The sequence below is a fragment of the Ceratotherium simum genome, chromosome 34, assembly GCF_057802395.1.
Source record: "Ceratotherium simum simum isolate JZ-2026a chromosome 34, ASM5780239v1, whole genome shotgun sequence".
Taxonomy (NCBI): Eukaryota; Metazoa; Chordata; class Mammalia; order Perissodactyla; family Rhinocerotidae; genus Ceratotherium; species Ceratotherium simum.
Window position 1 is genome coordinate 2,942,896 of NC_141933.1, and position 1,107,910 is coordinate 4,050,805.

The window sequence follows — 1,107,910 nt, forward strand, 5'->3', positions numbered from 1 at the left end:
AGCGGACTCGGTGGTCACCCCTAATCAGGCGAGAGTGTGCACGGGGCTGGCTTGAGCATGTCCTGAGGGCAGAGCGAGTTACAGGACAGACACACCTGGCGCCTCCATGGACCCTCAGCCTGGTGCATGGGGCTCTGCAGACACTGCCTTAGTCAGGACAACCCAGGCTCCGTCCTGGTCACAAGTGTGCCCTGAGTCACAGGGCATCTCCTAGACAGGGCTTCCTCCAAACAGACTTGGAAACACGGCTTGAGGGTAAGCAGATCCGAGTGGGAAGGCTCCGGGGGGCTCACGGGGACGGAGGGAAGGAGACACAGAGACCTCCGAGAACTGTCCTGAGAGCTGTCTCCCTGAGCTGTGGCTCTGACTCCGTCCTCCATCAGCACAGGTGGCCCCTGGAAGGGCATCAGCTCCCCAGACCCCCCAGGCCCCCACCCCGGGGCTGCAGGGGCCTCCCGGGGGCCAAGGCTGTGCAGGTGGGAGTTAACGGCACGTGCTTCCCTCTGCTCGTTCACATCACAAACTGACGGCTTATAAAGCTCTCAGGAGGATGCCTCCGAGACAGGCTCAAGACTTGGCTCCTTCCTCCACGCATCTTGGCTGCGTGGGGTCTTTCTTCCAATCGTATGGCAGAGAGAGACAGAGAGAGGAGTGGGTTGGGGCAGGGCCTGGAGATGCCTGTATCCCTCCTGTTTCTTTGGCCTGAGACCATCACACAGGCCCCTCCTCGCTTCCCTGCTGGGAAGGGCAGTGTCCCTGAGAGCTGGTGGAGGAAATGGGATGGTGGGGATCCAGTGGGTCTCCCCCAGCTGTGTGGGGAGGATGAAAATGCACCCAAAGTGCGGGTGGCTCCGCTCAGCATGCTGGGACAGGAGACCTGGACTGCGGTCACACATGCACTCAGAGTCAGTGCCACCGTGGAGACCATCAGGGAGGCAAACCTCCCCAGGGAGACTTCAGGGAACACAACTTGTCGTCCAGTTTCCTGGGGGGAGGAAGGGGGGGGACAGAGACGGAGAGAGAAAAAGAGAAAGACAGAGACAGACAGCACCAGAGAGCAAGCAGGGAAGGGATTCCCACCAGGTAACAGCCTTGAGGGGAGGTTTCGCAGAGTATGTAAACCAGACAGGTTCTAAATGCCTAAAAATCTGCTTGTGTGGGCTATTTTTAAAATAATTGGATGTATAAAAATTCGAGTTTGGTGCCGGTGGGCTCTTGAGCAAAGGCTCTCAGCCTGAAGTGAGAAGTGACAACCCAGTGCCGTCACCAGGGACGGCTTCGGCTCATTTCCGTGCAGTCAGCACAGTCCCTCCCCGTGAGTATGGTCCACGCTGGGTGAGAGGTTCGGGCCGAGGGAGGGTCCGCCAGAACGGACGGGAGTGGCCTTGTGTGATCAGAAGCTACAATCCTCACGTGGCCATGTGGGGTCCCCAGGCTGTTGGACGCATGACAAAATGGGAGTTCTGGTGTCGGCCAGGGCGAGGGGCCCGGAGTCAGAGTCCTGTGTGCAATGGAGGCACAGAGAAGGGTTCCCTTTATTGGGTTTTCATGCATTAACTTCTCCAATGTCCTGGGAAAGGACAGAAGACCTGAACTTGTTTGGTTTTCTTGGCAGAACAGGAAGCCCAAATTCAAGCTGTGAGTTACACAGGGTCCCGATTCCCCCGTTTGTGGCTTCCAGGCCATCTGACCATCTGACTCAAGACAAAGCAAAGAGGGGCAGAGGAAGGGCCATCTCAGCCCCCGGGGATGGCTCGCCTGATGCCCCCACATCTGCCCTTCGGGGGGCAGGTTGGGGCATGCAGAACAGGGGACGCTCAGCATGTCTGATCCTGCTCAGAGTGTTCAGTCCAAGCCCGCTGACCGCTGTGTCCACAGTCAGGCATGTCCTGCCAAAGTGCCCAGTGCCTCCAATCCAGGGCTCCAAGGTCAAAGTTCGTGACGAGGGGGCCTTGCTGAACATCAGAGCCTGAGGGCGGGGAGAGCAGGTGAAGGGGATGGTCACTGAGACCCGCTGACACTACAGGCTGCACGGCTGCAATGTGGACAACGTGTGCATCTCAGGGGGCAGGGAGGTTCGGGGCGGCGGTTTCTGAGATGGCGCCGTCACCTCCTGCACGCAGAATGCCACGATGAACTGGAGGAAAAGACCTGGGTCTTCTCTGGTCTCCCTGGCCTTAGGCGGCAGCCCACACACAGCCAAACGCAGCGTTATCCCTCAAGGAAAAACCGAATTGCCGCTCCCTGAGAGCACGCTGCTCAGTGTCCGTGGCTCTCTCTCCCAGGACTGCCCTCCCAGGACGCGGACTGGGGTCCGCCCCCCGCGGGCACCCACCGCACGGTCCCTGCACCTGCTCCCCGTCTTCGCCTCTCGCCGCTTTCTTTTTGCTGTGCAACAGCGCCACCTGGTGGCCAGCCCTGCACCCTACAGCCGGCCCACCTCCCTGGTCTGAAAAGAACAGTTCAGAACACAAGACCCCAAACAAAGGGATCGTTTTTTAATCACTGAGCCAGATACAGGCGCCTACGCGGACTGCAACGCTGAAGAGGTGAAGTTCCTAGAAGCGCTCTTTGGGAAGCAGCTAGGGCGTGCCTACGCGCCCACAAAAGCGCGCGCACGCTCGGATGATTGAGCGGAAGAGGGCAAACGTCAGGCGCACACTGAGTGCAGTTTTGCAAGCGTGGGACCGTGAAGACGCGCGGGAACTGAAGCCCCTTTAGATCCAAGTTGGTCATCACGGCTTTTCTTTCGAGTGTCTTGCACGTACACAGTTTGTAAAACAGCCAGTAGGGTGTGCGCTCCGGGCGACGACTGTCCTGGCTTCTGCGGGCGCGCGGGGACGGGGAAGCCTCTGACTCGCGTCCCCTCCCTGTCCAGGTCAAGGGCATTCCGCCGGGCGCGCGGGGGTCCAGACGCCCCTGCTGCTTCTCGGTGGACGCCAGCTCCTCTTGGTGTCCGGCTTGGCGGGGGAGGGTGAAGGGGTCACGCAGACCTGGCTGCCCCGCGTCCCTTCTGCCCGGGGTGCTTGCAGAGTGCCCCCCTCTGGCTTCAGCCTGACGCGGCGCGGGTCGGGGAGTCCAGGCGCACTTTCCCACGGAGGCGGAGGAAAGCGGCATCCGACGCGCCGGGGCCCGTGGGCAGGCGCAGCCAGTCACTCTGGGCCCACCAGGAGGGCTGGGGACCAGGCTGTGCTGTCTCCTCAGTCTGGGGGAGCCCACACCCCAAGATGGCTCCAGGGAGGTGCTCAGAGGGGCGGCAATGACCTAGCGCTCGTGCGCAGCCCTGGAGAGGAGGCCAGCATGCAGAAGATCTGGAAAAAAGGCCGATTCAGGACAGCTTGTCCAGGAGCCAGAGCACGGGCAGAGGAGGGCTTGTGGGGGGCAGAAGACGTCTCAGTGACCAGGGTCCCAGCAGGAGCCTCTGCTGTGGGTGCTCTGTGTGATCTGGTGGCCCTGGGCCCCTCACAGCACGTCAGCCTTGTCCAGAACATCCGTCTGGGGTGGATGAACTTGACCTCGGCGCGCCAGTCCAGGACTGCTCTGGGGATGCCCACAGAAGTCTGCTCCTGCACCTTCTGACTGCTTCCCACTGTGGAAACAGTGGGCCCTTTACAGTGAGATTTGCAAACCAGTCCTAGCAGCCACCCGTCCCCTTCGTTAGAGAGGTCACATGATATCAAAGTTACTGGAAAGGTTAAGACAGCTCTCCAAGACTTAGGAGAAGCGAGCAGGCAATTTCAATAGTATCTTGTATGTATATTATGATGGTTAATTTTGTGTGTCAACTTGGCCAGGCCGTGGTGCCCAATTGTTTGGTCAAACACCAGTATAGATGTTGCTGTGAAGGTATTTTTTAATGAGATTAACATTGAAATCGGTGGACTTTTGAGTAAAGCAGATCACCCTCCATAATGTGGGTGGGCCTCATCCAATCAGTTGAAGGCCTCAAGAGCAAAGACTGGGTAACTGGTTGAATGAGTCCATGGACTAAGGAGTTTTTCCAAGGCCCACGTTCCTTCTAGCCACCACCAGACCAAGGCTGGGGACGGATGGAGCATGAGAGAGGACAGGTCGTCAGATAGGAAAAGGGGCAGGGTATCTATGCTATAGTCTTGGGGTTGAATTCCTTTTCTTGGAAATGCTCCTTAATCCATGGATTCATTCAACTGGCTACCCATCAATCTGTCAACACACATTTATTGCGTGCCGCTGAATGCCTCAGCCTGACCCCGTGCAGACAACCCAAGGGCCAATGGTGGCTCTATAATGTTTTAACTTTGTGACTTGGGTGACTTTTCTGACCTACGAGTTCTCTGCTGGGAAAACCAGAAAGATAGAGTGTTGTTTTCCATGATTCAGTGTCACTCAGGGGATCCTAAGTGACCTGGCTTGATAATTCCTCGACCGTCACCAGGAACCCGAAGGCAGGATGAGTCTGGGGCCCCAGGTCTTAGGCCGCTGACTGCACACCCGCCGTGAGCAGCAGAGGAGAGCTCCAGCCCCGGGAGAGGTGCGCCTTCAGTCCCCTTTCCTCGCCCAGATGTGCAGGTGCTGGGAGGCTGGCGAGGGGCACGGAGGATGAGAGGGAATGAGTGTGGGACGAGGTGCCTCCCTCGAGCGAGAGGAGCAGCTCAGGGCCTGCCCACAGCTGTGGCACCGTCCTGGGGACAGGAAACGTGGCACTGATGGGTTTGGTCACGACAGTGAACCACGGGCACCCGCCGGTGGGCAGGAAACTGCACCCTTTCTCCCATCGTGCAGACAGCCACCCACCATGGCCCAGGGCTCTGGCTGCAGCTGTGAGCTGAGGTGCTGCTGTTTCCCCTCAAAATGAAGTTTCTCCAGGCCAGGGCCTGGTCCACAATCAGACGCCAGAGGCTGTGACCACAATGGACTTCCCATCTGCCAGGGGGCACAGCGTCTGCGTGGGCAGCCTGGTCCCCGTTACAAACGCAGGCGGCTGTGTGTCCAGCCCCACCCTGTGATCCGGCCCGGGGGGCTACGGGTGGCAGACATCCGGAAGCAGCATGACTGCAGGAGGACGCAGGCTCCAGCCTGCTCCCCGGACTCTGCGAGGTTGAGCGAGGCGCTGGTTTCTCCCTCCTGCCTGGGTTTACGCTCATTTCCCACGTTTCTGCATTAAACGGGATGGGAAAAGTCAAATGACATATATTTTTTATATCACTTTAAAGGCAACCAAAGTCTCAAGCTAAAAGATGATAGTTTGTGACGCTTTTACTTTCAAATGTTACCTACTCCTACCAGAAACAGCGCCTCCCGCCATACCTGCTTCTCTGTGCACCGGGAGAACACCTGTCCACGCCCGCCTTAGCACGCGGCTGCCTCCGCGTCCTAGAAAGTGCACGAGAGCCTCCCTTCCACAGCCCACAGACGAGCTCCTCTCTGGATGGTGGGTCTCATCTACAAGTGGCAGCTGTGGGGGTGACTGGTTCTTAGGACGATCTGGGTTTTAAATATTTTCACTTAAGACAGCAATGCTTGAAGATATAAAGTTTCAAATATACTGTAATAGGAAGTTCCCGAAGTCACTTTATTCACAGGTATCTGGGCCTTCACAGCTCAGAGCAGATGGGGGTGAGATGAGTCAGCTCCCGAACGTCCCTCCAAGCTTCCTACAGCAGCTGTGCAGACCCTGGGCCACTGCAGGTCACGGAAGGGTTTTCAGGAGAACGAGTCTGTTGTCTTTCCAGTCGCTGCTCTGATCGCACGGTGGGAAAGGGGTGGGAGGGAAGCCAGAGCCACAGCGTATCGTGAAATCCATTCCCTGCCTTTAAGAAAATTATACGAAATGGTGATTCTTTTGTACGTGGGAGATGTCACCATTAACACACTCAAGGAATTTCCATTCCATACACACACACGTGCACACGCACACCGCTATTTCAGGCTGTCGTTTGCCACCACTGGAATATGGAATATTTCCTCGAAATCCATTTTGTGATTTAGGACAAATATCTACTGCCTTATACTGTGGCTTGTCTGATTGTCCATTTTCCTCCGTATCAAATCAACCACATTTTAATCTTTTAAGTTCTAAGAGTTCACAAACCGTCATTTTGATGTGATGAATAGGTGTGCAATGTTTAAAACTCCCCGTGGAATCTATGAAACGCAAACTCTTAAGGGGAGATGGACTGGGGAAAAAGCCGTTTAGAGAGAGAGTGAACACTCGCAGTTCACTCTCTCAAAAGATGCCACTGGACTTCCGCTTCCCGTCACGATGGAGGGACAGGGAGGGGACAAAACCTCCCACCCCAAACAGCTCAGCCACGGCACAGGCAGTGCAGGGGGGCTGGAGGGCAGCCCTGTGTCATCCCAGCCTTCTTCCTGGGGCCAGAGAAGTGGGGGTGCCAGAGGGAACCTCAAAAGAGCCCCCAGGCCCCCTGAGTTGTGGGGATAGAGCTCAGTTCAGGGGGTCAGTGGTGAGGCCGAGTCCTGGAGCAGAAGCAGCTGCAGGAAAAGGGAGCCTCCAGACACCCGCAGCGCGCGCCACCGAGTCCTCCCTCAGTGTAGACCACGCCTGCCACGAGGGAGACTCCACACACACGCAAACCTGGGCAGGATTGCGAGGCTGTGAGTTGAAGAAGCCCAGATTCAGCCAGGACGGAGAGCCATTCGAGACTGACCAGCACGAGCAGGGACCTGGTGACGGGTCTGGGCACCCAGTGGAGACCCGGGGGTCACACTCCATTAGTAGGGCTGAATTATCCCGAGGTGAAGGCACCTCCAGACTCCCCTATCGAGGACGAGAAAACAAGCTGTAAAAAGTCCCAATGATTGGCAAGAATTACCTGCCACAGAGACAAATTTCAAGGCTCTTTAAAGAAAGACAACAACATACCAAAACTGAATAACGTTGTCTAATTTCTAAGGGGCGCAGAGTTGTTCGTAATGTCTCCTTACTCTCCTTCTACTGTTTGTGGGATCAGCATCAATGTCCCCCATTTCATTCCCGGTCCTGGTCATCTGTGTCATCTCTCCGTTTCTCTCAGTCAGCCTGGCAACACGTCTGCCAGCTGCACTGTTCTTTCATAGAACCAGCTTTGGGTTTCATGGATAGTCTCTATTTTTCTGTTTTCAATGTTATCGGTTTCTGATCGCATCTTCATTATTTCCTTCCTCCTGCTTGCATTTGCTTTAATCAAGTGCTCTTCTTCCTCTGGTTTCCTGCGGCAGAAGTTCACTTGTTGATCAGAAGTCTTTCTTCTCTGACACATGTGTTCAGTGCTGTCAGTGTCCCATCGGCACTCCCTTCAGTGCATCCACAGAGGCTGATATGTTGCATTTTCATTTTCACTTAGTTCAAAATATTTTAGATTTTCCGTTGAGACTCCCTCTGACATATGGGCTATTTCGAGTTGTGTCATTTGATTTCCGAATAGGTCAGGATATCTTCATGTTATTGATTTCAAGTCTAATTCTGCTAAGGTTTGAGAACCCCCCCCCAACCACGTGAGGATGGGCCATGGGCCTGGAGCACTTCCTCCCTGAGGACGAGGGGCCTCACAGCTGTGCTGGACTTGTCACCCTGGGTGGGCATGTCTTTCCTGTTTCAGACTCCACGACTGCTCCTCTGTTCTGTTACAGCAGGGGCAGCACATGGCACCTGGCCCACCCCACTGCTGTCTGTCCCTGCGGGGCAGATGGGAGAACATACGGGTCCTCTTGCGGCACGAGAGGGGTGCATGCGGGCCAGTGCCCCCGCATTGGCTGCCGGGAGGGACCTGCTGGCCTGGAGGACTGACGCCACTGCGGAGGCTGGTCTTGCTCTGTCTCTTCTCTGAGTGAGGAAAGCTGTTCCATCCAGCACGTGGCTGCCTTGCGTTTTCCCAGGCGACTCCCATACTGAGAGGCAGTGGCAGAAGTGCTCGGCCGTCTACTGGTGACGGCCACAGATGCCTTTGCTGGACACAGACTTCATAGGGTTTCTATGCTTTTAAATTTGTTAAAGTTTGTTTCTGGCCCAGAATATGACCCATCCTTGTAAATGGTCCATGTGCACTTGGAAAGAAAGAGTTTTCTCTGTTGTTGGGTGGAATATTCTGTAAACGTCAATTAGGTCAAGTTGCTTGGTAGTGCCGTCCAGGTTTTCCACATTCCTGCTGATTTCTGCCTCCGTGTTCTATCCGGAATTGAGAGGGGAGTGTTGAAGCCTCCACTAGAATCGTGTATCTGCCTCTCACCCCTCTCAGGTCCAGTGTGTGTCTCTTGTATTTTGAAGCTCTGTTGTTATGTGCATAGATGTTCACGGTCGTCTTGTCTCATCACCATGGAACATCCCCCTTAGTGTCCTCACGGCGTATGTTTCTCCATCCCTTTACCTCTGACCCAGCAGCTAAGTTGTAATATTACGAGGGCTCCTTACAGACGGCATATCGTGGGTATCTCTTCTTCATCCAGTCTGACAATCTGTCTTCAACTGTTGTGTTTACAACATTCACATTGAAAGCGATGATCGAAATAGATTAAAACCTGTTACCTTTGTAGCTGCTTTATTTCTGTTACATTTGTTCTTTTTTTCTTTTTCCTTTTTCTGCCTTCTTTGGGTTAACTCAGCATTTTTTATTATTCCATTTTCTCTCTTCTATTGACTTATTATTTACATATTTTTTAAAAACCTTTTTTAGTGGTTGCCCTAGAGTTTCAATATACACATTAAAGTAATCTGAGTCCACCAAGAAACATGATTATACTGCTTCATGTGTGAGGTGTTAAAAAACACAGTCAGCTGAGTAAATTTGGAGACCCACTTGGCTCTGCTGAAGGATTCCTGACCCGGGCAGCATCAGAGCTGTTCCAGGGCTACGCCAGCCCGGAGGCTTTGACAGTGCGGAGGGCGGGAGGGGAGGAGTCGCCAGCAGGGAGAAACGGAAGCTCATTGGAGGAGAGGAAAAGCTCAGGGGATGGCGGCTCCTCATTGGCTGAGCTGTGGCGTTTCCCGTTGGCTGAGCTGTGGCGTTTCCCATTGGCTGAGCTGTGGCGTTTCCCATTGGCTGAGCTGTGGCGTTCCCCATTGGCTGAGCTGGTTGCTGGGCAAGAAGGAAGTCTTCCTTCTTCCTGCTGGAGTAGAAATGTAGATGCACTTCCTGTTTGGGAGGTGAGGCATGTCTCTTCCTGTTGGGGTCAGTAACCGGCCTCTCCCCGTTGGGGTCAGTAGCCGGCCTCTCCCCGTTGGGGTCAGTAGCCGGCCTCCCCCCGTTGGGGTCAGTAGCCGACCTCCCCCCGTTGGGGTCAGTAGCCGGCCTCCCCCCGTTGGGGTCAGTAGCCGGTCTCTCCCCGTTGGGATCTGTAGCCGACCTCCCCCCGTTGGGGTCAGTAGCCGGTCTCTCCCCGTTGGGATCTGTAACCGACCTCCCCCCGTTGGGGTCAGTAGCCGGCCTCCTCCCGTTGGGGTCAGTAGCCGGTCTCTCCCCATTGGGATCTGTAACCGACCTCCTCCCGTTGGGGTCAGTAGCCGGCCTCCTCCCGTTGGGGTCAGTAGCCGGCCTCCCCCCGTTGGGGTCAGTAGCCGGCCTCCTCCCGTTGGGGTCAGTAGCCGGCCTCCTCCCGTTGGGGTCAGTAGCCGACCTCTCCCCGTTGGGGTCAGTAGCCGGCCTCCTCCTGTTGGGGTCAGTAGCCGACCTCTCCCCGTTGGGGTCAGTAGCCGGCCTCTTCCCGTTGGGGTCAGTAACCGACCTCTTCCCGTTGGGATCTGTAACCGACCTCTTCCTGTTGGGGTCAGTAGCTGACAGCTTCTTCTTTGGGGTGACTGATGATGAGTGGCGGGTGTGAGAGCCCCTCCACAGGCCTTCCTGCCTCCAGTCTTAGTTGCGGTTTCCTGCATTAATATTCGTGGTTGCCCTGGGGTTCACAATACACACTGTAAAATCTGAGCTCACCGACAGATAATCCCACACTGCTTCATGTGTAAGGATCTCGTATTCCCCATCCCTCCCTCCTGTGCCTGCTGCATGGTTGCCACACATTCCACATTTGCATATGCTGTCATCACCCAGGTCAGCGTTGCTATCGTTGTTTTAAACAGTTATCTTTTAGAACAATTAAAAATAAGGAAAGTATATTTTACCTTCATTTTTTCAGTTCCAACACTCTTTCTTCTTTTCTAGATTCAAGTTTCTGGTCTCTATCACATTTCTTCTGCCTGAAGCACTTCCTTAAACATTTCTTAGAAGGTAGGTCTGCTGGAAATAAATTCCCTCTGTTTCCATTTACTTAGGAAAGTCTGTATTTCTCCTCTACATTTGGAAGATATGTTTAGTGGATACAGAATTCTGGACTGACTGTTGTTTTAACCCTTTAGAGATGTCGCTCTGTGATCTTACTTGCATGGTTTCTGATGAGAAATCTGCTGTAATTCTTATCTGTGTTGCTCTGTAGGCGACACGTGTTTTATACTCTGGCTGCCTTCAAGATTTTCAGCATTTTAAATATGATTTGCCCAGGGGTGTGTGTGCGTGTTTGGGTCTGTGTTTGTGTGTGTGTGTAGGGGGGGTGTTTGGGTGTTTATCCCGGTCAGTATTCTCTGAGTTTCTTGGATTGGTGGTTTGTGGTTTATCACTAACTTTGGAAAATGCTCCGCCGTCATTTCCTCAAGTATTTCTTCTGCCCTCTTCTCTTTTTCTTTTCTTTTTTTTCTGGGATTCTAATTACACTTATGTCATACCATTTGATACTGTCACACAGCGCTTGGATGCACTGTTTTTTTTGCTCTTTCTCTCTTTACATTTCAGTTTGTGTAATTTCCACTGCCCAATTTTTAAGTTCAGATTGTTTCCTCAGCTTGTCGAGTCTATGGATGAGCCCTTTTCTCCATTTTTATTTCTGTTACTGTGTTTTCAATTCCTAGTATTTCAATTTTATTCTTACAGTTGTCATCTCTCTGCTGAATTACCTTTGTGATTAAAGGGCTCCCACATGTCTCCTCCCGTATAAGCCTTCAGACCTAACCACTGTTTCCACTGAGTCGCCATAGACTAATGTTGCTTTTTTTTTCATCGTAAGAATGGACGTACTCTTTTGTGGCTGGCGAATCTGTTCAACATTTAGGTCTCCGAAATTTGTCCATGTTGTCATATGTAGCAGTTCGTTCTTTTCCGTGTCCTGTAGTCCTCCATCGCACAAACACCTCCATTTACTTATCTGCTCTGTAGTTTACGGACATCTGAAACGTTTCTAGTTCTGGGCTATTAGGAATCAAGTGGCTTTGAACCTTTTTGCGTATGATTTCTTGGTTGACATTACCATTCATTTCTGTTGGGTATATAAGCCGAGTGGATTTGCTGGATCATGAGAAAATAGTTTTCAAAAATGATTGTGCCAAGTTTTGCTTCTTGCAACAAGGTATGAGGATTCCAGCTGATCCACATCCTTACCTGGATTTAGTGTTTTGTCGTTTTCATTTTAGCTATTCTTACACGTGTAGTGGTACCACATTGTGACTATAATTTTGTGTTTTTCTGATGATGAATGAATCAGAGCAGCTTTCACTATGTTTATTAGCCATTTGGCTATCGTCTTTGTGAAATGTCTGTTCAAATCTTTTCCTATTTTTCTATCGAAATACCTTTCTTTTTAAAATTATTCATAGAAGCCATTATTATCATTATTATTACTATATTTAAATTATTCACAGTATCCTGACACTAGTTCTTTGTCAGACATATGCCTTTTCAATATCTTCTCCAGCTCTTCTGGTTGCCTTTTCATTTTCTTAAAAGTTTCCTTTTAATGACAGATTTTTTAAATTTTAAATAACCCAAATTGTCATATTTTACCTTTTAAGAAACATGGAACATCATAATGTTGTTCTCTTAGGTTTCCTATAAAAGTTTTATAATTTTTAACCTTTCACATTTAGGAATGCACTGCATGTGGAATTGACTTTTGCGTATAGTGTGAGGTGAGGGTCAAGCTACCTTTTCCCCACATGGCAAGTCTGTTTCTCTCACACCATTTATTGAAAAGACCGTCCTCTCCACACTGCACTGAAGCATCACCTTGGTCGCAAATAAGGTTGTCATATAACGTGGGGCTATTTCAGGACTCTCCGTCAGTGTGCCGTCCGGTACAGGAGCTGTTAGCCACATGTGGCTATTAAATTAATTCTAAATAAATAAAATTTAAAATTCATTTCTTCGGTCACATTAGTCACATTTCAAATGCCCAATAGCCATACGTGGGCCGTGTCTACCGTACTGGACAGCACAGGTATGGAAAATGCCCAACATCACAGAGGCTTCTACTGGACAGGACCGGGTACCACCCGACAACCGCTTTGTCTCCCTGCCATCACCACCACTTGCCCCCAGACGCTCCACCTGCGTCCTGGGCTTCGATTTCTGGGACAGCGAAGCCTCCAGCTTTTTCTTCACGATCACCTGGGCTCTTCCGGGTCTTTTGAATCTCCATATAAATTTTAGAATCAGCTTCTCAATTCAAACAAAGTTAACCTTCCAGGAGTTTGATATGGATGACATTGATTCTATGTGTAAGTTTTAGAAGAATTGATATCTTTCTAATATTGGCTTTTCAAATCCATAAACAATGTTTGGCTTTATTTTCCTGGATCTTCTTTAATTTCCCTCAAAAGTATGTTGCAATTTGCATTAGTTTTCTCTGGTTTTATATCTAGGGAAGTGATCTTTTTTCTTCCCTTATGAGGGGTATGTTTTAAATTTCATCTTTTATGTGATTGCTACTTGTTATCAAAACATGATCGATTTTTATGTTGATCTTGTATTCATCTACCTTATTAATGATAATACGTTTATTTGAACTTCATGTATTAAAAAAATCATGTTATTTGTGAATTATAGAAATTTTAGTTTCTCCTTTCCAGTATTATTTCTTTTTCTTGTCTTATTGAACTGACTGGGTTCTCCAAGTCAATGTTTAATTGACCTAGTGATCAAGTGTGTCCAGGTCTTGTTCATGATTTGGGGATATATTTTTTTGGAGGTATAATTAACACATAACACTATATGAGTTTCAAGTGTGCCATATAATGATTTGATATTTGTATATGTTGTGAAGTGATCACCACAATAAGTCTAGTTAACATCCATCACCTCACATACTTACAATTTTTTCCTTGTGATGAGAACTTTTAAGATCTACTCTCCTAGTAACTTGCAAATACACACACAGTATCACTAACGATAGTCACCATGCTGTACCTTACATCCCAGGACTTATTTGTTTTATATCTAGAATTTTGTACCTTTTGACTCCCTTCACCCACCCCCCACCCCCCACCTTTGGCAACCACCAATCTGTTCTCTGTATCTGTGACTTCAGTTTTGCTTTTTATTTATATTCCACATACAAGTGAGACTATATGGTATTGGACTTTCTCTGTCTGACTTATTTCACTTAACTTAATGCCCTCAAGGTCCACCCATGTTGTTGCAAATGGCAAGATTTCATTCTTTGTTATGGCTGAATAGTATTCCATTGCATATAATGTACCACATTCTCTTTATTCATTCATCTCTTGACAGACACTTAGCTTGTTTCCATGTCTTGCTATTGTAAATAATGACAATGAACATGGGAGAGCAGATATCTTTTTGAGTTAGTGTTTTCATTTCCTTCGGATAAATGCCTAGAAGTGGGATTCCTGGATCATCTGTTATTTTTATTTTTAACTTTTTGAGCAACCTCCGTGCTGTTTTCCATGGCGGCTGCACGCATTCACATCCCATCAACAGTGCACAAGGCTTCCCTTTTCTTCACGTCCTCGCCAGCACTTCTCTCTTCTCTTTTTAACAATTGACATCCTGACAGATGTGAGGTGATATCTCGTTGTGGTTTTGATTTGCATTTCTCTGGTTATTAGTGATGTTGGACACTTTTTCATGTACTCAATGGCCATCTGTACGTCTTCTTTGGAAAAATGTCTATGGAGATCCTCTGCCCAATTTTCAATTGGATTGTTTGTTAGTTTGCTGTTGAGTTGTAAGAGTTCTTTATATATTTTGGATATTAACCCCTTATCAGATATATAATTTGCAAATATTTTCTTCCATTTAGTAGGTTGTCTTTTCATTTTACTGATAGTTTCCTTTGCTGTGCAAAAGCTTTTTAGTTTGATGTAGTCCCACTGGTTTTCTTTCTTTATTTTTTTTTTTTTGCTGAGGAAGATTGGCCCTGGGCTAGCATTGATGCCCATCTTCCTCTACTGTATATGTGGGACACCTGCCACAGCATGGCTTGATAAGTGGTGCATAGGTCTGCGCCCGGGATCCAAACCTGCGAACCCCACCAAAGTGGAATGCGCGAACTGAACCACCACTCCACCGGGCTGCCACCCCACCCCCGCCACTGGTTTATTTTTGCTTTTGTTGCCTTTTCTTTTGGTGTCAAATCCAAAACTATCATTGCCAGGACTGACGTCAAAGAGTGTATACTGCCTATGTTTTCTTCTAGGAGTTTTATGGTTTCAGGTCTCACATTCAAATCTTTAATCTATTTTGAGTTAATTTTGGGGTATGGTGTAAGATAGTGGTCCAGTTTAATTCTTTGGCATGTGGCTGTCCAGTTTTCCCAGCACCATTTATTGAAGAGATTTTCCTTTCTCCATTGCAATATTTTTGGCTCCTTTGTTGTTAAGTTAATTGACCGTATACTCGTGGATTTATTTCTGTGCCCTCTATTCCGTTCCATTGATCTGTGTCTGTTTTTGTGCCAGTACCATAATGTTTTGGTTAAAATAGCTTTGTAAAATAGCTTGAAATCAGAAAGCCTGATGCCCTCAGCTTTGTTCTTATTTCTCAAGATTTCTTAGGCTATTTGGGGTCTTTTGTGGCTCATGTAAATTTCAGAATTGAAATAAAATTTTAAATCTTTTAAAATTTGGTTTAATGTCTGTTATAACTTTTTTAGATTTTTAAAAATCAGATAGGAATGTCTACTTGTAGTCACAGTTTAAATAAAATTTTTATTGTGCTGCGGTTCTCAGCTGGGCGCAATTTTGCCCCCAGGGGACATTTGACAATATCTAGAGACGTGTGGGATTGTCAAGACTTGGGGGGTGTGGTGTTCCTGGCATCTAGTGGGTGGAAGCCAAGGATGCTTCTAAACATCCCCGAATGCACAGGACAGCCTCCCACAGCAGAGGATTATCAACCCAGGATGCCTATAGTCTGAGGTTGAGAAACCTGTAATTGTGAATTAGTGTGGAATTGTGTCAGATAATTTTCTGCATCAAATGAGAAATCATATGAATCTTTCTCTTTTTTATGTTGTGTAATGAATTATACTGATTGCTTTTTGAACGTTAAACCACCTATACAAACCTGGAATCAATTCTACTTGATCATAATATATTATCTTTTACTGTTTGATTTAATTAGCTAATATTTTGTTAAGTATTTTTGCACCTATCTTCATGACAGAGATTGATTTTAAGTTTTTCTTCTTGGTAGTGTCCTTAAAGGTTTTGGGGTCAAAGTTATGCTAATGTCATAAAAAACTCAGAAATCTTTCCCTTTGTCTATTTTCCAGAAGACTGTATGTAAAATTAGCACTCAATTTTTATTGTGTTTTTAGAATTCACTGGTGAAGTCATCCGAGCCTGGGGTTTTCTCATGGGAAGGATTTAATAAAAGACTCAATTTACTTAATAGATACGGAATTATTCAGATTTTCTATTTCTTTTTTGTTGATTCATATAAATTGTAATTTTCAAAGAGTTTATCCACTTATTGAACTTGCCAAATCCTTTTATAGTCTTTCTGATGTCTGTAGGCTCTTTAGTGGTGGTGTTATTGGACCCAAACACAGGTTCGTTTACCTGCTGCACAGGAGGGCCAAAAACTGGCTTGTGGGAAGGAAAGAAGTTTATTACAGAAAGGCAGCCGAGTTAGGAGACGGGAGTTAGAACTCAGATCCAGCTCCTCGAGGGGAAAAAACCAGGAATTTTTATCTGGGGTTTTAGGTAGGGGAGGGGGAGCATGTGCTGGGTTTTAGGTAGGGGAGGGGGAGTGTGTGCTGGGGTTTAGTTAGGGGAGGGAGCGTGTGCTGGGTTTAGGTAGGGGAGGGGAGCGTGTGCTGGGGTTTAGGTAGGGGAGGGGAGTGTGTGCTGGGGTTTAGGTAGGGGAGGGGGAGTGTGTGCTGGGTTTAGGTAGGGGAGGGGGAGTGTGTGCTGGGTTTAGGTAGGGGAGGGGGAAAGTGTGCTGGCTTTTAGGTAGAGGCATGGGAGCGTGTCCTGGGGTGTGCTGGGGTGTTAGGTAGGGGACGGGGAGCCTGTACCCCCCCCCCCCCCCCCCCCCCCGGTCTGCCTGGTTTTCTCGCCATGTGGAGGCAGCTGGAACCGGCAGGCTGTGCTAAGGGGAGCTGGGAGCAGACACTCCCGGTGCAGAGGACAGCGCCCAGCGCGTCGCGGCTCAGTGTGACGCCGGCCGGGGGTGTGTGTGGACGCTGCTGTGCGGTGGAGCAGGCTCCCCTGCTGTGGTTCTGCTGAGACTTTGTCATGAGTGGGTGTGGAGGGGCTGGGTTTAAGGACGACCAGGAGTTTGCGAACTGCAGGGGCGGGTCAATCCGGGCGGCGTCTTTCAGTTCTGGCCTTTGTTGCCTCGTGAAAATCACCTTCTTCACTGACCTCGGGCCGGGTTTCTCTGGAAAATCGGGCAGGTGGCACTTCCTGTAATCTCTGAGCTCAGGAGGAGGGGCGGGAGATCGTGCTCATTTCTCTCTCCCTCTCCTCAGGGCGACCCCGGGAGGCGCCGCCTGACCTAATGGAGCCGTGGGGGGTTCCGGGAGCCAGAGCCGGCTTCACGGTGAGTGGGCGCCGTCCCAGGGGACACGGACGCCCCGTCACAGCCCCCTCGAGTGCCAGGCTGCCGTGCTGGACCTGGGGCCGCGTGTCCTCGGAGGCCAAGGTTCTCGGGAGCAAGTGGCCAGGATGACACGCAATTTTTCGCCCCCTCTCCCCAGGCCCTGCCTGGACCCTGACGTCCCCCGGCCGATCTCGCAGCCCTGAGGAGGAGCAGGAAGGTGGATGGACTGCTCCTCTTTTTTGTGTGTGTGTGTGAGGAGGCTCGGCCCTGAGCTAACATCTGCCAATCCTCCTCTTTTTGCTGAGGAAGACTGGCCCTGTGCTAACATCCATGCCCATCTTCCTCCACTTTATATGGGACGCTGCCACAGCATGGCTTGCCAAGCGGTGCGTCAGTGCGCACCCAGGATCCAAACCGGCGAACCCTGGTCCACCACAGCAGAGCACGCGCACTTAACCACTTGCGCCACCAGGCCGGCCCGGCCGGCTCCCCTTTGAAAGGAGAGCGAAGGTTCCAGAGTGAGCACCGCTCACCCGAGAGGCTGGGACCCCACTGCGCGGGCGGGGGTGGCAATGTCGTCTCCAAAGAGGGTTTGGGAAGAAAGTGAGGTCCACGAGCTGCCAGGTGGAGGCTCAGAGCACGGCACCGAGCGTGGGTCACGGTACAGTGTTAGTCGTGATGTGTCGTAACGATGTGGTGGGGCTCCACGGACTCGGAGTGGACGGTGAGGGTGGACATAAGCAACAGGATCAGGTGACACGGGCCTTGAAGGCCAGAGTGAGGGATTTGAACATAATCTAGTAGCTAGTGGAGTAAAGACAGAGAGAGAGAGAGACAGAGAGACAGACAGAAGGAGAGACAGAGAGGCAGAGTGAGAGAGACAGGTAGAGACGCAGAGAGAGAGAGAACGGGTGTGACCTGGGGAGGGAATCCTGCTGACCGGCTGCACTGACCCTCTGCACACGGGGAGCCAGTGCCCGCCGCCCGGGACGCCCGTCCAGCTGGGCCTCGAGCACGTCCTGAGAGCCAGGGCTCTCCCGGTGGTGGTCCCGGACCCTCTGTGTGTCTCTCCCCAGAGGCCACGTGAGGGCCACACGGCTCCATGGGCAGGGACGAGGACCCCCTCGTAGCTCTGAGGACAGGGCAGGGCGTTCTGTTGGTTTTATTGGCACTGTCGACTGTTCTAGTGTCAGAAAATCTGCAGTGGTGGGCGAGGTCGCGGCCTCTGCGCAGGGGCCTCTGGTGGCGTCCCGGCTTCTGCTGGGCTTGGTGTCCGGGTGGAGAAGCAGCAGGCGTCTCCTGAGGACCCGCGGTCCTGGGCTATAGTGTTGCCCCAAGCTGGGAGCAGCGTGGAGAAGGCGGCCGGCAGCCGGGGAAATCGCCACCCAGGAGTCAGGCCGGCCTCCCTGTGCTGGTCCTCAGGAGCGGACGCCCCTGAGGGTGTGCACATGCCGCCACGTGTGCAAACACATGCGTGGGTGTACATCCCCGTGCCTAGAACATCTCTGGAAACTTCTGGCCCCTCTGGGGAGGGGGCTGGGCCGAAAGGGGCTTCCAGTGAGTAGCCTCAGCACCTCTGGATTTTCCCCTGTTGGGAGGTGCCCCCCCCGCCGGCTTGCACCCCTCTCCTCACCACGCCCCCACCCTGAGTCCCGTCCTCCTCTCGGCCGCCTGGCCTGCGGCCCTTCGAGTCCTGGCTTGTAGTTTAAACATCACCCACATCGCAAAGCCTCCCAAAACCGTGTCTCCCACCTCGCTCTCCCCAGGATCCCGGTGTCCAGCTGCCTGGTGGGCGTCACACTCGAACAACCACATGGCCGGGAGCCAGCAACCATGGCTGACTTGTGCACGTGACGAGATGCCCTCACTCTCAACGGAAGGTCGGCGGAGACCAGCACCACGCAGGCTGTCGTCTTCCTGCCAGGTTCATGGAGTGGGGGATTCGAGGACTCGCTGTTGGGGCAGTGTTGAGGGGCGCTGTGGACGGGGTGTCGGCCAGAACGGCGCATGCACGGGTTCCATTGTCCCGTCACGCGGTTGTCCCACTGCCCGGGCGGGTCCTGCAGACACGTGTGCTCACGCGTGTGCAAAGGGACCCGTGTGCGAGGACAGCAGGAGCCCTAGTGGCGGAGCCTCTCAGCGTCTCAGGGTGCTAGCCTACCCAGAGGCCCGTGTCGTCTGCCTGTGTGCGGACGTGCTTGCGTGCTCTCTTGTGAGCCGAAGCGTCGTCTGCTCACAGCCTTTTGGAAGGACGGCCCGGCCCTGCCGCCCCTGTGTCTCCTGTGCTCTCCTCTCTGATGCAGCCTCCCCTCCACTCTGCGATCTGCCCCCCTTGTGACCTCCCGCATGACGCCCGCTCACGGAGGTTTCCTGTCTCTGTCACTCGGTTGCAGCGTGAGACTCCACGTCCTCCTGGAACGCACTCTAGCTGCACCCCGAGGACTGGTGAGTGTCGTCACTTCTGAGTATTTCTAGTTCCCATTGTGGTTCTTCTTGACCCCTGAACTATTTGGAGGTGGGTTTTTTCAATCATCAACAAGGATTTATTGAGGGCTTCTCATAGCCAGTCCCTGTTCTGGGTGCTGCTGACACCCACAAGAGCACTCCCCACTAAATATATATATTTTTGGCTACAAGTACATTTTTGAAAAGTTTTGCAAACATTTAAAGTTTTGATTCCACAATTTTCTTTACAAATATCAGAAAATACATTCTCATAGCCCTTTGCTAAGATCACAGGCCCATGCAGCAGGGTGCCTCATGGCTACAACAGCCCTGCCACCCAGCACCATGAGGCCCTCTCCTCCAAGAAGCCCTCTGGAGTTTCTTCAGACCATACGTGGTCCGGATGAGGATGCCAGCCACCCCCACCCCCTTACCAGGGAAGGGTCCACACAGGCGGGTGCCTTCCCCCACCCAGGCCAGCTGCTTCCTGGCTTGGGCTGGCCGTGGGCTGGGACACCCTGGGAGAACCGCCTCCCAGGCCTCCCCCACCTGTAAGCTGGGATAACAGCACTGAGACCCTGGCTCCCACCTCTCACAGGGCTCCATAGGGTTCCTGGAGGAGGAGCTGCTCCCTGTCCCTGGGCAGCCTGGCCACCTGGCCGCAAGGCCACACGCGTCTCTGGGCTTCAGAGGCCTCAAGCGGAGCCCAGCAGGAGGTCTTGGCTGCAGGGCTGAGTGGCCGGCCTTTGTGTCACGTGCAGCAGGACAAGGGGCGCAGCTGAGTGCATGTGCCTCCCTGGACAGGCCCTGCCCTCCTGGCCCTGGAGCACCGGTGTTGGCAGGATGGGACCGAGACGTAGGCTGGGCTCAGGCTAAGCCCTCTCCACCCCAGACGTCCAGCTGACCCCAGTGCAGATCCCCCCACCCATGCCCTGAGCCCGCAAAGCCTGTGCCCTCTCCTCACACCCTCCCAGGCTCCTGAGGCCCCTGCAGGGAGAGGCTGGGGTGGGCTTCTGGGTCAATCCCTGGACGAGGCCAGCACGGTAGGGTGGGAGAACTCTGGGGTTTTAGTTATCTTTTCACAAATGGCTCTTCTCTCAATGGCACTGTGCTCAAGGGGTGTCCAGATGGTCCTGATTCTCGAGTGTTTGCTGAGATGGCTTCTTCCCTGGTGTCTGATCAGTTTCCGTGACGGTCGCACGCATACGTGAAACGCACAGGCAGCCTCTAACGTGGGGGCGGCGTTCTGTGTGTGTCACCCGGCTGAGTGAGTCCCGTGATGTTCACGCCGTCCGTGGCTCCACCCAGTTCTGTGTGACTCACTGCCCACGACATGCAGGACGTCCCCCAGCCTCTCCTGTCGTCAGACACTCGCCCCTCGGTTGTCGGTGTGCGTGTGTGCTGAGGCTGTGGATGCACACGGTGTGGGGCCCTCGCCTCCCGGGAAGCGCATCTCCAGACAGCGCGTGTCCCCGACGCCGGCTTTGCCGCCAGGTCCGCTCGGGCTCTCCTTGCCAGCACGTCCTCCTCCACGGCCACCGTCCCCCGGGTCCCACGTTCAGGTGTGCTCGTCACAAACAGCTTCAGGTGGAACTTACTTCATCTCGCCCTGCGTAAAATCCCCGCTCTCAGCCAGGGCGTCGGTCCCCACACAGCTACTGTGATCGCTCGTGTGTCGGGGTCGTTTTCATCGTCCTGCTCTGTGCGTCCTGTCACCTTGCCTTTTCTCTCTCTTCCTTGTTTCATTGTGATGAGAACACCCGAGATCTCCCCTCTTAATGCGTTTTACGTGCACGATACAGAGTTGTGAACCTCAGGCAGGATGGTGGGCAGCACGTCTCCTGAGCGTGCTCGTCCTGCATGGCTGAGACCCTGTGCCTGCTGGACGACCCCCGCCCTCCCCAGCCCCCGGCTCCCACTGCCCACCCTCTGCTCCTGTGATGGTGACGACCCTTTGGGAGTGGAATGGGAGAGTCCTGTCCTTCTGTGACGGGCTCACTGCACTCAGCACCATGTCCTCGAGGGGCATCCACCTGTCACACGCGGCAGCACCTCCTTTCTGCTCAAGGCTGACGACGTTCCGCTGTGTGTAAGACCTCATTTTCTGTGTTCATTCCTCTGTCGACGGGCGTGTGAGTTGTTTCCACGTCTCGGCTTCTGTGAGCATCACTGCAGTGAACGTGGAGGGAGACGCCTGGTCGAGACCCTCCTCCACTCTTTTGGGTGAATTCCCAGAAGTGGGATTTCCAGGTCCCGTGGTCATTGCACTTTCAATTTTTTGAGGAACCTGCATACTGTTTCCCGGAGTGACTGCACTGACTCACCTTCCCACCAGTGGTGCACGCGGCCTCCCTTTCTCCACGTCCTCGCCAGCACTTGTTGTTTTCTGTTTTTGATAACATCCACTCTGACGGGTGTGAGGTGACATCTCAGTGTGGTTTTGATCTGCATGTCCCTGATGATTAGTGATGCTGAGCATCTTTTCAGGTACCTGCTGGCCATCTGTATGTCTTTTTGGAAGACTATTCCAAAGAATGCCCATTTTTAAATTGGGTTATTGGTGAGTTTTTTGCTATTGAGTTGTAGGTGTTCCCCATATATTTTGGATGTGACCCACTTATCAGTTCTACGGTTTGCAAATATTTGCTTTCTTTCTGTAGGTTGCCTTTTCACTCTGTTGATGGTTTCCTTTGTGTGCAGAACCTTTTTAGTTTGATGTAGACCCCCTTGTCTATTTTTGCTTTTGTTGCCTTTGCTCTTGGTGTCAAATCCAAAAGTCGTTGCCAAGACTGATGTCATGAAGGCAAGGATGCCCACTCTCTCCACTCCTATTCAGCTTGGTACTGAAAGCCCCAGCCAGAGCAATTAGGCAAGAAAAAGAAATAAAAGGCACCCAAATTGGAAAGAAAGAAGTGAAATTATCTCTGTTTGCAGAGGACATGATCCTCTAAGTAGAAAACCCTAAAGACTCCACAAAACCTGTTAGTAGGACTAAAGGAATAAACAAATTCAGTAAAGTAGCAGGATACAAAGTCAACGTAGAAAAATCTGGTGCCTTTCTGCACATCAGCAGCAAACTATCCAAAAAGGAAATTAAGACAATAATCCCATTTACAACAGCATCAAAAAGAATAAAATGCTTAGGAATAAACTTAATCAAGAAAATGATATACCTGTGGGCTGAAAACTTCAAGACACTGATGAAAGAAATTGAGGAAGACACAAATAAATGGAAAGATGTCCTGTGCTAATGGATTGGAAGACTTAATATTGTTAAAATGTCCATACTACCCAAGGCGATCTACAGATTCAAAGCAATCACTATCAAAATCACAATGGCGTTTTACAGAAATAGAAAAAACAATCCCTAAATTAGTATGGAGCCGCAAAGGACCGCGAACAGCCAAAGCCATCTTGAGAAGGAAGAACACAGCTGGAGGCATCCACTGCCTGGTTTCCAACTCTCCTACGAAGCTACAGCAATTAAAACAGTGTGGCGCTGGCATAGAGACAGACACAGGCCAGTGGAGCAGAATCGAGGGCCCAGCAGGAAACCCACACGTATGCGATCAACTGATCTTCGACGAGGGAGCTGAGCCCAGCCAGCGGGGAAAGGATGGTCTCTCAACAACGGTGCTGGAAACTGGACGTGTGCACGCGGGAGAGTGAATGCGGACCCTCGTCACACACCGTTCACACCACGAACCAGCGCGGACTCACTCAGGGCTTTGGCGTGAGACCCAGACGCGTGCACTCCTAGAAGAAAACACAGGGAGCTCCGCCCTGCCTCGTCCGTGCTCGAGTTCCTCCCCTCCCGGCCTCTTCCCATCAAGCAGCTTGGTCCCGAGCTTCCCGGCGTCCTGGTCTGAAGGTGGACGTCCGTCCACGTTGTTTGTGGTCGCCCTGAAACCTGCACCTGCACCATCGGCTTCTAAAGCATCTGCCTGCACACGGCTCCTGCCCTGTTCTGGACAGTCTCCTCAGCGGGGTCCTGGGCGTCAGATTGCTGGGTCAAAGCTGCCGCGCGGCCCCTCCTCCCCTCTGCTCAGCGCCACCCTCTGGAGCTCCCAGACTTCTCTTCGGGGTCGGCTGTCCCCGCAGGCCGCCCTGCGCGTGGAGCTGGGTGACGCCTCCCCTGGAACTCGAGGCCCTGAGGTCAGTCCTGAGAGGCGGCTTCTCAGCGGAGCCCGGGCAGTGGCCGGAGCCTGGAGGCCACAGGGCTGGGGCTCCTCTGGGCCCGAGTCGGGGGAGGCCCCCGCCGTGCAGCCTCCACCTTCATTTCTGGACTGAGGGTCAGATGCCCGACCACGGGGCCCAGGGAGGAGCCCCTCCATCAGCCAACAAGGGTCCCAGGGAGAGACTGGTCCAGTGACGGTTCTCCATTGTCCGGCAGAAGCAAAGTCACAGGCAGAGTCATGAGCCATGAGGTGGGGTCAGTGGGAGGGCCAGCTCCGTCTGCCCGTGAGGGTCCCGTCTGTGCCCAGTGGGTCACAGGGGCCGCTCCGGGTCCCTCTGCCCAGCTTTGTCGCAGCGTAGTCCCAGGCTGCGGCTTTGTGCCATCTGCTGGGTGCAGGACACTGTGCAGCCAGGTGGGCAGGGCAGAGTCGGGGGGGACAGGCGAGCCCCGCTCTGCTCTCGGGGCCACTGTCCCGTGGACCTCGGTGGCCGGCTCGACTCAGAGGGTCCTGGGGGTTGTCATGGACGCCACCTCCCCTGCTCCTGATGGGACGGGCTCCCCAGGTCTCCAGCATTGGAGGGGCTCGCAGATCCCGGGGTCCGAGCAGCGGCCTGCGTGGGTGAGGTGCCTCGGGCAGGGCAGCCCGTGCCTGAGACCGCAAGTCGTTATTCCCCCAAAGGCCGGCACCAGAATGCCCTGGAGTCAGACGTTTCTAAACTGACTTTTATTTGGGGGCTTCTGCTGTGTGTCCAGGAGCCCTCCAGGGTGTAGAGACCAGAAGAGTCACCACCCTGCCCACGGGAACTTCAGGAAACAGTGGACATCGGCACAATAAATGGGCGCTGCACGGTGTTAAGTGCTCAAGAGAAAACCAGAGCAGGGGACATGGGGGCTTGCAGCTTTAGGGGGCAGCCGGGAGGGCCTGGTCGAGACCACAGGTGGGCAGGGATCCCCATCGTCCCCTGGGGGGACAGAGCAGGGGCTTCTCTGCCACCTGAGGATCTTGTCTGGATGGGGAAGTTGATGGCCATCCTGAGCAGGGACGTGACATGATGGACACATGGCCGGGGGCTCTCCTGGTCACAGTGACGGCTGTGCTTGGGGCCAGGCTAAAGGTTAAAGGGCGAGAAGGAGGGAAGAGGGGGGCGGCCGGCCGAGGGGGATCTGGTGCTGGGGCAGCTCTGGGGGAGGCCTGAGCAGGGCCGCCCCTCATCCCTGAGGGACCGCTTGCCTGGGCCCAGGACGGTGAGGACCTGGGGCTGTCACTGCCTGACCAGTCCCTGCGGATCGGGGCTGTGCAGAGGGAGGGCCGTGGGCTGGCAGGACTGGCCGCAGCCACCAGTTCATCCCGCTGCTCCTCTGTTTCATTTCCAGTGGCCGCGTGACTGCAGAGGGGAGATGGCGGAACGGGAGGGCCCACCTGACACCCCAAGGGCGGGAGCTGAAGGCCCACTGGTGAGTTCTCACCCCGCCCCCTCACTGCCGCCTCCACCCCAGGCCCCTGGCCCCGACTGTCCCCCACACCACCTGGCTCACACCCAGCTCCTGCACTTCCCATCGTATGGCCTCGGGCAGGGTTCATCCTCTGAGTCTCAGAGCCCCCTGCCTGTGAGGAGGGTCAGGCAGGAAATGAGTGATGAGGAGGTGTCTTGTTTCCTGCCCTGCCAGGCGAACCTGACACCGCACACACTGCCTGCCTCACTCCTGGCCAGTGGGCGAGGTTCAGGACGGGGCCTGTGCCCGCCACACCCTCCGTCTGCACCCCCAGCACATCCCGAGAGGGGGACTGTGATGAGATGCTGTGTGCTCACGGGCGGGTCAGCCGGGTCAGCCGGGTCCAGAGGAGGAGCTGGACACACACAGGACATGCACACGCGTACACATTTGCACGGACAGCATCCACCTGCTCACACACACACGTGCACACATTCACAAGGCACATTTGCACCCACACAGCACATACCTCCTGACACATGCACACGTGCACATGCACACGCACACGTGCACATTCACGCACACAGAACACACCTGCTCACACACACGTGCACACATCACACCTGCACATTAGGACACTCGCAGCATGCACCTGCTCACACATACACACATTCACACGTGCACATTTGCACACACAGTGCACACCTCCTCGCATACACACATGTGCATACACATGCATACATGAGCACACACACTCAAGCAGCACTCACACATGGGCACACGTGGGCACATGCGCTGGGGAGCGGCTCAGCCTCTCTGTGAGGCGGGAGGGTGCTGGCTCTGGTTGCCTCCGTGGGAGCCGGAGCTGGAGGGCGACGCCGTGTGGGTGACGTCGGCATCAGGAGGCCACCAGCTCTCGGACCTCACCTGGTGCCTGTGCGGTTGTTGTTCCCGTTGCTGTCACTGTGAGGAGGTTCTTGGTGTCGTAGACGTCACAGAGACCCCTCTCCCCTCCCTGCAGGAGAGTGTCCTTGTGCCCAGGCGGCCGACCCCTCCTCTGTCCCAGCAGGGGTCGTCGAGCCCAGCACCGTCACGTCCAGTACCGGGAGCGGGTGACAGACGGCTGTCCCTGCCCTGGACTGGAGGCCCGGGGAAGATGTGCAGCTCCCTGAGTCAACACAGATGAGCCCAGGAAAATGTCACTCGGGGGCTTGGGGACCTAGATGAGCTGATTCTCAGTTCACGTGGAGAAGTCACTGAGCAGGAATATCCGGGAAAACCCGTGGAAGTGTCACAAGAGGGACGAGCCCGACCAGCTGTGACAACACAGAGACAGCTCACTGTGATGCTGCTGAGACGGAGAAAAGCCTTTCCAAGTGGGACACGCGTCCCAGGAGCCACCACAACAAGTGACATGTCCAACCCCACGGAAGCCACGTGTCTCCATGGGGACATCCGTAATCAGATTCGGAGATAATCAGGAAACGGGGAAATATCTGCCGTTCTGATTTCCTGAGTCAGGGGGGTGGGGGTCGTTTCCACAAACTCGTTCTTTAAAGGACCAGAGAGACACGGGAAGTGTGTGGACGGTTCACAGGCAGAGGGAGTGAAGCGGCTCCTGATGGCGAAACGCGCCGTCGCCTCGCTGCCGAGAGATGCGCAGATGACACTGAGAAGCCCTCAGGCTGCACCTGTCACCCCAGCAGAGACCCCCAGTCACACCGTGGGGAAGGGGGGCATCAGGCCATCTCAAGAGTTCTGGACGGGCCGTGACGGGGATGACGGACACTCTCCATTAAAGATAGAATGTGCACAGAATGGACCAGACGAGCATCCCGCACGTGTGGGGACGACCTGCATTCAAGTCACTCCTTTGGGCGTGCTGTGTAATTGCCAGTGAGAAACAGCCCCAGTGCCACCACAGAGGGTTCAGAGAGAAATCACGGGGATCCATAAGGGGCGTATTATACACCCAATAGAGAGACGAGACACCTCTGCAGATAATAGTGAAGATTTCTAAACCATGGTGATGTGAAAAACCACGCTGTGAACCTAGGAGGGGGAGGGGTGATGTGTGAGCACAGTCTCCTGCAGGGCGGGAGGCTGGGGGCCTGGGTGATGTGTGAGCACAGTCCCCTGCAGGACGGGAGGCTGGGGGCCTGGGTGATGTGTGAGCACAGTCCCCTGCAGGGCGGGAGTCAGGGCCTGGGTGATGTGTGTACACATCACAGTGTACACGCTGTGAACCTAGGAGGGAGAGGGGTGATGTGTGAGCACAGTCCCCTGCAGGGCGGGAGTCAGGGCCTGGGTGATGTGTGTACACATCACAGTGTACACACTGTGAACCTAGGAGGGAGAGGGGTGATGTGTGAGCACAGTCCCCTGCAGGGCAGGAGTCGGGGGCCTGGGTGATGTGTGAGCACAGTCCCCTGCAGGGCGGGAGTCGGGGGCCTGGGTGATGTGTGAGCACAGTCCCCTGCAGGGCGGGAGTCGGGGGCCTGGGTGATGTGTGAGCACAGTCCCCTGCAGGGCGGGAGGCTGGGGGCCTGGGTGATGTGTGAGCACAGTACACTGCAGGGCAGGAGGCTGGGGGCCTGGGGACTTGGGTGAAGAGGGTGGGATTGTGCCAAGCCTCTGCTTTGTCCCCTCCGTGGTGACGGGACCCTCCACTGGGGCCCCTGACCTTTAGGGGTTACGAGCTAAGTCAGGCCGGGTTCCGCTGACCCACACGCTGACCCGGGGGCCCCGTTGTCGGGTGGAATGGCAGCGCCCCCAGGTTCCGCCCGCTGCCCGGCACCCTGTCCACTCTTGTCCGTAGCAGGTGGAGGCACTCGTGCCCTCCGGACCGGCTCTGCCATTGCACACTGCCCACCTCGACCCGAGTGTCGTGTTCCCACAGGAGGTGCAGCTTGCACAGCGACTGTCAGTCAGGTGAGCATGACCTGGTCCCTCCCCCTTCGGGCCACTTTGGGTACAGGGGCCACTGGGTGGGCCATGCTGGTCACTCTGGGCTGCGGCCGAGGTGACACTGACCCTTAATCCCGATGGTGAGCCAGGCTCCGACAGGCCTCCCACGGCTCCATGGGGTGTGGGTGCTGCCCGTGGTGCCCGTGTCCACGGGCGGAGGCCGAGGTCAGATGGACACCTTGCCGAGGGCCTGGCCGCTCCCTCGGATGCCCCTCTGTGTGGTGCTGGACTGAGGGCTTCACCTCTCCTGCCTGTGGAGACTCCGGAACATGCAGCCGGGTGATGATCGTCCATCCTGAGGGCCGGGGCGGGGGCACAGGGCCTCCCCCAAAGTAGCCCTGTCCCTGCTTCTCGAGAGGCGGCGCCACGCCGGGCCCCAGTTCTGGACACTCTCCAGGACCTCAGGTCCCAGCAGCCAACGTGCGCTTTCCCTGTGAGGGGAAATGTGGCCCCCCTCCTGGTGCCCGGCTCAGATCTGTGAAACCTGGTTCCTCCCCCGAGACACGGTCTCACAGCACAGAGGCTGCTCGAGGTCACACATGTAGTCCTCTCCCCAAACCCACCCACCCTGGTGGTGGTGTCTATGCTGATTCACCAGCCAGAACCAGTGAGGTTTTGTAGGATGGGGTCCCTGTGGGAGTTGGGTCTCCTCTGAGGGACCGGGCATTACCTGGTCTGTGGAAGCTCCCGGAGGCTCGTGCCAGGGGTCTCTGGTCTCCAGACCCCTGCAGTAGGGACGTCCTGGGTTAGTGCAGCCCAGGGAGGAACTCAGAGGGCAGGAGCAAAGGGGTGTCTGTGGGGGAGCGCCCCGAACGTTCTCTTAATCTGTGGCGGTTTCCCAGCTCCCACCGTCAGGGTCCCGGGGCTGAGATGTGGGAAGCGGCTCTGAGAGCACATTTTCTTAACATCCCGAATCCTCAAACTCAGCTGTGAAAGTACACACTTCAGTGGGTTTTAGAGTGTTTACAAGTTGTGCAACCATCACCACTGTTTCCACGACATTTCACCGCCCTGAACAGAAATCTCTGGCCCATCAGCAGATTCCCGCATTCTCCCTCCCCTGGCCCCTGGTGACCACCAACCCACTTTCTGTGTCTGTAGATCAGACTATTCCGGACATTTCAGACACATGGAATCCTGCAATACGGGTCTTTTGCGACCGGCTTCTTTCCCTCAGCAGCATGTCCATCCTGGTTGTAGCATGGATCAGGATTTCACTCCTCTCTCTGGTTGGATAATAGTCCATTGCGTGTATGAACCACATTTTGTTTATCTGTTCCTCTGTCCATGGACACTTAGACTGTTTCCACCTTTTTGCTTCTGTGAGTGGTTCTTCTATGAAGACACATCTGCAAATATTTGCTTGAGACCCTGTTTTCACTTCCCTTGGGCGTATACCTGGGAGTGGAATTGCTGGGCACGTGGTACCTCGATGTTTAACTATGGAACTCGCAAACTGTTCTCCACAATGGCTGCACCTTTTGACATTCCTGCTGGCAGCCCAGGAGGCTCCCGTTCCCCCACATCCTCGCCCACCTCATTCTTTCCCCTTCCTGTAGTGGCCAGTCCAGGGGTGGGCAGTGGTGTCTCGCTGTGGTTTGGGTCTGCATTCCCTGGTGGCTGCTGCTGTTGAGCATCTTCTCTGGTGCTCGCTGGCCGTTTGTACATCACATTGGAGAAACATCTGAGTCCTGTGTCCACTTTCTAATGGGGTGATTTGTCTCTTTGTTGTGGAGTTTTGAGTTTTTGTATGTTGTGTACACTGGGTCCCTCATCAGATCGGTGACTCGCACATATTTTCATTCCTTGTGGGTGGTGTTTTCACTTTCTTAATGGTGTCATTGGAAGCACAGAAGTTTTTAATTTTGATAAAGTCTAGTTTAGTGGTTTCTTTTCTTTTGTTGCTCGTGCTTTGGTGTCTAAGAGCAGGACTGGGTTCCCAGTGTGCCAGCAGGAAGCCCCTCCTCAGCCGGCAGCCACACGCGCCTTTGCTCAGTACCACCCTGGGCCAGGAGTGCACACACTGCGCTGCCAGTCAGCAGCTCATCTGAGCCCCGGATCCGCCTTCTGGCTCCTCATAAAGCTTCTGAAGAGAACTGTAATCTCATGAGGACAGAAGTCCCAGGGGCTGGGAAGGTAGCCTGTAAGCAGGACTGTTAGAAAGTGTGAGTGGGAACCTATGATCCGCCAAGCCGGATGCCACCCGCCCTGGCTACGGGTCTTCACCACTCTCTCATCAGATGGACTGGGGAGCTGCCAGCAAGGAGCAGGCGGGTGTGTGTTCTGAAGCTTTGGTTGGTGGAGTATAATATTTGGATTTTTTTGTCTTGCATATTAGACATGCAGGAAGACCTGGAGACCCTGCTGGCCTTGGAAAGAGCAAAAATAATTGCCCAATACGATCAGGTAAGGCCCAGGAGGAGATCCTAGCTCTAGGAGCAGGTGAGGCCCAGGCGGGGACCACAGTCAGCAAGAGCAGGTGACGCTCTGGTGGGGTCATAGGCAGGATCAGGCGAGGCTCAGGTGGGGTCATAGGCAGGAGCAGGCGAGGCTGAGGTGGGATCATAGGCAGGAGCAGGGACGTCCCAGGGTGGGTCATAGCCAGGTGTGAGCAGGTACAGCCCAGCGGGAATCACAGGCAGCAGGAGCAGTTATGGCCCAGGTGGGGGTAGAGCTCCAGGAACAGGGGGTCCCGGGGGGATCTCACAGCAGGAGCAGGTGAGGCTGTCAGGCTGCTCCCGTTCGGGCAGGCGGGTCCTTCCCCTCAGGCTGTGCCCGTGGCCACAGGTTCCAGGGCTCCCTCAGGATGCAGGGGAGGGAGGACCACCCTGCTCCCTCCTTGTCCCCAGGTCCCCGGCTCTGGGTCCCTCACCCCTGTGCCCCCTCTGGGTTGCAGGGACGCCAAGCAGGGGCTCCAGCGGCTCCTCAGGAAGACCCTGACCTCACCCTGTACAAGGTCACAGACTGCCTCGGGTTTATGCGGTGAGTCATCTGGACACCCCTCCTGAGAAGGGGTGTCCATCTCTGGGATGGTTTCTGTTTGTGGAAACACTTCTCTGGAGGCAGGACCCGTCTCCCCAGCTCAGAACCTCGTCCCCTGGTGCCCACCGCAGTCCAAGGTTTGCAGTCGGCTTGAATTGAGACCCGGAAGGTGACTTGGGGAAGTGGTGACGACGAGAGAGGGGTGAAGTCAGGGACAGAAGGGTGGGCGGCCGGGGCAGAGGGAGGCGGTCTCGATGCTGGACAGTCAGACCCTGTGTGGGGCGTGGAGACCTCGGCAGGATGAGCACAGGGTGCACCCCGGGGCCGTGGACAGTTCTCAGGCCGGCTCAACCCCAGGACAGTGGCGGGTCACCTCCTGAGGGCTGCTGTTGAGGCACAGCCCACCACTGTGCCAGCACCGACCCTTCTCGGGCCCCCGTGGAGGACGCCTCCTCCAGCCACAGGCACCTGGCCGCCCTGCCCTCCCTCTGCCCCCTGTCCTTTCTCCCTCCAGAGAATCCTGGGCCCAGACTTGGGGGCTCTGGGCGGCGGGCCTGGTCCCTCCCTGGCCCCGGCCTGGTGCAGGTCCTCAGGGCTCTGCTTCTCTTGCCTTCCAGTGAGAAGGAGCTGCCTGGCCTCACCACCCAGGAGGCGAAGGTAAGAGCCCCTCCTTGCTGCACAGGCGGGAGGCGGCCGTGGGCGTGAGGCCGTGGTCCTGCCACCCCCGACCCCAGAGCTGTCCTGAGTCGGGGGAGATTACCAAACCCACACGCAGCTCAGAGGTCACTGCCTGCTGGCCACCAGGACCCCACCTCGAGGCTGGGACCCGGTGGAGGCCAGCGGGTCTGTGGGAGAGGGTCTCGCCTTTTCTGGCCCCTTTGAATTTGTTCACGTCAGGGCTCCCAATGGGACTGGACACTGCACTCAGGGCCCCTCTAGGAAAGCTGGCAGCTGGGCTCACACCATCACTTCTCATCTTCCAGCAAAAACGCCAAGACATCAGGCAAGCCGACAAGTGGCTGAAGATGCTGAGGGACTGGAATCGGTACCAGGACAACAAAAAGGTCGAGACCTGAGCGCTGGGCAGGTGGCACGCTGTCCTGCCCCCAAAGGATGACAGGCCTGGGTCCCCAGGGCAGCCCGCAGCCACCCGCCCACACCACGAGGGTCACCTCACCTGGAGAGGATCTGAGGCCAGAGCCAGGGCCACCTCAGGCCCAGGGCCCCGTAGGGAGGGATAAGCGGGGACCATTGTCCACAACGTCCCTTGCAGCCTCGTCCACTCCTAGTTGTGGGAGACGGGCGAGTTCTAGCTAGACCTGCCGTCTCCCGAGAAACTGTAACCGAACTCAGTCGGTCCGTCTCTTGGTGAGTGCGGAGGCGAAAAGCACAACCAAGGCGGAAGTAGGTGAAGAAAGGTTTATTGCTCGCACCAGCGATGGGGAACAGCGGGGATAACTCCCATAGCAGTGTCTCCCCGAGCTCAGTGCCGGTGGGGACTTTACACACAAGAGAGCAGAGGATAACAGCTTTATTTGTAACAACTGTGTAACAACTGTGCTCACTGAGGGCGCATGCCCAGCAGGTACACAGGCTCTTGCATGCATCGCCTGCTCTCAACACGGCTGCTTGGGCCCTCCCAGAGGAAGAGAATTTAAGATGTCAATGAGTTGAGGTGACTTTAGGATGCTTGGTGCTGGAACATTCCGCAGGGTCTTGCTGCAAATATGTGAGTTTCTCTGCACGACAGTAACGTCTGCAGAACAGGGACACCGACCTCTGCAGAACAGGACACACCGTTCCTTCTCGTCTGAAAAACGATTGACAGGCGTGTTAGTTGCTGACCAGACCCTCAGTCACCCTTCCTTTGCCCGGTTCCCCGGTCACAAAGCCATGGAGCCCCGGGCCAGAATCTTCCAGATGCCGCACACTCCCTCTCCTCCGCAGTCGCCCTGCGGCCTGTCTCACCAGAGCTTTCTTCTTTCCTGCAGATGCACAGGCGGGTCTTTAAGGGGGGGCCCCCCGCAGGTGCGGGGTCAGGTGTGGTCACACCTGTTGGACCTTGAGAAGGTGAAGGCGGAGAACGAAGGGAAACATGAGGTGCGGCCCTTCCACACTCGGCAGAGGCAGCGCCTACAGGCCAGGCCTTTCAGGGCTGGGGGGCCGGGGGTAGGTCGTGCGCCACGGGGACCCCTCGCCAGACCTCAGTGCTGTCCCAGCCCCTCCCAGAATCACGGGCCCTGGACACTCCTGCCCGTCCCCCCTACTGCCCGGGTCTTCAGCTTGGCCCAGTGCAGACGCTGGACCCAGAGATGGACAGACGCCCCCTGAATCCAACTAAACCCCCATCTGAGCAGGGGACAGTCACATAGCAAAGGCCAGAAACCTGGGGAAAGGGCAAGGAAGCACACCCACAGAAACCACAAAGTGGAAAAGCAACCACACACATGGGAACCACAGACAGGAGTGGAGTGGGTAGAAAGAGGAGACTTAATGGGACGAGCAACGGGTCTTCTCCCGTCCCCCCAGTGAAGACCCTGCACCCAGCTGGTTCCCAGGGCTCAGCCCCGTCTCCACCCGAGGGTCCCCCAGGTCACATGGCCCAGGGAGGGTGCTCTGTGCATTCTTGAAGATAAACGGCAGTGATGTGCCCAGACAGAGCGGGACCAGCCCAGCGAAGCCTGGACACAGGGAAATGCCACCCGAGGGGGTGTGATGGGGTCACGCTTCAACAAGCAGCCAGGAATCGTGTGGTAAAAACGTACACACGTGTCCGTCCATCCACTATGATTGTGGAACCACAGCCAGCATCGTGCTTAATCGTGAAACCCTCAAAGGGCCCCATAAAACCGGACGAGAGAGGCTCTAGTGACCAGCCGCGCAGCGTCCCCGTGGTCCTGCAGACGTGGCTCAGGGCGCTGAGACGGAGAAGGAAGGCATTTAGAGGAGAGGCGGGAGGAGCTGGCCTGTGGAGTGCTGTCCCGGCGGGAGGGTGAGCCAGACCCTCTGCGGCCCCGCTGCAGGGCCCGGCGAGGCCAGCTGCTTCCCAGGAAGGAAGGGGCAGCACTGGACGTCTGCACCCCGCCTGGTCCCCAGTCTGGGCCTCCAGGCTCCCGGCACAGCCACCCACAAACCCCCCCGAGCTTCTGAGCGCCCGAGTCTGTTCTGAACTTGTGACCAGGAACCCAGCCAGATGCACCCAGATTCGGGTGAAAACCTAGAGACACTGCCCAGAGCTGCCGCTGCCACATATGAAGGACTCAAGGGACTTGGCCAGAGCCCATCGGCCACAAGAGAGTGGACCGGGGAGCGGGGTCTCTCCTTACAGCACACGTGGGTATGACTGACATCACACGGGGGGGGGCTCACAAATCAGGAAAACCATCGTCTTATTGACCAGTCACCTGGTAAATATTATAAGAAAAGCGTTCTATTCACCACAGCAGCAAAACTTTAGAGCCATTGATACCAAAACTGAAATGACAAATTATGTAACAATTCACGAAAAGCCCCCCAAAACAGGTGTTTTATTTTCTAAAGACTGACATTAAAGAACTATGTCTTCAACTTTAAAATTAGAAAAAAATTAGAAAAAGAATAAGGAAGAGGAAGTTTAAAAATGCAAAATGAAGTAGAAACCCAAAAGACGTAGAGAAGATAAGGAAAACCAAGAACTGGTTATTTGAAGAACGAGTTTTACAGCTAAACTGCTCCCAGGCTTGACGAAAGGGAGAGAGAGGATAAAACGTGGGGCGTTCAGAGGAGCGGGGCCCCGGCCACGGGCAGCACGGGCTCAGAGAGTGACAAGGGAGGCTGTGTGCAGCTCGTGGGCGGACACTGGAAAACGGAGGAAACAGCTGATTTCCAAGCAGAATCGCCCGTGTGGACGAAAAGAGAAGCCCGCGGTGAAGGAGAACCAGAGACGAGATGAGGCGCCGTCCGTGGAGGCGGCTGCTCCTGGCTGTGGTGGATGCGGCTCCCCAGCCCGGGCTCAGGTCGGGGGAAGGGAAGCTCCATTTTCGTGAGGCTTCGGCCCCACTTCCAGAACCTCGTAAAGGGCGCCAGAGGAAACCTGCCAGTCCATTTCACAGTCGCTCTGGACGCACACGTCTAGATGTGATCCTAGCAGGTGTGATGAAGTGCGGCATTAGAGGAATGACCCTCACACCCGGACGGTGCCTTCCGGAACCAGACTGAGGGGACCAAATAGCACGCGGACACATGAAAAGGGAAACGTCATCTCGTGACATCAGCGCATTCAGAAAGCTGGTGAACACAGTTCATGAGCCATTTCTAAATCGTAAAAAATCATAAGTAATATAAGAGGAGAAATAAACTATTTCTAAATCTATTGAACAAAAACCAACAGCGAGTATCATGAGGGGCCGTGAAATGCTGAAGCCGTTTCCATCAACCTCAGAAGAACAGACAGAGACGGCTGCTGTCACCACTGTACTCAGAATTGTTCTGGCAGTTTTAACTCCTACAATCAGACAAGAAAATAGAAGAAACTGTCACTCAGATAAAAAGAAGACACAAAATTATCTGCACTTGCAGGTGAAATGATCACAGCCTTAGAAAAGTCAAGACGTTCTGCAAACACCTGCGAGTCAGGACAAGTAAAGTGACGGGAAGGGTGGCTGGGTCCGGAGAACACGCAGAGGTCGAGTGTTCCTCCATGTGAGCCAGAGCTTTAAAGTGGGGACATGCACATCAGTGCAGCCGTGTGGAACCCCAAGGAGGCTTCTCTGCCTCCATAACCAGGGGCCAAAGTGGGGTGTCAGGGCCGTGGGGCCCAGCTCCCCCCAGGTGGTTTAGCATCAGGGTGATGGGAGCCCGTGCCGCAGATGGGCCTGGAGCCCCCGCAGCCCTCCCATCCTCAGGGCCCTGGGTGGGGACGGCGGGTGGGCTGCTGCCAGATTCCCGTGCGGTGAACAGAATGAGCGGGTGGGTGAAGATGGAGGGCGCAGAGAGAGCGGCCTCGCCTTGTGTCTGGTTCTAGGACTTAGGCAAGCGTCGGGGAGCAGAGGCCGAGCTGCCCTCCTGCCTCCCCCAGGGCCCTGAGAGGTGCCAGGGCCCCAGGAGCAGGTTCCAGGGAGCAGCCTCGGGGGCAAGCTCAGAGCCCGGGCAGGTGCTGTTGCCCTGGACAGGCCCCGTGCAGGGTGGGGAGCAGTAGTCAGGTGGCCTGGACCTGCCTATTTAACTGGTGGGGGTCTGGGCCTTGGAGGAGCCCACGGGTTGACCATCGGCAGTCCCCTTCCCAGGGCTGCTGGGCAGGACGTGGGCCCCGCGGGCATGGTGGGCAGTTGGGACCCTCCCTGGCTTCAGACACAAGCAGCAGAATGAGGTTCCCGCAGGAAACTCACGTTCCAGCCAGAGCGCTCACTCTGTCCAGGATGACGTTGGTGGCAGGTCCTGTTCTGTGTTTCTGATGCTGGCTCCTCCTCCTGGTTCCGCCCACAGAGGCTGAAGGAGCAGGCCAGGCTCTTCTCTCAGGACCTCAAACAGATTGACCTGGATGTGAACCGCACCTTCAGAAGCCACATCATGTTCCAGGATCACTATGGCATCAAGTGAGGCCACTGGGCAAGTGGGCTCCCTGGGGGTCTCGGGGGACACGGGGGTCCCAGGGGAGATGCAGGGGTCCCGGGGGGACACAGAGGTCCTGTAGGACAGGGGAGGTGACAGCAGCAAACAGAATAACGTTGCATGGTGAAAGACTGAACTTTGATGTATGCAAACTAAAACACGAGGGTGAAGATGAAAACTCATCAAACCGTACGACTGAGATATCTGCATTTCCTCGTATGTAGACTGTACCCCAAAATATTGTTAAACCCTGAGGTGCTCTGAAGAGGTCACGGCTTCTTGGCTGACTTCTTAACCACAACTGTTCTGTCGTCAGCGTTTGTCAGACAAAACGAGACCCACAGCATCAGCACAGCCCCCTGTCGTCCTTTCCTAGGCAGCAAGCCCTGTTCCACGTCCTCGCGGCCTATTCCGTGTACAACCCCATGAGTATCCTGCCCCAGGCCTAGGGTCCCTCGCCGTCCTTGCCTTTAAATCGAGTACCCGTGACCAGACAGGACACAGGGGTCAGGCCCCAGCTCACAGGGTCACAGAGATGCAGCGAGGGGGCGGCTCATCTAAACTGAGTCGGAGAAGGCTGGACGCAGACTCCACTGTTCAGAACTGGAAAGGGGAGCTCACCCCTGGGGCTGCCCCAGCCCAGAAGCTTGGCGAGGATGCCAGCCGCTCGTCTCAGCGGGCATGTGTTACTAGTCAGTGTGGGGCCACGTGAGCGTCACTGTTGTCATCAGATTGGAGTTGGATCCTGAAGACACCATGTTATTCATCAGAAACTCAGCAGGGATGAAGGTTTCCCCGAGGAGCACCCACTGAGCGACCCCATGGGCTGCCCACAGCGGGGTCTGGCCCAGCCGTGCTCCTGCGCCCAGTCAGGCTCCTGGCCTGTGTCTTAGCGGGGTCTCCAGACCTCGGTAGCCCCCATTGCCCTGGCACCTCTCAGAGGCCCCTCTCCCTCATCTGAGAAGGGGACCCCAGAGCTCGGGCACGGGGCTGCCGTGGTGCTGGTGCCTGAGCTGGTCAGCGGCTCTCCCTGTGGCCTAGAATCTCAGTGGTCCCCGCCGTCCTCACCTCCACCCTCTGGGCCCAGAGAGCCTGGGCCGGGCAGGGGTCTGTCTGGAGCTCGTGGAGCTGAAATGGGAGTGCAGGGGAGGGCACAGAGGCGGGCTCCGGGTCGTCCTTCCACGCGTGTCTGACCCTTGTAGGAGGTGGGCTACTGCCAGGGCATGAGCCAGGTCGCGGCCATCCTGCTCATGTTGCTGGGTGAGGAGGACGCCTTCTGGGCGCTGGCCCAACTGATGACCGGCGAGAGGCACGCCATGCACGGTAGGTGGCCTCTGTGGGCCACTGGACGTGACAGAGCCCAGGACAGCCTCCCTGCAGAGCTCTCCCAGCGGTGGGGCTTCCCGGGGACCCCACCCAGTCCATCTCCCCATCAGAGAAGGGCCCCGCCTCCCCAGGCTGCCCTCAGGGTCCTGTAGCCACTGCCTGGGCCTGTCCTCATCCAGAGGATTCTTACATCTCTGCTGGTCCTGCCTCACATCCTGCCGTCTGCCCGGCCACCCTCCAGGCCCATGGCCAGACGAAGCCCAGATGGCAGCATTGCCCCTCCTGCGTGCCCCCAGCCTCACTCCGAGCCCAGGAGGTGGCCGCGCACACTCCCGTCACCCACCCCGTGGCCGCATGCCCTGCTCCTCAGTGCTGGGACCCCCATGCTCCCGCTGTGGCCACTGTGGGGAGCGGGAATGGGGGTGGTGCCAGGCTGTCTGCCTGACCCTCAGCACAGGGCACCAGCAGAGCTGAGCCTCTGTGAGGCGGTCCTCTGCCCCTGGCCACCCCGGGCCCTAAAGGCAGTCCTGCTCTCTGGGAAGAGGGTGTCCAGCAAGGGCGTGGAAGGCCGTGGACTCAGGGCAGGGTCCCTGGCGGGGAGGAGGGCTTCGGTCCAGCGGGGGGCACCTGCCAGTGCCCCACCCCCACCCCGCTGGGAGCAGGTTCTGATCCGCTGGGGCCTGGGGGCATCTCAGGTTTCTTCATTCCGGGGTTCCCAAAACTGGTACGGTTCCAGGCCCATCATGACCATGTTCTCAGCAAAGCTCTCCCAAAATTGAAGAAGCACATGGTGAGTAGCAGCATCCCCGCCTCATCCCCAGGCGCTGTCCCAGGGGTGGGGACAGGGGAGATGGGCCTGGCCCTCCTGCTGCTGAGAGAGTTCGGTTTCATTTTCCTGATCCTGTGGGGCCAGGGGCCAGTTGGGCCAGAGCTGGGCTTCGGGAAGTGTGTCTACCCGGCCCCTGGGAGCGGCTGCAGAGGGCCCTGTAGTAGGGGGGTTTGCGCCGGGGCGGCAGGCCCTGAGCACACTCTGGCCTTCCGTGAGGACGAGGGGCAGATGTCCACTGGCATTTATACCGCCAGGTGGTTCCTACAGTGCTTCCCTGACCGGGTGAGGCTGCCAGGGAGACCCCGACCCAAAACGCTCCCTGCCCCCAGTGTCTGGGGAGGGCCGAGCTCAGCCCCACCCCAGACAAGCCAGGCCCTGCTCGAGGGGCGGATGGGGCCAGGACCGCTCCTGGGGAAGCCCAGAGCCCTCCTCCAGGAGGATGGACCCCCAGGCCCCGGGGACGGGCTGTTTCCACCTCAGCTCCCGGAGGGAAGGCCGGGTCAGCCTGGGGTGTGGACGAGCCCTTGGCCCACTCTGCAGCCAGCATCTTGCTCCTTCGGGTTCTTCCTGCCAGGTGGGGGGCAGTCCCTGTTGCCCCCAGGTCAGCAGTCGTGTGGGCCAGCCCCTTAGGTCCCTGAGTGTCCTGGCGGGGAGCACCTTCGTCCAGTAGCCATGACCCCACTGGGATGAGTCCACCCAGATGAGGAGCTCCAGGACTTGTCAGCTGCAGGCACCAGGGGCAGATGGGGGTTCTCACCCTGTGCTGGGCCCTGCTCAGCTGCCCCTCCCCTGCCTGCTGTCCCCACAGACCCCCTTCTCACTCACCCTGAGGCTCTGGGACACCTGCATCCTGGAGGGTGAGCGCGTGCTCACTGCCACAGCCTCACCATCCTCAAGGTGCAGAGAAGTGAGCAAGTCCGTGGGAGCCCGAGTGTGGCCGGGGTGTGTGGCCCACTGCTCCTGCCCCACCTGGGCAGGGCATCCTCTGGAGAAGCGGCAGCAAGGGGGTGGGCACTGCCCGGGGCCCTCCTGGGCACAGCAGAACCCAGCAGCCATCCACACAAGGGAGCCCGGGTGATGGGGGCCCCCGGCCCGACGCGCACCCCTCTCCTAGAACGCCTCCTGCAGCTGCCCCTGGAAGGCCTGCGGGAGTTCCTGCAGGACAGGCTGTCCCAGCCCGGGGCCTGGAGGACGACGCCGTGCTCAGGCACCTGCAGGCCTCGATGCTGGAGCTTCGGAGGATGAAGTGGGACCTGCCCCCCTCAGGAGGCCTCAAGGGCACAGTCCTCTCCCGATTCACCCTCTTGGGGCAGTGCATAGTGGGGAGCCCCCAGGGCCTTCCCCTCTTCCATCCCCTCTTCTGCTCTAAGAAGCTTCGGCAAACCAGGCCAGGGCTGGGTGTCAGGGCCGACCCTGTGGACACAGGATCAGCAGCCTGGAGGGTTGTGCTCCGTGTCAGGCCAGGGCGGCCACGCAGGAGCCACGAGGACACCACGGGCCCCACCTTGTGCGGGCCCAAGGGCCTGGTGGAGAAGTTAACGCAGTCTGCTTACTTTCAGCACAACCGGAGGAGTTCCCCCACGGTGCCCCTGGGCCCGGAGCGAGTGTCCCCAGAGCCCAGGCCCCTCCTCACCTCGCCCAGGTGTGAGCAGATCCCCACAGGGGACAGGCAGGCCCTTCCCCTCCTACCCGCCCAGCGTGAGCAGCCAGGACCCTCGCCGGCTAGGCTGTCCCCAGGGCCGAGGAGCAGCAGTGTGAGGGGGCCTCCGCAGGGCCCATGGCTGCACAGGCCTCTCTGGGGGCCTCGGAGGCTCCGGGTCTGGCCTGCCTGCCCCCAGCCCAGGACAGCTCTCGGGACGGGCTGCAGCCGCGGAGGTTCTATTTCCTGCCAAACCTGCCAGGGAGTCAGGAAGCCCCGGGCAGGTGGCCCCCAGACGTGAGCTCTGAACTGGAACACTGGGTCTCTCTCGCTGCATCACCTGCCTGGGCCACCCCCAGGGCCACCAGACAGGCCCAGCCCTGCCACGCCCCTGGAGCCCCAGCGACAGGTCCCGTCCAGATGGAGGAAGACCAAGCTGTTGTGCCCCGGACACCCCTCCTGCCCTGTGGCGCCTGCAGCCCACACCCCTCTCAGGACAGTGACCAGCACGACGGAGATGAAGCCCCTTATATTCTGTCATCGCTCCTCAAGAGGCTGCAGCAGGAGGCACTGCAGTGATCTCCTGTCCGCCCTGCCGAGGAGTCCACATCAGCCATGCCCAGGGCCCACGGGCCAGGCCCACTGAGCTCCCTGGGCTGCCCGGCCCAGGCCTGGCCTGACCTCTGCGCCTGGACGTCTAGGTAACAGGGATGGCAGCCAGAATGGGGGCCCAGCCACTCAGCTGTGGCACCTCCAGCCCAGGGATGGGAGAGGGGCCCCGCCTCCAGCTGCACTTCATGACCGTGTGGGAGAGGCAGGGAGCTGACCCCCAAAAGCAGGGTGACAGCCGAGAGCATCTCCCAACCACGCACCCAAATTAGAAGCTGCTGGGTAGGCAGAAAGCCTGAGTGGAGGCGCCCGCGGTTGAGGTTACCGGTCCCCCTCCCTACAAGAACAGGTCTTGTCACCATGGAGCGCACAGCAGCATGCCCAGGCAGGCCAGTGCCAGCCGACACCCGGCTCCAGGCCCCACTGGGCATGCTGGTGCATTCGACAAGTATTCACTGGGCACCTACCGCATGCCAGGTGCTGTTCCAGGCACGAGGTGACAAGCAGGCAGAAGGAACCCCTGCCCTCCTGGGCTCAACCTCCACTCCAAGGAGGAGGAGACCCACACACGTTATAATGAGGGGGACCCCAGGGTATCCTGTGGCCATAGAACTTTGGAGAAAATAAGGCAGCAGAGGAGGCCGGGTGGGGCCAGCGTTCCTATAAGCAGAAGCTGACCAACAGGAAAGACCCACAGCAGGTGTGGGAGCCGGGGGACAGGTGAGGAGGAAGAAGGGCCTGGGGCCTTGGACTCAATAAGCCCCTTTCACTCCAGCGTCTCCTCCACCTGCTCCCCTCTGGCAGGCGCGCAGGGCGGCCGGGGCGTCTCCTGGCATCTCGCCGTGGAAGATCCAAGGTAGGAATCTGCCGTCCTAACGGCATTTGCACAGAGGTTCTGTGACATTCCAATGTAGAAAGAAATGATCCCTTCCAGAATTGGACAAATAGGAAGGGTACCATCTTTTGCCACCTTTAAATTTATTTGTTAAAGTTCTGAGAGACGTTTTAGATAATGAAACAGGAAATGAAATTACTAGAGATGAGCACTGAAATCAATAGACATTATTCAGACATCGAGACACAAAACGTAACAGCAAATTTTCCAGATCCCACTGTTCATGAAGAGGAAGAGACCACTGTCAACAGAAGTAACGAGCAGGCTCTTGAGTTGTTGGATAACTCACTTAAGGGAGAGAAGAGAGTGAAATGAGCATGTGGGGAAGAGACATGTTTCTCCCCGATGTGACACTTCACACTGACCACGAGCTCGAGTGACCTCATCACACACACTGCAGGACCTGGGCCACACGCTGGCTGAGTGGCATCGCATCAGAGATCTTTGAGGATCTTCAAGGCTTCATCACTTCACAGGAAAATGGAAGCTTGTGCATGGAAGGGACTCGATAGTGCATTTCCCAAGTTTACAGTGACTTAAAAATGTACATGACATAACCAGCGATACGTTGTGAATACCAGTGAGATCAGAAATTTTAAAAATTCAATCAATCTTGCTAGAAGACATACCGGAGTATCTTCCTGTTGTCTGTGGATGAAATATGATGGAATTGTCGCCTGAAGAAGTGCTCAAGGAGGACACAGCAGATCATTCAGGGGAAACGGTATCACAGGGGCATTTCAGGCAGTTAATACCAAGTGTTATGTTGATTTTCTGGATTTATACCACAAACATCTCAATGTCTAGAAAAATCACAACATTTGACGTTTGTGGTGTTAATCAGCCTTTTAGATGTGTTAACTGTGATTATTTCTAAATAAATGCTCATTTTTGAACTTAATTTGGTATGCATAATTTTTTGTACTCTTTTTTGTAGAGTGCTCCCCAGCGTAGACAGGCTTCAGACCACCGCCGTGTGGGGTCACGGAACCAGGAAGGAAGAGTGGGGAGATGGGAGTGGAGAGCCAGCTGTGCTGTGTGCTGTGTGGAGACTGAGGCAGAGGAGAGACTAGAAAGCATCTGAAGTCTGACCATCGCCTGGAATACGCTCCGGTTGCTGTGGAAACGGAAATGAGTGGGAAAGCCCTGGAGGTGTTCCTATTGCCGTCAGGAACGTAACGAGGGGCCTGATGCTGCTGTTCAACAGCGTTGAAGACCCTGCAATGCGAAAGCATGAGAATAAAGAAATGACATCTGTCTATTAAAAAAGAGAAGACCCAACTCTTATTATTTGCCCACGATAATGCAAATGAAATGAGCACCTATTTAGAACATCCAAGAGAACTGATTAGAACTAGAGAACAGAGGAATGAGGCTAGACACAAGACCGAGGTGTGTGCGAACGTCACAGACTGACTTACACAACCCTGCATGGTGTAGCCTGCGGCACAACTGGGCTGTGTGGGCTAGCCTGTCCCTCCCAGACTACAACCCTGTACAGCATGTTGCTGAACTGAATATTGTAGGAAACTGTAACACATGGTTCTCATGTATCTAAACCTATCTACACATAGAAAAGATACAGTAAAATAGAATAGAAAAGACAAAAGTGCCACCTGCGGAGGGCACTGCCGTGAACGGAGACTGCAGGACTGGCAGCTGCTCCGGGGCTCAGTGAGTGAGTGTGAGTGAGCGCGCAGGCCGAGGACACGACTGCGCACTGCTGTAGACTTGATAAACTCTGTACACTTGGGCTGCACGAAATTTATTAAAAAAATTTTCTTTCTTCAATAGTAAATTAACCTTAGCTTACTGTAACATTTTACTTTACAAACGTTTAATTTTTTTAACTTTTTGACTCTTTTATAATAATACTTTGCTTAAAACACAAACACATTGTACAGCTGTACAAAAATATTTTCTTTCTTTATATCTGTATTCCATAAGCTTTTTTCTATTTTCAAATGTTTTATTACATTTTCAGCTTTTTCGTTAAAAACTAAGGCACACACACACACATTGGCCTAGGCCTACGCGGGCGGGACCATCAGCATCACTGTCTCCACGTCCACGTCTCGTCCACCGGGAGGCCTTCGGGGCACTGACACACAGGGAGCTCTCCTCTCCTGGGGCAGCAGTGCTTCCTCCGGAGTAGCTCCTGAAGGACCCGCCCGATGCTCTTCCTGAGGAGTGGCACTCTTTTCAGAAATATGTCCATGGTGGTTTGCCTGGTTCGTTTGTTTTTTCCATCATGGATTTGCTCATGAGCCATGAACATTCCTCTCTACGGATGAAAACCTTTTGGTGCTGTGGTCCATGCTTTAAACATCTTAAGGAGCTCGTTGAGGTCTTCAGAAGCTTCTGCTAAGCCCTTCACTGTGAATCTTCTTGGGGTTCTTTTTCTTCCCCCATGGTTTCCTTTTCTCTTGCCTCTTCATCAGCTATGTGTATGTGTCCCAGGTCCGACAACTCCTCATTAGTCAATTCCTCAGGAACCACCTCTGGGAGCTCCTCATGTCACCCTCATCCACACCCAGGTTAAAGTTATTTGCCATTTTATCCACAGCCTTGTTGATTTTTGCAACTTCCTCGCCCGTGGCAAATCCTTTGACTTCGTGGGCAAACCTCTTCAGTGACTTCTTCCGGATGTCATTCACGCACTCCTTGGTGACATCACCAAGCAAGCTTCTTGATGCCATCATCGATGTTGTAATCCTTCCAGAACTGCATCAATGTCTTCCTAGCTCCTTCCTTAGTTTCAGATATAGCCTGGGCAGAGGTCCTTCTCAGGTAGCAGGTCTTAAAGGCTGCTATAACACCTTGATCCGCTGATTAGATGCAAGAGGTGGTGTTTTGGGGGTAGAAACACCACTTTGATATTGGGATGAAGATACCAACAAAAGGAGGATGTCCAGGTGCATCATCAACAATAAGCAAAATCTTGAAAGGTATTTTATTCTCTAAAGAGCCCTTCTCCATTTCACCGGCACAGCACATCAGGAGGGCATCTTGGAAGAGGAGCTGGGTCACCCACGGCTTCTCAGTGCTCCTGCGGTGCTCTGGCAGTGCATGCTTATTGATATGCTCGAAGGCCCTGGAATTCTCACTATGCCAGACCACAAAGGGTTTCAATTTGTAGCCTGCAACACTGCCCCCAAGCAAGATTTCCATCCTGTCCTTAAGAGTCTTGAAACCTGGCATTGACTTGGCCTCCTCATGGAGGAAAGTCCTTTCAGGCACCCGTTTCCAGAATAAGGAGGTTTCATCCATATTGAATATTTGCTCTGGCAAGTAATTTCCCTCCTCAATCAACTCATCTGGAGTTTCCAAAAATTCTTCAGCTGCCTTCACATCAGCACTCAGACTCACCACTCACTTTCACATTCTGTAATAAATAACGACTCTTAATCGTTTAAACTACCCAGGGCTGGCAGTACACTCAACAGCGGAGTTGGGTGCTCCCTTCCCTTTCAACATCACAGACTTCTTGCTTTGTCCGTGATCATCGTGGTGCTGAAACGGATATGCTTTTGTGTCTGGTCTTCAATCCAGGTCATTAGACATTCCTCCATGTCTGATACAGGCGCTTCCCAATTTTTGTTAGGCTTGTTGCCTTCAAGGAAGTGGATCCTTGAATAGCTTCCATTACTTTGCTCTTGTTCCTCAAAATCTACCTGTGGTGGAACGGGACAGGCCTGACTGGTGAACAACAACCATCACTGTTTTTCCCCTTCATAGTCCTTAATCACTTATCATTTCATTTCCAGGCCCATCACTCAACGTGGCTTCTTACTGGCAACATTAGCAGTGAATTTTGAATACTTAAGGGCTACGACGAACAAAACAACACCAAGTTAATTCAAGCACAAGAGAAAATCATGCAGTCAAGAGACGCAGTAAACACAAGATGCAGGAGGCCGCTGCCAGCGTAACAGCATATTGTTTTACTTTTTAATGTAAACTTTTTAATAAGCGGAAAGAGTACACTCTAACATGACCATAAAATGATAGTATAGTAAATACATAAGCTATAAAATAGTCGTTTATTATCATTACCAAGTAGTATGTACTGTGCGTGATTGTATGTGCTCCACTTTTATACGACTGGCAGCGCAGGAGGTTTCTCACACCAGCTTCACCACAAACACACGAGGAATGCACTGCGTACAACATCACAACGGCTACCGTGTCACCGGGTGATAGGAACTTTTCAGCTCCGTTATAATCCTATGAGACCCCTGTTGTGTGTGCAGTCCATCAGTGACCATACAACTTCACGCAGCACGTGACTGTGTCTGTGAACTGTCAGTGGTTGAGTTCTTCCAGGCTGAGGTACCTGGTTCAATGGCTGCCACCCACTGATGGCGTGACTTACTCCTCTAATACGACAGGAACTCAAAGGGGAGCAAAGTGTCACTTGAATGTCACTTTAGTGGCCATCCTTCCACATGGGAATACGAAAAAGAGGAAATGAGCATATCTAATTTTCTTCATGGAGCATTTGCATGGGTCTGGGGCTCTTCACTGAGCTGGAGAGTTAGAGGAAAAGCTTCTAACAGGAAGAGGACAGTGTCCTGCAGTCTCGTGGGGTGTGGAAAACAAAGACCAGCTGGGGAGGGAGCGGGCTCCAAGCAGACAGCTGGTTCTCCAAAGTGGTGGTGCCGATTTCTCTCTCCCTCACCGGCAGCCGTGTGGGGAGGTCCAGCCGCTCCACGTTCTCGGCATCACGTGCTCTGTCCGGATCCTCCACTGAACCAGCCCTGCCAGCGCACGGGCATCACGTTAAGGTTTCGATTTGCATCACGCTGATGACGCTGGGAGTTCAGTCCCTGTTGTCTGCTTACTGGCCTTTCGCATTTTCCTCTGGTGTCACGTCCAGTCAGGTTTCTCCTCTTTCGGGTTGGCCGTCTGCTGTTCTTATTGATGGTCAGGACTCTTTACATATGCTGCACTCGGCCCTTTAGTGGGTGTTGTGTGTGAACATCTTCTGCTCTGTGGCTCACTTTCCTTTCCCTTCATGAACCCGTGATGAAGACAAGTTTGCAATTTTCATTACAAGAGTCTACTTTATTCAACACAACTAGCCCGCGACTGCCTGCATAGGGGAATGCTCTTGGTGAAGGATTGTTGATTCAGCCTCAGGCCTCAGGGAAGGCGGCGGGCATTGCAATTCTCCCACCACAGGCCCTCTGCCCTCCCTGGGGATTGCACTGCATCCTCCGCCTTCCTTCTGTCTCCTTCCAGTCAGGAAGACGTTCTCAACCGGAGGATCTTGGGAACATAATCAGATCAGGGCCTGACTTGCTTTAAACCCCATCACCACGTTATGTCATTCCTAGAACAAACCCTCCAAACTGTAGAGTTCTGTCCTGGTCAGAACAGACCTGCCCTCTGCGCTGACCCCTTGTGGTCAACTCTCTCTCCTTTAGTCACAGCCTCGTCCTTAAGACACACTGGCCACCTCAGATAGGAATTCTTCTCACACCAGGTGATGTTCAATGGCTGATCCTGCGTCTGCAGCCCAGGCTGGCACTGCTGGTCCAGGAACCACACTTTGAGCACCGCTGCTCTGGACTCGTCCCCAGGGTCATGTCTCAGCCCGAGAGGGGAAGGAAAGTCCCCTTCACGGGAGCAAGTCCCTGATCCATCAAACACCCCGCAGGAGCTGGCTGTGTGGGCGAGACAGACGCACGTCTGAGAGGAGAGCATCCGAGGTGCTGGACCAGGGGGAGGCCTGTGTGGCTGGAGAAGGAGGGACCATCCATATGGCGAAGTGCCGAGGAAAGGGTCTGAAGGCTCGGAGGGTGGGCATGTTAGAAATGGCGTGTTAGGAAACCAGAGAGGCCACCAGCTGCCTCTGCTCCCCGGAAGAGGACAGAGGGGACTCCCTTCATTAACACAGCCAGGCATGCACTGGGGGCCCCACGGGCATTGAGCGAGTCCTCTTTGGGGCTCCCTCGGTGGGTCCCGGTGTCCAGGGGTAGATTCTGCCATGGAACCGGGATCCTGGTGTAAATGGGCATGACAGAATTCCAGAACAGCGTGTGAAGGAGTGTAGGAGACAAGGCGCATGCAATGGCTGACATTAACAAGGCCAGGGCAGCAGAGGCCCACTTCCTTGTGTCTGCAGCCCTGGGGGATTCCAAACCGTCCCACTAGCCCCGTCTGCCTTCAAAAGTTGTTAACATTTCAGGGCTGTCTCCTCCCCACTTCTGCCGCTGCCCGGCTTTGCCAGAGATCACAGAGCTTGTCTCAGGGGCGGGTCCACTGGTGTGCTGTTTTCTCCGCTGAGCTACAGAAGCTGGGATTTTATAGACGACCCAGCTCTGTTTTAGTGCTGGGGTGGGAGTGACACGTTCTGTGTCTTTCTGCATCCTCAGTGAAAACAGCACTGTGTATTTGTACATGGGTGCATGTATATAAATTAATACACGTATACATTTAAATCTCTCGGAAACCTTTGGCTATCTAAGATAAAAATAATAACCATGCACTGTGGGGGTTTTAGTGAATGTAGAAATAAAATACATGACAAGTAGATAACGGGTGGTGCTGGGCACCTGGCAGGGTCGGAAGGCTCCTGCACTGAACTTGCAGGGGCAGACTGTCCCCAACCTCAGACTGACCAGGGGAGACGCACACGGCGCTGCTCTGCGCAGGCGCGGAGGGCGGGGTCCAGTGCCCACCAGCATCCTGGGTCCCAGCGAGGCCTCTCCCGGGGGGGCCTCAGGTGTCACTGGGGGCGGTTTGCCAGTTAGATTTTTAGGAAGGGTTTCCTGAGAGTGAGGAATCTGGACTAATAAGTGAGGTAATGGAGAGGCCATCAAGAGTTTTTAAGTGACAAGAAACCCAACATTAGATGACTCGACGATAGAAAATGCTATTAGGGTGGAGACTGCTGTGCTGTTCCAGAACTCAGAAATTTGAAGGAAATATAGAGACACTTTGCCAATTTCTAGATTTCTTTGGCAGATTTAAGGAAACAAATGAGGAAAATGAGTAATAGTATAGCATAATTTAAGAAAATAAATTCAATGATTGGCTAAAAGTTGAAGAGAATTCAATCAGTTCTGTGAGGTACAGGTTTGAAGATTCCTTTAAGAATATAGGGGAAAAGAAAAATGCATAATAATATTGATATTAAACATCACAGATAATAAATATAAAGCATAAAAGATAGATATAACATGTAGACCATGGATGCTAAGAAAAAAGATAACAGAAAGGTAAAAACAATGTCTGTCCCTCTGTCTCTGTCTCTGTGTCTGTCTCTCTGTCTCTCTCTGTACGCACACACACACACCATTTTCCTTTGGAACAATGAAATATTTGCATTGTTATATTTAAAAATTAAAATAATAGAAACATCTAAAAATTAAAAGTAAATAAAACAATGAATCTGACACTACATCCATTTGGTGACATAACCATAAAAAGGGAAATTATTTCAAGCGATTCTAAATACAACAGCTTGAACTTCATTCCTTACTAGAGTATAAGTGTGGATAGAAAGAACCACAAAACTACTAAACTCCTTCATCAATCATTTTTGGTGTGACAGGCGTGTGTTGTGCTGACACGTTGTGAGTGTGAAGCAGAATAAAATCAGCATCTAGGGGATAGTCTCCTTCTGTCGTCCACAGTGTTGAGATCTGGTGTTCTTAGTGTCAGAGCTGGGAGATGGGAATGAAACACGCCCGTCATAACGTAGATGAAGACGGACTCTGTCATCAATTTTGGTTTCTAGCCAAGATGGGGCAGTGGGTGTCGGACTAACTATAAATAATTATAAATTGGACAATATTTATGAAACAACCATTTTCAGGCATTTTCACCAGACTTCAAAGGCCTGTGTTTCTCTACAGAAGAAAAACGCAGAGTGAGCTTTGCAGCCACAGTGGCTTCTGCCTATCAGGCTGGAAGACACAGGAATGTTGAGAAGCCAGAGCTGTGAGATCTCGGTGATTATAAACCATCAGACCTCCAGCTGTGACGTCACACAGACCTCGCGTCATCCAAACAGGCTGCCGTAGCAGAAGGTGCCCTAGACCTGTCCCCAGAGCCTGGGACACCTTCACAGAGTGAACCTGACCTCCTGCCAGAACAGGACACACACCCTCTACCTCTGGTCTTCCAACTGTGTGCACGTCGCACCTTTGGAGATTATCCCACAGTTCTGGAATATTCTGGCTTTTTCCTTTCTGAATATTTTTCTGACTATTCTGTTCATTCCCTTTTCTCTTTGCATTTCAGTGCGGGAAGTTTCTAGTGATCTGTCCTCCAGCTCACTGACTCTTTCCCTGCTCTCCCCCGTCCACTGACGAGCCGTGCAGGCATTCCTCATTTCTGTCACAGTGCTGTTAATCTCCAGCGTTTCCTTTTGATTCTTTCTTAGAGTTTCCATCTCTCTGCTTACATTTCACACCTGTTCTTCTCAGATGTTTCTTGGTATAATTTTCTTTTAGCGTCCTTAGCATATTAGTAATAGTTATTTTAATTCCAGTCTGATAATTCCAAAACCTGAGCATATGTGAGTCAGGTTCTGATGCTCACGTTGTCTCTAGAGACGGTTTCTCCTGCCTTTGAGTACGTCTTGTAATTTTGTGTTGAAAGCAGTCATCTGTGGGATAACTGGAACTGAGATGAATGGACCATCAGAGAGAGATTTGATGCTCTTCTGGCTGTGAGTCTGGCTGTGTCTAGTGTTTGCTGCAGCTGTAGGTGCCAGAGGCTTCACATTTCTCTGTGCCCTTGCTGTCGTCTCTCCTGTTGGCTCTGGGCTTCCCCGTGTACTGCTCCTCGGGAGAGTCTACACGTCATGGCTCTGCCGGCTACACTGCACTGTTTTCATACTGGAGCCCTTGTGTGTGGTGGCGCTGCCTGCAGGGGGACGCTGTCTGTGACTCTAAGTGAATTTCAGTCACTAGTGGGCCTGTGCCCCTGGGCTGTGACCTTCTCAGTGTTTCTTAGCTTCCCCCTCAGGTGAGACAGGAGGGCTGGAGGGGCTGCCGTGGGAGAAACGCCCTTCCCCCGGTGGATGAGGCTCTGGCAAAGTCTTCCCCCTGAGAGGGGGCCTGGGTTAAGGGGAAGGCTCTGGGGGTATTCCACAGGGATTACTCTTCCCTGTCCCCTTTCAGAGCCGCATGGGGGTCTTCCCTGATCTTCACGGTGAGAGCCTGGTGGGGATGCTGGAGGTGAAGCCCGTGGAAGTGTGGGGGCCCCAGCCTATGTTTCCCAGGACTTTCTTACGCTCAGCTGGTCCACACTCAGCCTGCAGAGAGCCGTCCGCATCAGCACTCGAGCGCTCCTGTCAGTTTACGGCTGCGGCAGCTTCTTGTCCAGGGAGAGATCAGGGTAAGTGACTCTGGAGTTCCCTGTCTCTCCAGATTTTGGCGTGACAGTTTGCTCTGTGACTTCAGTTTTCTGATGGGTCCAAGAAAAGTCCTTGATTTTCAGTTTGTCTGGCTTTTTCTTCTTGTAAAGACAAGAATGACAACCTCCAAACTCTTTACACTTAGGAACTTAAACTGGAAATCAATACAGCACCTTTTAAAGGAATAAAATAAAATGCAGATAATATCACATCAATTATATTCAGAAGAAAATTAAAAAGTTACTGGATATAGGAAGAGCAGACAACTCTGTGCAACAACCAAGAGGAAAAAAGTCCAATAGAAAGAGAACATGAGATGACACAGGTATTGAGGATCAGAAAAGGGCCACAAAACAGCTACTGAAAATGTGTTCAATGTCTTAAAGAGAAGGTTGCATAAAGAATGAACACAGAAAATCTCAGCAGAAAAGTGGTAATCATAAAAAAGGAGAACTAAAGAGTATGGATTTGGAAATATCATTTCTGAAATTAAAATTTCACGGATGGATTTAAAAGCAGATTGGATACCACAGGATAAAAGATCAGAAAACTTGAAAACAGGCTAATAAGACCTGCACAAACTAAAGAGAGAAATGAATGTAAAAAGTAAACAAAGACTTAGGGAATTGTGGAACATCATGAAACATTGAACATTATTTACATAATTGTAGTCCCAAGGAGAAGAGAAATAAAAGGAGGGAAGAAAGAAGAGACCAAGAGAGAGACACGAGGATAAGGAAGCAAAGGAAAGAACCTAGATTTGAGGACTTTTTCTCTTTCTAGGAAATAATTTTGATGTGGGTACTGGCATATTGAACAGACATGAAATAAATTGATCCAAAGTATCATAAAATTTTGTGAGAATTTCTGGGCAAACCATGAGCATGAATTTAAAAAAATCCTTTGGCTTTTTGAGGCTTAAAGTAAACTTTGGTCCTTAAAAGACAGTCAGAAAGAATGCTGTGAAGACTGTGACCCTGAGTAGAGCATCCATCCCGACACCCAGGACAGCTTTGGGGTGATTGTTAGTTATAACAATTGGGATCGTTATTAGGAGTGACTCTCAGTAAGTGGTCCAAGGATCATGGGGTGTGTGGTGGGGAGTAGACAAGGGAGTTGTTTCCAAATCACAAAATCAGAGTCAGTTTAAGATCTTCCTTCTCCGTGGGCAGGAGCCTGCCATGATGTCGTGATTGCTATGGATCTGTGATCGCAGCTGTCTCCATCAGTCTCTTTTCTGCAGGGGAGATTTCACTGCAGTTACAGTGTTGCTGCTTCAAAAGTTTGAGTGTGGAAGGGTTGGACAACTTAATTTTTTATTTTGGTTTGTGTCTCGCCAGGTGAGGATCTGTATCTGGACCTGATGAGAGAAGGTGCATCACCCAGAAATCCAGGACCTAGATCTGGATGAAATGACATCAGATGGAACTTGGGTTGTCTTTGTTCTTGGAGAGGAAAAGATGATGATATAGATAAGATGATGGTGATGTTGATGATGATGATGATATAGATATATGACAATACATACACATATGCAGACTCTCACAGAGGCTTCTTCTGTAGCCTGGAGTGCCCTGTCCTCCTGGGTCACAGAGACACTGCACAGGGGAGAGACATCCTGGGTGCCTGTTCACCTGCCTGGTGCTCCTGCGTGATCATAAAATAAACCTCTGCTGTTGGGGAGGCATTATGGCTTTGGGGGTTATTTGTTACAGCAGCTACTATTATACTAACTAGTTGTCGTAGCCTTTTCCCATTCTGTACATTCTGGTGATAGAATACTTATGTGCCACCAGTGTCTTAAAGTTATCACATTTAACTTTATCCCAGCTCCCTGCATGTTCTCTTAACACGCCTATTCTGCTGACTTCAGGGAATCCCACATTGGTGTATCAATGGGGTAGGAGAAGGAAATCCCACACTGGTACCTAAAACCATACACACACATTCAAAAAGAAATTGTTAAATCTCTGCCTAACAAATGAATCATGTCCAGTGTTCTACTCTCAGTAATGGCTCCACAATTCACCTTTGTTCTCAAGCCAGAGAGAAGGGATGCGACCTCATATGGAATCCATCTCTTTTTATGTTACTATCCCAACTGGCCCCAAATCCCACCACTTCTCCACGTCGCTACGTCATTGCTTCCACTTCTCAAGCACAACACTCTAAAGTTGTCTCTTAATTCTCTCCGAGAATGTACTCCACCCCTAGTCAATCCATTCTTGGTGTTATAGTTTGAAAGGGCTATTAATTAAACTCTTTTCCCTCTCTAGCTCAGAACCAATCTGTGTGCAGAAACCAGATCCAGGCAGGTAGGTGACGAGTGTTTTCTGCGTCATTGACAAATGGGGTGAAGGATGCGAAGTAGTGTGAGGGCGGGTGGTCTTAGGAGTACTTCCCACCCTCAGCGGCACCGAGAAACATGTGTGCGGAGCAGGGGTCACACTCAGGATGGCCGCCTCACTCTGGAATTCAATATTAGGAACTTTAATGTTCTTCTCTTCCCCAGTGAGATGCAGTGCAATGGTTATCACTGCCCAGTGACCCAACTCACTCCCCCACCCTGGGGAGTCAGGAGGGGGGCAGGACCCCAGGGGTTACTGTAGTGGGGTTGCTTCTACATGGGGGTAGGAGAAGGAAAAAATAAGCCTGTCCCCTGGTTTTCCAAGGACTTTGCTTCCATGACCAGTTTGGGCTAAACTTGAACCCGTGGTAATCAAGGATGAAGCTCTTCCTCTTGTGGGAGGGGGCGACAGGAAATGGGGTCTCCTGCTTCCAAATTCCGGGGGCCGCTCATCCAATACCAAATGCTGCTCTTCTGTGGTGCGTCCGAGGAAAATCTCTAGGCAGAGACCATCATAGCCCCGGATTTTCTGAAATCAGTCAGGACAGTCAATGATTCAATGAAAGTTTAAATGTGGTAACCAGATCTCCCCACAAATGACTTCCCATTACGCACTATGTGTATGTCTCTGCCTGACGGAGGTTAGCAGGGTTTTCAGGAGCTTAGAGAACATTCTAGGGCTTTTAGGCAGGAGGCTCTCAGCAGGCAAGCCTCCTGTTTCAACACTGGAAAAAGCCCAATAATCAGGTATGCCACTGACAAATCCCCAGAGGAAGAGGAAAGACAGAGAGCTCAGTGAACTAAATTCAAGACAGAGGAGAACTCTTCTGAGGGGACCTTCAGATGACAGCTTGATTCCTCTGGGGACATCTGTAGATTCTGGATGAGAAATAAAGACCAGGCTGGATTCAGGACGAGAACTCTGCTGAGAGGAGGAAACACCAGTGCAGCTTTGAGCAGCCACTGGGAGCTGAAGTGACAAGTCGGGCACATGGGGCGGTGAGCACAGAGCCAGATCCCCTCGAGGAGCAGCTGCTGAGTCCTGGGGCTGCTGAGTCCCCACAGAGGCAGGGAAAGGAGAACAAGGGCTCCTGACAGGGGGTGTGACAGACTCTGCCGTCTCACGGACCTTAGGACAGAAGAGCAGGCTGGGGAGGGATCAGGCACACCGCAGCCGGACCCCATCCAGATTTTGCCAGAATGCGGAGCTGTGTGGGGTGAGAGGACACAAATCTGTGCCGGGAACCCTGAGGGGAAACGCCAGGACCCCAGGACTGAGGACTGAGGGCATGCCTGCCAGCCTCTGGCACAAACCCGGGGAGGGCCGCTCCCGAAGAGTGGGGGCGGACCGAGGGAGAAGGGGTCTTCCTCAAACTGCCCCCAGCCCGACCCAGCTCAACCACTCGTCTCCGCACACGGCCTGCTGGTGCCAGTCTTGACCACAGGTTGACATTAGGTCAGTCACTGCGTGAAGCCAAGCTCTCCGTAGTGTCAGCCTGTACGGGGTCTCTTTCTGGAACACTCTGGGATAAGGGCTCTGAGCCACCAGGAAGAAGATCCAGGCTGTGATGCTGAGACACTGGCTCTAGAACATCCCTCATGCCTCAGGGATCTGATCTCTTCCAGGAATAAGCGAAGAGGCCTCCCTTCCAGCCCCACGCTCGCGGGGCCTCTCTGGTAACTGGAGCCCGGGGCGCGCATCCAGACGCCACCTCTCAGCTGCATCCTGACTCCGCTGTATCACTCAACTCCCTGCGCTCCAGGCTCAGGTCGCTGCCCCTCCTGCTTCTGTACTTAACACGCAGCCTCTATCCCCGCCAGCCAGGCTGGCCAGGTCGCCAACACCTGTGCTCCGGCCCAGGCCACACACCACCAGGACGCAGCTTTCACGGAGGTGATTAGAAAGAACAGGTGTCAAACTGGGCCAATTTAAAGAAAGTGACTTCATGCTGAGGGCCAGCAGAACAACAGGAAATAGCACCTTTCACCAAATATCACTACCATATGGACTAATGGGGTTCATGCAACATGAATGAACCCCGAGTGGACAGATAATAAAGAAGCAGCCTCTCTGAGTCTTAAGTACATCAGCAGTGCGCTCCCCTGCGTGCATTTTATGGCAGAAAATACTCTGAGTGTCTTCATGTCACCTCTCGCGAAGTGCCCTTCTTCAGCACTTCACCCCAATAGGAGTGTTCACTGAGGGCGAGCCGTGTGATAAAAGGGAGGGAATGCCTCTGCCCGGTGCTCCTGGGACCCTTCTGGAACTTTGCTCTCAGGACAGTCGTCAGGAGTTAGCCCAGCCAGCCCGGGTGGCAATATGGTTTGAAGCGTCACAGCATGAAGAGCCTGGACCATCTTTTCCAGGGATTTCTGGAGGCTCCAAGAGGCCGGCACAGTCTGTCCAGGAGGCGGGAAGGTGGGCAGGTAAGGACTCAGGTTTTGTTCTCTCTGTGCCTTGCTCTCCTCCTGTTCATGCTGGGCGTCTCCTTACTAACTGTAGAGAGGGGACTCACTTCCCAGGGGCTCCCTCGCCTGAACCAACACCTTCCCTTCTCAGGATCGCCAAGACTTAGTGGAAGATAAACCTCCCAGGTGGAGGGCTGTACACAGAACAAGGCAGGCCCTGAAAACCAAACCATGTCCGGTTCTCCAAGGTTATCTGCTAATAGATCATTCCATACAGGTGCTCCTGAAATAGAGCTTGAGTCCTCACTGATTTGCAGAATAAAGGACTCAAGGCTCAGACAGGTGTGCCACACCCAACTCTCAGATCTGGAGGATGCCTTTGGTTGTTCTTATGTGTCCCCCAGACCTACATTAATTTAAGTGTCTGATGCTTCCTTGCTTTTCACCCTCAAATGTGACTGGTTCCCTACACTCTCCCTCGGGAAAATGATCGCTGTGTAGACGAGGTTATTCATCACCATTGTTACTTGTCGTCCACAAATTCCACTGTTTGATTCTCATCATATATGCATTCATAATTTCTGTTTCAGTATTTTTATAATAGCAAAAATGAAACAATGTAAATATCCATTAATAAGAGAATGCCTCATATTTTCTGACAAGTCATTCCAACAGTGTATTTTACACCCATAAAATGAATATATTTGTATAAATCAGGTAGCAGTGTGGATAAAGGCTTGTAACTATATCGAGAATGATAATTAATAAATATGTGATTAGAACTGTATCATCAATGGTTTCTTAAAAATAAAATGATCACAATAACATGGATTGATTATGAGCCATTTAGTAACATGGAGACAAAAATTGATTAATGCAACATTATTTCTTCTTTCAAAAGTATCTGTGCATTTGGAAAAGACTACGAAAAAATCAGGAAAACTGGGAACAGAGAGTGAGAAATAGAAATAAATCTCAGTCTTTTCACTTTATCTCTGTCTCAGGCCCTGAACCACAGATTCAGTCAGTTCATATTTTTAATAAATGGATAACATTTTCTGATCTGACCGTTAGGAAACAGCAGGATTTTCACTCGCCAGCGCTGATGCGGGTGGAAGGAAATACAGCCTCAGACGTCGGGACGCAGGCGATGGGCATCGCCACTTCCCCCATAGCAGGCCCCCCAGCCCTCCCTCAAGACTGCGCCTGGATTTCCCTCCTTCATCCTGTCCTTCCAGTTTATTCACTTGGTTTACCGTCCGCATCGTCCTCTAGAACGTGTGGTATGTGACGGTGCCAGACGTGTGGCCTTGTCTCCTGTGCTCGTTTCACACAATTCCTGTCACGTACAATGTCCTCAGTACACATTCCTTGAAAGAACGAGTGAAGGAAGGACGTGTCTAGACACATACTCCCGTCTTCCCACAGGTCTTGTGTGGTCACGTTCTTTTCTTCGCAGGGAGTCCCTGCTCTGCAGACGTCCCCAGAGCTCAGCCTCGACCACGACCACAATGAGCGATTCTTCCACATCAGCTTCCGAGTTCGAACCCAGCCTCAACTTCAGTGGCGATCCTGAGACAACCCAGGCTCGGATGATCGTCTGTGTTCATCTCCTCTCTCAGTCTCATCTCCCTCTGGGGGCTGGTGGGGAGTGGTCTGGCTCTTGGCCTCCTCGTGTTCTCTGTCAAGTGGGACCACTTCTCTGTCTTCATTTTCCATTTGTCATTGGCGGACTTGAGCTCCCTTTCCCGTCAGACAGTGTCGCTCATGCATGTGGTATTATTTATTTTGCGCGACATTCGGTTTGATGTCCAGTACCCAGTAATGTTCACATACACGTCCTACACAGGGGGCCTCTGTCTCCGGGGTGCCGTCAGCATGGGACACTGCCTGGCTGTCCTCTTCCCCACCCGGTACAGATGTCACGAGCCCAAGCACACGGCCACCGTCGTGCGCATCCTGATCTGGGTTTTGCCCGTTGTAACAAGCGCAGTGGGGTTCCTCAACTGTCATGGTTCCTATGAGTTCATGTCTTGCAGTTTGTACAGAAAGATCTTTGGTGTGTTTATCTGTGTTCTCCTTTCCGTAACGATAATGTGCATGCTGATTATGCTGTTCAAGGTCAGGCACGGATCCCGGCTTCGTCCGCCCCTCAGGCTGCACGTCATCCTCCTGCTCACGGCCCCGTCCCTTTTAAGCCTGTGCCCTGCTCTTACCGAAATCTTCTTGGGTCCCTATTATACCCAAATCCGTCCCACTAACCCTGTGATCCTGGGCTCCTGTGTGAACAGTACCGCCAACCCTCTCATTATTACTTTGTAGGGACAATCGGGAGGCAAAGTCGTCGGGAACGGCTGAGGGAGATTTTCCAGAGGATTCTGGGGCAAGAGGTGGATCTAAGAGGAGACACATCGAGTGCAGCAGGTCATAGTTCAATTTGAGTAACTAGAAGGGACATAGTCAGGGCGCCTTTGAGATTACGGGACTCTACCCTACGTGAGTTTCTGATCGACTCGGCCCCAATCCCACATCACTTCCTCCTCCGATTTGTCCTTTTGGGCTCCTACTTCTGCCTTCGGCTCCTCCTCCCGCTTATGGGGGCACCTCCATCATGCTGTTATGGGGGCAGGACGGGGTGGGGGAGGGGAAAACCGGGGGGCACCCACCAGGCTGCACCCACCAGGCTGCACCACAGAAGAGGAAGGGGGTGGGGGACAACCCCCCACCATAGAATCAAGAGCTCAGTCCTCCGCGGCCCTAATTTTAGAATTCCCGCAGGCGGGTGGGTGCTCCTTAAGCACTTGCTCTGAGACAGGCAGGAATCTACACGCCTTATCGTGTATGAGCTCGCGGCTCTCACTCAGCGGATATTTATCCTCCCTACTATGTGTCCTGCTCTTTTCTAGCAGTTTGAGTAACTGGAAGGGACATAGTCAGGGCTCTACCCGACGTGAGTTTCTGATCCACTTGGCCCCAATCCCGTATCACTTCCTCCTCCTCTTCTCTCACAGCCAGCAAACCCCCGGCACTCGCCACCCGTCTGCCCTGGGATGTCAGCAGCTCGTGGGTAGGCGGGGAGCCCGTCTCATTCGGGGTGGTCCTGCTCTCTCTGCTTCATCCCTTGGGTGTTTTCTTCTTTACACCATGCGAGCTAAGTCTTACCAAACTCGTGGTTGGTCCGCGGGGTCCAGAGTCCTGGGGGTGGGAAGGGCGCGGGAGAAGCAGCAGCTGTTTGAATCCTGCTTTGGTGAAACTGTTCCTCTAAACTCGCACAAGCCACAGCGCCATTCTGAGGCTCAGCCTTCCAAATCAAGAACTTTTACAGAGGTTCCCGTCTCCCTTTTTTGGAATAAAATGTGGGACGATGTGTGGGAGGGAAGAGGATCATCGCTTTAAATGAAGAAGTACTGAACGCTGGGGTCAGAACGCCTTTCCCTCTCCCAGTTCATCTCCTACTGCTTTGAGCGACCTGCTGTCTGCCTCCTGTCTTCCCTTTGTGTTATTCACCACCAGTTCAAGTACCCACTTTGAGTTCACCGACATGTTTACTAATTGTCAATGTAAAAAGACACCCGACTGTACAGCGGGAAAATGACTTCTGAGATTCCAGGGTTTGACTGATGTTCGGGAACACCATGACCCTCACCTTCATTGAAACATCAAATAAAGTTGTTTTCATCTGGTCGGTTTGTCTCTATTCTCAAACGTTTGACATGGCTATGTCCTCAAGTTGGTCATTAGAGAAGTTGGTGGGAGAGAAGATTTTTGTACTATTTCAAATTCGTAAATATTTTGAATTTAAAGCCGCTCTATCTAACTTGATAGAGATTTACCTGATGTCTCTGGCTCTTTGGAACCCCTTAACGAATAAAATCTAGTAAGAATCATCCTTAAAAAAATATTTCTGGGGACCATCCCAGTGGTGTAGTGGTTGAGTTCATGTGCTCCGCTTTGGCGGCCCAGGGTTCAGATCCCAGGCACGGACCTACGCACCGCTAATCAAGCCATGCTGTGGAGGGCGTCCCACATAAAATAGAGGAAGATGGACACAGATGTTAGCTCAGGGCCAATCTTCCTCAGCAAAAAGAGAAGGATTGGCAACAGATGTTAGCTCAGAGCTAATCTTCCTCACAAAAAAATATATATATATTTCTGCCATCTCTATGTTATTTGCTTTGGCCAGGACCCCATCATATTGATGAACACGGAGGATGGGTGATGAAGGGGTTGGTCCTGGGAGGTGTAGAAGAATCGGTTCTATTTAAGGTGGTGGACATTAAGGGTCTATAGAAGGACCATTATCACATAGACCATGAAAGACTTGCACACACATGACACGTGCCCATCTCAGAAGTCAGGGTTCTTTCTGTGGAGCTCAGTGTAATGACCCTCTGTGTGAGTCTGCTGGGGCTGCCATGATAAAATCCCACAGACCACGTAGCTTAAACAACAGAAACTTATTTTTTAGTTTTGAAGGATGGAAGTCCTAGATCAGGGTGTCACCAGGATTCGTTCCTCCCAAGGCCTCTCTCCTGGTGTGTAGATGGTCATCTTCTCCCTGTGTCCTCACATAATCCTCCCTCTGCTCCTGTCTGAATCCAATTCCTCTCTTCTTATAAGGACACCAGTCATCTCAGATTAGGACCCCACCTTTCTGACCTCCCTTAACCTTAGTCACCTCTTTAAAATTCCTGTCTCCAAATACAAGCACATAAGGGGGTTAGGACTTCAACATATGAATTTGGGGTGGGGGACACGATTCATTCCATAACATCATCTCTTGGGAAATCTACTGCAATTGGGGTGGTTGGTATTTGACTTGGTGTCAACTTTCATGTCTGATCTCAGGTGGTTGTCTGAAACATGGCCCTGGCACCTCCCCTGTGTCTTCCATGCCCACCGTGAATCTCCTGTTCCAGGAAAAGCTCATTTCTTCCAAAGATGAACAAACACACAGCATGCCAGCCAAGTTCTATCCCAAAAAGCTACAAAAACAATGAAGAAGGAAACAGCGAAAAAGATGGTTGACAGAGATCTCTCAACAGTAATATTCCTTCCAAGGAGGAAATGGAACTTGTGACAAGTTATTTCCAATTTGAAATTGAAATAGGTAATGAGGAAACGACCACCAATCACCAAGAATGCGTATCAGAGATACAAGAGCTGCACGTGGAAAAGATTTTGAGACAGCAACACGGCCAAGATCCCGACTCGCTAAACAAACAAATAAACAAAAAAGAGGAAGGAACATCACACAAAAAAGGTGAAATTAGAACAAATCAAAATAAGGATTTATAGGAGATCGAGTGAGACAAAATAAACACAACAGACACAAAAGGTTTAAAAGAATTTTTGCTAGTATGTGGAAATATACCTAAATTTTGTACATTGACTTTTTCTGGGGACACAAAATTCACTTACTAACTCTAATGACTCGTCTATAGATTCTTTTGGATTTTCTGTTTCTACTTTCTTGATAATCCTAATTTATTGAATGTCCATATCACATCCCAGGAAATATTGACTCAGAATAGTAAAATATCTAGACAGCAACAAAGGGAAAACATCAAGTTATTTAGAAATAGGATGATCATGTGACAGGTGAAGAAACAGAGAAACTCTGGAAATGACATGGGACTATTAATAATTATGCGAGGACAACAGGCAATAAGTGGACTGTCCCGGGAATATGTGGTGAAATGAATACCCATTTCTTTTTCTGAACTGTTTGAGTAAAGCTGAAATCTCAGGTAGACATTGCCGTCTCTGATTTGAGCCCTTCTTCTTTTCTCACATCAGCATTTGGTGCTATAAACTTCTAAGTTTTCCTTTAGCGCCATCCCACCAGTATTGTTGTTTTGTTTCATTTTCATCAGTTTCATTTTCATTCGGTTCAAAATACTTTTTAAATTCTCTTTTGGCTTCTTCTTTGACACATATATTGTTTAGATGTGTGCTATTTAATTTTGAAATATTTGTGGATTTTCCCTGGCTTCTTCGATCTGTGGGTTTATACTTTTCATCCAGCTTGGAAAAATTTTGGCCATTATTTCCTCCAATACTTTTTCTCTCCCCTCCTTCATTCAGGGACTTCAATTATGTGTCCATGAGGCCACCAGTTTCCTTCAGCTCATTGATGACCTTTTCATTTTTCAAAAATCCTTCCTCTGGGTTTTGTGGCAATGGTTCCCTTTGCTGTTCCCTCCAGTTCACTAACGCCTCCTTCTGCAGCGTCTAATCGGCGGTTAATCCCGTCGTGGGAATTGTCACCTCATGAGTTGTAATTTCCAGATGTAGAATTCTTCTTTGCATCTTTAGTTTTTTCCTCAAGTTTTGACCATGTGGAATACTGTTCTGATAAATCTTAGTGTGCTTATGTGGTAATTCTAACATCTGCATCAATTCTGATTTGTTTGGATTGATTGAATTTTCTCCTCATTATGGATGTGTTTTCCTGCTTTTTAAATGCTTGTTGATGATAATGCCAGATATTGTGAATTTTATATTGTTGGGTACTGGATAATTTTAAGTTTCTCTACATGTTCTTGTTCTTGGTTTCTGTTCTCGGAGGCTGCTAAGCTACCTGTAAACAGTTTGAACCTTTTGGGTCTTGCTTTTCAGTTTCATTACATGGGACCAGAGCAGTGTTTAGGTTAGGGCAAATTATTCCCCTCGCTGAGGAAAGATCCGCTGAGTGCTCTTCCCAGGGCCCCTGGACTTAGGAGGGTTTCTACTCTGGCCGGTGGGAACAGGCACTATTTCTGACCCTACAGACTTGTAGGAAACCAGTTGGGCATTCGTGTGGGTCTTTCCCACATCTTTCTATCGGGCTCCTTTCTCTGACTCTGGCCAGAGTTCAGCCCTGTGCTGCCGAGGCCCACTACCCTAGAGACGGGGAACACAGCCTTGGAGCATGCGGACAACATGGAGGCTGGATGTGCCGACTCAGTTTCATGACGTTGCTCTTGATCTGCAAGGGACTGAGATTAAATCAGGAGAAGCCTTTGGAAAAATAGCTTTCATCGCATCTCACTCTTGCAGCAGGAAGCCCCCGAGGGGCGCCCCAGTATAATTCGTGCACAGAGAAGCCAGCGACGTGGTCCTCCCCTCCCCTCCTCAGACAGCACCTGGCCCTGTGAGGCCTCAGTCCTGGTCCGCTCACTATGCTGTAAGGAAATACCACAGACAGGCAGCTTGAACAGCAGACCTTGAATACTCGCCATCGGGAGGCTGGAGGTCTGAGATCAGGGGTCAGCACAGCCAGGGGCGTGGTAAGGGCTCTCGTTTTGGTTTACAGATGGCCACCTTCTCACTGTCTTCTCACTGTCTCACGCCTTCCCGTGTCATAACAGGGCAGAGAGACAGAGAGGGCAGCTCCCTTCCTCTTCCTGTAAGGACACTAATCCTGTCGTGGGGACTCCGCTCTGATGACCTCATCATCCCCAAAGCCCCCACCATCTAATGCCCTCACATTAGGGCTTCCACAGATGAATTTGGGGGGACACAAACATTGAGTCCGCAGCACTCTCCAAAAAGAGTGTCTCCCTGCTCCAGGCAAGGCACTGTAGTGGGTTTCTGTGTCCCACACTTTCAGCTGCACTGTCACCTCTCAGGAACACAGTCTGTGAGATCTGCCCATCCACCTGGAACGCACCATGCTCCTCCCTCCGATGTGGATGCCGGCTCTGTGTGTGCAATGATGTCTCAGGACTCAGATGTGGGGTTCCATCAGCTCTCGGAAGACTCCTTTCTGACCTGTGGATTATGTAGAAGTGGGTTGTTTAGTTTCCAGTGTTTGCAGCCTTTCTTTGCTCCAACGTTCATTAGAGAGATTGGTCTGCAGGTTTCCTGTCTGTGGGGTCATTGCCAGGTTTGAGCATCAAGCCTGGGCTTAGAAAATACATTTGGATGAATTCCTTCTTTTTTTGATCCCTGGAAGATTTTGTACCATTGGTATTATTTCTTCCCAAAAGGATTGGAAGACATCAACAGTGAAAGTATTTGGGCTTTTTAGTGAGACTTTAAATAACATATTCAATTTTAAAATTGATATAGGAATAGTTACATTTTCTATTTTTCATCTTGTCAGTTTTGATGAATTTTATATTTCTAAATGCCTGAACAATTATCTTACTTGTTATTGACTGACTTAAGTAACATAAATTTCTAGGTTTTTGAAATTTTATTATCTTAGCTTAATAGCCTTTTGTTGGTTACATGCATCGCCAAATATTCTCCCAATATTCTGAGGCTTGACTTTTTTCTGTTTTATTTTATAAGTATAGAATTTCTTAATTCTAATATAGCCTAATTTATCAATTTCTACCTCTATTCTCTGTGCTTTTTGTTTAAGAATAGCTCTGTGGCACAATCACAAAGATTTTCTTTCATAGCATATTCTGTTGTTTTATCTCGCACTTTTAAACCTACAATTCCTCTAGAAATGTCAACTGTTCGGCAAGTCCTCTTTGAGAGTATGGCCTTCCACATTTCTCTGCAGTGCTGCCTTTAGGATAAATGAAGTGTGCTCATGTGAGTGATTCACTAACTGTTTTGGGCAGAATGAATATATTATACTCAGTTCATTGTCTGTCTTTGGACCAATAAAATACTGTCAAAATCATGTAGCTCTATGAGAATCTTAGATCTAGTGGAGTGTCTTCCCAATTTTTCCTAAGTGTTCTATGGCTTTTCTGGTTTAGGATTCAGGAAGGGCAAACCAGGACATAATTATTTGACAGCAATGTCAGCATCGTATGTGGTCCTGGGAGCGATGATGAGCACATCAGTTGTGAGACGTGAGGACAAAATGCACAAACAAGGAGACTGTGGTGCGGGTTCAGACCTAAGAGCCGGCTCTTTGCTCGAAGGAGTTTATACATTTCTTTTCCCCCCATGTTTCTCCTCTTGTTGATTTATCAAGTATTTTCATCCCATAAATATAAACCAGTTATATTCCCTGTGTTCCTGGAAACATGCTCACCTCTCCCATCATAAGCATCTGGGCGCATGTACTCGGGGAGCAGAACTGACGGGTGAATCACGCGTTATTCCCTGCATCCTCCTCCTTGTCCATTCCCGGTCATCACAGGCCGTCTGCAGACGTTTTAATTGTCTCTCTGGTCTACTTGATAACACCCTGATTTTATGCACGATGGAAACATAAACCTTATTCCTTCCAGGAGTGCTGCACTCCCCTGAAATATCCAAGACAGGCCTAAGGTTTGGGGGGGGCACTGGAAGCACGGGAGAGCCTTGGCATGGGCGCCCAAAAGATGACCTCCTTCCCTGTGCTTATGTGCGTAAGTTGATGGTGGGCCCATTCTGGAACTTTCCACACATCTAGAGTAGTTTCTCTTTCTGTGATAGTGTTCCTTCTGACAAATGATGTTTTTTCTTAACTTTGGAAATGCCGTATGTCGTCAGTCTCATCCCCTCTTCGTTCTATTTGTCAGTACAAGTGATGGGGCCCACGTGTGCTGGCAGAGCGGAGGACCGCTCACCTGCAGGACCCACAACTGATTTCTGATCGCTGGTTCTCGCAGAACCCCACATTCACTCAGCGTCGGTGCCCGTGTGAGGGAGGGTCAGGCTGAGGTTCACGTGGCCTCCGAGGTTTGGGACCAGGGAGCAGCTGGGAAGAGTCTGTGCCGCCTTCCCTCCCCCATCATTTGCTCACTGTTCCCTCCAACAACTCCGCCCTCAGGGGCTCCCTGTCAGGCCCTCGGGGACACGCAGGGGAATCCATCCTCCCAGGGATCATGGGGCTAAAAATAGGGTCCAGTGAGAATTAATTAATTCTAGTCCACTCTTTTATTTATTGTATATTTAATACACTTCTGCTGTTGGACCCGGTCTCAGGGACACCAGCGATCACTCTGTAGCATTCATGCGTAGACTCACTTCTCATCAACTGTGACAAAGATGACAGAATTGTGATCACCACCAGCAAAAACATTTCATGCCATTTACAAAGTTTTATGTGTTTTAAGGCGGTTGATGCCTTTAATACTCAGAGCAACTCTGTGGGGCAGTGACTCTTATTTAGAGCACTTTATTGATGTGGAATTTTAAGGATTAGAGAGATTACGTACGTCCTCCAAGTCACCACCTAACACAGGTGTCTGGGGTTTGAAGGGAACACAGGCAGTCTGACTGCAGTCCTCATATCACCTTTACACTTAGTACCGTAAGTTAGAAACAAGCACACAGAGACAGAGATTGGATAGGTGGTTACCAGAGGGAAAGAGGGAGGAAGGAGGGTGAAAGGAGTGGTTAGGCACGCGTGTGGGGTGATGGATTGTAATTAGTATTTGGGTGGTGAACATGATGTAATCTATGCAGAGAGAGAAGTATAATGGTGCACACCTGAAATTTATACAATGTTATAAACCAATGTTATCGCAATCAAAAATTAAAAAAGAAACAACACCAAGAGTGATGATGTGTCAGTGTAAAATCATCAATTGTAGTGAATATACCACTCTGATGGGGGATGTTGATAGTGAGGGAGGCTGTGCCTGTGTGAGGACAGAGGGTATGTGGAAACTCTCTGTATTTTCTGCTCAATTTTTCTGTGAAGCTACAATTGCTCTAAAAAATACAGTCTATTCAGGGCTGGCCCCGTGGCTTAGCGGTTAACTGCTTGCACTCCGATACTGGCAGCCCGGGTTCGGATCCCGGGCACGCACCGACGCACCGCTTGTCCGGCCATGCTGAGGTGGCATCCCACATAGAGCAACTAGAAGGATGTGCAACTATGCCATGCAACTATCTACTGGGGCTTTGGGGGAAAAAAGGAGGAGGATTGGCAATAGATGTTAGCTCAGAGCCGGTCTTCCTCAGCAGAAAGAGGAGGATTGGCATGGGTGTTAGCTCAGGGCTGATATTCCTCACAAAAAAAAAAGTAAATAAAAGTCTATTCAAAAGAAAAAAAAAAAGAGAGGCCGGCCCAGTGGTGCAATCGGTTAAGTGTGTGCGCTCCGCTGCGGCGGCCCAAGGTTCGCCAGTTCGGATCCCGGGCGCATATGGATGCACTGCTTGTCAAGCCATGCTGTGGTGGGATCCCATATAAAGTAGAGGAAGATGGGCATGGATGTTAGCCCAGGGCCAGTCTTCCTCAGCAAAAAAAGAGGAGGATTGGCAGATGTTAGCACAGGGCCGATTCTCCTCATGAAAAACAAAAAAGGAAAAAAACAAGAAAATGATACCTTTCCTACGCTGTGTATGTACACATACACACACACACACACACACCCCACAGGGAGAGATTTTACTTTCTTCCTGGAGCAGGTAAATGAAATACTCCATTCTTATGATGAAATAAAAGTGGTTATTGAAGGATAAGTAGGAATTTTATCTTTTAAAAATACAGCCGTGAGGAGGAGGACGATGAAATCAGAAGAAAGTTAGAAATAAAGGCCGGACTGTAAGGAGACGCTCCGTGTAAAGGAAACAGCCCCGGGCGCCACTTCGTCAGTGTTTGCACACTTGGAACACACGTAGGAAATCAGGACAAAGGGGCAGGTTGGTGAGACGTGGGTCTCAGGACCTTGAGCACCAGGCCCCTCAAACAGGTGACGGTTACCGCAAAGGACACCGAGGCTGCACTGTCCAGGCGGGCGCTGGGGGAGGGGCTGGGCAGCGCGCGCCCTGTAGGCCACGCTCCAGGGGCAAGACTCACAGGAGGGCAGATCAGAGACGCGGGGATGGTCGGGATCAGCCAAAGGAACAGCCAGATGGATTCCTGCCGGGCAATGACATCCTTGCATATGGGCCTCGTGCCCAACCTCTCCTAGGGGCAGAGGGCCATAGAAAGTCTGGATAAACAAAACTAGGAGAGGAAGGCTTCCAGGAGGAACATACAAGGTGGAGAAAATAGACCCGAGAGGAGCCTGCGTATAAATCTCAGTGCCCAGTTTGGAGCCCTATCAACCCAAACACGTTTATTTCTCATAATGAATTCGTGCAAGAGATGGGGTGGCTATGCTGGCGTTTAAAAGCTGTAGATCCAGGGTGGTGGCCCTCTGTGCAGAGTCAGATCTTGATATCCCAGCAGAGCCGCCTACTCCCGGGGCTCAGGTGGACATCATGTTTGGTCCGGGGCAGCGACTCTCCTCTGCTCAGCTCCGTATCCTCCGTGAACGCGCTCTGGAGCGCCTGTCTGAGCAGTTTCCGGCCCTGCTGTTGCCTCTGGCTTCCAATGAAGAAGTAAATGAGGGGGTTGACCCCGCTGTTCAGGGCGGAGAGGAGGTGGAAGACAGGCAGCAGGAGGTGGGAAGGGAGGAAGGACGGTGAGAGCCTGTGGACCAGTAAGCCCACACGGAGAGGCAGACCGAGCACCAGGAAGGCCAGCACGGTGAGAAGGATGACCCTGGAGAGCTTGGCGGGCGGTCTCTGCCAGGAGCAGCACTGTACCCGGATGAGCAGAGTCAGGCTGGACACACAGAGCACCAGAAATGTGAGGACGACCATCCCGTAATAGACCAGGTGTATCACGTCACACGAGAAGTCCGCAGAGTGGTCACACAAAAGAGCCAAGATCCCTGGACACAATGACAGTCCCCAAATCAGAGCGCACACGATGGCCGAGAGCTGCGCCGGGCGGTGGCATTTGTACCAGATGGGGAAGAGCACGGACAGACAGCGCTCGGTGCTGACGGCCATCAGCAGACTCAGCCCCACCAGGTAAGAAGAGAAGGTGGCCGCTTTTAGGAGCACATAGAGCACACCCATGAAGCTCTTTAACAGAACCAAGAGGAACCTGACGCTTTTGCAGAGGAGGAAGGTGAAGTCTGCACCTGCCAAGTGGAGGATGTAGACAGAGAAGGGGTTCCTCCTGATGCGGAACCCAAGCAGCCAGATGACCACCCCGTTCCCCACCAGCCCACAGAGGCTCACTAACACAGTCACAAGGAAGACGGTGTTTTTGTAACTGAAAAAGACCTGGTCACTGTCCACGCTTGTGTCGTTCATTGTTGCGTTTGCTGCCGTCGGTAACTCAGACCCGTTATTCGGGTCTGATGGCCAGGGCTGCGGTCTGGGAGAGAAGCCCAGGGGGTCATTTCTGGGCTCATGAGCCATCTGCTGGGCCCTGCTGTAGGGGTCACCCCTGTGAGGATGGAGATGTGGGAAGGGCCTGGACCCTGAGGTTGGGGATGATCCCGTTCACTCCTCCAGACTCCGGCTCCAGACCCTCCCCAGAGACAGGGAGCAAGCACACAGCGTGTGAGCCGCGGAAGTGTCCCTCAGAGCTCTGCTCTCAGCAGCCGCGATGCTGGCACACGCACACGACCACCGTCCTTGAGGCCAGGTCCAGTCTCTCCCTGGAGGCTCCTGAAGAAACACTAGACTCGCACGTCCCCAGAGCCCAGGAGAGAGAGGGCCAGAGATCCGGCCTCTAACTGGCTGGAGGGACCTCGCTGGGGCAACTGGTCTCACCTTGAATTTTAAATCTTCAACTCATCTCTTTTCATCATCGACTTCTTTTCTTGAATAAATTCTGTAACTTTGTGAATCAATAGAAATCATCAGAAAAGAGAAGAATGTTCAAATAAAAATGAATATTAATAAAACTGTATGAACAGAACACATCAGTAATATACAACAATGTATTTGTCCCTTTGCTTTCAGTTGTTATCACGCACAAAATACACAACGGTACTGTTGGCTCATAGTCAATGGTGTTTTCCAACATACACACCCACCCACCCACCCACACACACACACACACACACACACACAGAATGATGACTATTGAATGCAGGAAAAAATGCTGTAAGCGTGTCATAGAAAAGTGTGCGGTGTCACTGTTTTACTTATACTTTAGAATTAGTATAAAGGCAGGAACCATTTCTTTATGACCCCGTTTATTACCATTTATTTGTTACATCCTCTTCATTCCATTGAACCGATGATACGTTGTTATTTAAGAATTCCACATGTAATTGACATGTAATTTGATTTCCCGTTTTACCAAATGAAAACCTCTTGCAGATGGCCTCGTGCTTAGAGACGGTTTTGTGTTGACTGGCGTCCCTACGGGGTGGCCGTGTGTGAGCATCTGGGCTTCTGCTCATCCTCTGTTGCTGACAATCGCAGCCCCACGTTTGAGGCCGTGTTCCCAGCACTCGGCTCAGACTGGGCTTGCGTGAGGCCAGCACTGGGTGCTCTGGCATCTGCACAGAAAACCGTCTGAGCACCGCTGTGGAGCCCAGCCTGCCCAGCTCCTGTCTGTGCACCTGGCGTCCCCTCTAGGGGGTGACAGCTTAGGGGATGTACTTGGCCCTGCGGTCTACACAGCACCTGGTGCCCTGACAGCAAACTGTAGTTATGGGGTTTTCTCTGCTCCATCCTAGTCTCTGCAGCGGCAGCACTGAATGAACCAGGACTCATTTATCAACAAATCTTTACCACGGAATTATTGTCTTAAGTCAATTCTGTCCATTTTCATTGGAATTTTGATTATGATCTCATTCTGTGAATGTTGATAATCCACATAACGAAGAATTACAATTTCTAGTAAATTTAAAATGATAAGCTTCAACTCTTAGGCTGCTATTCTGTACCATATCTGATAAGTAATCTAGTTGATTGTTTAATACACTTAATACTCATTAATCAAATTTACTAATTAATTTCCAAAGTTATCTCAAAAGGGAGACTGGTTAAAGATTGAAATTCACACCCACATTTTTTCTCTTATGATTTATCAATATCTAAAATTAGAAGAAGGCATGAACGCCATTCACGACCAGAGTAGAGAGAGCAGTGTTGGAAACGAGAAGAAACAGCTGCTTAGAGTGAACGGGAAGGGCCACCTCACCCCAAACCAGACTGAGCAAATATCAGGCTCAGGGAGCCTTCCAGGCATTCGCCCTGGAGAAAATGTCTGATCAGGCAAGGGGGACATACTTCACCTTCCTGACAGTTTCTCCACTGAGACCACTTTAAACTCTAAGGTAAAAAACTTATTTATCTTTTTTACAAGACAGTGATTGGCATTTCGATGATTCGTGAATATTTGTTGACCAGATGAAAAAATTAACATCACTTATTAGGTTCTAAGAGAGACATCCTTTTCTCCACACCTGGGCTGGGAAGTACACTGTCCCCCCTTCTGCCCACTTCTTTCTCCTGCTCTGTCTCATCACCTGATTAATTTTTTTTAACTGCACAGGTTATATAAATCCAAGGAAACAATTAGTCTCAGGATGACCCCAGTGGTTTGATTGTCACATCAGCCTTACAAGAGTTAGAGATCTTGCCCTGTGTCAAGTTCTCCTAATAACTCAAAGGTACAGGTGGCGGGGTGCACAGGTGCAGTGAGGAGAAGTCGGAGACCCCAGTGCAGCTCCTCAGGGTCTTCCTGACGACCTTAGGGCATGCACTGGCCCAGATTAACACGTAAGGTCTCTAAGGAATGGAAGGTGGGTGCGGCACGTCCCTCACTGAAACAGAGCGATTCAGTCATGCGCCATCTCCGTTTTCTGCTTCAGTAACCATGGAGCTGACAGCGAGATGTCCTATGCCCTTAAATCTGTAAACTCCAGGCTGGTTTGCCTTAACCGTCTAGACAAACCATGATACCCCACCGAGAACGTCGCATATACAGGGGCACTTCTTTATCGTTGCTCCAGGAGACACCATCAGGACACCATGACATTGCCACCCTGGCGTGCTGACAAAGACATTTGCCTGGATTCTTCCTCCCTCCCTCCCTCTCTTCCTCGTATTCTCTCTCTTCTTTTTCTGTTTCACCAGGTGTTCCCAGGTTGGGGATGGAGGGTTACAGACCTACTGTCAACCCTTGTCTCTCGTGGGCAACACACGTGTGTGTTTGGCGGGTATGGAGTAGAAGGGTGCCCAGGGTCTTCTGGGAGGTGAGCTGTTAAGGAATGAGTATCTGAGTTGTAACAGAAAACAACAAGGTGGAAGACACCAAATGCGTGCTGTAGAGTGACGTGCTCAACGGGAAGACTCGGGGCCAGACCTCCTGGGCTCTCCTCCTGGATCTGCCTCTTCCTGGCTGTGTGATGATGGAGAAGTCACTTAAGACACAATGCTTCAGCGCACTCGCCTTTCAAATAGGTGAAAACTGCTACACACCACCAGATTACGGCTTCTGTGAGAATTACATGAGCGTGTACATAGGAAGAACTTAGAACCCTGCCCATCCAATGTAGGGACTTAAAACATACAGTTCTTCCTTGCCTTTTAAGATTACTATTACTATCCTCACCATCATCATCATCATCATCATCATCATCATCATCATCATCATCTCTATGAAACTTTCCAAATTCCTCAACTCTGCCATTTCTCCACAACTCAGATGCTGCAAATTCCATGCATGAATGTTCTGGGTTGAATCGTGTCCCCCAAAATGCATATATTGAAGTCCTAACCTCCAGGACTTCAGAATGTGACCTTATTCGGGGATAAGGTCTTTACACAGTTAACCAAGTTTAAAGGAAGTCGTTAGGGCGGGTCCTAATCCAACGTGACCGGTGTCCTTATACAAAGGAGACATTTGGACACAGAGACAGACACGCACAGAGGGAAGGCCACGTGACTATGAAAGCAGACACGGAGCTGATGCATCTACAAGCCAAGGAACGCCAAAGGTCGCCAGCAAAACCCCCGACAGCTGGAGGGGAGGCCCGGACCAGATTCTCCCTCACGGCCTCGGAAGGAGCCAACCTGCTGACACTTGATCTCGGACTCCCGGCCTCCAGAACTGGGAGACAAGCAATTTCTGTGGTTTAAGCCACTCCCTCTGTGGTACTTTGTTACGGCAGAAGTTAGAAAACAAATACAATGAACTAGAAATCAAATAAGCCATACTGGACCACGGACCACTGCACTCAGGACGCATTCCTGTAAGCCTTTTAGGGGATAAGCTGTCTGATAAGAAGACATCTGGCACAAAACAAAAGCAAAAATGCATCCAGAGAGTGCAAATGTTTCACCGAACAAGAGAGAAAGAGACTGTGGGAGTGAAACCAGACTCAAATGACCCCAAAGCTATATTTCACTGACGTCTACTTGGAACTAGATATTAGACTGGAAGATGCGTCCATCAACCCGTTTTCCCTGCAAGATCTGTCGGCTGTGAGAGTTAAGACGTCTCCAGCTCTGTGGTGGAGCCAGCCCCGAAACATCTAGGCTAAAACATGGTGGAAGTCCACTTCACACTCAGCCCACAGAAAGTCCAAGCCTGGGGTTCCTCATCACAGGTCGTCCTTCCTCTAGTGTATTAGGGACTGAAAGTCTTTCTGTCTTTTGTCCGGGAACTCCCTCGTGGCTCCCGAGACAGCTCTAGACATCAGTGAACTCGCAGGTGGAGGGGGCGATGGGAGGGGGCACGCGGATGCCACAGCGACTCACCTCACTCTGCCTCGTTACCCCACACGGAGCCGGGTGGGATCCAGTCCTGGGGCTGCTTCTCGCTGCAAGGGAGGCTGTTCCTGCAGAGCCCAAGAGGATGAAATGCACTTTGTGACAGGCCGCCTTACCCTCTCGGTCCTTCTGTCTGGTTACTAAGCGCCTAGTCGTGCTTCCCGCAGGCACGCGGGCATCCTCAGAAGGTGGAAGACTAGCCTCCACTCACGGCGTCTAACTCGGAGCCCGAGATGCGGGTCGCCCTCGGTCCAGCCCCCTCTGTTGGGTTCCCCCGGGAGTCCTCATGTGGTGGCATCGTAAACTCTTACAAGACAACGACCAGCTGTGTGACCCCTGACAAAACAAACACGCGGTGGAGAAGCAGGAATGGAACAACCGTGACAACCCTCTCGCTTCCCGGCAGCGCAGGAGGACGGGGAGACCCGTCGCAGTCACGGGTCAGCGGCTATAGACGCCCGCGCGGGTGCAGGGGGCTCCGGCCTAGACCCTATCTCTGCTCTAGAGTGGACCCTGGTATCCATCGCCCTCTGCGGCTCCTGGGTCCACGCTGTCAGAGGGTCTTTCTTGTCCGTGTGTCATGACGGCCATTTCCAGAGGGGTGTCGGACATATACTGTCCTTGGAAGCTGTATATTATTCATAGGTCACTTCATTCTAGTGAAATACGGGGCCGGAGGGCAGTTTGCAATGTTGAGTTGTTGTTAGCCTGGGATCCTGATTTCTTTGGCAACGCGATTCCCTTAAACTCAACAGAATTCATTCTGTTCGCCTCCAGTCTGTTCCATAGGCCAGGAAACACACGCATTCCTAATTCCCACACATTGTTCTCAAACCTCCTTCTTCCTTTCTTTCTCTCTCCTTATACCCCTCCCTCCTCTCTCTCTCCTTCTCTCTCTCCTTCAATATGAGGGAAGACTCTCTCAAGCATCTTGTATGGACTTGGTTTGGAAAGCCACAGCCTTATTCTGTTCCTTGTGAGCAGACCAAGTCTTAATAGGTGTTTGTTCCACAAAATCATTCCCACCATATTGCTTGTTATTTGGGGTCTAGAAAAAAATTCCTTATCCAACGCTCTTTGGACTTAAATTTGTGGATACATGCTATTCAATTTCATTTCTGTGTGCAAACTAGACTGTTATTTTAACGAGCTCATCTCTTCTCTGTAACATCTTAGAAGGAGAGAAGAAAACCCAACACACCTAATACCATGCTTCCTTCCTTGTTCCCCCTATTTCCCCGACAGGCTCAGGCTCAGTCAGAACGGTGTCCGCCTTCTAAGTGTCAGGAGGCAACAGCTTTATCAAATATTTTACAACCGCACAGCGTGAGTCTCTGTATGCACCACCTCGCATGTGAGTCTCTTCACCACGTGGCGCTGGAGCCTTCAGTAAATGCTGATGATTACCATTTTTGTTATCACAGTACCCACCCCACAGCTATAAAAAATGTAAAAGGGTTCAAGAGTGATAGAAGGTTATTCACCACTCACCTGTGCTCCACACTACCGCTCCTGATGAGCAGGGGGCAGGCGTGGGCCCCTCTCCTCCACGCAGAGCTCAGGAACACGGGCTCTGTCCATTTTCTGGCTCCACCGTCTTCAACAGGAGTCCTCCAGGCTTCTCTCGACACACTCACTCACCAGGAAGACGGATACACAACACGTGTGAGCACGTGCACGTAAGAACCTCGCAGGCGAGGCGTAGAGGTGGCTCACGACTCTTCTCCTCCTGTTCAACCAGCCAGAATTCCGTCACATGGGTACTACTGACTAGAAGGGGGTCTGGTAAATGGCGTCCAAACTAGGAACAAAGGGATGGTATGAAAAACAGGCAGTCAACCCTAGAGGGTTCAGGAAAAAGCAGAAGAAAAAACATACAATATATATTTATATAGTGTTAAATTATTATATATTATATGTATTATACTATATATAACTTTCTTGAAAACAAATGACTGTTTACTTCACCAGATTAAAATAAAGCAAATTAGAAGAAATGGACAGAAATCAATGTAACTCATCATATTAACAGACTGACTAAGAAGAAGCACGTGATTATGTCACTAGATGCAGAAAAGCATTTCACAACATTCAACATCCATTCATAAGAAAATCTCCCAAAATATTAACAATAGGAGGGAACTCCCTTAGCCTAATAAAGGGTGTATAGGATAAACCTACGGCTAACGTTACACTTGACAGTGAGAGGCTAAAGCCTTCCCCTCCCTGAGCGGGAAAAGGCAAGGGCGTCCTCTCTCACACTCGTCTTCTGCCCTGAGTGGTGCCATTAGATCAGAAAAAGAAAGAAACTGCACGTGATTGGAAAGGAAGAAATAAAGCTGTCCTTACTCTCAGACGACCCCCAGGAGGGGTTGTGTGTGTACAGAGAGATTTACTTTAAGGATTGACTTGTGCGATTGTGGAGGCTTGTCCAGTCCAAATCCGCAGGGTGGGCGGGCGAACTGGAGACCCGGGGAAGAGGTGATGGTGCAGCCTGGAGTCCTGAGGCCGTCTGGAGGAGAAATCCTTCTTGCTTGGGCTGGTCAGTCTTTTTCCATTAAGGTCTTCACCTGACTGGATGAGGCCCACCCATTCAGTAACCTGACTATAGAGGGTGATCTGCTTTACTCAAAGTCCACTGACTTAAATGTTAATCTCACCTAAAAAATACCTTCACAGAAAAGGGAACCCTTGTGCATTGTTGATGGGAATCTAAATTGCTATAGCCATTACGGAAAATAGTTTAGAGATGACTCAAAAAATTAAAAATAGAACTACCATATGATCCAGCAACTCCACTTCTGGGTATATATCCAAAGGAAATGAAAACACTATCTCAAAGAGACACCCCATGTTCATGGCAGCATTAGTCACAGCAGCCAAGACATGGAAACAGCCTAAATGTCCATCACCAGATGAATGTGCGCACACACACACACACACACACATCACATTTTATTAATTTTTCAACTAAAAAAAGAAGGAAATCCTGCCATTGGCAGCAACATGGATGGACCTGGAGGACATTACGCTGAGTGAAACAAGTCAGACACAGAAAGACAGACACCCATCATCTCTCTTACGTGTGGACCTAAAAAGATAGAACCAGAGAGCAGACGGTGGTTGTCAGGGGCTGGGGGAGGGCATGGGGGGTGCTGGTCAAGGGTACAAACTCTCAGTGATGAGATGAGGAAGTTCGGGGGATCTAACGCCCAACAGTGTGACTAGAGTTAACAACAGTATACTCTATACTTGAAACTTGCTAAGAGGGTACATCTTAAATGTTCTCACCACACACACAAAAAAGAAAAGAAAAGAAAAAGCAGTGGTAACTCTGTGAGGTGATGGCTATGTTAATTAGCTTGATTGTGGCGATTACCTTACAGTGCATAACTACATAAAACATCATGTTGTATGCCTGAAAGATATACAATTTTTAATTGTCAGTAACACTTCGATAAAGCTGGAAGAAGAAAGAAATGTAACAAAAATACCTTCACAGAAACATCTAGAACAGTGTTTAACACTATCTGGGTACCACGGCCTAGCCAAGTTGACACACAGACTTGACCATCACGCGGACTTCTGGGATTATACAATCAGTGAATACCGATTGGGGCAGAGAAGTGGAATCCCCCTTTTTTACTTTCTCTATTCCTAGTTCTAAAGTCAGGACACCACGAAGGGACAGACAGGACGAGGGCAGCCACAGAGCAGCCTCGTGGCTTTGCTGAGTCCAGGGAACCACAGAGAAGACGGCTCAACAACTCACTGGCCCACGGTTGCTCACTGTTCCGGTGAGAATGGATGGACTCCTGAGGCCAGAATGAATTCGTGTGTGAACAGAAAATGCACGTGAGTTCACACGAGGCCTGCGGGGGAAGCAGTGTGGAGTCCACGAGAGATAAAGAACTAATGTGTCAACACAGCAGGTCTGGAACCAGACGTGGGCGCCTGGTGAATCTCCCTCCTTAGTGTCTAGTGATGGGAAGCAGAGTTACCTGTCTTGTGACGACGAGAGATTTCTCAGCGTTTTCAGCGTTTGTCCTGCCTTTGTATCTTCAGTAGTTTGAGCTGCAGTCAGAGCAAGTGGATTCAGCTGTGTGATGAAGCTACTTCCAACATCAGACTAACGCTCCTGAGCTGCACACGTGCACAGCCGGCCGCGTTCTGCCCCTGGGACGGACACTCTCGCCTTCTGCCCAGGGAGGGTCTCGTGGGAAGCCCAAAGCTAAAAGGCGCCAGAGCTGGCTCTGCATCGCCTCTCTCAGCGGGATGCCCTCGGGATGACAGGGTTTAATCCGGGCCAGTTACACACGGAGCCTGGTGGCTGCTGGTCCTGGCAGGTGTGGACCCCCCACCCTCTCCCGGCCTACCCTTCTCTCCCGTGATGACCTACGTGGGCTGGTTTCAGGGTGTGACTCTCAGAGATCAGGGTCATTTTCTCAAGCCCCAAGAACTGGGCTTTTATCTTCCCTTTGGGGAATCTGCCCCGAGGAGGCCCATACGTTTCAAGCCTTTCCACACTGACTGGACGTTTCAGCATCGTTTGCTCTCAGGAGGTGGAGAAGCAATGAATGAAGAAAGAGCTGGAGTGAAGTGCTCAGGGCTGGGTCCCGCAGAGGTTCTTGGGGCCCCTGCCTCTGTCTCCTGAACCCCCGCCCCCCTTCTCCAGGGGCACAAGAAGAACCCCCCCAGCCTGCCCCGGGCGCTGGAGGCAGCCAGAGCAAAGGGCGAGCCGAGGGAAAGTGCATCCCGGCCCCCAGACAGAGCCTGGCAGAGTAAGCACGGAGATGCCGGGGGTCCAGGAGGAGAGAGCGGGTCCAGGCCAGAGAGTGGAGAACAGACATCTCTTCTCACCTGCACCTTCCCGCAGAGGCTGGGGCGTCCTGACGCTTGGGGAGCCGCTGGAGCACCATCTCGGTGGCGAGCGGAAGCCTGAGCTCGTCTCCACAGCGCGGGCTCACAGCGACCTCCCTCAGGTGCCCTGTGGTCAGACGCTGGCGCAGGCTGAGGATCAGGGTCTGCGGGGGCTCCAGGGACGCCCTCCTGCCCCTTACCCTCCTGCCGTCACGTGGGTTCACTCGGACGACACGCTCAGAGCCTATGGGTGCTGGCAGGCGTCATCATTGCCGCTTCTCTAGAAGCAATCTGAGTAGAGAGTGCTCATTCCACTCACCGTAATGGCAAATACCACAGAACACAGCCCATGTACTCCGGGAAGATGAGTCTCCATTTATTTCTAAACACCCATTTCGATATATGATGAAGAAAAAGTATTGAGTCAGCCACAGACTTGCTGAAATACCTGGCCATCTCCACTCTTTTCTTTATCAGTGGAGGTTAACAGTTAATTCTGATTATCAAGGTGGAAGCCAGTGACCTCAGGATGACTAGGGTCCCACAGAAGCAGCCGCGACTGCCCACTGCTCTCCTGTTCCCCTGCTTGGGCCACAGTGGCCCCCAGAGCTCCCGCCTCTACCTGCCTCAGGGCCTTTGCACTTGCTGTTCCTTCTGCCTGGTATGTGCCTGTGGCCTTTCACGTCTCGGGCTTTCTCACCCCCTCCTAGTCTCAATCACAGATCAGCCTTTCAGGGAAGATTCTGAGATTTCTCCATATCTTTCTCCTTCTGCTGCTTTACTTCCCCATCAGAAGTTTTCTCCATCTACCTTCACGAACTTTGTTGGGAAATTATACAGCACAGTTCTAAATAATCCACGGATCAAAGAAGAAATCGAAAGAGAAATTAGAAAAATTTTGAACAGAACAGTAATAAAAATTTACTGCTAAGTGCTTTATGCATTTTGAGGCTATTGCAAATTGAATTTGTAAATTCATTTCATTTTCCAATGGATTGCTGCTCTCGTATAAAAATTCAACTCATTTTTGCATATTAACCTTGTACCCTGCACAATTGTTAAATTGACTTATTAGTTCTATTAGCTTTTTTGTAAATTACTCTAGATTTTCTGTATAAACAGTCATGTCATCTGCAAATAGAGTGTTTTTCTTCCTTTTTGACTGTTCTGGCTTCTATTTGTTTCCCGGCCTTATTGCAGTGGTGAGATCCAATCTGACTTCGCGCGGCGAGGTCGGGCATCCTTGCCTTGCTCCTCAGCTGGGACGTCCAGCTGACCCAGCGCCTTCGTCTAGAATCAATTGGCTGCCTTGGTTTGGGTCTATTTCTGGGCTCTCTGGACCCGTCCGTTGACTCTTGTGTCAGCGCCACGCTCCCCTCCTCACAGCAGCTTCGCGGGAAGGACTGGAGTCGGCTCGCACCACTCCTTCAGCTCCCCTTCTCTTTTGAAGGTGGCTTTGGACACTCAGGTCCTTTGTGTGTTCACATACACTGTAGAGTCACCTTGTCCATTTCTACAGAAACGTCTTCAGAGATTTTGACTGAGACTGCGAATCTACCGAGAAACTCAGGGAAAGTTGACCTCTTGACAACATTTAGTCTTTCCAACTGTGAACGTGATCTGTGTCTATTTATTTAGATCTTTATTCTCAGCAACCTTGTGTAGCTATTGTGTTGAGCTCTTACACCAGGATTTTATATTACATTTATTCTGGGGGGAGGGGATGTTCAATATTTCATCACTAATATGATGAAGCTTTTCTCATTGATACTCCTTAGCAGATTGAGAAAATTCTCTTCTACTCCTAGTTTGCTGAATGCTTTATTTAATGAATAAGTATTGAATTTTGTCAAATGCTTTTTCTGCATCCTAAGATGATCAAGTGGTTTTTCTCCTTTATTCTATTTAAATGGGAAAACAAAAACGTGTATAAGAATGACCATAGCAGTTTTACTCATAACAGCCCCAGACTGGAAAGGGCCCAGGTGTCCATCAACAGGAGAATGATCAATAAAGTGAGGTTTACCCATAAAATGAAACCCATGGAGATTCTCAAACCTTTATGTTAGCGAAGGTCACCAGATGCAAAGTAGTGATTGCTGTGTCAGTCTATGTATTTGAAATTCTAAATTATATGCTGGAAAAAAAATCAGAACCGTGGCGGCCTCTGGCAGAGGAGGGGTCGGGGATCAACTGTGAGAGACACAGGGAATTTTCGGGCCATGAGATGTTCCGTATCTTGGTAAAGGACTGGCACACAGCTGCACGTGCTTGTCAAAACTCTACAAATGTGCAGCTCATTGTTGATAAGTTTTACATTCAAAGGAAAAAAATTTTAAACAAATATTAAACTCTAGTTAATAATATTCATGCTGAAGTGTTCAGGGGGAAATATACTGATATCTGCAATTTACTTTAAGATGCATCAAAAATTTAAATGGTTTGATGCATGGAAAGAGGATTGTCTAGGTCTGTTGTAAAGTAAGTATAGCAAAATGTGGAGTCTGGGTGGTGGTTACACGCATGTTCACTGCAAAGTTTCTTCAACTTTGCTATATGTTTGATTTTGTGTGTGTGTGAGGAAGATCAGCCCTGAGCTAACATCCATGTCAATCCTCCTCTTTTTGCTGAGGAAGACTGGCCCTGGGCTAACATCCATGCTCATCTTCCTCCACTTTATGTGGGACACCGCCACAGCATGGCTTGACAAGCGGTGTGTCGGTGTGCGCCGGGGATCTGCGCCTGGGCGCCAGCAGCAGAGCGCGCACTTAACTGCTACACCACGGGGCCGGCCCCAATTTTTTTTAATAATAAGATGTTGAGGGAAGAAAAATAATAATCTCGGTACTGGTTATATGAATGCATGCACTGTGCAATAATTCATAGAACCTATAATTTGTGAACTTTCTGATTTATCATAATTTCAATTAAAAATTTAAGGAATACGTGTAGCAGAAAAATTTAAATCAAATGTTATGTGTGGGCACAAGAATCCTAGAGTAAAAATAACTCAAGATGAAAAACTTTTAAATGAATGATGAATAGTTTAATAAAATACTTAAGAAATAAATAGTTCACCAAAGATATGCGTCCTGAAAATAGAAATCTTAGAAGCACAGCTCCACATCCTCTGACAAAATAAAAGTATAAAAGGAGTTCGCGAGTGACGTCAGCATCATGGCGGAGTGAGCTTTCCCGTGAACTCTTCCCCCAACAAGATACAACAAAAGCAACAGCAACAGACCAACAACGGAATCCCAGACAGTGAAAAGCTAGAGCGGAGGGATCCACACTGCCGCACATCTGAGAGCGGAACGTGCTGGGCCCCCGGAGGAAGTGGGGAGAGGTAAGGAGAACTCCGCTCCCTCCCCATCAGATCAGCCATCCCGGTCCGTGCGGCTCCCAGAGAGGGGGGAGGGGCGGCCCTTGGCGGGGAAACCGTGGCTCTTCGGGCTCTCTCAGCCAGTGGGAAACTCCCGCACAGAGGACTCAGAGGAGCCACAGGGCTACCATCAACATCTGAGCACCCCAGAGAGCGGATAAAGAGGGGCAAATGAGAAGCCTCCCACGTCAGGGACCCAGAGGGCAAAAGAGAGAGCTCCCCCCTCCCCGCAACCCGGACTCTGCAGCTCAACCGACCAGACCAGACCTAGCGATCCGTGGCAGACCAGACCAAGTGATCCGTGACAGACCAGACCAAGCGATCCACGGCAGACCTGATCAAACGACTGGACCCGTAGATCGCAGCGGGAAAAAAAAAAAAAAAAACTGCAGCAGAAAAACCGGGGCAGAGCACAGGGGGCTTAGACTACACAGCCCTTTACCACCAGACAGTGGCGGTAGGTGGAAATTGCAACCAGAGACTTCCAGGATGAGGAAAAACAAAACCAACACAGGAACCACAATGCAAAAATATATGAAATCACCAGACCAGAAACAAAATGACAAGCACCCAGAAATCAACCCCGAAGACACAGAAATCCATAAACTAAATGACAGAGATTTCAAAATAGCTATCATAAAAACACTCAACGAAATACGAGACAACACAGACAAACAATTCAATGAGATTAGGAGTTTCTTCACAAAAGAGATTGAAATCATAAAGAAAAACCAATCAGTGCTGATGGAGATAAAGAACACAATGGAGGAGATAAAGGAGAGTCTGGAATCTTTAAAGAACAGAGCTGACAATATGGAGGAAAGAATTAGTACTTTAGAGGATAGGAATACAGATATACTCCAGATGGGAGAAGAGAGAGAACTAAGACTAAAAAGAAATGAAGAAAGACTCCGAGAAATATCTGACTCTATTAGAAAATGTAACATAAGAATTATAGGTATTCCTGAGGGAGAGGAGAGGGAAAGAGGAACAGAGACCCTATTCAAGGAAATAATAACTGAAAATTTCCCAAATCTGGGGAAGGAGCAGGAAATACCAGTAAGCGAAGCCAACAGGACACCTATATATATTAACAGACAAAGGCCTTCACCACGACACCTAGTGGTAAGGCTAGCCAGGGTCAACGACAAAGAAACAATATTAAGGGCAGCTAGACAAAAACAAAAAATAACGTACAAAGGAACTCCCATCAGGCTCTCAGCGGATTTCACAACAGAAACTTTTCAGGCTAGAAGAGACTGGAATGATATATTCAAAATACTGAAAGACAAAAACTTTCAGCCAAGAATACTCTATCCAGCAAAAATATCCTTCAAATATGATGGAGAAATAGTAACTCTCCCAGATAAACAAAAGCTAAGGGAGTTCATGGCCACGAGACCCCCACTACAAGAAATACTCAAGAAGGCCCTCAGGCCTGAAAAAGAAGAGAAAGGGAACACAAAGCTTGGAGGAAGGAGAAAAGTAGGTAGACAAAATCAGAGAAATAGTAGATCTTTACCGGAATAGGTTAGCAACCACTTAAATACTAAACTCAAAGATCAAAGGAAGAAATTCACCAAAAATAAATTTAACCTCATCACTGTAAACACACAGCCACAACACAAGATAGAATAAGGTATAACAAGAGCAACTTAGAAGGGGAAGAGGAAAGTGACTGAATTGACTTAGTATAAGGAAATAGGAGGCTATCAGATAATGGACTATCTCATACACAAGATTTTTTGCCCAAACCTCAAGGTAACCACTAAACAAATAATCAAAGCAAAACCACACATGATAAACAAAGAGAAAACTAGAAGAGTCATAAAACAGAACAATCAAACTGAATTGGCAGTCCAAAACAAATGGGACAAGAAACAAAGGAAATGCAAAAGAACCAGAAAATAAGTGACAAAACAACAACATTAAGCCCTCATATATCAATAATTACCCTAAATGTAAATGGATTGAACTCTCCAATCAAAAGATACAGAGTGGCAGGATGGATTAAAAAGCAAGACCCAACAATATGCTGCCTTCAGGAAACACATCTTAGCACTAAAGACAAGCACAGGCTCAGAGTGAAAGGATGGAAGACAATACTCCAAGCTAATAGCAAACAAAAGAAAGCAGGTGTTGCCATACTCATATCAGACAAAGTAGACTTCAAGATAAAACAGGTTAAGAAAGACAAAGAAGGGAAATATATAATGATAAAAGGGACACTCCACCAAGAAGACATATCACTTATAAATATATATGCACCCAACATAGGAGCACCAAGGTACATAAAGCAACTATTAACAAACCTAAAAGGAGACATCAACAACAACACAATAATAGTAGGGGATGTTAACACCCCACTTACAGCAATGGATAGATCATCCAGACAAAAAGTTAATAAAGAAATAGTAGACTTAAATGAAAAACTGGACGAGATGGACCTAGTAGACATATACAGAGCACTCCATCCAAAAACAGCTGACTACACATTCTTCTCAAGCACGCATGGAACATTCTCTAGGATAGACCATATGTTGGGAAAGAAAGCAAGCCTCAATAAATTTAAGAAGATTGAAATCATAACAAGCATCTTTTCAGACCATAAGGCTATGAAACTGGAAATGAACCATGAAGAAAAAACTGGGAAAGTGACAAAAATGTGGAGATTAAACAACATGCTACTGAACAACCAATGGATCATTGATGAAATTAAAGGAGAAATCAAAAACTATCTGGAAACAAACGAAAATGATAACATGCCATATCAAACCATATGGGATGCAGCAAAAGCGGTCCTGAGAAGGAAACTCATAGCGATACAAGCCCACCTTAACAAACAAGAAAAAGTCCAAATAAGCAACCTTAAGTTACACCTAACAGAACTAGAAAAAGAAGAACAAACAAAGCCCAAAGCCAGCAGAAGGAGAGAAATAATAAAAATCAGAGCAGAAATAAATGATATTGAGACCAAAAAAACAGTAGAAAGGATTAATGAAACAAAGAGTTGGTTCTTTGAGAAGATAAACAAAATAGACAAACCCTTAGCCAGGCTTACTAAGAAAAAAAGAGAAAAGGCTCAAGTAAATAAAATTAGAAATGAAAGAGGAGAAATTACAATGGATACCATGGAAATACAGAGGATTATAAGAGAATACTATGAGAAATTATATGCCAACAAATTGGACAATCCAGAAGAAATGGATAAATTCTTAGACTTATACAACCTCCCAAAATTGAACCAAGAAGAAATGGAGAATCTGAATAGACCAATAACAAGTAAAGAGATTGAAATAGTAATCAAAAACCTCCCAAAAAATAAAAGTCCAGGATCAGATGGCTTCTCCAGTGAATTTCACCAAACATTCAAAGAAGATTTAATACCCATCCTCCTCAAACTATTCCAAAAAATAGAGGAAGATGGAACACTTCCTAAATCATTCTATGAGGCCAACATCACCCTGATACCAAAATCAGACAAAGACAATACAAAGAAAGAAAATTACAGGCCAATATCGCTGATGAACATTGATGCAAAAATCCTCAACAAAATATTGGCAAACCGAATACAACAATACATTAAAAAGATCATACGCCATGATCAAGTGGGATTTATACCAGAGACGCAGGGATGGTTCAACATCCGCAAATCAATCAACGTGATACATCACATCAACAAAACAAAGAATAAAAACCACATGATCATCTCAATAGACGCAGAGAAGGCATTTGACAAGATACAACATCCATTTATGATAAAAACTCTCAATAAAATGGGAATAGAAGGAAAGTACCTCAACATAATACAGGCCATATATGACAAACCCACAGCTAACATCATACTCTACGGGGAAAGACTGAAAGCCATTCCTCTGAGAACAGGAACGAGGCAGGGCTGCCCACTCTCACCACTCCTGTTCAACATAGTACTGGAGGTTTTGGCCAGAGCAATTAGGCAAGAAAAAGGAATAAAAGGAATCCAAATAGGTAACGAAGAAGTGAAACTCTCACTATTTGCAGATGACATGATTGTATATATAGAAAACCCTAAAGAATATGTTGGAAAACTATTAGAAACAATCAACAACTACAGCAAAGTTGCAGGGTACAAAATCAATCTACAAAAATCAGTTGCATTTCTATATGCTAATAATGAACTAACAGAAAGAGAGCTCAAAAAGATAATACCATTTACAATTGCATCAAAAAGAATAAAATACCTAGGAATAAATCTTACCAAGGAGGTGAAGGACCTATACAATGAGAACTACAAGACATTATTGAGGGAAATCCATGATGACATAAAGAAATGGAAAGATATCCCATGCACGTGGATTGGAAGAATAAACAGAGTTAAAATGTCCATATTACCTAAAGCAATCTACAGATTCAATGCAATCCCAATCAGAATCCCAATGACATTCTTCACAGAAATAGAAAAAAGAATACTAAAATTTATATGGGGCAACAAAAGACCCCGAATAGCTAAAGAAATCCTAAAGAAAAAGAACAAAGCAGGAGGCATCACAATCCCTGACTTCAAAACATACTACAAAGCAATAGTAATCAAAACAGCATGGTACTGGTACAAAAACAGACACACAGATCAATGGAACAGAATTGAAAGCCCAGAAATAAAACCACACATATACGGACAGCTAATTTTCGACAAAGGTGCTAAGAACATGCAATGGAGAAAGGAAAGTCTCTTCAATAAATGGTGTTGGGAAAACTGGACGGCCACATGCAAAAGAATGAAAGTGGACCATGTGCTATCGCCATTCACAAAAATTAACTCAAAATGGATCAAAGACCTGAAGGTGAGACGTGAAACTATAAAACTCATAGAAGAAAATATAGGCAACACACTATTTGACATTGGTTTTAAGGGAATCTTTTTGGATGACATGCCTACCCAGACTAGGGAAACTAAAGAAAAAATAAACAAGTGGGACTTTATCAGATTAAAGAGCTTTTATAAGACAAATGAAACCAGAATCAAGATGAACAGACAACCTACCAGCTGGGAGAGAATATTTGCAAAACATACATCTGACAAGGGGTTGATCTCCATAATATATAAAGAACTCACACAATTGAACAACAAAAAAACAAACAACCCAATCAAAAAATGGGCAGAGGAAATGAACAGACACTTCTCCAAGGAAGATATACAGATGGCCAATAGGCACATGAAAAGATGCTCAACATCACTAATCATCAGGGAAATGCAAATCAAAACAACACTAAGATACCACCTCACGCCTGTTAGAATGGCTATAATCACCAAGACAAAAAACAACAAATGTTGGAGAGGATGTGGAGAAACAGGAACCCTCATACACAGCTGGTGGGAATGCAAATGGATGCAGCCTCTATGGAAAACGGTATGGAGATTCCTCAAAGAATTAAAAATAGAGATGCCCTATGATCCAGCCATCCCACTACTGGGAATCTATCCAACGCACCTGAAATCAACAATCCAAAGAGGCTTATGCACCCCTATGTTCATTGCAGCATTATTCACCATAGCCAAGAAGTGGAAGCAACCTAAGTGTCCCTCGACTGACGATTGGATTAAGAAAATGTGGTATATATATACAATGGAATACTACTCAGCCATAAAAAAAGACAAAATCATCCCATTTGCAACAACATGGATGGGCCTGGAGCGTATTATGTTAAGTGAAATAAGCCAGAAAGAGAAAGACAAACACTGTATGATCTCACTCATATGTGGAATATAAACCAACACATGGACAGAGAAAACTGGACTGTGGTTACCAGGGCAGTGGGGGTGGGGGGTGGGCACAAGGGGTGAAGGGAGTCATATATGTGGTGATGGACAAACAAAAATATACAACCCAAAATTTCACAATGTTAGAAACCATTAAAACATCAATAAAAAAAAATACACACAGAAAAAAAAAAAAAAAGGAGTTCGCATATCCAAATTTATAATTAGGTACCGTCTCTTGTCCCAGCTTTACTGAGATACTATCAACACACAACATACGTGAGATTAAGCTGGACAATGTGATGATCTGACTCGTATATAATGCAAATGATTACACCAGAGCCTTAACTAACACCTCCACTGTGTCACATAATTATAATTTCTTTTTTGTGGTGAGGACATTTAAGATTTACCCTCTTCACAATTTTCAAGTATACGATATGGTATTGTTAGTTATAGTCACCGTGCTGTACATTAGATCTCAAACTTACTCATCTTACAGCTGAGAGTTTGTACCCTTTGACCCACATCTCCCCATTTCCCCTCCCCCAGCCCCTGGCAACCACCGTTGTATTCTTTGTTTCTATGAAATTGGCTTTTTTAGATTCCATATGTTAGTTAGATCATACAGTATTTGTCTTTCTCTGTCTGACTTATTTCACTCAGCATAATGCCCTCAAGGTCCATCCGTGTTATCACAAACGGCAGGGTTTCCTTCTTTCTTGTGGCTGAATAATATGCCATTGCATATGTATATACCACATCTTCTTTATCCACTCATCCACTGATGGACACTTAGGTTGTCTCCGTGTCTTGGCTGCTGTGAATAATCTGCAATGAACATGGGGGTGCAGATATATCTTCAAGACGGTGTTGTCATTTGGTGAAGTTCTTTAAATTATCCCTCTGAGAAGTGAACACATCAATAGCCAAAAGTTAAATTAGGGTATAGGTACTTGAGCAATGCCATTACCAGCGCCCTTTTATTACACATTTGGAATTTTGTACTCAAATATGATATACAGTTTGCCAGTATAGATAGGCCAATTATAGACTTTAACCACATATTAGAACACAAAGGACATCTCGATAAATTTCTATATTAAAAATATTAGGCTTAGTAATTTATAGTATACAATAAAAATAGATGTTAACACTAAAAAGATCAAATACAACTGGAAATTATTTTTTTTACAAAATTAATTAGCTTTCAGTTTGACAAGAATAATTTTAAAAATGGAAATTATCATATTTTTTGGAGTAAGTGAAAATAAATGCACCACATACAGACACCCGTGAGATGTGGACACGAACGTCCCCCAAAAGGCCTACATTTAAAACGAATAGCTAGCAGGCGAAAAGTATTTCGTATAATCGAAGTAACCTTTTAAGCTTACCTAAAGAAACCAAATACTTAACTACCAAACAAAAGTTGAAACTGAAATTGCTACAGACAGGCCTTCACGAAAGACCACATACCAGGAGCAGCTGAAAGAGACTGAAAAACAATCTCAACCACAGGGAGTTCAAAGACACAGTTCGTGAATAATATTTCCAGTAAATTTCTCCCAACCTGGAAAGAGGAGTCAGTTCCACCCAGGACTGTGCCCGTTTACTGCCCACCCCAGGCCAAGGTGGAGCAGGGGAGGCGTCCTGAGGGGTTAGTGACGTGGCAGCCGAGAAGACGGGCCTGACTATTAGCTGGGAGGTGACGTGCTCGCTGTGCCCCAAGCGTGTCATCGTCACTCTCCTGGAGCAGATGTTATAGACGAGGGAGAGAAAGTGCCCCTTGCTGCTGTGCTCCACTGTTCAAATCGCCGCTTCACCACTTACGGGTGTTGCCGGCTCAGCTGAGGCCGCATCGTTGATGGGATGAAAGGATGTGAAGGGCGCAGAGGGGGTGATCCTGCTCCCACCCCTGAGCCCAAGGCCCCAGAACGTGTTCCCATCAGACCTTGGAAGAGTCGAGATTCAGGAAGACAATGGCCACACCCAACTACAACCTCACGTTTTTCCACAACAGAAGCTTCACTGACATGGTCCGTAAACATAAAACATGAACGGGGACGTTTGTCCTCCCCGTGCTTTATCCTGGGAGAGCTCAGGGAGCATTTCCTCTTGATCATCTACCTTTAACAGAGGGGAAAGTTCCCAAACTCCATCTTGACTAGAAAGGGAGAGTTCCAGAAAGCAAGGACAGCTGGTCTACCAGTCCCTGCGTGACAAAGCGGCCATGAATGTGGCCAAGGGAGTGAGAACAAGAAGCCAAGTGGGGCCTCCCTGCACCCTGATCCACCTGGGAAGTGCTCTCATCACCAAGGCAACGCGGGGCTGACGTCCAGTGCAGAGGATCTCCAAACCGCTCACAGCAGCGCTTGTATCGTGTGGATCTAACACTGCACAGGCAGAGATTTCAACATTCTCTTTCAGCATCCTCTGTCCAGATGGTTTTGTGAAGCCATCTCTACGTTAATTTCCCCTCAACCAAACTCCCCAATTCATCCAGATAGGTAGATATACATGAATAGGTATGGATTATTTTTTGAAAAATAGAACTTATACAAAGGGCTAACTTCAGGGGAAATGATGAGATCAAGACAAAATCACTTAATCATTCATTCATTTATTCATTCAGCAATGATTGGGCACCGAGTGTCTTCTCTGTGCCCAGCCACCTTCTTTGGGCATACAGTAGCAAACACAGCAGAGGAAAACCCCTACCTTCTTGTGGCTTACATTCTAGCTGGTGTGCTTTATAGAGAAAGATTTATCCGGGAAGGAGGAAAAGCAGTGTCAGGAAGGAGGGCTTCATTAGGGGAGGGCATCAGATCCAGACCAGGCAGTGCTGGGAGCTCCCACGGGGGTCACTAGGAACAGAACCAACCAGGCAAAAGCCCAGAGGGAGGAGGGTTTCTGGAGTATTTGGGGACCAAGGCTGGAGCCGACGGAGCAAAGACAGGAGAGGGAGGAGAGAGAAAGAGGGGATTCAGGGGAATGGGGGCAGATTCTTTGGACTATGAAGGGCAAGACGCAACTAGTATATATTATAATAGAGCAAATCAAAGAGATTGTCCAAAGTTTCATCTTTTTTTCCTTTGATACTGAATCCAGTCTGCACTAGAAAGGAATGAGGAATCTTCTTCACCCTAAGTACCTCATCACCTCTCTCCTGTACAGTCAATGACTCAGCAGAGGAGAAGAAGACTCTGAGATCGCCTCTTGGGGAAGGAAAAACAATTTCTCCATCAGCACTTACAGTAACTGAGAGTTTCCGTCCAGCGAAATCCTGGAAATGGAAGGAGAGGAAGTGAATTAGAACACTCATAAATGTTCACACTTTATCTGATCCCTGAGCTTGTTGTCAAACACTGTCCACACCAGAACTTGGGGCACCCCAGCAATGGAAGACCCCAGTCAGCTTCGCCTACTGAGGTTCTCCAGCTGCCGTCAAGCTGTGGAATGCCCTTCCATCATGGACTCAAGAGGAGTTGTGGGTGGGAGGATATGTCTATCCATTCTGTCCTTTCTCTCCCTGATGTCCCTCTTTGGGTAATCTTGCTTTTCTCTTTTTTAACTCTGCAACCCTTCATCTGAAGGCCAAGCTATCTTTTCCATCTCCCTGCCTCCCTGAGTGGCGTTCTCCTAAGCCAAGGGAAGCAAGTGAAGTGGGTCTTGTTGGTCCCTCTGGCGAATGCGATGGGAAATGTCCAGGAGAAGCAGGCAGTGTGACTCCTTTGCTTGAACACTCAAGTACTTTGCTCTATGGCTCTCTTTCTTAATTTGCCCCTGAAACCACCCTGGGAGTCAGCATTCAGGAAATACTATAGATTCTAGGAAAAAGGAATTGAGACACAAAACAGAGGGGAAGACAAGAAAAGATGTTATTATTTGGGCACTATCATGAGGCAGCACCCCCCAAAACAAGAATAAAATAAGAAAACTTTTCAATGAAGGAATTTGGAATTAACCTCCAAAGTCAACTTTTAAACTCAGCATATCACGGATCAGAGCACGGAACTAAGCAAAGCTGTACAGGATAAGAGTAAGGATTCTAGAACCTCGGGTGTCTCCAGACTTGGTGTGTCACTTCACCTAATAACATAGCGTCCAGAAGGGGAGGTCACAGAGAGAGTTGGAGTGTCCCCTAGGGAATTCCATAGCCTTCAGCTTTAGAGATTAAATGGTGCCCTGGCTAAAGTCAGGCAGGGTGGGTCTCAAAGGCAATCCTAACACTTCCAAGGCATGTACTCTTCAGGCTGTGGTCCCCTGCTGTATTTCCATGCTCGCACCACAAAACAGAATCTCCTTTTTCTGATTCCATGCTCCAATTAAGGCAGAAAATGGAGTAATTTTTGAAAGATATTGACATATCTCAAGAAACTATGGGAAGACACTTGAAATGTGTAGATACAGTAGGAAAATGAAAATGAAGTGCCTCTAGATTGTGGCATAGGTTCTGCATATCTCTGCATGTCAAATATAGTCTCTCACACTCTAAACTGGTCCACATTGGTCATGATTATCCCAAATTGATTCTTTGGTTTTATAGGAATCTCATCTAAGCCATAAATGATTGAGCCACTATTACTGAATACAAATGATTATGATTTAGCAACTTTATGAGCCACAGTTTTCTTGGTTGCCATCAGCGAAGTCCCAAGGGTGATATGACACCAAACTCCATATTTGAATTTGGGTATTTATTTTGAGTATATATTTTCCTGATTGAATTTCTACATTGGGTGTCCCTGACTTTAGAACTGGTAAAATAAAGAAAATTGAACAAGTATTTCCTTTTCCCCTTCTCTAATTAACTTATTAATTTAAAACCTCCAGAGACCCCAAAAATAATTTATATAAGCAATCTTTAAATGCTTAAGTGCAGATTGCAGATAGTATATAAATCTCTGTTTCATAACAGAGATGAAGCACTCTGTTGAAATACTTATTCTGTACCCACATCCCAGGAAGTCGTCTTGGAAGGTGTTAGAAGAAATATGCTATTATTCCTAGAAAATATGGTTAGGGTAGAGCAGGTAAACCATGGGTTTTTTAACCTTCATGTATACTTTTATTTAGAGAAATAGCTATCCAATGTTAAACAAAAAATTTGTAAATGTGTCTTTTCACTGAAGAGAGAAATATTTAGTCCATTGCTATCAAAGTGGTCAGCTAATATCACATGTAAAATATTATATAACAGAGACTTCTACTGCTCGCAAGAATGGAGTAGTATTTTTAAAGGTGTCTGGGATCTATTGACGAAAAGCAGAAGAGGACCTTTCACATGTGAGCTGGGTAAACACGGCAGCCTTTGTCTCCTGGGTATTGGCTTATTCTGGATATGGCTAGTGACCGGAACTCTGGACATGTCAAGACAGAGGGTAACCACTGCAGGAAAAAGAAGCCTGTAGGGGTGTTCAAGTGGGCATGGAATGACTATGTTGGAAACTTGCGTGACCTCAAACACGTGGCCAGTTTCCCTTTCAAGACAGTAGCCAAATTCTGAAGTTATACTTAGATAGGAGTCAAAAGATGTAAGCCAGAAAAACGAGCTTGCCAAAATCTTCAAGAAAGTACACTGCGATCATGGTTGTGATTGCATTCGATTCATAGATCAATTTGAGGAGAACTGAGGTCTTAACAATATAACAATATTCAACAGGTGTATGCTTCTCTCTCTATTTAGATCTTCTTCATTTTCTATTTAAAATATTCCATAGGTGTGGTATTCAGTGTCGAGAACTTGAATACAACTTATGCTAAATTTATTCTTATTTCATATTTTGATGCTACTGTAAACGGAGGTTTAAAGTTCATTTGTCAAGTGCTTGCTGATAACATATAGACATAGAATTGATTTTGGATATTAAACTTGTATCTTACAACCCTGATCAATTCATTTATTAGTGCCAGTAGATTGTTTACACTTTATTTTAGATTTTATTGTGAACAATCATGTAGTCTCTGAATATGGAAAACTTCAATTCTTCTTTTCCAATATTTATGCTATTTATTTATTATTCATGCCTCATTGCACAGGTTAATACGTCCAGTGAAATTTTAAATTGAAGTGGTGAGCACAGATAGCCTTGTCTGGTTTGTGACCTTAGGGGAAAGAGTTAAATATTGACACATTAAGTATGAATGAGCTGGACTCTCTTCATAGATGCCCCATATCAGACTGAGGATGCTCCCTTATATTGCCAGTTTACTGAGAGATTTTATGATAAATAGGATTACTTTGTCATATTTTTTTCTACATTCACTACATTCTACATTCAACAGTTATTTCCTCTTTATTTTGTTTAATATGGACAATTATATTGACTTCTTTAAAAATGTTAAACGAATCTTGCGTTCTTTGATAAAGCCCTTTTGGGCATTGTTACACTATAAAAATAAAAGAATAAATAAAATATCCTAGCAATGAGAGAGAAGCAGAGCCAGAGAAGTGATTAACTCTCAGGAGAAATAATACCAACAGGTGAATTCTCAACAGAAAGGAGAGAAGCCAAATGACTTTAAAGAAATGCCATCTTTAAAAGCGCTAAAAAATTCATGCTCATATATTGCTTTATACCCAGTACTCTCTCCTTCTGTAACAAAAGTAAAATAAAGATGTTCAAGGAAATTAGAATTGCATTAAAGGAAAGATTAGAGAGACTCCTTTAGGCAGAGAGAACATGACCTCAGAGACAAAGAAACGCACGTAGGAATGTAGAGACCAGATATGGAAAATATGAGGGTAATTAATAATTAATATTGACTATACAAAACACTTTAATGTGGAATATAAAAGACGCTCTGGCGGCATCCCATATAAAGTGGAGGAAGATGGGCACGGATGTTAGCCCAAGGCCAATCTTCCTCGGCAAAAAGAGGAGGATTGGCATCAGATGTTAGCTCAGGGCTAATCTTCCTCACGAAAAAAAAAAAGAGAGAGAGAGAGAAAAGAAAACCTGTTAATCTTTAGGGAAATCACTAAACGAATCAAAAATAATATATAAACAACACTTTAAAAAGGGAAAGTATAAGTCATAATAATACATTTTCTTAATGAAAAAGAAGGCAAGAAATAAGACCAAAAAAAAGGAGCATACTACTGGTGCATCAAATAGAATACAGAGAGTTATCATTGTGTGAGAAATCGCATTAAATATAAGTTTACTGAACATTTTACATAATACAGAAAGTGTCTCAGGTTCTAACTCTATTGCTTCTTAAAACAAATACTAAATAGACAGACATGGAAATGTTGAAAGTGAAAGGACTTTCCCCTGAAATATGTACTATTGAAATTTATGGAAAAAAAGTAAGCTTGCACAGCTAAACTAATTTGAGACAAATTGCATGTTAAGCAAAGAAATATTATTGTATATAAAAATATATATTTATTAATGATAAATCATTCATTCAATAAGTTATCAATATATTAAATCTATGATATGGTGTTGAAATGAATAGAGCCGGCATTTCCCAGAAGTAAAAGGAAGAATACTTACATCCATAACCAAAAAGGCAGTTTTGACGCATTTCTCTCAATAGCCGATAAACAATAAGAGAAAAAAAATTCGTTAAGATAAACTATCTGAAAATCATAATTAATGATAATGACCTAATTAACATATATGAAACACTACATACACCAAAATAACAGAATTTACTTCCTTTTCAAGTGCATATGGATCATGTACTGAAATTGATGAAATACTGGGATACAGAGAAAGCCTAAACAAATTCAAAGGGTTTAAAACTTTAAGAGCAAATTATCTGGAGCATATTGAAATTAAACTAGAAATCAACAGCAAAAGCATAAATAGGAAATCTATGATTGCCTACCTAGGAATTTAAAAAATACATTTCTACATGATGCATGAGTCAAAGAAAAATCACAATAGAAATTAAAAAGTAGAAAGTATTTTAAGCTAAATGTTAGTGAAGATATGACATATTAAGCTGGTACCTAAATGCATCAATTGAAAAGAAGAAATACACCAAATCAATTATTTATGATTCCATCAAAAGAAGATAGAAAAAGAAGGACAAATAAAACCTATAGAAAGTAGAAAAGAAGACATAATAAAAAGCAGAACTCCATGACATAAAAATCAGGAATGCACCTAGTGCTCAGCTCTTGGTTTCTAACTCAATTCTTCAACAAAAGGAACCAGGGCCCCTTGGAGAAATAGCTGATTCTAGGACTGGGGTAAGAAATATACAAGATGAGCCTGGAACACGTTCTAGAGCCAGAAAGTGAGCAATTGCGCAAAACAAACAACAACAACAACAAAACAACTCTACAGTGATGGGGTGTGTCGAAGAGATACAGGAGGCAGCTGGAGGAGCTCCCAGCGGACAAGCTGTAACAATCTGACCAAAAATAAGTAAAGTAATATCGGAATCGGCCCTAAAGTATAAACCAAATACCCAGGAGTCCATACCGATATAAATAAATGATTGACTAAATAAACGAATGGGGGAGAAAACCCAAATCTCCCATGTGGAAGAATTCCAAATAACGTACGTAGATACTCCAGGAGGGGAGCATCACTCCCCAGTCCTTAGGTATGGGTGGCACATAGGGGCGTCCTTCCTAAGGGCACAGTGTACAAAGTGGAAAAAAGAGTAACTTTACATGGGGAGTCTGACACAGACTATCTCAACCCAGGTGATCAAGGTCATCCACCACGATAAGTCATGCTGACAGCATGTACCCTTGATGTGATGTGATGAGAAGGGCGCTTTCCCTCTGGAAATGGTCCAAGAAGTCTTTCTCCCAAAAACCCATACCTCTACTCCAATCATGAGGAAAGTATCAAACAAATCCTAATTGAGGCACATTCTACAGAATGCCTGAGCAGAACTCTTAAAAACTGTCAAGGTCATCGAAAACAAAGGAAGTCTGATGTAAATTATAAAGCAACACATGATTTCACTCGTATGTGGAAGATAAACGAGTGGATAAGGAGAACAGATTGGTGGTTACCAGAGGGGAAGGGGATGGGCGGGAGGGAGAAAGGGGTAAAGGGGCACATATGTAAGGTGACAGATGAAAACTAGGCTATTGGTGATGAGCACGATGCAGTCTATACAGAAACTGGAATATAATAATATACACCTGAAATTTACACAATGCTGTAAGCCAATATGACCTCAGTAAAATAATTAAATAAAAAAAGCAACAAAAACGTACAACTGGAATATACAGCCATGCACTGGGGCTTTGGGGAGAGAAAAAAAAAGCAACAAAAATGAGAAAATATGGGTAAACCTAAATGAAGATCCACTCTCTAAAAGAGGAAGAAGAATGTCTGTGGGTAACGAAATATTTATAGTTTTATAGATTGAATACATATTTGGAAGGTGCTAAATTGGGTTAAAATCATCTAAAGCAGCTTCTGGAATGAGAGTAATAACGGAAAGAGTGACATCAGACTTTGATAAGTGAGGGACAAAGATTTTTTTCTTGTGACATCACCAAAAGACGTAAACCAAGAAGAGGAGAACTTTCCAAACGGCAAAAGAAAGAAAAAGGACAATGTATTCAAAATACTTTCTAAAAGGGCATTGAGTGAGAGTTGGAAGTCACATCCCTTGGTGTGCAAATTGAGCCCGGGAGGGTAGTCTAACCTCACCTACCTCCAGTGTCAGCCCACCTGTCGCCTCCTCCGGGAAGCCTTCTCTGATACCAAGTAGATGAAAGTCCCTCCTCTGGGCTCCCTTGGCTTGTTTCCAGCACCTCGTCATCACCCCCCTCCTACGTTGTCTGTTTACTTATCTGTACCTCCACGGAGCCCACAGCATCTTTGTGGCAGGGACAGGTTTTGCTGCCATTTGTTTTTTTGTCTCTACAACTTCAGAGTCTGGCTGGACCTGGTTCTTGACAGGTGTTCAGAAGCATGAATGTGTGTGGAGTGTAAGCGAAGTCCAGCCCAAACAGGCCAATGAAATCCAAGTAGAAGGATCCTTTGGAGTTGGAGTAAAGACCACGGCTGTTAAACCACGGAGTAAAAACAATGTGCTAATTACAGCGAGTCCCAGGAACACAGGCAGAGCAGGGGAGGACCACGGGGCTTCCCAGGGATGCTGGACCCTCCCCAGAGCACTTCCTGCTGCTGAGGGAGACGGGCGGGCTTGGGCGTTCCTATAACATGGAGGCACCTGCTGGACTTCTCTGGCTTCACAGAGTGTATCGACTGCAGCACGCCCACCCTGTCTTCCACAAGCCTCTCTCACGGTGAGCCTTCCCACATTCATTCCTCCTCACAGCCTGTTTGTACCAACTCCTGGGGTCCCTGCCAGGGAGTTGTTCCTGCATCCTGGAGAATGCTCCCAAGTTGAAGATAAACCCTCCCTTATCTAACCTTAGGATCCATCCCTGGATCTATAGCCCTCAACATCCAGCTCCATGATCTCTCCGGACTTCTGCCGGAGTACGTGGGCTCCATCCTGGGGCTGTTCCTTATTAGGTCAGAAGGTCCCGGGCTGGGTTATGTTGGGATGAACCTCGTCATCAGCCCAGTGCCCAGGAGAGGAGGCGTGGGCAGACCCTGGGGGATCAGGGTCACCTGCTGTCTTGTAGGTGTCCAAGCGAGGGGACAGTGCCCCCCATAGGGAGGACTGGGCACTCTGCATGCTCAGAGGGTGCAGGGAATCTGGGGTTCAAGATTTGGGGTGCATCACCCTGATATCCCCATCCACGTCAGGGTCCCACCTGGTCCCTGATCCCGGCGTGGCTGAGCGGCCCAGGTGGGTGTTTATTCTCTGGAGCTCAGCCGGCCTTTAGGCCCCGGACTGGACCCCAGCTTCTCCCTCCTGGGCTGCAGGAGGGGAGGCCCTCCATCCGCCAAGTAGCCCTCGGCTTCCACACCTCCTTCCAATTGTCCACTCATCCCGCGGCCTCTGGTCACATTTGACTGGATGCAAAGAGCCACCCAACCCCACTGTGTAGAGTCTACCCCCACATGTCTCTCAGACGCCTGTTACGCTGCCCCCACAGGACCCCACCCACCACCAGGGGAGGTTTGCCCGTTGCTCGGCAGCCTGGCCAGCGCCCTGTGTGCTCTGTGTCTCCTGCAGGCGGTGGGTGATCCTGGTCCAAATCCCATGTCAGCATTTGCTCTTTGCCACCACTCCTGGTGTCAGCGGAGGCAGATCGGGGTCTCTGGAAGGAGGCTCTGTGAGGAGGGGCTCAGAGAAGCCTGGGGAGGAGGGAAAGGGGAAATCCCACATTCCCACCACCAGTGCAGAGCACCGAGGTGCCATCAGGCTGCGCCACCGCTCTCTGTCGGCCACACTCTCCGTCGGCCCACCACACGCCAGAGCGCTGAGCAGGGCTGGGCTGGACTTCCCTCAACCTGGAGGAATAGGCCCCCAAGCCAGGAACCTTCTGCTGGTTTCCTTTCCGATCTGAATACAGAGATATACTGATCCTTGGCACCTAACTCATGGGATCCTCGTCCCCAATTCCCAGTGTCAGGAGTATAGAAAGAAGCAGTGATGGCAGGATAGAGGTGCCAGGAGAGGTACCAGCTCCCCAGAACCTGGAGACCAGACCCTGGCTTCGTAGAAGTGTCTTCTGCGGACCCAGAGAAGTTTGGGAGCTCCGAAGTGCCTGAAAACACTCTCCTGTGAGGGAGATGCCCCAAACAGCCAAAGGAGCCACCAGCAGTGGCCGACAGCAGGAGAGCCAAGTGGCCTAGACCTGGGCTGGGCCGGGTGTGTAGGAGTGGGCGAGTTTGGGGAAGGGCCGGCTGCTCATTGAGCCTTAAGCGTGAAGCAAACGTCACAGCTACAACAAGCTGGAAAACCGTCATCTAAGGCTCCATACACTTGAGTGAGCCCCTCCCATATCTGGGTTCTGTTACACAAGAAAGGAGTAATCGTACCCCTCAGAGGAAATAATGGTCTCTCGGGGGGCGAGTCAGCAGGATGAGCGGAGGAAGGAGGTCCACCCGGAGCACTCCCTCCCGCAGGGTGCACAGGCTGCGCTCACGCCCCGAGGCCGGCAGGGTCCCCGGGCCCTGGGAGTCGGGGCTCAGGGCAAGAAGCAGAGCCGGAATGCAGGGAGGCCGGAGCACGCAGCAGACATCCTTGGGGCCCCATTAAGAGTTCTGTACTTGACATGAAGGCCAGTGGAAGCCACAAAGGGTTTTTAAAGGGAGAGGGGGAGGTGACACCATCATCGTGCATTTGTAAAAGATGGCTCCAGTGTGAAGACCAGACTGGGTGACGGTGGCTGTGGGTGGATGCAGAGGGAACCTCGGCAGGGAAAAAGTGATTTCAGAGCCAAGTGATTTCAGAGCCGCTCCTGGCTCTTCTCACGGGTTGGTTCCACTTAGGGCCAGCTATTCAGAGCTAGAAGTGGGAAAAAGGAAGCACTCACCACTTTGCAAATCCTCCCCCGTGAGAGCAGCTGGTACCACTTCCTGTGTCACAGCAAATGCTGGTTTCAGAAGACGGAGTTTGGAGTTTCGGAGTTTCGGGGTCTGAAAGCAGAAGGGAATGTGCTCTGGCAGGACCAGCCAGGGAGGGGTTCCTGTGAGGCGCCGGCCTGGCCCGGGGGAGGAGGCCCCACCCACCTGCCGACTTGCAGCTCAGCAGAAGCCACGGCAGACCCAGGGGCAGGTAGGCATCCAGGGGGGTCTTCCCGGGCCCCGAGCCCCTCACATTCTGGAAAGGGCACTGGGGAGGGGGTGGAGGGACTCGGTTCCCTCGTCTCTGAGTCTGAGGAGCTTCAGGACACGGGGAGGCTCTCCTTGCCTGTCAAGGGGGCTCCTCACAGCACGGGGGGTCCGAGGTCTTGGTGCATGATCTCCGCCTCCAGAACACACCACAGTATTCAACCCACACTCCATTTGGTTGATTTCCCAGTAATTCAACTCAATCATGCCTCTGGCCTTGTTCTAGAAACAGAATTGCCACAGGTAGACCTGTGAAGTGCAGGTCATCTTGGTACCCAAGACAGAGATCTCCATGCTCCCTGCCAGTTAGGGCAGAGCGGGGTGGACACGAGCCTGTGAAGCCTAGACAACCCCTTGAAGAAAGACCGCCGGGCCCACGTGTAGATCTCCACCGGCAGGGAGGGGCCGCGGTGGTGCCAGCATCTCTCCTGCAATCCAGCACTGTCTTTGCCACTGTTACATGCACCCCGCAGCCCTGTTCCTGCGGCCCAGTGCTGTTTCCACTGGACTCCACCAGGCGCCTAATTTGGGGTGTGGTTCCTAGCTGTATATTACCCACTCCAGCCTGGAGGCCGGGGGCATCTGAAAGCTCTGAGACAGCCGGACAAAGGGCCAGGGAGCAGAATCATCGCCTCTTCAGACAGCCTCAGGCCCTATTCTAACTGGGCCGTCCTTGAGGGGCCGGGTGTGCAGTGAACAGGGCTCCGGGGCAGGCAGAAAGAGCACGTGCCCTTGAGGGGACGTACCCCAGCCTGCTTGCCTGTGGCATTCCCAAGATAGAAACCAGGCCAAACGGAAGTTTTCCCGAGTCCGAGTCCAATTCCACTGCATGCAGCCACATTTCAAAGCTGTAAGAAAGCTGCAGCCCTGGGACTCAGCATGAGAATTCGACCTGATAACACTGGCGACTGCTACCATGTATTACACGTAATTATTACAGGTAAATTACATTTATGACATAATTGCTAACATTTGTTACATATTTATTACTGCCATGTGCTGCTCCAAGCACTTATGTGCTAAGAGTGTATTATTAATTTAGAACCAACGATTTAAACTCTTGATTGTGGGTATTACCATGTATTAGCCTCAGCCTCAGCGCGGCATAGAGCCTTGCACATTGTAGGGGCTTGGAAAACTCCGACAGTAGTCAATAGCAAGTGTTACTAATAAGAATCACTATTATCACTGGGCCACAGAGGCAGGCAGAGCTGACTGGATGTCCTGAAGGGGACAGGCCTTGCCAGAGGAAGAGAAGGGACCAGAACGTGGAAGGCATTGGATCTCACTCCTGGGTGAGGCCAAGTTGAGGTGAGGATATTCTTGTCCTATTAGCGGAGGTGGGGGCTGGGGAGGACCAGGGGAAGTGGAGAGAGTGGGAGATGGAGGGAGCGGCTGGCAGGCAGGCTGCGTCTGGAACCTTTGCCTCTGAGGCTCCTCTGGGTCGGGCTCTGCCGTCCAGGGAACTCTGACTACCCAGAGGCGTCGATGATGCTGAGTCCCCCGCGAGAATCCTCACTATCCCCGGATGTGAGGTGCCCGCTGTTCCCAGTTCCCTTCCCAAAACCCAGATCACCACCAGATTAACGGGGGATTCAGGTTCACCATCAGGGAGATCTGAAATATCTGAGGTTTGCAATTTCAAGACCCAGTTGGAGGCAGATCGAGTCCCTGCGTCTTCCGGAGCTGCAGCATGCTATCCTACGCCGTGCCGGGTGAGGACTTTGTGGTCCTTCCACCAAGTGCCTTCCTCGTGCCCCACGTGGAGGAACGGGGGCCTCCCAACCAGGACCACAGGAAGAAAGGTCTTCAGAGTGAGACCAAAGTGCTTGGGGTGAGTGCAGCTGCACAGAGGGGACAGGCTGGGGGTGGGGTGGGGGAGGAAGACTTGTCCACTGTGGGGGCGGAGCCTTCTGTGTCACTCGAGGGGCTCCAGGCTGCTCTGGAGGCTGGGGAGGGGCCTCTGAGACCACTTGGGCCTTTTCCATGGGAAAGCAAGAGATTTCCCAATTTGTCTTCACAGGGAGTGTCCACCTGAGCTTCTATTACAAACTTTTGCTTTTGTAACTCATTTTAAATGAATGACGACGGACGATAGTATATTTGTATGCACTTTATTTTGGGGTGCTCGAAATCTGTTAAACTCTTCTAGATTTTACTTCCCAGGAAGTTTTATTTCTGTAAATTATAAAACTTCATCCCCCTCCCTACCCCATGTGGAAACATTAACCATTTTGAAAACAAAGAGGACATTTGCCCTTTGTCTGCCTTCTGACAACATCTCTCTTATAATCCATGATTCCTTAACAAAACGCCACTGCATTGAATGACAGAAGGGAGGCAACAAGGGAAGGGAGAAAGGAGACGGGCGGCCACAAGGACCAGAAGGAGGGGTCCTGATGCCTGGTACCCCCTCAGTGCCTCCCTGCCCATGCAGGCTGCTGCAGTTCCCTCAATCTCACCACATATCCGTCTCACCTTGAGTTGAAAAATGCTTGCTTACTGAGTTGATCTCGTGGGCCTTTGAGAGACTCATTTATCACAACAGATGAGAAATTGCTTGGTAAACTTACACGAGCTTGAAAACTTGCGGTGGAATTATTTTGGGTCTGATTCAGAAAGTCCGCTTGACACCACTGTTATAGCTTTTGGGGTCCCTCTCGCCTAGGGAGCCATGCCCTGAATAGAAGTCTATGTGTCCATTCGTCTGGCAGAAGGTGGGGACCAGCTCCCACACCACCAGCTGTCTTTGTGGTGCATTTGTGTGCACAGAAGGGAGGAGGGGAGAGCCCGGAAGCACAGAGCTTGGGGGAGCCCACAGGCTGGGACCACGGCCCTCACCAGGAACCCAGGAACCTCCGCCAGGGCCGCAAGGCAGAAACAGCACGCATTTCACTGCGCCCTCATCTGGGGCAGCGACGGGCAGGGCTGAGCAGCATCCCCTCCACCCCGGCTTTCCAAACCCCCAGAACGACTTTCTGGTGCTATGAGGTCCACTTGGGTTACACGGAGAGCTCTGACGAGGTCCTGCCCTTAATTGGGTCACCCAGTGTGTCAGTTTCCCTGGGCCACCATGACAAATTACCCTAAACTGGGTGGCTTAAAGACAATAGAAACCTAACATCTCCTGGTCCTGGAGGCTACACGTCCAGAGTCAGGGTGTGTCGGGGCCGTGCTCTCTCCTCGTCCTGGAGCTGCAGGGGGGCTCCTCGGCTTGCAGCCGCACAACCCCAGTCTCCACCTCCCTCTTTGCACGACGCCCTTCCCTCTGTGTCTGTCTGTCTCTGTGTCTCTCCTCTTCCTATAACCACGTCAGTCATGTTGGATTAAGGGCTCGTCCTATTCCACTGGGACCTCATCCTAAGTGACATCTCAGTTACGTCTGCAAAAACTCTGTTTCCAAACAAGGTCACATTCCCCAGTTCCAGGGGTGAGGGCTTGGACATAGATTTGGAGGGACACATTCAACCCGCATCACCAGGTAACCCTTCTGTCTCCCCTAACAGACCATCCAGATCGTCTCCGGCACCATGATTATGAGCCTGGGGATAATTTTGGTGTGGGCTTCCTTCCTCCATCACTTCAGCCCCATTGTTTTAACCTTGATTTCATCTGGATACCCGTTCGTTGGTGCCAAGTGTGTGAGTCCCACGGGCACTCGTGGGAGAGTGGGTCTCTGGGAGGGGGTATGGGCTCAGCCTGCTCACCTGTTACCTGGTGGTGTCCATCGTTTGTAAAGACGCAGGTGTGGAATTTGTTTTAGTAGGGACCAGCCAGAAGTGGGAGGAGGCCAGGGAGGGCAGAAATGGCTCTGCTAGTGGGAACAGTATTGACTTGCTGGCTCAGGGATCAGTTCTTCCGAAAATCCCCGTTTTGTCGTCCTCTAGGGCTCTGGGAGTTCAGCAGCTTCTCTCTGGGGTGACCACATATCTGTTGCCCCAAGAGGGACACTTGTAAACGTAAAAGGAGGTGCTATTGATAACAATGCCGCGACAACAGGAATACCTGGACGGTCCCTGGCATCCGGGCCATAGGGTCACGCTGCTTCTTTCCAAGTTCAGGAGAAGTTGGGGTGGGAGCGAGGTAGGAAGGCCCCCCTAGATGTGTAAGTGAGGAGCAGCGAGACCCAGTCACACTTGCCGAGTGACCCGGATGTGGGCAGCGCACACCGGCCGAGTGGCCAGGTGGGCGGTCTGCGTCCGTGGGGCCAGTGGACCCTTCTCTAAACGTGAAGAGATGGCGCTGAGGGCTCAGAAGCTCTGCCTGCTGCTGTCCATCTCCTGGTGCCTGGAATGCCTTCTGGAAAGTTCTGCTTCAGACCCACCTGGGAGTCCTGAGTCATCCTGATGCCCCTGGGGTCAAGGAGCTTCAGGGGAAGGTCTCCTGAGAAGTGAATGACGCTTTCCCAGTCTAGAACCTTCCCACTCCCTCGCCCCACCTCTCGAGCTCGGAGGTGACTTTGCGCCCTCCCTCTGCCCGCTGCCCCACGTGCCAGCCCAGCTCTCCGGTGGCTCGTTCTGCTAGGAGCTCAGGGACAACTTTTTGCTTTCGTCTTGCCGCATAATTATGCCACATAATTTTGTTGCGTTACAGCTCCTTAGAAATTTTCCCATTCCCTTAAATCTATTTTTTTCTCTAATAAGCCAAAATCAAACACTTTTAATGAGCTTTTCACTAGGCCCTGCAGCTCCCCTCCCCAGCGCCCATTTTCCTTCAGTTCTTGATTCTCATCTGCCAGAGCCCACAGAGCCACATGCCTGCCCCTCCTTCCCCACAGAGGCCCTGTAACGCTCCCTGGAAAACCATTGCTCCCAGAGAAAGCCCTGGACTGCAAGCCCCCTTTGCCCTAGAGGCACTCTCTCTCTGAGGAGTTTCAGGTTCTCATGAGGTTTTCCCTGTGTTCTTTTGTCCTCCTACGTCACCTGCCTTCCCCTCCGTGTTAGCTGTAAGCCCCTATGGACTGGGGTGTGACCCTGCACCCAATGTCCCCGATGCCTTCAGTCCTACAGGAATGCTCCCAGAGGGTGACCAAGGATGTGACAACTTGGTGGCAGGGACAGTGGGGTGCATCTTTGCATAGAAACTGATCTGTCCGTTTTCCTCTTTTCTGAGTAGTTTATCATCTCTGGATCGCTGTGTGTCATCTTGGAAAAAATATCAAATAAGCGTTTGGTGAGTATGGGGCCAGCGGCACCTCACTTCCTCATAGGGACTTCGGGGACACTCATCCCGGTGGTTCTCCCGCACTTTCACATGAAGGAGTGGACCTCCAGGTCGGCTACAGGCTCCTCGGTCAGCGCCTGGTCACCACCGCTGATTTCGGGGGCTCCTCTCGTGATCCTGTTCTGTAACCAGCACTGAGCCCTCCCCAGGCTCTATGGGCTTCATGCAGAAACCCTGCCCGGTCAGAATCCCCTTTGGTGCCAGCTGGCAGCCTGGATCCGGGTCCTTGGTGACCACAGGGGACAGGGCAGGGAGGGATGATGGGGTATTTGCTGTGTGCCACCCATTGGACAAGAGAGTCAGAGACCACAAGAAACACCCCTCCCTGGAGATGAACCCAGAGCAGGGTCAGTGTTTGGGCTGGAGGAGATGTTCAGGCCAAGACCAGCCCTTGGTCACTGGTGGTGGCCAGAGGCGCGGTTACCTGCATCCTGGTGTTGCCAGGTCAGACAAGAATGGAGTGGAGGGTGGCGAGGGGGGAGGCTTGGTGACAGGGGACACGTGATCTGCAGAGGTTTCTCTTTTCCTCAAGAGGCGGTGGGGGGCAGAGAGCTGGGCGCATCAGAGGGCTTCTTGGGAAACTGAATCTGAACGACTCGAGACTAGGATGCAGGCTTCCTGCACCTGCCCTGAGAGCAGCTGTGGTCTCTGCCCTCCTCTGGGCCTATGCCGGGGTCCTGGCTACAAACGCCCAGGTGGGGCCCCAGAGTCCCCCTCCCACGCTGCTCCTGGCTCCCAAGCCTGCCTGCAGAGGCCTGTCCCTCACGCACTCCTGGTGTGTGTGCGGGAAGGGATGGAAAGATCTGGGTAAGTCTCAGTTCCGCTGGATCCCCATGTGGCTGATGCTGCTTTGGGGTGTCTGTTGGGGGACCCTCTGCCTCTAGCCCTGAGTGGGGGGACCCTGCAGGCCAAGCTGCGGTGACGTTACAGAGTGTGTCGAGGTACGCACCTGACACCAGCCCAGCCCCAGAACAGGGTCAAAGGCCTCCCGCTGGGCTCAGGGGAGATGCGGGAGGAGGGGGCCTCTTCAGGGCGCCTGGGTGGGTCAGGGAAAAGCCAGAAGGGGGTCTGGGGGACTAGGGCAGCAGTGATACGGGCATTTCAGTATTTTAACTACTCTGTCGGTGTGGCCCACCTCGACGTCAGTCTTGTCTGTGTCTTTGTCCGGTCCTGTCCAGCCCTGTCGGTCCCATCCAGAAGCATATGCTTCATTCTTAAATTCACCCATCCTGCGAGCATTTCCCCACTGGGCTCGGGAGCTCTGCCAGAGGGTGGAAGGCGACCAGAAACAGATTCTATCACACAGACTCGTCCTGCAGGAGCCCCATGTGAACCCACCTTTGCCATCCCTCAGGAATGCGGTATACCAGGGGTGCGTGCCTTGCGGGGGCAGAGACCCTGACCCAGAATTCCCCCGCAGGCTTGGATCAGCCTGGTCAGCAGCCTCCTGAGTCTCTTCATCACTTTTACGGGCCTCATCCTCCTCCTCGTCAACCTGGCTGAGGTGCTCGCCGCCTGGGGACGGTGCGAACTGGCCGTGGCGTCCAGGCAGAGGTCCGAGGACAACTACTTCTCTTCGAGAGATGTGACCTCTGGCTGCTTCTTCCTCGCGTCCAGTCTGCTGGTAAGCATGTTTAGATGGAATGTTTCAGACTGGGGAAATCCGTGAGGTTCTCGGCTTCCTGTCAGCTGTGTTCTCTTCTGATGGGAACTCCGGGGGAAAGTCTGGGAAGAGGCAGAGGAAAGGAGCCCGTGCGCTGAGGAAGAGCAGGCATTCAGTGGACTGTGCTCTTTGAGGAGTTTAATACCAAACAGGCCAAAGTCGCGAATAGATCCTTGTCAGCTCGGTTCGGGCTTGAGCACCTCAGCTCATAAGCACACCCGTCTAGCTGTGTGAGTCTCGAGGGATGGCTAGATCTGAACAAGAACCGAGGGCCTGGGGCAGTGAATTGCTCAAGAAAGGCCCAGGGCTCAGGGAGACGTTAGGGACCCTCCTGGGAGAGGTGGCTGTGGGCCGGCTGTGACCAGGCTTAGCACAACAAGAGCCAGAGGCTGGGGCACAGAGGGAACAAACCCTAATTCCTCCACGTGCAGGGGGGTGCATGGCGACGGTCAAAAACAAAGTGTCGAAAATCCAGAAATAGCAAAATTAAAACCACCAAATCCATAAAGAGTATTTAGTAAGAGTTTATTCTGCAGATGAGAACAGTTCGAACACTGGGAGCTTCCAAAAATAGAAAGTGACACCAAGCTCAGGGTTGTGACATTACAGGATGGCTTATAAAGTGAAACTGAGGACGTTGTTAACCTTTACAAGGACTGGCTCTTACAATGGGACTTTCCAGTTGGCTGGGAATTGGTTAAAAGTGATTCGCATTTTTAGGAAGATGACAAGTTTCTTGTACGATTGGCAGAGGCATTTACAAGAAATAACCCAAGTTAAGTTCCACTTATGTTCATGAAATAAGCTAGACTTAGTTTTTCTTATGTGGCTTCAATGGTTTTGTCTGCTCAAGAAATTCTCAGGGACGGTGTCCATTTTGTATTTGATTGTAACAATCCCCCCCTTTTGGTCATCTCAACAAGCTGAGAGTGTGACCACCTACTAGTGTTAGTTTTGGTTACCACTGTTGATGTAGCCAGGCTGAAGAATCACAGATGTGCTGTTTCCAATAGTAGAGTCGTCAGGATAGAGGGTCGTGCAACCAGTAGTCACATGGTCATCATGGACTTGGGCGGTCAGATCCTTGAGTTCCTCAAGTTGTCTGGTCCAGTGGATATCATTTGATGTGTGAGTGGCTGCTGAAAGGCATTTAAAACCCTTGAGAGGATCCAAGGCACTAGAGAGTTTAATGCGATGACTATAGGGAGAATAATAGCCAAGGATTGAAAAGCTCCCCAGAGCAGAACTTACCAGGACCCAAGATTTAACCAACCAAACAACGCAAATTGGTTATCATCAGATTCAGGCTTTAGTATTTTAAGTCAGTCTACATTTTTTTTAGTTATTTACAGAGGCATAACATGATGTATGAGCAATCACATATCCCCGCGATTACTTAGGAGAGGATGAACATGAGGATGTTTTATCTCAGAAGGCGGTGTTGCAGGTGAGCTTCCGTCTAGATTAGGTCTCTATATGCTGTGAGCAATCAGGTAATTCAATAAGAGGCATTTCGATGGAAATAACAGAAAAACAAAAGTTAATAGTTTGAGCAAATTATAAATTCAGTTTCTGAGTTTGGAGAGCAACTAGTTGAGAAAATTTCTAAATTTGAGCTTGAAGCATCTTTAGATGGTGGAATGATGGTGGTTTCAGTCTGATGGATTTTTCTGGTTTGCAGTTTGACTGTCTCTGATGATGTCATCGAGTGTTCGGTGGAACTTTCTTGAGTGGCCCGTACAGCAACAGGCATGAAGTTTGTCCATACGTGATCTATTGTGGTGATTTCTCTTAAGTTTATGAGTAGATTTTATTAGTAGTAGGTTTTATAAGTAGATAATAAAACCTCAAAGACAATGAACGAGACTAGGAACTGAAAATAGGTACACTGTACCCTTCTATCGAAATATAATTTTTCATAGCCATCCCATTTTTATCAAAGATATTTTCAATCTTTGTAAAATACATCTGGTCTTATTAAACTTGGATTGATTATTTACATAAATGTACTAAGAACAGTAATTCAATGCATATTCTCAAATATGACATTTTAGTCAAAGCTTTGGTAATATCCAGGGGGCTTTAATGGTTCTGTAAAGTCAACCTCAGTTCTTTAAAATTGTCTGGTGATAAGGAATCTCAGGTTAGACCTTTAAAAGTCTCTTTAGGTTGAGAAGCCAAGCTAAGGATTTGTCCAGTTGTGTCCTGTTACAAGGAAAACAGAGTCTTATTGAACTTATGTAAATACATATATTTCCACAAAAAAATAAGAATATTTAATAACAGTTTCTGAATCTGGGAGAGATCAGATAGGGAGAAAAAGATAAAAATTTCAACTTCTGTTTGTAAAAGTATACTTTATCAAATTGCTATCAGATATAGACAGCTTAAAAGAGAGGAGAAAAAGAGGTTCCTTAAATCTGGAAAATAAGACATTAAAGAACAAGCAATGTTTTCAATGAAGTCATAGAAATTATAATGATCTTCTTCAGTCCATTCAGTCTCCTGTAATTAATTCTTGTTTTGCTTGATCTCGGGTTAGCAGCTTTATGAATCAATCAGTTTCCCATTAGAGTTTTAGAAATTCTCACCCAGTTCAGTGTTATGATCTTAAAGTTATCAGAAACCTGCGTTCTAGAGTACTTGTCAGGGTCTTTTCCATAAATCTCCTTAAAGATGAAGCATTTTTGCCTGTAGTTGATTGTAAATGCTTTCAGAGAAGAATTGAGAGTAAAACAAGAACTGTCTGTAAGTGACAAAAACTCAAAAATAGCCACATTTAGAGCCAGCCTGATGGCCTAGTGGTTAAAGTTCGGCGCTCTCACTGTTTCTGTGGCCCGGGGTTTGTTTCCTGGTCGCAGAACCACACTACATCTGTCAGCTGCCATGCTGTGGCAGTGCTCACCCAGAGGAACTAGAAGGACTTACAACTAGCATATACGACCATGCACTGGGGGTTTGGGGAGGAAAAAGAAAAAGACGAAGATTGGCAACAGATGTTAGCTCAGGGCAAATCTTTCCTGGGGAAAAAAAAAAAAGCATCTTTAAGACAAAAATAGCCACAGTTAAAGATCTGGGGAGAGTTCACCAAAGAAAACGATACAATTGAGGTGCAAACAGACACAAACAAAGATCTTATAGCTTTCATTTTAAAATTTTAGCCATGTTTCAGGTACAATAATGAAACTCAAAGGAATAGCTGGATGCAAACTGTGTTTCTGGCAGATGGACTAAGTTAAGATTACCTGCTGAGATGCCCAAAGTTTGTTCCTAAAGATTTTTTAATGTGTGCACTGTAAGGATTCTTTGGGAGAAGCTATTTTTGTAGTCATTCTGTCTTTTAGAAGCTTCTGCACCCCAATCGAGATAATGCATCCCATTGTCTCCAAGAGATTTTGGATCCTTTCTTTACAAGGGTGCCCCCTAAAGTGCACTCTCTTATGAAAGTTAAAGGTTCCCCAAAGTGGCCACTACAATTCCAAATTATCCTTTGTAAAGTCCACCATTTTCCAAAAAGTTGCAATGTCCTGGTCTGCGGTGAGTATGCACATCGGAAGCAAGAGTTTCTCAGGAAGGCGGATAGAGTTTTAAGACCAGGTGGAACCCATCTTTGCCTTTAGATTCCCTAAGACATCTTAACTATGAGGGGCCCTGTTTCTCAACAGCTGATCCAAAACACAGGCAATCATATGTTTTCTCTCCTTTTGAACAGAATAGGGTAACTTACCAAGAAGCTTCAACAAACAAAATAGAGGCATGCGCAATAGAATTGGAGAGCTCAAAACGCAAAGAAAGCAGAAATCAGTGGCGGGGGGTGGGGGGTGGGGAGAGGGGCGGGTAGAATATGGAGATGGACTTTTATAATTTTATTAGCAAGCGGAATTTTACAAAAATGATGGAATGCAGAGCGGCATTCCCGACTGTATCATATCAGAGAAAGGCTTCCAGTCAGTAAAGCCGGAGAACAGGTACAGGTCCACAGAACATTGAGAAAAAGACAGCAGATTAGGAGGAAGACGAAGGTTTCCATCCTGCAGCCATAGAGAGAGGGGAAGCCCCAGGAGGCAGCAAGCAGGGCCAGAGGAGCACAGAGACTTTTCCCCGCCTCATGCCCTGGCTCAGACCATCCTCCAGCAGATGAAGGCAGTGATAACAGGACCTGGTCGGGGTTGGATCTGCAGAGGGGTTTGGGTGAGGTTTATGTAGTGGACCAAAGATGAGCTTGTGAGGGATCGGGCTGAGCTCACTTGCTGAGAGTTTTCCCAGGAGCAGCAGACCAGCAACGTCCCCTTCCCACCTGGTCCTTGAATTCATTCCCTGGGGCCGCCATAACAAATGACCACACACTGGGCAGCTGAAACCACAGAAATGCATTCTTTCACGGTTCCGGAGACCTGAAGTCTGAAATCAAGGTGTCGGCAGGGCTGTGCTCCCTCTGAAGGCTCTAGAGGAGGATCCTTCCTGCCTCTTCCAGCTTCTGGGGGCCCCGGGCTTCCTGGGCTGATGGCCACATCCCTCCAACCTCTGCCTCCATCTTCACGTGGCTTCTCCTCTTCGTGTCCCTGTGTCCTCCTCTTCTTGTAAGAACACTTGTCATTGTATTTACAGCTCCCTAAATCCAGGATGATCTCATCTCGAGATCCTTAACTAATTAACTCTACAAAGACCCTATTTCCAAATAAGGTCACATTCTGAGCTTCCAAGTGGACATATATTTGGGGGACACTATGTAACCCACTACAGTCATGGTCAGCATAAATGAATTTGATGTTCCGCACACCTATGGCCTCACCTGTTCTACCTGGCGGCCCTTGCTCGGAGGAAGGTGACGCAAGGCAGTGGAGTTGTCTGGTTCATCCTCCTCGGGAGTATGCCCTGGCGGTCGGGGTGGGTGTTGGCAGCTATGCCAGCCGATCACTTTGAGTGGTCGCTGTGCCCCTTGCTGCCCGAGAGGTGAGGGCGGGTAGAGGGTGCTGGCACCGGTTTACGAAGGTCTCCGGTACTCCCCACCTCTGTGGACCTGAGGGACGAGCATCAGTGTCCCCATTTCACAGAACAGCAAACTGAAGCCTGGAGAGGTAAAGAGTCTCACCTGGGGAGGCTCTGCTCAACCTTGGGTGCCGTCTGCCACCCACACTGGAAACCAGGGCTTGACCCTGTCTCCCAGGGGTCGTGAACAGGTGGGGTCAAGTGTACAGAGAGCAGACGAGACGATGCCAACCCCCAGGCATGAGCAGGCAGCCGTCTTTGCTGGGAGGTGTTGCGAGGCTCTCCAAGGTTCCAGGCGGCCTGCAGCCCTCTGGCCACCGCAGGAAGAGAGGGTCGATTGGTCCGAGCACCCACCCTGTGTGTCCTGCCTTCCAGGGGGTGCTGTCCATCATGCTTCTCTTCACACTGTTGGAGCTCAGCATTGCTATCCCGTCTTCCATCCTCTGGTGGAAACAGGCCCGTTCAAGCACCCCCGGGGTGAGTCCGGTGGGGCTCGGGGACTCGGGGCTCAGGTGGCAGTGCAGGGAGTGGTCACGGGCCCACCGCAGCAGGTGGCACCGAGGTGGACCCGTGAGCGTGGTCCCGGCTGAGAGCGAGGCAGCTGCTGCAGGGCAGGACAGCAAGAGGGTGGGGGTCGGGGGGGGACTGCCGATGAGGACCTGGTGGGACCTAGAAAGCAGTTGTGCAACCCACTCACTTAGCAGAAGGGGAAACTGAGGCTCCTGAGGACAGACCACTTACCAGACACCCAAGACGCCTGAGCCAAGACGAGGGTCCAGGCCCCTCTCCTAGACGAGGCGCCATGTCCCCCACCCCAGCCAACCCCAGGGCCAAGGGCAGGTGGACCGGCTTCGTGAAGATTTCCTCCTCCTGGGATCGTCCCTCCTCCCACTTCACACTTGTTACACATACTTTAACACCCCTCCCTTACACATGAGAGCAAAACGTACTCAGACCGGATTCCACAACTCAAACACGGATTGATTTATGGGAGATTTTATTAAAGGACAACATGCCCAACAGCGGGGTGGGGGAAACACCTCGAGAGCCAACTGTGGCCTCGTGAGGGGCGATGACGCGGGCAGCCCGGCTGAGGGTCATGTGTGTGACGTCGGGAGGTTGAGAAAGGGACAGGGCGAAAGCTCAGAACTCAGTGCCTGTTCACATCCTCTGTCCTCTCCAGGTCGTGCTCTTTCTGGCTCAGAGTGACACGGTCGTCACCAGCGCGCCCCCAAAAGCATCTGCTGATCCTGATCCTCATCCTGGATTTGATGAACTGGCGGCCTCTTAGGAGAGAGAGCGTGAAAAAGATGGAATGAGACAACGAGAGACAGAGAGAGAGAGAGAAGGAGACAGAGAGAGTTATGGTGACCTGGGAGAACCGACGTTCCTTGAGAGGGAGAGTAGACCTCGCTGAAAACTTTGGCCCGGGATCCCCTAAGGAATTTATAAAGAGGCTTCTCTTCTTCTAAGGGAATGTTTGTTCAGCATGGGTGCCCTGGTTGCCTCACGATGATTCAAATAAGGCAGAGGTGTGACCAACCTCTCAGGGTGGCCCCCAGGGAGCCAGGGTGAGTGTCATCACATGGACCGTGAATCAGTCCTGAGGCTGGGGCTGGGGTCCCTGCCTGTGCGGTCAGTTGTCTGCAGGGCTTAGCTGAACGAGCACCAGACCCCGCCCGGTGGGCCCTCACCTTTTATCTCAATAATTTCTCCTGGTCGTGTGCATGGAGAAGAACTCTCGGATTACATTTAGGAACGTAGATTAGATGTTAGGATACTGAGGGACTCCTGCTAGGTGCCCCACAGCGGACAAAATGCCGGGTTTTCAAAGTCAAGCCCTGCCCGAAATGAGCCTAGTGGGGGACAACGCAATTTTAATACTATATGAGGGTGTTTTCCAAACAGCAGGTTATAGCCCATTAGGGGATCATGAAATCAATATACTGGATTAAGAAAAGCATTAAAAAGATAATCAGAAACAAGACAAGGGCCGGCCCTGTGGTGCAAGCGGTTAAGGGCGCGCGCTTCACTGCAGCAGCCCGGGGTTTGCGGGTTCGGATCCCGGGCACGCACCGACGCACCACTTGTCAAGCCATGCTGTGGCGGCGTCCCATACAAAGTGGAGGAAGATGGGCACAGATGTTAGCCCAGGGCCAGTCTTCCTCAGCAAAAAGAGGAGGATTGGCATCGGATGTTAGCTCAGGGCTAATCTTCCTCACACAAAAAAAAAAGAATAACAAGATAAAATGACTGACTGTGATACAGTGAGTACAAGTATCTGAGTGTAATGAGGCAATGTAGGAAGGACAGGACGGGCGCAAGTGAGACAGAATGTGTCTTTGAATTGGTGGGTTGAGATGCACACCATTTAAAGTGGTTGGTGGTCAGATTTGAGGATTCAGTTCATTAAGGCAAACCCCGTAGTGGACGCAACACGGCACCACCCAGCTCCCTCTCCAGGATGAAGGAATTTTTCTCTCACTTGCAGGGAGCACCGCCTGCTAAAAGGCCTCACTGTCAGCCCATTTTAGACAGCCACAGTCAGAGAGAGTGCCAACCCCAGGGTCACGTCCCCTCTCCAGGCAGCCTACATGCACATGCCCTGGGATGGAGGGTCCGGTCCTCTTGCTCTAACTCAAGACACCTTGGAAGGATCACCCCAGCTTCAGAGCTGTCCGGCTGTGGGCTTCATTGAGACTGCAGCACACTCCAGCTCTCCTGCTGCCCAAACCTGCTCCCTCCTCTCTCGCTTTCTCTCCTCCCCTTCCTTTCCCCAGGGGTCACCCCAGGAGCACCCCCTATGAGCTTCCTGCTTCCCCGGGGACAGCAGTCTGCCTCCACTGACACCAGGAGTGGTGGCAAAGAGCAAATGCTGACGTGGGATTTGGACCAGGATCACCCACCGCCTGCAGGAGACACAGAGCACACAGGGCGCTGGCCAGGCTGCCGAGCAACGGGCAAACCTCCCCTGGTAGTGGGTGGGGTCCTGTTGGGGCAGCGTAACAGGCTTCTGAGAGACATGTGGGAGTAGACTTTGTACACAGTGGAGTGGGGTGGCTCTTTGCATCCAGTCAAATGTGACCAGAGGCCGCGGGATGAGTGGACAATTGGAAGGAGGTGTGGAAGCCGAGGGCTACTTGGCGGATGGAGGACCTCCCCTCCTGCAGCCCAGGAGAGAGAAGCTAGGGTCCAGTCCGGGGCCTAAAGGCCGGCTGAGCTCCAGAGAATAAACACCCACCTGGGCCGCTCAGCCACGCCGGGATCAGGGACCAGGTGGGACCCTGACATGGATGGGGATATCAGGGTGATGCACCCCAAATCTTGAACCCCAGATTCCCTGCACCCTCTGAGCATGCAGAGTGCCCAATCCTCCCTATGGGGGGCACTGTCCCCTCACTTGGACACCTACAAGACAGCAGGTGACCCTGATCCCCCAGGGTCTGCCCACGCCTCCTCTCCTGGGCACTGGGCTGATGACGAGGTTCATCCCAACATAACCCAGCCCGGGACCTTCTGACCTAATAAGGAAGAGCCCCAGGATGGAGCCTGCATATTTCGGCAGAAGTCTGTGGCTGCCTTCTGCTACAATGGCAGAGTCGAGTAGTTCAACAGAGACTGTTGCAGCCTGTGGAGCCTAAAATATTTATTATCTGCCTCTTTACAGAAAAATTTTGCCAATCTCTGCTATAGATGAAGAAATTGAGACACCGAAAGACCAAGTGTGTTGCACAAAGGCCCTCGCTAGTTAGTGGGAAGGGACAGAGTCCAACAGTCTGGCCCAAGTCCCCCTGGTGCCCTCCAGTGATTCCCACAGTTCAGACCCAAGGGACTGGATTTCGTGTGCTCGTGTCATTTGCGGAAATAAGAAGCATGCCGTGAAGAGCACAAGTTTGGGGGATGGTGTCATACTTGGCGTTATCAGAAGGCAGTTCGATAAGCAAGTCTGGGGCTAAAGAGAGAAGGAGGCTGAAGATAGGTGTTCAGGAATTGAGTGATCCACAGGAAGCCATGGGAATGGAGGAGATCAGAATTCAAGGACACGGTTTAAATAGCAAAGAGCAGAATCCCAAGAAAAGTGGCCTGGAAAACATCAGCGTTTTGGGGAGGACAAGGGAGGGGAGCTGGAGAAGTCTGAGTAAAAAGTAAGGAAAAGCTGGAAATCAAGGAGGGAAAGTTAAGAGGTATGACGCCCAGAGGATGGAAAGGGCCTTCTCAGAACCTGGTCCTCCAGCAAGGGAAGGGGCTACTGTGAGAGCTTTCTACTGCTGTTGTAGCAAATTACCACAAACCCAGTTGCTCAAAACAGTACAAATCTATTCCCTTACAGTTCTGGAGGTCCAAAATCCAAAAACAGTGTCACTGGGCTACCATCAAGGGTCAACAGGGTTACATTCCTTCCAGAGGCTCCAGGCGAGAACCCGTTCCCGTGTCTCTTTTCAGCTTCTAGAGGCCACCTGCGTTCCTTGGCTCATGGCCCCTTCCCATATCTTCAAAGCCAACAATCACATTGCTCCTACCTCTGCTTCCAGCATTCTGTCTCCTCCTCGGACCCTTGTGATTACATATAGGGCCCACCTGGGTAATCCAGGATACTCTCCCTATTTTAAGATCAGCTGATTAGCAACCTTAATTCCATGTGCAACCTAATTCCCTCTTGCCAATTTAACAAATTCATGGGTTCTGGGGGTTAGGACATGGGCATCATTGGGAGGAGCCATTCTTCTGTCTACCACAGCTACTGGGATACAAGAACTCACAGCCCTCAGAGCCCCAGAGCACATTTGGGTGGCTGACTTTCTTTTCTGAGTCATGAGCGCGTGGATGGCATTGAAGCAGCTGGAGTGGCTGAGATCCTCTGGGACTCGGGCACGGCTCGCGCTGCAGACATAGTACATCTGGGTTGCCACTGAGCTCACTGAACTCTCCACCAGGACCTGGGTAAGGAGGTAGACCAGATGCCTCCACCCACATTTACCCTGTCCACTGTCCTCTCTCTGATCCCAAATTGCTCTTCACGTGCTAGCCATCCTAAGAGCTCCACCCTTGAGTGCACGTGCTCCCCAGGCCTCTGGCCCTTCCTCCAGGGTTTCTCTGCATTGTGCATCACCCCTCTTGATGACTTCTATTACGCCTTCAAGGGTCAGCTCAGGGAGTTGCTCCTTCTTTCTCCCCTGGATATTAGAGATTAGAGTTCTTATCACACTGTCCTGTAAATGGTTGTTATCTCGGGGTCCTCAAAGGCAGAGACTAGGTCTCCCCAACTCCCCCCACCTTCTGCATTCTGTTGGAGCCTGACCTGGAGGGGACATCCAGCAAATCAGTTTGTTGAATGCAGAAATGAATGAGTGAGGCAGACTGATGCTTAAGGGGCCCAGCCTGTGACGGTGAAGCCGAGAGCTCATCTCATCCTCCGGGGGAGCCAAGAACAGCAGGAAGGCCTTTTACTCAGGACACTTGTGCCAGGCCTGGGGGTAGGAAATAGAGGAAAGGGGAAGAGAGAGAGAGAGACAACAGGAGAGAAGAAGGGAGGGAGGGAAGGGAGGAGGGAGGAGGAGAAAGAGAGAGGAGAGAGACAGAGAGAGGAGGGAGAAGCAAGTGACCTCCTTACTCGCCCGAGGTTCTGCATGTCTGTCTTTGCCTTCTCAAGAGTGCCGAGTACCCACCTATCCGAAGAACCCAGCAGAATTTTCCTGAGCTCAGATCTCTTCACCACGGACCAGTTTTGCAAGCCAACCAATCATTCCAGCATTGACACCACAGGCCTATCTCTGAGAATGGGGACTAGTGGCCAGGCGATCTTCTGGTCCATCACCGTGGCTGCGGCCCTCTGTGGGTTGGTGGGAAGTGGAATCATAACTGGCTTGTCCACTTGTCCATCAAGAAAAACTCCTTTCTGTCCTTAGCCTCAATCTCACCATTGCAAATATCATGTACCTTTGCTTCCAGATTGTGTTCACTATCTAAATCCTAAAGTCTGTCCTTTCCTTTTCCATTATTACCTTCCTCTTCCTGGTATCTTCATGGTCCTAAAGTTCTCCTATTTCACTGGCCTGGGTATCACGACCGCCCTCAGCTTCCAGCGTTGTCTCTCCGCCCTCTTCTCTATTTGGTATCGGTGTCATTGCCCCCAGCACCTGTCAGCACCATGAGCGCCCTTCTCTGGATTCTGACCTCTTTGATGAATGTACTGAGAGGCCACGCCTGTGGTCAGTTACTCATCCCAAAACTAAGGTCCGCCCCGCACGTGTAACCGCCACCAGCGCCTGGATTTTCCTCCTGTTCTCCATCATGGGTACATCTGGCCTGCAGTTACCCACCCGAGTCCAGGAGAGCGCCCAGCACCAGCTGCCCAAAGAGCCTCCACATGGTCGTTCTGCTCACCGTTCTGGCCTTCTTTCTCTGTGGTCAGCCCCTCCGCATCGTCAGGTTCCTCATATTTGAAATGGAAGACCAGTCTCTGCATCCTCCTGTCTTCCAACAACAGAACTGCTAACTCTGCCATTTGTTTCTTCACCGGGGGCCCTAAGAGGCAGCAGCCAAGGGAGACCCTCCAGGTGGTTCCTCAAAGAGCCCTAGGCAAGGAGACAGAGGGTGGCGAGGACGGGAAGACGCCGCCCACGGGCAGAACAGAGAGGGCGGACCCCCGATGGATGGGGAGCTCCTTGATGGATCCGTGTCTCCGGGACATGGCCCAACCACCCCGTAGCAGTAATCTCTTCTCATCTTCAGCGTGAAAGAGCTCCTCCAAGTTGAGCACCCAAATAATTCCCTTCACGACCTCCCCTTTGTATAAAAACTGAGCACAGATTGCTAGAAGCAGATTTCTGTGTGCGAAATGAAATGCACATCCTTGAGCCCTTTGGAACCTATCGTCAAATTATCCTTTAGAAAGTTTGTCAAGGAGCTTTATAAAGTCACGCTTGCCAGCTATGGAGAGTGGATGGTTTTCACCTTAGCCTTACTATTCAAATTCTGCTTTTAGTTTTACGGAACTAGCTGCTAAATGCCTTTTAGGTGTAGATGGGTCCCTTGGAAATGGAGTGTCTTTGTCTTTTGATTATTTTTCCCGCATGTTCTGGGGTGTTACTACAGTTTTATTTTCTTGACTTTTAATGATTGACCTTGTGCGACCTGATGTCTCAAAACTCTCTCCTCTTTTTGTCTTTAGAATTCTAGTGAAATAAAGCTTTGTTGACCAAGTACTGTCTGAAGGACTACATAAGGCTGGTCGTGGGTTTGGCTGCTTCAGTAAACCCTGGTGCAATGAGACTTCCGTCCTCGTGTGGTCCCCATGTTCCCTCATCACTGAGTGAAGTGTTTTAGCCAAAGCTTGTGGGACCTTCCAGGGTGAGGAGAACAGATCTAGTGGATCTTAGCTCTCAGGAGTGGCCAGAGATTCTGACTCAGCTCTGCATTTGACATGCCCTCTCCAGGAAGCAGGCTGGGTGCTGTCTGTATCTGGGTCTCAGGAGAAAGCCAGGATCCCTCAGCCACGTGCTTCTGGCTGCAGACAGGAACTGACAGCTTCTCATTGGCTGAGCTCTGGTGACCATCCTGTAACTGGAAGGACACTACTCTATAGCTGGGGGGAACACTACCCTATAACTATAGGATCACCATTCTGTAACTGGGAGACACTACCCCATAACTGGGAGGACACTACCCTATGACTGGAGGAGCACTATCCTATAGCTGGGGGACACTGTCTAGAACAGGAGAGACATTGCCCTGTAACTGAGGTCACCACCCTATAACTGGCTGGCAGGGGGCCAGGGTCCCGGGGCCCCTGAGCTCAGGCAGCTCCTGCAGGTGGGTGTTTCAGGACGGCGATCCTGACTCCATCCAACGAGGCCGTCCTCAGGGTCCCACGCTCACACTATCTCCCTTCCCTGGGACAGAGGCTCCTCACCCCGTTACCAACACACGCGGGTGTGGGAGCAAGCAGGCCTCACTCTCAGGCCTGGAGTGCTCCTGCTGAGTGCTCCCTCAGACTCAGGAGCACCCAGCCCACGCCTCCAAAAAGTGGGTGGGGTTTTGGGTGGGTGGGGGCCTGCAGACAGAAGTTGTCACACCAGGTGCCCGCCTCCTCTCCAGGGAGTCCGCAAGCTGCCCGTCCTGCCCTGGGGACACCGTGGGGTGATAAGGCCTGTACTGAGGGGGCCTGGCCATCACCCTGGGTGAAGTCATCTCAGAAGGTGACGATGTAATGTGAGCTTCCCACCTCCTCAGCTGGTGAACCCCACGGTCACATCTCCTGGAACACCGTGTTATCACCCTCATCAGCCCAAAGCTTGGAAGAGATCAGCAGGGTTGGAGAGAGCTGCCTGCAGGATATGCACCCCTCCGCCCGCCAGCCAGGCTGAGAACCATCCTCGAATGAGGAACACACCCATCGGCGGGCGTGCCTGGCCACGTCAGCTCAAAGAGTAGCTTTGACCGCTGGTGTATTATTCCATTTCTGGACTCTCCCGAGGTGGAGGATTGAATTCTCCTCAAAGAGTGAACTTCTCCTTTGTTTTAGAAAAAACACCTTAACGAGTGTCTTAGTTCAAGGCTGCTGTAACAAAATAGCACAGACGGGGTGGCTTATAAGCAACAGAAACTTACATGCACAGCTCTCGAGCCGGGAAGACTGAGACCAGGCGCCAGCGTGGGCAGGCGAGGGCCCTCTTCCAGGCTGCAGACCTCGCCGTGCCCTCACACGGAGGGGGCGAGGGAGCTCTCCAGGGCCTCTTTTATGAGGGCACCACCCCATTCACAGGGACTACACCTTCATGAACTAATCACCTTCCAAAAGTCCCACCTCCTAACACCATGGCACGGTGGGTTAGGGTTTCCACATGTGAACTTGTGGCGGGGGGGCACAAATATTCAGACATAGCAATGAGCTTTTGGTTCTCCAAGGCCAGGACTCTTCTGGAATGGAGGTTGGAGATAATGAGCAGTAAATGGCTTTGCATCCTTGTACACACGTTGTCATTATGTGGCTGACTTTACCTCACACAAGAGTGGGCCTTCAGCGGGGTGGGGGAAAGTGGTTATTTCACTCCTGGGCCTGCAGCAGGGGTCCGGGATTCCAGGAATGGACAACACGCAAATGGACACCTGTCTTATGGTGGCAGCCTTGGGGGAAGGAGGAAAATGTGTCATTCCCCTCCCGTCAGCCCAAGCCTCCAGTGGAGCCTCATTCACATTTGCCCGGGTCTTGCTGTCACTGCGGGAGGCTGAGCGAAAGGTCTGGGCACAGTTCGTGGGCCCAGAGCCCACAGTGGCACCGCTGGGAAAGGCGGGCTCAGAGAGCTAGAGGTGAGGAGGGCGCCATCGTCCAGAGCAGGGCCGGGACCAGAGCCTGTCTGAGGGCATGTACAGCGGGCCTTCCTGTTTGCAGACGCGCCATCCCTTCTCCCTACTTCTCGCAACACCCCTGATCCTCTTTGGGGAACCCGTGGGCTGTAGCTAATTGGTTCCAGGATGGGCCTACGACTCAGGGGAGTAAACCCAGGGCTTTTGCTGCAGAAACGGGGAAGATAAATGGACTCATTTCCTGCTGGATTCGAACCTAGGAGTTCACGAGGCTGGAGCCACAGCGCCCTGATGCAGAGAGCACAAAGGAAGCCGGCAGAGAGATGAGCTGAGCAGGGTCAGGAAGAAGAGAAACCAAGTCCTATTGATGCTGGCCCCAACACCAGTTCTCCTAGGTTAAACCCAGCATATATGGGGTTAAAACCAAAAGCACCCGGCCCGGCCCCTTTCCCTGCTTCTCTAAGCTACATTCATATGTAAATGTTGGTTTTTCTAAAGCTTTGTATCTCTGAACTTTACAAGGCAAATAACATTACAAATTGTTGGAGCCCAGGCGGCCTCATGCTAACATTTTGGCTAGTTACAGGTCCTCTGAAGTTTTATAACATGGAAACTGGTGTCCAGAGAATATCAAGAGCTGAAGCTTCCCACACGCCAACTCCTAGGCTTCCCAGCACCAGAATCCACCACCCATTACAGAGGCAGACAACCAAGGACACCCACCTGCGGATTGCCTCATCTGGCCCTCCTCCTCCCTGCAAGCAGCCTCAGAAGGCCAAACGCAGGCGAGTGGGAAAGCACCAACCGGCAAGGCCACAGGCTCCCCCTCCCTACAAGCAGCTGCATTCCTGGCAACCTTTAAAACCCCCTGCCTCCCATCTTTCAAGGAGATGAATTTGAGGGCTGACTCTTGTCTCTTAGCTGACGTCATATAATAATAACCCTTTCCTTGCCATAAGCCTGGCCTTCCAGTTCTTTTTGGTCTCTCTCTTGTGTGGCAGGTAAAAGAACCTGTGTTTGTGTCTGGTAACACTAATGACATGGCACATACCCTGGATCCAGCCAGACCTGAAGTTGTCATTACCCCTGGACTGCTCAGCATGCCAACCAATAAATTCCTTTTCTTGCTTACAAGTTTCCTTCCTTGGGTAAGGCTTTTGGTAACCTGCACACAAAAAAAGTCCAGGCGGATGCAGTTTGCAAACATTTCTGGGAATTCCTGGGGGTCCAGCCAGCAGAATCAGGGCCAAGCTGTGTCGCTGGACCCAAGGCTGAGCCTTCAGCAAGGGCTGCAACCAGAGCCCAGCTCTCCTCCTGGAGCACACCGGCTGGCCACGGAACAGCAGACGCGGGCAATGCCCATCCTCAAGCCGTGCTAGTTCTAATTAACCGACCACCATCAGATCTCAACCCTCTGCGTGTTTCTCCCCAACATCTGCCTGTGTCCCCCAGTCCTGCCAAGACGCAGGCCAGCCCAGCCCAGGACATGCCCCAGCTAACACTATGCCTGCAGACCCCGCCAGGCAGCGGGGTCACGCCACCATGTGACATGGAGGACAGACTCCTCAAGGCAACGACATAAATGTTACAGAGATGACAGCTACACAACACAGACAACACCTTGCTACGTGCTCCCCTACTTTTCTGGCACCTCTCACTTAACACTGGTACCCACCCAACGATGATGAGACTGAGATGGACCAAAGAGGCTGGCAAGGAGGCCAGGCAGCCTGCCACCCGGGGGGATCTCTCCTTAAGGCAGGACATCAGCAGGGTCACGGACTGATGTAGGAGCACTGTGTGTTTGGAAGCCTTTCCTAGTGGCATGGGACGGAGGCAAATCTATATTCCTGTGGGTTCAGGTTCTCAGAATGACAATGACGATAACCATGAAATGGAAATCAGAGAAACGGGCTGGTTTAGAGAAAGACGGACAGCGAGAAGAATTGTAAGCGAGCACAGAGGAAGATTGCAAAGGCGAGTGCATGGGCAAGGGAGAGTCATTCTAGAACCCTCCCCCCCAGGTCCTCCTCCAACCCTTCCTGAAGAATTCTCCCTTGGCCGTGGTGTCGTGGGGGCTCTGGTGAGATCTGGGAGCAGCTGCACGATGGAGGGAGGCCAGGGAAAGCGAGCGCTCGCGTCAAGAGGAGAGTTAAAAATCACACCCTTTATTTCAGACTTTTTTAAAGGAACTAGACTGAAGAGATTGCTCTCCCTTGAAATGTAGAATAAGACTTGTTGACGCGCTGTCTGGGTAGGAAATGGCTCGTGCTCATGGTCACCAGCAGTGCCACGTAACACGTGGATCCTCACAGGGGAGGAGGCCACGCAGGACCTGCTGTCAGTCCACGCCGTCCAGGTCCTGCGGCTCCGTCCTCTCCAGCTGGAGAACCTAGAAAGAGAAGTTTCGTGAAAACACGGTGTCCACATGCAGATTTCAACAATCGCACTGTCGAAATACACGGATTCATACCCAAAGAGGGTCGTGGTCATGGACCTAAGACAGCAGATTATCAGACAACACCCACAATGCACTAAGATGTGGGCAGAATACAGAGCAAGTGCATGGAACAGTCTGGAAGGACGTGCCTCAGCACATTCACGGTGGTCGCTGCTGGACCCTGAGACTGCAGGGGACTTCCGCCCCTGCCTACGTGTCTCTTCCAAGGTTCCTACACTTGTCCGTCTTTTGGCTGCACAACCTCTGAACCCCGCTCCTGATGTGGGGGAATCCCTCACTCGGTGCCTCCTGGTGGGAGCCAAGCCCCCACCTCTCATTAACTCTTTGTTGGGAGGGTGGGCTGTCTCACCCTTTTGGTCTCCTTCTCCAGCACTGACTGGTCAACATGAAGGTGGCATTTGGAAAACATGATGAAGAACCACACACTTGGTTTTGAGAACTGGGATGGACTCAACTGTGGCCTCCACAAGAGGCACGGCAGGATGTTTAGCAGCACGCCTGGCCTCTACCCACTGGACGCCAGTAGCACAGACCCCACCCCAGTCGTGACAACCAAGAAAATGTCTCTAGACGTTGCCTAATGTCCCTAGGGGGCGAACCATCCCTGGATGAGAACCACGGCCACGGATGCTCAGCATTCCTTGGGTTCCATCCTGAGTTTAAACATCACCTCCTCAGAGACGCCTCCTGCGACCACCAGATCTAAAGTGGGCCCTTCCGGCTCCCAGGACTCTCTAGCTCAGCGTCTCACTTCTCACAACGTATCCTTCTCAGTGTTTCCCTGGGCACACTAAGTGGTCGTCCTTCCCCCACCATCAGATTCTCGCCTGCTCCAGGAGGGCCCCGTCTAACTTGCTCTCTATCGTGGTCCCAGCGCTCTGCTTGGAAAATAGAAGGAGGGAAGGACCTGTACTTGCTTTTTAAATTGATTTTATTAATCCTTACTTCATTCTATTAATTAATTAGAAAAAGAAGAGAAAAACAGGGTGGTTTACAAGATCTGAAGCCATCTGGCCACCCAGGTTGTCTAGAAATGACAGAAACGGGCACCACATTTATAAAGTGATGGATGGCTAGTGATTTTCATATGCGCAGCACCACTAAATACAGCCCAGCCAAAACAGCACACGCCAAACCCTGATGGACTTAAACACACTGGTCCCTTTGCAGAAATAAGGATGGGAAAAGATAACACTGTGTATATAAAAAAGCTTTTCAGTCTTTGACAGAATGAACAGAAGTTTCCACGACAGATATTTAACATAGAGAAAACTCATTTTTGCCTGATTTACCTGATTGTCTATGCACCGAAACTGCCAAGGCCAGCCGGTGTTGTACAGAAACGGCCGCAGATCAAACCTGTTGTCGTCCGGGCTGTAGTTCTCTGCGTGATACGCGGGGGTGAGCGTGGTCATCTTGTGCCTGTTCAAGGAATACTTGGAGAAGAATCGCTTCACTTTGTCGGCCACCTGGGAGGCGAGTCACACGCAGACAGGGCTTCGAGTTGGCAAGGCCGGAAGATCCGAGGCCGGAGTTCTGACTCGTACCACCCCGGGCTATGCAAGCTAGCGGGTTCTCCCTCCGCACTGGAACTTCCCTGAAGGCAGGAGCGGACAGAGGCCGTGCTCGGGCTGGGGCGGCCGGCTGAGCTATAAAAATGTGGGTTCCGCACTCTAACGCCCCAGGATACTGCCTCAGGAGACCTGAGCAGGGGTCCCAGGAAGATACATTTCATGAGGCTTCCAGGCGGTTCTGTGGGGACCACCACGTTTGTGGGCTTCAGCCTGACCATTAGCAGAAAAGCAGCGATATTCGGACCTCAAAATTTACCCTCTGTCCCCCTAAAAAGGGGAGCAGCTTGCGTGGTCTGGTGTGGTCAAGCCTGGATCAGAGGAACTTAGCCAGGGCCTGAGCTGGTGGGAACTGAGAGCTGGGCAGCAGCACCGCGAGACAGAGCATTACCACTTTAGGGTCACATGCTATTTACTCGCTCGTGTGAGTCACATCCACCACGGCAAGGTGACGCCACCTGCCAGCTCCCGCTGTGGGCCGTGATGCGTCTTACCTGTCGTGGGGTCCAGGTGTCTCCCCACATGTTGAGGAGTCTGCAGAACATGCTGTAGGGCCCGGTCTTGGCCATCTTCCTGAGTCTCCCGTAGACCGAGAGCTCCGCGTACGTCATCCCCATGTCCTCCTGTGCAGGAAAGACAGACACTTCGTGGAGGGACAGCGAGTCAGCGCTGGAAGAGAGCTTACAACTTCTTTTGGGGACGGGAACCGGAGACCCAGGGGAGGGGAGACGGCCGCAAAGGGCCAGGAGCAGAGCTGAGGTCTCTTTCCCCAACACTGATTGGTCAATATGAAGGTGGCATTCGGAAAAAATGACAAAGAACTATACACTTGGTTTTGAGAACTTGGATGGATTAAACTGTGGCCTCCACAAAAGATATGTCCATGTCCTAAGCCCCAGAACACAGAAATTGTGAAGTTATTTCGAAAAAGGATCTTTGCAGATGTGATTAAGTTAAGGATCTCGAGATGAGATGACCCTGGATTTGGGGTGGGCCCTAAATCCAGTGACAGGTGCCCTTATAAGAGACAGAAGGGAAGACACAGAGAGAAGGCCACGTGAAGACAGAGGCAGACTGGAGTGATGAGGACACAAGCCCAGGAAAGCCTAGAGCCCCCAGAAGCTGGAAGAGGCAGGAAGGACCCTCCCCTAGAACCTTCAGAGGCAGCATGGCCCTGCAGACCTTGATTCCAGACTCTGGTCTCCTGAACTGGGGGAGAATGCAGTTCGGATGTTTAAGCAGCCCGGCCTGTGGTCATTTGTTACAGCAGCCCCAGGAAACCAGTACAGGGACCATTCCATGTCAGGCACAGTGACCGAGCAGCCTGGCCCTGTGCCCTGCCCCTGTGAGCCCACTTTCCGCAAGAGTGGAGGACTCAGAGAAGATGAACGGGCTCACGGAAACCTGGGCCACGTCAGAGGCTGCGGGATGCCCCACAGCCGGCTCAAAAGTCAGCCTCACACTGAGGCTTACACGAGCTGGACCCCTTCTCCATTTCTCAATATTTGCTCCAGTTCCCTCTCGATTCTTGCCACGCCCCAGAATACACAGCCAGAGCCCTATCTAAGAGGCAGACGGTGACGCTGGCATTTGTGACAGAGCAGGGCAGCCCTCACCTTCGACCAGGGTCTGCAGGAGCCCCAGCGACTGGGTCCTGCCTCCTGCTCCCCATCGCCCACCCTGGCCTTCCCTCTGGCCTCAGCTCCAACATCACCTCCTTGGGGAGGCCTGTCCTGACCCCTATCTAAGGGACACTGCCACCATTGGGTCACCTAGGTTGATTTTGTGGGCAGCACTCATAGCCACCTAGGGCCACCATGGTGACTTCCTTCTTGTCCGTCCCCTCCAGCAGACTATGAGCATTTTAGGGAAAGTGACCGTGTCTAAACTGTTCGCCCCCGAGCCCCCAGCACCTGACTAGTCCTGGCACCTGACCTCCTGTATCTCCTTCTTTTTTATGAAGTGAGTATCTTCTAGTGTGACATTTTAATTCCTTACATTCGACAACAATAGTTGGAGACTTCAATTCTCCACTTTCGATAATAGATAGAACTAGACAAAAAACCAACGGGCAGCTGGAAGACTCAAATACCATAAACCAGGTAGATCCACTGATACCCTCAGACCTCTCCAGCCAACGCCTGCAGAGTACACGTGCTTCTCCAGTACACGTGGAACATTCTCCAGGACAGACCACACGCTAGACCACAACACAGCCTCAACAAATGTTAAACCCTGAAATCACACAGAGTGTCCTCTCCGACTATAACGTAATAGAATTACAAATTCAGTACCAGAAAGAAATTTCAGAAACTCACAATTACGTGGAAACTAAACAGCACACTCCTAAATAACCGTTGGGTCAAAGAAGAAATCACAAGAAACTCGGAAAACACTTTGAGATGAATGAAAAGGAAGACACAGCATATCAAAACTCATGGGCTGCAGTGAAAGCAGGGCAAGGAGAGAAATTTATATTTGTAAACACCTATACTGAAAAAGAACAAGAGGGGCCAGCCTGGTGACGTGCTCCACTTCAGCAGCCCAGGGTTCTCGGGTTCAGATCCCGGGCGCAGACCTACACACCACTCATCAAGCCATGCTGTGGAGGCATCCCACATACAAAATACAGGAAGACTGGCACAGATGTTAGCTCAGGGCTAATCTTCCTCAGCAAAAAGAGGAAGATTAGCAACAAATGTTAGCTTAGGGCCAATCTACCTCCCTAGAATAAAAAAGAAAGAAACAGATGTTAAAGCAAAAACTTAACCTACCTTACAACATGGGGGAAAAAGCAAACTAACCTCACACATGTAGACGGAAGGAAATAATAAGACTGGAAGGGAGAGGCTGGCCCCGCGGCTTAGAGGTTGAGTGCGTGCGCTCCACTACTGGCGGCCCGGGTTCGGATCCCGGGCGCGCACCGACGCACCGCTTCTCCGGCCATGCTGAGGCCGCGTCACACATACAGCAACTAGAAGGATGTGCAACTGACATACAAATATCTACTGGGGCTTTGGGGAGAAAAAGGGAAAAAAAGGAGAAAGATTGGCAATAGATGTTAGCTCAGGGCCGGTCTTCCTCAGCAAAAAGAGGAGGACTGACATGGATGTTAGCTCAGGGCTGATATTCCTCACAAAAAAAAAAAAAAAAAAAAAAACTTGAAGGGAAACGAATGAAATCGAGAGTGAAAAACTATAGAGAATATCAACTGCGTTTCTGCACACTGGCAATGAACCATCCAAAAATGAAATCAGGACAACAATTTCATTGACAATAGCACCAAAAAGAATAAAATACTTAGAAGTAAATTTAACCCAAGAAGTGCATACTTATACTCTGAAAACTACAAACATTGTTGAAAGACATTAAAGACGACCTAAATAAATGGGAAGACACCCATGTTCACGCATCAGAAGACTTAATACTTTTAAGATGGCATTACCCACCAAACTGATCTACAGATTCAATGCAATCACTATGAAAATCCAAGCAGTCTTTTTTTTGGGGGGCAGAAAATGACAAGCTAATCTCAAAATTCATATGGAAATTCAAGCAACGCAGAGGAGACAAAATTATCCTTGAAAAAGAAGAACAAAGTAGGACTCACACTTTCCAACTTCAAAACTTACCACAAAGCTACAGCAATCAAGACAGTGTGGTACATGCATACGGACAGACATACAGACCAATGGAATAGAATCCAGAAATAAACCCTCACATTTACAGTCAACTGGTTTTCAACAAAGGCGCCAGGACAATTCAACAGGAGAAAGAAGAGTCTTCTCAACAAATGGCGCTGGGACACTTGGATGTCCAGCTGCCAAAGGCTGAAGCTGGATCCCTTCCTCACACCATTCACACACAGTAACTCAACCAGATCAAAGACCTCAATGTAAGGGCTAAGACTAGAAAACTCTCAGAACAAAATACAGAGGTAAATCTTTGTGACCAAAGGAGCTGGTGGCAGGAAAGCCAGTTGTCACGGATCTTACGACAGTCCACAGCCACTTCCACGGTGTCCACTAATGCTGCAAACAGCCTATGACGCCAACCAGCCCCGAGTGTTAAAAGGCCAGCACAGGATGCAGGAGTCAAGAGCGATTCTTCTCTGAGGTCGCCCTATAGCACATGGAGACACTCCCCTCGTCCACACTCTCCCTCCCCACTCACCTCATCCCCCTCCTCCCAGGACCCAACCTCAAGAAGGCTGAATTAAAATGTCAAAGAGCCAGTAATGGACTGAGCTGAGGCTCCCAGGCCAGGAACCCGGAGACGGAGCATGGTTCCTCGGGACAGAAAGGAGGCCATGAAGGAACCCCCCACAGACACGCCGGGAGCAGGGAGACAGAGAAGAAGTATGGTGACAAGGCCACCACCATTACCTCGTCAGTCTGGGACACTTGTCCGTTGGCCAAGGGCTCCAGCTCTGCAGTGGCCGGCGCTGCCAGGATGCTGCAGCCAAGACACACAGAGGGCAGTCACGACGGCTGCCAAAGCGCTCATGAGTTTTGGGAGGAAATCCCCAAACCAACCACCCCCGGCACGCTGGCCAGTCTCCAGCCATGCCACCATCCACCCATTCGTGTTGGCAAGAGCTGGGGTTGGCGGTGCTGGGCTTTCCAAAGGAGGGTCCCTGGGAAGAGGAGCGTGGACGCCAGCGTGGCTTCATAACCTGGAGGACGGAAGGCTGACGGTGGGGAACTACAGCACGGGGCTGTTCCACCACAGCACCACCGACATTCGGGGCCCAGTCATGCCCTGTTGTGGGGCTGTCTTGGGCACTGTAGGATGTTTAGCAGCCTCTAACCACTAGATGCCAGGAGCACACCCCACAGTGATACCAAAAAAAGTCTCCAGACGTTGCCCAGTGCCCCCTGGGGGGCTGGGTGAGCACCGACAGGAAGGAAGGGGGCGGCCTGATCATGGGACCCCAAGCGCCCACTGAAGGGCAGGACTGTTTCCATCAGGTGATAGGGAGCTCGGAAGGTGGCTGGGTGGGGAGAGGGTGGCCCGGGGCTGTGCTGGGACGTGCACCTGGTGGCTCAGGGGCCGCAGCCACAGTCTCGTGGGCACACACTAACCTCTGCAGGGCGGAAAGCTGGAAGCGCTCGACACAGAACTGGACGAAGGTTCTCAGGTCCGACTTGCTGATCCCGCCTATGGGGTTGATGTCCGCGCTGGAACAGTCGTACTTGGTCAGGTAGCCAAGGAGACTGTAGCACAAGAGAGAACACGCGGTTTCCATGCGGCAGACCTGAGGGGCTGCAGACTCCACCAACTGGGGGGCCTGGCAGTCCAGTCCCCGGTCATCCGAGGACTCGCGTCCTCCAGGGGCCCAGGAGCCAGAAGCTTGGCAAACTGAAGGGTCGTGGAAAAGTCTGGCTAGGGCAGACTGAGAAGGCGCAAAGGCTGCAGGTGACTGAGGAGAGGTATTCGGCATCCCAGGGAAGACGTTGGGGCCGGGGAAGAGATCTGGGAATGATCAGCTAGGAGCAGCATGTCCCAGGAGGAAGGTCAGGACCTCAGCGCACAAGGATGCTGAGCTGACAGCAGCACAGTCACCTCTCCAGGCCTATCAGCTCCCAACTCCTAGATGCCTCCTGGGTGGGCAGAAGAGTGGCCCCCAAAGATGCCCACACCTATGCCTGGAACCTGTGAAGACGTGACCTTACAGAGCAAAACGGCCTTTGTAGATGTGATTAAGTTGAGGACCTCGAGATGGGGTGATTATCCTGGATTATAGGATGGGCCCTAAATGCAGTCACAAGGGGAAGGAGAACAGGGAAGCAGAGGGAGCTGTGACTACAGAGGAAAGGCACAGAGGTGCTACGCTGCTGGCTTTGCACTGAGGAAGGGGCCACGAGCCAAGGAACGTGGACGACCTCCAGAGGCTGGAAAAGGCCAGGAATGGAGCCCCCAGGAGGAAGCAGCCCTGTGATACCTTGATTTCAGCCTCCTGAGACCCATGTTAAACTTCTATCCCACGGAACTGTAAGAGAATACCTCATGTTGTTGAAGCCACTGACTCTGTGGTCACAGCAGCCACAGGACACTCGTCCACCTCTTCAGTGGCTCCATCCCCTCCACCCCACCAACCACCATGCAGGCCGCCATGTTCTCTCACTGGACCACTGGATTACCGCAGGTCCCCACCCCCACCCCAAGCCCACCCTCCTCCAAGGCAATTCCTGACCACACCCACTGGGCTGGGTGAGTCTCCACAGCGGTGTCCTTGCCTCAGGAGGCCTTCCAGGGTCTGGCCACTGTCTGTCTCCCCAGGTGCATTTCTGGTTTCTTTGTTTTTTTTGGTGAAGAAGATTGGCCCTGAGCTAACATCCATACCCGTCTTCCTCTATTTTGTATATGGGATGCCACTGCAGCATGGCTTGATGAGCGGTGCGCCCAGGATCTGAACGTGCAAACCCCAGGCCGCCAAAACAGAGCGTGTGAACTTATACCACTACGCCACCTGGCCGGCCCCCATTGCCAGGTGCATTTCTCAACACTCCAAAGCTCACACTTCAACGCTAGTCTTGCTAAAAGCACAGTTCATCAAAAACAGCTGCTTCTCTCCACCCGGTTTTCCTACACCTGATCAACAAGCATCTGAAAATGCACCTGTGCTGCCAGCACGTGGCTCTCGGCCCACCTCCACTCACATGAAAGACCCACCTCTCCCCGCTCCTGACTCCTACTAGGGTGCAATGCCTGGGGCGTGAGACCCCCAGAGTGGCAAACAGAGGGACAGTCAAAACCCTGGTGCCTTGAGTGGGGGCTCCCTCAACCAGTGCCGAGCTGGGCATTCCGTTGACCATTTTCATCTTACCACGGTGCCTCTTCCATCCCTCGACTACTCCCAAAGATGCACCAGGAGCAACGCAGACAGTGTGGGACAGACCCTGCAGGTGTGGCGCCTCGGGCCAACCAGGAGACCCAGTCAGGGTGAGGCTCCTGCCGTGTCTCTGTCTTAGAGTGAAAATCTAGAAGGAAGGTGGTTACCACGGGGAAGGGGGCTGGTACATTTATATGTTAAAAATTAAGACAGACTTTTTCTGCCTGAAATTGAGACTGATTCGGTGGATCGGTTGGACTCGAAGGACAGCTTTGCTGAAGAAGTCATTGTTCTGGACTAAAGGTTTGTGTCCCCCCAAAATTCATATGTTGATGACCCGACCCCCAGTGTGACTGTATTTGAAAATGGGGTCTTTAGGAGCTCATTAAGGTCAAATGAGGTGATAAGAGTGGGTCCTAATCCAACAGGACGGGTGTCCTTATAAGAAGAGGAACAGAACTCTCTCACTCCCTGCCATGTAAGGACAGAGTGAGAAGGCAGCCGTCTGCAAGTCAGGAAGACAGTCCTCACCAGGAACCCATCAGCCAGCACCTGGATCTCGGACTTCCAGCCTCCAGAACCGTGAGCTATAAACGTGTTGTTTCAGCCGCCCAGTGTGTGCTGTTTGTGTCGGGACCCGAGCTGACTGCGAGTCACATAACAGGGATTTTCATCAATTTCCACAAGTGGGCCGGGCTGCCCTCTTGCACACACATCATTGATTCTCCCTCTCCATTTCCGCTTTCACCAGCATAAGGAATGCTCTAAGGCCTCCCATCTTCAAATCCTCTCTTAGCCCCACACTCTTGTGCGGGAATCCGTCAGGGTTGTCTCCACTCCCCCTCCTGTTCTCTCAAGAGCCTTCTCCCACCAGGTTCCTGCCGTGTCCCGTCCATTAAAACTGTCCATGCAAGGTGCACCCCCAATCTTCAGTCTGCAAAACCCCGTGGCCAACCCCCCGTCCTCCCCACACCTGATCAATAACCACCATGAGCCCCCTCCTCCTGGAAGGAGCCTCTCTGCTCGACTCGGGCGTGCCACTTGCTCCTGGTGTCACCTCCACCTGGCTGGCTGCTTCTCCTCCTGTCTGGAAGCTCCCTACCTACCCCCCAGCTTCCTAGGACGGGGGTGTCTCAGGGCACAGCCCTTGGAGCCCCTCCCTTCCCTGTGGACAGTCCCACGGTGACCCCAGCCGGTCTCGCGGCTTTGAATGGCATTTCACTATGCTGAGGGCTCCCTGATGTGTTTCATCCCTGAACTCCAGAACCCTCGAGCAACTGCCTACCTCACATCTCCACTTCATCTTCTGGAAAGTGCCTCAAACTCAGCATTCCCCAAACCGAGCTCCTGATCTCCCCACCTCTTCCTGCCGTCCCCCACATCTGGTCACAGGCAAGTCCATCCTTTCAGTGGCTCTGGCCTCAAACTCAGGGTCGGCCTGGGCACCCTCACTCCACATCTGGTCCATCAGCAGCTCCTGCTGATTCTCTCTTTCATGCCCAAGAATGACAGAAGCCAAGCACTCCTTGCCACCCCCCATCCCCCCCCAGGTCGCCCTCTGCAGGCTATGTGAACAGGATGGACAGGAGGTGGGGCCTGGGGTGAACAGATAAAGTTTTTGAAATTTCTCAGCTAACAAGGAGCAACTTTTTTTTTTTGGTGAGGAAGATCAGCCCTGGGCTAACATCCAATGCCGGTCCTCCTCTTTTTGCTGAGGAAGATTGGCCTGGGGCTAACATCCATACCCATCTTCCTCTACTTCATATGGGATGCCACCACAGCATGGCTTGACAAGCGGTGCGTCGGTGCGCGTCCGAGACCCGAACCTGCGAACCCCAGGCCATCGAAGTGGAGTGCGCGCACTTAACCGCTGTGCCACCCGGCCGGCCCCGGAGCCATTTTTTTAACAAGGGAGCAATATGAGAAAAAGTATTTACAGCCCACATCAAAAATGAACTCTCTGGTTTGGAGATGAAAACTGGATAGAGATGAATGACCTCAGATACAGTGGAATCACCAGGAGATAGAGACGAGCCTGAACATGCGGGGCGGGGGTGGAAGGAGGATTTGTGGAGAGGCCCCATAAAGCAAGACCTAAGAGCGAGGAGCCGCTGGGCAGGGCTGGGGGCGGGGGAGCCGGTGGGAAACAGTCCTGACCATCTCCACACTCGGTCACGGTGAAATTCTGGAGAAACGACATTGCCATGGGAGCCAAATGTGCCCTAAGAGGCGGGATGACGTGACTCCCCACCACGTCTCTGACAGGCTGCAACAATCAGGGAGACGCTGTGGAATCACTGCCCCCGGGAGTGCTCGCCCACAGAGATTCGGGGTGTTCAGGAGCCCCCCGCTGGGCCAGACTCACCTCTCATCCACGTTGGCGGATCCGAGCACCAGCAGGCCACCTTGAGTGCCCCGGGACCAGAGACTCAGCTGAGCGAAAAGATAGGCGACGACCATCCTAATTCGAGCCTGGACGACAGGAGGGGACACGTTACCCTGTGCGGGGCACAAGCATGGGGGACACGCATACCAGCACCACGTTCCCGTCCATCACAGCTAAAAGAGAGGATTCTCCCCAAGCAAGCTCTGGAAAAGAGGAAGGTTACAGTAAATTTAGGAGCTTTCTAGTGTCCAGAGAGAGTCTAGGAGTCCTGTGCCCCTCTCGGGTTGGCCCCGTCTCCCTGGCACTCGTGTGTGCTCAGTGGCGGCCATGGCAGAGATGGAAGGATGGGAGCCAGGAGGCCCAGAGAGCCTGGACTGGGCTGCAAAGCCAGTCGGGGCGGAATCTTGGCCACCTCACTTCGTTCCCTGCACCACAGGCGCATCTGGAGGAGGGAAGGCCACCCACGCCCAGCAGAAAAGAGACAGAGATGCAGAGCCGAGCCGCTGGGGCCCAGGGCCCCACTGTCCGTGCACCAGCTGCCCAGCGTCCAGCTCCCCTACTGCAGCCCGGGAGCTGGGGCAGTGTCTGAGCCCTCCCCGAAGATGCGGAAACCCACACAGTCGCACACACGCACACTTGTGCACACTCATGCCTCACTCTCACAAACTCTCACACTAATGCACACACTCTCACCCATGCATACAAACTCATAGACACTCACTAATACACATGCATGCACACTCCTTTACACGCTCATCTCACACCTACACACGCACTCTTACACGCATACACTTGTGCACGAACACTCATTCACACTCCCATCTTACTCTCATAAACTTTCACACTCACACACATATAAACTGTCATGCTCACACATACTTTCACCTGCACTCATGCACACTCTCAGACACCCTCTTATTCTCGCACACTTACACATTCACGTGCACACACTATCACACTTTTACACACACACACTTGTACACTCTCTCACACACTCACTTAGACCCCTAGCCTTGTCCACAGGCTGCATGATAAGTGTCTCTAGTGAGGCACACAGGCTGCTGCCCCAGCACTGGCCATCCCCAGGGTCCCCTGCAGCCCCCCACATGGTGACAATGGCCAGGTTGGGAGGCACACCTGTACGTTCTGCAGTGCCAGGTTTTCCCTGCTGCTTCCTCCCTGGACGGCAAACAGAGGGCGCTTCCCCGTCACCAGGCTGAAGATGCCCATGACGGCCTTCACGGCTGGATCAATGTTGAGACCGATGTGGTGGCTGGAAGGAGAAGGGGTGTGCGTGGAGGGGCAGCGTGTGTGTGCGTGTGTGTTACATAAAACACATATAACACACAATTTACCATTTTTTTGCGTGCGAGGAAGATCAGCCCTGAGCTAACATCCATGCTAATCCTCCTCTTTTTGCTGAGGAAGACCAGCTCTGAGCTAACATCTATTGCCAATCCTCCTCCTTTTTGTTTCCCCCCACCCAAAGCCCCAGTAGATAGTTGTATAGTTGTATGTCATAGTTGCACATCCTTCTAGTTGCACATCCTTCTAGTTGCTGTATGTGGGACGCGGCCTCAGCATGGCCCGAGAAGCGGTGCATCAGTGTGCGCCCGGGATCCGAACCCCGGGCTGCCAGTAGTGGAGCGCGCGCACTTAACCACTAAGCCACGGGGCCGGCCCACAATTCACCATTTTAAAGTGCACAGTTCAGTGGCATTTAGTGCATTCATAGCGTTATGCAACCATCACCTCTATCTAGTTCCAGAACATTCTCATCCCCCAAAAGGAAATTCTGTACCCATTAGCAGCCACTCCCCATTCTCTCCTCCCCCAGCCCATAACAACCACTAATCCACTTTCTGTTTGGATTTGCCTATTCTGGACGTTTTATAGAACTGGAATTATATAATATGTGCTCCCTTTGCGTCCAGCTTCTTTCACGGAACGTCGTGCTCTCGAGCTTTATCCGTGTCGTAGCCTGTCTCAGTGCTTCACCTCTTATGGCTGCTACATGCACAGACCACATTCTGTGGATCCATTCATCTGCTGATGGACGTGTGGGTTGTCTCCACCTTCTGGCTATTGTGAATAATGCTGCTGTGAACCTGGGTGTGTACAAATCTCTGCTTGAGTCCCTGCTTTCAATGCCTTTGGACCTATACCTAGGAGCAGAATTGCTGGGGGTGGGCAGCTGACCTCAGCACACAAGATGGGCAGCTCCTCGTGTTTTCCTAAGCGGCAGAATAAACGGAACACTCTGAACGGACCTATGTCTCCCCTCTCTAGAGAGATCCCCTCTCTCCAGCTTCCTCAGGTACAGAGAACCGACTGGGTGGAAGACGGCAGTGGGGTAGGTCACACCACAAGCCCCCTCCCAAGACCTGCTGAGTGGCCTCCGTGTGATCCCACAGGGGAGCAGGAAGGAGAGGTGGAAACCTCAGACACAGCTGGATTTTGGGGTGGAATTGATAGTTTCCCTACAATCTGGCTCAAACCAAGAGAGAGCAGAAACCTGCTCGATTCCTGGATGCACATTTAACCACAAATGCCGTCCCAGGTGGAATTTCCAGTGGCTCTGATCCCTGTCACAGCTGCCCGCCCGGGCCCAACACCAGTGCCCAACTCTACCTCCCAACCTGCTGGGCCAGCTCTTTGGCCCTGTCGCATGTCTCCCGGGAGGAGTTCTCGCTGGCCATGTAGCAGGTGGTTAGGACGCGTCCACAGAGCTCTCGGGGGTCCTGGGGGGTGTAGCTTGTTTGGTTCACGATGGCCCGGACGTCAGCCAGCACTTCCTGATCTGAAAACCACCGGGACAGACAGGCATCGGCCGCTGGCTGTGCGCGAGGTACCTGGATAACTTAATCCCTCTCCATCGCCCGCTATCTTGTCAGAGAAGCATCATCATCCTCGTGTTCTGGTTGTATACGCTACAGGAATATTCACCGTCAGAGCACACGGTGGCAGGATTTGAACCTGAGTTTGCCTGACCCCAAAGCCCGTGTTCTTTCCTTTGGGCCACGCTGCCGACAGGGAGCAGCAGGCACCTGTGGCTCGAGGGACACGGCCACATTGGCCCCAAGTCCTGGGAAGGGACTTGAATGACCTTGCTGCCCCCAGGCCCCGGGACTTGGTCATGACGTTATGACATCCGAGCAGGTCCGCAACGCCCCCTTCACCCCTGGTGCCCATGATCTGGAATTTTCCTCCACCCCTCCCGCAGGCAGCCCAGTGGCTGACCCCCGGAGCCTCCCTCGGGCCGATGGCTGTCACCTACTTCCGTTCTTCACAGCCTCGCAGACCTGGCGGCACATGGAGTAGACAAGACAGGCAGTGGCTGCGCTATCCACCCCGCCACTGAGGGGCAGGAAAAACCCCGCCTGAAACGGGCCAACCAAACACGGGGTGAGCGGCGCCTCGGAGAAGCAACGTGCCCAACGATGAACCCAGGTCCACCCGCAGACCTTAATGACGCTCCACAAAAATGCTCGTGGGCGTCCAAGCTCTCACCGGGGGAGGGAAAGAATGGCCTGCACATTCCAAAATGGATTTTCTAGAGGGAAAGACGACCTTTCACTGCGGAGAGTATCTAAGGCACGTGAATTACAGACGTGCACGGTCACAAAACCAGCAGCAGGTGGTGGGTCTGGAACTGTGAAGGTCACCGGACAGGGGTCCCAGCAGGACTCCAAGGATGGAGCCAGCCTCGGTGCGCCCTTTGGCTTCTAAGCTCTCGTTCCATTCACACGTGTTTTTTGTTGGTTGCATTAAAAAAACAATCACTCGCCTGCCATAGAAGCAAATGCAAACCAACCGGCAGAACGAGCAGAGTGAGCTGGCGAGACCAGGGGAATCTTACCTGTCGGCTACGTCTTAAAAAATCCCAGAGCCAGCAGGCAGGTCCAAGGCTGGGGAACAACGGGAAGCGTGAGGTTAGGGACCAGCTCACCTGGGGCAGGTGCAAGGGGGAAGCAGCGGCAAGAGAACCGCCCGCCACGGCCGGGCGCTCACGATCAGGTGTTTTAAGCACCTCATGTGAATTAATGCATCTTAAGTCTGAAAGCAGCCCTGGCAGGTGGGTACTATCGTTGGCCCCGTTTTGAAATGGGAAAACTGAGACACAGAAAGGATGAGACAGCACCTTTGTGCCAGAGGTCCCTGCACAAGGAAGGGCAGAGCTGCGAGGGGATGCCAGGTGGTCTGGCTGCAGTGCTCACACCCTCAACCCTGACCAAGTGCAGGGTCCTGCTGCTCAGCGGCTACTGCAGCAGCTTCTGACAACCGGCCACCAGCGCTGGCTCCGGGCTGCCACCCAGCGCGGCCGCTGCAGACTGACATGGCAGCAGGGACGAGGGAGTGGCTCACAGAGCGACAGGACCCCTCCCTGCCTACGAGGGGCTGCCCACCTGATCTCCTCGGCAGGACTGTGGTATTTCCACTCGACGGGATCGGACAGCGGCAATAGCACGTCCTCGTGGCACGAGAGGGCGAAGTCCACCTTCACTCGGGGGTAGGGGCTCACCCTGCTGGCCTGTGATGGAGATTCAGGACGGGAGGACATCCCTCAGTACCAGAACCCTTGCAGGCTCCTGAGACCCACGGAGGAGCAGGACTGTGCCAGCCAGCGGGAGACGCACATTGAAACCACAGTGGGATCCCCCACACCCACCAGGACGGCTAGAATCAGAAGGACAGACGGAAACTAGTGCTGGTGGGATGTGGAGAAATCAGAACCCTCGGATGTACGTCACTGGTGGGATAAGATGTAAGACGGTGCAGCTGCTGTGGAAAAGTCTGGCAGTTCCTCCAAAGATTAAAACATAGCATAACCATATGACACAGCAATTCCATTCCCAGCTGTGCACCCAAGAGAAATGGAAACGTATGTCCACACGAACACCTGTGCATATGTTCACGGCAGCATTATCCGTCACAGGCAAAAAGTGGAAACATTCTAAACATCCATCAACAGACGAACGGATAAATAAAACGCAGTCTATCCATTCAGTGGAATATTATTTGACAATAAAAATGAAGGACTGACACAGGCTACAACGTGGATGACCCTGGAGAACACGATGCTCAGCGAAAGAGGCCAGACACAGAGGACCCCATACTGTATGATTCCATTTAAATGAAATGTCCCAGAACAGGCAAATCCATAGAGTCAGAAAGCAGATTAGTGCTTGCCAGGGCCTGGGGGAGGGGAATGGGGCGTGACGGCTAAAGGGCACACGTTTCTTTTTGGGGTGATGCAAATGTTCTAACCTGGATTGTGGTGAGGGCTGCATAACTCCATGAATGTGCTAAAAACCACCAAATCATGGGCTTAAATCAGCGAACTGTGTGGTATGAGAATGATGTCTCAATAGAGCCTGTTATTAAAAAAAAAAGTTTCCAGGTCTCTGATGAGCATCCTACAGGGTGTCAACTAGGGCACTTACCGCCAGGTTTCGAGACGAAATCTCCGCCCTGTAGCTTCTGACATCCTCCAAATCCAAGGTGGCGGTGAGGACTTCCTGCAGAAGGGGGTGTCAAAGAGACAGTGTGATTTTCTTTTTTCACTCACACGTGTAATCTGACCGCTTTAAAAGGTGTGCCAAATTGCACACGGATGAGTCCCGCCTTCTAAGGCAGGGACTGGGGACCCGTGGATTCCTAGGGGCCCAGGGAGAGGGGCAGCTGGTGTGGTTGCAGCTCAACACCCTTCCTCCTTGTTGCTGCCACCATAATCTCTGTTGAATTAAGACACTTGCCAGTGATCTGTTAATCACAGCACAGGACCCAATCTTGTCAACAAATGTCAGCTGGGGGCTTCTGAGAAAGCTGCTCTCTTCTTAGACACCTGGGGATCAAGGGCCCCTTTTCTGCCTTTGAATGTGGCTGTGTGGAGATGGGATTGCTGGAGCTGGTGCAGCCATCCTGTGACCAGGAGGAGAGACAACTTGAGAATGTAGCCAGTGCAAAGGAAGGCTGAGCTGGAGACTGGCAGAGAGGTGGAGCCAGAGCTCTGGCAATCCATGCCAGGGTACTGGCTGGACATGCTGCCTATGCTACAGGAGGTGACCTTCCCTGCCTTTGACCCCAGCGGAGGTGGGGGTTCTGACACTTGCAACATACAGAAAAGAAAAACATTTTAACTCATACATGCCATTCCTTTCTTTATGAAATAAAATTCCTAATCAAACTATGTTACTAGAATATTGTCTCACACATGCAATACATGGGATAGCAAGAACTGCTTCTGCACACCACGGGGGACACAGGACGGCCGGGCTCGTGGACAGCTGCCTTTGTCAACGCGGGGCCTAACTCACGCTGGAAACGTCTGAAGAGAGAGGGAACAGGGAGCTCATGCGTCCTCTGCCTCTCCTGTCATTTCCCGGAGTGAGGGGCCGCCCAAGCCGCCAAGCTTCTGGTGTGACAAAGCCCACAAAGTGAGAAGCCACGAGAAATGAAAGGCCCCTGGAGGGTGTGAGTCTTGTCATGAGAAGACGGCCCGTTCCACTTCTCCCCAAACCAGGTGAGCTTCAACACCCACGCCGACTGAGGCCCCCGACGCGCCAGGAAGCCCGTGAGATCAAGAAGACCCGAAGGAGCGTGTGCCCGAGGAAAGGGTGGCGGGTCTGTCCCCAGAGCAGAGGGGAACAGAAGGGGCGACTCAGTGAAATGAGTTCGTGCGCCATAAAATTCCTTCTGGTTGTTTTGGGCACATCACAGAGGAAGGGGCAGAACGGCACGGCCCTCGGCCTGGGGACAGTGATGCCCTCTGTACCCCTGACACTCAGACAAAATCAGGGAATTCTCGCTGGGAAGCCGCCTCTGGGGAAGGCGGGCAACGGTCCTCAGATTTCAATATGACAGAGATTCACCGGGTGTGGATCCCTGGGAGTCCGTTTCAGGGGGCCTGGGGGGCCGGGAACCTGCAGGGACCTGCACACCTGCCCTTCCTGGTGCAGGTGGCCCCCCACCCACCTGCCAGTCAACGCTACCCCCAAGGTGCCTGCAGCTCTGACGTCCAGCCAATGCCTCAGCCAGAGCAACCGGGACTGAAAGACAACTGAGCGCTCTCTCGGAACAGAGGAATACACCTGCATGAACCTGATCTTTCCCTGCAAGCGCCTTCCGTCTCTATGATGGTTAATACTGGACAACTGGGGGTCTCGGGGGACACTGTCACTCGGAAAGCAGAGCCTGGGAGACAACAGCAGGACTTTCACAGGCAGACAGAGTGTCCCTGCTGCTGGAGGCGAGACTGCAGACCCTCGCCTTCCCTCCAGGCAAGAAAACACGGTGGAATTCTTTGCGAGGTTCCTTGCACTCGGCCATGTTGAAACCGATGCTTGGTTTCGGAACTACTTCCTTGCCGACAACGTGGCTGCGGAAGGTATCAACCGAAACCTCACTGCTGTGGATGAGAGGAAACGAAGCAACAGAGATGACGACAGAGGGCCTGGGCGAGTTCACTGTTCTGTGACGCAGGCTGCCCCGCTCCAGCACGGCCTGCAAACTCGTCTCTTCTGCTACCACCTGCCTCTGCGAACCGGCATTCCCAACCCTCGTGCCCTGAAGAACAGAGCTGAGGCGGCTGCATCCAAGACAAGCTGGGCTGTTCCAGGTGAGGGAGCTCCGTGACCCTGGACTGACTACGTGAGCCACGGAACAGTGATTCGCGCTCATGCCGACTTCCAGGCACAACTAAAAGCTACTTTTTGTTATATTTGCACAACTGGAATTTATTCCCATTTTTGGCAAGAACAGCTATTTTCTTTCTTTTTGGCTTAAAAAGAAACAAAAGTGAGAGCGACGTAATTCTCTACCACGACTTTTCACCTGTTGTCTATTTTCTGTGAAGGAAACTACTGTCTAGCAGGATAAAATTCATTACAAGGAAACACTGTGCACCTAGGTTAACACAGATCTGCAGAGAACCTGTGCAGCTCTCACCAGCTTCTAAAGGAACATGTGGCCCCAGTGAGGTTGTGACCCCCTTCCCGGGGGACTCGGCCTACCAGCGAGGCTGCAGGTTTGACTCTCAGCCTGCCCTTGCTGTCCTCTCCCTCTGCCCCCTCTACATCCCTGCGTGCCCTCAGGACACAGTGACCCTTCTTCCGGAATGCACTTCACACCTCTCCTGGACAGAGGTGGCCCGGCCCCCACATGGCCAGCCATCAACGTGCTTGGTGAGACCAGAGAGACCCCCAGAATGGGGCCTTCCCACTGGAGAAGTATGGGGGTCTCCATCCTGCTTCCCGGCACTCAGGGGCAGGGTGGTGTAAGGCCTACAGTGAACGTGCGCTACCTTGACATCTGGGGAAGACCAGGAGGGTCCAAAGGGCCTCAGGGCATGCTCCCCCCCCCCTCTGCTCCCGTGGGTAAGGTCCCCTGGCCTAACCACCCTCCTCATCGCGGGGACCAGGCACGGTGCCTGCTTACTCCCGAGTGGTGGCTTCAGGTCCCTGCCAGCCGTGGAATTATTCAAACAAGCCCATCATCCTCCTGGTGGCAGGGGGTCACCCCATCTCCTCCTGCCACAGCCCCTGCTTGTTCACTCCGCTCCCAGTTGCAACCTCAGGCTGACCCCGCCGTGGCCTGGTGTCCTCCTCCCCAAGGCGGTGTGTGTGTGACTGATAAACTGCTGTGGGTCTCATCCCCCCAGGGTCGGGTGCCGCGTGTCGTGTGTGGGCCATCCCCGTAAACGCAGGGTGGGGATTCCTCCCTCATCAACGAGGCGAAGAGAAAATGCTCAAAATAGGCCGGACACCCACCCCACGGGCCCCGAGACAACCCGGTTATTGGGGAGACACGCATTACCACGTCGTCCAGAGAGAACTGGGACCCCTGAGCAAACACGCTGCCGTTCATGGCGATCATGGCACAGCCATCGTAGTACAGCCGGTCCCCGTCACAGCCCTTCTGATTGGCCAGCAGGTAAATCCCACCGTTCTGGAAAAGGCAGAGCCGCGCACAGCGCTGTCAGCTGTGGTCCGTCCCCTCCGCCTTCCACCCGCCCAAACACAGGCGGCTCGGCTGAGCCGGCTCACGTGGACTTCACACCCCCCATCCATGGGGTCATAATCAGCGCCCCCTACACTGACAGTGCCGGCAGACGGGGAATGCCATGCAGCAGGACTTCCTTGGCCTTCCGAGGCACGAGGCATCACCTAAAACGTCTGATTTTGCCTCGTGACAACTCTACGGGGCAGGCGCTGTTGTCTCCATCGGACAGGAGGAGAGATGGAGTTCAGAGAGGACGAAACCCCCAGTGACGAAGCCGAGATGCACACCCAGCTCAGCTGAATGCGCACCCATCCCATGAACGACTGAGCACCACGACCCTCGCCATGTCATGCGCCCAACGAGAGTGACAAACTCATGGCGATCCCTCCATTCCGCCATGATGCCAACGGGCAAACGGCACGTCCTGGTGCCCAGTCATCGTGTCCCTTGTCCCAAAACGCAGTGGAAAGCCCGGGAGCCGGACGGCTGGGGTGTGAGCCCAGCGGCCACTTGACTGCCACGTGCCCAGTGTCCTGCTCTAGAGGGCGGAGATGACACCAGCGCCTGCATCTTAGGGTGGTTTCCAGGGTTAATGAGGTTGGGCAAGTGCAGCCCCAGAAGAGGGGTCGTGCATGCTTGTCGAGCGCTGGCCGTTAACTACCAGCGGTGAATGTCCACAGTGCTCGGGCCACATCCCACACTCGGCACTGGGGACCCAGGAAAAGGTAAGACAGACAGAGAGCCCAGTCCGGGGCGCAGGCTCTAGCATCCCAGCCCGACGCCTACCTTGGTGGTGGCCATGGTCACCAGATCCACCCTGGCGTGGGCTTTGCGCAGCACGTGGTGGCTGCCCGAGGCATTGGTGAAGATCTCCACGCCGTCCAGGCCCATGTCCACGTGTGGGCTGCAGGCAGAGGCGGGTGGAGAGAAGTGACCGGCTGTGCTCCCCACCTGCCCTCCCGGCCCGCGAGATCCCCGGGCATCTCCACGGCCCGAGGCCACGACTCCAGGACGCCTACAATCCCCACCCTGCCGGCTGGCCATGCGAGGACGGGGTCTGACGGCACGGGGGGCGGGGCTGACCTGTGGGGCGTCCAGAGCTCCTCGCAGATCTCGCTCCCGATGCAGGTGTCCCAGGTCGCCAGCACTGCATCCCCAAAAGGCACGGTTTCCTGCAGTCGGAGGAAGAGAGCACATGACACTCTCTCCTGGCCATCCCCCGTCTGGGCTGCATTCTGACCCAGGACCCCCGACGTGACCAGGAAGACTTCCATGAAGGTTCCCGTTCTGTCTCAAGCCCTACATGAGTCCTTCCTCAGCGTGGAGCCTGCCCAGCCCAGGTGGCCCGGTGCCAGCTGGCATCTCCTCTGCCGACCCTGAAGGGCCTCCGGTAAACACTCATTAGCCCGGAGCCACACCTCTGAGCCACCAGGAAGCTGACTGGCTGCCCCAAACCGTCACTCAGCTCTCAAAGTTTCCACTGGCACAAATCACCGTCATCGTCCTAGGTATTAATGGTGACAGCTCTCACTTATCCAGGGTCACCCTGCCAGGCACAGCAGGTGCTAAGCACTTGTACACCGTCTACACTCCTGATGGTTTCACCACGGAGCATTCCCAGCCCTATGTCAGAAATGACCTAACTTAGCCTTACAATAAGTTCAAGAAACCTGACAAACACCACCCTGCTCCTGAGTGGCAGGGCCAGAAGCAGAATGCAAGTCCTCCTCTGAGAGCCACACTCATAAACCCCGGGTGCTGGCAGCTCTTGGCAGGGACAGAGCGTCCCCGGGGCTGCTGACAGGTCTAATGTGGCACCGAGAACAATGTGTGCTGACGGGGTAAGGCAGGCACAGACGGGCTGACATCCACCCAGACATCTCTGGTATGTGCTGGCTCGCCCAGCCTCGCCGCCTCTGCGCGCCAAAGTTACATTGTGGCATTGCTGTGCTCGGCCGAGAAATCATCCCGGGGGGCCAGGACGCGTCCCCGAGTTCCTGCTCGGGTTCCCTGATGTTCGTGTGTGTGAGTTCAACTCCCTGTATCACCAAGGGCAAGAACTAAGGTGCATGCCCACGCCTTTCTTCCTCGATGCCTCCTGCCACAGACAAAGTCATTGTTCACCTGTGGCATCATGCACAGCCCTGAGCACAGGCCCCTGCACTGGCCATGATGGGACCACCGCGCCCCCTGCTGCCTGGCGCCTCGCAAACCTGACCCCACAGGCAGGTCGGGAAGCCTGACCACATTGCGCTGTGAGAAGACCAGGGCTCAGCGCACAGGAGGGTAAAAAAAGGGTCTAGAACGGTGCTCCGGGACTGACCCTGGGCCTGGACTGTCCGGATGTAGTAGTTACCGGGCTGTCGACGCTCATTTCTTGAAAACGTCCCTGAACTTTCACCGACATTCACCCAGGGGGCCAATTTGTGCAACCTGCCCCCCACCCCGAACCCCGATCAACTAGACCAAGCAGAATCCTTCACACTGCAGACTGCACCCCGACATCGGGTCAGTGGACCACCACTGGCATGGTTTTTAGGCTATGACAGGATTGGTAAGGAGAGAGGAGAACGAAAATGGGGTGCACCTCCCGGTAGGAGGATTGCCTGACGTGTTTGTCTCTCACACACACACACACATACAGGCTGTGTTCTGGGTCATGACGATTTTAAAATGTGCTCACTGCTGCAGTTCATGGTCAGAAAGGTCTCCAGGTCACGTGGGAGGTGACCAGACCTGGCTGAGAGTCCCCTCCCAGATCTCAGCCCGCCAGTCCCTGACTGCCAACGCGGAAGGCAGAGAGCCCACGGAGGCCCCTCGGAGGGCTTCCCCCAGAATCAGAACCAGCAGCAGCGACTTCATCTGGTGCCTGGACGGAGACGACCTCAGCCCAAGGTCCCAGGGCAGCCACTGTCCGCCAGGGAAGTGAGGGGCAGAGAGAGCCCCACAATGGCAAAGAGGAAAATGATGGCAAAGAGCTGGGGCCTGGTGGGAATTAGGGGAGGGGCGGACCCCCCCCCCCCCTCCGCTCAGGGGGATCCCAGGTCCAGCTGCGTCCCCGCCGACCCACTCTATTGGAGAGATTCAGTATATCCTACGAGCTGCCCTGAGTCAATAACTAGGGGTGCAGAGAATTTGGTGTGACGGACTGAACTGCGTTCTACTCAAATTCACATGTTAAAGACCTGACCCCACACATCTCAGAATGTGACCTTATGTGGAGACGGGGCCTTCAAAGAGGTGATTAAGGTAAAATGAGGTCACTAGGGTGGGACCTGATCCAATCTGACTGGTAGCCTTATAAGAAGAGATCGGGACACAGACACGCACAGAGGGACAACCATGTGAGGACACAGGGAGAAGACGGCCGTCTACACGCCAAGGAGAGAGGCTGCAGGAGGAACCAGCCCTGCCCACACCTGGATCTCGGACGTCCAGCGTCAGGACTGGGAGACAATAAATCCCGTGGTTTAAGCGACCCCGCCTGTGGTGTTGGTTACAGCATTCTGAGCAAATTAATACACGTGGCAACCAAGACGAGAATTGAGGCAGGAGCCAGAGAAGTCAGAGGTCCCCCAAATACCCGCTTTGTGCCCCCAGCTCCCAACCACCCACAGGAAGTGGACTGAGTGGGATTCCAGCTACCCCACCCCAGCAGCTCCCAGGAGGAGGAGGATGGACGAGGGCCTGAGTGAAGGCTGCAAGATCAAAGGCTCACAGGCCTGTCCAGCCAGGTTCAGACGACATGACGAGGCAGATTTCTGACGCTGGGTTTTCACAGAACAAACAGGAGCCACATGAAGTCTCCCATGAGTTTTATAATTAGAAAAACCCCAAACTCGGCTTCCTGGGCAGTCCCTAGGCCCCAGTCCCTGCAGAAAACAGCCCGCTGCGGGGGCAGGAAGCCCCTCAACCATGCTCCCCACACACACTCCCCACCAGCGTGAGCTGGAGGGCAGGAGGCGGGAACACAAAGAACATCAGGGATGCACGAGGAAGGACGTGCTCACAGAGGTCCAGTGCCCCCGAGACGCCCCCACTTGTCACAGAAATCCCTGTTTTCCACGTACATCAGCTGAAGCGGTTTCTAGCACTGTGAACCGAAGGGCCCCCCCCCACACACGGTCCGCCATTAGCCTAGAATACTGACATTTGGCTGAAAAATGAATTTTATTCCGAGTCTCACCTGCTTTGTCAGGTCCTGGATCATCCGGGGGAGAAAATATTCCTCTGTTTGCCTGGAAAGGAAAACACGACAGATCTGAGAAGGACCATCTCAGAAAAAAATGAAGAACAGCACCCAAGTTTAAACAAAACTCAAACTGAGAGCTCTGAACTGTCTAGTACTGACACGTGCTATAAACTCTCAGTTTAATCTAAAAAGAAGAGCATAAGGTGAACTGATGAAGCGGCTGTGCATTCTACCACGGGACACCATGGCGCTCTGGGCTCTCCTGTCATCCGTCGGCTTCTGCTCGCAGCGAGGGACAGCGTTTCCGAGAGGCGCGTCACGGCGATTATCCGAAAAGAAGTCACGTTTCCCCATGGGGAAATCCAGGTGGAATTCCTGATCAAAATTTCTGAATCAGAAAGATCACCCTGCATTAACCCAACATACAATTACAAACCCATATCGTCACCAACATAAGAAAATCACGTTCCGACATAATAAAATCACGTTCCAAATCTTATAAGATGATGGAAGAATTTAATACACAACTTCAGTACAAAGCATCTCAAGGTGCCGCACTAAAAGGCAGAATTTAAAAAACAGATGGTTCACAAATTTGACCTCAAATAGGCTGTTAGAAGATGCACCATTAAGACATTTAATTAACTTATTTCTTTTTGCTTTCTTGGAATTCACAAGAGCCTTCCAGCATGATTTTAGTTGGTCTCTTACTGAAGTCAATTTTAAAAGCTGAGACGTTAAGAGGATGCCTTCTCTCCTCGCTAAGGTAGGGAACAGGAACACACAGACACCGGGCCGACGCCCGAGCTGCCTTGCCGTCCCACACTGAGCATTCAATTCACCATCTGTAGGTTTGCTGATGGCAACGTTGCTGCATCAAAATTCATTTCAAAAGTAAGAGCCGTCCAAAGTGTTTCTTCCTTCATTCTCTCCTTCCCCCTCAACTCACCCAAAGATCCATTTGGCCCCAGACCACCTGGACACAGTGTATGTTCAATGTCGCCCTTTCTCACTCTCTGCTTCAAAGCCAGTTTACACCTTGTGGGTGGCTAGTGCGGCTCGTCACAGGGCACTGGAGAGCCAGAATATCGTGAGTAGAAGTCACTACTCTAAAGCTTGTCATTCAAGCTTGCCTCGGGCTGGCCAGACCCATCTCTCCAGCTGTCTCTACACCTGTACCTTTCCTGCTCTGCACAGCTCGTGGTATTCTCTGATTGGGAGTCCCTCCTCCCCAGCAAACACCCTCTGGACAAATCCAAGCAGCGTATTCCTGCCAAGAAACCATTCTGGGGCCATGCCAACTACAAGTCTTCTCTGCCCCCCCTGGGAGCTACAAGAGCCCCTGTGACCTGCTTTGCTGTGCTTAGATTTGGGGGTCCATCCAAGAACATAATGAAAATGAGCAGGTTCTCAGATTCAGTCAAGAACTGGGTCTTATTTCTATTTTCCTAAGAGGACCTGCAACAGCGCCTTAAACCTGTGATGTTCTCCTTGCTCAAGTGGAGACACCCCTGCACTGTCACCACTTTGGCACAGCTCTCAGAGGGTGAAAATCTCTGTCTGTTTAACTGTTCCAAAATATAAGCGTCTGGTTCCTGAAGCTCAATGTGCCACCCCTCCCACAGGCACAACTACACAGGTAACAGTTGGAAAGGCTTCAACGTGAGACCTACACACACACATTACAAACGGGGAAAGAAGTGAACTAGGTATACAAATACTCTCAAAGACAGTAGAGACAACATAAACCAATCAAAAATCTCAAAGATGACTGAACAACAGAAGATAAAAAGTGAGCTTGCAAACTATGAAAAGAATTTGAAATATCTGCAGATACCAAAACACATCAGAAGCATCAAAGAGCAGAACAGATGCGACCACAGACCCCGCCTAGAGGACAAACATGAGGAATGAACCCACAAATGAGATATACACAGATGAAGAGACAGCAGTGGTCAGAGAGAGGATGGAAAATACGGAAGACAGACATGGAGATGTAAGACAGGGCGGGAGCTCAAGGCTGAAGACGGGCTTAGGGAAAGGTCACTGAGCTCAGCGTGGGCCACACAGCCTAGAAGATCAAAGATTTTTTTTCTGGATGAATTAAAAGGCCCCAGAGAAAAGACATCCAAAGAGAAACTCTGAAGGTGCCGTGGTGGAAAGCTCGGCTCCCCGACTGCTCAGCAGAGAGGCTAGGAGGGGCCATGCTCTCCAGTCAGCACACACTTCCAGCTGATTTTTCAGAGCTTTATTCCTGAATGTGCATGAAGAGCCAAGAGTCTTCCAGAGATCTGCAGAGCGCCCCATCATCACAGAGACCCAGATGAACAAAGAAACTAAAGGAATTCAGAAAAAAATGTAGACAATGCAGGAAAAAAACCCAAAAACCTGGTTAATATACTCAGAGGTAAAAGAGGGTACTAAAAAAGACACTTTATGAAAGAAAACATGAGAAAACAAGGTGCTCTTAGAAATTAAAAATAAGATAGCTAACTTTAAACGTCAGTAGAGAGAGAAAATAAGGTGATGGAATCTTCTAGAAAATGAGAATGAAAAGATAAGAAAATTAGAGAAGATAATTCAGGAAGTCCCATTTCCAATCAAGAGATGTTGTAGAAATAAAAACAGGAGAAAACCACCCAAGAAAGGACACAGAAACACTTCCCCAAACAAACGACCTGAGTCTCCAGGTTCAGGGCTTATGGAGGGCTAACCCGAGAATCAAGAGACCCAGACAAGGTCCGTCAGGATAAACACGTAATACAGCAAAGACAAGGAGAAGCTTCCCCAAGGGCCCAGAGAGAAGAGATCACAGAGAAAGACGAAGACTCCAAATAGCATCAGACTTCTCACCAACACGAGAAGCCAAAGGCAATCTTTCCAAAACTGCATTCAAAATGACGAAGAAAAATTATTTTAACCTAGAATTTTTTTTTTAATTCTGCGAAAGTATTCATCACATGCGAGAGTCAAACAGAGACATCCGCAGGCAGGCAAGATCTCAAAACTTCACCTTCCTCGAATCGTTGCTTGGAAAGTGTGATATTATTACTGCCCAACGTGGGGCCTTCTGCTCGCCGCAAGACATGCCAATAGTCAAGAGGCAAGGTGGCAGGAGAAAAAGGACTTTTTATTACATCTTGCTAGCAAGAGGGAAGATGGCCAACTCATGTCTAAAAGAACCATCTTAAGGGGGCATGAAATCTTACAGCAGTTATATAGGCCGTTGCATTATTGGGGAAGGGGATAGGAATGTTGACCTTCTGGTGTTACAGACTGGGAGTGCCACACCAGATCTTTCAGTTTTCGCTGATGATGGCTATCAGCATAGGTGCTCTGTTCAGGGGTCATCACACTCTTAAGGAACTCAAAAGAACAAAGTTATCATCTTATCGCAGCTGGGAGGTATATGTACAACCAGGGGTCCTAAAATCTACAGAGCAGTTAGATCTCCCACAGGGTGCAGATCCAGCTGGGTTAGTTTGTCAGAGGTCATTCAAAGTTACAATAGAGTTTTTCTTTTCTACAATATGGCTTCCCTTATGTCAACCTTGTCTTGAGCTGGTATCAATATTGTGATTTATAATAAGAAATACATATTTGGTTTTCCTCCCTTTCCTCCCGTTCCTGGCACTGAGCTCCGAAAACCTCTGGAATTTCCTGTGAAGAGAGCAATCAAGGTGTCTTTTGTTATGTTAATGAGGTGACTTTTGGAAAGGCCCCTGGGGTCACCTAAGGACCGGGGGCCGCATGTCTGAGGAACCAACCAGTGATGAGAGGGTTGGAACTTTCAGTCCACCCTACCCCCCCACTCCAGGGAGGAGAGAGGACTGGAGGTTGAATTAATCACTAACAGACAATGCTTTAATCAGTCACGGCTATGTAATGAAGCCTCCATAAAAACCCAAAAGGACGAGGTCCAGAGAGCCTCAAGGCTGGTGAACTCGTGGAGATTAGGGGAGGGTGCGCTCAGAGAGCACGGAAGCTCCACATCCCTTCCCCACACCTTGCCCTGGGTGCCTCTTGCATCTGGCTGCTCCTGAGTTACACTATTTTATAATAAACTAGTAATCCAGTGAGTAAAATGTTTCTCTGAGCTCCGTGAGCTGCTCTAGTAAATTAATGGAACTCAAGGTGGGGGTCGTGGTAACCTCCGATCTATAACCAGTCGGTCAGAATTACAAGTTGATAAATAAGTGACAAGCAATAGGATATACTGGAGTGTACAAGGGAGCCATTTGGGTTAAAACTAATTCGGCCTGACCTTGTTTTTCCAAAAGTTCCTGATGTGGCGTGTTGAGTATGCATTGTACGTCTGCTTTAAACATTCACTGTGTCCCAAAGACAAGAATGATGCCCTTAAAGATAGGGATGCAGCTTCCCCCCATATCAGTATTTCTTTAAGGATAAGCATCTCTTCCAGGGAACTAAGGATTAATTACCAACCTGCTGTGCTCACCTTGTGACCACTGACCTGCTGACCACTGATCTGCTGACAGCTAAGCATCTCATGACGACTGTAAAAGGGACATTCCTATCATATGTGAAGTACGCTCTTTGTTCCAAGACGGCGTATAACTGCTCTGTACACCCCACTTCTTCAGTGCCCTTCTTTCCAAAGGCCCCAGGCTAGTTCTCAGATCTGGCTCATCATACACTCACCTCAATTTTGATTTATAGATTGATTATGGATTATTTGTGTCAACAAGGTGACAGCCTGGATGCGACTGGCGTCTGAAGTGGGCAGAGGGGTTGTCTTGTAGGACTGAGCCTTAACCTGTGGGACCCTCTTAACCTGTGGAATCTGACACTCTCTCCAGGATAACAGTGTCAGAACTGAGTTAATTGCTTGGTGGTGGAGAACGGTAGAAAGGTACTGGAAGCTGTGTTCCAGCAAATGAGTGACTGACAAAGAAAGACAGTCGATCCCGGAGGCTGATCAAACCCAGGGGAGAGGGCAGAGGAGTCCTAGGAACTGGGACGGGAAGGGGATGACAGCTGCTCGGCAGGCCCGGGGACAGACTGGGGCAGGAGGGCGGGACTGACCGTCTGCCCTGTGGGATGGGAGGAGTGTCGATGAGTCAGTGTAGACACCAGAGACAGAGGGCAAGGAGAACGTGAAGTGTGGTTGACTCTGGCAGGAGGAAGGGCAAACTTCGCAGACTCAGAACACAGCCTGAGGTGTGATGTAACCAGAAAACCTAGCACGTCCATATTAGGAAGGGGCAGTGGACAGAGACTGGAGGTGGGGGCTGTGTGTGCTCAATCCTGTTCTTCCAGAGAAGGAAGCCACAATATGGCAACAGATGCATGTTATTTAGAAATATGGAAGCAAAACTCAGAGGTTAGGGGAGAAGGGCGAAAAATTGAGAAGGGCGGCTCCCGGGGAGCCGGGCTCGGAGACGGGTAGGGGGCACAGTGGGGGGGGGTTGTTTTGTTAGCAAGCTTATGGAATTATTTAGGACTTTTAAAACCGCATTATTATATAAAAGAGCAAACTATTTGTACCATACAAAGGACAAACTACTGGGTGAATTTCAAAAGCCTCACATTAAGCAAAAGAAACCAGTTAAGAAAGAATGTACACATATGACTCCATTTGTATAAAATCTAAGAAAAGACAAAACTAATCCTGGGGGAGGGGATCCACTGGCAAGGGGCAGAGAGGACTTTGGGGTGATGGAAATGTCTCTTCTTCAGGGTGGTGATCGCACAAAGGCACACGTTTGTCAAAAACAAAACACTAAAATCTGCATATTTTATTGCATGTTATTTATACCTCAATAAAAATTTAAAAGTAAATATCATTTGATACATCATTCCTAAGTTTTAAAGAGAATTGTAGCCATATTGTTATTTGATACATCATTCCTATAATAAAGTGTTCAGAGCACAGGAAAATTTTTTTAATTTTTTTTTTAAAAACTAGCATAATACTGGCACCTAAATCTGGAAAAGAGAGGAAAATTCTGAATAGATATTAGCAAATTGAAACAAAGTGTAAGGTACTGCATCCATCTGGAGTTTATTCTAGACACACAGAGATTTACTCTATATTCATCTCAACGTTGCTAAGATATTTGACAAATTCAACATCCATTCTCAATTAATTTTAAAACCCCAAAGTAAAAATACTTAGAGATGGATATAAATCTGAAACCAAACGCAAAAACAGGAAAAGGTTTCCAGGTAAAGTCAGGAAAAAGACAAAAACGCCGATTATCAGAGACGTTTGTTCTAGAAATTATCTAGAATGTTGCTCTAGAAATGCTGGCCAACAAAAGTTGTTAGGAAAATGAACTGAGAGATGTCAATATCGAAAAGGGGAAGTAAAATAGTGGTATCTTATATAATTTCTACTTGGAAAAAAAACGAAGAAAATCAATAGAATAACTCCCAGAGAGAGAATAACGGTAAGGGAATACAGTAAGGCGGTCCATTTCAAAAGCAACAAGCAAAAATGTAAAGCTTTCCAACACAAAACGATTAACCATTTAAAAACATAACGTGAAAGATTCCATTCACAATAGCAGCAACAATGAACAGGAACAATTGTCACAAGAATACAGGGCAGGGCTTCTCACCCAGGGATGATGTTGCCCCCAGGGGACATTTCGCGAAGCCTGGAGACATTTTTGGTTGTCACGGATCTCACTGGGGAGGCCAGGGGTGCTGCTCCACACCCTTCCATGCACAGGACAGCCCCCTACAAGGATGATCCAGCCCCAAAGCAGCTGGGCTGGAGCTAAGAAACCCTGATACACAGGATCACACAAGATGTAAGTGATACTGCACTTAAAATGACCGGTGATGGGTGACTGACGAGTGAGAGTTTTATGTGATCTGTGATACACTGGCTATAATTTAACTGGCAGCATCAAAATAGCCCTATCCAAATGACAGGTACCAGGAGGCAGGGACTATGCCTTGAATTCTTGTGTACCCCCCACCATCTGCACCAAGGTGACATACAGCAAAGATGCTTCATAAACACTCAAGGAGTGGTCACACCTCACGACCGTGACTCACCGAGTCCTGGACCACGGGGTGAACCAGCGCAGCTCTCGGTAGTTGCCTTCATTTGCCAAGGCCATTTTGGGTCTGATGAGCAGGATCCTCCTACAGGCAGGGGAACAAGACTGCTTCTGAGACGAACGGGCCCGGGAACAAGGAGCAGCCCGCGGGGCCGTCCAGCGCTGACGGTCGACAATGCTAGAGTGGCTCAGACCCAGCAGGTGTGCACTGTGTGGTCAGCTGATGTCCAGGGTCTGCCAGGGGACATTACAAGCCCACCCTCCCTCGAATGACCTCCTGGCAACAGGACCGTGTGTCCCCAACCCCCCAGCCCCTTTCTAAGACCTGAAGGTGTCACTGGTGGCAGAGACCGGGAGCAGTGCCACTTGAGTCGCATCGGCCCTCTCTAAGGACCTGGTATTTCTGGAAGAGACCTCCCAACACACAGCTCCCAGGGACCATGTCCCAGGGCACGAGCACAAGTGTCCACGGTCCCCCAGAGCCTGGCACACTGGTCACTGTGCTCCTGGAGGCCACCTACCTGTTGAGAAATATCACCCTGCAATTGTAGCGGACGTTCCGGTGCATCACGGGCCTGCAGAGAGAGGGACATACACACTTGTCTGCAAACAGCACAATCGTACCTCTATTTCAATGCCTCCTCGGGTCCTTTAAGAGGATCAGAGGGCTCCTCTGTAGCTTCCTCAAATCAAAGTTAAAAACAAGCCGAAACGTTCCATTTCTGCCACGGCATAGACTCTAAAACGGGAGAGAATCTCCTAAAATGAGCACAAAGTCATTCCCTGCTCAGGGTTCTTCCCTCTCCTCCCGGAATGTTCTCAGACCTTCCAGTGGCTGCCTTCCTCCTTTGCTCACGTCCTGCCACCATGTCATCTCTCCATCCCCTACTGGCCCTGCACTAGCCCCTGCACCTTCCCAGTCCTCCTTCAGAGCACCTCTCCTGACCTGAGCCCCTTCTAGAATGCAGGCTGCAGGGCAGCAGCAATTGGCCTGGGCACTGCTGGTTCCACAGGCCCAGGGCCAGGCGCTAACAGATCCGCTCACTGCTCTGTTAAAAGTGTGGACTTTCAAGTCAGGTGGCCGGGGGTCCAAACCCAGCTGTGCACTGGCCAAGTCACGCTGACCTTGGTTCTTCCTCCCAATGGGGATGAAAGGGCAGGACGCAACGGGGCCACCACCCCCCTCAGTCCTGGCCAGACACGGAAAGCCACATGAACCACGCACATCATTACAGTTTCTATTCCTCACCGGAGCCAAACCAAAACACGCTGTGTTCACATCGTACGAAACGTGTACAGAGCAGGAGGTAAACATATATCTTAAATAAAACAGAGACTCACAGTGAATATCTGATCTCTAACTGGAGTCAGCCTCTCTAACAAGTAAAAAGCACTACAAAAATTTAAAGCTTAAAACATAACCAAAATGAAATAGCAAACGACGTACAAGGAAAAGTATTTTTACCCTATGTGGGAACAGGCTGACATCTGTGGGAGGAGGTCACGGAGAGAACGTGACCACCGGCTGACCCTCCAGCTGGGTCCCAGGCAACCAGAGGCTCCTCACCCCCGCCCCTGTCCTTGGAATGTGCGTTCTGCTTGTCTTCCCCGTGCTAGAAGATGCCCAAAGGGCACAGCCTTGAGATAGTGATGTGTTGTTGAGACTATCTGGACAGTAGACGTGACTGAACCCAGGTAAGGCCTTTCTGTCAACTTTTAGGATGCTGGCACGCAGATGCAGAGACCTACTCATCTTGCATTCGCCCAAGACAAGCCTCCTATGTAAGTCCCCTGGCTTATTAAACCTGCCACCTGCCAATCTGGGGTGGCCTGCCTCTTTCTGTAACAGCTAGACCTTAAGTTAGCCTGAGGGAAGCCATCTTGGGGAAAGAAAGCAATATTGTAACTATGACCCTGACTCACTAGTTTCTAAGAAGGCACTCTGGCTGCATGCAGCCTCAATGCTTAAGCACCTCTTGCTTTTGCAAAATACATGCTCTGCTAGTTCTGTGACTCTTGCTTACGTATATCTCCCAGCTGTGATAAGACGATAACCTTGCTCTCTGAGTCCACAGGAACACGACGACCTCCAGAAAGAAAAACTCTGCATTGGTACCCGTCACAGATGACAGAAGAAAGAGAGAATGAGGTGCCTTGAAGTTCGTCACACTGGATGATCCATATCCCTAAACCCCCTCCTTCCCTATCCATTTCCCCTATATGAATGCCTCAAGATTCTGTATCGTTTTAAGACGGTTTTTTAGGACACTTGTCTGTCATCTTCCCATTATGCTAGCTGATCGTATAAACTTTCCTTTCTCAACCACTGGCTTGTTTGCAATTAATTGGGACTGGATTGCAGCAAGCAGAACGAGCCCCTTTTTGCTCGGTTACTATTTCTTCCATCTCTCTTTGCCTTCCATCTATGGGAGCCAGTTGGCAAACCAACAGTATCTTTCATAGTTAAAGAACTCTTAAATTAGACACAAACACTTCAATTATAGGCAAAAGAACAAGGCAACAGTGTCACAAATGACCAACAAATAGAAAAAGTGTTCAACTCCGTAAGTAATGAAAGCAAATAAATAAGATAGTTTTTTTTTTTTTTTTTAACTACCCATCACTCTAAGATTTTCTTTACTTTGTTTGTAAGAGCTAGCCCTCGTGATCAGAGCTAAGGGTAACGTGCCTCCAACCACAGAGGCCTGGAACGTGACTGGGTGCCTTTTTCCTGGAGGATAACTTGGAAAGACAATTCCAGATGGCAGATATCAATGACATCATGATATAACTGTTGTTTTGTTCAATGGAAATTACAGATCCAGATAAATGCTAGATTTCAGAAGAAAAATATCTTCAAATATGATTGCTAACACTTTAAGGGTAAAAACTAGAAAAATAAAAATGGGATTATAAATTCAAAGCCAGCAGAGAAAAGTGGAGCAAAGAAAACAAAACAAAACAAAAAAGACAATAAAAGAAAGAAAACCGGATGACTAGGAAACTTAATAAAGTGACCAGAATCAGTTCATCTGGTGGGCTGAATAACGGCCCCCCAGTGATGTCCACGTCCTAATTCCTGGAACTTTACATGGCAAAAGGGACTTTGTGGATGTGATAACTAAGTTACAGATCTCAAGATGGGAAGAGTATCCTGGACTATCCGGGGCTGCCCAATATAATCACAAGGGTCCTTATACGAGGAAAGAGGCGGAGTCAGAGAAGGAGATGTGCCGATGCAAGCAGGGGTGGAGTGATGCGTTGCTGGCTTTGAACGTGGAGGAAGGGGCCACAAGCCAAGGAATGCAGCAGCCTCCAGAAGCTGGAAAAGGCAGGAAACAGATTCTCCTCCAAGAGCCTCCAGAGGGAACCAGCCTTGCTGACTCATTTTAGACACTGACCTCTGGAAACAAAAGACAAACAACATGTGTTTTGTATTTGTGGTAATTTGTCACAGCAGCGATAGGAAATGAACACAGTCTGCATATCATGAATCATAATAAATGTGAACAAATTGGATTAAAAAGCCCATCTATGGGCTACTAAGCAGACGTCACAGCGAGGCTGAAAATGAAGTGGGAGAACACATGAAAGGCAGATGCTGAGAAAAAGACAGCAACGGTGGCGATATTCACATCAGACAAGACAGAACTGAAGCAGTAAACAGAAACAACATACAAGTCCATCAGTGGGCTTTGGTTTTGCCCAGTATGGATCAGACACACACTAGAATAGCACCGGGCTAGAGTCCTACCCATATGACCTACACCTATGCAACCTACACGACGTGGACCTTCACCACACGAACCTACACCATATGGAACCTATATCTATGGAACCTATACCATATATACCTACACCTATGTACCTATACCTATGGAACCTACACATGGACCTACACCATATATACCTACACTTATGTGCTTACACCTACAGAACCTGCACCATATGGACCTTTACCATATGGAACTTCACCACCTGAACCTACACCATATGGAACCCACACGTATGGAACCTACACCATATACACCTACACCTATGTGCGTATACCTATAGAACCTACACCATATGGACCTATACCATATATACCTACACCTATGTGCTTAGACCGATAGAACCTACACCATATGGACCCACACCACATGGACCTTCACCACATGAACCTACACCATATGGAACCTACACCTATGGAACCTATACCATATATACCTACATCTATGTACCTACACCACATGGACCTACACCATATGGAACCTACACCTATGGAACCTATACCATATATACCTACACCTATGTGCTTACACCTATGGAACCTACAACATATGGACCTTTACCATATGAACCTATACCTGTGGATCTACACCTATACATATGAACCTATACCATATATACCTACACCTATGTACCTACACCTACGGAACCTACACCATATGGACCTTTACCTATAGAACCTACACCATATGGACCTACGTCTATATACCTACACCTATGGAACCTACACTATATGGACCTACACCATATGGATCTACACCTATGGAACCTACATCACATGGACCTATACCTATATACCTACATCTATGAAATCTATACCATATGGACCTATACCTATGGATCGTACATCTATGGAACCTACACCATATAGTCCTGCACCTACAGAACCTAGACCTATGGATCTACACCTATAGAACCTACACCTAAGGAACCTATACCTATAGATCTATACCAAGGAGCCTACACCATATGGACCTATACCTACGGAACCTACACCTATGGATCTATACCTATGGAACCTACGCCATATGGACCTACACCTACGGAACCTACACCATATGGACCTACACGTATGGAACCTACACCTATGGACCTACACCTACGGAACCTACACCAAATGGACTTACACCTACGGAACCTACACCTATGGATCTATACCTACGGAACCTACACCATATGGACCTATACCTACGGAACCTACACCATATGGACCTATACCTACGGAACCTACACCATATGGACCTACACCTACGGAACCTACACCTATGGATCTATACCTATGGAACGTACACCATATGGACCTACACCTACGGAACCTACACCTATGGATCTATACCTACGGAACCTACACCATATGGTCCTACACGTACGGAACCTACACCTATGGACCTACACCTATAGAACATACACGATATGGAACCTGCACCATCTGGAACCATATGATCAGCATGTCAATATAGAGTGACATGGAACCAACCCAAGACTTAGCATTAAATGAAGAAAGTGCTATATGCATGACAGAGTGAACACTATGCTCCCACTTGTGCGAAGTGTGTTCACACGTGCATAGGAGCTTCTGGAAGAACAGAAAAAAACTGCTTCCAAGAGCTGCCTCCACTGGCGGGATTAGGTGTGTGTGGGGCTGGGGAAGGAACAAAACCCACTTCTCAACATGAGGCCTTTGGTAGCTTTTGAAACGTGCAGATTCCACATCCCTGAAGCAAGGAGCTTGCCTTGTCACACGCTCATGTGGCCACTTACATTCCCACGTCACAGATGATATCCTGAGTGACCGGAGATTCCAACAGGGCAGCCAGGACTTGGAGCGAATGCAAGAGGGTGTCCGACTCGTAATAATGATCCCAACATCCGTAGCCACTGCGGAGGGGAGAGAGCAGGCAGGTGAGGCCCAGAGACCTACCAGGTGACCCCAGGCCAGGGTGGGGGCGGGGGCCTACAGGTCAATCGAGTTAGAGCGTGCAGGGGTGCAACCCAGGCATTGCTATCTTTTTAAAGCCTCTAGCGTGATCCTACTGTGCAGCCAGAGTTAGAACCACAGCTACAAAAAGCCATGCATTTTATTGGAAATTAAGAAACACTGGGCCCCTGTCCATTTCTCTTAGTTTTAAGTTACTGGGAGAAATCCTCTCTCTTGTCAAGAAGTGTCTGCTCTTAGACTTTTTCTTTTTTATAACCTTTAACGTGGCCAAAACCACACTGATCTGTAAGAAAAGGATGTGAAAGAAACAAAGCTAGACCCACAGGAAAACATTCTTCAGGCAAGGAACGTCATTAACAACCATTCAAAACGCCACTCGCACAGCCGCCCCTGAGCTTCCCACTCTAGATGTTTGCAGGGGGCTGAATGGCATCCCCCAAAAAGGGATGTCTATGTCCTAACCTCCAGAACTGGTCAATGTGACCTCACGTGGAAAAAAGGTCTTCACAGATGTAATTAAATTAAGGATCTCGAGATGAGATGATCCTGGGTTATCTGGGTGGGCCCTAAGTCCAGTGACAAGCGTCCTTATAAGAGACAGAAGGAGGCAAAGACACGGAGAAGAGGGACAGCCTTGTGAAGAGGGAGGCAGGGACTGGAGGGAGGCGGCCACAAGCCCAGGGACTGGGAGCTGGAAGCAGGAAGAGGCAGGAAGCATCTCCCCCTAGAGCCTTCGGAGGAAGCAGGGCCCTGTCGACACCCTGATTTTGGACTTCTGGCCTCCTGAACTGTGAAAGAGTAAATTCCCGCTGTTTTAAACCACCCAGCTTGTGGGACTTTGTCACAGCAGCCCCAGAAAACTCACACAATGCTCAGGGATGTCATAAAATGTGAAGACTGGGTTGAGAGCAATCTCTTAGGATGGAGGTTCCCATAATAAAACACAGAGCACTTGTAAACCACTTTTAAATCTTTCACAAGTCTTCCTTTCTACGGCGCAGCAGCCGAGACGTGACGTTTCAAATGCTGAACAAACTTTGCCCACACAAACAGAAACCCCCAAACTGGCATTTGCCATTCTTCATGCCTGGAAAGCATCCCTCTCGGCCTGTGGCTCTGGTTCTCAGATGAAAACGGGGTCAAGGAGGTGCCCCGTGAGGGATGGAGACCTGGAGGTCCTCTCCTCTCCAGCAGATAGACTCCTGTTTCACGAGTTTTCACTCCCTGGCAGCGCCCAGGCCGCACGTGACACCAAATAGCATTGCAACGCCAGACCCCTTGCTGCCTGATGCCCAGCCATCCACCGAGCTCTCACCCCTGCAGCTGCCCAGCAAGCGCAAGGGCATCTTACAACAGGGGCTGATCAGGAAGTGCCGGGGCCCATTTTGGGTGGCAGCCCTCCATCTACAAAGCCTACAAAACTGGCTCAAATAAAACAGCTGGCCTCTCCGGGGGAGGACCTGCGGAACCATGAGGCAGGCGCCCTAGGGGCAGCGGCCCCTCATTCTCCTCCCAGGTGCCCCTTCTGGGGTGGGAGCTGGACTTGCACCGGCAGGGACAGGAAGAGGGTGTGCTCAGCGAAGGACGTGGCTCCTCTCCCACCTCAGTTTCCTCTCTGTAAACTGCTGCAGATGGCAAATGAGAGCCTGCTCAGCACACCCTAAACCGTCTGGAGCCCAGCTCAGCTGGGCCCTCACCCCTGCTTCACACGGATATACCATCCCGGGATCGGCGGGCTGGCGGGGTGAAGAAGAGGGCAAAGAAAGGAATGAGGCCCTACCCTGGAAGTGTCTGGACAGCGATTATGCCAGGAGGACTGGGCTGGTGACTGCAGCCCCTCCAGAGCGGGGGACAGAACAGAGAGACCAAGCAGGAAATCAGGAGCAAAGGTCACTAAAGCTGCCCGATCTTGGGCACCCAGGCTCCCAGGGTCCTGGCAGTCAGGCGGGGAACTTCTTAAGGAACAAACTAACGGAGGGGTGTCGATGCTCTTGGATATTATGGGAGACACAGCCCGAGATGAAGTCAGGATTCCAAGAAGAGAAATCAACCTACCGAGGAAAATGAACTGGAAAGGACAGAGAAAGCTGCTCCAAGGACTAATACAAAAACGCCCGAGAGAAGGTCCTGTCTGCAAACCCTAAGTGCAGAAACAAGAATGAACCGAGGCAGGGGGCACGGACGGAGGAGAGACTTCAGATTCCACGACTGGGCAGGAGCCACAAAGACAAACAGGAATAGAAGCCCACAGGGCAGCTGACCCGAAGTCAGAACAGAACCATAGCTCGTACGAGACTCACAGCGCGGCAACAAACTGATTGTTTTTGAATAAGAGACAAGAGGAGAATCAAGGAATCAGCTTTCCCGATTATTGCAAAAAGGCAGAGCGGAAGGGATCACCTACACTCACTTACGGAAAGATGCTGAGACAGACAGTTCACGGCCAGATGTGAACCTGATGACCTGGGAAGGGTGATGGTAAAACAGAAGCAGCCCAGCTTTGAAATCAGCCGTGGCCCGGTAGAACTCAGCTCCCCTGGTTACTCGGCACAGGGATCTAGGATCACCCAGCCTTGCTGGGCCTGCTCTTGTCTGATGGTGCGAAGCAGGCCCACACACAGATGGTCTCCTAAATGGACCCCCATATCCGCAGTGCTCAATATCAGCCCCCACCTTCCTTGCCCCTTCGGCCAAGGGGAGCTGACGGAGACACCTCTACCTGCCCACCCTGGGGCGTTTGTGCGTTCTGCTCTCACCATATCTCCAGTTCGGGTCCAAGCCTGTATCTCGCTCCTTTGTGTTTGGCAATTTCAATACCTACACGCACAGAGAAAGAAAAGGTCAATTTCAGCACCTACAACTTGGTCAAAGGCTGCGGTAGGTATGATAAAAAACCAAACAAGAAAAGAAAGCGCTCCGTGATCTCCAGACCCTGCTTACACCTGCAAGAAACGAGAAGCAGGCAAGGCCCTTAGCACCCCAGAGGAGGAGAAAGAAGTCACAGCCTGGCAGTTTATTAACAAGCAGACGTGGAAGACCCCGTGCAGGGAGAAGGCGGGACTTGCAGTGGCAGCAGCCCCAGGCACCATCCACCTCCAGGTTTGGGCAGCAGCTTCCAAGCGGACTCTGGGGAGGACAGGCCAGCGAAGGGGAGGCTCAGCTGGGGCCACCCAAGACCACCTCTCTTCACCCCAACTAGATTTGCTCTGAGCTCTGACGAAAGGAAAGCAGGTTGATATGAAAAAAATAAAAAGGATGAAAGTCCAAGGCACATGGCAGATAAGATGCCCTCACTTGAATCATCCTGTTTTTCCATTCCTGCTCTTGGAAAACCCTCTTGCAGGAAGCTGCTCATGACAAGACAACGTGGGGTGGCCACACTTGCCGGGCTGCCCAGGGGGGCCCCACTTGAGGGGTAAATAGGAATAGTGCAAATGAATAGTGCAAACTTTCACTCTCGAAAGTGAGCCAGTGCAAGCGATAACTATATGGGGAGCCCACACCACCACTCCCTAGTCTCTAAGCTCACGGGCTTACCCCTTATTCCACTTCCCTCTTTGGGTGGAATTCTCCAAATGTCCACCAACCACGAAGGTCTTCAGGCCCCAGAGACCACCACTGTAGGACACTTCTTCACAACCTCCTTCCCGGGGGCTGGCCATTCTCTCCCCTTAAACACTTCCGAGGATGGGCAGCTCAGCTCTAAATATGCCACTGGGGACCCCAGAAATATTCAGGGACAGGTAGGCCCCAGCCCTCCCCTCTCCACCTCCACCGGCCAGGCTTCTCTAAAATACTACGTGCACATACCACGTGTCCCCAGGCACTGTAAACCCCGCCCCCCTTTCGAGAGGAGGACCTGGGCACTCACGCAGGCGTGTCATTATCCTATTGTCTTACCTGTCCCCAGGCCCCCGCTGCGAGAGTTTCTGCACAGCAAGGCTGCGTGTGCGTCACGAGCAAGAGTGGACCTCCGCCCCTCCTCCTGTCCGTCCCCGGCCGCCCCCAGACTCACACTTTAAAATCCTTTGCAAATTGCCCTCGAAGTCCAGGGCCCACTGGTTCAGTGCGCAAGTGGCCACTGTCACCTTCCGGCCCATGCTGGCCGCAGTCGCCTGGGGAGGATGCCAGCCGGACAGCGGGTTCTCCTGTCCTGGGGAGACAGGCGGCCCTGCAGCGAGCCCTTCCGGGTCGCCCTGCCCCCTCCGGCCGCGCCTGGCGGACACTGGACCGCAGAGCCGCGGCGTCAGGCCCCGCCCCGCCCCGCCCCGCCCGCGGAGCTCTCGGCCGCGCCTGCGCAGCAGGGAGGGCCGCCGACGCGCGCGTCCCCGCCGAGCGCCCCGCCCCCGCCCACTGCGCCGGCGCCGCCTGGACGCTGACCCTGGCAGGTGGGAGAGTCGCCAGGTCCTGGAGCGCAGGTGGGCGGGCGGGCCCGCCAAACTGTCCCCACCCTTCTATTTTATTCCACATCTCCCCATAAACTGCACCTTAATGTGCTTCTGCAACTCGATTTTTCCCTGTAATATTAGATACATCCTTTTCCTTGTTTTTCTGCAGTTTCGTGCTCCGTTGTAGGAATAAAGCACACTTTACCCATTCAGTAACCGACGGCCATTTAAGTTATTAGCAGCATTGTGCCAACACGCACGCGCTTGCACACACACGCACTGCTGCTCTCGTTCCCATAGGTGTCTCCTTCGGGGCCACCTATGGTTTCTCCGCACCCGTAGCTGCCAGTTTCTGCAGGGTTTGCACCACCTGCAGCGTGCCTGAGTAGCAGGGTGTGCGCATGTTCCACTTTACTAAATATTGCCAAATTTCTTCTCCCAAGTGTTTGTACCTATTCACTACCAGCAGTTTAACAGCTTTTCTTTTTCACATTGCACCCCCTAGTCCACTTAGGGTAGGAATCCAATTTTTTTTCCATATGAATAACCAGCTCGCCATCATTGATGGCATAGTCCAACCTTTTCTCCTGGTTTGCAATGCTACCTCTGCCATACATATATAGGTTTTCACATTGTCAACTTAAAAAGCAAATTTGCCTGTTATTTTATTTCAAAACGAGTTTATTCGGGAATAGCCCAAAGAATTGCAATTCGAGATGTGCATGCTACGGCAAACCATAGGCAGATTCAGATAAGAAAGAACGGAAGCGGCTTTATAGAGAAAAAGGAGGAGTAGGGAGGGGCTGTTCTAAAGGAAAGTCCATTTGGGGAAAGGAGCGGTTCAGGGTGACAACAGCTTCTCATTGGCTGGGCTGTTGCTGGATGGGGAGAGAAATCTTCCTTCTTAGTGTAGTTGTACTTCCGTCCAGAAGGATAGCTGAGCCTCTTCCTGGTTTGTGTAATTGACCATGTGTGACAGGGTGTGAGGGCTCCCCCTACAGGCCTTCCCGACTCCAATTTGGTTAAGGTTTCTTTTATTAATTTCCACAGGGTACAGGATGGTAAGGTAACAGCTAGATCTTAAGTTAGCATGAGGGAAGCCATCTTAGGGAAAGGAAGCAATATTGTAACTATGATCCTTACTCACTAGTTTCTAAGAATGTAATCCTGCCTGCACGTAGCCTCGATGATTAAGCACCTCTCACTTTTGCAAAATACATGCTCTGCTAGTTCTGTGACTCTTGCTTACGTATAACTCCCAGCTGTGATAAGATGATAACCTTATTCTCTGAGTTCTCCAGGAACATGACGACCTCCAGAAAGAAAAACTCTGCATTGGTACCCATCACGAATGACAGAAGAAAGAGATAATGTGGCACCTTGAAGTTCGTCAAAACAGATGGTCAACATCCCTAAACCCCCTCCTTCCCTGCCCATTTCCCCTATACAACTGCCTTAAATTCTGTATCATTTTAAGATGGTTCTTTAGGACACTAGTCCGCCATCTTCCAATTATGCTAGCTAGTCGTATAAACTTTCCTTTTGCAACCACTGGCTTGTTTGCAATTAATTGGCACTGGATTACGGCAAGCAGAATGAGCCCCTTTTCCCTTGGTTACAATAACTCAATGAATAAAAAAAAAATTAGTCCATACTGACAAAAAATTAAATTAAATAAGAGAGGGAAGTTCTTCACAGAAAAATGCCAACTAATAAATGCTGAAAGGATAATGAAATTAGAAAATCACCCCATTTGCACCAAGAAGTAAGTGATTCAGGCAAGAGTCATTATTAAATTCTCAATGACTGGGTGAAAGGTTCTTTGGGAACAGCATATTTACACAGTCTCAGAGCATCCACAGGTTACTCATTCACAAGAGGAAAAAGGGAGACTTCTGGCAGAAATCACCTGAACCACACAATCAAACTTACCAGACAATGGGACAAGAGACACTGTGTTGACTCCCGATATAACGCAAGAAGGCATGTGTCGACACAAATAATCAACCCATCTACAGATAAGAGAGATATTTAATGGGCTAATGTTGAGGGCAAGCCCAGATGTGTTCTCTTCCCCAGGGAAGAAAGCACTCTGGGGAAGTGTGGTTTACAGCGCGATTATATACCATTTCAGACCAAAGAACATACATTAAGCATAATAGGAATACAATTTTTTTTCCCCCAAAGTCACAAGGAGATGTTTTGCTGCAGTTTAGCACATACACAGCAGGTCCACTTGACCTCGGTTCTCTGGGAAGAAAAGCTTATCATCAAAGAAGTACTGGTATTGGCATCAGAGAGAAAGAGAAAGAGAGACATCTGTCTCTATCTTTTTTTTTTGGTGAGGAAGAGTGTCCCTGAGCTAACATCTGTTGCCAATCCTTCTCTTTTTGCTTGAGGAAGATTGTCCCTGAGCTAACATCTGTGGCAATCTTCCTCTATTTTGTATGTGGGATGCCACCGCAGCATGACTTGATGACTGGTGTGTAGGTCGGAGCCCGGACTCCAGGCCCACGGACCCCAGGCCACTGAAGCAAAGCAAGTGAACTTAACCACTATGCCCCCTCGGCCGGCCCCCCATCCCTATCTTTAAAGGGTGCATTCTTTGCTTTGGGAAAATGTTTGAAGCAGATGTACAACGCATGTGTGGCGGGCCATAAATCAAGCTGCTCTGGGAAAAATAAGTTGTAGGCCGAATCAGGGTTAAACCAGAATGGCTTCCCCGTATACCTCAATATGTGAAAACACTATTTTCATCACATCACGTCATCTGTGTAGTATAATATCCTGCTTAAAAATGCAGAATTAAACGCAAAGAGGAAAACGGCCAAATCCAAATCAAGAGACATGCTGAAAAAGCTAGCCTTGACTCTTCAAAGTTGTCACAGCATGAAAGACCAAAAAGATACAATAAAACAAAATATAAAGACCGGGGCAGCACTCTAGATTAAGGAAGACTAAGGAGCCATGACCACCTAAATGCACAGTGTGGTTTCCCAATTAGATCCTGGGTTTTTAAAAAAAGCTATAAAGGACATTATTGGGACAACCGGGGAAACTGAATATGGACAATATATTAGATAATAGCATTGGTGTCAAATTTTCAGTGTGGTCATTTTATTTTGGTAACATAGGAGAATGTCCTTGTTTTTAGGAGACAGATATTGAAGTATTTAGGAGGAAGGTATCATCTGAGGCTAACAAATGGTTGAGGGAAAAAAGGAGGTGGATACACATACACACACACACATACACACAAAGTAAATGTGGCAAACTGTTGACAGCCGCTGAATCCCGGTATGCGGGTGTTCATTTTACTATATATTCAACTGGTTTGTATATTTGACATTTTTCAAAATAAAAAACTGCCAGAAAGATGTATAAATGTCTCTCCGAGAGACACAGAGACGTGTCGACCAGATCCCTCTGCCAGGAAGACCGGTGCCCCAGGTGTTGGGAGTGGGGTCAGCAGACACCTCTGGCTGCCCACCCCTCCAGGGGCTGCCTGGGGCGTACAGCTGCCCCGCCCAAGGTCATGCCCTGGCAAGTGTGGCTCGGGTCCAGTGACTGATGGAGGCAGGGGCATATGGTTTGGCCATTCCTGCCGGGGGACACCTCTGAGGGGCTCCCTGGTCACCAGAGCTTCCCCATGTGGCTGACCCCAGCGAGGGGCATGCATGGAGACTTCTCCCTCTGCCCCACCCTGCTGCCTCCTCCCCTTGCATCTCTGCACAGGCGTGATCCCTACCCTAAACGCCATCTCCAGGTCACTTCCTAGGAGGCAGCCCTCCCAGACACCCCACAATAACACTGCTACCCACACACCCAATCTCTTACTCTGCTTTAATCTTCTCCATCCCACTTTTCACCATCTGACACCCTATATACTCACTCGATCGTTTATTGACTACTGCCGCCCCTTCCCCAATGTGAGCGCTAAGAGCGGGGATCTTGTCTGTTTTGTGCGTTGCTGTGGACCCAGCACCTGGACACTAGACGCTTTGTGTTTGCCGCGCGCCTGTAAAGCTTCCTTGGCAGAAGAGGGAACTGAGGCACGGGGAGCTAAGCAGCCGGCACACGACCACGGGCGGACGAGCGGAGCACTGTAGGGACTGGGTGGGGCTCACGTGGCCGCCCCGGGCCAGACCCCGCCCCTGCCGGGCCTGATCCGGGGGGCGGGCCCTGGGCTGTCCATCTCCAGCGCCGCCGCCGCGGAGTGGCGCGCGCGGTGGCTCTGGGTCAGCTCAGGGGGTGGGGCGAGGCGCCACAGCCAATCGCGGGGCGCAGGACCCCCGGCCGGGCAGGGCCCGCCTCTGATTGGTCGTCTACAGCAACACCTCAGCCTGGGGGCGGGGCCGCGGGGCGGCAAGAGGCCTGGACTGCGGGAGGCGAGGTGGGTGCGGAGAGGGGCGCGCAGGTGAGCGGGCGCGGGGCGCAGGTGGGGGGCGCTCAGATGAAGCTGGCGGGGGCGCGCAGGGTGAGGCGGCGCGCGCAGGTCCGGGGAGATGTGCGGACGGGGGCGAGGGCGTGCTCAGGTCAGGGGGATGTGCTCGCAGGTGGGAGAGCGCACCCAGGTCTGGTGGGATGTGCGCGCAGGTGTGGGGGGCCATGCGCAGGCAGGGAGGAGATGCGTGCTCAGGTTGGCAGGGGGCGCGTGCGCGCAGGTGAGATTGGGGCGGGGGCGCGTGTGTTCAGGTGAGGAGAGGCCGGAGGTGTAGGGCCCGTTGGCCCACCCGAGACGACCCGACGGGGACGCTCTGTCCCCCAGGTGGTCCGGGGCGAGGCGGAGCCGGGGGCGCGCTTCCTGGGCCGGGGTGCCCCGCGCGGGCGGATGCATTTCTCGGGTTGAGGAAATGACGGAGCCGCGGTCTTGGCTGCTCGGGTGGCTGAGAAGGTGGGAGCAGGTGGAAGGAGATGCTGAGCTGCTATACTAGGGATGGATTAATGAGGGCAGGGGGTTGATGCGCAGGGAGCTCCCACAGAAGGTCGAGTCCTCTTTCCTTTTCCAACCATCTCTCCTTTCCAACTCTTAAAATAATGATATATTGCCTCTTTCCTGGACATTTTCTGATTTTATTAAAAAGGTTTCTAAGGGTAGGAATTGTTCTGGTAAGCTTTCTGACAAAAGGCAAAGAAAGGAAAGAGGAAAGCTGGAAATGAGGAAGTGTTTTTATGGAGAGGAGTGTGTGAGACCTTCTGTTGTTTTCTGCTGGGCGTTCTTGTGTGTCAGGCACTGTGCTTATCTGGCATCACCCCCGTTTTACAGACGAGGAGACGGAGGGTCCCGAGAGGTGAGGTGACCTGTAGAGAGTCATGTACTCAGAGAGGGGCCAGAGCCGGGGTTCAAACCCACAGACACCAGTGACGTTGCTTTGGTTTCGGGGGAACAGCTCCATCTGCAATGCCTGCATTTAGGGGGCTCGGAGTGGGGCCAGAACACCATCCTGGCCATTCTCACCCTCCCAAACCCCCGTGCTAATGGTCAGGGTTGACCAGAGAGCAAGGATTCCACGCTGACTGCCAGGTTTCTTTTGCCTTGAAGTTTGCACTTCTCAACCGTGACTCTCTGCCCAGAGCTGAGGAAGGGGCTGGGTGGTCTGCCCTCAGAAGCGCCTGGCACCCAGCGCCCGGGTCTTAGGATGGGATGTTCTCCCCGTGCCCCCCTGAGCTCTTCCTGCAGCTACTTAGGTAAAGAAACAGGACACAGGCTCCACAGGGCACCACGTTGGGTGCCCAGATTTAAGACACAACCTCCAGACACTGCACAGTGAAGTGAAAAAATGCTTTTGTACACTCTAGGTGGGAGCAGATGACACACTCTTTCTGAGTGCAGTTTGACAGATCTCTTTTTAGTAGAAGTTTGAATAGCCCTGCTGCAGTGGGTTGCACCAACTAAGGGACTTAAGCATCTGGGATTTTGGTATCGGAGGCGGGTCCTGGAACCAATCCCCACACCCGGATACTGAGGGATGACTGTAGTACTTCTACGTAGTAGGAAGCCACATACCAAGATAGGACAGAGTGAAGATGCAAAGTTGCAAAAGAATTTGGATACGAACCAATTTGGGGAATCAAAGACAGAAGGAAGGAGAGTGGGTGTGTGTAAGTAACTCATGGAACAGTCTGGACCAATACTTGCCAAAGTTTAATGACTCCTGGGGATGGGTTGGAGGGACTTGTACATTGGCTTTTAAACTTGTGTTGCAATGAGCATGTGTTTTGTAACTCTTGGGAGGCAGAGGCCCCATACCCAAAGGCAGAACTGCAATTTACCCTTCAGAATCAGGGGTCAGAGTCTCTGGGTATTTCCTTCCATCTAGGGCAAATATCCACGCATATTTCTGGAGGCCTCAGAAACTGCCCAGGAGTGGCTCAGCTGTGCCCCAGCGGGGACCTCAGCCCTCTCAAGGTCAGCCAGACCGGAGCTGTCCAGATGTAGGAGCTCGGAGGGGCCACTCATCTCGGGAGTAGCCCCGGCATTTGGCAAGTGAGGCTTGTGAATTGCAGGTACAAGTTGAGAGGGTGACCACACAACCTGCAGAGGGCCAAGGGGGATGTAGAAAAGCTGTGGGTAAACCCAAGAACCACCCCAAAAGTCAGCCTCACCATGCCTTGGGAACAGAGGGCCTCCTTGACCCCAGTTAGAGCCACACATGTTCCCAGAATTATGGATTTTGACCCCAAGAGCTGTTAAAAAAAACTCTTTTCCTTGTTGTTAAATTATCATATGAGTACATGTCTACTAGAAAAATTAGGAAAAAACCCCTATATTTCCAACACCATTTAAGGTTTTGGTGTACAGCGTTTTAAATAGCCTTTAGTAATAGACCATCTTGCAACCTGACCTTGTGCTGTAACAACCAGGGAACTTTTTTCCATGCTAAGCTCATTTTTTTCTTTTTTTGTGAGGAAGATCAGCCCTGAGCTAACATCCGTGCTAATCCTCCTCTTTTTGCTGAGGAAGACCAGCTCTGAGCTAACATCCATTGCCTAATCCTCCTCCTTTTTTTCTTCCCCAAAGCCCCAGTAGATAGTTGTATGTCATAGCTGCACATCCTTCTAGTTGCTGTATGTGGGACACGGCCTCAGCGTGGCCGGAGAAGAGGTGCGTTGGTGCGCGCCCAGGATCCGAACCCAGGCCGCCAGTAGCGGAGCTCACGCACTTAACCGCTAAGCCACGGGGCCGGCCCCAAGCTCATTTTTTTTAACAGTTGCAGAGTATTTGTCTGATCTTTTTATTGAGAGCCACTTAGGTGTTTGCGGTATTTTGCAACTGTATACAGCAAACTACAATGGAAATTCTTGCATCTGCATGTTTACGCAGCCATCTGTATACGTCCTGGGATAAATTCTTACAAGTAGATTCTGGGTCAACATGTAGGTCTACCTGGCCTCTAGAACCATCCTCACACCAAGAGAGCAGCTGCCCCTGCCCCCCCGCCACTGATTCTGAGTTTTATCATTCTTTTTCATCCGAAGTCCAACTGGGGGCATGTCCGTGTATTTCAGTGTCTACCACTCCTTAGAAGAACGAATTTCCACAACAGACCCCCGCTCTTCCGATAAAGTTCCAACTCCATGTTTCTACGTGTATATTAGAATGGTACCTGGCACAGCCCTCGGGAAGATTAGCTGTCACCATCATCATCTTCTGAATTTTACTCCAGAGCCCGCCTCGTGTGGAGTTACCGCAGACACCTCTCTGTCCGTCCCCGTAGGTCTGTGTTAGCAGAGAACAGCTTGATCCACCTTCCTTATCTTGTCATCCTCCTCATCTGTGACTTGGGCATGATAATGCCAACTCTCCAGGGTCGGAGTGAGAATTCAGTAAGATAATGGGCGCTTGGAAATTGGCAGGATGCTCGGTACATAGTCTCTGTCTGTGACACATTGCATCATCCAATGATGGCCTCAACAATATCTCACGTTCTTCTAACGTCTTGCCTCTTCTCCCCCATCGAGAGGTGGAGCCTGACTCCCCTCCCCTCGAAAGGCAGTGGGCTTGTGACCCACTGTAACCAGTAGAATGCACTGGGAGTGAAGTCGCGTGCCTTCCCAGGCAGGGTTGGAAAAGGCAGTACCACCTCTGCTTTGTTTGCTGGACCCCTGGCTGGTGCCCTGTACCTCCTCTGGCTGCCCCGAGGCCACCGTACTGTGAGGAAGCCCAGGCTGGCCCGTGCCGCTCCAGCACACCCACAAGCCATAGCTACCTCGCCCAGCTCTCCCCAAATTCCTGACCTACAGCAACAGAGATGGTGGAAAGACTGTTGTTATTTTCAGCCACTAAGTTGAGGGGTGATCAGTTACACAGCGAACAGCCAGAGCACTCTAGTTGGATGCTGTCGGTGCATCGGTGCATCTCCATAGACCTCTGCTGGTCTGAACCTTACCATGATGCCCTGCGTGAGCCCAGCGGGGCCCTCCTGAGGCCTGGATGGTGCTGCTGGTAGTATTGGCAATAGCTGACTCTCTTAGGTGAACCATGATGGGGGGCAGGTGGGCCTCTGAGCACTCGGCCCCGTGACCTCATTTACTCGACAAAGTGAGTGACGCGGTTATTTTGCAGATGAAGACACGGAGGCCTAGCAAGTGTCAATAGCTGCTCAAGGTCACACAGTCTTTTTGGTTTTTGGTTTTTTTGTGTGTGAGGAAGATCAGCCCTGAGCTAACATCTATTGCCAATGCTCCTCCTTTTTTTTTTACCTTTTTCTCCCCAAGGCCCCAGTAGATAGTTGTATGTCATAGTTGCACATCCTGCTAGTTGCTGTATGTGGGACGCCGCCTCAGTGTGGCCAGACAAGTGGTGGGTCGGTGCGCGCCCGGGATCCGAACCTGGGCTGCCAATAGCGGAGCGTATGCACTTAACCGCTAAGCCACGGGGCCGGCCCCAAGGTCACACAGTTTGAATTCCAAATGGGGACATGTTGGCCACTTGTCCTGCTCAGAACTTGCAGCCTTGATGGTGACCATTGGGCCTCCTGGGCATTCACCGTGCCAGCCCCCCACCCTCCCTGCCATGGTCCTGGGTCTCTAGTGCATCCCCACCTTACTGAACCCTCAAGATACCAGAAAGCTGCCACGGGGCTGAAGTCATCTGTTGTGTCGGTCCCAGCCTGTCGATAGTGAGTGTCTCAGCTAGGAATGCCCGAGGCACTCATCCTGGCCTGTATTACTGTAGGGAGTCCCCACAGACTTCCCCCACAGGGGCCAGTGTGGTGGCTGGACCAATCCCTGTGGTTCTTATGATCTCAGGATGCACTTCAGTGAAAACCATCAGGGAACTTTGAGGAACAAAGCTTATTACTCACAGATCCTCAAGGGTGTGGGGCAGGCCTGGGGCCACACCGCGAGGTCATGGGTGGAGAAGGAAGGAGGGGAGGAAGCAGTGCAGACCTGGGGCTCTGCCTTCCTTAGGATATGAGAGTGGGGTGTCTGGGGTTTCATGGTTCCACTCTTTATTGGTGAATTTAAAGCATAAGAACGGGAATTAGGAAACAGCAAGGGCGAAGTAGGGTCACTCAGAGGTCGGTTATCTAGGTCAGAGCTTTCTGAATGAGAGCCCTTCCTGGACAGGGGCCACCTAATTCCTTCCCTGGTTGTTTGGCTGGTAGCTGTGTCACGCGGCTGGCTGCCAGTATGTTTATTCAAAATGAACGTCTCCTGAAATGTATGCTTAATGTCAGGTCCTTACACTACATCAAACCCTCAGGAGCAACGTCTCTTTAGCTTTGGCTGCGAAACTCAAAAACCAGTCCAGGGAGCTGCCCAGGGTGCCAGAAAGCCCCACCCATCTCCCTGGCTCTTCTTCCCCGGGTGTGGGACACTAAACCTCCTTTTTCCGGCTTTAACAACAACTGCAAAACCTCACGTGCATAAGCTTTCATGGCCCAGGACACTCAGGAAGGTCCCTGAGTCCAGCGAGTCTGCAGAGAGCCAGGCTCTGAGCCCAGATGACTCTCAATGCTGCTCTGTGTTCCTAGGGTCTCACTGGCTCTTAGAATGTGCCCACGGGAAGGTACAAATCCCACAGGGGCCTGATTCGGGCAGATGGCACAAAGAAGCTTCTGGAAATGTTTGGGGTGCATATGCAGCTGCTGGGTGTGAGTCTACAAGGAAAACACGTTTTGGTTCATTGCTGCGTACGAGGTCTGCACCTGTCTGTGTTTTGGCTCATGTCCAAGTCGACACCTCCATGAACTCCATCCCAGTCCACCTGTTGTCATTAAGTACTTACTGTTTGCCAGACGTTGTATGTGCCAGGCAAAGAGGCTGGGGGATGAGGTTGCCTCACCCACCCCCAACAGGGCCACTTTCGATTTTGAATCCCTGAGCACCGACCTTGCACCCCTCACTTGGTTCTGACACTGGGCCTTGAATAAATACCATTTGAGTCCTTTTCTCCCTTTGATCCTGAAATATCAGCCCCCTGAGTGTCTTCGTCATCTTGGTGTCCCCTGCAGAACTTTGTTCAGTGGGTTGAGAAGGATCAAGCAGGACTTTTGGATCATAAGCGTCTAGAGATTTTAAAGGGGTCAGTTCAAGACGGAAAACTTCTACTCCACTGTGAAACCCCTTGACAAGAGATTGGAGGTAAGCGTGTCTCCGCACCATTGTTCATGGGCGTGGGCAGCGACCTTTCAGCTTTGAAAAAGTAAAGACAACGAGTACATCAGCTCTCAGTGTCAGCTCCTGTCTGTAAGTCTTAGGAAAAAAAATAAAATACACCCAGAACACCTCCTTCTCCCCCATTTCCAGTCATCTATTGCCAAGGATATTACTTACTTACACGTTTATGACAAAATTCAGTGCTTATGACAGAGAGGTGACTCCTGGATGAACAAACTCTGTAATAAGCTCAAGATATTTGTTTGGGTTTGTTGTAATCCCTAGAAAATATGCATTTTCCTTTCAGCAGCATTCTTTGTTTGGCTTTTCCATGCTTAGTTCTGAGCCTATGCATTTCTAGCCCTTTTGTAATTTTCCAGCATGTTAGATCAGAGTGCCTGCCGTGCAAGAGGCTCTGTATTCTGCATTTGGGGCTATAGAGATGGATGGTCCCTCCCCATAAAGAACTCTTCATCCTGCCTTGTAAATCATAGGTACTCCATAAACTAACCTCTGTAAATTAAATTAAGTGATGTGGCTATAGTTCCCACACTGCACATGAAAATGTTCTTCGTCATTGATATTTTTAAATGAATGTGCATTGCTTTTAAAGCAATTCATGTTCACATATTTTTTTAAATCAGTATTAAAACGCTTATGTGTAAAATAGACTTTTCCCTGCCTCATGCCATAGTCTCACTTCCCAGAAGCAAATACTTTTCATTCTCTTACCTACTTTTGTGTTGTTGTTTTTACTAGCTTATTTCTAAATAATTTGCTTTTACCACTTCCAACTTTACACATTTCCTTCTATACATCTAGTAGTCAGTCAATAACCAGAGTTTACATTGTTCTGGCAAAGTTACTCTTATTTACTGTTAAGCCAAGTAATGTATTGTAATTATGGTTTGGTTTTTTTCCCCCTTGTATGACTTTTTATTTTTCCTGGAGTTGATGGTTGCCTCACTTTTTCCATTTGCTAAGGTTTCTATGCATCTCTCACTAATTTTTTTTTTTTGCGTGTTCTACCAGAGCTGTCATGCATATCAATAATTTTTCTAACGCAACAAAATTTATCATTTCCAATCCTCCCTCCCCCCATAGCCATTCATCCCGTACCAATGTGGATGGGTTACTGTCTAGACCACTGCACAGCTGTCATCCTGGGACTTCCCCGGTCCTTTCACTGGACATTCCTTTAGCAGCGCTCTTGGATCCCGTGTCTTCTCCTCTGAATGGTAGATAACCTGGAAATAGAATTCTCGGTTGGAAAAAAGTTTCCCTCCAAATTTTTAAATTTAATTTTTCCCATCGTCGTCATCTAGAATCCAACTTGCTGCTAGCATGCTTCTTAATCCTAGATTTTCTCCAAAAGCTTTTAAGATCATCTTTTTTTATCCCTGATGTTTTGAGACTTCACAATTCGGAAAGTGGGGGTGTCACTACTTCCCCCATATCATGACCATTTAGAGCAGCTGCAGGTACTTAGACAAGTATAGTTTCTCCTCCTTTTTCTTTTTGTCGAGTGATGATTTATTGAACGGCCTGTATGTACCAGACACTGTTCTAGGCCCTAGTTGTAGAGCAATGAATAGGACACGCCCTTACTGCCCCTGGGAGCTTACATTCTAATGGCGAGAGACAGACAATAAACATGCATTCAGATAAATAAACAAAAGAATTCTACAGAGTGAGAAGAGTTATTAAGAAAAGAAAGTAGGGGCCGGCCCGGTGGCACAAGCGGTTAAGTGTGTGCGCTCCGCTGTGGCGGCCTGGGTTCGCCGGTTTGGATCCCGGGCACGCACCGACGCACTGCTTGGCAAGCCATGCTGTGGCGGCATCCCATGTAAAGTAGAGGAAGATGGGCACAGATGTTAGCCCAGGGCCAGTCTTCCTCAGCGAAAAAGGAGGAGGATTGGCAGATGTTAACACAGGGCTGATCTCCTCACAAAAAAATTAAAATAAAAAAAAAGAAAAGAAAGTATGGGGCCGGCCTCATGGCTTAGTGGTTAAGAACGCGCGCTCCACTGCTGGCGGCCCGGGTTCGGATCCCAGGCGCGCACCAACGCACCACTTCTCCAGCCATGCTGAGGCCGCGTCCCACATACAGCAACTAGAAGGACGTGCAACTATGACATACAACTATCTACTGGGGCTTTGGGGGAAAAATAAATAAATATAATTATAAAAATAAAAAATAAAAAAATAAAGTAACAGGTAGAGAGCCTGGGCAGGGAACCTGGGGTGCAGGCGGTGTAGATTGGCTGGTCGCCCGGTACACTGGTACAAGATGAATGACTCTGGAGGAAGGGAGAATGCCAATGATAAATTTTGTTATGTTAGAGCGTGTGGAAAAATTATTGACACGTACGACAGCTCTGTTAGAGCATTCAGAAAAAAAAAATAGCAATAGATGCATAGAAACCTTAGCAAATGGATACAGTGAGGCAAGCACTAGCTCCAGGAAAAACAAAAAGTCATACTGAGGAGGGGACATTCTACATGAGACCTGAACGAGGAGACCTGCAAGACGTGTTCTAGGCAGAGAAGTGGCAGGTGCTATGAACGAGATAAACTATTTTCGAGGATCAGTAAAGACCTTCGTGTGCCTGGAACAGAGGGTACAGGTGGGAGAGTGGAGAGGAAGGGAGGCAGGGAGGCAGGAGCAGATCGTGAGAGGGTTCCGAGCCGTGGATGGCCAGGTTCACGTGGTAAGAGGGACATTCTGCAGCCATTTAGAGAGCGCATGGAGATGAGCAAGAAGAAAAGCAGGAAGGCCGGGTGGGAGGTTGTTGCAGTTTCCAGGAGAGACCCTAAGGTGCAGTGACCTCTTCCTGCCTGGTGTCTGCTGTCCAGGACAAGATAAAGGGAAGTGAGTGAGAGGCCGCCCAGCGGGGCCCCTGAGCAGTGGTGGATGTGGCCGGGAGATGCAGTGTTTTTCACGGGACAATCTGAGCAGGGTGTCTCTGCTTCCCTCAGGGCCCGATGGCTGCCAAATCCCAGCCCAACGCTCTCAAGAGTCCAGATGGCGTCGCCAAGGGCAGGGCTGCCCCTCACGGGCAGTGGGGTCGTGCCTGGTAAGGATCTCCCCCATCCTCCCAGCTAGAAAATAGAGTGGACTCTCAGCCAGAGGTGCCAGCCTTTGGGGTTTTATGGACCTATTAAAAAAATTTTCTTTTATCGTGAAGATTGTGAAAGGTAAGCAATATCCCATTTTATAAAGTAAGGAATTAAGAAAATAAGAAGCTAAACACTAAAGGGCAGTTGGTGCCCTAGCTGTAGAGCACATTGCTGTCACGGTTCTCCTTGGGCTGTAGAGTGACGGGGACGTGGTGTGGATGAACGTCCCCCATGGCCCGGAACAGGGAAGCCTCTGGCCTTGTTGGTCACAAATGGGCTTGCTGAATTCATGTTGGGCCCTGGGCTCTCTATGGGCGCCCACACATCAATCAACCTCCTGCTTGATCGTGGTCAAGCAAGCCTGTTGAGTGGCTTCTCGAGCCACGGGGAACGGGGAGGCCTTTGCACTGAGAGCTGGCAGCCTTCTCTCATGAGGTGCTGTCTGCTTTGAACAAGGGCACCTGTACACACAAGCGAAGCATTCTGTTTGGGAGGTCAGAGGGCGGGCAGGCCCCCCGTGACCATCTGCCGTCTTGCACAGGGAGGTGGACTGGTTCTCCTTGGTGAGTGTCGTCTTCCTGCTGCTGTTCGCGCCCTTCATCGTGTACTACTTCGTCATGGTGTGTGACCAGTACAGCTGCTCTCTGACCGCCCCCGTGCTGGACCTGGCCACCGGGCGTGCTAGTCTCTCAGACATCTGGGCCAAGACGCCACCAGTGACGAAGAAAGCGGCCCAGCTCTACGCCCTGTGGGTCACGTTCCAGGTCAGCCCTCCCGGCCACCGTGGTCGGGGCACAGCGTGGGCAGAGCATCCCCTGTTTCCCCAGGGAAATAGAATCCTGGCTCAGATTGGCATTCTTACTTCCAGGACCCAGCAGGGCATGACCCCGAGCCTGATGTACTTAGCTTCACCTTCAGATAGAGGGCACCCGATGGCGTCGTGGTATCCAACACGCCTTCAGTGTGACCCTCCGCACAGTTCAGGAGCGTGCCCCACCCTGCCGGGACAGGCCGAGTAGGAGGGACCAAGACCCCATAGGAGGGCGTGAGGGCATGGCTGGCCCAGGGAAGCCCCGTACACAGCAGGGGTCTTGCCTTATGGTATCCCCCGAGAAAGAGCATTCCACCCCCAGAGGGACGCTCGGTTACACGAGACACCACTCAGCAAAGGCAAGGCCTGTGTTCCCAGCAGCTGGTCGCACAGTCCTGGTCAAGAACGTCCTGAACTCTGTTGTGACCCCACTGGCCTCCCAGACCAGAGGGAGTTCACCAGGCAGGGGCTGTTTGCACAGTGAACCTGGAGAACAGGTGTTTATCATCTGAACCCAGGATTTTTCCAGGGAAACAGGGGTTTCCTGTCCTGGAGGAAGGCTTCGACCATTTTTAGCTTTTTCTCCCCAGGGTCCCAGCTTTTGGGCTTCAGATTCCTTCTCGTTTCAGATCTCTTGGTCCCTTTGGGTAAAAAGTAGAGAGTAGGAGTAGCACGAGTCACAATAGCCTGAAAGTGGAAACAACCCATATGTCCATCGACAGACAGATGGATACACAAAATGTGGTCCATCCGTGCAGGGGAATATTATTTGGCCGTAAAAAGGGATAAAGTTCTGACATAAGCTGCCACGTGGATGAACCTTGAGAACATGCTGCTAAATGAAAGAAATCAGTTGCACAAGGACAAATCCTGTAGGATTCCATTCATGTCGAGTCCAGAATAGGCAAATCCGTGCAGACAGAAAGTGGGTTAGTGGTTGTCGGGCTAGTGGGGAGGGGGTTGGGGAGTTGATGTTTAATGGGGGCAGAGTTTCAGTTTGGGAGGTGGAAAGTTCTGGAGATGGGTGGCGGTGATGGTTGCACAACATTGTGAATGTGCTTAATGCCACAGAACTGTACACTTCCTCCTGGAGGAATAACCGACCACAGCCAGGATTTCTCAAATACGTACAGTGCCTTCCCATCTGTCGTCTCGGTTAATAAAAGCCAGGCTGTGTCAACACAGCCAGGCCCTCCAGGATACGGGGAATTTACTGGCAGTCTCTGTGTTTCAGGTGCTTTTGTACATGGCGCTTCCTGACTTCTGCCATAAGTTTCTGCCGGGCTACGTGGGCGGCGTTCAGGAGGGCGCCGTGACTCCCGCAGGTGACCTGGAGCCCGGCCGCGGCCTCCCCTTTGCTTCAGGGGGCCTGCGCTCCCCCGCGCTGCTTCCGTCCCGAAGACCTCTCCCTGACAAAGTTAAAAGTTTGCTTGGAAATTTCTACAATACCTGGCCTTGAGACGATCCGGGGCAGCCCAGGACTGTCCCGGATGCGAGGCTGGAGATCAGGTTCTTCAGTAAAGAAGGAACTGAATGGCCCCCGGCCCCTTGGCTGGTTGTCGTAACTGGGCTAATGGAGCATCTCCCCACCAAGAGTGCTTTGCATCCACCGGTGACATCCTGGGCTGGCAGGGGGGCCTTCTGTTTAGGGGGCCTCCATGCTGCCTGGTCCATTCGTTCCCCACAGTCACCGAGACCCCATGAGGAGCCCTCCCACTCCGTCCCTGCCCACACTGAGCTCCCGGTCCAGTGGGGAGGCTGCGGTCTCCCCGACAGGAGCCACGGGGGCATCCTCCCTCTGCTTCTGCTGGAGCTCGGCCCAGACTCTAACAAACTGCAGGCCGGTTACTGAGCCTCTGGTCGGTTGAGGAGAATCAGAGCCAAAGGGATAATCTGTACCCTTTCCCTCTTCCAAGGGCTCAGCCAGCAGGAGCATAGTCCGCGGACTAACAGCGTGAGGTGTGCTACTGGCCATTTGACCCGGGGCCCCGAATCGCAGCAGAAGCTGACCGGCTTTCAGGGCTGCGGTCTGGGTGCCCCGGACAGGGGCCTGAGCAGCTGAGGCTCAGAAAGCATGCAGGGCCTGAGCCACGTGCTGCTACGTGGCGCGGGTCGGGAAAACGCTTCGAGTTCTCCATCTTGCTTCCGCAGGAGTTGTCAACAAGTACCAAGTCAACGGCCTGCAGGCGTGGCTCATCACGCATCTGCTCTGGTTTGCGAACTCGCACCTCCTCTCCTGGTTCTCTCCCACCATCATCTTCGACAACTGGATCCCGCTGCTCTGGTGTGCCAACATCCTCGGCTATGCCGTGTCCACGTTCGTCATGGTCAAGGCCTACCTCTTCCCCACCAGTGCTGAAGACTGGTACGTGCTGCGACAGCCGGTCAAGCCTCAGGGGGAAGGAGGACGCTCTCACTCCTTGCCTTTTTCTATGACCTTGGGATGGGAGGTTGTGAAGCCCTCAGGATTGAGAATCCTTGAAGGAGGAGCTTAATGGAACTTGTTTGACTCTGGGGAACACCCTGCCTTAGGAAGAATACAGCTGAAGATGGCCACGTCCATCTTTGGTGGCCGAGTTATACCTGTAGGGCTGTCAGAGGAGCAGGGAGGCGGGACAGGCAACTTCTGGCCAGGGGCAAAGGCAGCCCATTGCCTCTTTTTCTGGAGCATCGGTGTGGCCTGACACAGTCTTAGTGAGGAATTTTGTATCTCAGTGGCTTTAATGTAACAGCGTCCCAGGGAGAGCCCTACTGGTTGGTGCCCATTCTCATGGAAGCCTTAAGTTGAACAGTTGTGAGCCATCCATCCATACATCAACTCACCCATGCACTCATCTATCCATCCACCCAGCCATCCACCTATACCCATCTACCCACCCATCCATCCACCCCCCAACCCATCCATCCATCTGCCCATCCATCCATCTATCCACCCACCCATGTACCCACCCATCCAATCCGTCCATCCATCTATCCATCCACCCATCCATCCATCCATCCATGCGTTCACCCACCAATCCATCCATCCATCCATCCACCCACCCACCCACCCACCTACCCATTCATCCATCCACCAATCCATGTATCCATCCACCCATCTATCTATTCATCCATTTACCATCCCCCATCCTTCATCCCTCCCTCCATCCATCCATTCATCAACAGACATTTGTTGGTTTCCTCCTGTAGACAGGTGTAGGCAGTGGGGCTTTAGGTAAGAACAAGTTTCTTGTTCTTGGGGTGCTTACATTTTAGTGTGAACACCCAAATAAAAACAAAGTGTGTTTCCTTTCTCTGTCACACCGAGGCTCTTAGGAAGTGTCTTTGGATGATGGTGCTCTGGGCTTATGTGATTATCACATCACGAGGCTGGTCTTCTATGGCTCGTGGGAATCATTCTCACTGTTTTATAATCACTTCACCTATTGTAGACTTCGGATATTTTGCTTCTATGTATCCTAACCGAGGGAAATGGACCAAAAGATATGTTTTTCTAATCACACAGAAATCCCTATGCGTATACAACAGCAAGTTACACCTAACAAGGGTCTCCAGTGGGTTATCCTGGCTGATTCTCCGGTCACCCCTGGAGGGGGCTGTGGGGTCAGGTGACCAACTGGGCAGCGAATGGTTCAGGAACTTGTCCAGCAAGCGGTGGACGTGGGCCCTGGAGCCAGGCACCTGGTGCTTTTTTTCACTCTCTACCTTGGCACCATTTATAACTTCACACGCCCACGGGAGGCTCAAACGCCCTGGGACTCCACCTCAGGGTAAAAATCTTTGTGCAGTCGAGCCAGTTTCGCGGTCACCTGTACCTGTCTCAAGGGAACCTGGACGAGGCTGGGGAGAAACCTGGGTGTCGGCCAAGGAACTCTGAAGCACGGCTACAGTCTCCCCACCTTCCCAGGAGCAGAGCGAGCAGCCCACATACTTCCTTCTAAGGGTGTCTCTGTTGAGCCGCAGCTGAACACAGAGCGAAAGTCCATGAGGCTGCGGAGAAGCGGGGAGGACGGACGCGTCCTGCTTGCTCGGTTCTCTGCAGCTCGGTCACCTCATTTGAGCCTGCAGCACCCTGGGCTGGGCTGAGCGCCTGGATCCATGCCAGCAAAACAGGCCACGTGTTGTGAGCTGCACTCACTCACTAAACGCATCTTTTATTTCTATTTTTAAGCAAATTCACAGGCAATTTCTTCTACAACTACATGATGGGCGTGGAGTTTAACCCCCGAATTGGAAAGTGGTTTGACTTCAAGCTGTTCTTCAATGGACGCCCTGGGATCGTCGCCTGGACCCTCATCAACCTGTCCTTTGCAGCCAAGCAGCAGGAGCTCTACGGCCAAGTGACCAACTCCATGGTCTTGGTCAACGTCCTGCAGGTAGCCTGTCGATGGCCAAAGCGGGTGGAAGCTCTGACACCTGCTGGGCGCTGGGAAAACCCGAAAGCCAGATAGTTTTCGAAAGACCGTAATCCACCTCTTTTGGAAGGCAGTGGGCCCCCTCCCTCGGATTTCTGGGGATGGGCCAGCGAGCACACAGTGAGAGTTCTGTCCGTGAGTGCAGGCGCTGCGCTGGCCCTGGGGACTCGTGCGGCCCACGGCCTCTTTCCCAGGGAATGCCTGTTAATGGCTCAAGCATGTCTCTGGTCCTGGCAACGGTGTTCTGACGGCTCTGGAAGGACCTTGGCTCACGGTCCTGGCCATGTTCCCAGTTTATGGCCTCCGAAGCGTTTTCCCTACATGGTCCCTGTGGGTGTCAGGCAACCCCCTTGGGGCGGGGAAGGAGGAGCAGTGATTCATTTTCACCTTTGGCCCATTTCTGTAAATGGACGTCAGTCTCCTCCACCCCCACAAGGCCCAGCAGTCGCTCAGCCATGCAGGGCACACACGCGCTGGGACACTCACCCCCTGGGCAAAGGGCTTCCGTGCTGGCTTGGACCCTGGCCCACGATGCCTCGTCCCCCATGGGCCGTCCCGAGCCCTTCCACCCTGGGCGATCTCTCTCTGCTCCGAGCTCCGCAGCCTGGGGTGTGACCTCCCAGCAGTGCCCCTTTCGGTCATCATTTGGGGGCTGCCCTTGTTGTCTCAGAGCAGACTCTCTGAGGACAAGGATTCTTTGTCCCCACTCCGTCCCCCATGTCCCAGGCATGGCAGGAAGCGCAGGACCAGCCCAATGGTGCATGTCACCAAAGGAGGTCTGTGGCACGCAGGTGCCACCTCCTCGTCGAACGTGTGGCTTTCCCAAGGGCCCCACCAGTGCCCCGTGGTTGGTACACGCTGCTCCTGCCTTGCAGGCCATCTACGTGCTGGACTTCTTCTGGAACGAGACCTGGTACCTGAAAACCATTGACATCTGCCACGACCACTTCGGGTGGTACTTGGGCTGGGGGGACTGCGTCTGGCTGCCATACCTGTACACACTGCAGGTAAGGTTAGCAGGGACGGTGAGCCCCTCCGGGACACGGGGCCTGGCTCAGCAGGGCGTTTGGCTCTTGGGTCCCCAGGCACGCCCCGGGCTGCCCACCGAGCAGACACAGCTGAGCACGTGCTAAGCTTCGCTCCTTGCACAACTGTCTGTCCTTGGGGGACACCAGACGCTGGAGAAGGGAGGCTGCCCCTGTGTCCAGGAAGAAGGGAAGGCTCAGTGTATCTATCATCTTGTGCTGCCATAACAAAGTCCTATAGACTGGCGGCTCAAGTAACAGGACTTAATTGTCCCCCAGTCCTGGAGGCTGGACGTCCGAGATCCAGGTGTGGGCAGGGCTGGTTCCTCCTGAGGCCTCTCTCCCTGGTGTGTAGACGGCCGTCTCCTCCCTGTGTCCTCACGTGGTCGTCCTTCTGTGTGTGTCTGTGTCCTGATCCCCTCTTCTCATAAGGACACCGGTCATGTTGGATTAGGGCCCACCCTAGTGACCCCATTTTACCTTAATTACCTCTTTAAAGGCCTTATTTCCAAATGCAGTCAAATTATAAGGTGCTGGGGGTTAGGATTTCAGCATATAGATTTTGGGGGACACAATTCAGCCCGTAACACTTAAAGAAGAAGATGATACAGAGTAGACTTTGGGTAAAAAGGAATGATTTGGTGGAGGGGGTATTTATATTCATGTTTATCCAAATCTTAATGCTTAAAGGATAAGAGGCCTTCTTTCTTATGTTTATTTCTTCCTTCAGTATTTTGTGGGGGTCTGTGCGGCACGAGGCACGTGCTGAGAGGCAAGAGAAGGAGACGCGGGTGGGCCCTGCCCTCAGAGCTCCTGGTCGGCGGGAAAGGCTGTGAAACAGGCAGCCCAGTGCGGGGAGGGGGTGCTTGACAGGAAGTGGGGGTGCTGACCCCTGAGAGAGGGCTGAAGAGGGGCCACCAACCTGTAGCTGGGGGTCAGCAAAAGCATCCAGAGGCAACCACAGCCACGCCTAGGGCAGAATGATGAGGCTGGGGGTAAGAACATTCCAGCAAGGTAGAATGGCATGTGCAAAGTCTTCTTGGTGAGAGAACATTTCAGGGCAGGGGGGCTTTTAAGGCACAAAACAGTCCCGTATGGCTGGGACACAAGACGTGAGGGACGGCAGGAAGAATTGTCAGACTGGAGAATCCAGCAGAGCTTAGCACCAGTTGAGCAGGATTTGATGGACAAGGTGTCCGGGGGGATGGGAGGCCTGGAGAGCAGAGCGTTCTGGGTGAGGGGAGGACAGGGGCAGGGCTCCGAGGGAGAAGTCGTCGAGCCGTGAGTAACGAAACAGGCTGACCCAGGCTGGAGTCCTCCAGAGAGCCTTGGCACACGGAGTCGAGGCGTGGAAACGCTGGCCTGGGGAGCCTGAGGGACCTGGGTTTGCACCTCTGTAGGGCCACCAGCCAGGGGAGGGGGCCTTGAGCAGGTCCCCGAGCATCTCTGACAAATGAGGGCAGACACTGCTGCAGTTGGGCTGGGCAAAGCCATGGAGGTGCGCATGCCCAGTGATTGGCAGCTGGCACCCTGCCACGGGCTACGCGGCACACACAGCTGCCTCGGGGTTTCTGAGGCAGTTGGGGGAAGGGAGAGGCCTCATCCTCAGGCCTCCCAGGCCCTCCCAGCTCTCACGAGAGCGGCCCTGCTTTCACCTGTGTGTGGGGGCTGCCCGAAAGGCCTGGCCACATGCCGCCTGCTCGTTGCATAGGTGAGTGACGAGTTCTGGGGACAGAGGGAGAACATGTTCTCCGGCACCCTGTGTAGTTAGCAGCGAGCTGGGGTGCCTGCCTTATCAGGTCATGCAAGAATGGAGAGGACAAGAGTGGAGGGACTTCGTAGGCTGTACAGGACACGCCCTGGCGAGGCGGGAACGAGCTACAGCTGGTCCTGCGGGTGATAAGGACGAGGCTGATGTTAGCCGGCTGGTCCGTGCGGCGTCCCGAAGCAAGGGCCCTGGGAAAGCAGGAAAGTCACAGCAGAGCGAGCGTGGTTGAAGGAAAGAGCTCTGCACCGGAGACCAGAAGTTCTGAACTCCAGTCCACACATGGGAGGATCCTCTGGACCCATTTCTCCACCTAGCTGGTTGCAGGCTCACTGATTCTGTGAAATCCATTTTCCAGGCATGCAAACAGCAGCAACAGATTAGATAGGTAGATAGATAGATAGATAGATAGATAGATAGATAGATAGATAGATAGATAGATAATCTCTTACTATGTACCAGGCCTTGCCTTGTTTTGGCCTCTGAGTATATGTTAAGTGTAAATATATATATATTTCATATTATATTTTTATTAGGGTTCTCCAGAGACAGAATCAGTAGGATGTATGAATTTTATATATACTCACACACACACGCATACATATACATGCGTATACAGTCGTGCACCACGTAGCAATGCTTCAGTCAACGACAGACTGCATATACAGCAGCGGTCCCCTAAGATTAGTACCATACAGCCTAGGTGTGTAGTAGGCCATACCATCTAGGTTTGTGTAAGTGCACTCTAGGATGTTCCCACAGCGACAAAATCACCTAATGTTGCACGTCTCAGAATGTATCCCCGTCATTAAGCGACGCATGACTATGTATGTATGTATGTATGTGTGTGTATATGTGTGATTGTGGTCCTGGCAAGTCCAAAATCTTCAAGGCAAGCCAGCAGGCTGGAGGTCCAGGGAAGAGTTGATGTTGCAGCTGGGTCTGAAGGCCGTCTGCTGGTGGAATCCACTCTTGTTCCAGAGAGATGTGCCTATTTTCAACTGATTAGATGAGGCCCACCTACGTTATGGAGGGTGATCTGCTTTGCTCAGTCTACTGATTGGAAATGTGAATCACATCTAAAAAATACCTTCGTAACAACTAGACTCGTGTTTGACCGAATATCTGGGTACCGTGGCCTAGCCAAGGTGACATAAAATTACCATCACAATATTATATTCAAATGATACCTTTTATATTGTTATATGTTTTATATTTATAGTATATATGATATATATGTATGTAGCTAGATAGGAAGGTGGGTAGGTAGGTAGGTAGATACACAATTTTGTATATTTACTCATTTGATCCCCACAACAAGCCTCTGAAGCAAGTGCTTTTATTTACAGAAGAGGAAACCGAGGCACGACGGGGGTAGGCAGCTAGTCAGGGGCAGAGCCAGGGTTTGAACCCAGGCCGCGTTCCCAAGCCCACATTCGCGCCCGCTCCCTGGACGAGGCCGCGCTTGACCTCCTCCCTCTCGCCCTCAGGGTCTGTACCTGGTCTACCACCCCGTGCAGCTGTCCACCCCCCACGCCATGGGCGTCCTGCTGCTGGGCCTGCTCGGTTACTACATCTTCCGGATGGCCAACCATCAGAAGGACCTGTTCCGCCGCACGGACGGGCGCTGCCTCATCTGGGGCAGGAAGCCCAGGGTCATCGAGTGTTCGTACACGTCGGCGGACGGGCAGAAACACCACAGCAAGCTGCTAGTGTCTGGCTTCTGGGGCGTGGCCCGCCACTTCAACTACACGGGGGACCTGATGGGCAGCCTGGCCTACTGCCTGGCCTGCGGCGGGGGCCACCTCCTGCCCTACTTCTACGTCATCTACATGACCATCCTGCTGACCCACCGCTGCCTCCGTGACGAGCACCGCTGCGCCAGCAAGTACGGCAGCGACTGGGAGCGCTACACCGCCGCCGTGCCTTACCGCCTGCTGCCGGGAATCTTCTAGGGGACCTGCCCGGGAGAAACCCCCTGAGGGGCTGTGAAGAGCACTTGGAGCTGGGTCTATAGGGGCTGACGTCCCAGCCCCACCTTCTAGGAGCCTCAGTTTCCTCATCTGTAAAATGGAGAGAGCCTGGCACTTGGCGGGCATCTCGTAAATGGGAGCGTACTCTCCTTTCCCCTCCTTTTGAGGGGAATTCTGAGGGTTTACACCAACTGCCTTCTCACCAGCAGAAATGACCAGTTTCTCTATTCAGTGATCCAAGAGTAGGAGGGTGACCTGGTCACCTGTGATAACCCCCCGACGGCGGTTCTCTGTGTTGGGAGACCGAGCGGCTTCGCTGCCTAGAGAGACCGGCATCTCACGCTGAGCGTCTGCCAGCTCCTCTGATCAGGACGGTGCTTCTTCTTGCTGGATAAAATGGAAGGGGATATGTAAGGTGTGCCAGGTATCAATTTATTGCCTTTCAGCCCCAGATCCACCCTTCATGACCGCGATAGTGAGCCGGGCTCCTCGAACAGTTCTCCTTTGCAGCATGCGCAGTGTTCAATTTGTCGGTAGAGGGCGCTGAGGGACGCTGTACGAGGAAGGGGCTTTAGTTCTGGTACATCCACAAACTCTGGCTCAGGTGACCCAGAGGACTTGTCCACCGTTCCAGGAGCCTCACCGTCTTCTCCAATGAGATCTGAATCCCAGCCTTGGGGAGGGTACCCCCTTACCTTAGGCACTCTCCCCCAACCCTAGGATATTCCTGAAAGCTCTCTTTAGACATTTCTGCCCTAGTAGGGTCAATAATTCTTGATAATAAACTTTGCCTGTTCAAACTTCTGTGTGGTTTCTATCTCCGGATTGGGCCTGGCCATACATATAAGGGCTCGATTTCTGGATATAGAAGGGCTGCCCGGGAAACATTGGGCCGGATGTTCGGGGGCTGCCTCAGAGCCTTGGGTACCCGCCAGAGGGATTCGGGGGGTGGCGCCGCCTCCCCCAGTGTCGGCCCTTTGTTGGGGCTCTTCTTGTGCTGGGTGTGGGAGTCTATTCCATTTGCCAAAGGAAGAATCCCAGCTTGGCCGCCTGCCCCCCAGCAGGCGGACAGAGATGCCAGAAAGCTGGTGCCAGGGTTGCCTGATGCCTGGAGAAACCGAAGCTGTGAACAAGCTGTGAGCCTGGTGGGCAGGGAGGGGAGGTGCAGGGCGGCGCCTCCTCTGCTCCAAGTTAGAACCGGTTGAACAAAGACAGGCGGCCTCCTACAAACAGCCTGGAGGGGTCAGAGCTGGGGCCCCACACGGGCCCACAAGGGCCAACTTTACAGCATAGCTTTCCAGTGTCGGTGCCCCACCCTGCCCATTCCAGCTCATTTGCCTGAAGGAGTCCCAGGCATCTGAATGTCTCACAAGCCACAGGAACAATTAGAATGCCAGCCAGACTAGTGAACCGCCACCCTGGATGGCCTGGAGTGAAGTGTACCCCTTCCTTTCCTCCCAGACAGAATTCATTTGGAGGCTGACGTGCGGTGGCTGTGAGCTCGGATCCTGGGTCCACCGCGTAACAGCTGTGTGACCTGGAGCAGGTGCGTTACCCTCTCTGCACCTCAGCTTCCGGGTTTGAAAAATAAGAGTAATTATTATTTTCCTGCCTTGCTGTGAGAAGGGCTTCTCACGCTGATTTTTCAGGAGAGCTCTAGGTTCAAATCTTGGACCTGCCTCTGGCAGCTAGCCGAGTTTTGTTTGTGTTAGTTTCTCTGAGCTGGGCTGTAGTTTGATCTCTCGTGCAGTGTGCTCAGCAAACACAAGCCCAGTCTCTGCTCCCCCTGGCTCACTCCCCTTTGCATGTGGATGAAGCCCAGCCCCTCCTCTGCAGACAAGGATAGGGCCAGCCCAGGAGCCTCACCTTCGTGCACCAGACAGGCCTCTGTCAGTCACTGGTTACAAAGTACATTGAGTTCTCAGTGAAGCCACAGCCCCTGGACCTCTGGGAAGACGGCCAGGCCTTCTGCCTCCTCCCCAAGGAAAGGGCTGCTTGGACCCTCACAGCCAGGGCAGGCTGGACCGTGCTCCGGAGGCCTGGTACCGAGAGACAGCAGAGACTCTGTGGGGGCAGAGAGGTGGGGATGGCGTCTGCTCTGGAAACGGCTCTGTAGTGTAAACCCTGTTTCCAACACTGCTGTAAAGCCTTTCATGTGGCCCGCCCTGGCTCCATGGCACAGCCTCTCTAGTTATTAAACAAGTGTTTACACAGCACCCTTGAGACCGAGCTCCAGAGAGAGGGCGTTCAGGGCACCAACTCTGGCACCGGATAGAATTGAATCCCGGCTCTGCAGTTCATTAGCCTGTGTCAACTTAAAAGCACATTCACCTGTTATTTTATCCTCAAAACAACTTTATTCGGGACTAGCCAAAAGAATTGCAATTCAGGATGTGCATGCTATGGCAAACCATAGGCAAATCCACAGAACGAAGGAGGGAGCTGCTCTTATAGAGAAAAAGGGGGAGAGGGAGGGGCTGTTCTAAATGAAAGTCCATTGGAGGAAAGTGACAGTTCAGGGCAGCAATGGCTTCTCATTGGCTGAGCTGCAGCATTTCTCATTGGCTGAGCTGTGGGGCTTCTCATCGGCTGAGCTGCAGCATTTCTCATTGGCTGAGCTGTGGGGCTTCTCATTGGCTGAGCTGTGGCATTTCTCATTGGCTGAGCTGCAGGGCTTCTCATTGGTCGAGCTGTGGCATTTCTCATTGGCTGAGCTGTTGCCGGGTGGAAGGAGAAATCTTCCTTCAGCCGTAAAGTAGTCGTACTCCCATCCAGGATGCAAACCTCTGTCTCTTCCTGTTTGGTGTAATTAATGATGTGTGGTGTAGGTGAGAGCTCCCCCTGCAGGCCTTCCGGATCCCAGTTTAATTAAGGTTTCTTTTATTAATTTCCACAGCTGTAACCTTGGGCAAGTCCCACTATCAATCTCCACCTATAAAATGGGGGTGATAATAAAAGTACTTACGACTCGGGGTTATGGTGAGGATATACAGTATATGGAAAGTTCTTACAACAGCACCCGGCACACAGCAGGAGCTGTACAAGTCAGCAGCTGACATGCAACAGTGTTCTGGGGGTTGGGGATACATCAGGGGACAAAATAATTAGAAATTTACCCTTGCTGAGCTGGTATTCTAGTGGGAGAGACATAAACAAAATAAGGTGGTAATTTATATTCTGTGTCTGGAGTGTAAGTACTACGAAGAAAAAGAAGGCAGGGAGTCCTGGGATGAGTGTGTCGGGAAGCCCTCACTGCAAAGGTGATATTTCAGCAAAGTCTTGAAGGTCTCTGAGGGAGCCACACAGATGTCAGGGAGAAGAGGGCTCCAGGCAGAGGATACATCCCATGCAAAGGCCCTGAGGTGGGAGAGTGCCTGGGGCCTTGGAGGACCAGCGAGACAGCCAGCATGACTATTGCTGAGTAAAAATGGGAGAAAGTGGCGAGAGAGGGCAGGGCAAATCTTAAGCCCTTGAAACGACCTTGGCTTTTATTCTGAGGGCGCTGAGAAGCCCTGGGAAAGTACTGAGCAGAGCAGTGACGTGATCTGACTTATGTGTTAACAAGACAAGTCTGGTGGTTGTGCTAAGACCAGGCTGGGCGGGTGAGGCAAGAGGCAGGAGACCAGTGCTGGGACTACGTTTGCAATAATCCTGCAGTTGAGAGGGTGATGGCTGGGACTGGAAGTGGTGGGAAGGGGTAGGTCCTGGATGCATTCTGCAGGGAGAGCCTGCAGTACTTCCCTCCCATCGGATGTCGGGTGAGAGAGAAGGGAGTCAGGGATGGTTCCATGTTTGGGTCTGAGCAACTGCAAGTACGAACGTGCCATCACCTGAGAGCAGATTCTGAGGGGGACATCAGGAGCTGCTGACATGTGAAGTTTAAGACATCTTTCAGACACCCGAGTGAGATGCAGAGGAGACCTCCTCCCGCGGAGGAGGACGTATGGACGGCTTTCAGGCCAGACAGGTGTCAGAGGTGGGCTTGTGGAATTACCAGTGTTTGTGGAGGATTTAAGGCCCTGAGACAGGTGAGGTTACCTTCAGAACCGTGAAGAATACATTTCTGTTGTGTAAGCCACGCAGTCTATGGTATTTTTGTTATAGCAGCCCAAACTGACTAAGACAAATGGAATGCCACTCAGCAATAAAAAGGACTAACCATGGATCCATGTGACAACTTGGATGAATCTTGAGGGAATTCTGTTGAGTGAGAGAACAAATTCCAAAAGGTTACATACTGTGTCATAACCTAGGAAAAAGGGGCTCGTTCTGCTTGCCACAATCTAGTGCCAATCAATTTGAAATAAGCTGGTGGTTGAAAAAGGAAAGTTTATATGATTAGCTAGCATAATCGGAAGATGGCAGACTAGTATCATAGAGAGCCATCTTAAAATCGTACAGAATCTTGAGACATTCAAGGGATGTTGACCATCCAGTGTAAGGAACTTCAAGGCACCACATTATCTCTTTCTTCTGACGTTTGTGATGGGTACCAACACAGAGTTTTTCTTTCTGCAGGTCATCAGGTTCCTGGGTAATTCAGAGAACAAAGTTATCATCTTATCACAGCTGAGAGATATACGTAAGCAAGAGTCACAGAACTAGCAGAGCATGTATTTTGCAAAAGTGAGAGGTGCTTAATCATCTAGGCTACATGCAGGCAGGATTCCATTCTTAGAAACTGGTGAGTCAGGATCATAGTTACAATATTGCTTCCTTTTCCCAAATGGCTTCCCTCAGGCTAACCTAAGATCTAGCTATTACAGTATGATTCCATCTCTATAGAATTCTTGAAATAAAATTATGGAACTGCAGAACCGATTAGTGGTTACCAGGAGTTGGGACGGGGCAGGGGTGATTCTAAAATAGCAAGATGAGGGATCCTCGCGGTGATGGAATGTTCTGTAGCTCCACGGTGGTGGCGGATACACAAACCTGCACGTGACAAAATCACATAGAATTACATGCATGCACTCACACACGTGTACAAGTAAAATTGGAGAAATCTGAACCAGATTGTCTCCGTGTCAACATCCTGGTTGTGAGATTGTCCTACAGTCTGCAAGCTGTTACCATCGGGGAAACCATGTAAAGGTGGGTGGGACCCCTCTTTATGTATTCTTTGTTACAACCATATGTGGTCATTAAATTATCTCAAAATAAAAAGCTAGTTGAAAAAATAGGTAACATGTCCCATGGCCTCCCCCTGGCCCCAGCCACCCAGTGCCCCTCCCCAGTGGCAAGCTCTGTCACCAGTGTCCTGTGTCCCGTTCCAGAAATATTCTGGGTGTGTTCAAGCTTACGAGTGGATCAACTTTTTGGAAACACGAATGGTAGCTTACCAGACACACTGCCCCTTCCTTTGCTCTCTTAAACAAATGCCTTTATCACTCCCCATCAGTTAACTGCCTTATTCTTTTTGAGAGCTTCATAATATTCCATTATATGGATGTGCTTAACTAACCAGTGCCCTATGGATTGATGTTAAGTTGTTCCCAATCTTTTGCACAGTCTTTCGCACCCAATGCTGCAATGCACAGCCTTGAACTTGCAACCATTTGCACACGGCAGGGTATAGCTGTGAGGCTGTTCCAATCACTGGTCCTGGGCTCTGCCACATGCTGGGCGTCTCGGTGTATTCTGAGTCACAGAGGGTCGTGGCCACCAGTGCAGCTCACTGCCCCTGGGCAGGGAGGAAACAGCACAGGGGTCCTGCGACCACCTTGTAGCCCTCCCTCCAAGTGTCACCAGCCCCCTGCCCAGAGTTGATTCAAGACTGACTTAGCCTTAGAGACTTGCTTATTGCTTACTAGCTTAAAGAGCTGCTTCACAAGGGCTGTCAGCAGTCAATAGTTCCTCAAAGTTGTTTTTCAGGGGGATGAGCAGCCGTCCACTGGCTTGAACCGGCTCAGACCAGTACAAACCACACTGCAGCAATAATGCCTGCGCAGAAGCATGGGAAAGTGTACAAAAGTAACCTTTACATCATTATAACACTAGAAACGCCGCCCCGGGAGGGGCTGAAGTCCTGTGAACATAACACACGGTGCATGTGGAGGCGTGTGTCTGAACTGCGCATGTGCCAGCTGTGCCCACCTCTGCACGGAATGACAAAACTTCCCTCGTGCCTATTCGTTCTCTACCCCAAGTCAAAGGCACCCGCTCTCCTCGTTCGGGGAGCCGTAGCTTTGTGACATCCTTCCCTATGCTCTCCATTTTATTTGCTGCGTGCCGAACATAAAATTCTGCTGTGTGACAACTATTTCTGGTAGTTGGATTAACTCGCCAAGGAGTGGGCTCACTTTGGTCTAGTGAAAATTTGGCAACCCAGATGGAACTCCTGACCCTCTGAGGTTCTATTCTTTCAACCATCTGGTTTCCATGGACGGAGCAGTGGGCAGGCAGCTCGTCCTGGGCTCACACGTTCATGCTACCAGAGGATGAGGCGTGGGCCTCATGGGAGGGACTTCCTTCTTGGTGTCAGTGCTGCCTTCTGGACATCGCTTCCCCATTGGGAGACCCAGGCGCCCCACTGAGCATTGTACTCAGAGGATCTCTTGGCGGAAGTAAGTAACGCCGACCCCCATGGCACTGCTATAAAAGTCATTTCTCTCACCTGTCTCACAAAGTCAGGCTGCCTGAAGCCTGGGTTGAAGGCTGCCCCAGCCTCGGGTCTGAGTCCCAGGGTTCGCTTGCTGGAGCCTGGCTTCGGTGTTCGAGTTCCCCATCTGGAGACAGCCTGGCTCAGGGGACAATCCCCTTTGGCCATGATTGCACAGCCTGGCCATTCGGGAAGAACCGATGCCCAGCTCTGGCAGGCGGGAGCAATCTCTGTTGACTAGTCATTGGGCAGTGAGGGCTTGAGACACATTTGAGTTGTCACTGCAGGGGCTTGAAGCCCTTCTGAGGGCCCTTCTGTGTTTTGTGTTGTGTCTGTAACAGAAGGAGAAATTTTCTCTGGAATTAAAGAGTCTGAGTCTTGCCTTGGAACAGTGACCAGGGACACCTGGCAGCTACTTTTCTAGCGTCTTCCTCTTTCTCTCATCCTGGTATTTTCCTTGTTCTTCCTAAACTAATGATCTGGCTCATGGACCTCATAAAACTCTCTCTGCTCCTCAGGTCCTTTCCCAGCAGTCTCTGGGAAGCCCCACTGACCACTTACTCTGCTCTCTCAGGAGTTTACTGCAAAAGAGATTCCCGCACCAGAATTGCTGAGAAATTTGGTGGTCTCCCCACAGACTCTCTTCCTGAGGATCATCTTCTTAGATCCCATTGGGGGGATCTCGTACTTCTAGTTCTTCTTTTGGAGGCCTTTTACAGGTATGAGGATCGACGATACCAAACCACTAAGGAGCCCCTTGTTTACCAGAGTTCTCCTTATCAAAGAGCTCATTTCAATATGGTGATCAGAGACTCAGCAAGAGCTTGTATTCTTACAAGGGAAAAATCCAGAACCTCTGCTGAATAGCACGTTGTGGCAATGCCTGGTGGTTACAGGTCTAATGGAAGATGCTATAAGATTCATTACTCCCAACCTGGGCATCAGGGCTGGTGCCCCAGAGATCAGTTGAGAGTAGACCCTTCTAGAATAGACCCATTGACTGCTTGGACTTTGCAGCAGACCACTAAGGTTCCCAGTCTCAACTGGGCAAAGTCTTGTCACTACCAACCATCATAGGCTGCCCTTGGGAGGGTGGAAACAGACCTTGAATAAGGACTCTAGAATGGGGAGTGCAAGCTCCATCCCAGAGGAGAGCCGCTGGGCTGCCTTTGGGTACTCCCCATTGACACGAAAACAGATGCTTTTTTTGTGTGACACAGCCTGGCCACAGTATTGCTTAGAGGATGGGGAAAAGTGGCCAGAAAATGGGCCTCTAAATGTCAACACTATATTCCAATTGGCTCTGCTTTGCAAAAGAACCAAGAAGAGGGAAGAGGTCCCTGACGTCCAGTGCTTCATGGCACGGTACCAAAATGAAGGGTTACCAAAGAAATGGAAAATCTACAAATTAAAAGTAGAACCCAAATCTTCAAGATGCTCCCACATCACAGGACCCTTTGAGTGAGGAGGATTTACTCCTCCAGGTCAGGAAGCCTGGGGCTAAGGAAACATCGTCTCCCCTAACCAGACTCTTGGACTCCAGCGTCAGCCTCACCGTCAAACCAGTCAGGGAGTCTAGAGAGACCCTCACCTGGTTCTCCTGACACGCAGACCTCAGCACCCCCCAAACCTCAGGCTGTGACTCCAATGTCCCTTGCCCTTGCGGATTTGAGACCCAATCCATGGCTGTCCCTACCGAGTAGTCCTCCCACAAGGAATATGACTCTCCAGCAGCCAAAGACCCTTTACTCTCCTCTTCCAGACAGTACCGCCAGGTTGGGAGCTAGCTACCAGCCTGGGGTGCCTGACGGTGAAGGAGACATTAATGTGCATGTTCCCTTCTCCACCTCAGGCTTGTATGCTTGGACAGCAAACATTAAAGCATCGATAGCTGACCCAGAGGAGTTTATAAACCTGAAGAAGGGAATTTTCTCTACTTGCAACCCAAGCTGGGCAGATATTCCAAGCCTGTTGACGACTCTTCTCACAGCTGATGAGAAGTCCACTGTTCTATTAAAACCCAGGGAACAGGCTGGTCCAGAGTGTGACCAGGTTCAGAGATCCACAGGCCTGGGGAACAGGGAGAGCCAGGACCTGGTCCTGGCTGGGATCCCGATGACTCTGATGATAGGGAAAAGCTAGGGCACTTTCGGGGCATGCTTTTAAGGGCAGCGGGGAGGGTGAGTCAGCCACCAGTTAACCGTCAAAGCTGAGAGAAATCCAGCAGGGCCCTGGGGAGAACCAGTCTGCCTTTCTACAAGGGCTATGGGTCGGCCTCTGGTTGATATACAAATTGGGATCTGGAGGCACAAGGCGGTGTGGTGGTTCTTAATACCTATTTCACAGCTCAAAGTGCTCCACTTATCCATAGGAAGCTCCAAAAGTGGGCCATAGGTCCTGATACCGGTTCTGCAGAGTTAGTAGAGGCTGCCTTCAGGGTGTTCAACAACCGGGACGAGGCAGAAGAGAAGGAGGATGATAAAAAGATGCAGAGACAAGCAGCTCTGCTCACACTGGCCCTCCAGTCTGCTCAAGATAACCCGGGGCAGAGGAAGAAGATGCCGCGGGTGAGTGACCCCGGCCCCCACCGTGGAACCAGAAGGCCACCGGTGGAACAGGGGCCTGATCAGTGTGCATACTGCAGATGGGAAGGACATTGGATGTGGAATTGTCCAGACCAACCCCAGAGAGGGAAGGGATCGGACAAGACCGAGCCACAGCAGCTTCCCGTGACTGCAGATGACATGTGATGGGGCCCTGGGACTCCCCGGTTGGCCCAGGCAACCAGATCCTCGTCTCGCCAGAGCAGCCCCAGGTAACCTTAGCAGTGGGAGGAGAGCATGTTGAAATTTTGCTCACTACTGGAGCCACATTCTCAGTGTTAAATACCCAAAAAGGAAACCTTTCAAAAAGAAAATGTGATATAAAAGAGATCAGCTAGAGGAGAGACCAAAAGATTTCTGCGTCCTTTGACCTGTGACGTAGGATCAAAAATGTGAAGACATTCTTTCTATACGTGCCAGAGTGCCCTGTTCCTCTCCTCGGGGGGTGCCCTATTACCAAAACTGGGGGCCTCAGATAAGATAGAAGTCCAAGTTCCCTGAGATCAGGGAGTCGAGCTCACGGCCTTATTAAAAGACATACCATTCCCTGAAAAGGAAGACATTTCCCAAAATGTTCTAAGCCAAGTTAACTCGGAGGTATGGGCACGGTGACAGGTAGGATGAGCAGCCAGGGCCATACCCGTAAAGGTGGAATTAAAACAGATCGACCACTTGCCTCAAGTAGAACAATACCTGCTATAGCCAGAAGCCATAAAAGGAATCCTTCCTGTAATTAAGAAACTTTTAGAACCAGGATTGATCAGACCATGTAGATCCCCATGGAACACTCCCAGTTTACTCATTAAAAAGCCGGCAACAGGGGAGTACAGATTTGTCCAAGACCTTAGGTCTGTCAACGAAGCCGTCCAAAACACATATCCTGTAGCACCTAATCCTTACACTCTGCTGACTGATCTTCATGGGGACAGCAAGTTTTATGCAATACTAGATTTAAAAAATACTTTCTTTTGTATCCCACTGGACCCCGAGTCTCAGGAGATTTTTGCCTTTGAATGGAAGGACCCAGACTCCCACTGGAAACAACAATACTGCTGGACTCTCCTACCCCAAGGATTTAAGAACTCTCCTACAATTTTCAGGGAAATCCTGGCCTGAGATTTAAGGGAATTAAAATTAAAACAGAGCACTGTGTGACAGTATAAGGATGACATCCTAACAACCAGTCCTTCTGAGGAAATCTCTGATGAGAACACTGTCACTGTGTCATAATTCTACCCATTAAAGAAAAGAAACCTTATACTTGTGGCTAACAAAAGTCATGAGCACCCCAGGGATGAAAGAACACATTGACTAAATTACTGAACAATGTGTTCATTGCCAGAGAAACAATGTACAAACCAGACCTCCTGTACCCGCCTTGGCTAGGGCAACTCAAATTTGTGGAAGCCCAGCAGGGGAATACTAGCAAGTTGATTTTACCCTAATGCCCACAGCCCCTGGGGGATACAATACCTCTTGGCATTCATAGACACATTTACTGGATGGGCTGAAGCCTTTCCTTGCAGATCAGAAGAAGCACATGAGGTAGCAAAAATGTTGTTAAAAGAAAGAATCCCCCACTTCGGGTTGCCCAGATCGATTCAGAGTGACAAGGGTCAGCCTTTATATCAAAAATGACCTCTGAAGTCGCCAGAGGCTTCAGGATTAGCTGGAGGCCACGTGGTGCCCGGAGACCACAGTCGTCTGGAGAAACTGAGCCAGCCAGTCAAACTTGAGCTCAGCTGTGTCGGGAGACGCAGGAAAATCGGCTCCAATTGCTCTCGTGAGGATAAGGGCAGAGCCAAAGGGCCAAGTGAAGCTCAGGCCCTTTGAAATGACCTGTGGAAGGCCACCCCCTGAAGACTCAGTCACTCACAAACCCAGACCCAGGGGTTTCCACAGCAATCGAACACAGAATCAACCTAAGTCAGGTAATAAATACACTCAATAGATCTGGAAACTTCTGTCTCCTCTGGTGACAGGGACTATCTGAAAACCTGGAAAAGCAGTTCACCTCAAGGTCAACTAAATCCTATTTGCATGGGGTCTCGTCTGGTATTACTAACTACACACTCTTCCCTGAAAATGGAAGGAGTCACCCCTTAGATCCTCCAACCATGGGTCAAAAGGGCACCTGCACCTGAACCCCACGAATGATCGTCCCAGACAGTGGATGACGCCAAGTATTCCTGTCAACCACTCTCTGATTGCAGACTCTAGTTTCAGCGACATCAAAAGGGTCAGTAAATCCCAATATCCTGCCTTCGTAACCTGGCCAAAGTATTGGGAATTGCATTGGCTGTATTTTTAATGATAGCCTTAACCCTCACACTCCCTGGCACTCCCCCTGGACACCCATCATCAAGGGTGTCACTCATGTCACTCGGTCCTACCCCAGTAGGAGCCTTGACATCAAAATGGTGAGTTTCTTGTGGAATGGTGTAGGTAGCTCTGTATCCACAGAGCTTTGTGTTCTGCTGTCAGATCATGGCAAACCAACTTCCTTTGTCATCTGACCCAAAACATTCAAAAGGGGTGGGACTTCGCTGACTGTTGGCTATGTCACCAGCAACCCAAATTATTAGACAAGAGAACTATCACATGTCTGTTGGGGACCCCCCTAAATGCAGAAAAAGTAATTAAGAATTGCACTGCCCACTGAGGGAACCCTAACACCAATAACCTACTCTGAGCCATACAAGTGGAACCCACCACAAATAAAAGAAGGAAATCTTCCCCTTGGTGCTTCCATGCCCTAGACCTGTCCTGGTGTACAAATGTGGACCCTGCCTTCAATGACCTTACTAGAAATTTCCCATGTTCTTCCTCCCCTATGTAACAGACCGCAAGAAGCCTACAAACAGTATGGGAAATTGCCGACCATTAGGGCAAGGTTATTATTGCAAGGCAACCACTGGAACAGACTGGACTCAATTCAATAAGGATTTTAAAGATTGGGAAAGCCGGGTCAAACAAGATGCTAGAAAAGATCACATCAAAAGTCAGTACCCAGGGTGGAAATTCTCTCAACTACAGGACGACTGACTATGCACCCCAGGCTCTACCCTAGACCCTGACCAACCCTATAAGCAACTCAGTTGTGGTATGCTTACAGGGAGGATGTATGTTACTGGGCAGCAAAGCTGGGTCCAGCAGAGAAGGATGGGCAACCCAGTGTTTGGATTATAAAAGAGCTGATGGAGTCTGGACTGTAGGACGAGTGTTTCCAGACCCTAAATGCATACAGATTTATAACCGTAGCTCCTCAGCACCTCAACACATCAGGAAAGAAAGACAAAGGAGGGCAGCAGGGCTCCTGATTGCTGGGAGAATTGCCCTGATTGGGTCATTAGTGGCACTAGCAGGAGGGACCATTTAGAAAACCGTTGCTATCAAAGAAATCACTGTCACAGTGGCCATGGTAGCTGATGAGTCAGGCTTGAACTTGAAGGTGGTGCAGAAATCTATCGACTCCCTAGCCCAAATGGTACCCGATAATAGAGTTGCTTTAGATGATGTTTTGGCAGATCAGGGCGGGGTCTGTCCCTTGGCAAATACATCTTGCTGTTTCCCTGGTAAAGCTAGTGGCGCTATAGAAGAAAGTGCAACCAGATTACTGGACAGAGCCTTGGCTAACAGAAAAGAGTCAACCAGACCTTACAGAACAAACCTGTAATACGTCAACTTGCTCCACCAAGAACACGTAGGCAGCTATGAGGATTCTTGGGGATGGCTGGCTTCTGCCGCATGTGGTTCCCTAGTTTGGGGCTGATTACTGAGCTCCTCTATGACAAGTTACAGGGGCCAAAAACAGATCCCTTTGTATAGGACAAGCTGTGTGACCAAGCTTTTAATAAGCTTAAAAACTTGTTAATGGAGGCGTCTGCACTGGTCTTACCAGATCTGAAGCAACCATTTGACTACACATTCATGAGAGGAAAGGAATAGCTCTAGGAGTGTTAACCCAAATGTTGGGACCTTTAGAGAGAATGGGAGCCTATTTCTCAAAGCAGCTAGACACCATGGCAAAAGGATGGCCCCCATGCTTGAGAGCTGTAGCTGCCACCTGCCTATTAACCAAAGAGGCAGAAAAATTGACTATGGGCCAACCTATGACGGTGTGGACACCTCATCAAGACCCTAGCCTACTAGACACTAAGGGAGATCTCCGGCTATCCCAGGCTAGAGTCCTACAGTATCAAGCTGTGCTGCTGGGTTCCCCTCAGGTCTCTCTAAATCCCCGCCCTACCTTGACCCCAGCCACCCTGCACTCTGAGTCTGCCGGGCCTATTACCCACACCTCTCCGGAAATGATCGACCAGGTTTACTCCAGCCAGAAGGATCTCCAGAGTGAACCGCTGTCTACTGCTGAGGAAGGATGGTTTGTGGACGGGAGCAGCTCCTGAATAATGGACGAAGAAGAGCAGGTTATGCGTTGGCGTCCCTGCACGCAACCATAGAAGCCAAGGGGCTGACGCCAGGCACCTCAGCTCAAAAAGCAGAAATAATTGCATTAACAAGAGCTTTGGAATTGGGAAAGAGAAAATACCAACAACATATACTGACTCTGAGGACGCTTTCTCTGTAATTCACGCTCCTGGGGCCGTTGGAGAGAGAGGGGACTTCTTAGGAGCAGCAATAAAGAAATTCAATATGGCCAGAGATCCCTAGAAGCTGGAGGCAGTACAGGGCCCCAGGGAGGTAGCTGGGCCCATCGTGGAGGCCATCAGAGGCCACAAAAGAAATCACTGGGCAGATGCAGAGGCAGAAAGGGCTGCTATGTCAGGAGAGCTCCTTCAACTCCCATTGATTCCCTCACCGCCTTCTAGGAGTTTACTCCAGAATATTCCCCCAGTGAAGGAAAAGAGGTCACATGAAAGGTTACCAATGGTCCCCAAAGGTCAGGGGCTGGGTGATAAACCAACGAGGGAGGATATGGGTTCCCAAGCAAACAGCCCGGGACTTCTCAATAGTGCTCATAATTCTGCCCATTGCCGAAAAGAAACCTTATACTGTGGCTAACAAGTCATGAGCACCCCAGGCATGAAAGAGCTTCTTGACAAAATAACTGAACAACGTGTTCATCTCCAGAGAAACAACATACAAACCGGACCTCCCGTAGCCCCCTTTGGCTAGGGCAACTCAAACTCGGGGAAGCCCAGCAGGGGAAGACTGGCCAGTGGATTTTACCCTAACGCCCACAGCCCCTGGGGATACGAATAGCTCTTGGTGTTCATGGATGCATTTACTGGCTACAAGACTTGCGGGAAAACAGCTGCTCCCGCCTCGGCTCACGCTGCGCGGCAGCACCGCCACACCCCGAAGTCGTGTCTGGGACCTAAGGATTCTTTCTCAGGGCAGCGTGGAGGAGTTCGCGCAGGGTTAAAGAACAAAAAGGGAAAATACAACTCAAACGCCTCCCCCGCCCCCCCCCCCTCCAAATCGATGTCTAAGGGGAAGGCCCCGTGAGCGTGAAGGGCAGCGAGGCACACAGCTCGGACCATTTCCAGATCCGAGCTTCTGCCGTGGCTGCAGGTCATGCACGACCGTGATGGAAACCCTGGCCGGCAAAGCTTGGGGGTCAAGGTCCTGACGATCCTGGCTTTGGAGGTGCTCCATGTCAGGAACTCTGACTGGGCTTCAGCTGACACGGCTGCGCCTGGGTGTGGGAGGTCGGCGGCATTCCGGGCCATTTGCACGTGGTGGAGGGTGCCGAGAGCAGGAAGTTTGGGGTGAGGGCCCCAGGGAGAGGGAGGAGAGATGCAGGGCACTTCTGCTTGTCTGGCCCCAGCCGCCACACGGCAGAGGTGTCAGACCCCGGGGAGAGGAGGCAACGGTGCTACCGGATACATACCCAGGTTCTTCACCCGCCACACGAGAGGAGCCAAATAAAACTGGAACGCCAGGCTTATAGCAAGGAAAGAGTTTTTGTTTCGGGTGACGTCAGCCGGGAGACAGAGAGTCCCAGAGCAGACGGACAAAAGAGGAGGCACAAAGCCTGTGCTCTGAATGGTGACCAACATTTATCATGCACAGACTGCGGGACAGGCCCTCTTCTAGTCCTTTCCGTGCGGTCACTCACTCACTCCTCACCCCCACCCTAGGAGACAGGTCTGACGCCTGATGCTCCTCCCACTTGCATGGGAGGAAACAGAAGCTCCGAGTCCGGGTCATTTTCTCCAGATCACGAAGCTGTGACTTCTCTCTCCTCCCAGGCTCTTGGTTATAGCCTCCTGTCTCTTTTTACACGTGGAATTCCAGCAGTTTCCCAGCCCTCAGCACTTAGAGCAGCAAATTTGGAGGAAAAGGAGGATTTCTCCAGTCGGGTCCCAGTCCCCAGTGATGAGAGTCAGCGTCCAGGTGGCCATACCGAGGAGTCCATGGAGATGGCAGTAAGAACTGGGTCCTGACATATGGAAGCAAGGCTGTTAAAGTCAACTACCCCACTGTGGCCCCATGGCCACCTCCCGACAGGCAGAAGCAATGCCACGGTGCCTCTGAGTAAGCCCAGGGTCCAGAAATCCAATGGCCTTCTATTACTGCAACCCCCCTTCCGGGATGGGATGAATGCACATCCTCGCTGAGCCGCCCTGCTCCCTTCCACACCTGATATGTGCCCTCCTTCCAGGAGAACTGCAGCCTCTTCCATCCTTGCCTTGTCCAGGCCAGGACACCAGGGCCCTCTCCCGGCGTATCCCCCTCCCCTGCCCGGGGCTGAGGGCAACTCTGCCCAGCAGTCAAGCTCCCTCTCCAGCGCCCAGGATTCTCCATCCAGGCGAAGGCCTCAGGGAGGTCCGGCCGGGGGCTGGGGTCCCTGTTCTCTTGCAGCAGAACAGATGCTCAGAAGGCCCAAAATAACCGTAAGGGAGGACATAGAAAAAGTAGAAAGGCAAACATACAAACTAAAGATGACACGCCAGGGCCACTTCAGGCTGGGACTGGTGTCCCAGTGCAAGGCTCCTGAGGTCACTGCTGTATTACAGCACAGTGCGATTGTTGTGCATAGTGGTGGCCCCAAGCCACTGAGGAAAGCTTACCTAACACCCAGCATCCTTGTTTAAGAAGGAAGAGAGGTCTGTAATTTCCTTTAGGATGCTTCTGTGTTTAAAAACATGGTGTTCTATGAAGTTTCCGTTAACCGGACCACTCAGTTGTACAGAGAGTCCGTTCCCTGATGGGGAGGGAGGGAGAGGTGGCTAGTGGCTCGCATGGTAGATGGTTTTCACACAGTTCTTTGTTTCAGCAGCTCTGGTCTGGCCCAGATGCTTTCACTGCTTAATTAGAGTCCTTTGGAACCTTCTTCCTTTTTTTAAATAGGAAGAGGAAATGTCTCTGAGCAAGACCGACAATTGCTGAATAGACACAAACCCCCTTGAGAACCAGGCCCTTCGATGCCACATCTCTTCCAAGGACGCAAAGGTGAGAGAGAGGACGGTTGGAGAATCGTGAGCAAGGTGTGCTTTGAGAGTTTTAAGTTTGTTATGTAGGAAAATTAATGGTTTCACCCAAAGCTGAAATTCTACTTAAACCATTCCTTGAAAACTCTCACCTGAACAGTGAAACACAGTTATCATGTGCTGTGTTTTCTCTTGATGCTTCTTTTTCCCTTCTTCCTCCAGCTATTAAAAAAGACTTCTTTCTAGGTGGGGATGGAACCAAATTACTCCTGTGGTCCCACAGAATTCAATTCTAAAAGCATCTGGAATTCTGTACGTTCTGTGTGTGTGTGTGCACATCTGCAGGTTCCTAGGTCCCAGCACCGGGGGGCTCCTGGCAGAAACAGGAACGTGGTGTGGGTCTCTGTTAGCATGTCTAAACACAGACCAGTAAGTCCACGTCGAAACTAAGGCTTCGTCGAAACTAAGGCTCTGAGGAGAAGGCTACACCTTGTGCTGCTGATAGCTGCTGGTAAATGAAAATGTGTGGGAATTTTCTTCCAAGTATGCATTTGAAATTCACAAGCATTTGCATTTCTCACCAGCGACACAGCCAGGGTGACACTTCTGAAAATGGGGAAGTCCCTAATGGAGGTCTAAGCCTCAGTGGAGCAGAGTCTGGACTACACAACAACTGGAGTGTAACTGGACCCAGATCTTGTCAATGTGCTGGTTCCTCCTCCTCCTACGGGGACTGTCCAGGCCGGAATTGACACCTCACCGTTGACACGCTCTGTCGAAGATGAACTTGGCTCCAACATTATCAGGAGATACAGGTGAAGGTGGAGATGGGGCCCAGGACAGATTTCAGTCTAGCAGAGAAGGGGCGTCTGTGCCGAAATGGTGAACCCTTGGTCTGGATGGTGGACTCGGTGGGAAAAGCCAACGAGAGTGCATGAAAAGCTGTTTTGGGTGGAAAATGCTAGGAACTGGAACAACATTGCCCAAATTGAATATACTAGAGCTCTTCAAGTTTGAAAATATCAGGAATCTTTTCTGCCCAGACACAATGTCTGCCACATAATAGGTCTGCAACAGTTTTTTGAATGAACGAATTGATGGAAAATGAGATCCACGTGGGAAGCTTCTTTCCAAGCTGACAACAGCTCATTGTCATAGGTCTCTCTGTGGACCCACTTAACCAGGGGTGGGCACGCTTTTTCTGAAAAGGGTCAGCTAGCAAATACTTTAGCCCTTGTGGGCCGTAGGGTCTCAGTCGCAGCCACTCGACTCCGCCTTTGTAATGAGAAAGCAGCCACAGGCCATATGCAAACAAATGGGCGTGGCTGTGTTCCGATAAAACTTTATTTACCAAAACAGATGGCAGGCCAGATTTGGCCCCTGGGGCCATAGTCTGTGGACCCCTGCACTCGATGGACTCATTGCTTCTACAGGACAGAAATTGCATATTCCTATTCTCTCAGGACCCAGAGTGGACATTTAAGTACGAATGTTTTGAAACTGCCTCTCTCTTTTACCATTGCACTTGAAAAACCTTCTCTTCTAATGTTGTTAAATTGCTGTGTATTGTGTTAGGGTAAGTTTGCTGCAGAAGGGATAGTAAGTGAAACTATGTGCTTTCTGGAACCTGGATTTGAGAGCGAGATCCATAAGAATTGTGTTCAAGTGAAGGGCCACCAGGGGACACCCAGGGCACACAGGAACTTAAGCTACCCGTATGAAAAATCAAAGAGTACAATATAGTGTCTGGAAGGCGGGCACCGTCCCGCGCTGCGCTGTTGGCTGCACTCTTGGGTGCGGGACCTGGGGTCCTGGCAGGAAGAGACTGAGCCAGAAGCTCTCTTCTGATGCTATACTCTTTGGAAGGTCTTGCATTATTGACATATATTACTCGTGCAAATAAATACTTAATTTTAAATACGTAAGTCTGGTGTCTTCTGGACTAGACCAAGAAGGGTGGCTTCCTAGGAGAACAAGGTGACGTCCCTTTGGGCCACATTGTTTAAATAATTGACCAGAGTTTGTTTAGGGAGAGGCCGAGTGCTGTGAGGGAGAAGAGGGGAGTACAGCTCATGGCAGGGCTGAGCCTCACCTGGATCACCCCCAAATTCAGCTCTGGCCCCAACCTGCACACCTCATCAAGTCCTCAAGATAAAGGGGGGCATCCTCCTCATGGGACAGTTTGTCAGCCATCTGTTGTTATTCAAACACATCCGTTGGCTCAAATTAACATACATCTATACAGTGGAATATGGAATACTATACAGTGGCGAAGAATGAACCACAGTCATGTGCATCAACATGGGAAGTCTCCTAAGGTCGAATGAAATAAACAAGCCATAGAAGAAACGTCTGGGTGATTATTCCATTCACATAATGTTCAAGAGCAGGCAAACCAAACAATATCTTCTTAGGGCTAAATCCAGGTGTGAGAAAACTGTAAAGGAAAGCAAGAGAATTAACACAAACTTCAGGGTGATGTTAGCTCTGGGAGGGAGGGAGGGAGATACAACGGGGAGGGGTGCACAGAGGTGTGGATGGCACTCTCTTCACATCAGGTGGTGGGTATTAACTTATTTATTAAAACAAGTAGTCATCTCTAAAATGTACATGTCTCTTGTTGCACAATACATCTTCATAAAATAGCACAAAAAAGAAAAACAATGATAATCCCTTTCCCTGTTTGGATCTCAGGGTGCAGCACTCCGGGAAAGGGAAAACAGCGTAGATCTGAGGAATCTCTATTTCTGACCATTGGGGTTGGTAGTGGGGTTTGCTGGAAGCTGTGGGGGGATGAACTGCAAACGCTCGTCGCAGCCTGAAGAACTGCACCTCGTGTGGAAATCGGGCTTCGTGGTTGAGTGGGAGACATGACAGCTGATCACCTCAGTGCTGGAGACCCTGGTCCAGGAACACAGTGGCCTACAGCAGAAGACTCTCTTGGGATTCTTGATTCGATGTGATGCCCATGCCCTGGCTGGCTCAGACGGCCCTGTGGGTCCCTGAGGCTCCCGGGGCCCCCAGCCTACTGGGAACCCCACTGTAGACTCCCCACCCTGGGTGGTGACTGCCTTTGTACTAATCTGACCGATAACCTTGGGCCCACCTTTCGGCTCTGCACCTCAGCGTCCGCAAATGCTCATTGACGAGACTGGCCACTGTATCCCCTGCGCGTGCTGGCCTTGCCTCAGGGAAGCCTGGCCTTTTATTTTATTTTATTTTTTCTTTTTTCGTGAGGAAGATCAGCCCTGAGCTAACATCTGTTGCCAATCCTCCTCTTTCTGCTGAGGAAGACCGGCCCTGAGCTAACATCCGTGCCCATCTTCCTCCACTTTATGTGGGACGATGCCACAGCATGGCTTGACAAGCGGTGCGTTGGTGCGCGCCAGGATCCGAACCTCTGAACCCCAGGCCGCCAAAGCGGAGTGCGTGCACTTAACCCGCTGCACCACCGGGCCGGCCCCAAGCCTGGCCTTTTAAATCCCAGACACAGAGGGACAACTGTCCCAGCTTGCCCAGGACCAAGGGGTTTCCAGGGAACATGATTCTTTCCACATTAAAACGAGGAAAATCGAGACAAATCAAGACGAGCTGGTTATTCACTCAGACTTTGTTACTTAAACGTAAGGGCTTGGTGTTGTTCTGACTGGTTTTGCACCATAAAAACACTCCAAACACCTGTACGCCTTTGCAAATGCTTAATTTATTTTGGAGGGGCACGGGAGGAAGGTTTGACTCCATTCTCCGAAGCCACAGAACAGCCCCTCACACACCTTCTCAGCCACGGCTCTCGGGAGACCGCAGATGTTTTGTTGAGTGACTCTGAGCTGGTCTCGAATCTTGTTGAAGGCCGATTAAACTAGTAAAATAAGGCTTCCAGGCAATTTTTGCTCCCCAAAAGGCTGGGAGTGAGGATAAAAGAAGATGCTTTTCAAATATGGAGATCAACTGTCACCTGTAATCAAAGATTCCTGTAATCAAAGGTGGTTGTGTTTTGTTGTCTTATCACCTGGGGGGCTTCCTAAAACAAGATTGCTGGACCCCACCTCCAGCATTTCTGACCCCATAGATCTGGAGTGAGGACCGAGGATGGCATTTCTAACAAGTGAAGTTAATTCTGCTCGTCCGGGGACCACACTTGGAGAACTATTGTCATAGCGTTGAGGGTATTAAGTCTAGACTAGGGGTTGTAAACTTTTTCTGTGAGGGACAACACAGTAAATATTTTAGGCTCTGGGGCCACATCGCCTCAGCTCCTCAGCTCTGCCACGGTAGCCCCAAAGCAGCCATAGGTAATATGTGAATGAGTGAGTGTGGCTGTGTTCCGATAAAACTTTATTTACAAAAACAGTCAGTGGGCCAGATTTAGCTCATGGGCTGTAGTTTGCCAACCCCTGGTTTAGACTATTACTGTGTGACTTTCAATAATATCCTTAGCTTCTCTGTGTTCTCCATGTCCTATGTATTGGTGAGCAGGTGACAGATGACTTGGAGCCAGTTGACAGCAGGTGGTGGAGGTCATGGGAAGAGCCATTTATTTAGAATACAGAGGCAGTGTAGCAGAGTGCATCAGTCAGCTTTTGCTGCATAACAACCACACCAAGACTTAGTGGCTTACAACAACCATCTTGCAATTATTCACCAGTCTATGGGTTGGCTGGGTGTTTATTCTGGTCTGAGCTGGTTTGGTCTCTGCTGGGCTCTCTCATGTATCTGGGGTCACCTGACAGATCACCCAGTGCTGGATGATTGAAGATGGCCTCCATCACAGGTCTAGTGGGTGCTTGGTTGGTGGCTGGGGCCTCAGTTGTCTTCCACACGGCCTCTCCTTCTCCAAGAGGAGAAGAGCTCCAAGAGCTCAGCCTCTTTCACGCAGTGGTCTTAGCGTAGCAAGAGGGGGGTCATAGTTCCTCTCGATGACTTCGTGTGGAGCTCGCACAGTGTCACCTCCATCGCAAGTTATCAGTCACAGGGCTCACCAGTCCCAGCAGATTTGAGAGTGGGAAAACAGGCTGCCCATTGTAGTAGGAGAAGCTGCAAATAATTTATGGCTGTTTGCAGTTTGCCGCTCAGACTGGGAGATGGATGAGGAGTCAAGCTGCCCAGGACTGAGTTTTGGCTCCAGCTCTCACCAGCTGGAGGTCTTCCTTTACCCCCTCTGCCCATCTCCTCATCAGAAAGTTGAGACTGATGATGCCCAGCCCTACAGGGCTGCTGGGAGGCTTCGATGAGTTAACCTAGAACAGTGTCTGGTCTGAGAAAGTCCTCTCCACCTGGTGGCTGTTATGAATGTCTCAAGGAACCCCCACAGATATAGCAGCAGCAGGGTGAAAACACTCAAGGCGGTTTGGAATGCGCCTTTCATGTACTTCTCCAAGGACTGCCCCACCCACCCCTGACTCCTGGCCGTTGCTCGTCTGCTTCCCTCTCTGGAATCTGTCCAAGTCTTCCAAGGCCAACTCCCATTGTCACCTCCTTTTCGTAGCCCTTATCACACTGAATTAAAATGATTTTTTTTTTTAAATCACAAATGTCTTTCTTCTGTGAGCTGGGGACTCCTGGAGGGCAGAACCAGCGTCTCGCTTAGAACCTGCTGTAGTGTCTTGGCGAACACCCGATCACAACCCCTTTACAACGTTTCAGGCACGTTTCTGCCCATTTTCTGTTAGAAGCATTGAAAACCAGCCAGTATAATTTTCCACTAAAGGAAAGACTTTTAGTAGGAAGTACGGCCGGTTCTGTCCCTTACAGCTGTGTGTGGTCTCTCTTCCGGGACGTTGCCTCATGGAGCTTAGTATAATTTTCTTAAGAAAAACAAACAGTAGCCACCTTCTATCAATCCTATCTGTTTACCATGACAACAAATCTCGTCCTGAGGGTATCAGGGGTGATCTGGCTCGACAGGGGGTGAGGAGGAGGGAGGGCTCCCCAGGAGTTTCTCCTTGCACTTAGAGAGATCCAGGAGCTGGCTAAAGCAATATAATGAGTCAGTATTCCTTACGCATTTGTGGGATTGAATTATGTTTTATTACAAAAAGGAGCCAAGATTGTAGAATTTTGCAGAGGCAGCAGACAGATACATCATTTCTATTCCTGTAAGAACCACTTTGAGATGGATTCCTTTCTAACAAATGGACTAGGTGAACTTTGAGAGGTGTAAGGGATGCAAGGATAGAAATGATTGTGTGTGTGTGTCTATCTATTTATCTTTCTGTCTGTCCACCTATCTATCCACCCATCCATCCTGGACCTCACACAATTCTTTTTTTATTTTTTTCTGTGAGGAAGGTCAGCCCTGAGCTAACAACTATGCCAATCCTTCTCTTTTTGCTGAGGAAGACCGGCCCTGAGCTAACATCCATGACCATCTTCCTCCACTATATGTGGGATGCTGCCACAGCATGGCCTGACAAGCAGTACTTCGGGATCTGAACCCGGGCCGCCAGCAGCGGAGCACGTGCACTTAATCGCCACGCCACAGGGCCGGCCCATCACACAACTCTTTATAAATACTTCAGCCTACTGACTTATCTTCCAATTCTATGTCCTTCCAGTATCCCCTTCACGCACACACACACGCGTGTGCAGGTATGCACATGTACACTCATCCAACCCAACATCTCCCATTTGGGAAATTCAAATTACTCAAAATATCATAGGGATAAATCCTTGATGATATAATCATGATCACTCCTTAGGTATGTATGGCGCTTACAGTTTACAAAACCCGAGCCTTTACATTAACGCTCTTCTCTGTAGCCGCACCACTCAAGCAGACACAGGACTCACCATGCACACCAAGGTCGCAGGTGGGAAGAACCTCTCCTCTTATAGCCACGGGGGTGGGGGCGGTCGGGGGGTGTGCCCGATGGTGCAATAGAACAGACGGTGTCTGAGGATGGCCTGCACACGTAAGCCCTTCTGACTTTTGCCTTCCTCCTTGTGGTGCAGTTGGTTTGGAAGAAATCATTTTGCACAAAAAGAGAGTGAAACAATAATAGTATCAGATCTGTTGTGATGGTTTCCCTGGTGAGGAAATTATTTCAGAGACCTGGGAAATCTGGTTCTAACTGCTTCGATCCTTGGAATCGTCTTCCCACCAGCTTTGACAGGTCCAGGTCATGAAGGCCCTTCCCTCCTCACCAGTGGTTCTCAGCCGGAACTATTTTGTACACCTCCCTCCCCTCAGGAACATCTGGCATCGTCTGGAGAAATTTTTGGTTGTCACAATTGGGAGGATGCTACCGGCATCTAGAGGGTTGAAGCCAGGATGCCACTAAACATCCTACAATGCACAGGACAGTCCTCTACAGCAAAGAATCACCCAGACCAAAATGTCAGTCATGCTAAGGTTGAGAGAACCTCCTCTACAAGTTCACCAAGCAGAGCTGGCGGGCCCAACTGACTCACTTTGGCCCAGAAGAGTTTCCAGCACACCCCCTCTGTCTGCGTGACAATGTTGTTCTGTGATATGCTTTCACACTACAGTCATAGCTCAATGCCCCAGGCAGGGCAAATGACTGTCCCCAGATGGTCACAGGCAGCCCAGCTCAGTTCTGCTGCAGACCTACTATGTGAGAGGTGCTGAAGAAAATGCAATGTTGAGTCCAACAAGGGCCCTGGCCACGACGAACTCACACTCGGGAGCGGGTGCAGGTAAAGCATTTAAAGAGAGAAGATGTAAGGACCAAAGGTAGGGATGAGGGACAATGGGCGGCATCGAGGAGGAGGGCGCGCTCCGAAGAAGCTATTTTGCACTAATTCTGGACAGACTCCACAACAAAGGTGCAGGCTGGGCTTGGGCTCCGACCACTAACGTGAGGTGCTGACTCTTCCTTGTCAGTGTCAGGCTCCAGTTGGGAAATCCACAGCATTATTTCTGAAGTGGTGCTGTTATTTGATCTTCCAGTGGGCGCTGTTGGCTGGGGGTATTCACAGCTGCGCATTGTACTTGGAAATGCAGGCTATGGAAGCAACGGTCTTTTCGTGAGAGAATATACATAAATAAATGTATGTAAATAAATGATCCAGGGCTGCCTCGTCAACCAGCCTTGCACATTTTTATGTACAGTGTTTTCATTCCACGTGGCACAGTAAAGAAAAACGTTCTGTCAGGTTGAGAGGTGGGGGGTAGTAGGCGTGTGGGTACAACTTACCCAGAGTCAACAACTCCACTCTTGACTCAAATAATCAGGTTGGATCCACCCAGTGGAGACCTCTCTACACTCACACCAGGGAGATGGAGAGGACGATTCAACTCAGCATCTTATAAAGAGGACAGACGATGAGAGAGGTGGTGGCTGAGTTCCATATTTCATTTACTCTCCAGCCTAATATGCAGCAAACTGTAAGACTGCCCATCCGTCCCCATTTTCTCATTATTGAATAACTGGTGATGGTTCCTAAGATCAGAGGATCTCAAACTCAAAGCTCTGCAGGGGCCATGCAGGCAACATACACGAACAAAATGGCGGGCAGCCAACTGGAGAACTCATGGGCTGAGTAGTGGGGGCAGCTTCTACACAGCTCCAGCCAATGGCTGCCAAGGGGCAATGAAGTCCTTTGTTGCCACTCCTAAATTAAGCCAGAGATCTGTTTCTTTCCTCTTTTATTTTCTTTGTTAAAAAGTATTTGCAAATTAAAACTGAAATTGTACAGATGACTGAAGATTAACATATATCTCCTTGGCATGACTATTGCTGAGTATACAGATGACCAGGTAACAAATGATATTCAAACGAGGTGCAGAGTTAACTGTATATAGATGCAGACTTATTTAATTAGGATAAATATGTTAAACTGAGAGACAGCACGGGCTAGTCACAACAGCACAGGGCTTCCAGTCAGACAGGTTTGGGTTAAATTCCCAGGCAGGTTATGCAACCTCGGTAAGTCTCAGTTTTCTCTTGCGTAACGTATAAAGAACTCTTACAACTCAAAAATAAAAAGACAAACAACCCAATCAAAAATGGGCAAAGTATTTGCAGAGACATTTCTCCAAAGAAGATAAACGAACGGAAGATTTACAAATAAGCACACGAAAAGATGCTCAACATGTTTAGCCATCAGGGAAACACAAATTAACACCGCAGGGAGATGCCTCTTCCTACCCACTAGGATGGCTACAATCAAAAAGACAGCCAGTAACAGGTGTTGGCAAGGATGGGGAGAAACTGGAGCCATCGTATGATGCTGGTGGGGATGAAAAGGGTGCAGCTGCTGTGGAAGCCACTCTGGCAGAGCCTCAAAAATCGTGAACATCGAGCTACGAGATGACTCAGCAATTCTACTCCTACGTCTAGACCCAAGAGAAAGGAAAACATGTCCACACAAAAACTTATACATGAATGTTCACAGCAGTACTATTCACAATAGCCAAAAAAGTGGAAACAGCTTAAATGTCCATCCATTGATTAATGGATAAACAAAGTGCGGTCCATCCATGCATGGAATGTTATTCATCTATAAAAAGAAATGAACCACTGACATACACTACAATGTGGATGAACTTTGAAAACATGATGCTAAATGAAAGAAGCCACACACAAAAGACCACACGTTATATGATTCCATGTATACGAGATGATCAGAATAGGCAAATCCATAGAGACAGAAAGCAGATTAATGGTTGTCTGGGCTTGGTGAGGGGATGGGGACCGGCTGCTGATGGGCATGGAATTCTTGTGGGATGATGAATGTTCTGTAACTGAGTAGTGGTGATGGTCACACAGCTTTGTGAATGTACTAAAAACCCTAGAACTGTGTACTTTAAAAGGATGAATTTTATGGTATGTGAATTATATCTCAATGTTTTAAATGGTGGATCAATCTCACCAGGCAGGATGCGCAGAGACCCTGAAATGGGGGTCAGTTTGGTGGGGTCAAGGAGGGCAGTGTGCCTGGACAGCGGTGAGTGGGGGAGGGGTGGCAGCAAATGAGGGGCTTCAAAGGGACTGGTAATGTTGTGTTTCCAGGGCTGTCGTGGTTGATGAGTGTTCAATTTATCATTATATTCTGTAAACTGGAAGTATGCATCAGTCACGGAAAAGTAATGTGGTTGACATATTTGTTTGCTCAGCGTCCCTCCATTTGGAGAACTGTCCCTCTCCACTGCATGTGACACCACCCCTCTAACCACAGGGATAAACACATTACCCAAACTAGAATAAGCAGAATCTCCAAAATGTGAAGGCTGAAGGGAGGCACGAACGGACAGGAAAAGATCAAAATGGAGCCGTTTGATTGTAAAGACCAGAGAGATGATCCCTGAAATCCTCAGAAGAACCCTGGATCCTGTCCTCGCCGGTGTCTGCTGTTTACTTCTTCCTTCAATCCTGCGGGTTCTCTTATATCCCTCCTTTGCATATGTTACCTACAAGTGGTTTGTACTGCCTGCAACCAAGGAACCCCAAATGATATCCTGCTTGTACCAGAAGTAGAGTGCTCTTGTGGGGATCCATACAGGGTTCTGAACTTATTTTCAGACTGTGATGGGGTAAAAGGAAGAGAGACTTCCATTTACACTCAAGAATGCTACACTCTGACCAACAGCTAATCGTGTGCTCACCTGTGATTCCCCTAAGGTCATGAACTCACTGAAGGATTCTGGGGGACTGCTGTCTGCTGCCGTAGACCAAGGGGACACGGAATGCTGATGTAATGGGTAGGATGGTTGCTTCTGACAGCTTTGAACAGCTTAGAAGAAGGGAACATTAAGCTTAAATTTTAAAATGTTGACTCAATACATGGAACGAAACTGAGGGCCTTTCTACGACCGTCCTACGGACTGTATCTATACAGTGTCCTGATGTGGGCAAGTCCCACATCAGGGAGTGGCAGTTAGCCACCGATGCAAACTGCAGACATGGTTATCATGATAGGCAAGAGGGCAGACATGACCATCACAGCTTCACAGTCGGTCTGACCCACTGAGATTTCTGGCTGTGGTTATCAAGGGTCCCAGGAATGATATCAAGAATCGCTCCTCTGATGTCTTACCTTATTTATACAACAAAGAATAATTCACATCCGGTGAAGAGAGACTAGCTCATGCACTTTTGAGACCAGAGTCCTTGAATGAAGGGAAGCCAGGTCTACGTGAAGATGACAACACGCTTGTGTCCTGTGAGTCTTCCTCTAGCTTTCCCCAGAAGGACTGGCAGCCATTCATCTGAGTAACTGGTCTAGGGAAAGAAAAATTCTAACACCTTTTCAGGAGGTGCTGATTGGACTATTAATTCTTCGGGACCCAGCAAACCCCTGGAGTCCATTTGTCAGGGTCGGGGGCGAATGAGAGAAAAGTGACAATGAAATTTTGACCAGAATCAAAATGTTGAATGGGATATATTTCCCCAGTTCCTACCTGTATTTCATGTAAGCTAAAGTCTTCCGGGGCACAAGGTAGACACTTCCCTCTCCTGCCTTGACCGGGTGAGGCCCTCCAATAACTATCCATAACACACATTTCCTTGATAGCACTTATCACAACCGAAAAATCGTTAACTACTTTTAATTAAAAAATAATAATCTGCTATAATATCTGGCTCCCCAGGTATACCAGAAGGCCCATGAGGGAAGAAACTTGTCTGATGGTCCCTTACTGTTCCCAGATCTAGAACAGTGCCCGACTCCCAGGAGGCTCTTGATCAATATTTGCTGAATGAATAGTGATTACCCCATGTCAGCATTAAATGTCCCTGATCTAGTCCACCTTCAGCTGACTCTATGAGAGCATTTTCAGAGACTAATCATATTTCTGTAATTTTCAATGATTTTCTTGGCACCGAGCCAACCAAATTCTAATGGCCAAGAACCAATTGCCGTACATCAGTCAGGACTCTCTTGGTTGCAAGTGACAGAAGCCCCAACTCAGACCTGTTCAGGCGGGAAGGGATTTTGTTGGTTCACTGGACTGAATAGTGCAGAGTGGGTTGACATACACACTCACCCACGTTGTAAAGCTTCCATTCTCCGTGGCTTGTCTCTGCTTCCTCTGGGCTGGCTTCCTCCTTAGGTAAACTCTGGCCGTATGCTGACTCACAGAGTTCTCCCAGCTCGTGACTCAAGCGGAACAGAGTATCCTCCCTGATAGCTCTGGCCAGCGTCCCAGGAAGGGACCTTGGCTTGCATCACATGCCCACTTCTTGACCGAGGGTCAAGGGTAGCCGTAACAAATTACCACAAACTCAGTGACTTCCAACAATGCAATTTTATTATCTTTCAGTTCTGGAGGTCAAAAGCCTGAAACGGATTTCACTGGGCCAAAATCAAAGTGCCGGCACGGCCACACTCCCTCTGGAGGCTCTAGGGGAGAATCCATTTCCTTTCATTTTTCCAGGTTCTAGAGGCCGCCCGCATTCCTTGGCTTGTGGCCCTTCCTATCCAGGCCAGCGGGGTAGCATCTGCCAATCTCTCTCTGACTCTGACCCTCCGCTTCGGTCATCACCTCTCTTTTCCCTGACTGTCACCCTCCTGCCTCTCTCTTCCCCATATAAGGACGCTTGTGATTCATTGGGCCCACCAGATAATCCAGGCTAATCTCCTCATCTCATAATTCTTAACTTAATCACACCTGCAAAGTCCCTCCTGCCACATAAGGTCATATGTTCCCAGGTTCTGGGCATCAAGACATGGCGTTCGGATGGGGCCATTATTCACCTGACCACAGTAGCCAGGTGGGGAATACTGTCATTGGTTGGCATGAGTCTTGCGGCATCTCTGGGGCTCAGAGCTTAGAGTCCAGCTCGTCCAAATCCCGGGAACAGAGGGCGATGGCGGGAAGACAGAATCAAAGGCTCTAAGAGGCTGACAGGCTAACTTGGAGAAGCCCCAGCTGGGTCAAGAAGACACCGCCTCTGCTAATCACATCACAGCGGCTTCGTGCAAAGTGATGACATGGAAGGACGCCACCTGGGTTACAGGCAGCCTCCACCTTTTACTTCTCTAGATTTTTTTCGTCACCCGTCTCACTGGCGCTAGTTTTTTTGTGCTTAGCACAGTTCCTGAAATTTGGGAGCAGCTCAATCCTTCTCTTCCTTTTGTGTGTCAGTCACGTGGGTAACAACGTCTTAACCAGCTGAACATCTCCCTTCCCATTTCCTTCACGCCTTTCCCTAGATTTTTATTTCTGTGTGTTGATACTGGATGTTTAGGTTCACAGGTGAGTTCCAGATCAACAAGGATTCGGAGGAGAGGAGGAAAGCAGCCCTTCGTCGAGTGGGCCATCCTGGGTGCGGCAGCCCTGCCCTTCCCCCTGGTGCCCAACAGGCCCAGTGAGTCAGCCCATCGAGGCGATGCCCTCCCTGCCCTGAACCAGTTTTTATGCCACTCCAGACGTCCCAGACCAACATGTTCTGGCTCAGGATTTAAAACAAAACACAGGAAAAATCATGTTTTTGTCACTCTGAGCTCAGATGCTCTTGTACCAAAGGAAGCATGAGGATGCTTGCCCAGCCCCAGAGTTAGTTCACTTCTGCTCCAGACGCGCTGAGCAGTGGTAGAAAGAGCGGGGTGTTCGGATCCTCCTCCCAGGTCTGCTGTTGGCTGTTTGGGAGACTTGGGGCAAATCCCTTGCATATCAAGAGGATCTATAATAATGACGACATTAAGAAGAATAGTGATAATACTTGCCACCCCATCTCACCTCAGCAAGAACCAGGTAAGCAAGTTCATACATGTGCTTCCTGCACCGTAAAGGACCCCGTCAAGCTCAGACTTGATGGCAGCACGCCCAGCGCCCTCCAGCCAAGGCCCTGTCTTTAAGAAGCTACATGCAGCTGCAGGTTTGCGACTGGCACACAGGAAGATGGGACGCCCACGGAAATTCCAAAGCGGGAGATTATGAAGTCCCCCCAAAGGACAGACCAGAATTCCAGAGCAATTCGGCCAACGTTAGCTGAGCATCTGGTGGTGGCAACAGGGCGCTTGGAGGGATGTGGGCTGTGTCTGGAGAAGCTCATGGCCTCTTGGGGAGACCGGGGCTTATGGAGCACAGTGTGCGAAGTGCCTTGTCACAGCAGTGGTGAATTGACCGACATTTCTGGACAGCAATTTGGCAAAATGTTTACGGAGGCTTTACAAATTCTAGTCTTCCAACTAGTCATCCTAAGGATGTATAAACTAAAGAGCTGATCCAGAGTCAGGAGAAAGAATGATGAGTAGGGAGGGTCATTGCAAGGTTATTTACAAAAACCAAAAGATTGGATCTAAATGTCCGACAGTAGGGGATGGCTGACAGAATCCTAGTGGATGGATGTGGTGAGACCCTGCAATAACAGAAAATGTTTCCGTGATGCTTGATGACTTGGGGGTGTTTATAGCACTCAGAAAAATGTCTAATACAAACCTATATATGTGTGTATAATGTTTTATATGTAATGTTATACACAATAAACACATAGCCAGGCTACACTCCACTGCCCCCTAGAAATGTACACACACAGCTGCTCACAGGTGCCAGATAGATAATGACCCCTATGTCATACGTAAAGACTGGAAGGGTAACTCCCCAATATTAACAAAGTCCGTCTACGATTAGTAGGGTTTGGGGAGGGTTTTATTTTTCCTCATAGTTTCCTTTCTTTGCTATAATAAACATGTAGTCTTTATCTGAAAAAGAATTAAAATAGCTTTTAAAGTGAAGAAAACATTTGTCGTGGTGAAGATTCAGTCAAAGTGCAATATTCTAAATGGATTCATTGTTTTGAGGGTAAAATTTGTAAAAATCATACATGGAAATAGATTTGAAACAAATATCAAAATAGCACAGGTTGAGTGGTAGGGTGATGGGTGTTTATGATTTTCTTCTTTGTGTTTGCTCTTGTTTTCCAAACTTGCGAAAACATGGGAGGAGTTGTCTAGCAATCAAGTGGAAGGAGGGATTGGTTTTGACCTGGGGCCAGGAGGCCAGTGAAGTCTCCCAGGAGAGGCAGTTTCTGTGCTGGGGATAAGGGGGCCTGGCTGTGACCATCATGCAGACCACCAGGGCCACCGGCTCCTCCTTGGGTCTCCTACAGGCCCCCACCCAAAGCCTTCCTCAGTGAATGGGAAAGGGGCTGCTTCAGATGACACCTTGCACCAGTGAAGCAAGTCACGGACATGGCAGAAACCAATAGAGGCCGTGTCACAGCAAAGTGTTAGCCTGGCAGCTGGCCCCATGGCCTCCCTTCTCCAGGCAGCCACGTGTAAACGGTCATCTGGGAGCCCACTGTTCCAGCAAACGGCCCACAGCGTCCAGACAGTGGCTCGCACGCCAGGCAGGGCCTAGCTCTGGTGTGAGGAGGACACACCGTGAGCTTTGTGAGTGCGGAGCCCGAGTCCACGGCTGGCACAGAGCCTGCCCCGCGATGAGCATCTTGCAAGCAACACAAATAACCGTGATGTCTCCCCCGCAGCCCCATCCAGGTCACGAACAGCACGATGAATGTGCCCCTTGTCTGCGACTATGGCTCCGGCTTCAGCAAGGTGGGCTTTTCGGGAACAGCAGCGCCCCTGGCCGTATTCCCAACCATCCTCGGGAAACTTCGGCACGACGTGAGTGATGGGGTATCCTTCCTGGGGTGCTGGTCAGCCCAAAGGTGGCTGCCCGGCCTGACAGCCACCCCACACCCAACACAGGGCTGGCCAAGTCACATCCTTAGGGCAGGGGTCGGCCAAGGGGAGCTTGTGTAAGACTCATCACGGGCCCTGGCTTGAAAAAATCGGGCGGCCGAGCCCACCCCTGAGCGTCTGCTTCTGCAGGTCTGGGACGGGGCTGGGGGTTTGTCTTTTGAAACCACTTCTCAAGGGATGATCGTGCTGCTGCCCCGGGGCCACACTTTGAGAACCACTGACCTAGATGGAGGAGGCCAGTTATATGAGTTAAAAAAGCAGACAGTTGTACAAAATAAATCAGGGTGCCCATCTATTTACTTGGTGAATTTCCCACTGTTAAGAGTGGTGTGGAGACTGGGAAGTAGTTCTCTACCTTTAAGGTAAACAGTAGTCCACTAGCGCTAAGTGGCAACTGACTCTCACCTCTGTGACAGGAAGACAATAGGGAGGGGTGGAGACTGAGGCAAGTTCCGTGCCTAAGAGGGCGTCCTCTGCTGCCTGTCGACGTGTAAGAAAGGGGGCCCAGTGTTGCCAGATCTTCCTGCTTTTCAAGAGAATTTAGAAATTCAGATTTTTTTTAATTGTGGTAAAATATACACAGCATAAAACTTACCATTTTAACCATTTTTAGGTGTACAGTTCAATGGCATTGCACATTCATCTTGCTGTGCAACCATCACCACCATCCATCTTCAGAAATTATTCACCTTCCCAAACTGAAACTCTGTCCCCCTGAAATACTAACCCCCCTCCCTCTCCCTCAGCCCCTGGCACCCACCATCCTACTTTCTGTCTCTGTAAATTTGATGACTCTGGGGACCTCCCATAAGCATAATCGTATAGTATTTGTCCTTTCTGACTGGCTTATTTCACTCAGCATAATGTCCTCAAGGTCCATCCACGTTGCAGCAGATACCAGAATTTTCTTCCTTTTTAAGGCTGTGTAATATTCCATTGTATGGATAGACTACATTTTGTTTATTCATTCAGCCTTTGAGTTGCTTCCTCCTTGTCTCTATTGTCAAGAATGCTGCTGTGAACATGGGAGTACAAATAGTATCTGTTTGAGGCTCTGCTTTTAGTTCTTTGGGGCATATACCCAGAGGTGGGATTGCTAGATCAGATGGAATTCTACGTTTAAGAAGTTCAGATTTTTGTGTCAAGTTTCTAAGTATTAACTCACTTTTCCACAAACCCCATGCAGACTAAACAAAACGTATCTGCAGGCTAGATGTCACGACTCTCCCTCTGGGCCTTACCCAGGGTGCTGTGCGGGGGGCTTGACCCAGCTCTACAGTCAGACCCCATGTCCTTTGCAAGATGCTCGCCCACCTCCCCTGTGAGGCCCCCGGGACATCCAGGGGCTCTTCCAAATGAAGCAGGCGTGAGGCCCTTAGCCCCACGTTCCCATCATAACCGTTACTGATTACATTGATCTGAGCCCGGCAGCCCTGCCAGGTAGGCGCCAGGGTGGCCCTTCTCCCTGAAAAGAGACGGGCAGCTCGGAGAGGTGACTCACCCATATCCACATGGTGAGTAAAGTGGGCCTAGTTCAAGCCCCTGCTCTGAGTCACCGTGCTCCTCGGAGGGAAGTTGAATCATCCAAGACAGGGAGCAGCTGGGTGACAAATCCCAAATGTCACGGGTCCCATGGTGATGACTCCTGGGCTCTGTAGCTCTTGAAGCAAATTGTTGGCAGTGTTTCTCATTATCCAGCTCAGGCTGAAGCTGACGTGCATATCTGTGGCCGAGTGTGAAAACGCTGGCCCCTCACTAAGCAGGAAACTGCCCCGGGACCTGGAGACAGCTGATTGCCGCTCGCTGTCCGATGCCGGGGATGCAGCTGCGACGGCCTAGTAATCAGCAGGTTCCTGCACCCCCACCTACCCCCAGATGATCAGCTTGTTACTTCCAGATTGTAGAGCTTAGTGGAGAAGAGTGGGGGCCACTGCGTCAGGGAGACCCAGGCTCAACCACAGCGCTGCCCCCCAGCACTTGTGTGACTTTGGGCAAGTGTCCCTTTGCTGCCCAGATTTCTCTTTTGCATAACGGGGTTAAGAAAAATACATGTTTATATCTATGTCGTTTGGCCCGGAGGTTAAATGAGGTGGTGAATGTGTCCTTAGCACAGTGTCCGGCCTATAGGAAGTGTTTAATAACGATGAAGATGATGGTGGCGATGATGCCAATGACGAATGTGTGAGTGTCCTGGGCCGGCCATAACAAATGGCCACAACCCGGGGGGCATAAAACAACAGAAATTCCTTCTCTCCCAGTTCTGGAGGCCAGAGTCTGAAATCAAGGTGTGGCAGGTCCACGCTCCCTCCGAAGGCTCTAGGGGAGGGTCCTCCCCGCCTCTTCCAGCTTCTGGGGGCTCCAGGCGCCCCTGGGCTCTCGGGTGCCTCACTCCAGCCTCTGCCTCCGTCGTCGCGTGGCCTGTTCCCCTTTCTCTTCTCTGTCTCCAGTCTCGCTCTGCTTTCTCTTATAAATGTCCTTATGAGGCACTTTGGATTTCAGCCCCACCTGGGTAATTGCGATGATCTCATCTCGAGATCCTTAACTTAATTACATCTGCAAAAGCTCTTTCTAAATCAGATCACACACAGGTGGACACATCTTTAGGGGGCCCCATCCAGGCCACTAGAGCGACAACGAGACATCTCAGCTCGGCTCGCAGCCCCTCCTCCAGGGCTTGTCTCTGCCCGGAGTATAGGGTAACTTAGAGGGCGAGTGGGGGGAGCGTTTGAGCTGGGGGTGAGGGTCTCCCCTCACGGGAGTCCACCCTGGCCGGGCCGGAGGCAGCCTCGGCTCGGGCTCAGCCAGCCCAGAGGGCTGTACTGTGGCCAAGGTCATTCTCTAGAAGGACGGCCAGTGTTTCCTTGAGGAGCAGAGCCTCGGGCACCGATTAAGCCGAGTCTAGAGTTGGAGACAAAGGACTCCAAGACATGCAGAGCGTCAGGATCACTGGGAGCTTCACACAGCCAGGCGGCCTGGCCCCACCTCCGTCTCCTAAGTCGGAATCTCAGGGGCAGGGCGGCGGGTGGCCAAGGATAGTTGCATAAGCTTTCCAGGGAACCCTGATGTGATCAGTGCAGGCGGTCTGCGGACCAGCCTTTGTGACCCATGGCTTTAAGGCCCACACATAAGGCCCCTTCGCAGGTGAGGAAGGGAAACTGAGGCACAGAGAAGGCAGGACCCTTGCAGAGGGCTCAGCTAGTGAGGCCAGTGATCAAACGTGGGCCTGATGTCTCTCCAAGCCCCATCCAGCTGCCTCCCCGTTTTCTCTCACACAGGCATATCCTATAAGAAAATCTTCGCACCTTTAGTCCCGTCTTGTTGTCTGCTCCTTGGGGGACCCAGACTAACATGTGAACCAACTGTCACATCCCCTTCTGAACGACAGAACGAGTGGTTTAATCTGCCAGGAAAGTAGCTGGGTTCATCTTCCTAAAAGATGATAGAAAGTAAATTAAACTGCAGACCCTTTCCCGCCAGCTCTCCAAAGCAGATTGGAAGCTGGCGCCTCTCCCCACCCCGTTCCTGCCTCCACCGCCTCTCTCTTCCCCGTGCTCAGGGTCCTCGTCTGCAAAGCGGTCAAGATGAGGGTCCAGGCAGTGGGTCCTCGGGAGCGCTATACCTCGAGGGTCACTTGCTAAAACCTCTTGGTGGCATTTTGAACCAGTGTGCGGGTTTGGGGAGGCCACAGGTCCAGCGCTGTGACCTGGAGCCGACCCTCCCAGGTCATCACCCAGGTCATCACGGCGCCCACTCGTTGCTCGTGGTGCACCAGTGTGAAAGTTGAGTGGAGGCGAGTCAGTCTGGAGAGGGGACCTGTCCTGGCCCGTGTTTTTCAGAATCCGTTGGTGGGAATGGAAGAGAAAGACTGGTTCATCGGAGCTGAGGTTCAGAATAAAAGGGGGCAACTCAACCTGCAGTACCCCGTCTCCCGGGCGACCATCGCCGACTGGGACAACATGGAAAAGGTGGGCCGCAGCTTCAGTCGGGGTGGGACCTATTCACAGGACCCCCACCGATGCCAAGGGGTGACCCTTCTCTGCTGCCTGGGCATCTGGGAAGGGATCTAAGCCGGCATCCAGGGCTCCCTCTGCATCTCTTAGGTCCCTGTAAACTCCGCATCATGGTGCAAACCACATAGGTTCTGGAGTCAGAGACCTGGGTCTGAATCCCGTCTCCACTCCTTATGATCTACATCAGTTTGGAAAAGTAATTTGGCTTCTCTGGCCCTCAGTTTCCTTATCTGTAAGAAAGGGTATAATTTTTCCTACCATACAGTGCTGTTGTGAGGATTAAAGGGGATGATGGATAAAAAGTCCTTAATCCACTTCACGCCCATTAGGATGGCTATTATAAAAAAAAAAAAAACAAAAAAACAGAAAATGACAAATGTTTGCAAGGATGTGGAGCAATTGGAACCCTTGTGCACTGTTGGTGGGAATGTACAATGGTGCAGCCACTGTGGAAAACAGTATGGTGGCTCCTCAAAAAATTAAGCTAGAATTACCATGTGATCCAGGAAGCCCCCTTCTGGGTATGGACCCAAAGAATTGAAAGCAAGGACAGGAAGAGATATTTGCATACACGTGTTCATGGTAGCACCATTCACAACAGCTAACAGCTGTTGTGTTATCTATTCACCCAAGTGTCCATCAATGGGTGAATAGATAAGCAAAATGTAGTATGTACACACAATGGAATATTATTCAGCCTTGAAAAGGAAGGAAATTCTGACACGTGCTTCATCATTGAGGACACTGTGCTGAGTGAAATAAGCCAGACACAAAAAGACAGATATTGTATGATTCCACTTGTATTAGGTCCCCAGAGGAGTCAAATTCACAGAGACAGAAAGTAGGATGGTAGGTGCCAGGGGCTGGGGGAGGCAGATGGGGGGTTAGTGTTTAATGGGGACAGAGTTTTAGTTTGAGAAGATGGAAAATTTCTGAAGATAGATGGTGGTGATGGTTGGATAACAATGTGAATGTGCTTAATGCCACTGACTGCACACTTACAAAAGGTCAAAATGCGGGGCTGGCCCAGTGGCACAGCGGTTAAGCGCATGCGCTCTGCTTGGGTGGCCCGGGGTTCGCAGGTTCAGATCCTGCGAACCGATGCACCGATGCACCACTTGTCAAACCATGCTGTGGGGGCGTCCCATATAAAGTAGAGGAAGATGGGCACGGATGTTAGCCTAGGGCCAATCTTCCTCAGCAAAAAGAGGAGGATTGACATAGGATGTTAGCTCAGGGCTGATCTTCCTCACACACACACAAAAAAGTTCAAAATGGTAAATTTTATGCTGCGTATGTTTTACCACAATAAAAAAAAAAATTCCTTAGTCCAGCATAGTAAGGATGTAATAAATATGGCTGATTTGAACCACTCCCTTTTAGTAACTGAGGTTCTGATTAGGACCTCCATATGTGGTTGAACAGGTTGCACACTGCCTTGAAAGACACATTAATTATCCAAGCTGCATAATGAATCACCCCAAAACTTAGAGGCTTAAAACAATGATGGCCACCTATCACCTCTCTCAGTTTCTGTGGGTCAGGGATTTGGGAGCAGTTAGCTGAGTGGTTCTGGCCTGGGGTCTCTCATGAGGAGGCAGTCAGATATCCATTGGGGCTGCATCATCTGAAGGCTTGACTGACGCTGGAGGACCCACTTCCAAAGTGGCCTCTCATGTGCCTGGGGGGATGGACCCTCCTCACATGGGCCCCTCTGCAGGACATTCAATGTCCTCACAGCCTGGTGGTTGGCTTCCCTCAGAGCGAAAGATCGTAGAAGCCAAGGCAGAGGCTGCAATGCCTTTATGATGTAGCCTCAGGAGTCACACACTGTCATGTTGGCCCTATTCTGTAGGTCGCACAAGCCAGTCCTGTTTCAATGTGGGAAAGTCTGCACAGGCCTGAGTGCCAGGAGGTGTGGGTCATTGGGGGCCCTCTCAGAGGGGGGCTGTGGGGGCATCATTCACAGATATTTTTCTATCTCCACAGCTGAGGTGTCAGCCCTGGTTCTGGCTGTAGCTCCAAGTTAGTGTGTGGGAGGGAATGCAGAGACTGAAGCAGTGTAGACAGGTGTCTGGAGGGCGCTGCTCACCAGTTTGTGGGACCCGTGTTACCTGGTCACAGCTCCCACCTTCCTCTCCAATTTCTTTGTGGGGGGCTGGCAAATGCTGCCTGACTGAGAGCTAATGGAGCTGGTTTCTGTGTGTCTTTAGGTGATTCCAGCTCTTGGTTTCAAGTTTTTACCCGAATACCAGGGTCATTGCAATGATCCTCCTCTATGGCCCCCCACTCTGCATCTCATCCCCCTAATTCACCCCACACTGCCTGCTGAGTCTCTTCTACTGCTCACGTCGTGTTCCTGCTACAGGCCCTCAGTGGCTGGCCATCTAGGTGTGAGCCCACCCACCTGGCTTTTGCTGTTTCACAGGCACCGTGTTGCTTTGTGCTTCCGTGCCCTTGCACACGCTGTTCCCCCTTCCCGAGGCCCTTCCTGCACTGACTTTCCCCAGGGAGCACGTCCTTCATTCCTGTTTTCTGTTCTCCATGGAGCCTCCCTCCCAGAGGCAGGCAGGTGCTTCATCCGTAGTGATTAGCTATTCCTATTGAGGACCTACTGTGCGCCAAGCACTGTACCAGGTGCTATGACCCGAACTGTGTCCCCCAAGTTCACATGTTGGAGTCCTGACCCCCTGTATCTCAGAACATGACCTTGTTTGGAGATGGGGCCTTTGAAGAGGTGGTCAAGGTCAGATGAGGTCACTAGGCTTCGCCCTAATCCAACATAACTGGTGTCGTTATAAGAGGAGGAGATCAGGACACAGACACACACCGAGGGACGACCATGTGTAGACACAGGGAGGAGACGGCCGTCCACACGCCAAGGAGAGAGGCCTCAGGAGGAACCAGCCCTGTGACACCTTGGTCTCAGACGTCCAGCCTCCAGGACTGGAGACAGTAAATGTCTGTTGTTTAAGCCGCCCCATCTGTGGTGTTTGTTACGTCAGGAAACTCACAGGAAACTCATACACTAGCCTTCTACCAACGTCACATCACTGAATCCTCAGAGTCCTCCATGAGTGGGGCACATTTTCCGTCTTATGGATGAGGAAACAAGCTCACAATGGTCGGGTGGCTCGTCCGTGCACACACCTGGTGCACGTGGGACTGGGACTAATGGTGTGTCTGCACCCCGCACCCTCTCCCCATGCCACACTCCCTCCCACTGTGTCATGGGGCTCCCCCCTACGGTGTGGGACTTGCATCTGTCCCCCCATCAGACTATGAGGTCCTCTAGACGGGGACCGTGCCTCATGCATCTTTGCTCCCTTCCCACCTCAAGGCCTGGCACATGAATGGAGGTCCTGTGTCTCGTCCAAGGCCACACTCCGTCTTTCCCGCTGTGAATCACGATCGCATGTGCTACCGAAGAAGCCACTGTGTGGTGTAGACGGGTTCCCCCCGCCTCACTGTGTAGCCCCTCTCTCCCCAGATCTGGCATCACTCCTTCTACCAGGTCCTCCGCATCGCCCCGGAGCAGCATCCCCTGATGGTGACAGAACCGCCTTTAAACACGACATCCAACAAAGAGAAAGTGTCACAGGTAAGAGGCCAGGTGGGCGGGGGGTCAGGGAGCAGGCCGCGGTGGGGCAGCTCCGGCCTCCTCCCGAGCCTCGAGCCTCGGGGACCCCCTCAGGACGTCACCTTCTCTTCGCTCAGTGAGATAGGGATGCCGGTGAGCTGTCCCCTTTGACGTTAGCAGCAGGAATGACAGCTGCCCCTGGAGAGCTGGCCTAGGGGTCCGGCGTGGGCTGGGTGTTTAACCTAAACGATCACGGCCACTCTGGGGGGCGGGGCGATCATCAGCCCATTGCACGGATGAAGAAATTAGAACATCCGGGAGCAGAAGTCATTGGCACAGGTTGCAGGGCGAGTGGCTGTGGACCCACCTGGACCCACGTGCTCTGACGCCGCAGCCTGCTCCCAGCACTGCTGTGTGGTGCAGGCCACCTGGAGGTCTCACCCTGACTTAACAGCTCCCGGACCTCCGCCTTCTCTGAGCCTCAGAAGGCGTGGGGGGTGTGCGCCAATTGGATTGACCACATTGAACTGGGTTGAACAGGATCTTGGAGCACGTCAAGGATGCAGGCTGGTGAAGAAAGAAGGGTGCCCTCCCACCCAGTACAGACTGCAGAGTCCTCCTGAGGGCCGGAGTGGGGTCCAGGTCGGGTGGGGGCTGCAGGGGCTGCCGCTGGCCGCCCGGGTTCCAGTTACATCATTAGGCTTCCCCTAATGAGGACATCGGTGAGCTAATTAAGCAAGCAGCATGGTTCCACCACCTGGCCCATTGTCCCTGGAGCCCAGTGGTGTCTCCCGCAGTGAGCAGTGACCTGAACGGCAAGCCCAGCGGCCCACAGTGCCACTTGCACATGGAGGAGGCTTGCACTGTGGCCCAGAAACAGCGCATCATCCATCACAGGGCAGGTGTGAGCTGCCGCCTCATTTAACACGAGCCCTGAGGGGGCCGAGGAATCCTCTGCACGTGGATAGGCAGATCACGGAAATGGGCCACTGTGGGCTCCACGTGGACCGGGCACAGAGCCTACGGCCTTGAAACAGCAGGTACCCGCTTTGAGAATGCTAAGCGCCCATCGGGGCCCCAGGGAGCTGCACAGAGAAGAGAGAGGTGGACTGTCCCTCACCCCGAGGGAATGTGCCGCTCCCAAACCATCTTAGCCTGAGTTCTCCAGAGAAACAGAACCGGGGCAGATACGTAGAGAGAAAGAGATCCATTATAAGGAATTGGCTCATGTGAGTATGGAGGCTGGTAAGTCCCGGGATCTGCATGGTGGGTCGGCAGGCTGGAGCCCCAGTAAAGCTGATGGTGGAAGTTCTGGTCCAAAGGCAGGAAAAACTGATGTCCTGGTTCAAAGGCCATCAGGCAAGAAGATTTCCCTCTTATTCGGGGAAGCTCAGGCCTTTTGGTCTATTCAGACCTTCAATTGATTGGCTGAGGCCCACCCACTTCTGGCAGGGCAATCTGCTTTACGCAGTCTATCAACTTAAAATGTTAATCTCTTCCAGAAACACCCTCACAGACACGCCCAGAATAATGATTGACCACATGTCTGTGCCCCTTGTGGCCTGGTCAAATTGACACATAAAATTCACCTCATGCAACCACAGTGCTGGCCACACAGCCTGTCTCCAGCCCTTCCCCACCTCCCCGGGTTTGCTGCCTGCCTTTCTGCCCTGGCTGTCTCCAAATTCACCCCCTAGTGTATCAGGGTCCCAGGAGGAAACCACAGGTACACTCGCATGGGGTAATTTGGGGAGTTTAGTGGAGAGATTACATAGGAAGGTGAACAAAAGTTTTAGAAAAGCAACATGAAATGGTGCAGAGGTCCGGGTAGTAACGAGGAGCCATTCCTCCCTAAATCTGAAACAGCAACGGGTGGTGTCCAGCACTGAGAGAGGGCCGTGGCCGGGAGCTGTGGCCTTCAAGGAGGGACCAGCAGGGAGGGAACGGGGACATCAGTCTGCCACCTCCCTCTCACCTCCCTTGGATCTCCTTCTGGGCCCCTGTGGGCAGAACCCACTGGGTTGCCCAGGGAAAGGGAGCCTGTGACTACAGCCGGGGCAGAGTGGTGAGGAAGATGGAAGTTTCTGCAGGCAACGGAAGGCAGCCAGCCATGGTGGCCCGCACTGGGGCACCAGGAATGCCACCTCGCCATGGAAAAATGGACTTTTCCACATCTGTATGTTGTGCCGGGGGCTCTCCTTCACACTCTGCCCTCCCTGCAGGGGCCCCTCCCTGCCCAAGGCTCCTCCCTGAGGCTGGAACAGACAGAAGTTCAGGGACGATTTTCCTCCTGGAATAAACCTGTATCTTAAGAGGATTTCTGGCGGCCATGGCCCAGAAGAGAAGCTGATGGGGGAGCAGCCTGGTGTACGGGGAAGGGCCCGGCCTGGCAGCAAGACCCCTGGGTTCTGGCACTGGCTCTCCCAGCACATGTGACCTCGGGTGGATTCCTGGTCCTCACAGGGTCTCGGTTTCCTCATCAGAAGGATGGTGACGGTATCGCCCTGGGGGTTGTCATGGAAACGAAATGAGTGAATGCCAGAAAGCACTTGTCACAGAGCTTAGCACCTGTCGAGCCTTCAGTCAGTGCTGCGTCTTGTTGCTCCCGGGCCTCAGTTTCCTCATCTGTGAGAAGAGAGTTTCTCGCAAGAACCCTAAAGATCCTTGTAAGCTCTATGGCCTCTGGCCTCACGCAGGCCAGGGGAGCTGAGGCTGGTTTTGGTCTTTGTGGTTTTTAGGGGGAGGGGTCTCTAGGTGGATCACAGAAGCTGCCCTCCTTCCTCCACCAGGATCCAAATTCCAGGGGCGCCTGAGGGTGGCACAAAATCACAGGATGCAGGACACACCTGCTTCCAGATGCCAGCCCTCCACACATCACCTTGCCTGTCCCTTCCCCTGGGAATGCACGTCAGGTAGAGTCCAGTCTGGGACTATGGTGCGTGACGCTGCTGTGCGCAGTCGTGAACCCATCTTTGTATGGACACGAGTTCTCATTTCTCTTGGGTAAATCCTGAACCCCCGCAGACAGCTGCCCCATAATAACACTTAGTGAGGAACTCGCCCAGTGGTGTATCCCGGCTGTGTGCGATATCGTTTTTTAAAAATGCTGCCTTGACCCGGTTTTGAGGTCTTTCTAGAGGCCGGTCAGTCCCCTTCCTGGGCAGCTGATGAAATCCACACCCCAACCACTTCCCTGTTGTCCCGTCACACTCCACGGCCACTATACACCTGTCCTAGTCACTCCAGAGCCAGGGACCAGACAACCTGGGCCAGCCTCTATGCCCAGGAGCCCACGAAGTTATTCAGATGAGCCAATCCACAGGGATCCCTCTAAAGCTAGCTGACCCCACCCCACTGGCCCTCCGGAAGCTGCCCCCGACAGCTCCAGCTGGCTGTCACCCTGTCCCCAGGTGCAAGCCCCCATGGCCCTGCCTGGCAGCCTGCTCTGGTTTGGGGCTGCACCTAACACAGGCTGCCTTTCATCTACCCAAGTGACACAATGTTGGGGCCCACCATCCAAAGAACCTTTAAATCTTAGAGACCCCAGTGTCACCATCTTGCAGGAGAATCATTCGCTTTCCCAGCCAACCTCATGGAGCCAGCGCCCTGCTGGGTCCAGCTCCCGCGCTCATGTCCCACCTCTGCCACCTGCTCCCTCCCATTCTCTCCACTGGTCTCTAACGTGGACCAGGAGGTCCAATGTCACTTGCCTTGGGGGGGTCACCATGGGCGGTAGAAGCAAAGCTGTGTCTCTCCACCCTGTATCAGTCAGCACCCAGGTCTCCTGCTTACGCCTCTACCCTGTATGCAGTCAGCACCAGGAGGTACTTCTTGAACAAGCATGTCTGCACTAAGTGTCAGGCATGCAGTTAACACACAATGACTGTTAGCCTCCATTATTTTCATTATTATAAAACAACTAGATCACCTCAAGTCGAAGTGTTGGAATTTCTGTAAAGTCTGCTCCCCTCCGAGAGTAGAAAGAAGGGCCGGTCTTCAGTGGAGGGAGCAGCAGTGGCTTCTCAGAGGCATTTGGGAATTCAGCGGCTCCCCCATCGTGATAAAACGGTGGTTCACAAGATGATGAGAAGCTCCCTAATCAGTCTCGCGACAGTCTGGTAAGGGACCTGGGAAGGATGCGAGCCCGTTTCACAGACTGGGAAACTGAGTCACAGAGCTGGTCAGGGCAGAGCTGGGAGAAAGAGTGGCTGCTTCTTGACCCCGTTGTCGGGATCTCTCTGGGGGAGCCAAGGGCCTCCTGCCAGCCGGACTCCCGTTGTGCCCTCGGAATTAAGGGAAGACCCACCCCTCCTCTGTCTGCTTCCCAATGCTTCTCCTCAGATCCTGTTTGAGACCTTCAACGTGCCTGCCCTGTACTTAGCCAACCAAGGAGTCCTTTCTCTGTACGCCTCCGGCCAAACCTCTGGTGAGTGGCCTTTAGAAGCCTGGCCCCCATGAGCCCACCCTCACCCGTCCCTCAGGCTGCCCCCCCCGCCCCCACAAATAACAAAAGAGAGGAAAAATCCACAAAATGCACACTTGCCAGCCCTTTTCTGAACTCCTTCCCTTGCCATCCCTCCTGGTTAAACAGTTTGCCCCTACTCGATTCACTTTTTTTTCTTAACGGCTTTTTTGAGGTGTAATTGATGTACAATAAATTGCACGTGGTTAAGGCATACAATTTGATCAGTTTTGACACGTGGATACACTCATGGAACCATCAGCACAGTCAGGATAAGGAACACAGCCATCACCTGTAAACGTTTCCCTCCCGTACTGCCCCCTCCAGTCTGTCCTCAGATGAGTTTGCCTTTTCTGGAATTTTGTCTAAATGTCATCATGTGGTAAGTGCTCTTTTTGAATGGCTTTTTTCACTCAGCATAATTATTTGGAGGATCATTAGCGTTGCTGTTTGTGTCAACAGTTCATTCCTTGTTATTGCTGCGTAGTATTCCATTGTACGAATGCACAATACTGTATCTACTCATCTATGAATGGACGCTTGGGTTGTTTCCAGTTTGGGGCTATCATAAATAAAGCTGCTATGAACATTTGTGGACAAGGCTTTGCATGGACATATGCTTCCATTTCATTTGAGTAAATATCTAGAAGTGATATGGCTGGGTCATATAGCAAGCGTATGCTTAACTTGAAAAAAAATCTGCCAAACTAGAGCCAAAGTGGTTGCATGCACCATTTTGCATTCCACCAGCCATGTGTGAGAGCTTCAGTTCCTCCAGATCCTCACCAACATGGTGCATCTTCTTAATTTAACCGTTCTAATGGGTGGGCAGTGGTATCTCATTGTGATTTTGATTCTTATTTCCCTAACAACCGTTGATGTGGAGCATCCTTTCACGTGTTTTTTACCATCCGTACATCTACTTCAGAGAAGTGTCTGTTCAAATGTTTTGCCCAATTTTTCATTGAGGCGTTCGTCTTCGAGTTTTGAGAATTCTTTTTGTATCCTGGGTGCAAGTCTTTTATCAACTATATGTTTTGCAAATATTTGCTTCCAGTCTATGGCTTGACTTTTCATTCTCTTCATTGTGTCTTTGAAGAGCAGAAGTTTTTAGTTTCAGTGAACTCCAGTTGATCAATTTGGTTTTTTTGTGGCTCTTGCTTTTGGTGTCATATCTAAGAAATATAGGCTGAACTCAAAGGTTTTCTGCTGTGTTTTCTTCTAGAAGTTTTATAATTTTTAGTTTTACATTAAGTTCTATGATCCATTTTGAATATATATATGTTTATATATGGTATAAGGTATGAGCGAAGTTTTGTGTGTGTGTATGAAGATGTCCCATTGTTCCCACACTCTTTGTTGAAAAAACTATGCTTTCTTCATTGAATTGCCTTTGCACATTTTTTTTGCAAATCAGTCATCCGTATATGTCTGGGTCTATTTCTGTACTCTCTATTCTGTTCCTTGAACTTATTTGTCTAACTGTAGGTTAACGCCACATTGCCCTGGTATCTGCAGCTTTATAATAGGTCTTGAAATAAGATAATGTTAGTGCTACAACTTTGGTCTCTTGTTTTTAAAAATATTTGGCCACTCTACATTCTTTGCATTTCCATATGAATTTTAGAATAAGTTAGTCAATTTCTACCAAAAAAGGCTCTCTGGGTTTTGATTGGAATTGTATTGAATCTACAGATGAATTTGGGAAGAACATCTTAACAATACTGAGTCTTCCAACTAATGAATATGGTATATCTCCTAAGTTTTCTTTAATTTCTCTTGGCAATGTTTTGTGGTTTACAGTGTATAAATCATGCATAACTTTGTCAGACTTATCTCTGTTTCATATATTTTGATGCTATTGTGCATGATATCTTTATTTAAATTTCTGATTGTTCAGTTGCTGGTATGTGGAAATACAATTGATATTTTTGTATCAATATTGTATCATGGTACCCTAACTGAACTCATTTATCAGTGCTGGTAGCGTTTTTGTAGATTTCGTAAGATTTTTCTACATAGGCAATGTTGTCTATAGATAGGCAGTTTTACTTCTTTATTTCCAAACTGTATGCTTTTCATCGTTTTTCTTGCCTGATTGCTCCAGCTAGAACCTCCCACACAAAACTGGTCTTGCTGCTGATCTTAGAGAGAAATCATTCAGTCTTACACCGTAAGTACAACATTTGCTGTAGGTTTCTCATAAGCATACTTTATCTCTTGTATTCTTAGTCTGCTGAGAGTTTTCTTTTAAATTATGAATGGATGTTGGATTTTGTCAAATGCATTTTCTGCATCTATTGATATGATCATGTGGATTTTCTCTTTTAGTTCTTTAATACGGTGAATAACATTGATTGGTTTTTGAATGTTAAAACAACCTTGCATTCTTGAGATCCCATTTGGTCATGACATATTATCCTTTTATATATTATTGTATTCGACTTGCTAAAATTTTGTGTCTGTGCTCATGAGGGATGGCGGTCTGCCGTTCTCTGTCTTGTGATGTCCTATCTCTCTGGGACATCTCTCCTTTGTTGCCTGATGCCCAATATCTTGAAAACCGTTGTTTCCTGTATGTCACCCTCTTTTTTAAGTGTTTCAGGTTGGGCGGGAGAATCCACTTTTTGTTCCCCATCTTAGTTGGATGTGGAGGTCTTCCTGACTCACTTTGCTTCATTTAAACTTGAAGTTCTTGGTTACCAGATTCAACAGGTGAAAGAAGCCAACCACCCAGACCCCTAATCAGCTCTGGATGGTTCCAGAATCCACCATTTCACACAAATGTGGGCCATGTGTTCCCATTACCACATCACATCCTTTCGGACTATTGCAGAGGGAGCAGTTTGCCTTGCCAACCAAAATGTACGCCTCTTCCGCTGCATTCTGACTCTTCTGACATTCCAGCATCTCCCAGGGATCCCCACTGCCCGCATCAAGGCACAGACAGTTCTTTCGAGACAAAGGTGTTAAGAGCACAGTATTCATCTTCTTCTTTTACCTCTTTGGCAACTGCTGCTAATACCTGCATGTCTAGTTTAATGAGAAAATCTGAAGGATTCCTGTCCAAAATAGTCAGCCCTTGGTCTGACTCAGATAGGCTCCATCCTGGCACACTCCCCTAGGGGCAAGAAAGTCTGCTTCTCAGACCCTTTGCCTTCCCCTCCAGTTACATCCCCCTCTACCATCTCTTCTGCAGTCTTGACATTCAATAAGGGATACCGTGTACCCCACACTCTGATGCCCGTGTTCTCTTGTCTAGGAACAACCATTGAATCTGGAGAAGGAATGACATACTTCGTGCCCATCGTTGAGGGCTGTCCTTTGCATCAGTCGACCATCCAGATGGACGTGGCAGGCCAAGACCTAACCTTGTACCTCCTGCAACTATTGACAGACAGTGGGCACTCATTGGTGGGCACAGGTAGGAAACTGCTATTCTTGGCCAGGTAAACCAATCCATGGGGTGTAGTTTCCTTCTTGGCTTGCTCAACCTGCAGCCCTCAATTTGTAAAGCTAACGTGACCATCATCCAAGTTCTAAAAACAACTCTATCTACATTTACGGACATTTAGTGGATTGATGATGACAACGAGGATGTTGGTGATGATGATGATGATGATTATGATGGTGATGATGGTGGTAATGGTGAGGATGATTATGATGGTGATGATGGGGGTGATGGTCATGATGATGATGATTATGATGGTAATGATGGTGGTGATGGTGAGGATGATTATGATGGTGATGATGGGGGTGATGGTCATGATGATGATGGTGGTGGTAATGGTCATGATGATGCTGATGGTGGTGGTGATGGTGAAGGTGATGATGGTAGTAATGATGGTGATGATGGTGTGATGATGATGGTGGTGATGATGACGATGGTGGCAATGGTGATGGTGATGATAATGATGGGTGTGATGATGATGATAAGATGATGCCAATGATGATGAGCTAAGCTTTACAGAGTACTTGCCCTGTGCGAGCTACTGGGCTAAGTAAACATTTAACATACATTCTTTCATTGCTGCATGCTACAACACCATGAGGGGGAACAATTATCTCCATTGCAAGAGGAAGAGGCTTAGGAGGCTCAGGTAACTTCAACATCCCTTGACTAGCAGGTGCAGCAGCTGGGATGTGAACCTAAGGACTCCAGATGAGGATGTGCCTGTCCCACTTTTCACCCAGTTCCTGGACTAGATTCCCAGCCTGTATAACCTGCATGACACCCATTCCCAACAAGCCTACAACGTGCATTTTTCCGGTCTCCCCAGGCAGGAGGTCTGTGTGCAAAGCCAGCAAAGTATGGACCCTAAAGAATAGCAGCAATTAAAGGCAAGGATTGGTCAGGACGAAGTGAGACATTTTATTGACATCTCACACTTAGCACGATCTTTATGTGCATTATTTCATCTCATCCTTACAACAATTCTCTGAGTGGTACTTCATCTCATTCTTGAAGATGAGAGAAAGGAAAGTTTAAGAGGAGAATGAACTTGCCTAACGCCGTGCGTTTGGTGAACGGCAGAGGTGGAACTTGAACCTAGAATTGTCTCACTAATGCCCAAACTGGGCAAGGAAGGGAAAAAACCAGGAATGTGTAGTGTCCCAGAAGCCAAGGACAGAGACCATGTTGGCCACACATCAGTGGCTAGAGGGAATGAAGTCAAGAATGAAGTGAAGAGCGTGGCAGGGTTTTGAAACCAGTTGGACATGATAGACATAGCAAGACCAGCTCAGGCGGAGCGGGCGAAGGTGGGAGTCAGAGGTCAGGGGCTGAAGAATCAGCGGGATTCCCAGGCGAGCTGGTGCGGGGAGTTCCCTCCGATCCAAACTCAAAATCAGTGATAAACAAAATATAAAACCATAACACCAAAAGACACAGCTGGATCTAGAACCTGTTGTCAGCCACCCAGAAATGGGAGGGATGTGACCTTCCAGATATTTCCAGGCGAGGGGGCTTCCATCAGCTCAGGCAGTTCTCCAGAGGAGGGGGCAGCTGTGAGCTGTTCGTAGCCAACACTCACGGCCGGTGGGGATGGGGCACCAACGGCACCTCCTACTTTAATAGGTAATGAAATTGAATTTGATCTTCCAGCTGCCCCCAAACACACGCCGTATACAGTAGGGTATCAACCTGTAAAACGTGGACATTTTCCAACGCTTGCGTCTCAGCTCAGGACATCCCTATCCTACCTTCTCCCCCACAAGCCCGGGCCCCCTACACACGTTGCAGATCAAGAGGTACCAGAATAGGAGACGAAAACAGAAATAGCAGCTACGATTGAGCTGTCTCGTCCCCACCACAAGGAGCTGAATCTTCAGAAAGATGCTCCCCCGGGGAAAAAATGCTTTTGTGGACTCGTCTCACGTTCATACCCTTTTCTATTTCCCACAGCCGACAGGGAGTACATCCGGGACGTGAAAGAGAAATGTTGCCATGTAGCTTTGGACTTCAACAAGGAAAAAATGAAAGCCAGCTCGCCTTCCAATGCACAGAAATATCAGCTGCCTGACGGCCGAGAGATCAACATTGGGCGGGAGAGGTTTTCCTGCCCCGAAGCGCTCTTCCAGACAAACCTCATAGGTGAGCTGGTGGGAAGGGGACGGGATGAGCCCAGACATGGACAGCGGGCACGCTGTAAGGACAAAGGGGCTGAGGTGGCCAGGAGAGGACTCTATTTTGGATAGCAAATAGTCACAAGTCGGCATTCCATTTCAAAAGCTCCTCTGATATCAGCTCTCATGTATTGAGCACCTGCTGTCTGCATGTCACTTTGCTGACCATCGTACGTGGGTTATATCCTTTAATCCCCCCAATATCACGTGATCCCATTTACAGATGAGGAACCCCACTGGAGCATCTTCAGTATTTGCCAAACATGATGAAATCCTACGCCGGGTGGCACGTCTTCTCTTGTATTATTTATACTCCACCTACTTACAAAATAATTTGAAATATGAGAATTAAGACAGTTAAAGCAGAAAAACCAAAACCATAGATTTAAGGGGAACTTTAAAAATTTGGCTGGTCTAGAGATTTTAGAGGAGCCTTGAGCTGACTAGGCTCCCTGGCAGCTATGGCAGAACAGGAAAAAATGATGGATTATAAAATCCCGTTGATTGGGAAGATGAAATCTGCAGTCACAGAAAACCAACTATTTCCTGGAATCAAATTTTAAAAATACGGGGTGACACTCATAAAGGACAGAGGGAACTCAAAGGGACCCCCCACTTCCCCAGGATCGGTACCAGGGAAGGACGTGGCGTTTCTAATCCAGCTTAAATTAGCTGTGTTCGTCTCCATTTTCCCTGTTAGCTATGCGGGGGATGACGGCTTCAAACACAGCACATGCCCCCTAAATATTCACTGCATAAGTGAAGAAGCCATCGGATGAAACTCTTCACCCACAATGTGACATTTCTCTCCGGGTCCGGGCGGGTCACAGCGAGTGTGAACACACCGCAATCACGATGAGCACAGACAGTCACAGCACTTGCCCGCTGGGCCGGGCGCCCCACACGATTCCCAGGAATCAGCCTTTTCTGTCCTCTTCCAAGGTTCTGCTCTAGGTACCCTCACAGATGAGGAAAACGAGGAGCCAACAGCACCACCCCCTCTTCCCAGAAGCTCACAATATTGAACAGAAGGGAGTGCACTGCACACACTTTTTAAGGGCTGCTCTCATCGTGTTTGAGTCTATTTATATGGACACACAATGAGTCAAGAAAGGAATAATCAGTATAATTTTTCAAAGGCTACCTGAGCAAGGACACTGGCTCCACAGAAATCCTTTCATAAAGTAGTGGATACCGTAATAATTGTCAATAACACTTGAATACAAATTCTCTCGGATGAGAGAGGAGAATTAATATTTATTTATTCAGTCACTAGCAGTCGAGTCCCATGATTGTACTGGGCAATTCACATGCATTCACCTGTTGAAACCCACAAGGGCCTTGTGGTCGGTGGCACTAATGCCCGCCCATGGCACGTGGAGCTGTCTGAGATGAGGGGTCCCCACCTCCCAGTGCCTGCAGCTGGAAGGGAGGAGCCCACGTGTGCAGCCAGCCGAGCCTCTGCGGAGCCAACCCCCAAGATTCTTTCTTCCCCGCCCATCCTGACAGGGAGGAACAACCTAGGTATCCACATGATGGCCTTCCAGAGCATCAGCTCCTGCAATCCCACCCTCTGGAGGGTTCTCTTTGGCCACATCGTATTGTCCGGAGGTACTGGCTCCTGTTCTGGCTTGCAGCTCCGGATGCAGAAAGAAATATCCGCCCTGGTTACCCCCACAATCAACGTAAAGGTACGGTCCTCCCCATCCACCCTTTGGGGGCTTCCGCCTTTCATCCCACAGGTGTTTCCAGAATGCCTCTGATGTGCCAGGCATGGTGCCAGGTGCTTAGGGATGCACCAGTAAACAAAAGTGACCCAAGTCCTTGGAGCTTACCTTCTAGTTGGGGGAGGAAGCTATAAACAATACAAATCAACATAATACGGAGGCAAATATGCAATAAAATGTAAGCCACGGGGGAAAGTGGCAAGGGACGGAGGGAGGGTGAGTGACCGGGAGGGGTCTGCTCAGGAAGGTGGCAATTGAGTAAATACTTGAAGGAGGTGAGGGGGAGCCATGTGGATATCTGGGGAAGAGCTTTCAAGCAGAGGGAACAGCCCATGCAGCAGCCCAGAGGCTTGCTTCCTGGAGGAAGGGCTGGAAGGGTTGGCTGGGGTTGAAAGAGCGAGAAGGGTAAACGAGGTCAGAGAAGCTGTGTAAGGCTCTTACCCCCAGAGAAACTGGAAACTGCCAGCAGCTTTGAGCAGAGGAATGACACGATCCAGCCAGGCTCTGGGGGACGGCTCTGGCTGCCGTGTGGAGGGCGGACTGTCGGGAGGGGGAGGGCAGACCGTCGGGACGCAGGCGGAAGCTGATGCTGTGATTCAAGTGAGAGACGCTGGTGGCTCAGAGCAGGCCGTGCAGGGGTGGGAGGTGGCCAAACCCCAAATGCACACAGACGGCAAAGGTGACAGGATTTGCAGAGATTTGACGAAGCTGTGAGGGAGGGGCAGGCGGAGGAGGGCAGCCGTGCTGGAGGGTGTAGACCCACCTTTAATCATCCACAGAGCTCATTAAATTGTTCCCCTAAAGAAGAGAAGAATTCTCTCCCTAAAACGAACTCACCCCCCTTCAGAAAACACTGGTTCCCATGGGGCCACCTGTTAAAATAACGGTTTCTCCCAACAACCCCAAATCCCGCTATTATAATGTTTTTGGGTTAAAATTTTGGCCATGATTTCCCCTTATTTCTTCAGAATAGTTTTCCCCCCTTAGAATCCATTTCCAGTTGTGGATTTCCTGATCCAGAAATGTGTGCACAGGTTAAGGGTTTTTGAACACATGGCCAAATTGCCCGTGGAAGCATCCACCTCTGCTCCTGTCGGTGCAGAGACGGCTTCTTACTCCCGTCTGTTCATTCCAGCACGGGGACCATCGTCCTAAAAACTCTCTTCCCGACAGAATAGACGGAAAACAAATGATTGTTCTAATTTGTATTCCTTTAACTACTGATGACGGTGAAGAGTCTGCATGTGTTTCCTAGCTGCCTGTGATTTTGCTCTTCTTCTTTTTTGTTTTTTTTAAACATATTTTTGTAATTGCTTATTCCAACCCTTTGGTCATTTTTTCTGATGGCAGTTTTGCTCTCTTCTGAATGCATGAATCCTTCCAGTTTGGTGCATGCTTTTGTTTGATTTTGTGTGTTTGTTTAGATCAGACACAGGTGGGGTAGATGATTCGTCCGGTGTGACACCCTACTGATGGAAGAAAGGACAGAATGGAGGATCCCGGGCGCCTGGTACCAGCTCTTTTCTCTGCCTGATGCCCGACCCTGAACGTGCTTTTTCCCTACCTTATTTCTGACTCTTTTCCTTTTTTTTCCCTTAAAATTTCAGCAGTATTTCTTGTCTTAACCCATACCAGCAAATGGTTTCCAAGCCAAGCACAGGTGTGACCAAGCCAGCGAGCATCAGTAACTGGACCTGACAACGCAACATCCCTTATTCCCCCCTCCGCCTGGGCCTTGCTTTTCCAAATCCTTGTCCCAAATCCCTTTTCCCTGCTGATCCCTGCAGCGATGCGTTACCTTCCTGTCCTAGAATAATAAACATGTCCTCTCACGATCTGCCCAAGCGCCTTAAGGAAAATCAGTGAGTACGTGGGGGGACGGCTGTCTGACCTGGAGCAGGTGGATTTAACCTTCCAGGGCCTCAGTGGCCCCGCCTGGCAAATGGATATGATGTTCCCCTCCTCCAGGCCAGAGGAGACTGAGTTGAATAAGAAGCTACTGGAACTGAAAGGGAAGGAAATACACACGTGACAGGTGTCAGTGTGAGGGTGAGAAAGTCTAGACAGCGAGGCATGAAACGGAGAAGGGATCTCTCCAGGTTGATTACCTGTGGGGTTTTTTGCTTATTTGTGTTTTCTAATTTTTCTATAAAATATGTAAGCCTTACACATAGAGAATGCATAGTATAAAATGTGTCATGTGTTTTAGAGTGAATCATTAAATATCTTTAAAGGTTAGAAGAAATCGTGTTTGCCGGGGGAAGAAATGCCTGCCCGTGAAGTCCGTTCAGGGATTGGTATTTTGTGTCCCCAATGTAGAGCAGTATTTTAATTCTGGTTTCTCCCTCTCTCCCCTCTGACCCCTCCCTCCCTTCCCTGCCCTCCCGCCTCTACTCCCCTCTATCTGCCTCCTCGCCTCCATCCAGGTGTCCACCTCTCCGTATTCCAGATACGGCGCCTGGGTGGGTGGCTCCATCCTGTGCTCACTCTCTACCTTCAAGGACATGTGGGTCACCAGCGATGAGTACAAGGACATCGGTTCCTCTATGGTCAGTAGGAGAAGCTTCTGATTGTGGCTCTCTGGACCCCATCCCGTCTCCCATCAGTGCCATCGCCAGGCTGAGCCACAGCTTGGCTGAACTGACCAGAGCTCAGAACCAGCTCAAACTAGAGGGTGGCCTTCCTCCCCCAGACTTAATAAAAAGGGCCAACAAAGGACAGACAGCCTCTTTGTCTGGGTAAGGCTTGCACCCCTTGGGAAATGCTCACAGGGCACTCACTGTATTAACACAGAGCACTGAAGGGAAGGGAATTTCTGCTGACCCCGTGTATCAGTCAGCATGGCTAAGCTGTGCTGCAGTAACAAACATCCCCAAAATCTCAGTGCCATGGAACAAAGGTCTATTTCTCACTCATGCTGCGTGTCCACTGAAGGTCAGCAGGGCTCTCTCCTGTATCGCCTTCACTCCAGAATCCGGCTTACAGAGCAGACACCATCTGGAACATTGTCCTTCATTGTGGGTAAGCATAAGAGTGCCCTGATGGGTCTTTCACTGGCAATGAAATACTCCAGCCCAGAAGGGACACGCTGAACATCTGCTCACAGTTAATTGGCCAGAACAAGTCACGTGGCCCTAAACCACCGCAGGGACCAGGAAGTGCCATCCTGCCATGGACCCGATATCCCATATGGGAAGTTCCATGAGAGCACAGTCAGGGCGGGATCCACAGCACACACAATGCAAGGGGTCTTATGTCCTTAAGCAAATTTAATCCTCATGATGTTGCTGCGAGACTGGCTTTATTAAAACCGATTTCACGATGCAGGAACTGAAGCTAAGAGAGGTTAATTAACTTGATCTTGCCATTCACACAGCGACAGGGAGTTTAAATCCGTGGATAACACCTAGTAGGAGAGCCAGAGGGTGAGAGCAGAGAGAACAAAGGAGAGAAAGTAAACACAAACAATAGAGGAACATCTCCCCAAACTGAAGACATCAGTTTTGCAGGTGGAAGGACCACCGAGGACGGACAGAGTGAAGGGCGATTCCACCAGCAGGCGCTGCCCAAGGGAATCTCAGAATATCGAGGTAAAGAATAAATTCTAGGGCGGTGAGAGAAAACAACTACCACAAAACCCAGGTTAACTATAAAGTAGTGTTACCAGAATAAATCCAGATGCCCATTTAATTTGAATTTCAGAAATACAATCAATAACTTTTTAGAATAAGCATGTCCCAAATATTGCATGTGTTTTTATTTGCTAAATCTGGCAACCCTCTGTGAAAGAAAGAGGCTCCCATTTGCATCCGAATTCTTACCTACAAAAGTAGTGCTGGAGGATACGGGAACGAAACCACTGAGACGAGAGGGAGGATTATTTTGAACCTAAAATTCCATACCTCTTCCAAGTGGGGTTGAAATGGTGGAAAAAATAATTTGGTGACAGGCAAAAACTCAGAAAATTTACTGCCCATAACCCTCTGTAAAAAAATGAATCAAAGATTATCTGAGATGAATAAATAGACAGGCCAAGAAAAAGAAACAGTGGGGAGTAAAGAAGCTAGACTAAACTTACAGTTAAAGCTAAATCATTGTTAATACAGAATTTTTAAAAGTTAATATCTATATGGAACAAAAAATCTCAGATGATTTCAAAATGGGGAGGAGGTTAGAGGCGGGAATGAAGAAGAAAGTGAAATTGTGGAAAATATGGACATCAATTAACTCTAGATGTTGACAGGAAAGAATGAGTTTAGATGTGTGTGCTTCTAATTTAAGGGAACAGGCCACTGCACCCTACAGCCCCAGCCTGAACCTTTGAGGGTCTGCTTATTTTCCTCAGCATGAAATACTGGCTGTGTGATCTGGCGGAAACTCTCCAGCTGTCCCAGATAATTCAGGTGGGGAAAGGCACCATCCCAGTAGCTGCTGATATATTTCCAAGTCATATTCTCATCGGCAGAATGCCATGGCAGATGTTAAACATTGGTTTGTTTTTCAATCATCAAATGTTTCTGTTTTATCTCTGACCTCAAAACAAGTATCATTATTTCTATAAATTTGGAAATGGTACCGAAAGTTGCTGCCATTGTCTTTCTATTAGCTACTTACCCGATACAATGTAGCTGAGAGAGCCGATCTGTAGGCTGAAAACCACACCAGCATCCCTCCTGGCATCCCTCCTCTTGATGATAAGTTTCACTTTGGGCAGTGGTGACTGAATGTATAAATCAGGATACTTTTTTTTTTATATATAATTTTATTTATTTATTTTTTCCCCCAAAGCCCCAGTAGACAGTTGTATGTCATAGCTGCACATCCTTCTAGTTGCTGTATGTGGGACGCGGCCTCAGCATGGCCGGAGAAGCGGTGCGTTGGTGCGCGCCCGGGATCCGAACCGGGGCCGCCAGCAGCGGAGCGCACACACTTAACCGCCAAGCCACGGGGCCGGCCCGTAAATCAGGATACTTTTAAGGTAGTAAACCTTTATGTGATGCTTTTGTTACGTTGTGAGTGGACAATGGACTCTAAAGGAAGCTAAGGAGGAAGAGCTGTGCCCTTTTTAATGTTGTGAATTGTGTTCTATATGCATCCAACTCTAAGAAATTGTTTTACATAACTTAAGGGTAACCACTGGGAAAATAGCAATAAATGAGACACATGTAGCATGCAATTACAAAGGAAAGTTGAAAATAAGGCGATGGAAAAGGATATGCCAGAAAAACGAGAACAAAAGGAGCAGATGACAAATCAAATTCAAGCAAAATCATCAGAAGCATCGAGGAGATGCTTCATTTATAAAGGGTGAGGGGCAGCCTCTTAGGAGACATGAGTCTTTTCACCTTTTTAGGTGCACACAGCTTTGAAGTGCATCAAGCAAAGGGAGTAAGACCTAGAACATGCTGAGAACTCCTTCCAATCAGGATTCACACACCCCAGATCAAACTCTTCAGCTCTGTCCCAGTGAGTGTCAATGCTATGAAAGTAATTCTTGACTTTTCTCTTTCTTAGCCTACATAAAGTATTGGCAAATCTTATCGATTCTACCTTCAAATAATATCTAGAATCCAAGCCATCTCCCCAGGCTACTGCTCTCCCCGAGGCAGCCCCACCATCCCTCTCTCCTGGGTTTGCAGCAGCCCCCTACCTCGTGCTCCTGTTTCCACCGAGCGGCCAGAGTGACCTTTGAAACACAAGTGCCATCACTACACTCCTCGGCTTAAAACCCTCAGTGGAACAGCAATGAGACACCACCTCACACCCATCAGGATGATTATTATCAAAAAAACAGAAAACAGTAAGTGTTGGTGAGAATGTGGAAAAATTAGAACCCATGTGCATTGTTGGTGGGAATGTAAAATGGTACAGCCACCATGGAAAACAGTTTGGAGGTTCCTCAAAAAGCTTAACGTGGAATTACCATGTGATCCAGCAATTCTACTTCTGCATCTAGACCCCAAAGAATTGAACGCAGGGCCTTGAAGAGATCTTTGCACACCCGTGTTCACAGCAGCACTATTCACAGCAACCAAAGGTGGAAACAACACAGTGTCCATTGATGGATGGATGGATAAACAAAATGTGGTCTGTCCATGCAACGGAATATTATACAGCCTTAAAAAGGAAGGAAATTCTGACACATCCTACAACGTGGATGAACCTTGAAAGTATGCTAAGTGCAAAAAGCCAGTCCCAAAATGACAAATACTGTACGATTCCACATATATGGGGTCCCTAGAGGAGTGAGATTCACAGAGACAGAATGGATGGTGGGCACCAGGGGCTGGGGGAGGGGGAGGGGGAGTTAGTGTTTAATGGGGACAGAGTTTCAGTTTGGGAAGATGGAAAATTTCTGAAGATGGATGGTGGTGATGGTTGCACAGCAAGGTTAATGTACTTAATGCCGTTGAACTGTACACCTAAAAATGGTTAAAATGGTAAGTTTTATGCTGTGTGTATTTTACCACAATAAAAAAAGTAACCCTCAGTGGCCTCTCATCCCAGAAGGAAACGTAGAGGCTTTACTGAGTCTTTGCTGCATGACCTGCTCTGCTGCCATCTCTGTAATGTCATCCCACCCCTATCAGCCCCCTCATCACCCCACTCTGGTCACACTGGTCTACATGCTGTTTTGAGAGCACACAGACTCCCCCCCCACCACAGGACCTTTGCACATGCCAATCCTGCTGCCCAGGACACAGCTCCTTGCGTGACTTGCTCCCTCACTGCATTCAGGTCTTTGCTGCAACTCTCCTTAGTAGAGAGACCTTCCCTGACCGTGTAATCCTACCCCACATCACTCTGTCCCCGTCCCACTCTAGCTGTTTCTCATAGCTCTCATCACCCCCAACATAGTTTCTATATGTATCTGTGGGTCGTCTGCCCCCAGCTGGAATGCAGCTCCACGAAAGCAGGCGCACTCTGTGTGGTTTACTGCTGAATCCCAGCACGCTGGTCCACCGTGATGCTCGATATGCACTTGTTGAACAAGTGAATGAGTGAATGAAGGAAAGAAATGAACTGGAAAATATGAGAAGCTTAATGGAAAGTTGGCAAAGGGTGGGAATCGGCAATCCACAGAAGAGAAAAATCCAGGTAGATGACAAAATATGGATCAATGCTCACACCAGCTGATGGATTTCCCTGGACTTGGTAGAACTGTGGATGCTACAAGCTAAGACATACGCACTAACAGGAGCGTGAGTCTGCTTGACACCTCCTAAGTGGGCAGGCACCTGAACGGTAGACAACCCCAGGTGTATAGGGCAGCTTGTGGGGAGACGGGAGCCGGCAGTCCCGTTGGAGGAGTGTTCCCAGGCACTCTGGGGAGCTCAGGGGGAGCCCTCACCCTGGCTTCAGTGGCCCTCTCACCCCATCCGTGAGAGGACAGTCCTGCTATCCTCGCTGCAATATCGCACACGGCGACGGAGCCTTTGAGCGTTCTAGATGGATGCACAAACAGACCAGGGAAATAGATAAATAAAAGTGGTCGATACAATCCTTCTAATTCCATGCAAAGGTTAAAAGCAGTGAAGTAGCTATACAGTAATGTGTCACTTAACAATGGGGACACTTTCTGACAAGTGTGTCGTTAGGCAATTTCATCGTTGTGTGAACATCGTAGAGTGACTTACACAACCCAGATGGTAGAGCCTGCTACACACCTAGGCGGTGCGGTACTGATCTCAGGGCACCACCGTCGTATACGCGGTCCGTCGCTGACGGAAATGCACGCAGAGCACGACTGTACACAGACAAGTTGATAGACCTTAAAAGTCTATGTTGTTTTTAAAAGTAAAAACAGAAGGGAATCTACAGCACACTACCATTCTTTACTTTCTATTTGTATCAAAGTTATACACACACATGGTTTAAAGAGTCATATTGTTCTAGAACAGAGGTCAGCAAACTTTCTGGAAAGGGCCAGATGGTAAACATTTTCAGCTTTGTGGGCCACCCGGTCTCGTCGCAAACACTCAATTCTGCCTTTGTGGGGAGACAGGTGCCACAGACAAAACTCAAATCCATCTGTCTACGTGAATTAGGACGATGGATCTATTTGGACTTACTTCTAATTTAATCTCGTGTGTTCTATTGACACTGCTTTTCTGATGCTTTGCTTTCTTTTTTTACCTGCCTTCTATTGGATTGACTGAATTTTCTTTATTCCTCCACTGATTTCAAAGTAGATATGTTATTTCTTGTCTTTTGCGGTTACCATAAAATCTCGATAGGCTTGCTAAGCGTAACGCAGTCTGAGATTAATTAACACCCCTACCTCTGCAGAGCTGCAGAACACTTTCATTCCAGCCTCTCCTCCCATATTACATTTTGGTCCAGTGTTTTAGTTTGACTTGGTTTTGTTCCTTTAGAAGCCCGTTTAGCAAAGGTGTGCTGGTGATAAACTCATGTCTATCTGAGAATGTCCATATTTTACCCACACTTAAAGATATTGAGATATAATTGAGATATAATTCACATACCATAAAATTCACCCACTTAAAGTATGTAATTCAGTGTTTCTTAGTATATTCACAGAGTTGTGCAACTATCACCACAATCTGAGTTTAGGACATTTTCATCTCTCCAAAAAGAAACCCCATACCCGTTGGTGGTCACACCCCAATTTCATCTCCTCCTTCTCTCTGGAAACCCCTAATCTGCTTTCTTTCTCTATGGATTGCCCTATTCTGGACATTTCATATAAACAGAATCACACAAAATGTGGTCTTTTGTATCTGGCTTCCTCCACGCATTATAATGTTTTCAGGGTGCATCCATGTTGGAGCGTGTATCAGTAAGTCATTCCTTTGTATTGCTTAATAATATTCCACTGTATATGGATATACCACAGGTGTTTTTCATTCACCCTTCGATGCTCACCACTTCCAGTGTAGACCCACAAGCACCACCCACCCGTGATCCTCCGTTAGTGCTTCTCTCTCCCTGCCAGCTAGATTGGAGTCGACCTTCAGCTGACCTTGAGTGCTGTGGGCTGAAGATGGAGGCTGGGTCCTAGGATCCTCGCTCAGAGAAGAGACACTGGGACCGTTAGATGCTCAATAATCAGACTCATGTCGGGTTAAGCAGCTGAGATTGGGGGCCGTCTGATCAAGCAGCTGGTGTCTCCTGAACTACTACATGTGGAGGGAGCAAGTGGAGGGAAAAGGGTAAACTGAGGCTGGTTTCATCCTTCGATCCCTGAAGCCAGCCAGACCTCGATTTTTCGGGTTAACAAGATAGTAAATCACACATCCCTTTTTTTGTTGTTATAGATAAGTTTTAATTACATTTCTCTTTATCACTTGGAACTCAGAGTAACCATATGTGATACAATCTGCAATAACCAATTAGAAAATAAAATTGGGAAAAGATTGCAAGTTCTGTAAAATACCTAGAGAGGAAGAGTAAACTAACAAGAAATGCACGAGACTCACGCTAAGGAAACCGTGACCTACTGACGTGCTGTAGAAGACTCCAGTGCAGGGAGGAATAATGCGCTCAAGGATGCGAAGACAGTGTGTAAAGATGTCGGTTCTCCCAGGGGTCACCTGCAAACCCAGGGCAAACTCGTCAAATCCCAGTGAGATTTTCTGGATGGAAGTTGACAAGATGATTCAAGGTTCGTCTAGAAGAGAAAGTACACAAAATACCAAGGAACCACCCCAACAAGCTCTCCCATGAGGTGTCCTTTCTTGACAGCCAGCAGCGCACCCAGGACACCACCCAGCCACACCCCTTGTCGGGTGCCCCTCAGGGTGATGGTTCTGGGAGGTCAAAGGCCATAGGATCCGGGTTCAGGATGTCTAGATGGAGCAATGCTTCACCGCCCAGCACTCTCTCTCCCTTCTGGATCTTCCTTTGGGTATGGTTGGATGAGGTTTATACCCACCCACTCCTTCAGGTGTGGACAAATGACCAAAGCCTGACTGAGAAGTCCGAATGGAAGGTCAAGCAAGTGAGGCCAGTGAGACTAAATTCTAGGACGTCAGCTTTTAGGTAGCAGCTCCTTCCTTGAGGGAGCCAACCTCTTAGACAAAAGTCTGGAGCTGCTGGCAATAATCAAGCCATCATGAAGAGGGGGACTGCTAGAGAATGAAGCCAGCACAGAAGAACCCAGGGGTGGGGAGAGGAGAAAGAGAGAGATTGAGACTCCTCACAGCACAGCTTGAACCAACCAAGCCTGAACCCCATCCATGGACTCATTAGTTGGGGAGCCAATAAATCCCACTGTTTTTTAATCTAGTTTGTAATTAAAGATGAGTCTTTAAGGCAGACAAGGTCTGGGACAAAATCTGAAGGCTTGTTGGGGATATTTAACCTCTTCCTTGTATTTGAACCCTAATTTTCCATTTAGACTGAGCCTCGGATTCTTCCAGATACCTGGCTTTGGATCATGCATCCTCCTGAGGATTGAATTCATTCATTCATTCACTCCCTCATTCTCTCCTTCGTCCAAAAGCCCCATTCTATGAGGGGTTCATAGGGTGGGGAGGGTTGAAGTCAGGAGGACGTACATTTGAGTCCTGACTCGGGCACACTCTAGTCGTGAGGACTTGAACAACTCACGTCCCTTCTTGAAGTCTCTGTTCTACCATCTGTGATAGAGTGTCCTGCAGCTAGCAGGTTTTGCAAGTTTTTTTTTTAAGGACAGGCCCCGCGTGAGGCCCCGGCCTGTGCCTGGAGTGTGGTAGCACCTGTTATCCTCCCGTCTTCACCATCAGCACCCTGAGTCCCTGCTGGCTCTCCAGAGTTGAAACCACCCTGGCAGCAGAGCGTCCAGCTGGCTTTTCCTAGCAGTGGCACGGCTTTCTTCCCAGTCCCCACAGCTCAGGCGCCAGAACAAGCTACAGGCTGTGGACGAAAGGAGCACTGTCCATTCCCTGGTCTCTTTCCTCCTCCTGTTCTCCTGATCTTCCAGCAAGCGTTGGCAGACATCCGCTTGTAGCAGGCGCCATGCTGGGTGCTCAGGATAAAGAAACGAAAAAGCGTTGACCCTGCCTCCCAAGAACTCGCCAGTCTAAGGAAGCCTTCGTGGAGGGGGTGCTGGCGTGAGGCTCGGCGAGGTGAGTAGATTTCCATCTTGTTTCCCACGTGGCAGAAACGAAATGAATCAGTGCAAATGCATCAGACCACAGGGGGCATGTCCTACGAGAGGGGTGGAAAGCCCACCCAGGGGAGGGTGATCCAAGGGGAATTTAAAACAGGAACAGAGTCCTTCCAGAATTCAAGGAGAATCAGAATCACCGGGCTTCCAGAAGGGCGAGCGAGGGCCATGCACATTCAGGAGTCAGGACAGCAAGAGGGGCTCCTGAACCTCCTCTGTGGTCTTCCTCCATTTACGCTTGTTCCTCGGAAAGGCGGGATCTGTCGGGTGCCTCGTCAGCCAGCGGCAGCCTTCTCCAGGCAGATGGATGTCCCCCTCGACCCCAACAAGGCAGCCGGGCCCGGCAGGTGGCCGGAGGCGGCTGCAGACACGGGTTCTCCGAGGAGGGTGAGCGTCTGTCCAGTGCGGGCAGCACCACCCTTCTTCGTCTGTCTCTGATTCTGCTCTGCTCCAGTCAGGAGCCTCGTCCTTGCTGGCGCCCCCCAGCCACTCTTAGTGTCCCATGACAGCCCCCAGGCTCCTCCCCAAAGCCTGCGCAGAGGCTGCGTTCCGGGTGGCCGCCCCCAGGGCAGAACGTGCCAACAGGCTACAAAGGGAGGTGTGGACAGAGCGTGAAATGGCCCGTGGCAGCCCCAGAAGCCCTGCTCCACGAGCTCCCATCTGGGCCTGCCCGGAGAGACTGTCCCAATCCACCCTGGTGCTCTAAAGAGCTCTCCCTGCAGAATTCAAGGTGGCGGCGCTACTGGAGTCTCCTAGGGGGTCCAGCAGGGCGGTGGAAGGTTTCGTTCCAGAAGCAGTGTCCAAACAATGGCTCCTATGCATGTAGCAGCCTGGAGTTAAGGGCCTCGGGCCTGAACTGGGGTGGCCGAGAAGGGAAGCAGCCAAGTTCTCTGGGTGCAGAGGACTCCAGGCTGCTGGGCCACCACGGGGACAGGGCTCGGGGAAAGAGTAAGACTACCCCCACCCCATCCCACCCTCCCCACCCCAGCCAAGCATGGAGGCCGGGAAGCAGGTGGGGTCACCCGTCAGGAGCGCCGTGTGGGTGAGGAGAAGCCATGTCCCCTTCTCGGCAACCGTGGGCAGGGGCGCTTCCCCTCCCTGAGGCCAGGGACCTTGGCACCCAAAACCCATCCAGTTGGGTGTTGCTCAGCCCCCCGCCTGCTGCTGTGCCCAGGGCTGTCAGGCATGGCCCACCCTGGGTGCCCTGAATGGTACGGAGGACGGGGTGTGCCTCAGCCTGGGGGCCCAGGCTTCCCGAGGACCCCGCAGCGGGAGGGGGCAGGCAGGCACTCGCGGCACGGGCATGAGGGTTGATGAGATGTGCAGGCTCACTAGGGGCCTCCTTTCCCAGAGGAGCTGCCTGGCAGGGAGCCCTGGGGGGTGGGCATGGGGGTGGGAGCTCATGGAAGTCACACTGCCCACAGCCAGGCCCAGACACAGCAGCAACACTGACCAAGGATAGGATGGCATCCTCACCCTGGACAGTCAGGTAAGGGCCGTCTCTTCTCCCTCCCTCCTCCCCACCCACACTGGAGCACCCTATGCAGCAAAGAGGGTGGGGCATGAGATAAACAGATCTTTCAAACCTTCTCACTCAGCCGCTCCTGGAAGAAGTCAGGGTGGAGGCAGTGGGAGGGGTACATAGAGGGAGAAAGATCTTGAATCAAATATGACATTCATCTATTCATTCACCTACCCATCCATCCATCCACCCATCCATCCATCCACCCATCCATCCATCCATCCATCCACCCACTCACCCATCCATTCATCTACCCATCCACCATCCATCCACTCATCCCTTTCTCCTTCCAACCTTCTATCCATCCATCTCTCCTTCCAGCCATCCATCCGTCCATCCACCCATCCACCCACCCACCCATCCATTCATCTACCCATCCACCATCCATCCATTCATCCACCCATCCACCATCCATCCACTCATCCCTTTCTCCTTCCAAACTTCTATCCATCCGTCTCTCCTTCCAGCCATCCATCCGTCCATCCACCCATCCACCCATCCACCCATCCATCCATTCCTCACTTGGCCAGAGCAGAAGTCAGGGCTAGGGCTTTGGGAGGGGGATATTGAAGGAGAAAGCCCTTGAATCAAATATGACATTAACATTTTAAAACAAACAGGACCAAGCTGTAGAAAAAATAATGAGGCTGCCTCAGCCCTAATAAAAGCATAACTTGCTTTACGCCAGCCTTGTCCTAACACCTCCGTGTCTTACCTCCCTCATCTGCACTGCAGTCGTGGAGAAGGAGGTGCTATGATTATCCCCATTTTAGAGAACATAGATGGGAGCACCAGAGGTCACACAGCTAAGGCTCAACCCCAGGCAGCTGACCGCCTGGTCTGCCTCTCCGTAGCAACCAGAAGTATCTAAACAGCAATAGAATCAGGGTGAGCTATCACTCATGTGACCTGCTGCTCAGTGGGAAAGAGCAGGGGTGAGGTAGGGTCTGACAGAACAGTCGAAAGCAATTACTGGAAAAAAGATCCATATTTATATCCCAATGAGTCAAGAGCCCTCAATAATTGGTTCAAACACACGTACCCAGAAATGTCCCCTGCCTGGGTTCTCCAAAGCAGTGTAATTATCAGCATTCAGCAAGTGATTTACATTAACTACTCAAGAATGAGTTTCTTCTATTAAATACACAACAATTAGCAATCTTAATAGTCCATTACAACTTAATTGGATGCTGAAAATTGCTTTGTTAAAAGCCAATTGAGAGATTGGGGTAAATAACTGTAAACTCAGCCCCCAGATGACTTTCCTGTTCCTGGAGAGTTGGTCCTCATCCCTGGCTGGGTTCCCACTCCCAGCCCGAGGTGTAACACGCCATGGGAAGCTCAGACCCCATGGACAATCATTCCCCAGGAGGTCAGCTTGACTTCAGGTCCCAGATTATGGGACTCGTTATGCTCCAGCCTGAGTAACAGCAGTGAGGGAGGGTGGTAGGAATGCTCAACCAGGGCCGTTCTGTCGCTCCCAGGGCTTCCTGATCCTATGGTAGTTTTAACTGCACCACCCCTCCCCAACTTAGACAGGATGCCACTGCAGCTCTGGGTGCGGTCCCCGGTCCCAGCCCAGCCTGTATGTGGGCACTTCAGTGCTGGCTGCTCAAGAATATAGAGGCCAGGCTAGAGATCATCCAAGGGTACGGCTCCCTATTCCTTATTTTCATTCATCCATTCATCCATCCACCCATCCTTCCCTCTAACTATCCATCCATCCCTCCAACCATCCATCCATCCACCCAACCATCCACCCATCCATCCATCCACCATTCATCCATCCATTCGTCCATCCCTCTATCCATCCCTCATTCATTCATTACATACTAAGGTCATAGTGCACAAGTGTACAGGTTTGCAGTCAAACCACCTGTATTTGAATTCAAATGAGCTATGTGACCTTAAGCAAGTTACTTAACTTTCTACATAGCACAGTTTCCTCATCTATAACATGGGGAAAATAATATAACTGCACTGGATTCAAAGAGACAATCCATATAAGAGGCTTAAAAAGTGCCTTGTGGATAATAAGCACTCAGTAAATATTAGCTATTGTTATTATTATCGTTATTATTAAATATTCACCAAGACTTAGGTAAGCCAGATGCTGTGGTCTTAAAGAGAGGTCCAGAGAAAGTTCTAGAGTTCAGAGAAGTTGTTGGGGCAGGCCTCATGGAGCTGGTAGCACACTCAAGGATCATATAAGACTCATTTGTTCAGACTTCAAGGGAAAAGGGGCTTAACTGGGGAACCTGGTAATTAAACATTTCCAAAGGAACCTTTTATGCTACTTTGAAATAAGAACAATACTGTGTCTTATTCATATGTTTCATTTCTTTTAAAGTCACTGCTAAGACAGTAACTTTTTTAAACAAAGCATGACACCTTGTTAAGCTAAAGAGATCCTAGCTAGATAAGAAGACTGGTTAACGTACTGAAAGTGATTTTTAAATACCAAAACCAATTAATTTCCTGAATTTTAGTGAACAAAGCGACTCTCACTTTCTGTGTCTCCGAAAAGAGCCAGACCCAGCTGATCTTCAGGATGAATTCAACTCCTGCCAAAGTCAGTGTGTATGCACGTCTTTCCAACACCAAAGCTTGCTTATCTATAGAAGATGCTGGAATCTGTGACTGTGGGTGCCCTTGAGGAAAGGGGCATAACTTAAGAGGAAAATGGATAATTTAAAAGTAAAAACTGGGGCTGGCCCAGTGGCGTAGCGGTTATGTTTGCGTGCTCCACTTCAGTGGCCCTGGGTTTGCCAGTTCGGATCCTGGGCGCAGACCTACTCACCGCTCATCAAGCCATGCAGAGGCAGCATCCCACATAGAAGAGATACAACACTACAACTATGATACACAACTGTGTACTGGGGCTTTGGGGAGAAAAAAAGAGGAAGATTGGCAACAGATGTTAGCTCAGGGCCAATCTTCCTCGAAAAAAAAATACTGTAAAACTTTTTAAAAAATAGTAATAAAATAAAAATAAAAATAAAAACTATGCAATGTAGTGGCCAAACTGACTTTGCAAGCATTACTGAAGCCTTCAAGTTTGCTGTCTGACTGCTCCAGTGGTGGACAGGCGAGCAGGCTCAGCAATCAGGAGATGGGAGGAAGCAAAGTGCTGGTCTACCCCAAGAAAAAGGCAGGCACAGGGGGGAAGCGGGTTGTCGCAGTCAGGGACGATGTTGCGATTGCAGGCTCATGGCAGCCAGTTTGCCACCCTCTAGGTGGGATGGAAGCCTGAACTTGAAGGAAAAAATCTGCACAGAGAAGGTCATCGGCTTCTCCTCCTTTCAAACAACCTCCTCCTTTCTGAAGGAGGATAGAATGATGGAGAAAAGGACCTTGGCAGTCCCGGCTCAGCTGTGTGACCTGTGACCTCAGTAGGTCACATGACCTCTCTGAGCCTCCTTCTGCTCATCAGTCATCCATTCTCTCTGCTCTGTCTCTATCCTTTTCTCTTTCTCTGTCTCTGTCCTTACGTCTGTCACTATCTCTCTATCCTTGTCTCAATCTCTATCTCTATCCTTATCTCTGTCTCTACCGGCAGGGCTGCTATGAGTATGAAGCAGCATGTGGAAGACATTCTGTAAAGGGTCAAGCTCTGTGCAAGCACACGGGACTGGCATAAACAAGCAGTTCTCAGACTTAACGTGCATGGGAATCCCCTGCAGGGCTTCTTAAAACAGATCGCTGCCCCCTCCCCCGCCCAGCCTTTCTGAATCAGCAAGAATTCCATTCCTAGCTAAAGGTCCCGAGGAGATGCTGATGGGGGTGGTCCAGGGACCACACCCTGGGGATCACTGGCATAGACATAGCTTGTCCATTTCTCTCTTGGTCTTCACAGATTATACTCAGCGAGGCAAACACTTCCTGTTCATCTCCGCCACAAAGTAGGACATATTTCGCACAGATTGAGAGATTTTTTAAGTGTGTTTATGAATCATGATTATGCGATGAAAAAAAAGTATTGTATTTATTTAACAGAGAGACTTCATAAGTACAATAAAAGTACTTTGAAGGTGCTCAGAGACAGAGTACAAAGTTCTTGAACTGCAACCCAGGGGTTGCAGTTCTTCCCAAGAACTGGCCCAGATCAGGGTCCCATCCCTGTTTGGACCCCAGCAAGAATCCTTGTCCCCAGCCAGCTGTGAGCCTTAGCAAGTTCCCCTATGCAAAAGCCCTGTGTCTGTGCCCTCGTTATTATCACTGACTCATTGTCTGAAAACGGGTCGTAGTCTTCTCTTCCTCCCTTTTCCCCCCTCCCTCCTCCCGGGTAAATTCAGACAAAATCTCCCATCCACTCCAGTCGACCTCGTATGCAGCATTCTCCCAAGGCTGCGAGCAGGAGGCTGGGCGTTGATGGGAAGATGGGTAAACATAACTCGTTGCTCTAAAAACAAAAAATTATAACCCTGCCTCCACTCTCTCTGATGGACTACCAAATTCAGAAATTCAGACCCAATTACCGTATCCTCGCTATACTGCCTGCTTTGCCCTAAGGAAAGATTTCACTCCGATTTTTACCTCCTAAGAACTATTGCATCTTAGAGTTATCGACTTGGGGTTCACCTGCTGTGGTAGATCCACGAGGAGCTGACACTGTTTGGAAATGAAGAGAGAGAGAGAAGCGGGTGGGGAGTGAGAGAGGACGGCAGGGCCCATCCTCCATTCTAACCTGCTCTGGTGTCTTCTAGTCTGCATTTCCCAGAATCCCTTGCAGCGAGCAGTCCAGTTGTGATTCGGGTGCTACTAACAGATACACTTGCATCTAACTGAAAGTTTGTATAAGGCAGAGGCTCTACCACTCCTGCTTGATGTTCCCGCAGGCAAGCACCCGAGCAGAGGTGTCTGCTTTTCCTACTGCAGCTTCCTGATCTGGGTGGCTTCTGGAAATGACTGTCGCCCAATTCTCTGACGGTGGCAGCAGTGGCCTGGCTCTGGAGCTGGAGGCGGTAACAGCAGCTTCCCAGTTGCAGGAGGCTCCTGGTTAGCAAAGAGCAAAGGGCTCCTCTGTTGGCTCAGTTTTGCTTTCAAAGTCCGTCCTGAATCTGCAGCTCAGCGTCTGTTTCTTCAGCCTGCCCAACGATTCCATTTGCCCCGTCACATCCCAGGATGAATTCCCTTCTACTGAAACTCCCTGGAGTGGGTCCTGTTCTCTGCAACTGAGCCCTGACATCTACCATGCAGGTGTGCATCTTCCGGGGAGAAGGTCCATCATTTTCATCAGCTTCTCAAGGGGGCTGTGACCCAAGCGAGGCTAGGGACCTCACCCTTTTGTGACCCACAGGGAGTTCCGCTGGGTCCGAGAATGTTTGAAGGGAATCAAATCACTTTGAACTTGTGGTTTAAGGGACTGCCTCTAAAAAGCTCTACTAGTTTGTACTCTGCCCACCTGGAGCTTCAGATCCTGAGTCTGATTAATGCATTGTTCACCTGTGGCCATTTTCCCTGTCAAGTCCATTCAACGAATTCAATGACTTGTTCAGTAAACACTCGCTGACTAAGCATTCACCAGACCCTAGGCTAGGGGCTGGGGAAACTGATACACTCACCCTAATTCCCGCCTCGGGGAGCCCAGCCACTGCACAAGGAGGAGAAACCCAGAAAACAAACCATTGCAATATGGGGTCATTGTAGCCAAAGAGACGTATGCACCAGCTGGGGAGAGGACGAGGGGATGTGGCACAAATACCCTGGAATTGCAGCGGCCACCTCCGTGCAGACTGGTGGACGCACCTGGGATGATGGGGGACACACGGTCCAGTAGCCCCGTTAACGCCAGCTGACACCAGCTCGTCAGCAGCCACCTGTCAAGCATGTGAATGAACCTGCCTACCACAGGCAGTGAGGGACCCCGGCCACGCCTACAGAAGGACGCCCGGCGGGTCCAAGCCCAAGTGGCCACTTAATCATGAGCTAATGCCTGGTGGTTATTTTAGGCCACCAGATTGTGGGGCAGCCATACCTACCCTGTGCCCGGATTCCTGCTCCAATAAGAGTTTCACAAGAAACAGAAGGAATATTCCCTGCTTTCGGGTAACTAAGACCCAGATTTGCCTTAGGAGGAGGTGCCTGACTACTTGCGAGATATTAGTCTTCCGGAACCTTCTTCTCAGTCTAAAAGAAGCCAATATTGTTGATGGCCCACAAGCCGTGCAGATTTGGTCCCTTGGTGTGAAAAGCCACACTCCAAGGCAGGTTGAGAGGCAGCTTGTCTGACAGACGTGTCCATCTAGGCCAAGGACTGGGGGCTGGTGAGGAGGCAGGGTGTTTGTGGCAAGGACCCCCCACCATCCCTCCGGCCGGTGTAGCCCCGAGGCTGGTGGAGCTGAAAGGATGCTGACTCTTCATTGGGCAGACCCGGGTTTGAATTCCAGCCCTGGAACTCAGTGTGGACGTGACCCTGGGCGAGCCACGTCATGTTGCAGGGCCTCCGTGTCCTCGCTGGCTACACGGGCTGATAACACCAGCCCCCAGGTTATCGGGAGGTGTGGGCAAAGGGCTCGGTACACACGTGCCAGCATCCTCCGCTCACAGGCTGGCTCTGTCTGAGAGAGGTCACTGGAAAGCGAGCCGAGGAGAGACCCCGATCCTTGGTAATGACGACGGTCATCCATGCCTCAGACAGCCTGGGGGACACCATGGGTGGACCTGGAGGACACCGTGCTCAGTGAACCGAGCCAGACACAGAAAGACAAATACTGCACGATCTCCCTCACATGCGGAATCTGAAAAAGTCGAACTCATGGAAGCAGAGAGTTGATGGTGGTTACCAGGGTCCGGGGGAGGGGAAATGGGGAGATGCTAATCAATGGCACAGCGTTTCAGATCTGCAGGATCTGATGGACAGCATGGTGACTATAGCTAACAACAACGTACTGCATGCCTGGGATTCGCTAAGAGAGTAAATTTGGAGTGTTCTGACCACATGCACACAAGTGGTACCTATGTGAGGGAATGGATGTGTTAATTAACTTGACTGTGGTAACCATTTCACAGTGGATGGACATATTAAATCATCACGTTGTATACCTTAACAAATCCGACCTGGACGACTGGAAGGTTCTGATAGGGTGGACCGTTTGGCACCTGGAGGCCTCGCTCAACCCCATCGGGCTCAGCTCCACCTCACTCTCGCTTGACTCCTGGGGACCTGCCCGTGGACCACTTTCCTCTCCTCCATTATGTCCACAGTGCCTCTGGGCAGAACGTCCCGCTGGCCTGGGACCTGGGTCTCCTCGCCCATGTCACACCCTCAGCCCAGCCCCCATCGACTCTAGCAGGAACCCTCTGGCCAGGTTGGGACAGAAGTGCCCAGATGAGGGCAGAGAAGCCTGAGCCCTTGGGACCAGTGGCTTGGCTCTCATACAGGGTGATGGATGCAGGACGGGCTCATCCCACGGAAGCAGCCGTCTCTCACCCCTGGGTGGAGGGGTCCCTGCAAGCCCACCCCAAGTGAGGCCAGCAGGGCGGAGCTGAGAAAAGAACAGGGGACCGAGAGCCAGGAGGCCTGAGTTCTGTACCCAGCCACACCACTCAGCCGTTCTGAGACCCACATGTGCTCTGGGGCCACAGCTCCCTCTGTTCAATGAGCCCCCCAATGGGGTCGAGACACACAAAAGGCAGAGGAACAAACCTGTCCCCCAGGGGTCTGAGAGCAGAGCGCAAGACAGCTGCTACAACATAGAAGCATCTTTAAAACCCGTGTCTTCTCTTTGAAATGTTTGCAGATCAGCACGTCTCTCCATAATACAGCTGTTTGTTTTAAGGTAAAATGTTTGAAATTGCTTACTAATTCAATGACCTAGCTCTTCCTCAAAAGAAGAGTTGGAAGAAAATGGACATTCCAGGAAGCTGTGCCCCGTCGTCCTGTGAGTTCAGGCCCCCTGGCTGCTGCCTGGTCTCCCCAGGGCCAAAGTGCCACCATCTGAGCACAACAATGACACGGCATCTCTGAATGGCCAACCCTGGCATGCTATTACTGCTGTGTAATTGATGCTTATAGAATGCTTTTCAAACCCCAAATCAGGCAGAGATGTTGAATTGGTGCAGGTGCCAGAGGGAGATTGGGCAATGCCGTCTGGAATTACAGGGACTCTTTGTTTGAGAGTTTAGGGGGACAATGGGATGGCCTGGAATGCCAAGGTCACTGTATTTCTTCTCACGTCTCTTCTGGTCTCAGAACTTGACTGGCTTCAGAGGCCGGCCTGTTCCCTGCCCACGTTGTTGGAGAAAGTGTGGACGGTGGTGCCTCCTCGAAGTCACGTTTCCACAGACCTGTGATTGCTCTGATTGGACGGCAGCTCCCGGCGGAAAGACAGAGGCCCGTGTGCGGCACTACTGTGAGCACCAGCTGGTGCCCATGCGGGGCTGAGCGCCGGGGGCGGGCCCAGCGGAAGCCAGTTCCTCTGGCCGGGGGCTGATGAGGCCCAGAACGAGGGTGCAGCAGGAGAGGCTGATTCACAGTTGAATTAATTGCAGGCCACCAGCTCTTTGCCCTCCCCGGCACATTCCACAGCTTTCTGCAAGATGGGAACTTCTTCCTCCCCGTGGTGGTGTGGAGGGGCCAAGGACGCGGCGCAGCACTGCCCTTGCAGAACCTTGAGTGGACTTGGAGCGCAGTGAGGAGGACGGCAAGGCAGGGAGCACCGAGCAGGGAGCACTGAGCTGGGGGTCCCCAGGCCAGGAAGCGTCAGTCTGGAGGCCATCAACACAGGGAGCACAAGGTGGGGAGCACTGCACGCTGAGCCCTGCACAAGGAGCATCAGGCTGGAGAGCATCAGGCCAGGGAGCATCACACAGGAAGCAGTGTTTCAGGGAGCACCAGACAGCAAGTATTGAGCTCGGGAGCACTACCTTGGGGAGCAGCGAGCGGTGAGCATTGAGCTGGGAACCCTGAGCTGGGGAGCACCTAGGCCGGGAGCACAAGGCTGGGAACACCAAGCTGGGAACATTGAGCTGGCAGCCCTGAGCTGGGAGCACCCAGGCTGGGAGCCCTGAGCTGGGAGCACTGAGCTGAGGGGCACTTGGGCTGGGATCCCTGAGCTGGGAGCTCTGAGCTGGGAGCACTGAGCTGGGAGTCCTGAGCTGAGAGCATTGAGCTGGGAGCATTGAGCTAGGGAGCACTGGGCTCAGGAGCGCTAGGCTGGAGAGCTGCGAGCTGGGAGCCAGGAGGGCTCATCTGCAGGGCCAGGGCCCTTCCCCCTCATGGCAGTTGTGGTCATCATGAGGCCAGGCCTGCCGCCCCACCTGGGGGCCCTGTTCTGGGTTTCACTGGATGTGCTTGGGCCTGAGCCCCTCCTCAGAGTGGGGAGGGAGCTGGCCCAGTGGGAGGCCCTGGTCCTGCCAAAGCAGCAGACTCCAGCTGAGACAGGTGGGCCCCACTCCAAGCTGGTCCATGATGGGGGGGATGAAACTAGTGTTTCCAGCCCTTGCTTTGCTCGGCCTTGGCTGACAAGCACAGGGGGTGACGGGGCTCCTGTGGGTTGTGCTGCCACTGCTCTTCTCCGTTTTTGCAGCTTTAGGGCACAGAGAGCAGAGCCAGAGTGCTGGGTCCTGATCCCACCAACCCCTGGTCACAGGAGCTAGTGCTGTGTAACAAATGACCCCAAAACTCAGAAGCTTCAAACAACAAGTATTTATCGGCCCACTGTGATGGACGGAATGCTTGCGTCCTCCCGAATTTCGTATGTTGAAGCCCGAATCCCCAGTGCGATGACATGTGGAGACGGGCCTTTACTGACGTGATTAGGGGTAGATGAGGTCATGAGGGTGGACCCTCGTGATGGGATTAGTGTCCTTACTAGAAGTGACACTGGTGCTCGCGGTCTCTCTCTCTCTCCTCCACGTGAGGACACAGGGAGAAGGCGGCCGTCTACAAGCCAGGAAGAAGGCTCCCACCAGAAACACACCGGGCGCCTTGGTCTTGGACTTCCAGTCTCCAGAACCGTGAGAAATGAGTGTCCACTTTTAAGCCGCCCGCTCTGTGGCATTGGTTACGGCACCCAAGCTGAGACCTGCGTGGTTCCCATGGATCAGGTATCGGGGAACAGTTTAGCTGGCGGTTCTGGCCCGGGGTCTCTCGTGAGGAGGATCCCGTGACCCTAGAGTTTGGAGAGAACAGGAGATGGGAAGAGCCCTGAGTTACCACATTGTCACCCGACTGGAGAGGAGAGAAACGCGTCTGAGATGTGAGATGTGGGGCTGCTTGTTCCAGCGTCAACCTGCCTGCCTGGTACACCTTCCTGCAGGGGGCCTCGAGGCTTCCTTGCTTGGTGGGCAGGGGCGGAGCCTCCCTGTCTTTTGTCTTCTGTGAGCACGGGAGGCACCGGCTGGTCACTGCCCAGCTGTGGCCTCTGGTGGCTCTGACATCATCCAGGTGTGTTTCCCGGCACCTGCGCCCTGCAGGGGATCACGGCAATGAGCCTCCTACTGGGGTCCGCTTTTAAAGTGGGCCCCTCCTCCTTGAGCAAAGATGCATGAGGGGCCTGGCTGTCAATTCTTTCACCTCGGCAAAGCCCAGACCCCTTCCCCTGCTCAATCGTCTGGGGACACTGGCTGATCCATCAGAGCATCCACACTGCTTGGTTGGGGGACCCCCCTGCCTCCAGGACCTCAAGTATTTCAACTCCCCTTCTGAAAATGCCTGCTTACCCGAAGCCCTCCCTGAACCTTGACAGTGAGCCACAGAGGAGCAGCTGCCCTGGGGGTCCCCGAGGAGCCGTGCAGGCACCAAGGATCCGGCTGCCCTGCCATGCCTCATTCACAACAATCTGTTGAGTGACCGTCATGAGCCACAGGGGTCTGCAGGGCCTCACACTCCACACAGTCTCCCAGCCCTTGGCCCCGGGAGGCCGTTAGGGCAGGTCTATGCAGCACAAGCTTTGGCACCAGCGGTTCTGAATTCCTCCCAGTGGGATCAAGACGAGGATGTGCTCCGCTTCTCCCAAGCTACATCCAAATAGCAAAACAACACTATGATGCTCTGAGTTGCTGTGAAGAGTGAATGAGGTGATGCCGCCTCCAGTGTGTAGTGAGGCTTCAACCGCTGTGGCCCCCGCAGCGCTCACACCCACCCTCATTCCCAGCGGCCTGTCCATCAGCTGCACGGACTCTGCTTCATTCACCGCTGTGCCCCTGGCTCCCGGGGCTCTCTCTCGGTGGATTCTTGTTGCTGGTTGGATTTCCGTCTAGCTCAGCGCCCCTCCAGTGTGGTCCCCAGAGCAGCAGCACTGCAGGCTTCTTAGAAATGCAGATTCTCGAATTCTCAGGATAGGTGGGTAGGGGCCAGGATCTGTGAGTTAGCAGCCTCCAGGGTCTCTGCCCAGGTGAGGCCCCGACCGGTATCCCCAGGACACCAGTTAGGGCGGCGTCCCTGCAGTCCGGAGACCACCAGCAGGTGTCGCCCTGACACCAGATTGGCAGGAGGGCCCTCCAGCCTGACTTGGCAAAGTCGGGTGAAGGTCGATGGTGCTGTTTTCTACCAGCAGGAGCGGCAAGGGACAAGGAGAAAGGAGAGGGAGAAGGGACGACCGAGTGCTGAGTGTGGCCTGCCCCTCGGAGTTAGCCTGACCCCAGGAGGAGGAGGGGTGCATGTGTGAGTGTGTGTCTGTGTGTCTGTGCATTTAAGGAGGGAGGGACTATGCACACACAGCCCCACAAGCCTCCCAAGGTCAGAGCACCGAGTCGGGGTTAGAGCTCGGCCAGCACACTCATGGCGCCCACCCCAGCCTGAGAGCCCTTTGCCCTGGAGAGGCAGCCTTGCCGGGACTCAGTTTCCCCAGCTATCACAGAGGGCGGTGGCAGCCCCATCACAACGCAAGACGAGGACTGGCCGAGAAGGGTGTGGGAGAGCCTGTGGCCTCGCCCCTCGGTGAACGCCAGTCACGGTACTCAGTGGTGATGGTGTGGTCATCTTTCATCGCGCAAACTTTTCAAGCAGCCATCAAGTGCCAGGCACCGTGCTCAGCCCAGAGCTGGAGAGACGCTGCCGTCTTGGGCAGCTGGAGTCCCCCAGGAGGACGGTTGGGTGTGGTGGGGCAGGCGGGCGCTGGCTGGCCCTGGGAGGGAGCTCTTCTGCGCTTCTGAGGCCCAGATTCCACCAGACGCTCCCCAGCATGGTGACAGCATCCCCGTTGGCAGGCTGGTCTCTCTCAGCCCCTGTTCCCTTCGCCCTGCCCAGACTTCTATACCCCACACTTTCATTAAAGTCTCGGCACTCAAACCATTTCAGGGTAAAATCCTGTGTGGACCCTGATGGACAGGGCAAGTGAAACTGGTCAAATTTGCATTTCAGAACCACTTCCCAGGCAGCGGCCACAGGAAGATGGATTGGGGGCAAGGCAGAGGCAGGAGGCAGCATCCGGAGAGGACCTGCAAGAGCAGTGGGCGGCCAGGGCGTGCACCATCAGGTGTGTTGTTCTGCGTGGTGGGCCCGGTAGGCATTTTAAGAATACGGGAAGGATACGAAGCAGCAATGCTGCCCAGAATATTCCTGTGGCTTGGGATCCTCCTCTAAGACAAACGCTCAGAGTAGCAATGCTTATTTCACTGAACGCTTGACCTGATTCATTTTCTGGCAGGAAATTCCAGAGGATGGGATGTGAGCCCACATCAAGGCATCTTCGTGTTTTGCCCAGGCCCTGCTGGTAGCCGGGCCCTGTGGCCAGCCCGTCACCTGCCGCATGGAAGCCATCCCAGCCTTGGTGGGCTAGTTGATGAGCATGGTCGGCAAGAAGCCAGGGCACCGTGGGTGAGAGAGCTCACCCCTGCCCAGAAAGGCGACATGTGAGCCATTTGTGGCAGTCCAAGTGCCAATGTTTGGTGGGTAGACAGGCAGGTAGGTAGATGATGGATAGATTAAATAACAGCCAGACCAGAGGAGGATGCAGACAGGTGGATGGATGCTGCGAAGGAGACCATTCCAGCCCCCTCGATGCAGGCGCCACCAGCCACTCCCGGCCCCAAGGCCCTCCTCACTGCCTTTTCTGCAGACTCAGGGTGTTCTCGCCCTGTTTCCCCAGTGAGAGGCTCCTCCTCATGAATGTGATGACGAGGCCCGTGGGGACACTAATAACAGGGCAATTGTGCTCTCTAATGACACCCTTCCTCACGCTCCGGCTGGGAGCTCACGATAAGCAGAGCGAAGCAGGCGGGTGCCACTGCTGTGCAGTCTCTGCAGCCACTGCCCCGCCCAGAGTCCAGGCTGACCAGGGCCGGGGTCAGAGACAAGCTGCAACTGGACAGCACCAACCCCTCTGGTCCTGGCTCTGCTGCTGACAGGTCTGTGCCCTCAGGCCAGTGGCCCAACCTCTCCGAGCCTTAGTCTTCTCATCCGAATGTTGGGCAACACCCGCTGTGCTCCCCCAGCGTGTTGTCAGGAACAAAAGGAACTAAATGTTCTGTAAATTGTAGTGTTTAGCAAATTAAGAGATATTGGTTGTTATTACTCTGCTCTCATATTCAGTGATGGTCCCAAGACCATTATAAGAACAGTGACAACAATGATGGTGGTGATGATGATGGTGGTAGTGGTGATGGTGATGACGGTGGTGGTGGTGGTGGTGACGGTGTTGGTGATGATGGTGGTGATGGTGATGATGATGGTGGTGATGATGATGGTGGTGATGATGATGGTGGTTGTGGTGATGGTGGTGGTGATAACGGTGATGGTGATGATGGTGATGATGATGGTGGTGGTGATGATGGTGGTGATGATGATGATGGTGGTGGTGGTGGTGATGATGATGATGGTGATGATGATGATGATGGCGATGGTGGTGATGATGGTGATGGTGGTGATGGTGATGGTGATGATGATAATGATGACAATGATTATGATGGTGGTGTTGGTGACAATGGTAATATCCACAACAATTGTATTATCTCCCATTTATTGATGGCACCATACTAGGGAGGTGCTCAGCTGAGTACTTGCTGTGCATGATTTCATTTTGTTCCCACATATCCTCATGGGGAGTTACTAATATTATCCCATAATGCAGGTGGAGAAAGCAGGCCTACCAGAGGTGAATTTGTGGATGACTGGTGGTCTCCAGACCCTGGTGCCTGATCACTGCACCTGTCTATCTCCCTGTCCCAATGATCCTAAGTCCCCAAAGCATCCTGAGGTCGGCCACAGGATTTCCAGCCCTGGAGAAGATCCCTCCCCTTCCAGCCAAGCCTGGAGGGCCCTGCCATCCCATCCCACCCCTGGGACCCACTGCTTTTCCCTGGAGAAGCAGGGCACAGGCCGCAGGTGGGGAACCCACTACATCCTGGGTGGACTATGGAGCTTTTCCCTCCAGCGTCTCAGGGGCTGTGGGTTATGGTGCTGTCTTTGCCCTGTCTCCCAACCCAACTCATTAAGAAGGGGTTGGCCCATCTCTCGGGGCTGACTCCCCCTCCCAGACGTGGGAGGGCCTAAAGCTCTGCCTAGACAGGGTGGCCAAGCCTGAGATGGGAATGGCCCCACCTGGATGGGACAGATGTAGGGCCACAGAGAGCAGACATGGGGCCAGCTCAGGAACCAGACAGACCAGTGGGGCTGGTGGGCTGGGAGGCAAAGGAGAGTCCCCTAGGGATGCTGGGGAAGGGGACTATTCATAGCCAGCCTGGCCTTGCCAGAGGGTGAGCAGGGACACACCGGCCAGCCAGCACACTGGCCTCTGGCAAACCCTGGCCCCTGAGCTGCTACAGTGGATGCCCACTTAGAGTCAGTAGCTCGGGAACTAAGACCAGCCAAGGGCCATTTTGAGAAGGAGAGGTGAGTGCAGATGCCCAAAGCAGTAGGCCACGGTGCAGGTGGTCATCCTGGCACTGACCCTGGTAGCCCTCCAATTAGCTTCCCACTCTGTGCAGCCTCAGCATTGTGACCCAGGCTATGCCTCCCCCAGGGTAGGCACCTCTGATCATCTCTTGACCAAGTCAACCTCAGCCGTGAACCCCAGCCCTCTTGCTTTGGCTGTCTCTCTGTGTCCTTCCACGGTCCAGCTCCAGAAGATGCAGCCCCTGGACAGTCTAGGGACAGTCTGGGGACAGCCTGGGGACAGTCTGGCTCTCCTGGGTCAGTCCCTCATTTTGATCCCCAAAGACCAGTGGGTACTAGGAGAGAATCCTTGTCCATCCCATTCCCAGTCTTAGGACCTGCCTTGAGAGGGAAGCAGAAACAACTGGCCTGAAGTGTCCGAGGCCCAGTTCTGGCCCAGTTCAGCCTGGAGTCGCCCCCAGAGGATGAATCCCCCACTAGGTGAAGCCGTCAATCACAAGCCCAGAAGACTCGCAGCCTCGCAGGTCCATTGTGACCTGGCGCCTCCTCTATTCCAAGGCAGAGGAAGGTGAGGTGCTGAGCAAGGCCACCACGATTAATTGGTGAGCCCAGCTTGTCCTAGAATTGGAGAGGAAATGGGTCACTCTCAGAGGACCTGGATGAGAGTGTGCACATGTCCATTCTGAGTCTGCACATGGGGAAACACTTCAGGAAGACTTGTTACTTTGAGCAAGAGTCGGCCTAAAACCACAGGATGGGGGTGGATGGCAGGCTAAACCGCCAGGTGTGATTACAGCTGGCATGAGAGACAAAGCTAGAATATTCTCTTTTGTCTACTCTGTCCACAGGCACCCACACCTTGAACAAGATTTAGGTTAGCCTAAATCTGTTTGTAGATTCAATATATAAAGAGAGCGATTCACATAGACATGTAAATTCAAAAAACATTTTCGATAAACACTTGCAGACACTTGAGTTGATGCCACAATGACATAAAAGAGAGCCCAGACTTCGGGTTTTCTGCTTGAAAGGGATATAAACCCAAGCAAACCAGGCCAAAGCAAAAAAACAGATTTCTTTGTCTTGTGTAACTGAGAAGTCCAGACATTGATCTTGTGTATAAGTTAGATTTTGCTGTGTAACAAACCATCCCAAAACTTAGTGGATTAAAACAACCACCATTGTATTGTTGCTCGTGAGGCTGTGAGTCAACCAGGCAGTTTGCCAGTAGCCGGGGCCATTAGACCAGTGGTCCAGGACGTCCTGAGTCACAGGATGGTCAGTTGGCTCTGGCTGTCAGTTGGTACTGGAAGTCAGCGGGGTGATGGGGGCAATGGGCCATGTGTATCCCACCCTCCAGCAGGCTGGCCCAAGAGCGGCAAGAGGGGGCAGCCCTACACACATGCACTTTTCCAGCCTCTGCTTGTGTCACATTTGCTACTATTGGATGGACCAAAGCAAGCAATGTGGCCAAGCCCGGATTCAGGCAAGTAGAGAAATAGACTCAATCCTTTGATTGGGAGGACTCTGAAGTCACAATACAAAGAGGTGTGCTTACAGAGATGAGAAGAATGTGTGGCCATTTTTGCAATCTTTCACATTGGGCTTCAGGCTAGGCTGGATCCAGGGATTCAACCAACATCCTTGGGATTTGGTTTTGCTCCCTGTCTTGGCTCTGCTTCTTTTTTTGTCAGATCTCTCTCAGGCTGGCTCTCCCCGTGGCATAACAAGATGGATGCCAGTAGCTCTGGGACTATAGCTTCCCCGCTCAGGTCCAGTGGGATGAAAGACTTTCTCTCCCAAGGTTCTGAAGAATCCTGGAATTGCCTCTCCCTAGCTCTTACTGGGCCATGTTCCCATCTCTGAGCAGACTTTGTGTTAGAGGAACGTCATGTTCTGAGGGCCTCCTTCAGGGACCATAAGGGAGACTGAGCTCCACTCAACTACATAGACAGAGGAGGAGAGCAGAGTGGCTGGCCAGGAAAACCAGGTCCAACACCAGAAGCCAGAGGATGCTCTGTAGGCAAGGGAAACACCCCCGGAGTGCCAGATGGCCCATGTGAAGTTCTGTTCATACATTTTGCCCATTTTTATTTGGGTTGTTTGTCTTCTTATTATTGAGTTATAGGAGTTCTTTATATAGGCTGGATACCAGTCCATTGTCAGATATATTTTTTGTGAATATTTTTTCGAGTCTGTGGTTTTCCTTTCGTTTTCTTAATGGCATCTTTTGATTTGATGAACAGCGTTTTCAATTTTGATAAATTCTAATAATTTCACGGTTTTTTTTTATTATCGCTTTATATGTCCTGCCCAAGAAATGTTTTGCCTATCTCAAAGTCATAAAGATATTCTCCTGATGCTTCTTCTAGATGATTTATGATTTTTGTTTGTACACTTAGATCTATGATTCATCTTGAATTAATTTTTGGTTATGATGTGAGGTAAAGGTTGAGTTTCATTTCTTCCAAATAGATACCTAGTGGTTCCAGCACACCCAATCTACCTTCTGTGGCCACAGCGGGATTAAATTAGAGCTCAAGAGACATCTAGAAAAACCCAAGTATTTGAAAGTTGAGCAACACATTTCTAAAGAACCCATGACTCAAAGAAGAAATGACAAGGGGAGAGATTGGTCTCCGTCCCTCCATCCACACCCTCCATGAACTCCCGGAGTCACCTTGACAAAGAGGTAAGCTACATGCCTTCCAGAAAGCACGGCAAGATTCGAATAAACGGCACTGTAATGGATTGGCTGATATTTTAGAGAAGCATCTGCAGTTAAATTTCATTTTCTCTTAAAGTTCTTTATTTTTGTTTTAATTCCAATCACTCATCCACCTATCTGTTCAATAAATACATGTTGAGAACTTGCCTCAGTCACTGAGATAACAAAGCCACCACAGTCCTTATTCACATGGAGCTTCTAAGTGAGGGACACAGACAAAAATAAATCACCAGACAAATAAAATAATTACAAATGTGCTGCGTTCTGTAAAGGAAACGAGGACCCCCTAAGACGGTGAGGGAACAAGGGAGGAGGGGCTGGCAAATATCCCTTCAGCATTTGGTTGATCTTGTAAAAATACTTGCTCCTCTCTCTACCTAATACTTAAGAGAACTTTCTGTCTCTCTGCGAACACTGACAACTCCTGGAAGATATGGATTGTTTTGAAACCTCCACAAGAGCGACCCCCCGACCCCTTCCCAAGCCTGGGGTTGGTTCAGGGCCCCCTCAGGGCCTCCTGTCCATCCTATTTCTGCTTTAGATTATAAATATGTCCCTTGCAGAAGGCCTGGTTCTGGGTAGATGCTCAGGACACCCTACTATCATTAAATCGCATCCCCCATCCTTGGGTCCCTGTCACTAGAAGAAGAGGTGTAGGGGCAGAGTGGGAGGCAGCACGAAGTACCCACCCTTATTGCCCCGCTGTGGGGATCAGGGAGTCGGGGCACGGAGTGGGGGTGACTGAGGTTGAATAAACTTTGCTCTTGATCCCTTCAGCCTTCAGCAGAGCAAGGGCCTCCAGGACTGGAAGGGAATTGAGGGGCCACTCAATCTGAGCGCTCAGCCAAAGCTTGGGACCCCTTTCTCACACCCCCAGGTGGCTACCCACGCTCCACTGGATTACCTCTGTCAATAGGCCACTCTCTGATTCCCAAGGCAGCCACGTCATCTTGGGACAGACGGCCGGAAGCCTCAAGTGAAGGAAACAAAATGATCTGGGGGGGGGGGTAGAGGTTCCTCCTTATACATGCAACCCCAGGAAGAACACACTTTCTATTTCTCTGAGCGTGCCTAAAAATTTATCAAAAATTCTGCATTTTCTGTGTCATTCAATGGACTACTCAAAAAAGCCAAGTATCTTTCTTCTAAGGTCCTGAGATGAGTCTTTACCTTGAGTCTGGCCCCCTGGGGTCTGGTAGATGCGGGGGGCATCCTGGGGCCTGTGCATGGACTTGGCCAAAGCATTGAATTGAGTTGAAAGTCATGGCAGGTACTGTCTCTGACCCAAGGGCCCAGGTGGGCAATCTGGGCCAGCAAGTCTGCTCCCACACCACCTATTTTGAGAAATGGGGACATCAAAAATAGAAAGGCCCTAATTCCATAGCCTGAAACTCTCATCTAGAGAGCTGGTAATAAACTAAGACAATAACTCCCGATCTTGTGACATTGTCACAATGGAATCTTTTTTTAAGTACTTCAAAATCTTTGAGAAAAAAAATTGGCTAAATTGTCTTTAAAGACAGAGAAGAAGTTACCAGCAGCTTTGGGGCAGAATACTCTGGCAAAGTCATGAAGGATGGCCCTGTTGACACTTCCACTGCAGGGCCGGCATTTATCGGTCCAAGGGAGCCTGGCGCCCTGACATGACACGGCAGCCTATAAAATTGTTAGCAGGCAAGGGAGGCTGTTTGGGGAAATTCTGGTAGAAACAACTGAAATTAAATAGGTTTCTACTACTGCTTGGTCAATAATGCCCCAAACCCAGACAGAGTCTCTTGCTTAAGACAAGTAATAAATACCCCAAAAAAATATAGAAGTTTACCAGTTCTAGAATTCAGGATGTTTTAGTCATTGTTTTTCCTCATCCCAGACATTTCCTGGGAGATTTGGTTTTGGCCAGGCACAGAGTTAACATCAAATGAAAGATGTTTGCCAAACTCTATGAGACTAGGAGCCTCCTTTTTCTTTTTTCCCTTGATTTCTAAGAGCGCTGTCTGGGTGGAGATTGGTTCTGAAGATCCCTCACCGTGACACACTAGAAGATATCAATCATTATTCATGAAATATTTATCAAATAGGGGCTTTGGGCAAAGAGCTGTGGTGGATGCTGCCTGGGTTTTTCATAGCTCACATTCCAGGGGAGGGAAGCTTGTATGCAAGTACAACTCTAGCAAGCAGTGTGCAGTGGTGGGACAAACAGCAAGGGAGGGGGTAGCTCAAAGAAAGAGCCAGTCTTGAAACAGAAAAGAGGCAGAGGCTGACCTCCGCAGTGAGGGGACTTAAGATTTCAGTGGCAGGGGCGGGATGGAAGGGCCGTCCACACAGGGGTGCAGCATGAGCAGAGGAGAGACGGGAAGGTGACAAGTGTGTGTGGCAAGAGGTGAGAAGTGGTCAGGAGCAGTGGTCATAGGAAGCGTGCCATTCCCTGGAGTTACTCAGAGAGACTCTCAATTGTGCCAGAGTTGAGCTTGGCCTGTGGATTAAAAAAACTGCAAAAGTGAAAAAACATGGCAGGGGTAAGGTAATGCCACAAAAGTAGTGCCTGTAGGGTCTGCAACCAAAAGGGGACCTCCTCCCCACCAGACCTCCAGCCCTGCCCAGTCCACAGGCCTAGTTCTCAGGCCTGAAGAGCATAGATCCAGATCAAAGCACATGGGTGGAGGGCTCCTGGAAGAAAGGCTGCAGGGAAAATGGAACTAGGGGTAACCTGACAGGCTGGACCCTGGGGGAAAATCGTATGGAGAGGCTGCTAGAGGTGTGGGAAGACTTAGCCACAGGTAGATATGATAAAAAAAAACTAAGCAACTTAGAAAAAAAAAGGCAAGTATTAATTCCAGGAAAAACAAAAAGATGTATAAGAAAAAAGAAAAAAAACTTAATCACAGGTGACTCAAAAGCAAACAATATTTACCTGGTTGCAATAACGCAAATCCTGAATGATAATTTGTCCAAAATTTGGGATAAGACTACTTTGAGATGATGGGAGAGGAATTGCTGACTTAGAGGTGAATACTTAACCATTCTCTAGATATTGCCTAAAATTGGTGAATCAAGAGACTGCAATAAAAGCAATATTTGTTTAAAAGTATAGATGACATAAATACTTAAGGACTTAACTAAAAGAGTTGAAAGTAAATGCCTTTGAGGAGTTGGTGTGGGGGAGGAGTGAGAATTGTTGTTTATCTTTGTAAGTCCTTTAGCACTATTTGACATATATATGTTCTTATATGTATATATATAAACACATATATTCTTACACGTATGTATGTATACGCACACACACACATATATGCATGTCCTACTTTGATTGATAAAAAGACTGAAAGGAAGAAAGAAAAAGAACAAGTCCTTGCCTTCTACAAGGGGCCTGTGATAACAGATGACCGAGTGTGACAAGGAGATAAGATCTGGGCACGCAGGGCTTCAGACCCAGGAGCCGCTGGAGGCTTGGGCTTCCATTTTTGTCTCTGTGTTGCCATCTTAGCTGGAAAGCCAGGGTGCAGCCCCTTTGTCCATGGACACCCCCCTGCCACCGATGGCCACCAGGGGCTGGTCAGCAGGGTCACGGCAGGTGAAGGGGCTGTATTTGACCATTTGGGCTGTGCAGGCATAAGGGCCCTCCAACCCCACCCTAAAGCTCACCCCTGGGGGGAACAAGCCTCACTCGGCCTCCCTGGCTTCTGACTCTCACCTCCGTTTCCTCCAGCATCAGCAACTCTTCATCGGCTACTATGAGCTGCAGTGACTTGCAGCCACCCTCTCATGTCACACAGGGGTGACTCTGTGGGTCCCTGTTCAGGAGAAAGAGGGAGGTCATGGCGATGCATTCCCTTTTTGCAACCACCTCTTCTGTACTCTGGGCATCTGGCTCCTTCCCAACCCGAGGCGGGGCTCCCCACTCCCCCTCATCGCCTCTCGGGCCCCGTCATCCTGAGAGTACAGGGTCTCGCTTGGATGGAGTCTGCTGGCAGGGACACTTCTGAGCGCGGGCCTTGTTTCCACTCAGCCCCACAGTCCCCTCCTCCCTGTTCATGGCTGGGAGAAAGCAAGGGTGTCTCTGGCAGGCTGAGCGCTGCTGGGACTGCTGTGGCAGGAACCAGGGACTACGAGCCCCAGGTGGATTTGAGGCTGGATAGGGGGACCACAACCTCCTCTGTGGGTGGCTGCACCCCGTGCATTGTCCCTGCTCAAACACAGGCTACGACCTGGAGCCCCCACCGCAGGATATTTACCGGGGTCACAGCCCCTGGTAGACGTTGTTCATTCTTTTCAAATAAAAATAACACTTTTACTTGCCACCTGCCTCTAGTTTCACTTTTCCTAAAAATCCAACCCTGCTGCAGGTTCAAAGGCAACACGGCCAGATTCACAAGATTCATGACTCTCTCGGGAGGTGGGAGAGGACAAGAGCGTCGGGGCAGTGCTGTCACCCAGGCACGGTCCGATTCCCGGCTCTGGATCTTACCAAACTCCCAGGGCCAGCGGTGTCTCTGCGAAGTGGGAAGAACATCCAGCTCCCCAGGATTTTGTGGTGAGAAGGCCTAGAAGCGAGAGGGTCTGCAAAGCACGCGTGCTGGGATGACGGGGCTCCAGAGGAAGCCCCCTCGCTGCACCCCCACCCAGCCACCCGGCTGGGCTCTCGGCGGCTGCCTTGTCACTTTCTCCTCCTCTCGCACTTTCTCTTGGCCTCTTTTCTCCCCCCTAAGGTAACCCTCGTTGTGACAGCCAGTTCTCGGAGGTAAATGTGCAAACAGAATCACACGTTTACACAGCACCGAGTTTCACCGGGCGGGAAGCATGACGGCGTTTTCTAACACGTTCTTCTCTTGGCAGAAGGATGGTGGCAGGAGGCAGCAAAAAGAGCCAAGGCTTTGCAGAGTGCGAGGTATGCTTCCTGCGGTGCCACTTAATAGCTGTGAGCCCTGGGGCCCCTTGTTCTGAGCCAGCGCTGGGCTGTGACTCAACAGCTCTGGGGAGGGGTAGAAGTGGGGGGCAGGGCGGGAAGGAGACGTGGAATCCGGAAGGTGGGGTGGGGGATGAGAGAGGAGATACGCTAGCTTGGGGCCTAGAAAGCTGACGCAGCCTTTTGGAGTGGGAACCACTAGCCCAGGTCCAGGAGATGCAGGGTTGGGAGGCATGACGGTATGACGCTATTTGCACAGTCTGAAGTTAGCTCTCCCCTGATGACTAGGGCTTTTGTTTTAATGCTAGTCTCTCTCTCAGGGGACAGGTGGCTTATGCCTGCTTGGATCAGAGTTTTCCGAGGGAAGGAGCAAGTCCCTGGAGGTGGCCTCTGGGGCTGTGATAAGAACCACCAAGAGGAGCTACAGCCCTGAGAGCTGTTCCTTCTGAGCCCGCCTCTGCTCCAGCCTCAGAGGATTCTGTGAATCCGGGGAGAACAGCTCCCCAAAGGTGTCTGTTCTCGCTGACTCCACTATTGCACCTCCCATCGTCTCTCGAACCCCCTCCGAGCTGACTTTCTTCCCAACCGATGCACCGAAACCACCCTGGTTAATGTCACCAACCACTGCCGTCTTGGCAAATCCAGTGGCCAATTCTCATCTGATCTTCTCTACTGCACTTGACACGGCCGATCACTCCTCCTTCTGGAAAAGCTTGATTCACGCAGCTTCTAAGACACCACTGTCTTTTGTGTCAGGAAAAAACAGGAAAGACTTTAAAATGGGCAAAACAAAGCAACAAAAACCCACAATATTCCTGCATGTCCTGCCTGGTGCACCTGCCCAGGTTCTCTCTACCCTCCCATTGAGCTGCTTTGTAAGTTGCTGGAAACTGTTGCAGAAAACTGTTTTGGAAAACTGAGAATAACACGGATGATCCTTGTCCATGGAAATGAAAACTAATTGTGTCTGCTGGAGTGCAATTGGTTATTGTCCTGTGAACAGAACTGTCACAAATGTATGTAAATTCGTTTCTGGATTCCTTCCTGCCTTTGCAATGTTCTCTGATTTCTCCTTTGAACTGGCTGTAACACCTGATTGGTTCCCTCATTAATGAATGAGTTAAACAGAATCTTAGGTGCTGATTTTACATTCACATGAGAGTCGTGATTCTGTGTGTTTAGAAGGTTATTCTTCAGCACCCCTCTTTGCTCCGCCTTTTCTGGCCGTTCCTTCACGTTCTCTGCTGAGTTTTCCTCTTCTGCCCAGTTTTCAGTGTGGCCCTAGTCTTGCCCTCAGATCTCTGCTAATCTACTCCCAGCCTCCACAGGCGATCCAGTCCAGCTCACTGGCTTAACCACCACCAGGATGTTCAAGACTCTCAAACGCACACCTCCAGCCCGCCCTCTACACGGACCCCAGATAGTAAATCCAGTCTCCTGACACGGCCATTGGCTGTCTATCAGGCATCTCAAACGGGACATGTCCGAAACAGAGCGTGTGGTTCACACTCTGTGCTCTCAGACCAGTTCTTCCTCCACACTCCCGAGCTTGGTTCAGGGCTAAACCATAAATCGTAGAGTCATCCTTAATCCCTCTTTTTCTCTCACACCCCACATTTTAGCCATATGTCAAGTCATCCTGTTGGATCTACCTTTAAATATACTCCAAGGACGACCTCTTAGCAGCACCATCACTGCCCCACCCTGGTCCCAGCCACCACCAACTCTCACTGGGATACCAGACGGCTTCCTGATCAGTCTCCCGATATCCACCGTCACCCGACCCCCTAACCTACTCTATTCCTCAGCCATCGCCCAGAGGGAGCTTTCTGAAGCATGAGTTGGATCTCATCGCTGTCCTGCTTAAAACCATCCTGGCTTCCCATTGATCTCACAACAAGTCTCAAACTGCTTAGCCCTGTTTGAAGACCCTGAGAGATTAGGCCCCCCACCTCACCCCCCTCATTCTCCCTCACTCCCCACTCTCCAGGCACACCGGCCTGCTGGTTCCTTCCCACCTGAGGACTTCGCACCTGCCCTTCCTTCTGCTGGACACCTTCCTCCTGCTGATATCTGCGTGGCGAAATTCTCCCTTTCTTCGAGTGTTAGCTCAAATGTCACCTACTCAAAGAGGCTTTTCTTCCCCTTCTTTTAAACACAGCAGCCCCCTCACCCTCTAGTCCTTTCCCTGCTCAACTGTTCTCCATAGCATTTGGCACCATCTCACAGCATATGACATCTTAATGTGCTTTTTATTGCCATCTTGTCCCTGGAATGCAAATGCTTTTGTCTATTTTGTTCATCACTGTGTATCCAGAATCTAGAAAAGTCCTTGGCACACAGTAGGTTCTCCATAAATATTTTTGGATGATTGACTACTTTCCCCACAAGAGACAGCTCTCTTACGGGGGATATAAGCACGATAGGCAGAGATATGGACTCAAAAGATGAGACAGAACACTGCAAGCAGAGGAAGAGGCACAAGCAAAGTCACGGGGGCGAGAAAAGTCCATAGTCAGAGGCACTTGTCTGTCTGGTGTGTCCCCACTGGAGATCAACTCCACAAATCTTTCCTGAAGGCCTACTCTGTGCCGGGCACTGTTCTGGAGCTAAGATGGAGAGATGAATGAGACCTAGTCCCAGCCCTTGAGAAACTAAGTGTAGCGAGAGGAGCTTGGTAAGCAGACAATTGACACCAAGGAGCCGTTGCTCTGACCAAGGCACCATGCTCGGAAGAGTGGAGACATAAGATCAGCCCAACCTGGGAAGGTCAGGATAGGTTCCCAGGGGAGGAGCAACTTGAGTTTTGAAGGATGGACAAGAGTCTGATAGGCAGATTATGAACAGGAAATAGTTTGTAAAAACAACAACAAAAAGTTGTTTTATGGGACTGTAATATTTGTTGAGAAGAATTGTATCAGTCAGGATAATGGAGGTTATGCTGACGTAACAAACATCCCCCAGATCCCAGTGGTTTTAAACAAGGCCAGGTTATTTCCAGCTTAGGTTGCATATCTGCCACATGTCAGTGAGGATCAGGACAATGAGAGGGGAGGCTCTGCTCAGTGTAATCACTCAGGCCGCAGGCTCAGGGAGCAGCTGTGCTCTCAAGCACTCTGATTGCCATGTGAAGGGAAAGAGAGCTCTGGAGAGTAGCCCGCCAGCTCTCCAAATGCTTGACCTACTTCTCCACACGAGTCATTGGTCAGACTTGTACCAGGCTCCCCCCTCCCCACAAGGAGCAATCCCGTCACGTTCAAGGAGTGGAAAGAGCGCTGAGGGATATGATCCTCATGGGTCTACCCGGGGGCATGGCAGACTCCAAAGGTGGCCTGCCCCGTACCCATTCTCTCCTCCTCCCTTCTACAACAGAAACCCAGTGGGGCTGGGGTTGGCCTTCAGCCCAGCTAAAAAGCTACTTTCCCCGCTTCCGGCCCTGCTAGATACAACCATGTGACAGAACAATGAGCTGTAAGTGGATGTGCCACACGGAGCTTCTGGGAAAGTGGTTAGGAGGGACGGCCCAGCTGGCGTCTCTTCCCCTCCCTCCAGCCTGAAACGCGTGTCAGGGCTGGGAGGGGCACAGTCACCCTGCAAACATACGGGGGCCAGCGTGATAGCAAAATCTGCACACTCCAACGGCTGAGTAGGTTGCTAGAAAGCGTCACGGACTGCCACACCTCCCCGAACTGTCTGCCTTGCACTTCTTGTTATGTGAGGAGAATAGATCCCTCCCTCACCTAAGCCAGCGCTTCGTGAACTTCAGCATCCTTAAGAACCACCAGGAAAGCTTGTTAAAATCCAGATTCCTGGACGTGACACTCAGAGATCCTCATTCGTGGGTCTGGGGGTGGGTTTGTGAATTTTCCTTCCTGATAATCTCCCAGGTGACACTGCTGACCACGGGCCGCACTCTGAATAGCAAACTAACCGATGGGGGAAGGGAGCTGGAGACAAAACTGAGGGCAGGAGAGGGAGGCTCAGGCTGGTCCCAGAAAATCGTGTAAGTGGTGGATATAAACCAATTAACTCGTGAGCCCTCCGGGGGTGGGGGCCGTGTTTTATTCAGTAACATGCTCACCATATTAATCTTTTCTCTCTTGACCCCCCATATCCACCCCATGTTCTAGTCGATCTGAATACTTGCTGTTCGCTGAACAGAATGGCATCATTCAGTCGGCTGGTCATTTCCCAATGCCACGTTGGCCGGGCACTGTGTGCTGTGCCCAGGTGGAGCCTGGCATTCGGTCTTTCCAACCAGCTCCCAGGTAAGGCTGAGCTGCTGGTCCACAGACCACACCTGGGGGAGCAGGGGAAGGGGTCCCCTCCCCACCTTTCAATATGCAAGTCGGGGCTGAGACCAGCGTGCACCCATCTCGGGTGCTGACAGGAGGGAGCACAGTGCCTCTCACGCACCTCTGCAGGCCACAAGTGTCCCTACCACAGCCTCCGTCCAAGCAGGACAGCACGTTCAGGATGCCGGGGCCCAGGCCCGAGAGGGCCTCCCAGGCCACATCTGAATGACCGACCACATATCCTAGCCCCGTCCATACGGGTCATCTTTCCATTTTTGGAATGTCCCAAGTTATTTCCCTCACCAGCGATTTGGCAAACGCAGTCACTTCCTCCCAGACTGAACCCGCAGCTCCTCTCTTGGCCAACTCCTCCCCACCTGCAGGTGTCGGCCTAGAGGCCACTTCCCCCAGATGCTTCCCTGTTCCCTCATCCAGTCACCGTGCAAACCTAGCTAAGGAGCTCCTGCTGTGTGCCCGGCAGTGTCCAGGGGCCGGATTACAGCTTGCACTAGCAGGGCAGGGTGAATAACAAACAGGTACATAAACTAAACACACCAAAGTCAGGTCGTGCTATGTAGAGCGAGGCCCACTGCTGGAGGAAGTGGTCTTTAAGCTGAGACCTACATGACAAGGAGCCAGGCCGGGAAAGAGCACCCCAGGTGGAGGTGACAGTCGTGCAAAGGTCCTGAGGTAGGCATGAGCGTGGTTTGTTTGCAGAACAGAAGAAAGTTGCAATTGGCCGGAGCTGATGGAGTAGGGGCAAGGCCAGTGCATCTGGGGGTGGGAGGGGAGGCGGGCTGAAGCCTGTAGGGTTTGCGAGCCCAGGCAAGGAGTCAGCATTTTATCCTGCATGTTATGGGACGTCCCTGGAGAGTTTTAAGTAGAGACAGGCCATGACCCAGTTTATATCATTAAAAGACCCTCCAGCCATCCTAAGGAGAAAGAATCCTCTGAGAGGGGCAGACGGGGGACCGGGGAGGAGGTTGTGCGGATGCCCCACAGAGAGCTGACAGTGACCAGGATGAAGCTGAGTAAAGAAGCAGAAACATGGACAGACTAAGTGCACGTTTTAAAAAGAGATTTAAGAGAACTTGCTGAGGTTGAATAAAGGTGGCGAGAGGAGAGGACCCAGGAGAACTCTGGGGTTTGGACCTGAGCCCCTGGCTGGACTCTTTCCTGCGAGGAGGATGGAGACTGGGGGCGGGTCAGGGCCCAGGACTGGGGCACGGGGTGGGAAGATGAGCGCTCTTCCGTGGAAGACAAGGTGGGGTGGCCTCTCAGGGCCCCGTCGCATACGTCTCTGTGCTTCTCGTTCACGGCACATGGTGATCATTTCTATCACGTGTAGCTTAGAATCTCCTGTCTGACATCACCCCTGCCCCAGGCTGTCACCTGCACGACGTGGGCCCCTCTCTGCCCCATTTTCAACTGCCGCAGCAGCCCTGCCACTCTGCACAGAAGGCTCCGTGCGTGGTGGGGCCGTAACACATGTTCCCTGAGTGGGTTAGCAGAAGAATGGAAAAACAGAAGCATAAAGGACCTCTGCGGCCGGCTTCACATTGGAAAGTCAGCAGCCCTTTTGGCAACTTTAAAATCGGCTATAGCAGGGACTCATTTTTGGAATGACCATCTGCATATTTTATGACTTAGTCTTAGAAACCAGCATCACGGAGCCGAATGCACAATTACAGTAATTAACCTGAATCACGCCCCAGACAACCGAGGTCGCTGCCAGGCCTTCCCTTTCAACATTGCTACATTCCCTACGAAGCAGACGAGATGCTTCCCCAGAGATCCCGAGGAAGAGGACATGGATCCCTTTAAGCTCCCGATATATGCTCCACGAGCGTCTGAAGTCACAGGTTGGAATCCTCATTTGAGTCTCCGGCTCTGTGGCCTCAGGAGAGAGCACACAGGCGGGGGTCGTGTCTGACGCACAGACATCTCGGCCCTGGTTCTCCGCTTGGCTACAGGTTACCCGCGTGGCAGCCACCAGGTGACACATTTCGGAGGTAGAGTCTGCTCCAAGTGGCACAATTTGGGGAATGGTCTCCCTTGGCCCTCTCTGGGTGATGCATTAGATCCAAGAAGCAGCTTCCCTGTCTGTCTGAGGGGGACACCAGGACGTCGAGACTTGTCAGGCAAATGCGTTGCGTCTTTGGAAAATGACTGCTCCCAGCTTGGACAGAGTAGAGCGTAATGGGCTGGGCCGAGCGGGGGTGTAACAAAGCTGGGGGATCAGAGGCACCGAGGAACACAGTCTTTGGAAGGTGAAAATGAACCATAATCACCTAGAATGATGTTTATGCTTCATATGGACTCCTAATGGTGGAGTACGTGAGAGCGCTTGCAATTTTGTTATCGAGACACCGTTGATTCTGGAAGATGGCTGTGTGCGGGCGTGCTCTTCACCGCTGTAAAATGCCTTGTCTTAATAAACCCTGGAGCAAATGCAACAGGCTTTCAGGGATGCACCGCATAAAAGCCATTTGGCTGTCAGCAGAGCTCCCCAAAGGGAAGCTAGTGCAGGATACAGGGATCCGGGAGACGGATTCCCAGAGGAGGCCCCGGCGCCAGGCGGCAAACAAGAGTACAGGACACCCAGGTACATTGGAACCTCAGATAAACAACCAATTATTTTTTAGCATTAAGTACGTCCCAAATATTACATGAGATATACTTGTATTTTAAACAATGGCTGTTTAGCTGGGATTCTAACATAATTGGGTGTCCTGTATTTTACCTGGCCACCCTACCTGGGGAGCAAAGCTCTTCATAGGGGATCTTAAATGGCTTTGACATACTGCTTCTGAAGATTGATTCTTTGTTTCTGAAAATGATGACCTCTTCACAGAAAGGTGGAGGCTAGTTGAATAAGCCATCCAACAAGCTACCGTTTAGCGCGGTAGCATCCGCTCTCCGCGCTGCTGTCCTGCTGCACTCACAGCTTCTCCAGGACCGCGTGGACGGGACGGTGCTACTCGTAAACCGTACGTCCTAACCAAACCCTGCAGGGTCGGGATTCTGGTCCCATTTTAAAGATGACGGAGCAAGGCTCAGAGAACGACAAGAATTACCCAAGCTCACACAGCATGTCAGTCAGTGTCTTTAGCTGTAAGACAGAAAAAAAGGGGATTCGGACTATGTACGCAGAATGGAAATTTATTAGAAAAATGAAGGGCAGCGCACAACATTGCCAGAAGGAAGGGGAAACGCTGCTCCAAAGCTGTGCAGCCCGAGCTGCAGAACTGGTCAGGTGAGGGGGTTGACCAGGACCCCTGAGCGCCGGATGTCCCAGCCAGGACACCTGCAGGCTGGCTCAGATCTGGACGGTCACATCTGATTGACCAAGTAATTCAGGGCAGTCACAACTGATCGGCTGGGAAGTTCGGGCGGGGTGGGGGGAGGCGCATTAGATTGGCTAAAAATGTTCAGGACAGTCGGTCACCCCTCAAGTGCCGAGTAATTCAGGGCAAGAACACCTGATTGGCTGGGTCAGGCCACATTCTCATGCCAGGCTCCCAGGAAGGCTGGGAAGCCCAGGGTCCCGTGCGTTTTTGTGTTTGTTTTTGTTGTTGTTTTTTCCTGTAGTGGAAGGGGCAGTTCTCCTCACCAAGACCCCGGAGGGCAGGAGGGGAGAAAAATACCGCCACCCACGAATGTCCTCTCTGCTCAGCTCGCGAGCCATGGGGTGGGGAACTGCAGTAAGCCCGGGCTGGCCCAAGTCTGAAGCCTCTTTCTCTCTGTTTACCTGCTGCTCCTCTGCACACTGGGCTCCTGGGTGGGCGCTCGAGCGCAGGTTCTCCTCCCCCCATAACTACCCCCAGGGGCACACCGCCAGAGCTCAAATTGCACAGCGTGTCTCCAGGGGGCGCTGCCTGAGGGAGGAACAAAACAGCCACAAAGGTGGCATCACCCCCCCCCCCCCGTGACGTCGTAAGTCTTGCCTGGTGGTGCTTCTCCAAGAAACAGCACCTTCTCGTCTAGTATCTGATCATCCCTGCACGTCGGTCGATTGCCCAGATAACCCCGGCAGCCACATGCTCCAGTCTGCCGGCACGGTCCCCACTCCACACCTGCTGCCCTGCGTAAGCGTTGACAGCAACACCCTCGTTCTCAAAACCGGCCAGCGTGGATGACAAATGGTCGCCCCACAGATGAGGAAAGTCCTCAGAGGAACACTAAGGAAGGGGGTGTCACACCGAGATGCTAGTTCACCCCTGAGTCCCTGGATGCGTATCTTGATCATAATCATTTTTCCCATTTGTATAGCCAGTATTTCTTTTGTCATTTTTCCCGGAAACATAAATCCAGAGTAATGACAAAGACGTTTTGGCCTCTGGCTCAAGTTGTCCCTTCTCCTTGGCTGCTTCTCGTAACTCAGCACACTTTCAGGATCTCTCGGCAAGATTCCGCGGGCAGCAACGCCTTTCTGTCCCCTGCGTTTGGTGAATGCACAGGATGCAGCTAGACCTTTAGAAGGGCTGATGGCGGTGTTTTCCCCAGAGCCGTCCTCTGGCCGCCTGTGGTGGCCCCAGAGCAGGAGGTTCCGGGCCTGTCCTCCAATTTCCGGATCTGTTTAGAGTCTGGCACAGCGGGCTTTGTAGTGTCTACTCCGTTAAAATCACAGAGTCCCTGCCTCCCAGAGCTGGACTTGCAGCTTAGCAGAGGAACAGCCGCCCTGCTCACCGTGCCCGCTCCCAGAGGGCAGCCACCATGCCACAGGCATCCACACCCTACCTCATCTCCCCCTCATTCCCACCCAGGCCAGAAGCCCCTGCTCAGCCTGAGCTCTGCCCAAGCCAAGCAGGAGAGCCAGCTGACCAGAGACCCTCAGCTCGGAAGGACCAAAGTGGGGGCATTGTAGGTGCACACCCCAGAGGACAGCTAGCAGAAGCCAGCACCGGCAGAGTGACCCTGCACCCATCCCGCTGTGGAGGCCCAGTCCTTACCTCCCTGTGTGTGGTTGACTGCAAGCACTGAGCCGCCAACCACAGCACGAGGCTGCCCCAAACCAGGGCTGCATTAACAGGAGTATTATGTCCAGGACAAGGGAGGTGAGAGCCCAGCTGGGCTCAGGGCTTAGAGTCCCAAACTCTGTGGAGTACAGAGTTCGCTTCCCAGCACCAAACTCTGGAAGGGAGGCAGAGTGTTAGGAATGGATCTAGGAAAAGTGGCCCAGGGTCAAGGAAAGGCAGGGACCCCCGAGCGTGGAGAAGAGTCTCTTCAGGGAAGCGTGAGAGCTGCATTCTCTGATGGAAAGCGGTCCTGTCACGGGGGAGTGAATGGGCCTGCCCCACGCACCCCAGAAGGGCCAAGCTATAGGCTGGACGTTCGTTTTAGGATACCAACAACTTGCCCAGACTGAGCACTTTCTAGAATCCCGGCTCCAGGGGGACCACTGTGTGCACGTCATCCTTTGGAGGCAGGAAACCTCCCTGCACTGGTGGTCCTGTCTTTCCCGGGAGCAGAGAGCTTCTGTAGCTGGCCTGCATCGCGCAGCCGGCACCTGTAGCGGGATCCGGCTCAGGCTCCGCCCCCGCTCTGAACCCCAGTGCCTCTCCGTGTGAAGAACCTTCTAGTACTGAAGCGGCCTTGACTCCGCTCACCCGCCATGCGTCCACAGTTCTGGTCCCTGGGGTGACCAAGGAGATGGCCGAGGAGAACAAGACCAGCCCTGTCCCTGCTCCATGGAGCTTCCAGGTTGGCCACAGAATGGGGGTTCTGGAGAAGCAGCGAGTCCCCTGGGGGTTCCTGCCCCCACAGGTGATGGGGGCTGGGCTCGGGGATTGGTGCGCCCTCCTGGGCCTTGGCGCAGGTGGCTTCTTGGAGCCACTTCCACGCGGAGACCCTCTGCGAAGCTCCTGGAGAGCCGCAGAGCCCCTGACCCCCCACTAGGGACAGGCCCCCAGGTGCACGCGCAGCAGCGCTGGCCCTCTGAGACCCGCCCCCCGAAGCTTTCCTCCTGGGCAGTGACGGCGAGGTGGAGAGGGAGACAGGACCGCGAGGGAGGGCTGGCTCATGGGCACGGCTCAGAGACCAGCGGCCAGCAGGGCCAGGAGGGGACTCCTGGGGCCCACGGCCCAGCCTGGCCGGCAGGAGGTAATGAGTTTCTGGGCCCAGGTCAGCGTGCAAGGCCCACCTGGGGCTGGAAGTGGCATCCTCCCCACTCAGATCAGCCTGGCAGGGGTGGATGAGGCGAGCCTGGTGCCCAGCCTGAGCTCTCCACCCCTCAGCCGGGGGGGTGGAGGGGGTGCCAGGGGGTCCTGCTGGGAGAGCTTTTAGCCATTGGATCCAATGGCTGTTTCACAGACGGGGAAGAAACTTCTATCAGGACAACTCCGAAAAGGCCAAACCCCAGGCCTCCTGGTTCTCCTCCGTCCAGCCGCACGCTGACCCTCCGTCCACCATGGCTAGCATTTACCAAGCTTTCACGGCGTGCCAGGCACTGCGCGAGGGGCCCTGAGCAGCGTCTTCTCTAGTTCTCCCAATAGCCCTCTGCAGAGACATTCTTAACCCCAGCCCATCAGAGCGGAGGGTCTGAGATCTGGAGAATTCCTTAACCTACAGCAGGCAGCAGAGCCAGGGAAGGTGAGGTCAAACGTGAGCCCAGGTGTGACTGCAGAGCCCGGCTGCCCGCTCCCCCTGCACTGGGTTCCTCCCATATCTGAGAGCAGTCGTGCTGCAAGGACGCGCCATCTGTTCGAAGCACAAAGATCTAGAGCGTGTGGAATTGCATCGGCCCTTCATGGGTCTGGTGGTGCCCCACTCACCAGGTGTGGTTGGCCTGGTGAACAGGCACTCGGCCATTCCAGCTGTCTTCTGGGGAGGCTTCCTGCATGTTTGTATTGAGGCCGGAAAACTGTAAAAGCTACATTTCCCGGGCAGCCTTGCAGCTGGGGTTCTGAATGCCAAGTGGCACTGTATGCAAATTTGGCGCTGTATGCAAATGAGTGTTCTCCAATTATACACTTGTGTGAGCTGTGGGCTGCCGGTGTTTCTGCTGATGGGCACAGCCATGGGGTTGTGGGGTTCTGCAGTCTGGCCACTGGCTTCATTGGTGTTGAAGGGTGGCTGTGCAGGTGGTAGCAGCTGACCCCTGCATCCCAGCCCTGAGGAACATTCTAAATGTCAGCACTTCCAAGGGCAGCCTCCTGATTGGCCATCTTTCTGGCTGTGGGCTCCTCCAGACAGGCTTTCCCGGAGGCAACCCTAACTGGTCTAGAATCCCTTGTTTTAAAACCTAAATCTACAGTGACATTTGTTTCCTTCAACTAAAACTTGACTGATGACCCTGGTAATTTTCATAGCAACCCGAGAGGCAGAAAGGAGGCAAATGTTGAAATTGTGTCCATTTCACAGATTAGAGTGTGGAGGCACCAAGCCCGGCTCTTAACTCTGGGTATGCAAGAGGTGTGGTGCAGACCAGAGTAAAATGTACTGTGTTAGCATTTGGACCCCTGCCTGCGTTGAATCCCACAGTATTTCCTTCCCAAAGGAGCTTTGCTGCCTAGTTGTGGGTGTAATCCCATTGTAGAGTTACCAGATAATGGGATTCACGTCATTTGCAGGAAACAAATAAAAAATACAGTAAGACAAAAATCGATTGTTTTGAGTTGATTATGCAACTTATGATCCATTGTAATAGATGCATATGAGATGCAGATTTATGCACAGGCTTCCGAATGTGAAATTGCATTATCTCTGGCCTTGCCCTTCTAAATCTCTTTGGCAAATCACAGTGTTTGCATCGGGGTGTGTTTGGACACCAAGTTGAGCTTGAATGAGATTAGGGAAAATAGAAGTGCTGGCCCATCTCTTTCCATCTCATTTCAGCTGCAATTTTGTGGCTCTATCTTCAGGATCGAGCCGCAATGCTTTTATAAGGTCCTCTCAGGCTGAGAGTCTGGAGAAGAGCTGGAGGGTCCCATCTGCGGCTGTGGCCACAGCTGTGACTGCAACGACCAACAATCAGGGTGCCCATCAGCCCTGACTCCTGCAGGGCACCACAGGGCAGCAAGCCCCTGGAAAGGGGGAAGCCCCTTTTGCCCCATTACTGCAGCGGATTTTCAGTTTGGGGAGCAAGAAGCTAGACAGAGGATGTCTGGCATTGTGGCTGCAGGGGAGCCCCAGGATTTACACTGAATCCAGTGCCTGCCCAGTCCTCCCAGGTCCTCAGGCAGAGCCTAAACCAGTGGCAGGAGAGAACTGGGATCTGTCCTTCTGTGATCTGCCCTGCTGCCCACAGGGCAGGGCACCCTGGAGAGAATAGCCCTGGAGCTCTTTTCATGAAAGGACTTCCCAGAGAGGCCCAAGGACTCCTTTCAAGACTCAGAATGGGTGAGCGAGCCCGGCTCCTCTTCTATAGGCAGGAACCAAGGTGTGCAGAGCCGGCCTGATGCTGGTCCCTGACTCCGGGGCCCGTGCCCTGTTGCCTCTGCCACCCCGCCTGCTCCTTCGCAGAGACTGGTTCTCCCCTCACCCCGTCCCCCTCCTCCACCTCTGGTGCTGCAGCATCGAGCGCCCACCCACCTTCCCTGCAGTCCTGGTGGTGGTCCTGCCCACTTGCTCTTTCTGAGGGAGAACGTCTGCAGGGAGCCCCTGGGACTGGGGAACCCATCTGAGCCCCGGGGCTGAGACCTCTCTTTAGCCATCCCAGCCTGCTGGTCCCAGGTCCCCTGAGCGACTACAGGCCTCAGTCTCCTCATTTTAACACTGAGAGATTAATCCCTAGGCAAGAGATGACATTCGAGGGCAAATGAGAAGGAATTAGTCCAAAGACACAAAGTTTCAGTTACCCAAGATGACCAAGTCCTGGAGATCTGCTGCCCCTCACAGTGCCTGGAATTAATACTGTACGTATACTTCAAAGAGTGCCCAGAGGGTAGCTCTCATGTTGAGGGTTCTTATCACAAAATAATAATAATAATAATTAAGAGGGCAGGAGGAACCTTTTGGAGGCGATGGATAGGTTTATGCCATCGATTGTGGTCATGGTTTCACAGGTGTGTATTTATCTCCAAACTCATCAAGTTGTAGACATTCAATAGGTACAGTTTTTTGTAGGTCAAAAAACTTTTTTAATTAAAAATTTTAAAAAAGAGACGCTATTAGAGAAATCTCGTAGTTCCCACCTGACATAGAGCAGATGCACATGAAATGTTGGGAGCAGCTTGTCTCTCCAATTATATCAGTGGTTTGAATCTTTTAGGGGTTATGAAACCCTTGAGGCGCTGATGAAGGAAACTGACCCTCTTCCCAGTAAAAAAAAAGTGTGCATTAGTACAAAAATTAGATCGCATGTCAGGGGGTCCATCAGTCTTTGCTCAGGGAGTGAGAGCCCAGATGGCCCCCCAGCGGAGCCTCCAGGCCATCCTGTGTGCAGCCCAGAGGCTGTGACCCCACGTGGGAGGAAGCAGGAGCTGGCTCAGGAGTGAGCAGCACAGGAGGAAGCAACTCCGGAGAGCAGAGGGCTCGGCAAGAGTCCATCAATCCGACTCACCTGCCCTGGCTCCCTCCCAGGTGAGAATCCACTTGTCTTGCAGCGGGACGTCACCAGGTGCTTCTGGGTAACTGCGGGGAGGGCGGTCCGTGGAGGAGGGCGCTGCGCGGTGGGTGAGATAACCAGCAGCGGCTCTGCAGAAGTTCTGTCCACGCTCCGCATCCCTCTGCGCGCGCCCCGCCACTCCCAGCGCCACCGTTGACATGTCCAGACCTGGATGTGGTCTGACTTTCCGGGAAGCAACTACTGGAAGGAAAACCACCCCACCCTTGCATACTCAATTATTTTCAGTGCTGTGGTACTCAGCCTCACAATCAAAAATTCCATTTTGTTCACAAATCGAATATTCCTTTGGCCATTTGTGGCTGTTTTGGAAATTAGATTTCTCATTAGCGTTGTCACGATTTAGAAAACATTTCATTATGTAGTAAAGTCTGCGTGGAGTCTGAACGTGTCTGCGTCACGATGAGGCATCGGTGTCACTGATTCGTCCTTTTGGGGTCCTACTTCTGCCTTCGCCCCCTCCTCCCGCTTATGGGGGCACCTCCATCATGCTGCTTATGGGGACAGGACAGGGGTGGAGGAGGGAAAAGCCGGGGGGCACCCACCAGGCTGCGCCACAGAAGAGGAAAGGGGTGGGGGACATCCCCCCACCATAGAATCAAGCGCTCAGTCCTCCGCGGCCCTCATTTTAGAATTCCCGCAGGCGGGTGGGTGCTCCTTAAGCACTTGCTCTGAGACAGGCAGGAATCTACACGCCTTATCGTGTATGAGCTCGCGGCTCTCACTCAGCGGATATTTATCCTCCCTACTATGTGTCCGGCTCTTTTCTAGCAGTTGGGGTACATCAGTGTTCAAAGGGACTAAGACCACTTTCCTAACAGTAAACCTGATGGATAGGTTAATTATCTAATCAATAGGGGAAGTGTCAAAGAGGGATAATCATGGAAAAGAAAGGTGCTGTGGACTGAATGTTGGTGTCCCCTCCAAATTCATAGGTTGGAGCCTTATCCCCCACGTGACGGTGTGTGGAGGTGGGGCCCTCGGGAGGTGATTAGGGTTAGATGAGGCCTTGATGGGATTAGTGCCCTTGTAAGAGTCACAGGAGAGCCTGCTTTCCCCTCTCTGCTCTCTGCGTGTGGGGACTCAGCCAGAAGTCTGCCACCCAGAAGAGAGCTCTCCCCAGAACCGCCCACGCTGGCACCCTGATCTCGGACTTCCAGCCTCCGGAATTGTGAGCAATAAATTTCTCTTGTTTGTAAGCCTCCTGTCCGTGGTACTTTGTCACAGCATCTCGAACAGATTAAGATAAAAGGAGAGCAGAATCAGGGGGACCTGGGGCGTGTGGTGAGGTGCAGGTGGCTTGTGTAAATGGAGTAGTCAGGGAAGGCTTCATGGAGAAGGGGACGTGTGAGCACAGGCTGTGAGGCAGGGTGGGGTAGAGCATTCCAGGCAGAAGGAACAGCCCATGCAAATACTATAAGGCTGATGCACACTTGGGAAGCTTGGGGAAGGGTGAGGAAGTGGGGCTGGGGCTGAGGGAGCCAGGGGGCAGAAGGAGACGAGGCCAGGGAGAGAATACGTGGGGTGGGGGCTCTGTAGATCGAGTCAGACCCAGTGGGCCTTTGTAAGCACGTTGGCTTTTACTCGGAGAGAAATGGGGCACCCTACCAGGTTTTCAGCTGAGTCACATGATGTGACCTATACATTAAAGGATCATACTAGGAGCTGTGTCACCAAGAGCCTCTAAGGGTGCAGGAGTGGAGGCAGCAAGATGGTGAGGAGACTACTGCAACGATCAAGCAAGACATAACAGCAGCTCAGGCCAGGGAGGAGACTACTGCAATGATCCTAGCAAGAGATAACGAATGGCAGCACAGCCCAAGGAGGTGGCAGTGGGGGCCTGAGAAGTGCTCCGATTGGGGATTTATCTTAAAGGTAGAATTAACACAACTCATGGACAAATTTGATGTGGGGTATGAGAATGAGAGAGGCTAGTTTCAACCTGAGCAACTGAAAGTTTGGAGGTGCCACGGCCTAGAACAGAGAGGGCTTGGAGGGGACCGCCAGGAGCTGAGCGGGGGTCCTGCCGAGCTGGTGGACATCCACACGGAGGTGGGCAGGTGGGGCTACAAGTCTAGAGGTTGGGAGGGAAGTCTGGGCTGGAGACAACGTCGGGCAATGTTGACACACGGATGGTGTTGAAAGCCGAGGCCTGCATGGAGGTACATGAAGTGATGTGGACACAGGAAAGGACACGGCCAGGCTGGATGGTTCCAGGTTTAAGAGGAAGGAAAGGAGAGGAGGCCTTGGAAACGGAGGCCGAAGGCTGGTGCGGTAGGACAGAAACAGGTGGCATCCTGGCAGCCCAGTGAAGGAGGGAGGCGGGATCAGCTGACCACAGGCTACGGGGGCCAGTGCGATGGGGGCTGAGAGCTGACTTGGCAATGCGGGGGTCGCTCCATGACCTTAAAATCTCTTTCAATGGGCTCCTTACAACTGAGAAACAGAGAGAGGCTCAGAAACGTGGTCAGGGTCCCACCAGGGATCCAGGCAGGTGGGGTCTGTGGGGTCTGCCCCTAGACAAGGCCAGGGCCTGTGGTCCAGGTCACAAGGTCCCAGGGCCTGGACAGCCAGTGGGGCAGAGAAGGGTCCCAGGCTGAACCCTGGAGAGCAGGGGCGGGGCTGGGTCCTTGGCAGTTCCTGGGTGGTCGGGATGGACAGCCGGGTCCCAGCAGGGCCCCGACCTCATGGTGAGGAGACAGAGTTCACCGGGCAGGTCCAAAGTCAGGAGAGGGCTGAAGACAGGGGCACTGCCAAGTGCTAGGAGCCAGGAGGGGCTGGACCAGACCAGAAGTCAGAACCAGCTGGATGGGTAAAAATTGCAGCAAAAGGAAGGCGGTGGAAGGACCCTCAGCTGATGCCTCCTAGGCGTGTGCTTCTCGGTGCACGGCTGGGAGAGTTGGGCTAAAACTACAGAGTGAGGGCATGCGGAGCCCGTTCTGTTAAGTGGGGTGCAGAAACGGCCTGGCGGTGGGGACTTGGGGGCATCCGTGCAGTCCTGTGAGGCACCACCTGCACCAGGTGGAAAGGAGGGGGTCTCAGAGGCGCTGTGGGCTTCCCGCCTGCACCTGCTTCTGTCTGGGAGCTGGGGCCCGCCGAGCCGCCCAGAGGCAGGGGACCAGGGGCCTGAGGTGCTAAGCTTGGGAGTCAGAGGCCGGAAAAGCAGACCAAACCGGTTTTGCAGATGGATCCTCAGCTGTTTTCTGTGTTTCTCTGCGTCACACAGACCAGCAGCAGAAATAAGGGGTTTGGAGGCAGAAGATCCATTCCTGCCCTCGGGCCCCCACCCTGAAAGTAGACCTCCCACCCCACCCTGAAGTGCCCGAGCTTGAGTGAGGAAAACAGCTTGCCATCCTCCTGTGTGTCCAGGTCCACCGGTGGACTCCTGGAGTTTCACGGAACCAAGAGGTCACCACACCTGCAACCCAGTTTTCCAAGCCTCCAGGCTTGCATACCTCCCCTGTCAGGAGGCTCACTACTTAAAGGGCATCATTGATGTCACTGGGCTGTAAGCAGCAGAGGCTCGGAGCAGGTCTCCACTGGGGATGGAGATGGAGAGAAAGGCTGGACAAAAGAGCAGCAGTGTCTGCCTGGCATCCCAGGAGGAGGACACGCGTGGCCTTTAATACCCCAAACAAGCAAGTCACCAGTAAGTCACAGCCCATCTTTCTCTGCAGTCCTCTGAGCCACAGCTCATCCAGGAGCCAGTCGTGCTGTTGACATGTCCACAGGCTCCCCTCAGGCCGTCGCCGCAGATTTGTAATTTGATGGTGCTGACACTCAGAACATCCTCGCACTCAGCAGGGAAATGGGCTCCTTCCTGGCCCTTCCCAGCGCTGTGAACAGCATTCGCGCAGCCACCTGTGCTTTTCCCTGGAGCAGCTGGAGTGGCTTCCTGGGGGAGCTGGACTCCGGGGTAAACCCAAGGGATATGGGACGGCTCTGAAAGACGAGGTCTCTGGGCTTGTTTTGGGGAAGGATGGGGAGGTGCCTGACCCTGAAGGACTGGAAACTCCCCAACAGTCTGGCGCTCCATGTGCCTGAGCCCAGGGTGTCTGTCCCCGTCCCACGGGGTCCTGGCTCAGGTGCCTGGGGAAACGGGTGCAGAACTGCAGCACCATCCGTGTGCGTGTCCAGGGGCAGCCGTGACAAAGCACCACAGACGGGGCGGCTCACACACAGGAGCTGATTCTCGCACACTCTGGAGACCGGAAGTCTGAAATCAGGGTGTCTTAGGGCCCTGCTCCCTCCAGAAGCTCTGCGGGAGGATCCTACCTGCCTCTTCCAGCTTCTGGGGGCTCCAGGCGTTCCTGGGCTCGTGGCCACATCACTCCAACCTCTGCCCTGTCTTCACGTGGTCTCCTCCTCTGTGTCTGTGTCTCAAATCTCCATCTCCTGTCTCTTATAAGGACACTAGTCATTGGGTAACCCGGGATGATCTCCTCTCAATATCCTCAATTTAATCACACCTGCAAAGACCCTTTTTCCAAATGAGGTCACATCCCCAGGTTCTGGAGATCAGCACATGGACGCATCTCAGGGCCCCCAGTCAGTCCACCATGGTGCCCTCTGGGCCTCCGCCCCAACGCCCCTCCTTCATCGTCCTCTAAATGCTGCCTGCTGCCCCCAGTGGGTCCTGGCTCCTCGCCCTTTTCTCTCTGGTTGGTGAGGCCACCAGGTCTCGCGCTTATAAAGGAGCCGAATGCTGGCGCCTCTCACAGTTCTCTCTTCGCCCTAAAACCTGCCACGCTGTTTCCGCATCTTTCTACTTGACGTCTCCATGTGGCGGTCTTCCAGGGGTCTTCCAGGGGTCTCTAACCCGCTATTCCACAAGTGGAGCCCTGGACTTGCCCTTCCTCCTGCCCCACGCTTTTCTCTCCCAAACGGGCTCAGCCCGTGGCCTCACCGCCCGCGTTGGCCGCACTCTTCCGTTCTTCCTTCTTCCCTCTTCCTTACTCTCCACCAAATAAATCCCAAACCAATCCATTGAGGGACCTTCCTCTCCCTCTCCTCAGCCACCACCGTCTGCCCCCTGGACTTCCACCGCAGCCCCCAGCAGACCTCCCTGCCTCACTCTGCCCCTGCAGTCCATCCTCCACAGAACAGCTGCTGTAATCTGTGTAACATACAAATTAGATGAACGTCATTCCCATCTTAAAATCTTCAAGAAGCTTCTTGCTGCTCTTGGAATGTAGTCTAAATTCCTTGCTATGCCTGTTGGGCCCTGTGGGACAGCCCCTCCCTGCCTATTTAATCTTCTGGTCCCCCCAACACTGATGCTTCTGCCTCTGTGCCTTCCTGGCAGTGCCTCACACTGGCCAACCTCAGGGCCTTTGCACAGATGTTCTGCCTGAAATACTGTTCTCCTCACTCTCTCCATGCAGACTCCTTGCTATTCAGGCCCCCACTTAAAGGCACCTCACCAAAGAGTACTCCCCACACTAGGGGCTAGATGGGAGGTGTGGCTGACCCTCAGGGGGGATAGTTGGAGGAATCCGTGTCCTCAAGGGACATGTGACTCCTAGGGAGCATTATTCAAGCCAAAATCCTGGACCATGACATCATCAGCCAAAGACTTTGGCATTCAAAGCCAGAGGTGTGCCTGGAGGCCATGGACCGGGGGCCAGAGGACCCAGCCAGTGTCCACCCAAGGGCCACAAGGGGCCGGGAGGCTCTGTCCTCCCCTTTCTCCCAACTCTACCCAGACACAACAGCCACGGCACGCCCTGTCCTTTGCACAGGGGACCCCATCTTGGGGAAAGAGGTGGGGTGAGATCACCCCGCACGCACAAGATGCTGCTGTTCTTACCCAGGAGAGCCTGAGGGCACCTCAGTCAGGCTTGAGGGAGACGGGGTTAGTGTTTCCTGCCACCACAGACGGAGCGTGGACAAAGGGCAGACTGGTGGTAGACGAGCAAATTACCCCTTGCCTGCTCATCTGCAGGGGGGTGGGGACTGTGTGTAGCGTACGGTTAAAAGTGGGCCGAGAAGTAAGGGCGGTGGGAGAAGGCCCCTAGCCAGAATGCAGGCTCTGGTCCTCACACATCTGCCTGCAGCCCTGCACCCAAGTCTTTGTCTCCCCTCTCACCGCCCCCCGCTCTTTCCCCAAATACCCAAAGGGGCCACACGTCACAGCCCCCAGAAGCCACCCCACAACCCCATCTGATTTCATCTCCCCTCGTCTCCATGCCTGCAGCCCTTCCCTCATCCCTGAGTCTGGTCTGGTACGGATGCTCTGAATGGATGGCATCCACTTGGCCAATGTCACTTTCGCCCACAACATGGCAGTCTCTCGTCACCTTCACTTCGTTTTTTCTCCATTCTCCAAGTCCCCATCAAGCTCTTCCTCTGCAGGAGGCACGCCCTCACCCTTGGTCTCCTTGGTCCAAACTCTATGTGTTATGGGTTGAATGGTGTCCCCAAAATATGTGTCCACATCCTCCCCTCTGGAACCTGTGAACATGACCTTATTTGGGAAAGGGTCTTTGCAGACGGGACAAAGTGTATCAGTCCACTCAGGCTGCCATAATGAAGTACAACGGATGAGGGGCTTAAACAACAGACTTGATTTTCTTACAGTTCTGGAGGCTGGATGTCCAAGAGCAAGGTGCTCACAGGCTGGTTTCTGGTGAGGCCTCTCTTCCTGACTTGTGGACGGCCACCTTCTCACTGTGTCTGCGCATGGCCTTTCCTCTGCGTGTGCACAGAGAGATCTCTGGCGTCTCTCCTTATAAGGACACCAGTCCCATCAAATCAGGGCCCCACCCTCATGACCTCACTTAACTTTAATTACCTCCTAAAGGCCCATCTCCAAATACAGTCACAATGGGGGGTAGGGTCTCAACATGAGAATTTTGGAGGGACACAATTCAGTCTATAACATTAAGTTAAGATGAGGTCGTTAGGATGGGTCCTATTCTAACTGGTGTCCTCATAAGAAGAGAAAACAGAGACACTGAGAGGAACTGTAGGAGAGGAAGACTATCCTCTACCCTCTGGGTCCTTTCTGGCTGGGGTACAAATTAAATTGACATGAGACAGAATAGCAGGAGAAAATCAGACAAAGCTGTATAACATGTATACATGGGAGAGACTCAGAAAAACTAGGTAACTCACCAAGATGGCAGAGGTTCTCATCTTAAATACTATCTTCAGGTAAAGACAAAGGAGGATGTTGGGGGTAGGGAGAGTCAGTTATGAGAGATTACCAGAAAAGCACAGTAAACAACAGTAAGGTTATTATGCAGATTTAAGGCCTCGTCTTCTGCATTGATAAGAGTTTCTAGAGATAAGGTCATCCCCCCTTCTTCCCAGAACAGAGAGGGAGATACCTTTACAAATGGAGGTTTCCCTTACAAATGTAAACGTCTCATACAAAGGGCAACTTCTACTTTTCAGAGCTTCTCCCAGGTCTGCAGTCTTTAAAAATAACCAGCCCAAAATATTCCTCATGCCAAAGAGATACACTTTGGGGTGGCCAATGCTGATCCCCACAGAACACCGTGTGAAGACCCAGAGGCACACACAGAGGCCACGTTACAATAGAGGCAGAGGCTGGACTGATGCTCCCACAAGCCCAGGAACACCTGGAGCCCCCTGAAGCTGGAAGAGGCAGGAAGGACCCTTAGAGTCTCTGGAGGGAGCGCAGCCCTGCTGAGACCTTGATTTCAGACTCTCTCCTCCAGAACCATGAGAGGATAATTCCTGTTGCTGTTTGTGGTCATTTGCTACAGCCGCCCCAGGACACTCACACAGTCCATTGTCCCCACCTGTGCCGCTCTTGGTCAGCACACAGCAGACCCCCAGCAAAGGTGGGCTAGGTGGACACGGGCGCCCTGCACCCCTGCACTCAGGCTGGGAGTTGGATGGTGGCAGCTCCGAGCACCATCTCATGCTCCCGTCTCTGATGCACAGGAAGGAGCCTGGCTCTGCCCAGCGTCTATAGACCGTGTGGGGAGGAACACAGCACAAGGGGTACCTTCTGGAAGGTGAGCTGTGTGTCGTCCAGCTGACTCCCCGGCGATGGCTGGCCCCGGAGCCCAGGGCAGGGCGCACATCAATTCACAGGCCGTGTGGAGCAGCAGCGGCCGGTGTGGGTATGCAGAGGGGCAGCCTCAGACCTGAGGGCCGTACATCAGTCATGACGGGGCTACTTCCCATCCGTGGTCGGCACACCCGTGCGCGGCGTGTTCGCACTTGGCTTCTGCAAATCCCTCCCTGCGGGGTCACTCGGGGCTCACAGAGTTCGACCCCACGTTCCAGCTGAGCAGCCTTCCTCCCGGCTTCTTGGGCCGCCACCCCCGCCCGCAGCCCCCTGCTCCCTCGGGCTGCATCTGCCCGAAGTCGGTGGATGGGGCAGTGGACAGGGCCCCGGGCCTCCTGTCGCAGCCGGCAGCCCTGACCTTGGCCCGTCAGATGCAGCCTCCTCACTGGAGGTCACTGCTCGGCAGGCACAGCCCCCGTGTCCTCCCCAGACTGGCCTCTCACTGGCTCCCTGGCCTTGACCTCAGCGCTGGCATCCCCAGTGTCCACTTCCCTCAGCCTGGACTCGGGCCACACACATTGGTCGAGCGAGAGCAGCCACCTCCTATTGACGGCTTTCGTGGACGCCTAAGGCACAGGGTCTGAGAATGGGCGGGCTGACCGTCCTCCGGAACATCACGGGCTGCTCTCAGTGGAAGGACGGGCAGGTGCTGGACAGCGGAGAAGCAGCAATGTGCACACGGTATCCTGTGCAACGTGTGCTCTGATTCTCTCCATTTATTCGTGTCTAGCTGCCCTCTACTCCCCTCCCCTCTGCCCAGACCTGCCCAGACCCTTCTCATCTCCAAGGCCAGGGCAGGAATCAGAAACCACTGGGTGTCAATGGGAAGCTGTCTCTGAGATAATGCGATAAGCCAAGCTGCCCATGCAGGGCATGGGGGGAGGGGGGCACAGCTCCCCAGGTTGGGAAGATGCGGGGGTCGGGGGGGTTGGATGTTCATTCTGGGGCTCCCCAAAGCCCTGTCATGAGCACCTCAAGAGCAGCGAAGGGGACCACAGCACCCCCAGACCTCAGGTGGTGGGGGCAGAGGAGGCGGAGGGCAAGGAGGTGTCTCACCAGTGACAGAGACTGCTCTGCCCACCAGCACCCCAGACAGGAGGTCAGGCTTGAGTTGGGGTCAATTTAGAGTAAATGAAGATGTGTGATTTCCATCACGCTCTGGGCACAATTCAGATCTGCTGTAAATGGAGGAGTGACAGATCAAAACAAGGGATATATTTCTGCTCCTCAACCGCCCAGACAGCGTCTGAAGGAAGCAGATCCAGCCCCTGACGTAGGAAGTCCTTTAAAACACCCGACAGAAGAATCCACGGTTATGCTCTGTTCAAGGACCTCTGGCCTGGGGTCCTTTCCCAGGAGACAGTGGCTTTGGATGGTTCTGCCGCCTGGAGATACTGTGTTGAGGAACCAGGAACAGGCTCCTTCCTCTTGGGTGGGGACCCAGGCCTCTGGGCATTGAGACCTCTGTGTGGGGCCCACTGGGAATGGGCCAAGGAGGTGGGGCAGAGACAGAGCTCCAAGCACGGGCCCAGCCGTCAGCCTTCCCAGCCCGGGCAAGCTGAGCACCAAGCAAGTTGAGCAAAGCAGCTAACACGTCCAGAAGCAAACACATCGTCCCAAATCGATCGCTCCAGAGCCTAATTCGACAGCAGCCACCAATGTCACACGTGTCCACTCTGTGTGGCCTGGCTCACATGACAGCCAATTAAAAGCTTAGTGACCTTGAGGTCACTGCATTGCCTCCAGCCCTGTCACCGTGATGGATTTGTGCATTAGATTCGTAATTTCTTGCAGGGTGACTACAGTTTGCTACAGCCATTGGTACACAGATGAGAAGGGGGGAAATTACCTTCCAAAGGGCCAAAGGCCGGAAGATGGCCCAGGTCACCCCACCAGTGTTCCCACTGGACGACCAAAGTCAGAGCCACTAGGTCCTGTGCACCCCTGTGCACCCCATCGCCCCGCGTCCAACATTATCCCTGTCCTCAGGGTGACCCATGATGTGGGTGCTGGTGAAGCATGCTCAGCACACAGCCTGGCCCCTGGAGGGCCCGGAACCAGAAGACGGTATGACTCTGCTTTGAAGGTAGAGAGACTGAGGCGGAGAGGTTAAATCAGGTGCAGTGTGGAGGATTCTGACTTCAAAACCCATTGTCTTCGTGTCACCCCGCACTGCAGCCTCTGTAGGGACAAGACCCCCCCCTGCCCACCGACCTGCCTGTGATCAATGCAGGAGAGCCACTGTGGCACACTGCCTATTAGGTGTTACAGAGAGAATGCCTGTGTGCCCCAGAATTCAGATGTTGAAGCCCTAACCCCCAGTGTGGCTATTTTTGTGGTGAGGAAGTAAATAAGGTTAAATAAGATTGTAAGGGTGGGGCCCTGATCTGGTAAAATGAGTGTCCTTATACGGAGAGACACCAGAGATCCCACTCTCTCTGTCTCTGTCTCTGTGTCTGCCTGTCTCTGTCTCACTGTCTCTCTCTCTTTCTGTATGCTCAGAGAAAAGGCCACGTAAGGACATAGTAAGAAGGTGACCATCTGCAAGTCAGGAAGAGATCCCTTACCAGAAACCAAATCACCTGACACTTTGATCTGAGACTTCACCCTCCAGGACTGTGGGAATAAATGCTGTATAAGGCCCCAGACTGTGTATTTTGTTATGGCAGCCCGAGCTGACCAAGACATTAGGCTTTTGCATAATGATCTCATTTAAGCCACCTTATATGCAAAGGGTCACTGAGGCTAAGCAAGGCTACGAAGTTTGCTGCCTTTGGGGTGCCTTGGGTTGGGAGGAGGAAGGTGCAGGCACCAAAAACCCCACACTCCTCAAATCCTGGCTTCTGTTATTATTTTCCCAGCATGATTTTTCACAAAAGCAGGTCTAAGGATACCTGATGACTTCGTGGCTCTCCGCCTGTATTTTGCTTTGTGATCACTTGTCATAGGATCATTCCTCTCCAGTGGTGCTGGAGAGACAGCAGTGAACAGAAGCATGGACCACCCCGCCCTCGTGGGACTCAGGGCCCAGGTGGAGAGAGGGCTCAGATACCAATGCAGGGTGCGCCAAGGTTAATGCTGCGGCTGGCTTGTCCTGACCACCTGTCTTCTTATCATCAACAGGAGTATCATTAGCACTTATTGCGTACTTCTTAACACATGTCAAGGCACAGATTTTAATATTAATATTTATCAAACACTTACACACACAGGCATAGGGAGTTTGGTGGAAAGATCATTTCTTCCTGCAGCCCCTGTCGGGCTGAGAGAGCAGCTGCAGGTGGGGAGTGATTTGAGGTTGTTAGAGACCCACTGGGTTCCTCACTCAACAGCCAGAGCTGTGATAAAGCATGAGACACGATCTCTGGTGTCCATCTAAGAGATGGAAACTCTAAGAACTAATCGAAAGGAAATGCTGGAAATAAAAAACACAGTAAGGAAAATGAGGAATGCCTTCAATGGGCTCACCAGTAGACGCAACACAGCTGAGGAAAGAATCTGAACGTGAAGATAGGGCAAAAGAAACTCCCCAAAATGAAATTCAAAGAGAAAGAAGAATTGCAAAAAGAACAAAACATATAAGAACTGTGTAACTGGAATACTAGAAGAAGAAGAGAGAACAGAGCAGAGAAATATTTGAAATAATAATGGCAAAGAACTTTACAAAATGGATGAAAGACATTACGCACATATGCACAAAGCTCAGGGAACACCAAACAGGATACATACCAAACACACACACACACACACACACACACTCACACACCCTTAGGCATGTCATATTCAAACTGCAGGAAACCAAACGCATAGAAAAATTCTTGAAAGAAGCCAGAGGAATAAAACATCTTATCTGTAGAGGAACGAGGATAAAAATTGAAGTGAACTTCTCACCAGAAACCACGCAAGCAAGAAGAGAGTGTAGTGAAATACTTAACTTGTTGAAATTTTTTTTTAAAAAAAAGAATTCTAGCAATAAATTATCCAACAAAATTATGCTTTAAAAGTGAGGAGAGAGGCCGGCCCCGTGGCTTGGTGGTTGGGTGGGCGCGCTCCGCTGCTGGCGACCCGGGTTCGGATCCCGGACGCATACCGACGCACCGCTTCTCCGGCCATGCTGGGGCCGCGTCCCACATGCAGCAGCTAGAAGGATGTGCAGCTATGACACACAACTATCTACTGGGGCTTTGGGGGGAAAAATAAATAAATAAAATCTTTATAAAAAAAAAAAAAAAAGTGAGGAGAGAAAATCCAAAAGAATGGACCAAAAAAAAAAAAAAAAAACCCTTGAAACGAATAAGTGATTCTAACAAGGATGCAGGATACAAGGTTAATATACAAAAGTCAATTGCTTTCCTATATACCAGCAATGAACAAGTGGAATTTGAAATTAAAAACACAATACCATTTACGTTAGCATCCAGAAAAAAGGGAATACTTAGGTATAAGTCTAACAAAATATATACAAGAGCTATACAAGGGAAACCACAAAACTCTGACTAATAAAATCAAAGAACTAAATAAATGGAGAGATACTCCATGTTCATGGATAGGAAGACTCAATATTTTCAAGATGTCAGTCCTTCTCAACTTGATCTACAGATCCAATTCAATCCCAATCAAATCCCAGCAAGTTATTTTGTGGATATCGACAAACTGATTCTAAAGTTTATGGAGAGGCAAAAGACCCAGAATAGCCAACACAATAGTGAAGAAGAACAAAGTCAGAGGACTGATGCTACCTGACTTCGAGACTTACTATAAAGCTACAGTAATCAAGACAGTATGGCACTGGCAAAAGAAAGGACAAATAGATCCAAGGAACAGAATGCAGAGCCCAGAAACAGACCCACATAAATACAGCCCACCGATCTTGAGAAAGGAGCAAAGGCAAGACAACTGAGAAAAGATGGTCTTTTCAACAAATGGTGCTGAAACAAGTGGACATCCACGTGCAAAAAAATGAACCTAGACATAGACCTTACACTCTTCACAAAAAGTGACTCAACATGGATCAGAGACCTACATGTAAAATGCAAAACTCCTAGAAGGTAACGTAGGAGAAAATCTAAATGACCTTGGGTGGTGAGGCCATTTTAGATACAACACCAAAGGTATGATCCAAGAAAGAAATAATTGATAAAATGACTTATTAAAATTAAAAACTTCTGCTCTGTGAAAGGCAATATCAAGAGAATGAGAAGAAATATTTGCAAAAGACATCTGAGAAAAGACTGTTATCCAAAATATACAAGGATCTCTTAAAAGTCAACGATAAGAAAACAAACAACCTGATTTAAAAATGGACCAAATATCTTAACAGACACCTCACCAAAGAAGATATATGGATGGCAAATAAGTATATGAAAAGATGCTCCACATCGTATGTCATCAGGGAAACGCAACTTAAAACAATGAGATACCACTACACACCTATTAGAACAGCCAAAATCCGGACCACTGACAACACCAAATGTTGGCAAGGATGTGGAGCCATAGGAATTCTCTTTCATTGCTGGTGGGAATGCGAAAATAGCCACTTTGGCAGACAGTTTGGCAGTTTCTTGCAAGACTAAACATCTTTTTACCATATGACCCAGCAATCAGGTTCCTTGGTATCTACCCCAAGGAGTTAAAAACTATGTCCACACAAAAACCTGCACATGGATGTTTACAGTAGCCTTATCCATAATTGCCAAATCTAGAAGCAATCAAGGTGTCCTTCAGTAGGTGAGGAGATAAATAATGTGTGGTCCATCCAGAAAATGGAGTGCTATTCAGTACTAAGGAGAAGTGACCTATCAGCCATGAAAAGACCTGAAGGAACCTTAAATGCATATTATTAAGTGAAAGAAGTGACTCTGAAAAGGCCACGTACTGTATGTTTCTGGCAAAAATATCAGTGGTTGCCAGGGGTGGGCGTGGGGAGGAGAGATGAATACGAGGAGCACAGAGGACATTTAGGGTAGTGAAAATACTCTGTATAATATTATAATGATGGACATATGTCATTATACTTTTGTCCAAACTCACAGAACGTACACCAGCAAGAGTGAACCCCAAAGTAAACTGTGGACTTTTTTAATGACATGTCTGTGTAGCTTCATCCTGGGTAAGAAATGTACCATTCTGGTGAGTGATGTTGGTGATAGAGGAGGTTATGCATGTATGGGGGCAGGGGATATATGGGAAATCTCTGTACTTTCCTCTAAATTTTCTTATATACTAAAACTGCTCTAAAAAATAAAAATAGAAAAAAGAATAATAAAAATTGCTTACTAGGAAAAAAGTGAAGGAGAAATAAAGATTTTCTCAGGAAAAAAAAAAGCTGAGGGAATTCAGGAATTCATCGTCAGCAGATCCATCCTGTAAGAAATGTTTCAAGAAGTTCTTTAGGCAGAAAGAAAATAGTATAGGTCAGAAAGGTAGATTTACATAAAGAAAGGGAGAGCATTGAAGAAGGAATGTGTGAAGGTAAAGAAAATCTTTTCCTGATTCTTACTTGCCGGGAAAGTTAACTGTTTGTTTAAAACAATAATAGTAACACTTATGGGGTGATTGTGGCACACGGATAAGTGAATGAATACTAGCAGTGTCACAGGAGACGGAGACAGGAATCGAGAACACTCTTTCGTAAGGCACCTCCACAGCGCAGGAAGCATAGAAGGTACGGAAGGTGAACTTAGATTAGTTTAAAATGAATATTATAGACTCTAGGGCAACCACTGAAAAGTTATAAAAGAAGTATAGTTGAAAACCCAGAAAATGCAGAAAGGGGAGGGGAGAAACAAAAAACACGTGGGACAAATTGAAAACAAGTACACACGTGATAGGTATTAATCCGAATATATCAGCAATCACTTAAATGTGAATGGGCTAAATGCACCAATTAAAAGACAGAGATTGTCAGAGTAGATTAAAAAACAAGACAAAACCAAATGTTGCACACAAGAAATCCGCTTTAAATGTAAAGAATCACATAGGAAAAAAGTAAAGGGATAGCAGGAGAGATACCTCGCTGACACCAATCGCAAGAAAGCTGGGATAGCTGTATTAATTTCAGACACAGCAGACTTCAGAACAGGGACATTGATCAGGGATGAAGAGGGGCGCTACGTAGTGATAAGGGGAGCAACTTTCCAAGAACACGTGACAGTCCTAGTTGTGTATCTACCTAACAAAAGAGCTTAAAAAATAAGGCAAAGGGGCTGGCCCGGTGTCGTGGTGGTGAAGTTGGCGCACTCTGCTGTGGCAGCCTGGGGTTCACAGGTTCAGATCCTGAGCGTGGACCTATGCACCCCTTATCAAGCCATGCTGTGGCAGGCATGCCACATATAAAGTAGTGGAAGATGGGCACGGATGTTCGCCCAGGGCCAATCTTCCTCAGCAAAAAGAGGAGCATTGGCAATGGATGTTAGCTCAGGGCTGATCTTCCTCACAAAAAAAAAAAAATAAGGCGAAAACTGATAGTACTGAAAGAGAAAACAGACAAATCTACTCTTACAGCTGGAGACTTCAACACGCCTCTGTTGGTAATTGGTAGATCAAGTAGGCGGGAAATCAGTAAGGATATTGCTGATCTGAACAGCACTATCAATCAACTTGATTTAATTGAAACTTATGGAACAGTCTATCCAGCAACAGCAGAATACACATTCTTCTCAAGCTCACATGGAACATTCACCAAGATAGACCACATTCTGGTCTATAAAACACACCTTAACACATGTAAAATAATAGAAATCATAGAAAGTATGCTTTCAGACTACAGTGGAATTAATCTAGCTACCAATAACAAAAGCATTGGCGAGGATGTGGAGAAACGGAAACCCTTGTGCACTATTGGTGGGAATGTATAGTGCAACTTCTGTGGCAAACAGGATGGAGTTTCCTCAAAAAATTAAAAACAAAATTACTATATGATCCAGCAATCCCACCTCTGGGTATTTATCCCAAAGATTTAAAATCAGGATCTTGAAGAGATATCTGCACCCCCATGTTCATAGCAGCATTATTCACAACAGCCAAGAAACAACCTAAAGGTCCATCAACAAATGAATGGATAAGGAAAATGTGGTTTAGACACACAATGGAATATTACTCGGCCATGAAAAAGAAGGAAATTCTGCCATAGGTGACAACATGGATGAACCTTGAGAACATTACACTAAGTGAAATAAGTTAGTCACAGCATAAAGACTGCATGATTCCACTTATATGAGGTGTCTAAAACAGTCAAACTCACAGACACAGAGAGCAGACTAGTGTTACCAGGGGCTGGAGGGAGGGACAACTGGGGAGTTGTTGTCCAACTGGTATAAAATTTCAGTTCAACAAGGTGAATAAGTTCTGGAGATCGGCTGTACAACATCATGCCGATAGTTAGCAATACTATATAGTGCACTTAACATTCTGCTAAGAGAGTAGATCTCACGCTATCTGTTCAAGCAAAAAAAGGAAGGAGATACCAGTCACATCTCAATGCAGTGGATTTTTTGAAGGAACCCTTAAATCTTCTACAATTTTATCTCCTTTTTGACTCAGCAACAGAGTGAGTAACTGAAGACGCAGATCCACAGTTCCTGGAGCGGCGCGAGGACATTTAAGATGCGTGTGGCTCCAGTCCAGCGTCATCCTGAATGGCCTGGTCAGAGGGCTTCCGCCTGTCTGGAGTGCCGGTCGGGTAGAGGCCGGTTCCCAGGACGACTCTGGTTATTTATGCTGAGGAGAGTGGCTTCCAGCCAGCCTGCAACATTCCAGAAACATCTTCTCAAAATGCAAATTGAAAGCAAGTTTGGGGAGGGGCCCTCAGGCAGCCTAAGGATTGGAGGTTAACCCCAGCCCCCTCAGGGGGTTCTCAGCTTCCTCTCCAGCCCCTCTCACGGCCCACAGCAGCGTGGAGAAAGGGACACCATAAATCTCAATGCCGGGGTCAAGGGGGCCAGGCCTCCAGAGGGCTGGGACCGGCGAGTTCAGCTGCCTCTCGACAAGATGATCATGAACACATGGTGATAGTCCCAGTGAGCACTGGCACTGTGTGCCTGGCACTGTGCGATGTGTAGGGTGCCCTGGGGATGGGGCACAGGGCCTGGCGCTGTGTCAGGGGTAGGTACATGAAGCCAGCAGACACACAGCCTACTTTAGAAAATACACAACATCAAAACTTGGAATGCATTTGTTGACTACCTACTTTCTTTGTGACAGCCTATTCACACTCAGTGCCTGTTATTATCACAATAAACCCATTGACTATTCATATCCCTGTTAGAGAAACCCAAGGCTCAGAACATTCTGGAACATGCACATGGTCCCATGGCTGGGCAGTGCAGGTCCCTCCTTCAGACTCCGGGATGTCAGGCTGTTTCCACCATTCCTTGTACAGCCAGTAGTTCTCAACGGGCGTGGGGGGGTGGATCCTGCCCCCCAGGAGACCTTCAGCAATATCTGGAGACATTTTTGATTGTCACGATTAGGGGGTGCCCTGGCATCTCGTGGGTCAAGGCCAGGGAGGCTGCTGAACATGCTGCAAGGCACAGGACAGTCCCCACCACAGAGAAGGATCGGCCCCACATGCCAGTAGTGCCGAGTGGAGAAACCACTTTGCAGCGTCGCCTCTGCTTAGCAGCCGTCCCTAAAAGCTGAGGGCTGCTGAGCAGCATTTAAAAAGGAAAAGGGCAAAAAAGCCTTTCTGAGAGCCGGCAGCAATTCTCGGGAAGCCCTGCAGCGGCGGCGTTACCCAGCAACATCCAGCACAGCTGTTTCTGCACTGCCTGAGAGGCCTCGCGTTGTGGCTGTAAGTGCCCAGCACGGCTTGGCCAAGACCAGCTGCTGGGCCGGAGTGGATCCGGGGAGTGGAGTTGAGTCCTCCTCATAGGGCTTCTGTGAGCATCCACCAGCGAGTGCCTGTTGTGGTGGTTGAATGGTGACCACAAAAAAGATGTCCCAACCCTTGGAACCTGTGAACGTGACCTCATTTGGGGAAGGGTCTTTGGAGATGGGTTTAAGCTAAGGATCTTGAGATGAGATCACCCTGGATCACCTGGGTGGGCTCTACATCCAGTGACCAGTGTCCTTATAAGAGACAGAGAGGAAAACACAGACACAGAGGGCAGACCTGGTGAGGATGGAGGCAGAGGCTGGAGGGACGCAGCCACAGCCCGGGGACGTCTGGGGCCCCCAGGAGCCATAAGAGTCAGGAAGGACCCTTCCCTGGAGCCTTCGGAGAAAGCGTGGCCCTATGACACCTCAATTTCAGACTTCCAGCCTCCAGAACCAGGAGAGAATAAATTCCTGTCGTTTTAAGCACCCAGTTTGTGGTAAGTTGTTACTACTGCCCCAGAAAACTGATAAATGGTCTTTGCCTTTTGGTGTCAGGTCCTTAAAAAGAAACTGCCCAGGGTAGCGTGAATTCAGAAACACGAATGAGAACTTGAATTTAGGATCTCAGGTCCCGAACCCCTGGGCATTCTCAAGCACCTTGCTGGTGGTCTGAGCATTTCCCCCGAATGATCCCTGGACAGTGGCTGGAAGAAACCGGGCTCTTACTCATACACACGAGAAGGGCGATCAATGTTCAGTAAAGGAACACCTACCTGTGGAGTTGAAACAGACTGTCACAATATAAAAAAAGGGTTGTTTTGTGAAGTGTCCTTCCCTGCTCATTTAGATAATGGTCGTGGGGATGACCTGATCAAGTATATACGTCCTGCACTTTATATTTGTGCACAATGATTCCTGCCATCTTTGCCACATTCTGGCTTTCCCAATGTGTCAGGCAGGGCAGGGACCCGGCATCCCCACTCCACAGATGGGGAGATTGAGGCCTGGGCACCAGGTCAGCCCTTTGGGACTCTTCATGCTGCGAGAAGCAGGAGGCCCAACTCCAACTACTTCAGGGAAAGTGGCTCTGGTGGCCGGAAGCACAGAGCAGAGCGCTGGAGGGTGCTCACTCTGTGCTCCATCTCTGTTTCCTCGTGGTTCCCCCGGCTCTGCCCTGCCCCGCTTCTCAGCCTTGCCCGGAAGCTGAGACTTCCCTCCCTGGGCACAAGAGGGCATTCAGGTCCCTGTGCTTCTGTTCTTCCGCAAGCCTTCAGGGCGTGCAACACACATGGTCACACAGGGCCCCTGCCTAGAAAGCCCCAGCCTGGGTTTAATGCTCTGTTCTCACCGTCTTGAAATACTTAGTGATTGGTCTTTGAACTTGTGTCTGTAACTAAAGTCCAACGTGACAGTGAAACTCATGTGTGACAAAGGAGATGCGAGCAATATGCACGTCCAGCATCCCGTGTTGTCCCATTCTCCTATAGTGATTGTGATGTCCCACGAGCACAGAATTCTGGCAGACCCATGATGATGCGTGGGTGCGAAGCAAGACTCAGCGAGAGTGCAGGCTAAGTGCGTTACGTCTGCAGACAGGTAAGTGAGGCACAGCCCCAGAGGCCATGCTCTCCATCTAAGCCAGAACTTGCTTCAAATGCAGAAAGCAGACAATGGCGTTCTAAGAATATGGAAAAAGGGAACCTATAAGAGCCTACCCAGGGCTTCCATAACAAAACACCACAGCCCAGGGGGCTTAAACCACAGAAATGTATTCTCTCCCAGTCCTGGGGCCTGGACATCCGAGATCCAGGTGTGAGCAGGGCTGGTTCCTCCTGAGGCCTCTCACCTTGGTGTGTAGACGGCCGTCTTCGCCCTCTGTCCTCACGTGGTTGTCCCTCTGTGCATGTCTGTGTCCTGATCTCCTCTTATAAGGACCCCAGTCCTATATATTAGGGTCCACCTTAGTGACCTCATCTTACCTTGATCACTTCTTTAAAGACCCCATCTCCAAATATAGTCACATTGGGGGTTAGGCTTCAACATATGAATTTTGGGGGACACAATTCAGTGCATGACAGAATCCTATCACATCTTTCTTACTCATGTGACTTCCCGGTCTTAGCTAACCATTTATGCTGAAAATTATGATACAGAAGGAAAAGGAGACAGCGGTGAACCCATAGTTTTTTCTCCCAATCCTTCTTTACCCACCAGGAAGCTGAAGATACGTGTTGGTAGAATGTACACAGATCAACAAGTAAAATAAAAACGTTGAGTTAGTTTTGTTTTGTAAGAAGAAAATACACATGCAGGTGTGAACTACAAATTGTGTGATTTCTGTGATTCCACACACAAGTTAAATGGTCCTATATTTACATTTAAAACTGGCATCATGCAGTACAAGGGTAAACAGCAAAATTAATGCTAATAATTTAAATTCAAATTTTTTCTTTGCTTAGAATGACATTAAATTGCAAATAAAAAACTACCATAAGTCAAGAGAGAGACCATGGAAATAAGGGAAAAGCTTTATATTTTAGTACCTTTAATGACAATTTGTTCTTGCTTTTTTTTTGTTGAGGTAACATTGGTTTATAACAGTGCATAAATTCTTCTTGCTTTTGAACAAGGGACCCTGCGTTTTCGTTTTTTACTGGGCAAAATTATGTAGCTGATATTTCGGTGTACAAAGGATGTCTCTTCCCATACGTTGAACAAAATTCCTGTCTCCACCCTGATTGGATCATCTCCAGACCAATTGCTACAGCAGAAGGGATGCCTCAGTGCTGATTATCACACGCCCATCACTGGCCAATCACAATGGTGGCTGATTATCACACACCCATCACTGACCAATCACAGTGGTGGCTGATTATCACATGCCCATCACTGGTCAATCACAGTGGTGGCTGAATAGCACTCGCCCATCATTGACTAATCACAGTGACAGTCCCCATCAGATGCCATCTCGAGCTGGGGCAGAGTCTCTTCAACCCAACTCCAGTCTGCCCCATAGAGGGGTGCTCCCCAAAGAAAGTCTGGTTGCAGTTAGGAAGAGGGAATAGATGCTGGGTGGGCAGCCAATGAATGTCCACTGTGTAAGCTTTCCTAAGACCTTTGGGTTGCCTTGGAGAAACTACCACAACTTTAATTAGCTACACATCCAATCATTTGGTTAATATCCATCTCCCCAGAGAGACTGTGAGTTCAGTGAGGGCAGGGACTTGCTCGTCTGGGTCACTGCTGCGTCCACAGGGCGGGGAGTGGTACCTGGTGAACAGGAAGCGTTCCATCACGGCTTCCAGAACGTGGAACGAATGACAAAGGTTAAGACACTCATTCAAGGTCACACCAAGGGCTAAAACCCAGGTCTCCTGACCAGCAGTCTAGCATGTTTTCTTTCTGACCACCCTCCCCGCATGGGTCAAAGTTCAGGAGAGGAGCTGTAAGGAGCCCCAACACCGACTGCCCGTTGACCTCGCTCTGTTGACTCACCATAAGGGACTAGTGGCACCTCTCTGTAAGACTTGACTCAATGATGCTTTTCCTTCTAGATGATTCTACCAGTCAGTCTTATTCTCATTCCAAATAAGCGTGTCATTCCTCCATAGTGGTGGCATCAACTTCTCTGACTTGGTGGGGAGGGGGGGCATATACACAGAGGCTGGGTTATGACTCCCCTGGCAGGTGCTTTGAAGGCCTACTAATGTTGACTTTGTAGCGGAAGTTCCTCCAGAGCTGCTGTGGAATAACCGGCTGATATATTGGATAAGCACGGAATAATTAAGCCCTCGATTAATGCTGCCTCTGAAATTAGTCAATAATGATCAAAAATTACTCATTTGCCAGCTAATGGGCCAACGCAAAGGGGAAAGGAGCTGATTTCCAGCAAATTGCTCATTAACCAGCATGAAAGGTGGGGGTGTGTGGTCCCCCTTGATTCCCGGCCAGGATTACCATCTGCAGGTGCACGGAGGTGCAAGGAGGGTCTGCTCCCTACGCTGCCCCCGCTCTGGTTCCCAGCATCCTCTGGTCACCTCGAGGGGCTGTCAGTGAGCAGCTGCTGCTGGCCAGGGTGGGCACCTGGCGCTCCATGTATGGGCCGCTTGGGGATGTTCCTGCTGGGGTGTGTAACCCAGACCCTGGAGAGGAAAGGCTGGCCCTCACTCTGCTCCTCAGCGCCCAACACAGAGCCCTGCAAAGAGGCTGGAAACAGGGTAAAGATGTCTTCTTTACCATTCTGCGGGCAGAGCAGATAACCAAGAGCTTGGTTTGGTTAAATAAAAATCTAAGTATGAGTGAAACTCTCAGGTATGTATGTCTAAACCTCTAGGAACATGGGGCCATCATGAAGGTCCGGAAGATTCTGGTGGTGTTGTGGCATGGGTACCACTGTGCACTTGGGGCGGAGAGAACCAGGGTTGAATCCAGGACTACTGCTTGTCAGATGGGGAAACTGAGGCTTGGGCACCAGGTCACAGGATAACATCTCACTGACTTGTGGGCTCTCCACTTGCATGAGGCTGCTTTCGGAATACTGCCTGCGAACTCCAAGGATTGCAAAGCCAGAGCCCACCCACCCCACTTCCTTCCGCCACTTCCAGAAGAAAAGGACGGTGGCTTCAAAACACTGCAAAGTCTTCAACACTCCACCATCAAGAGTTGGAGCCTAGTTCCCATTCCCTTGAATGATGGTCGTCTTAGTGACTTGCTTTTAATGAACAGAATGTGGCAAATGTGATGCCATCTGACTTCCAAGCCCAGAGGCCTTGATGATAAGCGGCAACTAGGCTTCTGCCGGCTTGCTCTCTCCCTCCCTCTTGGAATCCAATCGCCATGCTGTGGGGAAGCCCAGGCCACATGGAGAAGATGTAGGTTGGAGTTCTAGCCAATAGCCAGCGTCAGACGCCAGCCATGTGAGGGAGGAAGCCCCCAAAACACCCAGCAGAACCACCAGCTGCCTGCAGCCACATGAGGGACCCCCTGGCTGAGCCCAGGCACCCCCAGTCACACATGAAAGAAAATAAATGGTGGTGTTCTAAGACACTACGTCATGGGGTCGTTGCTTACCCAGTAACAGATTACTAGAACACAGAACAAGGTTCTATCGTGAGGTTCAAGATCCTGCAGCCCTTGGAGATGGAGGCAGACACGTAAAAAGGTGGCCCCCATTTGCTCGTCTTCTCCGTGGCTCTCATGGTGTGACCCCTGATTGAATCAAGTATCGAATGGCTGCCCTTTGCTTTCCCTTTTACTCCTATAACAGCTTTCCATGGCGCCATGTCAACACGCAACCCAAAAGTTTTGGTGAAAAAGTTGTCACGTTAAAAACATGTGTTTGGGGCCGGCCTCGTGGCTTAGCGGTTAAGTGCGTGCACTCCGCTACTGGTGGCCCGGGTTCGGATCCCGGGTGCGCACCAATGCACTGCTGCTCCGGCCATGCTGAGGCCACGTCCCACATACAGCAACTAGAAGGATGTGCAGCTATGACATACAACTATCTACTGGGGCTTTGGGGGGAAAAAAGGAGGAGGATTGGCAATAGATGTTAGCTCAGAGCCGGTCTTCCTCAGCAAAAAGAGGAGGATTAGCATGGATGTTAGCTCAGGGCTGATCTTCCTCACACACACACACAAAAAAATGTGTTTGCCCCCCACCCTGCGTGTGGGCAGGGGCTGCCCAGGGGTGGTTCCAGGCAGAACAGACCACCTTTCCAGCACATTATCCACTACTTTTCATATTCACATCAGGAAGCCAAGGCAAAGTGTTTTTTTCAAGCTTCAGTTCATAATGTCGCCCAGATGCCTCACAGAAGTTCAAATTCTGTAATTGCCGCCCCGCTCCCCGCTTCCAGGAGAATCGTGCATCTGCAGACAGAGGCTATTAAGTTGTCTCCTTAGAATTCATCCTCCACGAACACAGCCTGACTTCCATTCTCCGCGGGGTGGCCCCAGATTGCTCACGGAAGCACTGGCCATTGTTTCAAGTCAATGGGAACCTGAGACGGGAACGTTTCCACAAGAACCCTTCTATCCCGCACCCGCCATTGGTGTCACTTTCTTTGTCTTGTGGTTTCCTGATCCCTCCTCGTTCCTTCATCAAAGAAAACATTCTGGATGATTCCTGGCGCTGCTCTCCTGCATTTGAAGCTGTGGGTGTGTTCATTCTGGCGTCCACCCTGGTGGGAGAACAACTGAGTTTTCTCCACTGTCCGGCAAGCCCTAAGCAACTGGATCATATAGACTGTGAACATGAGTGTTCCCCACCCGTATCCCCGCCCTTGCCTGCTGAATTAGCCTGAAAATCCTTCCTCAAACGGGCATCCGTTTGACCAGGGGTTCCTCCATGCACCCCACTTACAGGTACAGAGTTTCTCAGCCCAAACTGGGGCCAACGCAGACCCGGGCTTTCTGGAGCTGGGTCTACCTTGGCTCTTGTGACTGGCCCAGTGAGCCCCACCCAGGAGAACTACCTGCACGCAATCGTGAAGGGTGGGTATATCCCAGGGGCACCCACACCACCTTTTTACTGTGTCTTCCTGAGCCCCTCTCTCCCCACACCTCCCTCTGCTATCTGATGGCCCCCAGAAGGGTCCTTCATTGTGCCATTTCATCTGAAGGCCCACTAGTCATGTGTACTCGTTTTCTGTGGCTGCTGTAACAAAGAACCACAAACTGGGTGGCTTAACAACATCAGAAATTTGTACTCTCACAATTCTGGCCAGAAGTCCAAAATTCTCCCCAGAGCCGCCAGAACTCTGGCGGCTCTGGGGAGAATCCCTCCTCGCCTCCTCCAGCTCTGGCAGTCACCAGCCATCCTTGGTGTTCCCTGGCTTGTGGAGAGATCTCTCCTGTCTCTGCCTCTGTCTTCACATCGCCTTCCCCTCTGTGTCTCTGTGTCTTACCCCATCTTATAAGGATACCCATCATTGGATTTAGGGCCCACCCTAAATCCAGGATGATCCCATCTTGAGATCCTGAACGTAATGTCATCCACAAAAATCCTATTTCCAAATAAGGTCACATTCACAGGTATGGGGGTGAGGACTTAGACGTATTTGGGGCAGGGGCCACCATTTAATCCACTACAACATGCTTTGTGCTTTTACACCCTCCTTCCTTCTTTTCTCATTCCACTTTTTGATAGAGAATTTAGGAACTAATTTATACGAGGGTATGAATTCTTGATCATTGCTTAGCAGAAGGAATGTTAACATGCTGACTGCTTTATCAAAGAAATTTAATCCAATTGAAAAACACGTATTAATCTTCGATATGCTGGTTTCGGGCACGTAGATCCAATCACGCCTGGATTTGATCAAGGCAGCCCTGTAGGTGATGTAGACACAGGCTGGTCCTCTGGTGCTTATAATCATCTGGAAGAGAGGGCCCCGCACACAGCTGCATTTATAAGAATCCATTGCCTTGTATTTACTGAGCCTCCTGCTGTGTCAGACTTTGGAAAGACATTGGGATTCAGAAAAGAAGAGTGGAGAGAAAGATGCCACATTTCTGGCTTTAAAGATGGAGGAAGAGCCCATGAGCCAACAAATGGGGCAGCCTCTAGAAGCTGGAAAAGGCCAGAAATACATTTTCTCCTACATCCTGCAGGGAGCACAGTCCTGCCAATTTAAGGCCAGCGAGACCCTGGTCAGACTTCTGAGCTGCTCCAGAACTGCTGGATATAAATCTGTGTTGTCTGAAACCAATAAGACTGGGGCAATTTGTGACGGCAGCCGTAGGGAACCAGTGCAGACTGTGGCTGGGTTTCAGAAGTATTTGGTGTAGCCCAGAGGTGTGGTGTGATACCTCCCAAAGAAGGACGGAAGGCTGGTAGGCTTTGTAGCTGCTCACTTGGGGGAGAGGGTGAGAAAATCTTCATTTGTAAGAAGGATATTAGCTGTATGAAGCTTGTTAGGCAGACACAAAGTCGTTGCTGTTTTTGCAGGGAAGTTCAGATCCGAGTCAAAGGTGCGTATGGAGGCCGAGACGCCAAAGGAGTGGACTGTGCCTGTTACAAAACTGTGGGCTCCCAGCTCCAACCCCTCTTCCACACCCCTTGTGAGGCAGGGGCTGGGACTCTGCAGACCAGCCAGCTACTGGGGCTCTGCCTGTGGTGGATGCCGCAGGAGGCTGCAGGGCTGGAGGCGGGAGGGGCACGTCCTTCCTGTCTGCTTCCTGCTTCTGGGAGCATCTCCCAGCGACACCTCTTCGATCTGGCAGTGGCAATCCCTTTCCATAGTGCAGTTGGTACAGTCTGCACGTTTCCCATCACTCGCAGAGCCAGTGACACTGTCACCCCTCAGGGACACCCATCCCACCGGCCTGCCAGTGCTTCCTCCTCGGAGGTCGGACGTGGAGCACTGTGGGGCCGTCCCTTCCTGGGTTCCACGTTGTCATCACTCCAATCTCTTCTCTTTAGTAGCTGCTCCCTGCAGCTGCTGCCTCCATGACACCTTGGGGTTCTCACAGGGCCTTCGTAAGCAAGGTACAAATAACTTTATATCCAGGTAGCAATCCTTCTACATTCTCCTATATTAAATTCTCTCTGCAAAAACAGCCGCTTGGTTTCTGTCTCCTGACCAGATCCCTAGCTGTGCACTAAGTGTTGTAACAGGGTCACAATTGCGTGTTCAGGGAAGAACCATGGAGGAAGCAACTCATTCTCCTGGGATCCCTAGGGGAGGAGGTTTCAGGACACATGGCAGAAGGGAGGGCAGTGTGAGGTGGGCAGGTCTTCTGGCATCCCTTGATGCCTAACATGTAGGTCATCCATTAGACCAGCGTTGCCCTCCTCTATCAAGGTGGCCCTGGACGTGTCCCAGTCGGGTTCGCTGTAGAGATAATTCTGTCCTATAGCTGATGGAGCAGTGCAGGAGGGCCAATGGATGAAGGAGACAACAGCCCAGACCCAAGTGTCCAGGGCATGGAGTTGCCGTCAGTCATTCCCAGTGTCCCCAGACACCGCTGTGGCCCTATGATCTCAGACTCCCTCCCTCCCCTGCCCTGGGGACACCATCGGACACTGACTGGCAAGGTGGGCGAGGTGCAAACCTTGGCAAATGGAGTCATTCTGAAAGGCTTCGGAGGCCTAACACGCCCTTAGAAGTATTCTTTATGTTCCTTATGAACATGCACAGTTTCCAAGATGGCTTTTCTCCAGGAAAGACCACTGATGCTGATAAATTCTAAGTCTTGGCTCAAGCCTGCTGCCTGCATTTTCTCTAGACTAGTCGTTGAACTGGCACCATCAGAAGCTGTGCTGGCTGCTCCAGGCCCCCACCTCCCTCCTGGGCTGGGTGGAGATCAGATCGTCTCTAGCGCTTCGCTGATGCCGTTTGGGGAGCTGGGGCCAATCGCTTAGCTGACTGGGGAGAGCTTGAGATGGTGTTTTCTGCCTTCCTCTGGTCCCTAGAAACCTGAGCTTATGCAACACGTTCTTTTGGGGTGGAAAAAAGAAAGATCATTGATCACTGAGTCTGGGTGGCAGAACTGATAAAATTGTGAAATACAGCATTTTTCATATTTTTATCTGTGCCATGTGGCCTCTTGTCCCTTCTTCTTCTTTAGTTTTCCTGTTGTGAGAAACAGCACACACATTTTCTTCCCTGGTCCACCCCTAGAAATGGTTTCGGGTTTGTCACAAGTGGGCCAGCTTACACGGAGAGCCTCGGCTGTACCTTGACCTCCATGTCTGTCTCCTTTTCCTCACGGCCTGTTTTAGCTCCCTGGGGCGGCCGTAACAAATGACCACAAACTGAGTGGCTTAAACTACAGAAATTGATCCAGAATTCTGAAATCAATGTGTCAGAAGAGTTGGTTCCCTCTAGAGGCTGAGGGAGAACCCGTTCCAGGGTTCCCTAGGTTCTGGTGACAGCCAGTGATCCTTGGCGTTCTTTGGCTTGTAGACGCATCCCTCCGATCCCTGCCTCCATCTTCTCTGCCTTCTCCTCTGTGTTGTCTCCTCCTCTCTCCTCTCATAACGACACTCATCATTGGATTTAGGGCCGACGCTCACCCAGATGGATACAGGCCATTATACATCTGCCCGTACCCACAGAATGGACAACACCAGGATTGAGCCCTGACGTCAGCTGTGGACTCTGGGTGATGATGACGTGTCACCGCAGGTTCATGGACCTGTAGCACTCCAGTGGGGATGTGGATAGTGGGAGAGGCTGGGGGTCGGGGGGACAGAGGGTATATGGGATGTGACAATTCTCTGTACTTTCTGCTCATTTTTGCTGTGAACCTACAACTGCTTTTAGAAAAGGATGACAGATAAAATTTTTTAAAATACAGGACGGACAGTCAAATTCAAATTTCAGAAAAACAATAAATAATGTTTTGGTACAAGTATATCACATGCCATATAGGGGACACGCTTAGACTAAACATTTATTTGCCTGCAAGCTCACTTTGGAGAGAGATGTGAGAGAGGCAGCCGACTCAGAGGAGGGGCATTGTTTGCTGTTGGACTAGAGGCTGGAGGGGTGGGACCAATGGCTTCCCCTCCCCAGGGAGGGATGTTACCTCCCGCCTTGCCACTGCTTCTCCTCCCAGACCAACTCACAAGTCTCTGTCCCTCAAAGGATGATGCCAGAGCCCTGGGCCTTGGTTTCCCACAGTCTCAGGGACGTGTGGGCGGGTCTGCTGTTTCCCACTCAGGGGACCCCGTCACGTCCCCAGTGGATGTGGACAGGGTCCTCTGGCCTTGTGCAGGCATCACCCGCCTTGCTGCAGGGGACGGCCTCGAGGGACAGGTTTCCCGGAACGACTGCCCTAGACTGCAGCATTTCCTCAGCCCTGCTGGCACCTGCCCACGGTCTCGGGGGCTCCTGTCCTGGCACGGGGGTGCTGGCCTTGAGCTTTGTGCTCACAATTTAAAACAGATGTTTTTAGAATCCCATGATCTAGTTGCTTTCAGAGCCAGCCTTTAAAAATCCTGTGTCGTATGCCCAGGGTTGCGTGCCGGCTCTGAGTACCACACGGGCCTGGCTACTGTGACGGTGGCTGGCTGGCCCGCTGAGTGACTGCACCCTCTTGCTTGGCATTGCTTGAAGGAGCAACTGGACTGACCACCGAGTGAGTGGAAAGAGCACGTCAAGTCTCCGGCTTGCTGCTCTACCGGAGCAATAAAGACGGCTGCATCACCCACCCCCTGCACCCCCAGCCTCCGAGCCCCTTCCTCTGCTGCATGCTGAAGGCCACATGCCGAGTTTGCCGCGCTGCACGGCAGTGACAGGAAAGAGAGTGCCTGGGAAGACTGTGTTCGGCTGGACCTGACCTTTGCACGCACACGGCATGCTCCTGCTGTCAAAAGCCGGCTTTTAGTTAAAAGTAACCGGTTTTCCTCCTGTTTCAAAGACAGATGGCAGGAATGGTGCTTTAAGGCAAAAAAGTAACCCAAATAAGTAATTCACAGAAGGGCAGATGCACACGATGCACACACCGACGAAGAGCTCCTCAGATCCACCAGTGATCAGAGAAATGCAAATTAAAACACAAGAATTCCCCTTACAGGACACAGTTGTAGAAGTCAGAGGGTTTGGCAAATGCCAAGGGCTGGTGAGACAGTGAGGAGACAGGAGCCCCCCAGACCACTGTGGGGGGCGGATCCGGAATGCACCAGTCTGGAAAGGGCAGACCCGAGTGGGTCTGCGATCCAGCAATCAGGCTCATGCAGGCTGCCCAAGAGAGACTCCCCCTGTGTCCTCCCCAGCAGGACACATGCCCAGGATCCATCTGGCACCATTTGTGGAAGCGAGGGCGTGGGGCAGCCCGGCGTCCAGCCGTTGGCCACTGGGTTAGTGACACAGCAGATGGGACTGCGCAAGACTCTCACTCCATGGATTACGTGTGCACACAGCAATGTGGGGACTTCTCAGAACAACAGTGGGTGCCACCTCATGCCGATTAGGATGGCCACTATCAAAAAAGACCAAAAATCCAAGGGTTGATCAGTGAAGAAATTGGAACCTTGTGCGCTGTTGGTGGAAATGTAAAATGGTCCAGCCACTAAGGAAAACAGTATGGAGGTTCCTCAAAAAATTAAAAATAGAACTACCATATGATCCAGCGATTCCACCTCTGGGTATATACACAAAAGAACTGAAAGCAGGGTCTCAAACAGATGTTTGTACACTCATGTTTATAGCAACATTATTCATAATAGCTAAAACATGGAAACAACTCAAGTATCCATCAACTGATGAATGGATAAACAAAATGTGGTCTATGCACACAATGCAATATTACTCAGCCTTAAAAAGGGAAGGAAATTCTGACATGTGCTACAACATGGATGGACCTTCAGGACACTATGCTGAGTGAAATTAGCCAGACACAAAAGGACAAATACTGTGTCATTCCACTTATACGAGGTCCCTAGAGTCATCAAATTCGTAGACGACTTCCCGTCATCTTCCGCCCGATTTCCTGGGCAGAAGCACTCCATTCCACACTGTGGCTGACTCTGTCCTTGACACTGGGGACAGAGCGAGGGTAAGACGTGGTCATGCACTTAGACCTCACGGTGCAGTGGGGACCAGACGAGAAGCCAGCACGGATGGAGCAGAGAGGAAAACGAGAGTGGACGCAGGTGAGGGACACACCTTTGCTCAGAGGAAGCGATATCTCCCCACCTGTGCAGCGTGGCTCCAGATGACGGCTGAGGTCCATTTCAGCTCAGTCGTTGGTGGAGCCTAGAGAGGAGAACGTCGCCTTGGCTGTCCTGAGAAAGTATTCTGGTGGCAGAGATGCTCCTTGGGCTGTGACGGGATGCTGGTAAATGGGGCTGGGGTTGGGGAGGAGTTGGGGGACTGAATCATAGCACTTGCTGCTGCTCATGGCATAAAGGCCCTACCACGGGCACCTTCAGGTACCACTGTGTATGAGTCAGGGCTCTCCAGAGAAACAAAACCAAGAGGGTGTATATATTTACAAAGGGATTAATTATAGGGAACTGGCTCACACAATTAAGGACACTGAGAAGTCCAGATCCCGGAGAAGCAATGGTGCAAGTTCTAGTCCTAGTCCAAATTCAAAGGCAGAAGACCAATGTCCCAACTCAAAGACGATCAGGAGGACAGAGCGAATTCCCCTTACTCAGCCTTTTGTTCTAGTCTAGGTTGGACTAGAACAACTGATTGGACGAAGCCCACCCACTTTGGGGAGAACCATCTGCTTGACCAGTCTACTGATTCAAACGTAATCTCATCCAGCAACACCCTCACAGACACGTCCAGGATCACATTCGATCAAATATCTGGGCCCCCCATGGCGCCATCAAGTTGACACAAGAAGTTGACTACACACATAGTGACCACAGAGCTGGGAAGAAATGCACACAATCGACGCTCTGGAGCCAGCGCTGCAGCCCGGGCCCCATCCCTGTGTTCTCACACCAGCTTCCAGCCCTCTCCGTGTTTCCCAGGCTCCATGCATTCCTGAACAGACCTCTCGCTCCACTGGGGGCTCTCCCAAGGACGCCTTCCAGCGTCTCCGAACAATCCTGCCCTGTTTTATTGTTTGTTGGATAAACAAGCTGGATTATGAAGAAGAACCTCCTTCTTCCTGATTCTTGCCCCACACAACCCACTCAACCAGCCCGGCCTGTTCTGAGCCAGGCACCTGGCACCCAGTCAGCTTCAGCGGTCCCTCTTGTCCAAAATGAGCCTCGAAACCCTAAGGGCTGAGTGGGGCCATGAGAAGCCGGAGTCTCCCCTCTCCACAAGTGGCTGACCGTCTGGCAGCTGCCCCCTCTTTCTGCTTGATATCTGAGATCATAAAATCCCTTAAGAAAGTCAGTTTCATCCAACCCTTGCCGAGCACGGTGATTCAACACACAGTAATTGAGGAGCTCTCTGTGCCGGGCACTGGACCTGGTACGGAGGGTTCAGAAGTGATCAAGATATGGCTCCTGTCTCAGTCCAGTGGGAGAGGGACCCCTGCCAGATAGGGCCAGCCCCCGCAGTCACTGCTATGGTGGGAGGAATGGGGGGTGCGTGGTCCCAGGGATGTCACCCAGCCTCAGAACATCGAGGCAGGCTGCCCATTGCAGAGAAAACGCCATCGCAGACACAGGATGCTCCAGGGCGTGTTCGGTTCCCCTGGAGCATGGAGGGCAAGCCTGAAGGTTCGTGAGCACCAAGTGAACCCCAGAGGTAGTGCCAGGCTGACAGTCTTCTCCACCATTCTGGGGGTGCCTCATTCTGCAGACAGCAAAGGCTCCATGATAGGGACAGGGCAGGGTCAGAAGTGAGAGCTGCTCTCACCATCCCAATGGACCGGAAATGGTCCATGTTCCCAGAGGAGCACAGTTCAGGGGGAAAATCCTGGAGTTCTCTGGGATCCACTCCCATCCCTGCTGCCTTCTTTGAGATGCGCTCAGACGTGGCTGCATTGTGCAGAGAAAAGCTAGTGCGTCAGGGAGACCAGCTTGTCTTCACCCACTGTCTCCAGAGGGCAGACAGCTCTTCACTCACTCTGGGACTGAAGGGTGTTGAACGTGTGATGGGTTGTTATAGTGGCCTCCCCAACCACTGGATTCTGAAAGGTCCCGGAACGGTGCATAGGACAAAGGAGTTATGTTCGGGAGCCAGCGTCATTCTCCCTGTCTGCGCAGACTTCCAGGAGAACAAAGAGCTGATTGAGGCTCTCCGTTCCTGTTTGCTAAGCCGCCCTCCTCCATACCTTCCTCAAGGTGCCATTGAGTGGAAGTGGGAGGTGGGGGGAGGGCCCAGCAGGGGTAATGCCATGATTACTGGGTCTCCAGCTAAACTGCAAAAATGTGCACCATTAGCAATCCTCAGACGGCTTCGCCGGCACAGAGCCCAGTGTCGAGGGTGGCCTGGGAGAGGTGGGCTTTGCTTTAAGACCTTCAAGCCTCTTCAATTTTCTTGAGTGTTTTTGTGGCTGAAGCCCAGTGAATGTTAATTTTGGCCAAACAAAAAAAAAATTATGTATTTTTACATAGATCATATCAGAGTCATATTTCCTGTTGGGGTCAGACTGACAGCCAGATCTCAAGGTCATCCCAAGGTCCTTGGTACCTACAGGTGAGCTGACTGCCAGTCTCTGTCCAGTGTTCCATCTCCCCTGGCCCACAGGCCTGGGACCAGTACCTAAAAATTCCGAGGTCGTTTTCCACTTTGTCCATTGGTTTCTAAAAAGATTTGAGCCCAGTTTTAATGTCTTTTCCATGGATGATTTATCAAGTTCCTCACCTGAGAGCTGAACTCAGCTCCCTGTGCTGAAGGCATGGAACAGCTCCCATTTCAGGGTCTCATTTCACGCCACACAGCACGGGGAAATAAATGTTATCATCCCCCATATTTTCAGAGTGGAAACTGAGGTGAAGTGAAATAGCCAACGTCACATAGTTAGCAAGTGGCAGGGCTGGGATTTTATTATTTTTCAATTTTATTGAGGTGTAATTGATGTGCAATAAACTACCCACATTTAAAGAGTACGATCTGGTAAGTTTTGACATATCTACACACCAAGGTTTCAGCCTCAGTACTATCCACCTCTTGGGCTGGAGAATTCTTTGTTATAGGGGGGCTGTCTTGTGCATTATAAGATGTTTAGCGGCATCCTTGGTGGCCTCTGCCCGCTAGATACCAGTAGCAACCCCCCAGCTATGACAACAAAAAGGTCTCCACACATTGTCACATGAGGGGCAAAATTACCCCCACCTGAGAACCACACATGTCATCCATGAAACCATCAGCACAATCAAGAGGGTGAATACCTCCACCACCCCTCAGATTCTCTCATGCCCCCTGGTGGTCCCTCCTTCCCACACAACCCTGACCCCAGGCAACTCCCTATTTTCTGCGCTATAGATTTTACTGGTATTTTCTAGACATTTATATAAGTGGAATCATACAATTTTGACTTTTTTTTTGACCCGGCTTTCACTAAGCATCGTTTATTTGAAATTGACTCAGATTGCCATGTGTATCAACAACAGCTCACTGCTCTATATTCCTGAATCGTCTCTGTGGTGTGGATACACCACACTTTGCTTATCCATTCACCTGATAATGGATATTTGGGTTGTTTCCAGGTTTGGGCTGTTACAAATCAAGCTGTTATAAACATCCATTCACAAGTCTTTGCGTGGACGTGTGTTTTCATTTCTCCTGGGTGAGGACTAGCAGTGGAATGGCTGGGTCAGACTGTAGGGGTGTGTTTCGATTTTCAAGAACCTGCCACGTTGTTTCCCAAAGTGGCCACAGCTCTGACTCCAAATTCCCCATCATTGTTGTCTTTGTTCCCCACCCATTGTTTTCCCAGATCCAGGAGAAGGCAGAGCCGGGTGGGTGGGATTCCTCAGCACGGGGAGGCCGGCAGGAGATTATGGGTCATCTAGAAAAGTGCGAAGGACAGGAGACTGAAAAGCATAACGTAAGGGACCAAGGACTTTCCCTACTCGACAGGGGCCAGTGCAGACCCTAACCAGGACGTGGCTGCCCCAGCTGGACACCCACACCTTATTCCTCGGGTCTCACCTTCTACATCCTGGATGGTAACATTGCCTTCCTGGGAGCCTGGGCCTCCCCTGACCCCAGGACCAGTCAGATTCCATGGACAAATTGCCAATTTCAATGACTTAACTCTTCAAACCAGGAGAGACGTCCCACTAGAAAAAGAACTCGTATCTTCTTGGGAACCCACCTCTCCCGTGTCAATTTTCACATGGCTGTTTCATATATTGATTTAGTGTCACATCCTATTTAACATTTTTTCCCTTGGTTGCATCTATGATTTGGATCATAGAAATGGACACACAGTAAACTTCCAGGGAACCTATGTTGATTTATTTTCTTTCCGTTCACATGGCTTCAGACCTTAACTGCAAATTCTACTAAAATGGAAAAATTTTTTAATCTACAGGGTAGGTCTAGACCTGCTGAGGGGCTGACGAGATCTTTATGAAATTTTTTCCTTTCTTTAAAATCCTTTAATAAAGATTTAAAAATTGGCCTAATGACATAATAGATAATCCTGAATTCTTATATTCAATGAGCTCTCTTTTTTCAAAGCTTTAGACTAAGTAAACAAATAAGGGTACAAAGACTTTATTTTTCTTATTTCTAGAAATATGGGGATTAAAATTTAATCCATAATTTTAATGAGAAACAGATTAGTTCGGCATAGTACATTAAGAATTAGTCCTGAATATAATATTATTTTAGATTCTTATGTCTGTTCACTCAGAGACTGGTTAAACTTTAGTTTTTTGGCTAGTTGGTGAATTGGAGTCATTGAGGAACATTTCTAGAATGACATCAAGAAACTATTACTTCCAATAAGTGAGACAGGGGGTCAGAAGAGGAGAAAGACTTACTTTTTTTCATTGGATATCCCTCTTATAATGTTTGGATTTTTTTTTTTTTAACCATCTGTGTAATAATTTTATAATTTAAAAACAATGCAAAACATGATTTGTGAACAATCACCTATAAGTCCAAGTATTAAGAAGCAAATATCGTTAACCTTTTAGTATGTATTTTCACAGGTGAGTTTTTATGTATTTACACACGTATGTATGCACGTGAAGCTATGAATAAATATATAATAGCAACCATATTTTCAAACTAGCCATTTTTAAACCTACAACATCTTGGAGACATCATTCTGCGTTAACAAATATACCTTATTTGATGCTAAAGTTGAATGTAAGTCTGACATCAGACCAAGGGCTCAAGGCCTTTTCACATTCTAAGCGTGTTAGTCAGCTCTTGCTGTGGTTACAAACAACCCCAAAATCTTAGTGGCTTTCCAACCCAGAGCGTGTATTTCCTACTCCCTGGACTGCGGGTTGGCTGTGGCTCTGCGGGGCCCCCCTGGGCTCCACTGGGCTGGATTCCGGGCTGTGGGTCAGAAGATCTTCAGGTCAGTTCCACTCTGCGTCTCGCGTTCTGGGGCTGAGGCTCAAGGAGCGGCTGTGTCTGGGGTCTGTTCTTCTTGTCGTGGACGTCAGGGGCACGTGAGGGCGGCAGCACTACAGCCAGCTCAGGACGATCAGTCCCATCCATCCATTGAACGAAGCATCTGGTGCACTCTATGGAATGAAATAGGAAAGGAAGCTGGGTTCCGCTGAGTAGTGACTAACTGGAACACCAGAAACCAAGTGCTTGAACTGATATTTTGTTGTTGGTACAAGTTCTTCAAATCTTGTTCTGTATCATTTTTCAGACTTGAATTGTGTGTGTTAGTGAGCAGAATGCAATTTATGCTGCTAATAACAGCAACAGCTATTTATTAGCTATTAATAGCTAGTAAAAACTCTTTGGAGCACTCATTATGAGGATTTTACTTAAAGTATCTTATTTAATTCTCACCACAACCAGATAAGATTGTTGTCGTCATTGTCCCCATTGGGTAGATGAGAGAACCGAGGTTTAGAAGGTAAATTTCCTGTCCAAAGTCACACAACTGGCAGGTAACAGGCAAGACTCAAATTCAGGTCTGTTTGACTCCAAGACCAAGCTCTTCAACATTGTAGACTCTCATGCCACTATTTTCGGAGTGTGTGCACGTGTGTGTGTGTGTGTGTGCATGCATGTGACTTTAATATTCTCCTTCTTATTGATACAGGAGGAGAATAGATTGTGTGCTCCTGGGGAGAGGAAATTATCAGAATAATCCATCTGATGGGGGGAACCACAAATGAAGGCTCGTCCCTAGGAAAGTTGCCCCTGCATTTCTACATAAGACATGGCCTCACCACAAACATTACTGAGGCCTGTCAATCCTATTTCTGGTTCTCCTGCCCTTCCTGAACACAGGAGGAATATTACCTTCCCCGCCCCCTTGAGGTGAGGCGTGGCCACGTCACGTCCCTTGGACAATGAGGCGTGAGTGGAAGCAGAATTGGAGGCATTTAAGAGCTGGGTGGGGGGGTTCTCCTTGCTCTCTCTGCCTTTGCTGTGATAATTCTGGAGGCACGTGGAGGTCAGCTGATCTGGAGAGTCCCCCAGACCCACAGTGGTGAGTGAGAAACAGACCATTATTGGGTTATGTCAACCAGAATTGGGGGATGTTTGTTACCACAGTGTAACTCGGCCCACACTAGCTGATACAGGTTCTGTCCAGCTGCCTCCAGCACCACACCTCTCTCCCTTTGAGGGTTTGCTCTCCACCCAGGTCTTTTAAAGGAAAAACATTTCTTCGTTTATTATGTTAAGAAAGAAAATATGAGCCTCACCTGCAATGTTCTTCACTCTCTGATCTAAGACCAGTGCAGCTCCCTGTTGACCGCCCAGGTATCCTTCTCGGGGGCAGGATGGGGTCTGAGAAGGACAGTGGGACCCCTTGATAACACTGCTGTCTCCAGACTGGGCTAGCAGCCAGGCAGGGCCCTTCGTGCCCCTAACATGTTACGGCTCACGGTTCTATCACATACAGACGTGGTGTAACGATGGCCTGGCTTTAACGGACCTCCATCAGATGCTTCTGTCAAGCCACCACAATCCAATTAGCTCCCAGCCCACCCCGGGGAATTATCATCAGCACTTCTATCACAATTTGCTGGTCAGGCTGTTTTACAGCAGTTTTAGTAGTTGTTAATCCCAAGGCTCTGCGAGACAGGTCACGTTAAAAATAAAGCCACCGAAGCGCTGAAATTAAGTCTTTGGAGCAAGTTGGAGTTCCCAGTGGGACAATATTTCAGTCTTGACCTCATGTTGTCACCAGCAGGCACACACACACCTCTCTTTTGCACACACACAACACGATCCAACTCAAACCACGATGCACCCACCTCCCTTCTTCCCTGAGGCTGGGCGTGAAGATCCTTAAGCCAGACAACAAGCCAACCCCATCGAGCTGCGTTTATTTTCTTAACCATGCCTTCCGTTTAACTTGCTATTTTTAACAACACGTGTGACGACAGAGACTCATGCTCGCACACGCCCATGAAGCTATCCAAGCTCTCTCACTGCAGAGTCGAAAATAAACTAATTCAGGTATGGAAGCAATCTATATTTAGCTGTTTTAAAATAATCGATTGCACATTCCACAATTGTCTTTGCATCTTTATTCCACCTTTATGAAGGCTCACTTCTCCTTTTTCCTTTGCATCTTTTACATCAGCAAAATACGGTCATCTCTTGGCTGCACCGTTCTTCATGCAAACTCTCTGCGGCTTTTGAGTTAAAAGGCACTTAGGGAATCCATGGAGAGAAGCTGAGAGGGAATCACTACTGGTGATAACTCTTTGTAATGTGCATTCCTTGATTAAGTTATTACGGGGCCAATTAACCTTTAATGCCAGAGCCTATAACACAGAGCCTTGTTTAGTGAGAGTGTTAATCATTACTAATGAAGGAGAGTTGGGAGGACCTCCAGGTGGGCCAAGGGTGGAGCGGAAACCCCTCTTTTGTTCTCAGGTGTCCCCCTCGGAGGGTTAGGAAGACCATTCGCTCCTCTCACTCACCCCTCCAGCCAACACTGGGGTCCCCACTTCGGTCTCCACCTCACCTGTCCCATTTCACCTCTACCTGAACATGTCCTGCGGCACAGCGCCCTCCCCGTGAGACGGCCCAGTGCGTTCCTGCGTGAGTCTGACTTGGGCCCCCAAGGGGTGTGCCCAGGTGGCCACAGGCAGGCCACACACGTCCACAGAGGCACCACCGGTGACTTTTTCTTTTGTCCAGCAAAGAGCGAAATGAACGTTTGCTACAACGGTGGGCACTGCGATGGCACTGTCTTTCAGACCGAATCTTAGTTCAAATGGGTCATACCTGTGGACGACCGGTACAACTTGCCGCGGATGAGAAGGGAGCGGACGCCATATCCCCAAGCAGCATCGAGCAAGAGCACAGTCCTGGAACATGAGAACGGTGGTTTCCCGAGTGTATCAGGACATCTGGTCAAGGCAGAAACAGTCCACCTGGCAGAGACACCAGCAAGAATTGTAGGGAGAGATTTTGCCATTGTAAAAAAAATCAATTTTAATTGAAAACTCAATTTAGACATCAATTAATTTTACTACTATAAAAACAATCTGTACTCTCAGAATTCTGAAACTTGCTTTAAAATCAGTCCTCAACACTTTCATACGTGCCACCCCAAACTCTGGAATTTGAAAGTGTGCTCTGAATTCAAGGCACTTGGGGGCCGTTGACCTAATGCCATCGAAAGTTCTTAGTATTGACCCCGAATCACAGGAGCTGGGCAAAGTCTAACTCAGCTTCTATGTAGCATTTCTTCAGAGGTTTGATGGCAGCCCGAGGCCAACTCAAGCCTTCTATTTCTAGATGAAACATCTCCGACTCTCTCAACCAGTCCCCATGATGACAACAGCCGACATTTACCGAGCATTTTCCACGCGGCAGGCTCTGTGCTAAAGCTGCTTTCTATGCGTGATTTCATTTACCCTCACAAAACACGACGGAATACAGGCTGTTATCGCCCCAATTTGACAAACAAGGAATCTGGGGCTCAGCGTGCCTAAGCCAGCCCCCCATCACAGAGGTGGTACAGACGGAGCCAGGATTCATGGGCCAGATCACAAGGCAGGTGCAGCTCCAATCTCCACCCACCCACCAGGCTGGCCAGCCTCTCTTAAGGGCAGTTTCCATCCTCCATGTTCCAGACTTTTGACATGCCTCTTTCCACTGGCCTGTCTTGCCAAATATACAGCAACACAATTCCATGTTTGTTTGGTTGAGGGGGTGTGGGTGGGGTGGTTTTGAGGTCCAAAAAGTCACAGGGGCTCAATTAGAGTCAGCTGACATTGCCCATAACACAAATCGGAGAAATTCTGGAATCAAGAAAACTTGGCTCAGTCCCCTCTCTCCCTCCTTCCTCCACCTCCTCCTCCTCCCACACTCAGGCCTCTGCCACCTCAGAGATGTGCCTGGAATAAAGGTGGACCTGGAGGGTGGGGAGCGCATACTGACAAGGGACAGGTGGATGCTTGTACTTCTTATCTTTAGTGTCTGCCTTGGCAAAAATTTGTTATCCTGTTACTCTATTATTTTAATAATAATGATAATGATAATAATAATGTAACAATGTTAACAACAACATAATAATGTAACTGTTAATCATAAATAATCATGTAATTATAATCATATTTACATGATTATTTAATTATAATTATATAAATATAGAGACATTGGCAAGAAGTGTAGGGATTATTGATGAAAACATGATTATTAATGAAAACAAAAGTCTGACTGTATAGCATCATATTCACAGTCCATAACGTTTCCACTTTCCCCGTGGAACACGGGGTCGATGTTGGAACAGTGTAGTGGGATAACGCGGGGGCACATGGTAATGGGGGTGCCTGTCCTTTCATGGTCCTTCCGGTCCGCAAGCTCCTGCCGCCATGGAAACGACTCATGGCCCGTTCTCATCTCAGAGGTCAATTTGTTGGAGGGATTTGACAAATGAAGAAAGGGGGTCTCAGAGTCGTGGAGCAGCATTTCCCAGAGAGTGGCTCCCCTGGAGCGCACAAGCTGGTTCTCAGGGGAGCCCAGACCACCTAGACAGGGTGGTAGACGGACCACCACATGATGGCAAGGGTCAGGCGGAGAGGGAAGAATTGGACGGCGATGTGACACTGCCTGGCCGTCTGCAGCTGCCTGTCTAGCTGGCCCCCAACTCCCAAACTGTGAGCACTGCGGTGGCCCTGGTTTACCCATTACAGCGGGCCTCTAGGGCAGGGGCCTGCCCTGGGTGGAGGGCGGGTCTACAGTCCCCTGGGGCAGGCAAACCAGACCCCTTGGCTGGGATTCTGGGGCTTCCCCTGACTCCAGCCTGCGCAGCCCCTGACCTGGCCTCCTGTCTTAGACCCCCGACACCCCGCCCCAGCCCGAGGAGGTGAGATGGGGGCTCAGTAGCAGCAGCATCCTGTTTTCTTAGAATACGGTGGATCCTGATCCACACCCTGTAGTTACGTGCATGCTGCTGTCAAAAGAAGTGACAGTTGAATCGCCTTTGACAAAATGTTCTACTGTTAGGTTTCACATGTGTCCTATGGGGAGGTTCTCGTTTGGAACAGAACCCTAGGAACCCTCTACTCCAGGCTCAGTGGAAAAGGCATTGAGGCTCTTGCCATAGAAAGTCAAATAATTCACCATTTGACATTTTCTTTTGACTTTTATATCATCTATTTCATCTAGAATTAATTTCCTTAACTCTGATCCAGACAAGGGCAAAGGAAGAAGACTTTTTTAAAAGTGGGAAACCTACCAAATGGCTCCATCCACTTCCCAGACAGTGGCAATCGACCAGATGCATGGCTGGATCGATCATTTACATCTTTAAAATTAAAACATTTTACTCATTTAAAAAATATTGCCTTCAGAGCAGTGGATGCCTAGAAGCTGATTGTTCTAACAAAAATCGACTCTATATATTTGGATAACTTAAATTGCTAGAAGATTTTTTCCTGGTGCATCATAGCCCCGGATATGCATTGTCAGCGAGAATCTCTCCCTCTTGGGCCCCCCACTTGTGTCTCATGTGCATAGTTAGCCTTGTCTTCCTTGTATGGGAATTCACAGATGCACCTCCTTTCTGTGCTTGATTCTGAGCTAGTCACGCCACAACGTGTGTCCTCCACAGTGCCCAGCACACTGCAACCCCTCGGAGCAGCTCAACCACGTTTCCTACATTAAATTAATTCAGAGACCTGGTGTTGGAGGAGGTCATGGAGAGGACACGACTGCGGTTGACCAGAGAGCTGGACCCGGGCAATCGGAGGCTCCCACCACTTCCCCTGTCCTTGGAATGTACGTCCCATCCACCATTCCCAGTGGCAGCCGTTTTCCCGAGGACGCAGCCTTGAGAGAGCAATGTGCACTTGAGACCATCTGGACGGTAGACGTGACTGAGCCCTGTTGAGGCCTCTATATAAACTTTTAAGATTCTAATAGGCAGGTGTGGAGATCTACTCATCTTGCAGAGCCCAAGACAAGCCTCACAATTAAGTCCCCTTGCTTATTAAACCTGCCACCTACCCATCTGGAGGGGCCCGCCTCTTTCTTCGGTCTCCCCCTGCCCTCTGTGTATGGGGCCAGTTTGGGAACCAACAATGGACCCCGGGCTCCAACGTTCATTGACCACACTGCAAACATGAAATTGTGTGCTGGGGACAGGAAACACCCAGTCCCCTCTCCCAGGGATTTCCAGCCCAGGGGAGGGAGAGCAAGGATATGAGTACGGATTGGAGCGGCCGCCCTGCCTGGTGGGGTAAGTGCGGAGGCAGGAGCAGGCGCAGAACTGGAAGGTTCTCTGAAGGGGGGGATGTATGAGCCACTCAAGAGAGAGGAAGAGGACGGAGGGGGTGCTGAGAAGGCAGGGACCTCTGAGGACCTCAGAAGGAGTTTGGATCTGCTCCAGGAGGGATGGGAGCCAGCAAGGGTACAAGCAGAGGGGGAATTCTATTTGGGATTCGCCAGGTCCTCTGAAGGTGTGAACGAGGCAGTTGAGGGACAGAGCTGGAGGACATTCAAAACCAGCGGCAGATGGATGAAGGACAGGATTCCTGCACCAGCTAGGGATAGAGAGACATGTCGGGTGCAAGACAGGCGAGGGGGTGTGTGAGGGACTTCGAGATATGAGGGGCTGGTGCGGGGCACGGACAGGGGTCCTGGACGCCTCCAGAGCACTGAAGCTGCTACGAACATTTATACAGGTTTTAGCGTGAACATAAGTTTTTCATTTCTTTTGGATAAACACCTGGATTGAACATATTAAGTACAGGCTTTAATTTCATGAGAAATTGTCAAAGTATTTTCCAAAGTGTCTATGCCCTTTTCCATTGCCATCAACCATGTGTGGGAGTTCTAGTTGCTCCAAATCTTCGCCACCACTAGTTTCTTTTTCAGTCATTCTAACAGGTGTGTAGCTTTAATTTGCATTTCTCTAATGACCAATGATGTGGAGCATCTTTTCAGTGCTTATTTGCCGTCTGCACATCTTTTCTGGTGAAGAGGCTGTCCACATCTCTTGCCCACGTACCCACTGGGCTGCTTGTTTCATTGCCGTGGAGTTTTGAGAACCCACATTTTGAGTACTCTGGATCCAAGTCCTTTGCCAGCTCTGTGATTTGCGAGAATTTTCTCCCAGTCCGTGTTGTCTTCCATTCCCTTTGTAGTGAGTCTTGCAAAGAACAAGAGTTTTAAACTTTGATGAGGTCCAATTTATCCATTTTCTTTTCTTTTATGAATCATGCTTTTGTTGTCATAACGAAGAACTCTTTGTCTAACCCAAGACCAAAAGGATTTTCTCCTATGTTTCCCTCTAAAAGTTGTACAGTTTTATCTTTTACATTGATCTACGATCCACTTTGAGGTAATTTTTTATAAGGTGTGAGGTTCATTTTATTTTCCATATGGATGTTCAAATATTCCAGCACCATTTGTTGAAAAGACTTGCCACTTTTTAATATTTAAAAACAACTTTCCCTTTTTTGTCATTTATCCATTTTTTGGTTAGGGTTTTTGGTGATTTCTAGAACTTTCTAAATAGATATTTACTTTGTAAAAATCCTTTCTATATTTAGAATGTGTATTAACTTTTTAATACATAGATTTAAATATGTTCTCTGGCCTCTCACCCCTTCATTTTGCTTGATTTCATTTTTTTGGTTGTTGTCACTTAAGAGGTCCTAATTCCCATGTGGTCAAACTTCAACTTGTCCTTTAGAACATCTGAGATGTTTAGAAAGGCCTTCCAGCCTTTCCCACCCCGAGAGTGTAAGGATAATCATCTGTAGCTTTTCTCTAATGTTTTATCATTTTGCATTTAATGGTTAAATCTTTAATCCATACGTAATTATTTTGCAATGAGGAGCAGGTTAGAGATTTAGCTATATTTTTCAAAAATTGCTAAGCCGGTGTTATGATACCGTTTATTGAATAGTCCTTCTCTTTTTTATACATTTTAAAAAGCATATTTATGATGGACTAAATTCCCTCCCAGGATCCCTCCCTCCCTTCCTTCATTCACTAAAAGCACATCCAGTACATACCACAGGTTCCCCGTAACAGCTGCAGATCCAGGTGAGCAGGGAGAACGCTGCAATTTAGTCACCGGGGGGAGGCCCAAGACCCTCTGGAAGCACACAGCTCTGGCGCACAGATCCTAGTTTAGCTTTGATGTAAACGATGAATAACAGCTACTCAAAGAGGCGTGGCTGGAATGCAAAATATGGAGGAAAGAAAGCTTTCAAGTTAAAGACTCGAAAGAAGGTCATTGTGGTTAGAGTCCATATGCAGGCCATTGTTAGGTTCGTTTTATTTCTGTATTGGTCGATTGCTCTATTTGTCTGTTTCCATGCCCATTACACACCTGTAATTATCGGGTATATTTAATTTCAAGTCTCCCTCACTTGTCTTCTTTCTGAAGGTTTTCCTCACTATTCTAAAGTCTATATTTATTGAAGATCATGTATAAGACTATATCTATATGGGGCCGGCCCCGTGGCTTGGGGGTTGGGTGCGCGCACTCCGCTATTGGTGGCCGGGTTTTGGATCCCGGGCGCACACTGAGGCACTGCTTCTCCGGCCATGCTGAGGCCGCGTCCCACATACGGCAACTAGAAGGATGTGCAACTATGACATACAACTATCTACTGGGGCTTTGGGGAAAAAAAAAAGGGAGGAGGATTGGCAACAGATGTTATCTCAGAGCTGGTCTTTCTCAGCAAAAAGAGGTGGATTAGCATGGATGTTAGCTCAGGGCTGATCTTCCTCACACACACACAAAAAAAGACTATATCTATAGAAAATGCATAAATGACAAGTGTACTGCTCAATGAATTTTCCCAAAGTAAACACACCTATGTAAGCAGTACTCAGGTCAAGAAACAGGATGTTCCCAGCACCCAGAAGTTTCCCTCGTGCTCCCTCCAGGTCCGAACTTCCAACCACAGATAATTTTTGCCTGTGTTTCAACCTTATATAAGTGGAACTATACAGTATGTGCTTCTTTTACCTAACATGGTAATTGTGAGGTTAGTTCATGCCTTTGTCTGCAGCAAGAGTTCATTCATTTTTATTGCTGATGGTTTTTCCATTGCATGAACCCGGCACGATTTATTCATTCCTATCACTGTTGAGTGCTGTGAGCATTCTTGCACACATCTTTTGGGGCACATGTACACTCATTCCTCTTGAGTGTGCACCTCAGAATAGAGTGGTGGGTCATAGCAGATACTGCCGAGCACTTTTCCAAAGTGGTTCTCTCAATTTACACTCCCGGTGTATGAGTGTGCTGATGGCCCCACGTCGTCTCTGGCACTTGGTATCATCTGATTTTTTCATTTTAGCCAATCAGGTGTGATCTCATTGTGGGTTTATTTTGCATGTCTCAGTTGACTAATAAAATTGGGCACCTTTTCATATGCTTCTAGGCCATTTTTGTTCATCCTTTTATTGGTTTGTTTATTTTTGGTCTTTTATATATTCTAGATATATCTTTACTACTTTTTTGCATGTTTATTCCTTTTGATAAACTGTATGCCAAGTTTGAAAAAAACCCTGTCCTGATTTTATTTGGGATTGCATTGAATTTTATCTTTTGTGGGAGAATTGCATCTCAAGAGTACTGCAAGTCTCTGTCTGAGAACAACAAAGGCAACAGTACTCGTGAAAGTAAGCTGTGCTTATGGGTTGCAAGGTGTGCTTCTGGGAGATTATATAGGTTCACCCATTTAACCCTCTCAGCAACACTGCTCGGCTTCTATTCCCATTTTACAGGCATGGAAATTGAGGAAGAGAGAGGATGGGAAGTTCACCAAGTTAGTAAGTGGTGGAGCTGGGATTTGAAAGCAGGCAATCCCCATTCTTAACCACACCCCTAAAACTGTGCTGTCTTTATTCTGCATTTTTCTTTCTCTCAATAGAATAGAGTTGTTTTTTTCCCCCTCTAAGTTTAGCAAAGTTTTCATTATATTTGTCTTGGCACTTTTTTCCTTTTGTTCTGTTGATACCAGGAAAGTCACTGTTTTCTTTTATATTTCCAACTGGTTATTGTTCATAAATAGAAAAGCTATTGGTTTTGTATAATTCCCTTACTAAACTCTTTCATGAGGTCTTAGTGTATTTCTTTTGATTTTTCATCTAGAAAATCACAGAACCTCCCCAAATGGTAATTTTGCCTCCTCTTTTCGAAAACTTACATTTCTTATTGAATTTTCTTATTTGATTGCATTGGCCAGCACATCCAGAGAGATATTAAGTATTACAATGTTAGCAGGCTCCCACACCCTGTTCCTGAACTGAATGACGGTGATTTAGTGTTTCACAGTAAACCTAATGCTGGCTTTGATTTGATATTTAAAGCTGAATACTATTAAAATATTTTCAAACAATCCCTTTTTTTTACTAAGGAAGTTTCATTTGGTCAAACATATCTCCTAACAGATTTGCTAACATTGAAACATTCTAGCATTCTTGGAATAAACCTCACTGAGTCACGGTGGGTTGTTTTTTCAAAGCCCTGAAGAATTCTGTCTGTTGATAATTTTAAAGGTTTTGCTTATTTGTTTGCTTGCCAAATAAGCCCCAAGAGTCTCTGAGTTGGTTATAATGGGATCTTCTGATATGGTTCATTTTCCAATAATAGCATCAAGTTGCTGGTGATGTTTCACATCAGCTAACCTTCTTCCTTCGTATCACGACTTCACTCCGGCCTCAGTTCACGTCATCTCCAGGACAATCTGTCCCCATTCAGGGCTTCATCTTCATTGACATTGTGCAGAATCACAAGACAACGTTTACTTGATTTTGCATTTCCCCGGAAAGCTTTGCCTGAAACAAGTGCTAGGATGCAGGGTACTGTACTTGAGAGTGGACCCCTGGAGGCAAGAGTGAGGGAGCAGGAAAAGAGAGACACAGAGGTGAAAACCCCAAAATAAAGGTGTTTTGTCAACATCTCTGCTGTAAGCAAGGGAGGCGCCAAGGGCACTTCTTAGAAGCCAGGGAACTCTTCTCATCAGGACTAATTGCCTGCTGAGTGGAGGCTGAGCGTCTCCCCCACAACCTCCCAGCTCTGTTTCCACGAGCACTGAGTGTTGCCCCTGGGGCATTAACTCCTCCATTCTTCAGGCTGCTCTTGCATAGAGCAGAAGGCCTGGGAGAAGTCTCTGAAGAGCAAGCAGAAGACACGCTTGTCTGGAGACCGGCATCAAGGGAAGAGCCTGCAGCCCCTCTGTCCTGCTCGCTGCCCCTCCATCCTTCTGTCCAGCGGGAAACACTTCTGACCAGCTCCTCTTATCATCTCAGAGTCCAGCAGGAGCAAACGCTCCCTCCACTCTCCCGCCTCTCATGTTCAGACATAAGTCCCAGGAGGCTTTCCAAAACGAATCCACGGAAAAGAAATTCACGGAATATTAATGGAGAGTAATAAAACTCCTTGTTAAGATACAGAGGGGCGACAGGGAAGGCACATCTGCAGAGGAGCTGAGGGATTTGTAAGATCTGGGAATATCTATAGTATCAGGTTATGTGACTGAGCTAGAACTTGTTATGAAATTATGGAGAAATGAGTGAATTGTCCAATATTTGACATGTGGGGGAATATAAGAGAACTCTTGCTATAGTGGAAAACACGTGGAAAAAAATTGCAAAAGAATAGGGGATCTAGCAGGGACGAGAGAATTGGGCAAACTTGCTGGCTGGAGCACCTGCCTTAATCTGGCTTGACCCGTGCACACTTGCCTTTACCTGGTTGGACCAGTGCACACCTGCCTTTACCTGGCTTCACCTATACACACCTACCTTTATCTGGCTTGACCTGTGCACACTTACCTTTACCTGGCTTGACCTGTGTGCATCTGCCTTTACCTGGCTTCATCTCTGTCAACCTGCCTTTATCTGGCTTGACCTGTGCACACCTGCCTTTACCTGGCTCTGACCTCATGTCCTTGGGCACGTTCCATCCCTTCCTGCACCTCAGTTTCCCCCCTGTAAGCTGAAGGACTGGGTTAGGTCACTCCCGCTTGGGCAGCCTGAGAACCCTTCTCTGAAGAAGGACTGGCCTCCAAGGTCCCAAACCTGGAGCTTCTGAAGGCAAGGACTGCTGCTGAATGCAACGAGCATCTGGCTTAATCGAAGCCACAAAATATTTATAAGGTTTTTCCCAGGACAGAGAAGTTGGTTATGTTTCTCATCTCTTAATGGTACCATGTCCCAGTTTCTGGTTCTCTGTGGAATAGTTACTCTTTCTGGGAAGTCCTGGGATGCTCTGTGCTCAGGGGGCAACCCACAAATATTGTAACTGGTGGCTGGATGTTTCAGGTTTCACAGGAAAAAAAGAAAAGCTCATCAGATGGAAAACGTTACATCTTTCTGCAAGCTCATTCAAACATCACCCGACATGTTAGGGGGATGAAGGAAAAGGCAGCTGACAGAAACAAAAACAGGGGTTTCTGAAATCAAGAAGCAAAAAGGATTATTTCCCTTTTCCTAAACTGAAACTAAACTAACAAGGTGCTGGGTGACAGGTACGGCTCTGGGTCCACCAGAAATAAGACAACTGAAAGAAGTCCTGCTTCAAATGAGCATGCCTCGGTGACACTGGAAGGCCCAAACCACCAGCAGGGACCCGATGTCGGGGGTGAAGGTGTGCCCCCACCCTGAAATCCCTCCTCAGGGCATTAGGGGGTGAGGGAAGACGCCGCTGCTGTGGTTTCAGATACCGAGCCTTTTCACGGAAGGTTTTTGAGACTTGAAGGATGTTGCCTGATCCCTACAAGGCTGAACTGGATATCTCTAACCCAACACGGAGAAACTGGGACGCGAGCAGGACACCGTCCTTAAAATGCCAAAAGCTGGGGCTCTCACAGAGCGCTGTTGTCGGCGACAAACAGATGAGAGGGACTGGAGGGGGTGGCCGAGGGGCGTCCACTTGGGTGGACAGGCTGTTGGAGGCCTGGGTCCCTAGGGAAGTATTTCTTGAAGGCAGCAGAATGGCTTTGGCGCTCGAGCCCTCTGTGGGGACAGCAGAAACAGGTCCACGGCTGAATTCTGGCCAGCTGCCTCCTTTGCTATCCACAGGGTGGATCTAGAAATCTGGGAAGGGGCATTTGGGGGGTGGGAATCTGGTTGGAGGAGGGTGGTATCCTGCACTTATCTTCGAGTTAGGCTTGTAGGGCAAACACACCACTTTAGTCGAGATGACATTCTTTATTTGGGGTGGTGGGGGGGCTGATGTCAGTTACAGGAAGGTAAAGCCCTCCCTCCACCCCCCAACTCCCTGTAAGCCACATCTTGGATTTGACACTGACAAACCCAAAGAATGTCAGAACATTCTGCTGGAACCCCCACCCCCACCCCAGGATTCCCTGGTTCCATGTCAAAGAAATTATGCCTGCAAGATCCTGCCAGGACTTCATTCTTCCTATTTATTCCTATCTGATGGATTGCCTCCTTTATTCATTCAGCAAATATTTTATTAGGTCTCATGGTTAAGGAAGCAGAAGAGAGAAAGAAGTTTGCATGCGGCAGCTGCCCTCAAGGAGTTACAGTATTTATGCCACGTGTGTCCTGAAATATTCAGGCCCCCAATACAACGTTTTTTTTTTTTTTTCTTTTTAACCTAAGTGCTTTTCAAGACTTCTTTGATATGTGGGACAATTATGCAAGCAGGAAGAAAAGTATCTAGAGCAAATATTTAACTTTGCCTTTGGTATGTTGAAGTCACCGCCCCTTGCAAATCTCTCAGGCATGACCTGCAAGATTAATTTAAGAAATATGTTTATAAAATATGCATTAAAATTACGTATAAAATATTATATAAAATATATATGTATATTTTCTCTTCCTGGGGTGACACAGATGGGGGTTTTGTATAATGGAAGGCTGCTATACTGGAAGCCTGTTGTTCTATGTCACAGCCTGGACGCTGCTGTTTGTCCACGCGCCCCCCCCACCCCTACCCCCACCCCCACCCCCACCCCCAGACTGCAGATCTTGGTGGCAAGAAATGCTCTCCCCTTCCAGAATGTTGGAAAACCCAGGACACAGAAACCTCCCTAGCTTACTCAGAGACACACAGCTTGTCCTGGGAGGAATTACCAGTGAATTATTAGGGTCTCGAGAAAAGTTATTAGCCGATTGCTCATGCATCAGGTTGGGGGGAGTAAATCAATCGTGTCACAGCTCAGAGCTGGGGGCCAGGGGCTCAGGACAAGCCCCTTTAGGTGTTGGCAAACCTAGTGACCCCGGAGCCCTGGATAATAAATAGTAGGATCCCGGGCGTCTCCGGAGGGTGCCTTTGCGCCTCTTCGATTCATCTGAGCGGTTGACTTTCATCTCCCTCCCCCCACTTTTCCTGGCTGGGAGGGCAGTTGGCCGAGACGCTGTTCTTCGAGCCCTGGACGGAAGGCACCCAGGTGAAAGGTGGCCTGGGAGGCAGATGGCGGCCTGTCACCCAGGCGCTAAGTTTTATTCGCTCTGCAAACGTTCTGATGTTCAGTCTGCCTGTGTATTTCCGAACCCTATTAACATGAAACACTCCGGGGTTGGAGCCACTGCATTGGGATAACCGCGCAGAGTGAACGGGCTTTACAAAACTAAGGGACTTTCTGGTCCGCTGGGTTTCGCCGGGAAGGGGGCGGGGGGCCACGCAGCCCGGGGCGGGGCGGCGGCGGAGGCGGCCCTGGGCGCCCGCCGTCCTCGGGGTTGCCACAACAGACCCCGCACGCGCGCGCGAGTCGCCGCCGCGGGCCGGAGCGGGCCCGGGGCAGGTGGGGCGGGGTCGAGCGACCTCCGCGGGGGCAGGGATCCGGGGCCGGTCGCGCACGCGGGGCCTGGGCTGCGCGCGCCCTTTGGCGGCGAGAGGACCCCTCCCCCACCCTCACCAGTCCCAACCGCCCGCGCCCGGTCGAGGGGAGGGACAGTCGCGCCGCCCCTAGAGGAGCCCCTGGCCCCGGGCAGCAGCGCTGGGCGGGGCCGCGGCGCCCCCTCCCCCGACCCCCCCGGACACCTGAGCGGCGGCGGCGGCGGCGGCGGCTCCCGCGCTCCGGCCGGGCTGGGCGCGGCGCCGCTCGGGTCCCCGTGGCCGAGCCAGGTGCGCGCGGACGCCGGCCCTCCCCGGGGAGCACCGACCCGCCCCGACTCGCCGAGGGGCTGCCCGAGCCAGGTAAGGCGGCGGCCGGGGGAGCGGGGCGGGGGTGGCTAGGGCACCCCGCGCGGGCTGGGAAGGACAGTAGGGGGCCCCAGGGCGCCCGACCCTGCTCACCAGCTGCATTTTGGGTGCGTCTGGATCGCACCAACTACTGGATCCTGGACACATAGAGGCTGTGACTGGGGGGTTGGGGAGAGGATTTCGCGCGTCCCGGGGGGTCGCTTCTCTGTAGAGACAACCCCCCCCCCGCCCCCCCGGCTTCCTTCGGAGTAGCGGCCGGTTTAAAAGGCTTTGGAAGCGGCCTGGGCGCAGAGCGCAGGAGCACCCCCTTTGTCCTCCTCGCGCACAAACCCCTTCATTCTTAACGCGCCCTGCGCCTCGCTCTGGAGCAACGCAGACGGACCTACCTCCACCCCCGCCCGGGGTCTCTTTGCCCTAGGTCGCTGCCCGCGGGCTCCGGCACTTGGGCCCGCATGCCCGGCCGAGGAGTCGGTGCAGGGCCGCCAGGGGGCGCGCAGGGGGCAAGGACCCGAGCCGTGGTCGCAGGGTCCCCAGAGACCCTGCTGCGGTCACCCGGCCCCACACTAGCGCCCAGAGCGCCCATCCCTGTGCGCGCGGCTGGAGCAGCGGGCTCCGGGAGGCTGCGGCGCGCGCACCGGCTGCAGGCCCGGGGGTCGCGGGTCGGGCCCCCGGGTCGCGCAGAGCCCCCGCCAGGTGCTCGGCCTCTGCCCGCCGCGCGCCCCAGCCGGGGTATGGGATTCGGCTGGTGCCGGTGAGCGGCCCCCGTGCCCCGGCGCCGCTGCCGGTGAATTATGCAGAAGGCTGGCACCGGCGCGCTCGAGTTGCTCAAGTTTCCCTGGCAACTTTCGCCCGGGCATCCCTCCTTCCGGAGGCTGGGCAGCTCCGCCCGCGCAGCCCGCGGCCCATGCGCCTCCGCAGGGCGCCCCGGGCGCCGGGCGCGGGGAGCGCCTGGAGACAGCGACCGCGGACTCGCCACCTGAGCTGGGGCTGCTGGATTGCGCGAACAGGTGCGACCGCCGCGGAGGGCCTCGCCGCCCGGGTTCGGAGGGTGCGGGGGTCGGGGTGGACCTCGCCTCCCGGGTTCGGAGGGTGCAAGGGGGCGGGGGAGCTCGCCACCCGGATTCGGAGAGTGAGGGGGCCGAGGTGGACCTCGCCGCCCAGGTGCGGAGGGTGCAGGGGGCGTAGGGAAGCTTGCCACCCGGATTCCGAGGGTGAAGGGGCTGGGGTGGACCTCGCCGCCCGGGTTCGGAAGGTGCGGGCCCGCGGCGTGCCGACCTCCCGGCCGGTCTGGGCGCGGACACTCAGCGCGGGATGGGAGGGCGGGCGCGCCGTCGTGGTTAATGTTTCCGTGGGGCTGGGGGCGTCCAGAGGGGGCGAGGCCGGTGCTCGTGACAGTGGGCTTTCGTGGCGGAGCTTTTAAAGCGACCCTGGGCAGCCGGATCTGAGAAGGCACTTGGGCCGCTCAGGTGGGAGCTCAGGCCGCGGTACTTGGGGACCTCGGGGCCGGCAGCTGTGGGCACAGTCCTGGGAGTCCTCAGAGGCCATCCGAAAATAAAGTGGTTTCCACGTGGAAATTCGAGGTAGTAAATGGGTTAGTTCATTGACCTCTTTTTGTTTGAAACTCGTTCGAATTAATGAGGTCAATCCACTAATTAAATTAAGCTCCAAGAAGCAGAGAGGTAATTTGGGAAGTCCTCTCTTGGGGGATGGCAGTTTGGTCTCTCCCTGGGACATGCCCCTCGACTTGGCTGACCCGGCCACAGGGAGGGGCCGCGCGACCCTGGATCAGCCTTGATCCGAGTGCTGGGCTGTTAATTAAGTAATGATTAGCGGCGACCTCCTCCGCGCCAGCGCGACCCTGGCGCCCTGGGGGTCTGGGGATGTCCAGAACAGCCCCCGGAGGCGGCTGCGCTTGGATAGCGAGTTTTCAACCCACTGGCGGCCGATAGCAAGGCTGCGTCTGTCTGGAGCTTTGTGCCCAGTCGGGGTTGAGCGGTGGTTAAGGGGGAAGTCGATGTGGCCGCCCTCGGGGTCGGGGCTGGGGGATAATCATTGGTAGCTGTGGATTCTTGCCCAGGAAGTCACAGTATCTTTAAGGAGGCCTGAGGGGGACCCTTGTCTTAATAGGAATTAGGCTGTCTTAGCAGTGGCTGGATGTGAAACTCTTGGGGAGCATGTGCTAAAGGAAGCCAGTTCCATTATGATGCTGAGGAATTCGTGGTTTTCCAAGAAGGAAGAATTGGGTGGAAAGTGGGGTGCTTCTTGGAGCCCCTGGGGAAGAAGCTGTAATTCTTCAAGCACCAACAGGAGCCCTTTTTGAGTAAGGTGATTTTGCCTCTAAAGCCGGGTCCCAGTGGGCCCTGTTGACAGCACTTGGTGCTTTGAACCAATTAGATCCCATTTTGGGGGAGGGGAGGGAATCTTTTTGCCTACAGTCCCCGAGGACAATTGCTTTAGAAAGCCCTATTCACATTCAGGTGCGTTTCCAAGAGGCTTTCATTCATTCATTTATTTGGCAAGTACTTGGGGTTGTGTGCAAGCCACCCAGGTGACGTCTAGGCATCACCATGTAGAGGTGACCTGGTCCAGGCCTCTGGGGGGCCTATCTAGGAGGAGCCCGGACATGAAGGGTCGCGGTCAGATGTGAAGAATGCCAGTGGGAGGAAGATAAAGGAGTTTCGAGGAGCCTTGCATTTATTATTCATCAGTGACGGGGAAAAAGATGGAAGAAAAAGCTTGAAACTAAGAAAAACATGCCAAGAGTTGACCAATATACAGGAGAACGCTAGTAAAAACTGATTTTCCTAGAAAAATAGTTTTTTGCCTTATCTTATTTCCAAATATGTAATAGAGTCTTAAACGATCGAGTCCTGGTGTTCTTGTCATCCCAGAGGAGTCATGGGGGCTTTTCCAAAGTGGGGCTCAGTGTGGGAGCAGCTCAGGGGGCTGAGAGTGCCTCCTGCTCTGGAGGAATCCTGGGGGTGAGATCCCGGGTTGGATCCAACCCCTGACTCCTAAACTCCTGCTTCCCTGGAATTCCAGCTCCAGTTTTGTAAACTTAGGGCCCATCCTTGCCGGAGGCTGTAGGATCTGGAATCTGCCAGTGGCTCCCTAGGGGTGCAGCAGGGGTGGCGTGGCTGGAAAAGCTGGCAGAAAAGTACATTTATAGGCTCCTCGAGAGCCTCACGTTGTTCTGAGCCTGAGGAAGGAAACTTTTAGGATCTTCCATTGTCCAGGTGACCTCCGGCCAATTGACTGAATCCTCTGCTTTGACTGAGAGGGGAGTTTGTGGAGCGGTGGGGAGGAAAGCCCTCCAAACAGAGGCTGGTCTTTTTCATCTTTGGAGCCCCCAGCCCTTCACCTGGACACTTGTTGAAAGACCCTGGACCGACTGGGTGAAGGGCTCAGATCCTGGAGCCCCCGGGGCTGGTGACCCTGGTGACCTGGCTGCTGAACCTGGCCTACCCAAGTGAGGGCTTGCCGTTCTCTGACGGTCGGTCAGAAGTGTTCTAGGGCACATCGGATTTTCTCTGCTTGTTGCGTAAAATGGGCTCAATAAATAATCATCTGAGGTCATTCTGCTCCGTGCCACGCTAGGAGCTGGCCACTGGGGCTGCCCCAGGAGCTTCTGGGCGAGCGGGGAGAAGAGAAGGGATTGGACAGTTAGTGCACCGTGGGGCAGGGGCTGTGATAGAGGTGACCACCGGGAGCTGTAGGGCACAGAGAGGGTCCCTAACCCAGTCTGGGGGAGGTGGGGTGGGGGATATCAGAACACCTGGGAGAGATCTGGTTGTCTGATCTTTTCGTTGCCTGCGTTGCCCGGACCTCTGCAGAAGTGGTCTAGTTCTCGTTCTGGGAGTGGGGAAAGAGCCACCCGGTCATCGGTCATCACAATCCTGCTGGTGCCTGCAGCACTAACAGCTGATATTCTCCCTTCTGAGTGTTTTCCTCCTGCCAGGCGTGCATCGCACTGTCGCTATAGATGACTTCATTCGAGTCCCACAGAACTCCTGAGAGAGCTGTGATTGGTGATGATTCCCACTTTACAGATCAGAGGAGTGAAGCCACTTGCCTTAGGCCACAGCTAGTGAGTGGGCCGCTGGGATTGCAGGCCAGGCAGCCTGGGAGAGAGCCCAGCCCTTAATTGCCCGCAACACACACGGCTAGGATGCACGTCACCCAGCGGGAAAGTTCATCCAGTTAGAAAATTATTCTCCTTGTTACTGTGGCGTGAAAAAGAGCTACAGTCCGCCAACGAAGACCAAACTTTCTGATCAGACTTCTGGATGTGATAGGCCTTTTTTTTTCCTTTGGAAGCAGATTCAAGCGTTGTTTTGAAGGGGCTAATGAATGTTAACGTTGTTGGCTCTGGTGGTAATATTGAGGTCGGTCTTTGGGAGACAAGGTGCATCTGTCATGAGCCTTCCCACCACTTAAGGGGTTTCTAGTCTTAACGGGGTGGATGAAGGTGAGCCCACGCCCAATACTGGGCAGAGCCAAGAGCCTGCCCAGGGCTCAGGGTTGGCGACCTGGTCACTCTTGATGGGTGTGCCCAGAGATGGGCCAGCTGTGGCACGTGTCACTTCCTGGGAGATCAAGCCCCTAAAAGCCTGCTGGGCTGCTAGGAGTTTGGGGAGCTGTGTAAGGAACAGGGCTCCCCAGGATTGGCTGCCAGATGTCAGTGCGGAGAGGGGGTGGGACTGGTCCCCATGACCTGGATGGTGTTTGAAAATTCCTTGTGAGGTTTGCCAAGGCCCTCTGCCCTGTCCACTGGGGGCGGCTCGGTGAGGGGCATGTGAGTTGAATTAGGCCATGAGCTTCTAATGTCACAGCTGCAGATTTCAAATGATGGGCCTCGGGGGTGAGTGGCTCCTAGCCCACCCCCCCAAAATTCTAACTGAGGCTGGAGATGCAGGACTGGAGCTCCCTGGAGGAATTCCACCCTCAGGAGTTCTAGGAACACGCTTTGAGAAATTCTCAGGGTTTTAGCGGGAAGGATGGTTGGCCGGAGTCCTGCACTGCCTCACTTAAAAGGCCTGATTCGGAAGATGCACTGGGAGGCATCCAGTAGGTGGCTAATCGTTGCGTGCCTACAGTGGCCGTGCCTGGCTGGGGCAAGTTTCTTCAAAAACATTTTTTTGGCCTCTCAACTCCCTGAAGGCTTTGTTTTTAAAAACTGTATGTGTTCTCATTTCCTGCACCATTTTCGTGTGAAAAATTCAAATATCCGGCAAACCTGAGAGGATTGCACACTGAACTCCCTGGTACCCACCCCAGATTCTGACAGTACCCGATTGATGAGACTTCTCATGCATTTTTAGGTCAACGTCTAAAATTGTTCTTCCTCTGTTTAATTATTTGCCAAGGACGTAGAGCCTTGACTGTGAGTAAATATTGACATTTGAAAAGTAACTGTTTCCTAACTTTAACTGTATCCACTGCAGTATAAACCTCAGTGACTTGACACCATCTTTCCTGGACAGACATGGGAGGGAGCTTTAGGGAATGTCCACTGTTCCTTCTATCCACTTCCCCAGAGAATTTTATCCTAATTCATAGACTTTCATGCTCGTAGGTCTTTTATTAATCGATTGAGCATATTTCTCTGCAAGGAACATATACATAAATGGACTCAAAAAAATTTCCTGTGACCTCAAGTCGCTAAGTGTTTAAAAAAATCACTTCTGGGTTGAGAAAGCCGGATGATCAAACACTATAAATCCATTATGGATTTTCAGAAATGGAAAAAGGAAGAAGTGACTGGAAGTGCGTCTCTTAGCGAGCAGGCAGTGGGGGTGTTTGGTGCTTTAATTAAAGGCGTAGTTTAATGACTCCTTTTAGTATCCGGGAGTCCCCTCACTGGATGTACACTCCCCCCACGGTTCAGGGGGGACAATAAGGTCTTTCGTATGTAAAGGATGGAGGTGTTTCTGGGGAAAGGGTGACCCCAAGACCTTTCTGCACTGAACCGTTTCGGGAAAGACTGTGCCCCTTGGAAGGGGTCTGCACACCCCAGTTTGAAGCCCTCTGCGGAGGAGGGGAGAGAAATGGGCAAGATTCAGACCCACCCTCGAGGTTCCTGCAGATGATTCCCACCTGGGGATGGTGGTGACACCTAGGTGACTGTGGTGACAGATGATGCCACCTATGTGCTCTGCACGTACTAGGCCCTGTGGACGGGGGTGTCCTGCCCCAGACTGTCCTCACTCGGGGTTCTGGCCCGTGGGTCCCTACTTCCTCCCTCGGCTGCACAGGAGCGATCAGAAACAGTTCCCTGAATCCTCAGCAGGGTGGGGGGGTGGCTGGGAGCCTGGACCGCAGGGACCCTTTCCTGGGGCTCGGATGAACCTGTGTTGCAGCTTGAGCCCGAGGAGGGGGACTGCAGCCCACCTGGTTGGTCCCGGGAGGCCTGGGGTCACGCATCCTGAGCAGAGCTGCAGGCCGGCCTGGGAGCAGGGAAATGAGCCTTCGAACCTCAAGGTTCCTGAAAATTCAGCATGGGGTCCCCGCCCTGGGGAGAAGGAACACTGCGTGAGGGGCCGAGGGGGCACTTGCGCTGTCACAGGTGCACCCCAGGAGCATGGTCACAGCTGCTCCAGTCCGGGGTTTATTCCCTCCACCTGCCCCAATCTTCCTCCTTCCTGATATTGATGAATTGTTCTGTGCTCCCACCGTCCTGTGCCGGGGGCCTGGCAGACCCTAGGTACTTGCCCCTGCTTCCTTCGGGGCCCCCTTCACGAGGCGGACGGGTCCGCAGGAAAGGACCAGGTCTAGCTGCTCTCTGTGCGTGTCTCAGGGTCCTGAGGGCACTGGGTGTGGAGTCCCCCAGGAGGTGTTTGTGGAATAGAACCTGGTGGCTGGAAAAAGCATCGCTGGTTCCAGACTCGCCCTCACGCGTGTGCATTCAGCTGCAGGAGGTCACAAAACCAGTCGGGCCACTGGCCTCACTGGGGGGTTTTTGGGCCCAGGCCAGCCCCACGACCGCCTTCAGGCCTCTGGGGGGGGGTGGGCCGGTGGCAGGGGAACTTCCATCCACCAAGGTTACACCGGGGTGTTACTGAAGCTGGGCGCGTGGGGACTGGGTGGGGGCTGACAGCCGTGGTTATGGAGTGACTTTCCTGTGGAGCACAGAGTCCAAATGAGCTGGGAGTGGAATTTCTGAGCACGGTTACAGGAGGTCTGGCATGTGCTGTTAATGATCCCCAAACACCGGGAGGATGGATGCCACGTTCCAGAGAGTTCCAAGCCTCATCTGCTTCCCTAGAGCAACTACAGTGTCCAGAAGTGTGTGGGGCTAGGGGACATTGCCAGTGGCTAAAGGAATTGAAAGACGGCCCTGTCTGACCCGGGGCTGCCTGGTGTTGTCTGTTTCGATTCTTTGGGCCCCACTCTGGGGGCGTCCCAGGCGGGCCAGTGACTGGCCGGGGTTTCTGGGCTGAGTGTGGCAGGATTCCTCCCGGACACTGTTCTGTCTCTTCTGATCTGCCTGTATCTTGGGGCTGTCGGGATGGACGCCCACTCAGACCAGGTTAAGGAGGACCCTGCTGTTATCTGCCCTCATCTCTGATCCCCCCTCCCCCGCAAGCTTGGAAAATGTTTGTTGAATGAATAAGTCCCTGAAGTGGGCGTTCGTCGCCGAGTGCCTAACTGAGCACTTGCCTCCGTATGTATTTGTCCTCCAGGCGCCCCCAGCCCTGCTGTTGGAAGCAGGGCTCCGACGGTCTGCGAGCCCTGCCCGTGCGGACAACACTGAGGGGCAGAGCAGGCGGTGGGCTCTGGTGATTTGCGTGTCGGGGTTAAGTGTGGGCTAAGTTCCAGTTTGGGTTTGCTTTGTGCCAGTTTAGACCCACGATGTTAGTTACTGAGTGGTCCTTGGCCAAGCCGGGACTTCAGGGGCCTTCATCACTTCTTTCCTGAGGTTTGTCTCTTCTCATCTGGGCTCTGGGTGGATGGGGTGGGTGGTTCCTGCCCAACTTGTAATGGCCTCGGGGAATATCGTGAACATTCAGGGAAGAGCTAAACTTTCTTCTGGCCGGCAACGTGTTTTCTCCCCCCTTTCCCAGGAGTGGAGGTTGTGGGAGGGCATGGGGAGGAGCCTGTCCCTTGGTACCATTGATTATTAGTATTTCTAGGCGTTGAGAGTTGATTCAGAAAGATGAATGTGCAGGGCCCCAAACGGAGGTTGACGCACCCACAGACCGCCCTGCCCAGCCCTGGGGAGGATCGGGGTCCCCCAGGCCTCAGCTGAGGGGGACGGCCTTCTGCGAGGGAGAGGGTGTGTTGGTAACCCTCCAGTGGCCTCTCTCCTGCTGCCCCGTGGGAAGGGGACACGGGGCTGGTAGGAGTCGATGGAGAGGAGGGGACCCCAGGCATGTGTCCCCTCCTTGGTTCTCTCTCATGCACTTGTACTTGAACTTCACACGTTCTTGTGTGGTTTATCCTGGAAGAAAGTCCAGGAGGGCAGACCCCTTCTCTGTCCCATTCATCGGTGAGTCCCAGGGCCTGGAACAGCGTCCGACATGCGCCACTGGTGAGGGCCACTGTGGCGGGCACTGCCCTCGACTCGTTAAAAAAACGTAAAAACACTTTTATCAAGATATAATTTATATACTATACAAATCACCCACGTAAAGTATACAATTCAATGGTTTTTAGTGTATTCAAGGAGTTGTACAACCGTCATCACCACACTACTTTTAGAACATTTTCATCACCCCCCGAAAAACTTCACACCCATTAGCAGTCACTCCTTGTTCCCCCCACACCCACCCCAGCCCTGGCAACCACTAATCTACTTTCTGTATCTGTAGATTTGCTTGTTCTGGACATTTTGTAGACGTGGAGTCATACAATATCTGGACTTTTGTGACTGGCTTCATTTGGTTAGAATAACATTGTCAAGGTTCATCCACGTTCTCCAACATATCAGTACTTCATTCCTTTTTCGTGGCTGAATAATATTCCACTGTATGTATATAACACATTTTATTCATCCGCGTATCAGTTGACGGACATTTGGGCTGTTTCTGCTTTTTGGCCATTATGAGTCCTTCTGCTGTGAACATTCACTTGCCAGTTCTTGTGTGGATGTGTGTTTTCATTTCTCCTGGATATTTACCTAGGAGTGGAGTTGCTGGGTCCATGGTTACTCGACGTTTAACCTTTTGAGGAACGGCCAGATTGTTTTCCAAAGTGGGTGGACCACTCTACACTCCCACTAGCAGTGTTTGAGGTTCTGACTTCTACACCTCCTCTCCAGCATTTGTTATTATCTGTCCTTTTGATCACATCCTGGTGGGTGTGAAGTGATATCTTACTGTTTTTTAATTTGCATTTCTCTCGTGGCTAATGTGTGAGCACCTTTTCCTGCACTTGTTGGCTGTCTGTATATCTTGCTTGAAGAAGGTCTCTTCAGATCTTTGCTCAGTTTTTAATTGGGTGTTTGTCCTTTTATGATTAAGTTGTAAGAGTTCTTTACGTATTCTAGATACAAATCTCATATCAGATATACAATTTGATATTTTCTTCCATTCTGTGGGTTGTCTTTTTCACTTTGTAGATGGTGTTCTTCAAGTATGAAAGTTTTAAATTTTGGTGAAGTCTGTTTATCTGCTTTTTTCTTTTGTTGCTTGTGTTTGTGGTGTCACATCTAAGAAGGATTTGCATAACCTTAGGTCCTGATGATTTATGCCTGTGTTTTTCTCTAAGGGTTTTATACCATTAGCTCTTACAGTTAGGTCTGTGATCCATTTTGAATTAATTTTTGTGTATGGTGTGAGGAAGGGGTCCAACTTCATTTTTTTGCAGGAGGATGTCCATTTGTCCCAGAAGCATTCATTGAAAAGATAGTACTTTCCCATTGATTTGTCTTGGCATCCTTGTTGAAAATCGGCTGACCGTGGGTATTATTTCTGGACTTTCAAGTCTATGTCTTTGACCTATATGTCCATTCTTATGCCAGTACCATATTGTGTTGCTTGCTGTTGCTTTGTAGTAAGTTATGAAATCAGGAAAGGTGAGTTCTCCATCTTAGCTCTTCTTTATTCAACATTGTTTTGGCTATTCTGGGTCCCTTGAATTTCCATATGAATTTTAGGATCAGTTTATCAACTTCTACAAAGAAGCCAGCTGGGATTGGATAGGGATTGTTTTGAATCTGTAGCTCATTTCGGAAAGAATTACCATCTTAACAATACTAAGTCTTCTGATCTACGAACACAAGCTATTTTTCCATTTAGTTAGGACTTTGTATTTCTGTCAAAAGATGTTTTCTAGTTTTCAGACATAAATTTTCCACTTCTTTTGTTAGATTTATGCCTAAAAATGTAATTCCTTTTAATATTGTACATGAAATTGTTTTCTTAATTTCACTTTCAAATTGTTCATTGCTAGCGTGCAGAGATACAATTCATTTTTGTGTCTTGACCTTATATTCTACAATCTTGCTGAACCTGTGTATTAGTTCTAATAATTTTTTAGTGGATTCCTTAGGATTTTCTACATATTGGACTAGACTAGCCTATGTCATCTACTGATAGAGATGATCTTATTTCTTCCTTTCCAATCTGGATGCCTTGCTTCATTGTCTTACCTAATTGCCACGACCCCTGGGGCAATGTCGAATGGAAGTGACCAGAACAAGTGTCTCTTGTTCCTGATCTTAGGGGGAAGCATCCAGTCTCTCACCATTAAGTGTGACAGCTGTGGGTCCTTGTAGATGCCCTTGATCAGATTGAGGAAGCTCACTTGCGTTCTTAGTTTGTGGAGCGTTTTTATCATCAAGGGGTGCTGGATTTTGTCAAGTGCTTTTTCTGCATCTTTTGAGACGATCAGCTGCTTTTCTCTACTAATGTGGTGTATTACATTAATTGATTTTTGGATATTAAACCAACTTTGCATTCTTGGGATAAATCCCACTTAGTGTTGGTTTATAATCCTTTTTACTTGCTGCTGGACTCAGTTTGCTAGTGTTTTGTTGAGCTTTCTGCACGTATGTGCATAAGAGATATTGGTCTGTAGTTTTCTTGTGGTGGATTCTTGGTAATATCGGCCTCATAAAATGAGTTGGGAAGCACTTGCTTCTATTTCTTGGAAAAGTTTGTGATGAAATGGTATTAATACTTCTTTCAGTGTTTGGTAGAATTCATCTGTGAAGCCATCTGGTCCTGGGCTTTTCTTTGTATGAGTTTTAAATTTATTAGTTCAGTCTCTACTTGTTAGAGGTATATTCAGATTTTCTGTTTCTTCTTGAGTCAATGATTGTTAGTTTGTGTGTCACGGAAATCTGTCCATTTCATCTGAGCTATCTAATTTATTGGTGTGCAGTTGTTCATAGCGTTGCCTTATGATCCTCTCTATTTCTGTGAGGTTGATAGAAATGTCCTCCTGTTCTTTTCTGAGTTGGGTAATTAGAGTGTTTTCCCTTTTTTTTCTTGATCAGTTCAGCTAAAAGTTTATCAATTTTATTGACCTTTTCCAAGAACAGCTTTCGTTTTCATTGATTTTCTCAATTGTTTTTCTGTTCTCTTTTTCATTAATTTCCACCCTAACCTTCATTATTTCTTTCCTCTGCTTGCTTAGTTTTAGTTTGTTCCTTTTCTAGTTTCTTAAGGTGGAAGGATAGGTTAGTGATTTGAGATCTTTCTTCTTTTTTTTTTTTTTTAATAATTTTATTTATTTATTTATTTTCCCCCAAAGCCCCAGTAGACAGCTGCATGTCATAGCTGCAGATCCCTCCAGCTGCTGCATGCGGGACGCGGCCCCAGCACAGCCGGAGAGGCGGTGCGTCGGTGCGCGCCCGTGACCGAACCTGGGCCGCCAGCAGCGGAGCGCGCGCTCCCAACCGCTAAGCCACGGGGCCGGCCCTGGAGATCTTTCTTCTTTTTAATGCTGTCTTGTACAACCAAAAGTTTCTTTCTAAACAGTGCTTTAGCTGTATCTCATACGTTTTGATGTATTTTGTCTTCTTTTTCACACACTTCAGAGTATTTTCTACTTTCCCTGTGCTTTATCCTCTGACCCATTGGCTGTTTAGATGTGTGTTAGTTTCCGCATATTTGTGAATTCCTAAAATTTCTTTCTCCTCTTGATTTCTAATTTCATTCCATTGTGGTTGGAGAACACTTTTTGTATGATTTCAATCCTTTTACATTAATTGAGGCTTTTTTGTGGCTTAGCACGTGGTCTGTCCTGGAGAATGTTCCATGTGCACTTCTGCTGTCCTATAGGAGTGTCCTATAGGTGTCTCTCTAGTGGCTCTGGACTCTTGAGATGCAACAAACCAGACAGACAAACATTCCGGTCCTCTAGGCCTGGCATTCTAGCCGATGGAGACAAACAATAAATGAGAGATCATTAAGAAGCATCTATGCAATACAGGAGAAAAGGAGAGCTTGGTTAGGGGGCCTGGGAGTCAGGGGTGGTCAGGGTGGGCCTCTTTGAGAAGGTGGCCCTTGAGCAAAGACTTGAAGGAGGTGAGGGAAGCCGTAAATTGTAAGTGAAGAATTTAATGGAAATTGACGTGAAAACACTCTTTGACACTAAACATTTTTTAAGTTGTGCTGGAATATACATAACATGAAATTTACCATCGTAACCATTATTTGGTGTACCGTTCAGTGGCATTAGGTACATTCATAATGTTGTGCGACCATCACCATCATCCATCTCCAGAACTTCTTCATCTCCCCAAACTGAAACTCTGTCCTCATTAAACACTAACCCTCCCTCCCTCTCCCCCAGCCCCTGGCACCAACCGGCCTACTGTCTGTCTCTATGAGTTTGACTCCTCTAGGGACCTCCTGTAAGTGGAATCACATAATATTTGTCCTTTTGTGTCTGGCTTATTTCACTCAGCACAGTGTCCTCAAGGTTCATCCATGTGGTAGCAGGTGCCAGAATTTCTTTCCTTTTTATGGCTAATATTCCATTGTACGGATAGACCTATGTTGAATATCTGTTCATCATTGATGGACACTTGGGCTGCCTCCACCTGTTGGCATTGTGAATAGTGCTGCCCTGAACGTGGGTGTGCAAATCTCTCTTCAAGCCCCTGCTTTCAGAAAGCACGTTTGAACGCAGTGACCAGCCCGAGGCCCGTCTGGTCTCGGGATTCCAAAGCTGAGAGTCTGCTCCCCACTGGCCTCACCCAGCTGCTTTCCCACAGAAAGAGCCCACCTTTCCTCGCAGGTCTCTGGACGAAGCAGGGGTGACCCCGTATGCTGGAGAAATAGTGGACTGTGACTCCTCCGATGTCCAGTGTTCCCGTCCCCCGGGAGGAAAGGTGCTTCTTCCTGGGAACGTGGTGTCTCACCTGGGTGGGTTCAGTCCAGGTCTGGGGCCGGGCCGAGGGAGGCACTGGGCCAGGGAGAGCAGCGGGGAGAGAAAGGCTCCTGCAGAAGGTAGATGGGTGCTTTCTGATTGCCTCGTGACCTGAAACGTGTGCTCTTTACCCGTCTCACGAGCCATCGAGGTTGGAGCATATTTGCTGGTCCGGTGCGACCCTGGGTGGCCTGTGTGGGGTGGGGGAGGGGGCCAGGGCACCACTGGATCCCTGGAAGCTTTGTCTTGGTGGCACCTTGATTAATAGCTACTTAAAAAAGTCCTTTTTGATAGTGTAGCTCTAGTTGGCACATTTTAACTGCTGTACAGTATTTCGTGGAATGAGCAGCCCTGGTTCATCCGTTCTGTTGCTATGGGGCAGCGCTGGTCTGTAGCATTCCCTACCGGGGGCTGGAATCGGAATCCTTATTTCTTGCCCTCTGGCCCCTGACCCCCCAGGTTCTACCTGTCGCCCCCCACTGTCTTGTTCTCAGGTGGGGCCCCTTCCTGCAGACGTGTTTCCTTGGTTTAGCAGCAAAGACTCTTGGTTGGAGGAACAGGAGGGGTTAGAACCTCGGTCATCGCAGCCTTCTGCCCCAGGGTCAGGCTTGGTCGCACCTCTCAGAGAGACCTGAGCTTGGAGGGGACCCCAGAGCTCACTTAGGATTAACCGGAGTTCTAGAATGTTGGCGCTGGGGGGCCCAGGTCCAGCCCTGTCAGAGAACGTGGGGCCTCAGGAAGGCGAAATGCCCTGGCCAGGGTCCTGGTAGGTTTCCTGCTGGCCCCCAGGCCCTCAGGGCTGAGGAGCTTCCCCCATACCCTGTGGCCGACGGGGGTGTAGATGGTCAACCTAGAGCAAGCCCGGTGAAATACCTTCTGGGGTTTACTCTCCTGCAGAAGGAGAGTCTTACCTGAAGAGTCCGGGAATACTGGTATTATTATTTACCATTCACGGTTGGCCCTAGACAGGCAGAGTTTTCTGGCCCCGCTGGGGTGGCCTCACCGTCCTAAGGCCGTCGGGGCGTGCGGGCGCCTGAAACACCTGGCGGATTCCCCAGCAAACTGTAGTCCGTGCTTGGCTGTGGGGTCAGTGGCCTCGGGGCGGGGCGGTGGGCGGGGTTGGTGCTTTTCCAGGAGAAAGGAGATATCTCTGAGGAACAGACCATCTGGCCAGAGACAAGTTGCTCCACATTTCGAGGCAAAAATGATTTCTTTACCAGGCTTACTTAGTTAATTACATCATAATACATAAACTCTTGTTAAAAAATATTTTCTATTAACAACGCCATCACATAATAAATAAAATAAATAATAAAATAAAATATAGTTACCTGTATCTTTGTAGGTAGCTTGATTAATTACTTTATTTTTTGCTGTACATCACATCCCCAGGACTTATTTATCTTATAACTGAAAATTTGTGCCTTTCGACCCCCTTCACCCGTTTTGCCCTCCCCCACCCCACCTCTGACAACCACCAGTCTGTTCTCTGTGTGTATGAGTTTTGTTTCTTTTTTTTTAGATTCCACATATACGTGAAATCATACAGTATTTGTCTCTCTCTGCCCGACTAATTTTATGTAGCGTCACGTCCTCCAGGTTCATCCATGTTGTCACAAATGACAGGATTTCATTCTTTTTTATGGCTGAATAATATTCCATTGTGGATATATATCAGATTTTCTTTATCCACTCATCCGTCATTGGACACTTACATTGTTTCCATGTCCTGGCTGTTGTGAATAATGGCGCGGTGAACATGGAGTGCAGATATCTCTTCGAGATGCTGATTTCATTTTCTTCACATAAATACCCAGAAGTGGGTTTGCTAGATCCTGTGGTATTCCTATTTTTAATTTTTTGAGGAACCTCCATACTGTTTTCCATAGTGGCTGTACCACATTTTGAGGCAAAAATGATTTCTTTACCAGGCTTGCTTACTTAATTACATCATAATAAGTAAACTCTTGTTAAAAAATATTTTCTATTAACAGTGCCATCACATAAAATAGTTACCTATATCTTTGTATATAGCTTGATTAATTATTATTCTTATTATTATTGTGTATTATCTCCAAACTTTGTCAAAATACATTTTAGCTCCTACCTATGCTGGGCAGTTTCATGCTTATGACCTCATAGGATCTGCACAGCCCCTCTCTGGGAGGAAGTATTTTTATGTCTGTTTTACAGAAAGGGAAACTGAGGTCCGGAGAGGGGCGTTGACTGAGTTTTGAGCTCAGCTGGAGCGTCGTGTGTTTTAACCGGGCCAGTCTTAGAGCCGGGAGGGACATTAGCATTTTATCCAGCTTCCCTCCCAGAATGTCCGTCCCACCCAGCATGCCCAGTGGCCTCTACTGACCATCTGCGGACAGTCCTTCCCAAAGGCCCCGGGACCTTTGTGAATAAGATGGTGGTGTGACCTTTGGCTGGATCGTCCCCTATTGACGAAATCTGTCCCCTGTGACTCTGTGTTTGGGTAGCCCCTCTCCCTAGACCTCTGGGGGTGCGGGGAGGACGCAGGTGAAGTCAGCTTTTCAAATGTGCTTCTCGCTGCCTCGAGCACGCCCAGATCCTGAAGCCTGCGCTTATGCTGGCAAGGGCGAGTGTGTGCGGTGTTTCAGCGCACGGTTCTCCAGGGCGATGGCGGAGGGTGCTCTGCCTGGAGGATTTTGGCCACGTGGGCAGAACAGCACCGGCCGGGATGGGGTGGGGTTCTCTGACCTCTCTACTCTTGTCCCAGATCTTTGGGGCTTTGGGGGAGTCTTTGGACTGCGCCCGGGTACGTGCTTGCCTGTCCTCTAAGTAGGTGGTGCTTTGTGGTGCTAGCAAGTACTGCACTTGACCAGCTCTGCCACGTAACCGCTGTGTGACCTTGGGCAAGCCAATTGACCTCTCTGGGCCTCAGTTTCCTCATCCTTAAAATGGAGTAATAACGTACCTCAGGTGGCTGCGAGCGTTAAATAAAGTAATTTACGTGAAGTCGAGACTATAATAAGCATCGTGTACTGTGATGCTGCTCTCGTTACTGTTATTGACAGACAGTATCTGTTTAGATACGACTCGTCCACATGTGGGTGTTGGAGTCTGTAAACTCCCTTCCCCTGTCCTGTTGGGACCTCCTGTTCAGGCGGAGGCCCTGTTGTGAATTCCCACCCCACCCTGTTCTCTGCAGAGCCTCTGGCCTGGGCTGTGTGAGTGCACTAGGTTCATGTAGGGGCTGAGGATGATGGGAGGACCTGGCAGCCCCCTGCCCAGAGCACCTATGGCCCTTGCAGGGGACATCGCAGCCTTGGGGGCCATCACAGCTCCTCGCTTACCCCATCAGTGCAGGGAGTGGGGACGGTGGTGGCAGACTGTGCATCACTCATGGGAGGGTTTCCAGGGGGGCTGACACCCTCTCCCCACTTCCATCCCCCAGGAGCTCCAGATGGCTGGGTGGGGGTCGGGGAGTGTGCTGTTCCATGGCGGCCTTCTTGGCTCTCAGATGGATTTCCCTGCCGTGGGTGTGCTTTTGTTCATTTGAAATTTTATCCTGCCATCTTTTATTGAAGAGGGAGTAGGGGGCCTGGGAGGTGGAGATGGAATGTTCATTAACTTAGTAATCATTTAGGAGCCCTTTCTAAAGCTTGCGTTATGGTGGGGTAGGGCCTTTGGTGTTGGACAAACCGGGGTAAAATTTGCCTTGCAGGTTGCTTCCTGTGTGTACCACCTGTGTGACCTTGGGCGTTGCTTGATTCCTAACTGCTGTGACCCCCAGTTTCCTGATCTGGAGAAGGGACATGATGACACCCAACTAATAAGTAACTATTAAGTTGAGGGTTGCATCAGTTAACTTTTGTTGCATAACAAACCACCCCAAAAGTTAGGGTAAAAAGTCAAACAACAACTGTTTCTTTCAGGGCCAGAGAGCAAATATTTTTCGCTCACCTGCCATACAGTCTCTCTCCAACTTTGCCGTTATAGTGCAAAAGCAGTCAAAGGCAATATGTAAATGGATGGGCATGGCTGCGTTTTAATAAAACTTTATTGACAAAAACAAGCTGGGGGCCGGATAGTTTGCCAATCGCTGATTTATGTATCTCACAATTCTACAAGTCAGCCGTTTGAGCAGGGCTCAGCTGGACGGCTCTCGTGGTCCACTGAGTTCACTTGTGGTCAGCTGGTGGGCAGGCCTCTCTCACGTGTCTGGGGTTGGCTGCTGGTTGGCTGGGGTGATGGGGTAATGGCGCCATCGTCTCCCATCACCCGGCAGGCTAGCCCGGCTTGGTCACTTGGTGGTGGCAGGGTTCCCAGGAGCAGCAAGAGAGAGTGAGCTCCCCTGTGCCAGCGGCTTTTAAGTCTCCTGTTGCATCACCTTTGCTGTTGTCCCTTTGCTCTTGTCAGTTTGGCTGAAGCAAACAGAATGACCAAGTCCAGGGTCATGTGGAGAGGGCTTCCCCAGGGGGGTAGATCCAGGGAGGTGTAAACTGCTGGAAGCCCATCCTGTGCCAGCCGACCACGGGCGTTACAGAGAGACGACACCCTGGCTGGGTTTGGTGCAGCTTCATCTGTGTCAGGTCCCTCCCGGCTGCTCCGTTATTGCCCTTGCACCACAGAACGGATCACGCACACACCAGGTGGAGAAGCCAGGTTGGGTTTCATGCTTCTCCTGGTCACGGTGCGCTGTAGTTCAGCCGCAGGCATAATTAATATTTTAACTTTACACGGTAACTGTTACTAGGCTGGTTTCATCCTGCACTGTTGCCTTGTCTGGTAATGGAGCTGGGGGCAGAGGAGAATTAGGAACTGTAATATCTTGCAAAACTGTGCTACATTATGACAACCAGGACATTGACAATGATACTGTCAAGATAGAAATATTTCCATCAACACAAGGATCCCTCCTGCGGCTCTTTTACATCTGCACACACTTCTTCCTACCCCACTAGCTCCTCAACCCTGGTAACCACTAATCTGTTCTCCATCTCTGTAATTTTGTCATTTCAATGATTACACAGAAATGGAATCATACAGTAAGTAACCTTTTGGGGTTGGCTTTTTTCTCTCTCTCAGCGTAACTCTGTAGAGATTGTTGTGTGTAGCCATGGTTCCTTCTTTGCTTTTGCTGAGTAGTAGTCCACGTATCTACTTAACCCTGCACCCTATGAGGGACATATGGGTTGTTTGCGGTTTTTGGCTGTTAAGAGGTAAGCTGCTATAAACATTAGTGTATAGGTTTTTGTGTGAACATAAGTCGTCCTTTCTCTGGGATAAATGCCCATGAGTGCAGTTTCTAGGTTGTATGGTAGTTGTGTGTTTAGATTTTTAAGAACCTGCTATGCTGTTTTCCTGAGTGGCTGTACCATTTTATATTCCCACCAGCAATGTGTGACTGGTCCCGTTCCTTCACTTTCTCACCGGCGTTTGCTGCTACGGTTTTTTATTTTAGCCACTCTGATAGGTGTGCAGTGGTATCTCATTGTGGTTTTAATTTGCATTACTTTAATGGCTAATGATGTTAAACATCTTTTCAAGTGTCTGTTTGTCATCTAGCTATCTTCCTTGTAAAATGTCTCTTCATGTCTTTTGCTCATGTTTAAATTGGATTTTTTTTTTAACGTTGAGTATTAAGAGTTCTTTATACTCTGAACACTAATCCTTTGTTAGATATGTGGTTTGCAAACATTTGCTCCCAGTCTGTCGTTTGTATTTTCATCCTCTGAACAGGGTCTTTCTCAGAACAGCAGTTTTTCATTGTGATGAGGTCCAATTTCTCAAGTGTTCTGTTTGTGGACTGCGCTGTTGGCGTCAAGTCTAAGAACTTGTTGCCTACCTCTCAATCCTGAAGATTTTCTCCTACGAGAAAATGGCTTTTTCCTAAAAGTTGTATAGCTTTACGTTTTACATTTAAGTCCATGATCCATTTTGAGTTCATTTTTGTGTAAGACATAAGATTTAGGTTGATGGTCATTCTTTTGCCCCAGCGCTATTTGTTGAAAAGGCTGTCCTTCCTCCATTGAATTGCTTCCATACCATTGTCAAAAATCAGTTGGGCATATTTGTGTGGGTCTATTTTTGGGCTTTGTATTGAGTTCTGTTGATCTCTCTGCCTGTCCCTCTGCTGGAACCACACAGCCTTGATTACCGTTGCCATATAATGTCTTGAAACTGGGTAGACTGATTCCTCTCACTTTTTTCTTTTTCAAATTTGTTTTATTCCATATAAATTTTATTTTATTTTTTTGCAGGGGAAGATTCACCCTAAGCTAACATCTGTTGCCAGTCTTCCTCCTTTTTCCTTCCTTTTTTCCCCCTGCAAAGCCCCAGTGCATAGTTGAATATAGTTGTAAGTTCTGGTTCTTCTATGTGAGCTGCCGCCACAGCATGGCAACTGACAGATGAGTGGTTGGTTCCACGCCCAGGAACTGAACCTGGACCGCTGAAGCGTGATGAACTCTAACCACTAGGCCATCAGGGCTGGCTCTATATTTTATATTTATTTCCATATAAATTTTAAATGCCTTTCCATATAAATTTTAGAATAATCTTGTCTATATCTACAAAAATATCTTGCTGGGATTTTGGTTGAAATTGCATTCAACCCATATATCAATTTGGAAAGAGTTGACGTCTTGACTGCATCGAGTCTTCCCCTCCATGAACGGGGTCTGTCTCTCCACTTATTCAGATCTTCTTTGATTCCTTTCATCAGTGCTGCATAGATTTCAGCATACAAGTTTTGTATGTGTTTTGTTAGATTTACACCTAAGTATTTCACTTTTTTTTGAGCAATTATAAACGGTATTGTATTTTTAGTTTTGATGTCCACATGTTCGTCGCTGGTGTATGTGGATACAATTGACTTTTATTTCTTGATCTTGTATCTTGTGGCCTTCCCCAACTTATTTGTTATTTCTAGGAGGTTATTTTTTTTTTTCCTGGTAGATTCCTTGGGATTTTCTACAATCATGTCATCTGTAAATAGAGGCAGTTTTATTTCTTCCTCTCTGATCTGTATGCTTTTTATTTCCTTTCCTGGCCTTATCACACTGACTAGAATGTCTAGCACTGCTGAGTAGGAGTGATGAGAGTAGACATCCTTGCCTTGTTCCCGCTCACAGAGGGAAAGCATTTGATTGTTCCCTATTGAGAATAAAACCAGCAGACGGTTTTCTGTAGATGCTCTTCATTAAGTTGAGGAAGTTCCCCCTGTTCCTGTTTTTGGGAGAGTTTTTGTCATAGATGGATATTGAATTTTGTCAAGTGCTTTTCCTGCATTGATTGTTATGATCGTGTGATTTTTCTTCTTTAGCCTGTTGATATAGTGTATTAGGTGGATTGATGTTTTAAAAAAAACATCAAACCAGTCTTGCATGTCTGGAATAAGCCCAACTTGGTCATGGTGTACATTTCTTTTCATGTATTGCTGAATTCTATTTGATAATATTTTGTGAAGGATTTTTATGTATATAATCATCAGGGATATTGATCTGTGGGGTTATTTTTTGTATTCTCTTTATCTGGTTTTAGTATCAGGGTCACACTTGTTCCATAAAATGGATTGAGAAGAGATTCTGTTTTCTGGAAGAGACGGTGTAGAATTGGTATTAATTCTTCTTTTAAACATTTCATGGAATTCTCTAGTGAAACCATTTGGAGATTTCCTTTTTCTTACCAAACTTGGAGTTTTAAAATTATGAATTCAATTTCCTTAATAGTTATGGAGCTTTTGAATGACCCTTTTCTTATTGAATGAGTTGTGATAGTTTCTATTTCTTGAAGAATTGGTTCATTTCATCTATATTGTCAAATTTATGTCTCTAGAGCTGTTCATAGTATTCCTTTATCACCCTTTTTGTGTCTGTAGGTCTGTAAAGAGATCCTCTCTTTCATTCCTGGTGTTGGTAATTTGGGTCTTCTCTCTTTTTTCTTTGTCAGTCTTGCTAGAGTTTTGTCAATTTTATTGACTTTTACAAAGAACTAGCTCATCCTTTCATTGATTTTCTCTGTCTTTTTTCTGTTTTGGTTTCATTTATTTCCACTCCTGTGATTATTGTTTCCTTCCTTCTGCTTGCTTCTGGCTTATTTTTCCCCTCTTCTTGCTTGCTTCTCGAGATGGGGACTTCAAATTTGATTTGAGATTATTCTTCTTTTCTAATTTATACCTTTAGTGCTATAAATATCTGTCTCAGCACTTCTTTAGCTGTGTTCCACAAAGTTTGATGTTTTTTCATTTTCACGTACTTTTAAAAAATTCCTCTGAAACTTCTCCTTTGACCCATGGATTGTTTAGAAGTGTGCTGTTGAGTTTAAAGTATTTGGAGTTTTCTGTTACCCTTTGGTTATGAATTTCTAATTTGATTCTGTTGTGGTCAGAAAACACACTCTGGATGATTTCACTTCTTTTAAAGTTGTTGAATTTGTTCCATGGCCCTGGAGATGGTCTATCTTGCTATACGTTCCATGAGCACTTGAAAAGAAAGTGGATTCTGCTGGTGTTGGGTGGAATGATCTATAAATATCACTTAGATCCTGTTGGTTGATGGTGTGGCTGAGAGCTTCCATCTCCTTGCTGATTTTTCTGTCTAGTTGTTCTATCAGTTGTTGAGATAGTGGGTTGAGGTCGCCAATTATAATTGTGCATTTGTCTCTTTTTTCTTTTAGTTCTATCAGTTTTTGCTTCACATATTTTACTCGTCGGTTGTTGGATGCATATATATTTAGAATTGCTATGTCTTCTTGGTGGATTGCCCTTTTGTCATTATATAATGTTCCTCTCCGTGGTAGTTTTCTTTGCCCTGATGTCTACTTTATCTAATGTTAATATAGCCGTGCCTGCTTTCCTTTGGTTAAAGTTGGCATACTATGTCTTTTTTCTTCCTTTTATTTTCTTCCTGCCTATGTTATTATATTAAGTGAATTTTTTTTAGACCTCACATATAATTGGGTCTTCTTTAATCTTTTTTGATCCAATCTGCCAATCTCTGTCTTTTAACTGATGTATTTTGACCATTTACATTTAATGATATGTTAGGGCTTAAGTCAGGCATTTTATTTTTTGTTTTATGTTTGTTCTCTCTGTTTTTCATTTCTCTGGTTTTTTTCCTGCCTTCTTGTAGGTTATTTGAATATTTCTTAGAATCTCATTTTGATTTGTCTGTAATTTTTTTTGAACTTTGTATGGCTTTCTAAGTGATTTCTCTAAGGCATTATATTGTATTCACATAACTTTATCACCATCTATTGTGATACCAGTTTGAGTGAAATATACAAACCTTACCTCCTTTCATGCCTCTTCACCCTCCCCCATTTATAATAAAAATGTCTGAAATATTTTCTCTACATACATTTAGAACCAAATCAGATTGTGTTAATAATTTTTGGTTCAACTGTCAACATAATTTCTAAAATTTGAAAGGAGTAAAAGCCTATTGTACTTATCCATATTTTTGCTTACTATGTCCTTTTTTCCTTCCTGGTGTTCCAAAATTTCTTCTTTTAAGGATTCCTTTATGTTTGGAGAGCTTTCTTTAGCCATTCTTTTAGATAGGCCTGCTGATGATGAATTCTCTTAGTTTCTCTTCATCTGAGAATGTCTTAATTTTTCCCTTTATTCTTATAGGATTTTTTTTTTCTTTTTTTGCTGCTTATAGGATTCTAGATTGATAGTTCTTTATTTTCATTTAAAATTATTCTGCCACTTCCTTCTGGCCTCCATGATTTCTGATGAGAAATACACTATTACTCCAGTTGTTTTCCCCCCTATACATAAGGTATCATTTTTCTCTGCCTGGTTTCAACATTTTTCTTTGTTGTTAGTTTTCAAGAGTTTAATTATGATGCATCTTGGTGTTAATTTCCTTGAGTTTATCCTGTTGAAGATTGTTCCGCTTCTTGAATCCATGCGTTTATGTCTCTTGTCAAATTTGGGAAGTTTTCAACCATTATTTTTTTGAGTACTTTTTTAGATTCTCCTTTCTTCTCTCCTTTTGGGATTCTGATGAGTTGAATGTTGGATCTTTGGTTATAGTCCCACGGGGCCCTGAGGCTCTGTTCATTTATTTTTAGTCTATTTTCTGTCTGTTGTTCAGTTTGGGTAATTTCTGTTTTTCCTTCTTCCAGTTCAGGGCTATTTCCTTTATCCTCTGCTTTCTGCTGTTGAGTCCATCTGCTGAGCTTCTCTTTTCAGTCACTGTATTTTTCAGTTCTAACGTTTCCACTTGGATCTTCTGTATATCTTCTATTTCTCTGCTGAGAGTTTCTGTTTCTTTGGTGAGGCGTTCTGTTTTTCCCTCTGTTTCCAGCGTGATCATAATTGCTTATTGAAGCGTTTTCATTGTGATTGCTCTAAACTCTTCATCAGATTGTTCTAACATCTCTGCCACCTCAGTGTTGGCATCCCGTGGATTATCCTTTTTCCATTTGAGGTCTTCCTGGTTCTTGAGATGACGAATGATTTTCAATGAAATGTGTACGTTTTCATATTATGTTATGAGACTGTGGGTCTTACTTTGACCTTCTGTTTTAGCTGGTTTGTTCTGACACCACTATCACAAGGGAAGGGGGGCGCTGCCTCATTGCTGCCAGGTAGAGGTCCCTTGATACCCAAGTGGGGAGGCTCCTTGTTATTGCTGGTGGGGTTGGGGGTTCCCGCTCCTCATGTGGTCCCCATTGACAGCATAATGGGGGTGGCCTCATTATTGTTGAATTTTGGAGAAGGTCTTGGCTCTCCATCAGCGCTCTTCTGACACCAGTCCAGCGGGGTGAGCAAGCGGCCCCTTGTGACTGCCAAGTGGTTGTGGAAATCCAGCTCCCCATGTTGCCTGCACTAATACAATGGGACGAGAGAAGGATTCGTTATCGCCTGGTGAGGAAGACAGTCCCAGCTCCCTACTTTGGCTTATTTGACACCCCCGGGGGGGGGTCTGGGTGCCTCATTACAGCCACAGGAGGGTGGAAGTCTAGGCTCCCCACTCGTCCTTTGCTGCTGTGGATCAGGGTGGGCACCACAGTCTTTTCTGTGGTGTCTGGATGGAGTAGAGCGGTTACTGTGTAAATGTATTGTCTTGTTTGGCTGCCACTTTCCTGGTCCTTAGGCTAGAGAGAACAGTCATTTGTTGCAGCTGTTTTTTTTGGCTTCTATTGGGGTTTCTGGGTTTCCGACTTCTTCAGCTCCAGGTCTGGGATATGAGGCAAAAACCCAATTCAGAGAAGTGACCACCTCACCGTTCCCCGGGTCCCACAGTCCCTAGCCACTCTGCCTTCTCGCCACATTTCAGAGTCTTAGGTTTGTTTTCTGTGCAGCATCCTGGGATTTTAGTTGCTTTCCATGAGAAGAATAGGGCAAAGTACGCCTACTCCGTCTTTCCGGAAGCAAAAGTGCAGTGCCTGATTTTTAGCTCAGGGAAATCAAGATCCACTTGAAGTTTTTTAACGTTCTGCCTCTCGACAGCCTCTGTCTGACCACGCCCTGGTCTTCTTGTCTCTGCAGCTCAGGAAATCTCTCCAGTCTCCGTGCCTTGGCCCGCCGGAGCACAGACAGGTCCTGTTCTAAGAAGCCTTTCTGCCTGGCCCAGTTTGCCAGCACCTCTGGTGAGTTAGAACATTTTCTCCTTGTCTTTGCTGCCTGCAAGGCAGTCCCCGTTGTCCTGGTGTGGTCTGCCTCACCCCTTTTGCGCTGTGGCCAGAGGACAGCCGGTTCCTCGTGGTCAGGCCTCAAGTGCTGGCGTTAGGGTGGGGAGAGGTGGTTAGAGCTGTCCTCGGTGCTGGAGAAACAGCTGCCTCTTGGTGCCCAGCTAACGCGACCTTGAGGGGACTTAACAGGACCGAGGCTCGAGGCCCCAGTTCTGCCTCTCGTCTCTGCTCTGAGATGTCCTAGCTGTGGTGCTCGTGCTGGACTCCGCCATGTGGCTAAGGGTGGATGGTGGAGGAGGCGCTGCCAGTGGCCCTCCTCCATTTTTGCATGGACCAGGGGGACACCTGTTTGTTCCCCAGGCACAGGGAACGAGGGAGGGAAGCCCATGACCTCTGGTTCTGCATAGTCAAGACACGCCCTGAGCTCCCTGCCCAGTGCCTGGACCTGTTTTTTTGAGCACCTACTCTGCACCACTGGTATCATTTCATCTGTAATGTGTGCTTAAAGTTGGCATTTGCCGAATGTCGCCTGAATGTTGATCCTTACCGTAACTGACTTCCCCAAGAAAGTGAAATTACTGCCGTTCTCGGGGGAGGGAACAGGCTCCCAGCAGGTAGATTCCTTGCTCACAGCTACGTTTGTCTCGAGTGGCTCGCTGCAGCCCTGGCTGAGCACACACTGGGCTCTTTGTGGGGCAATGCCTCCCAGCCTGGCCCTGCCTGCACGGTAGGGACCATGAAGGGCAGATGTGTATGGTCCAGACCCTCTTGGACAATGTTTCTCAGCCTTTTTTTTTATTATTATGTGTCCAAGAAGCCGTTGTAGACATTTTTTCCTAACTGTCCATCCCAATGAAATATGAATATTGGCGAAATGCCATATATCTGTTTATGTTCTGCTTGTGTATCTGTGCTGTACACTTAAAAACACTAAGATCCATTTAACCCTCCAAGACCCCGGTGAGAATGCATGTCCTGGGGCTATAACGACGGCAGGCAGGAGCAGAGTGTCGGAGCCACAGCCCCCACCCTGGTCCTGGTCACCATCGGCTTTGGGGGTCACATCCTAACTGGTTTTCCTACCCAGCACCATGGCTTCTAGTCCTTCCTGAAGTCCAGTTCCGATCCTTTCATTCCCTTCTTCACACCCTTCCCTGCGGTCCCCCCACATGCTCGGAGCTGCTCCTCTGGCCTCCGCTCTCACCCCTCCCCGGGCATGGACGGGCGTTCTCCTGGTGGGGGGATGGTGGTAGGGCTCCGTGGAGGCCCGTGCCAGCCCCAGCTGTCCTGGCCAAGCAGTCAGAGCCTGCATTCCACTCGCCCTCTCTCTAGCCGAAGCCAGATGCTGTTCCTTTATCAGGAACCACCTGGCTTTGAACCCCAGCATGCACGTGGTACCTGCTCCTTCACTGGGTCCTCGGTCGAGCAGTTTCAAATGGATGCACAAAAGAACACGTGGCTGCAGTGGAGAACGTGGTCTGCTCCTTTGCCGCAGAGCGGGAGCAAGCTCAGAGAGAGGAGATTGTCCCGGTTCACGCGGGAAGGTCCAGGCACCAGTTTGAACTGGATGACGTGGTCAGCAGTGACTGCCTTTGCTTTCCTGGGGACTTGGGACTTGGGACGTACTATTCATTGCGAGCAGAAGCTGGAGGGAGGGCTCAGAGCCCGCCGTGCGGCATGTTCCTGCGTTTAGGGGCATCTGCCTCAGGCCGGCAGGGGCCTCACTGGCTCAGCAGCGGGTCGAACCTCTCTGAGCCGCGGTTTGCATCAAGGCCTTCTTACTTCCTGTGGGTTTCCTCATGAGAAAAGGACGCTGACCAGGCGACTTGAGCTTTTGCGTGTCACCACTCCGGGGTCTGTGATGCTGTGCTGCCCTGTTTCTCTGCAAGTCTTTTGTCGGGGCTGGGCCTCAAGTCTCTTCTTAGGGAACAACTTGCTGTTGGCTCCCAGATGGTGGGGATCACCCAATTTCAGAGCATCCCTCCCTGCGATGGTGGTCATCGATATACAAGGGGAAGGAAAGATGGAGGAAGCTGTCTGGGCAGCTCACGAAGGCCAGGACAGTTTACTGTAATCTCTGTTTGCTGGCCAGGGCTCTCTCCGCCCTCATGACTGACCGTCTCTAGGACGGAGGAGCCACTGTCCACTGGGAGATTGGACCAAAGAGAGCCTCCCAGGCTGCTCAGCTGGAGGAAGGATGGTGGCCCTGGTGTTGTGGAAGGGGAGGGTTTCCGTCTCTTCGATGTTGACCTTCTGTGGGCCCAGGCAGTGCTGCGTCCTGGGGTGGGGGGAGAGGCGAGGCAGAATTACCGATCAGGCCGAGGTGCCTGGGCTCTTTTTCTCCCTCTCAGCTGCCTGTCCTGCATCCTCAGGTGCCCAGTTCTGCCCCCACGGACGCCACAAAGGGACCCTGCTCCTCAGTGGCCCCCGATGTCCTAAGGGCCTCCATCCACCATGTGCGTCCCCTCTGTGGGTGCCTCATGTCCCCCGCCCTGGCTGCAACATCATCGTGCAGTGAAACATTGATCACGTAGTAAACTGCGTGGATTCTGGGTTTTAAACCTTTTGTAGTGATCGCCTCCCGCTGCCACTCAGAGAAAGTGGAATATTACCCTTGAGCGGTAATTCAGTGAGTAGCCAGGATGTCGCATAATTACTGGCAGAAGAGTTCCTCTTTGGAGTAGCGGAATTAATTTACATGCTTTGGATCCTCGCGGATGATTCAAGATGCTGGGTTAATGAATGTGAGGGTTTGGTTTTCTGAAGTGTTCTTTGTTACAGCCTCAGATTATTTTTTCCATTTGTGGGTGTAATCGGACACTCCCTGGTGACTAATCAGGTGACGCGAGAGGATGTCTGATGGTCCAGGTGATCTTCCTGGGTGGCGGAGGGAGATGGCGGGCGGAATTTGCAAGGGAGGGGCCTGGATGGAGCTCTGTCTGCCGTGAGGATACCCAAGTAATTCCCCGCACGATTGGGGGCCTCCTGTATGCTTCTACGTCAGGGATGGGCAAACTGTATCTGTGTGTATGTGCATACATCTGTGTGTGCGCATCTGTGTATGCATCTGTGTGTCTGTGTGTATATCTGTGTGTGTCTGTGTGTGTTTGTGTGTGCGCACATTGTGTGTCTGTATTTGTATCTGTGTCTGTGTGTATATCTGTGTGTGTGCATTTGTGTGTGTGTGAGCACATTGTGTGTATGTGTATCTGTGTGTCTGTGTGTGCATCTGTGTGTGTATCTGGGTGTGCATCTGTGTATATATCTGTATATCTCTGTGTGTGTGCATCTGTGTGTTTTCTGTGTGTGTATCTGTGTCTATGTGTGTGTGTATATCTGTGTGTCTGTGTATGTATATCTGTGTATGTATCTCTGTGTGCGTGTCTGTGTGTGCAATCTGTATGTGTGAGAGGCAACACACACCAGTTGGGAAACTTCATTGGAGGAGAGTCTAAGTCAGTTCCTGGAGTGATGAGTTAGAGTTGGAAGAATTTTTCTGTCAAAGGGCCCAGCATGCCTGGGATGGTCAGAATTTGGACGTTTTCCTGGGGACAAGGGTGCCCAGGACAACTTTTAATGGAGAGAAGGCCAAGATGAGATCTGGGCTTGGGTAACACCCCGCCCCCTGATGCAGGTGGAAAGGGGTGAAGTCGCACAGAACGGCCCTGGCAGGCAGTGGAGGGGAATGGGGGAGCCCTGGTGCTGGCAAGGCTGCGGGGCAGAGGTGGTGCATGGCCGGGAGGTGATGGGCAGAGACCCCAGAGCCCGGTCAACCCCGGCCCCTTCCCGCTGTGCACCCTCGGGGCCGTGGCGGGACAGCCCCTCCGTCTCAGAATTCTAGGGCCAGCTTTGAGCCTTTTCATTTTACTGCTGTTGTTCTCAGGAATTCCAGAAAGTTCGGGACGGGGGGATCCTTGGGCTTGGAGCCGGGCCGTGGTGGGGGGCGTGCAGGCAGCTGAGAGGGAAGCCTAGCCTAGAGCAGGTGACTGTCCCCTCCCTGGGGCAGTGCTGGCCCTGACGAGGGGATGGCGCCTCTCTGGCCCTGTGTTCAGGAGGCGACCCTCAGTTACCGTAACCCCCCTAGAGGGAGCCCAGGAACCACCAGGAGGAGCCAATGGCAACTATGGGGTGCAAGTTGAGAGATGCCCCGAAACACGTCAAGTCCTGATCCCAGGACCTGTGAGTGTCGCCTTATATGGTGAAGTTTGTGCAGATGTGGTTACGTTAAGGATCTGGCGATGGGAGATGACTCTGGGTTATCCAGACGGGCCCTTAATACCATCACAGGGTCCCTACCAGAGGGAATACAGGGGAGAAGGAGGCCACGTGGGGACAGAGGCAGAGACTGGAGGGATGAGGCCACAATCCCGGGGACGCCTGGGGCCCCAGGGGCTGGAAGAGGCAAGAAGGACCCCCTGGAGGGAGCGCAGCCCCGCGACACCTTGATTGCAGTCACGTGAAACTCACTCCAGCCTCCGGAACGGTGAGAAGATGAGTCTGTGTTGCTTTAAGCCGCCCGGCGTGTGGCCATTTGTTGCCACCCCAGGTCGCTCTTACACGGCATTAACCCAGGCGCGCCCTCCGTCAGGGAGCCGATCCCTGTCAAGCCTTTGCCAAGGGGAAAGAAGGGAAGTGGGGGTGTCGGGTGTCCGGGGCTCGGGTTTCTGACGGGCTTACCTTGGTGGCAGGGCTGGTCGCCGCAGGAATACATAAGGGCGTTTGGCCAGGTGGACGGCCCCTGAGGCCCTGCTGAAACCTTTGGGAAGTGGGCTCGGCCCCCCGTGGGCAGGACTACCGTGCCTTGTCACCCCTCTGCAGAGCACGCCCCCAGATCAACCTCTGGGAAAGGGTTAGCCTTCTCTGAACAGAGAGCGCAGCACGTGCAAGCCGGTTCCTGCGAGGCCCCCGCCGGGCACCGCCGGGTGGGCACTGAGCGCCTCCATCCTCTCGGCACGACTGGGGAGGCCCTCCTCTTGTCTCCGTTCCGGGGCCGGACACCCCCAGTCTCCCACGGAATTGCCCCACGGTACTTCTTGCATTTAATGTTTTCCCCTGCAAACGTACGCGTGAGATGCCTTAAACGGCTTCGTCCCTGCTTCCTGGGGAGCAACACGGGTACCCAGACCCCTGCCCTTTCGCCTCCTGCCTTCGGTGTTTCTGGTCTGGTGAGTTCTCTCCCATCGTCGGCTGCAGCTGCCCGGGATCTCTATGTGCGAAGCTTGAAGGAGCATCGCAGCCCCACAGTTTTAGCCCTGTAAGTGGGTGGCTCTCGTCTATGGTGGAAGAGGCCGAGGCGCGAGGAGGTGGGTCCGTTGCCAGGCCACTCGCTCGTGAGCGTCAGCGCTCAGGTTCCAAAACTGCCTTTGGCACCTTCCACATCCCTGATGGTTCCCGCCCAGACTCCGGGCTCTCGCCTCTGCTCTGTGCGCCTCCCCTCCCGCTCCTGTCCCCTTGGCTGCCGGGGGTCGCTTTCTGCCCAGGAGGACTCTGTCTCCGCACGTTCTCTGTGAGGCTCTGCGGCCGCCGAGCTCCCTGGGCCTGTGTGGGCCGCAGCTGCAGCCTTGGCATCGCTGTGCTGTTGTGGGAACAAGCTCAGGGCCCCTGGTGTCCCTCCCATTCCTCTCCCTCTGCCTCCTCCCGCCAGTGTAGACCTGGTTACCCAGCGAGGCAAGTGGAGGAAGAAACACCTCCCGCCCTTTGGGTGGGGGAGCAGGGGGACCAGGAGGGCTGATGCGGGAACGTCCGAGGGCTTTGCAGGGCCCCGGCTGGGTGTTTGGTGTTGAGAGACGGCACGGGTCCATGGTGGACTGGATTATGCGTGGAAACTGCTGAAACCCTCTGAGGCCTCAGATTGAGCTGATGAGGTCTGGAAAGGGATAGGTTCCTTGTGCTCCTTGTGTAAGTCCTTCTGACTGTCTCAGCCGAGCACTGCTGCATCACCTCATAGTGGTCCCGGCCCCTCGGTGCTGCATCTGCGTGTCAGCCGTGTTTACTGCGGCCGCTGCAAACAGCGCCCGGGCTGCTCACGGATGCTCCTCCTTGAGGAGGAAGACAACGGGAGGAAGAGGAAAAACTGGATTTGTTTTTCCAAACAGGTCTTCTCAGTCCCAGGAAAATGGCTTTGACTTTGGAGCCTGATCTGAGTGACAAAAATTCTTGGGCATCTTGCATATTCTAAGACCTAATCCTCAAGAAATCCATGTCAATAGGAATCTGTCTTTTTAGCCTCCTTCCCAAATGTTTCTGCTGCAGGCCATACTGGTAAATCTCCAGTTTAACCCTTAGGGGTCTCTAAGACCAACATGTGGGAGAAGAGAGCATTTTTAGTTATATGTGGTATTTATCTCACAGCTTCCTGGCAGCCAGGGTGAAAAGGGAAAAATGGGATAACAGAGTTCTCTTGTCTGATATTAGTTCATCCAGAGAGCAGATTTTTCTTGGCACTCTAGTCTAAGAGGAATGTTTTTCATGTGACATGGTGCTTTCAGTTGGGGTTTTGCAAAAGAAAAAAAATACAGTTTACAAATACTGTTTGACCTCACTGAAAGCTGAGGACATAACAAAAGTAGCTTTGAGGTGGACACTAGGCTAGGGTGGTTCAGGTGTGTTGCCTTCTCGTATTTTGAAGTGATTCAGATGTGCAACTTAAAGAACCATGGGCAGAGTTAACTTTGGGCCGGGGCAAAGCTTTCCTCAAAAGATAACTGAAGAAAAAAAAAAAGAGAGAGAGAGAATTGACTGACCACATGTTGTGCGATTGCATTTCCTGGAATGTCCCAAACAGGCAGATCTCTAGAGACAGAAAGCAGATAAGTGGTTGCCAGAGGATGGGGAGGGTGTTGGGGAGAATGGAGGTGATGGCTAAGAGGTGCGGGTTTCTTTTCGAGGTAATGGACGTGTGTTAAAATTGATAAAGGTGATGGTAGACCCAACTTTATGAAGATATTAAAATCCACTGAATTGTACGCTTTAAATGAGTGAGTTGCATGGGGTGCAGAATACATCCCAACAAAACTGTTATAAAAAGAAAGAATTGACTGACGTGCTGTGTGCTGGACTGAGCCCAAAATTAGGTGCCAGGCAGCCTGCAGAAGTCTGGGGGAGCTGACCCCCCTAAAACATGGCCCTGGGGAGTGGACTGGCAGGGTCCGGTTGGCAGTGCTCCCGCCCTGGCTCCGAGGGTCTTCGTCGGACGCGGCTGTGTGTCCGAGGATCACGGAGGTGAGGGAGAGAGGGCGCTGAACCACACGTTCCGTCTGTTCCCTGGGGTATTTTTACCTCCAGCCCTGAGGCTGCCGAGCGAGTTCTTTGGAGCAGGGAGAGCCGGTGTCCAGGGTGGAATGTGGTTTCTCCGGATGGAGCAGACTGCGTCCTGGGTCGGTTCTTCCAGCAGAAGCCTGGATCTCTGGTCCGCTGAGCTCGCGCCCAGTGGGTGGAAACAGCTGGGTGGAGTGAGTTACCGTCTGGTCTCTGTGCGGCCGGGTTTACTGAGGCTTGTAGATACAGCCTTCTGGTAAGAAGGGAGTCAGATGAGAGCGAATGTAAATAAAGTGATATTAATGTGAACACAAGTATATATGTATCTGTTTCAAACAAAAAGAACCGTGTGGCCAAACCAGGGGATTTCCTAGAGTGGCAAGACTGTTAACCGCAAATGACCAACGGTTGGTTTCATAGACCGAGCCCCTGGTGACACCCTCGGACTGAGGTTTGCAGTGGAAAGGTCCCTTGAAAGTTTTCTAAGCCAGCTGTCTTTCATGTTTGGGGGCCACAGACTCCTTTGAGAATCTGATGAGGGTCTTTTGTGAGTGTTTGTCTAAATGTGCACCCATAGTCCTGCAGACAGTTTTTGGCAGTTTATTGCATTTCCCCCCTCCCCCAGGGAGCCCACCCCGTGAGTAAGGCACCCTTGGGATCTAACACAGGAGTGGGTGACCCCATATGTCTCCCCAGGCAGCTGGAGGCAGGGGCTCTGTTAGGGAAGCCAAAATTTAGGAAACTCCTGTCTAAACCGTAAGGGGTGTGTGTGTACCTGTGTGTGTGTGTGTGTGTGTGTGTGTGTGCACATGCGTGTGCCCACACTTTGGGCTCTGGTGGTTTCACATTGTTGTACTTACTGATACAGATGCTGTCTATTGAGACCTTACATCGGGGGTACGTGCTGAGTGTCGGACTAGATGACCTCTTTAACCCTCCCACCAGCCTTTCCAGGTAGGGGACGTTAAGCCCACTTGACGGATAAGGAAACTGAGGCTGGAGATTAAGTATCTCCCTGAAGGTCACACGTAGGGAGAAGCAGAGTTAGTCTTTCTCATCCCAAAGACCACCCGTTGGCCCCTTTCCTATGGCAACTGCTCTCTCCCGTGAGCTCCTTCGAGGTGGGTGGTTTTCTGCCTGTCTGGGGTGTCCGTGCACCTGCCCAGGACTCACAAGGGATGTGGGGGGGACCCTCACGTGTAAGCCCTGCCGTGGCAGCTTCACCTCCCCTGGAGCTGCTGGCATTGGAAAGCAGCTTTGAGTAGGGTTCACGGGGCTGGGATTCCATCCCGCCCTTGGACGTCAGCCTCGCCCCGTCCGTCTGGACGCCCTCTCTCCTCACAGCTCTGCTGGGCTCCGTCCTTCCAGGGGTGGCTGCTCCCCGCCCTGGCTCCTCCCACCTGCCCGGGACACCCACCTAACCCCGGTGCCCCAGCCTTGCCGCACGCCTGCACCTTGCCGAGCACTGTTGCGTCTGCTTTCTGGGCCCCTCCTGGGTTTAAATACAGCGATATTGGAACGGTTGGATCTACAGGGCAGCTTTCTTCACACTGGGATTTTAGACTTTTTAAGGCATTTAAAAGTTTTTCTGAGCAGCCTTCAGCCAGCCATGCCCAGCATTTCCCCAGGACTCTGATCTCTCTCTCTTTCTTTAAATGGAATTCATTGAAATCCGGATAAGGGGACTCAAAAGCAGACAGGAAGGGGTACAGAGGGATTCCTCACTCATCTTTCAGCTCTGGGGCCCTGAGGTGAATGATACCGCCCTCCCGGGGCTCACCTTCCAGAAGGGCCTGGCTCGGGGCCAGCCTCGAGGGAAATGCCACGTGGAGGGTCAGTTAGAGCTGTTCAGATTTAGGAACCAAGACGGAAGAGCCGGTTGAGGGAGAGGAGTCGGGCTCATGTGGAGCGGTCGGTTCTGGCCTCTGTACTGTCCTTTCCTGTAATTCAATTTTGCTTCTGGATAAAAACTTCAGCCGCCTTTCAGCAAAGCACTGAAATGAGCTAGTTTCACCTTTTTCTTGGAAAGAACAAGGGAGGAATCAGAGAGCATGTAATTCATCAGAACAAACCAATAAACCTCCTGACATGAGGTTTTGCCTGTCTCAGACGCTGGAAATAAAATTCAGGGTGTTTGGTTGAATCCAAATTGTCCTGTTTTTCTTTCCTCCATTTTTTTTCCTGTTGATATTTTTATTATATTACAAATTATCACCTGTTTGCCTGGGTAGCAAGCTGGTCTTTGGGAAGCACAGGGAGAAAAGCTATGTCATTTTGCTGTGGTTCCGTAGCTGTGGATGTGAAAATAATGTAATTTACCTGTCTGTCAAAAACGTAGGCTGCTGGTTCCCGTTCTCTCCAAATATTTATGCTTCTATTTCTCCTTTATATCTATTCCTTCCCCCCGCAGGGCAATCGCGCATTCGCCTTCTAGGACTGATTCTCCCTGGATGTTTTCAGAGGGAGCAGTTCAGCTAACAAGGGCCCTTTAACGGTCATGAAATAGATTCTAAGTAATATTTAATTAAATGCACAGAGGAAGTGCCAGTCACGGTGGAAATGTAGTTCAGGCCCCATCAGGGTGTTTTCTCGTGAGCAAGACTGTCTGCAGTGATGCTTTCCAAAGATGCGATCAGAAATGAGGAGAAGCGTCTGTGAAGGTACCCCCCAGGGTGTTTAGGAAAATGCTGCAAACTGCCCTGACACTGCCTCCAAACTTCAGTATGAGCAGAGCAAGCACCTAACAGTGCAGCTGGTTTGGAGAATTGATTTGTTCATTTTTCCCTCTTGTGTCCACGGAGTGATCCCTTCAGGAAACACTGAGGGTCCTGCACAGGCTGGCTCGGGGCACAGGGACTGAAATCAGACATGGGTCCCCTGGGAGGGGGCACGGGGCCGGCGAGACCCTTGTGCTGATCAGAGCCCCTTCCTCCCCTGCTGCAGCCAGGGGGCGGCTCTCCCTGGGCCTCTCTTGTCTCCCTTTGCCCAAGTCTCAGCAGCCACTGAAAAAGACTCTGGACCTGGCTCCGTGGACAGTCCCCCTAAGGGACCCTGCAGACTCTGCCGCTCTCTGCCACCAACGAGCTAATGAACAGCACACACCCCTAATCTGGAATGCTGGATAAGCTTTGGGGGTGGCTCCGTGGGTTGGGGGAGGGAGCATTGGCAGACCTGCCTCTTTCCGGAACTTTCTTCCTGGTGGAATTTAGAGATATTCCAAAGGCGTCCCACCCCCATTTTGGGACTTTGGGCAGCTGACTTGGGCTTCCTTAAATTTAATCATAATAAAAGGGTGCGAGAGGACCCAGCGGGAGAATTCCTCTCCTAGGGATGCAGGCCGGGCCCTCAGCAGCGGGATCGTCACCCAGTAGGACGGGAGGCGGTGGCCAAGCTCTCCCTCCTGCCGAGCTGGTCTCCACGCGCCGTCTCCCGCAGGCCTGTGCCGCCTTTGCTGGGGCCCAGCACCAGGGAGTTGACAGTGGCCGGCAGATGGAGATCCTCGAGGGAGCATGGGCTGTGGCCGGAGGTGGAGTCAGGACGTTGCTGTGGGTCACTGGTTGGGGGTTGAGGAGGCTGGCCTGGAAGTGACCCGGTCAGCATCCTCAGACAAGGAGAGGCCATGACCGTCGGATTTTCAGATGGCCCAAAGCTGGGGAGAATGGTGGCTGCAGTACAGGCTGGAGACTGAAGACAAGGTGAGAGCCGGCAGGACGGCCACACCAGCGAGAGGCCAGGACCTGCAGTGCTTCTGTGATCAGGACTCTGGCCACACCCGCCACACACCGGGTTCTGACCAGGGGGAGAGTGGGCTCCTGGAAAGCGATTGCCGGGAGCCCTGGCACATGGCCCCCTGGGGACTCAGGGTTTTCCCTCCCCTGGTCTCCTCCTTTTGCACCTCACTGGGATTCCCTTCGTGGGAAAGGAGAGGAAGAGTGGGGTGCAGACATCAGGCCAACATCACTCGGGGTCGCTGTCCCCTGCCCGCCCTCGGCTCTGTCCTCAGAGGGACTGGGTCATGTTCCCCCAGCACCCTGGGTCCAGGCATCCCCATCAGCATCCTGTGGACAGGCCAGCGGGGAGATGGCTTTTCTAGGGTGTCTGCACCCTGCTCCCTTCCCCAGGACTCCGGCTCTGCCTGGCTCCGTGGCGGCCACCGTAGGTGCGGAAAGAACTAGTTTTATTGTAACAGGAAATACACCCTTGGCCTCTCTCCTGTGTCTGATCAGACCTAGACCGGAGATGTCTCTAAAGGAGAGAGTGGCCCAGGTGAGACCTCGATGGGGCCCTGCTTTCCCCTAAAAGGGCAGGGGTGGCTGGTGGGGAACAGAGTCCGGTGTGTCTGTGTGAAGGACGCCCACCTCGGGTCCCAGTGCCGCGGCCTCCACCGTGGGGAGAAGGAGATGCAGCAGCCCCTCGGGGTGCGTCCTCCGTGGAGAGCCCGTCACCCCGGCCCTCGTCCACGGGGACCACGGGTCCCTCCTCGGCACAGGCTCGCCTTCCAGAGGCCGGTGGGCAGCTGTTCCAGGCAGCGCAGACGGGAAATGTGTCGGATCCTGTTACCCGCCTGTGGGGTTCTCCCTGTAGGAGCAGCCCCCATTAGCCAAGAAGAGTCGCTGTGCTGACGAGCCAGGGAACCTGGCCCTGGTCTTGTTACCGTGTTGGCAAACCTTCTCCAGATCCCCTCTGTGCAGTCTGTGATTGTGTGTTTGGATTTACATTTTTTTACTTTTATAAAAGCAAATTGCATTCTTGTAAACTAATCCAGACATCAGTTTCCCCACCCCTACCATGCAGCTCTGCTCCTTAGAATTACAGCCACTTTCAGGACAGTGAGTTCCCGGGTCCCTGAGACCACCCTTAGGTTCACTGATTCTCTAGGACACACAGGACTCAGCAAAGCTGTTACACTCCCAGTTACGGTTCATTACAGGGAAAGGATGCAGATTAAAAGCAGCCAGTGTAAGGGCTCAGGGGGCGTCCAGGAGAGACCAGGGGCCAGCGTCCAGCTGTCCTCTCCCAGCAGAGTCTTGCCTTGGTGGCCAGGGATTTTATTGGGCGTTGGTCACATAGGCATGGCTGACCTTAGTCTCTACCCCTCCAGGGGTCAAGCTGATGCCACATGGCCCGAGGCCCCCCACCACAAATCAGGTTGTTAGCATAGACTGTCTGATGTGGCCCCAGGCCTCAGGTACACAAAGACACTCTTATCAGTTCGGACATGCCAGGGGTTCAGAGATGACCTCCAGGAGCCAGGCAAGGGCCAGACCTTTCTTTGGAATGTGCAGGGTCTGGACACCCCAGGCCTGCTGAGTTGACCCTTCACTGCCCAACAGTATTTAAGAGTGTGGGCTCTGGGTCTAAGAGGTGCAGGATCAAATCTCGGTTCTGCCATGAATTTGCTGTCTGGTTTAGTTTTTGTATCTCTTTGTGCCTCTCCTTCCTTATCAATAAAATAGGGCTGGTCATGGTACCCACCTGGCGGGGGTGTTGGGAGAGTGAGCTGTTAACCAGCATGGCACCCCAAGGTCTTAGTGGAGGTTTGCTGTCTCATCACCATCACTAGCACACAGTTGGGGTATGCCTTCCCAGACTCCCACACGCACGCCGACTGTCCCGTTTCCCTTATGTGGTGTCACTGGTGTGGGCGAAGGATCCTTTGTGTGCACACACGGTACTGACAGAAATGAGAGAATCCTGTTTCTTCTGTCCTTGCCCAAATGGTTCTCAGGTTTTTGCATGAAGAGCGGGCAGTCCTGCCTTGGGCTGCCTCCTCCCCACCCCCAGCACGGAGCCCAGGGCAGGAGTTTGGTGGATGGACAGACCCCAGCATTTAGTGTAGAGTCACCAAGGGCAAGCCCAGTGGCTGGTCTTCCCCAGATTGAGTTTCTGATTTTGGGACTTGTACACTGTCTCCTCCTTGAGGGTCTCCAACCAGCTCGGCAGAGTTGGGCTCGGTGCCTTGTGACCGCCGGGGGCCCAGGCCAGCCAACCCTCCGTTGCCCATCTGGCCGTGTCCAGGCCCGCGCGGACCCACCTACATAGAAGCACTCAGTGAGATAGAGAGGAACCCCCATCGGAACCCCGTGGGGTGATGAGTACCTGCTTTGAGAATTCTGTGGAGTAGGTATTGGGAAGTGGAACAATTCCACTTGCAGACAGTGGAGGTGGACCGAATGCATCTTGAGGAAGAGGTTCAGAGACGTGAGTGCCGTGTGGGGTCTAGGAGTCTGGAGTAGAGGCATGGCCAATCCACCCTGTCTATTTGTTACTAATCAGAGGGCTGGGCTTCTTGTTGGCAAGGTTCCCACTGTCCCTCGTCTTCTTACTGACCTGTTTTCTGCAGTGACATGCTGCCATCACCCCGCTGCAGCCCCATCATCCTCCTGGATGGAGATTCCTGAGGCCGCGAGGGACCAGTGCTGTACTGGGTCTATCACTTCTCATTCTATAGCCGTGAGGGCCAGGAGGCAGTTGGCAAGAACCAGGGTGGTTTGGATGGGGACAAAGCGTTTGGTCAGGGGCCATGGAGACCAGTCAGTAGAGAGTGTCGGACGTGGCTGATGCATTGACTCATTAAATAGCAAAGTGATTAATGATGACGCCCCCCAGCATCTGTTGAGTGCCCACTGCATGCCACACTGAACTCACCCCTCAGCAAGCAAGACGCTCCCTGTGCACTGTAGGTTGGGGCCAGCGATGTCACGTATCACGCCCAGGGCCCCCAAGGGGACTCCACCCCAGGCCTGACTAGATTCCAAAGGCCACCCCTCACCCCGTGCACGTGTCTCGGGTCCCTCAGATCTGGGAGACGACTGCTCTGTGAGCATCCCATGCGGGCCTGTGGCCACACGGTGTTTCCCGTATGTAAGTTTACTTCTTGTTTGGCTACCCCATAGAAAACTTGGAAAACAGGAAAAGGGATAAAGTCGCCCAACCCCTGTGGAGGCCGTCGGGCTCCGGCGTCTCCCGGGCTGTCTCCCAAGGTGGCTCTGACACCCAGGTCAGCAGTGTGTTCGTTTTTTGCCGTTTGCACCTTCTGTCTTCACCCGCGAAGGTGAATGTGAAGACGGTGGGCAGTGTAGCCGTCCAGGTGGAGACAGCCTGCCCGCGGTCAGGAATCCAGATGGAGGGTAGAGCCCTGGAGACGGTTTGAGGTGTGCTCCTGTCCACCTGTGACTCCGGCGCTTGCTGAAGATCGTCCTGTGCCGGTTTCCCTCCAGGTGGTGACCCTGGCCCACGTGGGCCCCCTTGAACCCCCTTGGACACCTGTGTGGGGCCGCCTGGCGGTCGTGGCCTGAGGGGGGGAACAGGCTGAGCATGGAGTGGGAAGGGTCAGGTTCTAGCTCTGCCCTCCCTGGCTGTGGGCCTGGAATGCCCTCACCTCTCCAGCCTCAGTCTACCGGCCTCTGAAATGGGGTCAGTAAGGCCTACCCGTCCCCCATGGGGGCTGCTGTTAAGGTACCAGGACCTGAGCTGCTGAGAGGGGCGCTTGAGTACGCACTCTGCAGTTCCATCCACATTTTGAGCTGTGTTGCTGTTACCTGCCTGGAGCCTCTTGGAGAGGAGAGAGGAGAGAGGTGGGGCTGGGAACCAGCAGGCTTCCGGGGTGAGGGGGCTCAGAGAAGCTCCCCTGAAATGGACCATTGGCAGAAGCCACTTGGCAGGTCCAGAAGGTTCCTCAGTTCAGGGTAGGGGCCCCCTTTTCCCATGGAGTCTGTATCTGTTTTGTCCCTGTGTTGTGGCCATGACTCCCCATTACCTAGATATCCCGAGTCTTATTTTTCCAGTCTGTGAAATGGGAACGGTCCCTGGGCTTATAATAAAGCTGTGATCGCTAGCTGTGGGTGCTTGTAACGCAGCGAAGACACACTCTTTCTTGGGATCGTAACTTCGTATCCGTGAGAGCAGAGACGCTCCTCAGAGCCAAAGCTTTCCTGGTGGTGCCTCAGAAGCCTGTGGTTTTGTGGTCAGAATACCAGATAGAGCTCAAATGGCCGGGGTGGAAAAGGAAGGTGCAGGAAAGGGTAATGGGTGGGAGTCTGCAGGCTCTCCACAGGGGGTGATCTGGTAATTAATTAACTTTTAATCTTGGAAGAAATTTTTGAGCACCATTAATTTTCTCAGGCTGCCAAATTCGCTTCTTTCTCTTGGGTGGCTCTGGGCAGGGTCTTTATTTTGTCCGCTGATGTGTCCTCAGTGCCTGTAACAGGCTCTGCCATGTCGTGGGGGCTCAGTAAATACTTGCTGAATGAAGGACTGAATAAAGTTTTGAGCACACAAATTCGTTTATAAATAGGGTTCTCCCACCTCTACCACAGTCAGTAAAACAAAGATCTCAAAAAAAATATGGTAGTTGAGCCATGATACCTTTCTGTGGTCTGGTGGCTGAGGGTGAATGCATCTGACTGCAGAGTAGAAGCGCCTGGATAAACACACAGGTGGTAAAGAGCTTGAAAACAAAATGACAACTGATGAAGAACAGCTGTACTAGCCACACTGATGGTAGTGGTTACAACGTGGCTGCCCACCGTGGAGAGAAGTCTGGAGGTCCTCAAAGAGTCAAATGTAGAGCTGCCACATGACCCAGTGATTCCACTCCCAGGCGTGTGCCCAAGAGAAGTGAAAACATGTGCGTGAATGTTCATGGCAGCACTATTCACAATAGCCAAAAAGTGGAAACAACCCACGTGTCCACCAACAGATGAATGGATAAGTAGGTGTGGTCTGTCCACACAGTGGAATATTATTCACTCATTGAAAGGAATGAAGCACCGACACGTGCTCAACACGGATGAACCTCAAAGACATCGTGCTCAGTGGCAGAAGCCAGACACAAAAGGACACACCTTGTATGACTCCAGGTATATGAAATATATATGAAATGCACAGGATAGGCAAATCCATGCAGACAGAAAGGAGATTAGTGGTTGCCAGGGGTGGGAGTGGCTGGGGAGGGGATTTGGGGGGAGAGAGGTGTGGGGAGTGACTGCTAATGAGCATGGGGTTTCCATTTGGGGTGATGGAAGTGGTCTGGAATTAGACAGTGGTGATGATCGCACAGTATAGCTAAGAGCCACTGAGTTGTACACTTTACAATGGTGAATTTTATGCTATGTGAATTTTATCCCAGTGTAAAAAGTTGCCAAAAAACTAAACTTTATACTACCACACACCCTATTAGAATGGCCCAAATCCAAAACACTGACACCACCAAATGCTGGTGAGAATGCATAGCAACGGGAACTCCTGTTCATTGCTGGTGGGAACACAAAATGATACGACCACTTTGGAAGACAGTTTGGTAGTTTCTTACAAAACTAGAGATATTACCTAAAGCAATCTACAGATTCAGTGCAATCCCAATCTGAATCCCAATGACATTCTTCATAGAAATAGAACAAAAAATCCTGAGGCTGGCCTGGTGGCACAGCGGTTAAGTGCGCGCGCTCCGTTGTGGCGGCCCGGGGTTCAGGCCCCGAGTGCGCACCGATGCACTGCTTGTCAAGCCATGTTGTGGCAGCGTCCCATATAAAGTGGAGGAAGATGGGCACAGATGTTAGCCCAGGGCCAGTCTTCTTCAGCAAAAAGAGGAGGATTGGCAAATGTTAGCACAGGGCTGATGTTCCTCACAAAAATAAAAAAAATAAAAAAACAAAAATGATTAAAAAAAATAAAAAAAGAAATAGAACAAAAAATCCTAAAATTTATATGGAACAACAAAAGACCCCGAATAGCCAAAGCAATCCTGAAAAAAAAAGAACTAAGCTGGAGGCATCACAATCTCTGGCTTCAAAATATACTACAAAGCTATAGTAATCAAAACAGCATGGTGCTGATACTAAAACAGACACACAGATCAGTGGAACAGAATTGAAAGCCCAGAAATAAAACCACACTTCTGTGGACAGCTGATCTTTGACAAAGGAGCCAAGAACATACAATGGAGAAAGGAAAGTCTCTTCAGAAAATGGTGTTGGGAAAACTGGACAGCCACATGCAAAAGAATGAAAGTAGACCATTATCTTTCATCATATACAAAAATTAACTCAAAACAGATTGAAGACTTGAATGTAAGACCTTAAACCATAAAACAGAAGAAAATATAGGCAGTACACTCTTTGACATCGGTCTTAGCAGTGTCTTTTTGAATACCATGTCTACTCAGGCAAGGGAAACAAAAGAAAAAATAACAAATAGGACTACATCAGACTAAAAGGCTTCCGCACAGCAAAGGAAACCATCAACAAAACGAAGAGACAGCCCACCAACTGGGAGTTGATTTCCAAAATATATAAAGAACTCACACAACTCAACAGAGAAAAAAACAAATAACACAATCAAAAAATGGGCAGAGGATATGAACAGACATTTTTCCAAAGAAGATATACAGATGGCCAACAGGCACATGAAACGATAGTCAACCTCACTAATTATTAGGGAAATGCAAATCAAAACTACAATGAGATATCATCTTACACCCATCAGAATGACTATAATTAACAAGACAAGAAGTAACAAATGTTGGAGAGGATGTGGAGAAAAGGGAACTCTCATACACTGCTGGTGGGAATGCAAACCAGTGTAGCCACTATGGAAAACAGTATGGAGATTCCTCAAAAAACTAAAAATAGAAATACCATATGATCCAGCTATCCCACTACTGGATATTTATCCAAAGAACATGAAATCAACAATTCAAAAAGATTTATGCACCCATGTGTTCACTGCAGCATTATTCACAATAGCAAAACGTAGAAGCCACCCAAGTGCCCATCAACTGATGAATGGATAAAGAAGATGTGGTATATACACACACACACACACACACACACACACACACACACACAATGGAATACTACTTAGCCATGAAAAAAGACAAAATCGTCCCATTTGTGACAACATAGATGGACCTTGAGGGTATAATACTAAGTGAAATAAGTCAGACGGAGAAAGACAAACACCGGATGATTTCACTCATATGTGGAAGATAAACAAACACATGGATAAGGAGAACAGATTAGTGGTTACCAGAGGGGAAAGGGGTGGAGGGAGGGTGAAAGGAGCAAAGGGGCACATATGTATGGAGATGGGTATAAACTGGACTGTTGGTGGTAAACACGATGCAGTCTATATAGAAACTGAAATATAATAATGTACACCTGAAATTTGTAGAATGTTATGAGCCAATATGACCTCAATAAAATAATTAAAAAAAAAAACCTAAACATACTCTTACCATACAGTCCAGCAATCAATCACGTCCCTTGGTGTTTGCTCAAAGGGGCTGAAAGCAGGTCCACACAAAAGCCTGCGCATGGATGTTTATAGCAGCTTTGTTCATAATTGCCACAAGTTTGAAGCAACCAAGATGTCCTTCAGTAGGTGAGTGCATAAATAAACTGTGGGACGTTCAGAAAACAACATTATTCACTGCTGAAACAAAATATTCTGTCAAGCTATGAAAAGATATGGAGGAAACTTAAATCCATATTGCTAAGCGAAAGAAGCCAATCTGAAAAGGCCACGTACTGTGTGATTCCAACTCTGTGACCTTCTGGAAAAGCAAAACTATGGAGACAGTAAGAAGATCAGTGGGCGCCAGGGTTTAGGAGGAAGGGAAGGATGAACAGGTGGAGCACAGAGGACTTTGAGGGCAGTGAAGCTTCCCCGTACGAGACTACAATGGTGGCTACAGGTCCTTACACGTGTCCAAACCAGAGAACGTACAACACCAGGGGTGAACCCTGACGACAACTGTGGACTCCGGTGGTGATGATGTGTCAATGTAGGTTCATCCTTGGTAAAAAAATGTACCACTCTAGGGGCCAGCCCGGAGGTGTATAGGTTAAGTGCACGCGCTCTGCTTCAGCGGCCCGGGGTTCGCAGGTTCGGATCCTGGGGGCGCACTGTCGCACCGCTTGTCAAGCCAAGCTGTGGCAGCATCCCACATAAGGTGGAGGAAGATGGCACGGATGTTAGCCCAGGGCCAGTCTTCCTCAGCAAAAAAGAGGAGGATTGGCATTAGATGTTAGCTCAGGGCCAATCTTCCTCACACACACACACACACAAAAAGTACCACTCTGGTGAGTGATGTTGAAATAGAGGGAAGTGACGAATGTGGGGGCAAGGGGTATGTGGGGACTCTATACTTTACCCTGAATTTTGTTGTGAACCTAAAACTGCTCTAAAAAAAATAAAGTCTTAAAAAACAAACAAATCAGAAAACAAAATCGCATCTGCCTTTAGGAAGAATAATCTGTTTTGAAGTGAAACACCGTTCTCTTGGGCAGAAGGCTTTCCTGCCTGGCGTTTTGCTGTTTCTCACATCCTTAATGCCTCTGACACTGTCCCCAACATCACAGACACATGCAGCCCACGGCCACGGGGTCTGCTCATCCTGGATGGTGTCACTGTCTCTTCCAGTCTCAGGTGATTGGAATTCCACACGACAAGGCGTGACGTCCACAGCATGGGCCGTCTTTCCATCATGGTCTTGGTGACCTGACTTGCTTCAGAGGCATCCATCAGGGGGCTGGTACTAGGGAGGGTCTCTTGGAAGCCCCGGGAGAGACTTCTCCTAGTGTCACATGCAGGTGACATTATGTCTCCTAATGTCACACCTACCTTCCTCAGCCAGTGTCTGGCTGGGAGAACGGGAGATTTTACCCAGGAGCTCCAGGCTCCCTCCACGAGGTGAGATCCTAGCTGGGATTACCTTCCTGTTGGGAAGGGTGCCGTGCAGGTGGCCCCAGTATCTACTCTACTCAGATTACTCACATCATCCACAAATTCATAACCTAGAAAGGCAAAAATGTAAACTCAGATCTCATCCTGGAAGGCTTGGTGTGAGGCTGATGTGAGATGGTGCCTGGACCGGTGCTTTGTCAACTGTAACTCACTCAGCATCGTAAGCAATTATCATCCCTGTGTTTGAACGTGGACTTCTCTGACACGAGAGCTCACAGCGGGGGCCAGACTCCCACCTTTCACAGCTGGGATTGGTGATTAAGTCCCTTTTTTTAAATGCCCTTTCCTTAGGCTGAGCACGGATAGGAGATGTGCTCTGAAATTTCCTTCCAATTAATCAACAATTATTTATAAAATGCCTACCAGGGTGCCCTTTGAGGGTGGAGACCAAGTCTAAAATGGACAGGGTCCCTGGCCTTGGAGTATGCTGTCCGGTCGAGCATGCAGGCTTTGCGCAGATGGAGAGGCGGAGAGCAGGATGGCCTGTGAATGCCGTGCATCCTGGACCCGGCTCGTGCACCTGACGGAGGGCTGGGTTGTGTGCAGAAGTTGGCTCAGCCTGCAGATCGGTGCTCGGAATTTTGGAATCTTGGAACCGGCTCTCAACAACCCCGCTCCCTGCCCCCGGAAGGTCCAGCAGTTTGCTCAGGTGAATGAAATCCTTCTGTGTGTTCCAGCACACAGTATTAGATAACACTGGCTCCTGTAACTAAGAAAGTTGTTCTCCCTTCAATTCTGGTATAATTCCCAAGGGAATGAAAGCTCTCCGGGGCAAGGATTTTTATTGGTTTTGTTGCTCGATGTGTCCCAAGCAGCCAGGGAGAGAGCTAGGCACGCCGTCTGTGCTCAGCAAATACTTGTAAGAGCGAGAGGATGGAGCCTTGGAGGAGAGCAATTGATGAGAGAGTCCTGGTTGGCTATGCCAGGGAGCCTTAAGGCTTCTCGGGTAATTGCTGATCTTCCTTTTCAGCAGGAAGGGCCAGAGGCAGGCTGAGCATCTTGGCTAGAAAGAATACTGAGCTAGAATTTAATCACCTGCACGTGTCTTTTTATGGCTGGTTTATGGTAAACAGTATGCCGATGCACATCTCCTACTGTTCCACCGTCGAAGCACCCCCTGCTCCCCTCCGCCCCGGAAAAGGTATTTTTGGTTACATGTGATTTTAGAATTAATATTTACTTTATCGGAGGTCCAAATCCCCAAACCTAACTTTCTTAAATCTTGTAAATTTGGTTTACAGCTATTATTCTATTTACGAATCTAGTTGATTTCATGATCTCTGAAGAGTGGGCCTTTGGTAACAGTGGGATCTCGTTTACAGACTCAAGTTCCCTTAAATTGTAACAAAAAGTTCTGTTTTTCAAGAATTTAAACAATTCTTATACTGAACATAGGGGGGAACCTTAAGTTCTCTGAAACATTCTAGAAATGTTCTCAGTTTTCTTAAAATTATCTTTCACTTTCAGTATAAGATCTTATGTCTAAGTCTGTCATTCAGTTGCGTATTTGGCTGGGATAACAAGGTTAATTTGTTAGGCAGTCTTCAATACCAAGTATCAACAGGCGCAGTGCGTAAAAATGAAATCTTATTTCTGGATTTAACGTACAGGATTAGTTAGGTGCTTCTGGTTTCTTTCTTCATGTCTATCCTTAGGTTTAAGACTTCTTGGGCTTACAGAACATAGGCCCACGAAGGAAGCAGACCAGCCCAGCAGTGTGGACCTTCCATCTCAGTCTCTGGGGTTGACGACCCTCAACCAGGGTGTGTTGCTAGAACCAGTATTTGCGTTTTCTCGGGGTACCCACCTGCATGTGACGCTCTCTGTAGCCTTAGCCAGTCCTCTGGTTTACAAGGCCTGGGTCCTGCAGCCCACCAGCCCAGAGCCCTGCTCAATGTACCTAGATTATTCTGCATGCTTTGAATCCACAATCCTAGTTTGTAAGGAAGTTGTAGCTAACTTCCTCAATTTCGTGGTTCTATTTTGCACTTCTTTGGCTCTGCTAAGACATTTAAAGTACTTCCTGGTTGGCTCTGAAGACACTTTATGGCCAGTTCATCAGATCCTTCATACCTGGGTGTGTAACTTCTTGTAAGTTTATTGGTCCTGGAATTCTGCATTCTCCTGTGTCTCTGGGGCTGGGCCTCACCTTGAAATCTGCCTCTCTCCCATCTCCATCTGCCCTTTGGATCCAGCACTTAAGTCGTGCTTACTGGCTTGATTCTGGTGTTTCTTTTTAAATAAAATCCGAGTTTATGGAAGTGAGGTGATGTAAAGGAGACTGGCACGTGAGTAACCTGGGGTATGAGTTCACGTGAGTGAGTAGTTGAAGGTAGAGGGTGGGGGCTGAAGCAGACGTGCGTGCCCTGCCTCCCTGCACTCCCCTGCAGGGTCCTCGAATCTCAGCCCTGACTCCCGGCGCTGATGCTGGGGCCCAGGGACCACGTGGACGCCAACAGGTGCCTGCCATTTGGTTATACCCGAGGACCAGGCCTCTGTAGACAGACATCCTCAGATGTGACCTCCACGGCCACCTGGGGGAAGCTTAGCCCTGGAGCTTGCTGGACACCTACTATTCCCTCTCACCCCACCCTGCAGCTGGTGGCGATATGTTCGGCGTTGGTGAGGCTTTGGGCTTCTCTCTGTGCTGTGACTCCCCTGTAACACAGGAACAGTGGTGCTCTTGGCTCAGCCCAGAGCCGTCATGGGCTGAACTGTGTCTCCCCAAAATTCATATGTTGGCCTGCTAACCCCCAGTGCCTCCGAATGTGACCTTATTTGGAGATAGTTAAAGTGAGGTCATTAGGGTGGGCCCTAATTCAATAGGACTTGTGTCCTTATATAAAGGGGAAATTTGGAGACAGACGTGCACACAAGGAGAACGCCGTGTGAACATGAAGATGGCCTTCATAGGCCAAGGAGAGAGGCCTGGGGCAGACCCTTCCCTCGATGCCCTCACAAGGAACCCGCCCTCCCGACACCTCGATCTTGGACTTTCAGCCTCCAGACTGAGAGACAGTAAATATCTGCTGTCACCCATCTGTGGTGATTTGCAGCCCTAGCAAACTAATACGGGTGCCAAGGGGCCAAAACCGGGACAGAGACCTCCAGGTAGAGAGCTCACTGCAGGAGGCAGTGGCATTCAGAGGAACACTGACAGCTGGCTGGACGGGGACTCCGGTCCTGACTGCCACACTGGTGCCCTTCGACCTTGGAGAAACGGTGCGTATTTCCAAGGCGCGGTTTCCTCCTGTTGTGATGGCGATCCCAGCGCCTCCTCTGTGCAGGGTTGGGAGGAGTTGGAACGTCTTGCTATAGGCCCAGCCCTGGGACATGGGATGGCTCTGCTGACAGTGGGGGAACCCAGGAAATGGCTGTCTCTTTCCAGCAACAAAATAAAGTCAGCTTTGACTTGGAATTGCTGCATAGCCGTGTGGGGCGGCCGTGGAGACATGGGCTAGAATTCCGGGCAGGCCAGCCGAAGCGCTCCCAGCCCGTTCCTGCGAGAGTCACGTTCATTTTGTGCGTTGAGTGTGATCTGACGGAGGAGCGTGGCTTTGGCACAGCCACAGCGCGGATGTTACATCCGGGCATTACCTGGAGGGGTCTGTCTCTCTGTCCATCTGGCAAGGCAATGGCGAGAAGGATTTTATTCACCCTTTGTTTTCCTAGTTCTTTCCAGATTACCAGATTTGGTTCTCCAGACTTATTTTTTCCCTTGTGACAAGATCTTTTTTTTTTATTGAGGTCATAATAATGTATAACACTGAAATTTCAATTGTACGTTATTATTTGTCAGTCACCATACATATGTGACCCTTTACCCCTTTCACCCACCCCCCCAACCCCGTTCCCCTCTAGTGACCACTAATCTGTTCTCCTTGTCCATGTGTTAGTTTATCGTCCACTTATAAGTGAAATCATTCGGTGTTTGTCTTTCTCTGTCTGGCGTATTTTGCTTAACGTAATACCCTCAAGGTCCACCCATGTTGTGACAAATGGGAGGATTTTGTCTTTGTTTGTGACTGAGTAGCATTCCTTGTATGTGTGTACCACATCTTCTTTATCCATTCATCAGTTGACGGGCACTTGGGTTGCTTCCACGTCTTGGCTGTCGTGAATAATGCTGCAATGAACACAGGGGTGCATAAGTCTCTTTGAATTGTTGATTTCAAGTTTTTTGGATAAGTACCCAGTAGTGGGATAGCTGGATTGTATCGTATTTCTATTTTTAATTTTTTGAGAAATCTCCATACTGTTTTCCATAGTGGCTGCACCAGTTTGCATTCCCACCAGCGGTGTATGAGGGTTCCCTTTTCTCCACATGCTCTCCAACTTTTGTAATTTTTTGTCTTCGTGATGATAGCCGTTCTAATAGGTGTAAGGTGGTGTCTCATTGTAGTTTTGATTTTTATTTCCCTGATGATTAGTGATGTTCAGCGTCTTTTCATGTGCCTGTTGGCCATCTGTATGTCTTCTTTGGAAAAATGTCTGTTCATATCCTCTGCCCATCTCCAGACTTTTTTAAGGGAGTAAGGAAGAGCTTTTGTTTGAATTGGGTGTTTACCTTTGGCAAGGAATGCTCCTCCGTTAAAGCTGTAATATTTTATAAACAGCACTTGGTTATTTCCTCGGGCGCCTGCGTGTGACTTAATTAAGCAGGCTTGATTGCATCTCTGGGTCCTGCTTTTTCCTGTCACCTTTATGAGCTGATGGCCTCCGGACGGCTTGATAAAAACTCTAGGAAAAAGAAAGCCTTAATGAATATAGATTTCCGTGCAATTTGCATTTGTGAGCGAACAGTCTAGTAATGACTGAAAGCAGAAAGTATAAAATTGGATTGATTAAGTAATTTTCCTGATAAAGGCAAGACCTTTCCATTCAGGGGGGTGCACGCTGTTCCATTAACCCCTGCCTTGCGTTTCTTTTCATTAAAGACAACCCACGTGAAGGCTCAGGTTCCAGCCTGTCTGTTTACAGTGGGGACAGGTTGGAAGGTCACAACATCGTCTCGTTCCATTGAGGGAGACTGGACTCCAGCCAGTGATTGGGGTACAGGCGTCTCGTGTGTGAGTTGTGACATAAAAATAGCAGTTGTGTTTGACATGCTGGTAAGTGGGCTTATAGGTGCAGACCGGTAGTTTACAAGGGGCGCTGGCATCATAGGTCCGGTATGAGAAGATGAGGAGAGGATTGTTACGGGCTGAATTGGGTCCCCCAAAATTCATATGTTGGAGTCCTAACCCCAGCACCTCAGAAAATGACTGCATTTCTAGGTAGGGTTTTTTTTTTTTTTTCGTGCTAAAGAAGATTCGCCTTGAGCTAGCATCTGCTGCCAATCTTCCTCTTTTTGTATGTGGACCACCACCACAACATGGCCACTGACAGATGAGTGGTGTAGGTCCACGCCCAGGAACTGAACCTGGGCCTCTGAAGCAGAATGTGCTGAACTGAACCATTAGGCCACTGGGCGTGGCCCTTGAGATAGGGTTTTTAAAGAAATACTTAAGTTAAAATGGAGTCACTAGGGTGGCCCTAATCCAATGTGACTGGGGTCCTTATAAGAGGAGGAGATCAGGACACAGACACACAGAGGGACGACCATGTGAGGACACAGGGAGAAGACGGCCGTCTACACGCCAAGGAGAGAGGCCTCAGGAGGAACCAGCCCTTCCCACACCTGGATCTCGGATGTCCAGCCTTCAGGACGGGGAGACCATCAATGTCTGTGGTTTAATCCCCCAGTCTGTGGGACTTTGTTACAGCAGCCCTAGGGAGACTCATTCAAGAATGGAGCTGTCAGAGGTGAGGTACACAGCTTCCCTTCACCGTAATAGTTAATAATCACATGGATATCAATTGCTAATGAGTACTTAGTGTTTATCGAATGTGCTGAGTGTGATGCGTATGTTTCTTTTTAAATTATCCCCTTCTCCAGTGCAGTAGGGGCTGGTCCCCCTCCTTACAGATGAGGACAGCGAGGCTGACAAGGAGATGACGTGATTGGTGCAGGCCACAGGGCCAAGGGTGGTGGCTGTGCATGTGGGCTCAGCTCTGTCTGACTAGAATGTCTGTACTATCACTGTATCCCTGGGCATCTCCCATCCTGGTTTTCTGTCACATCCTGTTGGAATGTCTGGCACTTCTGGACATCCATTGTCAGAAAGGGGTGAGGCCTTGAGAGGCCTGGGGCCTGGGGCGCAGTCTGGGCCCTCACCCTCATTGTGGAGGGTGGTGACCATATGCTGGTTCCAATGTTTCAGCTTCCAGACAGCAGCGACCTGTTGTCCCTTCCTCTGAGAAGTGGCACAGACATCCCCTGTCCCCACCGACATTCTGGGGTTTAGTCTGGGGATGAGGAGACAGACTGCATAGGTGCCTTGCAGGCTTCCCGGCCCCTGGACCTCGGGAGCGCCTTCCCTCGCTCCCTCGCTGAGTCCTGACCCCACCGTCTGCAGGGCCTGGTTGTTGATTAAATGCAAGGAGCACACAGAGCCTCTGAGGCCGCCGTCAACAACGCCTTGCGTTCAGAAGGTGTTCTCCGATGCTCAGGAGGAACTGTTGGCCGGCCAGGACAACAGTGCGGCCTAGAGAAACAGCAGCTGCAGCCCCCCGGCACGGTGCTTCCAGGCAGCTCGGGTGGTGGTAACTGCTTTGCTGGTTACATCCTTTTTCATCCCTGGGCAGGTGGCCCTCCAGATGGGCCTCACCCGGACACATCTGATGTTAGTAGCTTACATGTCAACGACTTGCCGCATCTTCACAGATGAGGTCTCCGCTGGGCTGGGGAGAGAAGGTCACCCTCCCGGGCAGGCCTCGCTCTTCCTCGTCCTGCTGGAGGCTCGGTCTGCGTCCTGAGTTGTTCTGATTGCTCAGCTCCTTGCTCTGTCCCCTCTCTCTTATCGTTGTAACCAGGCAGCCAGCCCTTCCCCCAGGTTCTGGGCTTTGAAATCTGGGTGATGGAGGAGCCCAGGCCTTCTCTTCAAGTCTTCCTGCTTCATGTGTCTCCCCAGAGAAGCAGCGGGTCCAGCAGTCAAGGCTTGGGAAGGGGAGATCTAGATTCAGAGTCTGCCTCTAAGACCCACCAGCTGTGCTGCGTTGGACATGTAAAACTCGCCCTCTCGGGGTGTCATTGGGCTCATGTGTAAAGACAGGCAATACTGTCCGGGGTATATGGGGTTCATCAATTACATACGCACTGGTTGATCAGCCATGATGCATCAGGCACTGGGGTAACGCCACCAGATCTGGAACGGGATACCGTCATGGAGCCGAGGGAATGGGTAGTGCTGGGGAGACCCTTGGGTCAATCAGGGCGTCTGCTGGTAGACTGGGGGCAGCTAAGGCGCATTCAAGAGGAGGCTTGGGAACAAGAACCTACAACAAAGGTGTTAGAGAAAATGAATGGTTGATGATTTCAGGCCCAGAACGTAGGATGCACCCATCTGGCCATCAGGAGAGTCTTGTCAATGGGATTGGAGAATTCTTTTCTTCTCTTTGCATCTGTGATCACTGACTCCTGGCTGTTGACAGGTGTGGTTTGTGGTGTGGCAGCTTCCAGAGGCTCAGGCTTCATCCAGGTGGGAGCTGTGCTCCGAGACCCCCAGGGATTACTCCTGCCTGCCTTCACCCCTCACTTGATTGAGTGAGGAGGTGACTCCCCAACCCCGGACTAGAGAAAAGGTCAGGGTCCTAGGAGACCACATAGACCTGAGCTCCATCTGTAGGTTGGTCTTATTCACCTCAATGAACCCAGTGCTCGGCACAGCACAAGAGCATAGCAAGCCCTCAGCCAACGAGACTGGGTATGGATCCATGATCGATGAATGACGGGTCACCAGGACCCAGCATGTTGCATTTGGGTCCCGTGCCTCAGTTTCATCTTTTGAGTACAGTTAATTTCATTGTCTCCACTGCTGTACCTGGTTGCCAAGGCAATTCGTGTGGCCTTAGTTATTTCTGTCTTTCAATTATTCACATACCTGTGCCTTTTCATACATCAGCTATAAATATTACCTGTGTTTTCCTGTTACCTTACACAGAAGTCCCCCTCCCTGGAGGGAGAGAATTCTGTTTCTGGAAGGACCCATGCAGCTCCTGGTTGGAAATCCTCAGTCTTCAGGGGCATAGTGTGTTCTGAGGGGTGTGTGGGGCTTCACAGGCTGTTCTGGGCATTCCTTCCTGGTGATTTGGGACCCAGGAGGGAGTGCAAGGGCCCAGGTCTGGGGAGAGGGGGGTGCTTTCCTCTTCTTCTTGAGATGCATTGAGGTGCACCTCAGCCGAGTGCTGGGGGTCCCAGCAGCAGCTTGCTGGAGGTGTCAGGACTTCCGTCAAAGCCTTGCTTTGGGTCTGAGGGCACACGGGGTGAAGGCCACGCTCAGTGCCCAGCACTGCTCAGCAATTAGCAGAGACAGACCTATTCCTCTCTTGGAGCAAACTCCAGTCTAGCTGAGAAGCAGACCTAGAATGTTCTCCAATCATCTGCTGCTGCATAAGACACCGAAACTTAGGGACTTAAAACAATGGCCATTTTACTTGCTCATGACTCTACAGGTCAGACTTTCAGGCAAGGGTGAGCTGGTGTTATTCACTCCAGAAGTGTGGGCTGGTGCTTCTCCATGTGGCTCTCTGGGGCTTCCTCAGAACACGGTGGGCTCAGGGTCGCTGGACTTCTTACATGGGAGCTGGCTTCCAAGAAGTGAGGACGCGGCTCTCTGAAGGCTCAGCTGCAGAAGTGTCGTGGTTTTGTTTCTGCTGCATTCTGTTGGTCAGAACAAGCCACAGGACCAGCCCAGATTCAAGGAAATGAGACTCCACCTCTTGGTGGAAGGAGTTTGCAGAGTTCGTGGCCACCTTGGATCCATCACAAAATGCCTACCCTTATGTCTGTTTAATACAAACTGGTGAGTCGGGGGGCAGCTGTAGGGTTGTGGTTTAGCTGCATGATCTTGGACATCAGCCAGTGGGTTGGAATCCTGCCACCACCAGCCAACAGCTGTGTGACCTTGGGAAGCAGTTAAATCTTGCTTGGCCTTTATTTCCATGTGTGGGCTGTAAGATGGGACAGTACGTGCCTCCACTGGATTGTTGTCTAAATTAAACAACACGTGTCAAGCATATGGCCCTCAGTTAGTGTTAGTGATCCACTACTCAGATGGGGAGAAATCATCTATGATGATATGGAGCAAAGGAGCCTGACCTGACTTAGCTGGTGCACTCCTGGAGTGTGATTTCACTGTGACCTGGAGCACGCTGCTGAAGGAATTTCGGCTGATGCTGTCAGACATATGTTGGGAAGAGGACTGGGCGGGTGTGGGCAGAGTGACGAGCAGATGCTCCAGCCGTCCTAGAGCAGAGTGCTGGCAACAGAGAAGGTGAGAGGGAGTGGGCGGGATTTCAGAGTGATTGAGGAGGTTAAGTCGCCAGGTCCCGGGGATGGCTAGGATGTGGGGGTTTGAAATGTCAAGGACAATGCCTTGATGTTGAACTGGGGCAAAAGGATGATGTCAAGAACTGTAGAGGGTTTGAGATTTTCCCCTACGAGTCAGCCTGCCACAGCTTCATGATGCTGATAGAAGACACGAAACCCCCAGGTCAGAGACGAAGATCAGTTTATTGCTCACAGCCACAGCGGTGGGCAGAACATTGGCACTCTGTCAGGGTTCCCTGAGCCCAGATTCCCACACGGCAATGCAAGGAGGGCCGCAGGTACTGCATACGCAGTGGGTTGCCTTATGGGAGGGAAACTCTGAGCTTAGGGAAACCGAGTCTTTATCCTGAACAGTAGGCACGCCTGCCCTGGGCTCTAGAGGGAAACACTGTATCTTCTGTAATGGGTTGAATTGGGTCCCCCCAAGACATGTTGAAGTCCTAACCCCCCAGTCCCCATGAATGTGACCTTACTTGGAAGTAGGGTCTTTGCTGATGGTCAAGTTAAGATGAGGTCATAAGGGGGGGGTCCTAATCCAATGTGAATGTGTCCTTATGGAAAGGGGTAATTTGGGCACAGAGACAGAGGGAAGATGATGTGAAACACAGGGAGAAGACTGCCATCTACAAGCCAAGGAACACCTGAGGCTACCTTCTGGAAGCCAGGAGAAAGGCGTGGAACAGATGCTCTCTCGGAGCTCTCAGACACCTTGATTTTGGACTTGATTTTCGACTTCTGGCCTCCAGAACTGTGAGACAGTAAACTTCTGCTGTTTTAAGCCACCTGGTTTATGGTACTTGGTTATGGCTGCCCCAGGAAACGAATACATCTCTAGGCTGTTCACTACACACACATAGTTGGGAGCAAAGAGGGTCAGTGCCTCTCCTCGCCAGATGTGCAGAAACGCGGGAGACCCAAGGAGAACCGTCTCCTGGCAGACGGATGATGGTGCTCCTCATGGACGTGGGGAGAGATTGGGAGAGAACGTTTCCTTTTGCCTGAAGGAGGTTGTCTCGTGGGAGGAAGGGCCTCAGCCCTCTAGCAAGGCTGCAGAACCAGCGTCAATATCTGGAAATGGCAGGGGAGCAGGTTTTTTTTTTTACTCCATGAAAGAGGAAAATCTTCTTACCACCGCAGGCATCCCCTGTTGGGGGAGGGAGTGGCAGCTAGGGGACACCTGGCGGGGTTGCTGAGTGGTCCCTGCCCCTGGTGGGAGGTTGGACCACACCCATGATGCTTAAGCTAGGCGGTACATCGGAACCCTGGGGCATAGGTTTCTTTCTGAAATACCAGTTCTTCTTCACCCTCGCGCCACCTGAGATTCTGATCCAGCAGAGCAGATTGGGCCTCAGGATCTCAGCCTGTCAAAGCTCCCAGGTGGGTCTGACGGGGTCCAGGTTTGGACCAGTGGTACGCATCCACGCCACTGTGGCTTCTTTTCTGCACCAATTCCGTTTGCTCATAACGAAGTGGAAGTCGCCCTGGACATCGAGCATCCCAGCATGTCACCTCGAGTGGACATCTCGTCTGCGTACCTTTGCTTTATTTCCTACAGCAGCTTCTAGCACTTTCCTCCTGCCTTTGGCCGCTCAGGGACTTTTCTCCGACGCGACGCCTCTTCTTGCCTGTCGCAGATGGGCAGGCTGATCTGTGGTGCTGCCACAGGGGTCTCGCTGTCATTGTCATGCTGGGAGGTCCTGTGTGTGGTTGTCATTCTGAAGACCACATGTGGCTTGCGAGCAGGTGGCTCCTCTGCACGTGAGGGTGATGTACGCCCAAGTGAGTGCCCTGCCCCCCCCCCCGGAGCTCACCTTCTAAGAAGAAAACTCAGGATGAGGCAAACACAGGCCATTTCTCCAAATGCAGAGCGGGTAGAGATTTATTCCTCTGTGGAAGAATAAGATTTCCCCAAGACGGCCGCCCTACCTGATCCCTCTCAGGGAGCAAGAGGGGGTGAAAAGTAGGCACAGCTCGGTCTCCCTCCCTCAGTAGAGGGTCAGCGGTTCTCTATCGTTAGCGCATGAGAGCGTCACCTGAGGAGTTGAGTTTTGGGGGTGCAGCCTGGGAGCCTTCCCTTTTAGGAAGCATCGCCCTCCCTCCACCCACCATCCACCCCCTCCCCAACCAGGTCATCCTGGTGCTGGTGCTCCGCGGACCACACTTTGAAAAATACGAACACCATGTTCAAAATAAAAGTCTGGGGCCGGCCCTGTGGCTTGGTGGTTAAGTGCGCGCGCTGCGATGCTGGTGGCCCGGGTTCGGATCCTGGGTGCGCATCGAGGCACCACTTCTCCGTTCATCCTGAGGCCGAGTCCCGCATGCAGCAACTGGAAGGATGTGCAGCTACGACATACGGCTATCCACTGGGGCTTTGGGGGGAAAAAAATAAAATAAATAAAATCTTTAAAAAAAATAAAAATAAAAAAAATAAAAGTCTGAATCTCTGCTAACTTTCAGGCAAAAGTCATTTCATGGTTAACGTGCCTTTTCTCAGTTGTATCCGAGAATGCTTATCGATAAATCCCTCCATTTTCTGTGGTCCCTTCTAGAACATATTTTAGTTATGCTTTAAAGTTCTTGGACTGGTCCTGTTATATTGTTATCTCTTCTCTTCTATTTTGCACCTCTTGGCCTTTTTGTTCTGATTTCTGGAAGAGTCCTTCAATTTTATCTTCCTGGCCTTCTGCGATCATACTTTTAATTTGCTCGGTGTTGGGCAATCTTCCAATGTTTCTATTTAAGACGGGCCATTGGCAACATGATTGGAAGATGTGCAGGGTTAGGACTTACAGACTGCTGGGCTTCCCGTAGGGGATGAAAGGGGGTTTTGGCCGTTTCACAGGGGGACCCCGAAACCTGGTATGTGTGCATCTTTTCTCTTGGATTCATCAAGTTTTCCAGAAACGTCTTGAGTCCTGGGATCCAAGTGAGGGAAAGGAGCCTGGGATGGGGCCGAAATATTCCTGTTCAGTGTGTAGATTCTCTTACTCACTCTCTGGTTATCGGAGTGATCCCACATCCCCATGTTCAGGTCTCACTCCAGAGTGTCAGCTTTCCCTCTTTTATCCAACGGGGACAGTCACGTGGGTGCCAGGTGGGAAGACTGGACCTGGGAAGCCAGCTGCTACCAGGACAAACTTTGAACCAGTCTTCCTGCCTTCGGTCCATCGAGAGGAACTCGCAGTTCCCTTCTGGGGTCTTTCTGGAATTCTCTGCTGCTGGCTGGCTGGCTCTACTGGTTCCCGGAGGCAGTTCTCCTCAATAATGCACCATCTCTTGTCTGCCTTCCTAGCTTCTCCTCCTCTCTTTGTCCTTGTGTTCATGTGTGTTAGAAATAAAATCCTGGGGCTGGCCTGGTGGCATAGTGGTTAAGTTCGAGCACTCTGTTTGGCGGCCCGGGGTTCTCGGGTTCAGCGCCTGGGCGTGGACCTACACACCACTCATTAAGCCACACTGTGGCGGCGTCCCACATACAAAGTAGAGGAAGATTGTCACAGATGTTAGCTCAGTGACAATCTTCCTCAAGCAAAAAGAGGAAGATTGGCAACAGATGTTAGCTCAGTGACAATCTTCCTCAAGCAAAAAGAGGAAGGTTGGCAACAGATGTTAGCTCAGGGCCAATCTTCCTCATCAAAAAAAAAATTTTTTTTTAAATCCACATTCTGCCTTTTCTTGTGGGATTTCCAGTGGGAGCAGGGATGTGGCCAGTTTGCCATCTGGAAGTGGAAGGTTGCTTTGTAGGACGCCAGGATGGGACGGTACCCAGGGATTCTGCAGTGGTCTACTTAAGTGTTACAAGTGACGGCTGAAGATGGTACCAACCCTGTCGGGTTGTGGTTCCAGCACTTTCTACAAGCTTGAGTTCCTGGGCTGAAATTAATTCGATCCACGTTGGCATGTGGGCTAGTGCGGTGTGGTTTATTTATGCTGATTGACAAGCTTTTTCAAACATGCCATCTGTGGATGTTTTCTAGAAGTGTGTGTCTATTTTAATTAGGAACCGAACATTGTGTCTTTTTTGTTTGTTGTTGCAACATGGACTTGAGCCGTGGACTTCTTGTTCAAAGCTTTGTTCCATGGGTGTAGGTAAGGAACCTTGTGTTTTCTCTCTTTTCTTCTGCTCCCACCCTGGTAGGAAATGCTATTTTAACTGCCCAGCCCATAAATTAGCAAAGCTTGTCACCTCCTCCACATTTTGGCGTGGAAACCGCTTCCTCTGTTCTTTTTCCTTCCATCCTGTACCTATTGGCAAATAACAGCAGCAGGCAAAGTCCGTGTCAATAAAGCAAAGCACGTATTCTGTGCCCTGTGGCTTGTTCTTATAAATAACAAGGTGTTGGGGGCGAATGGAGACCTGGCCATGGGTACATCAGAAAAAGGGATACCCAGAGCTGTTTGCTTCTGCGTAACTTTTTTCTGTAAGTGCAAAGCGGAAATAATAACATTGCCCCCAGGAAAGTCATCGAAATGCCTCATGGTTTCCACGTAGCAGGCGGATCAGAGCGTGGATGTTGGTTGTCAGCTCTGGGGAAGTTCCGTTGCCTCTGGGTGCCTAATTGTCCAGCAGAGGTTTGCAACAACTTGAACTTTGGGGGCTCTCATTCAGAGGTGGTCTCTCATTTATTGAGGTCGTCTTTGATTTCTCTCGTTGGTGTTTTGTCATTTTCCGTGTGTAGGTCTTTCACATCTTTTGTCAGATTTCCCCCTAAGCATACCATATTTTTGTTGATATTGTAAACGGTATTGTTTTTAAATTTCACTTTCCAGTTGTTCGTTGCAACTATATAGAAACACAATGGATTTGTTTTATATTCATCTTGCATCCTCCAATCTTGCTAAAGTCACTTATTAGTTCTCGTAGCTTTTTCAAGAATTCCAATGAATTTTCTACATGGACAGGCAAGCCATCTGCAAGTAAAAACAGTTTTATTTCTTCCTTTCCAATAGGGATGTGTTTTATTTGTTTTTCTTGTCTTCTTGAGCAGAAGCTGTGAGAGTGGACGTCTCTGATCTCAGGGGGAATGTTCTCACGCTTCCACCATTAAGTGTGATGCTAGCTGTGGGCTTTTCAGAGATGCCCTTTATCAGAATGAGGAAGTTTCTTCTAGTCCTAGTTTGCTGAGAGTTTTTGTCACGAATTGATGTTGGATTTTGTCAAAAGCTTTTTTGCCGCTGTCGAGACGATCATATGGTTTTTATTTTCAGTTTGTTAGTATGGTGAACCACAGTGATTGATTTTCAAATGTTAAATCAACCTTGCATTTCTGATATAAATCACCCTGGGTCACGAAATATTATATGTTGTTGGATTTGCTTTGCTCAAGTTTTGTTTAGAGTTTTTGCCTCTGCGTCCATGGAGGATCCTGTTCTGGTTTCTTTTTAGTGTCAGGGCCTAATAGATCATTTGGAAAGTTTCCTTCTCTTCAATTTTCTGGAAAAAGTAAACACGACTACTCGAGCTTTCTTTGGATTAACGTTAAGCTGGTACGCCTTTTCCCATCGTTTTATTTTTCACCTATTTTTGACTTTATTTTTAATGTGCATTCCTTATAGACAGCTTAGAGTTGCGTCCTATTTAATGTGAAATGGTGATGGTTTGGTTTAAATCAGTCATCCTGCTCTTGGTTTTCTGCTTGTGTCATCTGATCTTTGTTCTCTTTTTTCTGCCTTCCTTTAGATTAACAGAAGAATTTTATGATTCCATTTTCTCTCCTTTGTTGGCTTATTAGCTGTAACTCTTTGTTTTGTTATTTTGGTGGTTGCTTTGTGGTTTCTGGTGTACATCTGTACCTTATTACAGTCCATCTTCAAGTGATCTCACACCAGCTCATGTATAGAATAAGAACCTTACATTAATATAATGTTCTTCTATTTTCTTCTATTTTCCCTCTCAAATCTTGTGCTATTTTTGTCATATCTTTTTCTATGTATTTTATAAGCCCTTCCTACATTTTTTTTTTGTTTAAACAGTCAATTGTCTTTTAAAAAGTTTTAAATAAGAAAAGAAAACCCTCATATTTACCCATGTGATCACAATTTCCAGTTGTCCTCATTCTTTTGTGTAATTGCATATTTTTATCTGGTATGATTTCCTTCTGCCTGAAGGCTCTCCTGTAACATTTCTTATAGGGAAGCCTTGCTGGTCATGAGTTGTTTCAGCTTTTGTATGTCTGAAGAGTCTTCATTTTTGGAAGATGTTTTCACTGCTTATATAATTCTAGTTTCCTTTTTTTATGTATTTGAAATATATCACCCCACTGTCCACTCCCTTGCATTGTTTCCAACCAGAAATCTGCTGTCACTCTTGAGTTTGTTTTCTGGATGTAACATGCCTTTATGTTTTTTCCCCCCTTTGTCTGCTTTTAAGCTTTTTGTCTTTATCTTTGGTTTTGATTTGTTAAACGATGTGCCTTGGTGTAGTTTTCTTTATGATTCTTGTGCTTGGATTTCATTGAGTCTCTGGGTTTATAGTTTTCATCAAATTTGGATAATTTTTGGCCAAAACTTTCAGAGACTCCAATTACGTATATATTAGGCTGCTTAAAGTTGATTCATAGCTTACTGATACTCTGATCTTTTATTATAATTTGTTGTTATTTTTTCTGTGTGTTTCATTTTGCTATACCTTCAGTTTCACAAATATTTTTCTCTGATGTCTAATTTGCTATTAATTCTATCTAGTGTATTTTTCATTTCAGATATTGTTGTTTTCATCTTTGGAAGTTTGATTTAGCTTTTTTTTTTTTATCATTCCTTTCTTATCTTTTTGAACACAGAATACAGTTAATATTTTACAGCAGATTTTCCTGTTTCTTTACATGCCTGGTCATTTTTTATTGTTTTATTAATTTATTACTTTTTTTTTGGTGAGGAAGAGTAGCCCTGAGCTAAGATCTGTTGCCAATCTCCCTCTTCTTTTGCTTGAGGAAGATTAGCCCTGAGCTAACATCTGTGCCAGTCCTCCTCTACTTTATATGTGGGTCGCTGCCACAGCATGGCTGACAAGTGGTTTAGGTCCATGCCAGGGATCTGAACTCGTGAACCCAGGCCGCCAAAGCAGAACACACCAAACTTAACCACTACGCCATCGGGCCGGCCCCCCAATTTGTTACTTTTTTTATTGCCAAACGTTACAAATTGTAGATTTTTATCTTGTAGAGTCTGTATATTTTTGAACTTGTGTAAATATTCTTCAACTTTGTTCTGGGATTCAGTTAAGTTACTTAAAACCTGTTTGACCCTTTCAGGTCTTGGTTTCAGTATTTATTCTGTGGGATCATGCAGCAGTTAGCCTAGGCCTGATATTTCCCACTATTGAGGCACAGCCCTCTGTGTGTTCAGTGCCCCAGGAGTCAGGAGGTTTTCCAGTTTGGCTCGTGGCAACAGGCTCTGTTCCTGGACCTGTGTGACTGATGTGTACGGTTTCCTCTAAAATGGGTGCACCTTTTGGGTGCATCTTTCCCCAGCCCCTGGTAGGTTTGTCACATCATGCGTTGATCGTGCTCTGCAGAATACTCAAAGGGACCCTCTGAGATGTCCAGTGGACTCTGTGTTCCAGTCTCTCTGTCCTGCACACTGTGGTTGCCTTGGCCTCCCTGTGTTCTCAGCCCCATCGCCTCCGCTCTGGGGATTCACCCAGCGTCACCTGGGTGGCCCTTTCTTGCACCGCGGCCTGGAAACTGTGAAGGCAGTGAGCTGGGAGCCACCATAGGCCCACCTCGTTTGTTTCCTGTCTCTCGTGCATCACTGTCCTGCATTTTGCAAACCATTTTTTAAACATATTTTGAACACATTTTCGTGGTTCCAGGCAGGAGGCTAAATCCAGTACCTGTTACTCTATCCTGCATGGAAATGGAGCTCTCTCTTTCTCTTCTGTCTCTATTTCTGCCCCCGTATTTCTCTGTCTCCACTTCTTTCCACCCAGCCTTCATTCAGTCTCCCCTCTCCTCTTCCTCTCTGTTTCCTCACCTGGCTCCTTGCTCTCTTTTCAGATTCCCTTTCACTGCTTCATTGTCTACGTGACCACCAATTGGCAGCCGTGGCCTCCTGTTCACACCACCTCCGTGGTTCAAGCATCATCACTTTTGCATTTTCTGGAGAGAACTGTCTTGTCCTAGTTGTGTTGACACATGTCTCCCCATGGTCCAGGAACCTGTAATCGTTCATTTATTATTCTTCAAACTTGTATTTAGTGGGACTGGGTGCCAAGGAAGCAGCAGCGAATGGAATAGGTTTTCTCCTGACTCTCCTGGTAGCGACATAAAAAATAAAAAACACACAGATTTAACAAAAACCAAGATGTTCCCTGCAGATAAGGCAGCACGCATTCTGTGTGTGTCTCATAGCTTAAGTAGTTGGGGAGGGCGTTTCTGAGGGCGTGGCTGTGGGACAGGAGGAGGGAAGAGAAGGAGAATTCCAGGCAGAGGGAATGATGAGCTCCAAGGTGGGTGTGTTCACTGTGTCCACTCCCCCAGGCGGCTCCAGCATCGAAACCCATTTGTCTGTGACCCACCCCCAAGCCTGCATCCTTCTGCCCATTTCCACTCTCCGCCACCTTGTTAGCCAGTGGCTTCTGAGAGCCTTTGTATAACTGTCAATGGGGATTATCTATTACTGTACCTATTACATAGTCTATTACTGTGGTGATTCCCTGATTCTGAAAGGCTATCAGGATGAGACTTCAGGTGTGCATATTGCCTAACGAGAAATAAGTTACGAACAGTTTTGAATGGTGCTGCTCCCTTGAGTGTGAATCACTGGTGTGTGAGTTTCCTGTGGCTGCTGTGGTAAATGACCAGAAGCTAGTGGCTTAAAGCAACAAAAATTCATTCTCTCACAGGTCTGAAGGCTAAAAGTCCAAAATCGAGGGGTCAGCAGGGCTGTGCTCCCTCTGAAGCCTCCGAGGGAAGATCCCTCCTCACCTCCGTCAGCTTCTGGTGGCAACGGGCAACGCTTGACATGCGTTGACTTGTAGACACTTCACTGCATCCCCTGCCTCCATCGTCGTGCAGCCTTCTCCCCGTGTGCCGTCCGCATCTTTCCGTGGCTTTCCTGTAGGGACACCAGCCATTGGATTTAGGGCCCACCCTACTCCAGTGTAACTTCATCTTAACTAAACTAATTATATCTGCAAAGACGTTATTTCCAAATAAGGTTGCAATCTGAGGTTCTGGGTAGACGTGAATTTTGCGGGGCATTCTGTTCAACCTACTACATTTGAGTTTGTTGTTCCGTGAATAGTACTCCAGCATTTGTGTTGTTTACTCTTTTGGAAGAGCAAACCTCTGGGACACAAGTTAAATTGTTTTAGTGGAAGCCCTCGCTTAGCTTGTGGATGTGAGGAGCATTTCTTTGGGGGATATTTGCCTGGCTGGTCAAGGAAGAGGATTCAACACGGGTAATAAAAAATTACCTCTTTGTGCCGGCAGCCCGAGTGTCCTGGGAGGGTGAACTCACTCCTAGGGTGCACGAAGTGGTGCAGATCCTGAGGCCGGGAGTCACGTGGGAGCTTCATCCTCCCCAGGCAGGACCCCACAGGCCCGCCAGCCAGTGGTCCAGTATGAGGAGAGCTTGTTCTGGAATGAATTTCTCCCTTCGTTTTCCATTTATCCTCCATGAGGAGTGAGAAAGACTTTCCTTTTATTGTTATTGATGTCTACAAAAGTCCAGTTGCTTGAAAAATAAATGTAATCGATTTACAAAACGTTGTCAAACAAGTCGTTACACCTCTGCCTGCTCAGAGTGACAGGGTGTGGGTTGGGTGTTGGACAGGCCGCTCACTTCTGAGCTCCGTCAGCCCAAAGGCTACTGGCTTTGAAATGCAGCCGCGAGGAGCATCTTTGAAGGAGTCTGAATTTGTTATGCTCATGCATTTTTCATTGTGTTCTCCCTTTGTGCATGGCTTGCAGGGCCCTGGGGGACATGTGCAGGGGGAGTGGCTGCTGTGCCCGAGTGCCCACCCTCCCCTGCCCGGCATGTGGGGTTAGACCCTGCACGTGCAGAGCTGTGCATGGCCCTGGTGTAAATTGCACAGCCTTTCTGGGAGGTGGTCTGGCAGCGTTCTCTCGTGGAGGAATGCATACATTCTAACTTGGGAGTTACTCCACTCCCAGGAGCCTTTCCTCAGGAAGCCATTTGAAATGTGGGGCACAAGATGCTTAAAAGGCTGTTCCTTTTAAGTAAAGTTCCGTGAGAAAGCGTGCCCTCACACCCATGCCTCCTCCGCCACCTTTTTGGCATTGAAGCCTTTCCTGAGTGCCTTTCCTCTTGTGTGAGGTCAGGGAGGGAGCTGGCGGGATGGCGATGATGTTGGTGATATTGGCCACTAAAGTATTTTGAGAACTTCCTTGGTGCTGGAGTGTACGGGCCGTGTTGGAAGTCCTGACAACTGTTTGCCCTTTTGGGTGACATACTCAACACATCACAGGGTGGGGCTGAGCACATGATGCACCTCGTCTTGTTGGAACCTCCGGCACGTTGGGGGGACATTCCCCACATCCCCACTGCTGCAGTCCCGGACTAGGCCTCCCAGCCTGGGGCTCCAGCCTGGCCTGGGGATTCTCAAGAGCAGAGGTGGGCCTCCTGGGTGTTATGGGCTGAACATTTGTGTCCCCCTCAAATTCATCTGTTGAAACCCCAACCTCCAGGGTGGCTGTATTTGGAGATGGGCCTCTAAGGAGGTAATTAAGGTTAAATGAGGTCATGAGGGTGGGGACCTGATCTGATAGGGTTAGTGACCTTATAAGAAAAGATACCAGAGGGTTCCCTGTCTCCATGGGAGGACGTGGCGAGAAGGCGGCCGTCCACAAGATAGAAGGAGGGCTCTGACCAGGAACGGGCCATGCTGGTGCCCTGGTCTTGGACTTCTAGCCTCCAGAACTGTGGGAGATAAATGTCTGTGGTTGAAGCTGCCCCGTCTGTGATATTTTGCTCTGGCAGCCTGTACCGACTATGACACGGGGCCTCACCTCTACACAGGTTCCAGCAGAATCCCTGGGTGCGTATGGGGCACCTGTTTTTCTGAAGCTCTCTGAGGATTTCATGCATGTGAAGGTCCAGACCATGGTCCTGGAGGAAACAGCTGCTCCCTCCTGGCATTCCTGGGGGTCTCGGGCTCTTGCGCCTCTTTCGAAGGCTTTGAATGGCGGCCGTGCCCAGAGCTCTCAGTGTGGCATTGGTCAGTGCACCTCCCTCCTAATATTCGGGGGCTGGCGCAGGAGCACAAGTGGAGGCCCACAAGCTGTGTGCTTCCTATTTACAAATTACAAATCAGTCTAGCGAGCTGTTACATAAAATATGTTTTCTCCTTCCGCTTCCCAGATATACCTTCATAATGACAAAATTTTAAAAGTGTAGAGATTTACCGTTTTATATGACTGAAAGCTGGCACGATATCAAATATGACTGAATTTAATTATTATATTGCACATTCCCGGAATTCTGTCGATACCCAACGATATTTGGATAAGTAATAAAGATAACCGTCATTCGTTAATTATTATATATTCCATAAAATTTATTAGTCTTGCCTTCTGTTAGGCAAAATTACTATGCATGTTATTATAATCCTGGTTTTTACGTAATTTGTATTCCTATTGAGAGTAATAATCTAAATAATTAAAAATTTAATATATTCACAGTATACAGAATCTGGATAGATTTTCATAAAAATTGTAAATTAAAATAAATTTAAACATTAAGCATTTTTTGTAAGATTCTAAAAATGATAGCTACTAAAATATTTCAAATTATCTGTTAAAAGGCAAAATACAAATTAGAATGAATGAACATTGTAATTTCAAATCACAATAATTTAAATAAAACAGAAACGTTTAAATTTAATTTTTCTGAAAATAAGATTTCATTGAAAATTTTTATGAATGTAAAATGAATCACAGTTCTGCCACTCAGGTGTCCATGCAAAAAATTGGTATCTTGCTCCACATGTGTTATATCTAGACTTATGTAGATACACGTTTTGGAGTCACATGGGTTCTTTAAGGTTGTCAAATGTTCCTTAGATGCCACGTGCCACTGGTGTGAATGTTGAGTCCGTCTAGAACCAGAGATTGGAAAGTAAAGGAAGAAAAGTCGTGCCTCGTTGTACCAGGGACTCATTGTGGTCGTGCTGTCTGGAAAGTAGTATCTCGGTTGGCCTGTCTCTTACCTAAGCTCTTCCCTGCCCACATTCCCTCCATGCTCACATATCCTGTCTGTCTGTCCATCCGTGCAGCATTGGAGGAGGTGGAAGCATCGTCATCCAGTTGAGGTCAGCAGAGGACAAAAGGAAGGTGGCTTCCTGCCTGTGGTCACGGGAGATGCTCCATGCACATGGCCTGGGCTGGGTCTTGGAACTGGGGGTTTGGATTGTTAGGTCAGCCAGGGCAAGGCTGCTCAAGGATAAGAGAGCTAGATGACAGTGTAAGAGCTGTCACTGTTTCTGAACCCTGGCCGAGCATCTGTACCACCAGGGGGGCCTTTGAAGTGAGTGATACCTGGATCCCAGGGCAGCCTTCTGCACCTGAGGCTCAGGTGGGGCTGGGAGCCCCAGGGACAGACTGAGTGTCGGGGTTCCAAGGAGGGAGATCTCTAGGCAGGATGACCTCCCTCTGGGGTTTGACCAGGCTGCGCAGAAGTAAGTCAGAACAGACTTCCAGACTTGATGTTTCAACTCCCCAGAGGGGAAGGTGTTTCTTCGAGATCCTTTCTTAGGAAGAGGAGAGACGAAAACTGAAGACGTGGTGGCGGAGGAGAGCCAGAGTCCCACAACCGTTGGAATAATAGGAATTAAAGAAAACCCACGCTCAGCTTAAACACTGTTATTACGGATGATGGCAAGAGGAGGGTAGACACAGCCTCGCCCAAGGTGCAGTCAGGTGTGTCCTCGAGCTGGTGACTGCAAAGCTCCCTTCAGACTTGGGGACTTGGCACCTCGACAGAGCTTCCGCCCCTACCCCCACAGTGCCTGGCCCTTGGGAGCGGCACAGAAAGCTGTTGACAGCCCCAACACTTGATTTGAAATTTTAAAAACGTTTTTGTAAGGGACACATCTTAGTTTTAAGATCTCAGTGACATTTCGTCTCCCCCCAGACGTCTCGGAGCTCTGTAATTTTGTTTGGTGGGCCCGGTTCTCAGACTCAATAATTTGACTTAGCAACTGGAAACCCGTAGTTTAGAAAGTGCGTCAGCCTTTCGAAAACCCCAAGGACCACGGCTGTCGCAGCGGAAGCTGCCTTAGGTAGATGACTTCCCCCCAGCCCTCAGTTAGTGTGGGGACTTGGCCAGTGGTTCTTCGGTGGCTTGTCCAGTGCTGGGTGTGTGGCTGGGAGAAGGACGCAGGCCAGGCCTCCTTCTCCTCGCGGGGGGCAAGGGTGCTGAGTCTGTTTAATGCCAACACTGTTAGCCAAGCTGGATGCTGCTCACATCCAAAATACAGCGATGTTTAATATTGAAAGGACACTTAATCCCCTCGCTCCGCACCACCATGTACTGAGTTCTCAAGGCTTGCACGCCATTGAGGGTATTAGCTCCGGGTGGGTGTCACCTCCCGGTGGCGCCCGGGGACGCCTCTCTCCACCATGCTGCTGTGCTCCCATGATTGTCCAGCAGGAGGAGTGAGAGGTGGCATGGTGCAGGCCCTGACCCCACACTCCTCCCCTGCATTCACAGCCCTGGGGCCAGACCTCACCAGAGGGACCCAAACCAACTGCGGGGGGGGAGACTGGGAAATGCACCCCAATATCTGGAGAGCGCTAACCGTCCGGGCCACAGAGCCGTATTGTGGTCTTACCTTTCATTTTAGATCCTGAATGTGACAGGTTCCTCAGAGCAGACAAAGACCTGGATGAACTAGACCGGACCGGAGACCTTTCCCCGTGGGCCACGGTCCAGGAGAGAAAATGCCCTCGAGGCTTGCGGAAGGAAGAAATGCTCTAGGAGTTCAACAGCATCTTTCTTAACTGAGCAGGGGACAGAGGGAGTGTACGGGGACTTCCTGTACTGTCAGCTCCGTTTTCTGTAATCCTAAAACTGCTCTAAAAAATACAGTCTGTTAATGTAAAAATATATAAAAACATGTATAGATAAATACTTTGCATTCTGCCCTTTGGCCTCCTCGGCCTCCCTCTTGAAGAGGTGTGCTTGGCACCCCAGGACGGCGTGAACTGATCCGAATTTCCCTTCCCAGGACCCCGATCTGCGTTCTCTTCCTGGGCGGTTTCTCTCGGAGTTCCTCTTTGCACCGGGTGGGCTGTCTTTCGGAAGTTTTCTGGGAGAGGCTCCAAGGACATGTTCCGAATCAGTTCTGCCGGTTTAGGACCCTCCCCGGTCCCCTCAGACCTTCCTGGGAGTCATGGGGGCGAGTGGTTGGGGGCCGGGCTCCCTCGCTGGCTGCAGTGAGCTGGGGGCTTGTCCTCTGGGCTCCAGGCCCTTGTCTGTAAGTCCAGGGTAATGATAACATCCTTCTGCCACCTTCTGGTGAGGACTGAAGGAGATAATCCAACAAAAGTATGGTCCTTGGGTTGGCGCACAGTGAGCCTTTGAGAAGCATCTGCTGTGCCCACCTGCAGCATCAGCAGCCCCCAGGACACTCCCCTGGGAGCCCCTCGGCCACAGCTGTCCATCTCCTCTGAGAATTATGAGTAGATTTGATTTATCAAGGGCTCACATTGGAAAGACCATTACAAGCAGATCCTATGACCATTACAAGGTCATAGTCATTTGTTTTTTTAAGTTTTTATTTTTATTTATTTATTTTTTTGGTGAGGAAGATTAGCCCTGAACTAACATCTGTTGCCAATCCTCCTCTTTTTACTGAGGAAAATTGGCCCTGGGCTAACATCCGTGCCGTCTCCCTCTACTTTATATGTGGGACACCTGCCACAGCGTGGCTTGATGAGCGGTGTGTAGGTCCACGCCTGGGACTCGAACCTGCGAACCTTGGGCCGCTGAAGCGGAGCTCGTGAACTTAACCACTACAGCACTGGCCTGGCCAATTAAGTTTTTATTTTTAATTAAAAGTATTATAAACGTACAGAAAGGTAGAAAAACATAATAATAACCATATACCCACCATCCAAATGCAACATTTTAAGATTTTGCCATATTTTTGCATTTGCTTCCACTTTTTAAACATTTCAAAAAAAAATTTTTGAAGTAGCTTCCACTGGGTTCCCATCAGATTTCCCTCCCTGTCCACTAGCATGAGCCTCTGTTCTGAAGCAGAGTTGAGTGTATCAATATAGCCATAGCCATCTATATTATTATTTCGTGTATGAAAATTTTATATAGATATGTGTATTCTTTGGCGAGTTGATTTTCTCCCACGTCATTGTTCCATGTCGATATATGTAACTTGGAATGGTTTATCTGTACGGCTCTGTGATTTTTCCTGATGAGGATATACCATCCTTTACTTAGTTTCCTCTTGGTGGCATTGATGCTGTTTCCTGTTCACTGGTGAATTCACCGAGTATCCATCGAGGGCCTGTGACACTCCTGTGTCGGCCCTGGGGCTACAGCAGTGAGCAGAACAGACAGACGCAGAAGTCAAGAAGTCATCCCTCAGGAAGGATTTGTTCCTCTAAAGAAGTGGGGACACAGACTTAACAAAAAAGTAAGGATGGTGTATGTCACATATCAGCGAGGGCAACAGAGAAAAGTAAGAGCTGAGAATGGGTGCTGTTTTAAATGAAGTTGTTAGCCTTGAGGACGTCAAGGCAGCCAGCCACGTGGAGGACCAGCTTAGCAGCCAGAGGAGCAGCCACTGCTGAAGCCCTGAGGCCAGAGGGTGGGTGGCCACCCGTGTCTCTATTACCAACTATGAGGAGGTGTGCCTGTGCTGGGTCCTCTACGATCTGTGACTAGAGGTGGAAGTCCTGGTTGACTGGCGGTGACGCACCTTTTCCTTTACCAGATATTCCAGCATGTTCTCCAAGATGGAGGTTTTCGATTGAGACTCCTGCTGGCAGTGTGGGAGAGTATCTACACTGTTCGGCTGGAGTGTGCACACACGGGGAGGGCTGTGCAACACCAGCATGGTCTAGACGAAGACACGGTATTCCCAGCGAGGAGGGCAGAGAAAGACCCCCAAGGATGTGCACAGCAGAGCCAGATCTTCATCTTATTTGGGAAAAAAGGTCTTGAGATGAGGATCATCCTGGATTATCTGGGTGGGCCCTGAATGCCGTCACAGGTGTCCTTATAAGAGAAAAGAGGGGAGACACAGAAACACAGAGAAGGTGACGGGAAGACGGAGTGGAGAGAGAGACGAGCACGAGCCATGGAAGGCCAGCGGTCTCCAGAAGCTGGAGGAGCCAAGGAACCAGTTCTCCCTAGAGGCATTCCAGTTCTCCAGAAGGCACCAGCCCTGCCCACACTTTAGTTTCAGACTTCTGGCCTCCAGAACTGTGAGAGAAAGAATTTCTGTTGTTCTCAGCCATCCAGTTTGTGGTCGTCTGTCAGAGCGGCCGCAGGACACTCCTACACCCTGCACGTTGATGTGTTAGTACGATCACAGAAACCGCTCATCGGGAGAGAGCCTGAGAAATGTGGCAACTTCAAAAGAGAACGAAGCTGGAAACCCTGCAGGAGTGTCTCTCGTGCTGTAAGGAGAGGCCGTGTCGGTGGCTGGGGAGCCTCGACGCTGCCCTCCATGTGACAATGCTGCCTGCGGGTGCAGAGGCTGTGAAGACACTTCCTCCTGTGCAGCGCTCCCCCCTTATCTGTGGGGGATATGTTCCAAGATCCCCAGTGGATGCCTGAAACCCCAGATGGTACCGAACCTGCTATGTACTGTGTTCATTTCACTTAGAGGAAGCACTTCACGGCTTCTCTTTGTCATGTCGGAATTGCCAGCATCACTACTCTTGCACTTTGAGGCCATTATTAAGTAAAATAGGGGTTCCTTGAACACAAGCACAACAGTCTGATAACCGAGATGGCTACTAACTGACCAACGGGTGGGTAGCATACACAGCGTGGATCTGCTGGATGAAGCGATGATTCACGTCCCAGGCAGGATGCAGCAGGATGGTATGAGATTTCATCACATTACTCAGAATGGCGCACAGTTTAAAACTTGTGAATTGTTTATTTCTGGAATTTTCCATTTAATATTTTCAGACCATGGTTGACCATGGGTAACTGAAACTGTGGAAAGTGAAACAGGGGATAAGGGGGCACTACTGTTCTTAAAATAGACTCCTTAAAGAAGGCCGTCTGTGATTCCTTTCTCATTTTCGAAGAAACTGGTCTCTATTGGAAGCAAACATTTTAGGGGACAAATGAAAGCCGGGAGGCCCTGGGTTTAAAGCCCCCGAGGTAGGCTGTGACTGGGGGCGGGTGTCTTCCTCAGGGATCTGGGGGTGCAGCTGCATACGACTGAGTGCTCTGCCCATCCCTGTTTTGCCCATGAGCTCTGTTATATTTTGCACGTGATTTTGTAGAAAACGAGTGTCTTAGCTCGGGCTTTGTCGTAACAAAGTCCCACAGACGGGGCAGCTTAGACAACAGACACTTGTTGCTCACAGTGCTGGGGGCTGGGAGCCCGAGATCAAGATGCCGGCTGACCGGATTCCCGGTGAGGGCCCACTTCCTGCTGGCAGACAGCCACCTTCTCACTGTGTCCTCACGTGGCAGAGAGAGAGCGAGCTCTGGGGTCTCTTCCTTTTCTGGCGAGGCACAACTCTAACAGATTAGGACTCCAGCATAATGGCCTCGTTTAACTTTACTTACCTCCCTAAAGGCCCATCTCCAAGTACAGTCACATTGGGGGTTAGAGCTTCAACAATTTGGGGGGACACAGTCCATAGCAGGGAAGCCCTGAGGACTGCACTCATGGCCTGATGGTGCAAGCAGGGTCAGCCTCCCAGGAGAGGAAACCTTGACCTGTTGGCCCTCGTTTTATCTTTTTTTTTTTTTTTTTTGAGGAAGATCAGCCCTGAGCTAACATCCATACTAATCCTCCTCTTTTTGCTGAAAAAGACTGGCTCTGAGCTAACATCTATTGCCAATCCTCCTCCTTTTTTTCCCCAAAGCCCCAGTAGATAGTTGTACGTCATAGTTGCACGTCCTCCTAGTTGCTGTATGTGGGACGGGGCCTCAGCATGGCCGGAGAAGCGGTGCATTGGTGCACGGCCGGGATCCGAACCCGGGCCGCCAGTAGCGGAGTGCGTGCGCTTAACTGCTAAGCCACGGGGCCGGCCCAGCCCTCATTTTTTTTTTAATTTTATTTATTTATTTTTCCCCCAAAGCCCCAGTAGATAGCTGTATGTCATAGCTGCACATCCTTCTAGTTGCTGTGTGTGGGATGCGGCCTCAGCGTGGCCGGAGAAGCGGTGCGTCAGTGCACGCCCGGGATCCGAACCCCAGGCCGCCAGCAGCGGAGCGTGCGCACTTAACCGCTAAGCCACGGGGCCGGCCCCGGCCCTCGTTTTATTTGCATCTCTCAAGGTTGTTCCCCAAGGAGCCTTTTTCCTCGGGTGAATTGTTTTCTAGTTTCTGCAAAGACATTAGAGGAACAGGTCAAGAGTATTGTGAAGAGGTTAAGGGTTGGGTTCACACTGGTTGTTCAGAACCTCTTAAATTATGCTCTCAGCAAACTAAAATGTAAGCCCATGATAAAACCAGGACTTCTGTAGAAATCGGGGGGCCCCGTTTACAGTAGAAGCCTGGACGGAAGCTCACTGTGGCCCGACTGGAAACCCAGCTCGCTCTCTGCAGCAGCTGGGGGAGGCGGAGATGGGGGCTGTCTTGAGTCTGGACAGAGAACGTGGTAGAGACCACACTCCCGAGTGAATCTGCAGCAGGGAAGGGAGATGTGTTCACCTCCTGAACGTTCCATCTGACCAGTCCTTCTTTTAATTGACTTGGCACCCTTCTCAAGATGTGACTCTCCAGTAGACAAGTAGGACATACTAAGAAGGCACTGTAATTCTTCTTCCTATAGGCAGTGATCTTAAATGGACACATCATTTTAATGCAGATGTCTGGTTTATCTGCAGCTCGTTTTCTGATCTGCAGGATATTGATTTTGGCTTAAGGAGGAGATATTGAGTGCCTGTCATATCCCTGGAGGCCTTGTCTTCTGGATAGAGAAACGTTTCAGATTTCCTGCCATGCCTGTCTTTACCCAGCAAGCATCTAGGGTGGTCGTGCTTGGCAGGCTGCTGGCCTCGGTGGGACGTGCTCCTGTCTTTTAGGGTCTTGATTCCAGCTGGGAACCAGGAAGGGCCCACGGGAAATGTTTAAGACCACTGCTTCCCTTCCTGTGGTGGGAGATAATATCCGCCATCTCCAGGGGAAAGTGTTTCTGGGGCAGGCGCGTTTGGGAAATGCTGCATTTGTCCCTGTCTTTGAGAGATGACCCTAGAAAGGCTCTGATCAGTTCTGCAGTAGAGTGACCTATGCGTTTTTGTTTAATCTAGTTATGTTTCCCAAACTTATTTGACCCAGAGAGGATTGGAATGTGTGTGTATGTGTGTACGGGCATGTGTGTGTGGTGGAATTAGTTCTCCGAACACTAGATGGGAAGTGGCAGCTTAGGAAATCCTTAGATGTTAACAGGTAGATATGGAACCAGGTGTTACAAGGTGAGCTGAAGGAGAGTTTGTGTAGCTTGAGGAGTGGGATCTGAGCTGGGCTGGAGTGAGCCAGGCTTGAAGGAAGGACTTAGGGGGCCAAGAGCGAGGGCCTCAGCGGGGAAGAGGATGGTACCGACAGGTGGTGGGAGATAGAAGACAGATCTCGCTCTGTGTGTTCTTCCAAAGATGTGAGTAGGGAGATGGAAATGGAGATCATATCTGAGACAGTGGTTAAGCAAACGCCAAGAAAACCTGGATAGAGGGCGAATCTTTTCATGAATATGGTTCATGCGCCCCTTTAACAAGCACATCAGGAGGGTCTCCCTCCCCGTGTGTTTCCTGTGGCCGCCATAGCAAAGACCCCCAGGCTGGTTGGCTTAGACAACGGGAATGTGTTGTCTCCCAGTCCTGGAGGCTGGAAGTCTAAGATCCAGGTGTGGGCAGGGCTGGTTCCTCCTGAGGCCTCTCTCCTTGGTGTGTAGACGGCTGTCTTCTCCATGTGTCCTCACGTGGTCGTCCCTCTGTGTGTGTCTGTGTCCTGATCTCCTCTTCTTATAAGGACACTAGTCATATGGGATTAGGGCCCACCCTCATGACCTCCTTTTACCTTAATACCCCTTTAAAGATCCCGTCTGCAAATACAGTCTCATTCTGGTGTGCTGGGGGTCAGGACTTCATATGAATTTGGTGGGCAGGGGACACAATTTAGCCCATAAAGGGGCTAATGCCACACTGGTGGCTGGGGTCCGCATTACACGACCCACTGGTCCTGTGGCGTGGTGGAGGACGCAGCACTAACAAAGGGGGCTGCTGTGCTGTGCCCTGCGGGCTGCAGCCTCGGCCTCTCTGCTGGGGGAGCATGAGGAAGGGGTCAGCTTCCAGGCAAGAGTCCCTGGAAGAGGTGGTCCTTGACCCGAATCCTGGCATCTCCCCACACTCTAACCTCCCCTACCAGATCCTGATTCAGTTGCTGGGGGGCTGGTGCCTTTTTCCAGGGGAGCCTGGGATCAGTACGTCCACCCGTCAGGTATTTGGGGTGCTGGGTCAGAAGGTCTGCTATTACAGAAACTTCTAGAGCAGCCCACCTCCGGACCAATGTCCCCAAGCCTTCTGCTCCCTTCTCATGATGTGTTGTGTGGGTGTGGGGAGGAGAAACACGGATTAAATAAACACCAAGAAACAAGGCAAGCTTTTCTCTCACCTTTCCACGTGGCCCACTCTTCCCCAAAACCCACCTCCCCCCACACCCCCCGCCTGCTCTCGGCCCTGCGTTTACCGTCACCTCCCAGACAGCAGTTATCAGACGGTGAGACAGTCTAGCTTCCTCCAATATTCAAATCCAGCTCTAGCAGTTCCCGTGGAGGCTGCTCTCGATCCCACAGCTGTGACCTTGACCTTGAGTCTCAATGTCTGTGCAAAGCCCAGTGCCGCCCCCTTGGGTGTCTCACTGCTTTGAAGATGAGTGAATTTTGTACATTTGGAGCCAGAAAATAAATGAGTAGTCACAAAATCTTGCTTCCAATGTGTTACGTATATAAGGTGTCTGTCTGAGATTCCACTTAAATAAAAACCTTTTTTTTGCTATATCTATATGCAATATATATATGCTATATATGCTATATATAATAAACCAAAGCCCATGGAACCTCTGCATTTTTGTAGATCTTCTTCGTAGATCTTGAAACTGTAACCTTGATAAAGTTGGCTTTGGCTATGAGGTTTCTTGTTTGTTTTTGTTACATGTCTTCTGTCCCAGGTCAGGTTTCACAGTTTCACTGTGGCTGCAGAAGCAGTGAGTAGGGAAATCCACCTGTCTGTCCCTCACAGGTGGTAGGGGACGAAGGAGCAAGGTTAAAATTTTATGTTCTCTTGGAACAATTGTATTTTTCTTGGAACACTTGGGCAGCAAAATTTGGAGTCTTTGTTAAAATTGCTTTTACTACCATTATTTTGTTTTTTTCTTAATTAGTAGGTACCCAGCAGGGCCAATGAGAGAAACATGTTCTAAGAGTCATTGTACTTTATTGACCCATGTTCTTACAGCTTGATATTTGTCCCGAGAGGTTAGTTACACTGAAACAATTGCCTCCGGGCGGTGAGTAACTATCCCTCCCCTGTCCTGGTCCTGAGTTTTCCTAGGAAACTGGTTTTCAGATGGCATTCTAGTCTTTCCTTCCCTTCACTCTCTGCGGAGCCTCCCCCGCCCCTTGTGAGGATGGGTTAGAGATCTGATATAGCCCCTCCGGCCTCCACGGCCCCCCTGGGTGAAAGGCAGGACGCCCACCCCTGTTTGAATTTCAGATGAACAACGAATAACTTTGTAGTGTAAGTACGTCCCGTGCAGTATTTGGGAAATACTTAGAGTCAGACATATTGGTTGTTGGTCCGAAATGCCCAGGTAACCGGGCGCCCTGTGTTACCTGGCCGTCCTACCCGGAGTTAATAATTACACGTTTCCCCAGGTGTTTGCTTTTCCCACGGATCTGCTGATCACGTTATTCAAGCCCCTTGTTAAGGTCCAGACCCTCCTGCTCTGGCCCAGGGCGGTCCTGGAAAGAACTGCCGGGGTGCAGGCGGCCGCCTTTTCTGCTTCTGGACGCGGTCCCGGCCCCTCTCCAGACCCATCCAACGTGGGCTTCTGCACCACAGCTTTGGGAACAGATGTGTCCGTTTGTGACCGTCACCCCCAAGCCAATGCGAGTGGCAAGGGTGGGTGTCATTGTGGCCGGGGGACAGGAGGAGCTGGGGTCACAGGGCCCCCCCCCGACCTTCCTCTTTGGGTGGTCAGTTTTGTTTCTAGAGTTCGATTTGCTTTTAGCCTGGCACAAACATCCTCAACAGCGCCCACACACCTTTTTTTCGGAAAGAAGACCCTGGGGGTTGTACACACTTTAAAATTCAGATCTGTGTGTTCACGACGGGTCACCAGCCTGGTGGGTCCAGCTGTAGACGTGCTGTGTGTGGCCTGCAAAGTGATGATTGAAAACAATGAATTCCCAACACTGATTCATTCCAAGTTGCTGCCTGAACTCTGACCTGCCTGGAGACTACCTGCAGATCTGGGAACACGGGGCCGAGCTCCCGCAGACCAGCAGTAGCGGGAGTTTAAACGCGGCCGCCTGGCGGACTTGGGGCGTGTGGTCCGGCCCCTTTGGCCTCAGCCCACACTCTGCCCACTCCCCTGCGTCGGGCTGGCTCCTCTGGGTTTTTGCGTTCGGGAGCCCTGGTCTCCTCCGGGGACGTGTTCACTGAGTGTCCGCTGTGTTCCAGACGCTGGGAATGAACAGACACAGCCCCTGTGCGCCTGGAGGCTGAATGCTGCATAAACCAGATGAACGTGTGAGGTAGGACACACAGCAGGGGCTAAGGAGGGCTTTGGAGGAAAGAAACCAGGCCAGAAGTAGATGGTGGGGTGCAATTGTTTGGTTTTTTAAAATTTTAAGCCGTGGGTGCTCTTTTGGGAAGCTGGGGGTGGAATGCATTGGAGGGAGGCTTCCTCTGTGTGCCCCCAAGGGCGTAAGCTGAGGGCTCCAGAGCATCTCGCCTGCTCTCACAAGCGGGCGGGATTCTTGCAATCTTGACTGAATTCGATGTGGGGCCAGGACCTGGCAAGGACAGGCATGCGCAGTGTCTGCTCTGTGCCAGGCTTGGCTGGGGCTCTCCACACGCCCATTTTTCAGATGCTGACACTGAGGCCCTCGCAGCCCCAAAGCTCCCGAGCTATCTGGGGCGAAGGTTCACCTTGCGTAGGAATGCTGGCGGGGCGGCGGGCGTGCCTGGAACCGCCTCATCATCAGACATTCCTGCCTCCGCCTGTGCCCGGCTTCCCATAAACCCAACGGCCGCTACTCCGCATAGATAGGGATTCCCCCCGCCGCCCCCATGAATGTGATGGTGCATTTCGTCCTCTCCCTCCATCTGCTTTCTCTTTGTCCCTGTGGGGTTTGGAAGCAGCACAGGCGGGGCGTGAGGAGGCAAAGAAGCAGAAGCTACTCTGAGCTGACTTACCTGTCAGGGCAGAAAGAAGCCTCCGGACCCCACAGTGGCAAGACCCCACACCTGTGTCCATCCTGGCACTGAGGCGATGAAGCCACACCCCGCCCGCTGGCCCCGCAGCACCAGGACACTGCCCTCACCTCCAGGAGAAGGCTGGGGGCAACCTCTGCATGTTTGTGCTGCTGCCGAGTTCTGCAATTACAGCCACGGACTCCGCTCAAGGCGAACCTGGAGCTGCGATTCTCATTACAGTCGCCGTGGGGGCTTTCAAAGACTGTATCGACACTGGGGCCTCACCCAGACCTGTTAAAGATCCCCAAGTAACTTCCTGGTACAGCCAGAATGAAGAACCAGTGTCCTACTGGATACGCTTCAGTGGAACCTGGGACACAGTTAGAAATAATTATTCCCATATATTATATGGTTATATATATTTATATAATCTATATTTATGTTATTTATTATAAAATAATGTTATCATAAATTACTCAGACATAATTGTATATAATATATTATAATAGTTATAATAATATACTATTACTTCTATGTTATAATTATAACTGTATCATATAGTACATAGTGTATAAATACTATACACTGTATAATTACGCCATGCGCTCATTTCTTCCCGCGTAGATGGTAAATGAGCACATGCATGAATGAATGCGTTGCTAGAAGTTGCAGGAGACTGGCTCCTCGCTCAGGGGGAACCGGGAATACCCAGATCCCGTCCGTGGCCACAGCTCTCTCTTCCCTCGCCAGATTTTGCACTTCTGTGGTTGGGAAAACATTGACCTGAAGTTACAAAGGCATTTGGTCGGTGAATACAGGAATACCCATTTGCCCTGAAATTTTAATTCAGAGTTACACTGAGGTGAACTTTGGAATTTTTAATTAAAAAAATGAAATCTTCCTGGGTGATTTGGATGATCTTCCCCTTGAGGCTTTTAACCGGCCCAGTGACTCGCCCACGGGGTGGCCTGAAGGAGGGGAGGCAGAGGCGTAGAAGGAGGCCAGCGTGAATGAATGGATGGGTCGGTCGTCAGGCTCTCAAACTCACAGCCTGGGGGCCAGGAAGGTATTGCCAGTGAGCGAGCCTGGCAGGCGGAAGATCAGAGGATACTGAGTCTCGGTGGTTCCAGGAAGACCTGGAGAGGGCCTGCCAGGAGGTAGCCGCAGCTCGCTTCTGCCCCTAGGTGCCATGTGGCAGTCCCCAGCCTCGCCAGATTCTCCCAATGGGCAAAATAAGCCAGGAATCTGGGTTTTCGTGTGAAGTCTCCAGGTTAGCAAAGGTATAAAACTCTGTGCAGGTCAAACAAAACAGCGTGCCTGGGCCAAAGGACCCTGGCCCCTTCTCGGACGACCCGGATCCTCTTGGCGGTAAGGGAGCCCCTGACCCCAGTCCTGGTCTTGCCATTTTCTGTGGAGGGGGTGCATTTCTGGAACGGCTCCTTTGCTCCGTTGGGCTTTGCGCATGCCCGTGTGTCCGGTGGGTCCCCGTGGAAGTCTGGATGGAGGATAGGAGCGCACCGGGTGGCTGTGTCCCAGAACTGACTCTGCAGGCTGAGCCGTGAAATGCTTCCTGGGGGTGTTTGCTGTCGTTACGTGAACTCCGGAAATAAACGGTGGGCGTCGGCTTTCCCAAATCCAACGCAGAGTTGTCATGGGTGAACTGCGTCCTACCTGGGACCTTTCTGAGCCCCCCTCCAACCCCCATCATGAAACACGAGAGCAGGGGCCATGCACCCAGGTACCTGCTGGGCTGGGGTCCTGGGGGAGATGGGCGGGTGAGCTTCTTCCTTCCTCCCTCCTTCCCTCCCTCCTTCTTTTCTCTCTTCTTCTACTGCAAAGTAATTTCCAACGCAGAGAAGGAAAAGCATAGAGAACAATATAGCACACATCTGTGTCCCCAGCTTTGTCAAAGGCTGACTTTCTGTCATATTTGCTGGAACTGTTGTGAGGAAATCACACGTTACAAGCCCTGTCAACCCCTTTCTCCCTCCCCAGAGACCGCCACTCCTCAGAGTTTAGAGTTTATCTTTCCATCGTGTGCTTCTCCGCCGTTCCTCCGTACGTGCCCACGTGCCGTCTATAAAATAGCACTGCATCTTTCCAGCCTTCGCTGGATGATCCATGCTGTTTGAATCATCCTGCAAATCGCTCTCCTTTCGCTTGGTTTTATGTTTGGGGATCCTCCGTGTAGCCGGGTTCATTCATTCTCACAGCTGTGCCGTCGTGGGAAGAAGATGCCACACCTTCACCAGGCAGTCCCTGCACGACGAGGGTGCCTGCGTCCCCGGTCGCCCAGGACAGCCCCGTTTCTGCGGGAACAACCTGTGCGTCTTTCCTTGTGCGCGTGGCCTTGACCCCCCCTACAGAGTTCACTTGGATGTGGAATCGCTGGTTTGGCACGTCCCCCACCAGCTCCCCAGCACCCCCGGCTCACGCCAGCTTTTATCCTAACCTTGCTGGACTCCTGCCCACAGACCTGGGTGTCACAGTGGGTGGCATGCTCCGTGTCGTTCCCCGTGCTTGCTCACAGCCGTGGCCCAAGGTGGCAGTCAGCACCCTGACCTGGGTCTTTGCTGGGGAACGTTTATTGCACTCGATCGTGAGGAAGCTGCACCCCCAGCTGCCCCGGACTCTCAGGGAGCCCTGTCTCCAGCTTCAGCCTGCTCACGACTGTGGGTTCCGCTCACTCCTGGGCCTGGACATTATCTCATCTCTGAGCCCGGCCTGCCCCAAGGGATTCTATTTTTACATGTCTCCTCTCGTTGCTGTGTTTGAAGCCGAGGGGGTTATAAGCTCTGGTCACGGCTGCAGCTGCTTAGGGCTCCTTGTAAACGCCGGGTTTCCAGCACCTGGCAGAGCTCCCAGGGCCCCCACCCCCGGGGCCTGGCTCTGGCTCCGGGGAGGAGGTGGGGCTCTCGCCGCCTTCAGAGATCTGCGCGTCACACACACAGGTGGCTCTGCCGGCGGCCACGCCGACACACGACTGTGGCACTGTGCCTGCACTCAGGCGAGCGCCAGTGTCCACCACGCCCCTGGGTCTTCTTTCTTCGATTTTCACGCCTCCTCGTTGTTTTCCCTCTCCCCCTCCTTACAGACGTAAGGCAGCCATGCCACGCAGCCCGACGTCCAGCGAGGACGAGATGGCCCAGAGCTGCTCCGACTCCTCCATGGGGTCGGAGTCGGACAGCTCCAAAGAAGAGACCATCTACGACACCATCCGGGCCACAGCGGAGAAGCCGGGCGGCGCCAGGACGGAGGAGAGCCAGGGCAACACGCTGGTGATCCGCATCCTCATCCAGGACCTGCAGCAGACGGTGAGCCCCGCGCGCTCGTTTCTGGGCCGTACCAAGTGTGACTTGAAGTCGGGGGTGCCTGCGAGTCCTGGTGGCCCTCCACACGTTCTGCCCCCGACCCCTACCCCACCGAGCTCCCTGCCCAGCCCCCTCCCGCTGGTCCCAACCCTCCCCGGCCCCCACCTCCCTGCCAGCTGCCGGCTGTACCTCTGCCTGCTTCACAGCATACTGCTGGTGCCTCCGTCCACATCATCCGTTGCGCACCTGCTACGTGCGGGGATGGAGGCCACGCCTCCAGGGCACCCAGACCAGCCTCGCAGAGGAAACACACACAGTGAGCGCATTAGCCAGCGGGGCTCCCAGCACCCAAGCCGGCCCTGACTCACCCCCGACTGCTCTGGGCTCAGTCACGGCCGGCCCCCGATGCACCATGCTCATTCCCGCTTCCTGGGTATGCAATCTCTGCTGGACGCACGGCCCACTGGCTGACTCCTGGTGGTCCCTCAGGGTCTGGGCCAGATCCTGTATCCTCTGTTGCACCGTCTGCAGCTCTGGGGGCTTCTTGCCTGTGGCCCCTGGCGTCCGCCCCTGCCGCACACTTGCCTAGTGCCTGTGGGTCTTTGCTGGCAGGTGTCCCTGGAGGGTTGGCTCATGGAGACACAGCAGGGCAGGGGTCATGGGCCTGGCTGCGTGCATGGCACTGGTGCAGTGGACGCTCTGAATCGATCACCAAAGATGTGTGAGTGAACATCCCCAGGTCACACCACCTCACGCCTCTCTCCCCGCGCACTTTTAGACTCGACTCCCTGAGAAAGCATTTCGTGTAAGCTTTCCTTCCTTGGTCCCTGATTGTTTTTTCTTCTATAAGTCCATCGGGGCTTCTGATGAAATTGGAAACTGCTCAGAGCAGAGATAAGCGCTTACAAATCTTACTTCTCCCGGTTCCCATGAAAGGGCTGAATTCACACGAGGTGCTCCTTAAATGATTGGTTGGTGGGGTTGCTGGTCTGGGGGTTTCGGGCGATTCTCAGGGGCATCGATGTGATGTTGTGTGTGGTCCTTTTAACATTCACTTGCTCAGCTACTTGGGTGTCTGTGATGAGCGAGGCCCTGGTGTGGAATGCCACACATGGTGACTAGGAAGGTTTTGTATGGGGGGGAGTGTGTGAAGAAAGTAATCCAGCAGTGATGGGGTGACGGGTGTGGGTGACGGAGTGATGGGGTGATGATGATGGGATGAGAGGGTGATGGGAATGGGTGTGGGTGATAGAGTGATGGGGTGATGTGTGATGGGTGATGGGGTGATGGATGATAGGGTGATAGGATGATGGGTGTGGGTGATGGAACGATGGGTGTGAGAGATGGATGATGGATGTGGATGATGAGATGAGGGGTGATGAGTGTGGGTGATGGGGTGATGGATGAGGTCATGGGTGATGGAATGATAGGGTTATGGGTGATGGTGTGTTGGGTGATGGTTGTGGGTGATGGGGAAATGTGTGATGGGGTGATGGGTGTGGGTGATAGAGTGATGGAGTAATGGGGTGATGGGTGTGGGTGATGGGTGATGGAGTGATAGGGTTATGGGTGATGGTGTGATGGGTGATAGTATGGAGGGATGAAGAGTGATGGATGATGGGTGATGCAGTGGTGGGTGATGGGGTGATGGGTGATGGGGTGGTGATCTTTGCAGGGCTGCCAGATTACCCAGCTCTTTAAGGCACAGCGCCTCCAAGGCCCCCAGTGATACAGCTGGAGCGTGGTGAATGGGAGCTTGAGGGGATGGTTAGGAGATGAGATCTGAGCTAGAGAGACAGTGGCCTGTATAGGCCATGGTGGGAAGTTTGACTTCTACTCTAACTGCATAAGGAAATCATCAGAGGGGTTCAGCCCAGGCATTTAGGGTCTTTATTATACAAGAGGATAGTGTGTTCCATCTCCTCGTGTTTCCTACATGGTATTTGCTTCTTCTCAATTAAATTGTGTTAAACTGAATAGAAAGGTATTTAGGATCTCTCTTATGCCAAGCACTAAACCAGGTGCTGGGGATGTGGAGGTGAACCTCCTCCGAGCATTGCACATGAGGAAGATGGTTGTTCTGGGGTGAAGGTGCATGAGCAGGTCCTTGTGGGAGGAGGGGGAGCAGGACCTGAGGGTCTCCCCTGCAGAGGCTCCATTTCAGCTGGGCCTTGAAGGACCGAGAAGGGTTTCACGCTGGGGAGGGCACAGCAGGTGAAAGAGGAGCGCTGAAGCTTGGGGTGGGCACAGTGGGGAAATGGGTGGGTTGGCCCAGGTGTGGGGTGTGGTGGGGGGACCTGACCAGCTGGGCTGGGCTGGGTTTGAGCTCCCTGTGGAGTCCCATTGAGTGGATGGTAGAGTCCAGGGCGTGCGTGGGAGGCTAAGACAGGTCCAGTGACCCTGAGAGAGGCTCTCTAGAGGCCAAGCAGGCGCCTCCGGTGGTGGGAATTGTCTTGTCTCTCCAGATCAGGTGACCTGGAGTCTCAGAGGGCAGCCCTTTCTGCCATAGGTGCATGGGTGGGGTGGGGTGGAGTGGGGCAAGCGTGACCATCCTTTGGGGCTCCCCGTTTATGGAAGAGGAAGGAATGGGCCTCCACCTTCAGTTGACTCTGCCGGGGCGTGCTGGGTGGTAAGTCGCTCTGCCATGTGCCTCTCTGACTCGTGGCAGGGTTTGTGCCTTGTGCGGTTTTGAGTCCCACTGTCCTGCTGCATACCCAGCACGTGGAGGTGAGGACAGAGCTCGGGGCACAGGGCAGACGTTGTGGGTGTGGTCATGACCCTCATCAGGTCCGGCTGGGAGCATGTCACATGCCGTCCACTGGGAATTGGTGACGGGGGGACAGTTGGTGAGAAGGCCCCTCTACTGCAGAGAGAACAGGTGGCCATCCCAGAAGTAGGACTCAGGGGCACCTGGGTGAGACTCTGGGTCATCTCCTTCTGTGCTTTCTCGTAATTGCTGTTTCCCATGTCTTGTCGGTCTTGGTGAGGACGCTACTCGTTTGAGAGTTGGGTTAAAGGAAGTGGGAGAGGTGGGACTGGATCTATGAAGTAGCTGAGGTGGGGTGGTGTAGACAGCCTCCAACGGGCTTTAGATGGCGGGCTCTTTATACTTGAAGAGCAGAGTGTGGTGGCAGAGACCATGCTGGGGAAGGGGCACACACTGGGATCAGGGGAAATGGCAGCCAGTCCCGCTGCGCCACCTACTGGCCATTTGGTGCTGGTGATGTTACTTGGCTGGTGTCACCCCGCTTTGCGCACATCCAGGGCCCATCTTCCAGCGTTGTGGGGTCTGATGAGTTGGTTCAGTGCCTCCAAGGGCTGGGCTCTCCTCTCCCCTCATGTAAGCAGCTCCAGTGGGGAACCTCTGCTGGTGGCCTGGCCCCAGGCCCTGCTCTCCCTGAGGATAGGCGCTGCCCGGGCTGAGTTCTGTACTGCTGACACCTGTCGTCTGAGAGCGGGGTCAGCCAGGTGGCTCCACCTTCTAGGGATAGCTCAGGGTGACCCGGTGCCCCAGAAATAATCTGGCAGTGCTGCAGGCCGCAGGGCCACCCTGGCAGCACAGACGTGGCTTTTCAAGGGGTGGGCGTGGAGTCGAGGTGTTCTTTCTTCTGTGTTGTTCAACATCTCCTATAAAAGTTATGTGATTCTTATAAAGCACAGATGCCAGCCCCAGAAGTGGTTGTCATTAGCATTTGGTGAACATTCCAGACCTGTTTCTCCAAAGGGTTACAGGTAATGGGTGGATGTATGTACGGATAGAAATACAGGTTTGTAACCACAGACACTGCTAATTAATCACCATCATGAAAGTGGTTTGATTTAAATATAAAAGGAGAAAAAGACAGCGAAGGAAATGCTGAACTTTAGTCATTTTTTTGTCACAAGAGAGACTGTTTCCAAATGAATCTATAAGTTAAAAGAAACGATTGTGAAACTCTAGAAGGCTGGAGTCTTTCTTTGTTTTCATTTTTGATTACAGTCTTTTCCCTCCTTTCTTAATGCTCTAAGACGCTGAGCATTCTCTTCTTATGTATTTTGGGGTAAATTAAGCGAATTGCTGTAATAAACAGACCTCCAAAGCTCAGGCGCTTAACACATAGATATTTTATTTCCTTCTCTCCTCTGGGTCCGCTGGGGATGGACAGGGATGAAGAGGTGGAGGTTCTGCTCCACGCGGTCATTCAGGGATCCAGGCTCCTTCCGTCTAGTAGCCGGGCCATTCCCTGGAGCTCTGGAATCCTCCACGGAGTCCTCTGTATCTGCCCAGAGGATGAAGGAGGGAAGAGAGAGAACTCGTGGACCGCATCGCTCCCCCACCTTCCCTCGCTTCCTCCAGAGGCTGCACCCGACTGCAGAGGCTAAAAATCCTAGTGTGGCTGTGAGCCCAGGAGGGCAAAGGTCACAGTGTGTTGAACAAGTAGCTGGTTGCACACGCACACACGCACGTGCACACACATGTACCCTCCTCTCCTCCCCCACTTCCTGATTCTTATTGGCGTAGAACCATTCACACATGGTCACCATCCATCCCACTGAATGTCCATGCTGCTTCAGAGCACTGGAGTGTCTCCGTCTCTCTTCCAAGGTGAATGCCCACCGCCAGGTTTACGGTAGCCTCTTTGTTTCCTGTCACCTCTGATTTGGATGGAATTAATTGTCCAGTGTTTTTTTTAGGAAGACTTCCTGAGGGCGGTGCTTCCTCGGTGAACGCACGGTTGATTCTCATATTTGCAGTGGTTATGGTCTAAAAGTCGCCTTGAACAAGAGACTACTGAACCATCGCCCATAGGGGACATACAGGGTTAGGCTCCTGCAAGGCTCTGGTCGCAGCATCTTCGTTGACGGATCAGTGTGTAACCTTGTTTTATATGTGTTTCTGTGTAAAGACACCTGATTTAATACACAGAGTTGATTCATTAACATGGAACTCACGGCCCGCGGTGCTATGGCGCATGTCTGCACGAAGCTCATCTAACACACGTATTTTCTCCGGGAGGCACCTCACAGCCTGCTTGCGCTTAGGATCACTAGACAGCTCTTCAGCATGCATTTGAGTGCAGCGAAATCACCAACAAAAAGGCAAAAATGGAGCACGAAATAGACCACGATAAGGACACGTTTACAAGATTGTGGCTGAAACAGAAGGCAGAGCATCGCCTTGTCCATCCTCAGCCGGGAACGTGCACGTCGGGCGACTCAGTTTTATTGGCTCAATTCCGTTTTACTGTAAATGGTCACAAAGGTGTCACAAGTATTGACTTGGGGTTACAAATAAATTTTAGCAAGTGGGCAAATCCCAAAGACGGAATCCACGAACAACGAGAATTGAGTGTGTGCTTGAAAATGTTTTCGAGCTCCCTTGGGTTGCGTGTCGTTTTCCTGGTGTGATATTTTTGAGTCACAATTCCTACCCCATACCCCCCACAGTCTATGTTGTTTGGTGGTCGTCTTGCCCTGACTTGATTTTTCTTTTACTGGGTTCCTAAAGAATTGGCTTCAGTTATGACATCAGGAAGTGTGTGGTGCTGGCCGTTCTGTTCTTCCTGGAAAAACTTCCGACCTGCAGATTTTGTTTTGTCTCTTGTTTCAAGGATGTTTTCTTCTTTCTGCTCATTTTCCTGTGTTCCACTCGGGGTCTCTATTTCGGGGACAGCACTTATTGATGGTGGCTCTTCCTCCTCCGTATCTGCTTTCTTTTCTCTAATTGCTTCAATTACTTGGTGTTTTTCGTGTTTCTTCTCTGCAGTTTTCTTGAGACTTTCTTTAGGGTATTTTCAGTGAGATCCATTCTGTTCTGTTCCTTGTAATTTCCAATTTATTGTGGTCGTGTTATTTCGGCTTTCCGTTTGTTTTCTTAGCCCTGCGATTGCTCTTTTTGAAAATCATTCTTTGGAGTTGTTTAGTAGGTTTTATGGCTTATTATTTTTCTCCCTAGCATGAAGCACTCTTGGAAATCTGTCTTCTTTTAACTGGGGTGTATTTTCAACTGAAGTAGGTGAATCAGATGTTTGATTTTGCATGCCATCTCTCTTCCTCTCTTCCTTTCTTTGCCTGTAATGTCTTCATGATTTCCACGCTGTTTCTTGCCGAAGTACTCCAGTGGTTTGTCAGTGACTTGATGTCTTTCTGTTTGTCCCGAGGGCACCTACAGACTTGGTGGTCTGTAGACCCTTTAGATGCAAAGGCCCAGGGGCAGGGAGTGTCCAGTCTCTTTAGAAGGCCTGGCCTCCCTTTTTTTTTTCTGAGATTTTCTTGAATGCTCTGCACCGGAGTGTAGTGCAGGGAGCATGTCTCGTTCTCGTGGGGGGACACCCCCAGCCCTGGAGCTCCCCCCATTCAGCGAGGAGCCCTGCCAGGAAGGGTCTCTGCTGGACGTCAGGGATGGTCGTCTCCTTTTGCTTCCCCAACCCCTGCCCAATCAGAGGAGGGAAGAGAGAAGGACCCCTGTGTTACATCTGTCCAGATTAGAGCGTGTTGATGCAGAATGTCTGGATTTTTGTCCCCACCAGTACCGTTTCTGGGAATGAAGGTGAGGTTGGGAGTCCCCCCACCCCCAAGAGTTCAGTTTCTCGGGGATGTCTGAGGTGGATGCATCGGGCATTAGGTTGTGCCTGTTTTATACTTTGGGTACTTTTTGGGGTGGCTTTCATTATTTGGGGTCACTTGGTCAGACCTGGCTTCATACCTTCTCAGCCCTGGGATGCTGCATTGCTCATCGAAAGCCCCTCACCCCTGGGGACCTGGATGACCTCATGGTGGACCCTTGCCCTGCAGCGTTTTGCCTATTCGGCCCCCGTATTTCCTGTTCACATTTATTGACATGGAGGGATGCAGAGGACTGGAGAGGCACCCCTCTTGGATTTCAGACCCAGACCTACAGATCCAAACTGGGAAGGCAGAGGAGGTGGGGGAGGATGCAGTTGCCGGGGGTCGAGGTGCCCTGTCCTCTGCTCACCGCCCCAGGGGTCCACCCACTCAGCCCACAGCCCTCCGTCCTGATGTCACACATCCCTGCAGACCTGTTCCCACTGCGGGGAAGCCCCGTGTCTCATTAACTGCACCAGCGTGTCTTTTTATAACTTCCTGAACGTCCACCTTGGGCCAGATGCTGTGTCTAGGTCTTCCTGTGTGATGTTTCATGTAGTTCTCGTGACAGCCCCGAGCTGAGCAGCACTTCTGAGCATTTTATTTAAGTACAACACACCTTTAGAAAGTGGCCAGATCTTAAGTGCACAAATGGAGTGTGACGTGTAACCGGCATCCAGACAAAGAGGTGGAACATCACCTACCCCCAAAGGCCCCAAGACGCCTTCCCAGTCCCGAGGTAGGTCTGTGATTATCCCAGTGCACAGCTGGGAGCATTGAAGATCAGAGCCCAGACAGAGCTAGCGAGAAATAGGGCAGGTGGCCTGGGACACGCAGCCTTGAGCCTCCACCTGCCGGAAGCCAGCATTTGATGTGCTTGCTTGCTGCCTGGTACCTGGGCCTAGTTTGCTTCTGTAGCTTGTGTTCACCACGGAAGGTGGCCAGAGGACAGCCGTGCAGAGGAAGCAGCACGGGGTCCGGCTCCTCCAGGATGGCTCGGAGTCACAGCCCCCCCACCATCTACCATGTGCTTTGGGGCAAAATACTGAGAGTCTCCCGGCCTGGGTACCGGGTGAAGTGAGCCAGCACAGGCTGGGCATGTGGCCGCTTCCAGGCGACAGGGAGTGCCCGTTAAACGTCTGTGACCTTGATGGGTCTCTGAGGTCAAAGCCCGTCTGTTGGCACTGTCCACCCGGGAGGCACTCACGAGTCACAACAGAGAGAGAGGCCATTTGCCATCTTGACTGTTGAGATGCTCCGTGGGCAGTGGGGTCATGGACACACGGTGGACACACGCTGGGTCTGGTGGGCACAGGAGCAGGAGCTGGTCTGGAAGTCCATGTCCCGCCCCCTGCCTGTTTGACCTCTTCCTAGCGGGGTGGCGTGAGCCGGCTCATGCTCCCAGTAAGTATTCTGTCCACCTGCACCAGAGGCTTTGGGACATGTCGGGATTCCTGATGCAGAGGCACCTGCTTTCCAGGCCCAGAATTATGATGATTCTTCCTGAAAGGAAGCCCCTCCTAGAGGTTTGGTCTCTATTCCCAGGAGTACAGTTGTTTCCAGAACGTTCTGAAGACTCCCTCTCTTCACTTTGTTCAAGACAAACAAAGGCCCTGAGGCTGAGAACAGAAATCCCACGGGTGTGAGCTCTCAGCAACAAAGCGGCCGTTGTTCCTGCGTGAAGGCCCTTGAGAGGCTGAATCTCCTGTAGCCGGGGGCGCAAGACGGGCCCTGGAATCCTGCCCAGGGGAGCCAAGGGCGCTGCTGAGCGAGTTCATCACCCCAGTGCCCGCCCGCCCGCGGGGAGACAGTGTCTGCAGAAGCTCGTGAGGCTGTCTCTCTGCTGCCCTAGATGCGATCCCTCACCCCAGATGCGATCCCTCACCCCAGATGCGATCCCTCACCCCAGGTGCAGTCTGGACCTGGCTCTTCTCTCTGAGTGACTGCTGTTTCCGAGTCTCACACCTCCAGTGGGACTGAAGTTTAAACCTCTGAGCAAGAGCCTCTGGCAGTGCTAATAATCCTTCCAGGCACACTTCCCAGGGCCCCCCGCATGCCTGAAGCCCTGATGAACAGAGTCCTGGGCGGTGGGTTCACAGGGCCGTGCAGAAATGGCTCGGCAGGGTGGGCTCTGGGAGGGTGGCGGGTGTGCGTCCTTCTGCTCTCTGGATCATCGCAGATGCACACAGGGCCTGCTGTGGGCTTGAGCGCTCACCGGGCAGTGAGCTGGGCCTTTTGAACAAGCAGCTATATGCCAAAATTGATAGAAACTATAGTTCTTCTGTTGTGTATATTTTTGGGGAGCACTGAAGGAGGACGTGGGAACAAAGGTGCCACTGGGGCACACAGCAGTCCAGTTTTCAGTCCTCACTGTCACGTCACAGGTAGGGAAGAAAACATAATGGGGCTGTGACGAGTTTCGGGGGTGTCCTTGGGTGTCTACACCGTCACCCACCTCTGCCGCAGGGTTGGCCCCGAGGGCTCCACTGGAGCTGCCAGCCCGTGTGTCCATCCGTACGGCCCGTCTGGACGAGTTAACGGGGGTGCGAGGGCCTGGCCCACCTCCCGGCAGACGCGTCGGGAAAATGAGTCTCTCCTTTTTGCTTTAATCAGTGCTTCCATTTATTAAATGAGCGCATCTTCAAATTTGATATTTCATTAAGGAAAATGAATCTCGGCTGCTGTCCTGATCCCCTCAGAGATAATTTATTGCCATTTATCCATTCTCTCTCTCTCACACACACGCTCAAATTTCTCCCCCAAAGCCGCAGCCCGCCGCGTCCCCGCTGCACCTGCCTCCCCCGCCCCACAGGTCAGCTGACGGAGATGCTCCCGCATCCATCACTTGCTTCCACATGGACTGTCAGATATGCCTGATTGCCGAGCGACCTTGGCCTCCTGCTTATGATTGAGATCAAGATAGAACTCCGGGGGCAGAGAGGTCGCACCTCCTCCGTCTCCAGGTGTCGATCCCTGCTTTATCTTTTTGTCGCAGACACATCATCGTATTTGCTTTTTGTATCTGAGGTTTCCTGTGTTTGTGACTATTCGGAGGACTTCGCCTGTCTTGGCAGTTTTGAGCCCATCTCCTCCTACGGTAGCTCAGAATCAAGCCCCTATGGGTGGCCTCGCATCCTGCAGAGACCGTGAGGTGGCCGTCCATCGTGAGGCGGGTGCTGGAAGGCCTGGGCAGGAGCGATTTGTGACTTTGAAACCTCCACTTGAGCACATTGCTGGCACATATCTAATTCATGACTCTTGGACCTTTGGAAGGCGAGAGCTGTGTGTCTTCTTCCAGGAGCTCATGGAGTCCAGACGTGTGGAAATTAGTGGCTTGAGGGGCAGCCTCTTAATTCCACTCCAGGAAGGTTTGCCCATGATTCTCTAGGATGTGTCTTTCTAGAAAGGAAGCTGTGGGTCAGGTACCTTCTGCCGTGTTCTCTGCAACATCCCAGCACTGGGTGAATGAAGAGAGTGCAGGCTCGGGGTGAGGAGGAAGCGCAGGGTTGGCTGTGCCCGGCTCCCTGCGGCCCAGCATTGGCAGACTCTGCTCCTGCCCAGAGCTTGTCTCACATTCAAACAGGATTCCTTTTCCCTGAATCCACACACACACACACACACACACACACATACACACACACACACACCTGCTGATCTCTTTACCTTCTACTCATCTCTCACTATGAAGCTCGGGAGGCCTGCCTGACCGGCCGGCCGGCAGGAGGCTCTAGGCTCACTCTATGCTCTTTCTGCACCCGGGACCTGTTCCCACATTTGTGTGAGGGACATCCGCGTCCACGGTCACATCTCCAGCTCCGACCTCCCATCTGGGGGCCAGACCCCACTTCTCCCTTGACACCCTCTCAGTTGAAAGCTCCGAAGCCCCTCGACTCACATTGTCCAGAACGGACGCTGTGACCCTTCCCTCCTCTCTCTGACCCTCCAAACCTGGCCCCACTGATGTTCCCTCCCTTGGCAAGTGGTTACCTTTAAAAAAAAAAAGCAACCTCATCGATGTATGATTTATAAGCCATAAAATTCACTTGTTTTAAGTATACCACTTAATGATTTTCAGTAAGTTGGCTGAGTTGTGCCACCATCAGCTCCATCTGGGTTTGGAGTCTTTCCATCTCCCCTTTCTGCCTGCTTGTGTTTCATCCTCATCCCCGGACAACCGCTAACCTGCGCTCTGTCTCTGGATTTCCCTGTTGTGGACGTTCCCTCTGAGTGGGGTCATACCATACGAGGCCTTTTGTGTCTGGCTCTTTCACTCAGTGTCCTGGTTTTGAAGCTCATCCATGTTGTGACATCCATCAGTGCTTCATTCCTTTTTACGGCCAAGTCCTATTTCATGGCGTGGATGGACCACATGTTGTCGGTCCATTCCCCAGTTGATGGCCAGTTGGGTTGCTCTACTTTTTGGCTGTGAACTTTCTCTGATTCCACTGTCTAAGCCAGGGCACAGGAGTTATCCCGAGCATTCCGTCTCCCCAGCTACCAGAACCAGTCCACTCCCAAGTCCTGCCCTTTGACCTTCTGAATCCCAGTGACCCTGTGTCACTCTCTCCACCCTTATCACCACCCCCACCCCACCCCTGTTACTGCCATCTTTCTCCTGGACCAGGAGAGCTTCAAACCACTCTTTCTTCTTGGAAGTTCCCCACACAACACCTATGGTGATTGGTTTTGATGTAGATACAATTGCCACCATGTGTACCCTGCCCCCTGTGAGTTCTTACTGTTCTCAGGATAAGGATCAGACGCACATGGCGCCCCCCCCATCGCCCTGGGCAGACCCTCCGTGAGATGTCTGCGTGCCTTTCTCCTGCACTTCCCTCCCAGGTGTGACTTCACTGTTACGGATTCAGGTGACTGCTTGGTCAATGTCCCTCTCCAAGAGGGGGTCCTGTGTCTGTTCTGCTCATCCTTGTATCCCAGCGGCTGGGACAACGGAAGGAACAATGAGTGTCTGGTGAGAGAGTGAATGATTTCATCCAAACTCTTGCCTCTGTTGGGCGAGGAGGTGCCGTCTGAGCTGAGCCCCAGTTGAGGGTCTGCAGGGACAGGGAGCCTGAGGTGGAATGAACTCAATGTGTCGAAGCAGCAGAGAAGGCCGAGGGCCACTGGCTGGAGTGAGGTAGGAGGCCTTGCAAGACATCAGGGAGACGTTGCTGGAGGCTGGGACTGGGGGTAGCAGGAGAACGTGAGGACCCAAGGACAGGTTCCCGATGACAGAGTCAACATGGTGGGAGCAGATGTGGCTGTGCACACTCCTGCACACTCTTGAGGGTGTGCTCTGGCCAGGCGAAGGGTCCTTAATGATAACTTGTATCAACATGTTTTAAAATGTGATGCCTGCATCTTTGCGGTTTCTCAAAAAAGATGTGTTTTCTTTTCTTTTAAAAATTGAGATATAATTCACACATCATACAATTTACCCATCGAAAGTGTACACTTTGATGGGTTTTAGGAATTTCGCAGATGAGGGTACCCATCACCACAATTAATCTTAGAACATTTTCATCATCCCGAAAGGAAACCCCATACCCATTAGTAGTCAGTCCCCTTTTCCTCTCCCTTAGTCCCTGGCAACCACTAATCTGCTGTCTGTTCTATGGATTTGCCTGTTCTGTGCATTCCATGTCAATGGAATCAGGCAATATGTCGACTGGGAGGTGGAGCCGTGTTTTCTCTTGTTGTCTGTTTCTTCTGTTGGAGACAAACCCATCCCCTTAAGTCTACCCCCAAGACCATCGCTTACCCCATTGCTGCCTCAAATGTTGCCGTTAGATGACTTCGCATGTCATCCGGTAGCCCCGGCAAAGTAAAGGTGAAAAACTCTGCTACCAAAAAATGTATTTGTTTTTTGGGCTGCCATTTTGCTTTCAGATCTTCCTGTCCCAGAATGTACTCTCTTTCCTGCTTGCTAGTTTGCAAGGAAGTTCATTTAGGATTTTACACTTAATTAGAAAATCGGTTGTACATGACCCTGACATGAGCACATTTTCTGCCCTAAAAAAGTCATTGAAGAGGACTCAATGAGCAGAAGGAGATGAGGTTCAAGAGCTTTGCTTGAGGCTGTGGAGTGTGGTCCAGGGTTGACCCCAGTCCAGCCGGGGAGGCCCCACAAGAGGCTGAGGGACACCTTCGGTCTTGGTTTGATGCCATTTTTTTTTTTTTTTTTTTTTAGAGAAAATTATAAATCAGGAAAAATACGAAGAATAATATCATAAAGACCAGTGTGTCTATTACACAAAATTGACAATGGTTAATGTTTTCTCATTTTTTAATCATAGAATTAAAACATTACTGATAAAGTCCTCCTTGTCCTCAGGCCCAGTCCTGTCTCTTTTGAGGCAAACTGTCATGAATTCAGTGTGGATCCCGCTTGTCTCTTGCTCTCTTTTTGTATGTATCACTGATCACTATGTAGTGTTTTATTTGTTGTGTAAAAAAGAATATATACCTGGTATCATACGGGGTATGTCATTTATAACTTACTTTTTCCATTTGCATTATATTTTTGAGATTTATCTTTATTGATATTACCCATCCATCAGTCATGCATCCATCCATCCCTCCATTTCTCCACCGTCCTTCCCTCCATCCATCCACCATTCCATTCTCTCTCTCCATCTCTCCATCCATCCACCCATCCACCCATGCATCCTTCCATCCATCCACCCACCCATCCTTCCATCCATCCACCCACCCATCCATCCATCCACCCACCCACCCATCCATCCATCCACCCACCCATCCATCCATCCATCCACCCACCCATCCATCCATCCACCCATCCATCCATCCATCCACTCACCCCTCCACCCATGCACCCATCCATACATCCATCCATCCTTTTGCGTTACAGAAATACGTGTTTTTGATCTTTGATTTCTACTTTGAGTGACCCTGCTATATCCTTTGTAGTAGATATTTGGATCACGTTTTGCGGGGATAGAAGGCATGGAATCTGGTTTTCTTTGTGGTTTTGTTAATTGGTTGCTAAGGCCAAAGAGAGCTCCCTCCCCCGGCCCCTGACTTCCCTCTGCCTCCATTTTCCCTGTGATGTCGTGATGAGAATCAGCCTCACTGTCTTTAAATGGAGTGGTTTACACTTGACAATTTTAATCAAGAAATTGGTGAGTCATAAATTGTTTAAAACATAAGGGAACGCCCTGGGGCCGTCCAGTGAATCAGGTCTTAATCATGTTGGTTATTATTCATCTCACATAGCCGCTTGCTAAAGGCCGAGAGGGGCTTTATTTTCATATGTATCGTTAAAAAACAAAAAACCTATTTAGCCAGCATCCGTTTTGTGTGTTGTAAGGATTCGGTGCTGCACCTTCCTGTGAGACGTTAGGTTAACGATTTAGATGTGAGAGAGACTGGCCGGCCCCCGGGTCTCCGGGTCTCCGTGGCCCACACAACAGCGTCTGGCTCGGTGTGGTCTTCTGCTTAAGCTTAGCTCTGATACCCCCTTAAATCTCTTTGAGAAAATAATGTTTGGGGAAAGTGGCTTTGGTCTGGAATATTCCACATTCTGTAGGAAAGCTTTGTAAATCCGACATTGTGGTGAGAATGTTTTGGTTCAAAGGCCATGCTGGTGAAGAGCAGATATCTCCTCCTCTCCCCGGTGTCCCCAGCTGATAAGAATTATCAGGAAGGTGGCAATGCCAGGGCCCCAAACCATCAATATTTAATTTTCTGCGGTAAATCCGGGGGTGAGGCTCTTTTCCAGCACCTTCGCTCTGTGGTTGGATTTCTGTGACTCCTCACGCCTGGGTCTAACTCTCGCTTCCTCCTGGTTCTGACAGGTCCCCTACCACCCTCCTCTCTGGGTGGGCGGAGGCTCTTATTCCACAGTGTCAGTGCAGGGTCTTTCACCTCTGATATAGCCGCGGCCTCACGGTCTCCCTCTCTCCCCCTCCAATCCACTTCACACCCCTGCCCGCTTAATCCTCCCGATTCATGGCCCCGCATGTGCTGCTGGGATGGAGCTGAAACTCATTAGCTTGGCCTTCGGGGATCCCTGATTCCAGTTCCCCCCATGCAGCTATAACCCAGAGAGCTGGTCGGAGATTTCTGAGTGTTCCTTCTTGCGCGTGGGGGTGCTGACACCTCCCTCCAGGAGAACATAAGAAGATGATGCGTTTCACACACTGTCTTAGCCGGCCGGCAAGCACACGGCGAGGGCTTTGTGTCTGCTGTCGGGAGCATGTAATTACTTCCCTGACTGCCCGTTCCTCCATTTCCATCTACTGCTTCTAAGCGGGCTCCTCTCGCCAGCATCAGAGCCTCTGCTTTGCTGTGGGCCTGCCTGAAATCACAGGTCTCGAAAGAGGAAAATGAACTCATCTCCAAGGAGTGCGTGAATCACAGGCAGAGCCCGAGTCCATGCCTTGCAGTTTATATCACCTTGACAATAGCAGAGGACACTGGCTAGCCCCTGGAAACTCGCCAGGACGCTCGGTCTGCCCGTCGCTTCACCACAGCATCAGGTGGCTGCTGTTAAGCTTTTACTGTTTGAAAAATGCTATTCTGATTGGAAAAATGAATCCACGGCCACTTTATCCTTTATTAGTGTTTAAACCTTCAGAAGCGCTAGCTTAACTCCCGGTCTTCAGCATCCTCGGATCAGGCTGTCCTTCCCCGTCAGGGTCACCCAGCATTGCCCCATTCCGTGTAAATGCCTTGTTTTCAGCTTCAAGTGTTACCCGTGACAGTGTTTCAGGGTTTGCTGCCCCATGTACCAGCCCGACGGGTCTTTGTCCATGGCGAAAAGCATTAATATTTCATTTGGACAATTGCATTTGGAAATTACTCAATTATGGTTTGGGTTGCCCTTGGTGTCGGCTGTTTTTCAGAAGTGTGCAAATGTGCAGATTGCACATGAACAGCTGTTCAAGGCCAGAACACTCCTGAATGCACCTTTCCGTGGCTTCTGGTAGCTTCTGTTTATTATGGGTCTTTTAAAAGGCATCATAAAGGAACTGATGGTGACATAAATCATGACCGCAGAGGAAGTGTTAAGTGTGAAATGTGCTTTGCGATGAGTGACATGCTCAGACACTTGGGTTTCTTTCAGCATGTGCTGAGTTCTTGCTAAATGCTGCTTAGAAGCATCCTTAGAGCAGGGATATTTATGCTTACTAGGGTCTGTGTTTCCAGCTCTGGATCCCGAACGGGGTGATGCAGGGAGTGTCCACTCAGCACCAATACCCCCAAATGCTTTGGCACTTCTCCCCTCATTCTTTTCGCTTTTTCTGAGTGGCAGTCGACAGTGAGTTAGGTGGATTTAGGTCTCACCTGAGGAACGTGCCTGAACGGATGCAGCGCAGGTAGTGGCACCTGAATGCGTCTGTAATTCAACCTTGTGTTGTTGATGGTTCTTCACTCAGCCTTCAGACAGCCCGCTGTCACGATACGTATTTTATGGAGCATAATGTTTACCATTCTTTCAAGCTCTGTCTAGACACTCCCTTACCCTTGGAAAATCTTACAGAACAGCCCTTGTCATCCTCTCCCATTTCACAGGGCCCGAAACAGATTTGGAAGGCAATTTACTCTCTTACGTGAAATTCTCTTTCTGTGTTGTTGCAAATCAAAACAGCCTTGTCCGACTTCTGCCTCCTTCTGCCCCGGCAGGCCAGCTACCCCAGTATGGGTGGGCACGTGACCCAAAAACACAAGGTTCTGGGATACTCCATGGATCCTGTGAGTTAGTTGACCACACGGACGTGGCTCACCATGGGCACGTGGCCCTCAGTGTGTTGTAGAGACTTGCTCGTGGTCACACAGTGTTATGGGCTGAGTTGTGTCCCCCAAATTCCTATGTTGGAGTCTCAACCCCCAGCACCTCAGAATGTGACTGTATTTGGAGATGGGGCCTTTAAAGAGGTGATTAAAGGAAATGAGGCCATTAGAGTGGACCCTAATTCAGTGTGACTGGGGTCCTCATAAGAAGAGGAGATCAGGACACAGAGGGACGACCATGTGAGGACACAGGGAGGAGACGGCCGTCTGCACGCCCAGGAGAGAGGCCTCAGGAGGAACCAGCCCTGCCCACACTGTGATCTCGGACGTCAGCCTCTAGGACCGGGAGACAATAAATCCCATTGTCTAAGCTGCCCAGGCTGTGGGACTTTGTAATGACAGCCCTAGAAAACTCATACACAGCTTACGTGACAGACCCAGGCTGGGCGTCTGCCTCTGCCTGTCTCCAGTGCCGTGTTCTTCCTACCACGTGCAGGTGTTTTCAGGTTTTAGCCTCACAGCTTGCAGAGTGGCTGTAGCTCATGTTGGCCATGCAGGACACTGGGTTTCTCTCGCTCTTCCTCTTAGGTCTGAGTTTGGCCATGAGCTCTCCCACTGGAAGGGCCGGGGTTTCATACAGGCTGCCCAGAGCTCTGCAGACTCGGGTGGGGCCGTCTCCCCTCTCAGCATCTTTGCTGTCATTAAACAGATGATCTATTCACAGTGCACTTGGTACAGAGCAAGTCCTCGCTCAGCATCCTCATCATGATCAAAACCGGAGCTTCCCTCACTGGTGGATTCTATCAGCCAAGAGTGTTCCATCTCTGGAACTTTGTATTCAGCGCAATTCAGTTCCATCGACATTTACCCAACTGCAGGTACAGTTATGCAAAGAAAAAGATATAAACCCATGTCCTCACACAGCAGCTCCTAGTCTGGAGCAGGGAGGGGCTCTCTCATCAGCTGAATATTGGAGTGATGCCGAGAGAGAGCGAGCGAGAGGAGGTACATGAGATACGTCTTGGAAGAAGATGTAGATGGTTCCCCTGTGCTAGGATGTGCCTTCTTCTGTGGATCAGGGCGTCTAGGGTGCTGAGAAACTTAAAGAGAGCTGAGACTGGCCTGAAGGAATCCTGGGAGCCTTCATGGGTGTTGGACTGCTGTATACATCATTAAATCAAGGCTGATGTCAGTCACAAACCACTTCTCTCCCTGTTTCGCGGTTCTATACCATGTCAGCCCCCTCCCATTCCCAAACTGCCCAGATCCCATGAGGAATGCACTGCTTGTCAGGAGAGGAGGGAGAAGCCACACTGAGTTGGGTCTTGGAGATCTCATTACATCCACTTGCAAGTTTTCTGTGTCTTAAGCCACCAGCTCAGCCCAGACACACCAGGAGGTTTTCAGATGGATCTGGACGTCTTGGCACTTGGGATGTCGCACTGGGAGATCAATGAGTGGCAGACACCGACTCCTACCTGTCAGCTGGGAGAAAGGGAGGAGAAGCTTTATAAGGCAAAGTACACGCCAGTCCCACTCTCCTAGTGGACAAGAAATGCAGGATGGAGAGGCTGCGACCTGCAGGCTGGGCAGGAGGGAGCAGGGTCAGCCAGATTAGCTTGGACTGCGGGTCTTGGGCAGTCAGCCCAGCTCCCTGGGTTCAACTCAGGGTGCTTAGTGGTCAGCTCAGCCTGGGGGTAGGCCAGAGAGGTGCCATTGAGAGGCCGAGTCCTGGACCCCGTGGGAAGTGTGAGTGTGATTTCAGCTGGCAGACGAGGAGGGGAGGGGACGGTCAGCTGGAGGCACCAGTGCACAGAGGCATAGACGGCCTGGCATTCCAGAGAATTGCCAGCGAGTGGGTTTGGCATTGTTGCAATGTGTGTGTGTTTTTGTGTATGTGTTTGTACGTGTGTTTGTGTTTTTATGTGTTTATGTGTGTGTGTGTGCATGTGAGTGTGTGTGTCTGTGTGACTGCATATGTGTATGGGGTTGGGGCAATGGCAGAGGGGAACATTGACAGGCAGGACGAGTCATGAGAAGGAGGCAGGGTCCAGACCGTGGTCAGTCTTTCCCTGTGTCCCTTGGGTAAGGGCACAGGCCCTGAGCCCCAGGCAGTGGAGTCACTGGTTTGAGAAGGGACACTGGTGGCCAGTCCCAAGGAAGACGTGTGTGTCTGGGAGGCGTGCAGGTGAGCTCAGTGCAGGGGCCGCTGGAGTGTGACCCACGTGAGAAAGGATGGGCCCGTTGGGCTGTGGGGGTGGGACAGATGAGGACTTAAGTGCTCGAGGCCCTAGACTAATCCAGACTGAACTAGAAGGTGCAAGACAGGGAAAAGTCAAGAACATCTCCCGGACTTCTGGAATGGGAGGCGGTGCTGCCGTTGAGGTTGGGAAGGATGAGGTAGGACGGAAGAAAGCAGAGGTGGAGGGGGTGTGGGGATCAGTGTGGGACGAGTTGAGTTAGATTGGGTGTCACCAGCAAACAGTCGACATCTGACTTACTCATTTGTTAGCTGGCATCCAATTCTCCATGTGTTTCCCTGGTCTGTGTACTTAGGTTCATGGTCAGCGTGTTCTTTTGTAGTTGACGCCCTGGTTAGAGTGACCTTGCACCATTGTCGGGCAGAGGAGCTACTTCCAAGTTTTGTTATTTTTTGTCTTGTGGGTTCTTACTGGGGTGAAAATCTTTGTTTGAAATGCTTTGTTGTTCTTCCAAAGCCCAGTCGTTAGGTGGCAGGACACCGTGTCCGTAGCTCACCTCTGCTTCGTCCCAGAGAGGCAGCCGTGGTTCATCTTGGTAGTGCTATTCATGACACATCTTCCCCTAAAGCTGTTGGTTGGTACCTTGAAGGCTAGACTTTACTTCTTTGAAAAAATTACTTAGAATCTCCCAAATTTTGTCCCTTGTTATGGAGGTGAAGCTGTTTCTCTCTTGTAATTGTCAGTGTTCAATATTGGGGCAAATTGACAGGTAATTGGAAAATCTGAAAAAGGCAGTATGTCCCTGATCCATGAAGCACCTGACCGTAAATATTTTCTTCAGTTTTCTTGTTGATTATCAAATGTTTTATCATTTTCTCGCATGAAGGGTGCCCGTGTACGTGCGTGGAGAGGAAAAACATGTCAGAGTGAAGACTCCGTGCTGGGCAGACTTGACTTGCGTTCAGTTGAACCTCCAGCACTTTCTAGACATGTGACCTTGGGGTAATTGAGTCTCTGAGGCTCAGCTTCCTCATCAGGAAAATGGGAATAATAATAATGATTGTTACTATGTTATTATTAATAATATACATAATATTATATTATAATATAAATAAATATTACATAATTATAACCTATAAATATAATATAATAATATTATATTAATAACAATCATTATTATATCAATAATGGTTACTGTAACACTAATAACAATAATGTACACTCCTGGTTGTGGTGAAGGTAAATACAATTAGCACAGTTTCTGGCATATTAGGATTCAATAAATGTTAACCATGACTGTGTCATCATCACCATCACCACCACCAGCATCATCATCATCATGACCATCATCATCATCACCACCACCATCATCATCACCACCATCACCACCATCACCATCACCATTATCATCGTCATCACCACCACCATCACCATCACCATCATCATCACCATCATCATCACCACCATCATTATCACCACCATCATCATCACCATCATCACCATCATCATCATCATCGTCACTATCATCATCAGCATCACCACCATCATCACGACTAACATCATCATCAACATCACCATCACCATCATCATCATCATGATGCTTAATGATGCTCCTTAAGGGGCACCATCACCATCATCATCATTGTGATGCTAGGCTCTGAGCTCCTTAAGGGACAAGGTCCTTGTCTCAGTCATCTCATGTCCCCCCACCCACAGCCACCTGGGTGCTGATGTAGAACCCTTCATGAAGAAGATAGAGATGCTAAAGGAGAGATGTTTCCTCAAGCAACTCTTTAATGGAAGTGGCTGGAGGCTGGAATACCTGATACCTGGCCCATCTTTGCAGTCCTCCCTGTATTGTCTGTGAATCTTCCAGCAAATCACTCACCTCTTGAGAACACCTGTAACAAATTGCAGTCATGCACCGCATCACAACATTTTGGTCAATGATGGACCGCATATATGGTGGTGGTCCCATAAGATTAGTACCGTACAGCCTAGGTGTGTAGTAGGCTCTACCATCTAGGTTTGTGTAAGTGCACTCTGTGATGCTCGTACAATGATGAAATCGCCTAATGGTGCATTTCTCAGAACGTCCCCGTTGTTAAGCAATGCATGACCATATGAAGGAATACCCATTTTGCAGGGCTGTAGGGACACAGGACTCTGACACCAACACTCCCCAAGAAGAACATTACTCTACCGTGCATCACAATGGTAACAAGGGAACGAGGAAGCGTCACTTCAGGTAGAAACTGTCCTCGGCGTTCCACCTGCCAACCTCGTCACTGCTCCCGGATTCCCCCCTGCTTTTTCTTAAGCTGGGCCTCGACGTGAAATTCCCACCCCAGACTCTGACATCCTTTTCGTTCCTGGGCATTGTCTGTGGTGTCGATGGTCTGTGATGCCCTCCCAGGCAGGGTTAGCCACTGCTCCCTCTGGGCCTCCAAGGGGGCTGGCTTGGGCATTGATTGTCACCTTTTCCATGTCGAGTGATAGTTGAGTCTTTCACCACTGCAAATATTGGTGTAGGGCTGGTTGGCCCATTATCGTTCTTGTGGCTCCCAACTTTCATTCCTTCAACAAATACGGATCGCCTATCCAGTGTCAGGACTGTCTTTGGAACTGGGCTTTGCCTGATGGGGGGCTCGGTAAGCAAGGGGGCGAGTCGATGAGGGTAAGTGAAGGAGTGAAGCAGGATTCATCCACATGTCTTCTGAGCTGGCCGCACCGTGGGCTCCTTGAGCCAGTGTCAACACGTAGGCATCACCCATCACATTGAAAGGGCAGGGAGTTACCAGGGAGCTCTTGTCTCAGAGAAGGTGACCACGGCGATGCTGTTCTTTGCTGCCACCGTCAGAGGCGGGCACTTCACTTGAGTGTTAGTTACTGTGGCTGCCGTAACCAACTACCAGAGACAGATAGGACAGGCGGGGATGGCTGCTTAAACAACAGACATTTATTGTCTCACAGTCTCAAGGCTGGATGTCCAAGAGCAGGGTTTCAGCAGGGTTGGTTCCTCCGAGGGCTCTGGGGGAGAGTCCATTCCAGGCCCCTCCCGTAGCTTCTGGTGGTTTGCTCAGACTCTTTGGTGTTCCTTGGCTTGTGGAAGCATCACCTCCATCTCTGCCTCTGTCTTCACATGGCGTTCTCCGTGTGTGTGTCTGTGTCCAAATTTCCTCTTTTTATAAGGACACAGTCGTATTGGAGTAGAGCCCATCCTACTCCTCTATGACCCCAACTTAACTTGATTATGTCTACAAAGACTCTATTTCCAAATAAGTCACATTCACAGATAAAGGGAGTTCAGACTTCAGTGTCTCTTTGGGGACACAATTCAACCCATAATGACATGTATTATTTATGTTCCGTCTGATACTTACAACAACCCTACAAGTTAAGCACTGGCCCAGTTTCTCATCATGGAAACGGGGGGACTGCTGGGTTGGTAGGTTTACCCAGGATCACAGGGTTAGTGTATGCAGTGGGGTTGCAAACCCAAGCCTTTCGACCTCCAAGCTCCGGCTCCTTCTAGAAGTTTCTCAATGGGGCCATCTTGGCAGTTTTTGGAGCAAGACAGTCCTTCATTGTGCAGGACTGGTCCCTGCACTGCTCAGACTCCTCATCCCTGGCCCATCCACTAAGTGGCGGTGACACCAGTCTCTGCAACCACCTACAGTGCCACGTGGGTCCCCTGGGAGGCGATTCCCAGCCTCTCCTCCACTCAGCACCCACCCGCCAGCAGGATCTTTTCTGCTGGCCACAGAGAGCGAGGCTCGGCCTTCCTTGGATGCTGGCATTAAGGGAACTTGAGTTAGGTGTCCGTGTAGTTGGAACCAGAGGCCAACGGTGATTGCTGAGACAGGAATTGGCGAGTTGTCAATGACCCCACATGGCCACATCTATAGGGCTTGTTGGCTGTGCCTGGAGTTTCCAAATGTTCCTCTCGCTCAACCAAGGATGGGCGGGGTGTGTCTGGCGGTCACCGAAGTGAACAACCAGCCCCCACTCAGCCCCATACCCCGTGAGGAGTAGTTCTGAGAGTTACCTTTGAGTTCAGCCTTTGACATCGGAGAGAGACAGACGGAGCATTCATGCGCACGGGGTCAGGTCTCCTGGGCGACGGGATTCTGTGCTGGCTGCTGATCCCACCTCATTGTTGAGAACAGTGGAATCATCTTACTCAGCGAGGAGGAACGTACCTTGAGGCTCGGGGAGACAGTGGTGGGGCCTTTTACTTCCTCAGGCACACAGAATCCCCTGGTAGAGAATTGGTTCCAGCCTCATATTCAGTCAAACCTCATTTATTTCTGAATGCTTTTACGGTGATAAAGCAAATTTTGAGCCCCTGCTGATGGCTATACAACAGAATATAATTTTAATTCAATAAAAATTAGAAGTCGCGGTGAGAAGCGGATTTGGCCTGGCGTTTGTTTTTGCTGGCTTATTGCTGAGTCTCACAGAAGGGACCTGAGCGCACGACCAAGCAGTGTCATTCTGCTTCTTAGCAGCACTATTACAATTTTCAAAAGTGTTCGTGATTGGTTGGTATCATCGACAATACTTAACTTTTTTGAAAATTAGCTCTTGTGGCAACTGATGTGATTTTTCTGTAATTGCCTTCCTTTATGGTTTGGGAGGGGTGGTGCCTGTTTTCCAAGCTGTTATGTTGAGAGTCAGCGTGGGGCGTATGGACTCGCCCGTCAGTGAGGCGAGCAGACGAGACGTCCACCCATATCTGAAATGTCAAAGGGCGGTCCACGCAAAAATTAAGTCACGGTGGGGTGCGCTCAAATCGTGGTTCTCAACGTGCGTTCCTAGGACCAGCAGCAACAGCATCACCTTGAAACTTGAGAGAAATGAGGTTCTGGGGCCCAGAACTGCTGAATCAGACACTCTGTCGGGAGAGGAGGGGGTCGACAGTCTGTGTTTTAACAAGTGCTGAAGTTTGAGAAGCACAGACAAGTAAGAGAACTGGCCGAGGCACTAGGTGGTTACTGACTACCGGAAATCAATGGTAATTGATTTCTGCAGGTACCGGTGATTCGAGTGAATGGTGAGAGTTGAGGCCACAGAAACCAATGGCTTGATCTTGGCTTTTCTCTTTTTATATTTACCCGTGTCTCCATCCAAGCGACAAGAAGGTCTTATTTTTCATCCTGAAAGGCCAGGGGGTCCATTGCTCAGAGAAATTCTGAGGACGGGATGGAAACACCTTTGCCATCTCTGGCCGTGTGCCCAGGTGGGCTGCTCAGGTGGCATTCTGCATCACTACTCGAATGTCTTTGTCCTTCCCTGCAGAAGTGCATTCGATTTAACCCGGACGCCACGGTGTGGGTTGCAAAGCAGCGGATTCTGTGTTCGCTGAACCAGAGCCTGAAGGACGTCCTGAACTATGGGCTGTTCCAGCCGGCGAGCAATGGGCGCGACGGGAAGTTCCTGGACGAGGAGCGGCTCCTGCGAGAGTACCCGCAGCCTGTGGGCAAGGGTGTCCCCTCCCTGGAGGTACCGGTCATTGCTCACAGCCTGGGCACGGTGGGGGAGGGGGACCCTCACTAAACTCCAGATTTGATTTGGATTGAGAAATGACCCCCAAATTAAAAAATCGGTTTCGGTCTTGAGGTCGCCCCTAATTTTGTTGTGATTCGCAGACCATTTGTTTTCTTACCACAGATTTGACGAATTTGTTGGAGAGAAATCTTGGTGTGAGCAAAGCATGGATGTGGCTCAGGCTCCTGTCACCAGGACGTATGAGTCCTGGGATGCAGAATGGGGCTTGCTCCTGCTCCCTGAGTCAGTCTTGTGCCCTTGGGCATAGGGTGGCCAGTGGCCCTCCAGCTGTTATCAAAAGCACAATTTCCTTTCTGCCTCTTGCTCAGGAAATGACCTGTGGGCTCTCTGAGCTGCTACAGCTGGTCACATGCTCTTGGGCCCACCTCATAAGGCGGTTGATACATGAGCTGGGCGGCCTTACACACCTCCACATAAAGTGTGAGCCAGTCCCTGCCTTTCTGACCCTGGCTTGCTGCACCCCGGGTTTACATACAGTATTTCCCCTGATCTGTTAAGAGGGTTATACGAGAGGCCAGAAATGTGGTCATTTCTATGACTGCACGACATGTCGCTACTGTTATTACGTGGTCGTATTCATTTCAGCTTATCAAACAGTGAGAGACTGTAAGTGTGGACAGTAGCTGGCATTTGAGGAGTCTGAGTGGGTTCTACAATATTCTCAGTGACTGGAGATTACTCTGAAGTCAGAGATGTCGTGGACACGAATTCAGAACCCCAGCACTCCCTCGTCTGCTCGTTTCTAGGTCTGATGGTGACTTTGAGGCTGAGGTTTTGGGGATCTCCATTTAGGTGGAACATGTCAGACCTGGGGAAGGGTTTCAGTGGAGGAAGAGACAGGATGCCACTTGGAAGATGTTCTGACCTCAGTTTGCTCATCTGTCAAATGAGTGTCCATTGAAAAATCCCTTGTTGGGGTTTGTTATGTGCCTGACACTTTCTAGGCGTGTCCAGCGTGCACAAGACAGTCGAGGTCGGGTCTGGTGGAGCCTCCACTCCAGTGGGAGATGACAGGCCAGGAACAGTAAATAAACAGTTCATTTAGGGGGCTGATAGTTTCTGTCACAACAGTAAACCAGGCGAGGAGACCAGGAAGTCCAGAGCCTACTCTGATCAGAAAGCCTCTTGGAGGAGGCGACATTGCTCTGATCTGAAGGCCCCCTTACGGCCTGTCCCCTCACTGCCTGAAAAATGGACAAGAGAAAGCATGTGAAAGCACAGCGTAACCTGGGCAGGGCTGTGTCGTGCCTTTGAGAACAGCGGGCATGGGTGTCCTCTTTCTGATGTCCTTGTGGGAGGTGAGGTAAGAGGTTTGCACGAGAGCATCCGACTCTTGAGTTCATTGCCCCATGTGGGCACGTGGGCTGTGGTGTCAGATGGACTGGGTCCAGTCCTGGTCGCTGTGCAACCTTGAGTGCCCCACCCAGCCTCTCTGAGCCTCAGATTGCCAGCTCTGAAATTGAGGCAACGTTAGCACGGCCTTCTTGGGTGGCTGTGAGGCTCAGATGAGGGCTTCCACTCAGCATAAGGCCTGGCCTTGGCGAGTGCCCAGAGCTGGTGTTGCAGCTGCTGCTGTCATTAGCTCTCATTGCCATAAAAGAGCTGTTTACCCTTACATTCATTTGTCTCCCAGGGCCACCGTCCTGCCAGGTGACACGCTGTGCAGAGCTGAGCCGGGCCTGGGGATGGATGCGTTAGGAGCAGGCGTGGAGCTGAGGTCTTTGCCTTGGACAATTTTGGTAAAATATGGTTAGCTAACGGTACTTAGGAAACGTGGAGAAAACAGCAGGAGAAGGGTTTCTGTTTCTGAGTCTGCATCCCTCTGTAGCCGTGAGCTGTGAAGGTTTATGACTCTGCAAGTAGACTCTCCTCCTCAGTACTTACCCTCCTGCCGAGAGGTGTTATCAGCTCTAGCATATTCCTTTATAACTAGAAAAAGTACCCATCGATTTGAATTCCTTCAGACTTTTCAGGTCGCTGTGCAACCTTGAGCGAGGGTGTTTTTGCTCCCCCCGTCTTGTTGGAACTCCTCGGAGTGGATGGAACTGGGGGGAAGTGGGGGAGGAGGAATAAAACATCATCGGTCCAGTGCCAGTTCTGTGCCAGGAAGCTTATATTCAATCCTCGGGACACCTGGGAGCTTTGTGTTGTTATCTCCATGTGACAGATAAGGAAACTGAGGCTGAGATGGGGCAAGTGTCCAGCACAAAGTTACTCCGACGATAGGACGGTGGTGGGGCTGGAATTGGAACAGATGTCTCAACTCGAGATCTCAGTGACTCCCAGACTATTGGCGTCCTTCCCAAACCTCTGTAGTGTCTCCAGCACTTTCTACTTGACAAGGGGTCAGGGTACCTGGGAGAGGCGGGGAGGCATTAGGCAAAAGGTGCCAGGGAATCAGGAAGCCGACTCTGACACCAGGGCCACTTCTTGGGTGCTATTACAACATCTGAGCAACATGTGCTTCTCGGTTCTGACAATGTGATTTCCAGATCAAGGGAGGTGCCGAGGTTTAAGGGAATGAACCCCAGCCCCAAAGTCCCGGGCAAAGGCTGCAGGTGCCAGAGGAGGTGGCTTCCCCAGACCAGGGCTTCTAATGCATATTTTAATAAAGGTTGAAGACACAGAAGAAAAATCTGGCAGATGAAGCGGCATCCTCATTGCTAACAGTGCCACGCTGAGGACAGGCAGATTCCCACGCACAGAGCCGTGGTCTCCTAGTAATGCAGAGGGTGCTGAACGTGGCAGGCGACTGTGCTTCTCTACCAGTGGATCTCAACTCCTTCCTCCTTTGGGTTGCTCTTGTTGTTTTATGGCTTTTTACCCAAGTGGCTGCAGAATCTCGGCAAAAGTTATTCTTACGATGGCGTAGGCTCTGCGGTACGAGTACAGTAGTTGATCTCACACTTGAAGAGTTGCTGTGGAGCCCCGGTCTTTGGTGAAAGAGCCCAGGAGAAGGCCGTTTGTCCTCTGAACAGCCGTGTGTAATGCTTACTTGGTTGTCTTTTTTTCTGTTTCTGCGCCAGTTTCGATATAAGAAGCGGGTGTATAAACAAGCCAATCTGGACGAGAAACAGCTGGCAAAGCTACACACAAAGGTAAGTAGGGACGGTTGTCACTTACGATCCTGGTGTTCTGTCGTTTGTCTTCGCCATCATCTTCAGAGACCAGGGGAGCTCTTTGGGAGGGTTCTTCTTCCTGCGAGAGCTGATGGGGCACCTGGTGCAAACCTGTCGTGGTGAGAGGCGGGGTAGGGATATACAGGTGGACCAGGCCCACTTCACGCTGCCCGGGACCTTCCCCATGGCCCCCAGAAGGGTGTCCACCACAGCCCCCCACCTTAAATGCCACTGTCATCTCCTCCTGTATAATGAAAATACATCAGATGACAACTTGAAAGTGAAATAATGTCACTTAGTAGAGTGGAACCCCACTTTATGCTTGTCTCCTGGCTGTTTCTGGGAGGAGGGTGGCCGTTCTCTCTGAGCCATCGATGCTGAAATGGAAGACAACACTGAAGTAGTTTTCCACTGCTGTCGCTTGAGTGCAAAGCTGATTAATGTGCTCTTTGCATAAACTGCACAGATGTGGGCAATGGGAGTGAAGCAGGGTGTTAAGGCAAAGAGCCATGGGCTGTGTTCTATGGAACGCTCAGTTCCTGGCTGGACATACTGTGCGCACCTGTGCCCAGGGAGCCCGTGCAGCCGGGCTGGTATGCCATGGGCACGTCTGCACTTCGTCAGGGATGCTGTGTGTGTCCAAGGGGATGCTGGAACAGGAGCACGTGCTGGGCACCTCCCTTAACACTGAGGAGGACGTGTGATACTCCAGATGCTCGTGGGTGCCCAGAGCCTGTGGCATAGTCGGGACGCTCCCTGAGCAGCCTCCCTTAGCTGCTCCTGATGCTGCCCAGGTGAGCTCACCTGTAGCTGTGAGCTCACAGAGGGAGTTCTCAACCAGCAGGGCCCTCCGATTTGATTCAGGATGGACGTGTGGGTTTTTATTATGTTCAGTAGGTTCTAATTGCCATTATCACGATTTGCTTTTGTGCCGAAATTGTCTGGATGTGGCCAGTGGCAGCCCGTCTGCCTGGCTCTGTGCCCCCTGGCATGTCCCTACCATCCTTTCAGTGCTGATGACTTTATGACACAACAAGATGCTCGGGCCATTCTGCACTTTCCCTGTCCAGCCCTGGAATTCACCTGGACAGTGCTGTTTAGACCCCAAGGTCTGGGCATTTCTGGGTTGGTTTGTTCTTCTTTTTTTTTTCCTTTTTGGTGAGGAAGATTAGCCCTGAGCTGACATCCGATGCCAGTCCTTCTCTTTTTGCTGAAGAAGACTGGCCCTGGGCTAACATCCGTGCCCATCTTCCTCTACTTTATATGGGACGCCGCCACAGCATGGCCTGACAAGTGATGTGTAGATCTGCACCTGGGATCCGAACCTGCAAACCCTGGGCCCCCAAAGTGGAATACGAGAACTTAACCACTATGCCAACGGGCCAGCCCCCACTTCTGGTTTTTTTGATTACCCTCTGATGTGTAGATAAAAATGTGTGAACTTTTTAAGACTGTCACTTGGTAAGTAGCAATGCAGGTGAAAAGTGAGACCAAGCGTATCTTACGTCTTTGTGCATTTGTTAATTTCTAGTCTTGGAAGGTATGGAAAACATTCAGGTGGAGATTGGCCCATGTCAGCAGTCTGAAAGGTCCAGGGGCTGCAAGGGTCGAAACCACCGTTGCTTCCCTCCAGTGTGTTTTAGGAGGGATGTGGAGTGCAGGCCGAGAACTAGGCCACTGAGAAGAGTTTGATTTCTCAGATGGAGGCGTATGGGATACTGCGATTATGATCATATAGCCTGAGCTGCCTGCCTGATGGACGGGAAATCATTATTTTTCCTATAGACGAGGCTGGGAAAGGCTGAGGAAACATCTCTCCCCGTCAAGGTTGACCTGCTGATCCCTTTGATCTCATGAGAAGTGAATATCTCCTTCACCCTGAGTCGCTCGGTGACTAGGCGTCCCTGTTTCTGCCCGTGTGGCCACGTGGTTAACCAAAAAGTGGATTAAACTGAGTGAGCGGCTGCCCTGTTTGCTCTCCATCACGGCTGCTGCTTTAGAGATTAGAACACAAATGCCAGTCCTTGGGCCTCGCTCGCCAGAGCTGGGGTCAGAAGGTCTGGGGCGGACCCTGGAAACTGTAGTTTTTCAAAGTGGTCCAGGTGGCTCATCCTTTTGAGAGCAAAGGAACATCCCCATGGCTCTCGGCAAGGACAGCGAGCGGTGAGGACTTCTAAAACATTCATCCAGGACAGGCTGAGTGCGTTGGGCAAGCGCTGGACTCCGTGCTGGCCCTGGGGTTCCAGAAGCAGAAAGTGGCTGCCTGGTGAGCCCAAGGGTGGGCACTGGGCCCCCATCAAGGGGCGGCTCTCCCTCCATAGGGGAGGCCAGAGTGCACCCTGTCAGGAGCCTTCCGATGGCCTGTAAAGACGTTTCTCGTTTTTTATTTTTCTCTTTAGACCAATCTGAAAAAGTGCATGGATCATATTCAGCACCGTGCGGTGGAGAAGATCGTCAAACTGCTGGAACGAGGCCTGGATCCGAATTTCCACGACCTGGAGACTGGAGGTAGGTGCTTATGGAGAGGACTCCATGAACTTCGCCGAAGCATGGGTTCAGTTAGGAAAGGTGGTCCCGCTACTCAGATTACATGTGCATATGCAGCGTGTACGCGTTACGTGGTTTTTAAGGGTGCTTGCTCACTCCTCCGTGAGTTCTAGATGCACCTGTGAGTGCTCCCACCATCTCTCTCGAGCCAGCACGGCACCTGGCACATAGTAGGTCGTCACTACATATCTGTTGAACAAGTGGCGAATGAATGACAGCACGTATTGAGTGCTGTGTGTCAGCCTTGGGAGACATGCATGCGCATGCAAATGTCTCACTCCCCCTGCTGGAGACCAGGTTCGGTATGCGTGTGGGCCTCCACTCACGTGTGGACTAAAATGCAGGGGTTCCCAGCTTCAGGCCCGTTGACATTTTGGGCTGGACAATTGTTTTTTTTTAACAATTCCAAATGAGCACTAACTTTTATTTAATCTTATCTTTTCTCTTTTTTTCCCCCAGTTTTATTGAGATATAATTGACATGTAACAATGTATCAGTTTTAGGTGTACAGCGTTAATGATTCGATAAAGTGTGTATTGTGAAATGGTCACCACAATGAGTCTGGTTAACATCCATCACCACACTTAGTTACAAATTATTTTTTCTTATGGTGAGAACTTTTAAGATCTACTCTCCTAGCAACTTTCAAATATACTATACGGTATTGTTAACTATAGTCACCTTGCTGTACATCACATTCCCAGGACTTATTTGTCTTATAACTGTAAGTTTGTACCTTTTGACGACCTTCACCCAGGTCCCCCACCTCCCACCCCCACCTCTGGCAACCACTAGTCTGTTCTATCTTTGTAGGAGTTTGGTTTTTTTAGATTCCACATATAAGTGAAATCTTGAAGTATTTGTCTTTCTCTGTCTGACTTATTCCACTTAGCATAATACCCTGAAGGTCTACCCATGTTGTTGCAAGTGGCAGGATTTCGTTCTTTTTTATGGCCGAATAGTATTCCATTGTGGAGCCAGACAGTTCTCTACGGTGGGGGCTATCCTGTGCGTTGTGGGACATTTACGGCATCCCTGGTCTCCACCCACAAATGCCAGTGGCACCCCCCAGTTGTGACAACCAAACGTGTCTCCAGACATGGCCCCATGGCTCCTGGGGGTGGAAGCAGCATCGTCCTGGGTGAGAGCCTGTGCCAGTGGGAGGTGCTGACCTTGGCCGGCTGAGGTTAGGCTGCGGTGGGGAGCCGAGAGCGGCTCAGTGCAGGGTCTCCATGGCAACGTGGAGCGTTCGCCTGGGCAGGTGGGTTATCCTGGGCTAGAGAGCATTTCTCTTGGACTCTGTGAGTGGGGCCTCCCCCCCCTCCTCTTGGGATGGGCAAGCCCTCCCCCTGTGCCCTGGTGACGTATACTTGTCCCACCTCACAGTTATTAAGCCCACAACAGATGTATTTGTCAGCTGAAGAAGGGAGCTTTCTCATGATTTTGGGGGGCTCCTCTAACCCCTAAAGCTGGAGTGGCACCCCCAGCTGATGCTCATCCAGCCGTGCACTTCCCTGTCTGAGCTCAGGATGTAATCTCCATTGACTCCTGTGTCTCCTAAACTTAACTTCGAGCAACGTGGGAGCAGGGGTGCTGGCCGGTCTCCGACCGCAGCTTCGAGGCCTGAGATGCAGGGAGACAGGACAGCGCGAGTACACGTGGGGGGGACGTGGAGAGCACGTGCGTGGAGGGGGGACGAGCTCAGAGGCCTGATTGAAGATGAGCAGGGCGCCCACCCAGTTTGACACTTTGTGAGCCAGGGAAGCAGGGGTCTGTGTGTGGGAGTGACGTGAACAAGCTGGGCTCTCTGGAGGCTCAGGCAGTCCCGGTCGGTTGGCCTGGAGCACAAGGCCCAGGTGGGCTCCTGTCAGTGAGGACGCTTGGGGCACCGGCAGGCGCCTCGACCTTGCGAGGTCAGGGAGTGATGGTGAGGCCCTGGGGCTGGGGAGAAGGGCGTGTCATGGGCAGCGGGTGGTGGGGCCCCAGGCCTCTGCTGCGAGTCTGGACAGAGAGCAGGGACGGCCCTGGCATTTGACCTTCTGGAAGCAGGTGGATGCAAGTGTGAGTGGAAGCGGCTCTGATCCTGCGGGGGGAGGATGTCGAGTTGAGCCGAGGTGGGAAGCCGAGGGTCTGAGCACCGGGGCAGGGTGGCCTCGCAGTGAGCACGTGTGGCCGTGCCCCTGGCACTGCGTTGAGCTGGCTGCTCGTCTTCTGCCTTGTCACCTGGACTGGCTCCCGGCTTGTGAGGCTTGTGACGGACAGGGGTCCCTTCTGTCCGTCAGTGTGCTGTAGCCCCCGGCACATGGATCTGTGGATTCCCGACCATGAACTTGAGCCTTCTGGAACATTCACAGACCTTAGCCAGGCCTGGTGTCTGTGCTTCCCTGACCTGGATTCTCTCCTTCGGGCTGGCCTTTGCCCTGGTCTCCCACCAGCCTGACCTCATCCATGGCCGCTTCTGGATGATTCCATGGGGCCGGGCCGCCTCTCTCTCCTGCTCTGACCGGCAGTAGGGGGAGGTGAGGGGGGTCCGCTCTGGGCTGGCCTTCTTCCCTCGGGACCCCCTTTAATCGGCTCCTTCCCGTGGTGTGCCAGGCCTTCACCAGAGCTGGTGTCTTCCAGATTCCAAGGGTTTGTAATGACTGTCATTCCCGAGCAGACCCCACCTTAGCTTCTAAAAACACATCAGCACAGACCCAGAATTATTTCGAAGTGGAGGTCTGTGGCTCTTTGTCCTGGCCCCGCCTGGAATTAAAGATTGCTGTCTTGTGTGATTATGGACGGAGTCAGCGCCAGAACCGTCACAGAGAGCAGTGGTGCGTGAAGCATGATAAGGACAGAGGAAGGACCCTAACCACTCCCCAGAGCTGGAATAGAAACGACTTGGGAGCAGTGATCCTTAGAGAGGGTGGCGTGGGGTTCACCTCGGTATTTTTTGAAACATTCCTGTGACAACAGCCGCGGCACTAATTGACTGATCAGAAAGAGCAAACTCTGAAAGAAACAGAGACCCGTCTTCTCCTCAAGCCCCTGTGAAGTGGCTCCTGACAAAGCATTAGGGGCAGGCGTTCCAGTGCCAGAGAGGGGACCACACGTGCTCAGCTGAGAGGCCGGGCAGCCGGACGCCGTAGGGAAAACGCACGTCTTCGTGTCCGCGTCTAAGACAGAGCATCGGGAGCCGATTTGTCCTCCCACCTGAAACAGACGCGGAGAACCCGGCAACACCTATGAAACAACAGTCAGTGTGGGACGGTGACCCCTCAACTGGGACCATGCGAGGTGAGCCCCACCGGCTTGCGGCCCAGGGAAGGGACCTGGCCTCAGAGAGTCCCAGGGAGACCGTGTTTTAACTCCGGCTTCTCCGCGGCTGGCCGTGTGAAGCGCAGCCGAGTGAACCTCTCTGAACCCCCGTCTCCTCATCTCCTCGATCGGATGACAGTCCCTCCAGGGTGGGGACATCTGAGCATCAGATGAGCAACAGGAGTTAAGTGGAGTATATCATCCATAGTAGGTCTCCAGAAAGTTCTGTCATAGCAGGTCAGAACGGAACCTCAATAGATGCTGTTTTCTCCCTGTTTTGGACCCAGAGGGAGGAAAACGGGTTGGCTTTGGTGGGCGGCCTCCAGACAACAGGTCGTGTGGCCTACTTGTCTTGGTTTTCCCGGATCGGCCTTGATTTTCGCACTGAAAGTCCAGGAAGCCCCTTGGTCCCAGACAAATTGGCGCGATCGGTCACCCGAGAAGTGACAAGGGCACTTACTAATTACGCTGCAGTTACCCGGGAACTGCTGGGGCCCAGCAATGTGCCGAGGGTACAAGAGGCCTCGTCTCCCTCAGTCCTCGTGCATCCCGCGAAGCAGGCCCTCTTTGTGGGGCCAGTGTCCTTGGAGGAGCCGGAAGCTCTGAGAGCAGAGGTCGGTTGCCAGGTCACCGGCCAGGGAGGACGCAGAGCCTGGGCCTGCTTGCCCTCGCACTCCAGGGTCCAGGCCCTTACCCCTGGGTGGAAAGGAGGCGGGGTCATGGGTGGCATCTCTTCTCAGGCGCTGCACCTGGCTGGACATGGCCGTGGTGGCCCTGGCAGATGCAGAGGGTCCGGGACTGGAGGGTCTGTGGTCACTGAGCAAGTCCTGCTCCCAGTCCCCAGATGGGGTTGCGCGCTCCCGCACCAGGCAGTCCTGGTGGGAGGGAAGAGCCGGCTCACATCCCCTTTGATTCCAGACGCTGCGCTGCCGTCCTCAGTGGCTCTGACAGCCGGAGCAGGTTCTTGTGTTTTAGCAGCTCCACACTGAGTTTGGCGACTTTTTCAAAGCAGACTCTGGCTGAAAACTAGACTTCTTCACTCCCTGTGCAGAGGATTGAAAGCAGCCTCCTTCCTAAGCGCAGAAAATGCCGTGATGTTCAGACCGGGCCCACGTCCCTGCACTGGAGCTGTGCGGTTCTCGGGCGCTTCTGGGCCGCACACGGGGGCCCGAGTAGGGGGAAGCGGCCCTTCTGTTGGAGGAACACACAGGAGATAATTAAATCCCAGAGGAACGACCTGTCAATTAAAACAAAGCAGCCTGTCTTGTTACAGCCAACGGTCTGTACCTGTTCTAATGGGAATTTTATTAGGTAATGATGAAAGTAGCATAACAATATAAAGACTCGCCCACCAGGGTCTTGGGCTCATCTTCTGCTTTGGTTGGAACCTCTGAGACAAGATGAATGGTGTTTCGAGCCCCGAAAAGGAAGTCAAGCTAACCTTTAGAGCAAAACTTAGCTTTTATTTCGCACTGTGTTCCCAAACTTGAAAGAAGCCCAGGCATGACAAGGTGGGGTGGGGAGGATGCTAATAAAGCTAGAAACGTCTTTTGTCTCTTGCAGTGTATTAATGAGAAGTAAAACATAGAATACGCATTGATTGAGCCGATTTTGCCCAGCACCGGTGACGTGTCTGGACTTCGTTTGTGAGATCCAGTTAGTAGATGAGTTTCCGGCGATGACGGCTCATCAGCTTGTCAGGCTGCTGTTGTCCGTCGTCCGTGCCTAGATGTGCTTCGTTCCACCACGTGTTGCTGTAGCCGGGCTCCAGGGAGGCCCTCTCCAGCTCCCACGTGGCCCAATTAGAGGGTTTTGCGGACACTCCGGATCCCTGTACGCTGAGCAGTGCCTCTGAGAACGGAAGGGCTTGTTTGCTGCATACAGTGACAAATGGTCTATCCGGCTCTCACTGTAGCCCCTGAATGAGTCCCGGTATAAAATTCCCCAGGAATAATAGCACGGGAACAGGGGGCTACTCCAGGGACACGGTTCTGGGACCTCATGAACATCGGTCTGCAGAGGGTCAGAGATGCACAAATTAGCCAGTGCAGGTGAGGTCAGCCTGAAGACCACCGGGTCGGTAACTCCCTGTGCTGCCACCGAATATGCCTGGGTGCATTTGGCTTGTTGGGCGCAGTTCCTGGTACAAAGAGACCTGTTTTTAAGTAAAAGGTCCAATAGCATACCCAATTATTCCAGAATGTTTTTTATCAACGTCCCACCATGCTTTAGAAAGGATTATAGGTGACTCATAAAGGTGCCATATGTTAAGTAAAGAAATGAGGTAGAAGGAAAAACAGTGGGAGTGACTTGGAGGCAGGGACGAGGGCCCCCAGAAGCCAGGGTTGGCATTGGGGACATCCGCCTGAGCTGACCAGAGGGACAGGAGGTCAGTCCAAGACCCCCCCCCCACAATGATGCAGGACGTGCACGCATGGCCTTGGGTGAGCAGTCGCCACAGAAGTGTTTTCACATTAAACCATTACCTGCAGCATGAGCCTCGAGGTGGTTCTTCTAATACTTAAAAAAAATTATGTTAGAGCAGCCTTAGATTTACAGAATTATCGTGAAGAAAGTACAGAATGTTCCCCTATGCCCCACACCCACTTTCCCCTATTATTACCATCTTACATGAACAGGGTACATTTGTTACAATTAATGAACCAATAATGATACATTATTACTAACTAAAGTCTGCACTGTTTTTGTATTTCATTAGTAGTTACTTAATATCCTTTTTCTGTTCCAAGATCCCACATGACAGTTAGTCGTCTCGTCTCTGTAGGCCCCTCTTGGTCGTGACAGTTTCTCAGACTTTCCTTGTTTTTGATGACCTTGTCAGTTTTAAGGAGCACTGGGCAGGTATTTTGTAGGATGTCCCCATATTGGGATTTGTCTGAGGTCTTTCCTATGATTAGACTGGGGTTGTGGGCTGGGGGGAGGAGGACCACAGAGATGCAGTGCCCTTCTATCCTATCCTGTCCTAACCCCATCCTGTCAGAGCACATGCCATCAACATGGCCTGTCATGGTGAGGCTGACCTGCTCAGCTGGCTGAGGTGTGTGGGTCAGCTTTCCTTTCTCCCCCTTTTTGTACTGTGTTCTTTGGAAGGAAGTCACTAAACACAGCCCACACCTAGGGCGTGAGGAGTCATGTTCTGCCTCCTTGAGGGCAGAGTAGTCACGTAAATTATTTGGAATTCTTCTGCAAAGGAGATTTGTCTCTTCTCACCCATTTATTTATTTACTCGATCAGTTAGTTTTATCAGTAGGGACTCACGGGTGTTTAATCTATAATTTGGGTTATAATCTGATGCTGCTCTATATATTTTGTCGCTTAGATTGCTCCAGCTTTGGGTCCTGGGAGCTCTTTCCATTGGCTCCTTTGTCCCTCTGACACACCCCAACAGGGTAGGTTATTATTATTATCGTTTGATCACTTTCTTACTTCCTGGCACTAGAAGATGCTCCAGGCTCATCTTGTATATTTCTGCCCTAGTCCTAGGACCAGCCATTCCTCCAGGGAGCCCTGGTTCCTTTTATTGAGAGTAGTCTTAGAAACCAAGATCTGGGTGCTGGGTGTGCTCATTGCTGCTGGGGTGTAGTTGCTTCTGGGCACTCTCAGACAAAAGAACAAGGAGATGTTTGTGTGTGTACTAACCCGTGAATAGATGCATTTGTTGTTATTAGTGCTGTTGAGTCAATTCCAGCTCCTGGCGCCCCTGTGTACAGCAGAGCGGAACCCTGCCCCATCATTTTGCACCATCCTCTCACCGTCCAGTGCTATATCAGACTGCTCTGCTGCTATTCATAGGATTTTCACGGCCAATTTTTTGCAAGTGGGTGGCCATGTCCTTCCTCCTGTCTGTCTTAGTCTGAGCTCCACCAAAACCTGTCCACCCTGAGTAACCCTGCTGGTATTTGAAATACTGGCAGCATAGCTTTCAGCATCACAGTGACACGCAGCCACCAGAGCATGACAGCCACCATACGAGTGGTGTGGTTCCCTGATCGGGACATGAGCCCAGGCCACAGAGGTGGGAGCGCCCCATCTTAACCACTAGACCCTCAGAATAGATACGTATCTGTAAATATTTGTATATATAACCATCCGAATCTGTCTTAAGCTAAACCTGAGTTCATACTGGTGCACTCTAATTCTAATCCATTGCCACATGGATCGTTCTGGTCTCTTCTTGCTTTCCTGAAACCTCCCACGCCAATAGTGAGAAACCTGGCCGCCACTGTCTGCCGTCCGTTTATTCATTTGTTCTGTTCCAGTGCACGTGTGTGTAGTGGTTTCGCAGTTGTTGACGCCATGGTGGAAACAGCTTCACCAGCTAGAGCACGGTGTTCCTGTGCAGTTCATTTTTGCCTTTTCTCCTCAAGGCTCCACTAGTTTCCAGAGTTACGTAGGTCAGCGCTTTATCCCCCCACCCCCTCCAGCGAGGTGGTTTCCTACATTTGTAATACAGCTGGACTCTTACCACGTCCTACGTTCCATCCTGGGATCCCCCAAGTCTCCCAAATGAATTTTTAAACTTCATTTTTAAAAATTTGCATACCTTACGTTTCACTCTTTGTGCTGTCAAGTTTGTGGTTTTGACAAATGTTTGATTCTCGTCTTCGCCATCGCAATATCATACACCATAGTTTCACCACTGTGAAAAATCCCCTGTGCTTCTCACCTATTCGGCCCTGCCCCTCCCTACGGCCCTTGGCAAGCACAGTTCTGTTTACAGTCTCCGTAGTTTTGTCTTTTCCAGGGTGCCGTAGAGTTGGCAGCACACAGTGCGTAGCTTTTTCAGACTGGCTTCTTTTGCTTAGCCATCTGCTTTTAAGACTGAACCACATCCTTTCATGCCTTGAGAGCACTTTTCTTTTTATCGCTAAATAATAACCCACTGTATGGATGTCCCAGTTTTGTTTATCTGTTCAGCTATTGAAGAGCATCTTGGGTGCTTCAGTTTTGGGTTATTGAATGAAGAAAGCTGCTATAAACATGGGTGTGCAGGTTGTGGTGGGGACGTAAGTTTTCAGATCAGTTGGGTGAATACCAAGGAGTCTGATTGTTGAATCATATGGTAAAACATTTTTTAGGTTTGTAAGAAACTGCCGAACTGTCATCCAAAGTGGCTGTACCATTTTGCATTCCTGCCAGCCATGAATGTGAGTTCCCGTTGCTCCCCATCCTTGCTAGAAATTGGTGTCAGTGTTTTGGATTTTATTCATTTTAATAGGTGTGTAATGGGATCTTATTGTTGTTCAGAGGCTTGAGTTTGTGCTTGCTCAGAATGTCCTATACTTTCCAAATTCCTGGTCTGGTAGGCCCCGTTTCTTTACTTTAGACCACATTAGTACGGTTGTATGTATGTCTGTGTGTGTATGTTTTATTGCCCAAGCCTTTAGTTTTGAGAGAATCAAGGGCCACAGACCCCTTCTCAGAGCCTGTCCTCCTCGATTTTGCTATTGGGAAGACAAAAATCACAACCTGTCACCCATGCCTTCCCTCCAGCTTGGTTGACAGTGGGGCCCCACAGACCATTCCCCTCATGGTCCTTGTCAGCGGAAGCAACAGCCCCAGGACACCTGTCTGGGAGCAAGAACCATTCACTTTTAAATTGTTTGACGTCGAAGCAGTCGAAGCAATTCCCACGTGCTTATTGCCTTCACAAGCCTATGTGAACGGCATAATTCTATCAGGGGAACCTGGATACACGGCTTTACCTGGTACCTCTGGAAATTCGGCCCGTGTGGTTTGAACAAGGCCACTCATCACCTTGCCTCGATCTTATTTGTTCCCTGTTGTAAAAGACTTCCTTACAGAAAACTGATTTGTGCCTGTTTCTCTGTGTCATTTTCTGGTCACAAATCTATATTCCCAGAACGCATTGGGACGTCTCCTCTCCAGCACATCTGGTCACCAAAGCCAGAGTCAGAGAGAAGGTGAGGAGGATGGTCGTGATTGTTCCGTTTGTGGCAAATGGTGGGAGATACCAGGATGTCTCCCTCGGCTGTGGACTAACGTGGGGAGCAGTTGCCAGAATGCTCAGTGGTGCTGACAGTTTGGGGGACCCCATCACCCTCCATACTTGCCTAGTGGCGTCGGAGGCCCGTGGGTCATGTGGACGAGTCTCATATGGTTGTCTGGAGCTCTTCACGGGAAGGTGTCCTCTCATGGAGGGCCGTGACTGTACCCAGGGAGACACTGTAAATCTCCTCTTTCATGATCGAGAGTGGGGTATTAAGCAGATATTCTAGTGGGTAGGGAGTCCCTGTTTTAATATACTGGAAGATTTTGCGATTTCACGTGACTCACTCAATGAAATACAGTCATGCACCCTACAGTGAAGTTCCGTCAACGACGGACTGCATATATGATAGCGGTCCCATAAGATTGGTATCATACAGCCTAGGTGTGGAGTAGACTATACCATCTAGGTTTGTGTAACTACATTCTATGATGTTCCCACAGTGATGAAACCGCCTAACAACACATTTCTCAGAACCTGTCCCTGTTGTTAAGTGGCACATGACTGTATTGAACACTGAGTGATTAAATGCAGATTAATGCCAGAGGCTCCGCTGTGTCCACATGGAATCTGTCCTCTCTGAAAAGTGATTCCCATGCCTACAGTCGCCTGCCTGCCCCATTGTCTGTGACACCTGGGCAGTGTGTGGCTCCTTCCCTGTGTGCTCTGCAATCCCAGGTGCTGGGAGCGGGGTAGGGGGCTGAGCTGGTGCACGGGGTTCCCATAGTCACACGAGCACACACGTGGACTCGTCAACAGATGCGGCAGGCAGTGTGCTTGTTGTGGACACGTGTGAAGCGGTGGTCTCCAGAGTATGAACTTCTGACTTAGAGATCCTTGACCTAAGACGTGTTGGACTCACCTTCTCTGCCTTTCACTTTACAAAGGAGGAGCAGATGATCCATCAGGGTAGGGTAGAAAACACCCCACTATCCATCTCCCCATTTAAAAACATTTATCTATGTGTACTTCATAACATTTAATATATTAATATCATTGGGTGTATATAATTTTTTTATTAAAAATTTTATTAAGATATAATTTACGTACAATTAAATTCAGTTTTTGTTTTCTGTAAAGCTTTATTGAGACATTTCACATACTGTTAAATTTAGCCAAAGTGTACAATTCAGTGGTTTTTTAATATGTTCACAGAGTTGTGCGCCATCACCACTATCTGATTTTAGAACACTTTCATCGCACCAAAGAGAAACCCAGTACCCATTAGGAGTCCCCCCACTTTTCCTCCCACTCCCCACCCCCAGCCCCTGGCAACCACTAATCTACTTTCTGTCTCTCTGGATTTGCCTGTTCTGGACGTTTCATATAAGTGGAATCACACAACATGTGCCCTTTTGTGTCTGGTTTCTTTCACTCAGCATAATGTTTTCAAGGTCTGTTCATGTTGTAGCATGTGTCAGTGCTTCATTCCTTTTTATGGGCAAATAATATTCCACTGTTATGTACCACTTTTGTGTATCCACTCATCAGTTAATGGACATTTGGAGTTGTTTCCACTTTTTGGCTATTGTGACTAATGCTGCTATGTGCATTCTTGTACAAATTGTGTGGACATTTGTTTTCATTTGTCTTGTGTGTATACCTAGGGGTGGAATTGCTGGGTCATATGGTAGCTCTAGGTTGAACTTTTTGAGGAGCTGCCAGAAAGTTTTCCAAAGCAGGTGCACTATTTTACATTCCACCAGCAGCGCATGAGGGTTTCAATTTCTCCACATCCTCACCAACAGTTACTATTATCTGTCTTTTTTATTATAGCCATCTTAGTGAGTGTGAAGTCGTATCTCATTGTGGTTTTGTTTGCATTTCCCTAATGGCCAATGATATCGAGCATCTTTTCATGTCTTTATCGATCATTTCTGTATCTTTGGGGAAATGTCTATTTGGATCCTTTGCCCATATTTTGATTGAGTTATTTATCTATTATTGTAGGGTTCTAAGAGTTCTTTATATATTCTGGGCACAAGTTTATTATCAGATATATGATTTACAAATATTGTCTTCCATTCTGTAGGTTGTCTTTGCACTTTCTTGATGGCATATTTTGAGGCAGAAGAGTTTTTAATTTTGATAAAGTCCAAGTTATCTATTTTTTCTTTTGTTGCTTATGCTTTTGGTGTCATATCTAAAAAAAATTGCCTCACCCGGGGTCACAAAGATTTATTCCTATGTTCTCTTCTACACGTTTTACACTTTTAGCTCTTACCTTTAGGTGTGTGCTCCACTTCGAGTTAAGTTTTATTTATGATGTGAGGTAGGGCTCTGACTTCATTCTTTTGCATGTGAAAATCCAGTTGTCCCAGGACCATTTGTCAAAAAGAATATGGTCTTTCCCCTGGTCATGTATAATTTATAGATAAAGGGAGCCACCCATATGGCGTATACACCACCATTTCTCTTGGTTTGCCTGTTCACTGATCACATACATGATACAGTGAGAGAACTGTGCCCCGGGCCATGTAGCTCAGACTTGACGTCTATGAGTGACCTGGGAATCTTGTTAAAATGTCAATTCTGGTTCTGTAGATCTGGGGTGGGACCAGAGATTTTGCATTTCCAACCAATTCCCAGGTCGTGCCCATGCTGCTAGTCCAAGGAGCACATTTGAATTAGCAAGTGTTTACAGCGCTGGTCCTCAAACTCAGCTGTGTATTAAAAACCATGGAGGGAAGTTTTGCCAATCCTGATACTTGGGTCATACTCCACACCAATAAAATTAGTATCTGGGGATGGGACCAGGTGACTTCACTGTACAGTCAAGTTTGTGAACTGGGGTTCTCCGGCAAGGTGTGCCCCTTGAACCACCAGGATCACCTGGAAGCCTGCTGGAGATGCAGATTCTCAGCCATTCCAGTCTTGTTGGATTGTTTCTGGGAATGGAGCCAGTCTTCTCTGTTTTACCAGCTCTTTGGGTGATTCTCCTGGCGCTAGAGGCTGAGAGCCACTGCTCTAGGCAGTGACAAAGGAATGCCTGAATCCTGCAATTCCTGTCGCTGGCCCTTAGGAATTTTGAGGTGTGGTCGAGGCCACTGGATTCGTCACAGAGATGTGGACAGGCACGCTTTGGCACTGCAGGGAGGCTTCTTTTTTTTTTTTTTTTTTAAGATTTTATTTATTTATTCTCCCCCCAAAGCCCCAGTAGATAGTTGTATGTCATAGCTGCACATCCTTCTAGTTGCTGTATGTGGGATGCGGCCTCAGCGTGGCTGGAGAAGCGGTGCGTCGGTGCGCGCCCGGGATCCGAACCCGGGCCGCCAGCAGCGGAGCGCGCGCACTTAACCGCTAAGCCACGGGGCCAGCCCCGCAGGGAGGCTTCTTGTCATCAAGGCTGTGACACGTGGGGACATGTCAGATTTCCGCTGACATGAAGGAGATAAGGCAGGAGGACAGGGCAGGGAGTGGAGCCCAACTCTCTGGTTTTGCTTGTGGGAGCTTCTCGGGTCTCCTCTTCAAGGGTGTTTCCCTGAAGTTTTCCGTGACGTTTTAGAATGTTCTGGCTGGAGGCTACTTCTCCCCTAGAGGTTTAGAAACCACAGTCACAAGTGGCTTTTTCTGAAGTTCCTGATCAGGAAGGTTTCCTGGGTCATTGCCCACAGGTTTGTGGGTGGGATGGCAAATCTTCAGTCTGACTTAGAAGGGATGTGTCGTGCTTTAGAGAGGCACGTTTTTATAAAGCGGATTGTTCTAGGAAAGTGAGACTGTGTTAGTGTGAGTGGAGGCAGAAGCCCTGACTCCTGTCCCTCCTGCGTGTCTCGTGGGGACTGTGTTTCCGTGTTGAGCTGGTGCAGTGGTTCTTACCTGGATCCTGTTGCTCCCTCAGGCTGGCTGGAGCTTGGTCATTACAAAGCACTTTCAAAGCCGTGACCTGTCGTGACCCTTCACCATGGGCTGGGCAGGGTGCTCTTTGCAGTACAAGTGGGGAGCCCACAGCCTGTGGGGTTCAAGGCTTCTGTCCAAGTAACAGCGGAGCCCAGACTGGAACCTGCGGGCTCTGGACTGAAAGCCTGGCCTGGCTTTTCCCACTGTGTCATTTTGCACCAGCAAACAGGCAGAGGGAATGGGGCGTGTGATCTCTCAATTAGGAATAATTCAGTAGTGGATTTTATACTGGAAAGCAATTCTTTACAAAGATAAATTGAGTACACGGTTTGTGCTCGCTCTGTCAACCTTGAACCTAAATAGCAATCTTCTGTTCTTTTGCTCAATTCATTGTTAACTGTCTATGCATATGTATGTATCTCTGTCTGTCCTCCTGTCTACCCTTTCACTTACTCATCCCTCTCTTCCTCTCTTTCTTCCTCCCTCTCTCCCTCCCTGTATCTACCTATCCACTCATCCATCCATCCACTCACCTATCCATCCATCCATCCCTCCATCCATCCACCCACTCACCTATCCATCCACCCATCCATCCATCCACTCACCTATCCATCCATCCACCCACCCATCCATCCATCCACTCACCTATCCATCCATCCTTCCGTCCATCCATCCATCCATCCACCCATCCATCCATCCATCCACTCACCTATCCATCCATCCTTCTGTCCATCCATCCATCCATCCACCCATCCATCCATCCATCCATCCATCCACTCACCTATCTATCCATCCTTCCGTCCATCCATCCGTCCGTCCATCCATCCATCCACTCACCTATCCATCCATCCACTCACCTATCCATCCATCCACTCGCCTATCCATCCATCCACTCACCTATTCATCCATCCACTCGCCTATCCATCCATCCACTCGCCTATCCATCCATCCACTCGCCTATCCATCCACCCATCCATCCATCCATCCATCCACTCACCCACCCGTTTATCTATCTGCCGGTGTACCTCATCCCTCATCTGCACAGACTGGAAGCCCTGTAGCTGGTGCTCTCCTGCTGTGCTTCTAGGTGCCTCCCACTTCTCACACCTGAAAACGTCCTGTCGGTGCCTTTCAGAGCACGTCCTGGTCGTTCCCAGGAGCCAAAAGGCTGCTGAGCGGCTTCTCGGGTAGAGGGTGTGATGTCCTCAAGGTCATCTCAGGCAGTTAGAGCAGTTTGTCCTCTCATTAAAGTCGACAGAGACTGGGGCAACTTTGGAGGTTATACTTCTTGAGGTTCCAGTATATTTTTTAAAACTGAAGAAACTTCAAACTGCAAAAACAGAGGAATATTTTCAAAGAGTTGTAGTGCCAGGTTGCTGTGCAGTTCCTAAGCTCGTTAGAGAAGTGATCACACGTTAACTGATTGTACAGACAGTGCGACCCTGTAAGGATGACAGGTTTTCAGTTGATTGATAAGCATCCTCTTGGGATGGTCCAATCAGCCCCCATCTATGGCCTCATCAAACGTCCCCTTCCTGAACCTGTGGTCTACCCGGGGGGTTTCTCCTGACCTCACCGGGGTGGGTCCTGGCCAGGTCTGGATGTGGCAAGTCTGCAGCGTTGTTTGAGGAGGGCTTCTGGATCCCTCGAGAAAGCTGCCATGTGTCATTGGATGGCCTTCGATGTTGTCCAAGGTCTGGAGGTCCCCTCTCTTATGTAAGACTCACAGCCATTAACGGGTGTCCAGCTCTCTCCACCACGTGTTTACTCAGCATTGCTCACGTGCCCCGCTCTGTCTGGCAGGGCGTGCCTCTGCCGAAGGGGTCTGTAATTTGGGATCAGAGGTCATAATCCAAGCCTTGCTTCTGGTTTCACCGTTTGCCACCACCTCTCTCTGAGACGGTATTCTCATTATAAAATGATGTCGAGATTGTCCGCTGGGAAAATAGCATGGTATAAACTTAAAAAGAAAATCTCCTTTGGACCACCTAGCTCTTGCATGGCCACGTGTGGACAGCCAAATAAGAAAGGAAAATCTTAACTGTTTTGACAGTTGACCTTGCCCTAGGCGCGCACCTGTCCTAAGCGTGCGGTGACCTGGACCTCGAGGAGGTCGGCTTCCTTACGTTGCTGTAAGAGGCTTGACTTTGCAGCGTAGAGGTTGGCGGCTCCTGGAGACCCAGTCCTCTTACGCCCTTCGTGGGTCACCCCTCTCACCACCCTTCTGTGGCGGTCCCTTCACTTCAAGGGACCGAGACCCCTCGGATACTTGTGGCCGGGACTCTGCTGGGGGTGAGGCCGTGAGGGCCTGACCGCTCCCCTCCTCTCTCCGGGGGGTAGGGATCTTCTAACCATTTGCTTCTCTCTGCACGTCTCTGTCCACACGTGGAGCTCTGGCCCTGTTCCAAGCCCCCCTTGATCCCCAAGCACCCCTAACCACGTCACACCTTCCTGGCTTTGTTGATGTTTTCTCTGCAGGAAATGTCCCCACTGTCACTGTCGTTGTCCCAAGAAACACCTATTTTTAAAGAAACCCCTGCATGAGAAGGTCCCTCTCATAGGTATACAACAGAGATGTGTGCAGCGGCGTTCGTGAGCGTCGTTTGTAATTGGGGAAAACGGGAGGTGTAGCGTTTCCATCAGGAGGGAACGTATAAACTACGTATTACACACGTACGCTGGGATGTGCCCACACCTGCCTACTAGTTATAAGGAGTTGGTTAAGCCTGTGCGTCTCACCACGAAAAATCAAGGGGCAAAGCAATTCCTACGGTAAATCTAAATAGCACTCAGAACAAAGCCCATTTATGGGTAAATAAAAGTGGGAATTAAAAATAGATGAAAGTAGTTGATCTAGGTTTGTGAAGAAGTTGCCTTTCCTGGGACAGAGGGTGATGTGACTGAGATGGGCGGTCAGAAGGAAGTTCAGCCCCATCTAAGGTGCCCCACTTCTTTTTTTCTCAAAATATGCTTGAAGATGGAATGACTCATTATTAACCATCAGTGTTTCTGGGTCACGGGAACCTGCGCGTTGTTGTCTTACTCCCTGCACTTTTCTGTAATGTAAAAGCCTCTCAAATAAACCACATTAAAATACTGTGCCTGGCTCGACAGTGGCGATGGCGGGCATGCGAGACAGATTGAGTGAAAGGAAAGATGTGTTCTAACAAATATTGGCATCCTCAGTCACGGCCAACTGCAGACTGGTCCAGGGTCATCTGCACAGCACATGGGGGCCCTTCTTGACACTTTGTCCCCACAGAGGTGGCTTCATCGTGCCCCCCCCTGAGCTTTTGCCCACTTTGTATGTTGGTCCTTCATTGCATTGATCCATCCCATCATGATGACTGTTCAGGCCGCTCTGCTCACCCACATGGAGACCTCCACAGGGTGCGGACTCCATGTCTTAATTATATTTGCAACCCCACAGCCCAATTCCTGGTGTCCACCGGAATGCCCATGGACGTCACAAAATTGAAATGGAGAAAGGCAGGCAGCTACCTTTCCAGTCTCCCCTTGCTGCCCTAGGTGATTGCCTCTCCCATAAGGGAAGCATCTGGATGGCACTCCGTATACTGAGGGCGGAGCCAGCAGGGGCTTCTCAGACTTGTAGCCCACAAAGTGATCATGTTGAAACTCTGCCTCTGCCCCGTTTTGATCTGCACCGACCCCAGGCATGACCACCATCGTCGCGGGGGTTGCCCGAGCCACGCCGACTATGTGGACCATTGGGGTTAACAGGTGGTGGCAGCCGTGGTACCCGGGTCAGTTCTTCAGGCTCGCCTGGAGATGTGTGAACTTAGCTAAGTGAGCGGTGTGGCTTGGCTGCTTTCCCCCGGTGCTGGCTCTAAAGTGCATGTGTTTGGCTCCTGCAGAGACCCCCCTGACCTTAGCCGCTCAGCTGGACGACCCCGTAGAGGTGCTCAAAGCTCTCAGGAACGGTGGGGCTCACCTGGACTTCCGCGCCAAAGACGGGATGACGGCCCTGCACAAAGCCGCACGAGCCAGGAACCAAGTGGCCCTGAAGGTACATTCCGGAGCCCGTCTCACATGGGTGATGCACCCTCCCCATCTGATCCCCTGTGTCTACCCAGTCCCCCTTCCCCATCCCACAACGGCCACCAACGCAACCCTGAATCGTGTTCTGACTGGACCTTGGAAGTGCCGTCTGGCTCTCCTGCCCTCTCTCCTTGGTTTTGTTGCTTTTAGAACTTACTGTTCACAAAAAGTCATCTGTCCCCCTCTGTTTCAGTCAAAGGGCTGGTATTTTCAGCCAGGAAGGCCAGTGCTCAAACCACCCCTCTCCCTGGGAGGAGGCTGCAGACCCAGCCCCCGGGCATCGAGCCAGCCTCCCTGCTGCCGCTGCTGCAGCCCCGGGTCCTTGGAAGCCCCGTGCCAGGGTGTGGATTTCACCACTCCTCTTCTCCCAACAGCGTCCCTTGCACATGGCTTACCTGCCCCGGCGCTGTCTGCGGAGCACCGGGAGAGGAGAGCGGGTGCCCCACACCCGCTCTGTCAGGGCCGTGGCGAGGAGGGAGAGGGGACCCACTGCTGTGGGGTGATCCCCAAGACGGTGCTCCTCTCTAAAGTTGTGGATTTCTCGACTTCCTCTCGGCTGCCCCAAGTCGGGCGGCTTCCCCGGAGATCAAGTGTTGGTGACGATGCTTGCTGGTTTCGCCACCTTCAGGATGCACACTGCTAGTTTTATGTTGTATTTCTAGGTTGACTAGTTCACCTTTTCTCTTCTCTGCAAATATCGCCTTCTTTTTACTGCTCTCCACTATTAGCAGGGCACAGACAGGCCTCTCTGAGTGCCCACGTCCACGTCTGCAGAATGCCTCCTCGTCTCCGGGGTGCATAAACGCATCCTGCCTGCCTGGGCACCATGTGCTATTTCGGGGCCAGAAACTTTCTTGTCTAAAGTTGGGAGCTCCTTAGTTCTGGGAGGCCCAGGAAAAGCGCGGTGACCCGAGGGCTTGGTCAGCCTAGGCCGGGGGAGGGTGACCCTCATGCCTCTTTCTTGATTGATTCACTTGCTGCTACAGGGGTTGTGAGACCAATGACTACAGCGTTTGATTTCTTTTCTAGACCCTTTTAGAGCTCGGAGCCTCCCCGGATTATAAAGACAGTTACGGCCTCACGCCGCTGTATCACACTGCGATCGTGGGGGGCGACCCCTACTGCTGCGAGCTGCTCCTGCACGAGCACGCCGCCGTGTGCTGCAAGGACGAGAACGGCTGGCACGAGATCCACCAGGTGCGCTGACGTTCCCCCCGTGTCCCTGTGGACGGACCTCCCTCTGTCGTGTTATCTCCCGGGCAGGGCAGGGCAGGGCAGCCTGCAGGGCAGATCCGGCCTGCCGGTGTTGCGTTTGACCTGCACAGAGTTCTGAAATATTTGAATTAGTCACCAGCATTTAAAAACAGGGATATTTACCTAGAAACATACATTTCTGACTTCTCGGGAGAAATAGAGAGATAGAGCAAGCCTGTCACGTTTCTGCACGGCAGCAGTCGACTGGAGTTGTGGGGTGAACGGCCCCTTTGTAGGAACCCTGAGCTCTCCAGGGCCCACCATTCTGGGTGCCCCGATAGAGCCTGGGACCAGGTGCTTTCCGAGCACAGGTGGCCCTGTGTGATGCTCGATTTCTGAGCACAGGTAACCCAGTGCGACGCTCAGTTTCCATGCACAGGTGACGTGTTTCCCAGATCCCACCTGGCAACAGTGGGGTTGGTGGTGTGTCAGCTGCAGTCTTGGCAAGAAACAGAATCCACCTGATGTCTCAGATGAAGCGTCTTTAATGGACTGAAGGCGAGGAGAGGAAATTGTGTTTCCAGAAGCAGGGAGAGCTGGGGCCAAGGAGGAGAGAGCCCAGCGGGAGCTGTGTCGTGGAGGGATGCAGGGAAGAAATACCCCAGCCTTTCTCTTCTCCTGCTCTCCTATTGGCTGAGCCTTGGCAGAGCCAGCCAACCAGGGAGCCCGGTGGTGTAGGCGTTGAGGTCAGGGTCTCTGGGTGGAGGAGGGTGGACAGTGGGGCAGGGATATTGGCCCAGGAGGTCAGGGGGCGAGAGCCGGGACAGGAAGAGGCTCTGACCGTTCTCTCACTTGGCCTTTACGTCACAGTGACTCAGGCTACCTGTCCGTTTCCCTCCAGCACCGTTACCTGACACACCTGCCCCATCTGAGTGGGGTCACGCACCCCACCCACCGTGGTCAGAGGGCCGAGCGTTGTGCTGACGTGCAGCAGGTGGGCCGTGGGGGTTCAGGCAGGCCCACCCCCACCTGGCCTTCCTTGTGCTTGGTCAGTTCTGATCATCAGCATCCCCACAGCCTGGAGAAGCGTCAGTTCCCCCCTGTGGTGTGAGCGGGGGCCTCTGCGAAGCTGCTCGTGGCACCTACTTCCCTGGTGGGGGCCCTGGGAGGAGTGAGTAGTGATGACTGCCCTCTGGGTCTCAGTTGGCTCATCTGTGAAGTGGGCGTCAGCAGGGCCTCCCATGCCCTTGGGCTGTAGGAAGGATCAAATGTAAGTCGTGCGCTCAGCCTTCTCTCTGCTCAGCCTCAGAGCCTGTAGTTTCTGTGCCCCTCAGTCCTGCCCCTTGCACATTCCGGCCCCCATGGCTGCATGTCTGAGCTACTTCAGGTCTTATTTCAAGAGGTCTCTTGGCCTGTCCACCCCTCACCTCTTCAGTGCATCTGACCAACTTCTTGACAGGTCTCTTCAGTCCTGTCCTTCCCTGGCTCTGGAACCCTCCGTGGCTCACCCGAGTCTGGCCCTCAGCCTCTCGCTTGGTTGACCAGGCCAAACTGGACGGCCTCCTGTTTTCCAGATGAGTCTGGCCTTCCTGCTTTGGTCTCTTTGCTGAAGCAATTGGACGTCACATCCTTGGCCCCTGGCTCTCCCGCAGGCCTTGAACAATCTGAAAGCCCTACGTAATGTTGGCGCATTTGCAAAGTCCATCCAAGATGAGGGGATTGACTGCTGGGCCATGGGTGTCGTTATCGTCAGCATCTTCCGGGCCGGGGATGAGCTGCTCAGGGAATGAAGGGGTCGTAGGACCGAGCGCAGACCTTGTCAGTGACTGTGGCTCCAGGTCTCCAGGGCATCAGTGAAGAAAATGCTGGAAGGAGTCACCCCTCCCCCAGTGGGGTTGTCACTTGGCACCTGGCCGTCAGGCTGGAGGCTGTGGTCTTGCTGTGGAGCTCCCCGCAGGCATGGCCAGTCTGGACACCGGCCTGGCCAAACGGGCTGGAGCTGCCCTCACACACTGAGGGCTGAAGGCATCCTGGGCCTGGAAGAGGCAAAGGGGTAGGGGCTCAAATCTCCCACCAAGCGTCTCAGGGAGAGACGGGTCTCTTCTTCATCCTGGGTGAGGACCCTCCTGCGCCACACGCCTTCCCTCTGGCTGCCTTTTAGGATTGGGGCAAAGTCACTTGGTTCTGAATTCCTACATCACAATGAGACAGAGCCAAAGAGCTCTGTCAGATGACTGAGTGAGCTCAGGGAAGATTCTAGAACACCTAAGACTCCATCCACCTCTAAGCGAATGCAAACTTAAGGTCCTCTGGGGTGGCAGAGATTTACATTTTCATTTAACTTTACATTTTTGAGACAGTAATGCATTTACATGGTTCCAAAACCCAAAGAAGATAAACTGAGCGGCCCCGTGCCCAGCCCTCTTGTGGAGCCATTTTTACTAGCTCTCCGTTCTTGTCTGCAGGGTTTCTAAAGCAAAGACAAACATGTCTAAGTACGTATTTTCATTTACCCGCACCATTTTCGTGTGCAAGGTAGCTTAGCACATCCTCTGCCCTTCCTCAGTCTTCTTACCTGACTCAGCCTGGAGATGGTTGGATCCACACATGGAGACGTCCTCGTCCTCGTCCTCCTGGTGTGGCTGACAGTTCCCTGGTGTGAAGTGTCCACCATTCCATCTGGGCGAGGACTCCCCACCCCGCACCGGCCCTTATTCAGCCACAGATGTCGCCTGCCGTGCGCGAGGACCTGCCAGGCGCGCCCGGTGTCCTGGACACTGAGGACACAGCAGTGAACAGAAGCGCCCCTCCCCCCTTGGGCCTTATGTCCAGTGGGGGAGCCTGAAGTGAGACAAATAAATCTAAAAAAATATTACAGACGCACACACACACATATATACGCACACATGCACACGCACTTGCACACATACAGCTCTGTGTATGTGCCCACGCACATGGAACAGGCATGGCGTTGTTTCTCGTCTGCGTGCGAGGGTGCTTTCTGGGCTCAGGCAGTGACCAGGTGGGCATCCGTGCCCTGGGGCGGGAAAGGGGTGACCCTGACCCCAGGCGGTGCCCAGTTCCTCTGCTCATCTGCCCTCTTAGCTGCTCTTGGCCGTCAGCTCCGTCGTGACCTTGTGAAAGCCAAGCCTGTCCTCATAGTATAAACCTGTCGAGGGTGTCGCAAGGGAAGAGTGTCAGACTGCTGGCGGTCCCCAAGGGGAATCCAGCCCTGTTGTGTGACCAGGCTGCAGGGCCGTTCCAAGCTCCCAGGTGACCTGCTTGGAAGGAGCCAGTGCCCACGGCTTCAGTAAAAGTACAGGATGACGGAGGACCCGGGGTGAGGAGGCATGGTGACCTGAGGGCAGCACTGGGCGAATTCTGGGAGCCGTGAGCCCATGTGCTTCTCGTGTCTTTCGGGGTCTCTATGTAACACCTGTGGGCCCCAGGGTACAAGGCTGAGCTGTGTGCCCCCAACAAGACAGGGACACTGGGGTGTCCTCCCTGCACCTGTCCAAGGAGGAGTTGGTCGAACATATCTCGTTCTCAGTCAGCTCCACGTCTGAGGTTCCACACGTCCAAAACCACCATTTAGTGACATGTCGGAGAGCAGTCTCTCACGTCATCGGGAAAGGAGTGTTCAGGGAAGAGAAACATTAGTTCCAGGTTCCCTATGACGCGTGAGCCCTTCCAGGGCATGACAGAGGCTTTTCTTCGTCAGGAACAGCCACACGTGTGTTGGACCTGGAGAGCACCTGACTTCCTACATGTGAATGCCTGCATTATGTTTTTTGTAGATTTGCCTGCCCTTTAGACATCACTACTTTTGTTGTTTTGCAGAGTTTTCCCTTGATGAACTCCAAAAATGTGAATTCAGGTTGAAATGTCCTTCAGTGTGGAATTTGAGGGGGGTGCAGGGAGAGGTGTTGGCGCCTGAGGCGTGTTGGAACGTGAACGTGGGTGGTCACAGCATTTAGGCAGAGCCACATCCTCAGGGTGGCGGGGCCTGGACCTCGGTGACGATGCCAGGATGATGGTGACAGACCTCAGGCCTGCACTGTGCAGGTAGGAGTTTTATGGGCACATTTTGGCAGAATCCTGAGGGATGCTCCTTTTCTATATGCTGGAGCATCCACTCCTAAGCCCTTGTGTTACAATGTAGGTTTATCATTATTCAGGCATGGTGAGGCCAACCGGTCAGGAGATGGCTGCCATCGACAAGATGGTTTGTTACTCACAGATACCTAGAGGAGGGGACATGCCACGCAGGGCCACAGGGGGAAGCACCAGGGTCAGTCAGGGGGCAGAGGGAGATGGGGAAATGTGGGCAGGAGTCTTTACTGTGGTTTCCTCAGGAAGGAACAGGTGAGGCAGGGTAAACAGGCTGGGTTGGCCAGTTTGAGTAACTTCAGGGGACTTGGGGACACTGGGGCTGTCCCTGGCTGTCTGGGACCTGCTCTGGGTGGTTAGGGCAGGGGGTGGTGGCCCCGAATGGAGAGCACCATAGAGGAGGGGGCTGGGGGTGTGGGCTCTGGATGGGCTGGTTCATATTTGAAAGTTGTGCTCTTGGGTGAGTCCTTTACTCTCTAGGAATGAGCTTACCTAGGAGGGGCAGTCCCTCCAGCGTCGTCAAGGCTCCAGACGCCAGAGCATTAGAAATACAGAAAATAGAGTTGATACAGCCCGAATGCAGCCGCAAGCCCCTCAGCTCGAGTAGCTCCCGTGTCCCAACTTGGGAGACTTCTCAGAGCTCAGCTGTCTCCTGCTGCTGTCCCATCTCTCCTCCTTCTCCTCTCCCTCCCCCAGCCAGCACACATCCCTTCACTGCCCAGTGGCCTGGCACAGGAATCCTACTTTCCTCGTCTAATGCACATGACAGTAGTGGCTGCCTCGCCTGCCTCTCGGGACGGCCATCCTGAGATAAGGGTGACTGTGTGTGTTGGGGTGTGTGTTGGGGGGTGGGGGGGTTCTGGCAGCCACTTACTGCAGTGCTGGCTCTCCACCGTGATTTCTGGTCCCCGCATGTGCTGGGTTCCATCCCTGAGGCCCTGCATTTGGATTCAGAGTGTCACAGCACCAAAGCCACCCAGCCTCTTGGTCTCACGGCCCCCAGCCCCTGGCACCACCTTGGGATCCTGGAGGCGTTAACCCCCAGGCTTGCCTCCTGCTCCCCGCGGCACCCATCGAGATCCATCTGCTGCCCTCTAGTGGTCGGTTTCTTTTTCACACGCGTCTGGGAAAGCCGTGTTCCTACTAAAGAACCCGGGCCATCCCAGTGAAGCGACGGAGGGCGGGTCCCGGCCTCCTGAGCCTTGCTGTCTTCCTCTGCCGGTGCTGCGTCTGTCTATGAGGCGAAGGATGCAAGGTGCTTAGCAGAGCACGGTGGACCGTGCTGTCCTCCCCCTAAGTCATCAGCCTGCCTGTCGGAGCTGTAACACGGTCCTGATCCACTTGATTGGCACCATCTTTTTCCACCCTAGAGCCGCCCTGGCAGACACCTGCTTGTCTCCATTTCTCAGACAAGCTAAGAGGGCCCAGAGAGGGTGAGTAACTTGCCCAAGGCCACAGGGCAAGCAGCTGCCAGAGCTGGACTCACTCCCAGCTCATCTCACACCGAAGCCTGGCCTTTATCCCGCCTCCAGGGCTTTCAAGCAGAAGCCGCCCCTAACGTGAAACGCATCAGTGGCAGGAGGACATAGAGGGGCAGGCGGGTTTTGCATGCAGCCAGTTGGGCCGTTTCTGGCTCTGCCCTCTCAGGAGAAGCACCTTGGAGTTCTGGGGTCTCCGGTCCTGCATTTACAGTGGGTCCCTCTGTTTAGGACCCAGGAGCGTGGACAGCACCTTCCCAGCTGTCTGGCTCCTCACCCTGCTAGGGACCCCGAGCGCCCACAGCCAGGCCTGCCCACCAGTGTGGCAGGTGGCTTGGTCTGCTTTCCGTGGTTCCCTGAGCCTCTGCCTTCCTGGGCCTTACCCAAAGCCAGGTGTTCCGTTGCAAAGGGAGGCCTTCAGATCCAGCCCCTCCAGGCCGTGTGATTGGGGGTGCCCGCCCCCTGCAGGCCGACTTTGGAAGAGTGCTCTTTTGAACTCCTGCTCTCTGCAAACTGTCTTTAAAGTTATCGTTCAAATTCCTAATCTGCTCAACATGGAAATAGTTGAAAATACAAAGAAGCGTAAAGAAGAATGCACGCAAATGTATTCCCACGACCCAAGAACATCGTGGGTCAGATTGGGGGGATTCACTTGGCAGTTTTAATTGCAAAGTACTGTCACTTGCACCTGTGCATCTTCCTGGCACCCCAGCTCCCACCTGGGCATGGTGGTTTGGCTGTCTCAGGACTCGAGCGTATGTTACTGGTGAGGTCGAGGGCTCTGGAGAGGACGGCCGTCCACCTTGGCGAAGGACCTGGACCCCCTGTTTCCTTGCACCTTCGAGGGCAGCTATGCCTGTGTGACTGGCCCACAGGGGAGTCTCACTCCTTTCCTCCCCATCTCAGTTTGTCTGACTCTGTTTTGGGGTGAGCGAGATTCCCTCCTCACGCTGTCATGAGTGTGTTCTGCTCCAGGTGTCACGCAGCCCAGGGTTGAAAACATGCCTCAATGTTGCCTGGGTCACCTGAGCAGGTGACTTACCCTCTCTGAGCTTGTCTGCCAATCTCTGAAATTGGCTGAGCAATAATTCATAGGGCCCTGGAGACAGTTAAATGAAGAAACTCACGTGAAGCACTTACCATAGTGCCCAGTATCTAGTAAGTGCTCCATAAACGCTGGCCACACTCCCGTCATCATCACTGTCACTGTTATCTGGCCACTTTGTCACTAAGAAATAATACCTGACAGAGATCGCCTAACCAAATTGCTCACAGGCCTTAATATAGATCTCATTTGATTTCCACAGCAATTCCGTGAAGGATGTTTTATCGTGTTATCTTAATTTTGTTGTTGGTTGCTATTTATTGTTTATCAGTTTTAAATTAGGAGTTTTAACCTTAGAGAAATTACACAGTTTTTGGCTATGGCTCCCTCCCCCTCTTCATCCGCACCAGGCTCCCCCGGCTCACTCTCAGCTCTTGGCTCCGAGTCCTTGGAGCTTTCGCTAAACCCTCACAGTGAGGGGACTATGAGGCTCCCCGATGGCGCTCACGGTATGCAGTAGTTCCAGGTCTGTCTGTGTGGGTGCCCACGCACGTGACTGTCTTCACGGGACTCCCAGCCCCACGAGCGCACGGCCGTGGGTGCCCCTGGCTCTGTCCCTGAGTATCATATGTGCTCCTGTAGGAGGGTTGGCTGAATGACAGCGTGGCTGACACAGTGTGGACTCTGGTCTTCTTCTTTTAAGTCAGGATTTTCCTAGTGCACCAGGGTGACCACTGGGCACGTGGTGTCCACCGTGTCCAAGGCTGAGCTGCACACCCTGTCCAGGTAAGCAGGGACCAACGTGAACATAAACTTGGATGGAGAGCGCCCACAAGGAGTGGCTAACTCTAATCAGAGCGGGTGGGAGGGCTTCCTGCAGAACGGGACGTCCAAGCCAGGCTACGATGATGGGCAGACGCCATCTCAGCAACGGCATCGCTGGCTTCCTGGTATGGGAGCGTCATGAATGGACCTGGAGATGGCATTTCCTCAGCACCTGCCTGGGCACAGTCCATGGCTGTCAGCATGGGGACCTCAGAACCTTGGCAAGCCTTGCCGTGGATGCAAGAGGGAATGGTTATCTGCACCTTTACAGATGACGACCCCCAGGTCTGAGAGTCTGGGGTCCCCAGCTGCTCGGTGGAAGGACCAGAGCTTGGGAGCGCCCCCTCCCTGGCTGTCGTTGTTGCTCCAGGCCCAGTGCTCCGGCTCCCACCCCACACTGCGAGCAGCCAAGCCCCTGGGGCCCCAGGGGTTGGAACTGCGGGATGGAGACACACCCTGCTTTAGGGGTCTGCTCCGTACTGACCCGGGAGGTCAGATCTGTATCCTGTGCCCCCATCCCTCCCAGATGAGGAAGGTTCCCTTTGGAGAAATAAGCGAGGCATCCTTTCACTGTGGGCCTCCAGAGGGGTTGAGGACCACAAAGCCGCTGTCTTTCCAATCAGCCCTGACTCTTGGGGCCTAGGGGAGTGGAGGTGCCAGGAGGAGAGGGGATGGGTGAAGATCCCGAGACCAAGATGGCAGAGAGGCCACCTCTCCCCTTCGTCAGAGCCTGTGTTCTGCTGTAATGATGAAGTGACACCTCCAAGAAACCTCTCATGTCCAGAAGAATCATGCTGTAAAATCACCCGGCTCCATGGGGAAAGTGGGCAGAAGCCATAGCCTTAGAAGACAAAACATGGTTATCTTTCTTTTGGAAGTCTTTGCCTGATGTCTTTTGTATGTCACATTTCAGTCTGAAACTTACAAATTAGTTGACGCGAACTGATCATAATGGTTTGTTAGGGCTGCCATAACAACGTCCCACAGACCAGGGGGCTTAAACCACAGACGCTTATTTTCTCACCGTCCTGGATGCTGGACGTCTGAGATCCAGGTGTGGGCAGGGCTGGTTCCTCCTGAGGCCTCTCTCCTTGTTGTGTAGACGGCCATCTTCTCCCTGTGTCCTCACATTGTCATCCCTCTGTGTGTGTCTGTATCCTGATCTCCTCTTCTTATAAGGACCCCAGTCATATGAAATTAAGGCCCACCCTAGTGACCTCATTTCGCCTTATTCACCCCTTTAAAGGCACTTTCTCCAAATACAGCCACATTCTGGCGGTTAGGATTTCAACATAGGAGTTTAGGGGACACAACTGAGGCCATCACACTGATCCAAACAGAACTAGCCACTTTCTGGTTGGCGCCGCAGTCCACACACTCATTCACGTGGCTCCCCATCTCCCCATTGGGCGGCAGCAAGACCACGACTGGCCTTTGAAAACCACAGAACGCAGGGCCACCGGGCAGCTGTTGGCTCAGGTCGAGCAAGGCGTGTTTGCACGTGTTTGGGCAAGAGATTATCTCTGTATTGACGGGCAGCTCACTTCCTGACCAAGTTAGAGCTGAAATGATGTGCATATCGTTTTTAAACTGTTGGGCTGTGAGATCTCCAGCTCACGTCATGAGCACATGCTGTAGGAGAAGCGCCCACGTGTGGCGTGGACTGAAATAATTTTGTCCATGGCACGGAACCAAGCAGAAGCATTTGCTGCTCGTCTGCGATGAACTCATCATTGTTCCAATTGCATTTCACAGCCCTCGGGGGCGCTGTGCCGCTTGCTGTGCATTTAGGCTTGTAGATTTATCACAGCAGGTGTCCAGCAGGTGGCAGTAAAGTACTTGAAGGAGAGAGCACTCTTTTCCCTAATTCACACCCAATTTCTGTGGTTGGCCAGTGGTGGGGCGGATGCTCAGCATAGCTGGGGTGAACCCCAGATCTTGTGAGGAGCCTTCTCCAAATGCACGTGCCCGGGAGATTCGCAGGCGTAGATGTGGGGTGGAGCCCCGCACACGTGCATTTTCCAAAAAGCGTCTTAGAAAAATGGTTAAGATCCATGAGTTTAAGGGGCGCTGTTCTGTCTTACATTCCAGTTACTCTCTGACCTCTGTCAACCCTTTTAAGCTGTCTCCCAATGGCCAGAAACCACGACGCTCAAAAAAAAAGGAGAAAGGGTCAGCCTGGCTTATCTTGGGGGAGGACAAATTTCTTCCTTTGGTAAGCTTTGAGCGTTGCGTCAAGCAAGTACTAATTTCTCTTTTTAAATTGTAAACGACTGTTTCAGTTTCGAACCTACGGAAGAGTTACAAGACCAGTTCAAAGAGCTCCACGTCCGCTTCACTCGGAGACCGTGTTTGAGCTTTGCCAAGTGTCCCAGTAAGGTCCCTTATAGTAAAAGGATCCGGCCTGGGACCCCGGATTGGACCCTCGGATCTGGGAGAGTTCATCAATCTTCCTTTGATTCTCATGGGACCTTTGAAGCTTACGGGGCAGTCATCTTGGGGGCTGTCTCTCAGTTTGGGTTTCTTCATTGTTTCCTCATGATGAGAGCCAGGCTGTGTTCCCGCCACTGCGTCCTCAGGTGGCCCCGGTGACCGTTGGCCAGTTACCGGTGATGTTCACCCACTCTGACCCCCTGATCAGGGGGGGTCTGCCAGATTTCCCCACCGTCATTTCTCTTTTCCCCTTTGTAATTAGTAAGTATTTTGTGGGATCTTTGAGATGATGTAAAACCCCGCTCGTCCTCCCCATTCGCCTGCCAGCTTCAGCACCCATGGTGTTTCTTGCCTGAATTCATTGTTTCTATCACGGTTGCTAAATGGGGATTTTCCACTCCCATCCTTGCTTCTACACTTATTAGTCGGCTTTCTGGTGTCCGGAAGAGCACTCTCTTCTTGTTTATTCATTCATTCATTCATGTATCACACTGTGGCTGCGTGGATTTCTATTTATTCAACAGGTAATGATCTGTTACTGATGTCCCCCTTTTGGCCGATGGGAGCCCCTTGGGGATGGCTCCTTTGTCCTTTGGACGCGTCCCCATCATCTTTTGAGCACTTCTTTCCTTGTGGCTCAACAAGGTGTTCCCAGCTCATCTTGTTCTTTTCCTGCCTCAGCCCTGGAATCAGCCGTTTCTGCAGGGAGCCCTGGTTCTTTTGAGTACAGAATGGTATTTAGAACCCCTGATCCGGGTGTCAGGTGTGCTCACTGCTACCGGGCCCTCAGGAGGGAGAGATAGGGTCGTATGTGCACGTATACACACGCGCATACACATTTCCACTTTCACTTCTGTCTGTACTGAAAACCGTATGTTCACAGGAATTCCTCCCATTCCAATGCAACCCCGCCCAGTTTATTCTAGTTTTCTCCCGCACCACTTTAGTAACTCCCTTGTTCGCCAGTGAGAAGCTGGCTCCCATTTTCTTTCGTTTATTTGCTTGTTGCTCAGCCGTCTGAATGCAGCCAGTCGGCTGACCCATCCAGCCACCATCTCCCTCGGATTCTACGCACCCTCCCCTCTTCTTCAGCAGGCGCAACCTCTGTCATGTAACAACCAGGGGGTTAGAAGAAGAGCCGAGAGCAAAGGTGATCTTTTGAAGAAGCGAATGGTAGCATTTAAGATTGTGGGATTCTGGGAAATTTTGTTCTTGTTTTAGAGCTTTGATGGATTGTCTGGCTTTGTTTGTTTTAAACAATCGGCGTGGAGAAGGAAGAATAGAGTGGGAAGGAAGCCGTGTGTCTGCTCAGCATTAATGGCTCTGTTTTGTCTCTTGGCACTGGTCACATTGTGACCCTTGGTGAGGAGGAGGTGTCACCATCCCACTGAGGTCATGGAAAGTCTCGTCAATTCACACTAGCTGGGGGAAGGGAATGAGGAGTCTGGGCGGGCTGTGCGGTGTTTTTATGGTCATGCCGTTCGCTTCTCGACTGACAAGAGAGCAGTTAAACTAAGCTGTAACCCAGTCTTGCCTCCCAGCAGTCCTGCGGGGAGAGCTGGTGAGCCAGGGCTCCATCAATTTAAGGAACAAAAATCCCAACTCCAACTGGTTTAAGGGGAAAATAAAAATTATGCCTCATCTTTATGTCCTGAAAAATCCATGCATAGTTGTAGCTTCGAGGGGCTCACACAGCATCATCTTGGCTGTGAGTGTGTGTGTGTGTGTGTGTCTGTGTCTATGTGTGTGTGTGTCTTTACCTCCGTGTCCCTCTCTCTGCTCTCCTCTTACTTCGCTCCCATGCGCCCCTTCTTCTGCATTGGTGGGCCCCAGCAGCTCTGGGGGACAGTAATTTTTCTGCTGGCCGTCCTGGAAGAAAGTTACAACTTCGCTTTCCCAGTCCTTCTGACAGACGTTCCAGCCTCGGGTCCTCCCTGGCCTCTCGGGTTACACGGGCAGCCCCAGCCCATGCCTGTGGCCAGGAGATGGAATATGCTGACTGCTCAGGCCCATGTCCTGTGTCCCCTGCAGGAGTGGGGTGGGGTGGGCCCCCCTAGACCTCTGAGAGTGGGGTTGGGGTGGTCCCCAAAAGAAAATGCAGGCACTGTTGCTCCAAGATGGGAAAGTGGGGCTGGGCGGGTAAACGCAACAATATCTACCGAAGGATGTGCTCCATAAATTAATGAGATTATTCTATGGTAAGCACAGTGATTGTAAGTGGACATTTCTCAGGTTTTTTTTTAAGCTCATCCAATTAATAGTTTCAGTATCTCTGCTGTCATCTCTCCTCACTGTTAATTGGCGAGATGTGGTGCTTTCTCGTACACTCTGCAGAGGTGAAGTCCCCTCAATCTGTCTCAATGATCAGAGACGCGTGATTAACGAGAGCCCCTTCCGCTGGCTACTGTGTGGCCCGGCCTGACACCCGGCAGCTGCCAGCCCTGTCGTGACTGTTTTGTCCCCACCCTCGGGGTGAGGAGTGTTAGGACCCCCATTTCCCAGCCTTTTGTGTCTCCCCATCCAGGTTACCGCCCCGTCATGGGGAGAACAGTGGTTCTCAGGTCTTCCTTGCTGCCCATCGCTGGCCACACGCTGGCCTTTCCCAAGGAGCCAGGACATGCTGGTGGATGGGGTGGGGGGTTAGTCGGATCTGACCTGCTGCCGAGGGTCAAGGGCTGCCCTGGCATGGAGCGTTGTGCACTAGCCTCTCTGCCTGAGCTGGACAGCAGCACCCAGGTCCCAGCGTGGGCTCCTTGCTCCCTGTGGGTGGGGCGGGGAGGGGCTGGCCTGGCGCTGAGCATCGCTCAAGGCCCTTTGGGTCCTTATCGCACGTGATTCTCATAAGAACCCTGCAAGGAGTATGGTTTCTGTTTACACGTGAAGACATAGGCTCAAGGTGAAAGTTCTGACAAATAGGTCTGTGACTTGAGTCCAGATCAGTTTGACCCCAGAGCCCTGTTGGTTCATATATTGCACACATCACCCCCTAGAAGGGCTCGGAAAGGGGTGAATCACTGTGGGCTGCCTCCTGCCCCCTCCTCAGGGGATGGGTTATATCTTAACACAGTAGCAGGGCTGCCTCTTGCCTGGAGGAGGACAGGTGTGGGCTCCCTTCCCCAGACACATGGGGGTGTCTGCGCCCTCCTGGCCATTCTCACGCCTCCTCTTGGGGGTCGGGGGAGCTTGGATAAACAAAGCCAGGGGTGGAGCGTCCTGGTTTCATTTCCTGGGACTGTTCACCGAGGCCAGGGGGAAAGACAACCGTGTCTCTCTGGGCCTCTAGGTCCCAGGTCCGAATGGAAGGAGCTGTAGGGCCCCTTCGCAGACCCCCGTCAAGTCCCTCAAGCCCATCACGAGCTCCTTCTCCCCGCTCCCCACAGGGGTCTAGCAGCCCCCGGAGGCTGGGGGCACGGCGGGTGCAGATGCGTTTTGGGCCCCGGTCCGGGACGCGGGTGGGCGTGGTCTGCCGCACCATCGGGCCTGGGAGGTGGCTGAGCGACGGGAGCTCGGTGCGTCGCGTGTGGTGCCTGGTTCACGCGCGGACTCTCTTTCAGGCCTGCAGGTACGGACACGTGCAGCACCTAGAACACCTGCTCTTCTACGGGGCGGACATGGGAGCCCAGAACGCCTCGGGGAACACCGCCCTGCACATCTGCGCCCTCTACAACCAGGTCAGTGCTGAGTGCCCACCACAGCCACGTGGGGCTGGGGGCTGAGCTGAGTGCTCTGCAGAGTGGGTGTCCTAGCTCGGGTGCCCCAAAGTCCCACAGATGGGCGGCTTGAACAGCAGACACTTATCTCTCGAGGTCGTGGAGGCTGGACCAAGACAAAGGTACTGGCCCATCTGGTTCCTGCCAAAGGCTCTCGTCCTGGCTTACAGACGACCGCCTTCTCGCTGTCTCCTCTCCTGGTGTCTCTCCTATAGGGACGCTAACCCTGTCAGATCAGGGCCCCACCCTCATGACCTTGTTTGACCTTAATTACCTCCTAAAGACCCCACCTCTGAATACCATCATTTTGGGGGTTGGGACTTCAGTGTATGAATCCGGGGAACGTTCAGTCCACAGCAGGGCGTGATCCTCATTTGCTTCTTTGGTGTGAACGTCATCCCTATTGTAGAAGAGAGGGAACCAAGTCACAGGGAAGAAACTCCAAGGGCCCTCCAACACGCTGACCACTTTGCAGAAAATAAATAAGGAGCTGGGGATCCTCTCCATAGCTGGGGGTGCAGACTCTGCTCAGGTATGGTGTCTCAGGCCTCCCCACAGTGGGTCTCTGCCGGGGTGTGGAGGGGCAGATTGGAGCCATGAGATGGTGAAGAGTGTGGCCGATCGAGCCCCCAAGATAGTCATGGTACTCGCCAGACTTGGATGGGACCACCACATAGCAACGGCAAGCCTTCACCACCACTGCATGTGCAAACCTGCCTCCGCTGGGCTTTTTCTTTTAATTGTGGTAAAGTATATACATAAAAAAATTTACCGTCTTAACCATTTTTAAGGACACAGTTCAGTGGCATTAGGTACATTCACACTTTTGTGCAACCATCACCACTATCCGTCCCCAGAACTTCTTCATCTTCCCAAACTGAAGTTCTGTCCACATTAAACACTAACTCCCATCCCCCTCCCCCAGCCCCTGGCACCCACCATCCTACTGTCTGTCTCTGAATTTGACTCCTCCGGGACCACACATGAGTGGAATCGCACAGTATTTGTCCTTTTGTGACTGGCTTATTTCACTCGGCATAATGTCCTCAAGGGTCATCCACGTTGTAGCAGGTGTCAGGATTTCCTTCCTTTTTAAGGCTAAATAATATTCTGTGGTATGGATGGCCCACATTTTGTGTATCCATTCATCCATCCATGGACAGGTTGCCTCCACCTTTTGGCTGCTGTGAATATGCTGCTGTGAACGTGGTGTGCAAATAGCTCTTTGAGACCTGCTTTCACGTGTTCCAGAGACACACCCACAGGTGGACCCTCGGTGTGAACAATCAAATAAAGCACACGCTCTTCTGTGTAAGACAGATCATGAAAAGTATGTAAAGACGTGTTTGGGAAGCACTGGGGGACGTGGGGTGTGACCCCTACGTGGCAGGGGGCAGCACCCCTGCACAGTGTGTGCCCCGTGCTGTGTATGGGGGTGTCAAACGGGACGGCTGCTGGTCCCACCGAGAGGGGGCAGTGGTGAGGGCTGAAGGTGGCGGGGAGGCCTGTGGAGAAGGGGAGAGAGCGGGGCTGGCAGGGATGGGGGTTGCAGGCGCTGCTGCAAGGGCGGGGTGGTGTCCCTTCCTGGTGCTGGAGGTCCAGGTAACTCCTGGCGTCACTGTTGAAGGTCTTCCCCGCCCCTTCTTTCCTTTATTCCTCTCCTGCTCTGATTTCAGGGACTCTCAGGTCTGGAGGGTGGTGGGGTGTGTGTGCCATACTGAGCAGATGAGCAATATGGGGGTGCCGGGGCTCTACTACCTGGAGGAACAGAGGGGAGCTCATGGATTAGGGTATCTGCTGGCCCACAAGCTGTGTGCACTCTGCTAGTCCTCTCTCTGCCATGAGCATTATCTTCCCCATCTGAAGCAATGATTCCGTCTTTTTGGGTGAAATCTCCAGCCTTTGCCTACATGCAAAGTCTCTTCCCTGCCCACTCCATTGCCACTCCCCAGCCCAGGCCACTCCAGCCACTCTGAAGTGCCACTTTGCTTCTAGCTATTAAATTCTTCTGGATTCTTTGATCTGGAAAATTCTTCTGCATCCTTCAAGACCCAACTCAGATATCCCACCCTCAGTCAAGCCTTCCGTTGATGAGCCCCTGATACAGTTAGTTGTAGTTTTTGCTCTGCAGCCCTTTGCAAGACAGCTAGGCTGCACTGCCCAGGACAAGGCCATTATTATGCTTTACCTGTTTTCCCTGCTGCCTTCCCCTCCCCCTTGGACCCGCCTCTCAAGGGCGTAAACCACCATCTTTCAGGGTTTCCCCTGTGCCTGGCAGGGGAGCAGCTCAGCCTGATGGACTTGGATTAGCATTTCAGCTGGGCTTCGAGGAGTATTTGACAGAGCTGCTGGCTTCCTCCTTAATGAAAGCACATCGATGGGATTGGCCTGCATCTGGGGCCCTACGTGCTCCCAGGCACTGGGATGTGGGAACCACTCTGAGCATCGAGACTCCTTGCTCGGCTGCATTAGGAAAATACACGTCGTGAAGCTTGGCTTCAGCTGGTAAAACATCTGTGCCAACATGTGCTTCTTAATTGCTGCCTTAGAGGACAAAAACGTTCCTTAATTTTCCCCAGTAGATTTCAAGCATATTTTATCATGGAAAAAAACCCAGGAAAAACATGTTTTCTGTCACTAGAAATAATTGTGGACAAGACAGTCTTTGAAAGTGTTGGTGGCTTTTTTATAAGAAAAGGTGAAAACATTTTGGTAGTCTGTATTCTGAGTTATCCATGGGGCTGGGGTGACTGGTGTCGCTCTGCATGCTCTACATTTGTCCCCACCTCTCAGCTGATGGGTCTGGGAGGACCCAGGTCTGGCCAGGGCTCCTGGGAAAGCCCCTCCCCCATGTGCCTTAGGCTAGAAGAGAAGTCAGCACACTTTCCTGTAAGGGGCCAGTTAGTAAATATTTTCGGCTCTGCAGGCCATTTGGACTTGGTCACAGCCACTCAGCTCTGCCATTGCAGGATGAACTCAGCCACAGACAATACGTATGAATGAGTGTGGCTGGGTGCCAATAAAACTTTATTTACAAAACAAGCGGAGGGCCATAGTTTGCCAAGCCTGGGCACAGAAGGCTGTGTCTACGCCCTCTCCAGACCTAAGTTATGGGCACACTCCCAGCTCCAGGCCCCAGCCTGGAGCTTCCTCTCAGCGTGCCAGGGAGCCTCTGTAGGTGGTGAGAGCTGTCCCCTCTCTGGGGTCTGGGCTCATCACCAGCAGCTGCTGCTCCGGCTCCAGCCATATGTCCCTCCCCTGTGGCATGGGTAGAAACCCCTTAGGTGGCACCACCTGTTTTGGACTCCCTGCCTTGCGTTACCTCCCAGAGGCCATTGTGGAGGGTCACAGGCTCTGGGCTTGGTGGCCCTGCAGCCCCTAGACACCATGTCCAGTTGGGAAGTCAGCGAGGGTTCTAGGATCCAGCCTCGTGAATCGCTCGCACCCCTCCCTGGGATGCTAGTGTGGTCTTTAATCTCCTCTCTCAGCCCTCCCCTAACCGTTGGGGTGTCTCACTGATGTCGTAAGAAAAGCCAATCCAGACCGCAGCGCAGAGAGGCGCGCTCCGTACGCACATCCTCCGGGCCTGTGATGAACCGTCCGGGAGGAAGGAAGCTCCCCACCTTTAGTCTAGCTCGCCCCACACATCGGACTTAACCCAACGCCCTGTCCCCCCTGCCCGTGTTACCAATGCACTGAGCTCTTCCCTGTCCCCGGCTCCTCCTTCTACACACATGCGATGCTCGCGGCTGCATCAGGCCAGGCTCGGTGCAGACAAGAGAAACCACTCAGCAGCTTTAAGCAGAAAGGGGTCTCATACAGGGCACGCATTCAGGGCACTCTGGGGAATAGTGTGGAAAAATAGACTGTCCCAGGGGTGGGGACACAGTGCCTTCGAGTCAGGACAGGATTCAGGGAAAGGAGCTAGGAAGCAGCCTCAGTGAAGTGGGGTTGCAGTGTGAAGAGACATGGAGTCTGGGTTCCAGGTGATCTAAAGCATTACCTTGCTGTGTTGTCTTGGGCAACCCACTGTCTCTCTTGGCCTCTGAAATCCCTCATCTGTAAGGTGGGGGTAATTATAACTCTCAGGGTTGCTAAGAGGCCTACAAGAGAAAACAGACATATGGAATGCACGGCACACGGTAGATGCTCGGTAAATAGTGGCTATAATGGTGGTAATGATGGTGGTGATGATGATGGTGATGGTGATGCTGATGGTGGTGATGGTGGTGATGATGGTGGTGTGGTGGTGATGATGGTGGTGATGGTGATGGTGGTGGTGATGGTGATGTGGTGGTGATGGTCATGGTGGTGATGGTGGTGATGATGATGGTGGTGTTGGTGATGATGATGGTGGTGATGGTGGTGGTGATGGTGGTGATGGTGGTGATGATGGTGATGTGGTGGTGATGGTCATGGTGATGATGGTGGTGATGATGATGGTGGTGTTGGTGATGATGATGGTGGTGATGGTGGTGATGATGGTGGTGATGGTGGTGATGATGGTGATGTGGTGGTGATGGTCTTGGTGATGATGATGGTGATGATGATGGTGGTGTTGGTGATGGTGGTGATGATGATGGTGATGGTGGTGATGGTGATGTGGTGATGACTGTGATGGTGATGATGGTGATGATAAAGATGGTGACAGTCATGATGCTGATGCTGCTGATGCTGGTGGTACTGCTACTACTGCTAACTTGCCTTACCAAGACTCTCCTTAATAAATCTAAAAGCATCTAGGTTACGGGTAGATGTGTGTGTTTTATCAATTTTAGGCAGGCCTCATCTGCACCCTTCTAATAAAACACACTGTGATCGAAATATTCTCTCTTCTTCTCTTATGAAATCAACTCATTAGGGCTTTGATTGTAAGCAGCAAATCTTGTCTAATCTGCCGACTCCCTCAGCCTCTTGCTGACTTTCCAGGAGCCCCAGGGGGAGGGACGCAGCCTGGTGTTTGTTCTTCTGCCTTGGATAATGAAGGGAGGGAGGGAGTTTTAAATATCCGAGTTTGCTAGGCCAGGCCAATTTGTCTGGAAGATAAAAAATAAACCTGCTTCTCTGGAGCAAGCCTCTGGAGTCTAGTGAGAGGCAAGGTATGGAGAGACAGGCTGTGTGCTGTTTGTGTCTCTGTGCCCTTTCCGGCATCCCACGGAGCACTTGTCTGCACGGTGGCTGCCTCCACGGGGGCTGCCACAGGGCTAATAACCCTCCTGAGCATGAGGATGTGCATCTCACTGGATGGAAGGTGTCCACACGGTCTTTCCCTTTATATCCCTCCAATGAGCGTTTGGGGGCCTCTGTTGGTGTCATTCCCTTATACGGGTCAGGAGAGCGAGGCTTGGTCCAGATCAGCCCAGCTAGTAAATGGCAAAGCCGGGCTTCCAACCCCATCCTATATTTCTTCTTCCCCAGGCTGCGGAGACACGTGCCAGTCACGCCTTGGTGGGGGCGGGGACGGGGCTCACCAGGCACAAGTCGTGTGTGGGGTGTGGTCTTTGGGGTGCAGCCCTTCAAGGGAGGCTGGTCTGGGGGCCAGGTTCCCACCCACTGTGGTGACATCACATCCCAGCTCCATTCTTTCCCTTTTATTGACTGCCTGCGTCTTAGCTCTTCCTGGGTTTATGTCTACCTAGACAGGCTCATTTCGGAGGATAATTTAAACTGGAAACGAATTCCTGACTTCTGATTTGGAGTATTCAGTAATTCATGTCTGTGCCATTTAAGCAAAGATGGCCTCTCTGCAGGGAAATGAAAACACGGGGTGGCACTTGGCAATCGGACTCAAATCCTGGCTGCAACACCCACCGGGGAATTTCGGGCAAACCAGCGCCCAGCGTCTGTGTTGACCTCTCCTCCTCTCATCGTGCCCACTTGCTGATGCAGAGACCCCTCTGTCATCTTTCTCTGAGGGCTCCCTGAGTGCACATGCGCCTCCTTCGGCCCATCTTCACTGCTAAGCTCAGGAGATTGCTGCTCCCTCAGCCTCCACGGTCCCTCTCGTTTACTCACCAACACAGCCCGGCCAGACTTCCATCCCGCCTCCCTCCGGGCAGCTGGCCACCCCCACGGGACATTGCCGTGGTCACGCCTCTGTCCCCATCCAGCTTAACCGCTCAGTGGTATCTTCTCTTGGCGTCCATGCTGCACACTCCTGTTGCTCCAATTCTCCCCCACGGTGACCTCAGGCCGGCCTGTCTGTGTCCTTCTAAAGACACCGAGGGCCCCCGTCAGCATGTGCCCACTCACCTCTCCCCGAGCGGTGGCAGCGACATCCACCGCCAGGCTGACGTCCCCCATGGAGACCGTGGAGGTGGCTCCAAGTCAACCGCCCTGCCCCCTTGTGTAAATGGCCCTCTTCTCTCTGTGGCTCCAGCCTGAAATCCGGGCTGCCCCCCTGTTCCTCACGATCCCTCCTGTCCCAGGTCTGGTATCTCCCGAGGCCACCCCCTACTGTCCCCTCCACCGCTCCCATCCTTGCCCAGGCCTCTGGCGTCTTTCTCTGGATGGCTGCATTCACCGCCCACCGGTCTCCTGCCTTCCAGGCTTTCTTCCCTCGGCTCCACTTTCCACAGAACACCGGAGTGGCTTTGTGTTCCCCCGTGATGAAAACCCCCTTCCCGTGAACCCGAAGGCCCTTGTCGCCCGTCCAGCTCGTCTCCTGCCCCCCTCGCCCAGCTTCCTGCAGCCCAGCCCCAGCCTTCACACCTGTTACTCCCTCTGCTGAGAATGCTTCCCCCCCGTTGTCACACGGCTCTTTTCTCATCGCGGAGGCTCAACTCAGAGGCCACCTCCTCCGAGAGGCCTTCCCTGACCACCTGCCCTCACTCTCTTTCCATCGCATGACCCTCTTTTGTCTTTTGTACGGCGCACTGTGTCTCCAGGGGCCAGGACAGTACCTGGCGGGGTCGACGCTCCGTATCGACTCATTGCATACACGAATGAAGACGCTTTCTGGGTCTGCGTCTTCATGTATGAAATGGAAATGATGGGGCCTGGGCTCCCGCGGGGAGTGGTGACCCAGAAGGATGGCGTGCCTCACCGGGCACAGGGCCAGCCTCAGAGATGCTCGGGGACGGAGGAGGGAAGTGTTAAGCAAGTTAAGAAGAGAAGCGTTGTTAAGGGAAGTGTCTCCGAAAAGTCATGCCGAGAAGATAATTGGCAGTGAAACTGAGCTTGCTGATGCTGTGGCCCTCAAAAAATGCAGATTGCTTCTATATCTATGCTCGGTTGACTTATTTCAAAGGATGAAGACACACCTCAGAGTATCGCATAAGATTCTCTTCAGAAGGGAACTCAGGCTGCTGGCAGCCGTGCCGAGGAGCAGTCAGGCTCCTCCTTAGCAGCTCCTCCGGGTCACAGCCTTTCATTTTTCACCATTGTTGAAGCCGCAGTTTTTCACTTAACCCTTCCTGGCCTCTGCTGCCTCATCTGTGAAATGGGCCTCCTGTTAGCTCCTAACAGGGATGCTGTGAGGGTGAATCAGAAGGAACAGGTGGATCTGTTGTCTGAACTGCAGAGCACATACACGTGCATGCACACGTGCACAAACGCAGATACACACCTGCACACACACGTGTGCACACACACGTGTGCACACACACGGGATGTAATTATTGTGGAGCTGGGTGACCCGTATGCCCTTTAATTTTGAAATAGCTAACTGGAACGTGATCTCATTTGGAAATCTGGTAAATGTTAGAGTGAGGGGCTATGTGTTGGGGGATTGGCTAATAGAGACTCAGAGTCATCCCTTGGTAGCGAGTGGGGGATTTTTCTGGGATCCTGGCTGGATTCTGCCTGCAGGGTGTGAATGGCAATGTCTGGCGCAGGTTGTCTGGCGCAGGTTGATTCTTAGCGGTTTATAGGAAACAAACTTCCTTTATGATGAGAATTTCCAGTGAAAGTCTTGTTGAGCAATATGGAGCATTTACAGGGAATTGCAGAGTGGGGAGGGGGGTCCCCGGGTCCCGCCCCAGAGGGGCTCTTGAATTCTGGGTCTGATTGGCCATTTGCTCCCAGCTGGCTGGGAGTTGTCAGCTGGGTGGTGCCCCCAGGCTGCTCGCTCACCCCCTGGAGCTAGGCCAGGGTGCTCTTAGGACCCTGTGCAAATTCAGTTCGGGGTGAGACCCCTGGGGCAGCCCTCACGTCCCCTGAGCCCCTGGTGGGGTCCCCGTGCTTGCTGCCCTGGGGGATGTGTGCTTCCTTCTCTCTGACCTGCCCCTGCCCCACACCCCAAGTGCTAATCTGCCGAAATTCCTCCGTCCTCCCCGCTCTGTCTTCCCTTCTCTGCCTCAGTTCTCTCAAATACTTTCTCCTTTTCTCTTCCCTTCTCCACAAACTTTTTGCTCACTGTGGCATGATGATGCTGTTGTTTTAAGTAATTTAACTGGTTTACTTTAGGTTGTAAGTAACAGGACTCAACTAGGGGTAATTCAAGGGCAGAGGGAGGATGCTGGGGAGGGTTCTGGAAGCCCAGGCAGGGGTGGGGAGGGCTGGAGCAGGATGGGAAAGCACAGGGGCCTGCGTGCTAATAAAACTTTATTTACAAAGCCCGTCTGGGCCGGATTTGGCCCCTGGGCTGTAGTTTGAGACTCTAGAATAAAAGGACAGGACACCAGCGCGGTCATGACCTGTCTGTGTCCCAGGTGTGTGACTCAGGCTGGGTTTCCAGGGCTTGTCTCTCCTTGAACTAATGCCGGGTTTTTGTTTTTTTTTTTTAGCCTGGGTTTAATTGTGCCCCAAATAAGAAAGATGTGTTTCCTGAGCATAGTTAGATCTTTTTGAATTTTCTTAAATACTTTTAGCTCCTCAAAGCATTTCATGAACGCGTGCTCGTGGAAAGATGGTGAACGGTATAGAGAGAGGGCTCAGACTCGCCCACCGTTTCCACCCCTGGACCATCCCGAGGTCCTCTCCCACCGTTTACATCATTGCACGTCCTCGCACACGCACAGCTTTGTTTCTAGACACAGCGGGCTCTGGGCGTGTGTCTCTTCTCTGCTGCATGTCTCACCCAGCCTTTATCTCCGGATTCTTCCCGCCGTCACACGGAGGCCTGCCCACTCTCCTGCTCGCCGCTGCACCGCGTGCCCGAGTCTGATGGCTCCGTGTTCCTCTGTCCCTCCCCGATGGACAGACCCCGCGCCCTGGTCCCCAGGCCCCCTCTTCGCCCCAGAGTAGTTCCCGGAGGGCACCCTTGTCCAGGCCTCAGAGGGGACCTAAAGCAGCGTGTGTTCCTAAGCACGCAGGTGACTTTCACACACGCAGTGACCGAAGGCAGCCACGGGGTGCAGCTGAGGCCCCAGGACCCCAGCAGCCTGAGAACACAGAGGCCGGTTAATCTTTTCCTGCAGAACTCAGATCCGCCCCCACCCGGGTCTCCTGTTTTATAAGCAGCCCACCCACCCTCTCAGATGCCTCCCCAGACTGCGCTCATAGAACAAGGGTCCCTCTGCCTCGGCTTCTGTTTGGTCCCTTCACAAGTGGTTTCCTCCCCTGGAATATCATCCTCCAGAGGTGGAGGCCCCAGCGGGCCCCTTGCCAGGGTCACGGGGTCGAGGCAGCCCCAGCTCGCTCTGCTCCGCCAGACCCAGCCGTGCTCTTGGCTCTGGCTTCGTGGTCACGGAATGGAAAGCGTCTGCCAGTGTGGCGTGCTGTGTCTCTGTCCCTCTCTGTCTCTGTCTCTATCTGTCTGTCTCTCTCCTTCTCTCTCTGTCTCTCTCTCACTCTCTGTCTCTGTCTCTTTCTGTCCCTCTCTCTTTGTGGGTGTCTCTCTCTGTCTCTCTCTCTGTCTCTGTCTCTTTCTCTCTCTCTCTGTGTCTGTCTCTCACTCTGGCTCTCTGTTTCTACCTCTGTCTCTCTCTGTCTTTCTGTCTCTTTCTCTGTCTCTGTGTCTGTCTCTATCTGTCTCTCTCTGTCTCTCCCTGTCTCTGTGTCTCTGTATGTCTCGCGCTCTCTCTCACTTGCTTCCTTTTTTTGCTATGTAACACATTTATTGAGATATAATTCACAAACCTTACAATTTACCATCTAAAATCTACAATTCAGTGGTTTTTAGTCTGTTCACAGTTGTGCTCCCATCACCACCATCAGTACTAGGACATTTCATCGCCCCAAACAGAGACCCATTAGATCACTCCCCGTTGCCCTCCAGCCCCCCAGGCCTGGGCAACCACTCGTCTACTTTCTGTCTCCTTGGATTTCCAGCTTTCCTCTTCAACCTGCTCTTGCACCAGGTCCTGTAACCTGTGTCGTGTGCCCTCGCCAAGTCCCCTGCCTTTCCCCAGCACAGCGGGTCCTCTCTGGTCCAGGGTGGGGCCGCTAGTCTGTCGTTTTAAGCAGCTCCCTGGGTGGAAGCCCCTGGTTGGCCCCTGCCTTTACTCCTTCATTCAGCAGTTACGTAGTGACTGTCGAGCCTGGGGCACCCTGCCTGCTGTCTTTACAGTGGACTCCGTGGGTAAAGATGGGACAGCCCGGATGGGCCCAGTGTCGGGGGTTTGGCTGCCGTGCTGGGGGCCATCGGCACGGGGTCCCGGGAGAAGGTGTCCGGCCCTGTGTCAGCTGCCCAGCTGCAGGATGCACGAACACCAGCGTGCACTTGATCGTCTAGATGCTCTTGGAAAAACATCATTTACTCGTTCTAAACAGTCCAGCTGCGTTTATTAGGCAAAGTATTCTTAGAACCAGTGCCTCCACATCAATATGTCACCACCTGTCGTTTTATTTGTAGGAATTTATCCCACCCTCAAGGGTTGGCAGGAAGTTCTCTGTCGGCCCCCATGAGCAAATAGCAGATGCTAAATCAATGGGCAGGAATAGATTTATTTTCATTGTAAAAATGCACAAAAATGAATGTTGCCTGCCTTTTAAAAACATTAAAAAATGTAAGTATAGAAAAGAAGAAGAAGGAAAGATTCCTGCTGTTCACTCCCTAATCCTTTTTTCTTCCTGGGAAGGTAAATTCTGTGAAGTGGTACATGTCCTTCCAGACTTATTTTTTGCTTTTCTATGATATAGACTCTAAGGTGTTAAAACACAAATGAAATGAAGCTAGATTATTGTTCTGTGACTTGAGTTTTCTACTTAGAAGTTCTTGGATATATAGCTCATCACTTTTTATCGATCCACCTTGTTTTTTTCTACAACTGCCTAGGTGAAGAATGTTCTAGAACGATTCCCACTTTCTCTTGTTTTAGAATATTTATTCCATCTCTAGGTTTTCTCTTCTTTTTGTATTTTACTTATGATATTTCACTTATTATATATTTTATACACATGTGCAAGACTTTCTGTAGAATACACTCTTAAAAAGTGGAATCATTTGGCTGTGGAGTGTGTGTATTTTAAATTTTTATAGATTCTGCCAAGTTGCTGTCCAAAGCGTTTGCAGCAGTTAAGCTTCAACTGATAGCATACAGGGGCCCGTCTACCCTCATCCTTGCCCCGCTGATGAAGGAGAAACGCCCTCCCTTTTAACTTTGCGTTTACATTTCTCTGAATTCCTGTGAGCCTCAGCCTCTGAGCGTGTTTCTTTGGAGACCGTCTATGCCACCGTTTTACAAAGAGATTTCTTGTTTTCAATTTGTAGGACAGCTGTGCACGAGTGCTGCTCTTTCGAGGCGGAAACAAGGAATTGAAAAACTACAACAGCCAGACTCCGTTTCAGGTAAAAAGAATTCTCAAAAACAGGGAACGCCTGAGTGTGTGTTATTGTGAGAGGGGACGTTGGGTTTCTGAACGTCCTTTCTGTGTGTGTGACATGAGGTCGACCCATTTCATTGGGGATGGTGTCTGTGTTTGGAGGCTCCCTTAGGGAGGCATCCCTAAGTGTTGGAGCTGTGGATGGATTTCAGTTCATCTGTTCACCACTGGCTTCCTTCCTATTAGACCAAACAGCATGAATAATGCTCGATTCATCTCTGTGGGTTATTCATTCAAGAAGGCAGCTTTGCAAAGGCTATGAAGACATGGGTGCTGTTAATTGTGCTGCTGTTGGAAAATGCTGGCTTCGCTGCCCGTCCTTTGAATGGGAGGAGCTCTCTGAGAATCTCATGGAGAAGTGACTTGTCATCCATCTGCCACCCCTCCTGGGTCTGCTCTCCCAGAGTGCAGGACAAAGAACCTCGACCGGGTGTTGGCCAGAGCGTTCCACAGTGACACGCACGAGCCAGGGTCCTAATTGTTTTTTTAGTTTAATTAGTTTTAGTTAGTTTGTGTTAAAATACTTATAGCACAAAATGTACTTATTTTAACCATTTCAGAGTATACGATTCAGGGGCGTGAAGTACATTCATGATGTTGTGCAACCATCACCACTGTGTGGTTAAGAACTTTTTCATCACCCCAGAGAAAACCCCACACCCATTAAGCAATCACTCCCCCTTTCTCCCTCCAGCCCCTAGACAACCACTAATCTGCTTCCTGTGTCAATGGATTTGCCGATTCTGGACATTTCATGGAAATGGCCTCACATAACAGGTGGTCTTTTGTGTCTGGCTTCTTTCATTTAGCATCACGATGTCAAGGGTCGTCTGTGTTGTAGTGTGTGTCAGCACTTCCTTCCTTTTCCTGGCTGAGTAATAGCCCATTGTATAAATATGGGGCTCCTCTAACTTTGATGCAGCTGTCCAAATGGTGTAGGGTGAAAAAAAATTTTTTTAGCTAAGTGCTCTAAGTTATAGAAATACTTTTTGATCCTAAACACATTCAGATATCTGCACTTGGACTGAAAATTGAAATGTGATTCTTATTTGGAAGTAATTTTTACATTTTATTGAGGTGAGAGAGGTCTTTAGTGTAAAACTGGCTTCCATGGATGATTTGACTAATATGCTTCGTAGGTATACTATATATCCGGGCTTGACATCTTGAAAATGACCCAGTTCAATCCAAAAACTGGGCTGGATGTTAACTAACCACCATTAAAAAGTTTACTTGGTTCTCTAATAGTGGCCGGCCTGGATGTCAGTCTTGAATCTTGCAGTGTGCAGATGTGTAACGGAAAATGGGTCATAGAAGCGAGTCCCTGGCTTGCTAATGGGTCTATAAAGATTACAGTTACTGTCCAAGAACATGTCCTCTTTCCAGTGGCTTGTAACTGCCACCTGGTACTCGAGGGAAGTGAGTCCTGCATGGCGTCCAGGACAAAAGGTCACTGTAGCGGCCTCCCCGTCAGTCCCCGCCCCTGTCCCCTCACCACTGGCAGTGATCACCTGGATTGGGACCTGGGACGGGGCCACCCCTCTTACAGGGAGTCCTGGCAGGAGGCTCAGGACACCCTCCCGGCAGTGGACGCACACCAGCACCAGCCCAAGGCCATCTGTCTCTATTTTACTAACGATAATCAATCAAGTGCCACAAATGGTTCTGGGAGACATTATGCAAAACACACTTGAATAATAGGACTCCGTGCCCTGCAAACATTGCTTGCATAACCAATGGAAATCACAGCCTGGGTTGCTTGCTCTGCACGCCTGGAACGGGCTCTGACTGTGCGCCGGGAGCAGTGTCCCCCCTCGTACCTCCCCACCTCATCGTGTTGTAATGATACAAGGAGACTTCATTCAGGCTGTGGATCCTTGCCTGTAAGATGTCCCCAGCTTTCATTTTTCCCTTCACAGTTCCTCGCTCCCAGTTGTGAAAAATGAATCCCTTCCCGTGGAGTTTGTGGGGGAATGATGTCCTACTGCATCATTTCACAGGGATCGGATGTGTTCACCTGGAAAATGTTAATGATCTCAGCTGCCTTTGTGAGTGCCGGCTTTTCTAAGAAATCTTGGAATGTTTGGTGGAGTTCATCTGGCCAAGTTTTTGCTTGATGATTTACTCCAAATGCTGGGCTAGCTGCATTAGCAAAACTTAGGAACTTGAGAGAAATGCAGACTCGCAGGCTCCCACCATCCCACTGAATCAGAGCTCTGGGGGCAGGGCCTGGTGCTCCATGTAGTTGACGCGAATAATCCATAACCAATCTATAAATCAAAATTGGGGTGAGTTTATTATGAGCCAACCCTGAGGACCATGTAGCCCAAGAGAGTCCTTTCACAAAGGAAAGGAGCACTCCAAAGAAGTGGGGTGTACAGAGTGGTTATATACCATCAAGAGCATGTACCACATGTGATTGAAATGTCCGTTTTACAGTAGTCACGAGATTGCTTTGCCGGCACAGCAATTCGGTGAACACAACAGGTCAGTGGTCACAAGGTGGGTGGTCACAAGGTGAGCACAGCAGGTCAGCAATCAAGCCCTAGTTTAGGGAGAGATGCTTATCCTTAAAGAAATGCCGATGTGGGGGAAGCTGCATCCCTATCTTTAAGGGCGTCATTCTCATCTTCGGGACATAGTAAATATTTAAAACAGACGTATAATGCATGCTCAACAGGCCACATCAGGCCCTTTTGGAGAAACAAGGTCAGGCCGAGTTAGTTTTAACCCAAATGGCTTCCTCATGTGCTCCAGTATATCCTATTGCTTGTCGTTTATTTATCAATAAGCCCTTGAAAGTTTCTGATGCCTGCTGAGGGGTGAGAATCGAAAGGGAGACAGAGGTGATTTTTTTAGGAGGAGGAGGAGAAGCACTTAAAACATTACTCTGAGGGGCCGGCCCCGTGGCGTAGCGGTTAAGTGTGCGTGCTCCACTGCTGGCAGCCCGGGTTCGGATCCCGGGCGTGCACCAAACCACCGCTTGTCAGGCCATGCTGTGGCAGCGTCCCATATAAAATAGAGGAAGATGGGCACGGATGTTAGCCCAGGGTCAGTCTTCCTCAGCAAAAAGAGGAGGATTGGCATGGATGTGAGCTCAGGGCTGATCTTCCTCAGAAAAAAAAAAAATTACTCGAGTGCATCTTAAATAGTGACGATGGTGGTGGTGATTGTATTAGTCTGCTCGGGTGCCATAGCAGAATACTGCAGACGGGGTGCCTTAAACAGCATTTATTTCTCACAGTTCTGGAGGCTCCGAGTCCAAGATCAAGGTGCTGGCAAATTCAGTTTCTGGTGAAGGCTGTCTTCCTGGCTTCCCATCCAGAGATGGCCACCTACTCTCGGCCCTTCCTCTGTGCGTATGTGCAGAGAGAGAGAGCGCGCTTTCGATGTTTCTTCCTTTTCTTGTAGGAACAATTCTGATTAAGTCTCCACCCTATGACCTCATTTAACCTTAATTACCTCCCTGAAGACTCCATCTCCAAATAGCATCACATTGGGGGTTAGAGCTTCAACATGTGAATTCTGGGGGGGAGACACAATTCAGTCTGTAACAGTGATGATGGTGGTGGTGATGACGGTGATAATGATGTTGGTGGTGACAGTGATGATGATAATGATGGTGATGATGGTGGTGGTGATGATGGTGATGATGATGATGATGATGGAGAAGGTGATGATGATGAGGGAGGTGATGATGATGGAGGTGATGATGATGATGGAGGTGATGATGATGGAGGAGGTGATGATGATGATGGAGCTGGTGGTGGTGGTGCTGATGGAGGTGATGATGGTGATGGTGCTGGTGAGGATGATGGTGATGAAGGTGGTGGTGGTGGTGCTGATGGTGGCCATGATGGTCATGGTGGTGGTGATGATGATGGCGATGATGATGATTAGAGTATTGATGATGATGGTGGCCATGATGGTCATGGTGGTGGTGATGATCATGGCGATAATGATGATTAGGGTATTGATGATGATAGTGATCATGATGAATCTTTCCAGTTCCACAGAATTCTAAAGCTCACAAATGCTTTTCTATACATTCTCCTTTAATGTAGAAAACCCAATGAGGTAGGCATTTGTACCCCCAATTTATAGGAGAAATGGAATTATGGAGAGATGGATGCCTAGGAGTCCGAAATCAGTGGCTGAGTCTGTGGTCTCCAGCCCTTCTGACTTCCAGTCCAAGGCTCTGGGGTCTGGAGTGAGGAAGACACTTCCTCTGGCTTGTGACTTATCTTGCCTCCTGGCATGGAGTGAACAACATCAAAAATCCTTTGCTCTTTGGAGTGCTCGGTCCACGGGAGCAAACACATCCTGATTCTGAAGATAAAGAGAAGCAGAATGGAGAGAAGTCCAAAGAACTGGAAGGTCAAAGCAAGGCAGGGAGGTGGAAATGGCAGCTGATGGCTAGTTTGCTGTGTCAGCCTGACTGGGAGCTGGTGCCCAGCTCTCTAATCACATACTAATGCAGGTGTGGTGTGAAGGTGTTTCACAGAGTGACTAACTCTACAGTCAGTGGATTTTCAGTAAAAAGATGAACGCTCCATAGTGTGGGTGGGTCTTGTCTAATCAGTTGGAGGCCTTAGGAGCACAAACTGAGGTTTCCTGGAGAAGAAGGAATTTGGCTTCAAGACTAACATAGAAGCCCTGCCTGTGTCTCCAGCCTGCCAGCCCACCCCACAGATTTCAGACTTAGAACCCCCACAATAGCATGAGCCAGTTCCTTAAAATAATCAGTTAATATGTGTGTATGCGTACACGCACACACACACGTCCCATTGGTCTGTCTCCCTGGAGAGCTCTGGCTGATACGGGAGAATTGATTTGAGTCCGTCCTGCCTCCCAGCAGCTCCACTCTGAAAGGGGTGTCCCTGGTTCTCGGAGGTAGTGAGGCGGCTTTCTCCCCACACGTGTCACCGTGCTATCCATCTCCACATTGTACTCCGCAGCTGCTAAGCCGACGTCCAAGAGCAGAGAGAGGAAGGAGGAAATATGGAGAAAAGGAAGAGGCAATGAGAGACATTCTGAGTTGTCTGACTGCCAAATTTAACGCAGGCAGGCAGTGTGGGGCCGAGATCGGTGGGAGGGGACAGAGAAGTCTCCTTTGGGAAAAGCTGTGCTCAGCAGTGTTGGCCGCCCTTGAGTGGGTGGGAGCTCTTTGCCCGCCCTGGACAGAGCCTCGTCCGTGACACAGGCTCTCCTGTTGTCTCCACTGATGAAGAGGTAGGTGAACGGCCTGGGTCCCACAGCTCGTAGGGGGACAGTGCGGGTCGCACACGGCTGCCAGACCCCGTGCTGTTCCTCGACCATCACACTGGACATAAAAGGAGGAGGAGAAAGGCCCAAGCCAGAAACAAGGAAGTTTAAATTCCTCGGGTCTCAGGCTGTAAATCCAGGATGGCAGCCGCCTGCCTCGCAGGGCGGAGCTGGACGTTCGCGGATGTCCATAGATTCCGTGAGTGACCTGTTTCCTCATGCTCCTCACTGATCGCTCTCCGATTCCCAGGATGTGGCCTCGCCGTCACACGTTCTCTGGGGGAGCACTCAACTCGTGAAAGTGACCTCGTGTCTCATGAAATGTCAGATCCTGGCTCTCGTCCTTCAAACCCTCCGAGCATCTCATTTACTTTGGCCTGGAGCTCCCAGTCGAGGTCACACGTTTAGTGATGGAGCCAGAGAGGAAGGAGCAGATTCTCTCAAGTCACACGCGATGCTAGATGGTGCGGCGAGCGCCTTGCAAATGACCGATTGCTCTAGCATCCAGCTAACTGTGCTCTCGTAGAAGCAGCTGCTTCCGAGCTGGTGCACGGGCCAGTGACAAGGGCAGTCTGACATTCTCGGGGACGTCTGGGTTCTGGATGTTGCGTTTTTTTCTGGGAAACTGATGAAATCCACTCAACAGGCACTGTCTATTTCCTATGGCCTCCAGGCACCTTCCTGAGTTTCCTTCCCTGTTTAGCGATTCGAAAACAAGACTGTTCAGTAGTGCCTCGCTTCGTTGAAATCCACATGGATCTTAGAGCAAGGTCAAGGTGATTTTGTTTTCTTCCGCGACCTGACGCTTTCGTGTTGAATGTTCTGAGCGGGATCTCAGGATCTGTCCTGCTGCGCTGCAAGTGGTGTGAGCTGACGTTGGGAAATTGCAAAGTTCATGAAGGTGCTTTAAACACACAGACACACACACACGTGCATGTGTGCACATAGACATGCACACACACAGGTACTTGTGCATACATGTACATGCACACAGACACACACATGCATGCACTCACAGAGGCATGCATGCGTGCACACACACAGACACACGCATGCATGCACACACACACACTGACCCTCTAGAGGAGCTCATCTAATTCAGGGATCCGGAGACTGTGGCCGTGACTGTAAATCCAGCCCAGACAGGCGTTGCGCAGTGTCGTCCTCACCAGGCGCACCGTGGCCCCTTTCCCTTGTCCCCTCGGGGTCCTCCTTCTCCAGCTCTCCTGCTCAGGGAGACCACCACCCATGTGACCCCTGCACCCCACCCACGATGGACCCTCAACCCAAAGACGGATCCCAGCTTGCCCTTCAGCTCACCTGGCCCTGTGCTCCTCGACTTCACACCCGAGCCTGGTGGACATTCTGTCTTGGCGGGCGGTCAGCGAGAGAGGCAGAGCAGGAACCGTGGTGAGGCGGGAAGGATCAGACCCGCATGGGAGCGGCGTCCTGTTAGCGGGAGGAGCAGAGCCGGGTCCAGCCGTTCAGGAAGCTGGCCGGTTCCCAGCATCTCCGGGCCTGGCCGGCCTTAGACCCAGGCAGATCCAGTCGTGAACAAGAAGGCAGGAGCCTGCTGTCGGGAGAGCAGACGATACACATGGCTGCCACCAAGGAAAAGGGCGCAGCATGCAGGTGACCAGAAAAGAAAGCAGGCTTGAGGGAGAAGACAGAAGGCTGAGGACGCAGGTGTGAGGAGGTGACCCATCCTCTGGGCCCCAGCAGAGACGGGGCCGCCGGGTGGGGACCTGGCACAGCACTCCAGGGAGAGGGGCCACAACAGAGGCCTGGAGTCTGGAAAGGACGAGGCGTGTGGGGGAAGGCGGCGGCCCCCATGGCGGGCACGCGGCGCTGCAGTGGGCCCCACCAGGCAGGGCAGGGGAGGAGTGAAGGTGGGGTGCTGGGCTGAACAGCAGCCCCCAAAGAACATGGGTCATAATCCCCAGAGCCTGTGAAGGTGACCTGAGATGGCACGGACTTCACAGATGCAGTTAAGGATCTCGAGTTGGGGAGATTACCCTGGATCATCTGGGAGGGCTCGGTGTTGTCACACGGGTCCTTATAAGAGGACACACACAGAGGAGGAGCCCACGTGAAGATAAAGCAGAGGTTGGAGGGACACAGCCACAAGCCCGGGAACGCCTGGAGCCCCAGAAGCTGGAAGAGGCGGGAAGGACCCTCTGGAGGGAGTGTGGCCCTGCCGACACCTTGATTTCAGAGACCTGGCCTCCAGACTGAGAGAGAATCCATTTCTGTGGTTGTCAGCCCCCAGTGTGTGGCTGTTTGTTACAGCCGCCCCAGGACGCTCATGCAGCCCCTTCCCGCACCTTTGAAATGGGGATAATTACAGTAGTTCGGGGGTGCTGGGGGATGAGTGGGGCTCCGCAGAGAGGAGGTCTGACGGCACCTTATCACTGTGAGTGCTGTCATCGGCGTCACCCCGCACAGGAGGGCACCGGCTTCATGAGCCCAGGGACACAGGGCCAGGGCTGCAGCCAAGGGCCCTGGGAGAGATGCCAAAATGATGACACCCCGGGGGCTTCTGGGGGACAGCGAGCCACGCTTGGGGACATCGCGGCACACAAGGACTTGTCTCTCCACTGTCAAACCCTCACTGTGTGTATTCCGTGGAGAAGCAACATTTGAACCCTCGAAGAATGAGTTAGGAAATGCCAGATTCCAGCTTAGCTCTTGGCACGGGTGATGATGAAAAACTTCATTATTTTCTGTCCACCCGGATCATATTTTCATTTCTCTTTTCTTCTGGTAATGTGTTTAGAGGCAGCTCGCTGGGGCGGGAGCTGGGGTACCGTTCATGCCTGCCTCTCGTCTTGTGACCCGAGGACCTTCTGGAGGGCAGGCAGCGTGCCGCGGGGCAGGGCACCCAGCGCCCATTCAGCGGGTTGATGAAATAAGCTGCACTTGATGGTTCACCACCCGCCACCTGGAGGGTGGATCTCACCCCAGAGAGTTTGATCGTGGCCTGCCCAGAACTTTTTAAAAATTAAATTCTTTGCCGTCATTTAAATATCTAGAAGTTTCATATAAAAATTCAGACTTCCAGCATCCCTCGAGAGATGAGGACGGGTGGCCACACCCAGACAGCCCTTGTGTGTGTTGGCGTTTGGCGGGAGCTGAGGAGCAATGCACTTTCCAGCTGCCGCAGTCCCCACCACTCCTTACTGCTCACCCCGGCCTACCTCTTCCATTTGGTAGCCTGGGGTCCCTCTAAGCGCCTCAGCCTGGGAGCCCTGCTGGGAGCATGCAGTCAGGGAAGCCGTTCGTTTTTAAGTAGCTTCTTTTAAAAGTTCTTCTGTCTTATTTGGGATTCAGACTGTGTGTTCCCATAGAAAGGAGAAAGTGGTAGTTGTATGTCTAGATGAGGGCATAGAAACCTGGGTAACCCAGATGTTTGGGCTGATACACCGTGCATATCTGTGACGAGGAGGACTCGGGTTTCAAAGTCATCATTTCCCCCAGTACACGCTGAGTTCCTGGTAAGGGCCACGCTCTCTTCTGGGTGCTGGGGAGTACATCAGTGAGCAAACGACAGCCCTGCTCTCCTGGAGAGATAGTCATTAGGCAGACGGATAATTAACAAGTAAACAGATAAACACATACCAGTCAGGGCTGGTAAATTACATGAAGAAAAATAGAGCAGGGTGAGAGAGGCAGAGGAAGGAGGTGGTTCTGCGGAAGGGGGCTCTTTGGTGACGGGAGCCTGGCGTGACCTCGGACATTTAAGCAGAGACCAGGAGAAAGGGAGGGCGGGGGAGCCATGCAGATATCTGGGAAGAAGCATTCCAGGGACGAGAACTAGCACCTGCAAAGGCCCTGGGGTCAGAGCATGCCTAGTGGGTTTGAGGAGCAGCAAGGAGGCCAGCCGGGGGAGCAGGGTGGGTGGAGGCCAACGCCAGTGGTGGGGACTGAGGGCAAAGAGGGGCCATGTGACATGACGAGGACTTTCGGTTTTACTCTGAGTGGACATGCAGTACCCTCTAAAGAAGGAAGAAAACTCTAAAATGGAAATCAGCCCATCTGTCCGACAGCGAGTCATGATCCCATGTGAAAAGCAGACGTTGCCACGGGAGGGTGAGCAACATAGATGGGATCTCATAGAGGTGATAAATAAGGCCTCTGTCCCAGAGCCACGCTGTCAAAATAGTGTGGCCACAGGACCCATGTGGCTTCTTAAATTTCACTACAATGAAATGAAATGTGAAACTCAGTTGCTCGGTCACATCACGTGTATTCCGAGCGCTCAGCACCCCCCGTATTGGACCTCGCTGTTCTGGAAGCTGCGGGTTCTCAGCCCAGAGTGTCAGCCTTGTGTCTTTATGCCCGGGCGCCACGGGGCGGATTTTTACCCTTTGAACGGCGTGAGCGTGCGTGTGAGTCTGGGGGAGGAAGCGAGCCAGATCAGCGTCAGGGCAGGGAGGTTTTCCCCATCATTGCTAATGAAGCCAGACTGCGGAAGCGAGTGTGAGAGGCGGAGAGCGAGGCCACAGAGGAGCTGGCTCGCGGTCAGGCTCCTGGAACCTGAGGACTGAAGGCCCGAGGGAGACCGTGGGGCGCCTGGTGGGAGGGAGGAGGGCGGGCGCTCGGAGCTCTTCCCTGCACCCCACTCGGGCGCTCCAACCCCGCCCCGCAGTTTGGGTGGTGGACCCAAGTCTAAATGATTCCAGCTGTGCCCCTGAGCAAAACATGAGCAGCCCCCTTGAAACTGTGCCCACCCCGCCCCCCACCCAGGGCACGTGGACAAGCCTGCGCCCGGAGCGCTCTCTGCAGGAGCTGGTCTCCGTGAGCTGGGGGAAGCCTGCTCGCACCAGCACGCGCTCAGTCCCCGGGCTCACACGGGAGAAGATGAGGCAGGTGCAGGAGCGCCCTGCCCCGTCGTGCAAAACCGAAGAAGTGGGCGTCAGTCCACGGCGCCAGGAGGCGGGGAGAGAGAGGCCGAGAGCTTTAGGGAGGCTGGAAAGCAGGTGGGCACATGATACCCGCCCCCACCGCCCCGAGAAAACGCCCTGCCTGTGTCCGTGGGAGCCAGCCAGATCCGCTTCAGGACCCTGGAAAGCCTGGGTGCTGGAGGCGCAGGCTCCTCTGAGCTGAGGATGCACGGGAGGCTGGATGCAGGAGCGTGGGCTGAATGTACCATGACCTACTAGGCCCATGTGGCCGGGATCATGGGGACCTCGCTGACCTCACACCTCCCAGCTGGCTCCCCTCACTCTCTTGCTCTGCTGCAGCCACCCCGGCCTCCTGCTTTTTCTAAAGTACCCAAACACGTTCTGGCCCCAGGGCCTTTGCACTGCTGTGAATAGAACCCTTCCCTCAAGTGTTCTATGCTTCATCCCCCAGTGAAAGCACCCCGAGGGACGCCCTCCTGTTGGCAAGAGCAGCCCACACCCAGGGCTTCCATTCCTCATGTAAACGCTTCAAGTCGAAAATGGGAACAGACAGCTGAGAATCACCGATCGTTAAGGGAAAACCGCCAACATGAAGGGCAGGCACCAAACAAGCAGAAATAAAGACGCCAGACAGAAACTCAGAAATGTAGAGAACAGAAGGAACTTCAGAAACATGTACCTAACGTCCTTGGTGCGATAAGAGAAGACAGAGCTTGTGTGAAATGGAGCATTCAAGGGGCTCTGGGATATTAACAATGATAGCAAAAGTGTGATGGCAGCAACACGAAGAGGAGCATACGGGGACGGGCGGGAGAATTGAACCACTAAGAGAATGAAAGGAGTCACCAGGCAGGTTCAACATCTGAGTAACGGAATTTCCAGAGGGAGCAGGAAAAAGATGGAGAAGAAATTAGCCAGGAGATCATTCAAGACGATGCCACTGAGGGGCCAGCCCGGTGGCATGTTGGTTAGGTTCATGCTCTCTGCTTCAGCGGCCTCGGGTCCAAGGGTTTGGATCCCAGGCATGGACCTACACACCACTCATCAAGCCATGCTGTGGTGGCATCCCACATACAAAATAGAGAAAGATGGGCATGGGTGTTAGCTCAGGACCAATCTTCCTCACCAAAAAGAGGAAGATTGGCAACACCTATTAGCTCAGGGCCAATCTTCACCAAAAAACAAAAAAGATAATGCCACTGACCAGGATGCCAAATCCCCAATTGAAAAGGCCCCCGAATTTCCAGGGCGACATGCGAGCAAATGCCCACAGCAAGGACGGGAGGTCGTGAGAGCTCAGAACTTTGAGAATAAAAATAAAAATACAGTTCTTCAGTTTCAAGAGAGAAAAACCAGTTTGCACACAGAGGATCGGAGGTCAAACATTTCAGCAGCAGCAGCGCTGGAAGCTCATTGACCGTCAATTCAATCCTTGCTTTGAAACTCTGCGGGAAAGCCTTCCAAACCAGTACTGCAGTAAACCAGCGTGAGGGTCTGCCAAAGGCATTCTCAGACGTGCACGTGCTCAAAACGTGTCCCTCACGTGCACCATTTCCCAGGAAGCTGCTGGAGGAGGAGCTCCCCAGACACGGGGGTCAGCCAGGAGACAGGAGGACCCTGGCTGGGGGGGTGGGTCCTGGCACTGGGAGAGGCCAGAGGTCTCGGGACGAACTCGGACCACCGGCAGCAGTGGGCGTGGGAGCAGACGGCGCCAGGACCGATGTTGCCTGGAAGCAAAGGAAACAGGGAGATGGCCCAGTGTGTTTGCACCTGGAGAGGACACCCAACGTGCTACAGTTCACACCATGTCAGAACCTGGCAAGAAAGTAATTATAGGTCAATAGAAAAGTAGATTTTAGAACGTGGCTATTATTCACTCCAGGGGAAGATGACCGCAGTTGACCAGCTCTTTTGGCCTCGGATAAGATGCAGGTAGCCATCCAGTGTAAACACAGCTGTACTGGGCTGCATGGTAAATGAGCTGAACCCTCATCTTCCCCGGCAGGACGTCGGTAACCAATATTTAAACAGAAAGAAATCAGGACGTCACCAGAAGCGTGCTGTTTAGAAACAGGAGGTGAAGACCTGAAACGCAGCTGAGTGTTGGACGAGGTTGGGGTGGGGTGGGGGGTTGGATAGAGTGCGGCAGCTTACGACCTGTGTGGAAGGCTTTGACTTTTCAAACCACCCCTCAGATGTATGGCATTGATAAAAATTAAAATTTGATTTTATTTTTTTTGAAGAAAATCTTTAATATGACCCCTCCCCCTTTCCCATGATCTCACCTTTGCCCTGTGAACTCCTATTCATCCTTCAGAACCGAAGCTCTTCCTCTGCAGGGGGCTTTCTTGACCAGCCTTGGGCAGAACCAGTGGAGCATTCCTTGTGGTTCCCGACTTCCTTGATATGCACCGTTTATGTATTGTATTGGAATGGATGGCTTCTGCATCAGTCCCCCAGCTAAACTGTAAAGTTCCTTGAGGAGAGGATGCACCGTCCCTTCCATCTTTGTAGTCTGAGTGCCCAGCCCCAGACCTGGAACAGTGGAAACGAGTTGAAATGAGCCGTGGCCGGGCAGAGCCTGCTGGTCATAGTTCCTTGTAATTTCTCACACCGGCCACTATGTGGCAGTGTTAACCCAGGGCAGCTTGGTTGGTGCAGGTGTGCAACCCTAACAGGTTAGGGAGCCAAGGTGCTGATAATTGGTGTAAGATAGTTACAGACCGGCTGTTTGTATCGTGAAGAAGTGTCTGTCCCTGACTGGAAGTCCTGCAATTGCTCGTCAATTAGAAGTGAAGTAAAGATGACCCTGTATCCATCTGCTCGGGCTGCCGTAACAGAATATCACGGACTGGGTGGCTTGACAACAGACATTTATTTCTCGGAGTTCTGGAGGCTGGAAGTCCATGATCAAGGTGCTGGCACAGGTGGTTTCTGGTGAGGGCTCTCTTCCTGGCTTGCAGACAGCTGCCGTCCCACTGCGTCCTCACGTGGCCTTTCCCCGGAACGTGCCTGTAGAGAGAGCTCGCTGGTGTCTCTTCTTCCAAGGGTGCTAATCCCATGATGGGGGCCCCACCCTCAGGACCTCATCTAACTGTGATCACCTCCCAAAGGCCTCGCCTCCTAATACCATACATTGGAGCCAGGGCTTCAGCACGGGAATTTGGGGGACAAGAAGGTTCAGTCCATAATAGACACAGACAGCAAGTTTAGGAGGTGGATCTGTTTGGGGCCAAGGACGTTAAGAGGTTTTCTCTGTTTGCTGTAATGCTTCTGTGATCTGTAGTTTCACATTTTGCTTTTAATGTGTAACCTGTTGTTCGTCTTCACACGTAATTCTGGGAGCAGTTGTGTGTACACGTGGGTATCAGGCTCTGTGTCTGTGCATGCAGTTACGTATCTGTCTAGTTCATCAGGAGATACCCTTAGGGCTTTCTAGAATACAGGAGGAGTAGGGAGAGATCTAACATTTATGGAGTATCCACCATAGACCGTGCAGGGAGCTAAAGACATGAGTAAAATGCAGTCTTGGATCCTCTGCACATTTCAATATCGTGAGACTCTGTTACAGATCAGCTAGTAAGGCAGAGTTGAAATTTGGGGCTGTCAGACTCCAAATTTGTGGCCGATCTCTGATCGGCCCCATTTGCCTCCGGGAATTCAAGCAATAACACCCTATTCATGTTGGGCAGAGACTGAGTCTCGCTGTCATTATGTCCCCACATGTGGCACTCGTAGGTCCTCAGGAAATACTTGATGGGTGAATGAATGAAGCGCCCGTGGCCCCTGCTTGGTGCCAGTTCAAGATGGTGTTTCTCATCTTTCCTTCCTAATCGCCTCCCCGTGAAGTTTTAATACCACAGATATGCTGCAAATCTTTTTATGTGCTGTCTCTCCTCTGCTTTATGCATAAAAAGAGTAGAATATTTTTGCCCCCTGAGAATTGATTTCAATTTTCACCCCCGGGGGGATTGATATCACCTTTTTAAGGAGGGCTTAAGACATTTGAGCTTTCTGGTTTGGGGAAAATGCCAGTTTTTGCATAATTGGGTCACTTCTCTTGGGGATCATCAGACAGGAAAGGGGGAAATAGAAGAATGGAAGAGACGTAGGGGCTTCCTGGGGCGGCTGCAACAAGTAGCCGCTGACTGGGGGGCTTAACACAGCACAAGTGTGTTCTCGGCCAGTTCTGGGGACCAGAAGTCTGAAATCAGGGTGGCACAAGGCTGTGCTCCCTCTGGAGGCTCTAGGGGAGGGTCCTTCCTCCCTCTTCCAGCTTCTGGGGCCCCAGGCGTTCCTGGGCTCGTGGCCACATCCCTCCAGCCTCTGCCTCTGTATCCATGTGGCCTCCTCCTCATCTGTATTCAAATCTCCCTCTGCCTCCCTCTCACAAGGACACTTGTGATTACATTTAGGGCCCACCTGGATAAAGTCTCCATCTCAAGATCCTTAACCTCTTCACATCTGCAAAGCCCTGTTTTCGCCACATGAGGTCATATATTCTCAGGTCCCAGGGGTTTGGACCTGATCTCTTTGGGGGGCCATTATTCTGCCCCCACAAAAGGTAAAGAGAGCAGCCAAGCAGAGTAGAGGGTTCCGGAAAGGGACGAGGGCAGAGGGACCCCACCTTACAAATGCCTCCCCAGACCTGTGATGGGAAGGGAACAGGGGCGTGAGAAGTCCTGTAGGGTCAAGGGTGGACCAGGGCAGCCAGAGTCACCAAAACCCAGAGGCAATGATTTAGCCGTTGGATGGAGACCCGAGCACAGGGCAGGGCCTTTCCTGTGCAGGTGGCCTGCGATAGAAGTGAACACAGCAGCACAGCAGGCCCTGAGAAGTTTCCAGAAAAAGCCAAGGCCAGGGAGGAGAAATGCAAAGGAACAGACTGGTCCCGTCATTTTATTTAGGATAAAGGAGATCGCCCCTGGTCCCATCAGTGTCTGTCTTCTTCCTTCTGGAGGTCTCTCCTGCCTGTCGACCTCCCTCTGTCCCGGCTGTCACACCGCAGCCCCCGCCCTGAGCGTCTCTCCCGGATTAGCCGCCAGCTTCCCTCCGGCTCCCGGGCCCCATCCTTCTCCTCACTGTGGCCAGCCGGGCGCCTCTGCAGATGCACGGGGGATGCTGGCACTGCCCACACCTCCCCGGCCAGAAGGGCCCTCAGAGCGCGGCTGTCCTCACCTCTCCTCCCATCTCTCCCGTTCCGCTCCTGCATTCTGTGCTGCAGCCATGCGAAACGGCTGTCTGCTGGCCTGACTCTGAGCTCTGGGATTTTGCAGGTGTGGTTTCCTCTGCCTGGAACCTCTCCTCACCCACTGCTCAGCTGACTCATTCATTTATTTCCCTCAGTGAAGCTCACAGCCCTTCCCTGAAGTGGGGTGCAGAGCCCCTCGTCTGTGTGCTGACGAGCACCCCTCACCCTGTGTCGTCAGTGCCTCCTGGGGTCTCCATCTATCTCCCCTAGGTGGTGCATTTTCACGGGGCAGAGTCCTCGTCTGGCTCACCGTGTGTCCTCAGGATGGATTCTTCATGGGCGGTCAGTACATGTCTGTGTACGGGTTGAATTTTAGTGAGCCAAACACTGCTTACACGGATTTTTGCGAGTGTTCCCATGGCCTCGGTCCTCCTGAGCCTTCTGTCCCAGTCACTCCTGGAGTTAACTTGAGTGTTCATTTTAGGAACACGCCCTTCCTCGTGGGGGAGGGAATCTTGTGTTCTAGCAGAATCCCAGAGCATTAACTAAATTGACAACATTCATGAAAGCTGCCTACCTTCACTGCCTTCTCAGCGTCGTTCAGTCCTCCGAACATCCCTTCCCGGCTCACAAGGGTTAAAGACGTGCCTGGGACCCCCCCGCCAGGGATGCTGGTCCCCCTGAAACCTTCTGAGATTCTGTTCTAACTCTCCCCTCTCCCCAAAGCTGTTGCCTCGCCCAATTTTCAGTGGTTGGCTAATTCTGGGCCAATCACATTGTGCCCCCGAGGAAATTGGAATTGGGGGGAGACACTGAGTCAGCCAGGACATTGAGTCGACTGGGTCAGACCCTGGGGGTGGGACCCACTGAATGGAAAAAAATAGAGCGAGGAGGTGATGTGGATCGGGAGAGAGTAAGACGGACAGACAGACACACATGCACGCATGCACAGACAAGCACGTGCACGCACACGCATGCACACCCAGGTGAAGAGAGTAGCTCCAAGGCCCGCTGGCTTCTGAGCGGTCTGTCCTTACATCCTCCACTAGGTTTTCATGAGATTCCCCCTGAAAAATCTGCCTTATGGTTGAGCCAATGAATGGGTATGTGTTCCTCAGATACGGGCAGTTCCTGAGTTGAGCAGGGAAAACACTGCCACTTGACCCAGGCTTTCTCTCTCTAAGTCCTGCCTTTGTCCCCTTATGTCTGCCGGCCTCCCCGGTCACATCTCTTTAAACCTGACCTGGCAGCTACGACTATCTGAGCACCTACCAAGTGCCAGGCTCACTGAGAGCCCAGTGCATGATGAGAGGTAAATGTCCCCATCACAGAGAAGGAGATAGGACTCAGGTTAAGTGACAGGGTCGTCATCGCACTTGGTTCCAGCACCAGGTCTGCGTGGCCACAGGGAGCTCTTTCAAGAATGTGCCTGGCACCTGTGTCATCTGTGACACTCAGGGCTGACCCGCTCCCTGGGTGCTGAGAAGGTTGTAGGGTCTGGGAGACATCAGGGGACTGATGAAGACACAGCCACCTGTCCCCCACCCGAAGCTCGTCTGGGAGGAAGGGTCTCATTCACACGCTGGGGCGCCAGGCAGGGCCCCGGGTGGGTCCTCCGTAGAGCCAGTCGACAGATCTCGGTAGAAGGCTCTGGCTTTCCGTCTGCTTTTGGATTTTGCACATTTTCCTGATTGCCACGTGACTCTGGGACTTTTATAAGATTTTTGTGCTCTCCATCACTAGTTCTCCTCAAGGGACGTCTTCTTCCATCTCCTCTCAGTTTTGAAAGCATTTGGGCATCTGCTGTTCGGTGATCCTTAAACGTTCCTTCCAGACCTAAGCAATATTGATCCTATGACTCTACGAAAAATGCAGAGTCCCTCTGCACGGTGTCCTGGCTTGTCCAGGCATGGCAAGTGTCATGTCCTAACACCAAGCAGAGGACAGGGTTTGGGCGGGACAGACATGCCTCTCTATTGCTACAAATCCCAGGCTTCCCATTTAAAAGATGAGACATTTCTAAAAAAAGTCACGTCAATCAAAAAATCCCGGGGAAGGCAAGGGATGCCAGAGTTGGTTCCAAGGAGGAATGATGTTTCTACCAGGATATTCAGTGTCGACTAAGTCATGTCAAGGACCGAGGGTGGGTACCAGTGTAACTTGCCCACTATTTGGAGGACTCAGTATGCTTTCACTTGCTCGCAATCTCTGGCCTCTCTTCCTTAGCGAGGGCTGTCAGGGCATGTGCGGGGGGCGCTTGGGCCCAGGGACGTGAGGATGGGTAAGACACAGGTCCCGGCCCTGCCATAGCTCACCCGGCCAGCACCATCTCCCAGTGAGCCGGTTCCCTTGGTGCAGAACTGTTTGCATGTGGCTTCTAGTCGTTAATGTGGTCTTTAGAGACCACAAGCCTTGCCAACAAAATAGAGAAATAAATAACAAAAAGAGACACGTGGTCTTACTTCATTTGCCTGTGGCTTTAAAGGTATTTGTAAGCTCTCAAGTTGACTTGAGTACTGGCATTCTTCTCCATCCTTTCTGTTAACGTTTTGAGAAAAAGCTCCAGAGAGCTGGCATTTAAGAAATGATATTTATTCGAGAGAGAGAAATCTCAGCCAGCCGTGACTTTCCCAAGGCCAGACTATCTCAATCAGTGTGAGACCTTAGCCACCGGGATCCCGGAGTGGTACCACTTGTGTTCAGCCAGCACTGCTGGGGTCGGGGTGCGGGCTTGAGTTGGTCCCTATTGGAAGCGAACCCCAAGCTGTCTATGAGGGCTGCCTCCAAATCTGTGCTTTGTTAGGAGCAATTCACAATCCAGCGTCCAGCTTCAGATGCCTGTTAGCATTGCAAAGGACGAACTTGGTATAATGATTTCTTCTGCTTTTCAGAACTTGGAGTTTTTTTGTTTTTTTGTTTTTTTTGTGAGGGAGATCAGCCCTGAGCTAACATCCGTGCTAATCCTCCTCTTTTTGCTGAGAAAGACCGGCTCTGAGCTAACATCTATTGCCAATCCTCCTCCTTTTTTTCTTCCCCAAAGCCCCAGTAGACAGTTGGATGTCATAGTTGCACATCCTTCTAGTTGCTGTATGTGGGACGCGGCCTCAGCACGGCTGGAGAAGCGGTGCGTCGGTGCGCGCCCGGGATCCGAACCCGGGCCGCCAGTAGCGGAGCGTGCGCACTTAACCGCTAAGCCACCGGGCCGGCCCTGAACTTGGAGTTTTAAATGCATTCTCAAGCATCCTTCTCTAGCTGGCTCTCTCAGAAGCCTTTCGGTTCTTGGAAAAGGCAGGGTCTTTTATGGCAGAGTCTGTGTTTTATTCATCTCTTAAAGAAAGATGGCCCGGCACATAGTAGGTATGCTTGTCGGTTAAATAAATGAATAAAAAATAATTTAGCATCTGGAGTTCGCAGAAGACCTCGGGCCCAGACAGAACAGAGTCGGCTGTGGCTTTAGATTTTAGGGTGTTGGAAAGATCGCGCTACCCACAGTGACCTCCAGAGGCGGGTTCTGGACAGCTCAGTGGTGTCTTCGAGCCCATAGACCTGGTGTGATTCTTGCTTTCACCCCCAGCTAAACATAATCGGGGCTAGTTCTTAATTTAAGACTTGGTTCTTCTATCCACGAAATGGGACTAATAAGCATAACCATTTGACCGGAGAATACGTGGGATAAATGTAATAGGGTGGTTAGCACAGTACCTGCTCTGTCCCTCCTCACGTGTCCACACTGTAGCTCCGTCCCTTTGTCTTGTATCTCAGTCCCAGCTCAAGGAAGGAAAGTTCTGGAAGTTAAGCCCACTTGTTAAAATGGCTGACCCTGGTGAGTCAGACCAGCTCGTCTCCTTAGCAGCCTCTGCTCTGCGAGCCTCTGATCGCTCCTCTGTTCAGCGGTGACAGTTCTGCCCGTCTCTGGAGCTCTTGTGACCCCTGCAGATAGTTCACCCATCGGCCTTCAGGGTGAGTTTCTGTGAGAATCAGCTCGGCCCGTGGCTGATGGAAGGCATTTTGGCTGCCATATGCTCCCAGTTCTCTAGAGCCAGGGGCTCTCTCAAGAGCACCACTGGTGCTCTGGAAAGCCCACCTCTCGGCACCCACCTCTGCCGAGCAGACTTCCTGCCAGTGTGCTGTGTCCCCGGCAGGAGGCCCTGCTCTGAGATTCTTCCTCCTGGGACGACCCCTTCACCTGGGCGGGTGCCCCTGCGAGGGCTCCGCCTTCTGGCCACTGGTCCCCTGACTGTGATCTGGTTTTCCAGGTCATTCATCATTCAACGAAGACTTACTGAAAACCCGTGTGTCTGTGGGTCCTGAGGGCGGGACATCCTGCAGTGGCGGGCTCCACGCGCTCGCCGAGCGCCACATGGGCCTCCCCCTGATGGAGGGCCACACCGCTCGCTACTTCATTACATGCTGTGTCTCATCCATTCCAAGGGGCTCCCTTCTCAAGTGTCAGACACCATCATCAGTGATATTGGAAAGATTTACCGACAGCCCCTGTTCTCTCCTTGGCATGTAAAACAATGAGCACGGTGCCATCGGTGGTGTCTTGTATTTGATGAAACGCGGTTGTCATAGTGCCGATAAGCCAAGGGGGGATGTTAGGCGGTAGCTTAGTCTGGGACCCAGCAGGCTTCCCTGGGGAGCAGCGTTCCATCTGAAAGCTCACCGGCTTAGCTCGGGAGCAGGAAGGTGGGTGGCGAAGGGCTGCACGTCATCTGAAAGTCCCACATCGTGAAGGTGCTGGGCTGTGTGGGAAGGGGAGGAGGAGGCTGGCCTGATGCCCGGGGCCCATGTTACACGCAGCCTCGAAGGCCGTGGACGGATTCTGGATTTGCAATAAGAGGCGAACGCCTGGTTTCATTGTGCTCTGTGCGTGGTGGTGTCTCGTGTTTGCTTTTTTTAAAATTGTGGTAACATACACATATCCAGTGTCACCACATCTTCCTGCTTTTCAAGAGCATTTAGAAAATCAGATTTTTTTCAATTGTGGTAAAGTATATGTAATGCGGAAATTACCCTCTTAACCATTTTGGGTGCATGGTTCTGTGCCATTAAGCACATTCACATTGCTATGTGACTATCACCATCATCCGTCTCCAGAACTTCCTTATCTTGCCAAACTGAAACTGTCCCCATTAAACACCGACTCCCCATCCCCCTCTCCCAGCCCCTGGTGCCCACCATCCTACTTTCTGTCTCTATGGACTTGACTCCTCTGGGACCTCATATGAGTGGAATCACACAGGATTTGTCCTTTTGTCTCTGCCTTATTTCACTCAGCACAATGTCCTCAAGGTTCATCTATGTCGTGGCATGTGTCAGAATTTCCATCCTTTTTAAGGCTGAATAATATTCCATTGTATGGAGAGACCACATGTTGTGTATTCATTCATCCATCTGTGGACACTTGAGTTGCTTCCGCCCCCTGGCGGCTGTGAATAGTGCTGCTGTGAACATGGGTGAACAAGTGGTTCTTCAAGCCCTTGCTTTCAGTTCTTTTGGGACTGATGTGGAATCGCTGGATCAAATGGCAGTTCTATGTTTAATTTTTTTGTGTGTGTGAGGAAGATCGGCCCTGAGCTAACCTCTGCCAATCCTCCCCTTTTTGCTGAGGAAGACTGGTCCTGGGCTCACATCCATGCCCATCTTCCTCCACTTTATATGGGACGCTGCCACAGCATGGCTTGCCAAGTGGTGCGTTGGTGCACGCCCGGGATCCGAACCTGCAAACCCTGGGCCGCTGCAGCAGAGTGCACGCACTTAACCGCTTGCGCCACTGGGGTGGCCCCCTATGTTTAGTTTTTTGAGGAACCTCCACCCTGTTTTCCAAGGCGGCTGCACCATTTTACATTCCCACCAGAAGTTCATAAGGTTCCAGTTTCTCTGCATCCTCACCGACACTCGTTGTTTTCTGTTTTGTTCATATAGTAGCCATCCTAATGGGTGTGAGGTGGTGCGCTCTATGTTTTTAAATCATTTTTGTGTCTCTGGAACCACCAGGACAATAGTGTAAGGAGGGCGGGAGACTGAGCAGGGGATTAGTTAGAAGACCCCCAGCCCTGCTGGTGGTGGGCCCCACACGGGGTCTTTGAGGGCCTGGCTGACCTTGGTTTTGCTCTGTGCTAACAGAAGAGTGAATGTTCACGAGAAATGCCTACTCACACCCTGGGAAGGCGTGGACCGCAGCCCGACTTGAGAAAGTGGCTCTAATGTCTTTCTTAATTGGCTGGAAGTTAGTGACCTGGGTCCCGCCGGCTCTCTGGCAGATTTCTTTGCATCCACTGCCCCCTGGCCAGAACAGCACAGGCATCGGACCCAGCAGAGCTTTGTTGCTTCTGTTGCTAACTGGGTTCAAAGATCCCTTAATCATTCCATTCCTGGGGTGTCTAAGATGAGGCCTTGCTTTATAAGGCCAGGGTTTAAGATCAAAACTGGTGCGTCTGGAAATTAATATTTCCTGTGGCTCTTGTTAAAGATCATGACTTGATTTCCTCAAAGGAAAATAAATATTGTTTTCAGCATTACAATACCCGTCGCCAAGGCAGGACCAACGCTTTTGTCCAGAATCCGACGTCCCCAAAATGTTTCCTTCCGAGAGCATCACTGTTTCAGCTTGAAAAAGACATTTCCAATGGAAGACACGGTGTCATAGAGATTATGGTAATTCTAAGAAGTTTAGAGTGGGTTTATGGAAATGGGTAATAAATATTGCATATAGAAACTCAGAGTTTTTTTAAAAAAGCAATATTTGTTATGCTAATTTTGAATTGCCAGGATTTCTGCGGGCTTGAAAATGGATGATGTTTTTCATTCTTTTTTTAAAATGTTAGGAGGAGGATTTTCACTTTGGAAAAATAATCAGGGTAGTTGAGAGCCTGTGTCTGTGCCAAAGAGGCGGGCCCCTGAGACAGGCAGTGGCTTTCAAAATACAGGGACTCGCTGGAATGGTAGAAGGTTCGCGCCCAGCTCCCTGCTATCACCCCGCAGGCCAGCAAAGGGCCTGCAACTTAGAGGTGTGTCTTTGGCATCAAGACACCTTCTCTCCATCCCTTGAAAGGGATAGATGAGGTCTTAAAGATGACCTGAAAAGCCTGACCCCGGTGACCCGTTGACAGTGTCTGTACCCCGAAAAGTCACGCGAAGCCATGTGGTTTTTTAGCATCTTTAGTCCCCTTGTCCTGACTTGCCGTGGCCAAGCCAGCAGCTCTGACCAGGATCTGAGGAGCCCCTATGCTGCCCCCTCCAGGGGGTGGGAGGGGGATGACAGAGTTCCTGTCTGTGGTTTTCCAGTGCTCTGTGCTTAATTATTTTTTTTAAAACAGATAAATTTTTATTTATCCAGATGTAATTCACATACCTTGCGATTCACCCATTTACTGTGTATAATTCAGTGGTTTTTAGGGTATTCACAGACGTGTGCAACCACCGCCGCTGTCGGTTCTAGAACACTTTCATCACCTCCAAAAGAAACCCTTTCACTGTCAATCTCCTAAACCACCACCCCCACCCCCTGGCAAACACTAGCCCACCTTCTGTCTCTATGGAGTCCCCTATTCTGGACATTTCATGTAAGTGGAATCATACAGTATGTGGCCTTCTGTGACTGGCTTCCTTCATTGAGCATCGTGTTCTCAAGGTTCATCTATGTTGTAGCCTGTGTCAGTGCTTCATTCCTTTTCATGGCTGAATAATATTCCGTGTGTGGACAGACCACAGTCTGTACACCCGTTCATCCGTCGGTGCCTTCTCTGCTTTCTTGCTGTTGCAGAATGCATTTAGGTTTGCAAGATCAGCCTCTCCCCTGACCTGGTGGTAACTTTGGAGTGGCTCAGGGTCAGCATGCCACACTGGCCAAATGGGGTAACTGAGAAAGATCCAGAATAGCATACAAACGATACACAGAATAATAATGACTACGCCTTGTTGTTTGTGTTGGTCAGCTTAAACTAGTTTATGTGTGGTAACAAACATCCCCACATGTTGCATGACCGCCAGCCGTCTGGTGACAGTGCTTAAAGGCTTGGCCCCAGTTTTATCTCTGTTCCAGGATCCAGACTGAGGGGGACTTGGCTGTTCTCTGGGAAGAGGGAGCAGAGCACAGGGAGAGACTGAAATCAGTGCAGTGGGAAGGACATGCTTCCCTTCTGCACGAGGCCCTGCAAGTCACAGGGTGATGGGCGGGGCTGTCTAAGGGGGAGGTAGGATGACCAGACTAAGAACACGCTCTGCATCGGGGCTTGGCAAACTAGGGCCTGTGTTTGGCCCGTTGCCTTATCTTTGTAAATAAAGTTTTATTGGAACACACCCACGCCCGTTCCTTTGCTATGATCCACAGTTACTTTCTTGCTACAACAGCAGACTTGATAGTTGTGATAGAGACCATATGACCTGCAAAGCTGGAGATATTTACTCTCTGGCACTCCCCTCTGCTCTCCATCCCCATCAGCATCCTCGTCACCGTCATCATTACAGCGCCTGTTACGTGGCACGGGTGTCTCACATTTCTGTAGCCAGCCAGGGTCTGGCTGCTTTATATGTTGTGGTGAGTTGAATAACAGCCCCCCAATGATGGCTACCTCCTAATCCCGAAAAGTCGTGGAGATGCTACCTACGTGGCCAGAGGAACTTTGCAGGTGTGATTGAATTAAGGTTCTTGAGAAGGGAGGTGATCCTGGACTCTCTGGATGGACCCCATGTAATCACAGTGTCCTTAAAAGAGGAAGGCAAGAGGGTCAGAATGAGAGAAGGTGACGTGATGACGGAAACACAGGTTGGAGAGAAAAGTGATCTGAAGATGCTGCTGGCCTTGTAGATGGAGGAAGGGGCCGTGAGTCAAGGACTGCGGGCGCCTCTAGAAGCTGGAAAAGGCAGGAAACAGATTCTCCCCTGGAGTTTCCAGAAGGAACCAGCCCTGATGACACCTTGACTTTAGGACTCTGCCCTCTAGACTGTCAGATGATAAATGTGTGTTTTTGTAAGCCACTGCGTTTGTGGTTGTCTGTTAGGGCAGCCACAGGAAACTAATACTTATGCCCTCGTCACTGTGCAGCAGCCTTTGGCGGCAGGTCCTGTCACTCTCCCCGTGTTGCAGACGAGGCAACTGCACACACAGACGTCCAGTGCCCTCCGTGGGGGCAGAGCCAAGTTCAAACCCAGGCGTCCTGCTCACTCCATTGTACCCTCATATTTTTCTACGAAACCATTCTTCCCCATTATGATACTGGCTAACAAATGGTGACCGTGGGTACAAATGCTGGAAGTCACACCAGAGAAGATTAAGTAAACGACCAGCCCTTGGACACATCACTCCCGCTGTGGGTATCATTTCTTCTTTGGCTGGGCAAGAAGCTCCCTCTGCGCTCTCTCTTTCTCTTTACGTCTGTGGGCTTCTACGGGGTCTGGGTTCCCCTCGGGGGCCCTGTTAGAACTGGTCTGTTTCCTGATTCCACCAGCCCCACCCACCCACCGGGAGGTCCCAGGAGTCGCTTTGGGGTCATCCGTCAGTGTGTGTGTTTCTCTGAGTCCCCTCTCCAGCACAGGCTTGGTGTGGGGCTTGATGGCGGACCCACTGCCCATCTAGGTTCAGGTCAGAGGCTGACGCTTACCTACCAGCACTGTCCATCTTTGTCGACAGTCCCATCTTACCAATCCTGTGACTTTATCCTCCCTCGGTCCTGATTCTGCCCCATGGTGCTTTTGGAGGAGCTGTTTCCTCCCCCCTGAAAGAGCACCCCCTGGTGCCCCCACCACGTCTCTTCTCCTCACAGGGATCAGCTTTGAAACAAACTCCCTCACCTTACACCATGTGCTCTCTCCATCCCAGCGCCCTGCAATCCCATCTCACATTCCAGATGAAAGCCGGCAGGAGACCCCTGCAGCATCATTCCCCAGGGGGCCCTTTCTGGGGGTGAGGTTGCCCTGGCAACCACACTCTGCTCCCCATCTCAGCCAACACAGCTTAGGCCTGCCCCAGCAAGAGCCCTTGATCAATGCCTGGTCTGACCTGAGAGCCGGTTCTTCACTGAGTTAGGCTTCCTGGCTGATCAGCCAGCTGTCTCAGACCTCTGGCCTCATCCGTTCTCCCTTCAAGACAAGCCTCTCCTTCTAGACATCTTTGGAACAAACGGTGGAAGGGGGCGGTGCCGTGATTTCGGGAGTCTCTAGAATGACTAAGTGACTAAGGAATTGTGGAATCTGGGCCATCTCCGTAGATGGGAACAGGTGTTGATAACAACGTCCCCATTCATCTGAGTCTTGGGGCATGTACTTCGTGGTGTTGAAAGGTCTCAGAGACTACCTGGACCCTGCCTGTGTCTTAATGGCAGTTATCACATCCTGAAGATCTTGCCTTCCCTTGCTCGAACGCTGCAGAGATGGGAAACCCAGTACCCCCGATGTGGCCTGCTGTCTTGGGTCTTCTTGCATTGACTTGCATGCTCCCTCCCCTGTTGGCCCCCATCACTCCCACCTCGACCCAAATTTGTTGGTCCCACCAGACAAGCCCACTCCCTCTCAACGCTGGCACCTCTTGAGCCAGTCACACCAGGCGGTGAAGTAGCCCAGGGCACACAGCAAGAGGGACTGCGTAAGTGGAATATTTCACTGTGAAAGCTTTTCTGGAGATAGAGCTAAGAATCTTCATGAATATTTAAATAGCATTCAGAGTCGGTGTTCAGAGATTCTTCTTCATTTTAACACTATGGGAAGTATTATTGTTTATAAAATAGATACAAAGAATCTTTTGTCTCCATGTGTTTCTTCTGAGTCTATTTCTTATTGTGGACCCTCATTTTTTTAAACAAAGATGTTAACATATTGCAATGCCTTAACAAGCATATGATGTGTGCCTGCCTGGGGTTCTCCTGCCCTGCCGTACAATGCGGCAGAACATTCCAATCGCTGGTTTTTACCTTTCTGCTTTAAGCAGGTGGGGAGGAACCAGCCAGGAGGCAGAAGAGAGACTAGTGGTGGATGGTGGAGAGTAAGGCTTGGGTGCCTCCTTTCACTAGAATGGGTCGTACCCGGGGACTCAGAAAAGCTCTGTGCAGTCCATCTCATCATTTGTAGATACCATGTTTGCAAAATACAAATTTGCAAAATTCACTGCTTAGAATAGCCCCCAGGAGCAGTGCTGAAGTGCTGTCTAGTATTCTAAGCACAAGAAGGCTGCCGTGCACCGTATGGAGAAAATATGTGTGTTAGATGAGCTTCCTCCAGTGCTGTTGGCCGTGAGGTCAATGTTAATAAATCAACTATGTGTATTAACTAAGGTGTCTTTAAATAAACACACATAAAGCAAGGCTACGTAATGATCGGTTGACGAAACTGTGACCAGAGGTTTGCAAGAACCTAACCTTGTATCTCCCCTATGAGCACTGGCTCAGTGTTCTCCAAATCCGTGTCCGCAGTGACCTTATAGACGCAACTCCCGTGATCTGAGAATCGTCTGTATCCGCACGCCAGGCTGGTGAGACGCTGGTGCCGTGTGCACATTGCAAAGGCAAGCCGGGGGCCCCCAAGTTCATGTTTGCGTCACACCCAGCAGCTGTGTTGAGTATCCAGCTTCTCTTCTGTCTCGGCTAGAGCTGCTGGTCGCGTGTGGTAGGTTTGCTTCTATATCTGAACCCTACAAGGCATGAAGCCCTGAGGTAGGCGTGATCCACCACAGATGCTTTTTCTACCAGGTTTTAAGTATCTGGCTTCTGCACAGGCGCGTTTCAAGACTTCTGCTGGGTGTTGATTGCAGGTGCGTGGGGGCGGGACACAGATACCGGAAGAGACTACAGGGCACGTTCCATGAACTTGCTCTTTCCTTAGTAAGCAGCTTGGAGGTTCCCAGGTGGTACCTCCAGCTCTCAGGCGCCTCATTTGCAAGCATGAAAAGGGTTTCTTCACTTTGATGGGAAATCTTGAATAAATTGCATGTGTTTCTTAGCTCAGAATAAGCGTAGCAGGATACCTTTGAAATATTTATTCCATAAAGTCACTGATGAAATGGGGTGCATATTTAACTGTGGCTTTCTTAAACATGCAGAAACAGCTGAAGGCTGCTGATTCATGCCGATGTAAATAGTGGCCCACTGTGAACCCCAGCATCTTCCTCTGTGCTGCAGACAGGCATATCATAGCTGGCTTTGTATATGTTCTTACAAATTGTTGGAAGGAAGCTTGGAATAACAGTCTGGGGTGGGCAACAGTGTTGAATTCCTTTTGCCAAGAGTCTGCCCTCCTGTGAGCCAAAAGGTGGTGGGGAGGGAGAGTTCAGTTGAACTTGTTGGACTGGGGGTGGGCGATGGCCAGAGAACAGAAACCGTGGAGGACACTGTCTCCATCCGGACAGTGTTGATTTTTGGGGGAGATGTAAGCCAGACTCCAGAGTTGCTTGTAGGGGTGCTATTTTTGCAAAGGAGACTGCAGCCTGCCTGCGTGGCAGTCGTGCACGAAGGCTGAAACTCGGAAGGAAAGAAGGAACGTGGAAGAGAGAGGTGGTACCGGTGTACTCAGGCCAGAGTCTCAAGTGAGGCAGGGTGGTCTTTTAGAACCACCAGCCATCTGTATTGACATCCGCTTGGGTGTAACTTTCTGGCTTGGCTGCCACTGAAGCCACCTGATGAGTAGAAAATGCTTCGGACGTGGAGTAAGAGGTCTCAGCCATTTCCTGTTCCAGGAGTGAGGGTGGGAGAGATGCATTTGAAATCAAGCATTTCACAGCGGCACCCGAGCCCTGGCATTCTTTCCCTGTGAAGACGCTGATGTCTGGGTAATCAGCCAGCATCGTGTCTCCTGCCCCACTGAGGACAGATGCAGAGCTCCACCACTGGTTCTCCCGGCACTTGGTGAATGGTCACTGGGCAGTGACAGATGCGTCTGCCTTCTCATAGACTGAATGCCAAAGCTGGAAGGGAAGAGGAGCTGCCTCATAAAGCCACTCAGGGTTCAAACAGAGTGATGCCGGAGCTCGAGGATGCAGGCGAAAGCTGAGGATCCAGATCTCATTCCTGTGGGGAAACCTCTTCCCCCACCTGTTATATCCTCCACTGTCACACACACAACCGCTGTCCAGGAACACGGGGACCCAGCTCTTATCAGCCCCTCCTGCCGCACAACATAGAGCTTTTCCTTCCTCCCGACCTGTGATGGTTCTTACCACCCATCTGGCACCTGTTGACTCCCTGGTATGAAGGTTGCCCATTGGGTGTTGTCTCTTTGGGGTTTGGGTTTGGGCCCCTCTGTCGTGGGTTTATGATAATATCATAGGTACTGTGACTCCTACCAACCATAGGTTACAGATTCTTTTTTTCAATGTCATCCTTTCTTTTAGTTTTGCTTGTTGTTTTTTAAAGCTTAGAGAATTTTATTGTATTTTGTTTATTTTTATGTCACCAAGTCAGCTGTCTCCTCTTTGTCTCCCAGCTTTGCTGACATATCTAGAAATTTGCCACCCATACATTTCAGTTCCCTTTATCGCTTGTTTGTTTATTTTTCATTTGCTTTTCATTTCTTCTTGAATGTTTGTGTTTTTAGGGGGATCATTTTTCTTTTGCTAGAAGAAGTCCCTTTTAGAATTCATGCTGGTGAAAAACTCTCTATTTTGATTTTCCTGAAAACGATTGATTTAGCTGTATTGTCAAGAGGATATTTTTGTTAGGTATAGATTCTAGATTGGCTGTTATCGGCTTTCAGCGTTTCCTTGTTCGACTCCTCTAGTTTCTTTTGAAATGAATTCTGTAGATGTAATTGTAGATAATGGTAAACTGTCTCTTTGTCCTTGGTTTTTGCCATTTGTGGGCCTAGATGTAGTTTTTCCTGTATTTACATCACTTGAGATTCAAACAACTTTTTGAATCTTTGGATTCACATGTTTCGTCAGTTTAGGCTTAATGTAAAATAGTCCTTCTGTTCCTTTATCCCTCTTCTCGCCTAGGTGTCTAATCACACGTATGTCAGAGCCTTTCAACGTGTTATATATCTCCTTTCTGTATTTCCCATTCTTTCTTCTCTCTGTGCTTTAATTTGTGCATTTCCTGTTGAACTATTTTCCAACTTCCTTAGCCACCTTCTCTGTGTAATCTGATCCTAAAACCACCTTTTAGGTCCTTAGTTATAGATACTGTATTTTCAGGAAAGAGTTTACAATTCATTCTTTTTTGTGCATTCTAATTCTCTGGTGAAATTCTCCATCTTTTCAGCCATTTTCTCTAGTTTTTCCTTTCTTTTCTAAAATGTACTAATTAGTTTAAAGTTCTCAGCTGCTCACATGAATGTCTGGATCATCCGTGGGTCTGTTTCTATTGACTGGTTTTTCTCTTTGTCTTGCAACACATGATACTGTCTCTGGGAGCGAGGAGCAATTGTTTATAGAATGCAATGTTTATAGAATTGCATATATTTTAAAAAATTAGGGACTCCAGGGGCCAGCCCGGTGGCATAGTGGTTAAGTTCGTGCGCTCCACTTTGGCAGCCCAGGGTTTGCAGGATCAGATCCCAGGCGTGGACCTACACACAGCTTATCAAGCCATGCTGTGGTGGCATCCCACGTATAAAATAGAGGAAGATGGGCACAGATGTTAGCTCAGGGCCAGTCTTTCTCACACACACACACACACACAAATTATAGGGACTCCAGATAATGTTCTTTTCTTTCAAAGAGGATTACACTTTCTTGTGCTAGGCAGATAGAGTGGGGGCTTTTCACCTTAATCTAGTTGGAGACTGAGCTGAGTCAAGGCTGGGCTGCAATTTTGTGAGGAGTCGTGTAAAGCGTAGCCCTAAGATTCCCTCAACTGAGAGCCTGCTCTGCTCACCGTGTCTCTCCCCCTGGTGGATCCTGCTCTCCAGTTCTCATGCCCAGCTTGTTAGCCTTCTGTTTCCCCCAGTTTCAGAGTTCACCAAACATCTTGAAGAGAAAAGTAGCTGAGTCTCTCACTCAGTTTTCCTCTCCTCCCTTCAGGTCTACAGTTTGACTGCTCCCTAGCCCTGCTTGATTGCTAAAGACTCTGCTGATTTCTCTGCACCCAGCAGGGACCGATCCCTGGATTCTGTCTGGAATCCCTCTGAGTGTGGAATGTGCAAATGATCCCAGGGGAAAAGCAGCTCCTCTCTTCACTGATGTCCCCTCTCAGAACCTTGGCACCTCTGGTCCTTGTCACTTCAAAGCTCTCTGATGCTTTAAAGAGATGTCAGCTGTGTTGTTTGTTCTATTCTATTCTTCGTGGTGGGAGCATTCACCTGCCTCGAGCTACTTCGTCACTGCTCAATATGGGATTATTCAGATTATTTCCTGCGTCTTTAGACCTGACCTCATGGTCATTGATAGCTTCCTCATTTTCTGGTGTGGGAAGATGTTTCAGCTCTTTTGGTAAATTCTTTGTCTTGGACATGGAATCGGCCATTTTTCCAGGGAAACCTCCTTCCTTTTAGTGTAAATTGGTGTGTAGGGGCCACATTCTGAGTGCGAGGGGGGCTTATTTTAAAGATGACGTGCATCAGGAGTCATCTTGATGTTGTCTGTCATAACTCAGGATGAGGTTTTTACATAACCTCCTTGATCCTACATCCATGTCTCCTTTCAGCCGTGCTAAAAAACCTCATTTTAATCAGCACCATCAATCTGCTCCTGGTTTATCTCACCTTGCACACACATAATTCTCCCAGTAATAATGCCAACACTTCTACAACAGTATGATGCTCAAACAGTTTAAGATTTTCGTTTGTAGTTACGTTTTAGAGTTGGAGTAGATCTCGTTGGGGATGTGCGATTAAATTACTGTGCTTGAAAGTCATTTGGAATAATCTTTCTCTATTTGTTTATGCCACCAGCTATGGGCGCATTTAGGTTCATTTGTTTAATTTTATTTTTGATTTTTAATAATCGCTTTTTAAATTTTTAGTTTATTATAATTATATAAAACATTTGCATCATTCTAAAATCAAATTTGTAAAATAAGGTAAATACAAAGAAATCCATCATCACTCCCTCTCCTTTCTTTTCTATTCTCTTTATTCCCCTTAGGTAATAATTTTTTTAGACATATCCTTCCGTCATTTATAAAGAGTGCTTTTAAGAAATAATAACTTTTATAGTAGTACCTACCATTAGGGAGTCCTTGTATATTGCCTGGTGCTACTAATTACTCTGTGTGCACTATCGCACTTTAATTGACAAGATACGCGTGAGGTAGGGTCTGTTACTACCCCTGTTCACAGACAGGAAAGCTGAGGTTCAGTAACATGGCCAAGGCCACACGGCGAGTAAAGTGTACACTGGGACCAGAAGCCAGGCCTTCTCCCAGCGTGACCACTCTGCTGTGTTCTCTGTAGCTTTGGAAACTGTCAGTTACCAAGTGTTGGTTGGTCGCTTTTGATGAGTAATTATTAAAATATTCACATAGACTTTTGCACTTTTTTCCCCAATTACTCTTGAGCAGACAGAGCCAGCCGGGTTGACCTGACATGGATGATGAAACCAGGAGTGGGCGGTGGCTTTGTGATTCTAGGACAAGATTGCATCGATGAAATTTGTCCTGTTGGCTTCTCTCCATAGAGAAAGGAAAGCTCTGACTTTTTTTTTTTTTTTTTTGGTGAGGAAGATTAGCCCTGAGCTGACATCTGTTGCCAATCCTCCTCTTTTTGCTGAGGAAGATTGGCCCTGGGCTAACATCCGTGCCCATCTTCCTCTACTTTATATGTGGGACGCCTGGCACAGCATGGCTTGATAAGCAGTGCGTAGGTCCACGCTCGGGATCTGAACCTGCGAACCCCTGGCCACCAAATCAGAGAACGTGAACTTAACCACTGTGCCACCAGGCCGGCCCCTAGCTCTGACTCTTTATTAGGAACATCATATGACTTAGGTCCTCATAGCAGATGCAGGAGCCCCTGTTTGGAGATTCCAGTGGCCTTTCTGCCCCAGGCTCCCTCCTCCTGGAGCAGCTGTGCAGGCCGTGTGGTTGGGGATGAATTTCTCCTCGTTGACTTGGCTCTTTCCATGGTAGATGAGTGGGCGCCTGTATTTTGGCAACTGCCTTTCTTTTCTGGTTCTCACAGTGAAACAATCTAAAATGTGGGTTGGCTTGAGGCGCTCACCTGGCGGTTCTTTGACACCCAGGTATAGTCTTACCAACTGTCTCATTGGCAGCAGCCTGGGATGTTGAACTGTCTGCAGGCCGGAGAGGTGGCCTGCTCCCACCCCCGCCGAGCAGCTTGCCGCTCCATGGCAGTGGCTTTACTGGGTCGCTTTCCCATTTTCTGTTTCCTAATAAAAATCAAGCAAAGCAACCCAAAGTAACGGCCTGGCATCCTGACCATCCACACCACACGCACACGCACACGTATGCATGCACACGCACACACACCCCTTACATCAGGACCTCAGGTACCGCGGAGATTTAGAAATGAAGTGTTTGCTTATTGAGGGAGGAGATTTCTGCATCACAGCACTGGAGCCTGCTGTGCCTCAGTTTCTCGTTGGGCTCCATTTGCTCCCGACTCACCTTTCTTCAGACTGCTGGTCCTGGCCGTGCACATACGCGGATGCGAGGAGAGACACCCTGCAATCACATTCGAGTTTTTAAATCCCTCTTCAGACGGCAGGGAGGTGCCGAATGGTGTGCCAGCTGTAGGGAGGGCAGGGGGGACTTCTTGCCATTTAAATGACACAGGTGGATAATTATATCACCGTCCTCTATCCCATGAATCACGCTTCATTAGAATTCTGGAAATAATTTCTTCAGCTCGCTGTGCCGCCTCATGGAAGCTGGCGCGGGGAGGGCCAGGGCGGCAGTGTGTGTGTGTGAGCGGCTGCTGCGGGATTTAGCATCCCTGGTCTCTGCCAGCCTCGCATTCAGGGAGCAGAAGGGTTTTTGTGCCTCTGTCCACTCTGTGACCACGTGACAGGTCAGCGGGGCAGACGTGGAGGGGTTCTTCTCTTGTGGCTCCCACCCCGTCCTTTCTAGGTTGTTCCTATGTCCTGGGACCTTTCCCAGAGCAGCATCCATGAACATGAGACATAGCAGGAAGGGTTCCAGGGGCCAGGGTTAGCTCAGCTCTGGTCTGCCCCGCGCCCAAGGATCAGGGGGGCGGCCGGGAGAGTCGTTTGTCCCGCAGGATTCGCGGGAAGGCGCCTGACCCGACTTACAGTGGCTTTGGGAAAACCACTGAAAGGAAATGTCATCGACATTCCTTCTCCTCTAACCCTTTTCTGCAGAAAATAAATAGACCTCCGCAGACGTGCCTGGCCCAGAAAGGCAGGGCCATACTGCCCTGCAGATAGCATGGCAGCCAGCTGAGAACAAACACACAGAAACACACTTAGGTGCCTGCCGGTCTGGGTGTGTGTTCTGAAATAAAAGGAGGTACAAGAAAACGTAATAGAGTTTTTTTTTTTTTTTTTTTTTGAAAAAGGAATGATTTGCTTAAGTGTAATGAGTCAAATAGTCCAGAAGGCTTTAACTTTTAACCTTGATTTACGACTGAAAGAGGCACCTTTCTTTCTCGGGGCCCGTCCTTCCTTCACCCCGGGGCAGAAAGGGGTGGCAGCGCCTCCTGTATGTGCTCTCTTCTTCCCCGGGCTCCGAGGCCACGCTGTGGGTGTTCTCAGGGATCTGAGGATGGCTGGGGCAGTGAGGCCGCGGGCGTGGCCCCAGCAGCCAGGACCCTCTGATCCAATCCAAGGGGTCCCGTTGGAGCGGCGGGATGAGGGAGGCATTCCTGGGATGGCACCCGGGCCTTCCCGTAGCTGGGTGCGCTGGTGCTGCAGCTCTGCTGAACAAATGCCCAGTGGCTATTTTCGGATTATTGTCCCTCATCATCTGTCCACAGACGGCACCGTGAATCATAACCGAAAGAATTAAAATGTTACGTGCCAGGATGTCGTTGCTAAGGGATTCTGGGGGGATGTGTACAGTCTGCTCACGCGTGCTGGCAGGTCTTGGAACAGCAGCCGTGCACATCTGAGATGAGATTCCCAGTGGCCGTGTCTTGAAGGGACCAAGTTCTGTGTTTGAAAGAAGACACCAGGATCCTGATCTGTAATGTCAAGACTGAGGAGGAACTTGCCATGCCAGCAAGCAGTACCCAGACATCACCGGAAAGGTGATCATAATCACGAGCAATAGCAGAGAGCGGCCGGCTTCGCCCACGCGCTGCATGACTGAGATGAAGGAACAGAAGCCAAGTGCAGCTTGCCGTGAAGAAAGGGCATCTCAGAAGTGAAGGGCGCCGGTGCCCGGAAGGTTCCTAATGTTTACAGTTATGTGCTTTCAACAACTGGATTTTCTTCATTTTCATATATAGTCCGTCTCTCATATTTGCTAACAAGATGGTTGATTTTTTGAAAGGCCTTTCTGTGCTGGCTTAGAGTTCTCAGTCTTCCCTTGGGTTCTCGAGGGCTCCACGGTAGGCAAGGGGCTGTGGGGTGGTTTTCCTTTCGCCCCCAGGCTTGGGGAACGCCAGGCTCTCAGGAGCCTGGAGTTGCTCCTTCTCCTGGTGACAGGAGGATTATGCCTAAGAGACAGAGAGTCGCAGAGGAACAGCTTCTAAGTGGAAGGCGTCGAGTCCTTGTTCGTGTGGCTCTGTCGAGCGCCCGGGGTTGATGTCAGTAATAGCTGTTGAATGCGGCTGAGCATTTGTGCCTCTCGAGGTCTTGAGAAAAGAGGCTGCAGGAGTAAGTGTAGTCGAGTGGGTTCTGTCACCTGCTCTGAAGACCTGACAGCCCCCAACGTAAATCCTCTGCTGCCAGTTTGCTCTGTTGGCTGCATCAGTGTCGTAAATATGCTAAATCAAAAAGTGGAATAATTTAAAAGCACTAAACATTCACATCGCTGCTCTAATCGTAACGTCCTGGTGCCAGCTGTTTGCCGTAATGAAGTGTGGTAAGCATTACCTGAACAATTAAATGATTGTGTCCCTAAACAGAGCGGGGTTTCCAGAATGGAGGTGGAAAGAACACTCTGGTTGATCCACAGACACGGCAGAGCGGGGCCAGCCAGCAATTACACCAGGGTCTTAAGTGCGTAAAATTCCTTTTTCCAGAAAAAAATCCTTTCTCGGGTGTGTTTCAGCCTGAGGTCTGGGGCAGGTTTTAGAACTAACATCTAAATGCAGAATCATCTCTTTTAGCCCCCAGATCCCAAAGTGGGAACTTGAGCCCTTGGCTTACATTTTTAGTTACAGTGATCTTAAAGACTCATTTAGGAAACTTTCCCCTCTGCTTTGCTATCTTTTCCTCTTTTCTCCCTTCCTTCTCCTTCCTCCATTTTCTTCTTTCTCCCAAACTTTACCCGCTGCTTACAGAGAACTGAAATCACTACCCCCAGGTTTTTCCTAATAAAGTAAATGTCTTTTGATTTTTCTTTTATTCCTCAAGGTATTAAAATGCAATTTTAGGTTATTTAATCGTGTTGGATTTAGTTCACGTACGTCCCATACATTTTAGCAGCTGGAATCCGCTGGGTATTCAGGATGTTCCCTGAGTGGTCAGAGTTATAATAATAGGATCTGTAATTTAGGATGTTCGAAGAAAAAGAAGGAAGAAAACTCTTTATGTAATAAGTTTCTTCAGTGGCACTGGGATTAATTATAAGTTGGATGCCTTTTTTTTCTAAAGGACATGACCTAGCCTGAATTTATTTATAAACACACTGGGAGGAGGTTGGGGAGAGGATGGGGGAAGGGAGGACAAGGAGAGAGAGCTTTTGCTTCCTTCTCCTTCTCTTTGCTGGAGAAGTGGGGGAAATGAACTGGGTCTAGACTTACCTTAGACGTCTGTGTCAGCTCACTAAGACTGTAAAGTGACGAGACCACAGTGGATGGGGAGCAGGACAGAGAGAAACGGGACAGTTTCCGCAGATAATCTTAGTTTTTTGACGAGACAACTTTGGTTCGTATCTCAGAAATCTTTCCGCAATGTGACATGTGACGCTGACTTTCATGAAATTGTTTATTTGGTGTCTTATAGAAGCTGATCAAATAAAATTCCTCATAAACACCAAACTAGCTCACTTTTTTTACACAGCTTTGTGACACCACACAAGCACGGTTTTAGCTCATATAATTTAATTTATTAAACTATCTTCCCATCACCGGATAAAGTAAAGTATTTATGCATCCATAAGGTAAACTTGTAAGTATTACTGCCACCTTCAGAAACTGATCACGACTACCTCCATTCTCACTCTTGTTATTTTGGGGTAGGAAATGATGTTTCTGTGTGAACGGCAGTGGCCGTGCTTGTTCTCACCCTGCTTGGCCCTGTAGAAACGGCAGATATAGGCTTTGGTTTATTAGCAACGGCTTCAATGAGGTTGATGTTTTCAGTTCTTGGTCTGAGTCTTGGAATCATTTCTTTTTCAAACTTCTGGGAAGACGACAAGTTAATTTAACTTAAAGATGGCTATGATGAGGTTAATAAAAAAGGAGGGAGGCCTAATGGAACTTAAAACCACCCATTTCACACACACCAAAATAGTCAAAATTAAAAAGACAGACACCACCAAATGTTGGTGAGGACGTACAGTAACCTCAACTCTCAGACGTTGCTGGTGGGAGCATAAATCGGGACCCCTCCTTTGGAAGAAGGGCAGTTTCTTATCAAGGTAAATATGCACTGCTCTGTTACCCAGCCATTGCCTGCCTAGCAAGTTAGCAAGAGAAAACAGAAACATGTGGCCATCAAAGTACGGGTTCCGGGAGGCTCAAAGCAGGTTTATTCATCATAGCCAAATATGGGAAACAACCCAAATGTCCCGGGGAATCTGTGTGGTACATCCCTACAGTGGAATATTACTCAGCAGTAAAGAGAAAGAAACCAGTGACACTTGCACAGTGAGAGTGAATCTCCAAACCGTGATGTTGAGCAAAAGAAGACACACAAAGGAGTTTGTAACTTACATTTTAGGTGTATGACATCAACAAACACGTAAGTAATTTACGGTGAGAGCAATCAGGTGATCTGTTGTCTAGCTTGGCAGGGGAGGGAGGAGGAAATTGACTAGACTTTTTGGGGTGATGGACATGTTCTATTTCTTGATTAGAGCAGTGATTACATGGGTGTATATGTTCATCACATTGTGCTCTTACAGTCTGTGCATTTCACTGTATACACTTTTCCTAAATAAAATTTAAAAATTGGGTGGAAAGAGGCATTTGGAGAACTGAAAGTGTGGAGTGGGTGTGAGAGGATGTTTGAGAAGGAATGCTGATCCGATTGTGACATCATGTGTAGGAGAATGTCCTTCTTCAGAGGCTGAGATATTTAGAGGGCGAAGCATTGCAGTGTTTAGCAAAACACAAATCATGTGCACGCAAGTGCCTGCATCCAGGCCACAGCAAGCCTCACGCAAACAAGCGTGTACTCTGGTTGGGCGGTGTACTGATTTTCATTGCTCCCTTCTTCCAACTTGTTGGGTGTTTTGAAATTTTTCATAACGAAATGTGAGGGTGGAAAAAAATAAAGGCTCTGTGTGAAGATAAGACGGAGGGAGCAATTTCTGCTCTTGTGTTTCCATCCACGATGATTATGTTTACAGTAGCCCCCTGCTCCTGCCTCATGAGCTCTGGAAACAGTCCATGTTGAGGGGAGAGAGTCTCAAGCCATGACGTATGTCCGGGTGTTTGCTGGGAGAACATCCATGTCCATGAGGAAGGTAAAGAGATTCTCCCACTCTTGTGCCAAAGCAAGGTCTTATGGGCTGAGTGGTGTCCCCACAAGCTCATATGTTGAAACTGTAACCCCCAGTGTGACTGTATTTGGAGATGGTGTGTTTACAGAGGTGATTAAGGTAAAATGAGGTCACTAGGGTGGCCCTAATCCAGTGTGACCGGTGTCCTTATAAGAAGAGGAAATCAGGGGGCCAACCTCGTGGCTTAGCAGTTGAGTGCTCGCACGCCGCTGCTGGCAGCCCAGGTTCGGATCCTGGGCGCGCACTGATGCACCGCTTGTCCAGCCATGCTGAGGCCGCGTCCCACATACAGCAACGAGAAGGATGTGCAACTATGACATACAACTGTCTTCTGGGGCTTTGGGAAGAAAATGGGGTAAAAAAAAAAAAAAAGGAGGAGGATTGGCAATAGATGCTAGCTCAGGGCCAGTCTTCCCCAGCAAAAAGAGGAGGATTGGCATGGATGTTAGCTCAGGGCTGATCTTCCTCACAAAAATAAAAGAAGAAGAGGAGATCGGGACACAGACACACACAGAGGGACGACCATGTGAGGACACAGGGAGAAGACGGCCGTCTGCACACCAAGGAGAGAGGCCTCAGGAGGAACCAGCCCTGCCCACACCTGGGTCTCGGACGTCCAGCCTCCCGGACTGGGAGATAATAAATGTCTCTTGTTTAAGCCACCTGGTCTGGGGGGCTTTGTTACGCTGGCCCCAGCAAACTCATGCACAAGTGTATGGTGGTCTCAGCTGTCATTTCTTTCTTTGGTTACTGTCCTGCAGAAAAATGGTGCCGAATTTCTGCTTCTGAATCAAACTCATCATCACGCCTTCTCACACATCTCTTTTCAAGCAAGGAGGCTGTGCCTAAACCAAGTTGCTAGAGAATTTTCTGTCGCTAGAGCCCTGTGAGGCTGTGTATGTAGCACCTGCCGACAAGCCCCAGACTTTGGGATCAAATGGACACCGTCTGCCTTTATGTAAGGTAGAAACCTACTTTCCTGGAGCTCTTCAAGCCCGTTCCCTCATCTGTGAAGCAAGAACCACAACAGTCCTGCTTCGTAGGTGTGCCGTGAGAATGAAATCACATACTGCATTTAGATGCCTGGGTGAGCGTGCATGTTGAGTAAAAAGGCATTGGTGCTGTTGTTATGAGCTTCATCAGTATAGTCATCATTATTACCGCATGGTAGAAACCAATCTAGGAACATCTGTAATCCCCGAAATCTCAGATTCTCACCACACAATGGTCTCATTCGCTCTGCCCTGTGACTCGGGGACTGAGAGGCCAAATGGAAAAATCTTCTTGCCCCCGTGTGTTCACGCCTCTCCAACCTGCTGGTTCCAACATGAGCTGCTCTCTTGAAGACTGTTTCTCTGCAGATGCTGAAGAACTGCTCGCTTTCTATTGAGATTTCTGGGAGCAAATGCTGTTTCAACGCCATTGCTGTTTCAAAGGAGAAATTTGCATTTTATTGGCTAGTCCGTCTGGGAGGGGAAGATGCATTTGGTCGATGTGAAATAATTGCTTCCCAGTCTTTCGTGCATGTGTTAAACTTTTATGCCTCTCTCAGATGTTTTTTACGACTTGTTTTCCCCTTGACTACCATGAATATTTTACACAACCGAGGAATGGGTAATACTGTGCAGAGGGCTCTTCTACATAAGAGGGGTTGGGAGTCGTGGCCCTCTCCATGGAGCTGGGAGGTTTTTCACCTGGCTGGTGTTTCTCTGCCACGGCTGGAAGCTGAAAAATGAAGGTAGGCCTTCATCCGATGAGGGCTGGATCATAGTCTGACTTTGCCTGTTGATTAGGTTGAAAACTTCTAAACCTTGAGCACCAAGCTCAGCACAAGGTTCAGTGTCTCCCTGGTAATCAGGGAGTAATTCTGGTGCTAATCTCAGCATCCCGGGGAGGTAACTTACAGGTATCAGTGCCCTGTCTTGAAACAGTCTTAACCTGACAGCACTGTCTCTAGCACTTAAGAGTGTAGGCTCTGGAGTCCGGAATCAAATCCCATGTGGGTATGCGACCTTTGGGTCTTCCACTTGATCTCAGGTCCGAAAGGAAAGTGTCAACCAGAACACACCATGGATACCCGTGAACGTGTCCGTGCTGTAGTCATCAGGCAGCCGCAGGTTGGAACTAAAGGAGGCTGAAATGCTCGGCCAGTGTTTTGCAGCCCCTCCCATAAAGAGGTGGAGTACATTTCCCCTTGTGCCTAGAATCTGGTCTTATTAAGCTTTGACCAGTAGAATATTCCGGAAGTGGTGTCACATGAGTTCTGGAGCCTACCATCAGGAGGTTTTGCAACTTTCCATTTTGGTCGAATGGGACAGTGTCCTGAGGCCACCATGCAAGGAAGCCACTGGTCTACTGGAGGATAGGAGGCCTGGTGCAAGAAAACAGATGAGCCACAGTCAGTGCCGGGATGGGCGGATGAGGCTCCGCAGTCCTCAAAATCATGCCCCACTTAGCTTTGGGGGCATGCTGCCTCTTCTAGCTGCTTCTTATGCAGCTAGAAATTTCACTGATGCAACAGCAGATTAAGTTCCCTTTCAGTCCTAGTCTATTAAGTTTTATCATGAATCCGTACTAAGTTTTGTCAACTGCTTTTTGATAAAGTATTTATCAAAATTGATAACAGATGCTGCAACCGTCAAGATGATCCTGTAGATTTCCCCCTCTTTTCTGTTAAGGTGACGAGTTATATCGACTGATTTTGTTTTTATTCCTGTAGTAAGCCCACTTAGTGATTATCTTCTTCTTTGTACATAAGTCTCTGCATTTGATGTGCTAATGTTGGTCTGGGATTTCTTCGTCTAGGGGAGAGATGTCTCATGCTCTTATAGAGTCCTGATGTTGAGGTTGTGTTGGCCTCATATGCTGGGTTGGGGAAGTTCTCTCTTTATTCTCTGGAGGAATTGGGTAAGATTGGTGTTAGCTCTTCCTTCTGTGTTTGGGAGAATTCATCCGAGAGCCATCTGGGCCTGGAGTTTTCTTTGTGGGACTTCAGTCTCTGTGTTAAGCCATTTGCCAGGATTAACTATTTTAAGCCTCACGACAGTCAGAGAAGGGTCATACTTATATTATTATCCCCAGTTACAGAGGAGGAGACGTAGCTTGTCTGTGGTCTCAGTGCTGGAAGGATCCACACCAGGCCAACGACAGCCCGGGGCGTCCCCTTCACTCCTTGGCCAGGGGAGGGACATGGGGGCTGGGCCTTCTTGGCATTCTCGGGGAACAGGGGCCATTTCATCCCTGGACTTGGGGTTCCAGCAAAGGAGAGGCCTCACCTGGACAGGCCTTCCGCGGAGTGCTCAGGGTCCCCCTTTAACCTAGGGAGGCCCACTGGGTCACCGGCAATGCACTATTCTCAGGGCAGCCTCCTAGTTCTAGCTGCTTCCTCGGGCTCAGTGCCTAGCTGCAGACAGGACTTCCTGGTACAGAGGCTGTTTGCCTCCACTGCCGAGTGGGGGCTCTCTCCAGGTTCCCTCATCCGGGTTGGTGTGGGATCCCTGAGCAAACCATGAGCCTCCGGGTACCACATCAGTTTGCAAAGGATTGTGGCAAAGCCTCGGGGGGCTGTCGTCTTTGGAATCTACAGAACTGCCCCCTGCCTCTCCGGGCTCCGGCTGTCAGCCTAGAGACGGGCAGAAATGCCATTGCAGTTTGTCTGGTGGAGTTTGGTGACCTCTGACCTTACTGAGCCTGGTGCCCCGTCCCCCTCCCAGCTGTGCTTGCAGGATGCTCATAATTAAAACGTCCTTGCCAGGCTCCCAGGTCTTTGGGTATCAGTCGCTTCCTGAATTGCCCTAGGAGCCTGAAGTAGGTGACATGGTATCGTCTGGAAGGAAAACCAAGGAAGGGGACGCGCCACGCTCTTGGTTTCCCTCCCTGTCTTTGCGAGGAGCTGGTTCTCCCATTATGGGGAGGACATGGCAGGATCACAGAGCCGCCTATAAATAGCGCTCTGTGTTGGGAGGCACATTTCGCTTTGGCAAGAGAAGGATGCTGCCTTCGGGGCGGGGGAGTGGGTTTCCTCCGCGTTCTGGCTGCACGTCCCAGGAGATGACTATTTAGGCAGTAATGAGAAGAGAGGCGGCTTCTCCCTCACTCTGCTTCTAACTCCAGTGCCAGCCGAGCAGGTTGCACTGTGGGCACCACGGGAAGGCAGTGGCATCTCCAGGTACCAACCACCCACCGCCAGAGCCAGGGAGACAGAGGAGCAGCCAAAGGGGCAGCCCGGCTCCTTGACATCTTTACTGCTATAAAGAGCAGCCACGCGCACTGCCCGTCCCCCAGCCCTGAGCGGGAAGGCGGGGTTTGTTGGCACCTTGTTGGAGCCCAGCACTGGGCCAAGTGGCAGGTGGGAAAGGATGGAAGTGCCCTTGATACCTGGGCAGGTAGAGCCATTTCCTCATCTGGAATGCAAGCTTATACGCAGAAACTGGGGACAGCCTCAAGACAGCTCAAATTCAGTGCCAGCTGGCATAGGGCATGGCACATGGTGGTGTCCAGTTAATGGTGGCTGGGGGGGTAGGTAGGTGGGTGGGTGGGTAGATGCGTGGGTGATTGAGTAGGTGGATGGATGGGTGTTTGGGTGGGTAGGTGGGTGGGTGGTTTAGTGGATGGGTGCATGGGTGGGGGGGGTTGAGTGGGTGGGTGGATTGGTGGCTGGGTGGGTGATTGAGTGGGTGGGTGGATGGGTGGTTGGGTGGGTGCGTGGGTGGTTGGGTGGGTGGGTGGATGGATGGCTTGAGCCCAGCAAGCCTATTTTGCACACAGTGCTGGAGTCGTCTGGGTAGCCCTATGGAAGGGGCTGCCTGGTCTGGGAGGGGTGGAACTGGATCAGCAGAGAGTTTCAGCGAGAGCCAACCTGCTGGCCTCGCACCCTCCTCCCCTGCCTGTCTGTTGGGTTAACTTTCCTCTGTCAGATCTTCCCGGGCCCTGAGTTCCTCCAGGGGTCTCCTTGCTCCTGCTCCTGGACGATGCCCCCTGCGCCAGCCCGTGGCCATGGAGAGCCTGACAGCACATGCACTGTGCCTTCCATTTCCCTGCATTGGTCTCTAAACCCCTCAGAAGCTGAGGGCACGGCACCTAAGGAGACAGTGTGGAATTGCAGCCATCTGGTTATGGGACGCCTTTGAGAGTAGGGCTGGGGTTTCGCCCAGGCCACCAGTGTCTGGCACAAAGTCTGGCATGTGGTAGGTGTACAGTGGGGTCAGCTTCATTTGTTGACTCGAGAAGGACAACAGGCAGGTGCACGGTGTGGATTGGGGTGGCTCCTCACACCACCTGTGGGACCCTGAGCAGAGGGCTCCCCCTCTTGCCCCACACACAGCCCCCCGACCTGCCCCAGCACCTCCTGAACGCACTGGCCCCCGTCTGCATCCAGCGTGGCCCTTTGGCACAAGACTTGCATAATTTTCAGGCACTCACAGTGGTGGCACGCTGACCCTTTCCTCCGCTTGTTCATTGAGTAGTGAGTGCCTGGGTCTGTGGGGTACGCTCCGCCGTGGTCCAGTGTCTGCCCACAGGAACCCTACGAGCATCACCACTGAGGTGGGTGCAGGTCCTGGGTGGATGAGAGAATCTACCTAATTCAACTGTAGATTAGGGGGTTGGAATACGCACCAGAAGTGAGGGGCAGCGCTGGGAATTTGGGGTGTTTCTTCTGTAATGGGCCTTCCCCTCCTCACTCAGAGTGTTGGAAGTGGCTGCATTTGGAGGGGGAATGAGGATTGGGGTTCAAAAGAGTACAAGGTCCTAGAAGGACGTGCCTGTGGCATTTCCACTGGGCTCTGAAGGAGCACTGGGATGTGGGCACCCGGCCATGCTGGGACACACATAGGGAGGAGAAAAGTCCAGCCGCCGAGGCATTGAGATGTGGGTCATGCATGGTGGGTGAGGCAGGAGGCTGGACAACCCCCAGACCCCGGGGCCCACCCCCTCATGGACAAGGTGGTCCCGATTGCTGCCTTCCCTGGCGACACCGAGTCCTGCTCTGCTGGGGCACTTCCCACGATGAGCATGATGGAGACCCCAACCCTGTCTTTCTATGATCGTAACTCCCTGTAGGCTGTGATGGTCATATCACGGATTTTGAAAACATCCTCCCAGGAGCGTAAGACTAAATCAATGTTAGGTGTAAGCATTTGAGGCGACAAAGAGAACGAGGTAGTCAACTTCTGTGTTATAAAAACAGCTGAAAAGCCCCGCCGTGGCCCCGGCCATTTGATTCTGTGAAGAGGAAGCTTGCTGCCCAGATGCACTGCCCTGCGGCTGGAGAGGCGTCCAGAGCATCTTTCCCTGCCCGCCGGTGCTGCTGTTGGGGCAGAAGATGCAAGTTCCCCTCGCCAACGTTCCTGCATCCTCTGGGCCCCATGGCCTGGTCACCAAGGCAGAGCCCCTTGGGGGCACTTTCTCCACGTGGTAGTCTTAGTGTTAGCCTCTCAGGAGGGGCCTTGTCAGCATCTGCAAAGGGTCCATGTGTTGGACGTGTCACGGGGAGTAATTTCCGCAGGAACTCATGTTGCCATACCCTCATCCATCAAAACTTGGAACTGTTGATCTGCCCCGGATTGTAGATAACATCTAAAATCCTTCATGTCAGGAATAACAAATATCAAAGGATTTATAAAATGCACGATGTTAAGATGTCTCTGTCTTGGGGTGAGAATTCAGGGGGACCCACAAGCGGCAGCCCCCAAGGGCACGAGCATGAAAGCCCGAGGCGGGCGAGCGGGGCTGGAAAGTGCAGCCCCGCTTCTGCGAGAGATGCTGATGCTGCGGGGACAGGAGGTGCTCCCTGCATCTTCCCTGGAGGCCCCGGCTGCCCCTCCTTCTCCTCTGAAATACAGAGAAGAGAAATGAAGACCTGCAGTGCTTTGTGTTATGTAACTCTCGGATAAAAAGTCCAGAAAAGGCCTTCTCTCCTCCCCAGATATTGATCTGAGAGGCAGGGTGATTTAGAATGAGAGCGACAGGCCTGATACAAATGACCGGTGTTTGCAGGCGTGGTCTGCTGCCCTGCTGTCGTGTGTCGTAGCCCAGGACTGGCCACCCGTCGCTGGGATTCTTTCCCGTCCACCCCCCAGCCCCCCCGGAGACGTCGTGCGGGTGGCTGTTTCTCTGGCTGCCTTCGTGTTGTCTTTCCCCACAGGCCCCCCAATTCCATGAGGCCCCCTTTCCCTCTTCTTTGAAGAAGCCCCGGCGCCCTTAGAGTTTCACGTCTGGATTCTTTCCATGACCTGCCCATGGTCCCCCCGTGCTAACCTCCAACCTTCCCCCACTCCGCTGCATCCATCCTGCCTGTTGTGCGGACAGTCCAGCACATTCGCCGTCCGTCCACCAAACCTTTGCTCCAGCTGTCACCCCTGCCAGGAGCGCCTTCTCCCGGTACTCCCGCCAGCCCCCTCCATGTGTTCACCTTAAGTGCTGACAGGGAGCTGGAGGATGGCTTAAGAAGGGAGGAGGCAGGAAGAGCCACTTTGAGTCCCAAAGGGGCTCCTTGCTGCTCTGTGCTTGTCTGAATCCAAACGTCCGCCCTCAAGGGGGATACCTGCACTTCATCATGGTGGTACCCAAAGGGCTGGCTTTGCTACATATTATTGAAATGTTATTTGGAGCAAGGAGGAAGGAGAGAAGTTGAATTAATGGAAAAAACCAAAATAAAACAAAACACCCCAAAACAGGTGGGCTGTGAATCCAGTCTCATTTCTTCATTGTCTCCCCTCTGAGTTTTTAGGGCCCTGAGGAACCAGTATAGGGGAGCGTCCATCTTTTCAGAAAGTGCATTTGCGCACCCAGAACAGTTTTCATTACAGAAAGTTCTCTGGTCACCCAGCCAGCGCAGGTGCCCAGTGTGGCTTGTCACGAGCCCTGGAGGGCAGTCTGTCGTTAATTGTTCCTTGTGCCGCTGTTTTCCACTAAGGTGCCTGACCTGTCATTCTATTACAAGTCAACTTTTTAAAAAAATGCCATAGTCAATGAAAGTTATTTGCAGACATATTCTGCACCATGATAATTAGATGAAGATTCTGGACCTGAACGGCTTGAGTTAAGGCTTGGCTTCAGCACTGACGAGCTGTGTGATGCTGGGCAAGTTATTTAACTTACTGTGCCTCAGTTTCCCCACATGTCAAGGAAAGATAATGGTGCCCACTTCATAGTGTCAGTGCCCACTTCATGGAGTTGTTAGGATCAGAGGGGACCTAGCCACCTGAAGCCCTTAGAACACTGTGCCCACATTGGTGCCTGATTCATCTTCTCTATTATTACTGATGTGTCTGCCTGAAACCTAGGGAAACAGATCCCAACACTCTGTCTTCCTCATACATCCAAACCACCAGCCGGGCGCTTGCTGGACGCCACTGAGATGCCGCCGTCAGGCCTGCTCCCCTCTCCGTCCTCCCCTCAGGCATTTACCGAGAAGCCGTGCTATGCCCGGCGTGGAGTGGGCAGCCAGGACCTAAGCCTGGAGCAGGACAGGCAGGAGGCTGCCTCCTGTGGGGGGGACTTTCCTGGTTTGAAATCTTCCAGGGAGAAACAGGCAATTATCACACGTAAATGTCTGTATTGTTCCCCCTCGCACTGTGGGCTCAGTTATTCTGGCTGGAACGGCGCACGTGGCTTCCCTGCTGCCCGGTCCCTCGGTTCACGGCTCTCGCAGCTTCTCTTTGGAAGCATGAGCTTGGAATTGCTGCTTGTTGGTCCAGTTTTGTTATTTTCCACGGCTGTCCTGGGTGTGTGTTGGAGTGCAGACGTGCAGGTGTGCACTTGTGTGTCTTTGATGGTGTGTTTATTTCAAGGGGGCTTAGGGAACCTTTACAACGAGCCGTCCGCTGCTTACATCTAAGCAGTCAATAATAATCATTTGAACGACCATAGTAACAGCAAACTTTCTTAGGGCTTTCCATGTGCCAGGCACTTCTCCAAACCTTTACAGACACGTCTCATCGACTCCTCACACCAAACCCATTTCACAGGTGGGAAAACAGGTCCGTGGATTAACTGTCATGCCCAAGTCACACAGGACCGGTCTGGCAGCCCGAGGCCAGAGCCCCTTACCTCTGTGGCACCTGTCTGCCAATTTCACGTTGCATTGACACATCTGGCTCGGGCCGTCCTGCAGAATAGGTGAGCAGTGGGGACAGGGGAGTCTCCTTTAGGGAAGCGGTCACCTCGGGCGTCTGTCCCGTTGATTGAAAGTGCCTGGAGAGGTACCTCCCCTCCCACCGTCACCCCCAGCAGAAGTAACAGCTCGGGAGCCTGGAGAAGGATGTTACCAAGAGGCGAGTAGCAGGAAAGGGGTCACTACCCCGGGGGCCTATCCTGCTCACTAGCCAAGTCCTCCCCACTCATGGGGCATTGTCTGCGGCCTCCTTCCTCCCTCATCCTCCTTAGTCCATCCTGGCACCCCCGGGCCTCACGGAGGGAGGGCTACCCCGAGGCTCAGGCATCTCTCCTAACACCCACCGGACTGTTCCGGGTGGATCCGAGTTCCTGTATTTGACCTTCTCTCCTGCTGGTCCACATGGGTGGACGTCTGCCTTTTTTTTTTTTTTTTTGTGAGGAGATCAGCCCTGTGCTAACATCTGCCAATCCTCCTCTTTTTCTGCTGAGGAAGACTAGCCCTGGGCTAACATCCGCACCCATCTTCCTCCACTTTATATGGGACGCCGCCACAGCATGGCTTGCCAAGCAGTGCGTCGGTGCACACCCGGGATCCGAACCGGCGAACCCTGGACCGCCGCAGCGGAGCGCACGCACTTAACCGCTTGCGCCACCGGGCCAGCCCCCTGCCTTTTTTTTTTTTTAATTGTGGTAAAATACGCATAACATAAATTTTACTGTCATAATCATTTTTAACTGTACAGTTCAGTGGCCTTAAGTATGCTGTTTTGAAACCATCGTAACCATCCATCTTCAGAATTCTTTACATCTTGCAAAACTGAAACTCTGTTCCTATTAAATAACTACCCATTCCCCCTACCCCAGTCCCCAGCAACCACCTTATTCTCTATGAATTTGATGACCCTAGGTACCTCTTCTGAGTAGAATCATACAATATTTGTCCTTCCGTGTCTGGCTTATTTCACTTAGCATCATGTCCTCAAGGTTCATCCATGTTGTAGCATGTGTCAGGATTTCCTTCTTTTTTTATGGCTGAATACTATTCCACTGTATGGATAGACCACATCCATTCATCTGTTGATGGAGACTTAGGTTGCCGCCACCTTTGGCTGTTGTGAATGATGCTGCTATGAACGTGAAAATGCAAATATCTCTTTGAATTCCTGCTGTCTTAGTCTACTCAGGCTGCCATAATGAAATACCATAGACTGAGTGGCTTAAAGAACAGAAATTCATTTTTCACAGTTCTAGAGGCTGGAATTCTGAAGTCAGGGTGCCGGCATGGTTGGGTTCTGGTGAGAGCTCTCTTCCTGGCTTGCAGATAGCCTTGTCGGTATGTCCTCACATAGTGAAGAGGGAGGAAGACCATCTCTCTGGTCTCTTCTCCTTTTTATAAGAGCACAAATCCCATCATGCGGGCCCCACCCTCATGACCTCTTCCAAACCTAATTACCTCCCAAAGGCTCCATCTCCAAATACCTTCCCACTGGGGGTTAGGGCTTCAACATACGAATTTGGGTGGGGGAGACATATTCAGTCTGTAACACTCCACCCCTTGGCTCCCCAACATTCTTGTCCTTCTCACATGTAAAATACATTCATTCCATCTCAATAGCCTGAAAAGTCTTAACTCATTCTAGCACCATCTCCAAAGTCTACAGTCCCACGTCTCATCTAAATATCATCCACATCAGGTGTGCATGAGACTGGAGATAGGATTCATTCCCAGGCAGGATTCCTTTCCAGCTGAGAAGCTGTAGGGTCTCAAAAAGGAAACCCCAACTCCAGTCTCGGGAAGGCGCGGACCCACAGACACAGAAGACCGAGCTTGATGCAAACGCAAGAGGTTTATTAAGCGGAGCTCCGGGTCGACACGTATCTCTCGCAGGAGACAGAGGAGTCGACCCCGGACCTTAAAGGGCAAACTCTTATATAGGGTTTGGAAGCACAAAGCGGGAAAAGGTTGGCGCCGTCTTACATGATTGGCTAATTTAAAACATTTAAACAGTTACATTTTATGGCGCGAATTGCTATGGCGCGAAGCGATTATCAGGTTACACACACGCGTCCCCATCTGGACCCCCTCCACCCCGACCCTCCCAAACTTATCCCTCTGGAGCACTCTCTTGTTCTCAATTTTCCCCGAACAGTTTAGGGCGAGTCTTCCATGAATAGAGTCAGTCAGGATCGATAAACGTTCCCCCTTATACCAGGAATCCTTAGGGTGTGGAGGTGCCCGTCTCTAAGGTATTAACTTTTTAATTTTTAATATAATTTTACTTCCTTCAAAGCCATGAAACCAGACAAGTGACGTGCTTCCAAAATACAGCAGTGGGACAGGCCTAGGAGAGACGTTCCCATTCCAAAAGAGAAAAATCAGAAAGAAGGAAGGAGGGAGAGGTCCCAGGCAAGTCCAAAACCAGGCAAGGCAAACTCCATGAAATCTTAATTCAAGAATAATCCTCTTTGGTTCGATGTTCTGCCCTGCAGGCCCACTGGGGCAGTGGCGTCACCCCCATGGCTCTGCAGTGTGGTCCCATCCCCCGGACAGTGAAGGCTGTGTGGCCTGTGAAACCGAGACAGTGGCCCTGATATTCTTGGAATCGCCTTTGGGGTCATTTTTCCCTCTTCTTGAAGAATAGTGTCTGTTTGCAACCAAATAGCTCTAGTGTCCCATCCTGTCAAACCCAAGGAGTCCCACAGCCTTCCTTCATTTCGTCCCGACTCCGCCCCCTTCGGTCGGTATAAGCCTGCAGTGTCTCTGCTCCTGTAATCCCATGTGCTCTTTATCTGGTGATGGAGTTTGATTTAGCTCTTTATCAGCCACACCCTTGGCGTTCCCGTTAGAACCCACTTTCTCATTTTTGCAGCGTGGATAGGCTGAGGATATCCCAAATCTTCAAGTTCTGGTTCCTTTTTGCTTAACAATTCCTCCTTCAATTTCTCTCTCTCTTGCATTTCACTGTAAGCAGTCAGGAGAAGCCAAGCCACTCCTGCAACACTTGGCTTGGAAATCTCCTCAGCTAAATATCCACTTTCATCGCTCACAAGTTCTGCCTTCCACAGAGCACTAGACCATGGACACCGTCGGCCAGGTTCTTTGTCACTATATAACAAGGGTCACCTTTCCTCTAGTTTCCCATAACTTGTTCCTCATTGCCACCTGAGAGCTCATCAGAATGGCCTTTAATATCCGTATCTCTTGCGTGCACCTCAAAACCCTTCCAGCCTGTACCCATTCCCACTTCCAATGCTGCTCCCGCATTTTTAGGGATTTGTTAGAGGAGCACCCCACTCCCAGCATCAAAATCTGCATTAGTCAAGGTTCTCCAGAGAAACAGAACCAATAGGATGTGTGTGTGTGCCTGTATGTGTATATACACATGCGCGCACACACACGTAAAGAGATTTGTTATTATGGAGGCTGAGAAGTCCAAGATCCAAAGTTGTCGCAAGCTGGAGACCCAGGAGAGCCAATGGTGTAAGTTTCAGTCTGAAAGCCGGTGGGCTGGAGACCCAAGAGGAGCTAATGTTTCAATCCGAGTCTGAAGGTCAGAAAAGACCAATGTCCAGCTCATGCAGTTGGGCAGAAGGTGTTACCTCTTACACAGCTTTTTGGTTCTATCCAAGTCTTCAACTGATGGGATGAGGCCTGGCCACATTGGGACGGGCAATCTGCTTGACTCATTCTATCGATTCAAATGTTAATCTCATCCGGAAACACCCTCACAGACACACCCAGAATCATGTTTAACGGAATATCTGGGCCTCCTGTGGTCCAGTCAAGTTGACACATAAAAGTAACCATCCTACCGGCTTTCAGTCCCTGTGGGTATGTACCCGGCAGTGTAATTGCAGGATCATCAGGTAGTTCTATGTTTAATTTTTTTGAGGAAACTCAAAACTGTTTTCCCGGGTGACTACACCGTTTTACAGTCCCACCAGAAATACAGAAGTGTGTTCATTTTTCCACATCCTCACCAACACTTGTTATTTTCTGTTTTTTGATAGTGACCATCGTGATGGGTGTGAGGGAGTTGTGCCTTTGAGGGTTTGGCTGATAGACACGGAATGATCCTCACCAGTTGTCACCTCATCGACGCTAGGTTATGTGTTACGTGTAACCCTGCAGACCAGACCCTTCCTTCTACGTTCAGTCATAAAAGCCGGCAGACTAGGGTGCCAGCTTCTCGGGTGGCTGTCTGGACCCCCCTCCGGGCTCTTCATCTCTGTCCCTGTTCTGTATCTGGGGTCCACAATCTGAAGCCTGGGTCCCAGGCAGGTGATCACCCTGCAGGAGGCCCTTGAAGCTCATTCCACCCGATGGTTCCACCCCTCCCACTGGAGCTGCAGAACCTGGGACTGCCCCCTGAAGTGGCCTTTGCCTTCCCCTTTGCCCCCCGCTGGTGTAGACAGGGGCTCCCATAGCTCCTCTTGTCACTGGCAAGCCGGGGAGGCACTGGACGGGCTCCTGGCTTCTCCTGTGGGGCGGCATGCTTGGAGGACGTGGAGCATTAGGCGGTGCCCGAGAGTTGAAATCAACGTCACTTCCAAGGACAGGGGTCTGGGGTCCCCGTGTCTCTGCAGCAATGCCCCCACAGCCTCCATGCAGAGCTGTATCAGGCAGAGCTCTCCAGGGAAACAGCTGACAGGTTGGAGATAGATGTATATATATATATATAAGAAATTTCTTGTGAGGAATTGGCTCATGACTGTGGGGGCTGCCAAGTCTGAAATCTGTAGGGCAGGTTGGAAGCTCAGGCAGGAGTTGATGCTGCCGTCTTGAGGCAGAATATCTTCTTCACCAGGAAATCTCAGTTTTTGCTCTTAAAGCCTCCAAATGATTGTATGGGGCCCACCGCATTATCACGGAAAGTCAACTGATTGGAGATGTGTGTGCGGCTCCAGGTTGGCATCTGAACGCCTCGCTCGTTTGTGGGTGTAGACTGTTGCCTCCGACCCCAGGGTCTCCCCGGCTGGGGCGTTCCCCATGACTGCTGTGGGCCCTGCCTGTGTGGGTTCTGGTTCGGGTCTCCCTGGGCTATCCCAGGGGCATTTGGCTTCACCTGCCTGGCTGCCTCAGCATGTCAAGGACCACACACCTTTCCTGCTTTAGTCACCAGACCTGTTGGGCTCGGGTTGGGATCATTTCCTGAAGGCGTTGCTCTGCGTGTCACCCACCCGTGCACACATGTATAGCACATGTATGGCACAGGTATGGCTGGAATTTTTTCCCGCTGATCTGAAATCTGATGAGGAGCTTTGAATGCTGTTTTGAGATGTCCCTCTCTCTCTGGTTAAGGGGACTGGCCCGTGTCTAATCAGAAAGATGGGACTCCCGGGCAAGCGTGTTGCAAGCAGGTGGGCCTGGTGGGAATACAGGACACAGTTGGCGGGGTCTCCGGGCTCGGGCCTCGTTGTGCTCTCCGCTGCCCTACAGATCACTCCCTCCATGGGCCTTCCGGGCAGAGGCTTATTCTCGTGGAATGATGGCCTCGTCGTAAAATGTCCGGGGGCTTTGAGACGGGCAAGTGTGGCGTTTGACAGAGTGGGAAGACGTGACCCTGGGTGGGTTTGAGGGCCGGTGGGTGTCGTGGCTGTGGTCGTAAGAGTTACGGTGAATCCTGCCATTTGTGACAACGTGATGGACCTAGAGGGCATCGTGCTGAGTGACATAAGTCAGACGCAGAAAGACAAATACTGTACACTCTCACTTATATGTGGAATCTAAAAAAATCAAACTCGTAGAAAAAGTGATCAGATTCATGGTTCCCAGAGGCCTGGGGTGGGGGGGGCGGGGGGGCAAAATGACTGAAGGTGGTCGAAAGGTACAAACTTCCAGTTATGAAATCAGTACTGGGGTGTAATGTACAGCATGGTGACTGTAGTTGACACTGCAGTACGGTGTGTTCGAAAGTCGCTAAAAGTTCTCATCACAAGGAAAAAAAATTTTTAGAACTATATGAGGTGATAGGTGTTAACTAGACTTATGGTTATCACTTTGCAATATATGTACATCGAGTCCTTCTGCTGTGCAACTTAAACAGTGTTGTATGTCAATTATAGCTCAATAAAACTGAAAAAAAAAAGATGTATCTCTTGTAAAAAAAAAAAAAAATGGAGCTACGATTGGACTCATTTTGCTGCTAGGCCTCCGGTGACATGAAAGTATGTAAAAGGTCGCCGCCCTGCAGTTGTCACCTTAACGCGATTTCCACTCTTGCAGGTAGCCATCATAGCGGGCAACTTTGAGCTGGCAGAATACATCAAGAACCACAAGGAGACGGACATCGGTAAGTAGGCTCGTGGATGGACCCTGGGGGGGCGCCGTCTGGCTGAGGAGACACTCCCTCTCTTTAATCCTCATTAGAAGGTTCAGAGCCCGCTTTTAGCAAAACTTAACAGAAGGCATAGTGGTAGCATGTTTTCCATCTCTGTTCTTAGTTTTCTGAACTTGTGGCAGGGCTGGAACTAAGGACATCCTTAGAAATTAGGCAAGGAAACTGGTGAAGGGGCATGCAGTGGGCGCAGGGCATTGCTGTTCGACTGGTGAATCAGCTAATTTGCACCTAAGTTAGATGGATGTACTGAAAGATTCTGTAACATACTTCCATTGAAACCCAGAGATGTCGACGGAATGAGGCGAGAGAGAGAGCCAGTGGTACCCCCTCCCCGCCCTTCTCTTGGCATCCGTTCCACTGTCCCCAGCAATGGTGCTGATGGCCATTCCCCTTTCTAGTCCCCCTTGTACCAACCAGGAGGACCGTCTCTCGGGCTCCTCCTCTCTCCCATCGCCCTGCCGGCGGCTGGGCCCAGTCTTGCATCTTGGAAGAGCCCGCTGGCCTGTTTCCTCCAGCCCCGGGCTTACACAGGACCTGCAGCGGGGAGCAGCCCCATTGGACCAGCAGCGGTGAGCTTTCGAAGATGGCGCCATCGCATCAAGGGGGTGGGCGGCGGGGCTCCAAGGTGCCGGAAGAGGTAGCAGGGTGGCATCTGTGTCTTACTGCCTGTGCCCCTCACCCCGTGTTTGGTGTTGGGCTGAGCAAAACCATGCGTTTGGCTGTCGAGTCTTCACGTGTTGAGTGTGTGGCTGGTACCCGCCCTGCCTCTGAGACTTGCACAAGGATGCAGAGCCAGATGCTTTGCCTGCATCAGCCAGCGCCCTGTGCTGAGCATCGGGCCCCCCGAAGGCTGTGCCCGATGCTGACGCACGTCCCTCCTGCGAGCCAGGGCAAATCACTCAATTGCTCTGAGATCCACGCCTCCACCACGGCCGCATCAGCACCTCCGTGAGCGCATTATAGAGATTGATGAGTTAATGTCTGCAAAGTGATTTAGAAAATGCACTGAGCTCTCAGAGTGCCAGCAACTCTCTTCCCACCACCTCCCCAATATGAGAGAGCTCTACTATAGGATAAGGTTGGCTTGTGGTCTAGAAATATCGGTTGCCATGAAGGGAATTGGGACTCTATTGAGCAGGGCATGCAGCACAGAAGAGAGGTGAGCGAGCGTGTGCGCAGGTCCCACACAGTCGTGGGGATTGTTCCCGGCCCCGTGAGCTCCGTGGATCTCTGAGTTGTCTGCAATGGTTAACAAGCTTGGGGCCACCCTCACCATCTTTATTAAGCACCGAACTTGACTGGGGCCCGAAAAGCGAAGAGGGAGGTGGGAGTATCTTCCTTCTCTCGCTCTCGGACTGGGGCTGAGAGACACCTGGGACTCTAACCTCTGCCCCCATCCCTGCCCTTCCCGCCCCACCTCGAATATTAGGATCAGCCGCCAGCTCTCCTACTCAAAAACTGCGCTGAGCTGATTTCAAAACCCGGGTTGGGGAGCTTCCTGTCTTGTCTCTTCCATTTTGAGATACAATTAGCTTTTCTATCTGTGGTGGAAACACCTCTTTACAAACAGAGATTTTTTTTTCTTATCATAAAAGTAATACTCATTTGTTGAGTGAATACATTTTCATTACTCCTCACCCATTCTGATTGGCAATTTTATTTAAACTATAAAGGACATACCTTGTTGAGATATGGGGGTGCGCACCACGGGCTCCTGCGACTTCCGTATGTCACGGTGCTGGGATCGAGGTTTGGGGCCTTGGCTTCTGTACCCGGGGCTCCGTGATGATGAGGGGCTGGCTTTGACAATGACCCGACGCAGGGTGTCCCCCTCTGTCACCAGCGCTGTGGCCTTTCCCAGGGCGTGGCCCAGAGGCGACAGCCCAGAAATCCTGCGCTTCTCCAGAGGGCCCCTTCAGCATCTCCAAAGAAGGAAGAAAGGACCTCTTCTTTCCTCTGAGTCATATAAGGGTTTGTGACTGTGAACTGGCAACAGGCCTAGGTGCAAGCTATGCCATTTGAGTTGCCTGTTGAAAATGTCTCAGAGAGGAGATGAAGGGCAGGGAGGCTGTGGGTCCTTCGTGCATCCAGACCTCACTCAGTGCACTGACTCACTGAAGCACAGTGATCCCTTACACAATCCCAATTCGGCGCTGTGTTAACCAAACCCCCGGGTCCGAACCCAGGTGTTTGCTCTCTGCCCACCGGCCACCCCAACTTTGCATCACCCCTCGTTACTTTCAGGGGCCTGATGGTGAGATGGGAGAGTCTGATGCTCCCCTCCCCCTAGCCTGGGCCCTGACTTGCCTGCCTGGGTCTTGGTAACTCCTGCGTGCGGGTCCACACCCGTTGTCTAAGAAAGCCGCCTCGCATCTGGGTGAGTGAATGACCACAAGGAACAGCTAACGCTTCCTGAGGGCTGCGTGCCTGGCAGTTCACGTGTGGCATCACACCCTTTCAGTCCCCAAGCCCTGGTGCAGTTCTCGTCTGTGACTTCCTGAGGAAGAACCTGACATAGGGTGTGGCTTTGGGGGTTGAGTTCCCCCAAGAGCAGACCTGTGGCAAGGATTTGAGGGCATGTGGTTACTGTGGAGGTGGTGCCAGGAAGCCCCGTGGGGGCACGGGGAAGTGAGCCAGGAAGGACAGGACGCCAGCTCAGGTGTGTTAACGAGCAGGTGACACTGCAGGCACCTGAGGCTGGGTCCCCTTGGGGACCTCTGGGGGATTGCAAGAACATGCCTTGGCATTGTTCCACCCCAAGGGTGAGGCAATTTATGCATTAATCCACCAATTAAAGTTCCCGTTAGTTCAGGCCAGCTCTGTGCAGGCTTCTTCCTAGCACCAAGGAAAACCCTCATCAGGGAGGGACAGGTGCCTGCTGGGGTAAGCAGTACACGTACACGGGAGCGCTGAGCACCCAGGGGGTATGTCAGGGCCCCAGTGGCATCTCCTGTGCAGGATTTCCCAAAACCAAGTGCTGGAGTAATTGGCCCAGCAAGCCTTTGAACTCAGGTCCATCTGACTCTGGAGGACTCTGTCCTCTTAACCACCATGCTCCGCTGCCTCCCTTGTGAAGCTGAGAAGAGCATGTCACTACACGTGAGAGCTGCAGGCGTCAGTGTAGGCAGGGACAGGAAGGCTGGGGGTCCTCACACAGGCTGGTCCTAGAACCAGCATTGGATGGGGTGGGTGGAGGGAAGAGGAGGCCTTTTCAGTCACTGACCACTGAGAGGATGGACCACCTCCCCACTAAGAGGGATTATCTTTTCTCGCTCTCTCATGCGGGCTCCATTGCTCTGTGGCTGCCAGAGTTAAGCCAGCCCCCAAGACGGGCTTAGAGGTAAGGGGCTGCGGTGGAGGAGGCTGCGTCAGCGCAGGTGTGAGGCTACCCTGGAGGCTGTAAAGAGGTCATCTGAGAATCGAGAGGATCAAGGACTACAGTACTGGCCCCGCAGACCAGCTGCCCCGGGCTGTGCAGTAAGGCAACCCCTGGGCAGGCTGTGCAGCTCACGGTGGCCTCTCAACAACAGGTGTGCGCGTGGCTCGTTATCCATTCAGGAGAGAAGTCATGTTATAGACAGAGAGGTTCCTCCAGGCCCCTGTCCTCACCCGAGGCCCAGAATAAGCTCTCACCTGCGGAATCAATTATTTTCTCTCCAAGTCCTGATTCCTCCTTGCCTTCCGCATTTGCTTTTAACATTTCAAAGAGAAATGTCTTCCTTGAGACTTCTCGCCCTCTATGAAATATTCAGCAGCACTGGCCATGCTCCTGCCCGACAGGACCTGTCGAGGTCGTCAGGAGACCTTACAGAGGAAGGACGCAGCCTGGTAGCTGCTCTCTGGAGGGGGGACAGAGAGAGGAGGGAGGTAGACAGACTTCAGGGGGGTCGAGTCCCCTCCACGGGGTCACCAAAGGGAAGGATTCTGACTGTGAGACCTGAGAGGTTACAGGCCCAGAGTTCCAGCAAAACTGCCACCCAGTTCCTTCCAGTCTCGAGAAGAATTCTTTCTGCTAAGGAAAGCAGTCTGCTTCTTGATACCAGAGGGGACATCCTTTCTCCCTCTGGTGTTTAAAACACTGTACTTTGCCTGAACATCCTTAGAAAGCCCTTGGGGGTATCTGCAGAGCAGGTGCCTGAGATGCCTGCACCATCACCCCCATGGTCACCGTCTCTCCGTGATGACTCTTCATGGAGCAGTGTCTCCCGTGCGGGCCCTGTGCCTATTAGGGGATTTGGAACCTTCGTCCATCCCAGGCCTGGCTCTTTAGGAGGTGATGACCACAGAGGAGAATGTCCTCCTTGCCTCGCTGCCCCCTGGGTTTAGCAGTGGTGTTGAAAGGACTGTCCCTTGTACCCTTCCAGATCGGGATGGATGCTGATCCATCGCTGTTTCCTGGGAGAGTGGTACATGACTCTGCAGAAGAGTGAACTCTTTCATGCACTTGGCCTCTTTGATTAGTGAACATCCCCCGTGTCCTGGTCCCCGTCACCCCAGCTGCTTCTTCTTCCCCCACCCTCATCCCCCAGTGAGTCTTGTGTTGCTGACAATTGATCCCCAAGACAGAGCCTGAGAGCTGCCCCGTTCCTGTTCCTGACTATTCTCGACCCGTCGATGGAAAACTTCCGAGGCTCCCCAGAGCCCAGCAGCGCATGCCAGGTTTGGGGTGCACCTGAGGAGCTTGAGTAGAATGCAGATGCCCAGAGCAGCCCCTCAGAGAGCCTGGCTCGCTAGGTCTGGGCTGGCCTCTGCTCGCCGTTTTATGTCCCTCCAGCAGTTCTGATGCTGGGTGTCCAGCACAGCCCCACCTCTGCTTCCCAGGACACTCCAGGCCTGCCTGGCCCACCCTCGTCTCCAGTGGGCTTGCTCAGAACACGAGGATGGGCCAAGTATTAGTGTCCTGGGGCTGCCATAACAAAATGCCACCAACTGAGTGGCTTCAAACAACTGAAATTTATTCTCTCACAGTTCTGGAGGCCGGAAGTCGGAAGTCAACGTGTTGGCAGGGTTGGTTCCTTCCGGAGGCTCTAGGGGAGGCTCCTTCCTTGCCTCTCTCCCAGCTTCTGATGGGAGCTGGCGATCCTTGGCGTTCCTTGGGTCGTAGATGCGTCACTCCTGTCTCTGCCTCTGCTTCACATGGCCGTTCCTTCTGCGTCTGTCTCAAATCTCCTTTTCCTTTCTTGATAAGGACCCCAGTCTTTGTATTTAGGGTTCGCCCGAAATTCAGGATGGTCTCGTCTTGAGATCCTTAAGTTAATTACATCTGCAAAGACCCTACTTCCAAATAAGGTCACAGTTGTAGGATCCAGGGATAGGATCTGGATATGCCTTTTGGGGGCCACCATCAACCCACTATAGGACAGTCACCTTGCTGTATGACCGTTCATCTCTCTGGGCTGTTGCCTCCGTAAAGACGGGTTGTGTCTGTCTTCTCTGCAGTGTCCAGCGCATAGCAGGGCCTCCATAAATGTCTGTTGAATAAATGACTCTTCCGCCTGCCAGAGTTCCCCCTCCCCCACCCCACTCTTCTTGACATAAAAACCAGCTTTCCAGGCCACCAGCCGGTCTTGGTGTCGAGGAGCAGAGCACCTGTTATGGGCAAACCAGTTCCTGGATTGGATGTGTCTGCCAGAGTGTGATGTTTTATCCCTCCTAAACATGGTCAGAGTCCGGAGTGCAGAGCTCACGTGGGCACAGGGGAGAGGAGCATGGGGCAGTGGGCTGTGTGGGGGGCAGTGTTCTCTGCCCTTAAGCACCAGGTAGTTCCCGGGCCACATTAGATTGTTGGTCTCCAGTCTGTGGTATGTGAGGCTCCGTGGCCACGTGCCTTTCCAATTCCAGCTTCTGTGGCTTGCCACCCTCAGCCCTGCATCCTCCATGACCTGCGAGGATGCTACCATAATCAGTCTTGGTCAAGGCTGATCTTTTGTCTGCCCCCAGCCTCTTGGGTGGTAGGTGTTTAGAGCGATGGCTGGAGAACTTCAACTTGTGCTCCAATACCATCTGTCTATTCTCATCAGCCTCAAGGGCTGTGGTGGGGGCTGCTGGAGGGGGATGGGATGGGGGCTGTGTTTCTACTTCATGACCTTCCTCAAGGCTTGACTTATCAGCTACACCACAGGGTAGGAGAAATATGGAAGAATGGGGACTTGTGTCCTAAACCTGAGGCTGTCGGTCCTTGCCTCTGTGTTGGGATGAACCTGTGATGCTCACTAGTGGAGTTCTACTTATCAGACATTTAGCGGGGCTGGGACACCATTTTGGAGCAACCAGCCTCACATGTCAGGATTGTGAACTCAGAGGAAATGAAGGTAAGACTCACCTTTGCCAAATCGTGTTGGGTTGCTTGTCTGAATATAGATCCAGTGGAAGGAGCCCCAGATTCGAGGTTGGGGGTAAGGATGACGTAGGGTCGATTTTGATGCTTCAAAGTGAGTCAGTTAAAATACTACACATTTTCCCGACTTTCCACGTACAGCCTAATCCATAGGATGCCTTTCTATAAAAGTCCCTTTAAAAGATCAAACAGCCTCTGCCTCAGAGTGACGGATCCTTTGTTTTCCAGACATGGAAGTGCACCACCAAGAAATCATTGCCCTTAGGATGCTCAGATGTGGCTTTAGGGGGACTCCGGTAAATACACTGAAACACAGCAAGGTGATTAATGGGCTCTCCGAGGTCTGTAGAATCCGGAAATGGATCCGGAACGCTGTGTGGATACAACTCTATCCCTTTAACAGAGAGATTGCATCTGTGAAACGCTCTGTTCACAATCCAGCCAGCATGTATGTCGCTACTAACGGATGCTGTGGTTCTCTTTTTTTCCTACCTCCCTTCCTCCTTAAAAAAATTAAATGTGACCTCCATTTGGTGATTTTATTTGCCAACTCGGAGAAAGTGATGGTTTGAGAGCGGCCGTGAATACCAAAGTTAATCCCCGCTTGTTGTCATCCGGTGTTTAGCTGTGGCTGAGTCCATGAGCCCAGCAGGTCTTAAAAGCTTTTGCGATAGAGCGTTTACGATGGATTCTATAGGATGGAGGTCCCCCAAAGCAATGCTGTCGGGGAGCTGGGGAGCTCGTGTCCGAAATAGTCATGCAAATATTAAGCATGTTGCAAGCTGATAAGCTTTGGACTGAGATAACCTATTTTTTACAGTCTTTGTTATTTTTGGTTTTGCCCGGCTTTATGGGGAGATGCACTGTCAGATGGATTAAATGACATGGGTTGCTCTGCTTCCACCGAACAAGGTTTGTGTTCATACGTCTTGTCCTTCCGCAGCTATGGAGAGAGAAGCGAGAGGGTTTTGTTTTTTTAAAATGAAGCACATTGCGCTGATGTGTGAGTTTCGTGTCTGATTGCTGAGGAATACTTGGATACTGTTGCTAGGTTTCAGGACTGAGTGCCTGTATAATTATGCTGTAGATATGTATAGATGATGGACAGAGCGTGGTGTTTTCAAACAGATTTCTTAACGCAATATTTTGGGTATATGTTTGTGTGTGTGTGTATTTATGTGTGAGAATGTAAAATCCGTGCTGATAGTGAGCAATGATTCTTTTTTTTAAAAAAAATACCTGTTTGGTAGATTTCACCTGCTGTGAAATAAAATAGACCTGATTTGAGAGAAGTATTCAGTTTTCCTGGCATCTTGACTGTGAAATGTGCTACCTACCATGAAACAGACGATGATATTAAATAAACACGGTATCCTTTTGTGTTTGCAAGTAGAGCCAGCAGGTCCTGGGGAAAACCGCAAATTCTAACCTATCTCATTTCATCAAACGGGATCGATTGGGGTCAGTGTGGTCGAGTCTCCCCTTTGCGAGCTTTAAGAATGAACCTTCCCAAGGAAAGCTGAGCTGGTATGTTACCTAGAATGATGTAGCAAGCACACAGCTGTTGTCTGGATTCCCAGAGAATATTTTCCAAGCAAGAGGGAGGGAGGACATCATAAAGCCGTAGCAGCCACAGCAGCCTAAGCGGATGTGAGCAACCTGCCACCGTACCCGTCACGGCTGGTTCTGTGCCTGTCTCGCCTCCCTCTGCGGAGCCGAGGGAGCTGTGCAGGGTGCGCGGGCCGCGTGGGCGAGGTTCCCCGTGTGTGTGTGCGCCTGGCTCCCTCCGCACGTAGGGGCCGCTTGCTGTGTTCGGGCACCGCCAGCCCTGCTGCTCCCTGTGAGCCTCCGGGTCTCGGTCATCCTCCTTTTCGTGTCTGCTGAAGGGCTGGTCATGCGCCTGATGCTGCGGTTCTCCCATCCCCCGCTCTGTCCATGTCAGTCTAGAAGTTTTATTCCCAAATCCTAAAACACAGCTGACGTGCCGGGACGTGAGCTCGGGCGATGGCCTCTTGTGACAGCCGCGAGTTGCACGTGTGTCCTGCGGGGATGGTGTTTCACATGTGGCCGACTTCCGGCTCTGATGTCCGGGTGAGTGTCGACGTGGGCATCCACCGTGGTCTTTGGTCTGTCCGAATGCTGTCCCCCCAGGGACTCTTGTCGTCTTCGTCCTGACGGGGTGCAGCAGTGACCAGGAGGCCTTGACCTCTTGTTGCGTGTGTGTTTCTGTGTGCTTTGTCTTCACTGCCCGCGTTCTGTCCCTGGGGCTCACCCACGCCTGCTCGTGCATGCCACGTGGCCTTGGAACGCTGCTCGAGGGAGGCCTGGGATAGTGACGTGTCCTTCTGTGGTTGCTCCCCTCGGAGTCCCTGGCCACGCTGCCCCACATGCAGTGGACACGCATGGCTGCTGGAGAGCGTGTCCCACAAGAGATGCTCAGCGCATCCTCCCACCTGCCCACACACATCAGCTCCTTCCTGTCCTCTGGGTTGATCTGTCCCCCAAACCCAAGCCTTTCCAGCTGTTTGCTTTCTGGTCCTGGGCAGTTTGAGCCCCTGGGGAAGAGGCCCACACCACTCTGTCCCCTGCAGAAGAGTGGAAGCCCCGAGACCCACCGCCTCTCCCAGACCCTCAGCCACATGTTCTCTACAAAATTCCTTTCAGTGTAGGCACATCCTTGTCCCGTGTCTCCCGAGCGCATCAGGCCCCGACCCCTTTTATAACAAATGTTGTGTAGCATCACCTCCATTATCTTCAGGTGAAATTCACGGATAACCTAACCTCCACATGTAATTTTAAAAATCGGCATAACGCCCTGACTGTCATATAAAGGAATGGGAAGCAGAGAGGAATTGACAGGGCAGCGATCCGTGCTTCAGTGAGGGGTTGTCCTCCTCTGGAGGAGCCAGTGCAGGGGTGGACGCTCGTTCACACTCACCATCAAATTCGAGAGCTCCCTGGACGGCTGTGACACCAAGAGTGCTCCGCTGTCGGTGGTGGGGTTTCAGAAATGGTGCACACCTCTTAGTAAAGTTCTGGACCAAACACAACATACTCTCTCTTTCATTTACCTGGTGGTTGCATTCCCGGAAGATTCAGTGAATGTCAAAACTGTGCAAACATATGCATGTTTGTAAGTCAGACGGAGGAGGCTGTGCACTCAGATAAACGGGTTTCGAATCCATGTGAATGTCCGTCTGGCAGGTCATTCACAATTCATTCCGACTTTTCCATGCATTGCTAGACATATAGCGTGTCTGGCCCCTGGCCACCACAGGTGAGAAGTACACCCCCCACCCACCAATTATTGGAGCAACCCCTAAAGCCCCCTCTGGTGGGAGAACCTCTACTTCCAGTATGAGCTGGGGCTCGTGCCTGGGGCTCGGGGCAGAGGCGGGCCCAGACTCTGCATGCTGCTCTCATTGGAGAGAATGTGTCCATTCTCCAAGATGGCTGCTCTCCTGACCCTGAGTGCCCACTGTACCCGCTGCTCGGTCCTTGCCCTTCTCTGACCAAGGGGTTCTTGGCCCTGAGGGTTTTCTTCCAGTTCCTTGCCTCTGATCCCAGGTCCTGGAGCCCCCATCCAGGGCCCTCTGCACACGATGCAGAGCGCCAAGGTCCAGGCGGTGGGCTCAGACGAGCGAAGATGCCCTTCCGGAGGGTGAGGTGCGTGGTTGGTTGCCCTCCTCTGCTCCGGGCTGGGATGCTGCTCCCGTCCTTGCCATCCATCGGCACCTCCATCTGCCCTGCTCCTCCCACCTGGGGGCTCCCAGTCCTCCCTGCAGCCTCACCCACGTTTACAGGCACGTCCCAGCCCGGAGTCCAGGCTGATTCCTGCTGCCCATCCTTTGCTCCGTCTGCGGCTGTGCCTCCAGATGTGGGTCCAGGCGGGAGGGAAGGTGCACCCTGGGATCCCTGGCTTTGCCGCCCCATCCTGCTTGGCCTCCTCCCCACTCTCCCGGCCCCCTTGTCCCCTTGGCCCGGGTTCTAGCTTTTCTCCACCCCTTGCCGTTCTTCTCCCGCCGTGACTGTCCTCCTGGTGGAGGCCCTGGGCCGGGCTCCGGGGGTCAGCGGGGCCAAGACTTTGTGTCCTGGCTGAAAAGCTGGACTTGCGGCCGTCGGTTTCCTGCATCTGGAGAACCTCTGTGCCTGTGGGAGGGAGCTGGGGGCTGAGGTCAGCGTTAGGAGGCACTGAAATCTGCCCTGCCTAGCCCAAACCCGCCTCTGCACCGCCTAGCCCAGTTGCCCGCCACGTTCTGTCTCCCATCGACGCCTGGTCATGGGCTCCCATCTCAGAGCCTGCAGCTGTGACAGCGGGACCTTCCAAGGAGAGTAGCCCTTGGCTGCTTCCATCTTCGTTTTTGCCTCTGGGCCATTTTACCCGGGAAGACCAGTTTCCCTGCTGCTCGGAGATGCGCATTAATCCGTCACTTATAGGATAGGGACCAGGAGTCATTACCCTCGGCTCACCCAGCTCCTCTTCCCACGGAAGCAGCCCCTTCTCCCTCGCCCCCGCCAGAGCTCACCCTCCTCTCCTCCTCCTTCTCCTCCTCCATGCCAGCTGACCTGTCCCTTAACTCTGGTCCTCGGTATGTCCCTCTGGGGGATGAGGGGTGTCCATTAGAGGTTTTCAAACTTCTCTTTAGCGATGGTGAATTAAGTGCATTTTTACCTCGGACAAAAGATCCTGTACCTGAAGGAGGCCTGGAGTTGTGGTGCTCACCCCCACTTCCCACCTCTGGAGATAGAGTCCAGTGGGATCTCCTGAAAAGGGAACGATCTGGTCTCCTTGGTGATTAGCCCCTGTTTTAGGATTTGCACCGCCCCGCCCCTGGTCTTCATGGTGAAAGCTGTAGAATCTTAAGGAGTTTTCAGGAGTAATTGTCTTTTGGGGGTGACCCCAGGGATACACGGACTCAGAACGTGAAGGAGTCCAGTGGAAACTTACAGACCCGCCAGAAACCCAGGCTTCCCCCTGGGAGATGCTGTGCCTGCCTGAGCGCAGGCCGTGCCCTGGAAGCTTCCATCTCAGCAGGATGCCCATCCTCAGACACAGGCTGCTTGGGTCTAGTGGGACCAGACGCTGCATCTGCCCACCCCAGCCCAGAGCACACCCCATGGAGGCCAAGAACCAAAGCCGGACCAGAATGGCCCTCGAGCTCACCCAGGCACGCTCCCCCAGCTGCACTAGGAAGACCGTGTCCACCCGCAGGTGACACGTGTGGAGCTCCCGGAAGTTCCTTGATTCCCTCCTGCCTGTTCCCCCTTCTGTCTTCCGGCTCCTTCCACGCAGGTCAGACAGCTACTGTCCTGTCGCACTTTCTGCTCCTTTGTTCAACTGTCGCCTTTTCCCAGAGCACTTTCGCCCGTCCCCCTACAGCCACCCACACCCCTCTTCTAAGATCCTTGCAATCTTCCAGCGGCTCTTCTCGCCCTCCCTGCTCTCCCAGCCAGCCCGGCCAACCCCCTGGGCCTGACACCCGTTTGTGGGACCTCTGGGCTTATTTCACAGAAATCGTGGTGCACAGTTTATCCCCCAGGCTGGATGGGCAGCTCCCGAGACAAGGCTCTGGGTGTCCCCCTGTCCCCAGCTCCGGGACCTTGCTTTTGGCTGCACAGCAAGTCATTACTGAATGGACCATAGAGCAGATGGATGCTGGGCAATGAAACTTGGTGGGCGGCAGCTTCACAAACATCTGGCTACCCCCAAATGCCAGAAGCTTCCTTTACCCTTCCAGGGAGAGTGTTGGGACCCATCTGGGCTCTGCTCTGACCCCTCACCTGTGACCTTCCTTTGTGGTGCCCCTGTGTCACCAGGCCTGGGAGCGACTGCAGGACCCCAGACAAGGCCTGTCCTGATCCTAGGAGGGAGGTCCCTCCCCCAGTGTCCTGCTGCGAGGACCAGTCAGCTCTCAGCGAGCCTGGCAAAGCCCACATAGCCTTTCGGGAAAGGTACTCACCCCAGAATTTCTGGACTGACCTGTTTAGAACCACTTGTACCATGCACACTGGAGTCGGGAAATAATCGCAGAAATCTTCACTTTTGTTGAGATCAAAGGCAGCTGGGTAGTGGAACCTAGAAAAAAGCATTAGACCAAGTGCCAGAGGATGTGAGTTCTGATCTAGAATCTTCTGTGTGAGCTGGGGCAGCCCCAGCATCTCTCCGGGTCTCCACTGCTTGCCACGGCTGCATTTAGGATTCTTTCTTGATTAGGGCTCAGCCCGAAATCAACAGAGTGAACTAAGTGTCCTTTCTTGAAGTTCTTCGTGGGATCGGAGGCATTTGAGCCTCAGAAAAGGGGCTGAGGGCTGGGAAGACTGTGCGGGGTAGAATTCCATTGAATGCAGAAAAGGTTTCTATTCTGGTTTTAATGAGCATAAGTGGAGAGACTTTAAGAAGATTTTAGTCAGAGAGAGAAGAACTCATACACGTGCCCACGTGAGTGGTTCTGGTTTTAGCTGAGCCAGCAGGGGCAAATCGCGGAGCCAATGGAGGGGCAGTGGTTGTCAGAAATGAGGCAGAGGAAGAGCCTCATCCCCTGGCTCTTGGGGGATGAGTCTCAAGTCCTCTCGGTCAGCTGGGTCCAGGCACAAACAGAGACATGAGTAGACACTCTTGTCCCTGAGGCCATCGGTCACATGGGTTGCCTTGACCAACGAGGCCACCAAGATGGGAGTGTCTCCAGGAAAAGGACAGTAAATATCCCCAGAAAACGTTGACCAGACCCGTGAGAGGTCCATCAGGGTCTTCCGAGGGAGAGCTGGAACATTAAGAAGGGCAGGTAACATGACCTGGACAGGTGGGATTCTACCAGAGCTGGGGCTGAGGACAGGGAACCCAGACCCTTCTCTTCAATCAAGGTGCCTTCCTTCAGTTGTCAGCCAATGGCCAGTTCTAGGCCATCTGGTCCTCCTGCAGCCAGCAAACACCGTAGACGTTACTATACAAAGTTGGCTCAGAAAGCCTGGCGACCTATCTGAGTTCACACTCTGCTCATTGGCGTGAGGTTGGGGTTCAAGCCCAGGCCTCCTGGCTCTGCCTCTTGTCCATCATGCCCTCTGCTTTCTTGCGGAGTTATCTAGCTATCGAAAGATAAATTCAACGTGCATGTGCTCCAGAAGTGGAAAAAGTTTTAAGAACACCGTGTTTCACTCCTTTTGTTATGAATTACTGATATTCTTTTGGTGCCCAGAACAGAAATAAAAATAGTGATGAGGAAGCGATAAGACAAAATTGTGAGGGCCGGCCCCGTGGCATCGCGGTTAAGTGTGCGCACTCCGATGCTGGCGGCCCGGGTTCGGATTCTGGGAGCGCACCCATGCACCGCTTGTCAAGCCATGCTGTGGCGGTGTCCCATGTAAAGTGGAGGAAGATGGGCACAGATGTTAGCCCAGGGCCAGTCTTCCTTAGCAAAAAGAGGAGGATTGGCATGGATGTTAGCTCAGGGCTGATCTTAAAAAAAAAAAAAAAAAAAAATTGTGTGGCCAGAGTCAGGTGGTAATATTTGCTCATTTCTCACTGGGGCCATCCTTGTGTTCCAGTTGTAAGAATCTCATCGAGTTCTGTGCTGCTCAGCCAGCTGGACGGCTCCCAGACAGACGACCTCCCTACTTGCACCAGGAGCTGGTGGGAAAGGGTCTGAGTCCTTCTGGAATTCTCCAAGGCATGGATGGTGATGGACCAAGCTAACAGACAGTCAGGCATTGGGGTGGCCATGCCTCTGGCCGCCAGGAGAGGAGTTTCTGCCTCTAGATGCTTGCTCAGCTGGATTTTCTCAGCTAGAATGCCAGCACCATTTCTCAGAGCTGGGGATGCCTGTGGTTGAAAGTGAGGTCATGGATGTAAAATGCCTAGTAGTGTCTGGTACAAAGTGGCATCCAATAAATCCTGGGTGACATATGGAGACGTATATGTTCTTCATTCCATCAAAAGCATGCTTTATGTGGAAGCCCCGCCTCCCAAGCCCTCTTCAGACCATGCCATCTTTCTGGAGATGCACATTTCTGTCCCTGACTGCCCAGTGTCACTGAGGGTGGTTTGCCCAGCGTGCTGATGCTGGGAACAAACCCGATTTTGTCTTCTCATTGACATCACCATTTAGTATCCTAATCCCTTGAGATATTCATAACCAACAGCAAAGCTTTTCATGAATGGCAAAGAGTCCGGGAAAATGGCGAGAGCGATGGGTGATGGTGGGCACGTCACTGCACTTGGTCTCCTTCACAGAGAGCGAGGAGGTTAGTTCAGGGGGCTACTGTGGGCGCCCCCTTCCAACAGCCTCTTTGCAGTGACCCTGAAAAAGGGAAATAGCTCAAGTAGTTCTGCCCAGCGTCTCTTGTGAAATAGCCACCTGCCCTGAGCCATTGACTGAGGGGTTAGGGACCCTGTCCTTTTCCGGCCTGCACTCTGCCATTTCTGTTTCCTTACTTTGCTCATTAAAAGTGTCTTCGCCGTTGCATCCTCTTGTCTCATGAGCAGGTATTGTTCCTGCGAGCTTTGTAAGTGTCAGCCGTTGGCACACTTCCCTCCTTCTGGTGCTCACCGGCTTTGTCAGAGAATGTTAACATTTTCAAAGCAAATCGTGTCAAATTCATTTAGAAGTAAAGCTCATGGCTTAGTGTCTCAGAATAGTCACTGAGTTCTGGGATGCCACAGTTGTCATGGCAATGGTTCTTTGTTTTGGGGAACACAGGCATTATCCTGTAAACTGCATGGGTCTGAGCTGCAGGTGTCACCTCCCTTGGGGCTGCCATCCAGCAAGGCTGAGGTACCAGTACCGATGGACTTGGGGACTGTCTCCATCCTTCTGTTTTCTGTAGGCGCCTGTGACAGGCTTCAACCTTTTTAATGTCTTGGGCTGAGTGGGGGATATGGCATAAGTAAGTAAGTAGAGGGATAAACAGGGGAAGTGTGCTCATCCTGCCCCGAGGAACTGGGTCCTTTGGGGTGTCATGGGCTCCCGTCCTTTTGGCAAACCAAGAGATCCCAAACTCTTTGTCAGGCTCAAGCGTGACCCCGGATTTTAGCACCAAGCAAAGGAGCCCATGACTATTAGGACAGCGAGAGATGAGAATTGCTGCAAATCAGTTTTTAACTAGCCACACTGGGAAGGAAAAGGGATCATCAGGAGGTCTCAGGGCATGGAGGAGACACACCAGGGTTGGCATGATCGTGGTCCAGGGACAGATCACCCATTGCACATGGCTCGTGGCCCCTGTGCACCATGACCGTGGTCTGTGGAGGGCACCCATGTGGGCAGGCATCTCTCTTCTCTCCATCCAGCCATTTCATCACTTCCACTCACCATGCCTGCAGCCCGCCCTGCCCTTCCAGGAAGGATGTTTGTCCTTATCCACTTCCTCCCCACCGAACCCCCACCCCACAGCCTCTCCTGCTTATCTTTCCTCATTGTGCACGTGTGTTCTCTTCCCTCTCCGCTGTGCACCGTCTCCTCTGCAAATTTTAGGGCCGGGAGCGCTGTCTTCACTCCCATGCCCCCCCCCACCACATGCTGAGCACGACAGCAGCAACAGGACAGCCATCGGACGATGGAGGAACCACACCCTTTATTCGAAAAAGATCTCAAAAGTGAAAGCTTTTTCGTAACTTTTGGCAGTCAGACTCGACCCGAACTGCTTTGAGGCTATTTTTAGCCTTTATTTATCCTACTTAGTGTGATTACTCATCCACCCCCTGCAGGAATCCTTGTGTGATTGATTATGGGACTCTGCCCGGACCCACCAGCAGTGTGATGTAATATGCAGCATATGCACCATGACTGTCACAAAGCCGGGCAACTCGAAAATACCAGAACACCTCTGGCCCCATGGCTTTCCGAGACGGTGCCGTGGATCTGTATTTGTTGAATGAACGAAAAAGTTCCTAATCCAACGATAACCCCGGGTCTACCTTTTAAGCATTTCAAAGGATGCTTTCAAGATGGTGTTGCCACAGAGGGTGAGATATGCCCTTGCTTTAAATATTAATGGGAATATCATATGGAAATCACAAATGCCTTCAGAGAATCTCTCAGTCAAGTTCAAACAAGGACTTTGCCTTTTCTACTGTGCACCCAGCCCCCTCCTGCCGCCGTGTGTTCACAGTTTCCCATAAAACCGTCCTGGGCCCTGGGAGGGCCAGGTGTGTCTCCCTTTTGCTGTCTTTTGGGTTTCTTCTCTTCTGATCGGGACACTGTGGTTTTTACTCCTCTAGATCTGTTTCCTTTCTTTTCCTGCCTGGTTTGCTCAGCAGATGTGTTGGGGGATCTGCAGGGTCCGGGCACAGGGGCTCGCAGCCTCCATGAGAGGCAGGTGTGGACTCAACGTGAGGAGGTGCCCTCGGCCGGGCTGTGTGGGACATCTCAGCGAGGGGCAGAGTGACCCTGAGGTCCTGCTGCACTCTGACTCTGCTCTCTCTCCCACCCCTTCTCCACCCCCCGACACCCGTGACCCCCCTGTGCTGGTGGCTTGCAGAGCTCTCCTCTGATCTCTGCTCGGAGCCTCATACCCATCTTCTGCAGGATCTGCCCACCCGGTAACCCAGACCCCTCGATCCCAGGGTGCCGTCTGTTGTGGGCTGGATTGTGTCCCCAGAAATTCATATGTTGGAGCCCTAATCTCTGATACATTCAGGTCAACATGTGACCTGAATCACCTCTTTAAAGACCCTGTCTCATCTCCAAATACAGTCACGTTCGTAGGTACCGGTGATTAAGGCTTCAATAGAGGAATTTCAGGGGGACACAGTTCAGCGAATAATATGCGGTGCCCACCTGGACGCAGCCTTTGGGAGCCCCTTCCCCCCGGCTCACGGACACTGGCCCTCGGGGCGAGAATCAGGGCAGCTTTGCGGAAGAGAACTGCTGAGGGCGAGAAGGAGGCAGGACGTTTCCAAGGCTTTCTGCTCTGGGGCCCCATCATGAAGGGATGACCTAGGCCTGGCACGGGCAGTTCCTGTGAGGTGATCCTTGTCCTCTATTAACTGATTGTGTCCTCACAGCCAGGTGTGGACACGGCACAGCTCCACACACGGGCCACGAGCATGGGCTCTGGAGCCCATTTTCTCAGTTTGCGTCTGGACTCTGCCACTTACGGGCTGTGTGACTTTGGACAAGTTACTTAACCTCTCTGTACCGTAGTTGCCTCCTCTCTATCACAGGGATAAGTAACAGTCCATCACCTCACGTGGTTCTAGTGAGGATTACTTGTCTGAGCCGTGCCTGGCTTGAAGCAATGGTGATGGAGGGACTCGTTATTATTACTATCGTCATTATTATTATAGTATTATCCCCACTTTACAGATGGAGAAACTGAGTCCTAGGAGTTTATATAACTTGGCCTAGAGACTTATCATATAGGGCACAGGGTAGGGACACAGGTTTGTCCAAGAAGAGATGACACAACCCCAGGTCCAAGTCTGTGTGTCACCCTGACCCCAAGCAGATGGATTTCTTTTCCAGGTTCACCACCTTACTCTCCTACAGGCTCTCTCTTGGCTGCACTGCTGAAAGGGAGAAACAGGGAGCCTTCCCTGAGAGGAGAAAACCCTTCCTACCCCACTTCCTACTCGTGTTTTCAGTTATGCCATCAAATGCTCAGGAGCGGAGACACCACGTGCCGGCTCTGGGTCCTGGGTGGCGAGCGCGGTAATTTGCATCATCTGCGTGGGCGGCCGGCTGATGATTCCACCAAACTGATGGCCCAGAATGGACACTGAGCAGTCTCAAGGGAGGCAGCAGTGGGTGATGGAACTCAGTGCTGACAGATAGGCCATCGGTGCCTGAAGCCCAGACGGATGGGTGGGAAGTGGGGACCAGCGTTGCGGGAGCAGTGGGGGGCCGCGTACCTGGCACATCTGTGCTTGGCACTCGAACCCTTCCTGGGGAATGCTAGAGAGACGTCGGCTATAAAGGTCAGAGCAGTAGATTATTGTCACAGGATAATGACTGTGCCACTGGGTAAATGTTAAAGGACCTCTTTTACTGGGGTGAGATGTGGGTGTCTGGCCGGCTCTGAATTCAGTGCGTAATGAATACAGATCTGTAGGCTCCGTCCTCCCAAAGCGCCATGGCCGCGGTCACCCCTCAGTCACGGGCCAGCGGCCTGGGGAGGCACTCGTGACCCACAGACCAGGAACGAGCAGCCTGCTGGCCACATGTCCTGTTCCGGCTTAGCCCACCGGCCCACCCGCCCACGCCACACTCCTCGAGGGCGCACGTGGCTGTTGGCTGTCACATGTGCCACTGTCTTTCTTGTCCCTCTGCTGGTGGCCCTGGGCCTCCAGACCTGCTGTAGGCCCTGCCACTCATGTGGAGTTGGGCCACTTACAGCGCTCCCCGTTGGCACTGTCCACCTGTTCCGGATTCTTCCACAGACTCAGGTGAGAGTTCTCTCTCGGGCACCCCACTCTCCCCCTCTCCCTCCCGGGATCAGGTCCTGTCTAGGCAGCATCTGAACACTTACTGGCCTCCAACTTAGGACCAAAACATTTCTTCTGGGGTTTGGGAGAATCCAGGTGGGGGTCCCTTCCCTGAGGACCTCCTGCTAAGGGCACCTGGTCTGGTCCGCATCCCTCTGGGCTCCAAGCTCCTAGTTCCCCTCCGTGGTCCCCATAAGATGTTATTCATTTGACGTCTGGCATCCCCGGATGCCGGCCCCTGGCTCCGGCATCTTTTGGAGTGAGCCCCGGGGAGGAGATGAAAGGACACTCCAGTGGGGTCGCTGATGGGCCCTCTTCTCTTACCTAGAGATGTCCCTGGGACTCTGCTCCCACGGGACACGTCCTCAGGTCAGTGGGCGCCTGTGCTGTGTCCAGCCATGCAACGGGAGGGTGGCTGCCTCCCAGAACACTGTGAAAATGTCTCCCTGGGAAAACACCACTGGATCCCCGAGGGTGGACAGACCCTCTTTTGGAGCATGAGTCCCCAGGTTGTGTGGGCGTGGGCATCTTTGCTGCACCCCGTAAGCGATTGCCCGGGCAAGGGGAGAAGGCGTGAAGGCTGCCTGGCAGGGGCTGGCCCTCCCGTGGAGGAAGAAATCCAGAGTCACTTCCCAGGGAATGAGTACAGCAGGTGGAGGTTAATGGCAAGGGAAGGTCAGGGGCCTCACGCTTCCTCGGCCCCCCGTTGGCCCCGAGCGGCCCGCCCCAGGTGGGAGTTCCGTGGGGGTTTCATTCCCAATTTGCACTGGGACACTGCACTTTCTGCCGAAGCACCATGCTCTTGAGTTGCACCTGGCGACAGGGATGAAAATTTGCCTGGTACACACAGGAAATCTCCAGCAAAAACAGACCTTTAGTAGCAACGAAAATCTCCCATTTGCTTGTTGCCTGTCGCTCCTTTCACGAACTGATAAGAAAAGTCACTCTGGCTGAGATAGGACTTCTGATGTTAAACGGCCTCCTGTTGCCCGCTGTCCTCAGACCCGACATGCACGCTCGCGGCTGACCTCGGGTGCCAGAATCACCAGGGTCTCTTGGCAAACTGTAATTTTGACTTTCTGGGAAATCAACACAGAGGAACGCTTGGAAACTTTCTTTGTAGCCAAATGTCGCGTCCTGAGTGTTTCTCGGTCTTATCTGCTCCTGGTTTGCATTTTCTGTCCTGTTCCAGCTCTCCTTGTCGCGGCCTCGGAATGCTAATTACCCGATTCTCACTCAAGTGTAGCTAGGCTCCTGCCTTCTCTTCTCTTGTGTCGGGGTCCCTCCAAAAACCATTTTCCCCCATTGGGTGCGGAAAGGAGACAACAGGACTGTGTCCCCCACGTTTTCTTCTGCTCCAGCTCTCCGGTTGGCAGGGGAGCAACCCTGTGTGCCGTCTGGGGTTGGTGCCTGCGTTTTGCCGAGAGGACGTAGACCCGAGCCTTTCTTGCCCGGGCCACTGATCGGGAAGAGGAGGCCACCTCAGGCCTTCAGACCGAGCAGGGAATTGGGCACAAACGTGCTGACGGCTGCAGGAGCCTGAGGGACAGTGGAGGAGCCCCCGTGACTGAGTAACTGCAGGGAGAGGGGGGAGGAGGGTGGGTGATGCCGGCGTCCAGGGGTGAAGCGACTGTGAGTGGGAGCCACACCGGGGCTGGGACCACCAAAGGGGCCCCGTGACGGATGCACACCAAATATGTTATCTGGTGATTGAAGTCGCCTGAGGGCGGGAACTTGAGTATCCTCTTGGCTGCTGCATCCTGGGGTAGGGCCAGGTGGTGTTCAATTTCTATGAATGAACGAGCGAATGAATATAGGACTCGCTCAGAGAGACAGGGATCTGGTTCGGTGCTGGAAGAAAACTTCCTATCCGGCTGCATTGGAAGGCGTGTCAGGAGTCTCTAAGGGGTTCGAGGGTGATTTTGAAGATGCATGGTTCACCTCACCTTCTGCCTTTTGAGCCTGCCCCCCCGGGTGTCCCATCCTGTGGCTGCGGTAGGCGAAGCCGTGGGAGAAGGAAGTCACCCCTGAGAGCAGGCGTCCAGCAAGGCCCGGCCTGGGCGTGCATGCTGGATCTTTTAAGAGGAAGGCCCTGTACTTGAGTAACAATGCATCTAGAATATGTAACTTCCCACAGGACAAAATCTAGCGGAGCCGAAAAGCCAAGGGAAGGAAGGAATGTGGTCTCAGTTCAACAACTTTCAGGCAATTCTCTCTGCTTCAAAATTACTAAGCGTGGAATTTCCTTTTCTTGCCAAGTTGCTTCTTAATTATTTTATTGGTTACTTTTTTGTGGCATAATAAAATAGAAAATTAAGTTAATCAGCTTATTCACGTGTATTTATTGTATTTATAGAAGTGCAATCATTTATTAATTTTTTATTAAATTTATTTAAATTACTTAAACAAATAAAGATATTTTCATCAAAGTAAACATAAAAAGGTCACAGTTTACAGATGAGCAAACTGAGGCGGTTTCTATATTGTTATGAAGAACGTGCGCACTGGAAGAGCAGCTTTGGGGAGAGAAATAGCAGACTTTGGGAGAGATGTGGATTCCACTCCAGACCCCATCCTTGGCAGCGCCGGGGGCTAACTCTACAGGGTTGTTGCGGAATGAGGCGGCCGCATCTCATCAACGCTGGGCCTCGGAAGCTCCTTTACCGCAGGTGTCTCACAGAAGACTTCTGGGCTTTCTAGGGGAGGACCGCCTGACTCACCACCTGAGTTTGCTTACCCGCATCCTGAGTTCACTTACCCGCCGCCTGAGTTCACTTACTCACCACCTGAGTTCGCTTACTCACTGCCTGAGTTCACTTACCCGCCGCCTGAGTTCACTTACTCACCACCTGAGTTCGCTTACTCACTGCCTGAGTTCACTTACCCGCAGCCTGAGTTCACTTACCCGCCGCCTGAGTTCCCTTACCCACAGGCTGAGTTTACTTACTCACCAGCTGTGTGTTTACCCGCTGCCTGAGTTCACTTATCCACCACTTGAGTTCACTTACCCGCAGCCTGAGTTCACTTAACTCACAGATGGATTGGTTGCCCAGTCTGCTGTATTCTTTCTGTGTCCCTTCAGAACAGGGACATTCTAGACTCTTTGTCAAGCTAAATTTAGACATTGTCCAGTTCTGCAATATCTTTTCTTTTCTGTACAGTTGCTTTTCCAAGTGCCCATGAGCCAGTCCCGGGATTAGAAGTTGCATTTCTCTGGGTGCCCATGGTGGAGCTGCAGGTCTGACTCCTCTGACCTTCCCCGGCATCTGAAGGACCCCTCAGCCCCACTCCTGGGGTCTCAAAGGAGGGTTGTCTTACAGCTCGGGCTGCTATGACAAAGTACCGTAGACGGGGTGACTCATGAACACCAGAAATTCACTTCTCACAGCTCTGGAGGCAGGAGGTCCGAGATCAGGGTGCCAGCACCGTTGGTTCTGTGAGAGCACTCTTCCCAGTTGTGGACGGCTGACTCTGGTTGCACCCTCATGTGGTAGAAAGAGAGTGAGCTAGGTATCCAGCTTCTTCTCATAAGGGCACTAATCTCGTCATGCGGGCCCCATCTCAGGACCTAATCCCCTCCCGAGGCCCCTCCTCCAGATCCCATCAGGTTGGGATTAGGGTTTCAGTGTAAGATTTTGGGGGACACATTCAGTCCATTGCAGGATAGAGAGCCTCCCACAAGCCCGCTGGTTTTCCCTTGAGAAATCCCCAGGTCACTGGGTGACCTTGCCCAGGACACTTCTCACTGGTCCTCAGTTTCCTCATCTGACATGAGGGACCTGGGGTGACATGTGGCCTGAGCCACCATCATGGCACGGTGGACATTGCTGAGCACACGACAGACTTCCTCTGAGCTCTGCAGATGCAGAGGGTCTCAAGACAGCCTGAAGCTGGGTTTTATTCTCACCTTCTTTTGTTTTTTTTTTTTTCTTTTGCCCCGACACTCCCATCTTCCTCACCACCCCTCCTTCTTCCTTCTCAACCCTCCCTCCAATTTGGAAATGTGCAAATGGGAAGAGTCCCGGCAGGGTTGCCACGGCAACAGAGCTGGTTTTCACTTTCAGAACGGGTGCCCACGTGGTCAGTAGCAAGGGGCCGGGACAGGGCGTGTGGCGCCTCCCACTCGTGGCTCCTTGTATTAGTTGTCAGATACTAAGACAGGGGGCCTTAAACAGCAGAAATGGACGGTCTCTCCCTCTGGATGCTGGAAGTCCAAGATCAAGGTGTCAGCAGGGCTGGTTCCTTCTGAGTGCGTACGGGAAGGATCTGCTCCAGGCCTCTCTCCTTGGCCTGTAGAGGCCGTCTTCGTGTTCACGTGGCCTTCCTTCTCTATATATGTCTGTGTCCTAATCTCCTCTTCTTATAAGGACACCAATCATACTGGATTAAGGCCCACGCTAGTGACCTCATTAAGTGGATTACCTCTATGAAGACCCTATTTCCAAATAAGGTCGCATCCTGAGGTCCTGGGGGTTAGGACTTGAGCATGTGAATTTGGGGGAGGACACAAGTCAATTCATAACACTCCTGATGGTTGGTACCAAGGGGCCAAAATGGGGTGCTTGTGTCTCTTCCCCATGGCTCCAGCCCAAGAAGCCAGAGAGAGAGTATCCAGATGTCTGAAGGGAGCTCCAGGGCAGGCCACAGGTGCATTTCCACCAGTCCGAGGTACTGTAGACTAAATGCCACCTTTACTGGGGTCCTGAGACCCCAGAGAATGAAGCTTTGGTTTCGGAGCAGGTGGAGGAGCTCCAGAGAAAAGGAAAACCCCCAAGAACTCGTGTTTTCACAGCAGGTGCCCGGGAGGTTTACTGGTGTCTAAGGGGACCAAGTAAAGGACACTCGGGGCTCATCCAGGGCCTCCTGGCATTCATTCGGCTGGAGTGAGGCCAAGCGGTGTGCTTGGGCTCCTGGGCATGAGACATTAGCCTGGGGTCATGGGGTCAGATCAGCTGAGACAGCAACAAGGATGTAAACATAGCAGTGTGGGCAGAGTTCTTGGGGACAGATGTCACCCGCAGAGGATGTCCTGGTGGGCGGTTGACCACAGGCCAGGCCCTCCTGACCTGAGGCCTCTCTCACCTGCTGTCTGGTCCTGCAAGGTCATTTTTGGTTTTGCACTGGAAAATTAGCTGTCACCTCTACTTCATGTGTTCCTGTCGGATTTGTCCTGGAGTGTGATGCCATTCAGGGTTCTTCTGGGATTTTCTTAGGTTGAAAAAGCCTCCCTCAAGCCCCTCCATCTAAGGTAGGTGCCGCCGCCCCTTCTGTGAATCCTGGGGAATGGCTCTGCCTTGCTCAGCAGGCCTGGTGGCCCTATGTCCACCTGAGTTACAGTCACGTGCTGGTGGCCTGTCTCCTGCTGAGACCAGAGCCCCGAGGGATGGGTCTGTGCAGAGTCCCCCATGTCCCTGTTTCCTGGCTGAGCATCTCGCCTAGAACTGGTGCCTGGCCCTGTTGTTCTTGGGCTGTGAGGCTATGTGTGTGTTCACGCCCTGACTCTTACCTGCAGCTCACTGGACTGTAGACTCTGTGTCCAGCTGCCCAGTCAACCACCCCTGTGGGGTCCCAGGGGCCTCCTCGATGCAGTGTGTCCAACACCAAACTCCCCCAGCCTCCAAGCACATGGATTTCTCTCTTTCTCTGTGATCTACCCACTGTCCCAAGGTGGAAACCTGAGCGTCATCTGCAATTGCTCCCCTTCTGTTACCCCATGTCTGATCCATCAGCCAGTCCTGTTTCATCTCCAGACTCCAAACTCCAACTAACGTATCCCACTTCTCTCCATTTCTGCTATCTCCACTCAGGCCCACATTCCACCATCCTGTACACGGACCAGTGTAGTAGCCTTCTTGCTGGGTTCTTTGCTTCCACTCCTTCCACCTGCAACCCAGTCTCTACCTCAGCAGCAGGAAGAGGGATCTTCCAAAAAAAACCTGAATCAGATCATGTCACCCCACCCTCTACCCCAACCCTGACTGAGCCTCTTCATTACCCTCTCAGAGGATTTATCATCGACTCCAATCTCCTTCTGGCCAGAGAGGCCCCGTGTGACCAGCTCCTTCCCAGCTCTCCACTTCATCTCCTGCCACTCCCCTGCTGCACGCTGAATTTCTGCTGCCCCTCTGTCTCTTCTGCTCCTAGACCACCTCATCCAAACTGGGCTCTGTTCTTCATAATCACAGCTGTCTCCAGATGAGGTTGTTCATTTATTCATGTGCTTGTTTATCATCTGAGTCTAAGGACAGAGACCATGCCTGGCTTGTTCCCTGTCCTGACCCCCGTGCCGAGCGCATAGTAGGCTCTCAGCTGAGTTTCAGGGTGGATGAAGGAATGTGTAGCTGGCCTTGGGTCTGCACCTACCAGATCACCACGGGGCACGACCCCTGCAGGCTGCAGTGGTGACCAGGGGGTGCAATGTTTGCTTCCTGCTGGAAGTTCAACCCCTTGCTCTGAGTGACAGAGTTAACCAGCATTGTACAAGAGGCTAACTCAGTGCAGTTACACCTGAGATGGGTATTTGCACAAGTTTTTTTTAACACCAATTTTAACCTAAAAAACCTGCTTTTCACCGAATGACTCCTGATGAGAATTTTGATGGAAATCATACATTTTGATGCGAGTTCAGGTGCCGGTCAGGCTGGGTATTTTTTGTCAGGCAGAAGGCACAGTTAGCCCACCTCTCGTATCAGAGCTTGTTTCAATGCTGTGCAATGTAGGAAAACACATGAATTCCCATTTTAATACACTTTGGAGGTGTCAGAGCCCTTCCAGACCCTTTTTACGGTGTTTTAAAAGCTTTGGTCCTTTATGACCCATTTAAAAGGACATTTAGAGGAGAAAAACCATTAGTAGATTAAGGACCTATTTATTTCCAAGTGGAAACAAAGGTGTAACAGCAGGGCTCGCTATTAAGCATGGCCTTCCGACTGCAGTGTTAAAATGCTCAGGTGAGCGGCAGGATTTATTAACCCGGGGCCCGATTAGGCTGCCTGGCGGTATTGGCCACCGTAGAGCTGCAGCGCCTGTAGACTTCGCACGTCAGCGCTATCCCCTGTGCACATGGAACTGAGAGGGCCAGCACCATCCACTGTGTGGCCAGCAGGCAGAGGGATGGCTGGTTTGCCATCTCTCCGGGTCCTGGGGAGAGAGCATCGTCTGAGCCACGCTTTGGGCTCCTGGAGAAGTGGGAGTTTGAACAAAGGCAATTGATGGTATGATTCACATACGCATTTTTTTTTTTACTAGCTTTCATCTCCCACCACTAGAATATAAGCTCCTCGAGGCTATTGTCTTCATGACTTTGTCCCAAGTGCCTAACACAGTGCTGGCGCATAGTAGGTGCACATTCACTGTTTGTTGGATGAATGAAGGAAAGGATGGGTGGGTGGATAGATGGCTGGATGATGGATGGGTGGGTGGATGGGTGGATGGATGGTTGGATGGATAGAATGATAAGTAGATGGATAGATATTATCACCCCCAACAAAAGTCAAGCTAAAAATAGAAAATGGGTGTGAAATCATGTGTTATAGCTTTAGAAAGATATACAAGGTATTGGCATTGAAACAAGTTTGTGGCTGCTTAATTCTATTGTATGAAAATGAATAAGTGCCTGTGTTATGTGGTCTGTGTGTGTGTTTATGTGCATGGGGGTATTGCTTTGCCAGGTTCTTTAACTGCTATATCTTTTCTTATCTTACTCCTCTCCTTTCCCACGTCAGAACTTTGGGAAGAATCTGTGTTCTAGCCAAACTGTACCAGATTAAATCATCAATAACATCTCCTTCCTTCCTTCCCTCCCATCCACCATCCTTCCGTCCATCCAACCGTCCATCCCTTCTTCCATCCATCCACCTTTCCTTCCATCTACCCGTCTATCCATCCATCTACACATCCATCTATCCATCCATCCATCCATCCATCCATCCATCCACCCACCCATCCATCCATCCATCTATCCATCCATCCATCCATCCATCCATCCATCCATCCATCCATCCATCTACACATCCATCTACACATCCATCCATCCACCCATCCATCCATCCATCCATCCATCCATCCATCTATCCATCCATCCATCCATCCATCTATCCGTCCATCCATCTGTCCATCCATCCATCCATCCATCCATCCATCCATCCATCCGTCCATTCATGCACCCACCCAGAGCAGTACGTACTAAGCTCTTTTTGACCCTGTACTTGGCACTCGTGCTACAGTGAGGGAAAGGACAGCTGAAGCCACATGGGGAGATGGACTGCCTCCCAATAAAAAAGAATTCTCAAGGAAGACTTTACTGAGGGTGGCATTTGGGCTGAAAGCTCTATGGTGGGAGGAGTCAGCCATGCGGAGATGTGTGGGTAGCACATTCCTGAAAACAGTGTTTAGCAACACCCTATGGTGGAAAAAATTTAGCTTTGGGATATCCTGGGCACCTGGGGTAGCCAGGTGTGGGTGTGTGAGCAGGGCAAGGGGTGCATAGTCCTGGAAAAGAGGTGGGAATGTTAGGCTGGAGCAGGAGCTGGGTCCCCAGAGCCTCATGGTCCAAGACCAGGAGTCTGGATTTTGTTCTAAACATGACGAAAAACCTTTGAGAGGGTTTAGCAAAGGAGTCACCATGATGTATATTTTTAAGAGGAATCTGTGGACTGCTGTGTGGACAGTTGCCCTTGGGAGGCAAGGGCAATGCATTGGGAGGCTGCTGCTGTGTCCAGGGAGATCCAGCAGTAGGCTCGGAACTGGAGAGCTGTGGACAGGCTGGGTAGCTGCCTCGCTGCTGGGGATGGATGTGCTGGGTGATGCCTGGGTGTCTGGGTTGGCCAACTGGGTGGATGGCGAAGACTGAAGGAAGCAACAGGCTTGGTGGTGTGCACAGCCACACGTGTGGTCTTAGACACAAGTATCGGTTGTCTCTGCCTCCCTGACACGGTGTGTTAGCGATTAAATGAAGCAGAGGCCCAACTGCACAGAGCTGTGCAAATTTATTGGCTGCTGCTGCTGCTGTTTTTTATATGAACATGGCAGTGAATTTTGATGGCTCCATTTAAAACGCGTTATAGGCAGGGGACGGGAAGCAGATGCTCCAGGGTGGCTTCTGAGCAGCACTCGACTCTTTCTCGACAGAGCACAGGCTGGGTAGAAGCCTTACCTTAATTTTAGCTCCAGCACATTTGGGCTGGGAGGAAAGCTGACAAGCACAGGTCACAGGCGTGCTATGATTTGAATAATGCCCTCTCCATGTGGCGTCTTGCAACTTGCCGCGGGCCCTGAGAATCCGGGCTGAGGAGCAGGGATTCCACGATGGGGCCCGTAGGGCTGCAGCACCCCATCACATCATGCTCAGGTCAGACAGGACTCCTGGGTCGCATGTCACACAGCTCCTGACCAGCGGAAGCGCTGACTCGCCGCTACCTGCTGTTGCCGCCACCGTTCGACCTTCAGCAGAAGTCACAGCCTCTGAGCACTCTGTGAAATCATGTCCTGGTGTCTTTTCGGGAAGGCACGATGATGCGAATCTTCTCTCCTGCCGTATGCTGAGGCTGCTGTGCACGGGGGCTCTCCGATTCCTCCTGGGGAGTCCCCCACCTCATGGATCCAATCTCCCTCTCTTGCGCCATGCCACCCTGAGCAGCAAGCACTGGGCCCCAGGGTGGACTGGAGCGCTGGGGGTGACAGCGTGGGCCCCAGGACCCATTAGTCAACCGCTAGTGAAGCAGGGGGTGTATAGAGGTCCCAGTGTTGCTGGAGGGGCGGTGGCTGGGGGGAACAGGCAGAGCGATGCTTGGCAAAGGACTCCAGGCACAGACAGACAGACAGACGTGGCTGTTGGAATCCCAGCTCTGCCACCGGCTTACTGGGTGGGATTTTGCAAGCCCCTTGAAACTCTGTGATTCAACAAAGCAGGAGTCGGACGCCTCCTTATAGGGTTGTTTTAAATGAAATAATGCATCAAGCAAGGTCGCAGGCTCACACCCTGCAGAGGCAGAGAAGTGGGCGAAGCCGGAAGCAGAGCACGGTGTTGACTTCACACACACAGTTGGTCTGCGTTTCTTTTTCCTTCTTTTGGGGGAGACATAGAAATAAAGAATCTTTCTCTCTCTTCTAACCCTACACATTGCGGGGGCGGGGGCTTTGAGGACCCAGAGAGCTCACCCCTTCGGGGAACGGGCGCTCAGCTCTGCTGGTGGGTGCCATGCGGGAATGTGGGCAGGCTGCCACCAAATCCTCTAGGTGTGCAACTGTGGCCAAACTATAGGCTTTGTATATGAAATATCTCAACTTGTATATGTTAGTGACTTACTAAAATAAAAATTTGAGTTGGCCTCAGACCACCTCTTGGCAGCCTCTCTTAAAGATATTAGCATAGAGCCTGACAAGTAATACTGTAATTTTCAAAGTACTGATCCACGCACCATCTATCCACCCATTATTCTGTCCTCTCACCCACCCTTTCATCCATCTGCCCATTCACCCACCCGTCCACCACCCATCCACACACCCATCCTCCACGCATCCACACACCCATCCATCCATCCATCCATCCATCCTTCCATCCATCTTTCCATCCATCCATCCAACTTCCCCAGCGACCCATTCACCAAGCCATTCACTCTTCCAACCATCCATTCACTCAAGCTCCCACTCATTTATCCATCCATCATTCCAAGCACCCATCTACCCACCCACCTATTCATCCATCTATCCATCCATTCATCTGTCCTCCCACCCACCTATCCACCCATCCATCCATCTGTCATCCATCATCTATCCTTCTTTTATTTCTTCCTTCCTTCTTTCCTTTCTTCCTTTTTTCTGTCATCCACCCATCCGTTCATCCATCTACTCTTTCTTTCTTCTTTCCTTCCTTGCTTCCGCCCTGTCTTCCTCTCATAATACACCCATCCATCCTTCCTTCCATCTATCCATCCATCCCTCTATCTATCCATTCATCCATCCATTCATTCCACATCTGTTGTGAGCTTGTGGCCCCATCTGCCAGGCCGTGTGCTCAATGCTGAGGATGTGCCATGCACACAGAAGGCAGCTTTCCTGCCTTCAAGTTTTCCTGCCAGTTTATCTTCACCCACTGTCTGCTGTGAGGTTGAGGGCCAAGATTTGAACCAGGAATTCCTTCACTCCTGTTTTCCTGTGTCCACTGTGTCCACACCCAGGGGAGTGACATAATGAGCCGTGGTCAGAGGCTGGGCTGGGCTGGGCACCAGAGCTCCTCACCCAGCCCCCTTCTCTCTGCACGAGACTGCGCTCTCTCATCTCCTTTCCAGACAGCCTTTGTTATGGTCCACAGACGCGGCGCTGAATTCATGATTTCCAAGACCTCTCCAGCTATTGAAACATTCATGGTGATCAGAACCTCCTCTTCATCCTGCCAGTAAGTCAGTGTGACGCATGTGTGGCACTTCTTGGGCCCTTCAGGGAGACAGAAAGGGAGCCAGCAGGATAAAGGAGCTCAGGGTTTTATTGGTCATTTCCACTGGACTGCGTGTTCTGAGGGCCGTCCAAGGGCCAGGCACCGTGTCCACTGCCATGTCCCATCCTGGTCTCCCTAGGGGTGCCAGGCAAAGGGCCTGCTGAGCCTCTGTACATAGACGGGGACAGTGGGGACACAGGTGGTGGGGGAATTCTGCTCCTATAGGTACCGAGTACCTGGGACGGCCTCACGGGAAGTTGAGGTGCAGGGGTGGAATTCACAACCTCGTAAGTTCTCCTGAGGGTCAGTATATGCACAGTTGTTAGAGACAGGCCTGAGCCACCACGGTGCTGAGCACACGTGACCATTCTCATCAACATCGTCATCAATGTGGGTCTGGGATTTGTCCCCTGCTGGAGGAGGGGGAGGACTCGCACGGAGGTGATGGTGATGGTGGGCGATGATCTCACCTTGTCCAGGGACCCATGTAGGATGGACGGCACGGGGGTGGGGTGATACCAGGTGGACAGGACCAGGCTTTGCAGGGTCCCTCTAGGCAGTGGCAGCTGTAAAGACTTCCAAAGCAGATGCCCTGACCAGAGCTGCATTCTGGGAGGCTCTGTCTGGCCTCCGTTGGGCAAGAGAAGGAAAGGCTTGTCCGGAGGTGGTTGGAATTGTTGAGAAGACAAGATCTGAGCGAGGGGGCACAGGGGACCCAGAGGGGAGGGTCCCGCAACCCCCTGTGACAGGTGGGCCGGAGCCATGGGGGACGTTCTCAGGACGCCTCAGTTCTCCAGGCTCCTACGCCCGGCAGCATCCAGAAACCAGGCTTACTCCTGAGCTGCTAAAACATGAGTCCCGTGGGCTCAGAATACCTTGTTTGTTTCCTCCAAGCTCTTTCATCCTGTGACCAAATTGGATTAGGAGGAGGAAGGACCAGGGCCGGCCGTTTTTAATTATCCCTCATAATGAAGTCTGTGACAGGCGTCGAGCCTGCTGTGCAAACAGCCAGGGCCACTGGGGCACCTGTTGGCGTCTGGCCAAGAGGCTGTCCTTTCTCTTTAACGGGTCACCAAGCGTGTCCAGATTTCTGGGACAGCAGGACCGGGCCCCAGACCGCCGCGCTCGATGGACGATAAATAGGCCACTTAGGGCTTCTGATAGCCGTGAATGAACCGTGCTTCTGAACTTGTGCAGAGACAAAACCGAGCATGGCCTGAGCACCTGGTCCCTCCTGTAGTGGGCCTCCAGGGCCGCAGGGAAACCACGCGCAGGAAGACGAGCATCCCGTCCCTTCTCAGGACAGACTGTCCAGGGGCCGAGGGCTCTCGCATCCCCCGCCTCGGCTTTGCTGCCCGGGGTCCTCCTCCCAGCCACGGGCATTCCTTTCTCGGCTCTCCCTGCACTCGAGAACGGAGAGGGCTCCTTCTGCTTGACCTTCCTGCGGATACCAGCATGTGGCTGGGCCTGTTGGCGTGTGAGTCGATCTGTTCTCCATTCCGTGTTCTTCTGCAGCTCCCTTTGCACAAGGGCCTCTCCTTGCCCGTGTCTGAACAATGTGCTGTGGGTTTTTTTGCCCCTGGGGTCTGCACCTCCCTCTCACCCTCCCTCCCTCCAGCCAGCCGTGAGCGTGCCCACCTGGGGCCCAAGCACAAAGGCTGGACTGGGTCCCTGAGAGCCAGCTCTCCTCCTGCTCCCTCGTCCTGTCTGTCCCTCGGCCTCTCCCGCGAGCCCCATCCTTTACGTTCACCGCGGGCTCTTTGGGTAGCAATGGTGGCCACCACTGTCAGGCACCAAGCTTTCATGAGCCGTCAGCTGCTCACCTTCTCTTGGGAGGACTCTCCAGGATGTCTATCAACATTCTTGGGATGATAACTTCTCTTCTCGTGAGAGTCAGCAAGGACTTTTGGGACTTTAAATAATTTTGCTCTTTATCAATAATATATAATTTTTTGTTTTTTCTTAATAGAGAGGTAATGTTTGGTCTTCATAGAAACTACACAAAAGCGATTGGTAAATATACATACATATGAAAATTGCCCAAACCCCCATCCCTCTGAGATGTCACTGTTCACACTGAGCTGCCTCCTTCTGGGGAGACGTCGGTGGGTACAGCAGTGTCCCCCCCAAATTCTTGTCCACCCAGAACCTCCAGCTGTGACCTTATTTGGAAATAAGGTCTCTGCAGATTTAATTAGTTCAGTTAAAATGAGGTCATGCCGGATTAGATGGCCCTAAATCCACGGGCTGGTGTCTTTATAAGAGAAAGGAGAGGGAGCGTCAGACACAGAGGCCTGCAGATATGCGCAGAGGGAAGACGGGGCGGAGGCTGCAGGGATGCGGCCACAAGCTGAGGGACACGGGGCCCCCAGAAGCTGGAGGAGGCAGGAAGGATCCTCCCTCAGAGCCCCCAGAGGGAGCACGGCCCTGCCGACACCTCGATTTCAGACTTCTGGCCTCCAGAACGGGAGAGAAGACATGTCTGCTGTTTGAAGGCGCCCAGTCTGGGGTGATCTGTCGGGGCGGCTCTAGGAAGCCTGCTCAGGGGTCGCGCCCGTGTCTTAATCTGCCTCCCTCCCTAAACTGGGAGTCGACGCGGATGCCTGGAAACTGTCCCACGCGGCAAACTCCAGGATGACAGGGGCACTTGGATGACGTCTGCCTTTGTCACACCCCCAAAAGGCAGCCCTGTGGACCCCTGTGGCCCATAAAGAAACTGGGAAAGACGCTGAAGGCTGCTCTCCGGGCCTGAAGCCCCCTTTACTTCACTTTCTTGCCTCTTCCATCTTACATCCAGTGTGACGGCAGCTGAGATGCTCACCCCGGCTCCAGCCTCAGGGTCTCGTCGGCACCCATGGCGGGAAATGTTCCCTCGGGGTGACAGCAGCTTCCGGGGCTGGCCTGTGACAGACACGCTCTCCAGCACAGGGTCTCCCCCGGGAAGTGGTTCTCTCAACACCAGGCCTGTGGGAGGCGCTGGGACCCTCGGTGGTCCACTACCCAGAAACGGTCTGGCTCCGTTCATTCGCCACCCCCTGGACTCCGGGGGCCCTGGCAGCCCTGCCGAGGCTCCCCCCTCCCACACTCCACGCCAGGCCCTGGAGGTGCCTCAGCTGTGGGCCCCCGGGACATGGCCCCTCAATGTGCCCGAGGTCACGGCTTCCCTGCAACCTCCCGCGTCTGCCAGCGCAGAGAACATCAGCTTCCTCTTGTTGACAATGACATGGCAACTCCAGGTGGCTCTCAAGGCCTTGCCAAGGAGATCGGGTCCCACATTGGGCCCCTTCCTAACAATGCCGTTGTCCTGGTTGTGAGTCTCCAGGGAAATGTGGCTCCCAGAGACCTGGACTTCACGGAGTCACACTCCCATCCTTGAAGGGGACAACATCTCAGTCCCCCCTGCGCTTCTTCTGTGGGCCCACCCCGGCCCTTGCATCACACGGAGCAATGCCCTTGACCTCAGCAACTCTGCAGGGCCCGTGGTTTCCTGCAGTGTCCTGGGGAGGCACCTTCTAAATGCTTTGGAAACGGCCGGACAGTCGGCCACCCGCGCAAACACAGCGCAGCATTTCGTGCCTGAATTGGAGCCCTGTCACCTCTGCAAACCTCGCACCTGCTGGGTCTCCCACACGGTCAGCGGACCCCTGCGGATTCCTGCTTCCCTGCGGGCAGAGTGGCCTACAGGGTCCTGCTTTTAAAAAGAGCTGTGTTTTGTTTCATTACCTTCAGGAGTGGATAGGAACCGGAGCATATTGCCTGGAGGAGTCCCATGTGTCGGCGGTTTTTATTAATTGATCACATTTTATTGTAATTATTTATGAGTCTTGTCTCTCCACCAGGCTCTGGGGGCCGTGGGGGCTCCGCCCCTTGCTGTATTATCAGGGAGAGCTGAGCCTCACCCTCTGGTCCGACTGGCCCCCAAGCTCTGTGCCCTTCATGACTCTGCTTCTCCTCTCTCAGGTATTGGAAAATCAGCATTGCCAGCCTCTAGTAGTCATGGCGAGGTTTGGCTGTGAGTAACCAGTTAATCCCAAACTTAGAAAAAGTTTGTCCTTCCAGTAAAAGTCCAGCTGAGGCAATGTTCTGTGGTGTCTGAGACTCAGCTCCTTCCATCTTACTGCTCCACCATGCGTGGACTTCATTCTCAATTCCCCTCATGGTGCAAAGTGGCTGCTTCAGCTCCACCCATCACATCATCATTGTAATCAGCAGGAAGGAAAAAGAAGTATGTGACAGGCATGCCCTCATCCTGTAAGGACTCTTCTCATAAGGGGAAACATTACTTTTATTTGCATCCCATTGGCTAGGGCCTTATCACATAGCTCCCTTCTGGAAGGGAAATGCCATCTTCTTTCTGGGCGGCCAGGTGACCAGCTGAAGGGCCAGGTTCTATTACCTGGAGTACAGAAAGTGGGGGACAGGCAGGAGTCCGGGCCACACCAGCCCTTTCTTTTGCCTTTATTGGGGAGATGATCTTTTCCAGAGGAAATTCTGTCCTTTTCGTGGGAGGCTCTGGGGTTTGGATCTGTAGAGAGGAAGGGTTTGGTGTAGCTGAAAATCCAGAGCCTGGGAGTGATCCGGAGAGAGTCCGGTATTTCTCTTTAGGCGTGGACAGGCCCAAGAGGGCTGGGCCCTGCCTTCCTCCCAGGGCCCCTCGGAGACCACAGCCACATGTGCGGGTCACCTTCAGGCCACGTGCTCCGTTCATATGACCTCGTTCTGTCCCCGTGGCCAGCCTGGAGTGTGGCCGTGGGCCCATTTTACAGGTGGAGAGTGCACTTGTGCTCGGGGACCCCTGCCCAGAGCTGAGTCGAGGGGCTGGCCTCGTGGGTCCTTCTGCAAACTCTCCCCAGTCAGGGGTGGCCTGCCAGGGTCCAGAAGGTGCAGCACCTGGAGTCTAAGTTACCATCCCTGTGAGCCGAGGGGCTGCAGGCCTGGTCATCTCAGGGCCGGCGGGGACTCGGAGCCTGGACCCTGCAGAGCTCCCGGCTTCCCCGGGAATGGTGGGACGCACACTCCCCAGCAGAGAGGAAGGCTAAGGAACGAGCCCCACAGCGTGGTGAGCAGGAGAGAGAGGTGAACAGCCCGCGCTGACCCCCCAGTACGGGCTTCTGCTTTGGGGAAAATACGTCTAAAACCGCTGTTCCCCGTGGCCGTGGGGGCTTTGGAGGCATACCTCTCCAGGGTCAAGTCTCAGGTGGAGCTGTGTGACGCTGGGCGCATTGCTTGACTTCTCTGAGCCCGTCTGGCCATCTGAGTATCGATCTCCTCAGGCTGTTGTGAAGATTGAAGGAGATAAGGGAGGAAACTCTGACACCAGCTACAGCATGAACAAACCTTGAGGACATGCTGAGTGAATAAGCCAGTCACAAAAGGACAAATACCGTAGATTCCACTTACAGGAGGGACCTGGAGTCGTCAAATTCACAGAGACAGGAAGTAGGATGAGAGGTGCCAGGGGCTGGGGGAGGGGGGGTTAGTGTTTAACAGGGACAGGGTTTCAGTTTGGGAAGATGGAAAGTTCTGGAGATGGATGGAGGTGATGGTTGCACGATATTACAAATGTGGTTTAATGCCACTGAGCTGTGCACTTACAAATGGCTAAAATGGCACATTTTAGGTTATGCGTTTTTAACCACAATTAAAATTAATTATTTTTTAGAAGGAAATAATGTGGGGAAACATTTCCCCGATCATCAGCCAGAAGACTCGATGAATGGCAGCTGTAGGTGGATTTGACGTGACGCTTCTGTTTGCATATTGTTTGATTTGGTTTCATTTTCCTGCGTAAATGCCGTAATGAGAACATTCAAAGACAGAAAAGAGCCACGAATGGCTGACGTCTGTATTAGCGCCTCTAATCCTCACACGCCGAGCACTTGGGTCTCGCATTTGACAGAGGAGGAAACCGACGCCCAGCAGTGAGGCCGCTTGTGCGGGGTCACTCTCCAGTGGACGTCGGGGTCCCCCTGAGCCCAGGCCCCTCATTCCTTGGCGGGCCTGCCTCGCCCTCTGGCCCCTGTGGAGAGAATGACCTGACCGTCCTTGTCCACTCTGTGCCAACAGCTCAAGTGGTGTGACCGTGCGAGAGGGAACTGTGATTTGGGTTTTTCCACTCATGGTGGAAGCCCGCCCGTCGCCGTGTTTATCCACGCCTGCAGTGGACGCACCCGGCCTGCTCGCCAGCCCAGAGCTGGGCCCAGGCCATGGCAGCATTAATCGTGACCGTGAGGCCCCGCTGCCCGGTGCACGCAGCTCAGGCCTCCAGGAATCCTCTACTCATCATAAACCCTCCGCCTGAGTGTCTGCGTGGCACTGAGCCACTGTGCCAAACTGCTCTCCAAGAATTGTGTACCGGTTCTCATTCCTGGAACCCTCAAAAGTGGCTGGGGTCGGGCTCACTCTGGCGGGACAAGACTGGGGCTCTGATTCTGGACGTGAGATCGCCCCCCGAGGTGTGCAGGCGGGCTGCGTCGCGAGGGCATGCAGCGTCTCCGTGCCGTGTCCTTTGATTGCACGCGCAGAGGTGCTGGGTCCTAGTGAATCCCACGGCTGCTCTGCAAAACACAGGTCTGGGGTCGAATCCCGTCGGGAGCGCTGCTTGCTTTATCCCCTTCTTGGACCCTCAGGATGCACTTCAGAATGTTAAAGCCCCTGATAAGTCCTGCAGTAAAGAAGCCCCCAAACTTTGTTTGACCTGGCAGTTCCCAAACTCGGCTGTGGAAGCTGTTTTGCACAATCGGCCTCCAGAGTTGCATGGAACTCACTTTGGGAAAGCAGCACGGGGTCAGCCCTAGGCCACTGCACGACTGCTAGGCCTGGCAGGGTGCCCCGGGTGGGCCAGTGGCGCCTGCTCTCCCTGCAGGGAGTGTCATTCAAACCCCCAGCCCCCAAATTCCTAGAGGCTGGCAGGCAGATTCTTTTCGCCGTACTGTAACACACGTTTTGATAAAACAGCAGCTAGTCACCAGCATTTAAAATCAGATTTTGTGTAGAAATCCAGGGTTCTGGCTTCTTTTTTAGGAGGTAGTAATAATACTGCTGTAGCTAGGAGGCTCGGAGAAGCGGCCGTCCCGGGAGGGTCTCCCTTCTCCTGCTTTGTGGGCTGTGCCACGAGGAGCACTGGACCGCGAGCTCTTTTCAGGGCTGAAAATGGATGTGTGGTCCCCCCACCCCAGGCCCTGCCCGGCCTTCTAGCACCATAAGGAAGCCGTACCCCACACTGGCTGGTCCCCCCAGCCCACCACCCTCCCCGCAGCCTGTGATGCCCCCACCAGTGTCCATTGGGCACAGTCTCCAAGTCTGGCCCCCCACCTTTGGTCCACACCTTCCTGGTGGGCGCTGGGCTGGCTCTCGGCCCACCCTTGAGGCCAGATTACGAGGGTTCAGGGAGTTCGATGGGTAGGGGTGCCCCCCAGACAGAGCCAAGTCGGTTCATCTGTCTGCAGACGACGGGCTCATTTGCGTGGTATAGACGCTCTGTTTATGAGCCCGGAGCTGTGAGCTGAATTAATTGGGAGTGTAGCGTGGGGACGGGGAAGTTGTGGGGAGCGAGACCAGGCGCCTGGTGGGGCTGCTGCTAAGTGCAGAGAGACCCTCGGGCAGTATTTGGGTGCTGGTTGCCTTTGAGAGCAATTTCAAATTAATTTAAAATGCCTCAGTTGGTGCGGAGTGGGGTCGGTCCCCTCCTCAGCGGGTGATCTGGAAGTCCGGCACGTCCTCCCCCCGTTTTTAGCCCCAACAGCAGATTCTGGGGTGGACAGCTGTGCTTCCCAGTGTTGCTTTCTTGCTTAAAAATACAGAGGAGGCCCCTGCCGCTGCCGAGGCCCCCGCCACCCCATGCGATGGGGGACCCCATCATCAGAGTGGTGTTGGCGGACGTGCAGACATCTCCACGCCAAGAGGGCAGGAGGGACGGCCCCCCGGAGGGTCCCCTGACGCGGCAGCATCTCGCAGCTGTGCCCGAAAGGAAAGGTCTGTGCCTCAGCCTCCCCAGGTCCACACAGGACCCTGCACTGGGGCAGGGGCCCTCCTCCTGTGTGGGCCTGCACCCCGCATCCGTAAGATGAAGGGCTCAGATGTCTTGTTCGGGGGACCACCCCCCAGCCTAGCTGAGGTCTCACCCTCCTCAGAGCAGAGAGGGGAGAGTCGGCCCCTGGCAGCGTGTTCTTTGGTGAAAAACAGGTAAATTCCCAAATGACATCGTGCACCTTGAGCTCATCATCCATGCCAGGGACTGCACAAGGGCTCTGTGGCACCCACCGAGGGCTGGTCCTCCAGGGACGGGAGAGGGTGCTGGTTTAAATCAGAACCCAGACTCCGGGGTCTCGGCTTGCATCCCTGCTGTGTGGCCTTGGGTGGGTTACTCAACCTCTCTGAGCCAGAGTCACCTTCTTCATGTCATGGGATGATAACACTACTCCTTGTTGGGTTGTGCACGATTTGACACACCAGCACTCTTGTAGCACCGCAGCCGGGCTGGGACCAGGGCAGCCCCTACTCAGCGTTAGCCAGCCTCACCGTCATCGCTGTTATTATTACGGTTAATTCACAGGTGAGCAACCTGAGGCATCGGGGGCTCAGATCCCACCCCGGGAAGCCCCCAGAAGGGCGGTGCATTAGTTTTCTGCCCTGACTTCACGCACGGCTGCGTCCTCCTGGAAGGCACATTCCAGACCCTCCAATTCGCCCTTCTGCTTCTGCACTTCCTAAAAGACACAGAACCCGATTCTGGTCTCGGGGCCGCTCTGCACCCAGATGGCATCGAGAGCCCCCGTCAGCCGCCCTCCGCTACGTTTTTTCCTGGGGGCACAGGGAGGCCCGCGGTGCTCGGGCTCCCCTTTCCTGCCCCCTGCATGGCGCCTGTTGTCTGATTGCAGGAAGCACAGAGGCCAGCGCGGCGAGGTGCACCAGCACCACCTCGCACGTGCCTGTTTGCAGCCGGCGCTGCAGACAAGTTGGAAGCGCACTGTCTTGTCCCCCTTTGTTCTGCTCCCTCTTTTCCCATCTCTCTGTAATTCCGGGATGTTTAGTCATTCACGAAGGGCCACCCGTTTGATTCTTAATTTCACGGGGCTTCTATCTCTTTTTCATCACATAAATCCTGTCTCTTTTTGGAGATCTCAGCTTCATCAGGTCCCCCCCACAGTCTGGCCTCGGATCTCTGGGAACAGTCTTTGTGGATGATTTGGGGGCGTTATAAACCACATCCTCCAGGATCCCACCTGTGTCCTCAGTATCTAATGTAGCCTCCTGCGCAGGGTACCCACTCCAGTGCTGGCCTTGTGGCCGAGAAGCACACGCCATTGGAAGTTCGTGAAAACGAGTAGGAGAGACTTCATGGACTGACTTGCAGATCTGGAAGGAGCTGATGTGATCACGGTCGTTTCTCTGCCTTCTGCTGGAAGGAGCAACCATTCCGTTTTTGATGAGTCCTTCGGAATGGAATTAACGTCCTCTCTAATAACCATCCAGCACAGAAGAAGTCTTATTAGCACACTGATAAGTCTTGCTTTTCTAAATTTATTGTTCCCTGGTTGCAACATGTTTTCTTGATTTCTCACTCCAGGAAAGAATTTTTTTCTTTTAAGAGAAACTTTGTTTCCAATTGCCCGGTCATGTAAATTGACATAACTCTTTGGAGAAAGCAATTTGCCAGAAGTATGTCCAGAGGCCGTGGAAATATTCAGACCTTTTGGCCTGGAAGTTCCACGCGTGGGAATGTAATCTGAGGAAGTAGTTCACCAGAAGAAAGGCGCTGCGTGCACGAAGATGTTCAAGGCAGCATTGTTTATAAAAGTGAAAAGCCAAAACCAACTCAGCCTGACTCTACAGAATTTGTCACATGCAATAACGGCATGCTAACTCTACAGATATTATGTAACATGGAACGGAATAACCCCGAATGCTGTGGCGAGAAGGATAAATGCCTTAAAAGGGCAAAATACAAAACCAAATTCACTTTCACAGCTTTTCCGAGTGTGTCTCTGAATCCTATGATATGGGTGAGTTTGAGCCATGTTGGAAAATGTGTGTGGCATTTTAAACAATCTCTTCATTGAAAATGTTGGTGACGGAGGGCTTGGCTAAGAGTTTAGGAAATTTTCATCCCTGTAAAATGGGAAAATGCATGACAGTTTCAGGTAGAAACCAAGCAGTGAAGTGGTAACTCTGAACAGCTTGAGTTTTATTCGAGGGAGTGCTCTGCTGACCCCATTAGCAAAATGGGGCATTTGTCGGATTTTTTTCAGCAGAGTATTAATGAGTTGAACTGATGCCGTGGAGGCAGCTTGAGTCAGGAGGACGATGGTCCTGGAAGATTCTTTCCGTCCAGAGACGTGGACGAAGGCCACATTGTGCTGGGTGTGCAGTGCACTGAAAGGCTCAGAGCTCCTCCCCCACGGTCTCAGGGGGTGACTGGGTGAATGACAGTGCACCGCGGTCCCGCCCAATGAATGCCAAGGGGTCTTTGGGGAAGGTTCACTGAGGCTGAATCTCCGAGCCGAGGAGAAAGAAGAAAGTGGTATAGCCATTGATCCAGGGAGATGGAATTTATAGACTTGAAGGTGAAGACAGCAGAGAAGACTTGTAAGCTCCCCGGCATGAGCACCAAATTGGGAGGGCCGGAGAAGTTCACCTAAGGAGCATTGAGTCAGGGGCCCTGTGAGAATTTGTTGAGCGCTGTTAGTCTGCTCGGGCCGCCATAACAAAATCCCACAGACGGGGTGGCTTAAACAACGGGATTTATTGTCTCCCAGTCCTAAGGCTGGACGTCCGAGATCCAGGTGTCACGGGGCTGGTTCCTCCTGAGGCCTCTCTCCTTGGCGTGTGGACGGCTGTCTTCTCCAACTGTGTCCTTATGTGGTCATCCCTCTGTGTGTGTCTGTGTCCCGATCTCCTCTTCTCATAAGGACTGCAGTCACACTGGATTAGGGCCCACCCTAGTGACCTTCCTGTAACTTAATTACTTCCTGAAAGACCTTCATCTTCAAATACAGTCACATTGAGGGTTAGGACTTCAACGTATGAATTTTGAGGCACACCATTCAGGCCATAACACCACCCCTCCGTAAACTCTCTCCAGGGGCCACCTGACACCACCTCTGTTCCTCCCCCCCCACCCACCTGGCTGTCTCACCCAATGCCCATCCCCCTTGGATGTCCATCTTCATTGACTCCTGATCAGAGTCCCCACATGAGCCCCTCACACACCCCAACTTCTACGGAGCCCCCCCATCCTCTGATCCTGTGCACAGCCACTCAACCTTGTGACCTACACCTCACTCGTTCCAGCCTCACTCAGGTTCACTCCCCAGCCTCCTCGTGCCCCTGTGAGTGCAGGGTGAGCAGAGGGTCCCACTGGCTGGACGGAAGCAAGTGACAGCACCAGGGACTGCAGTGACTGCTGCCCCCTCTGCCCACCTTGGTGGCTCTTTGTTGGCTTTTGCGTAAATGCTCAGTCAGAGGGAGACAGAGTGACTGTCTGACTCATGGGGGTGACTGTCCCCCTTTGACACCGGGGCTCTCCCACCTGTCCCCACGCTGTACGCAGATGACTGAGATCCCACACCGGGTCTGGTCTTGCTGCTTCTGGGCAGGTTTGAGTCACTGGCGTCGGAGTACTCAGATCCTCCCTGACGTGACCTCTGATGTCACAGGAGAAATGTGCCAACGCGGCCAGGCCAGGGCAGCTTCTGATGTCCCTCGGGAGGAGAAATGCTCTTCTGCTGTGGGATTAGAAAGCGTCCCCTGGTGGCACCCACCTTTCTTGCAAACATGGACTCCAGGACTGGCTGCTGTTCAGCCGCGTGGCCTTCCTCCCATCTTTGCATCCAGAGCCCACACTCCCAGCCAGGGGGCTGGTCCCCGGGCCAGGGCCTGAGGAAAGAGACTCAGGAGAATGTCCCATGGAGGCCCGTTGGCCATCTCTTGGGCAATGGGTAATGGGAGCCCTCCTTGCTGTCCCCGTGAGCCTCACGGGGCACTTCCTTCAGCTTTGGGACAAGGCTCAGCTTTTTTCTGAGCAGAAAATGAGCCCTAGGCTGCACGGAGGAGCTGGATTCTATAAAACAGAGGCCCGAGTGCCGTGGAATCCTGGAGTTCCGCTGGGCAGGGCGTGCAGAGATGCCCAGACCCAGCCGGGGGGCCTAGGGCCCAGGGCTACAAACCCCGCCCCTCCTGCCCGATTCTCTCCAGACGAAGGGGCCCCCGGAAGGACCAAGTGCAAAGGGGGTCACTTACAGGCTCAGAGAGGTCATTCAGCCTGCCCGAGGTTGCACAGCTAAACCTCGGCACAGGTTAAACCAGGACTGGCAGATGGCAAGGCCCCTGCAGTAACCACCGTGGCCTTGGGGCTCCGTGGCTCACGTTTTGACCGCGGTGGCATCCCCACCGTGTCTCTGTAGGCCTGGGAGCTGGCCCGGGCTGCCCCCAAGAGGGAATGTGCCTTCTTCCCCAGAATGGCCTTCTCTTTCCAGCTTGAATGTTGGCCCCAAGTCAGACTAAGGCAAAACTGTCTTCTGAGTGTATTAAGAAGGAATGAGTGAACTCTTAAAGTATTTTCGGACATAAAGAGACGGTGTACGTGTGCCAGTGCTTTGCGAGTCGAGTGCTGCATGCGTGTCCCCTGATAACTGTGGTTGTCCCATCGTGATTGGAATAGGCGTGGACTGAGCAGCAGTGACCGCCCTGGCCGGCTGCAGGGCACAAAGGACAGAGAGAGACAAGCAAGGTCCCACCCGTCCTGCAGGCGCCCAGCGTTAGTGGGGAGACACACAGATGGCGGTTAAGTCCCACAGGACGGTGCCCTGCCGGGAAAGGGCTGTGATTGCCAGAGGACCACTGTGAGGGCAGGGGGTGGTCACCTCCGGGGGTCAAGGACGGTGTGGGGGTGGGGCAGGCTCCGGGGACGGCTGCTGGGCCTGTGACAGCAGCTGAGACAACCAGACAGGCCCAGGGTCAGGTGGAGGCATGAAAAGGTGTGTAAGGAAGAAACTGCACCTCGCGTGGGCCGGCCGCCATGGCGGAGGGAAAGGGCGCAGGGGAAACGGGCAGATCCTTCCGGGCCATTCAGGCCCCTGATCCTGCCAGAGCTGGCTCGGCCACTGCATGAGGGGAGAGGAGGGGGAGAGGGCGGCGACCTGTCGGGGGCTGGAATTACCCCTTCTGGGACATCATTGTAGGGCTTGGGGTTAGTATCAGCCGCTGGGTCAGTGATGGGGCCGAGGGCAGACCCCGTGGGTTCAAACCCAGCCCACCATGGCCAGGCTGTGTGACCGCAGGCTAGTTACTGAACTGCCCTGGGCCTCTGGGTCCTCCAGTGCTTAACGGGGAAAAGAGTTGCTACCGGGACATAGCAGACATTACCTGCTGCTGCTGCTGCTGTGGTTTTAGTCATTTTATCCCCAGATCCCACGTCTTTTCTGCCCCACTGAGAGAGAGCAGAACAAGCCAAGCTGTCTCTGGGCCCCCAGTGAAATACAGTCAAGTCGCTTTGGCCTGCAGTGGCCTGACCCGAGGCTCAGAAGTGCCCCAGTGCCCAGGTGGCCAAGTGAGACCCCGCCCAACAGTCCCGAAGGTTCCATGGCTCTATCCTCAGTTTGTCTGGGAGGGAGGCCCTGGGGCTGCAGGCTCCAGCCTCCCCATGTGGCTGCCCAGCCTTCACCGGCTCCCTCCACCTGGAACAACCCCGCCCTAATGGCTGAGGTCCCAGGAGCTCTTGTTGGCCACCCAGCCGCAGAAGGGGTACCCGCGTGTGCCCTTGTATCTGCAGGACAGCGTGGAGGGAGAGACCTGACCTCCTCGGTCTCCAGCTTCCGTACCGATAACATCGCCCCTGAAATCCTGCTGGTCAGACCCGCAGACTCCCTGCTCCTCCCAGAAAGAGCTGGCAGGGGCCTCGGATTTTCCAGCTGGAAGGGCTTGTAGAGGGCATCCCACCCAGTTCCCTATTTGGTATAGGGGGAAACTGAGGCCCAGGGGAGGCGGGACTCACAGCCAAGCAGAGGTGGGATCAGGACACACACGGGTGAGTCCATTGACTGGCCCGTTCAGCACCCCCTACCTCGTGCTGTGCGACGTGCTGGGGCTGCCGAGTGAGCCCCCCGCCCTCCCCCGGCAGGGTCCACCCAACTCCCTGCTGTCCAGCGTTGGGCCGCCTCTGGCTGGCTTTGACATTGAGGTGGAGGCGAAAGCGATGCCAGCGTTGCCCTGAATGAAGGACACGGCATTGAGTGAGGTCTGGGGCCTCTCTGAGCCTCGGTCTCCACATCTGTAATATGGGCATGCATGTCCCCACCTCGCCCGGCTGTAGAGAGAATGAGATGATGTGTAAGAGGCCAGGCACTGGCCTGCACCGGGTGGGCGTTCAGCAGTGGGAAGGTACGGCGATGACACGGGGGTTGGTGTTAAAGTAACGACCACGCTGCCTCGGTCATCGGAGCCCTCGCTCTGTTCATCCTGGATCGCTCACGCAGTTGCCCGTGTCGGGAGGCGGCCGGAGGTGCCGCACCCTCTTCTTACATTCCGCCACTATCCGCCTGCTGGCCGGCCCGCCCCGTGTCTGCTGCCCCTCCTCCCTGCTCCCCTGCCCTTCAGGGTTGGGCTCTTCCTGGAGTTGGGGTTTTCCTGACACGCTGCCTAATATTAACTATGCTGCCAGTTCAGCCCTAGAAGGAACTCATTTGAAGGTGAAATCAGTCCCCGAGGCTTAATTAGTTCCCAAAATACGAATCTGCATTAGGATCTGCTAACGAGGTGGTGAGCAGGGGTGGGGACCGACCCGGCGCTCACTCGGCGTTGTCACCAGCACTTCATTTTCCAGGGCGTCCTGGCACCGTCAGCTGACACCTTGATCTGAAACGGGGAGCTTCCCCTTGTGCCTGCCCGCACCTCCAGCCTCCTGGGGGTGTGTGAAATTTGCAGAGGTTGGATTATGATGTTGAAATGACCCTCCCCAGTGTCTGCGATGCTTCCTAGCCGGATGGCAAGGATGCCCCCCGGTGCCGGGAGCAGTTGTTTGCCCCCGGCCTCTCTGCTTACGTGGTCAGCGGTCAAGCACACTCAGGCCTCCTCACTCCGGCCTGTCTCTGCTTTAACACAGTCACCGTCTCCCCGCCGGGCGCACCTACTGCCTCTAGATGTGGAGATGGGGCACTCACTGCTAGATACTGTGTGTGTGCAGGTGTGCGATCGGGGGGAGCGCTTCTTTGCTTAAGATATGTTTACGAGCCCATGACTTCCACCCTCCGGTGATGACGGAGCGGCTCATGGCAGGTGACCCCTCCTGCTGATGACAATGACAAACTCTGGACGAAACATATAAAAGCAGCAACAACTGCTTGTAGGCGTTGGTAGGCAACTGCAGGCAAGCAGAACTGGAGGGGCTGGGACCCTTGATGAACGGGAGCCCACCAGTGAGACCCACATTATTGAGGGGTCCGCCAGAAAGTTAGCTCCACTGGGCTGAGGATTTGGCAGTTGGAGGTCGGAGTCAGGGCTGCCAGAGTGACTGGAAATAGATGGGGGTAAATCCTTGAAAGGGGAGAGCTCTAAAATCTGCACATAAACTCCCCTCAGATCCTTGACTGACTTCTGAACTGTCATGTGCAGGATAAGAGTCCAAGGGTCCCAGTGGAACACAGCAGCTTAAAGCTCAGAGTTGAGGGGAGATTTCTGTAGTTTCCCCACAGGAGAGACAGTGTGTTGAGTTGAGTCCCACCACATTAGAGGAGTTTGGTAAATGCTTGGGGTTTTCTGCCCCAGCCCCAGAAGGGTCCTTGAAGTCAGGACCTCATTCCAGGACCAAACCAACAAAGAGTCCCTCAAAAAAGCCTCAAATCATGCCTTCACAGGACTGGGTGTTCTGCCGATAATTTTACTCCCTGCTAGAAAAACTCAGCACTCTTCAGAGGAAGATAAGAGAATCTAGAGTCTCTACAACAGATCAAACACAATGGCTGATATAGAATTAAAAATTACTAGACATGCAAAGAAGCAGGAAAATGTGCCATGTAAGACAAGGAAAACCACAATGAACAGGAGCAGACCCACAGACAACCCAGATGTTGAAATGGGCAGACGAGGACCTAAACTAACTGGAACATGTATTTATAAGCTCCCACTTTGTGCCAGAACTAGTGTTGTATCCTGAAGATGGAAAGGTATATGAACCCCCTCTCCTGCCCCATGCCTTCCGGAAGGTTCCATTTGTGGGGAGGGGGTGTTCATGGTGGAAAGAGCTCTAGAAACAGACATTTCATGTAGTGAGGTGCACACAGTGAAAGACTCAATGGCTAAGTCCAGAGTGGGAGGTAGGAAAGTACCGTCCTTTTATTGATCCATTTGTTGAAGGAAGATTTGAAACAAAGATGTCTCGTAAGGGGCTGAGCTCGGTTCTGGAGACGAAGTGGTGAATAAGACAGACTCAGTCCCTGAAAATACTTTATGGGAGGGAGAAAGACAATATAAGCAAACTGAAATAATGTGATTTCCATTTTTGATAAATACAATGAAGGAAAAATAACGAGGGGCTAAGATGGAGAATGAGAAGTTTACCTGTTGAGAAAGGATGGCCAAGGATCGCATCTTTGGTGAGGCGGCCTTGAGAATGAGTGCTGAAGGGCTGCAGCTAGAAGGAGCCAGCGTGGGAAGGAGATTGAGGAGTCCAGGTGGAGGGCACAGCAGGGGCAAAGGCCCGGAGGTGTGTTCAGGGCATTGAGAGGGGGCTGGCAGGGGCCTGTAGGGGTGAGGGGCAACGGGGAGGAACAGGGGCAGTGGAGGGGATGGGGTGAGGTCCCCTGGAGTCCTGTAAGGGGAGAGTGACAGGGTCTGCCATGTGTGGCGTCTTTATCAGTTCAGGCTGCCATAACAGAACACCACCGACTGGGGGTCTTAAATAACAGAAATGTATTCCTCGTGGTTCTGGAGGCTGGAAGTCTTGGATCAAGGAGCCGGCAGATTCAGTTCCTGGTAAGGACTCTATTCCAGGCTTGCAGACGGCTGCCTTCTCGCCGTGTCCTCGCACAGCTGTGAGAGAGATCGCCTCCCCATACCTCTCCTTCTAAGGGCACTAATCGTATTATGAGGTCTCCACTCTCATGACCTAATCACCCCCCAAAGGCCCACCCGCTAATACCATCCTTTTGGAGGTTAGGCCTTCAACTTGTGAATTTGGGGGGTACACGGACATTCAGTCCACAGCACGTGGTCCCTCTGGTTACTGCTGACCGTCTCAGGAGCTGCCTTTAAACAAACCACTCGTGGGGGGAACCACTGTGTGTGGTTAGCTTCTCAGCGTGTCCGGGGACATGTGGGCATTCTGTGGCTGCAGAGCTTCTCTCTGGGGGGTCCTGGCATCTGCTGTCTGGTCCCGAATGTCCAGGCAGTGTCTGGGCAAGGAGCCCATGAGGACAGAGCGACAGAGTGTGATGGAGGCAGGCGGTCCCTGCAGACGGCGTCCACTCCAGGGACTCATGGGGAAGCCAACAGGGATGGGAGAAGTGTGGTCCCTGCGTGCCCACCGCGGCTCGAACCCACTGGGTCCTCCGTGGAAAGTACTTCTCTCTGCACCCGGAACTGCACGGACGTTCGCTTCCGTGAACACAACTCTGCAGCATCTGACGCCCTTCCGGGTGGGCGCTCTTGCTGGCCTCTTTCGGCTGTGCAAACCCAGGCTCAGAGAGGCGGCGTCCCAAGTCTGAGGTCCCAAGCAGGAAGGGGCAGACGCGGGGCACGACCCCGACCCCCCAGATCCAAGCTTTGTTTCTCTGTGCAGCTGCGGCTGTGTTGAGCCGAGCTAAGAATCTGGGCCTCGTAGCTCCTGGTGGGGCTGGAGGAGGCAGGCGCATCCCCCGCTCTCCCCGTTAAGGACTGAGCGCCAGGCCTTCCCGCGGCCCCACGTGGGCGAGCAGGCCACGCTGTGAAAGGGCCAGCTCGCCACCCTCCAGGGCTCACCCAGAGCTGCTGCAACATGGGGCGCCCCGCTCAATGGTGGGAAACCAACCAAGGGGGGCTCCTCCCCGAGTCTCAGGGAGTCCCCGCTCCACCTTGCTGGGCCCTCCCATGGGGGGTAAGCTGGCAGGCAGCCCAGGGGTGTGGGCTCAAGGCAGCCCCGGAAACAAGCAGATGAGGAAGAGGCACCGTGTGGGTGGGGTGTGCATGGGGGTGCCCACTCCTGCAGCCTCTGTTAATGTCCGAGAGCAAGCCCAATGCATCTTGGATCGTAAAGCTGCCCCCAGCCTTCTCTAGCCTGTGGGACCCTCCCAGAGAACTCACAAGACCAGCGCGGCGGGGGCCAGCCTCCTCCCCTTACAGATGAGGAGACCGAGTCCCCGCCCCGAGTCAGAGGCTGACCCAGGACTCACACCAGCCTCCTCCACTGCTGGAGTTGTGGGCAGGATGGGGACGGGCGACGTGTCTGGTGCTCTGAGCCTCAGTTTCCCCTGTGGGAGGTCCAGGTTCCTCAGTCACTGGGCTCTCAGAAGGGCCGCCCCAGGAGTAACTCGTGCTGTCCTGAAGCCGCAGCGCTGCCCCTTGCCCCGCGCCTCGTGGTCGGAGCACCTTGCCGGGCGCCGGGCCTCTGCGGGACCCCATGGCAGAGGCTGAAGCTGCCTGGAGGGAGAGGGAAGAAGGGCGGCCCTAGGCCTGTGATGGCTCCCGATCACGCCTTGGGACCCTCACCCTCTTGGTGGGCAGCCCCAGTTTGACCCTCCGAAGCCCCTTTCCCTCCCCAGCTCTGGCCTTGGTCCTCAACCTGAAGCCCCGGTCGCTGTGCCGGGAACTGGCGAGGAGCTCCTGCTGGAGATCCTGATCCCGGCTGCCCTCGCACTCGCCAGGCCTGTCCCGGGGGGGACCCTGACCCTGCGGGGTTCTGAAGCTCCCGCCTCGGGGCCCCCTGCCCAGTTTATCCACGGGCCTCAATGGCACCTCCAGGAGCAGAGCTTCCCTCCATGGCCCCGGCTGACGGGGCGTTACACACGCCGCAGACACCTACATCTTTGTTCACAGATAACCCCGCATTATTCCTGCGACGCCTTTTTATATCTCGCGTTATTTATAAAAGTATGATTCATTTAACAATTATTGTGAGATGGAGAAACGTTGCCTACTAATATTTAAATTGCAGTTATCTAAAGCGAGGTGGAGAGGAAGCAGGGTCTGCTATTTTGGATCAGGTGGGGGGTGGGCAGGGAGAACCGGGTCTTGCCCACACCTGCCCTGGACCCCCTGCCTCCCTGCTCCCGGCCCGGCCCGCCCTGGCCGAGGCTGTCGCACGTGTCCTTCCCTTCCGGGAATCCGATTTTCGCTTCTGTGAGGTAAAGTCGAGGGTGTCGCTTGTGGGCCACTGAGACCCTCTGGAATTTTGTTTCCTCCTTTCAGCTCCCCGTAGGCCTCCCGTCTGACCAGAGGCTAGAGCCGCCTCTGTGAGTTTGTGTTAAGGCAGAAATAGGCTCAGGCCCTCCCCCACTTCTCCAGCCCCGTCTCCATCCCAGCCTGCTCTCCCTTCTCCCCACCGCAAATAGGAGGTGGGGCCTGAGTAATCCCCCAGACCACTTGAAAAGAGAAGGGAGACAGGAGAGGCAGCCCAATCTGGGGTTGTGGGGTCTGGGAGACCTTCATGCCCCAGCCCCAGCCTCGTGAGCTCTGTCAGCGGGGTCTCGGGGGCAAGTAAGAGTCCACTCTGGCTTGTTGATACGGGAGAGGAAGGCCCTGAAGGATTTAGGTCGTTCGCGGTGCACCAAGGCGGCCAGAGAGCCAGGCCTGGGAGCCGGGGCGGCCAGCCTGGTGTCCAGCCACATGTGGCTGTCCATGGAGCCGGGGCCACCCTGACAAGAACTTGCTGCTTTCTAGAGCGGGTTCCATGCCCACAGCTCTGCCCCGTTGCTCCTCTTGAGTCAGAGCATCACACCATGCGTCTGGTTGCCTCGAGCCCCCGGCAGCAGGGGAAGCAGAAAGGGCGAACCCGGCGCCGGCCTGGTGGTGTAGTGGTTAAGTTCGCTTGCTCCGCATCGGCGGCCCAGGGTTCACAGGTACGGATCCCAGGCGCCGACCTATGCACTGCTCATCAAGCCATGCTGTGGCGGCATATAAAGTAGAGGAAGACTGGCACAGATGTTAGCTCGGGGCCAATCTTCCTCACAAAAAAAAAAAAAAAACATTTTTAAAAAGAAAGAGTGAGCCCCGACTCCCCCCAACCCACCCAGGCAGGCAGGACTCAGGGTGGGGGCTCTGCAGACACAGCAGGGACATTGAGGACGCTGGTGGGGCATGGGCCCTGGAGCCCTGCAGTGCAGGCCTTCTCTGGTGCCCAGGGGCAGCAGGGCAGGCTCTGCTCTGGGCAGACGTGGGGGGTGGTGGCAGGATGGGGGAGAGAAGTGAGGTGGCTTCAGGTCCCAGGCAACTTCAGTAGAACCCGGGAGACCAGCCTGGTGTACCTGGAGAAGTGCCTGGTGACGCTCAGAACAAAGTAGAATCTAGGACTTGCCACCTCTCTTTTCACTGGTTCATTGATTCATTCATTCACTCACATCCAGAGCTTTAGGGAGCATCTCCAGTTTGCAGGGTGGTGGGGGGAGCGGGGCACTGAACCTGCCTTAAGGGAGTTTGAAGTCTCCTGGAACCAAGAAATGCCTGGAGGGCTGACTGCCGCCATGGAGCCCTGAGAAGGAGACTCTCCAATGACTGGGTCACTCAGGGAGACTTCCTGGAGGAGGTGACACCTGAAAAGATAATGTAAATGCATCCGGAGGGACCTAGGAGAGCTTATTACAGTCATGGGGGCGGAGTGGGGGTGGGGAGATCGCCTTGCTCTCTGCTTACAGATTTTTAAGTTAAATGTATGTATTTAGCGATCGCTGACAGCCCTGTTGCAAATATTAAATGACTTGGTCCCTGTGACTCTTCTACGGGGCAGCACCATTCCTATCCCCATTCGATGGATGAGGAAACAAGCACAGAGAGATGTCCTGACTTTCCTGGGTCACAGAGCTGGGAAGTGGGGGGGCTGGGACTCGATCCCCCCGCTTTGTGCTTCAGCATGAGCTCAGTGATCCCACAACCAACCCTGGGAATGAGTTGGGTTCTTCCCACCTTACAGATGGGGAAACTGAGGGCTGGGGTGCCTGACCAGCCCGCGGCTACGGAGGGAGCAAGACATGGCGCCAGCCCCTAAATCCGACGTCTGGTTCTGTCTCTGGGCCCACGTGGCGACCACGGCAAGGGCAGGCGGGCTCACGGCTGACACCAGTCGGGCAATATTCCTGAGACCCGCCGGCACGCCAGACTCTCACCGACCAGACTCTCACCAGGCGTGTGGGGGACACCTGGCGCCTCCTCCCTGCCAGGACGCCAGAGCGTCTTGAAATGTTCTGATGTGCGAAGAGCCTTTTTTTATACGAGAAATGAAATTATTTTCAGCCTGTTGTCGGGCAGTTGTCAAAAGACGTGGCAAATAAGGGGCTTTGAGAGTGAGGGTTGTGGGGAGTGGATCCGACTGCGAGGGGGGTCTGTGGGTCACGGAGGCTGAAGCCATGCAGGCCCTGAGGGGCGGGGGGGTGGGGACAGGACTGGCTTACGAATTTTTTATTTATTATTCTTTACTTAAGTGTTTATTATTTCTTATTTCTTACTAAGGGGCTGGCCCTGGAGTCGGGCTGGGTGGGGCCGGGGTGGTGGCTAAAGGGCCAGGTTAGGAGGCTGGCAGTTTGGGGTTCATTTTGGGATGACCCTCTTCCTTCCTGGAAACTGTCTGACTGGAGGGCCTCCATTTAATCACTCCTTCTGCTTTTTCATCTGTCCGTGGACATTGAGCATTCCCAACTCAGAAGACGCTCACCTGTCCTTCGGGGTTGGCGGGTGGGGGAGACGGGTAAGCAAGTGGACAGACTCAGCACGGAGCAGCCCAGTCCCCACTCCCCGCCACCCGCCTCACCCCAGCTCCGACCAGAAGTCTGTCCTCTCCCATCTCCCCCTAGTCTGCAACGAAATCCATTTGAAATCAAACCTCATCTAGACGCAGCAGGAATGTGGCCTGCACAGTCTCTAGGGGTCACCTTCCGTCCTCCGTGAAGGACCCATTTAGGAACAAAGGCTGTGTGAGTTGATGGAACAAAAGCTGAGCCATCTTTGGACATCAAGGGCTCTGACGTCTCCAACCAACGGCGGTGGGGCAGGGGGAGATCCGACCCCCGTGGGAGCCCGGTGGCCCACCCGGCCTGTCGGAACCTCACCGTCTCATGCACAGAGCCTTGCAGCTGGTCTCGGGGCACCCAATGGGGACTCCACAGGGATGTTCCAGCCCTCTGAGACCCATCACGGGATGAACTGCTTGGAGAAGATCTCTGGAAGCCTTGGGGAGAAATGGGTTTTGCAATTTCGTCTCCATCCTTGCTTAATTTTCATTTTGGACTCTAGCTTTCAGTTGTCCTCGATCTCCCGTCCTGGAGATGGAGACAGTGTGAGCTAATTCCTGGGACTCTGCAGGAGGAGGGGGTGGTTGACCAAGAGCGGGGCCGCCTCCTTCCACCTCTGCTGCCCCAACTTTCCAAAGTAACTCGGGTCGGCGCCGGGCTCCAGGCCTCCGTGTTCTGAGCGGGAAGAGTGAGGTGTCTGTCACTCCCGGAAGAACAGGTTGACACGGACAAGTGTGTGGCCGGCGGCAGGAGTGCTCCGTGGCCGTGATGTGCAGGGCTGTGCTCTGTCTTTTCACAAGGCCCTGGGTGTGGGGGGCCGAGGCAGTGTGAGGGTCCAGACCCAGGATGCTCCCACCGTGTGTTTATTCGTGCAGAGCTTCTCCCCCAGCCACAAGGAAGGGTGGGCTTCAGGCGGGTGCATTCATAAACACGGGGGAAGCACAGCTGAAGAAGGTTCCCACAGACAAGCACGGGCCAGAGCATGGGGGGAAAGATGCCCCTAAGGATACAGACAGCTTTGCGTTCATCAGGGTGGAGTCTGTGCTTTCAATGCCACGGCTTTCCCTTCCAATTAATACGTGGTGGGGGCAGGCCTATTGTCTGTGTGAAGGGAGAGGAGACTCACACCCGTGTGCCCAGAGCTGGCGCTTGCCTCCATGGGGAGGAGGAAGCAGCCTGTGTCTAACAGTGAGAACCACTGCACAGAGGCAGTGAGCTCCCTGTCTCTGGAAGTATTCAAGGAGAGCATACCTGCCAGTGGCGAGGAGGCCTTAGATGGGCGAGGTGGTAGGGTCAGGAATGGCCCACATTCCCCGGCAGGATTTCTGTAGGGCAGAGCCTGGCCCAGGACCAGGCACGCAGTAGGCCTGGACATGAGTCTGATGGAGCGACCGCTCCTAATTTCTGTGAATTTGTTGCTCAGATTTCTGGAAGTGTGGATTGGAAAAGTTGTCTGCTTATTAAAAGACTTGAAAGTGTCTGGAAAAGGAATCCTTTGGATAAGGGGTTTCCTGGGGATCCTCAAATCTCTTCTGCCCTGTCACTGCTGTGTCCCCTGGACCCACACAGCCCGCAGTCCACGAATTCGAAAGGACATGGAATGTAAGGGTGGGGTGGGATGGAGGGCCGGGCCTGCCCCTCAGGTCTGCCCCAGGCCGGCCAGCTGTTCCCTGGTTACGGGGCCTCGTCTCGGAAAGACTCCCTTCTTGGTGGGGGGCAGCCCCAGCGCCCCGTTATCTCCAGACTCTGCTCCCACCCTGAGGAACAGTCGCCCCATATGCAGGCTACAGGGGCAGCCCGGCTGGGGGCCACACGCGGATGCTGTCTGGGGCTCTCCGGTTCTGCTCCCCAGCACGGGGAGAGGGCTGCGTCTTGTTCCCTCCCTCCTCGCGTCAGGAAAGATGTGAGATTTTCACGGCGGCGCCCAGGGAATCTGCTGCTTCCCCATGTCCTTCATCCAAGGTCAACAGCCGGGGTGTGGATGATGAAGGGGACACCACTGGCCAGGGGTGAGGTCCCGGCCCCTGTCAACCCGGGAACAGACACACACTCTCCAGTCTGCTGCTGACGGTAAAGGCGGCTACGCCAGAGCGAAGATTGGCGCGGGAACATGGTGCAGGATGAGGCTCCTGCTTTGGGGAGGTTGTTGATCATAGATGGAGGGAGGGCTGAGCATCGCCGAGCCTCCCACTCTCTCAGAGGGTTCCTGAGCTGTGGTGGGTTCTCGGGGCCCACGTGGCAGGGTCCCAGCCTCTGGAGAAGAGCTCTCTTGGTTCACCCACTGTGGCATCCCGGTCCCAGCCAGGGCAGGGGCTGGGCCTGTGGCCAATGCACCCCTGATGAACCAGACACCACCATCTTGAAGCCCTCCGGCCTGTCTACCCGAGGGACACAGCTTCAGTCTCCCCCAGTGGGAGCAGCTGTGTCCTTGTTGGCGACACTCTGCATCTGAGGGAGATGCTTCTGGAAGCTATTCAGCCTTGCCCCAAATGTCCAAGGACATGGAGCTCTGCCAACACCACCTCTGTCCCCCCACGGACGTGAACTACATGATAACAAGTCAATAGGATCCTTGATGACAAAACACACCAGTGGCAGACTCGTTTCTTAGGGCATATCTTGGAAATGGCTGGGGTTCCATTGTGTGAACTGAGGACCTAGCGTGGCCAGTGAGGGGGTCACCCAGGGCAGAGACTGAACACAGCTGCTGAGCTGTGCCATCTGGGGCATTGTGGGAGTTCAGTGAGAGGTGACGTTTAAATGCCCAGCTAATACAGGGCACGCCCTGGGTGAGTCCATCGCAGTCTTCATTCTCACCACACTGGGGGACCATTCGGGCGTTCCCGCAGAGAAAGACTCTCATTGCTTCTTACACCGCCATTTCTGTTGACACAAAGTATGTCGACCATATGGAATTCAACTTACATGTTCCCCTCGCGTTTTCCTCATCTCGTCTCATCTCTCTTTCTCTCTCTCTTTTTTTAAATTTCGGAAGCAGTTCTCTTGGCAACCGAGAAAACGCACACTTAATTACAGCCCAGCAGCAGATGCGTTGGGCGACAGAACCCGCTCCCTGGGATGCTCCATTTAGTTCTCAGGAAGACCTTCCTGCTCATGTAGGAATAACCCCCCGTTCCACCTGCCGCAGAGCACACCACCATTCCACCTCCTTCTGTGTGTGTGCTTTACAGATAGAACTTTCTCCGTGTCGTCTTCCCTTGTCTCTCCTCGACTTCTGTCGGGGTGGAAATGCTCAGGAAATGTGTAAAGAGACTCTGAAGTCGCTCATTTTTATCAGCTGCCTGGAATCAGGGCGAGCCATAGCTGGGTAGCAGTTGAATTGTTTTACCTCTTTTAAAAAAAAAAAGGGAGGGGGAGGAAATCCTGTTATCTCCAGGGTAATTACCACAATGGGAGTGAGCCAGAGAAGTAATAGATACTTGTGTCTGATTCTTTCGAACGGAAATCTGGGTCACGTTCAGAAATTCCAGAATGCTGGGGAGGGCTGCCTGGTTAACGCAGGTCTGGCGTGAGGCTTAGCTGGAGCTAGGATGTTGTATCCCCTTGGTCTGCTCATCACATCTGCTCGCGGACAAACGGCATTAAAGAAAACTTGGCTTTTTCTTTAAAAATAAAATGACAAAAGCACAGTGCGTTATATTTAGCCCCGGGCGTGTTCCAGCAGAAGTGGCAGGAGCCGCAGCCCGACTTTCCCCGGATAATCGGGGCTCCAGCTCGTCGATGCCTCCCGATGGCTCCCAGCCGCCGGCTGGAGGATGCTGATTCCTGTTAACCCTCCTCCCAGATGCACCGATCACAAAAGCAGAGAGGCACTGTTCACATGACAGGCGCCGGGAGAGGCAGCCGGGCTTGAGAGCGGCCCCAGTCTACGCACAGTTGGTTCCCAGCTGACAGACAGAACATGGGGTGGGCTCTGTCACCGGCGCGCTGGCTGTGGCATGCCCAGCTATGCTCGGAAGCACGCAGTGCCCAGACGCCCGCCGCCGCTCCCCGGGTCCGAGCCGCTCCAGCGCCGAGGGGCCGGGCAGCGCTCCTTTCCTTCCTCCCATCCGAGAAGGTTATATAATGAGCGGACCGCTGCCAAAGTCAGAGGGAAAATGAAGTCTTTGTTAAATGCCTTCACCAAGAAGGAAGGTAAGGAGAAAGCCGTACGGAGCAAGGTGCACGGGAAGGAGCAGTTTCTCGCGGATTCTCTGGGGGAGAGGGGGACTCCAGTTCCTCCTAAAATTGCTGTGGTTCATTCTTGTGTAAGGGAATAATTACTTCTGGGCACAGGAGGACTTGGTTGTTGGTGGTCTGGAATTTTAACCCACTTGAAGGTGCCGTTTGATTTCTTTTTTTTTTTTTTAAGTCTCCAGCCCCTTGCAGGATTGCATTCCAGCGTGTGCTTCTATGGTGACTGTGCCAAAGGGCATGTTAGGAAGCAAGTTCTAGGCAGAATGAAGGAAGTTTTGGCTCTTAGACTGTCCGCTGCCTGGAGGCGGCCAAGCATCGCTCAGGAATCAGGAAGGTTAGGACTCATTGCTGGCCGCACCGGCCGGGTGGACGCTCTCAGAACCACTTCTGGGCTTTCCCAAGCTGTCCCTGGGTCTCAATTTCACAGAGCGGATGGGAAATGCAGCGTGGCCGACTTTAAAAGTGCATATGCTTTTTGTCATACCTTGTGTGATTTTTATTGTGGAAAAAAATGTATAAATAAATGCATGTAAGACAGCTAAGAAAATATCCACCCACTTAGAGTTTGCAGATCGCCTGAAAGAAGGAAACAGTTGGGTGGAATATTAATCATTTTCAGACAGGAAAAGAGTTATTTTTAACCCTTTGCACACACACCAAAAAAATCAGCGTTGCCACGGATGGCTCCAGTTCGTTTGTCAGACGGAGAGCTCTCGTTGCATGAAATGGGGTTTATGAAGACGTTACTTTAGAGGAATTAGGAAGGTACTTGCCAACCCGAGCCGTAAAATAAACATGGAAAAGATTTCCAATTAAATTGCATGGGAAACTAATCTAATGTAATCTTGGTAATTATGCAAGATAATTTTCATGAGAATGTTTGCCCTAATGTCACCTGTGCAATTCCATTTAAGTAACTCGCGTGATCCTTATGAGGGGCAGAATGTATTTGAAAGTGTCCCAGCTCTGATATACCTTCCTCTTCCGAGGGCAGCTGCCCCATGTGAATTCTTACCGCTCTCCAAGCCCGCACTCTCAGAAAGCCCCCTTCAGCCTGTTTCTTAGGAATTTATATAAAAAACAGCCTTTGTCTGTGCTCGTTTTCTTATATGATTAACCCAGATTCGCCTTCTGGGACTTCAGTTTCTGTAATCCATGCACAGCATGGACATTTTAGTTGGGGGTATGGTGTTAGGTTCGTTCTGTGTCTGTTCTGTTCTCTCATAGACTTTTCTTCCCTTATGAGTCTGTCTTAGCCATTGGCAGGACTGCCCCCACATTCCATCACTTTCCATTGAGAGCACCAATGCCTTCCTCAGTTATGTTGGTCAGAAAAATAGAACCGACTGTCGTCAGGGAAGCTGGGAGGCTGGGCATGAGTTCATGCCGTAGAATGCAGACGTTTCCGCGTCTGGGAGCATCCCCTTGGAGCTGGGGTGTCCCCTGCCCATGGTTAGCGTGAGCCCTGGCCTCTCCTTCAGGATGGGGGAGGTGGAGATGCTCCAGGAAGCCGAGGGGCTCTATCCGCCTGGTAGAACTTGCTGTCTTTCTGCTTGATGTGTCTGCTGGAGATGTTGGCTTTCTCCCTGTGATGTGCTCCCCCAGCCACCAGTCTGTGTGAATGAAAGACAATCGCTCTGTAAGATTGCGGAACCATCCGCCCTGTGAGGTCTTCCAATCCCTCCACCCCTTCATCAGGCAGGTCTCAGGATCCCAGAGCACCCACCAGGGGCATTTTTCAAACCCTAAATGATGAGCTCTTCATCGTTCCAGAAATCTGTTTGACCTCTGTCTGCTCAGAGTGACACTGATATGGTTCTCCCTCATGACCAGCGAAGCACAAACTCGGGGACTTTTCACCAAACTGAGATTTTTCTAGGAGGTGGGTAAGGCCTTGGCTGATTCCCCAAATGGAGAGGGCAGCCCCCTGGGCAGTAGAGACGGGTCCTCAAAGGACGCCGTCAGCCTTTCCGGTTCCCCATCCCTCCCGGCCAGGCTGGCATCTGTGAGTTCTTCCGCTCTGAGGAATTCAGACTAGGAGCAAGTCCCAGCCAAGGGCCCTAGCTGAGTAATGTGCGTCTTGCTCCGACGAAGAGCCTTCACAGAGGAAGCAGGTTGGAATGAGAGCACGCTGCTGCCTAATTGAAAAGAACGTGACCTCCCCGATGTGTCGTTTTCCATTCTCCCCAACTGTGCTGAAGCAGAACGTGAGTTCTGAGTGTGCAGCTTCAGGAAGCCTCGTGCCGTTTCCTGCAGCTTTCCCTGGTTGGCTCCGTCTCTGCTTTCCCAGGACTGCCCTGCTTCCCGGCGAGGCGGCGAAGGGGTCACTGGGTCACAGCTGTCTCAGTGGAGCTCTGCCAACGCCACCTCTTCTCCAGTGCGCTCTGCCAGCACCACCTCTTCCTCAGTGGAGCTCTGCCAATGCCACCTCTCTACCAGTGCGCTCTGCCAGCACCATCTCTCCCCCAGCACACTCTGCCAGCACCACCTCTGTCCCCAGTGTGCTCTGCCAGCACCGTCTCCCCCAGTGTGCTCTGCCAGCACCGTCTATCCCCCAGGGCGCTCTGCCAGCACCACCTCTGTCCCCAGTGTGCTCTCCCAGCACCATCTCTCCCCCAGTACACTCTGCCAGCACCACCTCTGTCCACAGTGTGCTCTGCCAGCACCATCTCTCCTCCAGTGTGCTCTGCCAGCACCACCTCTGTCCCCAGTGCACTCTGCCAGCACCGTCTCTCCCCCAGGGCGCTCTGCCAGCACCACCTCTGTCCCCAGTGTGCTCTCCCAGCACCATCTCTTCCCCAGTGTGCTCTGCCAGCACTGTCTATCCCCCAGGGCTCTCTGCCAGCACCACCTCTTCCTCAGTGGAGCTCTGCCAGCACCACCTCTCCCCCGGTATGCTCTGCCAGCACCATCTCTCTCCCAGTGCACTCTGCCAGCACCACCTCTGTCCCTTAGTGTGCTCTGCCAGCACCACCTCTCCCCCAGTGCCACCTCTGTCCTCAGTGAGCTCTGCCAGCACACCTCTGCCCCACCTCCAGGAGCTCTGCCAGCACCACCTCTGTCCCCCATGAGCTCTGCCAGCACACTTCTGTCTCCCATGGGCTGGTAGCAGAGTTGATGTCACACTCCAGCTCTGTGAAGGGGGCAGCAGTTCTCAGTTTCCATGAAGTCCTTCAGTGTGGCCTCTGACCTTGGCCAGCCAGGGGCGATAGATTGTCCAGGACCGTGTCCTAAACTACTTGTGACGTTGTTCTCCTCTGGGACGCCGTGATTCCGTCTCCAGATCAGCCCCCCGGGGTTATCTCTGTTTGCTGTGGCTCTGCAGCTGCAGCTGGCGCTGTGGCAGCCCTGGCCTCAGGCTGCAGACTGGACAGCTCGGTGGCTTCGGCCCAAAGCGGCACGCCCTGTGGCCAGCAGGGAAGCCGCCTGCGGTGTGGACGCTCCGGGGAAGCCCGTGTCCTCTGCTGCCGGGGGTCCTTGGCATCTCACGGCCCCTGCAGCCTCTCCAGGTGCCTCTTCTTGGAAAGGACACATTCTCTTTCTGGCTCCAGCCCTCAGAGCCACCCGGGGTGGCTGCAGTGTGGAGGCCAGCCCTCACAGTCCCCGTGGGTGCTGTCCTCATTCTGAGTCCCCGGGCATGCTGAACTCGGCAGAGTCAGGGTCCTGCCTCTAGTCTAGAACTTAGTAAGAAGCCGGATGAGGCGTGCCCACCACCTCCTGTCTCCCGCTGCCCATCCTGGGTAGATGGGTGGAGAAAAGAGTGTGTCTAGGATTAGGGCCGACTAATTCTGACCAGCAGATTTGGAGGGCTGTATGAGTTTTCTGGGGCTGCTGTGACAAAATCCCACAGCCAGGGTGGCTTAAACCACAGACATTGGTTGTCTCCCAGTCCTGAGGCTGGACGTCCGAGATCCAGGTGTGGGCAGGGCTGGTTCCTCCTGATGCCTCTCTCCCTGGTGTGTAGACAATTGTCTTCTCCCTGTGTCCTCACGTGATCGTCCCTCTGTGCGTGTCTGTGTCCTGATCTCCTCTTCTTATGAGGACACCAGTCAGATTGGCCCACCCTGATGACCCCATTTTAACTTCATCACCTCTTTAAAGACCCATCTCCAAATACAGTCACATTTGGAGGATACAGAGATGAGGACTCCAACACATGAATTTCAGGGAGGCACCATCAGCTCATCACAGGGACCAGGCTCAGGTCGTGGCGAGGAGGAACTCTGTGGCTGCCTCAGTGTCCTGAATGCATTGTGAGACGGGGCGGCCCCCCTCGCACGTGTCTCCCGGGCTGCTGACTGAGTGGGCGCTGGCCCGGATGGAAGGCAGACCCCGAGTCGCTTCCATCTCAAGCGCTAGCTTGAATCTCTGTGAAATGGAGACGTTCTCGGTCTCCACCCGTCTCTGCTTCTGTCTTGGGGTGAGCTCTGCACACTGTGGGGTCCCGCAGGGGGCTCGATGCAGAACTCTCGGCGCCCTGCTGCTCAGCTCACACAGGGACCTGTGCCCCCCCGGCCCTGATGGTGACGTGCCTGCCCTCACCCGCCTCTCCCCGTTCTCTCCTACCCAGTGCCCTTCCGAGAGGCCCCGGCATACTCCAACCGCAGGCGGCGGCCCCCCGCCACGCTGGCCGCCCCCCGGCTCCTGCTGCGCTCCAACAGTGACAACAACCTCAACGCCAGCACACCCGAGTGGGCCGTCTGCTCCGCCGCCTCCCACCGCAGCCTCTCGCCCCAGCTGCTGCAGCAGGTGCCCAGCAAGCCCGATGGGGCCTTGAAGACCATCGGCAGCTACACCCCTGGGCCCCGCAGCCGGTCCCCGTCGCTCAACAGGCTGGGCGGCACCGGCGAGGATGGCAAGAGGCCCCAGCAGCCTTGGCACATTGGGTAAGGAGCAGCCGGGCGGGGCGGGGGCTGGAGCGGAGCCAGGAGGCTCCTGTGGGGGCCAGGGGAAGCAAAACCTCCGTGCACCACGACTCCTGGTTTCTCGAACTCAGGGCTTGCCTGCAGGGTGAGCAGAACATCAGTTTTATTCCAACCTGGGTGCAGAGAATGCTTTAAAAACAGAGTTCTGCCGACTGCCCCGGCTCAGACTGTCTCCTGAGAGCAGCGGGGCCCAGGGTCATCTCCATGAGCACTGCGCCCCTGGTGACCACGCAGGGCAGGTGTGGGAGGCCGGGCTGAGCTTCCTGGGGTGGCTTGGGCTGCTGCTGGCGTTTGGGGACTTGTTTCCTTTCCTTGTGCGTTGGCTCCTGGGTCCTAAAAGTGAAATGTGTGCAGAGACGGAGCCGAGGCCACCAGCCAGCTCTGCGCCGCGTTTAATGCAGACGTGCCTTATCCAGGATTAATGCTCACACTCGTAGCAAGGAGGAACCCCGGCACAGATGAGGAAACTGAGGCTCAGAGGGCCCAGGTCAGGGCACCAGAGGCTGACAAACCCCCAGCAGCCACAGTGGTGGTCCCAGCTGGTTGGGTGTTACATGCCCGCGTGGCTGGTGCACACAGAGCATCTCAGCGGTCTCTGAGGCGGCCCCAGGTGGGGGAAACCCCATTCTTGTTCCTTTTCTAGATGAGGAGACAAGGCCAGCATAAGTCAGACTGAGCAGGGACCCCCCTCAGCATCTGACTCCGGGTCTGGGTGCTCCCCCCGTCTCCCATCTCCCCAGCAGCTGGGAGTGCTGCATTCACACTCAGAGCTCCAGCCCCGGAGCATACTCCCCACCCTGTCATGCTGCCTTAAGAAGTTTCTAGGCGAGGATGGGACTTCCCGGGGATGGGCTCGTTGCTGGAGCCTCAGCAGGCCGGGTGCGGTGCTGGTCGGACAATCAGAGCAGCAGCCGTCTCTGCTAATCTCGCCGCAGTCTCGCGGCAGGGCCCAGGGCCTGGTCCAGGCGTCAGCTTGCCCCCCTCCTTCCCTCCCAACCCCTCTGTGAGGGGCACTGTCTCCTGCCATTTCACAGATGAGAGGACTGAGGCCAGGGGTCACACAGCCATGCATAGCTGGGGCAGGACTGTGACCCAGGTTCCTGGTTCCCGAGTCTGCAACGCAGGGTTCACGAGGGCCTCCTTGAATTCTGTCCTCGCCATGGTGGCCAGGGCGGGCCTGCGGACCTGTGTTTTCTCGGCTTGCACAGGGTTTCCAGTGTGGTTTGAATGCCCCCTTTGGTCCGGTGTGTCACCCGATCCCCCCATCTCGCCTCCCAGGCCTCCGAAAGCACTTGGGCTCGCCTAGCCTGCCCGCAGTGAGTCTTGCTGGCCACGGTCATGCCCAACACCATGTCCCCAGCTGAGATCGGGGACGTCGGGAGGAGCGTCGGGCTCCATCCTGCAACCTCGATGTGTGTTTGGGACTGGGGGCTCAGGCAGGGAGCCCAGGTGGAGGGGTCAGTATGTCACGAGGGCCCAGAAGCGGGCTGATTGCTGTGGCTGTGAGCAGCAGGCCAGGTCTCTGGGCTGTAGCCACCGCAGAGGTTGTGGGGAGAACATGCCCGTGGGAACCCAAGTTTCCTGGCGCCTTGGCGGGGCCACAGGCCTGACCCTCTCGATACCAGCACACCCCAGCCCGTTGACACGGTTCCCACCTGAGTCTCTCCAAACTGCAAGCTCCAGTTCCCGGCTCTGGTCTAGATTCTCGCTCTGGGTCATCCCGAGGGAGAAGTCCCAGGTGCTGAGAACATTTAAAGCTAAATTAAAGGATTCCCTCGGGGCAGCAAGTTCCACTGCACACCGTTAGCTAGAATTATGGTTATAATTTTAAAAAGAGTGTGTCCCCTTCCTCCAGTACGAAATCTAATAAGATAGCAAAGGCAGTGTGGCCAGGGACTTGGAAAAGCTGCAAAATATTGCTTGTGGAGAGAGAAATGCAACTGGGGCATGTGGCAGGGTCCCTGATTTCCTGTGCGGGTGTGTATGCGTGTGTGTGTGTGTGCCAGTGTGCGTGCACTGGTATGTGCATGTTTGTGTGTGCGTGTGTGTTCGTATGCATGCATGCACATTTGTGTTTGTGTGTGTGCATTTGTGTTAGTGTGTACACGCGTTTGTGGGTGTCCATGTATGCATGCGGGTGCATGCACTTGTGTGCACGTTTGTGTGTGCATGTGTGAGTGTGTGTTTGTGTATGCATCTGTTCGTGGCATGTGTGTATGCGTTTGTGTGTGTTCGTGTGTGTGCATACACTTGTGTGTGTTTGTGTGCACATTTGTATGCACGTGTGCATACACTTTTGCGTGTGTGTCTGTATGTGTGCATGTACACACGTGTGTGTGAGATAATCACAGCAGCCAGGCCGTCCTGGGTGCTTGCTGCCAGGACTTCCCGAGCGTGTGTTCTGGACTCCACCTCGTGCCTCATCCTTGGCGACTATAAAATGAGGATCACAGAGAGACCGGCTCCCTTGGGCTGTTCTCAAACCGAATAAGTGAATTCGTGGCCATGCCTTGTACACAGTAGGTGCTCAAGCCACGCTGGTCCTTAGATGAAGCTCAAATCCACGTCCAACCCAAGGCCGGGCGCTTGGCCAGGCCTGTCCCCTTTGTCACCCAGAGCCGTGGGACTGAGGGATCACCGGAGGCAGGACTCTCAGCGCTAACACGGGGATGGTCAGTCTCCTGGCTGTGGGACGCTGTCTGTCCCGGTCGGGGACCTGTCCTGGCCCGCCCAGCACCCAGCTTGCCGAGTGGCGCCCTGACGGTGAGTCCTGCCTTGTCCGCCGTTTCCCGGCCTTCTTCCCTCCTCCACCCCCGCAAAGCCTGTCCATGTCCTTCTGCTCAGGACCAGCTCCCTCGTCGGTGACAGGAGTCCCCTGCGGCGGTCCTGGTGAACTGCTGGCATCCTTCCCCCAAGACTCCCCTGTCTTACGGGGACCTGCCAGGCCCCCTGGCTTCCCCCTGGGACGCAAGGACAGCGGTGGGCATTTGAGCCGCACGGCAGGCTGTCTGCTTCCTGGCTGGGAGACCACAGCTGGCCTTTCTCACCTGTGCCCAGATGGAAAGGGCCGTACAAGCCAGCCCAGATGATGGGGTGTGCCGGCACGCAGGGCCCCACAGCACAGCCCCTGGGCCTTTTGGGGCTCAAGGAGCTGGCCAAGCCCCTCCACTCCGTCTCTGTCTTCACAGCACAGAGCCTGGCCCCTTCCTGGGCAGACGGGCCCTGCCAGGCACTAGGCGTGGGGCACTCGTGAGGAAGACACTGGCTCCCAGCCTCGGGCGGCACAGGGTGCCCCCAGACCCCTGTCTGGTTATCACAGAACTGAGAGGTGGGGTTAGGATGCTCGTCATGTCATGGAGGGGAAAGCCCTGTGCCAGCATCACCCGCTCTGTCTACAGATCCTGTCTCAACGAGTAGCCCAGCGGCCCATCACCTGTGCCAAACCGCCGGGTTGTGTCCAGCTCAGCTTCCTCCCCACTGTGTGACTTTGGGCAAGTCACTTGACCATTCTGTGCCTCAATTTTCTCATATGTAAAATGGGACTGATGGGTGTGTGATGAGGATTAAGATGAATTTAATACCCGTCCCGTGCTGAGGCCCGTGTCTGGCTCATAGTAAGTTCCACAGAGTGTTTGCTGCCCTTAGTTGTCATCATCATCACGGACATTTTACAAGGTCCCTCTGGCTGCTGTGGGGCAGGCACTGGAGGGTGTCAGGTGCCACCGTCCCGGTGACGGCTCTGGCTTGGGCTAAGAGGTAGGAGAAGAGGAGAAAATCACATCAGCGGGTGGAGGGAACTTCGCACCCTGAGCACAAAGGGATTTGCCCTCTTGTCTCCTCTTTTCTCTCTGGCTGCCGTGGGGAAGGCTGGCCACTCAGCACCCCTGTCTCAGGCAGAGCCCATTTGCCTAAACTCCAACCTGAGGCCCCAGAAACCTCAGCCAGGTGTGTGATGGGCACATCAGGTGGCCAGAGCCACCCTCAGGCCAAACGCTCAAGTGCGGACTTGACAGGAGGGGTGCCGAGGCCTCCCCAGCTGCCCAAGTCCCCACCTGGGCCCTGCTGGCACCGGCTGACTGGCTCCCTCCCTGACCTGGGATCTGCGCTGCAGGCAGGGTCAGCCTCCCCCGTGGAACCAGCCTGCGATAGCTAGCTGCCCTGAGTGCAAGGCAGGAAAGGTAAGACGGTCCGGAGAGGCTGGGAGCCAATGTACCTACCTGCAGCATCTTTGCATCCTCCTCCAGGTGCCAGGCTCTGCACACACCTGCCTGAGTCGGTGCCCTCTGGTGGCGCCCACTGGCATGGCTGCTCCATGTTTCTAAGAACCGGCCTGAGAAGGGGTTTTGCTGCGTCTACCTGCCCCATCGCCCACCTCCTGAGTGTAGAGAGGAGGAGTGGGGTCCTGGGACCCCTCCCAGCTGCCCAGGGCGCCGACGTTCTCACGAGGTTCTGACAGCTCTTGATGTGTTTTTGCAAAGTTTGGGCAGCCGGTCCGGAGGGCTGCCCCGGCCTCACCAGCAAGAGGGAGCATTCTGGTCCCCCTCTCATCAAATGAGCGTTTCTTGGGTGGGTTCAGCTCGGCAGAGGGGAGAGACTCCTGCTTTTGAGATCAGGCGGAGACGAAATGCCGCCCGCAGCTCGCCGGCTGTGTCTCCCTGAGCCTCGTCCTTCTCCTGCGCACGGGGAGAGAGCAGCTCCCACCTTTCCCCACAGGGAGGGGCTGAGCTGGAAGGTCTCCCCGCCGTCGGGCAGACCCTGGCAGGGGCGCCGAAAAAGCTGCCTTTTACCCAAGCTGCTTTCGTCTCCCTGAACTTGGCCATGGGAAGCTGAGGCCAAACAGGCCTTTGGGGTGTCAGGTGGATGAAACGGGCGGATGGGGCAGCCCCCAAGGTGGGGGGCTCAGCCAGCCCAGGAGGGTCCTGGTGTTGGGGCAGCAGAATGGCTTCGAGCCTGTACCCCTCTGGAGGACGGTGATGTTGTCATCGCCATTTCCCCCCGAGGCGGGGCTGCGCCTCCGTGATGCCCCAGGAAGGAACAAGTGCCTCAAATCCAAGAGCAGGTTTGCTCAGAGAACAGAACCTTTTAGATGCACTTCAGAAACCACAGGCCCCCTCCTCTGCCTATCGAGGTGGAAACAGGGGCTCTGGAAGGTTCTGGGGTGGTGGGACTCTGTCTTGCCCGGCACACTCCTTTCAGGGAGTAAAGCCCCCATCTGGTCAGGCTCATGGGTGTGAAGGGGCACTGGGTGCCCCTCTGGCTCGGGCCTTTGTCCACCTCTGCAAGCCTTCTCCCTGCCTCCTGGGGACACGGGGACCAGGACACCGAAGCTTTGCTCCCCCAGAGGAGCAGGGACCTGGTTTCCTCAGTGAGAACTACAGTTGCCGCTCCCTCCACTGTGGCTGTCCTGACCCAAAAAGGGGAGGATGGGCCTGGCTGCAGGGCAGAGGTGGGGCGGGGGCCAGGTGGACACTGCCAGGCCAGGCATGGAGTCAGGCAGTGCCATCCTGGATGCTAGCAGCATGTCACCGGGAGGTCAGAAGTAGGGAATTGATGAGGAGCCGGGCTGCCCAGGTTTATGTCTGCCACCTGGTGGGGAGGTGCGGCCAGGTGAAGGGGGCCCACCTGGGGGAGCAGGTGCATCTCAGCTGCTGAGGGCCACCCCTCACCTGTCACTTCCTCTCCTTCCACATTTGGGGACGTTCAGTCTTTGCTCTGCTTTCTCAGTTGGTCACGTGAACCCGTAAATTACCAGCCTCCTCTGTGCTGGGCGCTCACCATGCAGAGGTGAATGCCATGTCCTCACCCAGAAATGAGGGCAGGAGACGTGTCAGCCCCTGTGTTGCTGTAGGTGAGGACAGGGAGCCACAGACGGCTCTAATAGAGCCCCCAGGAGTCAGAGCTCACACAAGTCAGAGTTCAGTAGAGGAGGGAGGTGAGGGTGCTCCATGGAAGAGGGGAGATCCCGAGGTGGAGAAAGGGGCCAGACAGGCGTCAGGAAGGGGCAGGGGGTCCAAGTCTGTCTCATGTTCATGGGCGTCTGGAGACCCGCTAAATACTGGCCCAATGAATGAATGGATGTGTAAGTGGCTGACGAATGAACGAATGGAGAGAGTTCAGTGTGCAGGCAGGTCCCTGTTCCCCCACGATAATGGGAAATGGCTCAGTTCACTCACCCGAGTCCCCCCACAGCCACCATCAATTTTCTGATGTTGAGAATTCTGATTTAGCCCTCCTACCAAATGACGTGGTTGGAATTCCATCTGGCTGTTCTTGAACGAACACAAGGAAAATGCTGACAGTCTGGGATGGGGGGAGCTTCAGACTCATGCTCGCTGTGCAGGGAGGGCGGAGGGGCCCCAGCCTGGTCCCCCAGTGCCTCCTTTCCTGAGAGGGGAAGGCATTCCCAACCCGGAGCCATGGAGGGGCTGTGGCCCCTGCTGCCGTCTGGGGCTACCGTGAGAGAGCGGAGCACAGCGGAGGACACAGTTCATAAAACAGGGTATCGCGGGGATAAGACGCCTTCCCTCGCAGGAGAGGTCGTGGTCACCTGAGTTCATGACCGCATGGAACAGGGAGCCTTCAGGGGAGCCCTGGGCTGGAGTCAGGGAGCCGCAACGTGAGGTCGGCTGTATATTTCTATCTAGATCACTATTTATGGAGCCTCTGTTTTCTTACCTGTGAAATGGGCTTTGTGAGGCTCAAATTAACCTGAAGTGAGAAGATGCATGAGCATTCTCAGAACCATCACTGCTGATGCCTAGAACCATGGGCACACTGTGTGCTAATTCCTCCCTGTTCTTAGACAAAGGCTTCCTGGACTTGGATTGATGGGTTAGGGAGCTGACCGTCTGCAAAGTGGCTCGAGGAACAGAGCTCCCCAGATTGAAGCTGGTTTCATTCTCACATTTCTGCCCAGTGGCACACACTCTGGCTCTGGCTGGAACCGGCTGGCTGACATGTGCATCCCATTACCCACTTTCCAGCTGGTGCAGGGAGTGGTAATGGTGCTCATGTTCGCGTAACACCTGTGCAGAGTGGCTCCTGTTTGCTCATTCTCAGGTCACCCCGGATCATCCCCTTTTATCAGAGGGGGAGACTGAAGCTTCAAAAGATTAACTGACGTGTTTAACATCTGATAGTAAGTGATCAGCTGGGCTTCTGGCAGAGTCCTTTTGAAATTTGAGTGGATGAGTGAACAGATGACGTTTGGATAAGTGGTAAGATGGATGGGTGGGTAGATGGATGGTTGGATGGATAAATAAGTAGATGGATAGGTAGATGAGTGGGTAGATATATGGGTGGATGGGTATACGGATGGAGGATGGATGGATGGGTGGATGGGTGGACGGATGGGTGGATAGATGGATGGATAGGTAAGTGGATGGATGGATGGATGGGTGGGTGGATGGATGGGTGCATGGGTGGGTGGGTGGGTGGATGGATAGACGATGGATGGATGGATAGATGGGTGGATGGGGATGGATGATGGATGGATGATGGATGGGTGGTTGGATAGGTGATGCATGGATGGATGGATGGATGGACAGATGATGGATAGATGATGGATGGATGGACAGATGATGGATAGATGATGGATGGATGGCTAAGTAAGTGGATGGATGTGTAGATGGGTGGATGGATGGGTAGATGGGTGGATGGATGGGTGGACGGATTTATCCTGATGATCAGCTTTTCAGGTTGGGCTCAGTCTGCTTGCTGATTGTTGCTGAATGTGCACAGTGGGGTCCTGGGGCTCTCTGCATTGTTCCATTGGGGGGTCCTCTGAGAAGATGGGCTCCTCCTTTGGTTCCCAAGCTCTAGGCATAGCAGCTTCTTCTGCAGCCAAATAGCAGCTGGACGTCAGGTCCGGCAGCCCCAGCTTTGTGGCTCGCCCTCTGCCCTACTCCAGCCACCATGGGCACGGTCCATCCTTATCTTTCCTCTGGACTTTGACCTGCCCCTTCCCTGTGGGAGAAGCCCACCTGCCTCACCTCACTCCCCTCCTGCTCCTCTACTCTCCTGGCCCTTGGAGACTGGCTCACGGGGCTTGGTCGACCTGCCCATCTGCTCACCACCCCCTGGTGTCTGCTGCAGCCACACCTGTCCAGGAGCATCCATGCAGCCTGGGAGGCACTGGAGCTCACATATGACCTCCTTGCTGGAACCAAGCTGCCGTCTCTTATTGGGGTTTAATGCAGTGGACACTTCCAAGCACCCACTACTGCACCCTCAGCCAGGAGCGGGGAGTTGAGATGGTGTCGACATCGCCCTGTGTTCCTGCTGCTGCCAGTCCAGCCTGGGTGATGGTCACATGCAGAGGCCATAACTGCCATCAAAGCTGCAGTGACAGAAGTGGCTGGGGGTGGGGCTTTTCATCCACATTCCCTCATGTACCCTCCCAGCAGCCCCAGGGGGTGGGTCTTGCCCCCCATCTCTCAATGCTGATGTGGAAGGTGCATCAAGGGGGTTTCCAGCCGTGTTTATGGAGGTCTAGGGAGAGGAGGAATCTGACTGTGGGGTGCGATACTCTGGAGCCCACGCCCTCTACTGACCCCAGGCCTCTTCTGAACCACTTGGGTCCAGGTGGAGTGGCCCCAGGGGACACTTTCCCTGTTGGAGAGGAATTGAGTCCCCTTGGTTACCGAGACTCACCTTCCCCGCTCCTGGGAACCGGAGAGAAGAACCCCATGATGCTCAGGCCCCTTGCGGTGAAGGCTCTTCTCTCCCCCTGCTCTCCTCTCAGCTCTCGGTCCAGGGCCAAACCGGTCCTGAGTGAGGCTGAGTCGAGGCGGATTGAATAAATGAATCCACATCCTAACGCAGACGCCACGGCAGGAAATCCTCTCAGGTGGGAACTTTGAGGAGCTGCCCCTACTTTCCTACTTTCCCGAATTCTTTTACCTCACAGGCAGCTGCCCGAATTGTCCTTCCTCTGTGAGTCAGCTGGCCTGCTGACCTATTGCCTTTGGACCAGAGGTGGTCACACAACTGGCTCTTGCAGGAGTCGCTGCTCGGGGAGCTCCCGGGGTGTTTGGGGATAAATGACATTCATTGAGAAGGACCATCCAGCTCTTCAGGACGAGTCCCAAGGGGGATTGTCCTGTCTGTGCATGTCGATCTGTAGCTGGCTGGGCGAGGAGGGGTTAGGTGAGGGGATGGCCACTGGGCAAGGCTGCCTGGTGGGGACCTCCACCAGGTGTTCTGTGACCTCCACCTGTGGCTTTAACTTGGTTAGAGAAGCCTCTGGGGGAGGAATGGCATCTCTGGGGACAGGAGAGTGTGAGGACAGAGGACTACGGCTTTCCACCTCTGTCAGAGTCCTCTGAGCCCAGGTGAGCACCTGGGATAGCTCGCGGCCAGTGTCCTGCCCGCCCTCTGCCTCACGTGGGTTAGGGAGAGTGCTGGGCTTTGTGGCCCTGCAGACAGACCTGATGGTCAGCCCTCCTCCACACCTTACTAGCGGACGTTAGGGTATAAATGGAGCATGTCCCAGCCTGCAGTCTCACACGTGTAGACGTGAGTTCCTGTGGCTGGCTCTCACGGCCGTGGCAGTGAGTAAAGGCAGGCAGAAGACGGCACAGTCTCACTTCTGTGAATTTTCACGAGCTCATAGCAAACCACGCGTCATTGATCAGAGTGCACATATGGGTAAAGCACAGGACAGAAGGCACGTAGGGGGTTCACAGTAAAGTGAGTGGTCACATCAGCTTCTAGAATTTTCCCTGCAAGCCTATTTCACAGTGTTCCCTGCCTAAAAGTAAAAACTTCTTCCTTGAGGAAATCTCAAGGCTCCCTCTGTGGGCTCACAGGCCACGGCATCTGTAGTTTGAGAGGAGAGCCACGGTTGGGAACCCCAGGCTTCGTGGCCATGAATTTGTGACATGAGTTGGCCTCCTCCCGAGACTCAGACGTGGTTCCCCAATTCTGGAACCTTCCCCAGGTATTATTGATACTCCTCTCACTTTCCCGTGGCTGGGTGCCCTCTTGGAAGACACCAGCCGCAGGTGAATGCTTTTCTTGTCTTTCTGACCAGGGTGCTCTAGAGCGTCGTCCCAAAATCCCTGCCCAGATTCATCCGTGTGGATGTCTTTTCTAAAGATCCCATCACGGGAAGAGAACTCGCCATGACACCTCATGATTGTCGTTGATAGGGCAAGGGTGGACGTGCTGTCTTTCCCCTTCCCAGAAATAGTCGGCCCCGGTCACACAACACAACGATGCACCCAACACAACAACATCGTCGTGGAAACCACTTGCCCATGTCTCGCTAAACCCTCCTCTCTCCCCCATGTGCCACACCGTTGGGCCCGGTTAAGGTGTCACTCACGTCAGGGGTGGAAGTCGGCCTGGGCATGTACGCTCTTTGTGAAATAACAACATGAAGCAGGAAAGGATTGAAGTGCCTCTTGTGAAATGTCATCGGGGGCCGCGGGAGTGGGCCGTGTGCACTGTGATAATTAGAGCTTTCGATGGAAGGTTCTGGGTGTTTCCTCACCTGGGCAGCTGGTGCTCACAGTGAAACAGAATGTCAGAGACCCAGGGCCTACCCTGATTGCTGCCTCCACTGGAGTGTTTTTCCTTTATTATTTGTTTTTAAAATTGTGGTAAAATGCACATAACATAAAATTCACCATCTTAACCATATTTAACTGTACAATTCAGTGGCATTAAGCACATTCACGTTGTTGTGCATCCATCACCACCATCCATCTCCAGAACTTTCCATCTTCCCAAACTGAAACTCTGTCCCCATCAAACACTAACTCCCCATCCCCTCCCCCAGCCCCTGGCGCCCACCATCCTACTTTCTGTCTCATGAATTTGACTCCTCCAGGAACATGCTATAAGGGAAATCATACAATGTCTGTCCTTTTGTGACTGGCTTCTTTCACTCAGCGTAACATCTTCAAGGTTCATCCATGCTGTAGCCTGTGTTAGGATTTCCTTCCTTTTTAAAATTGTTTTCCATAATATTCCATTGTATGGATGGACCACGTGTTGTTTATCCATTCATCCATCCATGGACACTGGGTTCTTTCCACCTTTTGACTAGTGTGAATAATGCTGCTGTGAGCATGGTTGTGCAAATATCTTTTTGAGTCCCTGCTTTCCCTTCTTGGGGGTCTCTTCCCAGAAGGGGGATTGCTGGATCTGCCTGAGTCTTTTAACCACAAAGGCTGCCCTGGGGCCTGTTCGTGTCTTCAGCCCCATCTAGAATCAGGAGCTCCATCTGATGTGACTGCCCGGCGATTGCTGTGAACGGGTTGGCAGCGGGTCAGCAGGGTGACCTGCTGTGTCTCAGGCAGTGACCCTCTCTCTCTCTCTCTGCCCCCTCTCTCTCAGGCCGACTTTCCCTCCCAGCGCCAACAAGGACGTGCTCTCCGCCTTCGAGTACCCGGGGCCCAAGCGGAAGCTCTACAGCGCGGTGCCCGGGAGGCTCTTCATCGTCGTCAAGCCATACCAACCCCAGGTCGATGGCGAGATCCCCCTCCACCGCGGCGACAGGGTCAAAGGTCAGTGTCCATGATGTCCTTGCTTCTGGGGCCCCTCAGCCGCCGTTGACCCCCTCAGCTGGTCTGTTGGGGTGTCAACATCTAAGGCGTCGCTTCTGCAGCACCCCCTGTGGAAAATAGGTGGCCCTGGGAGGGCAGAGCAGGGAACAGAGTGACGCTCGCCAGTCCTTCTCGCGGGACGCAGCCGCAGTGTCTCTGATGTCTGTTAGAGAAGACAACGCATGCATATCAGGAATGAGATTCCCCTGCAGAACGTGCAGGGGAGGGGGCAGATGGGGGCGTCCACGGGCAGAACCCAAGGGCCTCACGAAGTAGTGGCATTGGGACTCGTCCTAGCATAGGTCAGAATTGGACATGTCTTGTTGGGAGTCAGGGAGGGGTGTCTAGGTGGACAGTCCAGCATGAGCCACAGCCTGGAGGCCTACATCGTTCCAAGGAAGGAATCCCACCGGGTTGGAGGGAAGGATTCCCGAAGCAGAATCCTCGGAATTGTGGTTGAAAAGCATTGAGGGCCGCCACGAATGCCAGGCCAAGGAGTTAGACTTTGTTCCCAGGGTACTGGGGAGCCAGCGATGGTTTCTGAGCAGGGAGATGAGTTATGTGAGACCCTTAAGGAAGATGGATGTAGTGACGCAGGTGGAGGACCAAGGGAGGCTGGCAGTGGCTGCAGTCGAGGCCTATGGTGCTAAAAGCCATGAAGGGAAATGGAGAAGTGACAGATGGGGGCAGCTGAACTCACCAGAAAGGACAAGAAGAGGCACACCACCCATGCCCAGCCATGCCCAGGCCCTGCCCTTGGAGGGCAGCCATTCAGAAGAGGCATGGGATAGAAAGCATGCCTCGTGGAGGTGGGTAGGCCAGGTGCAAATCCTGCCTGCCCCACCTCGTCACCACTTGGCCCTGAGCTGGTAATTAACGCGGTCCCCTCCTCTATACCGTGCACTAATCCGGCCGTCACCTGGGTTTCCAGGGACAGGAGGAGCCCCGTTCTCTCTCTTGACTCCTTCCAGTGGTCCAGCCGCACACATACTTAACCATCTGGTGGCATCAGCAAGTCCCAGGGACTCTGTTCATTTTCTTTCCGTCTCTTCTTCTTCACCCTTGATCGTTTCTATTGATCTATTTCAGGTCACTTACTCCTTCCTCTGAAACATCCCCTTTGCTGTCAAGTCCATCTTGTGAATTTTTTAATTTCAGAAATTACGTGTTTAAACTCTAGAGTTTCCACGTGCGTTTTCTTTTATTGTTTCTTTTTATTTGCCGAGACTTCCTGTGACTCTGTTGAGATTTTTCAGTCATCGAAGGCACGTGCTGTTTCACGACATTGTGTTGGTGTAATCGTCGCCCTAAAATCCCCATCTGTGAGTCCTGCCATCAGAGTTATCTCAGGGTCAGGCTCACCTAGTTTTCTTTTCTCTTGAGAATGGGCTCCATCCTCGTAGGTCTTCGTGTGTCCGGTTATCTTCTATTGCGTTCTGGACATTAGGAGCATTAACTTGTGGAGATTCTGGCTCTGTTAGTTTTCTTTCTTAAGTTTTGGTGAGTTGCTGGGGTGACAGCACCGGGCGAGCTCAGGTCTCAGATTTTAGCTGAGCTGCTCTGTGTCTGTTCTGTACCCGGGGTCAGAGATGTGGGGGGGTGAGCTTGCTGGCCTGTCTCTGGCTCTTGTGGGGCTGCCCCCAGCCTCTTCCTGGCTTCATCTGTCTGGCTCTTCAGCTACTCAGACCGCGGGTGTTTGCTGTGAGCCCCTCCGCTGCCAGCCCTGCTGTGTGGACTGTGCTTCAGTCAGGCTACAAGCCGTGGAGGAGGGCCTCTCCTGTCCAGCTCCTCTCCCCTCTCCCCACGGCAAGCGTGCATCCCACCAGCCCGTCTACCTCTCCCCCCGGTTCCAGGACCTTTTCCATCACAGTCAGGGTCTGTAGCTGCCTTCTGTGGTGTGGTCCAGCGGGGTCTTTGACCATCATACTCATAAGCAGAAGTCCCTGAATTGTCCCTAGGTAGTTTAATGCAGCATTTTTGTTAACTTTTACATTATAAACATTCAAATAATAAATGTAAAAATTCACATGACCTGCAGTTTTGAATTGTAATACCAGAACGCATCATGGGGTAGACCTTTTCCCTGCGTGTTGAGAAATTCTCAGTTGACCCTGCAGCAGTCACAGTGTGGCCCACTCGCCATCCGTGCACAGGACGTAGCCTTTGCAGACGGGTTGGCTGGCATCCGGGGAGGTGCCTCCCCTGTGGCTCCGTTGCGGTCCTCACCCAGGCTCTGGACAGAAGGTGACTGAACATCTGCTGAGCATGTGGCCTTTCCTGGACAAAAGTCCCTTTTTACAGTCGCATTAGGCTGGTGGACCGCTGCCGGCGTGTGCACCGCTGCTCCGGCTGTGCCTCTTCCTCTCACTTCCCCTGACCTGCAGGCCGCGGGAGGGTGTCCTGGGAGTGCCGCGGGGAAGCCCCACTCCTGGCAGAGCCGGCGGGCCCGGCGGGAACCGGGGAAGCCCAGGCCTCGAGGACCTTCCCGCAGCTCTCCCAGGAGGCCCGGCTGTTCCAGCCCAGTGGCCCTCACTGCCTTCCTCCCAGGCAGAAAGCGGGTGCAGCATTGCTGGGTCAGCAGAGCCGCGCCTGGGAGCTGCCGCTGTTCTGAGGAAACTGGGAAGGGCAGGCTCCCAGGCCTTGCCGCCTTTAGGAGCTATTGTCTGATTACTGTGGGGTGGCGATGCTAAAAATACCCACATCTCTTCCTGGTCGGTCAGCCCCTGAATCCGTGCAGTTGGCTACTCAGGAGGTGGGGGAGGCCGGCAGCTCGTGTGAAGATGACGTGTGCCCAAATGCAGCCTGCTCTTATGTCCATGCACCCCACCCCACCCCACCCTGTGGTCCCCAAATATCAGCTGGGTCTCCTTACCCAGCCCAGCTCTGAAATCGGCTCAGCCCACAGTCCCGAGCTTTCATTTCACATGGGACCACCTCGCTATGCACCCCCAGGGTCATGCAGGCTTCAGGCCGGGCTGGGAAGAGCCTGGGAAACCTTCCTGGTGACCCACTGGCCAGTCACTTCATATCTAGGGTCTTTGTATCCTTCTCTATACTTCAGAGATACTAGAGGATACTTTCTAAAGGTGGAGACTCTCGTCAGTGGGCGCCTGCTGTTTACCAGGCATACAAACGTCACATACGTGTTTGCGTGTAAACCTCATAGCAATTGTGGGCCGTACGTATCAGATCCTGTGGCATCAGTCTGCTCGGGCTGCTGTAACGAAGTCCCCAGAAGGGGCAGTTTGAACAACAGACGTTGACTGTCCCCCAGTCCTGGAGGCTGGACGTCTGAGATCCAGGTGTCACGGGGCTGGTTCCTCCTGAGGCCTCTCTCCCTGGTGTGTAGACGGCCGTCTTCTCCCTGTGTCCTCATGTGGTCGTCCTTCTGTGCGTGTCTGTGTCCTGATCTCTTCTTATAAGGACACCAGTGATATTGGATCAGGACCCACCCTTGTGACCTCATTTTTACTTAATTACCTCTTTAAAGACCCAGCTCCAAATACTGTCACATTCTGAGGTTCTGAGGTTAGGGGTCCAACATAGAGTTTGGGGGGCACAATTCAGCCCATAGCACCTGTCTTTTACTGACCTGGTAACTCGGGTTAACAAGTCTCCCATCTCCCACAGCTGATTACCGGGGGGATGCGGATTCAGATCTACTTTGTCGGGACTCCCAGCCCACACTGGTCCCACCCCCCACCCCATCGTCTCTCCTGATTGCTCACTCCTTGGTCTGCTTGGTGCCAGCTTTACTTGGCTCTGCCTCAGTTTGTGGTCTTAACGTCGCTTGGAGAGATAAGAGGCAGATTCACTGTCTCCGCCACGCATTTGTATGTGGACGCTTGGCGGTCAGCCAGGCTGCTCCATTCTGCAAGTGGAGTCATTCCTTCCCTCAGCTCCCCGTCACTGAGTATCGGGTGCCCCAAAAGCGGTGCTGGGGACCAGGCGAGGGAGAAGGAGCATGGACCCGGGTGTGAAGTGGGGGGCACCATGTGTCCTGGCTTGGGTTCGTGGGGAGTGGGGCATAACCTCCTGGGCTGGATGGCTCCCAGTTCTGGGAGCTCAGAGGACAAGGGTCAGCTCTGAGCCATTAGCAACCTGCTTCACAGCAGCTGGGGGATGGTGCTTCTGATAAAGGGGTCCTGGGTGCAGCACTGACAGTGTCCACTACACTGGGCGCCATGGGAAAGGGACAGGTGAGTGCCAAGTCATGCAGCCCTCACTGCCAGCACGCAAGACTCCAAGTGTGGGGCCGTTCAGGGCTGCCCTTGAGGCTCCTGCTTCTGCCGACTTGCCCTGTGGGGGCCAGTGGTGGAGGAGCATTGGGTGGCCTGCAGGTCAGGCTTGCACAAGGAAGAAGCCAGAGGAAGGGAAGGGCTGTTTCAGCTTGATACTCGGGGAGGCCGTCAAATTGCTGGGATATGCCTGTGTGAGTGTGTGTGTGCATGTGTGAGTGTGTGTGTGTGCGTGCGTGTGTGTGTCCCTGTGCTGCATCCCAGTTGACAGGTTGGGGTCTCTGCTTGTGTTTCCATCGAGGGGCTGGCATTCCTGCCTTCCACTTGGGTGCTTCACAATCACTGTGGCCCGTCCTTGACTTGGGAGAGAGCTTCTCCCAGCTCTGGGCTGCCGATTGCACACGCCCCTGCTTCGTTCCAGCCATGCCCGGCTCAGCGAAGAGAAGCCCCAACGTGGGCCCCCATGGGCCTAGCCACGGACTCCCCACAAGGCTGACCTGAGCTGTCAAGTGACAGGATGCTGAGACCACGTGGGCGGGTGGCCAGGGAGCAGGGGAGGCCTGTGCTAGGACCAAGGCAGCTCTCGTCCAGGCCTGTCCCCATTGTAGAGATGAGAAACCTGAGGCTCAGAGGGCCAGAGGTCAACGAATTGCACCTGCACTGAGTCCCCTCAGAGCTCACTGGAGGGCCACAGAGGGTGTTCTGGGGAGGGGTTTGAAGGCTCCCAGGGTCAGCACATTTGCCGGGGTCAAGGAGGCGACAATGAAGACACAGAGAGCAGGGGCAGGGTTTCTTGTGGGAATCGCTGCAGGCAGACAGACCGACGGCTCGCGGAGGGAGGGACAGCTGTCAGCCAAGCCCCTGTGTTGTGTTGTCCTTCCCAGCCTGTGTCCCGCAGCCCCCAGACGTGGACGGGAAACGGGCGTGCAGGAAGAGGAGAGGGGCTGCGCGTCAGTGGAGTAGGGGGTCAGAGGGTGGGAAGTGAAAGGTGACATCAGACCCTGAGTCTGCAGCCTGGGTGAGGATGGCCGGGGAGAGAAGGGTGAGCCCCCGCCACAGCCGTCACACTCGGGGTGACGTAGGCTCTTGGCTGCACAGACCAGGACAGTGGGAAGGTGGCCCAAGGCTGAGATGTGGACCCAGAACCCTTCAGAGGGGTCCAGGCTTGGGCAGGATCCCCGTGGACACGGCATAGGAGGACGTGCTTGTCACCCCATTTTCCCAGCATCACCCATCCCCCTCCTGGGGCATCACCCCCAGACTGGGACCTGCCCCTCGCTGTAGAGTATGGGGCATGCGGGGAGCCAGCCTGTCTCCCATCGAGAACGGAAGTGACGGAGCTCAGTTCCAAAACTCGCAGAGCAGAGGACAGATTCAAAGGCTGTGAAGAGAGCTGGGAGGGCCACGCAGGCCGCGCGCACGCTGTCGGCTTGGTGCCCATTACGCTGTCGACCGGGACCTCTTCCCTCCCTGCCAAGGCCCCTGGCATCCTGGCTGCCTGGCTAGCAGCTCTTGGAGGCAGGCCAGCTAAGGTGAGCCAAGGTGCTTTTGTAGGAATTCTGCCCCCAGACCTCAAAGGAGCCGCCGCAGGGGCAGGAGGTCTAGGAGGATTCTGGGAGAAACGGGGCTCACTCCTTCCAGGGATGTGGGGTCCTGGAGGCAGGCAGCCAGGGCCTGGGGGTCCTGCTCTAACCCTGCAGCTCCCTGGCTGGGCCTCAGCTCTCACTGTATACAGTCTTTTCTGCTTGGCCCTACGAGGCTAGGTAGACTAGCAGACAGTTGATCCCCGTGCACCTGGGAAAACATCCCAACATGTCTCTCTTAGAATGAGGGGTGCCCAGGAACAGGGGTGCACCTGTTCTGATCCCTGTGGTGATGCACATATGGAGCAAAGCCCCGGACAGATCGAAATTCAGCATGGCCTGGAGGGACATTCCATCCGGGCAGATTCGGTGCAGAATAGGGGAAAAACCTGGGCCTCACTCCCATGCAGCCAGATAAGTGCTTCCTCAGCGACCCGGGCAGGGTGAGGAGTGAGGGCTGGAGCATCGCAGAGGGGTGGGGGTCACACAGTGACAGTCCCTGCCCACACCCGTTAACTTTGCCGAGCTAATCCAGAGTAGGTCGTTACTGTTTTCCAGTTCACAAAGGAGGGCTTGTGTGTCTCTGGAAGGGAGATGCCCAGCATAGTGACCAGTAGAGTGGACAGCTAGACTGGGTACCTTCTCCGACCAGTTTTTTTTCAACTGTGGCCTCAGGGCGCGTGCTGGGCTTCTGGGGGGGCGAGTCAATGTGCCATTTGTTCTCATAGTGTGAACTGTTTACTTTTCAATGGCTTAAATCATGGATTCATGGGCGAGCCCAAGCCGACTCCCTCGTGGCTGTACAAGGAACACCCAGTCCCTCCTGGACACGGGTGTGCCTGTCACGGGGGCAGTCAGCACCTGCCCTTGAGAAGGCAGGTCGACAAAAAGCCAAGAGGGCAAGCCAGGAGTATGGCTGGATGGCCCAGGTACCCGGTCGCAGGACTCACATGCAGCCACTTAAGAACCGAAGGGCCTATAATGCAGACCGCCTGAACATGGGATGTTCCGATGGGACCCAGAATCCCGCCTCCACCTGCTCCACACACACACCCCTCTCTTCCTCCCACCTCCATAAAGAGGAGCCCCAGCTGCCATTTGCTCCACCAGAAACCCGGGCTCATCCTGCGCCCCTTCTCCCTCCTCATCCCGCACCCGCTCCCTCGGCACGGGTGCTGTTGTTCCCCTTCCCCCCATGTAGCTGAACCAGTCCTGCACGATGGGTCCCCGAGCTGAGAGATTCTTTTCAGCACTTCTCATCTTTTTCATTGTATTCACCTCCCCGCTCTCTCGAGCTAGCTGTAAACAGCCTTTCATCTTTTCCTTTGGTCTCATAATGACAATAACACACCCAGAACTGTATCCTTGGTGTTGATAAATCGAGGAAGTGGAATGTGTTATCGCTGACGGGGGAGCTTGGAAGGAAGCCAGTGAGCCGGGATGGGGCTCCATCTGGGTTAGCGTGCCTCTCTTTCACACACAGCAACACTCTGAGCTAAACAGTGTTATCTGACAGATGAGGAAACTGAGGCACGGAGGCGAAGAAGCTTTCCCATGTGTCACATAGGTCAGATGTGGCAGAGTTCTTTTAAGCATTCCTGCCTCCCCAGACCCCCTAAAACAACAGAATGGCTGCTCACAGGCACTAGGAAAGGAGAAAAATGGTGGCTCCCTTGCTGGGCATCGGCCCACACAGCACACGGGCGGGGCCCTGGCCTCCCTTCGCTGTCCAGGGCACTGCCTCTCGATGACTTTCTCAGAGCCAGGATTCCATTGGGAACCATGGTGTGCGTCCAGTCAGCTGGGGTGCGTGGCGTATAAGGGGCTGGCATCCGCTTTTGGAGGAAATGCTCCAAGCAGTTACACTCGGACTGGTCAGCTGGGAGGCTGCTTGTCTGTTCCATTTAGGTCATTTCTTCACATTATTAGGCAAAGACTTATAAAGCCGATGTTTTCTGTTCTGTTGACCTTCAAAGACTGTGGGTCCAGCCGTTGTTTATCGGGCCTTTGAGATTAACATGAGAGCTGGAAGAAATCACTTCTGTCGCCTTGATCCCTTTTTCTGCACTTCTGGTGCCTTCGGGTCCTGAGTAATTTAAAGATTAAGATGTGCAGAGATGATATTGACTTCCTTGTTGCACAGCTATGTTCTGAGGGAGCCAGGGCGTGGGGGCAGCCCCAGCCCAGCACCAAAGGCCTAGGATATCAACACTCCCTCCCCCCACCCCACCTGCGAGCTTGGCCCTTACAACCAAAATATCTGTCCAGATGGTGCCTTGGGGAGCATTTGGGTCCTTGTGACGTCCTCCCCCCATGTCTTTAGGTTTGCATTGCCCACCCACGCTCAGAAACAAATTTGCTTCACTCTCCCGGTGGATGTTTACAAGGCCCTCTGAGCACCCAGCACAGAGCCCAGGGAGGGAAACCCCAAACCCGGCCTTTCGTCCCCCAGCCCTGCAGGCGGGGCAGCTGTGATGTCCGACCTCGCTTGTCTTCGTGTTTTCACGGTGCAGAGTGGCCCCCTGGGGACAAGCCCACCTCCGCCTCTCTCTAAGGGGAGTGGCAAACCCCTGCTCCTTGCGAGCACCCACATAAGCATTAGGTTCTTCATTAATAAGCCAGCACGCCACAGGGCCAGGGCCCAGCGTGCCGGCGTTGGCCAGACAAGCTTTCGGTGCAGCCTTTTCACTGAGTCCAGATGGCACCGTGGAGTCACCAGACAGCTCTTCACTGGTCTTCCGTCTCCTGCCGTCAATTCTCTTTTTCCAAACTGGTTTAAAAGGTCCGGCAGACCCGAACTCTCGGACCCTTCCCCTCCAGACACGAGCTCATGGTTCTTCTCCCCACTGAGGTGGCCTGCCCCCAAGTTTTACACCTGACGTAATTGATGGTGGGTGCTTACAGCTACTGGAACACCGGGGAATGGGACAGAGTGTCCACAAGACCTGTGGTCTAAGACAGAAAGTTGCCAGGATGCACTTACATTCTCTCCCCGAGGCCTAACGGGTGGAGGGGACCTGGGGACTGCAGAGGCTACGGCCTCAGCTCTGTCCTCTCCGAGGGCCACTTTGCCAGTCCCCTCATCCACAGCAGAAGGAAGCGTGGTCAGCTGGCAAAGGGACCAGAGCCACTGGCTCTGCAGGCTTGGCCAACGCATGCGGGCTCCACTCCGTCTGTTGCCCCCCACCTCCCTTCCTCACCCCCCGCCCTCCGAGCCCTGCCCTTAACGTCTTCCCCTTTCCTTGTCTAGTTCTGAGCATCGGCGAAGGCGGCTTCTGGGAAGGCAGCGCCCGCGGCCACGTCGGGTGGTTCCCGGCCGAGTGCGTGGAGGAAGTCCAGTGCAAGCCCAGGGACGGCCAGGCAGGTAAGCGGGCGCCGTCTGCGACCCCGCGGTGGGTTTCTCGACCTCCCTCGGGCCGAGGTCCGCGTTGTCGGTTACGTGGAGCGTGCGGCAGGCGTCGGCTGGTGCGCTGGTACAGAGAAGGGCCGAGTTCCAAAACGAGGCCTTCTCTGGTTTGTTGAAGCAGGTCGATTCAGTTCCCCTGGGGTTTGTCCAAACCAGGAATCCCTTACTAGACGGTGTGGAAGCTTTTAGATAAAAGGCAGCTCGATGAACATCCCAGAAAACTTGGATCTTACATTCTAGCCATCAGAAAAAGTCTTTTTTGGGTTAATTAAATGCTTAAAGCCCCTTTATGGATCTCTTATACCGATGTCATAAACAGGCAGCTTCACATTTACCAGAAGGGCCCTCCCATGCCCTCGCTAAGAACTACACAGTGTGATGCCTGGATGAAAACTGCTCAAAAGAGGTGGGTGTTTGCAAAGGAAGATCATTTCAGCATCTCTCAGAACTCCCAAATAGAGCTCTTGCTGAAAACCGTTTTAAAATTGATTTCCAAAGGATGGAATTGATTAAAATGTTAAGAGGAGACCACTTATATAAAACGGTATTGGGAGAAAAATACGGGAGTTGGGAAAAGCAAAGCCCCAGCTGACTTATAAGAGGAGCCTGGTCCACAGGTGCGCTCTTCTGGCTGTTGGTGGAACCCCAGACTCTCAGTGCGCACGTCAGAAGCGGCCACGTTCACTTTGCAGCGATGGCTTTGCTGCGTCTCCCCGTGCAGACCGGTGGCCCCTGAGCTCTGCTCAGATGACCCTCTGTCCCCTGGAGGTTCCCGTCCAAGATGCTCACCAGGGAGCCCCCTGCCCCGTGACGGGTCTGTCTGGGCTCTCACGGCCAGGAAATGAGGTGTCCTGAAGACACGTGCTCTGGAAAGCACGAGGGTGTCTCCTGGTCTGCTGGGTACCCCCAGACCTGACTGGCTGCACAGTCTTCATCAGGGGCACTCAGCTGGTTCCCTTTCTGAGAACTGGACGTCAGGGGAGTGTCAACTTGCGCTAAGCTTCCCGCGTCCGGTGTCTGCTCAGGTTCAAACAGAGGGGAACCGTAATGTTTGCAACTTTGTGGGGGTGTCGAGGTGGGCAATGTCCCAAACTTACCCTTGAAAGGGAAGACTGGAATGTGCTCCACGGGGGAAGGCGGCTGGTGGGCCAGTGGTCAGCGGGTGGGTGGGAGCCTGTTTTCCTGGGTGTGATGATGGGTGTACTGAGCCCCTGGTACAGGCCAACCTCCTGGCCCCTCCTGTGCCCACAGACCCCTGGCCCACATTCGTCCTCGCCAGCAAGCAGCCTGCCCAGCCCCTCTGGTCTGTGAAGGGCAAGGCCACGGCCTGGGAGCTTGACTCGCCTTCCCAGGCTGCTGGATGCCCCCTGCCCCTTCCCTCCTGACAGGGATGAAAATCCCAGCCCTCCTTGCCTCTCTCAGTACATAGATTCAGCACTGGTCCCCCCTCCCTCCACTCTTCTGGCAGAAAGACTCAGGCGTGTCAGTGCCCAGCACTGCTGACGATGCCACACCTGGAGGGGCAGCCCAGGATGCCCGCATGTAAGGGTCATTTGGGCCTTCCTGCTCCCTGCATCCTCCAGAAACCACTGGCTTCCTGGAGAGGGAGAGGAAAAGGCAGGGCCAGCTTGGAGCCACCTCCTCCCCTCCACTGCTGTGGGCTTTCTCCACCCACCTGCCAGCATTGCCCACTTCCCCTGGATAAGAATGTGTGGCTTCCCCACCCACTGGCAGTGTCCCCACGGGGGCGGGTGGACACGGTGCAGCTTGTCCAGACTAATGTGTCTCCTCCGGAAGGGGCTTCCCGGGGACAGTGGCTGGTTTGTATTTATTGTGGGGAAGCTGGCAGGGGTGACGGAGATCCCTAGAAGGGCTGGCTCCTCTGCACGCTCTGCGGGCCCATATCCTTGATAAAGTGCCTTCTCTACCGGGGCTGATGCCCGGTACGGGGATCATCACTCCCGGGGCTCCAGCCAGTTCTGGGGGCTGCCCGGGTGTCCTGGGCGACTCGAGACATGGAAGCAGGTCTGACTCCAAGCACCTTGCTGTGCCGTGGAGCAGAGGCACGCCCGTGCATTGCTGCTGCGCACAGCTCCCGGGCGCCTCCCGGCCCCAGGCCTGAGGAGCCTGAGCCAGAGACAGAGAAACCACAGGTCCTGTTGTCCCTGAGGGTCGTAGGAGCTGGAACAAACTGTGGCTGGAACGAATTGCCACAAACTTGGTGGCAGATGTCTTATCTTGTGGTTCTGGAGGTCAGAAGTCTGGTGGGGCCTCACGAGGCCACAGTCCCAGTGTTGGCAGGGCTGCGTTCCTTTCCAGAAGCTCTAGGGGAGGAAGCATTTCCTTGCCTTTTCCAGGTTCTAGAGGCTGCAACGTTCCCTCCTCCATCTTCAAAGGTAGCAGTTCTGGGCCAGGTCCCTCGCACGTTACACGTCTCTGACCTTCTCTTCTGCCTCCTCTTCTTCCGCTTTTTAGGGCTTGTGTGATCACACCAGGCCCACCTGGCTACTCCAGGTCAGGGTGAACTGACTCGCAGCCTTCGTTCCCTTTCCCCATGTAAGGTCACGTATTCACAGGTCCCGAGGATTGGGACGTGGGCGTCTTTGGGGCCCATCCTCTGTCTACGAAGGGTGGTAAAGTATGAACATGATAACTCTACTGTAATGCAGCTCTGGGTCAGAGGAGGACGGCGTGCCTGTAACCCGGGGTGGAGCAGGACAGCAGCACAAAGGAGATGGAATTGGAGCTGGATTTTCGGGTGGGGGACATTCTGGAATGGTTCCTACTGGGTTCTGTCTGCCTTGGGCTTTCTAAGATTGGGACTTAGCACCACCTTTTTGTTTTATTAATTTCTCTTGTAGAGGTATGATTTACGTGCAGTAAAATGCACAGATCACGAGAGTAGTTCAATGCACTTTGATAAATGAATACACCTATGTCTCCATCTGCAAATAAGATAGAAAACATTCTCGTCACCCCTGAGAGGTCTCTCAGGCTGCTTTCCAGCCAATCCTGCCCCCCACCCCCTACAAACAGAAGCAACCACGGTTCTGATTTCTGTCACCGAGATCATTTAGCACGTTGTTGAATTTCACGAGACGGAAACTACAGCCCACACTTGAGCCTGGCTGCTTTCACACAGCTGGACGCCGGTAATGTCCAGCCACGCAGTTGCAGTATCAGCAGTCTGTAAATTTTTGTTGCTGAGCAGTATTCCGTTATATATTTGTACCACTGTATGTGTGTTCATTCTCCTGGTGACGGACATTTGGGTTGCTTCTCAATTTGGGCTCACGTGATCGGAGCTGCTATGAACATTTTTGTACAAGTCCTTTCTCCAGATGTGTGTTTTCATTTTTCTTGGGGAAATACTGAGATGTAGAACTGCTGGGTCACAAGGCAGGAGTGTGTTTAATTTTGTAAGAAACTGCCAAACCGTTCTCCAGATTGCTGTGCCATTTGTGTTCCTACCCGCCGTGGAGGAGTGTTCTGGTGGCTCCAATTTCTCACCAGCGTTGGTGGTATCAGTCTCTCTAATTTCAGCCATTCTACTGGATGTAGAGACAATCTTATTGTGGGTATAATTTGCATTTTTCTGATGACTGTTGTCATTAAACACTTTTTGTATGCTTACTTACTATATGTATACTTCTTTTGTGAAATATCTGTTCAAGTCTTCTGTCTTTTTTTTTTTTTTTTGGTGAGGAAGATCAGCCCTGAGCTAACATCTGTTGCCAATCCTCCTCTTTTTGCTGAGGAAGATTGGCCCTGGGCTAACATCCATGCCCATCCTCCTCTACTTTATATGTGGGATGCCTGCCACAGCATGGCTTGACAAGCGGTGCGTTCGGATCCTGTACCCAGGATCCGAACTTGCGAACCCCGGGCTGCCGAAGCGGAGCAAACGAACTTAACCACTACGCCACCGGGCCAGCCCCATCTTCTGTCCATTTTTAATTGGGCTGTTTATCTTGTCGTTATTGGTTTGTAGGAGTTCCTTATATATTCTGTTTATCAGTCCTTTGTCAAGTATATGTTGCAAATATTTTTCGCAGTTTGTGACTTGCCTTTTTGTTGTCTGTGTCTTTTAAGACCAGAAGGTTTTTTAAAATTTTAAATGAAGCCCAATTTATCTATTTTTTCTTTCACAATTAGCACTTTATTTACTGCCCCTTTTTCTAATGTTGAAAATTAGCAGACTTGCAATATACATAGAATCCAGAAGATCATACAAAATATTTTTTAAATGTCTCCATCCAGCAAACTCATTCTACACAAAGTCAGCCTGGTTTGAGCCCTCAGAATGAGAGGTTCTTTCTCTTTTGCATAGCACCACATTCATATATTGTAAAGGGAATATTTACCTGGCAAATCACATTTGTGTGCATTAAATGAGGTAGGTGAATGATTCGAGGAACGAACGACACGATGAAGAGGGCTGCTCAGGCATTGCATGCCTGTGAGCAGGACCAAGGGATTTCCTGCCCCCTAATGACAAACATGAGAGGCCGGGAGTGGCCCACAGCAGAGTGAAACAGTGGCCTGGGTCGTCGGCTGGTCCATTAGACAAGCGTGGCTTGGTTCCGTGGAGACTGGTCGTTATGTCTCCAACACGTGGAGCCCCTGCTCGTCTTAACCTCGGCTCTAACTTCTTACGGTGTGTGTGTTCCGGGCACTGCACGGTCTCCAACAGCTTTCTTACGTGGTTTCTCATCCGACTCCTGCAGTAAGCAGGGCAGGAACTTCCCCCCCCCCCCCATTCACACACGAACACCCACTCTCAGCACCCAGGAGCACACAGGGAGTCACCAGGCTGGGCCGTGACCTGTTCTTTGAAACTCCTGACACTGCCCTTTGGCCTATGCCTGAGTCTAGACAGCCTTCCTCCACAGTGACCACCGTGGTGATCCTGGAATCTGACCACCGGTGATTAATCCTCATGCATATCAGCCTGGAGTGATGGGGAGGCCGAGGCAGGTCCATTTCCTTCTCAGTTCAGCTGCCTCCTGGCTGGCTTCCCACAAGCAGGTTATTTAACAGCTCTGAGTAGATTTCTTCACCTGGAATCACGTGGTGCAACGTGAAGACTCAAGACGATGCCTGTACAGGGTCAGGGGAGGAGGGCGATTGTGGTTTTATTTTCTGTGCACGAGAGACAGAGGCATGCCCCGATTCACAAAAACTCACCTGTGTGCTTGCCTCAGCCCAGAGAATTGACAGCAAGGTGCCCCGTGTGACAGTGTTGTGTGCACGGAGGATGGCGTTTTGGAAGGTGGCCTTCTGGGAAATTGCCCGTTGATCATGTGTGTGTCCCTCCCCTCGTTCTCCCAGCACCCCGGCCCCGTGAGGACGGGGGCAGCCTCTTGCTCTTACATGTCCTTCTGCACGGTTCCTAACACAGGAGGGAGTGCACGTCCGCCGGCCTACCGTGTTTGTGGGCAGGAGGCCATGCGGTGCTCCCCTGGACCAGGAGACTATGGGCGGGCTTTTGTCTGCGCTGTGAGACTTTCTAGCTGTGTGCATTAGGTGGGAAGATGTCAGCTCCTGTAACAAATAAGCCCACGGCCTCAGTGGCTTCACACAGTCCACGTTTCTTTCCTGCCCGGCGATTGTGGAGTGTGGGTTCTCCTCCTCAGCAGACAAGCTGCTGTCCTCTGAGGCGTGACTGACAGGTCCAGGCCCCTCCATTCTGCGGCCGTGTCGTTCTCAAGGGCCGTAGGAGCCTCTGCCTCCAGCCGGCAGATACGGGAAGAGAATGTGAAGAGATTCCGCCCACCTGTGAGGGGGTCTGGCCCAGAAGGGGCACACACCACTGCCTCTCGGTTCCCGTTGTCGAGGACTGGTCATGTGACCCAGATGCCACAGGCGCTAGGCCATATGGTCCCCGGCCAGGGGCCATCTCTTGGTGACTGACTGGTCAGGGTTCTCCAGAGGAACAGAACCAGTAGGATATAGATATAGAGATGTGGATATGGACACAGATACATATATATGTGTGTACTAAGAGATTTATTTTAAGGACCTGGCTCACGCGATCGTGGGGCCAGCTAATCTGAAATCCATAGGGCAGGCAGGAGCTGAGGCTGCGCTCTGGAGGTAGAACTTCTTCTTCCTCAAGGAAACCTCAGTTTTTGCTCTTAAGGCCTTCAACTGATTGGAGGAGGCCCACCCACCCTATCCAGGAAAATCCCCTTTACTTAAAGTCAATTGATTGGAGATGCTGTTAACCTCGTCCACAGAATACCTTCACGGCAACACCCAGACTCATGGCTGACTGAGTTGAGTGCTACGGCCTGGTCAGGTTGTCACACAAACTGAGCGTCACTGTGACAGACCCACACTGTGGATGGAGGAGAGACAGCTCCTGCCCCTGCCCCGTGGTGACCTTGGGTGGCCCCCTCCATTTTCCAAGGCATTGGATTCCTCATCTGTAAATCTGGCTGCTGGATTGGACAATGGCTGGGTCCTTTCTCCTTAGAATTCTACAAATTGAACTGAAATCAGGGATGCCCTGGTGATGAATCTCGAATAAGAAACCAAGATGAAATATCTCCAGAATCATCCTTGGAGCCCACCGATGAGTCAGTTTATGGAAAGCTAATGCACGTGCATGCAATTTGCAGTGACACAGCTTACGTGGCAGCAGAAACTGAAACCAGGGCTTCCCCGTTCATCCTGGAGGAAATGACGAGGCCAGGTCACTCCCAAGCAGACTGTATTGTAGTTGCTGAAACAGAGAACCCGATGGTGTGATGAGCTCTGCTCACGTAGAACGAGGTGAGAAGGTGGCATGAGGAATAACCACCTCCCATCCCTGTCCCAACTCCCAGAGACAGCCAGAGTCTGGTCACCTGAGCGCTGCTGAGGTGGCCTGATGGCCATTCAGATATCAGTTGCAGAACGCCCCATCTGTGACTCCCGCCTCCCTCCCGGGAGCGTACCCACAGGAGCCGCCCCAGCGTGACTTTGGGCTATCACGTGCCAGGTGCACTGCCAGAGCCTGTGGGAGTCAGGTTCCTCCAGAAGCTGCAGTGACCCCTAGGGAAGCGACTTTGTGGGGTTCCTGTGGAATGGACTTCCGGAATCCTGTGGCTGAATCTCCCTGGTGCAGGTTCATGACCGGGTAAAGGACGTGAGCTCAGGCCAGGGCTAGCTGGCCCTCCCTTGGTTGGCTGTTCTTCTAGGAAGTGGGATAAATCTGTATTTAGGAATTGGCCCCTGTGGCTCTCTAGAAGCTTCCAGAAGGTATCCATAAGAACAAAGTCTAGATGAGAAAATCAGAACATTGATGAGGAAACAGATGTGGTGGGTAATACGTCCTGTCTGCTTCCCACGGAGCTCAAGGAGAGAGAAGGGATTCTCTTATCTGATCCTCGGAATCACCTGTCAGGGAGGAGCCACTAGAGCCCTGTGTATCAATAAGGAAACACATATGTTGCATAGCGGGCCTGCTCCTCTCAGGGGACAGCTGTGGGGGCCTTTGCCCTCCTGCTCCCTCGCAGTCTGAAGCCACATCTGTATGGGCCCCAGGAACCTAGGAACGCTCCCCTCCTTCTCCTGGAGGACACCCCCACGTGGCCTTGTCCAGGCTTCAGTAAGGACTCGGAGTTCAAATCCAGCCCTCTGGTCAGGGCTGAGCAAGAGCGTGAACGTAACCTCGTGATTTTGCTGAATGTGTGTGACTATTCACAAGGGACCAGTGGCCGCCCTCCTTTGAGATTTTTTTGTCTGCGCGTGTTGATGAGAAGGGCAGATAATGAGATGGGAGCACCTCACCCATCATGGCCCTGGGCTGGGGGCCTGTCTGCTTGGTGCATCCTTGTTGTCCAACACTAGTCCATCTCTAGGGTCCGTCTGCATTCTCTGGGCTGGCTGTACTCAACTCGCCCAACGTTGATTGAGCATCTGCTGGTGCCAGTCACTCTCCCCATGCTGCAGGGCCATGTGACATTGTCCTCGCCTTCCCAGGGCACACAGTCTGAACCCTGTCCCTGTAGAAACATCCCCTCACATGTCAGTTTAGTTTTTAGGATAATGCATGTGATCTTCACAGTAGACTCGGGAGGTGGGGACACGGTGATGTCCCGCATTTTACAGACAGGGGTCTGAGATGTTAAGTGACTTGCTCAGAGAAGCACATTTAGTAGGCGGCCAAGCCAGGACCCAGAAATAGACACATCTGAGCTGACAGTCTGTTCCCTTCACCTGCTGGGCTGGAGCATCTCCAGGGATCAGCCATCCTCTGGGATGTTAAGATTTGGTGGTCGTGGATTCAGGGAGTGGGGGTGGTGGTGAAGCTAGTGGTTGTGGTGGTCATGGTGGTATAACGGTGATGCTGGTGCTGGTGGTGGTAATGCCGGTGATAGTAATGGTCACGGCGGTGATGGTCACTGTGGTGATAGTGGTGGTCATAGTGGTCATGGTGGTGATGGAGGTGGTCATGAGGGTGGGGGTAGTATTGGTGATGGTGATGATGATGCTGACAGTGATGATGATGCTGATGATGCTGTTGATGGTGGTGTTGGTGTTGATGGTGGTATTGGTGACGGTGATGATGGTGATGCTGTTGATGGTGGTAGCCATGATGATAATGATGATCCAGTTGATAGTGGCAGTGAGAGGGGCTTTAAGGCGGTGACAAAGGAATAATGATGATCTAACCTGACACTCTAGCTTGGTGAACTCTACTGCTCTGGCTGCGGGTGGATTATTCTCACTTATCCCAAGCATGCCCAGCCTCACCTTCCTTTCTGGGATCCTCTTGGATTGACCCTTCCAGCTCCTGAAATTTCACTTCTTTCTTCAAATCCTCCTCTTGGTGTAGAGACTTCAACACTGGGTGCCCTTGAAAAAAAACCATTTTACCTTTGTGTGTCTCAATTTTCTCATCTGTAAAGGGGGTTTACAACAATTCCCGATTTACCTATCCCACAGGGTTGTTAGAAGCGTTCATCGAGATGAAGCAAAAGCACGAAACCCCATACACATCCAGCATTTGTTGTCATCAGTATCAGTAGGATTGGTGCCCTTATGATGCTGGGAGTACCCGCACCATCAGTGCTCTTCAGAGCCTGTGGTCCTCTGGACAGTAGTGAGTCCTCATTGTGCCTGCTTGTCCCCACCTCCACCCCACCCCCGTGGTCTTGGGCTGACAGACTGCCGCTCCCTCCTGATTCCAGAGACAGCCAAGGTGGCTGCAGAGAAGACCCGCCAGCTCTGGGGTCCGTGAGCCCAGCTCCTCGGCTGGAACTCAGTGGGGAGCGAAGAGCAGATCCAAAAGTAGCAATTCCGTCTTCTTGCTGTTGGCGTTGCGGAGGTCCCATGGCCTGGTCCCACACCCACGGCCTCAGTCTTGCAAACACCTGCATGGTCCTGTTTACCCTTGAGAGGGAGTTTAGGCCGTGGCGGGGGGACCCTGCGCCCCTGGACGTCTGGTCCGGGTCCTTCTCCACATGGCGGCAGGACACCGGCCTGTCTGGGGCCCCTCTGCTGGTAGTGAGACCCTCCTTTTTGAGCCCCTGCTCAGAATCCAAAGGGTCTGTGAAGCGGACGGGGTGTTTGTGTGTTCGTCCCCTCGCCCCGGTGAATGGAAATGCAGCTCACCTTTGGTTTACGTTGCCCCTGCCCAGATGGGAATGATGCCCAAGGCCACTGTCGTGTCTTCAGCTTTGGCACAGCACGCCCCGTGTGACCAGGACCCAAGTGTGAAATGGGATCCAGAGTCACCTGGAACCCCAAACCCAAAGGGCCCCCTTGTGGAGCTGGGCTGGGGACCCGAGCCTCCCCCTTTGGACCCCCGAACGCCCTCTGGAAAATGTCCCTTTACCCCACTGGCAGGCCCTGAGCCTGCCCCCAGGTTCACCTCAAAACTTTCAGTAGCCATCTTCAGGCCTCCTCAAGGTTGAAGGTGGGGTGGTGTGCGGATGCGGGGCAGGAGCAGGCCCAGGGGCCCCCAGGATCTGTCCCGGCACAGAAGCCTCCTTCTGTGGCAGCAGCCAACCTGGGCCCAGCACACGGGTCTCCTGTGCCCTCCTTGCCACCTTATCAGGTCCAAAGCCTAGGTCCACCCTGGGGGCTCTGGGGCTACCCAGAGGGCTGGGCTGGGCAGAGGCGTATGCAGGCCTGGCAGCAGTGGTCCCAGCTGGCGCTCAGACCCCAAGATGCCCCGTGAAAACCTGTGAGCCAGCTGAGTGCCGTCTCCCGGCAAACCACCGCCTGGCTCCTGGCGCCTCCCCTGAAGAAGCGTTCTCTCAGGCTCTGCGGGGTCGACCACCAGAGGACCCCCTGTGGCTTCCTCTGTCTGCTGACGGCAGGCAGGACAGCTGCCCCTAACGGGTGAAGGCTCTTGGGAGTGGGGGGGCCCGTGGGCCCTCACTCTGGCGCTGAAGGACGGCCCGGGAAGGGTCCTGACCGCCAGCCTTGCTCTCCACCTCCACACCTTTCGTCACCGGGCACACACCCTGATGCTCACCAGGAGGGGGAGCCCACAGAGCCCTGGCTGTCCCGGGCGGGAGACACACCGCGGACAGGGGCTCGCTGCACCTGATCCGAGGCTCCCCAGGGAGCAGCTCTCCAGCGCGTTTCACAGAGAAGGACTCTGGTGTGTGGGGATGTCACACAGCTGGTCAGCAAAGGCAGAACAGAACCCGGGCTCCTGGGGCTTCTTGAGGGGCCCTGTCCTCTGTGCCAAGTGAGGGCCTGGGTGAACGGGCACCGGCCTCCTCCTGCAGCCAGGATCCCCACCACAGCATCTCCCCCAACAGCCCTGATCCGTGGCCCTCACAGCCCCGGGCAGCACGGGCTGTTAGATTAATCTCAGACTCACGCCATGGGTCCCAAGAGGTGGGCGTCCCCGCAAGACTTCGCGTGGTCAGGCTCAGAACTCCGGAACCCGTGCCCAGCATTCCCTCTTCGCTCCTTCCTCCTCGGGCCTTTGGAAGAGGCGGGACCATCAGCTTGGTGTTTGTCTGATTTTTGTATTTTTAATGTTTTGCGTGAAATATAACAAACTTACAGAGAAGTTCACAAACCATAACATGTCGCTTAGTGAAGACTGTAGAACAACCCCCCCACGTAACCAGCCCCCACAAAGTCCCCTCATGCCTCCTGAATGAGAGCCCCTCTGTCCCCGCTGCTGACCCCGCCCTGACCTCTGTACCCTTCACTTCCTTATTTTGTCAGTAGCTGTGCTTTCTTGTGAGGCGTCCCTAACCCGTGTAGTTGGGTTTTGCCCGTTTTTGAACCACACGTAAGTGGAATCGAACAGGGCGTGTCGTGCTGGGTCCAGTTTCTCGCCTCACATCTGGCCGGGGTGTCTGGGTGTGGGAGTGGCTCTGGGTCATCTGTTTCACCGTGAGGTCGGTCCTTCTGGTTTTGTTGGCGTGTCCTGCAGTGGGTGGTCACCGGGGTCGCCTCCAGCCCGGGGCTGTCACGGGCAGTGAGCACTGCTGTGGCCCCGTTCGTCTCCTGGCGTAAATGTGTGCGGGCTTCTCTTGTTCCTGCCCCTGGGGCCATCTGTGGTCAGGGCAGGCATGTCCTCTGCTTTTCTAGATACTCCAGCCCTGTCCTAGTGGGTATCTTCGTCAGCTCAGGCTGCTATAACAAACACCACAGACGGGGCAGCTTAAACAGCGTTTATTTCTGACAGTTCTGGAGGCTGGAAGTCTGAGATCAAGGTGCCGGCAGGAAGAGGGCCCCCCTCCTGGCTTGTGGATGGCCGTCTTCTCCCCGTGTGCTCGCAAGGCAGAGAGAGCGCTGGTGTCTCCTCCTCCCTCCTCTTATGAGGGCACTGATCCCATCATGAGAGCCCCACCCTCATGACCTCATCTAGCCCCAATCATCTCCCAAAGGCCCCACTTCCAAATATCGCCCCATTGGGAGCTAGGGCTTCACCAGATGCCTTTGAGGGGGACACAGACATTCATTCCCTAACAGTGGTATATCCACGTCTCACCGACACTCGCTGCCAGCAGACTCTTCCCGCTGTTGGTCTGGTGGTTCACTTATTACTTCTGAGTCTGAGCACGTTTTTTGCATGTTGATTGACCATTTATTTGCATTTCTTCTTTTGTCAAGCACCAGTTCAGCTCTTTTGCCCATTTTTCTTTAAGGTAGTTTGTCTGTTTCTTATTGATTTGTGGTCACTCTTTATATATTCTACACTGACCATCTGGCGGTGATACACATCGGCAAACATTTATTCCCAGACTGTGGCTGGTCTTTTTCCTGGGAGGCTGGGGACCCTTCCAAGCAGCTCTTGCAGTCACCAATCATCTCCTTAACATGGAAAAGACAGGCGTGCTTGGGGCCTCCTGCAGACAGCAGTGCCAGCTCAACTGTAATCCCATTACCCCCTTTCCTCTTTATTTAATGTGAGCTCTCCTTCTGTTGATGGCAGATGCTGTCTTCCCATTTAAAATGATGATTTGAAGAGCTTCTTGTAGAAATAAATGTACAGGGATGACTACATGTGGAAAACTCTGCCCTGTGCTTCGGGGTGGCTGAGGAGTGACCTCTTTTCTGGACAATCTTTTTAACTCCATTAACCTAGTTAAGCTGTAGTTACCTAGTTAACCTAAGTGAACCTAGTTAGAGAACCCTGAATTAGGGTTTAAGCCTCTGTTTTTCGGAGAGGATGTCTGGGCTCGTGGTTGCTGAGCATCAAACACACCTGGCTCATAGCAGAGCTGGGTTGGGAACCTGATCTTGGACTCCTGATTCAGGGCTTCTCCCTACCCCATCCCAGCTCAGAGGCTGCTCAGATCATTATGACTCTCTTAATTGGAGGTGACAAAACTCCAGGGCCCCCTCCAATATCCCCCCCACCAAAAAAGGGAATTTATTAGCTTATGTAATTGAAAAGCCTGGAGTTCTGGCTTCAGGCATAGGTGGATCCAGGTGCTGAAACAATGTCCCCAGGGAGCTTTCCCTCCATCCCTAGGCCCTGATTCCTCCATGGTGGCTTATTCTCTGGCCTGCTCACCTCTCAGAGTGGTCCCTGGCTGCCCTGGGGCTTATGTCTTCCTAGGTCTGAGTCTTGCAGAAATAAAGAATAGCTCTTTCCCGCCTGCTTAACAAACATCGCAGGACTGGCCCTGACTGGGTTGATTTGAGTCAAGTATAGGCCACCCCAGAACCAGTCACTGCAGCTGGGGGGTGGGTGTGCTTAAGAACTGTGACTGGCCGGGCCTGGGTCAGGGGTGCGAGAGGATGGTCTGCCCAGGACAGTCGGGGTGCTATGACCAGCAGAAGGAGGGGGGCAGCAGGGCCTCTGTGGGCTGCGACCGCAGCCATCCATTCACCGGGGAGGCCCGAGCGTCCAGACTTTTTGAACAGGAGAGGGAGGCACCGCTGTGACCTGCCTTCACCCGCCTGGGAGCACTTCCTTGGAGACAAAGCAGGGGTGAGGCCTGTGGCGGGGCGGCTCTGGCTGGAGCCCTCGGGACGGGGGCTCGCGGAGTGCCACTATTAAGCTGGAGTTCCATTAGTCGCAGTGCATGCGGGCCCCCTGCATGACATCACAATAGGCACGACTTGTTCCAAAATAGAATGTTTTTGTTATCTTTAGAACATTTAAAAATACAGGCAAATGACTCTATTAGCACAATTGCTAAAATATTCATAAGCAACAAAAGAGCCGGCTTCCAAAGGAGTTCGTAGCTGTTCCCTGATGGAACATAAAATAAATATGAGGACTCATTGTCCTGGCCGCTAGTGATTATGTTTTTGTTAAACAACCATGGCAGAATTGCACAGCCTCCCCCCTCCTTCCCTTCTTTTACGCCATTTTATTGAAATACACTCAGGGCCTGGCTGCCTTGGTGTGTGTGTGCCGTCGTCTCTAAGCAGTTGCTCTGTGTTTTAAATACCAGTTTCCACGCTCGGGCTCACCCCCAAAATAGAGTTCTGCCGGGCCTGTCTGTCGTTTCTGGTTCCGTCGGGAGTATTCAGTCCTTGGCGTTGCTCTGGGACCTGGGCCTTTATTTCCCACCCCTCCGCCCAGGAGCGGTGCCCTGCCCTGGGTTACCATGGCAACCTGGTGATGCTGGTACCAACCCTGCCCTCCTTCCCCTCGGCCCCTCCTGCCCCGACAGGATGTAGTGTCTGCAGCTTTGTGTGGAGAGTCACGGTGGCTGTGGTCTTTGTGGGCCAGCAGTTCCGGAGGGAGGGGAGCAGGCACGGGTCAGAGTTTCATGGGGGTTGGGGACATTCTGACCCCTATGCTGGGCCCCCTGTTTGGATGGCGGTGGGCAGGAAGGAGTGTTATATTAGTCTGCCAGGCTGCCATGACAAAATAGGACAGCCTGGGGGGCTTAAGCAACAGACACTTTTTTTCTCCCAGTTCCAGAGGCTGGAAGTCACAGATCCAGGCATTGGCAGGGTTGGTTCCCGGTGAGGCCTCTCTTCCTGGCTGTCAGACGGCCGCCTTCTCATTGTGTCCTCACGTGGCCTCCCTCTGTGCACATCACTGGTGTCCCTTTCTCTTCTTATAAGGACACCAGTCCTCTAGGATTAGGGCCCCACCCATATAACCTCACTTAACACTAATTACCTCCCTAAAGACCCCATCTCCAAATACAGTTATGTTGGGGGTTAGGGCTTCAACATGTGAATTCAGGGCGGGGAGGGGCACAGTTTGTCTACAGCAGTGGTGAAGAGCGATAGCCGTGAACCGAGCTCTGTTCCACGTGGTACTTTCTGCAGACGCCTTCCCCTTCATCACCTTCCCGCCACACAGTTCCGTCCCCAGTAGGGCCTTTTGGTCGGAGTTGAAGGCAGTGACTGTCCTCTCTGTCCTGCGACAGTTAATCTGACCAGGCTGCACACTGACCCATCAGTGTTCGGAAGCCTCTTTGGGTCAGCCCATCGTCTGTCCTGGAGATAAGGCCCGGAGCCCCAGTCTGTAGGAGAGACAGACATTGGACACCATATCTCTGATTTAAGGCCATAGGCCTGGAACCAGAGCCACACCGATTCCTTGCTCTGTGACCTTGGGCAAGTTACTCGGCCTCTCTGAGCTGCCGGTTCCTGCTCTGTGAAATGGCAATGGCCGGGCTGCTGTGAGGGTGGGATGGATTCGTCCTGGAAAGCTCCTGAAGCTGTCTGGATTGGCTCTTGGATCATTGTCATCCTACACAGCACATCTGCGGATGCCCCCGGAATGCCTGGAGAGCAAGCAGGTCCTCAGGGTGTGGCCCTAAACACAGCCCATCAGAAAGTACAAGGGCTCCACCTCCGCCCCACAAAGCCAGAATGTCTGGGTGGGACCTGAAAATCTGTGTGTTTAAGCAGCTTCCTGGGTGGTGTGTTGGATGAGCTGGGGTCCGGAATTTTGAGCTGGAGCAGATTTAATCAGTGCAAATTGTTGAGCCAAGGGGATCGAAGGCAAGGGCCTCTAAGTTAGTTTGAGGTGAATTGATCAACATGTATTGTCCTAGCATGGTGCCTGGAATGGAATAGGTACTGAGAAGGTACTTCCTGGATGGGTGGGTGGGTGGGTGGAGACATGAGTGAATGGATGAGTCAGTGAAGGCTTGGGTGGGTGAGTGAGTAGATGAGTGGGTGAATGAATGGATGAGTGGGGTGGGTGGATGGATGGATGGGTGGGTGGATAGATGAGTGAATGGATGAGTCAGTGAAGGTGTGGGTGGGTGAGTGAGTAGATGAGTGGGTGAATGAATGGACACATGGGTTGGGTGGGTGGGTGGGTGGATGGATGGATGGATGGAAGGATGGATGGATGGATGGATGGATGAGTGAATGGATGAGTCAGTGAAAGCGTGGGTGGGTGAGTGAATAGGGGAGTGGGTGAATGAATGGATGAGTAGGGGGGGTGGGGGGATGGATGGGTGGGTGGGTGGGTGGGTAGATGAGTGAATGCATGAGTCAATGAAGGCATGGGTGGGTGAGTGAGTAGGTGAGTGGGTGAATGAATGGATGAGTGGGGTGGGTGGATGGATGGGTGGGTGGGTGGATAGATGAGTGAATGGATGAGTCAATGAGGGCATGGATGGGTGAGTGAGTAGGTGAGTAAGTGAATGAATGGATGCATTGGGGGGGTGGACCGATGGATGGATGGATGGATCTCACATGGGATGATTGTAGATACCCACTGTCCCTCTCATACACAGCTCACCACAATTCCAGTTGTAGCCCTTCCCACTTTAAACCTCTCCAATACTGCTCTATGAGATTTCTTTAAAACCACAGAGTCTGTCAACAACAGGGAAGGCGGTAGGGTATTATGAGACCTGAGAAAATACCAGCATCGTTGGCGTCCCAGGCCAGGGTCTTGGGCCTCTGGAGGTTTTTCAGGGAGCAGTTCCCTTCAGCCAACCCAGATGCACAGTGGCCTCAGACTCTGCCTGCCTACCCCGTGCCCCGAGTCCAGTAAGCAGGCCTTACTCCTGCCCCTGCAGAGTGAGAAGAATGTGCTGGGCTTGATTCTGCTTGGGAAAGGTGACTGACCCGTACTCCTCCTCCGTGCCAGGAGTGACTTGAGCTCTTGGGGGTCTTCTAGAGTCACGCTCTATAAGAGGTGGAACGGATGAGCTGCTCCCAGTACGTGCAGGTGGCTGCCGACCTGCCATCTATCAGATTAGTGACGACAGACCTGAGGCCGCTCCTCGGCCCCTGGGCACCCAGTTTGGGGATGGTTAACCAGAGCCAGGAGCCCGCCTCTAGCTGGGGCACAGACGGGAACCAGGGGCCGCCCCTCAGCCTGCACCATGGCTCACTTTGGAAAATGAAGGCCATCATATGGTGCTCTGTTGTTGAGTTAAGATGTTGTTTTTGGCTTCTCTGAAATAGACGATAGGAAACAGATCCGGGGATAATGAATAAACATTGGCTTCTGGGGGCCGCCTGCTGGAAACCATGAAATCTCACATTGGCAGATAAATTTAAGACATGCATATGTAAAGTAGATATGTAAGGGCCAGGCTCCTGCTCAAACACATCCTGTAGCCAAGGAGAGCATCTGGGAAGACACTCTGTATGTCCCCTGTCCCCAGCCAGTCGGGATCTGTGGGCTTGGTGGCACAGGGGTGAGGAGAAGCCCAGGTTCCTGGGAGACCCAGCACCGGGAGCCAAGGAGACAGTTAAATTGAGATAGACTTCCCATACCATAAGATTACCCCTTTACAGTGTACAACTCAGTGATTTTTAGTACATTCACCAGGTTGTGCAAACATCACCCCTATCTAATTCCAGAACATTTTCCTCACCGCGAAAACAAACCCAGTCCCCATTAGCAGTCACTCCCCACCCCCCTCCGCTCAGCCCTAGGCAATTACTAATCTACTTCCTGTCTCTACGGATTTGCCTTTTCTGGACATTTCGTATAAATGGAATCGTAGACTATGTGGTCTTTTGTGACTGGCTCATTTTATTACAATGTTTTCAGGGTTCATCTGTGTTGTCACATGAATCGGAATTTTCATTTCGTTTTAAGGCTTATGCCATTGTATGGATGGACCGCATCTGTTTATCCGTTCACCCATCGATGAAGGCTTGGCTGTCTACGTCTCGGCTTTCGTGAACAGTACTGCTGTGGACATTTGTGTACAAGCTTTTGTTTGGACACCTATTTTCAGTTCTCTTGGGCATATCCCCAGGAGTGGCTTTTCTGGGTCATGGGTTAACTCCATGTTTAACCTTTTGAGGAAATACCGGACTGCTTTCCTTTTATGTTCCCACTAGCATTGTATGAGAATTCCAATTTTTCTGTATCCTTGCCAGCACTTACTTTCTGTTTTTTGACGATAGCCATCCTCGTTGGCGTGGGGTGGTATGTCGTTGTGGTTTCTATTTGCATTTCCCTGATAACTAGTGAGCATCTTTTCATGTGCTATTGGCCATTGGCATATCTTCTTCGGAGAGGCATTCACTTTTTAAATTAATGTGTTATTATACACGTTGTATCTGGCCCTGTAGTGAATTTGGAAAAGGCAGAAAGGTATAAAGAAGAAAATAAAAATCACTTGTATTCCTACCCCCTGTTAATAATCATCAGTGAGATTTTGGCCCTTCTTGGGGCATAAATTACACAAAATTGAATGCATCCTTTTTAATTATGGATCCTGCTTTTTTTCCCCAAGTGACAAAAGATATCATGTCATGGACTGAAAACATTCTTCCAAAACACCATTTTCCGCGGCTCTCCAAGTCGTCATTGATGTGACATTGACGTGACATTGTCCATCACTGGTGACACTGACACGACACCGAGGTGACACTGACCGTCTGTTTACCCCCTTCCGTTTTGTGACATTGCGGTTGGTCCCATGTCTTGCTATCGCCAGCAGCGCCTCAGTGAACAACCTCATAATCTGAAAGCTCCGCATCGATGTCCTTAGGATGTTTGTTGTGGGGTCCACTCACCCGGCTACTTGGCCCAGCCCGATGCCTCTGTCCTCCGCCCTAGAGATGCGCTGACATCCTGGGTGAGTCTGGCTGCCTTCCTTCTGCCTCCTTCTGGGAGTCCTAGAGGCTCCCTCTCAGAGCTCAGCTCTGCAGCTCCCTAAAGACAGGACCTGCCCACAGCGCCCCCTTGGGGCAGGGGACTTGGGGGCGAGGAATATACTTTCGTCAATTCAGCAGGGATTGGCTTCACGGATGAGCTGGCGCAAGGGGCCCTGAGTCTTTGTAACGCCCTGCAGTCACCGTCCTCAAATTGTTAATCATTTTTGAACAAAGGGCCCCCACTTTCATTTTGCAGTGGGCCCCACAACTAGCATAACAGAACTCTGCCAACTTGGAGAGGCGCCGTGGGCCTCCACCTTGTGCTCGAGACCATGAGTTTTGTGCTCATTCTTGGCATCCTTCACCCTCTGGAGCGTTGCCATCTTTAAACAGAGGTGCTTTGTTTTGAAAACTCCCGGGGTTCCTATTACTGATGGCGCAGAACAGGGTGGATTCGGGGGTCCTTCGACAGCTCAGCCGGGAGCTGGCATTTGCCTCCGGGGAGTATGCATTATCTATGCAACCTCCAAACCCCGAGGACAGGACTCTGAACTTGGTCAGTGGCCGTGCTGACCACAGCAGGCCAGGCTGACCAGCACCGCAGGCCGCCTGCCGGGACGGGCATCGCACTGCCCCCACCAGTGGCGCCCTCTCCTAGTCGATGCTGCAGAGGTGCGTGGGGGCCTCAGCACCAGCTCCAGTGCTCCCCATGGCAGGACCCGCTTCCCCCGGGTTGTTTAGATTAGAGATGTGTTTGGAGAAATAATTGCAGAATGCAGCCAGATCCCCCAGGAGTGTGGTCCAACTCGGCACGGCTAACGGTTAACCGCTGAGAACGTGCCCCCAGCCACCTCTGCTTACTTAGCCAAGATGCTTACTTAGCCAAAATTCGGCCCTTCTCCCGAATCTAGAAGGTTCTAGCATTGCACTCCACATGTGTGCAAACGAGCTGCCTCTGGGCTTCTCTGTGGAGACCCGTGTTCCCGGGCCGGACACCCCCTTTCATCAGCTGCCCAGGGAGTGAGCTGCCCTCACCTCTCTAGCGCCGACCATTCGAGAACGTGGCCACAGAGCGCCACCAGCCCTCCCTGTCTCGATGGGCGCCCTCTGTGGTGCTGGCCGCATCCCTCCCTCCTTTCCTTTCGGGGACCTATGGGGGGTCCTGCGATGGGGCAGAGCAGGCCTGTTAACCCTCGCAGCGCCGTGTGGGAGAAGGAACTGAACTGAGGCGGGGGACCCTGCGGGAGTCGTTTCCTAAAGAGAGAGAAGGCCCACGTTCCGGTTGGTTCTGAGAAAACTGAGACTGTGGTCACTTTCCCCATCACTGCAGGGCTTCTCCTTTGCAAGTGGTGACAGCTTCTCAGAGAGCCGGGTCACTTTCCCAGTGCCTTCCGCAGAGTACATGGGGCCAGCATCCCATCCAAGGGCCCGCTTTACAGACGAGGACCCTGGAGGGTAGGTGACGCCCCGACCATCACACTGGGCCCCCGGCTCAAGGGCTTTCTCAGGCACGGTGACGTCTGTCCAGATGGGGTTTTTAGGGCCAGCTGGGGGACCTCAGATAATTTAGCTGGACAGCTAACCTTGACAGTGCCCGGCCGTGACCCTGATGGGCTCCAAAGGTTCCCACTCAAGCAGATCAGCAGACTCGTGAGGCTGCATGATGTGAGCAGTCACCCGATGGCCTTCCTGAGCCTGTGGTGTGCATTACCAGATTCCTGTTCTCAGAGGCAGGCCTGGGCTGGTGACTCCATTTCCCAGAAGGACACCCGAGGAAGAGAGAAGAGTTGGCCAGGCTGAGTCCCAGAGCTGGTATCCTGGAGCAGAGACCAGAGCTTTCTCTCTCCCCAAGACCAGAGCTTTGTCTGACCTGGATACCTGGCCGGGAAGGGTTTTCATCTGGCCCTGCTGCCTGCTGGCCCACCAGAGAATGCCCGTGTGCCTCCTCTGGTGAGCCGGGGCCAGACGGGACCAGGGGGCCCGGGTGATGCTGTCCAGCTGCCGTGACACGGCCGTGTGGGAGTTGTGGGCCTTCCAGAAGCCACACCCTCACAGCTGGTCCCCCCATGGCCTGTGTCAGGGAGGAGGAGATAGAGGAAGAGGAGGAGGAGGAAGAGGATATCCACTCTAGCTTCGCGCGTCGAGCCCCCTGCATCTGCAGGACCCCGCCTGTGTCAGCACCTCTCCCACTGGCACCGAGTCGGGACATTTGGGGGGTCACAGACCTCAATGAGGATCAGATGAAAGCTACACACACACACACATGCGTGCACACTTGCACAGCGCACACATACACACATGCCTATGTGTTGTGCACACATGCACAGAGGCATACACAGTGCATACATGCCCGCACACACCCACACATGCACACTTGCACAGCACACATGCACATACACGTGTGTGCACACACACAGTTCCATGTAGCCTTTCAGAGGGCTTGGGGAGCCCCGCCGCCTGCCCCAGCTGTGTATTGTGTCCCGTGGACGCCAGCTCAGGTAAATGGGCCACCCCAGCGCTGCTTTGGAGCTGTGCTGCCCTTGAGCCCTGGCACAGATACAAAACCCCGGTGACGATCTGACCTATTTCTTGTTCCTGAAGCTCCCGGCTTTTCTCGTGGACGATCCTAGAAGGAGTCTCATTGCCAGGGTGACCGTATCATTGATCATCCAAATGGGGACACTTCAGAGAGCAAAGGAGGGCGGTCGGCGTCCCTTGCTGGGCTGCCGAGTGATCGGGGCTGCCCTACTTACTGCTCTGGCTGCCTCGTGTTAGAACGTGCTCCCTCCATGAAAGGAAGCCAGAGCTGGGGCCTCACGGCTAGTTGGTCACTCTCTTGCTCATTCCTTCATTCACTGGATCACTCATTCATTCATTCACTCTGCCAGCCTTTTACCAAGCGGACACCCAGGGTTCGGGGCCCTGGATTCCACGGAGGAGGGTCCATCACTGAATCACAAGTGGGGAAAGAGAGATGAGTGTCTCAGCGTGAACAGAGCCTGGGCGAGGCGAGCCCCAGATGCCTTCTGGCCGCCACGTCAAAGCGGTTTGGGGGAAAGGTGGAGACAGCTGCTTTGCTTCTGGGGGAGATCTCCCGGCAGCACCTGGGCACATTTTGGGGGAGGCCTGAGCCCAGCCAGGCTCCTGCCCTGTGGTGTCCTGACGAGTCCAGGACTCTGGGGCTTGGCTCGGCTGAGCGGGACCAGGTCTGTGGCGTTGGGACTCTTGCCCAATGACCCTTTGTGCCTGCGGCTCTGCATCAAAGCCAGGGACACCCCAGCCCCAATGTCGGCTTGTGGGGGGCTCCTCACAGGGCCAGAGCTGCTTAGAGGCTCGAGGCTCTGGACTTGGGAGGACCCTGGCCTGGCCGAGTGACCTGGAAGAAGTCACGTGCCTTCTCCGTGCTCAGTCCCCTCCCCCGCAGACGGTCATGTGTCCGTCTCACTGGGCTCTGGCGAGGACTCGGATGATGCCCGTGAAGGCACCTGGCATCTCATGGAGCAGGTGACCCAGTCCCTCTTGCTGCACGGACAGTCTGAGTCCAACTGCACAGGGTGGCCCTGGGCCCTGAGTGACCCTGAGAGAGAGGGATGCCCACTGCGTCCCCCACAGTGTGGCCAGGACTCCACTGCACTCACAGGGAAAGCCACCTGGAGCCACAAGGTTGGGGAGACTCAGAGCCCAGCCCAGCCCGGTGGCAGCGGCCCTGCGGCCAGGTTTGCACTGGGTGCAATAAGGGAACATGACAGTTCTTCTCAAGACCTAGGCAGCCAACGTCAGGGGCCCAGAGTCCAGGGCTCTGCTCCTCCTTCAACCGTCGGCCGACGGGCCGCCTCCTCCAGGAAGCTCTCCCTGCCTCTCCCCAGCGCCCACTGGAGGCGCCTACCTCATAGCAATGAGTGTGGTGCGTTTGCTGTCTGCTCTCTGCAGTCGGCTAGCTCCGCACGCAGGGCCAGGCACAGCCTTCTGTGAATCCATGACGGCAAGTCAGAGAACCCCAGCGGGCAGAAGGGAAGGCCCTCCCAGGTGGAGCAAATGCCCAGGGGCAGCTCGAGAATGGGCCCAGGGCCACACGGTTGGCCCCTCTTCCCACGTACATGATGAGAACCTTGGAGACCGGGAGACGGAGCTGCGGTCTCAGCAGCCAGACCCACGACATCATCCTTACACCCCTGCAGCCGCCCCTGCGCGCCTCCCTCCCTTCGCCTCTGAGCTCCCCGCCGCCTGAGGTTCCCCCCAGCCTTGTTTCTCCTGACACGTGAGGCCTGCCTGCCCGGGAGACCTCCCCACCAACGGCCACTCCCTCTCTTTGCTTGTTGAATAAATCAGGGATGAGTGTGGCGTCAGCCAGCCAACTTCTGAGATACAGGGGGCCTCACTCCTGCCGTTACCCGGTCCCTCTGCTGGAAGAGGCTTCAGAGCACGGCCTGCTGTGAGCCCCAGGAGGCTCTCTACCCCTCCTGGGCCCCGCACCCCCTTTGTAGCATTCCAACCGCAAAGCTTTGCCCACACATGCTGTTCCCCCTGCTCCAATGCCCTTCCGCTCGGCTGCACTTGGCTGGCTCCTTCCCAGCCTCCCATCTCAGCTCAGATGTCACTTTGAGGTCCACGTGTCCTTCTCTTTGTGGCATGAAAAGTCCTTGGCTTGTTGGAGTCAGTCTGTTCCTCATCTGTCCCCTGCATGGAGCAGGGACCTTACCCGCCTCGTTCATTGTTTCGTCACCGGTTTGGGGTCTGGCACACACTGGGCGCTCGGTCAGTGTCAGCTCCCCGAATGACTCCGTCTGTTAGACGTGGCCCCCGCCCTACAGAGAGGCCGGGAGGGAACTCACGTCCCGCCGACCCTCCGTCGTCTCTTTTGATGCCACAACAGGCCAGGGGATGTGTGACTATTTCCATTTTACAAAGAAGGAAAGTGAGGCTCCGAGAAGCTCGGGGACTCTCTCAAGATCCCCCAGCTCGCAGTGGCTGACCCTGGGTCTGAACGAGGCCTCTGTGTTTCCATCACCCCATGCTGCTTCACCCAGGGCCCTGCGGAGTCGGGCAGGAGAGACCCAAATGACCCAGGACAACGACCCAGGGAGCAGAGGTGCAGAGGGAAGGCAGTGGTGGCTGATCAGAGCCCCAGGCAGAATGTTCTAGAATCTTTTTTTTTTTTTTAGATTTTTTTTTTTTTGAGTTGAGGTGAGAGTCACATAACATGAAAGTAACCATTTTGAAGTGAACAATTCAATGGCATTTAGAACACACACCGAATTGTGCAACCATGACCACTGTCTAATAGTAGTAGACACTTCCTCACCCTGCTAATTACTTTCCATCTCTATAGATTTCCCTTTTCTGTACTTTTCGTATAAATGGGATCATATAATATGTGGTCCTTTGTGTCTGGCATCCTTCACTTAGCATGATATTTTTAAGGTTCATCCGAGTTGTAGCGTGTGTCAGTGCTTCGTTCCTTTTTAGGAACAAGTACCATCCCATTGTGTGTGTATGCCACGTTCTGTTTATCCGGGCATCCATCAGTGGACATTGGGTGGTTTGCTCTCTTTGGGCTGTTGTGAACAGTGCTGCTCTGAACACGCGTGCGTGAGTATCTGCTTGAGTCCCCGATTTCAGTTCTTTTGGGTATACTCCCGAGAGCGGAATTGCTGGGTCACATGGTAATTCTATGATTCGCTTTTTGAGGAACTGCCAGACTGTTCCATGTTCTGGAATCTGGACCCTGCACAGTGAGGTCACTGCGGCCGGTTGCCTCCTGGAGCTGTGGCAGGAACCGGGGCTGGAAGGCTGCAGTAACGCTCTCCCACCGCCAGGCTAGCGTCTTCTCTGCAGCCGGCATTCGATGCACACATCCCGGCTCCCGGGTGGGCGGCTACCGAGGCCCTTCCCTGCACTGTGTCCCCGTCCCCCAATTCTGCGCTCCCCGGGGGCCGGAACCCTGCCTGCCGCCTCCCCGCGACCCAGGGTGACGCACAGTAGTCCCGCCACAAGCGCTGGTCGCATGGGAATGAGCGGAATGGACGTGGCTTTGAGACAGCTTGTTATTTCCTAATGAGTGTTAACCAGCCTGCAACAGATTTAGAATTCAGTGTGGTTCAAAATCATCAGTCTTCTGCCGTTTAAAAATTGCTTGTCATTTTGTATGCCAAGAACTCTTCCAGCAGCCTACTTTTCCAAAATGATCGCTGATTGGAACAAAAACATTGCCACTAAAATTAGAGTGACAAAATGGAGTTGTTATGAAACAAAAAGAAAATCGACAGGTACATTTCAACAAGTGAGGAACGATTCCCCCTGCCTGGGAGAGCAGTCACGAGCACCGCTGCCCAGATGTTTCCAGGGGCCTGTATTTCCACATACGGGCCCTGTTGTTTGATGTAACCCTTGGTGACAATCCATCTGAGAACAAGTGGTTGCTTAGGAGTGGAAACTATTTTAGTGATTAAAAGCGGGACCTGGAGATGTGTAAGGGAAGCCTTGCTGTAAACTCTAATAAATAAGATGCTTTCAAATTATTGTAAAAATCCAGATATTCCTGTCTTGAAAGGAGAGACCCCTCCTCCCCTTTGCCATCTCCATCCCACTCTGGAGCATCCCAGACGTATTGCTCGTTTCTCCACAATGCATCAGCTCAGGTTCAATTCAGCCACATGTGACGGGAAAAACACAAAAGAACCATGGCTTATAGGAGACAACAGTTTGTTTCTCTGTCGTGTTAGAGGAGACAGAGGAAGGTGGTCCAGAGCTGGGATGCGGGCTTCAGGCTCATGGGGACCTAGAGTCTTTCTTTCTTGCTGCACCACCATCCTTAACAGGCTGCCTCATGGCTCAAGGCAGCTGCTTAGATTCCACCCATCATACCCATGTTCCAGTTGAGGAAGGGGAAAGAAAATAAACCACATTTCCTCATTTTAAGGACATGCAAAGTGTCCACTATGCTTCCAACTATGGATTATTGACCATAACATAATCTCAGGGGAGGCTCAGAGCTATTGCCTTGGTTCCAGACAACCTGCTATTTAAAAGCAGAAAATAGATTGGGGTAGGCAGCTGGCTGCTTCACCACAGCACGTCCTAAGCAACAGCCTTCTTCCTGTTTCGACAGTGCCCACCCCATCCAGACAACCTTCCCCCATCCAGAGCAGCTCGGGACGCAAGGTGTAAGAGGTTGGTGAGTAAAGGTTTGGGATGCTTTAAGCAAGAAAACAAAATGTATTTCGTGCGTGGGGAAACTGAGGCCTGTAGAGGGGAAGGGACTTGCCCAAAGTGAGTTAGTGCCTGTGCACTGTTGTACCAGCCACCCTGGGCTCACTGGCTGGGGTTCCAGAGCCCCATCAGAGTTCTCACCTTCTTCTGAGCTCCCGGACCTCCTACCAGGTCAGAGCCTGTGTCCTGAAGGCACAATATTACCTCTCATATCTGTCAGGCCTCTTGGTTACAAATGATAAAAATTAAGCCCAACGTGGCTGAAGCCAGAGGCGGGATTCAGTGGCTTTAAAGTTCAGGAGCAACAGCTTCAGGCATGGCTGGACCCAGGTGCTCAGAAAGCATCAGGAAGCTCTCTTTCCATCTCTTCTCAGAGGTTTTCTCTGTATGAACTCTGTTCTCAGGCAGGCTCTCCACGTGCCATGTGGAGATGGCTACGAGAGGCACAGGTTAAGGTTTGACTGTTTTAGCAGTCGTTGAAGGAAGAGAGGGCCTCTTTTTCAATCACTATAAGAGAAGGTTCAGGATTGAGTCTCACTGGACTGATTTGAATCATGTGCCCATTCTTGACCCAATCACAATGACCAAGGGAGTAGGATGATCCCATTGACCAGACCAGGATCCCACGCCCATGCTCAGAGGTTGCTGGTCACAGCACATATACTAAACTTGGGCTAAGGTTGTTTGCCCAGGAGCAGGGAATGGAAATTGGGAAGGCCGAACACACATTTACCTTCCACCCTTGCTCCTATACCCCATGATTCCCGCCCCAGCTCTTCTCCTCCCAGTCAAAACAGAGCTGTCCTGATCTCGTTCCCCAGGAACCTTGTTCACCAGCTCATCTTATTGTTTATAAGTCTCTTCCTCCCAGTGCTGAGAATCTCTCAGGAGAAGGGCTATAATACCCTCTCTGAATCCTCAGTGCCTGCGCAGCACAAAACCTGGTGTAGAACAGGTGCTAATAAATGCATGGTGGCCAGCTGGGTGGAAGGAAGGAGGGACAGACAGGTGGCTGATGGACAGATGGACAGACAGGGAGATGGATAGCCAGACTGCTGGGTGGAAGGAAGGATGGATGGCCAGAGTGACCAATGGATGGGTGGGTGGACGAATGAATGGATGGATAGTTGGGTGGGTGGTAGACGGATAGAAGGATGGTGGATGGATGATGGATGGATGGTAGATGATGGATGGATGACGGATGAATGACAGATGGATGCATGGATGGTGGATGGACGGATGGTGAATGATGGATGGATGACGGATGGTGGATGGATGGATAGATGGATAGTGGATGCATGGATGGATGGTGGATGGATGGATGGTGGATGGATGGATAGATGGACGGTGGATGCATGGATGGATGACGGATGGATGGATGGATGGTAGATGATGGATGGTTGGGTGCATGGATGAATGACGGATGGTGGATGGACGGATGGTGAATGCTGGATGGATGGGTGGATGGTAGATGACGGAAGGATGGATGTATGGATGGATGACGGATGGAGGGATGGATTTGTGAATGACTTAATAACCAGGTGGCTAGCTGAGGGAAGGAAAAATTTGCCGTGGGTCGCACAGCCCTGATTCACTGCACGCCGTCTAATGTGGTGATGTCATTTCATGCCAGCATTCAACTTTTGTATTTTCCGCCTCTTTTAAAAGCAGTTCAGCAGTGTGAGTGACGCTAAGCCACCCCACCCGGGGAGCGTGGCAGGGGCCCCAGGCCAGCTGAGTGTCCCTCCTGAGGAAGCATGAACCGGGGCTGTGCTTTCGCTGGTCCCTCAGGCTGACTCTGGTCACCCGCCTTGCCCAGGCCTCTCCCGCCTCGCGGGGTGTGATTCTGGTGGGAGACTCAGTCCCGTCCACGTGCTCCTCGTTGCCGGCGGCCCATGTCCATTAAGCATGATGCGTGCATGTGACCGGCAGGCGGACCGCTGGGAGCCAGGGTCCTGTGCCGTCCGGGTCACAGGGCGCTCTCTGTGCGTGTTGTTGATGTGGACCGCGCTGACCTGAAGACGCACTCTCCCCCCATGGGGCTGACCCCAGGGCACGGCAAGGGAGCAGTGGATGGGACAGGCGCCCTTTCACCTGGCTCGGTCCTGCGTGGCCCCAGGGCACCAGGAAGCATGTGGAGTCCTGAGAACGTCCAACTTCTGCACGTGCCAGGGCCAGGCGAGCGCCTTACCCACGTCCTCTCACTCCGTCCTCAGGGCCTCCATGCCAGCTCCACCCCCCTGACCTTCTGTGCCTCAGTTTCCCCTTCTGTGCTGTGTGGACAACACACAGCCTTGTTGCGAGGATGACGAAATGACCCGATAATCATACAGCTCGTGGGGCCCCTGCGCATCGTTGGTGCTCCGTAAACGGTGTCTGTTAGGATTTACTGTTCTGGTCGCAGTTGTTGTAACTGAGACCCGCCCTCGAGGTCACTGGTTTTCTCTCTATTCTCTGTGTGAAGAAACTGCGGCTCAGAGAGGTTAAGTGACTTGCTCCACGTCGCACAGCCAGTGAGAGGCAGAGGTGGGCTTGAGTCCAGAGCCCACGGGGAGTCCCCCTTCACCACGCCTGCTCCTTCAGGGTCTGCTCCCTGGAGAGCAGAGGGGAAGTTGGTGGCTGGGAGGGGAGTGTTTTGCCGTTTTCTACAGCTGCATTGGAGCTGGGACGGGGTGTGCCCCGGGGCCTCGTGCCTGACCCCGTGGGGTCTCCCATCACCTGCAAGAACGCGGCCTCACGGTTGCAGGCGGCAGTCACGTGGCCTGGCCACAGCCAGGACTTTGGAAAGATGGTCCGTTTCTCCTCCCTCCTTCTGAGCTTCTCAAACAAGGCCACACCTGTCCGTCCTCCTTCCTTCCTCCTTCCGGGCAAAGTGAGGGCGCGTGTTTCAGGAGGCCGCTGTGGAGGGTCAGCGTGACCTCCACTGCCCTCACCTCTCGCCTCTCCGGGTGAGTGTGGCTTACCTGGAGGACCCAGGGCACTGCTCCCAAGGTGGACGAGTCCCAGGTCATCCAGAATGGGATGCACCCTGGAGAAGCCGTGCCCGCCGCTGCCTGTGGGGTCCGTGGATCCGGCCAGGGGTCAGGGGCCTGTGCACCTCTGGGGCGGACTCCAGCCTTATCATCCAGTGACTGTGGCTCAACCGAAACGGGGGCACCTGGGGTGGTCTCCCTGCACAGTGCCCCTCCCTCTGGTGCTCGCAGAGCGGCTGCCCGTGAGCTCCATCAGGCAGACTCAAAGAGGCCTTCATCTGACGGTACTTCTCTAATTTCAGGGCACTCCGCTCGCCCGCGGTGCGGGGGGGCTGACGGCAACGTTGCCGCCTCCGCCCCAGGCACCCAGGAGGACCCCGATTAACGCGGGCCAGCTCTTCCCTCGGCTTAAAAATAACCCGATGTCAGGCCGTGTGTGTAAGACGGCAGCATTCTGATAACTAACACGATGGCTCGGGTTTCACTTTGCTGGAGTTTTGCTCTGTTCTCTCTGCTTGGAAGATGAAAAATTCATGAGACCAGGATTGGCAGATGGAGGAGAAGAAAGCCGGGGTGAAATCAGGGGTTCTCAGAATCCCCCGGGGGTGGAGGGCTCTAAACAACCCACCCTGGATTCTGATTGAGGCGCCTGGGCTGGGCCAGCGGTTCTCCAGACGTGCTCCCAGAACCTGCGGCAGCAGCGTCACCTGGGAAGGTGTCGGAAATGCAGATGCCCAGGCTCTGCCTCCGAATCGGGGACTCCGTGTTGTCACAAGCCCTCGGGGGTTCGGGTGCAGCTAGTCTGAGCACCTGGCTTGAGGAAGTCAAGGACCGTCTGTGAAGGTCTTGCTACTCAGAGTGTGGGCCACGGACCAGCAGCACGGGCACTGCAGCCTGGGCGCCTGTTAGGAATGCAGAGTCCCAGGCCCCCCGGGACCCCCTGAAGGAGGACCTGCATGTTGACAGGGTCCTGGTGACTCATGGGTGCTGAGGAGACACTGCATTCTGGAGGTTTAGCATCTTCTCTGGAATGGGAGGGGGACACGAGTGGACCCAGGACGGCCCAGGGAGACCAGCCTTGTCAGCTTCCCCCTCCTGGCTGACTCTGCTCGCCCTTCAGTCTGCGGTTCACAGCCGCCTCTTCCCAGAGCCTTCCCTAACCCCGCTCCCACCCCGTACGCGTGAAGTCCCTTTTGGGCTCCCTGCACACCTCACACCCCGTCTCACTGCCTTGAGGGAAGGAAGATGTGCAGCCTCAGGTCCAGAAGATTCTCAGCCCCCCTCCCTGAACTGGCTTCCGGAAGAACCGAGCTCAGAGAGGTTAGGGCACTTCCCCAAGATCGCACAGACCCGTGGCCCCGCTGAGTCAGCCGGGGACAGAAGGACACCCCCCAGCTGGCTACGTCAGAGCTTTGTCTTCGTGCACCGGCGCGGGATGGGGGTCTGCTTATCCAAAACGTGGATAACCAAAAGCCGTCAGGTAATGTGGAAATAACCTCCTCCGGTTACCAAGAATCAGAGCACCGTGCAAAAGCTGTGCCTCGTCAGCGCCACCTGCACGCCCCCCAGAGCCGTCAGGAAGCCCTTGCAGGAAGCGGCTCTAGCCCTGTGTTCCCCGTCTCGGCCACTAGATGGCAGCCGCTGGGCACAGAAGCCAAGGAGAGGGGCACATGGGCCAGGATCTTGAATCCCGTCTCCAACGAGGGGCCTTGGGGGAGAACCTCCCCCAGAGTATCGGACGTCCCTCCCCTAGGAAACCCAGCAGGGAACACATTCTCAATGTTAATATTCTGCGCAGAGCCCGCTTGGCCCCTAAGCAAAGGCCTGAAGTCAGGTCGTGGCCTCTGCAGGGCCAGGCCAGGCCTGGGGACACACCAGAACAGCCACCAGCCCGGCCTCGGGGCTCTCGGTGTGTCCAGGAGGCCAACAGGGATGGACAGTCACGGCGCAGTGACGGGACATGGGGCTCGGGGGGAGAGGGACAGAGGGGTGGCCCTTCTGCACAGGCTTATCCTCCAGGAAGCCTGTGGGAGGCAGGACATCCCGTTCAGAAGGCTGCACGTGGACTCCCCGTTTATTCTGGACCCTCCGTGGTCTCCGGGCAGCGGGCACAGTCACGGCTGCGCCACACACAGCATCTTGGTTGTCAGGTTTTCATCTTAGACGGGCATCGTGGGGCGAGGTGGGCAAGCCCCAGAGCTGGCATTCAGACCCCAGCCTCACCCCTCCTGGCCGCACAATGTTACGGGGGCCAGTGCCGCAGCCGCTCTGTGCCTCCGTTTCCTCTTATGTATTATCGGGAGGACGATAGATCTGGCCCCATTCGGTTAGTAGGATCAGCTGATTCAGAAAATGTAAAAGCAGGATCCCTGGCACGGTGTAGGCAGGAACAGCGTTATTACTGCTATTAGATACTATTTAATGAACTAACTACCCTTTGTGATTATTTATTGTCTGTTACATGTAACATGGAATTCCATTCTGAGCTCAAATAATTATACACAGGGTTTTCACACACACGGGAATTGTGGGGGACATTTCAGAGTACTTCAGGTATTTTGCTTATTATTGTCTCTTTATTATTGCATAATAGTAATTGTTGTTGTTATTATTATTGCTGTTATGAGTATCTTCTTGGGGACCCAGAACCCCTGTAATCAATGTCTCTCTGTGTCCCGGACCATCTTAAATCTAACTGTTTGAAGAAGCTTGGGGGTCCCTGAATTCATCAGTGTTTCCTGGGAATGGGCTGTGTCTCTGAGGTGCTCACTGCCACCTCGGGCCCCTGGACTTTTCTTGTCTTTGTCTCCCCGTCTCCCGCCAGCGAGGCGCCTCCCCTAACCTTCCTTGGACCGTGCCACTCAAGTAACAGCAGAGGCTGTGGGGAGCCAGAAAGCCTCCTTTCCACCTCGTCCTGCCTCCGCCTTCCCCAAGCCACTTGGGGCCATACTGTGGGAACAGGGACCTGGGTCCCAGGCCCGGCTTTGCTGGTACTCACCCTGGGGCCTGCAGCATGGCACACCCTGCTCCTTGTGGATGCATCAAATTTGCCTTTTCTCCATCAGTTGATATGATGATGTGTGTTTCTTTGGTTTGTTTATACGGTGGTTTATGTCGATTGACTTTTCAAGTATTGAACCAGCCTTGCATTCCTGGTGTAACATTCACCTGGTCATGCTGTGTTATTCTTGTTATATGTTGCTGGGTTCGATTTCCTGATATTTTGTTGGGGACGTCATGGGGGATATTGGTCCAGTTTTTTCATGCTGTCTTTGTCTGGTTTGGATGTCAGGGTAATGCTGTCCTCATAAATTCATTTTAGAAGTGTTCCCTCCAGTTTTCTTTTCTGGGAAGAATTATATAGAATTGGTGTTGTTTCTTCTTGAAATGATTGGCAAAATTCACCAGTGAAACCATTTGAGTCTGAAGATGGCTTTTTCAGATGTTTTTTAAACTACTAATTCAATGTCTTTAATAGACATAAGACAATTTAGGTTATCTATTTCTTCTGGGGTGAGTTTGGGCAGTTGGTGGCTTTCAAAGAATTAGCCCATTTTAAATGGTCAAATTTATCTGAGTAGAGTTGTTCATGGAGTCCCTCATTATCTTTCTACTGTCTGTTCTGTAGTGATATCACCACTTCCATTACTGGTATTGGTAATTTGTATCTTCTCTCTTTCTTTCTTTGCCTATTTGGTTAAAATTTTATCAATTTTGTTGATTTTTTCATAGAACTAGTTTTTAGTTTCATTGATTCTTCTCTATTCTTTTTCAGTTTTTCTAGTTCATTGACTTCTCTTCTTGTTTTTATTATTTTCTTCCTTCTATATGCTTTGAATTTATTTTGCTCTTTTTCTAGTTTTATGACTCAGTATATGGTCCATCTTGGTGAATATTCTGTATGCATTGAAAGGAGTGTGTATTCTCTTGTTGGGTGGAATGTTCTATAAATGTCATGGCTCCTTTGGATGGTCTGTTTTGGAAGTGTTTATAGCTTTGTTGACTTGCGCTCTACCGGTTCTATCGACTGTTGAGGAGAGGAATGCTGACGTTTTCCAGTATAGTTGTGTACTTGCCCATTTCTTCCTTTCAGTTCTATCAGATTTTGCTTCATGTATTTTGGAGTTCTAGTGTTAGGTGCCTACACATTTAGGACTGTTATGTCTTCCGAGTGAGTTGATCTTTTTATCATTATTTGACGTTCTTGTTTATCTCTGGCAATTAGTGTTTGCATGATAAATCTTTTCCTTCCTTCTACTTTTAACCTGCCTGAGTCGTTATCTAGAACACTGATTCTTGGAGACTGCGTATCATTGGGTGTTTTCACAAAATCCATTCTGATGATCTCTTTTATTGGATGTGTTTGGACTATTTCAATTTAATATAATTATTAATGTGTTTGTATTTACACCTACCATTTTATTTCTTGTTTTTGTTCTCTCTGTGCTTTATTCTTCTCTTTTTTCTTTCCTGATTTTTTTGATTATTTGAATATTTTATTTTTCCATTTTAATTTACTTATTGAAGTTTTACTTTATTTGTATAGCTTTTTGTGCATGTGTGGTGGCTCTCAGATTGCAATATATATACTTTACTTTTCAAAGTTTATGTAAAGTTAATATTTTACCACTACAAGTGGAATGTAAAAACCTTACTACTATATAGGTCCCTTTATTCTCCTCCATTTATATTTGTCCTTTGTATTAAATCTGCATTATGTTGAAGACCCCCATCATACAATGTAATAATTTTTACTTTTAACCATCATAAAAGTCTGAAAGAGTGTAAGAGGTGAAGAATATTCTAGTACATAGATATTTATCATTTTTGTTGCACTTCCTTTATTCGTGATTTTCAGTTTCTCTCTGGTATCATTTCCATTCCATTGGAAGAATTCCTTTAGCATTTCTTTTAGAGTTGGTTTGCTGGTGACAAATTCTCTTGGTTTTTCTTCATCTGAGAATGTCTTGATTTAACCTTTACTCCTAAAGGGTATTTTCATTGGATATAGAATTCTGGGTTAAAACTCTTTTAAAACATTATTCCACTTCCTTCTGACCTCCATGGTTCCTGATGAGGAATCTGCAGTCATTCAAGTGGTTGTTCTTCTATATGAAATGAGTCATTTTTCTCTAGCTGTTTCTCAGATATTTTCTTCGTTTTTTGTTTTCAGCCGTTTGAGTACAGTGTATCTTGGCATGGATTTCTTTTGTGTGTGTGTGTGTGGTTTTCATATGTTACTCTAGAAACAATTAAGTCCAATTTTCCCATCTTAACTTTTCTCGTTGGTCTTTGCATTTTTTTGTGTGTGTGAAGTTTTTGTTGTACATTATTGTTTATCAGTCACCATATAAGTGCATCCCTCCACCCCTTGTGCCCACCCCCCACCCCCTGGCCCCTGGTAACCACCAAACAGTTCTATCTGTCCGTGTGTTGGTTTATCTTCCACATATGAGTGAAATCATATGGTGTTTTTGTCTTTCTCTTTCTGGCTTATTTCACTTAGCATAGTACCCTCCAGGTCCATCCATGTTGTTGCAAATGGGACGATTTTGTCTTTTTTTATGGCTGAGTAGTATTCCATGGTATATATATATACCACATCTTCTTTATCCAGTCATCAGTCGAGGGACACTTGGGTTGCTTCCATGTCTTGGCTATAGTGAATAATGCTGTGATGAACCTAGGGGTGTGTAAGCCTCTTTGGATTGTTGATTTCAGGTTCGTTGGGTAGATACCCAGTAGTGGGATAGCTGGATCATAAGGTATTTCTATTTTTAATTTTTTGAGGAATCTCCATACTGTTTTCCATAGAGGCTGCACCAGTTTGCATTCCCACCAGCTGTAGATTAGGGTTCCCATTTCTCCACAGCCTCTCCAGCATTCGTTGCTTTTTGTCTTGGTGATTATAGCCATTCTAACGGGTGTAAGATGATATCTTAGTGTGGTTTTGATTTGCATTTCCCTGATGATTAGTGATGTTGAGCATCTTTTCATGTGCCTATTGGCCATATGTGTATCTTCTTTTAGAAGTGTCTATTCATTTCCTCTGCCCATTTTTTGATGGGGTTGTTTGTTTTTTTGTTATTCAATTGTGTGAGTTCTTTATATGTTATTTGGATTAATCCTTTGTCATATATATGGTTTGCAAATATTTTTTCCCAGCTGATGGGTTCCCTATTCATTTTGTTCCTGGTTTCATTTGCCTTGTAGATGCTCTTTAATCTGATGAAGTCTCACTTGTGTTTATTTTTTCTTTTGTTTCCCTTGTCTGAGTAGACGTGGAATTCAAAAAGATCCCTTTATCACTGATGACGAGAAGTGTACTGCCTATATTTTCCTCCAGGAGTTTTATAGTTTCAGGTTTCACCTTCAGGTCTTTGATCCATTTTGAGTTAATTTTTGTGTATGGCGAAAGAAGATGGTCTACTTTCATTCTTTTGCAAGTGGCTGTCCAGTTTTCCCAGCACCGTTTATTGAAGAGGCTTTCCTTTCTCCACTGTATGTCCTTAGCTCCTTTGTCAAAGATTAGCTGCCCGTAGATATGAGGTTTTATTTCTGGGCTTTCAATTCTGTTCCATTGATCTGTGTGTCTGTTTTTGTACCAGTACCATGCTGTTTTAATTACTATTGCTTTGTAGTATGTTTTGAAGTCAGGGATTGTGATGCCTCCATTGGCATGGATTTCTCGAGTTAATCCAGTTGGGGTGCACTCAGCTTCTTGCATCTGTAAGTTGATGTGATTCTCTCTGTCAGTCAGATGGGTAATTTCTATTGACCTATCTTCAGGTTCAAGCTCACTGATTCTTTCCTCTGTCTTATTCTGGTTTTGAGCCCATCCAGTAAATCCTTTTATTTCTATTGTTTCCCTTGACAGCTGGCATATTTTTAGTTCTCTGTATGCCAAGGAAGTTCAGCTAAACTGGACATTTTGAATATTTTGTTACGATACTCTGGGTCTTCTTTAAATCCTATGGAAAAGGTTGGTCAAGGTGATTACTTGTTTGGAATCAGGCCCCAAGATCCAAATTACCTTTCATGGGTTGTAGTGCCAAGGTCACTTTAGTTTTCAAAGCCTTTGCTTGCTGTTCAGATCTGCCCCACATACGCAGCAGCAGTGCCCAGTCCTGGAGATGGGTGGTAGTTTATCTCAGTCCCATTCTCAGTATCATTGGCATGTGTCTAAGGTCATATCCACACACATACAACTTGGAGTTGAGCCCAGAAGTGCATTTGCCACCTTATGTGGTCACTCCCCTGCTCCCTCCTCGCCACAGTCTCCTGACACTTTCCGGTTCTCTGGGCCCCCCTGTTGCAATCCTCCAGAAAAAAAACACTGGGACCTTAATTTCCCTGCCTTGCCAGGAACTTACTGCAAAAGTGTCTTCATCTGTGGCCAAGTGGCAGGAGAACAAGAGAGAAAGAAAGCAATGGGGATTCACCCCACATTCTTGGAACCACAGCTCCTTTGGCCAACGAGAACCTTCCTCTCCTTCCAAGTTTCAGGTGCCCACCCAGTGTCCACTGCCACTGTGACACTGTGGGATTTCCTGCAGCCATAGGTGGGAGAAATGCAATAAAGAACAGAAGAGAGGATTCCCGCATACTCTCTGAACATTAGGATTCCCTTTTCCTTCTCCTGGGGTCAAAAGACAAAGGCTCTTCTTGAAGCTCTTTTTATCTGCACTTGGTGCACTTGTGGTCTTCAGGCTACCTTGAGTCCCAGCCAGGTTATACCCGAAGAGAAATAAACGGGAGGCTCACAGCTTGTCTAGTGGTGTGCTGAAATCTGGTTTTCTTCCCCAATCTGCTTGCTGCTGTTTAGTGTTTAGCCCTCAGATAATTGCTCCTGCATCTTCCCAGGTTCTATGACTGCATTCGTTGGGGGAGACACAGTGTAGGGTTCTTGCACCATCTTTCCAGGAACTAGAACCCGTTGCTGACGTTCCTGAATCTGTACATCTTTTTTTTTTTCCCCATCAAATTTGGGAAGTTTACAAGCATTATTTCTTAAAATATTTTTTCTGCTCATTCTCTGGGACTCTGATTACTCAATTCTTATACCTTTTTATACTGTCCTTTGCGACCCTGATACTCTCATAATTTTTTTTAATCTTTTTTTTCCTCTATTCTTCAGATGGAGTAAATTCTGTTGATCTGACTTCAAGTTCACTGAGTCTTTTCTCTGTCATCTCCATTCTAATATTAAGGCTATCCACTGAATTTCTTCTTTTAGATACCATATTTTTCAGTTCTAAAATTTCCTTTTAGTTCTTTTTTATGAAAATGCCAACCACATCTCCCTTGCCTCATTGAAATGGTTATAACAACAGCATTAAAGCCATTGTCTGCTAATTCCAGCCTCTGCGTCATCTCAAGCTTGGTATCTGTTGACTGTTGTTTCTCTTGAGAGTGCGTCCTAGTTTCCTGGCAATTTTGGATTATTTGATCGACATCGTGAGTGTGTAGACTCTGGGTTCTGTTATATTCCTCTGAGGAATGTTTGTGTTTGGTTTCAGCTGACAGTTACTCTGGTTAGATTCAAACTGGAAGCTGCACCTCACCTTCAGTGGTTCATGTCTTCGTTCAATCATTTAATCTTCTGCTGCACTTATTTGAGTCTGTCACACACACACAGGAGCCAAGGTCAGCCTGAAACTTTTCCAGATGTAGACCCAGCATTAGTGACTTCCTTCCTCTGGCTTTCTTCCTCCGGCCAGAAAGACGGGTGGCTTTCTACTGGGACTTTGCCCACTGTGCTGCACTGAGTTGTGTCTGCGGCATGCCCTCAGGGCAAGGCCCCACAAAATAGCAGCTCACCCCTTTGCCAATCTCTCTTCTTCATTCTTCAGAATCCTCGGGTCATTGTTGTGGGAGGATTTTGGTGGTGTTGTTACTGTGCAGAGTATTATGATTGCTATCAGTGGGAGGGTCGTTCTGTAGCAGCTTTATACCACCGTGCTAAGAGCAGAACTCTCCTATGCCAGGTTTTAATTTGGAACTTCACGGAGAGTTTTTCTCCACTTTAGTGCTGACAGCAGCAGGGCTGGTGGGACAGGAGTCCCCTGCTTATTCTGCATGTATGGCTTTCACATTCACGGTGACTCTATATATAGGTATAAGCACTGCATATTGGAATGCCGATAATTTTATTGTGAACTACTTCCTTCTTCTAGTTTGCCTGCGTCTTGCAGTTAGAAGGTATTATATTGGGATTAAGTACACAGGAAAGCTATCTTATCTATGAATTTCATTTCAGGAGACTATAGGGGTGACATTACAAAATATATATATTTTGTGTGTGTGTGTGAGGAAGATCAGCCCTGAGCTAACATCTGCCAATCCTCCTCCTTTTGCTGAGGAAGACTGGCTCTGGGCTAACATCCGTGCCCATCCTCCTCTACTTTATATGGGATGCCGCCACAGCATAGCTTGACAAGAGGTGCCTTGGTCCGCGCTGGGATCCGAACCTGTGAACCCTGGGCCGCCGCAGTATAGCGTGTGAACTTAACCCCTACACCACGGGGCCAGCACCTACAAAATTTTTTTTTAAAGATGGTCTGTCAGGTCTGAGAAGATTAGGGACTCAGGGGTCAGATTCCCATGAGGCCCCCTTTGAGCACTAGCACTCCCTGATTCTAGGCTGTCTCTTCCCACCCCCCTACCAGCGGTCCCTCCAGGCAGCACCAAAGACTAGCTGGTGTCCGCCCATGGCTGTGGGGCCAGGAAGGGAGCAACCACCTCTTCTGGTGAACGGATGTTTGTTCTTGGTGAGTTCGTGCTCACCAAAAGGACCTCATGCTCCAAGATTCCATCGCGGGGACTTGCTTCCCCAGCAGCTTGAGGAAGCACAGTGGACACGTGTGTCTGGGGAGAGCCACCACGGTTGGGCTGTTCCATCGCAGCTCTGAGCATGGCTGTGTGGCTGCCGGGCATCCTGGGAGCAGCTGGGAATTCCTGGTATCGGGAAGAGCCTCCCGGGCAGTGTGGTGCAGTGGGCTGGGCCCCAAGCTGGGTCTCAAGGCCTGGGACCCTTCTCTCTGCCATGCCCCTGCTTACAGCCCCAGTGTCTCCCCCTTGCTCTCAGGGTCACCCCAGGAGAGGCAAATCCTCTGGATCTGGCCCCTGCTCGCTTCTCCCCAGCTTGTCACCCACCTCGGGCATTAGCACCCCTCAGTTGGCCTTTTGTGATTCTTCTGTGTCCCCAGACGTGTATGTTCACCCCACGCCTCTGTGCCTTTGCCCTTGGTCCCATCCCACCGCCCTGATGTCCGGCCGCCCCTTTCTCACCCCTCCAGTCTCAGCCTGGAGCTCTCCCAAACCTCTGCCAACGCCCCTGGTGGGCCAGGTGTGCCTGCCTGCTCCCTCTGAACCCCTCCCTTCCACCCTCTGCACTCCGTGCTCTGTCCCTCTCCCCCGTGGCCCACCAACTGTGTATCCCCGTGCCTGGCCCAGGCTGGAAGGGGAGCTCGTGCTCCCCACAGGTCACTAGGGACAGTGCTCATCAGGACACCCTGCGGCGTCCTGCTTGGGTTCATGGAGGTGGGTCACTTAGAGCCAGGTGGGCACGTGCCATCCTGAAGTAGAAGCCAGCAGCAGAGCCTGTGCCGAGGGAAGGAGGCAGGCAGCCTGTGAGGATGAGTGGCCATGGCTCCAAGGTTAGTGCCACTCTTGAGACCTGGCCTCTGAGCCCTGCCACTGCCAGGGAGGCCGGGGACGGGGCCGTGGAGGATTGTCAGCTATGTGGTCTTTTTTTCTTTGGATAGAAAAGTCCTTTCCCAGCCGGGCTTCCCCATTGTCTCAGGGTCTTCATCCTCCAGGGCCGGGAGCTGCAGGAGCCGGGGCTTCCTCGTCACAGCCCTGGCGGGCCAGCTGGGTCACCGGGGATCAGCTCACAGACCCACCTGGGGATTTGGGAGCCGGCTTCCAGGGCAGCGTTTAGACCTGTCGCTGTCGGTCGGCTGTCAGGCTTGTGTGGGAAATGGCTGTGTGGGGGCTGCCCTGGCCCTCTCTCCAGCTCCCCAGACCCCCACTCGAAGCTGAGCCGCAGGGATGACAGTGTATGTGTGCATGTGTGCATGTGCGAATGTGCATGTGTGTGCACGTGTATGTACAAGTGTGCGTGTGTGCGCATATGTGTGCACATGCTTGAGTGCATGTGGGTGTGTGGGTGGATGTGCAGTGTGCATGAGTGTATGTGGGTGCTTGAGTGTGCATGTGTGTGCACATGTGAGTGTGAATGTGTGGGTATTTATGTGTGCTGGTGCGTGTGTGTACACACATTGTGTGCGTGCTTGAGTGCACGCACGTGTGTGTGTGTACACGCACACGCACTCCCGACTGCCCCACCTGCCGGGTGATCTCGCAGCCTCTTGGCTGTGTCTCAGAATGCCCTCGTGAGCCCTTGGAGCTGGGGGCGGCTCACCAGGAGCAGGGGGTCCCGGGTGACTGGGCAGGGGGGCAAGTTTGGCTCTCGGTTTGTCCAGGGTTGGAAACAAGGCATAAACTAGGGAAGTTAATGACCAGTTAAGTCCCGGACACGTGGGACTGAGTGTACAGAGGTTTCTGTTTGGCCTCCTGGGCTGGTTGCTGCAGATCGGGGGTCAGAGTTCTGGTGTCAGGGTCTAGCTGTCATCCCTTCATACGCCTGCTTTCTCACCGAGGACCCTGCGGTACCCCAAGATTCGGGACAGCAGAAAGTAGCTACCACTGCTTGGGTTGGGGGCAAAGGGAAGCAGGTTACCCGGAACCAAGCCTTGTCTGGGGGCACGGGCAGTTCTTGGAGCCCTGGAGGGCGCCGCAGGGGGTGCAGCCAGGAGGAACTCTGAGGATGGTGTGGCCCAGCTGGTGCTCCAACAGCCCTGGACATTTGGCCCTCTGAGGGACATTTGGCCAGCCTGGGGGCATGTCCCAGTGCATGAAGGAACACTGGGGGCTGGCATTTCAGCCCCCCAGCCATGGCAACTCCACCGTGGCTACCACTGCAGGGGCACAACCAGGTGGGCGCAGGGCTTGCTGAAAGATGCAAGGGGCTGGAGCCCTGTCTGCTGCGGCCGGAGGGACACGGAGAGGAGCAGGAAGATGGGAGGAAGCTTCATCTCCCCTCCTCCCGCCTTCCCGTCCCCTCTCTGTGTGGCTCTCATTGGCAGAGCGTAGCAGGGACCTCATGAGAGGTCTGGGGAGTGTAGTGTGACCTGTGCCAGCCCCAGGCTCACAGAGCAGAGCACAGAAGCGGGGCTCAGAGGCGGAGGAGTGATCCGACCCAGCAGGTTTCCCAGGCGTGGGGCCCCGGTGTTACTGAAAGCTCCCTGCACAAACATATGTAGCGGGCCTCTGCTTGCAGTCCTAGAAAGGATGCCCTCGGCTCTGATTTCCAGGCTCCACATGGGTGCCCACAGGGGCAGGGCCTTCCCAGGGGATGGCAGAGACCCCCACTGGGCCCCAGGCCCCAAGTGGCTTGGGAGGGTGGGTCCTTGCCAGCTGCATGACCAAGGCTGGCCCTGGGTCCTGCCTCTCGGTTCCTCCGGGCTCTTCTCCCTCCCGGGGGAGCAGGAGCCCTGCGGCAGCGCGTTGGCAGATGCTCAGCGGGGCTGGTGCAGGCGCTGGGGGCTGGGGGCTCAGCAAAGACCCTCCCAGCAGATGGGGGGGTGGAGTGCAGTCAGATGGGCATTTTAGGAAGATGACTAGTGGCAAGATGGAGCAAAGCTCATGGGCCTCAGGAGCCACGGAGAGTGTCTGGGAACGTTGCTGTAGTCCTGTTGGAAAGGAGGGAAGAGATTTGGTGGAGAAAGATGTTCTCGGGAGCCAAAATTCGCAGGATTTGGTGGCTGGAGGAATGTGGGAGCTGGGCGGAGTTGACCAGGATCTGAGTTTCCGCCTGGCGGAGGGCGGAGAAGGTGAGGAGACTGAGCGTCTTCTCCAGGGCTCTCCCTGCCCTCTCCTGCGGGACAGGCTGCCGAATGCCTTGTGGGGACCCTCCTGCCCTCTGCCTATGTCATAGCTGCCTGCTTATCCCAGGGTAAACGTTTGATGAGTGAAGTGCTATCTATTAGTCGCATCTCCTCGGTATTAGTCAGCTCGGGCTGCTATAACAAAGCACCATAGACCAGGCAGCTTAAACAGTAGCCATTTATTCTCATGGTTCTGGAGACTGGATGCCCGAGATCAAGGTGCCAGCTAATGTGCTTCCTGGTGAGACCCCGCTTCCTGGTTTGCAGATGGCCCCCTTCTCTCTGTGCCCTTCACATGGCAAAGAGAGAGAGGAAGCTCTTTCATGTCTAATTTCATGACCTAATTACCTCCCAAAGGCCCCACCTCCAATTACCGTTGCACTGGGGACTGGGGTTCCAACCTATGAACGAGGAGGGCGTGCGGTCCACAGCAGCGCCACCAGCACCCTGCAGTTCCGTCTCCCCATGCTCATTTCCCTGGCCTGGTGCTGTGCCCGTTTGCTCCGAGAGTCTGCACGCTGCAGCCCCCGGCTGGTGCACGGTAGTTCTCAGGGGCTCCTCCCTTTCTTGGTTCTGATTCCTTTTCAGATCCGATCAGCTCTCCAGCCACGTGTGCACGTTCAGGCAAAATGTGCCTGAAGCTTCGGGAGAATCACAGGTGCCGGAAGTCCAAGGACTCCAGGCTGAGACCCGGGCTTATAAGACACATGCAGGTCATCAGAGGTGCTCATTTCCCCCTTTCAGTTCATGGCAGACCTTCTCTTCATTTCTCTTATCAGTGCTGGTCACACCTGAGCAGGGGACTTCAGAATGCACGGGCCGTCCTCCCGCCGGGCACAGGGAGCGGCCGGGAGCCCGGCGTTCTCCCCTTCGCTCCTCATCTCTGGCGGCCAGTGAGCAGTGCTGCCCAGCGGGGTGGCCGTGGCTGGACTGCTCCAAGTTTGCATCCTTTGGAGCCGAAGCAGATTAGTGCTGACATTCGCTCCCCGGCCCAGGCCGCCTCTCTGTCACGCTGGGAGTGCTGGAATATGGGATGACAGGGCCAGCTGGTGGCCTGGAATGGAGTCTGAGTTCTGAAACTGGGATCCCAGGCCCCCTTAGTATTTGGTCTCAGGTGGGTCCTAGTAAAAGAAATCTGCCAGGAATGGGCCTGGACCTGGGCAGAGAAACAATGTTCCTCTCTTAGAAAAAGCATCCAAGCTTCCATCCAGTTTGTGCAGTGGCTTGAGGGGTGGGGACCCCTTGGCCTTCTCCCTCGGCCCTGTGGGCTCAAGGCCAGACTGTGGAAACCAGGAGAGAATAGGCCTTGGACAGCCATGACCTCCCAGAGGGGTGACGCTCGACCTGGGTTTTGAAGGATGTGTAGGAGATCGCCAGAAGAAGAGAGGAAGGGCTCTGCTACAGAGAGGACTGCATGCTGTCTGCTTCCCTAGCCCACGAGGCCACAGAGGGTGTGGCCCAGGGACAGGGCAGTGGCAGCTGCCCAGATAGACAGCTGAGGGAACAGCAGGTAACGTTGGATCCTATAAGATGGGTGTCACTATCGCCTCTTACAGAGGAGGAAATGGAGACTTAGAGGGGTCCAGTCCCTCAGCTGGGACAGAGTGGGAACCAGGTGGGAATCTGGAACTTTGGACACTGAGTGTGTCCTTGAGGCTTTTCAGAGTCGTCCACCATGAGGGCCGCTTCCTGTGGGGCCGCCAGGGGGAACAGGGTGAATCCTGGATCCAGAGTCCAACGTGGGTTCGGTCTTTGTTCTACGCCTTGCTGGTTGTCTCCTGGGAAATGCAAGGGGGTTCCTAGGGACTTTGATAACCACTTAATGAGAAAACAGCAGCAGCCGTGCCCAGCACACAGTAGGTGTCCTGTTAGCTTCTTTCCTTCTCTGAGAGGGTGAGCACAAGCCACTTAACTTATGATGAAAGGTGGGATGGAGAGGAGGTCAGAAACCTGGCAGGAGACCAGACAAGGGGGTGAAGAGGGCACCGAGAGTACCCTGGCAGCTGGGAGCAATGAGTAGGCACCATCTCTTAGAAAGTGAATGGGTTTAAAGGTAGGAGAAAGCGCCTGGTAGGTGCTCAGTGAACAACAGATGAATTTATGAGATGGATAGATGGGTGGGTGGGTGGGCGGGTGGATGGATGGATGGGATAGATGGGATGATGGGATGGATGGATGGTTGACAACACCTCTAGGAAGTTGAGTGAGTCTGAAGGTGGAAGAAGGTACCTGGTAGGTGCACAATGAACAATGGATGAATGTAGGGGATGAATGAATGCATGTTTGGTTAGATGGATGCGTGGATGGGTGGATATTTGAATGGATGGGTGGATATTTGGATGGATGGATGGGTGGATGGATGGATGGATGGATGGATAGGTGGATGGATGGAGGGATGGAGGGATGGGGGATGGAGGGATGGAGGGATGGATGGATAGATGGATGCTTGGATGGTTGGATGGATGGATGGATGGATGAATGGGTTAATAGGTGGATGGATGGAGGGATGGCAGGATAGAGGGATGGAAGGATGGGAGATGGATGGATGGATGGATGGATGGATGGATGGATGGATGGGTGGGTGGATGGATGTATGGGTGGGTGAATAGGTGGATGGATGGGTGGGTGTAGGTGGATGGATGGAGGCATGGAGGGATGGGAGATGGAGGGATGGAAGGATGGGAGATGGAGGGATGGAGGGATGGATGGATGGATGAATGGACGGATGGATGGATAGGTGGGTGGATGGATGGATGGAGGGATGGATGGATGGATGGAGGGATGGAGGGATGGATGGACGAATAGATAAGCAAGGGATAACACATATAAACTTCATCTTCTCCACCTTACTACCCATTAAAACAGTCTTCGGCTGTTGTCTCCATGGCTGACACATGTGAGCGCCTCCGGCCCTGGGGTCCTCAAGGGCCTCACGGGCCTCCCCTCAGTGGAGGAGCTTGGCTCTCCCCTTTCTGCCTGATGGGGCCAGCCTGGCTCTGACTGCCTGGAGCACCCCCGGGGAAGGGGCAGGCTCTGGGGACAAGCTCCCTCCATCTGCTACTGCCGGGATGTGCCAGCTGACGTCCCCTCCAGCAGCTCTGCTGTGGGAGTGCTGCAGCTCCCAATTAAACTGTTGCAGTGACAAAAGACCCCGGGTAATCACGTGGCTAAAAATAACTTGGGCCGGCTGATGCTGTTGCCCAAGCCTATCAAACCGGGCAGGGGGTGAGGGGGAGGAGAAGGAGGACCTCAATCCCAGGGTCTGTGACGCCATCGCCCCAGGGGACGGGGGTGCTCCTGGTACTCCCCGTTTACGACTGCGGGACGTGAGACCCGGAAAAGCCTGCCAAGCTTCGGGAACTGGAGGCAGAGTGTGTGTGGTCCCAGCGTGGGGGAACCTCAGGCCGCAGCAACACAGAGCAGAGCGCAGGACACATGAACATGCTCAGCATTTATTGAGCACCTACTATGGTCCCGTCCCCAGGTGGGGCTCTTTCTGATGGGTCATCACAACACCCCAGTGCAGTTGGATTTTGGAGTTTTCATTCATACAAATGTGAGGTGGAGGTTCAGAGAAGCCCGCTCAGTCATTCTTTCATTCGACAGGTATTCCCTGAGCACCTACTGTGTGCCAGACACTCTTCTCAGTGCTGGGGATGCAAAAATCCCACCCTCAGGGAGCCCCCAGTCTGGCTGGTCATGTGATTGTGCAGGGTCTCCATCTAGCAATGGGGCCAAGCTGGGGTTCTCTCTGCCCCTGTTTGCCACCAAATCCCGGGATTCTGGCTCATTCCCTGAGACACAGCAGCAATGCCCTGATAAGAGAAGCTGTGACGTGACAGCCGGCTGTTTTGGGGAGATTTGGGGAGCCCTTCCTCTCGGTATCCTTAACCAATTGAGAACAGACGCAAGGAACCAAATGGGCTTCAACCCAGGGTATGGAATAACAGTCGAGGAGATCTCAGAAGTGACCTGGTCTAGCCTGACCCCGGACTGTGACTTGACGCTGGCTGCCCACCTCACACGTCAGCCAATTCCGTTTATATTGAGCCCAAATGTGCCTCCTGATCATTTTCACACACTGGGCCCAAACTCCCTTCTGAGGTCAGAAGCAAAATATTTAACCCATATTTCACAGAACAGGCTACCAAGTTTTTCTCTTAGCTTTGATTTATTAAGGTATTTTTTCTTATTACAAAAATAATGCGTTTGTCATAGAAAACTTAGAAAATATAAAAAAGAAAATAAAAATCACCTGTTATCCTATTAAGAAACACATTAACATGTTGGTATAATTCTTTCTCACCTTTTTATTTTCTGACCTAAATATCCCTCTCTCCTCCAGTAGCACCTCACCTGGAAGGGTTTCCAGACCTTTATCACAAGATTGAAAGAGATCTTCGTCTCTTTCACACATTCTAGCTGGTCCTTCATAAAATATGGCGACTCAAAGTGAAAAAGACATTCCGGGTACAGTTTGTCTAGGGCTGAACGAAAGGGTTTTTTTTTTTTCATTGACAAATAAAATTGTAGGATATTTAAAGTGTACAAGGTGACGATTTGATACACGTGTACGCTGTGAAAGGACTCCCCCCCATTGAGTTCATTCACACATCCATCACCTCCCATATTTACTTTTGTGTGTGTGCTGAGAACATTTAAGTTCTGCTCCCTCAGGAAATTTCAGTTATACAGTACAGTGTTATCGACTACAGTCACCATGTTACACCTCAGACGCTCAGACCTTGTTCCTCTCACAAGTGACAGTTTGTATCTTTTTACCAACTTCTCCCTACCTCCCCCACCCCAGCCCCTGGCGGCTACTTTTCTACTCGCTGTTCCTATGAGAATGACTTTTTTTTTTTTTTTTTAGATTTCATATATAAGTGATACCAGGCGGTATTTGTCTTTCTCTGTCTGGTTTATTTCACACAGCATATTGCCCTCGAGGTCCATCCATGTTGTCGCAAATGGTAGGATTTCCTTCTTTCTCATGGCTGAGTAATATTTCATTGTGTGTATATATACCATGTTTTCTCTATCCATTCTTTCATTGACGGGCACTTAGGTTGTTTCTATATCTTGACTATTATGAGTAATGCTGCAGTGAACATGGGGGTGCAGATATCTCTTCAAGACGATTTCGTTTCCTTTAGATAAATACCCAGAGGTGGGATTGCTGGATTGTTTGGTAGTTCCATTTTAATTTCTTGAGGAACCTCCAGACTGTTTTCCATGGTGGCTGCACCAGTTTACATTCCCCCCAGCAGTGCACAGGGTCTGTAGGGGACTTTTCTCAGGCAATGGGGATCACTGGTAAAGCTGGAGGATCAGAGCCTTTGTAATCCCACAGATCTGGGTCCCAGTCCCGATTCTATTGAGTTATGGTCTCTGAGTTCCCGGGTCTCCATCTGTAAGATAAGGATAATCGTGCTCCTTTAAAAGATTATCGGAAAGCATAAAGGAATGTATGTCAAGTGCTTGCTACATGATATATGCAAATAAACAGTTGTAATAATAGCTTAAAAATAAAAATAAATAAATGAGCTTCGAGGCACGGTGTGGCTTTACCAGGAAAGCCGGTGGGGGGGTGGGTGAGTGGGCCTGTGTATTAGTCTGCTCAGGCTGCCATAACAAAATACCACAGACTGGGGGACTTAAACGACAGACATTTACGTCTCCCAGTCCTGGAGGCTGGACGTCCGAGATCACGGTATCGGCAGGGCTGGTTCCTCCTGAGGCTTCTCTCCTTGGCTTGTGATGGCCACCTTCTCGCCGTGTCCTCACATGGTCTTTCCTCTGTGCCCCTACATCCCTGGTGTCTGTGTGTCCAAATTTCCTGTGTCACCAGTCAGATTGGATTGGGGCCCATCCCTATGAGCCCATTTAACCTTGATCACCACTTTAAAGGCCCTCTCCCCAAATACAGTCACATTCTGAGGTGCTGGGGGTTAGGGCTTTGATATATGGATTTGAGGGGACACAGTTCAGCTCATTGCAGCCTCTTTAGGACCCCTCTGACCCGGGCTGACGTCACTCTTACAAGCTTAGAATCTGTAAACAAAACCAAATGGAACACACATCCTCTCCACGTGGGCACAGACGGACCTCAGAGGCTGAGAGAGCGCGTGAGAAAGGGGGCCTGGGGTAAAGGCCGGTGTGTGTGCCCCACCCCTAACGGCAGCGGTTTCTCCCGCGGTGATGAGCAAGGGAAGAGAAAAGGGCCCTGGCTGTCCTTCCGCTTTCTTCTGGGAAGGGGGGACGGGAGGAGGGGGAGGAACATTCCGGGTGCCCTGAGGCTCGGTCTCTGGTTGGTCAAGTCCTCTGATGGAGGTGGCCACACTGCCGCATTAAGTCGTTGACTAACAAGGGAAGTTGGGCGCGTCCCATCACCAGGTGTCAGAACCAAGATGGCAGAGACGCCAACGCCTCAGCTGGAGAAACTCAACAGCCTTGCTCATCGGAATCCCGAGGGCTGTCTGAACACTGTTTTGCCTCAGTCCTTGCTCCAAAAGCACTTCCACGAGGCCACAGACCCATTCCTTGCCTTGGAAAGTAGAGTCAAGTGACCTCGGTCTATTTCTCCTTGGTCCTGGATCACCATTTGGGGCAGCAGCAGAGCCTCGGGGGGGCCTGGGCAGGCTGATGGGCAGTGCATGGACTTTGGAGCCCCCCAACAGCTGTGTGACCTTGGATATCGCTGCAGGGGGTGTGGTGGTGACTTGACTGCTTTTGCTGTGATTTACCACTTCCGCCAAGGAGCAGCGTGTTTTCTGGCAAGTTGGGCCTCTGGTTCCTCGGCTCCGTCATCCCTGGACGCAGTCTGGAGCTGGTCTGTACGATCAGGACCAGCGGGGTCGCGAGCAGCCCATTGCAGGAAGATGGGGAGGTGTGCCTGGTGGCCGTCTTTCCATCTGCCCCTTGATTTGTCGAAATAGGAGGATGAGTTTGGGCTGAACCTGACCAGAATGAAACAGGGCAGGTTTGTAGACTCCAGGGACTTCAGGCTTGAGCCTCAGGCGGCCTTCCCCACGGAGGGCCCTGGGCAGGCCTGCTGCTGCCTCCCACCTGGGTCCCCACGCAGGCCGCCTCTTTCCGTCAGCCTCGGCCATGGTGCCTGACCTCCAGAGGCTCCGGCCTCTGGCCTGTAGCCTGCAGATAAGAACAGCGCTCTGCAGGCTGCTGTAAGACCACACGGGCCGTGTGTGTATATTCAGGGTTGGCGCGTCGAAGGTCACTGTGCACTCAGGATTTCCGCCAGACTACACCTGCTTCCCTCGGAGGCTGTGGTGGTTCTGTGATTTAAAGATCTGCCAGGTCTCTTAGCATTTTTGAAACTTGTGGCGTTTCTGTGAACTGCTTCTGGAATGCGTGCTGGTCTGGTTGTGCTGTCCCCCGTGGCTGCTTCGGTGTCTGGACAGACTTGCAGCCCTTTTGCTCGACCACATGATGTGTGACCCAGCTCTTGCCACTGAGCATAAACGTCCTCCGTGGCCACCGAGACTTCCCGTGGCCTGGCGTGGCGCCCTCAACCATGGGCTGCAGGCCACTGTGCTTCTAGAACTTTCCCTGCATTTATCTTCCTCCAAACCCAAGTGGGCGACATGTCCGGAAGGTCCCCTTCATGGGCTCTCAGTCTCCATGAGCTAGGGCAGGGGACCCGGGTACCCCAGTGCTTCCTTCTGGGGTTGAGTTCTGACACCCATTGTTATTGACCAAATTCCTTCCTTCATTATTCCAAGGAATCTTTAACGAGCTGCAGAAACTCACTCTACCCTTAAGAAAGCATGGCTTCATTTTGCACAAAGATATGGCTGTCTCTGTGGCTGGGGGGAATGAGACCCCGGGGGGAGTCCAGGACACAAGCTTTCTGCTCAGACTCGGCCACTCCCCCAGACCCAAGACCCAGGTTCTGGTTGGCTCACAATGGTCCTTCATCCTCCGTCTGGCCATAAGATGCAGAAGGGAGCCAGGCCAACAGCTCTGAGCGTCAGCCCAGTGGAGGATTCTAGAGCAGCAGCTCGCTCCTCGGTTGGCAGCTGTGTGACCTTGGGCAGGTCAGTCCCCCTCTCTGGGCCCCTGTCCGATGGGACCGTGCCGTCCTCGCAGGACTTTGTAAAGGGAAGTGAGCAGGGGCTGGTATCGTGTGGGGCCTTGCACCTCGCTCCTAGCTCCCGTGCCACACTTGTGGCACGTGGCGTGGAGAGGCTGAGCCCACCTCCTCCTGGGGGCTTCCTTGTCTCCTCCAGGAGAGCCAGCTCTCAGCTCGCCTTGGCCACTGTGCACGCTCATTGTCTCTGTCGTGCACAAGCACTGTGGAGCCTTATTAACAAATGCATTTTTTGTTTTTTCGTTGATGTGCCAACTTTAGTTACTGACAAGAAGCAAGTGACAGGCCTTCTCGCCATCTGTGTGCGGGAAAACCAGCCCCATGGAGCCTGTATTCTGGAATCATCCATCCTCTGAACGTTTGAGATGTAAGAGTCTGTGGGTGGAGCACGGCCACGCCTTCCTGGACGCAGGCTGAGGCCGCAGCCCCACCCCGGGCTGGCTGCCCCACACAGACTCACCAGAGGGGACCAGGCCGCCCTCTCTGGCCAGTTAGCACCAAGAATCGTTTACAGATGGTCTCCTTTGTGTGGGGCAGCTCAACTCTTCCCCACCCAGGCTGGCTGGAACAACACCTTTGTCAGGGAGAGGAGGACTCTGGGAAGGGGTGGATGACCACCTCGGGGAGGGCTCCTGGGAAGGCTGGATGTCCACCTCATGAGGATGGATGTCCGCCCCAGGAGCCCTCCTCCTCTCCTTGCCCTGGGGCCCTGGAACATCCTCTGATGCCCAGGTATCGGGAGCTGTAGGTGCTGCTGAAGGAGCTCCCTGGCCACTGCACCGCCCTGTCCTCCGGTACCTGGCCCCACACTGTGAATAGCCATGCTCTGCAGGTGTGGTCTGGGAGGAAAGGTCCCATTGCAAGTTTGCTCTGTCCGCAAGACACCATGGAGGTGGAGTGTCTACACCGCAATTTCAGGGACCCTGGTACTTCCAGGTCACTTTCTAGGGAACCCTTAGGCTCATCCGTCCCTGGGTGTACTGTGTTGTCATCAAGAGGACATCAGCATTGAGTCAGTGACGTGCAGGTTACGACACATGTGCCAGACTCACCTGGCCTGAGTCTGACTCTCCATTTCCATCTTTGACCCTTGTGAGCCTGCATGAGCCAGTTCCCCATCTGTGAAATCGGGGTGCAGTCGGACCTTCCTTGTGGGGCTGCTGGGAGGCACAGATAGGTTAATAGTGGAGCACGTGGTGATGCCCCAGCATGAGACGGAGCTGCAGACTCCCCCATTTATGCTGGGGTGTCTGGGAGGCTGGGTCCCACTGTGTCCTCACAAGACAGAGAAAAAGCTCTGGTCTCTTCCTCTTCTGATAAGGGCACTAATCCCATCATGAGGGCCCCACCCTCATGACCTCCTCTAACCTTCATCACCTCCCAAAGGCCCATCTCCAAATACCATCCCACTGAGGGTATTCAACACAAGATTTGGGGAGACACAGACATTGAGTCCTTAGCAATCAGTGACAAGATGTCAGGGTCAGGCTGGGGCAGGGTCAGTGTCGGGGATGGGTAGAGGAGCTTGGTAATGGCGTGAACTCGGAAGGATGGCGGGCGTCACAGGTCTGTGCCCAGGACCATTGTCGCCGAGGACCCAGCCTTCAAGCTGAGTGCCAAAGCACAGATGGGAACAGCATGAACAAGAGAGGAACAGCCAGAGCATGTCAGGACGTGGGTGGGAGGTAGGCGAGGGCCAGAGCCGGGCATCAGGCTGAGTGGCCAGTTCTGTAGCTGGAATCACTGAGGTCTGAGTAAGGGTGTTATGGAATAAAACCAGTGGAGGTTTCCAGTCCCTTCCAGAAAGCAGGGGAGTACAGCAGCCCAGACTGTTCCTCTGTGAGTCTCACCTGGGATGCCCGGGCCATCCCTGCCCCCGCCGCACCTGCCCAGGTCCCACTTTGCATCAGTTGGCACCATCGTCTGATAATGCCCCTCCCCACCCCGGGAGCTCTCTGTGCACAAGGGTGTTACGTGTGTCCCGGCACCACGCACACGCTCGCCCTGGGGTGACACTCCAGGGCACCCTCTTCGTAGGGGCATGTGCTCAGCACTGGACCCCCAAGGCCTCGGGGTCTTCGTCTGTAGAATGGGCTCAGTGGCGGGAATGCCTGCTGAGCTCAGAAGGGCTTTGTGGCCGTCCAGCGAGTCTTTCCTGTGAAGGGCTTAGAGTGTGCCTGGCGCCGAGAAAGTTCTTAATAAACAGTACTTACCGTATCAGTGTCCTGGGGTGGCCATGACAAATGACCACACACTGGGCAACTTCAGACAACCGAAATGTCTTCTCTCCCAGTTCTGGAGGGCAGAGTCAGAAATCGTGGTGTCAGCTGGTCCACACTCCCTCCAGAGGCTCTGGGGGAGGGTCCTTCCTGCCTCGTCCACCTTCTGGGGGCCCCAGGCGTCCCTGGACTGTGGCCGCATCCCTCCGGTCTGTGTGGTCACCCTGCTCCTCCCTGTGTGTGTCTGTGTCTTATCTTCTGTCTGCTACAAGGACACTTGTCACTGGATTCAGGGCCCACCCGGGTAACCCAGGGTGATCTCGTCTCAAGATGCTTAATTTAGTCACATCTGCAAAGACTCCTTTTCCAAATAAGGTCACATCCCCAGCTCCGGGGGTCACATGTGAGCATACCTTTGGGGGGCCGCCGTTCAGCCCACTGCAGTTCCCTTCCCTGTTACCGGAGGAGGCACTCAATCAGAACTGTTTGCTGGACGAGTGAACGAGCTTTCAGACCAGCCGACGGTCACCAGCTGGTCGTGCAGGGCCTGAACGTGAGTGCAGGTGTGTGTGGTTTCAGAGCCCCCCTGTCCTGGCCAGGGGCCATGGCCACTCCTCCACCACTAGGTTTCGCTGGATCCTTACCCATGAGCGTCAGACCTGGGCCAGGCTGGGTCCAGCTTGGTTGTGCCTCAGGTGGCCTCCAATGAGGAGGCTACTGTTTAATAAAGGTGAAGGCTGGTCTGGTGACTGTAGAGAAAGGTGAGTGGCCTGGGCCAAGAGAACCTGGCAAGCAGCAGAGTCTGAGGAGCACATATCATAAGGAGCACGTGTCCATGGCAAGGGAGGTGAGAAGACAACATCCCACCATCACTCCCATTGTGCTGGGCAGGGGCTGGCCCAGGGACCCCCAGGTTCCCTGGAGTGGTGGGTTCCTTTGCAGGGGCCCATAAAGCTGCCCCCCCCAGGGGCAGCCACGGTGACTTTCAGCTTCCCACGCTAACTCCCATGATGGGCAGCCCCCTTGGCTCTGTACAGGCCTCTCACTGAGCGCAGATGCCTGCGGCCATCGAAGCTGCATCCGCCCCGTCTCCAGGGTAACACAGAATTCCCCCATGTGCTGCTTAAAATATCCTGCCGCGCCCAGCCACACAGCATGTGCTCTGTTCTTGGCAGGGCTGCCTCCCCCTCGAGCCCGGGGGAGAGAAGGGGCAGGAGGACCCTCCCCAAGGGTCTCGCTCTGCCAGGCGTTCACTGGGAAGGCCCGGGGGCTGGCAGCCCCCTTCCCGGCTGTCTGACACAGGCCGGTCCCCAGGCTGCCCTCTGGCCTCTAGCGGGCAGGGCTGGCAGCTGCCCCCTTTGGCTCTAGGACACTGGCCACTGTCCCCCAGCCTCGGGGTGATGCCAGCCCTCCCCTCCATGCCCAGGAGCCCCTGCTCTGCCCGCTCCCTCCACAGCCCACCCCTTGGCCCTGGCCCGCGGGATCCTCAGCAAGGACACAGCTGAAGGGCTCCCTGTCCCTGGAGCGCTGGACTCGGCTCCAGGCCGGGGACCCCAACTGCATCTTGCTGACCCAACCACAGACGTGGTCGCATGGGGCGAGGAGAACCAGCCTGTCCTTTCTGGCGCCGTCACTCGTCGCGAGATGGGCTTCAGGCACGTCGTTGAAGCGTGACCTTCTCACACATTCCTTTAAGGTCTCTTGGATTTTAATTATTCTGATGTTTCAACACCAGCTTAGAAGCTCAGGCAAACCAGCTGGATGGCTTTTTGCTTGGAGAAGACTCCGTCCACGGTGTCCCTGTCGGGGCAGCCTCCGCGACTTTGCCCAGCTCTGCCTCCTGCCCTGCTCATGCCCGTCGGCTCCCTCAGGGCCCCTTCCTCCCCCGACGGCTCCCGTGGCGCCTCCCTTCCTCCCCCCCCAGTCCCCGGGGGCTGACGGTGACCCCCCAGCTCTGGTGGCTCTTCCTCTCTCCTCTCACTGCTCTCCCTCTGCCATGGGGTGGCTGTGTCCCAACAAAATCCTATTGACAAAGGGGTGGCCGCCCCTGCCCAGGGCCCACACACACTCACCCACTCCCCAGGAGCCTGTGGTGGCCAGGAGCTCAAGCCCCGGCTTCCAATCTGGCCCCTCTTCACATAGTTATGAAGCTTCCGGAAAGGCATGGCATGGATCCTCTCAAAGTTTCAGTTTCCCCGTCTTTAAAATGGAGATGGTCTTTATCGCCACCACATAGGGCTGGAGTGAGCATTGACAAGATAATCCATGTTAAGCATTATTAATAAGAATTGTTATTGTCAATAATAATACCAGCCCCTTAGCTCCTCGTCTCTGTGAAAATATGTCAAGTTTTTTCACACCTCTGGGTCTCTGCTTGTGCTGTTCTTCCTGCCCGGGATGCCCTTCCCTCACTTGTCCATCTGCCAAACTCCTATTCATCCTGCAAGACCCGGCTGAGATAGCCCCTCCTCTCTGCACTGCCAGCAAAGCCCTCCTCGTTCCCGGCGCTCTCAGTTGCCCCGCAGTGCATGACATGTCTCCCGCCGCAGACGATCCCACTCTGTTGTGACGACCTGTTCTGTGTCTGTCTCCCCCCCCAGCCTGTGCCCCCGTCTCGGCTTAGTCACCGCTCCATCCGCAGCGTCTGACGTGCAGAAGACGCTCAGGTTCATTCATTCGGCAGAGATGTGCTCACGCAGGCTGTGTGTGCCAGACACTGTTCCAGGAGCCGGGGTGACAGCAGGGAGCAAAAGGGCGCGTCCTTGCCCTTGTGGAGCTGGCACACCTGTAGCTGCCGGGCGGGATGAAGCCGTGTGGCAGGGGCCAGAGTGCTGGGGAGGGGAGGGTGGGCTGTATATGGCATGGCCAGAGAGAGCCACTCGAGGTGAGATATTTAACCCAAAGGAAATGAGGGGATGAGCCGTGTGGACGTGGGGTAAAGGCATTCCAGGCAGGGGCAGCGGGTGCAAAGGCCCTGAGGCAGGAATGGGCTTGTGTTTGGAGCCAACAAGGAGGGTGTCACGACTGTAGCATGGTGGGGAGGGGGAGCGTGAGGGTGGTTATGATCAGCGAGGCCTGGCTAGACTCAGTAAGGCCTGTGGGCCACAGTAAGGCCCCTGGGTTTTGTTCTGACTCGTCAGGCCAGTCAAGGGTTTGAGCAGAGAAGTGGCGTGATGGGTCAAGCTTTCCAGGAATGGCTGTGGGGCTTCCTCTGCAGTGAGGGCAGGGGGCACCCCGGCCGAGCCCTGATGAGCGTGCCCAGGAGGAAGAAGGGTGAGCGTCGGCTAAGACCACACCTTGACCATTCCCCTCCGCAGCACGGATGCTGCTGGGCGCCTTGACCAGAGCTGGCGTGAAATCTGGTTTTGAGGGTTCACGAAAGAAGAGATCCCAGAAGAATATAAAACAGGTGTTCAAACAGGTACCTGTGCACATGTTCATAGCAGCACTACTCACAGTAACCACGAGGCAGAAACAACCCAAATGTCCACCAACCAATGGTGGATGCACAAAATATGGTCTATGTAGACAGTGGAATATTACTCAGCCATAAAAAGGAATGAAGCAGTGGCACACACTACAACGTGGATGAACCTCAAAAACATTACGCTGAGTGAAAGAAGCCAGACACGAAAGGCCACGTGTTACGTGATTCCATTTCTATGAAATGTTCAGAATAGGCAGGTCCATAGAAACAGAAAGCAGGTGAAAGGTTGCTGGGGGCTGGGGAGGAGGAGCAAAGGGGAGTGGGCTGGTCGGCTCAGACTGCGTGACAAAATACTGCAGACTGGGGCCTTAAACCACGGGCATTTATTTCTCACAGCTCTGGAGGGTGGAAGTCCGTGATGAAGGTGCCAGCCGATTCAGTTCCTGGTGAGGCCTCTGCCTGGCTTGTAGACAGCGCCTTCCCCTCTTCCCGTGGCCTTTCCTCACGCGTACATGGAGAGAGAGAGCTCCTGTGTGCCCTCCTCTTCGTATAAGGACACCAATCCTAACTGATCAGCGCCCCACCCTATGACCTCAGTTAACCTCAATCACCTCCATAACGGTCCATCTCCAGGTTCAGTCGCACTGGGGGTTTGGGCTGCAACAGATGAAGCTAGGGGACACAACTCAGTCCACAGCCGGGAGTGACTGCTAATGGGTCTGGGGTTTCTTTTTGGGGTGATGGAAATGTTCTGGAACAAGATAGAGGTGGTGGTTGCACAGCTCTGTGAATGCACTAAATGCCACTGAACTGTACTCTGTGAAGTGTCTAGTTTTATATTATGCAGACTTCACCTCAATAAAGAAAACAAACATAACCAGAAGAAAGAAGGGTTGAGAGGAGAGGCCCCGGGCACGTGCGTAGAGGTTGTTCGTGGAAGGAGAGTTGCTGAAATGCAGGGTGTGAGCGAGCAGAGATGTGGGGGCAAAGGAGGTGAGCCACTGGGGAGCCCGTTGCCCCACTGCTGCAGCCTCGCCCTTGAGGGGAGTGACAGGTAGAGCCGCCTGCCGAGGAGGTCGCGGGGATGGGGGGCGTGCGGGGGCCGCTCCTGATCTGAGGCCCATCGCACTACGGAGGCTCCGGGTTGGTCAGGGAAGGAGTGACAGCGAGCCGAGGAACAACGTGAGTCTTAGGGGTTTGTTGAATGAATGCGTGCAGAGTGCATGCTGTTCCAAAGTATTTAGGGGCCTCCAGGGGGAGGGAATTCATTCTGCCCCAGGTCCAGGGGCCTCGGGCTGCCAACAGCATTAGTGATAAGAGTAATAAAAGTAATGGCAGCTGGCATGCTCCTCTGCAGGCCCCACACACCTGCACGTGGTGGGGGCCATTACAGATGAGGGAATTAAGGCGTGGATAAGCTAACTGGCTTGCCTGAAGTCTCGAAGCCATCCGTGGTGGAGCAGACTGGAACCTAGGCCATCTGGCTTGGGCACCCATGTGCCTTTTTGGTTTTTTTGACGCTTTATTGAGATGCAATCAAATACCATAAGAGTCACCCTTTGAAAGGGCACAATCAGTGGCAACTAGTGCATTCACAATGTTGTGCAACATCACCACTAGCTAGCTCCAGAACGTTCTCATCCTCCCTTAAAGGAAACCCTGTCCCCGTGAGCAGTCTCTCCCATTCTCCCTCCCCCAGCCCCTGGCAACCACTAACCTACTTTCTGCCTCCGGAGATTTGCCTGCTCTGGACATTTCGTAGACGTGGAATCACACACCCTGAGGTCATGTGTGCATAGCCTTTTTCCCTGGGCGTCACGTTTTGGAGGCTCATCCATGTCACAGCCTGTGTCGGGGCTTCCTTCCTCCTTCCGTACCAGCACCCTTAAGCCCGTGCTGTTCCATCCCACACTTTGAGGATCCCCTTCCCCAGCCCCTGGGGGGTATTTTTAGCTGCAGCCCTCCTTACTTGATCAGAGGATATGCATAGTTTAATTAAAAGCATTTGGAACTTGTTTTTGTTTTTCGTTAAAGAAAGCCTGAATTCGGTAGCCTAGTAACTCTGACACAGCAGCGTGGACAGAAGACAGACCACACGTCCCCTGTGTTGTGTCCACGAGCGTTTGCTTTGGCCTTGTTTCTGGACAGGTGTATTGATTGGGTACAAGTAAACATTCTCTGCCCGTCGGGCTGGTGCACCCAGCCCCGTTCCACCCAGACGGCCTGGAGCTCTGGTTTTCACTTGGGGTCCCTGGGAGCCCAACGCCTCCCAAGTCTGCATGGCAAATAGGCAAGGGGCCGGCTGCCAGGCTCTCATGAGTTAATTGGCAGTCAGGAGGGGCCGCCTGCCACCAAATGGATTTAATTCGACCGTTCCCGAACCAAGGTTCCTGGCACCAGCCCACTGGCTGAGGACAAATTGCTGCCCCTTCTCACTAATCGCAGAAGAAGGCTGTGTGACTCCCCTGTGGATCCTGCAAAGTCCCACGTGCATCATGGAGGCGTGTGACACTCCCATGTCCTCAGCGAGCAGATGGAGTGGCCTGGGCATCCATTGGGCGCTGAGCGGAGCATCTTTCCCCGTGTTGGTAACACAGCGCTGCCCTCTCTGCCAGTCGGTCTGATCCACGCTCGGTATCCATGGCGATAGTAAACAGGGAGACTTGAGGGAGGCGCAGCGTACACCTGCGTCCCTACCACGGAATGCTTGTGTATTCATTTATTCTCCGTATTTAAAGCATTTACAGCACGGAACAGTAAGCATACTAAATGCCTTCGCCGAGCCCTGTAAATAACTCTGAAAAATGTCAGCCAACAAAACGATCAGAAAACCTCCCTGCCTTCTTTTCCCACATGCGGAGCATCGCCCCACTGCTTCGTAGGTTTCCTTTTGTTCATATAAATGTTCGTGCACAGAAATGCACAACAGCCCACGGCCCCCATAGGATGTCATGGTGGAAAAGAAGTTTGTTTCTGCCGAGCCACCAGCTAAATGTTTATGGGCGCGTTATGAGCTTCCTGGGACCTCAAGAGGCCATTTATCCGGTCATCACTCGGGGAGGTCCCGAATGTTGACCTGGGTTGCCTCATTTTCGCGTTATGCCTGCCCCACGTGGGGTGCAGAGTTGGGATGGTGGCATCCATTCTACAAAGGAGGAAACAGCTTATCAAGAGGATGGGTCTTGCTCAAGGGCGTCATCCAGGAAGTGGCTGCAAATCCGGCTATAAAGCCAGAATCCCGACACCTCCACGACTCCAGCTCCCGGGGCGCTCGCTGCTCTACCATGTGTCTCTTACATCAAAAAGCACACGGCCCGCCACCTTAGCAACCAGAACGCCTCGGAAACAACACGGGAGTCCGTGGGGACTCAGCATCCTTGCAGCGAACCCGGCAGGGAGCTCTGCCGTTCTCTGGGGAAAGACGCTGAACGTAGCGGTTTATACACGAAGCCAACCTCCCACCCCCCGTTTTCCAGACTGTGCTTCCAATGCTAATATTTGTACCCCCAGGTGCCCAGTGCATTTTTGCATAGTTACCGGTGTGACTCTTAAAACCGCTCCATGGAAAGGGCAAAGCTTGTCATCTTCGTTTTACAGATGGTGAAACTGTTGCTACGTGATCAACTGACTCGTCCAAAGTCAAGTAACTCATGTAACAGTTAGCGGTGGCTGCGTAACAATCGGCCCCAAAACTTAGTGGCTTGAAACAGTAACCATTGATCTCATGATTATGTAAATCAGCAAACCCGGCCCAGCTCTGCTGGGAGGAGCTGCTCTTCTCAGCCGGACTCCCTCTTGTGTCTATAGTGGCAGTTGGTAAACAACCAACAAGCTGCCAAGGATGATGGGGGCGCACGCGTCTCACCGTCCAGCAGGCTGGCCTGGGCTCATTGACATGGCAGCTGGGCAGCGTTCAAGAGCGAGCAGAAACACGCAAGGCCTCTTGAAGTCGAGACTCGCAACTGGCCCGGTGTTGTTGACACTATGTTCTGTTGGTCATCGGGGGCCCGCCCGGAGTCGAGGGCTGGGCAAATAGGCTTTGTCTCTGGATGGGAGGAGTTCAGAGTCACACTGCACGTGGACGTAGATCCAGGGAGGGGAATAATTGCAGCTATTTTTGCAAACAGTCTACCACAGCCGACCGCTGCCTGCCTTCCTGGGTAAGCTTTGTTTCTCCTTCCCTGAAAACCTCCTGTGATCTCAGGGACAGAGACACTTGCCCCTGCCTATTGGTTCCCACCAGCTGTGTTCACACCTCTGTTCAAGGCTTGATCCCGGGAAGTCTAATTTTATCTGCCTCCGCAGCCAGATGGGAGCTGCTTGGGGGCAAAGATCCTGTATTTCCAGCCCTCTGCCTGGAGCCCAGCACATGGGCTCCATGAAGCTCTGGTGGGTTCCCAAGCTGCCTTAACCACAGGGGTCTGGGCCTGTCCAGTAGCTGGACTTCCGCTCTCCCTGCCTTTGAGACAGCCAGGGGTCCTTCACCTCTAGCTTCCACACCCAGACCCCCTGCAAGATGCTGGGGGGAGGTGAGTGGGCGTGGCCTCTGCTCCACCTGCTTTCCGTGTTAGAATTTGGGTGAGATTCCACTGAAGAAGAGGCCCCATCACTGCTTTGGGGAAAGAGATTTAAAAGCCCTCCATCTACTAGAAAGAAGTGCAGCTCTGAAGCGCTTGGCAGAGCATGGCGAAAACCGCGTGGAGCCGAGACCAGCGCCCCTGAGCTGGGCTCCAGCCCTGCCGCTGCCGTGTGACTTCACACCCACCCACGCGGGCCTGCGGCCCTCAGAGGCGGCCTCATTGACTGTCAGGCGGGGCCGCTGATCAGAACAAGCCGCCTGGTGCTTGTGAAGACGGGCACAGACGAGGCAGCTTAGGAGGGCCCTACAGTCCTCCACCGGGGTTCCTTCAGAATTTTTTCCTTCATTGTGCATCCCATTTCAGTTGTCTGCAAAAGACAACTGAGGAGTCCATGAAGATGGGGGATAAAATATACAGAGTGCCTACAACGTGGTGGAGAAAGAAGGCCCTCGAGAAATGACGGCTCTCCAGGTTGATACTGATATTTCTATGCCGATATTGACGCGTGTGCTCTCCCCGCCCTCGTGGGGCAGTGGCCTGTGTCCGGGTGAGCCTGTGTGAGCGACGCCCACAGGTCCGAGTGATTCAGTCCTTAATGAGCCTTTTCGGGCATCAGGCCCTCGCTCTGACCCCATGAGCCCAGTGCTGCAGCCCGCTGGTGGCAGCTGAGAAGAGGCAGCCAGTGAAGGCCGTGAAGGGACTCACTCGGGCCCACTGCATGCTGGCAAGCCCTCAGCCCTCTGTGTTCCTATCCTGATATCCAAGGAAATTCCTGCCGCCACATGCAGCTTTTAATAGTCCCCAAATGTTGCAAAAATGATTCATTTTAAATATGACACAGAACCAGCTGCAAATACATGTTGGTGGTTTGGGGTGTTAGCGGCATTTATGAATATTGTAGGAAAACATTTACTCACTAAAATTCCACACAGTAAAAAAAAAAAAAATCCCTCCCTTTAGTGCACTCCACAGTGTTTATTTTTGCCTGTGTTATTTAGGCTAATGACAGTCTCGTAATCGTGTTCGCTTAAGGATTTCTTCCCCCAAAGAATCAAGCTTTGAAGCATCATTTTCCAAAAACATGATATATTTTTTTTACTTTCCGGTCTGTGAAAGCTCATGATGCATCGTAGGTATTTAGCAAATGTTGGTTTTCTTCCCTTTGGACTGAAATTTGGGTGGGGTTGGTTTTTACTATCTTGGAGACTTTTCTTTCTCTCTCTTAACTCAGCCTCAAAGGTCCCCTCCCCTGTAGGTGTCTGTGAGCATAAACGCACAAGCCACCTCCATCTGACTGATGTTCACTGCCTGATCAGCTCATTAGATCTGCAGAGAATTCCATTCCCAAACTCTGAGTGTGTGGCATTCTCTGAGCGCAGAGTTGGCGTGGATTCCTGCCACCTCTGGGCTGGTGGTGGACACAGAGCTGCCCAGACCTGACCTGCGCACAGGTTCGCCTGCACAGCAATGGACAAGGTGTGGCTGGCGGCGCCATCTGGCCGCCACGACCTTTCAGAGAAATTCTGGGTTTCCTGCATCCTCTGAATCGCATGCTGTATGATATTTCTAAAAGGACACGTTACGAGATCACAGAAGACAGCCAAGCAAAGATCCAAAAGAGTCCTGAGAAGGATGCTCAGTCACGAGGATTCTTCTGGCAATAGTAGTTCTTGAGAAAATGTGTACACACTCGTGAAGACACACACACACGCACAAAACCTGCTCCGCGATTGGTTCTGTCTTCACTGATCAAGTGTGAGCATGAACTTTGGGGCCTACGGGACACACCTCTTGATGAGGAGTCTAGGTTTGATGTGGGTTTGGGGTTTTTTTTCATTTGTCCATTGATCAGGCTAAGGGTTAAGCCGTGAGAAGGGACCATCTCCTATTTCTGTCTCTGATGTTCAGAACAGCACACAGGAGGATGCTGGTGCATCGTAGCTGCTCAGTAATTTGCAGTGTGGAGACCCTGCCCTGCGTTTCTCTTAGCTTTGCTTCTCGCACGTTGTCTCTCTACCTTCTCTTTGTCTCTGCGCTTACTGGAGTTTAGAAGACAGCATCTCACCCACAGAATATTTGTTATCCTGTTAACACCACGTAAGGGTACTTGGTGTGGCTCTTAAGTCTAAACAGTATGGGACCTCATTAATTACCTACGGCGGCATGAAAGTATCGCCATAAACTCAGTGGCTCAAACGTGTGCTTATGATCTCACAGTTTCTGTGGGCTGGGAGCGGGACGTGGGTTAGCTGGGTCCTCTGCGAGGCTTCACTCAGCATGGCGGCTGGGCTGCGTCCTCATCTGGAAGCTTCACTGGGGAAGGGTCCCTTTCAAGCTGTCTCTGATTGTCAGCAGAATTCAGTTCTCTGCCTTTGTGGGACTAAGTGCTCCACTTTCTTGCTGGCTGGAGGCTGCAGGCCTCCCTCAGCAAGCAGAGGTGGTCCACAGGTGCTCACAGGTGGGATTCACAAGATGGTCATCTGCTTCGTCAAGCCAGCAAGAGAGAGGCTCCAGCAAGGGAAATGCTGCAACCCTGTATATGACGTAATCATGGACTCAAGTACATCCTGTCCCCTTTGCCACACTCTGCCGGTTAGAAGCGAGTCAGGGGTCCCACCCACACTCAGGTGGAGGGAGTCTCTGCAGGGAGGTGGGATCCAAGGGGCCACCTTAGCAGTCTGTCCACCACAGGGACCATTAACTCAAAATGGGGTCTGATGGTACTTTTTTCCTCCAGAGAGAAGGAAACTAGGGCACAGGAAGAAAAGTGAAAGCTGGAGCCTCCTCAGCATCCACAGTGGGATTTTGTCTAACTACTAAGCTTCCTTTGGAAAGCCTTTGGTTATTCCAAATCCTCTTTGTCAGGAGGCTTAGAATCTTCCAGAGCCCACTGTATCTTACTGCCTCTTCTCAGAAGTCATCAGTCCTGCTTCTGAGCTAAGAGATTCTCTCACTAACTGTCCAGGTTAAACCACCGTGAGCCTTGGAGGTACCACGTGGCAGGAGGTGGACGTTTTGACTTGTATTTCCAGCCCAGTCCTACGCAACGCTTTAAGAAAACATCTCTCACTGTAGCTTTGTGGTTCTCGGCTCTAAGAGACACAATGCACCCATTTCTTTAAACAATTATGTGCGAGGATCCCTTTAGTATCTTTAAGTGAAATTCTTACATAAAAAATCCACAATACATACAAATCTGAAAAATGAGTATCATACCCTTTATCAATCAATGCCCAGTCAGATAAAAGCAAACACCTCTGTAGGTGTTTCAGACAGAAGGGCTGGGATACAGGACATTGGTTTCAAAAGTACTGGAAGGGCTGGAGGAACAGAAAGGGGTGGGTGACGTCATGCAAAGATTGGTCACTGCAGGAAGCCACCCCTGCCTCTACTCCTGCAGCAGCAAAAAGAACAAAGAGGTGTTCTTGGGGTGTGCGCGAGCTTCCTGCCAACACTGCTGGGTGCGCCACCCCACCAGAGATGCAGAACAATGGCGCCTCCCGTCCCCCGCCATCCGGGCTTGCACAAGTGCCTCCCGTCACCAGAACCTGACTGTCGCCCCTGGGAAGGAAGTCTGGGAAACGCAGTGTCCGTACTTACCCCCTGAGAGCACAGAAGGGCAGGAATGGGCAGAGGACCTACAGACGGCACACGCTTCGGCTGTGGTGGCCGGGGGAGATGAAAGGACACTGACAGCACAAGATTGTTCCCGTGTGTGTGTGCTTGGGTGCCTCAGACTAGAAGACAAAGTAGTTAGATGGGTGTTCCTGCACAGAGAGTCACCGTGATTGCCCGAATGGCGACTGAGACGCGCACACTCGAGGGGCCCTGCCGGTGGGGCGTGGTTTGGGGATGGGTGAGCAGTTGTCTGTAAGCTCTGAATGGACCGAGGGTATTCTCCCTTGATGCTGAGGGCGTTGGCATTCCTGAAGAGTTCAGTGTGTATTTAATCCGTGCAGAAACACTTTGTGCCTGTGTGACAAGAATTCAGGATCTGTGCTCAAGTGGTTAGAAGGAGGCCTTTTGCCCACCGAGAGCTGGGGACCTTTGGAAGCGCGGGGTGCAGAGTAGCTCACTGCAGACTGTCCCACATCCCAGCTCTGCCCGCGCATGCTGATAGTACCTTCCCAGCACTGGGACAACCACACTCAGCCCCGTGAACCTCCAGGCCATCCCCGAGAGACAGGACTGCCCCCGTGAGAACACCGCTGAAGGCCTTGCTACTTGCAATTCTACCTGCATTTGGAAAGAACCAAGCTTTCCTGGAAAATTGGGCTTGCATGACGTTAAGATCCAGTTGGCCCCAGGCTCCACTACTCCCTGTTGTTCTACACTTGCTCCTTTACGCACGGCCTGCCTGGAGATGTCTGAGTCTACGACTCTTGCGTGTAACTCTGGTTCATTTATTAAATCCAACGGACAGATATTCATTGAGAACCGACCTCAAGGCCTGCCCCGTGCTAGATACCGGGGAGGAAGCGTCAGAGACAGGAAAGGGAGTGTGTGCCTGTGAGCAGCTCACAGTCTTGGGGAGAAACCCCCAGGCACACTCTGGAACACTCACACCTGTTGGCTGTGATACGTGTGAAAAGGAACTGAGAGAGGTGCCAGGCCCTTCCAGGAAGGAACAGCAGTGAGCCTGGGAGACCTGTGTCAGCAGAGGTTGTCTCAGTACCGCCCGGCAAGGGGAGGAGTCCAGACATCCCCGAGCGCTGACGGGCGCAGAGGGAGGGGACATGGAGAGAAGACACCCAGGTGAGACTCAGCAGGGAGTCCAGCCTCCGTCCTGCCTGTGCCGAGCGTCAAGGGAGTGAGGACTGGGCTCCCTTGGGTTCTGGAAGGAGAGAAAGCTTTGCGTTGTAGATCTTTTCTCCCAAAGAGAAGAATTCCAGATCCCCAACCTGTCTCTGCCCCTCCCCGCCATGTGCGTGCGTGCGTGCGCCTCGAGAACACACGCCCGTCAGGCTGCCTGTTTCTAAGTAATTAGAGGCAGGTATTCAGCCGAGAGAAGTAAACCAGTCTCACCTTCTTTAGTTCTCCCTCCCGGGAAGCTCTCAGCGTCTCGACTGCCACGTGGGCGTGATGGATGCTCAGAGTCTCGCTGTTCTGTTCACGGCGTGCAGGAGCCTTTCCCTGCAGAGAGCCCTTGGTGCTGCACGTACACCCCCCTGGGTTGCCCTCAAGACCCCCAGGCGGTTGGCACTGTCTTCATTCCCACCCCACCGACGGTGTGTCTCAGTCTGCTCAGGCCACCAGAACAAGCACCACAGCCCAGGGCTTACACAACAGACACGTGTTTCTCACGGTTCCGGAGGCTGGCAGTCCCAGATCAGGGTGCCAGGTTTGTTTCTGGTGAGGGCCCGCTTCCTGCTTTGCAGACGGCCACCTTCTGACTGTGTCCTCACGTGGTGGAGAGAGAGGTCTTGTCTCTTCCTCTTCTTATCAGGACGCTAATCCCATCACAGGAGCTCTACCCTCGTGACCTCATCTAACCCTAGTCACCTCCCAAAGGCCCATCCCAAATGCCATCACATGGGGCTTAGGTTTTCAACATATGAATTTGGGGGGCTGTAGGGGAACATAATTCAGTCTATAACATGGCACAGAGTTTCAGGAGCATTCTTAGAGTCCCGTAACCAGCGGGCGTCAGGGAGGGGATGCAAACCCAGGTCCCTATGACCACAAGACACAGGGCTGATGCTGTGCTGTCTCTGGAGGTGTCAGCAGGAAGGAAAATGTCCGTGTGACACCCCTGGGTGTGACACCTCTGTGATAATCCTGTTGGACGGGTGATAACCCCCACATGATGGTATTCGCACCGTAATTGACGGTTTACACGGCGTGTTACTGCATATCCGGTGGGTGTATCAGGGCGTCTGCGGGGTGCAGCCCTGGAGATGCAGCGGTGTCCGGGTCAGATTTGCCTCTGCCCGAGTGGAGCTGCCTTCTGGCCTTCTCGTGGTTTTCAGGCCGTCCTTCCAAGAGGACATGTTCTTGCCCGTTCCTCCTGATGGCAAAGCTGAGTCTCAGAGAGGGAACGAGAAACCTGCCCAAGGTCGCAGATCAGGAAGGGCAAGCCCTCCGCTCAGAGCTCGGCCTTCGCCCGCTGCCAGCTTCCCCCATCAGCCTGACCTGGTGGGTTAACAGCACAGAAGAAGATGGAGACACCCCTTTCACGTGCAGCCACGAGCTCCTCACCCTCCTGGTGACACAGGTGCCTCCAAGGATGCGAGCCTCTGAGATGCCAAGCACAGAGGGACACGGGGCTGAGGGCTGCGCAGGGCTCGTGTACGCACTGCGTGGAGGCCTGGAGAAAGGGGGCCGGCGATGTTCTGGAAAACCCGCGCTACTTTTACCCTCCTGTCTCTCTGCTTCTGCTTCCCGCTGGAATCCCTCCCGGGGAGCGGTGGCAGCAGCCCCTGGACCTCTCGCATGCCAGGCCCGGGCTATTTTTGTGACCCACTTGATTTGCCCAGAGATCAGTCAGACCGTGGGTGGAAGGAAGGGGCTTCCGAGAAGCAGGAATCCACTTAATTCTGAGGGTCTCTGGCCACCCACTGAGCTGCGAGTGGACAGGGAACGGTTCAGGATTTGCCAGGACACCCAATTGGAGACCCACGTTTTATTTCCTAGGAGCAAAGCCCATGTTGTCCTACACACACGGCCCACCTCGGTCTTCATCCCCAACAGAGAGCCGTGCATATGGCACCACACAGCCCCGGGTCCCCAGGAGTGCCGGAGCGGGAGATGTGGGATAGGGGACGGGTACAGAGCTGGGTTGAGAGACCTCGGGTTCTAGTCCCAGGTCCACCTTTACCTGCTGTGTGACCTTGGGTCAGTCACTTAACTTCTCTGGGCTCAATTTCCTCCTCTTTGAATCTTCAGGGGGCATTTGTTCCAACGTGGGTGGGTGAACTAGAAGCATAGGGTGAGTTATACCACAAACGATGCATAATTCCTGGGCAGAGGGGTCGGAGCCACACCGGGGCGGGTGTACAGGTAGCCGAGGTTTTTGTGCCCTTCACATTAGCAGCGAAAATAAGAATAATAATAACCTCATAACAACCCTAACATCCCACTTTGCAGAAGATTCGTTATTGTCCCCTCTGACAAATGAAGAGGATTGGAATACGCCCGGGCCATGCAGCCGGTGACGTAGCAAAGCTGGGATCTGGCTCCTGGCAGTCACCTCGCCACAGGGTCCCCCACTGCGGGGTACGAGGAACATTCATTGAGAATGCCCAAGCCTTCTGATCCCTTTTCTAAGTGACAGGAAGCCTGCAGCTCAGAAAGGTGAGGGTCTTGTCTGAGGCCACACAGCGAGTTCACGGCAGCCATTTAAGAAAAGAAGGCGATGACGAGTGACAAAAAGGCATGAGAGCCCCCCGTCTACCTCCTGATACCTCCCTTCTCAGACGAGGTCCCGGCCGGGGAAGCACTCTGAAAGCCAAGAAGCGAGGAGGACCTCATCTGGAAGGAGGCGGGCTCAGCCCCAGCCCTGGCTCCCATCCTGCTGCAGACTGCTCACCACCAGCCCTCAGACTGAATTTACGGCGTGTCCCTGAATTTTTCCCCCACATCTCTCCAAGCCGCCTGACGTCCCAAGCCCCCCAAGGATGCACGGACCGCCGGAAAGCATAATGGGTGCCTTGGGCCTAGACCGACTTCATTGAGATGCAGTGCCTTCTTTTGGCGTGGGCTCAGTGGGGTCATGCGGCCAAAATGGACTTCGCCACCCCGCTGTCCACTCCACAGAACGCAGGGCTCTGAAACCCGAGACCGAGAGTAACTCGAGTGTTAGAAAATGAGAGCGCCCCTGAGTGTCACCCAGGCCGTGCTAATAGCCGGGTTGAATCACTTCCCTCTCCCCGCTAATGGCATGCGTAATTGCGCTGGTTTTTCAAGCGTCCTTCACCCGTACTTATTTAGACTAGTGACTGATGCATTGCCATGGAAACCGGCACTAGGAAAAAAAACGTCCCCGGTACAGTGGGAAGTGGAAGGATGCGGGCTCCAATCTGGAGCTTACAACTTGTGTCAAAGAACCGAATTTCCAGCCTCTCCCGACGTGCGGGCTCCAAAAGTCAAATGGGTGAACCTCCCCGTGGATTAAACGCCCCGGAGCCTCTGATTTTTCTTTCCCCTTCTTCTTCTGCGATCCCGACCCTGGAGGGGCTGCAACTTTTTTCCTCTCAGATTCACAGACAATAGTGGATGAGGCCAGCCTCGTGGACTCGGTCTCCGCATGGACCCGGAGGCGCCGCGGGACCAGCCTGAGTGACATGGTCACGCCCAGGTTAGAGATGATGGCTGAGACGCGGTTCAAGAAGAAAGTTCATTTCGGAGGTACGGTGCCAACTCCCCAACCGGCTGCGGGTTGGCGGGCCGAGTCTTTGTTCCTTACAGAGCGCCGGGACCGGAGAGTCGCGGGCTGCTGGCAGTCCTGCCGACACTTGGTGAGACGGGCGGCTGGCTGTGTAGGCGATCGCTTTGCGCTTAGTGTGTTTGAGAATTCCTGTCTTTCAGGTTGTTGTGTTTCACCATAGAAGGCTATTGTTTCCATAACAGCTTTCTCCTGCTTCCGATGGAGAGGGGACATCAGATTAGCTGGCAGATCATCCCAGGGGACCCAGGCGTCTTGGGTGCCATTAGAGTCCCAGGGGCCTTTCTGTGTTCTAGAATCCCTTTGAGCGGCCAGTGGGTTTTTAAGACCCACTCGAGCATCCATTCCTCGTAAACACTGTTGCTACACTCGAAGGGAGGGCGATGGCATTATGAGTCGCTGCCACTTAAATGCATAGATTGTCCAGCCTTCCTAAGTGTTCTCCTTTACCTGACAAGCTGTATGAAAAATCTCCCAAACTGGGACAGGGCAGTGTGCCTCCTAACTGGCCCAGCCTGCCCTCCTTCCTCCAGAGAAAGCAGGGTGAGTTTGGTTATTAGTTTTGTTTTTTAGATCAGATGGACTGTGTGCTCCTTCGGCGTTGTAACGGTTGAGACGGGCAAACACCATATGTATTTTCAGATGGCATTGCTTTCTCCAACTTCCACAGTAGGTTGATACCAACTGCTCCTTCTCGCTTGCAGAAGCAGAGGAGAGAGGAGACGGCCAGCTTGGGAAGGTTCCCGCTGGGGAGCTCGGTGACCTGGTCAGTTAAGACGCCTCTCCTTGGTGGAGCCCCCCTCCCAGATGTCAGTTTGAGGTGTGCAGAGAGAAATTGAACAGTGAACTGTCGAGACTCTGGGGACCCCACCCTCCCAGTCCCACCCACTGGTCCTCACCTGCCTGCCAACCCTGGTGTATGTCCGTGACACGTAGCATCTTTTAGGGGCACCTGAGCTCTGTGCAGGCTGGCGGGTTGCATGGAATGAGCACCCGAGGGGCCGGCCACCTCTGTAAGGTCATTGTGAGAATGGGTCTTTGTGTGATCTGTTAGCGCCAATGGGATCCACCTGACCCTCCCCCAACCCACACTGATCCTTCTAGAGATGAATCCAGTTTATCCCTTGATCCTGAACTCTGGTGAGCCCAAGATCTGATGGCCTCGATGCCAAGCTGTGGAGACTCAGCCGTCTTCCCACGCCATCAGGGCGGTTTCCTTGAGCTCAACAGGTCTTTTCTCTCCGTGTCCTATTTCCTAAGCCTCAGCTGTCGGCGTCCCTAAAAAAGATTTTAAAAGACTAAAAAGAATCTTCCCACCCCCAGTCCGTTCCTGGGTTTCAGTCCAGCTCTGCTGCTCACACTCGCATGCCCTTGGGCCTCACACTCACTCGCCTTCCTGGGCCACATCTCTGGGGGAGGATAACCTGTCGGGAGGGGCATCGAGAGGACAGAAGGGAGATGCTCCATGTAGCCGCTCCACAATGGTGGCTCTAATTCTCGTCGGTTTTGTGCAAGGCGCTGTGATTGGCCAGGGAAGGAGGCTGGCTGTGAATTAGGACCTTAGACCAAGTGTTCTTCGGGGTTAGGTCCTGGGTGTTGGAGGGGAGATGCTGGGTAGAGAGAGCGTGCTGGGGGAGCACAATGAGGATCCATCCTGATATCCTGGGACGACAGAGACAGGAGGGCTTCTGCTCCCTCCTGGGCCTGGAGGGTGGATTCAGTGCCGGAAAAGTCTTTTCGAGATTCTTGCGTGTGTTCAAGCACCCTGCCCTTCTGCTGTGGTCACTCTGGTCCTGGGGCGCTGGGTCCAGAGGCACATCGGTTTCCCCCAGCCAGCCCCGGCCACCGAGTGCTCCCTCTGGGTAGAGAGGGAGGAGAGAACTGTTATGGGAAACGGGGGCCTCCTTGGCACGGACACTCCGACCGAGCTGAGCAACCACATGCAGACCAGGCACCGAATCCACCATTTACTGTAATTTCCACTTAAACTGCCAGTCTGGCTCCATGTGCTGGTATCAACGCTTCCACCTAGCCGCCTGGGCTGATTTTTTTAAAAACATGCTAATTGCCGTAGAGTAGAAACCAGCTCATTGACAGCCAGCAGCTTTATTCATCTGTCTAACCAATTTGGGAGGGTGGGGATGAGGAGACGGCGCCAGGAACCAAGCTCGGCTTCCCAGCCAGTGGGGTCCCAGCCGTGCTCGGCCCAGGAGAGGCAAGACACAGAGAGGGGGGCAAAACAGGGCTGCAGACCACCTGCCGTGTGCACTGGGTGCCCAAGGTGGGAGGCATCCACTGAGGGACTCAAGAGCAGGAGTGGGGAGCCGAGTGTCAGGAGGTGGGTCCACTGATGCGACCTTGAGCAAGTCCCGGCTCGTTCTCAGGTAGAGGACCCTAAGGCCTGTGGTTCCAGGCTCTTCCTGCATCCCCTAGTAATTCTATGTCGTAAAGCGTTATTTACAGGGAGCTACTCATCTCTAAGATTTGTCCTTTAAACGTTTTTTTTTTTTAATTTTTTTTTTCTTTTTGTGAGGAAGATCAGCCCTGAGCGAACATTCATGCTAATCCTCCTCTTTTTGCTGAGGAAGACGGGCTCTGAGCTAACATCTATTGCCAAACCTCCTCCTTTCTTTTCCCCAAAGCCCCAGTAGATAGTTGTATGTCATAGCTGCACATGCTTCTAGTTGCTGTATGTGGGACGCGGCCTCAGCATGGTCGGAGAAGCGGTGCGTCAGTGCGCACCCGGGATTCGAACCCGGGCTGCCAGTAGCGGAGCGCGAGCACTTAACCGCTAAGCCACCAGGCTGGCCCCTAAGATTTGTCGTTTAAAAATGCGATATGGAGGCTGCAGTCAAGTGCATGGCGTGACCTCGAGTACCGGAGCCGGGGTTTGGATCCCAGCTCTGTGCTCGTGAGCTGGGCGACCTTGGAAATTATCCAGCGGCGCCTGGTTTTCTCCTGGGGAGGACAGACTTGCCTCGTGGAGCCGATGTGTGGTTACAGCAGAGGAGCTAAGAGAGCAACCCGAAAGCCAGCTCCATCACTCGGGAGCTGGGGGGCCTGGGAACGTCACTTAACCTTTCCGTGCCTCAGTTCCTCCTCTGTCAGCGGCAGTGCCTGCCTCCTGGGGCTCTTGGTGGCTTTGCAGTTGGGATGGTCCTGGGTTGGCTTCCAGAAACAGAAACCATAGTAACCGTCGCCTAAACACACAGAGCTCTGCTTGTCTCCCCCAACAGAAGGCAGGAGCCACACCCCAGCTCCGTCCTCCTGCCGCCCGTCCGCCTGAGCCACTTCCACATTCCAGAAGGGAAAGGGGACCCTGCTCTGGTTTGGGAAGGGAAGCCCCGCCCAGCAGACGCCCGCTCCCATCTCATTGGCTGAGACCCCGTCACTCGCTGCTCCTGGGCGGAGGCTGGGAAAACGGTGTTCTTGGTACCAAGTCCCTGTGGGGGGAAAGGAGAGGTGCATGGAAGTGTCTGTCGCGTGAGCCAACATGGAGTGTTTGTCAGAGGAAGGCAGTGCCCGGCACAGGGCAGAGCGAGGGCTCTCCTCCCGGGCATGCGAGGCAGTGCAGGGCAGTGGTTGGGACCACCAACTCAGGAGCCCGAGCAGCTGAGTGGGAATCCCAGTTGCTGCTAAACCTCAATGGCTCTCGCTTCCTCGCCTGTGCGGTGGGGTGTCATACTCCTCACCGAGCAGGGTTGCTGGGAGCATTAAAAGGAGTTCACGTGTTTTGCACTTACAACAGTGTGTGGCGCATGGTAAGAGCCAACAAACGTTGCCCACGATGGTGATGATGGGCGATGGGTGTTGACGGGTCAGGACAATGATGGCGGTGGTGATGCAGCTGGCAGCTGGGCTTGTCTCCTTCCTGCCCTCTTCCTGGAGCCCTGCTTGGGGAGGCTGGCCTCTGTCTCCCTTTGGGTCCTGCAGCGTTGCGACCATTTGCCAGGCACCCCAGCTGAGCCTCGGCCCTCAGGCCTGGGCGCCCTCGGCTACCTGGTGCGTGAGCTCATCGCTCCTGTGGCTGAGTAGGTGAAGCTGGTGGCAGTGGGCCTCGGCTGGTCGGGGGCCCAAATCCGCTGCCACGAGGGGCTCCAGAAGGGGGCACGCAGCCGCGCCTGGCTTCGCGAAGTTACAATTACAAAAGCTTTCCGTTCACTCACGCAATACAACCGGCAACGGACTGAGGTGACTCAGAAAAAAACAGCCGTGTTCGGAGTGTCCAGCTCTGCAGTAATTCCTGTTTATCTAGGAAGGAGCGTCAGCCCACATGCCAGCACCTTCTGTCTTTGCTTTTGGTTTTTGGAGCCCGTAGATTTGGCTGTTGCATGGTGCCAGCATGTTTGGGACCCGTTGACATGTGCCCTGGAGGGCTGGCCACCGCCGGCACCCCCCATGCCCACACACACCCCTGCCAACTTTAAGAGAATTCAAAGCACGTGGTGATTTTAGAAAACTTGATACAGCTGCTTGCCCCTGGGTGCTTACCCGGAGGTGTGGGCACTGGGCTGGTTTTCCCAGCGCTGGGCAAGAGGGAGAATGGGGCAGATGGGCCACACCACACACACATGCACGCACTGGGGAAGGACAGAGCGATACAGGGAGTAAATAGAAACCAGTGACTCAGTTGCCCGTTGGTGCTGTAGCCACTATATAGGCAGCTTCAACTACTGGAAGCCACATGCTTGGGGGAAAGAGAGCGTGGCCTCGGGGCACACGGGCCTGCAGACCCACAAGGAAAGAAAGGGCTGTTGATTGTGCGGAGCCCGGTCTGCAAGCTGAAGGAGGGATTGTCGTGCAGGGGCTGCCAAGCACAGAGCACACCAGCTCACTTCTGAGATAAGGACTCTGTCCCCCACGGCACAGAGGACAAGACGGAGTGTCAGGGACTGAGTGCCCACCTTGGGTCTCACGGTAATTCTGGCAGTCAGAATCTGATCTACACTTGTCCTGTACCGGCGAACAGGGAAATGCCTTTCACGGAAAATCACTTCTCCTTCACTTGGGTAGTTTCTGACCTGAAAGCAAGATTCTGAGTTCCTTAACTAAGACGGATTTAGTAGTTTTCTGAGCAAGTCTTGCCTGACTGTGCCGTCCTACAGGTGTGGTCTCTCTGTGGTTGTGATGGGAAGAATAATGGCCCCCAAAGATGTCCACGTCCTAATCCCCGTGAATATGTTCAGATACGCGGCAAGGGGGAAGTAGGTCACAGATGGGATGAAGGTTGCTGATCAGCTGACCTTAAAATAGGGAGATGATCCTGGATTATCTAGGAGGGCCCAGTGTAAACCCAGGGGCCCTTGAAAGTGGAAGAGGGGCACAGAGTTCCGAATCAGAGTGATGGGGTGTGAGGACTCGACCCACCTTTGCTGGTTCTGCAGACGGAGGAAGGGGCCACGAGCCACAGAATGCAGGCGCCTCTAGGAGCTGGAAAAGGCAAAGGAACAGATTCTCCCCTGGAGCCTCCAGAAGGAACACAGCCCTGCGGACACCTTGATTTTAGCCCAGTGAGACCTGTGTTGGATTTCTAACCCACAGAACTGTAAGATGATAAATTCCTATTGCTTTAGGCCACGTAGTTCGTGGTGATTTGTTACAGCAGCCACAGGAAACTGATACACCTCCATCCTTAGGTGGGCGTGCTGTGAAGTCAGTCTGTGCGTTTTAAGAACAGAGTTATTTTCCCTTCCCCTCCCCTGCGAGGTCTGTACTGGGCGCCCAGAAGGTGCTCGGTAAAGGATCTACCGCTCATTTAGTGAATAAACGAGGGAACCAAGGTTGCCGGTGATGTGAGTGTGAGAAGTGTCTCTTTTCAAATCGAAGTCTGTACCCCACAGTGAATTTCTTAGAAGTTCTTAGAGGCCCCTGACCTCCAGGCCCCCAGCGCTGGGCTCGGTGCACCTGTCGGCAGAGAACTGTGACCTGCAGGTGGAGCTGGGCCTGGGACCTGGCTGTGCTGGCCCCAAGCTCAGTGCTCCTTGCCCTCTGCCCCCTTCCGTGCCCTGCTCTGGCACCAGTGAGCCTGTCACCATCTAGCTTGCCCCCTTTTATGCCGGCTGGGGTCTGGCCTGGGTGGGAGGTGACGGTGAACTCGGAGACCTCTGCCAGCCCCCCGTGGCCCTGCTGACCCAGCCCTGCTAACCAGTGTCCAGCCGTCCTGTCTTTGCGCCCACCTCCGGCTTCTGCCCGCATTCCTGGCTGTGTGCCTCTCCACTTTTTAAGGAGCCCATCGGCATCTCTGGTTTTAAAAAAGAAAAGTTATTCCTGTCTTCGTCCCCGTCGGTAGTATCTTTCCTCCTTGTGGTTCCGATCCTGCATTTGGCTCACCAGCCCGGGGTGTCGTCTGAGCGGTGTCTGATTTAAAACATGCCGGAGATGGCAGGAGCCCGTGTGGGAGGGAGGCATGTGGCTGCAGAGCGCCGGGGCGTTTGGCATTGGGCGGCCCAGCCACGCTGCACAGCTGGTGGCCTAAAGCCTGTGACATGGTGGGAGGGACACCACCAGGCAGGGCTGGCGTGGTCACATCTGACTCCGGGCCAGGCACAGAGGGGGCACTCGGGAACTGCAGCTGCCCCGATGAGGAAGCAGGGGCACTCGCCGCCTGCTCAGGGGGCCACTCCTGCGATTTTGCCTCTTTGGGGTGAGGAGCCAAGAACGAGTCAAGAGAGGACATGGATCACAGCAGGGCAGGGGGCGGTTAGTGGGGAGACAGAGGTGGGCTGTGTTCAGGGACTTCACTTTCCCCTCTGTCTCTCTGTCTCTCTACCGTCTCTCTGTTTCTCTCTCTGTCTCTCTGTTTCTGTCTCTCTACCCTCTGTTTCTCCCTCTGTCTCTTTGTCTCTGCATCTCTCTCTCTCCATCTCTCTGTGTCTCTCTATCTCTCTGTCTCTTATCTCTGTCTCTATGTGTCCGTCTATGTCTGTCTCTGTCCCTGTGTCTCTCTCTGTCTCTCTGTTTCTGTCTGTCTCTCTCTCTGTCTATCTGTGTCTGGGTGTGCGTGTCTCTGTCTCTGTCTATCTCTGTCTCTCTGCGTGTGTCTCTGTCTTGGTGTCTCTCTCTCTCCTTTTGGTGGCATTGAAGCTAAATCTTCAGAGAAGTGCACACAACTCTGAAGAATCCTATAACCCCAGTTCCATCCGATTTCTATGCTGCATAGCAAGTGACCACAAGCTTAGCAGCCTTCAAACCCCCCGTTGATTAGCTCACAGTTTTGGGGGTCAGCAGTGCAGGTGGGCTCGCCTGGATTCCGTGCTCAGGGTCTCATGGGGCCCAAGTCGGGGTGTCACCGGGCTGGGCTTTGGCTGGAGCCTCTGGGGGAGAATCCTCCTTGAGCATGCTGGGTTGCTGGCAGGATTCGACTCCCCGGGGCTGCAGAACTGGGGCCTGTTTCCTGGGAGGCGCTATCAGCTCCTGTGGGTCACCCACATTCCTTCTCCTGCGGCCCCTCCATCCTCACACCAGCAGGGGCACCTCAAGTCCTTCTCAGGCTTCGAATCTCTCCTGCTTCCCCTTCTCACGGGTGGGAAACCGTTGTCCTGTAAAGGGCTCGTGGGGCTACAGTAGTCCCTCCTGGATTGCGTCCCTCTTGCATTACGACCTGACGTTATCCCTGGAGTAACCCCAGGGGTAAAGGTGGTGGAGCCGTCTGAAATTCTGTCTGTGCGCCAGCCTCGCGTGTCTCCTCTCGGCCAGCTCTCCCTCCGGCCCTTCTTGGTTTTTAAACTCCTCTCCTGTCCCATTCCTCGGCCGAGAGGGGACAGTGGACGCAGTCCTCCAAAAGAACCCTTCCTAGTTCACACGTCGCACGCAGCCGTCACTCACTCTTGGTCTAGAGAGTCTGTTGTTTCATAACCTGCCCAGGGTCCTGGGGCCGTTTGCGTGTATTTTCCGCACTTGAGCTGCGTCTGCTGACATAGTTGAGCTCTCCATGTTCACCTGTGGACTAATCCGTCAGAATTCACGGGAATTTGAATTCTCCATTCATGTTTTAAAACCTTCCTGGCGGTCGGCAGAGGAGCCTAAATCCATATTCCTTTCATCTCCTCCTCAGGACACACGCCGTGGTCTTACCACTTGTCCATAGTTTCTGGGCTTTTGGTCAATAAAGAAAGTAGATTTGGGATATTGCGCTTGAGGAAATTAACAGAAAAGAACACAATGGAACAGCATGGAAAGAACGGAAAAGAACAGAGAGCTCAGAGTGTTGTCATATGCAATCCCTCCATCATGGCGGACGAGCCGAGACCTCGTGACCCAGAAGTGTTTCGTCATCTTTGCAGTTGGTCTCATGTCTGTAGCCAATCCCAGGGTCTTTGTCATGGAGAGGAGACATCTGGACCCTGCTGCATGTCCAGTGCCCTCCGTCTGGTCGCTGTTAACTGCTCTTTGATGAAAGATAATCCAGGGATGTCGGCTAGTAGCTAGGACTACTAGGACCGTGCTTCTCATTGAGGGGTACGCTGCCCCCTAGGGGTGTTTGGAACTGTGTGGGTGCATTTGCTGATTGTCACAGTAAATGCCAGTTTTAGGAACTGGAGGCAAGGGTGCCCAAAGCCGTGTGATGTCCAGAACGCCCTGGCAGCCCACTATTGTGGTGGACGGGCCACCAAACCAGGCCCTGGGATGAAATGCAGAGACACCATCGCTGTCCACTTGGGTAACCACTGTTTCCACCCAGAGCGACAGAATAACCAAAAGGCAACCCTCTTTGGTTGCAAGAAACCTAAAACCCGCGTGAGCTGGGTTACTTGAAGAAGCATACTCCATTCTAAGGATGCAGGGGCCTTTCCTGGACCCCAAGGGCAGAATGCGTGGCCCTGCCTCCCCCTGGTTCTAGAAGCAGGTTCTGGAAGCAGGACGGGGCCTTGTCGGGAGCCAGGACAACTCAGCCGTCTCTCTCCAGAGCCACACGTGCATCGTCACTGCCCTGGGCCTCTTACCTCGGTCTCCCTCCCTGCTCGCCCCCCCACCAAGTTTCCCCACAGTGATACCCTCAGCGCCTGAGTCGAGAAGTCCTCAGTTCAGACAGGAAGCTGAGACTGTCCCACTTCTATTCCAAATTCCCAGGAGACGGTCTCATGGGCCGGACCTCTAACCAGGGTTAGAGGTTCCACGTGCAGATATGATCAGGGTCTTCCTCTGTCCCGGGGCAGAGGATTGCTTTCAGAGAGGGTGTAGACAGGAAAGACCAAGACAAATTCCCAAAGAGCAACAGTAGCCGACAGTCCTTGACAGCCTATCTGGGCCTGGCACTGGGAAAGGGACTTCCTTAGAAGTGTGATTGTGTTTCCTCCTCACCACAACACTGTAAGGCCGATTCTGCTCTGGCCCCATATTACAGATGGGAAGACTGAGGCTCAGAGAGGCTGTTTCCTGCCCCGGGCCATGCAGCCAGAAGGGGCTTAAGCTCACATTTGTGTTGTCTAAATGCAGGCTGTCGTGTCCTTCCTTCCCTGCCTCTCCCATCCATGGGCATCTCGTGAGCAAGGGGACCGTCCCACATAGAATCTGGCTCAGGATAAGGGGCCAGCGTGTTCACGGCGGCCTTGGCCCCACTCAGGCCTCGCGCCCTCTCACCGGGACCGTCTCCTGACCCTATAGTCCTCCTCCTCCACACCTGTCCTTGTCAATTATTTTTTGGCCTTTCAGAGTCTTAATAAGTTTATTTGAGAAAATTCTTCTTCTTATTTCCTTTTCCAGAAACAGTCACACTCGAGGGTCTGAGGCCATTAGATTCTCCCCAGATGCCCCCTCCTGGCTTGCTCGCCAAGCTGTACGGGACCCTCTTTCCAGCGGCTCTGCACAAAGGGCTAATTTTAAATGCTGACGATCTGAAGCTTGTCGTGCAGTCTGTCACTCCCTTTCACGAGTCACAAGAGGTATATGGGATGGAATTTCTAGGTTTCCTTCTTTTTCTTTCCATGTAGATTTTTCTAGGCCGTAAATAAAAGCTTCCATGGCTCATCAGCTTAAACCCAGCCTGTGGGGGGCGCCTGGCCGCACCGCCCTCTCCTGGGATGGGGGCAGCCCCCAGTTACATCGTCGACCAAGGGGATGTGTCGTGTTGAGAAGTCAGAGCCTCTGGAGCCCTTCCGTCCAAGCGTCTGGTTTTATAGTCGAGAAGGTGAGGGCCCAGGAGGCAGAGTGAGAAGGTCACATCGTCACCACCGGGGCCAGGACTAGAACTGGGTTCCTCAGGTTGTGGGGCAGGCTGCTTCCACTCCTTCGGCAGAGCCCAGGAGGAACTAAATTCAGCGTTCTGTGCTCTGTCTTCCACCTGTCACAGTCACACCCAAGGAGATGAAACTGCCAATGGTGCATAGGAGCAGAGGGTCCAAGGGTGTGTGGTTCCTATCCCTTCATTCGGTTATCCCGTAGTTACTCAGCGTCTGCTACCTGCCAGGCTGTGTGGCAGGAGCTGGGATCTAGCAGTGCAGTGAAATGGAGCTGGAGAAAGGCGTTCCAGACAGTTTGGCAAGTGCAAAGGCTCTGAGGTGCAGATGAGTTCGCCGTGTTCAAGGAACAAAAAAGAGGCTAATACGGCAAGAGTGGAGTGATGAGAAGGGGTGGGCAGTGGCGGGTGAGGGTGGAAAAGCAGGCAGGGCCACATAGGCCTGTGTTGTCGGAGGGCACTTGGATGTGACTCTCATTCCATTGGGAAAATGTTAAGCAGCCAAGTGGCATCACCTGACTTACATTTTTTTGTGAAGTGTAGATTGCTGAAGGGGAGGGACAAGCATGGAAGCAAGGAGACTGGAGGCTACTGCAAGAGTCCAGGCGAGAGGTGACAGTCATTCAGACTAGGGTGGTAGTGACTGCTGGCCTCCAAGCTGTGTGGGACTACAGACATTTCTGAACACCTGCTCTATGAAGCACTGAGCCTGGCATGGGCCAAGGAGGTCGGCCTACTTGCAAACAACTTGGTTCTTGCCTTCAAGAAGCTTCTGCACGGTTAAGGAAACAGACAAGTAAATAGTTCCCTCTTGGTTGGTTAGTTTATCTGCCTCCTTTATCGTAAGCAGAGAGCCTTTCTCCTCTGAGACATGTGAAGGCATGTGCTCCTGTGCCATGCTCTGTCCACATTTAGTGGGACACGTTCCTTTTGTCTGTCAGATGGTTTTCCACTTTCTCCCAGAAGGTATGGGTATTCTCTCAACAAGGAGCCAACTCTGCCTTTGCCTTAATTTTGTCTGGTCTTCCTCTCTCTATTTTCCAGGACTCTTGGCTACTAGGGACAGAAAGCCAGCTCCGCCAGGCTTGAGAAAACATGGAACGTACTGGCTCCCATGACCACGAAAGCCATGCATGGTCTGCCTCAGTCAGCTTAGGTTAGATAAAGCTGCCATAACAAACAGGCCCTAATCTCAATGGCCTAAAGACACAAAGGTTTATTTCTCTTTCATGCCACATGTCTGTCCTGTGTCCCAGGGGACTCACTTGGGGACCCATACTGATGGGACAACCACTATCTCAAATGTTTTGGTCACCATGCCCCAGGGAAAAAAAACAATGTTGGGGGCAGGCGTGGTCTTGCATTGGGAATTAAGTGCTCCATCCATCAAAACTCATCAGCCAAAACTAATTTCAAGGATCCATCCAACCACATGCCCAGAGGGAGGAAAGCCAGAAATGTTTGATGAGTAGCCCTCCTGACCACCACAGCCAAGACCCTGGGATTCTCGGCCTCAAGGCCTTTTGTGTCTCTGTCCCCCACCCCAGCTCTCAGCCCTGCCTCCTGCTGGCTGAGTGCTGGCTGTGTTCTTAGACTGGTTCGCCCTGCATTGTTGTGTGGCGGCCACTAGTTGCCCACAGCCTGCATCCACGGACATCATGCCCCATAAGGAAGCCGAGATCACCGTCCTCAGCATCCAGACCTCAGAACATCTCAGAAAAAGGCCAGCTGCCCTGCGAGGGCCATGGGTCCCTCAGTACTAAGGACGGGGTCCAGAGTGTCCAGCATGACAATGATGGGAGCTCCTCCAGGACCCCCACGTGGTGAAGGGAGTAGGCATTTCCCCCGGGAAGGGATGAGGGCACACAAAATCCGTGGATGTGCCACGCCTCGGGTGGCTATTTCCTGGCTGTCAGGTGCGGTCTCAATCGATGAAATGCATTGCTGTATCGCTCCAAGCTCTTTAGCTCTAAACAACAGAAAGCTAGATTGTCTTACGCCAAAAAGGCGATGTCTGTGGTTTGTCTAACTGAAAAGTCAGGCACGGCTGTGTGCAGGGGTTTCAGCCACGTTATCAGGGCAGTGGGTCAGTCCCCCTCCCTCCCTCTACCCAGCTGCTCTGATGTGCTCGGTGTGGGTCATTCGCAGGCAACCTGTCCCCTACGGTGGCCTCAAAAGCAGAAATCCCAGCAGCAGGACTAGGGCCTCGTCGTCCCAGCTGGTCACATGATCATCCCCTGAGGGACGGCCCACCAGGAGGAGGGGAATGTCTGTTCCGCTTGGATGGTGAAGGGTGTGGCCGGCCCGTCGTTTTAATGCAAATGGAGGACAGAGGGTGCTAGTGTGTGGTGGGAGGTGGAGGTAGATGCGGGGGCCTGGAGGTTCTTGTTGGGATTCTGGGGGACCCCTGGGACCTCTGACTGCACCCAGGGAACTGACGTGGGCTGCATTGGGTGTGCAAGTGACCAGGCCAGCTGCCCTACAGCCTTCGAGTATGCATGTCCATGTCCACATCGGAATGACAGACAGCTGCCCCAGGACCTGGCAATGGACCCTTACCTCCTCAGGTTCCCTCGAGGCTGCAGTTCCTCCAGCTCTGTGCCATGGGGGACCTCAAAGAACAGGACGCTGGTCCCTTTGCCCGATATTGAGGCCGCAGGAGCCCCCCAGTGTCTGCCCTTGACGTGGCCAGGGACTGCGGGGTCTTAAGACCAACCTCACTTAACCAGAGTCTGCAGGACTGAGGCCTTCTGGGAGGTTTGCGACAGCAGCATGGTAACCTTCTTAGTCCCTGGCCTGGCACGTGGTGTCTCCTTTGTCCCTCCTGATCCCAGTGCGGGGCAAGGGCAGGGCAGGGCAGGGCAGACCCAGAGACGCCCTTTGGGGGCCATTCCCACCACAGCCATGGGGGCTGGGTGCAGACTCCCCTGGACGCACCACTGCACCTGAGACCTGCTGGGCTGGGCACAGTGGCATGTATCATGGGCTCTGCTGCTGCGGAGAGACCAGGGCCCCACTTTTTGCCTAGTTGTAGTGGGGGGGAGGGGCAGGGGCTGCAGCCGATGTTAGACTCTCAAAGGCCAGTGATCTTGGAAGCTAACACAGCAGCAGGGGTTCCAGCTCTGGCCCAGACGCCGCCCTGAAGAGCCGGGCGTCTTGCTGTCATCGACCCACAGGGATGCTGGCCTGGCCTCTGACGTCCTCCTGCTCATCCCTCTGCCCAGGCCACGGTGTTTCATTTCTGACTCACATTTGCATCAGTGAGCTCCAGTGAGTCTTGGAAGGGGTCAGCCCAGGCAGCCAGCAGCCCCACCTCCCCATGCAGCAACAGCAGGTCTCAGGGGCCAGCAGAGGCCAAGCCTGGACATGATGTGGGGCATACACCATAATAGGGGGGAAAGGATCCTGAGAGCCATCTAGCCCACCCCCTCTCTTCCCAGGTTGGAAACCAAGGCTGGGCTAGGGCAGGTCCACAGGACATGGCAGGGGCGAGGAGGCCACCTGAACTTAGGCAGGCTGCTCACGAAGATGCCTCCTCCCAGGAACCCCAAGTGGACAGTGACCCAGGAGGCTGTACTGTGCAGTGGCTCTGCCACTTGCCAGCTCAGTGACTTTAGACAACTCACTCAACCTCTCTGAGCCTCACCTTTCTTACCACCATTGATGATGGTGGTAATGATGATGGTGATGGTATCATGGTAATGATGGTGGTGGTGGTGATCATGTTGATGGTGATGATGGTGGTGGTGATGATGTTGATGATGGTGATGGTTATGATAACGGTGATGATGATGATGGTGGTGGTGATGGCAATGATGATGATGGTGATGATGGTTTTGATGATGATGATGGTGGTGATGATGAGAGTGGTGATGATGAGGGTGATGGTGATGTTGGTGTGATGATGGTGATGATGATGGTGTGAAGAGAGTGATGGTGATAGTGTTGATGGTGGTGATGACGTTGATGATGGTAGTGGTGATAGTGCCCCTCAGGACCCCCTCCCTGCCCCTTGAGGCCATACCCCGGGGCAGAAGCATGACTGTGTCCGGAAGCCAGAGGACAGATAGGGCCTGTGCAGTGGGAGTTTTTCACAAAGCAGTCATAGATAATATCCCTCCTAAAGGTCTCCTTTCTCTTATAAAATAATCGTGGTAATGAAGAGGAATTTATTGTTATTAATGTCCTTACTGAACCAAATTAAAAATTTAATAAAACTTGTGTTGGTCTACACCCTTCCCTCCTTTGTTTAAAATTTTGTTGGTCCATAATACCCCAAAGTCTAGGAACCACTGGCTAAGTGACCTAGAAACAGTCCCTTTCTAAAACATTTTTTACCTCTGATAAACATATGCACGTGTACACACACGTACACACACACACTCACTCCACAGTCTCTCTGCTCCTGGAACCTCTGACCTCAGCCAAGGGCCTGCACCAATCAGCTCTCAGCACCAGCGGTTCCCTAGACAACCAACACAGAGCTGGCACGTGGGGCTTAAGCAGCAGAGGCTATTAAGAGTAATAATAACAATTAACAACCAGTCCCCATGGTCCTTCAGAAGCTTCATGAACTACTCTGCTTAACCCCACAAAGAGGTTCAAATCCCATTTATTCCTCCGGGCCTGGCACATATGTGGCCCCATACGGATGTGGCAGGGCTGGCCTGTCCAGAGGTGTTGCCTGGCCCATGTGCTCCCTCCACACAATTATCTGACTGCTGGGGCCTTCAGCCCAGCCCACAGAAGGGCAGCATGCATGGGCTCCGTCCTCCCCAACCCTCAGGATTCTGAGCCCCAGGGAACAGCGCTGAGGCCCCGCCCCCTCTGAGTGTCCTTCTAATCCCTGCATTTTCAGCTCAGGGCCTGGCTCCCAGGTGGGCTTGATGAATGATGACTAGAATTGAACATGTGCGCAATGCAGGAGGCCAGGGAGGAGGGGGAGGGAGACAAGAAACATCTAGGCACATTTGGTCCAGGTGCCAAGGACAGGGGACGTGCGTGCAGCTTGGCTGGCCCAGTGCCCGGCCCAGCGAGGGCCCTGTGCACTGAGCCACTCTGATGGTGTGCAGTGTGTTTTTATTTGCTAATTTACAATGGGATGTTTAGATTAGGTCAGCAAGCATTTACATTGGTATCTACCAGGAGTCAGATGTTGGCGGTGCAACAGAGAGGAATAAGGCCAAATCCCCACCCTCGAGCACCATAGAGTGCCAGGGACTTGGACCCTCTCCAGGGGCTGGATAGTGTGGTCTGGTGGTTCTGAGCCTGGGCTCTGGAGCCCATCTGCCAGCCCGGGGGCTCATCCTGACCCTGCCTTTTAGTGGGTTTGTGACTTTGCCTGGGCAGCCTTTACCATCACCATCCATGAAATGGGTCCGGTGTTCCTACCTCCCTCGCTGGGCTGCTGTGACCAGCGAGTGGATGAGCCCAGATAGCCACAGATCATGGGAAGGACTCAATAAATATTAGTGAGGACAAGGATCGTGATGATGCAGCAGAGACACGCCAAGCAGAGGGTGTCTCTAACTCCACGGAGAGGACCCCTGAGGTCCCGAGCAGGGATTTGAAGGGATTTTAAGGCATGAATTGGAGCAGAAAGCAGAGGGGCCGCCCCTGGCTGGCCTGCAAAATGGCGTGCACACTCTCTCACTAGAGGGTCGTGATGGTTAAATGAGTGAATACAGGAGCGGGGCTCAGAACAGGGCCTGGTATGCAGTAAGTGCTCAATTAGTGTCTGTGATGACGATGGGGGTGAAAATGTCGCTGTTCAGGGAATTGTAAGTTTTGTACTGTCAGAGCCTCAGGGGGAGTGATGGGAAAGGGCTGGAGGGGGAGGTGGGAGCCAAGTCACAGAGGACCCCAGCCCCCATGTCAGTTAAGGCACTATTAGCAGCTGTAACAGAAATCCCTGGAGTGTAGCATGATGCAATAGAAGTTTAATTGTTGGTCACTTTCACAGTTCAGTGCACAGAGACCCAGGCATCTTCCAGGAATCCTAGAGGATTCTACCATCCTGTAGGGCCAGGGGGTCCCAGCTTTGTGCTGGGAGAAGCAGGAAGAGAGAGTAAGGAGAGCGCACTGGCTTCCATAGAAGCCAAGCTTGGTAGGGACCCCCCAACCCTTGCAATGGAATATGCTCACATACCATTGGTGGGAACTGGTCACATGGCCACACCTGGCTGCAAGGAGAGCTGGGAAATGTAGTCCTGGGCTGGACATCTACTCCTCTCTCACCCTCAAAGGCAACTCCACGCTACACAGAAAGGGAGCATGCATTTTTGCCGAACAGACCGCCTCTGGGCACAAAAGGAGCCGAGGGGTATTGTTCTGACCTTCTCAGGACCCTGACGTGTGTTCACATTTGAACTGAAAATTTGCATTTGAGGGTTTGAATAAAATCATATTCACTTTGAAATGTGGGATCAAGGAGACTGACAACAGAGAGTTGCAGGAGTCTAAATGTGATTTAGAGCTATTTTCCTGAAGCCCATTTGCATAATTTCTCTGTATTTTTTCCAAGGTTTAGGAAGGAGATTGTCCCGGAGATTTTACTTAGGAGGAAAATATCGAAAACGTGAATTGTGTGCCTCCATATTTCCTGTGTTTGCGTTGTGGATTTTTTTCCCTCCAGCCCTGAGCTGTCTGTTAAATCTAATTACATCGTTCATATCATTTCCCATGAAATTTACGTCTAAATCTGCTGAGTAAGGGAAGCAAGCAGAGGACTTAATTAGGAACATTAATCATGTTTATTCGTTTTTTTTTTTTTTAGGAGAAAGCAACTGTAATCAGAAAAATAACAATAAACGTTCCTTTTTCCCAAAGGCAGTCATTCACAGGTTCTCAGATTTGCTAGAAGGCTCAGCAGCATCACTTGAGAATACCGTTCTAGCAGATTCCATGTGCCCATGGGCTGCTGCTGTTCCGCCCTGAACTTGCATGGCCCTGTCTTCTTTGCAGAGTGCTTCCTTCTGCATCCTCCACGAGCCGGGGACCCCGGGACTCTGCCTCCCTCCTGGAACGGAGCTCCTGGAACGTAGTCAGCCTGGGGTTCCTATGCATTCCCCAGATTTTGCGAAGTTAGGCCCCAGAACAAGACCTCATCTTCCTCCCAGATCTTTCCCCAGGAGAGCGGGTCTCACTCTTCATAAGTCAGATAAATAAGAGTCCCGGCCAGCCCCGTGTGGTTTCAGCATTCAGGGACCATGCCTTTTCTAAATGGTGTTTCTCTTCCCTCTCTGTACAGAGACTCGTGCAGACCGCAGCAAGAAACTCTTCAGACACTATACGGTTGGCTCATATGACAGCTTCGATGCTTCCAGGTAAGACGTGTTCTTTTTCTGCCAGGCCCCCTCTGGTCAGAGATGCTCGCGTGTGCCACGAAAGCACTGGACCATCTTGCATGGAGCTCTTGGACCCCTTGGCTTGCTTTTCCCTGCGTGCCCACCCTGACCCCCTGAACGTGGACTAGGATTATGGAAGCCACCGTCTTCCAGGGAACCTGCGAGAGGCGTCTCCCTGCTGCCCGCAGTTTGCTGTTTCGTACCTGTGGGGTGGCCCAAGGGAGAGGGCTGTCTTTCCAGGAGGAGGAAAACCCAGCATTGTTTGGAGGAAAGCATTACAAATGTTAAAGATGAGAACACCTGGCCACGGGAGCCTCGAGGCAGCATCAAGGCAGCAGCATCCCCCCAGGGGAGTGTTTGGGATGCTCTGGGTTTCCACCTCATCTGCATTTTCCATGTTCGATCCTGCCGCTGAGTGAGGTTTTTATACAAGAAAGGCTCATTCCTCTTGCCACGCGTGACACCAAGCAGGCAGAGCTTCTAAGAATGGCGGGTTTGCTTTCTGGCTTCTTTCAAAAGGGGCATTGTTTGGTTCCTGCAGAAAACCTTGTACCTTCACGATGTGGCGCGGGGCGTTTGGATTTTCCCTCGGGCTCGTGCAGCGCACGCCGGGGAGGCATCCTTGGGTCTCCTGGACCCCTTCCTTTTAACTCGGGGAGAAGTGGAGGCAGGCCAGGGCTTCTGCTGCGTGAGGCGTCATACCCTATTTCAGAACAACGGCTCCACAAACAGCTGGGAAATGAGCAGCATTTCTGGCCAGTGTCCCCTTTGCCACTTGAGCCTCTCCAGCTCTTGTTGTCCCTGTCCCCTTGCTTCTGTCGCCAGCACAAGTCTCCCTACATTGCGAGCTGGAAGGGTGTGGAGAAAGGCCCCTCTGCGCAGAGAACCTGTCGCCCCCCGCCCAGATAGAGGTTCTAAGTGGACAGAGAGCTCAGCGAAAGACAGTCTGTGGTGCAGAAAAGGGAAGGACACGCGGGCTACGTGACCCAGTGGACACGAGGGTCCCGTTCCCCACCCTGCTGGACGGCCGTCCAGGGGGCGCCTTCTGAGAACCCCACCAGCTCCATCTCCTCCAGAGAAGGTCCAGACTGGGGAAGGATCTGGATGCCCTGCCCTGGGTTCCCTCCTCCTCCCCGCCCGGGGTCCCCAGTGGGGTCTGTGATGAGCAACTCAGACCTGTTCTCCTAATGCTCGTCTGCCTGCTGTGAGATCGAACCTGGTTTCGTTTGTTTGTTTTCAGTGAGTTAAAATGCACATAACCTAAAATTGCCATCTTAAAATGCGCAATTCAGTAGCATTTGGTACATTCACAATGTTGTGCAACCACCACCTTTATCTAGTTCTCAAAATTTCCATCACCCCAAAAGGAAACCCCCTGACCATTAGCAGTCACTCCCCGTTCTCCCTGCCCCCAGCTCCTGGCAGCCATCAGTCTGCTTTCTGTCTCTGTGGAGTTCCCTATTTTGGACGTTCCATGTGAATGGAATTATACTTATATGTGACCTTTTGTGTCTGACTTCTTTACTTAGAATAATATTTTCAAGGTTCATCTATGCTGTAGCACGTATCAATGCTTCATTCTTTTTTTCTCTCTAATTTTTTTATTTTGGTAAAATACATGTAACATAAAATTTACCACCTTAACCATTTTTAAGTGTTCAGTTCAATGGCATTAAGTGCATTCCTGTTCTTGTGCAACTGTCACCACCATCCATCTCCAGAACTCTTTTCATCTCCCCAAACTGAAATTCTGTGCCAATTAAATGCTAATTCCCCATTACCCCCTCCTCCAGCCCCTGGAACCACATTCTGATTTCTGTGTCTATGAATTTGATGACTCTGGGAACCTCATGTGAGTGGAATCATACAATATTTGTCCTTTTGTGGCTGGCTTCTTTCACTCAGCATAATGTGCTCCAGGTTCATCCACGTTGTAGCCTGTGTCAGAATTTCCTTCCTTTTCAAAGGCTGAATAGTATTCCGTTGTATGGCAATACCACAATTTGTGTATCCGTTTATCCATCGATGGACACTTGGGTTGCTTCCACCTTTTGGCTGCTGTGAATAGTGCTGCTGTGGACATTCGTGTAGAAGTATTTTTTGAACACGTGTTTCCAGTTTCTGGGTCTATACCTGGGAGTGGACTTGCTGGTTGAACCTGATTTTAGTGCTCGCCTGTCCCAAACTTCTTTCTCTCACAAACAAGATGCGCTATAACGGGAATACCACTCCCAGCAGAGGAGTGGGTCACCTCCTCAGGGGGGCTTTGCAGACTTTCCAGGTCTTGCTAAGACTGCCCACTTTTTGACCTCGAAAGGCCAGATTGTGATCTGTGGCCTGGCCATCAGTGCAGCCCAGAGAGGGCGCTCCGAGGCTGGTGGCTTCCAGGGAGCCACACCTGACCCTGGCTTCTCCTGACGAGTTTTTATTTGGGTCAGATGAATCGTTTCTGCAGCAGCAGGAGGCTGTCTGTCAAAGTGGACCCTGGGCACATGGTCACGGTCGGTGCGCCTGGCACACTTTGCTTCCATCCTAGGAAGGAGGGCGCCTGAGAGCTGTTGCCATGGTTACTGCCAGGGCTGTCCAGGCTGGGGGTGGGGCTTCGGGTGAAAAGGGGCCTCTGAGAGCTGGAAGGGTCCAGCAGCAGTTCGCCCGCGGGCTGTGGCTTTGGCAAAGCTGTCTCCCTACAAGGCCCGCTGTGGCAGAGAGCAGCCGACAGGCCGCCCTTCGTGTGCACGTGTGCGCGAGAGTGGGTGTGCACACACACTCAGCATTTGAAACAGGCGGCTCCGCCTCCGGGGCTGCTTCCCCACAGAGGAGCCGTGGAAGGACCTGACTTGATTGAGCTGGGAACAGAGAAGACTGTAGGGACGGGCTGGCTGGACCTAGAACAGCAGGACCAGAACACACCAGGGACTCACACTGCCGACAGCTCTGCCAACAGAAGACATGTGGGACCGTCGTAGCTGTTCAGTGATAGAACAGAGCTGTCTCAGGAGGGGATGACCTCCCCACTGTTGGAGGGAGTCAAGCAGCCTGCACCCCTGTGTCTTGGCCCCCAGAGGAAGGCTTTTGTTTTACATGTGCACTGATAACCCACTGGGTTCCAGGACCTGGGTAAGCAGAGGAGAGGGGCATCTGGCCACACCCGGGTCTACCGGTTGCTTCTAAGCAAATGGGAAAAGCTCTGCCTAGACTGAAGTTTAGGAGTGAGCCCTGACTTTCCCGTAGTGAAGGAGGCAGGCCAGCTGTGGCCTCACGTGCCGAGACGCTGCAGTGAGAGAAATAAGAGTGATGGTTGCACTATTTATTCATCTCCTGCCACGTGCCAGCCGCCTTGCGCTGATCTCAGCACCGCTGATCGCGACCCTTCCGGTGACCTTGTAAATCAGCGTGATTTTCCACTTGGTGGGAGCACTGGAGCAGAGAAAGGAAGGCCAAGTTAAGGATCTGGCCCTCGGCCACACGAGTGAGTGTCTGAGCCTGAGTGAGGGGTCCGGCTGGCCGGAATACAGAACCCTGTCCTCAGCCCCCTCTCTCCCAAGGTGACGACGTGCCTGCCCAGGGCTGGCCAAGGGATTGGCCTGGGCTTGAGAGAAATTGGCGAGGACAAGAGCCCAGATTTCCTGTCGAGACAGAATCATTAGCTCGTAAAGCAGGTTGGGAGGAGAGAACAATGATATTGCCTTGGCGATCATGGGACCCCTGAGCTTTTCCATAAAGGGGGCGCGGATTAGCCTGTGGGAGCCTGCTGTGTCCCGGAACTGACCTCATCCAGACCGTGAACTTGGCAGAGGCGATGGAGGACGGGCAGCAGGGGAGCCTGTGGCTCCCACGTGCCATCGTAACCCAGGCGACTGGCGTGCGTAGCTCCTGAGCCGGTACTGGAGATAGAGGCGCACCCCTGGCTGCCCTGATTGAGGAGGCGGAACGCGTCCGAGGGGCTGTGTGCTGCGGTGCCCGTGCGAACAGCCAGCAGTTCGTTAGCGCACTTCAGAATTCATGTCAGAAATGGCCTAATGAGACGCTGAGCTCTGGGGGCCGTGCCAGCTCCCCCCCAGGCCAATTATCTGCTGTCGGCCGTGGGGTTACGGTCCGGGCAGGCAGCTCGTGGCTGAGGCCGCCCCACTGCCAATGCAAATGGAATTGAAGAAAATGCGATAGGAAGCGAGACTCGATGGAGACGGTTTTTGAATCAGTAGGAAGGTTTCTCCCCTTCCCACCCCCTCTTACGTCAAAACCTTTGCTCAGGGACTTGGCTGAAGAGCAGAATGGTGAAAGGACACCCGTTCATTGTCGAATGTCTCCAGACGCTCCAGCCGATTCCCTCCTCGGAATTCCCCCCACCTGCCCAGCATGCACCTGATGGAAGGGTCTAGAAATGCGGGCACGTGATCAAGGTCAGAAAGCAGAGAACTTGGGGCCTTTTCTACACAGGACCTAACAGATATTTCAATGTCCTTTTTAAAAACACTTCTCAACACAGGGGACAGGATCTCAAGTTTCCACTCCCCTTAAATCAGACCCCCAGCTGCAACAGCGTGCGGCATCCAGGAGGAGTCCACCCGGGGGAGGCGGGGGGACCTCAGGGTCTCACCCTGGGTTGAACAGACTGCATCTAGCCATCCACCCACCCACCCACCCACCTCTCCATCCATCCATCCGTCCACCACGCATCCATCCATTCACCCAACACCCCACCTATCCCTCCAACTACCTATCCACTCAGCCAGCCAGCCAGCTAGGCTTATACTTAGCCGTCTACCCACTCATCCATCCATCTATCCACTCATTCATCTATCCATCCATTCACCCAGCCGTTCACCTACTCGTCCATCCGTGTACCCCCCCACCTGTCCACCCATCCATCCACATCCATCCATCCGTATCCATCGGTCCACCCACTCATTCTTCCAGCCATACGTCTACCCATCCATCCACCTACCAACTAATCTATCCATCTACCCATCCTCCTACCCACCCACCCATCCATCCATCCACCCATCTACTCTACTCATCTGTCTATCCATCTATTTAACCAATATTCACCAACACCTGACTCTTCAGGGAGCTGAGGATATGGAGACAAATAAGACAAGCACAGTCTCTGACCTCATGTGGATTAAAGTCTAATTAGTGAAGACAACAACAAGGTTAACAAATAAATAAACCAGAGATTCCCTTTTTGTGGTTAATGCGATGAAGCACATCAGCAGTACTGTCATGCCGTCTCTCGGGCAGGCCAAGGCAGGCCAGCTTCATAGAGGGAGCCAGGAAACTGAAGGTTGAGGAGGAATCAGCCCTCTACAGCAAGCCCAGCAAGTGCAAAGGCACTGAGGTGAAAAGAGAGCCTGACATGCTGGAAGAACAGTGATCTAGAAGACAGCAGAGAGGGCGATGTCAGAGAAAGACCTTGTGGTTTGTGGAAGGGTTTGTATTTTTTTCACACTTGCTGGTGGTGGCTTTTAAAGAGCGACATGATCTGATTAACTTTGCTAAAGGAAAACAGACAGAAGGACGAATGGAGACCGGTTATGAGACCGTTGCCATCATCCTGGCCGGGGGGTGATGGCTTGAGCTGGTGGAGGAGGGGGGGATGGATTCAAGGTGTAGGGTGACATTAGAACGGACAGGAACCTCCAGGGCACTGGACGTGGGGATGAGGGAGAGCGAGGAGGACTCTCCCCCTTCTTTTGGGTTTCCCAGGGAGGAGCACCCAGAAGGGAGTGGGGTCAGACCCAGTCCCCCTTGGCAGCGAGTTTCTCATAGTCCATACCTCTGCTACACGCCCAGAGCTGCACAGGCAGCTCTAATCTTCTCGGAAGGAATGCATTCACAAACACCACGTGGGGAAGGAGGCTAAGAAGGTGCCAAGCTGCCGTTATTCCTCTCCCTTGGTGAGACCAATTTTCTCTTAGAGATTGAATTAGAAGGATGGCAAATTATGCCTGTTCACCAGTTGAATACCCACTATCCATAGCTACTTATTTTCATGGCTTTCAAACATCATAGTCAAATTTTTATATATTTTGAAATTGGTATTTGGAAACGTATACACACGGATAAAAAATTCAAAATGTGCAGCAAATGAAGAGTAGCGTGAAGAGTAGGTCTCCATCATCCTTACCTCCTTCCAGCCCCACCAAGTTCCTCTGTGGCTGGTGTCCTAAGGACCTTTCCAGAGATGGACTCTGAATACAGAAGTGTGTGTGCCTATTATCTGAAGCCTTTCAAAGCCCTTGAAAATAGACTGTCCAAAGTTGTCCATCTAACTTTCCAACTAAGTCTCTGTGTGACCTTGGGCCACTCGCTGCCCCGCTCTGTGCTCGGTCCCTGACTCCCAGTCCTGTTTGCAAAGTGAAGATCATCCTTCCAACTCACGCCATATTCCCAGTGGTGTTCCTGTAAGAATGAATGAGAAAATGTATGTTTAGTGCTTGCGGCTCCTTAGAGGCATGCGCTGTGTAAATCCAGAGGATGCTGAACTGTGAACACGTGTGTGGGTAGCTGGCTTTCCTTTGAAACCCTAACTTTGTGTTCTAGAAGGCTGCCTCGATGTGTAGGTAGTAAGAACTGAATGGCAAGAAACACTGATTTCCCCCATTCTTCCTCCACCATTATTTTATATTTTTATATTTTTTATTATCCCTTAGAATTGAAAAAGAGAGATCAATCTCTGAGTATGTTCACTGGCTGGATTCGTAGGGAAACACACTCTGTTTTTCCTCTCTCTTAATTGGTGGCTGGGCCTAGTGGTTAATCGTGAAGCCCTCAGGGCGGCTCCTTGGGGTAGGGGAAGAGGTGAGGTCGCCTTTTATTCCATCCATATCTGCATTTTAATTTTTACAAGTATACATTGCTTTGGTGATTTCTTCTGAAACCAAGAAAGAGAGATGGGTCTCTGGGCACAGGCAAAGTAAGAAGTCACCGCAACTGCGTGTCCAGCTCTTGCTTCTTGCTCCTGCAGTGTGACCATATGCGTGCATGTGGCAGCTGGGAGCCAGGTCGCCATTTGGATGAGCCATAGCCCCAGGGAATGTGTCCCAATCTGAACCTGTTATGGTTTCCCCCCAAAAAATGCTCTTCTCTGCAATCTCTATCATGAGGAGCAGCACACCCAGTGCCAAGTGGGAGGCCTGGCATCCTCCTCCCCTCCTCCTCCCTTTCCTCCCCCACACCCCCCGTCATTCATTCAGTCAATCACGAGGGTCTAGGGAGTCCTGCCCTTCTCCCCATCCCCCTGCCGCTTCCCCAGGTTGGCCCCTTCAGCTCTTGTCCACAATATCTGTCCCCGCACTGTCTGACTGCCCCAGGGGACCCACCCCTCATCCGTTCTCAGGTTAACATTTTTCCTCCCTTCACAGATTTTGATCCAAGTACTACATGCATGTAATAAAATGTCATTCATTCGTTTAAGCAAACCACAGGACAACCTAGGAATGGAAAGAAATCGTTGTCCTTCTGCCTCTCCCCAGCCTCGTCCACACAACGCTACTTGGCAGAGGAGCCACTTTTAACTGTTTTTGCTTCATTCTTCTGATGGTTACCTCCCTAACTCTATGATTATCCCCTTATTTCTTAATTTAACAATGTAAAGCATTATTGATTCTTTGCTGTAAAACATGAGGCTTTCGTAGTTCTAGAACTCCTCTGTTCCACCCCTAATTTTGAATAGTTATTGCCGATCTGCTAACTGATTACCTTTAAATAACATCCTCAAACTCCTCCCTTGTTTAATAAATTTTAGACAGTGTGATTTGACCCTTTGTTATATTCACGTCCACATTTAAGTCTTCTAGGTTCTATCTACAAGTTGGATTCAAAAGTTAAAAACCAACAGAAAGCCTTACGTTATTGTGATTATATAAATGTTTACATCAGCACCAAGAATGGGGCTAGCTCTCATAGGTCTCTTTACAGACCTATGAGAAGAAGGGTCTTTCTAATATCACAACCCAGTGGATTCTTTTTAGTTCCACTCCATCAATAAAAGTAATGCCACATTTCAGCTTAATATGAGGGTCATGGTATGAGGGTCATGATTTTCTCATGAAGCTTTTGTTTTTCCTGGAGTTTCTGATTGCCTTTCTTTTTTTCCTATGGGAGAAGAATTATGTCTTCTTTAGCATGCCACAAAAGTGTCATCCTGTTTCTTGTGTATCACTGGAATCCATTTCACTCTTATTGGAGTCCTCTGGCTGTCTGCTCCAATTTCGAGTTCCCAGAGTACAACTGTCATTCTGAGATTTCCCTTCATTGAGCTCCTGGATAAGTGAGTTGTTTCTTTACCCTTGTTCTGCTGGGACACATACTCAACTAACAACCTCAATAGATAGGTGGAGTGTAAACTTCCATGTCTGCAAAGTCTTTAGTTTTCAAATGTGCTCAATGTTGTAGAATTCTAGATGCAAAATAGTGTTCCTTCTGAACAATAAAGGCATTGCCTCCTTGTCATGTTGCCCCTAATTATTGCCAGTGAGAAGTTACGGTGCTGATTCTCATGGCAGTGTAGGTGACCCTTTGTTTTCCTCTCTGGAACTTTGTAAGAACTTCGTAGTATCTACCTTTCCTTGATGTTCTGAAATGTCATGATGGTGGGTCTGGGTGGAAGTCTCTTCTTTTTTCATTGTGTTCACTATCCTGGAGGCTCCTTCAGACTGAAGCACCTTCAGCTTTAAGAAGATGCTTCTATTATTCCCTTGAAAATCCTCTCACTTTCTCTTTCTCAGTTGAGTCTTTCTGGATTTCCTATTGGACCATTTGAGTTCATCCTACACGTCCCTTACTCTTTCTCGTGTTTTCTGTCTCTTTGCCTTTCTGCTCTGCATTCTGGGAGATTCCCTTATCTTCCAGCCTGCCTATGTAAGTTATTATTTTGACAATCACATTGTTATGTTCCAAGAGCTTTTCATTTCAATGATGGAAAAGTTTGAGAGAGGTGGTTTCTGGATTTCTTTGGGAACAAGCCAGGCGGCCTTGAATGGGCAGGTCTGTGCACAGGCTGCTCTCAAGTCAGAGCCCAAGTCAGCTGCATGTTCCTTCACGTCAAACACCAAAAAACAGAGAAGCCCAGAGGCATGCCCTTCCCCCACTCCCTCCTAAGAAGTCAAAAGTAAACAGACACAGGTTTTGGGCACACCTGCAGCACATGTAGTAGGATCCAAATTGAAAATTGAGGGATTGGTGTGTTTTTGTTTGGGAGTGAGCGTGCACAGATCACCAGGTGATGGAGCAGTGATGAGAAGAGCAGGTGCCAGGAACACGGGGTCCGAGCTGAGTTGTGAAAGTGGAGGACGCTGTCTGGTCAGGGAGGGGGTGCTTGGTGCAAAGGGCCCAGACTCTTGAGCCAGTCGGGGACCTGTGTTCCCTCCTGGCCTCACCACTCACCAGCTCAATAAGATCATTCACTCTCTGCTGCACCTGATGTTGTCCGAAAATCAGCAAACCGGCAGCTGTGGTTCTGCCCCCATCACGGAGCTCTGAGATTCAGATTTAGTAGATACTCTGCAGGGAGCCGAGCACAGGGCTGGCACCTACGATATGTCCTGGGTACGCTCTAGTTCTGAGCCCTGAGGACGGCCAGGGGCTGCTGGGTTGGCAGGTCTCAGGGATTTGACTTTGGGTGTACTGTGACCTGGCCGCAGCCAGTGTCCCAGCAAGCGCCTGACTCGGGCACTTCGGACCATTGTGGTCTCCCCAGACCAGAGCAAGAGTAGGTTTTTGAGGCTGGGGACGTGCTCAGACCCTCTAAAATGGCAGGGGGTTTCTGATGGGAGGAGTCTCCTCACCTGGCCTGAGGACCCAGCTCAGAAACGGCTCTGCATGGGGGTGGGAGCCCTTGGCCTTCCGGGTTGGGGGAGGGGCTCTTTACTGGAGCTGCTGAGCCTGGCCTGGGGGCACCCCAGGACCACTCAGCTCTAGGAAAGAGAAGCCAGAGCTCTCAGAGGCCCAGGACACTCCCTCTTGTTTCAGCCTTTCTGGTGGGGTCAGGCAGGAGGCCCGGGCACCTTTTTTCTGGACCTGGAGCCCCTGCTTGGGGGCTGGGAGCCGAGTCCCTCCCTGCAAGGGAGGCTCCTGGCTCAGAGCACCCTCAGACCTCTTTTAGTACATTCCCAGGTGGCGAGTGGGTGTGTGGGTGGGGGGAGCGCAGGCGGATGGGGGAGGATGGAGAAACGGCAGAGGAGGAGCTGGGGGAGGCTAGGATTCCGGGCACACCTCCAGGCTGAGACCCTCAGGCCTGCCTTGTTCCCCGCTGGGGTGGAGCAGGTGCCAACTGAAACTGCACGTGTCTCCCGCCTCCCAAAATGCCCCGGCCGCTCTGGCAGCCGACGGAGAGGGTTCACACTGGCCTTCCTGGTGTTTTCCACCATCACTGCCGCCGAAAGCAACCTCTGCCTCTGTGCTCCCCCTACACTGTGTCTGGCCGCCCTCCGCCCCTGTGCTATCTCCGCCCTGGTCTGTGGCCTTTGTCAGTGTCCGTGGTGTGACTATTCCCCGGTGGCCGATTTCTAGCTGCCAACATGAGGCCACTGAAGGCAGAGCCGGGAAGAGATGCCTCCCGCCGGCCCCTGCGAGCTGGTGGGAGCTGGCATCAGCACCACCACGCCCCCCAAGCCAATATCTACATCTCCCTCCTCCTGCCTTCTCCAGCCCTCATGGCCCTGGCTCGGTGTCTGACACAGGGCTGGCCCTCAAATATGTAATTTGGTGCACTAACCTGAAGTCCAAGGGGCCAGCTTCAAGCTTGACAAGGCCCAGGCCTGCCAGTGTCAGTGCCAGGTCCTAGTCCCAGTTCTGACACTAGCTGCCTGCAGGGGCCTCAGTTCTCCCATCTGTAAAATGGCCACATCATCCACAAGGTCTTCTGATTATAGAATTCTGTGTGTTCTGCCTGAAACCACCGTAACCACCAGCCGATGGTTGCCTGTGAATGGACGTGCTTTGTAAACTGAGCCTTTGGAGCCCGGAGGTTCAGAGTTAGGCACAGGCTGCCAGTGGGGGCACTGTGCTGAGGTTGAGGGGCACCACTCCAACGAGAAGATGAGGAGGGCAGTTCTGGAAGTGTCCCCAAGGCTGTGCCTGGCATCCAGTAGGCTCTCAGGAGATGCTCATCCTGATTCCCCACCTCTGGCCAAAGGCCTGGTCCTCTGAGCCTCCTCCAGAAAGCAGGAGAGTCTCTGCTATCCAAGAAGACACCTTGGTCTTTGGTGTCCCCTTTGGTGGGAGGAGCCAGAGGGAGAGGCAAGCAGATCCCCTGACTCAATGTTACGGAGGCAACTGGGAGGTTGCTTTGCCTTTGCCTCTTCCTCCCCTGCACCTCCTACACCTGTCTCCTCCAGGACAGGACCGGGGCTGACTCTGACTTGTCTCCTTTTCCCCCGCATCTGGCATAGAGCCTGGCAAGTGCTCAACACTCAGAATGTGGCAATGGGGAGGGGGGCCGTGAGGACAGGAAGTGAATGGATGGATGGATGGTGGATGATGGATGGGTGGGTGGATGGATACGAATAGATGAGTGGATGGGCGGATGGATGAATGAGTGGATGGGTAGATGGATAAATGGATGGGTAGATGGGTGGTGGATGATGGATGGATGAGTGGATGGGCAGATGGATGAACAGATGGATGGATGGGTAGATGGATAGATGAATAGAAGGGTGGATGGATGGATGAGTGGATCGACGGACAATGGATGATGAATAGATGAGTGGATGGGTGGATGGACGGATGGAGGGGTGGGTGGATGGTTGCCTGAGTGATTGAGTGGGTGAGTGGGTGAGTAGACAGACAGAAGGAAGGCACGCAGGCCAGAGCTCTGGCCTCCTTATGTGGAACGTAGGCGTTTCCAAAGCAGACACGGCCATGTAGCAGACGCCGGCTACTGGCCTCTCCCTGGTAGCTGGTCAACACCAAGTTGGTCAGTTCTCCTTGCCCTTTCTCCTGGTTGCACCTCCTCCCCCATCACTGCAGCCAGGCTCCCCATCTCTCACCTGGACTGGCTTCAGCCCTCTGACTCATCTCCCAGCTACCAGGAGCTTTAGCCCCTCCCAGTCCACCTGTGCAAGTCCACCTACATTTTATTTCTGAAATGTGCGTTTTCCTTGCGTTTACAACCTGCATGGGATGCAGTGCAATCTGGTACCTTTGGGTGTCAGATTGGACATATAGGAGCCTCCGCCCCACCCCCCCGGTTCCAGGTCCCTCTGCTCGCCCGTCACTATGATCACACCCTTGTGCCTTTGCCCATGCTGGGTCTGCTTCCTGGGACACCCCCTCCTGTCTGCGTGCACCCTGCCCCAGCCCCTGTCCTAGGCCGTCCTCCATGGGTCCCCTCCCCAACCCCCAGTGAGCTTACCACAGTGCCAAGCACGCATGGCTCGGGAAGACAGCAGTCCACGAAAATCGTGTGTCCTGAGAGGAGCTCCTGACATGGAGCCCAGCGCACCCGGCTGAACCCCACAGCGCAAGCCAGGCCTGGCTGGGGCGCCTCATCCAGCCTCACTCATGCTGTGCCTTGGGCCCGTCCCAGGCCTGCTTCCAGAGTGGAGCAGGTCTTCCTTGGAGACCGGGCCAAGGAGCCTGAGAGCACTTCCAGGTCTGGGTTCTGGGGCCACTGCCTCTCCCAGCTGAGACATGGGCCAGCCGCTTCACTGCCTGGACCTCAGGCTCCTCCCCATGCAAGGGGTGCAGTGGCCGTGCCCCTGCCTCAGGTTCGTGGTGGGGGCCCAGGGAGATACACACTGTTCGCTGCACAAAGTGGGCCCCCAGGGGGTGGCTGGTTCCTTCCCTCCGCCCCGCTCTCGCTTTCGGGTTCCACATCTGCACCTCATGAGGGTTGACGTGAGCTGTCTCTCAAGTCCTCCCGCCTCTGACTTGTCCCTGTAAGGCATGGGCAGCCTCTGCCTGAGCCCCTCCCCCACCACTGGGGCCAACACACCTACTAAGTGCCAAGCACTTTCCACGTGTCTTTGCTTCTGGTCCTCGCACTGCCGCGAGATGACTGCCATCCCATTTCACAGATGGGGAAGTTGAGGCTTGGTGATTCACGGTGCTCACTTACTCCAATTCCACCCCTCTTCTTAGCACCTATTCCTCATCCCAGCCCAACAAGGAGGGTGACGTTCACATCCTGCACTTTACTGATGAGGAAACCACACAGAGGGAAATCTGAACTCAGGCCAGGGGATATCAGCCTCCGTCTCACTAGGATCCGAGGGATTTCTGTCATTCAGAACCATATCATGACCGTTTTTGATAGATTATGTTCAGTGATGGCCCCGTTCTTCCTTTGTGTCTTCCAGAATAATTCCACTGAGGCGTGCCCGCTTAACAGGTGCAGGGTTTCCTTTTGGGGTGATGAGAATGTTTTAGAACTAGTTAGAGTGGTGCTGTACAGTATTGTGAATGCACTAAATGCCACTGAAGTGTTCACTTGAAAATGGTTAAGTTTATGGGATGTCAGTTGCACCTTAATTTTTTTAAAAAGAAAATAGCCCCACCTTTTTCTAAAGGTCAGCTTAGTCTGAGGAGCCAGCAGGCAGGACCGGCCACAGGCAGATGGAGAGAGAAGGCAAGAGCTGGGTTTGGTGGCATAGGGCAAGGAAAGGGGCCAACGCCGGGCAACATGCTGTGCCCTCCAGGGCAGAAGAAAATGCCAGGCACCTGTCTTGGCCTCCGGGAGGACCGAGAGAGAGAACTCTGGAACAATGCAACACATCCGGGTCTTCAGCTTAGAGAACCCTGTCGCCTTCTCCTCCCTGCTTGGGAGAGTGGTCATGTGGCCAGCAGCCCAGGACTCGTGTCCACACTCCCCGGTGGCTGCCAGCCATCAAGCAGGCCTTTGCTCCTTGGGGCACGTGCTGATTCCAGCCTGACTCCTCTAATCAAGGTCACGGGGGAGGCTGGCATGGTGGCCGGAAGCCTGGTGTGGCAGATGGTGTCATCTTGTCCCCGGGTCCCTGGCCTGGAGTTGGCCCTGTGGAGCCCAGGCTGTTTGTGGAGGACCAGGGGCTCGGGGAGGAGTGACGGGGGGAGGTGGGGTGGGCAGAGTTCTGTTCTGGGACGGGGACCGGGACGGGGGTGAAGTGAGTTCCAGGGAGCTTCTGCAGCAGGAGATCCGGGGGAGGCCGGGACCTCTTTCTGTCCGGTGTTTTAGACGTGTGGCCTCTTTCTGCTCACAAATCACCTTTTTTTGCCAAGCCTCTAGGGCTCTTGGATGGGAAGGCGGGGTTCCTCTGGCAGCCCCACCTAGGGATACACCCCAGATGTTTTAACCTAAGCACGCCCAGATTCTGTTTCTATAAAATCAACTGGTGTTCAGCCGTGAGCATCCTCGTCCTGCGGCCAGCACAGAATCCTGTGTGTTCAAGACATCGAGAGGGGGTTTCTGTTACTAAAACCAAGATCCCACCTCTCTGAGGAGCAGGTGTCCCCCTGTCTCCTGCCCCAGCCCGGTCACTGTGTTAGGGGTTTGGGCTGAGACCACTCATGGAACCAAAAGGACTGAGTTGGTAGGAAACTGAATGATCTGGGAAACCTAGCATGCTCCAAACGCCCCTTCGCTGCACCCCCACATAAATGAGGTGCGTCTACCCCCGGGGTGGGAGCCTGAGACATCATAGCCCGGGGTCGCCGAGGCACGGCCACCAGCGGATCCAATTTCCCAGTGTGTCAGAGTGGATGTGGAGGGATGTGCACCTCTCGGCCTTCGTGGAGATGATGGCCCAGGGGGCCTAAATTCCATCTTTATCTAATTGGTTTCTGCACTGGGAATCTGGTGTACTCTTTAACCTTGCAAGATGAGATTACCGCCGCCCTGGCTGAAATTTGTCAGCATCACATGTCAGCTTTGGGTTGGGCCTTACAAAGAAGTTTCCTTCTGAATTCTCCTTCGTTGTGAACCCTGAAACGTGGAGAAACACCTCCGTGCAGAAGCTATTTACTCGGCGCTTTCCACAGTCAAACTTCGCGGAGAAGAAAGGGACCCCAGGATGAGGAGCAGGGAGCACCCGGGGGTTTGGTGGAGCCAGTGCCAGCTGGTGCTTCAAGGTGGATCCCAGTGGTTCCTGGAGAGGGAAACCAAAATGTCCCAGAGCATCCGATGTCATCTCTCAGCTCTCTTCCCAATCAGGGCACATGACAGCAGAGCCGCCGGCACGTCAGAGCAGTGCCATTTCCGTGGGTGATTACATGTGGTCTCATTACTGACCGCGCTTTGTTCCTCCAAGCCCGGGGAGAAGGTGACTGACAAGGAAGGAATGTGTGAACATTTCCGCAGCACCTGTCTGCTTCTTCCCTGGTGCCCGTGCCAACGTGCTGCTCCCCCCTCCCCAGCGTCTCCACCAGGGCAGAGCCTGGCGGGTGATGAGTCAGCCCCACCCTCGGCGAGGTTTGATGAAAACACCCCCAGCCTGCATCACAAGCCTGGTCTGTCTCGCCATGTCACCAGGGGAGGGGAGGGGCGGCTTGGGTGGTATGCTGGACCTTGTGATGGCCCCATGGAGATGGCACATCCTAATCCCTGGGACCTGTGAATATGTCACGTGGCCAAGGGGAATTAAGGTTGTAGATGGGACCTTGCCATCGAGTCAGCTGACCTTAAGATGGGAAGATGATCCTGGAGTATCCAGGCGGGCCCAGTGTGATCACAAGCGTCCTTATTAGAGCAATGAAGGAGGGTCAGAAGCAGAGGGAGGGACGACAGAGCAGAGGTTGCAGTGACAGAGGAAGGGGGCGACGAGCCCAGGAATGCAGGTGGCCTCTAGAAACTGGAAGAGAGAAGGAACAGATTGTCCCCTGAAGCCCCCCATAGGAGCCAGCCCTGCGACACCTCGTTCTCAGCCCGGTGAGATGTCTGCGCTCCAGAACTGTAAGAAAATCAATTTGTGTTGTTTGAGTCACCAAGTTTGTGTTACATTGTTACAGCAGCAACAGGAAACTAACACAGAGAGTTTGTGAGCATTCCACCTGCCAAGACTCAGCACAGTGAGAAGAGACCCTGGCACAGGCAACTCTGATCAGTGTTAATCTTGAGGGGATACTCCCCGAGACAGGCTTTACAGCCCCACTTTACAGATGGACAAACCGAGGCTGCAAGAGTGCCCATCATTTGCCCAAGGCCAGAAACTGCAGCAGGAAGGACTGGGGACTCCGGCTCCTCTGCCCGGTCGTGCCAACTGTATCCCCCCGACTCACACACATACACTGACCTCTCTGGGACCCCAAGTCACTTCCAGAGGCTTGTGGGATAAAGTGAGGTCTGGGCTCAAGTGTCCACTGGGAAAACCAGTGGCACGCCGCGGCTGTGTCGCTGTGGTGGGGCCGCCCAGGAGGAGGGTAAGCATTTGCTGCCACAGAGACCCCCGGCCCCAAGCCCACCCTGCCTCCAGGAACGGAGGTGCAGCACACAGGACAGGGCTGGGCCCACCGGGGCTAGACTGACACAGCACCTGGAGCAGGGCCCCCTTGACCAACGTGACGTCGGGACGGCGCCCGCCCCACTCCTCACTCAGGAAGGAGCCCCTGCTCATGACTGCCCTGAGCGGGGAGCCACCCACACCAGTCCAGGGTGCTGGTTGTCCCGGGAATCTCTGAAGACCTGTGCACGGGTCCCGTGGGACTCCGTGTGGCTGTGGTTTGCGGTTCCCGTGAGCTCCCTGTGCCCGGCACCCGCACAGAGAGGCACTCGGTGGCTGGTGCAGACGGAGCTCAGGGGCCCGGCGTCCACCTCCCTCGCGCGGCGTCCTCCATGCGGCCTGTGCAGGTGCGACACTTACTCCTGTGTCCGTGTCCGGGGCTGTCCTACAAATGACCACACATGGGGCGGTTTAGAACAACACAAACTCACTCTCTCACACTCAGGAGGGCAGAGTCTGAAATCAACGTGGCAGCGGGGCCACACTCCCTCTGGAGGCTCCAGGGGAGGATCTTTCCAGAATCTTTCAGTTTCTGGGGGCTCCAGGCGTTCCTGGGCTGCGGCCGCGTCCCTCCAGTCTCTGCCTCCAACTTGACATCACTTTCTCCCCTTCTCTCTGCATCCCTTCTCTTCTGTCTTTTATAAGAAGGACACCTGTCGTTGGATTTAGGGCCCCCCAAGTCCAGGATGGTCTCTCTCAATCCTTACCCTACTTGCACCTGCAGAGACCCTATTTCCAAATCAGTTCCATTCTGAGTTCTGGGTGGGCAGGAATTCGGGGGAATGCTCTCCAACCGTATACCCCACACACGTGTCTTCACTCAGACAGACGAGCGCCCCCGACAGGTACCCAGGACTGAGGCCCACCTGACGCCACCCTCGCAGCCTTCCAGCCCTTTCTCCTGCCGGCCTCCTGCGGAGCCCTGGGTCACCGTCATCACAGGGCTCCGGGCGGAGGCTGTGCACACCCCGGGGGCAGAGCTCACCCTCCAGGTCCTGCGGATTTGGAAATGGATCGCTGTGCATGTTGGCAGATGGAAGTCCAGGGCCTGAGGGAGGGGCACCTGTTCTGATTTGCACAAGGCGCTGGTTGGGGGGGGGGGGTGGACAGCAGGCAGACTCTGTCCACAGCAGAAGACAGGTGTGGGGCCAGTCCTGGGCTCTGACAGGAGACTCACTGAAGCCACACATAGAAGGTACCTGTGTGCCCATCATTCCAGGCATTGGGGAGTGCGTGGCCAGCAAGACAGACTGCACCTCTGGGAACTCACGGGGAAAACAAGGAGGTCGTTTCTGATGGTCATCGATGCTGTGGAGTGAACAGAACAGGCTGATGGCCTGGGGCAGGCGGCTGGAACAGGCAGGGACGCATTTCAGGGGAGGGGACCTTGAGGCTGGACCTGCAGGGTGATTTCTGCCGTGAACCCACTTCTCCTTGGGCACAGTGCTAGTTGTGGGGAGACAGGAGATGGGCTCCAGGCCTCCAAGTACTGCAGGGCATGGAGGGGCTTCCCCAGACAGTGTACGTCTCAAAAGAGGGTGTGAGGGCCCAGGGAAGAGCTCTGTGACCTCTCTCTGCCAGCCAAGGACAGACTTGCCCCGATGCTTGGGGAGACGCTGGCTCTGCAGTGGAGCACCTAGGTTAGGTGCCCAACTCTGCCCCGTGCCAGCTGTGTGGCCTTGAGCTAGTCACCACGCCTCTCTGAGCCGCAGTTCCTCATTGTAAAGTGGGGAAGAAAACAGTGCCTCCCTCCTCAGTTTGTCGTGTGAGAGAGAGAACGGGCGTAGGGGCTTCACACGGCACCTGGTGTGTCGCGAACACGGGACCGCTGTGGCCGTCGATGCTGTTGTTTGTAGTGTCTACATTCACGTTGATAAATCCGTGCAGTTACCTGTTGTTGGGCTGTCATCCTGTTCTTCTCAGTGATGTGGGAGGGAGGGAGAGAGGCAGGAAGGCGGGAAGGTGGGAGGGAGGGAAGGAAGTTAGTTCTAGTGAGTGTATTTCAGCTAAAATCTGTTTTGATAAACTCAGACATCCTAAGATCCTCTAACTAATGAGAGTGAGTGTTTTGGAGTTTTGGGGGTAGAAAGGGAAATAAATGGAGAATGAAAGTCAGGCTGGTTATCTTTCTGAAGACAGGAAGGAAGGCCGGAAGGGAGGGAGGAAGGAAGAAAGGAAGAAAAACAAATAAAGAGCAGCCTGGCCTTGTCGACAGGCGCCTGGGACCAGACAGATTGCAGTTAGAAGAATGTCTGTTCAGGGCAAACTAGAAACAAGCAAACCATCGTTAGAGCCGCAAGGAGCGTGTCGGCTGCGCCAGCACGAGGGAAAGGCAAGACGGATGGCCTGGGCTGGCCGGCCACGTGGTGGGTCTCCAGCCTTGATCAAGAGTAATGAGCAAACTCCAGGGACAATTAGGAGATCTCGAAGAACAGGGAAAGTTAAGGAAAGCAACCGGCTGGGGCTGAAGCCCTGGGACGTTCGGACCACCTGCAGCCCAGCGACCAGGCTGACGGCCATCCCCAGAGGATTAGCCACCAAGCCGCACTGACAGCTCTATCCAGATATGGTGGGAGATGGCGGCGATAACTCAAGTGGCGCCGTGGAAGGTTGCAGATGGGGTGGGGCGTCCTGCACAGAGAAGGGACACACAGCTGGGGACCAGCCCCTCAATCGTAAGACATTGTCTTCCTTCGAGAGAAACTTGCAGACAGTCCGAGCTAGAGGGGAATGAGTGCAAACAGCCCGGCTCAGAGGGGACAGGTCAGGGCGCTTCCCCCGACAGGAGCAGCACAAGGGTGTGAGCAACTCTCCAGCTCGGGAGGGACGTGACTCTTGGAGCCCTGCCCATGCCAACCCTGGAGGTCGGAGGGCGTGCAGGGCTTAATTTAAGTAAGGCACAGTTGCACCATTGTGGGTGGCGGTCGAGCGGGAGGCCCCAGCCCCGGTGTCCAGGATGCTCGGAGCAGAGAGAGGGCTCAGCGCCATGCTGGTTTCAGGAGGAGACAGTACACGGCTCAGCTAGACAAGTCGAACCACGAAGACCTTACATCGTGTCGCTTTTCCAGAACGCAAACCCCGTCTGTTGATGAGCTTGGTCCTGAGGCAGCAGAATGCATCAGAAGATGCAGATTCCTCAGGTCCCTGGCCCTCAGCTCTCCGTCTGTAAGACCGAGGGGCTGGCCCACTCGGGCCACCAGCGCCAAGTCCCCATCTGTGTCTAAAATCCATCGTTCTTTACTTCCCAGCTGGCTTTTTAGACCTTTCACAGCTCTGCTGTGTCTTTTTGTCCCCAACCGCATGACATACTAGTTATTGCCACTCTACTTGACATCAGCCAGTGTGCTTGGGAAGTCCATGTTGTGGTTAGTGGGAAACTAGTCTTGGCTGAGACCAAGAAAACCACCTTTATTTAGCTCAGCTTTCTGAACTGAGTCGATTTGAGACGAGGGGCTGTAATCAAATCATCCCTGGAAAATGGAAGGTGGTGTAGGACCTCGGGTCTGTGTCACCAGGGCTCCTGAGTCCTGGCTGCCAATGAGCAGTCATCAGAAGGATAGGGGTCTGGATGAATCTTCCCAGCCCAGAACATAACTTGGAGGCTGCTTGATTTATCCGAAAGTCTCAGCATCCCGATTTCTGGTCATTTGCCCATATTTCCTAATTTATAATCAACCTCCCACCCCCGCCACCACCCCAGCCTCTGGATGTCCATTCGGACGCTTTGGGCTGCAGATAGTAAAAACCCCACTGATGGTGGCTGAGATCACAATGGCGAGCCTGGAGGAGGGCACGTGCAGGGTTTGTTCCACAGGTCAGTGGCACCTCTGGAAGCCTCTTGGCGTTTCCCTCATGGTCGCAAGATGGCGGCCACAGCTCCAAGCATCATGTCCTCAGAGCAAATCCTATGCAAGAATATAGAGAATAAAGAGCGCCAGGAAGCACTCCTCTAAGTCTCTCTCTCCCCAAGTGAAATCTGTACCAGGAGCCCCAGGAGACTTGCCTTCGGGTCTCATTGGTCAAAACCATGTCCTGTGACCGTCCATAACTTCAAGGGAGGCTGGGAAAGCAAGTATCTGACTTTTCCAGCCTCTATAGTGGGAAGCAGGCCCAGGGAAGGACCAGGAGCTGGGTATGTGAGACAGACAAGGCTCAGTGCCCTGCCTGTAGGCACACATAGTCACGTGAGGGCCAGCAACAAGGGCCTCCTGGAAGTGGTGGCTGTTCAAGTGAGGGGCTTTGAAGAATGAATAGGAGTTCAGCATATAGAGATAGCAAACATACAGAGAGTGTTCCATATAGAGGTAAAAGTATGGACACAAGAATAGCCACGCCTCTGCTGTGCCCAGGAAGACCTTCTCATTTGGCAGACGACCTGTTGATTGAAATGAGACATAGTAAAGGCATGGCACGTGCGTAACTAAACATGCTATTTCAACAGTGAACATTTACACAGGTGTTCCCGCAGCAAGTTTTAGGTGTTGGGCCTCTCTTTGCTTTTGGCCCTGCTCATCCCACTGTGTTCTTCCTTCCTGGCATTGACCAGCCCACAGTGTGCAGTTCACCATTTCCAGTTCTGGACGTTTGGACGTGGGGCGAGATGTATTAGCAGAATCTTCTGGGTGCCTCCCCGGTGCTCTCTGGGCACCTCAGATACCGACAGGAAGTCGGTGATTCCTTCTCCAGAATGTGCTGCTGGAACCAGCACCCACCACCCGTGGGTCCTTCCTCTCTCGGTCATTGTCCGGCGGGGGGAAGACTGTGGGCCCTTAGTGAACTGCTCCCCACCCGGCTAGTGACCAACAGCTGTTCAGTGTCCTGCGGTCCTGGGATGCAGCTTCTAGCCCCAGACAGCCTGGCTTTGCCTCCAGCTGTGTGCCCCTGTGCAAATCACTCACCCTCCCTGTGCCTCAGTTTCCTCATCCCTAAAGTGGGAGCAGTAACAGTACCCTCTTTATATTGTCATTGTGAGGATTCAGTTACTTTAACGCATGAAGCACTTAGGACTTGCCTGGCACAGCCAAAGTGCTCAAAGACTGTGGGCATAATGAGTATAATATTTATTATTACTTATTCATTATTACTAATTAAGCCAGAATTCAGATCCACTGCCACTTTGAGCCACCTCAGCATAAAAACCTAGACACAACGGGGGGGCGTGTTTCTTTGTGTTTCAGAAAGGATGCTCCATATGATCCTTCTGAACCTTTCTAGGGCAGCTCACGGATGACCCCATTTCTAAAACGTGTTTTCCTTGTGTCTTTTCTGGAGCTCAGACATTGTATCAAACCAGGCACCTGTGTACGGTCGTGTAAGTGTTGCTTGTGTAGGAGGATTAAGACTTTTCTTAGCTTTTATTATATGAAGGTACATGTGGGTTGTTCTGAGGCACTCACATACGTGTGTTATTTGTGTCGATTCAAGTGTCTTTAGAACCTACGGCCCACAGGCCACACCCGGCCCACGGCTTGTGTTTGTAAATAAAGTTTTATTGGAACACAACCCACCCATTCTTTTACATAGTGTCATGGCTGCTTTGAGCCACAGCTAGCAGAGTGAGTAGTCGCAACAGGGACCGTATGGGCTGCCAAGCCTGAAATATTTACTCTCTGGCCCTTTCCAGAGTTTGACAACCTCTGATCCAGAACATTTACAGAGCCTCTTTCAAAGGACTTACCAAAGTGCCCCACATGAAAATGTGTCTCCTTCATACTTTGCGCCACTTTTAGATCTGTTCCTTCAGTGAGGGTGGCCTCTCACCTAAGCATCAGCACTTGGGACAGAAACAAGATATTCTGTGGAGGGAGGTTGGAGGTCTAAGGTGGGGACGGGGGCAGGGGCCGGGCCCTCCCTCTACCTGGGGCCTGGCCTGGGTTTCTCGTGACCTCTCACCTTCGGGGTCACTGCTGCCCCGGTTGGGCAGGTGGGCCTGGTGGGGGGACCGCAGGTCTAGGAGCCAGGAGCCCTCCAGCCCCTCACCTCACCCGGCACAGCCTCGTCTCCAGAACCGAGCGCCAGGTGGCATCTACACTCAGTGTGATCCCTCTGAAAGGAGACGACTGCTGGATTTAGAGCTGTAGGCAGTGTCCACTTACCCCCGGAGGGCCCCGGGAACTGCTTTGTGAGAAGAGCCCAGCGGTCTGTCCCCCAGCCCACTCAGTGTGGCCTTTTTGGGCAAGCTTTGTGACCAACAGATGGGGCAGGCTTGGCCTGTCATTTTAATTAACGGAAGAAGAAAAGTCACAAACAGCCCCTTCCTGCATTCCCAGAGAAATGCCAAGCAGTTGTACTGCTCCTCTGACTTTTTTTTGTTTTGTTTTTTTAAGGAACATTCAGTTCCAGGTCAAAGGCCAAGGGTTACGCGTGGGCCCTGTTACTGGCTGAGCCGTGTGGTCCTGGGCAAGCCCTTTCTCTGCCAGCTTGGTTCACTGACAAGAATGATCCCACCAGCCTGGAGGGCAGCGAGGGTCACAGAGGGAAGCGGTGTCGAGAATGGTTGAAATGGAGCTGTGGGCTCTGTGCTCCCCTCCTGTGGGCGGTGGGATGGGAGGACCACCAACTTGTCCTGGTTTGCCCAGGAAACCCTTCCGTCCTGGGCAGCCCAGGACAGTGGGTCGCCCCATCTGTATCACAGACCGTACACGAGAGTCCCTGGTTTAGGTTTCGTTCGTTGAGTCAGTAAGCATCAATTAAGCATCTGCTTTCACCAGGCAATGGGAAAGTCCCCCCTGCAGAGGTGACCTCGAGGACCTGAGTGATGACAGCTGTCTGGCTTATGAAGACCTGGAACGCACGGGCAGTACAAAGGCCCTGTGGTACAGATGAGGTTGGCCCGCTGGAGGAAGAGAAGACAGCAGTGTGGCTGGAGCAGGAGGAGTTAGGAGGAGATGGGGCATGGGTCAGATCACAAAGGGTCTTAGCCATGGTGGGGAATTTGGATTTTTATCCCCAATTCTGATGGGAAGCTGTTGGAGTATTTTAAGCAGGAGAGACATGATCTAAGATTTTAATAATAAAGAGTGAATTGAGGGAGGACCGGTCAGCCAGCTTTTGTGGTCTTCAGGTGAAAGTTGATTTGGCCTTGGAATAGGGGGAGGTTGTGGGCAGATGTGTAAGTGCCGGCTCTGTCTTGGCGCTCTGGCTGGTGGCACTTGTGGACAGGTTGACTGTTGGGGGAGGGAAAAGAGCGCTTCAGTAAGACTCCTCGGGGTGGGCTCACACCTGCGTGTTCTGCATCCCGTTTGCATGAGCACCAAGGCCTTTTTCCTCTGTTCCTGGAGCCCGGAGCACTTTCTCCCAGGGCGCTGTGGGAGCTCCTCCAGTGACCTACCTTCAGCTGTTGCTCATGAAGACACAATGTCTACACAGGCAGAGCCCGGGGGGCTCCCGCTAGCTTTGGAAACGGAGTGTCCCAGCATCCCTCCCTCGTGGACCCCGGCCCACATCCCCTCTGCTATGGCTGCAGTGCTGAGATTCGGCCTGTGAGACAGAGCAAGGACTTCCTCCTGGTTTTCTGACACACGGGAGTGTCCTGCTCCAATAAACGCATGTGGGACGTACCTTTATAAGGAAGGCAGCCTGGAGGCGCCCTGCTGATTTCCCCGGAAGATTCTTTTACGCAGGGAGCAGGGAAAAATATTTCAGTTTACTCATATGTTTTGAGAATGAACGCATAGGCACGTTCTCACCAGCTGATAAAGCCTTCCGCCCGCTGCTCTGTGCCACGCCCCGTCCTGGGGAACTTGAAGCCTTTTTTCACACCACCGTGACATTTCAAGGCTGCGGTTGACACCCGTATTTAGCAGGTGAGGATTTTGACGCCCGAGGTCACGAGCTGGTTTGGCAAAGCTGGGATCCCCACTCGGCCATTCAGGTTCCAAGGAGACCTTTTTCCCCGTCGGACTGCATTTCCGTTCATCTCGCAGGGGGCGACGATCGCCTCCCGTCATTACTGTGAACACAGTTAAGCCATATCTTTGTCTTCCTGGCAGGTAACACGCCTGGTAATGCTTAGGAAATGCTTTGGGGTGATTTATTGCAAAGTAATGAGACAACTTAATTTGCAAGTTCTTTGCACATTATTGCTTCTATTAGGAAAAACTTGTATTGCTTATCATGTTAGCGATGAGGAGGAAAGCGGCCGTGATGAACACCGGGCAGGCGTTGCCGTCATCGCCCGGCTGGGAAGCGGCTCCCGTAAGAGCGCGTCTCCGCAGAGTGGGCGTGTGGGCTCCATGGGGACGGGGCCCGTCGCCCTCGGCGATGCAGCGTGGGATGATGCTGCTCTGCCCGTGGAGCAGGACGGGCCCTCGGGAGCAAGGAACAGTGTCATCTGTGAATGAACTGCCCACGTTCATCATCTCTTGCGTGTGACGCAAGAGCAGCCTCACAGACTCTCGCAGAACGCCAAGATGGCACTGGGCGGGGGCTTCATCGCCCCTGGGAATTATGGCAGGCTTCTGCTGGTGCAAGGCAGAGAGGGCAGGGAGGGCCAGCAACGCCAAGGACCACCCTGACTGGGAAGCAGGATGCGGGGAGTGGCGGCGTGTGTGGCCAAGGGCTGGGAGGTGCCTACTCGGAGGCGAGTGACAGGTGACTCTGGGAACGCCTCCTGCACGCTCACGGCCAGCCAGGCCTTCCAAGGACGAGGCCTGGCCCTGCCCCTGCCGCCCGTGGCTCGGCCCTCTGTGCTGCTCTGCAGCCAGCCCTGCCGCGGTGAGCTGGGCCTCTGCTACACCTGGCATCTCTGCCCACCTCGGACACCTGTTGAGGCCCCCCGCAGCCCCCTCGGAAGAGCTGCCGGGCTCTGTCTAGCCTCATTCTTCCTGATTGGCAGAACCTGGAAATTTCTAGGACAGCCACTGCCATTCCAGTCCCTGGAGGTCCCTCTTTCTAATAGTGTCCTAGTTCCTGCCTGCATCAGGCTCTGTCACCGAGATGCGTTTACACAAAGAGTGATGGAGACCAGGTTTCTCTCCGGCTCCCCTTTCCATGCCCTGGAGAAGGTGGGGTCCCCCCACCGCTGCCCCAGGAAGGAGCTTTCAGGAGCGATAAACGCACTGATCTCTCTTACGGGCGTCCTTCTGGGGTCTCCCCAGGCATCGCCACCCCTGCATCCACCACTGCGGCCCCAGCCCAGACCCCCTCAACCATAGTCAACACACCCACCGCGCACAGTCGTTGTGTCACCGTAGAAGAATTCTGATGTGATTTTGATGATTCTGCCTTTGAGCCCATTTGCCTGTGACTCGTGCACTTACTCCCCCAGCGGCTCCTGCCATGCCTTCACTGTCAGCCACACACCCAAGAATTCTTTCAAAGTGAGACAATCTGACCTGGAAGTGGTTTTCACCTGCAGTGATATGTTCATGGATACGAAACTTAGCAAGTCACGCAGTTGACCGCACGCTAGATTTTAGACACACTTGATTAAACACAGACTAATTTCCGTGTCGTCGTTTGCTCTTCGGATGTCGGAGCCAGTGAGTTCTATTTTCCAGGGTGTGGACATGTTGGTGGATCTCCACAGAGCTTTGAGGCCGCGGGGGCTGGGTTCTAGGGCCTAATGGCCGAATAGCCCTGCTGCCTCCAGCCCGGCGGCTCTGTGCCGCCCCTTCCCTTCTGCAGACCTGTAGAGGGTCAGCCCGCCTCCCTGAGGCACCACATCCAGGGTTCGTGCATGTCCCTCCTGTGGATGCTCTCGGGCACAGCATCTTCCCCATGACATCGACTCCTGCCGTGGGACCAGGCCTTCTGGACGACCTGCAGTATCACTTTTGCTTTGTGCTGATGTTGGTACCATCAGCAACAGCAGACTCTCGGGTGTGAGTTGTTTAGGTGGAAACATGGTTGTTGCACAGAGTTCCTGCCACGTGTGTGCACCAACCCTGGGTCATTCCAGCGGGATTCAGGCCTGGCCGTAAAAAGGCTGGGGGAGGAAAGAAGTGGAGCTTTTTCTATCATTTTAGCCACCTTGGGGAAAAGCACGGGTTGTCACGGGCCTGGCCGAAGCTGCGTTCCAGCCTCTCACCGCCCAGCTGTGTCCTCTGGACCTCGCTGTGGGTATGCCGGCGCTGACACCCACGGCCCTGTGTGATCGGCCCTCCTGCCTCTGTGGTGTGCCTCAGAGCCTTTATCCACGTGGTTCCACCTCTGTCTGGAATGTTCTCCTCTCCCCCTTCCCCTCTCCAGCCTCCCAACCTGTTCTCTCCTAGTCATGCGTTGGTCCTCCTCCTCCAGGAAGTCCTCCAGCCCCTTCCAGCTCTCACAGCACCATATCCTGCACGTTGTGTCACTGTTGGATTCATATTTGTTTTCCCGCTTGCCCGGTGTATGAGTTTCCCAAGGCGGCTGTAACAAAGTACCACAGACATCCAGATGGCTTCCAACAACAGAAATGTATTCTCTCCCCGTTCTGGGGGCTGGAACCCTGAGATCGAGGTGTCAGCAGGACTGGCTCCCTCCGAAAGCTCCAAGGGAGGATCTCTCCTCCCCCTTGCAGCTCCTGGTGGTTGCCGGCAGTCCCTGGTGTTCCTGGGCTTGTGGCCGCGTCATTCCCGTCTCTGCCTCTGTGGCTTTCTCTCCTCTGTGTCTCTATGTCTCGGATCTCTTCTCTTTTCTGTTATAGGGACTAGTCATTGGTTTTAGGGCCCTCACTAAATCCAGGATGATCTCATCTCTAGATCTGTAACTAACCATGTCTGCAAAGACCCTATTTCCAAATAAGGTCACATTCACAGGTACGGGGGGCTAGGAGTGAACACATCTTTTGGGGCCCACCATTTAACCCACCACACCTGATATCTCCTTAAGGGCCAGACTGGGCCTGGTTTGTTCCCTCCAAAATGCTAAGTACCCAGTCCACCACCGGATACTTAGTAGGTCTTCGGTAAGCAACGGCTGCGTTAATTTGCTACATAACGTGGTAGCTTCACCGTTGTCCCCAGTTGCTTCTGAACTTCAGCCCTAGACGGAAACCCAGTCTCCATGGAGCAGGGAAGACCTGTAGCTGTCTGACTTGACAGGGTCGCATCCAGCAGGGATCCTGAGAGCCCCAGGTGAAGCCATCTGGTCTACCCCCAAAGGTCCTCGTTCAAAATCAAAATGCCCGCAGTGGTCCTTCCACGTGGGGCAGGGCAGACAGAGCCCCCTGGGGCCCCGCGGGCTCACACACGCCGGCCGCCCTCGCCCGGGCCTGGCTTCCTGTAGCTCCACATTGACACCTCCTCCAGGATCAGGAGCTGCTGCCAAGAGAGCTTGTTCAGTGACGGACACATCCCGGCCGCCGGCTGTCATCGCTGGCACCTGCTGCCTCCTGGACCCAAGTAGAGGCAGCCTGTCCCCTGGGCCCGCTGTGGGGCCCCGCTGCGGGAACGGGAACCGTGGGCCACAGGGAAAAGCCACCTGATGCCTGGCCACCTGTGGTCTCGCGAGACAGACACCGGAGCATCCTCAGGTGTCCGTGGGCCCACTGTGCGGCCGGCCCTACTTTCCCACGACCCTCCTGTCTTGCTCAGTAAACTCGTTGCTGTGGCATGCAGTGGGACTACTGGGTGAGTGAGAATGTGGAAACCTTTAATGGTCTCTACCGTGTGGCTCCCAGGAGAGTTTTGACGTGGAGTTGTGTCTCCCAGGGTGGATGTGGCTCTATATGGCTACCTCCTGCATTCCACAGCGGCCTGTGGCCCCTACCCCTGGGTAGATGTACATGTGTGGACACCTCTTGCATGCTCCAAGGCGGCCGATGGCCTGTACTTTATTTCTGTATGAACTAGAAAAAGGTGCCTGTCCCTTCCTCGAGGCACTTTACTTCCTTCTGTGCTGAAAGCACTGTAATAATTCTATGGTTCTATGACGGCCATGGTGCAAATGGTATCCTCCGTACTTGTACTGTGCACAACCTGTACAGCTGTACTTGGCAGGGCTGGGTGCCCACCCCCTTTCCTTCCACAGCTCCTGCTACTGGAAGCAGGCAAAGGAGAGTACATTTTGGGTACAGTAAAGTGCCCTTCTGCCCCATTCAGAAAACACATTTGAATAGAGCATAGCTAGACTACATTTTTTTTGTTTAATCAACAAACACAGAATCTCACCAAGAGTAGATGTGCCGCATAAGGAGATTCAGAGAGGACGGGGCATATGTTTGTTCCCGGGGGGCCCACAGTTAATGGGTTAGTGGGTGAGAAGGGCCCCATCAGAGGCTTAAGCAAGACTCGAAGGGACCCTCATGGAGAGAAGGTGTGATGTCGCGCCTCGTAGGGAGGATCTGGGATGGCTTCTGCCCAATTCAGAGTGCCTGCGAGTTAACCCGTGTTGGGGGAGGGCGGGCAAAGGGAATTTAGTGCACCGGGCAGGGAGGCGTTACAAAGGCCCAGTGTGCGGGAATTAGTGAGTTACAAGGCCAAGTCTAGGGCATTTCAGGGGAGTGGAAATGAGCTGGAGGAGACTTAGCAGGAAGGTTGGGCTGGGATCGGGGTCCCAGGCGAGGGAAAGGTGCAAAGCAGGGGTGTGGCCTGGTCCCTTGGGGTCAGGGACTGTTTCACTAAGCCCTGTCCCCAGGGACAGGTGGCCCTGACTTCTGAGCGCACGCCGAGGTCAGCAGCATGGGGACCGTGTAGGTGACGAGGTCGTGCCCCAGTGAAGTCAGATCTCGATGTGTCTGGGCTGCATCTAGAGAGCAGATCTGCTGCTACGGGGCGGGGCTGAGGTCCTGGTGGCCTCTGGTTCTCAGGCTTCAGCGCAGCTCCCGTGGCAGCCACGTCTCAATGCCCCGGCTTCCGGACGCGGCCACAGCTGTTGTCCTGGGATAGTCTTTAGATTCATAAACCAGCAGATAGAGCCCTCTGGGGGTTTCTCCTCTCCAGGAAGCTGCCTCCCTAAGGCCCAGAGTGTGGACTTCCTGGTCTGATTCCTTGGTGGCGGGGGGGGGGGTGGAGGAAATGCTACGTGGTTGTGCCGTTGGACAAAACGAGGCGTGAGCTCCTGTTTGAATGGAATGACCCTTCCGTTCCAGTTTCCCGTAGCTCTTCATGGATTGCAATAAAGATTGTAAGTTTCTAACGGCCAGGAACTGCCTTTGCCCTTTCGTCTTGGGCTCCCGGGGCCGAGCCAGCTGCATGCGGTAGGCGCTCCACGTTGCTGAGCTGCCCCTGCCCTCCGGGTATGCCTGGGAACTCGGGCATCACCCTGGAGGCTTCTTCACTCGAAACCCTGTGTCTTCCTTCGGCCACCTCCACTGACACTGCTGTTCTCCCTGCTCGATTCCTAACTCGTGTTCATGCCCCTCTTGCTCCATTCCACAAACGTTATGGGCTGCATGGTCCTGTGCTGGGTGCTGTGAGCATCTGGAGTGATCCAGGAGATGAGGTCACTGCCTTTCACGGCCCACGTTTCCTGGGGGATTCGGCACTAGAGGGCACGTGGGGATGCTAATGAGGGCAGTGTCCCTCGTTATGGGGGCCTCATCTCACTTGCTCCTCAAGGTCCCTAAAAGGCTGGTATTATTGCCCGCTCTTTGCAGGTGGGGAAACTGAGGCTCTGAGTAGCTAAGCTGGTAGGTCCCTGACCTGGGATTCAAACCTGGGTCTGTCTGTGAATGAAGAAAAGAGGAGGTCATGATGGGCAGGGCCCGGGGCTGTTTGGATCCTGAAATAACGCAGAAGAGAGAAGTTAGGGGCAGTCCATCTTCATATCAGAGACCAAGGAGACAGGCATCTACTCAGCGAGCAGGACGGAGCCATGCAGTTTAGGGGCAAGACGGTGGTACTCGTACGTGTGAGTCAGAAAGTTCTTGGGTGGGTGAGGAGTGGCTGAGAGGGTTAAGGGAGGGCTCAGGAGACGGGGTCCATCATGAGCCTGGGAGGGGTCCTTACGGGAGGAGGGGGCTTGGCCGTGCAAACAAGACCCTCCTCAGGGTGGCTTCTGATACTGACACCTGCTGCGCACCCAGGCTTGGAGGGGTTATTTCATTAACTTCCATTGTGCAGAGCAGGACCCAGAGGCTCTGAAGGTCAGAGCGACCTTGGGTCAGAGCAGAGCTGGGATTTAGGCTGAGCACCATGTGATGCCATAGCTGTCCCTCACCCACCACAGCAGAACGTCCCTGCCCCGTGTGGTCACTAGGGAGGTAGCCAACAAGTGTCCAGCCAGCTGCACCACCCCTAACATGTTCCCGGCACAGGGGCAGGGGACAGCTGGTGGGAGATGAGCTGGTGGGAGATGAGCGGGTCATCTGCCAGGCGCCCGAGGGCCGAGGCAGGCGTGGGCGGCATTTCGTCCCTCGGGCGGAGTTGGCCCACGGTGGGGCTGTGCACCTGGAGCACAGGACAGGTCCACGTCGGAGATGGGCAGGGGCGGGCCGTGGGGGCCACCTGTGTCCCCAGGGGAGAGCAGGGCTCAGGACCCTCGGAGCGGGCGTTATCTGTCTGGGGTTTCAGGGAGCTGCCTGCCGGAGGCTGTTCACGCAGAGAGAGGTGCAGAGCAAGAGGCCGTGGCTTCGGCGGCCAGGGCCCTCGGAGAGCCTCTCCCTGGAGAAGCGGGAGCCGGTTGTACGGTTTCCACCTGCCCGGCACTAAATGACCCGCGGGTCCAGGGCACCCTCCCCTTTGAGAAGTTCAGAGAGGACTGAAGGGGTGGTGGGAAGACAGTTGTGTCTGTATTCTGGTTGGGGGAGGCTGTGGAGACAGAAGGGTGGAGAGGCTTGGTAGAGGCTTGCTCACACAGAGCCCCCGCCCGCCTTGGCCCCTCCCCCCTCCACTCCTGTGGTTCCCCAGGTCCTGGCTAACAGCCAGGCCGGCCACCGTTCCTGACGGCGGTTAAAGGAACAGCTCCCCGAGGCTCTCTCCTTCCACCGCACCGTCGTGGGTATCTCCCCATCCGACCACACGGTGGTCCTGGGAGGCCCGTGGCTTGTTCTCACTGCCTTGTAATGTGAGGGGAAACTGAGATTTAGAGAGCCCCGTCACTTACTGAAGGCCAGGCCAGCCACGGACCGTGCCCGTGGGCTCCCAAGGGCCTGGACTCCTGACCATGCTTCAGCCAATGTCTGGTGGGCTGGGGGGTGCTGAGCCAAGGGGCTCAGGGTCATGACCGAGCTCCCAGAGCTGGGGCTCCTGCACTTGGCAGCCTGTCCCTGGGGCAGAAGGCAGAGCCAGAGCCCAAGGACCACCAGAGTCCTTAGACCACCGTGGCGGATCATCCTGGATGGCGTGTCTGCAGGCTGTCAGGGCGTGTGTCCCCACTGTGCTTTCCTGGAAGACGGGGTCACCCTGGCGAGTTCCTTTGCTCGGGCGTCTGATACAGGGGCGGGCGGCTCAGGAGGGGGTCAGAGTGCATGTGCCTTCTCCAGCTGTGTCCCCACCTCCCTGAGGCTCCCCTGCCCCATCTTTGCAGTGGGAAGTGCCCGGCTGCTGTCCATCACCTTGTCCGAGCACCCCCGTCCCTCCTCCTCCTGAGGCCACCCCATCTGGGTTCGCTGTGCTGCTCCCAGTTGGCTGCGTGCTGGGGCGCGAGCTTCCTGCAGGCGGCGGGCGAATCCAGCGCTGGGCAGCACTGACCTTCAGCTGTCTGGGCTTCGAGCCCGACAGCACATTGCTCCCACCGTCTGCTGTCTGCATCCCAAGGCCTCCCCTCTTTGAGACAGGGGCCTGATGAATTCTTCAGGCCCCTTGCATCCTTTCCTTCCTGGCCTCTCTCTGCAGGGCCCTTTCTCCTCCACCCAGTCCTCCTCCACCAGCTCCCTCGGACCCTGGAGAAAGCCTGTCCACGTCGCCTCCCACCCCTCCTCCTTCCCTCTGCAGCCGCCTTCCCAGCTCTGGACTTACTTCCGGGGCAGCGGCGGAATCCTAGAGGGATGCAGCCCCCGGAAGATGGGGAAGGGCCCCAGTTTAGCCCAGGTCCTGTGGCCCACCGGGAAGTCCACGTCTGTCCTGAGGCCCCCAGTGCCTCCGGGGTGGACGACCGTGTGGTGAAGCGCCTATACTGTAAATGATGGGAGACTTTGGCAGCCGAAGCAAAGTTGGAGCTTTTGGGTTTCTTTAAAGAAAAAAAAAATGCAGTTGCAGGAGGCAGCCGGTGGCTTTAGATTGTCTCTAAAAGGGGGAAACCTGTAAGCCCCCCACCTCGTCACCCCCCAAAGGAGGCCGTGTTGTCAGTGGCTTTGCTGTTAGCGGAGTGACCTGCCCCCTCCCGTTAGCAGCCCCCACCCGCCGGCACGCGGGAGCAGAGCCCCGGCCGCCCCCTCCGCCAGCCTGCGGTTCCTCTGCGCGGGATGACGCGGAGCAGCTGTCGCCGGTGGCACTGTGGGCTCCTCGGATGATTGTGGGGGCACCACCTGCACTCGGCCGGAGAGGGAGGGGTCGCTGCGTCTCCCGCTGCCGGCTCTTACAGGGAGCCAAATAGAATTTGATTCTTTTAAAACCCCTCCAAGAAGAAGGAAACAAAACTGCTGCCTCATTTCTCCTCCGGCTGATTTCATTTGGCCCCCCTGGAAGATGCATGGGGCCTGGGCTCCTTAACGCTGCCGCCCCTGGGTCCTCCGGGCCACTTACTTTCTTTGCTTTCTGGTGCCTGGAGCCAGCCGCTCAGCCACCGCGCGGGGCCTCCCCACCGTGTATGACTCCTTCCTGCTGCTCGCTCCCGCTCTGCCTCTGCCTCTGCCTCGCCCCCCCCTCCGAGCCCCATTGTGCCGAGCCCGCCTATCCCCTTAGCCTGCCCCCCCAGCCGCCTCGCTCCTCCTGCGCCCTGTGCTGCCTAGTTTCCTCCATGCTGCCTGGATCCGGCGAGCTGGGGTGATTAATTGGCTACGATGATGAACGTCCCCGGCGGAGGATCGGCCACCGTGATGATGACAGGTTACAATAATGGTCGCTACCCTCGGAACTCTCTCTACAGTGACTGCGTTATCGAGGAGAAGACGGTGGTCCTGCAGAAGAAAGACAATGAGGGCTTCGGATTCGTGCTCCGAGGGGCGAAAGGTAAGAGCAGCCGCTCCCAGCCGGGATACATTCACATGTTGTGTGTGCGTGTGTGTGCGTGTGTGTGCGTGTGTGTGTGTGTGCGTGTGTGTGTGTGTGTGCACGCCTGTATCAAAAATGTTCCCCAGCTCCTCGGCAAGAAGCCTTTTTCCTGGGGGCACTTGGTTGCTAGACAACCAGGTTCTTTAACATTCTGCCTTACTCAGACAACATCGGGGCTTCCTTGAGGAATATTTTTAATTTTCTGTACACAATATTGCTCTGAACCGGCTCTCTCTTTATCTCTCTCCCCCCACCCTTTTTTTTTTTTTAATCATGGGTTTAATCTATATTTTGCGGTTTAGTTTGGCCCAACTGTGGTTGGATTCAGAGCTCCTGGTCTCAGATACCCAGAATTACCCAGTCCTGAGTTCTGGGTATCTAGAAACTGCCCCATTCTGGGAGTGGGCTTCGGTTCCAAGTGCGGCAGCCGTCCATGTGCCAGCCTCTAAGGTGACTTTGCAAAGGAAATGTGGCAAGATGGTCCCCTCTGCCGTGGCCCGAGCCGGCTACACACACGTCACGCAGCCTGTGGTGGGGGGCTCCAGGGATGAATTCCACGGCAGTACCTCCACTGCCAACCCTTAACTTGGGGGGCTTCCCTTCCCAAAGAAAACAAAATGGCATCACCTCCCCATGAGAGAAGACATCTGTCCACCGCGTGTGTGGGTAAGCCATGTGGAAGTTTTATCTCGGAGCCTCTGTGCTATACCGGGGGTCCTGCACCTGAGCTGGGAGAGGCCTCCTTCCCTGGGCGGCAGCCCCACCTGCCCTAGGCTCAGGCTGCCCTGACAGCCATCTGTCCAGAGAGAGATAGAAAAGATGCATCTGTCCCCATGTGTGTGTCCACAACTGTCTGTGGTGTTCGCTCCCCTCCCCCTGCCGAAGCCATCTTCGTCTTCCCACCCACCCACCCACCCACCCCCAGCCACTCATGACTACCCAGGAAAGTCCACCTCTTGTCCTAGAGTTTCGCTGGGCAGCTATTTGGGGCTCAGAAGCCGTGGCTGTCTCTGCCGAGGCAGGGGCCCAGCCCTCCCGTGGACGCTGGCCACAGAGCGGTCGCAGAGAGCCGGGCTCCCAGCAGAGAGAATTCACAAGCAGATCCCAAATCTGCAGCCACCCACTGGGTCAGCGTTCTATTCCGTCCGTGCTCCAAGTTGAATTCCCTTGTGAGTCTATGTAGATGCAAATTTGGCAAGTGGTTCAGTGTGGTGTTTCTGTAGCTCCGTGTGGTTATGGGGGGATCTTTTCCATTTTTAGAACTGAAAATGTTTAGTCACTGATGCTTTTAAAGAAAATGACAGGCGTGTACATATAGACATGTACAGCGGAACACAGTATTCAGGGTTTTCAGCAGAGAGGCCGAGACATAGGATGGTGGCACCAAAATGCATCTGGCTTCATTGCTTGATTTGGTGTTGACCTGTGACTATGAGTATCAAGCCCTTCCCAGGGGAGAGCTGGCCTGGACCACCCACTTCCAACTGGAGGCACACGGGCCTTCTTCCTCTCAGGGGCGTGTGGGGGGCTGGGGCTGCCAACATGGAAACATCTCCCAGGCTTGTAATGAGGTGTTCCTTGTCTTCCCAGCGGATACGCCCATTGAAGAATTCACGCCGACGCCAGCATTCCCGGCCCTGCAGTACCTGGAGTCTGTGGATGAAGGCGGGGTGGCATGGCAAGCCGGACTGAGGACTGGGGACTTCTTGATTGAGGTAGGGACACAGGTGTTTGTATCTTTCTGCTTGGGGAGAGCGCTGACTCTCTTAGAGTTGAGGTCCGTCGTCTTGGCAGCATGGCCATTGGGCCAGACTTGGGGATGCTCATGGAGACTGCTGTGGACTGGTGTCATTTGGTTATTTCCACCCAGTGGATGCCATTTCCTGTGGACTTGTGTGGGTTGTCTTTGAGGCCTTGGCTATAATTCTTTGAAGGGTGGAAATGTATGTGGAACTTGGCCATTGGTCTCGAAGGAGAAGGTAGAAGGAAGAGAAGTGTGGTTGCCATGATGTCGGGGACAGGCCTGGATCTATGGGTGCTTTCGTCGGGACTGTATGAATAGACACCAAGAGGAGCTGTCACCCACTCTTGTGCCACAAGGGCAGGTTGGAAAGCTCTGTACTGTGGCTCTTGCTTGCGTGAGGTCTGTAACGTTGGTGGCTAAGAGTTCATTGATTTGTAAGTTGCAGTAACTGGCCTGTCGGATGGATAACGGCCTTCAAAGACCAAGGAGCATGGGCAAGAGGGGAGGCTGGCATTGATGGGACAAAAAGGAAATTTTTAAGTTCAAATGCTTTGAAAACCTGCTTTTCAAAAGGAGGGAGTGTTCTCTTCTTTTAAAGAATCCCACAAGTGCCCATGTTTTTCAAGCTTTAACTGCAGTTGCCACATTGGTGTGTGTGAGGTGTCCGAGTTGCCAGCCCATCCGAGCTCCCTGCCTTTTTCGGGTTTAGGTGTTACTTTCAATCTTGTTGTGCAAAGGAATGTGTTACTCTTTGGAAATATTAAGAATAGAAGAACATATTGTACTTTGGAAAAATTATTTTTAAGAGGTTCAGTAAGCTCAAATGGCCCTCGCTGGGAGTTCAGGTTTCTTAGAAAAGCATTCCTCGACGTTAACCCTGACTCATCTGCACTGGAAACCCACATGCAGGTGGAAGGAATGGATACATGGTATCCAGCTGGCCACGAGGTGGTCCCCGCTATTGAGTCAGCCGGACACATTTCGTTCTGTAAAGGAAGAGACCAGGCCATGGGGAGATGGCCACTTGAAGCCATTTCTCTCCATTATGCCTAAGCTTCCAAATGTGCTTTTTGAGCTACAATTTTGATCTCCTTAGTGTTTCTCAAGACGATAAGAGTGATGGAAATCCAGAAGGAAAGACACCATGGGAGGAGAGAGCGCCAGGTAAAATGGAGAAGATGCTTTAACCTGTTCCAGGTATCTTGTGTGGGTCTCATTTTATTTGACGAAAGATGTCTTTAAATTATTATTGACCTATCAGAGCCTGGCTCAGATGCAGAATGAGCTCATTTGGATTCGTGTCCATTTAAACTATGGGTTGTGTGAGCAGAGTGATGGAGACGGGAACCCACCGTGGTTTCATGGGTTAACTTGGTTTGTAACCTCATGAAAATGCAGAGACTGGGTTGAATCATCCTCTGTAGGAAGCAGTTGTGATGTAAGTCCCCTTCCCGTGTGTGTGTGTGTGTGTGTGTGTGTGTGTGTGTGAGTGTGTGTGTGTGTCTGGAGAGCGAGAGAGAGAGAGAGAGAGGCTCCAATAGATTGACATAGCTGTTCCTGGTTCTTGGTTTTAAATAATAAATGAGAGCTGCAGATGCAAGAGCATCCCCCGTTGTTTGGCGCATCGGATTGTTTCCTTGATAAACTAGTCAGTAAAAGAAACGTGGGACTGCCGAGGAGCATGTGCTGGGCCCAGCCCTTTCCAGGGAAGCAGAGCCGCGCTGGGTTGGCGGACGTGTCCACAGCACGCACCTGGGCCGGGTGGAGGAGGCACGCCAGCTGGGGGGTTTGAAGCCTCCGTGGAAGCAAGGAGCATTAAGTGCTTCTGTTTTCAAAGCACCTCCTTTGACATTGCTTTTAACCTCTGATATGCAAATATATTTGCCATTTTGGAACAGGTTTCATATTCTGGGTAACCTCTGAATTCCAGGATTCTAGGAATGGCTGGCTCTGGGATGCGTTAAGGCTCTGTTGGTATTATAATGTCACACATGACCAGAAGGAGGAATGGGCCCTCCACAGCCTCAGGCCCCACAAGGCTGCTTACCGTGGGTCCCACAGCAATGAGGGGGGACAAGGGGTTGGCCCCTTGGAACCCTGTTCCTCCCAGTTCATTTCCAAGGCTACCTCATGGGTCTCAGAGTTCTCCTATAGATGCTTGGATTAAAAAGACTAAGCGTTTCCATTGAGTCATTTTCCTAGCGACCGGATTCCACCACTGGAATGTGAAAATCATTTACAGCCTATTAGGTGCATGTTTTTACAAACAGACAATTTTTCTATGTTCTCAGTGAAAAGCTTCAACCTTGGAGGGATTGCTTTAAACCGACTCACGTGTCTCAGGCAAATCTTCGTTTTGGCCAGAAACCGTCCCTGGAGTCGGTGGGCTTTCTGAGTTCTTGGTGAAGTGCAGGGTCCCCATGTGGAAAGCTGTCCCAAGTGAGGGCAGATCGTCCCCATCCCCCCATTCTCCCTAGCAAGGCTTCTTCTCTCTCCGCTCTTTGAAAGGAACTCAAAGCATGTCAGATTTTTATTCTCTCTTTAAAAACGCACGCTGCAGTTTGAACCTTGTGACCAAAGGGCAACTTTTGAAGTGAATGTTCGCTCTTCAAAGTCTTCAGCATCCACAGAACTGCATTTTTCCTTCTTGGACGTTGTCAGAGCACCCTGACGTTGTCACTTTGCTGATGTCAGCTCCTGTCCTGAAGGGTTTTCTGCTTGGGGTGCTTACCCTCTAGAATTCATGTCTCTCCTGCCTGAGAATTTGGAAGGAGTCTGCTCTTTTGTCATCCGTATTGTTTCTCTGTTGACCACACCCCCTCATGCCAAAAAGCAGAAGCTTTGAGTAAAGTGCATGTAAAAGGCTGTCTTCCAATTGAGAGCTAGGAGATGGGTGGGTCCTAGAGTGCCAGTTAGGTTGTCATAAAAATTCATCTCAGAGGTGGGGAAGGAGAAGTGGGTGCTCCATGGAGGGGGGCATTTCAACATGGTGGCTCCGTAGACCGTATGTGTCTACCATTTTCAGATCCCCGCCATGTGCAGGAATCCCCTGGATGGCTGATGACACTGGAGCTGTCCCAGAGAGCTTTAGGAGGCAGTGGGAGTGGGCAGGGTGGTGGGAGCTGAGCGCCGCTGTGGGGACCTGCAAGTGAGAGCGATGCTGGCAGAGAGGTGCGTCGCTGATAACCCAGTGACAGCCCAGGGAGCTGCCGGAGAGTCAAGTTCTTCTCTCTTGCAGGTCAAGTGTAAGGGTGGGGACCCCACCAGCCAAGAATGATAAAGGCCCACGTCCCTTTTGGTTACAACAGAAAACCCAATTCAAACTGGTCTTAATAACGCTAAGAGCTTGTCAGGGAATTCAAACAAAGGCGTTTAGAGGTAGAACCAGCCTTCCAGCATTGTTTGTTAAAGACCCCATCTGCTATTTCTTTGAGATCGTCTTGGTTAAGCCTCCTCACCCCCACGAGAGGGGGCAGGAGAAGTCGCTTATGAGGAGTGGTAAGGAGGCAGTAGATGGCTTGTGGATGACAGTTTTGCATCGAGTAATTAAGGAGACATGGGGGTTGGGATGTCACTTTGCTATTCTGCAGGGGCTCACCAAACTGGCCCGCCAGCCTCGTCCAGTGAAACCTGGCTAGGTGTCAGTCACCTACAGACCTTTCAGAAGCACAGAGACCAGGTTGCCAGCCCGCACCTACTGAATCACGAGGCAGGAGCTTGGGCCTCGGTGTTTAGAACACTTCAGTGATACTCCCAGGGGTTCCAGTGGACAGGCGAGATGATGACTGGCTGACCTAATCCGTGTTGGCTTCTTGAACCTCATAATTCGGCATCCTAACTAAAGAATAGTGGCAGGTACTGTGCCAGTCTCCTCATCTTAAGACCAGAACTGTCTTTCTTCCACAACTTCCCCATTTGGAAGCCTAAGTTTTGTTTCTTGCATTACTTTCACAAACTAAAACATCCTATAGCTCAAGAATTGCTCATAATACAACCAAACGGTAAACATCCGAAGGGCAAACAACATTTGCAACAAATACGACAAAAGGCCCACGTCCTTATTTACAGCAATCGAGGGTGTGTCTGCCAGTCCCTTGATTGTTGTCCAGTCCCCTCTGACCCTCACATGAATGCTATAAAACAGCATATGTTGTTACCCCCATTTTACAGATGAGGAAACTGAGTCACAGAGAGGTTAAATCACGTGCTCACAGTCACACAGCAGGTGAGTGGAGAACCTGGGATTCCAGCCCAGGCTGTCATTCAGTACCCTGTAGGTCAGAGATTCCTGAGAGACACTTTGATGTGCTGGATGTGTAAATGGGCAAAGGGTAAGAGGAGAAACAAACAATGAGATGTCAATTTTTATTTTCAAATTAGCGAACGCTTTTTTTCTCATGACTATGCCCGTCGCTGGTGACAGCACTCCTGTGTTGCTATGCAAAAGAATAAATTGCCATAAACTTTTTAGAAATCAATGTGACAGTGTATAACAAGAACCGTAAAGCTGAACCAGGAATAGTACATCTAGGAATCCATCCTAAGGGAATGATCTCAGAAAAACAGGCAGAGATCACAGCGTAGCAAAAAAATAAGGGGGTGTGAGCCTAGAAGGGAATGGCTAAGGGGACAGCGTGCATCTGCTATGGATTTGTAAGAAAGCATTTAAAATTATGCTTGCAAGTTTTTCATACCAATAGGAAATGGGTTACCTTATATTAGGTGAAAAGGGCAGAATCAAAATTATCTGTACAATATCATCTAAATTATACCACCTCCCCCCAAAATAGGCATAGAACAAAAGGAAAGGAAATATTAACCCCTGGGTGATGGGATCTTGCGTGATTATTTTCGCTTTTTTCAGACTTTTCTCAGATTTTCCAGAATGACAATATTAATTTCATAAATAGAAAATTATTCCTTAGAAGAAAGCCATCTCACGCAGGTGAGTGGCGTCTCAGCCTCCGTGACCAAGGTGTTGCTGTTTGCTTTCAGGATGAGAACACCTTCCTGGGCGTTAATTGTTTTCCTGGGGCCATCCCTCACCAACCCAATGCAGTGCTGGGGGATCCTATGGTTTTGTGATTGTTTTCCTAGCCCTGAAGTGGCCCATCTCGTTTCTGTGTTAATTTCCCTAAATAGGTTTTCCCTTGCAATTAAAGCAGGCAGCAATATCCTTCATCCTTGGAAAGTGATGCTTGAGTTTGCTAATTACTTTTTTCTCGTATTAAATGCTCGCACTGGATATGGCCTGGAACTGTTTTATAATCTCGGTTTGCATTGAAGTGAGGACGCTAAGAGGATGCCCTGGTGTTTTCCTCAGAGACTATTTGAGTATCTTATAAAATGTTTCTTAGGCTGGTACTTGGGAACGGGACTTGAAAAATGTAACATGAAGAATGTAACATTGGCTCTAGCGCACGTTGACCTAAACCATTACGTTCATCCCAGCTGGAGGTATGAACAATTGTTGCAACCTGGTAGTAATCGGGTTGGCATCTCCCAGCTTCAGAATTAAATATTACACGGAGGAGAGGAAATGAAGTCAGGGTTATTCCTGATCAGGCGTTATGCACGTTATTAATCAGCACATGCTTCCTGAGTTTCAGTGTCCCCATCAGCAAAATGGGTGGTTGTGAGAATTAAGTCACCCAAGATGAACTGTGTGCTGCCTGAGCTCTGGGCATGTGGGCTGCTGTTAGCATTGGTCTTTTTAGTTGGGAGAAGGTGGAGGGCCAGCGGTGCTGGGCATAGAGTTGGCGTTCCATCAGTGTTTGCTGTTGATCATTATCTTGTCCTTCATAATCATTAATGATGCCTGACTCAGAAGAGGAAACCAATGACTGTTAGTTGAACAAATAGTAATAATGTCATAGTGAATTATAATAGTGACAGGTGATTGTTACCATGATCATTTCAAGCACAGAGAAGTGACAGAGGACACCCGCCACATGTCAAGCACATACAGTTGGGCACTTCCAGCCAAGAGTGTACTAGCCATAGCTTCTCGGTGCCTCTCTGTGGAGGGGATATCAGCTGATGCAGGCACCTCCCCGCCCCACCCCCAAGCCCTAGATATCTCTGGCAGGCATGCTTCCAGATTTGGCTTGAACCTCTGCTCCCAGGGCACTCACTGCCCTGCTCAATTCTGTTTTGGCACGGGTCTGGCTTTTAGGTAATCTTGGAATTTCTATTCATGATTCCCATTTTGCCCTCTAGCCGCAAATCCCAGCACTGAGGCCAGAGCCCTGTTGTGGTTTCCCTGACGCCCGCATCCTTTCAGTCCCGCTGTTCAGCCACAGCACACAGCTCACATTTCTCTATCTTGCCTTTCAGGATATTGTGAGAGGCTTCATCACATGCCCTGCTGGTGGCCCACATGGCCAATCTACGAACTCTGCCCACTCCCTTCCCCTCTAAAATTCTCAGTATCTTATTTAAATCATTTTAAATGGGTATTTAATTCAGTAACTAAGTTAAAGACCAAATGCCAGCTGATATAAGCAGGAAGCTAGAGCGACTGGCAAATTCTTGACCTTCAGTCACGTGGATACTTCGGTTGTCAAGTTTTGTTGGCTTCACGTTAAAGACAGTCGGGGCCTAGTGGCTTTCCTGGTTCCCTCTGAGCATGGGGTGTTTCTGTTCTGAAGCTTTGTGGCTTCTCGCTATGCTGGTTTTGGAAAAGGCCTGCACTCCCCGGCCAGCTTCCCACTCCAGCTTCACTGCTCCTGGGCTGCCTGAACCTGGGTCAGTGCAAGAGGGAAGGCCGTGGCCATCTTGACCCGCCTCTCCATCCCCCTTGCCCAGCCTTTGCTGAGGTCTAAGCTTCTAGCCAACTCCTCAGTGATGGTTGAAAAAATTCCTTTAGTAGCAAATAAAAGTCAGCACAGAGGAGCTCAACTGCTTGTGTTGTTTGCCTTCCAACGATGCCAATGCCCAGGGTAAACTGCTGTCTTTACAGTCTTGGCCCTCCAAGTCTCCATTGGGGTCTTTGCTCCCCGAGGCTCATAGCACTGGGGTCTTTGTTCTCTAAGGCTCATAACACTGGGGTCTTTGCTCTCTGAGTCTCATAGTATTGGAGTCTTTGATTTCTAAGGCTCACAGCTTTGGGATCTTTGCTCTCTGGGTCTCATAGCACTGAGGTTTTTGCTCTCCAAGGCTCTAAAGAAGCCACTGATCTGGGGGAAGCCCCTGGAAGGCTGGGAGGCTGGACCCCTTTCCTGCACATAGCCATAGCCCCTCCTATACCTAGGGAATCGTTTACTTTGTCCTCCATATTGGCTGGGAACAGGTGGTCCAGGCTGAGGAGAAGCCCAGAATCCTACTGAGAAGGTGGATGCGGGCGGTTTAGCTATTGCAGATCTGAAGTCTTGGCTCGTTCATTTTGGGGTTCTAATTTGAAGCATCAGTGATTTCAATTTCAGGCTAAAAAAAGATTCAGAATCACTTCAGGGGACCACGGCTGCTGTGCTCAAGGCTCTGTGGGACTGGCAGATGGCAGTGCACTGGGTTGGATAGAGACGGAAAGGAGCCACAGTCAAGGGCACAGGCTGTGCCGTGTGATCTGGGTTTGAATCCAGGCTCTGTCACTTCTTAACTATGTGAGCTTGGGCAAATCCCTCATCTCTTGGCCTCAGTTTCTTAAACTGTAAATAAAAATGTATGTGAAGCACGTAGCATAGTTCCTGGCAGAGTGAGCTCTCAACAATTGGTAGCAATTGTACAAGTCATTTTTTCAACTTCATTCATTCATTTCTGCAGCACCCATTGGGTGCCCACCAGGTGCTGGGCTGGCCTGTGCTGTGGGGAGAAAAGACGTGAATCAGACACAGTTCCTAGGGGAACTCAGTCTGGAAGGAGGGCAAAAAGCAGAGTATGGTGAAGGCCTCGAGAGAAATCAGAAAAAGAGCTTCATGAAAGATATGGTGTTGGCACTGCGCTTTGATGGGTAAGTGGGGTTTCTGTAGGCAGAAGTGAGGAGGGAGGGCTCCAGAGAAAGCTTAGGAGGTCAGGAACGTTCAGGGTAGATTTGGAGAGTGGCTGGATGTTGTGGAGCTGGGGGTGACTTGGGCTGGTCCAGGGAAGGCCTGGAATGTCACTTTCAGTAGGTGCAACTATATATGGCTGGTCAGTGGCAGGGAGCAGTAGAGGGAAGGATGTGCACCGCTGGACCTCTCCATGGTGCTGAATCTCTCCAGGGCTTTGGATCTCTCCGTGGTGCTGAATCCCTCCAGGGTGCTAGATCTCTCCCTGGTGCTGAATCCCTCCAGGGTTCTGGACCTCTCCCAGGTGCTGAACCTTAGAGCCAGGAGGATGGAGCCTCCCTGGAGAGAAGGAGCCTGGTGGGAGGCCTCAGCACTTCCTCTCCTTAGTTCTTTTCACTTCCCATCCCTGTGTTCTGCATCTTTGGCCTTCCTGGGCACAGGAGCTTATTATTCAGTGAGTGTGCTTGTCTGCTTGGTGGAGAAATCTCTTCTGTGTGGAGGAATGAAGGGACCAATGTGGATGAGCATCTTGCGGTGTCTTGTGTTCTAAACTAGCCTTCACTTCATCACTGAGATCTCAGCTCACATTTCACATTCTCAAAGAGGCTCTCCTGAGCACCCTTTGGTGGCCCCTGACTCTGACACTCCTGCTGTGTGCTTCCTTCACCATCAGAATCACCTCCTGTGTTGGATGGTTGACTTACTGTCTCCCTCTCTCCCTCACGAGAATGCCTACTCCCTACAGGCTGGAGAGTTTGCTGGCCTGGTTCCTATTGTGTGTCCAGTGCCCAGAACAGTGTCTGATGCATAAAAGATGCCTCAAAACATGTGTGCAATGATGGACACTCCTAGGAAATAGATGCAAATTTTACAGTTGATGAAACTGAGAGATTAGGTAGCCTGCCAGGGCCCCACAGGGAGTGCTGAGTCTAAGCTGACTCCAAAGCTTGGGTCTGGCTGATGCCCTGGGTATATCCTGAGTCACTGAGACATAATCTTATAACTGTCTTCCTCAACCCAAGAGGGATGCTGTCTACCTGTCCCCAGTCTACACTGGGTGAGGTCTGCAGGAGGGATGGTGAGCTGAGATCTCCACATTGGAAGCTTCTGGTTCAGGGTTCTCTGATGTGCCTCTTGATTCCCCTGAAAGGAGTCCTCCTGGGTCCTCTCCACCTGCCCTCCCTCCCTCCCTCCCTCCTAATCAGCCACCTCCCAGTGTGCTCAGCAGGCTCTCCTTAGCATTGATTTGTCTCTGTCTGTGATGCCCTTTTGTGGAAAGTTTCATTATACAAGTGGTTAGGTTGGCAAATGAACTGAAGGAAGGCCTTGTGCTAAATGCCCTGTAGGATCTTTTAATTGATGGAGTTTGTCAATCCTGAGAATTAGGGTGTGTGCATGCCAACAATAAATAGAGTTGAAATGAGCAGGGGCGGGGAAGGGGATGCAGAAGGCCACAGTTATTATCTGATGCTGTAGAGTCCTGAAAATAGTCTCCTTGCTTTGGTGCCATAAGACCAACAACCCACCGGCAAATTTTCCACATCCCTCTATTCTGGACCTTTGGTTTCCCATAACAAACTTGTCAGTGCACCTCCTCTGTGCTCGGCCCTCTGTGAGCAGGGCTAGGGGGTCATGGAGATGAATGGAGGCCGCCTCTGCCCTCGAGGGGCAAAGTTAGGAGGGGGAGAGAGGCCCATAAACCTCCATCGGGACTCTGGGCTGGGGCACAGAGGGAGGAATGGGTTATTTGGACGGGTGGAGGAGGTGGCCCTCTCTCCCTGGTCTGCCGAATGTTCCACACCTCCTCCCTAGAACTTGCCCACACTGCTCGCTTGCGTGCTCTCTCTCTCTCTCTGACTATTACCCCTCTCCTGCCTCCACCTTGGTAACTCCAGCTCACCCACAGATCTCTGTTTAGTGGCCCCTCCTCAGGGAAGCCTCCCCAACAGTTCCCCAAGACACCTGCTCACAGCACCTGTCACTGTCCCTGCCTGTCCTGAAAGCTCCATGAGATAAGGGGCCAGCCAGAGCTGAGCACATGGCAGGCACTCAGTCAGTATCTGTTAAATGATGGAAGGCACCACAGGGAGGGGGCACATCCTGGATAAAGGCTCGGAGGCAGAAGCATGTACGAATGTGTGGGAAACATCAGGAGGCGCAGGGAGGATGAAGAGGATGGGCGGCCAGGTCAGGGAGGGCCTTAAATGCTGAGCCGAGTCATGGGGTCCTCACTCTGTCCCTGGAGCAACCTACCTCGGACGTTTTAACAGGGACTTCCATGGCCTGCTGATCACCAGGCTTGGGCCTTGCTGGAGAAGAAAGGTAGACGTAGAGAGACCAGATTGGAGGCCATTGCCCTTGAGAAGCAGGATAGAGCAGGGCTTTAAAGCACACTCCCAATAGACAGCCTGCCAGAGTCCGAACCCAACTCCTCTACCTACACGCTATGTGGCCTTGGGCAAGTTACACAACCTCTCTGTGCCTGAATTTCCTCATCTGCAAAGTGAGAATAAGAAGAGCCCCTATCTCATAGAGTGTCATGAGGGTTAAGTGAGTTTGTATGTGTAAAACACATAGAAAAAGCCGATGTGAGCTAAGTAGTATATTCAAGAGGATCCATTACTATTATTATTGCTGTTGTCGTTGGCCAGTGGGAAGGATGCAGAGCCTTCTCAACCAGACAAGGTCCCCCTCTCCCCTGAGGCGTGGTCTCACGCCCCGGGAATCTCACCCTGATGCGACTGCCATGATGAGATCACGTGTGAGCCCTGCGAGGGCAAGGCCGGCTTGGCTCCACTGGCAGGAGGGTGCCCAGTGTCAAGCATGGGACTTGGAGAGATGGCGTTGGGGATGAGAGAAGGAAGGTGGGAGAGCAATGATCTGCCCATGAGCCAACCAGAAACCATCCGCCATTCGTGGCCACCCCGCGCTGCAGGCTGCCAGGAACCAGGAGGTGCTCGCTGGGCCTGAGTGGGACGATGCTGGGACAGGCCGGCGCCTGATGGCCTGGCTCCTGACACAATGACTTAAGTTTCTGAATTTCCCCCAAACAAGGACATTAGACTGGACATCCCACCCTCTACATCATTCCTGCTGTGTTTTTGGCGTCATCCTCCCCACAGCTAACCCACGCATCACTAAGCGCTCTATGTCTACTAACTCACTGAAGCCCTATCAGAACTCTGTGACGTGGGTTCTAACCTTGTCCCCTTTCTCCGATGACGAAACTGAGGCACAAAGGGGTCAGACCAGCAGGCTCAGAGTCACAAAGCTCCTGTGTGGCCCCGGCGCTGTGCTCTAAGTGTGTCACACTCCTGCCCCTCTGCTCATGCTCACATTAGGATGGGAAGTCGGTCCCGAGTCTGGTTGCCGCCTGGGGGCTTCCCTGGTTCCTCTCCTGCTCCCGCAGTCTGTGCTCCCTTCACAGCTCCAGGGAGACTTTCCCGTTGGCACTCTTCAGGAAAATCTGGTCTTTGCCATTGCCTGCAGGACTGTAAGTCTCCTGGCCTCCATGCTGATCCAGGCTGACCCCTGCCTCCAGCCCTCTGCACGTTCCCTCCCTCTGCCAGGGACACTCTCCCCCTTGTGCTCACAATGGCTCCCTTACATCAGGTCTCTGCTCACGTACCCTTTTCCAGACCTTCTCTAAATGATGTAAACCTCCTCGAACCACGTGCTTCTATTAAGGGGCATTTCTCTTCCCATCATGGCCACTTGTTGAGTGCAGATAACACAAGGATTTGTTGAATGAGCCCTTCTGGAACCTGAGTCCCATCGGAGGGCAGGGCCCTCATCTCGTGCCCTGGGTCACCCCAGCACCCCAGAAGAACAGAGTCTAGCACAGAGCAGGAGACTAGGGTATGTCTGTCGATTGAATGAATGAGCCATATTCCTGGGCCTGGCCCGGAGGCCAACTCCCATGAGGACATCAAGAGGTCTTGAGAGCACATGCTGGAACCTTCCATGTTGGAGATGGGGTTCCTCTCTCCAAGACCCCCTCCCTCGGACCCATCAGGGCCAGAAACTTGAAAAGGTTGACTGACTTGCATCAGAGACGACCAAAACAAGCCAGCCCTGCCATGTGAGGTTCCAGAATTCTCTCTCAATGCCCACTCAAATCTCAAGGAGTTTATAGAGGAATGTGTGCCCCTTCTCTAGAGAAATTTTAGGGATTTAGAGTAAATTCTGCCCCCATATATGCCTGGTGATCTGTTTTTACGTTAGTTTTATTTCTTTGTGGTTGGGGTAAATTGTGTCCACACAGATAAAATTGGGAATACAGAGAAGCCAAAGGAAGAATCAGGGGATGCCGCCAGGAGACAGGGTTACTGTAACGAGGTTTATCTTCTCAGATTTTTATTTCTTTATATGTGTCTGTTAGAGAAACATTTTGTCACATGTGTATCCACATGTACTTTTTTCATTGCATGTGTCTCTTTTTACTGTGGTAAAATATGCACACCCATAAAATTTACCATTTTAACCAAGTACACCATCCTTGATGTTTAGTACATTCACAATGTGGTGCAACCACCACCTCTATCTAGTTCCGGAACATTCTCATCATCCCTAAAGGAAACTCCATCCCCATTAGCCGTCACTCCCACATTCCCCCCACCAGCCGCAGGCAACCACTAACCCATTTTCTGTCTCTATTGATTTGCCTGTTCTGGGCATTTCATAGACATGGAATCCTACAATATGTGGCCTTTTGTGCCTGGCTCCTTTCTTGTAGCCTGATGTTTTGGGTTCATCCATGTTGTAGCCTGTGTCAGCGCTTCATTCCTTCTATGGCCAAATGAGATTCCCTCGTTTTGTTTACCCGTTCATCAGTTGATGGACACGTGGGTTGTGTCTCCGTTTCGGCTATCATGAATGATGCTGCTATGACCGTTGGTGTACGTGTGTCTGTTTGAATCCTGTTTTCAGTTTTCTGGGTATATACGTAGGCGTGGACTCACTGGGTCATATGGTAATTCTATGTTTATCTAAACTGCTGACCCAGCCTTGGTTGAATCTGCAGGCGTTCAGTGAGCACTTGGTAAATGACCATTTTGTGCTCAGCCTGGCGGAAGAAGCAGGAGAGAGAGGACCCAGCCACGGCCTGTGGAGACAGAACTCAAATGCACCAGCAGTGCTGCTGGACAGCGTATGCTGACTGCAAAGAACAGAAACAGCGGCCATGACAGTAACAGTGGGAAGTGCTCGCGTTTCTTGAGCTCTTCCTGTGTGCCAGGCTCCATTGTCGGGATTTCACGTGCATGAACTCGCTTAGGGCTCAGTTTAGTTTAAATATTCCTATCAGCTTCTTTTTCTGCACAAGGAGGCTGGGGCACAGAGAGGGGGACTCACTTGCCTGCAGACACACAGCGAGTGAGTGGCAGAGCCAGGCTGTGGCCCAGGCAGGCAGCTGCTTCAGAGCCCACACTGTGAATTTCTCCACCACACAGCCTGGAATGAGGGGTGGAGTAAGGGGACCAGCCAGGGAGGCGCCATGGTGGGCCGGAGGGTTGGGGAAGGCTTTGTGGGGTTGGGGAGAGCAAGAGAACTGGCCTCCCAGCGCTGGTGTGAGCACGAAAGGAGACTTCCACGTAAAGCGTCTTGCCCAGCACACAGCTAACCAAGGGGCAAGGCCTTGAGAGGTGGGAGATGGAGGATGGTGAGGTGGGGGCTTCTCCCAGGGCTGTGACATCACACGAGCTGACCCAAGGGAGGCGGGACCACACCTTGAAAGGCTGTGCCTTCCCAAGGGGGTGGAGGGAGCCTGTGTGGCCTTGCTCCTGCGTGACTCTGGGCACGACCTTCACCTGGCTGGGCCTCGGTGCTCCTGTCTGTGCACTGGGGATAAAAGTAGTCCCTTTATCGAGGCCATTATTGGATTGAGACAATGGACCTATTGAAGCCAGTGGCCACAGTGAGCTCTGAGGCTGAAGCTGAATTTCGTGACAGATTGGAAGTAGACACAGGCAGAGGAGGCAGAAACAGTGTGTCCGAGGGGGTCGGCAGCCTTATCCTCCAAAGGCAGGAGAGTCGGAAGGTTTTCATTAAGGGGACACTTGGGCCTGTTGACCCTGGAGTTGAAGGGCTCTGGGAGAGGCTGAGACGAGATGGGAGAGCCAAGGAGGACCAGGGGCTGGAGGATCCAGGTGACCACTGGCGGGCGTGGCAAGAAGGACCATGAGGACGGGATGTGAGGACAGGCCAGCACAGTTCTCACGGGGAGGATGGGGCTTGAACCCAGAGCTCAGATTCGAGGGCTGCGGTGTCCCCTGCCGTGTCTCTCCAAGGTGGATCCTAGCACCTGGCCCAGAGGTCCGCCATGAGAGGGTGAAACAGTTCAGCACTTGAGGGGAGGCACTGACTAAGCGGATTGAATGTCCATGAAAGGCCAAGGTTGTAACTGGTTGGATGATCCTTGTGGGGCTTCCTGGAGGAGGTGAGGGGAACAGGGTCTTTCAGCATCAAGGGGAGTTGGTTAAGGATGGAAGCAAAGCAAGGGTGACCCATCTCCTCAGTGCTCCCCAACTGTGTTATTCCAGAACTTTCTGTACAACTGACAGAACTCAATACAAGCTGGCTCAGCATGCTGAGGGAATTTATTGATTCGAGTAACTGAAAATCCCAAACATATTTGGCTTCAGGCTCAGCTGGATCCAGGTGCTCAACGATGTTCCCAGGATCTTGCTCCCTCTCTCAGTTCTGGTTTCCTCTGTGTCAGCTTCTTTCTCGAGCGGGTTCTCCCCACACAAGTGGTGGCTACAGTCTCTAGCAGCTCCAGTTTCGCATCCTGTCAATCAAGAAAACCCAGCAGAGAGAGAGCATCTCGTTGGCCTGCCTTGGGTCACAGATCCATCCCTGAGCCAATGACTGACTAGGCCAGGGGAAGGTGCTGAGGGGCCAGGCTGGGTCACATGCTGTCCCTGGAGGCGGTGGGCTGGGTCAGCCTGCTTGGCCACGAGGACTGAGAGTGGAGCTCAGTCCTTGGAGTCCTCCCTTAGAGTTCAACAGAAAATAGTCAAGCATCTGGGAATCCAAATGGTGGCCCCGAACCTCCACGTTGCGGTTGTCGAGAGCACTGAGAAAAGCGCTTACTTTTAACGACATGTAGAAAGTAATGCTGTCATCTGTCCAGCATCCTTTCATTCATCCATTCGTCCTGTTAGTCAGTCAATCAGTTGAGGATGCAACTTGTTGCTTCCCACTCGCCCTCCTGCCAAAGTGGAGGGGGAGTCTTCCCCAATTTGGTCTCCTTTGTGATGCAGATTCTAGAAGAAGGGGAGAGTCAGGACCAAAGAAACTGAGGAAAGAAGGAGCTTTGGGCAGAGCTGGCAGGAAAAAAAGGGATGGAGGGGCGGAGGCAAGGCTTGAAGAGACGCCGAGGGCTCGTGTTTATACACAGGTTGTAGGAGGTGGGGCTACTGAAGGATGTTGCTTGGTGCTTTAGGTTAGATCCCTTTCAACAGTTGGAGAAGTTCCATTAAGGACTGGAAATTCTATTACTATCCATTTGGTAGCTGGACTGTAATTTTTTGAAAATCGTTTTAGGCACAGACTGGACCACATGGGATCCTGTTGTATATCTGGGTTATATATCTACAGACTTATTTTGAGCAACTATTGTGTAGGGCCAGGCCTTGAGCTAGTGGCTGGGGAAAACAGAGATGAATCAGAGCTGGTCTTTCTCCCCAAAGAGCGTGGAGTTACAATCCATCTCCTCACCACACACAGCCCTGTGCTCAAGCGTGCCTAAGCAGAGAGCAAGAATACTGTTTGCTCCATCCGTATTTTCAAAGGGAGGGCAGGAGTGAACACATGAATTTGGGAACAGGAGGGACCGAGGGAGGACTGAAGCTCCTGGCTGAACCAGGCAGAGCTGGGAGGGGGGATGATGTGTGTCAGGAAAGATGAGCTGTGGCCACACTGTACCATTAATTTTGAGAGTAAGGGGCTTGGTTGGACCTTGGTTTGAGGGGGGCCCCAAACATGTCATAATGAGCGTGTGTCTCAGTCAACTCAGGCTGCTATAGTAAATTACCATAGACTAGGGGCTTAAACAACAGGCATTGATTTCTCACAGTTCTGGAGGCTGAGGAGGCCAAGATCAAGGTGCCAGCTGGTTCGGTTCCTGGTGAGGCCTCTCTTCCTGGTGTGCAGACAGCCACCTTCTCACTGTGTCCTCACAAGGCAGAGAGAGAGCTCTGGCATCCCCTTTTCTTATCAGGACACTAATCCCATCCCAGAGGTTCCACCCTTGACCCCATCTAACCCTAATCACCTCCCAAAGGCCCTACTGCCAAATACTGTCACCTTGGGAGTCAGAGCTTCCACAGAGTAACTTGGGGATAATGCACACATTCCGTCCAGAACAATGTGCTTGGGAAATGAGGTCCTGGGGCCTTTGACCCGCCATGCAGGGCAAGGTCATGTCTGAAACAGCCTGATGGACTCATCTTTCTGGCCAGAGGGAAAACAGTCTCTCCAGCCTGAAACTCATTGGCCTGGTTCAGGGAGGCCCAGCAGCCCGGGAGACCAGAAACGCCAGCATCTCAGCGAGTGGCTGGGGTCCTCACAGTGCTGGGAATAATAACACCAGCACCCTCTGTCTGCTGAGTGCCAGGACCTCCTTTCTCCCTCCCTCCCCCGTCTCAGGGGAAGGGTAACAGAACATCCTTTTGCACACCACGCAATTGAGGCTTGGCGAGTGTGACTTTAAGAGGGAGTGTTGGGGCAGGACTTGGACCCGAGTCCAGCTCCAGGTCTGTGGCTCTTGATCACTGTGTGTCCTCCTGGGGCAGGGAAGGTGGCCTGAGGTCCGGCGGGGAGCCTGGCCGCCTGGTGCTAGGCCCCCGCCCCCCCAGGGCTCTGCTGCCTCTTCCTGGCGTGAGGCGAGACTGGGACGTGTCGGTCACTGAGCACGAGGTGACTCAGCCCGGGGGCCTGGTGGCGGGCGCGCTCATCATGACCTTGCCGTTAAGGCAGCCATCCAGCCCCTGCAGCACCCGAGTGGGGTCATCAGCGGTCGGTTTCCATCCCATGGCCGGCCTGGCCTCATCTGTTCCAGGAAGAAATTTTGTTTGTTGTCAGTTAATTTCCCGGGATTGTTTTTTAATGAGCCTTCCAAATGGAGTGGCCTGATTTGGTGTACTGGTTTGGTTTTTTTTTTTTGAGAACAGGCTGTGTGCCCAGCAGCCCCCGTGGCCAGCCCTGTGGCCCCTCTCCATACGCCCTGCCTCAGCCCACCCACGCCAGAATTCCGTGTCCAGCAGGACAGACCTTGTCCACTCGGTCCGCGCCTGTAGGGTGCTCTCGTGCTGACCTTTTGATGAACTGCCTGCTTCTCCGTCGTCGGGCTGGGCTGGGGTCACCTCAAAGGGAGAGTCACCTCCTTCCTCATTTGTTTATCAAGACACAGGTGCTGGTCTTGGGACAAGGCACGGGCTATTGTTTGCTGGGTCAGTGCCTGACGGGGGAATTAGTTGAATGATCACAGGAAACGGGGCATCAGGGACTGGGAGGTTTGGCCGGCAGGTCTGGGCATGGGTTCTGATCGTCCTCTCTCCAGCTTTGCTTAGATGAAGCCTGTCTCTGGGAATCTCCCTAGAAAGGTGCACCTTCGGAGGTCAACCTTCCTCTCTCACTTACAGCAGGAAGGGGAACATCACCACCTTGCCCACCTTGCCCAGGGCAGGAGCTGACCTGGAGGAGGGGCTGCAGACCCTGCCCTGGGATGGGGGTCCCTCTCAGTTCTCGCCATTGCCCCCGCGTCTAAGCTGGGAAGCGTCAGGAAACGGAGGGACAGGTACCAGGAGTTGTGAAGTTGAGGCAAAAGGAAAGGAGCACTGTGTGACTCCACTCATATGAGGCCCCTAGAGGAGTCAAATCCACAGACAGACGGTAGGAAGGTGGGGGTCAGGGGCTGGGGGAGGCGGATGGGGAGTCAGTGTTTAATGGGGACAGAGTTTCAGTTTGGGGAGATGGATGGAGGTGATGGTTGCACAACAGTGTGAATGTGCTTAATGCCACTGAACTAACTGTACACTTAGAAATGGTTAAAATGGCAAATTTTGTGTTACGTGACATTACCACAATTTTTTTTTAATTTATTTTTTTAAAAAAAGGAAAACAATGTTCTTGACTCTTTTTAAAAACTTTTTGAACAATAAGGCTTTGCCGATAGACCTCGGGCGAGCCACAGCCTGTTTCTCGAGCTCTGAGGCAGATCACAGTGCGCCCTGCCCACTGCACGTGGTCCTTGGTTCAGCCAAGGCAGGGGGCCTGGAAGTGCTGTGTGCGGAGACCTGTCCCCACGGGCGGACGTGCCCCTCACAGAAACAGGCAGGTTCTCGGCAGCACTCTTTGAAATGGAGAAAAGATGGGAAAGACCCCAGCAGCCTGGCGGTAGGGGTGAGGCAGAGGGGTGCCCACATCCCGCTGCCTCCTCCTACGCCCCCAAACCCCAGCTCAGAGGCCCCCAGAGGCCCCCATGCCCTCTAATCTGCTTTGTATTTATTCCCAGCCCTCCCTAGCACATGGCGTAGTTTCTATTCACATCTTATTGTTGGTCAGTCTTCCCCCCACGGCCTGTGAGCTCCAAGAGAGCGAAGACTGTCGTTCCTGCTCACCTGCGACAGAAGGCACCTGGCCCGTGGCAGGTGCTCCAGGAATCCTTGTCAGAGGAACAAAAACTACGCAGAAGTTAAAAAGAAAGAGGAGAGTATGTATGTCCAGACGCAAAGCGGTCCCCAAGACGTGGGTATCCCCAAATGACAAACACAGGTTTTAGAACAATCGCTACAGGAGGATAATATTTATCCTGTTTTTTTAAAGTATGCAAAAATACTATCTTATTCTCCAATACTCTGAATTTCCCCAGGGAACATAAATGTGTGTGTAAGAGGTCTGGACGGCTCCACACCACAAGGGGCCGCCTGGGAGGAGGAGACGGGTGTCAGGTGAGTCAGGGGATTCAGCTCTTCTGGAATGTAACCTTTTCTAAACCTGTATCCCTTGCCTAATTAAAAGGAACTAAACCGGCAAGATTACAACTCTCAAGCTGAGGGATGCCGCGGCTTTATTCCTGGGCTCTCTAAGGACCTTTGTCATTCTTAGCCACCTTCAGCGGGTGAGACTCAGGAGTAGATAAATCTCCAGGAAATGCGTGCCCTGTTTGTGTCACTTACTGTTTCCCAGAAGACGAGGGGAGGTGTCAGGGAAGGTGACGGAAACGGCAGCCGCTTCCGTTCTCAGCTGGTGTGGGTACAAGGGGACACGTCTTGGCTTCACCTCAGTTGCAGTTAGAAGGTCTGAGTTACCGTCCCCACAAATCCCCCAGAACTATAACTCCATTCACAAAAGCGGTTCCCAAGTGGCAATCCAGTGTGTCACCGTTCGCTTGGAGTTACCGCTGGGTGCCCCTTTGTCACTAACTCGCTGCTTTATTCACTCACTGTCTCCATCCTGGTCATTTCCCCCCAGTGCCACAATAGTGGATTGAAATTCAAATTGAATGGAAAAATCAAAGTGATAAGGCTCACGGTATTTTCAGCCAAGAAAATCTACCTGGAAGCCAGCCTGATTGCCAGTTGCTGCTCAGAATGGCTTTCCATCGAGCAAGATACAGGACGTATTGGGATGGTTTTGTCTGCTTTCCTTTTAAAGAGACCCTGATGGCAAAACCTTGTAAATCCACCCAGCTGGAAAAGCCTGTGAAATGCGGCTTCCCTAAGGAATACTGGCGACATACAGCGGCCCCCAGCCCCTGTCCTGATCTTCCCCATCCTGGCGTCTGGTCCCCTGCGACCTTCTCCCCAGCCCCAGGAACTCCCAGGGAAGAGTCTGAACTTAGTCACCCGGGAGTGAGACCCGATGACAATCCCTAGTGCAGACGCTCACCCAGGGGTCGTGGTGCCCTTCCCAGAGCTTAGCCGCGTTAGACCTGTGTCAGCTGTGGAAATGCTAGATGCAGTAACAAACAGGCCCCAGAATGAATAATGGAACAATGGAAGTTTATTTCTTGCTCCTCTGAAGTCCCAACTGGATGCTCCCAATGGGCAGCCAGCTCTCCTGGGCACACATCGCTTCCACTCATGTTCCGTTGACAAGAATCAAGTCTCGTGGCCATTCCTCACCGCAGGGGAGGCCGGGACCTGCGGTCTCTGTGCTCTGTAAGGAGAGCAAGTGGTGAGTCTCCGCCGTTGACCTAGAAGGGCCTTGTACTGGATCCTAGTGGACAAATTTAAGCACTTTTAGGAGAAATGCATCACAGGAAAACTCATTGTTAAAAAAAAATTCTGTATGTTATCTGTTGTTACTTTTCATTCGGGAATGGCCAGGACACGACCTTAGCTGTCTGAAATTTCATAACTGGAGCAAAGAGGTTCTTCCGTCTCCAAGTCCTGGGTGGGATGCTGGTCACTTGTGCTATCGGACTGTCATTCTTGTGCCCATTCTACAGATGAAGACACTGAGGCTTTCAGAGGTTAGGCGGCTCGCACAGGCCTCCAGAGTCCAGACTCGAGAGTGCTCTGTGGGAGGAGGACGGGGCAGCATCCTCCCCTGGGCCCGCTCGACCTCCTCCCTGACCTCCAGCAGGAGGGGCAGCTCTGTGTGCGCAGGGGGGCAGGTCTGCTGAGGCTGGAGGAGCGAGGCGGGGCCAGGAGGGTGGGTCTCCAAGAAGAAGACTGCAGTGTGGGCCTGACCTGGTGTGCACCCCGCCTCCCACCCCTGCCCGCAGCAGGCCCCCTTCTCCAGCACACGTCTGTGCTCCCGAGTCAGGGCTCGGGCCTCAGCTTTGTGCAATTCCAACATGGCAGAGGGGTGAGGGAGCCCTCTGGGGCCTCTGCTGTAAGGGCACTAATCCCATTTGTGAGGGCTCCACCCTCACACACCGTCGCTCGGGGGTTAGGACTTCAACATACGAATTTGGGTCAGTCTGTAGCAGCCAGAAATAGAGATTTTTCTAGGAAACCTTCCCGTTGCCTATGCTGCTAATTATTCAGATTTATTATTGTTATTGTACAGGAAACTCTAGGCAGACTGAACAAAACAAGGCCTCCTTGGATTCAGTGGAGCATCTCCCAGCAGATCGAGTCGTTTTCCCTTTGTTCTGAGCCGCCCGGGTTCATTCTTTGCTTCACAGAGAGGAGGCCGGGTCGGGGGAGGGGAGGGTCAGGCTGACTCTCTAGGATCCCCGCTCACCAGTGACCGTCAGCAGGGTGACCCTGGGCTGAGCCCCTCCTGCAGCCCGAGTGTCCTCATCTGTAAGTGGGGCCGGGCCGGTGTGTGGGGGTAGGATTCAGTGACTGCACGGGCGGCGCGTCCAGCACGGAGCCCGGGCCCCAGCAACCCGGAGCTGTCTCTCCTCTGGCCGGCTCTGGGGGTTTCCCTTCCTGGCAGCACGTTCTCCGTGCCGGCAGCCAGCAGTCCCGTCCTATGCCAGCACGTTCCCCCCGGACCCAGAGCACAGACGCTCCCGCTCAGAGCAGTGTGGTGATGATTAGTGTGTTTACCAGATTATGGGATCAACTTCTTTGCAGGAGAAAATTGGCCCCAAATTGCCTTGTGCCTCACAGCCCACCGTGGGCTGCCAGCTGGCCCGAGGGTGCCTTCCAGCTTCCTCCTGCTGGGCAGGGAGAGGTTACCTGCAAGTCACTTGGGCAAGCCCCTGAGGGCCCTGGGCTCCGCAGGCCCGGGTCGGGGGGAAGCAGACTGGTGGCTCACGGACCCCAGACAGGACTCAGCCTGGCCCACAGTAGACTCACTGGCCCACTCGAGGCTGGCCTGGGGGCCAAGGTGGCCTCTCCTTGGTATTTCCTGGGCTGCCCAGAGTTTAGGGGTGCAGGGGTAAGGGGTGTAGGGTTGCAGGGTGCCAGGCGCAATCACAGGGCCCTGTCTTCCTCTCTGTCCTGGCCCTACGAGCACAGGGCAGCATCCATGCAAGCGCAGACCCCACCGGCTCCCATCTGTGAATCATAAACAAAGGACCAGGGGCCCGCTCCCCTGCGGGCACACCGGGGTCTAGTCAAGCTAACTGTGACCTTCTGGTTTACCTGAAAGGGCTGGGTGCTTGCTACCTGGTTCCAGTGCAGAGTGTTCATTTGGAAAACCTGTATTAAGCGTAAATTGTGTGCCAGTGGAAGGACTCGGCAAAGAATGGGGGAGCCGAGGCCCTGCCCTCCCGGAGCCGGTGTGCTGGGGGGACGGTAAACAAGTCGACAAACACCGTGATGGGAACGTGTGTGACGGTGTGGAGGGAAACTGGTACACACACACGCACGCACATATACATACATGCACACACTCTCTCTTTCACACACACTGTGGTTGGCCAAATAACGGCCACCCAAAGATCCTAATGCCATCTTATAAGGAAAAAAGGTCTTTGCAGATGTGATTAAGGATCTCGACGTGGGAAGACGGTCCTGGATTAGCCAGGTGGACCCTAAATGCCATCACGAGTGTCCTTATAAGAGAAGAGAGACACACAGACGGGAGGCTGTGTGAAGACAGAGGCAGAGGCTGGAGGGACGCAGCCACAGCCCAGGGACGCCTGGAGCCCCCGAAGCTGGAAGTGGCAGGAAGGACCCTCCCCTAGAGCCTCTGCAGACACCTTGCAACACCCTGATCTCAGACGTCTGGTCTCCTGAACTGAGAGAGAATAGACGTGTTTTAAGTCACCCGGTTTGTGGTCATTTGTTACCGCAGCCCCAGGACACTGACGTGCACACACTCACACACGTGAGGGTGCACACACTCACACACGTGCACAAGCTCGGATGCTGTGACAGAGGAACAGCGAGGATGGGGCCTTTGTCCATGGGATGGTCAGGAAAGGGCCCCAGAGGTGGTGAGATTTAGGCTGAAACCTGGAGATGAGGGGAGGGCTCAGGCCAAGCAGAGCGGGTGGTGAGGACAGAGGCCCTGCCTGGACCAGGAAAGGGCTCTGTGTGTTCTAGAACATTCTGGGAGATGGCAGATGTTCTAGACAAATGGGAAGGAGGAGCAGGTCTTCTAGGGCCTTTTAAGTTGCATTAAGGCCCTGGGCAGTGGGGAGCCACTAGGGTTTTTGAGAAAAGTAGGGACAACATCAAGGATTTAGGAAGACCCACGTGGAGAGCTGGCCTTCAAGAAATTACAACCTGCATTCAGTCCGTCTATCCTCTCCTTTTTTTTTTACAATTACATTTTTTATTATATTTTTAATTGTGGTGTAAAATACACAGTAACAAAATTTACCGTCTTAACCATTTCTAAGTGTACAGTTCTATGGTGTTAAGTACATTCATAATGTGCAACCATCACCACCATCCATCTCCAGAATTCTTTTCATCTTGCAAAACTGAAACTCTGTCCCCATTAAACGTTAACTCCCCATTCCCCACCACCACCAGCCCCTGGCAACCTCCATTCTACTTTCTGTCTCTAGGGACCTATTATAAATGGAATCATACAGTATTTATCCTTTTGTGTCTGGCTTATTTCACTCAGCATAACATTCTCAAGGCTCATCTATATTGTAGCATGTGTCAGAATCTCCTTCCTTTTTAAGGCTGCATAATATTCCACTGTATGGATAGACCACTTTTGGCTTGTCCATTCATCTGTCAATGGACACTTGGGTTGCTTCCACATTTTAACTGTTCTGAATAATGCTGATATGAACATGGGTGTACAAATATTTGTTCGAGCCCCTGCTTTCAGTTCTTTTGAGTATATACCCAGGAATGGAATTGTTGGATCAAAGGGAAATTATATGTTTAATTTTTTGGGGGCACCACCATACTGTTTTCCATAGCAGCTGCACCTTTTTACTTTCCCACCAGCAGTGCACAAAGTTCTGATTTCTCCTCATCCTTGCCAACGCTTGTTATTTTATTTTTTGATAGCAGCCGTCCTAATGGATGTGAGGTGGTATCTCATTATGGTGTTGATTTGCAAAATGACTAGTGATGTTGGGCATCTTTTCACGTGCTTCTGCATTTCTCAAAAGCATGGTGTCTTTCTGATGAGACCCAGTGCCTCTGTCCCACCTGAGCATTCAGCGTGGTCCCTCAGTGGAGTCTGGAACCCATCCGTCGTCACATTTCCTGGATTGTCTCAGAAAAGCCCTTTCACAGCAGAAACTTTGACTCAGGACTGAACGTGGCACTTGGTAGATCTGTCCCTGAGGTTTTCCAGTCTAATCCATCTCCCCTCTTTTTCCTGCCGTCGGCGTGTTAGGGGCCTGGGTTGGTTGGTGTAGGCTGCCCCACACGCTGCATGTATCTCTCCGCCTCCTGTGGTGTCATTGACCTGTTCTCCGGTCCCTCCCACTTCTCGTAAGTGGAGGTGAGCCCCGTCACACTGGGCCCAGCAGCACTGTGTGCGTCATGCCTCATCTCATCAGGAGGTGTTGAGATCTGGTTCCCCCTCCTTGGGTGACGGAAGCCGGTCCCATGAGATCGGGTGGTGATGGCTGACTCCTCCCAGGAGTAAAGCTTCCCACCGGCCTTTCGCCCGCGGGTCCCCGTCTCCAGGGTGGGCTCTGGCCGCATTCAGGAGTTCGTCAGGGCTGGCGAATGGTGGCTTCCTAATCCCAACATTCCTTCCACAGTCATTACCTGGGATTCTTTAATCAGGAAGAACATTCCCTTATCAAATAAAACTGTTTGCCTAAGCCGAAACACCATTTGTACAAGAAGGCAAAATAAATGCTTAATTCTTTCCTTTTCATTATCCAGTTTCTCTGTAAGGAGTTGGTGCTCCTGTGATTTCCACTGGTTTGTGCAGCTATGGTGAAGGGATTCTCTTTCTCTGTCTCTCTCTCTCTCACATATCACTATGGACCCACGATTTTGTACAGTCGATGTGACTAAATCAGTTGCAGGCACTGCTCTCTTTGACGCCCAGATTGTCTCATCTTCGCCCAGTGGCAGCCCTCTCCTGCCGGTGCGCAGGTCTGGGGAGCCCAGGGCCTCTCAGCACGCACCCGGGACTCTCCCCGGCCCTCCTGCCCACTCAGGGCGAGGGCCTCACTGGGGTTAAAGGGGCCCAGATAACGCTCTGTCTCTCAGAGACCCAGCTTCCCGGGCCCCGTTTGGCTGAACAATGTCCTCTTTCTGGTCCTATCTGCCCCTCCCAGTTGCCTTCTAAATCAACATGACCTTATTTCAAAAATAAAACAGTAATTTTTTTCTGAAGCCCTGCTGTATACTCTTACTCTGTTTTTCTTTTTGTAGAATATTCGTCATAGTTAGCATACTTATTGAGTGCTCCACATGGGCTGGGATGATACCAGGCGCTTGGCATGAGTTCGCCACCATCCTGGGAGACAAGGGTCTCCAGGCAACGTCGGATGTAAATGGGGGGGAGCAGTATTTTGTTGTAAAAGGAGGTTCTATGAAATAATCAAAATTTGGATTTTCGTCAAGTAGAGAAAGGAGCCTCTTGGTTGAACCAAGAACGTGGGTCTGACTCAAAGGGTCTCTCCAACCTCCCCTCCCTCCCCTGTGGCTGTTCAGAGTTTGGGGTAGAACCAGGCACACACAGCGTGGATGTCGCTGCTGGGACCCTCTCCGGGCCACTCGGCCCGGCCTGAAGAACAGATCACATTAGAACGTTTAGCATCTAAAAGTAGCATTTCTCAGAACAGAGTGAGCATTATCACTATACTTTGAAAACATTACGTCTTCAAAGTCATAAATTTTTTTTTTCAAAAATAAGGGGAAATCTAATTAGTGAGCTTCCACATGGGATTCTGAGAAACGTAACATAGTAAATTACCTTTGGAAACCGCTCTCCTTTTCTGAGACTGTGTTTTCCATGACGGGCCGCAGAGGGCCATCAGAACGAGCCAGAGCGTGATCCAATTACGGCAAAGATTTCAGCCTCGAGGCTCCAGCCTGGGAGGCCTGGCGGCGAGGCTGGCTGTCCCCGAGAGGGGCTGATTAGATCAGAGGACACTGCTCCATCCTGCGAGGGATCTGTCTGTTTACGACCCCATCTGCTCATCCAGGAAGCGTCCCCCCACCCCTGCCCCCAGGTTAGGACAGATGCCCGGCCCATGCCCCACTGCAAGGGGCACGTATGCTCTCATGTTCCGGCACCTTTATAATCACCCACTGTGTCATCCGCCCTTGCACAAAGGTCGGCCTTCGTGCCTGGCTCCCAGTGCTCAATGAGTCAGTGTCCATCCATCGACTTTGCTGAGTCAATTAGGAGCGAGGCCTCCAATTGCCATCCCCGTGATGGAGAAGTCGGATGCTGAGAACAACGGAGCAGGACCACGGTTTTGGCGGGGGGGAGGGGGGCATGCACACATGCGTGGCCCCAGAACATTCTGATAGCACAGCCCCAGCAGGCTCCTCTCAGATTTCACTTAAATATGTACTTGCACAAATCCAAGAGCCCGGGAAAGCACCAGACTGCCTTCCTTCATTCCTAAGCAACCTGGGCGTTATTTATTCTAGAAAAATCAACTCCGCTCTTTCTAAAGGCCCAGCAGAAGGGGACCTGCCTACTTCTTTGGGCGATTCATCAGGGTGTCTGATTTGCTTCTTCGTGGCCGGTCTGCAGCCGTCTTGCTGCCACTTAATCCATTCCCGCGCGTCCTCGGCTGCCTCTTCTGCCTGCGCCAGGGCCCTCGCGGGTCACACTCTGGAATGGAGGCTCCCCGTCTCGCCACCACACCCCCTGCATGCAGCCCCTAGACACCGGCCAGTCTTGAGGAAGTGTCAGGGATGCCCGATGGAGGGACGGAAGAACGTACAAGCACAAGTCACTGTGTTCGCCTCCTGGAGCGGTTGTAACAAAAGGCCACAAACTGGGGGGCTTCAAACGACAGAAACATCCAATCACAGTTTTCGAGGCCAAAAGGCTCAAGTCAAGGTGTCAGCAGGACTGCGCTCCCTCCGGAGGCTCCGGGGAGGGTCCTTCCTGCCTCTTCCAGCTTCTGGGGGCCCTGGGCGTCTCTGGGCTGTGGCCGCATCCCTCCAGCCTCTGCCTCTGTCATCACGTGGCCTCCTCCTCTGCGTCTCCTCTTCTTATATGGACCCCAGTCATTGGATTAGGGCCCACCCTACTCCACTATGACCTCGTTTTAACTAATTACCTCTGCAAAGACCCTATTTCCAAATAAGGTCCCATTCCAAGGTTTGGGGTGGACATGAATTTTAAGGGGACGCTATTCAACTCATTACATCCTCCTTTCTTGCAATAGCACACAATTTCCAATTTGTTTTTTCCTGAGGAATTGGTCAAGTGTTTATTAAATCCGCTGAAGTAAAAACCGTATCATGAGGGTCTGGGGGAGGGGGCCACCAAGGCATGGGGGCCAGGTCACGGGGGGCAGAGGGGCAGCAGCAGGACAGAGAACAGGGCCAGGCCAGGCTGGCTGCAGGGCCTTGAGACATTGGCTTTGCACACAGATCCGTTGCTGTTCCCTCCACGATCCAGGCAGCACTGGACGTGGCCCCCCTCCCTTTGCTGCCCTTGCTGTCCTCGGCCTTGGCCCGCTGGGTCCTGTCCCAGGCCGGCCAGCCCTCTGGGGCTTGGAGCCGCCCTGCCGCCCGCCATCTGACCTGAGGGCCTTGCATCCCAGGCCAGCCCTCGGGGTGCTTTCTCTTTCTCTTGGTCCGAGCACAGGCCCCCACCCACCCCACGAGCCTCGGGGAGCTGCCCAGCGTGGCGGTGACCGGGGTGGGGCAAAAGTGCACTGTGTCACATCCCCGGGCTCAGGGCATTCCCCGGTGCGGTCCTGTTTGTCTCTTTGGGGCTCATCGTCGCCTTTGGCGCAGTCACGGCCCAGGGTGGGCCTGTTGGGTCTGTGGTCCCTGCAGGAAGGACACCGCAACACCCAGGCCTCAGCAGGTCAGCCGCAGGCACCAGGCCCCCCAAGAATCCCTCGTGTGGCCTTGGAGCTGCTCGTCCCCACCCACCCCCAATCACCCCACTCCCTGGAGAAGCAGCCGCAATCCCCCACCATCCGTAGGACCAGGCTGGGGAATCTTCATTTCTCCTGCGACACGGCTTTCTGGGAGCCCCTCAGACCACCTTCTCTATCTCATTGGCCAGCACTGCTTGTCTCATGGCCACTCTAGGCAGTGTGGGCAGGCTTAAAGCCGGGGTCATTGCCCCTTCCCCCCACAAGGCACAATCAGGGACCCCATAGTGAGGAAGAAGAGGAAGGTAGAACGGGTGTCAGGGGACTGGATCTGCCACGGAGCTGACTGCCAGGCTCCTCGTGGTACAGCTGGGGAAACTGAGGCCCAGAGACGGGGTGGGGCTTACCAGTCAGGAGGGGTCAGTGGGAAGGCCTGTTCACTGCAGGTCTCCCTGGACTCTGTGTCCTGTCCCCAAGCTCAGGGGGGACTGACAGGAGTGGACGAAGTGTCCAGGGCATTTGCAAGAGGTGATTTCTGTTAGGCCTGCTGCCCCCTCCCTGCCACTTCATGTCTGGTCGGTGGCAGCCTGGGGTGGGTACGTTTTAGTGGGAGGGGAGAGGGAGGGAAAATGGCTCAGTGGAAAGCACGTCCAGGACCTTTTGGGCGGGATGCGGGTCCAGGTCTCTTCCAGTGTTGGGATGTGGGGTGGCTTGGAGTGCCAATCGGGAGAGAGCCCCCAGGGGCTCAGATAGAGGCCAGGGAGGCTGTGCGCCCCCAGGCCAGCCCGTGTCCCCACCGAATTCAGGCTGCAGTGGGCATGTGAGCCACCGTGCGTGCCTGAAACCAGCCCTCTCCGAGTGCTGGCACTTCCCTCCCGGGCTGGAATTGACTCCAGGATTAAAATTAATTTCTCTTCCGCTTCACAACAACAATTGTGCAGCCTCTCCCAAGTACATCCTGTCTTTGATTGCACAGAACACACTCTGCCGTGTCGCGCTGGGGCCCAGAGCCCCAGAGCTGGGATTATTTACCCAGCCGGAGCCTCGAGTATTCTGACAATGCTTCTGCACCTGTCCCCTCTGCCAGTCAAGTGGCTCTCCCAGAACCCGTCCTGGGGGTGCAGGGGCGGAGAAGGCTGCTGCAGCCTCTCAGGGGCTTGCAGCTCGAAATCTGAGGACTGACGGCAACTGGGTGTAGACGGCTCTGCCTGCAATGGGCTGGGCGACCTCTGGCAAGTCACCTGACCTCTGTTTCCTCGTCCGCAGAATAATGAGCCGGATACCTACCTCTGGGGGCTGCTACAAGGTTCGAACAGACCCCGGTGAAAAGCTAGCTTGGCATTGTATACACAGCGCCTGGCGGTACACAGAACCCTCCCACCAGTCTTCACCGGACTGTGTGCCGAGCAGGAATGACTAGGCCCACTTTGCAAAGAGAGAAACTGAGGCCCAGAAACATACAACAGGGTGGGGTAGGAGAGAAGGAAGGGGCCTGTGTTTGCTACCCCACCTCCTTCCTCCTTCCATCACGTAATAAACATCGCTTCTGTCTCTACCCCTGACGTCAGCCCTCCCCAGAGCCTGCGTTACACACTCACTTCCCCCAGGGTCCTCCTGCAGGGTCCTCCCCCACTACCCCCATCAGAGCTGAGCTCCCCAAGTTCCATTCCTCCAGGACCTCCCAGCTTAACCTGTGGACCCCACCATGCAAAGGTGGGCTTACCTGATAAGAGACTGAGTTTTAAGAAATCTCCCCTTGCTAGGGATGTTGGCGTTTTCAGGGGTGCCCTCGAGGTGTGACACCGCCCAGCCTGTAGCGGTCAGGACGGCCGAGGTCAGGCTGCAGTAACAAACACGCCCGAGATGGCAGTGGTTTATTCCTGCTCGCTCTCTCGGCCTGCTGGCTCTGCTGCGCTCTGTCCCGTGTGGTCCTCACCCGGGTGGGTTGGTGACCATCACTGGTCATGACGCTAGTGGCCGTGGCGGGTTGAAGGAGAATGTGATGAACGGCGTGTTGGCTCTCTAAGCTTTGCCTGGAGGACACACATCACTCCCCTCTCACTGGCCAGGTCTAGCCTCAGGGACAGGAGGAAAATTGGGATTCTAGTCAACAGCCCTAGTACCTATGGCAAAGCCCCAAAGCAGGAGCCTTCAGTGGCAGAATTCCTGACCAGATGGAGGGCTGGTGAGAGGAGATGCTTCGGAGCACAGGACCTCCCCACGGCCATGGCACCATGCTAACTTCTAAGCATCTGCCTGACCCATGTGGCTGTGCCAAGGCCGACCAAAGGGCCTCCCGGGGTCCCGGGGTCAGGACCCAAAAGCAAATATGTGTGGACTGAAGAGCAGGTGATGGACATCTCAGTGCTCGCTGGCAGGGCTCCGCCCTCTGCCTGCTGGCCGCTCTGGGCGTGTGGGTGTCGTGCCGTGGCTCAGGTGCAATACTTCTTCACCACCGCAGCAGAGCCCCCCGCCTTGCTCCAGGGTGGGGGCTGTCGGCCTTTCCTGCTTCTCTGTGAGTCTGCTGGGCGTGGGGCTCTGGTGGCATCAAGCCGGCCACCTGGGGGTTGTGGGGTTTGGCTAGATGAGGCCAGGCCCTAAATAGGCCGAGAGCACCAGAGCAGGAGCTTTCCCACGGGGTCTCCCTGCCTCTCAGTCCCCTGCTCCGTGCCACATTCAATGCAGATAGAGTGGCTGATATGTGTGTTTCATAACCGCTCCTAAATATAGAGTGCATGCGAAGTGACCTCCAGAAGCCCTGGGAAAGAAAACGCTTGAAATGTTTGCAAAGAGGCCAAGGCATCAAGTGGACAAGAAAACATGTCTCTGTAAATGGGCCCGGCACAGTGTTGCGGGGGGTGTTTTCCGTTGCCAGCTGAGTTGTGACTCTCGGCAACCGTCTCCTAGCAACCGTGGGTGCGGGGTACCAAGCGGCCCGGATGGGAGGCTGGGACACAGGCTGCCGGGGAGGAGAGCGAGGCGGAGCTGGAGGGAGGGGAGGCCCCGGAGGCCTGAAGCCCTCAGCCGTGCGAGCGGGCAGGGGTCCACTAAGACTCCGGACCCCCCATGTCCCGGTGGTCTCCATGGGGGTGAGTGGGTGGGGACTTCTCTTCCTCCCTTACTCATCCCTCTATGTGGGCACTTTATACAAGCATGTCCTACATTTCCATTTTTACACAAAGGTCTTTTATTCCATTTCCTGATTTTGTCGGCAAGCAGCTGGGCTGGGGTTACTCCCAGCACGGCTGTGATCGACCTCTGGTAGATGCAGGGCTCAGGGAGTTGAGGGTCCTGGGTGAGAGAGCAGAGGGACAGAGCCCAACGGAGTGTCCTCCCCCACTGCCTGGGCCCCGGGCAGGTTCCCTGATGTCCGGGCCTCTGTTTCCTGATCTGTAAAGTGGAGGCAGGCCCACGCAGTGAAGAGCTGGCCTGACTCAAAGGGAGGTCTGGCCCTCACCTTCTGCTTCTGGGAGGGGATCCCTGGGCCCCTGGCTGATGACAGCGTCTTTGTTTGCCTGGGGCTTCGGCCACTGGACAGTCTAACAGTGTGGTTTGTGATGGGGGTTTGGGCCACAGCACATCAGTTTTGACCTCTGGAAGAGACTGGAGACTATGCGCATTAGCCCAAACCTTTGGGAGGGGCTGGAGACTAAAGGGCAGCCACGTGGCTGTGTGTAATTGAGCCCCAATAAAAACTCTGGACACCAGAGGCTTGGAGGCATTCATGTGCATCGTCACACACCGATGCCGGGGGCTGGTAACACGTCCCCACACCACAGAGACAAGGGACGCTCCATGTGTGGGCCCTCCTGGAATCTGGCCCACGCATCTCTGCCCCTGGCTGATCTTAAGCGTATCCTTTCCTTGGAATAAACTGTAACCAGGAGTATAAAAGCTTTCAGTGAGTTTCGTGAGCCCTTCTCGAGGTTCATCGAAACTGAAGGTGCTTTGCAGACACCCCAAACTTGCAGCCGGTGTCAGAAGTGAGGGCGTTCTCGTGGGGGCCCTTCTAACTGTAAGCTGGCTAAACTCCTTGCAAGGACCAATGCCCACGTAAGCCAGCGGGTGCGGCACCTGCAGGCCTGTGGTCAGCATCACCGTCAGCCAGGCCTTCCTCTGCCCCCCTGTGCGGGCACTTGTCCAGGCTCCGGACACAGCGAGGCCAGGACAGAAGCCCCCCCTTGTGTGGCGGGGCCCCGCAGGCCGCCGGGCAACAAGCAGAGAGACGATGCTCCGGGTGGTGGTGTTTGCCGGAACTGACCACGGGGGGTGAGCGCAAGGACCAGGAGCAGGAGGGGTCCCTCCAGAAAGGAGTCGCCGAAGCCTGTGAGGGAGCAGCCCTTCCAGACCAAGGAGGGGTATTCCAGGCGGAGGGAACAGCCAGTGCACAGGGCCTCGAGGCACAGAAGGAAGATCCTGGGCGTGTTCTGGGAGCCAGAGACCTCCGGGAAGCAGATGTGCTGTGACGGGGGTGGGTGGGGGTGACACAGGTGAACTGTGTGGCTTCGTTTGAGGGGCAGGGGAAACCTGGGGCCCCATTTACGTTTTGGAAAGTTACACTGCCCGTGGGTGGAGAGCAGATGCAGAGAGGCCGGCCCACACCAGCTGAATTGGGAGGCGAATGCAGGGCTGCTGGTGGACAGGGGAGAGGACTGGTCAGGAAGATGGCTTGCAAGGAGGGCAGACAGGACTTGCCAGTGACTCTTGCGGGAGGTGAAAAGAAGAATCAGGTTGACCCCTCGGGTTTGGCCTTGGGCAGCTGGGCGGATGGTGCGGCTTGCCGAGGTGTGAAGGCGGGGCCAGGACGGGGCGCGGCAGGGGGGTGGGGGCGCAGTTGGGAACCGGGGCTCATCTCTCAGGCCGTGTGGTTTGCAGTGCCTCCTGGGTGTGCAGGTACGGGGCAGCCAAGGAGGCAAAAGGACAGAGTCGGGAGTGTTTGAGGCCAGGCGGCAGCAGGGTGAGCTGACCACGGGGTGAGTGCAGAGACGGGGCCGGGATCGAGAGGTGGCATCCACTCAGAGGGAAGGGAGTGGCAGGTGAGAGGCCCACAGGATGACCTAAGTAAGATGTCACTGGATGGGGCAAAGGGACGGTGGCTGGAACCAAGAGAGGTTCATGGGGGAAGTGGGGACGACGACCTTCGAGAGCAAGAGGGAGAGGAGGACAAGGAGGCCTGTGAGGGGACCTTGAGGGGCAGAAGGTCCAAGTGTGGGGATCAAGGTGGGGACGGGGTGGCGGGGTAGGCACAGACCCTGAAGGACATGCTGAGGAATTCACGTTTTACTTCCAGGGCAACAAGGGCTTGTGGTGGGCAGTAATACACGGGTGTGTGTGTGTGTTTCAGCTTCTCTGGCTTCTAAGGGAAGAATGGATTGTAGGGCTTAGTGGATTAGATAGTGTCCCCCCAAAACTCATGTCCACCGGGAACCTTATTTGGAAATAGGGTCTTTGCAGATGTAACTGGTTAAGGACTCTGAGATGAATCATCCTGGATTGGGGTAAATCCAGTGACTAGTGTCCGTATAAGAAGAGGAGAAGAGACACATGAAGGGGGGAGAAGGCCATGTGCAGAGCCTGGAGGGCTGTGTCCACAAGCCGTGGAACGCCAAGGGTTGCCAGCGGCCACCAGGAGCTGGGAGAGGCAGGCAACAGATGCTCCCTCAGAGCCCCCAGAAGGTGTGCTTTCGGACTTCTGGCCTCCTGGGCTGGGAAAGAATAAATTTCTGTGGTTTGGAGCCATCTAGCTTGTGGTTCTTTGTTATGGCAGCCCCAGCAAACTCAGACGGAGGAGCAGGAAGACCCATCGGAGGCCGTGTCCACCTCCAGGTGTTGAGGTGGAAAGAGTCAGACGGCGGGTCCGTCCTGAGGGTAGAACTCAGAGATGGGGAACTCCTGGTCTTTTTCACACCGCTGAGCAGCCATGGAGCCCTTTGCGGAGACCTGGGATGAGCGGTTGGAGTTGGGGTGGGAGATGGAGAGTCCCGCTGTGCCTTGTCGGGTTGAGATGCTCGCTGGACATCCAGCTGGGTCCAGATGGTGCCAAGGAGCAGTGGCCAGCTCTTCTCGTGGGGCTCACCTACTGACCCAGTGACACACCTTCACCCAACATGCCTTGGGGACAGCTCAGCAGGGTGGGTGGGGGCCCGTCCTTGGAGGCACCAGGCGCAGTTCTGGAAGCTCCCAGCACAGTGTGGACAGAGCTGGGAAGTTTGTTTCAGCTCAGAGAAACCAGAGCTCAGAAGTCCATCTTCTCCCGTGTTGCCGGAAGGGGCAGCAGGCGGCCTTGGGCATAGAGTCCCACCCCTCAAATTCCCTCCCCCTCCCCAGCAGGGACCTGCCGCCTCCCGCCCACAGAAGGGATCTCAGCACACTCCTCAGGCCTGGGGACAAACAAGCCTCCTGCTGGCCATGCCTGTCAGTCACACTTTATTGCACTCTGTCACTGAGCCATAAATCACGTGTTTCTCGGAGATTTTTCGGGTGTCACCGCAAAAGATTCATAGCAATGGTCCTCATCCATCTCCATCCTGCCTCTTAAATCCTCCTCGACCACGTGCTCCCGCAAAGTCTCCTCCGACTGTGGTGTTCGCCAGCAAGGGTTGTTTCGGGGACGTCAGACTCCAAACTGCCCCTGATTGGAGCCGAGTCCCTGGAGCTGGAGGGCCCGGGTTCAGATCCCTCTCCTCCACGTATTCCCACCGTGACCCTGGGCAAGTTCTGTGACGGCTCCTGCCTCATTTCCTCCTCTGTAAAGTGGGCATCGGGATAGACCTCTCCACGTAAGTAAAGCATCTAGAACTCCTGCTGGACACACGTAGCCCCAGAAATGGGGCCGTCCTGGGAGATCACAGGTGGACTGGAGGGGGAGCTCCCCCCGACCGCTGTCATTCATGTGAACACGTGGAGGTGAAATCAGGAGGTGCCGGGGATGGGTGCTGCTGCCATCCCTGTTTACATATGGGGAAACTGAGGCCTGCTGGATGTCTCACCTGCACCCACAAGTATCTCAGTAAGTGCAGGTGCCATAACAAAGTGCCATGGGCTGGGTGGCTTAAACCACAGACATTTATTCCTCAAAGTTCTGGAAGCTGGTGGTCGGAGATCAAGGTGCTGGCTGACGTGGTTCCTGGTGAGAGCCATCCTCCTGGTTTGCAGACGGCCGCCTCCTCTGACGGTTCTTCTTGTAAGACACTTAGAGGACACTAATCCTATCAGAGTAGGGCCCCACCCTCATGACCTCCTTTAACCTTAACCACCTCCATAAAGATTCCATCTCCAAGTACAGTCACGTGGGAGGTTGGGACTTCAGCATATGAATTTGGGGGGGACACGAGCATTCAGTTCCTAACAACACACTTTGCACTTGGCCTGGCTGAGGCGAGACACGCGAGAATGAAGCAGCCCAGACAGTTATTTTGGGGCAGATGGAAAGAAGGCCCCCACGACGGAGTCTCAGTGCAAGGAGGCGGGGAGGGGGTGCCGGGAAGGGGCGTCCCCCCTCCACGCCCACAGGCAGCAGCAGTGCCGTAGGAAACACAGCTCTCCAGGTAATACTAATGGGGTTGCCTGCTCCGCTCAATTAAGTACTTCATCGACAGCCACCAAAACCTGCTTTTCTGCCAACCCGGCAGAGGCTTCTTAAAGGCAGAGAAATTACATTTTTGTTCGTTGAGGCCAAAGAAGGGTAATGATGCTTCTGCCTGGGGAAAGATAGGAACCAACCAGTTTGTGGAGAGATCGGGCCCATGTCTCAATTAGGCTGGCTAATATGTATTAAGCTGGCTGATATTTATTCAGGCTTCTGAGATGCCAGGCACCGTGGGAAAAGCTTAACTTGAAATTCTCTTCCTGAAACCCCACAACCACCCCATTTCATGTGTAGGGACACTGAGGCAGAGAGGCGAGCTGGGGTGGGTGGACCTGTCACCCTGCAGCTGGTAAGTGCCTGAGATGTGGCTTGTTCCCACCCAAGTGTGGAGACCAAATGAAGTGAAGCGAGATACACTCTGGACCCCCCGGGGGCAGGTATTCATGGTAGGGGGTGTTGGCACCCACGGACCTCGGCCACACCAAGCCGAGATGTCGGCACAAAAGCCCCTCGTGGTCCAGTGTGGGTTTTCAGCGTCCTTCCCCTGCCACATGGGGGAAGGAGTGAGGATGGGGTGGGGGACACGGGTTTTTAGAGCCCACATCCTGCTATCACCGTGCCGACGGGGCCCTTGGTCCCTGGAGAGGTGGGTCCTAAAGATGCATGTGCGTCAGCCATCCATCCTGCCCCAGCCCCAATTCCCGCGTCCATCTCCACCCTGACCCCGGTATCACTCTCATTTCTGACACTTGAGGGTGCCCTGAGATCTAGCAGTGCCCAGGGTGGCTTTACAAGAGGACAGACCCAGTGACCGCCCTGATACTGAGAGCCTGGTGGTGTCTGAAGTCCCTGGAGCAGAGGTGTGGATTGCCCATCATGGTCGCTAAAGACCCTGACCCCTGGACCTGGGCTAGCCCAGCAGGCAGACCAGCTGCTGCTGTGCCACCTGTCACTCAGTCATTCACACTTGAGTATAAATGAGTCCCGCATCTTCAGGGAGAGCAGCCTTCCTGCGGGAGTGACAAGGCTGTGCCCTGTGCCAACAGCTAGGGCAGAAAGGCAGGCCAACCCTCGCAGGCATCCTCATCCGGGGCTGGTCCTGGCTGCCTCCATGTTGGGACAAGCCCTTATTTGGTGCTGTAGCCAGCTTTTAGCTCTGTTAACTGAGTCCTAGGGGGATTAAAGGGGAGACTTTTAAAAGAGCCACAAAATGACCAGAAGCTTACAACAAGAATGTTTGAGGACTGCATTAAAGACTGGAACAGAGTGTCTGTAAAAGATGGCAAGAGACAATGTGGAAGGAAGGACCCTGAGGCCTGACTGTGCCAGCCCTGCGGGGTCCCTGGGCTGTGGCCTCCCCTCCAAGCCCAGTCTCCTCTTAGTAGGACAGCAGTGTCTCCCCATGGTTGGCTAAATAATGGTCCCCAAGACCTCCACATCCTGATCCCTCCAACCTGTGATGCGTTGCCATCCATGGCGGAAGGCATTTTGTAGATGTATGAAGTTAAGGATCTTGAGATGGGGACATTATTTGGGATTATCCGAGTGGGCCCAATATAATCACAAGGGTCCTTATGAGAGGGAGGCAGAAGGAGATTGGACTACAGAAGAGGAGCAGGCAGAGATTGGGGTGATGCTGCCGGAAGCCGAGGGACACTGGCAGCCCCCAGAAGCTGAAAGAGGCGGGAAGGACCCTCCCCCAGAGCCTCCAGAGGGAGCCACCCCTGCGACACCTTATAAGATGATAAGTTTGCGTTGTATTAAGCCACTGAATTTGTGACAATCTGTTACAGCCGCAATAAGAATCTGATCCACTCCCATTCGGGTTGTAAGGGTTAAATGATTAATACACCGGAAGTGCTTAGAACAGTCCCTGGGGTGGGGCTGGGGGCTGCCTCCCCTGAGGCATGGCCGTGTCTGGAAAGCAGAAGATCCTTGAAGGAATCCCGGACCTGCAGGCAGGCAGAAGGCAGGGCAATGGATAACGGGGGGCAGTGAACAGCACCCACAATGATTCACCCCTCATCCATCTCCTGGCCGCCTACTGGGGTCAGCCCGTGCTGGGGTGTCCCGGTCCCCACGAAGCTCACCACCCCTGACACAACTGTTAGGATTGGTGGATTGTTCCATTTTAACTTGCAAGTCCTAGAGAGCCAGCCTCGGGGACATTTCCAGGCCTTTCCAAGGGTGGCCCTGCCTAGTTTCCCAGGCCCGGGTTTATTTCACCACGTGCGATGAGAAACGTTCCGCGTGGTGTCAGCATTTCGATGTGGGCTAATTTAACCCAGAAGTTTGGTATCGCTCTCCAAGTCGCTGTTAATTCAGCTAGATTACTGTATTCGTCAGCCGCATGCCTGTAAGTCTCCAAGCAGCCAGTCTTGTGTTCTGTGACTTAATTCCTGGGCCACAGCCCCTCACATTGCTTGCAGGTGAGGCCGAGCCTTGCAGCTCACTGGACTCTAGGGGAAGAATTGCCCCGGAATCTGTGTCCTTGGAGAGTTAGGCGGGATGTGAATGCCATGAAGACTGGGGACTGGAGTCCTAAGTGGTCTTTCCCTCTGAGTGGGTTAGTTGTTACCTTCTGAAATGGCCTCCTCTGTGTATCATGCTGTTAACACCCCCGTCATCTATCAAATCAAACTTCAGCATGCCTGACATGTAGACGTTTTTCAGAGACCTGTTTTGGAAGCTTTGGTCACATACACCAGCGGGAGGCCCCTCCTCGATAACGAAAACCTGCTGTTCATCCCGTTCTTTCTCAGCGTTCACTCTGAGCTCAAACTCGCTCCAGGGCACATGGATCCTGGAAACCCGTGAGGGGCTCCTGTGTTTCCTCCGGTCTAAGCTGCGACAACGCTTCCCTTTTCCCACGCTCAGGGCAGCCCAGAACTACATTTGCATCTTAACCAGGGGAGGTGTGTGGTTTGTTCTGCAGCCCCTGGTTTCGGCACACCACTCTGGCTTGGAGTGGCCTTGTGCCTAGCGTTGTAACATTTCTGTCTTTCATGGCAGGGTTTGGCAAACACACAGAAACACACGTGCACACACACACACACACACACAGGAGAATATGAGACCCCAACCCTAAAATATCTCAACTCTGGCCTTTGAAGGTGACATCTGCTGTCCCTCTTTCCCGGTGGCACCTGTGGCATCAACTTGCCCCGCAGATGGACACTCAGGAGGCCGGCTGCTCACCTGTTGGCTGCGTTAGGTGGCTGGCTTGGCAGAAGGCCTACCTGGGACACAGCCAGGCTCTGGGCCTCCCCAGGCCTAGAAAGGCACCCCAGACTCCAGAGCTGGGCGCTGGGGACCAGTCCTGGGCCTGCGGGAAACAGCACCCCGCACCGCCCTCGTGGGCTGGTCCTGTCTCCGTCTCCCTCTCCCTCCACCCCTCCCTCAGCACTGGCTTCAGAAGCACCCCTGCCCCCCGGGCACCGCCCAGCCTCTCACCTTGGACGCACTGGTGCAAGAATATTGACCCTCTGCTTGCTCACCCCTCCTGGCTGTGGAGGGCCTCGTCTCGGGTTCCCCCAAGCTCGTCTCTGATCCTCTAGCAGTGCTTGTCCCCATGTGTGGTCACCAAGGGCAGGGCCCTCAGTAAATATTTATGGTAGCAGGAACAATCGATCGAGAGGTCTGTTAGGTGGAACTTGATCAAACTGCCGATGTTTAACCACTTTGACCTACAACAGTGATGCTTTCCACGGCTGCGCCCAGCGAGAGGCTGAAGGGCTTGAACGGAGAAGGGGGCCCCCAGGGGGAAGACGGCGGGGGAGGGGAGCAGACGCCCAGGCCCAGTTCCTCTGGTCTGGCGCTCTCCCACGCTGTCCTGTGCTCTTCTGTGGCCCTCTGAGGAGCGTGTTGGGGCTGAGGGGGCACCAGGAAATGTTTTGCTCGCTCTCATGTTGCCACCGAACCACTGAGGAGACAGACCAAGAAGCAAGAGAGGCAGAGGGCGGTCACCCACCTCCGTCACTGCCGACAGCCAGTGCCAGTCCAGGCAGCTTACGTCTGTGGGTGGGCGGGCTGCCTTCTGGTACCAAGGCCCAGAATGAGACCAACTGGCTGGACAGCTGCAACCCAAGGCCCCCACCCCGGAGCCTACGGGGGTGCTGCCCTAGGCAGAGATGCTGGGGCTCAGTTTCCCCTCCAAGCCCACCCAGTGGCGAGCCATTCCTCCTACGCCTGTTCTGGGCTGGGAGAGAGGCAGAGAGGCTTAAGCTCAAGGATGCCCTCCGCCATCGAAGGCCTCGTCCGTGAAGCATTGCAGTTGGCACATCTGGGCTCAGGTTCCAAGCACGCGGGGAATCAAAGCAGGTTGCTTTTCTTTCTTCCTTCTGCCGTACCAAGCCTCTAGGAGCCCAGTCCCCCTGCCAGGAGCAGAACGGCTGCCCATTTCCTCTCCCCTCTCAGAAGCCTCTAACACAGAGATGAGAAATAGAATCCCTCTGCTCGTTAGGTTAAATCAGTAGGGTAGGGCGGCCTGCAGTGCTGCGTTGAGAAGGACTCCGATGCTCACCCTGCGCTCGGCAGTGGGGGGCACATGCAGATCCTTGCAGATCTGTGGAGGGGTTTGGTGGTCCTCGCTCTCACAGTGATGAACTGAAAACCTGTCTGGTCACCAAGACAAAGGCCGGGCTTGAGGATGGACCAGGGAAGGATCTAGAACACTGCTTGTATTGGTTTCATAGGGCTGTGTAACAAAAGACCACAAACTGGGGGGGCTTAAAACAACAGAAATTAATTGTCTCATTGTTCTGGAGGCTAGAAATTCGAGATCAGGGTAGCTGGTAGGGCCACACTCCCTCTGAGGCTCCAGGGGAGGATCCCTCCTGCCTCTTCCAGCTTCTGGGGGTTGCCAGCAATCCTTGGCTTGTGGCTGCGTCACTCCAATCTCTGCCTCTGTTGTCACATGGCATTCTCCCTCTGTCTGTGTCTGTGTCCAGATTTCCTTCTTCTTATAAAGAGGCAGTCATTTTGGGTTAAGGGCCCACGCTGAGCCAGTATGCCCTCATCTTAACTTACATCTAAAGTATATCTGCAATGACCCTATTTCCAAATAAGGTCACATTCACAGGTCTGGGGTGAGGACACATCTTTTGGGGAAATACATTTCATCCCAGAACACTGCTGCACAGAGCCTTTTCAGGTTTCTACACTTTGTTTTAAAAAAGCAAAAAGTACATGCAAAAGACCCCAGATTGCAATCTTTTTGGAAAACAGTTGTCATTGTCGACTAAAATTGAAGATGCACCAGCTGGCAGAGCCAGCAGGTCACTCAGGGGCACACACCCCGCTGTCTCACACCTGTGCCAGGAGACACGCGCAAGAAGGTCCAAGTGGCTCTGCTCATAGGAGCGCAAAATTGGACACGGTGCAAGTGTCTATTAACAAGAGAAATGATCAGGAAATTGTGGTGTGTTCATACGAGGAGTACTATCTAGCAGTGGAAAAATGAATGAATGGCAGCCGCATACGTCAACGCAGACAAATCTCAGAAGCAGTGTGGAGGGAAAAAGTGACGCCACAGAGGAATACAGGCTTACCTCACTTTATTGTGCTTCACTTGACTGCACTTCACAGGTAACACTTTTTTTTTTTAAGTTTATTTTATTGTATTTTATTGTGAGGAAGATCAGCCCTGAGCTAACATCCATGCTAATCCTCCTCTTTTTGTTGAGGAAGACCGGCTCTGAGCTAACATCTATTGCCAATCCTCCTCCTTTTTTTCCCCAAAGCCCAGGCAGATAGTTGTATGTCATAGCTGCACATCCTTCTAGTTGCTGTATGTGGGACGTGGCCTCAGCATGGCCGGAGAAGCGGTGCGTCGGTGTGCGCCCGGGATCCAAACCCGGGCCGCCAGTAGCGGAGCGCGCACTTAACCGCTAAGCCACGGGGCTGGCCCCAGATAACACATTGTATACAAACCCTCCACCAGCAGAAAAGATTATGACTGAAGGCTCAAACGTTGGTTAGCATTTTTTAGCAATAAAGTATCTTTTAATTCAGGTATGTACGTTGTTTTTTTAGACATAATGCTATTGCACACTTAATAGACTACAGTATAGTGTAAATGTAACCTGTATATGCACTGGAAAACCAAGATATTCGTGTGATTCCCTTTATTGCAATACTCGCTGTATTGTGGTGGTCTGGAACCGAGCCCACGATATCTGCAAGGTGTGCCTGTGCATAAAGCATGATACATTGTATGTAAAGTTTCCAAAAAAAGAGACAGAAGGAATCAATGTATTGTTTTGGGATACAAACAGGTGATAACGCTAGAAGGAAAAGCCTGAGGGTGAAAAGCACAAATGCAGGATCCCAGGTAGCTCGGGGTGGAGGGTGGATGGGGGCGGAGGGGCTGGCAGAGGCAGCAGGGGACTTCAGCAACTTCTGTAGTGCTGTTTCTCCAGCGGGCTTCCTTTTAACCTCGTGTGTACGTTATATACACTCCTGGAATGACGCTTCATTAAGAAGTATGCATTTGTCTAAATATATTCATAACTATAGAGGGAAAAAGATCTCCAAGAGGACATAAGTGTGTATGTGTGCATGTGTACATAAAGGAAAACATGTCAGCAGCCAGAGGTGGCCCCTGCAGGGCTCAGGATGAAGACCAGGCTGGCCTTTCCCTAGGTGCCCAGGAACTGAATGGATGGCTCTGTCCCTGGTGGTGGGGAGGCGAGCAGGGTCCCAGGAGACAGGGTCCTGAGCTCACTCAGGTGTTTAGTTTGCTCCCACTCTCTTGGACTTTGCACGGGGTTTGCATCCAAGCAGGGGCCACTTCCTGGGAGTTCAGAAGTTGCAGCTGAGCTGTTTGGTCACCTTAACACCCGCTGAGGGCCTCGTCCTCAGGGGGGCCCCCCCGGCCAGGGGCTGCTGCCTGGGCTCCCTGCGGCGAGGGGCTTCAGGCCCAGGAGACAGGGACGTGGGATTCTGCAGAGGTGGCCTGGAAAGCAAGCCTGGGAGCGACCTGAGCCAGGGGCCCAAGTCAGGACGTCCCGCGTGTGAGGCGTGAAGGGAGGGTGCCCAGGCGCTCTGTATAGGGACAGCCTCAGGACCAGTTTCCTCTGCTCTGTTTCCCTAATCAGCACAGCCTTGCGTGTTCTTGCACTCAGAGCCCGTGAGTGCCTGCAGCAGCAGCGGGGCCGTCTGTGAAAATGCACGCTCCACAGGTGACCCTCAGAGCTCCCCACATCCCAGCACAGAGCCCAGGTTCCCAGGGGGAGATTACAAACGCCTTCCCCGTCACCCGCATCCATCCCCAGGCGCCCGTGTCACACCCAGCTGCCTCCCTCTCCAGTCCTGAGCAGGACGCTCTCCTTCTGCGATGCAGTCTCGGTGTCCACGCCCGCCTGTGGGCTGCCGTCGTTAGCAGCAGGCAGGTAAATTTGGAACAAGGCATGTGGTTCCCTTTGAGCAGCAGCCTAGTTTCACTCTCCTAAGTGCTTGTGAGAAGAACTGAAAGTTACCTTCTTTCTCCATTTTCAGTAGAAATGAAGACGATTTTCTAAACTCCCCCGTTCGTCCTGGAAGGCCCATCCTGAGTGCCTGACTACCTAGAAATTCTCCCTAAACAGCTAAAGGAATGAAGGATGCCCAGATGACACCTTCCCCAGGGCTCCCTCCCGGATTGCCCCTGGCCAATGGGTCCCCTCCCTCTGTGTGTTTTTAGCCTTTCCGAAACCAGGGTTGAATGTAGGGCAGGAGGAAAGCATGGGGAGATAGACAAATGCAGAAATGGCCCTCAGGCCTGAAGCCCTCTGTCCCTGTGCCCTGAGATACAGTTGAGGGGTAAGGGGGTCCATGAGGGACAAGATACGGGTGGTGGGCTGGTGACCAAGTGCCCAAGGCTGCTGTGGAAGACAGAGGAGGAGCCGGCGGGGAGCACTCAAGGGCTCCAGTTGGACCTGTTGAGTTGGGGGTGACGGTGCTGGCCTGGGGCTGCCCTGGACCAAAGCAGGACCAAAGCCAAGCACCACCTGTGAACGCGGCCTTTGCATCATTAGGAAACTTCCCATCAGGGGCTTCTGCCATCCAGCCCTTTTCTGCACTGTTTTAGCTCCAGCCCCGGGAAGTGGCATTTCTTCTTTAATTTGAGAACCTCAGAGCTCTTTTTTAAAGGATGCTGCTTCGATCAAATTCTGAACCCTTGGCATTTGTGGGAAAGCAGATCTTGGGTTGTAGAAACCTGGAAACCCTAAGTGTGCCTATTAATCACCATGACGACAGGTTCAACATCCCTATCAGGGTGCCCAAAGGTTCCATTTGGAAGTGGCATTCATCTTGAAAGAACCATTTGTTTTTCAAAATCAAGGAGCTTTAAGTGGAGATAGATTTCAGTAATTCTTGGCACGAGCCCTGTGGATCCCCACGGGTCCTTGCTCATTGTCCCTGGGATCTGAGAGCTGCTTTAAATGTTCAGGAAGCCTAGAGGAGCTGGAAGGGTTGCCTTGGTACCCCGTGCATGCCAGCACAACGTCGCATTTTATGCTCTGAGCTAGCATCACATCAGCTAACTGGAAATTCTCGGGAGCTGTTCTATCCACCGGTGCTGATCAGCCGCTCTGGCTGGCGGTTACGTTTGTCTTTAATTAAAATGAAAAATTAGTTATTACTTCATCAGTGCAGGCTGCTTGGGAAACCACCATCCTTGGACTGGGAGACAGGAGAGCAAAGGGAGCCTGCGAGCCCTGGGAACCCGTTTCAAGCTTCTGCGTTTGCGTTTTGAGAAGCCTGGGGCTGCCGGTGGGGCGGGAACTGGCCTGATGGCCATGTGCGGGGGGCGTCATAAAATCGGACTCGGGCATGAATTAATTCTTTGGTAGTTGGGCAGGAGGAGGGGCCTTGAAGCTGAGTGTACAAGGCCATCTATAAAAGAGGCAAGCATGTCCACTGTCCAAATCTAAGAGCAGGTCTGCTGACGGGCTTGTGGGGGCACTGAAGCTCCCCTCTAAGGCCTCTGTTGGTCCCAAAACTGTTTTTTTTAATTGTGGTAAAATATATATAACCTAAAATTTACCATTTTAACCATTTAAAAGTGAACAATTCAGTGGTACTAAGCACATTCACACAGTTGTGCAACTGTTACCAGTTTTTAGCTCCAGAACATTTTCATCACCCCGAAAGGAAACTGCGTACTCATTAGCAGTCACTCTCCATCCCCCTCCGCCCAGACCCTGGCAGCCACCAATCTGCTCTCTGTCCCTATGGATTTACCTGTTCTGGACATTTCCTATCTATGGTCATACAATGTGTGACCTTTTGTGTCTGGCTTCTTTCACTGAACAGAGTGGGCTCAAGGCTCATCCATGTGGTAGCGTGTGTTAGTGCTTCATCCCTTTTTATGGCTGAGTAATATTCCACTGTATCGAGAGACCACATTGTGTGTGTCCATTCCTCTGTTGATGGACACTTGGGTTATTTCCACCTTTTGGCTGTTGCGAATAATGCTGCTGTGAACATTGGACACCTGTTTTCAGTTCTTTGGGGCTTGTAGCCTAGGAGTGGAATCACTGGGTCCCGTGGTAACGCTGTGATGAACTTATTGAGAACTGCCAGATTGTTTCTGTGGCCCAGAGCTGGGTTTCCACACCCTCAGCTGCATCTCCCTTGGGGACTAACTTAATAGGTGAAGCCGCCTTCCGGGCACCCTCGTCCCTTCTGCAGCAGAGTTCCCCGATTCCCTTCTTTTCTTTCACTCTGAAAATGTCTGCCTTCAGAGGTAGTCCAGGTGACCCTTCATTTTTTTTTCTCTTGTTTGGTGACCTCTCTGAGCCTGCCTCTGCCCGGGCTCCTCCAAGCAGGAGGGTCGAGAGGCAAGCAGACCGCCGGGCCCCTCTCGGGCCGGTTCCGTGAACAGACACAAGCTCACTGACTCGGGTTTCATCAGCGTGGTCAGGCCCCCCAAAGACCGGACCCCAGTTGCCCGGACGAGCCTCCCGCGTCCTCTCAGGGTTTTCCCGATCGAGTCTCCATTGAAATCCCTCTGAGGGTTTTCTGGTTGACCGCAGCTAATGAGGAAAGTGCTCTCCCCGAGCAGTGAAGTTAATTAGCATCCGTTTGTGTTTCCGTTATCTCGTTATTCAAAACCGTGCAGCATCCTTCCAGAGCATTCCTGGGGCCTGCGTTGTGAGCATTATTTATAGGCGTCGGAGTGAGGTTGTGCGTAACAGACCACGTTTAGTTGAGAGGTTTGTAATTTGAGATCAGGTTCTGTCATCCGCTGTAAACAGACAAGGCTAAATAGGATCGACTTTCCGTTGTGAACGGGTCTCTGTGGCCTGTGGCCAGGTGGGTGGTCTGGGGAGCTGAGTCCTGCAGAGAGAGGCCAGGCAGAGCGATGCCCCTCATCGCTGACCGCCTCCCTCCCTAACCAGGTGGAGATGTGTCCAGCAGAAGAGAGAAAGCAGCTCTCATTGGCTCCCTGCCGCTGAGCGGGGGTTGGGCACTGCTCCTGGTCCATCCCACAGGGCCCATGTCCCCATTTCACAGATGAAGAAACTGAGGCTCGGAGAAAGGGCGGGGGGAGCTCGTCCGAGCTCCTGGTGCTCAGAGGTACAGAGCTGCGATTAAACTCGGCCTGCCTCTCAGACCCGTGAGCCCCCTCCCCAGGAGCTGAGGTTTTCTGAGAGAACCGGTCACCATCTCCAGATGGCCCGGAGAGGCCCCCTACCTGTCCAACTAAATGAGTCCTCATGCAGGCCAATCAGTGGTTGAAACACCAGCTCTTTTCACAAAGAGAGGCAAGAAAAAGACCCGTGCACGTTAGGACAAGATTTCACCAAAAGCCTCTGGGGAAATTTACCTTTGTTCCTATGAAATACATGGTGGGAAGTGGTCAAGAGACCTGGCGCTCCCTTTCCTGTGTTACCCTGGGCGAGTCACTCAGCCTCTCTGGTCAGAGTCTAGCGGAGAACAAGTGGCTGCTCCCCCTGCCCCACCAGCACAGAACTAGAATTCGAGTCTTCTTTCTCAGAGGGGCGGGGGTTACGACGCTGTTGACAGAAGGAACGCCAATGCCCTCCTCCTGGCCGCCTGTCGAGGCTGGAATCCCTACCCTCGCTCTCCGGGACGGCACAGTGGCCTTCATAACGGACCTGCCAGCCTGGAACCAGGCGGTGCTGCCGCTTCAGAACAAGGCAGACTGGCCCGCACCTGGTCACGAGGTGGGGCTGGCACCCAGAGTGGGCCCCTTGGTGCAGGGAGTCAGTGGTGGCCGTTCTCCCCTTGGACAGGCCGGCAGGAGTGTGCGGGGACACCGGCGCCTCCTCGGGCTGATCCACTCGGTCCCCTGGTGGCTGCAGGCTTTTTCTGAACAGTCCTTGGACCAGTGGGCCCAGCGAGCGATGCTGGACAACACGTCCTGGCGCAAGTGTGTGCGGGCCTGGGCACCACATGGGAGCACCGAGAGGGGGTGTGCAACCGTGGCCGGGTCCTCGGGTCCTTGGCTTCTGCCAGTTGGTCACCTCTGACCTTCCGGGGAGGCCTGGCCCAGAGTTTAGCCCAGAAACCAGCTCACCCAGTAAAATCTCCCCAGGGCCTGTGGTGTGTGACCTGGGCAAGTCGCTGATACCCAGAGCCTAGGGTCACTTCTTTTCATGTGTCCCCATGGGTGCCAAGGAATGAGGCTGGGTATTTCCCAGCAAATGGTCTCCCTCTGAGGGGCCTCCGTCCTGGTGTGGATTTGGGATGCCCACTGAGTCCGGCTCTGGAGAGGTTGGAGCCGCAGCACGGGCTCGTGGCATGGGCCTGGAAGTTGTGAGCCAGAGGCTGACCCTCGCCCTTCTCCAGGGCCAAGTCCAGGGATGAGAACATCCCAAGAACAAAGCTGCTCCGAGATGCTGCCCACCCCCTGCCTTCCAGCATCTTCCTGCGGCTGCCTGACCTAGTAATGGGGATCAAGGCTGGGGCGGTGCTCAAGGCACTGGGACGGATGAGATCTGCTCCACCTGACAGCACCTGGGCACCTCCTGGCCCTGGGCTGGGTCCTGGGGGGCTTAGAGATGGCCAGGACTCGGGCCTGGCCCTCGAGGACATGGGTGTCCCGGAGGGGGGTCTGACGTGTCATGGATGATCGTGGTGCAGTGTGGTCTGTGATGCATGGGGGTGTTTGCTGGCAGCTCAGTGGAAGAGTGGAATAGCCAGGGCTAGAACCTCAGATTCCACACATGGGCCCGGACCAGCAGCCTCAGCATGGCCTGGGGGCCTGTTAGAAATGGGAGACTTGGCCCCACCCGGCATCTGCTGAGTCAGACTCTGAATTCTAACAAGATCTCAGGTGATTTGCTTGCACATTACGGTTGTAAATGCAAGCTAGGATTTTTAGAGAGTGGGTAGGAGACTCTTAGATGGCAAATGTGGGGCAGGATGTTCAGAGGAGCCAGAACAGCACGTGCAAAGGCACTGAGGCAGGAAGAAGCTAGACTCCCTACGGCTGTTTCTATGAGACCCTAAGTCCCAGTGGAAAGTGAGGAGAAGAGCAGAAGACAGTTTCCAAAGATGGGATTGGGTGATCTTCACATGGGTCTTTGACAGCATTGCGGTAGCTCAGAACCATCTTCCAGCCGCCCCAGGCCAGGGATGCTCCCTGCCAGTGAGCTCTGAGACACCCCAGCCCCAGCTCACTGTGGCCCGTTTGGGGACCCAGAGCCCTCTGCTGGTGTTTTCCCAGAGTTCCTGAATGATGATACTTCACGGCATCTTTTTATCCCAGGGAGGGAGAGAACGATGGATTATTTCAGAGGGATGGTCTAAATCTTGCGTTTCCCCTGCTGGGTTCATGCTTCCTGCAGAGGAGGTGGGGAGGGGGGACGTCACTGAAGCGTCAGCTACATTTCTCTTAAGTCCGGTTCCACATAGGAATGTGGCTTCGGTGCCAGGCTTACAGCTCTGCTGCCACGCGGGCCAGAGCCAGCCTGCCTGCCATCTTGGGGCCGATTGCCCTCAAATTTCCCCGGGTTCCTTTTGCTCCCGTTCCAGGAGGACAAACACCAAGAAATGGGTTGGAAATTTGCATCTGTAACTCAGTTTTGCGCGATGAATGCAGGGGACCCTTGCGTCCAGTTTTGTATTGCTCGCCTCCCTCCGCCTCTTTGGAAGAAACTATGATGTGGAAAAGTCCCCCATACGTCTGCGCTTTCACTGAGCAGTAATTGGGGTGGAAATTGCCAAAAATACGGTCGTTGGAGGCCGCGGGCCATTAAGAACGCAGCAGGAGCTCGCGCCGGGCATGGCTCTCTGGTCCCAACGTGCTAATCGCTGAAAGGTGAGAGACCAGCTGCATTAGGAAGACTCAAGTGTCGAGCGTTTGACCTAGAAATGGATGGTAATGAGGGGGCACCCCGAGGAGGGACCCTTCCCGGGCTCGGGCGAGTGTGGCAGGCACACAGGTTTGCACTCTGGGGCGTGCCGAGCTCTGACTCTTGGGGTGTGCCCACCCCCAGGCACGCGACAGTGTCACCGGGCCACTCACAGCAAGAACGTCTTCTCAAAGAATTGCTCTTACTTTAAGGCTTGGAGTGGCCGGGAGGGCGTTGTTATGTACAAAGAAAGGTGGCTCGTTGGAAAGTGCCGTCCACAGCTGCAGTGCCGTTCTTAATTAAACGACTTTTCGAGTGTCCCTCCTTGGAGAGCCGCTGCAGGCGTCTCGCCCGGGTCCTGCCCGAGGCCACGTCCCTGTCCCCGGCCACCTCGCCCCACCCCACCCGCAGCCCATCTAGACTCCAGCTCAGTGAAGGGGCTGGTGCTGCCGGCAGCAGTGCGTGCAGATTGCCTTCAAAACCGTAGCCCTCATGCCTCCCACACGCGTGTGCATGTGTACCCACAGGCACTTCCCTCGGACCACCACCCGGTTTGGATCCCACCTCCGCCTGTCCCAGCGCGTCCCTTCGCCTCCCTGTGCCTCAGTTTGTCTTCTGTAAAATGGGCGTGCTGATGTGATGACCCCCCGGGGGCTGTTGTGAGATCAGGGGTAAGGTTATGGAAGGCACAGGACGGCTTTGAGCATACGTTACTATGTTATGTTTTGTATCGTGTATGTGCGTGTGTATAATAGTTACTATGTCACTCACAGTGGAGGGCAAGCTCTGCTTTGCCGCTGCCTCCAGTGTTAGCATCCACATCCTTACACAGTGACCACTGCCCGGGGCCCTCCAGCCCATCACCTCCCTTTCCCGAGCTAAGTGTCCACGTCCACCAAGTGGCTGCAATCATGGTGCCCACCCCAGCCCCGAGTGCTAGCTCCATCTCTCCCAGGCCCCCCTCCCCGGGCCCTCCTGGACTCACTGTCCAAACCATTCAGAGAGCAGAGGGTCCTGGGGGTTCCCAAGAAGGTGTGCACGTCGGGGGTTCCCAGTCGCTGCGTGCAGACCAGACAGAGGTGTCAGGAGGACGCAGGGGCCGAGGAGTAGGTGGGCGGCGGCTCGGGGGTCGACAGCAGCCAGTGGACGATCCCCGCTAGGCCGTGCCTGGGCCGCCCGCTCTCTCTCCCGGGAGTGCCGCCCCTCTCCGAGCCTCGCGAAGTCCTGGGCATCTTCCAGCGCCACTGCTCTTTCCTCTGGAGGTGACCGCTGCCCTCGGGCCAGGCCGGACAGCCCCCCTGTGAACGCTCAGAGCACCACACCTACCTCCCGGAGTGTGGGGTCAGCCAGGTCACAGTTACAGGCTTGCTCCATTCACTCCTGTCTAGCTGTGGTTTTGCTCGCCGCTGAAGCCCCCCCGGGGGTGGGAGTCTATTAACGGAGGGGAAGAAGGGAGGGCAGGGGCAGAAGCCAGTGTCTACGTGACGCTGGGGATGGAGCGCACGGCCATCGGGTACTGAGAGTTTGAGAGCAGGGGGACGGTGGAGGGGTTCCCGCTGTGGCAGGGGGCTGCTCTCCGTCATGCTGGCTCGGCGTCTTCTCCTCCTCTGTCCCTCCCACCCCCTGGCTGGCGGGCAGCCGCTTCCATGCCACCCCTGCCCCTCTATTTTATTTGTGCATGACCACAGCGCCCGTGGGCAAATATTTGCATAAGTAATTTTACTGGGTCATTCTGACTCCCTGACCCTCTCTGCTGGGCGCTGACCACCATCTGCTCAGCATTACTGCGGCCACCAGCATCCGAGTGGGTCACTGCGTGTCCCCTGGACATTTCCTCACTTGCCAGTCAGGCTGCGAAGAGGGCACGATGGGGGAGGCGGTCCAGGACCAGCCCTCAGCTGCCCTGGTTTCTCCCAGTGCCTGTTCGGTTTTTGTGAAAGCACCAAAGCTTGGGCGTGGGGTGGGGAGCAGGGCTGGCCCAGGAGAGGGCTGCACAGCATGGAGGAGGCACCATCCCCAGATCCCAGTTCTACACTATACTAGCTGTGTGACCTCAAGCAACTTACTCAACCTCTCTGTTCCTTGGTGTCATTATCATTATTAGCAGTTCATTGGCTCAAGAGTGATTTGTGTTCCTACTGAGTAAAGGCCCAGCTGGACTCTGGGTTTACGACAGTGACAAAAACACAAATATTTCCCAATAAGTTAGCTTATCGTTTAAAGAGGCAGAAAATAAATAAGGAAGGAAAACTGTTTACAAATTATGAGAATGCCAGGAAGGCAGCAGACAGAGCACAGTGACAGTAATGTGGGGGACCTGGGCAATTTGGGTGGAAGATCCTAGAGGGCTTCCTGGAGGAGGTAACACTTCAGCCATAGCTGGGTTATGAGCCAGGAGGCACCAGGAGACAAGCATCACAGGCATGAAGGAGGGAGGCCTGGGCCCATCTTCAGTCTGACCCACAGTCCTGAGAGACCTTGTGGTTGCCCTGGGGAGAGCCGAGTGGAAGGAGGGTGGTGGGTCAGGCGGCCACCGCAGCTGTGGATGGGCCAGACCAGCCGCTGGATTGGATCTGGGGGTCAGGGTTCGAGGGACGCACAGGACGTGCGTTTCTCCTTCCGGCGGCCGGGGGTGGTGTGCCCGTCTGGAGGAGGGAAGGCTGGTGAAGCAGCCCGGGGAGCGAGCAGCGAAGGGTGTGGCTCGGCGAGATCTCAGAGCCACGTCCACAGCCCCTGCCTGCTCTTGCCCAGGTGGCACGTGTGGCCGGAGCTTGGGGCTCGCTCGCTGTCCAGTCCAGGACTCATCTGGTGGACATCGCCTGTCAGCGACTGGTTCTGTCCCACGTTCCCACGTCCTGGAGGCATCGGGGAGGTGCTGGCCTGAGCCAAGGGACCCTTTGGGGGACAGCAGGGCCCTCGGCTGTGAGCAGTCTGCCTGCCACTGCTCCTCCTGGGTTCTCCTGTGGCTTTACCACCTGTGTTTATGTCACTAGACAGAGCTTACTTTCACCTGCCCCCCAACTCCATGTAAATGGGACTCTGCCATCAAGATTCTGTGACGACCTGCTCCTCTGGCTCATCATCCTGCTCTCGAGGTTTATCCTCATAGACATCTGTGGCTCGTTTATTCATTTTCCCAGCTCTAGAGGATTCCATCGTGGGGCCATACAGGTCTTTAGTCCCTTATCCGGAGCCCAAGGGGCCAGGTGCATTTCAGACAAAGTTGATACTTCATGCATATATTTATTTTATACAGTAAAGTTTCAGACAAAGGTGACACATCATGCGTATGTTTATTTTATGCTATAAACTAAATTTTATAAAGTATAAAGTTCTATTTATCTTGTACAATCCCAGCCGAGTTGAGCCATGTCATCAAGACCCTAACTTTTCTGCATCAGAATAGCTGGACATTCACACTAAGTGGGATAAATACAGACGATTAATGCCCTCACGTCTTTGGGGACCAGGTTTCTCCACCAATCAAATTACTGGGGAAAAAAAGAGAAATGCTTTTTGTTTTCAGAGCCTTTGTGATTTGAGGGCTGGGGGCGTGGCTCGGTCCACTCTCCCGTTGGCGGGCGTTTGGCGGCCTCCTGGGTTTTGTGGCTGTAAACAGGGCAGCCTGAGTGCCCCTGGACGTGTCTGCTGACGCCCACGTGCGGACATAAGTAGAGGAGTTGCTGGAGCCCGTGGTCAGCTTCCCCGGGTGGCGGCAGAGAGCTCTCCATAGCGGTCATTCCACTTGCCCTCTTGCCTCGCTGGGCAGCAGGTCTCATCGCTCTGCTGTAGCTCAGAACTTGTAGTTTTTGTGAATCTTAAATGGTTTTCCACTGGCATTTCAATTTGCATTGCCTGATTACTAACGGCCCCTCTCGAGCATCTTCCGTATGTTTATGGACCGTTTGGGGTTCCTTTTCTGTGAAATGCTGTTTTTTGTCTCTTGCCTAGTTTCCTATGGGGTTGTTCATCTTTTACTTACTGATTTGTGTTCCTTATACATTCTGTTTACTACTCCTTAGCTTGCCTTCTTAATTTAATGTAGATGAATTTATCAAACTTCTCCTTTAGGGTTTATGCTTTTTGTGTGTCTTAAGAAAATCTTCTCTACCAAGAGGTCATAAAGATATTTTCTAATCTTACTTTCTAAGAGTTAATAAATTCGCCTTTCACGTGTAAGTCTTTAATCCAGGAATTCGGTTTTTTGTACGTGTAGGGTGTGAGGTAGGGATCCAGTTTCATTTTTTTCACACCCATGTGGATAACCCCTTCTTCCAGCATCATTTGTGGAATAAGACTTTTCTCCAGGATCCGCAGTGCTGGCTCAGTCTGAAGCCAAGCATCCACGTGGATGCAGGTCTGTCTCTGGACCGCCATCAGTGCCCCCATCTTTCTCAGCACTGTCTTGCTTACATCTAAGCAAGTCTCCCCTCCTCCGCCCTGCCCACCTTGTTCCTGTCCAGGATTATTTCAACTATTCTTGGCTCTTTACTCTTCCATATACAGGCATACCTCAGAGATATTGGGTTTCAGACCACCACAATAAAGCGAATATTGCAATAAAGCAAGTTAACGAATTTTTTGGTTTCCCAGTGCAGGTAAAAGTTGTATTTACCCTATACTGTAGTCTATTAAGTATGCAATAGAATTATGTCTAAAAAAACAATGTACATACCTCAATTAAAAAATACTTTATGGCTGGGGCCGGCCTGGTGGCACAAGCGGTTAAGTGCGCGTGCTTTGCTGCGGCAGCCCCGGGTTTGCCTTTTTGGATCCCGGGCACGCACCAATGCACCGCTTGGCAAACCATGCTGTGGCAGCATCCCATATAAAGTGGAGGAAGATGGGCACGGATGTTAGCCCAGGGCCAGTCTTCCTCAGCAAAAAAAGAGGAGGATTGGCAGATGTTAGCACAGGGCTGATCTTCCTCACAAAAAAATAAAATAAAATACTTTATTGCTAAAAAATGCTAACCATCATCTGAGCTTTCATTGAGTCATAAACTAATATCTGCAGAGCTCAATAGAATGAGGTGCGCCTGTATATTTTTAAGTCAGCTTATCAAGTTACGCGCGCGCGCGCACACACACACACACACACACACACACACACATTTGGGTTAGAATTTCATTGACCCAGAATGGACTAATTTGGGGAGAACTGACACATTGCACATTCTCGTCCCAAAAACATGATGTACTTCTCCATTTATTTAGGTCTTCTTTATTGTCTTTCAAACAGATTTTATAATTGTCTCCATAAAGAGCTTCTGCAGCGTTTTTAGATTTGTTCCTAGGTAGTTTAACTTTTGTCGTTTCATGGTGTATTTTTCAAAATCACATTTGCTGATTGTTGGCAGAATATAGAAATGCAGCTGACTTTGGCATATTGATTTTTTTATCCAGCCACCTTGCAAAATTCTCTTAATTCTCATCTTTTATGTGTTGATTATATCTTTTTTTCTTTTTCTGTCTGCTGGCTAGGACTTGCCCATGATAAAATGTTGAATAGAAGTGGTGATAGTGGGCATCCTTGTCGCTGATCTTAAAAGAAATGCTTTCAAAATTTCTGTTGTCTCTAGGTGTTTTTGGCCCTGAAGTTTGTCAGATTAAAGCATTTCATTCTCTTCCTAGTGTGCTGAGAGGTTTGGGTTTAATTGCAAATGGATATTGAATTTTATCAAGGGCTTTCAGGTATCACTTGAGAAAAATCGTGTGGCTTTTCTCTTTTGCTAATTAGTTACATTCATCGATTTTCTAGTAGACCAGTCTTAGGTCAATCCAACTTGTCACGATGTCATAATCTTTTTAATACATTGCTAGATTCCATTTGCCAACATTTCGTTTAGGATTTTTGCATCTAAGTTCGTGAACAAGATCTACCTGTAATTTTCCTTTCTGATACCGTCCTTTTCTGATTTGAGAGTCGACCTAATGCCAGTCTCACAAAACAAACTGGGGAGAATTCTCTCTTTTTTCCTTTGGAAGATGTTATCCGGGTGAGAATTATTTGTTCCTTCTGTGATGGGTCGACCCTGCTCAGAAAGCCGTCTGGTGCTCGTGTTTTCCTGGCGAAAAGATTCAAAACTGCTGATGCGATTTCCTTCGTGGTTGCTGGACTGTTGAGGTTTTTATTTCTTCTTGAGTCGTTTGTGGCAACTTTGGATCCATTCTCATCTCCTTCCCCAGATATCCACCCACCCCCCCGCCACCAGCCTACCTTTCCAGCCTTGTCCTCTGCTTCCTCCACCTTCAGACACCCCCACTCCAGCGGAGCAAGGTTGCAGAGGTTCTACGCATGTGCCCTTCATTCATCCGACACACACACACTGAGTGTCTGACACACCCTTCCCGCCCTTCCCCCACAGCTGGAGGTGGGCTTTGCTGGCTCCTCCTGGGACCGTACCCACCGTGCATCTTCTGCTGGCTCTGGACTCCACGGAGGGGGTAGGAGCTCCTCGTTCATGGCCGGGTCCCGCCCAGGCCCTGCAGGGGGCAGGAGTGCTGAAGGTCCACCGGCAGGGCATCTGGAGGGGCAGCTAATGGAGCTCTGTGCCTGCAGAGGGAGAGTGCCAGCTTCCGGGAGAGCCGCTGGCAGGCCTTCCTGGATGGGGTGCTGGGAAGGCCTCTGGGGAGGGGACGTCTCAGATGGGACCTGCAGGGGGAGGGGGACTTTGCCAGGTCAAGGAGAATCTCTAGTCCCAACTGCTGCCAGCTGCACAGGCTGTCCCTTGTGTGGCTTTTCCAGCAAGCCCCAAACCCCCAGTGCGTTCAAAAGAAAACTCCCACTCGGGCTCCGTCCACATCCTGTGTCACCAAGGATGCACACAGCTCCCACTCGCCGGTCCCAAGTCTTTGGCATTGTGGGTACTCTGGGGTGCCTGCCCCGTGGAAGGGATCAGGCTCAAAGAAGGTGGAGGGGCAAAGACGGAGAGAGAACAGGAGACGGGACTGGAGCCGGCGACCTGGTGCCCAGTATGTGCCCAAACCCGTCCCCCAACCCCAACGCTGCCACTGTTCACTGGAGCCTGGAGGGAACTGTCACGCCTGGACATCAGGAGCATCTGGTGCTCAGCTTTCTTCAGAGGCCTGGGGATGCCTGTTCAGGGCTTTCAAAATTGGTATAAGATACAGATACAGACAGATCTCCGTCATGGGGGAGAAAGCTTGTATCTATACACGGCCACAGGAAGACTGAAATGAAATGAACCAAAACATGACAGGTAGTGGCTGGTTGGTGGCCCCTAAAATTCACGTCCACCCAGAACCTGTGAATGTGACCTTATTTGGGAAAAAAGTCTGTACAGATGTAATTAAGTTAAGGATCTCAGGATGAGGCCATCCTGGATGACCCGGTGGACCCTAAATCCAATAATTGGTGTCCTTACAAGAGACAGAAGGGAGAAACACAGACACAGAGAGCCCATGTGACGATGGAGGCAGAGACTGGAGTGATGTGGCCACAAGCCAGGGAACCCCATGGTGACTTTGGAGGGAGTGTGGTCCTGCGACACCTTGATTTTAGACTTCTGCCCTCTGAACTGTGAGGGAATACATTTCTCTGTTTTAAGCCACCAGTTTGAGGTAATTAGTTACGTCCACCCCGGGACACTGGTACACAGGGGCCATCTTTGGCCATAGGATCATGTGACTTGCGTTCGTGTCAGTGACCTCGTGTCCTGACACAAACTGGGCCCCACCACTTCCCAGGAGCCTCATTCTCATTAGGCTCACAAGCAGCCTTGGGGTTTCCCATTTTACGAGTGGGGGAGCTGAGGCTCAGAGTGCTTTTATGTGACCAGAGTGGCAGCAAGGTTGTGCCAGAGCAAAAATTTGAACCCAAGACTGTCTGATTGTGGAGGCTCCTGGGACGGCCAGGATGGTGGACTCCAGGATCACAGTGACCCCTGAGCCCCCCCTCGTTCTGGTCAGCCCTCCTGCCATTTCCTTTGTAAATCTGGTCTCCCCAGCAAGGCCCTTAACAGAAGGGCCAGGCCCTCCCCCCGGCACGCCCTCCGGCCGTGGCAGCCTCAACAGACTTGGCAGGTCAGTGGTCGGGTGTTGGCTGTGGGCTGGGCACGGCAGGGCACAAGCATTGGCTGGTCAGCCTGCCCACCTGGGAGGGAGGAGAGTCACGCACTGTCTGCTGCCCCCAGGATGACCCTGTGCCTGTGCCCACGGTGGCCCCTCGTCTCCTCTCTAGTCTATCTCAGCTGCCCCCTGCCCAGGCCTTCACTTCTAGGCCTTTGTCCGTGCTGTGCCCTCGGCCCAGCACCCTCCCCCGGTTCCCTCCCTGCAGGCCTCCTGCGGCCCTCACAGCACAGCGTGGACGCCACTTCCTCCTCTGAGAAGCCTCCTTGATTCCCCGGGGTTGGATGAAGGCCTAGTTCTGGACACCCCCAGTGCCCTAGACATACCCCACCAGAGTACCCGGGACCCTGTCTGTGGGGTCCAGGAGGGCCGCCCGCATTTCTCCTGTTCACCACTGTTCCGCGACAGGTGGTCCTCGATCCCTGCTCCCTGAGGGAGTGGAGGGATGGGATGGGGAAGCAGCAGCTGGCCGGCGCCGGGCCCTCTGACACCCACCCCAGCTGTCCCCCTGTGGCCACACTCGATTCTGCTCTTGGCAGTTGTTGTTTCCGTTAAGTCCTACGGTCCTTTGGGCATAACGAGGCCTGGGGGGTCCCACATCAAGACCCAGGCCACGTCTCTGGATCACGGTGCCCCTTCCCCTCGCCTCGCCCCACCCCAGTCCATCTCTCAGAAGCACCTGACAGCTCCTCCTCCATGACCTGTGGTTTCTTCTGGGACCACCTGACAGACACTCCCTGCCCCTTGGTTCCCAGATCCCGGGTCAGCCAGAGGGAAATGCAGTGAGCAGGGGGCCTGCGTGTCAGCAAAGTGTCCGGGGTCTGGCCACGCGCCCCTCAGGCCCTCTGCAGGTCTGTGGTGGGCACCTCTGTGGGCCAGGGGGTCCTCAGATCTCATGGGGAGGAAGCTCACCAGGGGGCAGTTTGTGTTCTGGGGTGGCCATAATAAATGACCACACACCGGGCAGCTTAAAACAACACAAATGTGTCCTCTTGAAGTTCTGGGGGCCAGAACTCCGAAATCAAGGTGTCAGGAGGGTCCGTTTCTCCGGAAGCTCTGGGGGAGGGTCCTTCCTGCCTCCTCCAGCTGCTGGGGGGCCCAGGCATTCCTGGGCTTGTGGCCGCATCCCTCCAGCCTCTTCCTCTGTTGTCACATGGCCTCTCCTCCTCTGTGTCTGTGTGTTTTCTCTTCTCATAAGGACCCCATCGTTGGGTTAGGGCCCACCCTACGCCACTATGACCTCATCTCACTAATTACATCTGCAGGGACCCTATTTCCAAACAAGGTCACATTCTGAGGTTCTTGGTGGACATGAATTAGGAGGAAACATACTTTACCTGGTACAGGGAGGCCCCTGGGCCCGGGACAGGCCTGAGGTTCCCATCTTTCCCCACCTCTCCTGTGACTGGGGGTGTAGGCTGGGCCTGGGGCTGTGGATTTTCTCCTCCCCCTTCGCAGAGGTGTCTGGGTCTTCTGGGGCTGTTCAGAGCAAGTGGCCCTGGGTAGAGAGAGCGTTCCGTGCCAGGCTAGGTGCTTCCTAGGTGAGTGCAGCTTTCTCTGGGCCCCCGAAGTCCCATCTTAGAGATAAAATCTTGTCTTTAAAACAAGCCTCAGTCGCATTATAAATAAATTTATTAAATTACATGTTGCTGCAGATGGTGCTGTGTATTTTTAACAAACGCGAGCAGACTCAGCTGGCTTCGAGGGAGCGCAGGGAGGGTGGGGCTGGCACCAGGGGCTTCGGGGGCGGCCAGGGCTGCAGCCCTCCACCCACTGGTCCCGGAGACCTGCTCGAGGACCGGCCTGTGGTCTTGCTGTGCGGCGGCAAAGAGCGGGTGTCTGGCGCCATGGCAGTTGGAGGAGTGGGAGGGCGGGGGAGGGGCCGCGGCTACAGAAACGGGGGCTGTGGCAGCGGGGGATTCTGCCTCGGCTCCGCCTCTCCTGCTCCTGAGCACACAGCCCATCCTGGGGGGCTGCTGGGGCTGCCGGCCCCTTCCCCAGCTGCGCAGGGAGCAGGAAGCGTCAAATAAGTGTCACCAGGTGTGGCGTCCGTAGGAAACGGGCTCCGAGAAAAGAACCCACCTCCCAGGCTCGAAGCCCTTCCCTCATCGTTTGTTCCAGTTCACTTTTTTAAATCTTATTGAGTGAAAATTAACCATTTTAACATGTACAGTGTGGTGGCACTTAGTGCATCCGTAATGTTGTGCAACCACCACCTCTATCTAGTTCCAGAACGTTTTCATGACACCCAAATGAAACCCTGTGCCTGTTAGCAGTCACTCCCAATTCCCCCCTCCCCCCAGCCTGGCAACCACAAATTGACTTTCTCTCTCCATAGATTTGCCCATTCTGGACATTTCATGCACGTGGAATCCTACGGTATGTGACTGTCTGAGTCTGGTACTTCCGCTGAGCAGAACGTTGTGGAGGGTCATCCACAATGTAGTAGGTGTCAGTGCTTCATTCCTCTTTATGACTGTATAATATTCCACCGTGCGGATGGACGTAGGTGTTTTGTTCATGCATTCGTCCACTGATGGTCATTTGATGGTCAGCAAGCTCACTGTTTAAAGGGACCTATTTTCTACTGATACAAACCATTCATGGCCCTGAAGAATATTCTTCCTGTCTTGATGGAAAGGGAGGTAGGGCCAGGCCTCTGAGGACAAGGGAATTCAGGTGGGACAGTGTCATGGGGCCTTCCCTGGTCTTGACCCACTGACCACAGGGTGTCAGAGGTGGCTGAGTGTGACCATGGGCAGGGCAGCCTGGGAAGGCTGCTACTCACTGGGAGCTCTGGGAAGTGTCTCCCATGTCCTGGTCTCTCCTTGCCCAACAGCCTTGGGCTTCCTCAGTCCCCCCAAGTGGGTCCACGCCAGGCCTGATGTGACAGGCCTCGTGCAAGTGTCACTCATCATTGTGTCAGAGGGGCCCGGGCCCAGAATGGTGTCTGGCATGTACTTGTTGAATGAATGAATGAATGAGTGAATGAGTGAATGAGTGAATGAACAATAATAGCGGCACAGACCCCTCCAGCCTCGGTCTGCCCCACCCTTACACCCACAGCACATGAGCTCCTGCATCGGCAGTGGCCTCGGGCTTCGAGGCTCTGGGCGGCCAGTCCCCGCCCTGGAGACGCCCGTCACAGGGCCGGATGGGGCCCATTGGTGCTTTGCTTTTCTCATCCTTTCCTTCATGCAACGCGAGCCGGGAGAACGCTCACCCCTGTCTCTCCTGCAGACGCAGGCTCTCCACCTGCCCGGTGTCTTGGGAAAGAAGCTCATGTTGAAACGGCCTTTCTGTCTACGGAGGACTGGAGAGGGACCAGTGACCCCTGCCACCTCCGCCCGCCTCCCCTGGGTCATTCCCAGCTAACCGCCTGGACACCTCCCAGCAGCCGCTGGGCTGTCAGCCAGCACACTCGAGGGCTGGTGGAAGGAACGAGATCACCCCTGTGTTACTCGAGAAGGTGGACATGCTTCACTTCACCACAAAGTAACCCCCTGCCCCCACCCCAGGCTTCCTGGCGCTTAACATCCATTCACTCACTTATTCATTCAGTCAGTTATTCAGCTAATTAGTCGTGGACAGCCATGGCCTGGTGGCATCGCGGGAGGTGCCTGCTAAGCACTTTGGTGGCTTTCTCCTTGGAAGTCCCATGGAGCAGGTGAGGGGACAGCCACCACTGCCCAGCAAGGAGACGGGAGCTCAGGTTGGTGACACAGCACCACTGACCTCCAGGACCCCTGCGGGGTGAGCTAAGAGCTCGTGAGCTTCCCAAGAGCCAAAGAGATCTAGGAAAGACGTTTTAAGCCTCCAAAATTTTGAAAAAGGTAATGAGACCATTTAAATGAGTAAATATTCGTCACTATATCCAAACTTCATTCTGTTAAATTGAGGGTTCATTTTAAAAATAATTTTGGGTTAGATTTTCCCACCTGGCAGGAAATCTCAGGGCTACACGGTGATGCTGAGCGGGTATAGACAGTCCTCAGTGAGAGCCACACCTGGCCAAACTGTCACGGGAGCAAGCATATACACACATCCTACAGATATTTTACAGCCAAAAAATTACACCTGCTGGGCTGTGTGTGCGCTCATGTTGAAATGCCGTGGGGAGGCCTTCAGGAGCCAGCAGAGGCGGCCTTGGGCCTCCCCTGAGCTGTGGGCCAAAGTAGATGGACATCACACATAATCCTGGGTGCGAGCGGTCTGCAGCGTGGGGTGGGAGCCCCCAGCTCCACTGTCGTCCACCGTGCCTCCCCTGGCTCCCAGCACGAGTCATTCTTCCTCCCGTCGAGTGTTTGTCGAGCATCTGCTATGCGGCAGGCTTGGGGGAGAGAGGAATGGCGGGAAACCCTGACCGTTACCACATGTGAGGTGGAGGTGTCTGGACTTCACTGGGGGGAGACGGGAGCCCAGGCAGGTCTTCATTTCAGACAGATGTGGGCTGCAGGACCGGACTATTGTGTGTGTGACTCCCATGTTGTGTCTGCATGCGTGTCGTGAGCGCTCGGCAGACACGAGCCACTGGCAGTTAGATGATGCATGGAAATGTGGGCCAGGGGTGGAGGAGAGAGCTGTGGGGCAGAGAGAAATGGCGTAAGGAGCTCGTCCAGCAGCCTCGGCCGGGATGCAGATAGCTTTCTGCTGGAGAGGACCGATTCCCGTCACTGCGGCTGTCCACCACTTGGTGGAGGGTTCGGGCTGTCCCCACAAGCATCCTCGCACACGCAAGCTCATGCAGGGTGTGTGCACCCTCCAGCGAGCATGGGCCCTTCTGCTCCGTCATCCAGCCAAGGCCTTGTCCCCTTCTCGAGGCAGGCGGAGACCAAGGTCCCCACGGCCTAGCTTTTCCCGAAGCATCTGCACAGCCGGGTGGTCTGTGGACGACAGGGAAGACCGCTGATCAACATCGCAATGGGCATTCACTGGTGTCCCCGTGACCAAGCCTGGGCCCAGGGCTGGGGTGTGGGATGAAGCCCACTCCCAGCAGGGGTGACCAAGGGACGAGCTGTGAGCACAGGACAGCATCTTTAGGAGGAAAGTGTGATGTGACAGAAGGAAGATGAGCTTTGAGGTCTGCTATGGACAGAATTGTGCCCCGCCAAATTCATATGTGGACGCCCCAACCCCCAAAGTGATGGTGTTAGGAGGTGGGGCCTTTGGGAGGTGATTAGGGTTGGAGGAGGTCATGAGGGTGGGGCCCCCATGATAGGATCCGTGCCCTTATACAAAGAGAAGGAGAATAGAGCTCCTCCGTGTGCCAGGTGAGGACACAGAGAGGAGGCAGCCGTCTGCAGGCAGGAAGAGGGTCCCCACCAGAACCCGACCTGCTGACACCCTGATCTCAGACTTCCAGCCTCCAGATGTGAGACAGTGCATTCCCATTGTTAAGTCCCTGGTCTGCGGCATTTTGTCAGCCCCAAGCTGACTAATACAAGGTCTGACAGGAGCAGGTTCAAATCCCAACTCTGCCAGGTGCTCACTGCATGACTGGGGCTGCTCCTGGCCCCCCCTTAGGCAGGTGGGGGTCCGGAGAGAGAGGAGGGTGTCGTAGGCAACCTTCAGAGACCCTCCACACCGTGGCCGGCTGTGACGTGGCCCAGGGTTGCAGAGCCTCCGTGTTGGCTGCACCAGATTGCCGTCCCCTGCTGACCCCACATCCCATGTGGAAGCTTCGAGTCAGCAGAAACCCTGCCTCTCACTCTGGGCGGGAGCTGGTGCTGGGATTTCATCTCCATTGACCCGGAGCACCAGCCTTCCAGGGCAGGACCCTTGCTCCTCTCTCCCGCCTCTCCCCTGGGGACAGCGGCAGCCCTGTTGTCTGCGAAGTCGCTTTCTCTCCCTCCCTTCCATGCAGAGGGAGGATGGAGCCCAGGACGATGCCGTCAGCATCCCCACAAGGGAAACCGAGGCAGCATGCTGTCACTTAACAGATAACATTTGAGACCTCGCTGGGAAAGGCGCCTTCCTACTCGCCCTCTTTAAACTTCGTCTTGATGTCTCTGCTTTTCTTAAAATTTCTCGGGAGAATGCCACTGCCCAGGTCTGCCCCTGAGAGCTATCTCCATTTCAGGGAGTTTTAACGTGATCTTCCCGTCCTTCTGTACGTTGTTGAAGCGTGACACTTCCTTTGAGAAGAAAATGGAGCTCTGAAGTGTTGTTTGTTTTCTTAAGAAAAGAAAAGCGGATGTTGCATCTCCAGAAGTGTGAAGGGTGGCGCCGAGTCCAGGGCCGTGAGCTCACTGCTCGAACTGACCGCGATTTCCCTGCGCCGCCCGCTCTGTGGGACTGAACATCTTTGCTTCTCTCTCCTCTGCCTCCTTTTCCATCCAACTTCTAGCCCTTCTCTTTCCCTCCGTCTCTGTCTTTTCCTTTGTAAAAACTAACACCTGTCGGGGCAGGGATACCACTCACAAGAGTAATTAATCCTCGAAGGACCAGGGGAGCCCCATCAGCCCCCGGGTCCCCCGCCCAGCTCTTGTTTTTGGTAGATCTTTTCTACAAATGCCTTTTCTCTCTGAAAAATGGACTTGTTGTCACGTGCTCTTTAGTAACCCGTTTTTTTTTTTAAACAACACATGGAGAGCATTTTCCCACATCAGTGAGCACTGTTATCCGTGATCCTGATGGCTGCACTCTGTTCCCCAAACCAGTTTCGTCTCTCCCTGGCCTTCGCTGATATGAATGTTCCTACGACGATGATGCTGTTGACAGCCTTCCCCGGGGTCTCCTTCCCTCCCTGTACCCCATCCCTGGGTCTCTGGCTTGGCAAGACCTACCTAATTGGGGTTCTCATTGGCGAGTCCGCCTTTACAGAAAGAATTCAGAGGAGAGACAGGGAAGTATATTGTTTTATTCTCTTGGTGATTTGTATGGCTTGGTGTCCCTGGACATCTGAGAGAATTGCCTTCAGAAACCCCAGCACAGCTCTCCATGGAATACTGTGCGGCCATTAAAAACGATGCCAGAAATCTGTGTCCTGACCACAACAGCCAAGACGCATCCTAAGTCACAAGAGCAAGTTGCAGAAGGAGTCACAGACTGGAGTGACACCATTTTATTAAAAAGAACACCTGCATGTTTCTGTATTCATACAAATGGTTAAAGGTGCATAGAGAAGAGTCTGAATAATACCCCTCAGACTGATGTTGGCAGTCGCCCCTGTCCCAGGTGTGGGACCCCTGCAGGACACCCTCCCACTCTCAGCGCTACTGCGAGCTGTGCTTCCCTCGCAGTCCTCCTGGGAGAAGGGATCCAGAGAAGTAAATAATGGGAAGGAAATCCTTTCTTCAAATGTTTAGTTGTCTATGACCAGTCTTGCCCATTGGTTTCCATGGCGACAGTGCTCAAGCCCAGTGATCAATGCTAAGGGTCCACATACGTCCCTCATGTGCTCAGAGAAGCCTTTCCTGACCCCTCTCAATTAGATTAGCCCCCACTGCGTTACACACCCCCAGGACAGGAACCTGTGAGACCCTCCAAGAACCTTCACACTGTGGTTACTTGATCAGTCATTGTTCCCACAGGCTGGGAGCTCCATGGGGCCAGGGTCAAATCTGTCTTGTTCTCTGCTGTCTCCCCAGGGGAGCTGCTCATTCAGTAGTTTAAATTGCTGTTGCATGGATGGATGGAGAGATGAATGGATGGTTGGATGATTGGATGGATGGGTGGATGGATGGATGGATGGATGGATGGATGGATGGATGGATAGATGATGGATGGATGGATGGTTGGATGGTTGGATAGATGATGGATGGATGAATGGATAGATGGATGACTGGATGGATGGATGGATGGATGTATAAATGGTTGAATGGATATGATTGGATGGATGGATGGACGGATGGATGGATGGATGGTTGGATGGAGGGATGAATGGATGGATGGATGAATGGAGAGATGTATAAATGGTTGGATGGATGGATGTATAAATGGTTGAATGGATATGATTGGATGGATGGATGGATGGATGGATGGATGGATGGATGGAGAGATGGATGGATGGATGGAGAAATTGAGGGATGGATGCATGCATGAATAGATGGATGGACGTTTGGATGGATGGATGGAGAGATGGATGGATGGATGGAGAAGAAATGGAGAGATTGATGGATGGATGAAAGCAAGCCTGTCTTTATTAGAAACAAAGAACAGGGACAGATTCTGGCCAATTTTTAAAAAATAACAGTTGGGGTTGGAGAGTATTGTAGGCAATGTAGCCTGGGAATCAGAGCCGTGGGGACCCAGGGCATCTTTACAGACTGCTTTCCCTGGCCCTTCCTCATGCTCTCAGCTCCTCTCTGCTAGTCAGTTCTATTATCACTGCCTTCAAATTCTCTGATTCTAAAAGCAGCCAGTTTGTCTGGCTCCACCAATCCTCTCTGCCCCATTGGGCAATGCCCTTTGCATCAGATCCTGGCATCGGTCCTTGGCCAGCCAATGGATGAGCCACCCCTGGGTCAGGCACCCACTTTTGGGTCCACTGGGCTACCAGTGCACAAAGTATGCTGTGTTTCCCCAAGCTGGAGTGGGGTAGCTGTGGCCTGGTCAGTTCTAGCATGGAGGGGCCATGAAGTGGCATTCCCCCACACCTCCCATTCAAAATCCAGTACAACCTCTACAGCCCTCAAATCCAGCCCTGGGCTCTGATGCTGCCCCAGGGGTCATGGCAGTGGAGCTCGAGCGCTTGTCCTCCAGCCCTTCAACCTCCACATCTCTGCTCACCCTCTGGCCAGCTGGAGTCCACTTGGGGATCCTCTCCTCCATGGAGCCCCCTCCCCAGCCTCCACGGCTCCTGCATACCCCTCCATGGTAACGTGGTATCTCTCCCCCAAGACTGAGCAGAATGCAGACTCCCCACCCAAATCTCCCCACTGCTGGTTTGCACCCAGCACCCACCCTGACTGCCCATGAGGTCATTTTGAGGCGCTGACCTTTCCCCAATCTATGCGGCACCACCTTCAGCCTCACAGGGCTGTCATGAGGGTTGGGAAGAGTGAGCTCCCGCGTGAGCCAGCTTTGTAAATGGTTCCTGGGGCATCTTCTGCTTATTCAACACACAGACCCCACTCACCGAGCTCAGCCCAGACCTACCAACTCAACTCGTCAGGGGATAGGGCCCAGGGTTTCACATTTTTCCCCACCCCCCCCAGCTGGCTCTGCAGATCCACCAGATTCCCGCACACACAGTGGTGCCTCTGAGCTTCCATCCTTCAGCTGTGATGGCTGGTCCAAGCCCCTTCAGGGATGCACGCTGCCTTTGACGTCAGGCTGGGTGTCCGTCGGGACCAGTGTCACTCAGGGAACACCCTTGATTAACCGGCAACTTGGGGAGACGTTTGCCCAGCCTCCAACTGCCCCACACACGCCTGGTGAGACCAGAGTGGGCTCCTATATATATTTTCTCTGTGTCATCTGCTGCTTATACACAGAGCACGTGGAATCCAGGGAGAGAAGAAGGAGAAGTTCAGCGGGTCCCCTCTGCTGAGCATCCCGAGCAGATAGAATTTCACCCTGGCCCTCCTCGTCGTGTTCAGACATATGTTCATAAGCTAATTGGATCCGGGCCCGGGCCTTGGCGGGCTCAGTCGGCACTAATGGAGTTAAGGGACGGAGGGACAGGATGTTGAAGATGCCGTTTGGGGGGACATTTCGTGGGTCCTTTCAACTGACTCCTACTCCAGGCCCCTTCCCCTGATACAGACGACGGCATTCAGCCCCTCGGCTGGTGTTTGCATCTCTTCCGCTCGAGCTCTCTGGACGTCTCACAAAGTAGGCATGAGCCATCCCTGATGGCCACCCCGTCTCCACCTGCTGTCTTCTTGGGCTGAGTCCTCCCCTGGTCCCAGGTCTTATGGTGGGAGGAGAGTCGGGGCCTGGCCGAGGGTCTGTCACCACTCTCTTAACAGCAGCTCCCAGAGAGAGGCAGGGCCGACCTTTGTGGGCATCGGGGGCAGGCCAGGCCTGGGGCAGACACTCCAGCCCACCCGCCTCATCCTGAGAGATGGCATCGGGAGCTTCTCTGTACTGGGGATTAAATGGAAGCCCAGAGAGGTCGAATGGCTTCCCAGGGGTCACACAGCTCGGAGTCGGCAGATCAAGAATTGAAGCAGGTTCCTTCCGTGAAAATGTCAGGCTCTCCCTGTGACACCCCTGGGCCCCAGTCCCCAAATTTGTTGTTTGCCCTCAATTAGCTTAAAAAAATACAGTGAAGTTATGGTGTCAATTAGAAGTAAAAATAAAGATAAAGCCCCCCAAACAACCCTAATGTAATGCAGAATATGTTCTTCAGGTAGAAAGGTGACCTCTTTGGGGAAGACAAGGAGCCTTTCATAATTTAGTGGAGTAACTGATCACGTTTGCAGTTTTATTTCAGTGACTACAAAAGTTTATCTTCCTTTGCCATCCTGAAAAACAAGGGTTGACCTCCCCACTGTGCCCTCCCTCCAGAGGTCCTGGTGGATGACTCTTCTGTGGGAAAGGGAGCACCGTGAGCCTGTGTTTATCCTTAATCCATCACCTCTAGTCTCTAGTCCAGCATCTTCCTTCCCCAGGTACATCATTGAAGTGACGTAACCCAGCACAGTGACATGTTGGTGATGGCAGAGAAGGGCTTGAAGCTTTGAGGGTCCCCTGGATGTGGTGGGCTCTGTGACAAGGCAGGGTGATGGAGGAGGAGGGCCCACAGTTCACAGAGGGGACCCAGGAAGCCAGCAGACAAGCCCCCCAGGCCTGCCCCCACCAGCCCTGCCTGTCGTGGCCGCCACGGGCAGCACAGGCCCCGCAGCCTCACGTTGGCACGAAGACTGGGCGGGTGAGCTGGGCCTGCCAGCCTTGCTCCTCCTTCCTGTCCCAGCCCTGGGCCTGGCAGAGACCCAGGTTCTCTATGGCTGTCTCCATCAGGGAGGCCAGGCCAAGGCCAGGCGGCCACTGGTGGCAGGCGAGTCGGGCCTGAAGAGTAGGGAAGTGGCTTTTGTGCGGGTCCGGTTGAGCCACCTCCAAGGCACTGTCCTTGGTCCTGGCAGAAGACCCGTTCCTTCCCCTTTCATCACCAGCCCCCCTGTTGGCATCTCCAGCTGCGCCACGTGTTCCTGCTGGCGATGCATGCAGACCCCACACTGCCCAGAGCGACACTGTGTCACCAGCTGCCCAGGCTGCTGGTCTATGCCACACATCAGTGGCTCGATTTGATTTGGCAGCTGGACGATGAGTGTGGTCCAATCTTCCGGAGGAGGGGTCTGTGATAATGCAGCCCGCTTGTGGGCGCCTGAGCGCATGGGCCGTTTCGGGGTGCAGGGCTGAGTGCTGCCTCGTGCCTGTTGAGAGATATTTAAGCACAAAAGGAAGGCTTGTCCCCATCAGCCCCCTTATTTATTAACAACTGAAAGGGAAGGTGCTGGTCTGCAAAGACCCTCTCTATCAGCCCTCAGCCGTGCCCTCTACAGCTTGTTCTTCTCGGCTTTTGTAGAAGTCAGCTGTGCCCGTGTAGGAGATTCCTGTGGCTGCTGTAACAGGTGACCACGTAAGTAGTGGCTTAAAACAACACACCTTTATCATCTTGGCATTCTAGACGTCAGAAATCCAAAATGGGCCTCACAGAGCAAAAGTCAAGGTGTCAACAGGGCTGCGCTCCTTCTGGAGGCTCCAGGGGAGAATCAACTTCTTGCCTTCTCCACCTTCCAGAGGCCCCCTGACTCCTTGGCTCGTGGCCCCGTGTCATCCCAACCTCTGCTTCCATCGTCACATCTCCTTCTCTGACTCCGACCCTCCTCCCTCCCTCTTATAAGAGAGTTATTAAGGGAGTTACACTGGGCCTGGCTGGATAATCCAGGATCATCTCCCGTCTCAAGATCCTTCACTTAATCACATCTGCCAAGTCCCTTTTGACATGTAAGGTCACGTAGTCACAGGTCCCAGAGATTAGGACGTGGACATCTTTGGGGGCCGTTACTGTGCTGACTTGCAGAGGATCTCGGGGTACCGGTGGTTCCGGGATCCAGCCTGGGCCCTGGAGATGCTGCTGGGGCCTCGGGGCCCTTGGAGCCCAGCTCAGGCTTTGCCTGTCTCAAATCTGTGCCATTGTCCAGGCCTGGGCTTTGCAGCACAGGGCAGCCTGCAAGCCCCCCTTTCTGGGGAGAAGGGAGGGAAGGGATACAGCGGGGCCACAGCCCTCAGGAGCGGCCACACTGGCCTGTCCCACAGCTTAGGCGCAGTGCCCCTGATTCGTTTGGCTCTGCCCTGCCAGGGCAGAAGGCCACAGGCCTAGACCCCCAGGCCCCTAACCCCAGGACACCTTTCTAATCTCCCTCTGTCCCACCTCCCCGAGGGCTGAGCAGGGCTCTCACGTCTCAGGCCTCTTGAGAAATGAAGTCCCCACAGCACCCAGCATGGCCTCCTCCTTCACCTCCCGCCCCCTCCAGTTTGTTCCCCCAGCCCTGTCTGCTCTGCAGGCCTCGGGCAGCCTGGTGGTATCCCGGGGCTAAGCTCTTCCGGGAGCCGAGTCAAACCTCGGTGAGGCATGGGCTTCTTTGGGCTTCAGGGTCCAGGGAAATGCTCATCTCGGGTGGCTGGGTCTTCGGGGAGTACGGAGGTATGTAGTCTTAGGATCTTAGGGTCTTAGGATGTATGGAGGGGCCATCAGCACAGATGGCACCCAGTAGGTTTCAGCCAGTGATTATTCCTCCATCCCCCAAATTCTGCCCACGCTCCCCTTGACTCTGGCTCCCACCCACCCCGGGCCTTTGCACATGCTGTCCTTCCTGCCCAGTGCTCCCTCTCCTCCTTCCCCAGTGCCGAGGCCCCTCCCCCACTCTCCAGCTTCTCTGCTCTGTCTTCTGTGCCCCTTCCGAACCCCCACTGCCTAGCACTTATAACAAAGTGCATGTGGCTTGCCCTTGGTGCCATAGCATGGCCATCTGTCTGTCTCCACCATGTCCCAGCTGGGGCACAAGGCTGGCGCACAGGGGCTCAAGGAAAACGTAGGGAAAGAAGGCTGACATCAGAGGGTCTTGGGCCACAGGGCAGGCTTGGGAGACTGGGTGTCCTGCACTTTGAAGCCCTCTGGATCCTTCCCAGCAACTCTCAGGGTCTCCTCTGCCAGGCACAATCTGGGGATGGTCGTAAGGTTTTGCCGAGAAACTTGCAGTGCCTGGTGCAAGCCTTTGCCCATAGGATGGGAGGGCTCACCCAGAGACTACTTTCCACACGGGACTAATGGCTCTGCAGTGGATTCTGGTCACGGGCACACAGCACCATTGAAGAGCCAGCCCGGGCTGCCCTACAGCTCAGCTGCCCCCTGGTGGGGGTGGGTCTGTGCCGACAGGTAGCAGACACCGCTCAGCCACCAGGCAGAGAGCGGGGCTGGCACATCTGGGTTTATGGCTCCCAGGCTGCACATCGTAGGTGCTCCATACGGACGGGCTTCTTCCCTCCAGGCCTCTGCTCAGTGGGGGTTTCCTGTCATTGCAAACACGAGTCTGGGTCTCATAGGGGCCTCCTCCAAGGAAGACGTGTTTAAACCCCAGCCCCAGCCTTGGACACTCAAGAGTGACAGGTCCCACCACCTGCCCTGTCACAGGGACCCCAGGCTGGGGCACTCCCTCTGTTTTATCAAGAGGTCAGACCTTCATTTTTCATTCAGACTCTCAGTCCTGCCTAATGAGTTCCCTGGCTGGAAATGATGCTCTTGAAAACTACGATGAGTCCACCAAGCCGGTACAGAGTGCTCAGCTGGGGCGGCGTCCACTCCCTCGGCATCCTCACACGCCAGGAATGGCTGGGGCCAGAAGTTTGTGAAGGACCTGCTTTTACTAAATCAGAGTGAGGCCAAGGATAGTTAGTCTTGTGTTCATGCTCACCTGTGTTCAGCAAAGGTCTCATGCTCACCTGTATTCCTACTCACCTCTCTTCAGATTCACACTCACCTGTATTCACACTCACCTGTATTCAGGTTCACTCTCATCTGTATACATTCTCATCTTTATTCAAGTTCACATTCACCTGTATTCACACTCACCTGCATTCAGTTTCATACTCACCTGTATTCACACTCACCTGTATTCAGGTTCACACGTACCTCTATACATTCTCACCTGTATTCAGGTTCACACTCACCTGTGTACATTCTCACCTGTATTCAAGTTCACATTCACCTGTATTCACACTCACCTATATTCAGATTCACATGCACCTGTATTTAGCAAAGCCTGACTCGAGTCAGAAGTCAGGGTTCAAGTTCTGTGTATTAGTCTGCTCAGGCAACTGTAACAAAGTCCCACAGCCCAGGCGGCTTAAACAACAGAAATGTATTGTCTCCCAGTCCTGGAAGCTGGACGTCTGAGATCCAGGTGTGGGCAGGGCTGGTTCCTCCTGAGGCCTCTGTCCTGGGCGTGTAGACGGCCATTGTCTCCCTGTGTCGTCACATGGTTGTACCTCTGTGTGTGCGTCCTGGTCTCCCCCTCTTATAAGGGCCCCAGTCACACTGGATTAAGGCCCCCCAATGCCCAGACCTGCTCTGGGTCCTCCCACCTGTGACTCTCCTCCCACCTGGAAGGCCCTCCTGAGACCTTGGCATCATCCTCAGAGGGGCTGTCCCTGAGTCCACCCCTACTGGGCCTTTCCCACAGCATCCTGAGCACACGTACTATCCTGATGACCCATGAGGGTCCCTGGGGCGTTTCCTGCAACCTCCCTCCCACCCTGTTGGCTGATGAAAGAACAGGCCCCGTGAGGGAGGACTCGCTCTGTGCAGGTCCTGGGTTACCTGACACAGCTCATCCAACCTCAGGGGTCAGGACCCTCGGCTTACGTACGAGGACGCCCAGATCAGCGAGGCCAGGGGCCCCTCCCTGGTCACCGTGCGGCAGGCTGTGAAACCCCAAGTCCGGGAACCACGCGGGGGCCGTGGCTTGTCTCGGCCGCACACTTCTCTTCCTCCTGGTTTAGGGTCTTTGCCGGGTCAGGGGAGAGGACCCTGGGGATGCAGGCCGTGTGGGGACCCCAGCTGTGTTTTTGGGGTGGCCGCCAAAGCACCAGGTCCCAGGGAGCTTTAGGGTGTGGGCTGTGAAAAGAGCATTCTGGGAAATGGAATGTTCCAGAGCAGAGGGGTGGTGAATGAGCGGCTGGCTTATGGACATCACCAGGCCACTGAGGGGAGTCAGCCACGTTGCTGTCCTTACAGACCACTTGTCATGTGATGTGGGTGTCAGTTAGGGCTCCTTGGAGGCCAAGAGTGGACGGGGCAGCAGGGCAGCTGGGCGGCAGGGCTGACTGCGACCGGGCAAGGAGCTGGGGGCTCTGGTCCCTGTGTGCTCTGCACCACTGCCTCTGACGGACTGGGGGCCAAGGTTTGGGGACCTGTCCCCCAAACAGATCAACTGCCCCATCTATTTCGTGGGTGTCAGGAGTCGGAAATCCCACTGGGGAGGGGCGGCACCTGTGTCTTAATTCTGAAAACCGGCTGGTGTGATTTAAGCCCCCGGTTACGATGAAACGGAGGCTCGGGAGATGGCGTGACCTTCCCGAGCCCCGCAGTGCTGCCCGGGGGTCTGAGCCAGGCCCCCGCCTCCCAACCTGCAGGTGGGCGGCCCTCCCCAGGGAGCCAGGCGGAGAGCTGCTCCGCCAGCGAGACGGGCCACAGCCGAGGTGCCCCTCCCACGGCCTGGTTAGATTCTCCCAGGGTCCTGGGTCTGCTGAGCCATCACCACCCCGGACCGGAGGCCTGGGGTCTGAGACGTTGACAACACCCCGTTCTGCTTTAAAATGTCACTGTTCACCCAAGGCGTGGTTTGGAGTCGCTCGTCCTTCTTCTGATGGGGTGGGGATTACGAGTTCGCTGGGGGCGCCTCGGCTCTGTGGGATCACATCCATGTCACAGTTTCCAGACTGAGGGAAGAAGGTTCTTGGTGATGCAGGTACAGGGGGCAGGGGGTGGGCAGGCGGACGCCCACTGCTCATGCTCGTCCCCGGGAGGCAGGGAGGCAGAGAGGTGGGGCCTCAGGTCTGAGGCCTCGGCTCGGCAGGTGCAGGACCAGCGTTCTCGGGCACCCACCATGTCCCCCAGGGTGTCTTGGGACCTGTGTGAAAATAACGGCCGTCCCTTCCACAAGCTGCACGACTACCGTGGTTATTTCTGAGGGCCGACGTTCACTGGGCATTCACAGCCTGCAGGCTCCATCCCCGGACCGGCTCATTAACCACGTCACAGTCCCTCTGAGACAGATTTCCCAGGGGAAGAAAGTGAGGCCTAAGGAGACGGTGACTCACAAAGGTCCACTGAGCCTCACAGCGGCCCGGGGCATCCCCGTCTTCTAAGTGGGGAAACTGAGGCTCTGGGAGGGCTTGGCCCCTCCTTCAAGCTGCTCAGGGCAGAGGCAGGGCTGGGAGTGTGGCTTCCTGACTCAGAGTCCAGTGCTCCTTCCGCTGGCACAGGAGGTGCCGGGGCTCAACCCGGCCGCCCTCTCTCCCTCCCTGCCTGGACTCAGCTCTGGACCTTCTCCTGAAGCTGCGCTGCCCCCGGCCCCACCCACCCACCTGGGGAATGAGGGTTCCTATCCTGTCCTGGGCGGGGTCGCAGCACCTAGAAGAATAGAGGGCTCGCTGAGTCACAGACAAGCTCTTGGTGGGTGCGATGGCCCGGTGCTCATGGATTCCACGTTCTGTTTCCCAGAATTCACACCTTACGAGACCCTCTGCCAAAAAGCTTCATTCACAATTGGGATGCCAGTGTCCTGCCGCTTACTCTCGATGATTCTCAATGCTCGGTTGATGCAGTCAACAAACCATTACTGAGATCCTGACACGTGCCAGCCTGCATGCAGCGAAGCCCCAGGATTTGGTGTCGATGCTGAGAAAGAACCATCAGGGCCCGGCTCCACAGAGCCGGCAGGAACTCACCTTCCTTCACACTGCCCAGCCCACACCCCCAAACTTCACCCCGGCGCCCAACCACAGGTTGGGCTTCTCAGAACACATGTTGGGAGATGCTCTGCAGCCTCAGAACCTCTGCACTTCTCTGATCTCGCACCCTCGTCATTTGTGTGTGTGTTTATTTGTTTATACTCTGTAATGCATGCACGCATTACAAAACTGGACGTTATAAAGCCGGCCGGCGGGGCCAGGACTGCGTGCTGAGTAGGGGAAAGGCACAGACACCCTTCAGGCCAGACCTCCCCTCGTGGGCAGAGGAACAATGGCCAGAAGTCCCCTGTCAGAGTGCAAACAGGTGGCCATGGGAGGAGGCACGGGCCAAGAGTCGAATATTTGATGAATGAATGAGTGAATGAATGAGTGAGAGACCTTAGGCGACCAGTCAGAAGTTGCAGTAGTGGGAACGGGGCAGAGGTCGGCACCAAGCCAGCCTGTTCTCCTGCCTCCAGAGACCCCCCCCGTCACTCCCCCATGGAGAGATGGGGATTTGATGTCCTGTGAGGTGAGTGTCCTAGCAGGATGTGTGTGGAGCCCCCAGCCCTGTACCCCAAGACGTTCCCAAGAGGCCGGGACAGCCTGGGACCAGTGTCAATGCCCAGGAGAAAGGCCCCAAACAAAACGTGTGCTGCAGGTTGATCAGCCGGGGTAAACTGAGGCAGGACCTAAGGGGCTGGGCAGGGGGCCACCGTGAGGTCATAGACGGGAGGGGACTGGCTGAGTTCTCCATGCACACCAAGCTGGGGGGCACGGCTGCGGCTGGGCCCCGGCCCCTGGGCCCTGGCCCGGGGAGTCCACACTTGTCTGAGTTTGGAGATCTGGGCTGGGGGCAGAGGCGCGACACAGGGCAGGGCCTTGGGTGGGAAAAGAGGAGGGCTGGGGGCCAGAGAGAGCCTGGCATAGCGGGGTCAGCTCCCGGGAGGGAGCAAGACCCGGGCTCTGCCAGGACACCCTCTGATCTCAGCCAAGGCACTGCAGCGGGGTGGGGAGTGCTGCCAGCAGCCCCCACGGCCGCTGGGGGGTGGGGTGTGCCCCCATATCCTTGGGGTGAGAAGTACTCTGCAGATGCTAAGACAGAATGCAAAAATGGCCTTTCCTGAAGTGACGCATGGGGTTTGGGGCAGGAGCGTCAGTTAGCATCCCATTTCCTGCCCTCACCCCAGGAGCAGCGGGGCTGGCAGGAGACGTGGACTCTGGCACTGTCTCCCAGACCTTTGATGCTTGGTCAACGCTGAAGGGGCCGCTGGGAGGTTATTTGTGTCTTGGTGCCACTCTCTTGAGTTTTCTTCATACTGAATGCCATTTCCCCCGCAGGGGCAGCCTCCCTGGTGGCCTCCTGTGATATGGTGTGATGATGTATTTTTTTTCAAAGAGCTTTATGAAGGTATAATCAACATACGATAAACTTCATAGATCTAAAGTGTACGCTTTTATAAGTTTTGACGTACGTGTGCCCTGGTGAAAACATCGCCAAGGTCGAGACAATAAGTCCGTCTATCGCCCCAGAAGCTTCTGGTGCTTCTGTGTGACCCCACCTCTCGCTCTCCTCCCATCCCCACGGCAACCAGCACTCAGCTTTCTGCTACTGTAGGGTAGTTTGCATTTTCTAGAATTTTACATAAACAGAATCACACCATCTACGTTCTTTTGGGTTTGGTTTCTTTCGCTCAGCGTAATTGTTTTGAGATTTGTGAGTAGCGATGGTTTGTTCCTCTGTATTTCTGAGTGATGTTCCATTGTGCGGATCTGCCACAGTTTGGTTCACCCCTCCGCTGCCGATGGGCATCAACTCTCCCCACATTGGGGCTACTGCAAATCAAGGGACTGTGAATACTCATGTTCCGGTCTCGGGTGGACGTATGGTTTTGTTTCTCCTGGGCATACTCAGAAGGGGCATGGCTGGGTCATGTGCTGGATAAATGTGTAACTTTTTAAGAAACTTCCAAACTGTCTTCCAAAGCGGCTGCACCACTTTGCATTCCCGCCAGCCGCGTGTGGGGTTCCAGCTCCTCCTCATCCTCACCGACACTCGGTGTGGCCGGTCTTTCTCGTTGTAAACCTTGCGATAGGTGTGCAGCGGTGTCTCGTTGGGGTTTTACTTTGCATTTCTCCTAGGACTCATGACGCTGAGCATCTTTTTGTGTGCTTACCTGCTGTCTGCATGTCCTCTCTTGTGAAGCCGGAACTGGAAAGTTGCGGGGAACGTGCCGGGGCGGGGGGGTCTCCTTGTCCTCCTCTCTCTTTCTCTTGTCCTCTCCTCTCTCTCTGGCCTGGGGTCCAGTCCCAGCCTCTGTCTCCAGTTGTGTGACAAACAGAGCCTGTGTCCCTGGAACCACACTGAGAGCTCCAGAAAGAGAACTACCTTTGAGGACCTGGTGGATGTGGGACCCTGGGGGTGAGAAGGCACTAGTTTCTGGGGTGTCTCGGCAGCCCTCCTCCCCAGTCCAGGACTCCCCACGTCCTGCAGTCCTTGGCACTGTCTCTCGAGAAGCGGGCCTGGCTGAAGTGATCAGGAAGGGGTGGCACTGTCTGGACCTGCAGCCGCCCGGCCTGTGCCCACGGGGGTGCCAGGCTTTCAGCAGAGCAGGCGAGGAGCCAGCGCCGCCCACAGAGAGACGCAGGTGCAGGCTGCCCGGGGCCCCTTCCAGAGTAAGGCCTGCGTGGGGAGCCCAGTGATGGCACAGGGGTGCTGGTCCCCAGAAGCAGACTCAGGGGTGCCCTTGACCACAGCTCCCAAAGAGAGCCAGGCAGGACCCTCCTGTGGTCAGGGCCACCTAGACAGCCCACCCCAGGGAGGTGCAGGGGCCTGAAGTTCTACCATTAGGAATTTAAAATGAAATTTAAAAAAACACTTGTCATCAAGGCCAGGAGTGCTCTGGGCCCCTCGTGAACCCCCTAAGATCTGAAAGAGGGAAGGGCTTCAAAGGGCCGGGGGCAGTGCGGCTCAGCGCAGCAACCAGCTGAACCCATTTTTATTCAGGGCTTTCCGTGATAGAAGCCCCCCCCCCACCAGTCAGTGGAGCCATACAAGGCTGCCGTGGTTATAGGTCAAAAAACAGACAGCGGCAGCTCATGGCGTCCTGCCGAATACCTGAAGTTGAATTGGCAATGAATGTGCGGGTAAGTGAACCATTAGGAGATCGGTCCCCCAGATGCACAGCTGGATGCAGAGGTCCACTGTGGTCCCCGTCTCTCTCTCTTTCTGTATCTCTCTATCTTTCTGCTCTCTCTGTCTCTGTCTCTCTCTTCTCTCTCTGTTTCTCCCTCCATCTCTTTGTCTCTCTCTGTCTTTCTGTCTCTGTCTCTATCTCTCTGTGTCTCTATCTCTCTCTGTGTATCTATCTCTCTCTCTGTCTCTCTCTCTCTGTCTCTCCGTGTTGACTTGCTGCCCTTTTGAGTGCTGGCCTGCCTTTCCCACTGCTGAAGAGACTGCTACCTGCTCACACACCTTTCCAGCATGCCAGCCCCCCAAAGACAGGAGACCACCTTTCCCAGGAGATCTGGCAGAAACACCCAGGCAGGATTCTGATTGGTCTGACATGGGTCACATGATCAGCCCTAAACCAATCACTGTGGCCTAGGAAATGGGAGGCTCTGATTGGCCAGGATGGGGTCACGTGGACGTGTCCTCCCATTGACAGTATCCTGGGACCACATGGCTTGGCCCCAGAAGGAAAAGGGCTGCAGTTACCAGCAGAGGGGAGATGGGAGCTGGACACATAGAACTAGGGCCCCCGTCACCACCATCACCACCACCTGGGCCTCATCTCCCTGCAGGGGTCCCATCCCTCTGTCAGCCCACCATCCTCCCCTTGGGACCCCGGAGCTTCCTCCTGCACCCCCACACGGATCCAGGTCCTGCTGTTCCACCCTCCAGAGCTCTGGGGCCAGTGATACCGAATTGCCCCCCACATGGTGCCTGGAAACCAGGGAAGAGGAGGTCCCACCTGGGGGACACGGAGAGGAAAGCCTGGGCGTGGCTCCTACACCCCACCACCCAGGAACCCCGCAGCCATCCACGATAGAGGCTGCATCACCAAGCCCTGTGCCCCTCCCTCGGCACTGACGTCTGCTCAGAGTGAGGGGACCCTAGGGCTGGGCTCACTTTCCATCAGGGTGAGAGGAGGGAATGGAGCCCATGCGCTGTGTGCCCGAAGCTGGCGGCTTAGAGCACCCTCAGGGAATGAGAGCCGTCGCTGGCTGGCGGTTCTGTCACTCGTCATCCAGCTGCACTGTGGACACAGGGCCAGGCTCCTCAGCTGTAACCAGCTGGAGTGGGGGTGGCAGGGGCTCCAGTCCCCAGGAAGAGAGGGAGGAGGAGGCTCTCCAGCGAGGGTGTGCCAAGAACAACTCCTTGGAGGCCACACCCTGCAGACTGTGGCTTGCCCTGCCTAATTGCCTCCAGAACGGGCACTCCACCCGGATGGACCACACCTGGCTCGCTGCGCTCTGCCCGCTACCCACTGCTTCCCTGAAAAGAACAAACCCCTCTCCGCCCGGAAGAAGTGGGCAGGCCGGCAGCAGTCTGCTGCCCACACGGGGGTGGAGGTGCCGGGTGGCTGCATCCTGCACGAGGAACAATGGCTGTCTTCCACAGCAAACTGGCTTTGGGGAAATTCAGGCGCTTTCTCTCCAGCCGGAGGCTCTACCCAGAATAGGAAGTTCCCCGGCTCCACGGAGCTTGCGGATTTCAGCCGCCTCCAAGAACCCATTCAATGCGTTATTTGGAATCGCTTTTAGTGCTTTTTTAGGTTATTAAGCTGAGGAGTTCCCCGCAAGGAGCTTTTGGGGAGCCGAGAGAGAGGGAAGGGAAGGGAAGCTCTCCGTGTGTCTTTCCTGACACTACTTTTTCCTGAGTTCTCTCCTAAGGTTACGGGCTGGGGATTTTCAGAGAGGAAGTTAGACTTCATCCTGGGGCTGGAGACAGCTCTGGAAGGATCCCCCCCTGCAGCCTCCCCAGGTTCATGTCGCTGTTAGAAGCAGAGGCGGCAGCCACAGTTGACCGAGGAAGCTGATTTCTAGGTTCCCCCTGGAGGGAGGTCTCCTCTGACCCCTTAGCAGAAAACGTCCCAGGGAGGGTCAGTGTCGTACCCCAGCCTCTGCCCCCTGGCCTCCCAGTCCTTCAGGAAAGAGCGCCGCCAGCCTGCAGTTCACCGTGAACTAACTCTGGGCTCGTCTCACTCCCAGTCTCCTTGCCCACTCTTTTGTATCCTGTCTCCTGGCTGTTTGGGTTAGAATAGCCCCATCCATTTTAAGCTGTATGGGATGGAAAATATATATTCAGTGTCCCTGCCGTCCCTACAGCTGGCACAGGGCTTTGCACCTGTGTGAGTCAGCTCGGGCTGCCATAGCAGAACGCCACAGACTGGGTGGCCTAAACCACAGAAGCTCACTTTCTCACGGTTCTAGAGGCCGGAAGGGCCAGTCCCCTCTGAGGATCCTCTCCTGGGGCTGCAGATGGTGTTCTCTTCACATGGCCGTTCGTCCGTGTGTGCATACCCCTGGTGTGTCTTTAAGTGTCCAAATTTCCTCTTCTCATGAGGACACCAGTCCGATTGGATTAGGGCCCACCCTCACAGCCTCGTTTTTAACTTAATTACCACTTTAGAGACTCTGTCTCCACATACAGTCACGTTCTGAGGTGCTGGGGTGGGGGGCTTCAGCACGGGAATTTCGAGGGGGACACAGTTCAGCCCGTCACAGCACCCCAAAAAAGAAGCTCTGCTGACCACCTTTTCGTCGGTTGTAGCCAAACGTGTTTGACACAGGGAAGGGCAGCACCCCGTGAATATGGTGGTGGGACTCAGCAGCTATTCAGAGAGTTCCAGAAGCATTTTGCCGTCAGTGAAGGTAAATGGTACATCTTGCCAACCGAGGAGCCGATCAGTGCCAGGTGGGGAGTCTTTGATCTCGTTTGGCGGATGTGTGGCTGAGGACAGATTCTTCCTTCTTTCTGTCCAGGTAATTAATGAGGGACCTCAAAGGCTCGAGGCTTTCCTGCTCAAATCAATTATTCATATTGACGCATCCAAAGGTCTCTGAACAGGAAAGAGAGAGAGAGGAGCTTGCTAAGTGGTTATGATAGAGGCTAAATGAATTACTTGTGAATGGCCCGCGGCTGATCTCCCCGTGTCTGTGTAAGCTGGTGTCGCTGCTGGGTGCGTGCTCTCTGCAAATGCAGGAGGCAGGGCGTGAGGCTCAGTCGCTCAGGAATATCAGTAATTTCTGCCTTTTTCAAGGTCAGTGATCACCTGTGTCCTTGTCAGTTGTGGTTATGGACTTCAGAATGAGTCTGAGTAGAGAGTCCTGGCATTCGGGCTGTGGGAGCCACCTCACCTGCAGTGAGCCTGGGGGGGCAGGGGACAGACTTCTCAGCCTTGGGCTGGGGGCAGGGGGTGAACAGTCAGTGTCCTGGGACGGCTGGCTGTGTCGCTTTTCCACTCCCATTTGGGGTCAGCTACTAACAGCACCATGAGTAACGAGGTAGTGTGGGTTAAAGGCAGGGAAGTGTGATTCTGTCTTAGTAAGGACAATGCCACAAAATGGATGACTGTGGAAGCTACCAGAAGGACCATGGGGCTTATCCTGGTACTCCTCTTTACATTTGTTTATGTTTGCAATTTTCCATAAAAAAGACTTAAACATTAAAAAAATAGGGCTGGCCCCGTGGCTTAGCGGTTAAGTGCGCACGCTCCATTGCTGGCGGCCCGGGTTCGGATCCCGGGCGCGCACCGATGCACCGCTGCTCCAGCCATGCTGAGGCCGCGTCCCATGTACAGCGGCTGGAAGGATGTGCGGCTATGACATACAACTATCTACTGGGGCTTTGGGGGAAAAAAGAAAGAAAGAAAGAAAATTATAAAAATAAAAAAATAATGCCTACTTCTATTTCTGCTTGTGGCCATGATAGGAAGAGATACTAGATTTATGATTCCACAGGAAGTAACCAAAGCTCAGATAAAAGATGTGAAACAAGAGATTTGAAGACAAGACACTAGGCAACATGACAGTGATAGCTGAAAGATAGGAAAGTTACGGGTTGAGCCCTACGACTGCCCCGGCTTCCTGCACCGAGAGTTTCCAGGCTCAGCACGGGGAGAGAGACACCAGGCAGAGGCTGGAAGGATACTCGAGTAGAAGAAATGGAGCTGAGGGTCCAGGGAGACCACAGCAGCAACAGTTTGCAGGCTAGAGTGCCAAAGAGGAAAAAGCTACACAGAGGGAGAACCCTGAGATCTGCAGAGGGGCCCCCTCGAGCATTCATCAGAGCACTGATCAGCACGTGTGTGAGGAAACTGGAGAAAGTATCACCCACAGGCTTAGAGAACTGTGTCTGGAACTCACACAGGATGGAGGTGCCTCTTCCCACCCACTGCACTGAAAAAAACCCTCATAATTCATGGAGTGTTGGGAAGGCTACTCGGAAGGTTCTTGCCTCCATACTGGAGAATAAGTCCTCGACTCATCGTGGCTCTGATCTCACCATCAGATCTCAAATACAAGACCTGAAAGAATCAAACTCTTTCCGGGTAACGGCACCCAGAACAAAGCTCTGGAATATTTATAAGAATACAAAAATATCCAGCAACCCAACAAAGTAACATTCATGATGTCAGGCATCCGTTCAGAAATTCCCAGGCATGCCAAGAACAGGAAAATACTCTCCATAATGAGGAGAGAAATCAAATTATCCAAACTGACTAGGAATGGACACAGTTGTTAGAATGAGTAGACAGGGAGATTAAAGAATCATTATAACTGTATTCCATATGCTCAAAAAGTTTATAGAGACAGGGGAAGTATATTTTAAAACAACTCTTAAAAATGGTTAAGATGACAAATTTTGTGTTATGTATATTTTACCACGATTAAAAATTTTAAGAATTTTAAATTCAAATCAAACTTCCAGAGATGAAAAATGCATTGTCTGAGATGAAAAATACACAGGATGGGATTAATGGCAGCTCAGACATTGCACAGGAAAAGAATAGTGAACTTGAAGAAGTGCATTAGAAACTATCCCGAAGGAAACACGGAGAGAAAAACTGACTAATAATCTAAAAAAACAAAACAGAGCATCAGTGAGCTGTAGCACAACTTCAGACAGCCTAATATCCGTGTCAGTAGAATCCCTGAAATGGAGGTGTTTTGGTGAGGAGAGGGTAGAAAAAAATATTTTAAGAAAAAATGATGGAAATTTTTCCAAATTTGGAGTGAACTGTGAACTCACAGATCCAAGAAACTTGATGAATCCCAAGCACAAGACACATTGGGAGAAAAAAAATATACCAAGGCACATAGTTTTCAAATTGCTCAAAACCAGTGATAAAGATAAAAATCTTAAAAGCCACCAGAGAGTGGAAAGGACACATTACATACAAAGAGCAAACACAAGGATGACAGCAGGTACCTTGTCAGAAATGATGCAAATGAGAAGACAGGGGAGAAATGTCTTTTAAGTACTGAAAGGGAGGGGAAAGCAGAGCTATGTCAAAAACAAAGGTAAAATAAAGACTTCTTCAAAATACAGAAGCTGTAATACTTCATCCCCAGCAGACCGCACTGTAGGAAATTTTAAAGGACGTCTTTCAGGTAACAGGAAAATGACACCAGATGGAAATTCTCAAAGGAATGAGGGTCACCAGATATGGTAACTGCATGGAGATAGAAAGAAGTGTTCCTATTATTTAAATCCCATTGGAAGATCATTGGCTCTAAACAGAAATAATAACAATGTGGTTTGGGGATCATAACATATGGAAAAGTAATGTATATGTTAAAGGCTGAGAGGAGAGGAATGGAAATATACTATGTGAGGTTTTTATACCATATGTGAAGTGTAGAACCTCACTTGTTTGTAAGTTAAGGACGTATACTATCAACCCTAAGGCAACTGCTAAAATAACAAAACAGAATTATAGCTAATAAGCTGACAAAGGAGATAAAATGGAATCATAAAAAATAACCCAAAAGAAGGCAGGAAAAGAGAGAAGGGGAGATAAAATACACATAAGCCAAAAAAAAATGGAAAGAAGACAGAGTTAAACCTAACCATATCAATAATCACATTAAATATAAATGGCATAAACACTCCCCAATTGAAAGGCAGAATTATCAAGTTGGGTGAAAAAGTAAGATGCTTGCTTCCAAGGAACGCACTTCAGTTATAAAGACACAAATATGTTCCAAGTAAGAGGGTAGAAAGGCTAGACATTAACACTAATCAAAAGAAAACTGGAATAGCTGTGTTAGCATCGAAGTAGATTTCAGAACAAAGAATGTTAACAGAGTTAAAGAAGGTTATTTCATAACGATACACGAGTCAGTTCTGTAGAAGGACATAAGAACTCTAAACATATGCACATAATAACAGAGCTTCAAAATACACAAAGCAAAAACTGATAGACCTGTAAGGAGAAACAGACAGATCCACAATTATAATCAGATTATTTCAACACACACTCTTGCAACAACTGATAGAACAAGCAGATAGAAAATCAATAAGAATATAGAAAATTTGAACAACACCATCAACCAGCTTGACCTAATTGACGTTTTAAGGACTCTCTATGCTTTCTTTTCAAGTGCACTTGGAACCGTTATCAAGATAAACTATAGTCTGGTTCATAAAACAAGTCTCAATAAACTCAAAATTATTCAAGCCATACAAATGTGTTCTCTAACCACAACAGCATCATATTAGGAAGGAATCAGAGAAAGATATCTGGAAATTCCCAAAATATTTGGAATCTAAATAACATTGTTCTAAATAATGTGTGGGTCAAAGTAGAAATCAAATGAGAAATTAGAAAGTATTTGACTTGAATGAAAATGAAAACACAGCATATCAGCATGTGAGGGCTGCCACCACAGCCACCCTTAAGGGAAGTTTATAGCATGAAATGCCTCTATTAGAAAAGAAGAAAGCCCTCGAATCAATGACCTCATCTTCCACTCTTAGAAACTGAAAGACCGAGAGCAAATTAAACCCAGAGTAAGCTGAAGAAAGGAAATAATGAAGATTGTAGCAATTGATGATATAGAAAATTAGTAGGGAAAAATGATGACACCAAAAGCAGATTCTTTGAGAATATCAATAGAATTGATAAACCTCTAGCCAGGCTTATCTAGGGGGAAAAAAAGAAACGCACAATCTACCAGCAGCAGAAATGAGAGCCAGGACATCACTGCAAATCCTTCCTCCATTGACCTGCCTTTGCACTTGGTCAAAACCCTGTTGTTCCCATGTGTCTGTGGGTCTGGTTCTGAGTGCTCTCTGCTGTTCCATTATCTGTCTGTCTTGGCACCGCTGTCTTAGTTACTGCATCTCCATAATAAGTCTTGAAATCAGGTCGAGTTAGTTCTCCAACTTTGTTCTTCTTTTTCCAAGTTCTTTTTGGCTATTCTAGCTATTTCACCTTTCCATGTGAGTTTAACCATCAGCTCATCATTTCTGTGAAAAGCCTGCTGGGATCTTGATTGGGACCGCATTGGCTCCATAGATCAAGCTGGAGAGAGTCGATGTCTTAAGACAATATTGAGTTTCCGCCACATAATCGGGAGAAACCTCTCTGGTTGCCTTAGGTCTTTCACTTTTCTCGGTGATGTTTGAACATTTTTAGGGTACAGGTCTTGCAAATCTTTTGCCAGATTTATCCCTATTTCATATTTTTTGAAGACGTTGTAAAGGTATTTTTTAATTTCTGTTCGTGTTTGTTGCTGTTACACAGAATTACAACTGATCCACGGCCAGCGGTCTTCACAAGGATCCCGTATACTTCAGTCCACTCTGTATGCAACCCCAGAGCATGGGTGGTCCTAGGTGGGAAGAGAGAAGGACCTTTCTGGCTCAAGACTCTTTCTTTCTTGCATCTGGTTATCTACCGTTTGGGCAGGAGCGGAGTGGGCAGGAGGCACTCTCTTAATTTTGGGGAAAGGTTACGTTGGCACAGCTTTGGAGGACAACTCATCAGTTCCTATGAAAATATTAAATGCAAATGCCCTTTGACCCAGCCTGTGCATTTCCAGGACTTCGTCCTACCTCTCTGCTTTCCCAGGTGCAAACTCCTGCAAACAACCTATGTGTCCCCCGGGGGACGCTAGTCAAATAAACCCCAGAGCATCCATGCAGGGGTGCACAGTGCCGCTGTTGAAAAGATGAGGCGGCTCTGGCATCCCGCTAGGGGATGCGTTCCCTAGTAAATGATTTTAAGTGAACAAAGCAAGGACCGAGCGGCATGTCGACCATGTTACTATCGTGTCAGAAAAAGAGGTGTGGTGTGCAAGAACGTCCTGTACCTTCTGCACAGTCTTTCTGTCACCTTAAAACTGATGTGAAAAATAGAGTCTGTTAAACTGAAGAAGAAAAACAAGAGGTGTGTGCGCTCTCTGCTGTCTGTACTGAGGTGCGCAGATGTACCCTGGAGGCCGAGTCCAGAGGGGAAGCTGTGTGCCTGTGCTACCGTGAATTTTCACATCCCCCAGGAGGCCAGGTGCCTCCGTGTTGCCATTGTGTCTCTCTGTCCGTCTCCGGCTCGGGACAGTGGCAGATAATCCATGTCTCATTGGGCTCGGCCCATGCCTGGCATAGAACCTAGCTCTCCGCAGAACCACAGGGGTCTCCAGGAGGGAGGCCATGGACCAAGGCATACATTGAGTGCCAGGCTCCGGGCTAAGTTCTTTCCAGAATGTTCTCATGGACCCACCTTGCATCCCTGTGAAGCGGCACTGGTGTTGTCCACCTGTTATAGGTGAGGGAACCGAGGCACAGAGAGGGTAAGTCACTTATCTAAGGTTGCCCAGCCGAGGGTGGCAGAGCCAGAGTTGGAGACCAGGCGGGCTGGCTCCCACCTGAGCTCTGAACCGCTGCCCAGGCAGCATCTTTGCAACGGTGGCAGGCAGTCGCTGTGCTGTGCTGGGCATGTGCACAGGGCAAGCCCAGTGCTGGCTCAGAGGGGAAACCTGCCGCCCTTCCTGCAGGGAGCCCCGGTGCCATTGTCTAGAGGGCAGGCACGAGCATCTTCCCGGTGGCACCGAGCCAGCAGGCTCAGGCGTACAGAGAGGAGCCACTCTCGAGAGCCTCAGACGGGCGTACAGCACGTCTCTAATGCAAATGCCTCTCCACGGACCCCCAGAAGGACCACGCCCTCTTGGCGACAGCTGTGCCCCTGCAGTGTGAAGCCAGAGAGGGTGGACCCAGGGCTCCTCCTCCGTGGTTTCGCCTCATTTCCCAGCTCTGTGTGGCATTTCTTTGCTTAAAAGATGAAGGATGATCAGAGTTCCCGGCGGCATTTGTTCTCAATTGGCATTTAATATACTTGGCAAGACTGTCATTTCAAAGGGGGAATATGTTCAAACAGTAGCAGTGACTCAGCCCCGGCTCGGCACCCTCGTCTGCTGGCCTCCGTCTCTCGACGGGGGCAGGTGTGCGCCCGGGACGTCCGCCCCCAGCCTGGGAGCTCCAGCGGCAGGAAGCCCAGCCGCCGGGTCCGGGGTGGTCGCTGCTTCCCTCAGAGTCGCCAGGCAGCTGGGTGGCCGCAGAAAGCTGCTTGCCCACCTGGGAAGTTCCAGGTCCGGCTCCCGCGGAGTCGCTGGGGATCTCAGCACCTGCAGGGCCCCTGCTCCAGGAGGGCTGGCCGAGTGGGGCTTTCTGCTTGTCCGTCTTTCGGAGCTATGATGAGTGGGGTGGCCGAGCACGTGGGATCTCAGCCACGTGCTGATCACAGCCGTGTGGCATGGCTTTGAAAGCGAGGACTCCTCATTGCCACCTGGCCTGCAGCTCCTCCAGGCCCCCACATGGGCTTCCTGCCCTCATCCCACTAGCCTCCCCTCACCTCGCCCCTCGGTGCTCCCAGCCTGTCCTCTCCTTCATCGAGAGCTCGTGGACGCCAAGCCCCGAGCCCCCCGGGGCCACGTCAGGCCTCAAAGCCAGGGCTGCTAACTTGATCCGGGGCTCCCTCACCCACTGCTCCTCCTCCAAAGCATGCTTCCAGAAGCTTCCACATGGAACCCCTACAATGTCGGTCCCTTGTTTCAAGATTAGTAGCAGGTTCTTTAGAGTAGGCAAGCCTGGGTTCACACCTTTACTCGGGAACTCACTAAATGATAGTATGTTTGTTTGGTTTTTGTCTGTAATTCATACGATCCTGAGACCGGTTGCCTGCCTGTCCCCAGGCCCTCGGGCAGACCTGCACTCAGGAGGCACTCAGTAAATGCTGAGCGGGGAAGGAGTGAATGAATGAATGAGTTAAAGCTTTTAGCGCAATGCCTGGTATATAAGGAGCACTTGAAATATGGAAGCTGTCAGGTCCTTATGAGTCACAGCAGTGGTGCCAAGACATTTACGGCCGCAGCTTTGTAAAAATATGACCAGGTTCCACATGAGTGTTTATAGCAGCTTTATTCACAATCACCAAAACCTGGAAGCAACCAAGACGTCCTTTACACAAACTGTGGTACATCCATTCAATAGGATATTATTCGGTGATAAAAAGAAATGAGCTCTCAAGCCATGAAAAGACATGGAGGAAACTTAAGTGTGTGTTGCTCAGTGAGGGAAGCCAATCTGAAAAGGCCACGTACTGTATGATTCCAACTCTGTGACATTCCGGAAAAGCAAAACTATGGAGACAGTAAAAAGATCAGTGGTTGGGAGGAGGGAAGAATGGGTGGAGCACAGAGGACTTTTAGGGCAATGAAACTACTCTGACGGATGCTGTAATGGCAGATACAGGACACATGCATTTGTCTAAACCCGTAGAATGGACAACACCGAGTGAACCCTAGTGTCAACTGTGGACTGTAGTTAACAATGATGTGTCTATATTGATTTGTCACTTGTAACATAGATAGCACACCACTGCAAGATGTTACTCAGCGGGGAAGCTGGGGGCCGGGGGAAAGGCAGGATATGGGAACTCTCTGTGCTATCTGCTCAATTTTGCTGTAAAGCTAAAAATGTTCCAAAATATAAAGCCTTATAAAATAAAATAGAATCAGGCACCTCCCCCCAAGTTCTTACCCGTGGCACAGAGTAGGATTCTCAGGGAACCGTCACCCAAAGAGGACAGAAAAGAGAGCAGCTCCAGAACCCTCTGCAGAGCCCCACAGGGGTGATTATCAGAGTGTGCTGACCTTCGAGTGTCTGAGGAAGGGCCCCCTGTGGATCCCATCGGAGCCAAGGTCCGGGGAGGAAGGTGGGACGTCCCAGGAGCGGCCGGCGGGTTAGGGAGATGCTCGAGCTTTCTCGTCAGGAGGACCTCGGGGGAGAGTTGCAGACGTGGCCTTTTCTCCTACCCGTGGAGCTGTGGGGAGGCGCCCGTGGACCCGGGAGCTCCTGGGACATGAGCACAGGCTGCTGATGCCGTCTGCTTCCTGCCCAACAGAAAATCATTTTGAGGCTGTCACCCACATTGGGGACTTCCTACAGCCAGCAGTCCCCATCCCCTTGGTGGCCCCAGGCTGTTTCAGGTTCTCCTTCGCAACTTTATTCAAATTTCAACTTCCCTGCCACCCCTTCGCTTGCTGTCCACCAGGCCCACAGCCTCTTCTTCTGCAGCAAATGGCGCGACACCACTGCCCAGGTGCCCGCGCCCCACAGTCAGGTCTATGGGAGTGTGGTCTGCTCTAAACCTCCGTGAGCCACCTCCACACTCTCCATCCGTCCACCGTATGGGTGCAGGTGCCCCCCAACCCAGAAGCTCTGTGTTGGAAATGGACCACCTGGAGCCCTGAGTCACCCCTTGGAAGCAAGCTGCCACTCCTCAGGACCTCGCCTGGGGGAGAAATAACTTCCCGTGTGACTGCGCTCTTCTTCGTTAGGGGGCATTGGTTTCAGCAGTCGGTGTTAATTAGTATAGGGACACATCAGACATCCTGACTTTGAGCCCTGTGTCACCTGAAACCCAGGAGTGTAGAGGCAGAAGGGACCTGTGATCTTGTCCAGTTCAGCCCACCTGTTTCCCCAGAGAGGGGATGTGTCTCTCCAGAGATCACAAAGCCGTTTGTAAAAGGTCCTGACCCCTGTTCACTGCCCTTCCCCACACTGGCGGGACCTCCAGCCACAGAAGAGTCAGGAGAGGAGCCTGGGCGAGCAATTAGGATGAGAAAGAGGATTGTTGGAGATCATCATGGGCTGAACTATGTTCCCCAAAATTCATATACTGAAGCCCTAACACCCAGGGCCTCAGAAGGTGACTGTATTTGGAGATGAGGTCCTTAAAGAAGTAATTAAGTTAAAATGGGGTTGTTAGGGTAGGCCCTAATCCCGTATGACTGGTCCTTATAAGAAGAGGAGATCAGGACACAGATACGCACAGAGGGACAACCATGTGATGACACAAGAAGGAGACGGCCTTCTACACGCCAAGGAGAGAGGCCTCAGGAGGAACCAGCCCTGCCCACACCTGGATCTCAGATGTCCAGCCCCCAGGACTGGGGGACAGTAAATGTTGTTGTTTAAACTGCCCAGTCTGGGGAACTTTGTTCCAGCAGCCTGAGCAAACTCATACAGAGATTGTTGGAACTGGGTCCAGGTAGAGGTCAGGTGGACCCCAGATCATCCTCTGTCCTAACATCCATGTGTAGCAAAGAAACATTCCGGTCCCCCTGGACTCCACTGGCCCCTTGCTCGTCGTGCAGTAGGGGCAGCGTCCACTCTCTGGCCCCTCATCCAGTGGAGGACCTTTGGGCCGCAGGTTTAATTAATGCCCAACGATGAGCCCTGGTGGCTGTCCAAGGTGACCCCTGTTTGCCCAAGGGCAGCCTCCCCCCACGTTGGCCCAGGTGGAAAGAGACGCACTGCCTTCTGGGACGAGCCCTGGAGACCAGTGTCTCGGAGATGGGGCTTCTCATCCCAGTTGCAAGTTCCCCGTTTGCTTTGGGGATTAATTTTTCAGTTGTCACCTTCGAGTTGAAGCACTCAGTAAATTACTCGTCAGGATGTGGGACGTGCGGAGCTAACTTGAGCTGTAAATCTCCCCAAGCTGGATGTTGAAACCCGAGCCTCAGCCCACATTCCCCCAGGAGGGCCTTGCACGTGCCCTTGGCTGGGCAACCCGCAAATCAAGGATGCGGTCTCAGGGCTCCACTGGGCCAGAGCTGGGGCAGACCTCCTGAGGCGTGGCCGGGGCTGGAGACCCTCCCCGTGGGTTTTATCACACTCCCTCCTGCGGGAATGGCCAACCATGTCTGTGTGTCTTCCCAGTCGGAACGGCTACACTTTGGAAATGTTCTCTGTGCCCCTCCCCACGTCTTGGCCCTTCTCCCTGCTCCCCGCTGTCAACTCTTCCAGGTCACGTTCTCCTTCAAAGCCGATGTCAGGCCCACCTCCTCGGAGGGGCTCCCCCTGTAATCACCCTGTCGTCGGCTTCTATCCCCCTGAATGTGACCTCAGTGCTGCCTGGAATTATCCATTGCACTTTAGGTGTGTCCACTCTCTCCAGTAAAATGTGCCGATGCCAGGAGGGAAAGCCCGTGCACCATGGGCTCCCCACCGTGCCTTGTGCTGGGAAGATGCACGGCACAGGTGGGGCGAATGGAGGGTCCCCCGGGTTGCTCTGCCATCCACCAGCCTCCAGGCAGCACCAACTCGTGTCCCCAGGCCTGTGCTCCTGACCGTTCACATTCTCAGCAGAAGAACTTGGAGCCCAGCGTCCCCCCAGGGACTTAGCACCCTCCACGCCAAGGGGCAGGTGGACGAGCAAAGGTGACGTGTCCCCCGTGGGGCTCACGAGCCCCTGTGGTCCACAGGTGAGGCTGGGGGGTACGGGCCCTGCATCTCCACTCTGACAGAACGTGTTCATTTTAGTGTGAGCCACAAAGACGTAGCTAGTGCATCATCGTAGAACTGTGGCTCTGTTCGTGCTGCTGCTGGGGGGCGCTGGGGTATTTGAGCGCAAAACAACCCTGAATCAATCTAAACAAGTAATGATATATGGAGCCCAGGCAATGGGGCTACAGTCACAATGGTGCTACCCAAATGCTAAAGGTTGGGGGAATCACATTGTGGAAACGTGATTACTATCAAAACCCAGATGTTTGGGGCAAAAATCAGGTACATCATTCTGGATGGAGTATAATTTTTTGAGAATTCTGTTCACACATTTAAAATAAGAGGTCATGCTCCCCCTGCCCCGTCTGCGTTCCTCGGGGTCAGACCAGCCATCCAGTGGGGGGTGGGGGATGGGCTCAAGGTGGGGCTGAACCAGGAGCTCGGGTCAGGTGTGTGGACGGGGCCCGGGCACTTTAGAACACCCGGAAAGGAAGAGGCCCGTTGGCCTCAGGACTCCCCCCCAAGACCCCAGTACAGAACCTCCGGACACCTCTTGGCTTGGAAGAGCCACATTTTAGACAAAGAAAAGGGAAGGTTTCTGTATTGTCTGTTTTTCCCCAACAAGAATACATGATCTGGCAAACGCGAGAGTGAGTACAAGTCAAAGTGCCGATCTAGCGGTATCGTCGGTTCCTGGCTGAAGCCCCCGGACACTCGGTGTTTGGAGGCCCAGCGATGTCATTGGGCTGAGGTCTGGCCGGTGGTGGTGGGAGGAGGAGCTGGCACCTTGGCCCGTCTCCCCCATCCGTCTAGGCCCTCTGGGACCCTCCTGGGCAGCAGCGCCCCTCCCCGCGTCCTATAGTGCTGCTGATGAACTCCCAGGGAAGGAGTGACCACGAGCGGCGTGGCTATTTGTGTCCACATGTGTCTCCTCATGGGACTAAATGAGTGAGCCCTCCTTCATTCATCTGTCCACTCCACAGAGGTTCCCTGGGCGCCTCCAGCCTGGCGGGTCCTGCCCACGGCGGCCCTGGACAGTTAAGGCCGGGTCAGTGGGGGCACTGATGCCAGGACTCCCATCTCCACCCCCTCTGGCCTCCTGGGACTTGTTCTGCGCTGAGGCCAATACTCTGTGCACCTGGGCCAGCCCGGGTCACACAGGACTGAAGGAAGGTTTGGACTTCCTGTTGGGCGCCCCAGGGTGGCTGGGAGAGCGTCACAGGAGCCCCTGGTCAGGGGTCTCCATGCACAGCCGGCCTCAGAGCAGATGCCACCTTCCTCCTCCGTGGGCCGGCCAGCTCACGGGCATCCCCAGGTGGCCAGGGCAGTGATGGTCTTCAGCCTTTGGTGAATGCTGCATTTCCCATCACGGACCCCCATTTCTCCATGCCTTACCAGGGTCCTTCTACTAAAGACAGCAAGTATTTCCCATTGCCGTGGCTGCGAATCTGTGTCAGCATCCCATCTGTGTAGAAAGCTTCTATTAGGAAGGAAAAATGAAGTCCCAGTGTTGGCTCACATTTGACCCTGGAGCCCTGTGTCGGCTGATAGGCTAGGAACTGGGTGATGTTGTTGGTGCCAGTCCCAAACGAGGGAGACCATCGTGGTGTGGAGATGGGAAACCGAGGTGTCCCCACCAAGGAGGGGCAGTCACCCTAATAATCAGAGCCAAGATGAGCGAGAAAGCCGGTGGTGATGAACGTTCTGTTGTCTCCCCAGCAGAGACTGTCCGGAATCGTATGACCCTGGGTCCCGGGGTCTTGGTGGGCAGATCGCCGGTGTGGTCTTATGACTGTAATCTGCGAGTGCCGTTAGGAGGTGGCGGGTTTGCTGTTATGCCGGAACTGGCTGAGAGATGGATCGGAGCTTCTGTGTCTTTGCAAACCCTTTTCTGCTGGGGAGACTGAATATCAAAGTGTCATGAGAACAAGGCATGAAATGCAGTTCTGTGTCCTTGACCCATACGCGTTGGTGTTAACTGTCCACAGAGAGGCATCGTCTTCCAAAGGCGCGGTCTTCCAGGGGGTCCCCTCTCAGTGCTGAGAACGCCTTCTGTTCCTTCCTGGCCTGAGGACACAGCCCCAGCTCAGGGACAAAGCCCTGTGCAGGGGGTCTGCAGCCCTGCTCCCCACTGCCCACCAGTGACCTCGGGCATGTTACACCCCACCCGAGCCCAGCTCCTGAGAGGGGGCACCAGCCCCGAGGTGCCCTCCCCACACTGCCCTGAGCACCAAGGAGACAGCGGCAGTGAACTTGCTTTGAAATGTCAGCAAGGGTCATCCTTGTTGTCACCGCAGAGGGGGCCTCCATTTCCTAAGTAAAGAGGGGCGGCTTTCCGGGCCATCAAGTCCCCACTTTTAAGGGGCACACGTGAAGCAGACGAGCACGATTGTGGACTCGGTGTGAGAGAACCCAAATAAACTAGAAATAAGGACTCTCCCTCCCACACTCACCAACCACTGCTGACAGCCGCCGTGCCCGCCCCATGTCGGGGCATCTCTTGGTGCCCGCCCCATGTCGGGGCATCTCTTGGTGCCCAGGTGCACGTGGAGGTTTAGTTCCTGAGGTGGCCGTGACAGAGCACCACAAACTGGGTGGCTAAAACAACAGAAATTTAGTCTCTCACAGTCTGGAGGCCAGAAGTCTGAAACAAGATGTGAGCAGGGCCACGCTCCCTCCAGAGGCTCTAGGAGAGGGTCCTTCCTGGTCTCTTCCAGCTTCTGGTGACCCCACGCGTTCCTGGGCGTGTGGCCACATCCCTCCTGTCTCTGCCTCTGTCTCCACATGGTCTTCTTCCCTGTGCCGTGTGTCCAAATTTCCCTCTTTTAATAAGGTCATTGGATGAAGGCCCATCCTCGTGACCTCATGTTGACTTAATTACATCTGCAAAGACCCCATTTCGAAATGAGGTCACATTCACGGTTCCAGGGGTTAGAACAGGGACACATCTTTGGGGGGGCACCATTCACCCCACAACGACCCCTGATCCCAGCACCAGGGATACAGCGCTTGCAAGCCCCTCCTGCAGACCAGGCCCCAAGCCGTGGAGGACGGGAAGTGCCTGAGACTTGGTTCCTGCCCTGGGGGACTTGGAGACTCAGGGGCAGGGACACATGTGCAAACTCAAGTGGCAGAGAGCCGGCTCCTGCATAGGCTCCTAGCGGGCCTCCCACCAAGCGCCAGGCTGTGCCTTGAGAGCAGGGCACAGCGGCCAGGCAGAGCAAGAGCGGGGAAGTGGGCAGAAGGATGGGGGCAGGACATGGGTCCTGGAAGAGAGCCCCCCCCCAGCATGACAGGTAGTCCCAGGAGGAGGAGAGGTTTAGCAATCAACTGCTAGAAACGGTTGTGTGAGCCTGTGTATGTCTCAGGCTTTTTCAGGAAGATTGTAATCACATGAGACAATCTAGAACAGCAGTTTCTGACGGGGAAGCCCGAATGGCAAGAGCAGCTGCCGACCACGGGGTGCCCAGTGTCGGGACACTGCCCGCTCAGGACACTGGAAATCCCCACCTGCCATCCCCTGAAAAGAGGGTGGCGTGCGAGGACCGGGGCTCCCAAACGTCTGCCCGGGACCATCCACGTACGTCTGAGGGGCTGAGTCCCAGGACCAGCCCTGAGGATGCTCACGCACACTGTGTTCTGAGAGATCCACAGGAGATGCAGGGCGTTTCCAATTCTAGTTGTTCATCCCGGCGTGAGTGGGTAACAAGCTTGTCTTCGCTCTGATGCCACGGAGCTGAGATACAGGCTTCCAGGGGCTTGATGAGAGCTTTTAAATCTCCATTTCCGTTTTGATCATCTCTTTAAACCATTATGGGGTAAAGCATCCCGTTAGCAAAGATCATTTGCACCTGGAAGACAGTTACCTGGAGAAAGCGCTCAGTCTTCCGAGTCAGTTATGCAGACTGAGGTCGCCGAGACGTTTTCTTTTCCAAGCGGGTCCCTGCCTTCCTCGAGGCTGAGAAATAGCGGTAATACATGGACATCTGCTTCAGCCAGGCCCTGTGTGGGGAGGCAGTGGGCCCAGACTGGCTGCGGCACGATACCACCCAGAAGCTTCCACAGCTGGAGGGACCTCGGGCCTGACACGCTGGAGAAGCCCAGGGCCACAGGACAAGTGCACAGACCAGGGAGGGGGCCACAGAGACCGGCAGAGCAGCAGGCACGCCCCACGTGATCCTGCGAGGGGCCCCGGGGAGGGGCTCGGACAGGACCAGGCAGAGCAGGGGTGCCAAGAGAGGCTCATTCTTAAGGACAGACTGTGGATTGAGGAGGGTGTCTGGGCAGACAACAGCTGTGTTATAAGAAAAAATAAATATTTGGTCTTTGTCCTCAGTTCCTGGCACAGAGCTCCTAAAACCCTTGGGATATTTTGCATGCTGGTGAGATTCTCATGGCGGGGCTCTAGATGGCCTCTGGATGGGCGCTGGTCACGAGGAGAACCAACTTTCAGCCCCACCGCCCATCCCACCCCCACCTCCCTCTGGGGACAGAGGAGGGGGGTTGGAGATTGACCTCAATCGCCATTGGCCAGTGAGTCCATCAATCATGTCTACTTGATGGAACTTTATTTAAAATTCTGGAACAGCAAGGCTGGGGCGGATCCCGGGTTGGTGAACACATGGAGGTGCTGAGGGATGGCCCGGAGAAGACACGGGGGCTCTGCACCGCCCCACGCCCTGCCCTGCACATCCCTTCCATCAGGCTGTCCTGAGCTGTATCCTTTATAATAAACCGATCATCGTAAGTAAAGCACTTCCTGAGTTCCAAGAACCATTCTAGGAAATTATCGAACCTGAGAAGGGGCTCATGGGATCCCCCGATTCATAGGGGGTCGGTCAGAAGCTCGTGACTTGTGAGGTTCGGAGTGGGGAGGGGCAGTCACGTGGGACCAAGCCCTTCACCTGTGGGGTCTGCGCTAACTCCAGCATTGATTGTAGGACCCCCAGCTGGCGTGGGAGAGTTGGAGAATTGGTGTTGGAATGATGTGTTTGGTGTCAGAGAAACCACACAACAATAACATCTGCTTATTGAGCTAAACTCACCGGTGCCAGGCACCGTGCTGTGGGGCAGCCTGCGTGACCCCATCTAACCCCCCCGGCAGCCTTGAGAGGCCAACGCTCAGCCGCACTCAGGGAGGAAGTGAGGCTCAGAGGTGAGCACTCAGCTCTGGGTGGGCTTCGAGGCAGATGCCATCGCAGGAGAGAGGGTGGCAGCTTGGGGCTTCCCAGGCACGTCTGTGCAGGGCCACCTGCGTGTGCTCGGCCTGTCCCCGAGGGCCCACCCTGGCCTGTCCCCGGGGCCAGCAAGGGCTGCAGGTGAGCAGAGGCAGCGAACCATCTCCAGCGAAGGAGAAGGGGAGGCCGGGCCGGAGCGGCGGGCTCATTAGGATGATGAGACACACAGGAAGAGGCTGATCAGCCACGCGAGGCAGCACCCGACGAGCCACATTAGTGGTTCAGACAGCGCGTGCCCAGGGACATTGGAAGCCAATTCCATCCATGTCTCGGGCAGAAAGAGACATGGGGGCCAAGATGGCGCCCGGCGTCATTGATCAGGGAACCAAAGCACGAGGGAACGGGCGTGGCGGCATTGATCACCCTCGGGCTCTGCTCGGCCCTTCACCCCTTACCAGGACTGGCCTTTCCTCTGCTTGCTCTGGGCATGTGTTGGAGAAACTTCCCCAGTCTTGGGGGCTCCTTCCTCCTGAGCCCACCCCCATCTCCGGAAGGAGATGCTGCAGCTCCGAACCTCGGGCCAGACCAGCCCCATAGCCCCTGGAGCCTGTAGCTTTGCTCTCCTTGGTCTCCGCTGGCTCAGAAGGAGGCACAAACTGCAGTTCTGGGAAGCACATCTAACAGCCGTGGGGGCGCTCAGCTGGTGCCCCTGCCCGCCAGTCGAGGGCCCTGGAAGGGTTCCTCCATCACCCAGCACAGGCTGCCCTGCCCTCCCACCCCCCCGGCTTGCCTGTTCCAGTTGTGAGGAATGGGATTGGTCAGCTGTCCTCGGCGAGCCCCCTTCTGGCTGGGATTTCCAAGTGGAGATCCTGGAGAAGTCCCCATCTCTTCCCGCTCTCCCTGGCAGTGGGAAACTGAGGCTGGGGTGCACAGGAGAATTAGCAAGAAGGCTCATTGGAAATGCCGATGGGTTTCAGGCTGTGCTGTCCGAGTTCATCGCACGGAACAGCCTCATTAGGAAACGCTTTTCCAGGAGGTGGGGGGTAGGGGCCGCTGTGTCCTGGTGACTTCTGAGTCATTTGCAGATCTTCCCAGGCCGTTGGGGGGGTTCGTGCTCCAGGGAGCTCCCAGGGGGTGCTGGTTAGAGTGGGGGCGTTGGAGAGGGTTGCCGCAGACCCTGGCCGAGCAGGGCGGGTCAGGAGCCCTGCGGGACTAGGGCACCCAGAGGCGGCGCTGAGTGCGGTCTGTGCGAGCGTCCTGGGGCCCCGTAACAAAAGGGCCACCAACTGGGTGGCTTCAAACAACAGAAATTTATTGTCTCACAGTCTGGAGGCCAGAAGTCTGAAATCAAGGTGTCACAGAGCCACGCTCCCTCCAAAGGCTCTGGGGGAGGGTCCTTCCCACCTCGTCCAGCTTCTGGGGGCTCCAGGTGTCCCTGGTCTTGTGGCCGCATCCCTCCACTCTGCCTCCATCCTCACGTTGCCTTCTCCTCTTCTCCCTGAGTCTCTTCTCTTGTTTCTTATAAGGACACTTGTCATTGGATTTAGGACCCACCCAGATAATCCAGGATGATCTCATCCTGAGATCTTTACCTTAATTACATCTGCAAAGACCCTATTTCCAGATACGGTCACATCCACAGATTACAGGAGTTAGGATGTGGAGAGGCCGCCATTCCACTCACTACATCGTCTGTCCATGTAACCTCCCTGCCTCCACCACTCACCCAGGGCCAGGCGTACAGTAGGTGCTCAGAGTTTGCCAGGTCACCATGGCAGCTGCCTGTGATGCTGTTGTGGACTCTGTGGCCCTTGCACAGAGGAGCTGGATGGATCCTGGGCAGTAGACCCCTGTAGCCACCGTCTCCAGGGTGTGGGAAAGCCTCTGAGTGAGGAAGCCCCACCCCTGCGAGCGCCCTGCCCCCTTCACGCCCGCTGCCACGGGGCCTGCCAGGCGCCTTCCAACATGGCCGCCCTCAGCCTAGAGCAGGGTCAGCCTCGGCACTGTGACACTTAGGGCCAGATAATGCTCTGTCGCAGGGGCTGTCCTGTGCACTGTAGGATGTTTAGCAGCATCCCTGGCCTCCACCCACTAGACGCCTGAGCGCCCCTCTAGTTGTGACAAGCAAAATGTCTCAAGACAGTGCCAAAGGCAGAGGCAGAATTGCCCTGGCTGAAAACCACTGCCTGTAAACTGGGCTCTCAGAGTGCTTTGCACAGCACACCCAAAGCGCTGGGACAGCTGTCAGTGCCCGCTGACTCCGCTGGACCAACCTGTGCCCCCAGGGCGCAGGGATGGGGGCGCAGGTTGGAAATCTCTCAGCTACACTGCAGCCGCCCTGCAGAACTGCTCACCAGCTGACCCCGTGCTCGCCGACTCACAGCCTGCTGGTCCTCAAGTGTAGAGGTGGCCGGGTCAGAAGGGCATGCTGGAGAGCCACCAGGCTGACTGCGGCAGCCGTCCGTTTTCTTGTTGAAGCTGAGGACGGCTGGTGTGGGGCAAGTGGATACTGATTCCTGCCCTTCACCCTCGCCTGATGGAGTGTGGGAGGGTTAGAGGCTGCTGCCGGGCTGGGTGGGAGGACAGCTGTTCTCAGATAAAGAGTCAGCCCTGGCCCAAGGGTCCATCCACAGGGGAATGGATATGCAAAATGTGGTCTATCCATACAATGGAATATTATTCAGCCCTGAAAAGGAAGGAAATCCTGACACGTGCTACGACATGGATGAACCTGGGGGACATTTTGCAGAGTGAAATAAGCCGGTCACAAAAGGACAAACACTGTGTGATCCCACTTACAGTAGGGAACTAGAGGAGTCAAATTCATAGAGACAGAAAGTAGGATGGTGGGGGCCAGGGGCTGGGGAATGGGAGGTAGTGTTTAGTGGGGACAGAGTTTCAGTTTTGCAAGATGAGAAAGTTCTGGAGATCTGTTTCACAGCAACGTGAATATACTTAATACTGCAGAACTATACATTTAAAAACGGCTGAAATGGTAAATTTTGTTATAAGCATTTTACCACCATTAAAAATAAAAAAGTTAAAGAGCCAGCCCTGCGGTGTTTCTAGAGGCATGACTGGAAATGATTCAAGGTCTCCGCAGCGTTTGCTTCTCCTCTGGTTACTAATCGTACAGTCGCAGCCCTAACTGTCGGACGCATGGCAACCGCTGCGCTGAGCGCTTCCCACGAGATTCTCACGCGGGTGCCCTGCAGCCCTACAAGGACGGGGTAGGATTGGTGTTGCCCTCCTCACTCCGACTTCACAGAAGAGAGTGGGCCCGCGGTCTGAGAGCAGCAGGGCTGGGGTCTGACTCGGTTTCTCCGGTGCCAGAGCCCCTCGTGCCCGTCTGCGCCTGGCAGAGCCGTTCCCCGGGGGCCACGGTGCCCTGCTGGCTGGTCTCGTTCTCCTTCTTGCCGAGATGGTCAAGACCAGCCCAGCCCTTGGGGGGTGGGGTGTGAGACAAACACGACCGCAGCTCACTGCTGTGGGCTGCACTGTGCCCCCCCACATTCATATGCCGAAGTCCTAAGCCCCCAGCACCTCAGAAGCTGCCTTACTGGGAAGCAGGGTCTTGGCAGCTGTGATCAGTTAGGATGAGGCTGCAGTGGAGCAGGGTGGGGCCTTAATCCCCATAAAATGTCCTTATAAAAAGGGGACATCTGCACACAGACACGCACACGGGGAGGAGGCCAAGGGAAGAGAGAGGCAGAGACCAGGTGACACCTCTACAAGCCCAGGAACCCCAAAGATCGCCAGCAAAGCCGCAGAGTCTGGACCGGATGCTCCCCCAGCCCCCAGGAGGAGCCAGCCCTGCCGACACCTTGAATTCGGATTTCTGGCCTGCAGACTGTGAGACAGCACGTTCCTGTGGTTTAAGCCGCCCTGTGCTTCGTTACAACCGCCCCAGGACACTCATACACTCGAGGGAAGCTGGCTGCTGGGTCGGGGCTCGAATCCCTGGATCCCCGCGGGGCCCCGACTCGGACCCTCAGTGCCTGCTCTGGCTCCAGGCGCGGTGGGGTCTGAGCCCTGGGCAGCCCTCGCCTGCCGCGCTCCGCGTCCTCGGTGGCCTTGGTTCTCCCTGCCTTCTTGCTGCCCTCCTGCCCCCTTTCCTGCTTCTCGTCCCCTGTGAGCTGGACAGCTCAGGACCCTCCTGGCCGCTCCTCTTCCTGGCTGATGGAGGAGTGACTCATTGCGGGGGGCGGGGCCCTGAGACAGCACCCAGGGCGGCCCCCCACACTTGGATGGGCGGTCACCGCCATCATGAGCTCTGCCTTTCTGCTCCAGAGTGGACTTTTGCGCAGAGGCTGGTTCTGCCCATGAGTTGTTCTGACGGGGAGCTGTTCTCATTCCCGTGGGGCCCTCCATCCCCGGAACAGAAGTTACCTGGCTTCCTGCTCCCCCATTTGTTTCTTGCTTTGGACATGTCCCCCCGGTGCCTTCCCCCTGTCCCAGCTCGCCCCTGACCTGGGCCAGGACACCGATCATTTTACGGAACGGGAGCGGGGCCACCTTCTCAGCATCAGCTCAGGGTCGGGACGGCTCCCCCAGAACTCCGTGAACTGTCGGCCACGACCTTGCCCCATCCTGAGCCTGCACAGAGGCCTCCTGCGCCGTCCAGGAGAGGCCTGAGTGGGTGGCTCTGCTCCGCGGGGTGGGCCTCCTGGGCCCAGCCCCTCGGGACAAAGGCTGAGGCTGAGGATCCCCTGATGGCTCGGGTCACTGCTGAGCAGTCCTGGGGAAGGACTGGCCAGGCCATCCGGAGGATGGATCTTCCCACGGGCTCTGGGGGCCTGTTGGCTGCGTCCGCAGACGCGGCCACCAGATCCCGTGGGGGTGGGGGAGACACTGGACCCCAGGCCAGGCCTCAACGCCGTGGAGCCAACGGTGACATACTGATCCCCGCTCTCCCCACCTTCCTGCTCTCCGCTCTCCTGACTGTGGGTGTGTTGGACCCGGGACCAGAAGGCTGATCCACAGTGAGTCAGCCACTTGACATTCCCTCTTTCCGGGATCTCATGATGCCCTTCACTGCCCTCTGAATTTAAAATCCCCCTGAGCAGGTAACTGACCTGGGGGTCACATGGGGCAGGGGCCGTACAAATGGCTCCCAGGCACAGGGCTGAGATTGGCTGCACCAGCCCTGCCCCCACCCCGCTGCCCACCCATCCGGGCGCCCCTGGGCTGTGGCTGCATCGCTGCAGTCTCTGCCTCTGTCTTCACAGGGCCCCCTCCTCGGCGTCTTCTGCTCCTCTGTCTCTTAGAAGGACACCTGTCATTGGATGTAGGGCCCACGCTAAATCTAGGGTCATCTCGAGGTTCTTACCTTAGTTACAGCTGCAAAGACTCTTTTTACGATAAGGTCACATTTACAGGTTCTGGGGTTAGGATGCAGACGTGTCTTTTAGGGGGACGCCAAGCCCTCCTTGGCCCATCAGGCCTGAATTGTGGGTGTTGCTGGGGAGACGCCTGCAGAGGGCTCCAAAGGAAGGATGCTCTGGGGACGTGAAGGGCAAACTCTGTGACTGCTGAGGTTGGAGAGATTTGGACTGGAAAGAACTCCCTGGGGAGCCCACTGCTTTCCTCCTGGACTACTGCAACTGTCCTAGCTTCAGTCTCCCTCCTCCTAATCCACTCTGCTGTCACCCTGTCTGCCCTGGAAACCGTCCCCATCTGCCCACCACCCACAGGACAAGGTCCCAGGCTCCTCGCCCACCAGTCTCCGTGAGTCCTGGCTGCCCCACTGCTGCCGTTCCTGGCCTCGCTCAGGCTGTTGCCTTCACTCAGAATGCCTCCCCACCCTCCCCAGCGTGGCTCACCCCTCCAGTGCCCAGTCCTCCCTGCCAGGCCCCACTCTGGCCCTCAGTGTCTTCATCATCTTCCCCTGTCACTGGGCCCCCTGGGCACATATCTTGTCGAGCAGGCCCCTCCCACAAACGTGTTCAGTGTGTCATGTCCGGGCCCAGCTGTGCCAGCTGCATCCTGGGGGCTGCAGAGACAGGAAATGTGTCCACACAGGGCCATCGCTTGGTTTTCCCAATGGAGGAGGTGGGAGGGAGATGCAGACAAACCGGCCCCAGCTTATACCTCATGTTCCCCTGGCTGAGGAGAAGAGAGGGCCCAGCCTTCCTGAAGAGCTCTGGTTTATTCCTGATCAATCCTTCTGACTCCTTATCAGGGCTCTGGGCATAATGACACAAGCGAGCAGGACCCAAGGGTGTAGGGACATGGAACCTCTGAGTTAGACAATACCTCACCCAGTTTATCAATTAGCGACTGACTTCCACTTTAAAGAAAATTGAAGTCAACAGGAGCTTTAAAACAAATTGGAGGTTATTTGATCTTTAAATCTGGACGTCGATAGTTGCAGGCGTTAGTTCAACAGGTCAAGGATTCAATGGCTTAAATTCTCTTGGCCATCACCTCACTGTCACAAGATGGATGCTGAAGGTCCAGCATTAGCATCCACATTCCAAGCAAGAAAGCCACAAGTAGGGACAGATTGGCACCCATATTAGAAAAGTCAAATTGCCTGGAAATTCTCAGTAGATTTACACTTGCGTCTCATTGGCTAGCACTATACTGCGTGTCTCTGTGGATCCAAGGGAGGCCAGGAAATTATTCCTTTTGGAATCTGGGAGTGTTGTTGCCCCAAACAACAGCAGCATTATAGCAGGACAGAAGAAGGGGAGGACAGCTGTCAGCTGGGCGCCTGGCAGTGCCTGCCCCCCCAGGCCCCTGGGGGCCAGATATTTTCAAACTGTGTCCCCTGGAACCCCAGGGCTTGGGAGCAGGCCACGCTCCAGCCCCCCCCCCCATTCTCCTCTGGGAGCTCCTCTTCTAGCTGGGTACAGAACGAAGCCTGGCCCTCGGAGGGGCTCAAAAAACTCCATGTTTGTCTCCTTGGGGGAGACAGCTTCCTCTGCTTTGTGCCGACCCCTTGGCCCCCTGGCACAAGATGTTGAAACCAGATTGGGGGGCCTGACTCCCGAGCCACACGGGGAGCCAACGACGGGCTCGAATCCCATGTGCTCATGAGGGAAACTGAGTACAAGCCCCAGGACCCGGGCAGTGGGTCCTCGTGTCCACCAGACACACGGCTTCCGGGCTCGGGGTCGGCCTCTCTGCCCTCGGGCCCCCACGAGGCGGCAGCTGGGCTCCACGGGGGCTGCTCGGCTGGCCTGGGTGGTGACAGCCCCAGGGCCGTACCACAGCACGTGGCCCCCAGCCCCCCCGCCGCGGAGCCAGCCTCCAGCCTGCAGAAGCAGCCCACACACTGACGCACCTCCGGGGTTATTTTAGACCGAGCCTCATGCTCGGCACAGTCCAACAGACTTGAACTTTAACAAAATAAGAAGAAACATGACGAGCCTGGCCGCACCCTGCCATTCATGGCTGGCCCAGCCCCCCGGCTTCCGGCCGCGTGGGGACGTCTGGGCACAAAGCCGGGCAGAGGCAGCAGGGGACCGGGAGGTCTTCTGGGCTGATGTTCTCCAGCAGCCGTGGGTGGGCTTAGCCCAGGGGACAGGCCCAGGGAGGGCAGGTGTGGTGATGTCTGATGGCCTGGACTTGGGGGTGCTGGGCGTGTCTGCAGAGTCAGGCCCAGCCCCCACGCAGCCCACCTCTGTCATGTAGCCTCATTCTGGGCCACGCCCTTTCCATGGGTCCCCAGCCAGTATCCATGTCCTCCCCTGGCTCTCCAGGTCCTGAGGCCCCTGACCATTCTTCTCAGGCCCCCAAGCTGGCAGGCGGCCCTGAGCTACCCGCCTGGATCTCCCCACAGGGCTCAGGGACCTCCCACAGGCCTGCTGGGTAGACCACCTTGCTGCAGTGCTGGCTAGGCTCCCCTCGTTGGCCATCCACATGCTGAACTGCGTGCCCCTCAAAGGCAGGGCGTTATACATTATATGTTGCCCCGTGTCTAGCACAATGCTTGACCCAACAGAGATGGCCTAACAGAAATTGGATGACCAACGGATGGAAGGATGGATGGATGGATGAAAGGATGGGTGGATGGATGGATGGATGGAAGGAAGGATGGATGGATGGATGAAAGGATGGGTGGGTGGATGGATTGGTGGATGGATGGATGAAAGGATGGGTGGATGGGTGGGTGGGTGGATGGATGGATGGGTTGGTGGATGGATGGATGAAAGGATGGGTGGATGGATGGATGGGTGGATGGATGGATGGATGGATGGATGGATGGATGGATGGACAGATGTATGTATGCATGGATGGATGGATGGATAATGGGTGGGTGTATGGATGGACAGATTGACGGATGGATGTATGGATGATGGATGGGTGGACAGACGGATGGATAATGAGTGGGAGGGAGGGAGGGAGGAAGAGTATTTGTAGGAACTTCCTCTGGCTGCGAGCATCACTCTGCGGGCCTGCCTTTCATGCTATAAACCCGGTCTTCTCTCCAGTGTCAGTCCCACCCCATTCAGCATGGTGGGAAGGGAGGGTGTGAGAGCCGAGGATCACCCTGTTTGGGGCACCGGAGTCACGTTTGGGGCACTCACCATCAGTGTTTTCTCAGCTGAGGTGCTCATCTACACATTGCCCCGTTCCCTGGCCCCTTGCGGGGGGCCCACACCCCTCTCTGTAGGTGTGAAACCTGGCAGCCCGGGCCCTGGTGAGTGCCGAGCGGCTCCAGAGCACCAGCCCCCATCTAGCCATCCTTCTCCACTCAACTCAGCCGGAACTCTGGGAGTGGTCTGAGCGTCACCCGACTGCTCAGCTGCACGTTACTGTAACTTACGGGAGAAAATGACATGCGAGAGCCGTACTCACAAGTTCGGGACTCCCCAGCTGTCCTGGGCTGTGGTCCTCCTCTCATCCAGCCAACATTTGTCAGAGGCCAGCAGTGGCCACTGATGCAGTGGCGAGAGCACGGACCCCAGAACCAGATACGGGGCTGAGTCCTGACCCGGCCCCCCCACGCTGACTCCCGTCTGCAACCGGGGGCAGTGAAAGGACCTGCGCCCCAGGTCCCTCGAGGATTCAGTGAATTCCTGCCCTGCTGGTGCAGCGCCCAGCACATGCTGGCTCTGGTTCCTCCTTCCCAAAGAGACGGAGCCAGGCCTGAGTGCTGGTAGCGGCCTGGCCATGCCCTGGGGCTCCCATAGAAAGCTCGCGGGAATGCACGCATGGAATATTACTCACCCATGAGGAGGAAGGAAGCGCTGGCAAACACTACAATGTGGATGAACCTCGAAAACATGATGCTGAGTGAAAGAAGACAGATACAGAAGACCACATATTGTAGGATCTCATTGGTATGAAATGTCCCGGAATAAACAAATCCATAGAGACAGAAAGTAGATTCTTGTTTGCCGGGGGCTGGAGGAGGGGAAGTGGGATGGCTAATGAGTATGGGGTTTCCTTTTCGGGCAATGAAAATGTTCTGGAAGTAGATAGAGGAGGCAGTTACACAGAATCCTGAATGTTCTAAATGCCACTGAATTGTGCCCTTTAAAAGGGTGAATTTTACATTATGTGAATTTCACCTCAACTTTTTCTTTAAGTATACAATGTATACAAAAAAGGCCTTGTGGCAGCAGGCCACTGGGGAGCAGGGAGGCGCCTGTGTGGCTGAAGCAGAGAACACTGGGAGAGTGGACAGGCGATGGGGATGGCGGGCAGGACCCGAGGGCCGCGGGAGAAGGTGATTTCTTCTCTCAGGGTCTTCCCCACGTCTTCTGTGATGTCTGCAGGTTGACCAGCCCCGAGCCAGCTGCCCTCTCGGCCACGCTGGCTCCCGTCAGGCCACCCAGGGCCACGTCCTGGTGGGGAGAGGGGGCTGGGCTCCAGTGGCCACCCCCCGGGAGGTGTTTGGGTTGGCACCACGGCTGCCCCGTGGGGTCCAAGCCTGGCTTTGGTGGCAGGAGAGATGACAACAGGTGCCGGGGCTGCCATGCGGTGGCCAGCTTGGGGGACCAGGAACCCCCACCTCCTACAACCTAATGGAGGCGGCCAGATCAGGGGTGTTGAAAGCACACGTTTCGTTTTTTGTGAAACACCTGCAGCTCTCCAGGATTCTTGCTCGTGTCGATGGCAGTTTATTTCTTTTTCTTCTTGTCTCCTTCTCCGAGTGAAGACTCCTCAGGGACACGCCAGGAGAGCATGCCCAATGCTGGGGTCCTCCAAGGGGCCTCTCCCGGTGTGTTCTGAGGGGGACCCGGCAGAGTTAGATCCACCGTCCCTGCGTGTGCACACGGGGCCCGGCGTCTGTTCTCCGCTTCTCAGTCTGTGAAGCACTGGCCCAAACGCTGTGTCATTTGGCTGCCCTGCGAAGGGGGTTGTGGTCCCTCCAAGTGCAGGGAGGCGCAAAACTGTGCCCAAGACAGTGACTTCCCAAAGGCCGTGTGACAGAAGACAGAGCCAGGCTCTTACGGGCTGAACTGTGTCCCCCCAAAAGGTGTTGAAGTCCTAACCCCAGCAACTCAGAATGTGACCCTCTGTAGAGGTCTTTATGAGGTCTTTAAAGAGGTCTTTAAAGACCTCTGATGGGGTCTTTAAAGAAGTAATTAAGGTAGAATGAGGTCACGAGGGTGGGCCCTAATCCAATAGGACTGGTGTCCTTATGAGAAGAGGAGCTCAGGACACAGACACACAGAGGGACGACCACGTGAGGACACAGGGAGGAGACGGCCGTCTACACACCAAGAAGAGAGGCCTCAGGAGGAACCAGCCCTGCCCACACCTGGATCTCGGACGTCCAGCCTCCAGGACTGGGAGAAAATAAACGTCTGTTGTTCAAGCCACCCAGTCTGGGGGACTTGGTTACGGCAGCCTGAGCTGACTAACACACAGAACTTGAACCCCGACTTCTGACTCGAGTCCCAGAAAGGAGGCTGCCTGAGCACCCATGTCCGGCCCACAGGCCCTGGCCACAGGGGCTGGCCCCACCACCCCAGGAATCCCCACACCCCAGGGCTTTACCGATGGACCCAGGCGGGGAAGTGCCCCCAGGCCCTCCCTCCAGAGCTGAGGTCCCCTCTGCATCAACACATAAAGTGTAAATTCACACTGATGAATTGTGATTTGAAGGTAGTCGTGGCAACTAGCAGCCAAGGAGTCTGCTTCTTCCAGGGGGGGCTTCTGGGGCGAGGTCTTTATTGGGCCTGAGCTACAGGTCCCTCCCACGGATCATCCCCAGGGATGAGCCTCTCAGAAGAGTGCAGCTCCCTCTGTTTTCAAGCCCAGGGAAAGATAAGGGATCTGCCTAATGCTCACTTTTTTTTTTTTTTGCTGAGGAAGACTGGTCCTAGGCTAACATTCATGCCCATCTTCCTCCACTTTATATGGGACGCCGCCACAGCATGGCTTGACAAGCAGTGCGTCGGTGCACGCCCAGGATCCGAACCGGCGAACCCTGGGCCGCCGCAGCAGAGCGCACGTACTTAACCGCTTGTGCCCCCGGGCCGGCCCCCACAATTTTTTTTTTTATCGAGATGAAATTCACATAACATAAAATTAACCATTTATAGTGAACAATTCGGTGGCATTTAGTGCATTCACAGTGTTGTGCAACCACCATCTCTATCTAGTTCCAGAACATTCTCGTCACCCCAAAAGGAATCTCTACCCATTAGCAGCCACTCCCCATCCCGCCTCTGCCCAGCTTCTAGCAGCCTTTCATCTGCTTTCTGTCTGGATTTGCCTATTCTGGACGTTTCTTAGAAGTGGGATCCTGCAGTAGGAGGTCCTTTGTGTCTGGCTTCTTTCGCTGAGCATCGTGTTTTTGAACTTCATCCACATTGTAGCCTGTGTCAGTGCGTCCTTCCTTTTAATGGGTGAGTAATAGTCCGTTGTGTGGATGGATATACCACATTCTGTTTGTCCGTTCATCACTCATCTGCTGATGGACCTGTGGGCTGTTTCTGCCTTCCGGCTGTTGTGACTAGTGCTGCTGTGGACATCGGTGTGCCCATATCTGTTCGTGTCCCTGCTCTCACTTCTTTGGGGATGTACCTAGTGGAATTGCTGGGTCAGATGGTAATTCTGTGTTTAACTTTTTGAGGAATCTTCAAACTGTTTCCCACATTGGCTGCCCATTTTACGTTCCCATCAAACGCTCATTTTTTTGCGTGGAAAGTGGACTGTGTGGGGGTGCTGGCTGAGTTAGGCTGGGCCTGCCTCCCTCCTAAAGGGGCTCTTGGCCTCTTCTCAGGTGTGACTCCGTTTTAGAATCTGATGAAGACAATTTTGCCCACAGACTCAAGGCACATTAGAACAGGCCCCCCTCTGGGGTGGTCAGAGCGAGGCGAGCAGAGCACAGGCTGGGCTGGACCCCCACCCCAGCGGGCGCCCTCGTGCAGTGAGCAGGGGCGAAAGAGATGCACGGGTGGATGGCAGGGCTGTGAGGACCCTGCCAGGTCAGCACCGTGCAGCCAGTGAGTGACCAAATGTGGACAAGCCACTGCCAGTGTGATGTGCAGTGCCAGGCCCTGCCTCGTCTGTGCCCTCGCCTGGTCACCACCCCAGCCCGGGAGCTGTGTGGGCACAGAGAGTTGCAGCACAGTGTCCGCAGCCCCACAGCAGGGTCTGGGGAGCTCGGACAGGGTCTTAACCCCAAACTGGTCCCCAAAGCCGTGCTCTATCCCACGGGACCCTGGCCTGCCCTCTGTGTGGCCCCAGACCCCGCCCTGGGTCCCCACCCTCTAACCATGACGGGGAACAGCCATCCATTCACAGGGTGATCAGCAAGTCGGGGGGGGAGACAAACCACAGGTCACCTCATCAGCTGTGCTCCTGCCCCAGGCTCGGGCTGGAGCTTTGCATGCGTTTCACTTGATCCTCGGAGACCCCATGAAGTGACACAACTGTTGGCCCGTGTCAAAGATGTCACCACGACCCAGTGGTGACCAGTGGGCACAGAGCCAGGACCTGGTTCCTGGACCTCAGGCAGGCCTTGCCTTTCTCTCTTTTTTTATTTATTATTTTTAATAGTGGTAAAATACACATAACTTAAAATTTACCATCTTAACCATGTCTAAGTGCACAGCTCAGTGGCATTAAGCACATTCACATTGTTGTACGACCATCACCACCGTCCATCCGTCTCCAGAACTTTCCATCTTCCCAAACTGAAACTCTGTCCCCATTAAACACTGACTCCCCATCCCCCTCCTCAGCCCCCGACACCCCCATCCTATTGTCTGTCTCTCTGAATTTGACTCCTGTAGGGCCCTCCTGTAAGTGGGATCACACAGTATTTGTCCTTTTGTGTCTGGCTTATTTCACTTGGCAGAATGTCCTCAAGGTTCATCCATATTGTAGCAGGTGTCAAAATTTCCCTCCTTTTTAAGACTGAGTAACAATCCGTTGTATACAGACCACATTTTGCGTATCCATTCAGCCGTCGGTGGGCACTTGGGTTATGTCCGCCATTCAGCTGTCGGGAATGCTGCTGCTGTGAACACGGGTGTACAGGTGTCTGTTCAAGTCCCTGCTTTCAGTTCTTTGGGGGTAGACGCAGAAGTGGAATTGCTGGCTTATATGGTCATTCTCCATTTACCTTTTTGAACAACCACCGTACTGCTCTCCCCAGCGGCTGCGCCATTTTGCATTCCCGCCAGGCCTTTTCCTTTTGGTGCTGAAGTCCCGCTGTGCTCCGTGGGCATTTCCGGAGGACCGGGTTGGGGGGGGGGGTCACCAACGGAAGGACGGTGTGACGCGCCCCTGATGTGCGTCTCTGCCTGGAACCTGGAAATGTGTACGTGAACTTCAACCCCAAACCTGCGCTGCTCCAGTGTCGCTGACACAAATGTTTAGTATAAAAGGCCTCTCTGGGGCCGGCCCCGTGGCGTAGCGGTTAAGTGCGCTCTGCTGCTCCGCTGCTGGCGGCCCGGGTTCGGATCCCGGGTGCGCACCGACGCGCCGCTTGTCAGGCCACGCTGTGGCGGCGTGCCGTATAAAGTGGAGGGAGATGGGCACAGGTGTTAGCTCAGGGCCGGTCTCCCTCAGCAAAAAGAGGAGGATTGGCAGCTGTTAGCTCAGGGCTGATCTTCCTCACACAAAAAAATGCCCCTCTGTGCTCCACATCATTAGTCATGAGGGAAATGCAAACCAAGACCACAGTGAGACGCCACGTCACAGCCGCCAGGACGGCCATCATCAAAAAGACAGGCAGTGAGAAGTGTGGATGAGGATGCAGAGAAATCGGAGCCTCCTTTGTTGCTGCTGGAGTGTCAGATGGTACAGCTGCTGTGGAAGACAGTTCGGAAGGTCCTCAAAAGTTACACTCAGAATTACCGTATGATCTCGCAATTCCACCTAACCGCCTGGTTCCACAGCGCACACGCGGCCACCGCTAAAGGCTGTGTGGTCTTGGGCAAGTTGCTCACCTTCTCTGGGCCCCGGCCCTGTCTGTAAAATGGGGATACTACCAGCATGTGCTGACCAGGCTGTTGGGCGGGTTCAATACCGTTCCACACACGACCTGCTGGCCTGGGGCTGGCTCATGGTGGGTGCTGTTATGATGGTCTAGGCCGACCTGCAGGAATGGGGGCTGCCTTGTGGCTCGGATTTCTAGACTCTGCGATCCGGGTCTGGGGCCCAGGGTTGCTGTGAGGATGGCCCGGCTCTGCCCCCAACTCCACACCGTGGGCCTCAGCCATGGGACTCGGCCTGACCCACACAGCCTCAGCTGCCACCCCACAGAAGGGGGAGACCGGGGTTGTGAGAGCTGCCCCCTCCCCACCTGGAGTGGGCTCAGTTGGTCCTGGGGGTCTTGGGGGCACAGGGCATTTCTCCCATGACATCCGGTGCCAGCATGGACAGAGACCAAGGCTACAGCACGTTCCGGAAGGGCAGTTATGCAGCTCCGAGTCCCTGCCAGCCTCTGTGTAACCTCCTGTAGGAGACTCGAGGTTTTCGGGCAGCCTGCCCAGGTGCTGAGTTGCCGTCAAGGCTGGTAGAGCAGGCCCTGACACCCCGATAATCTGTGGTCCTTGGTCACAGGGGGAGGGCAGTGCTGTCTTGGGAAGGGGTCAGGAAGAGTGGCTTTGTGTGCCTGGGAGCACGTGGGGGCACAGGGAGCAAGGGCCCAGGCCGCTGAGGACCCCAGAGGCCACTGCACGGTCCTCACCATGTTCAGAGTGGAAGCCAGTGGTGGCACAATGGGGGCACAACCACCACTGGTCGGGCAGTAGGCACCGGCGGGTAGGCGAGGCAGGGAGACCATGGGGAGGGCCGCGGGGGTACCAGAAGGGGCAGAGTCTGGGTCTGTTGGGGGGAGCCAGCAGGGTGTATCGATGATACATGTTGATTGGGAGCAGCTTCCAGAACATTTAGAGGAGGAGGAAGGGGGGTCAGAGGTGGGGCTGGCACGCTCCTGGCCCCCCCTTGCTGGGAAGGACCCTGCCCCACAGAACCATGAGTGAGTGAGTGGATTTCCTCCCTCGGCTCCCTTTCTAGAAGAGTGGGAGCCCCGGCTTTGCTCTCCGTGTGGCCTGGAGGGGCCCAGGTGGTGCCCCGAGCGAGGGCTGTCCATCCTAACGGCCCCCCGGCTCACTCCAGCAGCCACGGAGCCAGAACAGCCACACCATGCTCATTCCTCCCATGGCAACCTGACTCTCTGATCCCAGGGCACGGGGACCCCTTGGGAGATGCAGGTCTTGCGGCGGGGGGTGGCTGCCTGCCTTCTGCAACCTTCTGCTTATGTTGGCAGCTTTCCACAAAAAATATACCCCGACTCCCGTCCTGTCGCTGTTGTCTGTGTCCACCCCCACCTGTGTCTCACTGCCCGGCTAGTTTGCTATGTGGTGGCTATAATGACGAGCGTGTGTCTGGGACGTGTCCAGTGCCTGGCTAAACCCTCTGACCCTCTGGGCACTCCATTGTTACCCCATGTTACCCATGAGGACCTGAGGCTCAGAAGTGACCCTGACGAGGCCCGCTGCTCAGCAATGGAGCAGGCTGGCCTTTGCCCCTCCTGACCCCAGGCCCGGCTGCCTGGCCCTGTCCCTACAGCCATTGTCCCTGCGTGCTGACAGCAGGAGGGGCTGGGCACGACCATGCCGAGCCGGGCTGCCCCAATGTGTCACCAGGCTCCCCTCTCCCATGATCTCCACATCTGAGTCACCGAGTCCCCAGAACAGGGCTGCCCCTCCCTGGTGAGGCAGCCTGAATGGCAGTGGGGGCGCAGGGGGCCGTGGGGGCCCAGCCGCGGGGCCCCTGCTCCTTTCTCCACCACCGCGGGGGGCTCCGGTAAGGAGGCGCCCCTCGCAAGCCTGAGCTGACTAATTATACGCGTTCGTGCTGTCAGGCGAGGCTCTGGAGGTCCTTTTTTAGCAATTGCCCTTCTGAGTTAGGAGCAAAAGGATTATTTTAAACACACGGGAAGTCAAGTGTGTTAGGATTCCCCACCTGACTCAGGCCCACCTGAGCCCACAGCAGCCCTTGGGCCCACGGGGGCTGTTCCACGATGAGCTCCAGGCAGCTGTGGGCTCTGGCACAGAGGCATAGGGCCAGGGTCGGGCCAGCCGTTTCCAGTAGGGGTCAGCCGACATCTGTGATCAGGCCGGGCACCCACACCTGCTTTGGGAGGGCTTAAGTTGGGGGGTCCTGGGGGTGGTGGTGGAACTTTCTGGAGAGTCTGGACAAGGAAGGGAAGTACTTGTGTCAGGACCAGATCTCAGTGGCCTCCCGCCCTACGCGGGTCTGCCCAGACAGAGGCTGTGGGATCCGAGGCTGTGCTGGAGGAAGCCAGGCCAGACAGAGGAAGGGTCTGGAATGGCATCCCTCCGGGAAGTGTTGGGGGCCCTGGGGGCGTCTAGCCTGCAGAGAGGAGACCAAGTGGCTGGCACATCCCTGGGAGGGGGTCAGGTGCTCCTGGAGAGGGCAGAACAGGGCAGGTACAGGGAGGCGAGCTGGGGTTCAGCGGGGCTCACACGGGCTGTGATGCCCCAGGAGGTGTGAATCCCCCTCACTGAGGTTGTTTGGAGGCAGCGAGGGCCCCTTCCCGCTGTCAGAGTAGGGGGAGTGTTAGGAAGCACCGCACACAAAGCGTTGCCCCGGGGAGTCCCCTCCTGAGGGGCTTGCGTGCGTGGGGCCTGTGGCCCTCCTGCGAGTAGTTGGCCTCCCACTCCCGAGCACCCCCAACCAGCCCCAGTGCAGGGCCGCGAGAGCCCCCACGCCTTGGAGGGCTGAGGCCTGAAAAGAGCAGATCTGAGAGCGCCCCATGCTGTGCCCAGGCCAGCCCACAGCTGAGCCTGGCCCAGACTCCAGGCCGCTAATTACCCACCGGAAACACGGGGCCGCCTCGGTTACAGGGTGAACCTCGGGGCCCCGGCCTTTCCTGGTCCAGCCTACACATCTGGCTCATGTCATCAGGGGTTCTCCCCTGTCTCAGTCATTACAGCACCCCCACACACACAGTGTCAGCCTGAATACGGATTCCCCATCGGCGCGTCTCCCTCCGTCCAGAGAAGGCAGGCTCCAGCAGCTTGACCCCAGCGTCTGCTCTTTGAGGAACATGTCCCCCAGCCAGGGGGCCATTGTGCCACATGTGTGCACACACACGTACACACACCCCAGCGCCCTGCCCCTTGTGCCCGCTCCAGGCTGCATGAGCATCCTCCTCGAGGCCGCCCCCACCCCTGAGGTCCTGCTTGGTTTCCCTGGGGGGGGAACCAGCCCCACCTCCCAAGAGAAGAGGTCCTCATGGGATCAGGAGCCCCCCGGCTCATCTCTGAGGGCTGACCCCCCAGCAGACCACAGCCAGCCCCTGGGGACGAAGCTCCGCAGTGGAAGAAATATTCTTCCTCCCTCCTCCCCACAGTGACCCCCGGGGCCAACGCAACTGAGGCTCGGGGCGTGGACGGTGGGCTTCGTATTGGACAGAGACCTCGAGTTGGACAGAGACCCTTCAGCACAAGAACCAGGGCTGGGAGCCAGGGGAGGCGGCCAATACCCCTTCCTGAGAGGGACAGGTCAGCACTACCCCAGGCCACAGAGATAAGGTGGGGCTCCATTGAGGGGACAAGGAGCCCCTGAGGGGGAGAGGAGAGGCTTCCGGAAGCAAAGGAGCCGCACCCCTGGGGGTGGGGAGCAGAGGAGCCCCTGCCCCACGTCCTGGCAGCGGCCGTTCAGTCCTGCCCGGACTTGGTGTGTGTTTGTCTCAGGACGGTAGGGTCCCACCTCCCTCCCTGGACGTGCTCATCCTGGGGAACCTGTCTGCTTCCTCTCCGTTGCCACCAACTCCTTCATTTCTCCAAATGCCATGTTCTCTTGTGAGTGTGATGCTCCAGGCAGAATGTGGGAAAAGAAGAGCCAGAAGCAACCTTCCTGCCCCACTAATCTGCTGGCGTGGGGCTTAAGGACGGGGGACAGGCTGTCCTGGGTGGTGGGTGCTGCGTCCTTAGCTCTTGGTGGGCTGTCGAGTCTGCGGGCAGTTCCTTTGCCGCGTTTGGGGCTGATGTCCAGAGCTAAGCAAAGCCGTCTGATGGAACGGCTGCCACCGCCCGGCCAGGTGAATCTTGGTGGGTTGTTCCACCCCTCGCGGCCCATAGGAAGCCAGGTGTCTCTCAAAAGGAGAAGGGTTATCTGCAGAGAAGGGCGTAGGTTTGCTCCAAATCCTAGAGGCCTGCACTGTGATTCTCCTGGTGGTGCCTGCCAGGGGCTCCACGCAGCATCCCTCTTTGCCGTGGACACTTTTAGCATCGTTGGGTCTGCCGGACAGTAAGGCCAGTGGCAGAGCGGCCTGCGGTGGGGCCTGGAACTTGCTGCAGACCGTCCCCACTCTTGCTCTGGCCCCCCTCAAAGTGGACAGCCTTGTAGAGGGCTTTGTAGATGGGTTGAAAAAACAGGCTCAAATATGGCACGTGTTTCCTCCAGATTCCAGAAGGGCCTACCAAGCATCGTGCCATGCGTGTGTGTGCCTGTGTGGTGGTCTGAGAGCCGCAGCTTGCCTTTCCCCGTGGAGGGGATGTTTTGTCACATTCCAGACCAGAGCCCCCGGCAGCATCACTGGGCTGGCGGGCCTCTGCATTTTGTGGGTTTGTCGCCCACTCTTTAGTTGGCATACAAGGCGTCTGAAGCACTTGCTACTTCTTGCTCGTCAGACACAGTCACCATAAGGTCATCATGAGGTGGACCAGCAAGACATTTTGTGCAAAGTCAGGTTGACCGAGATCTCTGCGGGCGGTGTTTCGGCAGAGAACAAGAATCAGTGTAGCCCTGGGGCCCGGCCGTGCGGGCAGACCATCAGCTACTGTCCATAGGATTTAATGACATGACTGTGCAAAGCCCTCAGCACAGGGCCACTTGTAGGTGCTCACTTAACGTTTGCTCCTGATTTTGTTCGCTAGACACACTGCAGGGACGGCCATCCACTGTTCCGGGTATGAGGCCTGGGCCTCCAGGCCCTAACCCCTCACGTGGGGCCTGGAAGCTGGCCCACCGTGGCCATGCTGAGCGGGGACGAGGAGGAGGGAGGACAGCTTTGGAAAATGAGGGAGGAAGGACGCCGTCCTGTAAAGTCATCCTGCTTCCCAGCTCGGCCGCCGTGCGACATTTCCGCTGCTTTGAACTGAAATGGTGGCCACTCGCCTGCGGAATGACAAGGCAGCAGGCTGAGAGCCCCCGGAGCCCGTGCTTCGTGCGGGCTCAGCCCCAGCCGGAGAGCTTTGCACCGAGGCAGGAGGGATGAGCCCTTGAGGGGGAGGGGATGCTGTGAAACAGCAAGAAGGAGGGACACCGGGGAGGAAGCCTGCCCGGGTTAGAGAGGCCGGCCCGCAAGCCCGGCATCAGCTGAGGGGAGAGTTTGGGGCGTGGTGGGGTGGAGGCCCTCCTTGGCAGAGCGGAGCCCCAGATCTGCCTACACTGACGTCACCCCGGCCTCACTGTATTCCCCCTGGGCCGCCGATGGAGCTGCCAGGTCCCAAAGCCCTGGTCCAGGACCACTCACTGGGAGAAGGGGGAGCTGGGTCTTCAACCCAGGCGTCCCAACCCCCCGGTGTTTTTCCACAGTCCCAAATACTCATGGAGCACCGGCTGCCGTGCAGGGCCAGGGACCTGCGTCTGGACCAGGCCCGTCATCGTGGTGCACGGGGACGTGTGAAGCCAGCCGCCCCTCGTGCTCAGCACAGGACACGCCCTCCACGCGTGCACACGGCTGCACGGCTGGCCCGAGTGAACACAGGAACACGGCCGCCGCGTGCCTCGCTGCTCGCTCAGGGCGGGAAGAAAGCGGCTGCGCTCCGAGCCCACGCCAGGGTGGGGACCCACGGGCTTGCTGGTGCGGGAGGCCCTCTGCTCAAGACCCGCCAGCGTTGGCTGTGGGCGTTTTTGAAATGGGGTGTGGGGTGGAGCTGCGGGCTGGAGGGAGCCCCAGGCCAAGGCAGCCTGCCCACCCCGCACGTTGCCAAGAGCAACAACCATGCCTGCTCGGAGAGGAGCTGCGGCATTTGGGGGCCAAAGTGCCTGGTGGGCCCGGGGCAGCTTCTCTTCTCCCGCAGTAGCTCCAAGATTGATGCCGCCTGGTTGGGTTAAAGCAGACGGCCACTTTGGAAGTGGGGATGGTGACTGTCTCTCTCTTCTCTCCTCCTCCAACAGCTATAGTGGCTGAGAGAAGAACACGCCCTCTGAGTGATGACAAGGGCAGGCTTAGGGCATCCTTGGAAGAACTTAGCATGAGCAGGTGGCCGTCCAGCCTGTGCCCGGGGCTGGGCAAGGCCCTGCAGCTGGGGCTGGGTGAGGGGTCAAAGACCCAGGTCTGGAGGGACTGTCGTCCCTGGGAAGGATGGGAGCTGCCTCAGGCACGCTACCAGAGAGCAGAGGAGACAAGCTCGGGGTTTGAATAAACCGTGGTTGGAGATGAGATCAGAATGAATTACGACCCATACTCCTGCATATGTTCACACCACTCAGAGGACGCACAAGAAACTGCCAACCGTGGCTGCCCCTGGGGAGGGCAGCAGCACCCGGACAGCCGTGGAGGGAGTCTGCCCATTGGTGCCTTTGACTCATATCCCATGTGCACCGTTTCCCATAATAAATGAGTTTTTACATTTGATTAGAGGCGTCCGGTAAGACAGCAGTTTGAAGCCATGCATTTGGACTGGCTTTCTCCTGGAGCCCACTGAGGCAGCAGGAAAGCTGCCTTGAAGAGGCATAAACCATTGCAAACAGAGCAGAAGACGGCAGCAACACAGTTTTGGAAGCATGACGTCAAGTTGGATCCTCGGCTGCAGTGAGGAAAGAAAGTAGAGATGGAATGACCTCATAGGAGGACCCCACAGGCTGCAGCCTCACGGTACTGGGTTCCTCTGGAGGTGGAGGGAACCTGGGGCCTGCCCGGGACAGAAGGGGTGGTTCAAGACCTGGCCAAGAAGGTCTTCGAGCCCACAACCCCAGTTACAGGAAGGTATCCCAAAGATACACTGAGGAACGGGGGGGAAGATGCATCCACATGGCTGTTCATTGCAGCTCTGTGACAGCAAAACACTGAAAACAACACCAGCTGCACCGGGAGACTGGCGAACACACCACGGGATGGCCACACGCACGGTGGAGGACCCGCGGGTGTGTCAGGAGAGAGAAGCGTCTCTGCAGGCTGCTGCCGTGGGCTGTCTCCAGGATGCACTAAGTGGAAAAGGCGAAGGCAAGAGAAGTGTGATCAGCGAGCCACCATCTATGCCGGAAAGGTGGGAAGTGGACACACACGTACACACACGCACATGCACACCCATGCACACACACACATACACGTGCACACACATACACAGGCATACACGCACACTGATACACATGCACACACATGTACACACACAGGTATTTGCTCATTTCTTCTTTTTAATGGAAGGATAAACCACACAGGAAATTTTTTTTAATTTCATGTTGCCTCTGGGGTAGGGTACAGGAAGAGGAAGAAAAGACTTTTCTGAATACAAATTGTTTTGCAGATTACACTATGAAATTGGGTAAATATTTCACATAATTGTAAAACACAATTAAATCAACATTTTAAAAAGCAAAAGCAAAATACTATAAATGAACATAACTGCAGATTAAACTAGTGGCATTTACAGAGACATTATCTCAAGTGACAATTCGTATGTCACTGCAAACTGAAAAGAAATCTTAAGCTCTTTTCCGTAATTATATTGCTGGTAATGATGTTGGTGTTGTCAGCCTGAAACTGTCTAATGATCTTAATGATAGATGATTGATTAATTGACGGTAGATGATAGATAGATAGATGGGGCCAGCAAGTAAATCATTACCTTAATGTCAGTCATTAGGAACTCAGATTTTTCACAAAGAGAAAGAGAGACAAACGTAAAATCGAAGAGATAAAAAATCTGATATACTAAATTTCAGTGGAAATTATCAGTATGAACTCGCAAAGAGCCCAGAACGTCTTGTCTCGCCAGCAAGCAGGAAAGGTATTGAAGACACACAAAGTCACGTGAAAGGGCTTGGCATGAGCATAAAAAGAATAGGACCCCGGAGCATCGTGTGGTGCCAGAAAGAGAGGAAATGGTGAAGAAACAAAAGGATGGGGCAGGTCCCAGGGACACAGCAGCTCCTGACACCCGAGCGGGAACAATGTGAGCGGCCAAATCAATAAAGTAGTATTGGGTTATAATCCAAAGTACAAAATAAATATCCACGAATCCTACTGATACAAGTGCACAAGTGAATAACGAAAGAAAAGAGGAGAGGACAACTCCCCTGAGGAAGAATTCCTACACTTGCTGTGGATGCTCTGCCCTTGAAGAGATGGGCCACAACTGCCCGCCCCTTGGGTGTGGCTGTGCACAGTGACTTCCTCCCAGAGGGGACAGGGTGGAAAGGAGGAGAGGCCCTTCACAGTGGAGAAGCCTGACGCACACACCTGCGCCAGGTGGCAAGGTCTCCATCCCAGGGATGAGTCAGGTCGATGCATGCGCCCTGAGGTGACGGAGGAGAAGGGCACTGCACCTCTGTGTCTTCCTCCCCAGAGCCCACCACCCCAGTTTGATCACGAGGAGAAAATCCCGACTGAGGGATAGTCTACAAAATCCCTGACGGGTACTCAGAACTGTCAAGGTCATCAAAACCAGAGAAAGTCTGAGAACTGTCACAGCCCAGAGGAGTCGAAGGAGATATGAGGACTAAGTGTGATGTGGTGTCCTGGATGGGATCCTGGAACAGAAAAGAGACAATTAAGGAAATCTGAATAAAATGTGGACTTTGGTTAATAATATCAATATTGGTTCATTAATTGTGACAGATATACATAAGTTATATGTCACATAATTGTGACAGTATTAACATAAGATGACATGATGGGGAAACTGGGTGTGGTGTATGCGGGAACTACCTGTGCTAGCTTCACAATTTTTCTGTAAATCCAAAACTATTCTAAAATTAAAAGTTTGTTTAAATACACAGCATAGTAATTGCAGTGGATTCAAACATCAAATACAGTCATGCGCCACATAACCATGTTTCAGTCAATGATGGACTGCATATACAATGGTGGTCCCATAAGTTTAGTACCGTGTAGCCTAGATGTATAGTAGGCTTGACCATCTAGGTTTGTGTAAGTCACTCTGTGATGTTCAAACAATGATGAAATCGCCTAATGACACACTTCTCGGAATGTATCCCTGTCGTTAAGCGACGCGGGACTGTATGTTTTCTAAACATCCCTGAATTCATAATGACACTTCAAAGAATGGGTCGCTTTTGAAGGAACCAATTCATTCATCTGAAAACTGGTAAAGGAAAAGAAAGAAGCAAGCATTTGTCTTGCCCTCCTTGTAGAGACTGTACCTCAGGGCAATCAAATAGTTGTGAAGGGAAAGTTTCTCTTTAAAAATTATTCCGACTAATAAATGGAGGAGGAGCTACAGAAGTGGAATATCACCATTTCACAGCCCCCAAGAGGGAGAGGATCTAAGTGACGACCATCAGTGGCTGCTGGAAACATGAGTGACAAGCTAATGGATCAGGCTGACAGTCCCTGAACCCACTGATAAATCTCAACATCACACAAAGACGCGAGCAGACGTTCAAGGGCGCTGATGTGGGGGCACCCAGCACCCCCTGTGACATATGCCTGCCACAGATCAAACGTGGATGCGAGCCAGCTTCCAGCCACCAGTCGATGGCAGAGGACAGAGGAACATGTCGAACAAAACAGAGGGGATGCAATGACCTCGTTGCTTCAGCAAATGAAGAGCAAGGCGATGAAGGAGGAATGGGGAGATCTGTAGATTAAAAGACTTCAGGGATGTGCCAACCAGATGCAGTGCATAGATGGTCTTCAGCTCGTGATTCCAGTAAACCAGCAGTACACGTAGGGACAGCTATGAGACTTCAGAAAAATCTCACCATGATGGGGTGTTGGATTATATGAGGAATTAGAGTTTCTTTTAGGTGTGGTGATGCTATGGTGGTTATGTGTTTAACATGAGGCTTTGTCTTTTACTGGAAAGTATGCTGAACTGCTTTCCAGCAAGGTAACAGGAAACTGGAATTTGCTTCACGATTCTCCCCAGGGGGCAGGGGTGAGTGGGCTGCGGAGGCAGGGAGACGGCTGAAGTTAATCAGTGTTGGCGCTGGCCGAGGGACTGCCGTGGTCCAGGATAATAGTCTCTCTGCTTTTGTATATTCATGAGACCGTTTTCCATAATAAAAAAAATTGTAGAAATGAACTTTCTTTAATTAATAGACTTTATGTGTTGAGGAATTTTAATTTACAGAAAAATACAGCAAAAAGTACAGAAAGTGCTCAAATACTCCCCTATATCACCCCACCCACCCACTTCCCCAATTTTGAACATCTGGCTCTAGTGTGGTACATTTGTTACAAGTGATGAACCGGTATTGACACATTATTATTAACTAAAGTCCACAGTTGACGTGAGGCTTCACTCTTGGTGTGGTACATTCTGTGGGTTTGAACAAATGTGTAAGGACAGGTGTCTACCATTATAGTCTCACACAGAGTAATAATGTCACCGCCCTAAAGTTCCCCTTGCTCCTCACCCCTCGCTCCCCCAACCCCTGGCAAACCCTGATCTTTCTACTGTCTCCAGAGTTTTGCCTTTTCCAGAAGGTCATGAAGTTGCCATCATACAGTATGTGGCCTTTTCAGATTGGCTTCTTTCAATTAGCAAGACGCACTTAAGGTTCCTCCCTGTCTTTTCATGGCTCAGGAGGCCATTTCTTTTTACCACTGCATAATATTTCTTTGTATGGATGTACTACAGTTTGTTTATTCATTCACCTATTGAAGGACGTCTTGGTTGCTTCCAAGTTTTGGCAATTATAGACAAAGCTGCTGTAAACATTCATTTGCAGGTGTTCGTGTAGACATAGGTTTTCAGCTCCTTTGGGTCAATACCAAGGAGCATGATTGCTGCCTTGTAGGGTAAGAGTCTGTTTAGTTTGATAAGCAACTGCCAAACTGTCTCCCAAACTGTACCATTTTGCATTTCTGCCAGCAATGAATGAGAGTTCCCGTTGCTCCACATTCTCGCCAGCATTTGGTGGTGTCAGTGTTTTGCAGTTTGGCTATTCTGATAGTTGTGTAGTGGTATCTCATTGTTTTAATTTGCATTTGTCTAATGACATATGATGTGGAGCATCTTTTCATATGCTTATTTGCCGTCTCTGTATCTTCTTTAGTGAGGCGTCTGTTCAGATCTTTTGCCCATTTTTTAATTAAGTTGTTTGTTTTCTTGTTATTGAGTTTTAAGAGTTCTTTGGGTATTTTGGATGCCAGTCCTTTATCTGACATGTACTTTGCAAAGAATTTCTCCCAGTCTGTCTTTGTCTTATTCTCTTGACAGAGTATTTTGCAGACATCATTTTAATGAAGTCTTACTTAGCATTGTTCTCTTTTATGGATCATGCTTTAGGTGTTTTATCTAAGAAGTCATGGCCAAACTTAAGGTCACCTAGATTTTTTCTCTTACATTATCTTCTAGGAGTTTTATAGTTTTGTGTTTTACGTTTAGGTCTATGACCCATTTGGGGTTAATTTTTGAGAAAGGTGTAAGGTCTATGTCTAGATTCTTTTGCCTGTGGGTGTCCCATTGTTCCCGCACCATTTGTTGAAAAGACCGTTTTCTGTCCATTGTGTTGCCTTTGCTCCTGTGTCAGAGATCAGTTGACTATATTTGTGTGGGTCTATTTCTGGGCTCTCTGTCTGGTTCCCCTGATCTATTTTTCTGTTCTTTCACCAACACTTAATTACTGTAGGTTTATAGTAAGTCTTGAAGTTGGGTAATGTCAGTCGTCTGACTTTGTTCTTCTCCTTCAATATCGAGTTGGCTATTTTGGGTCTTTTTCCTTTCCATGTAAAGTTTAGGATTGGTTTGTCAGTATTGACAAAATAAACTTGCTGGGAGAGAAATCAGCTCTTTTAGAGTTCACTCTTAAATATGAGCTGCCTGCCAAGGTGCACCAGACTGATGAAATAATTAATATGAGACACAGAACCCAAAACAAACATACCATGAAAAAAAAATGGAGGAAACAGATTATGCAGGGAGAATAAGATTATGAAAAGGTATTATTAGTATGCTCAGTGAGTTACAAGAAGATATTGCAACCTTGAAGTAAGATTAAAATGCTCTTTTTTGAAGCAACATTCAGAGAACAAAAAAAGCTCTTGAAATTAAAAATATTATAGCAAATATGAACATTTTGATAGCTAGATTGAAAGATAAAATTGAAAATAATCTCCCAGAAAGAGAGAGAGACATGGAAAATTGAAGAGGAAAGTTAATTAAATTAGAGGACAGTCCAGAAGGTCCACCATGTGCCAAATGAGGATACCTCAAAGAGAAAATGAAAGCAAGGAAATATTCGAGAAATAATTGAAGGAAATTTTCTGGAACTGAAGGACATGAGTCTCCTGATGGAAAAGAATCCCTGAGTATGCAGTATAAGAGATGAAAACAGAGTCACACCAAGGCACATCAATAAATTTCAGAAGACTTGGAACAAAGGAGTATCTTACAAGATTCTCCAGTTGGGAGGTGGTGGTGGCGGCGGGGGGGGCCAGGGAGGGCAGCAGCAGAGAGGGGAGGCAGGTTCCATAAAAGTTGCAAAACGTGAATGGTATCAGATCCCTCAAATAACAAACCTGGAAACTAAAATAAATGAAGCGCAGCCTTCAAAATTCTGAAGGAAAATTATTTCCAACCTAGAAGTCTGTGGCCCAGCATGTGGTCTGTTTTGGTGAACATCCCACATGCTCTTGGAGAAAGTGTATGTTCTGTAGTTGTTGGTGTATTGTTCTGTAAATATCAGTTAGTTCAAGGTGTCTGTGCAGATCATCTGTGTCTTTATTGATTTTTTTTGTCTAACTGTTATATCAATTTGAGAAAGGAGTATTAAAATTTCCAATTATGTTTGCGGAGTTGCCTATTTCTCTCTTTAATTCAGTCAAATTTTGCTTCATTATATTGAGGCTCTGTTATTAGGTGCATAAATGTTTATGATTGTTATGTTCTCCTTATGAATCATGTCTTGGATCATTATGAAATGTCTCTTTTTATTTCTGGTAATACTCTTTTCCTGAAGTCTATTTTTTTAAGAACAGCTTTAATGAGATATAATTCATATACCATAAAATTCAACCCTTTAAACTGCACAATCTAGTGGATTTTAGTACATTCAGAGAGTTGTGCGACGATCAGCACAATATAATTTTAGGACATATTATCACTCCAACAAGAAATGTCATGCCCGTTAACAGTCATTTCCCATTCCTCTCACCCCCACTTTTTGGCTATTATGAATAATGCCACCATGAACTTTTGTTTACAGGTATTTGTGTGAACATGTTGTCAATTCTCTTGAGAATATACTTAGGAGTGAAGTTTCTAGATCATATTATAACGCTATGTTTAATATTTTGAGGAATTGACAATGTTTTTTCAAAGTGGTTGAAGTCTATTTTGTCTGATATTAATATAGCCACTCCACCCATGGGATATCTTTTTCCATTTATTTACTTTCAACCTCTCTGTGTCTTTGTATTTAAAGTGAACATACAGCATATTTAAGTCTTCCTTTTTAATCCATTTTTATAATATCTGTCCTTTAACTGAAGTTTTATCCTATTAACATTTAATATAATTATTGATGCTATCAACTGCAGGTCTACCAGGTTATTTGTTTTCTGTTTATCTCCTCTGTTTTCCTCTTTTCTGCTTTATTTTGGATTATTTGACAATTTTTAGAACTCTATTTTAATTTATCGGCTTTTAGCTGAACTTCTTTACATTCTTTTTAGTGGTGGCTCTAGGATTATGTATACATCCTTAACTTTTCCGTCTGCTTAGAATTTATATTGCACATTTCACATGAAATATAAAAATTTTGCAACCACATAGGCATATGTGCTTCACTCCTGCCTTCCATTATGCTACAATTGTCTTAGGTATTATATCTATGTACATTATAAACCCCAGAAAACAATATTGTATTTGCCTCAAACAGTCATATCTATTTTTTAAATAAGAGGAAAATAATCTTGTGTATTTTACCTAGATATTTACCATTTCTGATAACCTTCATGCCTTCTAAAGATCTACTATCATTTCCCTCCAGCTTGAAGAACTTCCTTTAGCGTTTGTTGTAGTGCAGGTCTGCTGGCAACAAATTCTCTTGGTTTTCATTTGTCTATAAATGTCTTTATTTTGCCTTCATTCTTTAAAGATATTTTCACTGGATATAGAATTCTAGGTTGACAGTTATTTTACTTTCACAGTTTAAAAATGTTATTCCATGCTCTTCTTGTGTCCATGGTTTCTAATATGAAATCCACAGTCATTCAAATCATTGTTCTTCTGTAAGTAACGTGTCATTCTTCTCTGGCTGCTTTAAGGTTTCCTCTTTATCTTTGGCTTTCAGTATTTACTATAATGTGCCCAGGTGTGATTTTCTTTATATTTTTCCTGTTTGGGTTTCACTGAGCTTCTTGAATCTGTAAATTTATATCCTTCACCTAATAGAGGAAGTTTGCAGCCATTATTTTTTCAAACATTTTTTGTGACCCATTTTCTCTCTCTGCTCTATGACTCTAATTTTTTCCCCTTCTGGGACTCTAATTATCCTCATGTTAGACATTTGACATTGTCCCACAAGTCCTTAAGACTCTGTTCACTTTTGAAAATCTTTTCTCTCTCTTCTTCATATTGGGTCAGTTCTATGATGTATCTTCAAGTTCACTCTATGCTATGACATATCCGTTCTGCTATTAAGTCCATCCAGTGCATTTTTAAATTTCAGATATTGTGTTTTTTAATTCTAACATTTCCACTTAATTCTTTTTACATTTTTAATTTTTTTGCTGAGATTTCCTATCTTTTATTGATTATGAGTATATTTTCCTTTATCCAATTGAGTATCATTATAATACCTGCTTTAAAGTCCTTCTCTGATAGTTCCAACATCTTGGTCATCTCTGGGTTCATCAAGAAGATTTGTATTGTATCCTGAATATTGTGAATGCTAGGCTGTGGCAACTCTAGATTCTGTTACATTTCTTTGACGAGTGTTGATGTTTTTGTTTTAGCTGATAATTGTCTTGGTTAGACTCAAATTGAAGACTCTGTCTAGCCTGCAGTGAGAGCAGCTCAAATTTCAGTTCAGGCACTGTAGCCTTATCTGCAAGCTGTTCTGAGTCTGCCCTCTGCATGCATAGGTGAGACATCAACCAGAGACTAGGAAGAAGTTTACACACAGAACATGGAACTACTCTTCTCTGGCTCTCTCTCTTCTGAGATTCTCCCCTCACTTTGACAGCTGTGGCCACACTGACCTCTGTCCTCTGATTTCTCAAATCAAAAAGGATTCGGTTTCTATCAGAGCTTTAGGTGCCCCCTGCCACACTGTGTTCCTGGCCCAAAGCTTCCAATTTGCCACTCCCATCCAAATCTACCTCCCTTTGTTGACTCTTCAGAGCTTTCAGGGAACTGTGTGTGTTTGTTTGGGTTTGGGGTGGGGGGATTGTTTTTGTCCAGACTTTATAGTTGTTACCTGCAGAAGAGTTGGTCTTAAGAGCTTACTTTACCTTACCCTCAAACCTCAAATTTTATACCCAGCCAAACTACCATTTAAGTGTGCAGATAAAGACGTTTTCAAATAGGCAATGTCTCAAAAAAAAAAAAAGTCATCTCCCAAACTCCTTTTATTTGGAAGCAGTTAGGGAATGTCCTCTACAATAAATGAGGCTTTATACCAAGTAAACAAATATATACATGGCTCAGGTGAGCCAACACAAGAAACAACCAGGAGTCTTGAGGATGACAGTGATGGGGACAGAAGCCTAGAAAACACTGAACCACATTGTTCAGAGAAGAGCAGAAGTTTCAAGAGTGATTTCTTCAAGAAGATACACTTAACAAAACACCCAGAGTATTTGAGGATTTTGAAGAGATTTACATAATTAGGGAAGTGTTTAGATTTTAATGACTGTTAAGTACATAGAAAATTAAACCAATAAAGAGACAACAGAAAATTATTTTGCTGCAGGGAAAACAAAATATAAGGGGAAAGACAAAGTAATCATAAGATACTATATGGTTCAGCCATGAATAGATATTATCCAGTCATGATGTAAATCCTGAATGTCGATCTAGTTAAAATTATGATATAACTATATCCAGAGGAAGGAAGTACTTGAAAAGAGGGGAAAGAGAATGAAGGAAAAGAGCTAAATTTGTGGTTCTCAACTGAGGGTGACTGTGACCTCCCAGAGGACATTTGGCAATGTCTGGAAACATTGTTTGTTGTCACATTTGGGGGGAGGGGATGTTACTGGCATCCAGTGGGTAGAATCCAGGGATGCTGCTAAACATCCCACAATGCACAACTGCAACAAAGAATTAATTGGTCCAAAATTGCAATAGTGCCACTGTTGAGAAACCCTGATCTAAATCGTTTTCCACAGTGGTGGGTCAGCAAATAATATCTAAGATTTAAACATCAAGTAGCAACAATATAAGCATGTTTAGCAATTCAGGATAGATATAGAAAGAACAGACTGAAGGCTTTGGGACTGGAAAGTGGGGCTAGGTGATGGGGTCCTGTTGGCTTTGTAACAAGCCATGTAGAACTCTCTCTCTAAACTATGTACACGTACAAGTTTGATATTTTAAATAACAATTTAAGTGGAAGAAGGAAGGATTTAGAAATGCACAAAAGTGTGCAAAGGAAGGCCTGTATTCCTGTTCTTCACAGAATTTCCCTGAACCGTCATGGGGGCCAGGCTGGGGTTCTTGCCCCCCACCAGATGTGGCCACGGTTTACTCCCTCCATAAATCGCTCCATGACAGCATGTAAGGATGATGCATGGAGAGGCATGCCACTCTTCCTTACAGTTAGCTGGATCTGTGATTCGTGAACAGTTTCTTCTCCAAGGCTGTAATCTCCAAGAGCCTCAGGACTTGGTTTAACCTTCTGAAAACGTGGCAAGAGATCAAGGTGCACACCTCCTCCTGGTGGCCATGTGCCAGAATTGCAGGTCTAGGTTCTTTGAGGCACACCGGAAACCCCATGAAAGTTCAGGATGCCAACCTGGGCATCTGAGAAAACAGCAGGCATTTCACCTACTCAGTCTCTGAGGTTTCTGTCACCACATGAGCAACTCGGAGCATCTGTTTTAAGGACGACAGCTGGTTCCAAAGTTCCGTTGTGGGTTAAACTGAATTTTAAGTTTGTTTAGAGGCTGGGAAATTCTAAAGCATGGCTCTAACTTTTGCTCTCTGTCCCCATGCACTAGGAAGGAGGACGTAGCTGAATGTCCCCGTCCCACCTGGTTTAGTCCTGGTCTTGTCGATTCCACATTGAACGGCGTTGGCAGTCTTTTTGTGCCTTGTCGTAGGAGAATTTTTATAGGTATCACAGCACACGCCAGTTGGCACCTCTGTGCCCTCACTGTCAAAGTGCCCTCCGGCACACTGCCAGCTGATCCAGGAGAGCCCACACAGCCCCCGACTCTGACCTTGGTATAGTTCTTGCTTTTGGGGAAGGACTCCTTCCAAAGCTTAGTTGCTTTGGAAAGCAGAATAAGAATTTAAGACAGGTGTGGTTGAGGGGAGCTGGAGGGAGAAGGAAGAAGAGCTGAGGGGCCCATGGGCAGAGCGGGCTCTGCAGCGGGGGGTCGCTGCCCATTGTGGCCCAGCAGGCTTGAGAAGCTCGTCCTTGTGTCTGGGAACACGTGTCACACTGTCTTCACGGGGGAGGGCAGGCAGCCCGGGGTGCAGCTCCCACCCTTGCGTGCCCAGTCCAGAGAGGAACCCCTGGGACTCAGCAGACAGCCGTGCCGGAGGCAAAGACGTTCCCCTGCAGGTAGAAGATGTCGGGGACTTGAACCCTGCCCCGGCACCTGTCTAGGAGGGCACCCCCTCCCTGCAGAGGGGTTCCCTCAGCCCCAGGAGGAGGAGGGAGGAGAAGGGAGACAGGATCAGGGCCAGGAGGCCTCGTGGAGATCTGAGTCCAGTGGCAGAAACAGGGGGTGCCTGGAAAGACTGTCTTCTCAGGGAGCCACATCCAGTGTCCAGTGCAGGCCCCACTCAAAGGAGACGGTCTCTGATGGGCCTCTGAGGGGGGGAGGCGGGGAGAAGTTCTATATACACACAGCCTCAGGCCAGGGGCTCCTGTCTGTGTGGCCCGCCCCCTCCCTGGGCTCCTGCGGTCATTCTCCCATGGCAGTGCCTTCCAAGTCCCACCCTCGACACGCCCCAAGGACCGGCCCTGGCTCTGGGTCTGCGGCGGCAGCAGCATCTGGGGGCCGCGGCCTTCGCCACCCGGAGCTGCGTTTGCCATCTCTGCAGGTCTGAGTGGACCACAGCCCCAGGGTCTGCTCCTTCAGCCCCTGCCCCCCAGCTTCCCTTGAACCAAAACCAGTCACTCCAGGGTCACCTGCTAGCCAAGACGGCTCCTCCCCACTGCCTCAAGCCTAGGGCAGTGGACATAACTGCAGAGGCTGGAGGATAGGGCTGGTCCCCAAAGTCCCCCAGGGAGGGGTGGCCAGTCTCCTGGGAAGTGCACCATTGTTTGTCCCGTGAGTTCCCAGCTTCAAGTAGGGGCCGCCTCTCTGGCCACTGAGGCGGGCTGGTTTGAGCTGAAAGATAAGGATAGGGAGACAGAGGGGGCTGGGATAGCTGGTTTGGGCAAGAAAGGTGCAGGGGAGATTCAGTGACTAACCAGAGACGGCAGGGGCCACGGCACATGAGGGCCGTGGAGGATCTGGGAGCAGGCGAGCCTCCGGGCAATAGCAGAAGCCCCGCAGCAGAGGCCGCAGTCAGCCCAGCCCTCGGTGGGGAGGCCACACACTCAAGGGCGTTGTCACAAAGCACCGCGGACAGGTGGCTTGAACAACAGAAATGGATCGTCTCATCTCCCGGTCCTGGAGGCCAGAAGTCCAGACCGAGGTGTCGGCAGGGCCGGTGCCATCTGAAGGGGTGAGGGAGCCTCTCAGAGGTCCAGCTGCTGGCGGTGGGTGTGCCGGCAGTCTGTGGGGTTCCTTCCACCCCTCTCTGCCTTCGTGCTCATGCAGCCTTCTCCCTGCCTGTCCGTGTCCGAATGTCCCCTTTTTATAAGGACACCAGTCGGACAGGATTAGGACCCACCCTGATGACCTCATCTTGACTACATCTGCAAAGACCCTATTTCCAAATCCAGTCACACCCTGAGGTCCTGGGGTTAGGACGGCAACATATGAATTTGGGGACGACAACTCGGCCCTAACAGGTGTCTGGGGATGTGAAAAGAGACGATGCACCCAGGGCAGGCAGGCGGGGCAGGCTCCGGCGGGCCGCGCACTGAGCCCTGGTGATGGCCCTGGAGGTGGTGGGGGAGATGGGGTGGGGGGGTGATCACAGTTCCACCCTGAAAGGTCTGTGTGGGTGACGGGTCAGGATGGATCCTCCACGCTTGGCGGAGCAGGCGGAGCAGGTGATCAGGGCCCCATCGCTCCCGGGAGCTGGGCCCTCACCCACCCCCGGCCCCCCCACCCTCACCCCCCATCTCCACCCCCTCATGTCCTGGGCTAGAGGGCTCTGCTCATCGCCTAAGGTCAAGGCGGGGCACAGGCTCTTGGGTGCAGCCAAGTTCTCCGCCAGAGGGACTTCCTGTCCTGGGGTCAGTTGAATGGGGGGGTCCCGTGGTGTATTCTCAGGGCCTGTCTAGAGATCCCGGGGGATTGAGGGAAGTCCGATATCAAGAACTCCTGATTGCAGCTCAGCCCCAGCCCTGGTGAGCTTCTTAAGCCCCACTGTCATCAGGTCTGCATAGAAGGCCAAGCGGCATTTCCAGGGCAGATCGGAGATTATTTCCTCCAAGCTCTCCCAGCATCCTGCCCCTTGCTGTGATCCGCCAGGAGAAGCAGGTCTGTTGGGAGGGCATGGGGTGGGATCCTGCCCACGGGACTGGCAGCGAGACAACACTTTCCGTGCCTGTCACTGCTGGTGCGGCCATCAGGAGCTCAGGTGGGAAGGCAGCTTCTGAGAAAGGATGGGCCAGGGCACCTCAGATAATGGAGGAGCCAGGCTGGGGGAGAGTGACTGTGCATGTGGACCGGCCCTCGGAGGAGGGTGATCCTGGAGGCTGCCGGGCCCTGGGTGCACGTTAGCTCTTCCAGTCCTCACGGCAACTCCAGGAAGCAGGACCCGCATCACCCACGTTTCATCGACCAGGCAGCTGGAGCACAGAGAGGTTGTGTGGGCCACTCCAGGTCACCCAGCAAGTAGGTGGTGCCAGGATACGAGCTGGGCTGTTGGTGCAGAGCTGCCAGGGGGCCTGAAGGAGCTGGATGACGCTGGGAGTCACTGAGGCCCTCAGCCCCTGTGCTCGTTGCTCTGTCTCCACAGCCCCTCCAGGCACTGATGGCCCGGCAGATGCCCTCACCCAGCAGCCCTAGGGCCTGAGAACCCACCACGAGCGTTTCATTCCTTTGGAGAACCTTTCCCCAAAACACAGACCCTAAGTCACAGTGTCTCTGACACTTCAGACAAAACATTCCAGCCCCCCACCCCTCTCCAGGCACAGGAACAAACCTTGGCCAGGGTCCCGGGAGGACAACGTCCAGCTACCAAGAACACACAGACACAGAAGGTTCGGAGGACCAGAGTTCTAGGAAGTTGGGCTCAAGGCCGCAGGGGTCAACAGGCAGCAGTGGGGCAGCAGGACAACTAGATGGAGGTCAGAGGTCAAGTCCATCCCCATCCCACCCCCGCCTCCTCAACCCATGGCCTGGTTGCTAGGTGCCCCCCAGCCCACCTGCCATCAGGAGCCCAGGTCTGGCCCAGCTCCTCCATTTACCAGCGGCTCAGCCCTGTGCAGTCGCCGGGTCTCCCGAGCGTCAGAGTGCTGGGTGACAGGATTAAGGAAGGGAACATGGAGCCCTGCCCAGCGCCTGCACTTGGGACCCACGATGAGCAGGGCCCTGGAACACGCTCCTTGAGCTTTCAGGCTTCGCTCCATCTCGCTCCCCACACCCAATCCCCTGCAGGGGCGCCTGCTCCCTCTCTCCACCCGGCGCTGTTGTCTCAGGTGGTGCTCAGAGCACCTGAAATTCCATTTGTTCGTTGACTTGTGTGTCACCCAGCTCCCCGGTGAGAACGTAAGTGTCGGGAGGGCGGGGATGCACCATCCACCAGCATTACCCCTGTACCGCCTCACGTTTAGTGCGCGCTCAGAGCAAAAGTGTTGATGGAATGACTGAATGAGTGAAAGAATGAGTGAGTTCGTGAGCAGGCTGTTCCAGCATGCTTACAGGAGAAGAGAGAGGAGAGAGCTCTGCCATGGCTCAGAGCTGGTGTTCCAGGTCTTTCTCGGAGCCACCAGCATAGCTGGGGTCTGGCTGAGCTGAGCTGTTTGCTTCTGCCCTTAGAAGCTCAGGGACAACAGACTCCTCTCCTGGTGGAACTGTCACTCTTTGCCTCCATCCAGCTTCTTTACTTCCTAAACTCACCTGGTTTCCTAATGACACTCCAAGAACATCGGTGAAAAGCAGAGGCACTAGAAATCACTTTGCAAAGACCACCACCGTTGCTCAGAATTAAGTAGATTTCTCTCCGAAGGCCCCTGCTAGTACCATCCTGCCCCTGGCCGGGAGGGAGGCCGCACCCCCAGGGCAGTGTAGGGTGGCCGACCATCCAGTTTGCCTGTTCCGGGCTGAAGGGGTTCCCAAGACACGGGAAAGCCGGGGGAAATGGACGAGCTGGCCACCGCAGAGGGGAGACTGCAGAGCGTGTCCCACTGTGAGTCCCCCCGCTGGACGCCCAGCGTCGCTGCCTGGAAATGCCATTCAGGGTGAACACACCGCTCACCTGTGTGCGTGTCATCAGTGCAGGGAGCCGGGCACCTCTCATCGGGGTCTGGTTACTGGGGTGTTAGATTTGTGAGAATTTACCATGCCTGTTGATGTCTCTGTGGCTACACTGTCCTTTAGAGGTTTTTAAAGAACCCATAGCAGGAAAAGGGAGTATAGCAGGATGGTGACAGGCGATCACTGGGGTAGGGGGACAGGGATTTGGGTGCTTCTTATTTGATCTTTACAATCAAGATGGTTTTCTTCCTTCAAAGACAGTGCATGGAGTAGTTATGAACCTTGCCATCCTGTGGGTTCATTCTCTCTGCTGCCCTTGGGTGTCTGGCACTCACACCAGGAGCTGGGGGACTGCAGGTACAGAGCCCACGTGGAGGGGTTCATTTCAGCGGGTAGGAGGGCTGGGTCCAAAACACCTGTGATCAAGGGAGGTGCACGGGGTAAAGCTCTCTTTCCCCCCAATTCTTATGCTCTCGCCCACCTGGTCCGTCTTCGTGGCTCTGATTTGGCAGTGGTGGTGGGACAGTGGACAGAGCAGGTCTGCAGCTTCGCTGACCTTGATGAGGCACAGAGTGCATTGGAGATTGAGGCCCAGCCTCTGCTCTGCCTGCGGCACGTCACCTTGGGTCCATTTCTGTGCCAACCACGTTCACCACGGTGAGGGCAAATGGAGGTAAAAGGGGAGGTGAGGGGCTCTGAAAGGTGCCAAGAGCTCCGTGAACGCCGAGGTGGCCGCGGTGGAGGCAGCATCTGGGGTCCCTGGAGCACGGGTGGGCGCAGTTATCCCACCATGAGAAGGGCGGGGGACTCATGGCTCTTAGCACCTTGTCAGCCAAGCGGTTATGCCTCTTCATGCCTCCAGGGCGGGAGATGAGGAAGGAGGGAAGGAAGGAAGGAAGGAAGGAGGGAGGGAGGGAGCGCCCGCAGGAAATGGGCTGTGTCTGTGATGTATGCTCCCGAAATATGTGAGAAGCAGTTAAGTGCCCTGTTTCTTCCGACCTGTGAAAACAGAAAGCTGTAGGGCTGCAACCCTGGACCCCAGGGATCTCCTGTCGGGCTTTTTGCGCGTAGCTAGTAGCCAGGAAAATTGCTCCCAGGTCTGCCTAAGAACCTCAGGTTAAATAAGAATCGGTCCTGTCCACCAGCAGCTGCAGAGCGCTGCTCGCTTGCTCACTCGGTGGAAAACTGCCACGTGCCAGTTGCAGGACCCCGGCTGCAAGAAGCCCAGCCGCTCCGCGCCTCCACGGCCACGTTAAGTGGCCCACACAGCCAGCCACGTGGCACTCACTCTTGGTTCCCCGAAAGCACCTTTGATTCCCAGACACAGCGGTCTCCTGACGTCCCTGCATTTGCCCCTTTAGGGGGCAGCACCGTCTCTGCCGTGGGCTGGGCCATGTGCTGGGCCATGTGCTGCCTCTCTCTCCTCCCCAGGTCGCCAGCTCACTGACGCCGCCCTGTCTTCCGCAGGTTAACAATGAGAACGTGGTGAAAGTCGGCCACCGGCAGGTGGTGAACATGATCCGCCAGGGAGGGAACCACCTTGTCCTCAAGGTGGTCACGGTGACCAGGAATCTCGACCCGGACGACACCGCCAGGAAGAAAGGTGCCCGCCCTGCACTGCCCATGGGGTGGGTGGGGGCCGGGGCCCTTCTCTCCAGCCCCCTGTGCTTGCATGCTTTCAGATGTGCCCCCCATCTCCTCCCAGTGGGGGGTCCAGTCCCCAGGAGATTAAGAGAAAGGAAGCCAGAAAAGGAGGTTAGGAGATGACCTGGGGCTTGCCCACGGGGCATTGGTGGCCTCAGGCAAGGGCTGTGCTCAGCAGACCAGGGCCTGGGGGCGCTCCTGCACCAACTCAGCTGTCCATAGGTCACTGACAATGGGTCCCGACAGTGCCGCCTGTGCCATGGAGGGAGTAAGGTCCACGGGGCCCCCTGTTTGCAGAGGGCCGGTTTGCCGGCCCCCCACAGTGACTCAGGTCCACTGTCCTTCCCAATGGAGGCCACAGTTGGGGGGCATAGGGGCTGAGCGAGGCCTGCAGAAGGGAGACGTGCCCCCAGGTCCCCTTGGGAGGGGAGAGGCTGGAGCAGCACATTAGTCCTTCTGGCATTCCAGCATTTCCCAAGAGCAAGTGTGTGTGCCCCTCCCACCCACCCCACCAGGAGCCCTCAGCCTGGGCTAGGGAGAGAAAGCAGGCGGCACAGCCAGGGAGGGCTGCCTGGAGGAGGGGCTGTGAGCAGTGGACAGGGAGGCTGCAGCATGAGGTTGTAGGGGGAGGAGGGAGTAACCCACCACGGCCCTCCCTGGAAGCACTGCTTGGGGGCTCGTCCAGGCCCCTGAATCAGTGGGAGGGCAGCTCCCCTGGGAGAGGATGTCACATGTGGGAGTCACATGTCCTTGCCGTGATGGGGGGTGTGGGGGGCACAAGGGGGAATCTCCCCTGCTGAGGCTGCTAGCAGGTGGCAGCAAAGGACTGCAGAGGCCACCGGAATCTTCCGTCCCCGTAGTCACCGGCAGGCGCAGGCGCAGTGCAGAGAGCTAGACAGGCCCCCCCCCCGCCCCCCCCGCAGACCTGCTGTGCTTCCCACCCAGCCGAGAGGATGGGACCCCCAGTGCCCGTGTGCTGCTGAGTGCAGAGGGGCAGGGAGCCCTCCAGAGCGGGCCTGGCCCCGTCCACCAGAGCACGCTGCCTGGTCCCGACCCGTCTCGGCCCCCATGGAGCCTGCAGACACTTCCGGCCTCGTGACTCATGGCAGGGTGACCATTGCCGGCTTCCCCACCCTGGGGGACGGCCTCCACCTGTCAGCCTTCCTAGCAGAAAACCTCAGGCTCAGGGTCGCCAGCCTCCCAGATTGTTCTGGAAGGTGGTGGTGGGGTGGGTGGCTGTGTGGCCAGGTTCTCAACCTCCTCTTCTCTGCCCCTCAAGCTCCCCCGCCTCCAAAGCGTGCTCCGACCACGGCCCTCACCCTGCGCTCCAAGTCCATGACCTCGGAGCTGGAGGAGCTCGGTAAGAGTCGCCCAGCCGGCCCGCCCCAGCCCTGCGCTGTCGCCAGCACCCAGGCGGCCACAGGGCCGGCCTCCGCGAAGCCCCAGCCCGTGCATGGCCCTCTGCTCGCTTGCTTGCCCCTCTTCTGGCCCCCAAGCCCGGGAATGGCGTCAGGAACGCGCCTGCGTGTGGGTGGCTCCCACAGTGGCATCTCCATTGGCATCCTGCCTGCTTTCGGGGGTGTGGCTACAGTGGTGCCTTTTCCTCTTCTTGGTTCATCTAACATTGCTTTGTTTTGAATTTTTGGGCCTCTCACTAGTGGATAAAGGTAAGCTTCCCCACAGTGCTCCCCAAACAGCTCCCCCTGATGTCTAGGGTGCCCCCACCCCGAAGTCCACCTCGCTGGCCGTCCACGCATGGCTCAGACCAGAAAGCTCCCCCGCTGGGGTCTAGTGTAGATAGCAGTGGGGTTGGCAGGCCTGGTGGGCTGCACCCCAGGAATAGGGAGAGACTTTCTTAAAGGGTCTGCAAGGAACAGAGAGGGCTCTGGCCATCGGACCCCGTCGTGTAGCTGGGGAAGTATATGCAGAGCGACGTGCCCCTGGGTCTCGCAGCCCGTGGCGGCTGTTGAAAGAGAATGACTCTGGAGCCGGCGGCGTGAGCCCCCAGGTGCTGATTATGTGTCATGCTGGGGAGTCACCATGGGGCCCAGGGACACCTTTGGAAGGCGGGTGGCTCTGACCCACACCAGAGTGGCGAGTGGGTTGCAGTGCTTGCTCAGTGGAGAGCATGAGGAGGGCCTACTGGGCGGGGAAGGGTGAGCATCTGTGCACTCTGCACGGGGCAGCTGACGTGGGCACCAAAGCAAACACTTTGCCCAAGACCCAACCATCAGCCCAGCTGGCCCAGTGGGTAGAAATCTGAGCGCCCCTCGCTGGTGTTTGACTTGCCATTGCTCCCTCCTGATCCCAGCCTTCAGTGGGAGACCTTTTGGCCCTCCCCTCCCCTCCAAAAATAGTACAGAGTGGCCCCTTCCTCCCTGCAGCCCCTCTGGGAGGGGTCTCATACGCTCCGTGCATGGCGGGTGCGGTGAAGCAGGCTGACGGAACTCCCGGCGAGCACCCTTCAGCTGTCACTGCGCTCTAGGGCTGGAATCTGCGGGTCTGCACTGAGGCCTAGGTCTTCTAGAAAAGAGCACCCCTGCTATGGTGTGGCCCACCCAGAACCAGTAGTTCCCCGCAGGCCCCTTTCCTTCTGGCCCCCTCCTTGACCACATCTTGTCCGTCCAAACAAGACTCATCAGGAAAACCCCACTGTCCCCCGCGCCTGACCCGGCACCCTGTGAGGATGACAATATGAATTACTGTGTGTCCTTCTCTAAAACGAGATGGCACGTGCCACACCGGCTTCTGCAAGGGGCCTGTGGCGCGCCTCCCCCAAGAGGACCAGCCAGCAACTCAGCTTTAAGGGAGGGCTCCAGTGGGTCAGCTCAGACCAAGGGGCCCTGTGCAGGTCCCTGGAGCCCTCGGCGTCCCGAGGGCCCTCTCTCCTGTGCAGGGCCTCGGGCGCCCTTCCTAAAGGCTGCTTTGGCCCGATGCTGAGGGGACGGGGGCTAGCCAGGTTTACCAGCCGGGCAGGTCGGAGAGGGAAGGTCCCCGGTGCCCAGGTTCCCGGGGAAGCCGTAGACAGTGCATCTCGCTCTCCAGACGCCCGCCCGTGTCTGGCCCCTGGTGGGTCAGGCCCCGAGCCCCCCAACCGCAGCGAGGCAGCCCAGCCCAGGCCCTGGGTGAGCACTGCCGTCGCGGGACTCACGCTCCCCTTTCTGTTTGCAAGCCTCCGTCCGGAAGAAGAAGGGTAAGGGGCGAGCCCGTGTCTGTTTCCAGCCCCCGCCCACACACCCTATGGGAGAGGACCCCTGTGTGGCCGTCAGCGTGGCGTCTAGAATGTGCCGTGACTTTGTATTGTCTTCTCCGTGCTCGGGGTCCTGTGGAAGGACCCCAGCTCCACGACATGTCCCATTTCAGTCTGTTCCGTCTGCTTCGCTTCTCCTGTCTGTGGTCCCCCCCAACATGTTCTGCATCCCCACCCGGGTCCCCACCCCCCGAGTTGTGTCCACATCATCATGACTGTGACGCCCTCAGGACCCTCGGGCTGTCACAGCTGGGTCTGCCCTTTCAGGCAGGCAGCCTTACTGAGAGCTCCATCCGTGAGGCCACACGTGGCTGCTGGCCAGGGCACAGGCAAGGGGAGCCCCTGGCAAATGGATGGAGGGCGGGACCCCTGCCCACTGGCTGCCTTTGCTGTGGGCAGGGGCTGCCTGCCTTCAGCTCCCAGAAAGCCCCTTGCTCTCCAGGAGGCCTGCTCTGCACCTGCGGGACAACCCTCCATCAGGGGGAGGGAAGGCTGGGCTATAAGGCCGCGCCTCTCCCTGCCCTCCCTGGGGGTGGGAGGACCAGAGTCGTTGTGCCGCGAGCAGCAGAGACACAAGCCCAGCAGCAGCACCCACACGTGGGCGTTCCTCACGTGGCTGCTGGACACAGCCACCCCGACAGTGAAAAGCAGCACTGTCCATTCAAGACCACTTTCCCAGGGCGGGAGGGGAGCCTGTCACATGACCTTAGGCACTGCTGCTGAGCCATGACATGGTAGCCGAAACACTGAAATCGGCGGGAGGGCTCTTGGAATCCAGCAAGGCAGTGTCTCGGGAGAGGGCTGCGGGACCTGGAGCACCGAGTCACGAGCGCCCCCTTTCTCCCCGCAACTCTCTCCCCAGGTGCAGGCCAATCCCAGCAGCCTTCCTGTGGAGCAGGCCTGGGCCTACACCTCACCCCCTAGGGGTGGCCCAGGGAACTCCCAGGGGCTTTGCAGGATGGGTCACCGCGTCAGCCATGTGGTAGAGACCCAGGAGACACAAAGTTTCCTGGGATTACACGTCTCTCTGAATTCCACTTCAATCCACGGCCAACCCCCCAGCTGTCGAGAACGCCCCTCTGTCTACCATACTGTCCTGAAGAAGGCACCCACCAGGGGCTCCCAGGAACCCCACAGCCATAACAGAGCTGGCCAAGAAAGTCTGTATCAAGGAGAGCCTCAGAGGCGCCTGTGGCCTGGTCCCCCGCTGGCCCCATCCGCTCCGCCCTCCTCCCCCAGGGGTGCCTCCAGCAGCCAGACACCCCAGACTGTGGCGGAAGACGAGAGGGCAGAAGTCGCAGTCTGTGTGGCCAGTGGGGGCCCAGGACAGAATCCACACTGAGGACAGGCGAGACTCTTGGAGAATGGAGACCCACCTTCCTTTGAACAGTGGAGAAAACTGGATGCAAATTTGAGATTAAATGCCCCCTCCCCATACTCCCTGACCCCAGCTAGAACAGGAGGTGGGTGCATGGGCAAGAAGATCCCAAAGGGCCCAGCAGCCGTGGTGCACCCAGGTCCTGAGGGGGCAGGCAGCGGGACATGCTTACTCACCCAGCATGGGGCTCCAGTGCCCCCTCCTCCAGCCCTCGGCCCCTGCCAGCTCAGAGCCTCACTTCCTCACCATACAGTCGAGGACTGGAGAGTCCCACCTCACAGGGCTGAGAGCATCCAATGGGGTCATGCCAGGCACATTGAAAGTATTCAGTGAACACTCCAGCCCCCGTCGTGCTGTCTCCGCCCGTCTATTCCGGAGGACCGGTCTCACCTCTTAAGAAACGTCCATCACACTCCAGAAAGGCTGGGGAAACAGGAGAAAGCAGGCCTTTATGGATGTGCTGGTTGAATAGCGTCCCCCAGAATTCCTGTCCACCCAGAACCTGTGAATGGGACCTTATTTGGAAATAGGGTCTTTGCAGATGAAATCAAGATGAGGTCCCCCTGGAGCAGGGTGGCCCTGACCCTATGACGGGTGTCCTAACAAAAGAAAGGACAGGGAGAGACACACACACAGAGGAGGAGGGCACATGAAGACAGAGGCAGAGGCTGGAGGGACGCAGCCACAGCTCAGGGACGCCTGGAGCCCCCAAAGCTGGAAGAGGCAGGAAGGACCCTCCCCTAGAGCTCCCGGAGGGAGCGTGGCCCTGACGACACTTTCATTTCAGACTTCTGGTCTCCAGACTGTGAGAGAATCTATTTCTGTTGTTTTAAACCACCCAGTTTGTGATCCTTTGTCACAGCAGCTCTAGGAAACTGACATGCAGTTAAACAGCCTCACATCCCAGCTCAACCCCTAGGAGCCACCTCCTGCTGAGTGGCTGCGGGCAGGTGACCAAGATCCCTGAGTTCTCATTTCCTCGCCTCTAAAACCCCTTTGTTTAGTCCTCGAGTGTTTCCTGAGGACCTGCTCTCGTCCCCAGACACCGTGCTCACAGGCCCGAGGGTGAACGGGACCCCCACGAGAGCCACATGGCCCCGGCAGCTCTATGCGGAAGCCAGGCCAGGGGTAGTGCCACTGGTTTGACCCTGGCTTCCAGGCCTGCGGGCACCTCTGGCTGCACCCATAGCCCCAACCCTTGGAGACTCGTCAGAGCCCGCAGCCCAGGAGCAGTCTGCCGGGTGGAAGCGCCGGCCCCCACTCCTTCCCTGCCGCCTGCCAGATTCAGCAAGAGCTGGGCCAGCGGCCACAGCTGCAGCTTCCACGGGTGCAGCTTGTCTGCACCATCTGCTGCTGCTCGTGTTTCTGTCTTCCCCCTGGAAGCTGTGTGGTGCAGGAAATGCTGCTCCGTGCCCTCGCACCCCGAAAGACGGTGTGGGTGGCCCTGCCCCTCCAGAGAGGGTGGCAGAATGACTAGTTCAAGGGCACAAGGGAGAGAACAATGACCGAGGAGGGACAGGATTCCTGGATGTCTCGGAGATTGGGAAGCATTTCATGAAGCTGAAGAATGTGCGCATCTCCATCCTGGCCTTGCCGGACGCTTCCAGAGCATCTGGGATGCTCTCCCCAGGGTTCCGAGGAGCAGATGGGGCCCTGGCTCCGGGGCTCAGGGTCGGCCGCAGTACGGCCTTGCATGTGGTGACAGGCAGAGGGGGCACAGAACATGAGAGCCAGGGCCTCTGCGACGGGCATGCAATTTCCACCTGGGGGGGAGGGAAGTGCAGCCACAGGCTCCCTCTCAGCCATGTGTGCCCGTGTTGTCCCAGGCCTCGGCTTCCTCACTCACAACAGCTGTTGGGGTGGTTGCCACAATTTGGTGCCTCCGTCTTGCAAAGCCAGCGGATTTCTCCAGCAGGAGGGTGTGGGGCATCCTAGGTGACTGTGTTGAAGTCTGCCTGTGGTCAAGGGTGAGCTCACGGGCTGGGGGCTCTGGCGATGGGCAGGACACCAGCCCTCCTGTCGTCCCTGCTCTGGTTCCCAAGAGATCCGTGGCTGCGTGCGACCTGACCGTGCTTGACAAATCCACCACCTCCCCTCCCCGAGCACACTCTTCCCCATGCCAGGAAGTTTTCGGTTTATGGACGGTGCGCACCACCTCTGGCTTCTCAGTGGACCAGACATTTGCTTTGAAAATTATAATACGTGGTTACTTCTGGAGCATTTTCATCAACTCATTACTAGATTGTTTTTTAAGCTTTGACTGTTTTCACGTCTGTCTGCAAGATGGTTTTCAGTCACAGAGGACTTCATTTGAAGACCGCAGGCAGCTGGAGTCACTAACCCTCTTCACCCGGAGTCCTTGAATAAAGACCCAATCTCAGGCTCTTATAAATGAAGCATAACAATCCTCATGAGCCCAGAATGAGAAGCAGGCACTCACAGTCTCACAGCTTTTCTTAAAAGCCTTCATGTTCCAGTAAACAAACCCTCAAAGCCGGGGGCTGAGCAGAGTCGGGCCACAGGCTCCCTGTGGGACAAGAGGTTCCCTCTTCGCATCTGAATAGCACAGACCACGCCAAGTAGCTCTCGGTGGAAAGGAATAGCCCCCCCATGACCTCCCACAGACCAAGTTGCTCTCCTGTGTTCTGGTTCAAAAGAACATTCAGGTGGGATGGAAGCGGGAGGCAAAGGTTTGAAAGAAAGACAAGGATGTGCACGTCGGAGGTAGCCACGGCTCCAGGGCATCTTCAGGGACACCCCAGACCTGTCCCACACCGTACAGCCTGACTGTGGTGTGGACGGTGCCCGACTTTAGGCACCACTCGCCCTGATTCCCAGTTGGCGGGACCAGGCAGACCTTTCTGATGGTAACCTGAGATTTCCATTGCCCACCAGGGCCAGGCACCCCTGGCCCAAGGGTGGGCACGGGGGCTGCGTGACCCCAACTCAGGCCCAAGCTCCCACCTGGTCCCAGATTTCCACCTGCAGGACCCTAAGCATCTCAGACCTTCAGTTGTTATCTCTGCAAAATGAGAATAGCCCTTCCCCTACAGCCAGGTTTGTTAGGATGAGAAATGGGATGAAGGCACTTAGCATTTCCACTGGGATTGAGTCTGTTGTTAGTAACCATGGTGCCTTTGCCTTACCTGGGCACACTCATCATTCGAGGCATGTTTTCGGGGTGCCTGCCACATGCCCTGGAGTCCTGAGATCACAGTCTGCTGCCTGCATATTCCGGGCGTGTGACGATTCCAGAGGTATTTGGGGCTGCCAGCCAACAGACCCTCTGTGTGCTGGGGGCGGGGGTGAAGCAGCCCCATCAGCTGAGTGGGGCTAATATCAAAGAAGCAGACCTGTGGGGCCAGCTAGAAACAGGACCCTCTTGAAGATCCGGCTTGGACCTGCAGGTCACTCTTGGCCTTCCAAGGAGGTCAACCAAGCGTCACCTGAGCCACTGCTCTGAGAGAACTTGAGCCATGTGGCAGTCCAGGGGAGCGAGGCCCAGCCGCTGGGGCCAGGGCAACCTGCACAGAAGGAAGCGAAATCCCAACCAGGGCAGGGTTCCCGGCCGAGATCTGAGAGGGGAAGGCTTCTCGGAGGAGGCAAACTGCTGGGATCAGGGGGTGTGTACAGCACAGCGGTGGGGCAAAGGGAAGGAGGTGAGGAGAGAAAGGAGAACTGGGCAGAAGTGGTCCAGCGGGAGGAGCAGGCCTTGAACGCAGGTGAGGTCGGGACTTCAGTGGGCAGTGATGAGGAAAGTGGGGGCTGGGGACACAGTGACCGTAGCTGGGGGCGTCCCCGCTGCCGAGTGACACCAGAGAGGTGGGTGTTTCTGACCAATTCCCCGAGGAGCCAATGCTTACCAAGGTCCCCATCATCCATGGGTGGAAGGAAACACCCCCGAGGAGGAGGCACGCAGCCAGGAGAGCTGGGGTCCCAGGACCACAGGAGAGGCTGCCGAGAGGGAGGGAGAGGTCTGAAGGAGCACTGGAGGAGGGTAGGAGGGCTTCCAGCCACTGCTGCTGTCTGGGCTCCTCAGCCCTTGGCTGGCAGGTGGACAGGGACAATGAATGGTCCAGAGCCAGGGTGGCTGGCGTTTCCCATAAAGGGTCAGATAATGTTTTCGGCCTTGCGGGCTGTATGTTCTCTGTTGCACATTCTTTTCCTCCTTCCTTTCAGAACCCCTTAGAAGTGTAAAACCGTCCTTAGGTCACGGGCAGAACGAGAACACACGTGGCCAGGATTTGGCCCGAGGGCCGTAGTTTGCTGACCCTGGTCTAGGACAGGGCTCCGGAGCCAGGTGCCTTGTCAGGCATTAACCAGGACAGCACCTCTGCGGAGGATGCCAGGCCATATCTGTTGGCACTCTTTGAGGTTGTGGTGGGCGCCTGGTCGGGCCCCCTGCCCCGGCACCACCCCCCCGAAGCTCCCCTTGTTGGGGCCCTCGCCTGGGTGACTCTGAGGGTGTCGTGGCTCTGGGGTGGGTCCTCTTGGGTAGCCGCCGTTACAAGTGGACGCCGCAGTGTCCTGAAGAACAACTTGGAGCAGTGCACTGGCCTCACCCGGAGCTCCCGTCTGCTCTCCAACTCTCACGCCGGCCTCGAAGCTCAGAGTCTGGGCGAGACCCCAGAGGCCTGGGCCTTTTTCATGGTACGAGCTTCATGGGGAGTCACCAGACTCCAGAAGGGGTTGGGGTCGCCTAGGAGAAGGCCTCAGACTCATGGACAGAATGTTCTGGATGGCCTGGGGGGCACGGGGAGTGCTGTGTCTCACAGGGTCCAAAATGGGAATTCCCACCAGGCACCCCTCACACTGGCTTCCTGCTAGCTGGGGGGCCCTTGCTGGATGGGTGGCTGGGGGCCAGCAGGGGCCCGAGGGCCCAGCCCCACCGAGGACGCTTGTTCTGTAGGTCTCGGCGAACCGAGGTCCTGAACAGCCGCGGTGCCTGAACTCAGACATCCCTCAGATAAAGCTAGGGCATGGGGGTAATTCTAGGATGGGCTTCAGTTTTCAAGTTTCAAAAAAACTTTCTAATGTTTTAAATTTTAATTTTTTAAGCTTTTTTTTATTTCAAAGGATCACTAATAACTAACCCTTGGCTTTCTTTCTCACAAAGAAACGAGAATATTCTACTATTGGGAGAAAACGGGGACTCCCTCACAGCACGGGCTCCTGAGCTGGCGGGCTGCATCCCTCCCGCCTCCTTCATGCCCAGTCTGCCCAGTGGCCTCCAGCCTCGGGCACTGGGTCCTTGGGCCTTGGCCACTGCATTTGGTTACAAAGGAACCACACCTCTCAGCTCTTAAAAAGAAAAAAATTCCAAAACTTAAGGTTCCGTTCACCCCACTGAGAATAAATCCCAGGGTGAGAAGGAAGTGACCCGCGGAAGTAGCGGCTCTTCAGGAGAGACAGGGCTCCCGGGGGCCGAGGCTGTGTTGCTGAGGGTCGTCTCCCGTCCTGTCCACGTGCCCCCTCCTGGGGTGAGGTTTGTGGAAGGGACGGTGTCCGTGAGGATGCATGTGGCAGAGGGAAGCATGCGTGCTCCGCACCACATGACAACGCCTGCTTGCACGATTTCGGAGGCCGGAGCAGTTAAATGCCTTGTTAAAATGCAGAGGCACTTTGGCATTTTTCTAACTGAGACCCGTGCCCCTGTGTTTCAGGGGCTTCGGTCACTGACACCTGTTCCGATCATTGTGTTCACATTGCAGATAAGCCGGACGAGATAGTCCCGGCCGCCAAGCCATCCCGAACTGCAGAGAACGTGGCCGTGGAGTCCAGGGTGGCCACCATCAAGCAGCGGCCCACCAGCCGGTGCTTCCCATCTGTCTCTGACGTGAACGTGAGTGGCGTGCCCTGGGGACCCGAGGGCAGCGGGAGGGCCTCTCAGCGTCGCTCCTGCAGTGGCAGGGCCCAGCATGAGCTGAGATGGCCTCCTTGCAGTTGTGGGTCACGCTTCCCACGTGTCCAGACACGGAGCCCAAGTCCAAGTGGCCACGGGACAGGCACTGTGGTCCAGTGGGGACAGACCAGAGCCTCGCCGCTCACTCACCGCGTGACTTGAGCTCAGTCACACGCTCTCCCAACCCCCTAGTCTCAGGGGCTAAAAGGGCCTGAGAGTGGTATTCAGACAGAAGGATCTTCACTCCTAGTCTACCCAGAGCACAGAAACCCTCTGGGGTGAAGGAGGCCGTACTTCCAACCTCAAATGCAGTGGTCCCCCATGGGACCCCACAAGTGGAGGGCACACCTCCCTGAGATCTCAGGCCACTGCTGTTCTCAGGGGCTGGGAGCTCCGTGAAGGCTCAGGCTTCATGGACTTTGATCGATGCGCCAGGTGCCCAGTTCAGAGCCGCTGCCCTTGCCGCGCCCATCCTCCCTGGGCGGCTGGCAGAAACCACAGGCTCCAGGGGGCTGGGCAGAGGCGCTCGGTTTTTCCCGGGCCGGGCACATCCTGGGCAGGCTGCTTCTCACTGTTCTCCTGACTCAGCTGTTGGCACCCCATCTGCGTGCCTGGTGCCGGATTCGAGTACTACCTGTTACAAATACTTAGTATTTTCTCTCCACCTCAAACTGACTCACTTTGTTTAACCTAGCCTTTCCTTACACAGCAGTACCCAGAAGTATCACCAATTTAACATGATCGTTTTGTGCAGTACACATTCAAACAAACACAATTGGTAACAATTACAATTCAAATGTTCACCCTGCCCCTCCTCCCACCCTCTCTGGATCTCCGAAGGGGCAGCTGCACAAGCTCTCCCGGTGGCGGCCCTCCCGCAGGGTCAGCCCTTCCCTCCAGGCCCTGCCTCCCGGATCCTTTCCCCCGGCTGCACCCCGGGCCCCACCTTGTCCCAGACACTCTCCAAGCTCAGCCTCAGGCTACAGAGGAGAGAGCCAGGCAGAGGCCCAGATCCGTGCGAGACTGTGTCTCGTAGGAGACAGTCTGGGGGCACGAGTACCAGATATAAGAGCTTGCACACGTGTTTCCATCAGGCTCTGCATCTGATATTTTTCCTGAGTCGCCCTCCAATGCCAAGGGATGGGGCGGCCAGCAACCTCAGTTTTACAGTCAAGGAAGCAGCAGGTCAGGCGGAGACTTCACAGGGGATCTATTTCCAAAGTCAGGGAGGTAAGCTGTAGGCTCCTCCCGGGCCAGGCCGGGGAGGGAAGACCAGAGCTGGACTGGGTCTTGGTGCTCCAGGGTGGTCCTGCAGCTCGCTCACTCACAGCTGTACCCGGCTCTCCGTGCACCATTCTGTGGCCGGTGTTGTTAGCCCACTTTGTGCAGGAAGAAAATGGAGGCTCCTGCTCAAGGACGTGGCCAGGTCGCGGTATTCTCTTTCCTACGGCACACCTGTCCTGGCCACTCTCCCAGAGACTCGTCTGTCAGCCAGTCGGTGAATGATGTCAGGCAGACCACGGCTCCCCCAAGCCCGGCACGCTGGCATTGAGGGCGGGGGCTAAGTGGGAAGGGCAGACAGGGCCCTTTCTGGGTCTTCGATGCTGGTGTGTCCCGTCAGCCTCAGCTGGACACTTAGGTGCTCCCGGAAGCAGCCCGGGAAGCCACATGAAGGGCACCCGCTGCCCGGGGCTTCCGTGTCACCCTCTGGGCCTGTCGCCATGCGTGGGGCTGGTCCAGGCATGGCTCACCCCAGGCTCTCTGGTTTGCAGTCTGTGTATGAACGCCAGGGGATTGCCGTGATGACGCCCACTGTTCCTGGGAGCCCGAAAGGCCCGTTTCTGGGCCTCCCTCGAGGTACGATGCGAAGGCAGAAATCAATAGGTAAGAAGCGTGGCCCACATCCAAAGAGGTTGCCCCTTGGCTCTCAGAGCAGCCCCCAGAGACCCGCAGCAGCGCTGCCCACTGGGGCCTGCCTAGCGACCCCCAGGCCTACCCACCAGAGGGCGGGCACCTGGCCAACCCACCAGGGAGCCCTTTGAAACTTTTCCACCCACTGGACTCATGACCCAGGGTGGCTTCTCCAATCTTGCAAGCCAGGTTGTGTGTGATAACACCAGTAGGGTGAGGGGGCCATGCCAGGAGGGAGGCGGAGGGTGGGCACGGGTGATCCAAGAAGCCTCCTCCCCCATCCTGCGCAGGTTGGAGGGGGCAGGTGGAGTGGGTCCTATGTTCACTACGGTCCCCGTGGTCTCTGCGTAGACTGGCCACTACCATGTTTTGTAGGATGAGCTCAATGGACATAGTTCTTAGGGTGGTTGGGTCATGTTCTTGAATTCTAATAAAATCAGGTACTGTGTGTTTGTAGAAAACTGCTTACCTTTCTTGTTAATATCACGATTCCCACTGATTGTTCCAGGCGAGGTAGACGTGGCCCTTTCAGACAGTCCCTTTGTGAGATAACCTGGCACTGTCTTGACCATGTAAAGTCTCAGAGAAGCTAAGGCCACTGCTCGGCACCAGTGGACCCTTGCCGTTTAAAGAGGAGCGTGTGCAGCCGCCACCTCGGGCAGCCCCAGCCCCACCCTTGGGGACACTGCTTGGTGTGCTCTCGACACGCCTCCTGGCGGTGCTGTCTGGAGGCGTGACCGGTCTGTCGCTAGTTTGAGGTGGATTACGGTAGGCAGCGACTGCGCGATAAGTGATGGTGGAGGTGGCGTCTGCTGTCCCCAAAACTCACCCTCCCCGGGAGCTCAGGCCACCGCAGAGTCGCGCCTACGCCGTGTTGTGTCACTGGCTCTGTAACTGGTTAATAACAATTGATTTCCTCCTGTCAGACAGCAGAATCTTTCTATCAGGTTAGTGAACCTTACGGTTTGGATCTGTAATATGAATGTGACCCAGTTGACTCCATAAGGTGTATTCTTAAATTATTACTCCTTGGGAATGCAATCGTCAGGCAACCAACAGGTAGCAAATGCTCAATGGAGGAGGCCTGTAGTAACCGATCTTTGTGATGCCAAAATACCCTCCCACAAGGAGTATGCTCAATTTGGAATACCCTTATCGAACGGAAGTTTTCATTGGAATAAATGATTGTAGTTTGTCCTAGGAGTTTTTTGATTTGAAGTAGCTCATTCTGTTCCCGCTGCATGCCCCTGACGTGAGACCTAGTACTTTCTGTCTGTCGGCGTCTGTGTCTGTGTTTGCTTCCCGTCTCCTAGAGTGCATTCTGTTGATGTTTTTATATCTTGGTCGGAAAGAGAGCCTGAAAGTCTCACCCAGTCGACACACACACAGAACTCAGGCCCGATGAGGCTGGCACGCCCACCGTCCCCACTGCCGTCCCTCTCAGCACATTCCCTCACATCCAGCATCCACCTCTTTCATTAGATCAAGGCCTGGAACACAACTTGACTCAGTGCTGAGTCAGCTGACCTTTCACTCTGGTTATTCGTGATTGTGGTAAACTGCTGAACCCCTCAGCCCAGCCCAGAGGGCCATAGATAGAACCAGTTCTAGAGCTTCTGGGAGGATCCAGAAGGGGCTTATTGAGGCTGAGTGTTTGCTCAGGATCCTGCTCCAGGCTTGGATTGGGGTCCACACAGCCATCCTCCTGAGGGCCTGGGGAGCTCCAATGTCCTCAAGCCCTCGGGTGACCCAGAGAAGTCAGGCAACAAAACAGGTTTCTGTCACATGGGCAAGACCATCCCAGGCTCACAGCACTGCAGGGCCACCAGCAGGCCAGTGGCTCTGCTGAAGGGTGGCAGGCCTCCCTGCACCCCTGGGCAGGACGATGGCACTCCCTGCCCCCTGAACAGTGGCATCGTCCATGTCACATCAGCCAACACAGCAGCTCCCTCAACCTGTATGCCTCGTGCCCTCGTTTCAGATGGGCAGCATCACAGCCTCAGCCCCTAGACCCTAAAATCACCCCCTGGGGGCCCCGGCCAGGCCTGAGAGGATGGAAGCCTCCTGATCCAGTCTAACCCCTACCCCCAACACACGCTCACACATGTCTACATGTACACACATGCACACACGCAGCCCCAAGGAAGTCAGGTGTCCGGTGCTTGGCTGGCAGAGCAACACAGCTCATTGTCCGGGGCCCTCACACATCCCTCACGCCCGCTGCTCTGGGCCACAAGCAGAACATCTCAACAGCACGCACTCAGTGCATCCCCAGTGCCTTTCTCTTCTTTTCTTTCTTTCTTTTTTTTGGCTCAGAATGGGCCACGTAACCCCTTGGCATCGTGGCTTGTGCTGTGTTCCGTGAACAAGTGCGCATCGTGATTCTTTGTGAGTTTGCAGAGATGTAGTGTATCACACAATCCTAGGAGCTTAGTGGGCTGTATGTTATTGTCGTGATTTAAAACTAAACCTGCCTTCTACTTGTAGGAATAACGGAGGAAGAGCGACAGTTTCTGGCCCCTCCGATGCTGAAGTTCACCAGAAGCCTGTCCATGCCGGACACCTCAGAGGACATCCCCCCCCCACCGCAGTCCGTGCCCCCGTCTCCACCACCACCATCCCCCACCGCCTACAACTGTCCCAAGTCCCCAACTCCAAGAGTCTATGGGACGATTAAGCCCGCGTTCAATCAGAACTCCGCTGCCAAGGTGTCGGCAGCAGCCCGCTCTGACACGGTGGCCACCATGATGAGGGAGAAGGGGATGTACTACAGGAGGGAGCTGGACCGCTACTCCCTGGACTCCGAGGACCTCTACAGCCGCAGCGCCGCCCCCCAGCCCAACTTCCGCAACAAGCGGGGCCAGATGCCCGAAAACCCGTACTCAGAAGTTGGCAAGATTGCCAGCAAAGCCGTCTACGTGCCCGCCAAGCCCGCCCGGCGGAAGGGCATGCTGGTGAAGCAGTCCAACGTGGAGGACAGCCCCGAGAAGACGTGCTCCATCCCCATCCCGACCATCATTGTCAAGGAGCCCTCCACCAGCAGCAGCGGAAAGAGCAGCCAGGGCAGCAGCATGGAGATCGACCCCCAGCCCTCGGAGCAGCCGGGCCAGCTGCGGCCCGACGACAGCCTGACTGTCAGCAGCCCCTTCGCCGCCGCCATCGCCGGGGCCGTCCGAGACCGGGAGAAGAGGCTGGAAGCCAGGAGGAACTCCCCGGCCTTCCTCTCCACAGACCTGGGGGACGAAGACGTGGGTCTGGGGCTGCCTGCCCCCCGGCTGCTGCCCTCCAACTTCCCCGAGGAGGGCGGGTTCGGCGAGGAGGATGGCGTTGAGCAGCTGTCGTCGCCCACGTCAGGGGCAGCGCCCAGGGAGCCCGAGAACGATTTCGTGGGTGTCGTTGAGGCCGGAGCTCAGGGTGAAGCCGGCAGGCCACTGAATTCCACGTCCAAAGCCAAGGGGCCTGAGAGCAGCCCTGTGGTGCCCCCCAAGAGCAGCAACGCGGCCAGCCCTGAGAATTACGTCCACCCCCTCACAGGGAGGCTGCTGGACCCCAGTTCCCCGCTGGCCCTGGCACTTTCCGCGAGGGACCGAGCCATGAAGGAGTCCCAGCAGGGCCCCAAGGGGGAGGCCCCCAAGGCCGACCTCAACAAACCTCTCTACATCGATACCAAAATGCGGCCCAGTGTAGAAGCGGGCTTCCCTCCGGTCACCAGACAGAACACACGGGGGCCCCTGAGGCGGCAGGAGACCGAGAACAAGTATGAGACTGAGCTGGGCAAGGACCGGAAGGGCGACGACAAGAAGAACATGCTGATCGACATCGTGGACACGTCCCAGCAGAAGTCGGCCGGCCTGCTGATGGTCCACACCGTGGACGCTGCCCAGTCGGACAACTTCCTGGAGGAGGAGGACGAGAAGGCTGACATGGAGACGGAGCCCGATAACGCACCCACCGAGGTGCCAGCAGGCGTCCCTGAAACCACAGGTGCTTTACAGACCTCCGCCGGCCCCGAGCCCGCCGCCGCTGCGCCCAGCAGGACCATCGTGGCAGCGGGCTCCATGGAGGAGGCGGTGATTTTGCCATTCCGCATCCCCCCGCCCCCTCTGGCATCCGTGGACCTGGATGAGGATTTTATTTTTACAGAGCCATTGCCTCCTCCCCTGGAATTTGCAAATAGTTTTGATATCCCCGATGACCGCGTTGCTTCTGTCCCCGCTCTCACAGACTTGGTCAAGCAGAAAAAAAACGATGCCTCCCAGCCCCCTTTGTTGAACTCCAGCCAACCAACCAACTCTGCAGACAGCAAGAAGCCGGCCGGTCTTTCAAACTGTCTGCCTGCCTCATTCCTGCCACCCCCCGAAAGCTTTGACACTGTCACGGACTCTGGGATCGAGGAGGTGGACAGCCGGAGCAGCAGCGACCACCATCTCGAGACGACCAGCACCATCTCCACAGTGTCCAGCATCTCCACCCTGTCCTCTGAAGGTGGGGAGAACGTGGACACCTGCACAGTCTATGCAGATGGGCAAGCATTTATGGTTGACAAACCCCCAGTACCTCCTAAGCCAAAAATGAAGCCCGTAATTCACAAAAGCAATGCACTTTATCAAGATGCGCTCGTGGAAGAGGATGTGGATAGCTTTGTTATCCCCCTGCCAGCCCCCCCACCGCCACCAGGCGGTGCCCAGCCCGGGACAACCAAGGTTATCCAGCCAAGGACCTCCAAGTTGTGGGGTGATGTCTCGGAGGTGAAAAGCCCGATTCTCTCAGGCCCAAAGGCGAACGTGATTAGTGAATTGAACTCAATCCTGCAGCAAATGAACCGAGAGAAATCAGCAAAGCCAGGGGAAGGATTGGATTTGCCAACGGGAACCAAGCCTGCCAGCCTCGCTCCAAGGTAAGTCCCTCAGTTGGCTTAGACGCAGACCGCTCCCTGCCGGGCTTTCCTCTGTCTCGTCCAGCCAGCGCCAACCGGGAGGTGCCCTGCAGGAGCAACCCGAGCGGAGTGAAGAGGGGATTCGGAAAGACTTGGTGCTGGCTGCATCACTGCGCTTCTCCTTCTTGTTCTCCGGGCCTCCGTCCGGTGCAGCAGAGTAGAGATCACCTCCGTCTGGCAGGACAGGAGTCAAGACTTGCAGTACACGGCAGCCGCCCAGAGCCACCCTGCCTCGGCTTCCAAAGAGCAGCTTTGCCCTCTCCTTCCTGGTCCTCCAGATCTTTGCCAGACCCCCCCAAAAGGCCATTCAAGAGCCTTGCGGAAGCCAAAACCAAGCTCCGCCGAGCTGGTTACAAGAGAGTAGCCATGCCAACCGGGGGTGTGACTGGGTGGGTGGCGTGCGCGGGTGTGTGATGAAGTGTGTGTGGGTTCTTCTCCCCTCCTCCCATCACTCACTGGTTTGAGGGCTGGGGAGGTGCTGGGTTGTGGCTTCACTAGTGAATTAGAGTGAAATGCGATCCCCTGCCAGCCCATCCTACCCCAGCGGGCAGACATCAGGGAAGAAAATCAGCCAGTCTTCCCTGGGTCAGCCATTCCCAGCGTCATGCAGTGTGAGTGATTGCCATTGGAACTAGGGTAGAGCATGAGGGGTCTAAACGCAGCCCGCAGGCTCTGTGAAGGCACGCAGTGCTCTAGCACAGGCCCCTCTGCTGTCTGCCCGCGGATCTCGGATGGTTCTCCGCCATTCCTCAAGGTTCTCGGTTTTCTTGCCCGTGACGCGGGACACGCACGGGCGTGCTGTTCCCCGGGTGGCAGTGTTCTCCAGCTTTTCCCGCTGATGTTTACTGCCAGGCTTCATCATTTTGACTAATGAAGTCTCTCTTCATGCTCCTGCTGGGCAGGCATTTGCGTCAGACATCTAAGTCCATTAATCAGCGATATCACACTACGGTGGAGTCCTGAAATGCGGGCCGAGAGCCACAGTTTTCCCAGCTATCTTTCAGTGTGGATGTAAATAAATTACTTGGATGGCTCCCATTACTCCTCAGAGGAATATTGATTGGCCAGCCTTGGTAGAGAGGCATGTTGACACTGCTGTCTTTTAATGGGGCACCCACCAACAACTGGGACATTCAAATAGAACCTCCAGTTGAAGAGAAAGCCTTTAAAAATTCCCCGTTTCTGGTGGACGTATGTACACACATACCTACAAATATTATATACTTGCCAATCTCAAGGAAGTCTTAAAAACTGCCTAGTTTTGCCCTTTCTCATTATATAATAATACAGTTCTTTAGTTGCTACGTTATGTGAAAGTACATCGATGAAGATGCTTTATCTTAGTGTTTCACATTTTACAAAACGCTTTCACATGGGTGAATAATCTTTATGAGACAACTGGGAGCCAAGAGCATGTATTAATTATACCCATTTTTCAGAAGGGGAAATGGAGGCCCAGAGAGGACAAGTGGCTTGTCCACGTGCGAGCCAGCAGGAGGTAGAGCCAGGCTGAGGCTCAGGTTTTCTGACTGGCGCCTCCCTTTGTTAGCAATGTGTGAAGGTCGGAAGATGCTGAAGGGGAGTGATGCTAGGGCCGCTCAGGCCGGGGGCAGCCTGCACCGAGCTGTGCTCCCCTGAGCACTCCCACCTGGAGTGGGGGTTCTAGGGTGCCTCTCTGAACAGCATCTCAATTGTTCACCACTTCTAATCATTTCCCCACTAGATGGGCTCCTGGGGGCTCTGAGGAGAGTGGGTCTCCAAGTTGCATGTGTCTCCAGGGTCTCCCTGCTCTGCATTTCCCTAGGTGGGAGGGGCCTCAGAGCAGACGTCACCTGGCAGCATCCTGCTGGATTTCTGGAGAGCAGCTGCAGGACCACCTCCAGCCAATGCTGGGTTGCCAAGAACAGCCACCTCCGGTCTGTTCTGTTATTTATAACCCAATGCACTTACAGCAAGAACGTTGGCTGACATCTATTAAGTACTCACCAGATGCTGGGCATCATGCTGTGCTCCCTGGGCACCCCCGAGGCTGGCAGGACTATAATTATTCCCACTGTGCAGATGAGCAAAGCGAAGGTCAGAAAGTAAGCACTTGGCCAAGGGTACTCAGCCTAAAGGCACAGAATCTCCAACCCCGGGAGCTGTCTCATGGTTTGACTCCTGACATCTTGCTGGACCCCAGGATCAGCCTGGAAGGCCGGGGCAACTATCTAACTTAACATCCGCAGGGCTGAGTTCCTGAGGGCAGGGCTGTTCTCAGGCCTTCGGACTCACCTTGAGCCCCGCTGAATGCCCGGAGGTCTCTTCTTGGGTTACCAGTGGCTGCTAATAGGCAAGGTTAGTCACATCAGGTGCTCACCAGCTCGGCTGAGGCACCCAGAAGCTGTCTCTCGTTCTTCCCGGCTCATGGCCAAGGGTGACACTGAGTTGGACTGGGAATAGGATGGCCCTGAGGCCAAAGGACAAAGAGGAAGGTCACTGACTTTAGGCACTGCACTGAGCCCTCAACTGGCTTCCCTGGTTCTGATCTCACAGCCTCACCAGGCAAAGCCCTCAGTGGACATGAGCTGCAGCCACGAGGCATGCAGACTAGGGAAAGTCGGGGGGACGGCTACTGGGCAGAGTCCTGAGGGTGTGACAAAGATTGCCATCAGGCCCTGGGTGCTTGTGTCTTTCTTAGGAACTGGCAGCACTCACCCACACTTTTTGGCTCACACAGATAACCTCCGGGCATGCCTCGCCTTTGCTGGTCTTGCCTCCACTGATAGGCCTGAGTATGTCCCCATTCACAGAATACTCCCAACCAGGGCTCGCCTGCCTGGGCTGCGCACCACTACTCTTAAAATTAACAGCTTAAATTAAGAGCATCTAAAAATTAAGAGCTGGGAATGGCCCTGGGCAAAATGAGGCATGAAATTGGAAGAAGGGAATTCCTACTGAGGAAAAAGAAATGAGTTTTCCAAGGGAAAACTGAAAACCAGCCTTGCTCTTTGAAATGACAGACAAGCAACAGTGCAAAACCCCCATTTCCACAGAAACAAGTTTTGATCACTCAAGAAAAGGGCATTTTCTCGAGTTACTCCACAATTGTTTGAGTACGAAGTGGGACTTGCCCCTCAGCTGACTCACCCCTTTCAAATGACTTTGGCTCTTTGGTCACAGCTCTGAGGTGAGACTACTTTCACTTCTTGCTGGAACCCAGGAGGGGACCAGGGAAGAAGAGGAAGTGTGTCACTAGATCCTTGCTCACTGGGGACATTTGATTTAACTTGAGCCATGAATGAGTCTGCTGATCAGGGATGACATGGGATTTGGAGACGTCTGGATTACAGTTCTGTTGGTGAAAAGATGACCGACTAGTTAGTACATACTGTTAGAGGCATCTGCTCAGGCCGGGTCTGAAAACACCCTGCTAAGAATGGAGCAGTCAGGCAGCTCTGGGAAAAGAGCTCCTCTGGCTGCCGGGCCTGACTTTCCTGGGAAGTGACCTCATCTTTGAAAAGAGCATCAAACTAGATAAAGTGAAGGGGCTGCGGTCTGAGGGGAGTGGGAGTCTCTGAAGAGTCGGCTGCTTCTCCTACTCGGGAGGACCCTGAAGCTAACCCGGGGCCCCCCAGCCCATGGGCGCTGCTGGCTGGAGGCCCCCAGCCCAGCAGCCTGGCGCTCTGCAGGCCCCAGCCCCTCCCCGGGAAGCTCAGAGCCGAGAGGATGACTGTCGATACCAGCGACAGCACCGTGGCTGCCACATGAGAACAGGCATGTGTGAAAGCATTATCAGCAACTGCAGGAATGTCCTTCACTTGCTCGGTGTGTTCTACCTTTCAAAGCCCTTCAGTAATCTATGACGAGTTCATGAGTTCACAGTCGGGAGTTCCTGAGCTGCTGCACTGTAGGAGCCCAGGACCCGGCCAGAGGGAGGACAGCAACAAGAGGGATGCACAACCGAGGAAGCCTGGGCCCAAGGAAGCGGGGCAGCAGACTCAGTCATTAATCGTGCACTTGGCAAACAGTTATTGATTACCTCTTACGTGCCCGGCACCGTGCTGAGCCCCAGGATTTCTCACTGAACCAGAAAACATTCAAGGTCTCTCCTCCCGTGGGGCGCCACATTCTCCTGGGGAAAATGGACAGTACATAATAAACGAGACACACCCAAAGTGTGCCTCGTGCTGCAGAGGAAGGAAGATGTGCTCACCAGTCAGAGTGACTATGTGCAGGAAGGAGGTGAGACTCCTTAAGGAAGTGACATTGATTGGAACGACCTGAAATACAAAAAGGAGCCAGTTGTGCGGAAAACCAGGAGCGGAGCATCCCAAGCACGGGACAGCGAGCACAAAGCCCAGAGGCCAGAGGTGCTTTCCGTGCTAAAGGAGCTGAGGCCCTGTGAGGGGAGGGCTGGCAGAGGCCGGGTCTCGGAGGGTCTCTCAGGCCATGGGGAAGAGCTGGACTGCGTTCTGAGAGATGGCAGCCATCGGAGGGCTTAAGCAAAGGGTGGGCATGACCTGACTGTACCCAGGTTTCGTGAAGATTACCCAGCAACTGTTGGGTCAGGTGGATGACACATGCCACAGGGAGGCCCGTCAGCACTTCCATGAAGTGGGAGGTCACTTTCCCTCCCTGGCTGGTGGGGGGACAGAGCAGGGAGTGTATGCCTGAGGGGACCCTGTGCTTCCATCCAGAGGGCGTGGCATCCGCTGGATCCCTCAGGGTCCCCTCTAGATCACCTAGCTCTTTCTGGTGGGTCCAGGGCAACCGGAGACTGGCCTTCACCTCTCAGAGGCACCGACGGGCTTCAGGGAGGAGGTTCACTGGGTGGAGCTCCAGGTCCCCGAGGCCCCTGAGTGGGGTTCAGGCTGCCCGGAGGTGTGAGCCAGGCCGGTTCTCAGAAAAGTCAGTCGCTCTCAAGCCTCCAGCTGCCCTCACACTGCAGAGAATCGGTGAAGAGCCGGAGGCACCGGCAAGTGTTATCCTGAAAGCCTCTTGGTTTTAAAATAAATCAATTTGGGTTGTTAAAAAATTATCTCCGCCCAGCTGGTCCCAGAGCACAGACTTCAAAACTGACTCGATAATAGAAGCTGCTTAATCGCGTTCTCATGACCTCGGCACCGTCACGGCGGTTTTATCATTTCACTGCACCAACTGAAATGTTAAGGTGGTGTCAGTGAAGGAAACTGCGGATAATTAGGTGAACACTAGTTAGAGGGGATTGTGAAATGTGCTCTCGGCGTGTTCCCTCGTGGACTGGAATTTGAAGGGGGTTCTTCTAGTCTGGCTGCAACATTTTATCCTCGCTCATCAAACGGCCAATTTCAAGTCTGACTGTGACATCCTCACGTCCCAGTCTGGACATCAGGACCACTTGGCAAACGAGTGTCGGGGGGGGAAGACTTCTCCCTGAAAACTGCGTGCCTTCTTGACCTGCTCAGACATGAACATTCTAGCAGGAAGACCTGATTCCTGATGGAATGGCTGCTGAACCCAAGGCAGTTCTGCTTTGGGTTCTTCCACCCGCGCCCAGTTTTGGCTCTATAACCTTGGTCAGGCCACTCAACTTCCTGATCTGCGAAATGCGCTTAATAATGTCCACCCACCATTCATTCATTCAACAATTACTTATTACACAATAGTGTGGGCCAGGCCTTGGGGACTGCAGACAGACCAGGGCCCCCTCGTGGTGCTCAGAGCCCCAAGGCGACTGTGAGGACTGAGTATACGAAAGCACTGACACACAGGCGTGGAGCAGGCGGGAGGCGCTGGCTCCAGTGCCCACTCAGGCCTTGGGCAGATTTGTGAATGACTCAGTGCCCCTCACCTTCCCTGTCTTTTTAATGCCCCACCTAGCGAGGTGTTGTAAAGATAGAATACTTTTAATAAGAGAGCAGTATGGAAATAAATGCCATTTTACATGCAAGATAGGGGTTCATCAGGAGAACTCGACAGTAACTCAAACGCAGAGGTCTGCTGGAGAGAATCTTGTGCTGAAAGGATTCGGAGCCCCAGCACAGCTCGTGTGAGGGAAGAATGAGCACACCGGGCTGTCATCACTGAGTGGCCTCTGGCCCACACTCAGTACTGTTCAAGAGCCAAACTGAATTTGTAAACACAATGAAAAAGCCACTTGAATGTTTACTTCCCCTACCCGTGAACTTGCACTGACTGATGAAATAACATCGCATCTCAGAGTGTCGGTCAACTCTCAATTTTTGTTCTAATTCTCATGATTCCGTGTGGATTTAAGAGTCAGGACAGAGAGTGATAATCCCAGAGAGGGTGTGTGTGTGCGCGAGTGTGCATGTGTCTGTGTTCTAAATCAGGGCAACAGATTCCTGTGTGTTCCACTCGGGAACCCAGTGGTTGCTTAGCAACATAATGATCTCTGCAACCAGGAGGATCCGGTGAATAATAGCAGTGTGATGGACTGAGAGTAAATCAAGCCACTGAGGAGGAGGGCAGGACGGGCCAGCCCAGGGCAGGCCTTTGCTCTGCTTCTCAAACTCTCTGGTTATTCTCTTCCATGGCGACATTCAGCAAAGGCGTGGGCAGGCCCCAAACACATGGCCAGATCTGACGGCTCCCATCATTAGTGCCGGGCTCTCCTCTCATGGTGTAGACTTGAAGCAAAGCACACATACCTGTGTGGTCTTCCCCCACCAGGAATGTGGATTTATTCCTAATCTGCAGAAGACAGAGGATGGCGCAGAAGCCCGAGTGAGGCTATTAGCAGTGAGCTTGTTCTCAGGACTTCAGCAAAGGCTAACGTCATTCCAGCGTTGCTGTTTTCTCTTTCTTAACTTTTTCCTGGATATTTCTCTTCTTTATAGTTACATTATCCCAAGCCGAGGAAGGCAGGATTGTGAATTTCCCATTCTCAATATGGAAGTGACGCCATACTGATTTCCTGTTCCGGGCAGTTATGTGGACGGCCCACTCTAACCACCCGCCTCCTTGGCTGGAAAGGGACCAGCATGGATAGAGTCTCAGCCAGTGTCTGTCCCACTGCTTTCATTTCATGGATCAAAAGAAGCTGCTTTTTTATTTTAATTAATTTTGCGGTGTTGTCTTAAGCCATTCCATTTTGTCATTTTCATTTGCTCCCATGATGGGTGTTAACAGAAGAGGGTCATGCTGAACAGAAGTAAGTGCCTTGCAGAAATGCTCTTCGTCTCTGGTGTGCTGTCTCTTCTTCTCACTGCCCACCCGCGTGTGTGGAGAGCCTCCTCTCTGCTTCTGACAACAGACAGCTGCCTGCAGAGCCTTCCTTTAAAAGAAATCCTAACTGCCTGGGAACGGTTGGGGTATTTCCAAAGGGAGGGTGGCGCTGACAGCCATCCTCTGGCCCAGAGGTGCCCACTGTTAAATGCTGCCCAAGTTTAAGGCATTGCTCTCACTCTGGGGGATTATCTTCCACTGCTTCACAAAGCCCAGGGAGAAACAAGGTCACTCCACAGGTAGACTGCCGTGGTGGGTCCAGTCAGGGTCAGGGTCATGGGCACAGTCACCTTTAGAGAAAGCACATCCGGACTGTTACTCCCAGGCATTACTCACCTGAGCAAATGTGTTCTTACAGATATTTACCCACTTTACAAAAAAACTTCTTTCTTCCCCAAAGGTCCCTGGACCTAATTAACAACTCAAATCACCTCCGGATGGAGTGTCTTTACGCTTAACGCAGGATTTTATTTCCACCATCTTAGCTTAATTGTTGTATCAAAGTGGAACAAATGAGCCTTCCCCCAAAGAGACGTGTCCTCCAGCCACGAGGAGCTGGGCCGTCTGCGGGACGTTTCCCAGCACTGCCTGCCAGTGTTAGCTTTTGCCCAGGTTGGAACTGGAGTGGGTCTTCTGGTCCCACTTGAGCACCAGAACTTGCAGGTTCTGCTTATGCCCCACTGTGTCCACAGCCCACCTCTCTCTCGAGCGCCTGGGTCTGGATACCAGAGGGTGCTGCTCCCTCCCTCTGCATGTGGACATGTGGATTTCTTGAATGTGAGTGGCCGAGCCTGGCAGTAGTGGAGGAGGCGTCCTCAGAGTCTCCCCCGGGGCTGCCTTTACCTGGTGGTGTAACCAGTACACCCAACACCACCCCCCTCACCAGAGGTTCTGACGGGGATCTCCTCCCGTTTGTATGAAATCCCACCCCGGGGCCCCCAGCCCTCCAGGAAACTGCACGTGAACGTGCTGCAGGTGGATGGGTGTCCCTGGCCCCGTGTGCATCCACCCGCCCTTGGAAATGCTTCTCCTTATGACCGGATCAAAGCCTGAGTCCCGGCACAGGTCCCTCTTCAGATCTGCTGCTCCCTCAAGTGGGCTATCCCATACTTGAAGTGACGGTGACTGCCATCAAGTGGGGAGTGTCACGAGGCTTAGAGGCACCAGGTACTGAGGGTGGTTTTACCCAAGTACGAATCAGTGGCAGAGAACAAAAAGCAGCAAAGGACCAGACAGACCAGCGAGCAGGGAGACTGGGCCCCGCCTCCAGCTCACTCCCTTCAGTTCACAAAGCTCCTGCTCTCGTCCTCGGCCCTTGCACACAGACACTGCAGCCCGTCCTTTCTCATTGCCGGTCACGACATCAGCCCCAGTGCAGCTCTTCCTGCTCTCCAGAGCACGTCCACCCCAGTTCTCACACCACTTAGGAGGGAGTGGAGCCCATCTCATATATGAGGACATGGAGGCTCAGAGGCTAAAAATGTGCCTGTGTTGGCATTTGGTGGAGCCAAGACTTAAACATATGTCTTGAGTCCAGAACTGGAGGAGGGACCCATGGTAAGAAGGGTCCTTCCAGAATGTGGTCTGTCCGCATTCATGTGAATGAGCCCAAAAGGCAAGAGACACACGCCTATTTTTGCCACCTCCCCAGTGGCTGTGGCTTTCTCAGGGTAGTAGGATGGACATGCCTTCAGTTTGGGGACAGCAGAGAAGAGCGTGAACCAGGGCTGAGAGGGATGGTTGTGCTTCTCTGTGCATGGCTGTAAAGCCTGCCATGGGCCTTGGCCAAAACCAGTGAGGGTGCCATATATAAAAAGACCATCTCCATGTAGGTGAGCATGAAGCCTAGAGACTTCTCTGGCATTGAGATGTGATCTCCTCCCCTCAAGAGTCATCCAACTGTCTCACTGAGGCCAGTAAAGGTTGAACCTAGAGGACTTGAGTCCATCCCCACTCCAATCCCTAGGGCTTACCCTGCCCAACCTGAGCAGGAAGGACATGGGGGACTTCCACAGACTCCCGTGGCCACCACTGGGAGAATGGGATCCCTTTCAGATTTCTGCTTTTTGGTAAGGACTGTACATCCTATTGTGAGCCTCTCACACTGCCTTCTTGTGGGGCTAAAAAAAATACATAAGCACCCCCAAACTCATTCTTCAACCAAGTAGCCCAGTCAATGCTGCATGGCGTCGACTGTGGAGCAAGCCGTTCTTTTAGATTGGATCAGTAGGCTGAACTTGGGCAAATTACTCCTGTTCTCTGGTTTTGTTAACGATTTCTTCAAACCCCAAATAGCCGTGAGGCTTCCCACTCACTGAAACAGGGCCCTCTTGCGAGGTGCCCATCCCTGCACTTGCCCTTTTAAGTCAAAAAGTGGAAGGTCTGACAGGCAGTTCAGAGGGAGAGTCTCTCCTCGAGGGTGCTCTCCTTTCTGCTGGCTGAAAGGGAAGAAGAAGATGTCACTTCCTCAAGCGGTATTGGTGATGTCACCAGACACGTCCCACCCAGGGAGCCAGGACCGTTCTGGCCCTGTCTTACATCTTTGAGCGAGCCCTTAAAGTGCCTTGCTGGCTGCCCTCGGCTGCCCCTCACTGCTCAGGCAGCGCAGGCAAATCCCTCCACTCCCCCAGCATGGGGCCAGGTGAGTGGGCTGCCTTGTGTACTCTGGTGTCTCCTCAGACCTCTGCCTCCTGCTCCTGTCTTCACCTGCCCCGGATCCTGGCATGGCAAATCATTTGCTCACTGCCAGCACATCTGCCATTAGACACTCTGGTGTGGTTTGGATGTCTCCCTCCCCTTCCTTGGCAACCTGCATCCTGATCACATGCTTTGTGACCCAGCTTGTGATGGTTTTCTCTGTTCTTGCCGTTTCAGAAGCCCAGAGGTCATGAGCACCATCTCAGGTACACGGAGCACGACGGTCACCTTCACTGTTCGCCCTGGGACCTCCCAGCCCATCACCCTGCAGAGCCGGCCCCCAGACTACGAAAGTAGGACCTCAGGAACAAGACGTGCCCCGAGCCCTGTGGTCTCGCCAACAGAGATGAACAAAGAGATCCTGCCTGCCCCCCTGTCTGCTGCCGCTGCATCTCCTTCTCCCACTCTCTCAGATGTCTTTAGCCTTCCAAGCCAGCCCCCTTCCGGGGACCTCTTTGGCTTGAACCCAGCAGGACGCAGCAGGTCGCCATCTCCCTCGATACTGCAACAGCCAATCTCAAATAAGCCTTTTACAACTAAACCTGTGCACCTGTGGACTAAACCAGATGTGGCGGATTGGCTGGAAAGTCTAAACTTGGGTGAACATAAAGAGACCTTCATGGACAATGAGATTGACGGCAGTCACTTACCAAACCTTCAGAAGGAAGACCTAATAGATCTTGGGGTGACTCGAGTCGGGCACAGAATGAACATAGAAAGGGCTTTGAAACAGCTGCTGGACAGATAAGGGTGGCTGCTCTTTCCCTTCACAGACTTTTGTTATAAGTAGAGATGGGCTTATACTGAAATGTTTGGATGGCCAAGCAGGTCTGTGAGCAGCAACCCCACTGCACGGGTTTGTCTCCTGGTACCCAAAGAGATGCTGAGCATGTCCACGGTGTGGCTGGGTGAAGGCCCTGAAACTCCCCAGCTCTCTCTGGCGGTTTCTTGGGCTGTTTCTGTGCAATGGGGGACTAGGGGAGGGAGTTTTTCTAACACGGAGAGAGATTCACACTTGCCTCCCAGCATGCAGGTGGCCTCACTTTGCCAGGTCCACAAGACTGCCCCGTCGGTTTAGCACGGGAGCCCTGCCTTGCAGGCAGACACCAGTGTGCTCTAGATACCTCCTGAGACCTCCCTCCTCCGCTTTCCGGGCAGTCTCACCCCCGCCCCAGCACAAGGCCTCTCCTCAGTCCGTGGCCTCTCGGAGGGCACTCAGTGCTTACTTGCTCCTTTCTTTCCTGTACTTGGCTTGCAGCGAGAAACCCCCAGACATGTTTGTCCGGTGCACTTCCTTGGGCCTGAAAGGTAGAGAAACTTTTTTCCTGTAGATTCTTTACCCCGTCTCCTCCTGCGATGTGCATCCATGGCTCTTTGGCCATGACGTTCTTGGCAGTGGTGGGGAATTTGAATGGGATCGTGCTCAGCTTTGCTTAGCTTTCTTTCTTTATTTCTGCACATCTACTAGCATAATTCCAAAGTGGCCAAACAGATGTCACATGGAGTTAGTCAAAGCACAAAGTCACGATTCCCAGGAGGAGAGGAAACCTGGCCATGGAAACCAGCCAGTGCCGCTGCCTGGGTCCAAAGTCTCCCCCAGGATGAGAGCAGTTGTCTGCCAGGAGTATCTCTCCAGGACCATGAGAAGGGGGTTCTCTGCCTTTGGGGATTTTTTTAAATTGAACGTTGTGTTGAATTCTGCAAAGATCAGAGCAGGTGAGCATGCGCTTTGACTTGAAGGGCAAGATACAAGGGTAATGGTGGGCATGTGCTGCTGCCAGGTGAGACAGCATCCGCCAGGAGCTGGGTGGGGCATGGTGACCTCAGTTCTGAGCCCGGCCAAGGGTAAGCATCTCTGCTGAGATGGCCCTTCTGCTCTCTGAGGCCAGGGAACATGGGGCTTAGGGGCTTTTTCCCTCTCTCTCTGAGTGTCCAGGAACCCCACCAGCTTGTCTTAATAGTGCAAGAGGTTTTCTGAGAACCCAGTGAGTATGGCATACAGACAGGACCCAGGGTTGAGAACAGAAGGTGGGCTGCAGGGTGAGGGTGCAGTGCCGATAAATAAGACAGGAAAGAGTAGGAAGGAGTCCTGGACCACTGTCTTGCCTCTCTGGCAAGGCTTTCATGAGCCCTGCCCCATTCCTTTCCCTAGAATCCCCCCACCCCGTAACAATACCCCTGATTTCCAAGGGAGGTCGCCAGTCACACATGGGCTGCAAAACATCCAGTCAGGCTTCCAGCACATTCTCCCACGTTTGGAAGAAACTTGAATGTCAGGTTTTTGGCTTTTATTAGGATTTCAGAACTAGCCTAGCCCATCTCTAATTATAAAAACATGATTTTTTTTTCCTTCTTTTTCTTTATGCTCACAATCAAGTGTCTGATTAGGTCTGGAACAGCTCTAGAATGAACACGTAAAATTTAGCAATTTAAACTCTTTCTTTACTGCAAGTTTAAATAGTTGTACAGATAGTTTATAAGCACAATATTTTAAGAAAAAAAAGTGGCTGGTCTACTAGGCAGCCTTTGTGCCACTTCAGTGCTAGAAAGTTAAAGAAAAAAACTTTTGTGATTTAATACTACTATTTCTGTGGAATAATGATAAAAGTATGACCTTTTTAAATCACCCTTATTTGGATGCATCGGAACCAGCAGAGCTGTGTTATATTTTCTATCTTTGCTAGAACTTCGTCATCAGAGGACAATTATTTCTTCAAAAGTGGTTACAATACACAACGCAGCAGTTTCTCCAAACACACACACACCACACACACACAGCTATGTGCCCCCGAATTGGAAACCAAGTTTTGGACCTTCTTCTATTCCAAAACCTTCTGCAGGTCGGTCTCTGTATTTGAACGATCCAATCCAACTTGAAGTCAATTGAGTATTAAGGCGCTTTACTTCCATGTACTTTCAGTTGTTCCATCGTGCGGTGAATGCATACTACTCTAGAGAAATTTCAAGCCAGGATACTACAGGTGGCCTGCTGAGGCTGCCCGATATTTCAGAAAATGTAAAAATGGGGGTTTGGCCATTATTTGTCTTCCATTTGGTGATATTGCAAAATTCAGTAAGTATACCACTTCACCGGGGCTCTTTTTTCTTTGCCTACTGTTGGTATTACCTCGATGCTCAGTGCCAGGCACACGCTCTAGACAGAAGGAGAGTAAAGGAAACCGCCGGTAAGTTGTAATCAATTGCAGCTTGGTGTCTTTAGGTTTATTGAACTGGTAGCCAGTGGTGAGAGCTGGCTGTCACTCCCTTTCATAGAGAGACTTCAGGTCACATGCAAGCAGACCGAAAGACTCAAGAGCTGACGAAATCGTTTACCTTTACCTTGTCTTATTATAGAAAAGTCACAGGACCCATCAGAACCTGCACTGACCAACAAAATAAACACACATTGCCAAGATGAATCAGTCTCTGGCTCCATTCGATGATTTTGCTACAGAAAGCAATAGTTCCTCATTCAAGTCGCCGCCCACTGTTCTCCCCCCTTGGGACATGTTAGGACCAGGCCCTAGTCCATGACCCTCTTTGATGGTGGAACAAACGTTAAACTGCTCATATGAAGATCATGTTAATACTATTCCAGGTTTTAAGATCAACTTTTGTTATATACTGTAATTTAAATAAATTGCATTTACATGCCTAGTTTCTGTAATATTGTGTATACAAAACCAAAATCTCTCAAGATGTAAATTATGTACACCTGCCAAGATACCTTCTCCAGGGTGTCTGTGCACATTTTAAGTTAATTCATATAATATAAAAATGACTCAATGTGACTGTTGATTTGCTGAACTTTACATATCACAAAGTGAATTATTTGTCGTTCTTTGGTTAATAAAATGGTGATTTTTTTTTTCTGAGTTATTGAACAAGCAAGCATTACACAGGCAATCTGGCAATGACTTTTGTGTGTGGGCCACAAATATTGATTTTTCCCATTAACAAATTTTTTTTGTTGTTTTTTAGAAACTAATCTGTTTCACACTACAGTTTGTGTAATGTGTTCGCATTATCTATGTTGCTGTTACTTTTGTGCTTTTATTCTTTTTAGACTTTATTAAAAAAAACAAAAACAAAAATCAAGCTCCTGTAATTTGCACTTTCTCCCAATCCTTAAATCTCTTGTATGGCAACCAAAATTACTGTAAAAAAAAATAAATATACTATTGCACTAAGGTTGTGGTTCTGATTGCAAACAGTGAACAGTGTCTGAATTAAACAAACAAAAAGTTGCCAAACTTGAAATCTAATGTAGGTTGTTGGAACATCGTGGCCACTTTACCTCTAGAAACCTGACCAGATGATATCTTTCATCAAAGAGTAAAAATTCTCCTTTCATTGAGCTAATTCGCCTTAGTTCCATTTCCTTAAAGTATTCTCAGTGTATAGGTGGAAATGTGTTTTATTTCAGCACTGTGGAAGTGTCCACAGGGACGTCTGTGAACACAGCTGTGAGTGTGGCTGAGGCCTGGCTTTCCTGTGGTTTGGGATGGAAGCAGGGCTGGCGTGGAGGGTGACCAGATTCGGGTCTTCCTCCTCGAAGGCTAGGTCTCCCCCACACCCAAAACTGGTGTCTTTGCTGTCGGGGCTGCAGAATGGGGCAGCCTCTCTGGCTGACGTAACGCTAACATGTTTTGGTAAGCGAGCACGCATTAAGGCTTGGAGCAAGAGAATTTGTGTCTTTTGGCAAAGAACTGAGCCGGGAAGACATGGGCTATCCCTACGGCTGGAGGGAAGCATATTTTAAACTTAAACATTGAACCTCTTCTTTGGCCTCATCACTGAAAACTTGTCTTTAGTTCCTGAACAGTTTCTTCTATTTTGGCACATTCTCCATTTGAACAGCAGCCACTATGTTTCAATGTTCATGAAAATTCTAATCCTCATGTCTTTTGTAGTTTACCCTCCCTTAAGCCCCCTGTCTCACCATCCAATGGTTTCTCCCAGACCTTACCTCCCCCCCAACTTTACCACCCAATGGCTTCTTCCCGACCTCTTCTCCTAAATAAATGTATCCGTTTGTCTTGTTAAGAAAAAAAAATTATTGAAGACTTTTTCTTTTACTTGTACTTTATTTGAGGTATTTTAATAACTGGTGAACTGGAATGTCTTCTGTATTTGTAGATACCATGTACACACGCAAGTAGGTGAAAATTCCATAGTGGCTGGGGTGACCACAGCAGCTGCATGCATACGGGACTGCCCGTGCTTTGTGGGGAATCGGGTAATTTTCAAACTTGTTTCTCAGACTTCAGCAGATCTGATCATTTCAATTTTTTATCCATGCTGTATCAGTGGGTTTCTTTATTGTTCCTGTAACATATTTCTACATTTCACAGTCTTTACCATTTTATGTTTAAAATTATAATGAACACTGTCCATTGCTTCTACTCTGGAACTCTTTGTTTATAGCAATTCTGAAATTTTAATATGAGCCTTCAAATAAATACAGAAACGAAAAAAAAGGAAAAAAATAAAGTGTGTGCCTTGGGTGTTTTGAACCTGATCTGCATAAAACCATATTGTATTCAAATGCTGTATATTTCATGAAAGGATAAATATATCTTCAATGTATTAATGTAGCTGATAAAATAGTTATAGTGCCTTGTTTTCTGAACTGAGAAGCCCATATCAATGCAGAACATAAAGTAAAAAACGATTCGAGAAATGAAATGTTGAGAAGACCTAGACATGATTCTGGAGCCTTTCTCATCATAAGACTGTGCAATATACACAGTCATTTAAGTTAAAAAAATAAAAAGAAAATTGAAATAAGATTGTGTTATCAATTAATTTTCCATTAAAAGTGCTCTCTACTATATCACTTTCAGTATTTTCGTTTAGTTAAAGTACAGAACACGTTTGAGAATTTCCATGGAAAAGAGCAAGGACATTTTGACCAAGAGTCCTGGGCTTTCCCACCTAGTTCCCTTTGTGCTGTGTCGTCCCCCAGTGGTACTTGTTGGTAATGCTTATCGAAGTCAGCAGGATGGGTCTTCATGTTTTGTTAAAAATAAACAAAATATTTGCTTTTAGTGATTGAGGCCACTCATCACAGAAGAACTATTTCCCTTGTTCATAGAGTGGCAACATAGTCTGCTTTTCTTTTAAAAGAAAAATGATGTAAGAAGTACATCAGGCTAATTAATTCTTGTCTCAATGCCGTCACGCTCCATTTACTAAAAGTTAAATGTTAAGCTTCCCTGAGCAGCCTTTGGCATCTCAGATGAGTCTGGAGTGTAGTAAGTGTGTTAGGAAGTGCTGCTCTGCCTGTGGAACTAGAATAATCATAGCAATCTTGAGAGTCTGGGGGACAGTCGGCCTGATCAGAGCAGTGGTAGCCCTGTCTTCTCGGGACCCTTCGCAAGCAGGCGGCTGGCATTTCCAGAGGCAGAGCGAATACCATGTGCTGTATCCACTGGCACATCTTTGGGCTCTCCTGCCCAACACATGTCTCAAGGGAGCAAGGGGCTACACCTCCTGTGCTTGTTACCTCACAAGACTGTCACCCGTGCTGCTATTTACCAGGCCAAAGTCAACTGGGTATCCAGACATTTTCTTTTCAGGCAACAAATGCAGCTGAGAATCTGGAGGGAGTGGTTTGGCAGAGATGGCCAGAGTTTCTTAGGGGGCCCCATTCCACAACTGCTGGGGCCTCTGCTGGAAATATGTACATGTCCGAGAGTCAAAGGGGCGAGCCAGAGCACTGACTGCAGCTGACAGGCAAGACAGACGGGTAGCCAGGCCTCGGGCCCTGTGTGAGATGGGGATCAGGGAAACACCGGTTGGCCTTCACTGCAGCCAGGGAAGCAAGACTGACAGTGGAGATGGCTGATCACTCCCCTGCATCTGGTGGCAGCACACCTGTCCTGGCGCTCCTAGATGTCAAGCCATCCTGCCACTGCCCACTCAAGGTCTTCCTTGCCAAGGGACTTAACCAGACTTGAATGTGTTCTTCAAACCCCAGAACCCAGAGAGCAGGAGAGCCCAGCCCTTGAAGCTCCAGGGATGTGACCACAGCACAAGGCAGCGGTCAATTCATTTCTGTGCGTGGTCCCAAGAGGTAGTACAGGCTGGAAATAACAGTGAATGTCTCTGTGCCAGGCGCCATTCAGAGCACTGCACCCTCTGAGCGTCCAAGTGAGGTAGAAATGAAGAGCCCCATTTTACAGATGAGGAAACTAACTCTTGCCAAGGTCTACAGCGAGTGCAGAACCAGGATTTGCTGTAGAGCTTCCGTGGCTAAGTCCATTTGTGGGAAAGAGAACCCCTGTCAGGTACCCCTTGAACCGCTGTTGGTGTCAGGATCTACCACTGATGACAGGGACACATCCCTCTCTCTGTCCCCCTCCAAAGTCGCTGTCCAGGGGTCTAGGAGGCTGGGCAAGGTGGGGGCTGCTTCCAGCTGAGCCACCTCAGGATTGTGAAAAAGGGAGATTTAATTCAGAGGCCACCTTGTTACCTCACTTCCCTCGAACTGGATCAGGGGAGCCAGGAACTAGGGGTCCCAGGTTTTCACAGAGCAGACTTGATCTCTGTGTAAGGCCCCAGGGCTGAGAGATGTGTGACATGTGGCATCTGCTTTAATTCTCACAAGACTCCGTGAGGTAAGTATCAAAAAGGTGATTGTCTCCTTTACCGATGAGGAAACTGAGGCTCAGAAAACCAGATGCCATTTCCCGTGGTCCACTGGCAGCTGGAACAAATCATCCCGAGGACTGTGCGTCCTCAGCACCAGAGCAGGTGCCCCAGGCCCCGCCCTTCCAGGCCCTCCCGTTACACTCTTCCTCCCACGGCTCCGAGCCACCAGGAATCCTCCCAACGCGTTCCTCTGCGGCCTAAGTCAGCCAGAGCCATCTCTGTGGCTCGCAACCACAGACTCCTGGCGGATACGGCTCCCGACCCAGGCCAGTGTGCTTTCTCCCACACCCTCCAGCCTCCTTCTGCCAGGCGGAATCGAGGCAGCCTCTTCCTCTCTCTTCACTACCACCCTGAACGGCAGAGGAGAAAGCAAATGCAAGGGGAGATGAGGAGTCACGTGGCTACAGAATGAGTTTGGACATGAGTCTCATAGGCCCACACAGCTTCATAAAGCTTCACGTAAAGCCAGAGGCATGGAGCAGCAGCCTCTTCCCTCGCCTTGGAGCCTCCCAGCTGGGCAAGCTGAAAATAGAGGCTCCATTTTCAAGCAAGAGTTCCTAAATGTGACTACAAAGGCCCTGATGAAGACATCGAGGCCCCGGGGAAACCACCCGGCCTGAAACCTTTAGCACCCGCAGGTTTGCCAGGAAAGCCCAGCCCTCCCCCCCCTCCTTCTGGTGGGAGGGAAGGAGACCATAAAAAGAGAGGGCTGGAGACAGCACGAAGCACGGGCCGCTGTGAATTCGCAGCAGCAACACAGAAACGGCCACACGGATCTCGGCTCCGCCATCGAGTCCCAGGCCCACCTCCTCCTGAGCCATCCGACCCCCCGCCCACCTCCGCAAGCTTTTCCACCTTGCTCCAGCCACACTCCCACCTCAGGGCCTCCTCCGTGCCTGCTCCTCCGTATCTGGAATGTTCTTCCCCGTGTCTTTGCGCGGCTCCCTGGAGCACCAGATTTAGAGTAGAACCCACCCCAGTCACACTCGCATCTCCCCATTTTCTTTCTTCGTGGCACTTATTACTACCTCAAGTTGGCTTATTAATTCGCTTATTGAAGATCCCACACACCCGCCTCTGAAAGATTAGCCCCATGGGGACAGGAACCCTACCTGCTGTCTGCACTGCTGTTTCCGGGGCACAGGCAATGCCTCCTTCTTCCAGAAGCGCCTGGAGCCCCTCACAGCCCCAGCCCCGCCGCAGCTGCACCATTCTGCAGCCCCTGCAGCTCCATCCGGTCCGCGGAGACCCCGTAAGAAGGGGGCCTGCAGGGACTCCCCCGTGCACTGCCCGCCCCTGGACCGGCCCTCCTCGTCCCTTAGCCTGGGGGGTTACTGGGCATCCTCCCCTTGTCCCATCTGCTTACCTGCAGCTCTCGCCCCAGCCACCCGCGGCCCCTGCGCCCCATGACACCAGGCACCTCCTTCCTCTGGAGCACCTACCCCACAGCTCCCGGCCCCGCGGACGCTGCTCAAATCCGAGCCGCTCCCGGGCGGAGGGGTGGGTCCCCGGAGGGGCTGCCGCGGGCTGAGCAGACTGCCCTGGGCACAGGCCCGCTGTCATCCCTCCCGGCCGCTCCCTCGGGCGCCCGGCCTGCCACACGGGCCGGGCCGCACCAGGGCCGACGCCTCCCCGGCGCCCGTTGGGCCCGGGGACGGCGGGGAGGACGGGGCTCGCCCCGCACGGCGCTCCCCTCAGGGCGAGGTGTTCGGGATAACTTACCTCAACGCCCAGCTTCTGGAAGACGGCGCTCCTCCCGCCCTCAGCGCGCCCAGAGGGGCTCCGCGGACCACAAGGCGCCCACGGGAAGGGAGTCTGGACCCGGCGCACGACCGGCGCCGCCACACCGCAGACACACATGGCCGGGCCTCCCGCCACTGCACTCCCGCCTCGCAGCAGAGCAGCGCGCGCAAGGGATGCTGGGCCCGCAGGGGTTGCTGGGTGCACCGGGAATGCTGGTCCCGCTGGTCACGTGCCCCTCGTGGCCCAATCAAGATTGGCAAAGGGACCACCGAGCACGTGCCCTGCATGGACCAATCATGACTGGAGAGGGAGTGCAGCTCCATGATTGGCTCAGCTGGAGTAGGCGAGGCAGCTGTCAGCCAATCCCCAGGGCCCTCCAGGAGGCAGGCCGTGGAAGAGGCAGCGCCACACCCGGAACTGTGGCTCTTGGCGCCCAGTGACAAGGGCGTTGGGGTTGCGGAGGCCACCAGTGCTCTCAGAGAGCCAGCCACCGAGGACACAGAGAGAGCCACTGAGGACCCCAAGAGCTCCAGCTGGGGTCCCTTTCAGCGCAGCAGTCCTGACTTCGCCGTTGGTGCTGCCACGTGGCCTGCGGGTAGCGTGGTCCAAGAGCCTGTGTCCACCCGACCTGTCCCCTCGCCGTCTCTGCAGCTGTCCCGCCGGAGGAGACTCCCTGGGCGTAGGACACGGACAGTGCCCTAGAGCGCGGTGTCCTGGGGCCCGGGCAGGATGCCACACCCGCTTGCCCACTGGGGAGCACACGTTTGAGGCCCCTTGTCTTCACGAATTTGTTGTTTGACTTTCAAAGCCTCAGCCACGTGGGGGCACATTGAGAAATAGAGAATTACCCACAGTCCCGCCAGCCGACTGTGTTAGAGTCTAGGGGTACATAACACCTTCCGTCTTTTCACACCCATCTTTTCTGACCTTAGCTTGAATCATAATGCACTTGTACTTCTGGTTCCGGCTTTCTTGGCATTCTTTTACCCCCTAAGCCTTCGTCAGGTGGTTGTGGTGTCCCCAACTCTTTATGGCAATGGTGATGAGATATCTCATTTAGTGGGAACAGCATAATTTCCCTGACTGGCCTCTTTTAGTTGGAAGTGAAGAGTAATTTCCAATTTTCGCTGTGACAGCATCATCTCACACTCAGCTCTCAGAGGTGGTCTTTAGACCACCACTCTGCTGCTGTGCACATGCCTCAGCCCTGGGGACAGACACAGAGCAGGTTCTGCGCACACAGGTAAATAAGCATGTAAATAAGAAACAGAGTCTGGGGTCCAGGCTCAAGAAACCCGTGTCCACATCCAAGTTCAGGGGCTTGTTAGCTACATGGCCAGGGCGACTTAACACAGCTGGGAACATCTTCACTCTTATCCCTGGAAGCAGATCAATTTAAATAATAGTTGTATCAGTTAATACCATATTTGGCTGCAAAGAACCACTTTTGGCTGCAAAGCCCATTTAAAAGTGGCTTAGGGCCGCCCCGGCAGCACAAGTGGTTAAGTGCACGCACTCCACTGCGGTGGCCTGGGGTTTGCCAGTTCGGATCCCAGGCGCACATCGACGCATTGCTTGGCAAGCCATGCTGTGGCGGCTTCCCATATAAAGTGGAGGAAGATGGGCACAGATATTAGCCCAGGGCCAATCTTCCTCAGCAAAAAAAAAGAGGATTGGCGAATGTTAGCTCAGGGCTGATCTCCTCACAAAATAAAATAAAATAAAAGTGGCTTAGACAAATAGTGCTTTATTCTTTTCATGTGACACAAAAATGTAAGCTCCAGGAGGGTGGGAATTTTGTCTTTGTTCACTGCCCCAGCACTTAGAACAGAATGTTCTGGAATAAGTATGTGTTGGTAGAGTGGATGAATGACAGGACGCTAGGTGAGTGTGGTCCCTGGCTTTGATCTGACAGCTTAACATTGTCAAGCCTGAGATTCTCTCAGCCTTTCCCTCAAACTTATCAGCCTCACAGCAACAAAAGGCTGCTGCCACTTCACACATCACATTCTCTTCCAAGGCAGAAGGAAGAGGGGAAGACGATGTAAGCCGTGTCTGTCCCCCTTTAACAGGGAAGCCAACACTTGCCCAGGAACATCTATCCACATGTCATCACCACGATGGTGTCCATGGCCACCCCTAGAAGCAAGGCAGACTGGGAAATAAAACAGTTAGCTTGGCAGAGTGCTGCCAGGAACAAAATTGGGGCTGTGTTAGCAAGGCAGAAGAGGAATGGGTGGGCAAGTGACAGATGTGGTCCTGACTGTCCAGGTAGAGTGTCCTCACTGAGCATTTCTAAGTGTACACTCCACTTAGAATGGCACTGAATACCTTCACAATGTTGTACAACCACCACCACTCTCTAGTCCCATCACGCAAACAGAAACCCTGTCCCCATTCCCCCATGTCCCCAGCCCCTGGCAACCACTAATCTACTTTCTGTCTCTATGGATTTGCCTTTTCTGGGCATTTCATGTAAATGGAATCATACAATATGTTGTGGCCTTTGGGGTCTGGCTTCTTTCACTGAGCATCACGTTTTCAAGGGTCATCCATGTTGTAGTGTGTGTCATTGGCTGCATCCCCTTTATGGCTGAGAAATAATCCCTTGTGTGGATAGACCACATTTTGTTTATTCATTTGTCAGTTGATGGACATGTGGGTTGTCTCCACCTTCTGGCTAGTGTGAATAGTGCTGCTGTGAACACAAGTATACAAGTATTCATTTAAGTCCCTGTTTTCAGTTCTTTGGGGCGTACCCTAGGAGCGGCATTGTGGGGTCCTATGGTAACTCTATGTTGAACCTGTTGAGGAATGACCAGACTGTTTTCTGCAATGGCTGCACCATTTTACATTCCCACTGGCAGTGTATGAGGGCTCCACCCTGGCGACTTCTGAGGTCTCCCGTTTCTATAGGTTGCACATCTTGGAGGTATTCTATAGGTTGCACATCTTGGAGGTATTCGGGCCAAGCTCTATCTCACACTTACATGTGGAGTCCAGGCCCCCGGGGACAGGTTTGGGTGATAAAGACTCTGCATTTCCAACAAGCCCCAGGCACTGCTGGTGAGACTGGTCTGGACTGGCCTGTTTCACCTCCCTGAGGCTAGGAGGGAAGGTTTGTGAGAAGGCAGAGGCCAGAGTACCAGGCCTCCTCCCGGGCACCTGGGTTCAGCAGGAAGTGTCAAAATTCAGAGAGCTTTACTCATATGAATACTTTATTGAGGGATAAACAAACCGGTCTCGAAAAGAAAGACCTCAACCCTGAAAGTGGTATGAAGCTCAGAGGCGTGTCAGTACAGGAGGGCTTAGAAAGCCAGAATGATTGCTTATTACAATGGGGGTTTCCAGACAGCAGGAGATTGGTTAAAAATGACTATCTTATACCACTCTGGGAAGACAACTTGGGTTTCATATATGATTATCAGAGGCATTCACGATAAAGAACCTAGGTTCTGCTTACTTTCATGAAGTAAGCTAGATTCAGTTTTGCTTACACGGCTTAACTGGCTTTGTCTTCTCAGGATCTTCAAGCCTGGTCTCTGTTTATTTTATTTTTAACAGAAGGAAGCCCAGGAATCTGTGTCACTAGCACACTCCTAGGTGGATCTTAAGAGAAGTTTAAGAAACTGCCCCGAGTAACTGTTATTCATGGTCAACGGGACAGGGTGAGCGGTGGGTGACAGATGACAGGACTGAAGCCACGACTCCGAGGGCAGCCCTGGTGCACAGGCGCCTTTTGTGGCAGGGACAGTTTATATACCGCATCTGCCGTCTGGAACTGCCAGCACCCAGACAGCCTCTGTGGCTCCATCAGTTCATCATTCACAGAAGAGGAAGCTCTAAGGGAGCAGTTCTCAAAGTCTGGTCCCTGGACTGGCAGCATCGGGGCCACCTGGGATCTGGTTAGAGACACAAGTTCTTGCCCCTCCCCCACCTGCTGGACCTGAAGCTCTGGGAGGGGCCCCATGACCTGTGGGCTGACAAGCCCTCCAGGTGGCCCCCAGGCCTGCTAAAGTTTGAAAGCCCCTTCCCTAAAGTGACCTCTTGCAGAATAAACCTACCCCCAACCTTCCAGCTGTGCAGCGTCAGGGGACGGCTGAAACTCTGCCATGTCCCATGTGGCCCGGTGGCACTGAGCCCACGCTCCACTCTCCCAGGGGCGATGGCTCTACAGGTTGCTGAGCTCTGCGTGTAGATGCCTCTGTGGGCAGCTCATCTGCCCATGATAAATGCTCGGAGGGAGGGCATCGTGGACCGGAGGCCACTTCCGTCCTCCTGTGCCAAGGATTTACCCTGGGTGACCCACCCGCCGAGCTTCACTGTCCGGGTGGGACGAACTCGTCTGAGAACCAACCACCTGGTTCCCACCTGTACCAACCACCAGTCAATGAACCAAGCAACCTCTGGTCTCCTCAGTGTCCTCATCTGAAATGTGGGCTGAGGATGGCTGTGGCCCAGGAACTTGTGGAGTTACATGAGGTCCTGCATGGGAATCTGCTCGCCAACACAAAAGGGAATAAACAAACATAGGTTGGATTATCTTTTTAATCAAGAGGTAAAAATACGTGTGGTACAAAATTCAAAATGTCTCAGGAAAAAGCGTTGTCTCCATTTCCCCTGGGCTCCCCAAACCCTGGCGGCTCCTCCCCAAAGCTGGCACCTATTAAGGATTCCTTGTGATTCTTCTCTGGCCTGGTGCATATGTCTGCGAGCATATGTGTGTGAATCACTTAAAAAACCCAAATACAGCTCATTCTACACACTGCTCTGTACTAGTCTTGCTCCTTTTAAAATTCTGATGAAATACACTGGGCACAACTAAAGGATGGGGAATTACGAACACCCATGTTCCCCACCCAGCTTAAGAATCAAACGTTACAAGTACACTCAAAGTCTCATGCATCTCCCTCCTGGTTCCACCCCCCTCCTCCCACCCCAGAGGTCACCCCTGCCCTGAACTTGGCGTTTATCATTTCTATGCAGGTTTTAAGACATTTATTGCTTATGTATGTGTCCATAAACAATATGTAGTGTCATTGTGCGCACTTTAAAACCTTACATAAATGGTCTCTACTTCATGCATGACAAATTGGCAATCTTCACAAAGAGAACAGTGGCTGGCACTTAGTCACCACCCAATTCTGTGTTGGCTGCCATCATCACTGGTATTATAATTACTGGCGATCAGGAATCCTGCCTGGCTTATTTTATTCAATACTACTTTGGATATTCATCACAGATGACAGATGCAGCTCTAAACCATTCACGTTCAACAACAGAATAGTATCTCATTATATGAATATATCAAAATTTATTCTTTCACCTGTTGATCGATCTTTAGATTATTTCTAATTTTTTCACGATAAAAACAATGTTTTTCATCATTATGCTCAGTGAAAGATGCCAGTCACAAATTACCACATATTGTATGATTCCATTTATATGAAATGTCCAGAATAGACAAATCCATAGAAACAGAAAGTAAATTAGTGGTTGCCTGGGGCCGGGGGGGAGAGGAACAAGGCGTGACTGATAATAGATATGGGGTTTCTTTTTGGGTGATAAAAATGTTCTGGAATTAGATAGTGGTGATATTTCCATAATTCTGTCAATACACTAAAAGTTATTGAATTGTACACTCTAAATAGGTGAATTATATGGTAGGCAAATTATATCTCCATAAATCTGTTTTTTAGGGAAAAAAAACAATTTTCTAAAATCGTGCGACCCTAGATGTAATGTGGGATCCTAGATTAGATCTTGAAACAGAAAAAGAACATTCATAGAAAAACGTATGAAATGTCTGTCATTTAGTTAATAGTGTTGTACCAACGTGAATTTCTTAGTTTTCATAAATGGACCATGGTTAAGTAAGAGGTTAATCTTAGGGGAAACTGGGAGGGGGTACACAAGAATTCTCCATATTAAATTTACAACTTTTCTATAAACCTGAAATTATTCCAAATTAAAAGTTTACTTTAAAAACAAAAAAGCAGGGCCGGCCCTGTGGCTTGGTGGTTAAGTGCGCGCGCTGAGATGCTGGTGGCCTGGGTTCGGATCCCGGGTGCGCATCGAGGCACCACTTCTCCGTTCATCCTGAGGCCGAGTCCCGCATACAGCAACTAGAAGGATGTGCAGCTACAACATACAACTATCCACTGGGGCTTTGGGGGGAAAAAATAAAATAAATAAAATCTTAAAAAAAAAAAAAAAAAAAAAAAAAAAAGCAATTCTGCTGTGAAAACCCATGTGCGGTATATGAGAGCATCTCTTGGGTGCCCATCCAGGACTGGAATTGCTGAGTCATAGGAATAATGCTACTGGAAATTACCCCACAAGACCGTGCGCCTTTGTTAGCTGACACTGTAGCTTGGCGATGGCTCCCAGGTGTCACTTGTTCTTGATAAGCTGTCCGGTTCCTTTGCACAGATGCTCCACACTCTATCTAACAGCCCCTTGTGGATGGACATTTATGCGCACATGCAAGTATATCCAGGATAAGTCCTAGAAATGGAACTGTGGGGTTAAAGGGCATTTTATACATGTTGATGAATGGCCTAAATGCTGCCCCCCTGCAGATGGTATGAGGATATGCCCTTCAGCATAGCAACATTTTCTATAAGGGAGCCCATGCCCCTTCTTTGCTGGATTCAAATAAGAAACTGAAACGTCTCCAGTAGTTACGTATTGATGCCTTACAAATAACCCCAAAGCTTAGTGGCATAAAGCAGCAATAAACCTTGATTATCTCACACTGTTTCTGAAGTCAGGAATTTGGGAGCAGCTTAGCTGGGTGGTTCTGGCTCAGAGGCTCTCATGAGGTTTCCGTCAGGGTACTGGCCAGGATCTGTGGAGGATGGAGGATTCATTTCCAAGGTGACGCAGTCACATGGCAGTCAGCAGGAGGCCTCAGTTCTTGCCACCTTGACCTCTCCAAAGGGCTGTTTGAACTTCCTTATGACAGGGTGCTGGCTTCTCTCAGAGCAAATGATCTAAGAGAGCAAGGCAGAAACTGCAGCATCTCTTATGATCTGCACTTGGAAGTGGCACTCTGCCAATTTTTACAGTATCCTATCATTACACAGGTCAGCCCTATTCTGTGTAGGAAGGGGCAGCACAAGGGCAGGTGATGTGACAAGGTGAGGACCATGGAAGCCATTTTGGCAACTGGCGGAGACAACATCATTGCACAGTTTATGGATGAAGGTAGGACTAAAGGAAATATTCAAGTCAATACTATTATACAGGGGGAGGGTAAAGGGATGTGAGAAGAGACAACGGGAGGGATCAACTTCCTCAATTTAAGAAAGAATGTCTACAAAGAACCTCAGCTAACACTATACCTACTGGTGAAAGACTGAATGCTTTGCTCCTAGGATTGGGAACAAGGATGTCCACTCTCATCACTCTTCTCAACATAGTGTTGGAAGTTCTAGCCAGTGCGATAAGGCAAGAAAAGGAAATAAAAGGCATACGGATCAGAAAGGAAGAAATGAAACTGTCCCATTTTGCAGATGATACGATTGCCTATGCAGAAAATCCCAAAGAATCTACAAAAAAACTTTCTAATACTTTAAGGTAGTTTAGGAAGGTTGCAGGATAAAAGATAAATATACAAAAATCAAGTGTACTTCTATAGACTAGCAATGAATATGTGTACACCAAAATTAAAAATACAATGACATTTATGATTGCTAAAAAATAAATAAAATACTTAGATGTAGATCTAATAAAACACATACAAGACTTGTATGCCAAAAACTATAAAATGCAGATGAAGTAAGTGAACAAATATCTAAGTAAGTGGAAAGAAATATCATGTTTATGTATTAGAAAGCTCTACATTGTGAAAACATCAATTCTCCTCAAATTGATATACAGGTTTAACGTATTTCCTATCAAAATCCCAGCAAGATTTTTTGCAGATATAAACAAGGTTATTTTAAGATTTATATGAGAAAGCAAAGCAATTATAATAGCTAAAACAATTCTTGAAAAAGAAGAATAAAGTGAGAGAAATCAGTCTACCCAATTTCAAGACTTATATAGCCACAGTAATCAAGACTGTGTGGTATTGGGAGAAACACAGATAAATAGATCAATGGAACAGAATAGAGAATCCAACATCAACTCCAATCCCACATTCTCACCAATTGAAAAATGTTTTTTTAGAAATACAAATAATATTGTGTTTTCAGTAAATGGAAAATGAGGCCTCTTTTTTTCCTGGAGAGTACACACGGCAAAAGGTAATAACCCTGGAAACACAAAAGGTTAAATTCTAAAAATTTAGGTTTGGTTTTTTTTTGGCAAGGAAGATTGGCTCTGAGCTAACATCTGTGCCAATCTTCCTTTATTTTGTATGTGGGTCACCACCACAGCATAGCTTGATGAGTGGTGTCGGTCCACGCCCAGGATCAAACTCACAGACCCAGGCCACCTAAGCAGAGCATGCTGGACTTAACCATTATGCCATGGGGCCAGACCCCCAAAAGTTATTTTTATTTATGACATTCATCTTTAAGGACTTTGGTGCTGAGAAGTTAAATGTTGTGCCTGAATGATCCTTCTAAGAAAACAGATCAGGTCACTTTAGGGCTTAAAAGTCTCCAATAACTCCTCTCCGCACTTAGAACAAAACCCAATCTTCTTAAGTGGCCTATAAAGCCTTTTATGATCTGGCCCTCCCTGTGTGTCTAGGCTCAGTGTTCACCATTCTCCGCATACATCCGAGGTTCCAGGAATATGGAATCCCTTGTTCATACATGGTCTTTGACCTCCTAGTCCTTCTGCTTAGAACACCCGCTTCTTGGACTTGTCCTCCAAGACGCAGCTCAAGCTTGACCTCATCCCAGAATCCTTGACTCCACCCACCCACTGTCATTTGGATGCCCACGGCACCCATGCCTTTCACGTGGTATCAGGAACATCTGTTTGTCCCTACACCCACAAACTTCAGGATTGAGACTGTCTCTCTCTCTCTCATATTCTTTTTTAAAATCGTTCACCAATTTTGTGTACAATTCAACAGCATTTTGTACGTCCACAATGTTGTGCAACCACCACCTCTATCTAGTTCCAGAACATTTCCTTTTTTCTTTTTTTTTTTTTGTGAGGAAGATCAGCCCCGAGCTAACATCCATGCCAATCCTCCTCTTTTTGCTGAGCAAGACTGGCCCTGAACTAACATCTATTGCCAATCCTCCTCCTGTTTTTTTCCCTTTTCTCCCCAAAGCCCCAGTAGATAGTTGTACGTCATAGTTGCACATCCTTCTAGTTGCTGTATGTGGGACGCGGCCTCAGCATGGCCGGAGAAGCGGTGCGTCGGTGCGTGCCCGGGATCTGAACCCAGGCCGCCAGTAGCGGAGCACGTGCATTTAACCACTAAGCCACGGGGCTGGCCCCTCCAGAACATTTCCATCACCCCAAAAGGAAACCCCATTCCCATTAGCAGTCACTCCCCACTTCCCTGGCAACCACTAGCCTGCTGTCTATGCATTAACTGAGACTGTCTCTTTTATCTCTGCATCACCAATTCCTAAGCAGAGGCAGGAATAAGTAGGAAATCTTTGCTCAACGAGAGGGCAACCAAGCTGTGCTGAGCTGATGGCACCATCTAGTGGCTTGTCTGGGGAACTGTCTCACCTAACCGCTCTTCCTCTTCCCCATTCAACCCACGCCGGGTAGGGAATCCTCCTTGAGCCTGCCCTTTCCACTTCTTTGCATCAGTCATTCATTTCCTTTAGGCAAAATCTTGACCAGATATCACAGAAGCTCTTTTTCCCCACCCAGATCTGAGGACCAGACAGACAAGTGATGGAAGTATCTCTCTTTGCCAACGGGCAGATTTTTACTCTCCCACCCTTTCCTTCAGGCAACGTCCCCTTAAGGACCCCAGACTTATTCGGGTCCTGTTCCAACCATGCACCTTGCTGGACCTAAATCCGTATCTCCTGCTCCCGCATGCCAGGCAAACCCCAAGGCTCTAGGTTCCAGATATTGACAAAGTGATGACCTCGTGGTAATCAGGACCTCAGGGCTGGCTTTCCGTTCTGTTGCTGCTTCCTCTTGTTTTGTCCCCTGATGTTCTTAACCTTCTCACAAGATCGATTCTACATTTAAAAGATGTTTGTTACAATTTATCTAACATTTTTGGTGTTTTATGACAAGAGGCTTTTCATAATGTCTAGTCCCGAATATTTCCAGCTCCCGGGGGCTGGGGAGACAGCAGCCACTGGCCCCGGGCTGCAGGGAGAACCCGCAGGACACAAGCCAGCCAGATGGTGAGAAGGACCTGACAAGATTAGGAAGAGAGAATTGGCTGCAGGGGAGACTCAGGTCTTGGGGCCTGTCTCTCAATTACCTGTGGTGGCCAAGGGTGACACCCAGCTCCTATAAATGGGAAGAACGCACTAACCTGGAATGTCTATGATCTGCATCGTTCTCCCATTTCTTCCCAGGATGGTGACAGCGGCTTTTCCAGAAGTTTCAAAGCTCTAGTTCTGCCACATCATCTGTGAGCAGCCCACAAGGAGAGCCCCACCCATCGCCATGGAAACTGAGGAGTCAGGTCTATGGACAGCATGAGGACCCCTCTGCCACTGTGTCAGGGCTCAAAAGCAGAAACCTGCATGACCAGAAGTGGACGAGCACTCAGCTGGGGGATCTGGATTTGTTATTGAGGCCGTCTGCCCCCCGTGTCCTCACCAGCCTCCCCACACCCTACGTTCACCGGCTGCTTCTCAGCTAACCCCGGCCAGTGGTGGGCCCAAGGCAGTGCAGAAGCCTGGGCGGCAAGGCCTCCAAGCCACCAGCTCCTCTGCTCTGCGCCACCGTTTCCTTGAGACGTTTACTTACCATGCATGCCCCAAAGGAAGATAATACCTTTAGCTACATTGCAACCACCTCGGGATTTATTTTGAGAACTGTAATTCAGAAATTATTTTTAAACACAACATTTTCTATTTTCCTTGGAATCTTTGTCCAAAAAATTGACAATTCAAGAGAGTAAATACATTTCACCTCCTGAAAAGCGCCTTTTCAGGAGCATGCCTCGTTCAAAGGGACTCTCGTTGGTCTAGAGCTGATAAATGGAAGGTGCTGACCCACGGGGTCAGGGAGTAGCAGGGCACGGATGGTGGAGCCACCCTCCGTGTCGGACAGAGTGACCAAATACCAAGTGAATCAGTGGATCAAAAAAAGTTTATTTCGAATATTTAATTAAAAAAATCATACCTATGAGTGTGCTACAGAGATTTAGATACAATAATTGCATATAAAACCCGACCTAATTGTGGTAAAGGAAGGAGTATGCAGAAATGCACTTCAGGAAAGAAAACACATCCATACAGTCATTAACGTCCCGAACACCTGAGACATTGCTACCTGATCTTCTGGAAAGACACTGCCTGTGCGCACACACGCTGACCGGGCCTCCTGGTCTCTCAGGGGGCGATGCGCTCCCACCCAGCGTCCAGAGAGCAGCCGCCCGGAGTGTCTCGGGTCAGAGCACTTGCTCTTGTTCACTTTGTATTTTTAGCCAAGTCAATCAATCAAATTTTACCATCATTTAACATGATATTTTGGCAAAAAGTGCACGACTCCCTTGACGGGAAGAACGTTCTGGCAGTTTACAACAGAGAAGGCACCTGCCTTTCCGCAGTGAGGGGCCGCTGGCCCACACAACAGACACACAGCCCCGGCTGCCCGGGCCTCGACAAGACATAGCCAAGGGCGGGCAAGCCGAGGGCAGGCGAGCCGAGGCCTTCAGACCCGGGAGCTGACACAAGGAGGGGGACAGCCTGGGACTGTCCCCTTTAAGGGACAGAGTGACACTGCACTGCGGGGCAGGAGGAGCGGTGGCCGGGACGTCAGGGGAGACGAGAGAACAAGGGTGGGATGAGAAGCGAGACACAGGAGAGACGGGGTCTTTGCTACAACTCATCAAATACCATGGGATTTCACAGTACGAAAGGCTTCACCACCTGACATTAAAGCTCTCGTACTTTCTAGCGATTTCTCTCAGTTCTAACTTTCTATCAGGCCCTTCCCTCTTCCTCCCAACTCTGAGACCCCAGAGAGCCTCCCTGACGAGGACAGCGACTCCTGCCTGACCCCACACGGCCGTCAAAGAGCGGCAGGCAAGGCAGTGAAAGATCTCTCGCATTTGTCACGGGGGTCCCGACTGCCGAGGATGGGGGCCAGGACAGCATGCACTCCGGAGAACTAAACGCCCCTGAAGTGGCTCCACATGAGTCAATGTAGCAAAAAAAGAAAATACCTTCAACGCAGAAAAACAATTACCCAAGTCCTCCTAAGGAACATGATTACAATATATTAGCAAATTCTGTGGCATAAACATTTCAAAAGCATCAGCAAAAGTATTAAATATAAAAGCAATATGTATCCTCCCCTCCCCACCCTGAAAAACCCAGCACAAGCCAGGCATGATCCGCAGCGCGAGAAGCGAGCGCTGCTCACTGGCGCAGCTCCACGTAGTTGGCCGGGAAGAGCCCGTACCTGCCCTTGCACAGCCCACGCCACCAGCCGTCGTCGATCATCTCGATGTTGGTGATGATGTCATCGGGGTCGAAGGAGATTTCATCATCGCCCGCTAGGGAAGAGGACACAAGAAAGCGACAGTGAAATTCGACGTTTCCTGGTCTGCCGGACAGGGCAGAACCATCAGGAACCAGCTCCCTCTGCAGCCACTCGGGGAGCTGGCGGCCTCCTGCTGGGGCTCAGAGTGGGGAGGCTTCACTGTCTCCATCACCTAGTGAGGCCTGGATCTGCGCACACAAATGGGGCGGCCACACGGGTAGCAGAGCCCTCCAAAGGAGACACAGCCCACACCACACCCGATCCTTCAGGAGTGGTTCACAGCACGGTCACTCGCTTCCTTCCCCCTCTCTTCCCCTCCAGGCAGGGGGAGGGCTTGTCCTTGGTCGGGGAGTAGGGGAGGGTGACCACCAGCCCCCAAGTTCACGGGGGTGTGGAGCAGCCATGGCTGCGAGGCTCCTGAGAGCCAGGCTTCTCGCTCTGGGGAGGTCCTTACAATACGAAGAGAGAGCCCAGAAAGAAGGCAACAGGCTGCAACGGGAGGTACCGGGATAAACTCAGGCAGTTCAAAAATAACACAGACATGGAAATTTCAGGACCCACACACATGGAAACAAATGCTGGGTGTACACATAGGTTAAGTGCGAAGGAAAGCTCTTCCCACAGCAGAACACCAATCCCACGATGAGAAGGAAGGACGGAAAGGGGGGCCCCACTCCACCGGGGCTGGTGTCCACGGGGCTGCAGCTGGAAGTCTGAGGAGGGTGAACAGGGTCTGGGGGATCCACAAAACACATCAGCCACAAAGGGAGAAACGGCGACTGCGGTGGAGAACTTGGCCAGCACCCATGGACAGGTGAGGGCGGCCAGCACCACGGCGTGGGACAGACGGATGGACGCCGCGTGCCCTGACGTGGTACAGGGTCAGGAGTACGCAGCATTTCTGTGGTCCTCCTGCCACGAGAGCGTGGCCTCAGCCAGGCGGGCGTCAGCACAGAATGAAAGGGGCCAAGGACTGGAAGGGCAGGCGGAGGCTGCGGGCTGCTCCAGATCGGAGGGGATGGAGAGAAGTGACAGGGAAACGCGAAGAATCGGCCCCAAAAGGACCCGAGTTCTTGGGACGCTAGTAAAACGTGACCCGCCTGCAGACGTCGTGGTGTTTCACTGGTGACTTTCTCACTTCGAAGGTGGGGTGTGCTTACGGGGTGCGGGTGCACGCGCATGCATGTGTGTGCGCGTGTGTGTGTGTAGAGATGGAGAGAGGTGGAAGCAGGCTGAGGGAGATATGAGAGTAATTTTCTGTAACTTTGAAATTATTTCAAAGTAAATTACTTTTAAAAACCATAATAACGCTCTAAAAGTCAGATTTTTAAGAGAGGAGTCCTGGAAAAATGCGTATAAAGTGGGACCGGTGTGCCGTCCCCCTCCCCCGTGGGTGGCATGCTGCAGTCTCTCACCAGCCTGGTAGTCGTAGAGGGCGATGGCTGTGATCCCCAGATCATTCTCATACTCGTCGTAGGTGCTTTCCTCTAAAATAAACCAAGAGGAGCTCTGAGCGATAACCCCAGTGCCATAAGCGTGCTCAGCCGTGTTCATATTCTGGTTAGACACCCTCCCTGAGGGTGGGGTGGAGGCAGAGTCGGGGCGCTGAGGGCTACTGGGGAAGATGAACTGTGGGACAGTCCCCCTTCCGTCAACAGAAGGACTCCAGCTTTTAAGGAGCAAATCCACCCGTTCCCAACTCCGACAGCACCTGGCGAATATAATTATCTTGATGGAAATCGTGACAGTTTTCAGAGGATAATTTTTAAACTTTTAAATATTTAGCACTAATTTTAGGAAAGGTCATACCATAAGGAAATAGCAAGCAGGAGACAGAGCTGGTCAAATACCCCACGTCACACTTGGGGACAGGGAAAAGCTTCACCCTGACGTCCCTTCTCTGATACTGACTTTCATGTTACTCCAGGTGGGAGAAGGGGCTTATGTTAAATCTGTCCAAATACGTTAAAGGAAACCTCACCTTTAAAAATAAGAGACCACTTCTACTGTTCATTCAACTGAAATATCTATAAAACTTTCAGATTCCCAACCCAAGCAGACATCTTCCTGGAACCCCCACGGGAGGCCTTGCCCAGCCCCCTGGGTCTAGAGCCTGTCCCAGGGAAAATAAAGACCCTGTAGGTGCAGTAGAGGGGGGGCAGGTCAGGCATCGGGGAAACAGGCCATTCTCACAGGGGAACAGAGCCACAGGGGAATTTAACAGGGGCACCCCCCACCCCTGCAACACAGGAGACCTCCGTACCTGCTTGATAGTGGCCCGGGGCCTCTGTGGTTTCATAGACGGCCTCCGGGGCGTAGGCCGGACCCTGCTGGCTGTCGGCCTCTTGGTAGTCGGCGGCCTCCGTGCTGTACACGGGCTCGGGCCCCGGCTCCGGCTCGGGCTCGCTCACGGGGCCTCTGTAGCTCGGCTCGGCCTTGAACGAAGCCGCGTCCTGGGAAAGAGGCAGGGAGACAGTTCACGCGGCCGTGCAGGTCACTGCCGCGGCCAAGAGAAACACGCAGACTACTTTTCAGTCCTGAGACTGAGAAAACAGACGTGGGGATAGGGAGGCATTGAGACTGCCTGGATTCTAATCGTGGTAAAGCGTGTTGAGAGGACCACGTGCCAATTCTTCCCAGATAATCCCCGTCCTCACCACCCCCCAACACCCCCAAATCCCACAGTATCTGGAACCCACACGGCCTGTCAGGAGCTGTGCCCTTCTCGTGCTGCTGCCTGCGGCTCAGGCCGGTCTCTCTTGGGCAGGTTTGCCCTGTTTCTTTTTCAGACCCCAGACCTCTGAGGCCACCCAAGCACACGAGGGCCACCCAGCCCTCCTGCACCTCTGACAGCAGCTTCACAATGTCACCCCGTCACACTGCCAGAGCAGGCAAGCCCACGGACAGCGGAGGTCTGTCCTAACCAAATCCTCTGGTGGACAGTGAGGTGAGTGAGGGAGCAAATGGTCACGTGCAGGAGGGAATCACCACACCTGGGTCACAATCATGGGACTTCTGAGCTCTGACCCAAGTTCTGAACCATTAATCATCAATGGTGGCTTTCATCAGCATTTCCAATGAGGGTCCACCTGAAGGCGCCCTCGGGAGTTAGAGAAAGCAGGGCACACGGAGAAGCTCCAGTAAGGGCCACTGCTCAGGCCCTTTCAATGGAGGGTGACCCGTGCAGTGCAGGCAGGCTGGGAGAGCTGCTGTGGAGGTCAGAGAGGGGACCCCACCTCCGGGCTAGGTACCAGGAGCCACTCAAGGGTTAAACAGGGAGGGACAGAGCCAGAGTCTCCTTTTGGCAAGCTTCCTGTGGATGCGAAGGGAACAGACTGGAGGGTTAAAGGCCAGGCCATGGAGTGGGGGCACGAGCTGGCTGCCCAGCACCCTGTGCAGGTGACTGGTGTGGGGCACTGTGAGCAGGTTAATGGTGTGGGGGGCACCCCAGGCTGGCTGCCCAGCACCCTGCACAGGTGACTGGTGTGGGGCACCGTGAGCAGGTCAGTGGTGTGGGGACACCGTGTTGGGCTGCCTGGCAGCACCCTATTCTCCTATCTTCCGGCAATGGCACCTCTGCCCCCACCCCATCACATGGTTCTGGAAGGGCTGCTAATCACAAGACACACCTCTGGCTCCCCACTAGAGACAGCACGTCACCTTGGCCTTCTCAAAGGACCAGCTTCTCAGTGACGGGCCAGCAGTGGAACACGACGAGGGGGGATGGCTCAGGCCCCCTTTTCCACTGGAGTACGAATTATAAGACCACATCCACCACACCTGCCCAGGAGTCCAGAAAGATACAGCCACCACGCAGAGGGAGCAGCAGCACAAGGAGAAGACCTGGTGGTGACGAGACCGTGGACCCCAGGCCCAGGCCAGCTGCCCATCCCACTGCTCTCCCCGGATCCCCGTCCACCTTATGTCTCAGCTGAGCTGAGTTAGTTTTCATCCCTTGCGACTCAACGGTCTTCGAGTGAGAATACCCAGGTGAGACAAGACGGGTGTGTGAGCCAGGACCGTGGTCACGGGGACAGAGAAGGGACAGGATTCAGAGCTCAACCGGGTAGAGTCACGGACGGTGGTGGTGGAGGTGCTCACCTCTCAGGTGAGAGAGGGAGACGCAGAGACCCCGTGGTGGAGTGAGGGTGAGGTGAGGCAGGCAGCTCAGTAACTCAGAGAACGGAGGGGGATCCACGTTAGCAGGCCCCGGGGACACGGGTGTCACAAGGCACCAACGACACAACTGAGACAGGGCCGAGGACAGAGTCTCAGGAGAACACGACATTCAAGAGGGAGAGCTGGAGAGGGAGGCCAGTGCAAGGAGGAGAGCGGCAGCTGGTGCCCGGGATGCGGATTCTAGAAGGGGGGTGGTCACGGCAAACGCAGCAGAGGACAGGGGAGCTACAGGCCACAGTCATCTGTTTGGCGTCAGACCTCACTGGGGGGCTGCGGGCTGTGTGAGGAGGGGGCCTCATCAAGAGCCCAGTCAAGACAGCCGCGGAGGTGAGAGGCTGGACGTGCGCCCAGCCTCTCTGTGTCCCCCAGCACTCAGGAGAGCCGCCCTCTCCAGAGGGGCACCCGGCAGAGCGGTGCAGGGGACCCCTCTCCGTCCACAGCAGCACTGACCTGGGAAGGGTGTCTTTGAGGAGCCAGAGACTCATTTGCAGACTGAATGAAAACACCCACCTGATAGACAGGGCTTGAAGGCGGCCTCTCCTGAGCCGGCTGCGGAGTGGGGGACACAGGCGGGGTTTGTTTCTGGGCTCTGGCTTGCTCCTGTAACTGAAACACACGCAGCACTCAGAACGCTCCCAGGCCACTATGGATTACCAGGCTGCCTGCACAGCAACAGGGTTTCAGAAGAAGGTCGCGCCCAAGCTTGAAGTACCTCACAGCAGCCAGTGGGAAGGGCAGAAAATATCAAGCACGGAGACTGAGCACCAGGAGACCTTCAGGGAGGTTTGCTCTGAAGCGAAGGTCATGCAGTCAGTCAAGTATTCTCAAGAACCAGGACTTCGGTGGCCCATAATACTCCTGCTGCCACCACATAAGCCACAGGATTTATGTCACTGTGCAGTCGGCGAGGTGACAGTACCATTATCGAGCTACAACCCCATGTCTCACCCAAACCTGACTGAGATGATAAGATCTGGGTCTCTGAGCTGATGCTATAATGAACCAAGAGTTTTGTGGACCTTAAAATGGGGTGAACCTATTTTAAATGCACGTAGGACGGACAGGAATCTTTAGGGGCCAGAGGGTAGACTGTGGTGGACAGAATATGGCCCCCCAAAGATGTTGACGTCCCAATCCCCAGATCCTGTGAACATGTGACCTTACAGGGCAGAAGGGACTGCAGGAGTTAAGCATCTGAGATGAGAGATGATCCTGGATTATCTGGGTGGACCCAGTGTCATCGTAGGGTCCTCACAAGAGGGAGGCAGGCACGTGCGAGACAGAGGAGATGTGATAACAAGAGCAGAGGCTGGAAGGCACCAGGAGCCAAGGAACGTGGGCAGCTCTAGAAGCTGGAAAAAGCAAGGCAATAATTCTCCTCTAGAGCCTCCAGAAGGAACCAGTAGGATTTCTGACCTCCAGCACTGTAAGACAACAAATGTGTGTTGTTTTAATCCACTAAGTTTGTGGTCATTTGATACAGCAGCTACAGGAATCAGTGCTGACAGCCTGGAAGGTTGGATTGTTTTCCACGTTTCAGATGAGGAAACTGAGGTTCCAGAGAGGGTAAGTCGCACACCCAGGGACACACGCCATGGAGCGGCAGAAGCAGGATCTGAGCCCTCTCCCCTTCCACTCTGCAGGACGGTCACAAAGTCACACACCACTCAGACCCATCCACGAGTACTTGAGGCAGGACAGCACCTCCTTGAAGGGGCTGTGCCTGGGCTGTGCTTGGGCTGGGCTAAGGGTGGGCTTCCGGAGAGACTGGGGCCTGCCACTCACAATGCAGAGGCACAAGGCTGCTGATCTGTATCTGAATCACTTCTAGAGACACATCTCTAGGCCATGGGCTCTAAGATAGCCCCTCTCAAATTCAGCTAGGTACAGAAGGATTCCTTCTCAGAGGCAGGCTTCCAGATTTGAGAGTCAGGCATATGTGGATCTATGTGGAAGTCTCCCCCACTTGCCCCGAAGGAGCACTTGGAAGACATGTGCTGCTGGTAAGCCTACTTCTAGAGCACTCTTCCACAATCCAGAATATTCTGGTGTGAGCAGTACCGTGCTGATGGAGAATCCTTCTCACTGGGGAGCAGCCGGTGAGGAGATGGGTGGCAGGGGCTAGAAACAGAAAGGACAACAAAGCAGAAGGGACAGCAGGAGAACCTCAACAGGAGAGAGACTACATGATGATGATCGAAAGCTTTCTTCTTCTCAAGCAACCCAACCCTCTGCATCTTGTGGATGCTGACGGGACTCGGAGGGCAGGGGCTAAAACACCCAGGCACAAAATGAGGAACGTATTACTTGAGAAGAAGACCAAGATATCGGGAAAAAGATGTCTTGTGGTATGTGAGTGTGTGTTCTGCAACAAAGGAAAGTTAACTTACAAGCATCTCACTAAAAACTTGAAGAGATCTTTAAAAGCTTCTAGTGGACCGGCCCCGTGGCTTAGCGGTTAAGTGCGCGCGCTCCGCTACTGGCGGCCCGGGTTCGGATCCCCGGCGTGCACCGAGGCACCGCTTCTCCGGCCATGCTGAGGCCACGTCCCACATACAGCAGCTAGAAGGATGTGCAACTATGACCTACAACTATCTACTGGGGCTTTGGGGGAAAAAAATTAATAAATAAAAATTAAAAACAAACAAAAAATAAATAAATAAAAGCTTCTAGCAATTAAGGAATGGTAAACCGTAATAGTACAAATCTGCTGTTATTCCGACTTCACTGCGTGTGATACATCAGGGCTTATTTAAGTCATGTCTTCTGTGCCCAGCATTTTCTGTCTACTACATGTTAATTTTCTCAATCATCCAATGGGGTTTTCAGAGCCCTAACCACTGATTTCAGGGGGAATGTCCATCGAGTTAAATAAAGCTTCACGGTTTATACAACAACGTCGCATGCAGGCTTTCAGATTCTACCTCGTAACTACCCCGAAGAGAGCCATGGTAAGTGTTTCCAGCCCATTTCACAGGGCAGAACATGTGGCCACAGAACAGTGAGCCAATGTGCCACAGGTCGCCCTGTTAGCAGGTGCTAATGTGGGGACCAGAGCCCTGAGACACCCAGTCCACCTAGAAAAGGTTTAGGAGGGAGAAAGTCCACACCCTCCTGCTCACTTCCCGCGGCTCGGGTTCCTGCTCTCTCTGGGGGGAAACAGTACAAAGAACCACAGGAAAAAGCCGCAGCAGACCCAGGCTGCAGAGGTGAGAGCTGCAGAAGGAAGCAGGTCTGCTTCTTCACAGGGAATTCCTGTTTTCTCAACCTTCTATCCAGGAGGAGACCGGGTTCCAGAGGGTGATGGGTGCGACAGAGACCACTAGGGGAACATGCAGACTAGAGCTCAGCGGATGGTGCGCGGGCTGACAGTGGGACAGAGGGAGCCCATGCTCGAGGGTCACAGGGCTCTGCATCAGCAAGGGGACTGTCTAGTATCTGGCGGTCAGAAGACTTGATTCTATGTGTGCCTAAAAGTCCAAGTTCCTCGGAGGATAGCCCAGTGTGAGTTCAAAAAGTTTTCTATTGAAAACCTTCTGGACCACTGAGGAAGGAATAAACCAAACCCACAGGCCCAAGAGTTCCCAATTCCCTCACGGAGCGCAGGGGCTGAGCACAGCAGGGCCGGTCCTCACTCACGTCCAGCTGCCTCCGGGCCTCTTCCTGCTCTTGTCTTTCCTTCGCCATCCTTTGTGCCCTCTCTGCTTCTGCCTTCCGTCTGTCCTCCTGTTCCTTCTCCTTCGCCAGGTTTTCGAAGTTAGCTCTGATATTGCTTGTTTTGCTGTTCACTATAGAGGGAAGGAGCGATTTATGTCTGACGTCAGACCACCGCCATCTCCCCTGGACCACAGCCCCTGCCAGGGCGACCTCTCCCTTGGGAACCAGCCAGCCCCACCCGACCGAGAAGGGAGCCGCTCGCCCCAGCTGCCGGCTCCGCCCACCCACCACAAACCGGCCCTTGTGCTTTCGGTACACTGTACGTTCACACTGGAACTGACGAACGCCATAAGCTGTGTATCTGGAATACGTTTACATTCCAAACGTCATTGTATTCTTTACCACCACCATACACTCAGGAGGAAGAAAAAGCCAATTTCCCCTCAGGATGCCCTTGATAAAGCAGTAAAAAGTGTAGATTTTTAGTAAATCTCAACGCTTGAGTATACATCTTTAATATTTCGTGTGACAAATGGGAGGGACGCAGACACCACCACTGCCACATATGACGCTCAGCAGCTCTCAAGGAAAAACATCTGTGTGAGTGCCTGAGTTCCAAGCTGAACTGATTTTTCACGGAATATCCTTTTTCCCTGAGACAGTAACTGACAAACTATGGTTATGTACGTTTGAGTATTTAGCATACATTTCCTCCAAAATAAATGAACTGAGCCTATCATGTCAAGAAGAACAATTGCACTATTTGCTGTCAATGGGAAAATACAAGCTTTCAAGCAAAATCAGCATTTTGGAAAACTTGTATCCACTACCATGAGCACGACAATCTCCCAATTTTACTTAAACACTTTGTGATAAGACTGATAATATTGGGGCGGGCCCCGTGGCTTAGCGGTTAAGTGTGTGCTCTCTGCTGCTGGCGGCCCGGGGTCGGATCCCGGGCACGCACTGATGCACCGCTTCTCCGGCCATGCTGAGGCCGCGTCCCACATACAGCAACTAGAAGGACGTGCAGCTATGCCATACAACTATCTACTGGGGCTTTGGGGGGAACATAAATAAATAAATAAAATCTTAAAAAAAAAAAAGACTGATAATATTAACAAATATGGTTTTTTTGGTATTGTATAATGACATATGTCAACATTTGGGAGATCAGCATAACTCAGTGATCCAGTATTTTCCAAACGACCAATACATGATATTACAAAATCATGCTGTGCAAGGGAGACCCATCTTCAAGAAAACCACTGCCCGTTTTGACTGTACTATCAAAGAACACGCCTGATGACCTGAAACGGTCTTCCCTTTTCCAACTGTAGATCAGGGTGAGTCCAGATTTTCTCCATAAACAACATCACTACCACAGAAGCAGAAGCAGCTAGGAGAATTCGGCTGTCTTATATTAAGAACATTTATAGAAACATAAGACAATGCCACGTTTCTGCATCACCTTTGTATTGAAAATGTTGATTTTTCATAAAAAGTATTATGTTAACATGTAATGGCTTTATTATTGCTAAACGAATGTATAAAATGTGAAATTCTTCTGTTTTAATTTCTAACAACAGTGAAGATGAGCAGACGTGACCCACATGAACACAAGGTCTTCGGGGCCCCTGATACTTCCCACGAGGGTCCAAGTGTCCCGGGAGCACCCAGTGGGCGTCCACAGTGAACAGACACTTCTCTGCTCCTGTTTTTAATGTACCCCCTTCATCACGTACAGTATCTTCCCAACTAAACGACACTCTCTTCAGTGAGTGGCCCAGCAGACACCTGGACTGGAGGACGCCCCTACACGAGCAGCTACCTGAAAGGACAGACTACAAGCTGCCTGGTCCAGGGCCCAGGAAGGAGAGGAGAGAGAACAGCTACTTGAGGTCACCCACAGGCCTTCAACACATTCCTCAGACCCCCCCCAGGGCTGGCTGGGTCAACAGGCCGGCTCAGGCAGCTGTGAGCACATCTGAGCTGCAGGTACCACAGGAACCTCCTAGAACCCGGTCCCCAGCAGTGAGAAGGCCCCTTGCAGACGGGCAGGTAACCTAGCTCTGCTTTGGGAAGCAGACCCCCACTGTCAGAGAACGCCACATGCTAGGTCTGAAAGGCGCCTCCGAACCTTTGAAGGAACACACAGGATCTTCCATCAAAAGGGAAGTCAAGTTCCTTCCTGAAGATATGCAGGAACAACTCTGCTCTCCATTGGTGCTCCATCTCTCCACTCATCTCCATCTCTCCACTCATCTCCATCTCTCCACCCATCTCCATCCCTCCACCCTTCTCCACCTCTCCACTCATCTCCATCTCTGCTCTCATCTCCATCCCTCCACTCGCACTCCACCTCTCCACTCATCTCCACCTCTCCACTCATCTCCACCTCTCCCCTCCCCTCCACCTCTCCCCTCCTCCCCACCTCTCCTCTCATCTCCACCTCTCCTCTCATCTCCACCTCTCCACTCATCTCCATCTCTGCTCTCATCTCCATCTCTCCACTCGCACTCCACCTCTCCTCTCATCTCCATCTCTCCACTCATCTCCAGCTCTCCTCTCGTGCTCTCTCTCTCCACTTGTGCTCTATCTCTCCACTCATCTCCATCTCTCCACTCATCTCCATCTCTCCACTTGTGCTCCATCTCTGCACTCGTGCCTCATCTCTCCACTCATCTCCATCTCTCCACTTGCACTCCACCTCTCCACTCATCTCCATCACTCCACTCATCTCCATCCCTCCACTCACGCTCCATCCCTCCACTCATCTCCATCTCTCCACTCATCTCCATCTCTCCACTTGCACTCCACCTCTCCACTCATCTCCATCTCTCCACTCCCACTCCACCTCTCCACTCATCTCCACCTCTCAACTCATCTCCATCCATCCACTCACGCTCCATCCCTCCACTCGCGCTCCACCTCTCCACTCATCTCCATCTCTCCACTTACGCTCCATCTCTCCACTCATCTCCATCCCTCCACTCGCGCTCCATCCCTCCACTCGCGCTCCATCCCTCCACTCATCTCCACCTCTCCACTCATCTCCACCTCTCCACTCGTGCTCCATCTCTCCACTCGTGCTCCATCTCTCCACTCATCTCCATCTCTCCTCTCTTGCTCCATCTCTCCACTCATCTCCATCTCTCCACTCATCTCCATCTCTCCACTCATCTCCATCACTCCACTCATCTCCATCTCTCCACTCGCGCTCCATCTCTCCACTCGCGCTCCATCTCTCCACTCATCTCCATCTCTCCACTCATCTCCATCCCTCCACTCATCTCCATCTCTCCACTCGCGCTCCATCCCTCCAATCATCTCCATCTCTCCACTCGCGCTCTCTCCCTCCACTCATTTCCATCTCTCCTCTCCTGCTCCATCTCTCCACTCATCTCCATCCCTCCACTTGCACTCCATCTCTCCACTCATCTCCATCTCTCCACTCGCACTCCACCTCTCCACTCATCTCCACCTCTCAACTCATCTCCATCCATCCACTCACGCTCCATCCCTCCACTCGCGCTCCATCTCTCATCTCCATCTCTCCACTCGCGCTCCATCTCTCCACTCATCTCCATCTCTCCACTTGCACTCCACCTCTCCACTCATCTCCATCCCTCCACTCATCTCCATCCCTCCACTGGCTCTCCATCCCTCCACTTGCGCTCCATCCCTCCACTCATCTCCATCCCTCCACTCATCTCCACCTCTCCACTCATCTCCACCTCTCCACTCGTGCTCCATTTCTCCACTCGTGCTCCATTTCTCCACTTGTGCTCCATCTGCTCCTGGCACACATTCTGCCAACCACCCTTTTGCCCTGAGCATTTTCCTGGGAAAACCAGAGAGCATGGAATTTCTTCCTGGGAAAACCAGAGTGCTGGTGGGGGGGTCTGTGAGGACTCACCTGCTTCGATGGGGACAGTCTTCTGATACGTGGAGGCCACCTTGGCAACATCCTCAAAAGTGGAGGCATTCTACCAAGATAGGAAAGGAAGATCAGGAAGGCACTCTTCTTTGTCCTTCACACCCTGTCATGGCTTCCCCCTTATGCAAATGTTGAAGCCTGCCCTAGACCTTCCAAAAGAACCAACCAGAGAGCCCGAGGCTCTCATATCTACCTCTCTGTTTTGTAAATTGACTGAGGCATGAAAAGCGTTACGACACACATTTGCTGGTGACCATACGGGTCAGTGTCAGAATAAAAAATACACACGTGAGGGGGGATGAATAGATGGAGCACAGAGTCTTTTTAGGGCAGCAAAAACACTCTGTATGACACTACAATGGCGGATACGTGTCATTATATGCGTGTCCAAACCCACAGAATGGACACCACCAAGAGGGAACCCTGATGTCAACCATGGACTCTGGGTGACATCACCATCAATGTCGGTTCAGGGACCGTAACAAATGCCCCATCTGGTGGATGGTGTTGATAGTGGGGGAGGCTGTGGGGGGAGGCTGTGCATGTGTTGGGGCAGGGGGTATACGGCAAACCTCTGTACCTTACTCTCAAATTTGCTAGAACGGCTCTAAAAAAAATAGAGTGAGAAAAAAACCCCAAAAAACATATCTGCACCTGTGCAATCAGAAACCAGTTATGCGTCCTCCTCAAGCCCTCACCACCGAGAGAGGCCCGAGCATCTCCAGGGAGCCGGGAGCCTCTGCTCTGCCGGGAGGGGACACTTGGGGCATCCGCACGCCTCACCTGACTGTCCACATTTCCCCACAAGCACAAGTACACCATTTTGCTCTGCAGGGACCCAACTCCATCAGATGACAGCACCAGCAGCGACTGTCCACTTAAAGGCTGACTCTGACGCAGAAGACAGGCTCTGGGAACCACCGGCCATCCTCAGTTGTGTCGTGAGCCACCACTTCCCAGCGAAATACTTGGGGCTCAGGACAGTCACTGCTGTTCTGACATAGAAACCAGGAGAAGAGGGGCCCGAGGACGTGTAACTGAAGGTACCAGTCACCCTCTGAGGCTGACTGTGAGCAGCGGCTCTGAGACGTGCACGCCTTCCTCACGTTCAGGCACAGCTGACAACCGGGGTTCTGCACCACTGGGGACCAGCCCCTCTCCTACCCTCCCCCAAAGCCCCATTGTCCTTCCACAGCCACCCAGCTTGGCCAGAGTGGCTGCCGCCCACCTGCCCTTCTGTGCCCAGCTGCATCCAGCCAAGAGCCTGTGGCGTCCAGGGGCCACCCAGCATCCCTGCCTCCTCTCCAAGCGTGAATGCGTGGCTGCCCTGACCAAACCCTCTCCGGGTTCCCAGACTACCCACCACCAAACCGCCCTGTCTGCCACCTCTTTCCAGAACAATCTCTCACACACACCCCCTGGTTGTCCCATCAGCCTCCTGTCTGCCCTGTCGCCTCGGGGGCAAGGGGCGTCAGCATCCTCCCGATGGGGGGATTCCTGCACTCCAGCTGTAGCACGACCCCTCCTGTCATCCACCACCTGCCCCTGTCCAGCCAATTCTCCAGCACGCTGCTCAGGGCCGTCTCTCTGCCATCACTCTGGAGGCTTCCAACAACACCACAACCCCCAGCCTCTCGTTTCCGCTCACACGGTCCCCACCACACTGTGCCCTGCCTCCTCCGTAACACACACCATTACCAAGAGCCACCTGCCAACTAGAACCTTCTCCCTCTCGCCGCCCTCCTCTACCCAGACCCTGCTCCTCCATCCCTGGGTCCAGCCTGGCAAACTCAAGGTCACTACTTCTCCCAGCTCCCACCTGCCGGGCACCCCATAAGCCATTACCATGCCCCCCAGGGACTACTTCAGACCTGAGTCCCGGTGACACTCCTCTCTCATGAACAACCTCACGTGACTGCCTGGCTTCGAATCCCTCCACACACAGACTAATGGGACTCTGGGCAACTCCCTCCTCTTTCTCAGCCTCAGACTCCCAACCGTACAACACGGTCACTGTCATCACTATCAGCAGGAACCACAGTCACCGCCAGACACAGGCTCACTCCACCTGTGCCTCAAGCCACCACTCTGGCCGGGCCACAGTCCCCCTCGTTAGCCTCTCCCGTCCAAGGCCACATCTCGGGGACCCCATGTCCTCCACTACCACCTCAGGTCTCCCTACACCTCCCTCTCTATGGTCTAGGCTCCCCTAGATGTTCTGGTTTCTGCCATCTTAAAACAGAAACGTCTCCTCGGCTGACCACTGACTGCCCAGCTCGCTAGGACCACGGTGGGTGGAGCGGGCCCAAACTTGCCGACTCTATAACTTAACCTCCCCTCATGGCCCAGACCCCTGCAAGCCAGCCATGCCCCCACCTCCCCCCCAAGACCCCAAAAAATGCCCTCACCAGGACGCCAAGAGCCACCACGTCATTCGCCCAGACATGACCCCCACCAGCCGCATCGCTGGGCACAGGTGACCCCTCCCTCCTCCTCAAAGCTCTAAATCCTCAGACCAGCACCACCAGACCCAGTGGGCTCCGCACACCTTGCCAGATGCCCTTCCCAGTCTCCTCTGACCAGCCTGACCGCTGCCACCCCCCAGATGTGGCCCTGGGCCCTGCTCACCACTCTGCAGGTGCCCCCTGCATCTTACCCGGTCCCCCGCTCCATCTACATCTGTATGCAGTGGCCGAGCTGCCTCTAGTCCAGCTGTACTCTCTCATCTCCCGGCCCCCTGGCAGTCCGACCCGGACACACCCACAGCTGACTCACCTACCCACACCTGCCCCTCCCACACCCCCCAGCTCAGCAGAGGACCCTACCGCCCACCTGGCGTGGTCCTGAACCCTCCCTCCTCCTCACCCCTTAAAGCTGTGGGCTTTACCACAGCTTTACCCACCTCGCTGAAGTGGGTGCTTCTCTGCCCTGCCACCATCCCCCGCCTGAGCCAGCACTGCACCCCGCTCACACCACTGAAGCCACCTCCTAACTGGGGCCACAGCCTCGCCACTTCCCCTGCAATCCACTTCCACACGCTGCAAGCAGGGGGCTTCTCAACACGCATCCCATCTGTGTCACTTGCCTGCCAAACCCTTCCAGGGCCACTCAGGACTCATCTAATGAAAGACAGAACCTGACTTGGTCAGCAGGGCTCTCCAAGATGGTCCCTACCAGCTCCTCACCCCTCTCCCCTCCCCTGCAGAGTGGTCCTAACAAGCTTCTCTCAGATCTTCAGTCCCTGCAGGGACCCAGTCCCCACCCCTGCACAGTCTGCAGCACCCCTGTCTCCACCCCTGCAAGGTCTGCAGCTCCCCTGTCTCCGCCCCTGCACGGTCCGCAGCGCCCCTGTCTCGACCCCTGCAAGGTCTGCAGCTCCCGTCTCCGCCCCTGCACGGTCCGCAGCGCCCCTGTCCCCGCCCCTGCACGGTCCGCAATGCCCCTGTCCCCACCCTCGCACGGGCCGCAGCTCCCCTGTCCTCGCCCCTGCACGGTCCACAGAGCCCCTGGCCCCACCCCACATGGGCCGCAGTGCCCCATGCCCACCCCTGCACATATGCTAGGCCTCTGCTCTCTAGTCTCCTGGCCCCATCTTTCCTGGCAAACTCCACCCCTCAAAACTGAACCCTGACTCACACTTCCTCAGGACCCTTCCTGGCCCCTCAGCCTGAGCCCCGGGCCTGCCACCTGTTCCCAGGGCCCACGCGTGGTCACATGGTAGAGCCCCCCCGGGTGAGGCTTCTGTGTGGTCAGCTGTGAGCCCAACGGAAGCAGAACTCCATGAGGACTAGCCCTGCTGTCCCTGACTGCGGGCCAGGCACAGGACCCTGCAGGACAGCCTCAACCTTTGTTCAGGAGATAGACGCCACATGCAGGCCCCAGTGTAGACAACTCCATAACCGCTCACAAGTCTAACACTCTCTTATGGCTGGACTGTGGACTAAACAACAATCACTTGATCTGCTTAAGACTAACTCACACAGACTCTGAAACCACTCAAAAGTGACTGAGGCCCTGGTGAGGGAAACGAGTGTGTTCCCAGGGGGACACCTGTGAGAGGCGGTGCAGGGGTCAGGATCCAGCTCTAGACGGTCAGTGTCCCACGGACCTTCTGCAATGATGCAGATGCTCTAGATCTGCGTCTCCACGAGCAGCCACCACCCGTGTGCCTACTGAGCTCTTCTAACGTGGCCAGTGTGATCAAGGAGCTCAACTTCCAATCTGGTTTACTGCTAACCACCTTAAATTCAAATAGCCACCCGTCCTCAAGGCTCTCGCGTTGGCCCTAGAGCCTAAATGTCTGGGTTCCAACGGTGGCCCAGCCACTCACTGCTATGTCGTGGCCAAGCACCGGGCCTGCCTGGCCAGGGACCCCGACTGTAAAACAGGACGGGGACGGCACCTGCCTCACAGCACAGCCGCGCGGGGTCCTGGAGAGGACACACAGGACCACTAGGCCAGGCCTGGCACAGGTGTCAGCAGTCGTCACCACCAGTGGTGACACACACCCAACGTCAACGTTTGTGCTTCTGGAGACACGAGCACACACCCACCCCAGAGCACCCATGGAGCACTGCGCTGACACACCAGGAGCGCCATACATTCCCGAACCCATCAGCAGAAAACACGAAGCCCTGGATTTGAAATGCTTACCTTGTCCATCCGATCCTTCTGCACTCCATATTTTCCACCAAATCCTTTGGAGTAGTCTGAAACGTGGCACAACACAACACTTACTCTTAGGTTGAGGACCACCGTGGTGCCCACAGCAGATGCATGCGAACAGATCCAGAAACAGCCCGAGACAAGGCACCCAGAGCGGAAAGAAACCAGAACTACCACACCATGGGTCTTCACTTGCAAGGTGAGTTTGTTTCTACCCATGGTGTTCAGTACACAGGCAGGTGAGAGGCAGAAAAGAGGCGTGTGCATGCGTTCTGCATTCTCCTGAGGGACAGAAAGGGTGACGGGCGCAGCTGACAGGCAGTGAGCCAAGGGGGCCCCGGCACGGGCCCTGGGCAGTGCACCACTTCAATAGCACAGTCTTCCACCCAGCACCGGCTGACTCCTGCTCCCGTTTCTGCGCTGCTGCCCTACCAGGACTACACACAGGCACAACTGCAGTGGTTTTGCCTTTTAAAAGAAAAAAAAATTCCATGGGGAAATTCTACCCACCAAACCTTATGACGTAGCAACACAGATCTACGTGACAGTGACACTGCCATGCGGCGTTAATGCCACACAGAGCCGGGGCCATCTCCACGCGGTTTGCCGGACCAGCCCCAGGTGTGCTCACCTTCCCTCACCTAACACTGTCGTGTGTTCCTAACCCTGGGAGGGAGAGCCTGCTCTCTGCCCTGTCAAGTAGGACGGTACTTGTTTTCCAATCGTTTGTCCAGGTTCTAACAACCAAGTCCGAATTTTGACAGCAATTAAATAACTGCTCTAGGGAAAAATGCATTTGCCATTCAGACTCCCAACAGATCCACTTAGAAATTTCCCGTGTTTTCTTAGCTTTGTGTACATACTGTTTGGTTCTGTGTGAAGAAGTTATACATAGATGGTGTCACCATAAAAACAAAGACAAAACAAAAACACCTCCCACCCCTGGCCAAAAAACACCACCACAATGAAACACAGAAACCACATGGAACACGCCGCCCCACGCCCCTTGCTGCCACCAAGCCTGTGGTTGAACTAAACACGGTTGTCCTCGTCTCGGAGGCAGTCAGGCAGCTTACTCAATTACCCACGTCATGGTCAACAGCAACAGCTCCTGCAGAAGGCTGCTGAGAGACCAGAGACGCCCCATTCCAGGACTGAGCCACATTATGGAGTCAGAACGACATATCCTGCAAACTACGGTGTCTCACCAAGCACAAACCCCCACGGTTCCAGGGGCCGAGTGCATGGGGGCAGGAGCAATGCAGGTTACTATCAACTCCTGCGTACAACCGGGTTTCAAATGCCCGAGTGCCCCTACAGGGCACAGCGGGTGACTTGGAAGGCCGGGCCCCTGAAGTCTGTGCTAGAAGTGGCTGCACGGGAAGGGAGGCGGGGGCAGGGCTGGTGAGCAACTGTGCCTTGCTGGGACTCGTGCTTGGCCAGTCTCTCCTTGTAATCAAACCCCACAGCACAGGAGTCCTGCCTCTCGGACTGAACACCAAATCTGCCTCCGAAACCAGTCTTATAATCTGCAAATCCACAAGCAACAGTGGAGAAAACAACCGAGAGAGGAAACACAGTTCGGTTAGAATCATAGGAGCATCTGCAGGAATCACGTACATCGTTGAGAGAAAGCAAGAGCTCTGCCAGGCTCGGGGGCCGCAGAGCCAAATCCTGGACTCACACACAGTTAAAACTAGGCTCACAGGTTAGAGAACAAACTCAAAATCTGAACACTTCAGCCAGGATCTGAGAACAGGTTAGGAACCATTATCTGAAATAACTCGGGAAAGCCACTCCATGCTTTGAGGTTTCTTTCTAGGGTCCTACCCACGCTGCAGACAAGAGAGCGCGCCTCTGTGCAAGTGAAGAAAGAGACACGTGATACACAAAGTTATTACACAGCAATGCGTATCAGCCCCACGTCCCACTGTGCTGGCTGAAGGGATGGGTGTGAGTCTGGGTCACACTCAGAGGTCTCTCGCCCCCACATTCCACTTTCCCGGGGACGCGGTTCCCTCGTGATGAGAACACACCCCCGGGCAGAGAGGAAGTGGCCCCTCCACAAACTGTGGCCCACTTTCATGGACTGGGAACACTGTCGCCCCTTTGGCCGCCCCGTGAGGGCAGGAAACAGCATCCTCAGAGCTGCTGCAGACAGTGGCCGGTGCTTTGGAAGCACGGGTGAACACGGGTGCCTTCTCGTGGGCTGCTCTCCCACGGGAGGGGAGGGTCCCTTACTGCTCTAGCAGAAGAGCTGTCTCAAAAATGTGGAAGGGGTTGGACAACCTCAAACAGTAAAGACAGAACAACACTGCTACAGAAATACAGCAATACACGGCACAGTGATGGCCTGTCAATGAAAACAAACTTCTGACATGATCTCCAATATGAGAGTCAAACGAAGGTACCTTTTTGGGATTCGTGCAGCTGCAACTTCTCCTGGTGATCCCAGCCAAGGGCACATTTGTCCTGTCTGTCCGTCTGCACGCCAAATTTTCCTCCAAACCCTTTTGCATAGTCTACATGGACAAAAAAGGGCCACGATCTAGTATTAATGGGTAGCCTGGGTAACAGAGAGAAAGCATGGTTTTCAACGCAGGTAAATATACACAATTCGCTAAATCCATCCTCTCTCTCTCAGATCTTTGGTAAAACTTTAGGTAACATTCATTAAGAGGAGCTCCTCGGAGAATGTCTGGAAAATAACCTCATCTGTAACCTCAGTGTGGTGAATTAACACAGAGAGGACCCCACAGAAGAACCTCCAAGGGATGCAGCTTAACCAGCCCCCAGGAGTCCTCATGGTCCCACCACTTACACACGTAGACATGTGACACTATTATTACAAGCAGCACTGCAGGGGTGTTAAAGCCAAAAAAAAGTGTAAAGATTCGATCTCTCATGTATCAGCTGTGTTTCTGGCTTTGCTGTTTTAAAGTTGACGACTTATTTAAGAGACGGCTACTTTGAGGGTTGCTGGCTAAGTTTCGTTTCTCCACTGCTCTCGGGTTGACACCTATCCCATTAATGGCTGCTGGCGAGAGAGTCGGATAAAACAGAAGGCACCTTTCTGAGACTCGTGCTTCTCCGTTTTGCCTTGATACTCAAAGCCGACAGCACTTTTATCAACCTTGTCCTTGTCAATACCATACTTGCCACCAAAGCCTCTGGAGTAATCTGAAAACAAGAAAGGTACTGTTTACAGGCCAGCAACAAAACCAGTCAGCATGCTGCGGATTTTAGCGGGCTTTAAGAAAGGACTTTTAGCGCTCAAAAAAGAAAAAGTACAAACCAAAAATCTTTTAGGCTCACTATAAGATCACTGATACAGAAAATAATTTAAAAGTATTATTTATATGTAATAATACAAATATGAAGAGAGTAAATATAGCAGATTGATAATTGTAGCATCTTTCCTTCATTCCAAAAGACAGCATGAAACGACAGTTCATTATAAAGCTGCTAGATCAGGATCAGCCAGAGCAGCGAGCTTTTACAGGTCTCTCTGCTTAAGGGACTAACGCAAGGAGAGGTGTGCCGGGGGTACCTTCAAAGACACAGGATAAACCCGGAGCACCTTCCAGAAACATCAGTTCTCCTCAAAGCTAAGTCATTTAACTAGTTATTTTTGTAGTAAAGTGTGATTCCATCGTGGACACATTCATCAAACAGAATGCCGAGATCAAACCCTCTTGGGGAGAAAGTCGGAGCAGCACTGAACAGGATCCAACAGCAGGTCCTGACTAGCAGGGTGCGTACTGGGCAGAGAGCACAGGTTTATTCCAAGTAGAGAGAAGGCAGAGTTTACAGTGACCCTGTAGAGCGAGTGAGGCTGCACACCCCAGAGCCGGGAGAACAGCCTCGAGGCGGCAGACAGGCCCAGTGTAACAGAAGTGACACCCGCGGCAAATGGAGGGCTGAAGGGCCGGGCCCGTGGCGCAGCGGTTAAGTGCACGTGCTCCACTGCTGGCGGCCCAGGTTCAGATCCCGGGCGCCACCAATGCACCGCTTGTCAGGCCATGCTGTGGCAGCGTCCCATATAAACTGGAAGAAGACAGGCACAGATGTTAGCCCAGGGCCAGTCTTCCTCAGCAAAAAGAGGAGGATTGGCATGGATGTTAGCTCAGGGCTGATCTTCCTCACAATACAAAAAAAAAAAGGAGGGCTGACCTGGCCACCGCCCTGTCTCCTCGGGAAAACACCAGGCCAGTGGTGTTTCCAGTCATGGGTTTTGCTTTTGTTTTTTAAAGAAATCTGGGGTTTTTTAAATACGTGAGCTCTCAGTTTTTATATGTTGGCAATTATTTTAAAAAATTTAAATGTACAGGCGAAACAAAACAAACAATGCAGAAGAACCAACAATGCACGACCTCTGCAGAATGGCGCTGAATCTTTAAGATAACCTCCATATACAGCCCCTCACTGGACGAAGGGTGGCAGCTCATCGGTGACATAGCATGTCATAGTGAAGGAAAAAATCAACATGGCTTCTAAGGACAATTTGGCAATTTATCAAGATTTTAAATACAATGTCCTCTGACCCAGTAATTATACTTCTAGGAATTTATTCTTTTGAATAATCACTTATGTATATAAGATTAAGGGATAAGAATATTCACTGCAGTTGACTTTTAACATCAAAAAGTGAAAACTTAAATTGCACATCCCAAAGAGGAATGGTTAAAGAGACTACAGGCTCTTCACATCACGAAGGACTGAGCACTCATGAAGAACACGACAAACTCCCTACACTGACATGAAAAGAACAAGAACGTCCAAACACTTTAAGTTAAAAAGAAAATTGTATAAATATAAATCAACCCGATTTGCACCAAGGGAGAAAATGCCCTGATGTTTATGCCCGTAAACGCGTGAGAAACGACGGCGAAGGGGCTCCCCACGCTGTGAACATGGGGTGCTCCTGACGGGCTGCAAGGCGCCACCGCAGGCGGACCTTTCTGCGACTCGTGCTTCTCCGTCTTGCCCTGGTAGTCGAAGCCCACGGCGCTCCTGTCCACCCGGTCGGCCTGCACACCGTACTTGCCGCCAAAACCACTCGAGTAGTCTGGGGAGACAGGGCAGCAGTCAGTGAAGGTGGCTGATGACAGACTAACCCGTCGCTTTGTCTTTTAAACTAAGACAAAAACGATTCGGGGGTCACGACTCACCAAGAGATCAAGCACACGTTCTAAAACACACAAGCCACCCACTGTCACACACAAGTGACGCTGGACTCAGTTTACAATGACCCTTCCAACTGTTAGAGGGCACTGCTTTCACGATGGCAGACAGGAACCGTGTTCCCACTTTGGAAACTGACCGTTCAGATAAAGGTCGCGAATAAAGAAAGCTACGCAGCTAAAAACCCGTTCCAGAAAAGACCCCACCCCTCCAGCACGTCCACGCCAGGTGGAATGGGGCCCTCAAGTGCTCCCGGACCGAGTGCGCAATCCCTTCGTCATCTGATGACAAGCAAGAGGCAGAGGCAAACAAATTTACAAAAAATACAAGTGCTTTGAAGAAGTGACAGCTTTCATTTTACAAAAAAGGCTTTTTGAGAGCCAGCCCTGATGACCTAGTGGTTAAAGCTCTGCCTCAGCGGCCTGGGTTCAGTTCCCAGGCGTGGAACCACACCACTTGTCTGTCAGTAGCCGTGCTGTGGTGGCGGCTCACACAGAAGAACTAGAAGGACTTACAACTAGAGTATACAACTATGTCCTGGGGCAAGGGGAAGGAAAAAAACGTACTCCTTAAAAAAAGGCTTCATGAGATTAGCATGACTTAGTAAAGATTAGGTGACACCATGTTAAAGATCGCACGTGCAGAATGAAAACATCAATAATGTAAGGGCTCTAGTTTCTATCCTTGAGGGGAGTTAGCTTTGCCAGCAAAGTCAGCGAGCTAGCTTTTCCGGGGGCAATGCTGCCCGGATGGAGGGAAGGCAGCTTCTGCTGCAATATGGGAGGCACCACGAGTTGCCAGAGCTTCATGTGCTGCGAGATGGGGACCACACTGTCACACGACACCCAGATGACGCAGACACCAAAAGTGGAGAGCAGAGTCCCCCCATGGCAACAGCCCCTCCCCAAGGAAGAGGCCTCAGCGCCCCCGTCTTCCTCCCCATCCCAGCCAGGCGGGCTGCCTTCCCGTCCACGTCCGCATCTTCTGCAGCTCACCTTTCTGTGAGGCGTGCTTCTCTGTCTTGCCCTGGTACTCGAAGCCCACAGCAGACTGCATGACAACAAAAAGGGGACATGGAACGTGAAAAAACCTCCAGAAGTTCATCCAAGGCACAATACATATGAAATCTCTAAAAACACGAACCATAGTCTTTTTTGACTTTTGATTTCCTAAGCCAAGTGCAGGTCTGAGTAACGCCCAGAGCTGTGGGGTCTAAAGTTGCATGCCATAAAACGTTCAACATGGACCGGCCCCGTGGCTTAGCGGTTAAGCGCGCACACTCTGCTGCTGGCGGCCCAGGTTCAGATCCTGGGCGCGCACTGACGCACTGCTTCTCCAGCCATGCTGAGGCCTTGTCCCACATACAGCGACTAGAAGGATGTGCAGCTATGACATACAACTATCTACTGGGGCTTTGGGGGAAAAATAAATTAATTAAAAAAAAAAAAAAAAAAAAAAAGTTCAACAAGGGCTGGCCCCGTGGCTTAGCAGTTGAGTGCGTGCGCTCCGCTACTGGCGGCCCGGGTTCGGATCCCAGGCGCCCACTGACGCACCGCTTCTCCGGCCATGCTGAGGCCGCGTCCCACATCCAGCAACGAGAAGGATGTGCAACTATGACATACAGCTATCTACTGGGGCTTTGGGGAGAAAAATAAAGGAGGAGGATTGGCAATAGGTCTTAGCTCAGAGCCGGTCTTCCTCAGCAAAAAGAGGAGGATTGGCATGGATGTTAGCTCAGGGCTGATCTTCCTCACACACACACACACAAAAAAAAAGTTCAACAAGGCCAGCGGGCTGCCAAGCCAAGCTGCGCCCGTAGCGGCCCGTCCCCCCAGCAGCCGCCACTGCACAGAGAGTTCACATTTCAGGCACACGCCACCTCGGGACAGTTCCCTACTGCCACAGAGAAACTCGGTTTTCAAATGAGCTCTGCCAGGAGCAACATGAATGGGCACTGTGGTGGGCATCATGCACACCCAACCTGGTGTGGGGCACACAAAGCCCCAGGAATTATCATCATCCCATTTTACAGACAGGTAAATGCGGAACCATGGCTAATATGCAGCAAAGCCAGAAAGTGGACTGAGGTCTAACTACAAAATCCAGAATCTCCACTGCTGTGATACAAAACAAAGGGTGTGAAGGCCCTGAGTCAGAGAATCAGAGGAGAGGCGGAGCCCAGAGCTGCCGGAACAGCATCTGGACACTAAGCCCAGCCCTGGAAATGGGCATGTGTGTGGTGCTCTGCTGATCCTGCTCTGAACATCGCCCCCTCACAGTGACATCCATGCAGGGAGGGTGGATGGAAACAGTCCCCAGTGGCACCTTCTGGGGCAAACCTAAGGCCGTCCCTGGTCCATCTGATGAGCAGACACCAACACGGGGATTTCTACAGCAACCAGTGAAAAAGGCTCTCACACTTTTCCGTTCTTGCTCCTTACCCCAGCCAGCCAATCATCTCAGAGCATCTGAGGAGGAGTAGGGGGCCCTGTGAGGTTGGGACACCTGCCCTGCAGTCCCAGAGTCAGAGGCACCTTCGTGTTACCTCGAGAGGACATGGCTGACCGCACACCAATGTGGCTCTAAGCTCTGATCCCCAGGGAGTGACCCCCCTGCCCTCCCGGGCCCCAGCTCCTCACGACGCACCACTCACCTGGTCAACTCTGTCCACCTGGACACCAAACTTGCCTCCAAACCCCCGGACGGAGTCAACCTGCGAGCAGTGCTTGGAAAGCTTCGACTGGTACTCATGGCCGACGGCAGACTGGAACAAGTGGAAAACTAAAGCATTAGATGCCCACCAGTATCTCCACACTGGACTTGCTCCCAGGCAGGGTCTAAGAGAGCAGCCCCCTTTCGGTTGGTGAGGTGCTCCTCACTGAAACACACTCAATATGGAAGTCGGCCCAGGGGAGTTCTCTGACCCCTGGGGGGACTGCAATGCCACCACCCCTGGCACAGGTGTTCACTGCGCTCCCTCAGTCTCGGGTTCCCCGGAAGCCACCCAAGAACCCCGGCTGGGGAGGGGGCTTCTGACATGTATGGACCCCGAGGCCAATCCCCACCCAGAAACCAGGGCGAGCCGCCTGCAACACGACTCCTGAGATCTGTTTACAGGAAGACTGTTGGCAGTACGGTTACTCTGCTGAAGTGAGGCATTTTCACAGCACACGACCCAGGAATCAGGACAAAACATAGTTATTTTCCTGACAAACTGAAATACAGACACGTGTGCTTTAGTGACAACACATACTCAAAGTCAACATCTACTCAGCGGACACCCCGTCCAGGGTGGAGCAGAGCTGGCCCCACATCGGCTCATTCCAGCTTCACCCACATCCTCATCCCCACTGACAGGGCAGGAAGCAGGTTCAGCCGCCTTCTGCTCAGGTCACGCGGCTGCCGAGCGGTAACCCGCAGGCTTTCCACGCCTTCAACCGCGGGGTCAGCAAACCACGGCCTGTGCCTCCACCCGGCACCCCGGCTCTTTGTAAGTAAAGCTTTGGGAACACGGCCACATCTGTTCATTTACATGTTGTCTAAGGCCACTCCTTGGTGGTGATTCAACCACCAAGTTCAGCAGTTGCCAGAGACCCCACGACCTGCAAAGCTACGATATGTACTACCTGAACTCCGAGCGGCCCCCAGCCCTGCCCAGCCTCACGGGTCCCTACCCTTAGAGCTGAGCATCGGGCTCCCTCATGGGAGTAGACAGTGGTCAGGGACCCCTTCACGGGCACTGAGGACATGTAACATGTGACTGACACGTGACCCAGTGAGGGGCGTGGAGAAGGCACATCCAACCCTTTATTCTTACTCGGGCACCACCTGCAAGTGCCCCAACCACAGCGGCCTCCTGCAGTAAGGGGCCTGTCAGCGCACCACAGACGCCCTTCCGGTGTGTTTGTCTAGAACTTCACAGAACAACTGGGTTGAGGATCTAACTAACGCAGGGTCAACACCATTCCTGACATTCAAGGGGCAACTCAGTGTCCATTCTGTCCATATCCCAGGAAAAAAGGCAAGAGAGTTTTCAACTCTGGAGCTGTGTTACTTTCTCTTCTTCCCAGGTTTGTCCTGACGTCCGCAGCCAGAGACCGCCCACCTGCGGCCACCAGGATCTCACCCAAAAAATGTCGACAAAGCAACAGTCAGGGGCAGAATGCCAAAGGAATTCGCCAGCATGAGTCTTAATCAGTAAGAAGTTTTAAGAAAACTGTTCTAATATACATAGCCCGAGTGACAGCTTGGCAAGTTTTCCAGCTTTTTGATTGAAATGGATTTACCCCCAAAACTGCCCTTGATCTTATATTGACAAAATCACGTTTGGTATTAGACAGTCATGGCTGTGCAGGGCACCTGAAGCCTGAACGTGCCCTCTGGTTCTAGGACGTGGCCGAGAGGAGGAATGAAGCCTGCAACACACATCATGGCCCCTGAAGAAGGGGCACGGTGCCCAGACAGCAGTGTAGACAGGATCCTGACAGCTGCTGTACCTTCTGCATCCACACTCCTCTCACAAATACACGCTCGCCCAAAATGTGTTTTATTCTGCAAGTCTCTATCATGTATTCCTCAATTCTTAACACAGAGATCTCAGGGTTCTTTCAGTCCCTGGAGAGAACAAGTTACAAGTAACTGAAGGGCTACGTGTTTGGGTTTGGAATCTTAGTTATTTCTTATGAGCGACTGGTCCAATCGTGCTCACATGACCCGACAGTTAAACTTTCCAAATGTGCAGTGAGGCACTGGGAGGAGCGGGAGCCGGCAGCAGCACCACTGGACTCCTCTCTGAGGATAACCACCCTGCTATGCCCAGCTGAGGAGGTGAGAGCTCATTTCCCTGAGCCATCCAGGTACCACCGATGCACCTCCCAGCGCAGCACAGCCTGGCACTCACAAGACACCCCCTGAGCGCCTTCGCAGGCCATGCAAGGCACCAGGTGAGGACACAGAGTCCCGGCCCCCAAGGAGCCTCCATAGAAAGGACAGCAGGATGTGGCAGTGGTGATGACAGAGGGAAGCCGAGGGCAGCAGGGAGAAGGCCCAGGGAGAGCCACAGGCTGGCGGGGCAGGAGGGAGGCTGGCTCATCAAGGACGCTTCCTGGACAAGAAAGGCCTGAGCCCGAGGTGCCAGGAGTGAGGGTCACGACAAAAGGGGCAGTCCCAGCAGCAGCAGAGAAGCCAGAAATGACAACAGGCTTGTTATCAAGCTCTTCCTGGACACAGTTTCATTATTTTCCCCCATGTGTCACTTTCCCAACCCAGAGTCGGGGGCCCAAATTTACAATGAATTTCTCTTGCTTTAACCCCCCCAATCCCGTGAGCGTAGGCTCTGTTTGGGGTGGGAAAGGCTTCTACCTACTTGATTCTTCCACTGCCCTGAACACAGCGGGTGTCTGTCTGTCTGTTTGCACTACTAAAAGCCACAGACTTTTTTAGAACCCAAAGATGACTGTGCTCCCCACCTGCCCCGTCAAGAAGTCTCAGGAACGACACCGTCACGCTGGGAAACGTCCTGTCTCTTTCCTGCAGCTTGCCCTTCATCCGACTCCAGCTCCAGACTAACTGTAAACCTGGTCTGGGGAGCCCACAGGCCCCCACATATCTCCTCTGTGGTGACAGGGTGTGGCACACTGGGACACAGCTGTGTCGTCCTAGGACACAGAATCCGACCCAGGCACGAGGGGAACAGGTGTGGAATTACAGAGCAGCACGCGACACCAGCTGATCCTTTTCCTTCAACGCAAAATAAAGGCAAACACCTGTCGGGTCAGAACTAGCTCACGATGCTCAGCCTGGGAAGTGCACCTCCACAGGAGGCACGGCTGCAGAATGTCAAACTCCGCTTCCCTGCAGAAGCATGCAGACACCGCAACCTACTTTGTCTCCTCCCCAGTGGGGGGAATCAGCCCTCCTGAGCTGATGCCCTCCCCTTCTCTTAAGGTGGAAAAGAGCTCAAGTACCGTCAAAGGCTGATACACTTGGTCACCACCTCCCACCATCAGGGACTTGGACGTCTAAATTCTATCAGTGACAGCTCACAAGAGGGCCACCCACAGCTCTTAAATAGAGTGAGTGCTCCCCCGCCCGTGCCAGGCTACTCTCTGAAGGTCACTAAACGCATGAGGGGCGTCAGCACGCCTGTGGGCTGAATTCCCACCCGTGCCGTGAAACTCGGGGCCCAGACTGGATTCTGGCCTGCAGATTGGTGCAACTGGCCGCACGGTGAACCGCGGGCAGTGGTGACGACACCTGTGGTCAAGACGCTTCTGGAGTTCTGTCCTGGTCACAGAGCTGGCCTGGGGGAGCCCATCTCCCCCTCTGGGCCTCCCTACACATCACCCACTCTCCAGCAACTCTGAGAATCTTAGAAGAGCTTCTCGAAAGCAAGAGCACTTTACGAGTAAGGTCAATCGACAGCGGATTACTTTTGGCAAATCGCATCCTCAACAAATTGAGTCAGGACTCTTAATCTGCGGAAAAGGTCTCAGTGCCTACTCTGCCAGCCACGCCAGAGGTCAAAGCACGACACTGGCCGCACGGTGTCGTCCACCCACCTTGTCCATTCTGTCCTGCTCCACGCCAAACTTCCCTCCATAACCGTGGGAGGCTTTTGGTCCTGTTTCAAGCTCCTTCTCCTTAAGGGTCTGGTGCTCTTGAAAAACATTCTCTCTCAGCTTGTGTATGCTTGAAGGGAAGAGAGGAATAGGAACAAATCGATAACATGGACGAGCATCCCCTCCTTCTAGGGGGACAAATCAGCACAGGTGACGTTATCTTCGCAAATCTGCAAGGTTCGTTATCTGGTGCCTCCCAAGCATGACTACCACGGTGAGGGAACCGGAAGGCCCCCAGTCAGCGAGGATGCCGCCATGGTGAGGGAATTAGAGGACACACTCTGAAGCCAGCACAGCCTAAAATAAAAGTCCGGGCACATTTTAAAAGTTCCTTTTATCTACACTTTCTGCCAAGAAAACCAACTACCCCAGAGAAGGTGGTTTCGGAGAGCACCAAGTCAGGAACAGTGACACGCATCACTCATGTCTCCTATTTTGGGCTTTTATGAGACCACAATGCTTGGAACTCAGCCCAAAAGACAATGAGAAAATAACAAAATTATAATAAAATAATAAAATTACGGGGAAGTGTCTAGGCTCTAAGGTGTTCAAAGGCATCTCATACGTCAGACACCTCCCACCTGTAGAAATAAGAGCTGAGGTGACGGTGTTCCTCGAGGAAGACCACAACATTGAAAGTAGACTCTCTAGAACTGTCAGTACAAAAACCATTTGCAATGGGAGTTTTTAAGTTACTGAGCACATGTCTATACACATACACAAACACATACATAAATACACACATCGTTTCTCACACTTATCGACTGTATAAACAGGTCACATAAAACAAACGCAATTCTGACACACGAAGGCATCACATGGGTGAATCAGAGGTCAGTGTTCCCTGCCTCAATTATTTCTTCGTTCTTCAAAACATCATTTTCACACCAATATTAATAGTCTCTGGCGCCGGCCCAGTGGCGTAGTGGTTAAGTTCTCGAGCTCTGCTTCGGTGGCCTGGGGTTCGCAGGTTCAGATCCTGGGTGCAGACCCACACACCCCTCATCAAGCCATGCTGTGGCAGCATCCCACATACAAAAAATACAGGAAGACTGGCACAGATGTTAGCTCAGGGACAATCTTCCTCACCAAAAAAAAAGAAGAAGAAAAAAGAAAAAAAGTCCCTTACTTGATGTGCTCCTGGTGCCCAGATCCCTGCACAGTTTTGGCCCCCCATCTTTGTTCTTTTTCGCTTACATCATTCTGAAAAGGAAAATAAATGACGAGTAAAGCCCACACTCTGGATTGTAAAACAACCAACCAACCCAGGGAGTCACCGTCAGGAAAAGTAAAACGCAGCTAGGCGGTGACTCATACCACAAAGTCGGGGTCGGTTTCCCAGTCATCGGCTCCCCCGTCGTCCTGGCTGAGGGACACGGTGTGGCCGGCCGAAGCTTTCCACATCTGAAAGAGCAGCTCGGGGTTAGGAGCCCTGGGAGAGCCGTTCGCAGGGGCCCCAGAGAAGCTCCTTCCACCGCAAACCCACACCAGCTCTAAGACAGCACGGGAGGCCGGGAGCTGCGTGCCCCACCAGCCATTCGCAGCCCTGTGCTGGCAGGACAGCAGAGGAACAAGAGAGGTAATGCTACTTTCTAACACTGCTCTCAAACAGCGTCAGAAACACACCAGGAACACTCTGGCTTCAACTCAAGGGAGAAAGTTCTCTGGAAGATAAAAAAGTCACACGTGCACTTACCTCACTGGTTGGGAACACAGCCCTGTTCCACAGTCTTACGACACCAGTGCTGCCCAAACAAATAAGCATCCCTTTTGGGTTGCCCAACACTGTGAATGGACTAAATGTCGCCAACGGTAAATTTTACATCACATATTTTTTATCACAATTTTAAGAAAAAGAGCATCCATTTTGATTTCAAGTACTTACTGGAAATGTAACAGTGATTTCTCTTAACTCAGATGCTGACAATTTAAATAAAAGTTTCAGGTAATTTATTAGAGGGCTGCTTTGCCATCAATTTGGGGAAACAGCATATAAAATGCCAACGTTTCCTGTATTCGGCAAGCTGAGGACGGGCTGTCACCTCTCTTCCTCGGCGCTTTAAGATGATAAGGTTTTTATCCAGCATAGAGAACAATGAAACAGCTGCAGACGCGAACCAGATAATTCTTTTCATTAACTGCAAAGGTAAAATCTAAGCTTTAAGGCTTTCAAAAGAAAACCATGTATGAAAAGAATTGATGCATTTTCCACAAAAGTACTAATAAAACTTCACATAGGCCAGTAAGCAACTGAAAGACCATTTTAATTCAATCAACTGGAAGCTCCATCCAGGGGTCTGAACTGAGGATGCCCAACTCATGCCTTCTGTGGCTTGAATGAAGACAGGACGAAAGCCTTCGCAAGCCTGAGGATCTCCCATCTAGGTCCATCCTCCAGCGCTGCTGGGTCTCAAGTCCAGACGCAAGGTGGTGGCGAGGGGCGCATCAGGGCACAGTGCTCCCAAGTGTCCAGATGGGACTCCCGCTGCTGACTTCAGCAGACAGGGAACTGTCTGCTGCCAGCCAGGGCAGGACCAACAACGCCCCTTCAAGGCCACCTCGAAACTCGTTCCCCGTCCCAAAGCACGGCAAGAATGTCCCAGATGTAATCTGCTATTGACACAATCTTAGAGAGCAAACAGACGAAAACCTCAGCCCTGGAAGGCACAACCAGATACTCTCGTCCCGATGCGCCCATTTCCCAGCGAAGAAACAGCTGTAACCCGGAAGTCAAATCATCTGCCCAGTCTCTGCCTCCCCCAGTCAAGTTTGCCCCACAGCACCACACTGTTCTAGACAAGGGCTGCCCATCTGCGGGACTTCAGCTGCCTGCAGCTCCAACCACTGAGAAAACGGTCAGACAAAAGGGCCCACTAGGCTAACTTTCCCCCAAGGCAAAGGGGAAAACAGACGTCTTTGCCTGCTACTTTTTCAGACTCATCAGGAAAACATTAGCAGAGCCCAATCTCGCCGATCTTTCTGGAAGCCTGCTTCACTGGTGGGCAGGGCGAGCACTTCTCCGTGCTCCATTACATTCGCCTAGTGGCTCCTCCCACCTTCCACAGAACAGGTACAAGAGGCCAGATCACTCCCCTGGGACCACCAGGGGTCCTTCCTGTTCTTCCACTCCAGAGTTTTCTGGAAGCCCCTTCTCTTTCTAAACCACAGGCAACACTAGAAACTTGACTTCAGTTTTTAAACAAGGAAATTTCCTCCCGGAAAATTACTGTCCCTATCTCTGCAAACTCAGCGGGAAGACACTCCCTCCTTCTCCTGATAAAGGATTTACCCTGACCAGCTAAGGGGAGAGAATACAGAATGTTCACAATGCACAAACCTTCTTCCTGGTTGAAGAGAAAAGGCCGTTCACAAAACTCTGCTGAAAACACAGTAATCTGATGAGGAGTTTCCAGGCATTTGGGAATGACTCTGTCTGTAAAGAGATTAAAGGTAAAAAGTTCAGAAGGATGTCTGTTGACAGGCACTCTGCGCAAATCCTTATGTGGGGAAAGCCTTTGAGAATCTCTCTGAAATGCTCCCAACACGACAGGGTTTCGTAAGGGACTCTGAAAAGAGGATGGAGAGATTTGCATTTTACTAACCAAAAAGCTCAACCGATTTTCAGACACATGGAGAAACCACAAAAATAAGCAGTGTCTAAAGATTCATAACTGTATGAAGTTTCTTCTTAATGCAAACAGACACGATGGCCTCGACTGCTGGTATACGTTTTCTGTTTGCTGTAATTCTCACGGATGTTCATTTTTTGTTCATTCTAATTTATGACATTGCTAAAAATAATAAAATTCTCTTACCGTTTCTTAAAAAAATAATATGAGAAAAACACTCCCTGAAGGGATCAGGATGTGGCTGGGAGGAAACCCAGCACGATGACGGCTACGGGGAATTGAAGTGGGCCCACTCAGGGAGCAGAGCAGAAGCAGCCTGCGCTCCTAACGCACAGATCAGGTTACTGCCCGAGATCCAGACTCCGATTCCCCAAGACCAACTCACCACCTTTTCCCTGAGCCTATACAACAGCCTCGACTGGTCACCACACTGCTCGACTTACAGATCAGATGAATAAAATGCCCCTGCTCCCTAGGAACAAGCCGGTCACAGGCACGAGCCACTGACTTCAGCGTGCAGCTTGTCACGCATTAGGAACCAGAGGGAAAATGCTTTGCTAGCCTCCCGCATACAGACCTGCCTCAACATACAATGGGGTTCCGTCCGATAAACCCATTGTAAGTTGAAAACATCCTAAGTCAAAAAGGCATTTAATACACCTAACCTCCTGAACATCCTAGCTTAGCCTAACCTACCTTAAATGTGCTCAGAACACTTACATTAGCCTACAGTTGGGCAAAATCATCTCACACAAAGCCTATTTTTAAAGGGTTGTACATCTCACGTAACTGATTGAATATTGCACTGAGAGTGAAAAACGGAATGGCTGGATGGGTACAGAATGGTGGTAAGCGTATGGGTTGTTCACCCTCGTGATCGCTGACTGGGAGCTGTGGCTCCAGCACCATGAGAGAATTTCCTACCATATATCGCTAGCCCAGGAAAAGACCAAAATTCACAATTCGAAGTACAGTTTCTATTGGATGCTTATCGCATTCGTGCCATCATACGAAAACCTCTAAGTCGAATGAACCATCGTACGTTGGGGACCATCCGGGCTCAATTTCCTATCCAGTTCCTGACCCTACTAGTCACTCCCCCTCTCCCCAGGCCCTTTAGGAAATCCTAACTTCCGTGGGTTGCTTAGTACATTCTGGGGACGGCAGTTACTCCTGTAATCAGCAAGCATCTATAAAAATCGACCCAAGGGCAGCTAGTGATTGCCTCAAATCTACAATAATTTATTGCCCTCTCAATATTTTAAATCAAAAGAAAATCACAAATATAACTGTTTGAAAAATTAAAAGCTTGGGTATTTTGAGGGGGGGGATCCAAAGATAATGCCTCTGGACCTCTACCTCACATCACACACAAAATTAACAAAAAAATGGATCGAAGACCTAAATGTCTGAGCTAAAACTATTAGCCTCTTAGAAGAAAACACAGGTATAGATTTTCATAACCTTGAGTTTGGCTATAGTTCTTAGACGTGAGACCAAAAGGACAAGGAGGAGGAAAAAAATAGAGAAATTGGACAAAATTTAAAACCTTCAGCTTCAAAGGATACCATCAAGAAAGCGAAGGCAATTCACAGAATGAGAGAAACTATTTTCAAATCATATATCCAGAATAAAGAACTCTTACAACTCAATAATAAAAAGGACAATTAACCACAGTTTAAAATGGGCGAAGACTCTGAACAGACATTTCTCCAAAAACACACAAATGGCTAATAAGCTCATGTAAAGATACTCAGTATCATTAACCATCAAGGAAACGCAAATCAAAACCACAATGAGGGGCAGGCCCTGCGGCGTAGTAGTTAAGTTCACGCACTCCACTTCCGGCCCGGGGTTCACAGGTTTGCATCCTGGGCCCAGACCTATGCACCACTAATTAAGCCATGCTGTGGCGGCATCCCACATATAAAGTAGAGAAAAATGGCCACGGATGTTAGCCCAGGGCCAATATTCCTCAGCAAAGAGAGGAGGATTGGCAACAGGTGTTAGCTCAGGGCTAATCTTCCTCACACACACACACAAAAAAACCACAATGGAATGCCACCCCATGTGTTTGAGGATGGCTAAAATCAGAGACAGACAATAACAAGTCTGGCGAGGGTTTGGAGAAATCAGAACCTTCTTATACTGTGGGAATGTAAAATGAAAACAGTCCGGCAGTTCCTCAAAAGGTTAAACAGAGTTACCGTACGACCCAGCAATTCCACTCCTAGGTATGCACCCAAGAGAACCGAAAACTTAGGTCCACACAAAAACTTGTACATGAATGTTCATTGCAGCATTCTTCATAATAGCCAAAAAGTGAAAACAACCCAAATGTCCATATTATGTAATAGATACATAAGATGTGGTTTCTCCACACAGTGGAATATTATTCAGCAATAAAAAGGAGTGAGGTCCTGACACACGCTACAACATGGATGACTCTTGAAAACATCATGCTCAGTGAAAGAAGCCAGACACACAAGACCGTATATTATACAGTCTCATTTATAGGAAATGTCCACAACTGGCAAATCTAGAGACAAAAGTAGATCAGGAGGGGCCAGCCCAGTGGCGTAGCGGTTAAGTGCGAGCGCTCCACTTTGGCGGCCAAGGGTTCGCAGGTTCGGATCCCATGCACGCACTGATGCACCGCTTGTCAAGCCATGCTGCGGCAGCGTCCCATGTAAAATAGAGGAAGATGAGCACAGATGTTAGCTCAGGGCCAATCTTCCTCACAAAAAAAAAAAAAAGATCAGTGGCTGCCTAGTGTTGGGGGGAGGGGGTAACAGTGTTTCTTATGAGATTATGAAATTAATCTAAAACTGATTGTGGTGAAGGTTGCTCACTAAATGGTTGGAAATACTAAAATCTAGGGAATTGTATCCTTTAAATGGGTGAACTGTATGGTACGTGAATCATATCTCAATAAAGTTGTTACCAAAAGATACTGTTCAAAAAAAAGATAACGTAGGGCTGGCCCCGTGGCTTGGCGGTTCGGTGCGCGAGCTCTGCTGCTGGCAGCCCGGGTTCGGATCCCGGGCGCGCACCAACGCACCACTTCTGCGGCCATGCTGAGGCCGCGTCCCACATACAGCAACTAGAAGGATGTGCAGCTATGACACACAACTATCTACTGGGGCTTTGGGGAAAAAAAAAAAAAAGAGGAGGATTGGCAATAGATGTTAGCTCAGAGCCGGTCTTCCTCAGCAAAAAGAGGAGGATTAGCATGGATGTTAGCTCAGGGCTGATCTTCCTCACACACAAAAAAAAGATAACACCTCTATCCAGCACCACTAATAGTAAACCTTCGTTGCAAATGTCACACGTACAAATCAACTCACAAGTGTGAGGTCATCCTGCACTGCCGTAAAAACAGAGTGAAAAACTCCTCCATAGGAGAGTGTTTGAAATGATAAAACCCACCATGCAGAACTAGCTTTCCATTCCCCTCTCTCTGCAGTGGAGCAGAAAACCAGCGAGAACACAAAGCCATCTGAGGCCCACTCCCTATACCACGATTACTCAGAGGAAACCCCGCCCACCCCTGCCTGGGCACACTCACTCAGTTTACTAAAAGCACTTGCTTGCACACTGACAAAAGGGAAGGACCAGAGCTCTGATAGGACCCTGAGCCAGCTCCCGGCTGCCCCAGGACATTGGCAGACTGCATGAGGCAGTACCCGGCACTCACAATGACTCACTCACTCAACCATGCCCCTTCTGAGCACCTACTGCATGGCACCGACCAAAGGTCTGAATCACCAATTACGTTCACTTAAGTGTTTTAAGAATAAGTCCAACAAAATGCTTCCACTACAAGTCATCTAGGGGGTGGGGGTAACTTCCAGTTACTGGTGAACAGAGTATCAAAAAGGACTCTGCACCCCCTTGGCTCCTTCTTCTAGAGTGTCTCAAAGTCGCCTTTAGGATGCTTCTTCGCTCCTTGAGGATCTGGGAGCACTTTTCCAACCAGGGAAGAGAGAGACAGGATGGCCTCCATGCAGTGGGGCAGGGACTCCTCCCCCCGCGGCCAGACACAGGGAGCAGGGCCCACCGCCAGCGCCCTTCCCAGCCCTCGGTCAGCCGGGGGCCAGGCTGAAATCACGCGATCAGGACCTGGGGGATTAACCGGACACAGCACCGTGGGGCCAGTCGACCCTGAGCTCAGGCGAGCATCACGGGGAGGGAGCGCTCACTGGGGCCGCCGCCAGAGCTGCGTTCAGCGGAAGATGGACTCCTCCCCAACAGGCCCGACACGTCCACACAGCGGCGGAGGAAGCCCTGCACTCTCCCCACCCGAGACCTCCAGCGGGGATCAAGCTCCCGCTGCAACATTCAGGCGATCCAAATCGAAGCAACAGAGAACCCAGAAGCACCTTTCTGGTGATTTCCAAAACACCCAGAGGAGGGGCTGCTCCAAATAGAGAGCCTCTCAGCCGCCTGCAGCTGCGCGTGTCGCTGCATTTCCATTGACCCGATTGCAAAACCTGCCGGGAGGTGCGGGCCAGGTGCGGGCGCAGGAGCCGGGGCTACAAGGCCCCGCCCGGGCGCCAGGGACAGCCCCTCTCCTACCTCGACCCCTCGTACTCCTAGACTCTCCCCCTCGGCCCTGCACCCTCTTCCCCTAAACCCCCGATGCCGACCCCCTCCCCGCAGGGCCCCTCTCCTACCTCAACCCCATCGCACCCCCAACCCCTCCCCCTCGGCCCTGCATCCCCGCCCCTAAGGCCCTGGGCCCTGACCTCCTTCCCCTAGATCCCTGACCTCCTCCCCACAAGGCACCGGGCCCCCTCTGACCCTCGGCCCTCCACCTCCTTCCCTAACCCCCGATCCCGACCCCCTCCCCGCAGGGCCCCTCTCCTACTTCGCCCCCATCCGACCCTCGGCCCTCCGCCGTCTTCCCCTAGTCCCCTGGGTCCCGGGCAGCCCCCTGAGACTCCAGACCCTCTCCCCGTCTGCTCCCCTCCTCTCCCTCCTGCCCGCCGCCCCCGCCCCTCCCGCTGGAACCCCTGACCCCTCAGACCTGCCCCCTCCTCCCCGACCCCCGCAGGCCCCAGCCCCGCCGCCTCAGCCCCGGCCCGCACCTCCCGGGCCCCCTAACCTCGGCCCCCGGCCCTCCCCCCCGGCCCTCCCCGGGGCCCCCGCCCCCCCGCCCGGGGAACCCTCCCCCGCGCCCGCCCCGAAACCGCGAGCGGAAGAGCGGCTAGACCGCCGCGGCCGCCGCTTCCTTCCCGTTTCGGGGCCCGGGGGCGCCCCGGGAGCTAGCGGGGGGGCCGGCCCTGCCCGCCCGGCGGAAGCCGCGCTCGCTCACCGCCGCCTGGGTCGGTCCGGGCCGCCTCAGCTCTGCCCCACCGCGCCCGCCGCTTCCAGGCGCCCGGCTCCACTTCCGGTTCCGCGGGCGGGGGCGGGGCCGCATCCGGGTCCCGCCGAGGCCCCGCCCCCCCGGCACGCCCCGCCCCGCCCCGTCTGCGGCCGCGGGAGCTCCGGGAGAGCGCGCGGTGGGAGCGGCGTCGAGCCCGGGCTCCCTGAGTCCCCGCCCGCTGCCGCCTCCCTCGCCCACGTGCACGGGCAGCGCCCAGCGCCCACCGCCAGCGCAGGCGCGAGCTCTGCCGGGGAGCGAGCCTGCAAAGCCCGCCTAGACAGAACACATTCGCATATACATACACAGATGGACGGAGCGCCCACCGTGTGCGGGCGACAGTGTGCCGAGATGCAGACGATCCGAGGTGGTACTCCAGGATTCATAGCGCGGCCCGGGGAGAGAAAGGAAAGTGAGCCAGGCCTGTGGCCAGTGCCAAGCGCTTGAGCCATGAGGACTAGGAGAGGTGACTGTGACGGCCAGTCAACTGGAGGGACGAGCGTCTTCATCATCCACCCGTCCATCCCTCCATCTATCACCCACACGTCTGTCCATCCTTCCATTCTCCGTCCATCCATCCGTCATCCATCACCCACACATCCATCCATCCATCCACCATCCATCCATCCATCCATCGTCCATCACCCACACATCCATAAATCCATCCACCATCCATCTTCTCCACCCATCCGCCCTCCATTTCCTCCACCCATCCATCCATCATCCATCTCTCCACCCAGCCTCCATTCATCCATCCATCCATCCACCCATCCATCATCTATCCATCCATCCACCATCCATCCATCCATCCATCCATCTTCCATCACCCACACATCCATAAATCCATCCACCATCCATCTTCTCCACCCAGCCTCCATTCATCCATCCATCCATCCATCATCCATTCATCTATCCATCCATCCACCCACCCATCATCTATTCATTCATCCAGCATCCATCCATCCTTCCATCATACATACATACATACATACATCACCCACACATCTATCCATCCATCCATTCTCCATCCACCCATCACCTATCCCTCTATCCATCACCCACGCATACGTACATCCATCCATCATCCATTCATCCACCCAAACATCCATCCATCCATCCAGAGAATGCCAGATATGCATCAGAGATAGAAGGTCATGGGGGGCAGCGCAGTGGCGTAGTGGTTAAATTCACGCGCTTTGCTTCGTCAGCCCAGGGTTCGCAAGTTCAGATCCTGGGTGCAGAGCTACCCACCACTCATCAAGCCATGCTGTGGTGGCATCCCACATACAGAATAGAGGAAGATTGGCACATATGTTAGCTCAGCAACAATCTTCCTCAAGCAAAAAGAGGAAGATTGGCAACAGATGTTAGCTCAGGGCCAATCTTCCTTACCAAAAAAAAGGAAAAAGAAAGAAAGAAAGAAAGTCAGCAGAATAACCACGGACATTGCCTTCAGGGACCTTGCAGCCTAGAAGGAGAATCAGGCATTAATCACAGAGATATATAATTAGGAAACAAGATAAATGCTATGAAGAAGTCAAAGGTGTCATGAAATTATATTGAGGAAAAGGTGGGACCTGAACTCATCCAGGAGATCAAAAAAGGTTTCCTTGAGCAATTAACATTTGTGCCAAGATATGAAGGCCAAATACAAGTAAACAAGATAAGGAGGGAAGAATTTTCCAGGTGAGAAAACAGCACGTGCAAAGGCCCTGAGATGGGAAAGGTCTCGCCACAGAGGAACTAAGGGATGTTCAGTGTAGCAGAAGTGTGGTGATGAAGCAGGGCAGTGTGGTGGCGTGGGGCCAGGTCATGTAGAGGTTGGCAGGGCACAGCGGGGACCTTGGTCTTTATTCTAAAAGAAATGGGAAGTCCTTGGAGGAAGTTAAGTGGAGGAGAGACATCATGAAGTCTGAATTGTAATGAAATCCCTCTAACTCCTGTGGAGAATGGATGGGAAGAGGGCCAGGGAGGACCTTAGTCCAGCCAATTCAGGCAAACTGGTGGTAGCAGGTAAGATGGAGAGAAGCGAGTAGATACAAGAGACATTTAGAAAGTTAAACTGTCAGGTTTGAGGATGGATTGGGGGTGTGGGGTGGGGAAGGAAATGTCAGGTGTCAAAGGATAATTTTTTTAAAAAAGAAAAAATCATGATTTTCATACACGCATAAATGAACACATGTCAAAGATTTTATTTCACTTAATAATGAATGAAGCAATAAGGTGTTACAACTTATTAAGAGGAGAAGTCAAAGAAATGCTGAAACGAATTTGCAAAAACTGGTCTATGCATAGGGCAATAGAAAATTCTGTGTCACTGGACACAGCTAATTTGTGTCTCTATGGACAAGAATTATTAGCATCGCTCTCTGTTTTCTACAAGTTTACTTCTACGTCCACAGCGGTATGAAATAGTCTAGGCAAAAACAAAGGCACACGTCCCATAGAATGAGATGATTCTCAGAGGCTCCAGCATTCTGTTGAAAGAATATCCAGTAATCAGTTTCGTCCATTCTAAAGTCTGAAATTTTTCATTACAAAAAGATGGCTCCGAGCATCTAAGTAGATGCTGAGATGTGGAAAATGGGCAGAGGTCGGGGAGAGACGCACCAAGATGGAGGGAGGAGAAGAAGAATACGGTTTTGGACTTGGAACATTTAGGGGCCTGTGGCACATCAAGGTGAGGTCCGAGAAGTGATGCTGGAGAGGTGGCTTTTGAGCTGGGGCTTTCACAGTAAGCAGGATGAAGACATAAAAGGTAGGAAGGCGTCCCAGGAAGAGGGAGAAATTCGAGCAAGGGCACAGAGCGGGGAGAGGAGGGGAACATCGAGGTCGGACACATGGAAGTGTTTTCACGTCTGTCATTACTGCACACAGTGCAGCACAGTGTGCAGTCAAGTATCAAGCTGGTTGCTGGCTGGACTCAGGGAAGGCTCCCTTTGGTGGCATCTTCCATAGAGGACTTGATTCATCTGAGGACAGGAACAGACGTTGTGCACAGAGGCTCTGGAGGCTGAGGACCTGACTACATATCCCAGCTCCACCATCTACCAGCTGTGTGGCAGTGGACAGTCACTCTGCCTTTCCCAGCCTCGGTCTCCCCATCTGTCAGCTAGCACCTGCACCCCGGAGCTGTAACATGAGGACCGCATGCTGTTTGATGAGCCCAGGGCCTGGCACGCAGGAAGCGCCCAATAAGTCTTGGCCCTTAGTTGGCCGTAACAGGAAGAGAAAGCCGTGAGGCAGGCAGGCCGGGTAAGGTATGTGCATTTCAGTTAATCAGAGATGCAGGAGATCAGAGAGGCTGGGTGCCCTACCTCGCCCACACAGCAAGTGGGCGAGACCCCAGTCCTGACCCACACCTGTGGTCTGGGGGAAATGATTCAGAGCACCCTCTTTCACTGGGAAAACTGCAGGTACCTCAGTTGTGCCCCACGTTTCCCCACCTTTCCTCCCCTGACCACCAGTCCAACTTGCGGAGGCAGCCTCACCCTAGGCTCCAGGGAGCATCCCACGACCCAGGCCTCAGCCAATCAGCACACTGCACTCCTCTAACGCTGATTGTCTCCAGAGAAGGCATGTGGTTCAACCAGGTCCAGTGAGACTTTGCTGAGGCTTCTGGGTGACCTGGAAGTTCCATTCTTTCCGGGAAGTGAGGCCCAGATGAGGGCAGGAGGGAGGCTCAGCCAAGGGCCTCGTCTTCCCTTGGTGAGGGGAGAGCCCTCAGGAGCAGAGGAGCCGGGACCAGGTGGTGCCTGCTGATCCCCAAGACCAGGTCCTCCTTACTCCCTTCGCTTCTACGAGCCGGCACGTTCCCTGGCTGCCCCTTGCCATGGTCCTAACCAGGAGTCCTAACGGAATACAAAGGGGCCAGTGCGAGAGGCCAGGATGATGAGAGGGGACATCTCTGGGAGGCGCAGGTGACCCAGTTCCTGCGCCCGGCATACCTGTAGGGCTGTGTGCATTTCCAGTGGCCGCTGTACCAAACTACCATGGTCTAGGATTCAGAACAACCGAAATTTATTCTCTCACAGTCTGGGGGCCAGAAGTCTGAAATCAAGGAGTCGGTAGACCTGCGTCTCTTCTGGACCCTCTCGGGGAGAAAGGTTTCCTGTCTCTTCCAGCTTCTGATGGCTGCCAGCAGTCCTTGGCTTGCGGCTGCATCATCCAGTCGCTGCCTCTGGCTGCGCATGGCCTTCTCTTCTCCTCTGTGTGTCTGTCCCAAACTCCCACTGCCTCTCTCTCCAAGGAGAAACGGGATTGCATTTCCTGCACACCTGGAGAATCCAGGCTAAGCTTCTCAAGTCTTTAACTGGATCACATCTGTTACCATGTGAAGTAATATTCCGGTACAAGGGATTCGGATGTGGACATATCTTTTTGGGGGCCACCATTCAGCCCACCACAAAGGCTTATGAAAGCTTTTAATTTATTTTAAAATCAGGAGAAAAAGATTAACATTTAGGTGAAAGAAAATATACATGTTATATGTGTGACGTTACTGTAGTCATCTTAACACCAATGCTGTTGTAAATTGTAATTTTTTCTCCCATGGAGGAAGGAGCCCACAAAGGCAGAAGTGCCCACGGTCCCTGAAAGTCAGAATTCTGATCTGTTCACAAAGAGTCCAAACCCGAAAGCCAGGTGATTAAAACGACTCTGGAGAAGGCTCCAAAGGGAGGTTTCTTGACTGAGTGACTGGAAGACTGAGGGTTTGGAGGTTAAATGGGGCAGTCAGAACTGGAAGTAGGGGAAATAACATGGGGAGACAGCCTGAGGGCACATGGTTTCTGCCCCTCAGGAGAGTGTATGGCAGAGACTAGGTAGCCCCATAGCCATTATAGTACAATGCAATCCTTTTAATACAGGACATTTCATTTTTCCCTCAAAACAGCTTTATGAGTTGAGAGTTATTTTTTAAGAGCATCTTATTGAGATATGATTTACATAAATATAATACACCTACTTAAAGTGTACAGTTCCGTGGTTTTTAGTCTAGCCACAGGGTGGTACAACCGTCACCACAACCTAATTTTAGAACATTGTCATCCCCTGAAGGAAACCCTCCCCATGAGCAGTCAACCCCTGTTCCCCGCTCCCCCCGGCCACCACATCTGCTTTCTCTCCATGAGGTGGGCATGATGGCTTCTGTTTCCCAGATAAGGACAGCCAGCGCTCACTGGGGACTTTCAGCAGGAGGTGGCATGGGCATCTGGGACTCACCCAGACCCCTCCGGCTGCTCTGTGGAGAACAGACTGTGCTTCAGAGTGACTTCCTGGCGAACAGGCGGGGCAGATTTCCCCTTTGACACACAGTTTTAGGAGAGTCTGTCCAGGGACTAGCTGGCCAGGTAGCAATTACAGATACAATGTAAAATTTGAAAAACAAAAAGGAATAGCCGTGCTCAGAAACAAGTTGAGTGTCTCTGGACGGAAAGTGAACAGAAACACAGAGTGGTGAGCGGGGCTGAGGCTGCAGGCCTGCTGGGCCGGGGCGCACACACTTGTCACAGAAGGCTGACAAAGCAAATGCAGCTGGGAAGGACAACCCACACAGCCCACGGCCAGGACCTGAGCAGGCCCGCTCCTGCCTTGGGGCCTGGATTGTGTCCATGTATCCACACAGCACACAGTGCGGAACAACTCAGAGTGTGTGGCAGAGACTGGATCCCCCTGCCCTTCTGCTGGACTCACGGGGCCTGTGGCTGCCCAGTGCCACAACATTTCCCAGCGTCCCTCGGAGGTGGGTGCGGCCAGGTAGCCAGGTTCTCATGATGGAACGTGAGAGGAAATGATATGCACCGCTTTCTGGGGCCGGCCCTAAAACACCCACGTCTTCCCCCTTACTGTGGGCCGGAATGACGACCAAGATGGATCCGTTCCTGTTGCTGCTGAAACAAATGACAACCAAGGTCAGGGCTGAAAAAATGCAGATTTCTTGGAGTTCTGGAGGACAGAAGTCTGAAATCAGTATCATTGGGCCAAAGTCAAGGCCAAAGAGAGACCCTAAGGAAGAATCTGTCGCCTTTCTACCCTCTGCAGGCCACCTGCATTCTGCGCCTCATGGCCCATCCTTGCATCACTGAAACTTATGTTTCTTTTTATAAATTGTTTTTTTTGCTTGAGGAAGATTAGCCCTGGGCTAACACCTGTGCCAGTCTTCCTCTATTTTCTATGTGGGACAACCCCACAGCATGGCTGGCGAGTGGTGTAGGTCTGTGCCCCGGATCCGAACCTGCAAACTAGGGCCACCGAAGCGCAGCGCATGGAACTTAACTACTCGGCCATGGGGCTGGCCATGAAACTTATGCTTTTATTATCACATCTGCTTCCTCTCTGTGGTGAAATCTCTCACTGCCTTCCCATTATAAAGACACTTGTGATTACATTTAGGACCTAACCAGGTAATCCAGGATAATCTCAAGATCCTTAATCATGTCTGCAGAGTCCGTTTTGCCATATCAGGTAGCGTTCACGTGTTCTGGTGATTGGGAAATGGACATCCTCGGGGCCATTATTCAGCGAGCCACATTAAGGTGACAGGTGCGACCTAGCAAGCCACGTGCTGAAGAGCGCAGAGCCTGTCAGCCTGAGTCCCTGCGAGACTGAACGGAACAGATGCTCCTTACTATCCTCTCCTCCTCTACCTGACCCAGAACATACACCCTGGCCTGTTGCATGAGAGAGAAATAAATTCCTGTGTTTAAGATATTATGTTTGTAGTCAAATTGTTACAGGTGTTTGGCCCACCCTAAAACAGAGAGCTTGGAGACAACTGCAGAACAGGGAGACAGGCAGGGCCACACACTGGAGGAGGAAGAGAAAAAGCAAAACAGAACACTTCCCACTTGTTATAAACCAATGTTACCTCAATAAAATAAATCAATAAATAAAAAGAAAAAATCTTTCTCACTTACAATGAGCCTACAGTGTAAGTCCCAAAGCAAATTTTAAAAACTAATATTAAACAAGAAAGCCAATACAGCGAACAATGAGAACATGAATTATTAAAGTTAAGTTTCATGTTGTAGAGCAATAGGAGTATGTATATTTAGGATTTCAAATTGACAAGAAACATTTATAAAATAAGCTCAAAAATTAAGAAATAAAAACAGGCAGTTATTAAAAATTATTAAAATCTTCCACATGTGCCATGGACTGAATTGTGTCCCCCCCCCAAATTTGTATGTTGAAGCCTGAACCCCCCAGTGTGAAGGTATTTAGAGATGGGGCCTTTGGGAGGTAATTAGGTTTAGATGAGGTCATGAGAGTGGGGCCTTCAAGATGGGATTAGTGTCCTTATAAGAAGAGACACCATGCTTCCTCTCTCCCTCCATCATGTGAAGACACAGCAAGAAGGCAGCCGTCTGCAAGCCAGGAAGAGGGTCCTCACCAGGGAACCAGATCAGCCAGCACCTTGATCTTGGACTTCCCAATCTCCAGAACTGTCAGAAATGAATTCCTGTTGTTTAAGCACCCAGTCTATTGTATTTTGTTGTGGCAGCCAGAGCTGACTAATACAACACAAAAAATGTGGGTATTAAAATGAAAAACTCAATAGATAAGGTTAATTCTAGGTTTACATGGTCAAAGAGAAAATTAGTGATTTGGAAGTTATTGCTGAGGAAGACCACAGAATAAGCCACAGATTCAAGCAATGAAAAATAAGATACAGCATATAAGTCACATGGAAGACCACTTGAGACACACCAGTCTGTATTGAACAGGAGTTCCCAAGGAGAGAATAAAAGAAGGGTGGAGCATTGATAACAGGAAGTTGTAGATGAGAAATTTCTGTAAGCAAAGAAAGATGGGAGTATGCCAATCAAAAGTGCTCTCTAATTCCCAGGATGATAAGTAAAAATAAAAATACACCTTGCAACGTTATAGTAAAATGCAGACTCTCAAGGATAAATAGAAAAATCATAAAAGCTACCAGAATGAAGTGACAGATGGTTTGCAAAAGAAGACCTTTACCCCCACTACAGACTTGCTCTCTGCCCGGTGGACGTCAGAAGACAGTGGACTGATATCTTTAGTGGAAACAGTGTTTCCAATGTTACAATAATGGCCATTGTTATGGATTGAATTGCATCCCTATCCCCCAGCACCTCAGAATGTGACTGTATTTGGAGACAGGGCCTTTACAAAGGTAATTAAACTACGTCAGAGGGGTGGGGCCCTGATCCAGTATGACTGGTGTCCTTATAAGAAGAGGAAGAGACACCAGGGATGTGGACTCACAGAGGGACGACCATGTGAGGACACAGGGAGAAGACGGCCGCCTGCACGCCAAGGAGAGGGGCCTCAAGGAAACTAACTCTGTCAACAACTTGATCTTGGAATTTCCAGCCTCCAGGACTGAGCAGAAGTAAACGTCTGTCATTTTAAGTCACCCAGTCTGCGGTATTTTGCTGTGGCAGCCAAGCTGTCTACCACAGCCCCAGTCACCCATGCTCCCGTGTCCACACCTCTTTGCTATGTGACTGTCCTGGTCAGTTTGGGCCCCTATAACAGAATACCATACACTGGGTGACTTCTTTTTTTTTTTTTTTCCCCAAAGCCCCAGTAGATAGTTGTATGTCATAGTTGCACATCCTTCTAGTTGCTGTATGTGGGACACGGCCTCAGCATGGCCAGACAAGCAGTGCGTCGGTGCGCGCCCGGGATCCGAACCCGGGCTGCCAGCAGCGGAGCACGTGCTCTTAACCGCTAAGCCACGGGGCCGGCCCTGGGTGACTTCTAAACAACAGAAATTTGTCACAGTTCTAGAGACTGGAAGTCCAAGATCAAGGTGTTGGGAGATTCAGCGTCTGGCTTCATGGTTCCCAGATGGCCAACTTCTCCCTGTGTCCTCACACGCCGGAAGGGGTGAGGGAGCTCTCTGGGTCTCTTTTATAAGAATGCTAATCCCATTTATGAGGTCTCCACCCACCTCCCAAAGGCCCCGCCTCCTAATACCATCACATTGGGCGTTAGGTTTCAACATATGAATTTCGTGGGGTACACACTCAGTCCGTAGCAGTGACACAGTTGTTCCTTCCATCAAGAGATGAATGGGGTCTATTTCTCCAGCCTCTCGAATCTGGACTGGCCTTGTGACTTGCTCTGATCTACCGAGTGCCGCAGAAACGACATTGTGTGAGTTCAGGGGTCTAGCCCTTAAGATGCCTCGCAGTTTCTGATCCTGCTCTTGGAACCTGAGACTACACTGCTGTGAAGAAGCCCAGTCTAGCCTACAGGTGTGTGAGAGAGGCCACGTGAGAGGGAGCAGCCAGCAGTAGCAGCCAGGCACTAGCCTGAGGCCATCTTGGACCATCTAGCCCCAGTGGAGCCGTCAGGTGAGTGCCACCACGTGAGTGATTCCAGGAAAGACCAGCAGAAGAATCGTCCAGATTGCCGACCCACGAAATCAAGAAAAACAATAAATCATTGTTGGTTATCCCCACTAAGTTTTGGGGTGGATTTTTACATAGCAACAGATAAGACACCATAACAGATGGTGACCTTTTAGTGGATTCTGAAATCAATTTCCTGGGGGAAAAAACAATATGAAAGAAAAGAATAGAAAATATGAGTGCCTTGCGTACATAAGAGTTCCAAACATCTATTGCTGTGTGATAAACCACACCAAAAGTCAGTGGTGAAAAACAACCACCCTTTTATCAGCACGAGCTGACGATTTCATGGGTCAGAAGTTTGGAAGGGCACAGTGGGGATGGCTCGTCCTTGTTTCCGGTGGAGCCTCAGCCGGGGCGTCTCAGATGGTTGGCCATAGCCGGGATGAACTGACTGGGCCATACGTCTGGGGCCTGGTCCTGACTGTTGGGGGAGTTTCTCGTTTCTTCTCCCCGTCATGTCTGCAGGGACTGGAATGTCCAAATCGGCTTCTGCACTTACATGTGTGGCACCTACACTGGGATGGCAGGAGCACCTGGGGACCTCACTCTCCACAGTCTCTGCGTGTCTGTGGGGCTTCCTTACAGCAGGTGGTCTCGGGGTAGTTGGTCTCCTCACTGGGTGGCTGGTTTCTTTCAGAGCCAGAGTTCCACAAAGCTCAGGTGGAAGCTGCAAGGCTTCTCGTGACCTTGCTTCAGAGGTCCCCAAACGTCACATCTGCCACATTCATTTGGTCAACCAAGTCACTGAAGCCAGCCCAGGCTTCAGGGGGTCAGACACACGTTGCCATGGGAGGGGCAGCAAAGAGTCTGCAGTCCTCGTGATGCTTTGTTGTGTGCTGTATTTCATCCATTCTAAGATGTCATTGCTTGTGAGACACATCCTGCCTTCACGGATACCAAAATGTCACAAAGTGGTCATGATAGAATTGATGAAATGTGGTGTGTACACACTGAGTTGTGGCGTAAAATGTTTCCACTGTGGGTGCAGTTAAGGTTCGAAACTGGGCTAAATTACTTTCCAAAGTGAGGTCCCAGAAGCGATTTTTCCAGACATCTGAAGACTGAGAGTGTATCACACAGAGGGTTGCCCTAACATAACTATTAACATTTTTTTATTATAGGAAATTTCACATAACTGCAAAAAGAGAATAATGTCATAAACCCTCATGAATCCATCACCCATCTTCGACAGTTGTCAACGCACATGGTCAATTTTGTTTGATCCATATGCTGACCTGTCCCTTCCCCAGGATTATTGTAAAGCAAATCCTGGACCCTGTGTCATGTCATCTGTAGATACTGGGGACAGTCTCATCACGGGCCTTTCGTTGTAATCGTAGTAACCCACTTGGCCCAGCAATGAGTAACATCTACAGCCTTCCTTATGGCAACAGTGACCATGGATCTAGCTCTGTCGGGAGACTGGGAGAGGGACAAGGGAGGTGCGGGGAGGCTGAAATTCTCATCTCCCAAAGAGAGACGACAAGAGGCCAAGCCTGCACTTGATGCATCGAGAGACCACACTCAGCACGGATCACGCGGGAGAAGGAAGCAAATAGAGGAAGCAGTTCCAACAGCTCCATGTGGACTTGGGCAGGGACCTAGGACAACGAGGACGGGGGCCGCTGGTGTTTCACTTCAAATGATGTTATTTCTTTGATTAAAATAAAAAATTAGAAAAGAAAGCAGGGAGTTGGAGAATTGGTGATGAAAATCTTCAGCCCTGTAGGTTGTATAATACTACAATTCCTCGACTACACTACTCTCATTTAATTAAAAACATTTTAAAAAAATTTAATTTACATTACTATCATTTTTTAATGAAAAAATTTTAATTCCTTTTGTTTAAATTTTGGGGAGCACTTTGGTCGCTTTGAAGACAAGAACCGTATAGTTGAAGCCAGGAAGTCATGGTTGTCAACTGTCCGTCATCACGAGTCAAGAGCTGTGTTCCGTTGGCTTCTTCTGAAGATGATTGGTGAGACCTATTTCAAACATGCAGAAGGAGTCAAGTCACAGTTGCTGCTGTGCAAGAGCAGTCCCTGGAGGAAGCGAGGTGCCACCTAACAGGTTGATTTGCACTGTTGTCCTGGAAACCGTGTCTGGGGACCACACACGCGTTATTCACCGTCGACACTCACATGTGGAGTGAACACGAACACAGTTCTCAGCATCCAAAGTTATGTGACGCAGGTCTCCCCAAAGCCCCTTCTCCCTCCCTTCAGTGCAGCCTCCGCTGCGACATCACAGCACAGCTGAAGTCCCTGGATGTACAGGGTTAGAGATGTTCTCTCATGCAGGACGGGCAGAATCAGTCTGTCTTCTGTCTCCCTGGCACCTCGAAGTACCTGGTATGGAGTCAGTCCCCAATGAGTGATTATTGAATTGCTTTTTCATAGAGTGGACCCCCCACCCCGCCTAATTTTGGTGACACTCTGCACACTCAAGTACAAAGAGTAACTGTCCTGGAAGTCGAACCCGTTTTGATTATGTTGAAATGTCCTCTGCGTTCATCTCAGTCAGTCTCTGCCCCAGCCCACCATGACACTGGGAAGGTCTGGAACAGCCCTCGCCCCAGATATGTCGGCACAGGTGCTTGTTCCCGGCTGTCATCGCTCCCTCTCTTGGCTCACGGTGCCCTTTACGTGACACTGGGAGTCATGACCCCACTAGAGGGTGGGTTGCTTGGGGTAGGACCAGGTCTACCCATCCCGCTATCTCCCGGGCAGGGCAGCACTTCTCCAGAGTGTCAAATGGGGGAGTGGGTTGAATGTCGGCCCCACAAGGATGTGTCTACGCCCAAGGCCCTGGATCCTGTGACTGGGACCTTATTTTGAAAAGGGTCTCTGTAGATGTAATTATGTGAAGGGTCTGGAGGTGGATCATCCTGGATTACCTGGGTGGGCCAGTGACAAGTCTTCTCACAACAGACAGAAGATACGACACAGAGGGGCCGCGTGAAGACAGAGGCCATGACGGAAGGGAAGTGGCCACAGGCAAGGAGAGACGCACAGCCTGCTGGCCTCCAACAACAGGACTCGAAAGGTGCACCCGAGTCAAGGACACAAGGAGGCAAAACCACTGGCTCCTCGTTCTCCCCAAGGAGTTAAGCTAAGGAAACGTCAGACACAGAAGTCTCCGCGAGATGCAGGAATGCCCTCGGGAGTCAGAAAAGCAGCCACAGCGCCTGGATACCCACCTCTCCCCCCACCTGCCGAGGATACAGGGAAGACGCCCTCTTCCCCAGACCCCGGGAAACCCGTCCCGGATGAGGACAGGACTTGGCTAGCAAAAAAGCCCCAAACCCACAATTACCTTAAAATGCATGATGTGAAACTTGAAAAGAGAAACTTAAGGGCAGCAAGTATGAGGCTAAAGTAGCCCTAACAGAGTTTTTCATGGTGAGAAGAGTCCAGACAGCCTGTAATGTGACCACACCTGGCTGCGGGGTGGCTCCCATGCCCTCCCGGCTCCGGGCTGCCCATTTACTGTGAGACGAGAGGACAGAAGAGGTGTGGCTGACCAGTGTGCTTAGAAGCAAAATCGCTGAAACACCTCACTGCTGACGCTGGGTATTGCTCCAAGGGCCTTTTTTAAAGGCATAAATGGAATCACTGAATAGTTTTAATAAAACACCTGCAACTTAATGAATCAATGACGTGGTTTGTTTCCAGAAGCTTTAAGCTACCCAAGGCTGGCCTGGCTTTGCTCAGGCGAACAGAGCGTTAGATGAAAATGCAGGGAAGCACTGCATGGTTTTATGTCTCACCCTAAAGTGAACCCAAGAACTAGGAAATGCAGGAAAAACGGCTGCCACCGGGCTCGCGCATCCCCAGCCTTTCCGGCAATACTGCAGTGGGGCGGGAGGGGGAGACAGTACCTGGGCGCCGGGGCATCCGGGGCTCTGGTCCTGGCGCTGCCTGCAGCGGCCGTTTGCGAGCCGCCACCCACTGGTCCCGCTCTTTCCACCCGGGAATCAACCTCAGCCCTTCGGTTTGGACAGCCCTGCCTGCCTGGGCTCGTCGGCATGTGCCCTCCTCTGCCACGCTGGACTGGCTCACGGCTGAGGACTTCGTCTGAGCCAGCGGACAACAGGCTCCCGGACCGCCAGGGTCTGTGACTCTTCCAGGGCCTGGTCCCCCAGGAAGCGATGAGATAGCGCCTGGGCCACCAGAAGCGAGGGCGGGAACCACCTGCTCGTCCTCATCCTATGCTTCCGTCTCCCAGACTTTGTCTTCTATCAACAGGTTTCTACAGGAATGTCCACATGATGACGCTGCCCCCAGTTATCACCTGAGCGTGAGGTAAGACGGCTGCAGCCAAGTTTTAATATAATTACTGCTTATTCCCAGTATTCTTTATTGGCAGTGGAAAATGCTTCAGTACTTTATTGAAAGAAAGCAATAAATAATACTGTGATAAAAATAGTTCAAAAGTAGACTGTACACACTTTGTTACAGAATCAGGAAGTTCACAAAAGATTAATAGAAAAACAGAACAGGAACAATGAATCGTACAAGGAAATTAAAGGCAGAAACAAATGTAAAAAGACGCGTCTTCTCTCCGTATAAATCAGCTGTATAATAAATAACGCACCGTGATCTGAACACATTGCTGGCTGGCTCTTCAATGTGCCATTTACAAAGTAAAAGTTACAATTGCTACTTGGACAGTCCAAAACGGCTAGAGCATCAAAATCTAAAAATGTACCACTAGGTCCATCCTTTCAACATGTTGACAAACAAACGTAAAAAGATGATTTACAGAAGAAAAAATAAGGCTTTAGTAGAGTTGCACTACATCATCTCCAGGACCCCGTGCCTTCATCTTCTCTGTGCACCAGCGTCTTTGCAGAGAGCGCACGGTGCTTCCTGATTGGTCCTCGAAGGGCAGCTGGGTGGGCGAACGCTGCGTCCGGGAGCAGAGCCGGGGGGGTGCAGGCTGCGGTGGGCCCCAGGCTCCCCCACCCAGGTCCGTCCTTCCAGCTCCTGGCCTCCGCCGGCCACCGACGACAAGCCAGCCCAGTCCCCAGGGACGAGGCTCTGCAAGTGACCCGGCCCTCAGAGAGGTTCATAGTGTTCTGATAATCCTTTCAGCCCAAACTTGATTAGAAGCTGATATTTAACACCACATACTTTTAACCTGTTCACGCTGCAGAAGAAAGCATTTCTTGCTAGAAAAAGTACAGTAAGGTAGGTCACTAAAATACAACAATTGCTTGAAATTAAGTCTGCTTATTTCAAAATGATTGTTGTAGAGCTGGTTACATTTGTAAGGATAATGCACACCGTGTCATGATGATCGCACAAACGCAGTAAAATCCTTTTCTCTCATGGATTATTATTAAAAAATTAATGATAATTACAATAAACGCACGATTTACAAAAGCCCTATATTTTTTCATAGGATTTATACATACAGGCATTACAGTACATTCATTTGAAAGACTAAAATTAGATATAAGAACAGAATCGATTTGAAAGGATATTTATAGCCTGGATATACATGAAAAAGTAAGTAACTATATCAATGAAGTCATATGTTTACATAAATATAAGAAACATTAAATTCTAAAATATTTTCTCTATGGTATTCATGAATTTTTCACTAATTAAAAACTCTGTAATAAAATATCTTAGGGTCCATATAACAAGTATTAACAGATTAAAGATTCCACTGAATTCTAAAATGCCGTCTTTGTTGGATTCAGAGCGCTGCGGGTCATCTGTAGAAGTAGTGTGGGTAAACTGGAAGACAAGCACAAACAGAAGGGTCAGTCTTCAGACAGACAGGCCACCCCAGTGAAGACCTGTGACCTCAGGGCCCGAGCTCCGCCCAAGCCCCCCCGAGCCTCCCCCACTTTCTGCGCTGCAGCTGCTCTGACAGTTTAGCTAACATCTCAAGGACCACGCGTGTCAACGAGGGAATTCTTCCTTGACTTCAGTTTGGCATGTGTCTACAAGTTACCAACTAAAAAAAAGATTAAGATACCAATCAAGTGTTCCGGCTGAGACAGGAAAAGAGGGCAGAGCAGAAGCTCCCTCCCTCCCCAGGCCCTCAGAGCCACGAGAGGAGGGCTGGGCTCCTGGGCCCGCGCCCCAAACCACCACCCTCAGAGCAAGGCGGGTCACTCAGTAACTCCATTCCTGTGAGGGCAGCGCGGGTTTGTTTTTCAAAACCCATCTCTGCTCGGAAAGGCTGTTAGCGTCACACAGTGGTACAGCCTCATGACACTTAACACTTCGGGGCTTGTTTTATTCGAGAATGGGTATTTCTAACAAAGTCAGCTAGCCCAGTGTGGACGTCAATGTCAAAGGGGAGAGACACTGTGCCTGGTGCTCTTAACCCCTGGTGGCCACAGCTAAGAGCTGAGCCAGTCTTCTCCCACCACGCTCTGCTCTCCTGCCTCCCCACCCCAAAAGGACGTTAACAGACACTTAAAATAAACCAGCACTCATAGGTTTAAGTGGAAACACGTTTCTTTCCTTAACAAACGAGGACACACAAACCTCCTCATGGTCAACTGTGAGCGTAGAGAACCCCAAAATCATCGTGTGGGTGCAGAGGGGCTCGTGCGTGTCTATTCTGTAAATTCCCATGCTAACTGAGCTGGGCCGTCCCGGCAAAGCCAGCAGCACCATCTGGACGCTCGGCCACCCCAGCACAGGCTCGGTCACGTGGCTCTCTACTCACCGACGGACGCGTCAGCAGGAGTAAGTCCTGACTGCGGCAGAATCCAGCCTCTGCGTTCCTGACACACTGCCTGTCCGACACCCACGAGAGGAAGCGTGCAAACACAGCGTGCGGTTAGTGTTCAAACGTCACATGGGGCACAAGTACAGACACATTTTCACACCTACAACAGCACCTACTGAGGGTTCCAGGGAAACTTCTAGAGGGGGAGTGGGAGTGGAGAGCCAGAGAAGGAGAATCTAAGTGTCGCCACATGGGGGTTCCCTTCATCTCAGGCAGCCCTGGGGGTCACACGGAGTTAACCCCAAAATAGCAGTGACGCCTTGGGTGACATAAACGGTTTCCTGCTGTCCGTCTGTGTAAAAGACAACTACACAACTGCAACTTTTTCTCCTTAGACCCTCTAGGTTTGTAGAGCACCTAGACTTTTCTTTCGGCCCTAAATACTGCATCCCTAAGGATGGTATGAGGTGACTAACCCAGGGGCACGTGAGATGTGACCAGCCCGCTGAGGGCACAGGTACATGGAATCAGACACAGGCCTGGCCTAGAGGGAGAAGGGACGCCTCTCACCCGCTCTCTGCAGCTGCCTGGGAAGCACGTCCTGCCCTCCCCAGGAGCGTCCAGTGGATCTCCCAGAGGTGGGGCTGCCAGGCTGGGCAGAGGACAGTGACTCATCTAAGAAAACTGAAGCCCAGCCTCAGTTTCTACCCAAACAATGTGTCCACTGATGATGTGTTCTTGTCAAGAAACACACTGCATGGTCCAGGAGGTGAGCCCCAATTTTCCCTTGCAAATTGGATGAGAAATTTTCAAAAATCGGTAGCAGATATTCACAACTTCCAATTATACATTTTTTGTTTTCCCACGGCTACACCAGGAACACATTTTATCAACAGTTTGCCATCGTTCTAGAAGAGACATTAAGACAGCTGTATTGTTGGTGAGAATGGATGATCTTTAGAAATCCTCTGATTCTAAGATCCCAGGAGACCTGCTGCAATTTACCTTACAGTCCCTTATTTAAAAAGGCATTAAAACAATCCATTTTACCAGGTTTATGCCTTAGTTATCATATAAGGGTAAAAAGTCATCTTCCATATAATATATTCCCTACACCTTTTTCTAGGTTTATTTTTAATTTATGTAACCTCTAATCTCAATATCGCTGTTAATCTTTAACAGGGAAAAGGTGATTTATAATGAGGAAGATGGAAATGAAGCTATGAGGCAAATAAGAAAGGACTCATTTAGACTATTCAGTAAGTTGAAGGCCAAGTTACAGTTAAATTTATAAAAATTATCTGCAAGCTCCTTGGAAGAAAAATGCTATTTTTTAACAAGTTGCTGTTTTTTCCCCATTAAGCATATTACTGAATGCTGCAAAGACATGCAGCTTTCTAATCACAATGCTGCCCTGTAAGCCGTCCTAGCCAAAGTCTCCAGGTGAGCAAAGGCTTTCTAGAAATGCACTTTTCACTGATTTTGATATAGGCAAATGAGAGCAACACTTATAAACCTACTTATGGGAAGGGCTAATAACAGGAAAAACTGTACAAGCCACCTCAGTACAATTTCTAAAGCCACTTCCTTTCCTACAGCCTGTCCACCTGCCTCAAAAACGAGAGTGCCGTCACTTGTAAAGGAAGATGACCACAGTGACCCTCAGTGCTAACACTTACACAGGACTTAGGACGTGTGGACACTTTCTAAGAGCGTTATGTGAATCAGTCATTTAACCATCACCACCAGCTGATGGGGAAGACACTATTATGACAACCGTTTTACAGACGGGGAAACTGAGGCGCAGTGCTCGAGGCTGTGCACCTCCTAAGTGGGAGAGCCAGATTCCAACCCAGCAGCCTGGCTCTTGATCCTGTCATCGCGTGGGGACACTGTCAGTAACCACGGCCAAGTCCTAACTACTAACTGTTCTCAAGCGCAGTGGGCAACGGGAAAGCACCGGCCTGATCTGAAATTACAACGGCAGAGCTGGGGGATCCACAGGACCGGCCACCTCCAGTGCTGCACCCAGGCTCCCCTTCTTCCCTGTCTCCGTCTGTACAAAGTCTAACGACAGGGACAAGGGACAGTGGGGACGCAGGGAAGAAAGGAGAGGCAGAGTGCACAGAGGTGGACACCGTGTGTTGTGTAAAGTGGCCTCGGTCATTTTCCAGCCTCGAGACAGGCCCCAGGAGTAACCGACGTGGTCTGGAAACTCCTGCACTACCGCTGCATGACAGAGCCTCACAGCGTGGCCTGTCACACGCACAGCTCTACAGGAACGGACGACAACCTAACGCGCTGAGAACACACACGATGGTGAGCGTTGTTAGTTGGAAGAATACGCTAATATTCAACCAGACAGGAATCTAAAAAAGATACTATATTATTGTTGAACTTTTATGAACAGATGTTAGGAATAACTGTAAAACATTTAAACCTGGGCACGCAGCAGTACTCAGACGCCTTGTAGCATATTAAGTTGGCCATTCTACACCATTATTAAGGCTCCAGCCGAAAAGCTGCTCGTGCTGCCCACGGGAGGCTGGGCGCTGCGCCACGTACCGTCCAGCTGCGTCTTCTTGGGCTGCATGGAGGGCGAGGACAGAGAGGCAGTGACCCGGAAGTTTGCGGGCAGAGTCTCTGCTGACCCCGCAGCTAAGCCACGAACATCCTTCGGTCTGAACTTTTTTCTCCAAGAAGGCGCTCTCCTAAAGCTTCTGTCATCGTCCTGGGGGATTAAAGGACAGAACCAGGGCTGATCGTACACTGAAGGACACAAGCAGACAGCACAGTTACCAGCCCTTCAAATGGCTGCTGACCTTGTCACGGCGTTTTTGTTCACAGGTACTTAACCCCGTTCTTGACAACTACGGGATTCAGCGCCCAAACTGGGAACTTCTGAGAGTGACAGGCAGGGTAACACTTAGGCTGGGGCCCTAACCAGGTAGGACTAGGACGGCCCTGGGCCACCCGGGTGCGTGTTCCTCGTACTGATCACCGTGTTTCGCTTCTTATCTTGAAGAAATCACCTTCTTGCTATATAAGATAATACATTTTTATTTGTCTTAAAAACAGTATCCAAGCTGTAAACAATTCTGTCTTAGAGCTGGGAGAGGGCCAGCAAGTGCTTCTTTAGCTGTCCGTCTACTGTCTTGTCAAATCAAATTTTCTCAAGGTCTAATGAAGGAAATAATAAACAGTGTGGGAATAAGGGAGTCATAATTTTATATAAGAGGAAATTAACAATTTGTTTTGTTTTTACTATAGTTCTGAAACATTTCCCCAAAACTCAGGGGCTCTGGATTGGGGTAAAACATCCAGCTGCCCCCAGGACACAACTTAGAGCCTCCATTCCTAGGCTGCAACCAGTATTTTCTGATGTGAAAAACATTTTTGAGGGGTATCAAAAGTTAAATAGCAAAACCTTAAAACAACAAACAAAAAACCTCTTACTGAAAACATTAGTTGACTAACAGTTCATTTGTTAATACATTTTTAAGAGCAAAGGTTAACTTGTAAGGTTACCCCCACATTTAGAAGAGACACCCTGACTATAGGGCTCACACGAGTATAGCAGATAATTTACATCTAACACAAACTGAGAAATCAGGAGGCTGAAAACTCACTTCATCAAACCTTCTGTCAGTCCCCGCGACCAAGAGGCTGTTGAACTCTCTTTCCAGGACAGCACGAGCCTGAAACCAGAGCAAAACAACGATATCCCAGAGCTTTCATCAATCTCATGTGAAGGATGTTAGCATACCACAACTGTTTTTCAAACCTAAACTTTAATAAAAAACCTCAAGCTATAAACGCCTTGAGCCATGGTAGTATGTTAAATTAGGGGTTTTAATGTGGAGTCCATGGATGGGCTTTTAGGGAGAGGGATCCCTGATCTCTTGGAAATTATCTACAAAAGTGTGCCGTGTGGGTTGGTGCTGGTGGGGAGACTGGGGGTTTACTGGTAAAAGACATACAATCTTCTGTAGAAGAATAAAAGATTTCCTGATTCTTAGATAAGCCCATGAGTCAAAAAGAACTATGCCCGGCAACCACCCCTAGAATAAAAGTTAGTAAACTCTCCACCTGGCAAACTTATGAGTGGTTCTCTTTCCACGTAAGAACTAAACACGTGTCCCTGTTACCAGCGTACGGACTTGAATGAAGTCTCCCCTTGTTTTGATTCTTGCGAGACTCTCGCCCTTGCAAGAGAAAACGGGAGGAGGACGGGCAAGGGTAGTGGAGAGTGAAGCCTGCTGGTCCTGAGCCTCTGTGTTGTGGTCAAGCACAGAAGGAGACCGCCGGGTGTCTGAGGTTGTCCAGCTCTGCCTCCACGCAGTCATGCAGCTGCACGTCTCTGTCGGGAGAGCCGACTAAACGCCGGGTGGAGCCCTGGGCTGGCTCTGGGACACACCTGTGTGTTCTGCGTAGGGATCTGCAACAAGAGCGCCAGTGCGTTGAAATCGAAGGTTTCATCTAAGGCCATCAGGGCACCGTGAACGCCACTCTCCACGAGATTGTTGGCATATTCTTTCAGACCGATCGACAGGATCCAGCGAATCACTCGATCATTGCTCCAAACAAGCACGTCTGCAGAGGAACAGAAACAACGACGATGGCGGCTTCACAAAGCTGTCTCCCTCACGCACACCCTGCGACACAGGAGAGGGAAAGCAGGTGGGCAACCACTCGCTGCATCGGGACATTCATGGCTTGGCCCTTCTGCCATCTGATGGAAACTGACCCATCAGAACTCATTCTCCGAGTGAACCCCAGAGGAATGAGGTTTTGATGTATGTGTACTTTCTAGAGAACAGAAAATGATGAGGATCCAGGGTTAGAAACGAAAAGGACACAGAAGAATCTGAAGGCCCACCAGGAACGAACACATTTCATATAGACCCTTCAGAGTTTCTGAAATACTCTCTTCTCATGATAGAAGGAGCTGGCGCCGTATCTGGACACCCTGCCCAATTCAACACAAACCTCTCCTTTATAATCTTGAAGCTTTTTTCCTTGAAGCCTTTTTTGTTGTCTCACTTTAAAAAGACAGAAACTTAAAGATATGGTCCAGCACATTAGAGACTGGGGGAAGATCTTCTATTACACAAAGTAATAAATTATTAAATTTGTTCTAGTAGAGATCTAAAAATAGCCACTCTGTAAAAATACATCCAGATGATCACCAATTACTTTCAGACAGCTTTTGTCAACTGTAAAAAGATTTAAAATGGATACAGAAAACAAAACTGATTTACACATTTCATTTCCAATGCCCTTTTATACTATATATATGGTAGAAATGCTGACTTCTAGTTTTTCTCAGGATTCACATTAACTCAATCGTGACCAGACTATCCTTCAAATGGGCCAGCTCCTCAACCACGTCTCTGTCTTTCAATTCTCTCTTGGTAAGAACCGGGGATGAAGAGGGCACTTAACGCGCACAAGGCTGTGGTAAAGATCAAACAATTGACCTCTGAAAGTGCCTGGAGTTCTTCAGTAAGTCTTATTGATTATTATCACTATTGTCAGTGATTTGTTTATATTGCGAAAATTCTGGGAGATTTTATTTTGAGCTTATTGTTAACGTCTTACTTAAAAGCAAACTATTGTCCTTGATCATTTTGAGGAGTGCTGGGTGAGAAGGTCCTGGACGGAGAGCACCTCCGCCTTCTGGCTGAACACCCCGTGTCCTCTTACATCTCCCCACCCGTCTTCAACTGAAATGCCGTCGCCATCTTCCCCTGCTAAGCAGCTCCCCACTGTCTTCAGGCCCCGCTGAGACGGTAACCCCGTGCCGCTCCCTCAGCCCTGGGAGCAGAACCACACTGCTCCGTCCTGTGCTCCTGAAGGCCTTTGATGAATGCTAGAGCAGTCTTTTCACACTTAAACCACGTGAGCACACTGCAGAGTCCTGTTCTTTGCTCTGCTGTCACCTAACAGTGTGTAGCAGCGTTTCTAAGTGAAGGAGCACACGTGTCGGAACAACAGTCACAGGAGAAAGGCTCACCTTGAGACGTTTACCCTACAGATGGACGGAAGCTCAAGGAAATAGGCACATGTTCTCTGGCTACAGAGGAGGATCTTGAAAGTACTCATTTCCGTCCCTCCCTCCTCTGGAACGATGCCAGACTAGTTTTCCCACTTAACGCATTTTCTAATTTTTTAAAAAATAGGAAATCACTGAGGATCCTAATACACTGGGAAGCAGAAATAAGCTAAATCAATTAAACATAAGGTACTAGCCTTTTATTTCATTCTGGCTTTCTTCTCTTTTTCTTTCCAGTTCTTTTCGGTCATAATTTAACCTTCGCAGGCACATAATTCCACACTGGAAACTGTTCCTATTTACAAAAAAAAAAAAACTTAGAGATGGCAACAGTCAAAAACCTCTTAGCAAACTAGCAGGAACTATTTGCAACGATTTACCTGTGAAAACTATCAACCATCTTCAGCTGCCCTCGGAGGTCTTTCTTGGTCAAGTGGTCCAGCATCCGCGCATCGACGAGGCACTCCATGAAATAGCTGCGGTACTGCGGGAGGCCCAGGCTGGGCAGCCACTCGTTGCCGATCCACTCGTGGTTCATGTCCCCGTACGCGAGCGTCTGCTTTCAATGATTAAGTGCCATCAGTGTAGGAAAACATCCACGGAAGATGTCACAAGGGCAGTTTGAATCATCTTTAAACTGGATTTTTTTTTACCTATTACGTATTCTTAAAGGCTAAACTAACTAATGACAACATTGTTCTTTATAATTTCAAAATAATTGGATCTCCTATTTACTACCTCTTAAATTTGTTAGTAAAATTTTATACAAAAGGAATTATACCATTGAAAACCTATGATTCATTTGTGTTTATAAATTTAACCTATCTACCAAACCACAATAAAAATGTAACTGACTACACATGATCTTTCTGAAACAGTTTTTATATAGAATAGTAGAACAACAAAGAATGATCACGACTCATGAACAAGTTTGAAGGAACAATCCAACTCTACTCAAAAATCTCTCCGGATGGTTTTAATTTTTAATACTTGTTTTCCAAATTTCCTTAACAAAAAACATCTGTTAATTTCAAAATCAGTGTAAAAAGTGAATTGAAAAAGAGTTTTAAAAGAAGAGATAAGCAAAGCAACAACCAACGGAACTGAAAGGAGAAACAGACAAATCCACAATTACAGTCCCAAGACCTCAACCCTCCTCTCTGATTCAATAACTGAGTGAACACAGAAGCCAAAACAGACAGACAAAAGCTCTACCACACGACCAACCACTTGACCTGACTGACAATTCATAGTATACTCCACACAAACACAGCAGAATACAGTCTTTTCAAGTGCATCTGGAACATTCTCCAAGACAAACCTCAACAGAGTTAAAGGGACTGAAATCATACAATACAAATTATGCTCTCTGACATCAACAGAATTAAATTAGAAATCACTAATAAAAAGATACCTAGAAAACTCCCAAATATTGGGAAATTAGCACACTTCTAAATAACCCATGTGCCAAAGGAGAAAACACCGGGAAATGGGAAAACATTTCTAATTGAATCAAAGTGGAACCACAATATATTCAGAAACTGTGGGACACAGCTAAAGCAGTGCCTTGAGGGAAACTCAGTATCAAACACTTACGTTATAAATGAAGAAAGGTCTCAAAACAATACTCTAAGGGGCCAGCCCGGTGGCGCAAGCGGTTAAGTGCGCACGTTCTGCTGCGGCGGCCCGGGGTTCGCCGGTTCGGATCCCGGGTGCGCACCGACGCACCGCTTGTTAAGCCATGCTGTGGCGGTGTCCCATATAAAGTGGAGGAAGATGGGCATGGATGTTAGCCCAGGGCCAGTCTTCCTCAGCAAAAAAGAGGAGGATCGGCATTGGATGTTAGCTCAGGGCTGGTCCTCCTCACACACACACACAAAAAAAACAAAAAAAAACAATACTCTAAGATTGTACCTTAAAACACTTGCAAAAGAAGAACAAATGAAACCCACAGCAAGCAAAAGGAAGACAATAAAAGAGCAGAACTCAATGACACAGAAACAAGAAAAATAAAACTATGAAACTAAAATCTGCTTCTTCATAAATATCAATAAAATTGACTAACCCCTAGCCAGAGTGACTAAGAAAAAGGAAAAGACATAAATTACCAAAATCAAGAATGAATGAGGCGGGACCCGCCCTGTGGCTTAGCGGTTAAGTGCGCGCGCTCTGCTACTGGCGGCCCAGGTTCGGATCCTGGGTGCGCACCGACGCACCGCTTCTCGGGCCATGCTGGGGCCGCATCCCACATACAGCAACTAGAAGGATGTGCAACTATGACATCCAACTATCTACTGGGGCTTTGGGAAAAAAAAGGAGGAGGGCTGGCAATAGATGTTAGCTCAGAGCCGGTCTTCCTCAGCAAAAAGAGGAGGATTAGCATGGATGTTAGCTCAGGGCCTATCTTCCTCACAAAAAAAAAAAAAAAAGAATGAACAAGGGGACAACAGTACAGATCCTATAGACACTGAAAGGGAAAACTTGGAACAAATTTAAGCAACCGAGACAAAGTGGGCAAATTTCTTGAAAGACATAATTTATGAAAGCAACTCAGTAAGAAACAGATAACCTGTACCTTATTAGAACTTGAATTTGTAGTTATAAACTCTCTCTTCTCTCACACACACAAAATCTTTACCTTAATGGCTTCACTGGTGAATCCTCCCAAGCATTTATGAAAAAAAGACCAATTCTACACTAACTATTCCAAAAAAGTGAAGAAAAAATGCCTAACTCATTCTACGAGGCCAGCATTATCCTGACACCAAAACTAGACAAACATATTACAAGAAAACTACAGACCAATATCCCTCAAAGACGAACATGCAAAATTCCTCAACAGAATATCAGCAAATTAAATCAATAATAAATGAAAAGAATAAGATATCATGACAAGCTCTATCCCAGGAACATAAGGTTGGGTCAACATGGGAAAAATCAATGAAACTAATCATATCAATGGACTCAAAAGAAAAATCACAATATCATCTCAAAAGATGCAGAACAGGCATTTGACAAAATTCAGCATTCATTTATGGAAAACTCAGCAATCTAGGAATGGATGAAAACGGCCTCTTGTAGATGCCTGATAAAGGGCATCTACAAGAAATACAGAGCTGACACCATACTTAATGGTGAAAGAGTGAATGCATTCTCCCTAAGATCAGGAACAAGGAAAGGATGTCTGCTCTCACCAATTTTATTCACACTGCACTGAATTCCTAGCCACTGTAATAAGGCAAGAAAAAGAAATCAAAAGCATATGAATTGGAAAAGAAAACTATCTTTATTTGCAGATGACCTGATTAGCAATGCAGAAAATGAACCTAGAAAACAGCTATCAGAACTAAAGAGACTTGAGCAAAGTTGCAGGAAACAAGGTCAATATACAAAAATGAGCTGTATTTCTAAATACTAGAAATGAACTGGAAACTGAAATTTTAAAAATACCATTTATAATGTTATCAAAATCATGAAATCTTCAGGGATAAATCTAACAGAAGATGTACAAGATTTGTACAATGAAAAAGAAACAAACACGTTATATGTATATACATAGAATCAAAAAAAGGCACTTATTGTACCTCAATCCAAGAAGACTCAGCTACATTCACAGGAATTCTGTAATTGCATTATGGAATCCTTGGAAATGGTAACTCTCAACTACCACCATGTTCTGTCGTGAAAGTATGGCCTCTTATCTATTATTTAAACAAACCGAGCCAGAAGAAACGACTCAAACTCCAACAAGAATGCTCAAATTCTAATAGAAAAAAATATTTCCCTATTTTCTCTAAACAACCACGAGTGGGGAAAACATCAAACATTTTTGGGAAATCATCACACTATCATGTTGTTCACTCTTTCAAACCTTACTCTCACGTCATGAGCCTGATCCTCATGCATGAACATCTGGTATCATTTTCTTGCTTGCTGATTGTGTATGTTTAAATGGGCACAAAATGCAAAGAAATTTCTAAATAGAGAATTCCATGGAAGCAGAACCCTCCCTATTTCTGTTTACTCACTATATACTCTAGTCACACCTCTGAAGCGGTCAATAATGGAAGACAACGTAGGTCAATAACCGAGGATCAGGCTCGGTCCCAGGGAGCCCTACATCTCCTGGGCTGCCAGCAAAGCCCTCTGAAAAAAGCACACGACAGGGGTCTCTCACGGTCAGAGAACGTGTGGGCTAGAAGAGACCGCCACTGCACAGGGTCTACTTTTCCATCACTGAAATGATCACAAATACGATGCAGTTTTGTGAACCCTGTAGAGTGGGAGGGCTGACGGCAGGGACTGTGGCTGTCCCTTCACTTCTGCGTCTGCAGCAAGCAGCTCAGTCCCACACAGACAGCCCACCGATGCTGCTTGCTAAATGAAGGCATCCACGGCTTTGACCAAACCTTGACGTTTTCCTCCCGAGCGCCCGAGGAAATCTCCAACTTCCCCTTGGCCTGAGAGCTGGCCACCAGGTAACAGCACAGGAAAGGAGCACTGTGACTTCTGCCCTTGGCAGCACCTGGCAGTTTCAGAGACCAGGAAGCCGCTTCATTTTCCTCTCATTTGGTGGAGGGGCCAGCGAAAGCGGCTCTTGCTTATGCTGAAGACTGAACGTTCTGGTGGCATCAGCACAACTCAACCTTATTTATATTTCCATTGCAGAAAGCAAACGTTCAGCTCATTCAATTTACTCCTCGTGCCCCTGACGCAGAGAATTGCATACTGAAGTGGTGACAAAGTTCTGCGTCTCAGTGTAAAATACACTGACATTTAAGTAATTACGAAACGCACCCTTTTTAATCGACTGATGGTCATCATTGGCCTCGTCAAGAGATATCTACGACTAGGTTAAATCATTAATGAGGAGATTTATCTGGAGGAGTGGCACAGAGGCCTAAATCCTCAGCTCACAGTATCATATTACAACTACTCTCCTCTTTCGTTAAAAAAATAGATAGAACTGGCTTTACTTTAGGAGTACAAATAGAGGGAAACCGGTGTTTCAACCATCAACTTGTAATCAGGAAAATCCTGATTTGAAATTATTTTGATTTTTCCCAGATACACAATCATCCTTGTGAGGTCCCTGAATGCCAGGCTGTTAGTGAGGGCCTCAGGAGAACCCGCCTGTCTGCCCCCTGCAGCCTTCGATCTGGGGCTCCAACGCCTGGCGTGTGACACAGCAATGCTGGTGGAGTCACAGGTAGGGAAACTGCTCTTTCTAGTCACGCTGTCTCAAAGTAAGGCTACAAGACAGGTGGGACAGCTTTTTGTGACTTGAAGAACAGCTGGGGAGCTGGAAACTCAAATGTATATTAAGCGAGAAGAGGCTTAATTCCTGAGAATTCCATTAATAAGAAAGCCTGTAGATCAACACAGTATTAGGACAGTACTTAGTAAAACACCAACACGAAGACAGAGAGGTAAAGTCTCCATGCCAACTCTTGTCCTGGGAAGTTATTAGAATACGATTTTCCCATCAGTAGACCTTGTGATTCAAGTTACCCCACCAGGGACTTAAACACATGATCTCAGGAGCTGCCGAAGCCACAAGAGTTAGCACAGAAGACTGTATGTTACACAAAGCCATCTATGCTAATTAGAATGAACTACCATGGCTCCATACGAGAAATGTTCAAAATTGTCCATGAGACGTACTCTTTAATTCTACGCTCTGCTTCTAACGCTTTCAAATCATTAACAATGTTCTGATAAAAATTAAGATGTTAAAAACGTCAAGAAAAGTCAATTACAAGTTTTCATACTCCAATTCTTTTTGTTGCTGTACATAGGGTGAAGAATATATTATAGAAAGTCTCCAACCTGAGCCCAGCTTCCCTCCTCATCTTCCTGATGTTACGTGGTTAGGAATGCAAAAGAACATAACTATTAGTATTGGTGAGCTTAGTAAAGCAAGCAGATTAACTTTAGGGAGGGTGCAGCTTGACCCAGGGGAAAAGTTCACAAAATCAAGGCATCATGCAAAACTCATGCAAAACCAACAATTCCCATTTCTCATGCAAGGAGCCGACTTCCCACGGCAAGCACACCCATAAAGGAGAAAACTGGGGCAGAGCATCAAAATGCTCAGCTGAGGCCTCTCCCTAAAGGACGTGTGAATGAAATCTATTCTAAATAGAATGGGCCTACCAAATTAAAGTTCCTGGAAAAAAATCTAAAATAAGACAAAACAGGAATTCTATTTTATACATTTAACTAAACCATAAAGGAAATACTTATCCGGAACAATTTAGTGTAAATGACATTTCTGTTTTCCACAGAGAGACCAGGAAGTGCGCCGCTCACGATGGGGACGCACCGAGAGGGAGACGGGCTCGGGGTGGGACTGACCGTTCGTGGCGTGGCCGTGAGCGTTTCCATCTCCTCATGCGTTAACCAGACATTTCCTGTGGTCTAGGGTGACCCAGTGACCACATCCAGGGCCAGGCAAGCAGGGACAGAGAGGAAGGGGGCAGACATGTGAGCCACAGGCACACAGAAGGAGCTGGGAGGCGAAGGCCCATCTCCCCCCTTCTCATTTTAGATGCCCACGTAGAAAACGACAGAACATCGACACAAGCTCGCCCCCTTTTTAAAGAATAACCACGCCTTATTAACACTGCTGTCAGTGACAGAAGAAGAGCCTGTGATTTCTAGAGCTTTATTGGCCCTGCTGACCCCCTGAGGTAGTGAAATATAAAGAGAATAAAATACATTTTGCACTTCTGGTAAGTGTGAACGATTCTCTAGTAACCATCCATCCAATACATGTGAAACAGCCTTGCCCGCACAAGCACAGCACAGGACGTGGTTCCAGGCCTGGCTCTGGACTGCGGGAGACGGCTCTCAGCAGGCCTCTCAGGGACGGGCCTCTCGTCCTGCACCACTGGCCGGGGGTAACGAAGAGGTCGGGAGCGGGGCTGAGTGCGTCAAAAAGAACGCCCAACAAGGTCAACCTGCTGGAGTCCCAGCACCACTTGACCGTCACACAGCCTGGGACAGCCAGGCCCCAGCAGGCGCTGGGTGCTCCTCGGGGAGCAGGCCACACCCCGAGTCTCACAGTGTGGAGCTTCCTAGGGGAGGCTGCTCCTCCTTACCATCCATTAAACTCAGTGTGTAGGAGGCTCCCTTTCTGAAGACAGTTTATACAAACTGTGGGAAAACCACCCCAGCACCTTCATGTCTAGAAAGGCCACTCTAACGTAAAACGATTGGGGAACGGGGACCAGACTGGATACCGTGACAAAACCTGCCACTGGGAGAAGAGCTATCTGTGCAACAGGTGAGAACACAGGCTTACTGTCCTTACCACAACTCTCTACTAAGAGACAAAATCAAACCAACAAACAGAAAAGCTCCTAACACTTTCTGTGTAAAGTAACTGAGCCCTGAATCAGGCCCTGACCTGCTCCTCAGGAGAGTACGTCTGTGAGGCTCTGTGTTTCTTAATCAGAGTTTCTCTCTCTAGAATAGACCAAAAGCTAAAAGCAGAGTGGGAACCGAGCCAAGGTAAAGAGCCTGCACTTCAGAAACGAGCAGCTGGCCTGCCCTTATCTCCCAATAACCATTAATGTTGTCATGAGATGAGTCCTGAACCTTTTCAACTAGGAGGACCCTTTCTAAGGACTTGCCAGGTCTTCGCACACGGAGCAACTGTACGAGCACAGGTGATGCCTGGTCTAAGTCCCCCTACAGACTGATAGGCCGCTCAGAACACTGAGCTCCCAGGGTCTACAGCTCCCACAATGGAAGCACCAACAGGCCCACAAAGTCAAATTAGAGTAAAACACTAGTTATAGTGCAACTGGGGATCTGAGCTCTTTTCTCTTCACTTTGGATGAATTTATATTTAAATTTATGATCATTACTTTTCTATGTTTTTAGAAATTCCTGTTTCTATATTACAATGTAGCCACTGAAGCCAAGCTGTTACAAAAGCATTCAATAAAGTATCTTTGAACCACCCAATTTCCACAAATTAAAAGGTGTAATGCTTTTGAATGGTGAAATTTTACATTGGAACTCTGGATGTGTTTCCAGAGACCTGGAGAAGCAACGTAAATAGGGTATGAACTCCTCTTATGGAGACGCACCGTCCTTGACGTAGGAGGGGCTGATGGACTCGTCAGGGACATGATCTCCTGAATGGCCAGCCTCAGCTTCAGCCTGTGCAGAGGGTTGCTGATGCCGATCTCTCGCTGGATCTCCGTGTCAGACAGGGCGGACATGATGGCCCCGCTCTTCACGTTGGCTCGGCAAGCAGCCACATACCAGGCTGGCATCCCGACCCAGAGCTGGAGACAAGGGACGTGAGGCCAGAAGGTTATGCACAGGGTGAGAAACGGATGCACACGTTCACACGAATCACGTACTTGATCCAGGATGGAAAGGTCATACCTCCAGCCAGACGACAACCGTTGGTCCGTCCCACTGTGCAAAAGGCAAACCTTGTCTCCGGGCTTCCTCAAGCAGCTCATGCCTATGAATAAGCAGACAGTCACAATGAAAGAATCTCCATCATACTCATGTATGAAGCAAGTTAACAGAGCTCTTTCTCTACAAATATTCAGAAGTAAAGTGCACATATCTCATCGTTTTCCTTTAATCTTCTAAACCATCCACTAATGGTGGTTTGGTACACATCACAAATGCCTGAAGGATGACGTGCTGACGGACTCGACACGATTCTCTGTAGAATCATCTCCTTGCAGAATTAAAGAATTATTACCAACTTTAAAAAAACCCAGCAGAGTCTTCGTATCCAAGGTGGGGATTCAAGGTAAAACACAATCGCTCTTCCCTTTATAAACAATGAGGGAAAATACGGAGGAAGAGGAAGCCATACCTGGGTCTGGACAGTGGAGGCTGCCTTTGATGTTCAGCTTCAAAGATGTTCAGTATTTAACACCACAAACACCAAGAACAGCGCAGATTTTTAACACTGAGGATGGCCCACTGTAGCAAGTAATGGACTGGAGTTTGGCTGTTTCTATCCCATGCTGCTAGTTAGCGAACTAGGTATTTGCTAAACTAAGACACTGGGTCATTCTGTGATTTAACCCACAGGCTTTATACCCAGAAAATTTAAATTCCAACCATTTCTTTCAGCACGCTCAGGGCAGACCGTGAGCCTAAGAAGTTCATGCAATGACAGCTACCACCGGGCAGCAGGCAGCCAGGAGTCCTGGGTCCCTCATGAGATGAGAAATACTCTGTATGCCTCATTTTAGAGTAAGCAAACTGTAATTTTACCATATTAACATCTTTAAACATGATTCTGTCTACTGAGAACATGGTTGTGTAAGAGATAACACAAGAAGCTTTAGTAACCCTACCTTACGTCTTTGTGCTGTTGCCTTACAAGCCTTTCTAAAAGACACTAACTGTTTTAGAAATCGAAAGCCTAGGAGAGGAGATGGGGCTGGAGTGGAGAGAACAGGCCCATTTACCACATACGCCTGGACGTCCCTGAGACGTTTCTCTGTGGTAATTTCTACAGACCATATCACTGAACCTTCTACTTCTGAAGATATATAACAGCTCCTCAATGTAGTCAAGCAGTATTAGACTTTTCTTAAGAATGTGACATCTATGTACAATTAAAGCTCAAAATGTTTCACATAAAATTTCAAGGAAGTGTTCAAGTCAACCTCAGGTTTCCTGGGAATAAGATATTGTAGTTATCTAGGAATAATTATACCATAGAATGCCAGAAATATCTTAATAGCTTAAGTAGAGTTAAAAAAAAAAAAAAAAAGACAAACTTTTCCAGTTAAAATGAGCAAAGCCACTCATAAACAAAAAAAAAAGCCAAGCCCACTGGACCTGCGATCACCTGGACGCGGGACGGCAATGCTGGAAGGAGTAGGGGGAAGAAGGGCCTCAGTGGGTGGGAGGAACCTTCAATGTGTTGAATTAAATGTTACTTTCTGTTTCCTGGGGACCAATTCTCCAAAGATAGCGGCTGTATCTGATGCAAACACCTATGTGAGCCAAAGGAGCCACACGAGCAACACAAACAACTCCTCGGCAGAAGGAGCAGGGCAAGACCCGAACTCGGACAGCAGGTCAAGGGCTGAGTCCTGCCCGCCCGGCCTGGCCGAGGGGCGGGGACGGCACTGCTGCCGGCCAGCAGGGCTTGCAGATCCACGCACTCTGAAGTGAACTAAATGGGCAGTGGGAGCCTCTGGCACCTGGCAGACTGCATCTTTAATACGAAATACATATTCACTGTAGACAAGGAATACAGGGTTAAAAATGGTCCGGTAACTCCAGGATGTGGAGACTGGCGCACATCCTTCTGACTACCTGCAACGGTCGTTGGCTTGCACAGAAAGTTTTCTCCAGCACGGATGTGCTTCTGGGCTTTTACAGCTCAGGCCCAGCGTCCTGAGGAAACTGCCAGGAGGCATGGAAGGAGGACGACGCATCTCTCAGATGCAGCTAAGAGAGGCAGGGAGTGAGTGTGAGGGCACAGGAGAGTCCAGGAGCCGGGAGGCCGGCCCAGGTCTCTCTCTGCTTCCCGGCTCCCTCTCCCATCAGGCCAGTCTGTGACCCAGAAGACCAGACACGGAGCCTGACCCCTGCACCACCACCCCGGACAGGAACACTGGCACCCCGTTCTCCTCTGGGGTGACTGTTCCAATCACGTCAAGAAGGCCCCTGCGCCGTGGGAGAGGAGGAGACTGAAGCAGCCCTGGAAGCTGTGCCGAGGGCAGGGCGACAAGATGCAGAGACCAGACCTGGAGATGCCTGGGGCCAGCACCACTCCTGCCCTTCTGTGGCTCCGTTTCATGAACAAATATGCTCCTTTCTCGCTGGATCTAGGAATTGCGTTTCTTTGTTTGCTACTGAGAGTGGCCTAAGACAGACAGCCCATCTCCTTCATTTCTGACTGTACTCATTCAATCACTTTCTAAGAATCAACAGAACCATCCATTTGTTCCTAGGTTACCACAACCAGAGATATGACTATGATAGGCGCTGAATCCTCAGCAACAGTTAACTGTCAGGGAACGAGACCTTCTACCAGCCATTAGCTCCAAGGCCAAGAACACGAGAACTAAGGAGGCGGGACTCCAGCGCCTGTGAATTTCTCTGCACCATGAGTCTCCCCCGAAGCATCCAACTCTTCTGCAGAAGCTGATTACAAGCCAATATCCTGGGGCAATAAGGTGTACACCATCTGCCCAGATTCTACGGCCCCAAACCACCATCCAGAAGCAAACAGAAGCCTCCTTTAGATTCTGCTGTTACACATTTCCTTCCTCAGCTAGGAGAGGCCGCATTTTCTGTCACTGCTTTGTCTCACTCTTACGACCTGTGATCTCGGTGAGAGACAAGTGTGAGGGCTGCCTCCCCGCAGAAGCAAAGAGATGAGACTGGGACCACTAAGGTCAGGCAGCAGAGCCTGGGGCTACTCAGCTGGGACTGGATCTTCTCCCTCTAAGATCAAGTCTAGACCCCAAGGCCGATGTTTACAATACCTGCTCTAATAGTAAATCGAGGCGGCATGCTGCCCAGCCTTAACATCAGACTCAGAGGAGAAAGACGTTCAGAAATACGCTAAATAAATCCCTGGGGACCAGGCACACGTACGAGAGAAAGGTCACGTAATCTGTGAATGACCACACGCATTTTACAACTAAGACAGAGGCACAAAGGTAGTCATTTCTCACGACAAGCAGTGGTGTGGGCTTTGCTGACAGACACTAGATTACTGGTACCACCCAAACGACACACACGCCTCGTACTTCTGAGGCTGAGACCTGCAGCATTGTGGCACCTGCACGAACACCTGCTGGGCTCACGTCACAAACACAGCTCTGCGACCCAGCAAAGCACTGCTCCGGCCACAGGGTGTGGCCCACTGTCAGAGCCCGAGGAGGGGCGGGGAGGGGAAAGGCCGGGGTACTAGGCACCAGCTCTCATCAAAACCAGCAAGACTCCCCCGGAAGCTCAGGTCAGAGGCTGAGGCTGGTAAGAGCCAAGGCTGCGGGTTTTAACACTCGCTTAGCACAGCAAACCCACCACCTCAACTTACCCCGAGAGCACACTACAGTGTCAATCAGGCAGAAACGGGAAAGAGCATTTAAAACAGCAGGGCACTTAAAGGGACTGAGTGCAGACAGCACCCGGGAGTCTAGGAATACGGCAGAAACACGGTCAAGTGGGGTGAACGTTACTGATGTCTACCTTCACGATGGCGGTGTCCTCCACAGACTCACTCAGCAGGTCAAGCACCAACGTGCCCACCACGCTCTTTTATGTAACTTGCATAAAACTTGAAGTCAGCTCTCCACCAAAGTTACCAGGTTCTTGAAAATTCTCTAAAAGTGAATGCATTTGGCTGTGTAACCTTAGCAGCTAAAGGCGCACTTTTAAGGTAACTAATAAAAAGAAATATTTCTGAGAAATGTATTTTGATTCTTACATCCATAATGCCATAAATGTAAAACTATATTCAAACAATACTTTTTCTGGATAACTCAAACATTTTCCCACATTTATACATAAAGCGTTTTTCCTAAAGTCAATTTTATCTCTGGTTAACTGAGAGAACTAAAATTAGCCACTGGAGTCAGACAAATAACCTTCATACTTTGAATTTTTCCCTATCAACTTACTAGGACATTCTAGAACTTGCCACGTATGACCACAGATTTCAGAGAGTGACCCACTCCTAGACTCAGTTACAGCTATGGTAACACAGTGAGAAGTTCAGAGCCGATGCCATCAGTGTGAACACTACAGCTCCAGAGAAACCCACCTACTACCAATGCGTGCGCGCGCACGCACACACGCACGACCCCCCCCCCCCCCCGCGTGACATTTAATCATGTCTGGGACAAATAATAAAGGCTGTCTTCACACAGCCAAGTGCTCAAGCATACCTCCTGAGAATTACAAAATAAATTTAGAAATCAGAGTGAAACATTTGGGTCAATTTATACAGTTTGTGGGCCGGCCCTGTGGCTTGGTGGTTAAGTGCGCGCGCTGCGATGCTGGTGGCCCGGGTTCGGATCCCGGGTGTGCATCGAGGCACCACTTCTCTGTCCATCCTGAGGCCGAGTCCCACATCCAGCAACTAGAAGGGTGTGCAGCTATGGCATACAACTATCTACTGGGGCTTTGGGGGCAAAAAATAAAATAAATAAAATCTTTAAAAAAAAAAAAAGAAAAAAAAAAAATTTATACAGTTTGTGACCCCACGGGGAACACAAACTTCCGGGGAGGAAGATAGAACTCCAGGGAGGAGGACAGAGGTGCACCGCCACAAACCTTCCTGATTTTATTCCAGTAGCTGTGAGGATGTGAACTAAAACACAGCAGCAAAGTCTAAGGGACAAAATTGTCCTAGCATGGCTCCAGGAGATAAAAAGCCTAGTTCTGACATTCACTTTCCCACAGGCAAATGGCACTTAATCAAGTGATTTTAAAACATTTTTATACAGTTCAAAGATAGCAACATTCAAATCAGATTTTGCTAAGTAGTTTCTACAAATTTCCATTTACAGGGAACCAGAAGACTGAGTGTTCCTATGGTATTGTGAGGAATAACAGAAACAACAGCATCTCACCTGAAATATAATCAACAGTATGCCAGTCAAGAGAATTATTATGATTCTGAGACGAGAACTAAAACGAGGCAGATTTCACAAAAGGAAAACCAACCGGCAACTCGAGGGGCTAAAGGCCCCTGGACCCCAGTGAGGTCCTGGGGGCCGTGCCTGTAGCCCAGGCGCCACACCACCGTGGGGCTCTCAGGGTGCTTGAGAGTGGCCAGATGACTTTTCTTGTCGTCAGATTTAGCACAGAACCCACCGAGCGTCAGCCGGTCTCGAGGCCCAGTATCACCATCTTAGTACCGGCTCTCCACCGTCTTCCCCATTCTCAAGTTCAGCGCTTACCCCTTAGACTACTAAACGCCTCTTCTGTTGAAGAAGGGCATTCAGTTTCACTTTTAAGTTGTCAGTTCACTAGGACACTGTCTCAGCCTACCTCATCCATCTATGTAACTCTGGTGTTGCATACGGTCAACACAACCTGTTCTGGATCAGAGGAGACCTGGGGAAACATGTACACAAACTTCCTTTGTGCCCTCACCCTGGGGCATCACATCGCCTGCGTTCCATTGTAGTAAACTATTCCCACTATTACCACTTATTTTCAGAATCAAGACAAATCAGAATCAAAACTTAATAGACTACAAAATTGACAAGTCTATTTAAGATAAAAATACAAAATCTACTGGAGGAGAAATAAAGGGCAACATAGCGAATATTTCCTGACAGATCAGAGTACCAACAGCAAACTTTGAATGCTGGCGGTCAAGTCACTGCAGTGGCTGTAGTTATACATACAGTGAGATACAGTTTACAACTGCTGGCACTGCTTAGAGAGCTTTATGCATATTTATGTAGATATGTATGCATATCATAAAAGCCACATGAGGTATGTACTGCTATTCTTCCCATTTTACAGATGAGAAAACTGAAGCACAGCAATGCTAGATGACCTTCCCACACCCCAAAGTAATGTGTGCAGGAGCCAGGACTCAGATCCCAATGCTCTGACGGAGGCTGACTCTGAACCACGGTGTGTCCTCGTCAGAGAACTTTCCAAGGTGGACTGGAATCCATCTTGTGTGAGTCCTTTCAACATTCCATCAACAGAGGCTCTCAGTCCTTCAGGAAGGAGAGTCTAATAAAGGCTTCAGGTTCACCCTTCAGAAGATAATATACATAGCTGGATATGACATTTACTAAGTAATTGTTAGAAATCAGGTATAACTGAAAACTGTGCAGTAAGATGGACAAACAATAAAAAGCTTACTTCTTTTGAAGTTTACGATTTTTTTCAGCCTGTCCTCCCAATTTGCTGAGTCCCAAGGCATCCTGAGATGAGTTTTCTGTCTCTGAAACACCAGCTATGAGGAGGCAGAGAGGTTGACATAGTGAGAGAAAAGCAACACAGCCAAGTGAGGTGTTTCCATGAACAGGTGGAAGGGTATTTGCAGGCAGAATGAGAACAATTCTAGAGGCTCAGTCTCTGACCAGACAACCACACACAAACGCTCGGGGGACAGGAAACCCTTTACATGCGTTAGCAGCTAAGTTATCCGGGGCTGACGAACGTCCAGCCCCGGGGAGACCGCGTGCCTCCCGAGCTGTTGCTCCTGGACAACAGCAGCTCGGACGACAGACACACGTGGGAACGACTGGGGGCAAGGGAGGCACACAGGGGCAGTGCCCCCACTCCACTCCTAGTGGTTACGACCTGTGCTGGAAGCCACCCACCTGGTCCTAACGATTCCTTGCCGGGGTGTCCAGGTCGGCCCTTTTCTTTCTTGCCAAACAAGCGGCCGATAGAGGACTTGATGCCCTTCTTCTTGGGGGCTTTGTGGAGCGAGTCCTGGCTACTGTTGCTACTGCTGGGGTTGCTCACGGGGCCGTCCTGCGAGCCTGTTGAGCTTCAGGGACAGAAATGACGTTTAATAAGTGCCCTCGTCACAACAAAATGTTCCATTCACGTGAACTAGAATACTCCACATTTTTAACACTCGTTCTTCAAACTACACAACAAGCATTTCAAGTCCCTTCCACGCAGATCTTCGGAAACGCATTCTGCGTGAGACACGAAGGCTCCCGGTGACACTGCAACAGAGAACTGTTTCTGACACGCTGACACTGATGTGGAGCTCTCCTTTCAAGAAAGGCTTTCTCTCCAAACCATCGAATGCAGAGAGCACCACTGACCCCACCTCAGGGTCACCTCTCAGCTAGTGAAGATGCTCCCACAAACACTGGAGTTCCATCCTCTCAGCTGCTCCAGCGGCCTCCCTGAGTGGACTAGCCCTGGCCGTGAAATGAGAGCAACGGTAACTAGCTGCGGAGTGGCTGTGAGGACGAACGTGTGTGCCCTCCATTGAGGACTGCCTGGGACAGAACAGAACTCGATACGAGGTAGTCTGAAAGAGGAGCATATTAGTAACAAAACAGTTCTAATGGTCTCCTGCAGGGAAGCACTCAGGGAACGGGTGAGGCTGAGGCGGAACTCTCAACAGGCAGGAGAGCGCGTCCAAGAGGCACTGACTCTCCTGGAGAAGTAACTGCCAGGAACACGTCATGTGCTTGGCAAACGCTCCACCAAGAACAGAAAGAAACTTCTCAAAGTAGTCAATTTGTAGAATCTGAGGAAAGAGTTTTTCTAAAATTGCTGGTATCATTGAACTCCTTTCTTTCTAAACCGACTTTGCCCAAACAGACATTCATCTTCTGCTGGCTCTCACTTCAGCTCCCAGAGCAGCGGCAGACAGCCCAAGAACATCATTTAAATAAACTCAACCGAACTAACCGGTATTTCTTTAAAATCATTGTTCTGACTTTTTTTTTTTTCCCCAAAAAGGTTAACAGATTTCCTAAAGGAGAAAAGTAAAAGACAAGTCTGTTTCTAGATGGGGTTATGGGTACCGAATTGGCCCGTTCCTTACTTTCTTATGTCCCTGATGTCCTCGTGGCTGACCGTATGCAATGCTCCTTTGTGCAGCCTGTCCAATCGAAGGGACCTCGGGGAGGAAGGGGGGGAGGTTTCACATTTTATTGTTGTCTTGTCATCTCGTACCTCTTCTCGGGAAGCTGGCAACTGAGGGGTTGAGATAAGTGTAAAATTAGTTAACAATTGACTGTGACCAAAAAAAAACCACACAGACAGGCTTTAAACTATAAGCATAAACTTATTTGGAAATCCATTAGCTCTGCTTTCTGCCAAGCACAAATAGCCTTGTTTTAGCCTAATGCCATGTTAAAGGACTGTCCTGTTCATAAGAAGCAGAACCGTGGAGCAGAGCCCGACTCTAAGCCTGCGAGCACCAGAATGAGTGGGGAGACCTCAGCAGGACACACGGACGCTCCTCCTCCTGAGCCTCCTGGCAGCCCGAGGGTCTGCCCTCCCTAGGATCCTAGGCCACCACAAGGCCAGCCACCGAAGGGCACAGAGATCTGAACCACGCCCGCAATCTCCTCATTACAAAGCTTGGATGGCATTCACTCTCCCCCACGAGGAGCTGAGGAAGAAAGTGTCGACCTCCTGATGCATTCAAAAGAAACACTAGCTAGGATAGACACCTCTCGGGCAAAACTGTCCAGACCCTTCTGTTTGGGGAGAAAAGAAGAAATAGCTTGTACCATGATCCAGTATCATTTTTAGCAGTGATGAAACTACTGGAACCTATACAACAACAAGTGGAGAAGTGAAAAGGGATCTACATCCTCCACCCCAAACACGTGTCTGTCTTGTATTTCTCAATAACGTTTAGATTGGTGCTATAAACTGAAGTTCTCATATGTGGTTTAAAAGCAATTTGTTCAATATGGGTTTGCTAAAGTAATCCTAGGTTTTCATTAAGAGATGATCTCTTTCAGACTGCCAGTTTTTCTGTCTGTAAGGGAATCTCAGCATGGGAAAGAGCGGGGGAAGTGATTAACCCCATCAGGGTCCTGGCAGGTCTTACTGATAAATTTGGTTCTGCGGTTAAGGCAGGGCTGGATTTCTTGAAACGTGCATGGTAGATGTTTGCATAAACAATAAGACTTCATCAGCCAACTTGTGCTTTTTTTTTTGGTGAGGAAGATTAACCCTGAGCTAACATCTGTTGCCCAATCCTCCTCTTTTTCCTGAGGAAGACTGGCCCTGGGCTAACATCTGTGCCCATACTCCTCCACCTTATATGTGGGACGCCTGCCACAGCATGGCCTGACAGACAGCGCGTAGGTCCGCACCCAGGATCTGAACCCGTGAACCCCTGGCTGCCGAAGTGGGGCGCACAAACTCAAGCACTACGCCACTGGGCCAGCCCCTTACTTGTGCCTTTTTAACAGTATTGTGTAAAGAATATCCATCCACTGCAGCCCCACAGGGGCTCGGTGCAAAGTGGAGCTGTACTCATTTAAGACATCACTTTAAGCCGTAGCTGGATAAATTCTGCGTCCTCTACCAATTTCTAATTACAGCCATTAGATAACCAAAGGCTATAAATGGCTAGGAACTATCCATATAAAACTTAACAGGGACAGATTTCAAATTCAGGTTAAAACAATCACGTATAAAAAACAAAAAACAACAATCCTGGGCCAGCCCAGTGGTGTAGTGGTAGCTCGTGAGTAAGGACGGGCCCTAGTTCAAAGCCCAGTCAACATGGCGAGCCTCTCCTAAGGAGGAGTCGGGCTCACCCCAGCCCGGCCAGCTCTCTCTCTCTGCACTCCTATCGTGAGGTGCACCCCACCCAGGACTGGAGCCCGCCACACTTGTGCCTACATGCTCTTTCAGACTTGACTAGAATGGGAAGCTCCATGAGGTGGGAAGTCATCTCGGCATATGCCAATGATGTGGAGGAGGAAGAGGGCGCCAGTGCTCGGCCCAGGTTGGCTGTGTCTGCACCATGCCTGGCACTCTGCACATACACCTGGTTTCATCCTCCCAACAAGGCCCTCAGAGGAGCCAGGCAGCGAGCTCAACGTTACCACGGGCAACAGGATCGGGCTGTCAGGCATGGACGTGAATCAACAAGCTTCTTCCGCCATTGAGAAAGTCTTGCTACCAAGGAAAATACAAGTCAGCACGACTGAAGGGTGTGCTCTGCACCTCGTTGCTGGTGTAGGCTCCTTATCTCCTTATGGACGGTACACAGACAGCCACAGTCTGCGGCCACCCCGAGGAGCCTGATTCTATCATTGTCTTCACTTAAACAGGAGAGCAAACCAAGGCGCAAAGAGAGCGAGCAGCACACCCAGGTCACAAACCAATCAGTGAACCCGAGTTTCACTGAATCGCCACGCTGCTCTGCGCAGTGGAGGGCTCAGGTGCATTAAGTGGTGAGGTTAGAGGACGGCTGCCTGAGCATCCGAAGGGCGTCCCGGGAGTGCAGGATCAGGCAGGTTTCGGGTGGGGGCGCAGACTATGCACGAGAGCATAAAGGTTACGAGGAACACATTTTGGTCAACAGATCTGTTCCTTAATGCATGTACTTTCTCCAAGCATAGGGAGGCCCAATTCACAATTATCTGTAAGGAGAAGAGGCCCTGACGTCCCACTGTCAAGAATGCTGCAAGGAGATAAGAGAATCTGCAGAGAAGGCAGGACAGCTGGGGAAGTGGCTACATCCAGGTTTTGAAAACAGACCAATCCGAACTGCCGTGTTCCCGACTATGCGACTTTGGGCACAGTGTGTGACCTCTCTGAGCCTCCGTTACCATATCTGTACATGGGATAACAACAGTAACCTGTATACTTGTAACCTGTAACCCCAATAACAACAGGGATGTGCATGAGGATGAGGTAACAGAGGCATAAAGCACTCTGCACAGTGCCTGGCATACAGTAAGAGCTTACTAATGCCGCTAGCCATGCTTGTTAAAACTAGTTTTTCCCAAAACTAAAATCTGTGGCTCTATATCAATAATTTCTCATTTTTAAAAATGCTATATGTATTATAAATAAGCATGCAATCATTAGAAGGCAAATAAGTGGGAGAAAGGCAAATCCTTATGATTGTCCCAGTGTTCTATGCAAACCACCTGTGACCCATCTCCCAGAGAACAATCGTCATTTGTGACGTGCCGGGTGAGTGTCAACACATCCATTAAAACATCAATGATTCATCAAGACACAGCCTCACAGTGTTCATTCATGGAAAATGACAGGTACTCTTCAATACTTCACAGAGAAACAAAGGCATGTTAAGTTACTAAATATTTTACCTTTCTACGATGTTTCCTTAAATCACTAGGCTGACAGACGCATGCAAAGAAATGAAGAGAAACCAGATTTACTGCATACTCTGAAGTTAAAAATTCAAGGATCAGTACAGCAAATATATTAAAAAGAGAATGACAGGACACATATAAGTGAGATAAGATTTAGAGACAATGTAACTTGAAATAGAACATTTTTTCACCACAAAATTTAAATAGTAAGTTATTCAAGATTTACTAGAGAAACACTAAAAATTATTACTCAGGGAGATAAAATTCTATTACACGATTTATTAAAATATGGCATTCTATTTAACAAAGGGCCCTAACAGTTGTCTATTCTAAGCCAAACTTCTCCATATCTTAGTCTTCCCCTAACGAAACACACTTTATACTTTAAAATATCAATCTAATCGATGAGGAAGTTACTGCAAGACCTACTATAAAACTGAACAAACTTACAATCAGTTAATCACCTGTTGGTCGTTAATATAAAATTCTTACCCAGAATTTGATTTAAAATTTCTCAAAAATAAATTTATTGATTAAAGCAGGGTACCCTGTGAAAATAGGTAGGAATAAAAGCTAGCATAATAGCAGGTGGAATCTTTACATTCTATGATTCCTATAAAATATTTTAATTTAAAAAAGTTTATTAAAGGCATTAATTGTGCATGTTCAATAAGTTGATGAGATTTAGTCTTTTTTTTTTTTTTTTTTTTTAAAGATTTTATTTATTTTTTGCCCCCAAAGCCCCAGTAGATAGTTGTATGTCACAGCTGCACACCCTTCTAGTTGCTGTATGTGGGACTCGGCCTCAGGATGGACAGAGAAGTGGTGCCTCGATGCGCACCCGGGATCCGAACCCGGGCCGCCAGCATCGCAGCGCGCGCACTTAACCACCAAGCCACAGGGCCGGCCCAAGAGATTTAGTCTTGAATACAAGCATCAAAACAAAAAAGCATGCTTGTGTCAATTTTCCAATAATTCTACACTTAGTGGATTATTTCTTTATATAAAAAACATTGATGAATTACACATATCCTACATAGTGTGAGTAGAAACACGCTGATCCATCTATATCATGCCTGTATCCACATCTATTATACAGTGAAACGCTAATAAAAAATTATTGCTACTGAGGGAAAAAAACACTCTTTAATGAGAAATGAAGATAAAGCAGAAACCCCACTAACGAGCCCCAATCGACCACAGACACGCTACGGATCACACCGTGGCTGTTCCCTGAGCACAGTGTGGAGACGGTGTCACAGCCCGGGGAGGAGAGGGGAGGGCAGCTGGATCAACACACCACAGCCCGGGGGGCGGGGGTAGGGGCTGAGGTCTGGATTAACAGTGATAAAACAAACAAAAGGATGATACAGGACATCAAAACCAAACAAGGAAGCAGACACACTGTCAGCCAGCATACAGAACTATAAAAACAAGGGAAAAAAAAAACAGAACTGTTTTTACAAATTCTCTGAAAGGAAATAAGCATGAAACCACACATGAAATGGTCAGAGAGTTTAAAATATTAGCTAATTAGCTAACGATGTAAATTATAAAAATAGTACATCAAAACACTGCAAAATGGACTAGTCACCACTTCATATGCCACTAAAATGATCTGTGGTTGATTTAATTATATGCTGGCTAACAATGCAACTAAAAACGAAAATGGATGGTAAGAGAAGAAATGATAATAGAAGTGCAGTGAGAAAGCAGAATGTCGTCAACACAATTTCATGCACTCACAAAACCTAAACTAAGTACATGAGGAAGTCATAAAATATTCTTTAGAGCTGCACGTTGTCACCAAAAATCATAAGGTCCCTGCACTTCTAGATGCTGAACAGTAAAGCAGCCCGTCTGCCTCCCTGGGAATCCAAGAAGCAACACGGCTTTAACTGACATGGTCCTGGGGTCACGTGCAGACCTGCTGTTCAGCGCCTCGCCGAGGGCAGTATTAAGAGGACCGATTTAGCTTTTGTTTCGTTTTTTTTGGACTGCATGTCCTGTACCCTCCAGTCAGTCATCCCTGACATAAAGGACAGCCGTGACTCTGCACATTTTCCTACATGCTGTGATGGCTGCTATATTTACTTTTGTGAAAGTGCCTACTCCTAGAAAACAAAAATATTCCCCCTTCTCGCTGCTGTACCCAGCACAGCTGCCCATGCCCAAAGTTACAAACACAACTTCTCATGAGTTCAGGATGATATGCTCAACTGGTCATCCAAATATTAAAATTAATTTGTCTCTGTGCTATTGAATGATTAAATACTAGCTGCTTTTAAAACTCTTGAACCTCTGAGCATAACAAATGTACCTGATTTTCTTCTGCGTTAAAACAAAAAAAGCACATTCCTGGTGTCCAAGACTTAAATCAGGTGTGCTGGGGGTGAGGGGAGAAACAACAAATACTTACTAGAGTCATGATACCTAGTCTGTCCACTTCCCGAGCTGGACTGTGCGGAATCCTTCGTGGGGTGGACCGGCCGCTGTTTGGAGGAGAGGAGCCAGCAAGCGAGGAAGCAGGATAGGGGGGAATGGAGCTCATTGATCTAAAACGACCAAGATTGTCTAAACTTCCACTGCCAACTCGACTCTCAATCTCCTCCGCCCGCTGCTCTGTGTTTTCCTTTTCTTCTTGTATCAACCTAAAAAAAAATAAAACAGATCACCCTTCCTTTATTAGCAAACAGATTAGTGCGTTTGGATAAAAAAATCTGTGCTTGTACTGTAAGTTAACTCCAATAATGGTTGCTCAAACAATTAACACTTCGGCAAAAATGTTCTACTTTTTCTCTCTTTTAACACACTCAGTTTTAGAACAACACAAAGTAAATCTTCCACTGAGTCTTGTAAAGTCGTTTCTGACCACTCATGTTTTATTTTACTTATGTACACTACAAGTCTGAAGGGGGCTGGCTGGCAACTCTCTTACTGCACGATGAGACATTTGAATTTTACAGCTCTGACATGCCCTCTTCTCAGAGCACAGCTGCATATTTATCTATCAATTTTTTCAACTGGAAACTGGGAACTCTGATTTAAGCAAAAAATCAATGCACAAAGCAATTAGGAGTTTCTAAACACTTAAGCCTGTAGACTAGATGAAAATGATTTTTTTAAAGGTTAATTTGAACAAAAGCATTATTTGATAGAATTCTCCACCAGCCTCATCTGAATTTCTGAGTTCCTGTCAACCACGCTGCATTAATTTGGAATTCAAGACTAAAGCTCTTCTCTCCTAACGTACAGCGGATGAACAAACAGCAGTTTTAATATCTGACCATGCAAATCATTGTTCTAATATTAAATTAGTAGTAACCTTGCAGTAACTTTTCCAGTTCAAAGTTCTACTTATATACCCTGAAAGTATTTTTTTGTTATTAATAACAAGTCAGTGCATAGAATTTACCATTCAGATCAGGTCAACTTGCCGCTTGAAGAAAAATGTTTTACTTAGCAATACACTGTAAAAAATAAAAGCTGACATTTATAATCCTTTCATATTTCCCATAGGGATGGGGAAAGACAACCTTTCAGAGCTCCTCCGTGTTGAAACACAGCACACGAAAGGCCAGTTTATAAAGTCAAAACTGCAGGCGGCACAGCCTCCTTTCTCCTTCAGAGCCTAGCGCTCTTTTTGATCTTATTCTGCTCACCTTTCTTCTCTCCCTCCGGCTCTCTGCAGGCAGGAAGGGGCACTTCTGTCTGTGTTAACTTTACAACAACAAAATGTGGACAGCAACTCTACCCAGACCCACTGCAGGGTCACTGGTACACAGCTGGTTTTCGTGTGGCTCCAGGCCCAGATGGGGGTGCATCAGGCCTGACATGGGGCAGACGCAGGGCACCTGGTCACGCTGCTGCTCCCCAGGCCTAAGGCCCGTCACCACTGCAGGGGCCAAGCTTTGGATTCAAGCCCACGTCAGCCCACTATTTTGTAAATTTACTATTATAACTGCTAAAAGAGGTTTCTAAAGAAAACAACTTTAAAATATTGATGAGATTAAGAAGATTCAAACACACATCCCTTGACCACTACCTTACAATGAACCAATTTTCACGTTATATAAATTTAACATAGCAAAACGCAAGTATGAATGGGAATTTGCCAATCTGAAAACCTCAGCTTTTCTGTCGCAGGTGGCTGTGTGACACACACCTGAAAATGTGAGGCTCTAAGAGACACACAGAGGGCCCTCCTCACTGCTGGAGGATGCACGAGCAGCAGGCGGATGCCTCGCCAGCTCCCTGGCCCCTCTCGGGGCTCACAGTCCGGGGACCCTCAGGCTGGAAGGGGTGGTAAGTGGCTCTCCCTCCCTCCCGCACACTTCACCTCCGCTTGCCAGTGGACTGAGCTCTGGCATTTCTCCTGATGAGTCATCTGCCCTCTGGCACCGCCATGAAAGGAACCCTGCTTCTCACCCATATGGGCGCCAGGCCAGTCATCTCCTCCCAACTCTCTGTGGTGCCCTGCCCCACGCCACATCTTCCCTCTGCACTCTGGAGCAGGAGGCCTCCTCTGATGCGTTCTCAGCTCTCTGCACCCCGGCCGTCTCCGGAACCTGGCCTAGGGTCCAGAGAGCGTCACAGGTTGACACTGAGCTCCCTGCAGTGCTCTCTAGCTGTGTCGTCAGCTTTGTGGGGAACGGACTGAACACCTTTCACCCTTCCGCACGATTTTACACGAGTGTGCCGATGCCACAGTTATGGAGAGAACGCCCTGATTAACTCAACTTCATAGTTGAGGGCAATCTCAGAACTTAAAATTCTTCAAACAAAACTGAAGTAAGTTTTATTACTATGGATCATTTAGAATACGTTCACAGTATCTGTTCCAGACTTTTCTAAGTGGAAGACAATCCTGAGAGACACTCATGTTCCTGTGGTGCTGTGTACAATCCCGCGTACCTGATCTCCTTGTTGATGGCATCTAGCTGCTCCTGAAGCATCATGGCCAGCGTCTGGGCATCTGCCTGCCCACTGGGTGACAAGAGACCAGCTGAGCTGAAGATCGTATCCCTGTCGTCTTCACCATCAGACACGTCAACATCACTCTCGAAGGCCTGCGCTACATTTGCCAGGACACTAGCTTGCTGGGCACGTTCCCAATCCTGTTCATTAAGAGTCTGTACCTGTAAACAAGAAAACCAAACCTCAGCAAAGATGGAAAATCACCACCACAGTTACAGCAACTTAACATAAACCTATCAGAAACTGACAAAATATTTCAATGGAAGCTCAAAAGATTTTGGAAAAATGGGTCATGCTTGTAAGCTGCCGACACGTATTAAGCAGGCAATAATGGAGGATAACCTATTACTTAGACTGCCTGGTAACGTTCATGTCTTACTGTGGACACGAGGCATTTCTAGGACCTTATTCACAGTGGTGAGATGACCGCGTCAGAAACGAAAACTGAAAATTAAAACAAGACATCGTGGCACAGTCAGCCATGCTAATGGGAAGTAAAAAAAATTCATTCGATCCACAGCAGCTGGGGTCACCTCAGTTGCCACACCATTGTACTGGTGTTATCAAGAAACACATAACTCACTGGCGTTTCCCAACCTTCCCTCCTCCGAGGCCAGTACAAACAAGCACGGACAAAAGCAGAAAGGGGCAGCAGAACGAGAGACAGCAGGGCAAGCCCTGGGATGCGCTTGTCTCAGCATCCGAGGAACAGCGAGCTGGTGGACCATGTTTTCTAGAGAACTGTGGCTCATGGAGAAAAGGCACCTCTGTGCTGAGCCCAAACCCTCTTCTGTGTGATGGAAGTGCAGTGTTTGTAATCAGAACACGGACGGAGAAGGTGTGCGCGTGGGGCCTGTGTGATCCCCTCCCATGTGGCTGTTTCAGCCTTCTCTCCAAACCTCCATCTCTTCCTCTTCCAGTCTCACTCTCAGTCCAGGGTCCTGCTTCCCATTTCACTGACATGGCATCAGAACAATCACAGGACTCTAGAGGCCCCGTTGGCTTGTCTCCCCGTCACCCGGGCCTGTACCCACGCACTCCGTCTTCCCTCCTGAGATCCGAGATCGTGGCCGGGCACCTGTGCCCCCGCCCAGGCCAGCCCTGCCTCTGGGCACGAGTCCCACCCCTACAGCTGACTCCAGGATCTCCTGCCCCCATTCCTCCCTCTCTCGGGATAATCAATTCTCTACTGGCTCGTTCCCATCAGCCTAAGAATGTTTTCTCCCTTGTTCCTCGTTAAAATACTACAACAGAGACCACAGAACTTATACGCCATGTCTCCTTCCAGCTACCACTGCATTTCTGTTCCCGATCAGAGTAAAAGTCCTCCAGACCCGCCTCTACTCTGTCTCCACTTCCTTTCCTCCTGGTCTCTAGAACTTGCTGCAAGCAGGCTATACCACCTCCCCTCCAGCAGAGCCGCTCTAGGGTCCATGGCACCCCACATTACTAAGTCCACTGCCGTCCTCCACCTCCACCTCATCTGGCCCATCAGCAGGACCAGGCATGCTGTTCTCCCCTCTTCCCTGAGCATCTCACTCACTCGGCTCCAGGCCCCACCCTCTCTGGGTTTCCGCTTACCTCACTTCTCACTCCTTAGTCTCCTGCGGGTCCCTTCTCAATCTTCCCAACCTCTGGATTTTGGAGTGCCCCATGGCTCTATCCTTGAACCTCATCTCTATCAACAGGTACCCACTTGGGAGTTTATCTTGTCCTACGCCTTTAAATACCAACTGTATGTTCATGACCCCTAAATCTTTATCTTGAGACTTCTCTCCTGGGTTCCAAGCTGGAATATCCAACTGCCTACCTGACACGTCTGCCTGGACACTGGATAGGGCTGTCAACCTGATCGGGGCCAAGGCTCAACTCCTAGACTCCCCTGCCCTGCAGTCTTCCTTATCTCAGGAGACAGCCTCCAGCCTTCAGCTGCTCAAGCCCAAGCCTTCGGGGTCCTGACTCGGCTTTCTCTCACAATCTATATTCAACCCATCAGCACATTTTGTTGGCACGTCCTTATAACATCTCCAGATGGTTCCTTCTCTTCCCTCCTGGGTCTCAGCTCAAACGTCACCATCCTGGGGAGACCTCCCTGGCCACATCATCTACCATGATCCTCCCCTCCTCATTCCACAGTTTGGGGTACCCTGGGTCTCCTTCCCCTGCTTATTATTATTGGACACACTGTGGTGGTTTAAAGATACGTCCACAAATTCCCTAATACTCCTCCACGCCCCACCCCCTGGAGTACAGGCAGGACTTGATCACTCACTGATGAACAGAGAGCCGTGGAAGCGAAGGTGTCTGGATTCCGAGACTAGGGCGAAAGAGCTGGGGCCTTCTTGCTCTCTCTCAGAATGAGCTCTGAGGAAAGCCGGCCGCCATGCTGTGAGGACACTCAAGCAGCCCATGGAGAGGTCCACCTTGCAAGGAAGAGCCAGGCGAGTGAGCCTGGAAATGCACCCTCCAGCCCCCTGAGCATTCTGATGGCTGCAACCTCAGGAGAACCTGAGCCAGAATCATCCTCCTAACAGGCTCCTAAGTTCACAGAAACCGTGAACGAGTAAGTATTCCTGGTTTTAGGTCACTCAGCTTTATAGCAGCTTGTTACCACAGTGACAGGTAATTAATACACAGACCATATTTTACTTCTCAGGCACCGCTCTCTCTCCTCACTAGAATGTGCATGCTGGGGGTACAGGCATCTTTTCTGTTTTTATTCACTGCTGGAGCCATAGGTCTATAATCATTCCTGGCCCAAACCAGGTGTTCATTGAATATGGGTGCTCAAAATACAGAGAAGTATATAAAAATATATGCTGTTAAACAGACAAACGTATGAAGGTATTTAAATTTCCACATGTGAATTCTTTTCACTAAAAGATGACGGATGCATGTATTCACTTACCCTTAACTACTACTTCAAAACTGTACTAGTTAGCATTGTGCTATGCTTAAGAGGTCGTATTTTATCAGAATTTGTTCTTTTAAAAAAAAAAAAGCATGCTCTAAAAGTAAACTCTTAGCCAGAAAAGGGAAAATGGGCGGAGGAGAAGAGAGAACGTGACCTATCAACATTTGAACCCCCAAACAGTCTCACAATCACAGGACAAACAGGAGACTTTTACACAGGCCGGCGTCTCACTCGAGCCGGCCGAGGACGAGGCCTTGCCTTGGACGGCTCATCTCGCAGGGCTGCCAGACGGCCTTTCTGGGGGCGCCGCAACACGGCACTGCCGCTGTAGGAGTCTGTGGGACCGTCTGCCACAGGGAACCTGAAATCTGGGACACTGCCCAAGTGGGGTCGGCTGAAACATGGAAAAAAAGGTCGTTATTAGATAAGAAAAGTGAACTAACTTTGTTAGTCAAGCCAAAACCTGTCAATTTGGAAAATAACTTCACAGAAAAAGGTCTCCATAGAGGGCACGTCTCTCTTTGCTCCTGCCAGCATTTAGTCTTTCGGCCCCTGCAGGTGGGAAACCTTCAGGAAAACCAATGCCGCCGCCACCGACACGGAGATAAGAGGACGGAGTCCAGCTGTCTGGGCTCTGGAGAAGGATCTGTAATCCGTCTCAGAGCCCCCTCAGGCGGGTGGCTCAGCCCCGCCTCTGCTCTATGCTTCCCTGACTGGCCAGGAAGCACACCTATTCCTCACTTCCAGCTTCAACCGTCATTCTCCCATTAGTGCCAAGATCCAGTGTGAGGCTCACGGACCACAGGTACTCCTCTAGCTGTTCAACACTGTCTAAAGCGCTACTAACAGGCACCTTAGAGGAACCAGCTGCAGAAGCCCAAACACAGCTTGGCGCTGATATGAACAGGATTTGCAGCTTGCTTTGGTGTTTCTGAATCAAAAGTACAGATCTGTGTGCAATTAGATTAACAGACAATCAACACCGTGGCTGGAAAACACCAGGACAGGCAGGTGGGGCCCTGAGCACCTACGAGGGAGCCGTTGAGGTGAGCCATTAGAAAAGGCCCTGACGAGGAACTGGTGAGCAGAGGCTAAGGAGCATGCTGCCTAGCCCCAGTGCCCAGCCTTCACCACGGGCACACCAGCCACACCTCAGTCCTGGCCGGCAGTCTAGTAACTCCTTGTTCTCGGGAAAGAAGGTGGCTGCCCTCATTTTCAGAAGTCCTTAAGATCTGAGGAGATACAGTACACTCATCTGATTAAAGCCAATTAAACAGGGGACCCCTCTCGCCTCCCCACCCCATCGTGGACGGGGCCAGTGTGACATGCCAACTCATCTACTTTTGGTTCACACACCTCTCCATATTTTTTTAAAGAAATGTCTTCTTGAAGTGTTACATGAGATTTGTTACTTGTTTTAAGATATCCAAATCCGGAATTCCCCTTTGAGCACAACCATCTTTTTACTTCCTCTATCCCTCACTCCTAATGAAGTTGCTCACTCTTTCTCAGTGCGATTTCTAGCCTGAGCGCTTTGGGTCATGAGACAGTTCAAAGTCAGATGAAAGCGATGCACACACGAAATCCTGCGTCTAACTCTGGAGGGTTCGTGGATCCTCTGACGCACACACGAAATCCTGAGTGTAATTCTGGGTGGTTCGTGAATCCTCTGATGCACACACGAAATCCTGCGTGTAATTCTGGGTGGTTCATGCATCCTCTGCAGTCTACAAGTGCCTCCTAGTTGTGAGACCCTTTTCCAGGCTTACCTTCCTCCCCACCCTGCCGCCACCCTGCAGCCAATCACCTCCCCAAGCTCTTTTCTACAAGCCCAATCTATTTATGGAGGCCCGTCCATCACCCTTCTCCTCTCCTCTGTCTAGGCTATCTTTTCTGGTGGAGAGATCACAAAAACAAGATGACCGATTTCACCGTAGAGTCATGCCAAGTGATCTGAGCCCGCCCTGCCTGCTAGGCACCTTCTCATCCATCCCCACCCAAGGCCCCGTCCCACGCTGACTGCGATTTGTCTTCCCCCATTTCCACAGCTCCCAACAACCTCTCTTCTAAGCCATCTGACATGCCATCTTTAGATCTGCCTCCCTGAGACAAACCCCTCTCCTCTGCACCCAGCCTCTCCTGCCCACTGTCTTCACACCACACAGCCACTGTGCCCTTGGCCATCCCTCCTGCCACCTCTGCACTACTAGAGCAAAGAGCCCCTTTCTCTCCTCATCTTTCACTTTTAATATCACACCTGGGACGGGCAAACATGCCTGATGTCTCCATCGTAAAAACTGCCCCGAGCCTGGCCACCCCTTCAAGTTCCCACACCAGCTCCCTTCCCTTCATGACTCAAACTTCCAAAAGAGTAACAATACACACTACGTCCCCTTCCCCTTCATCCACGTACCCGCGCAATCCTCCTCAAACACACATCCTCTTTAATTCCTTGAGGGTGGGTCTGCCCCTCGCGCACTGACAACACTAGCCTTTCCCATCGAGGATCTTAATCAGCAAATGAGATGGTCTTCTGCCCTGCTGGTCCTCCACGTTTCCCTCTCCGTGAGCACATACACTCTCCTTCATGAGACTCTACCTTCCCGTGGTTGTGGCGCCAGGCAGAGTTTCTGGCCCTGCCTCTCTGTGACTCTGTCGTCTTCTCCCCTATGTTCTAGGAGTAGGTTTGGTGGGGACAGCCACAAGATCCCCTAAACTTTCATGATATCGTAAATCTGCAAATGCAGGAGTCTCTGTACAGGTTCAGAGCTCTCTCCTAAATCAGGTTTCAAGCAGGAGCCTATTTCCCGTAGTCTGACGAATGTCACTGGTTAACCACTTCAATAACTTTTGCTAAAGTTTAACTCTCACTTGATGACCATTTTCTACAAAGAAGCAGAAGTACCTACAGGAGAATTACTGCCTCTACAACCATGAGTAAGAAAAAAATCAGGATGCTGGGCAACTTGGCAGATTCATTCACAAGCCAGGGGATTCACTCCCACAGCAGCCAACTCAAAGTCATGTCTCAACAGACTCAAAAATGCCTACATGTCATTAACCCTCAGAGTTTCTTAAAAAACATGAAAAACTGCAAGTGCTGTACTAAACACATGAATGTCAAGGCACCCTCACAACTCCAGCAGTGCAGGCACTCTGCGGCGCTCTCTTCGTCCTCGTGGATGCGACTGTCACTCCCAGGTGGATGGGGCTGCATCTGGCATCTTGGGCTCTGTCCTCCTATCCCTGTACCGTCACTCTCATACTCTGTCAGGTCCCTCACATTAATATACCCAAATATCAACCAATCATTCTTCGCCCCAAACCTTCTCCTGTGGTTTTGAGTTCTGCCAATGATGTGACTACCACCCTCTCAGGTACCAGAATCTAACCTCTGGAACGATGTTTTACTCTTCCCTCTTGCTGCTACTAATCTACAGGCTCCCTGAGGTCAGACCACGCACTATACCCAGTTAACTGCCCACGGGGCCAAGGACATGCCCTTGTACACACAGCAGGTGCTGAAACATATCTGTGAACGGGTGACTGTCATACCCGTGGTGAAGGGACGCGCCTCTCAGCCTCGTCTGGTCTAGTTCAGCCCTCAATGCTTCGATGTCCAGCACGAGCTGATCCTACAAAACAGCAAATGGCATCCATTGCAGCTGTCTCTTTAAGAATTTAAAATTATTCGCATCAAATGTGCTTAAATGTTGAACATAATCATAACAGGTTAAATTAGCAGTTATAAATACCAAACATTTTAATTCTGAGAAAGTTTTCTCCAAGAGTCTTACAGTAAACATAAACACTTAGAGCAGCAAATTAACTTTATAAACCCTAAAGAATAAAAAGTTATGTCTTAGTCAAAGAGAAGTTTTTAGAGGATAAACACCAAGCCGTTAACAACGATTAATTCTGCAGAGACGTGGGAGGGGGGAGGTGAACAATATTGACTTTCTACTGCACGTACGCCTCTGTATGGTCTTTAGTTGTCTTGCATCGAGCACTCATTCATTCATTCATTCATGCATCATTTGTCCATTTGTATGTGCAGCCTCATTTCTGTACACAGCAAAATAATAAGTAAAACTGACAGAAAACTTTTTAAGTCACCCTATAACCTTCTAGATCTGTGCTGTCCCACAGCAGCCACTTGCCACACGTGGCTAGTGAGCACCTGAAACAGGGCTGGTCCAAACTGAGATGTGCTGTAACTACAGACCACACGGTGATTTCAAAGACTTACTATGAAAAAAAGAATGTAAAGTACCTCATTAATTTTTATATTAATGACATAAAATAATATTTGACTATATTAGGTTAAATAAAATTACTTTCACCTGTTTCTAATTACTGTTTAAATGTGGCTACTAGAAAATTTTAGATTATACATGTGGCTCATATTATATTTCTGTTGCACAGCACTGTTCTAGATAAAAGGTTTATGCTAACGTTTTAGCTTTCAAATGAACCCAGAAAGGACTCAGAATTCTGAACCATACATGTTACCAGACTCAAAATCCATCTAAAATACAGGTGCATTCAATGTACAAATCTAGGAGTGTTATGAATCTTAGAGCAGCGGACTAGCCGTAAAGTCAGCTTAACTCAACTTCACCAAACATCTGTAGCAGTTATAAGAACAATGAACTCACCTCAATTCTAAACAATTTAGAGATTTAAGTACCTTATCATGTTGCGTTTCTTCTAACTGCTTTTTTGCATTTTCAACTTCTCGTAATAGAGAATTCTGAAAAAGACAGAGAGTCCTTTAGTGTTGATTCCTTTTTCATTTTTGTGAGGAAGATCAGCCCTGAGCTAACATCTGATGCTGATCCTCCTCTTTTTGCTGAGGAAGACTGGCCCTGGGCTAACATCCGTGCCCATCTTCCTCTACTTTATATGGGACGCCGGCACAGCATGGCTGGACAAGCAGTGTGTCGGTGCACGCCCAGGATCCGAACCGGCGGACCCCGGGCCGCCGCAGTGGAGTGCGCACACTTAACCGCTTGCGCCACCGGGCCGGCCCCTAGTGTTGATTCTTGAAAACGTTCCACGTAATACAGTATGGCTACATCTCTGTTTAAAACAATAAAGTACCACACACAAACGCACTCATGAGCAGTATCACAGAGTGAAATGCAGCAGCGGGGCCAACACAACTTCTAAGGACAATGTGTACACACACAATCAACTTCTTCACTGGTCGCTTTTTGAAATGTAAGTAGGTCAAGTTCATGGTTTAAGTTTATTTTAATCAGTTAAACTGGTTTATAGTAGCTTTTAGGTTTTACAATTCATTGGTCATTTGGGAAACCTGACCTAAGTTTCAAACGTATAATTTAAACCTAAGATAAAAATATTCCTCCCTTAAGGTTGGCCCGCTGATGGAGGAAGTGAGGTACGGACCCTGTGTGGGCCCTAGTAACGCACTGCCTAATGGGTTCTGTGTAAAATAAAGGTCGCGTAAGGAGTAGCAATCACTGGTCTCTCTCAAATGAGCAGGACCCCAGGGCCAACCTCAGGGGAGACTCTGGGCCTCATCTGTGGGGACACCGGTGCAGTGAGCACAGGCTGCATCAAGTCTGAATCCAACTATCGCCATCAGAGCTTCCCTGATACAGATTCTAGGATTCTCCTTCAGTCTGCTTACAGCTCAAGTATTTCCATAATGAGAGGGGCAGGCGCCTGGGCTCAGACATTTTCCATACCAAATGAAGAGAGAGAAGGCAGGAGTTGGAATATGAGAACGTTTGTTTTTAGTTCATTAAAGCCTTTATATTATACCATTCTCCTACACTGTTATGTTTTTATATGAGACAGAAATTAACTTCCAACACAAGAGCAACAAAGGGGTGAGCGTTGCGCCTAGAAAAAGATTCCAGCGCAGGGGCTGGAGACCAGGGCCTGTCAGCCAAACCCAGCCCACTGCCTGTTTCTGTAAATAAAGTTTTATTGGAACACAGCCACAAGCATTCGTTTACATATTGTCTATGGCTGCTTTTGTGCTAAGCATGGGTGAGCACAAAATGATTTTACTCGGTTACTTGTAATTAGTAAAAGCCTAAAATATTTACTACCTGGCCCTTTATAGACACGGTTTATCAAGCCCTGCTTTAGAGAATGAGAATGATAAACAATTTCCTACACACAGATTGGGCAAGAGCATAAGAAACGATAAGTTAGTTCAATGAGTGGGTAACAGTTGGTACTTTTTCCTCTTTACAGAACATTTCCACTTCCTGTGATGGTGGTTACACACTACTCCTCCCTCGGGCGCACAACAGGAGCGATCTCCTTGTGAAAGGGAAAGCTTTAGTGGTCCTGTGATGCCCACCTTGTCTTCCAGAGCAGCCATTCTCTCTCTAAGATGAAGTTGAAGCCTCTCATTAGATTCGGAGAGAAGCTTGTCAACAGTGTCTGACAGACGCTTGTTATGTTCTTCGTTCATCTTCTCTCTCTGCCTTGCCTACAACGGGAGAAACAAAACCTCAAGACTTCGAGCAAAGGTATGATCACTACTTGAAAAGTGCCAAGGACCCACGGTGAGAGTCACCCGAGCCATGGTTCCCTGGGCTGTTCCATCCCACCGTCCCCTCCAGTGGCCGTCTGCACAATCACCAGGACTGATTCACAGGTGCAAAGAAACACAGGGACAAGGCCTGGAGCGAGCATTAACTAGAAGGTCCCAGTGCTCCTGCTAAACAAAGCACTCATGGGCCTCAGGAACGTCACCCATCACTAACTGTTGGATGGACTCCGGGAGCAGATTTACATGCAGACACAAGCATATTTTTGAGGGGATCAGTTTATCTACACATTGGTGGAGTTATCTGCTGGTGTGTAAACAGAAGCTTGGGTCTGGATTCAGGGGGAAAAAATAAATTCAACTCACACAGCAAAAGGTAAAAAAATTCATTCGGGGGCTGGCCCCGTGGCTTAGCGGTTAAGTGCGCGCGCTCCACTACTGGCGGCCCAGGTTTGGATCCTGGGCGCGCACCGACGCACAGCTTCTCCAGCCATGCTGAGGCTGCGACCCACATACAGCAACTAGAAGGATGCGCAGCTATGACATACAACTGTCTACTGGGGCTTTGGGGGAAAAAAAAAAGGAGGAGGATTGGCAATAGATGTTAGCTCAGAGCGGGTCTTCCTCAGCAAAAAGAGGAGGATTAGCATGGATGTTAGCTCAGGGCTGATCTTCTTCACACACACACACAAAAGAAATCCCAAAGGCTTAAAAACAGGTTCCTAAGGATTTCTTAAAAAAAAAAAAAAAAAAAAAATTCATTTGGGAAGAAATCAGTGGAGATAGAGAGACTTTCACCTGTTTTTCTTTATACTCCTACATCACTTGAATTTTTTGTGAAAATTTATATTAAAAAATTATAAATAATTACCTCAAGTAATTTTAAGAGGATTTTTTTTTTAATAATTTTATTTATTTATTTTTCCCCCAAAGCCCCAGTAGATAGTTGTATGTCATAGTTGCACATCCTTCTAGTTGCTGTATGTGGGACGCAGCCTCAGCATGGCCGGAGAAGCGGTGCATCGATGCACGCCCGGGATCCGAACCCGGGCCGCCAGCAGCGGAGCGCACGCACTTAACCGCTAAGCCATGGGGCCGGCCCTCCTCAAGTAATTTTAAAACGTAAAACGTAAAATGTTGCTAAGTCTGTGTTTATAAGACTGTCATCAATTTCATGGTTAACAAGCCTGTTTTGGCCCCTTATTCTGAACAAACACATAGGGAAAGTGGAGGGGACAGGCAGTGCTAACGGGCAGCACACACCAGGGCGGGTCGCCTGAGGCGGGCAGCGCTCAGGGGCTTCTCCCAGGCGAAGCGCAGGTGGCACGGGGGCTGAGACTTGCGCTCAAGCCACGCTGCCCAGGGAGGAGCAGTGAACCCACAGGGACGCGCCAACACATTCAACTCCTCTGTGCTTCCGTGTCCTCAGCGGTACGATGTGGGTGCTGGCAACTCCCTTTTCTCATGTGGTCCTTGTAAGGATTAAATACAAAGCCCTCAGGATCATGCCTAACACACAGCAGCTATCATCATCTGGAAGACACCCAGCACACCATACAATAAGATATCAGTGTTCTAATATATTTTTTTGTGTGTGTGAGGAAGACCAGCCCTGAGCTAACATCCAACGCCAATACTCCTCTTTTTTGCTGAGGAAGACTGGCCCTGGGCTAACATTCTTGGCCATCTTCCTCTACTTTATATGGGCTGCCACCACAGCATGGCTTGACAAGCAGTATGTCGGTGCATGCCCGGGATCTGAACCTGTGAACCCTGGGCCACCGAAGTGGAGTGCGTGCACTTAACCTCTGCGCTGCCGGGCCAGCCCCAGTGTTCCAATATTTTTAAAGCAAAACAACTTAAAAGTTTACTTTGAATTGCCTTAGTCATAAACAGTACCCCTATCTCAACACTGGTCCTTCCAAACTCTATCAACCAGTTCTGAAAGTAAGGAAGCGCACCTCTAAACAGATAAAAATCTAATTCTCTGCCTAAGAGGTGTGTGCGTGTTGGGAGGCAGGGGATTGTCTAATATAGTCTCTTGACAGGAGTCAGAATCTTCACTTCCTGGAAGCTCATGTTTGATGCTCTGCAGTCCATGCCCAAGAACATAGGTTTCTGGTGAAAACGAAATCTGATGGCCTTGACTTGGTGTGGTAAGGTTGGGTGCCAGCTGGACCTGGGACTGCCACTCGCTCTATCTATTTTCTGGACATTCCATATTGACATCTGATCAACTCTTCCAGGGAAAACTCTTAGGATTCACCTGACACGAACCTCCACCGCCACACTCTCTTCATGCTCTTTTTATCACAGCTCAATTACGGTTTCCTCTTGCTCAGGAATACCCATCTCTACACACACCTTGGGTCTGCAGTCATAATTCAGTATTTTGGGATAGAGCCAGGCCTGTGACCTGAATTTGGGCCTTCAGTGCCAGATCCTAAGCAAGCAGACCTGCCATCTAGGACAATGTGCCTTACTCTAAGTTTCAGGGGGACCCCGGGCCAGCACCTCAGGTTTGTTTGAGGGGCGCCTGTACGGTCCCACGTGCACCTGGAACAGTTCCCTTGACAGGCGGGTCAGAGCAGCAAGTAGCCTCCTGGGGCATGGGGATCCACCTACCCCTACAGCACAGCCCATAGGCACCAATTTTTCCCTCTGCTGCCAACGCTGACGTAACTGCCTATGTGGTGGATGCTCCTATCAGCAGACGACTCACAGATGAGGCCACAACTAAACACACACACAACAAGACGGAGAAGGGACCAGCGTCCAAGTCGGGACAAGTGGAAACACGAGGTGTCGCTTTCCCCTGCCTGAGCACGTCCTCCTGCACGCGCTCGGCCTTGTGCCTGGACACGTACCCGCTGTAGCTCTTGGTTCTTTTCCTCCAACTGTGCCTCCATCTGGCGCAGCCTCTCCTCGATGTTGCCATGTCTCTCCTCGGCCTGTCAGCAGAAACAGCGTAAGTTCAACTCATAACTACCCTTTACCGACAACATGCTGTATACTACTGCAGGAGCAGCAAGCATAACATGCTCTGCGTGGACTGTTTTCAACCACGTGAAACGGAAAGCATTTACTTACATCGACTAACACGTCCCATGTGGCTTCATGTGCTAAACTGTGAAGCAATTAATCCTCTCACGTTGGTGACGCTGAGGCATGGCTGGTGTTGGTGATGAACTTTGCAAGAGAAAATGTGCTGCCCCACCCCATGCCCAACCTCAGTGGCTCTCCCCATCCTCACACTGCTCTCGGTTAGTCAGCAGGGAAAGCAGGAAGCAGCAAGCACGCGTAAGAGCAATGTGCACGTTCTACCTTCCTAAGCTGGGAAGTGAGTTCGGACAGTTTAGCTTCCTTAGCAGCAGAGATTCCAGAAGACAAAAGGTCAGACTACAAGGCCAACCAGGGACAGGAGAGATGACAGGGGAGAAAAGAAACCGAGACTTTAAAGGCAGATCACGATGGAAGAGGAGAGGTTCAGTTATAGCTGTTAGCAATGAACCTGCTCTAAGGAAGGTCTGCGAGCACTCGGCAGACACAAGGTTAGCCTCCACGAACAGCACCCTGTGTCTGTCCTCACCCTTTTCCCACTGGTGCCTGCACCAGCAGCTCACTAAGCTCGAGTCAGGCGAAACACAACTACTGACAGATGCTCCAACACAGGCCTCTGCTCAGGCGGCTCCCTCGGCCCGGGGCTCGCTTCTCCTTGCCTGGCTGACGCCTACAGGCTCTGGAGGCCACGCCTTTCATAGGCCCAGGAAGACTGGGTTGTCTGCCGTTGTGTGCTTCCTCCTCCTGTGTGGACCACCCGATTCTAGTACCTATTACATCATTCTGAAGTTGCCCCTTCACCTGCTGGCTCCCCCTCCGGATGGTGAGCACTGGGAGGGCAGGGCCCATGTCTTGCACAAGCCTAGCCAATATTTGTTGAACAAATGAATGAATAAATTACTTAAATTAGTTTCTTACAAATTCATTTTGTCTTTATAAGAGAATGATATTTTCCTGTTTCTGGGAAAAATTCTGTCCTTTTACACGAGGCTTCTATCCTATGCTCTGAGTTGTGGACTTAACTCTAAGAAGCAGTGGCTCTTAGATCAAGCATCCTGGGGACGAACAGCACACATCTGACAAAACTGGAGGGGAACTAATTTAGGGAGAGCAAAAAAGGGGGATCACCTCTGACATTTTGAAAGCATTCCAATCTCAGACAAAACAGCACTAAGGACAGATCTGAGCTCTTTCGTGGTTTAGGTGCACCGACACACGACAAAGACGAACAAGGTACATTGACAATCATCTCAAAGTCAGAATCCCGACAGCGGCCCCAGAATGGAACCCGAGGCCCCACCTTGGAGAGGGCAGCCACCCTCTGGGCCAGCTCCGCCTCCACCTCGGGGAGCGTCTCCGCCCTCCTCAGGGTCTGCTGCAGCTTCTGCTCGGCCAGCTCCAGGCGCTCTTGTAACTGGCGGTTCTTATCCTCGGTCTACGAAACGAGAGCAGAGCACCAGATCTTCTGGCCATTTCCGTTTTTCATAAACTGAAGCAAAATCTCAATGCAGACATCTACCAAATTAGTTCTGATGGAAGCTCTACTGCTTTGGCAGCTGCTTCCGAGTAAACTTTTCTTTCTGCAAGGGGTACACACCCACTTTCTTGGGCTTGATTTCAGGGTGCAAAACATCTCTTGCCAAAGTATTTGCTTTTCCTAAATATCTGTAAAGAAGTCTTTTTTCTTAAAGAAAAAAAAACACATAAAACTTCCTATACATTAAAGAAAACCCATTTTCTGTAGAAGCTTGGTCATTCTTATCAACAAGTTAAGGACAGAAGAGTTCATTTTTAACCCTTCTTAAAAAATAATCAGATCCATTATTTGAAGGTAACTTACAGCAGACTACCATGGGCATATAAGCCAAAATACAGCTTTCCTTTTCTTTGAAATACAGACCTTCTAAGAGTATGCCTAATGAAATGCTCGTCAAGTTATTTTTATAAATGTATAATTATTCCTTTAAAAAATCCTCCAACTCTTGAAAAAATTTCAATGTAGAAAATTTAGACAAGAACTTTTTAAAAATAGAAAATTTAAAAATCATCCATAAGTTCAGGTTCCTGAGAGGTTAACATTTGCTCATAAGCAGCTTTCTTCTTTTTCCTGTGCTCATATATCTCTATGTACATATACATACAATATATGATGCTTTACAACCCTCAGAAAATGCATCACGCTGTATGTACACAGTATTTTGTGATCTGCCTCGTAAAGTCATTACTGTGAACATCTTACATGCTCTTAAACAGTATTCCACAATATAATTTTTTTGTGTGTGTGTGAGGAAGATTAGCCCTGAGCTAACATCCATGCCAATCCTCCTCTTTTTGCTGAGGAAGACCGGCCCTGGGCTAACATCTGTGCCCATCTTCCTCCACTTTATGTGGGACGCGGCCTCAGCCTAGGCTGACAAGCGGTGCATGGGTGCCCGCCCTGGATCCAAACCCGGGCCGCCAGCAGCAGAGCGCGCGCACTTAACCGCTACGCCACGGGGCCGGCCCCCACAATGTAATTTTTAATAGCTTCCTAGTATTTTTTTATTTTTTATTCTGGGTTTAATGATACACTTCATAACATACCAGAAAAACTCACTTTATTTTCAAGAAGCCGGATTTGGTTTTTCTGCTTCACTCTTGATTACCCGAGACTCCAGAGAAACAGGAGCAAGTATGGCTTACCAAACCACAGGAGGTACAAAGTCTTCCTCCAGGCCGTGTCTCTAAATGTGCCATTCATCACACTGATTCCAGTTACTAACAAGCAGCCACTGCCCTGAAGTTCTTTGCCTCTCTCTGCTCGTTAGTAAAAATGCTAACAAGCCACAGATTAACGTTGTTAAAACAAAACAGGAGAATCAAGAATCAAGGAGTGCGGATCCATAAAAGGGTTAAATCAAATCCTAAGTTAAGTAAAACAGGTAAATTGAAGTAACCCACACTTTTGAACATAATATTCTAAGGTCATAAAACCTTTACATTTGGATTTGATTTCCAACATGGAAGCCACAGGAAAAAGGTCTTTAACTTCATTAGTAACTACTTAGTAAAAGCCAGAAAGAGTTCCATAAAAACCACTACCTGTCGATGCATAGAATCTTTATTTGCAATTTCATTTTCAAGTTTATCGTTGAGGTCGTGCACAGAGGTGGCTTCACGCTGTGCTGCGAGGTAGCGTTTCTCAAGAGTAGTGATTCTCTCTTCCATGTCTTCCTTTTGGGCCATGGCCTACATTAGGTGTTTCAGAGGGAAAAAAGGTACATCATATATAACACATTAATACACTCAAGAGAGAAAAAACTGGACTAAATTCTAATTTTCAAATCAAATATAAAATTAGTCTGCTCAAAATTAAATTGATGGAGATGCCAATTTTCTCCAATGTGAATGAAAATGTACGTACCTCAAATATAAATATTCACCTACATGATTAGCAAACACTCATCTGTCAATACTACGGCCACTCAGTTTACTGAGCTTACCCTTTTCTATATAATATTACCAAAACAAAAGTATAATAAAATATCCCAATATTGCAAGAATCCCAGGAGGTAAAGGTATCAACAATGAAGATGCGACTTCTGTTGGCCTCATAATACAAGTGGGCCTACACAGGACAGGGCGAAGCTCTCAATGGATATAATTGTGAGACACAGGTCTCATTTTCTTGGATAAAAATTGGATGAAATCTCACCCAATTACCACAAAATTAAAGCAATAATAGTAATAAATGGAAACCGACGTAAAAGTTTAATTTTATTGGATGCAACCTTCTAAAGACTAATTCTGCAGCAAAATCATATTACATAGTATCAAACACTGAAACTAGGACCAGGACTTTCTGCCAGTGCCATTCCTGTCCTGCAAACTAAAAATTCATTTTAGTTCCCTCTTTGTTTACTAAGTAACTAATGTTGGCAAAGTCTTAATATTAAAAGTGATAGGTCTTCAAGAATTTCAAAATTCTCTGCATATTAAACTCTGCCAGGGCCGGCCCCGTGGCTTAGCGGTTAAGTGCGTGTGCTCCACTACTGGCGGCCCGGGTTCGGATCCCGGGCGCGCACCAACGCAGCGCTTCTCCGGCCATGCTGAGGCCGCGTCCCACATACAGCAACTAGAAGGATGTGCAACTATGACATACAACTATCTACTGGGGCTTTGGGGAAGAAAAAAAGGAGGAGGATTGGCAATAGATGTTAGCTCAGAGCCGGTCTTCCTCAGCAAAAAGAGGAGGATTAGCATGGATGTTAGCTCAGGGCTGATCTTCCTCACACACACACAAAAAAACCAAACTATAAACTCGGCCACATAAATAATCTCCTCCTGTTGCCAAAGAATAATATAAGTAGACAGGTTCTATAATATGTGCAAATATTTTTCTTTGTTTTGAATTCTTACATACAATTGCTCACACTAAGCTACTGAACAGAAAGTAAACCTGTTCTACATACACATGAAAGGGTCTGAAGGCGTCGTCCTGAGAGGTTCTCTGAGATGGTCTCACAGTGGTCTGTGTGTGTGTCTGTTTTGTTTGTTTGTTTACAAAGGACACGTTAAAGTGATAGAAGGAGGCGCCAGAGATAGTATCCAGCCCTCACTTGCTTTTATAATGATGATTAGACAGTTTCTCATCAATAATAATACGTGCAGAAATGTCTGCCAGAAATGAGTCTATTTCCACATATTGTTACAGCACGATCCTGATGACCCAAGCGTGAGCAAATTCCACTCTCACTGTGTGTCTGACCACCGATATTCAACACCATCATATATTCCTTCACAGAGTAGAAGGTCAGAAAATGAGAAGACTGCCAGTAACGCTCCTTTAACCGAGTCACCAGACCATGCTCACGTCCCTTTCAGCCCACTAACAGCACCACGGATATCAACATTGACTTGCTTAAGTGTGTATCAGAAGGAAATCTGGGCATAACAAAGAATAAATTCAGACAGCCTAGAGTCTGTAGACGCGAGGAACCTACTCCAGGGCACCACAATCACACCGCAGCACCGTGGGAAGGGCCGGCTGTGTGTCCATTCCGCTGCCGCCACGCCAAAGGACCGGCTGGACCAGGTGTCCTCTACCTCTAAAGACCTCAGGGGAAGGAGACCTGACCACAGACGTGCGGAGGTGCCTACACAGTCTCACGGCACTGTTCTGTTTTGCTATCACTTAGACAATAATCCAAAGGCTGGAGGAACTGGGAGAGCGAGGGACAAAATGAGCAAACAATCAAACCCAAACGGCCAAACACTGGACTCACAGACAATGCTGCAATTTCTACCACCACTTACCTCACGGACATCCCGCTGCAATTTTGTGTTCATTTCTTCAGACTTGATGAGATCTTTCCTAGCAGTGTCCAGATCTTCCTCCAGCTCTGTTACGTGACTGGAGAGGGCAGCCAGGCGCTCCTTCATCTGGCTCTGCTCTTTCGACTGCTTCTCTATGATTTCCTGGAGCTCCATGACTTTAGCAAGGTCTTCCTCGTGGCTTAAAGAGCCATCAGAAGATCGCTGATGAAGGAAAGAAATACTTCAATAGCCCTGTTTGCTGAGCTAGGAAGTAGAGTACTTCTGGAAAATAGGTAAAACCAGAGTGGATTTCTGCAATCTGTTGGATTACACAACTCTCACGACCACTTGAGCTCTAAGCGGTGCTTTAGCAACAGTTTTCCAAACGGTCCTGCACACAGACAAAACTAGAGAAGGACAAAGAGAGAGCCTACTGACTTGCCTTTCCATTCGTGCTCGGTGTACTGTCTTGTTCGTGGTTTATGTCAAGCACCCCATCTGTTAGTGTTTTTTTCTGATTATTCTGTTCTTTAAGAATCATTAGCTAAAATCAAAAAATGGAATAAAAGTAAGGAAATGAGAGAGTAAACTTCTTTTGGAAAAACACAACTATAAACTGTAAACATAATATAAAACGAAAATACATGGTGATGATATCCATCCTGAATATAACCAGGTTATTCAAAACAGAATTTATCATCTAGTGGACAACAGGGTACTTAAGAGATTTTGCAACTCGGAAATACAAGCCTAGTTTACCCGTCATCCAATGACCCACATGGGCTGGTTCCCAATCAGAAAGATAAGGAACATCTGATATCCACCATATAGTCGTCACACGTTTTTGAAACTTCTGAGATAAAAATTAAAACCCCTTGACTCCAATAACAAAATTGGTTTATCAAGCTCACCTCTTTATGTGTAGAACCTAATTCTTCTTCCAACAAACTACACCTTTCAAGTGCTACTCGCAATCGCTCTCTGACCTGAAAACAAAAGGGGCGGAGTTGGTGTGTACACACACTTATCTAATTCTTATTATTTTTTTTTTTTGTGAGGAAGATCAGCCCTGAGCTAACGTCCACGCCAATCCTCCTCTTTTTGCTGAGGAAGATTGGCCCTGGGCTAACATCCGTGCCCATCTTCCTCCACTTTATGTGGGACGCCGCCACAGCGTGGCCTGACAAGCGGTGCATCAGTGCGCACCCGGGATCTGAACCCGGGCCGCCGGCAGTGGAGTGCACGCACTCAACCACTACGCCACGGGGCCGGCCCTCTAATTCTCAATGTATAGTGACCCTAATATATTATTAGTAAAATATAACATAACAGAAGATCTTTAATGTCTTTCATTGATGTTAATGTCAAGAAAACTTGCTTGCTAAAAGCTTTAAATTTTAAGTTTGAGAAAAATCTTCCCCCTAAATAAATTATATTACCTAATTCTTAATAGCAAATCAATGAACAGAATATAATAAATTTTATGACATTTATGCCAACTAATACTTTTTAACCATCCAGTGCCTTTCTTAGAGAAAACACTTGTTTATGAGAATCCAAGAAGCTACTAAAGTAAACTCAAGTTGCACAGACACGACGCCCGCCTGATACACAGCAAGTGCAAAGATAGAGAATCGCCGGGCGGCTGATGGTACCTTCTCATCCAGAGCTTTGTGGTGTTCAAATAACGATTTCAGTGCTTTAAGGACTTCGACTTCACTGGATACGCCTGCTGGGGACTGTGCCTGCCTCTTCACCACTGTCATCCTGAGAGACCGCTCGTGCCTGGAGACAAGGCATTCCAAGTGTTCTAACAGCAGCTGGAAGAAAAGGCCAAAATCAAAACAAGTTTAAAGAACAGCTTCAATTTCATATTTGAATTTGGGGCAAATAACTTCTCTCAATCTCATGCTAAAATAAGTCTGAATCCCTTCAATTCAGTCTACAGTTAGAGAAATTCCCCCTCAAATGTATTAAAATATTAATCCTCATCACAAACTTCAAGAAAAGTATGAGGACGCTGAACAGATTCATCACAGTCAAGTCGTGGGAGAATGTCCACAATGTGTTTTAGCCAGACGGAGGGGATGTCTTTTGAGTTTAAAGACAGCCACACTCATTCTGAGAGTGACCCAGAGGCAACAGTGACAACAGCGAGGATCCACCTACTAACCCTGGTGTTGTTTCTCTCTGCTTTCAGTTCAGCAATTTCTTCTTCCCTTTCAAGGAGCTGTTCCCTGCATACATTGAGTTCTTTAGTAAGTGCTGCAAACTCCTAGAAAACAGGGGGGGATAAAGAGAGAGATCTTGTCAAGACAGACCCACCAAGCCTCTCAGGTCCTCATGCAAAGGCAACCCCAGTCGGAGGACAGAACGGACCTCTGTGAGCCTCTAGGAAAACAGCGGTCAAGCCACCAGCCCAGGACCACGCAGACACGATAACTCAGACCCCACCCTCCCTCGTCCCTGAACCCTGGCACGCGCATGGCAGAAGAAGGGAAATCCAAGCCCACCTCCTCAAGATCCAGAGAAGCCCTCGACATGTTCCTGGACATGGGTCCTGACACCAAGAGGATAAAGACATTTTTAAGTGACTCGCAGACATGCGACCTAGAACCACTGGAGAGAGTAGAGAAAGAAGGCCTAGAAGGCCACGGCTCTGCGCCCAGCCTCCTCCTCTGTCTAAGCCGATTCTCCTCTGGGGAAGAGCATCCCCGGGACAAAGGCTGATGGTACCCCAAGGCCCACTGGTTAACCTGAAGAATTTGCTCAAGGTCAACTACAGAAAACGGACTTTTCACAAATGCCGGTAAGCCTTTGGTAGAAAGGGGAAGTTTAAGAAGACTTATTTCTTTAGCTGAGTGGAAAAGTTCCTCAAGGACATCACTGAGAAGAGAGGTACCCCTGCTGTGAGTTACTTCTTCAACTGCAACACTGAGCACCCTCACACGAACATGACGTAATCAGCTGGGTCGAAAGAAAAGGATTCACATTCTCCTGCCAGTTTTTCAACGGAGCAAAACTCCTCTGAAACAATTAAAATTATCTGCCAACCCCCAATGTTCCTCCACATTTTAAGAGTTTTTCTCTTTACTGAACAAAAGAAGGGATAAAGGTTACCTAATGAATAATCAAGCTGGCATTCAAAATACAAAAAGTGCCTGATTTAGGTAATTCTAGAAAATTAGTTTACAAACAGGTGGCATACTCAAGGTTCATTCATCAGTTAATCATTTGCAACTCAAGGTCAGCTTTACCATCTGTGGTAAATTAGAATTTGACTTAGGCCGGCCCTGTGGCTTAGCGGTTAAGTGCGTGCTCTCTGATGCTGGCGGCCCGGGTTCGGATCCCGGGCGCACACCAACGCACCGCTTCTCCGGCTATGCTGAGGCCGCGTCCCACATACGGCAACTAGAAAGCTGTGCAACTATGACATACAACTATCTACTGGGGCTTTGGGGTGAAAATAAATAAATAAATCTTTAAAAAAAAAAAAAAAAAAAAAGAATTTGACTTTATGAGGCTAGCCCACAAAAGCCTACTTGAGCCATAATGCAGAACTGAAATACTTATCCGTGGGGGATGAGAAGAAGCAGGCAGTATTGTTACATTCCACAAGGGAAAAGAGTCAAATTAAAACCTTTATTTTTTCTTGAATGCTGTTATTTCAGGGGGAACAAATTGAAGGGAATGGGGAGGCAGATAATTTACAGAGCTCTTAAAGGACACCTGTGAACATTTTTGTGGATACAGTAAGCTAATGCTCACTTGAGTTTATCTAATTTCTCTTCTAAACTAATATTTCTGCTTCAAGAATCTATGACTGTGGGTGATCAACTTCCAGCTTGACGGCATGAGGAGCTCCACTGACCTGTTCCCCAGGAAAACCGGTCAAAATTATACATATAAAAAACAACCAGTCAAAGCCTCTGAAACGGTCCTAAGGGCAAACAACAAATAAAGAAACATCAATTCAAGAAAATCTATGAAGACTCAGTAAGAAAGGCAAGAGTCTACGGTATGTGAACCGAAACTTCTGCCTCTTCCCACTCCAAGCTCAGGGAGGTGGGGATTCCCTTCTAGAGGCTGTAGCCCAGAACACAGGGCTCCCTAGCCCCCACAACAAACACACAGGGCTCCCTTGTCCTCCAGCACTCAGTCAGAAGGACTTCTTCCTGGGAGGGGCAGGACAGCAGCATTTCCCATCTTGGACCCCAGCTCCCTGGTGCAGGGGGAAGTGTGGTGGAGAGGTGGGGGCTCCCTGGTTCTGCCCAACCCCTACTCAAGGAATAGAGGCTCACCCCTTGGGTGGAGCATGCTGAGAATACTGGGGCCCTGATCATCCTAGCCCCTGCTCTCTGAGGCAGTGGTTCCAAGGCTGGAGAGGACCCTAGGTTGCTGCCCAGCCCCCACCAAGTGCTCAGCTCCTAGAGCAGGGGTGTCACTCTCAGAACCCTGCCATCATTCACACCCCTAGTTCAGAGACTTGGGGGGCAGGGGAGGGGGGAGCAGGCAGTAAAAGAGAGAACTCCTGATCTCTTCCCAAAGAAACTGACTCCATGGGCGAAGTTTAAACCTACGGGTGCTCTGAAGAACAGTGGAGGTCATGGTGAAAGGCAACGTGGAGGAGACTGAGCGATTTAATGAAGATGCAGCCTAGACTGTAGGCTGGCTAGTTTCCAGGAGAGAACTGGAGATGAAGGCAGCTGGGAGGAACCCTCCTGGGATCAGAGCAAATATCAGATACAATTCCTAGAAAGGAGCCAGGATTTGATTGGATTAGTTTGTAGAGGAATTTATGCCGCAGAGCACTGCTGAAAATAGAGCAATTGGCTGGAATTAGTGGGGTTTAACAGGTGGGTGTGGTCAGGGAATGAGGGGGAGAGAGCCCTACCAGTGCCACCGTCACCCAGGCTGACCAGAGGCATGTCTAAAGCTGCATCACTGGAATCATCCAGCTATCAATCAACTGGTTAAAATGGTATGCATATTTTATCATGATTTATATGCACACACAGTGCTCTTTGGAGACAAGGCTGCTCCTGAGAACATACAACTGGCTAAAGAACATGGACAACTCTTCACTTCAGTATTTCAATGTGGACCTGCAAACACAAAGAAAATCCAGTAACACTAATAGAAATAATACAAACGTGTCTTAAAACCTGACAAAGATTCTGTCAAGAGTTGAAACATGTGAGACCTAAGACCTAGCAGGCAGCGTTCAGAAATGGGCTGCCTGGCTGGGAAGAGGTGGGGGGACGATGTCTCCTTTCCATGTTCTCCCATTAAGTTCACTTCTTTCTAATGTTTCAGCGATTTCTTGCATACGTGCCAATATTAATTACATCCAATACCCCAATTTACAACTCGTCTGGTAAATAACTGTAGGTGACTGTCAGACATCTAACGCCTCACACTGATGAGAGGCTTTCGTGTGATCACCGAGATCTGGTATCAGAAAACATCCTGTTGCTGCAGGTGGAAGAGACCCTGACTCACATCAGCCTGGCTGAGGGGCAGTCATCACTCCCACGACGGTCAAGTCAGAGGGGAGCTGCTTCCAGGCGCACCCGAGTGCAGGGCCTTGGATTTTTGATCATTTTGTCCCCCTTGTGCTGCAATCTGGGTCAATCTCAGGAAGAAACGGCCAGCTCACTAATTCTGTCTTTGATTATGTCCGGTCCAAAGTTCTGGCTAATATCTTCTCATTTACTTGATTTCAAATTGTTTTTTTGTCCTGGCTCCTGCTCTTGTTTCATTTCTGTTTTTGTTTTATAATCTCGTTTGTTTCCATGGATGTTAATTTATCTCTTTAAGCATCTTAAACACACTTACTTTGACAGTTCTTGCCGGACTGCATAAACTGCCAATGGAGTAAATGTCTAGTTCTGTAAGGAGTCGGCTCTGGGAGGACATCTCAGCATGAGGTCTCTTCCTGATGTGGGATCTGGGCTCGGCTCATCTTGACTAGGAGGTTTTGTTGGCGGTGCTCCCCTCCCTCTCACTGTCCCATGGATGCCCTTCCCAGCCTCCCAGGGCCTCAGGCCAGAGCTAGGTGTTCCGGTGACTCAGGGCTCCTGCTGCGTGGTTCCATTACAGACAGTGCCAATCCTGTTAAAGAGCCACCAGGCAGTGCAGGGCATCCCTCCCCAGGCCCGCTACTTCCTATAAAGCCCCCATGTACAGGGGACAGTGCCCTTGGGGGGCAACCTCATCTGACCCCAGCTTCAAAAAGTGAGTCTGAATCTAGTTCTGATTCTACCAAACATACAGTTCCTGTGACCCTCACCTGCGGGAGCCAAGTTCCCCCTGCCACTGTCTGTGTGGAGCCTGGAGCTCAGCAGGCCGGGAAATCGAGCCACCTCATGCCTACCACATGGGTTTCTAGTCTCTTTCTGTACTGAGGGTATTCCTCTCTTTTGGGGGCCTGGCCATACTCTTTGGTTTATTGGTTTCTCTATTTAAATTTTACCTTTTCACTGGTGTGTTTGGAGAAGAGATGTGTCAAAGCATGAGTTTATGCTGTCATCCTGACTGGAAGTCACAGTTCATTTAAGAAATGGCTGCACACCTAGTCTAGCTGAACGTCAGAGAGGCGAGCCTGGCCCCTCAGGGTACTCCAACGGAACACGCAAGCCACAATAACACCAGCGTGGCCAGTGCTCTGAGGGAGAGACGCCCAGGCTACACGGGAGCAGAGTGGAAGTCGCCTACAGTGGGAGGTGGCCGTGCTGAAGGAGATGGCACCTGAGCTGAGCTCCGAACAGGAACCGGCTACCCAGCCGCTGAGAGCCTCTTCACATCTGATAACGCAGAGGGAGTCAGCGGGCGGGGGCCTGGGCAGTGCAGGGAGGAGGAAGGGGAGGCTGGACCTGGGCAGAGGCTGGACGGGGAAGGCCCTTGTGTACACAGTCAGGAGCCCGGATTTCACTTGAAGGCTTTGGGAGCTGTGCATCTACAGACTTTGAGGGCCTTGAACAAGCAGTGGGCAAAACTGCTAAGGTCCCAGGCAGTGTGTGGCACAAAGGATGTGCTCAAAGTGGGTGAGAGTGGGAACCAGCTAGGAGTGCACAGCAGTTAATGCCAGGGAGAAACGAGGGTCTGAATTAAGACCAGCGTTAAGAGACGGAGACCAAGAAAGAATTCTTAAGACAGAACACAAGTATGCAATATGTGCCAGATGACCTGCTATACCCTCCATAAGTTTTTAAAGGATCCCTTGGACACTGTGTTCAGCAGAGCCTGGAAGAGGGTAAGACCAGAAGTGGGGAGACCAGTCAGGTACCACAGTAACGCAGGCCCACCAGGGTGAGCGAGCACACTGAGAGAGAAGCAGGTGGGTTCTGAGCATGCTTTACAGTGAGCCAATAGGATGTGCCGACAGAGCCAACGGATCTGGGAGAAAGAAAGGCCCGAGCCCACTGCAAGGATTCTGGCAGGAGCAACTGAGGGATGGAGGCACTATCTTGAAGAAGGGAGTGACTACGAGAAGAGCTCGTTCTGAAGAGAGATCCAAAAGTCCAGTTTGGGACAAGCTCCATCTGAGATATGATCAGACACTCACGAGGACTGCAATATCAAGCAGAGCGGCAATGCCCAGTCTGGAGTTCCTGGGAATGTGGGCGGCGGCGGGATATCAATTTTATTCCACGAGAATCAACAAGGCACTGACTGTAGACAAGAGATGAGGTTCAAGCCCTGTGCCAATCTAACACTGGATGGTTGGGGAACGAAGGACAGCAACAAAGGAGACTGGGAGTGGTCAGTGAGTAGGGGGACATCTCGGGAATCAGGTGCTCCCAGGAGGAATCATCAATCGTATCCACTGATGCTGGCAGATCAAGTCAGTTGACTGATCACTGATAGGTGGATCTGTTGAAATGGGGGTCAGTGGTGACCGTGACAACAGCAGTTTTGGAGCAGTGGCAGTGCCAAAAGCCTGACTGGACTGAGTTCACTAGAGAGCAGGAAGAGAAGTAAAAATTCCTCCAAGAACTGTGCAGTAGAGGGGGGAAGAGACACAGGGCAGGGGCTACAGAAGATTCGGGTTTAGAAAGACCTTCTGTAGGACGAGATGGAGGTCTGCAAGCTGACGTCGGGAAGGAGAGGTGGGACCTGACAGAGCAACTGCTTTGAGGAGCTGAGAGCAGACTGGGTCAAGCAGCTACAAGCAGGGGTGGCCTCTCCTTGGGAGCACACAGCTCACCCCCAGTAAAAGGAAAGGCAGCCGAATATATGGGCACAGATCCAGGCAAAAAGGTAGATGTGTGGTGGGAATTTATGGAAGACCTCTTCCAATTTCTTCCAATTTCACTGAGAAAACAGATGACTTTGCACTACGTTTAAGGGTGGGCGAGGAGCGCTGCGTAGGGGAGAGAGAGGAAGGAATGAAACAGCCATCTAGAAGAACGGGGTCGCTGTTCACCAGTCGCATGACTGTGGTGGCATGCGGGTCCACTTCACCACTGCTCATGAAGGTGGATGGAGAATGCACTCGGTGGGTGCAGGCTTCTGCCGGGTAAGTACAACGAAGTGAAAGAAGGGCTTGCAAGGCTGTGATGATAATGGACCATGGAATTTCAGGCAGGTCACGAAGAAAGTGGAGACGTGAGAAGGGCGAGGGACCATGACAAGGTGGTAGGGGACCTACAGTCCCAGGAGGGTTGAATATCAGTGTTTTATTTTTCAAAGTCTTACTATCTGTCATGGACAAATTTCACAGCCTTTACATGAAATACCTACTCAGGCATAACAAGGCGGACACTGGAAGCTCATGGCGGGGGCAGGGGGGGCTTCAAAACTCCCCTATGCATTGGCTACGAGGAGTGAGTTATGACACTCACATTCCTTGGAAGTAGAAAGCATCACCATCAAGCCCAGTCTGGCTCCCATACAAGCCCCGCATGCTATGTGCCCGTCACCTCACCGTCCCTTGAACTCTTCCAGCCCCAGGGGCAGGCCTGTGTCTTTCTCATACAGTTCCCTAAAGTTGTTCCCAATAGCCCAAAATGTCTTTGTTCACCTCCTAAGAGAATATATTTAGTTCCTATCATTTTGGTTAAATGTAAGTGTTTCTCACAATAAATTCAACAGCCCAAACCATTCTATGATATACTGCTTTGGCCATGGCAGAAAACACATTGATAGAACTTGACAATTATTTTTACTCCTTAAAGGAAAACCTTTGCCCTCGGGCCAGCCCCCGTGGCCTAGTGGCTAAGTTCAACGCACTCTGCTTTGGTTCTGTTCCCGGGTGCGGACCTACACCACTCGTCTGTCAGTGACTGTGCTGTGGTAGCGGCCCACAAACAAAAAGAACAGGAAGACTGGCAGCGGATGTTAGCTCAGGGCGAATCTTCCAAGCCAAAAAAAAAAAAAAAAAAGAAAAACCTTTTCTCTTTGTTCAAAAGAATTCGACAACTGAAAAAACATCAAAGTAAATTTAAACTTAGGAGTTTGGATAAACATTAGACAGGAAATTCCAAAGTTTAAGATTCCAGAAGAACGTTTATACGTGCACTGTGTTTGTATTATTACCGCAGAAAAAACTAGCACAGACTGAACAAACCCCAAATATGTGCAGTAAATGATCTACTCTATTACTATCACAGGAATCTGTCAGCAACTAAATTTTTTCCTCTTTAGAAAAACATGTTTGTTTAAAAAATACTGTAAGCCAAATATACTACTAGTTTCAAGTGTCACTCTATTTACTATAATTAAAGTATTTTTGAAACAGAATAGATATAATAATCACTGGAATATTTTCATTTTAAAGTATAAATCTGAGCAACACAGATTTGTATTTCCGTTTGACAGTTTCTAGGACTGAGAAGAGAGAAAATAACATGTAGCCATTAAAATCAGTTCAAGAACTTGGTTTCACACAATGCTTAAAAATGTCGACATTTATCATTTCTGGACAAAAAGTTCAGATCTGGATAACAGGTTCCGATTATACAAACCAGACATTATTTATCAAAATCCACAATCAGACCAACTTTAAATTAAGTCCTATGGATCAGATGCAATGTTTAGCTCCGAAAGCAAGGCACATTCTCTCTTCCCAGTCACTCCAGTAGCTCCCAGCAACCACAGGAGGCCTCTGGGCGGGGAGCAGCAGTGCCTCCCCCTCTCCCACCCCCACATGGGTCCTGCCGCCTGTCTTCTCCTGCCCTCCTCCCATGTTCTTTACCTGGTCATCCCCTGCTACATTTCAACATCTTTTATTCTCTATAATCTCCATCAACAGTTCTGTTTTGTTTTTTAACTACTTTTTGTTATTTTCACTAACCTTCTGCTGAAACAGGAGTAAAGCTTCACTGGAGGCAAAAAGTATCTGTCCTCTTGGTGTAGGGACATGAGTGTAATCAAGAAATGGAAGCGGATCTCATTTTTAGCAAACCAAATGAACACCTGAAAAACTGACCTGCAGAACCGACTCAGATGACCTCCTGCCAGGAGGAGCTACCTGCCTCAGTCTTAGGGTGAAAAGTACGTCGAATTTTGAAAAAAAGAAAATTGGAAGTTGATATATTAATCAGCAAATTGTATGTTTTGAAACTCCAGTGTCTTGATTAAAAGTATGCTTAGAAAGGGTATGTATAACTATTTTTATAAAAAGATTATGTATAACTATCTATTCGTATTGTATAATGATGGGAGAAGACGGACAGAGGGACACAAAAGAAGACGATGAAGTTTACCCCTTTGTAAAATCTGACCATGAGCTCACTAGACTTGTTGAAAGCCACGGTGAATGCAACAGCACTGGATTTTCAATCACTGAATTTTATTTGCAAGCAACAGAGTAGAATGTTCATAAGCAGTTCAAAAGTCCCAATATATCTCATTTGTTTTTTCTTGTCCGTTTCTCTTTAAGAAATAGATACTGGGGCCGGCCCTGTGGCGTAAGGGTTAAGTGCACGCACTCCACTGCTGGTGGCCCGGGGTTTGGATCTGGTAGCGCACCGACGCACTCCCTGTCAGGCCACGCTGTGGCGGCGTCCCGTATAAAGTGGAGGAAGATGGGCACGGATGTTAGCACAGGGCCAATCTTCCTCAGCAAAAAAGAGGAGGATTGGCATGGGTTTAGCTCAGGGCTGATGTTCCTAACAACAACAAAAAAGAAATAGATACTGACAAAATTTATGCTCATACTCAGCATTCAGTGATTAATAGAGACTGTATAATCTGAACCTAAAACAACAGTGCAGAACAGTATTTCAATGTGATCTTAATTTGGCTAAAAGCAAACACACACTGTGTGTAATTTTTACATGTATATAAGGTAAAATATAGACGGATACCCACCAAACTGCTACTGCAGGTTACCCACTGTGGTTGGGAAAGGGGGCTGAAGTGAGACTTTGTTTTTAATTTATATTCCTTTTTAATTTCAATTTTTAAGTATGAACTTAGTACTTAAAAAAAAAAAGACCAATCTTCTCTTCTCTTTTTCCTTCCCAAACAATGTTAAAACCATAGGACACGACCAGGATGTGGACTGTCCACATGGAGACATAACTTGTTCAGAAATCCTTTCCCCTCAGTCGCCACATCTCAATCTTGAATTCTGCTGCTTGCTCTCTTACCAATCATCGCACTTTGGCTTCGGCCTCCACCGCTTCCCTGAACGAGCTCTGGCTGAGCAATCCCCTCGTCTTTGCTAAACCCAGGCCAGTTCAGTGCTCACTAACGCGCCCTCTCGGGGACCACGTGGCCCTCTCCTTCCCACTCTCTTCCACCTCATCCCGTTCCCTGGTCTCTGCTCATCTCCTACCTGCTGGTGCTCCCGGGGCTCCATCCTGGGTCCCCTGTTCACTACACACCGTGCCTGCCCGACCTGTGTCCAAGGCTTCAAAGCCCCACTCTGGCCAACTGTCCAACTGCCCACTGGACATCTCTACTTGGACATCTTCTCAGAGACTTAAACCATTTTCCCCAAACTGAGTTCATCATCTTCCTCCCTGACCCAACCCCCAACTCCTCCTAGGCCCCCCCTCAACTCAATAGAGGACTCCCTCCATCCAGCTATCCCAGCCAGACACCAGGATGTCACATCCCCTCCCTCCTCTTCCTCCACAGGAACCAACTGCGGGGTAGCTAATTCTGCCTCCTACCTGTATCTTCTGGAGTGTCCTTGCTGCCTCCTCCTCTGCCTGGGCCACCAGGTCTCCTTGGTCTGGAGGGGTGGTTCCAGAAGTCAGCTCCTCGAGCTCTGGCCCTGCCTCTCTCCAGCCTCCTCCCTCATCACTTTGTGCCTCACATTCAACATGTCAGTCCCAACTCGTCTACAGTTCCTAGAACACATTTCGTGCCTCTGCGGGCCCCTCACACACAGCTGGCCCCTCTGCCTCAGATCTCTGAATTGGCCTGTCTTCCCCTGATGGCCACTTCCCTCGCTCAGCTCATGGCCTATGGGTCGTTCGCTGCAGAACAAAACACACATTTACCTGGGAGGTTTTCAGGTGGCATGGGGAACTATGTTGTACAGACTGGCTGCATAAAAACCACCTGTGCAGCTGATGAAAATGCAGACTCCTAGGCCTCACCCTCCTGAATCAACATTTCTAGGGTGGAACTTGGAATATGCATTTTTAAAAGCTTCCCCAAGTAATTCAGAAGCCATGCTGGGAAACAGCTGACCTTTATGACCTTGGACCGGTCACTTAGTTCTCCATCTTGATTACTCATCTACAAAATATGGGTAGAATACCTATGTTCTACCACAGCCACAATTGTGACAATCAAATGAGGACACTGTAAATGTGCCACCCAACTGAAAGGCATTATCACCAGCAGTCCTCAAACACAGGTGAGCAGCTGCCACACGACCCTGCCAACCTCTTTCCACAGCATCTCCGTGCGTTTCCACCAGAAGGGAGCTGCTCCACAGAAGCAGGCGGCTGAGAGGGTTCTGACTGACTGATTCCTGCCCATTGCCAAAATGAATGTCACTTAAATATCTTCAAACACTAATCTGGCTCTTAACAGAGGCACTCCCACACACGAAGGAGAAAACGATCACACATGCACTCACCTCCCTCAGTCAGGGACCACTTTTTGGGTTTCCAGCCCACCCTCTCACCTCCCATCATCTTCACTGCCAAACTTCAGAGGACACACTCTCTACCCCACTTCCCCACGTACTCCTAGGTTCTCGCAGTCTGTCCCCCTCCTCTCACAGCCCACCAACTGCTCTCCAAGATCAGCAAACCTGAGCACGGCTAGAACCTGTGTCTCGGCCCTCCTCTCTCTCCCTGTGCTAGATCCTTTGCCAGCCTTCTGCCTGGAGGCCTGCTCTTGTCTTCTGGAACTCATCTCTGCTAAATGCTGAGGAGCCACTGCTACCAATGGCAGCTTGAACCTGTTCTGTCAAAAACTGAATGCGATTTTCATTTGAAGGAGGAAAAAACTACCTTAGTGGGTATTTTTTTTTAAGTTATGGATGGACCAAGTTAAAAATGCCAGATGTTCATAGAAGATTTATCCATAATCGCCAAAACTTGGAAGCAACCAAGATGTCCTTCAGTAGGTGAGTGGATAAATAAACTGTGGTCCATCCAGACAATGAAATATTATTCAGCACTAAAAAGAATGAGCTCTCAAGCCATGAAAAGACATGGAGGAAACTTAAATGCATTTTACTAAGTGAAAGAAGCCAATCTGAAAAGGCCACATACAGTATGATTCTAATTCTATGACCTTCTGGAAAAGCAAAACTATGGAGACAGTAAGAAGATCAGTGGGCACCAGGGTTTAGGGGGAAGGGAAGGATGAACAGGTGGAGCACAGAGGACTTTGAGGGCAGTGAAGCTGCTCCGTACGAGACTACAATGGTGGATACAGGTCCTTACACGTGTCCAAACCAGAGAATGTCCACACCAGGGATGAACCCTGATGACAACTGTGGACTCTGGTGGTGGTGATGTGTCAATGTACGTTCACGGACTGTAACAAATGTCCCACGCTGGTGGGGGATGTGGATGGGGGGTAGGCTGTGGGGGCAGGGGCAGAAGGTATATGGAAAATCTCTGTATCTTCCCCTCAATTTTGCTGTAAGCCTAAAATTGCTCTAAAATATAAAGTCTATTAAAAAAAAAAAAACATCCTGTGCCTCTTGCCTAACTGTTGGCTTAGCAACTAAGGAGAGTGCATTTTGTGTGTGTCTAATTTCAAACGAGCATCATTTAAGGCCAAACCTGAAAATCTCACTGCAGCATGTGGTTTGTTCACCAGCTACAGTGGCACCGCCAGGTGGCAATAATAGAAACACAACTGACAATTAACCTAGTCTGCCCACTCTGAAATTTGATCATTTTTGACAATTTAACTTTTTTTTTAACTCTTGAGAGAACTCCATTACCTCACAGAAATTGAAAAACTGGGGCTGGCCCGGTGGTGCAGCGGTTAAGTGTGCACGTTCCGCTGCGGCGGCCCGAAGGTTCATTGGTTCAGATCCTGGGTGTGCACTGACGCACTCTTGTCAGGCCATGCTGTGGCGGCGTCCCATATAAAGTAGAGGAAGATGGGCATGGATGTTAGCCCAGGGCCAATCTTCCTCAGCAAAAAGAGGAGGATTGACATAGGATGTTAGCTCAGGGCTGATCTTCCTCACAAAAACAAAAACAACAACATCAAAAAAAGAAATTGAAATACTGATGTGAATATTTTATAACACTATTTTAAATTCACATCATTCAAATTCATAAAAAAATGTGACCACACTGCTTTTCTTTTCTTTTTAAAATTTTTTATCAAGATAAAAGTCACTAACAAAATTCACCATCTGAACCATTTTCAAGCATACAATTCAGCAGTTTTTAGCATATTCACCATGTTGTGTTACCATCACCACCAATCCAGAACATTCTGGCGACCCCCCCCCGAAAGAAACCCTGACCCATTAGCAGTCTCTCCCCATTACCCCTCCCCCCAGCCCCTGGCAGCCACCAATCCGCCTTCTGTCTCTATGGATTTCCCTATTTTGGACCTTTCATATAAATGAGATCGCAGAATATCTGTCCTTTTGTGTCTGGTGTCTTTCACTCAGCATCATGTATTCAAGGTTCATCCACATCGTAGAGTGCGTCACTGCTTCACTCACTTTTACGGCTGAGTAATAACTGTTCCACCACGTGGATGGACCACATTTTGTTTATCCATTCATTGTTGATGAACATTTGGGTTGCTTCCACTTCCTAGCTATCACGAATAATGCTGCTATGAACATTCCTGTACAAGTTTTTATGTGGATTTACGCTATCTTTTCTCTTGGGTATACCTAGGAGTAGACACATTTCTTTACAATGTAAATGAGTGAATTATTCCATTTCTGTTTCTAATTTCCAATTTAAACTTCTAGCTGTGTTAGCTATCACTCCTTTCTTCTTTGGAAGGCATTTTCTTTTAGGCAAAAATTGAGATTTACTCATGGGCAGTAAGTATAAGTTTTGCTTCACATATTTTTATCTTTCTGCTAAAGAGCAAACCAAAATGGTCTTGGTTGTTATTAGCATTTCATTATTTAAACACAAATAATTTCTTACAATTAGTCAAGACAATTTGAAATATGAATGCACATGTATATTTCAAAACAATCTAAAATATTAGTATGAAAGTATATTTCATCATTTCAGAAGCATAATATTTCAGCGCATAATAATAGTGAAATATTCAGAGGCAAAAACATTCTAATTAAATTTTTTTTGTGTGTGAGGAAGATCAGCCGTGGGCTAACATCTGCCAATCCTCCTCTTTTTTTGCTGAGGAAGATTGGCCCTGGGCTAACATCCGTGCCCATCTTCCTCCACTTTATATGGGACGCCACCACAGCATGGTTTGCCAAGTAGCGCATCTGTGTGCGCCTGGGATCCAAACCGGCGAACCCTGGGCTGCCGCAGCAGAGCACGCGCACTTAACCGCTTGAGCCACCAGGCCGGTCCCTCTAATTAAATTTTTTAAACTGAGCCTGTGAGGTAGGGGAAAATCAAACCAATGAAATAAAAAATCAAGGGCAGAAATCTTTCATTCACATAGGAACGAGCACCTCCTGGAATCTTCTGGGTAGGTTTTTTTTTAAACATTACAATATTATCTTAAAAGAGTTTCAGATAAATTAAAAACACTAGATAATAATAAAATGAAAACACTATGAAGTATATTAATGTCCAGTTTATATTCATATTATGTTTCAAACTTGCTAATAAAGCAAGTATGTGATTTTTGGGGCTGCTCATGCTTACTGGAGTATAAAATAGTTTTCATTTTCAAATATTTCATTTCATAGATCTATGTACGTGCCAAGAAATTACTGAATCACAAAGAAAACTGTCTTTATGGGCTGGCCCCGTGGCTTAGCGGTTAAGTGTGCGCGCTCTGCTACTGGCGGCCTGGGTTCGGATCCCGGGCGCGCACTGACGCACCGCTTCTCCGGCCATGCTGAGGCCACGTCCCATACAGCAGCTAGAAGGATGTGCAACTATGACATACAACTATCTACTGGGGCTTTGGGGGAAAAAAAGGAGGAGGATTGGCAATAGATGTTAGCTCAGAGCTGGTCTTCCTCAGCAAAAAGAGGAGGATTAGCATGGATGTTAGCTCAGGGCTGATCTTCCTCACAAAAAAAAGAAACTGTCTTTAAAGCATGAGACCAGAAACTGCCTGTGCGACCTTGTCAGCCTAAAGCTATTGTTAGGAACAGCGTAAAATCCGTATTTCCACGGAGATGTTTTGGCCATAACAAACTTTTAAAAAACAGTAACAGCAGCCACAATGGAAGAATGCTCAGGGCCGCCCCATGGCTTAGCGGTTGAGTGCGCGCGCTCCACTGCTGGCGGCCCGGGTTTGGATCCCGGGCACGCACCGACGCACCGCTTCTCCGGCCATGCTGAGGCCGCGTCCCACATACAGCAACTAGAAGGATGTCCAGCTATGACATACAACTATCCACTGGGGCTTTGGGGGAAAAAAAATAAATAAAATTATAAAAAAAAAAAAAAAGAATGCTTAGGACAGAGCTTTTTTAAATACAAGCCTTCAAAAAATTATTATTTTTGTTGGAAACGGTGATAAAGGTATACACAGAAAAGTCTCCCTTCCAGTCCTGTTGGCTCTTCAACACAACAGGCAACTAAAGTCTTGGGTTCATTGTTTATCTCAAGTTTTCTATGCACACAGAAACACATAACATACCCGTTTCCCTTAGCTTCTCCCCAGTTCGGAATACAACCTGAAGGGGTCTGTACGGGGTCACAGTGTCCTCCTCCTCTTCACAGCCGCACTGACTGTACACACCAACGAACACAAAGGCCATAAGTTATTTATTGCTCTCCTACTCACGCACACTTACGACTGTGCTTCCAATCTTTAGCTCTCACAAACAGCATGGAAACAAGTAACCTTTGCACCTGTGCCAAGCACATCTGTAGGATAAAACCTTAGAATTTCTGAGTCAAAGGATATTTGTAATTTTAACAGATATTCTGCTAAATTACTCCTCCTGGGCCAGCAACCTACGAAAACACCTGTTTGCTGTAGCCCCGCTATCCTACTGTCTTATTAAACTTCGGGGTCCATTTTTCTTTTTTGATCCATCTCCCATTCCCTGTCACCTATCGTACAGGGGTCTCCAAAAGCTTTTCATGTGCCAGGGACTGAACGCATGCCTGGGCACTTGATGCAAGTTGCAGAGGCAAATGTTCCCTGTGACCCTCCGTCACCCCCTGACCCTCGCACAACCAAGGGAATTAATCTGACATTCCACCTACAAAGAAGGCTCAGCTCATTTGTGAGACTATTACGCTGGCTCATGTTCTGCACTTAACAATCTGGGATATGAAGGGCATGTTATCCTTATTTCACTCACAGTTCTTCACTTTTCTCTGATCAAATGCAAATGAGATTGGTCTGTGTTGACTTATCCTAACACATTTTTATAGAGTGGCCACCCCTTCTTCCACATTTCTGTATTTTTCTATGGAACGGCTTTTGATCATCTTCTCTTAAACTAAAACGTTCATGAGCAGAAGGTACAAACATCTGACCTGTGTCTTCTAGTACAGTCACGCCCAAACATTTACACAAAGAAATATTTTACTGTAAGCTAACTTTTTAAATTTACTTTATATTATAATTAGGATAGCGTATTGATTTTCTAAAATCATGTGTTTAGGTAGGATTTTTAATGAATATCATTTTTTTTTTGTGAGGAAGATCAGCCCTGAGCTAACATCCGTGCCAATCCTCTTTTTGCTGAGGAAGACCAGCTCTGAGCTAACATCTACTGCCAATCCTCCTCCTTTTATTTTTCCCCCCCAAAGCCCCAGTAGATAGTTGTATGTCATAGTTGCACATCTTCCTAGTTGCTGTATGTGGGACGTGGCCTCAGCATGGCCGGAGAAGCGGTGCGTCGGTGCGCGCCCGGGATCTGAACCCGGGCCGCCAGTAGCGGAGCGCGTGCTCTTAACCGCTAAGCCACGGGGCGGGCCCTGAATATCATTTTATGATAGCAAAGATAATAATTTATAATATTACAAAAAGGAGGTATTGGATTGCCCTAAGGTGTACACCGAGAAACGGACTTACTGAGTCAGACGGTTATGGAATTTAATTCTCAATGTTTCTAATGTCATAAATTATAGTGTACTAAATAAAGATTAGTTTTACTGTTTTTGTCATTTCCTTATACATTTATAATTTAAGAGAGTTTTTAATGTTCTAAAAGAAAAAAGTAAAGATCACAAACCTAATTATCTCCATTGATGATTGAGATTGCTTTGCACCGGGTCAGCCAGCATGGTCATTTTACAGGCCTGTGCAAAGTGAGGACTGTCTTACTACTTTTTAGAGATAAAACATTATCTCTATATGCAAAAATAATGCATTTATTTTGTTCAAATGTCACCACAATGTCTCCATTTAGAATCTTTGCCTTTTTTAACCTCCCCATGGCAATAAAGGACAGATTAAAATATTATGCTATTACATAACACTAAAAATATCATAAACCTGCAATTACTTAGCTTGATACCCAAGTTACAGATCTTATGTAAACATTCACATGTGGTCTGTGTGCCCAAACACAAGGCAGTTTTGAGGGAGCAGTCCCCCATTTCCCTCTTAAGACAGCGGCCAGAAGTGGGCCAGGTTAACATACACTTCCAGGAATGTAGATTACACAGCCACTCGGACTCAGACTCAGCCCTACAAATCCATTAAAATAAACAGAGAGATAGAACTGTTCACTCCAGTTGCAGGCTAAGTCACTACATCTAACATGCTTACTTTCCACTTACAGTCACATCACGAGGATTTAAAACATCTCCAAGAGATCCTTAAACTACGTTTTCTACTCTTTGCTTTGACAACAGTAGCTCACCTTTTGATGAGCCCTTTGGGAATCATTTGACACCACCCACCACGTGGGTATCCCTATGTTAACAAAACCAAGCGAGTGTGCTCCAGCCTCGGGACACCCGGTGGTTCACTGCTCCGTCCTCACACGCTGCCATGTTCCAGAACCACTGGTGGCCCTGCCTTGGGATGTGGTAGTGTCCCTCTCGGCAAGGATGGCTCCATCAAAACATGGAGCAAATAAACGTATAGAAGTGATGGAGCATGCCAGTGTTTCAGGTATCCTCAATCTGAGAAGGGAGCCAATGTCATCCTGAGGGAAGGAGAGCACGCCTGATTAGCGCCCTCATTCCTCTAGTAAATGACGTCATCCTGGTCTCCCTGGCACCACTCAGGCACTGCCTTAGAGTTTACAGGTTAGCACTTCTGAAAAGTCTTAGGGTGTGTGCAAGCTTTCTCTGATTTAGTTACCATTTTAGCATTTCCCGGCTTGTCATTAGTTCATATTAGCTCTTAAATTCTGCAAAGAAAGCCATAATCCAGTCTTTTACATGTGATTCAGCACTCTGTGAAATTATTTCGTGACCTGTATTACATCAGAACATCCTGGACGTGTGAGAGCGTTTGGACAGCACTCCCTAGGGCCCTCAGAGATACCACCGAGCACAGCTGCACGGAAAGGGATATAAGACAGGCCCTGCTCTATCACACTTTGATGGGAACAGAAACTTCAAACAAAACCCCAGCAGGTACTACTGAACAGCCCCACTCCGAAATGCAACAGGGTCACCTAACGGCTGCGCTCTAGAGCACACGCAATTCTGAGAACTCAGGAAACACGAGCGAGGATCCTGGTCAGCATTTTACCAGATACGGGGAGGCCACGCCTGGAAGTTCAAGCTCAGCACACGGAAGACCAAGGACAACTGAGCAGGCTGCTCTCTTTTCAGTCTCTGACAAGGGTTTTGGATCCACCAGACGGAGGATGGGTATCTCAGGACGACTCAAAGGTCTAGACATCAACTATAGCTGCAAGTGCTCCATTAGGGGTTCCCTCCTGTGGCTCTATCACGCTTGGTCAACAGAAACACAAGCGTAAGAATGAGGAGTCTAAAAGTATCCATGGCTATACTTACTGCATTTCCTCACACCCTGCTCACAAGTCAAAGAAACACCAGTGCCACGGTGTTCAAGGCCATATAGCTACGGCTGACAGTAGTTAAGTACAACTGAATTTGCCAAAGGCTTTGGATTCTCATGCGGTTTTCATAACAAGAGTGACAATGCCTACCACAGCATGACATAGCTGACTGGTGAGAACGACAGAATAAAGGGTTTACATCAACAAAGGCAGTGTCTCTGCAGCCTGCAGTGCCCGCCCGGACTCCACTGGTCCATCACGCTCCTCCCACCAGAACTGCTGTCAGGGAACCGCCTCCAGCCCTCGGGAGCCACTTCCCCATGAGCTCAAACCCTCAATGCCTTTACTGTTTCTCTGTCAACATTCTCCTCCCACCCGGTTCCCTGGCAAACCTCACCCTCCCACGGACCACCCACCTGACACCGACCAAGTCCGCCCAGCTGTTTCACAACCGCACACCTCTGCTCGTGCTGCTCCCTCACGTGGCAGTTCTTCCCCACCTGCCGCCCCGGCCCCACGGCTTCCTCAAGGCTGCATACGACACGGAAGACTGAGCTCAGCCCTTCCACCGCTCTGTACAGGCTCCCCCACCCTCTGAGACAGACCTGACTTGCTCCTTCCGTGCCATGCCCCACTCGGTATCTGCCCACATGCCACTGCGCTCACACTCAGGGAAAGAGCTGCTGCCCTCACTGTTAAAACCCCAAGCCCTGGCAAAGACAGTAGCAAAGTGTTAAGTGTTCAAACAACAGGTCCACGCGGAACTAAATCAGTAACACACTACCTCTGACAGAACACTGCTGCTCTGTAATCTTAAACTTGCATGGTTCTGTGTATGCATGTCTTGCGAACCAGTCTGACAAGAGCCCTATGTCATGAACAGTTTTACCCTCTAAGTTAACAAGGGTATCTCAGAAGGAATCAAAGGTCTAAGTACAAAACGGGAACAGAAGGTACTTTACTAGGGATTTCCTCTTGTGGCTCTAGTATGCTTACGAGATAGAAATACAAGCTTGAGAATGAGGAGCCCTATTAATTCGGACAAACAATCTACTGAACAAAGTTCTGAGGCACGATGCTAAGCACTCATAAGACTCAAATATGCACTGTAATAACTTTCTACGTGTTTGATGCTTTATTGGTTTTCAAAGTATTTTCAAATATTTTATTCCCAGCCACCCAGGAAGGCACACATAATTACCTCATTTTACGAACTGGAATACAGGCCCAGGCAGGTTAGTGATGTACAAAGGTCACTCAGTTGATAAGCAGCTTGGGACTCAGAATTCAACGCGACTTCACTCATCTTCAGGGGAAGATCCTACAGTAAGTACCAAAACCAGGTCCACCTGCAGCCTGAGTTACGCCCACCCCAGTCAGCCGTGGGGGCAAAGGGTCTGCAGACCTAAACCCCATGTCTAACGAAGGCCTAGTTTGTGCAAGATATGGTGGTGGGTGTTTTATTTTAGTTCTCCCTAATTCTTCCTATAATATTGGGAAATAAATAGTATCTCTATTTTATAGATGACAAAACAGTCTCAGATGTGAAATATCTTGGCCAAAGATCAGAAAGTTAGTAAGCAGGGGATCCAAGACTTGAAATGGGCATGGAGGGAAAGAAGGAGAGACTGCGTGGAAAAGAACAGAAAACCATTCAGCAGTTAGTGAAAAAGAAGAGACTGTTACATAGTCCACCGATAACCCCACCATCATCATTCCACGGGAAGAAAGAGGCTGGCCACATACCACCCAGGATACCTTTTTGTGATTTCTTTTGCCCCCTCAAGGATGACCTTGATAGACATTTGATTCTACTATTTCATCTGTGTTTTTCTTAAAGCTGGTGGCATTTTGGGCCGGTCCCGTGGCTTAGCGGTTAAGTGCGTGCGCTCTGCTACTGGCAGCCCGGGGTTCAGATCCCGGGAGCACACTGACGCACCGCTTCTCCGGCCATGCTGAGGCCGCGTCCCACATACAGCAACTGGAAGGATGTGCAACTATGACATGTAACTGTCTACCGGGGGTTTGGGGAAAGAAAAAAGGGAGGAGGATTGGCAATAGATGTTAGCTCAGAGCTGGTCTTCTTCAGCAAAAAGAGGAGGATTAGCATGGATGTTAGCTCAGGGTTGATCTTCCTCACACACATTCACACAAAAAAAGCTGGTGGCATTTTTAAAAACTGGAGAAAAGATAAAAGGAATGGAAGTAAAACTAGCCCCAAGCATCAGTCTCCGCCCTCTCTTAGAGATGGGACAGACCCTGAGTCCCAGGAGGAATCAGAGGTGGTCAGAGCAGACCTCACAGGATTGACCCCAGCCTTGACAGACAGGTGGGGTTTGATAAAAGAGAGGAGTGGGAAAGGCATTTCACGAGAAGGGAATCATGTGGGCCAAGGTGTAAGGGAAGGGGAACAGAGTGAACATACTGGTTTGGCCAGGGTGAAGGGGTATTTATAGAGGCAAAGGTGTGGGAAAGTTGAATAAAGCCAGAACATGGAGTCGCAAATGCCAAACTGCCAAATGCTGCTGCCACGGAGAGGCACTGGCAAAAGCCTCTTAGAGCAGAGCTCTGGGTTCAACTGGGACCTGGATGGACTGGAAAAGGAAGAAAGGGCAAGCAAGCAAAGCTGCCTCACGCAGGCACGAGGGGCTCACGGAGGGCCCAAGCTAGGACACCAGAGTACTAAAGAAAATAGAAATGACGTTAGAGAAGAAAAAACAGACAGAAACCGTGCTGAGTGGTCCTGGAGGATGAGAGAGGAAGGGCAGATGAGGCTGGGGGAAGCCTAGAGGGCAGGCGGGGAGACACGAGGCTGACTCCGGAGGAAGGCAGAGTGCGACCTTGGACTGAGATACAGCAGGACATCTACGGGCTGCGTCTAAGGGATACGTCAAAACTTGGGGCTGGGCATGGCAGGAGCATCACAAACGTGCGGCTGAAGACACAAATGTGGCGATCATTTTCAAAAAGGGGACTGGTGACAGAAGTGAACAAATCTCCAAGGTGACGACTACAGAAAAGAAAGTGGGGCTAGGATTTTAATGTATTTCCTAGTCACGGGTACAAAACTTTTGTTCAAATGAAAATAATTACCCAAATATCTCTGGATAGCAAGTGTGCTTCCTTTCCCTCGATTCTTCCCACAGAGGTTTTCCTAACTGGAAAAAAACCTGATGCCTGCCAGTGAGCACAGCAAACACACAAACACCAGACTACGAGCACCAGGCAATTTACGAGGTCTGTCTAAATTACCACAATTTTTAAAGTTACTTTAAATTAGCACTGTGTGTGTCAGTATCTCTTTATGTAGCATTACCATAAAACTTCCAATGAGAGGCTCTTCAGATGCATTTATAAGCGAAGCAACACCGGCAGTGTTTCAAAGCACAGAGACCCTGCATCCCAAGCCTGAGACACCCAGCAATTTCCTCACTGAGGGCAGTGAAGCCTTCCGAGCAGCACGCTGATGTTTCCAGGCCAGCCCAGCGTGGTCCATCAGCTTAGAAGTTGCTTGATAAACAGGCTATTGTATTAACACTTTCAGGTACGCTAGAAAATGTCTCACTTGCTGGCAGCACCCGGCCCTTTTAACACAGTTGGGAAACATAAAGGAGAAAGCACTGTACATTCAAGGGTTTGTACAAAGCATGCAGAACCTATTCACAGGAATCTGCTTAAAAAAGTAATCTCTTAATTCATCGTTAAACTTCTTTAGGAACAAGTATTTCTATAGTTTGCACAAGAAAACCTTGGAATGTACATTCTTTCCAACTTATACCTTTTACTCTAACCACCTCCTACTCTTTCCTGCAGGGGCCTCTCTACCACTCAGGTGACTGTCAGGCACCACCACACGCACATCAACAAGACCAGGTGTCTAGTGTGTTAAACCTTCTCATACTTTCTCCTTGAAATGCAGTCAAGATCATCAGGAACAGGAATAAAACAACAAAGGGCAGTGCTGTAACAAAGAAGTTGAGAGAAGGAAGAAAGTCCAAACCCCTAATTTCCATCTTCATTTAAAATGTGTTCTTTTCTCTTTCGAGAGGGAAGTTAGGGCAGAGGAGAGATGGACGCAGCAATTTCTCCTGATAATCCCAGCCAGGAAGGAGCATTCCCCCTGCCACATAAGTAAACGCTAAACTGCTTTCTTCAGTTTTACAGGCACAACCGTCAGCAATCACAGTCATGTGTTGCCATTTGTCATCTATTTTGGCCACTGAGCCTCTGCGCCCTCTTCCTACGGCTGGGAACAGCGCCCAGCCCAGCGGAGGCTGAAAGCACCTGCCACTTGCTCTCCCAAGCCCCTCCTGCGTTTGGGGACAGCGTGGGACGGCCTTAGGCCCGCCAATCACAGCCCAGACTTTGGATGGGAAGAAACAAGCAGTGTCCAGAGGTGGTCATTTAATCCGCAGCCCCCCGCCAATGATGTGGGCAGTGCGGGTGCAGGTTCCACGACGCACAACTCCACCAGAGCCTTTCGCAGCAGGCCTGGGCTCACGGCCTCCCGAGCTGGTTTTCCCACCATCCCAGAGACCCTGTGAACCAGAGTCCTGACTAATTTATTTCTCTGCACAAATCACCAGGCAGTGTAACTAAGCCCCTTGACTCAGCAAGCTTATCTCACTCATTAAAATGAGAATACACTGTATTCTCACAGCGTAGAACTTCATCCATTTTTCTCTACGACAGTATGAATGCACATTCAAAACACTACTGCCTTTTAGATAAAATACCCCACACTTGGACATACTGGGTGGAGGTAGAAACTGTTACTCTCTACATCATACATTTCCATACTGTTTGCACTTGTTTGTCATTCTTCTCCTGTTTTTCCCTATTGGTCACTGTTAACTTTGGGAATCACAGAGAAAAGCACTCTTTGTCATAACCAAACTCTGCACTCATTATCTACGGACTCTGAAGGAGCTCCCAAACCTCTCTGTGCCTCAATTCCTTCACCTATAAAATGGGCTACATAACAGTACCCTGTTTTCTAGTACTATTTATAGTAGAAAGTATACTTCATTATAGCATCGTTACGAGGTTTCGGGGGGTAATTCACATAAAGAGGCTTAGAGACAATAAATGCTGGCTATTATCTCATTTAATCTGCCAAACACCCGTCTATCCAGCCCTTGGATAGACAGTGACTAACACATGGCAGACAATCAATATTTGCTAAAGAAAAATGAACAGTTATTGTCCCTAATTGACTGCTGACAACATGGATGGCTCAGACATGAGGTAACTGAAAGGGAACCCGGGGAAGATGGCGTGCAAGTCCTGCCGACTCTGCCTGAACAGATGGCTTCCTCAAGAACTCACCCACCTTGACCTGGGGATACATGGGGGTGGGGATCTACCGACAGAGACAGACCAAAGCACAGGAGACTTGGCGCACATCTGCAAGCCTGCTTCACAGGTTCATTCAAGCCCACCTGTCTGCTTGAGGAGGGAGGCACTTATTATTTTTTGTAAAACGCCTTCAAATAGCATGAAGAACGAAATGCCAGTTTGCTGACAGTCTCCTCTCAGTGCGCATGTGCGGTGGAGGTAAAGGAGCTGAGCCACAAAACAGCAAAGTAAAATTCCATACACAATTTCTTTAACCTTTGCATCTACTGGACTTCACACTCAGTCAAAAATGAAGTCTTTTATATTTTAATTTGTATGAAAATAAATACCCATCAGACTACTCTAATTAGTACTCAGACTATTCAAAATAACATTCCCCTGCCACATCTGTTTCTATCTGAGGGTACACAGGATACCATGACCTTACCTGTCATTCACGTTTTCCCCATAAATTATTATTATTTTTTAATTATTTTCTTTTGTGTGAGGAAGATCAGCCCTGTGCCAACATCTGCCAATCCTCCTCTTTTTTTTTTTTTGCTGAGGAAGACTGGCCCTGGGCTAACATCTGTGCCCATCTTCCTCCACTTTACATGGAACGCCACCACAGCATGGCTTGCCAAGCAGCGCGTTGGTGCATGCCCAGGATCCGAACCGGCGAACCCCGGGCTGCCGCAGCAGAGCGCACACACTTAACCGCTTGCGCCACCAGGCTGGCCCCAACTATAAATTATTGTTAAGGTGGGGGGAGGAGTGTGCCCTAGCTTCTTAACAACACCTCAAGATTCCAAGAGATATTAATGGCTCAGAAATATTGACTGATCTCAAGTAGAACTTAAACTTTTATATACATGACTGAACGACTTCAGTATGCCACTACATGAATCAATTTTCATATTACTATTGGCAAAGGTTTAAAACTACATAGGCAGGAGGGATAATTAGCCCATTTGCAAAGCAGAAAAACTTGGAAATGCAAGATACGCTTCTAGCTCCCAGATTTATTTTCAGAGCAAAATGAAATTTCCTCCTCAGAATAAGAATGAGACTCTGAAAGCCAGGAGGAAGAATTCCATGCGTGGACCTTCCCCGCCAAATGAACCACAAGCCAAGTCTGCAGAACTCAGCCAAGAGCTTACTTCTAGCTACAGGGAGAAAATCTACAAAGTGGAAACACTTTGTCCACATCTCTAAATGAGTATTAGCAAGTGCCGACAAAGCTTTTGCCATGCTTCATTTCTGAGAGCGAAAGGGGGCACGATGACTAACTGCCTCGGGATAACAGGCGGAAACCAGGACTACCTCATGCAGACCAGACCCGTGGTCACCTCACCTGCAAGGGGTGGGTGGGACAGGGATGGGAGGAGCAAGACTTCTGAGTACGGCTTTTCTATAGTTCTGATGTGTGAATCATGCAAATGCTTTACGTATTTGAAAAAAAATAAACTCCAAAAGAAAAATGGAAACCCTAAAATTCAGAATAAATGGAAACAAATGAACCTGATTGTATATCAAATTTTGTGTGGTTATGTTACTCCACATTGCTTCAAAACCCATTATTCTAACTATATATTCTTAAAATATATATATTTATTCTAAGATCCAAACGAAATTACAAAGAAAGTCTAAAACTTCACTCAGTAGGATGATTATAACAATACAACATTAAAATCTTGAAACTATTTTATGTATATCATAGGATAAAAAAATTAACGCCATGTCATTAGAAATCAAAATTGTCAGTGTAAGACAAGAAATATAAATATAAAATAAATAAGGAGAAAAAACTAAGTGGTAACTTGTAAAGGAAATATCAATATGAAATCCAGGTTTTTCTTTTTATGAAGATTTTTGTCCAGCTCTGTCCCCGAAAGAACCTGGAAGATGCGACACGGAGCATACCTAGCCCTCAGACACTGATTTCTAAATATCATTTCCCACTAAAGGGAACCAGGCTCCTCAGAGGAATGACTGCAGATCTGAGGCAGGAACAACACAAAGCGGGTCTGGGACAAATCTTGTGTTGGAAAACAACAAGGCATTCAAAGACTAACAGGGCCTGGGCCAAAGGACACAGGAGCCACTTGAGGGGGACAACGTGAGCACCTAAAGGAATAATGATGATAATTGACTGCAATACACTGAATAAGTACAAACCCAAGTGTCCACAGCAATGGAGAGAGAGAGAAAGAACAAAAAGGGTGCCCCTTACAGAAGAGCATCAGTTAATAAATGAAGGAGGATCCAGAGCCGGAAAAATCACCACTTTGCAACTTCCAGTATAAGACCCGACTTGGGCAGGAACAGCAACAGACACTAGAACTTGGGAAGTCCCCTGGGACCAGGAAGGTCCCTGGGGAACAGGCTCCCTGTGGCCCTGCACAGATTCCTAAGGAAGCGCAGAGAGAGTCAAAGTGTGGTCTGCAATCACCACCCAAGCCCAGACCCCACCACCCACCACAAGAACGGGACCCCTAGGAATCACGTCCCTCCCAAAGTGAGGCCAAAAACGGGGGGACGGAAGGAGGGCTGGGAGGCACAAGTCAGAGATGTTAAACCCGGTGAAACGGTAATTACACGTTATTTATACTGTAAAATGGTTTCCAACTGGCATGGATGACTCTTATAATTTTCTAACGAATAGAGAATGTAAACATGATACGCTGTTACGGTGAACATCGTTATGCATAAAGTCTCCTCCAGATAAGAACATTTCCTGAGCAGAAGTAAAACTGCTCGGTCAGACTACGAGCATTTTGAAGATCTTCACACACGGGGCAAAACTGGTTCTCCAAAGAGTGAGTTCAATGACTCAATAGTCGCTAGCACAAGAGTCGGCAAGCAGAAGACAGGGCAGGTACAAAAGGCCTTCTTCTCTGAGAACAGCATGTTTACAAAGAAGTTTCAAGAAAACAACATATCTGCACGTGAGGAACCGCCCACAACTCAGTATGGCTGGCACAAGACGGCGGCGGGGCCGGGGGTGGGACAGGCTGCTGGAGTCAACCCCAACTCAGTCAGCCTGACGGAAAAAAGGGTCCAGCTTTCACCCATGGACCTCGGAGGTGGCTTCAGAGAGACAGGGAGGGTACGCTCCCCGGGACCCGGAGACCAGCAGGCTGAGAAGGAGGCACAGCTGTCTCCTCGGTGGCTGACCACCTGACTGGGTGGAAAACCGTACTGTTCACAAGAGGAGGGACAGGTGTGGGGAAAGGTGGCTGTGGCTGATGCTGAGTTTAAGGAACCCAAAGCCCACCCGAACAGAGGTATAGAGCATGGCGCTGAGCAAGGTCTGTGAGACAGAGCAGTGGGAGGGGAGGAGCACAGGGGTGGTTGCAAGTACAAGGAGCACTGCTCCCCGAGTCCACCTGCACTCACGCAGGGAAAACGGCCACTGCTTCAGCGGCTGCACTGTCCACGCGTTTACTCTGCTCACACTGAACTGCAGAGTCGCATTCTCCCAGTTCTCCTTGCACAACTAACACACACCTGGGCTATGTAACCCATACTACGTATTGACCACTCAGCACCTAGAACAGCGTCTGACACAGAACAGGCACTCAGGAAATATGGGAATACATTCCTGTACACATGATACACACACACACACATTATATACACTGCATTAACACATTATCTATTTCTGTGACGTAACATAAAAATGTATATTGTTTTATCCTCTGTGGGGTGGGCGATGTGAACGAGATTTTGATTTTGGACTAAAGCGCTAACTATAGAGCCAACACAGACATGAGAAGTGCCCACTCTAACCAACGGGCCCTACTCCACGTCCGTCCTTGCCTCCACCCCAACCCATTCCCACAGGGCATCAGCATCATCTTTTTAAACATTCAACCCAACCATGTCAACCCCTCTCCTGAGAAGCCACAATATCCCCAGGCCCTCAAAGTACTAGAAAAAACAAAATAAAACCCCCAACTCATTGCTGGGCGTGGCTGTGTCTGACTCGGCCCAGCCTCCCTGGCCAGGCTCACCTTGTTCCTCTCTTTCCTTCCCGCCTGGGCCCTTCTCCTGGACCAGAAGTCCCGGACCAGCTGCCACCCTGGCATGGTCTGACCCGGCCAAGCTCCGCCTCGCCTCCGGCCTTGGCCCCGGCAACACAGCGCCTGGAGAGCGCTCACACTGGCCCCTCTCGGCCTTCAGATCAGGGCTCAAAACCGAGCCTCCGCAAGGCCTTCCTGGACCACAGTGCGCTCGCGGGCAGCCTGCCTCGCACACTGTCGCGTCTCTCCTCCTAACGACTTCCTTCCGTCAGGGTGCGCCTCACGACCTGCACTGATCTTGAGAAACGATTCGTTCTGTTAGCTCTCTGGGGACAGGGGTCTTGTCTGCGTCCCCCACTGTCTCCCGGGAGCACGGAACCCGGAACCCTACATAGTCACCCAGGGGCTGGGGGTGGGCTGGCTCATCCGACGATTAAAGGTACAGAAACAGGAAGATGAGAAGGCAGGCCTGCTTTCAAAAAGATGGCAAGTTGGGAGCCGGCCCCATAGCTGAGTGGTTAAAACTTCCACACTCCGCTACGGTAGCCCGGGTTTGGATCCCGGGTGCGGACCTACTCCATTCGTCAGCTACGCTGTGGAGGCATCCCAGGTACACAGTAGAGGAAGACTGGCACAGATGTTAGCTCAGGGCGAATCTTCCTTAAGCAAAAAAAAAAGAGGAAGATTGCCAATGGATGTTAGCTCCGGGCGAATCTTCCTCACCAAAAAAAACGACGGCAAGTTGAGTGTGTATAAAAAAGAGCAGATGCAAATGGTCCACTACTACTTTGAAGGGATATACTTAACTATTCACAAACCAAGAACACCAGGAGCAAGCACGGTCTTCTAGAGGGGTCTGCCAGCTCCCCCACAAAAGCAGCAGTCAGTACGACACAGTGGAGGGGGACTATCTAAACCGAAGGGGACCCCTAGAGTCGACCCTCAGTCAGGAGTCACTGGGCTAGTTTTACCTCATTCTGACTATGAGGTAAACTCTCTAATCTGCTCCCTGCTGAAGCTCAGCCAGGGCTTGATACAGCCTTGCTAAGAGCGCTCATGATGAAATCGCGGTGGAGCACGGCACCCACTGGGGCTGACAGCAGGCCTTGGGAAATCCTGGGGTGCTTACACCGGGGCTTCTCCACCCGACACCTGGTTGCTGGATAACTCCTCGTGGGGGCAGCACTGTGGAATGTTCAGGAGCATCCCCACCCCTAGCTGTGACAACCCAAAACCCTCAGACACGGCCCGGTCTCTGCATCTCCCTTTGTGCCCCCAGCACCCACGCTCTCCCCGGCATCATCCTCTGTCCTCTCTCCTCCTCCCGACCCGGCTCCCCTTCCACCTTCTTCCCTTTCCCGCCCGCTTCCCCTTCCCATTCATACTGCTGCCAGTCTCCCCGCAACCTGTGCTCGACAATTAACACGCCCGACACAGGCTGACGCCTCTGTCACTGAGCTGTGGTTCTAAGACCTCATTCCTTAGGGAGTTCTGAGTCCTATACAGACCTCCGTCTCAGGGATGAGCACGCTCTCGGAGTCTGGGGGCCCACCCACAACTCAACCGGAACAGATCCTCTTTCCTCAGTTTTATATACTGGAGTTCTCTGAGACGTCTTTTTGAAATCTTATTTGTTACTCTATTTTTTTTGTACATGGGACACCGCCACATCATGGCTTGAGGAGTGGTGTAGGTCCTTGCCTGGGATCCGAACCTGCAAAGCCCGGGCCGCCGAAGCTGAGCACACGAACTTAACTGCTATGCCACTGGCCCGGCCAAAAGCAGTAATTTTTTTAAACACTGAAAAAGAAAACTCACATGTGATCAATTCACAGAATAAATGTCACTTAACCCCTCCCACCTCTTAAGCCTTCTCCTCTGCTACTGCCAGCCTGCCCTGGGCTGGCACAGGGCAAGGGGAAGAGGAGAGACCAGTACCAGGATGGAACACCCCGTGCAGCAGCTGAGAGAGGAGCTGGAAGTGGAGGTCCTGTACGTCCTGGTGGGGTAGGCCACCTGATCCACTGTCTTTCCATGTGCAAGTGGCTGAGCAGGGGCAAAGTGGGGATGCTGATTAAAAACAGAACAAGGGGTACTAAGCAAAGACTAGTGGGTTTTGTTTCCTCTTGTAGCAAATAATGACGATCAATATATTTACTACGACTTTCCTATCTTGCTTCAGACGGAGAGAGAACACCAATGTTTTTCCCACGTCCAGTTACATACATGAGCAGCTTCTAGGTCAACTCAGCAAGAACTAGAAAAACTGAATACATTTTTAAGTCTGTTTGAAGGCATCAAGGAGACAGAGGCAGCCACAACTGGAAGGGCCAAGATTCCAAACAAAAGGGCAGCCCACCGAGGCGAGCCTGACATTCCCAGGGCCACTCCTTCCCTCAGGGCATCTGACGATTCTGACGTTCCTCAGGGATTTATGGCAATGCACCAATAAGCTGGGAAGAAAACACAGCAGAGGGGGGCCAGCACGATGGCGCAGTGGTTAAGTTCACCCGCTCCACTTTGGTGGCCCAGGGTTCACAGGTTCGGATCCCAGGCAAGGACCTACACCACTCCTCAAGCCACGCTGTGGCGGCGCCCCATGTACAAAAAAAATAGAGGAGGACTGGCACAGATGTTAGCTCGGGGCCAATCTTCCTCACAAAAAAAAAAAAAGAAGAAGAAACAAAGAAAAAAGAAAACACAGCAGAAGGCCAAGCAGAAAGTACTGGCTAACAGAGCTCTGGACAGTTCCATGGGGCTGGGAAGACAAAACTTCAAGTACAGGCCTGACAGATCAGGTAGGATTTAAGGGGCCAAGATTAAGCAAAGGGACGCACAGAAAATGAGCCCAACACTGCAGAACCTGGCTGAGAAGCCGAGCTTTCAGTAATCTCATGGTGTTCAGGAGACAAAAACTGGGCTTCAGGGCCTGCCAAGGAGGAGGGGCCCTGGGAAACACTTCAGGCTTCCAGATGGAGACCCTGGGGGTACACCCTGGAGGGCAAGGGGGGCGGGGAGGGGGAGGCAGCTTAGACTGAGGCTTACAAAGACTGAAGCCAGCCTCAAGTCACTCAGAACCTGACTGAGCTGAGAGGGTCTGTCCCTGCTCTGGGTACGTGCCAGAGGAAACTCTGAAGGAAGACACATCACCTAGTCTCTACAGTTTTTCATCCATAACATCCAATGTTCAATTAGAAAAACAAAAATGGACATGACAGTAAACAGGACCAAGAGAAAAAAGAAAAACAGAAATAGAAACAGACCCTGATGTGACCCATACAGTGTAGTTATCAGATGCAAATTTCAACTCTTCAAAAATATACTTGACAAAACAAAAATTTTCGGGCCGGCACCGTGGCTTAGTGGTTAAGTGCGCGCACTCCGCTGCTGGTGGCCCGGGTTCGGATCCCGGGCGCGCACCAACGCACCGCTTCTCTGGCCATGCTGAGGCCGCGTCCCACATACAGCAACTAGAAGGATGTGCAACTATGACGTACAACTATCTACTGGGGCTTTGGGGGAAAAAATAAATAAATAAAATTTAAAAAAAAACAAAAATTTTCAACAGAGAATCAAAACAGATCATAGAACTGAAAAATAGAGTAACTGACAGTAAGAACTCAGTCTATGGGCTTGACCTCAGATTCAGGACAGCTGAAGAGAGGATCAGTGAGCTGAAAGAGAGGTCAGTAAAAAATATTGAGATACAAGTCAGAGAAAAAGAGTCTAGAAAACATAGAAGAAGCCCAAAAGACATGTAGGACATGGTAAAGGTCTAACGTACATATAAATGGGGACCCTCAAAGTGGGGCAAGACAGAACGGGGTATAAGAAATATCTATAGATAATGGTTAAAACTTTTCTGAAACTGATGAAAGAATCAAGCCATTGACTCAACAAAGAAAACCACATACCGGTTTTCAGCAGTTTTGCTGAGTGTGCCGAAGGCAAGATGATGTCAAAGGTAGTCACAGGAAAAAAGGTGCTGCCTTCAACGTAACAAGAGTAACACTGAGAGCTGATTTTTCAAGACAAAGGAAGGAAGCCAGAAGACAATGGATTGGCATCCACAAAATGCTGAAAGAAAATAACCACCAGCCTGGCATTCTATACCCAAGAGAAATAGCCTTCAAAAGTGAAGGCAAAATAAAGACTTTTCAGGAAACAAAAACAAGACAACTCATTGCCCACAGACATGAACTAAAAGAACTATTAAAGCAGCTCTTCAAGGAAAAGTAGCCTCTGTCAGAAACATGAAAAAACAAGGAGTGAAGAGCAACAAAAGAGGTAACTATGAGGATAAATCTTCATAAGCGTTAACTGCACAAAACAATGATGGTAATGCCGAAAACATATCTACAATTAAAAAGCATGAAAACAGCGACACTGAAGAGGAGGCAGGGAGTTCAATGCAGTTCACGTGTCAAAGGCAACAGCACTGTCAGGAGGCTGTAAAAGCACTAAATGAGGCTTAAATTTAAAATGCACCCTGTATCTAGGAATACACACAGCCAACAACCTAACAGAGAAGTACAGAATTAAACAACACTTGATACTTCTAAGAGAAGGCCAGAGAGAAACAGAACGTAGCACAGGCGGGACAAACAGAAAACAGAGAGTAACGTGGTACCTATAAAGCAAAATACCAGCAATTATATTTAAATGGAGTAAATACTCCAATTAAAAGATAAAAATTGTCAAACTGATTAAAATAAAACTAGCCATATACTATTCACAGAGGCAAACCTTAAAATATAAGATCACAGACAGGTGAAAATAAAAGATACCCAGGCCAACAGTAACTAACAGAACACCGATGTGGCAACCATTATGATCAAATAAAGTAGTCTCAACAGCAAGAAGATAAAGAGGAATATTTCATAACGACAAAAGTTCAATCTACCAAGAAGATAAGAATTCTAAATTTGAATGTACCTAATAACACAACCTCAAAATACATAAAAATTGATAGAAAAGTAGAAATAGCCAAATCCATCATTATAGTGGGAGACTTTAAGACACATCTCTCAGTAACTGATAGAACAAACAGACAAAAAAAAAAGTAAGCACGTGGAACTGGGCTGCCCAGTAAGTAGTCACATGCAGCTAGTAAGTACCTGAAATGTGGCTACTCCAAATGGAGATGTGTTGCGAGTATAAAATGCACGCCAAATTTTAAATACCTAGTACGATAGAGAATGTAAAATATCTCATTAGTTTTTCCATGTTGATTACACATTGAAATGATAATATTCTGCATATTTAGGTTAAACGAAATACATTATTAAAATTAATTTCACCTATTTCTTTTTACTTTATTCAATGTGGCTACTAGTATCTGAATTATATGATTAACAAACTTGATCTGATATACACAGAACACTGCACTCCCATCAATACATACTATTCTCAAGTGCCCAAAGAACATTTAACAAAAATGAGTATATGCTGGGCCATTAGGAAAGCTCAACTCATTTCAAAAAATCAAAATAATGCAGGGTATATTTAGAGATTACAATAGATTGACAGTTTAGGTCCTCCCCAAATTCATCACCCGCAAGGTGATGGTATTGGGAGGTAGGGACTTGGGGAGATGATTACGTCACGAGTGGAGAGAGCCCCCTCGCCCCTTCTGCCATGTGAGGACAGTGAGAAGCTGGCCGTCTATGAACCAGGAAGCATGCCTCACCAGACATGGAATCTGCCGGCACCTTGATCTTGGAATTCCCAGCCTCCAGAACTACGAGAGAGACATTTCCATTGTTTATAAGCCAGCTACTCTATGGTACTTGGTTACAGCAGCCCAAAAAGACTAAGACAGGGATCTTCGTGGAATTAAGGGAGAAATCAACAAACAGATAACCGTAGAGTCCTCCCAAACACGGGGAAGTTAAGTGATATAATTCTTAAAAAACTTTATGAATAAAAAAGATACCACAATGAACATGAGAAAATATTTTTACATAAGAGATAAGGTAAATTTGGCTTTCAAAACTTGGGGGATGCAGCTAAAGCTGTGCTTAGAGGGAAACACAGAAGCTTAAATACAGACACTGCAAAAGAAAGGCTAAAAATAAATTAAGCATCTATCTCAAGAAGCTAGGAAAAAACAGCAAACAAAACACAAAGTAGACAGAAGAAAAAAAGCATAAATTAATAACACAGAAAACAAAAAGTAAACGGAAAAAAAATCAATAAAGCCAAAACATGGTTCTTTGAAAGGACTAATAAAATTCATAAACCCCTAGCAAGATTGATTAAGAAAAAGAGAAAAGCACAAATTACCAATATCAAAAATTTTTAACAAAGGATATTACAACAGATCTTGCAGATAATAAGGATATTATGAACCATATTACACCTAATAATTGGAAAATTTGGATGGCCTAAACAAATTCCTAGGAATAAAGGAGATCTTATCTAAATAGACACAAGAAGAAACAAAGTCAGAAAAATCATATTTCCATGTAAATAATTGAACCTGAAATTAAAAGCCTCTCACAAAGAAAACCTTACCCCAGCTGGTTTTGCCAATCAAGTCTTCCAAAAATCTAAGGAAGAAAACACCAGCCTCACAGGAACTCTCCTGGGAACAAACAAGGAACACTTTCCACCTTGTGTTATGAGACCAGCATAACCAAAACCCAACAAGGACAATATAAGAAAGTAAAATTACAGACCAGTCTCTCCCATGAACACAGATGCCACAATCTTACACAAAGTATTAACAAATAAAATCCAGTGAAAGGAGAATACATCAAGGTCAAGTTGGGATTATTCTAGAATTGCAGGGCCAACCCGATGGCCTAGTGGTTAAAGTTCAGCACGTGCCGCTTCTAGGGACCACACCACTCATCTGTCAGTGGCCATGCTGTGGCGGCAGCTCACATTAAAAAAAAAAGAGGAAGACTGGTAACAGACTTCAGCTCAGGGTGAAACTTCCCCAGGAAAAAAAAAAAAAAAAAAAGAATTGCAAACTAAAAGTTAAATCACCACATAAAAGAAGAATCACTTGATTGTCTCAAAAGAGGCAGAAAATGCATTTAAGAGAATTTAATAATTTAATTCATGATTTACAAAAACACTGAGCAAAGTAACAATAGAAGAGAATTTTCATATTTTGATAAAAATATTTACAAAAAAGCTACAGCAAATATCATATGCAATAGTGAAATACTGAAAGCTTTCCCTCTGATAGTGGGAAAGAGATGAGGTTACCTATTCTCATCACTTCTATTCAACACTGCACTGCAGACCCTACCCAGTACAAGAAGGCAAGAAAAAGAAAAATTATTATAGCACTTGGAAACAAAAAAAAGCAACTGTGATTTGCAGACATCATTGTGTATACATAGAAAACACAAGAATTTGGGGCCGGCCTGGTGGCGTAGCAGGTAAGGGCGCGTGCTCCGCCGTGGAGGCCCAGGGTTCAGATCCCAGGCGTGCATCAACGCACCGCTTGTCAAGCCATGCTGTGGTGGCGTCCCATATAAAGTGGAGGAAGATGGGCACAGATGTTAGTTAGCCCAGGGCCAGTCTTCCTCAGTAAGAGGAGGACTGGCGACAGATGTTAGCTCAGGGTTAATCTTGCTCACAAAAAAAAAAAAAATTACAAGAATTATTATTAGAAATAAATGGATTTAGCAAGTGAATACACAAAAAGCAATTCTATCACTATATAACGGTAATAAACAATTAAATATTGTAATTTTTTAAAGATATCATTTATAATAAAATAAAAATGTCAAATATCTATAAATAAATCTAATTAAACAAGTGAAGATATATATACAGAAAACTGCATAGTATTAAGACAAATTAAAGAAGATCTATGTAAATGGAAGGCTATACCGTGTTCCTAGACTATAAGATCACTATTAAAAAGCTGACATTTCTCCCCACACTGGTCTACAGATGAAATGCAATCTCAATGAAAATCCCAGCACATTTTCTGGGGAGAGACTGCCAAGTAGATTCTAAAATTTACCTGGAAATGTAAGGGGTCAAGATTAGCCAAGGTACACAAAAACAGACACACAAAAACAGATCAATGGAACAAAATGGAAAGCCCAGAAATAAACCCACACATCTACAGACAGCTAACTTTCAATGAGGGAGCCAAGAACACACAATGGAGAAAGGAAAGTCTCTTCAATAAATGGTGCTGGGAAAACAGGACAGCCACAGGCAAAAGAATGAAAGTAGACCATTGTCTTACACCATACACCAAAATTAACTCAAAATGGGTTAAGGACTTGAATGTAAATCCTGAAACCATAAAACTTCTAGAAGAAAACAGAGGCAGTACGCTCTTCAACATCAGTCTTAGCAGCATATTTTCAAGTACCATGTCTGACTGGGCAAGGGAAACAACAGAAAAAATAAACAAATGGAGCTACATCAAACTTTTTTAAAAAGCCTCTGCACAGCAAAGGAAACCATCAACAAAACAAAAAGACAATCTAACAACTGGAGACGATATCTGCAAACCATACATCTGATAAGGGGTTAATATCCAAAATACATAAAGAAATGATACATCTCAACAACAAAAAACGTAACAACCCAATTAAAAAATGGGCAAAAGATCTGAACATTTTTACAAAGAAGATATACAGATAGACAACAGGCACAAGAAAAGACATTCAACATTGGTAATTATTAGGGAAATGCAAATCAAAATTACAATGAGATATCACCTCACACCACCAGAATGGCTATAATTAACAAGACAAGGGGGGCCGGCTCTGTGGCTTAGCAGTTAAGTGCGCGCGCTCTGATGCTGGCGACCCGGGTTCGGATCCCGGGAGCGCCCCGAGGCACCACTTCTCCGTCCAACGCGAGGCCGAGTCCCACGTACAGCAACTAGAAGGATGTGAACCTATGACATACAACTATCTACTGGGGCTTTGGGGGGAAAAAACTGAATAAATAAAATCTTTAAAAAAAAAAAAAAAAGACAAGGGGCCAGCCTGGTGGCACAAGCAGTTAAGTGCCACGCTCCGCTGCAGCGGCCCAGGGTTCCCCAGTTCGGATCCCGGGCGCGCACCGACGCACCGCTTGTCAAGCCATGCTGTGGCGGCATCCCATATAAAGTGGAGGAAGCTGGGCACAGATGTTAGCTCAGGGCAGGTCTTCCTCAGAAAAAACAAAACAAAGCAAAACAAGACAAGAAATAAGTGTTGGAGAGGACGTGGAGAAAAGGGAACTCGCATACACTGCTGGTGGGAGTGCAAACTGGTGCAGCCACTATGGAAAACACTATGAAGATTCCTCAAAAAATTAAAAACAGAACTATCATACAACCCAACTATTCCACTGCTGGCCATTAATCCAAAGAACATGACTACACGAATGCATAAAAATATATGTACCCCTATGTCCACTGCAGCGTTATTCACAATGGCCAAGACTTGGAAGCAACCCAGGTGCCCATCGAGGGACGAATGGATAAAGAAGATGTGATATATACACAATGGACTACTACTCAGCCATAAAAAAAAGATGAAATCTGCCATTTGTGACAACATGGATGGACCTTGAGGGTATTATGCTAAGCGAAATAAGTCAGAGGAAGAAAGTCAAATACAGTATGATCTCACTCATAAGTAGAAGATAAAAAACAACAAACAAACACATAGAGACAGAGACTGGATTGGTGGTTACCATAGGGGAAGGGGGGAGGGAGGAGGGCAAAAGGGGTGATTAGGCACATGCATGTGGTGACGGATTGTAATTAGTCTTTGGGTGGTGAACATGATGTAGTCTACACAGAAATCCAACTATAATGATGTACACCTGAAATTTATATAATGTTATAAACCAATGTTACCGCAATAAAAAAAAATAGCCAAAGTAATCTTGCATAAGAACAAAGGTGGAGGACTTAAATTATCAGATGTCAAGACAGACTAAACCTACAGTAATTGAGACTGTGGTATTTGTGCAAAGACGACAAAAAGATCAACGGGGCAGAGGGGAGTCTAGATACAGACCCATGTATTTATGGTCACTTGATTTATGACAGAGATGACACTGTAGTGCACTGGGGACAGGTTGGTCTTTTCAATAAATTATCCTGGTTCAACTGGATAGCCATAGATTTAAGGGACAAAAAAGGAACCTTGGCTCTTATCTCACACCATAAACAAAAATCAGTTTCAGATGGATTACAGATCTAAATGTGAAAGAGAAAACAATAAAACTTTTACATGATAATACCTTCATGATAATATCTTTCAATGAACACAAAGCATTAAATACTACTGAAAAGACTGATCAACTGGGCTTCGTAAACCTTAAAACTTCTGCTTATCAAAAGACACCGAGGGAGTGAAAAGGCAAACATACACAAGAATGTAAAAAAAATCTGCCATACGTACATGTACTCAGAATATATAATATGTACTCAGAATATATAAGAAGAACTCCTTCAACTCAGTAAGAAACAAAAGAGAAAACCCAATCGAAAAACGGGCAAAAGACAATCATCTCACAAAGAAGATCTCTAAACGGCCAATAAACACGCGGAGGGAAGCTCCGCCTCTGCACGTTCCTGGTCATCAGGGAGCAGCAAGTCCACACCACACCAAGCTGCCTTCCACTCAGTGGCCACCAGACAGCCAAATGAAAGGACTGACGAGACCAAGCGCTGGAGGACAACGGAGGGCTCCCTCACTGTTGGTGCTAGTACAAACTGTCACCACCGCCACTGTGGGCAGCGTCCACTCAGGCTGAACAAATGCACACTCTGTCACTCTGCAATGCCACTCCTGCGAACACCCCCAAGAGAAATGTACTAACTGCACCAAAAAAAGAAGCAAGAATACTCAGGGCAGCACTTGTAAAAACTAGAAACAACCCGGATACCCATGAGCAGTAGAAAGAATAAATGATGGTATATTCATAGCCAGGATGATGAGATGAGAATGAAGAAAGCTACATGAGACAAAACGAATGGCTCCCACAAAGATACTGCTGAATGAAAGAACCAAGAAACAAAACATACACATCACTTTATTTCATTTATATGGCCAAGAACAGGGGAAAGTAATCTATAGGGAAAAGTCAAGACCACGGTTAGCTTTGGGGGACAATTCTTGGGAGTAGGGAGGAGGGGGCTTCTGGGAAGCTTGGTAACATTTCATGTCATAATCTAGGCGGTGGTTACGAGTGTGTTCACTTAGCGACTCAATGAAATGTACACTCATGACTGAAATCTTCTGATGTGTTATAGCTAAGTTTTGTATAAGCACAGTATGACTGGTCTACATAATGGGCCAGGAGAACAAATGCAGTCAGTTCACCATATGCCTATCTGGTCACAATATCAGCCACCAAACCTGAGACAAATGCCAGGAAAGGGAAGGGTCCCACAAAGCGCTTACTTACTGGTTCCTGTGTTGCTGAAACGCTGGATGTGGTGCTCAGGTGAACTGCTGACATCACCACGTTCTCCACTCAACGAGGCATCTCCAGCTACAACCCTGAGCAGTCGCTAGAAACAAATCACTGAGCGACTGTCTCCTCCCGCTGGTGGGACAGCCTCCACTGCTTGAGACGGCACCGCACCAAACTGGCCCTTCCCTGTTCCGTCCCTTGAGCTCACTCCCTCAAAACACTACCTTATCAAATATGGGAGAATTGATATACACTTCAGTGTATGAACCTCAAATTACAGTAAAACAAACACAGTTACAAAAACAAACAAGACTACTGAGAAGATTTACGAATACATTAAAATCCTGGTAAAACATAATTTGGCCAATCCTTTTAAGCTTGTGGTAATAAAATCTGACCTAAACAAACTTGGTAATTTATAAGATTTGAACGAGAAAAAACGTAATGATTCTCTATCTCAACAAAAAAGGAACATTATAGCACTAATATCAAATTATTGTTGCCAAAAAGGAAATCCAAATGTTTGGCTTATCAATCTTTCAGGAGAACTGACTAAAGCCAAGAAACGCATTAAGGCTGGTAATTATTCATTTCCTAATTCACCACCGCAGACCCATCAGGAGAGTACAAGCAGACGCTCATTCAGGCCACCCGAAAGCACCATAAAGGCCCCCAGACAGCTCAGAGGCACCCCAAAACCCACGTATCTCCCACATGCCCTGTGCCGGTACCTTCCACTTCTCTAGGTGACACTTTCTCCCTTCACCCACCATTAAACCCTCACTCAGCTCCAGAAGAAAACGCTTTGACACACTGGTCCAAAGGCAACATACCCAGACTAGCAACCTCAGTGTGACTCTAAGCTTCGTAACTCACACCTGCCACGGAGACAGTTCCAAAGGAGTCAATCTCCAGCCTTCCAGCCCCTGAAACAAATCTCATTTAGAAAACACAGGTGTTCTAATAAAGGCAGACTGCAAAAATATTTTCTCTGTGAAATCAATCCTATTTGTCCATTAAATTTCATTACGTAATTGGAAATACATGATAAACCCGTGGGAAATACACATTTCACAAGAAGTGGCTTAGGACAACAGATCAGAAGGCACCACAGAGCTTGGTTGCCCCACGGCCCTATTTCAAAAACTTTGGAGCCCTCTCTTGAATCTAGGCAGTTCCTTCTGCTGCCCTGAAGGAAGGAACAAGAGTTATGAGGTATTTTCACATGACTTTAGAGCACCACAGAGTCTGTTCTCCCTAAGACGTTTTTTTTTTTTTTTTTAAGATTTTATTTATTTATTTTTTCCCCCCAAAGCCCCAGTAGATAGTTGTGTGTCGTAGCTGCACATCCTTCTAGTTGCTGTATGTGGGACGCGGCCTCAGCATGGCCGGAGAAGCAGCGCGTCGGTGTGAGCCCGGGATCCAAACCCGGGTCGCCAGCAGTGGAGCGCGCTCACTTAACCACTAAGCCACGGGGCCGGCCCTCCCTAAGACGTTTAATCCTCCGGAACTTTATCTATACGTGGCTTACAAATATCAGAACCACCATTTCACAAACGGTTACGCAAAATACTCATCTAAGATAGTAATACCATAGAAGAGGACACCATACAACAACATTTAGTGGAAAAACATCTGTCAAGTTCCAGGTGAAAAGCATCCATACCTGTGGAAGTGCAGTATTGAGCTGTCTCTGCAAGGAGTCTCTTTCATGGCCAACCTCGTGTAATTTCCCCTGGGTTAATGCCAGCGTCTCTTGAGTCTCTCTCAGTGTGTCAAGAAGACGGTCCCTCTCTTCTAGCATGGACACCATCAACTGTTCAAAATGTGAGTCTGCATCTGGCTGCGAAGGGGAGCTGGACCCATGGCTCCCACTTCCTCCTGGGGGGCCTTCTGCTTCACTGATGGTTGGCATCACCTCGCACATCATCTTGAAATAAAAGACCCAGACTACAGTCATTAAGTGCAAAGTAAAGTCTCCCACAAATCTGCAATTTTATAGCTATCTGCAGCTAATCCATGAAAGGCTGTCAGCCTCACTCTTTTCAGATCTGACTGTTAAGCTCTGTATATAAGTGCGCTGGGAACAGACACGTATGCAAACCCTGAGTCGGAACACTTGAGATCAAGACACCAACACAGACAACAATCCAGTCATGGGGTCAAGACCAAAGACGACTATCCCTCAGTTAAAGAACAAACCCTGTGGCATTTTGTTTGCACGGGTGTACTTTCTAGTTGTTGAAAAGAAGTGTGCTTCTGTAACCTATTCTTGTTTTTCTATTTCCTGGTGGCGGAGAGGAAGTCAAAACAGACGCTACCCAATCGTTTTTCAGGAAAAGCACAGAAAGAGCACACAGCCAGTCAAACTGACAAGTACAGAATCTGTCTGGCATCTTACAGGAATGTGTGCAGTCAGCTCCTGGGAAGGACTGACGGCTCCCGGAATTCTTGGGCTGGATTTGGTGAGCGCTAAAAGGAACTGGATTCGTCAAGGGCTGGGAGAGGTGTTTCTCAACGGCTGCAAGGGTTGGCCAGTCAACCTGACTTACGTAAGGTAACAGCCCCCAGGAAAAAAAAAAAAAAATTCCACAATGGAAATACCGCAGGTCAATAACAGCCGTGGACGGCTGGGAAGGTAGGAAAAGTGAAAGGTGAGATTACGAGAGGCTATTAAGTGTCTCAAACATAACGACGGAGCGAGGGGAAGCGGGGCCGGTCCAGAGGCTGCCGGCGGGGCTCGGGGCTCGGCGACCCCCGAGAGAGGATGCCCCAGACCGCACACCGGACAGTGACAACGACCTCGACCCCACTCGCATCCGAAGCAGGTGCTGCAGAGCCACGGACACCGGGGCTTCTTGCGGCCACAGGTCCTCGCCCCCTGCGCCCAGGGCTGGGTCACCGAGAGCTGGGGTCACCTAGCGCTGGGGTCAGGGGAGAGGGCGGCGCGCGGCCCCGAGAGCCCGTGCCTGGGGGCGCGTCCGCCGGGGGTCCCGCCGGGGGCGCCGCGGGCCTCGCCCCGGCCCCCCGGGGCTGACACGAATCGCCGCGCGGCCGCCGCGGGAGCGGCCGGGCCCCGCTCCGCCCGCGCCGGCCTCAGTCTCCCGCTCCCTTACCTTGCTCGCCGGCGGGAGCGGGCGAGGAGGCCCCGCCGCGGCTCGCGGGCGGCTGCGCGCTCCGGGCGAGCTCGGGGCCCGACGAAGGCGGCCCGCGCCGGCGCCCGCCGCCCGCCCGCGCCCGCGGCCCCGCTCACTAAGGCCGGCCCGCGGCCGGACACTGGCGGAGCGCAGGAGGAGCGGGCCCGGCTGCGCGGCGCCGGCGTCAACGTGCCCGACGTCGGGCGCGTCGGCGCAGCGTCAGCACCGAGCGCCGCCGGCCCGCCCCGCCCCCCGCCCCGGGAGAGCGCCGCGGCGGCCGAGTGCGCAAGCGCCGCCTCCTAAGGTGGGGCGGGCTGCGATTGGCTGGGCGCGGTCGGAGCCCCGCCCCAAGGCCCCGCCCACATGGGGGTCTCCTCGGCTGAGCCGCGGCTTCCGCCTCTGGTCCTCACGCCCGGCAGCCTCTTCCACCTCGGGGGCTGCCCCCAGGTCTCTTCCTACAGCCACGGGGACTCCGAAGGCCGTTATCGAGTGTGCATCCAGACACTTCCCAAATGTCACGTCCACACGCCTTCCTGGAGAGCGCGCCCAGGTGCAGGTCACCTGCTCGCGGCCGGTGGGAGCCCGCGGCGTCGCCTCTCCTCGGAACCGACCCTCACAGGACTCAGAAGGACGCGGCTTCTACGCAAGGCCCATTGACCGAACTTCACCTGCTGTACTCGGGGAGGCAGAGATGGGCGTTTGATGTCGAAGCTCCTGGGCGCTGGGTCGAGAATGCAGGCTTTGGGGCCAGCACACCTGGTTCAACTCCCAGCAGACACTTATCCCTGCAGCGTGGGCCTGGGCAACTCAGGGGAACCCGTGTGGGATCAAGCGCCCCGTCTGTAGGATGGGGAGAGGAGACAGATCTACCCCAGGGCTGTTATAGGAATAGAACTTATAAAGAGAGACTCGTTGAGAACCTGGTTGGGGCGCTCTGCGAATGGTGGTCATTTTTATCCTTCTCAAACGTTGTTATCCTTATTCATAGTTTATCCTTACTCAGACTTTTTAAAGCACCTGCTACCTGCTGTCTGCCAATTCCTGTGCTAGATCTTGTAGATACAGAGATTAAGAAATCCACTTTTGGGCCGACCCGTGGCTTGGCGGTTGTGTGCACGTGCTCCGCTGCTGGTGGCCCGGGTTCGGATCCAGGGCGCGCACCGGGGCACTGCTTCTCGGGCCATGCTGGGGCCACGTCCCACATACAGCAACTGGAAGGATGTGCAACTATGACGTACAACTATCTACTGGGGCTTTGGGGAAATAAAAGGAGGAGGATTGGCAATAGATGTTAGCTCAGAGCCGGTCTTCCTCAGCAAAAAGAGGACGATTAGCATGGATGTTAGCTCAGGGTTGATCTTCCTCACACACACACACACAATCCATTTTTAATAAATTAAAGAAGATGCTCTCTGCTCAGGGTTTGACTTCTGGAGCACAAACTCCTCATACACCAAAAACGTGAGGACATCGTTGTCAGGCGCCATGGCCACCGTCTGGCTGTCGGTGGTGAGGCAGCCAGGTGCCCGTGAACTCGCCAAGTCTAAGTAAAGCCTGCATGGGGGAGGGGGGTGAATCCTTCCCAGGCAATTCCTTCATTCCCCATTGTCAGCTCACCAAGAACAAGTGCAACCTCTGATTGGCTTTCTTCCTTCCCAGGGTCCAGGACCACACCTTCCTTTCATTCATGTATTTGTTCATTCAATAAGTATTTGTTGAGTGACTACAAATAAATATAAATTTGCACACCTGAGCCAGGGTCTGGAACAGAAGAAAATTTCCAGCTCTCCTTAAATGTACCAGCTTAATTCATCCAGCCCATATTTACACCACGCTGTCTTCTAAGAAATCGGCACAATACCAAAATTTAGTTCAACAGGGTAGAAGGTTCATTCATTTCATGAACATTTTTAGAGCACTATGAGCCAGGCATGGTCTAGGTTTGGGGAACACAGAGCTTTCTAAGACATCACTTCCCCTCAGTTCACAGCCTGGAAGGAAGAAGAGAAACAGTGTTACAATGTCTGTCTTATAAACAGGTGTGACTTGGTGCTGTGGGACCACAGAGGAAGGAGGAACCAACTCTCCAGCTGTCATCCTGGGGGCTTCACAGAGAGGATGACATCTGAGCTGGGTCTCGAAGATGAGCGGTTTTCCAAGCATAGAAGGGAGAAGCTCATTTGGTGTAACTCCAGGAAAATGAGAATCTCAGATTTCATTCATTTTCATTCCTTCATTTCGTTCCCTCAGATTGCAAAAATCAGCAAGAGGAAAACTGTAAACAACATAAATGGCCAACAAAAAGAGATTGGTTACATCGTTGCACTTCCAAATGACAGAAAGCTCGGTGACACTTACAGTCATATTTTATCTAATGACACACAAGATGCTCTATCCCGATTGTAGTGGTAGTTACAAGACCATATGTGTTTGTCAAAATCACAGAACTGTACACTAACATGTAAGTTATCCCCAATTTTTAAAAATGGGAAAAAAACTTAAAAAAAAATCAAGTTATAAACAAGTATGTACAGTGTGAGCCCAAATTAAAAAAAAAAAAAACAGTCTGTGTTTAGATGAAGAATATATTGGGTAAAATTTATTATCTTGTATCTGAAAACTTCTAGAATGTTATTAAAGTGATAAAATTGTAATAAAATGAATTTTACGTGAAATATTTTCGAAAAGTGAAATTAAATTTTAAGTCTCAGGTTTGTCAAAGAAAAACGTATGTCTGTATGTGAAAATATTGTTACTGTATTCAATTAGGTTTTTACATTTCTCTCTATATACATATACATATATATTCCTGGAAAGCGATACATCAGAATGTTGGCAGTGGTTGTCTTTGAGGGGGACTGTGGGTAGTTTTCGTTTCCTTCTTTGTGATAGTTTGTACTTGGCGGATATTTTGTCTTGAATGTGCATTATTTTTATCATTGGGGGAAAAAAAACCCACAAATGTTACTCTAACAAAACCTAGGCAAGAACGAACCATGGAGAATTGCTTTCAGGAAGCTAAAATGACTTTTCGATGCAGTTATCTATACCATCCAACCTAAATTTTTCCCAGAAGTATTTATCTGAAACACATTTCAGAGATTGTCTAGCATCCTTGTAAGCCACAGTCAGGAAAACCATGAACATAGAAAATGTTTTCACTCCGATTCTTCTGTTAAGGTTTTGATAAAGAAAATAAGGTAAAACAGAAGGGGGCTCTCCAGGGGTGTGTTTTTCCCAAATGTGCCGCCAGCCTGGGCTGTCTGGATGAAGTGGTTAGTTGTCAACCTTGAGCATGACCGGGCCGCCTCTCCTTTCTAGAAATGCAAGCAGCCCAGGAAGAGGGTTCCCGCGAGAACAGAGTGTAGCCCATTCTGTCCTAGAGATCTGAGTGTGTCCCAAATCTAGAATATGTAAAGCTGCCTAATGAATGGTGGTGTGACAATACAGTCGGGGGAAGTTCTGAGCTGGGGGTGGGTGGTGGAAGATGTGGCCCTCCCTTTAAGAGGAGGAAACTGAAGCCCAGAGATGCGAAAAGGCTTCGCCCCCTGGCGCCCAGCTCATTTGGGGCAGAGCTGGGACTGGAGCCTTGAGTGAACCAGGGGCTACTGATTCCAGATCTAGTTGCCACACTATTGCGACTGAGGAGTGGTCTCTTTAAGGGACAACTAAGAGTAAGCATGGTATCAGTGGGTCTCCAGTGCTGCCCCAGTAGTCCGATCCCCTGCGGAAGAGATGGGGCCCTGGCTTCATTATCTTGGTGACTTTAGCCATAGAGTCTGTACTTGAGTTACCTTTGTGTCCCTGCTAAGATGGAGGAGGGAAAACGAGGAGAAAGGGAAAGAAATTTTACTTATTTGTCTCACTTAATTCTTAAAATACTTCCCCACGTGGCTGTTCCGGTATCCTTCCCATTTTGCAGATGAGGAAACTGAGGTCTGAGTGGCTGCTGAACAGGTGAGATCATCAGCCAGAGTGTTCCGGTTTCCATGGCAGTTCAATTTCTCACGGTCAACAAATTATCTAAAGTTTTGGTCCAACGATGAGCCTGTCGGGAGTTTGGCTGGTGCATCTCAGTTCCCAAGAGCACGGACACCTCTGGGTGAAGTGATGATAAGAAAATCACATTTGGGGCCGGCCCCGTGGCTTAGCGGTTAAGTGTGCGCGCTCTGTGACGCACCGCTTCTCCGGCCATGCTGAGGCCGAGTCCCACATACAGCAACTAGAAGGATGTGCAACTACAACATACAACTATCTACTGGGGCTTTGGGGAGAAAAAAGAGGAGGATTGGCAATAGATGTTAGCTCAGAACCGGTCTTCCTCAGCAAAAAGAGGAGGATTAGCATGGATGTTAGCTCAGGGCTGGTCTTCCTCACCAAAAAAAAAAAAAAAAAAAAAAGAAAATCACATTTGCAGAGCATTTTACACATAACCTTACCCATATAACCTCACTCAATCCTCACAAGTGTAGCCTTCATCCTTTTATGGATGAGAACGCTGAGGCTCAGAGAAGTTGGATAACCTCTCCAATATCCCACAGTTTACAATTTGGTAGAAGCTGGCTCCAAAGCTGGTGCTCCTGATGCTACATCAAAAGGTGTCCCCAGGCCCCCAAAGGTGGGGACAAAACCCCTTCACTCAGTGCTGGGCCACCACGGCACTGACACCTAATGCCCACCAAGGGTCTATGGTGCCTTTCGGCCACCTTGTCTGAAAGGCACCGCATCGTCCCAGCGTCACCAGCTCTGAGAGCATTTCATGGCCTCCTGCAAGGGTGTGAAGACTTCTGTCCCCTTCGTCTGTATAATTGTATATTAAAAGCAAGTCATAAGCTCCTTGGGACTTGCTTCTCTTGACATCATTGTGTTCATCAGAGGGAGCCATCTAATAAAAACGCCCAGCTGTGGTGGGGAGCGGGGCCCGCACAGGTGGTTCAAATGCTCCAAGGGCTAGCCCGGAGCCCCAGCCACACCATTACGATGACCTTGGGCAAGATAGTAACCCAGACTAAGCCTCAGTCTTCTCATCTGTCAGATGGAGATCATAACACCCACACTAACTACCATGCTGGGACGGTGTGGGACTCATGGCTGGAAATGAGGGGTGACCACCCTGGCACCCCTGGCTGGCTCCCTGTCCGGTCACCATTTCCCTCTTTAAAAGGTGCTTTGGCACAGTAGTTATAAATGTAGACTCTGGATCCGGGTGGCCTGGTTCAAATCCTGGCTTTGCTTCTCTTTGCGGTAGCTGTGTACTCTTAGGCAAGTTGCTTGCCTTCTCTGGGCCTCAGTTTCCTCGTTCCTAAATCAAGGGTGATAGTGCCGCTTCACAGGATGGCTGTGAGGGTTATGTGGGTGGAAAGGGCCGTATAAGAAATCACTATTAACACCAGTGGAAGTCCTTTCCATCTGGGCCACGCCCATCCCCCCTGGAGAGGCTCGGGATTGGTCTGAGTCGGCTAACATCTCATTCCCCTCTGCCCCTGATAGGCTAAGAGAGGGCCTGGACCCCTGTTCTCATCACTGCACATAAGGGACAGTGTGCGGGGTCTCCCTGATGAAAGACAGAGCAGTGTGGGGAGAAAGCCCCGTGGCCTCCACTGTTCTCTTCCTATTTGCTCCCTGCCCTTGAGGACGTGCGGCTGGGAGCCACGACAGCCAACTTAAGGCCACAAGGGGAGAAACTGCCCAGCGTGTTTCCAGGCAGGAATTCCTTCCCACCATTTCTCAGGGAAGATTTTTTTTCCCAATCCCAAATTTCGAGAGAAATCAGTCAAGAAACTGAGAAAAAGAGAAAAGTATTATAATTCTCTTTGGAGAATTAAATTTAACCATGAACATGAGGAGGTTATGGATTGGAAGGAGTCCACGGATCAAGTCAAAAGCAGGGACAGGAATCAGTGTCACATGGAGCTGAAGGATAGGGTTGACATTTCAGGAACTGGGACGGAAGCGTGTGGGATGGAACCGGCCACCGTGGAACCAGCCAGTCTGCCTGTGGCTGTGACATGTTGTAAGTGCCTTCTCTTGACCCTGCCCCGCCAGTGGTGAGTCATTCTTGCAAATAAAATAAATCTTAGTGAGTTTATACACACAGTATACTTCATACAAATCCTCTGAGTGGTGTTCTAAGGAATAATCAAAGTCCTTAAATTGGCAACTTCAGTGATTCAGTGTAGTGCTAGTAACCTTGAGAAGGGATTGAAATGGCACGTTATTTGAATCCCACTCAATAATACTTGCTGGCATTTGCCGGTGTTTGAATATTCACCATAGGCTACGTTTTTTGTGTGTGGGGCAGATGAAATAATTTCATCCTTAAATAACTAACCTTGTGGATGAACCTCGAGGACATTATGCTAAATGAAATAAGCCAGCCACAAAAGGACAAACTCCACACGTAGGAGGTCCCTAGAGGAATCAGATTCACAGAGACAGAAAGGAGGATGGTGGGTGCCAGGGGCTGGGGGAGGGGAGTGGGTGGCTGTGTTTAATGGGCAGAGAGTTTCGGTTTCGCAAGATGAAATAGTTCCGGAGATGGATGGCGGTGATGGTTGCACAACATTGTGAATGTACTTGACGCCACTGAACTACACACTTAAGAATGGTTAAGATGGTAATTTTTGTGTTATATCTATTTAGCACAACAAAAAACAACAACCTGGACTCCTACTCCCCAACTGGAAGATGCTTTGGACATACTCTTAAAAATTTGACCAACTTCGATGCCAAATGAAAGAAACTTTTCTACAACTGGAATATTTGTTGTGAAACAAAGGATCAAGGTTATCGGGTAGGGCAATTAATCTTTTAAATATTAGATATTCGTGGGATTATTTTTAAATGTTTGAAATGATTTTTCTTTGGCATTTATCTTTTGCTAATAGTCCCTTCTTTTAATGTTTTCTGTTATCAAATCTATATCAGGTAGAGATCATTTTCATATGTTATTAAAATAAGTAATATTGTCAAAATGTGTTGGTTTATAAGAAGAAGAACCCATGTGTTTATGATTCTTTTTTTACAGAAATCCTCTCCTTATTATGGTCATTTATTATTTAAAAGTGTGTAAATACAGTGTTTTGAAAAATACAGAATAGTTAGGGTTTTGGGAATTCCGATTTCTCATTCCCAAGTCTCGAAGATTAATATCTGCTGTGAATCTGGAAACCGTGGTTGCTGACACACTGAGGAAAGAGAATCATATGGAGAGGCTGTGCCAACCAGCACACGCCCCCACTGGACTTGTGAAGTGAAATAATAAATGACTGTTGTTTGAGCACTTTTAGCTGAATGATCTGATGCACGAGGGGAGGCAGTTCAACCAGGAAAGCCTTTTTATTTCTTCCTGACACTTCCTTAAAACCACTTGAACTTTTATTGATGACACGACAGCTGTTAGACGTGGCAATTTTTATTTCCTTCATTTATTCCACAGACACTACAATATTGAGCCAGTTTACGCCAGGCACCGAGCCAGGCCCTGGAAATACATCAATACATCTAGATGTCAGAACTCACAGTCTAGGCAGAGAAACAGAAGAATAAGCAAAAATTGGCATCTAGTTTGAAAACAGTACGTGCTGCGGCCAGTGTTGGCTCTTGAGATGGGCCCCCATCAGTTGGATCCCCTAAGTTGAGAAGTGGAGTTGAGGTTGCCCTGCGGCCAGGAGCTCCCCTCGCCCTTCTGCTCCTCCCATCAGATGGGAAAGGAAACGAGCTGCTCTGGGGAGAAGCCAGAGAGAGGCGGACAGATTTCCTGATGAATCCATTTGTCAAGCTAAGAGCTCGTACACGCACTTCGGATCTTCATCTTGGAGCGCCTGGTTATCGGTCTTCACTGCTAACACCAAGTTAATTTGGAATCAAAGGCTTAGCGTTTCAGGTAAAAAAAATTTAAAAACTTTTTGTTTGAAGATTGGCAAGTGTATTAGTCTGCTCAGGCTGCCGTAACAAACCCCCACAGCTGGGGCTGCTTAAACCACAGACAGTTATTGTCTCCAGTCCTGGAAGCTGGACGTCTGAGATCCAGGTGTGGGCAGGGCTGCTTCCTCCTGAGGCCTCTCTCCTTGGCATGTAGACGGCCGTCTTCTCCCTGTGTTCTCACGTGGTCGTCCCTCTGTGCGTGTCTGTGTCCTGATCTCTTCTTATAAGGACACGAGTCAGATTAGATTAGGGCCCACCCTAGTGACCTCATTTTACCTTAACCACCTCTTTGAAGATCCTGCCTCCAAATACAGTCACATTCTGAGGTTCTGGGGGTTAGGACTCCAACATATGAATTTGGGGGGGACACAATTCAGCCCATCACAGCCTGCATCAGCAGCATCCTTGGCTCTCTACAGTGCAGATGCACTGGTAATCTCTCACCTTCAAAGTTAACTTGTTGACTACAACATTTCCATTTTCAAGGTGTGACAATTAAGGAGTCTAAACCAGACTGACCAGGGCTGGTTCAAGGATTGCAGAATACATTTTACCCCATGGAGACACTTGTTTAGAAAATGAATCTGAAAACTCTTGAGCTGGGAGCAGACTCTTAAATCCCCATTTTTAGATTACATTTTTCGCTCTCATGCCTGAAGAAGATCTCGAGTCCTTTCTTTATACCATGTTGGCGGAGCTGTAAGTTGTTAATGTAACGACAATTTGCCTTTCTGTGTAGCTGGCAGCAGATTTCTTTATCCTGGCTATTGTCTCTCTCTAATTGTGTGTTCAGACCGTGTTTGGAGAGGAATCTGTGACTTTCTTGTGCTCTATAGATTTTCACACATCTGATGCTTATTATAGGCTGCTTCTTTATGTAGCATGTGAGTTTAGGTCAAAATAGTTGGGTGACTCGGATCCAAAGTGAAAAGAAAAATGTCCCCACATATATGAGCCAAACATTTCTCATGAATGGAGCCTTGACAGCCTGCCCTAGGCAACCCACGTCGGTGCCCTCGGCCCCCTCCCGCCCTCCTCATCTGCTCATGGCTTCCACTGATGCCTGGTGCTCAGACTCCCACTCTTGCCATACTTTTCCTGGCTGCGAGATGATGAAATGGCGGCTCACAGCTTGGCTAGGATTGATGGAGAGCGTTGTCACTGTTCCCTCCAACCCAGCATTCTCAGAACCCGCTGGCTGTGATTCAGAATGAAGAAGGGGAAATGAGCCCTGTTTCTTGGGCAGTGGGGGTAGGGATATTTTTTTTAATTGGGATTGAAATTTTTAGCTCTGAGTAACGCTTCCCCTGAGCCAGGCCGGCAGCAGCAGGGTCCGTGAACACTGATGAAGGCCCAGGCAGGTGCGGAGAGCAGCTGGGAGGAGCTGGGCTGGCGACAGGAGTTCCCGAGCTCCTGGGAGCTCCTGGGAGCAGTGAGGGCCCGTGTCATGTCAACCGCCAGCCCCAATCTGGAGACTGCTGGGACTGAAACACAAAAGAAACCCACAGCTGTGCCGGAGGTGCTGCCTCGAGGCGTTTCCAAGAACCAATCCCCAAAGGGAAGCAGGCAGGGCTCCCGGCCGGGGTTCTGGGAAAGCGCAGGCTAGGAGCTGCCATCCCCAGCGTGGCAGCTTCCTGGAGGGGCCTGTTCATGTTAATTCACGGCGCTTCCTGGTTTGGGCTTTTTACATTAGGTGAAATGAGAATGTGTGGATCTCTTGATGGGGGTTCCTATGAGTTTTCTCCACGTGGGAAGTTGTGGAGTGGATCCTTTGCCCTGCTGACCAAAACAGGCCCTTAGCCATGTCTGAGCGCAGAGAGGATTACAGCGGGCACGGGGGAGGGGCATGGGGGAGGGTCTGCCTGGGCTCAGGAGGCAGGATCCTCACCCTGGGTTGTGGGCAGGGCTGGAGCAGCAGTCTGTCCCTCTGCCTGTCTGTCTGTCTTGATCTCCAGCTCGGAGCACGTGCTCAGTCACCATTTGTCGCAACTGCTGCCCACGGAGCCCTTGGCTGCCCTGTCAACATGGCAGGGCCAGCGCCAGCGACGGGGTTTGCCTGATGCCCTCGGCTGCTGCAGGAAAGGGCCCAGGGAGACCCCTTGGAGTAATTCCTTCCTCCTGGCCCGGCTGGGCGCCTCACTGTGACCCAGCCCGCCCTGCAGGATCCTGTGGACAGGCCAAGCAGGATCCGGATCACCCACGCCAGACCTCATTCGTTCATCCGCAGCCATCTCTCCGGAAGGAAGGAACGGGACGGGCAGGATCCTGGGGGCAGATAAGGCTTAAACAAGTAATTACCCCATCATTTCTTGAATGCCAAGGTGAGACATGCCCCAAAGGAAAGAACAAAGAGAACTGATAGCAGAGGCAAACCGTGCTGGACGCTCTGAGCTAGTCTGATGGGGGAGGGTGGTGGGCCAGAGCGGGTGCTGTGGAGGGTGGGTGCGGGCGAGAACTCGCTGCCCCCTCCATGCTTGGCCGTATCTCAACAGACCTGCGCAGGCTCCTGAGCAACCTCCCCGCAGCCCGGACCCCCTTCTCCTCCATCACACCGAGCAGCTGGGGAGGGGCAATGCCAGGAACATCCCTACTCTACAGGGGGCCCTAACCTTTTGGATCAAGCACCCTGATCACTAAGTAAATTTTGGGCCCCTTCCTCTATGTAGTGGGGGAAACGTGGCCCCCCCAAATATGTCCACGTGCTGACCCCTGGTACTTGTGAATGCGATCTTATTTAGCGTGAGGATCTTTGCAGATGTAATCGAGTTAAGGATGTCAAGATGGGGCGATCCTGGATTTAGGGTGGGCCCTGCATAGAACGGCTGGGTCTTTACAAAACGAGGCGGGGACACAGACACACAGGGAAGAGGGCTGCGTGCAGATGGAGGCGAGGTTGGAGGAGTGCCGCCGTGGGCCCAGGAGCACCAAGAGTACCGGCAACCACGAGAAGCCGGGAGAGAGGCGTGGAACAGCTTCTCCCTCAGCCTCCAGAAGGAACCAACTCTGCCCACACCTTGATTTTGGACTTCTGGCCTCCCAGAAGCGTGAGAGAATCCATTTCTGTTGTTTTAAGCTATGCAGTTTGGGCTGGTTTGTTACAGGAAACTCACACACTCTAACGTGTGTATATGTATACGTTAAACAAAAATACTCCATGTTAACGTCCTGCGTGCGTATTACGCCACAAAGCAGCTGGCATAAAGCAAGAGGAGCACAGGAAGGGGGGACGATAAAGGCAAAATCTGGGGTCCTGGTCACCCGCAGGGCGGAGTGGCAGGTGCGGTCACTCGGGAGCAACGGGAGGAGGGGGTGGTCCCGGCGGGTCTTCTGTCTTCCCGAGGGCGGTGGTGCATGGGCGTCCGTGTTGTCTCATTATTGTCTGCACCTCTGTCCTTTTGCCTGGATGAACTATCTCATGATGAAAGGTGTCTTTTAAGGGCGCAGGATTTGCAGTCGGGCACCGAGTCCGTTTTCTGCTCTGGCCTGTGGCTTGGGTGGGTCTCCAGAGCTCTCTGAGCCTCAGTTTCCTTGCTGGGCACCCGGGGTCAGTGATGGTGCTACCTGACAGAAGTGGGGAGATCAGAGCGCCTGGCCAAGGGGGGGCATGCCTTATGGGTCCCCAGGGACCAGGGTGGGACCCCAGCGGGGAGGGTGGCATCCAGACACGCACCTGGTCTGCACGGCCGTTCAGGTCCTCTCCAACAAGAGGGAAAAGGAACGGCCCTTTTGGTCATTTAATACCCGTTTACAGTATAACTGATGCTTTTGTGTAAATGCCTTAAACCCAGACGGGGCGGCCATGCAGCTTTTGCTTACGGGCTAGAATGCCTGTTGCACCACCGGCTCCTTCCCTGTGGGCGGCTCAAAAACAGGTTCTCTCTGCCTCCCGCCCTATTTCTCAGCTTATAATGTTCACTCTGGGAACGGGAAGGCGAGTCGAGCTCCTGCTGCCCCGCCCCCAGGACGCTTTCCTCCTCGCTGTGCCTTCTGTGAATATTTCCAGGTATTGGCCAGCGTCTCCAGGATGGCGAAGGTGGCTGGGGGCAGGGGAGGCTGTGGGACTGCCGTGAATCCCTCGAGGCCTGTCCCTCCACCGTAGCTCCACAAGCCGCCCTGGCGTCAGGGAAGCTTGCCCACGGCAGCACTGGCTGAGTCAGGTCATGTTCCTCCCTGGCTTCTGACACACTTGGAGTAAAATCCACAGCGCACCCAGCTCCACTCGTACTGGCCTTCTTTGTGGCCCTCAAACCTACCAAACTGGTTCCTGCCCCAGGGCCTTTGCACTGGGTGCTCACTCCTTGTTCCTCCTCTGACCTGGCCCTTCACAGTCACTGAGTTCTCATGCCGTAAAGTCACCACTTCCAGGAGGTCGCCCTGCTGGGTAGCCCCTTTCGTCTGGCTTGCTTCCCTTCCAGCTGCTGCGAGCCTATGATGTTTCGTGAGGCCAGAAGCTGAGGACACAGAGTGGGCAAGACGACACAGCCTCGGCACTCAAGGAAACTAAATTCCATCCGCAGAGACAGAGTGCCAGGGGAGGGTGTGGGTGGGGAGTCCAGGAACGTGGGGAAAGGCACCACCTCAGGCCTGGGAGAAGCAGGGCGGTCTTCCTGGAAGAAGCAGCACTGAAGGCGGGACAGAAAGGATCAGAAAGAGTTAGTCATGCAAGGAGAGTGGGGGAAGGAGGGACAAGCCAGCGCAAAGGCTGGGAGGCGACTGTTTGCCAGAGCTGGGGGTCTACTCGGCCCTTCATCTCCTCTTCCCAAAGACCTGGGGGGGCTCACACTTGCTCTGCCTGAGGGAGGAGAAATTCTGCAAGAGTTAGGGGGTTCCTCCCTACCAACCCCTTCTCTGGGGCAGCCTGAGGACAGTGGAGGGGAGCCCCGGCCGGGCTGGCACGTCCCCCTCAGCGTGGATGAGCGGGGCTCCCTCCTCCCCCTTTCCCACAGCCTGCAGCCTCCTCCCCCCCAGCCGTGCCAGTTCGGGCTCCGGGGGGTGTGGGAGAGGGCGCAGACGCTGCGGGCTCCCACCCACTGGCCGTGCAGCAACTTGCTGGGGATGACAAGCTTCAGTCACTCGTGAGAAAGGTAACGAAGACTTCTAATAAAAACTGAAAAAAACAAACCAAACCAAACCAAAACCCTCACTGCTATGGCACGGGTGAGCCAGGAAGAGCCGGGAGTGGTTTCTCTAGGGCTTTCGGCGGAACAGAGCCCGTCTGAGACAGAAGGTGGAGAAAGGAAGAGAGGAGTAGGCTGAGGAGTAAGGCTAAAGTCCGGGGTCTGGGGGGACCCTTGCTGTGAGGACAAGAGCAATCGCAGCCAAGCTGAGGTCTGGAAGCACTTGGCTTTGGGTCTGCACCTGCCCTTCGGACCCCCAGTGCTCCATGTCCTCTCCTCACTCAGGCCCGGGGAGCACAGAGCAGAGCCCCAGGTGAGGCCAGACCCAAGACAACTAGGGGGAGCTCCCGGAGCAGATCCCCGGGCCTGGCCAAGACCGCTCCCATGCTCCCTCTGACATCAGCTGATGACATTCAAGCCCATTGGATGACACAAGCAGCAGTGGTCAGTCCAAAGCCATGTGCTCTTTGAGACACCGTGTCTCTGGGGCCAGATCACTTGGGTCTGGAGCCTGGCTCCCCCACTTCCTGTGTGACCCAACTTTACCTCTCTGTGCCTCAGTTTCCTCATCTGCAATGTAGGAGTAACAAAAGTACTCCTGCAGAACTACTAGTCCTCCAGTACTCTGGTACTCCTAGAGGATGCCGTGGGATTCCACGAGCGAGTCCACACATGTGAAGTGCTCGGGGCTGCACCTGGCACGCAGCAAGGGGTCAACAGTCCCCAGCTGACAGCGGCACCTCCCTGCTCTCTCTGGGTGCAGGCTGGTGGTGGCTGGGGACGGACACCCTAAGGCTGCCAGGGCCGGGAGTGCAGACACTCATGGGAGGCTGTGCACCCCATGGGCTCTGCCTGGGAATTTCAGAAGGGGGCCCGCCACTGTGGCTAGGAATCAAAGGGACACTTGGGGACCAGGAGTCTTGCCAAGTGAAAGAAGAGACAAAGAACGGAAATGAAGGCAGCAGACGGGAGCGGGCGGCACCCTGCATGTGGGCATCACTCGGCGTCTCCACCCCGTGCACGGGGTCCCTGCGCTGAAGGCTCCCTCCCAGAGGCGTACAGGCCCACGGCTGTCATTATTATTGTTGTTAGTCTTCCTTGCTCTTTCCACGCTCGAGGACGAGGGGGTGGAGGCAGGAATAGGTTTTCACTCTCACTGGCTCCACGTGTGGCCTCGTCACGGGGATGGAGGGTGAGGATGGCACGTGCTGGGGTGAACGGCAGGCAGAGGCGCCCCTTTTCCAGCGCCGGGGACCTCGGGCAGATCAAATGCCCAGCCCTAGCCAGGAGGCCAGACCCCAGTCGCCGCTCACTTCCCACGTGCCCATCGAGTGCCTGTCACGTGTCGGTACTGTCCTGGGGTCAGGGGTGTTGCGGTGAAAAAATTAGGTGTGGGTCTCTAACCTGGAGGGGCTTCCGGTCCCACGGGAAGACCTGACAGCGTCACCAGAACTCATACATGAAAAGAGCCGTTTAGGGGCCGGCCTGAGCTAACATCTGTGCCCATCTTCCTCTATTTTGGACGTGGGACGCCGCCAGAGCATGGCTTGATGAGCGGTGTGTAGCTCCACGCCCAGGATCTGAACCCGCGAACCCCGGGCCGCCGAAGCAGAGCATGTGAACTTAACCACTACGCCACCGGGCCAGCCCCACAACACGGAATTTAACAAAATTCCGAGCAGCCTGTGTTTTCTCCAAGCAGTCCCTGAAACTGCTCTGTCTCAGGAATCCAGAGCACCCAGCTCAGCACTTCTCTTACTGATACCCCACAGCCCTTAACCCTGCTGACCCCACGGCCTCTTCCCCTTCCCAGATGTGAGCAACCCCCCGGGTCCTTTTTAGGGCTCCTCACCTCTGGAGACCCCTGACGCATTGGGACTCCTTAGGGTTCCGTCCCGAGCCCCCTTCTCCTCTCCATCTGTACCCCCTGGGCAATCTCATCCTTTCCTGAGTTTTCAATTACCATCTAGATGCTGATGGCGCCTGTCCTGGGTTGAATGTTGTCCCCCCAGATTCACGCCCCCCTGGAACCTCAGAATGTGAGCTTATTTGGAAGTAGGGTCTTTGCAGATGTAATTAGGTGAGTTAAGATGAGGTCACGCTGGAATAGGGTGGGCCCTAAATCCGGTGACTGGTCCTTATAAGAGGACTACATGCAGACACACAGGGAAGAAGGCCGTGTGCCACAATGGAGGCAGAAACTGGAGGGAGGCAGCTGCCAGCCAAGGAGCACCGGGGACTGCCAACAACCACCAGGAGCTGGAAGAGGCAAGGAAGCATTCTTCCCTCGAGCTGTTGGAGGGAGCGCGGCCCTCCCGACACCTTGATTTAGGACTTCTGGTCTCCAGAACTCTGAGAGAATAAATTTCTGTTGTTTTAAGTCACCAGTTAGTGGTCATGTCTTACGGCAGCCCCAGGACACTGACACAGCCCCCAATCTGTATCCCACCGCGACCAGTCTCCTGAATGTCACACCTGCGTGTCCACCTGCCTGCCAGACAGCTCCTCTCTCTCGAGATCCATTCCTCCCCTGGAACTTCTCATCTGGAGGATTGTGCCACTGGCTGCCCGAGCCCCAGCCTGGCTGTCACCCAGACTCCTCCCTGACCTCCTCCCCGACATACGGTGACTCATCGAGCCCAGGCATTCCACCTCCTCAATCTTTCTTGGAGACCAGAGAGACATAACCAAATGCAACGCTGGAAACTTGATGGGTCCCTGGCTTTCTAAACAAACAAAACCATAAAAGACACCCTGGGAATAACTGGGGAAATCCGAACGCGGACTGGTTCAGACCAGTAGATGCTGTTCCTGTTGAATTCCAGTGTGATACTGGTCTTGTGGTTCGGAAGGAAAATGTCCTGACTCAGGAGATGCAGCTGAGGGACTCAGGAACAGAGCGCCGTCATGTCTGCAACTTGCTTTCAGAGAAAGGAATCTACCCGTCTGGCTGTCTATGTATCAAGAGAAAGCAAAAGAGGGAACATGTTAATGGTCATTGAATCAAGGTGGACACAGACATTGTTCATCAACTGCTCTTTCAACTCTTCAGCAAGGCAAAAATCTTCAGAATAAAAAGTTGGGGGATCATTTGCTCTCACCCCGTTCTCTTGACCCCACTGCCCGTGCCCTGCTCTGGACTCCCTCCACCCGCTCCTGCCTGGGTCATCTCTGCTCCAGCTTCCAGCTGGCTTGCTTGCACCATAACTGCTCAACATCCCCTGCCCCCACCATCCACTCCAACCCATTGTCCACACTGCAGCCAGACTCAGCTCTCTGAAACCAGAACCTTATCACACCCCTCCTTGCTTGAAGCCCTCCAAGCCTGCTCTTGGGACAAGGTTCTAATTCCATAAGAGGCCTATAAGGTCCTTTGTGACCTCTCCAGGCCCACACTACTCTCAACATCAAACTCAACGCTCCCTCCACGCTCTCTCCACTGACTGTCTTACCTCCTACCCTTCACAAGGACTGTCCTTCCCCTTGTCTTCACCTGCCTGTCCCACCTTCTCTGGTCTCAACCCAGGTGCCCCTTTCCTGCAAGTCATGTGCCTGCACCGTGTGCTCGACGGAGCACATTTACTCTGTATGTGATCTATCAAAGGTCATATGCTGTGGAGTAAATACTTTCTGATGGCGTCTCTCTCCCACATGACAGTTATCTCCATGAGGGGAGGGACTGGGATTATATTGTTATTATCTCCTACCCTCCTGGCAGAGGACCTGTCACATTGTGGGTGTGTAATAAATAACTGATGAGTGGATGACGGTATTAGGGCTGGATGGATGGATGGGTGGATTGATGAATGGAGGACAGATGGATGTGTGAATGGATGGATGATGGATGTGTGAATGGATGAGTGGATGATGGATGGATGAGTGGATGGTCGGACGGACAGATGGGTGGATGGATGGTGGATGGATGGATGGATGATGGATGTGTGAATGGATGGACAGATGGGTGGATGGATGGATGTTGGTGGATGTATGGATAGATGGATGGACGGATGGATGGTTGGATGGTGGATGTTGGTGGATGTATGGCTAGAAGGCTGGATGGGTGGATGGATGGATGGATGGATGGATGGTGGATGTATGGATAGATGGATGGATGGATGGATGATGGATGTGTGAATGGATGGGGGGCGGATGGGTGGATGGATGATGGACGTGTGAATGGATGGATGGATGATGGATGGATGAGTGGATGGTCGGACAGACAGATGGGTGGATGGATGGTGGATGGATGGATGGATGGATGACGGATGTGTGAATGGATGGACAGATGGATGGATGGATGGACGTTGGTGGATGTATGGCTAGAAGGCTGGATGGGTGGATGGATGGATGGTGGGTGGATAGATGGATGGATGGATGGATGGAGGGATGGATGGATGTGTGCATGGATGGATGGATGGTGGATGTATGGATAGATGGATGGATGGATGGATGGTGGGTGGTGGATGGATGGATGGATGGATGGATGGAGGAATGGATGGATGTGTGCATGGATGGATGGATGGTGGGTGGATAGATGGATGGATGGATGGATGGAGGGATGGATGGATGTGTGCATGGATGGATGGATGGTGGATGTATGGATAGATGGATGGATGGATGGATGGTGGACGTGTGAATGGATGGGTGGGTGGATGGGTGGATGGATGCTATGGTACAAACAAAGGCACCACGAGACTCTAAAAGGAGGTGGGGGTCGGGTTTAGCTGAAGGAGGCTTCTTAGAGGGGCTGAGAGGGCAGCATTTTGGTGGGAGCTGTGATTTAAGGAGCACTTCCTCTTTGCTGGGCACCACCTGGCGCTTCACATGTGTTGCCTGCCTTCATCCTCACAGCAGCTCTTGCAGTGAGGTATCTTCCCCTTGCCCAAGTCTCATTTTATCGGTCATTATTATTTAAAAATTTTTAAATAAGCAACACTTGCATTTGAACAGCATTTAAAAGGTGCAGAAGGATAGACAGCAACAAACATGCTCTCCCCACTGCTGAACCCCCAGACCATTGCAGACACAGCAGGAGCCCCCAAAATGTATCAGATTGAATGACACTTCGCACATGAAGAAACTGAAGCTCAGAGAGGTCAGGAACTCCCCCAGTGTCTCACAGCGTGATGCATCAGCAACGTCGGGGTTTGTAGTCAGCTTCCTCTAGCTGCAAACCTGCCCGCCCAGCCTTGGAGGAGAACTGGGGTGAGGAGGGCAGGCGTGGTGGGGGACCGCAGACACACGGCACCTTCTGGGGACAGGGCGGAATTTGGCTGGACCAGAGCTGCCTCCTCCTCCGAATGCTGACTCCCAGGATCGGGGTGAGGGCCTGGTTCCTGAGGCTCACGGGGGCCCTGCAGCGGCTGTGGGGAGGGAGGGGTGTCGGAGTCCCTCTGTCCTTCCTCACAGAGGCAGGGAGGGTGGAGCAACTTAGAATTAGGGGTCCTCACTCCTGGTTCCGGCTTCGCCACCAAATAGCTTTGTGATGTGAGCCAGAGCAAAGTTCCTTGCCACTCCGAGCCTCAGTCTTCCCCTCTGTAAAATGGGACGATGCCTCTCTTTAGGGTGCCGAGAGCAGTGTCAGCCCAGCCCCTCCTTTCTTCCCTGGGCCTCAATTTCCAACGCTATCCAATGAGGGTGATCGCTAAGGGTGGTGGTAAAATTGTGGGGCGCTTCCAGCTGAGCCTATGCCGAGGTGGAGTGTGGGGCCGATTCTGCCCTTGGTGGCTTTTGCACCCGTGATTTACTTAAGGGAGGAAATCTGCAAGGAGGAAACTCACAGGGGTGTCGGGGGCCTCAGACGCGGAGAGGCGATGAGGAACAAGAAGCCCGGGCTCCTCTGGACACGATGTCATCTGGGATAGCGGTGTTCAGGGTGGTGGGCGGGGGGACCGACCCTAGGGAGCATTTTGGAAAGGCAGGATGGGGGGTTGTTTGTCGCTGTGATTGTGGGTTCTACTAGACATATAGTGGGGGGAGGGACAAGATGCTAGATCATTCCAGACACTGCATTTCAGGAGATTGAAAAGGGGGCATTGGAATCTGACACCTGCTACAACGTGGATGAACCTGGAGACATTGTGCCGAGCGAAACAAGCCAGACAGAAAAGGACAAATGCTGTGTGATTCCACTTATATGAGGACCTATATGAGTCAAATTCACAGAGACAGAAAGGAGGATGGTGGGGGCCAGGGGCTAGGGGAGGGGGATGGGGAGTTAGTGTTTAATGGGGACAGAGTTTCCGTTTGGGAAGATGGAAAGTTCTGGAGATGGACAAAGGTGACGGTTGTACAACGGTGTGAATGTGCTTCATGCCACTGAACTGGAGATTTACAAATGGTTAAGATGGTAAATTCTGTGTTACGTGTATTTTCCCACAAACAAAAGGGGGGCGATAGGTTCAGAACCACTGACCCTGGTCCACAAGGTAGAGCCGGCAGGGACCAGGGGAGAATTGCGCAGTTCTGGGCAACAGCACTGGAGAGAAGCGTCTGGTGGAATCAAGGCCCACTCTATCGAGATGGCTGGGGGTGAGTGTAGGGAGGGAGGGAGACAGAGAGAGAGAGAGGGAGAGAGAGACGTGGGACAGAGACACAGTAAGAGAGAGAGGGAGAGAGAGAGGCCGCAAGCTCTTCCCCTCTCTCCCTTCCCTTCACTTGAGGAAAGTCTCTTCCCGGATTTTAGTCCCTGAGGAGTTTAAAGTAAACCAGGGACCACGGCTCGCTGGCCCGTGGGTAGTGGGTCCATCTTGCGATTTGTCCTGCAAAGGGCCCCGCTGTGTCGATAAGAAAACCACAGATTTCCTCCCAGATTATGTTACTGAAGAAAGGGGTTGATGGGAAGTGACGGACTCCAGGCCACGTTTTCCTGGAAAGCATATTTTCTATTAGAAGGAACGTCCAGATCACACACGAGGCCACACTGCTCAGAGACACCTGCTGTGGAAGTTAGACCCACGCAGACCACACCACGGCGGGCGCACTCATACGTGGTGAGTATCCGGTCTTACATGCACTTTTGTTTGTGTGTGTGTGTGTGTGTGTGAGGAAGACTGGCCCTGGGCTAACATCCGTGCCCATCTTCCTCTACTTTATATGTGGGATGCCGCCACAGCATGGCTTGACAAGTGGCGCGTGGGTCTGTGCCCAGGATCCAAACTCGAGAACCCCGGGCCACCGAAGCGGAGCTCGGGAACTTAACCGCTACGCCACGGGGCCGGCCCCACCTGCACTTTTTAAAGAGTCAAACCTTTTTCTTTTTCTCTCCACGGCTGGTAAGCCAGAGAGAGGAGTGAATGGGTGGCCTCGACAAGGGGCCGTGGAGAGGAACTGGAGTGACGTTAGGGTGGGTGTCGCTGATGTGACAGTGGGGGTGTGTATGAGTGTCCTGTGGCTGCTCTAACAAATGACCACAAACTGGGTGGCTTAAAGCAATAGAAATGTGTTCTCTCACAGACCTGGGGGCCGGAGTCCTGAGACGAGCGCGTCAGCAGGGCTGGCTCCTCCTGGAGGCCCCCAGGGAGGATCCGTTCCGAGCCTCTCTCCCAGCTTCTGGCGGTCGCTGAAAATCCTTGGCTTTCCTGGGCTTGTGGCTACATCACTCCAGCCTCTGCCTCTGTCCTCACACAATGTGCTCCCCGTATGTCTCTCTGTCTAAATTTCCTTCTTCTCGTAAAGATACCAGTCACCAGATTTAGGGTCCCCCCTACCCCAGGATGACCTCATCTTAACTCGATGACATCCGCAAAGACGTTATTTCCAAATAAGGTAACATTCGGAGGTCGCAGGTGGCCATGAATTTTGGGAGACACTATTCAACCCAGCAGAGGGGGTCCATGGAAGGAACCCCAAGCTAGGGTCCACTGCCTCTGCGGCCTTTTGCGTTCTCTGTGATCAGGGATCAAGAGGGCTGGCCAGATGGACGCCAGGAGTGCTGTCCAATAAATACGTATGCTGGCTCCCGCTGTGCAGTTTCCCCGTCAGCAGAAATTCTTAATTCCATGCTGCTATGCTGGAGGGGAGGTGACATCAAGCTGGAAGGCTCTGCCAGGATCTAGAAGGAGAGTGCATAAGGAAAGGCTGCTGGGATTCTGGGGGCCACACTAGTAATGGTGACTGAGCACTCCAGGTTGGGGGGGCACGGCGGCCATGTGTTCACCCAGCTTGATGGAAATGCCCCTTCTGAGTGCCAGCTCCCCTGTGGTGCCCCTGCTGGTCCCCAGGTGCCTCCCCCACTCTCCACTGGGTGGATGGCCACTCCAAGTGATCGGTAGGTCCTTAGCGTTTCCAGCTGTCTCCTGAGAGTCGATTCCTGTGGGCTACACACAGGATGCAACCTGACCGAGGTGGGGGTGGAGGAGAGGGGATAGATGTGGAGAGCCAGTCGGTGTTAACGTGGCTGTAATCAACACAGGGATCACTCACTGGACACCTACCCCTATTCAGGTGTTTTCTGCCTGGAAACCCTCCCACGCCCCCTCTGAGGCCAGCATAAGTGTTATCATCTTGGCAGGTTGTATTTTCCAAAAGATAGTTGTGACAATGTCCCACATGCCCTTCTAGAACCTTCCCACCTCCCCATCGAGGAGTGGAGTCCAATTCCCCTCCCCTTGCGCCTGGGTGGGCTGGTGCCTCGCACTCGCCATGGGCCCCAAGGCCACCCTTAGGCAGTTCAGCTGCGCCTGGGCCGCCACATTGGGAGGAAGCCCAGAGGAGAAGCCCAGAGCCAGACGCCCCCGGCTGAGCCCTTCCTGAGCTCCCAACCCAGAGGGACCCCGGGAGACAGGAGCGTGGTTGGGTTGTAAGCCACTAGGTTTCGGGGTGATTTGCTATGCAGAAGTAGATCATTGGCCCGTTTCTCAGGTGAGGCACATGAGGCTCAGAGAGCTCAGGTAAACTTGGCCAAGGCCCACAGCACATACACAGGAGAGTGTGGGCCCAAATCCAGTCTGCTGACTCCACGGCTAACATTTTCTCCACCTGAACATACCCACAAATGCGCGTCAGTGACGCTGCCTGTGCTGGGAAGGCCGCTCGAAGCCCTTTCCGTGTGTGCAGAAGGAACAGCGCCGGGCCCGGGTCGCAGCCCTGGGTTGGAACGCCGGATGTGCACCTGCTGGTCCGGGGCTGGGCTGCCTAACCCTCGGCCTCGCCCCCTTCGCCCAGCCGGTATCTCACAGGGCTCGTTCCCTTGTTGCCAGTGTTCCCCGAGCCCCTGCTGTATGCCAGGCTCCTGCTAGGCACTCGGAAGTCCAAGGTGGAGAGTTAGTTCCCTGCCATCACAGGTCCCAGGGCTGGTGAGGAAGGCAGGCCCTGACAGGCCACCACCAGCCACTCCCATCGAGGTGGGACACGCTCACGCAGAGGGTGTGCCATGCTGATGGGCAGGCTCTAGAAGGTCACCCCAGCTCCCCAGGAGAGCAGAGTCCTTGCCTGTCTGGCTCGCTGCTGTAACCCCCTCCCTTGACATGTAGCAATAACAGCCAACGTGTCCTGGGGCTTCTTAGTGGGTGCCCGGCTCTGTTCTAAGCACAGGATGCATACTGACTAGTCTAACCCTTTATGCCTATTTTACAGATGAGCAGGACTGAGGCAGAAGCTAAATAACTTGCCCAGGTCACCCAGCAGCAGGGGCCGGGCCTGGTGGTCTGGCTCTAGAGCTGGCACATGGAACCACAAATAGCGAGTGCTTGAAAAACTTCTACTAAATGAGGAACCAGTGTGATATTTGAGCAGAGACTGGGTGACGAGCAGGAGCATAGCGGGAGAGAAGCAGGAAATGGAATTTCAGAGGCTGGTAGACATCGTCTCCGGCTCCGAGCTAGGCCACTCCTTATGGCTGAGACGCCGCGTCAAGGGGGACTGGATGCTTCCAGACTAGAAGTGGAGGTGCGAGATAGGGCGCTGAGGAACGCAGGCTGTCTCCCAGAGCGCTGGGCTCTCAGCCCTTGGAGTTCGTACCGCCAGATGGTTTTAGGTAGCGGTGAGGTAAGGGGCCTGGCACTGAATAGCATTGAGTCATATGGTGAGAAAGGCATTCTCTTTTCAATTATGGTCAGTACTGAACAAACAGATTCGGTCTCAGGCTAGTGATGACTAATGCCTTTAACAAAGAGGGCAGCCCTCAGGTTCGGAGCCTTGAAGGGCAGCCAAGTCTATCAATAGTTTCAGAATATTATTTTTTGCTGCATTCATTTTTATAGTCACCTTCTGCTTACTCCAAGTGATACTGTGTTTCAATCCATGTTAGGTTTGCAAGCATTCAAAATCCCCAAATCATAGTGGCTTCAATGAGCAAAGTTTATTTCTCTAACACAAATGCAGTCCTGAGGTCAGCCTTCTAGGGCCGGTAGGGAGGTTCCGCCACCATCAGGAACCCAGGCTCCTTCTGTCTTGTTGTTTTACCCCCTTATGGTCCAATATAGCTGCCGGTGTTCCAGCCATCATGCTTGCATTCCAGCCAGAAGAAAGGAAGAAGGGGATGCTGAAACGCACATCCCCTTCCTTTTAAGGATACTTCTTGGAAGTTCCAGCTGCCACTTCTGCTCACACGCAGAACTTCGGTTGAATGGCCACACTCTGCTGCAAGGGAGGTTGGGAAACACAGTGTGGATTCCCGGCAGCCATCTGCTCAGCTCAAAATCAGGGATCTTGTGTAAAGCAAGAAGGTGTGGACAGGTACGGGTGACACTAGCAATCTCTGCCACAGATTGCTTTCCTTCTGGGATGGAGACAGACGTCAAATTTCCTTTTTAATTTAAAATTAAGTGAGGAAGGAGAGTCACTAAAGAAAAAACTGAGTAAATTAAAGAACAGGTGGCACGTGGCTAAGGCGGCCCTGGAATCGCTGAGATGTGGGAAACAGGCTGCGAAAGCAGAAAAATGAGAGAGGAAGCTGGCCGGGGGATCAGGGTGGGGCGGGTTTCCTTTTTAGGACCGGATCTCAGGCCCTGGGTGCAGAGGGGCCCGGAGCAGGAGCGGTGGGAGGCAGGAGCCCGGGGAGGAAGCAAGTGCTTGTTCCAGAAGAGAGACAGAAGGGTCTGGGCCAGGCGGGGAGCTGGGGGGCCGGGAGTGCCGGGCGAGGGGGAGGAAGGCCACCGCCTGCTGAGCAGGACGCAGGGATGGGGTCACCCCAGGAGCTCGCGGGTCGGGGAGGCCTGGGGAGGGGGTCCTGCCCGCCTTCCTCTACTCGCTTCGGGAGTAGGAGCTGGGACCACCTGCGGGGTCGGGGGCCTGCAGCGGGGTGAGCCTGAACAGGGGGCGAAGGCCGCCCTGGCTAGGGTGGGGCGCGGGCGCGGGCCCCGTGTGCACTCTCACTGTGTCCTCGCAGCACAACACCGCCGTCCCCGTCCCGTCCCCGCGCTACAGCGAGAGGCAGCCGCGCCCGCGCTCTCGCGGCCGGTGGACAGCCGCGCAGACCCCCGGAGTCCGCCGCTGCCCGCGCCCCGACGCCCCGAGGGTCGGCCGGCCCGGGCGGGGGGCCTGACGCCGGCTGGGGAGGGAGGGACCCGGGGCGCGCGTGGACGCAGGGCTCGCCCGCCCGCTGCTGCGCCCGACCTTCTCCAGCCAGAGGCGCAGGGAGCAGCGCCACCCCGCCCGCCCGCCGGCACGCAGCTCCCGGTGCGGGGTGGGGAGGGCTTCACTTCCCTCTTCCCAAAATAAGAGGGTGTGGGCACCGGAAGCGTGGCCCTCGGGCTCCACCCTGACTTCTCTGGGCGCGAAGCCAGCAGACGGATTTATTTCCAGCGCGGGCCAGGCCCTGGGCAGGGTATTTTTGGAGCGTGCACAGCCTTATTTTAGCTCTGGGGCTGCTCCCGCGAGGGGCAGACACACCTGGCTGCTCTCACGCTCCAGATGACCGCCTGCCGTGAGACGGGACAGGGGCAGGCGGGCAGCCTTCCCAGGGGAGCCCCCGGAAAGGATGCTCCCCACCCCGGGCTGGGCCACCTTCTGGGCCGCCGTGCCTGCCTGGGAACTAGAAGGTTCTGCAGGGCAGGCTGGCTCTCTCGGTCTGGCAGAGTGACCAAAGACCTCTCTCCTCCGCCTCCTACTGCGAGACCCCCCAGCCAACCACCAAACCCCTCTGCACCTCCGTGTCCTCTCCTGTCCACAGGGGAAAACAACCTTCTTAACTACGGTTCAGGATCCTGTGAGACCAAAGGAGGCAAGTCCTTGAAGCAGTCTGAAGAAAACTGAAGCTGCTACCCAGCTTTACCTAACGCAGCACGCACTTCCTAAGTGAGGATTTGTACGACTGCACTTTTTTCTTTGTAACTCAGCCCAAAAGTTGAAGCACGACCCTTAGGAATCTAGTTGTCGTTGTATTTTCTCATTTTCCAATGAATGGACACATTCACTGGATCCTTAATAAAGTGAGCCACACTTTTAATCACATCTTGTCCTGCTTAACATATGTTGCTGGCTCCTTTTCGTCTAGAAGATAAAAATCTAGGCCTTTCCTTTATCTTCAGACTGCAGACACTCTCCTGAACCTGCCTGGAACCAGTCCCACTAATCTGCTTGCTGCCTCCCGAACAAGCCCTCCAAGTTCATGCCTCCTGGCCTTTGCACCTGCTGTTTCCTATGCCTGAACTGCTCATCATCTGGTGAACTCCTATGTATACCATGAAACCCAACTCAACAAGTCCTTTCTCTGAAACACAATTAGGTGTCCTGGAAACTGCCTAGGCCTTGGAGTCAGGAGGCTGGGGTTCCAGTCCTAGCTCCACCTTGTGACTTGACACATCACTTCAGCTCTCAGGACTTGTTTCTGCACTTGTAGTCGTTTCTCTGTCTCTCCAGTTAGACCTGGAACTCCTCAACATCTGGCAGCACGTTTTACTCACCCCCAAGTCCTCTCCTTCCTCCCAATGCCCGAGGTAGGCACTACCCCGTGATGGTAATAAATCCGCAGCTAACTTTGGTGGGCCTTCAACCACTTGCTCAGCCACGTTCTGCACTGGCCTCGTCCCGCGGCAGCCCCAGGAGAGGGCAGGAGGACCCCCAACTTCTCTCATAGGAAATGCAGGGCTGGGGGTTTGATACCCATAAGCAGCAAGTGCTTATAGGCGAAGGCGTGATCCTTCCCTTAGAGGGTGCACGTCCCTCCAGCAGGGCCTGCCCTGGATACGCAGAGTTATGAGGACTCGGGGCCCAGCTGCTGGGACTCGGTGGGTGTCATCCTCCTGAGGAGGCTGTGAATGCCAGACAGGGAAGAAGGACACTGAATCATGCCCCATTTGTTTTACAAATCCGATGGCAGAGCCTCTCAGATTAACCTGAAAACCAAACAAAAACCAAAAGACCAAATCCACCACTTATGTCATCGCCTGCCTGGAGGAGGGCAGGTTTTAAATCCAGAGCTCGACTCTCAGTACCCAATTCGCCCTGGAGGTGACCACCCGCCTTCTTGGGAAACGTCCCCTCCCCGTCCCCTCTGGCTCTGGCTCCGGGTTTGCAGGGGTGGGAGACTCCCTTCCCAGTCTGAGATCAAAGATGAGGTAAGATGGTCCCCACCGGCCCTGAGCAATTAGGCTGGGAAGACCAGGTGAGAGCCCAGGGCAATTAGTGGTACTTAACAGATGGTGATTAAATAGTCATTCTGCCTCTGGCAGGGCTGGGGCAGTTCCTGGGCTCCACCCAGGACTGAATCAGACTCTCTGTGGGTGGAGCCAGGGTATCTGTAGTTTGAACACATTTCCAGAAGAGTCTTCACGGGGGGGCAGGTGCAGGGTTCGACCCTGGCCCCCGCTTCTCTGTGTTCCTGCAGGCCCGGTCCCCACCCACCGGCTCATCTCTCCCTGGCCAGCTGGCACCCACACTCACGAAGTCCTCACTCCAGCCCCGAGGATGCACCTCCTTGCCCTGGACACCTCCGTGGAAGCCTTGAGGGCACCTCCCATTCAGCATAATCAAAATGCAGCTGCCCTTTGTGGGCTGCCCTCGCCCTACACACAGTCCCAGGGCCTCTTCTCAGCATCCCCATCCCCTCCCTCTCTCTTGCCCCTGTGGGAGATGAAGATTTGGCCACCCTGAAATATATCTTTTTACCTTGATTGTTTTCTCTGACAGCCATTTGACCTCCCCCACTAACTGCCTAAAGAATGACATAGTAACTCCTTCCTGGAACAGATCTTCTATATGATGGCTGTAATATAATGTAAAATAGATGTTACAATAGAAAAGGCACCAACAAACCCATCTTATCAGAAGTTCTGTCTCTCCGGCCACATTCTCTAGGTGGCCCTGCGAGGAGTCGCCAGACCAACATTCACATTTATAAGGGAAGTCTCCATTTGTAAAGGTATCTCCCTCTCTGTATTGGGAAGAGGGGGGATGACCTCATTTCTAGAAACTTATCAATGTGGAAAGTGAGGCCTTAAATCTGCATAATAACCTTACTCTTGTTTACTGTGCTTTAGTGGTGATCTCCTGTAACTGACTACCCCCACCCCCAAC

General features: G+C 51.7%; 8 protein-coding genes and 1 pseudogene across 19 annotated transcripts; 5 read left to right on the plus strand and 4 right to left on the minus strand.

Moving 5' to 3' along the window:
* The first annotated feature begins 27,899 nt into the window (after positions 1-27,899).
* LOC106803636 (USP6 N-terminal-like protein) lies at positions 27,900-40,766 on the plus strand (annotated as a pseudogene).
* A 27,090-nt stretch (positions 40,767-67,856) lies between these two features.
* LOC101390367 (mas-related G protein-coupled receptor member X4-like) lies at positions 67,857-68,795 on the minus strand. The gene has a single exon (XM_004441120.2). The coding sequence runs from the start codon at positions 68,793-68,795 to the stop codon at positions 67,857-67,859; it is 939 nt and encodes a 312-aa protein (XP_004441177.2).
* A 30,880-nt stretch (positions 68,796-99,675) lies between these two features.
* On the plus strand, positions 99,676-113,304 carry LOC101390618 (membrane-spanning 4-domains subfamily A member 6D-like). 2 transcript variants are annotated; one of them, XM_087423211.1, is made up of 8 exons: positions 99,676-99,832; positions 101,088-101,199; positions 101,535-101,722; positions 103,395-103,529; positions 105,004-105,060; positions 106,532-106,735; positions 112,139-112,240; positions 112,947-113,304. In XM_087423211.1, exons 3-8 carry the CDS (start codon positions 101,582-101,584, stop codon positions 113,052-113,054), a joined length of 747 nt encoding a protein of 248 aa, XP_087279337.1. In that variant the 5' UTR covers positions 99,676-99,832; positions 101,088-101,199; positions 101,535-101,581; the 3' UTR covers positions 113,055-113,304. The 2 variants fall into 2 exon arrangements, with proteins under 2 accessions (XP_087279337.1, XP_014651300.2); XM_014795814.2 differs by lacking the exon at positions 99,676-99,832 and adding an exon at positions 100,634-100,828.
* A 9,912-nt stretch (positions 113,305-123,216) lies between these two features.
* On the minus strand, positions 123,217-164,486 carry NADSYN1 (NAD synthetase 1). 4 transcript variants are annotated; one of them, XM_004441074.3, is made up of 21 exons: positions 164,274-164,484; positions 163,015-163,075; positions 160,081-160,197; positions 155,070-155,123; positions 154,544-154,633; positions 147,509-147,560; positions 144,406-144,494; positions 144,109-144,226; positions 143,137-143,268; positions 139,767-139,841; positions 138,729-138,853; positions 138,182-138,230; positions 137,600-137,702; positions 136,954-137,122; positions 135,460-135,595; positions 134,302-134,408; positions 130,186-130,317; positions 129,487-129,556; positions 125,596-125,724; positions 124,823-124,999; positions 123,217-123,461 (listed from the first exon to the last, which is right to left on the minus strand). In XM_004441074.3, exons 1-21 carry the CDS (start codon positions 164,356-164,358, stop codon positions 123,411-123,413), a joined length of 2,121 nt encoding a protein of 706 aa, XP_004441131.2. In that variant the 5' UTR covers positions 164,359-164,484; the 3' UTR covers positions 123,217-123,410. The 4 variants fall into 4 exon arrangements, with proteins under 4 accessions (XP_004441131.2, XP_087278622.1, XP_087278621.1 ...); XM_087422495.1 differs by lacking the exons at positions 123,217-123,461; positions 124,823-124,999 and having other exon boundaries at positions 129,487-129,591; positions 164,274-164,486; XM_087422496.1 differs by lacking the exons at positions 136,954-137,122; positions 137,600-137,702; positions 138,182-138,230 and having other exon boundaries at positions 164,274-164,485.
* A 4,554-nt stretch (positions 164,487-169,040) lies between these two features.
* Positions 169,041-189,160, plus strand: DHCR7 (7-dehydrocholesterol reductase). Of its 2 annotated transcripts, none has more exons than XM_087422498.1 (8): positions 169,041-169,063; positions 178,231-178,328; positions 178,913-179,135; positions 180,417-180,507; positions 181,334-181,547; positions 183,354-183,558; positions 184,473-184,604; positions 187,878-189,160. In XM_087422498.1, the coding sequence occupies exons 2-8, from the start codon at positions 178,237-178,239 to the stop codon at positions 188,340-188,342; spliced, it is 1,422 nt and encodes a 473-aa protein (XP_087278624.1). In that variant the 5' UTR covers positions 169,041-169,063; positions 178,231-178,236; the 3' UTR covers positions 188,343-189,160. The 2 variants fall into 2 exon arrangements, with proteins under 2 accessions (XP_087278624.1, XP_014651302.2); XM_014795816.2 differs by lacking the exon at positions 169,041-169,063 and adding an exon at positions 173,822-175,236.
* A 31,218-nt stretch (positions 189,161-220,378) lies between these two features.
* On the plus strand, positions 220,379-242,544 carry LOC101390873 (actin, alpha skeletal muscle 2-like). The gene is given in 9 exon segments (XM_087423077.1): positions 220,379-220,492; positions 224,407-224,535; positions 228,071-228,181; positions 232,502-232,586; positions 235,885-236,046; positions 237,939-237,993; positions 237,995-238,215; positions 239,757-239,938; positions 242,401-242,544. Coding segments are annotated over 9 exon segments (1,203 nt in total).
* A 97,178-nt stretch (positions 242,545-339,722) lies between these two features.
* On the plus strand, positions 339,723-916,261 carry SHANK2 (SH3 and multiple ankyrin repeat domains 2). The gene is made up of 22 exons (XM_087422499.1): positions 339,723-339,852; positions 420,911-421,130; positions 444,971-445,174; positions 448,267-448,338; positions 450,759-450,867; positions 467,950-468,101; positions 469,163-469,330; positions 482,773-482,889; positions 494,522-494,599; positions 548,017-548,083; positions 608,996-609,311; positions 620,694-620,863; positions 629,974-630,087; positions 715,865-715,940; positions 749,267-749,349; positions 750,982-751,106; positions 884,612-884,747; positions 886,068-886,148; positions 895,128-895,258; positions 897,091-897,202; positions 899,717-902,126; positions 912,249-916,261. The coding sequence occupies exons 2-22, from the start codon at positions 420,924-420,926 to the stop codon at positions 912,817-912,819; spliced, it is 5,499 nt and encodes a 1,832-aa protein (XP_087278625.1). The 5' UTR covers positions 339,723-339,852; positions 420,911-420,923; the 3' UTR covers positions 912,820-916,261.
* A 16,396-nt stretch (positions 916,262-932,657) lies between these two features.
* On the minus strand, positions 932,658-971,344 carry CTTN (cortactin). 4 transcript variants are annotated; one of them, XM_087422504.1, is made up of 18 exons: positions 971,265-971,344; positions 965,656-965,751; positions 963,636-963,722; positions 963,448-963,521; positions 962,259-962,388; positions 958,352-958,462; positions 956,694-956,748; positions 955,472-955,582; positions 953,584-953,694; positions 952,926-953,036; positions 951,933-952,043; positions 950,503-950,558; positions 945,829-945,898; positions 941,892-942,040; positions 938,763-938,852; positions 936,337-936,526; positions 935,489-935,560; positions 932,658-934,086 (listed from the first exon to the last, which is right to left on the minus strand). In XM_087422504.1, the coding sequence occupies exons 3-18, from the start codon at positions 963,720-963,722 to the stop codon at positions 933,950-933,952; spliced, it is 1,665 nt and encodes a 554-aa protein (XP_087278630.1). In that variant the 5' UTR covers positions 965,656-965,751; positions 971,265-971,344; the 3' UTR covers positions 932,658-933,949. The 4 variants fall into 4 exon arrangements, with proteins under 4 accessions (XP_087278630.1, XP_087278629.1, XP_087278632.1 ...); XM_087422503.1 differs by having other exon boundaries at positions 938,763-938,858; XM_087422506.1 differs by lacking the exon at positions 951,933-952,043.
* Positions 971,345-985,086: 13,742 nt separating this feature from the next.
* Positions 985,087-1,080,514, minus strand: PPFIA1 (PPFI scaffold protein A1). 4 transcript variants are annotated; one of them, XM_087422502.1, is made up of 31 exons: positions 1,080,390-1,080,514; positions 1,078,940-1,079,203; positions 1,038,185-1,038,286; positions 1,037,667-1,037,831; positions 1,036,923-1,036,997; positions 1,036,454-1,036,555; positions 1,036,012-1,036,233; positions 1,033,798-1,033,944; positions 1,032,017-1,032,151; positions 1,030,981-1,031,055; positions 1,030,524-1,030,607; positions 1,027,465-1,027,596; positions 1,025,815-1,025,877; positions 1,024,680-1,024,759; positions 1,021,383-1,021,518; positions 1,018,148-1,018,371; positions 1,015,653-1,015,884; positions 1,013,228-1,013,257; positions 1,009,963-1,010,114; positions 1,008,770-1,008,942; positions 1,008,306-1,008,399; positions 1,001,868-1,001,949; positions 1,001,564-1,001,764; positions 999,822-999,884; positions 993,845-994,020; positions 993,662-993,759; positions 991,827-992,002; positions 991,039-991,107; positions 989,975-990,140; positions 987,407-987,476; positions 985,087-986,460 (listed from the first exon to the last, which is right to left on the minus strand). In XM_087422502.1, exons 2-30 carry the CDS (start codon positions 1,079,201-1,079,203, stop codon positions 987,418-987,420), a joined length of 3,777 nt encoding a protein of 1,258 aa, XP_087278628.1. In that variant the 5' UTR covers positions 1,080,390-1,080,514; the 3' UTR covers positions 985,087-986,460; positions 987,407-987,417. The 4 variants fall into 4 exon arrangements, 3 of the variants coding, with proteins under 3 accessions (XP_087278628.1, XP_087278626.1, XP_087278627.1); XM_087422500.1 differs by lacking the exons at positions 1,013,228-1,013,257; positions 1,030,981-1,031,055; XM_087422501.1 differs by lacking the exons at positions 999,822-999,884; positions 1,013,228-1,013,257; positions 1,030,981-1,031,055.
* Positions 1,080,515-1,107,910: the final 27,396 nt, after the last annotated feature.

What these genes read in the sequence shown, in the direction of transcription:
- PPFIA1 (XM_087422502.1), bottom strand. Translation starts at nt 1,079,203, where the DNA reads ATGATGTGCGAGGTGATGCCAACCATCAGTGAAGCAGAAGGCCCCCCA. An exon ending in CGGTTGTCGTCTGGCTGGAG is followed by an intron (nt 1,001,765 to 1,001,867) that starts GTATGACCTTTC and finishes CCTTGTCTCCAG; the next exon opens with CTCTGGGTCGGGATGCCAGC. An exon ending in AAGCCAGAATGAAATAAAAG is followed by an intron (nt 992,003 to 993,661) that starts GCTAGTACCTTA and finishes GTTCCTCTGCAG; the next exon opens with ACGTGCTTGTTTGGAGCAAT.
- SHANK2 (XM_087422499.1), top strand. Translation starts at nt 420,924, where the DNA reads ATGCCACGCAGCCCGACGTCCAGCGAGGACGAGATGGCCCAGAGCTGC. An exon ending in CCACAAGGAGACGGACATCG is followed by an intron (nt 548,084 to 608,995) that starts GTAAGTAGGCTC and finishes TCTCCTACCCAG; the next exon opens with TGCCCTTCCGAGAGGCCCCG. An exon ending in CTCGGAGCTGGAGGAGCTCG is followed by an intron (nt 886,149 to 895,127) that starts GTAAGAGTCGCC and finishes TTCACATTGCAG; the next exon opens with ATAAGCCGGACGAGATAGTC.
- LOC101390618 (XM_087423211.1), top strand. Translation starts at nt 101,582, where the DNA reads ATGCTATCCTACGCCGTGCCGGGTGAGGACTTTGTGGTCCTTCCACCA. An exon ending in GTGAGACCAAAGTGCTTGGG is followed by an intron (nt 101,723 to 103,394) that starts GTGAGTGCAGCT and finishes CTCCCCTAACAG; the next exon opens with ACCATCCAGATCGTCTCCGG. An exon ending in CCCGTTCAAGCACCCCCGGG is followed by an intron (nt 112,241 to 112,946) that starts GTGAGTCCGGTG and finishes TGTCCTCTCCAG; the next exon opens with GTCGTGCTCTTTCTGGCTCA.
- LOC101390367 (XM_004441120.2), bottom strand. Translation starts at nt 68,795, where the DNA reads ATGAACGACACAAGCGTGGACAGTGACCAGGTCTTTTTCAGTTACAAA.
- DHCR7 (XM_087422498.1), top strand. Translation starts at nt 178,237, where the DNA reads ATGGCTGCCAAATCCCAGCCCAACGCTCTCAAGAGTCCAGATGGCGTC. An exon ending in CCCTGTGGGTCACGTTCCAG is followed by an intron (nt 179,136 to 180,416) that starts GTCAGCCCTCCC and finishes TCTGTGTTTCAG; the next exon opens with GTGCTTTTGTACATGGCGCT. An exon ending in GGGCGCCGTGACTCCCGCAG is followed by an intron (nt 180,508 to 181,333) that starts GTGACCTGGAGC and finishes TTGCTTCCGCAG; the next exon opens with GAGTTGTCAACAAGTACCAA.
- CTTN (XM_087422503.1), bottom strand. Translation starts at nt 963,722, where the DNA reads ATGTGGAAAGCTTCGGCCGGCCACACCGTGTCCCTCAGCCAGGACGAC. An exon ending in AGGCCCGGAGGCAGCTGGAC is followed by an intron (nt 938,859 to 941,891) that starts GTGAGTGAGGAC and finishes CGTGTGTTTCAG; the next exon opens with TTACAGGAGCAAGCCAGAGC. An exon ending in CCTCTACGACTACCAGGCTG is followed by an intron (nt 934,087 to 935,488) that starts GTGAGAGACTGC and finishes CCTCTTCCCTAG; the next exon opens with CGGGCGATGATGAAATCTCC.
- NADSYN1 (XM_004441074.3), bottom strand. Translation starts at nt 164,358, where the DNA reads ATGGGCCGGAAGGTGACAGTGGCCACTTGCGCACTGAACCAGTGGGCC. An exon ending in AGGGTGATATTTCTCAACAG is followed by an intron (nt 154,634 to 155,069) that starts GTAGGTGGCCTC and finishes CCCTGCCTGTAG; the next exon opens with GAGGATCCTGCTCATCAGAC. An exon ending in TGGCACTGCAGAACGTACAG is followed by an intron (nt 134,409 to 135,459) that starts GTGTGCCTCCCA and finishes CCTGTCGTCCAG; the next exon opens with GCTCGAATTAGGATGGTCGT.